Source organism: Natator depressus, chromosome 3 (genome assembly GCF_965152275.1).
Source record: "Natator depressus isolate rNatDep1 chromosome 3, rNatDep2.hap1, whole genome shotgun sequence".
Classification (NCBI taxonomy): Eukaryota; Metazoa; Chordata; order Testudines; family Cheloniidae; genus Natator; species Natator depressus.
The window spans coordinates 32,967,040-34,120,472 of record NC_134236.1 but is presented as its reverse complement, the minus strand read 5'-3'; the positions used below and the strand labels follow the sequence as shown (position 1 = coordinate 34,120,472).

The 1,153,433-nt window shown below is 42.5% G+C and overlaps 8 protein-coding genes and 1 long non-coding RNA gene across 23 annotated transcripts; 4 read left to right on the top strand and 5 right to left on the bottom strand.

Moving 5' to 3' along the window:
* Nucleotides 1-45,946: 45,946 nt before the first annotated feature.
* Nucleotides 45,947-217,627, bottom strand: KIDINS220 (kinase D interacting substrate 220). Of its 6 annotated transcripts, none has more exons than XM_074947688.1 (31): nucleotides 217,458-217,627; nucleotides 197,067-197,214; nucleotides 192,288-192,386; nucleotides 190,239-190,337; nucleotides 188,352-188,450; nucleotides 187,425-187,526; nucleotides 184,541-184,639; nucleotides 182,507-182,704; nucleotides 179,703-179,801; nucleotides 175,263-175,361; nucleotides 174,378-174,476; nucleotides 171,299-171,476; nucleotides 170,306-170,470; nucleotides 168,812-168,991; nucleotides 166,821-166,986; nucleotides 165,435-165,586; nucleotides 160,165-160,454; nucleotides 157,716-157,856; nucleotides 156,952-157,195; nucleotides 156,678-156,766; nucleotides 146,249-146,393; nucleotides 134,966-135,128; nucleotides 82,411-82,589; nucleotides 80,740-80,966; nucleotides 72,599-72,709; nucleotides 71,558-71,614; nucleotides 68,041-68,073; nucleotides 59,690-59,836; nucleotides 51,788-51,886; nucleotides 50,695-50,943; nucleotides 45,947-48,408 (listed from the first exon to the last, which is right to left on the bottom strand). In XM_074947688.1, the coding sequence occupies exons 2-31, from the start codon at nucleotides 197,172-197,174 to the stop codon at nucleotides 47,137-47,139; spliced, it is 5,388 nt and encodes a 1,795-aa protein (XP_074803789.1). In that variant the 5' UTR covers nucleotides 197,175-197,214; nucleotides 217,458-217,627; the 3' UTR covers nucleotides 45,947-47,136. The 6 variants fall into 6 exon arrangements, with proteins under 6 accessions (XP_074803789.1, XP_074803790.1, XP_074803791.1 ...); XM_074947689.1 differs by lacking the exon at nucleotides 217,458-217,627 and adding an exon at nucleotides 202,523-202,541; XM_074947690.1 differs by lacking the exon at nucleotides 68,041-68,073.
* Nucleotides 217,628-237,580: 19,953 nt separating this feature from the next.
* MBOAT2 (membrane bound glycerophospholipid O-acyltransferase 2) lies at nucleotides 237,581-457,214 on the bottom strand. Its single transcript, XM_074947686.1, has 13 exons — nucleotides 456,958-457,214; nucleotides 419,750-419,895; nucleotides 410,773-410,850; nucleotides 323,138-323,233; nucleotides 317,305-317,360; nucleotides 295,443-295,497; nucleotides 286,194-286,377; nucleotides 270,982-271,174; nucleotides 263,818-263,921; nucleotides 263,344-263,408; nucleotides 261,056-261,188; nucleotides 246,856-247,007; nucleotides 237,581-244,954 (listed from the first exon to the last, which is right to left on the bottom strand). The coding sequence occupies exons 1-13, from the start codon at nucleotides 457,027-457,029 to the stop codon at nucleotides 244,729-244,731; spliced, it is 1,560 nt and encodes a 519-aa protein (XP_074803787.1). The 5' UTR covers nucleotides 457,030-457,214; the 3' UTR covers nucleotides 237,581-244,728.
* Nucleotides 457,215-457,353: 139 nt separating this feature from the next.
* LOC141983805 (uncharacterized) lies at nucleotides 457,354-590,005 on the top strand. 2 transcript variants are annotated; one of them, XR_012638516.1, is made up of 5 exons: nucleotides 457,354-457,484; nucleotides 458,239-458,350; nucleotides 496,233-496,368; nucleotides 575,258-575,481; nucleotides 589,199-590,005. It is a non-coding gene; the product is annotated as an uncharacterized LOC141983805 (long non-coding RNA). The 2 variants fall into 2 exon arrangements; XR_012638515.1 differs by lacking the exon at nucleotides 589,199-590,005 and having other exon boundaries at nucleotides 575,258-576,235.
* A 3,526-nt stretch (nucleotides 590,006-593,531) lies between these two features.
* Nucleotides 593,532-767,739, top strand: ASAP2 (ArfGAP with SH3 domain, ankyrin repeat and PH domain 2). Of its 4 annotated transcripts, XM_074947675.1 has the most exons (28): nucleotides 593,532-593,665; nucleotides 628,298-628,370; nucleotides 639,118-639,263; nucleotides 659,467-659,541; nucleotides 663,749-663,798; nucleotides 678,924-679,053; nucleotides 686,799-686,884; nucleotides 690,510-690,585; nucleotides 691,108-691,194; nucleotides 703,693-703,796; nucleotides 703,909-703,978; nucleotides 717,202-717,289; nucleotides 720,931-720,979; nucleotides 721,091-721,257; nucleotides 722,677-722,810; nucleotides 723,487-723,581; nucleotides 726,995-727,184; nucleotides 729,211-729,296; nucleotides 729,499-729,614; nucleotides 732,621-732,688; nucleotides 733,241-733,354; nucleotides 744,715-744,970; nucleotides 748,444-748,605; nucleotides 750,020-750,188; nucleotides 750,938-751,005; nucleotides 752,682-752,788; nucleotides 760,912-761,034; nucleotides 764,458-767,739. In XM_074947675.1, exons 1-28 carry the CDS (start codon nucleotides 593,540-593,542, stop codon nucleotides 764,530-764,532), a joined length of 3,090 nt encoding a protein of 1,029 aa, XP_074803776.1. In that variant the 5' UTR covers nucleotides 593,532-593,539; the 3' UTR covers nucleotides 764,533-767,739. The 4 variants fall into 4 exon arrangements, with proteins under 4 accessions (XP_074803776.1, XP_074803777.1, XP_074803779.1 ...); XM_074947676.1 differs by lacking the exon at nucleotides 659,467-659,541; XM_074947678.1 differs by lacking the exon at nucleotides 691,108-691,194.
* On the bottom strand, nucleotides 766,946-787,350 carry ITGB1BP1 (integrin subunit beta 1 binding protein 1). 5 transcript variants are annotated; one of them, XM_074947683.1, is made up of 8 exons: nucleotides 787,207-787,339; nucleotides 786,811-786,910; nucleotides 781,782-781,883; nucleotides 779,336-779,414; nucleotides 773,459-773,595; nucleotides 772,319-772,411; nucleotides 769,276-769,425; nucleotides 766,946-767,809 (listed from the first exon to the last, which is right to left on the bottom strand). In XM_074947683.1, the coding sequence occupies exons 3-8, from the start codon at nucleotides 781,851-781,853 to the stop codon at nucleotides 767,738-767,740; spliced, it is 603 nt and encodes a 200-aa protein (XP_074803784.1). In that variant the 5' UTR covers nucleotides 781,854-781,883; nucleotides 786,811-786,910; nucleotides 787,207-787,339; the 3' UTR covers nucleotides 766,946-767,737. The 5 variants fall into 5 exon arrangements, with proteins under 5 accessions (XP_074803784.1, XP_074803783.1, XP_074803785.1 ...); XM_074947682.1 differs by having other exon boundaries at nucleotides 786,820-786,910; XM_074947684.1 differs by lacking the exon at nucleotides 786,811-786,910 and having other exon boundaries at nucleotides 787,233-787,340.
* An 86-nt stretch (nucleotides 787,351-787,436) lies between these two features.
* CPSF3 (cleavage and polyadenylation specific factor 3) lies at nucleotides 787,437-843,157 on the top strand. Its single transcript, XM_074947680.1, has 18 exons — nucleotides 787,437-787,583; nucleotides 795,599-795,662; nucleotides 796,364-796,461; nucleotides 799,534-799,662; nucleotides 806,350-806,527; nucleotides 808,698-808,787; nucleotides 810,549-810,699; nucleotides 818,366-818,541; nucleotides 821,729-821,887; nucleotides 822,688-822,834; nucleotides 823,934-824,086; nucleotides 826,194-826,302; nucleotides 828,076-828,174; nucleotides 830,613-830,707; nucleotides 831,774-831,861; nucleotides 837,223-837,292; nucleotides 838,867-838,963; nucleotides 841,225-843,157. Exons 1-18 carry the CDS (start codon nucleotides 787,513-787,515, stop codon nucleotides 841,324-841,326), a joined length of 2,076 nt encoding a protein of 691 aa, XP_074803781.1. The 5' UTR covers nucleotides 787,437-787,512; the 3' UTR covers nucleotides 841,327-843,157.
* A 2,199-nt stretch (nucleotides 843,158-845,356) lies between these two features.
* Nucleotides 845,357-857,564, top strand: IAH1 (isoamyl acetate hydrolyzing esterase 1 (putative)). Its single transcript, XM_074946812.1, has 6 exons — nucleotides 845,357-845,492; nucleotides 850,825-850,877; nucleotides 851,369-851,517; nucleotides 853,079-853,240; nucleotides 856,213-856,334; nucleotides 857,167-857,564. Exons 1-6 carry the CDS (start codon nucleotides 845,427-845,429, stop codon nucleotides 857,341-857,343), a joined length of 729 nt encoding a protein of 242 aa, XP_074802913.1. The 5' UTR covers nucleotides 845,357-845,426; the 3' UTR covers nucleotides 857,344-857,564.
* Nucleotides 857,565-860,496: 2,932 nt separating this feature from the next.
* ADAM17 (ADAM metallopeptidase domain 17) lies at nucleotides 860,497-923,830 on the bottom strand. Its single transcript, XM_074947674.1, has 19 exons — nucleotides 923,529-923,830; nucleotides 899,380-899,512; nucleotides 897,747-897,880; nucleotides 896,854-896,942; nucleotides 893,500-893,668; nucleotides 892,583-892,713; nucleotides 884,236-884,325; nucleotides 882,055-882,168; nucleotides 880,336-880,480; nucleotides 879,559-879,647; nucleotides 874,521-874,673; nucleotides 873,239-873,438; nucleotides 872,057-872,160; nucleotides 871,256-871,390; nucleotides 869,572-869,702; nucleotides 867,762-867,840; nucleotides 866,415-866,503; nucleotides 865,021-865,077; nucleotides 860,497-862,636 (listed from the first exon to the last, which is right to left on the bottom strand). The coding sequence occupies exons 1-19, from the start codon at nucleotides 923,635-923,637 to the stop codon at nucleotides 862,286-862,288; spliced, it is 2,502 nt and encodes an 833-aa protein (XP_074803775.1). The 5' UTR covers nucleotides 923,638-923,830; the 3' UTR covers nucleotides 860,497-862,285.
* Nucleotides 923,831-964,816: 40,986 nt separating this feature from the next.
* Nucleotides 964,817-1,010,710, bottom strand: YWHAQ (tyrosine 3-monooxygenase/tryptophan 5-monooxygenase activation protein theta). Of its 2 annotated transcripts, none has more exons than XM_074947672.1 (6): nucleotides 1,010,542-1,010,710; nucleotides 1,008,689-1,009,067; nucleotides 973,144-973,267; nucleotides 967,464-967,627; nucleotides 966,934-967,029; nucleotides 964,817-965,903 (listed from the first exon to the last, which is right to left on the bottom strand). In XM_074947672.1, the coding sequence occupies exons 2-6, from the start codon at nucleotides 1,008,980-1,008,982 to the stop codon at nucleotides 965,844-965,846; spliced, it is 738 nt and encodes a 245-aa protein (XP_074803773.1). In that variant the 5' UTR covers nucleotides 1,008,983-1,009,067; nucleotides 1,010,542-1,010,710; the 3' UTR covers nucleotides 964,817-965,843. The 2 variants fall into 2 exon arrangements, with proteins under 2 accessions (XP_074803773.1, XP_074803774.1); XM_074947673.1 differs by having other exon boundaries at nucleotides 1,008,689-1,009,039.
* Between the last annotated feature and the right edge of the window lie 142,723 nt (nucleotides 1,010,711-1,153,433).

The window sequence follows — 1,153,433 nt, the reverse complement described above, 5'->3', positions numbered from 1 at the left end:
TGGGATGAGAAAATACATTTCCTATGCAGGACCTCAGTGTGTCCTTCCACCAAATAAAAGAGTGCAACACCTTCTGAGTTAGTGACATGTTTGGATAGGTTGTGTCTCTTTGGAGTATACACTGTTCTGAGCCACATTTGGAGACCTATGAGGTGCAGTCTTGTGAGAGGTGTCACAAATGTGGAGGTGGGCATATGGCCCACGAGCTGTAGGCAGACTTTTACAGTTGTTTGTGGGCTGAACTGTAGCATTGAGATTAGACTGGACAGGGTGGAAAATCTCTCCTTGGGTAGATAGGCTTTTGCTGATACTGGGCCTATAAAGTCTAAAGTGGCTCTTATAAAGTCTATCTTTCGATCTGAAGTTAGCGTGAATTTTCTGTGGTTGATGTGAAGGCTCAGATATTGGAATAAGGTTAACACCCTGTGTGTTGTCAGCAGGACCTCTTGAGGTGACCAGCTTCTGAGCAGCCAGTCATCCAAGTATGGGAATACTGAGATTCCCCATGGATAGAGACAAGCCATTACCACTGAGAGGACCTTTGTAAACACCTTCGGAGCTGTGGAGAATTCAAAGATCTGTTCTTAATACAAAGCATAGGGAATGCTTGTGGGAAGGGTAATGGCCACATGAAAGTAGTCATCCTGTAGATCCAGGGCAACAAACCAGTTTCCCAGATCTAGAGATGGAATGATGGTAGCTAGTGTAACCATTCTGAAGTGTTGTGCTAGGGCATAATTGTTCGAGTTCCTGAGGTTAAAGATTAGTATACATCCTCTGTCTCTTGTCAGAACTAGAAAGTAGTTGAAATAGAACCCTCTTCTGATGAACTCTGGTGGAACCAGCTCTAATGCCCCCAGGAGGAGGTGGGATTGAACCTTTTGTCTTAAGTCTTCTTCATAAGAGGGGTCCCTGAAGAGAGACAGGAAGGGATGGGTAGCAAGGAGGGATAGAGTGGAAGTGGATAGAGTAACCCACTTTGATGACCTCCAATATCCACTTGTCTAAGGTAAGAAGCTCCCAGGCAGCTAAGTAGTGGGACAGTCAGTCTTCAAGAGGTGAGTAATTGTACAACTAAGGATCTGGTGGAATGAACTGCTTGATTCTCTCTACCTTGGTGTCAAAACTGCCCCTTAGAAGGAGGGGCAGATTGAGTAGAAGTATGGGGAAGTAGTTCCTTTTTTTTGTTGTTTGGATCTTCTCCTGAAGGGTTTCTGAGGCCTAGAGAAGGTGTGCTGATAGTATTGGAATGCCCTGGACCTTTGGGATCTAAATGCCTTTTTGTTGCATAAATCGCCAGTGAACACAACATTGCCTTGGAATCCTTAAGCATGTGGAGAAAGGAGTCCATATTCTCACTAAAGAGCTGGGTCATTCAAAAGGGAGATCCTCCACAGTGTTTTGCACCTCCCTTGGAAGGCCTGAGGACTGGAGCCAGGCAGTCCTCATAACCACAGCTGTGATCGTCGGCCTAGAAGGTGCACCAGTGGAGTCTTGGAAAGATTGGAGGGAGGCTTTTGTGACTAACTGGTCTTCCGAGATGATTGACTGAAATCAATCTCTCTGGCTTTGTGGCAGGTGTTCAATAAAATGTGTAAATTGTGATAAAGTTGTATTTTGCCATGCAGGCCTTATATTGGCAATATGAAATTGACGAGCAGCTGATGAGTAGCTCTGCCTACCCAGTAAATCCAGGTGCTTGGATTCTTTGTCCGTTGGAGAAAGTGTGAATCTAGCTTGACAGCTCCTTCTGTTGGCTGTATCCATCACTAGGGAATTAGCACTGGGTTCAGAAAAGAAATGTTCTGATCCTTTTGATAGAATATAGTTCTTCTTATCTGCCCTTTTACAGATGAGTAGAATTATAGCAGGTGTTCACCACAGAGTATGTGAGGGAGATAGTAATGCCTCATTAAGAGTTAGGGCAATATTTCCTTGTGGATTAATATTCAAAATATCCACCTAGGAATGTTGTGACTCTTGGACTTCCACTTGAGGAATTTGGACAGAGCCTGCCAGCCTCTTCATGAAGTTCTGGGAAGTTCATGAAGGTCTGGAAAGTTCTTGAAATCGTCCACATAAGAAGGCAGTGATGGCATTACCACCTCATCCAGAGATGAAGAGGATTTGACTGAAGGAGGCAAGATCTCCTAATTCTGCAGTTCATGCTCCTCCTGAGTATCATCCAGTAATGAAGAAGACCAAGGGATGGGCGGTTGGTAACCGTCAGTGCTGGTACACTTTTGTTGGTATCCTATAGAACTGGTTGCTGAAATGGTCCCATGGGTCCTTGTAACCCCACTGGGGAGGAAGATGGGGAAGGGTCCCCAATGACAGTTGTACTATGTCTGGTAGGTTACGATGTCTGGTAGGTTCCCCAGGATCCTCTTCCCCAGGAGTTTGGTGTTATGGTGCCAGGATGGATTCCTGGACTGAGATCTCTGAGTCTGATGAATCTTCTCCTGAGCTAAGAGAGGGAACATCAGGTATCAGGGCCAGTAGCAAAGGCTGGAGACTTAGGTGGGTCTCACTGGTACTGGTGAGGGGGCTCTGATAGATCTCTGTAACAGTGGAGATTCAGGTTCATCAGAAATTACAAGAACCTCCAAAGCCAGACATCTTTCATGAGGCAGAGGGCTCTGGTAGCCTATAGTCAAGACTTGGGTAAGTACCTTAGGTGGGAACGTCAGCCTGTAGGAGGAGACTGCTGCGTTACTGAGGAGGTTGCAGGGTCCTCCCCTTCCTCAGCACTGTGGTAAGAGAACAGTACTGGGGCATGTATGATAGTCCTCAGGGATATCGCAGTGCCGCAAGGGATCAGTCAGTGCTGCTGTGGTAGGTGCTCTCATGGTAGAGGGCTTGTCTGTATGAGGCTTCTTACATAGTAACAATGCCTCAGTACTGGACTCAATCAGAGCCTCCACCGTACCCTTTGAGAAACGTGAGTTTCTCCCAAGAGTGGGTCTTATGGGGTGACCTACCCCACTTTTTGTTTTCTCTGTTTGAGAAGATGTACTTCTTTTTCTTTGAAGTCTTTGCCTCCAGGGCCACAGACGAAGTTGTGACTATAACCAAAGAGTAGGTGTGATACTGAGGCTGATGTACAAGGGGAGCAGACCTCTGTGGAGGTATAGCACATTCCATTAGTAGGAGCTTTAGTATAATCTCTCTGTCTTTTTTGGACTTGCCTTTGAACCCCAGACAGATTTTATACTTTGAGGAAATATGGGAGTCGCCCAAACACTGCAGGAAACTCAAGGGTCCATCAGTGAGGGGAAAGGACCTGTAGCAGGTCTGTGGTTTTAGGCATAACAGATTGTGCTCCAGCACAAATGAAAGGTCCAAAAACTGGATGGGGGGGGGCTCCCCCAGGAGTTCCTCTTCGGAGCACAAAAGTGCTAAACAAATAAAAGTAAAAGTAAATAACTCAAATAAATAGGGTAAAAGAGGATTTTCACATGGTGAGAGAAAGGTGGGAAACTGAATACACCACACAGCTGAGCCACAGGTGCTTGAGAAGGAGCTCACTGGTGGCTGACTTGCACCTCCCTATATTCCCTTGTTCAAAGCACAAGACATTGCTCTGTGCAGGGGCAGACCTGTGGGCATTACTTTGCATTTGCTGATTGAGAGAACATAGGCTTGCGCACATCTTACGGTGAAGCACCCATAGGGACATATATGTGAAGAAGAAATAAAGGTTACTTACCTTGTACGGTGACTGGAGTTCTTTGAGACGTGTGGTCCCTATCTGTGTTCCATTATGGGGTGCACATGCTCCATGCACTCAAGACCGAATGATTCTTGCTAGCAGTGTCTGTTGCACCCCCTCCTTGCTCTCCAAACTGAGGGTACAAAGGATGGTGTGGATCAATTGCCTCTCCAATTACTTTAGTACCACAAATAAGCTTAGGAAAAGGATCCATAGCAGAGGGTAAGAAGGGTGAGTAGTGGAATATAGATACAGGCCACACATCTCGAAGAACTCCAATTATTGGACAAGGACCTCTCTTTCTTCTTCAGTTGGTGCATCCTATGTGTTTTTCACTGTGGGTGACTCACCAATGGTATTAATTGAGGAGGAGGGTGCGAAGACCTCTGCTGTAGCACCAACTGGAGGACATGCTGTGCCGAAGGATGCATCAGCTGAAGAAGTTTGCACCAGGACATAGTATCTCATAAAAGCACGAAGAGAGTCCCACACTCATGCCTTTGGAGATTTTCAGGAGGGGGACATCTCAAAGTGAGACTATCGATGCAGCCTGAACTCTAGTCAAGTGAGGGAGGAGGAGTCAACGTTAAGTCATAACAAAGCAGCATGTAAAGGACATAAATAGTCCAAGTGATTTCCAAATGGTCTTCATCCTCAGAGATCACTTGGGGGTGAATTTTGGGTGTAATCTCAAGGAGACTCAGCCATGAGGGCCTCCAGTTCACCTACTCTTCTGGCTGAGGTGATGGTAACCAGAAAGACAAATTTCACTGATAGGGCTCAGGAAAAGACAGTTACTCACTTTTGTAACTGTTGTTCTTCGAGATGTGTTGCTCCTATCCATTCCAATTAGGGTGTGTGCATGCCGAGCGCACGATCGTCGGAATATTTTTACCCCAGCAACACTCAGCCTGTCGGCTGAGGTGCCCCCTGGAGTGGTGCCTTCATGGCGCTGGATATATGCCCCAGCCAACCCAGCACCCCCTCAGTTCCTTCTTGCCAGCTACTCCAACAGAGGGGAAGGAGGGCTGGTTTGGAATGGATATGAGCAACACATCTCGAAGAACAACAGTTACAAAGGTGAGTAACCGTCTTTTCTTCTTCGAGTGCTTGCTCATATCAATTCCAATTAGGTGACTCCCAAGCCTTACCTAGGGGGTGGGGTCGGAATGAGATGTCACAGAGTGAAGGACCACTGAACCAAATGCAGCACCACCCCTGGACTGCTGAATTATCACATAGTGGGCGGCGAAGGTATGCACCGATGACCAAGTCGCTGCCCTACATATCTCCTATATGGATACGTGTGCCAGGAAAGCAGAAGATGGAGCCTGAGCCAGCGTGGAGTGGGCGGTAAGGTGCGTAGTTGGGACATCAGCCAAGTCATAGCACGCACGGATGCATGATGTGATCCAGGATGAGATGCGGTGGGAGGAGACTGGAAGGCCCTTTATCCGGTCTGCCACAGCAACAAACAGCTGCAACGTTTTCTTGAAAGGTTTTGTTCACTCGATGTAGAAGGCAAGGGCCCTGCAAACATCCAGGGAGTGCAGCTGTTGTTCCCGTCGAGAGGCGTGCGGCTTCGGGTAGAAGACAGGGAGGAAGATATCCTGGTTGAAATGGAAGGCAGACACCACCTTAGGGAGGAAGGCCAGGTGGGGTCGCAGCTGTACCTTGTCCTTATGGAACACTGTATACAGTGGTTCCGATGTGAGTGCCCTGAGCTCAGACACACGCCTCACCGAAGTGATAGCTACGAGGAAGGCTGTCTTCCAGGAAAGGTACAGGAGCGAGCAGGTGGCCATTGGCTCAAGCGGGGCAGCCATGAGTTTGGGGAGGCCCAGGTTAAGATCCCACGTAGGGACCGGTTGTCGAATTGATGGGAACAGGCGCTCCAACCCCTTGAGAAATCTGCTGACCATGGGATTGGAGAAGACTGAACGCCTGTTTTCGCCCAGGTGGAAAGCTGAAATAGCTGCCAGGTGCACTCTGATGGATGATATTGCCAAGCCCTGCTGTTTTAAGGACAGGAGGTAGTCCAAGATGATAGGTAATGACGCTTGTAGCGGGGCCGTATGACTCTGAGTGCACCAGCAGGAAAAACGCTTCCACTTGGCTAAGTATGTGGACCTGGTAGCAGGCTTCCTGCTACCCAAAAGGACCTGCTGTACCAAGCGAGAACAGCGCAGCTCAGATTGAGTTAGCCATGCAGCATCCACGCTGTGATGTGGAGAGATTGCAGGTCGGGATGACAGAGTCGTCCGAGGTCCTGAGTGATCAGGTGTGGCCACAGCAGGAGTGGAATTGGAGTGTCCACCGACAGCTCTAGGAGAGTGGTATACCAGTGCTGCCTGAGTCATGCTGGGGTGACCAAAATCAGATGGGCTCTGTCCCTGAGCAGCTTGAGCAGGACCCTGAGGACTAGCAAGAATGGAGGGAAGGCGTAGCACAGGTGATCCTTCCACTGTATGAGGAAGGTGTCTGACAAGGAACCCGAAGAGTGTCCTTGTAGAGAGCAGAACACTTGGCATTTCCGATTCTCAAGAGAGGCGAATAGGTCTATCAGGGGAAAGCCCCACTTCAGGAAGACAGAGTGGATGATGTCTGGGTGAACCGACCACTCGTGAGTCTGAAATGATCTGCTGAGGTGGTCTGCTAAGGTGTTCTGGACTCCTGGGAGAAACGACGCCACCAGACGGATCGAGTGAACTATACAGAATTCCCACAGATGAGTGGCCTCCTGAGAGAGGGGGGATGGCCGGGTTCTCCCTTGCTTGTTGATGTAAAACATGGCCGTTGTGTTGTCTGTGAGGACTGCAACACAACGGCCTTGAATGCGCTCTCGGAATGCCTGACATGCCAGGCGCACAGCTCTGAGTTCCTGTACGTTGATGTGCAGGGTTAACTCTCCTGCCAACCATAGCCCCTGTGTACGGAGGACCCCGAGGTGGGCTCCCCACCCCAGGGATGACGTATTCGTGACTAGGGACATGGAGGCCTGCGGGGCGTGAAATGGCACCCCTTTGCACACTGATTTGGGGTCCAGCCACCAGTCTAGAGAGGCTAATATCCCTGGCAGGATGGTAACCACCGTGCTCAAGCTGTCCCGACCTGGGCAGTATACTGTTGATAGCCAGGCTCGGAGTGGACGTAGCCGCAGCCTGGCATGCATGGTCACATACTTGCAAGAGGCCATATGTCCCAGGAGGCATAGGCATGTTTTCACGGTCGAGGCTGGGAAGTTTTACAGGCCATGGATGATGTTCACCAGGGATTGGAAGCATGCTTCCAGCAGAAGTGCTCGGGCTAGGCCTGAGTCTAAGACTGCTCCTATGAATTCTATCCTCTGGGTTGGTACCAGAGTAGATTTCGCGACATTGAGCATGAGGCCCAGTCGATTGAACATGTTCATGGTGAGCTGGACATGAGACTGCACCTGATCGCTGGAGCGGCCCCAAATAAGCCAGTCATCAAGGTATGGGAACACTTGGATCCATTGTCGACGAAGGGAGGCAGCCACAACAGCCATGCACTTGGTAAACACCCTGGGGGCCGTAGATAGGCCAAAAGGAAGGAAGGTGAATTGAAAGTGCTGTTGATTGACCACAAAGAGAAGGAAGCGTCTGTGCACTGGGTAGATTGCAATGTGGAAGTATGCGTCCTTCATGTCAAGGGTGGCGTACCAGTTTCCAGGATCTAAGGAAGGAATAATGGTTCCTAGAGAGACCATGCAGACCTTCAACTTTACCATGAATTTGTTGAGTCCGCATAGGTCCAGGATGGGTCGAAGCCCGCCCTTGGCCTTGGGGATTAGGAAGTAGCGGGAGTAAAAACCCCTGCCCCTTGACTCTCTTGGAACCTCCTCTATCACCCTCACAGCTAGGAGTGATTGGACCTCCTGTAGAAGGAGGTGCTCGTGAGAAGGGTCCCTGAAGAGGGACAGAGTAGGAGGGTGGGGGGGGAGAAAGCAAATTGAAGGGAGTAACCCCTTTCCACCATGTGAAGGACCCAATGGTCTGATGTTATGTGAGACCACGCACAGAGGAAATGGAGAGACGATCTTGGAAAGGTGGGGAAGGATCCTAAATGGAGACTGGTGCTCCGTCCTCGGATGTACCTTCAAAAGTTCTGCTTAGGCCCAGCTGATGGCTTGGGAGGGCCCTGGCCTTGGCTGGCTTGGTGGCCAGTTTGTCTTCTCCTACCACCTCAGCCGCATCTTCTAAGTCCTGTCTTGGCTGAGAGGGAGGGTAGGACCTCTGAGGCTGTGGTCTGAAGGGCCTTCTCTGCATTACTGGGGTATGCATTACCAGAGAGCGCATAATAGTTCTCAAGCCCTTCAGACTTTGCAGCCTTGAATCTGTTGGCTGAGACTAGGCCCTGGCCATCAAAGGGTAGGTCCTCAAGGGTCTGCTGCAACTCTGGTGGTAAGCCAGAGACGTGCAGCCACGAGATGCGGCGCATGGCTATGCCTGAGGCCAGGGTCCTAGCCGCCGAGTCCGCCGCATCCAGAGAGGCTTGTAGGGAGATTCTGGCCACCTTCTTGCCCTCCTCCACTACAGCCCCAAATTCCTCTCTGGACTCCTGTGGAACCAACTCTTTGAATTTCTCCACAGAGTGCCACGAATTATAATTGTATCTGCTCAGGAGTGCCTGCTGGTTGGCCACCCTGAGCTGCAAGCCTCCGGCCGAGTACACCTTGTGCCCAAACAAGTCTAGGCATCTAGCGTCCTTTGATTTGGGCGCCGGGGCCTGCTGACCATGCCGTTCCTTCTCATTGACTGAAGCCACGACAAGGGAGCACAGTTGGGAGTGCGTGTAGGGGTACTCGTACTCCTTTGAGGGGACAAAGTACTTTTTTTCCACCCCCTTGGCCATAGGTGGAATAGAGGCTGGCGATTGCCAGATTGTCTTGGCATTAGCCTGTATAGTCTGTATGACTGGGAGGGCCACCCTGGATGGTGCCTCCGCGGACAGAATGTCAACCACCGGGTCCTCTACCTCCACCACCTCCTCTACCTGGAGGTTCATATTGCGCATCACCCTGTGGAGCAGCTCCTGGTGGGGGCGGAGGTCCTGAAACCGTAGTCCCTGCCACTGCGTCATCAGGCGAGGACGAGGAAGATACCCCTGGGACTAAGGGATCCTGTGTGGGGTCCTCATGTGGAGGAACTTGTTGCCCAAGGTCCACCACGCTAGGGGCATGGGCCTATGTTGGCGCTGGAGCAGTCCCCTCAGAACCCCCTGGCAGGGCGGGGGGGGGGGATGAGACACAGTGGCCTCTAGTACTCGTGGCTCCGAAGGGAATGGGAAGCCCCCGAAGGAACCCCTTCCCCCGATGGTATGCCCAGGGGGTCCAAAAAGACCACTGTGGAGGTCCTTGGCCCGGGTCCTGGCCTTCATCCAGCCCCTGTCCTGCACCGTCCTCGCCCTGGTCCTGGTGGCCACCTTGTGAGCGTGATGACGTGGAGGCGGAGTGAGACGGCCAAGGCGGTGCTGAATGTGTCAGTGCAGAGTCCCCCGGTGCTGTACAGTGCCGTGGTGCCGGGGACCGGTGGTGAGATGTAGAATGGTCCCGAGATGTCGATCGGTGCCTGCGGTCGTATCGGTACCGGGAGCCTGATCTGGATCTCAACGGTGACCTTCGACGAGACCAGTGCTGGGATCGGCTCCGGATCGAGCGCCACTCTGACCAGTACCGGGAGCGGTGCCGAGAGTCCGATTAGTACCGGCTTGTCAAGCGTCCTTCCCCACTCTGAACTCTAGGGTACAGATGTGGGGACCTGCATGAAAGACCCCCTAAGCTTATTCTTACCAGCTTAGGTTAAAAACTTCCCCAAGGTACAAACTTTGTCTTGTCCTTGAACCGTATGTTGCCACCACCAAGCGTGTTAAACAAAGAACAGGGAAAGAGCCCACTTGGAGACGTCTTCCCCCCAAAATATCCCCCCAAGCCCTACACCCCCTTTCCTGGGGAAGGCTTGGTAAAAATCCTCACCAATTTGTACAGGTGAACACAGACCCAAACCCTTGGATCTTAAGAACAATGAAAAATCAATCCGGTTCTTAAAAGAAGAATTTTAATTAAAGAAAAGGTAAAAGAATCACCTCTGTAAAATCAGGATGGTAAATACCTTACAGGGTAATCAGATTCAAAACATAGAGAAACCCTCTAGGCAAAACCTTAAGTTACGAAAAGACACAAAAACGGGAATATACTTTCTATCCAGCACAGCTTATTTTACCAGCCATTAAACAAAAGGAAATCTAATGCATTTCTAGCTAGATTACTTACTAACTAACAGAAGTTCTGAGACTGAATTCCTGATCTGTTCCCAGGAAAAGCATCACACAGACAGACAGACCCTTTGTTTCCCCCCCTCCAGCTTTGAAAGTATCTTGTCTCCTCATTGGTCATTTTGGTCAGATGCCAGAGAGGTTATCTTAGCTTCTTAACCCTTTACAGGTGAAAGGGTTTTGCCGCTGGTCAGGAGGGATTTTATAGCACTGTATACAGTAAGGTGGTTACCCTTCCCTTTATTTTTATGACACAGCCGTATCGCGATTCGGATCTTCGCGAGCCGGAGCGGCATCACGAATACGACTGATGCCGAGAACAGGATTGGTGCCAGGACTGTGAGCGACGCCGTGAAAGGTGCCAGGACCAAGATTGGGACCGGGACCGGTGCTGCCCTGCTTCACTCAGCGACGGCGGTCGTATCAGGGACGGTTTTCCCTTCAACAGCACCACCCGCACTGGAGGTGCCGCTGGCTGCAGGGGAGTTGGCTCTGTGAGCGCGATCCGAGTCCCGGTGCACGGAGGAAGGGACCGGGCTAAGTGCCTCCCCATAAGGAGCTGCTTGAGTCTAAAGTCCCACTCCTTTTTGGTCCTCGGCTTGAAGGCTTTGCAAATGCGGCACTTGTCCGCTTGGTAGAATTCCCCCAGACACCTTAGGTAAGGGTCTCCCATTGGCATCGGCTTCAGGCAAGTCGAGCAGGGTTTGAAGCCTGGAGACCCCAGCATGGGCCCCAGTACCAGGATGGGGGAGAGGGGAGAAGACCCCGCTCCACCCTACTAAGTACACTAATCTAACTACACTAACTATTAACAACTAATTACAACTATTAACAGGTACTAAGAGAGAAAGCTAGAGAGAGTGGAGATCAGCTACGTTGCGCTTCACAGTTCCAACGACTGTCACGGGTGGTAAGAAGGAACTGGGGAAGGGGGGGGGGTGCTGGGTCGGCTGGGACATATATCCGGCGCCAATAAGGCACCACTCCAGGGAGCACCTCAGCCGACCCACCGAGTGTTGCTGGGGTAAAAATCTTCCGACGATCATGCACGTGGCGCGCACACACCTAATTGGAATCAATATGAGCAAGCACTCGAAGAAGAACATGAATCTAAAAGTTCAAACAGAGTCTTCATTAATGCTGATAGGTCTAAATTGAGGTCCTATATCTGGGTAGGTTTTATTATCAGAGGAAAGGTTCTGATAATACCTTTAGAAAACATACTATAATGGGATGATGAAGATTCAATTGTTGTCCATCAGAGGGTAATAACACTGATAGCTGCTAAGTATACCTGCGGGGAGCTAAGAGATAGTCCTGGAGTCTTTAAGGAAAGAACACAATCCAAAATTACAAGGATATCAGCATCCTGTTATCCGACAATGTTGATACCAGACAGAAAACCTTTTCTCCTTTGCTGAGTCACACTTCCTTGTGGACTCGTTCCTACTATTGTTAAGGATGGATTATATCACTTCAGAGAATGCTTTTTCTTGGTTCATCATCCATCCACATATCAAGCTGTTAGGTGGAGGGATGATGGCTTGAGATGCCCGATCTTGCCTCTGCCCTGAGTTGCCTCTGGGAAGAGTTGGATATGCATGCATGAATGTGCTGACATCTGGAGAATGCTGGGAAACCAGAACTGTTTGGGCCATCTGGGAGACAAGGTGGGTGAGGTAATATCTTTTATTAGACCAGCTTCTGTTGGTGAGAGAGACAAACTTTTGAGCTTATGCAGAGCTTTGCTTCAGGTTTGAAAGCTTGTCTCTCTCACCAACAGAAGTTGGCCCGATAAAAGATATTACATCACTGAAGCGGGGTAAACACCCGCTCCTGCCCTGAGGGGCTTAGAACAGCCCCAGAGAGGGCTGTGGCTGGGGACAAGAAGCCTGGGCTGATTGGGGAAGGCAGCAACAGCTGGGGCCACGCCCCAATCAGGCCCAGCTGCCCCTGTAAGAGGCTGCAAGCCAGGAGTCCAAACAGACTCTCTCTGCCTGTAGAGAGAGAAGGGCCTGGCTGCTGGGGAGCCTAACCAAGTGCCTAGAGTGGAGCAGGGCTGGGGGAAGGCCAAGGGAGCTGGGGAACTCTGGCCTGGAAACCCCCAGGCTGCGGCCTAGTCGAAGGCCAGTTAGGTACTGGGGTTGCAGGGGGCAGCCCGTGGGTCGGCAGAGGCAGCAGGTCCAAACCCCCCTTGCCTGTGATGAGTGCCTTATATACTGCAGTCAGCCCCAGGGGGCTAGATAGTGACTGGGCAGTAGCCAAAGTCTGAGGTGAGGTGGGGATAGGGGGTGGGGAGACCCTGCTAGTGAGGGGTTACTGCCAGGGGGGAGCACCCCAGTGTAGAAGGGGCAGCAGGACCATGAGGGACACGGGGGCCCGGCGTAAGTGGGACACTGGCCTGCAGAGGGCACTCCAAGGCTGGAAGTAGAGCTAATTCCCAGGACACCAGCAGGAGGCGCCTCAGGGGTGAGTCCCACACACGTACAATCACCTATCTTGTTTCTCTATTATCCTGGGACCAAAAGGGCTACAACAACACTGCATACAACTATGGGCCATCTGGGAACAATTAAGATCACCAGGGATCCTTCTTGCTTTATCTTTCTCAGAACCCAAAAGTAAAGGAGGGATGGGTTGGAAGGTATATATCAGCTGTTCCAACCATGGAACTAGACATGCATCTCCTCTGAAGCCCTGACTTTGAGCTCCCCGAAACAGCAGATTGCATCTTAAGAGAACAAGAAATGCTCAAAGAGGTCCCAAGACAGGGCTCCTGATTACTGAAATATGTTCTGTAATACCGAGTCATACAGTTCCACTTCATGGTTCCTGTAGTAGATCCTGCTGAGTCTGTCTGCCAGCTTGTTGTGCATCTCAGGGTGGTGCACTGTCGAGATGGTGATCTGGTGGCAAATACACTAGTTCGAAAGATTGACCACTTATATGCAAATAGGAGTAGACCCTGCTCCACCTTGTTTTTTGGTGTAGAACAGTGTTGTCATGTGGTCTGATATGTCTGACACACAACTTGAACATACAAGGTCCAAATGAATAGTAGGAATAATGTGCAGGCCTCATGTACTTCCCATTGCTCCAGGCAGTTTGTGTGTAATTGAGACTCTTGGAGGATTCATGTGCTGTGTGCCATGTGTTTATCCATTTGGGCTCTCCACTTTAGTAGGAGGTGCCTGTGACCAGTTTTTTGTGAGTCAGGGAGGGACAAAAAGGACCCTCATACATATTACCTCCGTGTTATCTCACCATGAGACAGAAGCCTCCACTATGTGTGGGGGCAAGACTAGTCTGTTCAGGCTGTGCTGGCCTGGCACAAACTGTTCACTTGATCTGATTCTTGCTGATCAGGAAGACTTGAGGGTAGGATACACAGTTCTCAAATCTTGAGATCTCGGGCTTACTAGTCACACCTTACAGATGGAGAGTATCTGGGGAGGAGGAACCTGACCCCCTTCCCAGGCCCTAACTACTTAAAAACTATACTTAACTATACAAACTATCTAAAACTATTTACAGATAAGTACAGTTTAATGCAGAAGAAGCTAGCTAATGCTGTGGATGATGAAGAGGTTCCATCTCAGACCATGGGGCTGGCACCAAAGTCACTAGGTCCATCTCCTGTTGCTACCTCTGTTCTGCTCACACCACAATTAACTCATCTCTCCCACTCCGTGCTTTGCACCAAGGTAATGCCACCTGAAAATGAGGAACCAGCTGCCTTGATCCTGCTTTTCTCACAGAACTCAGCTAGCTCATCAATTTAAGGATCTCTGCTGCTTTGGAGCAGAATATGACATAATGAGGAAGAAGGAAGCAAGTATCCACCCCTCAGCATCTACCCTGTAGAACTCTCCCATCAGCCACTGCCCCTCCACTAAGATTTATGGTGTTTTCAGTCCACACTAAGCAAATTTTAATACACAAACTCATTCCCCCAACAAACTGTGTTTTCTTGCAGTGTCTCCAAAGGGTTGTGGTATATGATCAGAAAAGATCCTGGAATTGGAGCAATTAGAAGATAGCTCAGCTGTTTCGGAGTTCTGGGTTGAGAAATATGGGAAGTCCTACTACAAAAGGAGAAGACATTGGTTGCTCTGGGTCTGTGTTGCTAAGGCACTGCAGAAGTAAGAGGCTGTAAATTCAAGCATGTTGACTGCTCACTTTGTGATGAACTGTGCAAAAGTCACGGTTGTTCAGTGTTATGCACTAAGAAACAATAGCGACGAATAGGTCAAACAGTGCTTCTGTGTAAGATTGCATCGTGTCCTTGGCAAGATCAATATATATGACATTGTTATCCTCATGGGAAATATAAATGCACAGGTTGGTGATGCTAATACTGGATATGAACACATAATGGGGAAGACATGGTGTCATAGAATCATAGAATCATAGAATATCAGGGTTGGAAGGGACCTCAGGAGGTCATCTAGTCCAACCCCCTGCTCAAAGCAGGACCAATCCCCAATCAAATCATCCCAGCCAAGGCTTTGTCAAGCCTGACCTTAAAAACTTCCAAGGAAGGAGATTCTACCACCTCCCTAGGTAACGCATTCCAGTGTTTCACCACCCTCCTAGTGAAAAAGTTTTTCCTAATATCCAACCTAAACCTCCCCCACTGCAACTTGAGACCATTACTCCTTGTCCTGTCATCTTCTACCACTGAGAATAGTCTAGAACCATCCTCTCTGGAACCACCTCTCAGGTAGTTGAAAGCAGCTATCAAATCCCCCCTCATTCTTCTCTTCTGCAGACTAAACAATCCCAGTTCCCTCAGCCTCTCCTCATAAGTCATGTGTTCCAGACCCCTAATCATTTTTGTTGTCCTTCGCTGGACTCTCTCCAATTTATCCACATCCTTCTTGTAGTGTGGGGCCCAAAACTGGACACAGTACTCCAGATGAGGCCTCACCAATGTCGAATAGAGGGGAACGATCACGTCCCTCGATCTGCTCGCTATGCCCCTACTTATACATCCCAAAATGCCATTGGCCTTCTTGGCAACAAGGGCACACTGTTGACTCATATCCAGCTTCTCGTCCACTGTAACCCCTAGGTCCTTTTCCGCAGAACTGCTGCCTAGCCATTCGGTCCCTAGTCTGTAGCTGTGCATTGGGTTCTTCCGTCCTAAGTGCAGGGCCCTGCACTTATCCTTATTGAACCTCATCAGGTTTCTTTTGGCCCAATCCTCCAATTTGTCTAGGTCCCTCTGTATCCTATCTCTGCCCTCCAGCGTATCTACCACTCCTCCCAGTTTAGTATCATCCGCAAATTTGCTGAGAGTGCAATCCACACCATCCTCCAGATCATTTATGAAGATATTGAACAAAACCGGCCCCAGGACCGACCCCTGGGGCACTCCACTTGACACCGGCTGCCAACTAGACATGGAGCCATTGATCACTACCCGTTGAGCCCGACAATCTAGCCAACTTTCTACCCACCTTATAGTACATTCATCCAGCCCATACTTCTTTAACTTGCTGACAAGAATACTGTGGGAGACAGTGTCAAAAGCTTTGCTAAAGTCAAGAAACAATACATCCACTGCTTTCCCTTCATCCACAGAATCAGTAATCTCATCATAGAAGGCGATTAGATTAGTCAGGCATGACCTTCCCTTGGTGAATCCATGCTGACTGTTCCTGATCACTTTCCTCTCGTGTAAGTGTTTCAGGATTGATTCCTTGAGGACCTGCTCCATGATTTTTCCAGGGACTGAGGTGAGGCTGACTGGCCTGTAGTTCCCAGGATCCTCCTTCTTCCCTTTTTTAAAGATTGGCACTACATTAGCCTTTTTCCAGTCATCTGGGACTTCCCCCGTTCGCCACGAGTTTTCAAAGATAATGGCCAATGGCTCTGCAATCACATCCGCCAATTCCTTTAGCACTCTCGGATGCAACTCGTCCGGCCCCATGGACTTGTGCACGTCCAGCTTTTCTAAATAGTCCCTAACCACCTCTTTCTCCACAGAGGGCTGGCCATCTACTCCCCATGTTGCGATGCCCAGCGCAGCAGTCTGGGAGCTGTCCTTGTTAGTGAAGACAGAGGCAAAAAAAGCATTGAGCACATTAGCTTTTTCCACATCCTCTGTCACTAGGTTGCCTCCCTCATTCAGTAAGGGGCCCACACTTTCCTTGGCTTTCTTCTTGTTGCCAACATACCTGAAGAAACCCTTCTTGTTACTCTTGACATCTCTTGCTAGCTGCAGCTCCAAGTGCGATTTGGCCCTCCTGATTTCATTCCTACATGCCCGAGCAATATTTTTATACTCTTCCCTGGTCATATGTCCAACCTTCCACTTCTTGTAAGCTTCTTTTTTATGTTTAAGGTCCGCTAGGATTTCACCATTAAGCCAAGCCGGTCGCCTGCCATATTTACTATTCTTTCGACTCATCGGGATGGTTTGTCCCTGTAACCTCAACAGGGATTCCTTGAAATACAGCCAGCTCTCCTGGACTCCTTTCCCCTTCATGTTAGTCCCCCAGGGGATCCTACCCATCCGCTCCCTGAGGGAGTCGAAGTCTGCTTTCCTGAAGTCCAGGGTCCATATCCTGCTGCTTACCTTTCTTCCCTGTGTCAGGATCCTGAACTCGACCATCTCATGGTCACTGCCTCCCAGATTCCCATCCACTTTTGCTTCCCCCACTAATTCTTCCCTGTTTGTGAGCAGCAGGTCAAGAAAAGCTCCCCCCCTAGTTGGCTCGTCTAGCACTTGCACCAGGAAATTGTCCCCTACGCTTTCCAAAAACTTCCTGGATTGTCTATGCACCGCTGTATTGCTCTCCCAGCAAATATCAGGAAAATTAAAGTCACCCATGAAAACCAGGGCGTGCGATCTAGTAGCTTCTGCAAGTTGCCGGAAGAAAGCCTCATCCACCTCATCCCTCTGGTCTGGTGGTCTATAGCAGACTCCCACCACTACATCACTCTTGTTGCTCACACTTCTAAACTTAATCCAGAGACGATCACTATTGGATCACTATTGGATGTACATGAGGCTGATGTTGGAAGTGACCATTATCTTGTTATTGGGACAATCAAAATAAAACTAATGAAGGTAACGCCACGCAAGGCAGAGAGTAGGTATGATACTGGAAAGTTAGTAGTTCCAGCAGTGAGGGTGGATTTCAAGATGCAGATTAGCAATAGCTCTGAAGAGTTAAAGACACCAATGAAGGACATAGGAGAACAATGGCAGTTTTTTCAAAGAAACAATTGTGGATGCACTCAGGAGTACAGTGCGGGGTGAGACGATCTAAAAAAGAAGAATGGCTCCAACCAAATACATGGAGGTTTGTTGGAGAGGAAAGAATTAAAGAAGACAATTCAGCAAGAACAAGACAGCAGTAAAAAAAGCTATTCTTCTTTGAAGTGCTTGCACATGTCCTTTCCATGGTAGGTGTGCGTGCACAATGTGTACAGTTGCCAGAAATTTTTTCCCTCAGTGGTATCCGTTGGGTTAGCTCTAGAGTCCCCTGGTGCTACGCATCATGTGTTGATATAAGGGGTCCAACTGACCCTGCAGCCTTTCAGTTCCTTCTTACCGCTGGACAGTTGCTAGCACTGCTCCTCTTGCTTCAACAAACTTAGTTTACTACCTTTCCCTTTGTTTCTTTCATCCCAGTTCTTTATTTCTCATTTGGACTAATGTCAATTTGTTGTACATAGCTGGCATATTTTTCCATGTTAGTGGAATCTTCGTCTGGTCCTGGTGCCAGTGCATATCTCGGTCTCCAGGTTTCAAACCCTGTGACTCCTGCGGCAGCCCTATGTCTGTGAGTGACCTGCACTCCAGTTGTCTGAAGTGCCTGGAAGAGACTCATATCAGGGATCGCTGCCAGATCTGCCAGGACGTCAAGTTCCGTACTAAGAAGGACAATAAGACCAGGTTAAAATCCCTCCCAATGGAGGCAACACTCTGACCCTCGTCAGAGCCGAGCTAGTTGGACTCGGGACTGAGTACCTCAGTGTCAGTGCAGAGTGCTCCTCCTGCTGTGAGCGTCTCTTGGCACTGTTCCTCTTCACCGGTGCCAAGGAAAAAACATAAGCAGCAGCTGGCTCAAAGAGGCATTCCCCAACTGTAAAGAAAGCCAAGCACAGGGAGCACAGCGGAGTGTGGTCTGAGTCTGGCCACTCCTCTCACCCTGCTCAGAGGGTGGCACCATTGACTGTGTCCTGTACGCAGGCTCCATTGAGTCTGGTCCCAGACCAACCTTCAGCACCAGAGGGACAATGGGGCACCAGCAGGACTGTGGTACCATCTACCCTGGAGACATTTGTTGTGGCCAGGGACTTGCTGGCGCTGTTGATACCGCCATCAACGACTGTACAAGAATCAGTGCTGGTGAGCAGAAGGGAGCATGTTGCTCCAAGCTCCCATTCGATACTGGGCCCATTGGTACCATCTAGAGAAAAACCGGCCCTGCTGGGCTCAACACAGGTCTTCCCTTCTCAGCACCATTCCGCACTACCAACGGGTACCACGCCTCTATGGTCCCAGAGGAAAGCTCGTCATAACTCCATCTAAGGAACTAAGGAACTGTTACCAGTACCCCCCCAGTATCAGTCAGCCGTATCCAGTTGTGCATCTGGGTGGAGGGCACCCACAAGTACTTGGCATAGTAGGTACTGGCCTATGCAGATGCAATAGCCACTTTGGAACCTGTGGGGTTTTACCCCCAATGCAAGGGCCCCCTTCCAGACACTCATACTCGGTGGTCTTGGAGAGGAGTGTGCCTCTGTCTCTTCGACCAGCACCTGACCAGACACCAGTACTGAGCCTGGTACCAACTCTGAGGACCTACACTTGCAGAACCCAGTCTGTGCAGAAGGATAGGAGGAGGACCCCCTGCTGGTGCAGGCCTCCTCTTTCTCCTTCCTAGATGAGGCAGTGACAGGAGCGCATGTATTGCCTCCCCACGATGACTCAGAGCTCATCAGAAGCTGTTGAAAAGAGTGGCCTCGAACCTTGGGCTTGAAGTGAAAGTAGTCAGAGTTCTCTCACAACCTGGTCGATATTTTGACCATGGTGGCCCCATCAAAGATCGCTCTCCCTCTCAATAAGGCCACCATGGGACAGGTTAAAGCCCTGTAGCAAACTCCATCCTCCCTGCTTCCCACATCAAAGAGGGCTGAAAAAAAGGACTTTGTTCCCACTTTAGGGTATGAGTACTTATACTCTGCACCCTCTTCCAGGGTCCCTGGTGGTTTCGGCAGCCAAGGAGAGGGACAGGCAAGGGCAGCAAGGAGTGACACCCAAGGTGAAAGACTGAAAGAGACTATACCTTTTTGGTAGAAAGATATATTCTATTGGGGGTCTACAGCTCCGCATCTCCAACCACCAGGTGTTGCTGGGGAGGTACGACTTCAACATCTGGGAGTCAGTGTCAAAATTCAAGGACTTGTTTCCCCAGGAGTCCAGGCAGGAGTTCTTTGCTCTGGTGGAGGAGGGGAAGTCTTTAGCCAGGGCTTCCCAGCAGGCCTCTCTGGACACAGCAGACTCGGCAGCCAGATCCAGGTCATGCACAGATGCTCTTGGTTCCAGTCCTCGGGACTGCCAAATGAGGTCCAGCAGTCCATCTAGGACCTTCTATTTAAAGGCACTTAGCTCTTCTCAGAGCAAACAGATGCAAAGCTCCATGGCCTGAAAGACTTCAGAGCCACCCTCAAGTCCCTGGGTCTCACACTCCAGCACCTTCCAGGAAGCACTTCAGGCCCCAGCACTCAACTGTTTCTTAGCTCCCCATCAGGACCTGCAAAAGAAACAAAACAGGGGGTTTAGACACAAGCAACTGCCTCCATCCACCTCAGCATCCTACCTGGCCCACCCAGATACTTGGGAACAGTCAAGCAGAACTTTTTATGGGACGCCCAGCTCCCATGCCACCGTATCGTGTCCCCTCTGTTTTTGGACCGCCTATCCAACTCACCTCATCATGGTTTCTTATCACCATGGACCGCTGGATGCTGAACACTCTGGAAGGGGGTTAAATGCTCCAGTTTATTTCCATCCTCCCACCCACCCTCCCTGCCCCTCTTCAGGGACCCTTCTCCTGAGCAATTTCTAGCCCAGGAGGTGCAAGCCCTCCTCCGAGTGGGAGCTGTGGAGGAGGTTCCTCAGGACTTAAGAAGGGGTTTTAAACCTGATATTTCCTAATTCCAAAGTCCAAGGAGGGGGTCTCTGACCCATTTTAGACCTGCTCTGTCTCAATGGCTACCTCAAAAAGCTGAAGTTCTGTATGGTCTCCCTGGCCTCCATCATTCCCTCCCTGGATCCAGAGGACTGGTACGCCACTCTCGACTTGAGAGAGACTTATTTCCACGTCTCAATTTTCAAAGGCCACAGATGGTTCCTCAGGTTCATTGTAAACCAAACTCACTTTACCAATGTATGGTTCTCCCTGTCGGACGTTCGGCAGTCCCCAGGGCTTTCACAAAATGCATAGCAGTAGTGGCAGCCTTCCTCAGAAGAAGAGGGGTACAAGTAAACCCATACCTTGATGACTGGCTGGTCAAAGACCGCTCCCAGGCCCAACTGAAGACCAATATCCACTTCATACAGTCGACCTTTTAGGCACTGGGCCTGCTTATAAATGAGCAGAAATCTACCCTCAGTTCCCCCCCATGCAATGGCTTTCTTCGCAGAAGCCCATTTCTGGACACTGGGGTAATTGATAGTGCAAGTCAAAGGCCATCCAGTCACGACAGCCCGTTTCTGCATCAGACAGTTAGCCCACATGGCTGTGTGCACATATGCAGTGCAGCATGTGAGCTATGCCTCAGACCCCTTCAAGCTTGGCTGGCCTTGGTGTACTCACTGAGCTGCCATCACCTGGACTTGGTGCTCACGGTTCCTGCACTGGTCCTTGCCTCCCTCAACTAGTGAAGGGACCCTCTGCTGGTCCGCTCAGGCGTCCCCTTTGTCAGGTCCCAGCTCTCATTATCCTTAGTTTAGGATGCGTCAGATCTAGGATGGGGGGGGGGGGCTCACCTAGGACACCGGGCCGGTGGTCTCCAGAAGAGCTCTCCCTACACATAAATGTCACGGAGCTAAAAGCGGTCCGCCTGGCCTGTTAGGTGTTCTTACCCCACATCATGAACAAGAACATGCTAGTGCTCATGGACAATATGGCAGCCATGTTTTACCTCAACATGCAGGGAGGGGCTTACTCTTCACCCCTGTGCCAGGAAGATATCTGCTTGTGGGAGTTCTGCATAAGGCATTTGATCCATCTCAAATCTTCTGACCTTCTGGGACCCCAGAACGAGCTGGCAGATCACCTCAGCAGGTTTTTCTCCAGTCTCCATGAGTGGTCCCTTCATTCCGATGTAGTAAGGATAGTTTTCCAGAAGTGGGGGACTCCCTAGGTAGAACTGTTTGCAACCAGGCCGAACAGGAAATGTCACCAGTTCTGCTTCCTGCAAGACCACAGTCCAGGCTCACTCATAGACACTTTCCTGCTCCCTTGGATGGGGCACCTGTTCTATGCCTCTCCACCCCCATTCCTCTCATGAACAAGGTCCTGTTGAAGATCAAGCGGGAAAGAGTGTGAGTCATTCTTGTAGCCCCAGCCTGGCCCTGCCAGCACTGGTTCACCACATTGCTAGGCCTTTCAATAGTGACTCTGATGCTGCTCCCTCTCCTCGCAGGACCACAGTCAAATGTGCCGCCCAAACCTCAACACCCTCCACCTGACAGCTTGGAAGCTCCGTGGTTAAATCCCAAGGAGCTGGCCTGTTTGGAGCAATTCTGCCAGGTTCTGCTAGGTAGCAGGAAGCCCTCTACCAGAACTACATACCTTGCCAAGTGGAAGCGTTTTTCCATTTGGTTTTCACAGCAAGGTCTCTTGGCCACCCTGTCATCACTGCAGACAATTCTGAAGTATTTGCTACATCTGAAACAGCAAGGTCTGGCAATTTCATCAGCTAAAGTATACCTGGCAGTGATTTTGGCATTCCACATCCTGGTGGATGATCGATCAGTTTTCTCAAATGAGATGACCATTCATTTTCTAAAGGGCCCTGAAAGACTATTTCCAAAGATTCAGCAGCCCATTCCCCCATGGGACCTAAAACCGGTTTTGTCAAAACTCACAGGTCCCCTGTTTAAGCCACTGGCAACATGTCCCTTGTACCTTTCCTGGAAGCTATCACTTTGGCCTGGAAGGTATCAAAGATCAGGGCACATATGTCAGAACTCCCATATACGGTCTCCTTTAAGGACAGGGTACAGCTTCGTCCTCACCTCGAATTCCTCCTTCACGTGGTTTTGAAATTTCACAGTAATCAGGCTATTTTCCTGCCAGTTTTCTTCCTGAAACCACACACGAGCAGGGAGGAGCAACGTCTCCATACACTTGATGTTAGGTATGCCCTGGCTTTCTATATTGAGAGGACACAACCATTCTGTAGATCCACACAGCTTTTTGTGGCAGTAGCGGGCAGGATGAAGGGCCTTCCTATTTCAGCTCAGAGGATTTCATCCTGGATCACATTGTGCATCTGCACATGCTACAAGCAAGCGGGGTCCTGCCACCAGCTATAGCGACTGCTCATTATATGAGGGTGCAAGCTTCCTCAGCGGTGTTCCTGGCCCAGGTCCCGATCCAGGACATCTGCAGAGTGGCAACTTGGTCATCAGTACATACATTTTCATCCCACTGTGCCATCCCCCAGCAAGCTAAAGATGACACCGGGTTTGGTCAAGCTGTGTTGCAGTCAGCATGTCCATGAACTCTGATTCCACCTTCTATGGTACTGCTTGGGAGTCACTTAATGTGGAATGCACATGTTCAAGCATTCAAAGAAGAAAAAATTATTACTAGTCTTTCCCTAACTGTTGTTCTTCAAGATGTGTTGCACATGTCCCTTCCATGAGCTACCCTCTTACTCCTCTGTCAGAGTTGGCCGGAAAGAAGGAATTAAGAGGGTACATGGTCGGTTGGATCCCTTATACTGGCGCATGATCCACAGCACCAGAGGGTGCTAGAGACAACCTGATGGATACCATTGAGGGGAAAAATTTCGGGTGACTGCCTGCGGCGCAGGCACACCTAACAGAGAATGGACATGTGCAACACATCCCGAAGAGTACCAGTTACAGAAAGGTTAGTAATAATTTTCTTTGCAACAAGAATATGCAGGCAAAGACAAGAAAGTTAAAAGATCAGCCAGAAGAGAGACAAGACAATGGATAAAAAAAAAAAAGCAAGAGAAGGACATCTCAATTCTCGAACCATTGTGGCAATGTGAAGGCTCAAGATTGTACAATTTTAACCACAGAGGAGGGACAGAGAGCCCATTGGATAGAACATTTCCAGGCTGTACTCAACCACCCTGAACCACTAATACATATTGAAGATACAAAGAAGTAGCAGACTTACCTATATCACTATAAGTAATTGTCTTTGAGGAAGTAAAAGAGGCCATAACCAGTTGAAGAGTGTGTTGTGTGTTTGAATTTAATAACAATACGAGATGTCACATGACAGGCTCAAGTGAAATTAGTCAAAGATTATTAGTCACAGATTAATACAGCACTATACAGAACACTGAAAGGCTATACATACCGATCTGGAGACTGGAGAAGTGACATTGCAGTTTGATCCACTCCTGACTAACTCCCGAAACTCTTCCCTTTATATACTGTTCAGACCAAATAAATTGTTCTCCCATGTTTGTTCTAAACTGTGAGTTCTAGCCAGATATCTCATCTTACTGAATCAATAAACTAAAGACATCTGTGACCAATCCATTATTACCAAAACCATCTGTGACTATAAGTGGTTTTAATTGGCCCAAACATCAATCAATGGGTCATTATTTCATCAATCACAGAACACATCTGATAACAAATATCCCTTGTCAATCACCAGTGTCTCATCAATCACAGAACATGTGTAATAACAAACATTTTGTCAATTACCAGTGGTCCTCCCTGGACATCTGGACACAATTCTCAACAGGTCAATGGGATTAGAGTAAAATATTATACACATTCCACTATTGATTATATACATTCCTTTACTTGCTCACCCACTAAGGTTCAACCAAAATACAAAGAACTTTTCAGTTTGATAGGTTTAGGGCACTAGATCTGTAGATACAAAACACTTTGGTTTATACACAAAAAGGATTTTGGTTAAAAATAACAGATCTGTAGGGGTTTCAATATCTACTAACAAGTGGTAAAACACCAGTGATAAGACAGATGCTGAAATGTTAAGAGCTTGAGAGAATGTGATGGTGAATTACATGTGCTGGTTACACAGAATGGCTTAAGAAAAGGAGATTGTTTTTAAAGATTGGAGAAGAGGTGTCATACGTAAAATTCCTAAAAGAAGGAAACAGCTTATTTGTGATAACTGGAGAGCGGTGACTCTCATATCTGTATCTGGAAAAGTGCTTTTTTGTGTTATTTTAAATAGGAGGAAAACTGCTGTTGATAAAGTACTCAGGGAAGCTGGATTTTGATCTGGTAGGTTGATTTCAGATCAGGTTTTCACCTTGAAAAGAGTTATTGAGAAATGTTTAGAATACTAACAGAGAAGAAAATTTTTAAACTTCCTTGATTTTATGAAAGTGTTTGATAGTGTCCACAGAGAAGCTCTCTGGAAGATCCTGAGACACTATGAAATTCCTGCAAAGGTTGTTACTTTGATTAGAAGCTGTATGATGACTCTGTGTGCTGTGTCAAGACAGAGAGCAGAGACGTGGAATGGTTTAAGATAGGTGCTGGTGTATGGCAAAGTTGCATACTATCCCCATTTCTCCTCTCCACCATCATAGAATTTGTGATGAGAAGAGCAACAGCTGCTGACAAAGACAGAGGTATTGTTTGGGCAAGACATAGCCTCCGAGACTTAGATTTTGAAGATGACACAGTTATACTGGATGCCAACTTGGATGAAATGAAAAGACTCTTTACAAGCATAAGATCAGAAGCTGCTAAAGTGGGACTTCATATCAGTACGTAAAAGACCAAGACTATGGAGAGATGAGAGAATGCTGTCAACATGGGCGGATGTGTGATTGATTGAGTACAACAGATTTGACATTGTTTATCTTGGAAGTACATCTACTAATGACCAGCTCACTACAGAAGTGAAGGCAAGAATTCAATAAACTGAAGACATCTGTGACCAATGGACAGTGGATAATTTTCTCATTTGTCAAACATGAGATTGCGTAACACTACTGCCCTTCTAACACCATCGTAGCCTCAATAACATGGCAGATGGTGGAAGTGCACATCAGGAACTGAATGCATTCTACCAGCGTTGTTTAAGAAGAATCTTGAGAATTCATTAGAGAAATCGTGTAACCAGTGTGGAAGTGCTGCATCGCATAGATCAGCAGATTGGGGACTCAATAATTAGACAGAGATGGCTACAGTGGTTTGGCCATGTCATTAGCCTATCCCATGGCAGAAGTGCAAGGTATTTTTTAGCTTGGATTCCAATCTGGAAGGAAAAGAAGGTATGGAGGACAAAGCATGACCTATCACAGGACAATCAAAAAGGATGCTGCCATAGACTCAGATTCACAGACTTTCAGGCCAGAAGGCACCATCGTGATCATCTAGTCTGACCTCTTGCCACCGCAGGCCTTAGAATCTAACCTCCCCCCCTCCCCCGCCACACACACACACATACACACTCCTGTAATAGACCCATTATCTCTGTCTGAGTTACTGAAGTCCTCAAATCATGAATTAAAGACATAAAGAGAATCCACCATTTACTCTAGTTCAAACCAGTAAGTGACCCAGGCCCCAGGCTGAAGAGGAAGGCGAAAACCCCCCAGGGTCTCTACCAATCTGACTTAAGTACACAACCCCAAATATGGGAATCAGTTAGACCCTGAGCATGTTAGTGAGACCCACCAACCAGACACCTAGGGAAAAATTCATTGTAGTAACTCAGAGCCTTCCCCATCTGGTGTCCTATCTCCAGGCTTTGGACAGTTTGCTACTAGCAGTCACGGATGGGCCACATGCCATTATAGGCAATCTCAGCACACCGTCCCTTTCATATCAAGCTCAGTCTTGAAACTAGTTAGGTTTTTTTGCCCCCCACTTCTCCCCTTGGAAGGCTACTCCAGAACTTCACTCCTCTGATGGTTGGAAATCTTCGTTTAATTTCAAGCTATTCTTGTTAATGGCCAGTTTATATCCATTTGTTCTTGTGCCAACATTGGCCCTTAACTTTAATAACTCCCAGAGGAACTCAACTAGTAATGTCCCTCCACCCTGACAGTTCACCTTTCAGTATGATACACTGTAGTCTCCCCTTTAACCAGTTCCTTACCCACCTTTAATTTATAACTTCCCATATTTAACTATTGTCATAAATATAAAGGGAAGGGTAAACCCCTTTAAAATCCCTCCTGGCCAGAGGAAAAATCCTCTCACCTGTAAAGGGTTAAGAAGCCAAAGGTAACCTCGCTGGCACTTGACCAAAATGACCAATGAGGAGACAAGATACTTTCAAAAGCTGGGAGGAGGGAGAGAAACAAAGGGTCTGTGTCTGTCTATATGCTGCTTTTGCTGGGGATAGAACAGGAATGGAGTCTTAGAACTTTTAGTAAGTAATCTAGCTGTGTTAGATTATGATTTCTTTAAATGGCTGAGAAAGGAACTGTGCTGAATAGAATGACTATTTGTCTGTGTGTCTCTTTTGTAACTTAAGGTTTTGCCTAGAGGGATTCTCTATGTTTTGAATCTAATTACCCTGTAAGGTATCTACCATCCTGATTTTACAGAGGTGATTCCTTTACTTCTATTTACTTCTATTTCTATTAAAAGTCTTCTTGTAAGAAAACTGAATGCTTTTTCATTGTTCTCAGATCCAAGGGTTTGGGTCTGTGGTCACCTATGCAAATTGGTGAGGATTTTTACCAAACCTTTCCCAGGAAGTGGGGTGCAAGGGTTGGGAGGATTTTGGGGGGAAAGACGTGTCCAAACTACGTTTCCCAGTAAACCCAGTTAGAGTTTGGTGGTGGCAGTGGATATTCCAAGGACAAAGGGTAAAATTAATTTTTACCTTGGGGAAGTTTTAGTGGTAAAAGTAAGCTTAGGAGGTTTTCATGCAGGTCCCCACATCTGTACCCAAGAGTTCAGAGTGGGGGAGGAACCTTGACATGGTGGCAGAGTGGTGGGATTAACCTGAAATCATTTTGAGATCAATTTGAGATTTTTTTGAACTAGAAATACAGATTTTAAAAAGGAATTTTTTTTCCTTTGGAGCTGCTGGAAAGCAGCTTGTTTTTTCTCTGCTTTGGGGCTGGAGCAGAGACAAAAGGGGATTATCTTTGTGAATTGCAGGTTTTCTTTGCCTGGAGGCAGGGTACTTAACCTCCTGCAGGGAAATTCACAGTCTTGGTAAACCAGAAGTTTTTTTCCCTAAAAGTAAATGGGAGGGTGTTCTACCCATTTGCCTGGAGACAAATGGCAGGGGCTTTTTTTTTTTTTTTTAGGATTTTGATTTTTTTACAAGGAGCACAAGTTTGAAAAGGAATTTTTTTTCCTTTGGGCTGCTGGTAAGCAGGTTTCCAAGTAGTTGGAGGTTTTTTGCTTTGATTTGAGGCCAGAGCAGAGACAAAGGGAATTGTCTTTTTCTGTAGGCTGACAATCACTATCAGAGAATAGGTATTCTATTCCAGCACAGCAAAATTTTACAGCCAAGTTTTGTTTGTTTATTTCTAAACCTCGGGTGTAAAGTTAGTTAAAAACAGAGAGGTTAGGATGACAAAATCCATGGCTCGATAAAAGCTGGAATTAGCCAGATTTCAGGCTGAGGAAAAACAACGGGAACATGAAAGACAGATAGAACTTGTGCAGCTGGAGAAGGAGGAGAAGGAAAAAAGAGAGGAAGCATATGGAGGAGGACAGGGAAAAAGAGAGGAATCATGCACTGGAGATGGAGAAGGTAAAGGCTCAGCAGAATATACCAACAAACCCTAGCAATCCTTCTCCAGGTACCACTCCCCATCCCAGAAAGTTCCCCACCTACAAGGCAGGCGATGATACTGAGGCCTTCCTAGAAAACTTCAAAAGGGCCTGCCTTGGGTACAGCATCTCTACCGACCAATACATGGTAGAGCTGAGGCCGCAGCTCAGTGGACCCTTAGCTGAGGTGTCTGCTGAAATGCCTAAAGAACACATGAACAAGTATGAACTGTTTAAATCCAAGGCAAGAGTCAGAATGGGGATAACACCCGAGCAGTCTCGTCGGAGGTTCAGAGCCCTAAGGTGGAAACCAGACGTGTCATTTACCCGACATGCCTACCACATTGTGAAACATTGGGATGCCTGGATATCAGGAGCAAGTGTTGAATCTCCAGTAAATTTGCCCTTCCTAATGCAAATGGAACATTTCTTAGAGGGGGTTCCTGAGGAAATAGAAAGATACATCCTAGATGGGAAGCCCAAAACTGTAATCGAGGCAGGAGAGATTGGAGCCAGATGGGTGGAGGTGGCAGAGAAGAAGAAAACTGGTTGCAGTTGGAGCGGAGATCAGAAGGGACAACCCCAGACCACACCCTATTACCGGGGGCCGCCCAAGGCCCCACCTACCTCCCAAAGAACCCTCCAGACACCTTATCGTCCCACCACCCCATTCTCCAGCAACCCACCTTGCCCCAGTGACCCGTCAGCTGGACGATGTTTTAAATGTAACGAGCTGGGGCATGTAAAGGCCAACTGCCCCAAGAACCCCAACAGATTACAGTTCATTGCACCGGGATCACACCAGAGGTCCGCAGGCCCAGATACCTCCCAGATACCCTTGGAGTGGAGGGAAACTGTGAGTGTGGGCGTGGAGGGACCCCGAAGCACAAGTGTCAGCTATCCATGCTTCCTTAGTGGACCCCAATTTAATCAACCCAGAGATCCAAGTGACGATTCAACCCTTCAAGTCCAACTCTTTCAATTTGCCTACAGCCAAGTTGCCTGTCCAGTACAAGGGCTGGTCAGGAACATGGACTTTTGCAGTCTATGATGATTATCCCATCCCCATGCTGTTGGGGGAAGACTTGACCAATCATGTGAAGCGGGCCAAGAGGGTGGGAATGGTCACCCGTAGCCAGGCTAAACAAGCCGTGAGGCCTAGCTCTGTTCCGGAAACTTCTATCAGGATCCAGTCAGAGGTGATGGACCCGGACCCCTGGCCAATGTCTGCAACAGCAGTAGTGGATCCAGTCCCAGAGACCCAGACGGAACCAGTCCCAGAACCGGAACCAGCGGAACAACCAGCACCAGACCATTTGCCAGCACTGAATCCAGTACTTGCAACCTCAACACCAGAGGGCCCCACCGAACCTGAACCGGCAGCAGCCGATAACCCTACACAAGAGGCTCAGCCGGAGCCTGAATCCCAACATAGTGCACCAGCGGAAAGCGGTTCACAGTCAACGGAAACAGCCCCATCCCCTACATCGCTTCCAGAGGGACCAAGCATAGGTCCACAATCCAATGAGGAACTGATGTCTCCAGCATCAAGGGAACAGTTCCAGACCGAACAGGAAGCAGATGAAAACCTCCAGAGAGCTTGGACGGCGGCACGGAGCAACCCACCGCCTCTCAGCTCTTCTAATCGATCCAAGTTTGTTGTAGAAAGAGGACTTTTATACAAGGAAACTCTTTCTGGTGGACACCAGGAAGACTGGCATCCTCAGAGACAGTTGGTAGTTCCAACTAAATACTGGGCCAAGCTCTTGAGCTTAGCCCACAATCACCCTAGTGGCCATGCTGGGGTGAACAGGACCAAAGACTGTTTGGGGGAGTCATTCCACTGGGAGGGAATGGGCAAGGATGTTTCTACCTATGTCCGGTCTTGTGAAGTATGCCAAAGAGTGGGAAAACCCCAAGACCAGGTCAAAGCCCCTCTCCAGCCACTCCCCATCATTGAAGTTCCATTTCAGCGAGTAGCTGTGGATATTCTGGGTCCTTTTCCGAAAAAGACACCCAGAGGAAAGCAGTACATACTGACTTTCATGGATTTTGCCACCCGATGGCCGGAAGCAGTAGCTCTAAGCAACACCAGGGCTAAAAGTGTGTGCCAGGCACTAGCAGACATTTTTGCCAGGGTAGGTTGGCCCTCCGACATCCTCACAGATGCAGGGACTAATTTCCTGGGAGGAACTATGGAAAACCTTTGGGAAGCTCATGGGGTAAATCACTTGGTTGCCACTCCTTACCACCACCAAACAAATGGCATGGTGGAGAAGTTTAATGGAACTTTGGGGGCCATGATACGTAAATTAATAAATGAGCACTCCAATGATTGGGACCTAGTGTTGCAACAGTTGCTCTTTGCCTACAGAGCTGTACCACACCCCAGTTTAGGATTTTCCCCATTTGAACTTGTATATGGCCATGAGGTTAAGGGGCCATTACAGTTGGTGAAGCAGGGATGGGAGGGATTTACACCTCCTCCAGGAACTAACATTCTGGACTTTGTAACCAACCTACAAAACACCCTCCGAACCTCTTTAGCCCTTGCTAAAGAAAACTTACAGGATGCTCAAAAAGAGCAAAAAGCCTGGTATGATAAACATGCCAGAGAGCGTTCCTTCAAAGTAGGGGACCAGGTCATGGTCTTAAAGGCGCTCCAGGCCCATAAAATGGAAGCATCGTGGGAAGGGCCATTCACGGTCCAGGAGCGCCTGGGAGCTGTTAATTATCTCATAGCATTCCCCACCTCCAACCGAAAGCCTAAGGTGTACCATATTAATTCTCTAAAGCCCTTTTATTCCAGAGAATTCAAGGTTTGTCAGTTTACAGCCCAGGGAGGAGAGGACGCTGAGTGGCCTGAAGGTGTCTACTACGAAGGGAAAAGTGCTGCTGGTGTGGAAGAGGTGAACCTCTCCATGACCCTTGGGCGTATGCAGCGACAGCAGATCCAGGAGCTGTGCACTAGCTACGCGCCAACGTTCTCAGCCACCCCAGGACTGACTGAACGGGCATACCACTCCATTGACACAGGTAATGCTCACCCAATTAAAGTCCAACCTTTCCGGGTGTCTCCTCAAGCTGAGGCAACTGACCTTGCAGGGGATGGCGTCCTGGCAAGCGATGTCTCAGAGGGAAAGAGATTTTCTTTTAGAGGGACGTGGAGAATGAGGGTTGGTGGACAATCTAGTGAGAGTGAGAGCTGCTCAGGGGAAGTATCCGGCCAAGGTCCAATGCTGGATTCAAAGATTTCTCCATCAGAAGTCTTACTTAAATGTCCCGGTCTTTTCTGGCCCTGGCAGTCAGGCTGTGGCAATAAGTACACTTTTGCGGGACATGTCCCTCTCCCAGGCAGCGAATGCACTGTGTGAGGCTGTCAGTTACTGGGAAGGCAGTACTGGCAGGAAACACAGCTCTTAAACCCAGGAGATCCGAGCATAAAGGTGAGGGGAAAAGCTTCCTGGTTGGGAAGTGGGAAAATGGAAACCTCAGCTACAAACTAATGCGGAACAAGAAGACGAAAAAGTGATTTAAGACAGTATATTTCTGGGGTGCAAGGCTGGGGGCTGGGTTCACTGAATGGTGCCTCTCTCTGTATGATTCATGAGTGGCTTGGAGAGCCTTCACGCAGTTTAGCTGGGTGTGAATCTTCACATGTTTATGGTAGAGTGATCACAGCACCTTGAGGGGTTTGCTGTTTGTTTCTGGCATAGCTTTGTGAGAGACAGCCCAGGCTGGAGAGTTAAGGAGGCACAGTGGGCCCACAATTTCAGGTTTACCCCGGCGGGTCCTGTCACAACCCAAATGGCTGACAAAACTGCTTTCAGCTGCTGGAAACTTTCTCCATCTAGCTTGTGGTGTTCCTAAGAAATGCCAAATGAAAACCAGGGGGCTAAAATGCTGCAAAGGAGTCTGGAAATACTCTTTAGGCCAATTCCATCTATTAATGTATATAGTGATTGCAGGGTAGCTTTTCCATGAGTTTTTGATTAACAACAATGTAGAACTTGAACCTCAGACCTTAAATTAGTATACAATACCTCCGATACTAGCATAATTTGAAGCATTTTTATATATTGCATGCAATTTCAAAGACTGTAAGGCCTTTATATTTTTAGCTACAGACAAGATCCCAGGTTTTCTGAGGTTCTACAGCCAAATCATTATACTTCAGTGAAACAGAAGTAAAACCTCTGACCAGCAAATACATACAAAACAGAGATGATGACATTTCTAAAGGAGGATGCTAAATTCTTTTTTATATCTGTTTTACTATCGTCAGGATATGGGCACCATAACTGACATTATCCAAGCAATCACACATCACTACATTCCCATTCAAGTTAGTGTTGTGAAAGAAAATAAGGAGAAGATTAGCAAGTAAGAGAGTACTAAAGGGACAATGCTCATTTAGAAGGCCTTTAAGCAGTGCTGTTAAGAAACACAGCAACATCATTTCAAGTATGTTCAAGTAGCAGTTTCTCCCTCTTTAGTATTACCTTGGATGCTAAGCTTCTCTTTGGTCTGTGTTAGTTTTTGTTTTCCTTCTTCTTCCCTCCCCCCCAAAGTCTTGAATTGTAACAAACAGTTCACGATTGGCCAGGTAGCATCATTTAGGATCACTTTGTAGTTTTTCTTTAGTTTTGGTTTAAGATTCTATAACTAGCATGGGATTTCTGGTGTCAGTGATAAAGGCTGATCTCATGGTTAAAGCATTTGACTGGGGGCCAGGAAATCCAGGTTCAATTCCTGATTCTGCCACAGACTTCTCATGTGGCCCTGGGCAAGTTAATTGATTTTTCTGGTGTCCATGTCCTCTGCCTCTAAAATGAGGCTACTTTCCTAACTCCCAGACTATGAGGACAAATCAATGAATACTTGAAGGTGCCCAGATACATAGGTGGCGTACAAATACCTATGCCAACAGAATAAAACATTGTGTTGCCTTTAGCTAAGTAAAAAGTGAGAGACTTTTTGGAAGAGAAAAATATTTTAAAATTAAGAAAATTAAGAAAACTCTCTGCTGAACGATTCCTTGCCATTTGGTTCGGGAGGGAAGGCAGCAAGGCATCACAATATTTCCATTTTAGCTTTACTATCCCCTATAGACAATAGCATGCAGCTTTTTTTTTTAGTTCAAGATTCTAGGGACATATACAAATGACGCAAGCTTGGTTTTTATACCTTTATCACCAGAAACTCTGATGTACTTGAAGCCTTATCATGAACAATTATTCCCTTTCCCTCCCCGTCAGAAACAGCATTTATATGTTATGCTCAAACGATGAGATACAGAAACCTCTGAATTTTACTTATTTACGAAGACTTCTCTGTAGCATAGGTCATTTATGTACTGCAGTAGGTCATACAACAGTTCAGCTGAAAAAGCATTCTTCATATTCCCTTCTAAAACATATTTACACATTAACAGAGAAGGCACCAGCTCTGAGCTCTGGTAGGTATCAGACCTTCAAAACCCACAACTGCGTTTTCTTTGTGGTTACAAGTTCATAACTGTCTCAGATTCAGAACCAGAACAACCATGAGTAGTTCAGGGTTTCCTTTATCTAGCTTGGGCCTTTGATCTTGGCCTCATGTTAACTGGTGATCAAGAGACAATTGCCCACTTCTCAGGGCATAGCTTCAAAAGGCTGGGTTTTTGCATAAGCAGTGGTGGGAAATTTGCATTCACCTCCCCCTAGATACTCCCGCAAAACACCTTAACACTTTTTGTGCTAAGTCCATTCTTGTCTGGCACCTTATTCGGTTTAGTCCTTTGAACCTCTAGGTCTCACATTTGTCACATCTTCCCCTTCAAGAAGTCACACAACCCTAGTCCATAATAATGCATATATCATTCATTTAATACAGTGAACCCAAAAGATACTTAAACTTAATTAAAAAGAAAAAGAGGACTTGTGGCACCTTAGAGACTAACCAATTTATTTGAGCATAAGCTTTCATGAGCTACAGCTCACTTCATATGCTGTAGCTCACGAAAGCTTATGCTCAAATAAATTGGTTAGTCTCTAAGGTGCCACAAGTCCTCCTTTTCTTTTTGCAGATACAGACTAACATGGCTGCTACTCTGAAACCTGTCATTAAACTTAATTGAATAAGGTCTCCAAAAGATATTGCAGGAAATTGCCATAGTTGTCATAGCACTATTTTAAGAGCTCATCAAGAACATTTGAAACATGAAGGAGTCATGTTTATTATATCATAATCATATAATGCCTTGAGGTGGCCAGAAAACCGAAATCCCGTTCTATGATAATTTCCAAGTTTTTGGAATTTTTTTTTTGTCCTAGTCAGGACGAAAAGCCAAAAAACGTGACAATTTTCTTGTAATTGAAATCCTGCAATATTTTATTTTGGAAACACCAAAACATGATGTTTTCAAAATAAATCATGCTTCCTGGGATCCCTGGTGGCTGATGACTGAAATTGACATGATTCCTGTCATGTTTCATGGCTGCACACCACTGAATTGTCAATGGGCAGCCACGAAATGGACAAGAATCATGTAAATTACTGTCAGTTCCTGCCAGGGCTCTGTGGTCCAAAGCTGGAGAATAGCTCTGCCATGTGGACGGCACAGGGCTGGGATCCCAGGGCTTCCAGACTCCTCTGCCAGCTGGCTCTTCAGACTGCCCAACTCTCAAGGGAGCTGGCTCCCTAAGCTTTGGGAGCCAGTTGGCCTAGGAGTCTGGAAGTCCTGAGGTCCTCAGCTGTAGGGAAGTCTGTGTGGTGGGGCTGCCCTACTGCTGTGGAACCCCAGAAGCCCTAGGGTCCTGACTGTGAGGCAGTTCTTCTCATGGGCAGCAGAGGAGCCAGGCCGGTGAGCTAGCAGGAAACCTGCCTGTATTTCGTCGGAAAACTTATCAAAATCCATGTTTCCACAAAACAGTTTTCTTTTAACTAGTTGCCATTTTCAGATGGAAAAACATTCCACTGGAAAATTTCCAACCAGTTCTAGTAATGTCCACATTCTAGATTCACATAATAAAAAAATCTGGTAATGGTTAGTTAATCATCAGTGCTGTTTTCTTATTCCCTTCTTTAACAGACATAGGTCAGACTCATGAGTATAAACTCATGTTATAAAAACAAATATTTTTTTGCTCAACCTCTCAAGTATATTTATAAGACCTTTGTTGCCAGAGGACCAAAATCTGCCAAAACTTAAATATTTCATTTATTCTCCTTCTCCCCATGACTTGAATCTCTGGAGAAACCATAGGGTGCCCTGAATGTAGGAGAAATAGGAGCAGAACATCAACTACCAGAACTAGTCATTTCTATCTTTGAAGTTATTGTGTATAAAATATTCTCTGGCCAAAATCCCAAACACTTTTCTTTTTATTCCCCAATATCACAAAGGCAGAGGAAAGAATTTGTGTTTTGAGGGTCTCTCACACGGGGACCAGATGGCTGAAGTGGCTCATATCAATCTAACCAAGTAGCTGCAATCCCATGTGACTGATTTAGAAAACAGATCTCCCACATAAGAATCCTATGGCTCTTGGGATTTCCAGGAGACAGGGAGCAGGGCATGAATTTCAAAAACATGGACTAACTAAAAATATTACTTATCAAATGTTACTTATGAAAGAATTTGAACTGAAGAACAAGACACAAACACATGGTTCCAAAACATGTTGAGGGGAGAAAGCCATGGTCCTTTACAGGTCAGCCCCTATGTTTTACCATCAAAGGACAATCTAACTCCTGAAAAATGCAAGAAACCTTGATAATCTGCATTGGAGAAACATTTCTGCTATGGAACTGTGTGCAAGGTACAGAGAAGTTGCTACCTAATAGTTTCAAGTCGGAAAAAAGTACAGATTTTTTTTTTTTTTTTTTTTTTGCTTGTGTAACCCATGCCTACCTGGTGTGGCACTCTGTCCCCTTCTAGTGGCAACTAGACCAGTTAGAGAGTGATGAGCATGCTATAGTCTTGGCTAATGGAGATGTGTGTTTTAGCTCATGCAGTAGAGGCTCATATGTTTAGCTCCAGAGGTCCCTGATTTGATCCCATCCATCAACAACCAGGATCTCGTGGCATTACACTTGCATCATGAGACCATTTGATGGGTTTACAGGTCCCATTAATGATTTGTCTTAAGAATATCCCAGAATTTTTCTGCAGGATACATGTTTTGAAAATATTTACATTTACCTGTTCCTTACTAAAACTTTCCAACCCCCTTCATATAGAGACATTCCTCTTAGTTTTGCTGAAATCTAGCAAGCTTTAGGATCAAAGCACAAATAACTGTCCCGTATTCCTGGTAAATTCAGACTCCAAGTTTCTTGTTAAAATTTTCTCAACTACCATTTACACTGATCAAGTAGGCTTTAAACAGTGAAAGATCAGTATTGTATATTATGTAATATAAGACTGATAAAGAAGACAGTAAACAGGGTGGATTGAGACTCCTGTCTTTCTATCCTTTCTCTTCCCCATTCTACTGAATTTGGATTCTTCAATTTCTGCTCATATTAAAAGTTTGGGCTTCTTCATGCACAGATGTTCTGACATCTTCTACCTCATAACCAGACAGTTCTCTACTTTTCCATATCTGATTCATTACTGCCTTGGAACTTCCAGAAGCTAGCATCTGATAAATACCCTAATGCCCATTAGTCCGTGAGAGTTCAAACAAACTGAAGTTATATGCCAAGGAAGTAATGCTCTTTATTTCTACACCCAAATCCTCAGTTTCTAAACCACAGTACAAAATAGTTTTAGGATCCTTGAAATTGTGTTAGCTGCCTCCTGCTCCACAACGATGCCACTGTGGAAGTAGAGGAAAGGATGAAGGGAATTTGAACGCAGACATCTTAAGTTCTAGGAATAGAGCAAGAGTCAGGCCATCACTAGCTCTGATAATGCGAGACTTTAAAGCAGGGCCTGAGAAGCAAGTGGGAAAGAACTGTAAGAGATACTGTTTTTCGACCTTGCGTTAGATAAGAATGGAACACAGACTGTAGCAGGAACTGTTGAGAAAAGAAAGATAGCAGGAAGGTGTATGAATAAACAAGACGCGGTTGTTGATCATTACTGTCTGTAACAAAGGTATAAATGCTTGCCCTAATTGTTTATCTAACAGAGACCTGCCTGGGACGGGGGAACCCCTGTCCGGGTGTACTCTCTCCCCTTGCAAGTGCTAGAAAAATAAACTGTCTCTGATTTGTTGCAACCAACCTGAGAGAGAAGACTGTGTTTTCTTCCACACCACAAATGTATCACATTACTTTCTTGACCCCACTACAGGTCAGCTCCATGCTTCAGGATTTTACTTTACTTTTTTGTAGCTGCAGTGTCACAGAATGACACATCCTGAGCATTACAGTGGTATGTAAGGTGTATAGCATGGGTTCATATTCAGTTTTCATGTGTGCAGCATGTACCTCTTAGTCTGTTCACGTCATTGGATAAAACAACATTTAGGTTTTTTGTAGGGCTACTGCTTAATCAGAGTTAACTCATGCGATTAACAAAAAATTAATCATGATTAATCACAGTTTTAATCGCACTGTTAAACAATAGAATACCAACTGAAATTTATTAAATATTTTCAGATGTTTTTCTACATTTTCAAATATATTGATTTCAACTACAACACAGAATACAAAGTGTACAGTGATCACTTTATATTATTTTTTATTACAAACATTATCATTTTTACAATACAAAACAAAAGAAATAGTATTTTTCAATTCACCTCATTATTCCTGGGGGGATTCTGCACCCCTGCGTGGATGCAGAATTCATATGGCCTGCATTTTTCTGTGCCCCCCCCACAGAAAAATGCAACAAAAAAAAATCTGCTGGGTGAAATGTGCCTCTTTCCCAGCAGCCCAGGCATCGTGTCTATTCCAGGATGCCTTAGCAGCCTCAGAGACGGGTGGGGGAGGGCTGGACATGCATGCCTGCGTGATCACCATCGGGGTGGAGGGGCAGAAGGGCGTATGTGCATGCCAACAAGCAAGAGAGAGAGACACTCTGTCCCTCTCCCTTGTTTCTGCAGCTCACTGGTGTGGAAGAGTAGGGTTTTTTTTTATTATGCATGAGGCAGGCTAGAGGCACAAATGTAGCAGCCTGCCTGAGTTAATTGATCTCATTCTCTGAGGCACAAATGTAGCAGCCTGACTGTGTAGTTAGTAATATTGTTAAAGTTACTGTTGATGGTTAATTGATCTCATTCTCTGAGGCAGAAATGTAGCAGCCTGCCGGGTAGTAACATTGTTAATGTTCCTATTGTTAGGTAACTGTTCCCATTCTCAGTCAATTCCCCCAGGAGCATAAAACCTGTGAAAGTTTTAAGGCCCCTACATTGCCAACTGAGGTAAAGGAGTCTTATTATAAATGACAGTAAGGGAATCCTCAGCTAGAAAGATCAATGTGCTTTCTCAATTTTTTCCTGTGCCAAAATGGCACAATGGAGTTAGATTACAGCTAAGAATTTATTTTACTTACCCATTTAAAAAAAAAAAAGACTTTGAGGGCAAATAAAACATTTACCAAACAGTCAATACAATGTCAGGACAATCAGAACCAAGCACTTCCCAAAGTATCCAGCCAGGTCCAAATGAAGTTACCACAGGGCAAAGGGATATTTATTCTTTTGCATGACGTGAATGGCCTTCACATCACGCATCAAAAACAGCTACACCTGCTTCTCATGCTCGAGAATTCCCTACAAAACTGCATTGTGCAATGTTGTTCTCAATCATGACCGATGATGTGTAATTGTGGATCATTTTGCATCAAAAAAACACAAACTGAAGGAAGATGCGTCTCAAGAGGAAGGCAGAAATAAACATCAGAAGACCATTGCAAGTACACTGAAAAACACCAGCAGAGAAAGAACATGTGGAGGTGAGTGGAAATATAAGAAAATGTTATAATACAGAAAAATAAGATAAGTAGCATAAAACAGTCATAGTGATGGGGGTCTCTTCACTTGCTCTGAGATGCTGAATAGACAGCTCTGTTTTTAAACTACTTGTTTGTAAGTGATGACTATGTGATTATTTACTTGTACTATAAATCTAAATTAAAAACTAGAAATTCAGAACTAAATATATGAATACATGTATTAATCTAAGATTAAAGAGCCATTGGACATTATCTTTGAAAATTCGTGGTGATTGGGGGAGATCCCAGATGATTGGAAAAAGGAAAATATAGTGCCCGTATTTAAAAAGGGAAGAAAGAGAACCTGGGGAAGTACAGACCGGTCAGCCTCACTTCAGTCCTTGGCAAAATCATGGAGGAGATCCTCAAGGAATCCATTTTGAAGCACTTGGAGGAGAGGAAGGTGATTGGGAACAGTCAACGTGGATTCACCAAGGGCAAATCATTCCTGACAAACCTGATTGCCTTCAATGATGAGATAACTGGCTCTGTGGATACAGGGAAAGTGGTGGATGTGATATATCTTGACTTTAGCAAAGCTTTTGATATGGTCTCCCACAGTATTCTTGCCAGCAAGCTAAAGAAGTATGGATTGGATGAATGGACTATAAGGTGGATAGAAAGCTGGCTAGATTGTCAGGCTCAAAGGATAATGATCAACGGCTTGATGTCTAGTTGGCAGCCAGTATCAAGCGAAGTGCCCCAGGGGTCAGTCCTGAGGCTGGTTTTGTTCAACATCTTTATCAGTAATCAGGATGATGGGATTAATTGCACCCTCAGCAAGTTCTGACACTAAGAGGGGGGTGGGGAGAGGTAGATATGCTGGAGGGTAGGGATAGGGTGTAGAGTGACCTAGACAAATAGGAGGATTGGGCCAAAAGAAATCTGATGAGGTTCAACAAGGACAAGTGCAGAGTCCTGCACTTAGGAAGGAAGAATCCCATGCACTGCTACAAGCTGGAGACCAACTGGCTAAGCAGCAGTTCTGCAGAAAAGGACCTGGGGGACACAGTGGACGAGAAGCTGGATATGAGTCAGCAGTGTGCCCTTGTTGCCAAGAAGGTCAACAGCATATTGGGCTTATTCGTAGAAGCATTGCCAGCAGATAGAGGGAAGTGATTATTCCCCTCTATTCGGCACTGGTGAGGCTACACCTGGAGTACTGAATCCAGTTTTGGTCCCCCCACTGCAGAAAGGATTTGGACAAATTGGAGGGAGTCCAGCGTAGGGCAACGAAAATGATTAGGGGGCTGGGGCACATGACTTACGAGGAGGGGCTGAGGGAACTGGGGTTATTTCGTCTGCGGAAGAGAAGAATGAGGGGGGATTTGATAGCAGCCTTCAATTACCTGAAGAGGGGTTCCAAAGAGGATGGAGCGAGGCTGTTCTCAGTGGTGGAAGATGACAGAACAAGAAGCAATGGTCTCAAGTTGCAGTGGGGAGGTCTAGGTTGGATATTAGGAAATACTATTTCACTAGGAGGGTGGTGAAGCACTGGAATGGGTTACCTAGGGAGGTGGTGGAATCTCCTTCCTTAGGAGGTTTTTAAGGCCCAGCTTGACAAAGCCCTGACTGGGATGATTTAGTTGGTGTTGCTCCTGCTTTAAGCAGGGGATTGGACTAGATGACTTCCTGAGGTCTCTTCCAACTCTAATATTCTATGATTCTATGTCACATGGATGGTAAATATTTGTGCTCACTCAAGATTTATCTAACTTCTTCTACTTTCAGATTTGTACAGCATGGGTGAAGATACTAGCAGGTGCCAACATCCCCTTGTCAAAGACTGACTACCCACTTATGAGGGAATTTCTTGACAGGAGGGTCCGGAATGGTGATGCGATTCCTGGTATGACACAACTGACTGAGACATACTTACCTGAAGTGTACCTCAAAGAAAAGGAAAACTTAAAACTGAAGCTTTAAGACAAGAAAATCGCAGTTATCTTTGAATGTTGTGATGATGAGGCAAGATCAGTTCTGAATGTACTGTTTGCACCATTACAACCTGATTGCAGTGGGCATGTTAACTCTTTTTTGGTGGATACAGTGTTTTTAGATGCTGTTAATTACTCAACTGTTTCACAGGCTGCAGTCAAAAGTAATTGATACTAACAATGCTAGTTACATGAAAAAGGCGTTTGATTCTGTGTTTTCTACACTGTTTCCAAATTCTGTGCATATAACCTGTTTGACGCATATTGTTAACTTAATTGGTGAATCATTTCAAAAGCCTTTTCAGATGGTTGATACATTTGTAAGGTGCTTCAAAAACATGTTCTATATCTCTGGTAGTAAGAAAGTGAGGTACCTCCGTTCAATGAACTAGAAACTACAGGAAGAGTCTCCATATGCAAAGCATCCATGTCTCCTCGCCCAGGTGGAACACGCTGGAACAGCTGGTTCCATGTGTGACGGGTTGGATCACAGAAACCGCTTTGGGACTGCCACCTGATGTGCCTAGACTACCTCTGAGGCTGTTTTCCCTGCCAGCTTGGGACTTCAGTATCTTGCCTTGTTTGAGCCAGACATGCTTGCCTGCTGCAAACACAGATCCAAGACTGAATCACGTCCTCGACAAGCTGCAGGCTTAACTGAAAACAGCTTAAGAAGTGCTCCTGTTTCCAGCACTCAGATACCCAGCTCCCAATGGGGTCCAAACCCCAAATAAATCTGTTTTACCCTGTATAAAGCTTATACAGGGTAAACTCATAAATTTTTCACCCTCTATAACAACTGATAGAGAGATATGCACAGCTGTTTATGTCCCCCCCCCACCCCAGTATTAATACTTACTTTGGGTTAATTAAAAAGTAAAAAGTGATTTTATTAAATACAAAAAGTAGGATTTAAGTGGTTCCAAGTAATAACAGACAGAACAAAGTGAATTACCAAACAAAATAAAATAAAACATGCAAGTCTAAACCTAATACAGTAAGAAAACTGAATACAGATAACATCTCATCCTCAGAGAGGTTTCAATAGGCTTTTTTCCACAGACTTCCTAGTCTGGGACCAATCCTTTCCCCAGTACAGTCCTTGTTCCAGCTCAGGTGGTAGCTAGGGGATTTCTCATGACTGCAGCCCACTTTGGTCTGTTCCACCCCTTATATATCTTTTGCACAAGGCGGGAATCCTTTGTCTCTCTCTGGGTTCCCACCCCTCCTTCTAAATGGAAAAGCACCAGTTCAGGTGACATGATCACGTCACTGTAAGACTTCATTACCGACTTGCCAGCACACAGGTATACAGGAAGACTTACAAGTAAACAGAACCATTTACAACCAATTGTCCTGGTTAATGGGAGCCATCAAGATTCGAAGCCACCATTAGTGGCCCACACTTTGCAAAATTACAATAGGACCTCAGAGTTATATTTAATTTTTCTAGTTTCAGATACAAGAATGATACATTTATACAAATAGGATGAACACACTCAGTAGATTATAAGCTTTGTACAGGGAAAAGATTGTGCCTGAAGCTATTCAAAGTCAACCTATTTTTGTAGGCCTCCAAGTGGGCTTTCAGTGACAGAGATTACTCCAAATATCGTCAGCCTGGCCTTGAATCAAATTCTGCAGATGCACAGAGAAGTTTTTTACTGTACAATTTGATCCTTTGTAACAGAAGGAAACCACTAAATGAGAAAAACTTGAAGGCTCTTTGTTTTCTGTACTATAGGACTGTCAATTAATCACAGTTAACTCACGCAATTAACTCAAAAAAATTAATTGCAATTATTTGTAGTTTTAATCGCTCTGTTAAACAAGAGAATACCAACTGAAATTTATTAAATATTTTGGATGTTTTTCTACATTTTCATATATATCTTGTATTCTGTGCTGTAATTGAAATCAAAGTGTATATTTTGATTACAAATATTTGCACTGTAAAAATTATAAACAGAAGAAATGGTATTTTTCAATGCACCTCATACAAGTACTGTAGTGCAATCTCTCTGTCCTGAAAGTGCAACTTACAAATGTAGAGGTTTTTTTGGTTACATAACTGCACTCAAAAACAAAACAATGTAAAACTTCAGAGCCTACGGGTATGTCTACACTATGAAATTACTCTGATTTTACAGAAGTTGATTTTTGGGAAGAGATTGTATAAAGTTGAGTGCATGCGTCCACACTAAGCACATTAATTCGGTGGTGTGCGTCCACAGTACCGTGGCAAGCGTCGACATTCCGAGTGGTGCACTGTGGGTAGCTATCCCACAGTTCCCACAGTCCCCGCTGCCCATTGGAATTCTGGGCTGAGCTCCCAATGCCTGATGCAGCCAAAAATTTGTCACGGGTGGTTATGGGTAAATGTTGTCAGTAAATCCTCCCCCCATGAAAGCAGACAATCATTTTGCACCCTTTTCCCTGGATTGCCCGAGCAGAGGCCATAGCACAGCAAGCATGGAGCCTGTTCAGCTCAACGCAGCAGTTATGACCATTGTAAACATCTCGCACATTATCATGCAGAATCAGAACCTGAAAAAGCAGGCGAGGAGGCGACAGCAGTGCGGTGACAAGAGTGATGAGGACATGGACACAGATTTCTCTTAAACCGCGGTCCCTGTCAATTCAGAGATCATAGTGTTATTGGGGCAGGCTCATGCCGTGGAACACCAATTCTGGGCCCGGGAAACAAGCACAGACTGGTGGGACGGCATAATGTTGCAGGTTTGGGATGATTCCCAGTCGCTCTGAAACTTTCGCATGCGTAAGGGTACTTTCATGGAACTTTGTGACTTGCTTTCCCCTGCCCTGAAGCACAAGAATACCAAGATGAGAGTAGCCCTCACAGTTGAGAAGCGAGTGGCAATAGCCCTGTGGAAGCTTGCAAAGCCAAACAGCTACCAGTCAGTCGGTAATCAATTTGGAGTGGGAAAATCTACCGTGGGGGTTGCTGTGATGCAAGTAGCCAACACAATCACTGAGCTGCTACTATCAAAGGTAGTGACTCCGGGAAATGTGCAGGTCATACTAGATGGCTTTGCTGCAATGGGATTCCCTAACTGTGGCGGGGCTATAGATGGAATGCATATCCCTAACTTGGGATCGGACCACCACGGCATCCAGTACATAAACCTAAAGGGGTACTTTTCGATGGTGCTGCAAGCACTGGTGGATCACAAGGGACATTTCACCAACATCAACGTGGGATGGCCGGGAAAGGTTCATAACGCTCGCGTCTTCAGGAACTCTGGTCTGTTTAAACAGCTGCAGGAAGGGATTTACTTCCCAGACCAGAAACTAACTATTGGGGTTCTTGAAATGCCTATAGTTATCCGTGGGGACCCAGCCTACCCCTTAACGCCCTGGCTCATGAAGCCGTACATAGGCACCCTGGACAGCAGTAAGGAGCTGTTCAACTATAGGCTGAGCAAGTGCAGAATGGTGGTAGAGTGTGCATTTGGATGTTTAAAGGATTGTTGGCACAGTTTACTGACTCGCTCAGACCTCAGCGAAACCAATATTCCCACTGTTATTGCTGCTTGCTGTGTGCTCCACAATCTCTGTGAGAGTAAGGGGGAGACGTTTATGGCGGGGTGGGAGGTTGAGGCAAATCGCCTGGCCGCTGACTACGCGCAGCCAGACACCAGGGCAGTTAGAAGAGCACAGCAGGAAGCGTGGCGCCTCAGAGAAGCTTTGAAAATCTCTTTGCTCACTTGAACAGCTTCAACAATGTAAGATGGGAGATGGCTTAACATTTCTGAATTTTAAGCATTTCTGAATTGATCCAGTTACTAAACTAGTTCAGCTAGTTTTTAGCATAGTGGAAAATTAAGAACTAACGACTGCACATGGCTATCTATTGAAACTCACCTTGCTAGCCACTTAGCTCCTACTGTTTCAATTATCAAACAATTGCCTTTAGTAGTGTTGGCCAATGAAAGCTAGAAAATATTGTGCAAAAGTTGTGGGTTTTTTTTTGTTTGTTTTTTTTTTTTAACATGGCATCTCATATTTCATTCCAAATAGAAAGACCCAGCTTTCCATGAGGACTGGCAGATGAGACTTTCTTCTAGAGAATTAAAAGTTTAAAATTATGTGAAGACCATCTCACATTTGCTCCAATTAGATTATTTGATGAGTTACAGAGATAACAAGGCTTGTGAGATAGACAGTAGCTTCTGTAATACTGCCAAGTTGTCTTCAAGGAGGAGGATGTACCTCTCTTCCTTCTCTCTCAAACAATTTTTGTAACTGTCTTTCCAGAAAAAGCTTTTACATTCAGAGACTCTATGTTGTTGCACAGGGCAATCAGTGATGTACAGTCACAGATATGTAAAATATAGGAAAGGGACCTGAACCAAAAAAAATTTCCAAAAGGTTAGCAAAGATTATGAAACTGTTTTCTGTAAAGTTGGTTGAAAATGGAGCATTTCTCAAAATCTTTACACTAGACATCACAAAAATAATAGTGTACACAAGAAATTCCAACCATATGGTAATATACAATTCAAATGATAGAGTCTTATGTACAAGTTTAAGAATTCTGCGGTGTTAACATACCAAGTGTTCAGTATTGTTAGTGCTGGGGACATGTGGGGAATGGAAAACTAAAGAAACCGATACAGCCAACCTCCTCTTTCTGTTGACTCTGGCACAGAAATGCATTCTCTCAATATGGATAAAAGAGACCATTACCACATGGTCCAGCTGGATGAATCTGATTGAAGATGCACTGAGACTGGAACACATTACAAAAAACTTCTAGCTAAAGCAAAGTGACTTATGAAAAACATGATTACGACGCTGGAATATTTTCAAGCAGCGGGAGGTTAACCTCCCTCACGCATGTACCAATTACTAAAAAATGATCCAAGTTTGCCTGTTCCATGGATCAAATGTGTTTTTTTTGTACCTTGATGTTTATTATGGGGATTCTATTAATGAAAAATATTACTTTGTAAAGCATTAATCATTATTAAATTATTAGATTGCTTTAACCACAACAATCTCTCAAGTACATTTGATTTTTCTGTCAAATGAGGAAACAATCACTATAATAAACAGAAACTCAGACACAAAAGCAATATGCCAATTTATTTATTATTCCCTCTATACTACTAGAGTACATTTGATTGAACACGTTTCCAAAGTCATGCAAATTTCATGTACAGTACAAAGTATTTGCTACAGTGACATTCAGATACATTATTTAGCTGACTGAAACACAAACGATTAAATACTCTATCTCTAACATAAGAAAGCTGGTACACTACATTATCACTGAACTTCTCATTTTTAAATGTTACTTTTAAAATGGCAAACACTAATTACTTTTTCCTTTCTATAACCAGGTGAAAAAGAATATATTAGTGAAAGGGCATGCAGAACAATACTTCAGAAATTCAGACATTACATACAAACACTGTCTTGATGTAACAGCAGTTACAACTATTTAGTGCAACGATTGTGAAATTACATACCAACAATAAATAGAGCACTCACTAAATCAATGAGAGAACATTACATACTAAATATCTGTTAATTCTAACACTATATTCAGACAACGTCCTCTACACAGCTTATCAGCACAATGCACAAATAAAATTGCCAAAAACAAGAGCAATTATAGAACAAACTAACAGGTGATGAAGATGTACAATTAGCCAATCATGTATCTTAATACTTAACCAACATATTCTATTTCATACGTTGCACACACTTTTGAAGATCAACTAGTTAATGAAAAGTATGAAATTTCAAGTTACCAAGGGCCAGAGGGATTTTAATATTGTGTCTTCTGGCTTCTGTAAATTCAGATGGCAACACATGGTACAACATTTTGCTAAAAGTAAGCTATTTAATTGGAGTTTTTAGAAGGGATAACAAAATGTGAGTTTTGTGCATTGCAGCAGACATTTAATGTCTATGTTTTACTTTTATATGAAATATTCCTGACCTACTTAATCCTAAAACATCTTTTCCCCAAAAATTCTTTGGCAAGGAATTTGATTCCCATGCAGAAAGACAAGTACTGCTTTCATTTGTGGAAAAGAGCATTATATTTACTAGCAGTATAAATTAGGGAAAGGGGTAATGAAATATTTTATAGTGTAGGTTATTTTTTCTTTCCAAAAAAAGGACTGGAAAAAAATCCAGATTTGTTAGTGGAGGCTATTGAAAGAGATAAAAAGTGTCTAGCAAGAGCATGAACTGACAAAACAGGGATTTTAAGAAAATTATGACATACAGACGTGCTCTGTTTTAATTTTGTTTGTTCCTTTCACAGAATACTCTCTCTCTCTTCTCCAAAACCTGCAGCGCCTGAGGCTGTAACACCATGGAGCTCTGAAGAATCTTCCGAAAGCCTGGTATAACTTGAACGCTGGCTTCGCTTGTGAGCCACGCTTTTTAGGTTCTCATTCTGAACTGCAGTTGAATTTGAGCTGGAGCCAGGGCGCAGAATGATTTGAGAGGAATCTCTGATACCTTCAATGTCTTCAAAATTTTGATTAGCTCGATTGGCTGGAGCACTGTTATTATTTAGGGTGACTGTACTAGGTGTTCTGTTTAGATTATAGACTTTCTGGCAAGCAGGCCAGTTCTCTTCAGGACTGCTTGCTATTAAGCTGCTCTCTGAAGGGCTTTTCTTGTCTTCTGAGCAAATTGACATGCGTGCCACAGCTGGATCTTGAAGGCCACTCAGACTGTGTGGAATTCCTCTCTTTCCACTGTGGCTGTCATCTTCAAGCTCAATGAGATTTGCTTTTTCAAGCTGTGAATCATCCGCTCCATCATTGTGGAGGGAGTGGTTTGGAGAACTTTCATTGGACCTCACACCAGAGTCAGAGGAATCCTTTTTGTCTAAAAGGGCGTCTGTCAAGTACTCCTTTGCTTTGATGAAGGTTCTAATAGGCTCAGATCCATGTTCTGGGGATTTTGGTTGCTTGTCCACTTTCCCATCCATTTTCTTGTCCTTTCCTTCCTTGAGAAGTGGAGTGTTATCTGATTCTTCTGTTCCAGACTCATCTTCATCACTTGGCAGTTTCTGATAGCGCAAAGTAACTCCTTTTAGTTTTAAATCTGCTGCCTGGAAAATGCTTGTTCTTTCCGAAGATTTCTTTCCTGGAAGAAACTTGGAACCAGACTGATCAGATTTTTCATCTTCTTCAGTGATAGGATCCAAAGGAGATGCATCATTAGTGGAAACACCTGAAGTACTGTAATCTACAACATCACCCCTCTTCATCAGAAAGGGCTTTCGTCCATCATCTTGTTTCTGTTCACCATCCTTTCCTTTTTCTTGTTCTATACTGGAATGGAGGGAGCCCCCTGATGTGCTCTGCCCCATACAGAAAGCTGCTGTGCTATGTGGGGAAGATCTGCCACTTACAGTGGTAGAACTCGCACCCCCTTCTAGCTGTGACATTTGAGCAATATATTCTCTATATGCATCTCTGTATTCTGCCTGCACCTTATCAGTCAGCTTTGAGATTTCAACACTAGAATCTTGAGAATTGAGACTTGAAAGACTTGGAGTTCTGCGAGTTTGTGACTGGAAAAAAAAAACAAAAAAAACCAAAACCACTTATTATCTTTGTTATTTTAATATAACCAGAAGCAATAGCATATATGCATGAATGAAAAACTTTTGTCTGTAATGCATCATGGCAGTTAAATTCTTAAACAGCCATTTAAAAGATCTGTATAAATGCTTAACAGTCATATTTGTATTCACACTCATTCATCAACTCCACAAAAACAGTCATTTCTGTTCCATTGCAAAAAGAAATTACATACAAATCTGTATTTTATCAAAACATTTAAAGTTTATCCTTTTTGAAAACACTTTATAATTATTAAATTAATTTGGTGTATTGAGTTTAGGCTTTTCTCGCATACGCACACGTATTTACATATGTATATAAGATTTTTTTTTCATTTAAATTTCAAGGACATTTCATTGCCAACAAACATTTGTGAGGGAGAATTTTGAAAATAATTAAAAACATTAGTATTGAATATATACAACTGAAACTTTCATTGTATTTAGCTGGTTTCAGAAAAATCAGTCTCTCAGATTAAGAATATGAACTCTGTTCCTCACCTCTTCTCTCTTCGCTCCTTCTCTTTCACTTATCCTTTCTCTTTTACCTTGCTCTTGGTCCTACATGCATTTTTTTTATTCTTTTGATTCTGTTCCTTTTTTCCTCAAAAACTGTTCATGCTCCCTTTAGCAAGCAATCATGTGCAAGAAGCCATAGGAAGGATCTTACCTGCAGGCTGTAGTTTTGTTACCCCCCTCTATATTACTACTACCAAGGTCTTGTGATTTATTAAATATTACTAACAGCTCTTCACAAGATTCTTTCCTATGTACTAGGCTTTTGTGAAGTTGTCAAACATGATTAATGCTGAATAAAACAATGTCTAAAATAAGTGTCTTCTATATTCAATGAAAGACAAACTGCTAGAGCAATTCAGTGCCCATAATGAAACATTGCCGTCTCAAAGATGGATATGGTCAGTTATGTATGCATACTCCCTACTGAATACAGCTAAATTAATTCACTAAAGAATATTTAATTTGGCTACCCATTTCCAAAAGGTGCCTTTTCCCCTTTAGATGAGCCAGTTTTTGTTTATTTATTAATGCAAACTTGCTATATATCCTCTGAATGGTGGATTCCAATGCTTCCCAAAAATAGACAGTCAAACTGACTAATTTCTTACTTTTCTGAATTAATGTCTCTCTCTCTGTTGTGGTTCTAAAGTTTTGATCTTTTCGTATCAAAGTTGTTTTTTTTTTATGTTTGTCTTTCAAAATCTTTGTTTCCATTATTCCTGGGCTCTTGACATATAATGAAAAACTACAAATAAAAGACAGTGAGCCACACCATATTGGTGTTGAAAAGCACATATTGAGACTGTATTCTACCCAAAGCATTCATAAGAAACATTCATTTATGTCCTAAACCATTTTGTGTACATTTCAGTTATAACTATGATGATTAAAAAGATTGGCCAAGAGTTGTAATTAGTGATGTTGGGTGCCTCAGTTTCTGGGCGCCCAACTTGAAATGCCTGATTTTCAAGAAGTGCTGAGCATTTACCCTCTGAAAATCAGGCCTCAATTTTTGGGTGCCCAGAATTTGAGGCACTGAAAATCACTAGTTACTTTTGAAAATCTTGACCACTGCTTTAAAACATTTATTCATTTATCAACTGTATAACCTCTGTAAAGGCCCCATATATCTAAAACTGCTCATACTTACTGTGATTTTGGAAATTATAAGCCAAAAATTATATGCACAAAACTTGTGGGAGAATGAGAGGAGGATTCCAACCCCAGATTTTAATGCTGGATCACTTGCCAACACAGGACCTAGGCTCTGACGTCCATCAGTACTGTGCATGTTAAAATTATATATAAATATATTTTTCAACCTTTAAGTGGGGCATGCTGGTAGCAAGTTATTAAAATATTTACCATTTGTGAGGACTGAACAGTATGATTAATAGAATTTATCTGATGAAATATCTAGTATTTACCTTGCCTTATGCAAGGTGAACTAAGTACTTTAGTCATACTCTCCCTCTGGAGGGGAATTACCAGGGAGGAGGAACAGCTATTGGGGGTGAGAGAAAATTAGGATGAGGCAGTAGAAATGGTTTATTTGGGGGTTTTCCCTACTCTCTCTCCAAACTATGGTCTTGGGGCAAGACAGGGAGTTGAGAGGGTATCTGGATAGACAGGGTGGACTGGCAGCCTGTCCTGTCATCTAACAAAAAATAATTTCCCACATATTAGGTAAACAAAATAAATCTCTTTAGTAAATACCTGCCAGCTCAAATTATTATGATGTGGAGGAGCTTCATCGAGACCAATTGTGTTCAGTTCTTCAAAGCTGAAGTTGAGAGCATAGGGAACCTGAGCAGAAATTCCTGTAAGCTCAGTGTGAGGCAATTCACTATTACGCACAGGACGACGAGAAAGCTCATTGTGAGGAATCACATTGGTAACATGTTCATTCACTGCACGAGAATCTTCATGAACAACCTGATTTTCTGTATTTCTCATTTCGAGTACCTTAACATGTAAAAAACAGGACAAATGTCATTACACAGCAAAGCAAGATAAAATGGTTTGAGCAAGTAATCTTTCTTAAATTGTATTATATTCCAAACAAAAGGAAACAGGAAAATGTAACTTGCTTTTTTTAAATTGTAAAATTGCATGTGTTTGTGAATGAATCACCAAAAAAAGACTACTTGGGAGAGAGCTCTTTATGGAACTGTCCTCATTGTCTGAAATGAAAATCATTCTTAATATTTAGTTACTGTACACAGCCTTTTTAAAGCATTAACATGCCAAAGACTATCAATTTTAAAGTACGCAATTCCTGTAAAACAAAATACTAATTACAAGTTTAAGAGTGAAAAAACAAATAGCGCATTTAATAGATTTAATAAACGTCAGTCTCACAATAAAACAGTGTCTAGTAACTGTCAATATTTACAAGTCTGTGAATTAGCAGCACAAACATATTCTGTAGTATAGGAGTAGAGAATCAACAGCACTCAAACATCTTTGTGGAGAATTTAACAGTCTGATGCCTGTCCCTAGTTCCCATTAACTATGTTATTTACCCTCAAGCTGAGGGAAGAACAGATCTTTTAGCATACATGTATGGCTTAACAGTATCAGAGATACAGATGCCCCTCACTGTATGGCTTGTGTAAGTCCAATACTACCAATACTTTAATAGTTTGTTTTAAGATGCAGCCAATGTAATGATACATGCCTGCACATTTACCATGAGAACTGACTTATAGCACCAAGGAAAAAGCAAAATAAATGAGGCATTCTAGATCAAATGTAAAACTATAATCAGCTTTCTGTTGATATGGAAAAGCTCAAAATTTTATCTTACCGTGCTTCTGAAAAGGTGCCAGTCACCAAAATTCATGTTCATCTCCTGCTTCAGTTCATCAATGTTACATTGAGCCAAGACACGACCATTTATGTTTGCCTAAATAAAATAAGTAAAACTATGTAAAAAGAACTTGGTACATTAAAAAAAACCCTGTAAATATTTCATAATAAAATTCATTTTACCCAGAAATCATCTTGGACTCTTACAAGGATTTTATATTTCTAATTTATCATTTACTTGAAAAATATTTCTTTTTAGTAATCTTGACTTTGCTTTTCAAACTTGAAGGTTCCTTTAAAAAATAGAGGTTACCTTGGAAGCCTTGCAGTATATGCCATGGACTACCAAATGGCAATTACAAGATCAAATCCCAATTCCTTGGTTGTGACAAACTCTCTCCCCAAATATGAAGAGTCATGTATTACTCTAAAGAACACCTGATTGATCAGGAACAAATTTACTAGAACTCTAGTCACACTTGAATAGCTGTGGAGACATGAGACCAACATACAGAGGTAAGAGGTAACACAAAGGTCAAAAGCATGGCTCAGGAAAGATTCTACCCAAACCCTAACTGTCTCCAACAGTCCAGAACTCCTGATCAGACCAGGATTTTCCTGCTTCAAGAGGCACTGGTGTGTGGATGGATTATACTACACTATGTAGCACCAGCGGCAAAAACCTTGTCCACTTGGCCAAATAAGTCAGTCTGGTTGAGGGCTTCCTACTCCCCAGGAGGACCTGTTGGACTCCTTCCAAACAGGTCTGTTCCTCTGGGTTCAACCATGCAGCATCCATGCTGAGAGGTGGAGGAACTCGAGGTTGGGGTGTAGGAGACAGCTGTGGTCCTGTGAAAGCAGGTGCGGGTGGTTGGGCAGGGGCCAGGGAGGGGCCATGGACAAGCTCATAAGCATGCCGAACCAGTGCTGGCAAGGCCATGCCGGGGTGATCACGACCACCTGTGCTTTGTCTCTCTTGATCTTTGCTAGGACCCTGCTGATGAGTGGAATTGGAGGGAACATGTACATCAGGCTCCCTGATTACGACAGGAGGAAGGCTTCAGAGAGGGAGCCCTTGCTCAGACCTTGCCGAGAGCAAAACTGGTGGCATTTTCTGTTCTGTCTGGTAGCGAACAGGTCCACTTGGGGAGTTCCCCACCTTAGGAAGATCACGCAGGCTACCTCTGGATGGAGCGACCACTCGTGGAGAGAGAAGAAGTCCCTGCTGAGCTGGTCTGCCAGCATATTCTTGACACCGGGAAGGTGACAAGCTTCCAGGTGGATTTTGTAGCTGATGCAGAAGTTCCATAGACAGAGTGCTTCTTGACAGAGAGTCGATGAGCGTGCTCCCCCTTGCCTGTTGAAGTAGAACATTGAGGCTGTGTTGTCCATCAGAACTCGTACCACCTTGCCTGACAGGTGGGGCAGGAAGACTCCACACGTCAGCTGGACTGCTCAGAGCTCTGACGTTTATGTGCAACTTCACCTCCTCTGGGGACTACATCCCCTGTGTCTGGAGGTCACCAAGATGTGCACCCCTGCTGAGGTCTGAGGTGTCTGACACCAACTCGATGGACAGAGGGGGGTTGTTGAACAGAACCCCCTCCAGAACTGTCCTGCAGTCAGTCCACCATCGTAGTGAGGTAAGTATCACCTGGGGAATGATAACGATCTTTTCCAAGGGGTCTCTGGACTGGGAATAGACGATCCCCAGAGATTGTTACAGGGGCCGCATTCGGACAATGTAAGTGCATGCTGCCATGCGACTTTGGAGGCGCAGACAGACCCCGGCTGTAGTCAGAGGGAACGTGGAGACTTCTGCAATGAGGTTTGTCAATGTGTGGAACCTTTCCAGCAGCAGGAACACCCAGGTGCAGGTTGATTTGAGGATTGCTCCGGTGAACTCTATCCTCTGCACCGGCACTAACGTTGACTTTTTGTCATTTGCCAGTAGGCCCCGAGAGCAGCATGTGGCCTGAAGCACCGCGACATAACTTTGGACTTGAGACTGGAACTGCCCTTGATGACCAGTAGTTGAGGTACGGGTAGATCTGAATACTCCAGCGCCTGAGGTAAGCTGCACTTGGCTCCACTGACATGCACTCAGTAAACACTCTTGGGTGCTGTTGCCAAATGGAAGGATTGCAAACTCCAAACTGGTAGTGGTGGGGCCCCACCGTAAACCGGAGGAAGCGTCTGTGTCCTTGAAAGAGCGCTGTGTGGAAGTATGCGTCCTTCTAGTCGAGGGTGGCATACCAGTCTCCTGGATCCAGGGAGGGAATAATAGAAGCCAGGGAAACCATGCAGAATTTTAACTTCTTTAGGTACTTGTTGAGGTCTCGCAGGCCCAGGATGGGCCGTAGGCCTTTGGGATTAAGAAATACTGGGAATAGAACCTCTTGTTCCTGTAGTCACCTCGGTGTCAGCCTCACCTCAGTCCCTGGAAAAATCATGGAGCAGGTCCTCAAGGAATCAATTCTGAAGCACTTAGAGGAGAGGAAAGTGATCAGGAACAGTCAGCATGGATTCACCAAGGGCAAGTCATGCCTGACTAATCTAATTGCCTTTTATGACGAGATAACTGGCTCTGTGGATGAGGGGAAAGCAGTGGACATGTTATTCCTTGACTTTAGCAAAGCTTTTGATATGGTCTCCCACAGTATTTTTGACAGCAAGTTAAAGTAGTATGGGCTGGATGGACTGTAAGGTGAATAGAAAGCTGGCTAGATCGTCCGGCTCAAAGGGTAGTGATCAATGGCTCCATGTCTAGTTGGTAGCCGGTATCAAGCGGAGTGCCACAAGGGTCGGTCCTGGGGCTGGTTTTGTTCAATATCTTCATTAATGATCTGGAGGATGGCGTGGATTGCACCCTCAGCAAGTTTGCAGATGACACTAAACTGGGAGGAGTGGTAGATATGCTGGAGGGTAGGGATAGGATACAAAGGGACCTAGACAAATTGGAGGATTGGGCCAAAAGAAATCTGATGAGGTTCAATAAGGACAAGTGCAGAGTCCTGCACTTAGGACAGAAGAATCCCATGCACTGCTACAGACTAGGGACCGAATGGCTAGGCAGCAGTTCTGCAGAAAAGGACCTAGGGGTTACAGGGGAAGAGAAGCTGGATACGAGTCAACGGTGTTCCCTTGTTGCCAAGAAGGCTAACAGCACTTTGGGCTGTGTGAATAGGGGCATTGCCAGCAGATCGAGGGACGTGATGGTTCCCCTCTATTCGACATTGGTGAGGCCTCATCTGGAGTACTGTGTCCAGTTTTGGGCCCCACACTACAAGAAGGATGTGGAAAAACTGGAAAGCATCCAGCGGAGGGCAACAAAAATGATTAAGGGACTGGAACACATGACTTATGAGGAGAGGCTGAGGGAACTGGGATTGTTTAGTCTGCAGAAGAGAAGAATGAGGGGGGATTTGATAGCTGCTTTCAACTACGTGAAAAAGGGTTCCAAAGAGGATGGATCTAGACTGTTCTCAGTGGTAGCAGATGACAGAACAAGGAGTAATGGTCTCAGGTTGCAGTGGGGGAGGTTTAGGTTGGATATTAGGAAAAACTTTTTCATGAGGAGAGTGGTGAAGCCCTGGAATGGGTTACCTAGGGAAGTGGTGGAATCTCCTTCCTTAGAGGTTTTTAAGGTCAGGCTTGACAAAGCCATGGCTGGGATGATTTAGTTGGAGATTAGTCCTGCTTTGAGCAGGGAGTTGGACTAGATGACCTCCTGAGGTCCCTTCCAACCCTGATATTCTATGATTCTATGATACTCAAGAGGAACTTCTTCCACTGCAACTGGCTGTAGTAACCCCTCTACCTCCTGCACAAGGAGACTCTTGTGCGGGGGTCCCTGAAGAGGGACAGGGAAGGCGGGGGGGGGGGGGGAGAGTAACTGGAAGGTATAACCCTGTTTCACTGTACTGAGGACCCATTGGTCCGAGGTTACAGCTGTCCAGGCAGGGAGGAAGAGGGAGAGGAGGTTGGAGAATACAGGGAAGGATGGATCCGGGGAATAGTTTGGTAAGTCACCTCGGGTTCACCCTCAAAATGACCATTTGGCCCCCTACTTATTACAGGTCAAGCCCAACTGGGCAGAAGGTGGAGGCAGGTGGCTTGGGTAGCGCTTGTAGCCCTTGGCTTGTTTATAGGGCTTGTCCTGCTGAGGCTGACTCCCCTGGCCCTGTGACTGCTGCGGTTTGAACCGCTTACATGCTGGGGTAGGGACGTAAAGACCCAGGAGTTTTAGGGTGGTGCAGGAGTCCTTGAGGCCATGCAATTTGCTATTTGCTCCGCCAATAGGGCCCTGCTGTCGAAGGGCAGGTCCTGCATTGACTGTTGAGCCTTGGTGGACAACCCAGAGAGGAGCAGCCAAGAGGCTGGCCGCATCGAGATAGCAGAAGACAGGGTGCGGGCAGCAGCGTCCGCAGCGTCTCACGCCGCCTGAAGGACCGCCCTGGCCACGGTCGTGCCCTCATCAAGGATCGCTCAGAACTCCTTCTTGGAAGCCTCAGGGAGCGACCTGACGAACTTGGCCATGGTTTGCCACATATTGAAGTCAAATCGGTGAAGGAGGGCTTGGTGGTTGGCCACTCTCAGTTGAAGGCTGGAAGACGAATAAATCCAGCCTCCTTGAGTCTTTATTTTTGAAGGTGGGCCCGGGTTGTCCCTGCCTCTCCTTGTGGTTAACCGCCTCGACCACAAGGGTATTGAGGGCTGGGTGGGAGTACAGGTACTCATGCCTTTTGGTTGGCATGAAGTACTTACGTTTCGCCCTTTTAGAGATAGGGGCCAGGGAAGAGGGAGTCTCCCACAGGGCATTATTGATCTTAGAAATCCCTCTATGAAAGAGTAGAGCCACCCTAGCAGGAGCTGAGGAACAGAGGACATCAGAGAGACTGAGGGCTCTTCCAATTCCCCTGCAAGAAGCCCGAGGTTAGAAGCGACCCTCTTCAAAAGTTCCTGGTGCGCCTTGGCATCATCCTGAGGAACTGGGTGAGTGGGCCCCGTGATGTCCTTGTCATTGCCAGACGAGGCTGAGGCCTGTGCAATGGGAACCTCCACATCCAGTCGTGGTCCAGCAACTTGCTTCCCTGGGTCCTCCTGGACCTGCAGGGTCTTACCCCCTGAAGTCTCCTGAGGCGGACGGGATACCGAGGCCACTGGCCTGTCCGAGGCTCCCAACACCCATCGGGCAGTCTGGGAAGGCTGGGTGAACCCCCAAGGGATCCACGGTATCCGTGGGACCAGCCACTGCACTTGGGGCCATGGGACAGGTTTCGGTACTGATAATGTCGTTGGCACTGTCGGTACCAGGGCTTGTCCCGCAATCAGGGAACCTCACTCCGAGCCACCAGCGAAGTGGTTGGTCCTGGGCAACCAGGATCAGGCTGAGCGGTGACTCTTGTCCTGAGTAGGATGACCTTCCTTTTGGAGACGGGCAATGACAGCCCGGTGATCGGCGGTATCTGGTGCCCGATTGGTCCCAGGATCAGTCCTGGGCCCTTGAAGATGGTCGGGGCTGGTCCTGAAGTTCTTGCCAGGCGGAGCATGCCTCAGAGGGTCTGCGCCAATCTACCGGCAAGGTACACCTCAAGTTCCTCGATCGCTGCCACTGGTGAGGGGACCGAAGAGGGCTCCACTGAGCCTGCCTCTCCCATTCTGAGGCATGATGGCTGTGGGCAGGTGAAAGCTGGTGGGACATCCCTCTCGATGGGGAATGGTACTGCTGCCTGACATGGGTCTTGGCTCGCCCTGTGCCCTCTCTTTTCCCTTGCAGGAGTTAGGAGATCTTCCCCTCACAGTCTTTTTTGGCTTCTTGAGCAGAGCGATGGAGGGAGACCAGTGCCGGCTCGTGAACGGCACCAGGGGAACACTGTGCATGGAGACCACAGTGCTCGGTGCAGAGTCAGACCGCTGCTCCGGTGCCGAAGTGAGTGACGACTCCCTTAGGAACGCTTAGACGGATATTGCGCTCCTTCTTCGTCCTAGATTTGAAGGACTTGCAGATATGGCATTTGTCACTTGTGTGTCCTTCGCCTAAGCACCTTAAGCAGCTGGTATGGGGACCACTGATGGGCATATGGCGTTTGCAACCATCACAGGGCTCAAAGCCTGGGGACCAGGGCATGCCCTGACCAGGTCCCGTTTGGGACTAACAGAGAGTTTGAGAACTACTATTAAGGGTAACTAAGAAAACTACTATGTATAACTATTTTACAGGATTTCAAATTTTGCAAGAACAGAGAAGGAATCAATGCTAGCCAAAGCATCAGATGTTCCAGCACTGTCACTGGCGGCAAGAGGGAACTGAGGGTGGGGGGAGCCGGTGGCGCCCCTTATACTGCGCCATGTGGGCGCCACTCCAGAGGGCACCAGAGCCGGTCCCCTACAGATACTGCTGAGGGGAAAACTTACGGCACCGGTGCATGTGGTGAGCACACACACCTAATATGGAATGGACATGGGCAAGCACTCGAAGAAGAATCAGAACTTACAGAAAGCTCAGCAACACCACCCTAATACAGAAATGGCTACTGACCCAGCCTCAACACTGCTCTTCACTTTCCTGGCATCACTGGGGAGCAATGGATTGTGAAAAGGCAGGGGGGACACAAGGGAGTCATTTTAGCATATGAGAGGGAAGACAGAATAAATGAGAGAGAGTGAATAAGTGTGGCAGAGAAAGTGAGGGAGATATGGAAGGGTGAGAGGTAAAGAGGGAGGAGGAAAGGGTGAATGGACTGAATGGAGGAGAGACAGAGGATGAAGTGAGGAAAAACAAAGGTACATAAAATATAAAAACAGAAAACAGGAGAGGGGGAGTATATAAAAATAAAATGAGAAGACTAAAAGATAGGGGAGTCTTGGAGCATGGGAGATTTCTATAAACTAGTTGCAGGGCCTGCAGTTACAGGAGTAGAAAATACAGTCACAGGGCTGGGACTTGGAGAAAACAATGAAGGGTAAATAGATGCCCATACTTTATTGTAATATGTTCCAACTCTTGGGTTGAAAAGCTATGGGAGGGCGGAAAGGGGATCTTTTCTCCCCTTTTGACTCCCTACAGATACTATATCTGCCAAAATCCTCCTTTACACACTTTCCTGACAAAATACTTATCTGTAATAGCCCTCTGGGACAGGGATCCTATTTTTACTCTTTGAAAAAAATGTAGTTACTCTACCAAGGGGCAAAGCATACCTTTTGAGATTAGGCTTTTGTAATACATTGCTTGATTCATGTAGAGATGGTAGTTTTAGAAGTAGTTTTCCTGTGTTAACTCTCACACAGAGCACCCAGTTTGACAGTACTAGGCCTTTCAGTAGGCTATGTAGAATTTTACTATTCTGCACACATCCAGAACATTCCATATATAACATTTATATATCAGCCACGATAAGGGAATAAACTGGGGAAGAACTATCTCCTAATTGAACAGAAAACATAACAGGACTTTGGAAAGGAGAGAGGAAGAGTCTTCAGACACATTTTTTTCCTCGATCTAAAATAAGGTAAAGACTATACAATCTCATCTGAGCGTAAAAAAATAAATTAAATGCAGGCTTTAAGAAAATTACCATGGTAAATTGAACAGGGTAAATTAATTACAATAATGCACAATATTCTTTTTGCAAGAAAAAACACATTTTGACATTTCACTTTAGTGACTAGGGCCCTTACCTCAGTTTTAAATACAAGATAACGAAGCACTCAGGACATTTTCCTTGCATTAAAGAAGCTGCATTACTTTGAACATACATAGATAAAAAGTATTATTTTGATATTCAAAATGATTCAGTAGATTTTTCATGCAATACGTCAGTTAAATAATTTCTTCTATGCATGCATTCCTGTGTTTCAATGTTATGTAAATGATTGAAGTATAATAATGGATCACCTTTCTTATAGTTTCAGAGTATTGAGGTAACATACTCTGATCCAGCCCTTCTATCTGCTTCAGCTTCTCACATACGGCTTCCACATTCATTGAGCTCAAAGGCACATGTGATCCTCCAGTGGCTGATCCTGTGACTGTTCCTGTTCCCTATGCAAGCGGAAAAATGTGCACAAACAATATATTCAAATGCTAAGCATGTCTGATGCAAATCAAATGGTCTTCAATTACATGCATTTTTGGATATGGAGCTAAAAAGTAAGAATACCATGATTAGTGCCAAATTATCTAAATATAATACTGGAAAATGCTAACATATGGTGGTAGTAATAATAATAATGAGAGGGAAATGGCTGAGACACTGTCCATCCTAGAAAAGTGTTCTAGTTTAACCAAACTAATTAAAAAAATCAATATAAGATATAACAAATTATCAATATAAGCAAGGGTTAAACTACAGCGTCACCATTAGGGGTTTGCATAGATTTAACTAGGTCAAATTTTAAAAGCAAGACTAGGCCTTATTAAAAAATCTGGATTCCACTGTTTTACCTAAACTCTTCATGCTAACTTCAGACTCAGATGACATAGGGTAACTAGCTCAGCTTCTGGAAATAACACCAAAGAGGGTGTGGGGAAGGAAAATGAATGCATCTGCAGGTGGCCAGTACAACAAGGCTCTAAATTCTCAGAAAAGCATAAATTCTTCCTAGTTATGGGGTTTCTGTGCCACGATACAGAGGCGGCTAAAGCAAGGTGAAGGGGAAGAAATGTAAGTCTACGTTTATGCAATTTCACTATCCTGTTAAAATATACCCAGATAAACTGTCCATCTAGATTCTTATGCCACATCCATCAGCAATATATTTGAGCATCTATATTAGTGATATGTTTCAAGCTGTAAATTGGGTCCAATTATTAATTGATATAGGGCAATCTGTAGAATACTGCTTTCTTTGAAAGTTTTACAGAGCGTCCATGACAAACACTCAATAATGATATCTACATTGGAAAAGAACATTTTACAAAGTAAACACCTGTTATTTATGCTAGAGGATCAGACAGCTGCTTTTGAAGGTCAAGCTCATTGCATGTACCAGAGGCTCCTACCATCCTTCATTCCTCCCCCACCAATCACAAGCTCCCTGTTTGCCATAGAATATCAAGGTTGGAAGGGACCTCAGGAGGTGATCTAGCCCAACCCCCTGCTCAAAGCAGGACCAATCCCCAACTAAATCATCCCAGCCAGGTCTTTGTCAAGCCTGACCTTAAAAACCTCTAAGGAAGGAGATTCCACCACTTCCCTAGGTAACCCATTCCAGGGCTTCACCACCCTCCTAGTGAAAAAGTTTTTCCTAATATCCAACCTAAACCTCCCCCACTGCAACCTGAGACCATTACTCCTTGTTCTATCATCTGCTACCACTGAGAACAGCCTAGATCCATCCTCTTTGGAACCCTTTTTCACGTAGTTGAAAGCAGCTATCAAATCCCCCCTCATTCTTCTCTTCTGCAGACTAAATAATCCCAGTTCCCTCAGCCTCTCCTCTTAAGTCATATGCTCCAGACCTCTAATCATTTTTGTTGCCCTCTGCTGGATGCTTTCCAGTTTTTCCACATCCTTCTTGTAGTGTGGGGCCCAAAACTGGACACAGTACTCCAGATGAGGTCTCACCAATGCCGAATGGAGGGGAATGATCACGTCCCTTGATCTGCTGGCAATGCCCCTCTCACACAGCCCAAAATGCTGCTAGCCTTCTTGGCAACAAAGGCACACTGTTGACTCATATCCAGCTTCTCTTCCACTGTAACCCCTAGGTCCTTTTCTGCAGAACTACTGCCTAGCCATTCGGTCCCTAGTCTGTAGCGGTGCATGGGATTCTTCCATCCTAAGTGCAGGACTCTGCACTTGTCCTTGTTGAACCTCATCAGATTTCTTTTGGCCCAATCCTCTAATTTATCTAGGTCCCGCTGTATCCTATCCCTACCCTCCAGTGAATCTACCACTCTTCCCAGTTTAGTGTCATCTGCAAACTTGCTGAGGGTTCAATCCACGCCATCCTCCAGATCATTAATGAAGATATTGAACAAAACCAGCCCCAGGACAGACTGTTGGGGCATTCTGCTTGATACTGGCTGCCAACTAGACATGGAGCCATTGATCACTACCCGTTGAGCCCAGTGATCTAGCCAGCTTTCTATCCACCTTATAGTCCATTCATCCAGCCTATACTTCCAGCCATCCTCCAATCCTTCTCTATTTTAGAGACTCCCTCCAACCTCCCTCCTCACCTACCTGTATGCCAGGGGTTCACATTCTCCCCTCGTGTCATGAACTGTGCGCTCCCTCATTTCTCCCTTCCCTCTTCTTCCACCATTCACCCCTCCAGCACATGGCTGGGGCTCTGTGTGTCCCCCATACCACTGAGCCTCATTCTCCCCAGAATACCAGGGGTCCTGTGTACCTCTCAATTCCCCTCTGCAAGGGTCTGAGTGGCCCACCATCCCCCTCCCACCATCACCCAGTCCACCCATGATAGGGGCTCTTCCCTTTTCCCTCAACTATTCTTATTTCTTTTCTGTCTATCTGGGAGATAAGTAATTCAGTATGTCAAAATTTTAAACTGTACTGTGACATGGGCAGAGAGGAGATGAGGGGTATTGTTATGCTGGTAAGTGTTAATGGCTGCTTTGATTTATAGACAATTACAAAGATGACTGATGCTGCCAGATCTGCTAATCAGATGCAAGGGTCTCTGTCTCCCTCCCCCCATTTCCCTCTTCTGATTTCACAAAAAGCAAAAGGGTTCTGCCCACTGACACCTATAACATTCCCTGAAATTTTGGAACTCATTGGAAGTGGTATTCAAAAGTTATCACATTACATACAGACAAACAGAAAAATTCCACCAAGACCTCTTTTGCCAGTATAGTTCTGTATATCAACTATATATTAATTTCCCATTCAGAGCTAACAGATTACTACATCTGTGTTATCTTTTAAAACCACTAACTCATTTGTGTATATAAGTTTGCTTGCTTTAACCTTGTGATAACTCTCTCATTTCTTTTCTTAGTCAATAAATCTTTAGTTAGTTTATTACAGGATTGGCTACAAGCATTGTCTTTGGAGAGAGATCTAATGTACAAGTTGATCTGAGGTAAGTGACTGCTCTCTTGGGACTGGGAGCAACCTGAATATTTTGTGATCTTTGGTGTATAGCAACCAACTATCACTAAATCCAGCTTGACTGGGTGGGAGATAGACTGGAATATAAAGCAGATTGCCTCTGACTCTGTTTTAAGACTGTTATAATGCTTTCGAGTTCATATTCCTTACTGGGTTGGTGAAATCTAATTATAGAAATACAACCCAGTCTGGAGTCTCTGCCCTGCTTCTTGACAGTCTGCCCTGAGATTGGCACTAATGCTCATGAACCACTCCAGACAGTGTGACACAATGGTTTACTGAAGAACACTAGAGACAAAGAGCACACACTGAAGAAAAAAAGTATAGTTCTCTATAACTTTCTCCCTTAAAACAGAATGATAAAAATCTAGGGCTGGAAGGCACCTCCGGAGGTCATCAAGTTCAGCACCCCGTGCTGAGGCAGGACCAAGTAAACCTAAACCATCCCTGAGAGGCATTTGTCTAAGCTGTTCTTAAAAATCTCCAATGATGGGGATTCCATAATAGCTATTCTCCTAATAGCTAACCTAAATCTCCCTCGCTGCAGATTCAGACGATTATTTCTTGCCCTACCTTTGGTGGACATGGAGAACAACTGATCACAGTCCTCCTTTTAAACAGCCCTTAACATATCTGAAGTCTGTTATCAAATACCCCTTCCATCTTATTTTCTCAAGACTAAACATGGCCAGTTTTCTTAACCTTTCCTCATAGGTCAGGTTTTCTAAACCTTTTATCTTTCTTGTTGCTCTTTTCTGGACTCGCCAATTTGTCCACATCTTAAAGCACGATGCCAAGAACTGGACACACTACTCCAACTGGGGCCTCAACAGTGCTGAGTAAAGTGGGACAATTAAGCCCCATGTCTTACATGCAACACTCCTGTTAATACACCCCAGAATGATATTAGCCTTTTTCACAACTGCATCACATTGTTGACTCACATTCAATTTCTGATCCACTATAACCCACACATTCTTTTCAGCAGTTCTGCTGTTTAGCAAGTTATTCCCCATTTTGTAGCTGTGCATTTGATTTTTCCTTTTTAAGTGTAGTACTTTGCACTTGTCTTTACTGAATTTCATCTTGTTGATTTCAGACCAATTCTTCAATTTGTCAAGGTCATTTGAAATTCTAATCCTGTCTTCCAAAGTGATAGCAACCCTTCTCAGCCTGGTATTATCTGCAAATACTATAAGCACACTCTCTACTCAATTATCCAAGTAATGAATGAAAATATTGGATAGTTCTGGACCCAAGACAGACCCCTGCTGAAAGAAATTTCAACATTAAATGTATTTCTACATATTTAATAGGAATAAGAGAGGTTTCAAAATATTATAACATTTATTTAGTGGTAATAAAACAATGTAAAAATATCAGTATAATTGGGAAAGTTCAGAAAGAGTTAGTTCTACTCTCAGAAGAACATAGTTATTGAAAAGTGCCATCTAAGAGTGAATGCTATACAGTAAAACTTTAATTATCAAATGTAATAGTTGGAGTTTTGGATAATGAACATAGTTAACTGTTGTTAGTAATTGTTAATATTTGCATTTGTTAGTATTGTGACATTGTTTTAGCTAACAGGGAGTTTTGGAAAATTTAAGTTTAACTGTATATCTTGGCTTTATCTTCTCAGCCATGTGCAAATATTTGGATCAAGCATGATTAAAAACTTCGGTTGCATCAGTTCAATATGAGACTGTGGTGAAATATTTCCTTTCCAAAGTCACCCTTAAGCATTCCATATATAGTAAACTATAAACATCTAAATAGTTAAGGGTACCACTACATCAGTAGTCTCCAACCTTTTTAAGCACAAGATCACTTTTTGAATTTAAGTACAACCCAGGATCTATCCCGCCCCTTCCCAGAAGTTCCGCCCGGCTCATTCCCCCCACCCCCATCACTCACTCTCCCTCACCCTCATTCACTTTCACTGGGCTGGGACAGGGGGTTGGGGTGCAGGAGCAAGTTTGGGTGCAGGAGGGGGCTCTGGGCTGGGGCAGAGTGTTGGGGTGCAGGAGGAGGTATGGGGTGCTGGCTCTGGAAGGGGGGTCAGGGCTGGGGCAGAGGGTTGGAGTGCGGGAGGGGGTTCAGGGTGCAGGAGGAGGTATTGGGTGCTGGCTATGGGGGGGGCTAAGAGCTGGGGCAGGGGCTTGAGGTGCAGGAGGGAGTTCAATGTGCTGGCTCCGGGAGGAGGCTCAGGGCTGGGGTGTGGGCTCCCGCCGGGCGGCACTTATCTTGGGCGGCTCCTGGTCGGTGGCGCAGTGGGGCTAAGGCAAGCTCCCTGCCTGCCCCGACCCCACGCCACTCCCAGAAGTGGCCAAAATGCCCTGTGGCCCCTGGGGTGGGGCATGTGGCTCTGCATGCTGCTCCTGCCTGCATGCACTGCCCCCACAGCTCCTCGTTTCTGGCCAATGGGAGCTGCGAGGGTGGTGCTTGCAGGCAGGAGCAGCGCGCAGAGACCCCTCCCCGCCAGGAGCTGTGGGGGGGCATGCTGGTCGCTTCCAGGAGCGGTGTGGGATCAGGGTAGGCAAGGAGCCTGCCTTAGCCCCGCTGCACCATCATACTTTTAGCGGCCAGAGATTGCGATTGACTGGCAGAGGCTCCAGGATCGACCAATCAATCGCCATCTACAGGTTGGTGACCACTGCACTACATCATCTGGAATTTTAGAGAAGGCCATAGAATGCTACCTTACTTTTATCATTACACATTCTGCTGTGACACTCCAGGTTTTCAATCCTTCCTCTTCCTTTTCTAGATAACTAATTTCTGCCTCTGGCATCATAACCCAACACATATAAATCCATTATTATTCAGAGGTCTCAGAGGACATCCAAAACCTCTGTATAAGCATAGGATTACTTAACCAAAGGGCTCAGTCCTGTGGAACTCTTACATTCCACAGAAATGATGTTAATCGCCAAAAGCCCCTCAATTTTGTAGGAACAGAGCCCCTCTTCAGCTCCACTCTTGCAAAGCTTAGCTCTGTGCACAGAAATCTAAGATCTGTGTGCAAGACAGAACAGAGTGCTGGGGAGGGAGAGTGCAGAGCAGGAAGAGACATTTCTGAAAGGTAGTACAAGCAGAGACCTCTATCTGTAATCTGGTTATTCCAGATATCCCCAGAGCTATCAGAATTGCTAGTTCTATTAGCAGCACACCCACATAGCCTTCACAGCTCCTGCTTATGGAATTTTGGTTTCAGCACTGTGTAACATCTAGGCACCACAGGACTGAAGCTAAATTCCTGTGAAGGTCCATCACTTTAAATAGGTCACATTGCAAAGAAATTCCACTTCTCCAAAGTTTAGAAGCGCAACATCAAACAGTTGTTGCTTTGGTTAACTACAGTTCAGTTATCAGGGTTTACCTGTAATTCTTTATGAACAATAAAGAATGTATTTATGTTCTCTATAGTGTTTCTCTCTTTTCTCTTTATTTAAGTACTTCACTTTCAGAAAGATTCAAGGAAAGAATCACTTTAACGCTTGATAATGAGAACACCTACAGCTACACTAGACAATATTTAATTTAATTTTTTAAAGAATATAAATCCTAATATACTTCAAGGTATAAGCCAATCACTAACTGATTAATGTTAGGAAGAAGCTTTCCCTCTGAACTATGTAACTGCCCACACTACAGGCTTTCTTGCACCTTCCCCTGAAGCATCTGGCACTGCACACTGCTGGGAATAAGATATTGGATTAAATGGATGACTGGTCAGATCTGGTATGGCTATTCTTATGATTCCAAACAATATAGAGGCTGCTAGGTATACAAGAAGAGAGGCTGTTGCAGGCACATAGGGCAATACTAGAGCATTATTTGTATTCCCTTCTTATGTAATCTTTATGTTTTCCAATACTTAACTTTTATAATCACTTTTACCTTCTTAACCTTCTTAGTCTCTACTTACCAGATAGTTTTGGTCAATATTTCCCCACCCACACACTCACTTTTGATATTCACAATTAATTATCTCATAATTATTTCACGATCTGTAAATAGTAAAAGATATTCCAGTTTCTTTTACAAATAAAACTAAACACAGTTTTAAATGGAGCATTTAAATACTAACAAAACTACAGATTATGGGTTTTTTTTAACAAATACATTTCTGTTCTAAAGGGTAACTGCAATCTAACATGAAGGTAAACAAAAAAAAATGTTTTGATTCTCTTGGTTAAAACTTACACATTTTTTACCTTGACTTGATTGCTTGAGAAACTTGTCTAAAAGGCAACCAAAAAGGTCATAACATTTTTAATCATTCTGATATTAAAATTTTTATCCAAGTTGTCAGCACAATTCAGAAATTTTTAGCGATATTTGGATGTATTATTCCAATCTTCTTCCTATTCCAATGTGATTTCTCAACAATATTCTTACAATGAATGCAGTGAATAAGAGATGCTGAAAAGCATGAACTAAGTTAATCCTCCCATAATCACAATTTACTGATTAGTTCAAATTATACTTTTAGTGGAAAAATCTATTGTACTTTGAAAAATGACAGCCATAAACTATGGCCAAAACTATTTTATAATGGTGTTGCTAACATAAATATTCTAAGAACAATGTGAAGAGTTTCAACAGTTTGTGAACTGTGAATCAATCAAATATAGCATCTGCAGATTAACACAAAGAAATAAAGAAGGAAATTTCACACAGAGGTAAGATGGAATAGGTATTCTTCCATTAAATCAAAATATTTTAGCAGTCAAGAGCAAGTCACTATTTCTGCATGCATTAGAAGTTAGTTTAGAAAGAAGCATTTTTGTCTATCAAAAATTATATGGGAAAAATGCTAAAAATATTTAGATTTTTGTTAAAGTATAAACTATTTGAAACAAATACACATTAGTCCAAATCACTCTTTATAAATAACACTGCCTGAAGAATAAATAACGTAATTGCTTTGGGGATAATGTCGTCAGGTAAGTGAATTAAAACTGTACTTAAACTGACACATTTTTCAGCTTAGAGAACATTACACTGAAAAATATTTGCCATGCAAAAGCTAAAAGCAAACCTAAGGGCTAGTAATGAGCATTAATTTATAGACAGCCTAGCATGAAGAGCCAGTATGATAGCTTTTGCAATGATTCCATCAAATAAGTGAATGACAATTCATAGAAAGTTGCTGTACCTGTCTCTGTTTGTTTAACCCAGATTTACACAGCTTCAAGAAAGGGACAAAAACAGAATGAAAAGACAGAAGCTTAAAGTGAAACAACAAAAATGTCTAAAGATGTAATAGACACTTATGCATTCATATTAATCTAATTTAAAACAGTGCATGTAAAACTAGCTTTATAATACAAAGTTAGTATACTGAGATTTTTTTTAATACTGCAATAAAACATTTAAGATAGATATTTCTGATAAGTGACTTTCTCCTTTTGTACTTGTAAAAAAGCAGATGAATACTTGTTGAGGTTTAATATCCTAGGTCAGAGGGAAGATCTGCATCATTTTTGCAGTGCAAAATCTTGGTTTGCAGCCTAAAATTCCTTTGTCATTTCAAAATTAAGTTACAACATTATTTGTTGAATAATTTTAAAGTCCTCATAGCTAAGCAAGGAAAACAGAGCTGAAAAGGTAGATTTTGAGAACAAATAGTAATTGGGTTTATAGTTTGTATTCTAAGGGGATTAATTTCACATTAACATTTGCAAGAATAAGTGAAAAACTTCCCAGGCTACATCCTTTGTCCATACCCAGACCTGTCCATTAAAAAAACACTTCCATTATTTTTAAAGGATAGGCAAGGTTTATGTACAATTACATGATTGCACAGGTCCATTTTAGGGCCACTTCAATGAAAGTACATTATATGCCTCAAGGCACTATTGATTTCATACAACAGGGAAAACAACTTTAAAACAATACAATTATGTTGAGGTATGCTCCATCCTAACAAATGTAATTAGTAATGCAAATTTGATTCATGATATATGTTGGTAGATAACATAGATCTTGTTCATATTGCAATCTGGTGACAAACTCTTTAGACTGGGCAGAGATCATGCCTTCTTTGCTGTCTGAAAAAAGTGCCCAGAAAATCATGGGTGCTACTGGAAAACAAAAGCGAATACTGTTTCATTAAAACTACCACACTATACTCTACTGGCACAACAAACTGCTTACCTGTCTACTTGGATTTTGGAACAGATTAAAGAATACTAAGTTCGTTGTGAAGAAGATACTTTGGAGACTCCAAGACAAAAGTACAGCAAGGGTCAGTATTATAATGCCCTGTAGGCCGAATGCTGCACTTACTGAAGTTAATGGCAAAGTTTCCATTCCGTTTCAATGGCACACGATCAGGCCCCAAATCAGTTAATTTACTAAAGAGAACCAGCATTAACCCTGCAAGGAATTTTAACAGTATTCTTTATCCACTATTCCAGAAACCCATGAAGATTATGGACTAGATAGGGCTGGAACACAAAATACAAGTTTGAAATATATATACACATGCGTGCGCACTCACACAGTGCCTACAATGTACTCTGCACAACATAATGCACAAAAAAGACTAAACATGTAATTATAATCACACGAGTTTTACACCCACATCAGTCCACTACTTTCCAAGAAGTTACTTCAGATTTACACGGATGTAGGAAAGATCAGAATCAGGCTCTAAGATTTTAGGATCTTGCGTTATAAAACTGGTTAACTTTATTGACATATTGACATCAATAGCAGGAGCCACAAAGCATGAAGAGGTATTGTGCAACCATAGAATCACAGAAATGTAGGGCTGGAAGGGACCTTGAGAAGCCATTAGCTCCAGTCCCCTGCACTGGGACAAGACCTTCTCCACGCAGCTCTACCAATTCACAGAAATTTTGACCCATATAAAAAAAAAATGGGTTTTCCAGAGATACCAGCTCCTTGCATTGGTCAAAGAAGCTTACTAAAAAGCAAGTCAAGGGAGCTTCTCTCCTCTACTCAGGGCTAAATAAATCAACCCTTCTAGCCCCTGCAAAACTCAGGAATCAAGACTGACCTTTAATCCTACATGTGGTGCTCGTATTAGATCACCAAACTAAAGGATTTTTAGTACACTGAATTATTTTGCATGCATGGATCCATGCATTAAAGAACAAGTAAAAGCTATAATCATATATAGTGGCTAAGATGCATGGATTAAGGACTCCCTAAATACTTGGACAGAATTATTACAGTCTATTATATCCATCATTTGTGGATAACTGAAGTGCCTCAAACACCTCTATTGAGCCTGTAATAACTCTGAAGAATTCATCTTATACTCTCAATGGAAGCATGAAAACAGTTTATTTTTTCCATCATGGGTTAAATCAATGGAGAACAAACACATTGAGTAATACTGTCTCTGTCTTCCACAGAAATTTAACCAGAAAGCCAGCAAGGTCAGTATTACATTGCACAGGGACTCCCCAGAGGTTTAGGGATCGCTAAGCCATCCTGACTGACAGAGCCTACTTGTGAAAGGGCTTTCAGAGGATATGGGATGGTAGGGAAGCATACCAGAGCCCTTCCAGCCTCCTTCACAGAGAGCAGAGGAGAAGACAATCAGGTATTAAAACAAAATAATTCACAAACACTACAAAATTCAGAATCAGGGTTTTAACTGCCCCATTAACTTTACATTTTGATCAAAATGTTACAGGGTTTCAGAACAATATATGATCTTGAATGCTGCTATATGTAGGTTCAGCAGCATTAGTTAAAGAATGAGAAACACTCCGTGCCTACAAAATCCTTAATTAATATTATTTTAATGCAGGCTTGGTCTTTGTTGCCATAATTATGCTGGAATTCTTGTTTTTCCCATTGTTGCGTAATTAAAAAAAAAAAAAGACATTTTATGCAAACCTTTTCCTGCATCAGTGAAAGACAAAAAATACCTCAAGTCACACATTTAGGCTGTTGCAGATAACAGGATAAAGTAATTAAGATAATGGTTAAAACTATGTTAACCTTTTTGTGTTGGCAGTCACCAGAGCTTGATGGCCAGAATGGTTTTCTATTGACTTCCACAATTAAGGGTTAAAACAGCTACATATAAAGGAAGATATCTTTGTATGGATATTTATAATGAAATAAAGACGAAAGTTGTGGAACACAAAATTCTAACATTAACTTACGCATGAGTAAAGGTAGACCTTAATATGCTAGCTCATGAATATGATTATAATATATAGCAGATTTTTGTTATTTTTATATAAAGTTGCTTTATGCTGTAATAACTGCAGCAGCTTTATGTGGGATATGGGAACAAAAGAGAAGAGGATAGAAGAATAAAGTTAACCAGCCATTCAGTTCTAAAAACTAAGTAATGAATGGCCAACTGCCATTCCCCACTCCTTTTAACCATCAGGGAACTGCTGGTGAAGATGGAAAACACTGTACTCTTAGCTGAAGACTCTGTACTTCATAGCTACTGAGAAGGTCAGGGAAGACTAAGAGGAAAATAATACAGTAGGTCTTATAAGTAAATATTAGCTCTTGAATTCATTCACAAACTACATTTATTAGTGTTCAACTACTCTATTTGCCCACCAAGCCACTGATGCAGTGTTAGTGAACTGCAGTTAAAATCAATGCAGACTCATTACTGCTGACGAAGCAATGAGATGCTAAATTTCCACACCACATGACTACTCATTTACCATTGAGGGGGCTGTGGGTGAAGAAAGCCCCTCATCGGCATCCTCCTTGATAATATCCTAACAACAACAAAATATTATGGTTTGGGTAAAATGATTAACGGCTCAAAAAATATGAAGTAAACAACGAATGGAAATGAGTCTAAGAATAATACATCATTCAACAGAAACATTTGTTTTACTGAAGTGATTAAAAAAGATTTTAAAATATTTTAAAGCTATGCCAAAAGGCATCAATATTCTAGTATTAAAGTGATTGTCAAATGAGGCTTTTATTTTCTTAAGCTTCTTCAGTTCTAAATTCTCTTTTGAACACCAATCTATTTCAGTAAAATATGAAAATCTTTAAAAAGGGATTTTATTTTTATTTCTATATGCACCTAGAAAAAAGCATAGAACTTATTTTTGCTTTTGAAATGTAAATGTAAGATTTGAACCATATGTACTTTAACGTAAAACTACAACGGACGTATACTGAACATAAAATGTATTTTGTTTTAGTTTGAATTAAAACAATTTAAAATAAGCAATCCTTTTACTTAACAATAATTTTATTTTGGCCTTTTGATATCCCACATTCTATGCAAAGCAATAGGATGCAACTATATTTTAATCCTAGTCTTTCGTTATATATTATACAAATATATATTCTCTATATAAAAGTGTTTTACAATATTTTACAAAGTGAGATATAAATTTACAAGTACAGATGTTTATGTCATACTACTAAGTCACATATGTTATTTACGGTAGCAGGAAATGGGTGTTTTCACTAAAAAGTCATCCTGCCAATCCCATGTGTCAGTAAAAACTATTCTAATCTTGGTTTTTGGATGTTAGAATTAATTTCCACTCTATATATGGTATTTACTAAAAGTAAAAACAAAATACATTTTATATTTCATGTTAGCAATATCTTAATTTCTTAAAACTATTTATAAAAATATAGTGTATTATTATATTGCAGTTAACAACCTTACTGTTGTATTACTCAGTATTCTTATTTTTTAGGTTAGTATTTTAATTTTCCTTCAAAATACTTACTAGGCCATTGTTCTGATCTCTGGACAAACCCGTTTTTAATGATGGACGTGAGATGTGATGAGAATTGCCAGGGTAGTACCTTGGCATGTAAAGATATGGGGCAAAGAATGGCTATGGAAAGAAACATGTAACAAAAACAAACAAAAAAAGGACAACATTACACAAATCAAAATGTAATAATAATCAAAAGAAAAGTTATTTCAACAAAATACAACTTCTTAAGAATGCTATATTTAATAAAGTTAGAAATTGCAAATACTAAAAGCTTTATCTTTTACTTATTCAAAAGCTCTAGGGTTAGCTTTTCAAAGTTGCTCAGTATTGACCTCTCTGCACCCACTGACGCCAATAAGAGTTTTAGCATTGACTTCACAGGGGAACAGCTGAAGGTGAATGCTGAACACTTCTGAAAGTCCCATCGCAATGTCTGGGGGGGAGGGGTCAGGAGGAGTGGACAAAGAAGGATGAAGGGTTTTTTTTTATTGCTATTAATTTCACCATCACAAAGCTCTTTAACATACAATTACAGTGAACAAGAGGTCACTACAGTTTGCAAAACTTCGTAATATTCATCCTACTTGGATATCTATAGAACTACATAGAAAATGGAGTGCATGGCACATAACAGTGGAAGTTTTGATTATAGGATGCTCGTTGCATCCAATTTTTTTTTGTTTGAATAAATGAGACCAGACATTAAAGCTACCAGTTTTTTAATTTCTTTTATTTTTAGAGTATTTTAATACAATCATGTTCAATTTTTAGATTTTTGCATTTTTACAGCACATTACGATGCTATAAAACTACAAGTATACAAAATGTAAATTCTTAATACAAAAATATTTTAAATCATAATGTAAATTTTAATTACAATAAAACAATCAAAGTTTTTATTAGAATTATTGTTAAATGTTTCTTGCTTTGAAAAATATAAGGTAGATAAAAAATACTAATTGACTCTAATCACTCTTGTGGAGCAGGCAAGTATCTCTCTCCCTCTCTCTCTCTCTTTTTTTTTTTTTTAAATAGATGGGATTTAAGGAGACAAATGTTAAGTAACTTGCAAAACATACAAAGCACGCCAGTGTTTGAGTCAGAATTAGAACTCAGGAGTTTACATACCATGACCAAATTTAGGATTCTGTATTTGATCTGTGAATGTCAGACAACAATACCACCTAGACCAGCACCCCAAATATGATTGGATTGTTATCCATCAGTGTGTTATGCAAATACAGCAACTGTAGACATGCAAAATAGGGAATCCTGTAATTGATGATGCAGATAAGATAGGTAGAAACTGCTTTTCAAACTTGCAACATATTTATTTTGACCTGTAAATACATTTGTAATTTTGAAGTTTATACATTTAATGTGTTGTCTGATCCCAATTTTTAATATTTTTATAAAAATGCTACAGTGTGCTTTTAAAATGATTTTTTTCAGTTCTTTCCTTCACAGTTTTCTTATAGAGCCAGGCAATATAAGACTCATGAGTTTAAATAAAATAAAGAGATCAAAAATAATCTACCTTTAGTTTCCAGGAATCAAGGCCTCATTTGGAGTACTGTGTCCAGTTTGGGGCCTCAGACTACAAGAAGGATGTGGAAAAACTGGAAAGCATCCAGCAGAGGGCAACAAAAATGACTAGGGGACTGGAACACATGACTTATGAGGAGAGGCTGAGGGAACTGGGATTGTTTAGTCTGCGGAAGAGAAGAATGAGGGGGGATTTGAGAGTTACTTTCAACTACCTGAAAGAGGGTTCCAAAGTGGATGGATTTAGACTGTTCTCAATGGTAGCAGATGACAGAACAAGGAGTAATGGTCTCAAGTTACAGTGGAGGAGGTTTAGGTTGGATATCAGGAAAAACTTTTTCACTAGAAGGCTGATGAAGCACTGGAATGCGTTACCGAGGGAGGTGGTGGAATCTCCTTCCTTTGAGGTTTTTAAGGTCAGGCTTGATAAAGCCCTGGCTGGGATGATTTAGTTGGGGATTAGTCCTGCTTTGAACAGGGAGTTGGACTAGATGACCTCCTGAGGTCCCTTCCAACCCTGACATTCTATGATTCTAAGGCTCTTTTGAAACCATTCCATAATTTTTCAAAATACATATATACTTTGTACATATGCTCATTTTGAAAATTCCTATTTTATATTAAGAGAGACAAGGTGGGTGAGGGAATATCTTTTATTGAACCAACTTCTGTTGGCGAGAGAGACAAGCTTTTGAGCCACATAGAGCTCTTGAGCTAGGAGCTCTATGTGGCTCAAAAGCTTGTCTCTCTCCCCAACAGAAGTTGGTCCAATAAAAAGATGCTACCTCACCCACCTTGCCTCTCTAATATCCTGGGACCAACATGGCTACAGCTACGCTGCATAAATATTTTATATTTAGACATTTTTAAAAACAATTTACCACCTTACAGCTGTTCTCTGACACTGCTGTAGCATCTATATAGATCCACATTATTGGGCCTGCATTCCCGCACATGACAAAGTTTGAGTGTTCCATGTGACAAAATTCAAAACACCCACCTTGTCTCTCTTAATATAGTACACCACTTCATCACTAGGTGGCAGGCATTCATCTGTTGCTGGCAACTGTTATGCCTCTACATTTTATACTTCAGTCTAATTACTAAGGATTTAAAAGGATCACAGACTAGAAATCGTTGAAACTCCAAATTTTCTATACCCTGGAAAATTCCAACATGTCAAAGGAAATATAGGAAAAATCATGGAGCATGTCCTCAAGGAATCAATTCTGAAGCACTTAGACGAGAGGAAAGTGATCAGGAACAGTCAGCATGGATTCACCAAGGGAAAGTCATGCCTGACTAATCTATTTGCCTTCAATGATGAGATAACTGGTTCTGTGGATGAAGGGAAAGCAGTGGACGTGTTATTCCTCGACTTTAGCAAAGCTTTTGACACGGTCTCCCACAGTATTCTTGTCAGCAAGTTAAAGAAGTATGGGCTGGATGGATGCACTACAAGGTGGGTAGAAAGTTGGCTAGATTGTCGGGCTCAACGGGTAGTGATCAATGGCTCCATGCTAGTTGGCAGCCGGTATCTAGCGGAGTGCCCGAAGGGTCGGTCCTGGGGCCGGTTTTGTTCAATATCTTCATAAATGATCTGGAGGATGGTGTGGATTGCACCCTCAGCAAGTTTGCGGATGACACTAAACTGGGAGGAGTGGTAGATACACTGGAGGGTAGGGATAGGATACAGAGGGACCTAGACAAATTGGAGGATTGGGCCAAAAGAAATCTGATGAGGTTCAATAAGGACAAGTGCAGAGTCCTGCACTTAGGACGGAAGAATCCCATGCACCGCTACAGACTAGGGACTGAATGGCTAGGCAGCAGTTCTGCAGAGAAGGACCTGGGGTGACAGTGGACGAGAAGCTGGATATGAGTCAACAGTGTGCCCTTGTTGCCAAGAAGGCCAATGGCATTTTGGGGTGTATAAGTAGGGGCATTGCCAGCAGATCGTGGGACGGGATGGTTCCCCTCTATTCGACATTGGTGAGGCCTCATCTGGAGTACTGTGTCCAGTTTTGGGCCCCCCACTACAAGAAGGATGTGGAAAAATTGGAGAGAGTCCAGTGAAGGGCAACAAAAATAATTAGGGGTCTGGAACACATGACTTATGAGGAGAGGCTGAGGGAACTGGGACTGTTTAGTCTACGGAAGAGAAGAATGAGGGGGGATTTGATAGCTGCTTTTAACTACCTGAAAGGTGGATCCAAAGAAGATGGATCTAGACTATTCTCAGTGATAGCAGATGACAGGACAAGGAGTAATGGTCTCAAGTTGCAGTGTGGGAGGTTTAGGTTGGATATTAGGAAAAAACTTTTTCACTAGGAGGGTGGTGAAACACTGGAATGCGTTACCTAGGGAGGTGGTGGAATCCCCTTCCTTAGAAGTTTTTAAGGTCAGGCTTGACAAAGCCCTGGCTGGGATGATTTAGTTGGGATTGGTCCTGCTCTGGGCAGGGGGTTGGACTAGATGGCCTCCAGAGGTCCCTTCCAACTCTGTTATTCTATGATTCTATGATAGTTCAAATTCAAAACCAGTAGTTTAGGAATTTCTCATGGGAAGGAAATTCTGGAATGTTCTCCTTCTGGAAAAATCAAAACGGTTTTGGTTCAATTTTTCCTAAATGAAGTGAAGCAGCTGGTTGCCCTGACTCCCAGAGACTCCTCATGCCCCCCTGACTTTGTTGCATCTGATGAAGTGAGCTGTAGCTCACGAAAGCTTATGCTCAAATAAATTTGTTAATCTCTAAGGTGCCACAAGTACTCCTTTTCTTTTTCCTGACTTTGGGGACAGTCCAGGGAGTCCCACTGGAAAGTCAGAGAAGTCCTCCACAACAGAGCAGGGATCCCAGAAACCTTGAGAGCCCTGGCTCCAGTGGAGGCTCTCAGGCCCCCAAAGCTGCCATGGTCCCTGCTGCGGAGCCAGAAGCCTAACCCCTGAGAGCCTCTGTTAAAGTCATCGTACCCAACGAGCCTTCCAGGCTCCCAGCACAGCATCCGGGGACTTGATTCTACACCTGCCCAGAGCCATGGACCCTGGAAGCCATGGGGTCCTTGCCCAGACAGTCTGCATGGTTGAGCTGCCCCAGAGCCATGGACTGTGGAAGTGTGGGCTCCCCAGCAGCCAGTCAGGTGAACTGGCAGAAAACCAGGCAAATTACTGATGGAATCAGGCCTACAGTTCTGCAGAAGCTCATCAAAACCAAAATGCTGGAAAATTCCCACAAAGCTCACCTAAGGACTAAGAAACTGGTGTGCTTTGTACACGTTCCAAGGAAGCTGTAAATGAAATGAAAACTAAAGAACTAAAGTCTAAAGACAATATATTTCAGCTATCTAGCTGGGACAAGCTATGACTCTGGGTAGTTTATGAAACACTCAAATAACTCCGTTGTCCTAGTGGCAAGGTGAACTGATCTTTGGATTCTCTCTCACGTTTACCAGCTAGGGAGTACACTTCCAATGTGTGACAGTACCTATCATATACTGCTACAACCTTTAATCCTTTGGTATTGATGCTAGACAGAGGACAGCAATCCAAACTGAAAATGCTAGTTTCCTCTCACTGTGAGCTACTCTCTTTGACTTGAATATTTTGCAATACGCATGAGGTCCCAAGAACAATAGTCTTCCTGTTACAATAGTGGAAAATTGCTCCCAGAAACAACATTTTAATTTTCCCCTTCTTAAAATGATTTAAGACTAAGTATCAATCTAGGCCTTAAACCTCCTAACTATTACAGAAATATATCATAAAGTACCTTGAATGAAGTCTATTTACCATGTGCTACAGGGTCTATATAGCAATCTATTCCTGGAAGAGAAGGAATTTTATTTCAGAGTTTCATATGTTACTTCTTGAATTATGTAATTTAAATGATTATTCCCTCTCAAAAAATCTTCTAGCCACGTCAAACTATGGAGAGAACTTGCGTGTGTGAGATGACTAATGATCATCTTGGGCACAAAGGCCCTATCCCCCTCCCTCTATAGCAGGTCCTCCGAATCAAATAGAGGCTGGGTCAATCACTATTTTTGATTCTTTTTGGTCTGCAACCTATAAATTGGTCAAAAATTATTCCATGACCCACCATTTCCTATCCCCCTTTGGGGGATTTTACTGCTTGAAATTATGCTTTTTACTGCCTGGGTATAGACTGTGCTCAGTTATTTCCTGATTCCACAACTGTGGAACTAGCTCTCCATTGTAGACTCTCGCTCCACAGTCTCAGCTTTCATTTAAAAAATAGGACATTTCTAGCCCTTATGGTCGCAGGGATAACATTGAAAACCAGAGATGACCATATATATATACTGAGGGGAATCAGAGGAACTTTGGCTTCCCAAGTTTGCAGACAACCATACATCAGAGATGTGATGGGGGTCTTCTCCCAATCATCTCAATACAGGCCCAGTAGGCTGCATGATTCCACGGCCATGGAATTTTTCTTCCTGGCCCTGGAATTTGCCATCCTGCTGCCGCCTGAGTTCTGACATTATGTTTACTGTTTTCCTGACTTGCTGAGACCTGTCTAGAGGTACCTCTTGCTCTCCACCTTTCCCTACAAGAGGGAGTTAATTGGATCACAGTGCATGCTCTCTGCACTGTTCAATGAAGATGAGCAGAGAACCAGACCTGGAGTCCAGCTTGTAGGTAGGGAACTGGGGGACTAGAAGTGTACATTGGTAAGCTGCACAGCCTGGAGCACAGCACAGCCCTGGTAGATGGCTTTCTACTACTTACCGGAGAGCTACTACCATGGCAACCTCCCTGTGCTCTACTACCTAGCAAAACTTGCTGCACCTGGTCAGAGCTCTCCCTCTCCTCTGGATTCAGCCATGCAGAAGCCATGCTGTCAGGTGTAGGACTGAAGCTTGAATGGAGAAGCTTCCTTTGATCCTGCGAGATTAAGTCTGGTCTGAGAGGGAGAATCCACGGGGCTGTGACTGCTACGTCTAGGAGCATGCCGAACCAATGCTGGCGAGCCCATGCCAGAGCAATCAGGAGCACCTTGTGAACCAGAGAGATTGCTGGGAAAGCATACAGCAGGCTGCCTGACCATGGATGGAGGAAGGCATTGATTACAGCGCCCCTGTCCCGTCCCAGCCGAGCCTCGAGCAAAAGAGGTGACACTTCTTGTTCTGTGCTGTGGTGAACAAATCTGCCTGGGGAGTCCCCCACCTCTGGAAGATGGCACTGATTATCTCCGTGTGGAAAGATGGTGAGAGGAGAGAGGAGAAGGACCTGCTGTGGCGATCTGTTAGCATGTTCCGTTCCCCTGGGAGGTGCATGGCCTCTATGTGGATGGAATGAGTCACGCAGGAGTTCCATAGCCCAAGGGCTTCCTGACAAAGGATCTTGGAACAGGGCCCTCCTTGCTTGTTGACACAGAACATCGCTGCTGTATTTTCTGTCAACACTTGCACCATCTTGCTCGCAAGCTGTGGGAGGAACACCTCGCTTGCCAAGCGCGTTGCCCTGAGTTCCTTCACATTTATGTGAAGGGGCAGCTCGTCTGTGGCTTTATGTGGCTATGCAGAAATCAGTGTGTACAATTTTACTTTCTGTTTCCATGTGCCTGTTTATTGTAGAATCATGGAAGGGACCTCCAAAGGTCATCTAGTCCAGTCCCTGCACTGAGGCAGGACCAAGTAAACCTAGAGCATAATTTATCAGTGTTTGTCTAACCTGTTCTTAAAAATCTCCAGTGATTGGGATGCTGACTACTTCTTGTTCTACACCTTCAGTGGACATGGAGAACAACTGATCACCGTCCTCTTTATAACAGCACTTATTATATTTGAAGACTGTTATCAAGTGTCCCTCCCCCCAGTCTTCTTTTCTGAAAACTAAACAAGCCCAGGTTTTTAACCTTTCCTCACAGGTCACGTTTCCTAAACCTTTTATCATTTTTGTTGCTCTCCTCTGGACTTTTTCTAATTTGGCCACATCTTTCTTAGAGGGTGGTATCCAGAACTGGACACAATACTTCAGCTGGGGCCTCAACAGTGCATATGACACTCCTGTTAATATTCCCCAGAATATGTTGACTCATATTCAATTTGTGACCCTTTTCAGCAGAACTACTGCCTAGCCAGTTATTCCCCCATTTTGTAGCTTTGCATTTGATTTTTTCTTCCTAGGTGAGAAGTAATTTGCACTTGTCTCTATTGAATTTCATCTTCTGATTTCAGGCCAATTTGTCAGTGCCATACTGAGACAGCACCTGAGTAAATTAACTGTATTAGTAATTGTGTATTGAAAAAAAAGCTCACCCTGACACACCCACCAAAAAAATTCCTGCTGTGTCCCACTATTTAATAGTGTCTCTAACTAAAAAGACATTTTCCCTACAGTTTGCCCTTTTGTTTCAATTTTCCATATGCTTTTCCATTAGATTGCAGTAGATGGGTGACCATCCCTGCAAGTTTTACCATTTTTTCCTGCAATTTTCTCCTGTCCGTTTTTATTGGGTGGTTTTTTTAGGTGGTGGGGGGTTATCTGTTTTCTTTTCCTTTAAGCATTTACAGGACTAGCTGCAATATTATGAGATTAAATCATGCTAAGTGTGATTTAATAGTTAATTGGTTACTTACTCGATTATAGAATGGATGCTGAGGTCCTGTCATGCCACTGTAGTAGCTGCTATGAGGTTGTGGCGACACAACTCCACCATTGAAAGGCCCATTGAAGGAGGTGGATGAAGAGCAGACTGATGAAGGCTGACTGAACACTGATGATGCTCTGGGTGTTGCCTCAGGTAAGGGCACTGTGGGATATGGTAATCCTCCAATATTCATTAGATCTCTTGCAGCACGAACATCTGAAACATTAAATATGTATACAAGATGAGGAAAGGAGAGGGACTCAATGAAGTGCTTAGTTTTAAGTTCCTTTCATTATTTGTCAATTCACTGGAGTTAAGTATGCAACAACAAAAAAAAGTGGACTTAGGGTAGTTCCAAAGGCTTTCGATTGTCATGTATGAAAAACCAGCTGAAGAAATGGGCAAGCCAATCAAGAAAACATCAGAATAACAGGATAATAAACAGGTTTCAGAGTAGCAGCCGTGTTAGTCTGTATTCGCAAAAAGAAAAGGAGTACTAGTGGCACTCAGAGACTAACCAATTTATTGGAGCATAAGCTTTTGTGAGCTACAGCTCACTTCATCGGATGCATTCAGTGGAAAATACAGTGAGGAGATTTATATACACACAGAACATGAAAAAATGGATGTTATCATAAACACTGTAAGGAGAGGGATCACTTAAGATGAGCTATTACCAGCAGGAGAGCGGGAGGTGAGGGGGGGGGGAAGAAAACCTTTTGTAGTGATAATCATGTGTAATGACACATCCACTCCCAGTCTCTATTCAAGCCTAAGTTAATTGTATCCAGTTTGCAAATTAATTCCAATTCAGCAGTCTCTCGTTGGAGTCTGTTTTAGAAGTCTTTTTGTTGTAATATTGCGACCTTTAGGTCTGTAATCGAGTGACCAGAGAGACTGAAGTGTTCTCTGACTGGTTTATGAATGTTATAATTCTTGACATCTGATTGTGTCCATTTATTCTTTTACGTAGAGACTGTCCAGTTTGACCAATGTACATGGCAGAGGGGCATTGCTGGCACATGATGGCAAATATCACATTGGTAGATCCTGAGCCCGAATGTCTACACCACAATTAAACAGACCTTTAGCCCAAGCCTGAGTCTACTGATATGGGCCAGCTATGGGTGTCTAATTGCAGCGTAGACATACCCTTAAAGAACTCAGTCTGTTTAGCTTGTGAGGTGACTTGATTTGTGTACAAGTATTTTCATGAGGAAAAAAAATCCTGGGTACTAAAGGGCTCTTTAACCTAGTGGAGAAAGGCATAACTCAAGAACCAATGGCTGGAAGCTGAAGCAAATTCAAACTGAAGATAAGGCACGCATTTTTAAACACTGAGAGTGATTAATGACTGGAACAAGCTACTAAGTGAAGTGGTGGATTCTCCACCTCCTGATATCGTCAAATCAAGATTTTGATGACTTTATGGAATATATGCTTTAGTAAAACACAAGTTATCGGTCTCAATGCTGAGATCACTGGGTGAAATCTAATGGCGTATGACCATCAGACTAGATGAGCTAATAATCCCTCTGGACACAAATGCTACAAACCTACTAACTCAGAGGTAGTGAGTGTTCCAAGCAGTAACAACATCTATAATGAAGAAAATTATAATACAATTTTCCATTTTCATTTTATCTGAAAACATACTCACCTGCAATGATTTCTCGTAGCTTTGGATCTAAGTTTACAGTACACGGCAAAAAGGTTTTTACATCACGTGCTATAAGAACTGGTGTCCGTGAAGATAAAAATACTTCAAAATTCCGTATGTCCCCATCAATTTCAAGCAGAGGTTCAACATCTTTAGTTGTAGGAATATTCTTTGAAATTCTAAAGAAAATAAACACCAGACAGTTAGGTAAACTTCAAATAAGCGAAATTTATCAGAAAGTAATATTTCCATTTCAAATGTTGCCCCAGTACATACTATCATATCCATGACACCAAATCCTTTGGGGGCACAGAATTGACATGCAGAAGTTAGAGTATGTCTGCATTTTCTGCAGACAGTTTGACTTGGCATTACTTTTTAAGAAAAATCCAGTGTTTCAGATAGTTCTCCACTGTGACATGACAAGCACTACATTTAGAATGCAACAATCTACATATGGATAATGTTATAATACCTAAAATAGGATGAGGAAATTATCTGGAAGCATTAAGCTTAAATATCCATTCTAATCTTGGTAACCAACTGAGAAGTTTTATGATTAAGGGTTCTCTCTCCATCCTTAATTCACACTGTCTCTAAAAAACCAGCACAGTCTCAATAGTCTGTACCAACTATGCATGACACAGCTAGCTAATTGGTGGCTCTGCCCAACAACATACTAATAGTCTCTTGTATTACGCATACACTGGCATATGTCTGAAGGAAAAATATTTAATATTTAACTTAAAGTATTTTTAAATTTCTTACCAAGTCACTTTAACTATGTCCAATGAGTTTCAGGTTATATCATTAGCTGAAAGATATCTTTTATTTTTATGATTCATTTTAGAATCTTGTACCAAAGTTTTATTCCGCAGGCAACTTTTACAGCTGATTATACTTGAAAAGGGTTTACTACAGAAATGCTGCCAGAATCTTAACCATAATACCACCACTAATATTGGAACATATACATGCATAATAAGAACAGCAAAAATTTAAAACGCATTTCAATACAACATACTATTTATTTTTGCAGCGAACTACAATGGACATAATAAATTTTTAAAAATACTTCAAATGAGTATAATAAAGCTTCTAAAATGTTAATATTTATATTAAGGCCCCAATCCTGCAAAGCCTTACTCAGGTGCTTAACTTTACACAAAGCACTTCAGTTTTGCTGCTTAACTGTGAGAATTCTATTGACTTCAGCAGAACCACTCACTGTGCATAAAATTCAGCATGTATTTCACTCAATTTAATAACATTTCTAGAAATGACATTGTAGCGAGGTGATGTGGTACCCCACCAGCCCACAGAGGGAACAACCTCCCCGGACACCAAAGTGGGAGGAGCCAGTGGATCCTGCACCTGCCCCCCCAGAGGTCAAGGCGCAGGACAGGAAGTATAAAAGCCCAACCCCAGAGCTCACTTGGGCTGCAGCTGCTGGAGAGACCAGATGCCTGTGGCCTGGCTCCAGCTTGGGAGACCCTGGCAATCCAGGGACAACCTGAGGACTGGCTGGACCAGCCAATGCCTAATGCCAACCAGTGCACGGAGGAGCCACCAAGCTTACCTGTCGCCACCTACCCAGAGGAGCTGCCAAGCCTACCCCTCGCCAGCTACCTGGAGAAACCCATGGTGCTGGAACCCTCCGAGGACACCACGCTGACCCAGGTACCCTATGAGGGGGAGTCCGGAAGTAGCCCAGGGGCAGCTGACCCTAGTCTGGCTGCAGCACTGCCAACGTCAGTGTGTTGCGGCCAGGATCCCCACTGACACAGCAACGGGTCTTCTGCTGCAGCCAAGGCCCCAGGCTGGGATGCAGTGGAGTGGGTGGGCCTGCATCCCCCCTACCACCCACCTTGCGGGTGGCAGTCTTCCCCCCTCCCTGGTTGCTCAAAGCCAGGAACCTGGGGTTTGCTGTTAAACTATTTGCTCAGGCCCTGCCAGAGGGCCTGAGCTTCTGACTGCTTGTTTGCTGGCCCCGCCCTGACCCAGGGCCCGGGCTTATATCGAACTATTTGCTCAGTCCCTTCCTGAAGGTCTGGGCCATAGACTGTATTCCTCAACCCAGCAGAGAGGGTGTAGTGAGGTGCCCCACCACCCCGCAGAGGGCTGAGTCCCCTTAGACATATTATAACTGTGGTAATAATGCTCACTATGTAATATGGTAAAATCCTGTTAAACAGAATGATCTGATGACCGTATTCCTGTACAATGTCTCTCTATAAAAGTTAACTCTTGTAACAGTTGTTTTGAATCTGATATTTACATGGTAGGGATTTGTTAACTTGTTAAAACTTCCTGAATAAATAAGTAAAAAGTTCAGCATGTATGTACATCTCTGCAAGATCATGACCTCAGTAGATAAATCAGTGTTAAATTTTTAGGAGTGATGTAGAATCAATGAACTGAGCTACAATATTGGAGATTGGAAATTTCACTGGACAAGCCAGGTACAACCACTCACTTCTCAAACAGGTTCAAGAAAAAAAAAATCATGGTTGAGGTGACTGTTAGCTACAGAGACTGTGTGCTAGAAAAGGAGGAAAAAATTAGGTCGGAGGCAGTATCAAAATACAGCTAGGGTTTACGCTCATGCTTTAATCTCTGCAGAGGCATCTGACAACAAATATAAAGTATAAACTCTCAGATAAAATAAAAATTATTTAAGTTCCTCAATGCACCAAGCTTCTATTGAATCTTACACGCAAATTCCACTAAAACTCAATTTAAAAGACTGGTTAGATGCAGGTAATCAAATATATTCAGAAACATAAAACAGAAGTGGCCTCTTTTAAAGAAGCACAAAAATCATAATAAACTAATGGGACATTTTAACATATTGTTAACTGACAAACCATAAAATGGTCAGATTAAATAGTTAAAAAGTGGCCTATCCATTTCAATACTCTTTAAAATTACAAAACAAAAATGCCCGAAGAAAAGGCGATAGAGATTTAAATAAAAAACACAGCTGACGAGTCACATGAAATAAATTAGATGAATTTTAATACCAGCTCTGCTTAAGCCTGAATGTGAACAGTGTTCTGAATATGATGAACAAGGCTACTGTTCGGAAGCCAATAGCCCACTGCTGGGCTAAGATTGAAGTCTCTCTTCTAACCTTCTGAACTCAATACATTAAACTATTCTGTTGAAAGGGATATTTATGTAAATGAGAATCTTTTGGCAAAGGGCCACAAAAATCATATGTGCCTGTATTTCTCAGATAAAAAATTAAAAAGGTTAGCATACAAAGCACTTTAAAAGTGACTTATACTTAAAATATAAGTGAATAGATTCAAAATCCACACATTATGACCAAGCCTACATTATTCTTGTTTAGCAGTTGGATTTTCTCAGAAAGCAAATAATTTTTTTTTTTACAATCAAAGGCATCAAAGAGTTAATGAAAACTTTCAACCCTGCAAAATATTAACTGTTTCAATGGCTTACAACTTCTTTCTAAGAGATGCTGACCACCCTGATACTCTCACTGAAATCAGTGGGAATTGTGGATACAGAGGTCCTCTGAGGAACAGACCCTAATATAGCAAGCACTCTGTAGTGCCAGTATAATATAATAATAGAAATGTAAGGATTTATTTGTTTTTTTCTCATTATATGCCATTTTTTGAGGTTAAATGTTGTTTCTAAAATTAACAAATTACTGATTTTAAAGCTATCTGAAGAAATATTTCAGGAGTGTTAGATTATTTTTGGCTCTTTCCTCATTTAAAAGTGATCTATAGCTAAAACCCAACAGTTCCAGCCCTTAAATCAGTGGCCCCCAAACTGGGGGGGGGGGGGAGGGAGGGAAGGGCACGTAGGAATGTTCTAGGGGGCTCATGTCCAGGCCCAAGCCAACTCCCATGGCGGGCAGGGAGGGAGGGAGTGACACCTAGCCCTGCTCTGCCCCCATCCCAGCTCCAGCCCCACTCCACCCCAGCTCTGCTCTCATTCCATCTCCTCCCCCAGGCCAGCTCCGCCTCTAGCCCAGGCTCCTCCCCCATCCCCAGTTCAGCCTCCAGCGTTGCTTCAGCCCAAGTTCCTCTGCTGAGCCAACTGTGCAGTAATGGATGGATGTATAAGTAGGGGCATAGCCAGCAGATCGAGGGATGTGATCGTTCCCCTCTATTCGACACTGGTGAGGCCTCATCTGGAGTACTGTGTCCAGTTTTGGGCCCCACACTACAAGAAGGATGTGGATAAATTGGAGAGAGTCCAGCGAAGGGCAACAAAAATGATTAGGGGTCTAGAGCACATGACTTATGAGGAGAGGCTGAGGGAGCTGGGATTGTTTAGTCTGCAGAAGAGAAGAATGAGGGGGGATTTGATAGCTGCTTTCAACTACCTGAAAGGGGGTTCCAAAGAGGATGGCTCTAGACTGTTCTCAATGGTAGCAGATGACAGAACGAGGAGTAATGGTCTCAAGTTGCAATGGGGGAGGTTTAGATTGGATATTAGGAAAAACTTTTTCACTAAGAGGGTGGTGAAACACTGGAATGCGTTACCTAGGGAGGTGGTAGAATCTCCTTCCTTAGAGGTTTTTAAGGTCAGGCTTGACAAAGCCCTGGCTGGGATGATTTAACTGGGAATTGGTCCTGCTTCGAGCAGGGGGTTGGACTAGATGACCTTCTGGGGTCCCTTCCAACCCTGATATTCTATGATTCTATGGAGGGCGAGTACAGATTCCATTCCTGGTAAAGGGGCGGGGAGGGGGCGCAACAGGAAAAGTTTTGGCACCACTGCCTTAAATTGACAGTTAGCTGGGCAATTTAATATTTTTCAAATGTTATCTTAAACAGTTGCTGAAAGTACAAAGTAGCTGTTTTTCATATTTAGAAATTATATCGTATGTTCCCTATATCTATTATAAACATGTGATGTACAGTAATTATTGCTGTGAATGTCACCCTGTCCTCTATCAGCAGACTGTGTTAGATTTGCTCCAGTGTTTTTAGTTTGTGATCATCTTACCCTTTAGTGGCTGGCCTTAAAAAGGGCCTAAAATTTATGACAGCTAAAGGGAAGTCTCACAAGAATCCTACAAACATTTATTTTGATTATGGGTTCTAAACACGTTCACTAAATGGTTCTGAATAGCTCAGGAGATAGTGATCTGAATTACATGACAGGTGAATATTAAATATGCTGATCATTTAAAAAAAACTTAATCTGGTAGTAGTAATTATTACTACAGTGCCACAGGTGTACATGATGCTTTTCAGAATAAAGGATACTGAATGGGGTAATCACAGTAATAGAGGGAGGCCAAGAAAAAATGCAAAAACCCATAGTGCATGATGAGGCCAAGATGAACACTATTTAGAGAAGCAAGTGGATGCTGTAGAAAATACAGCCCCTTAACACTTCCCCTTCCTCTCAAAAAAACATGTAGGAACAACTGGAGTTCCTAGGACTTCCAGTAGCTTTCTTCAAAAGAAAGAAAACATGTGATGGTCAATACAATACATATAACATTCACTCCAATGCCTCAAGTGAGGGAGCATCCCTGACCTACAGTTGTTTGTTTTCACAATTATGGGGACCTAGCAAGTAGCTCTAGAAGAAAAGCCAGGAAGCACATTATGATCAACATGAAGCAATGTCTGTTCAGGGATTTTCTACCAAATTGCAATACAAGAGAGCAGAGCTGAACAGCACAAGCCAATTCCCAATGGATTGTGGGGCATAATACAGGATGATCCTACTACGTTTAAAACTGTTTTCGGAAAATTCAGTTACAGTGAGCACTATTAAACCCCAGCATTTTCAGCTCAGAATATCTGCAGTATTGTTCTATACATAGAATAGGAAATATCACAGTCCATAATCACTACTTAGTAGCAAAACTCAGGGTGAAATCCTGGTTCTATTAAAGTCAATGGCAAAATTTTCACTGACTTTAATTGTGGTAGGATTTCTCCTGCTGACCTTAATAGTGCTTGCTGTAAATTCTACAGTCCAAAAACCTAAAGTTTGGCAGTAAGCTACAATGCAACTAGTGCACAACTTGGGAAGTCAATCAGAAGAATCCTGGTATATGAGCAAAAAAAAAAACCCCATGTATTTACACACACTACATTTGGGACCAGAAAAATACATGATCTCAAGAACATCTAAGATAACGGAGTTCTGAGTATAAGTGAGCTGTTTCAGAAGATAATTTGTGAAAGGGACAGGATTTACAGGAGTGACCTTTTAAATACAGCAATATGTTTAACAGATGTGGTAAGGTTCGGCAAGTTTGACGCGGCATTAGTTTGTCTATATCCGAAAAAAAATGATTATAAGTTTTCGGTGATTGCTTTGGTTGCTTAGGGTTTATAACTCTACATGAGGTACCTAAATGGAATCACAGAATCATAGAATATCAGGGTTGGAAGGGACCCCAGAAGGTCATCTAGTCCAACCCCCTGCTCGAAGCAGGACCAATTCCCAGTTAAATCATCCCAGCCAGGGCTTTGTCAAGCCTGACCTTAAAAACCTCTAAGGAAGGAGATTCTACCACCTCCCTAGGTAACGCATTCCAGTGTTTCACCACCCTCTTAGTGAAAAAGTTTTTCCTGATATCCAACCTAAACCTCCTCCACTGTAACTTGAGACCATTACTCCTCGTTCTGTCATCTGCTACCATTGAGAACAGTCTAGAGCCATCCTCTTTGGAACCCCCTTTCAGGTAGTTGAAAGCAGCTATCAAATCCCCCCTCATTCTTCTCTTCTGCAGACTAAACAATCCCAGCTCCCTCAGCCTCTCCTCATAAGTCATGTGCTCTAGACCCCTAATCATTTTTGTTGCCCTTCGCTGGACTCTCTCCAATTTATCCACATCCTTCTTGTAGTGTGGGGCCCAAAACTGGACACAGTACTCCAGATGAGGCCTCACCAGTGTCGAATAGAGGGGAACAATCACGTCCCTCGATCTGCTCGCTATGCCCCTACTTATACATCCCAAAATGCCATTGGCCTTCTTGGCAACAAGGGCACACTGCTGACTCATATCCAGCTTCTCGTCCACTGTCACCCCTAGGTCCTTTTCCGCAGAACTGCTGCCTAGCCATTCGGTCCCTAGTCTGTAGCTGTGCATTGGATTCTTCCATCCTAAGTGTAGGACCCTGCACTTATCCTTATTGAACCTCATCAGATTTCTTTTGGCCCAATCCTCCAATTTGTCTAGGTCCTTCTGTACCCTATCCCTCCCCTCCAGCGTATCTACCACTCCTCCCAGTTTAGTATCATCCGCAAATTTGCTGAGAGTGCAATCCACACCATCCTCCAGATCATTTATGAAGATATTGAACAAAACCGGCCCCAGGACCGACCCCTGGGGCACTCCACTTGACACCGGCTGCCAACTAGACATGGAGCCATTGATCACTACCCATTGAGCCCGACAATCTAGCCAGCTTTCTACCCACCTTATAGTGCATTCATCCAGCCCATACTTCCTTAACTTGCTGACAAGAATACTGTGGGAGACCGTGTCAAAAGCTTTGCTAAAGTCAAGAAACAATACATCCACTGCTTTCCCTTCATCCACAGAACCAGTAATCTCATCATAAAAGGCGATTAGATTAGTCAGGCATGACCTTCCCTTGGTGAATCCATGCTGACTGTTCCTGATCACTTTCCTCTCATATAAGTGCTTCAGGATTGATTCTTTGAGGACCTGCTCCATGATTTTTCCAGGGACTGAGGTGAGGCTGACTGGCCTGTAGTTCCCAGGATCATCCTTCTTCCCTTTTTTAAAGATTGGCACTACATTAGCCTTTTTCCAGTCATCCAGGACTTCCCCCGTTCGCCACGAGTTTTCAAAGATAATGGCCAAGGGCTCTGCAATCACAGCCGCCAGTTCCTTCAGCACTCTCGGATGTAACTCGTCCGGCCCCATGGACTTGTGCACGTCCAGCTTTTCTAAATAGTCCCTAACCACCTCTTTCTCCACAGAGGGCTGGCCATCTCTTCCCCATTCTGTGATGCCCAGCGCAGCAGTCTGGGAGCTGACCTTGTTAGTGAAAACAGAGGCAAAAAAAGCATTGAGTACATTAGCTTTTTCCACATCCTCTGTCACTAGGTTGCCTCCCTCATTCAGTAAGGGGCCCACACTTTCCTTGGCTTTCTTCTTGTTGCCAACATACCTGAAGAAACCCTTCTTGTTACTCTTGACATCTCTTGCTAGCTGCAGCTCCAGGTGCGATTTGGCCCTCCTGATATCTTTCCTACATGCCCGAGCAATATTTTTATACTCTTCCCTGGTCATATGTCCAACCTTCCACTTCTTGTAAGCTTCTTTTTTATGTTTAAGATCCGCTAGGATTTCACCATTAAGCCAAGCTGGTCGCCTGCCATGTTTACTATTCTTTCGACTCATCGGAATGGTTTGTCCCTGTAACCTCAACAGGGATTCCTTGAAATACAGCCAGCTCGAAGCACAACAGATCAAAACAGCACAACAGATTGTGCAAATAAAGGAAAAATAGCTAGCCACAAAAGTCTAGGGCATATGCTTAGTAAAAGTGTGACTGGAACCCCAAGCTCCTGCCCTATGGATCTCTGAGAGGCAAATTCCTGATAGAGCAGCCACTAAGGCAGCTTGCACTCTGGCTGAATGAGCTCTGACAGTCTGAGGAGGAGGGGATGTCCTAAGTTCATAACAAAGGAGGACGCAGCTGGAAATCCATTTAGAGAGTCTTTGGGAAGAGAGACTGTTTCCCCTTTCATCATCTTGGCGATGGAGACAAATAAATCTGAGACTTTCAAAAGGGCTTTGTCCTGTGCAAAGAGAAGGCGAGAACCCTGTGTACATCTTGGGTGCACAGCTTCCTGTCCTCCCTGTTATCATGAGGCTTTGAATAAAAAATGGGACAAGAACAGTTTGGTTCAGGTGAAATTCAGAAGGTGCTTGTGTGATGAACTTGGGATGCAATCTCAAGCATATTTTATCCCTATGAAACACCATGTAGGGAGGGCCACCTTAAAGGCCCTGAGCTCACCCACTCTCCTAAAAGCAGTGACAGCGGTAGGAAGGCAACTTTTACAGATGGGTATAGGAGGGAGCAAAAGGCCAACAGCTTGAATGGCAGGTTCATAAGTGCCAACAGGTTTTAATACAGGAAGGAATATCCTCATAAAGCCTTTTAGAAATATCAAGGTTGTGAGATGGATGAAAAACGAATCATCAAAGGCATTAATAGCTGCTAAATGTACACACAGTGAACTGATGGATAAGTTCACTGTTTTCAAGGAGAAAAAGTTCTTCAGGGTAAGAGGGATCCCAGACTCCTCAGGAGGTAAGTGACGCTCCTGACAGCAAAAACAGAATTGTTTGCACTTGGTGGCATAGTTTCCTGCTATTATTAAGGCTGGATTGGACCTCTTCGGAACATGATCCCTCGACATTCATTGTCCATCCAAAACCCAGGCCACAAGATGGACAGATGCTGGGTTGGGATGGTTGGCCCTGCCTCCACTGTGAGACTGTAGGTCTGGAAAGATTTGTAAGCATATGTCTGGGCGAGATGTCATCTGTAGGACAGCAGTGAATCAGAACTGTCTTGTCCACCAGAGTGCTATCAGGATTACTGTTACCCTGTCCTGCTTGATCATTCTAAGGATGTGAAGTAATAGGGGAATGATATTCACCAACGTGTCCAATCACTATACCAGCCCCTCTGGAATTGTATCCCAGGACAGCTCGAGAGCAATAGGGTTAGGAACGTCTTCTTTCCTTGGGTTGCAACAAGGTCCCAGAACGGGACTCCCCATTGCTGGAAAATATACTGCACCACCAAAGAAAGGAGCTCCCACTCATGATCCTTCTGAAAATGCTTTTTGAGACTGTTTGGCAGACAGTTCATTTATCTCAAAAGATGCACTGCTAAGAGGGTAATCTGAAGTTGGATACACCAGTTCCAGAGCTTGATGGCTTACTGACAGAGCGGGGTGGACCTTGGTCCCTCTTATTTGTTTATCTAATAAACTGTAGTCACATTGTCTAACCTGATCTGGACATATGTGGACAGGCTGAAGGGTAGGAACATCTTGCATGCTTCATGCTTGCATGCCCACAGCTTGAGAAGATTGATATGTAGTTTGGATTCTTGCATAGTCCTGAGCTGCACTGGTCATGCAGGTGCACTCCCACTCCCAACAGGGAGGCATCTGTAATGAGTGTCTTTATGGGAAGTACAGGAACGAAGAGAACCGCCATGCAGACATTGCCCTTGGTTTCCCACCAGGTGACTGACATCAGGATGCTCTGAAGAAGCAAGACTCGTTTGTCCAGGGAGTCCCAGCTCAGAGTGCAGACCATCCACAACCATGCCTGAAGGCACCACAGGTGAAGCCTTGGCAAAGGGAGTCACAGATAAGTGCATAAGGCTATATGGGCTAGCAGGACAAAGTAGGACTTAACTGTCATCTGAGGGTTGAGTAAAAGCTGGGTGAGGTCTGTCATCCTAGGGAATCTGTCCTGAGGTAAGCAAGCCTTGGTTGCAATCAAGTTCAGATTTTCCCCCATAAATTCAAAAATTTAATTCCCATACAAAGTGGACTTTTTCTGGGTTTACCTAAGGAGTTAAAAAGTTTGAGTAAGAAGGTAAACTCCTGCCTGCACTTCCTGATACGGCCATCTGGTGAGCAGCCAGTTGTCTAGGTAGGGAAATGCTGGGCTGCCTTGTCAGCACAAGTACATGGCTACCATGGACCGTACCTCAGTAAAAACCCTGAGGAGGCTGAAAGGAAGGCTCTGTATTGAAATGCTCTAGGAGTATCATAAAGTGCAGGATGAATGTCTATATGAAAACAGGCATCCTTCAAATCAAGAGCCACAAACCAGTCACCTTTGTTCAGAGATTATTGAGGCCATGGTAGTCTTTCTGAATCTTGAATTGTGAATGAATACTTTTCGCTGTCTGAGGTTCTGGATGGGGCTCAAGCTCCCCTTTCATTTGGGGACAAGGAATTATTTGGAGTAAAAGCCCTTCATCCTGTGGAGAGAGTTTACAGGCTGTATAGCCCTGACCTGGATTAGGGAGTCCATCTCCTGTCTGATAACCCTCTCATGAGAGAGGTTTTTTTGAACAAGGACTGAGGGGGGAGGGGTTGGAGAAGGGGCAGAGAGGAACTGTATCATTTAGCCTGTTGAGATGATGTCTAAGACCTACTTATAGCAGCATATCACATTGGAAGGAAACAAGCCAAGTGGCCACCAAAGGAGGTGGTGGTAACTGGCTTTGTGAGGACCATCTGACAGTTCCTGAATGTCCAGTCAAAATGACTTTGTTAGGTAGCTGGGACTGAAGAGGGGATGCAGAGTCCTTGCTACACTGTACTCTCTGGCGCTTCCTATGGGGCCACATTGGTCTTCCACTGATAAAAAGGCAAGTGGTACCTAGGAGCATGTGGCCTAGAGCCTAGCACCTGTGGGGTGCCAAGGTGTATATCCCCAAGGAGCAGAGGGTGGCATGAGTCTTTGAGGGAGTGACGTGACTCATCTGTTTTCTTGCTAAATAGATTAACTTTTTTGTGGAGAACTTCTACTGTTGCGTGGCCTTCCTTAAGGAACACTGAGGACTGCAGTTGAGAAGCCTGCCTCATAACCACCAAGGTCACCATGCAGCAGGAAGTTTTGTCCACTGCACTGTGAACTCCTGAGGGCATTCTGCGCCAAAATTAAAAATTATGCCCCCCAAAAATAAAAATTCTGTGCACAATATTTTAAAAATTCTGCAAATTTTGTCAAATGTGGAGGCTCCAGCATGGCATTGGGGAGCACAGGCCACTGGCTCCACAGAAGTTGAAGATCACTCTGCAGCTCCCTCCTGGGACATGGACTCAGTGGTGAGGCTGCACCTAATCCTGACGCAGTGCAAGGACAGGGCCTGCCCCAGAAACACCCCAGGTGCGGGCAAGGCAGGTTCAGCCCGGCAAAATCCAAGGTGGAGGGGCTTAGTGTGGGGGATACAGGTGTGGGTTGAGAGAGTTCTGTGTGGTGCAATCTGAATGCAGGAGGCTCAGTGGGGGATATGGGTGCAGGCGGGGATCTGGATGCACAGGGGTTTGGGGGGGGGGCTATAGGTGCAGCAGTAATGGGACCCTGCAGAGGGGTCCAGGTGAAGGTAGTTGGGGCTCAGCGGTGGGCAGGGGTCTGTATGTGGTGGGCTAGAGCTTGGTAGAGAGGTCTGAGTGTGGAAGGGTTAGTGAGTGGGCCCAGATGCTGAGAGACTGGGGCTCAGTGGGATGGGGATCCAGGTGCAGCTGGCTAGGGCTCAGTGGGGTGGGGATCCAGCTGCAGGTGGTTCTTCGGGGTGGTCCAGGTGCAGGGGAATGGGGCTTGGCAGAGGGGTTCTGGGGGTTGGTGGGTGAGGCTCAGCGGGAGGGTCTGGGTATGAGGGGGTCTGGATGCACAGGAGTTGGGCAGATGGGGGAAACAGCTCCCTGTACAGTGATCCCTCCCCCTGCAGCTGAGGAGCGATGGATGCAGGAAGTACGGGGTGGGGGGGAGAGAAAGAGGAAGTCCCGTCCTCCCCAGCCAGGACTAGCAGCCGAGCCAGGTGCAGGGTAGGAGCCACCAGCCAGATCTTCCCCAGTCCTGCCCCTTGCCCCACAGTGATTAACCTCTCCGATGGCTGACTGGCACCCAAAACATACTGCTGGCGAAGGTTGCATGATCACTCTTGTGGCTTCCCTTTGCTTCTGTGAAAGTCATTTTTCTGCGGGGAAGCAAAGAAATCTGCAGGGGACACTAATTCTGCACATGTGCAGTGGCACAGAATTCCTCCTGGAGTAAGTTTGTGCGACTCCTGGACGGATGATCTGGAAACCAGTTTCCTTTTGTTCAGGATTGCCTGGAATTAGGGCCCACATTCCTGTGGTGGCTTATTAGTGAATTTTGACAGTTTATTGTCATGAATAAGGCTATTCACTGTGGAACAGTAGGCTGGCTGATGAAAAGTTCTTTCTGACAAAGTGATCTAGTGTCTTGGAATCTTTATCCAAAAGGGCAATATAGGTTGGTGCATCCTGTTTTGCTCTGTGACTGCTTAGACTACTAGATAGTTAAAGTCAGGAAACAAATATGCCACCTCCTTGAAGGGAACAAAGAATTTTTCTTAGTGCTCTTTGGGGTTAGGTAGCTGGTGCATGCCAAATCGTCTTCCCAGGCTCCAGTGTAGCATTGTTTACAGAGAGCGCCACCCTGGAAGGAGACTAGGTCTGGAGAGTATCCAGAAGATTATGAGTAGGATCTTCAACCACTTCTAGTGGGACCTGCAGAATTTCTGTGATCTTTCTCAAGAGGTCCTGATACTGCCTATAATTGTCCAGTGGCCAGGGAGAGGCTGGTGCTACCACCTCATTCAGAAAAGGAAAAACATGGCACTGGCAGCCAATTCAGTGGTACTGAGTATTTGGGTTGTTTCAGTTTGATGAAGTGCTCCAGCAAGGACGGAGATTCCTCTGTGGGAGGTGGTCTTTGTTGAAAGCGATTCCCATGGTCTTCATAATCCAGGGCCCAAAAGTACAGATACCAGGAGTCCTAGTATGGCAAGTATGTGGGATCATAAGTAGAGGCCTTCCAAATTCACAGCTGTGAAAAACATGTCATGGACCATGAAATCTGATCTGATCGACAGCTGTGAAATCTGGCTGTTGCAGGGGAGGGACAGGCAGGGCTTGAAGTCTGGAATCTTGGGCATACTAGGTGCCCCAAAGAGTGGGGGAACCCTCCCAACCCCAAACTATCTAACTAAGACTAATCAGAACTATCTAAGATAAATGATTTATTACAAAGACAAAGTTTGAGCAGGAGTACTGAAAAGGCTATAGACACAGAAGTGTTCAGTTCCAGACCACGAGCAGTAGAAAAACTGGAAAAGCAGCAATCTGTGCTGCATCTCATACCCTTGATTCAGAACACAAGGAGATGTAGGATGCAGGTATGAACCAATGGACACTGCTATTGAAGAATCTTCTGGTCTCAGGCACTTGAAGCACATGTGAACCCAAAATGAATACCAGAGGGACCAGCACTCTTAGAAGAACCTGGCCTATCATTTGGTCTGCCTTTGGCTTAAATTCCAAATCAAGTTCTACCAAATAGAGTGTAAGACAATCCTAATAGCCCGATATTAAGAACGTTCCATTTTGAATTGGTCTATAAACACAAGTAAATTTTCCTCTGCATTCTGAGCAGAATAAGTACAAATAGTCTGTTTTAATACATAAAGATTCTATTTTATCCTGATTAAAAACTCCTATATAATGCAGAGAAATTACAATACTACCACTATTTCAAAAATTCTTCTGCAAATATATAACTGAGTTTTTCAAACATGTTTGCAACAAACAGCTTCAGAGCACTATTTGTTCAGGAAAAATTTGCATGAAAACAGGAAAATAAGATGCCATTATACACTCCATATTAAAAAAGATAAGGAATCAATGTTTTATTTTAATAAAGACAAAAAAAGAAGCTATATTTTGATAATGCTATATAGACAAAAATTATAGCCACTTGATGCGCATTACGTGGTACAAAGATTTCACTGAACAGATGCACCAGCTGTTTAAATACTCCTATTACACTATGTATTCTGGAAAGCTTTCTATGCAAAACCTGCTACAGCTATCAGATCCAAATAGCAGTAAATAAGATGCCTATTTTCGGTACTGCATATTGTTTTGCTTGTTTTGGAAAGAGAGTAATTTATCCCACTGAAAGTTAATGTTCACTGAAGTGGTTTCTAATGTCCACTGGATAAATATGTACCCCATCCTAATGGTAGTCAAAGCAATTTTGTACAATCATTAAAAAAATGAAAATGCACTACAGGAAGGAATGTGAGGTATACAATATTAAAGTCAAAAGTACTTTATAAAAGGCTTTTTGATTCCATTTGATTTAATATATTCCAATCTTATTGTTATCTATAATTACTTAGAGTTATCATTTAACTTTTATATTGCAGCAGAGCAGAGGTACCAGTCAGGATCAAGGCCTTACTATATTTGTACTGTACAAAAACACAGTAAGACCAGTCTTGGCCCCAAGGAATTTACAATCTAAGAAGAAAATTGCCATACAAAAAGATAAGGAAAAGAGCAACAGTGAAACATGCACATATACTCATACATACAATTTGTGGTCCTAAAATTATGTAGGGTTGCTGTGTTACTGTGTGAACAGTACCCATATGTAACCACAGAAGTGGCATCACTACAAACAGGGAGCAATGGAATTCCGATTTTATCTATAGTTTGTACAATATTTACAAAGATCTTTTGGGGTCCATTTGAATGAGGTCTGCTATATAAATGTAAAATCTTCATGATCAAATATTATTTTTTTTTTACTTATTGTATACTGTAGCTTCTATCCACCACTTTCAAAGCACTTTACAAACATTAATAATTAATCCTCGCAATGCTTCTCTGCGATATTATCTCCTAATATATAAGGAAACTAAAGCACACAGATTATGCAGAACAGTGATTCTCAACCTTTCCAGACTACTGTACCCCTTTCAGGAGTCTGATCTGTCTTGCATACCCCCAAGTTTCACCTCATTCAAAAACTACTTGCTTACAAAATCGGACACAAATGTCACAGCATACTATTACTGAAAAATTGCTTATGTTCTCATTTTTTATATTGTTATAAAATCAATTAGAATGTAAATAATGTGTATAGTATTCTTGGTTAGTCCTTATGCACTAACATGATAAACATGATTAATAATATTGTTTAGGATTGTCCAACAATATGACTTGAGGTAATAGAATGAAATTGAACACAGAAAAATTAGGCTAAACATTAAGGAATAATAGCCCATCTGTGAGATCCATTGGGCTGTTGAACAATCTTCCAAAAGAAGTAACCCATTTTAAACCGGACTGGACAAATGACTACTGTAGGAAACACTATAAGCAGAGTGATGAATGAGATGACCTTATAGGTCTTTTTCTTTAATTTCTGTAATCACTAACAACAAATGCATTTTAAAAATACTACACTTCTTAAATCAATACATCAGAATAGAGTCAGTTGCCCATAAATCTCTCAAAAATGTGTTTAACTTTTGTTTTATTAAGGATTGTTTAAACAGTGTCAAAACAGGAATTAGGAACATAATAATCTTACAGAAAAGTAAGATTTTTAAATGATCTTGTTTAATTTTTATCGTTGTTAAAAGGTTTGCTGAAAATGTGAAATACAGTTTTTAGAAGGAATAATTTAATAGATACTTGTCTAAAATGTTGTAACAAAAAGGAAACAGATAATGCTTATCTTCAGTTTTTATTTTACTCCCTTTCTTCTTACTTATGTATGTTAACAAAAACCTCTCAAATGATTTAGACAAAAGCTTTTAGCTCAACACATAATTGCAACAAAATTACAATAATTGTACCAATTAAAATAATCCTGAATGAACAGTTTGTCATTTTAATGTTCCAATGGTTTATAGAAGGATCTACTTAATTAGGTGAAATTGCTTTCCAATGTTAGTATCAAATGTCATTTGTTAAAAGTTGAACAATTTAGAAAATAATTTAACAAAGCAATTCTACAAAACACCAAGAACCAACATTTTCTTTTTCAGCTGAATAAAGCAAGCAGATGTGTCATCAAATTGCTATAAAAATAAATGAGGCTTTTTATGGAAAAAATAAATTTTACTACTAGTGCTAAAGAATACTATTTTCTGATTGTTTCAAGAAATCAGATTTCCTTAATAAAACAACACATACCTTTTTATATCCTGATACTATTAATATGCTTTAAATACAACATTTTCATATTTAAATGGGAAACAAGGAGATGGAAGTATTCACCTTGGAGGGTTCATTTGTGGGTTTGGTTTTGTAGTTTTTTTTACACACACACGATGCGTATGGTATTTCCCTGTCTTGATTTACGTTAGTCCACTATGTGCCAGGCTTTCATCTACATGACACAAACAGACTATAGCACCAATGAAGCTGCTCAACTTTCTAACACAAATCTAGGTCCCGCCCCAAACCTATAGCCTCTGCCATTGCATTTATAAGCAAATTAGTTTCAAATAATTTAACCAAAAGAAAAAGAGATAAGAAAGGCAGCATATAGGGCGCATTGGCAGCAGAATCAGATTAACAGTATTTGGTAACAGAGAAAAGATTTCAACTCTAAAAAAGAAAAAGTAACTGACTTTGGTAATAAGATTGAAAAATAATACCAAAATATATATAGCCTTAAAGCAATCAGAAAGCAATATGCTAACTCAAAGAGCTGGAAAGGTAACATATTAAATTTAAATCAAAAAATATATCAGCGCTTTCATGAGGATGAATCATGGCAACTGTCCCGACAAAGAAAAATATGTTCCTTATATATACACACATTTCCTTACTTTGAAGCAATACAGTTTGTCTACTATTCTGTAAATATGGGTGGGTCCTCTTCCTTGCAAGGTTGGAGGTATGTCAGCTGACACACAACAGGACTTACCCACAAATTACTCCTCAAAATGACTTACTCAAATAGCAGTAAAAAAAAATAGCACTACAAGAAGTAGTTAATAGTCTAAGGCCAAATTGTGACCTTAGGATCTGCACACAGAAGGGAACCAGAATGGAATGAAACAAATAACTGCTATTTTTCTGAACTGATCTGTTCTACTTTGGTATATTTTAATTGTTCTTCTGACATTCAAAAGATAATCTGCTTTTTGTTTCAGTTTTGCATTCAGGCAAAATAAGGGAAGAACAATTCCTATGAGGAATGGAATGCTGGTTACTTTATGACTTTGGGGACAAAACTACTGTTTTTCAGTACTAGTGTCTTAAGTGCCAAAGATTTCAGAGTTCTTGGTCCCATTATTGTGACCAGAAAGCACATATTTACGGAAATATAGTACAGTGAGATGCTACTGATTTGAATGGATTGATCATGGCAGCTTTTAGCAGCATGGGCAGATCCCATGTGGGGAAAATAGTTCTAATTGTTTTGAATACATGTGATGCCCTACAGAACCTTGATACAGGAGCATCATTAATGTATTTGGATTTAGATAAACATGCATTTATGACATTAACACTGAGGCATAGGATGCAATGGTAGATGGTCTTAAGCTCAAGTCTAGGCCATCTGGTAAGAAATTCAGAAAAGTCAGGCTGCTTGGTTTGCTATGGTTGATATTTCTACTTGAAGGATTTTATTCAAACTCTGGCAAATGCACAGAGAGTGGATGGCCTGCATGAGGGGTAGGAGGCGTCTCTATTATTTTAGAAGAAAAGCCTATCTTATTTGGAACTTGCAATTCAATAGCCAAGCTGTCAGGCTCAGATATTTTGGACCATGACGCAGGAATGGGTCCTGGGATAGACCATCAGGGGAATTATGGACTTATCCCCAGGAGAGTTTTTGGACAGTCTAATTGCTGAGTCCCAAAAGCTGAAGATTAATGACCCAGCCTTCCAGAAGCATCTCTGGAGGGTGTCTCAGTTAGCGCGGCGAATGCAGAGACCCCAATGAGTTGTGCAGAGCAAAGGTCCACCAGCTAGGAGGCATTAAGTGAAAGATCCATATCTATGGTTTCTAGGAGGGTTCCTGCACAGGTAGAGCACCTCTAGACCTTGCTCAGTGCCCAGACCTGCAATAATAGAGAATAGGGAGCAGAAAGAGAGAAGGAGCTCTCCAGATTATCTCATTTACTGAACAAAATTGGTGAAATTCTAAATGATCTGGTGGTTCCTCCTGGCCTTAAACTATCATTAGAAGCATGTGATTTGAGAAAGGTAAGTAGGTAAATGTCTGGGTTGGTTTAGGTATAATTGGGAAACCACTTTTGGTAGAAATATGGGATGTAGTCACAGTGAAACCTTGTTTTTATGGAATGTGGTGAAATGGGGGTTTGCCACCATGGCCCCCAGAAGTTCACCAACCCTTCTCGCTGAGGTAATGGCAACTAGGAAAGCAACCTTCATGGAGAGAAGAGAAAGGGGGTAGGAGGCCAGAGGTTCAAAAGGAGAGTTTGTCAATGAGATAAGACCTAGGCTGAGGTCCCACTGAGAGGCAATAGGCTGAATGGGTGGATATCTACATATAAGATCTTTCCAGAATCAGGCAGTCAAGGGATGGGTAAAAATCAAATGCCCCTCCACTGTAGGGTGGAAAGTGCTAATAGCCACTGCATGCACCCTGATGGAATTGAGCCTTCAAATAGATGAAATAGTTTAAGAGCATTGGGATGCTCACAGCTTTGGGGACAAGGCCTTGTTGTTGTGCCCTGGAAGTGAAACATGCCCAATTAACCTAATAGGAGCATCTCTTAGAGTCCTTCCAGCTACTGAAAAGGGCATCTTGTACTAGCAATAAGCATTCTCATACTAACAAAGATGGTTGCCCCATGGTAGTAGTAGTAGTAACTAATACTAGTTGCCGTCCCCAAACCAAGCACTCAGGGGCCTGAGTCTGATGTTGTTGTGTTAACAGTTCCAGAAACATCTGGAACGGGAGTGGAAGATGTTTCGACATGCAGAGAAGAAGGGTAAACCAGAATGGAGCAAGCTGAATGACTGTCACTCTCCCCCGCCAGAGTCCGTGGAGGACACATGGTAGAAGTGTGTCTGTGAGAGGAAGGCATAATTCGGCTGCTCTGACCAATTGACGACCAGAGCATCATCATGTGAGCAGGCACAGAGTCCCACTCTGGAGCAATATTGAGTGCGCTTGGTGTTGGTATGGAATGCAAAGAGGTCCCTGACCAGAGTCCCTCAGTGACCAAAGAGATCCACGACAACAGTGTTGTGTAACTCCCATTTGTGGTCTGTCACAAATACTGCTGGGGGAATTTTGTGCTACTGCACATGTGCATAATTCATGTTCCGTGAATATATTTAATTTTTTCTGCAGTAAATCGCTTCTGCTGGAAAGTTGCTGCAGTTCCGCCTTTTGCCCACCAGAGGGTGCTGTGGTGCTAGAACAGAGCAGCCACTCTCAGCCAGCCCCAGCTAGGGAAGAGAGAGAGCCTGTAATGCCTTCTTCACAGTGCCTGTCAGGCTAGGTCAAGAGATAGGATATGGAGACACACAGTGTGGGGCACATAGGGTTGCTGGGGGATCACAGACAGGGGTTCAATAGGGCTAGTGGGGAAGAACAGACTGGGGCAAGGGCTGAATGCTAGTGGAGGCGCAGGGCCACAGGAGGAGGGGAGTGCAAAGCCACATGGGGAAGGGGCTGGCTGAGGGAGCACGGACACATGAGGATGGGGGGAGTGGGTGTCTGAGTGGGGATGGAGGGACACATATAGACAGGGGATACAGGGACACATGAGGACAGGAGCAGATGTGCCTGACTGAATGGGAGAAGCTAGGGTCAGTCAGGGTCTGCATGGGGGAAGCTCCCTAACAATCCCTCCCCATCCCCTCAAAAAACTTGTTCCCTATTTTCCCATCTATACCCAACAACCCTCCAAGTTCACAGCCAGGCTCCTTCCCAGCAACTACTTCCCTCTCCCTCAGTTCCCCCATTATCCCTGACTCCCACAAGCCTTTGCACTGCTTCTGAGGGGTGTGTGAAATATGGTTCTGTATTGTAGTTTAAATGAATTATTACTCAGAGTTCTGTATTAATATGCATAGTAAGGAATCTGTTTGTCAAAAAACATTTTCTGAATCTTTTTTGCCTGTATTGTTAAAGACATACTTGCTGACAGGTATTTTGAAATTACCAAAATAATTGAAACTAGTGTGATTATATTGTGTTATTTTGACAAATAAAATATGAATAATTTTGCAGAATTTTAAAATATTGTGCACAGAATTTTTAATTTTTTGGCGCAGACTTCCCATAGGAGTATATAGCGTTCCTGCTGAGAGCATCGGCAATCACATTCTGGGTACCAGGTAGATAACAAAAGGATATGATGTGCAATGCACCATTTCCATAGGTGTAACGCTTCCATACACAGCATTGGGGATCTCCTGCCCCTTTGTTTGCTTGCATAGTATACTGTGGTGGTGTTGTCTGACATGACAAGGATGGGATGATAACTGATAACACGGGGCATGCTTTGCATGCTTCCCGATGTTCCAGTATGTTTATGGGTATTCTAGCTTTTCGCATGGTCCATGTGCCTTGTGTCACGCAATCTCTCATGTGGACATCCTAGACTGTGAATGATGCGTCCATTATAACTGTCATGCTTGGCAAGGACAGGAGGAATGGCATCCTGAAGGAGACTTGTAGCAGGTCTGTTTGCCACCGAAGTGAAGTGATGACCTCTGGTGTCCATGGGTTGGTGCAAGGGAAGTAGACTTTTTGCAGCCATAGTTGTAGGCAGCGTAGGTGAGCAAAGGGCATGATGTGTGTGCATGCTGCCATGTGCCCTAGGAGGGAAAGGGAGGTCCTGGCTGACACCAAAGGGTTGGTGGTCACTAGGACCATCTGGTCCAGTAGGCTCTAGAACCTTTCCCTTGGTAGATAAGCTCATGTGGAGGCCACCTCAATGCATGCTCCTATGAATTCCAGGGACTGTGTAGGGTGCAAAGTCAATTTTTCGATGGTGATGCTCACCCCTACGGATGAGAGGAGAAGAAGCTGGGATGTCAATTCTTAAGCATCCTCTTTGGATGGCACTGCTAGCAGCTAATCATCCAGGTAGGGGAAGACAAGGACTCCTTGACCTCGGAAGTGAGTCACTATCACAAAGAGAACCTTTATGAAGATTCGTGGGGCAGTGGTAAGTCCAAATAGGAGAATCCTGTATTAAAAGTGTCAAGGACCCACCTTGCACATCAGGAATTGTCAGGCATCCTGAACACAGAGAACCGTAAACCACATGCCTTTTTCTAGTGAGAGAATGATAGCTGCAAGCAAGACCATGCAGAAATTTCGCTTGCGAATCTAATGGTTGAGGTGTTGGAGATCCAAGATTGGTCTCCATCCACCCCCCTCTTATTCTTGGGTACTAGGAAGCAATTGGAATAAAACCCTGTGCCCTGAAAGGCTGCAGAGACTGGCTCCACTGCTCCTCTCTGCAGCAGGGAATCCACCTCTAGGGTCAAAATATTATGAGAGCAATCCTTGAGAAGAGATCGGGATGGGGAAGAAGCATCATCATAAACTCAATGGTATAGTCATGTTGAACAATGTCCAAGACCCACTTGTCTGTTATTGCTCCCCATGCTGGCAGAAAGAGTTTGAGAGACCCCCCCAAAAGAGTTGGTTACTAGGAGCACTGGTGCATGGAGTGGTTGATGGCTCTTTAGCTGCACTCAGAAATACTGTTTTCTTGACGACTAAGTGTGTTGTGCAGAGGTCTGCACTGCCAGAACAGGTGGATAGGCTCTGTAGTCTTTAGGGCATTTCTGAGGAGGCTTGTAGGCTCACTGGTGGTAGAAGTGTGGAGGTCTGTTGCACTGTATAGGTGTCAGGCAATAAAATTTTCACTTTGGCACTAGTGTAACAATACCCAAGGATTGCAAGGTGGCTCTAGAGTCTTTCAGTGAGTATACAGAATCATCTGTCTTCTGGTTGAAGAGGTGTGATTCATCAAAGGGAAGATCTTCAATTCATTCTGTCTCTCCAGGGAAACCTAAGGAATGCAACCAGGATTCTCTCCTCATGACCATTCCAGATGCCGTGAGGACACATCCACTGAATCAACTGCAGCCTGACGTATGGATTTTCTCAACTTGCCTTTCTGTAAAACTGCTTGGAATTGGGAACGATCCAGCTGAGGCAATTTATCTGCAAACTCTGCCATTTGTCCACAGTTCACAAAATCATACTTGGCCATCAGTGCCAAGCTGTTAGAGATCCAGAACCGAAATCCTTTCGACCCATAAAATCCAGTCTCTTGCCCTCCCTGTCTGTCAGGTGGAACGTGGGTGTTACTACTTGGTCTTCTCCAACACAGCCTGGATCACCAGGGAGTTAGGCAGAGGTGTGAAAATAAAACCTTGGATCCTTTCAGGGAGACATAGTACCTTTTCTCAGCCCCCTTTGTTGTGGAGGTACAGGTGGCCGGGTACGCCACACAGTGTGTTGCTGGTTGAAGAATAGCATCATTGATCGGTAAGGCCACCTTTGCTGGTACCAGTGTGTGCAGAATGTCTAGTAACTGGTGCTGACTATCCTGCACTACTTCTAGTGGGATCTCAAGAGCATTGGCTATCCTATGTAGTAGCTCTTGAAACAGATGATAGTCGTCTGGTGGGGAGGAGATGTTGATGACACAGCCACGTCTGGGGACAACGAAGGGAATCTCTCCAGAACCGTTGGAACCGGACTGATCAGTGCATTGTCTAACCCCAGTTTCAAGTGTCTACTTGACGAAGGGTGGAGTGGAGAAACAGGGAAGCCCTCCAGTGCTGAATGAGACAGTTCTGAAGGCGAATATTGAAGCCATGAGCTGTAATATGGCCAACCTGGTTGATCCTGCTGCTATTGTGTCAGTGCCCAAAGAGCTGCATACCAGTCGCTCCTTCACTGCAGTAAAGGAGGGAACTGCCACAGTGCTGCTGGAACCCTGTGGTAGTCATGTCTCTGGAATGGAAACAGTGGACCATGTCAACTATCTGAATCCTCAGGCTCAGAGGAATCAGAGTCCTCCACAAACAGCATTGCCGATGGAACTGTTGGAATGGGATTGTTAAAAGGAATACAGCCAGCAGGTGGTAGATAGGCCCCTCCAAGCAGGTGAGTGCACCGGAACACGCGGAGACCTCACTCTTTCCAGGGCAAACAGTTCATGAGGTCCAAGAGCACTTCCGAGTCTCCCTGGAGTCAACGGACAGAACCAGGACTGGTGCAGGGATCTGTCTTAAGACCGAGTCATGAGATGCTGGAGGAGCTAGAGCAGAAGGGTATGCAGTTCCGGAACTGGGACCTGTGGATCCAGCAAGCAGTGTGGCCTTTTGTCTTGCGAGCCTTGGAATGCATCGCTCCTCCATGACCGGAACTCATGGATGGTGCCGCATATTTCTGGGATTTGGAGGAAGACTTACTGCCATACTTAAGTGCATGCTTCTGTGGCTCATGGCCAGGCACTGGCACGGGGTTCATAGCACTGGTACCAATGGAGCCAGATGGAGGCACCGCGGTATGGGGAGCATTCTTAGATTGTTCACGCCAATGGACGGGGACGGGGGGTTCCCCAGCCAGGATCTAATTGCGGCCCCATGGCAACCTCCATGAGATGATTTTTTGAAGCTGAGAGCTCAGCCTTCCTGTACACGGGCAGGGAAGGAAAGGCAGATACTGCACCTGAATGCAGTGTGGGCTTCCCCTAAACAGTACAAATAGCGTTGGTGCTCATTGCTGATGGAAAATGAGTGAGGGCTGGAAGGGGAGTGGGGTGGGGATTGTTTTTTAGGAAAACTGCCAAAGCAGCATCCCAAATCCTTAATTCTATAACACTGACAGGAACTAGAAAAATACTACAAAAAACAAAATCCTCTCTCTCAAAAATAATCCTTCCACTTATTTGGCTGTCTGTGGAGTTGCCGCCTTCTTTTGTATACCTTCAAAGTTAGAGGTCATTCTCACTTTGTGTGACATCATATGCAGTAACTTCAAAATCCTCTGAGTGACTTAAATCCTTTCTAAAGCTCACCTTAAAACTTCATTTACGGTAGTGAAAATGGACAAATTTCTATTCATCCTTCCCCTTCCCTTCAAGATGCTTCTCACTACAAAGAAATACAGTAACCACTCTGTAGAAATACTTACCTCCATCTTTAACCTGTTTACATTTCCATTAAAAAAATTGCTCTTTCAGTTTCATATTTCCCTTTCCCTTTCTCTGTACCCAACTCTGTCAAATTTTACTCTTTTGCCTCTCACTGTAGAATCTTTGATACGTTGTAGGAAAGAAAGTACAGTAACTCCTCCCTTAAAGTCGCCCCACTGAATGTTGTTTTGCTGTTACGTTGCTGATCAATTAGAGAACATGCTCATTTAAAGCTGCGTAATGCTCCCTTCTAACGTCATTTGGCAGCCACCTGCTTTGTCCACTGCTTGCAGAAAGAGTAGCCCGTTGGAGCTAGCTGGTGGGAGCTTGGAACCAGGGTGGACCAGCAGTCCCCCATCTCCATTCCCCTAAGTTCCCTGTGCAGCAGCCACCCAGCAAGCTATCAATTGCTGGCAGTTCAGCTGTCTCTCCCCACACTGCCATGTGTTGCTCCTGCTCTCTGCCTTGGAGCTGCTACCCGGAGCCTCCTGCTTGCTGTGCAGAGGGCAGGGGAAGAGGGGGCTAATGTCAGGGAGTCCCCCTCCCCCTGCACCCCACTTACCCCATCTCCACAGAGCAGGGGCGAGGGGGGACGACACAACAGGGCTCAGGACGGAGGGAGCTTGCCAGCAGCAGCTGCTTACTCAACTTGAAAAAACAAGGAGTAGTACTTGTGGCTGATACAGACTAACAGGGCTACCATTCTGAAACCTGTCTCAACTTGCTGATCTACTTAAAGGCATTGTACTCAGAGTAGGGTCAGCTTACTTAAAGGGGCAATGTGCATCCCTCTCTCTCTCATACACATACACACACAAACACAGGGTGTGTGTCTGTCTTCCATGCTGTCTCCCCTCCCTCCATTCATACTGCTTTGTAGATTGTGGGGCTACATTAACAACAGTGGGTTAACGCTTGAGAGCTCAGCCGATTCTTAGTTCATCATTTAGCAGTAAGACATTCCCTGGGAAATATCCCACCCTCTGACTTCACCACCTCAACCAAGCTTCACAATTGTCGTCGCATTTTTCAGGAACATAATTACAATGTTAAACGAGAGTTAGTGTATATAAAAAAGTATATATAAATACACTGAGTGCCTATATTGTGAGTGTTTTTAGTTTATTATATTTTTATGCAAAACAGTAGCAAGAAACAATATCATACATACATCATAATGCTTCTTACACAATACATATTAATAAAATCCAACAAACATAACACGCTTCCCACTAGACCAACAGACCTCCCCATCTCTTCCTCACATGGAAAACAACGAGAAAGAGTTCAGAGGTGGTGAACTACGGAAATCCTAGATGCTAAGGGCCCCTTCCCCAAAGCATCCAGCATCAGGTACAGCTCATCCCTCTTACTGTGTACCCAGAGGAACACACATGTGACACCAGGCCCAGTAGACTCCAGTTTCCTTTCCACGTTGAAAACAACAGTAGAAGCCAGGAGAAGCTCAGACAGGAAGACTACAGAAATCCCCAGACTTTCAGGCTTCTTCCTCAAAGCAGTGAGTGCCACATACAGTAAGGTGTAAAGTAGCATATCAGGGCCTCCCACCTCTGAGACAGAGAACAGAAGCAGCCAAGATAAGCCTTCACAGCCTCATAGAATCATAGAACTGGAAGGGACATTGAGAGGTCAGCTAGTCCAGTCCCCTGCACTCAAGGCAGGACTAAGTATTATCTAGACCATCCCTGACAAGTGTTTGCCCAACCTGTTCTTAAAAATCCCCAGTGATGGAGATTCCACAACCTCCCTAAACAATTTATTCCAGTGCTTAACCACTCTGACAGGAAGTTTTTCCTAATCATAGAATATCAGGATTGGAAGGGACCTCAGCAGGTCATCTAGTCAAAGCAGGACCAATCCCCAACTAAATCATCCCAGCCAGGGCTTTGTCAATCCTGACCTTATAAACCTCTAAGGAAGGAGATTCCACCACCTCCCTAGGTAACCCATTCCAGTGCTTCAACACCCTCCTAGTGAAAAAGTTTTTTCCTAATATCCAACCTAAACCTCTTCCACTGCAACTTGATACCATTACTCCTTGTTCTGTCATCTGGTACCACTGAGAACAGTCTAGATCAGGGGTCAGCAACCTTTCAGAAGTGGTGTGCCACGTCTTCATTTATTCACTTTAATTTAAGGTTTCACGTGTCGACAATACATTTTAATGTTTTTCAGAAGGTCTCTTTCTCTCTAAGTCTATATATTATGTAACTAAACTATTGTTGTATTGTAAAATAAACAAGGTTTTCAAAATGTTGAAGCTTCATTTAAAATTAAATTAAAATGTTGATCTTATGCTGCCGGCCCGCTCAGCCCGCTGCCGCTCAGGGGTTCCATCTGCCGGCTCCTGCCAGCTGGGATCCCGGCTGCCGGACCCACTCAGCCTGCTGCCGGTCTGGGGTCCCAGCCCTGCCCACATATAGTGGGTACCTAACTTCTCCCTGGTTCTAGCCCATTCTCTTCCTCTCTCTCTGCACTGAGCTGAGGGTGGGAGTGTACTGAGCACAGGGCTGGGGGTGAAGGAGCAGGCTGGGGGTTGGGGTGTAGGGTCTGGCCAGGAGCTAGAATGAGGGAGGGGGCTCAGGGTTAGGGCAGGAGATTTGGGTGTGGAGTGCTTGCCTGGGCAGCTCCCATTTGGTGGGAGGGGTGCAGGTGGGAATGGGGGGGGGGGATGCAGGAGCTCCCATTTGGTGCTCAGGGTGGGGGTGGGAAAGTGGGGGGTGCAAGAGTCAGGATGTGGGGGGGTGCATGGGGTGTGGGGGGACTGGGTATGTGGGGGGCTGCAAGAGTCAGGGCATCGGGTGTGGGGGGCCTGGGAATGTGTGGGGGTACCAGAGTCAGGGCTGGGGTCATGGGGGGGGGGTTAAGGAGTCAAGCAGAGGGCTGGGTGTGTGAGGGGGGTACAGGGCTCAGGGCAGGGGTCTTGGGGGTGTGCGTGAGGGGGGGGTCAGGGCAGAGAGCTGGAGGGGATATGCCTTGCTTCCCCAAGGCCCTGCCTCTGCTTCTTCTCTGCCTCTGCCGGGAGCAGCGAGCACGCTGACTCCGCTCCTCCCCCATCCCCTCCCTCGCAAGGGCCATCAGCTGATCGGCCGGTAGGGACGGGGAGGGGGAGGAGGAGGAGGAACCCAGCACACTTCGGGAAGAGGCAGGGGAGCCGGCAGGACCAAGCTTCTGCCCTCTGCCTCCGCGGGAGGGGGCGGGAAGCGGAGAAGAGCGGGCTGGGCTGGATTTTTAATGGCATGCTGCTGCCTGCTGAGACCCCGGCAGGCGGCAGCGTGCCATTAAAAATGGGCTCGCGTGCCGTCTTTGGCATGCATGCCATAGGTTGCCGAACCCTGGTGTAGATCCACCCTCTCTGGAACCCCCTTTCAGGTAGTTGAAAGCAGCTATCAAATCCCCCCTCATTCTTCTCTTCTGCAGACTAAAGAATCCCAGTTCCCTCAGCCTCTCCTCATAAGTCATGTGCTCCAGCCCCCTAATCGTTTTTGTTGCTCTCTGATGGACTCTTTCCTATTTTTCCACATCCTTCTTGTAGTGTGGGGCCCAAAACTGGACACAGTACTCCAGATGAGGCCTCACCAATGCCGAATAGCGGGGAATGATCACATCCCTCGATCTGCTGGCAATGCTCCTACTCATACAGCCCAAAATGCTGCTAGCCTTCTTGGCAACAAGGGCACACTGTTGACTCATATCCAGCTTCTCGTCCACCATTTAGACCATTTGTTCAACACTGAAACATGGACACTGGATTTGTCCTTTTCATTTGCTATATTGCCATTGGATGTTGGGCTGAAAGTGAGTGACTACAGAAGAAATACCCAAGCTACCAACCTACTCCTAAATCAACACTTTACTCAAGCACTACAGACACCGTAGAAACATTTTTTGGTAGGAAGGTGTTACAGGTGGTGGTCATTTATTCTATTTATTTCCTGTCTCTAGGGAAGGATTATTCTTTATTATTACAATTTCTTACCTCTCCCTCTCTCCTACTTTTTCCTTACTGTTCACTAGGTTCCATATAGGCTAAACTTAGGGAGATGGCCAAGATCCAGGATAGAAATGTTATCCTATTATTTCCTTTCTGAGACGGACCTTGCCCTCAATCTGCCTTACAAAGGATAAATTCTCCAAGAATCCTTACATATTAACTTGGGTCCTAAATATTGTATATACTTATAGATAAGCAACTACAGTTACAAGTTTGAATTTCTTTTAGAAGTGTGGTTTAATGTTTCAATAAAGCTTCTGAGGACCAGGCAGAAGAGGCATAGGAAAGGCTTAAAACCCTGAAATGCCTTTGGTACTTGCAAAGGGGCAAAAAATACAAATAGTCTAGATTGGGTGAGTGGTCACAATCCAGAAATCAGGATCCAGAAAAAACCCAAACATTAAAAAACTTCTTCTATTCACAACCTAGTTTTCCTCCATATGTCTCCATCGGAAAAGCCAGCTCCTCAAGGAGCTCCACAGTATACAGCCTTGAAGGCATATGACACACCAAGCTGGTAGGTTCATCAGAAATACCTCACAGGAGCGACAATCGGGACATAAATGTCTAAAGAAATTGCAGCAATTCAATAACTTTGTATGCTCTAACCTTTTCCGAAGAAAACAAGATTATAACTATTCAGAGAATCCTAGAAAATTATTTGGATCACAAGGCCACCATTGCAGGGCACCAAGCCAAATCTTTAGCTCCAGACTACTTCAAGGGAACATATGCCCTGTGCTCAGCGAGTACAACAGCCTCTCAGAGGAATCTATATAGAAAGTATTTGTGTTATACAAATTCTTTCTAAAACATATTACTTACACTAGAAAAAATACTTGAAGATATGAAATAACCCACAACTCAGGAACCAGCTACCTAATTCACAGCATAATCCCTTTTTACAATATAATCTTGGTGCTTAACTGAAATAATGGCAGTCAAAGTTTTGCTTTTCTTACCCAAGAACTACTTTATTATAGACAACTAGAGCATTCGTAATTCAAGGCAGAGCTTGTAGCACTGCTTATATTTAAGATGGAATGATACATCCTATCTTAAGGACAGGTTTCAGAGTAGCAGCCGTGTTAGTCTGTAGCCGCAAAAAGAAAAGGAGTACTTGTGGCACCTTAGAGACTAACCGATTTATTTGAGCATAAGCTTTCGTGAACTACAGCTCACTTCATCGGATGCATGCAGTGGAAAATAAAGTGGGGAGATTTTATATACACAGAGAACATGAAACAATGGGTGTTACCATACACACTGTAACAAGAGTGATTAGGTAAGGGGAGCTATTACCAGCAGGAGAGAAAAAAAACCTTTTGTAGTGATAATCAAGGTGGGCCATTTCCAGCAGTTGACAAGGACATGTGAGGAACAGTAGGGGGGAAAATAAACATGGGGAAATAGTTTTACTTTGTGTAATGACACATCCACTCCCAGTCTTTATTCAAGCCTAAGTTAATGGTGTCCAGTTTGCTAATTAATTGGCCAAACTGGATAGTCTCTACGTAAAAGAATAAATGGACACAAATCAGACGTCAAGAATTATAACATTCAAAAACCAGTTGGAGAACACTTCAATCTCTTTGGTCACTCGATTACAGATCTAAAAGTGGCAATTCTTCAACAAAAAAACTTCAAAAACAGACTCCAACGAGAGACTGCTGAATTGGAATTAATTTGCAAACTGGACACCATTAATTTAGGCTTGAATAAAGACTGGGAGTGGATGTGTCATTACACAAAGTAAAACTATTTCCCCATGCTTATTTTCACCCCCGCTGTTCCTCACATGTTCTTGTCAACTGCTGGAAATGGCCCACCTTGATTATCACTACAAAAGGTTTTTTTTCTCTCCTGCTGGTAATAGCTCCCCTTACCTAATCACTCTCATTACAGTGTGTATGGTAACACCCGTTTCATGTTCTCTGTGTATATAAAATCTCCCCACTGTATTTTCTACTGCATGCATCCAGTGCAGTGAGCTGTAGCTCACGAAAGCTTATGCTCAAATAAATTTGTTAGTCTAAGGTGCCACAAGTACTCCTATCCTATCTTAAATCCCCGTTTTCAATTGTTTATAACTCTACCAAAAGTTAACCATTTGGGCTTAAGTTTTCCATGCCATATGTCTACCTCAGGCTGAATTTTTTTTTTTTATAAGTTTCAGCAAAAAATGGTTTATCTATTTCCAAGAACAACATTAGGGGGAAATACATGGTTTTGGCCTTGTTAAAAAAAATTCTTACAAATGTTTTGCTGAGAAGCTGTGGTGCCTCCATGCTTCAGAGGAGACACTCAGCATTTGGTTTAGGGATTGCTCTGGTGTCAGGGATGTGCCATTTGGTGTTTGCTTAAAAACACCTGAATTTAGCCAAGTTATAAGTCTTTGAAAAATCTCATTTTGCAAATGCTTATTACAGACTTGTTAGAATTCGCCAGCTAAATTATCAGAAGATTCCATTTACACTGAGCATGCTCCAGCTCAGGGCTGCAGGATCTTAAACAGGACTTTCCCTGCAATTAGTCCTCCTGCCTATATGTGGCATCAGGCACAGGAACTGAGAGCAAAGAGAACGTCTTTCCTGTGCTCTCAGTGCTCCAATTGCTGGCTCCCAGGAGAAAGCAGCTGACAACTGCAGAGGGGACATGAAGCAATGGGAGCAGATTAGGCAAAGAGTTGTGGACGAATGGCGATAATGAGACCGGCTGAAAAAGTAGTCTGGGAGCCAGTGGGGAATAGTGCAGGAATACATGACTGAGACTGGATGAAGAGCTGAGGTAAGGAGACAGGACTGAAAGCTGGGGAATGATGGAGGGGGTTATACTCGGACAAAGAACTCCTGATGAGAGGAGAGACAGACTGAATGAGGAGATGGGGTGGGAGATAGGGACAGGCTGGGCGAGGAAACTGGGATGAGGATTTCCACTGGGTAGAGACTGGGACTTAGTAGGCAAGAAGACAGAGTGGAATGAGAAGTTGGAGTGGGGATGGGAGAGAGAGGACAGGGACAGAGACAGGCTGAAGGGGACAGGTTTGAAGGAGTCATGCTTGGGGGAGGTGGAGAACAGGAGTAGAAGAGTCTGTGACCACTACAGAAAACTCCCCTCCAGAACCTGGAATTGAAGCCAATATTCCCCAGTCTCAACATTCTTCCACTGTCAGCAAATATCTGTAAAACCTTCTGGCAAAGCATGCACCTCATTCTTCTCTAGTGTTGATCCACAAAAGGATGACTGATATGTCTGCTATCAGCTACTCACTTAGCTCAAGTGGCAGACATCTGGTTCCAACACTGTGGATGACCTATGTGGATGTCAATATGATGCATGATGGAATTTCAGTTTTTTCGGTTAGCTTTTTTAAAAACCTAGGAAATCACACACAAAAAACTACATTAAAAGAACTTTAGGTTTACAGCGTCAAGCACTCAAAAGTTAGGAAATGCTGGCATTAAGATTGACCATATAATCTGAATTCATCCCCCTCATGCCTAGGCATTATGATACAGTATTTAATTACATGATCACATACCACTTTTTCCACAGGATCCCTGCATCATTCAGTGCGCATGATTTATGGTGTCCAATTAATGAGCAGCTGTTCAATATTTTATGCTCATTGTTCAGTGTGGCCCCATGTCTTGTCACTATACTCTATTCAATCCCTGCTCCAATCACAAAATTATTAACTTCATCATGGACTTTATGTAACTCAACACTTCAGTATCTGACTGCTTCAAAAACACTAACAAATCTATTTTCACTTCACCCCATGAGATTAGGTGGTGTTATCCCTATTTTAGAGATGGGAAACTTGAGGCACAGAGAGATTCAGATCAGAAGTGTCCATTAATTTTGGGTGCCCAGTTTAAGACACCTAGGACCTGAATTTTCAGAGTTCTTAGGTTTCATATGACACTTAATATGCACAAAGCATAGTTCCCATTGACTTCAGCTACAGCTGTGAATGCTCAGCACTTCTGCAAATCATAGCCTATGGTATCAAACTGGGCACCCAGAAAATGATGAACACACACTAGCTATCTGTGAAATGTTTAGTTAAAAGTGACTTGCCCAGCATCACACAGGAATGCTGTGGCAGAGACAAGGATAAAATAAATTCTTCAAGCTGGACAGCATTCACCTGTCCTAGGCATGGGACCATCCTTTCTCTTCCTGCAATCCCCTGCCTTATTCACTGCACACCTTCCAACTTCTGCAACAATGCAGACAGGCATCTCACAGACAACTGCCTCCTTCGCTACACAACTCTGATTTATCCTCATAAGCATAAGCCATCCGGTAACAGGAACGAGACAGGCATCTTTAGGAAAAAAACTGTGTGTGATCATGTAATTAACAACTGCATTATGATGTATATGCACAGGTGGGCTGAATCACAGTTACACAGGCAACCTTTACGCTGACACTGAGTGCATGACTTTGCAATCTTTACACTCTTAACAGTTTTTTGTTGCAGTTAACTACATAAGTTGTGAAAGTGATTTATCTTTTGTAATAAAACTTAAAATCAAAATACATTCTGAGGAAAATAAATCAAAGATATTAATTTTGCAGAAAAGAGTGTATCCTAAACCATGCATGACAGAGCAATTTCATGTTGTATTAGCTCCATATAAAGTACTTTGCCAAGGTAATTAATGTATTAGTGCCATCTGCTGGTATACCAATGTACAGTGCATAATGCATAGTTGGCATTAGAAGAAGACAGGTTTCAGAGTAACAGCCGTGTTAGTCTGTATTCGTAAAAAGAAAAGGAGTACTTGTGGCACCTTAGAGACTAACCAGTTTATTTGAGCATGAGCTTTCGTGAGCTACAGCTCACTTCATCGGATGCATAGCATAGCATCGATGCATAGCATCCGATGAAGTGAGCTGTAGCTCACGAAAGCTCATGCTCAAATAAACTGGTTAGTCTCTAAGGTGCCACAAGTACTCCTTTTCTTTTTTCTTATTAGAAGAAGAGTGGTTCAGTTTGATGCAGTTTAAACTAGTGCTCTTAGTTCATTTTTAGAGTTAAGCTATTGATCCTAGTACACTAGATACAGCCTATTCCTAAAAAAGAAATTACAACAGTGTTTCATGTATAATACAGGTTATACCACAATTATAACACACAAGCATGCACAAGAAACTGTTTACCTGTAATTCTTGAAATGAAGCTGTATAGTCATAGCAGATCTAGCCAAACTCTTGACTTTGTGCCTCATGATTGTGACTGGCAGGTATAAATATAATGCCATGAACTAATAGGAGAGCAGTGCACACCTGTCCTTGTTAGAAGTCCTGATGACTCATACATTCCCTAACAGATGGTACTTTTCCAATAGTCATAGATAAGGATACAATTTACTCACAGGGGTCACTGATTCTGTGATTTTAATGAACCTCCATGACTTCTGTCAGCCTCTCCCCCTCCCCCCCGGGTTATTTTGTTAAAGACAGGTTGCAGGCTTATGTGAATTTTTGTTTATTGCCCACAACCTGCCCATGACTTTTATTAAAAAGAACCGTGACAAATCTTAACCTTAGTCATACATGTAAAACAACTGCAATGACATTAAAAACATATTCTATGTTGGGAATATATCTGGAACCCCTGTACCTAAACACATTTAGAATAATAATTAAGCAACTTAATTTTTTCTGATGGGGGGTAGGGGAGAGGTGTAATAGCATATCCCTACTCTTCAGTACTAAAGCTTCAGGCATGTGTCCATGTAAAAACACCAATTTGCAAAATAGCTCAGTGGTTTGAGCATTGGCCTGCTAAACACAGGGTTGTGAGTTCAATCCTTGAGGGAGCCATTTAGGGATCTGGGGCAAAAATTGGGGATTGGTCCTGCTTCAAGCAGGGGGGTGGACTATATGACCTCCTGAGGTCCCTTCCAACCCTAACCTTCTATGATTCTAATATACCTTGGCAGAAAACCATTTCCATAATATGCAACATGAGTAGGCTTGGAAGGATTAGATTTTTATTGGTAAATATTGATTTCATTATACACTCAAAAACTGACTAAAAAATATTTTCATTGATAATAATCAAAATTTACATATAGGCAAAGTAAGAAAAGTATTACTTGACAACATATTAGGGTTTGATTTAAGAATATTTACTTTGTATATAGTGACATGTGATGCTGACAATTAGTTTTATAACTGTTTAAAAACCAAAACTTCTTGAATCTCAGTGTCTACTTTCATTAAATAATTGTGGCCTGACCAGCCCTACCTTTTGACTCCCCCATAATTTTCCATAACTGAACATTTCAATAGATAAAAATTGAAAGCAACGTTTAAAACCCATAATTTTTCACAACTGTGAAAATTTAAACTGATAAAAATAAAAAATGTTTAAACAACATTAACTATCAAAATTATAAAAAAAATAAAAATTTAATTCTGCCAACATGAGGAAATAAAATATTCTTGCTTTTGTTTTGAGGTATCAAAACAGAGACAGCTTTACAAAAGTAAACTAATAGGGGAAAAAGAGTGCTGAGTCCACTCAGCTGAGGAACAGATTCTATAATATTGATGAGCCAAACCTAAAATTCATATATTCATAGATTCCAAGGCCACTGTGATCATTCAGTCTGACCTCATGCATAACACTGGCCACAGAACTTCCCCAAAATAATTCCTACAGCGTATGTTTTAGAGAAACATCTACTCTTGATTTTAAAATTGTCAGCGATGGAGAATCCATCACAACCCTTAGTAAGTTGTTCCAATGGTTAATTACCCTCACTGTCAAAAATTTACACTTTAATACCAGTCTGAATTTGTCTATCTTCAACTTCCAGCCATTGAATTGTGTTATACCTTTCTCTGCTAGACTACAAGAGCCCATTATTAATATTTGTTCACTATGTAGATTCTTATAGACTGTGACCAGGACATCTTTAACCATCTCTTTGTTAAGCTAAATAGACTGAGCGCTGAGCCTATCACTGTACGGCATTTTTTCTAATCCTTTAATCATTCTCATGGCTCTTCTGTGAACCCTCTCCAATCTATCAACATCCTTCTTGAACTGTGGATAACAGAACTGGACATAGTATTCCAGCAGCGGTCTCCCCAGTGCCAAAAACAGAGGTAAAATAACCTCTTTGAGATTATACTTGAGATTCCCCTATTTATGCATCCCAGCATCACATTAGCTTTTTTGGCCACAGCGTCACACTGGGAGCTTATGTTCAGCTGATTATCCACCATGACCCCCCCAAAAATTTTCAGAGTCATTTCTTCCCATGACAGAATCCCCATCCTGTAAGTATGGCCTACATCTTTTGTTTCTGGATATATACATTTAATCATATTAAAAGGCATATTGTTTGATTGTAACTTGAGACTCAGTCCAGGCAATGATATTTTGTAACTCCTAGAACTCCTTGTGACAACCTTACCAATCTCCCAAACAGAAACCGATCTTCAACGTAGATACAGATTAATGTCTCTACTTGAGACAACAGGTAAAGGAGAGGTTACTTTCCTGTACAGCAGCTGGAGTTCTTTAAGATGTTTTACCCCTGCAGGTGCTCCACATTAGATGTATGCTTTACTGAGCACTTTCAAACCAGAGATTTTTGGCAGCAGTGTCCGAGAATCCACGCCTGCACCCTATATATTCCTGTTCTCCAATCTAGGGAGGGGAGGGCCCACCACTGCTTCACTTCCTTCTCAACTATGAAATCTGGCAAGGCAAGGACTCTGAAGCAGAGAGAAATGAGGATAAGTACTGGAGCACCCATAGGGACAAAACATCTTAAAGAACTGCAGTTACTGTACAAGTAAATAATTTCCCCTCCTTCAAATAGTCGCCCTTATGGGTGCTCCCTTTAGATGACTCCCAAGCAGAGCCCCAACGACAAAAGTGGGTGCTGAGGAGACTGATCTAGTACAGTTCTGAGAACAACCACATCAAAGGCTTCATTTACCCTGGATGAGAGACGAATAGCACAGTGCCAGGAAAAACTGCACAGATGATCAGGTGGCAACTCTGCAAATGTCCTTAAGCAGGGCAACAGAGATGAATTGTGCCCTGTTGGAATGTACAGTTACCCTAGCTGGGGGGGCGGGGGCAGGGGTGCACTTCAGAACTTTTTGTAACATGAGACCCATTTTGTAAAATGAGACCCATTTTGATAGTCTTTGGGTAGAAATAGGAACTCCTTTCATCCTGGCTGTGAAAGGGACAGAGTGTCTAGAAAAGGGTCTAAACGGCTTAGTCCTTCTAAGTAGAATACAAGAGCTCTTCTTATATTCAGAGTGTGAAGACTGGCTTCTTTCCTTGAAGTCTGGGGTTTGCGTTAGGAGACTGGCACCCGAGTGTCCTGATTGATGTGAAAATTTGATGAGACCTTCCACAAGAAGGGAGGATGATGGTGTAAAGTCACTTTGTCCAGCTAAACCACTATGTAGGGTTGATCTGTCAGAAAGACTCCCCCACCCTTCTGGCCAAAGTAATGGCTACAAGGAATGAGGTCTTGAAGGATTAATGGAGAAGAGAACAGCCCCCAATGGGCTCTAGAGGTAGCTTCCTCAATGCATTAAGAACTAGAATAAAGTCCCAAGGTGGACTAGGTACTGTAACATGAGGGAAAAGATTGGTCAAACCCTAAATGAACCTTGCAGTCATAGAGTGTGTGAATACTGAAAGCTCTTCAACTGGTAGATGAAATATTGTTAACAGCAGCCAGATGGACTTTGATGGAGCTCAGTAACAAGCCCGGGGTTTTTTAATTCAGCAGGTGTTCCAAATATTGAGTGAGGTGTGATTTGGAGAGAAAGAATGCCCACGGGATGCACCAGGACTGGAATCGCTTCCACTTTGGCAAGTAAGTCTTTCCCATGCATGGTTTTCTACTACTCATCTGTTCTTAGAGAAAACAAACCCATTACACACAGGAGCCACTGAGGAGCCAGGCTTTGAGATGCAACAACAAAAGATTTGGGTGAGTCACTATGCCCAATTCTTTGGTCAGCAGGTCTGCTGTCAGGAGACAAAGAGGTGGTCACAAAGACAGGCAAATCAGAAAGATTTTGGGGAGAAAAAAAAACTGGCTACTGGAGAGAGCTTCATCATCATGGCTGCCACTCCCACTGTCATCTGGTACCCCAAGCCTTCATCATCCTGATCCTGAGAGGGGTGCTGATCACATCAGGCCAGAGAGAAGGACCCAAATGACATCGCCAGCTCTACTGGCTCCATCTGAATCACAAACATCACCTAGGATTAAACACGATTGGACTTTAACATCAACAACAGCAGCTCTAGCCCATTCAGCTAACCCCTTTCTCTTTTCCCCAAAAGGACAGTTATTACCATCTTTGATACCATCTGAGAGACTGCACAACAGCTAAAGGCAAAGGAAACAAGAGATGTTGTTAAAATAAAAGCCTTATTTAATATTTTACATTTCACATGCTTTAACTGTTTTTCCTGTTTTTATATTTTATAAAAGGTTGAAAGAATTTTTACTGGTGTGTTTGCCAGGGTACTATGCAGGCTGAAGTCTCTGTATACCAACCCCAAACCTTGTTTAAAAGCGTTTAATATTAGACAGTAACTAAATTAACATCTTTACATGCCTATATTCCATCTAAATTAATATAACAGGGGTCAGGGAACCCCCCCAAGACACACAGTGTGTGTTGGAGAAAATAAAAACAACAAAGAATTAAACAAATAGACAAAACAAGCAAGTTAGCTACACAAAAGTTAACAGGCTCCGCATGTTCCGCTCTAGCCACAGATAGTTAAGAAGGAACTAGAGCAGTGGTGGATTTACCCTTTCATATATGTCCTCAGATCGGAGCATGAGAATGTGTAGGGTGCAGAAGCAGCACACATCCTTCAGACCAAATGTGACTTCAAATGACTGAAGTTGTAGGAATGACTACAGAATAACAATGAAAAATGTAACGTAGAAAGGGCTATCTTGGATACAGCATGACAGTCCAGAGTGAATAAAAAGAAACATAAAAAGGATTCTAAGACCTTTAGATGGTTCCACATTGAGTATACAGTGAAAGGCCTCATTAGGATGGAGATAGAAAAATATTACTAAGATCACATCTAATTTCTGGAAGGAAATCAGGACTAGAGATTCACACACCTTGCTGCTTATTTGGTCAAGATAGCAAGTGGTGGGAGAGGCAGGAATGCAGCCTCTACCCTGAACCTGAAACAATTTTAATGGATACTGCCAGTAAGCCTAAATATTGTTGCATATTTGTTGTAAATTTGCTGCTCTTCTTTTCTTCAGTTTCATAACAACTTACTCTTCACAGTGCCCATTTGGAACCGCAGAAAGAAGAAGAGCTTGAGCAGTAGCACTGACATCATAGGTAACTCAGCAAGTCATCAATCTTTCCCTCCAGTAACCATAATGTTAAACCCTAACCCTGCTGTCTGTCTTGGTCATCTCTCCCCTTGACAGTGTCCAATTAATGCTGTAGGCAGAAGAATCTGCCTGCAGCACCAAAATGGTTATGTGGAATAAAATCTATTCATTCTTTTGCTCGGTGGCATAAGCATGCCATTATTCGTTGACAAGAACTGAATTTCTTACAATACATTTTCCTTAAATTGCTAGTCTTGAGAGAGCAAACCAAAGGAAGGTGATGAAACAAATTCAGTACACCCACTTGACAATGTTCAAAACCCTGTATCCAAAGTGATCCAGGGCCATCAGGGGCAAAAAAAACTCCATTCTTCTCCAGCATAAAGGTGCTCAGTGGAAAATTCTACCAGATTATGGGCACAATCAAGCATTTCAAAAGCCCAGCTGTTTGCTCCGGGGAGGTACTATTTTTGTGTTCCTTCAGCTTTTGTTGAATGTGAGGCAGAATGAACTCAATCTATGAGTACTGAGACCCTATAGAGTGAGAAACAGTGGCACAGACCATTTTCTAGTGGCATGCCTTATAGTTTAGTCACTTCAAAGAATAGTGTTATCCTTTAGTTTTGCCCCATATTTGATCAATTTAAATCTATTTCATGTTTTGAATGAAGTTAGTTTCATCACAGTGTCAAAGATAAAACTTTTCTTGGGATTTGGATTATATTGACATTACTATGGATTTTCTGGGTTCCTGTTTTCAGTTTCATGTCCATTTTTGGTATGGAATTGAAAATAAGTCAGGTAGAACTATCTAAGAAGAAGGAAGATACAGAGCTGTTTAAAATTAGACAGCTCATCTTGGTAAGGTTCAGTATTTGTTAGATTAAAAAAAGTGTCAATGGATTTAGCAAGAAAATTTCTAGGCAGCAGCAGAATATTTTAGACCCAAAATTAGAAACTCAAGATGTAAATGGGCAAATATACTCTTTTTTAAAAACCAGTAACAAATTTGCTCAATAAATATTAATTTCAATTATCATAGAATCATAGAAATATAGGCTTGAAAGGGACTTTAATATATCATTTAGTCCTGTCCCCTGCACTGAGGCAGGGCTAAGTATTATCTAGACCATCTCTGACAAGTATTTGTCCAACCTGTTTTAAAAACCTCCAGTGACACAGATTTCACAACCTCACTAGATCATTTGTTCCAGTGCTTAATCCTCCTTACAGTTAGGAAGTTTTTCTTAATGTCTAACCTAAATCTCCCTTGCTCTAATTTAAGCCCATTACTTTTTGTCCTTTCCTCACTGGATAAGGAGAACAATTTATCACCCTGCTCTTCACAGCAGTCTTCCTAAGAGCTTGCAACCCTTCCCAGCTTGGTATTGTACTTGGTATCCTACTTATTTTCACTGAATTACTGTTAAAAACACATTGCAACTTACTTTGACAAGAATATTAACCAAGACAATTTAAGCCTAAATTAGCAAAGTATACCACAAAGTTTTATCTCTGAGCAGATAAGGTCTACTAGTAGAATCTAGCAACAGAGAATGGCTAGCTCATGTTGATATGAAGTATTAGAATATACAAAACTGTACTGGAAAAAAAAAGGTTACTCTCATTCTCATAACTGTGGTTCTTCAAGATCTGTTTCATATGTCCATTACACTGTAGGTGTCAAGTCAGTGGCACTGCTATGGGTACCAGCATGGCGCCACAGTATGCTAACATTTTTATGGCTGACTTAGAACAATGCTTCCTTAGCTCTCGTCCCCTAACTCCCCTACTCTATTTGCGCTACATTGATGACATCATCATCATCTGGACTCATGGAAAAAGAAGCCCTTGAGAAATTCCACCATGATTTCAACAATTTCCATCCCACCATCAACCTCAGCCTAGACTAATCCATACAAGCGGTCCATTTCCTGGACAATACTGTGCTAATAAGCAATGGTCACATAAACACCACCCTGTATCAGAAACCTACTGACCACTGTACTTACCTACATGCCTCCAGCTTCCATCCAGGACACACCACATGATCCATTGTCTACAGCCAAGCTGTAAGATACAACCGCATTTGCTCCAATCCCTCAGACAGAGACAAACACCTACAAGATCTCTATCAAGCATTCTTAAAACCACAATACTCACCTGCTGATGTGAAAAAACACATTGACAAAGCCAGAAGAGTACCCAGAAGTCACCTACTACAGGACAGGCCCAACAAAGAAAACAACAGAATGCCACTAGCTGTCACCTTCAGCCCCCAACTAAAACCTCTAGCACATCAAAGATTTACAACCTATCCTGAAAAATGATCCCTCACTCTCACAGATCTTGGGAGACAGATCAATCCTTGCTTACAGACAGCCCCCCAACCTGAAGCAAATACTCACCAGCAACCACATACCACACAACAAAAACACTAACCCAAGAACCTATCATTGCAACAAAGCCCGATGCCAACTCTGTCCACATATTTATTTAAGTGACACCATCATAGGACCTAATCACATTAGCCACACCATCAGGGGCTCGTTCACCTACACATCAACCAATATGATATATGCCATCATGTGCCAGCAATGCCCCTCTGCCATGTACATTGGCCAAACCAGACAGTCTCTACGCAAAAGAATAAATGGACACAAATCTGACATCAGGAATCATAACATTCAAAAACTGGTAGGAGAACACTTTAACCTCTCTGGCCACTCAGTAAAAGATTTAAGGGTGGCAATTTTGCAACAGAAAAGCTTCAAAAACAGACTCCAATGAAAAAAGAAAAGGAGTACTTGTGGCACCTTAGAGACTAACAAATTTATTTGAGCATAAGCTTTCATGAGCTACAGCTCACTTCATCACTCCAATGAGAAACTGCTGAACTTGAATTCATATGCAAACTAGATACCATTAACTTGGGTTTGAATAGAGACTGGGAATTGCTGGGTCATTACACATATTGAATCGATTTCCCCATGTTAAGTATCCTCACACCTTCTTGTCAACTGTCTAAATGGGCCAACTTGATCATCACTACAAAAGTTTTTTTCTCCTGCTGATAATAGCTCATCTTAACTAATTAGCCTCTCACAGTTTGTAGGGTAACTTCCAACTTACCTGTATGTATGTATGTATGTATGTATGTATGTATGTATGTATATGTGTGTGTGTGTATATATATATCTTACTATATGTTCCATTCTGTGCATCCGATGAAGTGAGCTGTAGCTCATGAAAGCTTATGCTCTAAAATAAATTTGTTAGTCTTCTAAGGTGCCACAAGTACTCCTGTTCTTTTTGTAGGTTTGTGTCTGTCTGTCTCATGCATCAGCATCGGAGAGTTTTCCCTAGTGGTACTCATTGGGTTGCCTCCACCCACCCTGGCTTCTCATGCTCTGTACCAAGGGTATAAAGGGTGGAGTCGCCCTGCACCTCCTTCAGTTCCTTCACACCAAAAACAGATGGTAGACACTAATGTATTAGGGAAGAAAGGAGGGTCGTGTAATGGACGTATGCAACACAGCTTGAACAACAACAGTTAGGAGGTAAGTTACTGTTTTTCTTCTTAGAGTGCTTGCTTCTGTCCATTATACTGTCGGTGACTCCCAAGCTATTAGCAAGGGCACTAGGGCTCTGAGGCTCATCAGAACAGGGAGCGCAAGACTGCTTTTCCCACTTTCACTTCATCTCTTCATAAGAGCATAGTGACTAGTAAACATGTGGATCAAAGACCACGTTGCTGCGCCACAAATGTCCAGAATAGGGACATGCCCCATGCTGCACATGCTCTGGTACAGTGTGCTGTCAACTCTTCAGGTAGCATCCTGTCCACTGCCACATAAGACACAGAGATGCAACTGGTAATCCATTTTGAGACTTTCTGGGTTGTAATCATAGAATAATAGAATATCAGGGTTGGAAGGGACCTCAGGAGGTCATCTAGTCAGACCCCCTGCTCAAAGCAGGACCAATCCCCAATTAAATCATCCCAGCCAGGGCTTTGTCAAGCCTGACCTTAAAAACTTCTAAGGAAGGAGATTCTACCACCTCCCTAGGTAACGCATTCCAGTGTTTCACCACCCTCCTAGTGAAAAAGTTTTTCCTAATATCCAACCTAAACCTCCCCCACTGCAACTTGAGACCATTACTCCTTGTCCTGTCATCTTCTTCCACTGAGAATAGTCTAGAACCATCCTCTTTGCAACCACCTCTCAGGTAGTTGAAAGCAGCTATCAAATCCCCCCTCATTCTTCTCTTCTGCAGACTAAACAATCCCAGTTCCCTCAGCCTCTCCTCATAAGTCATGTGTTCCAGACCCCTAATCATTTTTGTTGCCCTTCGCTGGACTCTCTCCAATTTATCCACATCCTTCTTGTAGTGTGGGGCCCAAAACTGGACACAGTACTCCAGATGAGGCCTCACCAATGTCGAATAGAGGGGAACGATCACGTCCCTCGATCTGCTCGCTATGCCCCTACTTATACATCCCAAAATGCCATTGGCCTTCTTGGCAACAAGGGCACACTGCTGACTCATATCCAGCTTCTCGTCCACTGTAACCCCTAGGTCCTTTTCCGCAGAACTGCTGCCTAGCCATTCGGTCCCTAGTCTGTAGCTGTGCATTGGGTTCTTCCGTCCTAAGTGCAGGACCCTGCATTTATCCTTATTGAACCTCATCAGGTTTCTTTTGGCCCAATCCTCCAATTTGTCTAGGTCCCTCTGTATCCTATCTCTGCCCTCCAGCGTATCTACCACTCCTCCCAGTTTAGTATCATCTGCAAATTTGCTAAGAGTGCAATCCACACCATCCTCCAGATCATTTATGAAGATATTGAACAAAACCGGCCCCAGGACCGACCCCTGGGGCACTCCACTTGATACCGGCTGCCAACTAGACATGGAGCCATTGATCACTACCCGTTGAGCCCGACAATCTAGCCAACTTTCTACCCACCTTATAGTACATTCATCCAGCCCATACTTCTTTAACTTGCTGACAAGAATACTGTGGGAGACAGTGTCAAAAGCTTTGCTAAAGTCAAGAAATAATACATCCACTGCTTTCCCTTCATCCACAGAATCAGTAATCTCATCATAGAAGGCGATTAGATTAGTCAGGCATGACCTTCCCTTGGTGAATCCATGCTGACTGTTCCTGATCACTTTCCTCTCCTCTAAGTGCTTCAGGATTGATTCCTTGAGGACCTGCTCCATGATTTTTCCGGGGACTGAGGTGAGGCTGACTGGCCTGTAGTTCCCAGGATCCTCCTTCTTCCCTTTTTTAAAGATTGGCACTACATTAGCCTTTTTCCAGTCATCTGGGACTTCCCCCGTTCGCCACGAGTTTTCAAAGATAATGGCCAATGGCTCCGCAATCACATCCGCCAATTCCTTTAGCACTCTCGGATGCAACTCGTCCGGCCCCATGGACTTGTGCACGTCCAGCTTTTCTAAATAGTCCCTGACCACCTCTTTCTCCACAGAGGGCTGGCCATCTACTCCCCATGTTGCGATGCCCAGCGCAGCAGTCTGGGAGCTGTCCTTGTTAGTGAAGACAGAGGCAAAAAAAGCATTGAGCACATTAGCTTTTTCTACATCCTCTGTCACTAGGTTGCCTCCCTCATTCAGTAAGGGGCCCACACTTTCCTTGGCTTTCTTCTTGTTGCCAACATACCTGAAGAAACCCTTCTTGTTACTCTTGACATCTCTTGCTAGCTGCAGCTCCAGGTGCGATTTGGCCCTCCTGATTTCATTCCTACATGCCCGAGCAATATTTTTATACTCTTCCCTGGTCATATGTCCAACCTTCCACTTCTTGTAAGCTTCTTTTTTATGTTTAAGATCCGCTAGGATTTCACCATTAAGCCAAGCTGGTCGCCTGCCATATTTACTATTCTTTCGACTCATCGGGATGGTTTGTCCCTATAACCTCAACAGGGATTCCTTGAAATACAGCCAGCTCTCCTGGACTCCTTTCCCCTTCATGTTAGTCCCCCAGGGGATCCTACCCATCCGCTCCCTGAGGGAGTCCAAGTCTGCTTTCCTGAAGTCCAGGGTCCGTATCCTGCTGCTTACCTTTCTTCCCTGTGTCAGGATCCTGAACTCGACCATCTCATGGTCACTGCCTCCCAGATTCCCATCCACTTTTGCTTCCCCCACTAATTCTTCCCTGTTTGTGAGCAGGAGGTCAAGAAAAGCTCCCCCCCTAGTTGGCTCGTCTAGCACTTGCACCAGGAAATTGTCCCCTACGGCTTTCCAAAAACTTCCTGGATTGTCTATGCACCGCTGTATTGCTCTCCCAGCAAATATCAGGAAAATTAAAGTCACCCATGAGAACCAGTACCCCTTTCTTGCATTCTGCACAGGAAACAAGTTACTGGGCAGAAACCGTGAAAGGTTTTTTTCTGCCCAGGTAAAAAGAGAAAGCTCAATGCAAATCTAGGACGTGCAGCTTTTGTTCACCTTTCTGAGCACGTGGCTTTGTGGGGAAAAAATGGTAAATATATAGGTTGATTAAGGTGGAAATTGGAAACCACCTTTGACAGAAACTTAGGATGAGGTCTTAGCTGAATTTTGTCCTTATAAAAAAGTGTGTTGCAGATCCATGACAAGCCCCTGTAATTCCCCCACTCTCCTGACTAAGGTGATAGCCACTACAGTGAGCTGTAGCTCAAGAAAGCTTATGCTCAAATAAATTGGTTAGTCTCTAAGGTGCCACAAGTACTCCTTTTCTTTTTGCGAATACAGACTAACATGGCTGTTACTCTGAAAGCAGCCACTACAAAGGCTACCTTCACTGAGAGATGCAAAAATGAACAAGATGCCAACAGCTTGAGTGGGGGACTCATAAGAACAGACAATACTAAATTTAAGTCACAAGTGGGCACTGGGCCATGAACAGAAGGAAATAATCTATTTACATCTTTAAGGAATTGGGTTAGTGACCACACTTTTATCATTGATTTTAGGATGAAATGCTGAAACTGAATTCAAATGAACTGTATGAGGGTTTAGGGACAGACTATATTGCTTAATGAGAGAGACAGTCTAAAATTTCTTGAATCTACATGTGTGAAGGTAATAGTTTGTGGGATGCTGCTCAGAAAAAGAAACATTTCCACTTAGTCACGTAACTAGTCCTTGTAGACAGTCTTCCTACTACTAAGGAGGACATCCTGGACTGCCACTGAGCAACATGCTTCTTCTGCATTTAACTACTTATGAACCACGCTGTCAGATGCAGCTTCTGAAGATTCAGGTGCAGCACACGCCCATGATTCTATGTGATCATAAGATTATTTATTAAATCGCAGAAGCAGAGACTCCCTGGCAGATATGTGCTGGAGCTCAGAATACCACATTTATCCCAATGATCCTGGAGCTATAAGGATCATTATTCCTCAAACTTGCTTCAGTTTTGAGGATGACCCTGGGAATTAGGGGCACTAACGAGTAAGCATACAATCAGACCTTGCTCCAGGAGAGGAGGAAAGCATCCTAGATTGACCCGAGGCTGTGACCTGCCTTGGAACAAAATTCAGGACATTCCCTGTCCTGTCAGGTGCAAACAGGTCCCCACTTTCGGAAACCCCCCCCATATGAAACACCATAGCCAGGATATTAAAGTGGCCACTCCTACTTTGAGGTGAAAGACATGCTAAATGGTCTCCCAGAGTATTCTGAATTCCCGGTAAGTGAGATGTCCTGAGAGTATGGAGTTCTGTATGCAGAAATTCCACAAATTGATTGCCTACTTTCACAGTCTGTTTGACTTTGTGACCCCTTGCTTGTTGATGCAAAACATCACTGTAATGTTGTCGATGTGTACTTGGAGAATCTTATCCCATTTATGAGGTGGAAAGCTTTGGCATGCACAGAAAATTGCTCTTAGCTTGAAGACATTTATGTGTAATTTTGCTTCTTGAGGAGACCAAAGCCCATGGGCTTGGAAGACGCCCAAATGCACTCCCAACCCATGGTTGAAGGGTTCATTACTAAAATCATGGACAGAGTAGGCAGAGCAAATGGGACTCCACAACATACATTGTCCTGGTTCATCCACCAATCTAGTGAGGACCATTCCTTCAGCAGAATGCTTACAAGTAAGTCCAAATAGTGAATCTAGGAGTGAGAGATTGAGTTGAGCCAAACCTGGAGCACTCGGAGGTGCAGTCTCCTATGAGGGGGTCACATATGGATCATATGGAGACCTTCAAGGCTGAGGAAGCTACCCAGCTAGAGAAGACTGCTGTCACACCACAGGGGGAGGAAGCTATGGCTCTGTCACAAGGAGGATGCTGGCTTCTGGTTACTTGGGGTGGCAGGCAGTGCTCCACCCCTGCTCCCACCTCACCGACCACAGAGATGAAGAATCATTATACTGCCCTGGCAATGAGGGATGAGTAATCGTCCTCAAAGTTGGAGAAGCTCTGTACCCCAACAGCTGGAACGCAGCCACCACTCCCAAGAAGAAACGCAGGGTAGTGGTGGTCGGTGATTCTCTTCCGAGGGGGTCAGAGGCATCCATCTACTGGTCTGACATGGCACTTGAGAAGTGTGCTGCCTCCCAAGGGCCTGAATAGAGACATTACATAGGGATTGTCGAGGATCATCCAGCCCTACTATCCCATGCCACCTGTCCATATGGGCAATAATACTGTGGCATGACCTTGAGCAGATCAGAAGTGACTACCGGGTTCTGGGAGTAAGGGTGAAGGAGTTGGTGGCACAAGTGGTGTTCTCTTTGATCCTTCCAGTCAAGGGTAAGGGCACAGGCAGATGCATTGGCGAGGTGAATGCCTGGCTGCGCTGATGGTGTCAGCAGGGGGGTTTAGCTTCCTTGACCATGGGATGCTGTTCCAGGAATAAAGACTGCTGAGCGGAGATGGGGTCTACCTATCAAGGAAGGGGAAGAGTATCTTTGGATACAGTATGGCTAACCTAGTGAGGAGGGCTTTGAACTAGATTCAATGGGGGAAGGAAACAAAAGCCCACAGGTAAGTCAAAAAGATGGAGACTTGGGAGAAGGGTCAAAGTCTGTGGGGAGAATGAGCAATTACAGTAGGGACAAAGGAGAGATAAGAGGGTACACAGAAAGGAAATCAAATCAGTATTTTAGATGTCTGTATACTAATACAAGAAGGAGAATAAACAGGAAGAACTAGAAATACTAGTGAATAATCACAACTATGACAGATGGCATCACAGAGACTTGGTGGGATAATACACATGACTGGAATATTGGTTTAGAAGGGTACAGCTTGCTTAGGAAAGACAGGCAGGGAAAAAACAGGGATGCCTCAGGCAAGTGGCTGGGAGTGTCCTGTTTTCTCTTTGGGAAATACGGTCACACTGCAGCTCCCAGCCACCATGGGCAGAGGGGGAACCTCACAGCTCCCAGCCACCATGGTGGCAGGGGAAATCATAGAGTAGCAAAAGTCACAGACAGGTCACGGCTTCCATGAATTTTTGTTTATTGCCCGTGACCTGTCCATGACTTTTACTAAAAACATTCATGACAAAATCTTAGCCTTAATCATAATGCATATGCTCTAGGGGACCAAATTAAAGTTGCACAGGAAATTCTAATTATGGCTTTTCCTAAATATTGAATCCTTGACTTTAAAACCTTAATGATGTACCTTTAATGTAGTTTGTGTGTGTTATTTTCAGGGGGTTTTTTAAACTAGGGAAAAAAAGGAACTTCCATCATGTTGCATCATATTGACACTGTGGCAGGGAAGGGGTAAAACCCCTTGAATGCCCTGCCAAAATGCTGGCTAAGCCCTGCTTTCTGATAGGGAAGCCAGATGCAGGGGCCCAGGCAGCCAGCAGAGAGCCCAGCTGCAGGCCCTAATGAGGGCCGGCTCACAGCAAGGACTTGAGCTAAGTAGCGGCAGCTGGGCTGAGGAAGGGAAGGGCTTTATAAAAGCCCTAGAGAAAGCTCAGTCAGGAGGCTAGCCTGGGAGGGGATAGGAGGCTACAGCTCTGTCTCCTCTCCACAGGAAGGGAGCCTCATGGGCCAGGAGACCCTGGAACGGGTTAGAAAGGGGATAACTGTTGGGGGATAAAGGGAGACTACACTGTAGCACTGTAAATAAAAGCACAAGGGTGAAACACCGGAAGAAGGCATGAGGACTCTTATTTGGCCAGCCTAAGCACAGGGGGAGAAGGAGGAAACCTGTGCGGACCCTGTGACAGACACCCACAGGGATCATCAGCTGTGTTGGACACTTCAGATCCACTATACACACCTCTGCCACTTGAGCTAACACAGTAACTGATAGCAGTAGAATTTTGTCATCCTTTGTCACCCATCACTGGAGGGGGATGAAACACACACTCTGTCAATTGGTTTCACAGCTATTTGCTGGCAGCAGAGGAATTGGGAGACTAAAGAACCCCGGGTTCCATTCCAGGTTCTGGATGGGAGTGTGCTCTAGTGGGTACAGACTCTTCTACCCATTCCTCCTAAGACTGATCCCTTTCCTCATTCCCTCCAACCTGTTCCTAATTCAGTCGTATCTTTTTTCACCCATGGCTCCTTGTCCCAGTCCCATTTTCCTTGCATACTCAGTCCCTATCTCCAGCCCTCAGGCTTCTCATCCCAGTTCCAGTCTTCTTACCCTTCCAGTATTAGTCTCCCCCCTCCAGGTTTGCTGTCCAAGTCCTAGTCTCCCACAACTCCCAGTCTATCCCCATCACTCCCAGTCTCCTTCTCCAGCCAGTCCCATTTTCCCTGCTCCCCATCCAATCTCTCTCTCCCCTCCTTCCACACTCATTCGCTGCTAATCTCCTTTTCTGGGCTCTTCATACAATTCCCATCCTTTGCTTCTTATCGCAGTCTTTTTGCCCAGACAATTCTAGTTCTACTCCATCCCCGCAACCCCTTGTCAGATCTGTTTCCCCTCCTCACCACCCATTTTCCACCCCATACCAGTTTCTACTCTCAACATTCCTCCTTCCCCTAGCTCCTCATCTGAGGTCAGTGTTTCCCCCATTCCAGTTCCCCTTTCCCCTCATCAGTTTCCATGTGTTCCCCCTGAAAACCTCCTAGATATCAGTCTTCCTTACCCAGCCAGTCCAGGTTTCTTTTCCCTTCCTCCACTCCAGTCCCAGTTTCAGCAGACTTCTTATTCCGATCTACTCCTTTCCCTTCCTCCCTGTCTGGCTGTTGTCCTCTCTGCTTTTGAATCAGATGGCTTCTTCCTCCATGCCGTCTGGGTACCAGCAATGGATTCACTGAGAGCACAAGAACAACAGGCTCTCTGCCATCAGTTCCAGTACATGGCCCCACTCTGGCCAGAAGCAGTCATTACAGGGTAAGTCTGGTTTTGCCCCTGGGTCATACAGAGTATGCCCATGCTTTGCAAGCTGAGCTGTAATTGCTCTGTGGTGATGACACACATGAGATCAGGTCGCATATAAGAGTTATGAGAGGATGAAGCATGTTCAGTTGCTTTGTGGGAATAGTGCATGCGCAGTCTGGTCAGCCCTAGGAACTGTGAGAGGCTTGAACATGCTCAGTGAGGAGTGAATCTTTGGAGATTTTAGCTCCTAAAGGGAAGCAAGGGTGAAGGAGTTGCTGGCACAAGTCTGCATCAACTGCGATTTTTCAGTCTTACACCTCGGCCAAACATGGGCAGATTTTCATGAGTGCAGGAAGGCAAATCCCTGTCACAAAGACCACCTGCTTGCCAGATTTTACATCCCCATTTTAAAGCATGGGAACCTGAGAACTTTTTAATAAAAAAAAAGGTCACCAGACTTTTTTTTCTTATAACAGGCAAAACATGTTTTTCCCTACTCTCATTCTTGGAAATGGCTGAACCATTTTGGCTAAATTTTTCCCACACAAGTTCATCCTGAGATAGACATCTTGTTGGATCATATTAAAGAAGTTCTGTATTAAAATCACAAATGAGTTTGATTCCCCATAACTAGTAATACCCTGGAATTTAAACTAAGAGGTCTCTTGGTTTTTGGTACTGTTTCTCTCCCTCTATGTGTGAAACTTGCAAGCTGCTAATTGTGTTAGTACATTCTAAGACAGAGTCTGTTCTCAAAGCAATTCTTTGTAACAACAACTACTCACACAGAGAGAGACTCAAAGCAATGCTCTGTAACAACAGAAACAGCACCCAGAGACTCCCCGCCCTTTTGTTGTATTCATCTCGCTTTGTTAACAATTGTGATTAAAATAGAGATAGAGGATGTATGTGGATGGATGCTTGGTGTGGATAATAACTGAATGATCAGGGAGGTGCCAGCCTAAGAATCCAGTGTCCATCGGCTGAAGAAGGTGTTAAGTGGAAATAACCAGAGGACCCCTGGAGGGCAGACTGGAATCCATCCAACAGCCTCAAGAATGGGAGAACCAAAGAACAAGATAACATCTGGCAGCACGGAGCCATCAGGAATGTGCCATCTGCTGACTGATTCAGCAACAGCATGATGAAGCAATTCCCATAGACTGGCATAGGAAGAAATTCCTATAAAAATGGACTCTAGAAAGTGAGAACTTTGGGGTCTGATTCTGCAAACCAACTTCCAGGAGCATCAGATGAGGATCTGACAAGGCCCTGCTCCCTCCTCATGTCCAGGCCACCTGGCCAGTGGCTTGGCATGAGCAACTCTAAGGCTGGTAACTATGATGATAACCTCGCAGAACGTGTGTGTGTGAGAGAATGTGTGTGAGAGAATGTGTGAATAAATATGAAATTGAATGGAATGTTATAGCTATAACTAACTGCTTACTATGATTCTTTCTGTATTCACAATAAATGTAGCATTTTGCCTTTTCCCCTTTAATAAGATCCCGCTGGTTTTTATTTTATTGGTATAACAACCTGGCATGTAAAATTCCAGTACACGTTATTAAAGTTTAGCAAAGTTATAAGCAAATGAAAACAGGATCTTATAATGGGAAAGTGCTGGACAATCCTAACAGATGATGCTATCAGCCCTCCCTATAATAAACCACTGAAAGCTCCACTGAGAAGTCTAGATAGAATTTCAAGAATAAATTACCAAATAAAATAACACCATTTCATATTATATTATGGCCCTTTTAATATTTTAAAAGTTATATTTTATTACCTATAGATTGGCAAAGAAAATGATGTCTTGTTGGGATGAAAATTAGATTAATGAAAACCCAAAATAGCTGTGCTAACCAACTATGTATGACCACCCAGTACAGATCTTAATAAAATAAACACAGACATATATAAACAGTACACCTGCTTTAATTAGCAGTGAAAGACATTTAAAAAACAACAACAACAACAACAACGTTTGCCAATACTTAAAGATTTTAAATATAGGGGAAAAGACTTGGGTGGTAAATATTGGCAAATGCGGACTTTTTAATAGCAGTTATTAGAAATTTATGTCATCACTAGAACCATACCTACCTCTCGTAGATGGTTTTTAAAGTAAGCTGATCTGGAACACCTTCAGTCTCTTCCAAATACAATATGAGCCAGGATGTCCTGTATGGCCACTGCTCTGTAAGGTTAATCCAGCTAGCCAGTCTATCCCAATTGAAAGTGATCTGATTAGCTCTCAATAAACGTCCTAAAAATACAAGAAGGGGGGTGAGAAAGGAAGAAACTCTTAATAGCTTGATCTTTTGTCACATTCTATAACAGATGAAAATCATGTATTCTCCTAACAGCAGAAAGTGGAAAAGGTTAGATTAGTTCTATGGAGTTCAAATTTGTTTTGGGTCACATGTAAAATATCTAATTTGGTAGTCTAATAAAAAATCCTACTGGATATCTGTGTATATCTCAAAACCCACCATGACTATCAGCCTCTGCTCGGCCAGGCACTGGATTACAACTACCAGCCTGTTACAAGTAAGAATTAATGTGCATTAGCAGAGTTGTGGGGCAAAGTATGTGCAGTGCCTGACCGTAATTCTGCCCGACTCTAGCAACATTCTACAGCACTACATTTATACTGTATTTCAAACATTTTTTAAAAATTCATTATTTCATCCCAAGAGATTTTCTGTCTGTTTCCACCAGGAAGATATCACTCATGGTTATAGCAAACAGGCAGATAATTGGTATCCTGAATAGTAAATCAAGAAAATCTCAAAGCTGGAAACAAAAGGCAGTACTTCATTAACAAGAAAGGCAAGGTTTGGGTTTACGAATATAGCATATTATTAAAGGCAGAAAAAGGGATCTAAAATCAGTTCATGTAGTTGACAAACATTCTGATGAGAACAATATGACAAGAGGTTTCTTTACTAAGATGAATTCTGATTTGCATGTGCTGAAGAAAGAGTATTCAGTTAACACTTTCAGAATACTGTCAAACTTCTAAATCACAGGTAACAAGGTTCTATATGAATTTTTGATGCAAGTTCATATTAAAGACTCCACCTTCTGCAAAACACACATTGTGAATCCATTCTACATATGAATCTCACACTTTAATATTGTATTCCTATTGTGTCCACTTTCTTTGCATTTGGGTTGTGGGGTTTTTTTTTTTGTTGAAGTAGCATTACTAAGATTGCTAAAGTGGTTCATAATTTATCACCCTTAAAGATCCCATTATGATGTCTGTAGTTAAATTATATTAGTGTACACAAATATCTCATGGTTACAGATTTTATATAGTTTTAGTTTTTACTCTTGGGGGGAATTCTGTGCATCTGCGGAAGCGCCAGAATTCGTCTGTCTCACATAATTTTGTATTTTCCGGCATAAAATACATTTTGCCTAAGAAGTGCTGTCTTTGCACACCAAAGACCACTGTGGCACCAAAACAGCCAGCTGTGTTCATGCTAGCTGTTCTGGAGCCACAGTGGCCTCTGGTGGACAAAAGGCAGGACTACAGCACTTCTTAGGCAAAATGTATTTTATGCGGGAAAATACAAAATTCTATGCCCAGTGCTGCAGAATTCCCCCAGAAGTAGAAGTTCATCACAGCACCCTGCCCACAGAGCCAGGTTAGGACAGAATGGGGCACACAGGGCTGCTGAGGGGGTCACACACTGGAGTTCAGAATGTCTAGTTGGGGGTACAGACTGGTGCATGGGCTCAGGAGCTGTGGGGTGACAGCGTTGAGCCTAGGGGTGGGGAAGAGAGAGGTTGCAGAGACCCGTGGGGGGTGCAGGGACAGACATGCCTGACTGAATGGGAGAGGCTTGGGGGTCAGCCAGGGTCTGCATAGGGGAGGCTTCCCAAAGCTCTAACAATCCCCACCCCAAAAAACAACAACAACAAAAAACAACCCTTCTCTTACCCACACCCAACATCCTCCAGGTTCACTTTTAAGCTCCTTCCCTCTCCCTCAGCTCCTCCATTACCTCTGACTCCCCCAAGCCTTTGCACTGCTTCTGACAGGTGCAGAAAATACAGTTCTGTATTGTAATTTAAATTAATTACACACACAAAGTTCTGTATTAATAAATCTAGTAAGAAATCTATTGGTCAAAAACATTTCCTAGAATTTTTTTTTTGGTCTGTATTGTTACAGACATACTTGCTGACAGATATTTTGAAATACATTACCAAAATAATTGAAACTAGCATGATTATATTGCATTATTTTGACAAATAAAATATGCAGAATTTTGAAGTATTTTCAATATTGTGGGCAGAATTTTTTTGCTGCAGAATTTTTAATTTTTGGTGCAGAATTCCCCCAGGAGTAAGTTTCATACCTGGTGTCACATATCCACAGGATGTGTACTATGATCCACCTTTAAACAGTCCTTTGGAGGAACCCCTTCAATTGCTCAGACTTTCACACATGAAAGTCATACAATTTTGCTAATCATTGTTCTGGACCTAGCTGGGTACTTTGAGAAGTGCTTGGCTGTGATTGTCCTGACATTTTTTTTTTGACTGCTTGGTAAATGTTTTATTTGCCCTCAAAGCCTTTTTTTTTAAAATGGGTAAGTAAAATAAATCCTGAGCTGTAATCTAACCCCATTGTGCCACTTTGGCACAGGAAAAAAGTGAGAAAGCACATAGATCTTCCTAGTGGACTCCCTTACTGTCATTTATAAGGCTTTACATCAGTCTGGCAATGTAGGCATCTTAAAACTTCTACAGGTTTTATGCTCCTGGGGGAATTGATTGAAAATAGGAACAGTTAACTAACAATAGGATCATTAACAATGTTACTACACATGCCGGCTGCTACATTTCTGCCTCAGAGAATGAGATCAATTAACCATCAACAGCAACATTAACAAAATGTGGGTTTATTGGTTTGTAACAAAAGCTATTTTCTTTAATTTAAAAACAAACAATTTTCAGTAACTTGATACTAATATTTAATTAAATGTTTTTTCGATTCTCAAGAAGTTACAGACACGTTACTAGGCAGGCAGGCTGCTACATTTCTGCCTCAAAGAATGAGATCAGTTAACTAGTAGGCAGACTGCTACATTTCTGCCTTGAGGAAACAGCCTTCCTTGTGCATAATAAAAAGACCTGCCGCCTTCCACACCCAGCGAGCCTCAGTAGTGAGAAGGACAGAGTCTCTCTCGCTTGTTAGCCAGCCCCACCCCCTGGAAGGTAATCATCTCCCCCACAGGCACGCACGCCCAGCCCCCCTCTCCCGACAGTGATTTGCTTCTCTGAGGCTGCTCCAGGCATGCCAGGGAAGGGAAGAGGCACCTGTCCCCCAGCAGAGTTCTTTTGCATTTTTCTGCGCAGGGGGCACAGAAATATGTGGACTATATGAATTCTGTGCCCCCGCAGGGGCGCAGAATTCATCCAGAGTACATACCCCAAATTTCACCTCACTTAAAAACTACTTGCTTACAAAATCAGACATAAAAATACAAAAAAGTGTCAGAGCACACTATTACTGAAAAATTGCTTACTTTGTCATTTTTACCATATGATTATAAAATACATCAATTGGAATATAAATATTGTACTTACACTTCAGTGCATAGTATATAAAGCAGTATAAACAAGTAATTGTCTGTATGCAATTTTAGTTTGTGCTGACTTTGCTAGTACTTTTTATGTAGCCTACTGAAAAACTAGGCAAATATCTAGAACAGTTGATGTACTCCCTGAAAGACCTTGCATACCCCTGGTTGAGAACCATTGGACTAGACAACCTCTCAAGGTCCCTTCCAGTCCTACAATTCTATATCCACTGAAGAGAGGACAAGAAGTAATCAACTTAATCTGCAGCAAAGAAGATTTAGGTTAGATATTAGGAAAATCTTTCAAACTACATGGGTACTTAAGTTCTTGAATATGCTTCCAAGGGAGGTTGTAGAGTCCCCACCATTGGAGGTTTTTAAGAACAGATTGGACAAAAACCTGTCAGGGATGGCCTAGGTATTACTTGGCCCTGCCTTAGGGGAGTGGGCTGAACTTGATGACCTCTCAAGGTCCCTTCCAGACCTACATTTCTATGATTCCATGAGTCTATATATCTTACACACAATAATTAGTGTAACATTCCTGTTGAACCAGATTAGACTATAAACAAGAGAATCTACAAGCAAAAACCTGAAAAGCTTGTCTGATGAGAGAAAATTTGTATAATATAATTTTATTTAGAAATTCAACATGTTCCCAACTAACCGGATCTGACAAATTTAAAATTAGGAGCAGTTTTTTTTAATAGAAGGATTCTGTTATAAATAGGAAATTTCTCTAGTAATCTGTACACCAGGAGCTATGCCTGTCTGCCAGCACCCAAATATTCTCCGGGTAGTTTGACACATCTTCACTTATTAATTTTCCTATTTTTATCCTGCTAACACTACCTAATGAACTCATATTTGTACATTAAATATTTATGCTAAATACTATCAAAAAATCTATTTAAGCAATAAAGAGCATATGAAAGTCACATTTGTAAATACTTAATATTTACCGTTACCCAGTAGTTTTTAAAAAAGGTTAATACTATATTGCATCTCATTTCTATGCAATGGAAATACTGGCATTAGCAACTTATCTACAAATGCAATTTTTTAAAAAAGCAATACTCTCTAATCTTATTAAAATCACAGTCATTCAGAGCCAAATGCTTTCGATGCTGGGACACATGTAATAAAGTGGGGTGGGAATCAAATCTGATCCATTTGGGATAGTGAGGTACAATTGCCTTACATCAAAACAAAAATTAACAAGAAATTTAAAGTTGACTCAAACTTTTTCCAATTTTACCCCGTTGGTGAATCATACACTGTGTCTACAACTTACAGTGGTGTGTCAAGTACAGACACAGCATGCCCACCTACAACAAGTATAAGTAGCAGTGTAGATGGTGGGACACTGCTTAGGCAAGTACAGTAAAGACATATACTGTAAGTTTCTGGCATATGCTACATGGCTCTCTACACACCCAAGTGGTTCCTCCCCCATCTACACTACTATTTCCAGCAGTGTAGTGGTCTGTGGCCAGAGCAGGAAAACCTCTGGGTCAAGGCAGCGGGGAAAGGTGCCAACAGCTCCCCAAAGCTGGACCCTTTCACTGCCACAACGAACTGCCCAAGCCTTTCCCCACCCCAGTGAAAGGCTCTAGCAGTGAGATCCTGCTGGAGCTTTTCCCCACCACTGGGAAAGGCTCCAGCAGAGGGGAAAGGCAGTGAGGAAAGGCCCTCCTCCACTGCCTACCCTCTGCCAGAGCCTTTCACTGCAGTGTGGACACAGCCTGGTTTTCACTGCAGCATGTAGCTACCCATACCCTACAGGCTGCTCCATACACAGACAAGACCATACAGAGAACATTTTACTGTGAAAAACTTTCTATTCTGAGAGAAGCAAATAGGTCCTTTCCATTACCACTTTTTTTAGTTGACAGAAATGCTATATTGATTTTACATTTAAAGTACAGTAAGTTGTAAAGGTAAGGAACTTCTCATACTTGTATCCAAAATTATATGTATATTTCATTCCATCGATCCAGAGCACAATCATTAGTTTCGATTTTCTCTGTACCCTCTTTGTATCTGAGGGAGGGGATGCGTCAAGAGTGTCAGAGATTTTATGTTAATGGTGAAATGCAAAAGGCGAAATTACTTTGCATGCACCCTTTCTTACTGCTCTTTGATTGTTTCACATTTTCAAATAATTTTACACCTTAGAAGTATCAGGAATACTGAAATCTTGACTTTTGTTATTTTGGAGGATTTGAGAACTACAAAGGAATAGGTGACAGCTTAGAACAATTACCCAAACTACAGCTTTCCCAAAGCTACATGTGACATAGGAGTTGGAGGCAGTTTCTCACTGAGGTTTGAGTGCTCCTGTGAATAGTCCTGACTAGATCTGATTGTCTTATGAATCTGTCAATGGAAAGGTAGGTCCTGGCTGTCAACAAATCCAAGGATACCACAATGAACTACATTTTCCATACAATAATAAGCATGGATTTTTTTACATTGAGTTGAAGACCCAATTTCAGGAAAAAAGAACGGGTCCTCTGAGTGGATGACAGCACTATTTTGTAAGACCAACCCTTGAACAGCCAATCACTGAGGTACAGGAATACTAAAACCGCCTCTCAATGAAGATAAGCAGCCACCACTGCTAAAACTTTTGAAAAAGCTCTCGGAGCCAAGAAAGCTCTAAAAGGGAGCAGCCAGTATTGAAAATGATCCTGGCCTATAACTAAAAGTATTTTTTGTGAGATGTGTGTATCACTACATGGAAATGTGTCTTGTAGGTGAAGGGCAAAAAACCAATCCCCTGAATTTAGTGAAGGAATTATAGCTGCCAGAGTCATCATCCTGAACTTCAGAGACTTTACAAATGTATTTAGTTGCCTTAAATCTAAAATCAGTCTCCACGCTCTGTCTTTCTTTTTGCTATGAGGAAGTACCTTGAGTAGAAATCCTTTCCCTTGTGTTGAGCAGGGACAGGCTCCAGCGCTCCTAAACGAAGGTGGGAGTGTGTTTCCTGACTCACTAAAAAGCTTATGAGAGAGATCCCTGAAGAGGGATGAGGAAAAGTGGTAGAAAAGAGGGAGGAAGGAAAAGTGGATGATGTAAGTCCAATGTTACAATCTTCAAGACCCATTTGTCTGTAAGAATCCATTCCCATGTATGCTGAAAATGGGAAAGTCAGTCTCCAGATGGTGAAGTAAAGACTGTGGAGGATTTGAACCCTCAATCAACTCATTAAAACTGGTGTTTTGATGCCGAATATTTGGGCCAGGTGGATGAGTGGTTCTTTTCCTCTGGAATCTACATTTCTTTCTGAGGGGTTCAGTGGGTTTTTTGGAGCCTAAAGAATTGGATTGGACAAGATCTCTGGGTGGTTTGCTACCTACTAAATTTATTTGTAGGGGTGTAAATTCCTAGAAATCATAGTGGCCCTGGAGTCTTTTAAAGTATGTAGGGACTCATCTGTTGTCTCTAAAAACAACTTCAGACCATCAAAGGGGAGGTCTTTTACAGTGCTTTGGACCTCTCTGGGAAAGCTTGACAGTTGGAGCCAGGATGCCCTGTGCATAAACACCACACTAGAGATGAAATGGGCTACAGCATCTGCTTCTTGAAGGGATGTCCTGTACAGTAACTGTTCCTCAGCAATGACGGCTTGAAATTGCTTTCTTTGCTGTGGTAGAAGGTGCTTAATAAAAGCAGTAAATTTCACGCAGGAAAGGTAATCGTATTTTGCCATGATTGCCTTGTAATTTGTGATCCAAAATTGTAGGGTTGCAGTTGAGTAAACTTCCATCCAAAAAGGTCCAGAAGCTTCTGGACTTGGTCATTTGGGATTGGCTTGGTGTGGTGTTCCTTCCCTTGTTCATTCAGCGCATCCACTACCAAAGATTTAGGTGGGAGGCAAGAGAATAAAAATTTGGAGTCCTGGGGGGGGACATCATATTTTCTTATCTCCCATTTACAAGTTGGTGGTACTGTTGCTGGGGTCTGCCAGACTATCTGCGCAGGATCCAAAAGTCCATCATTGATAGGTAACACAACTCTGGTCAATGTTGCCAACTGCAGAATGTCCAGCAGCTTACATTGTGGTTCCTTGACCTCACTGAGTGGTATCTGCAGATTTTTCACCATCCATTTTAGGAGGACCTGAAATTGCTGAAAATCTTCTGTCACAGACAGAGGTGGACACACAACCACCTCATCTGGAGAGGATGAGGATAGTGCAATTTGAGGGGTAGCTTCCTTATCTGCTCTTACATTCTGTTCCTTGAACGTCTCCTCCTGAGGAATAGGCTGGGGGGGGGGGGGGCTGTGTGTATCTATCATCCCAGTGGGCAAGACTCAGAACCTTGGGAAATTGTTGGTTTGCTGCCAAGGGATCCCAGTATGGCCATTGTGGGGGGCCATGTAGGAGAAGAAATGGCATCGAAGACTGGTCCCCTGAAAGTCCTCTCGTCTGAAAGTCCTCTCTCTCTGTGCAGGTGTTTCAAAGAATGGGTTCCTGTATGGATGGTTAGGAGAGCCCTGCACCGAGATAGAGGAGACTAAAGGGAGGTCTCCATCATCATCCTCTATATCATCCAGAAGAGGAGGCCCAGCTGAAAACGTGGTGAATCGGGTAGTACTAGAGACAGATGGGAGTCCGGTGGTTGAGAGGGTCTTGGTACCACAAGATACTCAGTACCCATAAGCAGTGGAGATTCTGGTTCATCTATCTCTGATAAATCCTCTGTGGACCTGAACTCTTGTTGTACCAAACAGAAAGGCAGTACTAATATGACAGTGTTTGTGTCTCTAGAAGTAGACAGTACTGAAGATTTAGAGCATTCTGAGGCAGGTGCCAATGGAGTAAGGGCCTTAGGCTTACACAGTACCAAGGAACCCATCTGGGGAGGCACCAGCGATAAGGATGAGTCTGATGGTATCAGTCTCAAAGAATGTTTCTCCTTGTCTTCTTTGTCATATCTGGACAGTACTGAGGCTCGGTCACAGACGTGTTTCCTCTTGGAAGAGCTTAAGGGCTTTCCAGACATGCAGGTACCGGAGGAGTCCTTTGTCGCTATGATACCAAGTCAAGAGGTTGAAGCTTCTGAGACCATTGACCTACTGGGGGACTGAGGTCTTTAAGGAGCAGGCTCCTTATGAAGGGAGGTGCAGCTCCTCTTCTTCAAGGAGATCTCTGTAGTTTTCCCCTTACCAAGAGAGAGCTGAGGTGAGGTCAAAGGAGCTCTGGATCTACCCAGAGAGCAGTGTGTATACAGTGGTTCTTCTGACCTGGCTCTGAAGTGAGGAAAAGAGAGTGCTTCATCATCAGTAGCCTCAGTTTAAATCCTAAGCAAGGTAAAACTGGGAGATTAAGGACCAGACAGAAGTTACACTTCTGAGGAATGTGTGACTGCTGCTAACTAGGATGTCCTCCCAGCAAGTAAGCCAGTGTTTTAACCCCAGTGAGCTGGATATGCCCTTCCAAGGAAGGCAAGCCTCCTTAGAGGGGAGAGGAATAAATCTAATTCTCTCAACTACCAAACTAACCTAACTAGCAAGCAAACTATCTAAAATTAAATTAGCAACTAAAAGAAAAAACTCTTTTAGTGGAGGTGTGCTCGAGTGCCATCTCAGGCTGAGGCAGCTGAGAAGAAAATAAGGGCAGTTCACTCACACAGCCCTATATTATCTCAGTGTAGGGCACATACACGAGCCAAATGGACACTGCCAGTGCAACTCTCCATTTGACGGCATGTGGGGCACATGCAGACCTGGAGTGGAGCGCTCTTAAGGGCACTACTCGAAGAACAACATCTATTCACTTCTCAACTAAAGGCTGCAGCTCCAGGTTCTAGTCTTCAACGATGCTGTATTCCACTAGTCCCCTCAAAAATATGGGCATAAAAGCCAAGAATTAAGAATAATAAAAAACCTTTGAGGCCTTCTTTATACATCAAAAAAAAACATTTTTTTGTTATTTTTGCCTTGCAGTTCACCTTAAGGTACTAGCTGTGTGATCATTTTTCATTACACCATATTGTACAATCTGGAAATATATTTAAATCATAGTATCAGAAGGGTAGCCATGCATCCGATGAAGTGGGTATTCACCCACGAAAGCTTATGCTCCAATACGTCTGTTAATCTATAAGGTGCCACAGGACTCTTTGCCGCTTTTAAATCATAGAATCAGATGAATGTAGGGCTGGAAGGGACCTTGAGAATTCATCAAGTCCAGCCCCCTGCACTGTGACAGGACAAGTAAACGTAGACTATCCCTGACAGGTGTTTGTCCAATTTGTTTTTAAAAGCTTCCAATGATGGGAACCCAGGACCTCCCTTGGAAGCCTATTCCAGAGCTTAACTACCCTGATAGTTAGAAAGTTTTTCCTAATATTTAACCCAAAACTCCCTTGCTAAAAATTAAGCTCATTACTTCTTGTCCTAGCTTCAGGGGACATTCAGAACAATTGAGCATCATCCTTTTTATAACAGCTTTTAACATATTGGAAGACCATTATCAGGTCTCCCGCTCAGTCTTCTTTCCTCCAGATTAAACAGGCACACTTTTTTTTAAACCTTTCCTCATATGTCAGGTTTCCTAAATATTTTATCATTTTTATTGCTCTCCTCTGGATTCTTTCCAATTTGTCCACATCTTTCCTAAACTGAGGTGCTCAGAATTGGAGACAGAACTCGAGCAGGGGACTCACCAATACCGAGCAGAGTGGGACAATTACCTCCTGTGTCTTACAACACTCCTGTTAATACTCCCCCAGAATCATATTAGCCTTTTTTGCAGCTGCATCACATTGATGACTCATATTCAGTTTGTGGTCCCTATAACCCCCAGATCCTTTTCAGCAGTACTACCATCTAGACAGTTATTCCCCATTTTTTAGTTGTGCATTTGATTTTCCCTTTCTACATGAAATACTTTGCACTTGACTTTATTGAATTTCATCTTCCTGAATTCACATCAATTTTCCACAGTCATTTTGAATTTTCAACCTGTCCTCCAAAGTGCTTACAACCCCTCCCACTTGGTGTCATCTGCACATTTTATAAGCATACTCTCTAGTCCATTAACCAAGTCATTAATGAAAATACTGACTAGTACCCAAGACTGACCCCTGCAGGACTCCAGTAGATACGCCCTCCCAATTTGATCACAAACTATTGATAACTACCCTTAACCATTTGTGCACCCACCTTATAGTAATTTCATGTGGACCACGTTTCCCTAGCTTGCTTATGAGAATACTATGCTTCATGTCAAAAGTATAGTCTAAATGTATCATACACATGGGAATACGTTTTCTAATAATTTCAGCAGGGTTTTAGCCCTCTGGCTCCCATTAACGTTAATGACCAACAACTAAACCCAGCACATGACTTTTTTTAAAAAGAAGATTTACAAAATGCTCAGGTTACATTTAAATTTCCAAGTGAACATTTAGTTTTGTTCTAGTTTTTGAGATATGAAGCCACTGAATCTCTTTTTGGCTACATCTGCTAGCATTCTAGGAAAGCATCTTACTTTAGAAATAGGATTTTTTAAAAAACATTTGGAAACAAATGCATGAATTTTGCCCTTCATATACGTTACTCTTTCACCTACAACCTTTTAAATAGTGCCTCATACTAAGTATTTTGGAGTATTCATAGCTTATTTTAAATTTTTACACAGTGCTTTTCTGTGATTTTTTGTACTAATATTACAGTAAGTATGCACCTCAGTGTGTTGCACCATTCCTACAATTCTGATCAATCACCACAACAAACTGCTTAGAGTGCACAATGAACACGTCAAACTCACCTGTCACGGAAACAATATTGAGTAATCTTCTCATGGTTTGAGGACTGATATCACTAAACCAGTCCTCTGTAACCAGAAGCTTGGTCAGATCAAAAGACATCTGGCGTGTAATAGTCCGCTGCATCTGTCGTCTTCGGTAAGTATCCTGACAAATAAAAAAAACAAAATAATGATTAGTTTCTCCAAACTGTACATACCTGAAGGGCTTCTCATTTCAGGTTTTGTGCTTAAAAATATTCTAATTTTTACAAGTTCAGCCAAAGGCACAGATTTGTTCTCAAATACAATGAAAATATTTTCACAGAAAAAAAAATGTTCTTTGGCTAAACTATATAATATTCAATACAAGCAACACAAGTTGTAAATTATTTCTAATAAGCCACATTACTATGCCTTACAAACAATAGCAGAGTTTTTTCACACCACAATTATGAATGACAAAATACAATGGTAAGTCACAATATTTTGTTCGAACACAACAATTTTTAACATTGATAAAACCACTTTTTAAATGAAGGCAAAAAAACCACAAAAGAGCATATCTTTGCTTTGGAGGAATCAAAAAATCCTCATTCATAGCCCTAGCATCTGTCACACAGAAACTGATATAGGAGGCAGTTGCGAAGCCAAGCCTCTTTGTGGTTGTTAGATATGACCCCCCAGACCCCACCTTGGGTACAGATTGAACAAGAATTTGTATACTCTCTCCCCCCCTTTCAGGCATTGTAGAATCAAATTACTATAGATTAGATGGCTCCAACAATAACAGCTGTTAGGCAAGCTTGGTCAAACTTGACTAGAAAGTTCTGCTGCCATCCATTCTTTCATGTAGAGGTGGTCCTACAGAGCAATCCTATCCTTAAAATCTGTGGCAAAATCTTGATGTGAAGGGATTGGATGGAGAGAGCAATGACGACTGTCACAGCTAATTGACAATGATACATTTAAACCAGATCTAGATCTTCAGCAACAATTTGGCTTGCCCTGCTCCAGACCATGGAAATATCTCCAGCTAAAGCATTTACTTACAAATACATTTGGACCAGATCCATTGGGAGCTCCACAACCTCCAGAACTTTTATTATATTGAAAAAAAACTTCCTGGCCAGAGTTATCCTTTTAGGATTTTCTGGCCCAAAAAAAACTCTGCCAAGGATTCATAATTTGCAAGTCACTTGGAATAGAAATTTAGATATGCAACTATCTCCAAATCAATGAAATATAATTGTATCTAATGTTAAAAAAGCAACTATAGACATGAGACTATGGCTTATCCACCAAAAGACACTTTTTCAAATATACTGGTCCCCACACAGCTTAATAGTAATGGGCCTCATAAATGCCGGCCCCTGTTGAAAATGTAATTTCTTTGATGCTACATTAGCTCATGGGTTTTCGGAGTGCCCTTGTATCAAGAATTTTCTCGTATGAGATGGGTCAAAGGAACAGTCCGATATTGGATGCTAAATTGGAGCTAATCCCCTTAAGTTTCATTCTTCTATATATTTCTGCTATCTGGTAGTTACCTGGTAACAAGGTGGCATGCTTCCATCATGCAGCTTTGGTCACTAAAAAAATTAAACCTGAAAAAATGGAAAAGTTGATCCCCATCTAATACTGATGCCTGCCTCGGTGACACAGCTGACCTCACGGCTAACAAATGACTGGAATTCCGCAGGAAGAGAATGTCTGAAAAATTCCAAGCAATTTTGGCTGATTTTTTAGCAGTCTATGATAATGTAGACCCTGAAAACAGTTTTGTCGATTCCCCTCCCCTCCCTTTTTCCTAACTCTTTATTTACTTTGTGTAGTGTGATGAATCTGGTATTTTGGTATATTTGTTATATTTGGAAACATTAGTAAGTTATAAATATGAAAAAACTGATATAGGAGGCAGAAGAGAGACAGCAACAGAGTACCGTGCTAGTAGTAGTAGTTTTTGCTTTTGTGGTTAAGGACATAAAAAGTCCCTTTCTTTCTTTGCAAATGGGATAGAAGGACTCTGCTCATGTGTGGGGAGCAGCGAAGGGAAGAAGTTACTCACTTTCTGCAGTAATGATGGTTCTTTAAGATGTGTGTCCCTCTGGGTGCTCCCCTGTAGATATGCTTGTGTCCCTGCACTGCTAATCGGAGAACTTTGATAGCAATGTCCGTTAGGCCCACACATGTGCTGTCTCTCCTTGTGCCCTGCCACGAGGCTAGCTAGCGCACGTGGGCTGACCCTTCTCAGTTATTTCTCTACCCCCGAGTCATAGACAAAAATTTCAAAGTAGAGGGGAGGAGGGTGGGTTGTGGGGCACCCATAGGCACACACATCTCGAAGAACCATCGTCACTGAACAAGTTAATAACTACTTATTCTTTGAGTAGTCTCCCTATGGGTGCTCCAGTGTAGGTGACTTCCAAACAGTATCCCACTGGAGGGCTGGGACTTCAGAGTCAGGTCAGTTACAGATGACCGTACTGTCACCACTCAATAGATTTCTGAGATAGGGACATTCCTGAAAAAGGCAGCAGATGAGGAGATAGACCTCGTGGAGAGTGTGCAAATACTCTCTAGCCGGGTCATGTTGTGAACCTGATAATAGTGTCTAATGCAGTTTGAGACCCACTTGGAGAGTATCTGGGCTCATATTGCTGAGCCCTGGGATCTTTCCGCAATAGAAAGGAAAAGCTTAGGAGACTTCCTAAAAGCCTTTGTCCTGTCTAGGTAGAAGGCTAGACCTATTCTGACATCTAATGTGTGTAATATAGCCTCCCTGTTGTGGTGGTGAGGCTTGGGTAGAAAATTGGTCTGTGTGGAAGGGGGAGGTTACCTTACAGATGAATTTTGGATGTGGCCTGAGCATAACCTTGTCCCTAAAGAATAGTGTGTAGGAAGGAGCCATCAAAACCACTATTTGTCCTATTCTAACCGAGGTGATTGCTATCAGGAAGGCCGTTTTCATTGAGAGGTGTGTAAGTGAACAGGTGGCCATGGGTTCGAAAGGAGGTCTAGTCAGGCCTTTCAACACCAGGTTTAGATCCCATGTAGGGGTAGGATACTGGGGTTGTGAGAAAAGCCAACTCAAGGAATCATTTAGTGGTTGGGTATGATAGCACTGAGTATCCCTCTACTTGTCGATGGAAGGCTGCTATAGCTGCTAGGTGGATCAGGAGAGAACTGAGACAGTCCTGATCTTTTTAGAGTCAGTACATAGTCTAGGATCTTTGGAAGAGTTGCAATGTCATGGAGATTTGTTGGGAAGTACACCAAATCCGGAACCTGGACCATTTCTGCAGGTAAGTAAGATTTATCAAGGACTTCCTACTGTGTAGCAATACCTCTTGTACCTCCTTCAAGCAGGAGATCTTTATGCACTGGAACCATGAAGGAGCCACATCTTGAGGTGAAGAATCCCCAGACTGGGGTGTAGAGTGCATCCTTCGTTCTGCGAGAGGAGGTACAGAGTGGAGTGGAGAGAGATCTGTGGGCATGTCACAAGTTGTGACAGGTAAGAGTACCAAGTCTGTCTTGGCCAAGTGGAAGCAATCAGTATGATGTGTGCTTCTTCTCTTTTTATTTTTAATAGGACTTTCAACAGTAAGGGAAATGGAGGAAAGATGCAGAGAAGTTCCCTGTCCCAGGGAAGGAGATCATTGCACAAGGAGTGTTGCCCCATCCCTGATCTAGAGCAGTAACATGGATATTTCTTCTTCAGGTAAGTGGCAAACAGGTCTGTGGTTGGTGTCCCCCACCGCCCGAACAGGTCATGGAGTACTGCTGGGTTTATCTCCCATTTGTGGTCGTGCGGGAACTTGCGACTGACACTGTCCACTATCAAATTGTGTGTGCTCGGAAGGTAAGCTGCTGCTAGCGTAACATTATGGGAGAAGCACCAGTTCCATAGTTTTATTGCTTCTGCATAGAGGGAAGGTGATCTGGCTCCCCTTTTTTGGTTTAAGTAATACATACATGCTATGTTGTCTGTTAGGACTCTCATGTGTGATCCCTTGATCAGCAGGAGGAAATGGGCACAGGCATTCCTGACCACCCTGAGCTCGAAGAGGATGTAAAAGGATATCTCCGTGGATGATCACTGGCCTTTTGCTGTGAGGTCATTTAGATGTGTGCCCCATCCTATGAGGTATGTGTCAGTGATGAGAAGCAATGACCGGGGGCGGAGTAAGAGCACTCTGGCCTACAAGTCAAGGTTGCAGCCTATGAATTCCAGGTGCTGCACTGGAGTGAGGGTTGATTTCTGGGCGTCGATCTATAGGCCCAGCTCTGTGAACAAGTGTATTGTGGATTTGGTGACTCAGCAAGCGTCTTGAAAGGACCAGGCTGTGAGGAGACAATCATCCAGGTAGAGGTAAATCATGATTCCTTGGGAGCATAGGTGCACACCCACTACTGAGAGGTCCTTGGAGAATACTCTCAGAGCTTATGATAGCCCAGAGGGGAGTACTCTGTACTGATAGTGGTCTTGTCCCAGGGTAAATCTAAGCAATCGTCTGTGGGATGATAGGATTGTGATATGGACGTAGGCATCCTGAAGGTCAAGGGAAGAAAATCAGTATCCCTGTTCCAATGCTGGAATAATCGTAGCTAGAGTGACCTTTTTGAATTTTTGAGCTTTGCTAAACTTGTTGAGTGCTCTGAGATCTAGCATGGGTCTCCAACCTCCCTTCCTCTTGGTTATTAGGAAATAGCAAGAGTAAAAACCTTTGCCTCATAGATGTTGAGGTACTGGTTCTATGGCTCCTAACTGGAGGAGACTATCTCTTGTTGTAGTAAACTCTCGTAAGAGGGATAGGGAAAGGTTTTGTGGAGGGGTGAGGAAGGTAAAGTGGATGGAATACCCATTATGAACAATTTCCAGGATCCATCGGTCCAGTGTTATATGTTCCCAAGTGCTGCGGAACATTCCAAGGCGGTAGGAAGAGTTGGTCAGCTGTAGCAGTTGGGGGGAGTGGTCTGTTGATGCCTCGACCAACACATCAAAATCTGTGTTTGGAAGTGGTTGGTTGCAACATGGAAGACTATGGGCCAAATGGTTTATGCCCGGGTAACATAGCTTTCTTTCTCTGAAGTTCATAATATGAAAACTTTGGAAAAGTTTGAAAACTCGCAGTGATTGGGGGAGGTCCTGGACAATTGGAAAAAGGCAAATATAGTGCCCATCTTTTAAAAAGGGAAGAAGGAGAATCCGGGGAACTACAGACCAGTCAGCCTCACCTCCGTCCCTGGAAAAATCATGGCGCAGGTCCTCAAGGAATCCATTTTGAAGCACTTGGAGGAGAGGAAGGTGATCGGGAACAGTCAGCATGGATTCACCAAGGGCAAGTCATGCCTGACCAACCTGATTGCCTTCTATGATGAGATAACTGGCTCTATGGCTATGGGAAAGTGGTGAATGTAATATATCTTGACTTTAGCAAAGCTTTTGATATGGTCTCCCACAGTATTCTTATCAGCTAGTTAAAAAAGTATGGATTGGATGAATGGACTATAAAGTGGATAGAAAGCTGGCTAGATTGTCAGGCTCAACGGGTAGTGATCAACGGCTCGATGTCTAGTTGGCAGCTGGTATCAAGCAGAGTGCCCCGGGGACAGTCCTCGGGCCGGTTTTGTTCAACATCTTTATCAGTAATCAGGATGATGGGATTAATTGCACCCTCAGCAAGTTCACAGATGACACTAAGCTGCGGGGGGAGAGGTAGATACGATGGAGGGTAGGGATAGGGTCCAGAGTGACCTAGACAAATTGGAGGATTGGGCCAAAATAAATCTGATGAGGTTCAACAAGGACAAATGCAGAGTTCTGCACTTAGGAAGGAAGAATCCCATGCACAGCTACAGGCTGGGGACCGACTGGCTAAGCAGCAGTTCTGCAGAAAAGGACCTGGGGATTACAGTGGAAGAGAAGCTGGATATGAGTCAGTAGTGTGCCCTTGTTGCCAAGAAGGCCAATGGCATATTGGGCTGTATATTAGTAGAAGCATTGCCAGCAGATCGAGGGAAGTGATTATTCCCCTCTATTCAGCACTGGTGAGGCCACACATGGAGTACTGCATCCAGTTTTGTCCCCCCACTACAGAAGGGATGTGGACAAATTGGAGAGAGTCCAGTGGAGGGCAAGAAAACGATTAGGGGGCTGAAGCACATGAGTTACGAGGAGAGGCTGAGGGAACTGGGGTTATTTAGTCTGCAGAAGAGAAGAGTGAGGGGGGATTTTATAGCAGCCTTCAATTACTTGAAGGAGGGTTCCAAAGAGGATGGAGCTAGGCTGTTCTCAGTGGTGACAGATGACAGAACAAGAAGCAATGGTCTCAATTTGCAGTGGGGGAGGTCTAGGTTGGATATTAGGAAACACTATTTCACTGGGAGGGTGGTGAAGCACTGGAATGGGTTACCTAGGGAGGTGGTGGAATCTCCATCCTTAGAGATTTTTAAGGCCTGGCTTGACAAAGCCTTGGCTGAGATGATTTAGTTGGTGTTGGTCCTGCTTTGAGTAGGAGATTGGACTGGATGACCTCCTGAGGTCTCTTCCAACCCTAATATTCTCTGATTCTATAATAGCGCTGAGTTGTGTATTGGGAGGTGTGTGATTTGTGTTGGGACTGCAGACTGAATTCTGTCTTTTGTCTGGGCGTGTAGATCCCTAACAAGTGGACAGCAGCCCTAGAATCTTTAATAGTATGAAGAGATGGGTCCGTCTTCTCCGAAGAGCCTGGTGCTTTGAAAGAGAAGGTCTTTGACAGTCAACTAGCTCTTTAGGGAAGTCTGAAAGATGTAACCACGGCACAGCCACATAACCACTACCGTGGAAATGGACTGGGTCACTGTGTCAGCTGCACTGAAGGCAGACTTTAGTGCTGTTTTGCCTCCTAGCTCTCCCTCCCGGATGCCAGCTTTGAACTGGTCGAGCTGTGACTCAGGAAGCTGATCAATAAAGTTGCTAAGTTTCCAATAGTTGACAGTCATATTTCGCCATTAAGGCTTGATAATTATTGATTCGAAACTGTACTGTGGCCAAGGAATAGGCTTTGATCCCGAAGAGGTCCAAGCGTGTCCAATCCCATTCATAGGGAGTGGACCTTATTTGGTATTACAGCCACGAGAGTTTAATGCATAGACGACAATGGAGTTGGGGGGAACCTAGGAGAAGAAGAATTCCGCCTCCCCACCCAGGCATAATTTTTTTTTCCCAGCCCACTTACAAATAGATGTCACCTATGCTGAGGTTTGCCAGATGGTTTTTGAGGGGTCCAGGAGAGCCTCATTAATGGGAAGGGCTATTTTAGAGGATGAGGAGGAGCGTAATACATGAACTTTGTGATGGGTGTCCTTGACTTCCTCCAAGGGAATCTGCAGTGTATCTGCAACTCTCTTTGCCAAGTCCTGGAAAAGCTGGAAGACTTCAGCTAAGGACACTGGTGGAGGCATGATGGGCCTTATCTTGGGAGGAGGAAGATATGTTGGTCCTCCAAGTCACCTCTTCCTCAGTGCCACCCTCCTGTTCCTCCACAATCTCTTCTGGAAGTTCCAAGATTCTGGATCCATGGCCAAGGGGTCACGTCTCAGGGGTTCACGAGTAAAACTGGAAGCCCGAGAAACGTGGGGGTGATATACAGCCCAAGGATCCCAGCATGGCCACTTGGGCAGTGGACTAAAGCAGGTGGTGGTTTCCATGTGGTAGTGGGGCTGTCTGAGGGTATGCTCGGGGGGCCTCTTAGTAGAGGGTACCATAGGGAGTATGAGAGGAATAGTGGGAAACGGCCTCCTCCATCTTGCTGTCTGAGTCTGCACTGAAGAGGGGAGGTGTGCGGAGAAGACTTGGTGCTGAGGTCCCGGTGTCAAGAAGAGGAGACTCTGGTACATCAGATACCTGGAGGTCTCTTAAGTGCTGGAATTCTGGCAGTGCTGATCAATCTGGTGCCACTGGTGGTACCAACGGAGCTGGGAATCTTGCCCGCACCAAATACCCCAGGGCTGGATGGGGCATTGATGACAGCACCGATGGTACAGTGTGTACCGGCAGCATCTTCTTACTGGAGTGCTGGCTCCTATCTTTGTCCGTTGATACCACTGACTCGGTGCCTGTGCCCATCGGATCTTTAGAAGCGTAAATGGTACCTGCCACTCCAGATCTTCATGAGCCATGGATGCTGGGATTGTCTTGGTGTTAATGGTACCAAGCATGCTGGAGATTTTTTATGGCTGGCTCGGGGCTCAATCTGGGGACTTCCCACTCTCTTTTTTGATGACTTATGAGAGGGGTCTGGGGCTGATTTCTTAAACCCACGGTCCTTGGATGTTGAGCGCTGTGGGAAAGACTCACGTTTTCCAGGCGACTCTCAGCACAGGTCTGAGGTGAGGTTGGAGGGCTGCTTCCATGAAGATGATCTTTTGTCTCAACATCCTGTCCTTTCAAGACCTGGGTCTGAGTTGCTTGCAGAGACCACACTTCTGTGAGATGTGGCCTTCCCCAAAGCAGCGTATGCACCAGGACTGCTTGTCTGCGACAGGGCTGGCCTCTTTGCAGGAGAGGCACTTCTCGAAGCCTGGTGAACCAGGCATACCCCATTGGGAGAAGGATCCTCCAGAAAAAAAGGGGAGGAAATAAAATCTTGTTTCTTTTGTTTTTGTTTGGGAAGAAAAAATAAAGAGAAAAAAACTACAGCTAACACTGGGGAGACTAACTACAGAAATGTTAAAGCAGCAAATGGTCGCAAACAGACTGCTAACTCTAGCCAGGGGCAGTTGAAAAGGAACTGAGGAGGGGCAGCTTCAAGGTGGGGCACAAGGAGAGTCAGCGCATGTGCGGTCCTAACGGACACTGCTACCAAAGTTCTCCAATCAGCAATCATAGAATCATAGAATATTAGGGTTGGAAGAGACCTCAAGAGGTCATCTAGTCCAATCCCCTGCTCAAAGCAGGACCAACACTAACTAAATCAAATGCAGGGACACAAGCACTCCTACAGTGGTGCACCCATAGGGACACTATTCAAAGAAGAACCAGGTTTACAGGAGCTGTTTATTTCTACTACTGGGTGTACAAATTATAACATTAATTCTCCTTGTCCAGAAGCGCAGAGACTACAGAGAAGCTCTGCACAGAACAACAAGTAGAGAAATCAAAGCTGTGCATCTACATTGTTCCAGGCTACTCTTCTTGATAGAGTCCTGCTTCGGAAGCACCAACCAGTGACGATGAAAGGTTAGGCTACAAAGAGGGATCTACAAAGTCAAATATGGATCTAGGTCTGAGTTATTTGAAAATTATTACCTTTCTTCTTGTGTCTCATCCTAGCATTTGAGATTAGCTTGAGGCACTCCAGCTAACAGCCCCTAGATTTAAATTAGGGCTGTCGATTAATCACAGTTAACTCACGCGATTAACTAAAAAAAATTGTGATTAATCGCAGTTTTAATCACACTGTTAAATAACAGACTACCAATTGAAATTTATTAAATATTTTGGATGTTTTTCTACATTTTCATATATATTGTATTGTGTGTTGTAATTGAAATCAGTGTGTATTATTTTTTATTACAAATATTTGCACTGTAAAAATGATAAACAAAAGAAATTGTATTTTTCAATTCACTTCATACGAGTACTGCAGTGTAATCTTCGTGAAAGTGCAATTTACAAATGTAGATTTTTTTTTTTGTTAACGTGTCTGGCATGTAAATATCTTGTGACGCTGGCTACAACAGTGCCATGAGAACACCTGTTCTTACTTTCAGGTGACATTGTAAACAAGAAGCAGGCAACATTATCTCCTGCAAACGTAAACAAACTGGTTTGTCTGAGCGATTGGCTGAACAAGAAGTAGGACTGAGTGGACTTGCAGGCTGTAAAGTTTTAAATTGTTTTATTTTTTAATGAAGTTTTTTTTTTTTTTTACATAATTCTACATTTGTAAATTCTACTTTCATGATAAAGAGACTGCACTACAGAACTTCTATTAGGTGAACTGAAAATTACTATTTCTTTTGTTCTTTTACAGTGCAAACACTTGTAATCAAAAATAAATATAAAGTGAGCATTGTACACTTTGTATTCTGTGTTGTAACTGAAATCAATATATTTGAAAATGTAGAAAACATCCAAAAATATTTAAATAAATGGTATTCTATTATTGTTTAACAGTGTGATTAATCGCCTGACAGCCCTAATTTAAATGTTTGTGGAATAGCTGTCTCCATAATTGGATAGAATCTGAAATGTGCTTCTCAGCTGCTCTGCCCAAGCCTGAGTTTGCTGACCTTCAAGTCAGACTTTTTATTAACGGATGATTTTTGTTGATTTCAAGGAGAGGGTTTGATGTGCCTTTGAAGGTGATATTGTGATAAAATTATTTTGAATTACCATAATTAAATCAAAAATAGATACATATTATAAATATCTCTTCTTTTATGTTGCTATCTTTCTCACCCGTCTATTAAGAGCAGTTTTGCTGCCAAGTTTGGTCATCTCTCCAAGGCTATTCTGAGAAACTCTTCTGTCAACTTCTTCATGTATTCCTAAAGAATGACATTTTCCCCATTAAAATACATTTCACTCTTCCATTTCATCTGCTTATTCCAACTGTAAAATGTCTAAAGTTACCAAATATTTGCACAAGATGTTATTAAAAAGCTAAAGATTAATGGTTTCAAGATTACTTATTTTATAACCTTGTTATAGTCTCCTTGCATTATAAATTTACCTGAAGTATCTGTATATGGAATATCTCCATTGGTAGTTGAAGCTACCATCAGCTTTTTTGCACTACTGAGCCCACGACTGTTAAGAAAGACAGGCAAATGGACAATATTTCTCATGTAATCATGTCCATTTATGTTCGAATCACGTAACACACTATTGAGGTTCTGGTTAATTGCCTTTATAATAATATGTGGGTCACTTGCAAAAATGGCAATAAATGGGCCTTTTGAAAACAGGACTCGTACCTGCAATCAGAAAAAAAGGTAGATTGTAAATTGGTTTTTTACTATGTGCCATTAAACATTCTTATAGTTAAATTTTTATATTTATTTTGTTTTGATGAGTTCAATAGACAAACTATATGGAACACAACATATTTTTTCTACTACATTTACTGTCAGAAGTAATTATATTAAATAGTACCATGAAAATAATATGCTTGATATACCACTACAAATTAATACCAAATTTGTAACTCCTGAAAATTTGTCAGCTAAAATATCCTTTTAATTTATATAAATTTTAGTTGAGAAGTTTGAAAAAACTCTTCAACCAAAAAAACTAAGCTCAAGATGACACTAATTCATAGCGCCTTAGATCTCAAAGCACTTATTCATTAAAGAGTTATTCTCAACACTTCTGGGAGCAGATCCTTCACTGGTGTAAACAGTTACAGGTTCTATTGGAGCTAGGACAATTTACACAAGCTGAGGATCTGTTCCCTAGGAGGTAGGCAAAAATCATCTCTGCAAAATAACAACTCACTGTGTCAAGCATCTGTAGAACTTTGTCTTGTTCACAAGCATCCAATCCATCTATAATTACGACAAGTCTTGTCTGATTCTGAGTGAAGCTATCAATAGTTTTTGCCATTTTGGCCATCAGTTCCACTTCACACTTCAGAACCTAAAAAAGTTAAAAAAAGAACCTTTTTTTTAAAATGTCATTCCTTTTAAAAATTATCTATCCATCCCAACAATATTTTAATATTATTAACTAAAACTTTAATTACTGAAAGGGGAAAAGATAAATACAATGGAATTAAAAAAGAAATCAGTTAAATAACCATGAAAACACAGTTATTTATTTGAAACGGGATTTTTTTCTTCCTTAAAGAGAGTTTAAGAGGGCTGTTCTGAAAGGATGAATATTTTTAGTTTCTGTAGTTTTGGTCTGGTCACAGACTGTCATAAGTTAATATAATACTAGCTTCATTTAACAGTGATAAATTAATACACATTTACAGTAACTCAGCATTTCAAGAGTGAGTCAAAAGAGTTCAAAACATCTGTAGCTTCTTCTAATTTTTCCAGTGAAATAGAAGAAAACTCTTTGCATAAAATTTACGCTATCTGCCTTCCTGTTTGAATGTCTTTTGTAGCTTTGTGTAGAAACCTTAAACGCTTCACAATAAATATTATAAGTAAATTTTTTAGTGTTTTTTTTTAAGTTTAAGTGGGAGTGGACTGCGGGACAAAAGGATGCAAGTGCAGTTCCTGATGGAAATGATTTTCTTCATAAATAGCTGTGCATGGAACATTCTCCACTGTAAGATAAACATGATGGAACTGTGTAGCTCCTAACTTAAATCGGACAGACAAGATTTCATGAGAACCCAGCCCCAAGCAAACAAGTTTAGGTACAGAGCACGTAAGTTTTGATCAAGGAAAAGAGACAGTCATGAACAAATTTTAGCCAGCGCCTAATTTCAAAGACTTCTTAAAAATTTAAGAAAAACTAAACAAAAACTATATAAAAATTCAAAGGGTATAAAAATATAACCCTCTGAGAAATTTAACACTGATTTTCCTCTTTGAAAAAAGTGGCCAAACAGGAATTTAAGCCCCATTTTAATCACATTTTAGAATGCAACCATAACTATGGAGTCCCCACCGGGCTTCTCCATAAACAGTAGCAACACCAGTAAATGCTATCACTTTTGCTACCAAGTGTTTAACTGGCTCTTAAAAATTAAGTCACTCTATCATTGGCTGCATTCTTTTCTTAACCAAAGATACTATGGATGGCAAATGACTGACAATGCTCAAAGTAATTTATTCTTTATTAACTTTGTGGTAAAGTTTCTATGATTATATTGAATCTTAACAGTACTTGAAGCAATTGCTTTTATCACATTACTGCAGGTCCTATGATGGGGTGCCCAACTCACACATGCCCTGAGCAGGCTAATGTGGGCCAGGAGTGGCCAACTAACATCACATGTTGCACCTGGAGGGGAACAACGGATTGACAGGGCCTAGTGGCAGAAGAAGCACAGCTGGGGGAGGAGCCAGGATAGGAGTATAAAGCCAGGAAGTGAGAGCAGGAGGGGGCTGCCAGGAGGAGGTCTGCAGTCACTCCCTAGAGAGAAAGAAAGTTGTCCAGAAACAAAAAGGAGACCCAGGAGGAGAATAAGCCCTGGGGTCCTGCCCTGAAGGGGGAGTCTGGCAAGAGGTTGAGACGGGTGAAGCAGCCACAGGGAGCAGAGGAATGTCCAGTGGTAAACCCAGAGAAAGCCAAGGAGATGGAGAGGTAGAGTAGGAAATGGCCCAGGGAAACAGCAACAGGGTGCAAGTCTGAGCAGACCTGAATTGCTAGTCATAGGGTTCCTGAACTGGAACCTGGAGTAGTGGATGGACCCACGTTCCCCTATCAGCCACTGGGAAAGTGGCACAGCACTGGAGACATGAAATGGAAGACCTTTTGAGGCAGCATCCAGACAGCTTGTCTGGCGGGACTTTGCTACCCTTGAGAGGAGGACACTATACGGTGATATGACTGGAGTGTCAACTCACAAAAGACAGAGCACCCTGAGGCCCAAGAGGAAGAGGGGCCACGGTGCAAACAACCAATGAAGGGCGTGCCAGAAGACACGAGATCTAATTCCCAGACCCAACCACAATAAGGAGCACCCTGTGGTGAGTGGGACCCCTTTACAAGGTCATTTAGATAATTTATTGTCTAGAGTATTGTGTCTTTCTACAACAAAGTAAAATTGTAAACTGAAAATGTGTTTAGCCAATCAAGTAATCCTTGGTTGAATAGACAGATCATATGTACTGAATATAATTTTCAGATGACAGCAATTTTCATTTATTTGAAAACTTGTTCTAATGTTTGAGAGGTTTGGTTTGATCAGATGGATGACATTCTATAGTAAGAGGATTATTATACTTCTTTGTGTTAATGAATGATTCATAATATCGATCCTTACCTTCATGAACCCTTCACTTTTCAGTTTGTGAAGCTTGGAAGCAGCATTATGAAGACGTTTTCTCTGGGAATTTAAGACTGAGTCCAACACTTGCCACCATGTACGACAGTTCAAGATAAAGGCCAAACCAACAACACATGCAACCGATATCAGAATAGCATTCACAGTCATGTTCTTTGGATCTACATTAAAAATGACCAGCAGTGTGATCCCAGCAATAACGCAACCAAGTATGAAGAGAAAGATAACAAAGGATGGAAGACAGCAGGTTTTCTTCCATTTCTTTTTACCTATAAAACATAAAATAGTCATTGGATGTTGCATGCATCTCTAAATTTTCTATCCAATTTAATATAAAAATGCTCAAGTTTATAAACTCTGTATAGGATTATAACAGTCTAAAAATGGTGGGCTAAGTTTGGCCAAATTCTTGCAAAGAGGATGTTGGGGTACCAATCCAGTCTTCAGTTTGCAGTTTCTCTTGTCGAAGAGACCCATCCTGTATGCGGGTAGTCTTCGCTGTGAAACAGGCTGATAGCTTCTCACAGTGAGAAGTCCTGGGCTCATGTGTGAAGCAGAGGCAGTCTGTGTTCATGAGTTCTGCAAAGTCTGACAACACTGCCTCTATGGCAGAGGAGAAATAGGATCGCTGCAGGATAAGGGCATAGATTTATAAAAATTTCTTGTTCTGAAGTCTATTTCTGTCATCTGATTTACACTATCCATGCACAAACTCCCTTCCTTTCACTTTTTTTATTTTCATAGGAGGAGGAGGGCTGAAAAAACTATTTTGGTTTTCATTAAGATTTAATCTCAGCAGTTTATTATTCATTATGATTATTTATTAAGCACTGGCAACTGTTTGCTCAAAGCCTGCAGGGTGAGTGAATGTGAATTGTGACAGGTCAAGGCCAGATGGCTATAGAAAAGTAGTGGGAGATAGATATATTAGCTCCAGGCTAAACAAATCCCTGGTACCAGGTTAAGTGAAATGGAAGCTGCTCCAGGTCAATTAAGACACCTGGGGCCAATTAAGAACTTTCCAGAAGGCAAGGAGAATGCTAGGTTGATTGGGACACCTGAAGCCAATCAGGGGCTGGCTGAAACTAGTTAAAAGCCTCCCAGTCAGTCAGGTGGGGGTGCATGTCAGGAACTGTGGAAGGAAGTTGCGCTGTTGGAGAGGCTGAGTAGTACACACCATATCAGGCACAAGGAAGGAGGCCTTGAGGGAAGGGTGAAGTGGAGCTTGAGGAAGTGAGGGCTGCTGTGGGGGAAGTAGCCCAGGGAATTGTACATGACATGTTTCTAAAAGGTCAGCTACCATAGCTGATACTATTAGGGTCCCTGGGCTGGAGCCCGGAGTAGAGGGTGGGCCCGGGCTTCCCCCCCCCCCTTTGCCCCCTGATTAGTCACCGAGACTGGGAGACAACAGAGACTGTGCAAGGAAGGATAACTTCTCCTCACCTCCCTTGCCGGCTTATGATGAAAATGGCTCAGTAGACTGTGACCCTTGTCTCTAGAGAAAGAAGGGTTACGTGGAGGGTCACAGTGAGCCTCTGAGGCTAGCGAAATCCACCAGGAAACGCGGGACCCATGGAGGCAAGGACAGAGCTTTGTCACAGAATATATACCTAAATATTATTGGATTAAATTTTCCAAACCCTCCCTTCCCTTTTGTGGGATCAGTTTGCAAAATTTTCATGTGTACAAACAAATTAGATTGCTAACTACCTGGTTTTAAGTTCAAAACTGACAGATATTCAACTACTAATACTAAAAGAAGTCTCAGAAGTATGAAGTGACCATCTAAGCCACAATCTGATTTTTTTTATCCATGCCCTACTACCTAGTGAAAAAGAGTGAAGAACATCTAGGACCTTCTACTAACAGATGATTCCTCCTGTGAAGTAGGAAACTTTCCACTTCTGACTAAGATGATCAAGAAGCCAGCAAAAATGTCTCCAACTTCATTTGACAAGTGCTAGTATCCTAGATCCCTGTCAGTAAGGGGAGGGGCATGGAACAGAAAAAATAACTGTTTTTGTTGATGGATTATTCTTTTGCCCGTGGACAAATGATGTAATATTTGCACTCCTGTTGATTCTCCTGACTGCATTTAACACTAATTGCATACTCCTGTTTGATGCCTGAGAGCTTGCAGGGATGAAATGAAATTCCTTCTCCTTTCTCTCAAACCAAACCCAGTGGGTAACAATGAGCAATTATTCCTTCAATCTCCAGAGCCCTCACCTGTGGTGTTTCTCAAGGCTCAATCCTCTGCCCATCACATTCACTACCTATATGAAGCCACTGTGTAAAGTGGAATAAACAGCATGGCTGGAGTGCCGGCCGTACACAGATTACACCCACCACATCATCTCTATCATCAACGAAACAGCATCACATACCAGCTTCCTCAGTGCCTGGCCAAAAGCAGCAGGTGCAGCTAAACTCAGGCAAGATGGAGGAAATATTTGAGTGAATTGAGAAGTGCTTTGAAGAACTCATCTTCCCTACAACATCCCATTCTGTTGAGAATGTCTTCCCTCTGACTGTCAAGTCAGTCAGCAGCCTTGGAATGCTTTTGAACTCCTCACTGCTACTGGAAGTACAAATATCTATGGGTGAGAAGAGTCCACCCTTTTCCATTTGTGGTCAGCCAGAAGATTCTGCCCTACTTCTGTCACAGAGTTGGTCACAGTGATAGAGTTGGAAGGGCATAACGAGTGGGGTCCCGCAGGGATCAGTTCTGGATCTGGTTCTGTTCAATATCTTCATCAATGATTTAGATAATGGCATAGAGAGCACTCTTCTAAAAATAAGTTTGCGGACAATACCAAGCTGTGAGGGGTTGCATGTGCTTTGGAGGATAGGATTAAAATTAAAATGATCTGGACAAACTGGAGAAATGGTCTGAAGTGAATAAGATGAAATTCAATAAGGACAAATGTGAAGTACTCCATTTAGGAAGGAACAATCAGTCACACACATACAAAATGGGAAATGACTGCCTAAGAAGGAGTACCGTGGAAAGGGATCTGGAGGTCATAGTGGATCACAAGCTAAATATGAGTCAACACTGTTCCAAAAAAAGCTATCGTCATTCTGAGATGTTGTGACGTTATCTGATTAAACTATGACCATACAGATCATTGTTGCAACCACTGTTATATATTTGCAGCAAATCTTGTACAACGATCATCAAGTAAGGTGTCTATGAAAAGGTTATGATTATCCTATCTGTATGCATGTATCATTTTTGTATTTGAAGTTATAAGTATTGGCTCTATACTTGGATTTCAAATGTTTGCTCCTGGGCTAACGCCCAGCACATCTTGGAGGGACTATCTGAATTAAGTGGCTCATCAAGAAAACACTTGGTTGAATATGGACCATGGGAGACGCCCATCTTCACTGAATGGACTGTCATGTAAACATGCTGTCTGGAATGTAGGTAATGGCTTCCTGCAGTGACTGAGGGAAATTGAGCATGAACATGTGACTTACCCATGTGACTCCAAACTCCATCTTGTTGCTGTAATTTTCCACAACGGGATGCCCTCCACGTGGCAAAATCTATAAAAGGCTCTGGAAACACTTTCACTTTGTCTTCAATCCTGCTTCTTACCTCTGGAGGAACTTTGCTACAAACGGAAGCTCTGAACAATGGACTGAATGACCCATCCAAGCTGTGGATGTACTCCAGAGACTTGACTTAAGCCAGCAGTTTATTCCAACACTGCTACAAGCCTGAACCAAGAACTTTGCCATTACTGTATGTAATTGATTCCTTTAACCAATTTTAACTCTCACCTTTCTTTCTTTTTATGAATAAACCTTTAGATTTTAGATACTAAAGGACTGGCATCAGCGTGATTTTTGGGTAAGATCTAAGTTATATACTGACCTGGGTGTGCGGCTGGTCCTTTGGGATCAGAAGAACCTATTATTTGATGAGACTGGTTGTAAAGAACCACTCATCTCTGAATCCAGTGTTTCTAGTGATGATATAAGAACTGGAATGCCTGCCTTTATGTTTTCTTGTTATCCAGCATGGCGAAACAGGAGTTTACTTTTGTGGCTGGTTTGGTATATCTTATAAAAGAATAAGCACCAGTTTTGGGTTGTGTTTTCCCTATTTCTCAGCAGTTCGTCCTGAATTTGGCATCCTCAGTTGTGACGCACTCAGGCATGGTTACAGATGTATTAGCAGGAGTGTCGTAAGCAAGGTAAGTAGTAATTCTTCTGCTCTACTGCATGCTGATTAGGCCTCAGCTGGATTATTGTGTCTAGTTCTGGGTGCCACATTTCAGGAAAGATGTGGACTAACTGGAGAAAGTCCAGAGAAGAGCAACAATAATGATTAAAGGTCTAGAAAACATGACCTATGAGGGAAGATTGAAAAACTTGGGTTTGTTTAGTCTGGAAAAGAGAAGACAGAGAGGATATGATACCAGTTTTCAAGTACATTAAAGGTTGTTACAAGGAAGAGGGAGAAAAATTGTTCTTCTTAACCTCTGAGGATAGGACAAGAAGCAATGGGCTTAAATTGCAGCAAGGGAGGTTTAGGTAGGAAAAACTTCCTAACTGTCATGGTGGTTAAGCATTGGAATAAATTGCCTAGGACGGTTGTGGAACCTTCATCATTGGAGATTTTTAAGAGCATGTTAGACAAACACCTGTCAGGGATGGTCTAGATAATACTTAATCCTGCAATGAGTGCAGGGGACTGGACTAGATGATCTCTCAAGGTCCCTTCCAGTCCTATGATTCTACAATATGTGCTTTTGGGTCTTCTAAGCTCAGTTTTGTCAATTCATTATTCCCACAAATAAAGTCACACATCCTGAAAAATCTACAACTGAGATAGAATGCAGAAGCCTATTTGCTGAGCAACACTGGTTGCCGTTAACCCATCTCTCCAATGCTCTTTGCTTTGCACGTGTCAAAAAGGAGGTGATTTAAATGGCAAGGAAAATAATTGCAACCTCTAATGAGCTCTATATTCATGAAAAATTCTCAACTATGCTCAAGAATACCTTTTGCTTTCAGCTAATTGTTTTTCTATAATCTTTCTACATAAAAAACCATGGTTTCTCATCTTATTTTTCCAAGGTGAATGGAAAGGGTACAATTACAGCAGTAGTCTATCTTCTACATATCAAAAACTTACAGTTTAAACATAAACAATGTACTGATGTGAAAAAACAGAACACTTTACAACTGCAGTCAAATGGAAAAATCAGAAAAGTCATTTGAGTAATAAATACCTTGTGTATCCTCTGTCTTGAATACTCGAAAAAGTCTTGTTGCTAAGAAACCAAACTCCCTTTCACATGCATCAGAGAGGGTAGCAATCATCTCAGCCATTGAAGTTTCACCACCTACACTGGACAGTCTATTGTAGTCAGTAAACAGAAATCTGAAGTGACACAAAAAGAAGATGTATCTTGTATGTAGAATCCTTTTTGGCTAGTGAAAATAAAACCTTCCTTTTCCCCTACAACTGAAGGGTACCCTTTCAAATGCAGCAGAATGAACATTTCAATAAGAATTTCTTTAAGGTATACCACTGCTCTTGTAGCAATTTAGTCTCTTTTCCCTGCCTCCTTCTCCCCCATTTTCAACCTTTCCTTTGCCTCCATCCCTGTCTTATTTTAGCATTTGATTTATTGAAATACTTGTCTTGCAGTCTCTCAGAGTGCAAATATAAAAGACAAAATTTTAATTATCACAATCCACAAAAAACAAAGACTAATCCATCAACAACATTGTGCAGGATTCTCTCATATGTACCCAGGATAAAAAATACAAAAACAAGACAATACAATACCGGTATGTCAGCAGTTTCATGGTGAATTAAAAGGCATGAAAGTAAAATTCTAATTGATATATGTACAGCATCAGACTGCACTAGTAATCAAAGATAGAAAAATGCATAACTAATGAACAACAAAGGATCCATATCAGCCTTTCTGATGTAATATATTGAAAAGTATATACATAATTTTAAGAAGTACATGGTCATGCTGTGACTACTTGAAATTTTACTAGACTTATCTATACATGCACTAGTGATAGGGCAGCTATTTTATGTTGAGATTTACTAACCTACATGAGGAAAAGGAAGAATGAAACTAAATCATAACTCTAAACTATAACACTACAATTTTAACCTAAATTTTATGGCTAGTTAAATTGCGGTGTACAAATTGAGATGTAGCATAAAGTAATTTTATTAGCTCCTCAGTACAGCATACGGGACTCTACCAGCAATCATAAAAGTTAGGGTTAATATTTGGTATCATTCTAGAAATACAAATACTATTCATTTGAATGTGATGATCATTAAAAACATATATACAGTACTTAAAATATCATAAAATATGCATCTGTTGCATATTTCAAGTGATTTTTAATATGAACAAATCTTGCATGGTTATCTTGGTAACCAATATTATTTTCTTCAAACTATCTCGATCTATAATTACTCTCTTTTTCTTACTAGAGCATAAAGAGTTATTTGAAGGAGAGTAAACTACACATACTTAATCCTGTTAGATTCCTACTTCACTGTACAGTTTATAGATTGTTACCAATGTGAAGCTGAATTACGTAGGAAAGAGAGAGAAAAGTACATATGAAATATCTCTAACCTGACAGGTAAAGCTTTAGTGGTTTGCTCTGGTAATTCTGGTGGGTTCACAAACATCAGTTTGAGAAGCAGCTCCAAGTACCCAATATGTCTTGCCAACCTTGTACTTAATACCCAGGCCCAGTTCCAGCTTTCTCCTTCTCTTCGGCCACCAAAGTAAATCACAGCTGTAATAAAATACTTTCTTAACATCTCAATATAAAAAAGTCATGAAAGTTTGAACAGATAGGACCTTAATACTTGCAGAACAAATGAAGCCAAGTGGCTTTGTTGTAGTTCTTGGAATTGTCATGAAAAAGAAAGAATTAGCCTCTATTCACAGCCAGTTCCACACTAGTGGCCTGAACTAAGTGTTGTGGAAGCAGTTAGCTGAAGCCACAGAAGTATAATGGCCTTGTTACACGCAACAGTGGTCCCTTGACCAAATGAAAACCTGCATTTCTGGGTTCTAAAGTTGGCCCTATCCAGTCTTGTTTGATCACAAGAATAGCAGCTGCAATGTAACTCTCATGACTGAGATGGGATTTTAAAGCAAGAAAACAAAGGTGGCTTTGAGAACACTGTCAGGTATGCAAAGGGATCTGTACATACACAGAGTGTCAAACTCAGAGCTTGGAAAGAAAGCCAATGAGAAACTGCTTCTCATATTTTATTATGGAAATGCTAGTCATGACTCCATAGTTAAGTAAATACTCTAATTTAAGTTAAAACAAACCAAAAATGGGTCCCTGAAGAAATTGAGCATCAAACCATTCTTTTTCTTAATAATGGACAGTTACTAAAACACTCTCTTTAAACTAGTTAAAAATCATTGAAATCTTGTGTATTGTCTATGTTTGAAAAAATCAGATTGCAATAAAGTTATGCTGCTAACAGTTGTATCTGTTAGAGTTATAGACTAAAACAGGTCCAGGCCAGTAGCTCAGGTAACTTATATGGGGTAATTATGACATCTGCAGTAACTCAACCAATCACCATCTTTCCTCTCCAGTTAATGTGCATGCTGTAATTCAATTAATTGATATGAGTTAGTAGAGTGAAAGTGAATGTATGTCACGAGTTCTCATTCATAGATTACTTAGCTGCCAGATATCACTAGACTGGCCCCAACTATTACTGCTCTTAGCAGTTCTGTGGCTTCATGCTAGCAAATTAAGAGTAAGATTCACCAGTATACTCCAGCTGCTTTGTGCTGTTCCACAGATGCAACCTTAATTCAGTCCTATAGTGATAGCAAGCAATAATCATACAATTACGTTTACGGCATATTAATGTCTGTTATCAAATTAATTTAAAGCCAATTTTAAAAAATAATTATTTTTAATCCTCCCTGCCCCCATCATGACATCACTATGAAGCAGAGTTACAGGTATTCTGGGGACTTAAACTGAGCGTTTCTGCACTTTACCACATATGGGCATCTTTTCAGTTTAATTTATCTCTGAATTTCCTGGATTTGCAATGCCAGTTTTGGTGACAATTACATTTTATATAATATTTTATCGTTAATTTGATATATATCTTAACTCCATCTTAATATATTTTTTCCAACTGCTTTTAAATACTTCTGCAATTTTAATCACACCCTTTCAATCATTTGAAGTATTATGTGTTCATTTTTAAAACTGAGCCCTACACTTTTAAAACCTTGCTATTGCCTGAATATTAAGAACTTCTGTTAAAAATATTCAGTTCCAGAACTGAAGTGACATAAAATTAAGATATGGGAGTTGAATCAATGAATTTTTACTTAACAGCTATTGTTCTAACTCATATTAATGAAGTCAAATGCATTGTTTTGCTGTTCTTACTAAGTTTATTCTCCAATGTTTATTATTAAACACAATGAAAACAAACAATCTCAGTTTTCTTTGCATTTTTTGCAAAATGACTTGACTTTTTTCAGAAGCACAGCATTTGCTTATGAATAAATACTGAACTCTAAAAATAGATGGAACCAGTATGTTTTATATGAAGTGAAAACAAACTTACTAAAGAATATGTATAGAACTGCTAATAAGCTCAGTGCCACAGCTATTCCGAGCATTGTGTCCACTGTGAAAGCAAGCAATAAACCCAGTCCTCCACACAGCAAGACCGTAAGGAATACAATAAGCCAAGAGAACTGGAACAGCGGTTCAATTTGCTGTCCTGCAAAAGTTTTCATTTCATCTAGAACAGAAAAAGCATACAGAAAAGTCAACCTTAGTTGTATATTTTTATGACAAAAAATAAATTCCTGCAAACCAATTGTGTTAGAACCTTGATAATAACCACCATAGTATAAAAGCCATTATATTATGTATTTATTTCTGGTTTTCAGTTTAAGTTCATACAAATGAGAATTCCTGCAACACATATTTAGTATCCATGGAGTGAGAGGTAAAAAAATTGTGGCATAAATTAAAAAATGACTGAGGAACAGCTAACAAAGATTGAGAATAAACAAAAGTTCTCCAAATAGAAAAGTTAACTTAGGGTAGATATTAGCACCAATAACGTACATTACTTTTATTTATGATGGGAATGATAAGGTGGATGAGTGAATGGATATATTCACTCAAGTAATAATTATTTAAGTTATTCAAACCATAAAAATTGTAAGCAGATATGAGTAAGTTTGAGTGACTGGGCACCAGGATGATGAATTAAATTGAAGAGATCATTATAATACATCTCAGAAGTAAGGTGATACTTTAACTTATGAATTAGATGGAACATCTCAAATATTTACAGGGTCAACCTGGAAATCTCAATGAGCAGCAGTAAATAAGAGTTTATATGCATTACAAAGAGGATAGAGAATACATGGAAAATGTTTAAATGGTATTAAATGAGTTAATGGTGATTTTCTCTTCAAATATTGCAGTCAGCATGATTATGTGCTCTCAAAAAGTTAACCTCTGAAACAAAAATGTCCAGAAAATAGCAACGCAAATTACTAGAATCAAAGAACACTTACATAAGAGAATTAAAATACCAGAATTTAATTTTGAAAGGTAAACTAGCAAGATGGGTGATGCATGTAAAAAGAGCAAATAATATCTCAAAGAAATAGCCATCAGTATTCACCCTTTCCTATAATACAAAGATAAACTAACTTAAAATTGAAAGTAAAATTCCAAACTAACAAAATGAAATACTTTCAAAGCAACAGAATTACCATATGGGGGGAATTCACTGCCGCAGGAAGCCTTGCAGACTAATAGGTTAGCAAGATTTAAAAACTAGTTAGATATTGTATAAAATGTACAAATTTATGGCAGCACTAGCTAAATTAAAGGTTATCAATCCTCATGTTTTATATTTTCCCTGATTGATGGGTGCAATATGAAGGGGGGGGGGAAGTTTCAGAGAAGAGTTATATATTATCGAACCAGAGAAAGGATATTGGACTAGATGGTCTACCGCAGTGTAGAAACACCTATGTGATATTTTATAGACTATGTATCTAACCATACAAAAAAGCTAAAAATCAAATGTTACCTTCCAGTTTTTTGAGCAAAAAAGATTTCCCACTTCCCCATTGGGCATACAGCCCTACACAGATAGGTGGCTGCATGGTTGGCTCACTGAGAATATCAGCCAAGGCACTGCTATAGAGATCATAACCCAGCATGTCTCCATCAGTTTCAGTAGGAGATAAATGTCCTGCAATGTAAATATACATTGTTTTTTCATATTATATATTTCATACAATTACTTGAAATCATGACAAATTTACTTGTATAATAAGTAATTCAATGGAAGAACAAAAAAATCATTGTTTTTGTTTATATATTCTTGCTCAACTGGATTTCAACCGTAAGTGTATACACAGTATAGTAAGAATATAGGATGCAGCTCATAGGAACTGTACAGTTGTTAAAACTATTAACATTTAGTATGCAAGGACTCAAACAATATCCCACAGTCACAGCAAGTTAAAGCAAATTAATTCCTCTCAAAAACAAGGACTAAACATAGCCAAAACCAAATGCAAGGGAGTCATTGTCGACACATCTCAAATAAATTATGCTTATACTGAAATAAACTGGTTAGTCTCTAAGGTGCCACAAGTACTCCTTTTCTTTTCACATCTCACATTAGTTTCCTGTTCAGAAACAAATGACAAAAGGTTAATTCTAACCGTATTAGAGCTCTGAAATAATGGCTTTTCCTACTATATTCCTGTGAAGCTCTAATTTTCTTTACAGATCACCACCTTTCCCCATATTAAATTTGCACATTTCTAAACTACACTCAATTTTCATCATACAACGGGATAAGCAGAAACATGGCCTTAGAAGATTCTTCTAATGTACTGAGCTGTAGCCCACGAAAGCTTATGCTCAAATACACTGGTTAGTCTCTAAGGTGCCACAAGTACTCCTTTTCTTTTTGCTAGTTATTTAGTCCTTTAAATCCTAGTAGGAGCTCCATTCCTTTCAAAAGCAGATATCAATACTTAAGGAAAAGACAAATAATGTTTACACTTACTGGCACCAAATATCTGAGTTAAAATACTTTTCTGGTGACTACAGTCAATGTTATAAGGTGTCTCTCCTGCTTTGTTGGGTCTATAAAGCAGTCTGCCATCTTTTGGATTTCTTAAAAGCAGTTCTGCAAGTTTACGGCTTCTTCCACGAATGGCGATATGAAGTGGAGTATCTCCTTTCTGTAATTACATCAAGTGAAAAACTCTAGTAAAAGCCATGGGTGTTTATTTTGAAAAGTGAGATTTTGAATGTAGTACATATTCCAAAATATTACGGTGTATAGTTCACTGAAACAAAACATATTTTAAAAGGAATCTTAATGACATAAACCCCTCCCTGGTACATGCTCCCTAATGTAACATTGAAGAAATTCACCAAAAAGTTAACAACATGTAGGCAAGGGAGAAGGATAATAGTAAAAATACATTTTAAAAAATGCAGCTATCTTAAGTAGTCTCTCTCCATATTTTAAGGCCCGTGAAACCAAAAGTTGCTATTAACATCAATCTTCTAGTAACATCAAAAAAACCAATGAGGAGTCCTGCCTCTAAGGTGCCACAAGGACGCCTTGTTGTTTTTGCTGATACAGACTAACACAGCTACCACTGTGAAACTAGTAACATCAGACAGTTAAAACCCGGTTATGCTATTTTCTGCTGTATAAAACTGTGTTACACTGACAGCTTTAACTAGGAAAGCATTTTCAGAGTCTTAAAGTTTCCCAAAACAACAAATCAATACCACATTAATTCTGTTATTATTTACCTCACAAAAATGTGTTCAGTGCTTTACAGATGTAAAATAAAACAAGCCTCTCTCCCCAAGAAGCTTGCAATGTAAATGGACAACACAAGGAGAAAGATGAAGACAGGAGTGGAAGGAAGAAGAAAATTGCAAGAAGAAATAAACAGAAAAGGTTATGGGGTTATTATGGGCAGTAGAGTACATCATGTTAGTACTTTGACTCACTTATTTAATTATTATTAGAGTATCAATCAAAACCAAATATGAGTGCCAAACAATAACACTGATCTAAACAGAGAGAAAGAAGACAGATTTGGCCACATTATTTTGTCCACCTCATCACTATTGGTCCTCGGGTTAAGTTGTGTTATGATTCTTTGGAATTGCTTGCCCAGACTTGTACTCCTGGCAGAATTACTCAATTGGAACTTGCTTGTTTTTGAAAGTTTTATTGTATTTGTGAAATTCCTTCTTATGCATGAATGTAAAATTTAACTTCTTCTGGTATTGTATATCACTGAAGACAATACAAATTAACACTTTGAAAGTATGAATGTTAATGGACAGAACCTATAAAGGTTTTATTTTCTAGTGTTTTTATCAAGCATAATCAGCTCAACTTACACATAATGTGACTGCTTGAGGAAATGTGTATGTCAGCTTATGAACTGCATTTTGTCTTGTGAATTCCATTTATGACTAGGGTTGACAGGCATCTGGTTTGCGACTGGTCAAAGGGACCCTGGCGGTTCTAATCAGCACCTCTAACTGGGCCGCTAAAAGTCCAGCTGGCAGTGCAGCGGGGCTCCGAACAGCTCCCGGAAGCAACGACATGTCCTGTGGCTCCTAGGCATGGCGCAGGCATGGCGCAGCCAAGGGGCTCTACATGCTGCCCCTGCCCTGAGCACTGGCCCTGCAGCTCCCATTGGCTGGGATGGCACCTGCAGATGGGAGCAGCGCACAGAACTGCCTGGCTGTGCCTCTGTCTAGGAGCGGCCTAGAGGGACATGCCACCACTTCCGGGAGCCGCCTGAGGTAACTGCCACCCGGAGCCTGCACCCCTGATCCCCTCCTGTACATCCCCTCCCCTGCCCCAGCTCAGAACCCCCTCCTGCACTCCAAACCCCTCAGCCCCAGTCCAGAGCCCCCTCCTGCACCGCAAACCTCTCATCCCTGGCCCCACATCAGAGTCCACACCCCCAGCTGGAGTCCTCACACCCCTCCTGCCTCGCACCAGCCAGGAGCCCGCTCCCACACTCCAACCCCTCATTTCTGGCCTACCCCGGAGCCCACACACCTAGCCCAGAGCCCATAGCCCCTCCCATACTTCAACCCCCTGCCTCAGCCCAGAGCCCGCTCCCATACCCAAACTCACTCCCGGAGCTCGCACCCCAACCTCCCTCCTGCACCCCAACCCCCTGCCCCAGCTCAGAACCCCCTCCCACGCTCCGAACCCCTCAGCCCCACCACCTCCCAGCGTGGAGCCCCCTCCTGTACCTCAAACTCCTCATCTGCAGCCCCACCCCAGAGCCCGCACCCCCAGCCAGAGCCCTCATCCCCCCTGCACCCCAAACCCCTGCCTCAGCCCAGTGAAAATGAGGGGGGGGCAGACAGCGAGTGACAGAGGGAGGGGAGATAGAGTGAACGGTGGGGAGCCCTTGCAGCAACCCTATTTATGACTGTAACCTTCACTGTAGATCAGAGCATCCATTTTGTAGCACAGACTTGACACCAAGTGGACAGACTCTGCCTTAGACTATGTAAAAGAAGCTGACACAGAACACTCAAGGGCCATTAACACTGAAAAACTCTGAACTGCTGAACAATGTGGTATCTATCAGCAGGTCCTTTAATTTTGAATGGACTCTACACAGAAACCTGTTTGCAGGGGGAGAGGGCTATTACTACAGTGCCTAGGAGCCCAATCATAGACCAGGACCTCATTGTGCTAGGCACTGTACAAAGAGAAAACCAAGAATCCCCTGCCACAAAGAGCTTACAGTCCAAGTATAAGACAAGAGGCAACAGACGGATACAGACAGACTGAGTACTACAAGAAAACAATGAGAACTTACTGGTCAGCATCATAGGCTGTAGCCTCAGCACACCAGCAGTCCAACCATTGGTAGAACACATGTTGCTTAAGATACCATGATGATGGCTACAGTGTAAGAACTAAAATAAAATATAGGGTATAGGACGGAGAAGTCCATGGATTGCTCCCAAAAGACAGGGCTCTATCTGGCTTCAAAAAACACTCACGATTCACTACCAAACTTGTGTACAAAACTAACATGACTAGACATGCTATAAATCAGTTACCAAATATTCTTTACCTTGTCAATAGCAGAAACCTTAGCTCCTTTATCCAGCAGAAGCTCTACTATATCAATATTTCTCATCTTGGTTGCTTTTATAAGAGGTGTTTCTCCATCCTAAAAGTAAAAAATAGAAGAAAACTTATAAAAACAAATATAAAAACCTACATACAAAATCATTCCTTTTGAGCAACCATAATTGGGAATGTTTTAAAAAACTAAATTCTTTACTTTTAAGAGAGGACACTTTTATCATTCTAGAAGCATCACAACATAAAAAAATAGTGCTTCCCAACTTTTCCCTTAAAAATGCACTTACTATTCAAGAACAGAGTAAACTGATCAAAGGCATTCATCATAAGCAATGTAAATGCCTTTCTACAGCCACTTTATTACACAGTCCAAAGCCAGTTGCTTTCATAACAGTCTAAAGGGCGGGTGGGGGGCGGAATTCCCATAATATGGCTACCAATGCATTTGGGGAAAAAGTTAAATCGTTGCTATGTATAGTATTCTCTCTTTTCAATTCCTGTACATGCAATCACTCACTGTCAGAGCTCAAGTTTATTACTTATTAGCACAGTCTCTCCTTCTCCCTCACCAGATTAACTGGCATTCACTTTACCTCAGCAACACCAGCATCACCAACAAGAGTCTCTCAGTTCCCTGAATGGCTCTTACTGAGCACAGATTGGTTTCTACCAGCAAAAGGCATGGCTGCAGAGGGTACGGAGCACTGATTATATAGCACAGAAATATAAAGCTGAAATTAACCAGTATTGTAAGAGTGAACTGTCTGTCTTGCCAGTGAAATTGGAATTTGCTGGTACGGTCTCAAATCCATTCAGGAGGAAGACAAAAAAAGAACACACCATATCTGTGGTTACAATCCCAGTCACTTACCTTTGTACACATTTCAGTATCAGGATTGCATTGCAAGATATCCCTCACCATTGTAGCATTTCCTTTTTCAACAGCCCAATATAAAGCAGTTTTGCTATCCTACAAAACAAAAACAACAACATTTTTGATTTACATAGCACTTTTCATCCAGCAGCATCCATTTTGTAGACCATATGGGATAATCACTATTTAAAGTAACAGCAAAATTATATCACAGTTCAGGAAAGGCAGAGGACACTACCACATCCAACTAAAACTTCAAGGAATGTAATTCCTTACACCAGAATTTGGCTAGAAAATAGGGGATAACACCTCTGTAAGGTGCCAGGAGGATCTTTAACTACTCAAAATAGTCAGGACCTGCTTTAAGTATCATCCAAAAGATAGGTTTCAGAGTAACAGCTGTGTTAGTCTGTATTCGCAAAAAGAAAAGGAGTACTTGTGGCACCTTAGAGACTAACCAATTTATTTGAGCATACGCTTTCGTGAGCTACAGCTCACTTCATCGGATGCATACTGTGGAAAGTATAGAAGATCTTTTTATACACACAATGCATGAAAAAATGGGTGTTTACCACTACAAAAGGTTTTCTCTTCCCCCACCCCACTCTCCTGTTGGTAATAGCTTATCTAAAGTGATCACTCTCCTTACAATGTGTATGATAATCAAGGTGGGCCATTTCCAGCACAACTACAATACCCACCTGCGGAAGTGAAGAAACAGATTGATAGAGCCAGAAGAGTTCCCAGAAGTCACCTACTACAGGACAGGCCTAACAAAGGAAATAACAGAATGCCACTAGCCGTCACCTTCAGCCCCCAACTAAAACCCCTCCAATGCATTATTAAGGATCTACAACCTATCCTGAAGGATGACCCAACACTCTCTCAAATCTTGGGAGACAGGCCAGTCCTTGCCTACAGACAGCCCCCCAACCTGAAGCAAATACTCACCAGCAACCACATACCACACAACAGAACCACTAACCCAGGAACCTATCCTTGCAACAAAGCCCGTTGCCAACTCTGCCCACATATCTATTCAGGGGACATCATCACAGGGCCTAATAACATCAGCCACACTATCAGAGGCTTGTTCACCTGCACATCCACCAATGTGATATATGCCATCATGTGCCAGCAATGCCCCTCTGCCATGTACATTGGTCAAACTGGACAGTCTCTATGTAAAAGAATAAATGGACACAAATCAGATGTCAAGAATTATAACATTCATAAACCAGTCGGAGAACACTTCAATCTCTCTGGTCACGCGATTACAGACATGAAAGTTGCGATATTACAACAAAAAAAACTTCAAAACCAGACTCCAGCAAGAGACTGTTGAATTGGAATTCATTTGCAAATTGGATACAATTAACTTAGGCTTGAATAGAGACTGGGAGTGGCTAAGTCATTATGCAAGATAACCTATTTCCCCTTGTTTCCCCCCCCCCCCGAGATGTTCTTCTTAAACCCTGGATTTGTGCTGGAAATGGCCCACCTTGATTATCATACACATTGTAAGGAGAGTGATCACTTTAGATAAGCTATTACCAACAGGAGAGTGGGGTGGGGGGAGAGAAAACCTTTTGTAGTGGTAAACACCCATTTTTTCATGCATTGTGTGTATAAAAAGATCTTCTATACTTTCCACAGTATGCATCCGATGAAGTGAGCTGTAGCTCACGAAAGCTTATGCTCAAATAAACTGGTTAATCCAAAAGATGGCATTTCCAACAACACAGCAATTCCTAACACCATACTAGGGCATTGCTTCAGTCATGACTCAGAGGGAAATGTACTACCTATGGAAAAATCAACACCATTTCTTGCAGATTGCTAGGCTTTCTCAGATAGGTTTTACAATCCAAATATAGAAAAGGCCCAAATCTTCTTCACTTGCAAGATCAGAGGTCTTTGTACTGAGTTTTTAGATAGCTATGAAAAATAAATTGTGAACATGTAGTCAGCCAAGAACTAATGAACAATTCAGTCCATCCCTTCACCCAGGACTGGCTTGCTGGAAGCAATAGGGCAGGGACAAATGGGGAATTCTCACACACTATGTAACATTAATGGGGGAAGAAAGGAAGCCTACAGAGAGACGAGCATGCAAGGCAATCTGATTGGATGATTCATCTCTATGAGGACTGAGTACCACCCAAGATGTAGTGCACAGGGCAATGATGGGAACTGTGCTGGCCAATGCAACAAAGCCTTCAGGCCATCCTAATTTGGTCAGACACCTTGGTGACTGTACAAGCAGATCCAAGATATGGGTTCGACTTCCTGTCCCACCCTATGTGTTTTTTTTCCCCATCCACTCTCAAGTTCAAAGAAGGGCACTAGTGGGGAACTATCTGCTGGGCTTGCAAGTAGTTCATGAATTGGGAGCCAGGGAAGAGACATGAAGGCTTGCAATACAGAGTTCCATCATGTCAGTTGCCATTGTATACATGTGGTAGATTTCCAGTTGTAGATATTTTTGGATTGGTATGGTGTCCAGCCAACTGGACTGTTTCTGTTGGAATTCCTCTCATGTTGATGGTTCATACATCCAATCACAAAAGTAGCTCCAGGCCTGAGGAGCAGCTCCTTTTTCTTCTCCCTGTCACAAGAGCCTCTAGTAGCAGAAGCTACTCTTTGTTTTACAGGTCTCCAAGCTCTTTCTTTGCATGTACAGAAGGCAGTAGAAGTTAGAGCCAGCACAAAGGACCAGAAGAAAATGCTTCACAGTCTACAGTACTGGAACCACTAGTATAAGAGACTGGCTCTGGTGATCAGTTCAGTGCCTGACTATGTTGTGCTTAGGCAGGATCAAGGGGTTTCAGATTTATGGTCAAGAAAGAATGGAAGGTCTCACCACTAGAGAGTTAGCTTATAAGTACATAGTCATTTTGTTTAGTGTGCTGGCAGACCCACTGAGAACTTTGGCCTATTTGCATGGCCTGGGGTTTAAATATTTAACCAAAAAATACAGTCATTTTTAAATTTAGATTTAAAACTTGGTCTACAAGTCATACAATTTCTCCAAGCAGAGCTTGGGGAAAAAATCCACTTGTTTACTCCCCAAGGACAAGCAGGAAACTTTTATAGGCAATGATCATCAACTTTCGCCGAATCAAAAGATTTTCTTTAAAAATAATATTCTAGCTCTTTTGCCTGAGAAGATAACCTGATAACCCTTCAAAAACTAACCATATATGAATCGATGTAGTGTTGTCTAAGTCTGCCAACAGACTACTGAAGTATCTCTACTGTTCATTATAATTTTAGCAAGCTACAGTACAATGAAAAATTATCTGGCTTTAGTCTGTTTTCACTGGCAGAGAATTCACACCAGAGAATCAGGCCAGCTTTGTCCCACTGTTGCTTGGAAAAGCTCTGACCTTCCACAGAAGCTATTCAGTGAGGAAGAAGTAAAAAACAGAGACTTGGGGAAGGAGGTCAAGCAGTGGTGACCCAACCTTCCCTCTTCAATGTAGCAGCCAAGCAACTACAAGAACGTTTTCCTTTTCCATTCCAGTATCCTGAGGACATTGAAGGGCTCCAAATTTATCAGACATGTAGTAGACAAAAGCTGATATGACAAAGATGGAACACACAAGCAGGTTCCAGTGACAGCATGCTGGAAGGAGGCCTAAAAAACCCTCCCCCTTTCATAGCTGCTGGGGGAGACAGCTTGGCTTCTCTCTTGGTCACTGCAAAGACACTGAGGCACCAAATCTATTTTTTTTGTGGCTAGTAAGTTTAGTGTTCTAGCAAGTAGTGCATGAGTGCTTTACTACACGCCAACATACAGGTGGTGGGGAAAGGTTAAAGGAGTAGAAGGAACGTGGATGTGACGAGCTTGAAAACAGAAATACAGTATTGGGAGAGAGGCTTTAGAGGGAGAAGAAAGAAGAGGAAGAAGACATGGAAGAAGATAGAAAAAGTGAGTAGAAGCACAGTGTGGAAGAAAAAACTAACAGTAATTGATAATAATGCAGAGTATTAAAAGAAAAAAAAAAAAGTGGAGTTAAGCCAGGAAGGGAAAGAAGTTCTAACAAAAACAAGAAAGATGTTTTGAGTAGGCCCGGTCAAATAGTACTGACAACAATATATTTAATATAATTTATTCAGCAAATATGTTATGGGAATACTGGTAAAATGCATCAAATATATTCAATAAATATTTTTTCTGTTAGGTAATTAAAAGTAAAAAGTTGGTTGACAACATATTTTTATTAAATACAGTATATAAGATGTATTCCTTCAAGAGCAAGAGCAAGAGCAGTGTCAGAAGAGATTTTTTTTCTTCATACTAGTTAGTAGACTTTGTCCTCTGGCTGGTAAGACTATGGACAAATTTTTCAAGCTGTATTTTTCAGGGAACTGTACAATTCTCAACTTCCCATTCCACCATAAAAAAAAACAAAACACCATCATTGTACTTACCTGACCTCTAATGTCTATGTCAGCATATTTATGTAGCAGGGCCCTCACAATTTCAACATGACCTCCTCTAACAGCCCCTATCAACACAGTGTCTCCACTCTGAAAATAAATTAAATGATAGAAAACAGGAGCAATAGGTTAATCTTCCCTCATTTGATTAAAACGATTTACCAAAAAGAAAACATAATATTTTGCCTGAAAATCACATTAGGTGACAAATTATAGCCTATGAACATATAAATCATGTCAATTTTTACTAAATCTTTATATAATGAAATTCAGATTACCTATTAGTAGTTTACACTGGTTAAGTATACTCAGAGAGTAGAAAAAGCTTCCATTTTTCAACAAGTATTTTTATTGCAAAGAGGTCAAACATTAAGCGTTTGAAGTAAAACCTAATCATGTGCAAGATTACAATTTGAGGAACCAAATCTTAAAATAAAGCAAGCATAGAAAAGAACAAGAAAGAATAAATATGGGAAAAGATAAATTTTTCTTGCTTAATTCTGTGTTAATTCTGTGTTCATACAGAAAAATCATTCTGAAGTCCTTCAGGAATTTGTGCTTTTTCTTCATAGAGCAATGGGTTTTTTTTTATACTGAGGTCTTCTCTTTTGATAAATAAATGCTGTGCACAAGGGGCTGATTCTGGTCTCAGTTACTCCAACATAAAAAAGAAGACGTAACTTTGCAGAAGTCATTGGAATTATATGAGTATACAATCTGAAGAATAAGGCCTAAAATCCAATATAAATTTTATTTAACTCCTCTCAATTCACATAATTTGTAATTGTTATAACATACAAAAACTGAAGCCATGAACTGATATGGCATGTCTAATTTTTTTCCACAGTGAAACAGAGAAAATAAATGCCATCAGTAAATGAACAAGTATCTAAACATAACCACCATTTTGTATAAGCAGTCTAAGGGCGTGAATTTCAGTAACATCCCCTCCTTTAGTATTTAGTAGCAAAATACTAAACTTAAATGCAGCAAGTCAAAATCGGTGCTAGTGCTCCCACTATTCACTATTTTAAATCCCTCTGTATAAAACTGTTTTCATTTGCAGCGACAACCAGAATCAAAATAGTATTATTCTATCTCAAAATTTTCTTTTTTTCTTTTCTTTTTGTCACAGTAATTTGTACCAAAAAGAAAAGGGGGGATAGGGGATGGGAGAGCATATAATAAAATTAAGTATCCTTTGGAACTGTGAAATAATTACTCAACCAATACCATAGCTCAAATTGGGACCCAAATCAGAAAATTTAAGAATGAGGAATTCCAATCCACACCAATTAGAAGTCACTACATATCTGGCTCCTAACAGAAGGTGAGAGTATTAAGTATTTTAACCTTTGTTTCTGTAAGACCAATAATTTTTCATGCCACATACGCCATCAGACACACACTGCAGTTTAGTACAAAACTGTTTAGGAGACACATGAAGTGGATATTTAAGTGTGGAAACCATTAGCGGCAAAAAAAAATATTTTTTTTGACTTTTTGAATTCTGGCAGCAACCATTGAGAGTTTTTGCCACTGAACCAAATGTATTATGTGTTAGTATTTAGCAGAACAAAATATTAGCTGTTTAATAGTATAGATCAATGCCTACTAATTCTGTCAAGCTCAAAGATATCAGACCTTACAATAACCTCATTCTGATTACTATCTTCCCCCACCTCCTGCAGCCGCCGCCAATTGACTTTCAATATGATTTAAGCCTCTGCTATCAAAAAAACACTAGAGCAGTGGAGTCACAAGAGGTAGTAGCATAGATATAATTCATTGCCATCATTACTGCTGCTGTAAAATGATTCCTGGCATTTTTATGCATCAGTTTTACCTACATACTTTCAAACTGAGCCAATGTCCTTTGTTTTAGAACTAGAAAAGAATGCTTAACACTGATTTCCAATCATAACAGCTTGTGAAATATTAGCTGCTAAATTTCTATCACTACTGAAGAAAGAAAAAGCAAGATGTCAATCCAGAATGACTCTACCTTGTAACTTGACAGTACTAGAAACACTTTAGAAACTATTAAAACTGCCTCCAGACCCATTACATTTTTCTAAGCACCTGCTGTGTCAGGAAAAAAAAAGATTGATCTCTGTTAAAAGTGAAAAAGGCATTGAAAATTAAAAGAAAGTGACTTTCTGGTAAACAATATTTATTTAATTAATATTAATGCTAGAAGGGACAACCCTGATCCCTTATTCTTATTTGCTGAATAACAAAGAACGTAGAATATCAACCAGTAATTCCAGCAAGGGAGGGTATTATTCTTCACCACCCAATAAATGAATCCTGAGTTCAATATACTATGGTTGATCTACAGCATATCTTTTGGAAGGACATCAAAAAACAAAAAGCAGCATCTGTTAAGAAACTCAAGTGGATAGTCCCACAGTGTATTGCACTGCTGTGTTAACCCAGGCCCTGAATGGATTTCATGACTCTTACAAACCAAGGGAGCTGGAAAAAGGCATGCTGAAGAGGTGACATTAGTCCACCTATACATTAGTGGCAACTGGTAATGCCAGAAGAATGTTAGACTTTCTTTAGCTCTATACAAATAACATTTCTTTTTCCTATCAAGCACGTTGCCCATGGCTGATTTAGAATGGTAACACAGAAGTCTGCCACCTAGTTGCAGAAAATTAAAAAATAAATATGAGAATACGTAGTATATATATGAGTTAATAACACCACTATACACTACATAAAGTGATGCAGGCTAATATATCAGGCATATGTTTGACACCAAGTTTATCATCAGAGCACTTACTAACCCTATCAGGAATGTTCACATAAGTTCCTGCATCAAGTAGATCCTGAACAATTTCAGTATGCCCTTCCTTCGATGCAATCATCAAAGCTGTATTTCCATCTTTATCTGTTAAATTTACATTTGGGTTCCTTTTCAGAATTTCCTTTACTGAGTCAGTGTAACCACCTTTTACTGCCACAATAAGTGCAGTCATAGAGTTCTGAAAAAAAAAAAAAAAAAGAAGAAATTATTACACCCTAAATAAGAAATACAAATAATTACAATACCTGAACACGGCAAGCTATCTAAAGAAGAAGGAAAGATTTCTCATGAAAGTATCAAATACTTTCTCGAGCATTCAAATGTTAGCACAGATATTTATTAAATGTACCATATATGGCAGTATGTACTTTATAAAGTTTAAAAATAAACAGGCACTATCTCAAAGAGCTTTCTAAATGCAAGTGTGAAATCCTAAAGCAATTTATCATAACTTCTGAAAAAAATATGAACTGTACAATCTTTCTGCATTATTATGAAAATCATATCAGTGCACTAAATATGCCAATTCCACTTCAGAAAAATAAATTAGAACCACTTTTTTTTTATTTGTTTACCCCAGAACAAACTGTTTTTTTATTGCACACTTTGAAGTGAGAATATTACCCTCCACTGTCCCTCCTCCAACCATCTGAAGAGTTATCTAGAATGAAATGCTAATGAGATAGCAAAGTTTTCACCAGCAACTAGACTAATACCCTTACATTAAGTAGTATGTTTCTTCTTGAGCAGTCTCACTAATTTCAGTAGGATTATTTAAAGAGTATTTGAAGTACTTTTCAGAGTAAGAATATCACAATTTAAATGTGAGTGATATGAAATGTTTAAATTATAAGAAGAATGCTGAAACATTTTTTGGGGGGGGGAACTTTTTTTGTTTTTTTGTAGGGGTTATTCGCAGCACCCACTTTAACCTGTATAATTAGTGCAATTTAAATATTCATTTTCATCAAAAATCCATGTGTTGTGACGCCAAATAGAATTCCTGTTTTATTAGTTTAGGGCTTGACTATTATTTCAGTACCCATGCATCAACATACAGTGTATACTGAGAAAGTGCACTACTACACTCAAACTCAACATTTGTCTTCATCAAAGCACAACATTGTTTCTGAATTCAGGATGCAATTCATTTACATGAATTCTTGGAAACTGTCAGCTTATTCTATCACATTAGGCCCCAATCCTGTAAAGAGAACTGCTCAGGTGTAGGGGGTTTGCCCGCATGTTTCCTTTGCAGGACTAAAGATGACAAAGACTGCTGCCACATGTATTTAACGTAAGTACTGTGTGTTCTTATGGAATTTTTATTGAACATTTTATGCAGAGAGGTCACCTTTCTAAATGAACTAATTACATTATTTTCAATTCAAATATCGAACACTGTTCAATAACTATTTTAAAATAAAAACAGCCTTTCAGTTATAAGACAAAATAGGCAATTAAAGCAATAAGTTTTAAACATATTATGTGGAAAACATGAAGAGCCACACCAACTTTTATATATGATTTATTATTCAAATAGCAACATGTGATAGGTGCTTGGCCTACCAAGATTCTGCCTATCGAGTTTTGACACAGTAGTTAAATCTCTAAAAATAGCAACTGACAATCTATTAAGTTGTGACTCCTAAAACATAGCACAGATGTTCCTTTTCATTGTATAAATCCAAAGAAATTAAATGTGTGCCACTATTTTCCACTACTTCTGTAATGTATCTGTTAAATTTAAAATTCATCATTCAAAAAATTATATAGCAATGTCACAGCTGAGAGTACAAAATCCATAGTCATAAAAAGCTCTCTGATAGTTTGAGTTCTTGTATGTCTTTTTGATTAGATCTTAAAAAATAACCTGCACACAGATCAAGGCCAATAAATTGCTTTTTCTTCATTGCTTTGTTTTATTTTTGCACACCAGAAAGGTCAATCTGTTTATGCTAGAAACAAGAGATGTGGACACATCTTACCATGGAAAACAAAATTAGTTACTTACAGCCCCTTCTTGATCAACATCAGCACCCATCTGCAGCAAGTATTTCACACATTCCAAATGACCCTTCCTAGCAGCCCAAATCAATGGTGTGGTTCCATACTATAAACAAAATCAATCACAAAACTTATTAATATGTTCTTTCAAATTGAGTTACTGTATTTAATGTCAAGAATGGACTAGTGTCCTATACTGTCTAGCAGAGTGTGCTCGGCACTATAAAATACACAAAAATAAAGACAGGCCTTGCCTTCCCCAATTATTTTACAGTATAAAAAAAGATACACCCCTCATAATCGCAACAGATGCATATCATAGGAGTGGAGTTTTAGGGAAAGTTTTGAGAAGACACTGGTATCTTAGCATACTGGGTTATTCCCTGGATAGGAGGCAACATGTGAAAATTCATGGAGGAGAGAGCTGGAGAAGGAATTAACAGCACAATGATGCTAAAATCACTGGTAGAAAGACAGAATAGGGGAAGATAAGACCCACAATGTAAGCATTTGGGGCTATAGTGTCAAGAAATTTAAACATAAAGCAGTGCACAAGGGGTTTACCGGGGGCAGGAAAGAAACAGGGAAGTGCACAAAGTGGTGATGGATGTATTTTCGGTGGATCAGGGGAAGATATAGTGCAAGCATAAGGGCAGTTACTGAAGATCCTATAGTATTTCAAGTTAGAAGACTATGGAGGACTGAACAAGTATTCTGGATTGGTCAAAGTTTCAATAAGGTCTCAACAGTCTGCAAGAGCTGTGTATTAGTTTCCGAAGGACTCTGAAGTGCAGGATTTGATTTACAAAGCCACAAGGCCCCAGTCCAACAAAGTAACTGAGCATATGCTTTACTTTAAATCATGTGAATAGTAGGCCCATTGACTTCAATGGGAATATGCTCATGCTAAAAGTTAAGTATGTGTTTAAGGCATTTGTTGGATCAGGGATTAAATGATTTCAGTCTTTGCCATTTGAGAGACCACCTCCCTCCCCATGTAATATTGCTGCTAGTGTGGTAAGCTTAGGCAATGACCTTTTAGTCCTCTGTTTTTGAAATAAGAGAGAGAGAGCTTATGGTAAGATTTTTTTTTTTTTTTTTTTTTTTTTTTGGGAGGGATCCTTGACAAACTCATTTCCTCCTCCCTACCCTAGCCCCAAAATTTCAGAGTATGCTTCAACATGCATCTAATTTCTTAGGCATTTTATGAAAGGTTTGGTTGAAAACTACAGTTCAGATAGGGAAGGGAATTTATTTTCAGATTAATAATTTAACCTGTGATTGAGAACAGTGTTTGGTTAATTTTTGTATTAATCAGTGTGTATAAGCATCAAGATTTCATGAAAGGCAGCTTTTACATTTAAAAAATAAAGATATATATTGTAGGAAATCCTGTACAGCTGTTCTTTGAAAGTTACTTAATACAAGGAATAAAATCCTATAATTAATGACTACTAATTTCATTGGGAAAAAGATTGTTTGAAAGATCAATCTGAGGAGTATTTTCAGACACATGCAATTTTTAAAAAATTATTATTTTACTCTATGGAGAGCCATACAATCCGTTTTTAGACAGAGACATCCTGAGCACCACAAAGGGGTCACTTAATAGCAGCTGTTTATAAAAGGAAACTGACTAGCAACCGAGTCGGTTTTTACAGATGGAAGTGTAAAGAGCTTGTGTGAGGAAAGGGTTTTATTCCTGTAACTCTAAGAGTCTCATCGAGGACTTAAAATTAACAACCCAAATTTCAAAAGTAAGCTTCCCTAATAAATAATATGTCCCTTAAGATGAGACAGAGTCGGGGATTAAAAGAACAAGCAATGTTTTGATGTTGTATTGTTATTCAGGACAATGAAAAACAATATAGAAAGTTAAAATATTAAGTTCTTTTTTTTTAAATGACCTGCCAGTTTGCAAAATGGAAAACGAAATGAAATGTTTGTTTCAAAACTCAGTACTTAGTAATTTACTTCCATTTTCATCCTTCGGTTAAGTGTCAGCAATCTGCATTTTCATTATCACATAGACCCATGCCTTGGAACAGGAACTTTTAAAAAAATCCAAAGAATATTTAATCGTCCAGGAAGTAACTTTGAATTAAAAAAATAATTTTGTCATCCAATTTCTCCTGAATATTTCAACTAAACCTTAAAAATAAATATTATTTATTTTAAAGTTTTTTTATGATCTCATCTTTATTAGGTGATCAAACTTATTTGTGAAAGCAATAAGATGGAGATGGTGTTCTCTCACCTGTCCTATTAAGTTTATTTATTTAGTCTGAAGCTGTGTTTGTTTATTTAGTCTGAAGCTGTGTTTTCAGAAGCTATTTGCTATGGAACAGTGATCAGCTAACTGGTCAAAAAGCTACACTTCACAAAATGAAGTTACCACATTTTAAATGCTTGCAATTTTAACTCCTTTCTCACAGGCTTCTAGATACCAGAATTATATATGTATGCAAGTCAGGTTAGCACTGTTTCCAAAAGCTATAGAAGCAAAAGGAGAAAAACATGATTTAAGGCAATCAGTGTTCACTGCAATATTTTGATATTATATTTAGTATATTACTCACTGTAAACTATTATATACTATGAAGCAAGATTTGCAAAGGACACTTGCCAAGCCAGTGACTTGGTCCATACCACAGGGATTTTAACCATGTGAGCAAAAAAATGTAATTTAGTCTAATTTTTCAGAATCAGTGACAGATGTTTTAGTCAGAAAATGTATAAATTTTGAAATTCTTGCATAAATGAAATGTTTAATGAAGAGAAATTCTGGATATTGTATGCTAGATAACTTCCTTGACGTTTAACACTCTTTCCTGGGCTGTACAAACAATTCTGTAATAATATAAAAATACTAAACAAACATCATAGCTTACTTTATCAGAGCAGTTGACTTTAGCTCCATGTTGCAGTAACAGATGTACTATATCCGAGTGGCCACGTCCTGCTGCCCAAATGATTGGATAAACGCTATATTGCTTGGATCAGATAACAACAATATAAAAACTAAGCCATGGAAACAAAAACATATTCTTAACTCTACTTGTTTTTTTATTTATACATTAATATCTATTAGAATGCCTCTGTCTTCATAAAACATGAAAGGAAATACACACAAAATTATCTATTGATCATACTTCAGTAACTGTTGCCAATTAAACGGATTAGTCAGTAGTAGAAAAGTCATATATTGTTTGGAAACAGTTATTCTTAACAAGGATTTAAAAAGATCATATCCTAATACCTCACTATTTACACAGTTGTAATGACAAACAGAACCTAAAACGCACCACGTACATATACACCATATACACCTTCTAACATCAGTGGGAGCTAATAATGCCAACACATGCAGAAGACAGAACAGAGCCCCAAAAATCAGTATCATGACTAGTCTTCTCAGGAGTATCTGTATATATGACACAGTTACAACCCAGACTATTTGTTAGTTACCGAGAAATAATTAAAACAAGAGATGTTACTACTCTTAATTATATAAATGTTTATTCAATTATTGATTTCTAGAAATAAAATAATTAAAACTGAATAGAATTCTCCTTCTACTGTACATGGCTTAATACACATAGAAATTACTGTCACTATCTTAATATCTTCCTGATGTAAACTTTACTGAAATCTTTAACATCATCTGCTCCAATGACACTAAATCATAAAACTATCACTTTATTGCCATGAAATGCAGTATAAAATTTTGTATAAAACTCATAGTTCTTCGCAAGAGACTACTACTACACAATTCAGGTTTTTGAGGAATATTTCTCTTCTCAAAGATCAAACCTTACCTGCCCAGTGATGTTTGGGTTTGCTCCTTTCTCAAGAAGCAGCTCAGCTACTTTAGTACAACCTTTATATGATGCCCACATTAGGGCTGTCCACCCTCCCTGTCAAACACAACAAAGAAAAATATTAGAGAGATTTATTTAAAACCTATATTTATGCATTTTTTGTTGCATACCTGTTCTTAGACTCCTGTTTATGAGCCTATCACAAGCAATAGTGACAAATGTTGCCATCTAACTAGCCTAAAAATTCAAACATGTAACATTTAAAATTAAACTTTTTTTGCTGCAACATACAGAACTTAGGGCAGGAGGTGGGGAGGAGGAAGAAAAATGCTCTCCTAAATGATTTTATCAAACTTGCCGCAGATAAAATCAGACTTCAAACAAAAGCACTGCGGAATCTAGTTTGAATAAGATGCTTCCATAATGGCTCTCAAATGAAAGTGGACAAACCTGCCAATGTTACAGTTGAATAAAAGTTATTGGGAAACTCACGGACAAATCTGAATTCACTGTTCTATAAAACTAAACAGACGGAGTTCAAGAGCATGGCTTGCCACTTGAATGTGCATGTTTCCATAAAGGAAAAGTATACAGTAGCTCCTCACTTAACCTTACACTGGTTTACATTGTTTCGTTATTAGGTTGCTGATCTATTAGAGAACATACTCCTTTAAAGTCCTGCAATGTTCCTTTATAACCTTGTTTGGCTCCCCCACTCCGCCTGCACGGTGCTCCTGCCGGGGCCCGGGGCTTGCCCCGCTCCGCCCGCCAGGCATTCCAGCCAGGAAGCGGGGTGGGAGTGTGGGGGCTTGCCCTGTTCCACCCTCCCAGGGCTCCTGCCCCACTCCACCCGCCCGGTGCGCCTGCTGGGGAGGTGGGTCAGGGCACCCCACGCTGCCCACCCAGCATTTCAGCCAGGGACCGGGCAAGCCCCAACGCCCCGACCCCAAGCTTCAAAATCATAATTGGTGAGTACAGTATTAAATTGTTTGTTTAAAATTATTTAAAACTTATACTGTATATGTATATAATGTCTTTTGTCTGGAGAAAAAAAAATTCCCTGGAACCTAACTCCCCCTATTTACATTAATTCTTAAGGAGAAATTGGATTCGCTTGACATCGTTTCGCTAAAAGTTGCATTTTTCAAGAACATAATTAGGAGGTTAAGTGAGGAGTTACTCTAAATGGTTTTATCCCTACCCAGAGCACCATATTAACATTTATTTTACTGAAGAAAAACAACAACAAAAAGTATTTTTCTCTTTAGCTACCTTCCCCAGAATCCTAAGAATTTAAAGAGTTGGACTTTGCAATTTAATGAGATTAATTATCCCTAACATATGCCACATAAGGAGACTATCCTATCAGTTACACATACAATTGCCCAGATAAACCAAGCCTCTAACTATACTGAACTTGCTGGAGTGATTTAAATTTATCCTTTAGGATGCATTCTTCACCCAGCTAACAAAATCAACCATTGGAGTGCTTGTTACTTTGCCCCTTCCTAGTTTACATTTGCAAAGATTAAATATAATGAATTTTATGTGTTTAAATAAAATGGTTAAAACTTTCAAGACCTGAGATTCCTCCAGCATGCAAGAAAGTCTCAAGCATAATACAGTTTACATTTCACAGACAGTTACAGTATTTTAGTTTAAACTCGAAGAAATTCTAATGTACAGAAAAAGAAAACCACCCCAGAAAAGGTATGTTCTTTTCTATCATTAGACAAACATTTTAAAGCAGAACTTCTTTACATTTTAAAGTACTCAACAAACAATAGAAGATCTTCATTCTGTTTTGCATAGCTGGAAAATCAACTCCATATTTGTCCCTATTAGCATAACTATTCCATTTTAGAACTAGAAAAAAATTCATACCATATCCCGGTGCTCCAAATTTACATTACAGTTAAATAACTCTGCTACAATGTCTACATATCCTTCTTTAGCTGCCGAAATAAGAGCTGTCCAGTTATCCTACAACAAGAAAAATGTTGAAAGATGTAGTTGGTTTTTTAAAAATTCAATCAGTGATATTTACAGAGGATACAATATGAAGGTTTTACATACCAAGTTACTAGTCCCAGTGTACAGTGGTTCCCTTAGAGCTATCAAGTATCATTTTTAGTATAAAGTACAAATTCATGTTTATAATGTGCTTGATTTATTCAACTAATGACAATATACACCCACTGTGAAATTGTGGGTATGTGTTCAATATAATGCAAGATTTAATGTATTTCCAAACTGTGAAGTCTGTTTTTTCAAATGGAAGCCTTCATCATACTAATAAGCCAAGAGGATAAAGATGGCTTAAACTCAAATCTGTATCAATACTTACTAGAACTAACAAAAACTAACAACCAGCATGTTGAGATTCCCCCATCACAAGTTTATACTTCTGAGTTTTTCCATGACCAAAGGATGGGAATTACTCTCTTCTGTGTAGTTAAAAATATATGATTCTTTTTCACTTCAATGCAGCCCTCAACGCTAAAACATTTCAGCTTTCTAGAATCTACATACATAGGTATGTGTCAGGTTTGTTAGTCTCTAAGGTGCCACAAGTACTCCCCGTTTTTTATACACAGGTATGTGTGTGTCTTGAATTCCATCAGACTTAACTCTTTTGATGGTTGTGGTTTCTCTCCTGTGCCAAGACACTTCTTCCCAAATTCCACAAAGCTCCATTATCAGCCATCTACACTTGTCTAACTAACTTCTCCCTCTTGTTAAAGGTGAAGAAATGATGACCTTTTTTCCATTGATAGTTTTGAACTGTAATGTACTTAGCCTTCAAAATCCATCTGTTCTCTTTCACTGATTGTTCAAACAAGTAAACTAAGTCTCAGGAGTTTTCATTCTCATGAGCAGCAGAAGGAGAATCCATATAACTCTATCTTCCATTCACCTCTCCTTTGTCTATAACTTGAAAACATACTTGACTCCAAACTCTCTCCTCTCATATTTATATTTGTAAAATCTTCCTGTCACCAACCCCACAACACTGGCTATGTATAAAACTGCCCCTGCTCCACACCTCTGATGTAATATTAATATATCCATTTATCTTTCACGTTAACTATTGCTACTCATCTCTATTGCCTCCCAAATTCAAACTAGCAGCAGTATTCTGCATAGCTTCTAACAGGTTTAAAGCAGCTGAATGACATCTCTTCTATCATCAATAAACCTAGCTGCCTCTCCATTCATTTCAGGATTCAGTTCAAAATTTCCCATCTTGTCTTTAAATCCTCCTCCACCCTGCCTGTTTCTTTTGCCACTCCTCAAGTCCCCTGCTTATCTAGCACTTATCTCTGGATCTTTCCATGCAAACTTGCTACTGCTGATGCAAGAGCTCTCTCCAGTGTTGCTCCTCCCATATTGAATTAGCTGCCTTTTATCTCTCTACTTCATCCATTCTCCATTTTTTTTCAAAACTCAGCTAAGCACATCTTCCTCATCTATGCCTTGTGATTTCTTTCCCCTCTGCTATTATGTAATTCTGTAATAATTCTTTACTACAGCTTTGTAAAAAAAAAATTGAGATAAGCCATGAAAGACACCTCATAAAATAAAGCTGTACTGTATTCCCAAATACACAAACTTTCATAGTGGCATCAGTTTAAATATGGAAATGCCAGGACACAGCCTGCTTTGTGATGCTACATGACCAACAGCTATACACTACTGTTCTATGCTGCTACAAAGAAGGAACCAGCACCTACCTAGTCAAGAGAGCTTCCTTGTGGATCAGTTACAGTGGTAAACGTGTTAACTATTTTACCATTATAACTGATCTGAACTCAGCCGCAAAGGTGCTTCACTTAACAGACCTGAAGCAGAACTACATGATAATTTAGGGCCAGACACATTAGTGCTAGTTAAGGAACCATCCTGGAAAAAGAAAATGACACCAATACTTACTGTATCTTCCAGGTTGCAGTTAGCTCCTTTCTTGAGCAATTCTTTGACAATTTCTAAATTGCCTTGCTCAGCAGCCAACATCAATGGGGTTTGACCATTCTGTAATCAAATGATAGTTACAACTGAACTACTTAGACAAGTTGATACATCTTTAAAATCCCATAGTTATATACACAACCAGTGAAGTACCATCATCTATAAAGGAAGTTCAGGTACTGCTCACTTAATTTATGCTTAGATTCAGTTTATGAGAAACACTGGTAAAACTTAACATATTCAAACATGCGAAAAAAGTTGGTGAAAAAAGAAATGGCAACACAATATTAAATCTTTCCATATAGTAGTCCATATAGTATAGTAAGTGGTTTCAAATATTTAAAGAGTGGCTTTTAGAAAATAATTGCAATACACTAAAAGCATAACAGTCCACAACTCATTTGTCCACCTAACACATCTGGAGGTCCAGAGTTTTTTCTTCCTTACTCACAGCTTGAAGAAGCTTAGCCATACAGTTAGAAAGACCATAGTCCAACCAATGAATTGGAATCTGCAGAGCACCAAAAGTCCACACTGAAATTTCTTTTGGAAGTCCAGAAAACGTAGTTCAGTTACACATGTATTATTTTCTGAACACAGACAATATGCTTGTCATTGTACCAGACAACTGAGCAACTTAGAGTCTATTAATCTTATCCTGCAAGGTCTCATCTCACTGAAACAAACAAGACTGGAAGGCATTTAGCATCTTGCATGATCAAGCCATCAGGGATAATAAAAAAAACCTGATACAAAGCTGACTCCGTTCTACGGAGATGCCTTCTCGGAGAAAAGTATCTCTCCCAGCACAAGGAACAAAAGAACTATCCCAGATAACATTGCTTGCTGTTAGACACCATCCTTTGCATCCTCTCTCAATCCATAAGTCACGTTAGCTATGACAAAGAGTCCATACAAGGGCTTTCCTGTATGATGGTTTCTCCACAATCCATTAGGGCATCGTAGAAGATAATTTCTGATTGTGAGGAAGAATAGACTTTGGGGAAAGTGGGGAAGGGAGAGAGAGAGAATCTGATAAACTCAAGGTTATGGTGAGTTTGCAGATAACAGAATTTGTCTGAAAGTGCCTACAGCTGGCCACTGTGAGATGATGGATTTCTCCCTACCCTCCTCCCACCTTGCTCCATCTTCAAGCTAGAAGTTACCCTACGTCTGAATGGATCATTGCTTCCCTTAAAGATGCAAAGAACAGCAACCAAATTCCCTCAGTTTTAGTAATATGCACTGAATGCCTGCCTACAACAACCGTGTCATTGTAAGAAGTACATTAGTAACTTTCCTGAAAGTGGCATGCTTCAACAAAAAAAAAAAACTTCAAAAACAGACTCCAACAAGAAACTGCAGAACTGGAATTAATTGCAAACTTGACACCATCAAATTAGGCCTGAATAAAGACTGGGGGTGGCTTGGTCACTACAAAAAGTAATTTTCCCTCTGTTGATACTCACCCCTTCCTGTCAGCTGTTGGGAACAGGCTACATCCACCCTGTTTGAATTAGCATCGTTAGCACTGACCCCCCACTTGGTAAGGCAACTCCCATCTGTTCATGTGCTGTAATATATATACATCTGCCTACTGTATTTTTCACTCCATGCATCTGATGAAGTGGGTTTTAGCCCACAAAAGCTTATGCCCAAATAAATGTGTTAGTCTCTAAGGTGCCATAAAAACTCCATGTTTTTCCTGAAAATGTAAACTACTAACAAGATGAATCACCTTATCTGATTACAGTGGCTTTAGTTAAGGTTACTAATCACTTGCTGCTGACTACTTAATTAAGGAATATATATTATCAGTCCTTTCTTCTGCTTTTGGTACGATGAACGATGGAAATGCATTGACTCATCCAGGAGAGATTTCTGCTGTAGCAGGCATTTTCCTTAAATTAGCTTAAATTGGATTTTTCTAGATAGTATCATTATGAATAATTATCACAGTTGTACATTTTGCACTACAGGGCATATCTTACAGTGTAATAAATTGTAAGTTCTTCTGAGAAGAAAACATGACTGTATATCTGTAAAATGCCAAGTAAGTGTATGGTGCTATATTAATGTTTTTCAATAATAAAAACATATTTTTAGGGCTATCGATTAATTGCAGTTAACTCACACGATTAACTAAAAAAAATTAATCGCGATTAATCGCAGTTTAGTCACGCTGTTAAACAATAGAATACCAATTGAAATTTATTAAATATTTTGGATGTTTTTCTACATTTTTAAATATATTTATTTTAATTACAACACAGTGTACAAAGTTGACAGTGCTCACTTTATATTATATTTATTACAAATATTTGCACTGTAAAAATGATAAACAAAAGAAATAGTATTTTTCAATTCACCTCATATAAGTACTGTAGTGCATTTTCTTTATTGTGAAAGTGCAACTTACAAATGCAGATTCTTTTTTTGTTACATAACTGAACTCAATAAGAAAACAATGTAAAACTCTAGAGCCTACAAGTCCACTCTACTTGTTGTTCAGCCAGGCTAAGAGACACACGTTTGTTTACATTTACAGGAGATAATTCTACCTACTTCTTATGTCACCAGAAAGTGAGAACAGGCATTCACATGGCACTTTTGTAGCTGGCATTGCAATGTATTTATGTGCCAGATATGCTAAACATTCATATGCCAGAGGACATGCTTCTATGCTGATGCTGCTTGCTAAAAAAATAATGTTTGTGAAATTCATGTTTTTAATGTAAAATGAAAAAGACTCAAAGAAAGAAGTTATTATGCTAAACACTAGCCATCGCCTCTTCTCAGAAGTTCCAATACTCTGTAATAATCAATTAGTCAAATCATGTTTCTCAACCCTTAATAAAGTGACAAAGATACAAAACCAAAAGTATCACAGTAGCATAAATGTACAAAACTCCAAGAAAAAATGATTTTTGTAAGCATCCGCTGGACTGCCTAAGAAAACTACAATACAGCTGACTGTCTGCGTTGCATCCTCAGTACTTTAGCATTGTTGCTATGTTATAATTAGACAAAATCAAACTCGATCCCTTAAAAAGAGAGAGAAATGGTTAGTGATTAGGGTGCTAGACCAGGAATAAGATGATCCAGGTTCAATTCTGTATTCTGTCACAGACTTCTTGTAAGGCCTTGAGCAAGTCATTTAAGCCCAGATTTTTAAAGTTATTTAAGCATTTCTGTACTCAGTGTTGCAACGTCTAACTGATTCAGGAGCCTACGTCTCATTTTCAAAACGGATTTAGGCATTTAGTAGCCAAAATCTCGACAGCCTGTGATACCCTATATCTCATATGACACCCTGTACCCCATGTTCACAACTTTTATATGGTTATGATATATTTTGTACAAAGTTTGCCCTGTGAGGTATCATTTGAAAACTCAAACTGTTGAATATAATTGTCCTATTAAGATGTGCATAACAACACTGTGAAAATATAGGAGATTTAACTGTATGATTGTTACTGGAATATGTTGTAATTCTGGGTAACACCCAAAAACCAATTTCTCAGAGACAAAGACACACTGGCACACCAGCAAAGTGCTAAAGGGCCATTACCTATTTAATCAGTTATTCACAAGCAAGGCGGGAGGTATAAACAAAGAATTTACAATTCACCTGAAGGATAGTTTGGAGCTCACATACATAATGGAACTGCTTGCCTCCATCACCCAGCAAGGATTTTTCCAGAACAAAGGGTTGGAGTATAAGAAGAGAGGGAAATTGCCCCTAGCCTCCTCTCTCTTCTCATGAGAGCAACAACTCTCAAAGAACTGAACAAAGGGAGGAGTGGTCCCACGCTGAAAAGGGATACAGCCAGCAAAATGTATGGCAGTTCATGGTGAGACAAACCTTTTGCTTTTAAACCTATTACCTTGGTAAAATTTAATAATTAGCTTGTGTGTTTACCTTTTTATTTCTTTCGTAACCAATACTGACTTATATACATCCATACTTGTAATCACTTAAAATTTCTCTCTCTCTAGTTAATAAACTTGCTTTATTGTTTTATCTAAACCAGTGTGTTTGATTGAAGTGTTTGGTAAACCTCTACTTGAGATAACAAAAGCTGGTGCATAATCATTCCCATTGTTGGAATGACAGACGATATATGAGCTTACACTGTTCAGGAAGGTACTGAACAGTGTAATACACACATTTCTGGGTGCAAGGCTGGAAATATGCAGGTGTCACCCTGCATGTTATTCATGGATGGCTGGGAGAGCATTCATGTATTCAGCTGGGTGTGACTTTTCATGCTGGTGGCTGTGAGTGAGCAGAGCCTGGAGTGGTTTGCCGTTCACCAGCAAAGCAGTGTAAAAAGCATTCCAGGCTGGAGAGGTAAGGGAACAGAGCAGTCCAGGTTGCACTCTGGAGAATGTCACACAACCATTAGTTTCTTTGTGCATCAATTCCCCATATCTAAAATGAGGATAATATTATTTTCCTACCTCACAAGGGTGTTGTGAGGAGAAATATACTGAAAGATTGTGAGGCAGTCAGATACTACATCAATGGAGACCATCTAAATACCTAAGATAGATAGGCCACAGTATGGCTCTTATGAGCTGAGAGTACAATTCAAGGACAAAGAAAGGACCACAGAAGAAAATGACTGGATAGGAATTTATCATCGTTAAATAGCCAGTGTGATGTGATATCATATCAGTTATTCATCCTGCAATTAACATGTAACAATATTCAAGAAATCTTTGAAAAACTCATCTTACCTCATTTCTTTCATCCACATCTTTGCACTTCTCAAGAAGTGCTTTTAGAGCAGGAACATTTTCCTCTTCCACATAGGTCACAAGACTCTGAGTCATGAGACTTGCCATTTTTAGATAGTACTTCAAGTACTTCTATAACAATATATACCTGTAGTTAAAAAAAAAAAAAAGTATTAGTAAACAAGATTTGATTTTATTACAGAAACCAAACTGCTGATTGCACTTAAGTATCTGCCACTCTCAGCAATAAAACATTTCCGTGACCAACAACTCTAAATCGACATTTAAATGAAGACCGAGTTGCTAAATCTTTTGCAATTCTTTGAAAATTCAAGGGTTTACCCTATCCTTAGCATTGTGCAGGAACAACAGGTTCTGAAGGAAACAGATAATATTCTTTCACAGTTTATATATGTACCGTACAGGACTGTACAAATGTCCTTGTCCCCCTGAAAGGTATTACCTGTGTTGCATGTTTCTTAGTATATAGGAACTCAATTGCAGCACAGTTGGCCACAAACTATATACCAAACTCAATTATTTCAGTTATTTTTAAGAGTTCTGCCCCTAATAGATGCATCGATTCCAAGGTCAGAAGGGACCACTGTGATCATCCGGTCCGACTTCCTCTATAACACAGGAAATAGACCTTCCCCGAAATAATTCCTAGCGCTTATCTTTTAGAAAAATATCCAATGTTGATTTAAAAGTTATCAGTGATGGAAAATCCACCATGACCCTTGGTAAATTATTCCAATGGTCAATTATTCTCACCATCACAGATTTATGACTTATTTCTACCCTGAATTTGTCTAGCTTCAACTTCCAGCCATTGGATTGTGTTATACCAATCTCTAATATATTGAAAAGTCCACTATTAAATAGTTGTTCCCTGTGCAGATACTTATAAACTGTAATCAAGTCACCCCTTAATCTTCTTTATGTTCATAGAATCATAGAACTGGAAGGGACCTCAAGAGGTCATCTAATCCAGTCCCCTGCACTCATGGCAGGACTAAGTATTATCATTCTAGATCAGAGGTGGGCAACCTATGGCCCACGGGCCACACCTGGCCCACGGGACCGTCCTGCCTGGCCCCTGGGCACTAGCCCCCGGCCCCTCCTCCACTGTCCCCCCCTCCCCTGCAGCCACGTCGCTGCGCAGGCAGCCCTCTGGGCGGCGGGGCCATGCGCTCCTGCAGCACAGAGCGGCAGCGTGTCTAGCTCTGGCCCGGCGGCACGGCTGCCAGACATGCCTCTCTGAGAAGCATGGTAAGGGGGTGGGGGGTTGGGTAAGGGGCAGGGGGTTCCGGGAGGCAGTCAGGGGACAGGGAACAGGGGGCAGTTGGATGGGGCAGAGGTTCTTGGGCGGAGGCAAGGGACAGGGGGATTCCAGGGGGACAGTTATGGGTGGGGGTCCCAGGAGGGGGCGGTCAGGGGACAAGGAGTGGTGGGGTTGGATGGGTGGGGCGTTCTGAGGGGGGCAGTCAGAGGGTGGGAAGTGGGAGGGGCCCAGGCTGTTTGGGGGGGCACAGCCTTCCGTACCCAGCCCTCCATACAGTTTCGCACCCCGATATGGCCGTTGGGCCAAAAAGTTTGCCTACCCCTGTTCTAGATCATCCCTGACAGGTGTTTGTCTAACCTGCTCTTAAAAATCTCCAATGACGGAGATTCCACAACCTCGCTAGGCAATTTATTCCAGGGCTTAACCACTCTGACAGTTAGGAAGTTTTTCCTAATGTCCAACCTAAGCCTCCCTTGCTGCAGTTTAAGCCCATTGCTTCTTGTCCTATCCTCAGAGGTTAAGAACAACAATTTTTCTCCCTCCCGCTTGTAACAACCTTTTATGTACTTGAAAACCGTTATGTCCCCTCTCAGTCTTTGCTTTTCCAGACTAAACAAACCCAATTTTTTCAATCTTCCCTCAAATGTCAGGGTTTCTAGACCTTTGATCATTTTTGTTGCTCTTCTCTCGACTTTCTCCAATTTGTCCACATCTTTCCTGAAACGTGCACCCAGAACTGGACACAATACTCCAGTTGAAGCCTAATCAGTGCGGAGCAAAGCAGAAGAATTACTTCTCTTGTCCTGCTTACAACAATCCTGCTAATACATCCCAGAAGGATGTTCACTTTTTTTGCAACAGTGTTACACTGTTGACTCATATTTAGCTTCTGGTCCACTATGACCTAATCTCCCTGTCAGCTGCACAGCAGCCTATTTAGCACTGTGCAAGTGCTCAGGAAATCCACCCAGGACCTGCCGCAGCTGGGGATCGACCGGCGCAGGGGTGCCCCACCCCCACCCCAACCTGCCACGACCAGGCACCCCTCTGTTGGCCCCAACTTTGCTGCGGGCCCCAGATGCGGGCAGCCTGACCCGACATACGGCCGGAGTGGCCCAGCCCGGCCCAGGCCCAACCCTTACCCAGGCGTGGCCTGGCGCTGCTGCGGCCAGGGAAGGGGCACCTATCCTGCAGCCCCAGCCCCAGAGCTCCCATGGCAGGGAGATGCACCTCTCCCAGCCAGCCCAGGTCCTGGGAGAGACCTCTCTTCCCACTGTAGCCCTGGAGCACCTTCCTACACCCCAAACCCCTCTGCCCCAGCCCTGAGCCCCTCATCCCGAGCCCCATCCCAGAGCCCACACCCCCAGCTGGAGCCCTCACACCCCAACACTCTGCCCCAGCCTGAGCCCCCTCCCGCACTCCAAACCCCTCAGCCACACCCCCACCACATGAATTTTGTTATGTGCACCAATATGGAGGTGATATGTCACACATCACCTCCATATTGGTGCACATAACAAAATTCATTCCACACATGGGTGGGAAAAATTAGAGGGAACACTGACTGTGACCGCCAGATCCCTTTCCACAGTACCCCTTCCTAGGCAGTCATTTCCCATTTTGTATGTGTGTGACTGATTGTTCCTTCCTACGTGGAGTACTTTGCATTTGTCCTTGTTGAATTTCATCCTATTTACTTCAGACCATTTCTCCAGTTTGTCCAGATCATTTTGAATTGTAATCCTATCCTCCAAAGCTCTTGCAATCCCTCCCATCCTGGTATTGTCCACAGACTTTATATGTATACTCTCTATGCCATTATCTAAATCATTGATGAAGATATTGAACAGAACCGGACCCAGAACTGATCCCTGTGGGACCCCACTCATCATGCCCTTCCAGCATGACTGTGAACCACAGATATGCACCCACTTTATAGTAGCTCCATCTGGGTTGCATTTCCCTAGTTTGTTTATGATAAGGTCATGCAAGACAGTATCAAAAGCTTTACTAAAATCAAAATATACCACGTCTACCACTTCCCCTCATCCACAAGGCTTGTTACCCTGTCAAAGAAAGCTATCAGGTTGGTTTGACATGATTTGTTCTTGACAAATCCATGCTGACTGTTACTTATCACCTTATGTCATAAATATAAAGGGAAGGGTAACAACCTTTATGTATGCAGTAAAGGTTGTCGGGGGAGGGATAGCTCAAGGGTCTGAGCATTGGCCTGCTAAACCCAGGGTTGTGAGTTCAATCCTTGAGGGGGCCATTTAGGGATCTGGGGCAAAAATTGGGGATTGGTCCTGCTTTGAGCAGGGGGTTGGACTAGATGACCTCCTGAGGTCCCTTCCAACCCTGATATTCTATGATTCTATGAAAATAAAATCCCTCTTGGCCAGAGGTACAGAATCCCCTTACCTGTAAGGGGTTAATCAGTTCAATTAACCCGGTTGGCACCAGACCTGAAGGACCAATGGGGAAAGAAGATACTTTCAAATCTGGGAGGGAAGGGGCTTTGTTTTTGTGCTCTGTGTGTGTTCTCTTGGGAGACAAAGAGAGAGATCAAACAAGTAATCCAGCTCCTACTGAATGATACATCTAAAATTACAGGAATAGTAAGTAATAGCAAGGAAGTGCGTTAGAGTATCTTTTGTTTTAGCTTGTGAATTTTCCCTATGCTTAGAGGGAGGTTTATCCCTGTTTTTTGTAACTTTAAAGTTTTGCTTAGAGGGAAATTCTCTGTGTTTTGAATCTGATTACCCTGTAAAATTACCTTCCATCCTGATTTTACAGAGGAGCTTCTTTTACTTTTTTTCTTGATAATAAAGTTGTTGTTTTTTTTTTAAGAATCTGATTGGTTTTGTCCTAAAAACCCAGGGATTCGGTCTGTGCTCACCTGTACCAATTGGTGAGGATATTATTCTCAAGCCTCCCCAGGAAAGGGGGTAAAGGGGTTTGGGGGGGAATATTTTGGAGAACACGAACACCAGGTGATTCTTTTCCTTGAATCTCTGTCTAATTCACTTGGTGGTGGCAGCGAATACCGTCCAAGGACAAGAAGGGATTTGTGCCTTGGGGAAGTTTTAATCTAAGCTGGTAGAAATAAGTTGAGGGGGGTCTTTCATGTGGGTCCCCACATCTGTACCCGAGTTCAGAGTGGGAAGGGAACCCTGACACCTTATCTTCTAGATGCTTGCAAATTGATTGCTTTATTATTTGCTCCATTATCTTTCCGGGTACAGAAGTTAAGCTGACTTGTCTGTAACTCCCCAGGTTGTCCTTATTTCCCTTTTTATAGATTGGCACTATATTTGCCCTTTTCCAGTCTTCCGGAATCTCTCCCATCTTCCATGACTTTTCAATGATATCGCCAATGGCTCAGATATCTCCTCAGTCAACTCCTTGAGTATTCTAGGATGCATTTCATCAGGCACTGGTGACTTGAAGATCTCTAACTTGTTTAATAATTTTTAACTTGTTCTTTCCCTATTTTAGCCTCTGATCCTCCCTCATTTTCACTGGCATTCACTATGTTAGACGTCCAATCACCACCAACCTTCTTGGTGAAAACCGAAACAAAGTCATTAAACATCTCTGCCATTTCCACATTTTCTGTTATTGTTTTTCCCGCTTCATTGAGTAACAGGCCTACCCTATCCTTGGTCTTCCTCTTGCTTCTAATGTGTTTGTAGAATGTTGAGCTAAACAGATTGAGCTCATCGCTCTAAGGACTGTTTTCTAATCCTTTAATGATCATTCTTGTGGCTCTTCTCTCAACCAACCTCTCCAGTTTGTCTACATCCTTTTGAATTGTAGAGAGCAGCGGCAGTTGGACCAATGCCAAAACATAGAGATCAAATAACCTCTCTATTCCTACTTGAGATTCCCCCGTTTCTGCATCGAAGGATCGCATTAACTCTTTTGGCCATAGCGTCATACTAGGAGTTCATGTTCAGCTGATTATTCACCACAACCCCCAAATCTTTTTCAGAGTCACTGCTTCCCAAGAGAGAGTCCCCCCTCCTTGAAGTATGGCCTACACTCTTTGTTCCTAGATGTATACATTTACATTTGGCTGTATTAGAATGCATATTGTTTGCTTGCACTTAGTTTGCAAGCGATCCATATCCCTCTGAATCAGTGACCTGCCCTCTTTATTACTTACCACTCCCCTAATTTTTGTGTCGTGTTATCTGCAAACTTTATCAGTGATAATTTTGATGATTTCTTCCAGATCACTGAAAAAAATGTCAAATAGCATAGGTCAAGAATTGATCCCTGAGGGCCCCACTGAAAACACTGATACAATGACAATTCCCCATTTACAATTACATTTTGACACGATTTAGCCAGTTTTTGTGTACATCATGTTAATTTTATATCATTTTAGTTTTTTAATCAAAATATTGTGTGGTACCACGTCATAATATGCTACATCAATGTTATTACCTTTGTCAGGCAAACTTGTAACCTCATTTAAAAAAAAAAAATCAAGTTAGTTTGACAGGATCTGTTTTCCATAAACCAGTGGTTTTCAACCTTTTTTTCATTTACAGACCCCCTAAAAAATTTCAAATGGGTATGCAGACCTCTTTGAAAATTTTAGACATAGTCAGCGGACCCCCCAGGGGCCCACAGACCAAAGGTTGAAATGTATTGCCATAAGCCAATGTTGATTTGCATGAATTACATTACCCTCCTTTAATTCTTTATTAAGCAAGTTCCATATCAGCCACTCCATTACCTTGCCTGGGATCAACGTCAGGCTGACAGGCCAGTAATTACCCGGGTTGTCCCATTTACCCTTTTTAAAAACTGGCACAACATTAATAGTACCCTATGAAATCTGTGTTAATGAGAACACAGACCAAATCACAGAATCAAAACATTAATGTGGAATCCTGCTTTCTCCGGCACCAGAACCACAGAGGCAGGCAGACAGGGCAGGTTGCACAACTGAGCTACGTGCAGCTGCACTTGAGAGTCAAGCTGCTCTGCATCAGAGCCTCCTGATCTGCTGTGCAGAGCTGGGGAGGATAGGGGGCTGTCAGGGTGTCCCCCGCCTGTATACCTGGTCTCTGCTGAGCCAGGGTAGGGGGATAGGGGAGCACCTGTCTGTGCACTAGCCTCAGGCTCAGGAGCGGTTGCAGTTGTCTGAACAAGCGTTCAAGCTGGCAAGTGCTGTGCTTAACAAGAAAGCAGTGGACACACTCCCTCACTCCACACACGCACATGCACACTCCCTCCTCCCCCACACACACACTCCCTCCTCCCCCACACACAGGTCAGTGGACTTCTTGTGTTACTGTCAACAATGTCAGTTTGGTCATATTACCAAGTACTACTTTAAAAAGTGATTTAAAATATGTTACTTTTACCATATACTTATACTGTATATCTGTTTAAATTGTAGGGTTTTGGGGTTTTTTTTTGCAAAATCAGTTTTTCACACTGCAGTCCAATTCTGAACACTTTCATGCATTTATAGTAAGGCTACTTATTTGTTGTCAATGTATCAAACAGTTTTAATTTAAAAAATACCATAAAAATGGAAAAAAACAAAATCAGAAAATAAATCCAAAAATCCACAATAAGAAAAGGAATTTCATAGGGCCCTACATTAGCTTTCTTTCCAATCTTCTGGAACTTCTCCAGTGCTCCAAGACTTATTGAAATCAATATTAATGGTTCAATGAGCATCTCAGCCAGCTCTTTTAAAATTCGTGGATGAAAGTTATCTGGATCTGCTGATATGAAAATGTCTAATTTTAGAAGCTTCTGTTTAACATCCTCCAGAGATACTAGTGGAATGGAAAGAAAGTCTCATGAAATGGCGATAACAATCTCATCTGTTTGTCCCCAAAAATAGAACAGAAATATTAAAATGCTTCTGCCTTACTGTTTACAACTATACCATTTCCATCTACTAATGGACCAATACCATATGTCTCCTCACAACTAAAATGTAACCCTTCATGTCCTTAATGAGGATAGGTAAGCATATCATCCCAATTCTTCTTGGCTGCTGTGCTGATAATATCCAGTAATTATGGCAACGCAAATCAATGCTACCTGCCCTACAGTGATTCTGTCTACCTCATTAATTAGGTTGGTGCCAAATCTTGGCATCTTCACCCATGCCTGCTGAACATGCAATGTACATAATAGATAACAGCAATTCCTTAATGACAGAAAGTCATGTGATATCCAGAAGGGTATAATTTCCTGTAGTCAGCACAGACACCAAAAACTTTACCCAGGCAGCCCAGCGTTTAATGAAGCTTAGCAAATTTTCTACTCAAACATCTCTACATAATCACAGAAAAGGCAGAACAATCTCAAAGCTTCTATGGATTCATTTTATGCTGCTGTCCTCATCCACAAGAATGAGGATGATCTTGTGATTCGGGCAGGACACTGGAAAAGAACTGGGTTCTATTTACAGCTCTTCCATAGACTGCATGACTTTAGGCTAGTCACTTAATCTCTACATACCTCAATTCTCCATCTGAAAGTCATGATTTAATGACATTATGGAAGGCCACTTAGGATAAATACAAAATTAAAGAATTAGAATTAGCTAGTGTGTGTGTGTGACACTGCACCTCGGGGGAACACCCAGCACCCCCATGTTCATCCTTGTAAAATGATTGTGTGGTATCCTATGCAAAGTTTGTCATGTCGGGTGTCTTCGGAAGGCTCATGATGCACTGAGCATTGTTGTTACAGTGATGTTATAGTAATGTTGTTATAGGTTGTAATTTCATGTATATAGTTATGAGGCTGAAAATGCATCCTTCGTGGCTTAAAATAAGCCCAGACAAAAACTCTCCAAGAGCAGAGAGGCAGTTCACACCTCATCAGGGCAGGTATGAGACAAACCCAGCCCAGCCTCACAGGAACAAAGGACACTGGCCTAGGCAACAACAAAAGAATCTGTTAGATTCTCGAGGGAGTCACCCCGCTTCCTCTGGTCAGTTTGGAACTGCGATGAGGTAATGCTCACCTGACTCTGAAGGGGGTGGGGGGGGCAAAGCCAAGAGGAAAGAAAGGACATGATAAAAGGGAGAGACATTTGCCATGCTCTTCCTCTCTCTTTCACCTACATCTACAGACACCACACCAAGCGACTGAAGCACTGATCAAAGGGGAGAGCCTGGCTGAAGAGGAACCAGCCAGCCTGTGATGAGAAGCATCTAAGTTTGTAAGGTCATGGAAAGTGTTAAGATCAGCTTAGAATGCATTTTGCTTTTATTTCATTTGACCAAATCTGACTTGTTATGTTTTGACTTATAATCATTTAAAATGAAAAGGAGTACTTGTGGCACCTTAGAGACTAACAAATTTATTTGAGCATAAGCTTTTGTGGGCTACAGCTCACTTCATCGGATGCATAAAGTGGAAATACAGTGACGAGATTTATATACATAGATAACATGAAACAATGGGTAACTCCTTTTCTTTTTGCGAATACAGACTAACACGGCTGCTACTCTTAAACCAATCATTTAAAATCTATCTTTATAGTTAATAAATGTGTTTGTTTATTCTACCTGAAGCAGCGTGTTTAGTTTGAAGCATGTCAGAGGCTCCCCTTGGGATAACAGGCCTAGTACGTATCAATTTCTTTGTTAAATTGACAAACTCATATAAGCTTGCAGCGTCCAGTGGGCATAACTGGGCACTGCAAGACAGAGGTTCCTAAGGTTGTGTCTGGGACTGGAGATATTGGCTAGTGTCATTCAGTTGCACAATCCCAGGAGCAGTTTACATGCCAGAAGCTGTGCGTGAACAGCCCAGGGGTGGGGGTTCTCACAGCAGAGCAGGGTAAGGCTGGTTCCCAGATTCAAGGATTGAAGTGACCTAGCAGATCACCAGTCCGGATAACACTGGAGGGGAACGTCACAGTGTGTGTGTTGTAAAGAAAGACCCTGACTAGCAAGTAGAAGGAAGGACTTGAAAATAATGAGTTATAAAGCCAGACGGAATGAAGCAGGGAAGATGTCTGGTTAAAAGAATAACTAATGAGATAAGGGGAATTTCTAAAAAGAAGACCTCACTCTGACAAATAGGGGTGACTACAGATGGTTTTAAATAAGAAAACAAGAATGTCTTAAAAGGAGCCAACATAGACCTTTCTACACCACATACCAGCGTTATCTTAAAAGTGAAGCCTATTTGAAACCAGGTCTGACCAAAAAAACAAAACCAACAAAAAAAAAGGTGTTGGTCAGCGGAAGAGACAACGAGAAAAGACCTTAGGGAGAAAGGAGGTTGGAAATGTTATCTAAATTAAATCTGGAAATAAAGATGGCGGAACTGTCTCAAATTGGTTTGTTAGCTAAAATGGTAATTGGCTATGCCATTTGTTTCTTAAAGGGTATAACTCTTGTTACGAATTTGTGGGTTCTTTGTCAGACCCTACCTCATCATGCTGGAGCACACCAGGATGAGACAGTTTTCCTAAGTCTGGGCTATTTATGAGTATACTGATCACATGCTTATGAATACCTTGTTAGTGTATTGGATGCAGTGACTGCTTATTTTTAGGCTGTTTGGAGCAATTATACAAAGCACTATTTGGTCTTTAGACTACTTAAAGGAATTCATGGTTAAATTGGTGTCTGGTGGTCTCCCATATTAATATTAAAAATTTATATTATTAATAATTCCAACAGACATGATTTAAAAATTACAATCCATTCCAGACAAACAGGACAATTAGTATATAAGCATCCATTATAATAATAATGGGCCCCATTGTGCTAGGCTCTATACAAACACGAAAGTAGATTGTGCATACTTTGGGGCAGAGACTATCTAAATAGACATATCAAACACAGGGTATGTGAAAGGAGTATAATATTCAAGCACAATGAACAATGTGATGATGGCAAATATCCTGTTAATTCCACTTGTGGAGGTAGTGTTCTGGGGCAGTGGTTCTCAATCTGGTGTCTGGGACCCACTGGGGGGCCGCTAGGCAGGGCCAGCATTAGACTCGTTGGAACCCAAGGTAGAAAGCCGAAGCCCCACTGCATGGGGCTGAAGCCCAGGGCCCTGAGCTCCACCACCCGGGGCTGAAGCCAAAGCTTGAGCAATGTAGCTTCATGGGGGCCCCTGTGGCATGGAGCCCCAGGCAATTGCCCTGCTTGCTACCTCCTAATGCTGACCTTGGCATTTATATGCAAAAAACCACTTATAGTGGTACAGGTGGGCTGTGGAGTTTTTATAGCATGTTTGTGGGGGCCTCAGAAAGAAAAAGGTTGAGAACCTCTGTGTTAGGGAAAAAGAAAAGGAGTTCTTGTGGCACCTTAGAGACTAACCAATTTATCTGAGCATAAGCTTTCGTGAGCAGCTCACTTCATCGGATGCTCAATAAATTGGTTAGTCTCTAAGGTGCCACAAGTACTCCTTTTCTTTTTGCGAATACAGACTAACACGGCTGCTACTCTGAAATCTGTGTTAGGGGATAGTTAGGAAATCTTAAGCTAAAATTAAAGAAAAGTGAAGGTGATGAGCAGATTAGGGCAGGGGCAAAGAGAAGGGCAAGAGGGGTAGGCGTGGAGTGAGGCTGAAATTAAGAAACTGTTAGAGAGGGGGCAGATGGGAGTTGGAGCAAATTGTTAATCAGCACAAGGCAGAGTAAGTTTGGTCAAAACTGCAGAAATTTCTCAGAGATCAGTGTATAGGAGTCCCCCCTATCAGCTAGTTTCTGGCTGGCTTGGGCGTGCAGTTTCTTTTCTCAAGGCCAGATAGCAGGTTGGTTCCTAGTGCTTGGGAAAGGAGTGTCTCCCTGCACAGTTCTGGGTATGGATTGTGTTGGGGTAGCCCTGGTTGGGGCCCATTTCCCCCCCCCCCCTTCTCCCAGTGCAGCAGTCCCTGCTTCAGCCATTTCTGCAGTGGTTCCTACCAGCTTTTGTCGCTTTGTTGCCATGAGGGCCAGACAGTCACAGGAGAAAAACAGAAATGTGAGTTTTTTCCATCCCATAAGAAATTATGGATGCGTAGTCAGCTGCCACAATGTATCACAAAGAGGAACAATACAGACAGACAATCTAAAGTTCACATCCTGAGCATGCTATGATGTGGCCAACATACAAAGGGGTTTGATATCCCCTCAAACAAAATCATACAAAAGACATCAACAGAATTAGGGCTTGTCTACACTGGCACTTTACAGCACTTTAACTTTCTTGCTCAGAGGTGTGAAAAAAACACACCCCTGAGCACTACAAGTTTCAGCACTGTAAAGCGCCAGTGTAGACAGTGCACCAGCGCTGGTAGCTACGCCCCCAGCGCTGGTAGCTACACCCCTCATGGAGGTGGTTTTTTAAAATGCCGTGACTACACAAGCCACGTTAAAGCATTGCCACGGTGTAGACTAGGCCTAAGTAAAACATTACTTCCATCCACTGTTTTTAACACTACAGCTCTAATTCACAAGGTACTTAATCCCATGCCAAATGGAATATTCACATGCTTAAAGTTAAACAAGGGTTAAGTACCTTGCTGTATGAAGGCCTAATAGCCCAATAAGGAAAAGACTGCCACAGTAACATTTATCAACCATTGCAACAATAGGCACTGCAAACACAAAACTTTTCAGTTAATATTAAACTTTTAAAATTATATTTTGTAATTCCAACAAAACTACTATTTTTTTAAAAGTCTACTGATTAGCCTTCTACTTTGTCATTTTCTACATATTATTATTCTGACATTTTCTTGAAAACATTCTGCCAGAGGAACAAATATTTCTATACCAAAAAAAGTTGCAATAAATAAAATGTATTAGCAAAAAATGGTGAATGTTTTCAGAATAAATTACACTACGTATTTGTGGTCAACATTTTATCAGCAAATTCTCAGTTAGCAATTCTACAGTGAGTATGAGGGAACACAGTATTCAGCATACCTCCCCTACTGAAAGCAAGATTCTTCCCTTAATGTCACTGACTTCCACATTTCAAAAGTGGAAAGACAGTCCTGTTGCACTGTAGATAAATGCACAGCCTTGTAAATTATTCAACTGGTGAACATTCTGATTTAATGTAGATTTTTATCCCTCAGATATCAATTAAACCTTCAGGAAATAGCTAAATAACTGACATTGCGGTCCTCAAAAAAAAAATATCAACAGTGGCTTAAACAAATCTGTTATGTTAGATGTACTCTGAAGTTTTACTTTTTGAAATGCTAAGCACCATGAAATAAACCATTTCTTAACAGCACAGTAAAACTGTTGTTTAGGGTTCCCACATGTCACGGACATAAAATAATTACCTCCTTAAAATTAAGACTCTCTCCTTTTAGGAATAAAATCCTGGAAGTATGACTAAGCCTAATTTCTAAATTGTTCTTCCTCCATTAGCCATTTTTTCTTGTAAGTTCTTTGAGGCAGGCGATCAATCAGCATCTGTACAGTAAACTACTGCAATTGAGCAGTGATCCTCCTGATTGAGGTCTCTTTGAAGTAAATATGGAGGCACCCAGTTGCAACTCCATAAATTAGGACTGCATTCTTAATTGGGCTCAAAATGCGACAAATTCCTGTTAAGTCTAAAAGCAGTAGGTCAATCAGTGTGGAATTTCACACGGGGTAGTTTTTATGCTCTTTGAATTTTGTATAGTTTTATTTTGGTTTCTTTTGTAAATTTTGAATAGAGAAGTCAAGTGGATAAAATTCAAGTTTTATACAAAAATAATTTATTTAAATCAAAAATGTTTATTTTTCGTTTTTAAAATAAACCTACTTAATGTTAAATTTGAAATTATGACAACCTATGTTAAGGCCTAATCTTACTATTCAAGCAGTTAATCTGTGCTGTCAACATTTTATAGAAAGTCAAACCACTGAACTAGTGGAGAATTTGTTGAAGTACCAAATTATTTTTGACTTCAGTAGCTTCTTCTGCAGGTACAGAGAAAATATTTTGAAATCATTTCAGCTGATTCAACTAGTTCATTCAAAGTTGAGAAACCAAATGGGCAAAGCTCATCCGTGATCTTAAAAACATGAGAGATCTGTGAGAGAGTATACTGAGTGACTGCAAAGGTTAACACGAAATAACATTTTTTTCCCTCTATGGAATTTGAAACTGGTGTGAGTAGGATTGTGAGAGTAAATAGAAGCTTACAGGTTTTGTTTGTCAGGACCTGTGCAGCTAGCTTTAGGAGCTCTTGCAGTTTAGATAGACTAGATTTTTGGTAAATCAGTAAATCATTGCTGTTTTTACTGAGAGTAAATGTGGGCTTTACAAAAAAATGCTGCAATTTACTGTCTGAGTTGCCTAGTCTAATTTTAAACATTTTTCCCTATCATTCCATATTTTGCAATAATAGCATCAGAGTAAAATGTAAGGCTAGTTTTCCAACCTGTTCCTAAAAACCTCCAGCGATGGGGATTTCACAACCTCTTATGTAAGCCTATTTCAGAGCTCAACTACTCTTACAGTAAGTAAGTTTTTCCTTATATCTAACCTACATATCCGTGTGATGGGGTGTATAAGCCCCACATTGGGGAACCAAGGATTAAAGAGGAGCTCTGGGCCCAGAAGGCCCCACCCAGCTGCACCTGCTGGACATGTTCAAAACGGAGGACACAAAGCCGGGCAGAGTAAGGGAGAAATCCTAAACTGTTTGCCCCTGCAGAGAGGCCGGAGGAGCTCCACACTACCCAGACCAGACCCTGTTTCTGAGCCGCCCCATGGAGACCAGAAACAGCGGGCCTCCAAATCACTGTCAGGGAGAACCCCCCTGACAACAGGTAGAAAGTGACTCAGGGAGCATGCTTGTGGCATCCGCCCCCAGGTCACATATCCAGTGTGCCAATCACAGGGCTTGATGGAACCTGATGAAGCAGGACAGGCCTGGGTTTCCCTACCCCCAGCCCCACAGACTCTCATCACAGGCTGATACCACTGGACTCTGATGCAAATCCCTTCCCCACCCCACCCCATCCCCAGTGATAACTGAAGGAGAATGCAGGCACCAGCCCAGTCCTGTTAGAAGGACAGCAGACGTGCCAGCATATCGGCCCAAGAAGAGAGCCAACAACAGCAGGCAGTCCAGCAACAGCAGGGTCAGCTACTGCCCAGAAGCAACAGCAAGCGGCCCAACAGCAGCAGCAGCTACTCCAAGAGCTGGTAGCAAAGCAGCAGGAACTATAGCCACACCTAATTCAGCAGGCAGCAACACTCCTGCAGCCGCAGGTTGCATCTAATGCCATGGCACCAGGACCCTCAGATAATGTCCTCCACCCAGCAGGCAGCCCATCAGACTCTCAAAAATGGGCCCGGGGGCAACCAAGAAGCATTCTTGGTCACCTTTGAGCGGGTAGTCTTGTTGATTTCAAATCAATTCTCCAATTTGTCAAGATCATTTTGAATTCTAATCCTGTCCTCCATCGTGCTTGCAACCCCTCCCAGCTTGGTGTCATCCGCAAATACTCTCCAATCCATTATCCAAGCCATTAATGAAAATGTTGAATAGTACTGGACCAAAGACTGCCCCCTGTGGTACTCAACCAGACATGCCCTCCCAGTTTGACAGCAAACCGTTGATAACTACTCTTTGAGTACAGTTTTTCACCCACCTTAACAGTAATTTCACCTAGACCACATTTTCCTAGTTTCTTAGTTATGGGAATGTCATATGTGACTGTGTGAAAAGCCTTAAAAAAATTAAAATACAACATGTCTAGTGCTTCCCCCTTACTCATTAGGCCAGGAACCCTGTCAAAGAAGGATGTTAGGTTGGTTTGGCATAAATTGTTCTTGACAAATCAATGCTGACTATTCCTTATAAACCCGTTATCCTCTGGGTGCTTACAAATTGATTAATAATTTGTTCCAGTATCTTTCCAGGCACTGAAGTTAGGCTGACCAGTCTATAATTTCCCAGATCCTCTCTGTTCTTTTTAAATATAGGTACCATATTTGCCCTTCTTCAGTCTTCTGGGACCTCACCCATCCTCCAGGAGTTTTCAAAGATAATTGCTAATGGTTCCAAGATTGCTTCAGTACCTTAAGTAGTTAGAATGAATTTTATCAGGACCTTCCAACTTGAACACATCCGACTCATCTAAATAGTCTTTAACCTGTTCTTTCACTATTTTGGCTTGTGTTCTTTCCCCCGGTTGTTAATGGTAATTGTGTAACATATCTGCTCACCATTAAACTTTTTGGTGAAGACTAAAGCAAAACCGGCATCAAACACCTCAGCCATCTTGATGTCATCAGTTATTAGCTATCCTGCCATGCTAATAGTGGACCTACACTTTACTTCATGTTTCTCTTGCTCCTAATGTATTTAATGGTTATTCAATTAATAACAAATATGATTTACTGACATAGTATCCAACCCATCTGAGGGTCTAATAGATGAAGAAGAATAGCTAATATTGGAGCAGGGACTGCCTGACACAGTGGAAGGAGCAAAAGGGTTCAACTTGAACTGGTCATATGGAATAGAAAAGCAGCAACTATTTTCACCAGGAAGTAGAGTATTATAATAACCAATACTGTATCACAAACTAGGTAATGTTGCAGGTACCATGTGTAAGAAGTGCTGCCTCCTTTTAAATACACGTCAGTAGGTCCTGAGGACCAATATAAGTTTTTTGGTCAGAATTCTAATTAACATCTAATTATAGTCAAATTTTCATACAGCTCTCCCGCCAAATGATGGACAAGAGGTTGAAGACAAGGGCTTGGGGAGATCTAATTCTGGCCCTCAGAAAAAGGGAGGATGAATGTTTGTGAGAACACCTCAATAATCCTCTCCTGAATCATCTCCCCCTTGTCTCAATTCCCCTCCTGACTAATACCCTATGTTGATTGTTATCTTTTCTCAGCATTTGAAAGCATTTTTTCCTCCCCATGTTTGAATGAGTCAGTTAAAGAATAAGGAGAAATCAGACAGCCTTTATAAAAACTACATATCAGAGTCAAAAAATTTCTGAAGAGTCACTGAGAATTGGGAAGGTACCAAAAGACTGGAACAAAGCAAATGCAGTATATATTTTAAACAAAGGCTAAAAAGTGGTAATTACTACCTTATAAGTCTAACTTCCCTGCTTAATAAAAAGAGCAAACATTAAAAGAAAACAAACATCTAGCAGATAACAGACCCATGAACAGTATGTGACAAGGGTTTTTAAAGCATAAATCTTGCCAGAAAAATCTTGCACTCTTAAGACAGAATTTAAATATTGGTGGATGAACAACAAGTGATTGATCCAATACATTTGGATTTTAGTAAAATATTGCACTACCTATTTCCTATAATACACTGAAAACTTCTACATAATAAAAGCATGGTAATTAATACTATAATATGTCATTTTCTGTTTCAAACAATTCTTTTAAAGAAAAATAAAGTTTCAAAGCAAACAAAAGTACCAATGTGAACTATCTCAAATGACTGCAGTAAGGAAGAATAATCCATTCTGTGTGATCTTTGCACCAAGTGGAACCCAACTGTGGCCCAGAAAATAAGCCTGCTTAATAATGTTCTTATCACAATATTTCTTGCTGACAACATGATTCTCTAAATCACATTCAGGATACAGAGTACTTAGATTTTCAGAAAGCCTTTGACAAGGTCCCTCACCAAAAGCTTTTAAGCAAAGTAAGCAGTCATGGGATAAGAGGGAAGGTCCTCTCCTGGATTGGTAACTGGTTAGATAGGAAACAAAGGGTAGGAATAAATGGTCTGTTTTCAGAATGGAGAGAGATAAGGAGTGATGTCTCCCAGAGGTCTATAGTGGGACAAGTCCTATTCAACATATTCATAAATGATCTGGAAAAAAGGGTAAACAGTGACGTGGCAAAATTTGCAGATGATACAAAACTACTCAAGATAGTTAAGTCCCAAGAAGATTCCAAAGAGCTACAAAAGGATCTCACAAAACTGAGTGACTGGGCAATAAAATGGCAGATGAAATTCAATGTTGATAAATGCGAAGTAATGCACATGGGAAAACATAATTCCAACTATACATATAAAATGATGGGGTCTAAATTAGCTGTTACCACTCAAGAAAGATCTTGGCGTCACTGTGGATAGTTCACTGAAAACATCCACTCAATGTGCAGCGGCAGTCAAAAAAGTGAACAGAATGTTGGGAATCATTAAGAAAGGGATAGATAATAAGACAGAAAATATCATATTGCCTCTATATAAATCCATAGTATGCCCACCTCTTGAATACTCATGCAGATGTGGTCGCCCCATCTCAAAAAAGATATATTGGGCTTGGAAAAAGTTCAGAAAAGGGCAACAAAAATGATTCAGGGTATGGAACGGCTTCCGTATTAGGAGAGATTAATAAAACTGGGACTTTTCAGCTTGGAAAAGAGATGGCTAAGGGGAGATATGATTGAGGTCTATAAAATCATGACTGGTGTAGAGAAAGTGCATAAGGAAGTGTTATTTACTCCTTCTCATAACAGAAAAACTAGGGGTCACCAAATGAAATTAATAGGCAGCAAGTACAAAACAAACAAAAGGAAGTATTTTTTCACACAATGCACACTCAACATGTGCAACTTCTTGCCAGGCCAAGACTATAGCAGGATTCAAAAAAGAACTAGATAAATACATGGAGGATAAGTCCATCAATGGCTATTAGCCAGGATGGGCGGGGATGGTGTCCCTAGCCTCTATTTGCCAGAAACTGAGAATGGGCAACAGAGGATGGATAACTTGATGATTACCTGTTCTGTTAATTCCCTCTGGGGCAAGTGGCATTGGCCACTGTCAGAAAACAGGATACTGGGCTAGACGGACCTTTGGTCTGACCCAGTATGGCCGTTTTTATGTAAAAATCATGACTTTCCCATTTGGCTGTTTTGGGTTTTTTTTTCCCCAAGAAAAACAAGTCAGCCTCATTCAAGATCATAGGACCTAATGATGGAAGCGTCTCATCTCCCTGCCAGAACAAGATAGTTGTCTGTAGTAAACTTTCTAATATTTTGACCAGATTTTAGCCTGCCAAGCAACATAGTGCTTATTAGACTTTGGAATAGTTTCTCTTCAGGAAGTTTTCCATGATATTCAGCCAAAAGATCAGATCATTCCTCTCCATCCTAACCAGCACTGGATTCATGCATGGGTTATGTCTTGCCTTGACTCACTCACTACTCCTTTCTCGTTTCATGGATTTCTGCTCGCATCTTTTCATTCCCAACATGTTACTGCTAAGATCTTTTTCTTTACTAACAGTAAATGCCTAGTTGACTCCTTAAACAGACAGTGCATTTTATAGTACATAGTTACTAAAATCTACACTTGTGCCTCAGATGTGCAATGGGGAAGAAATACTCATAAAAAAAGATATATGATCTATGAATATAGGGAACAATTATATGTACAATTCTTTGTCTACACACAGAACCGATGACCTAATTTCTGATACACAACCATTCCGCTATTTTGTACAGTAATAGCTCAGATTACTTTCTGCTCTGGTAAAAAAGCGAACACTGAGTCTATACCATATTCCACTAGTGTATTTTATCATTTGTTAGCTTGCAACGTTAACACTACTCATCATACACATATCCCATATAGCGTTAATGACAAGTCCATAAACTTTTAAATTAACAAGAAAAACAAGGTGTTCAACTCTGACTCCAACTGCCAACAAAACAATCTAGATACATGCAAAAAAATTGACATTTACAGCTATTCTGACAACAATTACTGAAGATAATGAAACAAAATTAAAATGACATACAATATATTAAAATCTAAAGATCTAAGGTTTTTAAAAATTGTTTTGATTCTTATCTTGTATGTATGAACAGGTTTATTCACCATGAAAAATAACTGCACCAAGACCCCTATCTTTCCAACTGATCCATATGGGCAAACCTCTGTGCTTAACATGGAGCCCCAGTGAATTCACCGGTGTTTCATGCCAATGTGGGAGTCTACCCGCAGTGATACATTTACTGGATTGGAGCCTAAATTACCACTGTGTGTCACCTAGTGCATCTTGTGCTACCTATGTTTTAGACTAACTCCTTGCAGCAGTTTCCTTGTCGGTTTCCCATCTCCTTGTCAGTTTCCCATCTTTACTGTTAACTCATTTCTTTTTATCATGTAATGAGATTTCAAAAAGACAGACTTCTTAATTTCTCATATTTATACTACTAACAATCTGTAAAACAGAAAATTTTGTTAGATTATAGCATTTCATATATGCTATAATCTATGAATTCACTTCAATGGCTCCTTCAAATGACACTGTCTCTATAATGTGAATACGTTTAACCCTTTAAAAAAAATTATATTACTTGCCTAACAGATGTTAACGTTCTTGAAGTTGGTCCAATAAAAGATATTACCTCACCCCGTCTCTCAAATATATTTTAGACATTTAAAAAGCATCTACCCAGTAAATCAATAATTAATTACTTTTACATTTTTATATGGTTTTTGGATTTGAAGAGCAATTCCCTTTTCTCTTGTTATGTTGTCTTTCCACCTGCTCTGCAGCTTATTTTTTTAAAATTTTCTGCAACATGGCAAACAAGCAGGTTTGACAGAGAGTTATACCTTGCATCAAGACCATGTTTGTCTTCGCACATTAGCAATAATGAAAAAAAAAAAAACCCATTAGAAGACAGATGCTCTAGTGTGGCTGACAACCGTGCTTGTTCATGACTGTAGTGTCCCATGAGCTGTTCATTAAATGTGTGCTTGTGCATGGGCAAGCGCGTGTGGTGGTGGGGTGTAAATGAAAATTCCCTACACAGGGGTGGTGGTGGAAGGGTATAAATGAAAATTCACTGCACGGGTGTAAATGGACCAAGGACGGGCCCTTTCATGGGCCCGGGCAACGCTCTGCCTTGCCCTACACACACACGCGACCCCCCAGCACAGCTGAGGGAGCTGGAGGGACAGAGTAGGCGGGCGGTGCCTCTCTCTGGACAGCCTCACCGCCGCCCTGCCCAGCCCAGGCAGCAAGCGGCACACGGGGCCGGGACTTTACCCAGCGTCCGGCCGCAGACCGGGCAGCCGCCGCCGACGGGTCAAGGCGGCTCCGTCGCGCCCTTTGTGTGACAGGTCCGCGCTCTCTCGCTATTTACCCTTAACCGGCGGGACTCGACCCCCGCGGGCGGCCTCTCCGGTCCTGGGAGATTCTGCCGAGGCGGCGGCGGGGGTAGCAGCGCCAAGGGCTCCTCACTTGCACCCGGCAGCGGCGGCGGCCATCTTGCCTCCTCCTTGTCCCCCCCACTCCCTCCTCGGAGCCGGTCACGTGAGCCCTCCCGTCGCCTTGGACACAGGAGGGGCGGGGGATGCCAGGAAGGCGGCTGGCCTAGCCGTTAGTGCCAGACTCGGAGCCGGAGGGGCGGGGTTCGAACCCCCGCGGGGGCAGCGGGAACCCAGCAGCCTCCCCTTCTCCTCTAAGTAATTCCCCCTTCAACAGACTCCGCCTCAGCATCTGCCGGCTGAGAAACCTGCCCGGGGGCGCCCCGCTCGGAGTTCTGCGCCAGCGCCACCGCTGGCCTCAGGCTGCACCCGCCGGGCCGTGGCCGCTGGTCCCTGGGCAGAGCGGCGGGATTTGCCCGGCTGCTAAATGTTCCCGGCCTCAGCGGTCCCAGCACCAGGAGCGTGTCGTTTGGCTGCTGAGAGGGCTAGTGAGATAAGCAAGTTGGTGTGTGGGCCGGCAGCAGGCGGGCTGAGGCGCTGCCCGCCCCAGAAGACCGAGCTCTGACCACTGTGCCGTTGGGTGGTTGTCAGACGTTATTTTAACGAACGGGTTCTTCCACCGCACGCCTCTCACCGTGGTGTCTGGGGCCAGAGGAGTCCCTGCAGCAGAGACTGCAACTGCAGTCTTGTCTCAAGGCCAGCTGATGCTACAAGACGAATATAGCCAGTCAACTTGTGCAACCCCCACGATAGGGGTTCTGAGCATGTATAAATACAGACCTGATTACTTTTGTTTTGAAATCGCCAGAAAAGAAAGCTGCAGTCGTTGTGCTCAGCTCCGTAATCTAAATTCACAAGGGAGATGCGCCTCATTGTGAATTCATTTAAATGAGCTTGAACTCAAACATTTTAAGAGCAAAAGCAATTGTTATTTCTGAGCGTTCAGCTAGCAGCGGTCATCTGAGAAGTGAGGTGCACCTAAGGGTTTACAAACAAAGGCAAGATAACCGGCTCCCTGTGCTGAAGAGCGTCAGTGCCAGGTCATGATTCTTGAAACACCCACAAGATTTTATCCACATAAGTAGTTCCATTAGCGTACCCTCTCTCTTGTGTTAACCTCCTGAGCTTTATGGAGTTTCAAACATTTCCCAGACATAATTAGCTCTTTTCACAATTCTAAGTGTTCCATTGTTTGTCTGAATCTAAGTAGCTGGAGGACTTGGTGATGCTATGCAGAAAGTTATTGATTTTAGCCTTCTGCACATATTACTTCTGTAGTTTATCAAAAATGTTGCTTCTGAAATCATCTCCAACTTCACTACCACCACCCCCGTTTTCAAGTCCCTTCACGAGGTTCCCATCTTTTTCCAATTTGTCCTCATCTTCTAGGTTCTTCACAACTTTGTCCTACCTATATATATTTTCTGATCTCTTTTGCTCTCAATACTCCTACAGCCCTGTCTCACTTTTATGCTATCACCTACTCGTGGAACAGCTGTCCCTTGCCTCACACAGAGGCACTATTGAAGTCAATGCCAGACTTCCACTGAATTCCAGTGGGGCCAGGATTTCAACCCTAAGCATCATCCTTCTCCTCCTTCAAATCCAATTTTTTTGTAAAACCTTAAACACTAATCTCAACAGACGTCCCAACATCATCTTGAATTTGTTATGTCATCCAGTGTACATTTGTCTGAGCTACATTGCTAGCTGCTCAGGCTAGGGATGTTTTCAGAGTTTGTAAAGTGCCATTTACCATACCCTTATGGTGTTTATAAATATAGTATGATAAATATTAATGCTTGTAAACTAGTGCAGTGGGGGATATGGTCCACAAAATCCTAAAAAATTCTTTCACCCAGCACATTTACCTCCTCTTCCCCCCATCAAGGATTTATATTTGAAGTTTATGTTGCATATGTTAAAATTAAGTTTGGGGGCAGGGGTTGAACACAAACAGAAAAACTGGGAAAGGATCCAACTCAGTATACAACCTGATTCAAGCAATGTGATATGGAACTCCACCTCTTCAGAGGTTCTACCATTTGACTACAAGCAAGTTGCTTTGATAGTTTGTGTGTGCACACATATGCATGTGTGGGAGAGAGGAAGGGAATGAAGGACTGAGTCTCAAATCCAGGACCTCGTGAAAGATGTGTCACTCACTTGCAATAACACTATGTTAACCATCCTTTAAAAAAACAGCCCAGCAAAAAAAAAATTAAAAAAAAAACCCAACCCTTTTCAGAGCTTGAAAATTAAACATTAGTTTAAATGTTTGGCATCTATCTAGTCCCTTCAAACAAGAGGCCAAGATGTTAAATACTTATGAAAACAATATTAAAGAAACCAAACACCTCTCTCCAGTCCCAACCAGAGCTGATAAATGGTTGGATCCAGTAAAATAACCCTTACAACACAAGCAAACTACGCAGAGGCTGGCAGGAAAATCTGAGAGCAGAAACAGTGGCAACAAAATCAATCAATTAATCTCATGAATCTCACAAACAAAAATGTGTGGTTTCATTTCTTGCCCCTCTCCTTGAGATGCATTTGCTTTGTCTCAGTTTGGAACTGTTATCTTGCTCACACACGCATCCTGGAGATGAATACATGGTTGCACAGATGGTCTCAGCAGGAGGGCTTTGGCTTCCTTGACCAGGGATGCTGTTCTGGCAATGAGGATTGCTGGCAAGAGATGGGGTCCACCTAACTAAGAATGGGAAGAGCATCTTCTCACACTTAAGGCTGATTCCCCACTCTGACACTTTGAGTGCAGAAGGTGGGGGGCCCACAAGGACTCTAAAAAATTAATACTTGCCACTCCACGCCTGTATTAAACTCCCAAGGTTACAGCTTTTCTCTAACCTTGGATTGGTAGATGCTGCCACCACTCAAGTGCAGAAACCCTTTGAGAGACCAGGAAGGGCTTACTTAGTAATTCCATCCTGTGGGGTACCCTCAAGTCCTTTCACCCCCTCTCCGGGGAAGAGCTGAGAGAGAGAAAAAAAGAAGGAATTCAGCTGTTGCCACCAGCTAATTAAACAACAAGTGCACAAACCTCTTAAGACACAAAACTCCAATTCCGTTCTTTAAAAAAGTAAATTTTATTAATAAAAAAAAGAAGAAAATACAGCTGGGAATTTAGGCTTTTTGCTAGATTAAAAAAAAAACAATTACAAGGATTAAACATCAATAATTGCTCTCTTGAGGACCAGCTTAGATGTGACAAGCAAAACAAAAGCACCTGGGGTTAGCACAGAGGAATCCACAAGCCATAAAGAAATAAAAGGAATAAACCTAATCGTGTCTTTCTAGACATTTCCTGATCTACTTACATATCTGAGGTTTTAGATGAGTAGTTTCTAGGTATGATACTGATAATTTTTCATACCTGGCTGAGCTTCTCAGCATAACTGCTCCCTGTCTGCCTCTCCTCAAGAACAACAACAGACAGACAAAAGGGGATTCTTGTTTCAATTTTAAAAAGTTCTAGCCTTCCCATTCGCTCTTTTGGCCAGGTGCCCACTCACTTCCTTTTACCTGTGCATAGCAGTGAGACTTTTTAACTGCTTGCAGTAGAGCAATTGGAGAACAGCTACTAAGAGGGATTTTATAGCTACTGGCTGGGTGTCCATAAAAGGGAGCTTCGCACCCCCCCCCATTTATCACACTCACCAACCTAGTGAGGAGGGCTTTAAACTACGTTCAGAGCAGGCAGGTGTCAAAAGCCCACAGGTACTTATAAAAAGGTAACCTTAACAGAGGGTTAAATTCAGTGCCTGATGTACGCTTCTCAAAACAATTGTTGTATGTCCAACTCACCAAAGGGAGGAAGGAAACGGGGAGGCCAAAAGAAAGACTTTAAAGACACCCTCAAGAAAAAAAAACAAGAGATTGGCTTCAAAACCACACACTGGGAGACAGTAGCCCAATATAGGGATAACTGGTGAAGACGTCAGAGAAGGAACGCCCACCTTTGAGGAAAATCACCTTGTCCTGGTCACAGAAAAATGCTTGGAAAAAAAAGGGGGGGAACAGAAGGCTGTCACAGCAATCGTGGCCCAACCCTGACTTCCAACATCACCTGCAATGTCTGCAAATGAGCCTGCGGCTCAAGGATCGGACTCCTCAGTCAGCAAAGGACCCATAAAAAATAAAATCTGTGAAAGAGATCATCCTCAACCTCAAGGGATCAACGACGGCAGGGACTGCAAAGTACTCCACTTAGGAAGGAACAATCAATTGCACACATACAAAATAGGAAATGATTGCCTAGGAAGGAGTACTGCAGAAAGGGATCTGGGGTCATGGCGGATCACAAGCTATATATGAGTCAACAGTATAACATTGTTGCAAAAAAACCCAGCATTCTAGGATGTATTAACAGGAGTGTTGTAAGCAAGACACAAGAAGTAATTCTTCCGCTCTACTGCGTGCTGATTAGGTCTCAGCTGGAGTATTGTGTTCAGTTCTGCTGCCACATTTCAGGAAAGATGTGAACAAATAGGAGAAAGTCCGGAGAAGAGCAACAAAAATTATCAAAGGTCTAGAAAATATAACCTATGAGGGGAGATTGAAAAAACTGGATTTGTTTAGTCTGAAGAAGAGAAGACTTTAAAGGGAACATAACAGTTTTCAAGTACATAAAAGATTGTTATAAGGAGAAGGGAGAAAAATTGTTCTCCTTAACCATTAAGGATAGGACAAGAAGCAATGGGCTTAAATTACAGCAAAGGAGGTTTGGGTTGGACATTAGGAAAACCTTCCTAACTGTCAGGGTGATTAAGCACTGGAATTAATTGCCTAGAGAGGCTCTGGTGTTACCCCAAAATTTGAATTTAAGGCATCCCAACACTGGACTGCCTATAAGGAGCTAAATCTACCATTACTTTCTTTGAGGAGTAAGTGGGGTCTATTATCAATTGTTTCTTGATATCTTCCTTTACTACATATGGGCCAACATCAATTGATTCAGGTTTAGATATCCAAAGAACAGTAAAAATATAATTAATTTGAAGGCCCATAATTCTCTATGTTCCACTTCACACCTTTTTGTTATGTTCATATTACCTTCACACCAATAGTGAATTAAAAGTTGGCCTCTACTTTCTTCCGTATACTTACTGGTTTTTATTATATGCGTATACCAAGGTACCTGAAACTTTAATTGCTTCCGAAATGTAACTTCGGTTTGTAATTTACATTGAATATCTATTTTACTAATTCCTTCTCATGGATCAATGATCTGAAATTTAGTTTCCGTTTTATTAATAAGATTATACCATTGTATGATTGATATCATTAATAAGATTATGATACCATTGTATATTATGATACCATTGTGTATGATATCACTGTTTTTTTACTTTTTGCAATCCATGTAGGTACATACCATGCTATAATAGCACATGAAGAATTCTGGTCTGGAGGTATTGTAAGATTATATGAGCATGCGATTTTTATAGATCCACCTATCACTGCACTTTGCCATTGCCCAGTTTTCCCCATATTTTACCTACATTATCAGTAGCTTCTCAATTGCATCTTGAGGATTTTGATGGCAAAGTATGGTAAACCGAGTGGGTCATTAAATGTCCTTGTCCTTGAAAGGCATAGGTAATAGAACATTTATGAGCATCATAATACATAATAAGTGTTTTACCTTTCTGATTCTGTGCACCAGACTTTATAATCCCCATGGTCCCCATTATAATCGTACAGATACAGACAGACATCATCTTCCTTTCCAAATGCAAACAGATGGATGTCATACCAAAAGGACTAAAGGTAAAAAATCCATTACAATCTACATATCACATAGACTATGCTGAGAGATTGTGCCACACACTCTCAAAGAAACTGCGAAACCACCTGATCAACATCCTATACAGCAAACAGAAAAAGATTAAGAATGAGCTCTCAAAACTGGTACTCTCATAAAAAAACAACCTTCCACACAAACTTCCTCATGGATAGATTTTATACAAACTAGACAAGCCATTTACAACACAAACTTTGCTTGTCTACAAAGGAAAAAGGACACTAAACTATCTAAACTGTTACAAGCCACAAGAAGCCACAAGAGTAGTTCCCTTAACCCAACCAACAATATTGTTAATCTTTCCAGCTAATATTGTTACTCTTAGCCCGGCAGAAAAGACTGTCCTATCTTGGGGCCTCTCCTTTTGTCCCTCCAGGGTCACAAACATGATACAGTTCTGTGGTGACCTAGAATCCTACTTTCGACGTCTCCGACTCAAAGAATATTTCCAATTGAACAAACTAAGCCACAGAATCCTTCCTACCAACTCTACAAAAATAAGGATTCGGACTCCTCCTGAAGGTCAAACAACAGACTGGACTTGTACATAGAGTGCTTCTGTCGGACGTGCATGGGCTGAAATTGTGGAAAAGCAGCATCACTTGCCCCAAAACCTCAGCCGTGCTGAACACAACGCCATCCACAGCCTCAGGAACAACTCTGACATCATAATCAAAAAGGCTGACAAAGGAGGTGCTGTTGTCATCATGAATAAGTTGGAATATGAACAAGAGGCTGCTAGGCAGCTCTACACATTCTACAGGCCATTATCCTCTGAACCCACTAAGGATTACCAAAAAAAACTACACCATCTGCTCAAGAAACTCCCTGAAAAAGCACGGGAACAGATCTGTGCTGACACATGCCTAGAACCCCGACCAGGGGTATTCTGTTTGCTATCCAAGATCCATAAACCTGGAAATTCTGGACACCCCATCATCTCAGGCATTGGCACCCTAACAGCAGGATTGTCTGGCTATGTGGACTCTCTCCTCAGGCCCTACGCTACCATCACTCCCAGCTATCTTCGGGACACCACTGACTTCCTGAGGAAACTACAATCCATCGGTGATCTTCCGGAAAATACCATCCTGGCCACTACGGATGTAGAAGCCCTCTACACCAACATTCCACACAAAGATAGACTACAAGCTATCAGGAACAGTATCCCCGATAATGTCATGGCAAAGCTGGTGGCTGAACTTTGTGACTTTGTCCTCACCCACAATTATTTCACATTTGGGGACAATATATACCTTCAAGTCAGCGGCACTGCTATGGGTACCCACATGGCCCCACATTATGCCAACATTTTTATGGCTGACTTGAACAACGCTTCCTTAGCTCTTGTCCCCTAACGCCCCTACTCTACTTGAGCTACATTGATGACATCTTCATCATTTGGAGCCATGGAAAAGAAGCCCTTGAGGAATTCCACCATGATTTCAACAATTTCCATCCCACCATCAACCTCAGCCTAGACTAATCCACACAAGTGGTCCATTTCCTGGACACTACTGTGCTAATAAGCAATGGTCACATAAACACCACCCTATACCGGAAACCTACTGACTGCTATACTTACCTACATGCCTCCAGCTTCCATCCAGGAGACACCATGCGATCCATTGTCTACAGCCAAGCTCTAAGATACAACCGCATTTGCTCCAATCCCTCAGACAGAGACAAACACCTACAAGATCTCTATCAAGCATTCTTAAAACTACAATACCCACCTGCTGAAGTGAAAAAACAGATTGACAGAGCCAGAAGAGTACCCAGAAGTCACCTACTACAGGACAGGTCCAACAAAGAAAATAACAGAATGCCACTAGCTGTCACCTTCAGCCCCCAACTAAAACCTCTCCAGTGCATCATCAAAGCTTTACAACCTGTAGGGAGCCAGGGTGGCTCCCCTCCGAACCAGAGGGTAAAGAGCCACCCTTTCAGCCTGAGTGGGCGGGGCCAGGCCAAGCTTCCGCCAATCCCTGGAAGGGGAAGGGTGGGACAGGAAGTACAAAGGGCGGGGCCCTCTGCCCAGTGAAGAGAGCACCAGGGAGAGAGACAGACACAGGCTGCTCCCTCGCGATCCTGCTGCTGACCCGGCGAAGCCCTGGGCAAGGAGGAGCCTGACCGGGAGGAAGGCCTGTGGCAACCAGGGCTGCCAGCCGCTGAATACCCAGAGGACCTGGAGGGGCCTGACTGCAGCCTGGGCCAGCGTGAGTCCGATACCAAGGGGGAGCGGGAGTGGCCCGCAGCGGAATACCCGAACGAGATGGAGGGACCGGAGTGGCCGCAGCGGCATACTTGGACAAGATGGAGGGACTGGAGCTGCCCGCAGCGGAATACCCGGAGGAGATGGAGAGACCGGAGTGACCCGCCTGAGAGACCGGGTAGGAAGTAGCCCAGGGGCTGAACTACACAGTGGGGTGCGTGTGTTTGGTCAGCGGGCGCGGATGGCCCTGCTGACCCAGTGGCGGGACTTTCGCCTCCCGCCACTGTCAGGGCCCTGAGCTGGAACGCAGTGGAGTTGGGTGGGCCTGCGTTCCCCTACCCCGGCGCTCCCCGGCCTGAGGGGCGCGCTACGGACTCTTGCCGGCGCTCCCCGGCCTGAGGGGCGCGCTACGGACTCTTGCCGGCGCTCCCCGGCCTGAGGGGCGCGCTACGGACTCCGGCCGGCACACCTTCCCCGCTAATTCCCCAACGCCCGGAAGGTGTGGCTGAGGCCTGCCATGGAGACCATAGCTCTCCATCGCCCCTAGGGGCTCGGAGGACCGACCGACACCTGTCACACAACCTATCCTAAAAAATGATCCCTCACTCTCACAGATCTTGAGAGATAGATCAATCCTTGCTTACAGACAGCCCCCCAACCTGAAGCAAATGCTCACCAGCAACCACACACCACACAACAAAAACACTAACCCAGGAACCTATCCTTGCAACAAAACCTGATGCCATATCTGACCACATATTTATTCAAGTGACACCATCATAGGACCTAATCACATTAGCCACGCCATCAGGGGCTCATTCACCTGCACATCTACCAATGTGATATATGCCATCAAGTGCCAGCAATGCCCCTCTGCCATGTACATTGGCCAAACCAGACAGTCTCTACGCAAAAGAATAAATGGACACAAATCTGACATCAGGAATCATAACATTCAAAAACTGGTAGGAGAACACTTTAACCTCTCTGGCCACTCAGTAAAAGAATTAAGGGTGGCAATTTTCCAACAGAAAAGCTTCGAAAACAGACTCCAATGAGAAACGGCTGAGCTTGAATTAATATGCACACTAGATACCATTAACTTGGGTTTGAATAGAGACTGGGAGTGGCTGGGTCATTACACATATTGAATCTATTTCCCTATGTTAAGTATCCTCACATCTTCTTGTCAACTATCTAAATGGGCCATCTTGATTATCACTCCGAAAGTTTTTTTCTCCTGCTGATAATAGCGCATCTTAATTAATTAGCCTCTTACAGTTTGTATGGCAACTTCCACCTTCTCTGTATGTGTATATATATATATATATATATACACACTATCTTCTTACTGTGTGTTCCATTCTATGCATCCGATGAAGTGGGCTGTAGCCCATAAAAGCTTATGCTCTAATAAATTTGTTCGTCTCTAAGGTGCCACAAGTAGTCCTGTTCTTCTTATAATCATTATTACTCTGAGCTTATTTTTTTTGAATTGTAAAAGCATACTCTTGAATACTATTGACATTAGCCATTTTATTGGATTTGATCCAACGTATAGTTTTCGTATCTGAATCTACTGTTGTTTTTTGAACCTATCAAGAGATTTGGTGAGCTTGCAATCATTTTTAATCCTTCTATTAGTGCACACTCCCACAGTCCAACTCTTAATGCTCTACCGTGTATTGTACCTATCCCTTCCTGAGATTTCTATGTACATTCTGAGGGTTGTGGTAAATTTTTGTCACATCTTTGGGCCATTACATTTCCTTTGCCTTGAGCATCAAATAAAATATTGTACTTATGGGCATCATCAGTAATAAGCGTTCTACCAATATGATTTTGTGCAATGAATTCTATAATTTGGACAGGTCCCATTACCACTTTTATCACCCTTGGCTTATTTTCTATTCTTGGAATTGTAAAAACACATTCCTCAATATTATTGGCAACAGCTTCATTATTGAGATGGGACTTGGCCCACTATTGTAATAACAAACTTTTCAAAAATAACTTTTAATAACAATCGCTTTTCTTAAAATCTATTATTTACATTATACTTATCCTACCTATATCTATTTTAATCCAATTATTAATTATGTTGTTTTAATTCTAATATGTATTAAAGCACATCTTAACTAATCACATTATACTATCTTAATACACATTACTGACTAATACAGACAATATACATATTATAACATACAACTTTGTAATTTAAAAAAACAAAAGCAAAAACAGCTGTATTCCACCGTGCCCTGTGTCCCACGTCAATACAACAATTTAACATCCTTATCACATCTATTCCTATGATCCCATAGGACGTCACTCCATGGTCCATCAGACTGAGGTGGACATTAGTTAATTGCCATGCTCCTATGGTGATCGAGATGGGCTGGGTCAAAATCATGGGGACTTGTTCTCTTATTGTCCCCAGGATCATGTATATATCCTGAGATGCATAGTACCTTAAATCAAAGTTTATTGTGGTGTTCAATATAGAAATGCTTGACCCTGTGTCCAGGTAACATAACATTCCGACACCTATCTCTGCTGCATTGAAAACAATTGAACTAAGGGTCTTCCAGATGGGTTAAGATACAGTCGAGAAATCAACGCCTGGCCTAGATTCTCTTCCTCTCCCTTGTCTGTATCTATGCCACTATCCTCGCCGTTTTCCCTTCTTCTTCCATTAAATCTAATAATTCTTCTTTTTCCATTTCAAGTAAGTCCAATATTTCCTCTTCATTTGCCTCTGGGAGATTCTGGAACCAATTGCCCGCCATTTTCTCCTGTCTTTCTCACTTCTTTTCTTTCTTTCTTTTCTACCTTTCTCTCTTTTTTACTTGTTATTTTCCTTTTTCCCTATTTATTTGAAACAAAAAGTATTCTTATTATTTTTAATTTATGTATTTATACTATTACTTGTTATAACTTTTTCCATTCCTATCACTTGTCATATTGTCTACATAATCTTTTTCTAGTCTTACTGCTATCATTAAACTTATTCCATCTTTATAGTTACTATTATTATTGCAAAACTTAATACTTACAAACTTTATCTACTATATCAGCTGTTCTCAAGGTTTAACAACCCAAGGACTCCCATTTTTATTTTAAAATTTTGGGGACCCCCAATCCTCCCCCCACCCAGTCCTTGCTCTGCCCCTTCTCTGAGGCCCCACCTGTGCTCACTCTATCCCCCCTCCTATGTGGCTCGCTGTCCCCCACCCTCACTCACTTTCACAGGCTGGGGCAGGGGTTTGGGGTGCAGGAGGTGGGTGCGGGCTCTGGGACAGAATTTGGGTGCAGGAGGGGGTTTGGGGTGCGGGCTCTGGGAGTTTGGGGTGCGGAGTCTGGGCTGAGGCAGGGGGGTTGGTTGGGGTGCAGGAGGGAGTGAGGGGGGTGGGCTCCCACCGGGTGGCACTAAACTCTGGCAGCTCCCGAAAGCGACTGGCACATCCCTCTGGCTGCGTCTCCTAGGCAGGGGTCCGGGGGGTCTCCGTGCGCTTCCCCTGCACACAAGAACTGCCCTCGCATCTCCCATTGGCCAGGAACTGTGGCCAATGGGATCTGTGGAGTCGGCGCTAGTTGCAGGGGCAGGATGCAGAGACCTCCTGCCACCCCCCCTGCCCAAGGCTGCAGGGATGTGCCAGCCACTACCGGGAGTGGCATGGAGCCAGGGCAGGTAGGAAGCCTGCCTTAGCTCCATTGCGCCACTGGACTTTTAGCGTGCAGGAGTTGAGGGAGGGGAGAAGTTGATCAGCAGGGCCCCTGGGGAATCCTCAGGGACCCCCAGGCGTCCATGGATGCCAATTTGAGAAACAGTGTACTACATGCTTATTTATTCATTTCTCTTAAAAGTATTGTTCTACTCACCTGCATTCCACAGTACTTTTACATTTATATCAATCATACAATTCAATTTTTTTATTATATCTATTCCCATAAGCCTTCTATTGTTGACTCCCATGTTTGCCAAATCTTACATTCTCTTTCCATCTAATACCTAGGTTGATAGATAGAAGAATACTTAAAGGAATGGATATCTGTTCTCCCAATAGTCCTGTAAGCATATACATGTCTCCTGACATATATCATGTAATATCTATATCTATCACTGTATTAATGAAATTAATGACCTAATATCCATATAACAAAGTGTTTCAATCTCTGCTTCAATTACTTGAATGGGGTCAAATGGTCCAGATATATCACAGATACAATTAATGGAGAGATTCCTTCCTCTCTGGGCTTATAGATGCCACTTTCTTCATCATCTGTTGCATCTGCCTATGCTAGTTTTATAAATTCATCTACTGGCATATCTAGATCTCTTCGTAATCCATCAGATTTCCCATTTCCTCTTCATTCATATCTGGCACTTCCCCAAACCATGCTGCCATTTTATTTATCTGTTCTATTCTTCCCTTTTCTTTCTCTATCAAGTAATAAAAATAAAAAAAAATACTATGTACATATATACCTATACATTTTTATTTTACCTATTTTTATACTACTGCCCATAAAATATTTCTTTCTAAGTCTATTGAGCATTGTAGTGCCGTAAGAATAACCATTCCCATTATTCCAAGATTATCTCCTAGATTTTTGACTCCAGAACATATACCATATACTGTCACATTTCCCACCTTAACTATTAATGGTGTTACCCCAAAATCTCTGTTATAGAGTAATAAGGAGGTGACATATAAATAACAGGTTCGACTGCTACCAGCATCTATCAACTGGGAGAGTTAGAAATCTGTGTGCCTCCCACCCGTGCTGCATTGAAATAAAGGATAGAGAGAATATAACCTTAAACAGAAAGAAAATTTATTAAAGGGTAGTTACAGCTGGGGAGGAAGAACCACTAAGGGGATTATTACAAATATCCAAGAACAGATTCCAGCAAGGGCATAAAGCCCAGACCCTTAAACCATCCCTTGGTTAAACTATTAAGTGCCCAAAAAACAATTACTGTCTCTCTTTCACTGCAGATGGAGATCACCAGCAACTGATGGACCCTCTTAGAATCTCAGGAACATCAGAGGATCTGGCTGTCTACCACCGAAGCAGGAGATAAACAGATCTGGGCTGATGGCAAAGTCTTCACTGGATCCTTTGATGGAATACAGGAATCAGATATCAGGTAAGTATCAAAGTCCTTGGCAGGTGTTAGTAGCTGAAGTCTTGATCTGATGCCCACGCAAAGAAACTGGACTTGGCTGTCTAGATGGTGGACAACCCCTGTGTCATCACTGACAGTTCCTTATATGCTCTCTGTAGTGTGAATTCCTGAGGCATATTCTGTCAGACACTGACCCCAACTGGTTCCAGCAAGCTCTCAGTCCCTCAAGTTATGGCGAGAAACAGAGTTTTGGAGGGAAAATGCCATGAAGATAGGATACCAAGATGGAATTCAAACCTTTCTTGCCACATGCACCATCTTGAATTCTTAGACTCCATTTTGAATTGCAGCAACATTTATCATAGTACATGACAAAAGTATAACCATACACCAATAACACCTTACATATCCCCTCCTTGACAGATGTGACCACCTTTGTCAAGGTTCCTCCCCCACTCTGAACTCTAGGGTACAGATGTGGGGACCTGCATGAAAAACCTCCTAAGCTTATCTTTACCAGCTTAGGTCAAAACTTCCCCAAGGTACAAAATATTCCACCCTTTTGACCTTGGATTGGCCGCTACCACCACCAAACAAATACTGGTTACTGGGGAAGAGCTGTTTGGACACGTCTTTCTCCCCCAAAATACTTCCCAAAACCTTGCACCCCACTTCCTGGACAAGGTTTGGTAAAAAGCCTCACCAATTTGCCTAGGTGACTACAGACCCAGACCCTTGGATCTTAAGAACAATGAACAATCCTCCCAACACTTGCACCCCCCTTTTCCAGGGAAATGTTGGATAAAAAGCCTCACCAATTTGCATAGGTGACCACAGACCCAAACCCTTGGATCTGAGAACAATGAAAAAGCATTCAGTTTTCTTACAAAAAGACTTTTAATAGAAATAGAAGTAAATAGAAATAAAAAAAAATCCCCCCTGTAAAGTCAGGATGGTAGATACCTTACAGGGTAATTAGATTCAAAACATAGAGAACCCCTCTAGGCAAAAACCTTAAGTTACAAAAAGATACACAGACAGAAATAGTTATTCTATTCAGCACAATTCTTTTCTCAGCCATTTAAAGAAATCATAATCTAACACATACCTAGCTAGATTACTTACTAAAAGTTCTAAGGCTTCATTCCTGGTCTATCCCCGGCAAAGACAAAATATAGACAGACACACATACCCTTTGTTTCTCTCCCTCCTCCCAGCTTTTGAAAGTATCTTGTCTCCTCATTGGTCATTTTGGTCAGGTGCCAGCGAGGTTACCTTTAGCTTCTTAACCCTTTACAGGTGAGAGGAGATTTCCTCTGGCCAGGAGGGATTTTAAAGGGGTTTACCCTTCCCTTTATATTTATGACAACCTTTAATAAGCATCTGACATTATTGTTACATCAATACCATTGAACATCCCCCCCATAATGTGGTTATGCAGGTTGACATATTACAAAAAGGCATTACTGTAGAATCTTTAGATTTCTTTTTACACACATACACAGATATAATTACTAGGTATACAATTATAACCAGCTGTATGAGTAATATTATTACAATTGGATGGAACATGATTTCCCAAGCCTTTTTATATTCACCCAATCTAGCTGTAAAAAGATCTTCCCACCAATAGAACGATTTGGCTTTATCACCAATTCTTTTTAACACCTTTGTGATTTGACCCACAGAATGATGTACAGTGAGTAAGGTGTGAACTCCTTGAGCCTGAAGCTGCTTTAGATGATAAACCATATCCTTGTGGTGCATTAAATGTTGTAATGCTTGGAAGTTTGCTCATATATGAATAGGTGGAAGATGGTCATAGATCGAGTAAGATGCCATTGTGTTCTGCACTTCCACTTCTGACAGAGTAATATTTATATCACAGGCCATCACAGAAAAGACTGCACATAAACATATATTATCTCCTGCATCGTGTCCTATGTGATAAAAACCATTAATTAACACATTTTTACATAAAATTCTTACACACAGACGGTGACAATTAACAACCATTCTAGTGGAATTTTGAAAATACGTAGGATGGTGGAGCTGGTAATTACATTTTCCTTCATGGGGATCTAAACATATACGAGTTTCCTTCCATACTCCAGTGGTACAGGTAAAACCCAATTTGTCTTGCTCCACACAAGCTTGTAAGTTTAAAGAATAATATTGCTCTCCTCTTCCGTGTACCCATTTGGTATTTTCCATAGGCATCATTAGGGAACTGATCACAAACATTCGCAAAGGAATCAGGGAGTGAATTCTTTTCCTCCTTGGAATTCTTTAAATTAAGTACGTATGCCACAATAGTCTCATTAGCATGGTCATAGGTGAAATTCACCATTTTCCACCATTGCTGCTTTTCTTTTTCAAATTTGGTGGCATTAGACCAGATAATGTATTTAATTTCCTGTGGCACTATAGCATTAAAACCATTCTTGAGTATAGCCTTTGCAATATCGAGAAGCAATTGCTGTACTTGCATAGTGCCTCTGTTAGATTAGACTGCAGTTTGTCCAGTGGTCCTATAATCTCAAAGTGGTCCATTTCTTGCACTTCTAACCATGCTGGTAATGTATTAGCAATATTAAATTCTAACTCACCCAAGTCATGTGTTTTAGTAGCTAATGCCAATCTTGTTTCATGCTGCCAAATTTTCCATCCCTGGTGTTTTCCTTTCTACACCAATTTTTTTATCTCTGGATCTTTTTTTTTGTAATGCTACTTAATTGATCTGTTCTATTTTCTTTTCTTCTATTTTAGCTATTGGGACCAATTGGAATTTTGGCTGCCATGCTATCCCCTCCTTGGCTCTTTCTTTAGCCTGTTCATCTGCCTTCTCATTCCATTGAGCTCCTTCAACATTCTTCCAGTGGGCTTTTACCTTGCCCATTAATACAGGCTGTGTTCTTTGTTGTGCTAAATCCCAAAAATAAGCTAACTTTTCAACATGAGTGATGGGTTTACAATCTGCTGATTTCATGCCCCTCTGGCCACAATGGGCCATTCTCAATACCCATTCAGAATCTGTAAAAATAGCCACAGTTTCATCCACTGATGTATTTTCCAGTGCCACTGCTACAATTTCAGCAGCTTGTGCTGAATGAGGTGAGCATTGTCCCTGAAAAAATTTTAATCAGATATTCTTACACTGCATATCCAGTATATGGTTTACCATTCTTGTAAAAGCTAGAACCATCCACAAACCAAATTACATCTACTGTATCTATGACTTCGTTTAAGATTGCTCCACCTTGGAACAATATAGGTCCTTCGGGAGGAATTTCTGGTAAGGGACACTCATGTTCTTCCCCTTCAGTTATAAGACCATAAGGAACTGGTGATAAACTTGGGACCTTCAATAAAGCTAACGTCCATTTTGCTAATCTAAGGTTAGAAACATGTCCATCATGAATCTTTCCTGTTAATACATATCTCACAGGAGAATGGGATGTTTTAAGAAGCACTAGGGATAGTCCTACTAAATATTCCCAAAGTTGTAAAGCCCAAACTAAGGCTAATACCTCTTTTTCACAAGGAGTGAATCCTTGTTCTACTCCATTCAGGATCTTAGAGGCATATGCTACTGCATCACATTGTTGGCTCATTTTCAATTTATGATCCATTATAACCTCAGATCCTGTTTAGCAGTACTACTGCCTAGCCAGTTATTCCCCATTTTGTAGTTGTGCATTTGATTTTTCCTTCCTAATGAAATATACTTTGCACTTATCTTTACTGAATTTCATCTGGTCAATTTCATATAAATTCTCCAATTTGTAAAGGTCACTTCAAATTCTATTCCCATCCTCCAAAGTGCTTGCAACCCCTTCAAGCTTGGTGTCATGTCCAAATACTCTCCACTCTATTACCAAGTTATTAATGAAAATACTGAATAGTACTGGACCCAGGACTGGAAGATCTGACATGTGCCCCCAATTTGACAGCAAATGATTGATAACTACTCTTTTAAGTAGTCTTTTGACCAGTTTTGCACATACCTTATAATAATTTCATTTAGACCATACTTCCCAAGTTTGTTTACAAGAATGTTATGCGACTGTGTCAAAAGCCTACTAAAAAAAATCAAGATACTTCTTCATGTCTACTGTTTCCCTCCTATCCACTAGTCCAGGAACCCTGTGAAGGAAGGACATTAGATTGGTTTAGCAAGACTGGTTTTTGACAGATCCATGCTGGCTATTCCTTATAATCCTATTACCCTCTAGGTGTTTACAAATTAAACAAATAGGTCTGCCTACAAATATATAAGCTAAGTCCTGTGTTCCTATGCCTGTAGTTGGACTTCATTATGTCTAAGTTGGAAACAGTATGCCTTTGGGGAGTATCAGTGGTTCTGCTCATTTTGTACAACAGTATATATTGGCAAAGACCAACATTTGTCCAAATCTGCTTTAAATATTATTGTTAGCCAACAAGGACAAGGTAAGTCCTACTACCAGAGCAAAAACTGCTGAAGCTCTGATGCATTTGAGATGCATTTTAACAATCCTATTTCTTTGGGGTGGGTGAACCAAATAAATAGTTTGGGTTGTTGCATATTCAGGAATGTATCCACCTCGGTGGGTTGAGAGGGAGATTTCAAAGTTTTGTGAGAGTGTCATCCAACTAGTCACTGGCTGGATTTGGAGCAGCCTTACAAAATTCTGCTCACCCACTCATTGTTTGGGGTAATTACTATACACACACACAAATATATTTACATGTCTGTAAAATTATTTTTTAGAGCAGAGGTGGGTGAACTACGGCCTGTGGGCCACATCTGGCCTGTTGGACCATCCTGCCTGGCCCTTGAGCTCCCGGCTGGGGAGGCTAGCCCCTGGCCCCTCCCCTGCTGTCCTCCCTCCCCCGCAGCCTCAGCTCATCATGCCGCCAACGCACTGGGTGGCAGGGCTGCGAGCTCCTGCCAGGCAGTGCGGCGGTGTGGCTGCTCTGGCCAGGTAGCGCAGCTGCCAGTCCTGCTGCTCTGAGTGGCATGGTAAGGGGGCAAGGAGCCAGGGGGTTGGATAAGGGGCAGGAGGTTCTGGGGGGCATTCAGAGAACAGGGGGCAGTTGGATGGGGTGGAGGTTGGGGGGCGGTCAGGGGACAGGGAGGTTGGATAGGTGTGGGAGTCCCAGGGGGCCTGTCAGGGAACAGGGGGATTGGATAGGTGTGGGAATCCAGGGGGTCGGGCAGGGGTGTGGATAGGGGTCAGGGCAGTCAGGGGACAGGGAGCGGGGGGGGCGGTCAAGGGACAAGGAGCTGGGGGGTGGATGGGTCTGCGGTTCTGAGGGGGGCAGTCAGGTGGTGGGAAGTGGGAGGGGGCAGATAGGGGGCAGGGGCCAGTCTGTTTGGGGAGGGACAGACTTCCCTACCCAGCCCTCCATACAGTTTCGGAACCCCGATGTGGCCCTCAGGCCAAAAAGTTTGCCCACCCCTGGTTTAGAGAGAGAAGGTGGGTGAGGTATTATCTTTTATTGGACCAACTTCTGCTGGTGAGAGACAAGCTTTCAAGCTTACACAGAGCTCTTCCTCACGTCTGGGAAACTTACTTGGTGTCACAGCTAACTTACGGAACAAGTTATTTAGCACAAGTAGTTAACACACATTGTAAGATCCAGTGTTGTTGTAGCTGTGTTGATCCCAGGATATTAAATGACAAAGTGGGTGAAGTAATATCTTTTATTGGACTAATTTCTGTTCATAAGAGAAGCTTTTTTTCAAGTTTACACAGAGCTCTTCTTCAGGTAAGTTTCCCACATCTGAAGAATAGTTCTGTGTAAGCTCGAAAACTTCTCTCTCCCTACAGAAGTTGGTTCAATAAAATATATTACCTCACCCACCTTGTCTCTCAAATACTGTAAGAGACCATTCTAGGTGAAGTGACCAGTTAACACCTCTGCAGTCACAGGGGAGGAGGCTAGTGTGTTACAGATTGTTGTAATGAGCCATAAATCCAGTGAGTTAATTCAAGAGCACAGTGATTGTCTTATTTCACCCACATGTGAAGGATATTTCACTTTACTATGGGTCCAACATATCTACAACAATACAGTTTTTTGTGGGGTCATTTTCACTAATCCCCACACAGCAAATGACTGGTCAGTTGATTTTGTGCCTAGTAAATTTTCATAACAGCTTTGCAAAGTCGATTTAGGCTCAGTCATGTAGCTCAAGTATTTAGAAGTCATCCCTAACTCATTTGGGCTTTTTCACTATTGTGAAATTTACACAGACACCATAAAAACAAAATTTTTATATATAAATATTATATATATACACACACAGCGTTCCTTTCTTCTCTGCCTGTTACTGTGATCCTGCTACCAGGATCTAGTCATGTACCATGTCCAGTCAGTGCTGCCTGAATCACTTTGCCATTACCTCCTCTTGAAGGATACACAGACACTCGGTGAAAAAACTCAGTTCTTTCTCACTATTACTGTGAGGCTGGTGTTGATGCCATCCTAACTACACTGGCCATCATAGCTCACATTTTACCCCCTATTAGTTCCATTATAGTTTTTTTTCCTTATCCCATATTCCTAAAATCGATAACCCTTAATATTCAGTTTGAATTAAATTATTTGGAGGCTCTTCATCCATCCCTACTATTCCTTAATTATTATTTTTAACATTGTTAGATAGTCTAACTATAGTGTTGAGTAGTTCAGGTATCAGAGGTCTGATCCTCTGGTGAAGAAAACATTTCTTTTTTAGCAAAGGGTCTACTTAGCTTCTTAGATCTCATGGTTTGCTGCAATGCACTGAATAATTTTACTACTTAGCAGTTATTTAAGACACCAATGAAATTAGCAGAACAAATTCAAGGTTTCTTTAAACTACTGTTTAATCAGATTTTAAAGACACAAATTAGAAAACATTTATATGCAAGTTAAAAACATCTTTAAAACATAACAGCTTGCTACCTGTGCAGCAATGCTGAGACAAATTAGAAATGAGTAATTATTAAAATATCACATCACAGTGTAACTAACACAGTGGTATTTTAATTTACCATACACCAAGATCTAGGTTTATGGATCTGTTGAAAAATAACAATTTTTTAAAAATATATATTTTGGAATAATAAAAATGAAATTCACGGACAATGCATTATATTCTGAACCAGAAAAGGCAAGTTGAGGAATACTCGTAACTATCCATTTTTAGGCCTATTTTCTCAACTCTATGTTTAGGTATTTGGGTGCATAACTACGTCTGCACTGAGGTAAATAATATACCTTTGAATGTGTAACCAAGACAGGAAAGAACTAAATTTCATATTTTAGATTCTTAAATTGAATAATTTATTACAACATCTTATATTGTTTGAATAATGCTATGTTCACCCATCTTGACTTAAACTAGTTTCCATTCAGTACATTTGGAATTTTCTTTTCTAACTGATCTAGAATACTCTTGAGGTCTGGAATTTAAAAATAACTACCTAGTCACTACTAAATCATATTACACCATTTGTCACTCTAAGACATGTCAGAAGACTCTTCATAGAAATAGTCAATATCACTGGACAAGAAAATGTGTATGAAATGAGAAACTTGTTAATTAAAAAAAGTTAAGAGAACTAAAACACATAAAAAGGCAAAAAAGAAACATGTAGGCAAATATCCTTTTCTTTAACCCATTGTGACAAAATGTTGCTGCACCATTGATATGCAATGCCATAGTGTTTTGAGATTTCCAGTACTGGGCACTCTGTTTCATTAAGCTGTGATTGTAATTAGTTGGACATACAAACCCTTTTCAGGGTTTGGAGGAAAGAGAATTAAAATCATAACCCTGGATGAACCAACGGTGTCTGCTCACATTGTAAATTTTGGTAAGAACTCTACCATGAATCCAAGTTGGGTGATTCTTCCTGACTCAGTCTAGTTCCCATGCCAGGTCAATATCTCAGTGAATGAAATCTATTTCTCCAAAATCTCCTTTCCTTATTCACTTCCCTTCTCTGATGGAGCAATTGGAAAAGGTCCATCTGAAAGCAGCCCTACGTTGTTTTCCATTCAAATAATTTGGCAATGGGAAGTCAAATTTTGTGTTCAAAGACTGGCTGTAGGCAATCTTTAAGTGGAGATTGTTTTGAAACTTCAGCTGAGACCTTTACTTTGCATTTGGATTCTGGCTTAACAGTTATATTTTCACTTTAGGATACTGGTCAGGAGATCATTTTTGCCACAGCCCAGTCGAGTCCTTTCATACATTTTATTCAGACCTTAATGTGACTGACATTCTGAGGTTTAATTTATCTTTTCTTTGAAGTAACAGCATAAAAACAGAACTTAATTCAGTGGTGTATGATATATGATCCGAGGGGACAAACTAGTTTTGTGTAAATAGTTATACAGACACTTACATATGGTTATGCACACCACAGACCATAACAGTTTCTCGGTCCAGAGTGTTGCATTTTCACAATTTTATAAGGATATACATAATAAATTATGAAAACATGTCATTTTTTAATTTTTAAAATACTAAACCAGGCCTAATCCATTGAAGACTAATAGCCTGGAGAAAGATACAAGAGGATGAACTGACCAACTTACTGGTACATTTATTTGCTTACTTTTGCACACTTCTGTAACCAAAATGCTTCCAAAAGAATTTTTAAAATATTGTTAAAGGGAATACAAATAGGCTTGAAATGCAGGTTTTGGTAACCAAAGAAATACAAAAATCTAATCTGAAATCTATGAAATTAAAGTATTAAAAAGTAATTTTAGTTTACTTTATTAATCATCCCCTTCAGTTTCTTTGTTTGAAACACCACATCATTGGGGAAGGCCCCAATTTAGCCGTGTACTTAAGTACCTACTTAAGTTCATCCTTATTCAGCACAGAACTTATGCACATTCTTCATCTCAAACAAACAGTTATTAAGTCCCATTGACTTCAGTTAGATTTAAGCACATACCTAAGTGCTGTGCTGAATAAGGATGGGGTTAAGGACATATCTGAGGCTAAACATGTACTTAAATGCTGTATTCAAATGGAATATTAATGCATGAGAACTATGGATGTAAAATATTTTCCATTAAATCTGAAAACTTCACATTTCATTGTGATTTTGTAAAATTGGTTAATTTTCAATAAAAAAGGCAACATTTCAATTTTTCATTTGAGAACACATCTATTTTTAGGAAAAACTTTGAAGTTTTCAAAGCTGATTTCACATAACCCCAATGAGAATTAGAAACATTAAACAGACCAGGGTAGTTACAAAGCAAAGTTTAACAAACATTGTAATTGTTGATGAGGAAATTACATTATACTTTTAAACTTCTTTATGTTTTAATCTAAGGCCAGGTTTTTAAAGTTAGATGTAGGTCCATATTCAGATACTTGCATGCACACATGGAGAAGAGGTAGCCATATGTGTATGCTGATATACAGTTTGCACACACGGGGTAAAATTTTGGCCCCAATAAAGTCAATGGGAGTTTTGCCATTGACTTCAAAGAGACCAGGATTTCACCCATGATATCTTAGTACCTAGGTTTGTCTTTACTTAACAGTTGTACCACTGTAACTATATCAGTATTATTAATATGGTATAATTCTCTCCCCAGGGTGGATGCACTTCAATTGATATAAAGGATTTTATACTGGTATGGCTTATTCGCCTAAGGGCAGAGGAATAAACTACTGTGTTATAAGCACTTTTATATAAACTAGCAGTATAATGGAGTTCACACTAGGTGTTACCATATATGTATTTTGGTAAAATAGCCACACTCTTAACCAAAATGCTTATACAAAATCTGTGTGTAGACCAGGGCACATGCAATTATTTATATGTACCTCTCTTTGAACATCTTCTCTCTTAAGATGTTATTTGAAACAGACAAGACTATTTTTTAAAGAAAATATCTTTTCACATGTCCCTTTAAAAAAACTTTACCTGTGCAGAAATCTTGTATGATAAGTGTCCATTGAAGGAATGTCTATGGCTGAATAAAACAGGATTTATATATATTTTTAAAACTAACAGATCTTTCACTCTAGTGACAGTAGTAGGCACCACTCAAAGTATTCTTCTTTATATTTCTTTTCTTCAATGAATGCATAAAAAGTGTAAAATATTAAAAATAATTAGTGAACAGTTACTATGAGGGATACTACATTTAAAAATGTGCATTAGCTCTTCATTAAGTGCCCAGAAGAACTGTCCTCAATATGCAACTGTCTACAAAGCACCATAACATTACAAACAAGGATGAGTTATATTTAGCCCTCATAAAAATGTTTAATTGGAATCCAATATAATCCTTCATCTAATGTGTATAGGAGATGGTAAATAAAATGAGACTGAATATTTAAAAGCAGGTGACTTTTGTATCTGATAAACTTCAAATTTCTTCTTAAAGATTAAAATATCACTAAAATAGTCATCTAAAATGATTACATAAGCCTTTAAAGTGAAATCCTGTACTTAAATATTTCTTATCTGAATAATCTTTAAATAATTAAATTTACTGAAGGCTGGTCTTGAACTTAATTCACAAACAGAATTTGGTGCAGTATTTTTAATTTGTTATAGCAAAGTAAATAACAAAAAGCAGAGAAAGCAACAGTATAAAGCATGAAGGCTGAAGGCTGCCCTGAGATAAACATACACAACTCCCATTGCAATCAATAGGAGGTATTCTCATCTCAGAGCAGAATTTGGCCCTATGTATTTTCATGTTCACAAATGAGCATATTACAAAGAGATAAAATTCTGAGGGTACTAATTCTACCCAAGACTAATGAGATTCATTATCTTTTGTTTCTTATGCAGCAATGGTAACATCTGTGGAATTTCAAAATTCCAAATTGGAATCAAGAGTGATAAATATGACATTAAATGCAGAAGCAGACAGCTATATCCAATTTAAAGCTAGGAATCTTGCAGATAGTGCTCAACTGGTGCATGTACATAGTTGCTTAACTATCTATACTCCCTCATATCCAAGTATTAAATGATACTGTATCTATGCCAATTCCCCAGGAAGGCAAGGGCCAGCACAAATTGTATTTGCATCAGAAGCCTGCTTAATTCTGTGAGTGCTTTCTTCTACAGGATATTCACTCTTGTTACTGCAAATGCACAACTAATGGCAAATGTCTTTTTAAATGTAATGATGTCTACTGGCGTGCATACCAAAAGAAAATACCAGATTACTAAGGGAGAAGGAGACATTTTGGTTTGAGGCTACCAAATAAAGATTGTATTGCATTGGCATCCTGGCAAATCTGTTTGCATATGTAGTGCTTATACATGTAGATATGTATATGAAGTGCCAGATTAGACTCTATGCCATTTGGGAGGGGGCCCGGGTTCTGAAGGAGAGGACCCAGCTCAATAACAACAGAAAGGGACAAACCAAAAGAAGCTGAGAAGTGTGTACAATGTTGACTAGTCTCCTGTTTAGTCTGATATCCTTTCAGAAAGAAAAAATGCAAGCGATGTTACAGATTTATGGCTAAGATCCGTACCTGCTTTTGTGTGGAATAAGATAGATCAACCTGCCCTTAGCCATATACAATGTGAAAAGATAGATGTGTTTGGGAAAAACAAGGTATGATAACCACAGCCCAGTGGATGGAGTGGTCTGTTTGCATAACCATGGTAGGAGTTTACAAATCTGTTCATTTTCTTTTAAGGGTGATCATTTTCAATTACACGGACTGCCAGTATCCAAGCCATTTTTGAAGTGCAGAGTTAACTGCTCTCTCAGGGTATGTCTATACTGCAATACGACCCATGGGTTAGCTCTGGCTGGCTCAGATCAGCTCACTCGGGCTTGCAGGTCTCAGGCTGCAGGACTATAAAATTGCAGTGCACATGTTCAGGCTTTGGCATCCTCACCCGTGAAGGGGTCTCAGAGCCCAGGCTCCAGCCTGACTCCGAATGTCTACACTGCAATTTTATAGCCCACAGCCTGAGCCCCCTGAGTTGGAGTCACCTGACCCATGCCAGCCAGGGGTCTTATATTGCAGTGTTGATATACCCTGAGACGCTGCAAGGGGGGAGGGTCTCAGAGCCTGCACTCCAGTCCAAGCTCGAACACCCACACTGCTATTTTTAGCCCTGTAGCCTGAGCCCCAGGAGTCTGAGTCAGCTGATCTGGGCTCAGACTCGATGCCATGGGGTTTTTAACGTAGTGTAGACATATCCAGGGTATATTCAGTTCTGCCTAGCTGTGTGGATTCATAGATTTGTGCTAATATTCACATATAAGAGAAGCTTGTCTTCATCTTCCTTGGCATTTTAGGAAGAGTGCCAAAACCCAGATGCTGAACTTTCCAAGCAAGAAAAACATAATTCTGACCCAGCTCAAGAGTAGGTTCTGTGGAAACTGAGCTGAAGAAGCCTTCTGACATTTAGATGACGAGAAGACTATATTTTTTCTTGTTAGTGTCCCTAAAAGCTGAAAACTGCCTTTTTTGTACTCATTCACAATATTCAGTCAACTAATGTTGGAAGATGCACAACCAAGAAGTTTTTAGGATCCAAAATATAAATCAAGAAATTTATTACTCACCTCATTTGCCTGTTGTTTGATAATAAGTTTCATTACTGTTGCTCTGGCATTTTTTGTACAAGTTTCAAAGTTAAAACAACATGTGGATAAACACAGTTTGCATTTACTAAAAATCATATGAAAATAATACAGAATATAAGCAAATAAAAACATAGCCCTTTAAACACATTTTTTCTCTAGCAGAGGCCATTACCACAATAAATGGTCTGTTACAGATATTATCACATTACTTCCTTGATATAATTTCAAAATGAAATATCAGTCTCACATTCCCAAACATTGCTTTCTCCCATAATCTTACCTAAAAGTGTAGTGTGAATTCTGCATCTGAAATCTTAATTAAAAAAAAAAAAAAAAGCTTTTCTTAAAGCCCGCAGGCATTTTGGGGTGAAGGGCCATGGATTATCAAGATAAAGCATACAGTGCCCGGCTGACATATGATTTCATCTTTTGTTGAGTTACAACCTCAAGGTAATCTTGTTATATTTATTTGATATGGTAAGCACCTTCAACTAACCGCTTTATGTTTGAGAAACTTCAGAGGGGCTTCTTAAAGATTAAAAAGTCACTATTTGTAAAATGTTTAAGTGCTAGAATAAGGAACTCCGGTAGCTGAGGGTAAGAAGCACTTTCACTGAAAGCCTGGTGGCTTGCACAGTGTCTTCATCTGTATTCTACTATGGCTGCCATTTTGTCTCTAGCTTCGAAGTCCACTTAGTGTTTTTAAAAACAACAAAATAAAATAAACCTAGAACAGAGCTAATAGCCCTGGCAAAAAAGGTGAATCTTTAGTTTTAAAAAAATCCTTTCAGAAGGGCTCTTTGTAATTAGACTCTCTTTATCAAACTAAGCTATAATTTGGCATTGGTAACGTTTACAGTTCCGCAACATACTGTAATAGTTTGAGATCTAAGAAAACCCTCCAAATACTGAGATGTTTATTGCAATACCTTTTAAAAGATTCACAACCTTTCAACAGTTTCCCATTTCATAGTCCTGTCTTTTTTTAAAACAGCACCCAACATTATACAGTTTCCACATAATATTAAACATGAAATTACCACTTAGAAACAATATTTCAGTAGATAGAGGGTTTAAGGCAAGTCATTCATTTGGAAAAGTTAATTTCCATGTGTTAATTTAGACTGACACAGCTGTTTTCCACCCCATCAGTGCCTTGGGATACACAACGTACATTGAGCAAAGGGGCACACACCTGACCCTATGGACATACGTTGTAAGTCCTGAGTGCCCATTGAAATAATGGTAATATTTTCATATAAGGCATGACCCACAGGGACATGGCATAGGAGGGGTTAATTTGCTTTGTTTCCAGTCTTACTATTGTATATGATATTCCCTAGGCAACAGCATTCTTTTCTTACTAAACACCTTTGCAAACAAATACAAACCCCTTTAAAAGGTGCTAAAAATGGGTTTTGAAAACATACAAAATATATTCATCATAGTATTTCCCAATCATTGCTTTAGTGCTGGATATCTGCAGGTTATTTCTCGTTTCTGATTGAAACTATTATTTGTTGTGGAATAACTGTTCTGTCCCAAAACATTTTCTTCTTCTTCTAGTTTTTTGGGCCATGAGGACTTGATGCTTTCCTGTTCTATACTTCCTTTTTGAGTTCTTTTCAATGGCAATATCAACAACACTAAGATGCAGGCAATGTGAAGACAGAAATACCAGGAGCTAAACAAAGAAGAAGAAGAAAAAAAATCATTAATCAGAACTTTGGCCACTATTATAGCTACTTTAAATACCTGACTGCCCTTACATAGGCAGTTTGCCGCATATATGATCTTTAGCAGCAAGGCATCAACATTTCCACTAGCATTCTTTCAAATACCTTTTATTGTACTGGAGAGTAGAGTGGGAATCAACAAGAAGTGAACTCTCTCCCAGTATATTTACTGCTAGAATGTAAAATAGACAATTCTGGACTATAAACAGCTCCAAGGTAAAATGCCACATTTACCATAGCAAAATTTAATTTTTTGGTGACCCCCGCACTCTGCTATAAGCTGTAATGGACATAACCCAGCTTTGTAGTCACACATGCCATTGGGTATTTTGGAAGTATGATATATTTTGATGTATTCCATACTCTGGCCTGTCTCCCAAGATCTGTGAGAGTAACAACAAAAAAAGTAACAGAATGTCACTAGCCATCACCTTCAGCCCCCAACTAAAACCTCTCCAGCGCATCATCAAGGATCTACAACCTATCCTGAAGGACGATCCCATACTCTCGCAGATCTTGGGAGACAGGCCAGTCCTCGCTTATAGACAGCCCCCCAACCTGAAGCAAATACTCACCAGCAACCACACACCACACAACAAAAACACTAACCCAGGAACCTATCCTTGCAACAAAGCCTGATGCCAACTCTGTCCACATATCTACTCAAGGGACACCATCATAGGACCTAATCACATCAGCCACATAATCAGGGGCTTGTTCACTTGCACATCTACCAATGTGATATATGCCATCATGTGCCAGCAATGCCCCTCTGCCATATACATTGGCCAGACCAGACAGTCTCTACGCAAAAGAATAAATGGACATAAATCAGACGTCAAGAATTATAACATTCAAAAACCAGTCGGAGAATACTTCAACCTCCCTGGACACTCAATTACAGACCTAAAAGTCGCAATCCTTCAACAAAAAAGGATTTTTTTGTTGCAAAAACAGACTCCAACGAGAAACTGCAGAACTGGAATTAATTTGCAAACTGGACACCATTAAATTATGCTTGAATAAAGACTGGGAGTGGATGAGTCATTACACAAACTAAAAACTATTTCCTCATGCTAATTTTTCCCCTACTGTTACTCACACCTTCTTGTCAACTGTTTGAAATGGGCCATCCTGATTATCACTACAAAAGTTTTTTTTCTCCTATTGATAATAGCCCATCTTAATTGATGAGTCTCGTTAGGGTTGGTATGGCAACACCCATTTTTTCATATTCTCTGTATATGTATATCTTCTTACTGTATTTTCCACTGCATGCATCTGATGAAGTGGGTTTTAGCCCATGAAACTTATGCTCAAATAAATTTGTTAGTCTCGAAGATGCCACAAGTACTCCTTGTTCTTTTCACACACTGTATAGCATGTTAAACATCTGTGTCACTTTAAAACTGCAAACAAATAATGCAAAGAAAAAGAATGGTTTTCCTGCTACATTTAAGAGCCTTCTGTGAAGCACTTTCTCTCTTTTGAGAAATATATGCCTATTTACCCTTTTATCGCTGGTTATTCATGAGAGTTACTTTAGGCAGTGGTCACTTATTGCTGTTGCTCTGTGCCCCTTGACCCATTTTCTAATCTCAGATGTGTGCTCTGAATGGCTCCTATTCCAGGAAATTCAATAGTGCACTTGTGCTCTGTGTGCTTAAGAAACTAGGAAAATTGTTACTTATTTTGTTTGTCCAAACTGGATGACAACTCACTTAGCTGGCAAGGTAGTGATCCAAATTCTAAATTTTTATCACCACTCAAAGGAGATCTCCTGCCAAAAGAATAATTTAACTTGCCTCTGAGTTCAGTGATTTTTAAAAAACCCGTGAAGTGTACTTACCTGTAAAACATGAAAGAGGGTTTTACAGAGAGCAGCACAAATGGCACAACTGTGTAACTTATTGCTACTTGAGTTGCTATCCATGTGATGACATCGTAACATAATTTAACAGGAGGAGATTCAACAAAGTAGTGTCTAATGTTGTTTCTCATCTAAAAAAAACAGATAACAGTAAACAGTATTAGTAACTAAAACATTGTTATTGAGAGCTAGTTTTATTGTATTTTATTTGTTCCATTGCCATGAAAGCCCTCAGGCACTAAAGACTTGATCTTATCTCCAGTCTCTTTCCTCTTCTCACTTTGTCCTCAAGTACACCTGATGGGGAAAGGGTTTCACATACTTTATGCTGAGACAAGGAACCTGTTGGAAAGAAGATTCCAATGCCACTCTATATGTAAGTCAAAGGATTCATCCAAGAACACTGCAGCTGGTACATGTGCATCCAAACCCTACTCAGCATCCGCTGGCCTAGGGTACAGATAGCTTGCACACCCTGGCCTTCAGTTTACCATGCATTATCTGGCCTAAGAATTTAGTATTAGAATTTAGTATTTTCAATATATCCAATCTAAATTGAGACTTCTTGTCTGATTGAAACAGCCTTGTTTTACAGTAAGTGACATCTAATTTTCTGTAAATATACATTTGTGAATAATATGAAAATAGAATACTTCAACAAAAGTCTCCTTACGGTAAGCCATTCCCATACACTCATTGACAGGATTACAGTCCAAAGCATCCTGTTTGATCTAAATGTAAGAAATTTTAATTGTGTATTTCAGAAGTCTCAATAATGTAGTAGTTAATATAACAAAATGCGTACATAACACATTCACAAACAGCTCTTGTATGTTTCTTTGAGAACCTTGTGTAACCCAGGGATCTCTTGGTGCTAGGATTGCCAACTTTCTATTTGCCTTCTCCGAGGCCCCGCACCCTGCTTACTCCATTTACCACCCCCCCCCACCATCGCTCACTCTCCCCACCCTAACTCACTCGCTCATTTTCACTGGGCTGGGGCAGGGGGTTGAGATGTGGGAGGAGGTGAGGGCTCTGGCTAGGGGTGTGGGCTCCAGGGTGGGGCCAGAAATGAGGAGTCCATGGTATGAGAGGGTGCTCTGGAGTGGAGCCGAGGGGTTCAGAGTATGGGAGGGGCTCTGGGCTGGGGGTGCGGGTTCCAGGGTGGGGCCAGAAATGAGGGGTTCAGAGTGCGGGAGGGGGCTCCTGGCTGGGTCAAGAGGTTGGGGTGCGGGGTGAGGATTCTGGCTGGGTATGCAGGCTCCTGTGTGGGGCCAGGGATGAAGAATTTGAGGTGCAGGAGGGGGCTTCGGGCTGGGGCAGGGGGTTGGGGTACAGGGATGTGTGAGGGCTCCAACTTGGGGTGCAGGCTCTGGGGTGGGGCTGGGCATGAGGGCTTTGGGGTGTAGGAGTGTGCTCTGGGCTGGGACCTAGGGGTTCAGAGGGTGGGAGGGGGGATCAGGGCTGGGGGAACGGAAGGGGGTCACAGGTGCAGGCTCTCGCTGGCGCTTACCTCAGGCAGCTCCCGGAAGCAGCGGCATGCCCCCCCTCCGACTTCTACGTGATGGTGCAGCCAGGCAGCTCTGCGCGCTGCCCCATCTGCAGGCGTCACCCCCGCAGCTCCCGTTGGCCGTAGTTCCTGGCCAATGGGAGCTGCAGAGCTGGAGCTTGTGGCCCCCTGGCTGTCCCTATAAGTAGGAGTCAGAAGGGGGACATGCCATTGCTTCCAAGAGCCATGCAGAGCCATGGCGGGCAGGGAGCCTGCCTTAGCCCCACTGCTCTGTCAACTGGACTTGTAACAACCCAGTCAGTGGTGCTGACCAGAGCAGCCAGGGTCCCTTTTCGACCAGGCGTTCCGGTGGAAAACCAGATACCTGGCAACCGTATTTGGTGCCAACTGACAGAGTTCACAGGGGTGCATAAGGGTTACGGGGTTTTGGGAGCAAAGGTATATTTAGGCTTGAGAGAAACCTGCTGTGAATTTTAAGTGTCTGTTCTGATCACGTTTAACAGCATAAGCATAAGTAGAACTGTGCATGTGTAAAATTATAGAGTAATTATGTTTAGTGTTGTGCATGTATAACAAATTTCAGAGAAATCATGTTTGTGAGTGTGGCAGGGTGGACTAGGTCTGGAGGCGCCCTGCTGGAGACCTCGTGGCCCTGTATCACCCTGTCCCAGAACAAAGCAGCGAGAAGTCCTCCAGGCAGTCTAGAGTGGCTGCAGAAGAGAGGCCAATCGGAGGGGCTGCTGGAGCAACCAATAAGGGGCCAGGAAGGCCAGATAAAAGGCAAACAGCAGAGCAGAGCCTTCAGTGAGTGGGGGGAGCTTGACAAGGGAGGAATGAGAGCCTGGCTGATTAGACAAACAGACAGAACTGAGTGCAGCAGAGGCTCACCAGACAGAACTGAGTGCAGCACAGGCTGCCAAAGACCAGGTGTTTGGCTGGCTGGCTGGCTGGCTAGAATAGCAGCAAAGCCGTCAAAAGGTCAGTGTGGGCAGGCTGAGCCTGGGGGACTGAGCATAAAACCTAGCCAGACAAGGGTTGGGCACTGCTGGTCTGGTAGCAGACTGAGCCCAGGGAGGGCTGCTGAAAAGGACACCAGTTGAGATGTGACCCAGTGTGCCTAGGGCAGCCCTCACTGGAAATGCCAAGGTTAGGGCAGACTGCAAAAGGGAGAGCAGATACTCCCAAGACTGGTGGGTAACACTGAATTTAAAGTCACAAACTGTGCTTCTGATTTCCCCACACTGCTTATCAAGAAGCAAAAAAAGAAATCACACAGCCCCCTTGTTGCATTCCAGTTCTCTGACTCCCAATCAGCACCTAGGTGCAGTACAGTGAGAAGTTATTTAAAAAACTCTGCTCACATATACAAAATGTTCTTCTGACCCCAAAGGGTCAGCCACTTTGCCAGGTCAGCATAGGTTTGGATCTTACCCAAAATACCATGCTGCCAGCCAATCCTTTAGTGTCTAAAACTAAAGGTTTGTTGTTTTAAAAAAAAAAAAAAGGAAAAAAAGCACAAGAAGAGAGATGTTAAATGGTAAAGCAGTCACATACATACAAAGACTTCAAAGTCCATATTTCAGGTTCCTAGCAGTATTGGTGAGTTTGCTGGCTTGAAAGTCCCTCTGGAACACATCCACAGCTTGGATGGGTCATTCAGTCACTCTCAACCAGTCCTGACTTCTTGAAATTTTGTCCTCCATTGACTTTCGTAGCTCTCACTCTCACAATTCTTCCACCTCTCCAATCAGTCCTTCAGGGTCTCACCTGTTGGGTTCTCTTCCTTCTCCCCTCTCCTATTCTGAGGAGGCATCCCACAACTCTATCATTAATCCACAAGTCTGGCTCTATCAGTTTTATGCTACTAACTCACAAATCTACCTTTCTACAGATGAGCTGTACTCCTCCGCCTAAGACAGCATATCGGTCTGCCTTTCTAATATTTCTCTATGGACGTCCAATTGTCATCTTAATTTGAACGTGGCCCAAACTGAGCTTTGCTCTTTCCTCTCAAGCCTTCCCCTTCTCCATCATTTTTCACATCACCCACCTCCTAGTCACACAGGTACTTAAACTAAGGGTCGTTTTGACAGTCTTCTCTCTACACCATCCAATCAAACTCTGTGTAAACATTGCAGATTTTTCTACAGAATATCTAAGATCCAACCTTTCTTCTTTCCACACACCTTAACTCTCACTCAGGCCCTCATCTCTCACCTTGACTACGGGAACCTCCTCCCTAAGAGCACCCCAGTGCTCAGGAGGCAAGAGGCTCACTGGTATCAGACAGTGAGTTTCAGCTGGCCTGACCAGTTTAGTGTATCCAAGTTCACTTATGTCATAATCTGTATCTAACAGGTGTTGTGTAAGGTGTAATTGGAAAACCAATAAATTAATGATCATTACTATTGCATTGTGTGTATATGGTAAATCCCCAAAGGACTGTACAAATGTGAAGGAAATATGGTACTAAATGTGTCTGAACCAGATAAGTCTGGGGAGTGGGTAAATAAGTTTTTCCAGACAAAGAAAAGACCAATACCTCCATCCAGGTGCAATTACAGACAATTGGCAATCAGAGTCATTCACTGGTACATCAGAGGCTGCAAGGACAAGTCAATTTGCATTGTAGAAAGCACTAGCAGTGAAAAAGAAACATGGAACCTTCTCCATCATATTCCCTGGCACCTTTCCCTACAGCAGGGAAACTTTGAGAAGGATACATTTTAAAAATTCACTGGACTATAAAAGAGAGGGGCAAAGAACTCCTAGTGACTGTTCACCTCAGAAGACAAAGGAACTGAGCACTTAGGACTTTGTGGAACATCCTGAGTAAGGGGGTGGTCAGCCATCTTGCTGGAAGGAAGTGTGGTAAGAATCTTAACAAAACTATGGTCTTGGTTCAAGGTAAGTCTTAGTCATTGGAACGTGTTTTTCACTTTTATTTGTTGGTAGCTATTTCTGACCTTAACCATCATAATTTCTCTTTACAGGAGCAATGTACCTTATTACTCCTCTGAGTGTTCCAGGTGAGGGCTGGACATTTCAGGGCAGATAATTTTGTGGAAGTTCAGGACTGGGTGTGTGCTGGACTAGTAATAACCAAGGGTACTGGAGACCAGAGTGTAGCTGTAGTGTAACAAACAGTCTTCTGGAGTCAGAGTTGCTGAACAGGGCTGCTCAACATACACACAATTAGAGCGCATGCTTGTATGCTGTCTGGGAGCATCCAGACAGGGAGCTACAGCAGCAGAGCATTTTAAGGCACTGAGGGTTACAAGACAAGCCATGACACAACCTCTCACTGGTCTGGGTTGAACCTCAAATCGTGGCATTCCCCCCCCTCCCCCCACTCTGACAAATGCCATCTTGCCCTTCTCAAGCCCATTCAAAACTCTGCTGCCAAGATCACATTCCTGGATTCTTGTTGTGACTAAGCCATCCTGGCTTACCTCCAGTGTCTTCCTGTTCTCCACAGCAAACCCACACCAACTACTCAAAAAAACCCACAACAACCTTTAAAGCCCTTCATTGTTTAACCCTGCAATTCTAATAAAGAATGGAGCCACTGATTTACATCTCAGCTGTGCCAACGATCCCAGCCCCCATCACTTAGTCCAGTTTTCTCTCAAGAACTTTTGTGTTTCTTCCAATGTGGCTCCTTCAGCATGACAGGAGGAGCTCCTTTTAAAATACCATAAGGTAACTATGCTGTCATCCTTCACATCCTTCCTCAAGACTCATCACCTCAGACATGATGTCAATTAAACACTTGACAACTACAGCTGGTGTCCTGAAACTACTACTTACTATACCAAACAATGTCACTGTTGCTTTGTCCTCCCCATGCTCCCTGTTGTATGTTCTTTGTTTCTCTGTTGTATGCACTTGCTGTGTTTTGTTATTGCTTAGATTGTAAACTCTCTGCAGCAAGAATGTGTTTTTTTTTCCTTTTCCCTCTTTCATTATGGATGGATAGTGAGTGCCTAGCTAGCACACAGTGGAGGCTTGATCTCTGTGGCCCCTATGGATCACTACAAAACAAATGAGTACTGTGGATGACATTTAAAACACAGTCTGGAAAAAATATGCGATTTTTAGTAAAACAAAATTCTAGTACCATAAGTCAGATATAAAGTACCATATAGTCCAGAACCTGTCCAAGCACAATTGTCCTGTACATACATCTTGTGCTTTGAACAGCATAGTTTTACATTTTTCTATGGATTAGGCTTCCACCACTTCCTTTCGAAGATAATTATTCCAGTTTCTCCTTCCCAACATTTGTAGGTTATTACTTCCTCCTTTACCAGTTTAGCCAAATTAAAGAAATTTAGTTCTTTCAATCTTTCCTCATAAATTAATCCTGCCAGCCTGGTACAGTTTATATAAAATCACTCACTGCTTCCACTGGAAGCATATGAATAATTATAGACATACCAATAAGCTACTGCAATCTTTTACGTGTGTATGCAAGTATTTTGGACAATTTTTTGTGGATGCTATTTGTGGATTACCTACTTAAGTACTCTGCAAACGAATGTATAACATACTAGATTTGTTGCCTGACCCTTTTTGAGGTTATTGATGTTTGGATTGATAGCCAATTGATCTATGACAAAGTTCTTACCCCAGAATCAGGCTACAGAGAAGTAACACTACAGAGTTCAATATCTCGTGGAGAGTCTCGATGTGGATGACCAGGACACCCACACTGAGGGCAAAGTAAAACCTTAGATATCTTTATTGAAATAATGAACAAAGACAGAAAGGACCCAAGTCTCATAAAAAGGTAGAAATAATACAATATTGGGGTTATCTGTGGTAGCATTCTTTGCATAAGCTCTTTAGAATTGCATACTCAAACCCTTCCTTGAGGACTTGGTGGTAAGAGACAAAGGGGTCAGCCCTGACTCTGGTATGCCATAGTGTCTGATGGTCCAAGTTCCTCAATGAATTGAAGGATCAAGTAGTGGAAAGTAGACAGGGATGGAAGAAGCCCAGAAAAGAACAAGCTCCAGACCACACGGTTGCTGCCCTGTTATAAGGCTTGAACATCATCTGCTCACGCTCAGTCTTCCATACCTAAATTTAGCCTTTTCACCCACATAATATTGAGGTGTACTTACTCTGTAGGTTAACATATTGATACGTGTAACTGCCATCTTAGCTCATTATCATACACATCATCCCTTGCTTAAGCAGATTTGTGGTTATTACTTCCATGTTCTTTATGGTAGCATCTACTGGTACATTGTAACTCCTACCATTGAGCAAGCTCTCCTAACTTCCCAAAAGGTAAAGGTAACCTGTGATGGGGCGTCTGCCCCACACTGGTGGAGAAAGGGTTAAAAGCAGCCCTGAGGAGGCTGTGCAGCAGACAGCCAATCAGAGAGGGGCTGCAATGAGCAGCCAATTAGGGCAGAGCAGGCCCATATATAAAGAGAGCTGTAGGGCAGAGGGGGCAGTTCCCTCTTGGAAGCCCAGGGAGAAAGGACTGGGTCCCTGAAGGGCTAAGGGAACCACCAGCACCCTGGACAGAGCAATGCTGGGCTGGGCTGGGCTGGGCTGGGCTGGGCTGGGCTGGGCTGGGTCGGGTCGGGTCGGGTCGGGTCAGGTCAGGGGAGCGAGAGGGAGCTCCAGCCTGACTGGCTGAAAGACTAAAGCCCAGATAGGGCTATGGGGAAGTGGCCCAGGGAAACGGACGGCGGGGGCTGAAGGAGACGCAGCACGTGGCTGCTGCCTAGAGGGTCTCTGGGTTGGGACCTAGAGTAGTGGGAGTGCCCAGGTCTCCTTCCCCGCTCCATTGCCCCCACTTGCCACTGAAGGGAGTGGCCAGTGAAAGGCTGCAGTTTGCGCCTGAGGCAAGTGGCTAGAACCTTGGGCTGTGGTCAGCCACGGAGGCGAGTGGCTGGACAGAGGGCAGTTGTTCCCCCGGAATGGGGGGAGAGGGGAGAATGGAATGGGGCATGGTGGAAGGGCTGTGTCCTGAAGAGGATGGCGTGATCCTTGAGGCGATGCGAGTCCAGTGCAGAAGTGAAGGTGGTGAGTCTGAGCTAATTCCCAGAACGACCAGCAGGAGGCGCCATGGTGGTGAGTCGGCACAATTACATAACCGTTAAGCCATTTATCTAAGCCAAGGGTTATGGGATATTTAACCACCCTTATGCTAATTCATGCTTAAACTAATGTTTTACAGGATACAGACCTGTAGGTTTCTTGCATTACAACTGAATATAATGAAAGCAGCTAAATATAATGAGGGCAAGTCAGGGAATAATAGGCAAGTTTGCCCTACAGGCTACAGATTGTAACAGCCACTGTTAAATATTTAAACACTATATTAATTCATAGTATAAATTTATCACATTTAAAGAAATATGCAATAAGTACTATGAAAAAAATTAGTCATATTAAAAACTTTTTGATTCCAAGACCTTGTCAGCACTGGATGACTCTCATAAGTTTACTCAGGGCCACAAGGTTAAGCTGACAGCAATGGGGACTGATTCAGGAGGTTTCTAGTTCAACACATAGGTGGAAGGATATATTTGGGTTCTCATTTTTTGGGCTAAAAGTAGAAGTCTGTAGGGCCAGAAATTGCACAGCATGTTGAGAGAATGGAAGATGGAGCATTTTTGAAGTCTTGAGCCAGAGCTATGGGAAAGGGCAGAAAAATTATTTCTTCCTGTAATGTCCACAAAGTCACAGTTAACAAAACTAATCAGGCTGCTCACCACTTAGAACAATCTGGCTGCCTCATATTAGCCCAGACCTGTAGAAGAGCTCTGGGTAAATTGGAAAGCTGAAGCTGGTCCAATAAAAGATATTACCTCACCTACCTTATCTCTCTAATTGGGAAAGACTTTTACGTATTTTAGGAGATTTTTCTACCTATTTGGGGATAAATTCTATCAGTATTTGGACAGTATTGTCCGGAAAATGGTTGACTTGTGGCTGGATGAAACAATCACTGGATGATCCATCACTCTCACAGATCTTGGGAGACAGGCCAGTCCTTGCTTACAGACATCCCCCCAACCTGAAGCAAATGCTCACCAGCAACCACACACCACACAACAGAACCACTAACCCAGGAACCTATCCTTGCAACAAAGCCCATTGCCAACTGTCTCCACATATCTATTCAGGGGACACCACCATAGGGCCTAATCACATCAGCCACACCATCAGAGGCTCATTCACCTGCACATCTACCAATGTGATATATGCCATCATGTGCCAGCAATGCCCCTCTGCCATGTACATTGGCCAAACTGGACAGTCTCTACGTAAAAGAATAAATGGACACAAATCAGACGTCAAGAATTAACATTCAAAAACCAGTCGGAGAACACTTCAATCTCTTTGGTCACTCGATTACAGACCTAAAAGTGGCAATACTTCAACAAAAAAAACTTCAAAAACAGACTCCAAGGAGAGACTGCTGAATTGGAATTAATTTGCAAACTGGATACAATTAACTTAGGCTTGAATAAAGACTGGGAGTGGATGTGTCATTACACAAAGTAAAACTATTTCCCCTTGTACTGTTCTTGTAAAGTGCTGGAAATGGCCCACCTTGATTATCATTACAAAAGGTCCCCCCCCCACCCCCGCTCTCCTGCTGGTAATAGCTCACCTTTCTTGATCACTCTTGTTACAGTCTGTATGGTAACACCCATTGTTTCATGTTCTCTGTGTATGTAAAATCTCCCCACTATATTTTCCACTGTATGCATTCAATGAAGTGAGCTGTAGCTCACGAAAGCTTATGATCTAATAAATTTGTTAGTCTCTAAGGTGCCACAAGTACTCCTTTTCTCCATATGGTTGAGTATTGACTGTTTTTACCTACTGAGGATCAGTGACCTACAATAAGCAATATGCAGTCATGCCCCTCATGGTTATTAAACACATGCAGAGTGGAAGGGTTAGGATTATTATTGACAAATACTGTTAACACTTTCTTATGGAAGAGCAAGATGCCCGCTTCCCTCTAATGAATAGTTGTTTGTCCTTTGTCTTCACTTAGATCATTTTGCCAGTTACCGACCTGTACCGTCAGATTTTGTATGTTTGTGGTTTTTTGGAGGGGTGGTGGTGATAAAGCAGTTCTTCTATCATCGGCAGCCTTCTTACAGACCCCTTTCAAACTGGCTTTGAATCTAGGTACAGTCAGTTTTTGTGCTGATTTCTTAAGAGACTGTCTGCCCTGTGAAGGACAAGATCAAGTGTCCATGCAGATTCTGGTATCGTTATGAAAGGCTGCTGATGGAGGAGCATAATTATGTGTTCCTGACTCAGTGAACCTTGGAAGTAACTGACAGAATCATGCTTGAGAAGCTCTGCGATCCTGGTACCGTTGGTGGAATGAAGGTGGGATTGAAAACAGAATTTCAAATCTGATTTTTTATTAAGGCATGGCTAGATGGTGGAGTGTCTTAAGGAAGAAGATAAGTTTGTGCTTTGTACAAGGGTTACAATCTAGAAGACTCCTTTTGGACTTCTGACTAATCTTGAATTCTCAGACAGCAGCAGTTGTCAAGAGTTCTTTCAATTCCAGTTGAGTCTGTCTAGGAGGTCGTGGTCCTTCCGTACTGGTGTCCATGCCAGAATTATCCATGCCTTTGTGACTTTTTTTTTGTATTCAACTTGGGAGCTAACCTTAAAAACTACTCAGAAATTTTGGTAGAGCTGGCTTGCTTAGTGGTGCTTCTTGAGTACAACAAATTACACCTACACTAGCTACCAACTTGTTTCTGGCTGAGACTCAAGGCATTATCTATAAATTCCTACACTGCTTAGTGACCTGGTTTTCCCTAGGATCACCTCTGTCTTTATGCTCCATCTAAAGAGCTGAGATCAGTGAGGATCCTTCTGTTATACATACTAGATTTGACCTCTTAGGCTAAGCTCTCTCACTGGAGTATCCTCCACGGAAAGCCACATCCTCCACTGGTCCAACATAGCCTGTTTATTTTGTACTTTCAAGGTATGAGATAAGGACTATCTACTTACTCAGGCTTTTGCTTGAGGAATGACCTGATTAAGTGGAGTTTTCTGTGGTTAGGGACAAGTTCTTTTGGGGTCAAAATTATTTCTCTGTGTGTGTGGTTTTTTTGTTTTGTTTTTTGTTTTTTATTTTATTGTTCAATGTGGGCCTGATCCAACACCCATAAAAATAAATGGAGCAGAGTTTTACAAATCAAAAAATTTGATTCAATTGTCAAATGTTAATCACTCTGCCATTTTACAGTGTTTTTAAAAAAATAATTTTGAAAGCGCTAGGCAAAAGCAAAAATTTAACTTTTTAGAAAGGTAGCCTTATGCAGGTATGAAGTGGCCTTATTTGCTTCCCTGTCATATCTCAAAAAACAGCTGCAACAAAACATACTCTTGTGAATTTGTAAATTACTTTGCAGCCTGAGATCTTGAGTGTCATTTTAAGCTAAGGTTAAAAATTCATATTTCAGTTACAATTCCCGTAAAAAAGTGTGTGGTTATAAATTGTACCTGCAGCATACTAGTATGGCAATTGTAACACATACTAAGGTCTAAATGCACAAAGAGAGAGAAAAAGCACACAAAGTATATTTTAAATGATCATTCTTTCATTGGCCAAAGAGCTGCTTCTTAATGACAGAGACATCCCTTGAAGGAGGGAGGAAGGGAGGGGTGCATGGCACAGGCGCCGGCTTTTTCCTTTGCCCGGGGGTGCTCATCTCCTGCTCAGCCCCAGGCCTCACACCCACTCCACCCCTTCCCCCAAGCCCCCACCTCCGCCCTGCCTCTTCCCACCCAGTTCCGCCCCCTCCCCCAAGGCCCCACCCCACCCTGCCTCTTTCCATCCTGCCTTTTCCCACCCAGTTCTGCCCCCTCCCCTGAGTGCGCCCCATCCCCTCTCTTCCCCTTCCCGCTCAGTGCCTCTTGCACGCCTTGAAACAGCTGATCACAGCTGCTGGGAGGGAGGGGGAGGAGTTGATCAGTGGGGCCGCCGGCAGGTGGGAGGTGCTGGGGGGGGGGGGAGGAGGGAAGCTAGCTGCCGTTAGGTGCTAAGCACCTGCTAATTTTTTCCTGTGTGTGCTCCAGCCCTGGAGCACCCATGGAGTTGGCGCCTATGGCAGAGAGCATGAGAGCTCATTACAGCTGAGTTGGCCCAGCTGCAGGGTCAGTTATAGTCCCTTAAGGACCTCACAAGAGTGGAAGATCAGTGTACTTTCATTCCATCCTACCCCACTCCCCTGTCACACCTCTTACCCTTGGTTGGAGGCTGAGACAGGAGGCTGCCTCCAAGTGAATTTCCACCAAAAGAGTTTCCCTTCACAAGGGGTATTACTTATCACCAGAATCCTGCCCCTTTGTGCCACTGAGCAGTGCAACAGTGTCACATCATAATGGATAATCTGGCCGTAGGCATAATGTCCTGTGCACATGACTCAAAAGAACTCCTAAACCCAAATCTTGGGATTATATACATTTCTTCCATGGTCTTCGAAAAGTCATGCCGCTCTGTTTCAGTCAATACTGAAATGAGATTAAGGCTTTCCTATCTCACAGGATTATGAAGATTGTTGAAGATGAAAAAGTGCTATATAATTACTACATATGATTAGCATGATTGTCATATCTTGTTCAATGAAATGCCTCAGCATGTTTCCTCCTAACATCGCACCCATCACAGAATTGTCCTGGAGTGTGGAGCCTGTGTAGAACAGGAAGATATGGTCCACTTCCTCTCCCACTCTCCAAAGATGCCATGTTTTAATGATGCAATAAAAAATAAGGGCTTTTTTTAAAAAAAAGTATATATTATACATAAACAATTGTACCTTTAATTTGTATGCACAACTGCAACTGCATGTGAAAAATTCAAGTAACCAAGTTACTTATATGGCTCCCATCAACATAATACCTGAGTGCCTCACAATCTTAAGTTTTTATCCTCACAACCCCACTGTGAGGCAGGAAGTGCTATTATTCCATTTTACAGAAGGGAATGGAGGCACACAGAGGCTAAGTGACTTGACCAACGTCACACAGGAAGTTTGTGGTAGAGCAGGGAATTAAACCCAGGTCTCTCCAAATCCTAAATTAGCATCCTATCCACTGGGCCATCCTTCTGCTTTAGTTGTTCAAGGAAATGGTCAGTTATGCATCTACATGGCCATTTGTGCCAATCTGTAGTAAATTGAAGTAAATTGGTACAATTGCATATGCAGTTTAAAAAATCAGCCCAGTTAAGATTTATCATCCAAATTCTACAGAATTAGCTGAATAGAAATCTAGGTTATTTACACTTGAAAGGATTAGATTTTAATCAGTAAATCTCATTAATAAGGAATTGAGAGGAAGGTGGTGATCACACAGAATCTGATATTTACTGTCCCTTGTTAAGTCTGTGAAGAACTGACATGATAAAACACCTCAACCTGTTTTGGATAGTCAGTACTACTAAAATACTTGCACACAAACCCAAGTTCTGAAAACTAGAGAGCTAAACATACCCGTGAGAGAGATGAAATATGACAGTGAGGGGTGCTCCACCGGAGAGTGGAGTGTTGCGATTTGTGCCAGGGAACTGTTCATGGGCCTTGCCTGGGGCTCTAGCTTTTGTATCAGCCTGGCTGAAAAGTGTGAAGATCCACCCCTCTAGTGGCAGGAAAGGGGAAGGGAATTTATGTCTATATACTGCGGCTCCAGAGGCTGTTGTTAGGAAAGGGGTCACAGCTGTAAAATGGGACAATAATGCTAACCCATGTTTGTAAAATGCTTTGAGATATATGGAGGAAAGTATTATATGTTTTATTAGTAGGAGGAGTCTGATCAACTGAAGCTCCAGCTCCCACCAGCAGTTGGAAGGTGCAAAGAATCTTCTGTTCCATCTCTCTCTCTCCCCTTCACAGTCTCCCGCCTGCTCTGATGGCAAAGAGGTCTCTGTTACTGTATCCCTCCCTGCTCAGCCTCCATTTTTGGGGTCATCTTCCTCCTTGATTAACTCTAATACCTACTTTCCCAAGCAGCACTGTGACACTGACCAATTTCTTGACAGGTTTACTCTTTAGTTTCTGGGTTTATTTTTCTGGATCCACAGGGTTCTGAATAGCAGCAGTAAAACTGACCAAAATCTTATTAACGTCACTCTGCTGTTGCTTGGCAGAACTCTCAGCAGCAAATGTACTAGAGATGTTTGTCTGCTGGCTGAGGAGAACACTGCTTTACTTTAATAGCTTTACAAAAGTACCAAACACAAGTTTATTTTAAAATTATTATTACATTCTACAGAAATTGTTAGCTTAGGCCTCCAAACCCTAAGGAAAGATTCCTCCTCCTCACTGGCAAGTAAATGACTTTTTACTATCACTTTAACGATCTCTGTTCATATCACAGTAATATTGAACGAGATAGTCAGTGCAGCTTGAACTTCACATGAAAGATGTGCTACAAAAGCACTAACAGCAATGCAGTCCTTCCTCTCTTGTCTTTCCTCCCATCCCTCCCTTCTATTCATCACTCCCACTGCTGTTACATCTAAAATATAGATTATACTTTTTGGGCCCAGATTGTGTCTGAGTTTCCCTTGTGATGCACACACCTGTGGGCACTGTAGCATAGTCACTTTGCTTTTACAAAACTAATTACTCATTAAAATACATGGTTGGTACTTACGGCTCGTGCTGCTAATGTCATTAGTACTCCTGTTAAAAATGTTAAATAATATCCTGGGTACACACCATGCCAAATGGCTGAAAGGATGAAGGTCTGGATCGTAGGACTGAAGGAAGCTCGCTCATAGCATACTCTAAGAAGTAAAGTAAACATATTAAAGGCAAAGGGTATAAGGGAGGGAAGATGATCAACAATAGTGCCAATAACCATTTTAAAACCTAGCAAGCCATAGATTAAATAGCAGCTGCTATTTGGTTACATAGTTCTATTGAATCTTGGACTTAACCATTAACATATTATGATTTACAGAAAATGCTGAAACTTTACTCTCAGCTTTGATACCAGATCTCAGTGCTACCATGTATGCTCCTTCACAATGGCATGACACCACTCCTCAAAGGCAGAACTCTACTGGCTAGCTACTATAGCGGGATGGGAAATGCATTACCTGTCCGATGAGAATTTTTGAGATTTCAAAAAAAAAAAGTTCCCATCCCAAACTGGGATGAAAATGTTCATGTACCAAAAATCTGAACAAATTCTGATTGCATCAATTGAAATGTTTCATTGCAATAATTTCAAAACATTTAGTTTCAATACTGACCTTTTGTTTCTTTAAGCCTTTTTTCTTCACTATAAATTAACTTAATTTTGAAATGAAGTCATTAGGACCCCAAAACTGGAGCTTTTCCAGAAATAGGAAAACACAGAAATGGGACATCTCAACAATTTCAATTTTTTTTTTCAAAATGGGAAACTTATTAAAACCGACCCTTTGCAGAAAACAGTTTTGGTTTGACAAACTGGCATTTTCTGATTAAAAAAGGTTTTGTTGAAAAATTCCCAACCAGCCCTAGTAGGGAGTACGTCTCTAGACCCCGAGCTGTGTGTGCAACTGCCCCTTCATGCTGACTTCTCTGACAATAAATTCTGTGACGACATGAGTTTTGGCTTGCAAATAGGTGTTTACATTAGCAGACATAATTTGATCTTCCCTGCAATAAAATTTAAATTATTAAAACCATTTCTGCTTTTCAAGGATAGAACAAATGTTTGGGGAGGAAGGTGTACACCCCTACACACACCCCTCTTGTAAGGAGAGAAAATTTGAGGGATACACCTTACTCTCTGGAGGAGGCAGTTGCGGGTGTGTTCCACTATGTGAAGAGCAGGTTTACATTTGCTGGGAGCCCTTTCCCTGTTATGAGCAGTGTTGGACTTGGAGGGAGGAGTCTGATTAGACAGAGCAACTACAAAGCCAAAGAGCTCCTAGTAGCATGTATGCCTTCCCTAATCACTGCACTAGATCTGGTATCACAGCAAGATTGTAATACTTGCATTGAGAATGAGTATCAATCTACTCTACAGGCTTTATTCCATATTTCCACCATACCATTGGAAAGGCACTGCTAATTCAAGAGGCCAATCCAGCAGAATACATACGAATCAACCACAGGTTGCAGAAGACTGTAGTTACTGTCTTTACACAGGTTGTCTATTCAAAGATGCTAGTCATCTTTTGAATAGTGCCAAAACTTAGGAAAGACCTCTTCACAACTAGAAGTTACTTCATAGAACAGGAATCTTATATAAATTAGCTTCTTCTGATTACCAACATCCTATTTCCTAGACCTGTGGCTATTAAGCTTCTGCAGTCCGAAGTGTTTAGTAAAGGCATATGTAAGGCTCCAAGATGGGGTCTACCCAGACTGCCGGCTATTAATAAAGTTTTTCTGCTGAGGGGAAAATGGACCTGCCTCGACATAATTGCCAAGAAGGATGGCCGTTTTCTGCCTTCTATTCACCTAGCTGAAGTGGGATGTTTCATTTGGCTCTATATTCATCCACCCTCACAACCATTTCAAGGGGGAACAGCGGGGAAGCATTAGCCCATTGGAAACCATCTCTTATTTCTGGCCAAGCCAGGGAACAACGAATCTGCCATTTACATGAGGGAACTGAAGAAAACAATGTGCACACAGCATACTCTCCCAACAGCATTCCCATGTGGTTTAGAGCTTGCAGTGTAGTTTCTAGGAAGGGAGAGGGTATAGACAGTTCCCATTCATAATACAGGGAAAATTCTGTGACTGGGTAGTTAAAGAAGCTCATAGGGTCCTCCACAGGCCAGCAACCCGAGGCAGATAACGCTATAATTAAAGCATATCATCGATTATGCAGCTGCACTGGTTTAGGATTTCTAACAACAAGTATTCATAGATTATTTTTAAAGATAAGTAATAAAGAAACTTCAAAGCAGAAAAGCTTTCTTTTAAGAAATACAGTACCTTTTAAGCCAAAGAGCTGTTTGAATATTCCAGTTATCAAGAAACATCTTGAAACTCGTTGAAAACTGTAAAACCAAAACATTAATTATTTCTGCAAAACGTAAAGACACCACATTAAAGAGTCATGCTGTATTTCAGAATAGTGTGAAACACAAACCAAGTATTCTTTGGGGATGAGCTGAATAAGGACAGCAGGAATTTACTTAACCGCTCTATTATAAGCCTGCTTTTATTCCTTCATTTGTAACTCTACATTTAGAGTATTCATAATCACAAAAAAATTCCACAAGCTAGTTGGCTTGCAGAAGATATCCAAAATGTATCTGATTTGTCACTCCTTCCCCTAGACACTGATTGTCACCTCTGATTTGTGACACCTTTGCAATCCTGAGAATAGAAAAAGTGTAAGACAATTTAATGCCTTTAAAATGTTCTACATGAGGACAATTTTATTTGAAAGAGCCATGAACAAACCTCTATATGCTGGATTCTCAGATTTGATATTAAATCCCAGCGTGATGCTCCATTTTTGTCATATCCTCTAAAACCAAACCCTGCTGCATTATTAATTGCATCTGCTGCAATGAAATAAGAGAAAACAATTGACGTAAGTAGTTATAAATTTCCTACATTACAAATATTGTGCATCCTATGACAAGTACTTTGTACACATGATCTGTTGTATAATGTACTTTTTGGCTGTATTTTTAAATGTTTAGAAGTGCCTAGAGTCACTGGATTAGGACCTTAACTATCAAGAGAAAAGAATAAGACAAATAAGGATATATGTTTGCAAACCAAGTTATTTTCAATCTTAAAATAATTTTTTATAAACAAAGAAAAGCAAACAGGAATATAATACACCATCAATTTCACAATGTAGGCATCTTCTCCTATCAGTCCATTTATTTCTATTTGGTCCTTTCTTTCTACTTGGGAGAGGGTATCTTTGCCTTCCAATATGCCTGTTTGATCAAACTGACAGAGGAACCCATTCAAGCTCACTGTGATGCATGGTATTAACTACCACCCAAAGAGAAGAGAAAAATTGGAATTCGATCAGTTCTATTTTGAATATAAACTGAACTCAATTTAAGATTAGAAAGCACAGGCATATCCACTGGTTGCAGTGGTTTGAGAAAGTGTCCCAGTGTTCAGATGCCTTCCTTCACTTTGTGAGGGATACACAAGCTGAATGTGTAAACATAAAAATAAAAATGTCTCACTTCATGGTGTTTCAGATAGCATACCAAAGTCTGATGCTCTAAATATGTGCCTGTTAAAAATCAATGGGGAAAAATGAACTACTGAGAAAGACATGATTTCTAATGTGTACTCAAAATTTCTTCTAATAGTACAAGTCCTGATATCAGGACAGCCCACAGTTCCTTTCTGATGATACAGGGGCCCCTGAAGAAAAAGTAGGGGAAGCAAAGGTGGCTCTGAAGAGGCAATATAATCCAAGTACTCTAATAGAACTGGCGTGGCTGTGGTGGATTTGAGGATGAGCTCTCGCTGCCTAGAAAATGCTTCATGTAGCAAATGTAATATATAGCCTCTGACAGCTAAATTCTTACCACTTGCCTTGTCATGGTGCAGGTGTTTTTCACTGAAAGTGGGGGCATGAAAGGCAGGCATCTGTTGCCTTATAACAAAATTGCTTCAGGCAGATGGGACTCATTTGCTGTGACATGCAGTCCACCTACAAGAAGGGATGCTGATTTCAAACCAAAAATGTCAGTCCTGAAAGCCAGTTTGTAAACGTTGTGCCTATCACACATGCTCTATGGGCCTTGGTCTTCAGGGAGTACACCAGTACCATGCTAGTACAACACTTACACCCCTGTAAGTGACTCACAACCGCTGTGCCTGATGCCTGTGGAAAATGGGGAAAGGCTACCACATTCTGGGCACATGTGGCTAAAGAAATGAGACCATAGTGAGACTATGTTTGGCTTCCCTGAATACGGGAACAGTGCCTGGAAAATCAAGAGAAATAACTGAGATGTTGAAAAGAAGGGGAGTGCATATTGCCTGTATACAAGAGAAAAAATGAAAGGAATTAATATCCATGACCATCAGGGGAGGGCTACAAGATAATGTATCACTGTTCAGCAGCAAGGAGAAATGGAGTAGTAATAATCGCAGCAGAAATATTACAGGATAAGGTATGGACATCCAAAGGAAGAGTGACCAGCTGATGGAATTTAGAATAGCATTGAGTAGAGAATATTTAATGTTGTATGTGAATATATGTGCAGGTTGGTTGTATGATTGAGGAGAAGGAGGAATTCCACATAGTGCTGGACCAAGTGATAGGTGAAATACCACAAGCTGAGTGCTTGATCATGGGAGCAGATCGCAACAGGCGTGTGGGAGAACACAGGGATAGGTACAATAATTGTCACGGTTTGTAACCAGAAATGAAACTGGTGAGGGTAACTTAGAGTTAACTAGAACCCATGGCCTGATTGATGCCAATATATACTTTGTAAAAAGGAGAAGCACCTAATTATGTACAAGAGTGGTGCCACCAGCCCCAGATTGATTACTTCCTGACAAGAGGAAGTGATAGAAAAACATGAGACTGTAAAGTGATCCTGGGAGAACAGATTGCGGGCAACACAGATTGCTTGTAATGGACTTCTGAGTGAAAAGGCCAGTGGGGGACAAAAGACAAGTTGTGAAACAAAGGATAAAGCAGTGGAGGCTCACAGATAGGGAAGTTAGTCTGAGATTAAGGATGAGATACTTGGAGGTTGGACAATGACCAAATCGACCACACTGATACCAGTGAAGTTTGGGAGAAAATATCAAAACATATTATAGAAAATGTGCAAATGTGTGGCCAAATGAAAAGAGGGAAATGTCATGGCAATGAGACATGGTGATGATCCAACAATGTGCCAGAGGCAATGAAAAAGAAAGGTGTAAGCAACGGCAGAAAGTAAAAATGGTAGAAAGTTATAAGAAATGCAAGCTTGTAAAGATAACAACACAAAGAGCAGTTGCAGAAACTAAGGGTCGGATATTTAAAGACTTGTAAGCAGTAAGTAAGCACTTGGGAACTGTAAAGTGTGTCAAAGATGAAAATGGAAGAGTACTGGTGGAAGACGGTGATATCACTAGGAGGTGGCAGCTATTTTATGAGAAGCTGCTCAGTGAAGACAATGTGAAGAAACCACCGAAGGAAGTATGTGCAAGAAAAAGCCTCACAAGACCTTTCATCATGGTGGAGACTCAGATAGGGTTCAAGGTTACAAAACCAGTAAGGCAGTGGGATCGGCCAACATACCAATTGAGGGAATGGTGACAGTGATGAACTTTTTCAACTTATTTTTCTGCACTGGAAGAAGGCCAATATTGTTTCCTATCTTTAAGTGTAAAGGAGATGTGCAAGAAAGTAGCACTTAGCAACCCATCAAATTAATGAGTCACACTTTGAAATGACTGGTAAGAATCATCGAGAAAAGACTTTGGGAGGAGCTGGAACATCAAATAAGCAACAACCAATTCAGGTTTACGCAAGGAAGGTCATCACAGGACACAGTGTTTTCAGCCCAAATATTACAGAAGTACAGAGAGAAATGCAAGGGATTGCACTTAGTGTTTGTGGATTCAGAAAAGGCTTATGACAGAATTCCTAGAGAACTGTTATGGTGATGCCTGTGGTCATGCAATCTGCAAGAAACATATGTTAAAACTATCATGGATATGTATGAGAGTAGCACAACAGTAGTGAGAAGCAGCAGTGGCTACAGTGAATCATTCACTGTGGGGATAGGCCTACATCAAGGATCCGCCCATTCCTAGTTCCGATTATAATAGACACATTGACACAGGAGATTAGGAGAGAGGCTCCATGGAGCATGGTTTTTGCTGACATGTTGTGCCATGAAGATTAATACAAACTGGAAAGGGACCTAGAACAATGGAGGGCTACAATAGAAGAAAATGGCTTACAAAAGACAGACTACATATAAAGTTTAATTGAGAGGAACAATGAGAAATCAATAAAGTTAGATGGTATAAAGTTAAACTCTGAACCTCAGTTCAGTGTTGAGCCATGATGAGAATGTGGATGCAGATGTTAGAAGCTGCATGCAGAGTGGGTGGTGTAAATGTAGGGAGTTGATGGGGATTATATGTGCCAAGTACACTAAAGAGCAAAGTGTAGAAGATCATGATTAGGCCAGCCATGATACATAGGCTGGAATACTGGTCAATGAGGAAGAGAGAAGAACACTACTTCATACTGCCAAAACAAGAATGCTCAGTTGGACACTGAGTAAGACAACAGCTGCTAAGCTATGCAATTAAATGGTATGAGCTATGATACAGGCAGCCTCCATTATGGAAAAGCTGAGGGAGTACAGGCTGAGATGGCCGCGTCACATGACCTGGCAAGATGTGAGATACATTGGCCAGAGAGTACAAGAACTAGCAATCACAAGCCGAAGACCTAGATGCTGAAGGAAAACACGAAGGAGGTTGGCGTCATCTTGGATGGCACATTTGACAAGAATGCTTAGAGATGAAGAACAAGAACCGCCGACCCAATTGACAGGACAAGGTAAAGGAAAAGAAGATTAGTTACAGTGGAATAACCTTCCTTTCTTCTTTGAAAAATTGCCTTTAACTTGTGTTAGTTCAGTAGGAGTCTAGAATAAAACAAATATTATACAAATAAAAACAATATATTTAAGTTGCAATAGGAAATACAAATGTAGAAGACAGAACACTGGATGTATACTACTGGGCTAAAGTAAGTGTACTTTACATGATAGTGGAATATGCCTGAAATCCTTAACCTTTTTATTCCCCTTTTCCTAACAGCTGCTCTAAGGCAACTTAACTTCCTTTGCTCACTAATCCATACCCATGGTGTCAGGCAAGTCTGTGGGATAAATTTTTTTCCCTTTTTCTCAGAGGCCACATATTAAAACTTTCCCTTTTTATATCTATTGCCATCATTTGCACAACACATTTCCTCCACCAGGAAGAGGCTATTTTTCCTCCCTTGGTATCCTACTATTAATTGAATTGTCTCGTTAGACTGACCTCACACTTGGTAAGGCAACTTCCATCTTTTCATGTATTTATACCTGCTCCTATATTTTCCACTTCATGCATCTGATGAAGTGGGTTCTAGCGCATGAAAGCTTATGCCCAAATAAATTTGTTTAGTCTCTAAGGTGCCACAAGGAATCCTCATTGTTTTTACATTTTACTCAGTTATTCAGCTGTCAAGGAAGTCTGACACCGCTTATCTAAAAGATTTTTCTGACCTCTACTGGCCCACAAGACAAAATTTATGATATTTTAAAAATAACCTAATTTCTCATTCTATTGCACCACCAATGAACATTTATTAAATTATTTTTTTTGTAAATAAGGAGAACACTTGCTACTCTATTTGAGGCCATGCATAAGAAATATCAGCTTGCCACACTTTTTTAGGGTCAAGTTAGAAATACCAGAAAGTAACACCAATTCCATAACAACTTCCTAACTAAAGGAGGAAACAGTGCTGATAGCATACACATCAGTATTCATTTTAACATATTTGTAAAAGAGCTTTAGCATTTGGAAGGAATAAAAATAGATTAAAAACCCCAAAGCATTGCATTCAGCAAAACACCTGTGTCATCATGCATTCTGCTCAGGCCCTTAGAGCAGTTACAATAAAGCAGCAGCAAAAGAGGGCAAGAACTAAATGAAGCACTGATCCAATAAAGTTTATGGCCTTCCATATTTTATCAAAGCCATGCTGGTTCAACTCTGCTAGCAAAAGTAGTAGAGACAGAACCCTCTCTGAGGAGATACTCCAACAGTGCAAGTTTAGGCACTTTTCAGCTGGCTTCCATCCTTGACAGATGATAATACTGGTGTTTTTAGGCACAATATTCCAAAGTATGTCATTCTTCAACAAAACCTAGAATTATTCTGTACCCAGACAGGCTGAAAATACTTCATTCACTGAACAGGAATTAAACTAGCAGCTGAAAGTGAGTCATGCTATTCTACAAAACTCTTTACTGCATTGGTTTCCCCTCAGTTTTCATGCAGAGTTATGCAACAAATATATAACAAACAAAATATATAATATATAATAAAAAATATAATAAATATTTCCATGGCACAAACTTCTGGAAGTTTAATATTTTTTCCCTATATGACTTGGAAAGGAAAAATACTGTTTAAAATACAACATCCATTTAGTGCCTCAAACAAGGGCAATATATACATATTCTGCTTTTAGCAGGTCATTAAAGTTTTTACTAAAAACAAGGTGAAACGTTTACCATCAATATAGGAAACAACTGCTGTCAAGGTTCCTTCCCCACTCTGAACTCTAGGGTACAGACGTGGGGACCTGCATGAAAGACCCCCTCAGCTTATTCTTACCAGCTTAGGTTAAAAACTTCCCCAAGGTACAAACTTTGCCTTGTCCTTGAACCGTATGCTGCCACCACCAAGCGTGTTAAAGAACAGGGAAAGAGACCATTTGGAGATGTCTTCGCCCCCAAGCCCTATACCCCCTTTCCAGGGGAAGGCTTGATAAAAATCCTCACCAATTTGCATAGGTGAACACAGACCCAAACCCTTGGCTCTTAAGAACAATGAAAAATCAATCCGGTTTTTAAAAGAAGAATTTTAATTAAAGAAAAGGTAAAAGAATCACCTCTGTAAAATCAGAATGGTAAATACCTTACAGGGTAATCACATTCAAAACATAGAGAATCCCTCTAGGCAAAACCTTAAGTTACAAAAAGACACAAAAACAGGCATATACATTCCATCCAGCACAGCTATTTTACCAGCCATTAAACAAAAGGAAATCTAACGCATTCCTAGCTAGATTACTTACTAACAGAAGTTCTGAGACTGCCTTCCTGATCTGTTCCCGGCAAAAGCATCACACAGACAGACAAACCTTTTGTTTTCCCCCCTCCAGCTTTGAAAGTATCTTGTCTCCTCATTGGTCATTTTGGTCAAGTGCCAGTGAGGTTATCTTAGCTTCTTAACCCTTTACAGGTGAAAGGGTTTTGCCTCTGGACAGGAGGGATTTTATAGCACTGTATACAGAAAGGAGGTTACCCTTCCCTTTATATTTATGACAACTGCACTTTACGTTGCAGCTATTGCTGATCATATTCCTATACACTACAATATATCCATATTGAGTTATGCAGTTTGTTCTTGCAGTTGGGCTATTCTAAATAGAATTTTTTTTTTAACTGACTGCAAGGAAGAGGTTTATAAATGGATATAAATGGGTGTGAAAAGTAAAGTACAGAAGTCTTAAATTAAAATGCACTATGTAATTAAACTAGTTTTAAGGCAATTTTAAGGGGATAAAAATACCATTTCTCTTTAAAAGATATCAAATACATGTTTTATTGAGGTATCTATTCATCAGGCCCTGGAATCTAGTTTGCAAAATACACTTCTATCCTTAAGTTTATGTTAATAGGCAACTATAAAATAAACCCATTCATTCATTGTCCCTTGCCTAAAGTCTCAGTTCTAAAATTACTTATAAGACCCCAAGAGGGCACTCTCTCTTTTAAATTCATACCCAACATACAGTACTTTTAACTGTAAAGAAAAGTACACGCATTTTTAATTGCTTACCTAAAGTCCATGCAAAATAGTATTTGGGTCTGGCAGCCATTAGAGAGACATACAGGTAGATAATCCTCATAGGCAAAGATACTGTAGCTCTGAAGTTATCATCAATGTTGTATTCCACAGGTAAAGTTTTTGTGACAGTCATATGAAATAATAAGGAGAGCCCACAGATTAAGAGTTTCTGTGTCACAGCTATCTGAAAAGTGCAATAGAGGACAGTTTGTGAGTTTCATCTTTTTTTATTAAGCTTCCTGAAACAAAAGTAATTGATGATCTTCCCTAAATAGGTGTACAAATGTATGTCACTTCCCAATAAACACATGCTATGACATTTAAATTTTTAATGACTTTTACAAGCTAAAAGGATAAGAGGAAAAGGAAATATTCCTGCCTGGATTATGCTATGACCATCCCATCTTAAAGTAAGAATTGTTAAATCAAAATCTGACAGCAATTAAGAACCTTGAAAAATCCCTCGAATAAATGGAAACACTGTTCATACTGCTTTTCATAATGGTATCAAGAATTATCTAAACAGATAAAAAATTAAGATGTCGTCATCAAGATAATCAATATACTATACGTCATTTGAGGTTAGTGCATCTTCTTCACAGAACCCCCAGACAGACAAGGGCAAAGAGTCCCCTTCTCCACTTTTAATGACATACCACTCAAACATCAGTTGGAGTTTATTCAAGCCTATAAGTACTAGTATCTCCTTGTTTTCAGTTCCTTTTCAGTAATTCTTAGAAAGAAGATGTAACATGCTGTCTAAGTCAATATATTAAGTACCGCTGCTGAGGATGTTTCATAGTATTATATACAAGATTTGAAATGTTGAAATTATAACAATTTCTAAATGTATATAACTGAGATTTACAATGGAATCCTTCCCTTTGGTTTTATGAGGCCTTTTTTTCCAGCTAGAATGACCAAGGCAGAAGGTGGTCAAGTAACTCACCCAAGGACATACAGATTCTGACCCAGTATCCCCCGAAGCCCAGTCCTTTTGCTCTTGCTATTTTTTTAAAAAGTAGATCGGGTTCCATTATAAAATGCACATAAGTATAGGTGCTGCAAGTAGGGCTGCTGGGGGTGCAGCAGCACCCCCTGACTTGAAGTGATCTCTATCATATACAGGGTTTACAGTTGGGTTCAGTGACTCTCAGCACCCCTGTACATAACGAGTAACACACAACATTTGCTGTTTTAAATACATAGTCTGCTCTATTTTCCAAGCACAAAAGGTCCCATATGATGTGTAAGTTGCTGAAGTATCTTTCATATACTAAAGAAGCACCTGAAGTGTCCATGCACAAGTTAATCATTGACAGAGCTGCAGTCATTTAGGCTCTACTTGTATTCAAAATTCCCCGTTTCTCTCAATAGTTTAATTGAGACTAAAATACAGATATACATTTATCATTATAATTCTATTAATATTAAACTTGCCAGGAAAATAATTCAATGTGGCCTAATTTTGGCAAAAGAAGTGTTAGAACAGGTAAGAGGTAGCTAGTTCCTTGTTCTCTCCACCATACTTCCAATATTTTCCAGTACTTTCAGAGACAATGTCCTATTTCAAATATTGTGCAATTATACATATAAAGATCTAAGATAACAAGGTAACTTCACCACCACCATGAATGAAAATACTTCAGAAAATACTGTAATGAAATGATTAATATTGTTTTCCCAGCTTAGATAATACTGTCTCTCCTTCTTCCCATTCAACCACGCTGTTCTCTCCTGTGCCCTCTGTTCAAGTTATTGTGTACCTTCTTGTGTGATGTGCAGAGTGAAAGATCGCTATAATCCTGATATTTCACATGTCAACAGGCAGCACTTCAGAGATCAAGATTTTAGCAAGCTTTATTTCGCTGGCCTAACTAAAGTGTATTAAGAGGCCTGATGAAGAATTCATCACATCCAATAATCCACAAGTAATGCTGCTTCCAGGAGATGGAAAGAACTAGTGCAATGGAGAATATAATGGAAACTATTGATAACACCCAACAATGTTCGAAAGACAAAAAAATCTTATTTGATACAACAATTTGTAGACCTTTACCTTTACAAGAAATTAATATCACTGTTAAAAATCTATGTCTTATTTCCAAACTGAATTTGGTTAGCTTCTACTTCCAGCCATTGGATTGTAACTAACCACTGGAACAACTGATTACGGGTGCTGGTGGATTCATCATCATCACTGGCAATTTTTAAAATCAAGAGTGGATTTTTTTCTTTTTTAAAGATATGCTCTAGGAATTATTCTGGGGAAGTTCTATGGCCTGTGTTATAAAGGAGGTCATATTAAATGATCACAATGGTCCCTTCTGGCCTTAGAATCTATGAATTTATGAAAAACAATGTTTTCTGTGTCAGGAATAACATGGAGTTTTCCTTGTTCAGCATGAGTCCCAGACGACTGAAGAGACAAACTATAAACTGGACGTGTCAGAGAACCTGATGCTCAGATCTGCCTCCCACTAACCAATCATCTACGTAAGGGAAGATGTGAATCCTTTACATCCTCAGGTAGGCCACCATTATTGCTACCATGCACTTGGTGAATACTCATGGGGCTGACAACAGGCAAAAGGAAGCACTGTATACTGATAATGTTGGCCTGCCACTATGAATCTCAGAAACTTCTTGTGACTTGGCAATACTGCCACATGGAAGTAGCTGTCCTGGAGATCGAGGGCAGTACAACAATTGTAATCTAGCGAGGGAAGGATGGATGCTAGGAAAAGTATATGAAATCTTATATATTTGAGATACTTGTAGAGATTTTGAAGATAGAATATGGGTCTCAGACCCCTCTTGGACCTGGTGATCAAAGTACTGTGAATAAAACCCCTTTCCTGATGTTGAAGGGGGACTTCTTCTATGTTCCCTTGTGGGAATAGAGTCTGAACTTCTTGAAAGAGCATTGCCTTGTAAGATGGATCCCTGAAAAGGAATGGGGTAGGTGGTGAAGAAGAAGAAGTGGATGGAGAGGAATTGGATAGAATATCCCATTCTCACAGTGCTCAGGACCCATTTGGCCATCATTATGGCTTCCTAAGCACTCAGGAAGTGGGACAATCTCTCCCAAAATAGGGAAGAAATAGCAGAATGATCACTGGTGACTGTATCACTGTCCTCGAGGGGGAAGCCAAATGTGCTGCTTCTACACCGCTGAGTGAAGACAGGCTGGCTGATTTTAGTTGGAGTTGGAGGAATCCTTCTCTGTGATTTCTGCTTCCTCCTCAAAGTCTTGTTGCCTTTGTGGATATCCAGGTTGTCTACAATATTGCTGGGAGCACTGTTGCAGTACCCTATACTGACACCTTTGGGGGCTGAAAAATATGCCCCCAACAAATAGAGCCTTTAAATGAATGCAAAGTCTCATCAGTTTTGTATGAAAACAAAAACTGTCCATCAAAAGGGAGATCATCTAAGACTTGCTGGCTGTCAGAGGTTATACCAGAGTTCTGTAACCAGGAAGCTCTCCTCATTGTTATTGCAGAGGCTATCACCCAAGAAGTATCTGCCACATCAAGCGCACACTGGAGTGGCCACCAAGTGGTCGTCTACCAGGAAGAAGTCCTAAATTCTTCCCTAGCATCTTCCAGCAGCTTGTCAGTAAATTCAGATATACAAAATCATATTTAGTTAACAGCGCCTGTTGGTAAGCTATGCACCAGGAGAAAGGGAGAAAAATATGTTCCACTTCCTAACAAATCAAGTCTCTTGGACTCTTTTTCTTTGGGAGTTGATTTGAATCTCCCCTCCCCAAATTATTAACTAATCAGTTTGTAAGCAACTAGAGGATAATAGGTTCATAAGGAATAGCCAAAGGATTTATCAAAAACAAATCATACCAAACCATCCTAATTTCCTTTTTTGACAGGGTTACTAATGGACAGGAGGTAGCAGCAGACATGATATATCTTGATTTTTAGTAAGGTTTTTGATACAATCCTACATGACATTTACATAAGGAAAATAGGGAAATATGGTCTAAATGAAATTACTATAAGGTGGATGTACAACTGGTTGAAAGACTGTACTAAAAGAGTAGTTATTAATGGTTCACTATCAAAATGGGAGCGTGCATTTCGTGGGATTCCTCAGGGGGTCAGTCATGGATCCACTACAAGTCAATATTTTCATTAATGACATGGATAATGGAGCAGTGTGTTTTTATAAAATTTGCAGAAGACACCAAGCTGGAGGTTGGAGGCAGGATTAGAATTTAAAATGATCTTGACAAATTGGAGAAATTGCTATGAAATCAACAAGATGAAAAATAAAGATAAGTGTAAAGTACTTAGGAAGGAAAAATCAAATGCTCATCTACAAAATGGGGACTAACTGGGCTGGTGGTAGAAATGCTGAAAAAGATCTGGGGGTTATAGTGGATCACAAATTGAATATGAGTTAACAACGTGATGCAGTTGCAAAAAAACTAATATCATTCTGGGGCGTATTAACAGGAGTATCATGTGTAAGACAAGGGAGGTAATTGTCCCACTCTACTTGGCACTATGAGAACTCAGCTGTACAGCTGTGTCCAGTTCTAGGCTCCAAACTTTAGGAAAAAAGTGGACAAACTGGAGAGAGTCCAGAGGAGGGCAACAAAAATTATAAAACATTTAGAAAACCAGACCTATGAGGGAAGGTTAAAACCATGTTTAGTCTTGAGAAAGGAAGACTAAAGGAGGACCTGATGACAATCTTCAAATACCTTAAGGTCTGCTATAAAGAGGACATGGATCAATTGTTCTCCATGTCCACTGAAAGTAGGACAAACTGCAGCAAGGGACATTAAGATTAGATATTAGGGAAGCTTTTTAACTATAAGGGTAATTAAGCCCTGGATCAGGCTTCCAAGGGAGGTTGTGGAATCCCCATAATTGGAGGTTTCTATGAAAGGGTTGAACAAAACACCTGGTAGGGATGGTCTTGATTTACTTGGTCCTGCCTCAGCACAGGGGGCTGCACTTGATAACCTCTCACAGTCCCTTCTGGCACTACATTTCTATGATTCTATCATGTGACCTCTCATTGGCAGCAGGGACCACATCGGAATTTGGGGCAGTATGGGAATAAAAACACTTGAAGCCTTGCACTGGGACATGGTATCATTTGTCTATGCACTTAGCTGCAAGAGCTATGGAGGCTGTGTGTGACATAAGGTCTTTGCAGGTTCTAAAAGAGCCTCATTAATAGGACGGGCTACCCGTCCAGGGGCCACCGCCTGGAGAATGTCCAAAACCTTGTGAGTGTTCTCTTGCACAAGCTCAACATGCATACCCAAGGCCGCAGCCATTCTCCTCAGCAGATCCAATAAGATTTAAAATCCTCCAGAACTGGAGAGGAGTCATCCGGGGTCACTGAGTCAGGAGGCAAGGAAGATGACAGATCACTTGTGGCAGAACCAGCTCCTCTGATTCATCCCGAATCAGTTCTGGCTTTGGAAGGTGCATAGCAAATAGTCCCTTTTGAGTGGACCAGTGATCAAGACATTGGGGACCAGCTATATGAATGGTCCTGTTCCCTGTACCAATGCTCTCCTTCTGGGAGTGGTGTAGAAGACTTGCTAGACCAACCGTGCCTAGGTAGGGATGTCAATGGTGGATACTCTGAACCCAACTATGAGGAGCCACCTGAATAATGATCAGTAGGCATCGAGTATGCCAATCCTGATGAGGCCTTAGGTGATCTGATTTATCTGTAGTCCATTGTGAAGAGGTCAGTATCAGAACCAATGCTGGCATGGTAGTCGTACCACAAATGTGCTCCAAGATGTGGAGGATATTGCATTGAGACTTGATACCAGGAAATATTTTTGTAGTCAGTGCCAAAGGGTAAGCTATGGTCAGTGGCCATTCTGACTACCATCTCAGTATCATGGTACTGAGGCCACAGGTGAAGAGGCAGAAGATCATACCAGTTCTGACTGGTGTGCATAGGTGCCAGGATCATGACTTTATTGTATTGCTTAGCAGGTACTGACTCTGGTACAACTCACAGTCTCTGTATCTGAGCCAAAGATTGGGATAGGAAGGGAAGAGCAGGAGGCGCCACCAATGCAATGGCCTTTGCAGCCTCATAAGCTTGTGAGGTCATCAGTACTCATAATGCTGGTGCTGAAACAGTGTCTGTTGGTACTGGACTCAATAGCTGTCTCACAGATGGTACCGGAGTCAACAGCATGGTACTAGTATCTTCCCTCTGTAGTACTGGGAGACACAGGTCAATGGCCCACCTCTACCATGAGTACTCAAGGAGTGCTGGTGAGGTTCTGAGTCCTTTGAAAAAAAAAAGAATGCTTCTTTGGTCTGTTTAATGGGTCCTCCTTTGAGGAAGCCCTGCAGAGGAAGCCCAACCCCTTTTTTCTCTGAGAAGAGTGTGAAACCAGGGGTCTGGCATGACACCACTGCAGTCTCTCTGGCCTAGTGTTTGCAGAAGGCAAAGCATTCAGTCAAATGCCCTGGAACTGAGGTGGGTCTCATAGCCTGTTCCAGGAGGTATTGCTTGAGGTGCAGATCCCTGGAAATCTGCATTCTTTTCTTGAAAGAACGGCAGATACTTCACCTCTCTTTTTAATGTGCCCCTTGTCGAGTCACAAAAGGCAGCATGTGAGTGGGTGGGTGTTACTACTGGAATAAACACTTCATATGATGGGCAGTACTTAAAGCCCAGTGACCGCTGCATGCCAACAGTGCCTCGCACCAAAAACTAATTATTAACTAACTAAAAAAAAAATTAAAACAATAAAAGAAGCCTAAATACTGGGTACTAACTGCTAACTAGTTATTCACAGGAAAAGAGGAGAGCTGAACATGCTGACTGCACATTTAAAAAAAAGACTAAGGTAAGCTACCGGGGAGCTCTGATTCAGGCCATGGGTGGTGAGAGAAGAAACTGAAGGGGAACAAGGTGGCAGTGCCTTTATATAATTTTCAGGAGGGGCCACAAGGAGGTGCAGGGCATGTGTGCTGCCCCAAAACGTACAGCTTCAGAAAACTCTCTGGCTCTGGCACACTGGGCATGGACATCTCTGAATGGAATACATGTGTGCAGCCACTTAAAGATGAATAGGTGCTCCACCCTCTTCCTCCTCAAGTTGTCGTCTGTCTTTGACACAAGTTGACCAGGCTCTTCATGAAATGTTGTCTTCCCAGATCCTGTCCTTTTCTGCTCATCCACCTACTCTCTCCTCTAATCTCTCATTTCGCTAGAAGGATCCTTTTCGTCCACCCTCCAACTTTCTAGGAGGTTCCACATTTCTCCATTCTTGCCCCCCTCTTCTTGTCCATCTGCACTTCATCTCTAGGCAGTCTCATTTGCAAACATTTCAACTATCAACTCTATGCTGATATCTCTCTCAGATCTCTCTCTCTACTCTGGACCTATCTCCTTCTGCCCAGACTAAGGCTGTGTCTACACTGTCACTTTCAGTGCTAAAACTTCTGTCATTCACGGGTGTGAAAAAAACACACCCCTGAGCAACAAAAGTTTTAGCGCTGAAAAGCACCAGTACAGACAGTGCTTTATCGCCAGGAGCTGCGCTCCCGGTGATAAAACTACCACCACTCATTCAGGGTGGGGTTTTTTATGGCTGGGAGTGCTCTCCCCCACATGATAAAGCGTATCTAAACTGTCAATGCTGTTGCAGCAGTGCTGTGACGTGGCCACAGCCGCGCTGTAACATGGGCAGGGTAGACATACACAAGGAAATCTCAGAAAGAGAGATTTTAGGGTATGTCATTGTTACGTTCAACATGAGCAGAACAGAGCTCTTAATCTTTCCTCCAACTCCAAAACAGTCACCACTCCCTCCCTCTCAGACCCCATGGATATCACCACAACCCTGCCTGTCACTCAGGCATGTAATCTGGGCATTCTATTCATTTTGGTCTCTTCTAGAGCCTCATATCCAAGTCATGTATGAATTCTGTATTTCTTAACTAATATCTCTAAGATCTAGCCTTTCCTTTCTGACCACATAGCTAGATCTCTTCTCCCAAGCACTCATCTCAACTACTGCATCCTACTCTCTGGCTTTGACACATCCCATTTTGTCCCATACATATCCATTCAAAATGCTGCTGCAAATATTTTCCTGGCTTGTTGTTTTTACCACATCACCCTCTCTGTGTTCTCCACCCTTTAGCACAGGGGTGAGCAAACTTTTTGTCCTGAGGGCCACATCGGGGTTGCGAAACTGTGTATGCAGGGCCGGGTAGGGAAGGCTGTGCCTCCCCAAACAGCCTGGCCCCCGCCCCCTGACTGCCCACCTCAGAACCCTGAACCCATCCAACCCCCCCTTGCTCCTTGTCCCCTGACCGCCCCCCCGGGACCCTACCCCCATCCAACCCCCCAGCTCCGTGTCCCCTGACTGCTCCGACCCCTATCTACACCCCCGCTGCCTGACAGGCTCCTGGGGATTCCCATGCCTATCCAACCCCCCCGCCCTGTTCCCCATCCCCTGACCACCCCCCCAAAACCGCCACCCCATCCAACCACCCCCGCTCCCTGACTGCCCCCTGGGACCCCTGCCCCTTATCCAACCCCCCCGCTCCGCATCCCTTACCATGTCACTCAGAGTGGCAGGACTAGCAGCTGCACCACTATGCCGCCTGGCAGGAGCCAGACATGCCGCCCAGAGCGCTGATGGCATGGCAACCTGAGGCTGCAAGGGAGGGGCCGAGGGCTAGCCTCCCTGGCCAGGAGCTCAAGGGCCAGGCAGGATGGTCCCATGGGCTGGATGTGGCCCGCGGGCCGTAGTTTGCCCACCTCTTCTTTAGCATATTAAATACACTACTAATCTTTGCTTTTAAGGTCCTTCATGGCCTATCCCTACCTATTCATATCTTATACACTACTGAGATGCTGACTGCTGCTCCTGTTCTTGCCAGCTGGCCTTCACGCATTTACTACGTTTTCAAATAAGTACTTTCATGCTCCTTCCTATGCTGCTCCTAATACATGGGATGAGCTCCCTGTAAACATCTGCAAACCTTTGCAAAGTCACTCCTTCAAAACTCTCCTTAAAGTCTCCTCCGCCATGAGGTCAGTGCATCATTCAGAGAAGGAATCTTCTCTTCCTCTTTCAAACAAGCAGAAATCTGACCAACACTGAAGAAACCCATCATGGATACTTCAGTCCTACCCAATTCCCAACCAGTGTCAAACTTCTGATTCCTTACAAGCTCATAGCTAGCAAAAGTCTAACTACAAGCAGATATAATTGAAGCTAACATTCTAGACATGATGCATTCTGGATTCAGGCCAGGACATGAAAATGAAATTGCTTTAGTGGCACTGATGGATATCTCCTCCTGTCAACAGACAGAAGCAGTGCTTCATATTTTTGACCATGAGATATGGCTGTATCATCTGAGAGGTGGCAGGGATCCAAGGTGATGCACTAAAATTATTTGGGTTCTTCCTACAGGCATATCCAACAAGTAGTGACAGGAAACTGCACCTCCATTACTAGAACCCCTCATCTGTAGAGTTCTACAAGGATCAATTCTCTCTCTGGTCCTTTCCAAGATCTATATGCAACCACTAGCTGAACTGGTCAGACAACATGGACTCCAGTGTCACCAATATGCAGATGACACACCACTCTACCTTCCCTTCACCACATGTGATTGCACCACTACAACCAAGATGGCCGTGCTTGAATGAGACCAGCTCATGAATGAAGAACAGTTGGCCAAAGGAAAGCCGAGGTGACGGTGGGCAGAAAGGAAAGTATTCTGAAGAATTTTCAGCCATGATGCTGTCTCCTTTGGCAGAATGTTCACATCCACCATTGGTCAATTCAGTCTGTAGTCTAGGAGTACGCTTGGACTCCTCACTGACTCTAAGCACTGGTTGGCTAGGAGTCTCCTTCCCATTCTGGTGAACAAAGACGGAGCCTCAGTTATTCATGCCTTCTTCACTTTTTGGCTGGCCTACAGCAGTGCTACATACTTGGGCCTGAAACCGCCAGCACTCAGAAAACTCCAACAACTACAAAATGTTGCAGTGCAAAACAGGCTACTCAAATATTTGTGAACAAATCATATCTGTCCTCCGCTCTCTACACTGGCTTCCCATTGAATTTAGAATCAATTTCAAGGTCTCGGTCCTTATCTTCAAAATGCTCCATGTCTTGGGTCCAGGATACCTAAAAGGCCACATAACCACCAGGTCAAAGACCATGGGTGACTACTTTGCTCCTGTGGAGCGATGGAACTCTCAACAATAGAAGTAAAGCTTGTCTATGTGGGGGAGACAGCCTTCTCCAGGACTGTCCAAGACTGTGTTATGAACTCCCCCAGGAATTAAAGAACTTCACAAACCTCACTACCTTTCACTCCAACTACAAGCCACCTTGCTTTCTTTAACAAAAACACATAGCAACAGGTATGTTTATATAATAATAATAATAATAATAAACCCTACCAAAACAATACATTCCACTGCACGCATACACCTCCTTCTGGGGAGAGGATGAAAGAACAAACGTGTCAGAAATTAGTTATGTTGCTTAGTGTGCTACTGGAAGGTAAGCTCAGATACCATGGTGATGAAGGTAGTATAAAAACCTATGTAGAACAGTGGCCAAGAATACCGGTTAAATACTTCAGACTTTCAATATTTCAAATTTATAATCCTTAAAAAAATGTTAAGTACCCAAACCTGCAAAACTGCCATGTGACCCCTTTCCTCTAAGTGACTCTTACATCCTTCATGTTGTCAAAGATTTAAGATTAGATTACTGAAGATATTGGCATATCTGCATAAACGTTAAGTGTTTCACATGAGCTCTTGCGCTTTCTGGTGGTGAGGGAGATGGTAAGCAGAGGGAGCACTGAGGGGGTGTGGTTAGTGACTTTTACATATCACAGAACTGTGTGAGAGAATTGTCTCAAAAGAGGTTTTAAAGCAAGATAATGAAATGATTCAACAGAATTAAATAAACTGCTTGGATAACTCAGCAGAAAAGCAGTTGGAGTCAGCAAGGTTTCTTCCTCAAGGGTTGGTGTTTATCACGAAAGTAAAATAATTATCAGAAAGTAAGCAGGAAAAAAACCTTTTTAATGTTCAACTCCATCCTGAGACTTCTCGGTGAGGAGCCTTAATTTCCCAAAAGTATTCTTCCCATTGTCTCCCATTCAGCCACTCTTCTAGTCCTTCCCCTGAGTTCCTGTTCAAGGGAAGGGAAAAGCTGAACAGCATTAATCCCTTGTTCTCTGGGGATGTAAACAAAGGGCTGAATTTCCACAAGTTACTCACAAATGTTGGTACATGTGTAATTTACATAAACAAATACCTAATCTCTATACACAAACCATTTATTTGCATGTGCACACAGTTAGTGCAAATACATGGGCGCAAATCCAAGGCATTTGTACTCACACAAATTTATGGACAGTTGTGATCACTTAACTTTGAAAATCCAATCTATAATTGAAAAGCGGGCATACACTCTTTACTGTAAGAGACAGTAGCTATAATTTATGAATTGGTAACAATATTAATCCTTTACATTTGTATAGTGTTTTTCATTCAAGATCTCAAAGTGCTCTCACAACATTAATTAAGCTTCAACATCCTTCTGAGCTAAGTAACCTTACTTCTCAAATCAAATGAATATTTTTCTCTCTTATAGGCTGGACTCTGTCTTTCTTACTCTAAGCAATACTTGGTTTCTCTATGGAGAATTTTAACTTTTTTTCTTCTGGATGAGTGGGGAGTCCTTGTCATAGAAGAAGTGTAGTGACTCCTTCAAGGAAAACAAAAGTTCCTATTTCAAGATGTGACTGCTATGTAGTAGATACTGTCTAATGTGAAATGTAGATAACATTGGGAGTTTTGCTGGAACTAAGTTCACTTCTTAAAATCCAAAGCATAAAACTAGGAAGCTGGTGATTTTGATCTACAATTGTGAGAAAATAATGTGTCCAAAAATTATTCTGTTTAAATATTTTATTACATTTACACTGTACGTTTTAGGATAAATGTCTCAGTAAGAAGACAACTTGTCATAATTTTATTATGTTTTTGCTTATTATGTTGATTTTTATGTTAATAATACTGTTTCATTATTATTCTTATGTATTATTTGTATGACAGTAAACCCCAGAGATCCCCAGTCAGGTTCAGTGACCCATTATTCTAGCACTTTACAAACACAGGAGCAGACAGTCCCTGCCTCTAACAGAATCTGAGGTTAACTCATAGCATATAGATTTTGAATTAGTTTGTGTGAGAAGAATATTGACCCTCACCCAAGATCACAAAAGCTGCAACTCAATTTCCTATATAAGTGTGCTTTTGAAAAATGTGACTTCACTTAAGAGTATCAGAATAACCAGTTCATGTTATCCAGGTAGCCTGTCAAAGCATATAACAAGTAAAGTCCTTTCTAAAACTTATAATTCTGATTTAGAGGAGGGCTGATGAGATGTTGCTATTAGCTTCTGCCATTTACAAATGTTTGTCAAACCTTCCACTTTAAAAAGTCTCTATATAACAGGAAAGCTGCTTTTTTTCAGCATAAACCAGAAATACCCTTATCTAAAAACATTTATCTGATCTATTCGTTACCCAAACACAAAGCAGTTTAAGAGACCGTATTTGCTGGTCAGACACTGCCATAGCTTCATGGTGACACAACATTACATAAGTATCAATATCATACTTGAAAGATGTTCAGTCATTCCAGTCAATTTTGTAGTCCTTGGCCCTGATCTCCACAAAGTTTCAGTTTGCTATGGTCTTTACAGCTCCAGTACCCGACTGATAACTGTCATATTAAGTAACGGACCAACCAAGCGGGATCTCACAATTCTATTTCATTATGAATTTGGAAAAATGAGATCACCAAGCCTGACAAAAAAATTCTGTTGGGCAATCTTGTTATCCTTTCAGCACCTAGGGCTTGATCCAAAGCCCACTGATGTCTATAGGAAGAATCTTGCTGACTTCATTGAGTTTTAGATCAGGCCTTAAGCAATTAAAACTTCCAGGCAAACTTTTAGACTTCTATTGGAATGGATTCGTGTTTAAATCTTCTTGAGTGATACACAAACAAAAATTCATTCAGTAAACTAATGAACTATAACAAAGCTTACTACATGTGAGATTACTAAACAATCAGTTAGTTAAAAACTACAGGCAATTAGCAAGAGCTTCAACATCTAAAAATAGTCAGTCTAAGAAAAAGCCAAAGCAGGGGGACTTTTTTCCACAGGAATCCTGTATTTTAAGGATAACTAATAGCTATAATAAAAGTAAACTTACGAAGATAGATATTAATTTCTGACTGTTGACACCACTTTGAGCACCAACAAATGATAGCTTGTAAAAAGGCATAACAGGAGGGAGATATGAAATAAATCATTTAAAAATGTTGACTAGATTCAGTTAACATGCAATTAACACAGTAAAATACTAGACCAGATTCATGTCATGCACTTAACACAAGTGTACAGGAGGAGATTGGCATGAATATTTGATGTTATAGAAATAAAATTTGACATGAAAAGAAGCTTATAGTAAATTTAGCTGAAAGATTCTTTCATCTAAGATATTAACATTTGCTGATCCTCATTAAGTTTCTTATTTTGATGAGTTACCTAATTTGTTTTTCTTTAAAAAATAAAATTAATATGAGAATCTAAGAAAATATCTTTAGCTAAGTGTTTTAGTAATATAACAGGATTGGAACATGAGTCATAACAAAACAATCAAGGTTGTAACTGATACAGCAAATGCAGTAAACAAATATATAATCCACATTTTTTTCAAAAGCACGCAATACTCACTGGTGTTATAAAATGCAGCCAAATTTGTCTAACACCAGTTGGGACATGAAGTATCAGGAGCACAGACAGTTTATCTTAATCTTAATGTCAAAAAGCTAATGCAGCATAAATTACAAAAAAATAAAAATAAATAAATAAATCAAGCACTGTATGAGCAACACAATTTAAGGGAAATTGCTTACCTGCAGCTAGAGTATTTTGAGGGTAGAATCCTTTATAGATTCACACATATATTGGCCTTGTGACCTTCAGATGCTTGAGAGCGTACTAGCAAGTTTATGTGGTAAAGTTTAGTACCACTTTGAGGCATATGCACAAGCATATCTACATCAGGCAAGCACACAGGCCTCACCCTCACTTCCCAACTACCTGCTCAGAAATAAGATTCAAAGTTAAGCAGGGAAAAGGTAAGTTGGAGGTGGATTTGGGGAGGCAATATATTTGGAGATCTCCAGTTCTTTCACAATAACTTAAGTCTGTTATCTGTTTGAGGTGATAACTGTATCTTGGACTAAAATTCAAATGTGTACATATATATAGTCAGACCAATTCATGTGTAGGAGGATGGAAAAATAAGTTTAGCATCCTTAATGTGAAACTGATCAGTTTTTAAAAAGGGTAATGTACAAAATGTCAGTAGTCATTGGTCTTAATTCAAATCATATGTGCATCTTTTGCAACAGATGATCAACAGGCCTTTCATTCATATGTGTCTGGACCTCCACTCTGATAAGGGAGCAAATAAAATTAGCATACCCTAATGTGCATGGATTCTGGGTGCAGTGTGGTATGATAATGATTACAAGTATGTCACTGGTATTGCATCTGTACAACAAACAATCTGTTTACTTGTCCTTCATTTGAATAAAGAAATGAAAAAAAATTAAGACTGGAAAAAGTTCCTATAAACATGTTAAAGCTCTCTCTCCCCTAAGAAAGACCTGATCAGAGAGGCTTGTTACATGTAAATGTGCAGTTTTAGCCTGAAATACAGAAAGAAGCTAACAAAAAAAATTAAGAGACTTTGAAGTAGCTTATAAATCTTCCATTCAATTTCCATGGACAAAATGCGTGCAGTTTTTCCCATTATTTCCCGCTCATTTTCAGAAGCAGTTCATACAGAAGGTGGTATTTTACCATATAAGCTTATTAGGCAGCTCCAAGATTATTTTCTTTTGTTCAGAAGACCCAACAGTGGGAATCTATGCAGAACACCTACCTTTCAGGAAAAAAGACTTTTTTTTTTAAAGAGAGAACTGTACCACTGAATAAACTCCAGATATATCTGATAAGTTATGCCTGTAAATGAATAATGCAAACCAAGCTTTTCATGCAATGACTATATATATATATATATATAGCAGCACTGCAAAAAATCATAGTTCTTACATTTGGTGAGGGATCTGTTTGTTCATATTTTACATCTTCTTTCCCATTTGCATCAGACTGTGTCAGTTGGTATGATCTGCCTTCAATGAAAGTAATATAGTCTTTATAAGAGCATAATGGGCCTGCCAGGATACCCATGAAATTACAGTTGTAACTTAAATACTCCAGTAGACTTGGCATGCGTCTGTAATTCAAAGACAAGCAACTTGTGAGAGGTACTCTATGCTTTTAAAACAGTCCACTGTAGGAATAATCATTTATTTTATTACTTATTCTAATTCCAATTAAAACACATACAGTGAAGCAGTCTAGTTACATTTTATAACGATAATTTAAAATATAAATGAATGTTTCTTCATCAGTCTATACTGAGTGTTTCCAGACTGATTTGCCTACCCACAGGGACTTTCTCAAAGCCCAAAATCATACCATCAGTTTTTAAGTAGATCTCCCCACTGTGATCAATGAGAAACTTTGCTTAAAAATCCGTGATATAACTGTGCAATTAGATAAAGGGCTCTTGTCAGTCTAAATTCAGTTTGTCTCTAGGGTACTATCAACTGAAGTTCACTGGAGTGAGAGACTGAAGGATCTGTCATGGTAGCACAGGTTTTATATATATATATATATAGTATATACATATGTATGTGTACAGGCGCACATACACCCTTCTGCACCACCCTAAGTACAATAATACAGACAAAAAAGCATACTTAAAAAAATAGAACAGCTTTGGTCCTCTGTCAAAATTGTGGTAAAAATTTCTGAAATTGACACAGAATTCCAAATGGTTTATCTTATGGAAGTGACATGAAGAATAGAAAAATACTGAATAAAGGAGTACATTTTCTACCTGCATGTCCTAATAGATGGTACAAAAATTATATTTAAATAAATAAGAACTGCCTGTAAAACCCCCACTTGGGATTTCTTTTCGAAAGGACATAGTTACAAGCATAAATGTCAACACCTCACATAAATTATAGATCCTCCCATTCTGTAAGCTGATATTTATTTCTCCCCTGATTTTTTTTTTAAAAGAGAAGGGAGGCACTCAATTCTTCAGTAGCAGTCACTGAACCATTATTTCAGTGATAATAAAATGAGTATCAAAAAGAATTGTGATGTTCCCTTATTCAGTTTTTGAAAATCACACTATATACCAACTACTTTCCCTAAGAACTGCTAACGTAATCTTTCAGTAACTTAAAGTGCTGAGAATGATTTCTACTCCACACTCAAGTCATTTTGAAGATTTCAGTTCAATCAGGACTCAAATTTATGATAACAGGAAGCCTAAAATCAATGCATTCAAATGAATGTACTACTTCACACTTTCCCTATATACTTCATCAGTATGATTTTTCCAGTGTAGTAAACACCAGGATATGTTGACTTCTTGGTGTACTAGAGTTTAGGTCGCAGAACATCTTGCATTTAGACTTAAATTCAATTCCCAACTTCATTAACTTCATGCACAAACACAATCTACATATTTTTAAATTATTCTTACAGCAAACATGGTGTGGCTATCACCAACGAAGGTAAGATAGGAATACTAAAACCTTATCCAAAATGAGACACACTGTCACCTGCAGTTCAATTCTCACTGGAATCCGTGACCAAATTTCCCAAAGACAGTTTTCCACCTGCGACTATTTCATTTATGCCACAGAAAAGTAATCTCTATATGTTTAACCAGTTCAAATTCCCTTAGTGCATAACTCAAGAGTTGGAGTAGTCAGCTGATCAAAACAGAGAATTCTGAAGAGTTTAAACATAATATAGCATACTCTTCTTTTACAGAAGATGCAGCTGAGGATCTGCCCCTGGCCTCAATCTCAGAACAGGTACCAGAAAGAGTTAAAAAAAAAAAAGTTACTAATCTTTCCGTAACTGTTTTTCGAGATGTATTGCACACGTCCACTCCACTGTAGGTGTGTGTGTGTGTGTGCCCCAAGCACAGTCAATGGAAATTTTTCCCTCGATGATACCCATCAGGGCAGCTTGGGCGCCCTCTGGTGCTGCATGCTCATGGTGCCAGTATGAAGGGCCCAGTGACCCTGTATCACCAGTTTCTGCTTTCCGGGCAACTCCGACATAGAGGGGGGTGGGTCATGGAATGGACATGTGCAACACATTTCAAAGAACAACAGTTACAGGAAGGTTAGTAACTGTTTTTTTCTTCTTCGAGTGCTTGTACATGTCCATTCCACTGTAGGTGACTCCCAAGCAGTTGCATAGAATGTGGGATTGGAGCTCATGGACATGCTGACTGCAAAACAGCTCAAACGAATCTGGCATTGTCCCTAGACTGTTGGCGTACTGAAAAGAGAACATATGTACTGATGACCAAGTCGCTGCTCTGCAAATGTCCTGAATAGGGATGTGAGCTAAGAATGCAGTTGATGATGCTTGTGCTCTCGTGGAGTGGGCAGTCAGGATAGCTGGTGGTGGAACACCATCTGCTCATAACACGTGCAAATGCACAATGTGATCCAAGACTAAATTTTCTGACCAGAGATGAGAAGACCTCATCCTGTCAGCTATCGCAATGAACAATTGGGTGGATTTATGGAATGGTTTGGTACTTTCTATGTAGAATGCTAGGGCATGTCTAACATCCAATGAGTGACGCTGCTGTAATTCTCTATTTGCATGTGGTTTCAGACAGAAAACGGGTAGGAAGGTTGTCTGATTGCTATGAAACTGGGAAACCACCTTTGGGAGGAAACTAGGGTGAGGTGTAGCTGCACCTTGTCCTTAAAGAAGACTGTGTACGGATGTTCTGATGTGAGGGTGCAGATCTCTGAGACCATTCTAGCAGAAGCAATGGCCACTAAGAAAGCCACCTTCCATGAAAGGTATAACAAGGGTCACGTTGCCAAAGGTTCAAATCGGGGACTCATACGTTGATAAGATCGGGTTTAGGTCCCATGGAGGGACAGGTTCTTGCACTTGGGGATACAGTCTTTCTAGGCCCTTGAGAAAACAGGTATTACTGCAAGGTGAACCTTGATTGAGGAGATCGCTAAACCTTCCTGTTTCAGGTGTAACAAGAACTCGAGAATGTCCTGAAGTGACGACTGCATGGGCGAGACTCTGTGTTGGGAAGCCCAGATGGAGAACTGCTTCCACTTTGAAAGTTAAGTAGCCCTGGTGGATGGCTTCCTGCTACCTACTAGTGTACAGGGAGATTTTAGCGGACCAGCAAAATGCCTGTACCACTATCAATAACTGGAATATTGATTGTCACGCTTATTGCTAAAAGCAGCTAAATCAGCAGGTCTTAGCAGGCTTCTGCAACGGCTTTACTGTATCTAGCAAGAAGCCAGGAGGGGAGAGGGCCCTGTGTCCTTTCTGATAAGATCTCTGTTGAAATTGCTGAGGTATGTGATTTAGAAAAACAGGAAACTTATCTATATCTGCCCTTTGGGATGCATTTGTCAGGGCCCTCAAGACATGTGGATTCTGCAAATACACATCTATCTAATTAATGGTTTGAGGAAACCTCTTGCTTAAACTTTAAAATTGTTTGCTTAAGATTTTTTTTTTATTGACATGTTATTGTTACACTAACCCAAATAAATAATGAGTGAAAATATAGGGGAGATGAACTCTTCAGAGACACTTCATGGACACAGCTTAGGGTCCCCAACAGCAGCTGAAAAACTGGCCATTGGACAGCTGTCATTGTACCACTCAATGAGCCCTCCAGACTTCAGTAATAATTGATTTTGGGGGTGTCTTACTAACCTGTTGCGAATGTGTTTAAGTGCTTGAGACTAAAATAAAGCACAGCTTTAAGTGAAAGAACTCTTGTATTATACTGTTTGTGCCAGCCACCTATCGGTCAGATGGCTGTTGTCTTCAGTGATTTATTTCCTGCCACTACCTCATCAAGAGTAATAGTTACCAAGAGCTTTTGGTTTTTAGAATCACAGTAACAATAGGACCTAACAAACCTGCTCCAAGCAAGCCAGCTCTCTGTGATTTAGCCATGGCATTTATTCCAGGCTATCGGGTGGAGCAGACGACCATGATGCTGAGAGATCAGGTCCAGATGTAGAGAAAGCAGGATCATAGTCACCATGGAGAATCCTAGCAGTGTGGCTAACCAATGCTGATGTGGCCAAGCTGGAGATATTAGAATGACCCATGCCCGGTCCCAGTTGATCTTGAGCAGAAACTTGTGCATGAGTGGGACAGGAGGGAAAGCGTAATATAGGTGACCTGTCCACAGGAGTAGGAAGACATCCGTGAGCAATCCCAGGCTGAGACCTCGCAGGGAGCAGAACTGGTGACACTTCCTGCTGTGCCTGGTTGCAAACAGACCTACCCAGGGAGTTCCCGACTGCTGGAAAATGTCTCTTGCAATGTCCAGGCGAAGAGAACACTTGTATGACTGGAGAAAGACCTGCTGCAGTGATTTGCCCACTCGTTCTGCATTCCTGAAAGGTGAGAAGCCTCGAGGTGGATTGAGTGAGCCATGCAGCACTCACATAGCTGAACTGCTTCTCGACATGGGAGGGGGGAGAGCAAGCTCCTCCCTGCCTGTTGAGACAGAACATGGCTGCAGTGTTGTCTGTAAGAACCAACAAGCTCTTCCCCATAATGTGAGGCAGGAATGTCTGATAGGCCAGGTGAACTGCCCTAAGCTCTCTGACTTTTTAGTGAGAGCTCTTCCAGAGACCAAAGGCCTTCAGTCCTGAGGGGAGCCAGGGGAGCTCCCCAGCCTACCACTGATGCGTCTGAGATCAGGGATATCGATGGTTGGGGCCCTGAAAAGGGAATGCCCACACAAACCACCAGCAGGTCCAGCCACTAGTTGAGGGAGGTGAGGACCGGGGAAGGTATTGTGAGATCAGAGTCCAGATGGTGGCAGTTTGGTGAGTACACCAAGGCCAGTCATGTCTGAAAGGGTCTGTGGTGTAGTCTTGCGTGCTGCACTACATACGTACATAAAGCCATGTGGTCCAAAAGCATCAGATAGTCCAGGGCTGTTGTAATTGGGTGGCCCTTGAGGTGTATTATCAGGGATGTGATTGTCTGAAACTGACTATCTGGGAGGAAAGCTCTGGCCTGGGTAGAATCAAGCACCACTACAATAAACTCTATCCTCTGTAGTGGAGTGAGGGTAGACTTCTGTACATTTATTAGCAAGCCCAGGGCCTGGAATGTCGACTGGATGAGGAGGATGCTGGACTTTACCTGATCCCTAGACCGGCCTCTGACTAGCCAGTCATCCAGGTACGGGTAAACTTGCACCCCTCACCTCCTCAGGAAGGGTGCCATTACCCCCATACATTTTGTAAAAACCTGTGGAGCTGCTGACAGGCCGAATGGGAGTATCATGAATTGGCAGTGCGTGTGGTTCATGACGAATGTAAAGAACCTTCTGTGGCCTTGGAAGATCGATATATGGAAGTGAGTATCTCTTAAATCGAGGGCAGCATACCAATCCCCGGGATCCAGGGAGGGAATAATAGAAGCCAGGGAGACTATGAGGAGCTTTAATTTCTTGAGATAGCTGTTAAACTGGCACAGGTCTAGAATAGGTCTGAAACCGCCCTTGGCTTTTGGGATTAAGAAATAATGGGAGTAGAACCTCTTCTCCATTAGATTTTGTGGACCCTCTTTCACCACTCCCACCTGAAGAAGACATTGAACTTTCTCAGCCAGAAGTTGCTCGAGAGGGGTCCCTGAAGAGGGACAGGGAGGGAGGGTGTGAAGGAGGGGTAGAAATGAATTGGAGAATATACCCCACTTCCACCATGTTCAGCACCCAATGGTCTGTAGTGATACAAGAGACTATGCACGGATGAAGTGGGATAGGCAGTCTGCAAATAAAGGGAAAACAGGATCCAGAAACATGGAACCTGGTACAGCATCCTCGAGCATCCCATCAAAAGGCCTTTTTGGAACCTCCTGGTTGTCTGGATGGGACAGACATTGACTCTGAGGTAGAAGGGGATGGTGATCTATTCCTAAAGCCCCTGCTCCTTTTCCTCTGTGGGTCTTGATGGGGCCATGGGGTGGAGTACTGGGAGGACTGCTGAGGTCTGTAGTGCTTCCTAGAAGTTGCTAGGGGTATACAATCCCAGGGACATAAGGGTCACTCTGGAGTCCATCAGTCCATTTTCACGTCGGTCTGCTCCGAAAAGAGCTAAGCTCCCTAGAAGGAAAGGTCTTGGAGGGTTTGCTGGAACCTCCTGCAGGAGGCTAGAAGACAGTAGCCATAAACTCCTATGCTTGGCTACTGTGGAAGCCTGGACCTGACCGCCAAATCTGCTGCATCTAAGGCAGCTTGCGGGGAAGCCCTCGTTATGCATTTCCCCATATCTACCAGCAAGAAGTACTCCAGCCTGGCCTCTTGCAGCAGCAAATCTCTGAACATCAACATGGAGTCACACATGTTTAAGTCATATCTGCACAGAAGCACCTGCTGGTTAGCAGTCCTGAACTGCAGACCCCCAGTAGCGTAGGCTTTTCTACTGAATAAGTCCAACTTTTTGGAGTCCTTTGCTTTAGGTGTTGCACCATGCAGACACTGCCTTTCCCTTTCATTGGCAGCAGATTCCAACAGAGATCCTGGGGGCTGGATGGGAAAGAGTGTACAGGAACTCATAACCCTGGGAAAGAACAAAGTATTTCCTCTTGGCTCTCTTTGACGTAGGGGGAAGAGATATTGGGGTTTGCAAAGAGGCTTTCACAGGGTCCATGTTAGCCTCATAGAGAGACAGGGCTACTTTTGACAGACCCGCCATGGTCAGAATGTCAACCTGACTATGGGAGGACTCCTTTACTACCTCCGCCTGTAAGCACAAATTTAAGGCCACCCTCATCAGTAAATTCTGGTGTGCCTTATAATCATAGTGGTAAGGCGACAAGCCCTCCCCAACATAGCCTTGTCTGGAGAGGAGGCCAGCACTGGCTGAGGGCACTCCTCTTCTCCCTCTGTGCTGACAGGATTCCCCCAAAGCTGGTTCCTGAAAGTTGGCACTGGGTTTCGTACTGGAATCCTGGTCAGATGCTGCCCAATGAGACGGAGGTGCCATTCTCTTGGAGGCCACCGAATAAGAGTGTCTCGAATGGGGTCCACTGGTTCCAAAAGGGTCATGGCCCACTAGGCCAAGCACTCAATGGCATTACTGTGCCCAGGTCCATGGCAGGATAGGTATGACTGAAAGAATAGCGGGGGCGGCTCCTCGGACAAGAGGAGTGTTGACTCAACCTCTGATTCCAGCGACAATGAGCCTCCCTCTAGTGACCAGGGAAGTGCAGTTCCCACCAGTGCTGGAGACGAGTGCCAAGGTGGGAAAGCCTGCATTTGGGCCAGCGTGGTCAGTTTCCCATTAGCTGGTACAGTGGGCCCTGGAACCAAACCGTAATTAGGGGCCATGTGCTCCCTCCTGCCTTCCAGCATCAATACAACCGACTCCTGTACTGCCGGTGATGCCAGTACCGACAGCGATAGCAGGTCTCTGGCTGCAGCAAATGCCTCCGGCGTGGATGGCACTGCAATAGCACGCGTATCACACTGTCCCTCAGGTGCTAATGGTTCATCCGGTACTAGACTCTATGGTGCTGACTGCTGTGATGCTGAGGCAGAGGAGTGACCTGACTTAGGTCAAACTCCGCTCTGCTCCCTGTGTCTGGTCTTTGGCATCAGGGAACATCCCCTCAGTTTCTCATGCCTCTTCCTCGGCACTGGGGATGGTGAACGGTGCTAGGAATCTTGCCTGGTGAAAGGAGTGCTCCTCACCGACGCCAAGGTGCTTGGTGCCAAGTCCGACTGGCTTGGAGGAAGGTCTCAGCACCACCTCTATAAGCAGGAACTTCAACCTGGTCTCCCGATCCTTCTTCATACGAGGTTTAAAGTCCCTCCAAATCTGACAATGATCCCCGACGTGAGTCTCCACCCAAGCACTTTAGGCAACTAGAAAGCTGGTCGCTCAGGGGCATAGCCTTGTTACAGGAGGCACAAGGCTGGAAGCCTGGTGACCGAGGCATGACTTGGCACCGAGTACAGACGAAATTCTACTAACGAACAGAGAAACACAAACTATACTAACGAAGACTAATTAACTACAGTATTTACAACTACTAACTATAAAAACTATCAGAAAAATGAAGTCCACTCAGAAGGCTTGCTGTAGCAAGAAGCACAGTTCCAGCGACCGTCATGGCCGGTAAGAAGGAACTGAGGGGGTGCGGGGTTGGCTGGTCCCTTTAAACCGGCGCTATGAGTGTGTGCCACCAGAGGGCACCCAAGCCACCCCAACGGGTACCACTGAGAGAAAAATTTCTGGCAACTGGGCTCAGGGCGTGTACACACCTACATTGGAATGGATATGTGCTAGCATTTGAAGAAGTTTTATACTCCATTCTAATGACAAATGTGGTCAGCATGAATATGCTGCAATAGAATGCCCTCCTTCCTTTTAGTGTTCCAAGACTCATCTTCCCATAATGCTATAACAAGAGGATTTCTCTTGTCTCATTTCATTTTGTGTGAGGGAAATAGTAAGGAATTTGAAATTAATTTATTTTAAAGTTGCTGGGGGTTTTTTAGTGCAATTATCTTCATGCCATTAAGATTTCTGAAATAACAGGTACTAAAAAGAAAATGATTTCTGAAGAGCAAAAATTCTCCACTTAGCTGATTTGTCCACCACAAAAATGGTCTAGGACTTCAGATGTTAGACACTTAAATCCTTCAAAAGCTATAACTACACTGTCAAATAGAGTAATCCAAAGCACTTGTGTACTTCTTTGATTGGACAGACACTGTGGCATAAACTAGGGTACTGACATCTATTAAAAAGTCTTCCAAATAAAGAAAGGAGGGAAAGAATCAAACTAAAAGTCGTAAAAGAGAAATCAGAGAAAAGCATTTTGTTTCTTTGATGGCTGTAACTCACATGTACTATGCAATTACCAACCACTGACAAAAGAGTACATGCTTTTATTCTTCATTATCAAGAAAAAAAACTTTAATGAGAAATTGTCTGTTTTAGTAAAAGCCCCGTAAGTAAAATGTAAGGTCTATTTCAGTAGATATCTTCCAAGTGCAAAAAAACCCACATGAAATTAAATTACAAATATACTGTACATGCAATCTAAACTAGAGCCAGCTTTAGATAACTGGACATCTTATGTATCAACTGCATCAGAGCTACAAAGTCTTCATAATCCATGCAAAGCATCCAAAACAGAAACTAGACTCATAAGCATAAGAAAGCCTACCTTACAGCCAAGCATCTCTGTGATGGGGTCAATTCTTCTTCCTTTCGAAACATTCCTGTAGAAGAGGGAAGAAATAAGCACTACTTAATCATTTCTTTACCAGAGAGAATGGGGTTTCCTTGTGTCACAGTTTAGGGCAACTGTATCTGTATTCCGCCCCCTCTCCTTTTGTGGTCCCTCGAGGGCACCCACTCTATGCTCCCGGCTGCCCAGCCATCAGCTCTTTTGCAGTAGGGCTGAAACTAGGAGTGCTGCTTGAAGTAATAATAACAAACGCAACATACATGGTTTCCATCATCAGCACTCCCACTATTAAAACTGCTCCAGCACCTCTGCTCTCTTAGGCAGACACTCACGTTCCTCTGCCTCCTGACCGGGAGCTTACCAGGCTGCACCGTTTCCTGCCCACATCATGATATTCCCAGCAAGCCAGACTGCCTAAACAGGCCAGCATCTGCACTTTGCTTTCTCTCTAAGGTTCTGCAGTTACAAGTTACCATGCAGCTCTTTTCTAAGCGAGCTTCTTTATTCTTACAGTGAAAATATTACAGAGTAAACATATTAAAAACAATAAAAGAACCTACACTCATGCTAATAAGTTTACCAGAGATCACCCCTCCCACAACTCCAAAAAGGGCTCTGGTATGAGTCAGTCCTTCAACCCTCACAACGGGGTTTTTCTGTGGTTACAAGTTCATAACAGCCTCAGCTCAGAATTAGTCCACCTATGCATAGGCTAGTCTTTCCTTTATTACAGCTTGAGCTTTTGATCTTGAAATGCTGGGAACATGTAATCAGTAGACAATGGTCCCCTTTTCAGGGTGTACCTTCAAAAGGCTGGGTTTTACATAACTGGAAATGGGGAATTTGCATTCACCTCCCCTGAGAGATTCCCCAAGCAAACCATTTGCTGCTGTTACTCCCAAAAGTCCATTCTTGTCTAGCACATTGTTCAATATAGTCCTTTGAATTTCATAACACTTCCCAGGGTTCACAGCCCATCCCTCCCCAAAGAGAAGTTACATACAATCCTGGCCCACAATCATACATAAACTATTCATTGAATACAGTGGTTTTCAACCTATGGTCTGTGGACCCCAGGGGGGTCAGTGTCTGCAGACTATGTCTAAGGAGTCCGTGAAAGGGTGTTGTTACCATAGAACAGTGGGTTTTAACCTGTGGTCTGCGGATCCCTAGGGGTCCATAGATGTTGTCTAAGATTTTCAAAGGGGTCTGCACCTCCATGCAAAATTTTTTAGGGGTTGCAAATTAAAAACAGTTGAAAACCACTGATTTAATACAATGGGCCCCATAACACACTTAAACTTAATTCAATAAGGCCTCCCAAAAATACTGCAGGAAACTGTGTCATAAATATAAAGGGAAGGGTAAACCCCTTTGAAATCCCTCCTGGCCAGGGGAAAGCTCCTCTCACCTGTAAAGGGTTAAGAAGCTAAAGGTAACCTCGCTGGCACCTGACCAAAATGACCAATGAGGAGACAAGACACTTTCAAAAGCTGGGAGGAGGGAGAGAAACAAAGGGTCTCAGACTGTCTATATTCTGTCTTTGCCGGGGATAGACCAGGAATGGAGTCTTAGAACTTTTAGTAAGTAATCTAGCTAGGTACATGTTAGATTATGATTTCTTTAAATGGCTGAGAAAAGAACTGTGCTGAATAGAATAACTATTTCTGTCTGTGTATCTTTTTTGTAACTTAAGGTTTTGCCTAGAGGGGTTCTCTATGTTTTGAATCTAATTACCCTGTAAGGTATCTACCATCCTGATTTTACAGGGGGGATTTCTTTATTTCTATTTACTTCTATTTTTATTAAAAGTCTTCTTGTAAGAAAACTGAATGCTTTTTCATTGTTCTCAGATCCAAGAGTTTGGGTCTGTGGTCACCTATGCAAATTGGTGAGGCTTTTTATCCAACCTTTCCCAGGAAAGGGGGGGTGCAAGTGTTGGGAGGATTGTTCATTGTTCTTAAGATCCAAGGGTCTGGGTCTGCAGTCACCTAGGCAAATTGGTGAGGCTTTTTACCAAACCTTGTCCAGGAAGTGGGGTGCAAGGTTTTGGGAAGTATTTTGGGGGGAAAGACGTGTCCAAACAGCTTTTTCCCAGTAACCAGTATTAGTTTGGTGGTGGTAGCGGCCAATCCAAGGACAAAGGGTGGAATATTTTGTACCTTGGGGAAGTTTTGACCTAAGCTGGTAAAGATAAGCTTAGGAGGTTTTTCATGCAGGTCCCCACATCTGTACCCTAGAGTTCAGAGTGGGGGAGGAACCTTGACAAACTGCCACATCTGTCACTCCTTGGTGATCCAGTGTAGTTTCTCAGGTTTCGGAGTAGCAGCTGTGTTAGTCTGTATCCGCAAAAAGAAAAGGAGTACTTGTGGCACCTTAGAGACTAACAAATTTATTTGAGCATAAGCTTTCGTGAGCATCCGATGAAGTGAGCTGTAGCTCACGAAAGCTTATGCTCAAATAAATTTGTTAGTCTCTAAGGTGCCACAAGTACTCCTTTTCTTTTTTATAGTTTCTCAGTTCCTCAAAAGTCTTGCTAACCAGAGAGATCAGACCTAAACTCTGATCCACATCCAGAAGTACATTATCATGCCATTACACTGCTCAAGACTGCTATTCATTACACATTTGAAGCACAAAATTGTTACAGTCAGAGACAGATTAAGGCAATCCTGAGCCCTAGATACACCATGACTGGGGCCTAGTGCAGTACCACCCTTGCACTACGGTCTCACTCCAACTTAAAGTGGCAGTGAGACGGGCAGCATCATAGATCCATTTAATCTCTTTTAGGAGCAACAACAGGTGTCCCCAGCCCTTTGAAGAAGCAGAGTCGGCAATTCAGGGACCCTCTAATCCTACCTCAGGAGCCAACATATATCTGTATGAGTGCTCATACCCTCCTGCCACGCACTGTTCCCTTTACTGGTGATGTTGGCAGGGGGCTCCTTGAGTAATGGATCTTGGCGTTAACATCCCACTAAGAAGCAAGGGCAGTTCACAAATCTCTGGGCTGTGAGCTCAGACTGTCTGCAGACTCAGCCAGATATTGTTGCATAACAAACTTAGTTCACATTTTCAAACTCTTCTTTGAAATTATGAGAGCTGGACACTTATTTTTTTAAAATGAAAGATCGAATTCTGTTGTCTCCATGAGACTCTAGGAGCAGGGGTTCTAAGAACAGGTCTGTAGTGACTATGCCTTACTTTGGCTTTATTTAAAGTAGGGTCTTTACAACCACTTATATGCATGGTGAATTCCACCACCAATCTCTGATGAAGCAGAGACCATGACTGGGGCAGCCTCTCACAGCCCCATTTCTTTCTTCTAAGCAGACCTGTGAGAATACCTTATCTTGGTCCTGACCCTCACACTGGAATGGGAAGCTGCTAAAGTCACTTCTTCCAACATCCAAATGAAGAGCTGAAAGGAGTAGATGGCATCCCACAGTCCTCACATCACCACTAAATAGGGGAACCAGCCAGGTGGCACCTCCTCTTTCCCACCATCACAATCTCACCTCACCTCTGTCCCGACACTTCAGCAGAGACACAGGTGCTGCATCACACAGACCCACACTGGAACACAGCCATAGGAGGAGTGAACTTTCAAAAGTGACTCTGAACTTTCAAAAGTGACTTCCAATCCCACACAAGGAACTGAACCTAATTTGAATTCACCACAACCAAACCAAAATAAAAATTTGATGTGGAAAGACTTTTATACTTATAGTACCTATCATATGTACATAAGAGAGTAGCCTGTATGGTTATAGAATCATAGAACTGGAAGGGACCTCAAGAGGTCATCTAGTCCAGTCCCCTGCACTCAAGGCAGGACTAAATATTATCTAGACTATCCCTGACAGGTGTTTTTCCAACCTGTTCTTAAAAATCCCTAATAATGGAGATTCCACAACCTCCCTAGGCAATTTATTCCAGTGCTTAAGAACTCTGACAGTTAGGAAGATTTTCCTAATGTCCAACCTAAGCCACCCTTGTTGCAATTTAAGCCCATTGCTTCTTGTCCTATCCTCAGAGGTTAAGAAGAACAATTTTTCTCCCTCCTCCTTGTAAAAACCTTTTATGTACTTGAAAACTGTTATCAGGTCCCGTCTCAGTCTTCTCTTCTCCAGACTAAACAAACACATTTTTTTCAATCTTCCCTCATAGGTCATGTTTTCTAGACCTTTAATCATTTTTGTTGTTCTTCTCTGGACTTTCTCTAATTTGTCCACTAATTTCCTGAAATGTGGTGCCCAGAACTCGACACATCACTCCAGTCAGGGCCATCCCAACCCATACGCAAAGTACGCAGCTGCGTAGGGCACCAGGAAATTCGGGGCACCAAATTTCCTGGTGCCCTACGCAGTTGAAAGCTGCTCCAGCCCCTGCTCCGCCTCTTCCACATGGCCCCTGCCCCTGCTCCAACGCAGCCCTGCCCCCACTCCAGCCAGCCCTTCCCCTGAGTACTGCAGCAGGGGTTGGGCTCCCTGCACTCACTGGTGGCGGTAAGTAGAGCGATCCAGCCCCAGCCTGCTCTGCTCCCCTGGCTCCCAGCTGCGCCGCTCCCAGCCAGGTCACTCCACTTCCCGCAGGAAGGAGCCAGTTTCCCCCCGCCGGAGGCCTGGGTCCAGCTCCCCCTGCTCCCCCGAGGAGGCCTGGGGCCCCACACAGCCCCGGCGGGCTGCGTAGGGCATCAAAATGGCTAGGGATGGCCCTGACTCCAGTTGAGGCCTAATCAGCGCAGAATAGAGCTGAAGAATTGCTTCTCGTGTCTTGCTTACAATACTCCTACTAATACATCCCATAATTATGTTTGCTTTTTTTGCAACACCGTTACACTGTTGACTAATATTTAGCTTGTGGTCCACCATGATCCCCTGATCCCTTTCCGCAGTACTCCTTCCCATTTTGTATGTATGCAACTGACTGAACCCTTAAAATTGAACCCTTAGATCAGAGGTTCTCACACTGTGGTCCGTGAGCTCCATTCAGGTGGTCCATGGACAGTTCCCTCTGAGGTGCGCACCTGGGCGGCCACACACGAGAAAATGAAGAGCCACCCACCTAATTAGTGGAGCCATGCAGGCGTGGCTCCACTAATTAGGTGCCTGGACCTGGAGAAGATGCACAAGTAAGATGAGGTGGTGGCCTTGGGGAGAATAGGGGGTATGTGGGAGGGGGCAGTGGGGTGAGAAGAGGGGATGGAGGGAATTTGGGACATGCAGGGCTGCGATGGCCAGAGAAAGAGGCGACTTTCCCCAACTCCAGGGCTGTGGCTGCTGGGGAGAAATGGCCCTCCTTCCCAGCCTCAGCTCTGTGGCTGTTGTGGCAGGGAAGAGACCCTCCCACACCTTCCCAGCCCCAGCTCGGGGGCTGCCGCAGTGAGGGAGAGAGGGCACATCCATTGCATTAGAAAGGTAAGAGTACTGATAGTAAAATATACGTTGTGTGCTTTTATTTGTAGGACAAAATAGTTTATTATTTTTTTTATATAGCGTTTTTATCCAAAGCATTTTACAACAGTTAGCTAATGGTACAAACAATGTTTGGGAAGATCATTAAGTGGTCCACTGAGACCCTCAGCAATTGTCAAGTGGTCCGTGAAAAAAAAGTTTGAGAACCACTGCCTTAGATTGAACCCATAAAAACACACACGTCAGACTCTTTTATGAGAATACTGGTCTCTGAAGTATTACATACTGTATTTTTGGTCTGACTCATTTTTCTTCAAGATAGAACAACAGAAAGCAGCAGCAGCAGCTAGGTCTGTCATAATGGGCTAGTACAGCACAGGACTAACTAAGGGCGGAAAAAGGCTACGGCTGGTCAATGAATGAATCTGATTACACAGTGAGCAACAAGTCAACAATCAAAACCAAAATGAGAAGGAAATAAACACACTGCTATAAGGACCTCCTCTTGGGGTAGTCCATGCATGTTAAACAGGGCTTTAACTGTATATTTATTAGCAGTGACTTAATCATGGCCTGGATGACTGATAGGGCAGGATGCCTATTTCCTCAGATATACTACATACAACAGCCCTTCAAGAATTCCCACTTCCATCTTCAAAAAGACATCCCTCCACCCACCCTCTCCCACTGGACTTCCCTGTTATCTTTGGTCTTCAGAAGGGTTACTGACTTTTCTCTTTTCCCCTAGTCAGGCCTAATGGGGTTTGGCAGCCCCATCCACTACCTTCTTTACATGCTGAGGGAGTGTCAGACGGCCTTTCCTCCCCAATCACATCTTACATGTCACAATCTTTCAGGGAGCCATCGAGTGTCTCCTTCAGTCTGAAAAAAGATCTGTGGTGGAGGAAGGGGACAGGAAGTGCCTCCCAACCAACACACACCATACAGCAGCAGAAGGAGGGAACACATGCTAATAACCATGCTCTCAGATGAATTCCCTGATCTATGCAAACTATTTACACAGCTCTACTTCAGTGGTCTTGAGCTTACCTCACCTACTCATGCACTCCTGGTCTGTTCTATCCCCACATTTGGTCAAGTGACAAAACAAAGGACCTACCACTTACCTCAAATAGTTTCTCTTCCCAGTTAGGCAGTTGCTATGTGGAGGCTGCTGCCTATCTCAATTACCACTACCATCTCATGTTTCTTTGTGCTTCCCTATCTGTTTGTCTGTATCCACCAGTTCTCTCTTGCCTTAGACTGTAAGCTCTAAGGCAGTAACACTCGTTTTTTAATCTGCATTTGCACAGCGCTTAGCACAATGGGGTCCTGTTCCATGACTGGGGCTCCTATGCACTATTGCAATATAAATAAATCTAAAATCCATGTCCACACTTCTGTTTCTCTTTAGCTCCTACACATTTCTGATGAGTTTGGGTTTATTCTGCAATTTTGTATGTTATATAGAAATTGCAATATATTTAACAACCACATTTATTTTTGCACTCAAACACTGCTAATAGAAGTGTGGTGCATATGTCTCACAGAAGTACAAATGCTATCTCACAATGTTATGAATTCCCACACACTGCCTGTTTTGGCCTTTTTCCGTTCGTTGCATGGCTCCTAATATAACATTCATGTTTGTACCAAAGTGATCTTATTCATTCAGTAAAAGACCCTCAACAGCAACCTCAGCCCAGGAACAGAGATATAAATAGTTTAGGGCTCAGTCCTGCAAGGTTTTACACATGTGCTTAGCTTTATGCTCAGGAATCGTCTCATTAAACTCAATGTGGCTACACGTAGCACGAAGTTATGCAAATGCATAAGTGCTTGCAGGATCAAGACCCGACCCCTTTTCACTTATACACCTTATTGACTGTACGACGACTGTTTGGCTACCTCCTGTGGTTTCATCAACGTTCGAAAGGTTAGGGTCATTCAGGAATTATCATCCTGGTCCCAGAATAGTTGGGATATAAACACAGAGCACTAGTCTGAAAGTCAGGAAAATTTGCTTCTATTCCCATGTCTGGCAGAGACCCGCTATGTGACTTTAGGCAAATCATTTCACTCTTCTGTGCCTGAGTTTTTCCATTAGTAAAGTGAGGATAATACTTACCCTTCTTTGTAAATGGATATTATAACTATTACTAAATTTTAATGTGGTCATTTCATAATGCATATTTGGGTTTTGAAAATATTTTGATCCCCTACAGGGGTTCACATCAGCATGACAGTGAAGCCATCACTGACAGATCCAATGTGAGCAACCTTGTCCCTCTCCAATGTGCAGCTGTTGCAGCTGATTCACACAAAGCAGCTTCTTCTAAACCCGTGAACAAAGCACAGCAACAGAAGCCGCATTAAGCACGCCTATCCTCTATGGAGCAGTCAGCTTCACTTCCATGACACTGCTAGGTTAGGAAACCAAACTTCTAATCAGGATTGTTTTCTGGTCTTTGAGTTCCCCTCACTGCAGCACAAAGAGATACTTACCAGCCTCCCATTTAGCCTGCTTGAAAGTTTTCACCTTTATGTGTTCAAGGAAATCTGGTGATACAGTCATTCAGAATAGTCACATTTCTAAAAAACAGTTAAGCATGAGGAAGTGTGGGGAGCATATCACAGGCTGAGCTGGACCTAAAAAGGATTTCAGTTTGAGGTGCTCAAATGGGTCTCCAACTACAGTCTACTTCTGATTTTCCAAAATCCTATTATCCAAACCTCTGCATTATGTGAATCCTTTCTTTCTCCCCCATGCTTGGATAATGCAGAAGTTCGGATAACAGAGCAGAGATCCCCGGCCATGGGGGAGTCCATCCTGTTGCTAAATGACTCCTGTGGCAGCCCAGGGAGCCCTATGCAGCTCTGATGTCATGGGAGTGAGTGAGAGAGGGCTGTGACAGCAGAACTACAGAGGACTCCCTGTGCTGCGGGTCCTGCCCTCAGAATTATTCGAACTCCCAGTTATCTGAATCAAACCCAGGTCTCCCATGCTCAGTGGCGGATTAGCCACTGGGCCAATGGGGCCTGCCCAGAGGCCCCAGTCAACTGGGAGGCCTGGAAAAAATCTGATGCTGGGTGGTGGAAGCTTGAAGCACTGGCTGCTGGGCAGGCAGGCAGGGCAGGGGAAGCCCCCGTGCCCCAACCCTGCTCCCCCGCAGCAGTGCTGGGCAGGCAGGGGAAGCCCTGGCAGCAGTGCCAGACGGGCGGGATGGGGGGAAGCTCCCACATCCTGGCAGCAGCAGCGGGTGAGGTAGGGGAAGACCTGGCACTCCGACCCTGCTCCCCATCAGCAACGTTGGGCAGACGGGGTGGGGGAAGACCCCAGCACTCCCTGACCCAGGCAGAAGCCGCTGGGTGGTGAGGGGAAGCCACCAGCACCCCCGAACCCTGTCAGAAGCCATGTGGCTCATCCGCAGCAGAAGCCACGGGGTGGTGGGAGAAGCCCCAGCGCCCCAACCGTGGTCCCCTGCAGAAGTGTAGAGGATGCCGGGGGGAAGCCCCAACACCCAGACCCCCACTGCGGCCCCGGGACTGGAGGAGCTCTCACTCCCCGTTGTGGCCGAAAGGCCATGGTGCGGGAACAGAGCTTCTCCAGTCTTGGGGGCCCGGAGGAGGGGAGGAGCAGAAAGGAGCAAACAAGTTGCAGGGGTTGCAGTGAGGGCAGAATGGGGGGACCCTGGTCGGAACAGGGGTGGGCCCCAGGGAAGGGACAAAAAGGGGTGGGGCCGCAGGCAGAAGGGGCAGAATGAGGGGTGGGATCGCAGGCGGAAGGGGTGAGGAGGGGCCCCCCCACTTGCTCTGGTCCAGGGTCCCAGGAAACCTTAATCCACCTCTGCCCTTGCTATGTAGATAATGGGGAGTTTACTGTAATCTCAAATCCTTACTGTTTGTAAAATATTATACATTATAGTCCAAAAGAAAAGACAGGAGATAACAGTTTTTGTTGTCAGTCTGGCATTGGCAGCAACAAAAGCAAACAGAACACAGATGTCAGTTGAATAAAATAGCACAGGCATGTACTGTAATCATGAAGTTACTCTTTTGAAAGTGATACTAAGGCATTAACCAAAATGTTGTCATCGATAGAGCAAAAGTTGCATGAGAGTTACAAAATAAGTTATAGATCAAGAAGCACTAAAAGAAAGGAAATAATCCCTAGTTTCCAAGAGGAGGAAGTGTCAAGTTACTAAAAAATAATCTAGGTTCACTGACTTATTTAAAGCCAAACGAAATAGAGCAGGTGCATTTGAGAAACACAGTCATGGGAAAACAGCTGCTACTTTTTGTTGTGAACCTGCTAACATTTATTAAATGGGAACTCATCTTGTCATGATGGTCCATGAACAAAAGAGATGTAATAAGTAGTAGACTTGGAAAACAAAATGTAATTTCTAAAATTTTCATTATGATCTTTAAATTTTTTTTTAAAAAACCTATATTTTAAAAAGCAAGTGAATGGATGGAGGGCTACTTATAGGATTCCTGGGTTTTAAGACATGCTAAACTAGTGATAAAAGTATTTGAAAGTTTTGAATGATGTGCTAGAGTTCTTTTACTAAACACAAAGAGTGTTTGCAGTTGGGAAAAGAAGAGGGTGAAGAAAGGCTCAAGATAAACAAAAATAGAGGGAATTATTTATACCAATATGGAAAGAAACATTCGTCAGAACTTAAGTTTATGAGAATTAATAATGACTGCCAGAACTACTGCTACAAGTACATCTGATATGGTACTATGCACCACAATCTGAGTGGGCAGCTAGTCAAATTTCCGGCTACTACCAACCAATGTGAACTGTACTATGTTTATGATTTGTTTTTTCCCTTTGAGCTATCTCCATAGTTTTTATTGTGCAACTCGTCTTTAGAAGATGCCATTAGACTTTCCAGGATTGATAAATATGGCTGTAACCTATATAAATGTCTAATCCATTCTCAAATTTCTGTAAACTCCGTGTCTCAATGATTTCATATAGCAATGAGTTCCACAGTTTAACGGCATTGCATTGTATTGAAAAATATTTGTCTACCAGCTTTTGAGCCACTGCCTTTCACTTTCATTGCACATTCCTTTGTATGTTGGAGGTTCCTGTATTATGACAGAGGGTAAATAGAAAGGCCTGGTTACCCTATTTACACACCACTGAGTATCTCTGTATCTCTGCACCGGTATTTATCCAACCACAACTCCATAATTATTCTTCCCCATGTGCATTACCTTTTATTTGTCAACAATACATTTCTCTGCCGCTGTGCTCCTGTACACCCAGTTTTGTTAGGCCATATCTACACTACAGACTTCTGCCAGTTTTGCTATGTCAGTCAGGCTGTGAAGAGGTGTGATTCTTGACCAACTTAGTCATGTTAGCAAAACCCCCTAGTGGAGATGCAGTTATCCAAGGACAACCACAAGTTTACAAGTATATTATTAATTATTTATATTACCATGGCACCTAGAAGCCTTAGTCATAGACCAAGGCCCCAGTCATAGATCAGGACCCCATTGTGCTTGTCATAGGCGATTACTTGCAGCTCGATTGATTGTCTTCCATAAAATGACCACTGGGGGATCCGCAGGTGGCTAATGAGACCTGGGATCCACAGATCTTGTCACAATTGAGGCAGATATTTCCCAATGGAAAGGGTAGAGCTGGATTGTTGAGTTGGACTGCAGCGTGTTCTTTTTGCTTTTCCTTGTTCTCCATTTCCTGTTGTCTCTCGAAATACTGGGATCCTTGCCACAAGGTCCTTTTCCATTTTGGTCAGTCAAGGGCTTGGGTTTCCCATGAGTTTATGTCAATATTGCACTTCTTCATGTTGTCTTTGAGGATGTCTTTGAAGCGCCTTTTTTGCCTGACCTTTGTCTATTGAGCATGGCTCAGTTGTGAGAACGTGACCTGCTTTGGGAATCAATTTTCTGGCATTCAAAGAACATAACCAGCCCAACAGAGTTGGTGGTAGATAATCATAGTTTCAATGCTAGAGGTTTAGGCTTGGAACAGAACACTGATGTTGGTGTGTCCCACTTGATTTGGAAGATCCTGCAGACGTAGCGTTAATTCTATTGTTCAAGAATCTTGAGGCATCTACTGTACATGACACAGGTTTCGGCACTGTACAACATAGCAGTGATAACAACAGCTTGGTACACAGGAAGCTTGGTTTGGTTCTTGATGCCATGATCTTCGAAGACATGTTTTCTGAAGCATCCGAAAGCTGCACTGGCACATTGAAGGCAGTGTTGAATTTCCTTGTCAATGTCAGCTTTCTGTGACAGAGAGCTGCTGAGGTAAAGGAAGTGCTCAACATTCTCCAGGGTCTTTTTATTGATCTGAATTACAGGAGCAGGATCATGGTGATCTGGAACCTGTTGGTGGAGTACTTTAGTTTTCTTGTTGTTGAGTCTGAGGCCGAGTTGGTTGTAGGCCCCAGAGAAAATGTCGACTATTTTTTGAAGATCTTCTTCTGAGTGGGCACACAAAGCACAGTCATCCACATGTTGGAGTTAAATGACTGATTTGGTGATAGTCTTTATCATGGATTGGAGACAAATGAGGTTAAAGAGCTTGCTGTCCATTCTGTATTGAATGTCAAGTCTGGAGGGGAGCTTGTCAGCCATGAGAAGGAGGGTGACAGTAAGAAAGATGGAGAAAAGGGTTGGAGCAATGACACAGCCTTACTTAACTCCTGTCTGTACTCGGGAGGGCTCCATTTCAGATCCATTGCTGGTGACCATCACAGGCATGTTGTCATGGAGGAGTAAGAGGATGGCAACAAATTTTGGCAGGCATCCAAATTAAAGAATTCTCCCCAGAGCCTGAAGACCACCACTCCACCACTGATGAAATCGAATGCTTTCATGAGGTCGATGAAGGCCATGTACAGAGGTGGATGTTGCTTGCAGCACTTTTCCTGAACTTGGAGGGCAGTGAAGTCATAGACCATGACCCCATTGTGCTAGACACTGTGCAAACAGTTTATTTCACTCGTGGGGGTGATTTTATGACATTGGTACAAAGCACAGCTTCACCAGTATGGCTGCATCCACACTAAGGAGTGCTTTGCAAATATCCAGGGTTCCCAACTTATAAAAACCTTAATGTCAATGGTATTATGTTTGTTTGTCAATGATAGATGTTTGTTTTCATTTTAGGAGCAGAGAGAGAGAGAACCATTTTTTTTTACATATATTTGATGTATCATATAAAATTACACAGCAAAATGAGAAACATTTTGGCATAAAGAAGAATCAACTTTAACCCATGCTAACATTCATCCATCTATGCAGCTAGCCACCCACATATCCACTCACAGTGTCTCACTCAGCCCAGTCTGTTACTTATTCATTTCTAGATTGTGTTACCAATTATTCTCTTAGAACTTACACTCACCCCTAAAGAATTTTAATCCTCCATTCTACCATTTACTTTATATAGGAGATGCTTTTTAAAAAATTAAATCTCTGCCATTTTTTGTAGCCACTTTATGAAAATGAAAACATTCTTCTATCTCCCTCATAATGGGCCTTGTGGTACAAAAAAGCAATTGTAATTCATTTATTCAACGTATTGATTGTTTTGCATATTACCAAAATAAATCATTTGATATAACTCAGGTCTGTGACACTGTACAAGCCAGATTTCCTATTTTTGTGTTTGTGATGTCAGTCCATTTATACAGTCACCTGTTCCCACACACAAACTCTGCCCTTAAGGCTGCGCTGCCCTTTTCTTCCCAAGCACACAAAAACCCACCACACGGTTCATCTAAGTCTTCCTCAAGCAACAAAGAATAAGTATGAATGGGAACACAGTTTCCCAATGTACTCAAACTTTTAAATAGGGAAGTGCGTCATACCCAAGGTGCAACAGAATGAAGTTTAAGACTTAGTCATAATGTGCAAAGTTCTATGCTAATTTACAATATATGTGTGATGGTGCCCCCCATAAAGCTTTATGGAAATATGCTTATGAATGTATATATGACATAGCTGGAATATGTTTTATGCTACATATGCCATGTAATATATCTCTGTAAAGGTTATGATCTACTGAATATATTCATCCTATTTGTATGCATGTGTCATTGTTGTATTCGGAGTTATGAATATTGGCTGTATACTTGTCTGATTTTAAATAACCTTAGTAAGGCATTTGGTCAGCTTCTTTAGAAAGGAATTTGCAAAGTTAGTGTCCAATCAAGAAGCATTTAACAAGCAACGGATGTTGGAAGGCTCCAATCCACATAAGAAGTCTTCCTGGAGACATTCACAATACCATGTGGGCAATGGCTGCTGCCTGTAAAAAACTGAGTCATGCATGGACATGTGACCTGCCCAGGTGACTCCAAAACTCCATCTTGGAGCTGGACTTTGCATAGGAGAGAGGAGGGGGTCTCCATCCACAAAAGAAAGTCTATTTAAGCCCGTGGGAGACCCCTCCATTTTGTCTTCAGCTGGCTAGAGAGCCTCTCCACCCCCAAGAAAGAAACTGGAACAAAGGGCAATAACTACAGGGGGTGTGAGTGATTGCTGGACCTGGACTAGAAGGAGATCAGTCTGTAAAAGGAAGCTTACTTGAATTCCTCCAAGGGTGAGGTTTTTATCTGTATTCAGAGTTCTTACTGTATTAGACATAGACTTGCATGTTCTATTTTATTTTGCTTGGTAATTCACTTTGTCTGCTATTACTTGGAACCACTTAAATCCTACTTTCCTTATTTAATAAAATCACTTTTTACTTATTAATTAACCCAGAGTATGTATTAATACCTGGGGGGGGGGGGGGGGAGAAACAGCTGTGCATCTCTCTCTCTATCAGTGTTATAGAGGGCGAACAATTTATGAGTTTACCCTGTATAAGCTTTATACAGGGTAAAGCGGATTTATTTGGGTTTGGACCCCACTGGGAGTTGGGCATCTGAGTGTCAAAGACAGGAACATTTCTTAAGCTGCTTTCAGTTAAGTCTGCAGCTTTGGGGCACGTGGTTCAGACCTTGGGTCTGTGTTGGAGAAGACTGGCGTGTCTGGCTCAGCAAGACAGGGTGCTGGAGTCCCAAGCTGGCAGGGAAAGCAGGGGCAGAAGTAGTCTTGGCACATCAGTTGGCAGCCCCAAGGGGGTTTCTGTGATCCAACCTGTCACAACATGCAATATTACTGAAGTCAGAGAAGCATAGAATGGGAGCCAGGTTAGAATTTGCCCCTACAAAATTAGCACACAGAGTCTTCATTTTAAAAGAATGCACACTAGGCCCACAGAAAGGAAATACAGATTGTAACAAATGTAGCAATGTTCTTTAATAATCATTAATATGGTATCTGTCTCTGTCACTGGTGTGATGTTTCTGTACTGTATATGGGAATGGATATTTCACCCTCAGGGTATGACAGGATAGCAGAACCTAACTATCTAGGGAAAAAGGCCTTTTCTAATAATCATATAACTTACACTGAAGGATTGTTCAGAGATAATGCTAGAATGAGTAGCCTGAGTGATTCTAACTTGCTGTCCCTGGTGGTGGTGGTGGGGAACAATGAAAGCAGTTTGAACAAGATTGGCAGACTGACAGATCCCGACTGAGAATCCCGAAGAGCTTGTCTTCACTGCAAAGGTAACTTGAGTTATAACTCAAGTCCTGTCAACACACAGAAACCCTTCAACTCCCGTTCAGTGGTGGTGGTGCTTTTAACTCAAGTTGGCTGCCCTGAGAGGTGGCATAGGCTAAAGCTTGAGCTAACACAATTAGTCATCTCTAATATGGCATTCTAAGGAGGAGTGGCTAGTGCCACTCAAATATGACCAATTCTCCGATGTCTTCCCACAATTCCCTGGGACCATATTCTCTTGCCATCTACCTATTCTTTATTTCCGATCTGGAAGTCACCTACCAATTCATATAGGTCAATTTAGTGTTTTGGAACTCACATTAACACAGTGCTTCCAGCAGCTGCATTTGTACTGCTCTAGTACAGAACTCTGCTTGATTGGAATGTGGCCAGGAAGACATATCCCCAGGATACTACCAGATGGCCAGGGCCTGACACCTTGGTTCTGGGTGGAAAGGAACAGGATTTCAAGACGAAAATCCAGAATTCAAAGTTCTATCATGATGACTTCTCCAAGAAGCTGGGAGATAAATAGGAGGATCTGGATTCATTAGGAGAAGCTGGTTCTGTTCTGTTCTGATGACTTAAAAGAAAAGCCTATCTAACTTATATTGTAGTGAAGCATCAGATCAGATGAGAGTTAACGTTACTTGTTTTAAATACCTTTTCCCTCTAGTACTTTGTTCCAACTACTACATAAAAATACTTTGTTTGAAGAAAGTTATTGGCCAATATCACTGGTCATAGGTCCCTAAAGGGAGGAAGCGCAGGCTCCCAAAACCCAGTTGCACCTGCATGGTGATAAGTGTGACATACCAGGTGCAATCCAAAGTAATGAGTAGCTGTGTCACCCCTGCCCTGTAACCTTGCTACTGTAGCCATGAGCCTGGAATGCTCACGAACAGCCTCCAGCATGTAAGTCACTCCCAACTTTGTCCGTGTGTGCTGCAGCTTACCAGCTTTAGAGACTACCTCAGAATCACCCCAACACACTCCCCATCCCAGATTTTGCCTCAGAATCTTGGACAGCACAAATATACTGAGTCTGTTATTCCTTTAAGGGAATAATATGCACACAACTTGCTACTCTAAATGGAGTTACGCAGACACTTCATCTTGAACACACTGGATTTGATAAAACCATAAAACAAGTTTATTAACTACAAAGGGAGAGATTTTAAGTGAGTACAAGTAACAAAGCATAAAAGTCAGAAATGGTTACCAGGAAAGTAAAGATAAAACAAACACTTACTAATGCTTAACTGAAACTACATTAGATTCATAGCAAAGTTTTCTCACCACATGCTTTCAGCAGTTTTAATGACCAAACCCTTTAGGTCAGGAGGATTTCTCCCAAGAGTCCAAAGGCTGTTTCCTTTGTCTCTTCAGCTATAATGAATGTGATGGATGAGGGTGGGGCAGGTACCTGGGGTATTTGTCCCTCCTTTTTATGGTTCCAGTCCCACTCTTGAAAAACATTTCCAGCTGAGACCCAGGAGACAGAAAGTCTATGTGAAAGGATATTCCCTGCTGTTTTTTTCACCTGTTTGAATTTCCTTTGCCCACCCACCCCAGCCCCACTTCTTTATGACTCCATTTACCTCTTAAATGCAGATAAGGTAAGCACACATTCCTTCCTCTGTTTAGGACAGACCTGACTTCTGCCTGGGCAGGGCTGTTGGTTTGGAACTTGCATTAACATCATCATACAGGGGAATCTCCACATACTGCGTTGCCACACATATTTAATCAGGGATAATACTGGCTAGCAAAGTATGCATTTTCAAATTATACCTTACAAGGCATACCTTATACGTACATTATTACAAAAGTGTGTAGGGTGTGAACATGGGTATATTCTGCCACAATAAGCAGTTGATGAATCATAGAATAACAGAGTTGGAAGGGACCCCTGGAGGCCATCTAGTCCAACCCCCTGCCCAGAGCAGGACCAATCCCAACTAAATCATCCCAGCCAGGGCTTTGTCAAGCCTGACCTTAAAAACTTCTAAGGAAGGGGATTCCACCACCTCCCTAGGTAACGCATTCCAGTGTTTCACCACCCTCCTAGTGAAAAAGTTTTTCCTAATATCCAATCTAAACCTCCCCCACTGCAACTTGAGACCATTATTCCTTGTCCTGTCATCTGCTATCACTGAGAATAGTCTAGATCCATCCTCTTTGGATCCACCTTTCAGGTAGTTAAAAGCAGCTATCAAATCCCCCCTCATTCTTCTCTTCCGTAGACTAAACAATCCCAGTTCCCTCAGCCTCTCCTCATAACTCATGTGTTCCAGTCCCCTAATCATTTTTGTTGCCACAGTAGTACTCAATAGTGTACTCAGGTCCCAATACAAGAGCAGAGGGATCCCAACATTCCACCTCAGACCAGATAGGGGACAAAGGTGCAGCTAACCCCATAATTGTGACACATGTTCACCAGATATTTTTACATTACTTATTTAACTGCAAAGAACTGTACACCTTAATGAACACTCAGTGAGAAATTTTCATGCTTGCCATCACACTTAATCAGCACTCCCATGTTTATTGCATAATGTACCCCACCATTTGTGCATTATGCAAATGAATTCAAAACACCTCATTTCTTTAGCAAGATAAAGTTAGTAAATAAGACTTTCACTTGCTGCTAACCTTGATACTAAAATGATCAGTGTGAGGCTTCCCAAGGTACCCAGGGTTGTGAGGCACCTCGCTACCACCTGCCCTTAGCATGAGGAAGCCTTGTCTGTATCTGCCAGGGGTCAGCTCCCCAACTCCACCAGCTATAGGCAACACATGCACTTCCCTCTAGGCCTTGCAGGACCCGCTGGCATTCTATAGATTAACGAGTGGCACACTCCAAACCTCAAGCCCTCTGAGCTTCTCCCTGGAGCATCCAGACCCTGCTCCATGAGACACTCGCAGTATTCACAGATTTGCTGCTTTCAAAGAAATAGCACATTCCAGTTTACCAGTTCCACCTCAGATCACAGCTCCACTTAACACACAACACTTAGATATGTTTATAGTGAAATCATGTATACTTTTTTTTTTTTGCAAAGCATACAGATTCAAACAGTAGCAAGTGAACATATTGGAAACAAATGGTTACATATAAAATAAAATCATAACGGGAATTCTAGAGCCTAGACTTAATTAACAAGACTCTCTCATCTCTAACCAAGTATTGCTCACCCAAAATCCTTGCAACGCTTTGCAGCTTGGCTGGCTATGGCTCTCCTTTTCTGAGACAAGCACAATGTTAGCTTGCATCCTAGGTGAAGGATTCCATGTGTTCCTCTGCATGCCAAGATATACTGGAATCCCTTGTCTTTATTCATAAACAGAACACCCTCCTGCTGTTTATTTATTCCAATGATTTCCTCTCTTATATATTTTGCGATCTCTTATTTAGCCCCTGGCTAAGTACACAAATAAGCATGCACTGTCAGACATATAATGCCTGTTACCTCCTGCCTGGAAGGAACATTTCCAAGGTATGTCACCTCCGGTGGCCTGCCTTAATTCCAAAACATTAAGAACATAATTTTCAGTATTGATACATAACTTTTTTAATATTATCCATCCATACATTTTGCAATGGTTACAATAACCAGTGGAATACTGGCTCTCAGTAGAGACTTCACATGCCACCGTTCAGTCAACTATTGTGCAAATATCCAATCCAAAAGATCCCTGTAAAACCCTATGCACCCACTGTGCCCTCAGCCAGTTGGCAACAAAGGGTCCCTGGATCACAACCAGTTCTTTAGAGTAATAAGTGACTCCAAAACCCTGGGTATTTAGTAATCATTATTATAGTCTGTGAAATCTGTACTTTTGAATGTATTTTCCTCTGAAAGAGTTCAACTAACCACCACCCTCTCTGATCTATTGTATATACTTTGCATTCTTTCCCCTTGACTGAATAGAGCTCAACTTCTCTTTTCCCCTATAAAAACATGGTATTGAAAGAAAGTGTACTGAGTTGAGATATTCTGTGTCATATCTCAGCCTGGAGCAAATGTTTGACTATTTTATAAATTTTAAAATTTAGAGGCAAGGAGAAGAGGAAAGTGTGACAAGCTAATCTCGACACACCAGTGCAAACCCGATACTGCTACAGTGGGGACCATTTAAAAAATTAACCTTTGCACAAAGAGAGGCCAAAGACAGAGTGAGAGAAAGTCACTGACAGAGTGACACAGCACGGTTTAAGATGCAGGGGAATTCAGTGAATATCTTAACTTGAATCTTCTAAAACAAATCTGCGGAACTTTGGAATTTCAAACTGTAATCTTTAAAATAGATATTTGAAAAGGTACTGACTTGTTGTAAGGGCTGTAATAGATGTAAGAATAGTTTACATAATCATCTCTTTGAATTAGTCTCTTTGAAATCTGAGAGACTCTGAAGTGAAACAGTAATAGGTGTGACACCAGTTACGACTGAGTGAATGGGAGGGGCAAAGGCACAGAACTAACGGAAGAGAGGCCCAGTTAGTCATTGTCATTCTTTCCTCTCCCTCCTACATTGTCAGCATTAGCTGTGTTCAATATAGATTGCCAGATACTTAGGGTATGTCTACATTTACCATTTAAAGTGCAAAAAGTCCCTTTTTTTGCGCTAAAACTGTGGGAGCATCTACACTTGTTAATGACTTTTTGCAGTAAAACTCAGAAGTTTCACCACAAAAAGAAAACCACCTTCACAAGAGGCATACAGCTCTGTCCTTTTTGCGCTGCTGTGAAAGTGAAGACACGTTCTAGCAGTGTAAACACCCTTTGGCCTCCAGAGGATATCCCACAGTTCCAAAAGCGACCACTTTGGCCAGCATCTCCGCTGCTCTGATGCCCACCCCTCCCTCTGTAAGCCCCGGGAAGTTTGAAGCTCCCTTTCCCTTTGTTTGTAGATGTGGTGGGGAAAGCAGCCAGAGAGCAGGAGGTTTTAAAAAAAAATGCCACAGAAGAAACCAGGAAGTAATGGGGCTCCTGAGACATGAAGCAGGGCAGCACGGGGCACTGAGCAGGGACCCAGAATGCCTTCCACTCAGCCCGCCTTCCCACAAGACCTATCCAGAGAGCTGCACTGTGGGATAGCTGCCCTACAACGCTGCTCTCATCGGGCGATGGAAGTGCTGGTAGTGTAAACACACTCTGATGCCTGAGGAATTGAGTGAGTACACAAACCAGCGTTTTACTTTCACCGGTTCCCTATCACCGGTGAACCTTACAGTACAAAAACTCTGTAAGTGTAGACATACCCTTAGAGTAGAGGCCCATCCTTATGCATGTAAAGAGACATGCAAATCTAGGGGGTTGAAGCAATAACATTTAATTCCTGTAGCCTGATATTCTACAATTCAATAAATAAAATGGATCCAGACAACAGAGACTGGAAGACACCATTACAGACAGTTGGAAAATTTGACTTATATATTTGTAAAACAAACCCCAATTATTTTACAACAAATGCATTTATTTAAAAATTTTCTCACTGGACTAGTCTCATGAGATATACATCACATTTTCATGAATTTTCCAAGGGGAAACAATCACAGAGCTTATTCAAGCATACTTCAGTGCGACACAAACAATATAATGCACAACAGTTGAAATAACAGAGGATTGTCTAGCCACCATTTCAGTTCATTTTACACAAACAAGGCTTTTAAAAACAGTGGATCAGAAGTTTCTTAAACCTGTTTCAATGGAACAGGTAAATTTACCCCAGCTGCTTGTGGCTATAATCCCAGAAGTCATCCTTTCATTATTTAATCTGGTCTCTAAGCACTTTAAAATTGATTAAAGTAGTTTGAGTGGAAGGTACATTGTCAGTCTTTTTCATGGTCCACACTATCATTCTTACTTCTCAAAGTGACCAAGAAATCAAAAAGAAAAAGAAGACTTGTGGCACCTTAGACACTAACAAATTTAGTTTCTAAGGTGCCACAAGTCCTCCTTTTCTTTTTGCAGTACACTAACACGGCTGCTACTCTGAAACAAGAAATCAAACTAGCTCATAAAATAACCTGATACCAATCGTTTCTTTCAGTCCCACCCTTAAGACTCACTTATATATATTGTCACACACTGGGACAATTCACCTCCTGTCAACTTTTCTCTAACCTTTTGAGATATATATATAATTATGCAGCCTCTTTGTTCATGCCTAAACATGTTAGTAATATACAATTGACATATTATAGTTCTGTTCATATTATATCCACTAAAAAATTAAAATTCACAGAGTCTTATACAAAATAATTAAACATAGCATAGAACAAGATTAGGAAAAGGAGAAAAAAGTATAAAATCTTTCTTCTCTACTTACTCCCTTTTTAGTAAAAGTGGTATTTATGTCATGTAAAGTCACAGCAACTAGTGCCTGTTCTACAAATTTGTGAATCCAACGCTGATCTCTGAATTTGGAGATTCTGTTTTGCTAACTCATTAGGGATCCATGCCCCAGCCCAAAAGGGGCCGAGAGCACGGCAGGCCAATCTTTTGGTGACGTGGTATCTTCTGAACAATGAGACTTGTTTTCAGAGCTTGCATTCTGTGCAGGCTACCATGATTTTTGCTGAATTGGTCCCTTAGCAAATATTTAAAGAACCAACAATTGAGTTACCAAAACAAATCTCTCCCACCAGCCCCCCGCCAAAATGTGTAGTGGGATAATAAAATTCACAGCACAAACTCATGGTTTAATTTTCTGAAAAAATAAACTGAAGGGAAATTATAAAAAATATACTTGTGAAGAATTAAAGTCAAAGAATGCAGTGCAAAAAGTCTTACCATCATGAATCTCATAAGCCAGACTAGTGATCTTCTGTGTAATTATCATCATTGGGCTGTTACAAGGGAAAAAATAAAGACATTTTAAATAAGAATATCCATGTTTTAATTTCACATTTAAAATTGGGAATAGGTTAAACTAGCAATCCCCACTGGAAGAGGACAAAATGTCTAACCACTGGAGCTTAGATCTGTAAAAGTTTCTTGGTCTTACGTTTACACAGTGAGGAGAAAATATTCCTTACATACAGCAGGTCAGTCCACCGAAGAGTCAAGATCTATAACTATCCAGGATTTAAACAGTTTGGTAAAGCAATGAATATATTTTTCTGAATTGGGCCCTAAATGTTTAAATAAATAAGAGAAAATTTCCAGAAATGTAACTGAAGAAAATATAAATTCACTGGGGGGGGAGAGGGAATGGGGGGGCTGTTATTTATATATTTTAAGAGGGAGGAGTAAGGGGCGAAAAGCACAGAAGACTATTTCGTTGTAATAAATTAGCAACAGCAGCAGTATGCATAGGACAATAGCAATCCCTGAAGTGAATAGATGGCTATAATTCACTTAAGAAGCTCAGCTGAAATCAAAATCCAGGACAGCAGATCTCAAGAATTAATTTGGCCACATATTCACAACAAAAACATCATTTTAAATAATATATAACTAACTTTGAAAAATTGAAGTAATTTATTTGGATGTAATAAAGAAATAACAAGATATGAAACAGAGAACTATGTATTTTGGCTATCTAAGGATATCTTGGTACATCTAATTTTTCTATATAAAGATTTTACTGTAAATATATTCTATTCACTAGCTGTAAAGCTTTTCTTCCCATATTCAAAAGAAAATACAACAAGCTGGAACTTTTAACTTAATAAACCACCTTTCATTTTCACGGGTGTCTAATGTTTAGAAACCAAAAATCAGAAGTATGTACACTACACTTTCAAAGATGATCACATTACTAAAGAAGTTTGCAATAGTTCATGCTGATATGATTTCTGAAGTCATATTGCAGGCATGTTACATAAACTATGCTGTTCTTGACCTTATCGTTACTATTTTTGTTTTGTTTTTACTTTGGTTATTTATCCTTTTATTAATATAGAGTGAAGGTTGAAAGTACATATCGATAATTTAGGGTATGTCCACACTGCAGTTCAAGGTGTAACGGCAGCATTAGTACACATGCCTGCACTAGCTTTACTCACGTTAGCATAGCCAAAAATAGCAGTGTAGTAGCACAGGCTTCCACAAACACACCTCGAACTGCAGTGTAGACATACCGTTACAGGTTTAGAAAAGCAAGTTACAGAGATGTTGCAGCTGTCCCAAAACCAAATGTTACAAACCCAGGAAATTCAGAGTTCATAGAATCATAGAATATCAGGGTTGGAAGGGACCTCAGGAGATCATCTAGTCCAACCCCCTGCTCAAAGCAGGACCAATCCCCAACTAAATCATCCCAGCCAGGGCTTTGTCAAGCCTGACCTTAAAAACTTCTAAGGAAGGAGATTCCACCACCTCCCTAGGTAACGCATTCCAGTGTTTCATCACCCTCCTAGTATAAAAGTTTTTCCTAATATCCAACCTAAACCTCCCCCACTGCAACTTGAGACCATTACTCCTTGTTCCATCATCTGCTACCACTGAGAACAGTCTAGATCCATCCTCTTTGGAACCCCCTTTCAGGTAGCTGAAAGCAGCTATCAAATCCCCCCTCATTCTTCTCTTCTGCAGACTAAACAATCCCAGTTCCCTCAGCCTCTCCTCATAAGTCATGTGTTCCAGTCCCCTAATCATTTTTGTTGCCCTCCGCTGGACTCTTTCCAATTTTTCCACATCCTTCTTGTAGTGGGGGGCCCAAAACTGGACACAGTACTCCAGATGAGGCCTCACCAATGTCGAATAGAGGGGAACGATCACGTCCCTCGATCTGCTGGCAATGCCCCTACTTATACGTCCCAAAATGCCATTGGCCTTCTTGGCAACAACGGCACACTGTTGACTCATATCCAGCTTCTTGTCCACTGTAACCCCTAGGTCCTTTTCTGCAGAACTGCTGCCGAGCCATTCGGTCCCTAGTCTGTAGCGGTGCATGGGATTCTTCCGTCCTAAGTGCAGGACTCTGCACTTGTCCTTGTTGAACCTCATCAGATTTCTTTTGGCCCAATCCTCCAATTTGTCTAGGGCCCTCTGTATCCTATCCCTACCCTCCAGCGTATCTACTTTTCCTCCCAGTTTAGTGTCATCTGCAAACTTGCTGAGGCTGCAATCCACACCATCCTCCAAATCATTAATGAAGATATTTAACAAAACCGGCCCCAGGACCGACCCTTGGGGCACTCCGCTTGATACCGGCTGCCAACTAGACATGGAGCCATTGATCACTACCCGTTGAGCCCGACAATCTAGCCAACTTTCTATCCACCTTATAGTCCATTCATCCAGCCCATACTTCTTTATCTTGCTGGCAAGAATACTGTGGGAGACCATGTCAAAAGCTTTGCTAAAGTCAAGGAACAACACGTCCACTGCTTTCCCCTCATCCACAGAGCCAGTTATCTCATCATAGAAGGCAATTAGATTAGTCAGGCATGACTTGCCCTTGGTGAATCCATGCTGACTGTTCCTGATCACCTTCATCTCCTCTAAGTGCTTCAGAATTGATTCCTTGAGGACCTGCTCCATGAGTTAAAGCACTACTGGTGATTATTCCTCCTCTGTTTATATACTTGAATCATTTGACTTTTAGCTGTTATATGCCCAGGAATGCCCTTTCAAAGAGCAGTAGGAATGTGAAGTTAGCTGCTGCTTAGGTCATGGTGACTTAAGATTTAGTATACAGTCGCAATCTTAGTAATAGTAACTTGTAACCTACTCATCTTCTACATTATGCCCAGTCTGTAATATTTTTTAATCTGTGTTGTGTGTTCTGAACTGTAGTATTTTTCTTATACTGTATTCTGTTGGTACTGAATATCTACTGAGCATTTCTAGTATGCCCATCACATGGTAGCTAGATGCCTACATGATTATGCCACCAATCCCCAAACAACTAAGAGTCTGGAAGGTAAACCACATGTCAAATTAATGTTGCAATATATATGGGTATTTTCCTGCAACTGCCTGTTCCACTTTTTACAGAGTTGTGCCCCTGTTCAAGGCAGCTTAGTCGGCAGTTCATTGGCCCTATCCATCACTGTGTAGCCCTGCCAGTAATTCTTATGTTTTAGTAGGTCCAAGTGTTTACTGTGTGAATTTTTTTTATTACTTTTTTTTTTAAAAGTCTGTGCAGCTAGAACAGGGTTGGAAATTCACACACACACAAAAGGTTAACAGTTTACAGAACAGGAATATGAGCAATTGGTTAAAGTCCCTGGCCTTCAAGTGACAAAATACAATAATTGCACAGGAACAGGAAAGCACCACCTGAGTTAAGAAAGAGTTGGAAGAAATAATTGGACTGGGCAATTCCCTTCTATTAAGTATGTATTTTTAAAAGACACAGACTACAATACATCTGGGCCTATGTCCAACTATAAGTGGAATTTCTACTTGTTTCAACCAAATATACTGCGCCTAAATTAATTTCCGATATAAATTCACCGATTTCAGTGGAGTTAAATCTGAAATAAATTTGGCCTATTCTGTTCTATCACACTTCAAACTCTATTTGAAACTCTTATTCGTTGTACCAAGTAACATCAACATCTGCTTTGGAGACTAAATAATTGATGACAAAAAAAAAATTATGGGACTGCAACTAACCAGTGGCTTAGTATGTTTTTTGCCTGTACATGAATCTCAGTATTGCCAACCCGAGCATTCATAACACAAATCAGATCCCCTGAAGTTATAAGCCTGGCTTTAAAATAATAAGATCTGAAATATAATAAATTTTATATTTGCCTTTCTGAGTTTTGAGCCTTGTGAGCCTTTAGAATTCACATTTTTAAGCTTTTCTCCATAGTCTTAAAAAAAGTAAATTAAGATGATCATGTAATCACCTCTCACCAGGAGCTGGAACTTTAAGGGGAAAAAACACCTATTATTGCGAGACTCTGCTTCTTTGGAAACTAACTCTACAGTTCCTATATGATATACTGGTCCCATCTCTACCTTAAATTGGATGACTCTAGCAGCAGCCCCCTGCAAGAGCTCCATAGCTATATCACTAGATCCCATTCTTCATCGTCTTTCTACTTTTACCTCCCCTCATAACAATTAATGTTTAAATCAGTCTTCTACTAAGAATTTTTTCAGCTGTGTCTTGCAAAATACAAGTCCCTCTCATTCTCATCTTCTGTTATACCCACAACCATTGATCTGGCAGAAGAGTCTATGCAAAGCAGACACCAACAGGATATCACAGATCTGATAAGGAGGAAGAACACTGTAACAACCTCAACCTTTCCTCCCAAGAAACAGTCTTTGTCTTTGCCACTCTCAACGCTGAGACAGATCCTTTGCTTTAGCACCCCAAAATCTTATTTCTTAGTCTATAAAATTCACATGACAGAGCATTGAGGCACTTGCTGGTGAACAAGGGGTCTCAACTCAGCTTCCACAGATGCTCATGGACGTTTTATAAATTGGTTGCTGAAGAAGAGGAGGATGCCTTTGGGAAGGTCACGCTCTACATCCGGAATCATTGGACTAGGGTGGACCCCAAGTTGCAAAGTTTTGTTTCCTGTCCTGCTTATGATAACTTCTTTTCATTTTTTGTTTTAGTGCTATTTCTTGAAATAAAAGACGTGCCATCTACCGCTATGTTTTTCTGATGGAACATTCCACCAACTTACCAGTTCCCAGAAAGCGTATGTTGAACTATATAAGTTTGTGAATCTGGTAAAACTCAGTAAATCTTGAGTTTGAAATCAATGTGCTTCAAATTCCGACAGTTATCACAGTAGAATACAGGATACAACAGTAGTCTCCAGCACTTCAGATACTACTGAAGCTCTTGATAAGTTTTCACATTTTAATCAGAAGCTACTGTAAATAATTCAAATTATGCCAAAAAATGCTTGTCACTTTTCAGATTCCACTAGTATTCCCAAACCATTACTGAATGGATTTGATCCAAAACCCGTTCACTTCCATGGGAGGCTTTCATTGAGTTCAATGAGCTTTGGATGAGCATTTATATACCTGAAGGAAGTTAGTTAGTTATTCATGGTGGGCAAATGGCACTATTTGAACTATTTAGTATAAATTCTATATTTCCTGACATAATTTTTTAATATTAATACACTGTGTGCTCCCTTTTGCTTTCTGACTTCAAGTCCAGAAGTCTGGTATGAAAAATAGCATAATAAATAATATCAGCTAGCTCTTATATAGTGCTTTTCAGCAGTAGATCTCAAAGCAATTAAAGGAGGCCAGTGTCATAATTCCAATTCTCATATGGGGAAACTGAGGCACACAGCAGGTAAGTGGCTTGCTCAAGGTCACCCAAGAGGCCACCAACAGAACCAGGAACAGAACCCACATCTCCTGAGTTCCAATCCAGGGCTCCACTAGGGAATATGGCCTTCGACTTTTAAACTTCCACTTTTAAATCAAATTAGTATGTAAATACCATTGAATTAGTGCTTTTTAAAGCTGTGCCTTTCAAAAATAGATTTGCTGTAAAACCACTTATTGGATTTTTTTGTTGCCCAAACATTGCAGGTAGTGACAGAAACTTAGTAATTGAAATTCGAGTTATTGTATCATCCAACAATTTACTGTAAGAGTAAATACAGTTTCACATCAGACAGACAAGCTCTACTATATGTTGTTGTTGGGGTGGGGGGAAATGGAGTATATAATTTTTTCTTACCCAGAAAAATCAGCAGAATATTGTCCATAATCAAAGATATAGACTCTAGTAATTTGGCACATAGTGAGGTATCCCAAAGCAAAAACAAAGCAATATCTGAAAAGGAAAAACAATTATATTTTATTTAGTTACTCCAAAAAGGCTATCAATCAATGAAAACATATTGCTCCAATGTTCCAAGTCACTTGCAGTTTGTATTTGGACTAAAAACATTCACATTTTATCTATTATGGCAGAGCAGTTAGTTAAATAGATTCATTTTTTCATACATTTTTGGCAAGTATTACACAATTTCAAGTTTTAATGCACCCAAATTCTATATATAGTACCACAATACCATTAAAAATTTGCTATCCTATGACAAACATTGGTTCATTTTCCATAGGTGTGCAAAACATATCACAGAAAGCATCTATTGTGGCAATTTATAGAAAGTGTATGTACCTTCATATACATACATGCAACCGTAATTCAAACTGCTGTTATAAAATCTGCAAGTGCTATAACAATGGAAAGAATCCAATCAACAACATTTACCCTTTTCATCTCCCTTAAAGTTTAACAAAAAAAAAGTGATACACAAACATTCTGTTAATTCATATATTAAACTCCTTCTCAGTGAGATTCCTTGATTCTACTACACGCAAAACCTGAGCACTGTACATCCACTGCAGCTGTTCTGGCAGGGATTAGAACAGGTAATTAACTTCTGTTTCAAACAAGCACATTAGTGCATATATTGAAAAACAGTGCATTTATGTCTCAAGTTAGAATTGAGATATAAGAAACCACAGATGTATAACAAACACATTTTACATAAATGTTGACACATTGCATGTGGCGGCATTAGAACATCTTTTATAGTAGGGTTGGGGGGTGAGCTGCTCAGTGATCTCCCACCTCTGTGCAGCATGCCCTGTGCTCCCCAATGCCATGCTGGAGTCTCCACATTTATTTGATAAATAAAATTTGCAGAATTTTTCAGAATTTTAAAATATTGTGCTCAGAATTTTTATTTTATTGGTGCAGAATTTTAATTTTTTTGGTGCAGAATGCCCTCAGGAGGACCACCAACAGCTTACAATCTTAAGCCTTGATCCTTCAAACACTTAAGCATATATTTCACTGCCATGAGTAGTCCCATTGTTACAATCACAGGAGTAAAGTTAAGCATGCACATAAACGTTTGCAAGATCAGGGCTGTAGGTTCTTGATAGACATAGGGGTCTAACTGAAATCAAAATCATACACAGCATAACCAGGAAATTCAAAACAGAAGGGAGAGAATAGAAGAAATAGGATAGCGATTAGATATTAGAGTAATGGACATTATAGTAAATCCTTAGATAGAATGTACACAGATTACACATACTAGGTAACAAGGAAAAAATGGGTTAAAAAAATTACATAATGCACTCTGTAAACTTAAAGTTCATACTCTTGTCTGAAAATATTACCCACTATTGTTACAACACCTAAGGTGACAACCTACAAGAAAAGACAAAAATATTGTGCTGCAAGACTGGGAGGGGGGGAATTAAAGAGAAAACACAATTTTTTTTTTAAAGAGGCAATAAAAATCAGGGGAACACGGAGTACTTGAAACGCTTAACCAATATTTTAAAGTGACAAGATTTCAAGTTAATAGATTAGATTAACTAAAGGGATTCTATCATTTTAGGTACCATAACACCTTACAATTCAACGAAAAATGTTGAATTATTTGTATATATAGTTAAATTATGTTATGATCACAAACAGGATAAATTAAATAATTCAGCATTTTTTTCTTTGAATTGTAAAGTGTTACATACCTAAGCTGATATAGAAATTGTGTATTTTATGGGTTGTTTCTATTAGTAAAGTTGGAGACAACATGACACAGAGCAACTAAGATGGGGTGGGCAAACTTTTTGGCCTGAGGGCCACATCTGGGTATGGAAATTGTATGGCAGGCCATGAATGCACACAAAATTGCAGGTTAGGGCTCCGTCTGGGGGTGCGGGCTCTGGAGTGAGGCCAGAAATGAGGAGTTCAGGGTGCAGGGAGGGCTCTGGGCTGGGGCATGGGTGTGGGGGGGTTGGAGGGGTGAGGGCTCTGGCTGGGAGTGTGGGGTCTGGGGATGAGGGGTTTGGTGTGCAGGAGGGTGCTCCAGGCTGAGACGGAGGGTTTCAGAGGGCAGGAGGGGGATCAGGTCTGGGGATGGGGGTTGGGGCGTGGGAGGAGGTCAGGGGTGCAGGCTCTGGGCGGTGCTTACCTGAAGCAGCTCCCGGAAGCAATGGCATGTCCCTCCTCCAGCTCCTATGCGGAGGCACGGCCAGGTGGCTCTGTGCACTGCCCGGTCCCCGCAGCTCCCAGAAGCAGTGGCATGTCCCCTCTCCAGCTCCTCCACAGAGACGCGGCACTGGCCAGGTGGCTCTGCACACTGCCCCATCCACAGGCGCTGCCCCTGCAGCTCCCACTGGCCACGGTTCCCAGCCAATGGGAGCTGTGGGGGCAGCGTTTGGGGCAGGGGCAGCATGCAAAGCCCCCTGGCTGCCCCTAAGTGTCGGAGCTGGAGGGGGGACATGTCGCTGCTTCTGGGAGCCGCACGGCGCCACAGCATGCACGGAGCGGGGCAAACCCCCCGACCCTGCTCCCTGGCTGGAGCACCGGAGCGGGGCAAACCCCAGTGGGAGCTCGAGGGCCAGATTAAAAGGTCTGATGGGCTGGATGTGGTCCACGGGCCAGTTTGCCCACCCCTGAACTAAGATAATAAATGGTATGAAGAGACCAATTAATTGACTTAAAACAAATAGGTAGCAACATGACAGAAGTATTTAAACCATATAGAGATTTTTATAAAATTAAGCACTATCTAGTATTTAAGGTTGGCTGCATGTACCAAAATTTAAACATATGTCAAGTAGTTAGAGGAATTATATTGTAGCCAATGATTTTAGTTTATCCATTTATTGTGTGATGTTATGATTAATCAATATGTTATGCCATATATATTCATTGTATGTTAATTAGAGTTGATTTATAGGATTACAAAAGAATAAGATTGATCGGTATTTAGAGGAATTATGTAGTAGACATGAGTAAGAGAAGCTGAAACACAAGAAACCATGGGCCGAGGTATGTAAGACTTTGGCTTAGCTATTTTAGACCTTGGAGACATGAAATGTTGGCATAAATTAATGACCGAGAAATAACCCGAAAAATTATGGGAAAAGTACCACCAACTGGTAATATCGTGAAAGTGTAGCTGGGAAAGTTAAATTATAAAATGCTGCAACAACAAATATTGTCTCTAACATGTGCCTTAACAGTAAGATAAAGGTGATCCGTCAACGAGAACCTACACAGCCTATAGAATTCGGTGTCACTTGTGTTTCTAAGGGACACAGACCAATACAAAAGAGAGGCTTGACACTTCCATGTACATGTGCAGAATGTAGGTATAGACAGACTCACAGTATAAAAAAGGTGCCCAGAGCAGGAAAATTGAGCTTCCTATGGGAAACTCCAGTAGGAACCACTCCCATATTGATGATCAATCCATGAGAGGGCCAACAGACTCTAACACCATCTAGGAGGATGTGAATATGTCTGTAGGTATAACTGGTACATTGTACTTATCTTTAGGAAATGTATATGCTGTGACATTTATAACTTTGTTGGTAACTTTAATAAAACTACTAAAGATAAATGCTCTTGTAATTGTATGTTATTTGCCTATGGTTTCATGTGTTCCTATGGGCTCTAGATCTAGAACAGAGATAACTTTGTTGAACTTAAGACTGTAGCTGCCAGAGCAGAATCCACTGGAGTATAATTAACATTAAATAGAATAAAAGGCTACAATATGTAAAAATAAAATTATTTGGCAGAGAGTAACACTTAATAGCATTAGTAAGGGAAGACTTTTGCCTATACTCTTTCCTGGATGCTTTAAGAGAAATCACCAAAAAAACTGAGAGTTCTTATGTAGTTCATTATCACCTGTCCCTTCATTTCTCTCTCTTTAAGGTCATTCCTGAAAACATAATTAATGAAGAAAAATTGTTAATTTCAAGGAGGTAAAGATACTAACTTTGTCTCCCACTTTCTAATCAGCAATAGAACATCTTAGTTACTGTACAACTCTTAAATATGTAAAGGTTTGGAAATTCTTAATTTAAGTTTGTCAGGAAATATTATGATCTTATGGTTAGTTTGCAAGTTTTGTAGTAAGCCAATTGTTATAAGTGGGAAAGAATAGAGTAACATTTCCCCCCCAGCAAAGAGGTCATCACATGCTCCCCTGCAGAATGTGCATGAAGACAAGCTTGCAAGTGTTCTTCAGAGGAAGCCTTGTCTGTATGTAACAAAGTCACCAAAACCATCCAAGATTATTCAACCTCCTGGTCAAAGACAGATGGAAATAAGAACTGCTGGTCATCACATTACCTGAGCATTCATGAGCGGTCAAGAAACTCACTAACAAAGCTTGGTGTAACCCCTCCTTCAGTGATCGATATAATCACAATATTACACACTCTAGATGCTACCCGCCCAAAAGCAGTCACTCAAGTCTCAACATGCCAACCAAACCCTGGTAACGCAAATAAATGACACCATCCAGATACAAGGAGACAAAAGAAATGGAATTTTAAATATTGATGTCACTTCAGCCCTGAGAGCATGTAAGCAACTGTCCAACACCACATTTTCAGATCCCACAGAAAGGAAAAATCTGAGAAACTGTTGTGAAACGCCTTTGCAGCCTGTCAGGGTCCACAAGCAGCTCAACAAAACCTCACAGTCAATGGTACAGAAGTCATCTCAGAGATTTGGGGAGGATGAGCATACACACTTGATCTCTTGGCAACACCAAGTCATTGATCAACCACCAGTGAAATTATTGCTATCTCCATGTCTAGAACAGGTGCCTGATTAAAAGGTCAAGTAAATTACAAGACACCAGATGGCACTGCTTTGCCACAACTTAGCTCAATCATCTTCTTCTAAAGAGCAGGTTAGAATGTTCATTGCCTAGACTGTCAATGTCTAGAAAAAAGAAAAGGAGTACTTGTGGCACCTTAGAGACTAACCAATTTATTTGAGCATGAGCTTTCGTGAGCTACAGCTCTGTAGCTCACGAAAGCTCATGCTCAAATAAATTGGTTAGTCTCTAAGGTGCCACAAGTACTCCTTTTCTTTTTGCGTATACAGACTAACACGGCTGTTACTCTGAAATGTCTAGAAATAGATTCTAAAACAGATGCCTTCCTGGCACAGTGACCTCAAGGAAGATACTAATCTCTATCGAAGCTGGTCTCAACATTCCTCGCTCCCATCCTTCTTGATTTCACCAGCCACAAAGAGCAGAGTTTCATCTCCCAGCTTTGTTGTATTAGAGACAAGATGGATGAGATAATATCTTTTATTGGACCAACTTCAGTTGGTGAGAGAGACAAGCGACCACTCTATATCTGAATCATAGAATATTAGGGTTGGAAGAGACCCCAGGAGGTCATCTAGTCCAACCCCCTGCTCAGAGCAAGACCAACCCCAACTATATCATCCCAGCCAGGGCTTTGTCTATCAGTCCTCATCCTCAAAGGAAACCTGCAGAACACTTTCAAAAGACGAGCCTGGACACTTAAATTTATAATTCTGCTAAACACTAAAAATCATTAACTGAACAGAGACACTGGATTTATGGCTTACTGTAACCCACTAACCCCCTTTTTTTGTCCTGTGACTGGAGAGGTGTTAACGGGCCAGTCTATCTTGAATATGTGCTAAGTACTTATGCTAAACAATCTGTTCCACCTTGGAGTTAGCTCTGATGCTCGGAATACCTTTCCCAGACCTGAAGCAGAGCTGTGTGTAAGTGCAAAAGCTTGTCTCTCTCACCAACAGAAGTTGGTCCAATAAAAAATATTACCTCACCTCACCCACCTTGTTGCACCAATATCCTGAGGCTGACACGGCTACAACTACACTGCATACAACTCTCTTGTATGAAACTCCTATATTAAAACAGATAACTACACGTTCCACCATTTCCCAGTTTCATGCTAACAGAGCACAGTATTCTTAGTTTTGATGTACCAGAACAATCTGCTCAGGCAAGAAAAGTATTTTTAGCTAACCAACTGGACACATGCTAACCATCATAACCTGTGTGATAACACTTCTTGTGCAAATATCTGTATGCATTTTAAAATCTTAAATGACACCTATTGGTAATTAGACTGTAGGAGTATAGCAAAATAATGTCTAAATTTTGTAAACAATGGTCTAAAACAAAACTTACCTTCATACATATAGTACTGATTTTGCCTCAATATTGTTTATATTACCTGAAAACTCAGTACAGTTAAGTCCTCACTTAACGTTGTAGTTATGTTCCTGAAAAATGCAACTTTAAGTGAAATGATGTTAAGCAAATCCAGTTTCCCCATAAGAATTAATGTAAATGGGGAGTTATGTTCCAGGGAAATATATATATACACACACACACACACAGTATACGTTTTAAACAAACAATTTAATACTGTACACAGCAATGAGGATTGTGAAGCTTGGTTGAGGTAGTGGAGTCAGAGGGTGGGATATTTCCCAGGGAATGCCTTGCTGCTAAATGATGAAAAAGCATTCGGCTGAGCCCTCAATTAACATTGTTGTTACTGCATGTTATCGCAATTAACATTGTTGTTAATGTACCCTCACACTCTACAAGGCAGAACAAATGGAGGGAGGAGACAATAAATGCATGGCAGTGGCTACAAACATTCCCTGCGGAAACTGAAAGTGATGATGAACCCATGCTATCCCACTGGAGCGCACTACTCCCTCCGCTTTCCAAAGTGCCGGGGGGGGGGGTGCATGTGTGTATGTGTGTGTGTCTGAGAGAGAGAGAGGCACATTGCCCCTTTACATATGCTGATCCCACTCTAAGTACATTGCCTTTTTAAGTAGATCAGAAAGTTGAGATAGCAGCTGCTGCCAGCAAGCTCCCTCCATCCTGAGTCCTGTCGTGTGTTCCCCCCTCCCCCCGCTCTGTGGAGATGGGGTACAGGAGTTGGGGGGCAGGAACAGGGGGAAAGGGGGAAACACCCAGGTATCAGCACCCCCCTTTCCCCCACCCCTGCACAGCAATTCCTGGGAGCAGCTCCAAGGCAAAGGGCGGGAGCAGCTCCAAGGCAGGGGGCGGGAGCAGCACAAGGCTGTGGGGGAGGGACACCTGAACTGCCCGGCAATTGATAGCCAGCTGGGCGGCTACCACACAGGGAACTTAGGGGAGCAGATGGGGGGCTGCCGGCCTACCCTGGTTCCAAGCCCCCACCAGCTAGCTCCAACGGGCTGCTCTTCCTGCAAGCAGTGGACAAAGCAGGCGGCTGCCAAACAATGTTATAAGGGAGCATTGCTCAACTTTAAACGAGCATGTTCCCCAATAGATCAGCGACGTAACAACAAAACAACGTTAACCAGCAGGACGTTAAGTGAGGAGTTACTGTACGTACCTATTTTCCCCACTAAATTACTGAGTAATTCTAAACTGTACATTAATAGGAAAATAGTTCAAAACACAGGCGCAGGCTTCTAATTTTCCCTGGGGGTGCTCAACCCCTGCTCCACCCCAGGCCCCGCCCCCTTCCCCCAAGCTTCCACCCTGCCCACCTCTTCCTGCCCCACCCCTCCCTTCCTGCAAGGCCGCACCCACTCCGCCTCCTCTCGCCCCTGCTCCGCCCCACCTCTTCCCTGCCTCTTTCCTCCCCTTACTCCAAGCATGCCCCATCCCTGCTCCTCCCCCTCCCTTGCAACACCTCCTGCACACTGCTCCTCCCCCACCCTCCCAACCCTCCTGAATGCTGCTGTTTTTAGACCCTGCTTTCAAATTCACTTGGCTGGAGGGAAAATGTGATTTGGCTCACATTTTTTCTCTGCAGTTCATAGTTGAATTTTGTCATAGTTTAATTAAACTTCATGTAGTTCAGCTCTAAAAAACTCTACTCTCCTAATGCAAGGAGTAATTTTGATAGGTGACGAAAATATTTTAATCAGTTATGACAAAGGGTGGATAAGGGGACTTTGTGCTGAAGATGGTAAATTTTTGGACAGATCTAAAGAGTTAATTTAGTTGTTGGAGTGTGTGAAAAACATTTCTGATACTGGCTTTTAACTTGTTAAAATAAAGCTGCTCTAAAATGGACTTGCATAAGAATTCAAACAAACCATCAGAAAGTTGCGTCAAAGTATCTGATCACTGTACATGAGGAAGTGGCTCAAACTCTAGTGAGCTCGTTAAAACTGCACTGAGAGAAACATGTGATAGTCTTGAACTTTCTGGTTAAATGAAAATTGGCTCATTAATGAAGAATGTGATGTCACTTAGTTGAGGCCAAATAGATCACTCTGAAGATGAAAAGTGCTGTATAAGTACCTAGCAGCATTATCTTTCTTAGTAGTTAAAATCTTTTTTTTTTAAAACCATAGGCACTGACTCCACGGGTGCTCTAGGGCTGGAGCACCCACGGAAAAAAATTAGCTGGTGCTCAGCACCCACCGACAGCCAAGCTCCCTTCCCTCCCCCCACTCCCATGCACCTACAGCCCCTGCCGATCAACTCCTTCCCCTCCCTCCCAGCACCGGAACACCTGGTTGAAAAGGGACCCTCCCCAGCATGGTGAAAATGAGCAAGTGAATGAGGGTGGGGGACAGCGAGTGACGGAGGGAGGGAGGGAGGATGGAGTGAGTGGGGCGGAGCCTCAAAGAAGTGGCAGGGCAACGGTGTTCGGTTTTGTGTGATTAGAAAGTTGGCAACCCTACTCAGAACTGAAATTACCTTCTCATCTATAACTGCTAAATGTGGGCTACCAGAAGGTAAAGTCAATATTTATTTTACAGATAAATTTCAAGAAAAAACTGGCATGTGACTACTTATTCAACAATTCTACAAATTAAATCTTTTATAACAAACAGTTAAGAGGCATATTAATTTAGAATATATCTGGGCAAACACATCTAGGATTATTTCACAAAACTTTTTTGTCAAGATAACCTGGTTTTATCTGTCAACTGAGTGCATCTACATATATTAGTCAATCTAGTCCAGGTGAAGTTCCAATCATACAGCACAGTAAAGCAAAGCTAGGATTGACATGTGCAACAGTATATTTAAATAGAAGGTACTGTATATCAGCAGGGACATAAATAATTTAAGAAGCTGTGATATATATTTTATTAATTCTCCTATAAGTTTGCTGATATTTTTGTACTAGTCTCTCATATTAGGTTTTAGTGCCTTCCAAAGTTTGTATTTCCCAAAGCAAGGTTACCAAGTCAATACACCATCCAAAGTTTTTAAATTGCATTATTACAAGTTTTTTAAAAGCATAAACTTTGGACAATCTGTAACCCTCAGCAATATTCTACTACACATTAGTTGATCATCAAGGCAACTAATTTTACAGGGACTAGAAAAGAAACTAAGACTTCTTTTCTCACTGCTACACATACGTATTGCACTATGATATCATTGCTGGTTAACAATTCATTTGCCAAGTTACATTGGTTGAAAAAATATCTTTGAGTTTTTGATCTACAGACTTTTCCACAAAAAAGCTCCAATCCTTTCAAATGACATGATTTTTTCTTTTTTCTTTCTGGCCACCTGAACAAAAATCTATGCATATTTTTCCATTCAACTTTTCCTTTGTATTGGTAAAAAGGCATATGTCACACCTCATCAGGCAGAACTACATTAACACTGGTAACTCTTGTGCACCCTGGAGAATGCAGGTGCATCAATGCAATGAAGAGCATATGTTAGGGTTAAAGGAGAAGTGGAATATCCTTTAGCAAACAGAAAGGAATGAAGAACTGATATTTTTAACAACAAATATTTTCAGTGAAATCCTAGCCCAACTGAAGTAAATAGTTTTGCCACGGACTTTAACGGGACCAGATTTTCACTCACCCTTTGTTATTTGTAATTTTTCTTTCATGGATCAGACAGTTTTGAAATTAATTTTATAATATATGTTATATAAAATAAAGTCAAAATCAGAAAATGTTTTGATATTAACACAATATAATGTTTCAATTGACCCCAAATGAAGGTTTTTCAAAGATTTCATTTTGCAGAAAGTTTCAATTTTTTTCCTTTTGTTTTTATTTGGAATAAAAAATTTCAAAATCACAGAATTCCCAGTAAAACGAAAATTCCAGTTCCCACACAGTTCTAGATATATTACCTTTTTTGAGTAGCTCTGTTTTATTAATTTTCCCTGTTCATATACCAGGCAGTGAAAAATCAATCTGTTTTAACATGGATGAAACACTGAGCCCCTGAGACAAAATAGCCTGTCTGTTCAGAAGAAGGGTAAGGGGAGGTGCTGCAATATTCTGAGACTTGGGTTTCTTGGCCAATGTGGTGCTATAGAGCGTAAGCCTGTTTCTTCTTTCCTCACCATCTGAACAGCACCTGACATTGCTGGGAGAGCAATACAGCGGTGCATAGACAATCCAGGAAGTTTTTGGAAAGCGTAGGAGACAATTTCCTAGTGCAAGTGCTAGACGAGCCAACTGGGGGGGAGCTTTTCTTGACCTGCTGCTCACAAACAGGGAAGAATTAGTGGGGGAAGCAAAAGTGGACGGGAATCTGGGAGGCAGTGACCATGAGTTTGTTGACTTCAGGATCCTGACACAGGGAAGAAAGGTAAGCAGCAGGATATGAATCCTGGACTTCAGGAAAGCAGACTTCGACTCCCTCAGGGAGCGGATGGGTAGGATCCCCTGGGGGACTAACATGAAGGGGAAAGGAGTCCAGGAGAGCTGGCTGTATTTCAAGGAATCCCTGTTGAGGTTACAGGGACAAACCATCCCGATGAGTCGAAAGAATAGTAAATATGGCAGGTGACCAGCTTGGCTTAACGGTGAAATCCTAGCAGATCTTAAACATAAAAAAGAAGCTTACAAGAAGTGGAAGGTTGGACATATGACCAGGGAAGAGTATAAAAATATTGCTCGGGCATGTAGGAATGAAATCAGGAGGGCCAAATCATACCTGGAGCTGCAGCTAGCAAGAGATGTCAAGAGTAACAAGAAGGGTTTCTTCAGGTATGTTGGCAACAAGAAGAAAGCCAAGGAAAGTGTGGGCCCCTTACTGAATGAGGGAGGCAACCTAGTGACAGAGGATGTGGAAAAAGCTAATGTGCTCAATGCTTTTTTTGCCTCTGTCTTCACTAACAAGGACAGCTCCCAGACTGCTGCGCTGGGCATCGCAACATGGGGAGTAGATGGCCAGCCCTCTGTGCAGAAAAAGGTGGTTAGGGACTATTTAGAAAAGCTGGACGTGCACAAGTCCATGGGGCCGGACGAGTTGCATCTGAGAGTGCTAAAGGAATTGGCGGATGTGATTGCAGAGCCATTGGCCATTATCTTTGAAAACTCGTGGCGAACGGGGGAAGTCCTGGATGACTGGAAAAAGGCTAATGTAGTGCCAATCTTTAAAAAAGGGAAGGAGGAGGATCCTGGGAACTACAGGCCAGTCAGCCTCACCTCAGTTCCCGGAAAAATCATGGAGCAGGTCCTCAAGGAATCAATCCTGAAGCACTTACATGAGAGGAAAGTGATCAGGAACAGTCAGCATGGATTCACCAAGGGTAGGTCATGCCTGACTAATCTAATCGCCTTCTATGATGAGATTACTGGTTCTGTGGATGAAGGGAAAGCAGTGGATGTATTGTTTCTTGACTTTAGCAAAGCTTTTGACATGGTCTCCCACAGTATTCTTGTCAGCAAGTTAAAGAAGTATGGGCTGGATGAATGCACTATAAGGTGGGTAGAAAGTTGGCTAGATTGTCGGGCTCAACGGGTAGTGATCAATGGCTCCATGTCTAGTTGGCAGCCGGTATCAAGTGGAGTGCCCCAGGGGTCGGTCCTGGGGCCGGTTTTGTTCAATATCTTCATAAATGATCTGGAGGATGGTGTGGATTGCACTCTCAGCAAATTTGCGGATGATACTAAACTGGGAGGAGTGGTAGATACGTTGAAGGGCAGGGATTAGATACAGAGGGCCCTAGACAAATTGGAGGATTGGGCCAAAAGAAATCTGATGAGGTTCACTAAGGATAAGTGCAGGGTCCTGCACTTAGGACGGAAGAACCCAATGCACAGCTACAGACTTGGGACCGAATGGCTAGGCAGCAGTTCTGCGGAAAAGGACCTAGGGGTTACAGTGGACGAGAAGCTGGATATGAGTCAGCAGTGTGCCCTTGTTGCCAAGAAGGCCAATGGCATTTTGGGATGTATAAGTAGGGGCATAGCGAGCAGATCGAGGGACGTGATCGTTCCCCTCTATTCGACATTGGTGAGGCCTCATCTGGAGTACTGTGTCCAGTTTTGGGTCCCACACTACAAGAAGGATGTGGATAACTTGGAGAGAGTCCAGCGAAGGGCAACAAAAATTATTAGGGGACTGGAACACATGACTTATGAGGAGAGGCTGAGGGAACTGGGATTGTTTAGTCTGCAGAAGAGAAGAATGAGGGGGGATTTGACAGCTGCTTTCAACTACCTGAGAGGTGGTTCCAGAGAGGATGGTTCTAGACTATTCTCAGTGGTAGAAGAGGACAGGACAAGGAGTAATGGTCTCAAGTTGCAGTGGGGGAGGTTTAGGTTGGATATTAGGAAAAACTTTTTCACTAGGAGGGTGGTGAAACACTGGAATGCGTTACCTAGGGAGGTGGTAGAATCTCCTTCCTTGGGAGTCTTTAAGGTCAGGCTTGACAAAGCCCTGGCTGGGATGATTTGATTGGGGATTGGTCCTGCTTTGAGCAGGGGGTTGGACTAGATGACCTCCTGAGGTCCCTTCCAACCCTGATATTCTATGATTCTAAGGTGAAACTGAGGGTGGAGGCAAGAGGAACAATATATAAGCACAATCCTCAACCATGGTTGGGACAGGAGAAGCATCCCTGGATGCATCTTGATATTCTCCCCCCCAGCCCTGTGAAAAACACACGAATCTCGTTCCTAAGTTTTGATGCGAACAGATCTATCACCAGTTTATCCTCTCTCTCATAATGAAGAATATTCACCTATACAAATTTTACTTTGACTGTTTTATGGCCTGTTAAGGGCTGCTCTACAGAGTGTGGAAATGTGCGCAATGGGGTATGATTTCTAAATCAGACTGAAGTGTTGTGCATTAATTAGTCCATGTAGACCCTGCTGGTAGTGCTGTTTGAAACAGTACTAAGTTAAAACAATGAGGAGTCCTTGTGGCACCTTAGAGACTAACAAATTTATTTGCGCATAAACTTTCGTGGGCTATAACCCACTTCATCACATGCATGGAATGAAAAATACAGTAAACAGGTATAAATATACAGCACATGAAAAGATACGAGTTGCCTTACCAAGAGTGGGGGTCAGTGCTAACAAGGCCAATTCAATTAGGGTGGATGTAGCCTATTCCCAACAGCTGACAAGAAGGGGTGAGTATCAACAGAGGGAAAATTATTTTTTGTAGTGATCCAGCCACTCCCAGTCTTTATTCAGGCCTAATTTGATGGTGTCAAGTTTGCAAATTAATTCCAGTTCTGCAGTTTCTCATTGAAGTCTGTTTTTGAAGGTTTTTTTTGTTGAAGAATGGACACTTTTAAAGTCTGTTATTGAGTGACCAGGGAGATTGAAGTGTTCTCCTACTATTTTACAATTCTTGATGTCTGATTTGTGTCCATTCATTCTTTTGCGTAGAGACTGTCCGGTTTGGCCAATGTACATGGCAGAGGGGCATTGCTGGTGTAGTAAGATGAGGCCCTGAAACATAAACCCTTGGTATCAGAGGCCCGGTATGAGGCCTGAACTAAAGTAATGCTCAAGACTTTGCCAACATAAAGCAAAGTTAAACTGTGAGCCAGAGGCAGGCCCTGCTCACAGAAGCTGGCAAAGAAAGGGCTGATGTTGCAAAAATACATGTACCTAAAAGGTACTAGACACTAGAGATATAAACATATGCCAGGATGATACCAGAACACTCCAATACTTGCACATTACACACAGATAACAAAGAACAGGCGGATCCATCCTAAAGACAGGGGCAAAAAGGTAATATGATGAATAGAGTTGTTTTGTTCGAACCAACATGTGCAAGGTGAGAGGCGGCACCTTACTATGTAAAGGGGTTGTACCTCAATACGTCAGGAGTGATGTGTAACTTGTTTGTACTTGTGTATAAGAATGCATCCCTGAGTGGATATCTTTGTCTGGCCTAGGGGGCAGTGGAGAATCCCACCACTGACTGAGCTGGTCCATTGTCAGGGAGCATATATGTACTAGCAGAACTGTAGACATCTGATCCGGGGAGTTAGAGACTGTGTTTTGTTTGGCAATAAGCCTGGCCGGGTGCCTTCGTACCTTATCGGAATCTGTGGTCATTGGGCGGTTTGCTCGAGATCTGCTGTGCCAGCTATCTGTGCAGAGCAGGGACAGCACACAGGGAGAACACACACGCACGCAGATGACTGTTATCAACATTGAACAGAGCAAAGCACCACACTGATGACTCCTGAAAACAGCTGGCACGTGATGGTATATATCACATTGGTAGATGTGCAGGTGAATGAGCCCCTGATGGTGTAAGTTAAAACACACTAAGGAGACTTTAATGCACAACAGAAGTGCCTACACAGACCAATTAATGTGTAACACGTTCGGGCGCTTTACCCCACCATGTAGACAAGCTCCCAAGTCTGTAAGCTATTAATCTTGCCCTGATGGATAAAAGATGCATCTACACTCATGAAAACAGAAGACTGGCTTCTTTTTTCAGTGAGGCAGATTTCAACCCAAATTTTTGTTAAAGTATGCCACAGTAGAGGTGTTGCCAGGCATAATAGAATATGCTTTGTTCTGACCAGGAAAAGGTTTTCCCTTCAAACATAACATACTGCTGCACATTTGGGAAATGGATGCGGTTTTTCCTGGATCACTTTGGAGTTCGAATGGGTACACGATCCTTCCAGGCTAACACCAAAAAGTCAAGACCATTTGCTTAATTTTACTATAGTATTGTATTGTCTTTGGAAAATGTGTGTTTGAGTAACCATCATTGGAGGACTCCAATGATTGATTCGGGGACCCAAACATTTAAAGGGGAGGGGCAAGAGCAAATTTGGTGGAAGGGACAATAAATCTCTTTGGTCCGCCCTCATAACGGGGAGAAAAATAAACACAAACCACATCCTCCTTAGTAGAGGCAACCTGGCCTTTTGCTCCCCCATCCCAAGAGAGATGCTGCAATGCACTTCCATACCATAAAAGCCTCTCCATAAAGCCATTTGAATATACTTCCTTCTTACTGACAAATTAGTGGGTTGTGCCTAGGAATCCCCTCCACCTATTAGGCCATGTCTACACTACAAACGTATGTCAACTCAAGTTACGTTGGGATACAGCTGCCGCAGTTAGTACATCACTTGTGTGCATGCATACTTTGCTCCTTGTGTTGGCAGTGCATGTACTCACCAGGAGTGCTTGTATCAATACAGAGTGCACTGCACCATGGGTAGGTATCCCACTGTGCAGCTTGCCACCATCCAGTGCAGCATCTTTTGTGAAGTTTTTGCATGCTTGGTGGAGTTGTGCAGAGGTGACTGAGAGCATGGGGTCAATTTCCCATAATGCATTGTTCTCCATCCCATAATTCCATCTGCATCGCATACTTTTTGTGCCTTCTTTTCAAAATCCCACAAACCCGCATGTCCCTCCTCGGTGTCTGCCATCTCTGAAAGAAGCATGGAGCCTGCTCAGTTCTGCACTATTGTCATGAGCGTTGCAAGCACAGGGCGCATGATCCTGCAGTATTTTCAGAGCTGTAAGAGCAGCCATGGGGAACATGACGATTCCTTGGAGGCCAGATTGCCGTGGGACATAGAAGGAAGTAATTCAAGGTTACTGGTGGTGTTCACAAAGCAGCTGGAGATGGCGGAGTGCCGGTTCTGGGCCCAAGAAACAAGCACTGACTGGTGGGATTCCATTGTAATGAAGGTTTGGGATGACAAACAGTGGCTGCAGAATTTTTGGATGTGCAAAGCTACATTCTTGGATCTGCATGCCAAACTCACCCCAGCCTTCCAACGCAGGGACACCAACACGAGAGCTACACTGACAGTGGAGAAGTGAGTGGTGATTGCATTGTGGAAACTTGCAACGCCAGATAGGAATGAAAACCGCTCTTGGTTATGCCACTACTTCTTTTAGCACAAGTATAAAAGAGTAATCAAAATGTGTGTCCTGCTAACTGGGGGTTCCATCCTTATAATTTCAAAGCAAACCACATACTTAGACAAGATTCCTTCCCCTGCACTGGGTTCACACGTGCTCAATGAGTAGGAATGGCAGGACTGCGGTGAAGTCGAAAACACGTCTTGGCTCACTGTGCAGCTGGATCTCCCAGTCGTCTGTTCCCCTACTCCTACTCCTCTTCCTCATCCACCTCCTCATCCTCACTGTTCACAGCAGGGTCCTGTGACTCGGACTCCTTGGAAGAATCCACGGTGCTCTTGCGGGGGTTGGGGGGGTCTCTGCCAAGGATGGCATGCAGCTCTTTGTAAAAGCGACAGGCATGCAGCTTGGCACCAGATTGATTGTTGGCCCCTCTGGCCTTCCGGTATGCCTGCCGCAGATCCTTTGCTTTGACACAGCACTGCTGCTGGTCCCCATCATAGCTCTTCTCCTGCATCCCACAAGCAATCTGCACATAGCTGTCCATGTTTCTATAGCTGATTCAAAGTGGTGTCTGCACAGTCTCTTCTCCCCACAGGCCCAGGAGATCCAATATCTCCCATCTAGTCCAGGCAGGAGCACGTCTGGAACATGTAGCTGGCATGGTCACCTGAGCAGTTGCACTCAACCACAGAGAGCTGCTAGGTCTGCTTGCCAAGCTGGAAAGGGAATTTCAAAAATACAAGGGGCTTCTAAGGGGGAGGGGGAGGGCTTTCAGTCTATGTAGCCCTTGGGCAGCAGAGTTCACAATGGTGACCAAAGCGGTCAGCATGGGCCATTGTGTGACAGTTACCAGAGGCCAGTAATGGTTGACGTAAGTAAGGCAGCGTCTACTTAACTACGTCGACCATGACTCTACACCGCTTGGGCAGTGGGGGGTGTTATTTGCTTTATAAAAATATATATGTAAATTATGAACAACTTGTGGGATTCCTGCTCTTCCACCACTCTTCATGTATTGCTCACCTTCTTTGATTGTGCATTCTTCAGGGCAAGGACTACATCTATGTCTATGGACAGCACCAAGCAAAATGGGGCTCGAAACCCAGTCAGGGCACCTGAGCTCTACCAAACTATAAACATTGCAACTAAGTAACTTACTTTTCTTGTAGGGGGTAGGGGTGGCTACATATTTTGTGTAATGGCAGGACAACTGTATAATATTCTGCCTGAAGAATGGTGGGCATAGTTCTACAGAATTTGTATTTGAAAGTGGATTTCACATCTACGTATTAAGAGCCCCTTCTTCTGTTATATAAAGGCCACAGCATGAATCTTAATGTCTATGTATATTAAGTTATTCTACTTAAAAAGGCAGCCTCTACCACAGTGTAACATGAAATTGCTTTGATTTTTTTAGAAAATGAGGCTGAATGGCCTCAGCATAATTTGCTCATGCCAGTACCCCTGATGCTCCACTTCAGTGCCCAAAATGCTGCTGCTTCTTCTAGTGTGTGTGCCAATGCACATTTATTAGAAAACAAATTCTTGTCTCCAAGATCAGAACTGAATATGTAGTAATATGCATACACATGAACTGTGTTAATTCTAATTATCATAACTAAATTTCATGGTTCAGATTATTAATAAAAGATTTTTGAAAAATGTTTTGAGTACTTTATTTGTCACATATTTGTCTTCACCCTACCTAAAGGAGAAAACACCCTATGTACTCAAGACAATCAGTGAGGCTAATAATTTGTCATTACTCACCCTAAACTGTAATGACAGTCTTCAAGCATAAATCAATACATATTCCAATAAATATTTATAATTTTGACTAATATTTTGTTTTCATGCCATGAGTCAACTAGCACCAACCAATGCTGGCTACACTTCTGGGAGACACCTTTTAAAATGCCATAAATTCTACCATGGATACAATATTGAGATGCAGCAACTGTAGCCACTGAAGCAGGAAACAAGAATTCTGGAGAGCAAAGTGAATCAGCAGCAGAGTCAAGAAAAGAACTTGTGATCTCGGGCAAATCACAAGCCTTTTTGTGTTTCAATTGATCAGTCTGTGAATTGAGGAAAATATTCATCTTCATAGGCAGCGGGTGAAGTTTCCCCTTGGGGAGGCTAACCCTCCCCCACCTCTTCCATCTGAGGCCCTGCCTCTTCTGGTCAAGGCCCCACCCCAGCCCTCTGCTCTCAGCCCCATATTGTGGCCCCAGCCAGGGTGGAGGAGGGCGGCTGAGAGCTCGGCCCCTCCCGCACATGGCCCTGGCTGGGGTGGAGGGCTGAGAGATCAGTCTAGGTCAGGATCGAGCTCTCAGCCTCGGCCAGGATAAGGCTTTTTCCAAGGTTCAGAACAGCAACAGAAAGAGCTTATTAATTAAAACATTACTATGTGTAAATATAACCATTATCTCTCAGATCACTTGAAACAGCATAAACAGCCATGCCTATATTAGCATAAAATTTGATCTTAGAATTTTTAAAAAATAATAATTGCAGTATTTTAGTACGTCAGCAGTACTTAAATCACCCTACACACACACAAATCCCCTATTCATTTTACAGTGTGTAGCATTTCTGAGGCATTATTCTCTATTGACTTCAGAGATTGCTTTTGAATGGCAGATGTTTTCAACTGTTCCAACAGAGGTGAAGTATCATAATGGAGAATTGGAATCTGCCATTTTGTAATTCACAAAAATCTGCTCACACTGGTGTGTGAAATAATCCTAGAATTCCGAAGCATTTTGCTCACACCATATTTCTACCTACAGTATCTGCCTACCTACTTACGCAGCAGCACCAGCACCATAACAGCCAAGTGCTTTATTCTCCCTTTTCTTTAGTCACATGACATTTGAGTGGCACAAACAGAAAAATGTAGTAGTCAAACAGTTACGCAGGAACATTCTCCATTGCAAACTAGCAGAGTGTTGAGGAACACTGCACAGCTGGAGAGCAAGTCAGATATATTAGCCCTCTCCTTTTGGGACCTCAGTATATTGGTCAATGAAAATCAAAACAGAAAACACGTATTCTGCAGGAATTTAAAAACTTAACACAAAATTCATTATGTACATGCTACCTTACCTACAAAGACAACACCATGCTTGCATAAAGAAAGCATTTTAAAAAAATGTATCAAAGCTCTATCACCCCTACTGACTCAGCAAATCTGATCTGAAACTGGTATGGGGCACAATATCAAAAAGGTGTATGAGTGAAGAGTAACAAAGTTAATTTTTAAACATAATTTTGGCCCAACATGCCATAAGATCTTATATAAATACAGTGGAATAAATTCTCTGATAGCAAAACTCCACCAAAATCAAGCATTCACATTAAAAAGCCAAAATCTTTTTAACAAGTTACCAGCCTGTAGGACTAAAGTCAAAGCGAGCTGATACTTTTCCTTCACCTGCTCCTCACTGTGCTCTGGCCACACACCCACGTTCACACCCAGACACATTCCACTTATCACAGCTGTTGCCTTTTTCTGACTCAGGCTGGGATTCTCTCTCCTGCTGCTTGAATAGGAATCCCAGCTGACTCCACTCCTGAATTCTAGTACTACCCACACTCTTCCCTCTTCACAGATACACAGCAGCCCTTTTGGGACAGAGGGAGACTGCTGCTGCAATGTTAGGAGTGAGGGGGAAGATTTACCAAAAGCCAGGGATGAAGTCAGCTGGAATTCAACTTCAGGCAACAGGGGAGACATTTTTTGCATGTGTGGAGGAGGGCAGCAGCTGTGAAATGTATGGAATTTGACCTGCTGAGGTTGAGTGGGTTTGTGGTCAGAAAAGTGCATTGAGGGAAGTGAAAAGATTAAAAGACATCCTACATACTGCAAAATGGATGTTACAAGATGGAAGATCAGAGCTACTTACAGTAACAAAGTCTGAAACATCCACATGCACCACTTAGCTCCTCTGTTATATGAATGTTAAATGATGTATTCTTTTAATACCATTTGTGGTATCTGTACCATTTGTGTTAACACAGTTGCATTTTCCCTTAAACTGCATATTTGCAGAGACAAAATATTCTCTATTCAAGGGAGATGTCTGTGACATAGGAATATCAATCTATGCTGGGCAAGTATGGAGTCACACTTAGTCGTAGGAAGTGAGCGGTCTCAGCCTCTTAGCCAGGGATTCCAATGAGAGGGAAGAAAACCGTCAGTGACTCCATCCTGCAAGCTGGTCTTAAATGACACTACCAGTCCCTGACAGAACAAGTCTCATTTTGAGAATCCCCCTTCCTATATCATAACATTTTTTTTTCTGAGACAGAAGAAAAAGCATCAATTGGCTAAGTGCCCAGGTTTGAAATATTCCATACAGGGACTGGTGAGGATCAGAGAGGAATAACTCTATGGTGAGCCTCTGACAAAACAGTCGTTTGTAGTCAGTAGTAGTCTTACTAATTTTCAGAGGAAGAATAAGAAAAGTCTGTGGAGGCATGAGTAGGCAGGACAACCGTTCCCCCTCCCCAGTATATAGATGAGAAACAAAATAAAGAAAGAACACAAACATTTTTCATTCCTATAGTTAATGTAACAAGCCCTTATCAATTTGCCCATCAAGACTAATATGACAATCAAAAATCATGTGGCTTACAGGGTTAGTTTATACTGCAAAAAACCTACCACCACCACCGAGTCTCAGAGCGCAGGTCTATAACCTCAGATTCATGCTACGGCACTAAAAATAGCCATGTAGACATAGCCGCTTAGTCCAGAGCGTAGGCTTTGTAACACCCCTTTCCCACCCCAGGCTTTGAAGACCAAGCTCCAGCCTGAGCGGGAACATCTGCATGGCTATTTTTAGTCCTGTAGTGCAAGCCCTGTGAGTCTGAGTCTGTATATGTGAGCTCTGCAGGTTGTTTTGTGGGGTGGGGTGGTTTGCAGTGTAGACACACCCACAGTCACACAAGCATCACACATTAAACACAAGTACACACGAAATGATTCAAAGCAACATTTAACTTCCCTAGAAATTCATCAGTAAGCATATATATTCACTGCAGAGTTAACTCAGATTTTTATTCAGGTGTTGCCCCTAATCCTCCTCCCCTTAACTAGCTGGCTCATCTGGGGCTGTAGAGTAAAACCCAGTGCTTCTTTCACATAGGCTGGTAAACAGCCCACTTTGCAGTGAGAATGTAGACTAAATCACTGAGTGCTGATGGTCCTCCAATACTTTTCCCATAGTTTCCCTGTGTACCCACAAGGACATACAAGTTCTTCCACATTTCACTGGGAAAGAATTGCAGGACAAACAACAATGGGAGATGCCCCCATGAGTCATAACAACGAATGTGGGTGTGTGCAGCACCAGTGAGGTGCATTTAAAGTGTCTGTATGAGGGGCAGGGAGCAACAGGGATGAGGTAGGGTGGAAAGAGAAGCAGCACCACAGTGATGGGCCCCAGGAACTCACTGCACCACCAGAGAGACTTTCCCAACCTCACTGACTGTCACTTCATTCCCCAATTCCCAAGAGTCTCCCAACCCCACTATCACTTCACCCTGGCTCCAAAGGTACCCCAACACCACTGTCACTTCTTCTCCAGCCTGAGGGACCCCCAGTCCCACTGAATATCACCATCCTCTTGATCCCATATCCTCAGAGAGACACCCCTAATCCCAGAAATCCTGAACGCCAGAGACCCTCCCACTCAACCCCACTGAATCTCAGTACACCTCAGCCCCCTGTTCCTAGAGAAACCCCAACCATACTGAACTTTACTAAGCCCCCAAACACTCCCATCCCCCAAACTCACAGGATGTATTTTCTTTTAATAATGTGAATGAGGCCTGTTGCTTCATTTAAAAACAATAATAAATAAGTATAAATAGCTTAATGAGATAAAAATTTAATGTGATTATGTAATATATGTATAAAGCATTATGAATTATCTATATTAAGTGCAAAAAGTTTTACTTTGTCTGGGGATATAATCCCCCTCACTGCTTTTTTTTCCCCCCAGACCACTATGCATTGCCGGTGAGGTCACAGAAACTTGGGTAAGGCTTTGCAGTGTGGCTTCCCACAACCACATGCCAATCACTCAAGTCAACTCTGTAGAGAAGCCACACCCCATAACCACAACACTGTCCCTTTACACTGAAGCAGCAATTGAAACAATTTTTAAAACAATTCACCAAACATAATGCCTACTATCAGAAAATCTTAAGTAGATGTTGTGACGGGTTGCCCCCCCCCCCACAGGGTGCCACCTGATAATATACTGGGGTACCACTGAACCCACCTATGCCACCAGTCTGGGTTCCCTTACACTTTCCTGCTGAGCCAGGCCCTCATGGAAGAGGCTGCCATTCCGTATATGAAGAAAATAAGTTTCAATTCTACACACTGAAGCTTCTCTCTCACTCCCTCTCTCCCCCTCCACACTTTTACTTTTCCCTCTCTCCTGCTATCATTCACTCCTGTTATCCACTTTCATTATTGTCCCACAGGGATTCTCTTTTCACACCTCATCCTGTCAATATGCATACACCAACCCCACCAACCCCAATCACTGAATTTCAAACTTGCTTATGACTCTCCAAGTCTCTTCTTTCTTCTCCCTCACCCATTTCCTATAACTGTTCTATCACAAACTCCTCCTCCCACCTCCATTTCATTCTCCCCTAAATCAAATCAATTAAATTCTTCCACATCAAGAAACTGAGTTGATTCCCATCCCATCAAGTTCCCATTCCCATTCACTAAATTAATTCATATATTTACTTGATGTGTGGAATACTCTCTTTGCAACCATAATTATTTTAAAATTAATGTTTAGATTCTGCTTATTAACCTCATTAATCACATGACCAACCTTGTCTGTAATGTAATGTTTTAGGACTAGCTATGCTACTAATTGTAGATGCCTGGTGTCAAGGGGAAATTTATCTTTACTCCTGTGATCAAATCAACCCTTAAGCTTCTCTGTTAAACAGATTTGAGCTCCTGAGTCTTTCTATAAGACATGTTTTCCAATCTCTTCAAATCAATTACATATTTCAGACATAAGAGAGAAATATTTAGCGCATGGAATCAAGGACGTATTCACTACCTCATGGCTATGCACAACTTCCTTTATGACTTAACACAACTATATTGTTCTCTGCTTCTGAAGACAAAGATACAACAAATAGGGTAGAAAGAGTGGTGAGTGGAGGGAGAAGAGAAAGTGAATAAGATCCATCTTGGGGAAGACAAGCAGGAGAGAAGAGAACAAGTTCAACGCCCAAGATACCACTTTCAAGGTTACAAGGGGCAGTTTAGAAGACAGCACCACCCAAAGCTAATAGTAAAGATAACAGGGCACTACCTTTGCCACTCTCCGTGACAGGAATTTAGCTGTAACAATCCTAAATTTTTCAACTGTGTTTACTGTAGTATTTGTAGAAGTACTGCACACAACCTACAAGGAAGCTATGCTATATTAGTCATATCATCAGAATCTGTATTATAATAATAGAAGCAGCAGCTATGCCAGCTTTAGCCACTAATAAATTAAAAACTGTGCCACTGCCAAAAAATAGCAGCATTCTCTTCACTTATTTTTACTTATGCCAAAAAAGCAAGAGACACCATTAGGGAATTATGACATGTTACAGTATGTCGTTGGGACCAAGTTCACTGTTGAGACTAGATATGGATGAGCTTCACCTCTACCACTAACTTCCCTTTCTGGAATGAGTTCAACAATGAGGCAATAAAACCTTTGAAAGCAAAAAATCTCCACTGACATAAGCAAAATAAGCAGGAATAAGCTGTTGGCGCTTCTGCTGAAAGCAGTGATTGCAAGGTAGAGGACAGAGTGCAGATTATATCTATAAAAAACAATTACTCATCACTGTCCAGATCGTCATGAAACTACTGCAAAAAGCACTGGTAAGCTAGAGCTATGGCTGGGGAAGGGATTTCGACTATCAGAATTACCACAGCAAAACCCATTGCTTTGTGGTTTCTTTTGCTGACCTGCTGAACTAAAAAGTTGTATTTAATACAATGCTAATAAAATAAATAATTTAAATAAATGTTTTTTGAATACTAACAAACTAAAGGGTTGTTTGTGTTTCTTTTTCAAGGCACAAAGCCACATATAATCAAATAGAAAGGGCCAAGATTTTCCTCTCTGCCAGTTCTCTCAGTGGGTTACTTGTAGGCTATTGCACATTGGTGGACATCCATTTAATAGTATTAGGGCAAATGTAGCAAGAAAAGCTAATTATTGAAAACAGTATCTGACTGACATGTAAGGCAGCTACTTCCAGCACAAAAGCATTAAGAGATACTTGGGTGACGTTCTTATATATTCATAGGCAAACCTAGAGCCTTAAAGCCAGTGCTCCTTTTCATATATGGTAAGAGGGTGTGTTCCCTTCTCTGGAAGAACCAAACTAAAAGACTCCAACTGAAGATTGCTCCCAAATGGACATGAGACTGTCTGGCTGAGGAGAAAGCAAGTGTTACATTTGGAACAGGGTTAATGCTGAGAGAAAGCAATAAGGAACAGCGTTAGAAGCATGACATGAAAAATTTTTAAAATAAATTTAATTAAAACATACTAAGGGTCATGGTGGCGTCTCCATCGCTGACAAGTTTTAAATCAAGATTGGATGTTTTTCTAGAAGATGTGCTCTAGGAATTATTTTGGGGAAGTTCTATGGCCTGTGTTACACAGGAGGTCAGACTAGATGATGAAAATGGTCCCTTCTGGCCTGGGAATCTATGAACTGAGAGTTGTGTTTTGCTGGAGGTATGAAGTTCGAGAAACCACAGAATAAGCTTTGGGTTGCATCTGTCAAAGTGAACAAAAACTGAGGTTATATATAAAAAAAAAAGACAGACAAAATGTCTTGAGTCTATGTCTACACATTTCTTTTAAAAAAGGAATTAATCCTTGTCAGGGTTCCCTCCCCACTCTGAACTCTGGGGTACAGATGTGGGGACCGGCATGAAAGACCCCCTAAGCTTATTTCTACCAGCTTAGGTTAAAAACTTCCCCAAGGCACAAATACTTTACTTGTCCTTGGACGGTATTGCTGCCACCACCAAGTGATTTAGACAAAAATTCAGGAAAAGGGCCACTTGGAGTCCCCATTTCCCCCAAATATTCCCCCAAGTCCCCTCACCCCCTTTCCTGGGGAGGCTTGAGAATAATATCCTAACCAATTGCGAGCAAAGAACAAACCCCTTGGTTTTTAGGACACTGAAAATCAATCAGGTTCTTAACAGAAGAATTTTATTTAAAAAAAAAAAAGTAAAATAATCACACCTGCAAAAATCAGGATGGAAGGTACTTTTTACAGAGTAATAAAAAGATTTAAAACACAGAGGATTCCCCTCTAGCTCAGCTTCAAAGTTACAAAAAAACAAACAAACCAGGAATAAAACTCACTCTTAGCATAGGGAAAATTCAAAAGCTAAAACAAAAAATAATCTAATGCATTTCCTTGCCATTACTAATAATTTTTGTAATCTTAGGTGCTCATTTCAGGTATGTTTTCAGGAGATGTTTTTCCAGCCTGGTCTCTTTCTCCATCCAGAGAGGGAACAAGCAAACCCGCCCCTTCTCTCCCCCTTCCCTCTCCGCCTGGATTTGAAAGTATCTTCTTTTCTCATTGGCCCTTTTGGTTAGGTGCCAACTAGGTTATTTGAGTTTCTTGCCCCTTACAGGTAAAGATTCAGTACAGCTACCCAGGAGGGATTTTATGCTACCCTTAGCTGTATGTTTATGATAACCCTCCTCAGGAGCCTCATCTTTCTGTCCTAGATTCCAAACGGCCAAGAGTTCAATTAGAATAAACTGAAAGCTCTCTCTGTCTGGAGGAAAATAGGTTCCAAGGTGAAGAGAGTTATATTGGGTTTTAGCCCACGAAAGCTTATGTCCAAATATATTTGTTAGTCTCTAAGGTGCCACAAGGATTCCTCGTTGTTTTTTGCTGATACAGACTACATGTCTACCACTCTGAAACCAGGGTTATATTGGTAGGAGTTATGGTGTAGTATCAGGAGGGGTGTAGTTTTATATACAAATAAGAACAGTGAGGCCTGAACAGGTAATTTTATCCAACAGTAGACATTTTCCCCAGATAATTTTGTGTAAATGTGATAAAGCACACCATGTTTATAGAACAGTACATACGTATCTACTGTGAACTTTTAAATCCAAACCAATTTTAACTACAAACATAAATCGTCAAGAAAGGCTGAATGGATTATTTATAATTTCTCAAGCAAATTTGCTTCTGGAAAGGATAGATGATGCAAAAGAGATTGTGAGACATACTCTGCAACAGTGGTCACCAACAGTGGTCACCATAGATCACGATCAACTGATTCATCCTGGAGCTTCTGCCAGTCGATCACATATCTCCAGATGCTAAAAGTCCGGTGGTGCAGCAGGGCTAAGGCAAGCTCCCTGCCTGCCCAGCCCCACCCTGCTCCAAGAAGCAGACAACACACCACTGAAGCCCCTGGAGGTGGGCAGGGGTCTCCACGTGATGCTCCTGCCTGCAAGCACCGCCCCCGCAGATCCCATTGGCCAGGAACAGGACACTGCAGCCTGCCTTAGTCCCACTGTGCTGCCGCCCGGGAGCCACCCGAGGTAAGTGCCACCCGGCGGGAGCCCACACCCCAACCCCCAGCCCTGAGCCCCCTCCCGGAGCCAGCACCCCCTACCTCCCTCCTACACCCCAACACTCTGCCCCTGCCTGGCGACCCCTCCTTCACCCAAACTCCCTCCCAGAGCTTGCATCCCTCACCCTCTCCTGCACCTCAACACTCTGCCCCAGCCCAGAGCCCCCTCCTTCAACCAAACTCCCTCCCAGAGCTTGCACCCCTCACCCTCTCCTGCACCCCAATCCCCTGCCCCAGACTCAGCCCAGAGCCCCCTCCCACACTCCGAACCCCTCGGCCCCAGCCCAGAGCCCACACCCCCTCCTGAACCCCAACCCTCTGCTGCAGCCCGGTGAAAGTCAGTGAGAGTAGGGGAGAGCAAGCAATGGAGGGAGAGAGGGATGGAGGGAGCAGGAAGCAGGGCTTTGGGGTAGAGGCAGGGCCTTGGGGAAAGGGCAGGATAAATTCTGGGTTGCACTTAAATTCAAAAAGTGATCTTGTGCATAAAAAGGTTGGAGACCACTGCTCTACAAGCACAGTTCTAAGTCTTAGGCTTGTTTTCTTGCTCCCCAGAACACAGTCTTAAGATATTTCAGCCCTAAAGGAACATTTGAAAAATAGAGGTGAAAATGAGAGTGTCATCTCATCCTTAACTATAGCATTGCAGTGAAGACAGATTAGAGAACGTGCAAAAACACTTACATAAAATGTGATTAAAGATGTCACAGATTCATAAAAAGATGATACTGGAAATTCTAATTAGAGATGTGACAGAGGAGCTCTTGAGAGAAATGAATACAGATAAAAGATGGTTTGCGCTGGTTCTCAGAAAGACAAGTTATGCTCGAAATATTTACTAAGATTCTGTTGAGGAAAACATAAAAAAAAGTAGACACCTAATCAAGGTAAATTTATGTCTAAAATCTTAAAATCCCAAAAGATATTCTGGAACTATTTAACCAATTCCTATTTTCCATACTGGATTAGACCCATTGTTCATGTAGTCCTGTCTGTTGTCTGACAACTGCCAGCATGGAATGACACAGAGGTAAGTGAAAGAACCCCACGGGTAGGTAGATCTGGGATAATCAAGATCAAAAGGTGACTTGATCACAGTGTATAAATAATTTATGGGGAGAAAATACCAGGTAACAAAGGGCTATTTAATCTATCAGGAAAAGGTGTAAGAAGAAACAATGGCTAGAATTTAAAATGAGACAAATTTAAGTTGGAAGTAAGGCACATTTTTGAAACAATGAGGGTAATTAACAACTGGAACAAAGTAACTAATCCACCACTTCCCTTGGTATGTCTTAATGTTTTCAAATCAAGACTGAATGCTTTTCTGGAGGATATGATTTAGCCAAACATAAGTTACTGGGCTCAATATGAGAGGTATTTGGGGTGAAGCTCTATGGTCTTTGTTATACAGAAGTCAGACTAGATGATCTAATGGTCCCTCTTGTGTTAAAATCCATTAATCCAACCTGCCTCCATGAAGGTTTCATCCTAATCCTGAATAGTTAGAGAGGGGTTTAAAGCATCAAACATGATGTTTATGTAACTTCTAAAACTCTTTGTTTTTATTACCTGTTGTAACAGTACAGGGATATCAAGAAAATCCAAACATAAATTCCTTCTTTGAATTCAAATTCTTGGACTCAATGTGGCAATGATTTTGTGACCCAAATGCATGAATTAAGAATTATTTCCTTTTATCAGTTTTGAATTTACTAGCTTTCAATTTAATGTCCCCTTGTTTTTTTGTTGTGTCAAAGGGAGAATAAAAGAGCTCAAACTACCTTCTCTATACCATTCATTCATTATATATATTTTAAAAGTCTTAAAAGTCTCTTTTTCTCTTTAACCCTCTTAATAGTCTCCTTTTCAACATAAAGATTCCAAATCTTTTCAAATTCTCTTCACATGAAAGTTTTTCCTTGCCTAATCATTCATTCTCAGTGGCTTTTTCTAAATCCCCTTTCATTCTACAATATCCTTTCTGAGATGGGATGACCAGTACTGCACACAGTATTCTAGAAGAGGCCACATTCTAGAAGAGGCCACACCATCCATTTGTGTAACTGCACTGTAATATTTTCCATCTTATTCTCCAATCCATACTTATGCATCCTAGCATCCTGTTTGTTTTTACAAGTCTTCCCTGAGCTGTCCACAGTGATGCTCAGAGCATCCTTTCCTCAGTTAATCCAGTTAATTTAGAAGCCTGTAGGTTATAAGAGTAGTTCAAATTTTCTCTCCCATGCACATTCCTTAGCATTTATCAAAGCTGAACTTCATCGGCTATCATGTTGCTCATTTACCGAGCTTGATTAAGTCCTTCTGAAGTTCTTCACAGGCTTCCCTAGTCTTGACTAACCCAACAACTTCGTTGCATCTACAGTTTTTGTTGCCTGGCCACTAAGCCCCTTTTCTAGATCATGAATATATTTAATAACACTGGACTTAGTATGAATCATGAAGGCACCCCACTACTAATCTTTTGCCATGAAGAAAATTAGGCTCTCTCAATTTGTTTCCCATCTCTCATATGCTTTTGAGTCCATGACGACACTTTGCCTCACTCCATGACTGCTGATATTTTGGGGTAGCCATTTGTGAGGGACTCTGTCAAAGGCCTTTCAAAAGTCTATATAAATTATGATTCACCATTTCACCTTTTATTAATTACTATAATGACATATTAAAAGATTTCTAGTACATTAGTGAGACCATTTCTCTTTGCAGACACCATTCTAGTTAGGGTAAGAACCAAAATAGTATCTGTAAAGTCAATACACACAGCAAAGAGGTATGAAGAACTACCCAATCACCAAAGAACATTATACTAAGTTGTAGCCATCCAGAGGTATCAAGTGGAGTGCAACTAGTATTAGTGTTAGTTCTAATTTTGTTTGCTGCATACACTAACAAAACAGAAGGATCCATGCAGTAAGAAGTGAACTCTGAATAGAAAAAAACCACCAGAAAGAAGGCTAGTTAATATTAAAGAGAGCAACTAAATGCAGAATGATATGGAGAAGTTAGAACAACAAATGTGCAGGTAACTGGGGACACCTCTTCCCAAAAAAACCCCATGACCAAGAAGAGAATATATCCTCAAAAGTCATTCTATAAATGCCAAAAGACCGGATAACTGTTCTAGTTCATTGCAGAGAATCCTAACAAAAAGTTTAACACAATTCTTACAACGAGTAAACAAAGCACAGAAAAAAAAATATTTTAGATAGCAACAGTTCTATCATAAGGCCATCCGGGGCAGTTCCCCCTGAGAAAAAGTGAGAAAATTAAACTGAAATGTACTGAATTTATCTTCATTACAGTTGTGCACATATTCAAAACTGTTTACTATTTCAACTTCTCAGATGAATGATACTTATGGGGGCATCTTCTCCAGTGACTCAGATTATATGCTAATGTTTCAGTTGAAGAGTCCAAAGCAGTAACAGAACCACCTCGATTTTATACCACATCCATCACAGCGGTATCTGAGTACTTCTTAAAGGTGACACTGTAACTTGGAGCAAATGGCCACAGCAGAAAATGAGAGCAATGTTTAAGTGTCCTTAGTCAACCAGTACACATTCGGCTAAGTATGGCCCAACTTGAAATTGAGTCAGCAATGATATTTCAATACAGTATGTAGGTGAGGTAACATCTGGAAAATTTTTTTTTAATTTAGCTTATTATATATATATTATTAAGATGGAGAAGCTACAGTGAAGGGCAATTAAGATGACCAAATTGTGGAAACTGGCAGAACAACGCTGAAGAAAATTGATGGGAATAAAAAACACAGGCCATGCAATAAAGAACAGTTGGATCTTACACCGCAGAGAAAGAACCAGATCTTCAGACAACTCAGATTTGTTTTTAATCATCATTTCAATCTGAGGGCCTAATATCCTGCAAAGTCTTTGCATATTGCACTAAGTAGTCATTTATATTTAACCAACTGTTTTACGTACTAACAGTAAAAGTTATTAGTGTTTGCTATAGATAAGAGTAGCAAGGGTCAGTCACATTGTGAAGGCAGGTAATCAGTGGCTGAATTTTCTATTTTAAAGATTACTTCATTTTAGAACGCAAGTGAGAATGAGACTGTGGCACTAGTGATATGCAAAAATGCTAGTACGAAGAAGGGAGATTACCCATGACCCCTTTAGTTCACAGATTAATATAGAAACCAGTATTGGACAAGATCCTTTGCAATAAATCCCAGAAACCAAAGACAATAAAAGGAATACAGAATGTAAAGGAACAAACAGGGGAACCATTTTCATGTATATTAATGTGCATTTTAATTAATGTTATGTAATTTGAAAAAAGGACATAGCAGTCATTAATATTCTGTTATTACTAGACAATCTGTCTAATGCTGAGTCTGAATGTGTGTTTGTGTATAAAAATGTATGATCTTAGCACTGACATCTGCTTGGCAGTAACAGTTATTAATAAGTAGTATTAATTAAAATTCTTGTTTACAGGAAATTATTTCAGCAACAAAAAACAAAATGTGTATGATTCTTCGGAAGTAACCATACAACCTAAAGCCCCTCATGAGGCCCAATGCTCAGCTGAACGTTAAACAGCAATATGGTAGACTGGGGAACATCACACCGGATAAAATCCCAACTTTAACTGTATCCATATGTATATTTCCCTAATCTTACTTCCCAAATCATACCAGAAAGCATAGAAGTTATCTTCTTCCCTCCTGATCCTTCTTTTAATGCAGATAGTTTGTTCTCTATTTCAAAGTCACTGTTTAAATATTCTATTTTTTCCTGTGCTGTGACAACCTATTGAATCTGTCTATGTACAGCTTACAAATTGTGGTTGATGTTATGACGTTATGAAATTCTTGTATCATGGAATGTGTCAATGTGCATATGGAGTTATGCTGTAACAGCTCTAGCAAACCCCTCTTAGACCAGGTACAACAATGGGTAGTTAGACCTTTATTGGTCACCTATTAAGATGGAAGAACCTTTGGGTAATGGGCTGGCTGAAGCCTAGGGAAACCAGTTCATCCTCTGCAGGAGGCTCGTGAAGTGGAAAGTGGAAAATTCTTAGCAGCTGATCAAAGAAATCTATGTGTTGATGCCAGCATTTAAAAACTACAGCGGCTATGTGAGTCAGTGAATACTCAAAGAAACAAGGATAAAGCTTGGGCAGGAGAGAGGTGCAAGCTTTCATAGCAGGGGTGTTCTGTTAACTGAAGGACCAGCCAAGGTAGAAAGTAAGGAAACTGACCTGAATGTGAGAAAGAGGGAGAGAGCAACCATAATTTTGAAGAGAAGCCATGTGCAGAAGAGGAAATCTGGACTCCCCAGAGGACTCTGTCCTAAGACCAAAGAACTCTCCAGAGTGGTGTGGAAACTGAGGCAGGGAAATGTATACAGGTGTGTGATTACTTTGTCTACAACTGTGTATTTCTGATGATAACTAAAGAGTAACTATGTTTGGAATCCTGTCTCTCTATTTCCTTCCCTATCACATATACCTGAAGTGGTAAATTATAAACCCAGTTAACCCACATGGCTGGAGCCATGGGAAATTCGGAGGGGTCAGCACTAGTCCTAATAGCTAGGCAGCAAGAACACAGGGTCTGAACTTTCAGAAGGGGATAATTAGGACAGTCAATCTGCACCCTGAGAGTATGCCTAGAGACACCAATCAGCAGCAGCACTTGTACAGATGAGACTCAGGAGGTTTAAAGCACAGGGGAACCATTGAGGTGGGGCCTATAAACAACACCTTGGTGAGTGTCAAACAAGACAGAGCTCTACCAAGCTCTGTGTGCGTGTGACAAGTGTACAGTAGTTTTAAAATACTAAGTGCCATATTATAACACATCAGTGGTCCATTTAGCCAAGTATACAGGGTGTAGCAAAGCATATGCTATGGCACTCACATTTCATCCAGTTAGAGAGAGCACTTCCCTTCTAACTGGCAACAGGATAGGGCCTAGAGAAGGAGCTCTTGAGGGAAGGAAGAAATATCATGGCACTGAAGAAAAGCTGGATGGCAACATAAAATAGGTCTGCACACTCATTTCAAAAGCTAGCTACATCCTTGTCAGCATCTTCATATCTATCTACAGCATACCTACACTGGATTATGATGGCTTCTTCTCCTAAAAGGGTTTTTATCTTATGTTCCTATAACAGTAGAATGTTTCATATTATGGGACCACAGTAATGGTCCCCAGCATAAGTGTTTGTCTATACAAATACTTAGTTTGGAGCAAGCTGGGGAGGAAATCTATCTGACACTAGCCCGCCACGCATTAACTGTCTGTGTGGACCCTAGTACTGTGTGTTAAAATGTCCCTAATATGCTTTAATCTACTCCATTTCAAAGCAGGGTAGATCAAAGTGTACTAGTGAAATTTTAGGCATGGCACCAAGTTCAACATGGATAGTGAGTGGGTGGCATGCTAATGAGAGGTAGATTTACATCCCAGCTCACCACAAACTAAGCATTCATATAGACAAGCCACAAGAGTACAAGCTGGCTTCCCTTATGTGGGCATATATTTAAATAGCAATACCACCACCTGATCTTCATAAAAAAATTCCTTTAGTCTTCAATTTCATTATTAACCTCAGGATAAAAACACAATTTCTGTGAGAAGTCTGAAGTAAAAAAAAAATGAACTTTTTTTGATAAGGCAATTAAAATAAAAGTTCTGAATCATTTTAAAGCCCAAAACAGAAAAGTTTAGTTTCCAGAGTTCAGACTTCCCATGCTCTAAATCAGTCCTTCAAAGTGAAAATAGCTTTGGTTTCATAACTTTCTGTGAGTCTATTACACTGAAGGACACAAGTTGTTTATCTTGAAGCTACTTTCCAAAGGACTATTTTGCTAATTTAGAAAGTCAGGTCAGATCAACTGAAGTGATCTGACAATCACTGGCCAGATAGATACTGGTGTGTATTATAACTTCTGATTTTGAAAAAAATCAAGGAAGGAGAGATTTGGTGCACAGGTAAGAAAGGTCTAATCCAATACCCACTGCCACACAGCCCTTAACGTAGAAACAGCTGCCATTCACTTGGAGGAAAAAAAAAGTACTTCAGGTGCTTTTCTCCTTTCTGTGGTAACTATTATTTGTCTCTTCTATATCTGTGGCCATCACAAAGTTAAAGTCTGTGACAAGAAAAAGCCAGTTTCTTGCCTGTGAAATGTATTTCTCCAACAAACATGGTCATTTGGTAACTTAATGGGTTTTTCTACAAGTGAAATTTAGGCAGGTGTGATTCAAAAAGAATTATTCATCTTCTCATAACTATGGTTCTTCGAGATGTGCTGCATATTCCCATTATACCCATGTCCTATGCACTGGTGCCAGAGAGTTTTCCCTAATAGTAGCTGTCAGGGAAGCCCCCCTCACACCCTGGCTCCTCATGCTCCGAACAGAGGGTATCATGGGCAGAGCCACCCTCTCCCCCCCCCCCCGCAACACACACACTTCAGTTCCTTCACACCAAAAGCTGATGGTACATCAGGGAAGAAGGGTGGGTCATGTATGGACATAGGCAATACATCTTGAAGAACACCACTTACAAGAAGGTGAGTAAGTGTATTTTCTTCTTTGAGTGCTTTGTCTTCGGGGGTAGCCTTAGTCCGACCCTTAGGGCTTCTCTCATTCACCACCACCACAACTAATAAGCTAAACACGGGGAACAAATAAAATTGCTCAAACACCTGGAACAGAATTAGATATTTACATTCTGTTCGTTTTGCCACAGGTGGAACATAGGAAGGGCTTTGCCAGAGTGTTTTGGCCAGCTGCATAAAAGTCTCATTTATAGGCAACACTACCTTTTCTGTCACAGTAGAATGGAGAACGTCAATGAGCTTGAGGATATTCTCTTCCACTAGTTCCATTTGAATGTTCCAAGAAGGTGCCATTCTCCTGAGAAGTTCTTGATATGCCTTAAAGTCATCTGGTACTGGGGATGATGCCTCCAGTATCACAGCCTCATCAGGAAATGAGGGGGAAGCATGAAGCAGAAGCAAAGGAGACAGCTTCCAAGGCCGTTCTTGCAATACCAGGACCAGCTCCAGCTCCAGAGCAGGTTGAGGTGAGCCCAGTACCAACTGTCACACGTTTCTCAGTACTGGCAAGAGAAAGCTCCGCCAGAGGGGATCTACCCATACAACATGTCAGTGAGAAGATCTGACTGATGGGGGCATCCCCCAGTGCATCAAATAGAGCCACAGAAGTGGCTGGTATGGTACCAGGCCCTAGGCGTGTCTGGCCAAAGCATCCCCATCCTCTATACAGTGTAGTAAAGTAAACAAAAAACAAAAAAAAACCCACACCCCAATCTTTTGGTCTCCACCGCAGCCTGTAGGACCTTTAAAACTGTCAAATATGAAATTATGCAAAATAGTTGTGTTTTATTGTTTTTGTACTTATCTACAACATTTTTACTGGACACCTCGACCCCGATATAACACGATCTGATATAACATGAATTTGGATATAACGCAGTAAAGCAAAAATGGTTTTCTGTCTCGTCTACAACACACAGCACTTCTATTCTGTTTAACCCCAGTTTATACATTTAATGATTACCACATATATATTCAGTATGTATGCTTTTACAAGCCTGCCTTGGATCAAAAGTCGAAACACAAAGCCGAGCACATTTACAGCATTTTTAAACTTTCACTCTGATCTTCATTGCATAAAAAACAGTCCTGTCTGCAAGTCTTAATTAAATTTATAACATTGACAGTTTAAATCTGTTGATAGTTTAAAACCATTGAAAGTTTAAATTTGTTCTGTGGAAAACAAAACCATGTGCGAGGTGGTAGCTAATTTTCAACGGCCGTTATAACAAAACCGGCCTTTGTATTTATAACCATGACTAATTTATCCAAAAGGAGAGTTCAGTCTAACTTCGACGTTGACGAACTTGCTGCCGCCTTGCCAGTTTAAAGTTGTTACAAAACCACCCATGGTCGGCGCTTCGGTTCTTAAAATGTGGCTTGTATCAAATTACATACATACAGTACATTGTCTGTACAAATGTGCATGTATCAAAGCGGTGAGACAAATGTGCAACAATGAGAAGGCAGGGGTAAACGTATGTTGCCTGCCCATGGCCCCATTAGGCGTTCTCATCTCTCCTGATTATTTTAATCTCATTTCTAAATTGTGTGCAGTATAGACTAAGCTTAAGTTGTCTCACTAGTTGTATTTTGGAAACATTGTAACTCTGCGCTGACATTTGCTGAACAATTTAAAAAAATTGTTAGCATTAATATTAAAATACCATTGACGTGATGGCAAGTAGTTCACAGCCATGGAAACGAAAGGCATGGACAGTCAAAGAAAAATGGGAAGCTTTGGACAGACTGAAATCAGGAATGAGCCAAGCGAAGGTCTCAAAAGAACTAGGAGTGGGGGAAATCAACATTAAGAGGGTGGATCAAAGATGAGGAAAAATTATGATCAATGCTAGCTGAACTGGATGAAAGTGAAAGCCTGGAAAGGAAGCGCCTAAAAACTGCCCAGGATAACCAACTAGATAGAGCAGTATTTACGTGGTTTACCCAAGAACGCTCTGACGGCACGCCAATTTCCAGTGACATTATAAGGAAACAAGCATAGAAATAGAAGAAGGATCTTGATTTTAGACACTCGAGCCAGGACGCTTCTGCACATCAAGGTAACTAATTTAAAGCTAGCAGTGGATGGCTTAATCGTTTTTTAAAACATCATGGCATTCGGCAAGTCACAATTTCAGGAAAGATGCACTCCACAGATATAAAAGCTTGCAACGAATACCCGTTAAAGTTACAAGAGATCATTATCGAGGGTGGCTACACTCCAGAGCAAATCTATAACGCTGATGAAACCGGCTTATGTTACCATTTGCTGCCGGATAGAATACTTGCTTCTAGGACCAAAGAACAGAAGGCCGAAGGTTTTAAGGTGATAAAAGAGAGAGTGACAATACTTTTCTGTGTGAATAAAACCGGTTCACATAAACTTAAAGCTCTGTGCATAGGCAAATCCAGGTCACCTAGGGCTTTCCACCATAAGAACATGGATTTGCTTTCATTAATTTATCGCCATTCAGAAAATGCTTGGATGACATCGGATATTTTCAAGGAATAGTTTAATAAATATTTTGTACCAGCTGTCTGGAGCCACCTACGTAGACAAAACCTGGAGCCAAAGACATTACTCCTACTTGACAACTGTTCCGCCCACCCCCGAGTTGAGACCTTAACCAGCAAAGACGGGAAGATAAAGGTGAGCTACCTTCCTAAGAACATGACGTCCAAAATACAGCCCCTCGATCAAGGCATTATAGACACATTTAAAATGAACTATCATAAAGCCTTAGTAAAGAAAATTGTTGAGGACAACTGTAGCATAACAGATGTAATCAACAAATTGAATTTGCTGGATGTATTTAACTTAGGCGAGAGCCTGGCTAGGAATCACTCCGTCAATGATAGCAAAAATGTTGGCATCATGGTCTCAAAAGTGCTTTTGTCACTGAAAGTGACGACAACCAAGATGAGGAAGAAGATGAAGATGAAAACAACTTTGAAGGTTTTACAGAAGAAGATGCCATGGAGGCAGAATGAGTCTACAGGGAACTTATGGCTCAAAGTGGGATAGCTGATGTTCAAGAGTGGATGGAGGTGGATGCTATGTGTCCAACCTATGAATGACTTACAGATGTAGATATAATTCATAATGTTGCCCCTCAACCACCTGGTGCCTCAGAAAATGTGTCTAACCCTAATGAAGAACCCTTGGAACCTCCCCCCAAAGCTGCTGATGCAGTTGTAGGGTTAGAGATTGGTCATAAGTGGCTAGAAAGCCAGAATGTGGATAGACTGCAAATACTGCAGTTAAACTCCATAATTGACCTGGTGAAGAAGGCGGCTTGCATTAGCATGAAGCAACAAAGTATAACAAATTTTTTTTAAAATTAAAAAAAAAATTAAGGGATGCATCTTAAATAAGAAAACATCTTGTACACCAAAAAAAGGTATTTACCATTTTATCAAGGTCTCTAAAACTTGATTACTTTACCTTTTTTAGCTTCATTTTAACCTTTTCTATAAGTAAAAACTCCCATCTCCAAAATGTTTTCAAACTATTTAATAGTTAACAGTTGATATTACTTAACAATCTACGTATAACACAGTTGGCTAAGTGACAAAGTGGCCCAGCTCCTATTTGCTAAAATACCAAAATCCTTTTTTACAACAATTTGTAAGGATGTGTAATTAAAAGCATTTTCTGATATTTTATGTGAATTTTGCATTTTCCTAAGCATTAAACGCAGACCAAACGATTGATGTATGATGAAACCTAGCTCACATGGTTGCATTTAGCAGTGTTTAGTACCTGTATTGTTAATACACTGTATCTTCTAAGTAAGCTTATAAAATAATTGTTGTAATTAAAGAAAGGAGACACAATTTAACCATTGTAGAACAGATTTATTTACTGCATACACTGTTAGTTCTAACAAAAATGATTTGCTGACTATTAATAACGGAAATGTTTGAGGCCAAAACAAGTTCGATATAACGCGGTTTCACCTATAACGTGGTAAGATTTATTGGTTCCCGAGGACTGCGTTATATTGGGGTTGAGGTATATTACGTGAAGAAAGTCAATATTCTTAAGAGAAAAAGCCTTGTCCTATAATGGATACTGTAAGATAGACTCCTCCTCCTGATACCAGTCAGCTCTGTGTTTTTGGGAAACCAGGGTGCAGTATCCAGCCTGTCTAACTCATGAAGGACACCCCAGCCTCTGCTTGAACCAAAATCGATCAGAGAAAAGCCTTGCAGAGAGCAGTGAAAGGTGGTGGGAGACACACCTAGACCCCTCCTGACAAGGGTGATAGGATTAAGGCAACTCCCCTAGCCTCATCTGCATCAAAGATGGGACAGGGAGGCATCTCCATTAGCATACAGAATGGAGAACGGAGATTCCAAGGCAAGAATTGCACTGAACTCTGGGACCAGAAAAGCAGGGAAGCACTGCATCCTGGGGGATCTCTGCTCCAGATGTTAATGAACCTATGCCTGCACACACCCAGCTCAGCAGTTATCAGACCAATTCTATTCCAAAATACTGAAGCTGCCTAATTGCATTGTGAGTTCCCTGGAAGGAACACCACCCATAGCCAAGAGTGATCAGCTCCTATTATCTAGCCTAAAGAAAACCCTAGAGTCATCAGTTTACCCATAAACAAATCTCGTGTTTTCCCTTGAACCATTGTTGTTTCCCTACAAAAAAAGACCCTACCCACACTCCAGTAAGTGTTCTGATGCATGGATCCAAACTCTGTATCAGTTCCATTGGGATTTCATCTTCTCCTGACTGATTGTGCTAGGGGCTCTGCCTGTCTCCAGCACTCAGGACACTGAGCTACCACCATCACCTGGGAACCCTGACCAGTGCAACTTCACGGAAGTGGTGAGATCTCTCTCTCTCTGTTTTCTTTTCTACCTCAGGTATAACTTTCTAACCCTGACTTGTTTGATCAGGTATAGTTTTCTATACATTACTTTTGTAACCTTTAATAATGTAACTGTTATGTTGGTTTAGGCTCTCCTTGTGTAGTTATCACTATTATTCAATAAGTAACTTTTATGGTGAAGCTCGTGTCTTCTCTCCGAACTTTACTCTTTCGTGTTTTTAGCTTCCCCATTCACTCTGCAGCAATGCTTCTCTTACCTAAGCTGAAGATCCCTGTAGCGCCCCAAAATACTGCAGGGTTTGCTCATCAAATGGGTTACTACCAGTACAATTGTAACGTGAAAGTGGGGATAAGGATGTGCTGAACCTGTGACATACGAGGGTGACAGCGTGGAAGTGCTGCTCAACCCAGACTACTAAATCCAGGGGCATATAAGGATGGCAGCTTGAAAGTGCTGCTTGACTCAGTCCGCTGAGTCCAGGGGCACATAAGGGGTCAGCTCGAAAGTGCTGACTGACCCAGTCCACTCAGACTTGCTCTGTTAACGTATGTGTGTGTGTGTGTTCATTCATCCGGTTTTGGGGCTGGAGGAACCCAGCCGTGGGGAATTTATGTCCTGCAGGATAGCTCCATTGGGAGGGGACTTGCAGAAGGGAGAAATAGAGCTCCACAAGAAAACACAAGTGACACAATCAGTACATTGATAGAATTACAGACCCCCCCCCACCCCAGAAAAGTAACCCTAATAAATAAGCATACCCCAAAGTAATGGGCACATCTGGTAACACTCCCTTCTATCAACAACTAATTTGAGGAGAGAAAAGAATTCCGTATAATAAAGCGGTGTTTGACTAATTCTTTAGACATAAAAGGATTTTGAGAGTTTCCCCCATTCAGACAATTTGAAGAAGAGAGGGACAACAATCCTACATATATTCCCATCCGGAAGGGTGAGATTCATTACGTTGAGTCTCCAATGAAAAAAATATTTTGATAATGCTGGAGTTAAGCTTAGGCTGCATTCTCGTGATGCCTGCTGGAGGAGGGGTTTGGGATGAAACCATCTTCAACCCACCAGCTGCCATGCCATTCTCTTAGATTCTGCAATGATACTGTCCTGTTTGGAGAGGTGAAAACTCTAGTGGGAAGCTGGTAGCTGAACTTTTTTTTGTGGGAGGTAAGCTCTTGCAACAAGCAGGTAGAACCCCGCTACACTGGAAATCTCTCTGTCTGTCAGTGTCATGGCACTCTCAAAAGATATTTTATCCGCCAAAAGCCTACTCTGAACCACTGCAGTCAAAACAGAAGACAGGAAGTGAGAACAAGGGAAGTTCCAGATGGTACAAAGGCAACACAATGGGTGAGATTTTCACCCTGACACAGGTCCCTTTATGCTGCATAAGAGCAGCACATAAAGAAGCTCTAAAAACCCCACTTTCTAGCTGGAGGAGGATTCCCCGGTGCAGCTGCTGAAGAAGACAAACTTAAGGCTGCCTTCTGAGAACTCCATCAAGTCCTGGCAAAGATACCATGCTAAGGGTGGGAGAAATGTGCCACAGGCAGGGCTATAGCACGTGGAGATTCAGATAGCATGCCTGATACAGACAACAGAGTGGACATTCCAAGCAGCGCTGTGGTCCACTAGGCAACCCAGGGAGGCTGCTGAAACTTAGAGGGACAATGTCAGTAACTAGGGGTCTGTCTAACAAAAACCTTTCAATGTATATGTTTTACAAAATATTGCTACATGCTGAGCAGATTTTCTACTGTCAGCCTCTTAGCTGCAAATTTCAGAGCAGGAACATATTATGATTAATTTGCTTTAAATATTCCGAATACGTTTCCCTTTCTGACATCTTAGATGTTTTTTAAAAAAGAAAATGAATTAAGACAAGATGATCTCATTCCAAGTGGACCGCTGTTCAGAGCCTCACTGAAGTCAATGGAGGTCTGCCCACGGGACTTAAATTTGCTCTTTCAGTTTTCTCCCTATGACACATGGCATGAAGTGTAATTTAATCTGAGCCACTTGTATAAGATTGCTTTCTTTACTAAAAAAGCAAATCACTACAACGTTTATAGGGACAAAGTTGCTGGTTTACAATGCTGAACAGAATCCATAAATGACTATGTTAAAGGTGTTGTTGTCTTTAAATTGGAAAACTTAAAAAAAAAAAAAAAAAAGCATGAATTGTTCCAGAGGTATTCATGAAAGCTGTGACAAGACCAGCATTGACGAAGAGCTCACAGGAGAATAAACAGAATCCATGTAACTACAGACACAGCCAGAAGCTTTGGCTAACTCTTTATTTTAAAGGCTAATATTTAAAGATATTAGGGGAAGTTAGCTCAATAAAAACAGTGGGAGAAAGTTAGTGGTTACTGTCCATAGCGTCTTTTATTTATTTATTTTGGAAAGGCACACTTCAGATTACAGCTTCTTACTACAGTTACTTCATTCAATTAAATGTTATTTGAAAGCTTGTTATGTAACTATTAAACAGCCCTTTCAAAATGTATTTTTAAAAATCATTTTGTGATGAAGTGTACTCTAATGTAGGCATTATGGAGGGAGATTAGCATCTCATAGGGCATTGAAGGCACTAAGCTTCAGTTGCTTGTAAATCAAAATAATGGACAGATGCACATAAATCTCAATGTTACTGAGAATTATACATTTATGTGGTTGGAAACATTCAGATCTCTAGCAGAAGAGAGACCCCATGTCAAAAATAAGACTAGAGCTTGATTTTATTTATCCATCAAATTGGACTAAATCTCCTTGATTTCATTGCAGAAGGATGGTAGGTAAGATTAGATGCGGAGATTCAATTTTTTTCAAAAAAGTATAAACTTCCCACTATTGCTTTCTCAGAACCCCTATTCATGTCTGAATAGAGATTAGCCTTTAGAGGAAACAGTCTGCTCTAATCACTTATTTGTTTTTAAGAGAAGCACACAACAGTTCATGTATATATTTGAACTCTTCCTGTCCTTTTCTTTCCCTAAGGCATACCACAAAGAAGGAAGTCCATTAATTATACCAACATTCTAGGTCAGGATTACCTGCAGCAAGCTAGTTTCACAAGGGGAGATACTCATTTATCATAACACAGAGGGTGCACAATATGCAAAAAATTTATTTTAGTCTGTGATTATAGAAAGGGTTTATTTTGAAATGTGGGTCAAATACAGTAGAATTTCTCTAATCTGTATTTTGCTAATCTGTACAATTTATAATCTTCACAAAAATGAGGCACTGTCCCCATTTTGCTGCAAACATTTAAGAGGAGTCCCAATTCAGTGGTGTTTCTAAGACTAATTTTATAATTCATATTAAACATTTATTAGCACGTTATGAAATATCACATTAAGACTAAAAGTGAACAGTAATTACAATTACAACAGTAAGTGAACAAAACACTTTGTTATGCCTTGGTTTGATTTTGCAAGATGTACAACACTGAACTCCAGTTGATGTCAGAATTTGCGGGACACTTAGTACCTTGCACAACTGGAGTCTACATTAATTGGCAAAATTTAGTCACTCACATTCATAATGTGTCTCTCAGTCACCAGCGATATTCTAGCATATGTTAATTTTTAAAGTGTATATATTACTTTTCTCCTCATTGTGAAGATAATCCTAGAAAATTTTATTCCTGTATCCTTTAAAATGTAAGAAATTCAAGTACAGGTAGCTAAATGGAAAGCAATTTTAAAAAATGCAAAAGATTATTTGAGTCCAGTCTTCAGAGAAAATAATTCCTTATATTTCTTAAATTATATTTTCTCTTTGAGAGAAGTGTTAACACAAAAGTAGTATGATTAGAAATGAACACTTTTCCGGCCACAGCTATGGTCCATCAACAAGATTTAGCCAATAATTTCTTGCCAGACATTTACTGGAACCCTGCAACTACAATCCTAAAGTGGTTAACTGCTTCAAACGCTGAAAGTAAAGCTGTTTAATGCAATGTATTTTTGATCCTCACTCAGAAGAGGGGAACATCAGAATGAATGTTCACATGATCTTGGTTTATTTACATCAGATATTTTAATGGCATCCTTAGTACCACTCCTACTATCCACTGTCCCCTGTTGAGATCATAAGAAGTAATCTCAACAGGGAAAAAGCAGAACTTGTTGCTGAAAACAAGCTGCTGTACTTTCAAAGAGCTACAATTCAAGAAAATCCCCAATGTGAGTGTGATGAGAGGGGACAGTCAGGAGAACCCAGAAATGTCTGCCAAGCTAAAATGGGAGGAGCAGACAGAACGACCTTCATCCTCCTCCTCCCCCCAAAATAAATATGCCTACTAATGTGGTCAGTATATCAATGATACAGGCAACATAAATAGGCAGTTTAGAATATCCTAGGTCTTGTCTGAACAAACAGCAACTAGCTGAGAAATTTCAGAATTATGAATTCTTCCAGAACATTATCTTTGATTGCATCATGAAATGAAGTCTTTCTGGTATAACTGCTAGCATTGGTTGTATATGAAGAATAACTTTGTTCCACTTCACTGTACTCTAGACTTAGAACTGCAGGAATCTATTTAAAATAAAGCCTTTTATCTGAAGCAATCTCCACGTACATCTGACTCATCTTCCCACTAAGAAATATTGGCCTAAAAAAGGTAATGGATTATCTCTCATTGCAGTTCATTTTATTCTTCTAGAAACTCAAATCTAATATTTATCAAAAAGAAACTTTTACTAAATTAGTTGAAGATTTAGGGAGAATCCAAAATATTTATTTTTTAAAGTTCACGAAAATACGAGATTTTAAGGAAATAAAGTCCTCCCAAGTTAAATCTTAATTGTGAAAAAACTAAGGTTTTGTATCTATTCACTGTAATCAGTTATTTACAACATGACCTACTCTACTGAACACAGATGAAGAAGTGAGAAGTTCAGTAGCAAGGTTAACACCAAGATTAAGGTGCAGATGTGCTTCTCCTTACTCATTCAGAATACGCAGAAGTAAAGGGAAATCATGCCTCACCAATCTATTCGCATTCTTTGAGGGGGTCAACAAACCTGGACAAGGGTGATCCAGTGGGTACAGTGTATTTGGACTTTCAGAAAGCCTTTGACAAGGTCCTTCACCAAAGGACCTTAAGCAAAGTAAGCAGTCATGGGATAAGAGGGACTCTCATGGATTAGTAACTGGTTAAAAGATAGGAAACAAAGAGTAGGAATACATGGTCAGTTTTTCAGAATGGAGAGAGGCAAAAAGTGGTGTTCCCCATTGATCTGTACTGAGACCAGTACTGTTCAACATATTCATAAATGATCTGGAAAAAGGGGTAAACAGTGAGATGGTAAAATTTGCAGATGATACAAAATTACTCAAGATAGTTAAGTCCAAAGCAGACTGCGAAGAGCTACAAAGGGATCGTACAAAATTGAGTGACTAGGCAACAAAATGGCAGATGAAATTCAGTGTTGGTAAATGCAAAGTAATGCACATCAGAAAACATAATGCCAACTAAACATAAAAAATGATGGGATGAGTTGTTACCACTCAAGAAAGATCTTGACGTCACTGTGAATAGTTCTCTAAACACATCTGCTCAATGTGCAGCAGCAGTCAAAAAGGCTAACAGAATGTTAGGAATCATTAGGAAAGGGATAGACAGTAAGACAGAAACTATTATAAGGCCACTATATAAATCCATGGTACTCCCACACCTTGAATGTTGTGTGTGCAGTTCTGGTTGCCCCATCTCAAAAAAGACACATTAGAATTGGAAAAGGTACAGAGAAGGGCAACAAAAACGGTTAAGGGTATGGAACAGCTTCCATATAAGGAGAGATTAAAAAAAGTAGGACTTTTCAGTTTGGAAAAGAGGTGACTAAGGGGGCATGCGATAGAAGTCTATAAAATCATGAATGGTGTGGAGAAAGTGAATAAGGAAGTGTTATTTACTCCAATTCATAACACAAGAACCAGGGATCACCCAATTAAATTAACAGGCAGTAGGTTTAAAACAAACATAAGAATACACAATGCACAGTTAACCTGTGGAACTCATTGCCAGGGGATGTTGTGAAGGCCAAAACTATAAACAGGGTTCAAAAAAGAAATCAGTTAAGTTTGTGGGAGATAGACCCATCAATGACTATTAGCCAAGATGGTCAGAGATGCAATCCCATGTTCTGGGTGTCCCTAGCCTCTGACTGCCAGATGCTGGGACTGTACAACAGCAGATGGACCACTTAACAACTGCACATTCTGTTCATTCCCTCTGAAGCACCTGGCACTGGCCACTGTTGGAAGACAGGATACTGGGCTAGATGGACCACTGGTCTGACCCAGTATGGCTGTTCTTATGAAGTAACAACTTTGGTACAAAATCTGTAGAAAGTTACCAGGTAAGTGGCTGTTCTCAATAAATATCTTTTTTATAGGACTACTATAATTGTGGTTAAAGGGGCTTTTCTATTTCAGCACTGTTTTTCAGGCAGTTTTAACTTTCAGAAAACTTTTCCTTTAGAATGATGTTCTCCATAACTGTTTTCTGCACAGATAATAAGTTTCAATAACTACTTTTCACAGCTGCTGCAGGAAGCAAAGCTCTTTCCACATGGCCTCTTCTGACTGTGACCACAGAGCATCAAAAGCTCATGGAAGCCTTGTTCTTGTCTGATTATGCTGGAGCTGACTCTCTTCCTTCTTTTAATGCAGTCATATCATTTGTTTTATTTTCATTGATCTTATCCTGTGAGAATCTGGAAAAGATTTCAAGAAAGTGGAAAGGGGGGCAAAACTTTGGTACACTATTGCTGCACCAGTTTTCTCTGATTGTAAGTCACTAGTCGTGTATTCATAAAATTCCCTCTTTCCTTGTTTATGTTTGAGGGCCAATTTTCCAGTGGATCCCACCATAAGATTTTCCTAGTGTCTATGGGGAATTTTTCTCCTTTACTATGCATTTTTGTGCACCAGAAGACTTTGCTCTCTCACCCCACTAGGTTTCTTTCAAGAAATCAGAGAGTCAAGGAGGGAGGAGCAATAGAAAAATTCATGTTAGCTAACTTAATCACAACACCAAAAGGAACTAATGATGGAAGACATTTTTTGTGCTTTCCCATTTCTCTCCATGGCCTGTGCTAGGCATTACTGCTTTTCAGAGACCTACACCCTAAAACTGAAAGAACTGTTGCCTTCACTAGAAACAATTTGGCAGCTATTCCAACCACACATTCTATAGCTGATTTGATTAAAATGGATCTAATTTTGATCAAATCAAAAAGTTTATGTCCACACTGCAGCTGTTAGACACCACAGCTTGCCCATGCCAGCTGACTCAGGCTTGCTGGGCTCAGGCTAAGGGACTGCTTAATTGTTGTGTAGACGTTTGGGCTCAGGTTGCAGCCTGAGCTTTGGGACCCTCCCACCTCACAGGTTCCTAGACCCCAGACCAAGCCCAAACGTCTACACCGCAATTAAGCAGCCCCTTAGCCTGAACCCCACAGCCAGCACAGGCCAACTGCAGGTTTTTAACTGCAATGCAGACATACCTTAAGAAAACATTAATGATGTACAGGAGCAAAATGGGAGTACTAAATCTCTAGAAGAAGTTTTATTTAAAGACAATGCTTTTGTACATTGGAAAATTAAGTTTATGAAAAGCTTTACCTACAATTCTTATTAGTAGATTCTATCATCTGATAACTCTGGAAGGGGAAGAAATATTAATGTAAGTTACCTGTTTATTGTATTCTCTTACAAAACGTGACCTATACTACATATCCTAAATATGTAGTGTTGGTCCCAGGAGACAAGGTGGGAGACAAGGTGGGTGAGGAAATATCTTTTATTGGACCAACTTCTGTTGGTGAGAGACAAGCTTTCAAGTTTACACAGCGCTCTTCTTCACATCACCTATTATAGTCATGTTTTTTATCATAGAGACGCACAAGTCATTGTAACTACTGCAGTTGAGATAGATGAGGCAAACAATTATTTAACTGGGTTACAATTCCAAGGTACACAAAATACTTTTAGAACAGGGGTCTCAAACTCAATTTACCTTAGGGCCAGGACCAGTCCTCAAATCCTCCCAGCAGGCCAATAATGTCACTGAAGATGGCGTTCAGAAAATAAAATGTTTATATTGTATTTTTTATTTTGAATATCTTAGAAATAACACAACTGTCATACAACTTTATACAATTCTTCATCTGCCAGAGAGTTTTTAGTGTTTGCCAGACACCTGGCAACGTTTCAGTTCTGTCTGTTTGTTGATGTTTGGCCTCAGTGACTGAGCAGTTGAAACCTTCAGGATTGCAGCAAGGTGTGCATCAAATAGTTGTGTTTGGTATTTTGACTTGTTTATATTCATTGTGGAAAAAAGTAACGCTGCCTCCAAGCCTGACTCTGCCCAGCAACTAGTGATGGTATTGCTATCCCTCTCCCCCAGCCAATGGGAGCTGTGGGGGGCGGCGCCTGCAGAAGACATTGGACAGCATGTCTGCATGCATCTCTCCTCCGCAGGCCACAGTGGGGAGGTTCTCAGACCACAGATGGCCCCGGGCTGGGACTTTGAGACCCCTGCTTTAGAACATGTAGCAAGACAAGGTGGGTGAGGTAATAGAAGCTGGTCCAATAAAAGGTATTACCTCACCCACCTTGTCTTGCTACATGTTCTAGAGGTATTTTGTATATCTCAGAACTTTAGCCCAGTTAAATAGTTGTTTGCCTCATCTATCTCAACTGAAATAGTTACAATGACTCATGCATCATTGGGACCAAAAACATGACTATAATAATTAATGAGGCACAGCAAGACAAATATTTTAGGTTAAAATACCTATTTTTTCTGCAATTAGCAACTTAGTCTAACAAAAAGACTTGTACTAGTCCTCAAATTTTTGTTACTGATTTTCAAGCTTCCTAGACGTGTACGCAAAAACAGACATTTATTAAACGGGGGGGAGAAGACACCATTCCCCACCTCTCTTTTTTTGTTTTCTTTTTTTAAAATACAACAATGTCAAAGTCTTCCTATTAAAATAATTAGACTGAAAGGAAGATGTATATTCTGAGAAAGAAATTTTGGATAGTTATGTAACCTGACTATGGATATTTGTCACCATTAATGGTAAACTGATTTAATATATTCATTTTAGCATATAAAATAAATAAGAACCTTTTGATCTGGTCTTTAAATTGCTTAGAGTTTTTCCTTTTTATCCTTATGGTGGTTTAGTGGACTTTTCACCTGAGTTTGGGATTTGAGCTCCTTGTAATTATTCAGATATTGTAATACTTGTCTGCTTCCCCAAAAACAGATTTTATATATTACATAAAATACAGCTTTGTTCTAAGCTTCAAAAATGTGGCACATGCCATATACAGGTCCTCCAAGAGGAATGCAAGCATTACTAAGACCGAAAACGGATTTAGTAGAATAGTGACAGTACATTGTTAGTAGTACACTATGCATGTGGCTCATTTAATTTTCTTTATCAATTTCACTACCATTAGGTGTAGTCTACCGACAAAAATACGCAGCCACATTTGTTTCAATTAGATATGCAGACTCACAATACACAGAAATACAGTTCTCACAACCACCTCCATTCCTTAAAAAACCTACTTTGCAGTAAACATAAGTATTGATTAAAAAACATGACATTTCAATAAATGCTTTGGGGGAGCATGTTATGGTGGCGGTGGGCACAATAGCTTTGAATATCATGAGTTTTTTATATTTAAATTTGAAAAAAATGTTACATAGCAGATTTTTTAAATTGAATTAAATACTTTTGTGCTGAATATGATCAGTACCACATTTATCAGGCACAACTTGGGCCCCTCTTGTCAAGTAGTATTTCCACGTTTAAACTTTCTGCACTGTGATAAGTCTTATTGAAGACAATGGGACTATTCACAGTATGAGTCTTCAAGCATGTAGAATTGAGCATTTGTAAGCAGTTATAAAAAGTTATGTTTTTTGTACAGCACTGAACTACTGAGTAACCTCTGACGGATTACTCCAAATACTTGATAAGCTGCCATGCAACCAAAAACACTCCATGACACACATGCACATGCGGATTCATGCATCTGGGACTGGTTTTCTTCTAATACTGCTGAGATTCAGGCCATGAGTAACTGCCCTGAGAAGTTCTGCAGGCTCAAGAAAAAGTTAGACTTTAAAGACTGGAAAATATGCAATTATTATATGCTTTTTACAATGACAAAAGTCACAGCCTCACTTGTTTCTTCAATCACTGTATCAGTACTCTGAAGATCATCCAGAACAACAGTTCAGGAAACTCAGAACAAGATTAGAAAAATGTTAAACAGAAAATTTGTTTTTCCCAGTTTCTCTGAACCACCATTACCTTCATTTTAAAATCTAAAAAAAATTACTTAACCTAGATTTTTATCATTCCCTCCAACTTTTTATCAAAACTCAACAGAGAAAGCATGGAGAAAGCAACTTCCAGTGATTAGGTTTTACAAACTTACTCTAGAGACAAGTTTCTTGCTATAAAAAATAAATAATAAATAATAGTAATAATCCACTTATGCCCCTTCCACCATCCCTGCAATTCTTTACCTTAGTGAGACCTGGCCCATAACTTTTGCCCCTAAAAATAAAATCTAATGTTTTTAACATGTTAAAAATAAACAAAGGGACTGAGAAAACAATTATTACAACTGTGTAAACACTGAAACTAGCCACCATTTACAGCCACCTTATTCTAGTTTATTCACCTCTTGAACAATTTGTACTGTACCAACTGCCCAGTTAGAAGCTGCAATATTTCCTGTATCTTAATCCTGTCAGGGATACTGGTAGCTAAAGATTGTTCAAACCAGGACAGTGCTCAAATGATTTGTGATGTTTTCAAGGTCATGGGGACACCTGGTTAAGGATGCACACTAGCTAAGTGAACTGATTAGATGGATTTTTCTACTCAGAGAGTTGCTGAATAACTGTATATATTACTAATATTTCTATTTATAAATAAAAATTATTTAAAGGTTACAACTTTAAGTTTCCCAGATCTGTATTCAAACAAAATCCTTGGGTTTATACATGGCTATTTCCAAGGATTCTCTCTTCAAAACTGTAATGGGGATATTAAAAAGAATTACCCGAGTACAACTATTCGGTTCAACATGTGGATCCAAGGCAATTTCTGGCTTACCTAAGGATATGTACTAGAGACAGTAATCTCTAAAACAATGATGAAACTACAATGTACAATATTCTTGTGCAGAAAAAATTAACTCAGGAAACATCAGTTCACATGTATAAAACGGCAAATGAAGCACCAGGCAGAGCTCTAGAACTGGGAACTGTCTGATGAATTTATCCACTAATGAGTTCTGAACACAGAAGATGCAGGGCCAGCAGCATGATACTGTGACAAATACAGTGAGTCCAGAGGCAAATGCCTCCTGACAAAGCTGAGATGACCTGGTCGCCTCCTTACCTGTTGACATAATGTATAGCTGGAGTTGTCTGCTAGCACTTAAATTGTCAATCACTGGAACAGAGGCAGAAAAGTTTTGCATGCTTGGGTAAATGGTTGTGAAATTTAGAACATTTATGTGCAGACTAGTTTCCATAGGCCCCGTGTTGATATAAACAACCTTCCTATCCTTGAGCAGAGATGTTTATCAGAGTCTTGGTAGCCAGAAGTGCAAAGAAGCAGGCAGGGGACTTTTTGTGAGACTATGATCTCATGTCTATGTGATGTCTGCTGGATAGATACAGTTTGATTTCAACTAACCTTGCATGAAGTGGAGGTGAAGTCTGGCAAACCGCCACACAGATGGATGAACCCATGTATCCCAGAAGTTTAAGGCATGCTCTTAGTGAGGTCTTTGGGTGAACACCCTTGAAGAGGGTGGATCAAGTCCACTATAGTTTGGAATCTTTCTCATTGAAGATAAGCTCTCACTGATCTGGACATCCAATGATCTCTACTCTATGCTTTGAGTCAGAATAAGTACAGATTCTTCTCTGATGACTTTGAGGTCCAGTGTGATGAAAGCTTTAAGATTACTTGAACCAAGTTGATCTGCTGTTGGGGTGATTTTCCTCACATTAACTTGTTGGCAGGATAAGAGTAGTCCTGGAACCCTTGGCTTCTTAAATGAGCTCCTATGACTGTCAAGTACTTCGTGAACATCCTCAGTGTGGAATGACCAAAGAGCAGGACCCTGTACTGGTAAATAAGATGTTCCTATTAGGAACCTGAGGCAGTTTCTATAAGCCAGAACTATGCTGTTGAGATTTCAAAGGTCCAGAATAGGACAGCAGCCCCTCTCCTTCCTTGAAATGAAATAATAGGACTAAAACCCCTTGTCCCCTTTCTCTAAAGGTGCATCTTCCGGTTTGCTGAGATGTAGGTACGAGTCCACCTCTTGCTACAGAAGTATTTTGTGAGCGGGATCATTGAAGAGGGATGAGAAAAGTGGGTGGGAGGCAAGAAGGGACTGGCATTGTGTGAAGTACCCATTGTGACAATCTCCAAAACCCAGTGGTCCACAGTGATCCCAATCCTGGCTTCAAGGGGGAAAAGAGAAAATAAGAAAGGCAATTGTCAAAAGTGTGGGAGGGAAAGGGAACAGATCCCGCAATGGTTCTGTCAGCTCTTGACTGTTGTGCAAAGCTTGCTGTTGAGAGGAAGACACTGAGTGTACTATAACTGAAGAAGAGGTGCTGGGTTGCCTGGGTTAAAAACCTCTGCTTCTCACTCAGTGGCTTGGATACTATCTGTAGCTATAATGGTCTGAAAGAGATGCACACTGTCTGAAGGAGGTTTGAAGTCTGGTTTGCTTCATCCTGAGGGCTGGAGTGTTCAAGCCCAGGGGACACAAAGTGGCTCAACCGTCCTTTAATGAGTGGAGGGTCTTGTTGGTTTTTTAGTTGAAGAGGTCTAAGCCCAATGACCAGAGAAAACACCAACACCAATATGTCCTGGGTACATACAGAAGTATCAGATGCATCCAAAGCAGCCTGCAGGAAATTCTAGCTCTGAGCTTTCCCTTTAGCATGAGGGCTTTTGAATTCCCTGTGCTCTTGAGGGAATCTTTCCATAAACTGAGACACTTTGTCCCAGGTGCAGATAATCACACTTTGCCAGAAGTGTGTGTTAGCTGGCAATGTGCGTACGGAGACTGGCAGAGGCATAGACTTTTCTGCAAAACAGATCCACTCTTAGTGTATGTCTACACTGTAAATACTACAACGGCACAGCTGCAGTGCTGCAGCTATGCCACTGTAGCACAGACACTAACAACTGGGACAGTAGGGGGTTTTCTGTCACTGTAGCAAATCCCCCTCTCCGAGAGCTGGTAAGCAGAAGAACTCTTTTGCTGACCTATGCGTGTGTACGTGGGGGTTAGGTTGACCAATCTATGCTGTGAAATTTTTCACATCCCTGAGCGATGTAGCTAGGTTGACCTAAGTTTTCTAGACAAGGCCTTAGGATCCTTTTCCCTTACTTTTGTTTTAGGAGGTCCTTGGTTCTTGGCTCTTTCCTGAACAGCTGCTACAACAAGTGACCCTACAAATAACTACCAAGGTGCTGGGCACCCTAGGTACTGAGCACTGAAAGAGTCTGTACTTGAGAATCAGTGCCAGAGGAAAAGGTAGTCAGCAGATTTAGCTGGCACCACAGGAACTCTCATCATAGCCAGTATCAAGGCACCAGAGGGATCCCATCTAAGACCAACAGCTGCCCTTCCGTGGTGGAGCTTGAGAAGAGTGTAACACATGGCAACTCTTGCGTCAAAGTTTCTGAGCATCCCAGAGGAGGGAGATCTATGTCTCACCTCTGGTGCAATGGTTTCTACTCTTTCTTGAAGGATCAGCACATGTTTTGATATTGACAAGTGGAGTCTTTTACACATCTCAGCTCTGGACCTCATGATGGACTCATGGCGACTAACTGAGAGGGACTGGAGGAAGGACTGAGTCTTAGCTACTTCCCTTGTTCTCTGTGTCCAAGGAGGCTTTCATGTAGCATTCCAGAAGAATTAATTTTAAGTAGGCGTCATTATTCTTCTGAGTCCACTTGGAAAAAGAGTGGCAGACAGAGCCATGGTCAGGCATATGCCCTTCATCTGAACTACAAGGCACTTAGAATGCCCATCGTCGAGTGGCAAAGTATGAAAACTTGAAGATTTAGCTTCCACCATCAAGACTTGAGTTCTGTACCTGGAAGAACAAGCTTATAAGAATAAAAACTAGGGCTATCAAGTGATTAAAAAAATGAATTGCGATTAATCGCACTGTTAATAATAGAATACCATTTATTTACATATTTTGGATGTTTTCCACATTTTCAAATATATTGATTTCAATAATAACACAGAATACAAAGGTTTCAGAGTAGCAGCCGTGTTAGTCTGTATTTGCAAAAAGAAAAGGAGTACTTGTGGCACCTTGGAGACTAACAAATTTATTTGAGCATAAGCTTTCGTCAGCTACAGCTCACTTCATCAGACGCATTCAGTGGAAAATACAGTGAAGAGATTTATATACATAGAAAACATGAAACAATGGGTGTTACCATACACACTGTAACGGGAGTGATCACTTAAGGTGAGCTATTACCAGCAGGAGAGCGGGGGGGGGGGGGGGGAACCTTTTGCAGTGATAATCAAAGTGGGCCATTTCCAGCAGTTGACAAGAAAGTCTGAGGAACAGTGGGGAGTGGGAGGGTGAAATAAACATGGGGAAATAGTTTTACTTTGTGTAATGACCCATCCACTCCCAGTCTCTATTCAAGCCTAAGTTAATTGTATTCAGTTTGCAAATTAATTCCAATTCAGCAGTCTCTCGTTGGAGTCTGTTTTTGAAGTTTTTTTGTTGAAGAATTGCCACTTTTAGGTCTGTAATCGAGTGACCAAAGAGATTGAAGTGTTCTCCGACTGGTTTTTGAATGTTATAATTCTTGGCGTCTGATTTGTGTCCATTTATTCTTTTGCATAGAGACTGTCTGGTCTGACCAATGTACATGGCAGAGGGGCATTGCTAGCACATGATGGCATATATCACATTGCTAGATGTGCAAGTGAACAAGCCCCTGATGATGTGGCTGATGTGATTAGGTCCTATGATGGTGTCCCTTGAGTAGATATGTGGACAGAGTTGGCATCGGGCTTTGTTGCAAGGATAGGTTCCTGGGTTAGTGTTTTTGTTGTGTGGTGTGTGGTTGCTGGTGAGTATTTGCTTCAGGTTGGGGGGCTGTCTGGAAGCAAGGACTGGCCTGTCTCTCAAGATCTGTGAGCGTGATGGGTCGTCCTTCAGGATAGGTTGTAGATCCTTGATGACGCATTGGAGAGGTTTTAGTTGGGGGCTGAAGGTGACGGCTAGTGGCATTCTGTTATTTTCTTTGTTGGGCCTGTCCTATAGTAGGTGACTTCCAGGTACTCTTCTGGCTCTGTCAACCTGAAGCAAATACTCACCAGCAACCACACACCACACAACAGAACCACTAACCCAGGAACCTATCTTTGCAACAAAGCCCGTTGCCAACTGTGTAACACCCATTGTTTCATGTTCTCTATGTATATAAATCTCCCCACTGTATTTTCCACTGAATGCATCCGATGAAGTGAACTGTAGCTCACAAAAGCTTATGCTCAAATAAATTTGTTAGTCTCTAAGGTGCCACAAGTACTCCTTTTCTTTTTATAGAATACAAAGTGTACACTGCTCACTTTATATTTATTTTTGATCACAAATATTTGCACTGTAAAAACAAAATAGTATTTTTCAATTCACCTAATACAAGTACTATAGTGCAATCTCTTTATCATGAAAGTTGAACTTACAGATGTAGATTATGTACAAAAAAATAACCATTCAAAAATAAAACAATGTAAAACTTTAGAGCCTACAAGTCCAGTCAGCCTTATTTCTTGTTCTGCCAATCACTCAGACAAAAACAAATTTATTCACATTTGCAGGAGATAATGCTGCACGCTTCTTGTTCACAATGTTATCTGAAAGCGAGAACAGGTGTTTGCATGGCACTGGAGTAGCTGGTGTTGCAAGATATTTACATGCCAGATGTGCTAAAGATTCATATGTCCCTTCATGCTTCAACCACCATTCCAGAGGACATGCGTCCATGCTAATGACAAGTTCTGCTCGATAACAATCCAAAGCAGTGCAGACAAACTCATGTTCATTTTCATCATCATGAGTCAAATGCCACCAGCAGAAGAAAAGGATTACTCGTGACACCTTAGAGACTAACCAATTTATTAGTCTCTAAGGTGCCACAAGTACTCCTTTTCTTTTTGCGAATACAGACTAACACGGCTGCTACTCTGAAACCAGCAGAAGGTTGATTTTCTTTTTTGGTGGTTCGGGTTCTGTAGTTTCCATATCAGAGTGTTGCTCTTTTAAGACTTCTGAAAGCATACTCCATACCTCATCCCTCTCAGATTTTGGAAGGCACTTCAGATTCTTAAACATTGGGTCAAGTGCTGTAGCTATCTTTAGAAATCTCACTGTGACATTGCACTCTAAATGATTTTATAAAAATATGCTAATGAGTGTGAATATAATGTAACTGGAATATGCTTCATGTAAAAGGTCTCTTGTAAGGTATTACAAAGCTTATAATCTACTGAGTGTAGTCATCCTATTTGTATAAATGTATCACTCTTGTATCTGAAACTAGAAATATGAAATATTACTCTGAGGTCCTATTGTAGTTATGCAAAGTGTGGGCCATTAATGGTGGTTTGGAAACTTAATGGCTCCCATTAACCAGGACAACTGATTGTAGATGGCTCCGTTTTACTTGTAAGTCTTCCTGTATACATGTGTGCTGGCAAGTGGGTAATGAAGTCTTATAGTGACTTCATGTCACCTGAACTGGAATCCAGCTTTAACCTAGTGCTTTTCCATTGAGAAGGAGGGGTGGGAACCCAGAGGGACAAAGGATTCCCATCTTATGCAAAAGATATATAAGTGGGTGGAACAGAACAAAGGAGGCAGCCACCATGAGAAATCCCCTAGCTGGAACAAGGGCTGTACCAGGATTGTCCCCAGACTAGGAAGGCGTCCAGTTTGTGAAAGAAATGTATTGACACATCTCTGAGGGTGAGAGTTTATCTGTATTCAGTTTCTTACTGTAGTAGACATAGACTTGCATGTTCTATTTTATTTTACTTGGTAATTCACTTTGCTCTGTCTGTTACTACTTGGAACCACTTAAATCCTACTTTCCGTATTTAATAAAATCACTTTTTACTTATTAATTAACCCAGAGTATGTATTAATACCGGGGGGGAGGGGGGGAGGGCAAACAGCTGTGCATATCTCTCTATCAGTATTATAGAGGGTGAACAATTTATGAGTTTACCCTGCATAAGCTTTATACAGGGTAAAACTGAATTATTTGGGGTTTGGACTGTACTGGGAGTTGGGCATCTGAGCATTAAAGACAGGAACACTTCTTAAGTTGCTTTTAGTTAAGTTTGCCACTGTGGGGCACATGGTTCAGACCTTGGGTCTGTGTTGGAACAGATTGGCTCAGCAAGACAGGGTGCTGGAGTCCCAAACTGGCAGGGAAAGCAGGGGCAGAAATAGTCTTGGCACATCAATTGGCAGCTCCCAGGGGGTTTCTGTGATCCAACCCGAAACCTTGGGTCAAGTGTTGTAGCTATCTTGAGAAATCTCACATTGATACCTTCTTTGCTTTTTGCCAAATCTGCAGTGAAAATGTTCTTAAAATGAACAACATGTACTGAGTCATCATTTGAGACTACCATAACATGAAATATATGGCAGAATGCAGGTAAAATAGAGCCGGAGACATACAGTTCTCCCCCTAGGAGTTCAGTAACAATGCATTAATTAATGCATTACTTTTTTAACGAGTGTCATCAGCATGGAAGCATGTCATTTGGAATGGTAGCCGAAGCACGAATGGGGCATATGAATGTTTAACATATCTGGCATGTAGATATCTTGCAATGCCAGCTACAAAAGTCACATGTAAATGTCTGTTCTCACTTCTGATGACATTGTAAATAAGAATTGGGCAGCATTATCTCCTGTAAATGTAAACAAACTTGTTTGACTTAACGATTGGCTGAACGAGAAGTAGAACTGGGTGAACTTGTAGGCTCTAAAGTTTTACTTTTGGGGGGGGAGTGCAGTTATGTAACAAAAAAAAAAATCTATATTTGTAAGTTGCACTTTCATGATGAAGAGATTGCTCCACAGAACTTGTATGAGGTGAATTGAAAAATACTGTTTCTTTTGTTTATTTTTTTATGGTATAAATATTTTTAACCAAAAATAATAATATAAAATCAACAGGGTAAACTTTGTATTCTGTGTTGTACTTGAAATCAATATATTTGAAAATGTAGAAAAACATCCAAAAATATTTAATAAATTTCAATTGGTATTCTATCGTTTAACAGTGCAATTAATCGTGATTCATTTTTTTAATTGCAATTAAATTTTTTTAGTTAATTGTGTGAGTTAACTGTGATTAATAGACAGCCCTAGTAAAAACAAATTAAAAAAATATTGTAAGCCAACAGGCAAACTAAAAGTTAACTACCTAATCACTAATGCTAATCACAACAGAGTCACAGAGAAGCAGGCAGACACTGAAAGACTTCTGTCTCGCTGTCACTGGTAACAAGAGGGAACTGAGGGACATTTGGGCCCACTCTGCCCTTTATGCCCTCAAGTGTGGAGTCATGAGGACATCTAGGCACAACCCCAGTGGATACTTATGGCCAAAAGAATCTGATCTTGTGACCATAGCGCGCATGTTCACCAAGAGTGGAATCCATGAGGAAAATCTCTTGAAGAGCCACCAAGGGATTCCAGGGGCCAACCCTATATTCATGGAATAGAATTATGAATAACCATTGATCTTTATGAAAATATCAATGGCAGACTTCTTACACTGCTAGACACAGCCTGCAGGAGGTGACTTCTTGGTTAGACAAAGATGTTAATTAAGCCACATGGGTCAGGCAGGTATCTGCCTGGGTGTCCTGATGAAACTCAATTATAGACAAAAAGAACAGGGAGTACTTGTGGCACCTTAGAAACTAACAAATTAATTTGAGCATAAGCTTTCATGGGCTAAAACCCACTTCATCGGATGTATAGACAATTACATGCTACCTCCTTGAATTCCCATGCTGTTTGAGAAACCCTGTGAAACAATACCAATATTTATGCAGTCATTCACCTCACTTTTCTCTATTATGTATGTTTATAGAAATGTCTGCTCAATGTCTGTGATGGAGGAAGTACAACTGTTAACAGATATGAAATGGTTTGTTGATTGTTCATATGTCTTCACTTCACCATTGGCAGTAGGAGAATCTGTCACCTGAAGAAACAGAATCAAGTATTTGATTAGGATGTTCGTGAAGAGGTATCATTATAGCTAACCAGATAACTATTTCCTTCCTTGTCTTCCTATATGTTTGCATTTTATAACAAACAAACTTCATGACACAGCATTACTGCTCTGATAAGCTATTCCAAACAATGGATGCTGAGTGCATAGTTCAAGAACAACTTTCTGGGAAACACTCCAAGGACATATAAGATGCTCTTGTTCCTGTGGAGATGAACTGAACTAAAATGAGGAACGGGAATGAACAGAACAAGCAGAAGAGTTCTATTTAAAGTAGAGTCCATGTGGGTTTTTTGTTTTGTTTCTTTTAAAAAACACTAGTTTGTGGTGCTCGTCTTCCCTTTGTAACAGGGATGAAATTAACATCCCAGCACCTACAATTACTTCTACAACTGCCCATTCTGTGTACCTTTGGAGGAAGAAGTTAATATTCATAAAAAGACATCTGCTTCATGATACAGAACATCAATATTTATTACTTTCATAGGATTTTGGAAATTGATTGTTCCCTGTTAAACACACTACACTTGGATTGAAAGTCCTGTGTTCAGCTTCCTGTGAGTTTTTGGGCAAATCTGTTACACACTGTATCTCAGCTTCCATTTTATAGGATGGGGATGCTGAGAGTATAAATACCTAGAACAGACCCTGTCAGGATCTATAAAAGTATGCATTGAGTAATAACACGTGATGCCAACTACTGATTTAAAATTGTATTTTATTTTATTTTTTTGGTGATCAATTTGTTCCTAGTGGTAGTTTAACTACAGGGTGCCTTAGCATTTTTTTTGCTTAGATAATGTTTTTATTAATTAATTAGCACATATACAGTGCTTTACATCGTAAGAGTACTGTAGAAACATTAACTAATCTTTTCAATTGCACAGGTGGGGAAAAGTGCCAGAGAAGTTAACTGAGTTGCCCAAGGCCATGGAGTCAATGCAAAGCCAGAATCAGAACTCAAGTTTAATTCAAAGTGTTTGTTCCAACTTGCTTATCAGAAGGTAGCTGTGATTTAAGCCTGCGGGGTGAGGAGGGATTGCCCCTCTGAACAAGAGGTAATACCATCTCACATACTTAAGTTAGGAGGCATCATACTTGGAGGATATGACATGATGTGGGTGGTGTTGAATCAGATAATGGTTTTGCTATATTATCTACAAAATGTGTGCTAATGTCACCCTTACCTCCCAGCAGCTAGTGGTAATGAGGGTGCGGGGGCTGGACTTCTCACTAAAACTTTGTCCCTGGACCTTTCCGGTGAGGCCAGTCTTGTAAATTCTTTAGACCCTAACAACAGGGGATTGCCTCTATCACTTCAGCTTTGCATTGACCAAAATAATTTTGCCACTGTGTGGACAGTAAAATTCTTAGCTGCTTGTTTCTGGGGCAACTGAATCTACATTAGTCAGGTGAGTATCTCCCATGGTTGTCCTTGGATAGCTCCTTTATATTCAAGCACTACATGAGATTTCTCCAATAAAGTTGCAGAAGTCACTGCAACAATATAGAACATTTTTAATCAGACTTGTAAAGCTGAAACTTTACATGAATAGCCCATTTCAAAACACAGGAATGAGCTCAGGATAATTCTTGCTCATGTCTCCAGAAAAGATCTTTTGAAAGCCAGAACTGTTGGGGCTCTGTCTCCAACTGAACAAAAAAACTGATTAATATCACTAAACAACACAAAACAAAAAAGGGTGCAACTGGTCACAACATGCACAAGTGGAATGTGCCTTTGCCTGATTTTGTCAGATATTCTTATTCAGACTACTAAGCATTACCAAAAATCCCAATTCCCATTAAAATGGCAGTTCTTAGATGGGCAAGGTTTTAGGCCAGTTCTCATTTTATCAAACTATTCATCCCTATCTTACAAGAGGCATTTAAAAGGTTCAATAAATTATAAAGAACTTTGAAATGAAAATACGAAAGTAACATTGATATTAATCATGAAAATCCTGACAACTGACATAAATGAGTTTAATAAAATAGCAGCAGACAGTGAATTTTTGCACGTTATGGTGCTACCGTAATAGGATCTATCACATCACAAAACAAGCTATCCACAGTAACAACATAACAAGCTTTCAAACATTTGTTAATTTTGTAGTTCTGGATTTTATTAAGGTGAGAAAAAACTAACATTGGCAACAGTCAAGCAAAGAATTAAGATACAGAGGAAATTCTACAATACGCTACATTCTGAAATTCAACAGACCAATATTTCTATAACAAACCTATCCTACACAGAGACTGACCAACTATCCAGAGAGACAAGGTGGGTGAGGCAATATCTTTTATTGGACCAACTTCGGTTGGTCAGAGAGATAAGCTTTCGAGTCGTACAGAGCTCTTCTTCAGTCTGGGAAAGGTACTCAGTGTCACAGCTAACTCCAAGGTGGAACAGACTGTTTAGCGTAAGTAGCTAGCATATATACTAAGGGACCATTGAAGATACAGTAGAGTGGCCTGTTACCGCTTATTTTTGTCCTCTGACTGCAGAGGTGTTTAGTGGACTGCAGATTGTTGTAGTAAATCATAAAACTAGGGTGTCTGATCAGATACTTGTCTCAAATATTTACAAGACGATGAACAGATATCTAGCCCCAACACATTGCCAAACTCATCCATTTCTTCCTCACCTATAACAATAACAAACACTTTGCCCAAACCATGGGTACAGCCCCCCAGTATGCCAGCCTCTTCATGGGCCACCTAGAAGAGGAATTTCTGAACAAATGGACCATGAAACCAATGATATACTTGAGATACACTGATGATATTTTCATCCTCTGGACAGACAACTTAAACATCCTCATAGATTTCCACCACAACTGTAGTAGTAGGATTTTGTGTGTGTGTTTTGTATAATTTAAAATGAAGAATAAATAATAATAATGTAACATGTATTAAGTGTATTAGTGTATGATTTGAACATATTTTGCCAGCTACCCTTTCTGAAAGCAGAAAGGAATGGCCTAATGGGCCATTGGTAAAGATGCATTAGCCAGAATTTGTGTCTGGAGCTGATTTTAAGGCAGTGACAGACCTTTAGGGTCACCACTTCGTTGTAGGTTTAGCATTTTAAAATAAGTAAAAGAATGCTATGATTGTTTTCACCTGCATTGTAATTTAATGTTTCTGTTCAAATGCTCTGTGTAAATCAATCCTGTTTTGTGTGTGAATGAGGAATGTGTGTGTTAGAAGTTAAGTGTGAAGGCCATCACCGGACCAGATGTTCTAAGGAGGAACCGAGGACAGACGTAAGGGCGCCAGGAGATTGCAATCATTCTGTATCTGACTTTTCATTCCTCATTCTCAAAGGAAATCTGTACAACACTTTGAAAAGATATGAGCCTGTGAGCTTACATTCATAACTTTATTGGACTTAATGGTCTTAATAAAAGACACTGGATTTATGTTATTACAACAATCTGGAACTCACTAAACCCCTCTTTTTGTCTTATGACTGCAGAGCTGTTAACTGCCCACTTCACCTTGAACGGTCCCTTAGAACATGCACTAACAACTTATGCTAAACAATTTGTCCCACCTTGCATTTAGCTAGGACTCTCAGAATACCTTTTCAAAACCCCAAGAATAGTTCTGCGTGGCTCAAAAGCTTGTCACTCTCACAAACGGAAGTTGGTCCAATAAAAGATATTACTTCACTCACCTTGTCTCTAATGTCCTGGAACCAACATGGCTATAACTATGCTACATACAATTACCCAAAAGCATTCAAGCTCAGCAATTATGTGGGAAAGTTACCACAGTGAATGGATCATCATCTCACCTAGCAACTATGATGTAGGACAAGCTGTCTTTCCCCATTTAGCACTAGGAACTAGTCTACGTTAGAAGTGCTCTCTATCAGCGCAGCTGCACCGATGCAGCTGTAGCACATGTGGTGAAGATGATCTTAGCTGACGGGAGAGAGTTCTCCCATTGACATAATAAATCCACCTCCGCGAGAGGCGGTAGCTATGTCGGTGGGAGAAGCTCTCCTGCTGACATAGCGCTGTCCAGATTGGCACTTAGGTCAGTGTAACTTACGTCGCTCACACCCCTGAGCGACGGTAAGTTATACCAAAGTAAATGGTAGTGTAGACCAGTGTTCCCTCTAATTTTTTCCACCCATGTGCGGAATGAATTTTGTCATGTGCACCAATATGGAGGTGATGTGTGACACATCAGCTTCATATTGGTGCACGTAAAATTGATGTGGTGGGGTGGGGCCGAGTGGTTTGGAATGTGGGCGGGGGCTCAGGGCTGGGCCAGAGGGTTGAGTGCAGAGCGTGAGGGTTCCAGCTGGGGGTGTGGGCTCTGGGGTGGGGCCCAGGATGAGGTGTTTGGGGTACAGGAGGGTGCTCCAGGGCTACGGCAAGGAGAGGGGACTCCCAGTAGCTCTCTCTCCCTGCAGCAGCACCTGGGCTGGGGGGGAGGGGAGCGGTGGCGCCTCTCCCCGCCATGGCAGATCCAAGACTGGGGCCACAGGATAGGCGCCCCTCCCCTGGCAAGTCTGGGCTGGAGCTGGGTTCATGCCGGGGGAGGGGCACCACAGCAGGTCTAGGCCGGGGCTCAGTTCGGGTCACCCCAGCTGCGGCTGGGTCCAGGCCTAGCCGGGCCACCCCGGCTGGGTTCAGGTCAAGGTAAGGGTGCCCCAGCTGCAGCTGGGTTCAGGCTGGGGTAGGTGCACCCCGGCCAGTCCGGGCGCCTCGGCCGCGACAGAGTCATGGCTGGGGGAGGGGCGCCCCAGCCACGGCAGGTCCAGGCCACATGGCCGCTAGGTTGGGGGCCAGGCTAGGTTGGGGCCGGGGGAGATGTGCCCTTCCCCTGGCCACAGCAGGTCCCCAGGCGGGTTCCCTGAGCGCCTATGCAGCGCAAAGAAGGCTGCTGTGCAGCTTACAGGGAACATAGGTGTAAACCTGGCCTAACACAATAGGAGGCATTTACAAGCTTCCTAAAATACTTATCCTTGTTCCATTTAAAGTTGACACATTTCACTTATGTTGGACTGAAGCACTACAAGTGTGTTAGGTACAGCTATTTTATCAAGTTTGTATTATGGTAATGTTATTCATAAAAAAATGCCCCCCAAATTAAAATCCTTGTATATTCTTATATGGCAGAATGTCCTGAAGTAATCCCTGTGGCTCACTATTCTGTCCAGCATAGGACTCAGTCTATTAAATATCATTCTACAAAATAATTCACTGCATTAGCTATATTTTCAGAGTTTGGCAGTCTTGTTTCCTTTCCTTAATGCACATTGATACCAGCAATCAAGTGACATGAGGAAAAATAAACTGATCCAAGAGAAACAAACTTGATCAGACATTAAGCCTGAAGACTCCCTGAGGAAGTAGACTGTGCCAGACGTAGCTCAAAGAAAACAACCCAGCCAATCCCAAAATGGGCAACACAACAGGGAGGGAGAGTGATTCATGAGCTTGTTGTTCAATTATATTTGATATATTTACATAGTGTATTTGCATGTGTGTCAAAAATATAAAGGGAAGGGTAAACACCTTTAAAATCCCTCCTGGCCAGAGGAAAAGCCCTTTCACCTGTAAAGGGTTAAGAAGCTAGGATAATCTCGCTGGCACCTGACCAAAATGACCAATGAGGAGACAAGATACTTTCAAAGCTGGAGGGGGGGAGAAACAAAGGGTCTGGGTCTGTCTGTGTGATGCTTTTGCCAGGGACAGAACAGGAATGGAGTCTTAGAACTTAGTAAGTAATCTAGCTAGATATGCGTTAGATTCTGATTTCTTTAAATGGCTGAGAAAATAAGCTGTGCTGAATGGTATGGATATTCCTGTCTTTTTGTAACTTAAGGTTTTGCCTAGAGGGACTCTCTATGTTTTGAATCTAATTACCCTGTAAGGTATTTACCATCCTGATTTTACAGAGGTGATTCTTTTTCCTTTTTCTTCTATTAAAATTCTTCTTGTAAGAAACTGAATGTTTCTTTTATTTTTCTTAAGATCCAACGGTTTGGGTGTGTGTTCACCTATGCAAATTGGTGAGGATTTTTATCAAACCTTCCCAGGAAGGGGGGTGCAAGGTTTTGGTGAGGATTTCGGGGGGGGGAAAGATGTTTCCAAACGACTCTTTCCCAATAATAAACCCGGTTAGACGTTTGGTGGTGGTAGCGAAAGTCCAAGGGCAAAAGGTAAAATAGTTTGTACCCTGGGGAAGTTTTAACCTAAGCTGGTAAAAGTAAGCTTAGGAGGTTTTCATGCAGGTCCCCACATCTGTACCCTACAGTTCAGAGTGGGGAAGGAACTCTGACAATGTGATACACAACTAAAGAATAGAATTACTAAGGAAGCTGTGGGTATTCTAATGTGTGATAACTAAATGGGTAAATATCATAATGCTTTATTAATAGGTGTATCTGATTAGCACTTACTATGCAAACAATGTTATAACTATTTATTGACTCTCGTTTATTGATTTCAACCCATTTCTGCAATTCAAGATCACAGTATATTTTAAACCTATCCTCCAAGGTATTTGTATATATGAGGAGGCTGAAGGGAAATCTCAGACTTGCAGATGGAAGCAGGACTGAAGAACTCTGAGGGAATGCTGCTGTGTGAGGAAAGTGGACAGTGGAAGCATGTGACTAAACAGAACCAGGCAGGGGAAAAGACGGGCTAGTGAAGGAGAAACAGAGCTCAGGAACAGGTTTGCGGAGTTGGAAAATGAAAAAGGGGCACAGCAGGTGGTCACTGAAGGTGAGAGGGCAAGGAAGAAGAGAAGAGCAGCTAGTCCCATAGGAAGAGGGCAAGAGTCAATGGTGGTAACACCACCAAATATGAGCCCCAGGAGGATATGGGATAGGTTGCAGAGGATTGCAAGGGACAATAGGAATCAAGAGGACTTGTGGCCAGAGGGAACAGGGCATAGACTGGAGAATTGCACCATCGCCAGGAAAAGGCAGGTCTATGTGATTGGGGACTCCTTATTGAGAAGGACAGACAGGCCTGTAACAAGAACTAATCCAGAGAACAGAAAGGTGTGCTGTCTGCCAGGTGCTAAGATACGGGATGTGGACCTGAGGCTGAAGAGTATCCTAAGGGGATAGACCCGGGAAAGACCCGCTCCTGAACCATACTTTTTTTCAATTACTACTTAAAAATAGTTTTCAGTGGTTCTAATATTTCTATTTGTTCCTTCAGTACTTAGTCCTGCTGTGAGTGCATGGGACTGGACTAGATGACCTCTCAAGGTCCCTTCCAGTGCTATGATTCCCAATTCAGGAAAGCATCTCTGTTCAGGACAGTACTTAAGCACAAGTATGTGCTTAGTTTACATTGTAAGTGCTTTTCTGAATTGACACCATAGCGTTCTAATCATTTTCAAAAATACTTGCCCATCACTACCCCATATAACATCCGCCCACCAACGTGGGTGGCAGCATTCCAAGCCATTAGACACTTCCTCTGTTATCCACTGTCTATTGTGCAGTAACTGTACTGCACTTGAATTATGTTTTCAAGATAGCAATAGTAAGGAGGTCTAAGTTTCAGCTTTGCTCCTCCACAAAGCTATTTTATCTGCAAAATATTTCAGCTGACCATCCGTAAGGGTTTGTTGTCATTTTCAATAAAAACACTATTTGAGGCTTTTATTACTACTCCGTTTTAGTGTGTGCTTAACTGTGACTTGATACATGATCTTAGTCCAAGGGAACATAAATAACATTTTGAAAAGAAAAGTATCAAGCTTTTTATTTCTTTTAAAAACACTTTTAAGAGCATCAAAACATGGTTTTTGTTTGTTTGCTCCCACTTAAATTGCATTTTAAAAACCCAAGCTTTCCCAGCACCTTATTTATTTTGTTCCTTTTCTAAATGAGAGACTTGCCACAACTGCAGTCAGTGGAAGTGTTCAAACTGAATCGATTTTAGTATAAAAGAAAGGAATCTACCAGCATGGCCCTTGCATTTTCTGGAACTTGCTCCCTCCCACTTAGTCACTAAATCCAAGCCTATTGAATCTGGCCTTCTGGGCATAATGCAAAAGCCATTTGTTTGACGGGGTTTTGAGGGTAGGATAAGGGGACATTCCTAGGTGTCATTTGAGCGAAGAAAGGCTTTTCTGGAGTTTTTCATTTTTACCATCTGCTGGCTAAAGCAATCACCATCTTAATTTAAATACCCAAGGCTTATGGAGTTAATTTATTTGTATGTATGCTGGTAGGTGGTTACTGTAAGTTTAATTGTAAGGCTTGCAGAACTTTATGTTTTTCTTGATTTGATATGGAAAAAAGGTCATGTAAAGGGATCCTTTGATATTTTCTAGATTTTATAAAATGACAAAAATTTGTTCAGTACTCTAAGGATTGTGTGCTGAATCCAAAGCTTTTCTATCAAAGGTAAAATGCTGGGCCTATTGAAGTCAAAGGCAAAATTCTTACTGATTTCAATGGAGTCAGGATTTCACCCAAGATTTTTTAGGGGTAAATTTTTGTTTATTATTATATTGGGGAAAAAAATGGGATATTGTAACAATATTCCCAAAAACAAAACCTGTTGATAAAAGTGTTTTAGTATTCAGTACCCAATCTATGTCACACTAAAAAGGTTCAGTTAACCTAGAGAGATGTTAAATATAAATATTTCAATATTTTGTCCTTTGCAAATTTTCTGTGCAGAGTGCTTTATTATATGATTTATATAAATTTATAAATATATAATTTATTATTAGTGTCTAGATTTTATTGTCTGTGGGGCTGGTGATACAACTTAATAACGGTTCAAAGAGATTTACAAAGTCATCCAATTTTCTTCTTGGAGGAATAAAGTACCTCCTCCTAGAACAGGAGCTCTCGTACTCATAGGTGCTGGAACTAGGTGCTGGTGGTGCTGCCACAGCCCCTGGCTTGAAGTAGTAACAACCACCAAAATACATGGATCTGGCCTTCAGCACCCCTGCTATAAAAATTGTTCAGCACCACTGCTCATACTTATTGTAATGTAGATCCCACCTTAACAGAATGAATGGCTCATGAACCACCTCGGCTTCTATCCATGATTGTGAATGGGAACAGCAATAGTCTGCACAATTATAACATCCATCTGGTAACCACAACAATATCAGGAAGATATTCTACACATATTTAGCTGCCTTTTAATTAGTTGCGATTCTGGGAAAGTGCAAATTAATTTTCCACGCAACTGAAGAACATTGCTCCTGAGAGAAAATCTGGAGTCTGCAGAATTAGTGGTGCACTAGGGTTTGATTTGTACACATGTGTGTGTGTGGTGCAACTTAGAACTAGAATTTTGAAAGTTTAACCTTAAAATAATTATTAAATACAGTTTTCAAAACACAGCTTGATTAATTTAAAGTCACAGGAAATTCTAAATGAAGGGCACAACACCACCCTTAGTATAGAATATCAAGGCAAGGTACTTGCCACACACAACATAAAGCAACATATATATCTGAGAATCCTGCCATTCCTAAGGACAACACATAGAAGATAAAGATGGACAGCAACAGGATGAGTTGATTTTTTTTTGTTTTAGTAGTTTAATGTCAGACAATTAATACACATTTAAAATTAAATATATTCTACATCTAAATACACTATTCTCTGCAAACCAGCAGCTTAGACACAAAATGAGATTTACGCACATAGAGTCCCCTACTCTCCAGCCAGATATTTTGTGTGCAACACACACAACAGTCGCAGAAAGTAGTTATAGTTCCCATTCAGCCGCTTTACTACAGAAACTGAAATGATGCCTCCTGATGACCAACTCAGTAAGTCAAACGAAGCTTGTCTCAACTAAAAGTTACTCTACAAAAGAATATAAAAAGTGTTTAACACCCACTTAGCAAATATTAGCTGACACTGTCAAACTCAAACAAAGTCAAGTCTTTTAATCAAAACAGTAAGTGTATTACCCCCACCATTCCTAACAGTAGCACTGATTTAGTTCATTCACAGTGGTGTACGACCAGAATTTTTAATCAAATCTTATTAGCAGTACTACTATGCCATAAGGATGCTGAAGAGGAATAAAAGTTTTATTGAATTCTCCTAGGTGCAACTTATGCTGCCACTTCATTTTGTAGGGTGTCTGATTTATTTGACAGCAATAGTTTGTTGAAGTAATAAAGCATGCAACAGTGATACCATGACTCAGAGCTCATTTGCTTGCAGTCAAGTTGTTTGGCAACATGACAGGAGAAGTAATGTGCCTTGCTGAAGTATCAGTGGATGTTCTGGCTTTCAAGGATTACTGAATAAACAGTGTCCAGAAAACATGACTTTTCTCTTCTAAAGTTGCTTGCAGTTTTCTCTTGCTTGATTAAAAGCACAGCTTTATTGATCCAGACACAGAAGCAAAATGAGGACAGACACATGGATGGATTTTAAGCAGCAGGCTGCAATTTTTATTAAATTGGGGGTTACAAGGCATCTTCTACCATATAACCCGTGATTCAGAGTAGGTTCTCCTCAGCCTGCTCCCCAACCCAAGGACTCGGCTCAATGAGTCCTACCACCATCACTACCCTATGAAGGGGACAGAGGGTGCAGAAAGGTGGTAACCTCAGCCTGCAAGGGCCACCAGCTCTTACCCTACCCCACAAGCCCAAGGCCCATCACCAAAATCCCAGATCTTCTGCCTCTGTTGGAATGGAACCAAAAGAGGCTCCATACCACCCCAACTCCAGGCTAAATTCTTTGAGCTGGGTAATGCTGGCCAATCAGCACCCCTCACCCTATCTGGCCAATGGATGCCGGATACTCCAATACGATGGGGGTGAGGAGTGGGGAGAGGAGAGAAGCTATCTGGTGTCCCTCAGAGAGGATCTCCCTCCCTCCTGCTGGGGCTGTCCCCTTTCAGCACCAGGCCCTGTTGAGGCCGGTTGGTCGCATTTCTGGGTACTGTGCCAAAAGAAGTACTGTGAAGATGATGCACCAAAGACTAAAGAGTGATATGCACTCAGTACAGTAGATCAGATGGATTTCAGTACAGCCACTTTTCATTGCCACTTTTCATTTCATTCCAAAAAGTGTTTCTGTTCATGGAGGAACACAGTCTAAATACACATACAAGTTGAGCACTATTTAAAATTTCTGAAAAGGTAGGAAGAAAACTACCTGCTTAGAGTTTAGAGAACTACGAAAACCCATTTTAAGTTAACATTTTAAATACCTTTAATTTACACCCACATCATAAAAAGAAATCTAGTAACTGTCACTTGCATTCTCTCAAGGATGCCTATAGGATATTATACTGTATTTCTGGATTTTGCCTGCAATGTTATGAAGATGAGTATCCTTCTGGGGATTACTTGGCTTGAATGGTATCAATTTAAGGTTAAGAAAGAGAGGAAACACCTAACAAATTTAGAGTATTTTAGAAGATACAACAACCAAAATTCATTCCAGCCACATGAAAATGAATAGAAAAAGGAACTATAAATATAAAACCAAATATAAATAGCGATATAGACACTTAAAATATAAGAGCTGGGAACAAAAAGGCCAATTTTACAAGAATGCATAGAAAAACAGATGAAATTATTGCGAAATAGAAGAAAGTTTCAACCAATAAGGATTTTTTTCCATATATTTTTGAACACATGAAAAAAAATATCTATTTAACCACTGAAAATTGAGAGCAGAGTGATTTTATACCAGTGGATAAGGAAATCAAGTTGTTCCACTACTTTATTCCTGTCATTATGGAGAAATGGGGCAGATATCCAAGTCAGTTCAATTTCACAAGAATGATAACTAAGTGCCACAGATAACAAATGGCTACATGCATTTAATTTAAACAGTGTGATCCTGTGGTCAAAAGAGCTAATGTGATCCTGGGATGCATAAACACAGGAATCTCAAGAGGTTATTTCATCTCTATTTGACACTGGTGCGACTATTGCTGGAATACTGTGTCCAGTTTTGGAGACCACAATTCAAGGAGAATGCTGATAAACTGGGGACAGTTCAGAGAAGAGCCATGAGAATGATTAAATGGTTAGAAAACATGCCTTACAGTAATGGACTCAAAGAACTCCATCTATTTAGCTTAACAAAAAGGAGAAGAATAAAGGGGGTCCTGGTCACAGTCTGCAAGCACCTACATGTGGAATAAATTTTTAATAATGGGCTCTTGCAACTAGCAAAGAAAGATATAACATGATCCAATGGCTGGAAATTGAAGCAAGACAAATTCAGACTGAAAAGAGGGCATAAATTTAACAGTGAGAGTAATTAACCATTGGCGCAATTTACCAAGGGTCATAGTGGACTCTCCATCACTGACAATGTTTACATCAAGACAGGATATTCTTCTAAAAGATCTGTTCTAGGAATTATTTTGGGGAAGTTCTATGGCCTGTGTTATACAGGAGGTCAGACTAGATGATCACTTCTGGCCTTGGAATCTGTGAATCTATACAAAGCACCAAGTCCAATCACCAGAATACAGTCAGAAGAGTTAAAGGAAGTGAACAAAGTGGCTGAAACCTGTAACAGATATTTCTGATACCTCACTTGTTTCAAGAGAAATTACTGAAGATTATCAGGAAACTACTGCACAGCTATTTACTGGATCATGTGCTTTATTTCATATCAAGACCACCTGTGTATTCACATGATTATTCACGTGCAGGGTACAGGGGAGCTCTGCCTGTTGCTAGGGAGCACTTCCATTCACAACAGAAGGAGTAAACAGGGGAGTCTGGTAGAATTATATGATGCAAAAGATAATAAAGATATAGAAAAAAGAGAAGTCAAACAGTTGGGTATATAAATAAACCCCAGAGACAGATTTATTTCTAGAGACTAGGAGATTGAAAACAATGAACAAGTAGCAACTGGACCAAAATGAATTTTAGAGGTAGGCCTTTGGAACAGAAAGGTCCTAAAATGTCTTATGCCTTTGAAAGGGAGATGTACTTTATATTACATAGGAATATGCAGGAAGCTAACATTTCTACAAGGATTGTATTTACACGGCACCATAGATATGCATGACACTTTGCAATAGAACATGAAATGTCCCTATCCTGTTCATCATACAGATCAAGATAGAAATGGCTTAGAGAGATAACAGTCACAGGGGAGAACAAAGATGGATGAAGGTCACAAAATACTTAGCTGTATGCATAATATATGAAACATGCTACTTGTTTTAAAATTTGTGCAGGAGTGGGGGGGGTCAGTGTTGAAAGTTAAATTGTAAGTCGGTTTTAAGGAGTGATTTGATTGAAACTAGGTGCAAAGGTTTAAAAGAGTAGACACACTCATTTCTCCTATCTTGTAACAAGTCACAACCAAATATCCTGAGAGAACCTGCTTCAATATAGAAATAAAACCCCCTCTGACCACACACCTCTATTGTCACTTCCCACTGGAATCCATACCAGGTATCATCAAACAACTACAACCCATACCTGATTGGGACCCCATCCTGAAATAAGTCTTTCCTGAACCCCCTTTTCTGGCCTTCAAACAACCCCCAACCTCACCAAGCTCAGCTAGAAAGGGTTAAAAATACCGCAAAATAAATAACCCTCAAAAGACATGTGGGGAGATGATGTTTGTGTTCTTGTGTATTTACATATATATGAGTAGGGTCAACAATGTAATCAACAGTCCCTGTCTATGCTGTATTCTGATAATTCAGAGGTCAAAAGAAGATCCTAGTATTCAAATGAATTGTAAACATGGGATGTCTCGGTATTCATCTCTCTTTGAAATGTACTGTGAATGGTGGAGGAAAAAGCAAATGGCCTATTGTTAATTCGTATAGCTAAGTACCAGTGATGGACCTCCTTCAAAGTCATCCTAATTACCTTTTGTTTCCCAGGAAAATCCCAACTTGTCAAAAGACATGAAATTGTATAAAAGATCCTTGGGTCCTGATTCCATCATCTCAGATCTGCTTAGACTTTATCAGGGGAAGTTTGAGTCACAAGTATGAGGTCCCAGTTACGCTGCTACATCCTGAATATGAGATTTGGGCATTGGACTATGATCTATGAACTGAATGCTAAAGGAACTCTTTGCAACTACAAAGCTCACCATCTCTGCTGTGAATTTGAACCTCAGTGAACTGAACTCATGTCTGTATGTATATTGATCTTTTAACCATACTCTCTCTCCCTCTCGTTTTTTAATAAATTTTAGTTTAGTTAATAAGAATAGGCTGTCGTGTGTATTTGGGTAAGATCTGAAACCTTTGTTTCTGATCCTTTGGGACTGGTAGAACCTTTTCTTTTATACGATGAAATAAGATTTACAAAAATTTTCATCATATTTGACGTGGGTACCGGGATGGAGGCCTGAGGCTGGATCACTTTAAGGGAACTGTGTTGTTTGGACTTCTGAGTAACCAGTAAGGTATTAAAGAAGCTGTTTTATGCTGGCTTGGTGAATCTAAGTATTGGAATATCCACCAGTTTTGGGGGGGGTTTGGCTGCCCCATTCTTTGCAGTTCACCCTGAGTGACCACAGCTGGCCCCAACTAGGACCCCGGTCACAGTGGTGTAGTCATGCTTGGATACACATTACCACAGGTTAATTGGGCTTTTGGATCAGAACCACGTGCTTGTCAAAATTTAATTTTGATATTGGAGAGTTTAAGGGTTAAAAATCAGTTACAGTGAGTGACTCATGATCAAGATCCTGACAGAAAAAGCCTGGAAGAATTGTGCTTACAGAGGTGGTTGTATTTTAAGCAAAAGGCCCCAGAGCAGGAACTGAAAAATCTGTTAATTGCCAGTGATAAGGAAGCAGACCCAGCGAAAATGCTTGCAGTGAGAAACCAGCAGCTAGAACTTGAACAAAAGCAAAAAATTGCTGATATGGAAGGAGAAGCAGCTGACAGAGAACACCTGTGTTTTGAACAAGAACAAAAAATGGCATATATTTGATTGCAGGAACTAGAAACTAAGGCAAAACCGGACAGACTTAAGCTCCAACTCAGAAGAATAAAGGAATAACAGGAACTGTACCATTCTGAAAAACCAGTTCCTCACAACAGCAAAGATGGGGGTAGAATCTATCCAGTTTGTAACAATGTTGGTATGTTGTTTGACTCTAAGCAGTTGCCTGTGTGTAACCAAATTTACCCCAACACTGCCACCTTTTAAGCAAATACTTTTACTGTGAGCTCAGGTGAAGGTAACCCCATAACTTGTGCAGAGAATGTAAAAGTCAATGGTAAAAGCTGTTTAGGGCAAATTACAGCTTCTAACATCAGTCTTGTTAAAACAGATTTTGTCAAAGAGGAAGATTATTTACCAAATCAGAGTGTGAATATTGTAATCCTTTGAGTTTACTGTAAGTGTGCATTTAGCCAGAATCCCTCTTGAATGGAATGGTGTTTAACATGAAGTTATAGCTGGTACAAGGAAGTTATCACCTAAGGATCTTTTGATTGGGGATGATATTAAAATTTTGTTCAGTCAAGTTGATGACATAAACCAGTCACAGGAAAGAAATAATCCTGAACCTGTGTCTACTAGGAACAAGGATTTGCCTGTGGAGGGTTTCTCCAAATGTTTGTATGAGGAAGATAGCTCTTTATCTGTGCAAAGAAGCAATGCATATGTGGAAAAAATTCCTAATTGTCTGTCTGGTATCTCAGAAGTGAATCTGGCAATAGATAAGGCTCAGAAAGATGTTTCTCTACAGCAAATTAAAATTGGTGATCAGGTTAAAGCCCTAATTGATGAAGAAAAGGGTAAATTTTTTACGGGTGATGGAATGTTGGCTAGTAAAGCTTGGGAAAGTAAGCCTGACCCAGGTAAAAGTGACGTGCTTAAAGTAGCTCATCGTAAGAAGACACTCTTTGTGGAAAACAGCAGCTTATCTGTTAAGGGAGGGGAAGGCAAGGAAAGTTTAGATGACCATAGGCAGCCTTCTGAGCTGATGGCCTTGTCTAATCAGAAGTTTGGGAAGGCAAGGTTAGTGGAACATGAGTATCCCTACACCTTACCTGTTACCAGTGTGGAGAACTGGGACAGTGAAGGATATGTTCCTGTGTCTGTTAGGGATAATGACTAGCCTGTGAAGGGAGGTATCCCAATCTTCAAGCAATTGTCAATGAACAGCCATGTGTGCAGGGACAAAGGAAGGATATCACAAGCTGTTTCTCTGTTAAAGGGGAATGTTTCTCCAGCTCTTTTCTGCCTAAAGCAGACAGAAAAAGCCTGTCAGCCTATGATGGTTTAAAAATTTTCGATTGATCCAGAGTTGATTCTGGATACAACTAAAGCACAGGAAGGAAGTGGTCCTGAATTTGTGTCTGCTAGGGATGATGACATTGTAACTAGGTTATATCCAGTTAATGTCATAAATAGCTCCCAGAGACCAAGCGATCCTGGTGCTTCTATTTGGCCTGTTTCTAGTATGTTGCTGGGTAAAGATATGACAACCTTGTCTGATCAGGGTGATATCGTAGCCAGGGCACAAGGAAAGCATGAAGGTGATCTGACTCTGTTACCCACTGACAGTGTGGAAACTTGTAACAAGGAAGAGAATGCTTCTAATTTTGTGAATTTTGATCTTTTAACCATACTCTCTCTCCCTCTCGTTTTTTAATAAATTTTAGTTTAGTTAATAAGAATGGGCTGTCGTGTGTATTTGGGTAAGATCTGAAACCTTTGTTTCCGATCCTTTGGGACTAGTAGAACCTTTTCTTTTATATGATGAAATAAGATTTACAAAAATTTTCATCATATCTGTCATGAGTACTTGGATGGAAGCCTGACGCTGGATCACGTTAAGGGAACTGTGTTGTTTGGACTTCTGAGTAACCAGTAAGGTATTAAAGAAGCTGTTTTATGCTGGCTTGGTGAATTTAAGTATTGGAATATCCACCAGCTTTTGGGGGGTTTGGCTGCCCCATTCTTTGAAGTTTACCCAAATTGAGTGACCACAGCTGGCCCCCACTAGGACCCTGGTCACATCAGCATCAGAAGCAAGCTCCCTGCAGACCAGGACACACCAACACAAAGTGGCACCAATCTTGCTAGAACAACAGATGAAAAACCTGCAGCTATATCTCCACTGCTACAATGACCCCCTCCCCACCCCCACACCATACTTTTCAAGATCCCTCATCCTACACATCCCTATCACAACATGGGGTGTACCTCATCCAGTGTACTACATGCCCCAGTAGCAACTATTTGGGTGAAACCAGTCAATCACTATGCTCTTGAATGAACTCCCACAAGAAAATGATAAACAAAAACACCACATCATCTGTGGGTGAACACTTTTCATAAAGCAATCACTCTATATGTGACCTATCAGTCCTCATCCTCAAAGGAAACCTGTACAACACTTTCAAAACACACCTGGGAGCTTAAATTCATAACTTTGCTAGACACTAAAATCATGGACTGAATAGACACTTATGGTTCAATACAACAACCCCAAGACATGCTTCCGCCTCCTTCCTTCCTTTCCTCCCTATGACTAGGGCCACTTCATCTTGAATGGTCCTCTGAAATATGTGTTAACTACTTATGCAAAACAATCTGTTCCCACTTGTATTTAGCTGTGATACTTTAAGACATTGCCTACACTACAACTTATTTCAGTTTAACTTACATTGCTCAGGGGTGTAAATAATTCACACCCTGAGTGACTTAAGTTATACCGACCTACACGCCAGTGTCAAAAGTGCTATGTCAGCAGGAGAGCTGCTCCTGCCAACACAGATAACGCCTCTCATGGGAGGTGGAGTAATTACACCAAAGTAGATAACCAACTCTCCTGTCGCCTATAGGGCATCTGCACCACAAGTGCTACACTGGGGCAGCTGCACCACTATAAGTAGTGTAGTGTGGATGCAGCCTAAGTTTTCCAGACCTGAAGAAGAGCTCTGTGTAATCTCAAAAGCTTGTCTCTCTCACCAACAGAAGTTGGTCCAATAAAAGATATTACTATACCCATCTTGTCTCTCTTGTAACAAGGTAGTAAGGAAAGCAATATTATTTTCAAGAGATAAGTTTCAAGCCAGCAAATGTTCTGGTGACAACTGGAGAGATTTTAGGTGTACTTGCATCAATCTGGGTTGATTTCTTTCTGACTTTTCCAGGTATCTTGTAAGAAAATAGCCTAAAAACACCAAACTACCAAAAGAATTGTCCATTTGTTGGAATCCTCTGAGTCCCATCCGCCCTCATTATTATGTGACCTACCCCTAGCAAAATTTTTCACAGGCTGCCAACTAACCATTTGTAGACTGGGGGGAAAAAAACAAACAAAAACAAAGAAACAAAACCAGAGGAATAAGCTGGTGGAGAAAAAGCCAGGGGGAAGAGAGAAAGGATCTGCAAAAAGGAGAAGGCAAGAGGCTGAGGAACTGACAAGAGGGGAAACTGGATAGATAGAACAGAGAGATAAAGGAGAGATAACTGAGTGTGGAGAAAGTAGGATAGAATTGGGGGGAAAGGTAACAGTAAGGGAAAACATTTAAAATGGAAATACAAATCCATAACAGTTGAATTATGACTTGTTAGGGTTAAGAAGTTTAAAAATTTAGGTTTCAGAGTAGCAGTCGTGTCAGTCTGTAGCCACAAAAAGAAAAGGAGTACTCTTGGCACCTTAGCGACTATCAAATTTATTTGAGCATAAGCTCTCAGAGCTACAGCTCACTTCATCGGATGCATGCAGTGGAAAATACAGTAGGGAGATTTTATATACACAGAAAACATGAAACTGTGTTACCATACACATTGTAACAAGAGTGATCCGGTAAGGTGAGCTATTACCAGCAGGAGAGAAAAAAAAACTTTTGTAGTGATAATCAAGGTGGACCATTTCCAGCAGTTGACAAGAACCTGTACAAAAAGGTTTTTTTTTTCTCTCCTGCTGGTAATAGCTCACCTTACCATACACATTGTAATGAGAGTGATGGGGTAACACCCATTGTTTCATGTTCTCTGTGTATATAGAATCTCCCTACTGTATTTTCCACTGCATGCATCCGATGAAATGAGCTGTAGCTCACGAAAGCTTATGCTCAAATAAATTTGTTAGTCTCTAAGGTGCCAAGAGTACTCCTTTTCTTTTTAAAAATTTAGCTGGACTGAATCTGCAGCTCATCAGAATATTTCCTATAGTTGAGTCAATCAATAAGCATTTCACTTTTGCCACACACCCACACTATACTTACAACTACTGACTTATCACAAATATAAAGAACAGAGTTGCAACCCTTATTTACTCAAGAACATTTACATGTATGACTAGTGTATTTATTTAGCCAACCATGTGGGGACTGAAAGTTTAATACCTCTACTCACACACCTAACTCTTCTTTTCAAAATGTATGCAACTCAAAAGCTGAGGCTGATACTTGTCCTTAACTCATGCCATTGGGCAGGTATATGAGAGAGCACAATATTTTAAGATAAAGATGGAGAGTCAGCCTTAGCTTTGAGAAATATTTTGAAAACTGACAGACAGGTCTGCTGAAATGATGACAGCGAGATAAAAGAATCTACTTAACTAGGGCAGTGCAGTTTAATAAGGGAATGCTTTCAACATTATAACAAACATCACTTATGTATAAAACAAGTAACATCCAAGATTACTTTAATTGAAAGATCAAAGACGGTATATTTTCCATATTTCTAGTATGTGTAGTTTACAACAGTTGTGTGCAATCAGTTTCTTCTGTTTGTGCAGGTAGTTTACCTAGCAACACAGAGAAATATCAATTTAAAATAGGAAACTATGAAAGATACACAAAAACTAGCGAGGGGACTCAGAAGTAGCTGTAGCAGCTGAAACTACTACTTCCTCCTTTTTTAAAATTGATTCAGCTTCTAAACTGATTGTGTCATTTTAATATACCACATACGTATAACTGGGAGGGAGGGGGACATTAAAGAGACATCTTTGGACATCCCACTAGAGCATCCCACTCTTTCTTCAGCCAGGGTGTGTTGAAAGAGCAAAAGGATTACCTGTTTGTTCTTCAAGATTTCTTTATCTAAAACACCTCACCGCTGTTAGTTAAAAGCCTTCCCAGGGGAGAATAGGATTGTTGTCATTAGCCTTCCCCCACAGGAACTCCTGCTGAGCCACTAACTCTTGATAATTAACTGCATGCAGACAGATTAAATGGCTCCATTCTGCTGCAATCCTGACAATTTTTTTGGCAGAGGCAGAAAACCTCTCACAGACATTCTATTTTGAGCTTTTCTTCTGAAACTCATTAGTTGATGTCTCAGGTCCTTGGAGGCATGATTCCCCGCCATTGCACCTTCTTAGATAGCAGAAAGTCCCTGGAATGTAACACTTTCCCTCCTTCCACTGGCCACAAGCCCAAAGGCATTTCCATAGCTAGTTCCAGCTGAACCTCAGAGCCTTTCTAATCAGTAATACATAAGAACAAAGTTTCTGTTTGTTGGATGAGTAGAGATGGGAAAAGTGAGTACAGCTACTCATTCCTATGAAAACTCTCCTCCACTCTTCTTCCCTTTGTCCTTCTCTTGCCCCGCTTTCCCATCACAAGATCTGTCTTGCCAACCCCCAGCCCTGGTTCACTGCTAGCATTAGCTTCCTCTCATGCTGCCGAGCTTCTTCGGCAGATATCCCATGACTAGACTGACTTCCTCCACTACAAATTTATCATCTTCCTAGCTAACAACTCCATTTCTCTAAATTAGTTGAATCTTACACCCACCTTTGACTCACTCCTTAAACCCTCTTCTACCTTCTGACTCCACTTTTCTCCCCACACAGGACCACCCCAAATTCTTCCAAGAGAACATTGACAAAATATGGTGCGACCTTCTCCCTCCCCTCAGTGTCCCTTCCCTTCCGACAACTCTCTAGGTCTCCTTCTCCCCTGTCACAGACACAAAGTCTCATCTTCTTTCCACCTGTAACCCTCCACTTACCCCAGTGACCCCATCTCATCTCCTGATGTCTCTCGTGTTCACTCCCATTCCCTACCTTCTCCTTAACCTCTCTTCCCTCACAAGTATGCTCTAGTCCAGTGGTTCTCAAACTAGGGCCACTGCTTGTTCAGGGAAAGCCCCTGGCGAGCCGGGCCGGTTTGTGTACCTGCCGCGTCCACGGGTTCGGCCGATCATGGCTCCCACTGGCCACGGTTTGCCGCTCCAGGCCAACAGAGGCTGCGGGAAGGGCGGCCAGCACATCCCTTGGCCCGTGCCGCTTCCCACAGCCCCCATTGGCCTGGAGCGTCGAACCATGGCCAGTGGGAGCCGCGATCAGCTGAACCCGTGGACGCAGCAGGTACACAAACCGGCCCGGCCCGCTAGGGGCTTTCCCTGAACAAGTGGTGGCCCTAGTTTGAGAACCACTGCTCTAGTCTCTCTCATCTTAAAAAACCTATAGTTGACCCCACTTGCCTTTCAGCTACCACCTCATCTCCCTTTCATCTCTACACTCCTTGAACATGCTGTTTACAATCCCTGTGCAGAGTTCCTCTCCTCCAGTTCCATTCCAGACCCCCTCCAATCTAGCTTTTCCCTGCTTGCACCCCACTGAAGCCCCTCTCACCAAGGTCTCTAATGACCTCTATGACACTGCACCCCATATTCTTCACAGTGATATTATTAGGATTATGACATAATTATGATTTATTTAAAAAAATAAGTCAATTGAGATGTCATTGGAAAAGTTATGATTTGCTGAATAAGATTATCCTATTTGTATGCATGTATCATTTTTGTACAGAAAGTTATGAATATTGACTATGTATCTGTATTTCAAATACAGTTACACCCATAGACGCCCATTAGACAAAATGCTTTCAATGTAGATAGTGGGTGGGGAAGAGCCTATTCGGGGCAACGGGCCATTAGGTAAAAACAATAGGCCTTAGGAAAAGCTTATTTCCCAGCTGGTGTGCCTTCCTGAGAACACTCCAAACAGTCTCTGAGTAATAGCTGCTATAACTCTACAAGGACATGTGATCAGACCACATGATGCTGGACTCCATCTTGGGATGTCAGTATTTTTCCACCGACTAATCTGGAAACCGAGCTTTGAAACAAACGGTTCCCGCCATATGCAAAAGTTATATAAGGCAGGGAGTGACATAATCTGGTGTTCTTCATTCCCCACACAAGCGGGCTCCTGGAAACACCTGAGGAACAAAGACTGAACGGGGGGGAAGTGCTAAGGAATTTCTAGCCTGTGAATGAAACACATGGGGATTCCAAGCAGTAAAGCAAGTGCAGCTTGCCCCTTAAGAATCTGCAGCCTGCTTATATCATCTCTTAGGGTGAGAATCTGTTATTCATATCCCATCTATTTAGTATATTAATACTTAGTTTGCGTTTTTTGTTTATTTGCTAGTTAATCTGCTATCTGTTTGCTATCACTTAGAATCACTTACAATCTATCTTTTGTAGTTAATAAACTTGGTTTTTCCTTTATTTAAGCAGTGAGTTGGAGCGAAGTGTGTGGGAATCATAACTCGGGGGTAAAGACTGTTGCATTTTCCTCTCCACATTGAGGGAGGGGGCAAATTTTATGAGCTTACGCTGTACAGTTCCCTGTGCAGTGGAAGATTATATAATTTTCGGTTTATACTCCAGAAGGGATGTGTACCTGGGGAGCTGAGAGTAGCCTTAGCTGTAGCCTTCCGATGCAAGGGCTGGTCAGAAAGTCTCCATGTAACTGAAGCTGGGGGTGTCCCTACCTGCATATATGCTGGTAAAAGTGAAAGCTAGAGGACTTTGCAGCTTGTCTCAGCAGCACAGTTTGAGAGGGAGCCCAGCGTGGTAGGTCAGGGGCTCAGTGGTGCCCCAGTTCCAGGTGGTTCCCCGGGAGGGGAACCCGTCATAACCTCTTTCTAGCCAAAGCTCAGAACCAGTACTCCATCCTCATCCTCTGTGACCTGTCAGCTGCTCTTCTTGAAATCTTGTCCTCCCTTGGCTTCAATGACTGTCTTCTGGTTTTCCTCCCATCTCTCTAATTGCTACTTCAGCACATCTTTTGGAAGATCTTCCTCCCCGCCCTCAACTTTTTGGGAGAAGGGATTTCTCAGAGCTATCCTGGATCCACTTTTCTTCTCCCTTTATATCTTATCTGTGGGGAACCTCATGCACAAGCACAAATTCAACTACCATCTCTATGCTGACAATTTAGAGATTTACTTCCTTACTTCTCCGAAATAAAATATAAGCCTGACTCTCAGACGCCTCCTCATGAATGTCTGGTCATCAGCTCAAGCTCAGCATGGCTAAAAACAGACGGTCTCATGTTCCTCTCTGCTCCCACTACCTCCTTTCTCTGCCACCATCAACAAAACTGCACCATCCTTCTCATCACTCAGACATGTAACCTGGATGTCATCTTCAATTCAGACCTCTCTTTCTGCCCTCATATCCAGGTTATGTTTAAATCTTACTGAATCTTTCTGTGTAACATCTCTAAGAGATGGTCTTTCTTATTCACCCACACAACTAAAAATCTTCTCCAGACTCTTATCTCAATTATTGCAACCTTCTTCTTTCCGGCCTTGACAAATGCTATCTTGCCCCACTCATGTGCATTCAGCATGCTGCTGCAAAGATCATTTTCCTAGGCCATCACTTTGACCATGTCACCTGTTTCTTCACATCTCTCCACCGGTTCCCCCTTCACTATCACATCTAATAAATAACTTGTCTTCACTTTCTACACCCTTCACAGTCTCTCAAATCACTTTTGAGATGTTGACTCCTGTTGCCAAACAGCCAAGGATACCAGCCTCCATCATCCACATGTTAAATTTTCAAAAAAGTACCCTTGTGCTTTCTCCTGTGCTCCCCTCACACTTGGAAGGAGTGCCTAGTAAACATCTGCAAAGCTACCTCATTATCCTCCTTCTAAACCCTTCTTAACTCTCTCCTTTTCCATGAAATCTGGACAGCAGCTAGACTGCTGGTATGCTAAGACCACTTCTGATCAAGTTGACCAGCATTGTGTTATTGTTTCCTTGTCCTACTCCATCTGTCTGTATCCATCAGCAGTTGCCTCTAGTATTATACTAAGTTCTTTGGGGCAGGGACAAATCTTTTTTGTTCTTCGTTTGTACAGTGCTTAGCACAATGGTCCTGGTACATGACTAGGGCTTCTAGGTGCTACAACAATACACATAAGTCCTTTTCCTAACAGAAAAATATATTTTTCATACTTTACAATCCTAAAGACTGAACTCTATATAATAGAGTCAAGTTAAAAAAACAAAAAAATTATTCAGCAATAAACACAAACATTCCCAACTGCTATACTTGCTTAGTACACTAACATAGTATTACTTTGTAGTGTATGTACTGCCACAGTAATCAGGTACTTATACTAAATTAAAAACATCAACTAGACAGAACTAACCCATGTGGAGCCTCATTTAAGAGCCCCAATTGCCAACTTCTACTGCCAGCTATTCAAGTAGAAGCAATTATGTTGTCAGGAATAAGGGATAAAGAACTAACTGACAATCAATTAGTATGTTAATAAAGAGCTTTGAAGATGAAAACATTAAGTATTAATAAACATGCACACCCACAATCCAATGATAATGCCTTGCATCATGCCCTGAAGGAACCACATATAAGATTTGGCCAGCTACAAGGGAAGTAAATTCTAAAGGCAAGAGATAGTCGTTGAGATAGTCTTGCTGTTGATCTGTTAAAGGTACACCAAGAGCGTTTATACCTTTTTAGGGGAAAATGAGATTGGCATCTGGTCAATGGTATCAAAGACTGCTGACAGATGTCAGAGGGTCATAATGACAAAAGAAAAACTTCTAAGCAGAGACCCAATTCAGTGTCAATACTTTTAAAAAAAAAAATAAATAAATAAGCAGCCATAATGTTTGAAAGAGTCCAGGTGACAGAGAAATCTGAATCTTAAAAGAGGAAGAACAGAAGGAACACTGATGCCTGTGCCAGTATGTTGCTCCAGGGAGCACCAAAATCTTGACTTGCAAATTGATCCAAATACCTGAGGGTCATAGGAGGAGGAAAATAACTGCAACTTGGGGGGGCACAGCAAGGCTATTTCAGATCTTTTTTCCAGTAAAATACAATTAACTGGTAAAAGCTCCTCCACATTTAACACAGATCAAATTTCTGATGTTTGTGGGAAAAATAATCTTGTTTTTTTAGAAAGTATCTCCATCTTCTTCCTGGCAGCCAGAGATTTATAGCCCGTGTCATCTTAGTCACGTTCCTCAGTTATCTTTGTGAGATTCCTTAGGAGCTTTATAAGGCAGTGAACTTTTCCCACCTATATATGATCACGATTTGACCCTAACTGCACAGTATCTGCTTTACACAAAAAGGTTTTGTTCTGTTTAACATGCTCTAAGAGGCCAAGATTTCTAATGCTTTTCTCCTCCTGCAGCTGTTGGGATTTTTTTTTTTTTTTTGGCATCTTATCACTTCCTTAATCAAAGCTGGGAATGTTTGCTTGGCCCATTCTATATTTCACTCCAAGTATGACTTAGGAAAAAAGAAATTTCACTCCCATCTTAGCTTTCACAGCAATTCAAATTATATTCTATCCTACAGTTAAACTTGTCTGTCATTGAGCCCATGACATTTAGTGAAATTTGTCAGTCAAATGTTCAATAAACACCTCATTTAGCTTACTAAGCGAGCTCATTCAAATTGAGGAACAAGGCTTTTGCTTATTTCAGCTTAACCTGACTTTAGGCATTAAACAATTATTTTTTTCTGTGTACTCCAAGACTTTTAAAAATCTTTCACTGACTGCAATTTTGCTCTTTGAGCTGGGTAATATAATATTCTAATGCCAAATTTTAAAAAAAAGATTACAAGAAACAAACCTAGGAAAAATATTTTTATTCTGACCTACCTACAGAAGTGTGTCCATCTAGACCACTATCTCCACTTAAAAAATTTAACAGCCCACATGTTTCACCCCACCCCACCCACACAATATCCACAATAAGAAATTGATGTTGCAGGACTCCGATTTCATTCAATACCAAGCCTATTTGTACAGATTTCTCAGGTGTTGATTGTAGCTGTACTTCTACCAGAAAAGGTGAAAAATAGGGATTTGCCAGAGGCTTCATTTGTAATCTATTTATGTAATATGATACCTCTTGCAGATGCTGCTCCAGTTCACTAACAGAATGACCATTAAAGTGAAGCATGGGAAGCAGCATTGTTGGACTGCACTGGGGAGGACCACAAGGTGTGGCTTCAACACCTGTGTTTCGCCATCCATACTGGTGTTACACTAGCATAGACAACCACCAGCAAGCAGAGGAAACAGGCTTACCCTGAGAAGATAAACTTGGACCAGTATTGAAAACAGTTGTACAACACCCAGGAGCATTTTTTTAAAATACAAGGGCATCTTATGTGCATTAAAGGCTGAAAGCATTGGTGACAGAAGCAACTCCTTTTCTCCCCTGTCGAGCATTACAGAATAAAACACAACTTCCTCTTGCAGGAAACCCCGTAACTGAACTTCCACACTCCTGAGTGTTTAAAATCTCAACCATGGTGTTTCATTAATAGTCTTTTACTTTTAGCAGAAGCATAACCATTTCAATAATTCTAGACACTAAACAAGATGTGCAAGTATGTTTCAGGTTTTAGCTTTAAATCTGTTATAGTACAGCTGTTTTAGTACACTTAAAGGCTACCTACTCTAACGTCCAAATACTGATTTCCACATGCAGACTGATGTAGTTTATTGCCCTAACACAGTGAAGGTATTCCATCGCACTGGGTCAAATTTATCCCGGTTTTAATTTACCACAACTCTGCTGATTTCAAGGGAGTTGTGCCTCCTTATGCTAGGGATGAACTTGATTCACTAGGGTGCATACAATTAAATTAAACATGGTAATTAAAATAAGAGGGTGCCGAAACAAAAATACTGATTGAATATTTTTCCTTTAATCCTTCAGCATTTGTGCTAACTAAAAGGAAGCTATGTTTCAATACTAAAATAATTTATGTTTCCATTATTTATTTCAAATTTATTCTCTTTGGGATTTATTGCAATTGATAGAGCTTTTTATGAACAAAAAATATTAAGATGAAACATTAACTGCATATTTCTTTTGTCCCTTGGCATCAGCTTTGGAAAAAAAAAGAGGATTTCATATGCAGAAATTAATATTTTTAATTAAAAGATAAAAGCTGCCCGGTGTTATCTAAATTGTAATCTAGTAAACACCTGCACCTGTCATGCAGGAGATCAAGACCGCTAAATCAAATATGGGTTTCTCCCTCCCACTACGGCAGTGGCAGTAAATGGTACAAGGTACATGTATGCAGCCCACAGTGGAAGGAAGATTCTTGTGCTGCATGACATGGCAACTGTTTTGGACACGTTATTGATTGGCTCTCCAGGGATCTCCATTCCATCCTTTTGACAATGAGTTGGGGCAAGAAACCAGAGAGCTGAACTTTGAGGAACCTTGGAGCTCTGACAGAGGAACCCCCTTCCTGTGTGGGGGTCAGGAATAAGAAGGTGTAATAGGTTAACAGGATGCCAGATTCTAAAATCTTGCAGAGAGTTTTTGCTGCTAAATCCAACTAGGTGGATTCCGTTGACTCCAACACAGGAATATAAAGTGCACGTGCAGGTGTGTGTGTGTGTGTGTGTGTGTGTGTGTGTCTGTGTGAGAGAGAGAGAGAGAGACAGACAGACCGACCCCTCTCCCTAGGGAATTGAACACTTAGACTCTCCCACTCCCTCAAAGATAATCTGGGGCAACTGAGACACATCAGCAGTACAAAACCAAAATTACATCTCCTTTCTGCTTCCCCTCCCTTGTTTGCCTGTGTTGTTTTTTTAAGTAACCTCTTCAGGGAATTAAGTCTCTTGCTATGCATTTGTATGGGCCTAGTACAATGGGGCCCTAAACTCAGTTGGGGCCTTTATCTAATGTATACAAATAATTCATTTTTAAAATATCCTTTTTTGTTTGTTTCCTTTAAAGGAAAAAAAAAAAAAACCAAAAAACCACGTAAGTGCTATTACACAGTTAGGTCTCTATTTTAGCTTTAAATTGCAGCAAAGGAGATTCAGGTTAGACACTGGCAAAACTTCCTAACTGTAAGAGTAGCTAAGCACTGAAATAAATCACTTAAGGAGGTTGTGGAATCTCTGTCACTGGAGCATCTTAAGAACAGCGTAGACAAATATCAGTCAGAGATGATATAGATAATACTTAGTACTGCCTCAGTGCAAGGGACTGGACTACATGACCTTTCAAGGTCCCTTCCAATCCTACATTTTTAATGATTCTATTATTATCAGACTAAAATTGTGTCCTAATGTGAATACCTTTTCAGGTTTCTTTTCCTTTTTTAAAACAGAGCAAACAAAAAATGATGGCATTTTAAATGAATTAATATTCACTTTCATCACACAAACCCTGTTCTCAACCCAGGATCTTTTCCTTCCATTAGTATTGAGAGCTACAAAATTGTATTAATACGGATTAATCATGTATTTGCAATCTAAGACAATTTATGATTAAGCAATGAGAAACGTATTAATAGCTATACATTGAGAATTACAATGCTGCCTTAGCATTTCTTTCTGCAGACAGTGAGATAAGTGCTTGGCATTTCAAACAGACAAAACAGACAAAAAAGGTGGTGTTTTTCCATATAAACAAGCCATCTTTAGCGTAATTCAAATACTGAAATGTTTTGATATTCTAATGCCAATAGCAACATACTAGGCACAGTTACAAGAATAAAGCGTGTCAGTAAGAGAAATATACGCAGATATAAACCTTATTTGTTCTTATAAACAGCTATACAGCAACTTTCTACATAACTGTTTATATTCTTCATTTAAATAACTTTAAATTTAAATAAAGAAACCTAATACTTACTTGTGCATATTTTCCACTCCTATTATGATCATGATATAGTAGGAAATTCCACTTTGTACAACAAAATGTAAGGCATACCTAGAAAAAATTATAATAGTCACTCCAGGCAATCATTTTCCATTACCAACAGTCTAGCACATACATATGTTTTCCTTACTTGAAATGAAAAGATAGCTAGATTTTTTAATCCATCAGTTGTTGTTACATGCTTAACAAGATCACCTTTAAATTTACTTTAAGGTAGGTAACTGAAAAGCAAAAAACCCACCAACTTTTGCCCTTTAGTATTTTCTTATAGAAGTATCTGTTTGAGTGGTTTTTGCATTCAAAATATCAGGTCCCTTATCCACGCTCTTTTACAGAGGCCCTTGACATCTTTAAATTATCTGAGCAGTTGTCTCACACAAGCCTATAACCTGAGTGGAGCTCTCCCTTATCTGAGGAAGAAGAGCATGCTGGCAGCTTGAGTTGTGAGAATTAGTCTTCGCACATCATACACAAACAGTAGAGGATGAAAGTAAAGTTCACATTTTGTAGTTCACTTGTCACATAAAGGGCAAATATGACAACTGAAGTTCCACACCTGTTGGATCATATTAAAGAAGTTCTGTATTAAAATCACAAATGAGTTTGATTCCCCATAGTTTAAATTCCAGGGTATTACTAATTAAGAGGTCTCTTGGGTTTTGGTACTGTTTCTCTCCCTCTATGTGTGAAACTTGCAAGCTGCTAATTGTGTTAGTACATTCTAAGACAGAGTCTGTTCTCAAAGCAATTCACAGAGACTCAAAGCAATACTCTAACAACAGAAACAGCACCCAGAGACTCCTCGCCCTTTTGTTGTATTAACAATTGTGATTAAAATAGAGATAGAGGATGTATGTGGATGGATGCTTGGTGTGGATAATAACTGAATGATCAGGGAGGTGCCAGCCTAAGAATCCAGTGTCCATCGGCTGAAGAAGGCGTCAAGTGGAAATAACCAGAGGACCCCCGGAGGGCAGACTGGAATCCACCCAACAGCCTCAAGAATGGGAGAACCAAAGAACAAGATAACATCTAGCAGCACGGAGCCGTCAGGAATGTGCCATCTGCTGATTGATTCAGCAACAGCATGATGAAGCAATTCCCACAGACTGGCCTAGGAAGAAATTCCTATAAAAAGAGACTCTAAAAAGTGAGAACTTTGGGGTCTGATTCTGCAAACCAACTTCCAGGAGCATCAGATGAGCATCTGACAAGGCCCTGCTCCCTCCTCATGTCCAGGCCACCTGGCCAGTGGCTTGGCATGAGCAACTCTAAGGCTGGTAACTATGATGACAACCTTGCAGAACCTCTGTGTGTGTGTGTGTGTGTGTGTGTGTGTGTGTGTGTGAATGTGTGAATAAATATGAGATTGAATGGAATGTTATAGCTATAACTAACTGCTTACTATGATTCTTTCTGTATTCACAATAAATGTGGTATTTTGCCTTTTTCCCTTTAATAAGATACTGCTGGTTTTTAATTTATTGGTACAACACACCAACAGTCGTGGAGACTAATGTTCTACTTATCCAAAGAACAGGTGCAGCATGGCAAGAACAATGATGTTTTCCTAGACCAGGGGTCGGCAACCTTCGGCACGCAGCCCATCAGGACAGGGGTTCACAGCTTGTTCAGGGCGGGATTTGAAGATTCAGTGATTAAAACAGTTTTGACGATCTGTACATTTTCTTCATTGTTTTTACATAACATGGTAGTAGAAAGTCATTTTTCAACAGGAAAGTAGGATATTGGTAACAAATTTCCCTCTTAAGTTTATTTTCTTAATAGTATTTCTGACACTACACCCCATATTCTTCAAAGAAATATGTTTATGATATGAATATGGCATAACTAAGATGTAGTTTATGCAAGATGGGTCATGTGAGATATTGGAAATGTTATGATTTATTGAATGTGATTATCTTATTTGTATGCATGTATCATTTCTGTATCTGAAGTTAGGAATATTAACTATGTATCAATTATAAAAGTGTTCTGGGGAACGCCCACCAGACAGAAAGCAATCAGTCTGGATGGGCCATTAGGGAGAACAATAGGACTTTAAACATGCTAATCCCTCACCTTCCTGAGAAGTTTCCTGGGATGTTGCTGTGACACTGCAGAGTCATGTGATCATGTCACCTGGTACTGGATTCCATCTTGGACTACTAGTATTTTTTCACTGGGGGAGGGGAGGGAGAATGACACTCAGAGACAAAAGGATTCCCACCATATATAAATCCTTTTTAAGGCAGTGAAGTGAGGTAACCAGGGTGGGTTCTTTACTGAATCCCCACCCAAGATGACTGCTGGAAACACCTAAGACTGATCTCAGGAAGAGAAGAACTGGACCAAGGCTATAAGGTGTCTGGCCCATGAAAGGAATATGTGGAATTCTAAGCTGCAAGCAAGAAAAGTTTGTCTTCAAGAATCTCTGCAACCTGCTTAAAATGACATTTAGGGTGAGAAATTACTACTTGTAGCCAGTAGTACATTAAGTTTAGTTTACGTGTTGCTTTATTTGCTCAGTAATCTACTTTGATCTGTTTGCTATCCCTTATAATCACTTAAAATCTGTTCTTTGTAGTTAATAAAACTTGTTTTTGTTTTTTATAAACCAGTTTGTGCAATTCATAACTGGGGGGGAAGGGAGGGGGGGCAAAAAGCTGTGCATATCTTCCTCCACATTGAGGGAGGGCGTGATTTTCATGAGCTTACGCTGTACAGATTTCTGTGCAGCACAAGATGACACAATTTGGGGCTTACACTCCAGACACGGTGTGCACTTGGGTGCTGGGCAACTCTCTAGCCAAAGCTTTCCCATGCGGTGCTGATTTCAGTGTCTGTGTCCTTTTGCAGCTGGGTGTGGTCCTGTCTCTGTGTGTGTATTAGAGGAGGCTTGAGGGCCTGGAACAGCAAGGCAGGGTGAGGGAACCCAGGCTGGTGGAATGGGTGGGCTCAGTGGGACCCCAGTACATCAGGTGGCTCCCTGAAGTGGGGGCAACAGGTTATCTATGAGGAAAATGTGTTTGATCTTCACTAGGCAAACTCTCTCTCATTTTGGGACCGTCTTAATCAAAAGAGATCAAATGGTTAAAATACCACTAATTTATTTAGAAATTTTCTTTCCCATACAAATACAGCCTAAAAATCAGCTGCTGTTGCTAGTCACCTTCAGCTCAGTTATCACAGACATTTATAAGGCAGGTTTTCCTATAAATCTTGGTCATTCATTTCTTTCAAAAACTGCCTGGTCTTATTGATATAAAAGCAGGTCCAATTCACATGGATCTTCATGATTACAAAAAGATCCTTGCATCAGCAGGAGCTAGCCTATTAAAGATATAAGAAGGCTAATATTCATATTGGCTTTGATGTAACACTGTTTCAACTTTTTTTAAAGAAATAAACGCTACACTGAATATTTTAAGAGTATTGTAAAGATGTTTTATCCACTTATCCATCTAATTTTATGGCAATTAATACTAAGAAGGAAAAGCATTTATTTTTAAAAAAGCTAAAATTATCAATACTATTTTCTATTTCAAGTCCTTATTAGTTACAATGAATTCCGTAACTATATTTTCTTTTTTAATTCAAAAGCTAAAGATCAGGAACAAGATTATGCATCTTCAAGAAACCCCACAAATACTTTACCGTAAAAAGCATGCCTTGTGGTAGAATTGCAATCTATATTAAAAAGTTAACACTCAGTCTCTAAAAGTATTAATTCTTTTGTACAAGAACAGAAACGTAATACTAGCAATGTGATTGATATTTGAGTCTATGCAATTCAATTACAAGAGCATTCAAATGAATAGAAAACAATAAACCTAAATATTTTAAATTAACCCATTTAGCTATGTGCTAGGTACATTCTAAGGATGCTTCAATATTTACTTTCAAAGAGGACACTATGACCTTTCTTTGTGCCCCAAATCACCATGCCAGTGTGATAAAGGTGATTTAATACTCTGCGGAGTTCACTTGAGGCAAGCAGGTTATATTATTAGTTAAGTACATTCGCGGAGGATGGTAGATTCCAAACTATTCCCTGCATTTGGAGTCTCTGAGAGTGAAATTGGGGATTCAGGACAGAAAAAAGAAGAGTTACTCCCTCTGGAGCTGGATTTACTACACACTGCCATCTAATCAGACAACTGAGTAGCTGGAGAGGAGGTTGGTAGATTTTATTAAAGTGAAATTTGAGTGTATTGGAATTGTATTCATTTTAAAATGTAATTTGGTTTTTTGAGAGTCTTTGAATTTTACTGTAAAAACACTGTAGAAGATAATATGTAAGGTTCTCTCTAATCTGTATATAGGTGATGACATAAGCAAAGAGATTTTCTGTAATGTCTCCATTTGCAGGCAGGAATGATACCAAACTATGTGGATTGACAGAAAATATCAAAGACACAAGAAAAAGTTGCTTTTTTCTCCTAAACTAAGAGAGGACTAATGTTTTTGACTGAGATGCGAGGCAGCAGAAATTTGTAATCTAATATGCTTACTTATTGCCTTGGAAAAAGATGAAGTGATTTTATTCATATTTAACTACTGGAAACTATCAGGATATGCATAAGACAAACCTCATATCCAGCATTTCAGATTGCAAATTATTTAAAAATCTCTGAATTACGGAGGAGATATTGTTTTTTTCTATTTTATTAGGCTTTTTTTTTTTTGGCTTTCTTTATAAAACTTTTATTTTCTAAATCAAGAGATAATTACTTAGGACCACATTCAGTAAAGCCAAGTCAAAACCAATGACACCCTAATTCATCAGTCTGGGTGAAATTGCCAATAAAGGGTTTCCACAAATCTTCAGTTCTGTACTTATTGTGTAGTTTTCTGTCTAACAGTAAATTTTAGAAATCCAAATTTAGAAGGAACAATACATTTTCATTTATTTTGAAATAATCTTGTTACTTTTCCTCGAAGGAGAGGTGTGAATTATCTTTTTGTTATAAAAACACCATATCACTGCACTATGTGTTTGCCGTATATGATAAAAGGAGAGTAAGTGTAGGGTTGCCAACTTTGGTTGGACAAATTCCTGAATATTTCATAACATAATCTTCCTGGAGACTCTGGGACAATCCTGGAGGGTTGGCAACCCTAAGTGTACAGCATATTCCACATTACTGGAGTATTGGTAGAGAAGGGTACAGATTGCTAAGGAACTACAGGCAGTGTAAAAAGGGAGACAGTGTTGCCTTATATATTAAAAATGTATACACTTGGAGTTTGGTTGAGATTGAAAAAGGAGACAGACTTCTTGAAAGTCTCTGGGTAAGGATACAAGGGGTAAAAAAAAAAAAAAAAAGGGTGATGTCATGGTAGGAGTCTACTACAGTCCACCTAATCAGGAAGAAGAGGTGGAGAAGGCTTTTTTTTTGAACAACTAACAATCTTCCAAAGCACAGGACTTGGTGGAGGACTTCAACTACCCAAATATCTGTTGGGAAAACAACAGAGCAGGACACAGATTATCCAACAAGTTCTTGGACTGTATTGGAGACTTTTTTTTAATTTCAGAAGGAGGAGAAAGCTACTAGAGGAGTGGCTGTTTTAGATTTTATTTTGGCAAATAGGGAGGAACTGGTTGAGAATTTGAAAACGGAAGGCAGTTTAGGTGAAAGTGATCATGAAACAGTAGAGTTCACAATTCTAAGGAATGGTAGGAGGGAAAACAGCCCAATAAAAATAATGGATTTCAAGAAGGCAGATTGGCAGAAGGCAGATAAACTCATGGAATTGTTAGGTAAGATTCCATGGGAAGCAAGTCTTAGAGGAAAAACAGTTCTCATAATCAATCTAGGGAAATACAACCTAGATGGAGCTACTATAAGGTGAGTGCATACCTGGTTGGAAAACCTTTCCCAGACAGTAGTTATCAGTGGTTCACAGCCAAGCTGGAAGAGTACTCCATTTAGGAAGGAACAATCAGTTGCACACATACAAAACAGAAAATGACTGCCTTGGAAGGAGTACTGAGGAAAGGGATCTGGGAGACATAGTGGATTAAAAGCTAAATATGAGTCAACATTATTACACTGTTGCAAAAAAAGCAATCATCATTCTGGGTTGTATTAGCAGGAGTATTGTAAGCAAGACACAAGAAGTAATTCTTCTGCTCTACTCTTCACTGATTAGGCCTCAACTGGAGAATTATTCTGGGTGCCACATTTCATTTGTGGATAAATTGGAGAAAGTCCAGAGAAGAGCAACAAAAATTATTAAATGGTGTAGAAAATATGACCTATGAGGGAAGACTGAAAAAACTGGGTTTGTTTAGTCTGGAAAAGGGAAGACTGAGAGGGGACATGACAATAATTTCCAAGTACATAAAAGGTTATTACAAGGAGGAGGGAGAAAAATTGTTTTCGTTAACCTCTGAGGATAGGACAAGAAGCAATGGGCTTCAATTCAGCAAGGACAGTTTAGATTGTACATTAGGAAAGCCCTCTTAACTGTCAGAGTGGTTAAGCACTGGAATAGATTGCATTGGGTATTGCATAGGAGATCTTGGCAGACCGGTAAAGTGCACAGACCACTACTGCTTATTGCCAACGTTAACCAAGCCAGCAGGCCGTAAGTGAGCCTATGCTGCAGCCTTAGCATGACCGAGTCAGGAGGGGAGGGGTTTTGAACTACCACAAAAAGGACAGCTTGACCCAGAGTCCTTCCTGATAACATCTCTGTTGAAACTGCTGAGGTATGCGTTTAAGAAAAAGCAAGAAGCTTATCTACATGTGCCCTCAGGGATGTGTCTGTCAAGCCCTCAAGGCATGCAAACTCTGCAAAAACACATCTGGCTAATTAGTAATCAGAGGGAATTTTCTTGCTTAACCTTTGAAATTGCTTGCTTAACAAGTTTTATTTGAGTGACGTGTTATTGTAATACTAATGAATAAATAAGGGAAGAAAGTTTGGGGTAGTTGGATTCTTCAGGAACTCTTCTTCTGGACACATCTTGAGGGTCTCACTGGCAGACACAAGATTGGCCATCGGAAGGCTGCCGCTCTGCCACTGGAGAGCCACACCCAACTTCAGTAATTATTGAGGGTTGGGGGTGTTTTACTAACCTGTTGTGGACATGTGTAAGTGCCTGACACTAAGTTAAGTATAGCTTTAAGTGAGAGCACTCTTGTATTGTCCTGTTTGTGCCAGTCATCTATCGGTCAGACAGCCATGTCTCCATTGATTTATTTCCTGACACCACCTGGCACAGAATAAAGCTACCAAGAGCTTTGGGTTGAAAGAACCTTACGAGTAACAAGGGCAGTTGTGGAATCTCCATCATTGGAGATTTTTAAGAACAGGTTAGACAAATGCCTTTCAGGGATGGTCTAGATAATACTTAGCCCAGCTTTAAGTAAAGGGGACTGGACTAGATCACCTCTCGAGGTCCCTTCCAGACTTCCATGATTATGTGTATGTGTATAAATAATAAACTGCAAACTTATACACATAAAACTGAAAGATAACATTAATTAAGAATAAGCCTAACTTTCTGATTTCCTGAATCTATAAGCAATGTCTGCAGCAAGCAGATGTTCGGGTATCTGTGTGGCTAAACTGAATATAGGTGCCACAATTGTAGTTCAGAATCCAAGAACTATGCAAAGGGAAGGGGGAGTGGCATTAGCTCATCCTATCTTCTTAATGTTTTTAAAACATTGCCAGAATATTTTAGTCAATTAAGAAAATGCCTTGGCCAATATATACCGGTGCCTCAAGAGAAAGTTGGACTAGCTGTTGTGCCACACACCAATTAAGACAACTCCCTCTTATTTCATCCTGAACTAGCCTGATAAGTACTGAGCCACACTGCTCTGAAAAAACTACATTATTCAGTCTGTAGTGTAATTTACCTACATAAAAGTAAATGCATTTCTTGTATTGCCCCTACTGCTGTTCTGGCCAGTTACAGCTTGAGTATATACAATGGTGAAGAGTATATGGCAGAAGAACCTATATAGAATATCGTATATTGGGATATTCTAACAGCAGTCACAACTGAATCTTAAAATGACACCTGCCGGAGTGTACCTTCCTTCCAGGCCCTCCCTGGTGCCAGAGAAACAATCAACAATTCTGTTCACCTCCCCTCTCCCTGGTATTCAAATCTGTATTCAGTATTCAACAAAAAACAATGCAAGCTAATTGAGCAAGCTAATTTGAGATTAAGAAGTGGTATCTAGGCATGTGATTAATTTAGTATTGCCTTATAGCTCGGCTTGGACATACTAGTTTTATTGAGAAGTGTTGGTAAATGTTGATTTCATTGTACACACACACACACACACACACACAATGTCCACAAATGATAATCAAAATTTATAGACAAGCAAAGAAAGAAAAATACAGCTTGAGAATTTATCAGAGTTTGATTTCAGGATACTTATTTTGTATACTTTGACCTGTGATATTGACAGTTTGCATTTTAACAGTTATAGAGCTTTAATTTTTTAGTCTCAAAGTCTGTCATTAAATAATTTCCTGCAACTGTGAAAATTTAAATCAATAAAAACAGAAAAAATAGACGCAGATATTATCCATTGAAGCTATAAAAAAAAATACTTTCTGCAACACCTACTCAGAGCAGTATGTTACACAAATTTGTCACAAGTTGTACAAGTCACAAAATTAGTTTTTATTTTAGCTCTTCCCTTCTCTCCTCCCAAAAACAGCTGCAAGACACAATCCTTTGAAAAGACCTTCAGAGAATTAAATAATGTGGCATTTGGAGTACTTTCCATCTCAGTTACACTGGGTGGAGCATATATTACTTTGTTTCTTTCTGTACATTTGTGTACAGCAACCAAAAGAGAACACAGAAAGTAGTAAATTTAACTGTAATAAACTTTAGTAGCACTAAATACCAAAATGTATGTAACAAAACACATGAAACAGTTGAAAAAGAAGATAAAATGTTACTTACCATCCAAAACAAAAAAGTGCAAGATAAAGGCCTAAAAGCGTGGCAACAACATGTCTTATAAATGAGCTAGTTTTGCTTGAATGAAGGTACGTTCGAAACCAAATAGCCGCAAGCAAGGCAAAGAGTTGGCACACTACAAAGTTGACCTGCAGAGAAAAGACAGCGGTTATCCTACACAATCATCATATACTGAAGCATCTCACAATTTTAAAGAATTAAATCTTCACACTACATTCCTAAGGTAGGAAAGTCTATACCCATTTTACAGATGGAAAACTAAAAGGAACAAAGAGGCTGATTCATGAAGATTACAGAGGAAGTCTGTGACAGATCCAGAAACTGAATCAAAATAACGTAAGTCCCAGACCAGTGCCTTAACCACAAACCCATTCTTCCATGTCTGATAACTCAACTTTGTTTTTGAATTGAGAGATCATTTTTAGAATGTGGCCTTCTTTAGTCTGAGACTAGAGCTGACCTCTGCTCCCATCAGGGCAGAGAACCTACTTTGATGGTCTGTCCTCAGATCTAAAAGAACCAGTGGAAGTTTTCAGAGTAGCAGTCATGTTAGTCTGTGTCCGCAAAAAGAAAAGGAGGACTTGTGGCACCTTAGAGACTAACAAATTTATTTGAGCATAAGCTTTCGTGAACTACAGCTCACTTCATCGGAAGCTTTGGAACTGAACAGAGGCAGACTGTTGTGCAGCCAGATCCTCACATCAAAATCATGGCGGGATACTATGTTTATCTTATGTTCTTTGACATCCTAAAGACCCCTTTCCTTTTACTGTGCTGTCCTCACCGGCATCTTGACTTATAATACAGGTGACCTGCCATTCTGCTGTAGGTGAAATGATTAGGAAGGCGGCTATAGCACTGGAAACAGAAGTTACATTCTGAGTCAAACTGATTGTGGCAAGAAGAGTTTTCAAAGTCTTATGCCAAGGCTGTGATGAAGTGGTTCTCTTCCTCTAACATAGCAATCACGGAGTCTTGCCAGCAGAACTGTCTTGGGCTATGGATAGCCTGATAAACTGAGTTCTCTTTACTCAGAATAGAATGTTTCTAACCGTCACAAAGTTTTCCATCTATTTTGCAGACCAGATTATTCCAAATCTATTTTTATATCAGCTGAACATTTTCAGGCTGGGGAGAACTGTAGTCTCTTCTCTATTTACATTTCCACACAAGTTATTCACTATTTCTGTAGGTGTTTGGGTAGCTTCAATCTGCAACCTGAAATTTGGACACATGCCCCTCCTTTTCATAAAAACTGGAGAAGTTTACATTGATTCACTGCTCTTAATGGTGGAGACTATTGTTCTTTCCTTCAAGAAAACATGGTACCAACATCAGACACATGAGAAATTGTTAAGCCATTTCACTTGTTGTTGACATTCTGTAGTCTTCCTTTTTTGGGAAAATTATGGAACACGTTACAGCACAACACAGCAACTGTGTACCCAGAGTCCTCAAAACTTCCTTAATACCTTTCAATTTGCTCTGGTCTTGTTGCTAGACAATCTCCTGGTGACATACACAGATCAAATATCCATGCAGACTTTCAGGTCTTCCAGAAACCTGAGACTCAACTGAACATGGAAGTCCTGTCGATATTTCCTGGCAGGAAATGACAGGGTGGCATTGGATTGGCTCATTTCTTCCTCTGGCGGAAGCCGCAGAAAACAGCATTGAGAGTCTGTCCATTTTCCCCAAAGTTTCTCTCAAGAGTGGTACTGAAAGATTCAGGTGCATCACCCTCCTCTCAACAATCAGCCAAAAAAAGAAAGTCTGATCCACATTTATCCACTCTCTTATCTTACTTCAAAATACTTCATTTTAACTTTTCAACAGCTACCCAGCCTCCACTCCAACATCATTAACAGTCTCAATCACCAGCTTGTCTATTTCACCCATAAGTGCCTCCATGCATTCTCCCATTAAACAGGGGAAGCCAACTCCAGATCCATCTTCAAGTACCCCAGTAAAACTCATTTCAAAAGTGCCATCTGACGACAGCTAGCAAAGCAGTGAGTAGTCATTACTGCTACCAATTTTACACAATTCATGGACAAAGCTAGTTTTTGCTAAAACATTCTATTATTTTTGTGCCCTATTCTCTCTGTCCACCCCCTTCCTCATCACCATGTCTTTGTTTCCTCCACCTGCACTGTCTTTAGACTCAGGAGGGCCAAATCGCACCTGGAGCTGCAGCTAGCAAGAGATGTCAAGAGTAACAAGAAGGGTTTCTTCAGGTATGTTGGCAACAAGAAGAAAGCCAAGGAAAGTGTGGGCCCCTTACTGAATGAGGGAGGCAACCTAGTGACAGAGGATGTGGAAAAAGCTAATGTGCTCAATGCTTTTTTTGCCTCTGTCTTCACTAACAAGGACAGCTCCCAGACTGCTGCGCTGGGCATCGCAACATGGGGAGTAGATGGCCAGCCCTCTGTGGAGAAAGAGGTGGTTAGGGACTATTTAGAAAAGCTGGACATGCACAAGTCCATGGGGCCGGACGAGTTGCATCCGAGAGTGCTAAAGGAATTGGCGGATGTGATTGCAGAGCCATTGGCCATTATCTTTGAAAACTCGTGGCGAACAGGGGAAGTCCCGGATGACTGGAAAAAGGCTAATGTAGTGCCAATCTTTAAAAAAGGAAAGAAGGAGGATCCTGGGAACTACAGGCCGGTCAGCCTCACCTCAGTCCCCGGAAAAATCATGGAGCAGGTCCTCAAGGAATCAATCCTGAAGCACTTACACGAGAGGAAAGTGATCAGGAACAGTCAGCATGGATTCACCAAGGGAAGGTCATGCCTGACTAATCTAATCGCCTTCTATGATGAGATTACTGATTCTGTGCATGAAGGGAAAGCAGTGGATGTATTGTTTCTTGACTTTAGCAAAGCTTTTGACACGGTCTCCCGCAGTATTCTTGTCAGCAAGTTAAAGAAGTATGGGCTGGATGAATGTACTATAAGGTGGGTAGAAAGTTGGCTAGATTGTCGGGCTCAACGGGTAGTGATCAATGGCTCCATGTCTAGTTGGCAGCCGGTGTCAAGTGGAGTGCCCCAGGGGTCAGTCCTGGGGCCGGTTTTGTTCAATATCTTCATAAATGATCTGAAGGATGGTGTGGATTGCACTCTCAGCAAATTTGCAGATGATACTAAACTGGGAGGAGTGGTAGATACGTTGGAGGGCAGAGATAGGATACAGAGGGACCTATTGGAGGATTGGGTCAAATTGGAGGATTGGGCCAAAAGAAACCTGATGAGGTTCACTAAGGATAAGTGCAGGGTCCTGCACTTAGGACGGAAGAACCCAATGCACAGCTACAGACTAGGGACCGAATGGCTAGGCAGCAGTTCTGCGGAAAAGGACCTAGGGGTTACAGTGGACGAGAAGCTGGATATGAGTCAGCAGTGTGCCCTTGTTGCCAAGAAGGCCAATGACATTTTGGGATGTATAAGTAGGGGCACAGCGAGCAGATCGAGGGACGTGATCGTTCCCCTCTATTCGACATTGGTGAGGCCTCATCTGGAGTACTGTGTCCAGTTTTGGGCCCCACACTACAAGAAGGATGTGGATAAATTGGAGAGAGTCCAGCGAAGGGCAACAAAAATGATTAGGGGTCTGGAACACATGACTTATGAGGAGAGGCTGAGGGAACTGGGATTGTTTAGTCTGCAGAAGAGAAGAATGAGGGGGGATTTGATAGCTGCTTTCAACTACCTGAGAGGTGGTTGCAAAGAGGATGGTTCTAGACGATTCTCAGTGGTAGAAGATGACAGGACAAGGAGTAATGGTCTCAAGTTGCAGTGGGGGAGGTTTAGGTTGGATATTAGGAAAAACTTTTTCACTAGGAGGGTGGTGAAACACTGGAATGCGTTACCTAGGGAGGTGGTAGAATCTCCTTCCTTAGAAGTTTTTAAGGTCAGGCTTGACAAAGCCCTGGCTGGGATGATTTAATTGGGGATTGGTCCTGCTTTGAGCAGGGGGTTGGACTAGATGACCTCCTGAGGTCCCTTCCAACCCTGATATTCTATGATTCTATGATTCTAAGCTCTTTGGGGAAGGGACTGTCATGTACTATATGTTTGTACAGTACATAGCATAATGGGCCACTAACCTGGTTGAAGCCACTTGGCACCATGATAATATACATGTGCAAATATTATTAATACATAAGAGTGGGTGGGTTGCAAAACCATCTGTATTTTTGATGACACTTTCCTCTACATCTCTGTTTCTCCAGACCCAGACGGAGAGTTGCTCAGTTTTTTCAGTCTGGCACAGAAAGATACTTGAATTAAATCTAGTTGACTCAAGATCAATCCAGATAAAACAGATTAAAAATGTTTCATAAAAACAGGCCTAACATGGACGCCTGGAATACCACACTAAACACCTCTGACAACAAAATATAAAGTTTATAAGGACCCTGTACTTATGGCCATTCAGCTAGTTTTCACTCTATGACAGTGCATTTATTAAATTAATTTGGATTAGTTTTTCAAGTAGAAATTGAATACCACCAGCTTCCTCTGTAACCCTCATTTAATCTGTATCACAGATTCTCCATTTTTACAAATGTCAATGCCCACCTTCGTAAGACACACTGAGACCTTATGTAAGTGCAAAGTTTATTATCGCTAAGATGTTATAAAATTTGAATTTACATCTATTGCTTTCCTTCAATTAAATTTTTAACTGAACAAAGTCACACAAAACTTGACTGCCATAATATGTTCTTTATAAAACCATTTAACATTATCCTGCAGATATTGTGTTCCCCTGCCATTTTCTATTTTATTATGTTAGTAGAGAAAGTAGTTAGGAGTTATGGGATTGTAAATTGCCAGGATCAGTCTTTTTAAATTAAGTCCTCATATAAAGCTGTGCAACCCCCACTGCCCTAAATTATGTTATCAGCAACACCTGCACAACCCTAAATGAAAACAATTATGTTGCACAGGGTGCCAATTAAGTTCCAAGCGCAGAGTTGTAGGCCTGTTACCAATGCTACATTGTTCAACTTATTCCTTAAAAACTACCCAAAATTAGTCAAATTCACAGTAAGCATATTTAGCAGTATATGTCCTAAAGTTCACAAACATTCACATACATGCACCCAAAAATGGAATCAAGATGTGTATACAACCTTGTGTTTCCTTTCAACTGTTCATTACACATACCTCACTGCATCTTATCTGACACTTAGATTACGGGTTTCAGAGTGGTAGCCGTGTTAGTCTGTATCAGTAGAAACAACAAGGAGTCCTCGTGGCACCTTAGAGACTAACAAATTTATTTGGGCATAAGCTTTTGTGGGCTAAAACGCACTTCATCACATGCATGGAGTGGAAAATTCAGTAGGCAGGTATAAATACACAGCACATGAAAAGATGGGAGTTGCCTTACCAAGTGGGGGTCAGTGCTATCGAGCCAATTCAATTAAGGTGGAAGTGGCCTATTCTCAACAGTTGAGGGAGGGGAAATCGCTTTTGTAATGCTAATGAGGTCAATGCAATCAAGGTGGACCATTTCAAACAGTTGACAAGAAGGTGTGAGTATCAGCAGAGGGAAATTTGTTTTTTTGGTGACCCATCCACTCCCAGTCTTTATTAAGGCCTAATTTGATGGTGTCAAGTTTGCAAATTAATTCCAGTTCTGCAGTTTCCTGCTGGAGTCTGTTTTTGAAGTTTTTTTGTTGAAGAATTGCCACTTTTAAGTCTGTTATTGAGTGTCCGGGGAGACTGAAGTGTTCTCCGACTGGTTTTTGAATGTTATAATTCTAGATGTCTGATTTGTGTCCATTTATTCTTTTGCACAGAGAATGCTCTGTTTGGCCAATGTACATGGCAGAGGGGCATTGCTGGCACATGATGGCATGTATCACATTGGTAGATGTGCAGGTGAACGAACCCCTGCTGGTGTAGCTGATGTGGTTAGGTCCTATGATGGTGTCCCTTGAATAGATATGCGGACAGTGTTGGTGACCAGGTTTGTTGCAGGGATTGGTTAGATTACAAGCTCTCCTGGGCAGAGACTGTGTTTTTAAGGTACCTGTAGTTAATTATAGCATGTCTATGTTAAAAAGAACCTTAAGTTTTCAAAATGCAGCACTCAAAAGTTAGGAAATGCCAGAATTAAGGTTGCCTGTGCAACCTTAATTCACCCTTCTTGGGCATACACATTATGATATTGTCTTTAACTACACAACCAAATACTTCTCCCCTCCCCAAACCTGTGCCTCATTCAGTGAACAATCAGTTGATTTACTGTTTCTTCCTTCTCTTTCTGTGTGTCCTCAGGCCTTATTTAAACACACATCACTCAACCCTCATTTCCATGGAGCTCTCACCAGACTGAGTGCTGCACAAACGATGAATTCACCTTCATAGCACCACTGTAAAATTAGGTGCTACTATCCCAATTTTACAGATGGGCATCTGAAGTACAGTGTGATTAAGACCAAAGTGTCTACTAATTTTGGGTGCCCAACTTGAGACATCTAGGGCCTGATTTTTTCAGAGTACTTAGCATTTTTATTAACACTTTATATGTCAAAGCACAATTCCAGTTGCTCTGCGGGAATGACCCATGTGCAGCCCAGTTGGTATATATGAACTGTGTGGGAATGCAGTATGCTTAGTAAAGACTATCTTTGGAGAATTTAGCTGCCAAACTAATAAGGCTCAATGAGAATGTGAGCACAGAAATTTTTTAATGGATGCCAGTAACTTGGCCAAATTTGGGTGGATGATTTTTTTTTTTTTAAATTGGCACCATGGAGACCTCCTGCTCTTACTCCACCCCCAACAGCCCAGGAAATTTTGAGTCCCCACTTCAAAGCATGCACAAACTCTACTGTCTCAATGAAACAGTTGCAGATTCACACACACGCACACAAGCTATTTTAGCTGAAACATTCTGGAGATAAAAAAATCTGCCTGAGGCTCACATCCAGCATGGTTAAAGTTTGATTAAACTGATTAAAGTTTGGCAAGGTTATAAGCAACTAAAACAGGGTCTTATACTGGGAAGCAACAAGCAACCCTGACTATAGGCAGCACGAACATCTCCCTCTATAATTACAGTAGCACTTAGAGGTCCCAACAGATATTAAGGTTCTGTTGTGCAAGGCAGTGTACATACTAGGGCTGTGGATTAATCACAGTTAACTCACACAATTAACTCAAATAAATTAATCATGATAAAAAAAATCAATCACCATTAATCGCAGTTTTAATTGTACTGTTAAACAATAGAATACCAATTGAAATTTATTAAATATTTTGGATTTTTTCTATGTTTTCATATATATTGTATTCTGCATTGTAATTGAAATCAAAGTGTATATTATTTTTATTACAAATATTTGCACTGTAAAAATTTATAAAATAGTATTTTTCAATTACCGCACACAAGTACCATAGTACAATCTCTTTGTCGTGAAAGTGCAATTTACAAATGTAGATTTTTTGTTACATAACTCTATTCAAAACCAAAACACTGTAAAACTTCAGAGCCTACAAGTCCACTCAGTCCTATTTCTTGTTCAGCCAATCGTTAAGACAAACAAGTTTGTTTACAGGAGATAAAGCTGCCCTCTTGTTATTTACAATGTCAAGAGAAAGTGAGAACAGGCATTTGCATGGCACTTTTGTAGCCGGCATTACAAGGTATTTACGTGCCAGATATGCTAAACATCGTATGACCCTTCATGCTTCGGCCACCATTCCAGAGGACATGCTTCCATTCTGATGACACTTATTAAAAACATTACTGTGTTAATTAAATTTGCACTGAACTCCTTGGGGGAGAAGTGTATGTCCCCTGCTCTGTTTTACCCGCATTCTGCCTTATATTTCATGTTATAGCAGTCTCAGATGATGACCCAGCACATGTTCGTTTTAAGAACATTTTCACTGGATATTTCACAAAATGCAAAGAAGGTACAAATGTGAGATTTCTAAAGAGATCTACAGCACTCAACCCAAGATGTAAGAATCTGAAGTGCCTTCCAAAATCTGAGTGGGACGACGTGTGGAGCATGCTTTCAGAAGTCTTACAAGAGCAACACTCCGATGCCGAAACTACAGAACCCAAACCACCAAAAAAGAAAATCAACCATCTGCTGGTGGGATCTGACTCAGATGATGAAAATGAACATGCGCTGGTCTGCTCTGGATTGTTATCGAGCAGAACCCGTCATCAGCATGGGTGCATGTCCTCTGGAATGGTGGTTGAAGCATGAAGGGACATATGAATCTTTAGAGCATCCAGCAAATAAATATCTTGTGACACCGACTAAAACAATGCCATGTGAACACCTGTTCTCACTTTCAGGTGACACTGTGAATAGAAAGCGGGCAGCATTATCTCCTGCCAATGTAAACAAGCTTGTTTGTCTTAGCGATTGGCTAAATAAGAAGTAGGACTGAGTGGACTTGCAGGCTCTAAAATTTTAGATTGTTTTATTTTTGAATGCAGTTTTTTTTTACCTAATTCTACATTTGTAAGTTCAACTTTCATGATAAAGAGATTGCACTACAGTACTCGTATTAGGTGAACTGAAAAATACTATTTTTTTTTCTTTTACAGTGCAAATACTTGTCATCAAAAATAAGTATAAAGTGAGCAACAGTACACTTTTTATTCTGTGTTGTAATTGAAATCAATATATTTGAAAATGTACAAAACATCCAAAAATATTTAAATAATAATATTCTATTATTGTTTAATTGTGCAATTAATAGCGCGATTAATTTTTTTAATATCTTGGTAGCCCTAGTACATACACATAGTAAAAGACAGTCACTCCACTAAAAAACTTACAATCACAAAGCTAAATGTTTAGTACATTTATGATTACTGAATGAGTGAGTGCACACTAAGAGGTACTTTAACTATATTAGATATACTTACACATACATAAATACAGGCAAATATATACGCAACACCACATATAGTGTATGTAGATAATTTGTTAGCTTAGAATTATTTTTGTATAGGGTAATTTCAGCCCATGTTTAAGGTGATGGTATAGCATAAGGATACCTGAACCATGATTTACCCATTTGTCAAAAAAAAAAAAAAAAAAAAGGGGGATTGCCTGTGTGTGTGTGTCTCTCTCTCTCTCTCACACACACACACACACACACACACACACTTACTTTTCGGTGCAGAGTTGGAAGCATCCCAATCTAATTTAGAAACAGATTTTTGTGGTAAATGGAACCCTAAAGAGTGAAATGCTGATTTACAGTTTAATGTTAGATCTACAAATGCTTCCATGCCAGCAAACTTGTCTTGCTATAGAATACATTGCGGTTATATAAAAATCAATGTGGCATTTGCACAAATTGTAGGAGGTTTAGTATAAAAAAGTCTAATAGACCATATAGTTTTCTTTGTGTCACATCTAATTTTTTTTTTATTCTTAATGAAAAATATGAAGATTCTTATCAACTAAATATTACGATCCTTGAGGAAGCATTCACTTAACATTTTGCTGTCTAAATCCTAGGAGAACAAGAAAAAAAGGCACCTTTTGCTTTGAAGATTTTCTCACCACCTGGAAAGAATTTCTGGAAGAAATCTGAGTTCAGCTAAAAGTCTCCACACATCCTCCAACAAACTAGATCCTTATCAGTCCAAGAAGGAAAAACTAAATGTTCCATGTGTTAAAAGACCAATAAGGAGGAAAGCCTTATAATTATTAAAAACAAAGATGTAGGAGAATTAAGTACTTTATATTTAATTTTTTCATTTAACTAAGGCCTCGTCTACACTACAAAATTAAGTTGACCTAAGTAAAGTCGACGTACAGCCACTGCAGTAATTACTGCGGTGGTTCACGTCCACACTACGGCACCTCAGTTGGTGGTTTGTGTCCTTACCAGGATTACTTCCTCCAACTTAAGTGTGGGGTACTGACAACTGGACCCCCTCCGCTTCCTGCCCCGGGGCTGACAGCCTGAGCAGGGTGGCCAGACTCCAGACAGGCAAAGTAAGTAACACAGTGTCTACACAGACACCACATCACCCTAACTACATCAACCTAAGCACTACACCTCTTGCGGAAGTGAAGTTATTAGATTGGTATAGCGGGCAACTTACATCAGTGGGAGCAACATTGTAGCGTAGACACTGATGGAGCTAGGTTGACATAAGTTGCCTTACATCGACCTAACTCTGTCGTGTAGACCAAGCCTAAGAGTTTAGACTCATTATCCTCTCAACAGTAGCTACCCAGTGTGTCTGTAGCCAGGAGATACTGGAAACCCATCCAATCTCCCATACTACTTCAAAATGGAGGAATCACCATAGGGGCATCTGCCCAATTGAGAAAAATAAAATAAAGTAAATTTACTGGTACACATGGTTGTTAATTGGATGGTACAGATTAAGTGTCCCAGACTGTAGAGGGTACATTTCTCATGGGACCTGCAATATCACAGCAGCAAAACTGTAGTTATCAGCTTGGCAGTAACAGCAGAAAAAAAGGTTACTAACCTTTCCTAACTGTTGTTTGAGAGGTGTTGCTCATGTCCATTTCACATTAGGTGCGTGCACGTCGTGTGCACCGTTGCTGGAGATTTCTCCCTCAGTGGTATCCGTTGGGCCAGCTCTAGTGCCCTCTGGTGCTGGGCATTTATGTGGGGTGCTGCTGGCCAGGCACACACCCTTGATTTCTTTTGTGGATCCCCTGCTTGCAGCCTGCCTTTCCTCTCGGTAAACTTCATCAAAACATGCCTCAGAATACTTATCAGCTGCCTTGATATCAAAACAACTTTTCTGAAGCAGCTGATGAAGAATTACGTGGCACGCACATGGCCACTAAAAGGAAGGAGGCACTAAGCCATTTGTAGAGCAAGCAGTCTTTCTGAAGAAAGCCACTGAATTCTTCAGACAAAAACTTCCAATGATGTAAACCCATGAAACCAATTCACTAATGGCATCATATTTAGTGACACTGTAAATAACAAAAACTGCCAAGCCACATTATAATTCAGGAAACATTGACTTTTCTCTCAAATATCAGTGTTAGATTGGGATCTCTTGCTGTCATTTAAGCCAATGCAATTTTGCTCTCCAACCAAGTAGTCAGTTGATGAATTCATGACATGGCTGCAGATATTTGTGAACAGATGTTTACAAATCAGGAGAACCACTAGTTTTCCACAGAATGGGATAAAACCATAAGTGTGTCTCATTCCACTCAACGTTTTACATTTGTCCAGCATGAGTTGGAAGGAGCCATACATGAGGTCTGATTGATAGAACACGCTATAGGAAAAAAAGATATTTGAAGCTTTATAACAACTGGCTCTTGAAGAAAGGTGTCTGCAATCACTGTATTGGTATTTACACTCACTGTGTAAATCAGCAGTCCTTCCAAAATAGAATTCATTGGATTTAATTAGGCAAATTTTAAAGTAATGTGATCAAGCTCAGAGATGAAGCAAGGATTTTCCTTACTGTACATGTCTCTGTCCTTGCAGAACACTTCACTGATCATCACTGGCTTGCTCTGAAAGGTTCTCTCCAAGAATGAAATATATGGTGTAGGTTCTCAATCTGGAGGGCCACAAACAGATGCCAGTGGGTTGCAAATACCCTGCCTTTTCTAGATTGTGGGGGTCCAGATGTGGAAGAGATTGAACCAATTATTTAGACTAAATTCTTTGCAGATAAAGACCATCTTGCCAGGTATCTGTGCAGCGCCCAGCATGATGGGAAACCCCCCTCGATTTCAGTTTGGGTTTGGAGCCCTACTTTAATCATAAAATAAAAATAAATAAAAATAATAGCTTTTTAAAGATCTGCAGTCACCATTAGTCTTGCTCAACTTTACCAAGACTGGCAGCAGCTTCTTTTGTCCAACTAATAATAAACCCCATCATTTTAAAATAAATGTGTTGACAGTCATCAGGACCACTAGCCATTCTCATTCACATTCTGAATGCTTCTTTTCCAGTATTTGCTGATTTTAGTCCAAAATAGTATACGGCAAAAACAGACAATTTGTTAACTATATATTTCTAGTTAACTTTTTCAATTTTTGGCAAATAATTATTTAATTATGCTGGGAACAAGTAATGAAGAATACGATCTAGGCGCTAATAATCTGGTTGGTGCAATAAATGAGCATCAAATCCAATGAGCCTTTTAAACAGGGCTTCCTAAGTCTTTATTCAAAATCACTGCAAGGAAAGAAAAAATGTATAACTAAGGATTTAAAATGATGTGTCATTTTGAGTAAAAGTAGGTTTAAAGATTTTCAGAGTGAGAACAAGTCAATATTCAGACTCACTGGGGGAGATGAGATTCAAGCAGAAGGTAATAACTCTGATCAGTAAGCCATTCTCTCAGTGACTCAGCATCATTGGTTCTCAGCAATCATTTGTGGCTCTATGCAGCTACCTATGCACACGAACAGCCAAACCCTAGGATATCGATTTGGTTTAAAAGTGGAATTGGAATAAGAATGCTGATGCTTTTTTAAAAACAGTAATGAGACAGAAGAAAAACATGACCTATGGTAGCGCTTTTTCTGAAAGGAAACTGGTTTGGCCAGTTAAGGGCTCGGTAACTCAAACTGCAAATGAAAAACATTTACAACTTCAATACACAAACGAGTCTGGGTTTAAACGGTCAAGATGCATTTCCAAGCAAAACGTAATTTAACTACTGAATTCACAGACAGAAATGTGTTCCGTCACCTACATAAACAAGTTATGGAATTTCACTGAGAAACAATTTACTGAAAATTGTTATTTACATTTTGATCAGAATAGTCAAATGGCCACGGAAACAATTATGTATTTAACTCACTCACTCACTATTAGGCCTTATAGATATTAACTTATAGTAACTGAAAGACATGTTTTTTTAGGATTCCTTAATACTGTGATACAAATGACCTTTCTAGTACAGAAGCCTAACCCAAACTCATTTTGATAGTCAAGAGTATGATACAAAGAAACAAAGAAAGACTTTGAGGGTATGTCTGCAAAGTAAGTGAGACCATGCTTTCCAGCATAGGATAGACGGATTACTCCTGGGGGAATTCTACACTATTGCGCAAGTGCAGAATTCATGTGCTGAGCAGATTTCCACACTCCCCTCCCCCAGAAAATAACTTCCGCTGGAAAGTTGCTGCGGTTATGTCTTTTGCCCACTAGGGGCCGCGGTGGGACTAGAACAGAGCAGACATTCCCGAGCCAGCCCCAGCTGCTGATAGGACAAAGAAGGCAACACTCTGCCAGTGGGGCCAGGTCAGGAAGCTGGGAGTATGGGGGATAGACAGTGTGGGGCACATGGGGCTGCTGCGGGGGGGGAGGGTCACAGACTGGGGTTCAAAAGGGCTATTGGGGAAGGACAGACAGCGGCAGGGGCTGAATGGGAGTGGGAGTGCAGGGCCACATGGGGATGGAGGAGGGGTGCAGGGCCAAATGGAGACAGGGGATGGGCAGGGGAGGAGGTTGGCTGAATGGGGGTGCAGAGCCACATGGGGTGCACGGAGTGGCTGAGTAGGTGCATAGGGACACATGGGATGTCTGAGTGAGGATGCAGGGACACACTGGGATGAGGGGAGGAGGGATGGCTGAGTGGGGGGTGCAGAGCCACATGGGGATGAGGGGGCAGATGAGCCTGACTGAATAGGAGAGGCTAGGAGTCAGACAGGATCTGCATGGGAGAGGCTCCCTAACAATCCCTCCCCACTCCCCAAAAAAACCTGTTCCATACTTCTCCCACCCACACCCAACAACCCTCAAGTTCACACCCTGGCTCCTTCCCAGCAATTACATCCCTCTCCCTCAGCTCCTTCATTACCCCCGACTCCCCCAAGCCTTTACACTGTTTCTGAGTGATGCGGGAAATACGGTTCTGTATTGTAGTTTAAATGAATTATTACTCAGAGTTCTGTATTAATATGCCTAGTAAGGAATCTATTTGTCAAAAACCATTTCCTGAATCTTTTTCATTGTCCATATTGTCACGGACATACTTGTTGACAGGTATTTTGAAATAAATTACCAAAATAATTGAAACTGATGTGATTATATGGTGTTATTTTGACAAAATATGCAGAATTTTAAAATACTGTGCGCAGAGTTTATTTTTTGGCACAGTAATAGATGCACACTAAAAATAGCAATGTCTGTGGCCACAGTGGCTCAGGTTAGACACCCAAGTACGTGTACCCAGGAGGTCAGGCAAGTTTGTACTTGGGTGGCTAGCTTAAGCCATTGGCAATGCCACCACAGCCATACTGCTATTTTTAGTGTGCTAGCTCAAGTACTGGCTCTGGAAAGCAGCTTCCTAGCTGCAATGCAGACATACTGTACTTAGTAATTTTTAATTAACATTCACTGCTTTTTTTCCATTTTATCCTTGCTTAGCAGCCTGTATATTAGGATTCTTTAAGCAACTGATTAATATCACTTAAACCCTTTGCCAAAACATTTTTCTACCTGTTGTGGGGTTTTGGGCAGGCAATGAGGAGGGAGGTAAACTAATGATAATAAGTAGTAATAATTGCTAAGTCAGCACCCAAATACCCCAAAAGAACATGAGATATACAGAAATAAAACCCCTTCCGACCGCACACCCCTAGTTGTCACCTACTACCCCACACTGGAACCCATACGGGGTATCAAACAACTACAACCTATATTCAATGGGGACCCTATCTTGAAAGAAATCTTTCCTGAACCCCCACTTCTGGCCTTCAAAACAACCCTACAACCTCATCATCACAAGCAAGCTCTCCACAGACCAGGACACACCAACTCAAAGCAGCACCAGACCCTGCCAGAACAACAGATGCAAAACCTGCAGACATATCTCCACTACTACAATGATCAATATCCCACATGGCATACTTTTCAAGATCCCTGTGTCCTACATGTCTCTCACAGCATGTAGCGCACCTCATCTAGTGCATTAAATGCCCCGACAACAACTTTGTGGGTGAAACCTAACAATCACTATGCTCTCGAATGAACTCACACAGGAAAAGATTAAAAACACTATCACCTGTGGGTGAACACTTTTTACAAAGTGATCACTCTATATCTGACCTATTAATCCTCATCCTCAAAGAAAACCTGCACAGCACTTTCAGAAGACGAGCCTGGGAGCTTAAATTCACAATTCTGCTAGACACTAAAAATCATGAGTCTTAATAAAGAATCTGGATTTACGGCTTATTACAACAATCTGTAACCCACTAACCCTGTTTTTGTCCTATGACTACAGGGGTATTAAGGGGCCACATCATCTCGAATGATCCCATATAATATGTGCTAACTACTTATGCTAAACTATCTGTTCGTCACAGCTAAATGCAAGATCATTCTGAGTACATTTCCCAGACCTGAAAAAGAGCTCTGTGTAGCTCAAAAGTTTGTTTCTCTCACCAACAGAAATTGGTCCTACTTTGTCTATCTAATACAACATGGCATAAATCAGCTCCCAGCCATTTTAGGCTTGGAAGGATTAGTAAGTAAAATGTCAGTAAACGTCTAATATCACTGCACACACACAAACCAACAAAAAAATATTTCCCTCTATAGTAACAGAAGTTTACAGATAGGAAAAGTGAGGAAAACACTGCTTGAGAACTTTTATTAGAATTTGATTTAAGGATATTTACTTTGTCATTATCATGTCAAAATATACAATGTGTGTTTTAATACTTATAAAGGTTTTTTGAATCTCAATGGCTACTGTCATTAAATTATTGTCTGATTCCCCCTTTCACCCATAAATTTCCTGCAACTCTGAAAATGTAAATAAAAAAATTAAAAATGCTTAAACACTGATATTCATAAAAATTATTAAAAATTAAATTCTGCCAAGCCTAACTATACCATAACTTTAAAAAGATTTAGGCATGAAATACAGACTCACTGTATCCATATTAACCTGTTTTTTTACAAGGGTGACTTGAAGAGGGGGGGAGATGAACTTGTAACTTTTTTGCCATTTTATACATAAAGGTTCATTAAAACAAAATTAACATTAGAAATTTAAATCTTCACTAGTTCTCAAAACAGAACTATAGTCTTCCAAAATAGAGATGTTGGGGTAAATACAAGAGACGTAAAGGGGAGCAACTGAGATGGGAAGTGATTTAAAAAAAAAAAAAAAACATCAACATGCACTTTACTTCTATGCTTGATGAACACTTGGAAGAAAATGTTTGTTAGAATTTCTATCATTACTTGAATGGAGAGGCAGATAGAGAGTTGATAAAATATATTCCAGGCCCCCCGCAAGAAGGAGATTTGAGCCAGGAATAAAAAAAAATGCTCTTCTTGGACTAAGTTTAAAAAGGACAGTTTTACTGATGACAAATCATGGGTGTAGAAAATAAAAGGATAGAAAGACATTTGATTTTACTGTCTTGGGGAGTATGAAGGAAGCCCTGCACAACACCAGAAGATGTCAGCTCTTCTGCCTCTGAAATTCACTGCTTGATATGCCCGTGCTAATCCACCAATGGAGTCCACTAGAAATTTTCTCCACAAAGGCAAGGAGAAAATACACAGTACATTAGGCCAGATAGCCCCATTCTGCACAGGACACGGCAGGACAACTTAGTAAGAAGCATCTCCCAGAAGTCTCTGCAAATTATCCCTCTGAGGAGAAGGGATAGCAGCCTTGGGAGGAGGCACAGGGGAAATTAAGCTCTGACCAGCATTCAGCCCCAATTTGATTTGAACACAGAAATCCAGTGAGATTGCAGGTAGCAGTGCCACAAAACATGACTTCCTCTGCTCTAAACCCTCCAAGGGCCTCAGCAAACGGACTTCTGCAATGAAGAATAAATGGGTGGGTGAGGTTCTGTGGCCTGCAATGTGCAGGAGGTCAGACTAGATGATCATGGTGGTCCCTTCTGACCTTAAAGTCGATGATGGACTGTGCCATGAAGGTTGCACTCCCTCCCTCTCTATACCAGCAGGGGGAGATCCATGAACAAAGTAGCCCACCACATACAAATCCCAAAGTGAACAATCCTGTTGCTGCCAGATCCTGAAAACACATTAACAAAAAGCATCTGTCATGGATGGGAAACTTCCAAAAGATGCCTTCCACAGATCCTATCTTAAAAACTGATTGCAGCAATTATTTCCCTCTCTGACAGAACACTTCCCTGCAGCTCCGGCTACATTATTGCCTCATCTCTATTGTTCATATTGGGAGGTTTAGCATAGAGACACAGGCAATTTGTTAGAGGGGGAGGGAGGAGGATGTTGGGCAGTTGTTACTTTTATTTAAACCCAAGGAAATTCCCTGTGAAAACCTTATTAACACAGTATTAAGACAACTAAACTTACCAACTTAGTATAAAGAAAGTTCAGAGCTTGTTTAAACTCTTACACTTATGCATCAAGCATAACCCCTTCTTTCCTTATCAGGCTTTGGTTTAGTTAATCAGAGGTACCTGAGGGAGTTAGGAGAAAAGAAAGGAGCAGTGGGCATGGCAGAAGTGTAAGGCAGAGAAGAGCAATGGGGAGACCGAAAAGAGTTGCTGGCCAACATGTGGTTGGCACATACAGTACACTAACCAGTCTAAGAAGGGAATGGGAGCTGCATATAGATGTCATGAATCATGTGGATGTTGTGTACTACTTTTGGGAGGGGGGTGTCAAGGTTCCTTCCCCACTCTGAACTGTAGGGTACAGATGTGGGGACCTGCATGAAAACCTCCTAAGCTTACTTTTACCAGCTTAGGTTAAAACTTCCCCAAGGTACAAACTATTTTACCTTTTGCCCTTGGACTTTCGCTACCACCACCAAACGTCTAACCGGGTTTATTATTGGGAAAGAGTCGTTTGGAAACATCTTTCCCCCCCCCCCGAAATCCTCACCAAAACCTTGCACCCCCCTTCCTGGGAAGGTTTGATAAAAATCCTCACCAATTTGCATAGGTGAACACACACCCAAACCGTTGGATCTTAAGAAAAATAAAAGAAACATTCAGTTTCTTACAAGAAGAATTTTAATAGAAGAAAAAGGAAAAAGAATCACCTCTGTAAAATCAGGATGGTAAATACCTTACAGGGTAATCAGATTCAAAACATAGAGAATCCCTCTAGGCAAAACCTTAAGTTACAAAAAGACAGGAATATCCATACCATTCAGCACAGCTTATTTTCTCAGCCATTTAAAGAAATCAGAATCTAACGCATATCTAGCTAGATTACTTACTAAGTTCTAAGACTCCATTCCTGTTCTGTCCCTGGCAAAAGCATCACACAGACAGAGAGAGAGGCTTTGTTTCTCCCTCCCCCCAGCTTTTGAAAGTATCTTGTCTCCTCATTGGTCATTTTGGTCAGGTGCCAGCAAGGTTATCCTAGCTTCTTAACCCTTTACAGGTGAAAGGGTTTTTCCTCTGGCCAGGAGGGATTTTAAAGGTTTTTAGCCTTCCCTTTATATTTATGACAGGGGGAGTAAAGGCAAGAGTTACAAAGGAAAGAAGCAACCTCCGCTTCCTGTCAACACAGCTCCCCTTTAGGTATATCCTTTGAGAGACCCATTTGAATATACAGAGTCTGAAAAGCTCCAAATGGCACGCAATCCACGGTTTCAGGGGAAGCAAGAAGAGAATGGCACAACAGCCGAAAATGTATCTTTTCTGGGACTATCCAAGCCCCATGTACCTTGTAAAATCACTGCCAGACAGGCCCAAGAGCATTCTAATTTCAAAATGTAGCAGGCCCAACCCTACCACATGCTGACAGAAGTGCGTCAAAACTTTCCCCAGACTCCGGCTGCTGGAAGTGGGGATGGATGGGGGGGAGACTACTTTTTTGTTTTGTTTTGTTTTGCTTCCAATAAAAAAAAAACTGTCCCTTTTTTTAAAACTTAGTCCAAGAAAACTATGTTTTTATTCCTAGCTCAAGTCTCCTACTAACTGCTTCTGTTCATAACCTTGAGTACAATTGGCCCATCTTTCCCAATCCTTATTTGCAATGGACAATGGAAGGCCCCAATCCATAGTAGCTGACTGTCTTCTCTTCCTGCTAGAGTTTAGGCAAACTGATGAGGCAGCATAGGGAACCTTGCTGTCCAAAAGAGGCCTTTCCACCAAGAAGATTCTTGTACACAGCAGGATGACAGACCTGTTTTACTCACTTACAAAGATTGTTAATACAGTATCAAGTGGGGAAGGGGAAGCTCATACCAGTTGTGCTCATCTGAGTGTGTGACCTCATCAAAAAAGAAAAGAAAAGAAAATTAACCTTTGAATCTTCTGAGGTCCCATCAACACACTGATTGCATTATCACACAACAGTTGGTGTGTGACATAGTATTTGATAAAATACTACAATATTATATACAAAGGAACGGCACCATTTTCTATAACCTTAGATGCACATGCAGCATTTGGAAGGCTATTTGCATTAACCACAAGAAAGACTGTAAAGTCTAATAGGGTACAGATATTAACAAGTGCAGGCTTCCCAAAGTGATTTAAAGTTTCAATTTGTCAAGAACCAAAACAAGTATCAGCAGTTTATACTGGACTACTGTTCAGCCAGGTAACGTCTTTTAATTCTTGCATACAACTGAGCCACCTACCAACTCTGTTCTTCCTATGTGATATTTAGCTTAGCCAAATAAGGGCTCAGGCCTGAGAATAGGTCAACATGATTCAATGACCAATGGAAAACCTTGTACCATAAAATATGCTGTTGCAGTAAATAGATGTGTTGAGCGCTGATGTTTAGGAAAAAATGTACTGCAATGTACCAGTCCAAATCATAATAAAGCCAGCTGTATCATTTGGGGGATTTTTGTAAAAATAGGGTGTTAGCAATATGCTAACTGCAAGTTGCTATGGTGATTAATTGATGTAAATGTTAACGAACATAAAGGAATTGATGACTTAGCCTATGTAAAAACAGGGCATCCGTGAATTAACACTAAACTAGAAGTACAAACAAGGAAAAGAGGTGGAAATCTTTATGCAGAGGTATGAACCTCAGTGGGTATTAGTATAACTCATAAAAAGGTGTCCCTCGGCCTGTGCGCGGAGTGCGGGGGGGGAGAGACACATAAGGAGACGCTCAACTGACCATCACCTGATGATCACCCAGGCTCTGGGGTTCCCAAAATGGAAATGTGTAATGCAAGTATTAATGCTGGACGTTCATTATTATCTCACTTTCTTCTGTTAGGATTCGCTGTCACATTCATTATCTGCTTAATAAAATTACTACTAAATGGATGTGTCTTTCCTGAGGCGTTCCTAGAGTCTCTCAAGCTATGCCTACAATAGCACTTTTGTCAGTAAAACTTTTGTTGGTCAGGAGTTGTGTGGACAGCGCCATGTCAGGTGGGAGATGCTCTCCCACCGACAAAACTACTGCTGCTCATTGCGGGGGGGGGGGGGGGTGTAATTATGCCGGCCGGAGAACGTTCTCATTGGCATAGAGCAGCTACAAGAGAGACCTTACAGTGGTGCAGCTGCAGCAGTACCACTGTAAGGTCTGTAATGTAGACATAGCCCCACTCTAATGATAGTCCTGTGGGTGATTCTGACCTTATGGCTCTTCATACTGTAGCCAATTGAGAGCACAAACCTGCATCAACCACTACTGCAGTGTAAAGTGTAAACCATGATTTGACTAAACCCCATCAATTAGATTATAAAAAGCTACATCAGCTTACATTAAGGGCAAAGTGTTCAACAAGCCTCTATGTCAGGCAAATCTATTTCCACATGCAAAACCTACAACTACCAGTGTAAATCAAACAGTGACATTTGTGGGCAGTTATTGACTAGTGGGCAGAAACATATACAACTAGAAGTTAATTACTGAAAGCTAGAGAAATAAAGTTATATTTTCAATACTCCTCAACATAATTGACTGTGTATGTCCAGAGTATGAAGTGGCACATAGCCAGTTGACAGTTACATTTCTTATTTCCTGTAGTTCATAGATTACTTCTTATTCTATTTCCTCAGCCCCCAATTACATCAGTGACTACATTAAACACTAAGTATGAAACAGAGATAAAATGTATCATGAAAAAATATCAATGATGTTTATTTCATAGTCTCTTTTCCTTCTTAGACTAGGCCTTGATGTAGCAGTTTGTCCAGATACTTTGTACTATACATGAACTCCATAAATATAGATTTATGCTACCTGGTTAACATTGCATTTTTTTTAAAAAATGCTTAGTTTGTGTTTACATTGGGCCATATCCTACATGTGAACTTTTCAAGCAAGCTGCCCCAACAGCTTCTATGGGACAATCTACATGAACAAGTCTAGCAGACCTGAATAAGGGTATGTCTACACTATGGAATAAGGTCGAATTTATAGAAGTCGGTTTTTTAGAAATCGGTTTTATATATTCAAGTGTGTGTCCCCCCCACAGAAGTGCATTAAGTGCATTAACTCGGCGGAGTGCTTCCACAGTACCGAGGCTAGAGTCGACTTCCAGAGCGTTGCACTGTGGGTAGCTATCCCACAGTTCCCGCAGTCTCCGCTGCCCATTGGAATTCTGGGTTGAGATCCCAATGCCTGATGGGGCTGAAACATTGTCGCGGGTGGTTCTGGGTACATATCGTCAGTCCCCCCTTCCCTCCCTCCCTCCGTGAAAGCAAGGGCAGACAATCGTTTCGCGCCTTTTTTCCTGAGTTACCTGTGCGGATGCCATACCACCGCAAGCATGGAGCCCGCTCAGGTAACCGTCACCGTATGTCTCCTGGGTGCTGGCAGACGCGGTACGGCATTGCTACACAGTAGCAGCAACCCATTGCCTTGTGGCAGCAGACGGTACAATACGAGGACATGCCGTCCTCGTCATGTCCGAGGTACTCCTGGTCGCCTGTGTGAGGTCAATCAGGAGCGCCTGGGCAGACAGGGACTAAATTTTTAGTGACTTGACCAGGTCATTCTCTTAAGTCCGGCAGTCAGTCCTATTGAACCGTCTTATGGTGAGCAGGCAGGCAGTATGTCCTTCTGCACCGTCTGCTGCCAGCCAAAGATGTAAAAGATAGATGGAGTGGATCAAAACAAGAAATAGACCAGATTTGTTTTGTACTCATTTGCCTCCTCCCCTGTCTAGGGGACTCATTCCTCTAGGTCACACTGCAGTCACTCACAGAGAAGGTGCAGCGAGGTAGATCTAGCCATGTATCAATCAGAGGCCAGGCTAACCTCCTTGTTCCAATAAGAACAATAACTTAGGTGCACCATTTCTTATTGGAACCCTCCGTGAAGTCCTGCCTGAACTACTCTTTGATGTAAAGCCACCCCCTTTGTGGATTTTAGCCCCCTGAAGCCAACCCTGTAAGCTGTGTCGTCAGTCGCCCCTCCCTCCGTCAGAGCAACGGCAGACAATCATTCCGCGCCTTTTTTCTGTGTGGACGCCATACCAAGGCAAGCATGGAGTCCGCTCAGCTCACTTTGGCAATTAGGAGCACATTAAACACCACACGCATTATCCAGCAGTATATGCAACACCAGAACCTGGCAAAGCGCTACCGGGCGAGGAGGCGACGTCAGCGCGGTCACGTGAGTGATCAGGACATGGACACAGATTTCTCTGAAAGCATGGGCCCTGCCAATGCATGCATCATGGTGCTAATCGGGCAGGTTCATGCTGTGGAACGCCGATTCTGGGCTCGGGAAACAAGCACAGACTGGTGGGACCGCATAGTGTTGCAGGTCTGGGACGATTCCCAGTGGCTGCGAAACTTTCGCATGCGTAAGGGCACTTTCATGGAACTTTGTGACTTGCTTTCCCCTGCCCTGAAGCGCATGAATACCAAGATGAGAGCAGCCCTCACAGTTGAGAAGCGAGTGGCGATAGCCCTGTGGAAGCTTGCAACGCCAGACAGCTACCGGTCAGTCGGGAATCAATTTGGAGTGGGCAAATCTACTGTGGGAGCTGCTGTGATGCAAGTAGCCCACGCAATCGAAGATCTGCTGATATCAAGGGTAGTGACCCTGGGAAATGTGCAGGTCATAGTGGATGGCTTTGCTGCAATGGGATTCCCTAACTGTGGTGGGGCCATAGACGGAACCCATATCCCTATCTTGGCACCGGAGCACCAAGCCGGCGAGTACATAAACCGCAAGGGGTACTTTTCAATAGTGCTGCAAGCTCTGGTGGATCACAAGGGACGTTTCACCAACATCAACGTGGGATGGCCGGGAAAGGTACATGACGCTCGCATCTTCAGGAACTCTGGTCTGTTTCAAAAGCTTCAAGAAGGGACTTTATTCCCAGACCAGAAAATAACTGTTGGTGATGTTGAAATGCCTATATGTATCCTTGGGGACCCAGCCTACCCCTTAATGCCATGGCTCATGAAGCCATACACAGGCAGCCTGGACAGTAGTCAGGAGCTGTTCAACTACAGGCTGAGCAAGTGCAGAATGGTGGTAGAATGTGCATTTGGACATTTAAAGGCATGCTGGCGCAGTTTACTGACTCGCTTAGACCTCAGCGAAACCAATATTCCCACTTGTTATTACACTGTGCTCCACAATATCTGTGAGAGTAAGGGGGAGACGTTTATGGCGGGGTGGGAGGTTGAGGCAAATCGCCTGGCTGCTGGTTACGCGCAGCCAGACACCAGGGCAGTTAGAAGAGCACAGGAGGGCGCGGTACGCATCAGAGAGGCTTTGAAAACCAGTTTCATGACTGGCCAGGCTACGGTGTGAAAGTTCTGTTTGTTTCTCCTTGATGAAACCCCCCCGCCCCTTGGTTCACTCTACTTCCCTGTAAGCTAACCACCCTCCCCTTCTCCCTTTGATCACTGCTTGCAGAGGCAATAAAGTCATTGTTGCTTCACATTCATGCATTCTTTATTCATTCATCACACAAATAGGGGGATGACTACCAAGGTAGCCCAGGAGGGGTGGTGGAGGAGGGAAGGAAAATGCCACACAGCACTTTAAAAGTTTACAACTTTAAAATTTATTGAATGACAGCCTTCTTTTTTTTGGGCAATCCTCTGTGGTGGAGTGGCTGGTTGGACGGAGGCCCCCCCACCGTGTTCTTGGGCGTCTGGGTGTGGAGGCTATGGAACTTGGGGAGGAGGGCGGTTGGTTACACAGGGGCTGTAGTGGCAGTCTGTGCTCCAGCTGCCTTTGCTGCAGCTCAACCATACACTGGAGCATACTGGTTTGGTCCTCCAGCAGCCTCAGCATTGAATCCTGCCTCCTCTCATCACGCTGCCGCCACATTCGAGCTTCAGCCCTCTCTTCAGCCCGCCACCTCTCCTCCTAGTCATTTTGTGCTTTCCTGCAGTCTGACATTATTTGCCTCCACGCATTCGTCTGTGCTCTGTCAGTGTGGGAGGACAGCATGAGCTCGGAGAACATTTCATCTCGAGTGCGTTTTTTTTTCTTTCTAATCTTCACTAGCCTCTGGGAAGGAGAAGATCCTGTGATCATTGAAACACATGCAGCTGGTGGAGAAAAGAAAAGGGACAGCGGTATTTAAAAAGACATTTTATAAAACACTGGCTACACTCTTTCAGGGTAAACCTTGCTGTTAACATTACATACATAGCACATGTGCTTTCGTTACAAGGTCGCATTTTGCCTCCCCCCACCGCGTGGCTACCCCCTCAACTCTCCCCCCTCCCTGTGGCTAACAGCGGGGAACATTTCTGTTCAGCCGCAGGCAAACAGCCCAGCAGGAATGGGCTCCTCTGAGTGTCCCCTGAAGAAAAGCACCCTATTTCAACCAGGTGACCATGGATTATATCTCACTCTCCTGAGGATAACACACGAACGGATGTTGCTTGAACGCCAGCAAACATACACTGCAGTGCTTTGTTGTACAATGATTCCCGAGTACGTGTTACTGGCCTGGAGTGGTAAAGTGTCCTACCATGAAGGACGCAATAAGTCTGCCCTCCCCAGAAACCTTTTGCAAAGGCTTTGGGAGTATATCCAGGAGAGCCGCGAATGCCAGGGCAAAGTAATCCTTTCACATGCTTGCTTTTAAACCATGTATAGTATTTTAAAAGGTACACTCACCGGAGGTCCCTTCTCCGCCTGCTGGGTCCAGGAGGCAGCCTTGGGTGGGTTCAGGGGGTACTGGCTCCAGGTCCAGGGTGAGAAACAGTTCCTGGCTGTCGGGAAAACCGGTTTCTCCGCTTGCTTGCTGTGAGCTATCATCTTCTTCGTCCCCAAGACCTGCTTCCGTATTGCCTCCATCTCCATTGAAGGAGTCAAACAACACGGCTGGGGTAGTGGTGGCTGAACCCCCTAAAATGGCATGCAGCTCATCATAGAAGCGGCATGTTTGGGGCTCTGACCCGGAGCGGCCGTTCGCCTCTCTGGTTTTCTGGTAGGCTTGCCTCAGCTCCTTCAGTTTCACGCGGCACTGCTTCGGGTCCCTGTTATGGCCTCTGTCCTTCATGCCCTGGGAGATTTTGACAAAGGTTTTGGCATTTCGAAAACCGGAACGGAGTTCTGATAGCACGGATTCCTCTCCCCATACAGCGATCGGATCCCGTACCTCCCGTTCGGTCCATGCTGGAGCTCTTTTGCGATTCTGAGACTCCATCATGGTCACCTCTGCTGATGAGCTCTGCATGGTCACCTGCAGCTTGCCACGCTGGCCAAACAGGAAATGAGATTCAAAAGTTCGCGGTTCTTTTCCTGTCTACCTGGCCAGTGCATCTGAGTTGAGAGTGCTGTCCAGAGCAGTCAAAATGGAGCACTCTGGGATAGCTCCCGGAGGCCAATACCGTCGAATTGTGTCCACAGTACCCCAAATTCGACCCGGCAAGGCCGATTTAAGCGCTAATCCACTTGTCAGGGGTGGAGTAAGGAAATCGATTTTAAGAGCCCTTTAAGTCGAAATAAAGGGCTTCATCGTGTCGACGGGTGCAGGTTTACATCGATTTAATACTGCTAAATTCGACCTAAAGTCCTAGTGTAGACCAGGGCTAAGTCTACCAAAGAAGTACCTACTTGGACCCTGATCCTGCAAACACTTCAACATAGGAATGCCACTGATGTGAAAAGTCACTCAAGTATCCATTTTCAGGATCAGAACCTATTATTTTAAAGTGCACAAAATTCTAACAAATCCAAAAAAGGAAGAAATTTAGAATTAAAGAGAACTGTCAGATCAAATTTGGCCCAAAATTTAGGTTTTGTAAAATAAGTTTATACAAAATTTAGTATTTACAGAAATATTCTTTTTTTCCCTTTTTAAATCCTATAAGAAATTAACATTCCTCCTTCAATGTTTGCAATATGAATATTGCCACACACTACTAATGCACGAGAACCTGAAAGTCAAACTCATACAAGATACGTGTAGCAGCAAAAAGGTGTTCGACACAATCCTGATCCTAAAATGCAGAACTTGACTTCTCCTTTTCCCTACTCCATTATAGAGAGGCATTTTAATTATTCTTCTCCCTTGACTGACTACTGCTCTTCCCCATTGCTGCCATTCCCTCATCTCTCTTCACCTCCTGTTTTTCCCAGCCCACCCACTTTCCATCTCCCTCAGTTGTCTCCTACTTTCTGTTGGACTCTTTGCTAGCTCTGGACATCTAGGAAGTAACAGTGGCAAGAAATGCCTTCTTCCACCTTCAGATTATGTATAAGCCTCCAACAAATTACGAGATTCAGTATGAAAGCTACATTAATAATGTTACGTTTGAATAGTTAAGAGGCAAGACCCAAGAGGCAAGCAATGTCAACAGTGAAGCTCTACATGTAAATTAACTACACAAAAGGGAAAGTTATTGTTCTATATGCAACCCTAACTTTGCAATTTCCTGTCTTTCGGGTACTTAGCCATTCTGCATCTACATTCTCTTAATATACTTATTTGTACTTATATTAAATGCTTTGTTACATGTTTATACTTTGTTTACCTGTAATTATACATTTACTGCAGCTGCAGCCAAGGAGCCCTTCCAATAATTAATTTAACACCTGGCAAGTTTTATAGATGGCACCATTTACTGAGTTATGTAGTGATATAGTTCTTATTTTACATTGAAAAAAAAAATCCAGTTCTGTGAGAGCTGTAATTATATGAAGATTTTCCTATAAAGCTTTTATCCTTTCCAAACCAAGTCATTTATATATTTTTTTAAATTATTCATTTTGTCCTTGTAATTCTCAACAGGTTTGTTGTCTCAAGAAAAAATAGGGAAGCTCTCTAACAGCTAAATTAAAAAGGACATGATGTTAAGTGGTCTAGGCAAAAGAGAAGAAATTAAGTGGTTTTACAAAAAAATCAAATGGAAATGGGTTTTTACACTTTCAATGAAAAAGAGCATTTGTTGTTTTTATCATTTCAATATTCCATATAAGTGTTTGCAATCCAAGTACTGAACAACTGTGCTAATGCTAAGAAGCCATAGAATGAAGTGTGCTAAATAGACTAGCTTCAGAAATTCACTTAAGACTATGCCTGACATGCCCACACTCAGACAGTTTACTCAGGCTTGTCCATAAGAGCCTGCTCCATTGCTCTGCCCCCAACACAGACCCCATCTATTCTATTGTAAAATAGCATCCTTCTATTTATCCTTTTAAAATGATCTTGCTGAAGTATTTGTTCTCTGGGGATGAGATCTGTTTGTTAATCAGTCACACACAGTATTCCTGCAATAAATAGTTTATTTCCACCATCCTAGTGAAATGAAAAAAAACAAATCAAACCACAGAAGCAACAGAAAATTATTTAGGGTTGTTTCTCCCCGCACAACCTTCACACACAATGAATTCAATTTTCATAATATAAGGTTTTAGTAACAGTATTTTTGAATATGATTCTTAATCTATGTCCATACCTTTAATGACACATACTTGTCCCTGTAGTTTAAGGCTAGGCCCTTTATACAACTTGATGCCACAACTGGCAAGGGGCCATACACATCACCTTTCCTGCACATTACCATAGATTCTGGCAAACCTACAAGCTGTACTCAGATCTTCAGCCCCCCTTTTACAGGTGCCACTCTTAATCCTTACTGCTTCTTTTAACAGAGAGACAGGAAGCCTTAAGATCAAGACTCAGCAAACAGGTGGGTCAGAGAGACCAGAGACATGTCTATACAGGGAAATTTACCGGCATTTTATCACTAGGAGTATTCTGCTATTGCTCCCTGTGTGGACACACTTCTTCCAGAATAAGAGTGCCTTTTTCTGGTTTAGTTTATGTTGCCTAAACAAAACCAGAAAAAAAGCACTTGAAGGACTTGTCTACTTGGGAAAACCGACTGGCAGAAATATAGCTGTATAATTACACCGGTATAGCCGTAGCATTGTAACTCAGTATTGTCAACCTTAAGTTTCAAAAAGCTCAAGTCAAACTTCCAAAAATCATGAGATTTTGTTTTGTTTTGTTTTTTGTAAAAAACACACCATGATTTTTGGGCCAAATAAAAATTATATCCTGGTTTTGGTTTTCTTGATTTTTGAACCCCTCACCTCCCTCCAATGCATATGACAGTGACAATTTGTGTTGCCAACGCTTGCAAGTTTATTAAGGTGACTTTGGCTCCTGCTGCAAACCTCTCACCCCTACATCAGTCCTTCCTCCTACCCAGCAATTAATTCTGCCCCTAACTCTCCATCAATTCTACCCTCATCAGTTCTGCTCCCCACCACCTCACTTCCACTCCTTCTGGAGCTCTTCACTCCTCTCTCCCTGCTCTTTACTAGTCATGGTGTTGCAAGGAGGGAGAGAGGAGTGGAAGAGAAGCCATCCCTTTGGTCACAGGCATCGTGAAGGGATCAATTCTTGATCCCACACTATTTAACATTTTTGGATGACCTGGAAGAAAATATAAAATCATCACTGATAAAGTTTTCAGAGGACACAAAGATTGAAGGAGTAGTAAATAATGAAGCCAGGTCACAGATACAGAGCGATCTGGATGGCTTGGTAAGCTGGACTCAAGCAAACAATATGCATTTTAATATGGCCAAATATATATATAAGAATAAAGAACACAGGCCATACTTACAGGATGGGGGACTCTATCCTGGGAAGCAGTGACTCAACCAGATTTGGAGGTTGTGGTGCATCATCAGTTGCACATGAACTCCGAGACTTCCCCTCCCAATGTAGAGCCAAGAGGTCTAATGCAATCCTTAGACGCATACATAGTGGAATCTCAAATAGGAGCAGAGAGATTATATTGCCTCTGTATTTGGCACTGATGCAGCTAATGCTGGGATACTGCGTCCAGCTCTGGTGTTCACAATTTAAGAGGGATACTGATAAATTGGAGAGGGTTCAGAGAAGAGCCACAAGAATGATTAAAGAACAAGCATTATAGTAAAAGACACAAGGAGCTCAATCTATTCAGTTTATCAAAGAATAGGTTTAAGGGTGATTTGATCAATTGATAAGTACCTGCCTGGGGAACCAATATTTGATAATGGGATCTTCAGTTTAGCAGACAAAAGGTGTAACAAGATCCAGTGGCTGGAAGTTGAAGCTAGACAAATTCAGACTGGAAACAAGATAATTAGCCATTGAAACAATTTACCAAAGGCTATGGTGGATTCTGCATCACTGGAAATTTTAAAATCAAGATTGGATGTCTTTCTAAAAAAGATTTGGCACAGGAATTAATTCACAAAAATCCTCTGCCCTGTGTTATACAGGAGGTCAGACTGGATGATCATAGTGGCCCCTTCTGGCCTTAGAATCTACCAATTTTTGAATAAGAAGGGGAGGACGGAGCAGAGCTGCTGGGCTCTCTCTCTCCTCCCTCCCTCCCCACCTTTCCTATTAGAATAGTCTGGGCTCCTGAGAGGAGGAAGGAGGGCAGAAAGTTCTTCAGGCTTTCTGCAGCAGTACTGATCAGCTGCTTTTCCCCAGGAGGCAGGGCTGCGAGGGAGGCAGCCAATCAGAAGAGCTCTCCTCTCCTTGAGAGAGCTGAAGTTCATAAGACCCACATACCCACATTCAAGATAAGTGAAGGCATAGTTAGCTCCAAAATATCCCTCCAAGAAAGGCTGTGGAATTCCCACCATTGGAGGTTTTTACAAACAGGCTGGACAAACACTTGTCAGGGATAGTTCAGGTTTACTTTACCCTGCCTCAGTACAGAGAGCTAGATTTGAGGCCCTTTTGAGGTCCCTTCAAGCCCTACATTACTCTGTTTCCATGATCCTCAGAGGAACTTTTGTCCATTCATACCCAGTTTGTGCTGGACTCATGAGTCCTTCTGGGTAGCTAAATCCATGTGAGGCCCAGTGGCTTCTCCTTCTGCCTCCACTGCCCCATTGACCTTCCCAACTACCACATAGCTCATTTCCATATTTCCTGCCATCTCCTCTGCCACTGCTGCCTGTTTCTATGGCAACAAAGGCAAAAATGCCACAAGTCATCTTTATCTGCCACTGGGGGAGGCAGAGGGAGCAGGCACTATGCCTTGAATAGACAAAGTGTCATCCTACAGAGACCTAGAATCAATACAGGAGCTCCTTCCATGAGCAAAGACAAGGGGAAAGGGTATGGATGGCACAGTGGAGGCAAGGCCAATGAAAAAGGGAACACAGACTTGTAGGAGAAAGAAGGTAAATACAGTAAGTCCACGCTTAACATTGTAGTTATGTTCTTGAAAATGTGACTTTAAGCGAAATGATGTTAAGCAAATCCAAGTTCCCCATAAGAATTAATGTAAATGAGGGGGGTTAGGTTCCAGGGAAATTATTTTCGCCAGACAAAAGACATTATATACATATACAGAATAAGTTTTACACAATTTTAAACAATGTAATACTGTACTCAGCAATGATGATTGTGAAGCTTGGTTGAGGTGGTAGAGTCAGAGGGTGAAAGAGGGTAGATCATCCAGCTGTTCCTCTTGCTGTTCTTTTCCAAGTGCCGGGGTGTGCTCAACCCCCAGCTCTGCCCCAGGCCCTCCCCCACCCCACCCCTTCCCCCAAGTCCCCACCCCACCCCACCCCACCCCTTCCCACCACTGCTCCACCCCCTTCCCCCAGCCTCCTGAATGCTGCAAAACAGATGACTGCTGCGGGCGGGAGGTGCAGAAAGGGAGGCTGTGCACCTCCCACCCACAGCAATCAGCTGTTTCTCGGCATTCAGAAGGCTCTTGGGGGGGGAAGAGGGAGGATGCGCACTGCGTCCTTGCTCCTCCCCAGAACTTCCTGAAGGCCACAAAACAGCTGATAGCTGCTGGCGGGAGGCGTGGGGAGGGAGGAGGAAGTTGCTGATCCTCAGGGCTGCCAGCGGGCAGGTGGCGCTGGGGGGGGGGCGGTGGAGGGGAGTCCGATGGGGGGCTGCTGGCCCACCCTGGTTCCAAGCCCCTACGGCCAAATGTTATAAGCAAACATTGCACAACTTTAAATGAGTATGTTCTCCAATAGATCAGAGACGTAACAAAGAAACAACGTTAAGCAGGATGATGTTAAGTGAGGAGTTACTGTACTGAAAGTTGGATCCCCTCAAATATTAATTCTCTCCCAGATTTTCTTTTTTAATTCTCACCCTTCCCACACCTATTTGCAGGTCTATCAGAGACGGCTGCAAAAACCCTCTGAACAAAAGTTAAAATAAAGCCCTGGTATCCTTATGTATTCAAATTAATTCTGTAAATTTTCAAGACTTGAAAGTTCACTCAACAGTGGCCAATGAGAAGCTCTCCCAGACGAGTATGGGAACTTCCACTATCAATTTCTGCAGAATTTAAGTTTTTATTTTTAATAGTTACATTTCTAGTTCCTAGACTGCAATTATAACTTTCCACATGCAGATCCTTATGCCTTATTTCATATGCGACTTATGTCGAAACGTCTTCCCAAATCTGTAGAGAGAAAGCTCTGGTGATTTTCCTACTGCTCAGAACTTTGCCAAGCACCACCAGAGTGAAATTAGAAAAAAAACTCTGCTCAGGTTCTCTTCTGATACCCAAAACCCTTTGCGGAGCTATCAAGAAACTATCAAGAAACACATTAGCATTCTGAAGTAGCAACTTCAGTAAATCAGAGCAGGAGGACTTAAAAACAGAGCCTTAGGGAGAGGTAACGCAGTAGAAATCCCCCCTCCTTGATATCAGGGGGCTATGTATGGGATTGGGGGAAAAGAAACAGAAAGCTCCTGACCCTTCCAACAACCAGAGAAGTTGGAACTTCAAATTTATAAAAAATTTATAAAAATTTATTAAAATCCCAGCTGTCACAGTTCAGGGGTAATGCATCTGTATTTCACCCACATGGTCCAACAAGGGCACCCAGTCTAGGCTCCCAGCCCCTCAGTCATCCATTTTGGGAGGAGACCTGCGTCTCTCTCCCTCTTGATCAGGGTTTTTTCAGGGTGCACAATTCTCTGCCTACACTGCGAGTTCCCCAGAAAGCCAGAATGCCTTAATAGGTCAGAGGCTGCTCTTTACTTTCTCTCCAAAGACTATGAACAACTGTAACTGCCAACAGTCACAAACTTTACCACACAGCTCTTTATAAGCAAGTACATTTATTCATAAGGTGAAAGTACCACAGAGAAAAAATATTAAAGACAACAGAAGAACCTACACGCACGTTAAAAAGCTTACTAGAGACCCCGACTCCAACCTCGGGTTCTGGAAGGTGTCAGTTCTTCAAAAGCCACAATAGGGTTTTCATCATGGTTACAAGTTTGTAACTGTCTCAGATTCAGAACCAGAACACCCATGAATAATTCAGGCTTTCCTTTATACGGCTTGGGTCTTTGATGTTGGCCTCAAGTAAGAGGATCAGCAAACAACAGTCCACTCCACAGGGCATAGATTCATAAGGCTGTGTTTTTGCATAACCAGAGGTGGGGAATTTGCAATCACCTCCCACTAGATACTCCCCAGGAAAAAAACACTTTTTGTTCCACGAGTCCATTCTTGTCTGGCACATTGTTCAATGTAGTTTTTTGAAACCCCAGGTCTGACAGTTGTCACATCTCCCACCCTTGAGCGGGTCCATACAATCCTGGCCCACAGTAATACATAAATAGGGCCCTACCAAATTCATGGTCCATTTTGGTCAATTTCATGGTCATAGGATTTTAAAAATCATAAATTTCATGACTTCAGAAATTTAAATTTGAAATTTCACAGTGTTGTAATTGTAGGGGTCCTGACCCAAAAAGAAGTTGCGGGTAGGGTTGCTAGGTTATTGAAGGGGGGGGCTGCAGTACTGCTACCCTTACTTCTGCGCTCCTGCTGGCGGTGGTGCTGCCTTCATAGCTGGATGGCTGAAGAGCGGCAGCTGCTGGCTGGGAGTCCAGTTCTGAAGGCAATACCGCCACCAGCAGTAGCGCAGAAGTAAGGATGGCATGGTATGGTCTTGCCACCCTTACTTCTGTGCTACTGCTGGCAGGGCACTGCCTTCAGAGCTGGGCACCTGGCCAGAAGCTGATGCTCCTTGGCCACCCAGCTCTGAAGGCAGTGCAGAAATAAGGGTGGAAATACCACAACCCTTGCTAAAATAACCTTGCAAACAACCCCCCACAACCTTCTTTTGGGTCAGGACCCCCAGTTTGAGAAATGCTGGTCTCCCCCCATGAAATCTGTAACGTATAGGGTAAAAGCACACAAAAGACCCAATTTCACCGGGGGGCCGGGACGACGGGGACACACCAGATTTCATGGTCCGTGACATATTTTTCATGGCCCTGAATTTGGTGGGGCCCTATACGTAAACCATTAATTTAATAAAATGGACCACAAATAAACTTCATTCAATAATGTCTGTCACAACAGCTTTCCCCCCTTTCACCACAGCTGAGGAAAATAGGGGGACTGGTCCTCTCATTAAGTGCTTGACTTTGAAAGTCTCAGGTGGATCCATCCTTTCCTGTCTTTCAAATATAACTCTGGCTAGTAGGTACTTGGTTAATTTTTCAAGCCTTGGCTGTACTGAGTGTTCTTCTAAGTAGTATCTCTAAAGCCATTTTAAAGCCTGGTCTACATGCATATTTTCATATAACTATTTCTGTAAAAAATCATACCCTTAATCAAAGTTTTAGGCTGTCTTCACAGACAAAAAATATTTTTATTTACATTTATTTTAAACAGCAACAGGTGTTAGCCATACTTCTGTAAAATTCTAGTGGAGACAAAACACAAGAGGTTTTTACTAAAGTATAGTTAGACGAAGTCAACATTATATCCCCCATCTGAGTTTAATCTCACCTAGCTACATCACTGTAAAAACTACAGAGCCTTGTCTCCACTATGATTTTTTCAGCAAACACACATTACCTATCTCCCTGTAAAAACCCACCTTTCTTGGCAGTGAAGACACAGCCAAACTGGTACAACTCCCACAAAAGGGATTTGTGTAGCTTTAACTGTAACAGTATAGTTACTCCTTTTGTACTTCCTTGTTCAGCCAGATCTGCTTTTTATAATCCCTAGTGTTTGTACAATATTATTGAAAGGCATACATAACCTTTGCACATACACCAATTTATCCGAACACTTTCTGTTTCCTTTTAGTCTTTTCCCTCCACTGCTTCATCCCATTTGATTACATCCAACATCCATGTTCTCTCCCTAATTAAACATTTCTTTATGCATCTGTCTTGTGATGAGACTTGTTATACAAAAATCTCAGCTTTAAAGGTTTTTTTTAAAGTACTCCAATAAATACAACTTCTTACAGAGTTGTATAATTTCACAAAGCCTTGAATCCATACTCTAATCAACATTACTATTGCTTAAATCATGGCTAATGAAAATTCACAGCAATTTTCCTTTGTACACATCTACGTATCAACATTAATAGTCCATAGGGCAGGGCAATATAAAAATGAGCGGAGGGGGAAGTATTTTAATGTTCTTGTTACAGACCTTCTAAACTACACACACAGTTTTCATCAAAATTGCCCTGGAAGCTTCCATGTAGCTTGCTAGATAAGGGCAAGGTATTTTTCATAAAGCACCTATCTTACAGAAAAAAGAAAAAAGAAAAGGAGTACTTGCGGCACCTTAGAGACTAACCAGTTTATTTGAGCATGAGCTTTCGTGAGCTACAGCTCACTTCATCGGATGCATAGCATATCGTGGAAACTGCAGAAGACATTATATACACACAGAGACCATGAAACAAAACTTCCTCCCACCCCACTGTCCCACAGTGGACAGTGGGGTGGGAGGAAGTTTTGTTTCATGGTCTCTGTGTGTATATAATGTCTTCTGCAGTTTCCACGATATGCTATGCATCCGATGAAGTGAGCTGTAGCTCACGAAAGCTCATGCGCAAATAAACTGGTTAGTCTCTAAGGTGCCGCAAGTACTCCTTTTCTTTTTTCTTTTTACGAATACAGACTAACACGGCTGTTACTCTGAAACCTATCTTACAGAAGCATCTGTTGCAGAACACTAGAAAAATACAGGTTATAATCCGTATATTGATTAAGATTCTAGATGGAGGCCTTCCAGTCTCTTGGATAAATCATTTTAAATGATGTGTCAGCAATATTTATAAAAACGAGTTTGAACAAGTGACCATATGCCACAAAGTGATGAAAGTTATAATGAATGCCAACATCCTGGAATCATGCCATAAATGAGGAGTTATCTATTATTTGTTTTACAACATCCAAGTGAGTTCTAGGTGCTTTACAGAAATAGAGAAGGCGTGGTTCCTGCTTTAAGAGTTTAAAATCTAGAAATAAGAGAGTTCAGATACTAGGCCATATACTCCCCTTGCTACCAGTATGAGATGCATACTGAATCAACTGAAGTTCTACATAGTATCTAGCTCCTGGTGTCAGAATTCACTAGAATTGCTTGCTTTTGGGAGCTTCTATAACAGCCATATATGTTTAGAAGCCACAGAATTAGGATATTTTTAGCCTCTTGTATTAGTGGAGTAGAAAATTTTAAAACTAAAACTCTTTTTTCTAGAGAGTTTCCTTTCCTCAATATTTAGTCCCCACTGATTTTTACTTGTGAAGTTTGGTTTAGTTACACCCCTTAAATGCAAAACTCCCTCTATGTACATATAATAGGAGTTCTTCTATTTTCTTTACCTTGCTTCCTTTATTTGCACACTATCACCTTAGAAACTTAGATGCTCTGCCCCAAATCAGCCTTTACACATTTACACATGGTTTTTCTTGTTATTCTTCTTTCTAAAATTGTCTCTCTGCCCATACATCACAGTATCACTACATTTTTTATGAACATTACATATATATTTGTAAAAGTTTTATTTCCATTTCTTTCACAAACATACTATATGACCTTGGGTAAGACACTCAACCTGTACATCGCAGTTTCCCCATCTGTAAGCTAGGGGTAACACTTTCTACTTTACATGTAGTGAGAGACATAAGGCATCAGGTATTTACACATCCTGAGATAAAAGGCACTAGGGAAGTGCAGTGCCCACAGGTATATATTAATTATTAAACATTTTGTTTATATAAACAGATACATATATGCACAAAACAAATAATACATAAATGCAGAGTAAGTGTGTTCCATGAATTGCAGAAATTAACTACACTCATGACACCCCTGGGAGGTCAAGTCAATATTATCCCCCCTTTCCAGCTGAAAAAAAAAAAAAAAAAAAAAAAGAGATTAAATGTCTTCCCCGAGGCCATACAGAGGTAATTACAATGCCAGGAAAAGAACGTATGGCTTCTACCAGTCCCCTGGTATAACGACTGACCCACACACACAGGGGTCAACCACCACCATAACTATTTGTAAATACACATATAACTATATTATGTACACAATTTTATTACACTTCTGTAATACAGTTTAGAACAAGCGTTGCCATTAAAAATACCATCTGATGTATGCTTTTGCATTTATCAAAACACTGAGGTACACCATGTGCACCTGCACAAATAGCATTGGTGTCGCCTATTCTCATACCACATGCATACTCATGTTCATCACATCTTGCACACACACTAGTGTCAGAGATGGGTGGATGCAGGCACAAGCGTTCCTGCACACACAAAGGGCTGGATTATGCACACAGGCACCCCGCTGCCTGGGCACGCACGGGGGAAGGTGCCGGGGGCTGTCCCCAGACACACACAGAGACGTGCCATGGGCTGCGGGGGAGGGGGGGTGCATGCAGGGAGAGGTGCCACGGCTGGATGAGGAGGGAAGGGGTGGGGGATGGGATGGCGTGGAGGGGGCTAAACCCAGCCAGCCCCCTCTCCCCACAGGAAGCCGAGCAGGGTGGGCGCCTCCCCATCCTCACCTGGTCTATGGGCAGCCGCACGGCATTGCTGAGGGGCTCCAGCAGCGTGCAGCCTGTGGTGCTGGTGGCCATGGCGAGGGCGCCGCCCCCGGCCCGGGAGAACGGGGACTGGTCGGGGGGAGGAGGAGGAGGAGGAGAAGAAGCCGCTTTTCCCTCCCGTCTCCCCACACCAGCGGCAGCAGCGCGAAGAGCCCGAGCGACGTCGTGACAACAAGAGGCCGGAGGAGGTGGCGGGAGCGGCCCAGCCGCGGAGTGACAGTCCCGCTGCCCACTCCACACGCGGCCAACCGTTGAGTGACAGGCGGCGGCTCCCAATCCCCGCCCAGCAGGAGGGCGGGACAAAGCCGCCAGTCGTCACCTCCCCTTCGGCGCCGATGGGGGCCGCAGGACCGGCTCAGGGGCCTTTGGGCTGGGTTAGGGACTGTCGTTATGGTGACCCCCCTTCGCCTGCTGTTGGGGAGTGGCTGCGGGATCCCCAATGGAGAAGGGTCAACAGAACAGGGGGCCACGGCAATGCCTGGGGAAGGGTAATGAGGAGACCCCAGCATTGGGAGGGGGCGTGGCAATGGGGGGTTAATGGGGGCCTCACCCCAGCACTGGAGAGGGGGCACTGACAATGGGGAGGTAATGAGGAGACCCCAGCATTTGGGGAGGGGGGGTGCTGACTGTGGGGGGAGGGGTTAATGAGGATGCCTCAGCATTGGAGGAGGGTACTGGTAATGGGGAGGACTGGTTATGGGGAAGCTTGTGCATTGGGAGTGGTACTGGCAATGGTGGGGTTAATGGGCCTCTACCAGCAATAGCAAAGTTAATGAGGGTCACCAGCACTGAGTGGAAGGGACAGTAGATTAAGGAGAGTGCTTGGTAGTGTTGAAGTGTGGAGGATATCAGCACTTGATGGGGCCAATTGAGGGGTTCAAGTTTGGGAGTGCTGGGGCAGCAGCACTAGATAGAGGGTAGTACCTACCCTAAAGATTACTTTGGTATCAGCAGTTGCCAGGAGTTTGCACCTTGACAAAATGGGATGGGAAAAGCTGGGGAGCCACAGCATTAGAAAGGTTGAGAGTATTGGTCCCCACTGAAAAGGGAATGGCAGTTGCCTGAGGAACCTAACTGCTACCCTGATAGCTATTGGCCTAGTTTGGGCTAGGAAAATCACAGTGGGTGCTACTATGGTGGAGGTTTACAAAACTGTTTGTTGTAGGAGCATGTGGATGTGATAAAGGTGGACAAGGTACCAGAGATAATTAAGGAATATAAACAATTGGCTTTTTCCAACAGTGCAGGAGCAATGTGCCTATTCTTCTAACTTCTCTCAAACACCCAAGAGTTTATGTGCTCCACAGGAAGGAATATTACTCAATGGTTAAGCAGACATTAGTGGATCATTGTGGTAAGATTTTGGACTTTTACATGTTATACGATGGCCAAGCAAAGTGCATTGTAACAGAATTTTCAAAAAAAGACTTGTAAAAAGATGGCAAAGGGGACTCTGTTCCTATTGAACAACACTGATACTCCCACACTTCAAACCCCTTGGCCCCAGCCCCACCCCAGAGCCTAGGGGAATTTCTGTTGTAGGTTTACATAAAGGAGTACAGATATGATGCTGATGTTTGAAATTCATATTTTTGTATTGGTGCCAATCATACTATTCTAAATCTTTTCTCAAGTTTAGAAAAGTTGTTTGCTGCTTTTGATATTTGTTGCTTGACATATAGTATGGTGTCACCATCATTGATCATCTCATTCCTTAGATCGGTAACATGACTTGATTCTTCTAGTATTTCTCCATCTACTCTGGTGGTTGCGTTTGGGACATTGATAGCCATATATTTTGTCTTTCCCTTTTTGAAAACAAACCAACTTGTTCTGGGTGCATCTGCCAAAAGCTTGGTCTCTTCCCCGCCCCCCCCCCCAAGCAATATGTAGAACTAAGCAGTACAGTGTCATCAGCAAAAATGAGGTTGTCATAAATATAAAGGGAAGGGTAACCACCTTTCTGTATACAGTGCTATAAAATCCCTCCTGGCCAGAGGCAAAACCCTTTCACCTGTAAAGGGTTAAGAAGCTAAGATAACCTCGCTGGCGTCTGACCCAAAATGACCAATGAGGGGACAAGATACTTTCAAATCTGAAGGGGGGCGTGGAACAAAGGGTTTGTCGGTCTGTGTGATGCTTTTGCTGGGAACAGATCAGGAATGCAGCCTTACAACTCCTGTTAAATTAGTAAGTAATCTAGCTAGAAATGCGTTAGATTTCCTTTCGTTCAATGGCTGGTAAAATAAGCTGTGCTGGATGGAATGTATATTCCTGTTTTTGTGTCTTAAGGTCTTGCCTCTGGCCAGGAGGGATTTTATAGCACTGTATACAGAAAGGTGGTTACCCTTTGCTTTATATTTATGACAGAAGTAATCTAGTTGTGCTTTATCATTTGTCCATAAAATTCCTCAGTTGCCCTCTGCAATTATGTTCCTCATGACATAGTCAATGACCAGTGCAAACAATTGGAGTAAGGCACAAGGTGTTACGCCCCACATCAACTAATGGTTTGCAGTGGCAACTGATGTCACCACCTGACTGCACATGAGTCATGGTGAATATGGCTGATTAAAATAGGCAATATTTAGGGCACCTTTTCTATCCTCTTTCCTTTCTAGAAACGTTGAAAAATAGCTACTCAGTCACCTGGGTTGTTGTCAGGCATCCTTGCTGCCCATGATTCAAAGATGAGCAACCAGAGTCCCAGGTTACCTATGTGCAGGTTTGTGAGTGTGACCCCCAGTGTTGATCTACCCCAGTGGTTCTCAGCCAGAGGTCTGGGGGGCGTCAGTGGGTTTCAAGGGGTCTGCCAAGCAGGGTCAGTGTTAGACTCACTAGGGTCCAGGGCAGAAAGCCCAAGCCCCACCGCATGGGACTGAAGCCTGGGGCCCTGAGCAATGTAGCTTTGTGGGGGGCCCTGTGGCATGGGGCCAAAGGCAATTGCCCTGTTTGCTACCCCCTAATGCCAGCTTTTACAGCATGTTAGGGGGGCCTCAAAAGGAAAAAGGTTGAGAACCCCTGATGTACACCACTTGACCATTGCTGCAGGACTTTCTTAATGATGCATGAATGCCTGGGTGTGAGGGGTTTGTTTTAAGTAAGACCACCATTGCACAAGGACAATCTCACTCTCTTACCTGCTGGAGTCAAAGGCCAGTGGCATGTAAGGTCACAATGACTGAGAACATCATTAGCTGCAGTGGATAGCTGTTGATATCTTTTGTGCCTTGTCAGGCATTATTTATTCTACAGTATGGTGTTGCAATACCTTTCCATCTGTTGGTCCAAGAGGTATCCCTCACCTCATCTGCCAAAGCAGACGTTGTATGCTGGGAATAGGCATTTCCTCTCATGTCTACCTGGTTTAACTCACCAGTGTCCCAATATGTGACCGCTACTGCGTACTAGCAACTACTTGGAGCCATGGGTAAAAGCTGGATAAGAAGTGAGGACCAGTGAAAAAGAACCACTCAAAAAGTGTGATTGTCCTGATTTTTGGAGGTACTATCTCTCCTTCTGGGAGCTATAATCAAGTAAGCTAGTGATGGTTGCATGTTATTCAAAAAATACTATAATTATGTTTACCATATTCATAAAAGTAGTTAGTCTGAAGTCTTTGGGAGTACGTGCATTAGTAGGATGAGCATAATTTGATCCATAATAAGAGAATCCACTTATTTCTATCACTCATATCACCACTCATCAATATAGTATTTGAGTATATAATTTCAGAGCCAAATTACACGTTTTTTAGAGTAGCAACAAGACTTTTAAAAGGTGTATAATTTTGCTAGTACCAGAATACTTTGCTCTTTCAAGCATGTTCCTTTGTGTTTTGTGCTGCTGGTTGTATATCTGGAAACATGACTTCAGGCCACACGCACAATTACTGCAAAAATATACTCCATGACATCATATTGCACAGAGATTAGTTCTTCTAAAAAGTATTAACAAGTAATGAGACTGTTTAAGCATCATAATATTCACTGACACATATACCATATGGACAAAAGTGCCAACTGCTAACCTTTAACACTTAGGGAAAAATTTGTAAAACTTAATCCCTGATGTAACTCCATGAATTTTATTGGAGTTATACCAAGGATGAATTGACCCAACATGCCTCCCTGGGTTTTGCATTCATATTTTACTTAATTTCTCCTGCAGGCTAAGGCAGATTCTATTGAGAAATTCATTTGGTTTTAAACTCATAGCTTTCAACTGTATCGGGTAACAAAGTACAATCACTCATTGTAGACCCAAATGTACCTTTGTCATACAAACTTGGTCTGGTGCCTGGTTATTACTGCTATAAATTAGTGATGATAAAAATTCTGAACTTTGAAACAAGTTACATAAAGTGTGAGGCAGATGCAGTGTGGTTTACAGAAGTGAGTACAGGTTTAGAAGCCAAGAACACCTACATTCTAATCCCACCTAAACTTTATAAATGTGAATTATCCCATTAAAGTCAAAGGGAGCACAGGTGTAAGTATCTACAGGATGAGACCTTAGTTTCTATTTTTTACTGGGATCCAGCTATTTAGAACACAACTCTTTAGAAATCTTTAGTTAGATTTTGGGGTAAAGTTTCAGAAGGACTGCTTTAGAGACAGTTTTCGCTAACTCTGAGTCATTGTCTAGTGGCAGTCAGTGTTTATTCCAGTACATGAAAACCTACAGAAGTGTTGATAGTTATTACATGATGCATAAACTATTCATAGCAAATAATTTACCCAATGAATGTAGCCCTTATTTCTTACTCTCAAATTTTCTTTGAGAAAACTCACCATGCCACAGCAAAAAGTGCCATTTTGAGAGGTACCTTAATAGCCTGTAATTTTAATATAAAAATAAGTTTATACTCTTCTGTCAGTATATGTGCTCTATCTGTACTCAAAGTATGAAAAGTATGTTTCAGCACCAAATTGGGCTGGGATCTTATGACAGGAGTTACAGGAATGTGTATTACAAGTCTCAGAACAATAGTGCCTTGCACCTAACCAGAGAAACTGGTTGTTCTGTTTACGTGAAGTAAAAAGATAATCCCTTCCCCAAATAACTTACATTCTAGGTTCATAATAAGACACACCAGGTGTGAGTGGCCCACAAGGTTTACAGCGAAACAAGCACATTTTGAATGAGAAAGAGAAGTAACAATTTTCTACTTGTCTACCCATTGTCAGTGGACAGAGTTTTTGCAGACATCACAGCAGAAATGAGTCTTAAGGTGGGATTTGAAAAAGATGGCTTTAGGATGTTTTTGAGGAGTTTCCGGGGGGAGGGGGCAGCAACGTATCTGAGGGAGAGGCTGAGAACCTTGGTAGAGCAAAGGTGGTAGCTGACATCACAAAAAATCAGTAGAGCAAGTAAGTATGGCAAGGCTAAATCCTGAAGGGACTTAAAGACATAAACAAATTGTGTGTTTGATTTAGGGAACAAGGGGAAACCAGTGGACTCCTGAAAAGAGCGGACTGATGTGGTCAGAGTGATAAGCCTGGGAAATTTGGCTTTTGCTTTCAATCGATTCCACAAGCATTACATTCACTCTCAAATTGGGGAAAAGGGTATATTTTATTTAATTGTTTATAACAGTTATATATCCAGTTAGGGAAAAGATCTGTGCACCAAAAGCCCTCTTTGATAAAAAGCTGTGTCGTGCATAGAGAGATTTATGCTGATTGATTAATTCCAGGAAAATAACTATGTATAACACAAACCTCTGCCAGTGTGCTACTATTATTATTTAACTTTCTACCATGCCATAGGTGTTTGTTAGCATTTTACAGAAAAATATAAAGGCAAGTGTGACAGTGTTCCCCATAAGGCTTTGTCGAAATATGCTTATGAATATATATGACATAACTGGAATATGTTCTATGCTACATATGCCATGTAACATAGAATCATAGAATATCAGGGTTGGAAGGGACCCCAGAAGGTCATCTAGTCCAACCCCCTGCTCGAAGCAGGACCAATTCCCAGTTAAATCATCCCAGCCAGGGCTTTGTCAAGCCTGACCTTAAAAACCTCTAAGGAAGGAGATTCTACCACCTCCCGAGGTAACGCATTCCAGTGTTTCACCACCCTCTTAGTGAAAAAGTTTTTCCTAATATCCAATCTAAACCTCCCCCATTGCAACTTGAGACCATTACTCCTCGTTCTGTCATCTGCTACCATTGAGAACAGTCTAGAGCCATCCTCTTTGGAACCCCCTTTCAGGTAGTTGAAAGCAGCTATCAAATCCCCCCTCATTCTTCTCTTCCGCAGACTAAACAATCCCAGCTCCCTCAGCCTCTCTTCATAAGTCATGTGCTCTAGACCCCTAATCATTTTTGTTGCCCTTCGCTGGACTCTCTCCAATTTATCCACATCCTTCTTGTAGTGTGGGGCCCAAAACTGGACACAGTACTCCAGATGAGGCCTCACCAGTGTCGAATAGAGGGGAACGATCACATCCCTCGATCTGCTCGCTATGCCCCTACTTATACATCCCAAAATGCCATTGGCCTTCTTGGCAACAAGGGCACACTGTTGACTCATATCCAGCTTCTCGTCCACTGTCACCCCTAGGTCCTTTTCCGCAGAACTGCTGCCTAGCCATTCGGTCCCTAGTCTGTAGCGGTGCATTGGATTCTTCCATCCTAAGTGCAGGACCCTGCACTTATCCTTATTGAACCTCATCAGATTTCTTTTGGCCCAATTTATTTATGTAAAGGTTATGATCTACTGAATCTATTGATCCTATTTGTATGTGTGTAGCATTTTTGTATGCAAAGTTATGAATATTGGCCGTGTACTGGCTTGATTTCTAAATAACCTTAGTAGAGTATTTGGTCAGTTCCTGGAGAAAGGAATTGGCAAAGTTAAGTGCCCAATCAAGAAGCAATTAAGGAACAATGCATCTTGGAATGCTCCAATCCACATAAGAAGTCTTCCTGGAGACATTCAAGATACCATGTGGGCAATGGCTTCTGCCTGCAAAAACTGTGAGTCATGCATGGACATGTGACTTGCCCAGGTGACTCCAGAACTCCATATTGGAGCTGGACTTCGCACAGGAGAGAGGAAGGGGTCTCCATTCACAAGAGAAAGTCTATTTAAGCCCGTGGGAGACCCCTCCATTTTGTCTTCAGCTGGCTAAAGAGAGAGCCTCTCCACCCCCAAGAAAGAAACTGGAACAAAGGCCAATAACTACAGGGGGTGTGAGCTGGACCCGAACTAGAAGGAGATCAGTCTGTAAAAGGAAGCTTACTGGAACTGGTGAGATTTTGTCTGTATTCAATTTTATTAGACATAGACTTGCGGGTTTTATTTTATTTTGCTTGATAATTCACTTTCTTCTGTCTATTAGTACTTGGAAACACTTAAATCCTACTTTCTGTATTTAATAAAATTACTTTTTACTTATTAATTAACCCAGAGTATGTATTAATACCTGGGGGGAGGGGAGGCAAACAGCTGTGCATATCTCTCTATCAGTGTTACAGAGGGCGAACAATTTATGAGTTTACCCTGTATAAAATGGATTTATTCAGGGTTTGGGCCCCATTGGGAGTTGGGTATCTGAGTGTCAAGGACAGAAACACTTCTGTGAGCTGCTTTCAGTTAAGCCTACAGCTGTTAGGTTCAGACCTGGGTCTGGGTTTGCAGCAGGCTCAAACCAGCAGGGCACCGAAGTCCTAAGCTGACTGGGCAGGAAAGCAGGGGCAGAAGTAGTCTTGGCACACCAGTTGGCAGCTCCCAGGGGGTTTCTGTGATCTGACCCCTAACAGCAAGTACCAACCCTAAAGAGATTACAATCACCCTGTGGGCCCAATCCAAGAAGGTTTTGAGTGCTTCCTGAAAATTGCATTTAGTTCAGTGACAGTTGAGGATGCTCGTCACTTTGCAGGAACAATCCTTAAATTAGACAGGATAGGATAACAAGGAAAGGATATGGTGAGGACAAGGGTTACAACTTGAAAGATTATGACATGCTTTATCATATACACATCTTGTTCCTCTGTTTATATTACATACACATATTTTAATCAGGGCTGTCAAGCGATTAAAAAAATGAATTGCAATTAATCGCACGATTAATCATGCTGTTAAACAATAATAGAATACCATTTATTTAAATATTTGTGGGTGTTTTCTACATTTTCAAATATATTTATTTCAATTACAACAGAGACTACAAAGTGTACAGTGCTCACTTTATATTTATTTTGATTACAAGTATCTGCACTGTAAAAAACAAAAGAAATAGTATTTTTTAATTCACCTAATACAAGTACTGTAGTGCAATCTCTTTATCATGAAAGTTGAACTCAAATGTAGAATTATGTACAAAAAAATAACTGCATTCAAAAATAAAACAATGTAAACTTTAGAGCCTACAAGTCCACTCAGTCCTACTTCAGCCAATCGCTCAGACAAATAAGTTTGGTTACAATTTGCAGCAGATAATGCTGCCCGCTTCTTGTTTACAATAAGAAAAGGAGTACTTGTGGCACCTTAGAGACTAACCAGTTTATTTGAGCATAAGCTTTCGTGCGCTACAGCTCACTTCATCGGATGCATGCAGTGGAAAATACAGTGAGGAGATTTATATACGCACAGAACATGAAAAAATGGGTGTTATCATACACAATGTAAGGAGAGTGATCACTTAAGATGAGCTATTACCAGCAGGAAAGCGGGGGGGGGGGGGTGAGAAAACCTTTTGTAGTGATAATCAAGGTGGGCCATTTCCAGCAGTTAACAGGAACGTCTGAGGAACGGTGGGGGGGAAATAAACATGGGGAAATAGTTTTACTTTGTGTAATGACCCATCCACTCCCAGTCTCTATTCAAGCCTAAGTTAATTGTATCCAGTTTGCAACTTAATTCCAATTCAGCAGTCTCTCATTGGAGTCTGTTTTTGAAGTCTTTTTCTTGTAATACTGCAACTTTTAGGTCTGTAATCGAGTGACCAGAGAGAGTGAAGTGTTCTCCGAATGGTTTATGAATGTTATAATTCTTGACATCTGATTTGTGTCCATTTATTCTTTTACGTAGAGACTGTCCAGTTTGACCAATGTACATGGCAGAGGGACATTGCTGGCACATGATGGCATATATCACATTGGTAGATGTGCAGGTGAACGAGCCTCTGATAGTGTGGCTGATGTGATTAGGCCCTATGATGGTGTCCCCTGAATAGATATGTGGACACAGTTGGCAACGGGCTTCGTTGCAAGGATAGGTTCCTGGGTTAGTGGTTCTGTTGTGTGGTGTGTGGTTGCTGGTGAGTATTTGCTTCAGGTTGGGGCACTGTCTGTAGGCAAGGACTGGCCTGTCTCCCAAGATTTGTGAGAGTGATGGGTCGTCCTTCAGGATAGGTTATAGATCCTTGATGATGCGTTGGAGATGTTTTAGTTGGGGGCTGAAGGTGATGGCTAGTGGCATTCGGTTATTTTCTTTGTTGGGCCTGTCCTGTAGTAGGTGACTTCTGGGTACTCTTCTGGCTCTGACAATTTGTTTCTTCGCTTCAGCAGGTGGGTATTGTAGTTGTAAGAATGCTTGATAGAGATCTTGTAGGTGATTGTCTCTGTCTGAGGGGTTGGAGCAAATGCGGTTGTATCGTAGAGCTTGGCTGTAGACGATGGATCTTGCGGTGTGGTCTGGGTGAAAGCTGGAGGCATGGTAGGAATAGCAGTCAGTAGGTTTTCCGGTATAGGGTGGTGTTTATGTAACCATCGCTTATTAGCACCATAGTGTCCAGGAAGTGGATCTCTTGTGTGGACTGGTCCAGGCCGAGGTTGATGGTGGGATGGAAATTGTTGAAATCATGGTGCAATTCCTCAAGGGCTTCTTTTCCATGGGTCCAGAAGATGAAGATGTCATCAATATAGCGCAAGTAGAGTAGGGGCATTAGGGGACGAAAGCTGAGGAAGTGTTGTTCTAAGTCAGCCATAAAAATGTTGGCATACTGTGGGGCCATGTGGGTACCCATAGCAGTGCCGCTGATTTGAAGTTATACATTATCCCCAAATGTGAAATAGTTATGGGTGAGGACAAAGTCACAAAGTTCAGCCACCAGGTTTGCCGTGACATTATCGAGGATCTGTTCCTGACGCCTTGTAGTCCATCTTTGTGTGGAATGTTGGTGTAGAGGGCTTCTACATCCATAGTGGCCAGGATGGTGTTTTCAGGAAGATCACCGATGGATTGTAGTTTCCTCAGGAAGTCAGTGGTATCTCGAAGAAAGGTGGGAGTGCTGGTAGCATCGGGCCTGAGGAGGGAGTCTACATAGCCCGACAATCCTGCTGTCAGGGTGCCAATGCCTGAGATGATGGGGCGTCCAGGATTTCCAGGTTTATGGATCTTGGGTAGTAGATAGAATACCCCAGGTCAGGGTTCCAGGAGTGTGTCTGTGCGGATTTGTTCTTGTGCTTTTTCAGAGAGTTTTTTGAGCAAATGGTGTAGTTTCTTTTGGTAACTCTCAGTGGGATCAGAGGGTAATGGCTTGTTGGCCACCATGGATGTAGAAGCCCTCTACACCAACATTTCCCTCCCGCCCCCCCGCTCTCCTGCTGGTAATAGCTCATCTTAAGTGATCACTCTCCTTACAGTGTGTATGATAACACCCATTTTTTCATGTTCTGTGTGTATATAAATCTCCTCACTGTATTTTTCACTGAATGCATCCGATGAAGTGAGCTGTAGCTCACAAAAGCTTATGCTCAAATAAATTGGTTAGTCTCTAGGGTGCCACAAGTACTCCTTTTCTTTTTGCAAATACAGACTAACATGGCTGCTACTCTGAAACTTGTTTACAATGTCACCTGAAGTGAGAACAGGCATTCACATTGCACTGTTGTAGCCGGCGTCACAAGATATTTACATGCTAGATACGCTAAAGATTCATATGTCCCATTCCAGAGGACATGCGTCCATGCTGATGCTGGGTTCTGCTCGATAACGATCTAAAGCAGAGCGGACTGACACATGTTCATTTTAAGCATCTGAGTCAGATGCCACCAGCAGAAGGTTGATTTTTCTTTTTTGGTGGTTCAGGTTCTGTAGTTTCGGCATTTGAGTGTTGCTCTTTTAAGAATTTTGAAAACATGCTCCACACCTTGTCCGTCTCAGATTTTGGAAGCACTTCAGATTCTTAAACCTTGAGTGCTGTAGCTATTTTTAGAAATCGCATGTTGGTACCTTCTTTATGTTTTGTCAAATCTGCTGTGAAAGTGATCTTAAAACGAACGCGTGCTGGGTCATCATCCGAGACTGCAATAACATGAAATATATGGCAGAATGGTACAATAAAACAGGAGACATACAATTCTCCCCCAAGGAGTTCAGTCACAAATTTAATTAACACTTTTTTTTTTAACAAGCATCATCAGTATGGAAGCATGTCCTTTGGAATGCTGGCCAAAGCATGAAGGGGCATACAAATGTTTAGCATGTCTGGCACGTAAATACCTTGCAATGCTGCTATAAAAGTGCCATGCAAATGCTTGTTCTCACTTTCTGGTGACATTGTAAATAAGAAGTAGGCGATTGGCTGAACAAGAAGTAGGACTGAGTGGCCTTGTAGGCTCTGAAGTTTTACATTGTTTTGTTTTTGAGTGCAGTTATGTAACAAAAAAAATCTACATTTGGAAGTTACACTTTCACAGTAAAGAGATTGGCACTCCGGTACTTGTATGAGATAAAACAATAGTATTTTTCAATTTATCATTTTTACAGTGCAAATATTTGAAATCAAAATAATATAAAGTGAGCACTGTAGACTGTGTTGTAATTGAAATCAACATATTTGAAAATGTAGAAAAACATCCAAAAATATTTAATAAAGTTCAGTTGGTATTCTATTGTTTAACAGTGTGATTAATCGTGATTAATTTTTTTGAGTTAATTGCATAAGTTAACTGTGATTAATTGACAGCCCTAATTGTAATAATATAGTTTGAGGGGGCCTAGTGCATAAAGAGGAGGGAAAAAATCCTTTCAAAAGTAGCTATATAGATTAATATAAAAAGGTGGTTGCAAGTCTTCATTATAAAGTCCTAACTTAGCCCCCTTATACCTGTTTAGTTTGGAAAATTAATTTGGCCTGGAAATTGTCAGATCTACTGTTAAGTAAAGAGAGAGGTTTTTGCAAAGTCTGAAGAAAATTAAACTGAGTTATAGAGCAGTAAAATAATACCCTGATTTGAAATGTTGACTTTTGTCTGATGTCTTCATCACTGTCTAGCTCAAAAGCTACTTGTTACTATCCCCACTTGAAACAGTCCATATAATAAAGTCTCCTTCAAAATGTGGGTGCCAGCTATTTCTGAGATAATATAGGCTGTAATTAGAGTTGATTGTTGTCATGGACAGTTTGGGGCCCAAACCTTCTCCCCCGATGCCAATAGAAATTGTTTGCCAGTCTTCAGTAGTAGCAGAATCAAGTTGAGATGTGTGTGTAAGCACCTTGGCCCCTATTGTCTGTTTGCATGTATTTTTCTCGAGGCAGGAGGACTTTGAATTAAGTCTGTCTGTGCCCCTAGGCAAACCTCCCCAGGGAGGCCCCCCACAAATCTTGCCCCTAGCAGTGTGGTACCACTCCGGATTGGGATGGTAGTGACAAGAGCCACCCACATATGAGCTGTGTGGTGGGATTCCAACACCATCACCACGCTTTGAGCAGGCTGAGACCTCCCTCCCTCCATGGATCATCACTCCATCTTCAGACAACCTGAGGTCTATCTCACTCAAGGGAAGACTAGTCCCCACCCACCTGATGAGAGGACTTCATGCATAGGGTCCCTTGCCAACACCGCACCAGCGTAGCCATGTTGTGGTGGAAACAATCAAGGCACCCACACAGATGGAATCCTCCGTAGGGGTGGTGTCATAATCCCCTGCTCCCAAGAGTAGTGGGCTAGCAGCACATTTAAGCCTGGCCTACATACAGTTTTTGTGCCAGGATAATTATGGCAGTTATGATTTTTACTAATATATTGTGGACACAGTCGTACTGGTATAAATGTCCTTATAATGGTATAGATCAGTGGTTCTCAAACTTTAGCAACCTAAGGACCCCCATTTTGTTTTAAAATTTTTCAGGGACCCCCAAGTCGTCACCCGCTCAGCCCTTGCCTTGCCCCCTTCCCAAGGCCCCACCCCTTCTCCAAGGCTCTGCCCCCGCTCACTCCATTCCCCACTCCTTCCGTCACTCGCTCTCCCCCACCCTCACTTTCACCAGACTGGGGCAGGAGGTTGGGTGCAGGATGGGGTGCAGGCTCTGGGAGGGAGTTTGGGTGCAGGAGGAGGTGCGGGGTGCAGGCTCTGGGTGGGAGTTTGGGTGCAGGGGGGTACAGGCTCTGGGCTGGGCCAGGGTTTGGGGTTCAGGAAGGGGTGAGGGGTGTGGGCTCTGGGAGGGAGTTTGGGTGCAGGAGCGGGCTAGGGGGGCGAGCTCTAGGAGGGAGTTTGGGGTGCAGGAGGGGGTGTGGGCTCTGGGAGGGAGTTTGGTTGCAGAGGAGGGGCAAAGTGCAGGCTCTGGGAGGGAGTTTAGGTGTAGGAGGGGGTGCAGGCTCTAGGCTGGGCCACGGGGTTGCGGTATGGGGGGTGAGGGATGTGGGCTCTGGGAGGGAGTTTGGGTGCAGGAGGGTGTGCTGGGTGCAGGCTCTGTGAGGGAGTTTGGTTGTTGGAGAAGGTGCGGGGTGCGGACTCTCGGGGGGAGTTTAGGTGCAGGCGGTGGGGTGCAGGAGGGGGTGAGGGGTGCAGGCTTTGGGAAGGAGTTTGGGTGCAGAACAGGGTGCGGGCTCCGGGAGGGAGTATGGATGCAGGAGGGGGTGAGGAGTGCGGGCTCTGGGAGGGTATTTGGGTGTGGGGTGCAGGCTCTGGTCTGGTGGAGGGGGTTGGGCTGTGTGAGGGGTGTGGGCTCCGGCTGGGCGGTGCTTACCTCAGGAGGCTCCGGAAAGCTACTGGCACATCCCTCTGGCAGCGTCTCCTAGATGGGACGGCCAGGGGGTCTGTGCACGCTGCCCCTGCCAGTTTCTGGCCAATGGAAGCTATGGAGCTGGTGCTCGGGGTGGGGTCAGCACACAGAGACCCCCCTCTCCCCAAAGGGGCTGCGGGGATGTGCCAGTTGCTTCCGAGAGCGGCACAGAGCTGTGGCAGGTAGGAAGTTGCGCCACCAGATTTTTAGCATGCAGAAGGCACTGGGAGGGAGGGGGAGGAGTTGATCAGGGAACCCCAGGGGTCCATGGACCTCAGTTTGAGAAATGCGGGTATAGCATATTCCCCTTCCCTTATGAGAATGTTATACGAACATTTGTGTGTAGACAAGGCCTAAGATGAATAGGAGAGTGCACATCTCTCAGAGAGGCTGCATATAGACTCAGGTAGACATTCCATTGAAGTCAATGGGACTACTCATGCTTAAAGCTAGACATGTGCTAAAGTAGCTTGTTATCCTGGCCCCAGTGATCCAATAAGTCTTGTCTGTCTCTAGATGTACAGGATACAAAAAAATTAAGTATTTAAGAAAGAAGGGGATGCAGTTTGATAAATCAGCAAATGTACAAATTTATGCATAAAGGCAAGTTAAACTTGTTTGTCTTGGCAGTTCAATTAAATTATCATATGAGATTTTTTTCTTCTGCAAGTACCACATTAAATGTGAGTTTCTGCCCTCATATACACAGTGTATGAGAACAGAATTTGGCTCCACCATTTTCCTTATTAATGTTCATAATGCTCTCTTTATCTGGAATTCTTTATCTGCTTGTTTCTAAATAGTATAATAAGAGGAGAGCATTCTAAATGGTGCATTGAAAGGTTAAATAGCATGAGTCAGTTGGCATCATTCCATCTCTCACTCTAAATTGGCAGCAGCTTCATTTTTTTTTCCTAACAAAAAAATTAAATATATGTATCTGCCTACAACAAAAACAATTCATAATGACAATCAACTCCACCCTCCACATTCAACTCCGGTGGATAACATTCGACATGCATAGTTGTAGTGAGCAAACCACTCTGACACCTTACTGCTTCATTATTATTTTATTTAACTGTGTGTGGGTTTTGCTTTATTTTGCACTGACATTTTAAAAATTATGGCAATACCATAATATGGTTATAAAGGGTTTTTTTTCTAAAATAATGAAATGTAAAAATTAAAGCTCCTATAGCAACATTACCTTGGACTATATTTCCTGTTTTGATTTTTAACTGTGAGGGAGGTATATAATTATTGCTGTGGGAAAAGTTAGTAAAGAGTTACTGTATACTTTTTCTCTCAAAAATAGTTTAAGGGCACACCCAATGAAATTAAGTAAGGAAATATAAAACAGTATTTTTTTTACACAATATGTAATTAATCTGTGGCACCCACTGCCACAAGATAGAGGCTCAGAGCTTAGCAAGATTGAAAGAAAAGAGTTAGACATGTATAGGAATAATAACAACATAATTACATTATACATGATATACAGTTATAAGGGATATAAATCCCTATTCTCCAGGGCTTAATAATTAGTCTTAATAAGACAAACACTAACAATGAGATTTGGGAGAAATTTCCCCCCGCCTCGGTTATTATGTGATTAACCATTATAAGGTTAATTGCACCTTTGTTTGAAACATCTGATATTAACTATCGTTTGAGAGAGTATACTGAATTAGATGAACCATTGATCTATTTTCCCATTAGGCACAATTTCTCTTTTAAATATTTTATTCAACCATATTTCTATAGTAGGTATTCGGTTTTGCATCCATAATGCTGAAATACTTTGAGACCTGGATTCTGCAACTGATAGCATGCTGATGGACTCCTGTGCCTGTGTGGAGCTCCATTCTGCAGCAGGCCTCCCATAAACTATTTGGATCTGACTGGCTGCAGTCAGAACAGATTCCTGTTTAGAATCCTGCTATCTTCATTTCATTTCATTTCAGTAAATCAGGACACTTCCTTAACACCACAGTAACAGGAATTTGAGTCCTGTATACAGAGGCAGATTACAATTTTGTGGGGCCCAGGACTAGAGCAAATGGGAGCCCCTCCCCACCCCTTCTGCCTGCAGTCCCCCAGTGCCCACCCCCAGTGCTTCTGCCAGGGAGCGGGGTCAGAGTGTGGGGGCTTACCCCACTCCCCGGCAGGAGCACTGGGTGGGAGAAAGTGGGGCAAGTTCCCACACCCCGACCCTGCTCCCTGGCAGGAGCACCGGGCAGAGCGGAGCAAGCCCCCACGCCCCGACCTGCCTCTTCCCCGCCCCCCCAGCAGGAGTGCCAGGCAGAACAGGTCAGGGCGTGGGGGCATCACAATTGGCCCGGGCCCTTGGGCACAGGCCCCATTGGCCCAGTGGCTAATCTGCCACTGCCTACATAATATATCAATTTTCTAACACCAGATCAGAAACTTTTCAGTTGGGGACAGTCTCAGTATGAAGATGTTTTCTGATACTATGGCATGTTCTCCAACATTTTGCTGCAAATGTTGTGTCTAATTTGTTCTGTAAAACTCATGGGAAAATAATCAAATCCTAATTTTTCTTTGCTAATCTGTCCACAGTATTTGTAGCAGCTAGTGCTGTATCCTTCCAATCTTCTGAGAGATTTGTTCATTCATTTCCTTTTTCTGGACTAGCTTCATGTTGTCAATATCCCTCTGTAGTTCTGCAGAAAAATGTACATATCTATTTGTTATAACTAATTATCTTGTAATTGTCTGATGGAGATAAATCTAATTTAAACATTTTCTAATCCTTATGGCAGTGGTGGGCAACCTGCTGCCCACGGGCCATATGCGGCCCATCAGGGTAATCTGCTGGTTAGTATTGTGCTGAGCTAGTTTGTGTGGGTACCACTGCCCTCTATTAAATGGAATCAGAACTACTTAATTGTGTTTTAGCCCCTATACTGCTAGTAGCTATTCAAGATTCTTTTTTGTTGCTGTAGAAACAGGAGATTCATAGTTCTGTCCCCACTGTTACTATGAAGTTTCAAATGTCATGATATGGTGCAGTGACAACTGACATCCTAGATGGCCAACAGATTTTTTTACAATCTAAGAGGATTTGAATGTAAGTATTTATCTTATCCTGGAAATGTCAAGTCTGTTTGATAACAGCATACGTAGCTAATATTCTGCCTTGAAAACAACTTTCACAAATTCAAGATTTTCAAAATCGATAAGTGAGTGCCTGAAAAATAACTATGGTAATATTAATAATTAGGAAAGTTAACATTCATGGTTCTAATAGGATTCTTTGTATCTTATGACCTAAGAAGCAGTTTACATCTGTTTTTGGTCTCCTGTTTGGTATGTTCAAATCCTCTTGGTTTTTTTAAAATAAATTTACACAGACAAGAAAAGTGTCAGCAATGTAAATTCCATTGATTATGGGGATGATGGAAGACCTCTTTGCCTAGCAGATGGAATATGACTTGATCTGAGGAAGAGATTTATCTGAAGATAGTTTTTGAGGCTAGATAAAAAGGTGCCTTGAATTATATTTGACATATTGGTACTCCCACTATGGAGTAAATTAGAAATTTTCCTACCTCACATTTGGCTTAACAGCCTCACTATATTGACCAAAATGCACTCAAGATCAGAATCTTTTGGCCAGCAGTGTTGGGACTGCACCTGCACCCTGAGTGCCCCCATTCTCCCTACCTGAGGACATAAACGGCAGAGCAGGGTCAGTCGCCCCTTAATTTCTTTGACGATAGAGTCCAGGTATTACAGGATGCTATAACAGCAGGGAAAGATTAAAAAAAATCATTCTTAGTGCCAGGCAGGGAATAGAATTCTTAAGGCAGTTCTAGGCTTATCAACAGCAAGAGCAAACCTGTATCAAGACAGATTCAACATCATGGTAGATCTCAGTCAATCAATTTCAAAATGATCCTCAAATATCTGTAAGAATGTGTCTGAGACTTCTCAGTCACTTAGCCTCTTTCATGTTCATCACACAGCATGCTAATCTTCACCTTCAGGGCATAAAAGAATTGTTGAAATTCATCTACCTTCCAAACATGCACCACACTGATATGAAAGTTCAGTTCCTCGAGAAATTCGTCCCACTAATTGACCCTCCAAAATTAAAGATTTGAGCTCTTCTCAGGTATCTGAAGCTTAACTTAAAAACCAGACACCATATGTGAATTTAGATAGTAATATTTAGACAACAATGCCTAATACTTCTCTATCCCGATATAACACGATCCGATATAACACGAATTCGGATATAACGTGGTAAAGCAGCACTCCGGGGGGACGGGGCTGCGCATTCCGGTGAATCAAAGCAAGTTCAATATAACACGGTAAGATTTTTTGGCTCCCGAGGACAGTGTTATATCGGGATAGAGGTGTAATTGGGAATCCGAAGTTGGAGGCTTGCAGAGGAGTATCTCTTCTTCCAAAATAAGTCCAAACATTTTGGTTCTTTTTCCTTGGCTGTCATCTTAGATCCTTGCTGCCTAGATATCTCCCGGGCACCTCTCGGAACTAAAAAAACTAGAGACCAGATATGTATAGAAATATTCAAATTCAGATGAAGGCACCTGCTACCACCTGTCAGCTGTTTTAGGTGTAGGTGGAATAGAAGCTGGTGTCTGTCATAGATGGAGCCTGTGCAACAAAAGTCCTTTGTTGATTGGCATAGACAATCACTCTGGCACTGAGGAGAATGTTGAATAGTTTTGGGGATTTCTCCTGCACTACCTCGACCAGTACCTCTAGCACGTCTACCATACAACAGAGTTGATACTGGAATGCTTTGTAGTCATCAGGATGGGATTGTGTAGCAGGGACTCCAGCCTCAACTGGGGAAGATAAGGAGATAGCTGCTGCAATAAGCGTTGCTGCCCTTGTGTTTTTTGTGATGTACCTGTTCCTGATGCAACTCAGTGTGTGTCATCTGGAATGGTGGTTGTTGCACCCTAAGAGATCTTACAGGGGAAGGAGAACTAACCCTGGAGGAGGCATTTGAGGTTAGCTTCCTTGCAGGTTGGAAACCCATGGGGCCAAGAGTGAGTGCCCTAAGGAAAGGTAGCAGGGAACCGTGGGGGTGGATATCAGACAGTGCCCTTCTCTAGATCCCTTATGTCCATGAGGGTAGTAATAGGACTTGGACTCCCTGTCTGAAACATACTCTGCTCCAAGGCTGAGAGAGAGAAGGAATATTCCTCCTCAGGGGGCAGAGCCGATTTAAGAGGGGTCCTGGGATGCACCAGAGGGAGTTAATGCCATAGAAGTACTCAGTACTACAGCTGAGGTCGTGCCCAGTAGTGGTGGCTCATGCAGAACTGATACCATGAGAGGTTTCAGAATAGCAGCCATGTTAGTCTGTATCCGCAAAAAGAACGAGGAGTACTTGTGGCACCTTAGAGACTAACAAATTTATTTGAGCATAAGCTTTCGTGGGCTAAAACCCACTTCATCGGATGCATGCAGTGGAAAATACAGTAGGAAGATATATATACACAGAGAACATGAAACAGTGGGTGTTATCCTACACACTATAATGAAAGCGATCAGTTAAGGTGAGCTATTACTAGCAGGAAAGAAAAAAAACCTTTTGTACTGATAATCAAGATGGGCCATTTCCAGCAGTTGACAAGAACATGTGAGGAACAGTGGGGGGGGGGAAATAAACATAGGGAAATAGTTTTACTTTGTGTAATGACGCATCCACTCCCAGTCTTTATTCAAGCCTAATTTAATGGTGTCCAGTTTGCAAATTAATTCCAATTCAGCAGTCTCTCGTTGATACCATGAGGTTAATCAAGGCTGAGAAGTTCGGCACTGTAAGTGTCAGGATCCTGACAAGGGCATTCTGGGCCAAGGGTCAGAGCAGGGGCAAACCTGAAGCAAGGAGTAGCAGAGGAATTCATAGTCAGGTCCAGGCCAGGGTCAATACCGAGGATCAGGGTCCGAGTCAGGAAGTGAAGTCCAAATAAAGCCAAGGTCAAACCAAGAATTCAAGAGCAAGGAGCAGGAATGATCATGGCAGCTATAGAAGATCCACACTATTGCCTGGACACTTCTTGGAATGCCCCTTAAATTTATATAGGGCAGGTTGCCAATCGGAAGCCGTGGGGCTGCTGTCTGTCAAACTCTTGAAGTTGAAGCAGAATTTCCCATGGTCTGTGTCCCCAGAGAGTCATGGGAAGTGGAATGCAACTTGGTTACAGCTGCCACTGAGTGGCAGCCTGGAGATGTTAGCTGTCTGGTAGCTCTACAGGCCTCAGTACTAGACCCATGGGCCTTACAATAAGCAGTGTATTGGAGACCCTCAGCACTGGTGTACTAGAGGGTGCTGAGTATATCAGCACTGATACAGCTGATGCCCGTACCAACAGTCCCAGAGATGGTCCTGCAGAGTCAGCACTGGAGGCAACCTGCTCCTTAGATGGCACCACAACTCAGGGACTGGACTCCTTCACAGTCCTATTCCAGACGTTGATCTACCCTTCAAGAAGGCAGAATGGAGAGACATCTGCATCTTCTTACTAGGTTCCTGAGAAGGCAAACTTTGTCTATGCTCTTTAGAAGATGAGTGCTGTTTCCTACTTCTCGGCAGATAATGAAGAGGATTTGTTAGAAGTCACAACCAAGGAGGACGTTTTAGAAGCAGGGCCCCGGGAGCTGGCAGTCAAGCCAGAGCTCACCAGAGCACTTTTAGATGTAGATTGCTCAGATCCAGGATGATCAGGTTTACCCAATCAGAAGCATATCTCATTGATATGTTCAGCAGAAAAACTTCAGGCAAACCTCTCTCACCATCTGAATTTGTTTGGAAAATGAAGCACAGATGGAGCACTTTTCCAGAATATGCCTCTACCCAAGCAAAACAGGCATCTCGAGTAGCGATTGTTAAGAGGCATAGCTGCCTTACAAAAGGGCAGTATTTAAAACACAGAGATTTGGACTCACTGTATGGGCTAGAATCCAGTACTAGGTACTAACAATGTTTTTAAACTAACAAAAACTAATCCTCATGCTACACCTGTACTATTGTGAGGGGGTATACCGTCCGTGCACAGGAAAAGCAAGGGTTAAAGAACAGTTCTTGGCCCAAGAGGCCATGCTCCCTAACCCCTGCTGGGTATGCTTCCAGTGGAGGGAGCATTTACAAGGGAGCAGCTCAGCTCCATCTGGGCTGACTGAGGAGATGAGCGGTTGTGTGCCACGGCCTGTCGCCAGTCAGCCACCAGGACTCTAAACCGCTAGGGGTCAAGCCTCTTAGCTGCACACCAGGGAGCCAGCCGAATGCAGGAGCCAGATGGGATGGCTTGCTGTTGTCAGCTGTGGAGCTGCTGGAAACAAAGCAGAAAGGACACAAGAGAGACCCCACATCCAACCCTAGAGATGATGCCAGAGCAACTGGGACTAGGGTAGGAAGTGACCCATGGAACATGGTTGGGCCTGGGACAACCAGACAACCCCTGACAACTAAATACTAAAAGTATATACAATTAGATGGATTGAGTCGCAAAAGGCACAAGAGAAAGTGAATATTGCTAGCAGTTCCATCTCACAGCTATGGGTGTTAAGAAGGAACTAAAGGATGGTCACCCCCATTCTGCCTTTTATGGCCTAGGGTGGGAAGCATGAGGATAGAAAGGTCACAGGCATGGTCCCAATATATACCAATGGCCAAAAGATTCTTGTTAGGAACCAGGACGTAGGTGATCTGGCCTAATGGTCAGAGTGAAAGTCAGAGTCAGCACTTGAGCCAAAGATCAGAGTCAGGAGTCTGAGCCAATGGGTAGAAGCAAGCTGTAGTGGCAGGAACCAGAGACAAGGCAAGGATCAGGCACAGAGCAGGACCAAAACAGAAACTAGCAACAGGAGCAGAACGGGAATAGGGTTGCATGCAGATTGCAGGAGGCAGGTAAAGAGCGGGATCCAATGCAGCAGAAACAGGGAGCCTGCACTGTTGCTCAGACAAGCCACCTGGGTCACTTCCTGGCTTAAGTAGTGGGTATGAGCCAATCTGATGCCCCAGACTCTGGGTCACCCCAATAGAACTTCCTGTGGGGCCTGATCTTCCAAGATGAAGACAGACAAAGCAGCCCCTTGGTGGCAATGAGGCAGTGTCATAAGCTTCTAGTCCTACTGCCCTGGGTTCTAGATTCACAAAAACTGAGGACCTGTGCCCTCAGATCCTTACAATCCTGATCTTGAGTGTATGAGGTCCATGTGCACCAGAAGTGAAATACGGACAAGCACTCAAAAGAAGAGTAATTGGATTTCTACTACTGCCTTTTTGATTCCATCTGCTTTGAACTGGAATTTCCAATGTCAAAGAGGCCATTGACTGAAAGAGTCATATTCCTTTTTAATTTGTGTTGATCAGTGATTCAAGAAACCACACTAACTCCTGATATTCCTGCTGGGAAACATATTGTGAACTAAATATGCATGGCCTTATGTCTTCAAAATATGTTAAAAGAACTTGATTAAACTATCAACTCCAAGAAGTAACTAATTATGTGTCTTTTGTGTATAAACCGCTATTACTAAGTGACAGAGAGAACCAGTAAGAAATCTTCTCCCATGCTCTTTTGGAGATGCTTGTTTACTTGCTCATTCACAATTCAAGACCTTTGGGGCTATCTGGGCTAACATCCGGTTCTTATTAGAGAATTCTATAGGTGATGGCCAGGCCAGCCACTCATTGGGCTGACACTTGGGAAGCAAGATAATCCCTGTCCTGTATCTACTTCAGATCACATTTTCCTCCCTTATTTTTGCCTCTTTCCCTCCTATTTTGTCCTTTCTCCAACTGATTGCCCTCATTATTTCCTTTGTCCTTTTTAGGTGGTTGTATGTCATAATTAATTTCTTCTCCCCAGAAATTTACCCCATTCTTTGAGTTGTGGTGAATCCCACCTTCCAGCACCACTTGTTTGTATATTAGCTTTAATTCTATTTTTGTTTTATGTTGTTATTACTATTATGCAATATTTAGATCACAGCAGTACCCAGGGAACCCAGTGTCCTAGACAGTGTACACATATATAAAGAGACGTGGTCAGTGTCCTAAGGATTTTGCTTAAGTGAACAGTAGCTAATCTACATTTAGAATTTTACACATGTTGGGCCACATCCTGAGGTTTTGACTTTTGGGGCATTTAACTGGGTAAAAATTGAAAAAGACGCACAGGATTTGATCCACAGAATGTTGTATGCATTGTAATTGTAGCATTAATAAATTACTACTCCCCCATATATAAATTCTAATGTAAGTGTAAATATTTTTTGTGTAAGAACTGAAAGGAATGGCAGAGCTATATTTTCCTTCTTCTTGTCCTGTTAAGATCTGGAACTGTGCTAAAGAGATCAAAGGGACCCAGCTCTGGTGAACAGGGTGTGGTCATAAAAGTTTGTTCAGTGTTATGGAAGATTTTCCAGCAGTGGGCTTGTGCAAGCTATGTTTGGTGTTGTTGAATTATGGTAAAAGTTTAATAAATGCTCCAGTTCTAAACAGTAACTTGGTCTGAGAATGTAACATAGTCAGATCCTGATATTCTTTCTACTTCTCTGATAGTGGAGTTCCCATATTTTGTATTTTTAGGCTATCTCTTGCATTATTATTCTCATTTTTTATATTTTCCTTTATAATTTACTTAACTTTCCCACTGGACCATTAGATGATGATTGCTTTAGACTATTAATATTTATTGCTTTAGACTATTTGGTGGTCAGTTACAACCATTTTATAAAATAGTCTACTTATATTACATATAATGTATTCAGTCTTTTTTCTGTCCATATTCTGTCAGAGGGCAAATTATCAATACTTGTATAAAAAGTTGTGAAAATAAGAAAGATATATTCAGAAGATATCAAGTATAGGTCATATATGTGAGAAGAGATGTAAGAGGGAAAAAAGTCACTCATCTCACATTTAGTGAGATGGGAAATATTTGTCAGTTCTAATCTGAACTTTAAATATATAATAATTATGATTCATTGCATTTATACAGCTCCTTCTACCCTAGGATCTCAGAACACTTTACAAACATCGGTGAACTAAGCCTCCCAACACCAAAAAAAATTAAGTAAGCGAATGTACTCCTTGCTTAACGTTGTAGTTATGTTCCTGAAAAATGTGTCTTTAAGCGAAACGATGTTAAGCAAATCCAATTTCCCCATAATAATAAATGTAAATAGGGTGGGTTAGGTTCCAGGGAAATTTTTTTCACCAGACAAGACTATATATATATATATATATATATATATATATACACACACACACAGTATAAGTTTTAAACAAACAATTTAATACTGTACACAGCAATGATGATTGTGAAGCTTCGTTGAGGTGGTGGAGTCAGAGGGTGGAAGAGGACAGCTCCCAGACTGCTGCGCTGGGCATCGCAACATGGGGAGTAGATGGCCAGCCCTCTGTGGAGAAAGAGGTGGTTAGGGACTATTTAGAAAAGCTGGACGTGCACAAGTCCATGGGGCCGGACGAGTTGCATCCGAGAGTGCTAAAGGAATTGGCGGATGTGATTGCAGAGCCATTGGCCATTATCTTTGAAAACTCGTGGTGAACGGGGGAAGTCCCGGATGACTGGAAAAAGGCTAATGTAGTGCCAATCTTTAAAAAAGGGAAGAAGGAGGATCCTGGGAACTACAGGCCAGTCAGCCTCACCTCAGTCCCCGGAAAAATCATGGAGCAGGTCCTCAAGGAATCAATCCTGAAGCACTTACATGAGAGGAAAGTGATCAGGAACAGTCAGCATGGATTCACCAAGGGTAGGTCATGCCTGACTAAAAATCTAATCGCCTTCTATGATGAGATTACTGGTTCTGTGGATGAAGGGAAAGCAGTGGATGTATTGTTTCTTGACTTTAGCAAAGCTTTTGGCACGGTCTCCCACAGTATTCTTGCCAGCAAGTTAAAGAAGTATGGGCTGGATGAATGCACTACAAGGTGGGTAGAAAGTTGGCTAGATTGTCGGGCTCAATGGGTAGTGATCAATGGCTCCATGTCTAGTTGGCAGCCGGTGTCAAGTGGAGTGCCCCAGGGGTCGGTCCTGGGGCCGGTTTTGTTCAATATCTTCATAAATGATCTGGAGGATGGTGTGGATTGCACTCTCAGCAAATTTGCAGATGATACTAAACTGGGAGGAGTGGTAGATACGTTGGAGGGCAGAGATAGGATACAGAGGGACCTAGACAAATTGGAGGATTGGGCCAAAAGAAACCTGATGAGGTTCACTAAGGATAAGTGCAGGGTCCTGCACTTAGGACGGAAGAACCCAATGCACAGCTACAGACTAGGGACCGAATGGCTAGGCAGCAGTTCTGCGGAAAAGGACCTAGGGGTTACAGTGGACGAGAAGCTGGATATGAGTCAGCAGTGTGCCCTTGTTGCCAAGAAGGCCAATGGCATTTTGGGATGTATAAGTAGGGGCATAGCGAGCAGATCGAGGGACGTGATCATTCCCCTCTATTCGACATTGGTGAGGCCTCATCTGGAGTACTGTGTCCAGTTTTGGGCCCCACACTACAAGAAGGATGTGGATAAATTGGAGAGAGTCCAGCGAAGGGCAACAAAAATGATTAGGGGTCTGGAACACATGACTTATGAGGAGAGGCTGAGGGAACTGGGATTGTTTAGTCTGCAGAAGAGAAGAATGAGGGGGGATTTGATAGCTGCTTTCAACTACCTGAGAGGTGGTTCCAGAGAGGATGGTTCTAGACTATTCTCAGTGGTAGAAGATGAAAGGACAAGGAGTAATGGTCTCAAGTTGCAGTGGGGGAGGTTTAGGTTGGATATTAGGAAAAACTTTTTCACTAGGAGGGTGGTGAAACACTGGAATGCATTACCTAGGGAGGTGGTAGAATCTCCTTCCTTGGGAGTCTTTAAGGTCAGGCTTGACAAAGCCTTGGCTGGGATGATTTGATTGGGGATTGGTCCTGCTTTGAGCAGGGGGTTGGACTAGATGACCTCCTGAGGTCCCTTCCAACCCTGATATTCTATGATTCTATGATTCTAAGAGGGTGGGATATTTCCCAGGGAATGCCTTGCTGCTAAATGATGAACTAGCACTCAGCTGAGCCCTCAAGGATTAACACGTTGTTCATGTAGCCTCCCAGTCTACAAGGCAGTACGAATGGAGGGAGGGAAGATAGCATGGGCAGACAGAGACACACACCCTATGTGTGAGAGAGAGAGAAATGCGCATTGCCCCTTTAAGTACGCTGACTCCACTAAGTACATTTCCTTTTTAAGTAGATCAGCAAGTTGAGACAGCAGCTGCTGCCAGCAAGCTCCCTCCATCCTGAGCTCTGTCGTGTGTGTGTCCCCAGCTCTATGGAGATGGAGTAAGCGGGGGACAGGAGCAGGGGGGAGGGGAACACCCTGACATTAGCCCCCTTCTTACCCCCCCACACCCCGCACAGGAGGCTCCTGGGAGCAGCTCCAAGGCAGAGGGGCAGGAGCAGCAAATGGCAGTGGAGGAGGGACAGCTGAACTGCTGGCAATTGATAGCCTGCTGGGTGGCTGCCGCACAGAAAACTTAGGGGAGCAGGTCGCTGATAAGGGAGGCTGCCGGTCCACCCTGGTTCTAAGTCCCCACCAGCTCCCTCCAATGGCTGCTCTTTCTGCAACCAGTGGACAAAGCAGGCGGCTGCTAAACAATGTTATAAGGGAGCATTGCACAACTTTAAACAAGCATGTTCTCTAATTGATCAATGAAACAACGTTAACCAGGACGACTTTAAGTGAGGAGTTACAGTACTGTTTAGGCTGGCACTATTTGCATGAAATAGCCCCATTGGCAGGTGTTGATTCCTAGTGAAATAGTTAAGTGATTTATGCTTATTTGCCAAGGCAGTTGGCTCATTACCCCACCTAGGATTAAAGAAGATGGGAGTGACACTCTGGGGCTAGGAGTGATTGAGGTGTGCATTAAGAGTGACTAAATTGAGAGGTAGGAAACGTATGAGTACTGTGTAGAATGTCTGAGCTGACCTTTATCTTACCTCTACTGTTTTATTTAATTGTAATTCATTTTATTGTTAATAAAGTAAAAGATCAAGAAGGAGTGAGTTATATTGATTGGACTATGCTGTAGAGCAGGGTGGGATAGGCACCTGCTCAAAGTAATATTGTCTCTGTTTTAAAGATTAGGAAACTGAAGCACAGAGAGCGTTACGTAGCAAGTGAGTGCTAGGGCTGGGAATAGGAACCTGAATAATATGTGAATCCCTAATCATGAGACTACACTTCCTCTTTCTAGATTTCTATCTTGAGATTTCTTGAGTTAAAAGTACATATTCGAATTGTGTTGTTAACTTTTCGTGGAGTAGCACAACAGAGCTTCCAGCATGCTCTCTCAAAACTGTTTCTACATTTTAACCTTTTAAATTATCCTTATTATTGTGTTTTCCTCTTTCATTGCCAATGCCCTGAAGTTGTCCCCTGGACTGATTAAAACATTATTCCATTATAAACATGATTCACGGGGTTTTAAATAATAATTCATAGCCACCTCACCATCATCACCACCACCACCAGCAGCAGCAATAATTAATGCCACAATTTAACCACTCCAGTGTGAGGAAGAGGAGAAGGCCACTATGAAATTACAAAGCTTAATCAATGGATTAGTTCCATTAAGAGTTTCCTTTTAAAAAGCAGCCAGATACCTTTACTAGAGACTATTCTAATACTGGATTCTAATATCTTCCCCTACACAACACACACATACACAAGCTCTTTCCAACTCTCAAAATGAATCATAAAAACATGTTTGCAAATTTAAAAGAGATAAGTGAAAAAGCCAATAAATAAAATAGATTTCAGAGAGAAAGGGAGATATAGCACCCTCACTGTGAGTGCTACTTGAAGGACAATTGTAGCCAGTTGAGAAAAGTATCCCAAGAAGGCCAGCCAGTTTTGTTTGTTATTTTTGGAGAGATGGAAAAAGTCACATACTGGAGCAGTGCTAGTGTATGTCTTTCTGAGCAGCTGCTTCTTTCTGGTTTATTTCATGGCCCTAATGTTAAGTTACACTTACTTCCATGGAAATATAGTCTTGTGGTTCAGGGAAGGCACTCAGTCAGAACTGCTGGGTTCTATTCATAGCTTTGCTTCCTATTCATGGTGTGACCTTGAACAAGTCAGTCTCTAAAATTAATACAACTTCCTTACCTACTTTAAAGGTATTACAAAGCTTAGGGCTTGATCCTGCTCTCATTCAAGTCAGTTGGAGACTTCAATAGGAGCATGAATGACCATTTAGATCAGGGATCTCAAACTCAAATTACCAGGAGGGCCGCATGAAGACTAATACATTGGCCTGAGGGCCGCATCACTGACACTGCCCTGCCCCGCTGCCTCTGGCCGTGCCCCCACACCACCCCTTCCATGAAGCCCCGCCCCTGCCCTGCCTCTTCCCACCCCTTTCCTGCCCCCATTCCAACCTCTTCCCCAAATCCCCGCTCCTGCCCCGCCTCTTCTCCGCGGCTTCCCCTCCTCCCCCGTCCCTCCTGGAAACTGCTAAGTGCCGCCAAACAGCTGTTTGGCAGTGGGAAGTGCCTGGAGGTAGATAGAGGAGCGGGGACAAGGTGCTCAGGGGGACGGTGGGGGAGGGGAGTTGGCGGCCATAGGAAATAACTGGGGGAGGGGCATGGGGAGCTTGGTGGGCCGCAGCAAATAGCTCCGCTGGCTGCATGTTTGAGACCCCTGATTTAGATAGTTAATATTTATAAAGTGCTTGGAGATTCTTAGGTGACAGATATTATCATTTATTATTTGTATTTCTGTAGCACCTAGGGGCATTAGTCATGGAACACTGGTTGGACCTGATTCTGCTGTACAAACACAAAGCAAAAAGATGGTCCCTGCCCCAAGGGGCATACAATCTAAGTATAAGACAAGAGACAACAGATGGGGGAGTACAAGTAAACAATGAGACAGTATTGGTCAGCATGCCAGGCAGCATCTCTGCACATAAGCAGCCTAACTATTGTCAAGCTTTTGTAGGCAACATGGCAAAGAAGAGCTTTGAGGAGATATTTGGAGGAGTATAATGGGGTAGCTTTGCGGATGTTTACAAGGAGCCCCTACTGAACATGTGGGCAGCATGGGAGAAAGCATGAAAGTGTCTGAAAATTTAACAAGTGGGTGGTAGAGTCCGGCATCGTGAGCCAATCAGCTCGATAGTGAATGAGAGATGATTGGTAGGATGGGAATTGGGTATGAAGGGCTGTGAAAGACAAGGCAAGCAGCTTGTGTTTGATGCAATAGAGCAGGGGGATTCAGTGGAGGGATTCAAAGAGAGGGGTAACATGGAAAGCAACAGGTTGGGAAAATTATCTTAGCAGAAGAAGTATCCAGAATGGATGTGAGTGAGACAAGACGGCATTTGTCAAGGCCAGAAGGAAGAATGTTGCAGTAATCCAACCAGGAGATGATTGAAGTTTGAATGGGTTTTAGCTGTGTGGATGGATAGGAAAGGCCATATCTTAGAGGTGTTATGCAAGTGTTATATAACTGCAATTAATATTATAATATGACCAGCAGGCACCTTAATTCACTTTTAAACATTTGTGTGTTTGTAGGATTAGGACCTAAATTTTGATTTTAATGGATTATTCAAACATAAAGTTAAGCACATTCTTAGTGTGTATACTCCTCTTGGGGGGTGAGGGGGGAGGCTTAATGCGAACTATAATATATGCTGTCACTGAGAGGAGAAAATACTTCTTAGAAGGGTACAATTATTATAAAATACATTATTAAGGGTGAAGATGTTAAATGCTTGAATCATCAAAAATATCCAGAGGATATCAATGGAATAATAGAGACAAGCAGAGAATATTAAATACTGATCATTCAAGCATTCTTAGACATCAGCTTTTTCAAATTAATTGTCTTAATATAATTATGTCCTTCAGTGGTATTAAACAAGTTAGCTAATGTTGAAAAATAACTTAGGTGACATACTTCATAGTAATTTTTCACACTGTAATTTGTTTCTGTTACCAGTAATTTCTATTAAAACCATTTCTAGTCATGTAGCTAATTTGTAGTTCTAGTTACTTAGAACTTTCTTTAATAATATTTAAATCTTGATCGTGGTCCCATCAAAACGAATAGGAGAATTACCATTGGCTTCAATAGGAGCAGGATTGAAACCTTCCAATGAAGCATTCACATTTTCTGGGGACTTGCTGAGTAGGATACAGATAAGAGACCCTAAAAATGAACAGAACGAAAATACAAGGGCTGTCAAGCGATTAAAAAAATTAATCGTGAGATTAAAAAAATTAATTGTGCGATTAATCGCGCTGTTAAACAATAATAGAATACCATTTATTTAAATATTTTGGATGTTTTCTACATTTTCAAATATATTGATTTCAATTACAACACAGAATACAAAGTGTACAGTACTCATTTTATATTTATTTTTGATTACAAGTATTTGCACAGTAAAAAAACAAAAGAAATAGTATTTTTCAATTCACCTAATACCAGTACTGTAGTACAATCTCTTCATCATGAAAGTTGAACTTACAAATGTAGAATTATGTACAAAAAAACTGCATTCAAAAATAAAACAATGTAAAATTTTAGAGCCTGCCAGTCCATTCAATCCTTCTTCTTGTTCAGGCAATCACTCGGATAAACAAGTTTAGTTACATTTGCAGGAGATAATGCTGCCCGCTTCTTGTTTACATCACCAGAAAGTGAGAACAAGCATTTGTTTACGTCCCCAGAAAGTGAGAACCACCATTCCAGGGGACATGCATCCATTCTGATGACAGTTCTGCTCGATAACAATCCAAAGTGGTGTGGACTGACACATGTTCCTTTTCATTATCTGAGTCAGATGCCACCAGCAAAAGGTTGATTTTTCTTTTTTGGTGGTTCGGGTTTTGTAGTTTCTGCATCAGAGTGTTGCTCTTTTAAGACTTCGGAAAGCATGCTCCACATTTCGTCCCTCTCAGATTTTGGAAGGGACTCCAGATTCTTAAACCTTGGGAAGTGCTGTAGCTATCTTTAGAAATATCACATTTGTACCTTCTTTGCGTTTTGTGAAATCTGCAATGAAAGTGTTCTTAAAATGAACAACGTGTGCTGGGTCATCATCCGAGACTGCTACAACATGAAATATATGGCAGAATGCAGGTAAAACAGAGCAGGGAACATACAATTCTCCCCCAAGGTGTTCAGTCAAAATTTTAATTAATGCATTATTTTTTAAAGAGCGTCATCAGCATGGAAGCATGTCCTCTGGAATGGTGACCTAAGCATGAAGGGGCATACGAATGTTTAGCATATCTAGCATGTAAATACCTTGCAGTGCCGGCTACAAAAGTGCCATGCAAATGCCTGTTCTCACTTTCTGGTAAATAAGAAGAGGGCAGTATTATCTCCTGTAAACTTAAACAAACTTGTTTGTCTTAGCGATTGGCTGAACAAGAAGTAGGATTGAGAGGACTTGTAGGTGCTGAAGTTTTACATTGTTTTGTTTTTGAGTGCAGTTATGTAACAAAAAAAAATCTACATCTGTGAGTTGTACTTTCACGAAAAAGAGATTGCACTACAGTACTTGTATGAGGTGAATTGAAAAATACTATTTCTCACGTTTATCATTTTTACAGTGCAAATATTGGTAATCAAAAATAATATATACTTTGATTTCAATTACAACACAGAATACAATATATATGAAAATGTATAAAAACATCCAAAATATTTAATAAATTTCAATTGGTATTCTACTGCTTAACAGTGCAATTAAAACTGTGATTAATTTTTTTAATCGTGATTAATTTTTTTGAGTTAATTGCGTGAGTTAACTGCGATTAATCGACAGCCCTAGAAAATACCAGTCATTCCTGTATCACCATAGCACCTACATTAAACAGTAGTTTGTAATGTTTTTTTTTAATACTGGGAAGACATGATGAAGGTAGATCTCTATTGGTAGTATATTTATCTCCAGTGGTATCCTTGAGGCTGCTACTGGAAAAGCATGATTGTTTTCTAGCTTAAGATGTCCTGATGTTACCATCAAGTTCTAGTTTGAAGAAGCACTTGGATACCTACTTGGAAGGACAATCAAATGAATTCAGGTGCTTCAGATCATTGGCTCTCAGTCCAGTTAAACCTTATATGTTAACAAATCAAGGCTCTGATTCTACAAAGATTTATTCATATGCTTAACTCTAGCATGTAAGCAGTCCCATTGAGCTTAAAGGAACTATTTACGTGCTTGAAATTAAGGATATGTGTAAGTCTTTCAAAAATTGGGGTCCAAGTCTGTATGAATTATTTGCAGCCAGGAAAAATACTAAAATTTGTATGTAGTATGTTCACCAAAGGTCTCATGAACAGTGCTTATCAGAGACTTTGTGTGAGGAGGCAAATTTTCTAAGACCTATGAGGTCTTTTAGTACTAGCAATAGTAGTGTCGTGCACATTAAGATCCGATGGCTAGAAAGATACACTGAAAAAACTTCCCTGTTTCATTTGCAAAGAGTGAAGCTGAATGCAGATTAAGTTGAACAAGTTAAACTTTATTAAACCCTGTACACTGTTCTATCCATGCAGATGAGATGCTTTGAGCCTATCTCCACACGTTCCCTGTTTTCCTGGTGTCCTATCAATAACAGCCGTTCCAGGGAACATCTGCCCTCTGAGTCCAGTTCCACTGATCATGATACATCTTCCTTAGTTCATAAACACACTTTTTAATATAAACATTAAAAACAAATAATTGATTCCCAGACCCCTACTCCATGTTCCCTCAGCCAGAGGTTGGTAGCACATAGCCTCAACAGTCGACCACATTGCAAGTGACCTATCTGTCTCCACTCTAGCAAATGATCTCTCTGTGGAGTCTCCTCCTTCCCTGTGGGGTTGGTGTCCAGATAGTGCTGTCTCTCTGTTCTGTGATGATCTCTGTAGGCTCTCGCTGGGTGTTGCGTCTGCTGGTTTGTAAATGTAGTGTGTACTGTTCTTTTGGATCACTAGTCCCTCTTGCATAATCACTGCATATTACATGGTTGCCACTGTACCCCTCACTATTCCTTTAGTCCACTCCTTCTGGTCTCTCTCTAACAGCTGGATCCTCACAGGAGTGTGTCTCCAGGGCCATTGGGTCCCTGATTGACCTGTTGTACTCTAGTGCCTACCTCTCTTATTGATTGTTGGCAGTCTCCTCTCAGCAGTGTTACTATTCTTCAGGCTGCAACAGGTCTCCCCCTCATTGGTAGCAAGGTTTTGGTCCTTTGTCCCATCAGTGTCTATGCCGGACTGTTTTGGCACCCGTGTGATGTGGTGTGCCATTTTGCCAAAACTGCTTACAAGGAGTCTGAACCAGAAGAAACAGCCTTGTGAAACAGTCTTAGTTGTTTTCACGGCTGATTCCACCTTACCATTACTCTGTGGGTATGATGGGGATGAAATGTGTTTGTCAAATTCCCATTTACAAACAAATTTCTTGAATTCCCACAAGGCAAATTGGGGTCTGTTGTTAATGAATACAGTGTCCAGAGTGCCATCTGTCACAAAGTGGGCCTTCAGTTTGCCAATCACTGATTTGTAGGGCCCTACCAAATTCATGGTCCATTTTGGTCAATTTCACGGTCATAGGATTTTTTAAATCGTACATTTCATGATTTCAGAAATTTAAGTCTGAAATTTCACAGTATTGTAATTATAAGGGGTCCCAAAAACGAGTTGGGGGCCCTCAACATTATTGCGGGGGGGGGGGGAGGTTGCACTACCGCTACCCTTACTTCTGTGCTGCTGCTGGTGGTGGCGCTGCCTTCAGAGCTGGGTATCCAGCAAACAGCCACCGCTCTCCGGCCACCCAGCTCTGAAGGCAGTGCAGAAATAAGGGTAGCAATACCATGACCCACCCCCCCCAAAATAACCTTTCAAACTCTCGACAACCCTCTTTTGGCTCAGGACTCCCAGTTTGAGAAATGCTGGTCTCACCCTGCCATGAAATCTGTATAGTATAGGTAATAGCACACAAAAGACAAGACTTCATGGGGGAGACCAGACTTCATGGTCCATGACATGTTTTTCATGGCTGGGAATTTGGTAGGGCCTTACTTATGTGCTTGTTGTTTCAGGCAGGGTATCGACCTCCAAGAAATTTAAATAGTAATCCACTGTAATCAAATACTGCTTTTTCTTGAAGGTAAATAAGTCCATGCCTACCTTTTCCCATGATTGGATGAGCAGCTCATGTGGCAACAGAGTCTCTTTTTGGTGGGAGTTAACACATGACCAGCAGGAGTCACACCCCTATATCAAGGAGCAGAGTTGTGTATTCTTTCCTAGCTAAACACAATCTTGAGCACATCTAAGACATCTGTCAATGTCCAAGTGTGAGGCATGTATTTTTTGTATGACATCCTTACATAATGAGTCGGGGGCAACAGCTTTCTGTCCTTGAAATATGATTCCATCCTGAATGATCAGCTCATCTTTAATTTGAAAATATGGTTCTGCCCCTACTGTAACTGGTTTTTGTCTTCTGACCATCCTACTAATATTGCTGTCTTTGCCTACATTTGGATGTCCTTTCCTTTTATATCCATCAGCTTCACTGTTGAAACTGCAATTAGGCAGTCCTTCCAGCACTTGGGTGAGTCTTCTTTGGAACATCTCTGGTGCTGGGTTTATGCCCATCAGCATGTGCAACCATCTGTAGTGACCAAATGGTGTTGCTCAGGTTGTCAACGTGATGGTCTTTGTCCAGGCTTATGTGCCAAAACTCATTCCTCACATCACAGATCTTAAAGATTCTGATAACATAAGAAATTGTGGGCAGTGGATAGTAGCATCTTTTCAATGCCCACTTCAGTGGCTTTGGGTCTATGTAGATGTGTAATTTGCCTGATGTCTTCTGTATCACCCCATGCTGCTTACCAAAGCTATACTGGCCTCTAGAAGTGCTATGATATCTCTGGTCTGCAGATTTTCAAGCTCCTTGCATAATGGATTATGTAGTGCCACGGGAATTTTCCGTCATGATAAGCACATAGGTTCCACTGTGGGGGTCGACTTTCATTTCCAGCTTTTCCTTCAAGGCACCTATCACCTTTGAAAATATCCCCACACTCTTTTAAAGTTGTCTTTATTGTCCATGGGACTTCCCCCCTTTTACTACTTGTACTGCAGCTATTAAATTCTGACACTGCACACTGATCAGATCCATGGCTTGTGTGGCTGTATTCCTCATAAGGGGGTTGTGCTTACCATCCACCACAACAAACTTCAGTTTGTGCCATCTGTTATTTTTTGTGTTAGTTTCTATGAGGTCACATTTTCCTGTGGGCTGCATTTTGCTTTCATTGTACATTGCACCTGCTGTTTGTAATGGGCATGTTAGAGTCCAATTCACCCTGAGGAATCATTTTGCAGAAGGATCCACCTGAAATAACACAGGGCATTTCCCCATTAACGTTGTTGCATACACAGAGATATTGTCCCTTATTGTCTCCTGTCTCAACAGCCTGGACCTGATATGCTCACAGACTCAAGGAGGGAGTTGTGATGTCATCGCAGCTGTCTGATGAGCCTTCCCCCTTTTATACAAGCCTGACTGAACCATTTTAGCAGTGTGTGCAAGAGCTGAAGAAGGTCCCAGAAAGGTTCGAAGTGCCACATTCCTTGCAGTGCTGTCCTACTGCAGGACACTTTTCCCCCCCTCAAACTGTTTCCCACAGTAAATGCCTCTCACTACGGATATGGAACCTTGGTCACGTTTTCTCCATTTGTTCTCCTTTGTTGTGCACTTCTGGGTGTGTTGTGCCTCCTCTGGCTTTCATCCTTTCTCTTAAGGTTTCTACTGCGTACACATGCGTAAGCATCTATTTAATGTGAGATCACCTTCCTGGATCAGTTGCTCCCACAGGGGCTATCCCCAGTGTTGCCCTGTCCCAAATTAGGGGGTCTGTCAAATCCTCAGAATTGCAGTTTTCTTCTGGTTTGAGGAGCAATAGGTTCCCAGGGCTCCTAGGACTGCAGTAAGGGTTGAGGCAGCAGTGCGCTTCAGAGTAGTGCAGATCTCTCTGCCTTGTCCCCAGTAAGGTAAAATAATATTTTTACTTTCCTGCTGTTATCGTTCTCCTGCATGGCCAGGTCTATGTACAGCTCCAGCTCCTCCTTCCACTGGGTCTGTCACTGGGCTAGGTTTGTAAAAATCCAGAGTTCCAAGGGGCTTCAGACCAAGTTCCATGGCTCATGCTGCCAGCTGCTGCACTACAGAGAACTTACAGCTCACATGCTGCCACCACAGCTCATTTGCAAAGAGTGAAGCTAAAATGCAGGTCAAGTTGAACAAATGAAACTTTATTAAACCCTGTGCATTGCTCTGTCCATGTCACTGAGTTGCCTCCAGCCTGACTCCCCACATTCCTGTTCCCTTGGTGTCCCCTCACTAACAGCCCCTCCAATTCCAGTCATTATGATACATCTGTGTAGATAGATAAGGCCCAAGATTGTGGGTGTTCTATGTTATGACAATTGATGTTCTCTACTCTACAGGGGGTAATTGGTGTTAACTGATTGATTTAATTATATATAATTAAATTAATTGATTAATTAAATTAAGTGATTGATTACATTGATTCTTTTCCAGAAATATGGAATGGCTGCCCTATGAGGAGAGATTAATAAGACTGGGACTTTTCAGCTTGGGAAAGAGATGACTAAGGGGGGATATGATAGAGGTCTATAAAATCATGACTGGTGTGGAGAAAGTAAATAAGGAAGTGTTATTTACTCCTTCTCATAACATAAAAACTAGGGGCCACCAAATGAAATTAATAGGGAGCAGGTTTAAAACAAACAAAAGGAAGTATTTTTTCACACAACGCACAGTCAACCTGTGGAACTCCTTGCCAGAGGATGTTGTGAAGGCCAAGACTATAACAGGGTTAAAAAAAAAAAACTAGATAAGTTCAAGGAGGATAGGTCCATCAATGGCTATTAGTTAGGATGGGCAGGGATGGCGTCCTTAGTCTCTGTTTGCCAGAAGCTGAGAATGGGCGACAGGGGATGGATCACTTGATGATGACCTGTTCTGTTCATTCCCTCTCAGGCACCTGGCATCGGCCACTATCAGAAGACAGGATACTGGGCTAGATGGACCTTTGGTCTGACCCAGTATGGCCATTCTTATGTTCTAACATGATAAAATCCAGTGGACAAAGATATAAAATTCTTTTTTTGTATCTCAGTCATATCTTAGTAGTTTTCCAAGCATGTTCTTTGAGTTTGTGTTGCTCAGGACCTAAAACTAATATTTTATAGTAGATTCTTTGTGTACTCTAAGCACTTGTCAAGTGATACAAAGATTGTCAGTCTAAATAATGTTGTAATTAACTGAAATAATGTAATCAAGACATTGGTGTACAAAGTGAATTGGAACAGATTTGGAACAGAGATAAGGACAGTCTGAAATTAGTGTTTCTTTGAGTCACCTATGGCTAAAGCTATATACACGATATGAAACTATGCAAAGATATAAAGTTTGGGATTAACCCTTCCATTAGTGCACAAAATATTTATAAAAGTTACTAACTTCAAACAACATTAGAAGTTATGCACATAAGCTTCCCAAGGATTAAGCTGACACATGGCAGTTCTGAATTGTCTGACTTGACCGATTAACCTTTTTCACATGGCTTTTTTGACTTATGACTGAACTGTTATTTTTCTAACTTGGATTTTTTCTACAGTAACTCCTTGCTTAACATTATGTTCCTGAAAAATGCGACTTTAAGCGAAACAATGTTAAGCGGAAGGGGCAGGGACTCGGGCAGAAGGGGCAGGTGCTTGGGTGGAATGGACAGGGCTGGGGGTCAGCCTCCCCCAGCCAGCCCTTCAGCACTGCCTGACTTGCACCACCCAGGGCTGCGGCGGCAATTTAAAGGGCCCGGGGCTCTGGCTGCTGCTGCGGTAGCAATGGCAGCCACGAACCCCGGGCCCTTTTCAATCACTGGGCTCTGGTGCAGCAGCCCCTTTTACCCCCCCCCCCCATGGCAGCGCTTTAACATTGGCTGTGTACGGGCCAGTACAGGCAGCCACTTCTTACTGGTATGCTGTACTGACCTGTACCGGCCCACTTTCACCTCTGGGCTCCGGGCTTCAGTCTTGCACGCCTCCGCCTAGGAGCCAGACCTGCTGGCCACTTTCTGTACCCCAAACCCCTCATCCCCAGCCCCACCCCAAAGCCCCCACCCCCAGCCCAGAGCTGTGACCCCCTCTCACACCCCAAACCCATGTCCCAGGCCTGAGCCCCCTCCCCAAAACATGAAGCCCCCTGCTGCACACCAAACCCCTCATCCCTGGACCCACCCTGGATCCTGCACCCCCAACCCAGAGCCTTGACTCCCTCCTGCACCCCACCCTCTGCCCCAGCCCTGAGCCCCTTTCCCCCCCGAAACCCCTCATCCCCAGCTCCGTTGGGTCACGGGCATCAACAATTCTCTTCAACTGGGTCACCAGAAAAAAAGTTTGAAAACCACTGATCTAGTTGATCTCCCATCAACACATGATTTTTCCCTAGTACGCATTTATTCATGTTCTGCCTTGCTATTTATCCTGTGCACTAATATCCTTCCTTCTCCTCTTTCAGATCCTTCCTTGATTATTTTTTTTCCATGAAGCTTCTTGTGTTTTCCCAGGTTATATATTCCAGGTCCTTGTGCTTGTGTATCATTGTTCCATGTAATATTTTCAAAGTCAATTAACGAATACGTGATCAATAATCATGTTTCATTAAAATGTAAATAACTTGTGAAAAACCCTTTCAATTATGGGGAGGTTTATTATTGTGCAAATAAAATAGAAGTAAAATATAGATCATCAGAAAGAATAGTGCCCAAGAAAGATTTTGCACAAAATTGAATGTTCTCGAACAGATTTTATGCTGCTCCAGTACATTCAGGAAATGCATTGATTAATTCTAATAGATATATTGTGCTGCCTACTCAAATGGATGCTCTAACAGTAGTGAAAAGGTTAATATGTTATGGTCCCTGGTAATAGGAGTGTATAGTACTTAAACAAAAATAAGATGCAGATAACACTATCATCTAGCTAACAGAGTAATGATGGCTAATTAATTAGAGTTTCTATCTTTTCATGATGTTATGGTATCCCTTATGCTGAATTTTAAATAAAAATCTTTTGGTTTTAGTAATATGTATAAACTGCATTCAGACACTGAACATTTTCTCTCTTCCCTAGAGCCACTGTACTCACCAGCCAAGACCTTCAGCTTGAGAGTCCTCTGCCCTTCAAATGACCTTGCAGTAGGTGTGATACAATCACCACTGCAGACAACAGCTGGGTACTTTGTGGCTTTAGACAGCAGCCCCAACAGGTGAGCTAAAAGAGGGAAGCTTAGTGGCAAAGTTGTTAGGATCTTGCTAAGATTTTCTCATCTAGGAGTCTCAACAGCTCTTGACACTGTTCACACATATTTTAGTTATATGTATCTGGTCAATAATACATCCGTGAACATATTTTAAAGATTTGGGGTTTTGTGGGGTTTTGTCCTTGCATGTGTTCATTTCTCATTCTTGAACAGTGAGTTTCCTCAGTCCAAATTGCAGCTTTAGGGTTACCATAAAGTGTGGTGTTAGCAATATCAAATGCTGAAACCAGGTCTGACCTTTCTGATTGGCCTAGAGACATGCCAATCACCAAGATGCTGTCCGGCCATGATGGATCAGAAATCACCAGTATGGAGTCATGGCTCTTTTATGCATATAAGTAAGAGCATAGATGTTTTTTCAGATACCACATTGGTGGGCTCTGTATAGTGACTATTGGCTGTGAAATAGCACTAAGATTTACAATTATATGTTCTGTAATATGTTGTTGTTGACCTGCAACCGTAAGAGTTAACGTTTGAAAAGCAGAGAGTTGGGACACTGAAATCAAAATAATATACTAAAGGATTTATTGCTAAAGTTGAGCAGGCCATGGGTAATGGATTTTAATTATAGTGCTAGTGAGCTCACCCTGGTCACTTAATTAAGCAGTAAAACATGACCGGCAATGCATTGTTGGGGGATTATTGCATGCCTTTGGTAAACTGTAAAACAAAACCAAAGGCTTTCAACTATACAAGAAGTGCAATAATCCCCCAGAAATACACTGCCTGTCATGTCTTATTGGTACTTAAGAAAGTAATGGAATTTGTTTTAAGAAGCAAGGAAGATGGGGCTGGGGAAAAACAGAATCCCGGATTTAGTGGGGATTGCTAATGCTTATGTGTTTGTTTTTATTGCCCCTCAAATCTACATTTCTGTCCAGAATTCTGAACCTGTTTCCTATTAACGACAGTTGCGTGATTCTTTTCACCCCAGAATCACTACTTGGCAAACATGAATTAAACTTTACAGTACCCATTCAAAGCACTGTGACAGAAAAGACAGATCTTTGGGTACCCCCAGTAGGGACTCTGAAGCTTCTGGCCCTATGAAGAGGCTCTGTTGGGTTAGACCTCGGGTCTCAAACACACGGCCCCCGGGGCCGCATGCAGCCCATGGAGTTATTTGCTGCGGCCCACCAAGCTCCCCACCCCCTGGAGTTATTTCCTGCTGCCGCCAAGCTCCCCTCACCTGCCCCCCTCCCCCACAGCACACGGTGTTCCCACTCCTCTGCCTACCTCCAGGTGCTTCCTGCTGCAAAACAGCTGTTTGGTGGCACTTAGCACTTTCCAGGAGGGAGGCGGGAGGAGTGGGGAGCCATGGACTCAGGGGAGGAGGCGGAGAAGAGGCGGGCAGGGGCAGGGATTTGGGGAAGGGATGGGAATAGGGGCAGGGAGGAGGTGGAGTTGGGGTGGGGACTTTGGGGAAGGGTTTGGAATGGGGGCAGAGGTGGGGGCGGGCTTTTGTATTTTTATATGTAAAGGTGTCAGTGATGCGGCCCTCAGACCAATGTACTAGTCTTCATGTGGCCCTCATGGTAATTTGTGTTTGAGATCCCTGGGTTAGACAATAGCCTGGAATTTCAGGAGTTAATGTCCCGCCTGGTTGGAGAGGCCATGCAGAGTGTACTTCCAGCTAGAGGTAAATTAGGTGGATCTCAGCCTGTTTAGGCCAGGTCTGTATTACAAATTTTGGAAGACATAGCTATGTCGGTCAAGGGTGTGATGAGGTGTAATTCATGATGGACATAGCTGTGCCGACAAAAGCTCCTAATGTACTAACTTATATCACTGGGTGAGGATGGAATACGCTGTGCCAGAAAAAATGGAGTTTTGCCTGTATAAGCTGTGTCCACACTAGGAGTGCTTTGCCAGTATAGTATACCTGTATAGCTATACTGACAAAGCCTTCCAAGTGTAGGCCTGACTTTAGCCTCAATCTCTTCAGAGAAGGTTGTGTTGCTTTCAGAAGAGAGACAAATACAAAGGTTGTGCTGGCCAAAGATAGAGAGCTCTGGGGAAAAACAGAAACTACTTTACTTTTTTCTATATTTTTGAGCTTACTACTTCTTACACTGTATGGAAGAAATATAGCTAGAGATTTTTGCCAAACTCGTGTCAGTCTGAGTTTTAAACCAAAACCTTGGCAATAAAACCCCAGCCTACAGATGGCTCACCTGAGCCTCTAGTGAATTTCTCTCTTCAGCCCTACTACAAGCATTTAAGTCTCATTAGGCCATACTCAGTCTTCAGTATTTAAACTATACTACTGTGCCTCAGCTAGTCCCCAATTAATCGGTGTCAAAGGTGGAAGATTTGGTGGCAGCTGCGTGAGTCATAAGGGACAGTGCTATGTTTACAGACCATGCCCACTCAGCACAGCCTCCTCCAGGGACTAGTTTCAAGTATATTGACATAGTGGAAATGTAGGTAACCAAGGGCAGAACCTGTATGATGGCAAGTTGTAGTGAATGAATATATAATAAAGTGACAATAGACCTTATGTGTGCAGTCTCTCCACAGTGTATAGAAAACAGTAGGAAAGCCTACTGTCTGTGGCCTATAAAAATCTAAGGTCCAACTTACCCCCTTCCTAGAGTTTGGATTTGTTGGTCATTAACAATAGATCATAAAACTCATCCCTAACTTTATCTCCAAGTCTACCTATTTCTAGTAATCCTCTGATGAGAGACTCACATCATTATATCCTGGTGGAGTTAAATTGTACCTGCCACAAGGAATGCTCAGAGTTACTGTGCAGCTTTACTCAAGATTCCCATGCCTGTTAACATGGTTGATCAAAAGAAGAGCCCTGCATCTTAGCTGCCCTCTTATACTTTTGTTAGGATCAGATGACCTGGGAGGACTGGCTCTGATTCTAACCTTGAAATGGAATGCTAAACTTTATGTGACGCATGACCAGAAAGGGTTAAGCAGCTTGCAGGCTGATTGACCCAGAGTCAACCTTTAAGGACATATTGGTAGATAATGTTTGTGTTTTTGTGTGTTTACATATATATTGTTAGAGGTTAACAATGTAATTGATCAGTCCCTCTCTATGCTGTATTTGTTAATTCAGGTTTCAGAGTAGCAGTCGTGTTAGTCTGTATTCGCAAAAAGAAAGGGAGTACTTGTGGCACCTTAGAGACTAACAAATTTATTTGAGCATAAGCTTTTGTGAGCTACAGTGTGCTGGCTTGGTAAATCTAAGTATTGGAATATCCACCAGCTTTGGGAATTGTCTGCCCCATTCTTTGCAGTTCACCCAAATTGAGTAACCTCAGTGAGGTTCCCTGGGACTCCAGTCACACTTCATTACACTGTTCAGCCATTAGATCACACTTTGTGTAAAATACCTTATTTAAATGAACCTCAACTGTACCTGACAAAGCATTAAAGACTCTTATGATGAACACGTCCAGTGTGTATAATCAAGCTCTGTAGCCACTCCGTATCTGGTACAGAAGAACATGGTATCAGGAGTCAACTAAGAACAGAAACAGAAGGAAATCAGCAGGAAAGGTTGCAGACAAAAGGAACAGCAACAAATGTTACAGGATCTCATCAACATGCCACTCTTCAGTGCCCCAGACAACTTCAGCTTTGACAAATCTTCCCAATGGACAAAATGGAAGCAGTATTTTGCATGATTTCGAATTGCAAACAAACTCCACAAGAAACTGGAAATATGTAGGTATCTTCTCTAATTTATGCTACGGGGAAACAGGCAGAGCATATCTTTAAATCCTTTCACTTTATTGAAGACAGTCACAAAGATGCCTTTGAAATGGTTCTGAGATTATGTTTGATATATACTTTATATCTCAGAGAAATATTTTTTATGAAAGAGCATGTTTTCACCAGAGAATTCAAGAACCAGGGGAAAATGTTGAATGTTTTATAAGAGTTCTGCATACATTGGCTGAAAACTGATTTTGGGGAAGGCAAAATATGAAAATATCAGAGACAGGCTGGTTATTGGGTTAACAGATAAAAATCCTTTACAGCAGCTATAACCGTCAGAATTAGTCAAACAACAGAACAAAAGGCAGGAGCAAACTGAAACCCCTGAAGCAAGGAGAGAGAAATCCCAGGCTAAGAGGGACAAATTCCCGCCTACATGCACAAGTTGTGGGAAAAAGGCATATCCCAAGAGATGGTACATGTCCAGCCAGAGGCACATGGTATAATACATGCATGAAATGTGGACATTTTGCAGTTGTTTGCCTCACCAAAGCAGTCAGGGAGTTGACTCATATTACTGACAACAAGAGCCATTGTTTCTGAGATCTATCACTTGTGGTGATCTGGAGCCTGCCAAGAGAGTAAAACTGAATATTAATTGCAAGACTGTTGATTTTAAAATTGACTCAGGAGCTAACATTGTGGGGAGTTATGTCAAGTCTGCCTGGTAGGTGCCAGCAGAGACACACACGGAAAACCCCCAAACCACAAGCTTGCAAGTGTTCACTGACAGAGACAGCCAAATGCTCAATAACAACCCCTTATATGGCAACAATGGTCATGAGCGAGGGTAAACATAGACAGGGACAGGGAATTTAGCAGGGAAATTAGAGGGCAATTATTGGGCTGAGACCAGAACTGCCCACCTGGAGAGGGGGAGGGCTGATGATTACAATAAAGGGGAAACACAAAAGGATCTCAGTGCTTACTCCTCGGGATGTGGGGGAGGTGAACGGTGGTACAGCTATGCTGCTGCAGGGTGTAGTTGAGCTTCTGCTACAGTAAACCAAGCCATAACTGAAGACTCCAGTCTCAGTGTGTTCCTGTGTGTGTCCATTGGTCATGTCTGAAGACCTAGGATACCCCAACAAACATCACAGTCATCTCAGAAGGGGCTTTACAATCACCTTCAACCCCTCCCAGAGCTGAGGTCACTTGACACAGCTCTGATTAGCCGTGGAGGTATTCTGAACTGCATGGGCCAGCTCACCACAGAAACAGCTTACGCTCTGAATGCATAGCTTTTGTCTTTGTGATCAAAGGACCACAGACCAACAGCCTTTTCAGCCACTGCGTGGCAGACGTCATGGGCCTAGTGAAAAACTTGGAACATTTGGTGATATTGGACTTTTGAAAGGAGATCCAGTACAAATGCTGATCTATATAGTGTATACACACCTCCCAGGATTCCTGTCCCATTATTCCATAAAGTGGAAATTGAGTTGAAGAGAATGGAACAGATTGTCATAATTGATAAAATCTGAGCCAACAGCATGGTTTGCCCCAATGGTACCAATTACAAAATAAAATGGGAAAATATTTATCTGTACGTCTCTCTTAAGAGACTTAATGAAACAATTGTGAGAGAAAAATATATCCTCCCAAAACTGGATGACTTCCTCCCCAAAGTGAAAGGAGCTACAGCAGGGGTAGGCAACCTATGGCATGTGTGCCGAAGGCAGCAAGCGAGCTGATTTTCAGTGGCACTCACGCTGTCTGGGCCCTGGCCGCTGGTCCGGGGGGCTCTGCATTTTAATTTAATTTTAAATGAAGCTTCTTAACATTTTAAAAACCTTTTTTACTTTACATACAACAATTGTTTAATTACATATTATAGACTTATAGAAAGAGACCTTCTAAAAATGTTAAAATGTATTACTGGCACATGAAACCTTAAATTACAGTGAAAAAAGGAAGACTCGGCACACCACTTCTGAAAGGTTGTCGACCCCTCAGCTACAGAATTCTCCAGGCTAGATGCCTCAAGCAGATTCTGCCAAATTCCTGTAGCCAAATAAAGTGCTAAACTGACAACATTTACCACGCCCTTTGGGAGATTTTGCTTTCAAAGATTACCTTTTGGGATTGCCAGTGCACTTGAAGTTTTCCCAAGAAAGATGACAGAATTGTTAAATAACACAAATGTTGTTGTAGTTTTCATGGATGATGTTCTGATATATGGATCTTCAATGGAAGAACACAACAAAACCCTCAACAAAGTCCTAAGCCTAATCTATCTAGACTGAAGCTAAACAAGGAAAAATGTGTTTTCTGCCTACCCCAAATCGTGTTTTTGGGACAGACAATAAACAAAGAGGGAATCAGTCCTAGCCCTGGGAACGTAGAAGCAATTTGAGGATTGCACCAACTAATGTCCCAGAACTGAAATATATACTGGGAATGGTAAATTACGTTGGTTGATACCTACAAGACTTTTTTACAGTGACAAAACCACTGACTTAACTGTTAAAGGTCAACACATATTCGCTATGTGGGCCAAATCAAGAAACTGCCTTCAAAAAGCTAAAAGAAATTATCTCAGTAGCTCCAGTTTTCAAGTACTATGATATGAACAAACTCAGAACTGTCAGTGTGAATGCAAGCAGCTGTAGCCTAGGTGGTGTAATGTTGCAAGACTATGGCTCTGAGTGGAGGCCAGTTGCATTTTGTTATCTCACACTTACAGAAGCAGAAAAACAATATGCACAGATTGAAAAGGAGTGCCTGGCAAGTGTACGAGCATGAGAGAACTGTTACAGATATCTGTGTGGATTGGATTTGTTTACACTAATAACAGACCATAAACTGCTTTTAACCCTCATCAACAAAAAAGACCTGGATCCAGCACCACTGAGAGGCCAACATCTATTGATAAGGTTAATGTGATTAAACCCAATTGCCAAATTATATGTTCTTCGGAAAAATCTGGTAGTAGCAGACATTCTGTCACAGAACCCAGCATTGCATTCAACTACCTGTGTGGTCAAAGATGACATAAAGGTGCACGTGGATGCTGTGGACATGTACAGACCAGTGTCCAAAAAGAGACTACTCCAACTACAAAAAGCAACCTCAAGAGACATTCAACTTCAGGAAGTTCTAAGTTACATTGGGACGTCTGGCCCAAGTATCTAAAGGTCACTAATGAAGGGACAAGAGACTTTTTTGCAGTGCGTGAACAAGGTAGTGAACCAAATAGACTCATGATTAAAGGCAATTGCATCATAATTTCAAACAAAATGAAAGGAGAAGTCATAAACCTCATCCATGAAGGACATCGTGGATTAACTAAATAAATGCTGCGAATGAGGCAACCAGTCCGTGTGGTGGCCGGGCATCAGTAAAGACATAAAGAATAAAGTATCTGCATGTGGAAATTGCAGAACTAACAGACCAACATAATACAAAGAACCTTTAATAACAACACTTCTGTCATACAAATCTTGGAAGAGACTAGTTGCAGATTTATGTGAATTCAGAAGACATCATTACCTGGTCGTCGTGAACTGTTTTTCCAGGTATATAGAAATAATGTACTTGAAAGACATAACGTCTCTGTGTAATCGAGAAACTGAAGTGCATTTTTGCTCACGTCAGTATTTCAGAACAACTAGTGATGAGCAATGAACCACAATTCACTGCAGCAGAATTTAAGCCATCCAAACAATAAGCCCACATTATCCACAAGCCAACTGAGAGGCTGAGAGAGCTGTTTAGACAATCAAGAAAATGCTACAGCAGGAAGATCCTGACCTTGCTCTTCTGAGTTACAGATCAACACCAATAGCAGCTACTGGATATAGTCCAGCACAACTCCTTATGGGAAGAATTCATAACTACTGTTCCAACTTTGGAAAAGAGCCTATTTTCAAGGTGGCCAGACATGAAGAGAGAGCCAAATTGGATGAAACAGCTAAAAGAGCTCAGGAACACTTTTACAACAAACATCATTCATAGAACTGCCAGGCCTAGAACCTGGTGACTCTGTTCATGTCAAATTGGATGGAGAAAAAGGGTGGACAACTCCAGGTACCGTAAAAAAAAAAAAAAAAAAATCAGCACCCAGATCATTTGTGATTGAGACCGACAGTGGAGAGAGTTCAACAGAAACCATCAACATCTACAGTTTCTTCCTCAGAACAATCAATGTAGCAAACTCTCTACAGATGTCAGATGCAGAACAAGAAGATGACAACTCAGGGATTCCAAACCAACCACAGCCACTTGTTGCAATTAACGGACAGCCAGATGACCAAGTTGTTATGCATTCGAGTCATGTAACTAGAAAACCAGTACAATTCAGAGACACATAACAGACTGATCTGTACTTAACTTCAAAGACAGTGTGATAGTGTAAATATTGTTAATGGTATAAATGTAGAACTTAAAGGGGGAGATGTAATTAGCTGTATCATATTGTTCAGCTACTATATATCACAGTGTGTAAAATAACTTATTTAAATGAACCTCAGCCATGCCTGGCAGAGCATTAAAGGATCTTATGATGACCACATCTGGTGCTCTGTAGCCAGCCTATATCAGGTACAGAAGAACATGACAAACCTCACCTGAGTAAAGAGGTAGGTTTGTTGCACTGTGTTATATTCCAATGCTAAGTTACTAATTTTAGGCTTTGCACAATAATGTGTGCTGATCATTGAAACCCAAGACAGCACATTAGAAAATCAAGTCTTCTGCCTGATACTGGAACAAACTAAGGGGCCAATTGAAGGAGAAGTCAGTTCTGTTTCGTTAGCTGATATTTGAGTAGCAGTTGTGCTGGACAAAGTGAGCCATCTGGTGATAGTGAAGGTCTGAAACATTCCTGTCACAACATTCAGGGAATGTGGTAAGAGAAGAAAGACCACATGTTCCTATTTCCCCAGCTAGGACTGGAGACTTCCTGTAGAATACCCTTAGAATACACTTCCGTGCTTGAGCTGAGAATAATGTGTAAGTCATATATTGTACTTTCTGTGTTTAGATTTCAAAACACTTTACAGGGGAGGGTAAGTATCATTATCCCCATTTAGAAAGTGAGCTGTAGAAAGGTGAAGTGATTTTTCAAGCTCACATGCTAGGTCATAAATGTCTAATTCTTTTTTAATCCTACTAATGTTTTGGGCTCAGTGATATCTTTTGGCAGAGAGTTCCACAGGTTAACTATGCACTCTATTAAGTATTTGTTTACATTTCTCAAGTTCAGGCTTATACATCTGTATGAATAATGAGGACATCCACAGTTTCATTAGGTAGGATTAAAAATTGTTTAAAAAGGGTTGTAAACCCTAGTGCTCTAGCGCAGGCCATACACCAACCAATAATTATTGAAAGTTAGGGAAAAAATGACCTTATGGGCAGGTTATTCCATTATTGTTCACTACAGGGGTTTTTCTGCTTTCCTTTGAAGCATCCAGAGTTGGCTATTGCCTGAGACAGAATAAGGAACTAGATGGAATATATTTTTGATCAAATACAGCAATTCTTGAATCAGTGACAGAGCCAGGGATAGAACTCCAGTCTCTTGAATCCCACTTCAATGCCCTATCCACTTCATTATGCTGCAGGCAAGAGTGTGAATGGGTTCTGTGTGGCTTTCTCTGTCAGCATTTGGGAAACCTAGCTGGTGAGAACCCTTTCCTAGTTCTTTGCTTGTTCAGAGAATGCTCAGTCAATAATTTTTTTAATCATGCGATTGTTTTAATCGCTTGATAGCCCTAGTTCTTATGTTTACACCTTTCATAATGCTTGTACTGTTACTATGTCCCACATCATCACCACCTCACCTCCTTAAGTTACAAGAAATAAACATTTTTCGTTAATACAATAAACTAGTCTAAAAATTAACAGAAACAACACCTTTCTACTGAAGAGACTGGGGCTCTGAGGTTGGGAGGAAAGGGAAACCAATCAAGAGTCAGAGATGCAGTGTTGCCCATTTAAGATGGGGCAGGATCCAACAAACTGGGAAAGCTTACGTTCTAAAGAGAACTGATAGTGTAGATGCACATTAAAATAAAGTAGCGAATAGGAATGGGAGGTTTTAATTTGTTTTGTTATACCACACGGAAACTACACCAATTAATCAAAGTACTGGACTGGTCACAGTTTTCCTGGATTGGCGAGAGGAAGCGTGGGTGGGGATTGGAGTATGGTACATAATGTCTAGGGTGACCATATGTTCCATTTTGCCCAGGACAGTACCCTTTTTAAGCCCTGTCCCGGACATGCCAAGTTTTTTTACAAAAATGTGCATTTGTCCCGTTTGCTCTTGCTAACAGATCAGTTGGCAAGAGCAAATGAACAAATGCCCAGTTTACCAAAAAAGTTGGGTGCACCCCCGAGGGGGGCTCAGAGCATGGAGGATTGTTGGAGGGGGTGTGACGTGAGGTGCCAGGCAGTGGGGCTCAAGGGGTCAGCCTCAGGTGGCATGGAGCTTTGGGGTGTGAGGTCAGCCCCAGACAGTGTGGGGTTCAGGAGGGTCAGCCCCAGCCCTGAGTGGCATGGAGCTCGGGATCAGCCCCAGCCCCAGGTGGCACAGGGCTTCAGTGGGCACTCAGCCCCAGCCGTGGGCAGCACGGGGCTCGAGCACTCAGCCCCAGCTCCAGGCAGCGGGTTGGAAGGCAGCGGTGGCAAGCACTGCACATGCGGGGGAAGGAGTTGGTGTGTGTTTCGGGTGAGCCCCAGCCCTCTCATTTTTACTTTAGGAAACATGGTCAACCTAATAGTGTCACTTGATGGGAACCCCTCTGGCTGACTGAGATTGAGTGTAGCCTTGACAGCTTCTGAAAGGACGGTGGCCGTGAGGGTGAGAGAGGTGAAAAGTACAAAAGCAGGACAAAAATGGAAGGCTTAGGCTATGACCCTCCAAACAAATCTGTAAGTGAAATGGCCATGATAGCTATGTTTGTTTGCCTTGCTGTTGTAGCCATGTTGGTAGGTGAAGAAGATCACTATGTAGCTTAAGAGCTTCTCTTTCACGAACAGAAGTTGGTCCCATAAAAGACATTACCTCACCCACCTTGTCTCTGTGATAGTTATATTTCTGTATAAAACAGCTTCATTGAGGCATGGAGTGATCAAGTAGATACAAAACAGAGTTTTTCAGACTCCTGTCTGTGTGTGTCCCCTTGCAACTGGATGGGGTCTGCAGAATTGCTCGGAGATGGTAGCTTGCATCAGAAAGGAGCATGCATAATTCAGCATAATCAGCTTCTGTGTTAGCATGATACCCTGCTTGAGAAAAGGGCACAGTACAGTGTTTCTTATGAGCAAAACATCAGCACCCTGCAGTGCAACACTAGTTTAATCCACAGAGGAATCATGTTTTTCCATCCTGCTAGGCAAGTGCATGAAGTCTGCCAAGACAAGCTCCAGGAGCTTGGTCATTGGCTACAACTAATTAAAGTTTGATTTACCAAAACTGCTACTTTACAACTGTTAGGTTCTCAGTTTCATGTCTTCCTATGCTCTGATTTTACTTTCTGTACTTTACATACTCCGTCTGTTTCACTAGACACTAGGGCCTGATTCCTCTTTTTCAGTGGCATAATTCCAGAGTAATTCCACTGATGTCAGTGATTTCACAGGTGTGAGAAGAGAATCAGGCCCTGCTGTTTAATATCATTCCAGTACAATCCCACTGAAGTCAATGTGATTTCATGGTATTCTAGAACAGAGAGCTAAAGTCTTTTCTCACTTATTACTGTGTGAAAACCCACATCTATTTAGACCCAAGATGCAAAGTCCAAGGCATGTCTGGACCCAGCCTGTTGGTTATGCTCAACATAGTAATAAATGGCTTCAAATTGCCAAACATTCCATCTTATCCTAAGGATACAGTACAGCACTTTATAACACTGATCATTTATATAAGCTTAAAATACAAAAGACCATTAATCGAAAATATTGAACATTGCCACTTGGTATTGACAATGGTGATTCTGTACTAGAAGGAAAATTAATGATCCATCAAAGGCAAGGCTGAGCCCAACTCTCCTAAAGGGCAGCCAGCAACCCACACTTGACATTGCCAACCAAATAAATGTGGGCTGTGTTGCTGTAGCTGTGTTGGACCCACGATATTAGAGAGACAAGGTGGGTGATGTAATATCTTGTATTGGACTCTGATGGTGAAAGCCAAGAGACAAGCTTTCAAGCTTACAGAGCTCTTTTTTAGGTCAGAGCTCTGTGTAGGTCAAAAGCTTGTACCTTTCGCCAACAGAAGTTGGTCCAATAAAAGATATTACTTCAGCCATCTTGTTTCTATAACAAAATAAATGTCATGCAGTGAGAATGCTATTTATTTTGCAAAGTATTGTTGAGTGCTGCATTAAATTTTTAATACAAAACAAAAACCCATCTTAAATCAATGTATTTGTTTTTAAGCCTGTGTAAGGCCAATAAGAGTCTACATAAATTCCCCAGTCCTACTCTTCTTCAAGGCTTTGCTCATTGGCAAGGTTAAGATTTTGTCACAGTTATTTTTAATAAAAGCCATTGACAGGTTGCAGGAAATAAACAAAAGTTCATGGAAGCCTGCAACCTGTTTGTGACTTTTACTAAAAATAATGGGAGAGGGTTGATGGGGGGATGACTGAAGCCTGAGCCCCGCTGAGGGTAGGGGGATGAGAGCCCGAGGCACAGGTCTGAAGCTGAAGGGAAAATGTCACAGAGGTCTCTGAAAGTCACAGAATCCGTGACCTCTGTTAGGACATAGATATTCAGGCCTGTCTGTAAAGGCCTGTACTTTAAAAATTTAGGGGTATTCTTATTACTTGGCTAGTTAGAGGTATAAAAGAATGAATCAAAATCACTGTCTGCTGGTGTAAGGGCCTTCTCTTACTGTGACAGTCTGAGGCCCTGTGCTTAGGCTAAGGCCTTTGGCTAAGCAGCAGAGGCAGCCATAAGCCAGGAAGCGACCGGTCACATCCTCACATTCCAAACTAGTCACACTGAAAGAAGGTGCTATTGGGCTGTTAGGAATACAATCCTGTCCTGAATACAATCCTGTCCTGATAATTCCTATCACCTCCAGAGAGAGGGAAGTGCCTAGAAAATGTAAAAGGAAACTTAGTTTGATAGCATCCTGTCTGGCAAGAACTCACTTATCAATAGCTGGGATGTGAAATCCTCACTTCTGTATTGTTTTGTCATTAGAGTTCCCACTTTGCTATTGTTTGTCTGTATAATCTCTGTCTGGTTCTGTGATTGTTTCTGTCTGCTGTATAATTAATTTTGCTGGGTGTAATCTAATTAAGGTGGTGGGATATAATTGGTTAGCTAATCATGTTACAATATGTTAGGATTGGTTAGGTACATTTCAGTAGAATGATTGGTTAAGGTATAGCTAAGAATATTACTATATAAATTAGGGGCAAACAGGAAGTAAGTTGGGATTCGAAAATAAGGAAAAAGGAACTTGTATTTAAGCTTGCTGGAAGTTCACCCCAATAAACATCGAATTGTTTGCACCTTCGGACTTCGGGTATTGTTGCTCTCTGTTCGTGCGAGAAGGACCGGGGAAGTGGGAGAGTGAAGGAATAAGCCCCCTAACAACCTCCATGACAAAATCTTATCCCAACTCTTTGGATGTTGTAGCTGTTCACTGAGACTGGCTGCACTTTTCATAGAATAAAGAGAAGAATATGATACCAAGATCTGTAAGAGTGTAACATACAAATTCTAGTTACATTTTGCCAAACACTAAAAGGTGAAGGCAATTGTTTCAGCTAAAAAATGCTTTCACAGAAGAAGCCTTTGGGCAACATTTTCTCTGAGGCTTTTCATGCCATGTTTTTTTGCTTTTTACTTCATATGCAAAAACTAGAATACTCAGACCAGATCCTATTACTACACTGATTTTACCTATGAACATTCTGTATCAATATATCATAAATAAAGAATTGAGTTTACATTTTAGTTTTCACGAATCTACTAAGCCATGTCCTGATTGTGCTGATCTGTTTACTTATGATCATCAAGGCCCAGGTTTCTGCCTTGGTTTTTAAGACCCTGCAAACAAGTACTCATGCAAGTAACTTAAGAATGTGAGTAGTCCCATTAAGTTGTATGGGAATACATGTGTGGAAGCGTTTGCAGGATCAGAGCTTTCGTTTTGGGAATGTGGTTTCCAGACCAGTATGTGATACTTTGCTGACAGTTCCTTATTAGGACGAAAATCCTTCAGGAAATATTCTTGCAGCAATGTGACTCAAAGTCTCAACTGTCAGTCTGAGTAAGGGATTAGATGCTCAGAGTAAAAGAAATTTCAAAGTAAGAATATAGAATACTTGAAACTATCCTGCAATGTGTGAAGGAAGCTCTCCGCCGACAGAATCGAGCTGCCAAGAGAATAAAAGACTAAAAATCTGTCAGGTTAGTGAATGCCAATAAAAACAAAGAGTAAAAAGGTTATGCAGAGTTTAAAAATGAAGTAGAACTTAAGCACTTTAAAATACAATAAGTTCTCCTTACACCAGGTGAAGTCCTAGCAACATTAAGTAACTTGTGAAGGGCAGATATATAATATGATTTATAATAATATAATATATAATATAATAATATAATATGATTTAGTTGATACTAAACTGGGAGGAGTGGTAGATACGCTGGAGGGGAGGGATAGGATACAGAAGGACCTAGACAAATTGGAGGATTGGGCCAAAAGAAATCTGATGAGGTTCAATAAGGATAAGTGCAGGGTCCTGCACTTAGGATGGAAGAATCCAATGCACCGCTACAGACTAGGGACCGAATGGCTAGGCAGCAGTTCTGCGGAAAAGGACCTAGGGGTGACAGTGGACGAGAAGCTGGATATGAGTCAACAGTGTGCCCTTGTTGCCAAGAAGGCCAATGGCATTTTGGGATGTATAAGTAGGGGCATAGCGAGCAGATTGAGGGATGTGATCGTTCCCCTCTATTCGACACTGGTGAGGCCTCATCTGGAGTACTGTGTCCAGTTTTGGGCCCCACACTACAAGAAGGATGTGGATAAATTGGAGAGAGTCCAGCGAAGGGCAACAAAAATGATTAGGGGTCTAGAGCACATGACTTATGAAGAGAGGCTGAGGGAGCTGGGATTGTTTAGTCTGCAGAAGAGAAGAATGAGGGAGGATTTGATAGCTGCTTTCAACTACCTGAAAGGGGGTTCCAAAGAGGATGGCTCTAGACTGTTCTCAATGGTAGCAGATGACAGAACGAGGAGTAATGGTCTCAAGTTGCAATGGGGGAGGTTTAGATTGGATATTAGGAAAAACTTTTTCACTAAGAGGGTGGTGAAACACTGGACACCCCTTCTAACAGGATCTATGGTCACCCCTTCTAACAGGATCGAGCATGCCTCTTCTTGATGTTTGCTGATCCTCTTGGGGGAAATCTACTTAAATGGTCAGCAACAATGAGATATTGACCTTCCTGGGGTTCCTGTTGATAATGCTTTCTTCATGGAGGAGGCCAGCAGAGGCTCAGATGTCCGAATCCCTGCTAGATGTGTGTGTCCCTCACCGCCTTCTACTAGATATACTGCATATATGAAGTGAGACAACATGGCTATACAATAAGCTGGAAGGCCAAAACCATAACATTGCATTAGAAGAACTGCTAGGGGTTCATAGAATCATAGAATATCAGGGTTGGAAGGGACCTCAGGAGGTCATCTAGTCCAACCCCCTGCTCAAAGCAGGACCAATCCCCAACTAAATCATCCCAGCCAGGGCTTTGTCAAGCCTGACCTTAAAAACCTCTAAGGAAGGAGATTCCACCACCTCCCTAGGTAACCCATTCCAGTGCTTTACCACCCTCCTAGTGAAAAAGTTTTTCCTAATATCCAACCTAAACCTCCCCCACTGCAACTTGAGACCATTACTCCTTCTTCTGTCATCTGGTACCACTGAGAACAGTCTAGATCCATCTTCTTTGGAACCCCCTTTCTGGTAGTTGAAAGCAGCTATCAAATCCTCCCTCATTCTTCTCTTCCGCAGACTAAATAATCTCAGTTCCCTCAGCCTGTCCTCATAAATCATGTGCTCCAGCCCCCTAATCATTTTTTTTTTTTGCCCTCCACTGGACTCTTTCCAATTTTTCCACATCCTCCTTGTAGTGTAGGGCCCAAAAGTGGACACAGTACTCCAGATGAGGCCTCACCAATGCCAAATAGAGGGGAATGATCACATCCATCGATCTGCTGGCAATGCTCCTCCTCACACAGCCCAAAATGCCGTTAGCCTTCTTAGCAACAAGGGCACACTGTAGACTCATATCCAGCTGTCCATTGTAACCCCTAGGTCCTTTTCTGCAGAATTGCTGCCTAGCCAGTCGGTCCCTAGTCTGTAGCAGTGCATGCATGGGATTCTTCCGTCCTAAGTGCAGGACTCTGTACTTGTCCTTGTTGAACCTCATCAGATTTCTTTTGGCCCAATCCTCTAATTTCTGTAGGTCCCTCTGTATCCTATCCCTACCCTCCAGCATATCTACCACTCCTCCCAGTTTAGTGTCATCTGCAAACTTGCTGAGGGTGCAATCCACACCATCCTCCAGATCATTAATGAAGATATTGAACAAAACCGGCCCCAGGACTGACCTTTGGGGCACTCCACTTGATACGGGCTGCCATGGAGCCATTGATCACTACCCATTGAGCCTGATGATCTAGCCAGCTTTCTATCCACCTTATAGTCCATTCATCCAATCCATACTTTAACTTGCTGGCAAGAATACTATGGGAGACCGTATCAAAAGCTTTGCTAAAGTCAAGGAATAACACGTCCACTGCTTTCCCCTCATCCACAGAGCCAGTTATCTCGTCATAGAAGGCAATTAGGTTAGTCAGGCATGACTTGCCCTTGGTGAATCCATGCTGACTGTTCCTGATCACTTTCCTCTCCCCTAAGTGCTTCAAAATTGATTCCTTGAGGACCCGCTCCATCATTTTTTCAGGGACTGAGGTGAGGCTGACTGGGCTGTAGTTCCCCAGATCCTCCTCCTTCCCTTTTTAAAGATGGGCACTACATTAACCTTTTTCCAATCATCCGGGACCTCCTGTGATCGCCATGAGTTTTCAAAGATAATGGCCAATAGCTCTGCAATCACATCCGCCAACTCCTTTAGCACCCTTGGATGCAGTGCATCCGGCCCCATGGATTTGTGCTCATCCAGCTTTTCTAAATAGTCCTAAACCGCTTCTTTCTCCACAGAGGGCTGGTCACCTCCTCCCCATACTGTGCTGTCTAGTGCAGTAGTCTGGGAGCTGACCTTGTTCGTGAAGACAGATGCAAAAAAGCATTGAGTACATTTGCTTTTTCCACATCCTCTATCACTAGGTTGCCTCCCCATTCAGGAAGGGGCCCACTCTTTCCCTGACCACCTTCTTGTTGCTAACATACCTGAAGAAACCCTGCTTGTTACTCTTCACATCCCTTGCTAGCTGCAACTTCAAGTGTGATTAGGCCTTCTTGATTTCACTCCTGCATGCCTGAGCAATATTTTTATACTCCTCCCTGGTCACTTGTCCAATCTTCCACTTCTTATAAGATTCTTTTTTGTGTTTAAGATCAGCAAGGATTTCACTGTTAAGTCAAGCCGGTCACCTGCCATATTTACTATTCTTTCTACACATCAGAACGTTTGTTCCTACAACCTCAATAAGAATTCTTTAAAATACAGCCAGCTCTCCTGGACTCCTTTCCCCCTCATGTTATTCTCCCAGGGGATCCTGCCCATCAGCTCCCTGAGGGAATCAAAGTCTGCTTTTCTGAAGTCCAGGGTCCGTATTTTGCTGCTTCCCTTTCTTCCTTGTGTTCGGATCCTGAACTCAACCATCTCATGGTCTTATAAAACAACATCTATGCCAACTTCAAGCACCCATTGCATCAGAGGGACTATCAAGGAGAAGTCCTTTGGGTAGATCTACCCCAGCTCCGGGAAATTTGATGTCTGAGGACCAGTGCCTGAAGAAGCCAAGACCATTTTTTTCAATCTGACATGGGATGGTGTGCCCCAGATCAGCGGATTGTTGCCAAACCAACCCCAAAAACAGTCCCACGGTGAGGTCTGAAGCAAATTGGGAGGAAGACCAATTAGCTGAGATTGGGCCTGTGAGGACAGGGACAGATGAAGACTGTCTATCCCTATAAACTAATCCAAATCAATGAGTTGTCTTTGACCCTTTACCAAGGAGAGCTCCTCAGATGTACTCCTTGATTGGTGACCAGAGCTGGCAAGTGGTCAGAAGAAACAGCTGCATTTGAAACTGACAGCACTTAGACCAGCTAGGCACTTCCTGCTCTTCAAAACCAGGTCATCCAATGCTGTTGAACCCGTGCTGAGGAGGGTTTTGATTAAGTATTCTATGAGGGACCACTCTGTCCCTCTCTTCTATGGTTTCACTCCAGTGTGTCATCAGGGTCGTTGCCTGAAAGAAGCCAAGACCAATTTGTTTTGGTCTGCATGTTAAGCAGCCCCCCCCCCATTTCACTTCTCTATGCCTACATATTTTCTCATATAAATCTCTAAATCTGTCTTATTCTTTTTTAGCATTACATTTTTGGAAATATGATAATTACAAAAATTCATTGCTGCTCAGTGGATTGACAATATGGTTGGATGAACCACTGGGGTGACCAGATCCCATATAGACAGAAAAAGTAAGCCTCTTGGTTTGATATATAATATCACAATGAACAGGGTCAACCTTACATCAGATGACCCCTCAGATGAAGAGTGTCTCCATTTGTTAAACTTTTGAATACCTTATTTTATTGCATATGCAGCCCATTTCATGACTTTGATGCATGATTTATCCCTGTCATATAAGATGATAAATTTGCACACTAGGATCTGTAAATTTGTATTTATTCATGCCATATATAAGCAAATAAAAATGCATTTTCTCTAAGTTTATAGAAACTTTTTAATGTTAAGAATAACTGAAATATACTAACATCAAGAAATGGAACTGTGCACCAACACTGGGTAGACCAGTATTAAATAGTGTTACAGTAGGTAACAGTCTTAGAATGTTAACCCTAGTCCTTTAGTTCAAAAGATCGCTTTTCTCACCTTTGCCTTCGCAAACTGAAGCACAGCATCCGAGAGATCCAAAGACTGGCCAATGGCCTTTTCAGGCAATAAAACAGCAAGCCATGTCAGTCTCTCATCGGCCATCATCGATCAAAGGTATGTTTTAATGAGTCTCAACTTTGAAAAGCTGCGCTCACCACTCATGACTGTGATTGGCAGCGTGAACAGAATCCTCAAAGCTATCCAGACATTAGGAAAAGTGTCCTTCAGCTCTGCATCTTGAATGAATTGGAGAACTTGGAGTGGAGAGTGCTTCCTGTGTTGCAAAATGTGATGGATGTTGTCCAATTCAACAGAGGTCTTTATCACTGATGTCCAAACATTTCCCATGTGGCAGCATCCAGTGAAGGTCCATACAATTGTTCAAGAGTGTTTTCCTGTCAGCCAGCAGCTTACTAAGGTCATACAAAAAGCCCCAGGTCTTTTCGTGGTGCTTCATTTGTCCAAACCTTTCATCGATGGACACTCAAGCAGTGTCAACTAGTGAGCAAAAAACTCCCTCTTGAATTTTTCTTGTGAGCTTCCCATCCCCTCATCTCTGTCCTTGTAACCAAATTGTCTCTTTTTCTGATTAATACAAGTTTCCTTTAAGACAGGCTCAACTCCTAAGTTTTCTGCCATTTCTTTGGCAGCAGTGATGGCATCTTCAAATCCATTGTCTCTCTAGATCACAACAAAACCAAGGCAGCTTCTCATCAAAGTAGTAGTGGTCGCGATGTCCGTCCACTTAGTTTGTAATGCCTTGCTTCCAGCGTTTACCTGGAAAAGGACATCGTTCCATATTTTTTCTCACCAAACCACAATTGAGATCAGAAATTTGAAGTCAGTGATCTGGTTTGCCAGGTTTTATGCCTCATGTCAGATTCCAGCCTCAACTTTACTCAACTGCACCAATTCCATCAGGGCATCATAAACCTCGGTCACTTGGCCTTATGTGGGCAATGCTGCTCTCCAAGCAAGTGTCATTTAGTGGCTTCACGGTCAGATTTGTAACACTGTCTGATAGTTGATGCTGGAAAGAGGACGTATATCCTTTGCAGTACTCTGAAGAGAGATACTGAATCTAAAAAAGATAACGTTGCATCTGACATAACCAGGTTGAGGGAATGGCAACCATAAGGCATGAAGAAAGCTCTTGGATTCAGCACAAGCATCCTTGCCTGGACACCACTGTTTCTTCCCTTCATGTTTGCACGGTTGTCGTAGCCTGAAGCGGCAGTCCTGAAGCTTTGTTTTATTCTCGTTCAGAGCATTCATAAACAGTTCTGTTAGGCCTTTTCCAGCAGGGTCATTCACAGACTGGAAACAGATAAAGTGTTCCTTTACTTGGATACAGCCATCCTAATAGTCATCAAATCTTATTGTAAATGACATCTTTTCACTGCGACTACTGTTGGGAGTGCAGTCCCTTATTACAGTGTAGTACTTGCTTGTAGTACTTTGCCAAGCTGAATCAATATGTTATCAAACACCTTCCTTGCCATAAGGTCAATCAATTAATTTTGCATTGTTTTACTGCAGTAATGGTCTATAGCTTCTTTTCGAACTACTCGATGTAGGTGTTCACACATGACATCATTGTATTTCCCAAGGAGCTCTACCAAATCAAGAAAATTACCGTTACGTTCAGTGAACAACTTATCTGATGAGCCCTGGAAAGCCAAATTATTCGTTGCAAAGAAGAGAGTAATTAAGATCAGATGCTTAAGCACATTCTGCCAATGCTGGGTTTCTACATTAATAATGTGCTGAGTAGGCCATAAAATGGTCAGGTGAATTTTCATGTTGCTTCAGAGCATCAGCTAAATTATGCCAGTAATTGTACCCAGAAAAGGAATGATTTCACATTTTTGTCAAATATTTTGGAACAAAACCAGAACACTTTGTCAGTTGATTTCAAGTAAAGTAGCCAACATCGATTCAATTTCTCACCATTTTTGAGCACTCTTTTGCAGTGTGACTTTGAAAAGTGTCAGTTCTGCTCATTTACTGGAAATGTCATATCCTCGATTTTGCCTGGCCCATTCAAAATTGTACAATCAATATCAGCAGAGTTGAGGATCGCCATAAAGCAGGACCAGATATATCAATTTGTAGTGTGCAATTTTTCTCACTGCTGTTTCTGTCATTATGTGAGGCTGATACTTCTTTATTGTTTCTCTCCTTTTCATGTGTAACCCTTCTGCCCGTCAGAGTTGGCAGCAACAAGGGCCGGGTTCAATACCTAGGGGATCCATTCCAATAACACAATGCAAATCGGCTCGAGCCCCCACCCAGTGACCTGGGACAAATATATACCACCCCCGCTGGGCGCCTCCAAGAGGCAATACTTCCCCTCTTGCAAGCACCTAGTCTGAGTGTAGCAAAAAGCCTTTTAATAACAGAGAGAAACAATGTGGCATTATGTTGGGGAAACACCGCCAACAGGATTCATAACACAACCCATGAGCAAAAAACCCACCCCAAGCAAATTGAGGCATGCCCTTTCCCTTTTGTTCTTGAGTCCAGCAACCCCAAATCACCCAAAGTCCCAAAAGTCCAATGACCCAAAAGTCTCTGTACCTGGTCAGGGCAGCCCCAGAGTTCAAAAGTTTATCTACAGAGCTTTACCTCCCAACCTGGATGGAGATGGGGGTGGAGGTAAGAGGCACCTTACATGATCTGGAGCTGACCGCCCCACAGCTCCATAGGCCTTCACTCCGCTCTGCCAGCCGCCCCACAAACTGCTTCGCTCAGCTCCGCTCTGCGGCCCACACGCAGCTCCCGCCGTCCCACGAACTGCTCCACCAGCCTGTCCACAAGGCACTCCAGCCGTCCCGCAAACTGGTCCACAATATATCTTCAGGCTCCCCCACTACTTAACACAACGCTCAGTGATTTCAGCTCTTAGTCAGTTCAGCTCTTTGGTGAATTGAGCTTGTCGTAGGGGAGCCTCAGTGCTGGTGCACTATTAGCCCAAAGTGAGCTCAGCAGCCTGTAACTAGACTTCTAATGAATTAGCTTTGATATTCCACAGTGGAGAGAGGAGGAAGTGCAATTAGCATGTAAGGCCCTCACCAAGGGGCCCATGCCACCAAGTATTAATACTTGTCCCCAGCCTCTCTCCAGTCACAGAGTTTTGGAACCCATGACCCTTGCCTAGCGAGTGCTACTTAGTTGATGGTGAGTTCCTCCATCATAACAAAAGGCCAAGTACAGTTCCAAGCACAGTTCCCACAATCAGGGTAATAACAATTTATTCTTCCTGCCCCAATAACAGAGACACTGGGGATCCCACAGCAGCCAAAGTGACCATTTGGGCAGCTATAGCCTCATTCTAGGTGGGGTGGGTGTGCCTACGCAAATGAGATCGGCCCCTAAACTTCTTTTCCACAACTTGCCACACCTCACCACCAGATGTCAGGGTGGAGCTCATCCTGACACTGCTTACACATGTAAACCAGATTTTTCTTTGTCATTACTCTCCTTTTCATGTGAGCCACATTCTTCTTTATTATCACTCTCCTTTCTGCCACCAGGAAAACTGGATGATTCTCCATCACTTTACCCACATTTCCATTCCTTATCTTCAGGTGAATCTACTAATTCCTTAGTAATAGGACTTCCATCATTTACACTTTGCTCCTCAATTTCTTCTGCACTGGGACAATCGCTACTGCCTAAAGCCTGGGCTCTGTTATTCTGTTTCAGATATTTTCCCATGAAATTTGCCCCTTGGTGCAAACTAGATTGCAATTGAGCTTTTCACTTCCTAAATTGAGCTCCTGAAGGCTTCTTTGGGGGCATCTTTTCTTTTCTATGGGAGAAGACAGACCATATTAGGGAGAGCAAAAGTCTATGTTCTGCATTCTTAGAAAGTCATCAAACATTATGTGTTAAGCATGGCAAAAGAAGTAACAGTATTTCTTTTATATTGTTGGGTAGATAGGGTTTGATAGATATTTCTGGCAAATCATTAAATATGTCCTTTATTAGTTGCTACTTATACTCTTCTAGTCTTAGAACACAAGTACACTTTCACAATTATACAGTAAAACAAGGTTCACAATATTGCAGCTGGGGTCTCACTTCACTTCACTTCATTCTTATATCTCACTGACTGGTGACGTCCCGCCCCACATATACCCACGAGGGCATGGCTGACAACATTCTAAGAAGTTGAAAGAAAATGTAGTTCTCAGAAGGTCTGGAAGATTCTACAAAGGTCCAGAACATTCTAGGAGGTTAGTGAAAAATGAATCCACATATGGAATACCTGAAACATTTTGTTTCCCTTTTTGTCGCTAACAACAAACACAGCACTCTGAGCCCAGCACCCCTCAGTCTTGTGAATGTAGATCAGCACTGAGAATCAGGAGTCATGAGTTTCTTGTTCTGCAGCTGATTTGCTGTGTGAGATTGGGCAAGTTAACTAACATAACATAAGAACAGTCATATTGGGTCTGTAGGGAGCCAGGGTGGCTCCCCTCCGAACCAGAGGGTAAAGAGCCACCCTCTGAGCCTGAGTGGGCGGGGCCAGGCCAAGTTTCTGCCAATCCCCGGAAGGGGAAGGGTGGGGCAGGAAGTACAAAGGGCGGAGCCCTCTGCCCAGTGAGGAGAGCACCAGGGAGGGAGACAGACACAGGCTGCTGGCTGCTCCCTCGCGATCCTGCTGCCGACCCAGGCGAAGCCCTGGGCAAGGAGGAACCTGACCGGGGGGAAGGCCTGTGGCAACCAGGGCTACCGGCCACTGAATACCCGGAGGAACCGGGGCTGCCCGCAGCGGATTATCCGGAGGAACCGGGGCTGCCGGCAGCGGATTACCCGGAGGAGATAGAGGTTCTGGAGCTGCCCGCAGCGGAATACCCGGAGGAGATGGAGGGACCGGAGCGACCCGCCTGAGAGAGACCGGGTAGGAAGTAGCCCAGGAGCCCAACTACACCGTGGGGTGGGTGTGTTTGGTCAGTGGGTGCGGATTGCCCGCTGACCCAGCGGCGGGACCTTCGCCTCCTGCCACTGTCAGGGCCCTGGGCTGGAACGCAGTGGAGTTGGGTGGGCCTGCGTTCCCCTACCCCGGCGCTCCCCTACCTGAGGGGCGCGCTACTGACTCTTGCCGGCGCTCCCCTGCCTGAGGGGCGCGCTACTGACTCTTGCCGGCACTCCCCTGCCTGAGGGGCGCGCTACTGACTCCAGCCGGCACACCTCCCCGCTAATTCCCCAACGCCCGGGAGGTGGGGCTGAGGCCTGCCACGGAGACCATTGCTCTCCATTGCCCCTAGGGGCTCGGAGGACAGACCGCCACCCGTCACAAGTGGTGGAGAATGCGGGCCGGCGATCCCTACCCCTGCAGAAAGGGGTTAGTGCGAGGGGACCTCTGAAGCTCCCCTATTGGAAAGATGGAGATAGAAAGGCTCATCAAGTTCCTGGCTGAGAGCCAGCAACAGCAGCAGCAGCTGGGCGCCCACCAGCAGCAGTTGCTTCAAACCCTGGGGGCCCAGCACCAGGAACAACAAACCCAGTGCTTCCAGCAGCTTGCAACCCTGTGGCTGGGCCATGGTGGTGTTCAACCGGAGCGGGCAGCCATCCCGACCCCGCCCACCCCACTGATCCGTCTGGCCAAGATGGGGCCTGAGGATGACCCGGAAGCCTACCGAGTGACCTTCGAGCGGGTTGCCTCCGTGGCTGGGTGGGCGCCTGACCAATGGGCAACACTCCTCGCCCCATATCTGATGGGGCTGGCTCAGAAGGCTTACCGTGGGCTCCCAGATGATGAGGCCCGCATTTATGCGCGAGTGAAAGCCGCTATCTTGGATGCCTTCGACATTACCCCGGAAACATTTCGGCGACGGTTTCGGGAAAAGGTCTACCCCCCGGGTGCCAGACCCCGGGCTGTGGCCCAGGAACTGAAGGACGCGGGTACCCGATGGCTCCAACCCGAGCGTCGAACCGCAGCTGAGGTGACGGAACAGGTCATCCTCGAACAATTCGTGCACATCCTCGCACCCCAGGGGAGGGCTTGGGTGTTACGGCACCGGCCACAAAGTCTAAGCGCGGCCGTCGCGCTTATGGAGGACTTTCTCGAGGCTGAGGCCCCGCTAGGACCGGCCGCCGGCCCCCCAAGTCCTGGACCCAATGCACAGAAACCTGAACGGAGGGGGCCCACCTCCCAAACCAACACACCCCACCGTACCCGACAACCAGAAAGCGGCAGGACCGAGTTTTCCCGACGGCCCGAGTCCCCACCACTCTCCGGCCCTGGACGCTCACCCCGACCACCAGGCCCTAGCCCACTCTGCGGCCCCACGGATGCCCCCACGCGGCCGGCGCGCCCAGAGGTAAGACCTTGTTTCCGATGTGGCGAGTATGGGCATCTGCAACGGGGCTGTCCTGCAATGGATTGCAACTTTGGCCTGGTGTGCGCCGGGGAGCGACGGGCCCGTTTGCCCTCCGTGGCCAAACTGACAGCTCCCATGGAAGTCGCCGGGGTCACCGTGGTGGGTCTAGTCGATTCGGGCTGTGGGCAGACCCTTGTCCGCCAGGCGCTCTTCTCGGACACCAAGCGGACCGGTGGGGAAGTACGGATTCAGTGCATCCACGGAGATGTAAAATCGTACCCCACAGTGCGGGTCCCCATCATGGTGCACGGAGTAACTCAGTTAATGAATGTGGCGGTAGCATCATCCCTCGCCTATCCAGTGATCCTGGGCCGTGACTGGCCAGACTTCGTCGAGGTGCTCCACTCCCTACCCACCAAAGAGGCGTTCGAGGGAGCCCCGCCTGAGAAGAAGACAGGACCTGACTCGACCTCCGACCCTGGAGCTGACCCAGGTCCCACCGCCGGGCTGGATGGCCTGGAAATGGTGGGTCCCCCTCTTGACCTGGTGGACTTTAGCCGAGATCAAAGGGAAGATCCTACGCTCCGGTTTGCCTATGAGCAGCTGGCCCGCGTGGATGGTGAGGTCGTGGAGGCGCAGCGCACCACCCAGTGGCCCAGATTTGAACTTAACCACGAGCGGCTCTACCGCCTTGACCGAGACCCCCAGACCCAAGAGGTCCGAACCCAACTCGTGGTCCCCCGCATCCATCGTCGGGCTGTGCTGAAGCTTGCACATGACATCCCGGCTGCCGGCCACTTAGGGCAAGAAAAAACGGTGGCCAGGGTCCTGGCCAGGTTCTTCTGGCCCGGTGTCCACCAAGAGGTGAAGGATTATTGTGCGTCGTGCCCGGACTGCCAACATGCAGCCCCGGCTGGGGTACGGAAGGCCCCCCTGGTCCCGTTACCAGTCGTAGGTGTGCCATTTGAGCGGGTAGCAATGGACCTGATCGGGCCTTTCCCAAAAAGCAAGGCGGGCCATCAATACATCCTCGTCCTGAGGGACTACGCCACCCGCTTCCCGGAGGCCATCCCCTTAAGAAGTATCACCGCCTGCACTATTGCTGTGGAGCTCGTGAAGATCTTCGCAAGGGTGGGCCTCCCACGGGAGATACTCACTGACCAAGGGACCAACTTCACGTCTAAGCTGTTCCGCCAGGTATGCGCCCTATTGGGGATTAAGAAGTTGCAGACCTCGGTCTACCATCCCCAGACTGACGGATTGGTCGAGCGGTTTAACCGGACCCTGAAGGGAATGTTGTGGCGTTTCCCCGCCCAGGACCTCCGCCAGTGGGACCAGCTGCTCCCTCCGTTGCTACTAGCGATTCGAGAAGTCCCACAGGCGTCCACGAAGTTCTCCCCGTTCGAGCTCCTCTATGGGCGGCGACCCCGTGGGGTGTTGGACCTCTTGAGGGAGACGTGGGAACACAACCCGTCCGCAACACAGGGTCTCTTGCAATATGTCTTACAACTGCAGGGGCGGCTGGCGCGGGCGGGTGAGCTCGCGAGGGAGAACTTAAGCACCGCCCAAGGAGCCCAGGAGCAGCACTACAATCGGGGCGCCCAGGCTCGATCATTCAGGCCAGGGGACCGAGTACTCCTCCTGCTCCCCTCGGAGGAATCAAAGCTGTTTGCCCGCTGGCAGGGCCCGTATGAGGTCCTTCGCCAGGTAGGGCCGGTAACTTATGAGATTCGGCAACCCGGTATCCGTAAGGAAAAGCAGATTTATCACGTAAACCTCTTAAAACCTTGGCGGGACCGGGAAGGGCTCCTAGTGGCCCCCTATCCCCCCAAACCGGAACTGGGGCCCCAACCACCCGAGGAGTCAGATAATGGTAAACCCCAGCTAGCAGAGACACTCACTGTCGAGCTGCGAGAACAGGCACTCTGCCTAGTGAGGGCGTTCCCCAAGACGTTCACCACGAAACCCGGGCAGACTATGCTCACCCATCATGTGATCCAGACGGAACCCGGGGTGGTGGTCCGAGAGACAACCCGGCCATTGCCTAGACGAATGCGGGAGGCCGTAGAGGAGGAAATCCAGGCGATGTTGAAACTGGGGGTTATTGAACCCTCCCAGAGCGAGTGGCGGAGCCCCGTCATCCTCGTACCGAAGCCCGATGGGAGCCAGCGGTTTTGCATTGACTTCCGGAGGGTAAACACCATCTCAAAATTTGACGCCTATCCGATGCCCCGCGTCGATGACCTTCTCGACCGGCTCGGGGAGGCCTGTTATATCACCACTTTAGATCTCACCAAAGGGTACTGGCAGATCCCCTTGGATCCCAGGTCCAAGGAGAAGACCGCGTTTGCCACCCCTTCAGGGTTATACCAGTTCTCCCGGATGCCTTTTGGCCTACATGGGGCCCCGGCAACCTTCCAGCGGTTGATGGACCGGGTGTTGCAACCACATACGAGATACGCGGCGGCCTGGACGATGTGGTCATCTATGGCAATAACTGGGAGGAACATCTTAACCAAGTAGCGGCAGTCCTCCGGGGCCTCTGCGCAGCCGGGCTTACGGCCAACCCAAAAAAATGCCGGATCAGGCGGGAGGAAACCACTTACCTGGGGTACACCTTGGGCCGGGGACAGGTCCACCCCCTCCATCGGGAAGGTCCAAGCATTCCAGGAATGTCCGGTGCCGACCACGAAGAGGCAAGTGCGTCAATTTTTGGGCTTAGCTGGTTATTACCGGCGGTTTGTACCCCACTTCGCAAGCATTACGGCCCCGCTAACGGAGCTCTTGACCAAGGACAGTCCCCGCCAGGTGCATTGGTCCAACGAGTGTGAGATGGCCTTTCGAACTGTCAAAGAGCGGCTGTGTAGCGACCCAATACTCTTCAGCCCTGACTTTCATCGGGACTTTATTGTTCAGACAGATGCCTCAGGCGTTGGGCTTGGGGCGGTCCTCTCGCAGGAGGTGGACGGGGAGGAACACCCGATTGTTTACCTCAGTCGGAAGCTGTTCCCCAGAGAACGGAACTACTCCGTCGTGGAGAAAGAGGCCCTAGCCGTTAGGTGGGCAGTCGATGCTCTCCGCTACTACCTCCTCGGGGCCCCCTTCATACTGGTTACGGACCACGCACCCCTGAAGTGGCTTAATAAGATGAAGGACAATAATGCCAGGCCGATGCGGTGGTATCTCGCTCTGCAGCCCTATGCCTTCACGATTCACCATCGGGCGGGACGAGACAACGCCAATGCGGATTTCCCATCCCACCTCAGAGAGGGTGAGGACGCCAGCTCCGAAGATCGGGAGCTGGATTTGAGGGGTGGGGTATGTAGGGAGCCAGGGTGGCTCCCCTCCAAACCAGAGGGTAAAGAGCCACCCTCTAAGCCTGAGTGGGCGGGGCCAGGCCAAGCTTCCGCCAATCCCCGGAAGGGGAAGGGTGGGGCAGGAGGTACAAAGGGCGGAGCCCTCTGCCCAGTGAGGAGAGCACCAGCGAGGGAGACAGACACAGGCTGCTGGCTGCTCCCTCGCGATCCTGCTGCCGACCCAGGCGAAGCCCTGGGCAAGGAGGAACCTGACCGGGGGGAAAGGCCTGTGGCAACCAGGGCTACCGGCCGCTGAATACCCGGAGGAACCGGGGCTGCCCGCAGCGGATTATCCGGAGGAACCGGGGCTGCCGGCAGCGGATTACCCGGAGGAGATGGAGGTTCTGGAGCTGCCCACAGCGGAATACCCGGAGGAGATGGAGGGACCGGAGCGACCCGCCTGAGAGAGACCGGGTAGGAAGTAGCCCAGGAGCCCAACTACACCGTGGGGTGGGTGTGTTTGGTCAGTGGGTGCGGATTGCCCCGCTGACCCAGCAGCGGGACCTTCGCCTCCCGCCACTGTCAGGGCCCTGGGCTGGAACGCAGTGGAGTTGGGTGGGCCTGTGTTCCCCTACCCCGGCGCTCCCCTGCCTGAGGGGCGCGCTACTGACTCTTGCCGGCGCTCCCCTGCCTGAGGGGCGCACTACTGACTCTTGCCGGCACTCCCCTGCCTGAGGGGCGCGCTACTGACTCCGGCCGGCACACCTCCCCGCTAATTCCCCAACGCCTGGGAGGTGGGGCCGAGGCCTGCCACGGAGACCATTGCTCTCCATCGCCCCTAGGGGCTCGGAGGACCGACCGCCACCCGTCACAGGGTCCCTCTAGCCCAGTATCCTGTCTTCTGACAATGGCCAATTCCAGGTGCTTCACAGGGAATGAACAGTAATCATCAAGTGATCCATCCCCTGTCGCCCATTCCCAGGTTCTGGCAAACAGAGGCTAGGGACATTTCAGAGCATGGTTTTGCATCCCTGCCCATCCTGGCTAATAGCCATTGATGGCTAAGTTCCCTGTAAGCTTGGCTGCACAGCAGCCTATTAAGTGCTGCGCAGGCACTCCGACCCGAATCCAGCCCCTGGCCGGACCTGCCATGGCCGGGGACTGGCGCCCCACCCCTGGCCCCCACCTAGCCCCGCCCCCAACCTGCTGTGTCTGGGGGACAGGGCCCCTCCCCCAGCCTGAATGTAGCCCAGCCCCCGACCTGCTGCAGCTGGGGAACAGGTGTCCAGCCCCTAACCTGCCACAGTTGGGAGACAGGCATCCCTCCCCTGCCCGAACCCAGCCCGGCCCTGACCTGCTGTGGCCAGGGGACAGGAGCTATCCCACAGCCCCAGCCATGGAGCTGCTGTGGTGGGGAGAAGAGCTTCTCCCCACCCCAGCCCAGGGGTGACACATCACCTCCATATTGGTGGACAAAATTCATTCCACACATCTGTTGGAAAAATTAGAGGAAACACTGATTGACGAACTTGTCCTCCATGAACGTATCCAGTTCTTTTTTTAATAAGGGATTACAAACATTTTTTCAAGGGAAGATGTGCATATATTTATTGGAAGTGTTTAGAAGTAAGCAGATTGTGTTCATGTCTGAACTTTTCAGTGGGCAATAGATAGCTTGACAAGGTATTATCTATCTAAGTAAATTTATATCTGTCCTATTTTCTTCCTGTATCAGGTATCTGTTTCTAGTATGGCTGGAGGTATCATGTGGGCCAAAGCCTGTCTCTGGTAAAGAAATGAACCCTCTAGCAAGTACTGTTCACCTCACCTGACTCCAGACCATAACAATCCCCGATATTATGAGGGCCCAAACCCCAGCTTCAGAGGTTCCTACTTTTTTACATTACCAATTCTACCATGATACTCCTGAGAAATAAACAGAAGTGATATACTCAGACAACTGTTCTAGAAAAACTTTTTTCATATAGAGCAAAAGAGGATCACACAGGAAACGCTTACAGAGATCTCCATAAACCAAACATGGAGCTTTTCACCAAAATGGGGGAAAGGCACTCAAAAGAGCTAGCGTTAGTTAAATGTACAAGAAATAGTGCAATGTACATTACAAGATTACATACAGATATTATTACATATCTTGCCATCTTGGAGCCATAAAATATTCACTGACAAAAGAATCTTGAAAGACAGTACCTTTAAGCATATTCATTAATACTTTTGTACAAAAGTATTATTTCTGGACAAGTAATATGAACATAGTAAGAAAGATACCTTCTTATCCTGTCCTGGAGTGGCATTTTTGCCCCAGAAAGTGATTCTGGGTATTAAACACGCATATTTTTGTGATAAAAAATAGTAAATATGCTATTCTTTTCTGGAAAGGACAGTATTCTGTAGCAAAAACCTGAAAGCACCTTTGCTGCAGCTGTAATGACTTGATGAAAAAAGTTTCATTCACCACCTTCCATTCTGTCTGGACTCCATTTTTGGGTTTCACATCAAAATAACTAATTTCTCTCAAATTCATTTGCATTTCTGCTTGGTAAGTCATGCCAGTTCCTATTGTTTTTAGCTGATCTCTATTACTTTTAAGGGACACTGTCAGGCTGAAATCTAGTCAGTTTAAAAAAAATGAATTAAAAGTATTTTCAGGTTCTGCACAGGTCACTAAATCCCCCTGCTAATTGTTGTATGTTAGAATCACATTTTCCTATTTTCTTAAAATATTTCTCTCTCCTTACTTGCTCTGTATGAAAGATCTACACAAGCAAAAGTAGGAACTGATTGATAATACATAGGAAAGTGAAACTGACAACCCAAAAAGTTGTCAAAACCACAAAGTAAAACTGAAACAAGATTTTTTTTTGCTCTAATTGTGTTTAATTATAGTAATCTTAGATGTTAGACGACAGTTGATAAGATGTTTTCAGACAGAAATGTGATTAAAACAACCTCACTATATTTAGTTTGTTTTTTAGTTGTCAAGCATTAATTGTTAAATTGTTAAATTAACCTCAAGTGAAATTTGCAATAAGTGAAAAAATGCAACCTTGCTTCACTTCATTAAATATCTCCAGTGTGATTCTTCTCATCATTGTTTCGAGCGTATATTGCTGCAGCACACACCTTGAAAAATCACAATAGCAGGTGATGCTAATACATGGCAGCGTGTACCCTAGGGTGACCAGATAGCAAGTGTAAAAAATCAGGATGAGGGTGGGGGGTAAAAGGTGCCTATATGAGAAAAAGCCCCCAAAATCGGGACTGTCCCTATAAAATCGGGACATCTGGTCACCCTAGTGTACCCACATATGAGACTAGAATCAAGTCTATACGTTTTATTTATACTATAGTGCCAACAGACTTGAAATTCAACCATTGATAGGCTTCTGCTTGAGTTTCAGCCAATCTGGCTGGCTTGAATTTCTGGTGGTGGCAACAGAACTTCAGATTACAATATCTTTTCAAATTCTGTAAGTCATCTATTTGAGTTACGTGTAAGCAAAAAGCATCCTTAATGTACTTAATGTGGGAAGAGTGTCTCATCTTTTCGTAAGTCAAAAGTGGAGGAGCAGATTTTGATCAAATTTTAAAAAGTTCTCTCTAAGCTAAGAACAAGTAGGAAAAAATTTCAGGCCAGAATGTGAAATTTTCAGAATGTCACTCAGGGACAGTAATTAAAGCCCTGGCATAATTTTAAATACGGAAGGAGCTACCAGAGCAGTCACTATGAGAAGAATAAACTTGAATTATAAATTATTAGATGATAGCACTGTATATATGTTGTGGGGCTGATTTTAGAATCAGAGGAGAAAGAAAATATTTAACTTGACCCTTAAATAGGCAACCAATAAAATCTACTGTACGAGTAATAATTAAATAGCTGCAGAATTTATTTTTGCCACAAAGAGGCACTGCTGTATAACTTCATTGTGACATCACCATTCAGTTTAGCGAGATAGAATAGCAACAAAGCAGATGTATAATTTTTGTGCTGGTAAATGTATGGGTTATCATCTTTAGTGGATCTGATTGATTTAGAGCAACACTATTTTAAAAGAAAGAAAATATCAGTTCTTCGAGTGTTTGTTCACGTCGCTTCCAATCAGGTGTGTGCGCGTGCACGTGCAAAATGGCCAGAAGATTTTTCCCTAAGCAGCATCTGTCGAGTCAGCCTGGGTGCCCCCTGGAGTCGCACCCTTATGGCGCCTAATATATAGGCCTGCTGACCAGCCACCCCTTCAGTTCCTTCTTACCGCCACTGACGGTGGCTGGAACTTCCCTTGGCTCTTGCTCAGCAAGTTTTCTTCATTATTCTGTGTATTTAGTTAGTTAGTTGTTAGTAGTACCAGTTCGAAGTTTAGTATAGTATAGTTGTTGGCGGTTTCCCCCCACACTCCGGCCTCGGCGCCGTGGCATGCTGCGGTCCCTGGGATTTAAGAACTGCATGGCTTGCACCAAGCGCATGCCTAAGAGTGAACCGCACTCGTCGGGTCTTCGGTGCCTGCGGGAGACTCATCGGAAAGATCGTTGCGGATCTGCCACGAGCTCTGCCAGAGAACACTTAAAGAACAGGAACAGCGGCTGAAGGTGATCCCCATGGAGGCAGCCTTGTGCCCCCATTCCGACCCGGGCTCAAGAGACCCAGCCCTGACGGCATCTTCCTCTACGCGGAGTGCCCCGGCAACTTCGACGCAGAGGAAGGACTCCTCCAGGGACACTTGGCACTGCCACGGCTCCTCACAGGGCACCGCTCCCATTCGCCAGTGCTTCAAAAGAGGAAAAAGCCGGATGACCGTTCTCTGGCTAAGCCTCGAAGTGCAACCCCAGGTGGGCCACTCCTCAGCATCTCCTTCCAGGGCTATGTCAACTCTTGTCCAGGTGAGGCAGTTGAGTCCAGCCCCACCTCAATCTCCGGCGCCTAGACAGAAGCTTCAGCTCCCGTCCATGCCGGAAGTGTACCAGGCTACCAGAGATCTCCTCCACCTGACAGCACCGTTTTCATCTGCCAGGGAGGAACCCGCAGCGCTGATAGAGCCCCATCCTACTCTGCATTCTAAGGAAAAGCCAGCTATGTCGAGGCACTCTCCTTTGCTTTGTCCATCGGCATCTACACACTCCAACAGAGAGCCCTCCCACTCCCCGAGCTCTCGCCGTTCGAGACACCGAGGATCAGTTCCTCCATGGTCTTCAGTGTCTGAGACCTTGGAGTCGGAGCCTGACTCCTATTGCTCAAGTAGGAGCCGAAGTCGTAGAGCGAGGTTGGGCAGAGACAGAAGGGAGCATCAGGCATGGCCTCCGCAGTGGCAGAATCCACCTCAGTGGCCCTTCTGGACTCCCTGGGCTTATCACCAGGGCCAGGGAGGAGCCCAGGGCCCACGCTCAGTGACGTCTTCAGTCGCCTCTGCCATTTACATACCACCTTCTGGCTGTGCATCCACACCCGGCGCCTATGATCCCGACGCCTTTTCCTCTGGAACCATCGTCAGCTCTGGCACCGTGCTTGGCTCCGACTTTGGCACTGGCCTTCATGACATCGACACACCCTTCTTCCACACCTGCACTGTTGTCGACGTCGACCTCGATGCAGGCACCTAGGGCCCAGGTGCCGATGTCAGCACCAGGACCCCTGACCCTGGCGGCTCCTGTGAGCGTGCCGATGCAGCTCCCTCCTGTGAGACTGATGCTGACGCCTATGGCCCTGGCACCGTCATTGGCACCACCTCCTCCAATGCTGCCCCAGGAGTCACGTGGCCCGTCCAAGGCAGACGGCAGGGAGCTTCCACCACCAGCACACGATTTCTCCTCCTCGTCACTGGATGAAGCGTTGGCAGGGATGTCCATAGCCCCTGCGTTAGAGGACAACAGAGTTTTAGAGCAGTTGCTCCAGAGGGCTTGGGCATCAAGGCTGAGGAGGTGGTTGAGGACACGGATCCCATGGTGGACATCCTAGCACCCTCGGGGCCCTCACGGGTAGCGTTACCCCTCATTAAGACAGTGGTGGACACCACCAAAACTCTGTGGCAGATGCCGGCATCTCTGCCACCCTCTGCCAAACGCAATGAGCACTGATATTTTGTTCCCTCCAGAGGCTTTGAGCATCTCTACTTCCATCCGCGTCTGGACTCATTGGTCGTCAATGCTGCTAACCAGAGGGAGAGACAAGGTTTCCAAGGTCCTTCCCCAAAGAATAGGCACGCTAAACGACTGGATCTCGTGAGTAGAAAAATCTACTCCACTGGCGGTCTCCAACTCCAAATTGCTAACCAGCAGGCCATTGTGAGCAGGTACTCTTATAACACCTGTGCTTCCATGGCTAAGTTCATGGAGCTCGTCCCTTCGGACTCTCGGTCACAGTTCACCGCCTTGGTGGAAGAAGGGAAATTAGTCTCCTGCGCTTCACTGCAGGCAGCCTTAGATGCTGCAGATGCTGCCACAAGAGTCATGGTGACAGGGGTGGCTATGCAATGGGGGGACCTGGTTGCAAGTCTCAGGGTTACCCTATGAAGTCCAACAAACGATTCAGGACCTCCCGTTTGAGGGTGAGACTCTCTTTTCAGAGAAGACAGACAAACGGCTCCACAGTCTAAAAGATTCCCGAGCCACCCTCAGATCCTTGGGCTTGCATACCCCCGCCACACAGCACAGACACTTCTGCCCACAACCTCCTCAAAGGTTCCAACAGCAGAACCTCCAGGACAACTCTAGGAGGAGGAACTGGAGCAGTAGGAGAAGGCAACATCCCTCCGCTAATCAAGGCCAGCCCAAACCGCCCTCTGGCCCTAAACTGGCATTTTGAAGGTGCGGTCGAGGACGGCACACCAGACCAGAGACTGGATTCACCCCACCTTACCTTTTCCTCCCGACTATCCCCTTTCTACCGTGCATGGTCCTGTATAACTTCAGACTACTGGGTGCTTCCCATGATAGAGAGGGGATACTCCATCCAATTCGGTGCCCTCCCGCCCTTCCTCCCCCGTTCCCTGTCCCTCTTCAGGGACCCTTCTCACGAGCAACTTCTCATTCAGGAGGTGCAATCACTCCTAGCGCTAGGCTCTGTGGAGGAGGTTCCACTGGAACACAGGGACGGGGGTTTCTATTCCCGCTATTTCCTAATACCGAAGCCTAAGGCCTATCCTGGACCTGCGCGACCTCAACAACTTTGGGAGGAAACTCAGGTTCTGCATGGTCTCCTTGACCTCCATTATCCCCTCATTGGATCCAGCAGACTGGTACGCTGCCCTCAACTTGAAGGACACGTACTTTCACATAGCAATAGCGCAAAACCACAGAAAGTACCTCAGGTTTGTGGTCAACGGTTCCCATTACCAATTTACGGTTCTCCCTTTCGGCCTGTCCGCGGCACCTTGAGTCTTTACCAAGTGCATGGCAGTTGTTGCCGCCTTTCTGCTGAAACATCAGGTACAGATGTTCCCATACCTCGATGACTGGCTGATCAAAGGCCAATCCAGGGCTCAGGTGGAGACTCAGGTGGCATTCATCAGAGCCACCTTCGAGAATCTGGGCCTCCTACTAAACGAGGAAAAATCAACTCTGTCCCCGGTCCAGAGGATAGAGTTCATAGGAGCGGTTCTGGACTCAACCCAAGCCAAAGCATTCCTCCCGCAGGCGAGGTTCCAGGCCCTCTGCCATGATCCAGGGACTCAGGCAGTTCCCCACCACCGTGAGAAATTGTCTCAAACTGCTTACCACATGGCAGCCTATATGTACGTGCTTTGACATGCCAGACTCAGGCTTCGGCTGCTTCAGTCGTGACTTGTGTCAGTGTACAGACCTGCCAGGGACAGCTTGGACAGGATCATGACCCTGCCTCACCCCATCCTTGACTCGCTCCTGTGGTGGACGGACGCTCAACAGGTGTGCTCAGGAGTCCCCTTCGCTGCCCCACAACCATCCCTGACGCTAGTAACAGACATGTCAGATTTGTGGGGGGGGGGGCTCATCTGGGGGACCACAGGACTCAGGGCCTCTGGTCACAGACAGGCCTCTGGTCACAGACAGATCTCTGCCTTCATATCAGTGTCAGGGAGCTCAGGGCGGTACACCTAGCGTGTCAGTCATTCCGCCCATATCTAGCAGGTCGATGCGTATTGGTCATGACAGACAATACAACCACAATATTCTATATCAACAAAAAGGGGTGCACTTTCCTCTCCCCTATGCCAGAAAGCCCTCAGGTTATGGGACTTTTGTATAGAGCACTCAGTTGATCTACAGGCATTGTACCTTCCAGGGGTCCAAAGCAAGCTGGTGGACAGCTTCAGCAGGTCTTTTCACAGTCACGAGTGGTCTCTTCCCCCAGATGTCGCATCTTCGCTCTTCCAGAGGGGGGGCTGTCCCCTGATCGACCTCTTTGCCATGCAATGCAACAGGAAGTGTCAGCAGTTCTGCTCCTTCCAGAATCACAGTCTGGGCTCCACAGTCGTCCTCCATTGGGGGGGACCGCTTATATACGCCTTCCTACCCATACCTCTCGTCCACAAGGTCCTGCTCAAGATCCACAGAGACCGGGCTCCGGTCATTCTCATAGCACCAGCCTGGCCCTGCCAGCATTGGTACACGCCTCTCCTAGACATGTCAGTGGGAGCCCCGATTACCCTGCCATTTTTCCCAGACCTTCTCATGCAGGATCACGGGCAGTTCTAGCACCCAAACCTGCAGTCACTGCATCTCACAGCCTGGAGGCTCCATGGCTGAACCCGTCCGAGCTCTCCTGTTCAGAACAAGTCAGACAGGTTCTCTTGGGCAGGAGGAAACCCTCCACTAGGGCCATGTACCTGACCAAGTGGAAGAAATTTTCAATCTGGTCAGCTCAGCCCAACTTTCTCCTGGCACTAGCTTTATTGCCTCAGATTTTGGATTATCTTTTCCACCTAAAGCAGGAAGGTCTCTCCTTATCTTCTATAAGAGTACACCTGGCTGCAATCTCAGCTTTCCACCCGGGGGTACGGGGCTGCTCAGCTTTCACTAACGCCCTGGTCAGTTGCTTCCTGAAGAGCCTTGACTGGTTGTACCCACACGTCTGCCAACCGGTTCCTGCTTGGGACCTTAACTTGGTCCTCTTTAGGCTCATGGGGCATCCCTTTTGAGCTTCTAGCAACATGCTCCCTGCTCTACCTCTCCTACAAGATTGCGTTCCTGATGGCGATAACTTCAGCCTGGAGCATGATGGGGCTTAGGGCTCTAACGTCCGAGCCGCCCTACACCGTGTTTTTTAAGGACAAGGTTCAGCTCAGACCCCAGCCAGCCTTCCTCCCAAAGGTGGTATCGCAGTTCCACATCAACCAGGACATTTTCCTCCCGGTGTTCTACCCCAAGCCTCATGCAAGTAGCAGAGAGCAGAGACTCCACACTCTTGAAGTCCGCAGAGCACTGGCCTTTTACATAGAAAGGACGAAACTGTTCAGGAAGTCAGTACAGCTCTTTGTCTCAGTAGTGACAGATTGAAGGGCAAGCCTGTTTTGACACAGCGCATTTCATCATGGATTGTGGCCTGCATTACCGAGTGCTACAGTCTAGCAGGGATCCCAGCGCCCCCAATAATGGCGCACGCTACAAGATCACAAGCTTCATCAACAGCTTTCCTGGCTCAAGTCCCCACCCAGAAAATCTGTAGGGCGGTGACATGGTCATCGATATACACTTTCGCCGCATACTATGCAATTGCTAGACAGGCCAGAGATGATACAGCCTTTGGTAGAGCAGTACTCCAGTCACAGGACAGCTCTGACCCCACTTCCTAATTTTGCTTGGGAGTCACCTGATCGGAATCGACATGAACAAACACTCAAAGAAGAAAAAACAGTTACTCACCTTCTCGTAATTGTTGTTCTTCGAGATGTGTTGTTCATGTCCATTCCAATACCCACACTCCTATCCCTCTGTCGGAATAGCCAGCAAGAAGGAACTGAAGGGGTGGCGGGTCGTCAGGGCTATATATTAGGCGCCATAAGGGCGCAACTCCAGGGGGTGCCCAGGCCAACCTGACAGATGCTGCTAAGGGAAAAAATCTTCTGGCCATCATGCACGTGCACACGCACACACCTGATTGGAATGGACATGAACAACTCATCTTGAAGAACAGTTATGAGAAGGTGAGTAACCGTTTTTTTCAAATGAAACTTCAAAATATATTGTATAAAGTGGCTGTTGCATTGTCTTTGTGAGATGTTCTACACATCCATCAGAGTGGTTACAGAAGGTTACGTAATAGATTAGTATTCTAAGAAATTATTTTAAAAATATGTGACAGGGTGCCATCCCAGAGCACAAACCTTCATGGCTTTGCAGACACACCACCATCAGTCTCTCTTGTTTCTCACAAGTAACTTGTTCACAGCTGAAAATACTTAAAATAATATTCCCCTTCGAAGGGTCCAGTTTATTAGATCTGTATAAATATAGTTCTTCCAGTGGTGGCAGAGATGTATTCCAGTTGGGTGTATGCATACCCAGCACACCGAAGCCAGAGAACTTCGCTTAGCAGTACCTGCAGCCTCACAGCCTCTGGCCCTTGTAGCCCCTCTCATGGCTATATAAGGGCAGCACTGCACCGATCCCTACCCCTCACTTCCTTCCCACCACTTGTGGCTTGAGTGGGAGCGTTCAGTGTGGTCTTAACCTCATGTTCATTATCACAGCGTTTCTGAGGTTTGTTCTATAAATAATTTAGTAATACCTTAAGGGTTAGTTTAGTGTAGTTATTAGAGTTTAGCCTGGGGTAATGACTTCTCTGGATTTCAAACATGGTCCATCAGGGTTGCTATACCTGTTAGTAACCCCCACACGCAATGTTTACTGTGCCTTTGGGAAGGGAACATTAAGGTTAGGTGCTCTATTTGCAAGTCTTTTAAGAACAGAATGCAGGTGGCATGGGACTTGCATTTGAAGCAGCACTTTGTGGAGCAGGCCATGGGGCTCACTTCATCGTCACCAGGGACTGCTGCTGATCACAGCCCCGCACCTCAAAGAGTGCCTGAACAATGTAGACTGCAGCTCTACATCTGGACTCAGACTGATCACCCAAGAGAAAGAGGGATTGTTCCCCTTCTTCTAGTCCCTTGGGGGAAAGAACCTGTAAGACAGACCAGGGCAGCTTCAGCGTCCGAACAGATTCCTCCTCCCCATCTAGGAGGTGTGTGGACTGGCACCATGATTCTTTCAGTACACAGGATAGAGCCAGGCTGTCAACCATCTTGCTGGTACTGAGGCCTGATCAATTAGACTCCATACCGTCAATGCTGGTTCCACCCCTGGAGTGACCATTGAATCTGGTATCGACAATAATGATGTCGGTACTGACAGTCTCCACACTGTTGATGTATCAGGCAGCAGTGGACTTGCTGTGCCAGTTTGTTCCTGACTTGCCACTCATTCAAGAGGATTTGTCTGTGGTGGTGTAGCGAGACAATGCCTCACTGGTGCGGCGCCTCCTGCTGGTTGCCTTGGGAATTAGCTCTTCCAGCCTGGAGGGCCCTCTGCAGGCTAGTCTTGCCTACCGCTGGCCCCCATGTCCCTCCCGGACCCCAGTGCCCCTTTGCCTTGGGTGCTGCCCCTAGCAGTAACCCATAATTTGGGTCTCCCCACCCAGGGGAACCCCCAAGCCTCTATCCCCACCTTGCCTCACTGGCTACAGCCAGTCACCATCTAGCCCCCATTCACTGGGGCAGACTGCAGTCTGTAAACCACTCATCGTCGGCAAGGGGGTTGGACCAGCTGCCTCTGCCTATTCCCAGGCTACACCTCTGTAGCCCCAGTACCTTTCCTGGCCGTTAGCAAGGTCTGCAGCCTGGGGGTTTTCCAGGTTGGAGCTCCCCAAGGCCTTCCCCAGCTCTGCTCCACTCCAGGTACCCTTTTCTCCCAGGCAGCCAGTCCTTCTCTCTCAGAAGCTAAAGAGAAAGTCTCTGTGTCTGAGCTCCTGGCTCACAGCCCTCTTATAGGGCCAGCTGTGGCCTGATTGGGGGGTGGCCCCAGCTGTGGCTGCTTCCTCCAATCAGCCTAGCTTTTCCCTCAGCTCCAGCCCTCTCCAAGGGCTGGCTTTAACCCCTTCTGAGCTAGAGCGGGGCGACGGCCCCGCTACAGGTGGTCTCATCTTCAGTGCCATTGGCATCCCCTGCACTTTTCGGTGTGGTTGCTATCATCTGTGCTGCCTTATACCCAGAGCCTGGGTTTTCATCGGCCTCCTGCCCACACAGATGCTATCTTCATACCAATGATAATTCCAGCACAGTCTATATATGTAGATCTGGTACCAAACTTCATCTGAGGCACCAATGCCTTCTTTGGTATCATATGTGATTATGGTGCCTTCTACGGTTCCATTGTTGGTGCCTATGAGCCCATCATGTTGGACTGTGGATGATGCAAAGCCGTTTGTTAGCTTTGCCTAGTACGGCTCCTCCTCTACCACTGGGCCACTTAGAAGGATCTTCAGGATCAAGTGCAGAGATGTCTCCCGCTCCTTCACTTTGGCAGTATCACTCTCGGAAGTTGTCATGGCTGTCTTGGGATCATCAGGTACCAGGATCAGCACTGCTCCTGCAGTAGGGACAATGCTTCCTGGCCTAGCTCCTACTGGCCACTAGTGTCATACCCTTACACACAGTGGCCTCTTTGGAATTCCTGGGAGGCTCCTCGGTTGGCAAGGTCCCAATCATACACTTCGGGGGTAGATCATCTGTTCCTCTGGTAGTCTCTCTACCTGAACCACCTGTGCTACAGACAGAGACAGGGAACGGGGGTGGGGGGGAACAGGGGGGAGGCTCCTTTGACCTGGTACCACCTGAACCCTTGATGTGGTCAGATGTGTCACTACAAGAGGTTCTGGTTATTCCACTTCCCTCTTCTTCCTCTTCACCAGAAAATGCTGCGGTGCCTGAGTCTTTATCTTCAATACCTGAGTATTTTAAATAATATTAAGTCTTCCTGAGACAAATCGCATTGTTGTTAAATATTCAAGCTGAATTTGTTCAGGAGAACACCCCTAAATTAGTGAATATTCTCAATCCTCAACTCCCTGGAGAGTCACTCTCCTTATAAATGAAGCAATATTAGAGCCTGCTAAATCTCTGTGGAATACCCCAGTGATTATAATGCCCCATGTCTAAACATACTGACAAGAAATATTATGTCCCCATGCATGGTTTGGAGTGTTTTTGTTCACATCCACTGCCTAATGCCCTGGTAGTAGCAAATGAGAGAGTGCAGCAGGGGAGGTATAAATCTACATATAACAGCGTTGCACCCACCTCTCGCAAGCGCCCCTTCTGGTTGGGTGTGTCCAGGGCCGTCCTTACCCATATGCAAAGCACGCAGCTGCGTAGGGCACCAGGAAATTTGGGGCACCAAATTTCCTGGTGCCCTGTGCAGCTGCGTGCTGCTCTAGCCCCTGCTCCAGCTCTTGCCCAGGGCCCCTGCCCCTGCTCTACCCTGTCCTTTCCATGCCCCAGCCCCGCCTCTTCCCACACCTGCTCCACCCTAGCCCCGCCCCCACTCCCCTAAAGATTGCAGCCAGGCCTGACCCTGCACTCACCACATGGTAGGTGGAGAGACCTGGCCCCAGCCTGCTCTGCTCTCCTGGCTCCCAGGCTTGGCAGGGGGGTGGTGCAGCTGGGAGCCAGGGGAGCGGGACAGGCTGGGGCCAGGTCACTCCACTTCCCGCAGGAAGCGGCCAGCCCCCGTCCCCGATGAAGGACTGGAGCCAGCCCCCCTGGCTCCTCCCTGTGGAGGCCTGGGGTCCCACACAGCCCCCGGCGTAGGGCACCAAAATAGCTAGGGACGGCCCTGGGTTTGTCTGTGGTCTTTAATCAGTCCTGGCCCTGGTATCAGGCCATACCTCCAAGGGTTCCTTTCTGGAGACAGTGTCTTACTGCAGCCTTCCCTGGGCTCAGTCCTTACTCTGTCCCAGCAGCCAGCCAGGAGCTCCTCTTTGTTCCCCCAGTCCCTGCCAGCACCTGTTTGGGCTAAATCCTAGCAGCAAGCCAGGTGCTCTCTCTCGCTCCCCCAGTCCCTGCCAGCACTGGGCTCTGTGGTTCTACACCCAGCCAGGAACACAGGTCTCACTCACTCCTCCAGCTCCAGGCAGCAGACTGACTCTGCCCCTGCAACTCCTTTTATATGAGCCTGCTGGACCCTGATTGGCTACTCCCTGCAGCCTCCCTTATTGGCCGCTTCCCTGCAGCCTCCCTCGTTGGCTGCTTGGAGGACTTCTGTTCTGCTCCTCTCTGGGATCGGGTGTGATACGACACTGAGGCCTCCGACGGGGGACCTCTGGGCCTAGTTCACCCCGTCACATGAATCCAAAGGCAAAAAGTCTAAAATATTAGATTTGATGGGGAGGAAACTTTATTCAACCTCCTCATTATAAATGCACAATGCACTGCAAGCATTATTAGCTAAATATGACTTTGTAAATTGGGACAAGTTTACAAATAAATTACCAGAATCCTCCAGAGAGTTAAACAACTCTTCCCTTTGGCCCATCATCAGCCCCACATGTCTTTATTAAATGTATGACAGTAGTAGCACCCTATCTCAAAAGGTGGGAAATTCATGTATTCTTGTTCCTAGATGACTGACTATTCAGACATAGATCCAAGGAACATGTCCTCAGTCATGTCCAGTTTACACTGGACCTCTTCAATTGACTGTGTAAAGGACTGGGGCATAGGCAGTCTGGCAGTCACAGCTGGGCTGAGGTCTGCCCACCAGGGATGGGAGTCACCGCGCTGGAGTTGGAGGAATCACAAGGCCGGGTCCCATAAACAAGAGTCAGGTTCAGAGTCAGGCCAGGGTCAGAGACTGGAGAGCAGAGGTAATACCAGGTTCAGAGTCAGGACAGATTCAGAGATCAGAAATGAGACAAGGGAAAATCTTGCATTGCAGCAGGCCAAAGTCTGTGTGGTTGCCCAGACAACTTCCTGGGGCAACCCCTGGGGTTAATTAGGAGCACTTAGCCAATCAGAGGGTCACAGGGTCCTGTCACTCTGTGTCTCTTAGGCAATACTTCCTACAGCACCTACTCTCCACAGTGCACCCTGGCTGTACCTCTGCATGGCCTCCTTGTGGCACTGTAGGACTATCAGCTGCCCCAAGCTCTGCAAACCTGGGTTCTAGTCCCTGGGTCCTTACTGACTGAGGCTGGTTTTGAACAAAGCAAAATTGACTTGAATCCCACTAAATCAAATTAATTGGGACCATACTGGACTTTATAATTTTGTGGAGGTTTCTCCCGTATGAGTGATTCCAGACAGTTTGGTGCCTTTGTTTAGCTTTCTAGTTGCATCCTTTAACCACCATCCATGTATACTTGAAGTTACTGGGCTATATGGCTGCATGCACTTATGTGGTTCAGCATGCGAGGTTGTAACTTCATCCTCTTCAGTCATGTTTGAAGTTGGTCTGTTGCCCAAGTGCCATAAGAACATAAGAACGGCCATACTGGGTCAGACCAAAGGTCCATCTAGCCCAATATCTTGTCTTCCAACAGTGGCCAATGCTAGGTGCCTTCAAAATTACTGGACTTGTTACAATGGTGGAGAGAACAGATCAATGTGTGCCAGGAAGTCCCCTATGTCTGTCCTCCGCCAACTAGAATGGTAGTCACCAATTCCTACACAATAGGTTGGGGAGTGTATACAGGGATGCTAAAGATTCAGGTTTCAGAGTAGCAGCCGTGTTAGTCTGTATCCGCAAAAAGAAGAGGAGTACTTGTGGCACCTTAGAGACTAACAAATTTATTTGAGCATAAGCTTTCATGAGCTACAGCTCACTTCATCGGATGCATTCAGGGTTTATGGTTGGAGCAGAAGGTATCCTGTCATATCAATGTACTGACACTTTGGGCCATTTGCAATGTGCGTCAGCCTTCCAGGATCAGTTCAGGGGAGCAGCGGTTCACATACTCACTGACAATACCACTACAGTGTATGATATGAACAAGCAGGGAGGAGCCAGCTCCAACCAGCTTTGCCAGGACACAAAGTTTTGGCACTTCTGCACTGAGGAAGAAATGCCCACAGAGGCATACTTACTGGCTCTCAAAACCAGTTGGCCAACTGTCTCCGCAGAACTTTCTTGAACAATTATGAAAGATCTGTAAAGAGCAGCTTGGTGAAGTCCACTTTCAGGGAATGGGGCATCTAGTGAGTTGACTTATTTGCAACAAAGGACAACAGGAAAGGTCATCAATTTTGTTCCTGAGGGGGACTGAGTTGAGCATCCCTAACTGATGCCTTCCACCTGAACTGGGGAGGGGACCTAACGTATACCTTCCTCCATCTCTCTCATCTGTCAGGTTATCCTCAAACTGAAGTTGGACCCTGCCAAACTGATACATATTGCACCAGTCTGGCTGAGACAACACCGGCTCTCTCACCTTCTCAGTCTCTCTCCCCAGTCTCCCAAACCTCTTCCTCTCCTTCCCAACTTGCTGACTCAGCACCCCAGCCAGGTTGTTCATCCGGCGTTGAACAGCCAACACCTCACGGCATGGATGGTACAAGGCTAGATGAGGAGAAAGGGCAATGGTCGGAAGCAGCTTAGAAGACCCTGCTTAATAGTAGAAAGCCATCTATGAGGTCCTAAGTGGAGATGGTTTTTTCTTTGGTCGACATTGAAGGGAATTCAACCCATTTTGGCTTGTATTCAGGACATTTTGGATGACCTGCTACATTTGAAATCTTCTGGTCTAACTATTGGGGGTTCAGTTGGGGGTGGTCTCAGCACTCCATTCTCCCATACATCTCAGCACTCCATACTCCCATACAAGGAAAGTTGATTTTCTCAAACACCATGGTAGTGAGATTTCTAAAGGGCATCGTCCACTTGTTTTCTCCTGTAGTGGAAATGGTTCCATTGTGGGACCTTAACACTGTACTAGCTGCCCTCGGGGGTCCTCTGTTTGAGCCAATAGCAAGCTGTCTCTACACTCCCAGAAGACAGCCTTTCTTGTGGCTATAATGTCCGCAAGAAGAGTCAGCACGTTCCAAGACTTAATGGCAGAATTCCATATACTCAGTTCCTCAAAGACAAAGTGTCCTGAAGACCACATCCAAAGCTTTTGTGTAAGGTGGTTTTGTAGTTTTGATTTAAGCAAGTTATTTATTTGCTTTTATACTTCCCTAAACCGCACTGAAATCCAGATGAGCAGCATCTCCATATGTTATATGTGAGGCAGTGCTTGCATTCTGTCTGGAAAAGGCTAAACCATTTCATTCATCACTTCAGCTTTTTGTTTTCTATGTGGATTGGATGAAAGGTCATTTGGTCTCCACGCAGACCATTTACACATGGATAACTTCCTGAATTACCATGGCTTATGGAGTTGCTCAGGCTATGTTCCCACAGTCATTATGGGCTCATTACATGAGAATCAAAGCAACATCCATCACATTTCTCAGTGAGGTTTCAAGAGTGGACATTTGTAGGACTGCTATGTGGTCTTTCATATATACTTTTGCCAAACATTATGTGATTAGTGCAGCATCTAGGTTGGATGCTAACTGTGGAAAGGCACTTCTGCAGTCACTGTTTAAGTAGACTCCGAGCCCCACCTTCTAGGAATACTGCTTGTGAGTCACCTGGGTGAAATATACTTCTGCACCACTCAAAGAAGAAAAGGCGGTTACTTACCTGTATTGTAACTGTTGTTCTTCAAGATGTGGGTGCAGACATGTATTCCACAACTCACCCTCTGTACCCTCTGCATCTGAGGCTCTAGACTTGGATTCTGGTGCAAAGAAATGAGGGGGGACCTGGATGGTGCCAACCCTGTATAGCCATGGGAGGGAATACGAGGTCCAGAGGGCAGAAGTACCACCCCAAAAGGTACTGCTAAGCAGAGTTCTCCGACTTTGGTGCACTGGACACGTGCCCATCTGAATGGAATGTACGTCTGCACCCACATCTCGAAGAACAACAGTACAATACGATTCAATAAGATACCGTCTTTTTCTTTTGGCCCCTGAGGCCCAAACCCTTCCCCCTAGCTAAGGGATTCCACAACCTTTCTTTCTGGGGCTGTGCAGTCGTTCATAACAGCCCTGCTTCATAGAGCCTTGTCTGTCCTTCAAAGTCAGCTAACAGCTGGGTTTTTAGACTTTTCTCTGATGAGCACCTGATCTTCATTCATCGGTATATCAGCTGCTCCCTTAACATGTCTTCCTTAAACTGGCCATGTCCTTGGGAAAGGGTTGGCTGGCCCTGAGCGTCCTTATTCTTTAAAGGCCAAGGCCATACCATTATGATATGCAAGATGATTAACAGTAAATTCTAGTAATTGAGTTTGTTTTGATTAATACACTTGTAGTACATATGAAAGTAGAGCATGGAGCTACACACCAATGATCCCATCACACCCCAGCGTCTGATCAGATTCTTCAATGCAATTGTCCTGATTGTACTAAGGGTTAGCTCAGTAATGGTAGAACTTGGCCATATTTTTTAAAAGTTCTTAACTCCAGATCCTCTTAATTCCTATATTTCTAAAAAGTTCTAGAAAGGGACCCAATTTGGTCAGAAAAGTGTTCAGATGCTGTTTAAAAAGAAATAAATATAGGTATCACAAAGTTTTGGTTATTACTATTCTATATCTGACAACCCCATCAAATACTGGATTGTATTCAAGGTTTTGCTCTCATTGGGCAGGGTCTAGACAATCTCAATTACCAAGGTAAAATTTGTAGGCGCAGGGGACAGATCTCTCTTGGTGGCTGGGCCACTGTTATGGAACTTGTTTTCATAACAGATTAGAACAACTGTAAATCTCATTATCTTCAGACAAAAATGTAGGACCCATCTTTTCACCATAGCTTTACCATAATAACTACTTCCCAGAAAGAGTAATTAAGTGAGCAGAAGATGTGTGAGAGAATAGAGGGAGAGAGCCCCAGCCATCAAAAGTGTTTAGCCTACCTGACCTTATGTAATTGTTTTTAAGTTCATAGATACCATGGTGCTGAATGCAGGATAGATTGGTTAGGTCAGTGGTTTCCAATCTGACATCGATGGAGCATTTGTTGCTGGTCTACAGAAAGCTGCTGGACACAGTGCTTTCCTCCTTGTTTCCAGCAACAAATTGCATTAAAAGAAGAAAATGAAAATACATAATGGGTTCCTAATATTACTTTTTCATGTAAGCAATCACTCTAGTTGTCTCAGGGATGTGTTTTATCATCGATGGAGCTGGTCTGTGTGATCATGGATTTTACAGTGTGGACATCTCCTTTCCATTCCTCTTCAGGGGAGATTTATGGGGGCTTGTTCATGCTATGTAAAATCCCACTTAACAGGGGAGTAATGGGGCAGCCATGATGGGAGGAGATCTTAGATGCACCAGTTCTACAGAGACTGACAGGAACCTATAGAGACAGTTTGCAGAACAGACACAAGAGGCATTAATGTCTTTTACCTCCTGTGGATCTCCCAAGATCCAGACTCATGTTGGGGAGTGGGAATCCAGAAACTAAGAGGGACAAACCCTCAGCAAGCTACTTCCCCTGAAGAATTCAGGGTAAACTTTATGGGTTTAAACTTGGAGCTAAGCAAGGAATTGTAGAACTCTAGTGATCCATCCTATGTACACATATGAAACTCTCTGGATTAAATGAAGTTGGATTAAAGTTTGGGAGTTTGTTACAATCACTCCCCATGCATTTTTCCTATTCAAAATCCAAATTAACCCTTTTAAAAAGGACATTGTGAAGGTAATTCTTTATTTCTAACATATTTGTAAACTGTAAGCAAGCAAAGGTGGGTGAGATTTGTCTGTGCAACAGCTCCTGTAGTTACAGCTCTTCTTAGCCAGCTGCCTAAGGCAGTAAGAAACCTTTCAAATGTAAAATAACAAAGGAGGAGGCAATGGTCACACCCACTTCAGTGTTTACCATTTCCACCTACTCTCTAGATTATTTAACAGTTAAATTAGTGGGGAGGCTACTGCTACTTCTGTGATCAATGTCACTGGAACTATAAAGCAAAACACCTCCTATAGAACAGCATAACGTCTGTGTGTATTGTGAATCAAAGAAAACCAGTGTTACTAATGAGTGCCCTAAGGGGCCCAATTTCCATTCATCCTGCAGCAAACAAAGTTATAAACACATTGTAAAGATATCGTACCAACCTCCCATCACCACCACCACCTCTGCGCTGGACACAGGTGCTGGCAGATGTCTTAAGGTAGTGAGCCTACAGCTATTTTTCTTCAGATCTGGCATAGACCCCCTTTGCTTACATGGATCCAGAAGCCCCTGATGCAAAGACCCACACAGAGGACTTCTGAGACCATTTATATAAAAGAACTGTAGGCAAGGGAATGGTACCAACCAACAGGCTGAAAGGGAATGGGGTCTTAAGGGAACTCAAGAACAATGAAACAATAGCACATTCCCTTCCCCCACCTCCGGAGGTGGCCAAAGCCTTCTCACTGTCGGAAGCCTCTAATCCCACCAGTGTTGCAAAGAGAATGGGGATGCCCTAGCCTGATGTGGTAGCTGCTCAGTATAGACTTCTAGCCTAGTAGGGTACATTGCTTCTCAGCCTTCACCTTCCCTTGGGACACACATGAGTCTGAAACCAAAGTGTTCACCATCAGCCCCATTCTAGCAGTGTCCATCAGAGTCCTGTTCCCCAGGCTCAGGTAGCCCCACATCCAGAGCAACATAGTCCTTCTTCCTTGCACTGAGGACCCCCGCCCCCATTCCTGCCAATGTGGCACTCACGCCTTCCCTGGCTCCTCCCAACTGTCCTGAAATCCTCTGGCTTCTTGTCTTTTTTGGCCTTTGATCCTCCAGGACTTGGCTGCTCACACTTAGGTGCCATCTGATGGCTTATTACAATATTCATAAAGTTTAAGACCAGAAAGGACCATTCATCCAGTCTATTTATCACAGACCTTAGAATTTCACTCAGTTGTCCCTGTATTGAGCCCAATAATCTGTGTTTCACTAAAACATAAATTCCAGTGCTGATTTTTTAAAAACCAGAATGTTGTGTGATACTAAGTCAAATGACTAACAAAAGTCTATTACATTTACCTTTCTCAACCAAACTTGTAGTCTCAAAGAATGAAATAAGATTTGTTTGACAAGACCTATTTTCCATAAAGTCTTGTTGACAGGCATTAATTATATTCCAGTCCTTTAATTCTTTATCAGTTGAATCCTGTATCAGCTTTTCCATTATTTTGCCTCAGATTGATGTCAGTAACCTATAGTTACTGAGGTCATCCCACTTGCATTTTTTGAAGATCATCACAGTCTTCTGGAATTTCTTTAATATTCCAAGATTTATTGTAAATTAACACCAGTGGGCCACATATCTCCTCAGCCGTTCTTTTAGGACTCTTGGGTGCAAGTTATACTGGCCTGCTGATTTAAAAAACGTGTCTCTTTAGTAGACATTGTTTAACATCCTCTTTAGTTATTAATGGACTGGAAAGTGCTTCATAAGCCTCATGTGATGCAAGCACATCAACCTCCTTCTTTCCAAATACAGAAATATTTATTGAACATGTCTGCCTTTTCTGCATCATTAACAGTTTTACCATCTTCATCTAATGAGCCCATACAATTATCAAGATTTCTTTTTTCGTAATATAGTGTAAAAGCTCCTAGATATTGTCCTTAGTCCTACCAGCCATGGATCACGCCTGATGTCTTTAGCTTCCCTTAAAAATTTTCTACACTTCATAATTTTTAATTTATTTTTATTGCTATTTATTTCCCCTTTTCCATTTGTTACATGTTGCTTTTTTATTTCTAATTGCTGCTTTCATGTTGCCACTGAAACAGGATGTTTTCTTTCTTGATTGTAGAATAGTGTCTTTTTGGCTACCTAATAAACTCTTCTTAAAGAACTTCCCATTTACATTCATATTTTTCCATCTAAATTTTCCCTGCCAAATGAATTTCATTTAAATTTAAATTTCATTTAACATTAAATTTGCTCATCTTTGGGAAATTAGCCCTTCTGAAGAACCAACAAAAATATATATAGTAATTGAGCATTATGGTGCCTGGCTGTGTCCATCTGATTGTCTCTTCCAACCTCTTTGAAGGTTGTGTCTTCACAGTAGTTTCTCCTCCAGCTGAATTCTGTGGAAGGCATCTGGTGCTGAGATGTCAGTGAAACTGAGACTATAAATAATCCAAGGGGAAAAAAGGGTCCCCCAGAAGGGCTTTGAGTATCTTTACACACATCTTTTTCCAGGTCCTCTTACTGTACCAGCAGTTCACAAGAGGTTAGGAGAAGGAAGTGCCTGGATCTCCTGGCTACCCTCTTCAACTACTCTCCAGATTTATCTAGCAGATAACTAACATGTGCTGGGCAAGAAAGACTTCCTGATCTGGGACAAATGGTTTCTTTTCCATGAACAGCTGTCAAATGAGGTTAAGACCATCATGACCAAAGGTCAGCAAGGCACAAGACATGAACTCTGCATACTTGTGATGCAGCAGCAGGATTTAAAGTAAAAAAGGAATGAAGAGCAAATTCTTCCTTCAATATCTATCTGCTGTTAGTGCTTCAGCCTCTGCTGTGTGAGGTACAGAACTTTGAGAACCTTGAACTAAACATATATATGGACATTTTCTCTTCCTCCAGCTTCTTGTCAGTTAGTCTGAGGGTTTACATCACTTTATAAGTTTTATCTGATTTATCATGGCAGTAGAAGCTCTCCTTATCCATATAAAAATCTAATCCTTTTTTGAATCCTACTAGGATCTGGCCCCAACGATAACCTGTGGAACTCACTGCCATAAGTTAATTATGTATTGTGTACAAAATATGTCCTAATTATGTATTGTGTACAAAATATGTCCTTTTATCAGTTTAATAATAATGATGCAATAGTAACTGTATCTATGTAGGGAATGACTTATGTTCAAGGGGCTACTTCCAGGGCAGTTTGGAAAAGGAGAGAATCAAAGTGACAGTTTGGTGAAAAGTTATTGGAGAATAAGTGAAAAGTAATGGCTCAGCCTTCTTAGCCAGAGGATGTAAAAAAGATAGGGCATAAAACAAAACTTAGTTAAGCAAACTGATTAACTGATTACATGTACCACCTTTCTTAGGGTTCTTTGAATTTTGATTGATTAGCTAAAGAAAATAGACTCAAGAGTTGAATTTAATTTTATAGTTTTATTAACTATCCTTTACAGCAACTAATAGCATAGGATACAAGAAAGAAAAAATAGTATTAACTATGAATTTGCTAACAAACCAAAAATGATTTGATAACCAACCAGGTTTTCAGAATCAAAAAACACAGCCATAATAGAAAACTACATTTCTATTCAATCACTATTCTTGGAAGGTAATTTTGTTTAGATTTTTGACTGGATCTCTCGGAATAGGACCTCATTTATGCCAAATGGTTATCAACTCCAGGGTTGCTAACACAGAGGAAAAACAATCCAAAGCTAAAGCATAAGTAGAACCGTGTTTTTTGCAAATACAAAATAACATGAAAAACAATGTATAAAATGAACAAAAATGAAAAAGTCACTCTGCAGCAGCAGCTCCTATCCTGTGGGACTGAGCCTGGCTCTCTGATGGGGTTGCAGCACCACTCAGTTTTTGTCCAGCCACCCCTCCAACATCATGACTGGGGTGATGGGAAGGGTAGCTGGGTCTAATTGGAGTGAATGGTATTGCAACCTGGCACTCAGGGTCACAGCGCTGCTCACTCAGTTGTGGCCTGGCTACCCCTCAGTCATCATGACTGGAGGGTGGCTGGGCCAAACCTAAGTGATGCTGTGACCCTGTGTGCCAGGTCACAATGCCCAGAGTGGGGAGCCAGGCACAGACTCATAGGAAAGGAGCCGCCATTGCTGGCTGAGTGCAGAGTAGACTTGCTCTGCAACATCTGCATTCCCCGTCCCGCCCCCCCCCCCACAGAAGACAGAACATTAGCATATGGGGGGAAATGAATAAGACAAAATAATACACACAAAATCCTGAAAAAATTGAAATATTGTAAAAAATAAAAGAATCTCACAAGGTTCTAAGCATACACACCAATTTGCCAGGGACTCCTTCCCAGTGGATCTATAGTAGTCAACCCTCGTAACCTGCTTCCCAACCAAATTATATTAGCCTGAGGATCTGATTAACACTCCTATCTATCTAACATAAACTCCTACATTTATGACAAATTGTATAACCTGAGTGCTGTTTAAGAGGCTTGCACACTTGGTCTAGTTTTATGTCTGTACAGTATATACCTAGAAATTGAAAGGCAGTATGAAACCACTAGCTATGATAGACACATGAACAGTGTTCAGCAATCTTAGTTAACAGCAGTAACTTATTCAGCTTCAAAGCTATTTTACAACAATCTTGATTGGAACCTGTTACAAAGCAGGGACTCACAATAACTCTGTGACAATCTTTAAAACACATACACAAGCATGAATACTTCCTTACTATTCAGGCTCCAGTTTCAGGTAGTCAATTGTCTTATTTGGGTCATCACCCATGTCAAGGTTCCTCCCCCACTCTGAACTCTAGGGTACAGATGTGGGGACCTGCATGAAAACCTCCTAAGCTTACTTCTACCAGCTTAGGTTAAAACTTCCCCAAGGTACAAATTAATTTTATCCTTTGTCCTTGGAATAACCACTGCCACCACCAAACTCTAACTGGGTTTACTGGGAAACATAGTTTGGACACGTCTTTCCCCCCAAAATCCTCCCAACCCTTGCACCCCACTTCCTGGGAAAGGTTTGGTAAAAATCCTCACCAATTTGCATAGGTGACCACAGACCCAAACCCTTGGATCTGAGAACAATGAAAAAGCATTCAGTTTTCTTACCAGAAGACTTTTAATAGAAATAGAAGTGAATAGGAGTAAAGAAATCACCTCTGTAAAATCAGGATGGTAGGTACCTTACAGGGTAATTAGATTCAAAACATAGAGAATCCCTCTAGGCAAAACCTTAAGTTACAAAAGAGACACAGAGACAGAAATAGTCATTCTATTCAGCACAATTCTTTTCTCAGCCATTTAAAGAAATCATAATCTAACGCATACCTAGCTAGATTACTTACTAAAAGTTCTAAGACTCCATTCCTGTTCTATCCCCGACAAAAGCAGCTAATAGACAGACACAGACCCTTTGTTTCTCTCCCTCCTCCCAGCTTTTGAAAGTATCTTGTCTCCTCATTGGTCATTTTGGTCAGGTGCCAGCGAGGTTACCTTTAGCTTCTTAACCCTTTACAGGTGAGAGGATTTTTCCTCTGGCCAGGAGGGATTTTAAAGGGGTTTACCCTTCCCTTTATATTTATGACAACCCAAGAGGAAGTTGGTGTGTTACTTATCACCAGATCTTTGCTCGGCCATCAGCTTTGAATTCAATTATCATTCTGAGCAGGAGTTGACACTGCAAACACAGGTGGAGCAAAGGATGGACACAACTATAGACTTTTCCTTTTGCGCTAGTGGGCAACCCAAATTGCTGGAAAATAGAAAAAGACATTTAGAGGTGTCTATCCAAGATAGGTGCTTGATGTCACCAGGAAGACTCCCAGATGGCCAGCCCAGGACCTCAGTCTTCTCCCTTCCAGGTGTCTTCAACTTTTGGGAAGCGATGTGCTGAAGGAAACAAGTTGTTTCTACCGGTTGGTCCAACTTAGTTCCTCTTCTTGGAGTTAATGGCATGGACCAGTCAGATGGCAACCCATACTTCTGCTAAAGATTTGTAATGTCCAACCAAAATGAGAGTCATCCGCTCTCACTATTCACTAAGGAACAAGGCATCCCCTTTGAGTTCTTGCAACTAGAGCTGGAATTTTCCAGTCTCTGTACAAAATATATTGTCATACCAGCTTATGTAAGACAATTTAGGCCTATCTGTTGGTACAGCCATCTTGGGATATACATTGAACTCTGGCTGGTTTTCTCCAGTCAGTAACTTACCTCCTCTAATGGTTTCCATGGGCCCCAGTGTGGTGGATCCCTTGGCCAACTTTGCATGCTATGCTTGCTCAAATTGTAGTTTCTCCATCAGCACACTAGTAGTTGCTGAAATGTCCTGTTTAAAGTTCATACAGTTTATACAAAGTCCCTCTGTGTTCTTTGATGCTCTTTAAACTTGTTATAACAGTCCATTATACAATGCAAAGTCACTTCAAAAACTGTTTTTCTCCAGCAGGTTGGAATAGCAGTATAAATCTTCCATTACTGCCTCCTTGTTTCAGCAACAATGGTGGGGCTTTTGTATGTATGGCTGAGCTGAGTCTGCGCCTTCTTGATCAAACAGTTGCATTTCTGATTATTGTAGTCTGGGATCTAGTGTCCTTATAACATATTATTTGCTTTCAATCCCTTTTATTTATTGCCTCTTTCAGCACAGATGTATTTCACTAAGTTGATAACATAAGCAAGCTAGATTGCAAACATTAGCCTCATTTCTTCACTTTATCAGTAAAGTAAAATAAATCAATATGAATGCGACCCCTTTCTTTCCCTAAGGATTGCCCATTAGGTCAAATCTGTCATTAAGGTTTACAATATTTTGCCCAATGCTGTATAACTTATAATTGACTTTCCTTTTATACATATAACTTTATTTAATCACAGTGGTTGATACAATGTGGTTCCCTATTTTTCCCACTACTGTATCTGGCAACATAATATGGTATCTTAATATTTGAAACCTCCATTTCAATTCATTCATTCACATGCAGCTGCACTCTTGTGAAAGGCTTCAGAAACTATGAGTTTCCCTCAGACTATCTGGAAAGTCTGACGAAAGCTTGTTGCTAGATTTTGAGTTTTTTATTCTCTCTGCTCCCTGTCCCATATCTGTTCTAGAAAGTCTTAATGCCGGGACAATTCTTAAAAAGTAACAATTCATAACTTTGGGGCCTTAGTCATTACAAGGACAATTAGAATTGCCAATTATTTTTCCGTGCAATTTCTATGTAGGAATCGCACCAAAAATAGTTATTTGTTTCCTGGGGCACTTTAGCTTTTGTTTTATTTCAGGAACTCTTAATGAAATAAAATGAATAAAATCTCCAGATTTTCTTTGAAATGTGTTTTCTCTACATTTGTATACGTATTTTCCACCACAGAAAATTATGTTAACAAAGGGGCACCAAATTTAATGCTTTCAAGATTTCTGTTTTAAAGAAGTTCAGATAAACCTGCTCTCCCATACAGGAGTTGAATCCTTGATAAGGGAAAAGCCTGCCAGTGCATCACTATCACTGCCAGCTTAAGAATGTTTATGCATTCATCAATATAAAGAGTTCTGTAAAAAGGGTTTCCAATGATAATTAATTGATGACTTGAAGATTGTATTTGTGCAACCACTCTGCTTTCCCATGAGCTTTGGCTTTAAGTGCATCCCAGCAGTAACATTAACCATGTCCATCTTTTGGTTTATTGTCCAAGTTCAGTCACTCTTTCCATTTCTGTAGCTATCATGGAATTCAGAATTAAACAGTTCTATTTAAAGAAACAATAAAGACAGCCTTTTGCATTAGTTAACGGAACTACTTGTGCTGCACACATTAAAATAAATCCATCAATAGCCGGCAATATTTCAAATGATTACACATATTTTAGTCCTAAATGATGAAAACATCCCTTTAAATTCCAAGTGCTGCAAGCCAGCAGCTACATAATAAGTGATCTAAAGGAATGGTAAAAAGGAGAAAACAAGGAACTTATCTGCTCCGAAGCCAATTTGAATACAGAACGTAGTGAGGAAAATGATATTTCAGCCAGTGTTTAATGCAGCACTGAGACAGTAACAGTGTGTGAACCATGGTTAGGCAAGGCAAAACTCTTCTCAGATGTAACTCGTCTGAAATCCATAGGGTTACTCTGTGGATGATGAACAGGAGTACTTGTGGCACCTTACAGACTAACAAATTTATTTGAGCATAAGCTTTCGTGAACTACAGCTCACTTCATCGGATGCATTCAGTGGAAAATACAGTGGGGAGATTTATATACACAGAGAACATGAAACAATGGGTGTTACCGTACACACTGTAACGAGAGTGATCACCTAAGGTGAGCTATTACCAGCAGGAGAGCGGGGGGGAAAAAACCTTTTGTAGTGATAATCAAGGTGGGCCATTTCCAGCAGTTGACAAGAAAGTCTGAGGAACAGTGGGGAGTGGGAGGGTGGAATAAACATGGGGAAATAGTTTTACTTTGTGTAATGACCCATCCACTCCCAGTCTCTATTCAAGCCTAAGTTAATTGTATCCAGTTTGCAAATTAATTCCAATTCAGCAGTCTCTTGTTGGAGTCTGTTTTTGAAGTTTTTTTGTTGAAGAATTGCAACTTTTAGGTCTGTAATCGAGTGACCAAAGAGATTGAAGTGTTCTCCAACTGGTTTTTGAATGTTATAATTCTTGACGTCTGATTTGTATCCATTTATTCTTTTATGTAGAGACTGTCCAGTTTGACCAATGTACATGGCAGAGGGGCATTGCTGGCACATGATGGCATATATCACATTGGTAGATGTGCAGGTGAACGAGCCTCTGATAGTGTGGCTGATGTGATTAGGCCCTATGATGGTGTCCCCTGAATAGATATGTGGACACAGTTGGCAACGGGCTTTGTTGCAAGGATAGGTTCCTGGGTAAGTGGTTCTGTTGTGTGGTGTATTGTGGTTGCTGGTGAGTATTTGCTTCAGGTTGGGGGGCTGTCTGTAAGCAAGGACTGGCCTGTCTCCCAAGATGTGTGAGAATGATGGGTCGTCCTTCAGGATAGGTTGTAGATCCTTGATGAAGCGTTGGAGAGGTTTTAGTTGGGGGCTGAAGGTGATGGCTAGTGGCGTTCTGTTATTTTCTTTGTTGGGCCAGTCCTGTAGTAGGTGACTTCTGGGTACTCTTCTGGCTCTGTCAATCTGTTTCTTCACTTCATCAGGTGGGTATTGTAGTTGTAAGAATGCTTGATAGAGATCTTGTAGGTATTTGTCTCTGTCTGATGGGTTGGAGCAAATGAATAAATGGACACAAATCAGACATCAAGAATTATAACATTCAAAAACCAGTTGGAGAACACTTCAATCTCTTTGGTCACTCGATTACAGACCTAAAAGTTGCAATTCTTCAACAAAAAACTTCAAAAACAGACTCCAACGAGAGACTGCTGAATTGGAATTAATTTGCAAACTGGAAACAATTAACCTAGACTTCAATAGAGACTGGGAGTGGATGGGTCATTACACAAAGTAAAACTATTTCCCCTTGTTTATTCCCCCCACCCACGCCCCACTGTTCCTCAGATGTTCTTGTCAACTGCTGGAAATGGCCCACCTTGATTATCACTACAAAAGGTTCCCCCCTCCACTCTCCTGCTGGTAATATCTCACCTTAAGGGATCACTCTCGTTACAGTTTTCAGAGTAGCAGCCGTGTTAGTGTGTATTCGCAAAAAGAAAAGGAGTACTTGTGGCACCTTAGAGACTAACAAATTTATTTGAGCATAAGCTTTCGTGAGCTACAGCTCACTTCATCGGATGCATTCAGTGGAAAATACAGTGGGGAGATTTATATAAATAGAGAACATGAAACAATGGGTGTTACCATACACACTGTAAGGAGAGTGATCACTTAAGATGAGCTATTACCAGCAGGAGAGCGCGGGGGGTGGGGGGTGGGAAGGGAACCTTTTGTAGTGATAATCAAGGTGGGCCATTTCCAGCAGTTGACAAGAACGTCTGAGGAACAGTGTGTGCGTGTGTGTGTGGGGGGGGGGGAATAAACACAGGGAAATAGTTTTACTTTGTGTAATGACCCATCCTCTCCCAGTCTCTATTCAAGCCTAAGTTAATTGTATCCATGTTATCCATAATTATTTTACAGAAATTTAGCTAACCAATCCTAGCATATTGTAACATAATTCTCCAACCAATTATATCCCACTACCCTAATTAACTTACACCTAGCAAAATTAATTATACAGCAGACCGAAACAATTAGAGAACCAGACAGATTAACAGTAGAAAAGTGGGGACCATAAATATAAAACAATACAAAAATGAGGGTCTTACAACCACTACCATGATAAGTGATTTCTTGCCAGACAGGATGCTATCAAACTAAGTTTTCTTTAATCATCTTAAGATCTGTTTCTTTAGCTGGTGGTGATAGGGGTTACTTTAATTTGCCTTCTGGATTTTGAAACTTTGGGTACACTCTGGTCATGTTTTCAAGATTTCTTCATAAGCAGAAAGGCTAGTAGCTTTTTTTTAAATCTCAGCCATCTTTTTTTTTCTTACATAATCACTTACCTCCAGGCAAGAAGAACACCTGTCATGAGTCTTAAGATAAAAATCTCAAGAGTTGGCATCAGTGCAACATATTATTAATAGTACTTTATTGACCTTGGATGTGGACAGTTAGAATCATAGAATATCAGGGTTGGAAGGGACCTCAGGAGGTCATCTAGTCCAACCCCCTGCTCAAAGCAGGACCAATGCCCAGTTTTTGCCCCAGATCCCTAAATGGCCCCCTCAAGGATGAAACTCACAACCCTAGGTTTAGCAGGCTAATGCTCAAACCACTGAGCTATCCCTCCCTCTCTTTAAGCCATCATTCAACATGACTCCACCACAAAATCTGGCAATCTAATCAGTTCAAATTTAAACAAATTTTGGCAACAGGCAGCTTTATGTGTCCATAGTGATTCATCCCCAGAGCACATCATGTCTGCTTCTCCCTGCAGTTGATAAAATAAAAGCAACCTTATTAACCTAATTGTTTTTTGGAAAGGATGATGTGGTTTTCTTCTACGCTTCTTGAAAAAGTGATAAAGGTTTCTTAACATCCACCTGGACAGCCAAATAGCACCAGAAGTGACCTCACTCTCTAAATCTGGGGCACCAAAACAAGCTAAAATAAAGATCATAGAGCAAATTCACCTTGTTGACCTGATTAAAGTCTCAAGACTAGGAAACGGGGACATATACTTGTTTTGAAATTTTGAAAATGTGTGTCTGGGAGAGAGTTGAGGTGACTGGCGGAATTAGAGAATGAGGTAGTTTTACACTTAATCTTGTGATTATAGCATAATTTAAAGGTGGTGTTGCCAGGTTAATTAAAACTCACTGAGGTGAAGGTATACCTACGCAAGGGGAACTATGCCTGTCTAGCTGCATTGCTTAGTGTAGATGCAGCCTACAATGTTGTTGTGAGGTGGTGCGGGTCCCCGCCATCCCAGAGAGAGACGAGCCCCTCCGGACACCAGAGTGGGTGGAGCCAGGAAGCCCTGAGCCCACCCTCCAGGGGAGTCAGGCGTGGCACAGGAACTATAAAGGCCCACCAGAGCTCACTGGGAGGGCAGCAGTCGGGGAGGCCAGACATCTCCGGCCTACCTCCCAGTTGGGAAACCTCAGCGACCTGCGGTGGACCCAAGGGCTGGCCGGGCCTGCCCCAGGCCTGCTACCCTGAGGAGTTGCCAGGCCTGTCCCAGGCCAGCTACCCGGAGGAGTTGCTGAGCTTGCCCTGCGCCAGCTATCCCAAGGAACCCATGGTGCTGGACCCCCCTGAGTACACCACCCTGACCCAGGTACCTCAAGAGGAGGAGTCCGGAAGTAGCCCGGGGGCAGCCGACCCAAGTCTGGCTGCGCCGCTGCCAGAATCCATGTCAGTGTGTTGCGGCCAGGATTCTCTCTGACGCAGCAGCGGGTCCTCTGCCGCTGCTAGGGCCCCGGGCTGGGACGCAGTGGAGTGGGAGGGCCTGCGTCCCCCCTGCCACACAACTCGCGGGTGGCAGTCTCCCCCTCTCCCAGGCCTTCGGGCCTAGGCTCACTGTTTCTATACTGTTATTGCTCAGCCCCTGCCTGAGGGCCTGAGCACCTGACTCACCATTGCCCCACCCTGACCTAGGGCCTGGGCTTATGACTGTGTTTATTTCTGCCCTCCCAAAGGCCGCGGAGGAAGATTTCTGTGGCTGGACTAATTCCCTGCTAGGCCTCCTCCCAAACTTAGTGAGGCGGTGGGGGTCCCTACATGTGGTGGAGAATGTGGGCACAACCCCTCGACCACTCTGAAAAGGGGTCGGGGGGGACCATACCCCAGAAAGAGCCATGGATGTGGACAAACTTATCAAGCTCTTGACCAAGAACCAGGAGCAGTAGCAGGCCGCCCAGCTCCAGCAGCAGCTCATCCAGTAGCTAGGAGCACTGCAGTAGCAGCTGGTTCAGGACCTGGGGGTTCAGAACCAGGAACATCAGAGGCAATGCTTGCAGCAGCTAGTGACAATACTGCCTCGTCCTGCTGAGTCTCAGCCAGGAGACGCGGCCAGGTCATCCCGCACAACGGCGCAGGTGCAGCTGTCAAAGATGGGACCCAACGATGACCCCAAAGCTTTTTGGTAACATTTGAAAGGGTGGCGCTGTTTGCAGGATGGGCCCCTGACCAATGGGCCACCCTCTTGGCCTTGTGCTTGACCAGGACAGACCAAACGGCATACAGAGGGCTGTCGACGGAGATGCAAAGGACTACGGACAGGTGAAGGCAGTGATCCTGGATGCCTTGGACATCAGCCCGGAAACCTTTCAGCAGCGGTTCCGGAGCCAGACCTACCCCACAGGTGCCAGACACCGGTTGGTGGCCCAAGAGCTGAGGGAAGAGTGCAAATGGGTGGCTAGAGCCGGAGGGGCGGACTGCAGATGAGGTCACTGAGCAAATTATTTTAGAAGAGTTCATCCACATCCGCCCATCGAGGGGAAGGGCCTGGGTGCTTCGCCATCCGTCAGTGATGCTAGCTGCTGCTGTCACACTGATGGAAGAGTTCCTCACGGCTGAAGTGCCGGTGGGACCAGCTACCCGAGCCCTCCCCCCCAGAGCTAGAGCGCCCTAACCCCGAAAGAAAATGGGGTGCCCAGACCAAAGTGTGGAGCCTCCCACGTGGGCAAGAGGCTCGCTCAGGGTTTTGGGACAGACACCCCAAACTCCCACATCGACAAGGATCTGCACCCCCCGTGCAGTGTCCCAAGGAGCAATCAGAGTCTCCCCAGTGGCCCGACGGAAGCCCCAACCCAGGGTGGTCACCCAGAACTTGGGCCCTGTTTTTCATGCGGGAAATACGGACACTTGTGGTGTGATTGCATGGAGGTGGACTGCAGCTTTTGCCATGTCTGTGGGGAAGAGACCCGGCCCCGGCTGCCACAGGTCCCTAAGATCACAGTTCCTGTAGTTGTTGGGGACCACCCAACCCTGGCCCTGATTGATTTGGGCTATGGACAGACACTAGTCCATCAGACCCTGGGGCCCCGGGCCGACATCCATCTGGGGACAGTCGGCTGCAATGCATACCTGGTGATGTGTGGCCATACCCCAGTACCCGGGTCCCGCTCACCATGGCCGGAGACACGCATTGGATTATCGTCGGCCTGGTTCCTTGACTAGCATACCCAGTGATTCTGTGGGTGACTGACCAGCATTCGAGGAGGTCCTCTGCTCAACTCCTGCGCTGGAAAGGGGATTTCCCCGAGGCCCAGCTGGAGGAGGAGGAGACTCCGGACCCCAAGCAAGGGACCGAGGAACCTGAGGACCCCCCACCTGGATGGGCTGTCGAACCCCTAATTAACACTGACTTTTGCCTCAATCAAAAAGCAGACCCCATCCTTAGTCGGGCCTCCGGGCAACTAGCCGCCCTTGATTGGGCCAAGATCGACCCACGTCGCACAAATCATTGGCCACATTTTGAGCTACACCATGACTGTCTTTACAGGGTGGAACAGGATCGGTAGACAAAGGAACCATGGACCCAGCTGCTGGTGCCCCGGTGCCACCGACGAGCAGGGTTGAAGCTCGCACATGACATCCCTGCCACAGGGCACTTGGGCCATGAAAAGACCCTCGTCCGGATTTTGACACAGTTCTTCTGACCCGGTGATCACCAGGAGGTGAGGAACTATTGTAGCTCCTGCCTGGAGTACCAATTAGCGGTTCCCCCCACAGGTACCCAAGGCCACTTTGGTTCCCATGCCCATAGTAGAGATGCCATTGGAGTGAGTGGCCGTGGACCTAGTGGGCCCGCTCCCGAGAAGTGCTGCGGGATTCCAGTACTTGTTCGTCATCGTTGATTATGCCACCTGTTTTCCCAAGGCCGTGCCATTGCGGAGCACCACCACCCAAACCATTTTGGGTGAACTAGTGAAGGTTTTCGTTCGAGTGGGGATGCCCCGGGAGATCCTAACAAACCAGGGCACCAATTTTACCTCTCGGCTGTTGCAACAGGTATGCGAGCTTCTGGGAGCTAAACAGTTATGCACCTCCATCTAACACCCACAGACTGACGAGTTGGTGGAACAATTCAATCGGACCCTGAAGGAGATGCTGTGCAAGTTCTCCCCAGATGAGCTATGCCAGTGGAACCAGCTACTCCTGCCTTTATTGCTGACCATCTGTGAGGTTCCCCAGTCATCAACAAAATTTTCCCCGTTTGAGCTAATATATGGCCGCCGCCCACGGGGCCTATTAGACTTAATGCGAGAGACATGGAAGCAGTCTCTGTCTCTGACCCAGGGCCTCCTGAAGTACGTTCTCCAGCTCCAGGAGCACCTCGCTCAGGCCGGAGCCCTAGTGCAAAAAAATTTAAAAGCTGCGCAGGAAGCCTAGGTGCGAATCTATACGCAGGAAGTGCAGGTCCATGTCTTTGAGCCAGGTGATTGGGTCCTGCTCCTCCTGTTGTCAAGCAAATCGAAGCTGCTAGCACGGTGGCAGGGACCCTATGAGGTGGCCCGGAAGGTCGGGCCAGTCACCTATGAGGTCCACCAGCCCGACCGGCATAAGAAGACCCAGCAATATCACGTGAATCTCTTGAAACCACGGCAGGAGTGGGAGGGCCTGTTAATTAAACCTTACCTGCCAGAACCAGAGTTCGGTCCCTGCATGCCCCTGACAGAGGGCCCCACAGGACCCTAGCTCAGGACACGCTCACAGAGGAGCAGCGAAAGCAGGCCCAGTGTCTCCTGCAGGCTTTCAGTGTAACCTTTACAGTCCTGCATGGTTACACAACCCTGGTCCATCATGTCATCTAGACTGAGCCGGGAAAGGTAATCCGGGAGACAACCAGGCCCCTGCCGCACCAAATACGGCAGGAGGTCGAGAAGGAGGTACAGGCCATGCTAGTCCTAGGAGTCATTGAACTGTAGCAGAGTGAGTGGCGCAGTCTGGTGGTATTGGTATCCAAGCCTGACAGAACACAGCACTTCTGTATAGACTTACGATGGGTCAACGCCATCTTGAGGTTTGATGCATATCCTATGCCCCTCGTGGATGAACTGCTCAGCCACCTAGGGGAGGCCCATTTCGTCACAACCCTAGACCTTAGTAAGGGGTACTGGCAGATCCTGCTCAACCCGATCTCAAAGGAGAAGACAGCGTTCGCCACCCCAATGGGACTTTACCAATTTACCCGGATGCCCTTCGGCCTCCATGAGCTCCCGGTGACGTTCCAATGACTGATGGACCACCTCCTATGGCCCCATCGACACTATGCAGCGGCATACTTATATGACGTCATAGTCTACAGCCGCCAGTGGGAGGACCACCTTGAGCGGGTAGCTGTGGTCTTGAGATCCCTGCAAAAGGTGGGACTAACGGCCAATCCAAAATTTTTTTCATTGAATGGCAAGAGGCAACATACCTCGGATACACCATAGGGGGAGGATGGGTAAAGCCCCTCATTGGGAAGGTTCAAGCACTGGCAGCATGCCCATCACCCACCATGAAACGTCAAGTGCGACAATTCCTGGGGCTCACCAGCTACTATCAACGATTCATTCCCCAGTTCACTTCTGTCAGGGTTCCCTCCCCACTCTGAACTCTGGGGTACAGATGTGGGGACCCGCATGAAAGACCCCCTTAAGCTTATATTCCACCATCTTTAGGTTAAAAATTTCCGCAAGGCACAAATTCCTTTCTTTGTCCTTGGACAGTATTGCTGCCACCACCAATTGATTTAAACAAACATTGAGGGAGGGGCCACTTGGAGCCCTATCCCCCAGCAAATATCCCCCCAAGGCCCTTCACCCCCTTTCCTGGGGAGGCTTGAGAATAATATACCAACCAAATAGGTTAACAAGGTGAGAAGAGACCAGACCCTTGGGTTTTTAGGACACTAAAAACCAATCAGGTTCTTAAAAGAAGAACTTTATTATAAAAAAAAAAAAAGTAAAAGAAGCACTGCCCCAGAGAGAGACGAGCCCCTCCAGACACCAGAGTGGGCGGAGCCAGGAAGCCCTGAGCCCGCCCCCCAGAGGGTCAGGCATGGCACAGGAAGTATAAAGGCCTGACCCCAGAGCTCACTGGGAGGGCAGCTGCCTCTGACCTACCTCCCAACTGGGAAACCCCAATGACCTGTGGCAGACCCAAGAGCTGGCCAGGTCTGCCCCAGGACAGCTACCCGGAGGAGTTGCTGAGCCTGTCCCAAGCCAGCTACCTAGAGGAGTTGCTGAGCTTGCCCTGCACCAGCTATCCTGAGGAACCCATGGTGTTGGACCCCTGTGAGGACACCACCCTGACCCAGGTACCTCAAGAAGGGGAGTCCAGAAGTAGCCTGGGGGCAGCTGACCCTAGTCTGGCTGTGCCACTGCCAGAACCCATGTCAGTATGTTGCGGCCAGGATTCCCACTGACGCAGCAGCGGGTCCTCTGCCGCTGCTAGGGCCCCGGGCTGGGACGCAGTGGAGTGGGAGGGCCTGCGTCCCCCCTGCCACACAACTCGCGGGTGGCAGTCTCCCCCTCTCCCAGGCCTTTGGGCCTAGGCTCACTGTTTCTATACTGTTATTGCTCAGCCCCTGCCTGAGGGCCTGAGCACCTGACTTGCCATTGCCCCACCCCAACCTAGGGCCTGGGCTTACGACTAACTCTGTTTATTTCTGCCCTCCCAAAGGCCACGGAGGAAGACTTCTGTTGCTGGACTAATTCCCTGCTAGGCCTCCTCCCAAACTTAGTGAGGCGGTGGGGGTTCCTGCTGCCCCAGAGAGAGATGAGCCCTAGCTAACCTCTCTACAGAAGGCTTTTTTCTATTAGTGTAGAAACAGCACTTCCCTGTATGACAGTAGGTAGGACCATATCTATACTACGGGCACTACAGAGGCATAACTATGGCACCATAGCTATGCCACTGTATCCCCATAGTGTAGATGCAGACTACAGTGGTAGAAGGGTTTTTTCCATTTCTGTAGGAACTCCAGCTCCTCAAGTGACAGTATCTAGGTTGATGGAAGCATTTTTCTGCTAACCTTGCTGCATCTACACTGGGAGTTAGGGGGTTGGCATAGCTATGTTGGTGAGGAGCATGGGTGCTGGAACTAAGGGTAGTGGGGGTGTTTATACAGTGTTTAAAGTTGTTCAATGACTCTCAGCACCCCCACTATAAAAATTGTTCTAGCACTCCTGGTCAAGAGGGTGGATTTTTCACACCTGTGACCAACATAGCTATATTGACTTAAGCTTTAAGTGTAGACCAGGCCTGAACTTTGACTGCACTCGCAGTTTTCTGGGTAGAACAAGTTTTTTCCAGTATTCCTCCGGTAATCTGTGTCCCTCCCTATCTGTAATAAAACTACTCTTTGCATGTGTATGGTGTTCAGCAGTACTGTGTATATGAGAGCAGAACTCTCAATAGTCATGGAAATGTATAGATTTATAGAATCAAAAATTCCAAAGCATTGTGAGTAATGTTCCAGAAAGAGCAATGAAATCACAAAGCCAATAAAGGGTGAAGCGTAAAAAAAAAAAATGCTTGGTATTGTTAAGAAATCTGTGTTTAATATATTTCAGGCATTTTGGACAATATTACATTTGGAGTCACATGGAACTTATGCTGTGCACCAGAATTTTATTTTAAATGCACCACCAATTGCATTTTTGAGGGATTAGATTAGATGTGCCAAAGGATTGTGCAAATCTTTTTGTGCTTCACTAAGTATCAGAGTCCTGATCCTGCAAAAGAGGGAAAAGAACAGATATGTCTAACTTCCTGCAGAAGTTATCAACCACTCCCTTCTAACAGTATTGCTGAGTAAGAAAGTATGAGTGTGGGATTGGCATTAGTTGACTTAAAAGCATGAGATGACTAAGCTATTATTCCACAAATCAAGCCTGCTTCTCTGCAACCATACAGGATTCTGGGGAAAAATACAGTTTTGTTCTGGCTCTGGTGTGTGCAATGGAGGACTCTGAGAAGGGGAACATATCTTGAGTGGCGTATTCTTTCTCACATTCACTGTGTAGTATAAACCCAGACTACAGTTAATAGTCTTCGTTACTCTAATTCAGAACAAGGTCTCTGGAATCCCTGTAACCAAATAATATTAGACAACTTCCCATTGTGGGTCAGCCACAAACACCATTTATTGCCCGTGCACCCCCTTATGGCCAGTGTGCCCAGCTAACAATTCCTCCCCTTTTTAGGGTGTTCTCTTTACATTCACATCAAACAGTCTCTCAGGTCCTTCTGACCAGGCTTTTATTCTTTTTTCATTTTCCCAATATAGCAAACCAAATCTGAAAATGACAACTCAGAGATTAACCCTGCTGCTCTTGAGCTCTTGCCTCAGGAGTCTCTCATCCATAGCTTACTGCCAGGCATCCTACCTCTGACAGTCTCAACCACTCTCATAACCCCCTTCACTGCAGCTTTCTGCATAGATAGTACACTTATAAAGTTTGGGGACAATACTAAGCTGGGATAATAACGGAGGTCTATAACAGAGCCAGGACTAACACCGAGCCTTCCAAATAGAGATACCCATGGGAGAGATACCCATGGAGCATGGTTTCCGTTGGATTTAATATATGTAGGCTCTGTCTTGGTGGACAAAAAGAGCGTGTTCTTCCGTGATGTTTGCTCAGTGAGTTACTTTAACATAATTGAAAAGTCCCATCAAGATGAAGACTAACGCGCCTCATTATACCAGCCAGTGTCAGGCCTGGAGCAGGGTTTAGGGCTGACTGGTGGCAGTACCTAGGCTGGCAGTACCTAGGCAGGCAGTACCTAGCTGTCTCCCTACCTGAAGGGACTGAGCCCTGGCCTGCTAGCCAGGGCAGCTATTTACAAGCAAGTGCTGGTTCCTTAGCCAAGAGGAGACTGTGGAAAAAACTCCTGGCACCAGAGATAACTGACTGAGTGCTCCCAAGAGACATTGTGGGGCTTTCCCTAACCAGCTTGTGGCTGCCCTGCTCAAAGGAACCTGGGACCCCAGCAAGGTGCTGTCCTGGACACAAGAGGGAACCTTAAAGGAAGCAAGTCACCTGATAGATTGAACTAGAGGGGCCATGCCCCAAGATGAATGGACTGGTAGGAAGTAGCCCAGGGCAATGGATTCTGACTCCCCTTTGGGAGGGACACCAACCCCCCTGCTCAGGGTCCTGGGCTGGGACCTGGTGGAAAGAGAGGGCCTGGTGGAAAGGGAGGTCCCTACCCCTCTTCAGCCTTTAAGGCTGAGGCCACTCAGCCAGCAGGGGGCTGAGAGCCAGGCAGTCTAACCACTAGGCTGTCTGGCCACCCAAGCCCTGTTTCAGAGAGTCTTGGCTAAACACAGTGAGTTCAAATGTATTAGCCTGTGTCTTGACAGGGATTTTCTATCCTGTTGAGCTAATATGACTAAAAAACACAACCTTTTTGCCCATCAAGACAGGACTATATAAAAGTTTGATAGGTTGAGCTATGACCATACAGTATTTGGCTAGAATGTAAATGACCATGTAGCATTGTATATGCTAAATTGTATATGTAAATTCATAGGTTCATGTGATGGGGCATAAGAACAGCATTCCCCCATGCAATCTGCTCATAGATGTCCACATTTCTACAGCTGGTCCATGGCTGTTCTTGCAGTTTCTTCTCTTTGCAGGCCCAGGAGATCCCATATCTCCTGTCTACTCCAAGCCAGAGCACCATGGCTGGAATGTGTAGCCCGCATAGTCAGCGGGGTAGTTGTGCAGCTCTCCTTGACTTATATGAGAATTACAGGTACTAAGTGGCAGGCCCTAAATTAGGACCTTTTAGAATACAGTAGGATGATAAATGTTATTTTAAAGAAACATTGACATCAGTGTTTGAGCTTAAGTAGCATGTAAATGATTGAGTATGATACAAAGACCTATCTGGAACCCTTATTACTTTAACATCATTGAGCTGCATATCAAAAAATTCAATGTGGCTGTCACTTTAAAAAGCATGTGAAATTAACTATTGTAGGGGACACACAGGAACATTCTCCTTCCTTAGAAGCAAAAGCTCTTATGGTGTTGCTGATAATAGGAGGTTGGAAAACATTAATTAATGATAGGGTTTCTAATTTTTACTCGTATATCACTAAATTAGTAGCTTTTTTTTCTTTATAAAGATGAAAGGAAGGGAGGGGGTTAAACAACCAAGTAGTAAATATTGTAACTGAAAATGTAGTCAGTGTAATATCATTTTTTTTTTAGTTCTGCTATGAAGTGACTATATTAGTTTACTACAATTAGAGTAAGAATCTGATATATGTACAAATAAGTTGTATTCAAAGCAGAGATCGCTGAGAGCAGACTTCAGATCCAAACGCTCCTGGACATGTACTGCATCTATGACCATGACAGGAGTCCAAGCAACCACAAAGTAATAAGAAGGAATCACCAGCAGGTGGAAAGGACTTAAAGTTAGTTTTAAATTATGTCTGTGTTGAATGCCCCATGCAACCTAGTTTGAAGGGAAGTTAGACCAGAAATCAGGCTTTCTCTCTGTTTATATTACTGCTTTGGCAGTTCACCTTTATGCATGAAATAATGAAAGATCATGGATTCCAGGATCTCTCTGAATATACACACGCATTCAAGTAAATATTAATTACTTTAGACAGCAGAAATGTTACCAGGTCATAATAAATGCAGAGCCTATTCAGCGCCTTTTCTCTCAGGCAGTTATTTCAGCAGTAGAGTCTGCTTCAAAATGTCTATAAATAACATATATTCCTCATTCATTAGGACAGAGTTTTCTGGAGCCATTATAGAACACTCAGTTTAAAATCCATCCACTGGGGGGGGGTGCGCTTGGGATCTAGAAAACTCTGATCACTCCAGAGAGTCTCAGGAGAAATAGTATCAGGGGTTCCTACTGATGACATCTTAAGGATAAGGGGGAGATTTACGTCCTTCCTATCAGTCTTTAAATTCCCTGTTCCTTTAAGATAACAGAAAGGGCCCAGCAGCTACTTTCTAAATAGGTCCTAAATTTAGAGCTGCTTGCAGTACTTGCTTTGACTCTTATTTTCTTAGTTTAGTTTCTTAGGCAATAACAATCTGATAAAAGCACCAGCTCCTTGTGCATCAACATCCCTCTCCGCATTCAAATCTCTCCTTTGAAACATACTTGTTATGCCAAGTTTCTCCCCTGCCTTCTGCCCCAAAGATATCTGGACTTTGAGCTGGAGTATGATGTGTATAAACTTCATTGGTTGATTGAGATTGCCAAGGCTTGTTCAGGCAACTCTACCAGAGCTGCAGCTGCAGGAGGCCCTGAGTCAGCCAGGGCTCGCCCCAGAAGGGACAGATTGAAAAATCGAAAGTGTGATGCTTATGCTCCAGTGCCATGTGGTGCAGAGCACAAGCAGCTTCATGCTGAGTCACAGCTCTATGGTGATAAATAAGATGAACCCCTTGAGGGTCTGACATCTTCCCTCTATTGATTCCACTCTCATGCTGTTTTATAGGACACCTCTTCACTACTCCCCTCACAGGCGCTGGCTTCCTCCTTGCCCTGTGGGTGCTCAACCCTTGCTCAGCTCCAGGCCCCACCCCTTCCTCCAAGCCCCCGCCCCCACTCCACTCCAGGCCCTAACCCCACTCCACCATTTCCCCCAAGCTCCTCCCCCGCTCCGTCTCTTCCCATCCAGTTCTGCCCCTCCCCCAAGCATACCCTGACACTGTGCCTCCCTCTCCCCCCAGTGCCTCCTGCACAGTGCGGAACAATTACTTAATAAATAATCATTTCCTGTTCACTGGAATTTTCCTTTGCACAATGTGTTTATTTCAATGCATGTTTACTACTGTTTTCCCTAAAACTCCTATCTCACCATCAGCGTTAAGAAATTCAATGCAAAAAACTACGGTAATGCAAAGTGGTGGTTGAGAATTTAAACTCCTAAATCAGGAAATCAAACCATCTGTAATTATATTGTAGCTCAGCTGTGTTGCACATAGTTGACCCAATCCTGCATAAAGTAGAAGTCAGGGGATTTCCTGTGTTGTTTATCTTGCGTTTTATATGTTTCATATAAAATCAAAACACACGTTTATAGCATCATTTTTCTGACATTACACTACATTCAGGTGTGACAGATATGGCAATTTCCTGCAATATTTTTGGGTGATTTTATCACATTAAGTGTATATTGTTGTGGCCCAAGGATTGTGTGTAATTCTATGGGGGAGGGTAACCACAGCTGCTCCAAGAATTAAGAACAGTCAGGGTGATTAAGCAAATTCTCTAAGATTGTAACATCTCCTGGTGGCACCACCACCTACTCATATTTACTGGTTCAAACTGGATTTTTCAGCATCTAAGACCAAGAAAAGACTTTTGGATAAATAACCTGAGTTTAAACTGACTTAAAAGGGCTTTCTTTCTGATCCAGAAAGGTTAGGACCTTCCATCCCAGGTAGCCCCCAATCCTCCCTTGGAAGGGTTGGAAGGACTTTGGCCAACTGAAGCCCCACAAAACTGATGGGTGATCTCTGTTAAGTCTTGAGCATGTGTACAGGAACTCTTATTATTTTTTTAATATATTTTCTTTGTAATACTTCGATCTTAAGAATAAATGTGTTTGCTTATAAGGGCTGTGTGGTAACCTGTCACTGCTGGCAACTATAGCTGTTCATAAACCTTTGAAAGAAAGCAAAGTGCAGACACTGGCCTGTTTATGCCACCTGGCTTTCTGGGGATATTACCATGGAGGCAGGAACTACACAGCCTGCAAACCCCCCAGTCAGGAGAGAGAGAAAGGCAGGTCTCTGCCCAAGAGAGGTGACAGCTGAGGAGCCAGGAGTCTAGAGTGGGTGCCGTTGGCAAATCCCAGAGGGGAAATACAGGGCACTGTGATCTATGACAATGTGAATTGCCATAGTACCAGCAGTGTATAAGCAAGTACTATAGAAGGGAAAACCACAGAGAAGTCTCATCATAGTTTTTTGGGAAACAAATCGTTAAAAGAGACAGAGAAAAAAGGTCAGCTGCTTGAGCTATGGGGAAAAAAAAAAAAAAAAAGGCAGCTCAATACCGGGGAACAGAACAGAGTACAGCTAGTACAGTGGTTCTCAGTCCGCGGCCCACTTGCGGCCTAATCAGCACACTGCTGCAGCCCATATGACATCCTCAGGGCCATACAGGTAGTATATATAGTGTGGATGTGGCCCACATAACACATAAAGAGCTGCATATGCGGCCCACGATGGTAAATAGGTTGAGAACTACTGAGCTAGTAGATCTGCTGTACAGAAAAGGAATGATGGTCCATGTTCCCAAGAAGCATCCAGCCTACTGGCAGAAGGCCCATCAAGCAGGGGAAATCTTGTAACTTCCTCCTTGGAGGGAGCCCTGAGAGAAGCTGATAGAGGCAGCAACCATATTCCATTGGGATCAAAGGCATCTCTGCAACAGGAATTGTGGACAGATTGAAAGTTTAGAGCTAGAGAGGCTCTGACTGGAGAGAGACAGTGTGAGTAGAAACCCACCTGCTTGCAGACAGGGAGCAACAGAGCGAATCGGGAGAGGCAGCATCAGTACAAGAGAGAAGACAAGTACCAGCTTGAGGAGAAAGGGAGAAGGACAAGGAGCAACATCAACAGCTCCAGATGGAGAAACTGCACCCACAGAACCATGGGTGAAGCAAAAACCCGTCTTGGTGGGTAGCACAGATTCTAAAATGCTTCCTCACTTTAGGGCAGGTGATGACATGGATGTGTTTTTAAATACCTTAGAACAGTGGTTTTCAACCTTTTTTTAATTTGTAGTCCCCTAAAAAAAAAAAAAAAAACTTTGAATGGACATGCGGCCCCTTTGGAAATCTTGTGCAGAGTCTGCAGACCCCCAGGGGTCCGTGGATCGCAGGTTGAAAACCACTGCCTTAGAAACAGGGTGTGAATTGAACAAGCTGATGGACATAGTATGGCATGTGCCTCTACTATTGTGAGGGACAAAGGCTTTGGACATTTCCCCTGTAATGGACAGAGAACTATAAAAATTATGAGTGATTTAAACAAGCTTTGTTGCAAAAGTTTAAGCTGACCTATGAGAGGGTTTGGGGGAGGTTCAGAAAAAAGGAGAAATGACCAGTGGTGAGGTTTTTTTAATTCAAATTAAGGGTTATGTATGAAAATGGGGAACTGGGGGTGGGGGGGAAGGAGGGGTTACTACAGTCAATGAGGCCTATAAATTAATGGGTTCTGAACAATTCTATACACTCTGCTACCCCAACCTGAAATCTCAGTTAATAGGTAAAATCCCAGATATCTAACTATAGCTGGGAAGTGGGCTGACCATTTTGTGGAGATTGAGCCTGGGTTTGATAGAAAACCTGACAGGAATGAAATGGGATCAGAGCACAAGGATCAGGCCCAAGCAGAAACCCACATCCAGTGGGGAGGGAAACCACTTCCAAGAAGCCCTGAGATGGGAATAGCAGTGTTCCATATGTGGCCAGCAGGGTCACTTTGCCCATGATTTCCCTCTCTGCCCACTGAGACACAGTGCAGTGCTGGAAGGGGCAGCTACACCTCAACCTCACAGTTAATTGTGTGACTGTCTGGAGACAGGGAGTCACACATCCAGTCTGCCAATTACACATACTGTTCATGCTAAGCCATTCACGCCCCAAACCACCACCCACATGTCATGCTGTACCCTGCAGTGGGAGCGAAAGGTGGTAGTCAGTGGGGAGACATTCATTAGATGGAGAGACACTGGGACTGCTAAAATTCAGTTAAGGCCCATGTCATGAAACCCCACCAAATGTCCCTCGAATGTGAAATCTCAGTTAAAGTTCCTCATGGAAAAGCCTTTGCTCTACCTACAGCAAAGATTTCTATGCAGGCCCAGATTGGTCAGGGGTGCTGTAAGCAGAAGGGATAAATCAGACCTCAGTTAGCTTCAGACCTGTGAGAGACTGTTGTAGCCAAAATGCAAATAGTATAGATGACAGGGAGGAGGGGTGTGGATCCCCCCATGTCAGTATACAAGAGGAATCAAGTTACTTTCCCAAAGTATGCAAACAAATACTGGAGGGGGCAAATGCGTCTACTTAGGAAGACCTCTGTGGTAACTCATAACTGCTGGAAATTACAGCTATTCATAGCCTTCAAAGAGAAAGCAAAGCGCAGACGCTGGCCTGTTTAGGCAGTCTGGCTTGCTTGGGATATTAGGGATGTCAGGGATATTAGAAAGGGAACTGTGCAGCCTGGAAAAACCCTGGTCAGGAGGGAGAGAGAGGTCTCCACCCAAGAGAGGTGATGGCTGAGGAGCCAAGAGCCTAAAGTGGGTGCCCTTGAAGGACCACCTGTATATCCCAGTTGCCTTGAAATGTGTTATACAGGTTTGGGGCATGCAAAAGTGACAGTAAGCCACCTTTGCAGACCGCCCTCAAGTTACCCAGTGCTCCAATCAGTTGATTCTAAGGTTCTTTCCCTTGTGTAGTCATTTACATCTATGCAAAATACATGTAAAACTCTGCCATCACTGCATTTGAGTGGTGAATTTTGATTTGTGTAAGGGGACTGTTGCCCCCTTACGAAAACTCAGTGGGGGTGTTTTGGTTGGCTAGCTCCCAGTACCAAAAGGAAGGGGAAGTGTCGATGGGAAATCAGGACACTGAGACTGAAAGTCCCCAGGAACAATGGGGAGAGGCCAATGCGCCAAGTCAGCCTGATTGACAGGGCAGGCAAGCTAATCAGGGAGTCAGGAGGCCGGGGGTCCTGTCCTCCATGTGAGCTGGAATTGCCTGGGTCAAACAGAGTGGGGCTGAGCTAAGGAGAGAGCAGGGCAGACATGTCAAACCTGTGGAAAAAATGCAGAAATTGGGGTTGGTTTTGGCTTAGGCTTAATTGGTTTGTGAGTTGCTTGGTGGCTAGTTTTTGGCTTGATGCTTGTTGTAGCTTGTTGCATTTTTTTTATCAGCTCTTGGCAAGGGGGGGCAAGCAGGAGCAAGGGGGGGAGTCTGGGGTGCATAGTGGGCCCACCACAGTCCCAGACTGCACACTGGGGGGATCTACTCACATAGTGTTTGGATTCTTAGGGATTGGCTTGTTTTAGCCTTGTTTTGAAATGGGATTAGCTTGATTTCTGGCTTATTGTGAAAGTCAGGGTGCTTATTTACTGCGTGAAAGTTGGCAACTGTGGAGCAGGGGCCCAAGCTGTGTTGGGAGCAGAGTCACAGAAGCAGCCTGGAGAGCAGACCTGTCCTGGGAGGAGAGCTGTAGCAACCAGAGCCAGAGAGGCCAGAGAAGCAGCTCCCTGAGCTGCAAGGCAGAGCAGCAGCAGCAGCAGCCGTGCTGAGGCAGAGTGGAGCTGGAGCTGGAGCTGGAGCAGTCCAGAGCCAAGTGCAGTGAGCGAGGGGAACCCTGGGCAGCAGGCCCAGCGCAGAGAGATGCCCCCAGCCAAGACACCTGGCAGGCCAGACTTGGAGGGGGATTGTAACCTTGACAGGGCGGGGGTGACGCTGGGAAGAAGGGTCCTGCCACCTAAAGTCTGAGGGTATGTGGCTGCCGCCAGAGCAAGTGTCCAACCCACAGCATCCCTGAAGCACAGCCAGGGCCTGAGAAGGAGGTCTGGGACTTGTGAGGAACAGACTGAACTTCCCTTACAATCCAGAGACTGCTGGTTGTGATGTTCTCATGCCACAGAGCAGGGTTATGTGTTTTCCTTTAACCTTTCCCATTTTTTCCTTACAATTTATTAAACAGCAATCAATTAAAAAAAATTTGCTTTGAACTGTATGTAATGATCAGTGGGTCGGTCAGGGAAGCATCCAGTGCAGAGAGAGCACTCTGGAGTGGGAACACCCTAACCCCTACCCTAAGTGACCATGACAGCTTGTGGGTCGAGTCCCCGAGGAATCCTGGGCCCAGCCTTGTTTGGGTTATGAGGACTCTGCCACACAAGAGTGGAAGGGGAGCCCCTGAGGTCAGGCAGCCTCTGGGTAAAGGAAGTGGGAGCGAGGACTCGGATCCTTTTGCTAGCCCATTTCACCAGGGTAGTGTATAAGCCAGAAAAGTTCCCCACAACAGCGGGACCATTCCCCCGCTTCCATTTGGAACTGCTCTATACCTGCTCTAAGAGATAAATATATTAATGAATGAAGTCTCTCAACACCTTTGTGTAGTTGATAATTATTCCCATTGTACTGCTGGAGAAACTAAAGCACAGAGAGGAGAAATATCTTAAGCAAAGACACTTGGTCTGACAATAGCAGAATTGAGGCTCTAATTCAGGTAGGGGCATTTGAGTACTACTGCAAAGAAATAATAAATTATACTAACCAGGAACAGAACTCATATATGTGGACTCCCACTGCTGTGCTTTAACCATTAGATCATACTCACTCTCAAAGTTTGCCAGAGTGTGGTTCTTCAGAAGGGATGAATCAACATGTTCCATACATCAGAAGGGGAGACTGGAAGATTATAAGCAAAAATTCAAATAGGCTTTCATTGAAAACTTAAGATGAGGACAGAGGAAGGTTAAGCACCAGTAAGAGGTCATTGTATGTAAATGAAAGTGGAAAGCACTGAGTTAAGTAACCTGATTATTTATCTCTTATTAAACTTCACTTGACTATCTGTCTGAGGGATACATAAATGCTAATGTGACCCTGTGGAGAAAGTATTCTTGAAAGTATAATAAATTTGAATAGTAGATAGATATCCTAGAAATAAATACTCAGGGCAATGGTAAAATGGCACTTACGACAATACCACTTAGACATTAGAGACATTACAATAATTGGTTTCATGTAAAACAGATAACTAAAGACATTGGATTAGTTCCCAGGAGCATGCTAGAATACATATCAGAGATGAGTTCTTTAATTGAATGCATCTTGGAAATAGGTATAACAGCATAAACCATATAAAGTATGTCACAAACCTTAACAATTATGGCTACATTTCATTTTGCACACCATCCTGTCCCCTTTAAGTATCTTAAAGGTACAGTAGCTAATCTATTTGTTTAAATTAAATTATGCTTTTATACTCTGTAGGCAGGAATCCCACCATCATGAGTTTTCCTGCAAAAAAAACCTAGCACAGTACTGGAGCAATATAAATAATAAATATATTATGCATTTATAAAGAATTTATCAATGTGATGCATATTTAACATATGTGCACTTTAAAATTCGTTTATATTGTGAGGGAATAACATTTTCTCTATTTCCTGTGGAACATATTTCACATTTTATTGTCTAGGAATATAAATTGCAACCCTGCTTTCTGCATTCTCAAATTTGTTCCACTGGACTAGGTTACAAGACTAATTTTTAAGGATTTTTTTTTTCATTTTCCATTTTAACTGTCCTCTTACAAGCTGGGAAATAATTTGCACCTACCTTTTTTGTCCTTTTTCCTATTTGATTAGTAGTAATCTTACTTTGTGTTTTGAAAAGAGCAGAAATTAAGAGGCCTGATTCTCCACTAACTTCCACTGATTGAAATATAAATCCATAGATATTAAGTCAGAAGGGATCATTATGATCATCTGTTCTAATTCTTGCAACAAGGCCATTAACAAGGTGCAACATGTCTATCATTGCCCAACAACAGCTGCAAATTGTGAAGGGCATTATCATAAAAGGATAGCTTTGAAAATAAAAGGCCAAATGCAGTGCAAATGAAATAAAAATATTACCATGCAAATGTAAGAAAATATTAAGATGTGAATAAAGAGATTTTTTTTAAAAAAGTAACATAAAAGAAAGATTGTGATTTCCTTGGGATAGTATATTAAATCCAGAGATTGACTTGCTGTAACATGATTATTGAGCTAATTCTTGTTGATGGGTTATAAAGATGAAGTCATCCAGTATCTTGAATTTAGTCTACTAGTTTCCTGACACTTAAAAGAATGTTTTCAATGTTTTAGGTGCAAATCAGAGCTACTTTTAAATGTTATCATGTGGATTGAAACATTTTCTAGAGTCTCACTTTTTATTTAAAAAAATCTATTTCTCCATTACTGCAGGAAAAAAAATAGACAGTAAGACCAACAATTTCATATTAAGATGCCTGAAGCTGGCTCCTAAGTAAGTGGCTAAGGAACTACAACACTCATTTACTACTTTGGGAGCTGTAGGGACTCAGTTCCTTTGAAAATAAGACTACATATTAAGGAGTCTATATTTAAATTTAGATGCCTAATGTTGTGTGCCTGCGTTTGAAACCATTACCTTAAGTTTTTATGGATCACAGAAAAATAATGGTCAAATCTTGCTCACCTTATTCACCCATTCATACTCCAATTCAAAGAAGTGGGACTACTTGTGTGACTAAAGCAAGTTAGATTTGGACAAATGTTTTGTGCTGGCTCCTCAGCCGGTGTACACCAGCAGCTTAGTACCAAAAAGGTTAAGGTTTTTATTAATTTATTTTAGGAAAAGTTAACAATGAGTAAATAAACTGGGCTTAGAGTGTCACAATCTCCCTCCTGGTCTCTCTGCTCCTCCAGGGAGAGAGTAAACTGCACAGGTCTATACCCAGCACAAGATTCATTTAGATTGAGGGCATGGTGGGGACTTAGAGTGAAGTCTCCACCCACTTTCAACCCATTTCCACCCACTTGTGTTGGGGAATGAAGTATAGTGGTTCCAAAGAACCTACTTCCCCTTTTGTACTGCTACTCATCATGCAGTCACCAAAGCAAGGGCGTTTTATGCACCTTACTCGCTTGTGCACTGTGCAAGCCCGGCCACAATTTGGCCCCCAGTGGGTATTCAGTAGTTAACAGTTTTTTTTAAAATTTCCAAACATAAAACACATGTTAATATTCAGATCAGATCAAATCAACCAAAGGCATAAACTTACTAGCTACCATGCCCTCAAGCAACATGCTGTGCTGTGCTTTGCTTCTCTTCTTTTTTAACAATACAATTATAAGGGAACCTAGAAAAGATGGTATTCTTGTATATTAAGGGATGAAATATTTATTACTGAATGAAAAGGGCATTACATCTTTTTGGATTATAAGTATTGTGGAGAATATTGGAGCCAAGTTTTGAGAGAGCCTCTCTTACTGTCATTTTTTCCATTACTAGTATGTCATTTTTTCCATGACTAATGTGTCACTTGTCCTGGTTATCCAGGCTTTAACATGAGGTTGTTCTCTTTTTTTTTTTTTTTTCCACTAGGAATCTATGGTCTATTATGCAGTCACCCAATCAGTTTACCTCCTTTTGACACGGTTTACCAACTTGACTGGTAATCCTAGAAGACTGTCAGAGCCTATGGGAGAGTTAATACAGCTACTGCTCTGATCCAGAACGGTTGAATTTCATGGCATCCTCATCACAGATGGAAGACTCACCCCATTCACCAATTGATTTTTCCACAAATCTTACAAAGTTTGCAAGAGGTCAGATATCACTGATAGCAAATTAAAGGGGATTCTGGAATGATTCTCTTATTTTATGTACATGTTCACGTCATTATGAGCTTTTCCAACATTAATTACCACTGATTGAATGCTGACAGTGTGAATTTGGGATCTGGCTGAAATTTATCCATGGCAGTCCTACTTCTTACTGTTGAATGATGAGATCTCAATTGTTTATCTACATAGAACTTAGTAGGGAAGTGGATCCTGAGTAGATCTGGTGCAACAAATATGTTTTAAAAAAAAAAAAAGACCCTTTGGATTTCAGGCCCCTGTTTGTTGTCATTCGTATTATAACTGAGTGTTTACTTTGTGGGCACACAAATCTGATCAATTGGGCTAGGCACATACAAAACTGATTGATGGGGCTGGGTGAATGTAATACCTTCTCCATCTTTCTTTCAGATTTTATCCAACAAAAGAGAAGGGCTTCTGCACAGATGCTGACATTTTAGGATTCATGTACAGCTTCTGAAAAGTAAAATATTTTCCATCATCAGCTACACTTTTGTCCCCAACTAATCCCCTAATTAAACATTATAAAACACAAACTTTGGTGGCAAGTAATTAAGATTGCTGCACACAAAACATACCTTACAGAAACCCACAAAGGCAAGGAAATGAGAAGTTAAGCCACCTAAGAGTGTATGCACTCTATTCCTCCTCCCACAAGCATACGCCTTACTATTATACAACTACCATAGACCATACACTGTAAGGGTATGTCTACACTACGGAATAAGGTCGAATTTATAGAAGTCGGTTTTTTAGAAATCGGTTTTATATATTCGAGTGTGTGTGTCCCCACAGAAGTGCATTAAGTGCATTAACTCGGCGGAGTGCTTCCACAGTACCGAGGCTAGAGTCGACTTCTGGAGCGTTGCACTGTGGGTAGCTATCCCACAGTTCCCGCAGTCTCCGCTGCCCATTGGAATTCTGGGTTGAGATCCCAATGCCTGATGGGGCTGAAACATTGTCGCGGGTGGTTCTGGGTACATATCGTCAGTCCCCCCTTCCCTCCCTCCCTCCGTGAAAGCAAGGGCAGACAATTGTTTCGCGCCTTTTTTCCTGAGTTACCTGTGCGGACGCCATACCACCGCAAGCATGGAGCCCGCTCAGGTAACCGTCACCGTATGTCTCCTGGGTGCTGGCAGACGCGGCACGGCATTGCTACACAGTAGCAGCAACCCATTGCCTTGTGGCAGCAGACGGTACAATACGACTGGTAGCCGTCCTCGTCATGTCCGAGGTACTCCTGGTCGCCTGTGTGAGGTCGATCAGGAGCGCCTGGGCAGACATGGGCGCAGGGACTAAATTTTTAGTGACTTGACCAGGTCATTTTTTTTAGTCCGGCAGTCAGTCCTATTGAACCGTCTTATGGTGAGCAGGCAGGCAATATGTCTTTCTGCACCGTCTGCTGCCAGCCAAAGATGTAAAAGATAGATGGAGTGGATCAAAACAAGAAATAGACCAGATTTGTTTTGTACTCATTTGCCTCCTCCCCTGTCTAGGGGAATCATTCCTCTAGGTCACACTGCAGTCACTCACAGAGAAGGTGCAGCGAGGTAGATCTAGCCATGTATCAATCAGAGGCCAGGCTAACCTCCTTGTTCCAATAAGAACAATAACTTAGGTGCACCATTTCTTATTGGAACCCTCCGTGAAGTCAACCCTGTAAGCCGTGTCCTCAGTCGCCCCTCCCTGCGTCAGAGCAACGGCAAACAATCGTGCATCTGAGTTGAGAGTGCTGTCCAGAGCAGTCACAATGGAGCACTCTGATTGGGCTAAAACATTGTCGCGGGTGGTTCTGGGTACATATTGTCCGGCCCCCGTTCCCTCCCTCCCTCCGTGAAGGCAAGGGCAGACAATTGTTTCGCGCCTTTTTTCCTGAGTTACCTGTGCGGACGCCATACCACCGCAAGCATGGAGCCCGCTCAGGTAACCGTCACCGTATGTCTCCTGGGTGCTGGCAGACGCGGTACGGCATTGCTACACAGTAGCAGCAACCCATTGCCTTCTGGCAGCAGACGGTACAGTACGACTGGTAGCCGTCCTCGTCATGTCCGAGGTGTTCCTGGTCGCCTGTGTGAGGTCGATCAGGAGCGCCTGGGCAGACATGGGCGCAGGGACTAAATTTTTAGTGACTTGACCAGGTCATTTTTTTTTAGTCCGGCAGTCAGTCCTATTGAACCGTCTTATGGTGAGCAGGCAGGCAATATGGATTGCTAGCAGTCCTATTGCACCGTCTTCTGCCGAGCAGCCATGAGATGTGGATGGCATGCAGTCCTTCTGCACCGTCTGCTGCTAGCCAAAGATGTAAAAGATAGATGGAGTGGATCAAAACAAGAAATAGACCAGATTTGTTTTGTACTCATTTGCCTTCTCCCCTGTCTAGGGGACTCATTCCTCTAGGTCACACTGCAGTCACGCACAGAGAAGGTGCAGCGAGGTAGATCTAGCCATGTATCAATCAGAGGCCAGGCTAACCTCCTTGTTCCAATAAGAACAATAACTTAGGTGCACCATTTCTTATTGGAATCCTCCGTGAAGTCCTGCCTGAACTACTCCTTGATGTAAAGCCACCCCCTTTGTGGATTTTAGCCTCCTGAAGCCAACCCTGTAAGCCGTGTCGTCAGTCGCCCCTCCCTCCGTCAGAGCAACGGCAGACAATCATTCCGCGCCTTTTTTCTGTGCGGACGCCATACCAAGGCAAGCATGGAGTCCGCTCAGCTCACTTTGGCAATTAGGAGCACATTAAACACCACACGCATTATCCAGCAGTATATGCAGCACCAGAACCTGGCAAAGCGCTACCAGGCGAGGAGGCGACGTCAGCGCGGTCATGTGAGTGATCAGGACATGGACACAGATTTCTCTGAAAGCATGGGCCCTGCCAATGCATGCATCATGGTGCTAATGGGGCAGGTTCATGCTGTGGAACGCCGATTCTGGGCTCGGGAAACAAGCACAGACTGGTGGGACCGCATAGTGTTGCAGGTCTGGGACGATTCCCAGTGGCTGCGAAACTTTCGCATGCGTAAGGGCACTTTCATGGAACTTTGTGACTTGCTTTCCCCTGCCCTGAAGCGCATGAATACCAAGATGAGAGCAGCCCTCACAGTTGAGAAACGAGTGGCAATAGCCCTGTGGAAGCTTGCAACGCCAGACAGCTACCGGTCAGTTGGGAATCAATTTGGAGTGGGCAAATCTACTGTGGGGGCTGCTGTGATGCAAGTAGCCCACGCAATCAAAGATCTGCTGATATCAAGGGTAGTGACCTTGGGAAATGTGGGGGTCATAGTGGATGGCTTTGCTGCAATTGGATTCCCTAACTGTGGTGGGGCCATAGACGGAACCCATATCCCTATCTTGGCACTGGAGCACCAAGCCGGCGAGTACATAAACCGCAAGGGGTACTTTTCAATAGTGCTGCAAGCTCTGGTGGATCACAAGGGACGTTTCACCAACATCAACGTGAGATGGCCGGGAAAGGTACATGACGCTCGCATCTTCAGGAACTCTGGTCTGTTTCAAAAGCTTCAAGAAGGGACTTTATTCCCAGACCAGAAAATAACTGTTGGTGATGTTGAAATGCCTATATGTATCCTTGGGGACCCAGCCTACCCCTTAATGCCATGGCTCATGAAGCCGTACACAGGCAGCCTGGACAGCAGTCAGGAGCTGTTCAACTACAGGCTGAGCAAGTGCAGAATGGTGGTAGAATGTGCATTTGGACGTTTAAAGGCGCGCTGGCGCAGTTTACTGACTCACTTAGACCTCAGCGAAACCAATATTCCCACTGTTATTACTGCTTGCTGTGTGCTCCACAATATCTGTGAGAGTAAGGGGGAGACGTTTATGGCGGGGTGGGAGGTTGAGGCAAATCGCCTGGCTGCTGGTTACGCACAGCCAGACACCAGGGCGGTTAGAAGAGCACAGGAGGGTGCGGTACGCATCAGAGAGGCTTTGAAAACCAGTTTCATGACTGGCCAGGCTACGGTGTGAAAGTTCTGTTTGTTTCTCCTTGATGAAACCCCCCGCCCCTTGGTTCACTCTACTTCCCTGTAAGCTAACCACTCTCCCCTCCTCCCTTTGATCACCGCTTGCAGAGGCAATAAAGTCATTGTTGCTTCACATTCATGCATTCTTTATTCATTCATCACACAAATAGGGGGATGACTACCAAGGTAGCCCAGGAGGGGTGGTGGAGGAGGGAAGGAAAATGCCACACAGCACTTTAAAAGTTTACAACTTTAAAATTTATTGAATGACAGCCTTCTTTTTTTTGGGCAATCCTCTGTGGTGGAGTGGCTGGTTGGCCGGTGGCCACCCCACCGCGTTCTTGGGCGTCTGGGTGTGGAGGCTATGGAACTTGGGGAGGAGGGCGGTTGGTTACACAGGGGCTGTAGTGGCAGTCTGTGCTCCAGCTGCCTTTGCTGCAGCTCAACCATACACTGGAGCATACTGGTTTGGTCCTCCAGCAGCCTCAGCATTGAATCCTGCCTCCTCTCATCACGCTGTCGCCACATTCGAGCTTCAGCCCTCTCTTCAGCCCGCCACTTACTCTCTTCAGCCCGCCACCTCTCCTCCTGGTCATTTTGTGCTTTCCTGCAGTCTGACATTATTTGCCTCCACGCATTCGTCTGTGCTCTGTCAGTGTGGGAGGACAGCATGAGCTCGGAGAACATTTCATCTCGAGTGCGTTTTTTTTTCTTTCTAATCTTCACTAGCCTCTGGGAAGGAGAAGATCCTGTGATCATTGAAACACATGCAGCTGGTGGAGAAAAGAAAAGGGACAGCGGTATTTAAAAAGACACATTTTATAAAACACTGGCTACACTCTTTCAGGGTAAACCTTGCTGTTAACATTACATACATAGCACATGTGCTTTCGTTACAAGGTCGCATTTTGCCTCCCCCCACCGCGTGGCTACCCCCTCAACCCTCCCCCCTCCCTGTGGCTAACAGCGGGGAACATTTCTGTTCAGCCGCAGGCAAACAGCCCAGCAGGAATGGGCTCCTCTGAGTGTCCCCTGAAGAAAAGCACCCTATTTCAACCAGGTGACCATGGATTATATCTCACTCTCCTGAGGATAACACACGAACGGATGTTGCTTGAACGCCAGCAAACATACACTGCAATGCTTTGTTGTACAATGATTCCCGAGTACGTGTTACTGGCCTGGAGTGGTATAGTGTCCTACCATGAAGGACGCAATAAGTCTGCCCTCCCCAGAAACCTTTTGCAAAGGCTTTGGGAGTATATCCAGGAGAGCTGCGAATGCCAGGGCAAAGTAATCCTTTCACATGCTTGCTTTTAAACCATGTATAGTATTTTAAAAGGTACACTCACCGGAGGTCCCTTCTCCGCCTGCTGGGTCCAGGAGGCAGCCTTGGGTGGGTTCAGGGGGTACTGGCTCCAGGTCCAGGGTGAGAAACAGTTCCTGGCTGTCGGGAAAACCGGTTTCTCCGCTTGCTTGCTGTGAGCTATCTACAACCTCCTCCTCCTCATCTTCTTCTTCGTCCCCAAAACCTGCTTCCGTATTGCCTCCATCTCCATTGAAGGAGTCAAACAACACGGCTGGGGTAGTGGTGGCTGAACCCCCTAAAATGGCATGCAGCTCATCATAGAAGCGGCATGTTTGGGGCTCTGACCCGGAGCGGCCGTTCGCCTCTCTGGTTTTCTGGTAGGCTTGCCTCAGCTCCTTCAGTTTCACGCGGCACTGCTTCGGGTCCCTGTTATGGCCTCTGTCCTTCATGCCCTGGGAGATCTTGACAAAGGTTTTGGCATTTCGAAAACTGGAACGGAGTTCTGATAGCACGGATTCCTCTCCCCATACAGCGATCAGATCCCGTACCTCCCGTTCGGTCCATGCTGGAGCTCTTTTGCGATTCTGAGACTCCATCATGGTCACCTCTGCTGATGAGCTCTGCATGGTCACCTGCAGCTTGCCACGCTGGCCAAACAGGAAATGAGATTCAAAAGTTCGCGGTTCTTTTCCTGTCTACCTGGCCAGTGCATCTGAGTTGAGAGTGCTGTCCAGAGCGGTCAAAATGGAGCACTCTGGGATAGCTCCCGGAGGCCAATACCGTCGAATTGTGTCCACAGTACCCCAAATTCGACCCGGCAAGGCCGATTTAAGCGCTAATCCGCTTGTCAGGGGTGGAGTAAGAAAATCGATTTTAAGAGCCCTTTAAGTCGAAATAAAGGGCTTCATCGTGTGGACGGGTGCAGGTTTACATCGATTTAATGCTGCTAAATTCGACCTAAAGTCCTAGTGTAGACCAGGGCTAACGTTACTCTACACCCTTAAAGATATCAGCTTTCTATCACCCTCTTAACTGCCTTGCTGCACACACCCCTTTACCAAACTATCCTCTCCCACCCCAACCAAGTAATACACCAATTTTGAGGGAAAACAATCTGGTAAAGGGGGGGCTGTGTAGAAAGGCAGCAGACAGACTTAAGTTGCAGTGCTAAAACAGTCAGAGCAGACTGCACCATAGATATCAGCAGTAACAGATAATACTATAGTATATTTAAAATCCACAACCAGTGCTTAATTTGTTCCAGGGCTAAGCCCCAGCATCTCTAGGCTTGGCAGTTCAAAGCCCTGACATCTCTGGGTTTGCTGCATCAGTTATGAATGTAAAAAACTTCCTTGAGCCCCAGCACATAATTTCTTGAGCCCTGGCACTTCTTTCGTTACAAATTAAGCACTGCAACCAACCAATGCTGACAGCATGCGGGCTCACTGAAACTGAAGCCCCCTAGATTTTTTCAAAGCCAGGACCCAGCTATGGCATCAATAGATATACCCAGTGGGAGGTCACACGTTCAGAGAGCTATACGTAGGCAGAGACCCTACAGCAGGCTCTGAGGCACAGAAGCCAGAAAAAGAATGCTGAAAGATCAAGCTCTATAAGGCAATACCTCATTTATCTTGGTACTGGAAATAATGATTGCAGGGCTTGGCCAGACTGCATTAACCATCAAACATTGGCCAGACAGGGTTCGGGCAAAAGTATGGCCATAGCAGTGCACCAAACATCATGAACGCAATACATGGACCTGTTCTCCTTTACAACTGTTAGAAGCAGAGAAGCCAGACTGCAAAGGAAGCCAATGGGGCTGCAGGAAGCGGCGCGGGCCAAGAGACGTACCGGCTGCCACTTCCCGCAGCCCCCATTGGCCTGCAGCGGTGAACCGCAGCCAGTGGGAGCCGCGATTGGCCGAACCTGCAGATGCAGCAGGTAAACAAACTGGCCCGGCCCGCCAGGGGCTTTCCCTGAACAAGCAGCATCCCAAGTTTGGGAAACACTGCCAAAGAGCCATGTTCCAGAGTAGGTAGTGAAGCACCAGTTTTATCTTAAAGCATGAATCACCTGTTTCTAGGGAGGTACCACAGCACCCTAATCATGCTGAGATGTCAGTTCAACAGGGTCCATAGATGTCAGTCATTCCGAAGCCATGCTGCACCAATCCCTGACAGGGTAACTCATTTTTTAAGGTATGTGTGTGCTATAATCATTTTCAAGATACTGCAGCACCAACCAAGGCGAAGTATTGGACCACTCAGTAACCCCAGCCCTAAATAGAAGCATCAGGTTAACTACAATGTGAGTACCCTATGAGATGTGGAGGCCTGTTTCGGAGTTGCCAAAGCTCACTCTAAGACCCTGCCTGAAGAGCCAGTGCTTACAGTGTGCTTAGCCCAGGACCGTCCCTAGGAGGGTATGGGGCCCAGGGCAGAAGTGGCAGATTCGTCTCTTCAGGGACAGACCGTGCCAGCCAATCGCACTGGCCTGTGGGGTCCCAAAAAGTGCAGGGCCCGGAGCGGTTGCCCTGGTTCACTCTACCCCAGGGACAGCTCTGGCTTAGCCTCACTTTAATAGTGTGCTTCAAACAATGGCTTCAACCAGAGCGAGCTCCTAGACCATCTGTGGCAAACAAATAATTGGTAGTTGATAGTACCACTGGGCTGTACCATTCACATTACAGGGTTGGACTCCCCTCCCCCCGTTGACATGTGAGGGGGAGCTGCCTTAAAAACTCATTGGCTTTACTCCTGAAGGAGGCTTGATTCCTAGATGGTAACCATAACACTTTTCAAATGTAACTCCTCCGACAAAATTAGTAGTCTGACCTGGTCTGCTTTTTGACCTTATGTTGGGTTCACCTCCAACAGATATGTATATTTTAAAGAGAGAATACATCTGCTGATCTTGTGAAGCATAGTAGTTTGGCGGTGAATTGCATTTCCCTCTAATCTCCAAGAATCTACTAGTTTTATCAAAGATGCTGTTTAAGTTCTTCAGAAAGGTGTTTACATGGAGCCAAAGTCTGCCTTCAGTTACTGGCATACATATGTAACTTCCACTAATGTCAGTAGTAAATGCATGTGCTTTCACTACTCAGTGCAGACAGTCTCTAGAGTCTAGAGACTGTGTCTGCACTGAGTAGTGAAAGCACATCAGTGCTTTTTCTTTTTTTTTTTTTAGAGTCGGGAGACACTGTGTACTGGACTTCTTTTTCATCCCCAGGCAGTTAGCTAGTAAGTCTCTCCTGCTTTTATTTTTACTGCTGCAGCAGTCCTAAAACTACCTCTACTGCAGGAGTTGCTCCCATATCTACTTTTTTTTTTTTATACCCTATTCTTAATTTGACATCTTTCTTCGTGCATCTCAGAATCCTGCTAAAATTGACACATTGTCTCAATTGGATGAATTGCAATAATCTTAAATTCTGTCACAAAAATTAATGTTAATATATTAACACAGAGTGTACAGTAAAATAGGGTGTGGTCCTTCATGTGGAAAACTCCCATTAGACTGGAGGGCTCACAAGATCAAGACCCGTCAATTCAGCCTTCCAATAGCATTCTCCCCTGTTGTTGTTTAGAAGAAACGTTTGGATTTTGAGAGATAAACATGCAAAAAATTCTTGGGCCCAACCCTCCTGCACTTCTTTTTGTGCATGTGCCGGATTGCTGCCTCTTCAGTTTCAGGTTTGTTGCTACTTTTACAAGTAAACACCCTACTGAAGAGCATGAGAAAAGGCATATATGTGAACTCTTCCCAGAGCTGTGGGTGAGATCAATTCAACTGATCTTTAAAAAAAATTGTAAAAAATGAAACTGATAAAATGTTGCCAATGCACAAAATAAGCAAATGGAACAGACGTTTTAGCCAATTTCTTTCATTTACAGGAATCTTAGAGGCAATTACATTTATTTGTATAATCATATTTAAATATAGAATTATTGAAGGTACAGCATTTTACAGGAATGTTATTTTTCAAGCCAACAGAATCCCTGTAACTTCATCCTTAAACAGCATGCCTCCTTGCTATTACAGCACTGCCAACCCCAAGCATTCAGAAACCATCAGTCAGGCCCTCAAAAATCATGAGATAGCCTTAAACATAATAAAATGTGGGTTCCTTTTGGTTTTTGAGTCTTAGGATTCAAGTTTTCAAGCTTTTCTTCCAAACCATGAAGGCTAGAAACTTACTTTTAAAAAATGAAAGCTGAGAGTCTCATATAAATCATTGGATTCTAGGACCTGCGGCTTTAAGCAAAACACTGCATATCACAAGACTTGTGATAAAATTGCAAGAGTTGGCAACACAGTGTAATGAACAGTGTCTTGCCTCTGATATAAACTGTGTGTGCTATATAAATCTTTGAGTTTAACATATATTGAACTGTACATTTTTCCACCTAAACATTAGCCGTTGAATGGGCTAGCTTTATTAGCATCCTTGTAAATATTCTCTCTCTCAAAAACAGAAAAAAAAAAAACATGCTGAAAGGCAATCAATGAGGCTAATGAGATTTTCTGTGAATCACCTGCTATTTGCATTCCGTTAGATCACATGTCTTTGACAGAAATAGGGAAAACATTTTATTAAATGCACATCAGGATTGCTGTAAATACTGCAAAGGAGGTGGTGGGGAGCCCAAGACATAAGCTAAAAGAGAATAAATACAAGGGTGGGCCAAAAAACAACAATATTTCATCAAACTATCAAAAATTATAAGAAAAAAGTAATGAGGAAAAGCTGTGCATAACCTTGAGACCAAAGAATGAGGCACCAGAGAGAGCAATGCCCTGAGGCAATCTGGTACCAAATCAGCAATGGACAATAATGATAAACGACTACAGGAAAAAAACCTTTTCTTGTATATACTACTGAGCAATCCTGGGCAACTGCTTGATGTATCAGGGATGAAACCCCAAGCATACCAAGTAACTCACCAAGTTCTCCTCCTTCCTCTCTAATTTCTCCTTCAGCATATGCTTCAGAACAGTGTTTCCCAAACATGGGACGCTGCTTGTTCAGGGAAAGACCCGGCGGGCCGGGCCGGTTTGTTTACCTGCCGCGTCTGCAGGTTCGGCCGATCGCGGCTCCCACTGGCCGCGGTTCGCCGCTGCAGGCCAATGGGGGCTGCGGGAAGCGGCGCAGGAGCCGCTTCCCGCAGCCCCCATTGGCCTGCAGCGGCGAACCGCGGCCAGTGGGAACCGCGATCGGCCGAACCTGCAGACGCGGCAGGTAAACAAACCGGCCCGGCCCGCCGGGTCTTTCCCTGAACAAGCAGCGTCCCAAGTTTGGGGAAACACTGCTTCAGAAGATCCTCCTCTTACCCTTTCAAATTTTCTGTGGGGGATCTGTCTTTGGTCCCTGTCTCTTCTCCTTCTCCATACCTTCTCTCCAGACCTGTCTCCTATCCAAATGAAAATCTTGGCCTGTCTCTTGGACATTTCCTCGTAGATGTCTAACCATCAGCCAAGCACAATATGGATAAAACAGAGCTCTTAATATTCCCCCAAGCTTTCCCCATTATCTCCTTTCTTGATCACTGTAGCACTACCACTATCTTGCATATTATGCAGGCCTGTTACCTTGATGTCATCTTTGACTCGGATCTGTCTCTAGGTCCTTGCATCTAAGCTATGTCTAAACCTTACAGATTCTTTCTGCCTAAAATTGCTAAGATATGGCCTTTCCTATGCATCCACACAGCTAAAACTTTTGTCCAGGCTTTCTCATCTCATGTCTCAATTACTACAACATCCTTCTCTCTGGCCTTGACAAATACAGTCTTACCCAGCTCATATCCATTCAGAATGCTGCTGCAAAGATCATTTCCCTAGCAGGTTACTTGGACCCTGTCACCCCACTCTTTGCATCCCTCCACTGTCTCCCCTTTTTCTACCACATCAAACATAAGCTACTCAGCTTCACTTTCAAGGCCCTTCACAGCCTAGCCCCACCCTACCTATCGTTTCTCATTCACTACTGAGATGTCAGCTCCTGCCTCTGATCAGCCCATGATGCCAGCTTCCACTGCCCCCTTGTTAAATTTTCAAACATGCACCTTCATGCTTTCTCCCATGCTGTCCCTTACTCTGGAGAGGAGCAACCCATAACTGCAAAACTAACTGCAAAACTAACTCATTATCCTCCCTCAAAACTCTTCTTTTCCAGGATGCCTATAAAAATCTTGATAATAGTTAGGCTGCTGGTGTGCTAAGACCTATCATGCTGACCAGTCCTGTCTCATTGTTTTCTTGCCCCCCGCTCCCCCATCTATTTGTTTGTATCCATTTTTTGTCACTTGTTTTATACTTAGATTGTAAGTTGGTTCGGGAAGTGGCTGTCTTTTTGTTTTGTGTTTGTACAGTGCCTAGCACAATGGAGCTCTGGTCCTTGACAACGGCTCCTAGGTGCTACAGTAAAAAAAAAAATCAAATATTTGTCCAAAATATTATTATATTTGCCTCTGACAGGCCTTTACATATTGGCAACATTTGTATAGTGATCATGCTAGTAAAGAACTGAAGTGAGAGAAAAGTGGTTAAAAGTCAACCATGGTTACTCACAGGAAGAAATGTTTGTGTAACCTGGATTTTCCTGATTTTCATAATCTCCCCCTCCCCCAGACTCTGGGTGGTGCCTGTAGGGAACGAGACATAAGGTTTGACTGGGCAAATTGCTCTGCATGGATGGATGCCTGCACCAGTGCTGAGCCACGTCTCCACAAAGGGACAGAACAATTTTCAAGATTAGGCCCTTTAGGGAGATGCTCTTATGTTACCAGGTAGATACGCTGGAGGATAGGGATAGGATACAGAGGGACCTAGACAAACTGGAGGATTGGGCCAAAAGAAATCTGATGAGGTTCAACAAGGACAAGTGCAGAGTCCTGCACTTAGGATGGAAGAATCCAATGCACCGCTACAGACTGGGGACCGAATGGCTCGGCAGCAGTTCTGCAGAAAAGGACCTAGGGGTTACAGTGGACGAGAATCTGGATATGAGTCAACAGTGTGCCTTTGTTGCCAAGAAGGCCAATGGCATTTTGGGATGTATAAGTAGGGGCATTGCCAGCAGATCAAGGGACGTGATTGTTCCCCTCTATTCGACACAGGTGAGGCCTCATCTGGAGTACTGTGTCCAGTTTTGGGCCCCACATTACAAGAAGGATGTGGAAAAATTGGAAAGAGTCCAGCGGAGGGCAACAAAAATGATTAGGGGACTGGAACACATGACTTATGAGGAGCGGCTGAGGGAACTGGGGATGTTTAGTCTACGGAAGAGAAGAATGAGGGGGGATTTGATAGCTGCTTTCAACTACCTGAAAGAGGGTTCCAAAGAGGATGGCTCTAGACTGTTCTCAGTGGTAGCAGATGACAGAACAAGGAGTAATGGTCTCAAGTTGCAGAGTGGGAGGTATAGGTTGGATATTAGGAAAAACTTTTTCACTAGGAGGGTGGTGAAACACTGGAATGCGTTACCTAGGGAGGTGGTGGAATCTCCTTCCTTAGAAGTTTTTAAGGTCAGGCTTGACAAAGCCCTGGCTGGGATGATTTAGTTGGGGATCGGTCCTGCTTTGAGCAGGGGGTTGGACTAGATGACCTCCTGAGGTCCCTTCCAACCCTGATATTCTATGATTCTATGATTGATTCTCTTTTTACTATAGGGTCCGTGGCAGGGAGGGATTGGGTAAAAATAATAAAAAAATAGATCTGATGGCATTCCGGACCTTCATCTTGGAAAGAGAGAACAAGAAGGTGGTTTGGGACTGATAGGCACAGTGACAATGAAAGAGAGACTGCTAAGGGGAACCTGGAGCTAAAAACCATGTTGTGCCAAGCTCAAGTGCCAACAGGCCTTGCTCACTGCTGCTCGATTGCAGATGCCACTGTGCTGCAGACTTTATTCATAGATTCAGAGAATGGGGACTCTATCCTGGAAAGCAGTGACTCTGAAAAGGATGTAGGGGTTATAGTAGACAAACAAGTGAACATGAGCTCCCAGTGTGACGCTCTAGCAGAAAGGGCTAACGTGATCCTTGAATGTATACAGAGGGGAGTAGTGAGTAGGACTAGGAAAGAGATTTGACCTCTGTATATGAGCCATAAAAATAATTCAAGGGCTGGAAAAAATGCCTTAGAGTAAGAGACTTAAAAGGTTAAATCAAAATGAAGATTGGGAGGTGACTTGATTACAGTATATAAATACTTTATTGAGGAGAAAATACTGAGTTAAAAGGACTCTTTAACTTGCATATGCCTGCAGAATGCACTGTAGACTGGTCCTGTGAATGCTATCAAAAGCCTTCTCAAAGTCTATTAAATGTATGTAGAGTTGCCATGGCCATTCTAAGTACTGTTGTATTATGTTTCGTAGAGTGAAAATCTGGTCTGTGCATCCACGCCCTTTCCATCACCAGTACAGATAGAGGATTATGTTCTCACCAGTGTAGAAACATTCACATGCTTGGACAGCACCACCAGCCAGGATGGTGGAACAAGCTTAAATACAGTCTGGAAATCATCAAAATACAACACCAAAATCAAACTCAAGATTTATCAGAGCTGCGTACTTTCAACACTACTTTATAGTGCAGAATGCTGGGGAATGAGAAAGTATGACATGGCCAAACTGTCTTCATTCCATACAACCTGCCTCAGAAAAATCCTCCATATCTTTTGGCCCAGAACAATCTTAAACCAAGATCTATTGACACAGTGCACCCAAGAGGATCTGAGCATCATCACTGCCAGGAGGCGCGGGAGATGGATTGGTCATGTGCTTCAGATGGAAACTGATTCCATCACCAGAGTAGCAATAAGATGGACTCCTGACGGCAATTGAAAATGAGGCCACCCGAAAACAACATGGTGAAGAGCTGTGGAAGCTGAGATGAGAAACCTGGGGCAGAGCTGGGGAACCATTGAAAGACTTGCCAGAAACAGACAGGAGTGGAGGAGCTTAATAGGCACAATAGGAACATGATGATTATTAACCATTGGAACACAGTACCAAGGGAAATGGTGGATTCTCCATCACTTAATATCTTCAAATCAAGGCCAGATGCCTTTTTGAAATATAAGCTTTAGTCAGACCAGGTATTGGGCTCCATACTGGGGTAATTGGGTGAAACATGATGGCTTGTGCTGTGCAGGTCAGACCAGATGACCCAGTGGTCCCCCCGGCCTCAAGATCTATTAAAATTAATTAATAGTTTTCAAGGCCAGAAGGGGCAGGGGGTTGGAGTGTGGGAGGGGGCTCACGGCTGGGGTAGGAGGTTGGGACAGGGGAGGGGGGTGTGGGCTCCAGGCAGCATTGAGCTCAGGAGGCTCCTGGGAAGTGGCAACAAGTCACTCTGGCTCCTATGCAGCGGGGTGACCAGGTGGTTCCATGCGCTGCCCCCGCAGCTCCCATTGGCCACAGTTCCAGGCCAATGGGAGCTGCAGAGCTGGCTCTTGCCCTCCCCTTCACCTAGGAGCCAGACATGCCTCCCGGGAGACATGTGGAACTGGGCAGGGAGACTGCCAGCCCTGCTGCACTGCCAACCGGACTTTTAACAGACCGGTCAGCGGTGCCGACTGGAGCCACCAGGGTCCCTTTTCAACCATCAAAAACCAGACACCTGGTAACCCTAGTGGTCTATGAACTTGGACTACATATGGTGGGAAGGTTATTCTATGATTCTAGGAGGGAAGTTGCAATACGTTAAAAAATTGTTTTGTTAATTACTGTCCACATTCCAAGTTCTTTTTCCTTCACATATTTTCTCCAATAAATGTGTCACTGTCCCCAGGCCAAGCTTCTCCCCAGCCCCAAAACGTGTTGCCACGCCCAGTCTTTTGCACAAAGGTTCATTTTTTAACAGAGGTTAGTTAGCAAACACACAGAAAACAGTCTTTTAACTTAATCCTTGGCTCCAGGCTTCAGGGCCATCCATCCCAGGTGCTTCTGGCACTCCAGCTCCTGGCAGCTTCCCAGCCTCAGTTAGCTGAGGCTCTCCTCTCTTCTTGGAGCAACAGATCCAGGGCTGCTTCCAACCCTCTTTAATTGGCTGAATTGGGCTCACCTTATCTGGTTCAGGGCAATAGGCTTAGTCGATTCACAGGGACCTGCCATTCTGTGACACCCATCTTGTGGAATATGACATGATAGTTTAAAAATTGCAGTGTGCCTATTGAGTTTTAATAATACTGTGGGTGTAAGGATCACTCCACTAGTATTACTATGAATTGACTTAAAAACAAAGATGTCATATTATCATTATTTTTAGTACTAGTAGCAAACATTTATTATGGTACAGTGCAAAAGACCTCAGGTATGACTGGGTCTCTGTTGTTCTGGGTATTCTATAAATATAGATAAGATCCAATCCATGACCCACAGGATTTACAATCTAATGCCCCAGTCCTGTAAAGATTTACATGCATTCTTAACTTTATACACTGACTTGTCCCAGGACTACCCACAGTGAGTAAAATTAACTATGTGCATAAGCCTTTGCAGGATTGGGGCTTTTGTAAAGGCACAGCTCAGTGCAACAAAATAGGTCTACTCACAGGTTGGGAACTTGCTGCGGTTATTTAACTGCATCACAACAAAAATGGGGGGAAACTCCCACTGACTGAAACAGGAAATAAGGGATGCATGGATCCTGGCTCCATCCTACAATACTCTGGGTACCCTATCATAACCGCTTTGCTGCAAAGACCTATAAGACACAAAACCAGTGAAGATGTTTGGGGTTAGAACTTACGAGCAAATGAATATGGTGAAGAATTGTTTTTTGGTTTTAAATGAAGGGTAAAGGTAGGGCGAAGCATGGCTGGCTTGGGGAAGTTAGTAAGAGTAAAGGAGTTAGTAGGAGTCAGGGAGAAGGGAAAAAGAAAAAGATAGGTAGAGGGATGGTCACAGTCCATCACCTGATTTGCCACCATCAGCCTAGGATATGCTGTTGAAGACTCTTTCTCGTTATGTTAAAGGAAAAATTAGTATAAGTTCTATTGTCTCCTTTGCTAACAAAAGCTGGTATGGGTTTAGAAAGAGGTAATACCCAACTGGCCCCACATTTATTTACTTGGATTTTTTACAAACTACAATAGTGCCCGTCTAATGTTCTGGACACCTGTGATGACGTTTAAAAATACACTAATAAATAATTGGTAATAATGACAAAAATGAATGGAAGAGCGAGAAGATTGTAGGACAAAACACAGACTTCCAGAGACATATCCGAAACCCCGGGCTAATAGGCTGGGAAAAGCCCTGAGAGCCTTTGGACTGAAAGAAATTTAGTTAATTTATGCTGTAGGTATTTCCATACTTTATCACACAAGCTTTATGCCCAGCTAACTGCCCTTTTGCAACCGTCTAACTAGTTGAGTGTATTACAGAACTGCTGTTTGTGACTCCATAGTTAAAGGTGAGTTGTTCTGCCCAATTTACAACATGTACTCTTTGAGTGCAGAATTACATTTCTAAGAATTTACAAATAAATGTTTATGAGTTAAAATTATTTTTTTAAATGGGCCCCTTAAGAAATTTAGCATATATTGATTTCTTTGACCCTATTGACACCATGCAATAAACATACAATTATGATTAAGGCATTTTAACCTTCATGATCTTAGATTAGATTAAACTGATTATTAAAGATAGAATAGTTTTCACTTAGCGGTTTCCTCATGGTAACAATACAAGGCTGAGTTAAGGTTCTGTGGGTGTCTTAATTGTATTTCCATACCTTAATGTTTAGCTTTCTTTAACCTGAACTGTGAATTTCTTGGATTTGTAGTGCTTGTTTCTGGGATATTTACAAAATTGTTGTAATGTATTTAACCATTACATTATTGATGTACTGTGTGCATGTACTCTCAGCCTGATTTCATTTTAACATTGATATTTTTATCTGATTTACAGGTATAATTTATTGCATGATCCAGTATATACTGTGGGAGAGATGTATGGCAGCTCCCCATAGCCTATAGTCAGGAAGGCATGGGTGTGTGGTGGCCCCAATCCTCCCAGTGTGTGATGGGGAAAAGCAGTGTTGCATGGTGGCCTCTGCCAGTGGATGATGCCAGAGGGGAGAGTTGTGTCGTGGCCTCCCACAACAGTGACTAGGGCGGGGTGTTTAGTGGCCTCCACTAGCCTGTGATGAGGGAGGACAGGAGTGTGTAGTGGCCTTTCGTCGTGTGTTATGGGGGATGGGGGTGGCAATTTCCCCAGTGTGATGGGGAGAGGACAGGTGTGTAGTGGCTTCCCCCCACTGTGTGATAGGGAGGGGATGGGTTTGTGGTGACCTCCCTCAGTGTGTGATTACAAAGGGGTGTGTAGCAGTTCTCCCCCAGCCTGTGCGGTGGCGAGGGAGAGGAGGGGTGTGTGGTGGCCTCCCCCAGCCTGTACGATGGGAGAGAGGTCTGTGTGGTGGCCTCCCCACTGTCTGTGCTGCCGGGAGGAGGGGTGTGTGGTGGCCTCCCCAGTCTGTGTGCTGCCAGGGGGAGGGGCGTGCAGCAGCAGCCCCCCCCCTCCGGGTGACCGAGAGGGAGGGGAGCGGCTGCGGGGAATTTCCTTGTGCGGACGCAGGAGAGAACAACTCACGCCAGACGGCTGTGGGGTGTGAGCAGGGCGCTGCCGCCGCCGCCGGTTGCCGAGCGATGTAAGCGGGGTGCCCCCCCCTTTCCTCCCTCGGAGCCGCCCGCCCCCCGTCCCCGCCCCGCCATGCCGGACCAGATCTCCGTGTCGGAATTCGTGTCCGAGACCAATGAGGATTACAAGTCGCCCACCGCCTCCAACTTCACCACGCGGATGGCTCAGTGCAGGAACACGGTGGCGGCCATCGAGGAGGTGAGAGCCGGGGGCAGCTCGGGCGGGGAGGGGCTGCGGAGCCCCCTCCGGCCTGGCGCCGCGCTCTGTCCGCCGCAGCGGGGAACCAGGCGCTCGCCGGCGCCGCCGCCTGCTCCGACTGCCTGGGAAAGCGCCCTTCGGCCGCTCGGAGCGGGGCGCGCCGGGCTGGCCCGGGGCTTAACCTCCTCCCCGGGCCTCCCTCGCCGGCGTGCGGCGCTGTGGCTGCCTCCCCCCAGCTCCCAAGGCTCGATCCCCTCCGCCGGCGCGGGGAGGGGGGGGCTGTGGCTCCCTCTTCCCCGGCCCCCAGAGGCTCAGCCCCCTTCCTTGGCAGGGTGGCTGTGGCTGTCTCCCCCCACCCCCGGGGGGCCGTGCCCCCCTCAGCCTGCCATACAGGGCCTTTTACCTCTCTTCCCCCCGCCCCCCGGGCTGTGTCTGGCTGCATCCGCAGCGGTTTGCAACACCCCTGGGCAGGGGAGCTGTGTCCGTCTCATGGAGGGAGGTTTTTTGTTAAAGAAATTTGAAATTTCTCTGGCAAAATCCTCCCTCACCTGAGGGAGACCGTAAAAACTGAGGGAGGAGTCTTTTCCCTCCCGATGCAAAGGAGAGTTGGGACAGGTCTGATATAACCCATCCTGTCTCTTGTCCTGTGTGTAACAAAATAAAGCGTTTCTGCCTATTTTGATTGTAGTAGCAGCCTCTCTGAACTAACTTGTAAACAAAATAATCTTGTTTGCTATGTAGAGTAATTTGTTCCATCAATTGATGTACTGTGTGTCTGTTTGGTTTTGCTTATTTTGCAGTATGTTTATGTTAAAAAATCAATTAAACTTTTACACAAAAATCTTGAGAATCGCTAGGTTTGAAGTGTCACTCTCCACAAAAAAATGCCACAAGCTATCAATTATATAAGTATCTTAAATATGTGAACAAAACAGAGCATTTGTTGTTTAAATGCCTTTTTCAAGATTTTCCTGTTTTGTCAGTCCCTAAACCCTTGACTTTGAATTCAAAATAATCTGTATGGAAGGAATTACTGTTTTGCTCCTGAAGTAATTTTTCCCTCCATAGAAACTTATTCTTAAACGCCTGTATTTAATTATACCTTTTAAAGCAGATTTTAAGGTCAGCAATTAAATATCAATGGCAATGTTTTTTAGAGAATATTTATAAATGTGAAGGTCTTTTTTTCTGCCTAAAATTTACAAAACTTAAATGAACAGTTACTGAAATTATTTAGGTCTAAAGCAAGTAACTGTAAGTAGTGTTGTCAGATCTCCTGGTTTTATCACAAGTCTCACGATATTTTATTTATATATTTTTAAAAGCCGTTTCTCTTGGAACCATATGATTATGTGAGAATCTCAACTGTAAATTTTTTAAAGAGTGAGTTTCTAGTCTTCCCAGTTGTTGAGAAAAAATCTGAAAATGTGAACCCTTAAAGACAAGAAGGCAAGAAAAAGAATCCAACATATTATTTTTAAAAAGGTCATTATTTTTAAGACAGTCTCAGGTGTTGGGCACCCCAAGTTCATGACATTAGCATGTGTAGTTGGCTGAACTGATGTTAGCTCATTCTCTTCAGACCCCCCCAAAAATGAGTACAACGTTCTTGAAAACTTCACTGTTCTTTACAATCAGGAGAATGCTGTACATATAAACTTGAACATGTTTGGTTCCTGTCTTTTTTAATCTGGCTATCAGCTGTTTGTTTTCAGGTCAGACCAATGTTACATTGCTGGTTGGTTTCAAAGAAACACAATCAGGATGTTATATCTCAATTTGCATCTTTAGAGGTTGCAGGTATGTGACAAATCTTCTTTATTGAAGCCTGGCAAAATGGCCATGAAAACTTACTAGCTAAGGAAAAAATCTGCTCATCTATTCTGTACGATAATGAATACAACCAATATTTTACAGGTCTGTCAAAAATACTTACCCAGGGTGCATAGAATTTTACAAGTCTGCATTAGAGGTTGTATTGGCAGTCACTCTGCTTATTCACTATCATTGATTTCTTTAGCAATTTTGGCAAAACATCAGCAATAGGTTGTTCCTACTGAGATCCTGAAATGATTTAATGAAATGGAGTACTGCTTTTACAAAATTAAATGGAGTACTCCTTTTAAAAAAAGTCTCAAGAATTAAAGGACAATATTCATAGGTTTAAATCTATAAAATCTAGGTTCATATTCAATTTTCTGACATTCACGTCCTTCATGCTTCACGGTCTGTCTGGTTTTTCAGGTTAAAGATGTTGCTCTGGTAAAAGCTGTATATACGTTGCCAAATAGAGGAAAACAACACTTTTTTTCTAGCGGTTTGATAGAAGCTAGTATATCAGCTTGATGAAAAACAACACTTAGTGAAGCTTGTGGTTGAAAAGGTAAAGTAAATGTGACAAATGTGTTCTGATTTCACTAACACAGATTTGAAAGCTCAGTATATATGTTTTCAGTGCGCTAACTAAACTACACATACAGTATGGTACTAAAATCTAGGAAATCTGGTTATGTACCTGTGTAAAGTTTAAGAATGTAGTGTTTGAAATGGGGGATGGTAAAAGGAATACTGTTCAGACGACTGGGTAGTGTTTGGATTTCAGCTAATCAATGGACACGAAAGAACTAGTTTGCTAACTGAAAACTTACAAAACTGGTGGATTGTAGAATAGTTGTGGTTCCATCTTACTCTTATCTGCTAATTATCTGATTTTAAACTTCATTAATGACTGAGCCTCCCCTTTAAAAGTTTCTTTTGAAGGTGAGGTGGAAGCAGTTTTCTAGCTTCTGCCAGTGAGTAGATCAGAACAAATGATGGACAGTTTGCAGAAATCATTAAATTGTAACCCTGCTCCCCTTTTTACTTCCCTTCCGGACTATTTGTACTGTGTTATTTGAGTACCAGAATCTGATCAGTGTTTGCTGCTGCTAGTAGAAAGAGAGTTAGGAAAGGTCTGTTCTTGGAACAGACAAAAATGTCAGTATTGTTGTACAAGATAAGTGATTCCACCATTCCTGCAATTTTTTCATTCTTAGGATGCTGTCCTGAGAGGTGCTGAGCATCTGCAGCTCCCACTGAAATCAATGTGCAAGTGTGCAGCGGTGCTGAAGATCAGGCACTTTATATCATACTTTCTAATCTTTGCATATGTAGTAATAAGTAAGTTTTAAAAAGTTTTAAATTAGTGTCTGATAGCTCAGATCAGGGTCATATGTTTGGGGGATGGGATGTTCAAAATCAGTAATCTAGATTAAAAAAAGATTAACATTTGTAAGCTTTCTATTTCTAGTATAGGTTCCAGATGCCCATATTGTAGCAGGGCCTACAAATATGAAATGACTTTTTAATGCTGTGCACATTCAGTAGCAAAAGCCTGACTTTACAATTGCTATTGCTAAGGTCATTTTTCTCTTTTTTTTTACATTGTGACTTTAATAATAATAAAAAAGACCCATCAACTGTAGTGAATTCTGTGAGATGCCATTAATCATGGGGTCATGAAAAATTTTAGAAATTGTTATTCCATAAACTCATTTAGTGATGGCTGGAATCCATGTATGTGTTTTGTGAATGGTTTTAAGAAAAAGTTGTATAGCAAAGGCTGGTACTGAAATCTGTAAGAACCAAATACTAATTTTTTATTATTTATTATATTTATTATGTTCGTGCCTAAGGACCAAGTGAGAACAGGGCAGCATTGTGCTAGCTGCTGTACACACAGAACTGTAGATAGTCCCTGCTCCAGAAAGCTTTCAATCTAAATGCGTGCAGTAAGTGCTCCAAGTGCAAGGCGTACTTCTTCAAACTTGCTTTCTCTAATTTATAAACATGTAGCAACATGCATATCACTAACAAACAAACAAAACCCTACCAAAACAAAATACTCTACTGCACATACAAGTCTCCTCCTGGGGAGAGGATGAGAGAATAGTCCACACGTGGCAGATGTTAATTATGTCATTTAATGCGCAACTGGAAGATGCTCAGACACTCTGTGATGAGCATAGTAAAAAAACATATAGAAACCAAGTAGACAGAACAAACTAAGGGTAGAGAAAAGGAGCATAACACATGAGCAGTGAACAATGTGATGTAGCAAATGTTACGTTAGTTGCATGGATTTTTATTTAAAAAATAAAACTTATAATTGTGTGTGCATGGATACACAAATTCCTGGATTGTAGAGTTTAAAATCTGAAAAATTAGTGTGGTAAACACTACATAAAAGGCAGAATTACAAGCCATGATTTATCTACATATGTGTGTCCTATTTCATAAAGTGTAGAATATTTTAATTAATTTTATTTTTGTTTCTTTAAATTTCTTGTTGGATTATTGCTGATGGACTATGTGAATTAAAGAAATGAGTTTTAGGGGAGGCTGGTTGTATCAAGCCCCTACGTCTAGTTTAGCCTCAGAACTAAATTTAAATAGTGGTGTGGGTATTGATTTTTTTTCTCATCTCCACCATTTCCTCTTAAAGTTTGGTTCTAGTCTGAAAATGGCTTTGTGGAGATTCCATGATTATTGTGTCTCGATTCCATAACTGCCAGCCCCGCAACTCACCCTGGGTGCTCTCAGTCACAATATGTTTTTTTCCTCATTATCCCCCATAATAAAGGTTTTGGAGACCAAAATTGAATTTAGTGTCTGAAGTGAATGATCTACAGCAACCCCACTGCCTTCAGTGGGTTTGGAGAGGTGTAACTGATTGATTGAAACTCAGTAAATAACAGTAATGCACAAAAAGGAATAGAATTCAGCTTGCTCTCTCTTAGCTGTTGAAGCTTTGGACGACTAATGAGTAAAAAGCAGTAAAAATTGATGTCAGTAAAGAGACATGGCTCTGAATACACGTGCAGTATCTTTATGATGTCTATTTAAATTTGTAAGCTCTTTGGGCAGGGACCTTCAGAAACCTGTCTTTTTATATCTCTGTGAAGTGCGTAGCACGCTTTTGGGAGCTGTATAAATAATCGGAGTGAGAAGGAGCCATTTCCTACTATTTTCCAGAGTATAAGAATACTTGCATCTCTTGATGCATTCTGGAAAATTTTAAAACCTTAATTTATATTTAGTTTTTAATAAAAACGTATTTGCTCACACTATGCTATTCCTTTCGAAACATATTTGTGCATTTTCTCCCCTTATTACTGGATATAGCTTCATAAAGTCATCATATTTTTAAATGCTTCTCTTCTGGAGTTATAAACCTCTGACATTGTCATCTGATGTTGCTGGGGAAAATCATCATGGTACAAACAGGAATATGTCTTCAAATAGCAGTGTTTATTTTGGGGGTAGAAGGGGTCATGAAGGAATAAGCTGGAGTAGTGTATGAAGTCTTCTGGCTAAATTATAGGACTTCAGCTGGAGCTGTGTCAGAGGACAGAATTTAGCCCTTAAATATGGACTGAAAACCTTTTGTAGTGTGGAGGATGTTTTGGCAGTTAAACTTAATAAGTCATCTAGGTTCACTATGAAACTGGTTTTAGTGGGACATTGTCCCACCAGTGATACTAAACTCTCCACCATCAACCTTACCCTCTCTGTCTCCCCCACTCCTCCAAAAGTAGGGAGCTGTATAATTTCCAGAGAACCATCCTGCAGCGTGATTCAGCCCTTTCCTATCTCTCTTGCTACTTCTCAATGGCAGAATTAGCTTTTCTAGACTCAGTATATTTTTTTGCTTTCAACTAAGATCAGCAGATGTCTAATTCTTCCTCTTCATTTTTCTCTTCTTTCTCTTCCTACCATGTTGTTGTTAGTGGTAGTATTAATGGGAGACCTAGTCATGGACAAGGACTCCATTGTGCTATGCACTGTATAAACACAGAACAAAAAGTCATTTGTTGCCCCAAAGAGCTTACAGTCTGTGTAAGACAGGAGACAGCAGATAGATACAAACAAATGGGGGAATCCAAGGAAATAATAAGTCAACAAGAGTTGACATCTCAAAAGAAAGTGAGGGATGATTGGTAGGGTGAGGATGAGAGTTGAAAGTGAAGGCAAATAGCTTCTGTTTGATCTGATAGAGAAGGGGGAGCCAGTCAGGGGATGTGAAGAGAGGGGTGACATGGTCAAAGTGATGGGCTAGAAAAATGATCTTTGTAGCAGCACTCTGAATAGATGTGAGCAGGGCAAGATTGCATTTGTCAAGGCTGGAGAAAAGGATTTTGTAATTGAGAATCAAGATGAGGAGAGCCTGGATGAGAGTTTTAGTTGTTTAGATAGATAGGAAAGGCCACATTTTAGAGATGTTATGCCAAAAAAAATCTGCAAGATTTGGCCTGGATGCGAGGACCTAAAAAGAAGTTTGAGTCGAAGATGATGCCCAGGTTGCAGGTTACAGTGACAGACAGGCTGATGGTGTTGTCTAGAGTAATTGAGAAAGGCGGTAGTGAGGAGGGATTGGGAAAGCTAAAATACAGTTTTTAATCTAGGTTGCGCTTGTCTAGCCATCAGCTCACTTACAGGGAGATGTCAGAGAGACAAGCTGAGATATTAATTTATACAGGAAACTAGTCTGGAGTAGTGAGGTAGACCTGTGAGTTTTCAGTACAGAGATGGTAGCTGAATCTGTTTTCACATGAGGTTGTCCACAGATGAGGTTGTCAAGGGAGAAGAGATGGAGATCAAGGACCGAGCCCTTGAGGAACCACCACAGAAACTTGAATGGGATTAGGAGGATCCTCTGGAGGACATGGCTGAAGAAGCAGTTAGGGAGGTAGGGAGAACTAGGAGAGGACAGAGTCACAGAAGCCAAGTAAGAACAAGAAGAAGATAGTAATTGACTGTTTCAGAGGTGGTTGACAGGTAAAGAAGGTTAAGGATGGAGGACTGGTTCTGACCTTTGGCTAGGAAGAGGCCATTAGAGACCTTGGTGAGAATCGTTTCAGTGGCGTTTAAGGGTCAAAAACTGGATTGGAGAGGGTCTAGGATGGAACTGGGGGAGAGAGACTCCAGACAGCGATTGTAGACAGCATGTTCATTGATCTTAGAGATGGAGCAGTGGTTGAAGAGGCAAGTTGTGGGGGAGTGAGAGGTTTAAAAAAAAGAGTAAAGAAGTGGATGAGAGAGTGTGTGTGAGAGAGAGAGAAATCAGGAGATGGGGTGGGATCACTGGGAAAGTGGTGGTGGGGGGTGAGAGGAGAGAAGAAGAGAGTTGTAGGATGGCAAGGGGAGAAGGAAGGCAAGCTGAGGGGGAAAAGTCATATAATATATCAGTTTTATCTTGGAAGTAATTGGTGAGATCCTTAGCAGAGAGAGAAATGGAAGCAGGAGGTGGGTCGGGTTTGAGGAGTGAGTCAAAGGTGGTGGAAAGGGGACTGGGATTTTGAGTGTGGGATTCAGTTAATTTGGAGTTGTAGAGTTGTTTAGTTAGCAAGATGGCAGAACTGGAGGAGGAGAGAATGAATTTGTAGAAGAGAAGGCAGCCTGGTCACAAGACTTCTGCCAGAGACTCCGTAGCACTAGAGTAGGAGCAGCTGAAGCAGATGTTGGGGATGAGTCAGGGCAGAGGGTTGGTAGGGCAAAACTTGCACTGGAAGAGAGGGGCAAAAGAGACAAAGGTGGAGGAGAGTGAAGCATGGAGAGAATCAACAACCACGTTAAGAGAGGAGTGAGCTGTGAGCATGAGAAGTCATCAACAGTGATGGACTGGAAGTCATGGAAAAGCAGAGTGCCGGTTTATGAGAGTGGGGATGGAGTGGGGAGCTGATAGGTGATGCTGAAAGAGACCAAGTGGTTGTCAGATAAGGGAAACTTGCCATAGAGAGAAAATAGAGAGAGCAATGCTTGGTGGAGACCGAAGTTAAGAGATTTGCCCTTTTAGTGAGTGGGAGAGTTGAACCAAGGGTGCAGGTGAAATGAAGAGATGAGAGTGAGGAAACGTGCAGTTAAGGAGTCCAGTGGGTCACCAGCATGGAAATGGAAGTCTCTGTGGATGAGTGTGGGAGAATGTGAGAAGAGAGGGCCAAGATTGAAATCAAAGAGAGAGGCTGATGGGATGGAGTTGGATGGACAGTGGATGACAGCAACATGGAGGAGGAGAGACAAATTTGAAGCAGTGCTGTTCAGAAGAGGAGGAAGAGGGGGTGTAACAGGAGTCCATCTCTGCCCTGTCCTCTTCCCTGCAGAAATGGCACAGACTCCACCAAGTGTGCGCTCAGTGAAACTTTATTTCAGTTCCCCTTCACCAATATCCCCACGTTCCTCCAAGCTCCCACCTATTTACAATATTTACTGAGCTTTAGGCCCTCCTAGCAGAACCTGAGGGGAACAGAGGTCTCCCTACTCTGAGGCCGCTGTATGACTAGACTCAGCTAGCCCTGTTCCTCCCTTTCTCTTCTCCCCCTGCACTTCCTTCCTGTGCCTCTTTTATCAGCCCTCGGCTGATGGGGCCAATTCAGTTCTTATTCCACCCAACCCACCAACCTGATCATATAATTACCTGCAATCAGCTTCTCCTGGGGCACTAAGTGACCCGATTGCATGCTCAATTCTGGTTCCTCCAGAACCTTCTCTTAAGGCTCTGGCTGCACTTTCCCCCACACCTTTTTATCTATGCACACCCCATCCATGACCCCACAAAGTCATGAGACCTCATCAACCTCCTCCTGGCGTTGGCCAAAGTAAGCATCTTTAACACCAGGAGGAGGATGCTGAATGAGGGAATGTTCTGCGACTGTGGGGCCTATTGCTGTTCCTCCCTTGGCTCACGTATCTGGGCAGAGTTCCTCTGGGTGGCTTCCGCTGGCTCCTTAGACACCTTTCAGAAGCAGTAGGTGCTGTCCAGGGTTCTTTGTTCCGTGTCCTGCTCTGGATCCCTGATTTTGTACCTATGACCCTCACTCCTGACCGTTAATTCCTCAGTTGTCCCCTGTAATTGTTTGATTCCCGGGTCCAGTAGCTCTTCCCCTTGGGCTGGGGGAGGAGGCTTTCACATGTGAGGAGCCTTGCGCCTGCCTGCCTCCTGGCTTTTCAATAAGTACTCACTCCCTGCACTCTGTCACAGGGGGAGAGAGGGGTTGGAAGCTTCAGGAACAGCAGATAAGTTCAATATCCGCACCACAGTGTGGTCCAGTTTGAGGAATGTGAGAGGGGGCAGTTATAGGAGCAGTGTCAGATAAAGGGACCCAAATCTCTGTGAAAGCCAAGAGCTGGAGGGAGCAAGGTATGACTCGTGGATGGCTGTGATCTTTTAGAGATGGAGAGGGCATTCCAGAGACAGCAAGAGAAGGGGAGGAGGGAGCAGGGAAGGAGGAAGATGGGCATGAGGTTAGGAATGGTGATATGAGAGGGGTGGAGGTGGTGGCAGTGGCAGGAACAGGTGTGGGAGGTGGAGAGTGGGGACAGAGGGAGGGCCACGAGTGGGCCACATGTCAGCAGAGGTGAGGAGAAGTAAGCAGAGGAGGGTGTGGATGTGGCATCTGGATTTGGGCTAGTGGGAAGACGGGGGAGAAAGAGGAGCAGTTAGAGCTGGTGGGAAATGTGGAGGTTGGTAATAAGGATGGAGAAATGGAGCCAAAGGAGGACAGATGCTAGGATGCAAAAATGGGGTGTGGATGGAGCCATATGTGAGTGGCGGATAGACAGGGTTACAAAAAAGATAAACAGAATATGAAAAGTGCTGTGAAGGTGCACTTACAACAGCTTCCCCTGCTACGCAGCTAGATGTTCTTCATTTGCTAGTTTTCCCCATTTGCCTTTTTAGGGATAGATACAAGAGACCAAATTCCGCCTCAGAATTAGTGGGTGCCATTCCTTTGAGGTCATTGATGTTGCACCTTTTTTGATCTTTTCCGAGTGCCAAATGCTAGAAACATTAGCAGCATTAATTATCATGATTAATGTGGGTAATCATGTAGTAAGCTACGCAGGGACAGCACAACATACTATCTGACAGCAGTAGAGAAGTAAAAACCATTCAGTGTAAGGTTTGGAATGGGAGCAATGTAGCACTCTGAAGCAAGGCCCCAAATTAAATGACCATCCAAAAATTACATTAAAAGTACACTGTGCTTGACTTTGGAACCAAAAGTTAAAGAAATGCCAGACTTAACATGGGCAAAACAATGTATTTTCCCCATACCTTTTCTTGGACATAAATTACCCATTTTTGCTGACATTTTCTCAAAAATTGAATCTGAGGCAGACACCAAGCATGGAAAACTTCAGCCCAAATGGCTTAAATTTGACAAAGTTATAAGTAAGTGAAAACAGGGACTTATAATGGGAAATATCCTTCAACCTTAAGTACTAGTGTCATTGTGCTGAATGTAATACAATTTTGTGTCCAGACCACTGTAATAGATATCATAATCTGCATCACGATATTTTGTATTGTAATTGTTTTATGTCTAATGTCTGATATCATATGCAAGCTTTGCTTTCATGTTTTATGACTGAACATAAACCAGTTTATGGAACTGTTGTTCTTTTTTTAAATCTGTTTGCTGGGAGCTGACTGTGCTTGGCCTTCCACAAAAATGTGAGGAAATTAGATGGCCCTGCCCTCAGAGTTCACCTTTTATTATATTTGTATATTACAGATTAATTCTGGAGATTTAAAAATTAGTTTTTAGGAGACAGTGGCAAGGGTCCTTAAGATTAATTATTTTTTAATTGTACTTCCTGATCTCAGAAGTAGGAGAATAAGGGGGTCAGGGGAGTATGAGTTGCAGGAGGGATTGAGGGGCATGCAGGGGAATCAAGATTCAGGGAGAGTGCTTAAAGGAGTGAAACTTCAGATGCAGAAGGGAGGCTGAGGGAGTATGGGGTAATAGGTAGCACAGGGAAAATGCAAAGGAAACTGTACTGGAAAGGGAGGGAAAATTTGGGAGTTGTGCAGGGGCCAGGAGACCATGGTGGAACATGGAGGGAAAAAGTGAGTGGGTGAGGAGACTCAGTGTGTGGGAGAGAGAGATAGGGAAGGGAGAGAGAAAGTATAGTGATAGGGGAAGGAGATGAAAAGGGATATAGCAGCTCCTCATCCCCAAGGTATAGGAGAGGGCAGTGAGAACCAGCGAGGAGGCTACATTTCATTTATTCAGAGTGGGAGGTAGAGGAGGGAATTGGCCAGACTTTAACTGGTGTGTATATTTCAAAATTATTTATTTGGGGGGACAGAAGTTAACTTATTGGCAGAGGAGTAGAGATGTGGCAATATAAATTAAATAGGTGCGTGGCCTTGGAGATGTGGCAATATAAATTAAATAGGTGGTGCTGGTCCTCTTCATCCAGACTAGTAGACTTTGGCCTGGTCTACACTATAGAGGTAGGTCGACATAAGGCAGCTTATGTTGACCTAAATATATGTGTCTACAATAGAATGGTGCTCCTGCTGATGTAAGTTGCCAACTACATCGACATAATAACTCCTTCTCTGTGAGAGGCGTAGTACTTAGGTTGATGTATTTAGGGGTGACGCAGTGTCTGTGTGGACACTGCATTGCTTACATCACCTGTTGGCTGACAGCCCAGATCACTGCCGCTGGGACTGATAGCTCGGATCCCTTCTGCTGCTTCCTAGTGAGGGATTGGGGAGGAAGGAGAGCCCAAGCCTGGCAGTTGTCGGAGCTTGGGCTCTCTTCCCCCGCATCAGGAGATGGCTGGGCTCGGGCTCTCCTTTTCCCTGCCCCAATTCCTCACTGGGAGGCATCAGCAAGGCTCCTGGCTGTCAGCCCTGGCAGTGGAGCTCACAGCAGGAGCTCTCCCCCTGCCCTGGGGCTGACTGCTTGAGCCCTAGAGACTCAGTTTCATAGCAGGGAGCCTACAAGCTGTGAAATTGATTTTTCATAAGAATGGCCATACTGGGTCAGACCAAAGGTCCATCTAGCCCAGTATCCTGTCTTCTGACAGTGGCCCATGCCAGGTGCTTCAGAGGGAATGAACAGCAGATAATCATCAAGTGATCCATCCCCTATCACTCATTCCCAGTTTCTGGCAAATAGGCTAGGGACACCATCCCTGCTCATCCTGGCTAATAGCCATTGATGGACCTGTCCTCCATGAATTTATCCTGTTCTTTTTGGAACCCAGTTATAGTTTTGGCCTTCACCACATCCTCTGGCAATGAGTTCCACAGGTTGACTGTGCGTTGTGTGAAGAAATACTTCCTTTTGTTTGTTTTAAACCTGCTGCCTATAATTTCATTTGGTGACTTCTAGTTCTTGTGTTATGAGAAGGAGTAAATAACACTCTTATTTACTTTCTCCACACCAGTCATGATTTTATAGACCTCTATCATATCTCCTCTTAGTTGTCTCTTTTCCAAGCTGAAAAGTCCCAGTTTTATTAATCTCTCTTCATACGGAAGCTGTTCCATAGCCCTGATCATTTTAGTTGCCCTTTTCTGAGCCTTTTCTAATTCCAATATATCTTTTTTGAGATGGGGCGACCACATCTGCATGCAGTGTTCAAGATGTGGATGTACCATGGATTTATATAGCGGCGATATGATATTTTTCTGTCTTCTTATCTATCCTTTTCTTAATGATTCCCGACATTCTATTAGCTTTTTTGGCTGTCACTGCACATTGAGTGGATGTTTTCAGAGAACTATCCACAATGACTCCAAGATCTCTTTCTTGAGTGGTAACAGCTAATTTAGACCCCCATCATTTTATATGTATAGTGGGGATTATGTTTTCCAGTGTGCATTACTTTGCATTTATCAACATTGACCAACAAAATGGCAGATTAAATTCAGTCACCCAGTTTTGAGAGATCCTTCTGTAGCTCTTCGCAGTCTGCCTTAACTATCTTGAGTAGTTTTGTATCATCTGCAAATTTTGCCACCTCACTGTTTACCCCTTTTTCCAGATCATTTATAAATATTTTGAATTGGACTGGTCCCAGTACAGACCCCTGGGGGACACCACTCTTTACCTCTCTCCTTTCTGAAAACTGACCTTTTATTCCTACCCTTTGTTTCCTATCTTTTAACCAGTTAGTGATCCCGGAGAGGACCTTCCTTCTTATCCCTACCTACTTTGACAACCTACTTTGCTTGAGAGCCTTTGGTGAGGGACCTTGTCAAAGGCTTTCTGAAAATCTAAGTACACTATACCCACTGGATCCCCCTTGTCCAGTTGCTTGTTTACACCCTCCCCCAAAGAATTCTAGTCGATTGGTGAGCCATGATTTCCTTTAAAAAAAAAAAAAAAAGCATGTTGACTCTTCCCCAACAAATCTTGTTCATCTATGTATCTGATAATTCTGTTCTTTACTATAGTTTCAGCCAGTTTGCCCGGTATTGAAGTTAGGCTTACCGGCCTGTAATTGCCAGGATCACCTCTGAAGCCTTTTTAAAAAATCGGCGTCACATTAGCTATCCTCCAGTCATCTGGTACAGAAGCTGATTTAAATGGTAGGTTACATACCACAGTTAGTAGTTCTGCAATTTCACATTTGAATTCCTTCAGAACTACTGGGTGAGTGCCACCTTGTGCTGGTGACTTTTTACTGTTTAGTTTTATCAGTTTCTTCTAAAACCTCCTCTAATGACACCTCAGTCTGGTTTCAAAGTAACAGCCGTGTTAGTCTGTATTCACAAAAAGAAAAGAAGTACTTGTGGCACCTTAGAGGCTAACCAATTTATTTGAGCATAAGCTTTCGTGAGCTACAGCTCATTTCATCGGATGCATACTGTGGAAACTGCAGAAGACATTATATACACAGAGACCATGAAACAATACCTCCTCCCATCCCACTCTCCTGCTGGTAATAGCTTATCTAAAGTGATCACTCTCCTTAAGTGATCACTTTAGATAAGCTATTTCCAGCAGGAGAGTGGGATGGGAGGAGGTATTGTTTCATGGTCTCTGTGTATATAATGTCTTCTGCAGTTTCCACAGTATGCATCCGATGAAGTGAGCTGTAGCTCACGAAAGCTTATGCTCAAATAAATTGGTTAGTCTCTAAGGTGCCACAAGTACTCCTTTTCTTTTTACCTCAGTCTGGGACAGTTTCTCCGATTTGTCACCTAAAAAGAACGGCTTAGGTTTGGGAATCTCCCTCATATCCTCAGCTGTGAAGACCAATGCAAAGAATTCATTTAGTTTCTCTGCAATGGCCTTATCATCCTGGAGTGCTCCTGTAGCATTTTGATCATGCAGTGGCCCCACTTGCTGGTTAGCAGGCTTTCTGCTTCTGATGTACTTAAACATTTTTTTGCTATTACTTTTTGAGTCTCTGGCTAGCTGTGTTTCAAATTCTTTTTTGGCCTTCCCAGTTATATTTTTACACTTCATTTGCCAGGATTTATGCTCCTTTCTGTTTTCCTCACTAGGATTTAACTTCTACTTTTTAAAGGATGCCTTTTTGCGCCTCACTGCTTCTTTTACTTTTTTGTTTAGCCACGGTGGCGCTTTTTTGGTTCCCTTACTATGTTTTTTAATTTGGGGTATACATTTGAGTTGAGTCTCTATTATGGCTCTTTAAAAGGGATTTTACTTTTTGCACTGTACCTTTTTAATTTCTGTTTTACTAACTTCCTTATTTTTGTGTAGTTCCCTTTTCTGAAATTAAATGCTACTGTGGTGGGCTGCTGTAGTGTTTTCCCTGCCACAGGGATGTTAAATTGAATTATATTATGATCACTATTACCAAGCGGTCCAGCTGTATTCACTTCTTGGTCCTGATCCTGTGCTCCACTTAGGACTAAATCAAGAATTGCCTCTCCTCTTGTGGGTTCCAGGAGTAGCTACTCCAAAAAGCAGTCATTTAAGGTGTCAAGAATCATAGAATATTAGGGTTGGAAGAGTCCTCAGGAGGCCATCTAGTTCAATCCCCTGCTCAAAGCAGGACCAAGACCAACTACATCATCCCAGCCAGAGCTTTGTCAAGCCGGGGCTTAAAAACCTCAAAGGATGGAGATTCCACCACCTCCCTAGGTAACCCATTCACCACCCTCCTAGTGAAATAGTGTTTCCTCATGTTCAACCTAGAGTTCCCCCACTGCAACTTGAGACCATTCGGCTTCTTGTTCTGTCATCTGCCACCACTGAGAACAGCCTAGTTCCAACCTCTTTGGAACCCCACTTCAAGTAGTTGAAGGCTGCTATCAAATCCCCCCTCGACTCTTCTCTTCTGCAGACTAAATAACCTCAGTTTTCTCAGCCTCTCCTTGTAAGTCAGCTTCATCTCTGCATCCCATCCTGAGGTGACATGTACCTAGTCAGTATGGGGATAGTTGAAATCCCCCATTATTATTGCATTTTTTATTTTTATAGCTTCTCTCATCTCCCTGAGCATTTCGCAGTCATTATCACCATCCTAGTCTGGTGGTCGGTAGTACACTAGACCCTCTCTTGAACGCGGGATTTGGGATCCATGCGCAGTACTGCATTAACGCTGGGACCGTGTTAAAATGAGCTGCAATTAAAGTAATTAAATTTGGGATCCATGGCCGCGACCGCGTTATATGCGAATTCGTGCTATATAGACGTGCGTTCTAGCAAGGGTCCGGTGTATATCTCTACTGCTATATTCTTATTATTTAAGCATGGAATTACTATCCATAGAGATTCTATGGTACAGTTTGGTTCATTTAAGGTTTTTACTTCATCTGACTCTGTTTTCTTTCACATATAGTGCCACTCCCCCACCAGCATTTTTTTGTCAGTTTCACGGCTGCTATTATTTCACATTTGGTCTCTGGCTCCACCTGTCCGCTCCAGAGACGCCAGCTGGGAGCCCTAAATGGGGCTGACAGATCTGGTGTGGGGGGTGGGAGTCTCTAGCTGTGAGCGTCCTGCCAGCCAGAGCCAGAGAGGAAATGTGAAATTATAGCAGCTGTGAAACTGACCAAGAATGTCCATTTCACTTCTGGTAGTCTCCCTGCTGTGAAATTGAGCCACTTGCTGGGGTCACAGCTCTGATGTCAGACCCGGGGCAGGTGGGCTCTGCTATGAGCCCTGCGTGGCTGCCAGTGCCTCTCTTTAGTAAGTGAAAGCTCTCCTGGTGAGGGTGTGCACCACCGGCTGAAGGAGGTTAGTGTGAAGACCAACAGCCGATTTAATTACTGAGGTGGCTATAGGTCGATCTAATGTGGTAACCTAATTTTGTAGTGTAGAGAGGCCCTCACTCCTCAAGTGAGTAGGTGCTGAGGAAATTTTTCAAATTCTGTGTCTTTGTGCATACTTATTGATTCTTTCAGTTACACAAAAATGTTTACCATGGAATATTTGTGATATGTGGCCAAATCTTACAAATCTATGTCTTAGCTGTTACGGTTTTTCACTTAAACTTTCACAGTTATGTTATCAATTGTAGCATCTACGTTTAAAGCCAGGAGTTAAGAGTGAAGGCTGAAACTCTGTTTTTTAGCCACAATGTTGTCTAGGGGTGGAATTGCAATATTTTATATAAAACCACTTCATGTTCATAGGCTCTTCTTTTACCCCTGAGTAAAGATCAGATTATCAGTATAATTTCAGCCTGAAGTCTATAATTCTGTCTAGCATTGTGTTGTGTGTATTTGAATACCTCAAAGCAGGAGACATGATTATAATTGAACTAATCAATTTTATGTTCCTGAAAGCTTTGTTGTACATTCAGATGGTATAGAGTGAAATAAGGAAGTCCTGAAGCTAAGTGAACTTTCATATGGCTTGTTCTCTGGTGCTATAAATTCGTGTCTGTTTATAGTGAAGACTTTCTGACAAAATACAGTTCTAGTGAAATTTCTAATCTATTTTAAGGGAGGCTATTTAGGAAACAAATGCATTTGCTAATCATTTTAAGCAAACAGAATTACCTTTTGAACAAAGGCGTAGGAGTGGAAATTTCCTTAGCACATGCTACATAGAACCTGTTCCGTTGTCAGCTACAAGGCGTGCAATGTAGAATTTTGCAATGCATGTATGAAATATATATTTTATCAATTCATTTTTCCTTTACAGTACTGTAGGTGTATGTTACAAAAAAATAAAAATTGAAAATGAAGTTTTCCCATGCCTTGAGCTCTGTGTAGACTTGATATTAGCAATGCCGAAGGGACTGGTTTAGAATCAAAGCAGCAATGAAATTGTTAAATATTCTGTAAGCTGCATTTTGTTTTGCTTGGGTCACTGTAACGTTTAACTATTGTTCTTGATTATATCATCATGTGGACAGCATGCTTCCCTCATCTATATTCTCAATTGCTTTAATATTAAATGTGTAAGTAGTTCAGTGCCTTCTGTCTATCTTAGATATCTGTTTTAGGTACTTAAGAGTCTGCACTGATGGGCATCATATGAGCATCACACAATCTATAATGTATTTATCCTCACAGCATTCCTATGAGGTGTGGAAGTAGTTTATTTCCTTTTTATTGGTAGGAAACTGAGGTACAGAGAGGCTAGAAGTGACTTGCCTGAGGTCGCACTGCAGGAAAAACAGATTTGATTTTTTAATAGCAGTCTATATTAATTACCCCCCAAGTGGATGGCAGATGAACAGCCTGGTTTCAGAGTTGCTGTAGAATAAACAAATAATTAGAGGGGTTAAAAAAATCATTTGCCCATTCTGTAATGGCCTGTGGGAAGCTTTCCAGGGGGAGCATGGTTGCCTTAAACCGTTAATTCCACTGTAGTTAAAGCTGTTCATTCCACACGAATTTAAGGCCAGCATTTTCAGGGGTGGCCTCTGATTTTGATTGCTTCTGTTTTTGGGTGCCCACTTAGAGAGAATATGCCATAAGGAGTCTCTAGTTTGGCACCCAAAATCAGTGGCCATGTATGAAAAATTTTCTGTATGCTTTCATTTAAAAAACACTCCCCCGTTCCAAATAGGAATTAATGTGGTGTTACTCTCCTGGGTTTGCACACAGGGCGCTCCAGTGCTTTTTCTACCTGTCATAGCTTGGCCAAGCATCAGCAGAGTGAAATTAACAAGATTCCTCTTCCTGTATAGTAGCCAAGGGAGGAGGATGATCTTAAAATATATCAAACACTTATTTGCCAGAAGCTGAGCTAATCTTAAATTTATACTGACTACATTGTTTATCTTCCATTAACTATGCTGTAATGTAAGGATTTAATAATTTGATATAAAAGTGTTTGTATTAATATTGAAAGCCCATTTCAGAATTTTTCAGAAGTGGTACACTGTCCTACTAATGATGGCGGGGAAAATAGAATCAAAACTATAGCATACTGTCTGGTAGCTGCCGTATATGAGAGAAGTAGGTTGTAAAATTTGACAGCATTGGACCAAAATTGTTTTTAAACATTCATAATTTAGCTAGTAGGAGACCTCGCAAGTGAAACTGACAGATTCATTTTATTTTGTAAGATGAATCAAGTTGAAAAAGTAAACAAACACGTCATTGGGTGGAAAATGAGGTTTTTAGTTTTTTCAGTTGTAAAAATCTAATCTGTTACTGGTAAAATAAGTAGGGAAACTGGTTTCTTAACCCACCACCAGCTCCCCATCCCAGCAGTTTAACCTGATGATGATGTACTTTTTAAAAGAAAGGTAAAATCTAAATAATTACTTTACCTCTGCTTATACTAGTTTCTGACAGATGATTCAGCTTTTCTCTAAGTAATACTTGTTAGAGGTGTTCTGTTTGGCAGAATGTCTCCTTTTTTTGTTCTTTTCCTCGCTTCCTGAAAAGCCTCCTATTTGCCTGGAGGATAAAAATACCATGGTTAGCGTAAATCCAATGATGGAGGAATTTCTGTTTTTTGTTGTCTTCCTTCAGTGTGGTAGCTTCATATGTGCATGACGAAGGTGTCTCTTAGTGCAGATTACTATTACTTACTTCTGTTAAAATAGCTCCCAGAGACCTCAGTCGGGTGCAAGACCCAATTGTGTTGGGGGCTGTAAAAACACATCTCTTGCTATCTGCTTTTAAGCCCAGATGTAAGGTGGATTTAACAAAGAAATGGAGGAAATGGGAAGAAAGTTAGACGGTAACAGCAATAGGAACATGTGGCTGCACAGAATAGCTTGATTTGATTGACTTATATGGTTAGTCATATTGATGTTATGTTCTGCTGATTTGAACCATGAGAAATAAGCTGTAGATATGGTCAAATATCAGGAGCTGATTTATGTAAAATCAGTTTGTAACTGTACTTCATTTGTTTATACGTCAACTTTTGTCTACAAACAATAGAAGTAACAACCTACACTCTGTGCCCTTTTGAAGAACTGAGTGTATTACAGTAAAAAATGTTCACGGTGTTCGTTGAGCTGAATACAGCTAACTCTCTCACAATGCAGACGGTGTTTAACTATTCCACAAGTGACATATGTTTTGTTCTTCCACACTTAATAAGATGAAGGAATTAGCTCCAGTCAGCTTTACTGTCTAAATCCCATACATATCTTCCAAATTACAAAGAAATAAATAAAGTTTGTTACATAGACTGCGATTAGCTTTATCATAAAATCATATTTAAATAGACAACTTATTTTCTCCCAAAAAACTTCAGGCATTCTCTAAAAGATGCATCCTGGAATGAGTTTCTTCCATGGTAGGGTAAAATCTTCACTGACTTAATTGACTTCAGTGCAGTTACAGCAGTGTTTGACCCAAATGATGTCAAAAGTCCAGCGAAGTCAAAGGAAAGACTCCTGTAGACTTCATTGGGCTTTGCATCAGGCTTCAAGAAGCACAACAGATGTAATAAAGAACAATGCAATACAGGATAAACACAAATGTTGTATGGTCTGTCAACACTGTCTCTGGCAGACTCCAAAGCAGATGGCAGCAAGGACATTTTGGTGGCTTGTCTTTTGTAGAGAGTAACTAAAAAGCACCACTGAATTAATTCTTACTCAAAATAAAATGTTTGTTTGAATACAAAGATTAGGGTAAAGGAGTATGAGTCCTCTAATGTATTTCAAGAACTGTGAATGTCTGCAAAGTGACTGACTTCCTGGGTGCTATATAGACAAATAAATATTAACTAATAATTCCCAAAACAAAAGTCAGTGAAATCCTAAACAATAAATGGACCCTATGTTCTTCCATATAGGTTGGGTGCCTTGGGCTAAGATGGGGTGCTAAAGGGACTAAATCCTAAAAGAGAAAAAGAGAGCGCTGAACTGAGAATGCCCTGCTATCAGTCACAGGATTCACGTTTAGGAAGTAAAAGCAAGAGCATGTTAGCCAATCTTAACTTCTCTGCCGAAATATAAGATGAGAGTTGGTGTTTCATAGAACTGGTGCAAGGCTTTAAAAGTGATCCCCAGCAGCCAGAAGTGAACAGAAAGCCAGTGAAGAGGAAAGGCTTCGTATTGATGACTGGAAAGAATCTGAGTGGACAAGATGATGATTTTTACTTGGATATTTGAGACTGTTCTTTATTGCCACAGTGACCTAAGTCTCATACAGTCACTATCTTTCTGTGCTTGATAAGGATTTTGTTTTTATGAACATTATTTTCTTCAGTAATTAAGTATATCTGTGTGTGTGAACATACCTTGATGTTGATATTCTCTGGCATTTGTTAGCACAATTTAGTAACTAATGAAACATAAGGTAGCAAATGTATTGTTTTGTTTTATTTTATTGGCATATAAATGCTTCATGGAAAAATAAAATCTTTTTGAAGACTATACAATGTAAGATGCACCAGAATTATTATGTTGCTGATGACAACCATTCTTAAAATCAGCTCATCTCATATCTTGAAATAGGTTGCTGTAATTTTGATGGTGAAGTTATGAAAAAAGGAGAAAAATATGGATTGTATCCTGTCTGTATGACAACTGAGTAATGTACATAAGTTGGCATGTTTGGGGGAAAAATTGCTTTGAAATGAGCTGCCTCAACTTTCTATCTGTCTCTCTTTTAGATATTCAGAAGTTTTAATTGTCAAAAAGGTTTATTATTTTACCTTACATAAAAATATCGGTTGCATTTCTCACCTTTTTCTGTAAGGGAGAAAGATGGAAGCTTAACAAGTAATGTTTATGCATTACTTTTCCATTCAGGATACAATAGCATCGTGTAGTGACTTGCATGGAATGACTAAGACTTCGTAACCTTTAAACCGCTGGCTCTTGATTTGCTTTTCTTGATGCAAGTGGTTTTCTAAAGGGTGTATGCTGAGTGATTAATTTGTTAAGAAGAGCCAATAATGTACTTATGCTTGGGTGTGGGTGTGTGCGTGCACAAGCACAAGAGAGATGAATGCAACAAACAGCAGTTTCATGTATTCAAACCGATTCTCATCTTTTGCCCTTTATCTTTTTAAAGTAGTTAAATAAATGCAAAGTAAAAGCAATAATAAAATTACAATTTACTGTAATTTAATAAAATGTTTTCTATTAATAATGAGAGAGAAAAGATGGGTGAGGTAATATCTTTTATTGGACCAACTTCTGTTGGAGGGAAGAGACAAGCTTTTGAGCTACATACAGCTATCTTTCCTTCGAAGACCTGAAAGCTTCTCTCTTTCCCCAGCAGAAGTTGGTACAATAAAATAATAACAAATATATTATCTCACCCACTTTGTGTGTCTCATATCTAGAGTGACCAGATGTCCTGATATTTAACTCTTTGTCCCGCATCCCGACCGATTTCTGATTGGGATGCCATTGGTCCCGATATTGTATAATTGCCAGGCGACGGTGTCTGGTTGGCACGAGGCTGGCAGGCTCCCTACCCGGCTTCATGCACCTCCTCGGAAGTGGCAACATCTCTCTCTGGGTCCTAGGCACAGGGATGGCCAGGGGGACTCTGCGTGCTGCCTCCACCGTGAGCCCCTGCTTTGCAGCTCCCATTGGCCAGGAATCGTGGCCAATATGAGTTGCGGGGGTGGCGTTTGCAGGCGAGGCAGTGTGCAGAGCCACCTGGCCATGCCTCTGCCTAGGACCCAGAGGGAGATGTCATCACTTCTGAGGAGAAGCCTGAGGTAAGCACCAGCCCACATCCCCTCCCACACCAGAACTCCCTCCTGGAGTCAGCATCCTAAACCCTCGCCCGTGCCCTTGCAGCAGGGCTGGAGCTGGGGCCCTGTGTCTCCCACTGACCCACGGCTTGCAGTGGGGGCTGGAGCTGGGGCAGTGTGCTCCCGACCGGCTTGCGGCGAGGCTGTGACAGGGGGCTGCTGTTGGGGCTGTGCGTCCCTGACCTGCAGCTTCCTCGGGCTGTGCGTCCCCCTCCTCCATGACTCCAGTGGAGGCTGTGAGCCTGTGATTTCCTCCCCCCCATGTGTTCTGATATTTTATTCTTGCCATCTGGTCACCCTACTCATATCCTTGGACTAACATAGCAACAACACTTAAGTTAATAATTACACAGGTGTTTTGTTGCTTCATGTGGTCTCACGTGTGTAGAAAATAATCGAAATAGGGATGTGAAACTTTCCAAATATGCAGCTCAGTGGGGTCCTAAACTGTACATGTAGAATCGTTCATCTTTTATATTGCTTCAGTTTAACCCTGTGTATAAGACTTCTGAGGCTTGAAATTGGGATGAAAAACTATGTGGGAGAATGCTTTTTGGGATCCTTGTGATCTCATGACCAGTTATATTTTCTAAGGATTTTTGGGTGGGGGTGGGGGTGCAAGGAGCAGATAGTTGAATACTTAGTAAGCAAATCTGTTTAATTATTTAGATTCCAGGATAATAGGACCTTTAGTTTAGACCAGGGGTTCCCAAACTTGGTTCACGGCTTGTTCAGGGTAAGCCCCTGGTGGGCCGCGAGATGCTTTCTTTACCTGAGCATCTGCAGCTACGGCTGCTTGCAGCTCCCAGTGGGTGCGGTTCGCCATTCCTGGCCAATGGGAGCTGCAGGAAGCAGGGTGGGCCGGACCACCGCTTCCCGCAGCACCCGTTGGCTGGGAACAGTGAACCGCAGCCACTGGGAGCTGCGAGCGGCCATATCTGCGGACGCTCAGGTAAAGAAAGCGTCTCGCAGCCCGCCAGGGACTTGCCCTGAACAAGCTGCGAACAAAGTTTGGGAACCCCTGGTTTAGACCAAAGGGTGCCCCTCCAAAGCTCTGTACATCCTTGACATAGCTTCAAAAACATAAATAACAGGAGTTACAAAACAAATTTTCTAGAGCAACAGCATTACCCCTTCTTACCATGTGTGATATAGTCACTATTAATGTGACCAGTAGAACGTTTAAACCCCCACCACAATTTTTTTGCCAGATATACCAGGGCCACAAAAATAGATTGCCTTTGCATTTTGCCCACAAGGTCAACAAACACAGACAATTTTATACCTTGGGGAGAGAACATTTGTGAGGAAAGTGTCCTTGCATAAGAGAGCTCTGTCATCAGCTCCATCCCTTTTTATTATGAGCGGGATGAACTTCACGGTCTCTCTCCTCTCTCTACTGACTGCAACTGAGGCAGTAGAGAGAGAGTCTCAAACATGCAGATCTGAGGTTTAAACATTGCTTACACATGGAAATTGACCATCATACCTATTCCAGAATAGCTCCCTGGGTGACATTCTGCTCTGAAATAAGTCATTTTTATTTTAGAATAATTTATCCTAATGAAGTACGTATTCTAGAGTAGCTATTGCAGAATAGCTTATTCCCCAATAGCTATGCCTGTGAATTTCACCATGTAAACAAGGCTTTACTTGAATGAGTAAGTAAGGGCTACAGAACATTGTCCTTGGTGCTTATCGCTGTTTGTACGTAGCAGCTGGTCAGTGGGCAAGTGCTGGGGGAGATTTTGGGAGTAGAAAGGGGAGCCTGTACCTAAGAGGAAGAACAGAACACAGTATAGGGGGAAAACGCAGGAGAGAGAGAAGGGGATACTGGAATCGGACAGGGAGGGTAACTCAGGAAAATATACCCCATGCTCTTTGATGGATAACAGAGTGTAGTAAAACCAGGAAGGGAAAGAAAATATAACAAAAGCAAGAGAAATGTAGTACATAGGACTTTTTGAAAATTGCTAGGTGAATTATTTGATCAATCTGAACATTTGATGACTGACTTGATAAATACATCGTAATAATTGACCAGCACTGTAGCTTTTCAAATACAAGCTGAATGAGGGAGGCAACCTAGTGACAGAGGATGTGGAAAAAGCTAATGTGCTCAATGCTTTTTTTGCCTCTGTCTTCACTAACAAGGACAGCTCCCAGACTGCTGCGCTGGGCATCGCAACATGGGGAGTAGATGGCCAGCCCTCTGTGGAGAAAGAGGTGGTTAGGGACTATTTAGAAAAGCTGGACGTGCACAAGTCCATGGGGCCGGACAAGTTGCATCCGAGAGTGCTAAAGGAATTGGCGGATGTGATTGCAGAGCCATTGGCCATTATCTTTGAAAACTTGTGGCGAACGGGGGAAGTCCCAGATGACTGGAAAAAGGCTAATGTAGTGCCCATCTTTAAAAAAGGGAAGAAGGAGGATCCTGGGAACTACAGGCCAGTCAGCCTCACCTCAGTCCCCGGAAAAATCATGGAGCAGGTCCTCAAGGAATCAATCCTGAAGCACTTAGATGAGAGGAAAGTGATCAGGAACAGTCAGCATGGATTCACCAAGGGAAGGTCATGCCTGGCTAATCTAATCGCCTTCTATGATGAGATTACTGATTCTGTGGATGAAAGGAAAGCAGTGGATGTATTGTTTCTTGACTTTAGCAAAGCTTTTGACACGGTCTCCCACAGTATTCTTGTCAGCAAGTTAAAGACGTATGGGCTGGATGAATGTACTATAAGGTGGGTAGAAAGTTGGCTAGATTGTCGGGCTCAACAGGTAGTGATCAATGGCTCCATGTCTAGTTGGCAGCCGGTGTCAAGTGGAGTGCCCCAGGGGTCGGTCCTGGGGCCGGTTTTGTTCAGTATCTTCATAAATGATCTGGAGGATGGTGTGGATTGCACTCTCAGCAAATTTGCGGATGATACTAAACTGGGAGGAGTGGTAGATACGTTGGAGGGCAGAGATAGGATACAGAGGGACCTAGACAAATTGGAGGATTGGGCCAAAAGAAACCTGATGAGGTTCACTAAGGATAAGTGCAGGGTCCTGCACTTAGGACAGAAGAACCCAATGCACAGCTACAGACTAGGGACCGAATGGCTAGGCAGCAGTTCTGCGGAAAAGGTCCTAGGGGTTACAGTGGACGAGAAGCTGGATATGAGTCAGCAGTGTGCCCTTGTTGCCAAGAAGGCCAATGGCATTTTGGGATGTATAAGTAGGGGCATAGCGAGCAGATCGAGGGACGTGATCGTTCCCCTCTATTCGATATTGGTGAGGCCTCATCTGGAGTACTGTGTCCAGTTTTGGGCCCCACACTACAAGAAGGATGTGGATAACTTGGAGAGAGTCCAGCGAAGGGCAACAAAAATGATTAGGGGTCTGGAACACATGACTTATGAGGAGAGGCTGAGGGAACTGGGATTGTTTAGTCTGCAGAAGAGAAGAATGAGGGGGGATTTGATAGCTGCTTTCAACTACCTGAGAGGTGGTTCCAGAGAGGATGGTTCTAGACTATTCTCAGTGGTAGAAGATGACAGGACAAGGAGTAATGGTCTCAAGTTGCAGGGGGGGAGGTTTAGGTTGGATATTAGGAAAAACTTTTTCACTAGGTGGGTGGTTAAACACTGGAATGCGTTACCTAGGGAGGTGGTAGAATCTCCTTCCTTGGAAGTTTTTAAGGTCAGGCTTGACAAAGCCCTGGCTGGGATGATTTAATTGGGGATTGGTCCTGCTTTGAGCAGGGGGTTGGACTAGATGACCTCCTGAGGTCCCTTCCAACCCTGATATTCTATGATTCTAAGTCAGCAACTGTTATTAAAAAACAATAAAAATTATTGAATATATGCTATATTTTTGACTATTCCTAACAATCAGTTTAATTTTTAATGAATTTTAATACAGAATTGATTGACAATATATTTCAACTAAATGAAGTCCACATCTGTTTTAAAGGGATGTGACTTTGTGGAGCATGGTCTTGAGGTTTGTGTGGAGATGGGAGAGGGGGCAGGCAATGGAGATAATCATAGATATTTTTTACCTTGGCCTGTAGGCCACCTTGGTGTAGTGGGTGTTGGATATGTTTTGTAAACCCTGATCTATTGTTGATGGGGAACATTCAGTTTTAGGCTTGAAGGTAGGGTTGCCAACTTTCTAATTGCACAAAACTAAACACTCTTGCCCCACCCTTTCCCCGAGTCCCTGCCCCGTCCCTTTTCTGAGGCCCTGTCCCTCACTCCAGCCCCCCTCCCTCAGTTGCTTGCTCTCCCCTTCCCTTCCTCACTTTCAGTGGGCTGGGGGTTGGAGTGAGAGAGGGGGTGCAGGCTCTGGGTTGGGGCCAGAAATGAGGGGCTCGGGGTGTGGGCTGGGGCTTTGGGCTGGGGCAGGGGTTGGGGTGTGGGAGGGAGTGAGGGCTCCAGCTGCGGGCTGGGGATGAGGGGTTTGGAGTGCAGGAGGGTGCTCTGGGCTGGGGTAGGGGTTCGGGGTGCAGGGGGGCTTGGGGTGTGGGCTCTGGGAGGGATTCTGGGTGCAGGAGGATGCTCAGGGCTGGGGCAGGGAGTTGGGGTGGGGATGCAGGGTCTGGGAGGGAGTTAAGGTGCGGGAGTGGGTTCTGACCTGGGGCAGGGAGTTGGGGTGCAGGCTCCGGCCGGTCGACGCTTCCCTCAGAAGGAGGCGCAGCCAGGTGGCTCTGTGTGGTGCACGGTGCCTGTGCCCACAGGCGCTGCTCCCGCAGCTCCCATTGGCTGTGGTTCACAGCCAATGGGAGCTGCAGAGCCGGCGGCAGGGGCCGCGCACACCAGAAGTTGGTGACTGCCTCTTTTACCAAATAGATTTCCTATAATCCCGACACTAAAAAGGTACATTCCTCCTTGGACAAATAGTAATTGCCAATCTTTCACTCTGGGGTTTTCTATGTTCCATTATCATGTGTTCTGTGGAAATTATAGTTTGCAACATTGCGAAGAATTTGGGTTGTCTGTGTTTTGACTATAGTTGGCAAAATTCCTTTCCCTAACAGCTGCTTCTGCTGCCTGGTTTACTTGTACTCCACCATCTGGCTGTAACCATCTGTTGTCCCTTGTCTTATGCTTGGATTTTAAGCCATTAGGGGAAAGGGACATCTCTTTGTTCTGTGTTTGTACAGTGCCTAGCACAATAGGGTCCTGGTTTATGAATAGGGCCCCTACATGCTATGATAATACAGATAATAAATAGTAGTACTGGTAGACAAAAGTGTACAGATTTTCTATTCAGCAGCGAGTTTACATTATCTCATAGAGGTATTCATCAAAAGGGCAAGAAGATTTTGTTTTCCTGGAAGGAGTATTGAAGAATATTCAATACTTAGTCTCTGTTATTATTTAGTAGTAGTTATTTTCTGAGTGACCTTTTTATAAAGAAGACCAGTCCTAATTATAGAGATTTAATTCTGCTCATTCTTCCCACTAATCACCTATTACCTTGCCAGTGTTCATTTGCCTTCTGGAAGGTTGCCCCTTTCTTGCTCAGCCATATGCAGCAGACATTATGTTCTTTACTTACCCAAATATCTTGGAACCTGTCAAATTTGTAAAGGATCTACAGTTATCAAAATGGTCAGATATTTTTCTGGCAATTATTAAAATTCAGAATGAGAGTAGGATTTTTTTTTAAGATGTAACTGTTTGGATCTGTGTCTGTATGAGGCCTAGAGTAGATATATGTTTTATTTGTGAATATTTTAAAAATATAGTAGGAAGAAGAAAGTCCTGATAATATTATTGGTCCATTGTTCGATGGAAATGGTAAAATCATCAATAATGGGGCAGTAGTGTTCAGTAAATGTTTCTGTTCTGTATTTGAGGAAAAAATATCATCTCATCATTTGGTGGTGATAACTCTTTCCATTCCACTAGTCCCTCTGCAGGATGTTAAACAGAAGCTACTGAAGTTAGATCAGAGGGTCTTTAAATCTTTAAATCAGAGGGTCCAGATAACTTGCTTCCAAGAGTTTTAAAAGAGTTGGTTGAGAGGATTGCTTGACTGATAATGTTGGAACGCTGGGAAGTTCCAGAAGACTGGAAGAAAGCTAATGTTGTGCCAGTTTTAAAAAAAGGGTAAATGGGCTGACTTGGGTAAATATAAGCCTGTCAGCCTCACATTGATCCCAGGCAAGATAATGGAGCAGCTGATATGGGACTTGATTAATGAAGAATTAAAGGAGGATAATGTAATGGAAATCAGCATGGGTTTATGGAAAACAGATCCTGTCAAGCTAATTTGATACTTTTTAATGAGATTACACGTTTGGCTGATAAAATACTTAGTCTTCTGTAAGTCTTCTGACTTGGTACTGCACTACATTTTATTTTAAAAAAACTAGAACAATATAAAATTAACATGACACATTAAATGGATTAAAAACTGGCTAATTGATAGGTCTCAAAATGTAATTGTAAACAGGGAATCATCAAACAGATGTGTTTCAAGTGGGGCCCCACGTGGATCAGTTCTTGGCTCTATGCTATTTAACATCTTTATGAATGACCTGGAAGGAAACATGAAATCATCACTGATAAACTTTGTAGATAACAAAAACTGGGGGAGTGGTAAACAATGAAGAAGACAGGTGATTGATTCAGAGCGATTTTGAATGCTTGGTAAGATGGATGCAAGCTAACAATATGTGTTTTTTAATACAGCTAAATGCAAATGTATACATCTAGGAACAAAAAATGTTGGCCACACTTAAGGATAGAGGATGCTGTTCTTAGAAGCTGTGACTTTGAAAATGATTTGGAGGTCATGGTGGATAATCAGCTGAACATGAGCTCCTAGTGTGACACTATGGCCAAAAGAGCTAATGTGACCTGGGATGTATAAATAGGAGAATCCTTGAGTGGAGCAGAGATGTTATTTTACCTCTATATTTGACACTGGTGTGAGTGCTGCTGCAATATTGTGTCCAATTCTGGTGTCCATAATTCAAGAAGGATGTTGATAAATTGGAGAGGGTTCAGAGAAGAACATGGGAATGATTAAAGGTTTAGAAAGCATGTCTTATAGCAGGGATCGGCAACCTTTGGCACGCGGCCAGTCAGGGAAATACAGTGGCGGGCCAGAATGGTTTGTTTACCCTCAGGTTTGGCCGATGGCAGCTCTGACTGGCCGCAGTTCGCCGTTCCAGGCCAATGAGGGCAGTGGATTTTCCTGATGGGCTGCATGCCAAAGGTTGCCAATCCCTGCCTTATAGCGATTGAGTTCCATGAGTCTATCTAATTAGTTTAACAAAGAGAAGGTTAGGGGATGACTTGATTAGTCTAAAGTATCTACATGGGAAACAAATATTTAGTAATGAGCCCTTCAATCTTGCAGAGAAAGGTGTAACATAACCCAGTGACTGGAAGTTGAAGCTAAACAAATATGGACTGGAAATAAGGCATAAATCCCTCACGATGAGCATAATTAACCTAGAGTCATGGTGGATTCTCCATCCATGACATTTATTAAATCAAGATTTGATGCTTTTTAAAAAAAAATATTTTTTAGGAATTATTTTTGGGGCCTGTGTTATTCAGGAGGTCACACTAGATTATCTCAATGGTCCCCTGTGGCTTTGGAATCTGTGAATCTGTTAATGTATTTGAAATGGATACTCTTATATACTGCACAATTGGGATCCCAGCTTGGGGATTCCAGTTCAGGTGATTTAGACTTAAATTGCTAAATTGCCACTGCTTCTTTAGGATCGCTAGAACTATAGATTGTTGGTAGTTTCAAGTTTCTTTAGTTGTAAAACATCAATCGATTTGTGGGTGTTGTGTTTCCCAACAGCTTTGACTCCTTCTGCACAATAGGAAATAGACCCATACAGGCTTTTTTATGAGTAAATGCCCTAATAGACTATGATCTATAAAACAGATGTGGAGCAACATTGCAGCCAGCATCAGTAAAACTGGGACTGATTTCTCTATGGGAAGATAGGTTTGACTCTGAACAGTATGGTGCATCTTATTGTTCAGAGTTGGAAAGCATTGCAGTGGTTAACAGTGGAAACTGGCTTATGGAACCAAGTCCATTTAGTTTGCCAGTCAGTGGTCTCTTAGTGACTCCAACTATTTTTACAGGGCTGTATGTTTTGAAATAAGTTAGGTTAACAAAAAGAAACTCCTCTTTTGTTACTTTCTCTGATATACTCATTGGTGAAATTCCTTTTGTTAAATCATATTCAGTAAAGCTGGACTTGTTAAAGCTGGTGACAGTAATCTGAATCGGTTGTTTTATATTCAAAGCACTTAAGCTATATCAATGAAATGTTACAGTTTTGAGTTTCTTAAGTTGTCATTTTAAAATTCTCAATTTATTGTTCCCATGGCACCCCTTGCATATATGTAACACCTTATCTTTCTGAATAGCCTGTTACATTTATGTCCTAAAATATATTTGCCATGTGTCTGATCTATGGTTGCTTTTGGAACTATAGCTTTTAGGTGTGGCTAATTAACAATAACCAATTTGAATTCTAGTCAGTTTAAAAAAGAGTAAAAATAGTTTCACATATTAAACCTCCCTCATGCCAGTTGTGTGTGGCTTTACAATCATTTTCTTTCTTTAAATGGCCTTTGTCTCCTGTTGCTGTGTGAAGGACCCACACAAACAAAGGGGGAAACTGGCCAATTGAACATGCAGTAATATTAAAGCTTCAGTAGACAGAGAACTGTCAAATGCACAAAGTAAACAAACTGAAAAAAATTTCCAATCTCCTTCAGCTACAGGAATCTTCGATGTTTCTTATACCCATAGTAAATAAAACAATTTTCACATAGAAGTGTAATTTTTTTTTTAAAAGATTGATGTCCCCTTAACTGAAATTAATAAAGCACTTTGATCAGGTAAACTGATGTGTGTGAAGATAATTAATTCCCTGATTTATTTTTTTGTATGTTGTTGCTTCAATATAGCATTTAAGTATGAAAAAGTTGAATTTCAAAAGAACAGAAATAAAACCAGAATGACCACGTGCTGAAATAAACATGCTGATTCTAGACAGCAAGTTTCTCAAAACTGTGATCTCTAGATGTACTAAAGAAGCATCAAATAAGTTCAGAAATAACAATAAATTAGCTTGGCAAGTAGCCTCCCATTATTAGTAGTGGAAACTCCATTCTTCGTCATATAAATCTAGATTGGGCTCAAGACTTTATTTCTTAAGTATACAGAAATCTTCTGCACTGGCAGGAGGATGGGCAAGAAGGTCTCTTTTTAACCTGGAATTTCTGTGATTTGTAGTTGTATTACTGTAGAATTGGCAATATTTGCTGTAAATTAACATGCAGTATATTTACTGATTTTTAGAAAATAGAATTGTATTTACTGCAGTTATTTCTAGTAAGAGGCAAGTAGAAGTACTCATGTACAGAAGCTGGCTGGGAGCAAGAAAATAAATTATTTGGCCACCCTAGAAAATTTGTGCTAAAATAAATAGATTGTAAAATAAACAACCTTGCAATAGTGAAATTTTAGTACATGATTCAAAACTAGACATCAGTTATGAGGATAAAAGGACCCTGTCATAAAAACTATATAGCTGCCTTTCTTCCAGTTCAAAGAATTGATTTAGCATTTTAAATTAGTGAACGTGAATGCCAGAGGATGTAGCATCAGAAGCCATTTTAAGTTTCATTGCTTCTGACACAGTGTTTGGAAGAATCCAAAGAGAGAAACTGAATGAAAGGAAAATTGAGAGCATGTTGGTGAGTGTAGATGTAGCATGTGCATATTTTTAAAAATAGAAATACAGAACTGAAGTTGAAATGTACAAAAAAGCTGGAGCTTTCTGTTAAAATGATTAGCAGGTGCTGAAAACTGTGCAAATAGGAGGAAGAAGAGAATAGGAAGAACCATACTAAATAAAGAGAGCTAATATTCTTAACACAAGAAAAGAGAAACATAAATACAAGCTCCCATTTAAAATGATAAAGGGTCTGATTCATCAACATGTTGTTCCAGTTTTACATTAGAATAATTCCTCTGAGATCACTGGAGTAAAGTAGTGGTGAATCAGGCCTAGGGGCAGTAGTTAAACAAACAAAAGATCAAAAATAGTAAGGAAAGTATTGTAAAAGTGACTGAATTTCTGTGTTTGATGCACATAGTGGCTTTTTTTTTGTTTTGTTTTTTTTGCAGTCAGTATTAATCAGTCTGTAGGCATACATAACCAGCAGAGTTTCAGCATAATCTAAACATTTTACATATACCTCAAAGAACAAAACACAACATGTATATGTTATCATCATGACATTTTGGCATGCATCTTGTTAAAAACAGTATTTTTATTTCAAGTGTGTAATATAAACACAAACATACAGCACCACCATAAATCCTTTCAATTCCATATTCCAACTACTTATTTTTTGATGGTGAGGAATAAAAATGGGATACTGAATCCAGGCTGCATTCACATTTTTCATTCTGCTGCATAGATTTGGACTCGATTATCCAAGAGAGTGGTAGCAGAGCCACATCAACAAATACAATGTCTTCTCAGAATGATTTTAACTTGTTTCATTCATTGGAGTTCTCTAGGCACATGGAGATAGGTAGGCTGCAACCTCCGTGTTTATTTACCACTGTAAGGAGAATGATACAAATACCTACATGTATAGAACCTGCAAAATGGGCATATACTCATTATGACTAGTGAGCGTGCACTAAGCAAGCAGTCTGCTGTTAAGAATTCACTTTGACTAGTCTTTGGTCAAAATCTAAGTTTGTTGACCTTCAAAGCATGCTTCAAAGACTTTTCCCTACTTCATGAGCTGAATGAGACCCACATAAGACTTCCCTTTTGAACATCACTGTTAATTTTATTCCTATACTCAGTATTTTTAAATAATTAGAAATGATCCCAGAGACTGATTGGTATGTGTTGTTTGGTTTATAAATTACATAAAAATGATTAACAGTAGGATAACTGTAAACAGTGGGTCAAATTCATTGATGCAGTTTCATTAGTCGATTGACTTAAGCCAGGATGAATTTGGCACAATATTTTTGTAGAAAATCTCATGGTAGCCTGATCTTGGTTTAAGAGTATTGTGACAAAGTTCCTCCTCTGCCTTGGTGGGTCCTGTGCTTATTGGCAGATTTTTTCGCCTCAGAGGTTCACGGCTGCCCTCAGTTTGGCCACTTTCGTGGCTCAAATCTGCTGTTCATTCAGTTAGCCTCATCACTGGCCAGCATGGGGAAAGTGTCTGCAGATCCACCTAGTGGATTGGGGAACAGGCCAGAGACCTTCCACTCTGGTGGAACCCACAGTCCAGTTCAACTCCTCCGGTATCAAGTAGGGAGTTGGGGGAGTGGGGGGAACCCGGGCCTGCCCTCCACTCCGGGTTCCAGCCCAGGGCCCTCTGGATTGCAGCTGTCTACAGTGGCTCCTGCAACAGCTGCTTGACAGCTACAACTCCCTGGGCTACTTCCCCCTGGCCTCCTCCCAACACCTTCTTTATTCTCATCACAGGCCCTTCCTCCTGATGTCTGATAATGCTTGTACTTCTCAGACTTCCAGTAGTACACCTTCTCATTCTCAGTTTCTTGCACCTCTTGTTCCCAGCTCCTCGCACGCACCACAAACTGAAGTGAGCTCCTTTTCAAAACCCAGGTGCCCTGATTAGCCTGCCTTAATTGATTCTAGCAGCTTCTTGATTGGCTGCAGGTGTTCTAATCAGCCTGTCTACCTTAATTGTTTCCAGAAAGTTCCTGATTGTTCTGGAACCTTCCCTGTTACCTTATCCAGGGAAAATAGACCTACTTAACCTGCGGCTAATATATCTTCCTTCTATCACTCTCCTGTAACCATCTGGCCCGACCCTGTCACAGTATATATAATAAAACCGGTAGTTTGTAATACTATTCTTCAGTGATATCTGCGGGTTCTTAACCACTTATGAAAACCAGACTCCAAGTCTCTGCACTTTCAATATGTTTTGCTTCGTTTTGATGAGCACAGGTTCTTCTGCATCCCAGAAAAACTGTAGGCTTCACTTTATTTCGCTATATTTCACCTTCAGTTTTGCAGGCAATAGGTTTGCTGTCTTCGTTTCTTCCTTTGAAATACATTTGTTATGGATATTGGAGAATCGTGAATATGATTTTAATGTGAATTTTATGTTGTCATTGTGAAAGCCTTGTATAGTAATAAACAGTGAAAGACCAAGTCATTGTATTGTTGAAATATCTGCTATCTCTTTTGTTCAGCACAGCAGTCAGAAAGTTCCTGTGGTCAGAAGTACAATTAATAAACTAAATTATCTTGGAAAACCAAAATTAGTTGTCATTTTTAATCTTGTTGCTAGAGAAGTGACGTTGTTTCGTTCTTCATCAGCATCAAAGTATAGGGTGTAATGAAAATGTTTCCATCATCTTTAATAATGATTTAACATAGGAAGAATAGCTTTACTGTGTGAACGTTTTCAGTTCTTTTGGAATATTAAACTTACTGTAACACTAGAAGAAAACTGGCTTAACTGTGGTGTTGATCACCAACGGAAGAGGGAAGGAAGGAAAGTTTCTGTGGCAAGAAGCAGCAAAACAGCATGCTGATGGATTTTTAAAAAACTGTTTTTATTTAATCATTACAAAATAGAGTTGGCCAAGATGGTAATGAGTAGGACATTAACATTTTCCCCAATATATAACTCAGCCAAGGGCTGTTTTGTAATTTGCATTTAATGTTTATTCATATTTTTTGTTTTAGGCTCTCGATGTTGACCGAACAGTTCTTTATAAAATGAAGAAATCAGTGAAAGCTATAAATGTATCTGGGCTGGGTAAGTACATTATAATTCTGTACGGTCAATTTCTCTGACAACTGCTTTGCATTTGAAGCAAGAAGACTTAAACTTGATCTGTTTGCTGAATTGGGAACTTCTAATACAAGCAGTGTTGAAGTGAGGCTCACTAACAAATATATTCTAGACAGTGATCCTGCCCTGGCAGTGAGAGAACTAGATTATTTAATGTTTGGGATTTTTTTTTCCCTCCTCAACTCTTAATTGCTGTGAACTGCAGAATGAGAACAAAGCCAATGAACTACAGTCTTCTATTGCTGGTGACCTATGAAACAAAAATCTTTTCACCTGTCAAGGAAGATAAAAATACAAAGAAATATTTCTGTCTGCGCATTGTATATACATATTTATAAAAATAATTTTGACATATTAATATATTTATTTTAAAAATGCACACACAGATATTTACTGGTATTTTATCTTCCTTGACAGATGATGAGAATTTTCTGTTTTTTGGTGGGTGGCCAGCCATAAAAAAAAAAAAGAAAAAAGCTTTATAATATAATCATAGAAACATAGGTCTGGAAGGGACCTCAAGTCCAGACCTCGCGCTGAGGCAGTACCAAGTCTATCCATAGACCATCCCTGATAAGTGTTAGTGTAACCTGTTCTTAAAAACCTTCAAAGACGGGGATTCCACAACCTCCCTGGTAATCTATTTTAGTACTTATATCTAATCCTTGTATTAAAAGAATATTTTACCTAATATGTAACCTAAATCTTCCTTGCTCCAGATTCAGGCCATAAGTACTTCTTGTCTTGCCTTTAGAGGACGTGGAAAACAATTATCACCACCCTCTTTATAGCAGCCCTTAATATATTTGAAGTCCCCCTCAGTCTTCATTTCTCATGACTAAACATGCACAGTTTTTCTTAACCTTCGTTATAGGTCAGGTTTTCTAAGTCTTTTATCCTTTTTGTTGCTCTCCTCTGGACTCCCTCAAATTTTTCCACACCTTTCCTAAAATGTGATGCCTAGAACGGGACACAGTACTCCTGCTCAGCCGTGCTGAGTAGGGCAGGACAGTACTTGGTGTGTCTTACTTACAACACTTCTGTTAATACGCTCCAGTATTAGACTTTTTTTGCAACTGCATCCCACTGTTGGCTCCTATTCAATTTTTGCTCCGCTATAACCCCAAGTTCCTTTTCTGCAGTATTACTGCCTAGCCAGTTAGTCCCCATTTTATTTTTCTTCTTTCTAAGTGTAGTAATTTGCACTTACCTTTATTGAATTTTTTAGTCTTGTTGATTTCCAACCAATTCTCCAGTTTGTCAAGGTCCTTTTGAATTCTAGTTCATCCTTCAAAGTGCTTGTGACCCCTACCAGCTAAATGTCATCCAATAAGCATACTCTCCACTGTGTTATCCAAGTCATTAATGAAAATATTGAATAGTACCAGTCCAGGACAGACCCCTGTGGGACCCCACTAGATATGCCCTCCCCATTTGATGGCGCTACTCTGAAACCTACTCTTTGAGTGTGGTTTTTTAAAATCAGTTTTCTACCCACCTTATAGTAACTTCATCTAGACTATGTTTCCCTAGTTTGCTCATCTAAATGTCATGTGGGACATTTAGCCCTCTGAAAATTAAGATGCATCTGTCATGGATCCACAGCTCCAGTGTTCTGGAACAGTCCCTGGGAGTACCTCTTTAGTGTGCCAGGCCCTTAAGGTATCACTCTTTCACTAGAGTAAGCCACTTGGCTTCACCATCTCCTTGGACCCAGCCTCAGAGCCTTCACAGCCCTGCTTCGCACCATGAGCTCTCCTCAACGAGTCCACCCAAAAGAGACTTGTACACCCAAAGAAAGTGAGCAATGCACCCCCACTCTCAGCATCTGCAGTGACTCTCAGCCAGCGTTGTAAAAGCAGTAGTGTTTATGACACGGTGGATTTGATTTAAATCACTAGTCAGGAAGACTCGATTTAATCATGGATTTCTACGTAAAAGTGCATTCTTGTTGGTTGTTATAACCTTAAGACGTATTCTTCACAACTCAGAGATAGATGTAGGTTTCATTTTTAGAAGGTACACGCTATACATTTTTAAAGTGATTTATTTTGAAAACTTTTCAGATTAGTTTTACAGCTGTATCAGAAAATGAACGATTGTTTGGTTATTTCATTTACCAAAGGTAATTGAAGCAGATATTTATGAAGTCATTGGGAGGTGAACCATCTCCAACTCAACAGGTTAATCATTAATATTTGGAGGATTTTCTTGCCATGCTGTATTACGAGGAGAACATCACCAGACAGACATTTACGTTGTTTTATTTAATTAAAACAACAATGTTATGTATTCTGGATTTTTTTCTTCATCAGCAAATATATAATATTTTAACAAAACAAGCATGTTAATTTTTGAATTTAGTTAAACATTCAAGTTTTTTAAAATCAGGTTTGTTTTTATTAAAATAGTTTAACTAAAATAGTTAAATAAATTATATATATATATTAAATCAACTATGTCAGCCAGGTCAACATGAGAAACTTAAAATATTGGCTTCTGCAGCTAACTCTGTTGTTTTCACCTTCATTTTCCTGTTTGTTCATCATCTGGAAAAGAAAAACAAGCTTTCCTGCTTTTTCAGGTCCCAAACAATTTCTCAATTTGGAATGAATTAGTCCAAAGGAAGAAAATATTCTTTTTACACTGACAGAAGAAGCTACTGCTGTTAAAAGTGAGATTATCATTCAACAGTCTCTGAATCCAAGTGCTTACGTGACTTCCACCAGTTCACTGGTGGGACTTTCTTTAAAACATCATCAGCAAACATATATTTTTTTGAATGGTTCACCCTTAGCTCTGAAGTTTATTATAGTTGGCATTATGGAGGGATGATTGCCGGATGTCACGTCACAGCCAACTCCTCTTCTTCAGCAGTTAAGGTTTGACCCCGATACTGAGTATTGAGAATATTTGCAAGAAAATGAGCTTGTGCATGTCCCATTCTTTTTTTAATGCTTATAATTTAACTCTGTCATTGCACATTTCTCTTTTTAAGATCTCACTCAGTTCCTTCTAAATTTCAACAGCGTCAGCAATAAAACAGCTATTTCCCTGCATTTTGTTCAAGGCTACAGAAATAGGCTTCAGGATACTCAGCATGTGTTCAACGTTTCTCTTAAGCCCAGTGTTGATAACTTTGGCTGTGACAGTGCCATCTATTTTTTCACGATTTTGTTCACAAACTGTCATCCGATTAGGCCAGTTCTTGATACAGTGCTCAAAACAGTCCACTACTGAGTTCCATCGCAGGTTTTGTGGGAGAGTTAGCTTGGGTCCTCCCACTTTTTTTCAGAGCAGCTGCTGCAAAGTGGTTGTTACGGAAGTATTTTGAAATTTCAACATTAGCCTTTATTTCTGGAACACTGAAATCTTTGGCTAGGAGATGCATCAAATGAGCACTGCAACTGTATGTTGTTAGCTTGGGACTCTCTTCTAAATAATTTCTTCCATCTTGGATACATTTGCAGCATTGTCTGTGACCAAGCTGCGTACTAGACATTTGAATTTTTTTCCACAGTTTGTTATAGCTTTTACTACTACTTCTTGTAAGTATTCTGCTGTGTTTGCATTTCCTGATGTACCAAATTGTTTCTGTAAGGAAGACATTCCCTTCTTCTGTTGTCATACAGGCTCATACAACAAGATCATTGTGGTCATTGCTTCACCCATCAAGACTCAAATTAACAATTTTACCCTCTAGACTTTTTGCACGCTGCTCAATTTCTCTTTCATACACTTTATCCAGCAATTTGCCTGCGACATCTGCTCTGTTGAGTGGACTGTATCCTGGTCGTAATGACTGAACCATGATAATGAAGTGTGGGTTCTCAATCATATGGAAAGGAGAGTTTGTTGCATAAACAAACTGGGCAATTTTTTCATCAGTTACCTCTTTTTTGTAATCTGCTGGTTCTTATCACAAACTTATGTATGGTTGTTTCTGGATGATGGAGAATTTTTTTTTCTTTTTGCTACTGTGGCTATGTGACATACGTGATGTGACTGAAACACTATCATGGCAGATAACTCTGAAACTATAGAAAATGATGGTGATTTTGAAGGTGGATAGTCTTCAGAATCCTGTATGTTGAGGATCAATTCTCCTAAACAAAATAAGTCAATGCAGTTATTTAATTATGATTCACGTACTGCTCATTTAGTATTACTCATTACATTCACTGACACTCGGTACTACTTTAAAGGTGAAATTGTAAAAGGAAGATCTGCCTATTACAGCTGTTTATTTTTTATCACAACTGCATCTAAAATGATAGTACCATAAAGTAACAATTATATTTTTTGCTCAAACATGAGAGTTCAAGAATAGTCCAGAAGGAAGACAGGCAGTCCTTAAGAAAAAGGTATGAAATAAAAAAAAAAATAAATAAATAAAAATCTTTACTCACTTGAAGATCCTGCATGTTCAGACATGTTCCTTTCATAGAATCATAGAATGTCAGGGTTGGAAGGGACCTCAGGAGGTAATCTAGTCCAAACCATCCCGATGTGTCGAAAGAATAGTAAATATGGCAGGCGACCAGCTTGGCTTAACGGTGAAATCCTAGCGGATCTTAAACATAAAAAAGAAGCTTACAAGAAGTGGAAGGTTGGACATATGACCAGGGAAGAGTATAAAAATATTGCTCGGGCATGTAGGAATGAAATCAGGAGGGCCAAATCGCACCTGGAGCTGCAGCTAGCAAGAGATGTCAAGAGTAACAAGAAGGGTTTCTTCAGGTATGTTGGCAACAAGAAGAAAGCCAAGGAAAGTGTGGGCCCCTTACTGAATGAGGGAGGCAACCTAGCAACAGAGGATGTGGAAAAAGCTAATGTACTCAATGCTTTTTTTGCCTCTGTCTTCACTAGCAAGGTCAGCTCCCAGACTGCTGCACTGGGCATCACAGCATGGGGAGTAGATGGCCAGCCCTCTGTGGAGAAAGAGGTGGTTAGGGACTATTTAGAAAAGCTGGACGTGCACAAGTCCATGGGGCCGGACGAGTTGCATCCGAGAGTGCTAAAGGAGTTGGCGGATGTGATTGCAGAGCCATTGGCCATTATCTTTGAAAACTTGTGGCGAACGGGGGAAGTCCCGGATGACTGGAAAAAGGCTAATGTAGTGCCCATCTTTAAAAAAGGGAAGAAGAAGGATCCTGGGAACTACAGGCCAGTCAGCCTCACCTCAGTCCCCGGAAAAATCATGGAGCAGGTCCTCAAGGAATCAATCCTGAAGCACTTAGATGAGAGGAAAGTGATCAGGAACAGTCAGCATGGATTCACCAAGGGAAGGTTATGCCTGACTAATCTAATCGCCTTCTATGATGAGATTACTGGTACTGTGGATGAAGGGAAAGCAGTGGATGTATTGTTCCTTGACTTTAGCAAAGCTTTTGACATGGTCTCCCACAGTATTCTTGTCAGCAAGTTAAAGAAGTATGGACTGGATGAATGCGCTATAAGGTAGGTAGAAAGTTGGCTAGATTGTCGGGCTCAACAGGTAGTGATCAATGGCTCCATGTCTAGTTGGCAGCCGGTATCAAGTGGAGTGCCCCAGGGGTCGGTCCTGGGGCCGGTTTTGTTCAATATCTTCATAAATGATCTGGAGGATGGTGTGGATTGCACTCTCAGCAAATTTGCGGATGATACCAAACTAGGAGGAGTGGTAGATACGCTGGAGGGCAGGGATAGGATACAGAGGGACCTAGATAAATTGGAGGATTGGGCCAAAAGAAACCTGATGAGGTTCACTAAGGATAAGTGCAGGGTCCTGCACTTAGGACGGAAGAACCCAATGCACAGCTACAGACTAGGGACCGAATGGCTAGGCAGCAGTTCTGCGGAAAAGGACCTAGGGGTTACAGTGGACGAGAAGCTGGATATGAGTCAGCAGTGTGCCCTTGTTGCCAAGAAGGCCAATGGCATTTTGGGATGTATAAGTAGGGGCATAGCGACTAGATGACCTCCTGAGGTCCCTTCCAACCCTGATATTCTGTGATTCTGTGAACCCCCTGCTCAAAGCAAGACCAATGCCCAACTAAATCATCCCAGCCAGAGCTTTGTCAAGCCTGACCTTAAAAACTTCTAAGGAAGGAGATTCCACCACCTCCCAAGGTAACTCATTCCAGTGGTTCACCACCCTCCTAGTGAAAAAGTTTTTCCTAATATCCAACCTAAACCTCCCCCACTGCAACTTGAGACCATTCCTCCTCGTTCTGTCATCTGTTAAGACTGAGAACAGTCTAGATCCATCCTCTTTGGAACCACCTTTCAGGTAGTTGAAAGCAGCTGTCAAATCCCCCCTCATTCTTCTCTTCTGCAGACTAAACAATCCCAGTTCCCTCAGCCTCGCCTCGTAAATCATGTGTTCCAGTCCCCTAATCGTTTTTGTTGCCCTCCATTGGACGCTTTCCAATTTTTCCACATTCTTCTTGTAGTGTGGGGCCCAAAACTGGACACAGTACTCCAGATGAGGCCTCACTAATGTTGAATAGAGGGGAACGATCACGTCCCTCAATCTGCTGGCAATGCCCCTACTTACACAGCTCAAAATGCCATTGGCCTTCTTGGCAACAAGGGCACGCTGTTGACTCATATCCAGCTTCTCTTCCACTGTAACCCCTAGGTCCTTTTCTGCAGAACTGCTGCCTAGCCATTCAGTCCCTAGTCTGTAGCAATGCATGGGATTCTTCAGTCCTAAGTACAGGACTCAGCACTTGTCCTTGTTGAACCTCATCAGATTTCTTTTGGCCCAATCCTCTAATTTGTCTAGATCCCTCTGTATCCTATCCCTACTGTCCAGCGTATTTATCTCTCCTCCCAGTTTACTATCATCTGCAAACTTGCTGAGGGTGCAATCCATGCCATCCTCCAGATCATTAATGAAGATATTGAACAAAACCAGCCCGAGGACCGACCCTTGGGGCACTCCACTTGATACCGGCTGCCAACTAGACATGGAGCCATTGATCACTACCTGTTGAGCCCGACAATCTAGCCAGCTTTCTATCCACCTTATAGTCCATTCATCCAGCCCATACTTCAACTTGCTGGCAAGAATACTATGGGAGACAGTATCAAAAGCTTTGCTAAAGTCAGGAGATAACACGTCCACTGCTTTCCCCTCATCCACAGAGCCAGTTATCTCAACATAGAACGCAATTAGATTAGTCAGGCATGACTTGCCCTTGGTGAATCCATGCTGACTGTTCCTGATCACTTTCCTCTAACTGCTTCAGAATGGATTCCTTGAGGACCTGCTCCATGATTTTTTCAGGGACTGAGGTGAGGCTGACTGGCCTGTAGTTCCCAGGATCCTCCTCCTTCCGTTTTTTAAAGATGGGCACTACATTAGCCTTTTTCCAGTCGTCCAGGACCTCCCCCGATCGCCACGAGTTTTCAAAGATAATGGCCAATGGCTCTGCAATCACATCCGCCAACTCCTTTAGCACTGTTGGATGCAGCGCTATCCATGGACTTGTGCTTGTCCAGCTTTTCTCTATAGTCCTGAACCACTTCTTTCTCCACAGAGGGCTGGTCACCTCCTCCCCATGCTGTGCTGCCCAGTGCAGTAGTCTGGGAGCTGACCTTGCTAGTGAAGACAGAGGCAAAAAAAGCATTGAGTACATTAGCTTTTTCCACATCCTCTGTCGCTAGGTTGCCTCCCTCATTCAGTAAGGGGCCCACACTTTCCCTGACCACCACCTTGTTGCTAACATGCCTGAAGAAACCCTTCTTGTTACTCTTAACATCTCTTGCTAGCTGCAACTCCAAGTGTGATTAGGCCTTCCTGATTTCACTCCTGCATGTGTGAGCAATATTTTTATACCCCTCCCTGGTCATTTGTCCAATCTTCTACTTCTTGTAAGCTTATTTTTTGTGTTTAAGATAAGCAAGGATTTCACTGTTAAGCCAAGCTGGTCACCTGCCATATTTACTATTCTTTCTACACATCTGGATGCTTTGTGCCTGCAACCTCAATAAGGATTCTTTAAAATACAGCCAGCTCTCCTGTCTTCATGGACTCTCCAATGGTGGGGCAGACCGCAGACAGCCACGCATCAGTCTCACCTGTGTGGTAGCCTGCCGGAGAATAAACAGCCCTTTCCCATCCACTAGGTGACAATGCCGCATATGAGGGAAACTGAGGCACACACAATATTCATACAAAATATTTATAAAAAATTCCCACTCCGTCACAGTGTCATGTCTACTGCTTCCTCCCTGTGCACTAGGCCAGTTACTCTGTCAGAAAGAAATTTGTTTGGTTTAGCATGATATTTTCTTGACAAATCCTTGCTGGCTATTACTTATCACCTTATTTTCTTCTAGGTGCATGCAGATTGATTGTTTTAATAATCTATTTGTTCTCATCCTGAAGTTCACAGCAGCTTGAGCTGGAAAAACCCTATCTTAATATACATGCACACTAGATATGGCTGGAAATCTGTGACCTGTGCAATGGGTGGTGTGCTGGCTGGAAGAAGTAAAGAATAACTTGAAATTGATAATATGCTTAGTATAACTCATACTCACTCAGGAGGAGACTCCCTCTTGCGTCAACTACCAGAGTTGCCACCTTTGGACCATGAAGGTCCTGATTTGAGACTCGGGGGGTAATGTTATTTAGTACTTAAATTACCATAGGCCCCATCATGATCTGGGCCCTGTTATGCTAGGCAATGTACAGACATCTATAAAGAAACAGCCCTGATGTGAAGACCTCACAGTTCATCAGGAATGATTTATGAATGGTGATGGGAGAGGAATACAGTACAAGGAAAAAAATATTTATTATAGCCGGGGCCGGTAGCACTTCCTGTTGTTAAGGTTGCCCAGCACTTCCCATCATTAGACTCCATTTTCAATTGCTTGTAATGGCCACATTTTAACAGTCTGGGGTGAAATTTTCTATGCTGGGTGTCTGCTTCCAGATAAATGTTTTCGGGGGGAATTTTTAAAAATTGTTTAATACTTTCCATTATGAGATTCTTTTGCATTTTTTGAGAAGTTTTAACACCTCCATTGTTTGCAGTGGGACTTTGAAATCATCAGGGAGAAAGCCCTCGGCTAGAGATGTCTTTTCTTTGTCCCTGAAATTCTGTTCGGGTTTGGCTACAAGATAAACTACTCAAATTGCTATTTCCCTAATGTGGCTTGTGTTCCTTAGGGTAATTTTGGGAATGTGCCCAAATAATAATTGATCATGAACCTTCTTTTCTAAGGCCAGGCTCATGCTACTGTTACACTCACCCCCACCACACTCCGTACTCCGAACACCGGGGAGCATCTGTAGCGGGGAGAGAGGAGGGAAGCCTCCCCTCCAAACCACACTGCTCTTTGGACCTGGCATCCCTAATTCTGGGGCGCTCCATGGGGCAGAAGCCCCTCACCTTCCAGGGGAATGGGGAAGGAGAAGAAAGAAAACCAACCGTACATCTGGATCCATCCGTCATGCCAGCGCCTCGTTCTCCTCCCTCCCTTGGATGGTGACCTTCTCTTGCTGCCAGCTAATGTACTTTGCTTAAGTGTTCGAAGTCTGAACCTTCAGCACTGCAGCACAAGATTCAAACCTTGCTGATGTTGCATGTTGGGGGGATATGTACAGTTACACATCATAGAATTTATTTTTCTCTCTTTTTAAAAAAACAAGGAAATTACATACAAAATAATGTAGTTTTCAAGCACTGGAAAGTTAGGAAATGCCCAAATGAATGTTGTCTGTGCGACCTTAAACCAGCCCTCTTGTATGTATGCATTAGGCTGTACACTTTAATTACATGATTGCATACTATTTTTTCCCAAAGGACCTGTACCTCATTCAATATACAGGATAGAAGCACAAGTGGGCAAAATTAAGGCTGCAATGGCAACTGTAAATCAGGTGCTTCCTAGTTTTAGAGTGCTTAACTTGGCAAGCTAAATGTTCTTTAACATACTTTATTTTGTATGTATAAAATATAAAGTACAAGCTTCATCATTTTAAAAGGAGGTTACCAGATAGTTCAGCTCAGAATCTTTTCAGTTTTTAAAAGTTGTGCACTTCTGTCCAGTCAGCTTAGCATCAATTAAATATGTTTTTAACACATTCAGGTAGGTTAGGCTCAAACTTTGTAAAAGGCTAAAATACTGAAAAGGGCAGTAAGTGTGTGTTTTGGTGTCTAACGTTAGACACAGATAAGTGGTAGACCTAACCAGTTAGTAGGCTGGATACGAAATTAGTGTGTTCTTGTGTTTCATTTAAAGAATGTCAAGCTTTCTGTTTTTGATAACATGTATGCCTTCAATGTTTGAGGAATGAACATGCTGTTGTGAAGTGAATCACATAATATGTGTTTTGTTCTTCATTTCACTATCCCTTTGTGAACTTTGACTAATTTTATTTACAGAGTTTTTATCTCCCAGGAAACAGAGTGGGATTTCTCGGGTGGGGAAAATCATTGTGCTTTTTACAGATCTATAGTAAGACACGTGCCAGTGTTTTTAATCAAAGATCATAAACTAAATTTACTACTGAAGAATTATTTTGGTGCATAATCTAACAAACTTTATTTTTTTAAGAAGTATTAATTTGAATGTATCAAGTTGACATATAAAGTAAGTTAATAAAGAGATTGTCATCTGAAAGTTCTGGAATTTTGTTTTAGCCAGTTGTAACTTTCAGTAATTTGTTCATGTAGCTATTGGAGTTAATTTTGCATTTGCTCTTTTGAAGCTCATGTGGAAAATGAAGAACAGTACACTCAAGCATTGGAGAAATTTGGAGGCAACTGTGTCTGTAGGGATGATCCAGATTTGGGAACAGCGTTTTTAAAATTTTCTGTGTTTACAAAGGAGTTGACTGCTCTCTTCAAAAATTTGGTAAGAAATGGTCTAGAATAAAACATTATGATTGGAACTGTGTTAGGAAGAATTATACGTATAGAAGATTCAGGTATATTTAGTTCACGAATAAAACCACAACAATTGTTCCTGTTGAAGAAAATTCAGTGTTTTGGAGACCAGTATTTCTGACCTCCCTGAAAATGTCTGTAATCTTTTACTTGAACCAGTATGCCACATCTCCACCTTCGCCTCCTTCAAATCCATCATTGAAACATTCTTCTTTGAAGCCTGTGAATCTTAGTGCTTTTCTCATGGAAGTGGACATAATCTCTATTATTAAACAACAGCAGCAAAAAAAAAATATTAAAACTGTTAAACTAACAAAATATTACTTATGTTCCACTGCTTGTTCATTCTGTTTTTACCTTCCTTTTATATATTGCCTTTGCATTATGTAATTGGATTGTAAGCTTTTGGAGAACAGATGGTTTTCTTACTTGCATGTAAAAAGCCTACTCATTCTTGGCACTCTGCAGATTATAAATAATAATATATAGGGTTCAATTCTGCAAATGCTGAGCACATCAAGTGTTACTGAAGTCAATAGGAGTTGAGGGCACTCTGTGCCTTGCAAGATCAGGGCCATATTGTATGTGTTCTGCATGCACAGAGCGAACATGGGAATATAAAAACTTAAATTGCAAGAGGCAGATTCTTTGCCCACTCTGATGCTTTCTGTTGCTCAGAGGGCACAATCGGGGACTGAAAGCTGGCTGCATTCCCCTAGGATGGGTGAGTCCCAAGCCCTCATAGAGCCAGGTAGAGCTAACTTTGATGCTCCCCTCCTCAGGGGCCAGAAAGAAGGAATGGCCAGTGTGTGATGTGCTTCAGCTGTGCTCAGCGGGCAGTGGTCTTCTGGGGACAGTTGCCAGCTGATGTTATTTAGAGGAGCTTCCAGGCCATAACTGGCTCCCTGTGTGTGACCTGATCAGACTATTTTAAGGTCATTATGAGAGTTGGTTGTAGGAGAGTAATTTCATCAACAGATTCATCTTTCTCTAAGCAAAACGAAAAGCAGTGTTTCTAAACCTTGTTGCTCTGTTCTGGCTTTTCGCTGTCAGCAGTCTATTTTTCTTGCTTCAATTAATATAGATCAGAAATGCAGATGTGATGAGTCAGTAGCAAAGTCTTTCATTCTTCTCGTTTTATGGTTCTAATTTTCCCTACTGGCTGAGTGCCACATATTTTTTCATGTACAGAAACTTGGTGGCTCCTTCTCTTGTCTCATTATAATTATGTTATCTTATGTCAGGGGAGACTCAACGGATTCCAGCAGGTAGGCCCGCTCTTCCTCTACAGCAGGTTGGTGAGGGATGCGTCCCAATGGACAGCTCCTTTCTTTCTCCTGATGTGCTCCACCCTTCTGAGGTTTGAAGTTGTTTGCTTCCTGTTGATAGCAAAATGAGAACTGAAGAAAGACAGACACCCATTGTTATCTGAGTTTCAGATACCAGCAGGGAAAGTTTAAACTCTCTCCCCAAAAAACTGTTAAATGTCCAAGCAAGAAAAAACACATAAACTTTAAGGTTTTTTGAAAATCACTTATTTATAAACATGAATTTCTTGGACAGTATTTCTTTAATTTTTCCAGCCAGAAATTCATACCACTTGAATAAATTGTTCACGCTTCTGGAAGTATCCTACTTTGAAAATCATCTTCAAAAGAGCTTGGATACAAGTCGTTTTCTAAGTGGAAATTACAAGGGACTGTCTCTAAGGAGTGCTGTAGTATTCTGAAGAGACTTTGGATTCTTCTTTATTATTTAATTATTGGTATCTGTTTTATTTATACAGTACAACATCGTAGCTCTGCATAATGCAATTTCATGTTTCTTTAGTCTGCTGTAAACTATACTGACCTGAATGTTTTACACACCTGGAATGTCAGATTGAAGTCCTTTCAGTACCTCCTTCCCCCATCCATGCTCCCCCCCCCCCCCCCCCCCGAAAAATACCCTTTTAGTCTCTCCTCACTCACTGAATTATGTACAGTACGAAGAGATTTTGAAGCATTCTGCATCAAAAACGAATGTATTGACATTAACTTGGCACGCACTGTGTTTCAATTGTAAAGAGTTTTTTATGTTTTATGCCATATAAACTGCTGCTGCAAGCCATCATTTTAATCACTTGTGTTCTTTAGTTCCATAAGGCACTTTTAAAAGATTTCTAAAAAGATGCTAGCAGAATGAGTAGCGATATTCAGGGGAGAGAGAGGACTTGCCCAGACTGGAACAGATGACAGAGCTATTTACACTAGTGTAACTTGAGGCCTAGTGTTAAGCTTTACCTTGTCATTTATTTTGAATTTTCTTGATTTTTGATTGGAGACCTATTGTGTTCTGTCAGCTTAACATCTGGGTTGCATTTTGGGGGCTGCAGTTCTAAAATGTTTCAATTAAAAAGGGAGAGATTTCCTTTAAATCGTTCCTTCATCTCGTATGAATCTAGTTTAAAGATGGTCTGCTTTCACAGATTTTAATTCTTTTTCTCTTCTGATGGAGAAGACCAGTGGCACCTTAAAGACTAACAGATTTATTTGGGCATAAGCTTTTGTGGGTAAAAAACCCACTTCTTCAGATGCATCTGAAGAATTTTTTTTTACCCGCGAAAGCTTATGCCCAAATAAATCTGTTAGTCTTTAAAGTGCCACTGGACTCCTAGTTGTTTTTGTGGATACAGACTAACACGGCTACCCCTCTGATACTTGTTGGAGAAGGTTTCCCAAAGTACATGCTTTGCCATCATGACTTTAATCTTTTCATGGTCGTATCCAGGCATCTGGATTTTTAAACTTTTTGCTTCCTTACATCAGAAACTCTGTTTCTGGTATCTTGTGACTCTACTATACGGTGGCCAAGCTGAAGTTCAGGCGTTGGTATAGCTTTGACTGGGAGCAAATGAATTATGTGTATATTTGGCTGGATTCCTTTTGTATGTGCATTTTAAAATAGCTACTGAAGCTATAAGATTATATTTTTTGGAGAACTCAATTTTCCAGTGCTTTGATTCTTCATGTTTGGAGACTAGCTGTAAAAGCTGTGGTGGCATTTTTAGAGGGGGACTGAATTGCACATTAATATGTATTATTCCCTTAAAATTATCAGTTTTTTACATTCTCTACTACATTGGTTTTTATCAGTTACTTATAGATGTGCACCTTTTTCTCCAGTACAAAACCCAGATAATCCATAGTAGAGCTCTGTCTACTGGCTTCTGTATTGTAACTCCAGTATACTGCTATAAAATTTCCTTGAGCTTTCTCTAGGTCAGAAATGGTCTTTAAGAAGTCCACTTGATGTTTCTTTTGATTCTGATAACCTAGGTGGGTCAGTGTTCCTTTCCAAAAAATATCTTTCTTGGCATACACAATGTTGTTCCTTGGTGGTATTTTTCATTGATGGCTTGTTTGGCATTCATTCAGTTAGAATAGTAGCATCAATGGTGTGGTTTGGTCTCTGTGTGGGATGTTTTAGTGACAGTCACTTGGACTCCCTATGTGATTAAGTGTCGGGTGGTATGGTATGAGTTTGAATATCAGAAATATTAGGGGATAGGAAAAAGGCCAGTCAACACAACATGCCTACTCTTTAAAAGTTTTTCTTTTAATCCTATTCGTTTTACTGTGCCATGGGAAAAAAACCTATAATTGCATATCTCCTTTGTCTGTTTCTTCCTGGAAAAAAGATCTGATTTGTGCAGGTCTCAACCTTCTACTTTAGAAAAAAAAAATAGCTGTTTAACAACTCTGCTTTGTTTCTCTCCGCCCTTCCCCCCCTCCCCCCGATTCCGCAATATACTTTCCCTCCTCCTAAGTATCCAGTGGCCTTTTTAGCTTTAGTCTGTTGTTTGTTTATTAATTTCGTGTTTTTTGTAAATTCAGTGCTCATAAAAAGTACTGGATTGTAACCACTAGAATCTGAAATCTTCACTTTACAGAAAGTGCTGAGGACGGGAGGAAAAGCTTCCATATGAGGAGTAAATTAAAAATACTAGTATTATTAATATATAAAGGAGAAAAGTAAGGGTCAATGTTTTTGCTACATATTTTGGCCTACCAGGTGCTCCTATTTACCTTTTCCATAATACAAAAGCAAGAGAGCACTCATTGAACTTAAAAGGTAACATGTTTAAAACTGATCAAAGGAAGTGCAGTTGTACAGTGTATACAATTAACCTATGACACTTGCTCCCCTGCAAGATATTGAAACAAAGAGCTTTAAGATTTTTTTGTGTTGGTTTTTTTGTTTTGTTTTGGTTTTTTAAAGTTCAGGTCCTGTACTTGCAAATGTGCATAGCTTTACAGGTATGAGTAGTCTGCTTAATATCAGTGGGACTGCTCACATATGTAAAGTTAAGCATATGCGTAAGTCTTTGCAGGATTGGTTCTGATTCTCCACATTGTTAAAAAATCATAATTTCCTTACTTAAATGGAGTTACTCCTGATCTCATTGGTATATGCGGACAGAGAACTTGCTAAAGGATCATATGACACTGCACTGATGGCTGTTTTTAAAATGTGCATCATTATTCTTTATTTGAAAGAGCAGCATGTCATTGTGTCAAGTGAGGTATGTGAATATGATGACTGATCTTGATTTTCAGCATCTCAACAAAATTTACTGAAGTTGCAAACACTAGTGAAAACAGAGAAATGACACAAAAGGTCCTAGAGAAATCAGAAATTAACATGCAATTCAACTTGGAAATTGATGAGTAATGATGAGTGTTCTGGGGGAGGAAGTTTATAATAGAGAGCAAGATAAGACATGGTCTTGCAATGGGATATGATAACAAAAAGGTGAGTGCAGTTGTGGGCTGCCTATGCAGAGAGGTAGTAATCCCTGTTTATATGGCTGCAACTGCATCTGGAATATTATATTAATATCTTTGCCAGGAAGAAATTGACAAACTGGAAGGAGTTCAGAAGAGAATTACAAATCATCAGGCTTTGAATCTGGCGATTTATGAAGAAAGATTAAAAGAGTTAAACATGTATACTTTGTCTAAAACATAACTCAGAGATGTGGAGGAAAAAATAGAGTAGTTACCAGATAGTTGAATTATGTTAATGACAAGGAAGGAGAGGAAATTGAGATCCAAGTAGAAGCAAAACTTGCTCATGCTAAAATTTCTTAGGCTAAGCAAAAGAATCCCAAGGAAAGTGGTGGAAGCCCATCATTTAGACATTTAAACTTTGACTGGACAAAAAGTTAGAAAATATACTGTAGGGAACTGTTGGCCATTGGCTAGGGTGATGGATTAGATTACTTAAAGGTGCTTTTTCTTCTCTTAACATCTAGAATTGTAATCCTCATATTTTTGAGCACAAATTGATAGCTCTAGTCAGGAAGAAATTTTCCGTCGTAGTATTTCACTTAGGTGCATAGGGGGGGTTTGCATTTTCTAAAATGTACTGTGTGATTTATTTTTTTAAATAAAATACCTTCATCTTGGTTGATTTTCTTCAATGCTTTTTCTTTTACTATATAATTAATTTTTAAAAATTCCAAGGTCAGGCACACAAAGTATATCTTATCTTGACAGTGGTGTAATATTTCATTGTTGTTCATTTCCTGTTGATGTTAATTGGTTTTGTGCTGCTAAAAACCTGCAACACTAGGAAACCTGTTTTAAATTTTTCAAATAAATAGTGCTTATCTTTAGAGAAAGGGAAGTTACTTAAGCAGTGTAATGCATTAAGCTATACTAGCAGTTATTAATGAACACCAGTGTGCTTTGGTGTGTGTGAGGCCAATGGCTGAGTGCTATCGACACACCAAGAGTAGAGAAGTGGTTTAATAACCATAAAATGCACACTTAGAGTGCTTGATTCCAATTCACCTGGATCGATTGGTCTTCAGATGTCTTTAAGACTGTGCCAATCACAACACATCTGCCGTTCTTTTCGCACTCTTGCCTTTTTTCTCCATGCTCGTCCGAAACATTTAACAATGTCATCTTCCCATCTTCTTGGAGGCCGGCCGGGTGGTCTTTTCTGTTCTCATGGGTACCACTCAGCTATGATTGCGATCCACCTATTGTCCATAAGCTGTGCTGTGTGGCCTGCCCATCGCATCTTATTATGTCTGCTTTCCTCAACAATATCTTTCACACCCCTGCGTTCTCTGATAATTTCATTTGGGATGCGATCCAGAAGGGAGATTTCCCAACATAGCTCGTTCCATTGCCCTTTCAGCTACCGACAGCCGCTGCTCTTCTCTCTTTGTCAGTGCACACGTTTCACTGCCGTACAAGATGGCTGGCAGCACTGTTGAATTAAAGATATTTGTGTGTGTGGTCTTGTTGATTTTTCCTTTGAGGACGTCCTTGATGGAATCGAACGTACACCATCCTGCCTGAATCCTTCGCGAGAGTTCTCCGTTCAGGTCTTGGCGCATATTGACTTCTTGGCGCAAATATGCGTACCTTTCCACTTCTTCGATTTCTTCTCCTGCTACCATTATTCTGGCTTTTTGTAAGACGTCTGGTCGCATGTATTTCGTTTTACAGCGGTTCATTTTCAGGCTGACCTGACTGCTTTTCTTGTCTTCATAGCATGCTCAGCAGTTGGTTGATGCTTTCGGCAATTAGCACGATGTCGTCTGCGAATCTGAGATGAGGTAATCGTTCTCCGTTTATGTTGACACCACTCCTCCAATTGATCTTCTTCGTAAGCATTTCGAGGCAGGCAGTGAATAGTTTCGATGAAATTGTATCTCCTTGCTTCACGCCTTTCTTGATAGGCATGCGGAGGTGAGTTTCGAGGAGAGTAATATCTGTTGTGCATCCAGTATTTGCTTCCTTCAACAAACTGATGTATTGCGTGTTAATGCCCTGCTCTGTGAATGCCTTTAAAATTGCGTTAAACTGGACGCGAACGAAGGCTTTTTCATAGTTGACGAAAGCAATGCACAGCGGGAGTTTGTATTCCCTCGCTCTTTCTAGGAGCTGACTAAGGGTAAATATATGGTTGATCGTGCTGAAATTTCTTCGGAATCCTGCCTGCTCTCTTGGCTGTTGTTCATCCAGACTCCGCGAAAGTCAGTTCGTTATCACCTTTGTAAAGAGCTTGTAGATGTGAGAGAGCAAGCATATAGGGCGGTAGTTCTTAAGCTTTTCTTGATCCCCCTTCATGTGCAGCAAGATGATATTCAACTCCTTCCAGCTTGATGGTATTCTTCCTTCTTCAAGATGTCGACTGAATCTTAAAGCGAGGGCCTTCCAAAGTTCTTCGCCTCCTGCAGAAATAATTTCTGACCTTATTCCATCTTTGCCTGAAGCTTTTCCCTCCTTCATCTGGTGTAGTGCGCTTTGGACTTCGCTGACAGTTATTGGGGGGATGTGTTCTTCTCACTGTTGGAGCACTGGGAGAGGGACATTGGTTCTTGATTTGAACAGTTCTGTATAAAAGTCCCTGCAGACCTCCTCCATCCCTGCTCTGTCGATTACTGTCTCTCCATCCTTGTTCTTTAGTGCTGTTACGCTCAGTCTATACTGCGTCAATTCCCGCTTCCATGTCCTGAGACTCTTGCGTGATTCAGCTGTTTTGAGGAGCTTTTCTTTCTGGAAGTTCTCAAAGTCGTCCTTCAGTTTTCGCTGTATAAGCTTGCACAGAATGGAGTACTCGAGGTTGTTATCCGAGCTCCCTTTTCATGTTTCTCCATTTCTCCAACAAGCCTTTTGTTTCGTTCGAGATTCTTCCCTTTGCCTCCTTCGGCTGATTCGAATTATAAAACATTTCAAAGCACATTTGGCGTATCCCTATTTGTGTATCCAAATGGTTTTTCAGTGAAAAGTAACAGACATTTTTGTTTAGAATGTGTGGTTTTTTTATTAAACAAAAACTATTGAAAGTAATGCAGGCTTTAAGGTTTTGCAGTCCTGTCTTGAGTAAACCTCTGCTTTAACTAAATAAATGGGTTACCCAAGTAAGGACATCAGGATTTGGCCCTATGATTTTAAATTAGTTTAGTCCTTTTTCCCTGTGCAAATGTTAGCTTGGCTATTGCATCTAGTATGGCTTCTGGCAGCTAAGTGAAAATAAACATTCTCCTGCCTGCCACCTTTTCTCCCCCCTCCCAGCCTTTTCCAATTTGTGAACGTTAACTTACTACCCTATCTCTGTCATCTTATCTGGTTGGAAGCTGTCACAGGAAAAACTGTGTGGCTGCCAAAGCAGCAGTTTTAGAAGTGGAAACCAGGTCAGTTGTGTGGTGTTTTTTTTTTTTTTTTTAACGTGGAAGTTGCCAGTGTTTCTCTGGCACCAGGGGCAACTGATCTTGCAACATCCCTGAAGCACTCCCAGACCTCAGAGTGTGTCTCCTTTCCCAACAACTTTTAAAAAGTTAGAGATCAAAATGTAGAGGTAACATACTGGCATCTGTTGGGTGATTTATATACTTTTGTGTACATTTTAGGATTATCTAGAGTGGGAGAAGCAGCAAAGCAATGCTTCTTTACTGTGCTAAAACGGGGAGACATTTACATAAAACGGTTTAAAAAAGGTATTATAACAGAAACAGTAAAGAAAATTTAAAATTTTTCTCCTGCATTCCACCTCTTGATTTATGGATATGAACAAACATTATTTATCTGTTTTAGGTCTAAACAATGCATGCATTTAATACTGCACATCTACCAGCCAATATACATTTAAATGTATTTTCCAAAAATAAGTAAAAGAGAAATGTAAGGGATATAACAGGTAGTAAATAATATAAATATAACAAGTTAAAAAACAAAATATTGGAGGAATACAATTAAGTCAAACATTAATACTTTCAAAAAGAAACCCTATTTTATAGTTTTTAATTCATTTGAAAGTCTTGAACTAGAAATATGTGCATATATATTCTCTTCTAAAGTGCCTACATCCATTGTACCTAAGCACTGCTCATGAAAGCAGTCAGAAGTGTCCTGAAGGGCAGTCAGTGTTCTGTTGTGCTCTTTTTTTAAATGTTGGCTTCTGCTACCAGTTTTTTCTGTTCTGATTCACTGAAGAATGCAGTGGTGAGAAGGTGAATCTTGTAGGGGGCTCTGGGCTGAGCCTGGGGCAGGGGATTGGGGTGCAAGCTCTGGGAGGGAGTTGGGGTGCAGGAGAGGGTAGAGGGTTCTGGCTCTGGGAGAGGGGCTGGGGCAGGGGGTTGGGGTGCAGGAGGGGGTACGGGATGCTGGCTCTGGGATGGGTTAATGGCTGGGGCAGAGTGTTGGGGTACAGGAGGGGGTGCAGGTGTTGGCTCAGGGGGGTCAGAGCTGGGGCTTGGGGTGCAGGAGGGGGTATGGGTGCTGGCTCCAGGAGGGGGCTCAGGGCTGGTTTGGGGTGCTGGCTCTGGGAGGGGGCTCAGGGCTGGGGTTTGGGGTGCAGGCCCTGGGAGGGGGCTTAGGGCTGGGGATTGGGGTGTGGCCTCCCACCGGGCAGTACTTACCTCCAGCGGCTTGTGGTTGGAGGTGCAGCATGGCTGCCACTAAGGCAGGCTCCCTGTCTACCTCGGCCCCACGCCACTCCTGGAAAGCGCCTGCGGCCCCTGGGGGGTGAGGGGGAAGGAGCAGGCGGCATGTGGCTCTGTGTGCTGCCCCTCTCAGCAACCACTGCCCCCGCAGCTCCTATTGGCCACAGCTCCCCATTCCCGGCCAATGGGAGCTGTGGGGGCAGTGCTTACAGGCAGGAGCTGGGGCAGGCAGGGAGCCTATCTTAGTGGCAGCCCCGCTGCACAGCTGGAGATCGCGATTGACTGGGAGATCCTCCAGGATCGTCCAGTCAATCAGGATCAACCAGTTGGTGATCACTGGTTTAGACTACGAAAGCATAGCTTGCTAGGTTGGATGTAGGATGATGATATTTCGTCGGATAAAATCCTAACAAAAATACGTGATTTCTCTGGTAGCCTTTCTGAGTCTCTTTTTTCCTTGTGAAGTCTTCAGCTGTATCCAGGGTTCATGTTCGTCACATTTCTCCCTTTATCCCTTAAGGGTTTGTCTGGGTTGCAGAATTGTTCAAGTAATGGTCCCTATTGTATTCCCCTGTGAGTTATGCATGCACACTATATGTCTGGAGCTGGAGAATTTGCAAGTATTGTCCATTGGTACGCACGTACACCCTGGTTTACCTCGTGCCTCCGTCTAAGGAGAGAAAGGGAGGAGTGGACCGACGGCTTCTCCGGTGCCTTCTCACTGCCACATAGTCTGGGTCGGAACTTTCAGGGTCCACAGCTTTGGCTTCATTCTACAAAATAAGAATTGTCTAGTCTGTAAATAGTTTTAACAGTTTTAATAGCTTTTAGACTTTAGTGATTTATATATCTATTACTGTTAGGGTATGTCTACACTACGGAATAAGGTCGAATTTATAGAAGTCGGTTTTTTAGAAATCGGTTTTATATATTCGAGTGTGTGTCCCCCCACAGAAGTGCATTAAGTGCATTAACTCAGCGGAGTGCTTCCACAGTACCGAGGCTAGAGTCGACTTCCAGAGCGTTGCACTGTGGGTAGCTATCCCACAGTTCCCGCAGTCTCCGCTGCCCATTGGAATTCTGGGTTGAGATCCCAATGCCTGATGGGGCTGAAACATTGTCGCAGGTGGTTCTGGGTACATATCGTCAGTCCCCCCTTCCCTCCCTCCCTCCCTCCGTGAAAGCAAGGGCAGTCAATCGTTTCGCGCCTTTTTTCCTGAGTTACCTGTGCGGATGCCATACCACCGCAAGCATGGAGTCCGCTCAGGTAACCGTCACCGTATGTCTCCTGGGTGCTGGCAGACGCGGTACGGCATTGCTACACAGTAGCAGCAACCCATTGCCTTGTGGCAGCAGACGGTACAATACGACTGGTAGCCGTCCTCGTCATGTCCGAGGTACTCCTGGTCGCCTGTGTGAGGTCGATCAGGAGCGCCTGGGCAGACATGGGCGCAGGGACTAAATTTTTAGTGACTTGACCAGGTCATTCTCTTAAGTCCGGCAGTCAGTCCTATTGAACCGTCTTATGGTGAGCAGGTAGGCAATATGTCCTTCTGCACCGTCTGCTGTCAGCCAAAGATGTAAAAGATAGATGGAGTGGATCAAAACAAGAAATAGACCAGATTTGTTTTGTACTCATTTGCCTCCTCCCCTGTCTAGGGGACTCATTCCTCTAGGTCACACTGCAGTCACTCACAGAGAAGGTGCAGCGAGGTAAATCTAGCCATGTATCAATCAGAGGCCAGGCTAACCTCCTTGTTCCAATAAGAACAATAACTTAGGTGCACCATTTCTTATTGGAACCCTCCGTGAAGTCCTGCCTGAACTACTCCTTGATGTAAAGCCACCCCCTTTGTGGATTTTAGCCCCCTGAAGCCAACCCTGTAAGCCGTGTCGTCAGTCGCCCCTCCCTCCGTCAGAGCAACGGCAGACAATCATTCCGCGCCTTTTTTCTGTGCGGACGCCATACCAAGGCAAGCATGGAGTCCGCTCAGCTCACTTTGGCAATTAGGAGCACATTAAACACCACACGCATTATCCAGCAGTATATGCAGCACCAGAACCTGGCAAAGCGCTACCGGGCGAGGAGGCGACGTCAGCGCGGTCACGTGAGTGATCAGGACATGGACACAGATTTCTCTGAAAGCATGGGCCCTGCCAATGCATGCATCATGGTGCTAATGGGGCAGGTTCATGCTGTGGAACGCCGATTCTGGGCTCGGGAAACAAGCACAGACTGGTGGGACCGCATAGTGTTGCAGGTCTGGGACGATTCCCAGTGGCTGCGAAACTTTCGCATGCGTAAGGGCACTTTCATGGAACTTTGTGACTTGCTTTCCCCTGCCCTGAAGCGCATGAATACCAAGATGAGAGCAGCCCTCACAGTTGAAAAGCGAGTGGCGATAGCCCTGTGGAAGCTTGCAACACCAGACAGCTACCGGTCAGTTGGGAATCAATTTGGAGTGGGCAAATCTACTGATGGGGCTGCTGTGATGCAAGTAGCCCACGCAATCAAAGATCTGCTGATATCAAGGATAGTGACCCTGGGAAATGTGCAGGTCATAGTGGATGGCTTTGCTGCAATTGGATTCCCTAACTGTGGTGGGGCCATAGACGGAACCCATATCCCTATCTTGGCACCGGAGCACCAAGCCGGCGAGTACATAAACCGCAAGGGGTACTTTTCAATAGTGCTGCAAGCTCTGGTGGATCACAAGGGACGTTTCACCAACATCAACGTGGGATGGCCGGGAAAGGTACATGACGCTCGCATCTTCAGGAACTCTGGTCTGTTTCAAAAGCTTCAAGAAGGGACTTTATTCCCAGACCAGAAAATAACTGTTGGTGATGTTGAAATGCCTATATGTATCCTTGGGGACCCAGCCTACCCCTTAATGCCATGGCTCATGAAGCCGTACACAGGCAGCCTGGACAGTAGTCAGGAGCTGTTCAACTACAGGCTGAGCAAGTGCAGAATGGTGGTAGAATGTGCATTTGGACGTTTAAAGGCGCGCTGGCGCAGTTTACTGACTCGCTTAGACCTCAGCGAAACCAATATTCCCACTGTTATTACTGCTTGCTGTGTGCTCCACAATATCTGTGAGAGTAAGGGGGAGACGTTTATGGCGGGGTGGGAGGTTGAGGCAAATCGCCTGGCTGCTGGTTACGCGCAGCCAGACACCAGGGCGGTTAGAAGAGCACAGGAGGGTGCGGTACGCATCAGAGAGGCTTTGAAAACCAGTTTCATGACTGGCCAGGCTACGGTGTGAAAGTTCTGTTTGTTTCTCCTTGATGAAACCCCCCGCCCCTTGGTTCACTCTACTTCCCTGTAAGCTAACCACCCTCTCCTCCTCCCTTTGATCACCGCTTGCAGAGGCAATAAAGTCATTGTTGCTTCACATTCATGCATTCTTTATTCATTCATCATACAAATAGGGGGATGACTACCAAGGTAGCCCAGGAGGGGTGGTGGAGGAGGGAAGGAAAATGCCACACAGCACTTTAAAAGTTTACAACTTTAAAATTTATTGAATGACAGCCTTCTTTTTTTTGGGCAATCCTCTGTGGTGGAGTGGCTGGTTGGCCGGAGGCCCTCCCACCGCGTTCTTGGGCGTCTGGGTGTGGAGGCTATGGAACTTGGGGAGGAGGGCGGTTGGTTACACAGGGGCTGTAGTGGCAGTCTGTGCTCCAGCTGCCTTTGCTGCAGCTCAACCATACACTGGAGCATACTGGTTTGGTCCTCCAGCAGCCTCAGCATTGAATCCTGCCTCCTCTCATCATGCTGCCGCCACATTCGAACTTCAGCCCTCTCTTCAGCCCGCCACTTACTCTCTTCAGCCTGCCACCTCTCCTCCTGGTCATTTTGTGCTTTCCTGCAGTCTGACATTATTTGCCTCCACGCATTCGTCTGTGCTCTGTCAGTGTGGGAGGACAGCATGAGCTCGGAGAACATTTCATCTCGAGTGCGTTTTTTTTTCTTTCTAATCTTCACTAGCCTCTGGGAAGGAGAAGATCCTGTGATCATTGAAACACATGCAGCTGGTGGAGAAAAAAAAAGGGACAGCGGTATTTAAAAAGACATTTTATAAAACACTGGCTACACTCTTTCAGGGTAAACCTTGCTGTTAACATTACATACATAGCACATGTGCTTTCGTTACAAGGTCGCATTTTGCCTCCCCCCACCGCGTGGCTACCCCCTCAACCCTCCCCCCTCCCTGTGGCTAACAGCGGGGAACATTTCTGTTCAGCCGCAGGCAAACAGCCCAGTAGGAATGGGCTCCTCTGAGTGTCCCCTGAAGAAAAGCACCCTATTTCAACCAGGTGACCATGGATTATATCTCACTCTCCTGAGGATAACACAGAGAGATAAAGAACGGATGTTGCTTGAACGCCAGCAAACATACACTGCAGTGCTTTGTTGTACAATGATTCCTGAGTACGTGTTACTGGCCTGGAGTGGTAAAGTGTCCTACCATGAAGGACGCAATAAGTCTGCCCTCCCCAGAAACCTTTTGCAAAGGCTTTGGGAGTATATCCAGGAGAGCCGCGAATGCCAGGGCAAAGTAATCCTTTCACATGCTTGCTTTTAAACCATGTATAGTATTTTAAAAGGTACACTCACCGGAGGTCCCTTCTCCGCCTGCTGGGTCCAGGAGGCAGCCTTGGGTGGGTTGAGGGGGTACTGGCTCCAGGTCCAGGGTGAGAAACAGTTCCAGGCTGTCGGGAAAACCGGTTTCTCCGCTTGCTTGCTGTGAGCTATCTACAACCTCGTCATCATTATCATCTTCTTCGTCCCCAAAACCTGCTTCCGTATTGCCTCCATCTCCATTGAAGGAGTCAAACAACACGGCTGGGGTAGTGGTGGCTGAACCCCCTAAAATGGCATGCAGCTCATCATAGAAGCGGCATGTTTAGGGCTCTGACCCGGAGCGGCCGTTCGCCTCTCTGGTTTTCTGGTAGGCTTGCCTCAGCTCCTTCAGTTTCACGCGGCACTGCTTCGGGTCCCTGTTATGGCCTCTGTCCTTCATGCCCTGGGAGATCTTGACAAAGGTTTTGGCATTTCGAAAACTGGAACGGAGTTCTGATAGCACGGATTCCTCTCCCCATACAGCGATCAGATCCCGTACCTCCCGTTCGGTCCATGCTGGAGCTCTTTTGCGATTCTGAGACTCCATCATGGTCACCTCTGCTGATGAGCTCTGCATGGTCACCTGCAGCTTGCCACGCTGGCCAAACAGGAAATGAGATTCAAAAGTTCGCGGTTCTTTTCCTGTCTACCTGGCCAGTGCATCTGAGTTGAGAGTGCTGTCCAGAGCGGTCAAAATGGAGCACTCTGGGATAGCTCCCGGAGGCCAATACCGTCGAATTGTGTCCACAGTACCCCAAATTCGACCCGGCAAGGCCGATTTAAGCGCTAATCCACTTGTCAGGTGTGGAGTAAGGAAATCGATTTTAAGAGCCCTTTAAGTCGAAATAAAGGGCTTCATCGTGTGGATGGGTGCAGGTTTACATCGATTTAATGCTGCTAAATTCGACCTAAAGTCCTAGTGTAGACCAGGGCTTAGATTAGGTTCCCAAGGCGACTTCTCCCCCCTTCTTTCTCCCCTCTCCCATATGCCCCGTATCCCGTTTGGGTACCAAACTATACCCAGGACACTAGGCTTCAAACTCTATGCTTCCTGCCCGCGATCCTTCTCAATCAGTGATGCCCATCTGCTCTGTCTGTACTGCCTTGGGGAAGCCCACATTGCAGTGAGGTGTGGTATCTGTTGATTGTTCCCCAGTGTACCCGATAAGGGTAGGAACTTTGTCTCCACAAATACCTCATGAAGAAAGCCATGAGGCTCCAATTGGACTCAGGCCAGGGACACCCCCGCCTCCCCCATTATATCTGCATGATTCAGCAAGCAGTGCGCCTCCTGCTTATGAAGTCCAACTCTGGTGTGAGAGAATCTACCTTCACCGCCCTCACGGGGGAGACTCAGATCTGCCCCCAGATCCGACAGAGGAGGAACATGATGCTATGGATCTGGCAGTTCCACTGTGGCCAGCAAGACTGTTATCCTCCCCGGACGAAGCGGTGACTCCTACATCTCCTCTCTTCTACTTCCCTCTCCCCTGCTGATGACTTCAGGCAGTTCCAGGACTTTTTGCACAGAGTTTCTGGGGAGCTTCAGATTCCTCTTGAGGAGATCCAGGACTCCCAACACACACTCTTAGACATCCTCCATTTATCCGGACCCAACAGTATAACTCTTCCCATTAATGAAGCCATACTGGAGCCAGCTAGGACAGTTTGGCCCACCTGCGCTCCTGCCCCCCAAAGACCAGAGAAGTGTTATTACGTGTCAGTCAAAGGAGCAGAATTTTTGTTCTCTCACGCAGCTCCCAACTCACTGGTAGTCCATGCTGCTTCTGAAAGGGCTAGGCATCAACATCCCTGGTCTATTCCTGCTGATAAAAATGGCATACACATGGATCTGCTGGGAAGAATGGTCTTAACATCCAGCTTCCAGTTCATGATAGTCAATAGCCAGATCCTTATGACATAGTTCAGAAAACCATATTTAGCCAAGTTTGAGGAGTTTACAGCTTTCTGCAACAGAATAAAGCTCATTTTCAAGCTCTGATAGACTAAGACAAACTGATAGCTAGGACCACTCTCCAATCGGTGCCGCTGATACTTTCTCTAGAGCTATGGCTGCTGCCAACATCATGAGCATGGGGTCATGGCTTCATGTGTCAGGGTTCCCTAGGAATATAACACAGAACTTTGTGAATCACACCTCTTCAGCCAGAAGATGGATTCCTCTATACCCTGAAGAACTCCAGGGCTATCCTCTGCTTGCTGGGATATACATGTCTGCCCCAGGAGGAAGTTCCGCCACTCATTGGTCAGATCTAGACATGTGGTTCCGCAGTTTTTCCATCAGAGGACCTACGAACCACCACATGAGAGACAAAGTGTTCAGAAGTCCCGCTTCCCTACACCCTCTGCAACAGGCTCTGTGTGTCAGTCTTAGTACCTGGCTCATTGTTGTTTTTGATGGCAGCTTGCGAGCCGTGAAACACTAAGCCCAGCACCTCTTGACCCTGACATGCCATTTGGGGAGTCATCTAGCACTCTCTTTTTCAGCACCTTGAGTGCAGTAACAATGGACAAGTGGGTGCTGAATGTCATCCACTGTGGCTATGTGGTAGTTTGCATCCCTACCTCCTTGAAAACTGCCCCTCTTTCCCCCCCTTGGGGACCACTGTCATGAGAGTATACTCAAACAAGAGGTGAACGCCTTACTGCAGCAAGGATCCATAGAACATGTCCCTCCTCAGTACCAAGGGAGACTTACATGATTTACTTCCCCAAAAAGAAAGGCGATTGGAGACCAACCTCAGCCGTTGCCATCTCAGCTGCTTCATTTGCAAACTCAGGTATCACGTGGTCACAACTAGAAACCCATCTTTAGAAGAGGGCATGTGGTTTACGGCTCTTGATATGAAGGACGTTCATCCTGCCCACAGACACTTCCTCAGATTCATAGTGGGCTCCGACCATTTTCAGTACAGAGTACTCCCTTCAGAATAGCAGTTGCCCCCAGAATATTTTCAAAGATATTACCAAGGTAGTAGATGATCATGTCAGACATTGTGGTCTCATTGTCTTCCCCTACCTCAAAAATTGACACCTTGTCTGCAAGTCCCGCCAGGAAGCTTGTGCATCAACTTCCATGATGCTACACCTCCTCTCCTTGCTGGGAGTCAGCATAAACATGAAAAAATGTGTTCTCATGCCTCGCAGAATCTCTAGCTTCATCTGGGCAAGAGAGTACTTGCCTCAGGACAGGTTCTAGGCCATGAACAATATCCTAGCTCGCATCACAAACAACCCTTGAGTACCAGTCAAGTAATGTCTCTCTCTTAGGTCATATGGCCTCATGCACCTGCGTCACCCAGTTTCCAATACTCCACCTTTGTTGCCTTCAAACGTGGCTGCAGTTGGTTAATGTCATGTCTCCTCTGCTGTGGTGGACAAATCCTCATCAGGTATGCATGGGAATCCCCTTTCACCCTTCCTCTCTGGACAGGACCATTATTAGGACACATACCTATTATACTGAGGAGCCCACATGGACATACACACTGCATCAGATACCTGGACATCTTGAGAGTTCAGATCCACATCAGTATTCTGGAGTTGCAAGCAGTCTTTTCTTCTACATTAGCAAGTTGGGAGGAGTGAAATCCACTTCCCTGTGTTCAGAAGCAGTCAGCCTCTGGAACAGGTGCATCAGTAGTCGAATCACCCTATCAGCAGCCTACCTTTCGGAGAAGCAAAATCTGCTTGCAGATTCCCTCAGCAGACATTTTGCATTCAACCATGAGTGGGAGCTTAGGGTTCTGTGCAATATTTTCAATCTATGGGGAGCCCCAATCAGGGATCTGTTTGCCTCTCAAGCAAACAGAAAATGCACCACATATTGCTACCATTTATATGCTCGCACCCTCACCCTACTTAGGTACTTTTTGTCAATCGCCTGAAGTGGAATACAGTAGGGACCATCTCTCAAAGAAGACTGGGAGGTTACTTACCTGTAACTGGAGGTTCTTCAATATGTGTGATCCCTTTCTGTATTCCAGTTCCTGCTCTCCCTTCCACTCTGCTTTTGATCTTATCTGATTCATGGTGGAGAAGGAACTGGAGAGGCAGTTGGACCAACGGACACAACTTTCAAATTCTCCGGCTCCAGACACATGGTGTGCATGTATAACTCTCAGTGGAACATAAATAAGGACCACACATCTTCAAGAACATCCAGTTTACAGGTAAGTAGCCTCCCCTTTCTTCATGTTTGAACACATTTATGTTGATGTGTAGATGATGGAATGCTAACCATGATTTAGCAGTCAGTGTGGAGCAGACAGATCACTTTCAGTACTGTGTCCCTAATCATGTTAAAACATTAGTGCTACCAATTTTTATTTTTCATGTGAAATTAATTCACATAAAAAGACACTTCTTTTGAGCCATTGAGTCAAAATGACCTCTAGCCACAGAAAAGGTGCAATGTGATTGGTCATGTGAAAATATACGTGCTGCCATCAATGTACCTCATCCCCCCTGTGAAGAACCCATCTTTAGGCTTGAGGGTATAGTCAGATCTCCAGGCCTAATTACTCTTTGGCCTCTCTTCTGAGGCTTATATCAATAAGTGCCAAGTGCATCGATGATGGTGGGGTTTTTTTTTTTTTTTTTTTTTACATGCATAGTTACCCTCTGAGGACAGTATTGGGACCACTGAGATCATTTCACTTTAGCCATCAAAGAGCCATTAGGTGGTAACTCTTGATATGTTGTGTTCTAGGCTGGAAATGAATCCCTTCTCTGCAATTATACTGCTTCAGACTCTCTTGAGAGACTGTTAGCACTGCTTAAATGACCGTAGGATTTGATATTAGGTGATATAAAGTTCTTTGTATACACTGAGTATTTTTGAAAATCCCACCCATTGTACACATTCTGTGCATTGCCTGGTTTCTGTGGGTGGAGGATGGGGTGGGGAAATCTTCCCTTAAAATATTCTTCATATGTTAACATAAATTAATCTTTTTCAGTGATGCAGTTCTGTTACGCCATCTATTACTCCCAATGCAACGTGTATATTTGTACTAAGTCAGAATTTAACATAGTGCCCACAGCTTGAACACTGTGCCTGAATCATATGATGAGATAAGATAAAACTCTTTATAGAGGTTTACAGGTATCTGCTATCCATGGTCGTACAGCATTATTTCTTGCTTTAGTTATTTTGTTTAATCAAAATGTTATGTGAATGTGGCTAAAGGTATGGCAATTAAATCCAAAATTGTGCTGTCTTTTCTCCTTTCTTTCTAAATGAAATGATTTTTTCCCCTGTGATATTTTGCTTATTCTTAAGTGTTATGTCATCATAAAATCTTTAGTATCTTTTCCAAAATTAATATTTTTCTATTTAAAAATAAATTGTTCTTGCATACTTCTTTGAAAACCTACCCCTTTAAGAATGCATGTTATGTATATTATATATCCAAACAGTAGTCTTCAAAGGGCTAGATTCTGCTCCTTTATGTTGAATAGTACCTTACTCCGTTAGTATTCCCAGCAATATAAACAGGACTTACTGCAGAATAAGGCACTAATCAACATGAGTAGTCTCTGAGATTCTCTGATAATCTGTAAGGTCTTGATCTTGCAAAGATTTGATATGTATGTTTAATTATATGTGTTAAGTAGTTCCATTGAGTTCAGTGGGACTGCTCATGGACTTAAAGTTAAGCATACACATAAGTATATACTGATGTGGTTTAAGAGACTGGAAAATAAATGATCAGCAATAGTAGGCTGAAATATATTAAATATAGAAAAAACTATATTAATATTATAATTTAAAAAGACAAAAAGCAGATAGTGCAGAAATTAATGGACTCATTTTGCAATCACTACTGGATGTTGTGCTTACTGCCATCCCAGCTACAGACAGTTTGTATGTTTGGTAGTGTTTGCAGACGTGGGTTCAGTCATATTGCCTGTATCTTCGATTACTGGTTGTACTAAAAATACTTACTAAACGGTATTAGGAAGAGAAATTAAAACTTTTCAAGTATTTGAGTGAAACCAGAGAATGTAAATTTTTCGTTATAGTCTGTTAAAAAATCTTTAGTTAAAGTGTAATTTTAATTTTTATTACAGATTCAGAATATGAACAACATAATCACTTTCCCATTGGACAGTTTACTTAAGGGAGACCTAAAAGGAGTAAAAGGGGTATGGTAATCATTTATTTCTGTTTTTTTTTTTTAAAGTTATTTTTGGTACAAATGCATGTGGCTAATGTACCAATTTAATTTTAGTTAAGAAAATCCATATGCTAGTATACTACTTCACTACCAAGTAACTAAGGAATGCCCTTGACATCAGCTGTGAACTGAGTTACTTCTTTGCCTTTGTGGCTTAGTTATAGTACAGTGTGTAGTTAACTACAAAACCAAAGGACAAAGTTCCTTCAGAAGGTGTAATAATCTTGAAGCTATGGTAGAAGATTGCAAGAATTGTACAGAGCTCAGATAAAATACGTGGAGAAAGATGCTTAAGAACTTGTGTTTAATTTAAAAGGATTACTCTTAACATTATGTAGCATTGTAAACTTATTTGGAGCTTTACACATGAGTGGGTGAAACTTTTTGTTTAGCAAGAATAAATATAGAATTTAAACCAGTAGCTGAAAAATGTTACAGTATCATCTTTTGGATGCGTCCTGCCTGAGGTAATAACTGTGGCCTGAGCTGAATAAACTTAGAACCCTAATGTTGATGTGCTTTTGTAACGAATTTCTAAGTCAATGGCCTGGGAGTCTTTTTAGCTTAGGGTCTGGGTTATTACTGAGCAATGAGGAAGCAACTGGAAGCAATTGTTCTGAAATTTTTAAATTAAAGGGGGGAAAAAAGAACAAAAATCCTACAAAATAGAAAATAGGCTGTAAACTGCAGCAAGGTAAAATGCTTCTTCAAAAAAAATAGACAAAAACGTTCAGACCCTTTATCCTCCTCCTAGTTACCTCAACTTTTCCTCCCTCTTTTACCTCTTTCTAACCTGTTCCTGCACTACAGGTCAATAACTGCAGCATATTTTTGTTTTCCTTCTTTCATAACTGAATTGGGAAAGAGATCCAAGGTCCCAATCCTGCAAAGACTTAGCAAGTGTTTTAACCTTACACATTGTATATAGTCCCTCCAACTGACAATGAAACTACTCACAGTACATAAAGTCAGGAATGTGCATGAGTCCACAGAATCAGGGCATTAGCGTGGGGACAAGAGACTTTCTTGCCTGTAGGGGAGGGTAGGAAAGGGATGGGAAGGAGAAGAGGAAAATAAGTCAAAGGGACTCAGGATTTTTTTTTAACTTTTCCTCTTTTTCCTTATGTTAACAAACACTTTTTTTGTTTGCTTTGTGGGATTTTTTTCTTCATGTAAAATTGAGATTTTCTGCTTCTGCTGAAGGAGGAGAGAAGCTGAGAAGGTATTTTTATTGCTAGCAGAAAGCTTGCGTATTCAAAGTACAAGAGCCAGTCAGAGTGAGGGAGTTTGAGTAGTCTCAGTGCAATTATATTAATTATACAAATTGTGATACTAACAAATCAAATACAGGAAACTATAACTGGGGTAAAAAACACCGCAGTTATGTTTTGGTAACAGTACAGTATCCCTGTATTCTGGACTGCCTGAGACCATTCCATTTCAGTGTAATATTTGGGTATGTTTAAATAATTCATTTGATTTTTATTTTCACAACTAACCTGCACAAACAAACACAGGATTCATATAGCTCAGGGTACTGCGCATGGCAGCACACTGTACAAAGCAGCACATTGCTTTTTCAGGTTTCGGATGCCTCACCTTTGATTTGGTGTTTGTTCAAATGCAAAAGCAGTTTATTACAATGCACTGTGCTGTATACGTTGGTTCTGTTAATGTTATAAATGTAAAAAAAGGAGGGAGTAGAAATGCAGCAGAGTAAAAAAGAAAATACTGTCTTTGTTCTATAATGGTTTGAAAGTGCTATGCTGATGATTTCCTAAGCAGTCCTCCAAACATTTATGCAAGGGAGTAGCATTACTCATATGAGTAGTAAAATGAACAAGGAGTACTTGTGGCACCTTAGAGACTAACACATTTATTTGAGCATAAGCTTTTCGTGGACTAAAGCCCACTTCATCAGATGCATGCAGTGGAAAATACAGTAGGAAGATTATATATACAGAGAACATGAAGAAAATGGTGTTGCCATACCAACTCTAACGAGACTCATTGATGAAGGTGGGCTATTATCAGCAGGAGAAAAAAAACTTTTGTAGTGATAATCAGGATGGCCCATTTCAAACAGTTGACAAGAAGGTGTGAGTAACAGTAGGGAAAAAATTAGCATGGGGAAATAGTTTTTAGTTTGTATAATGGCAGAGGGGCATTGCTGGCACAACCGCATTTGCTCTAACCCTTCAGACAGAGACAAACACCTGCAAGATCTCTATCAAGCATTCTTACAACTACAATACCCACCTGCTGAAATCAAGAAACAGATTGACAGAGCCAGAAGAGTACCCAGAAGGCACCTACTACAGAACAGGCTCAACAAAGAAAGTAACAGAACGCCACTAGCCGTCACCTTCAGCCCCCAACTAAAACCTCCCCAGCGCATCATCAGGGATCTACAACCTCTCCTGAAGGACGATCCCTCACTCTCAGAGATCTTGGGAGACAGGCCAGTCCTCGCTTACAGACAGCACCTCAACTTGAAGCAAATACTCACCAGCAACCACACAACAAAAACACTAACACAGGAACCTATCTTTGCAACAAAGCCTGTTGCCAACTCTGTCCACATATCTATTCAAGGGACACCATCATAGGACCTAATCACATCAGCCACACCATCAGGGGCTCGTTCACCTGCACATCTACCAATGTGATATATACCATCATGTGCCAGCAATGCCCCTCTGCCATGTACATTGGTCAGACTGGACAGTCTCAATGCAAAAGAATAAATGGACACAAATCAGACATCAAGAATTATAACAATCAAAAACCAGTCGGAGAACACTTCAATCTCTTTGGTCACTCGATTACAGACTGAAAAGTGGCAAGTTGTCAACAAAAAAAACTTCAAAAACAGACTCCAACAAGAAACTGCAGAACTGGAATTAATTTGCAAACTGGACACAATTAAATTAGGTTTGAATAAAGACTGGGAGTGGATGAGTCATTACACAAACTAAAAACTATTTCCCCATGCTAATTTTCCCCCTACTGTTACTCACACCTTCTTGTCAACTGTTTGAAATGGGCCATCCTGATTATCACTACAAAAGTCCCCCCCCCCCCCTTCTGGTGATACTAGCCCACCTTAATCGATGAGTTTCATTAGAGTTGGTATGGCAACACCCATTTTTTCATGTTCTCTGTGTCTGTGTGTGTGTGTATGTATATATATATATATCTTCCTACTGTATTTTCCACTGCATGCATCTGATGAAGTGGGCTTTAGCCTACGAAAGCTTATGCTCAAATAAATGTGTTAGTCTCTAAGGTGCCACAAGTACTCCTCGTTTTTTTGCTGATACACTCTAACATGGCTACCACTCTGAAACGTGTCATGAGTGGTGTCAATGATGCTAAGTATTTGGAAGACTGGGCCCTCAGTCTTTACAATGCTGTTGCCTTGGTCTGTGGTTGATGTGAATAATTATGAATATGGATTTCATAAATAAATTTTTAAGGAAGTGTGTGGTTCCTGTTATGTATTATCAGTTTGTTTCCTAATTTTGATAGTTAATAATGTTGTTTGATCTATAATGGGCTGATCTCTCTAATCATGTAATAAAACAATTGAATGCCTTGTAAAAATAAGCACTTATCCAAGTTATCTTGTGCTCAGAGCCAAATCCTCTAGTTTGCTTTTTTTGAAGTCCAGGGAAATTCTGCATCTGAGTTAGGATGCAGGATTTCAGCCAGTAGGGCCCAATCCTATTCCCACTGAAGTCAAATGACTAAATCTTTAGTAAAGACTTGATTGTACCATTTAGGCAAAGACTTTCAGGTGGTGCAGAGCTGAATTGCCTCAAGGGCTGTTCTAGAGGCCAAATGCCTTTCTGAGCTATGCAGCATATAGGGAGAGCATGCACACTGCCACATGATTTTTGAAGAATGCACCGTAATCTGTTCCCCATGCACACTTGCATGCAGCTGTGCACTCCTGGAGTAGTAGTTAGGAAACAGTCCTTACACACACCTAAGGTCTTTTTGCCCAGTTCGTATGTGAGCTGCACAAAGTGGGGCAGAGAGAGGAAGGGCTCCTTGTTCCCTGTCAATCCTGTACTGAGCACCCACAATAGTGCTTGGGCCTGGATGATTAGATCTGCTGTGTTTTTGTAGCAAATACTTAGCCGTTTAATGTGTTTTTCCTATGTTGACAGGATCTGAAAAAGCCTTTTGATAAGGCTTGGAAGGACTACGAAACAAAGGTGTAAGTATTTCCCTTTTAATAAAAGTGTAGAGCATAATTTGAAATGTAGAGGTGGTGGTGGTTTATATTATTGTAACACCTCGAAGCCCCACCTGAGATCCTGAGCATAATTTCTTTCAAGGTATGTGCACAATACTGATCTATGGAAAATTTCTTTTAGAATTCTGTAGTTAATAATATAACTTCTGAATTAAGTTAATTATCATTTATTGTGCTATGGCAGTGATGGTTAAAAATTGCCTTCCATTTTTGGTAAGCTTGTGTGCTTAATAGTGTTCCTATTCGAGAGGAGTCATAACCAGTCCACATTTATTACCCCCCCTTCACTGCATAAGGGGAGAGGAACTGTTCTTTGAGTGACTCCTGGTGTTGAGCTGTGGAATTTTCTAGAGAACAATGTCCACTGGGGGTCCACTTGCCCCCTTTCTCTCTCCCCTGGTGGAGGGTTCTGAGGGTATAAAAGAGCAATTGGCCCAACCTCCCTTTAATGCCTTCTTAAACTGCTGAAGGTGCAGTGAACTTGGATTGCAGATAGTGTCCTTAGCGTTTGTCTTTTTTAATTTTCCTGCTTCCTTCTGCCATTTCATGGACCATTTTCAGTTTAGTTAGTTAGATTGTTGGTCATTTCATACAGTTTCTTTATTTAGAGTAACAAAGAAGGTGTGAGTCTGGCATGGCTGAGTCTGAGCAGTCCACGGAAGTGGAAAGGCTGCCTCTTGTGCCCCTATTGATGAATGTGGGGAGGGACAGGACTTCACAGGCCCAGTTAACTATATCTGGAAATATGTAAGTCATCATTTGGTACTGACATCCCATCATTGCTGATATTCCAACACTCTGGGCATCCCCAGATCCATCCAGTGGCTATTATCCAGCACGATGGACCATAGTGATCCACTTGATGAAATGGTCTGATGCATGTTGTACATTAGAGAGACAGGGTGGGTGAGGTAATATCTTTTTTTGGACCAACTTCTGTTGGTGAGAGAGACACGCTTTCAAGCCACACAGAGCTCTGTCTGGATTGAAAACTTGTCTCTCTCACCAGCAGAAGTTGGTCCAGTAAATGTGTTCCCTCTCCCCCCTAGTCTCTCTAATATTCTGGAACCCATGTAGCTACATTTACACTGCATGTTGTCCACGTTAGTATCATTCCCACTATCGTCTATGGTGTTGGAATCTGGTGCCAAGATTTTGATACTGATGGCAGGTATACCATGTGCTTGAAGTGGATCAGTATCAGTATAACTGGAGTTAGGTCCCCAGATCCTTTTGGTTCAATGGAGTCAAGTACTGTGGATCTGGCACAATTTACTCCGGTGAGTCACTTTCTTGGTGTGGTGTGGTGCTGAGTATAAGTGGCACTAAAGTTGACCTTAGTTGACGTGTATCCAACTGAAACGGCCATAAGATCCATCTGAGTCAATATAACTCAGTGCCTAGGCTCCAGGTCTGTTATCTTGGGTAAATCATTTGTTAGTGATTTAGTGCCTAGTATCAATGATACCCAGGTTGGTGGATTTGCCCAAGTCATTGGATCCAGTGCCAGCACAACTGACTTCTCTGATGTGCCACTTACTAAAGGGTGTTATACCTTATTTCAGCATCGACAAGGTTGCCTGATTTGTCATGGGTAGCTGAGTTTGAGTCCAAATACACCTCTACCCCGATATAACACGACCTGATATAACACGAATTTGGATATGACATGGTAAATCAGTGCTCCTGGGGGGAGGGGCTGCACGCTCTGGTAGATCAAAGCAAGTTTGATATAATGCGGTTTCACCTGTAACGCGGTAAGATTTTTTTGGCTCCGGAGGACAGCGTTATATCGGGGTAGAGGTGTATCCAGCACCCTTGATTTTCTGGCACCATACTTGATTTTCTGGCACTATACTGAGCAGTCCAGTATTGAGTATCCAGCAACACAGGATCAGGAGAATCTGATGCTGTGACACTGTCTTACATCAGTGGTTCACAGATGGACTGAGTCTGGTTCTGAGAACCTGGCACCATTGATTTTGGTTTTTATAGGTGGGATCATAGTCTCCTGATCATTTGGAGTCTGAGTTGGCACCCCTAAATGTTGGCATTGTGCCCCAGAGTTTCTCCAGTGGTCAGATGCTTAGTTACATGTAAACTCTGTTCAGAGATGGTGGTTTACTCCCAGAATCCTCAGTCATAGTTGACTGAGGCTCTAGGCATTCCTTTTGTGGGAGTCCCTCCAGATGAAATCAGTAGAACTGACAAATTTTCAGGCTGACAGTTCTGAGGAGGACCCAGAATGGCCTTAGTAGCTACAGAATTCTTCAACTGGGTCCCCTAAACAAGGTGTTCTTGAGTGCCAAGACATCCTGAGTTCTGAAATCTTGAAAGAACTTTACCCATGCTGAGACTGAGGTAGCTCCACTGCCTATGATGTCTCCTTCAGTGTCACACCACTTATTGGTTCAGAAGGTGACTAAGACCTCAAAGCTGGTGTTGATGGCCTGACTTTGAAACTGTCCAAGGTTGTTACTGCCTAAAGACATCTAGGTTTCAAATTCTAGTCTCAATGCTTTGTTTTGGAAGACAGGCTATAACGAGCTTCCCTAAAGTCCACTCTAACATTGTGATGGTGGATCACTATCTGAATGCTTGTCCTATTCATATACAATCAATTATATATTGATATCCCTCAAGCTTCAAGGAGCAAACAGTTTAAAATAAACAAATACATCAGTTATAAAAAAAGAAGTTTTGGTAGCCACTGCTGGGACCACACTGCCTTGGTAGCACAGGGCTCAATTCAAGTTGAATTGGGCCTTCTGATGCTACATTTCTGATGCTTTATTCCTGGAGCCTATTCTACAGCAGTGCCGGAAAGACTTTGGATTTTCCTCCTCAGTTTGAACACTACAGGCTATTTGATTCAGATGCAGCTCAGAAGTATTTTCATGATGTTTTAAATTTACCTAAGCTTGAATCTGCAGGTAGTGACAATGCCCAGTGCGAAAGCACTTCAACTTGTAAATTTGGGATTCTTAACTGAGATTGAAAACACTGGTTGCTCGGAATTGTTGGTTTGAAGTGCTATTCCTTGGTCACTCAGCACTGAAAATTGTTATCTACATGGTGACATTGGTATCATATTGCCTCTTTCTACAGGACTAATTCCAATCCTGTATTACTAGTCCAACTAATCAGGGGTATCCACAAGATTCTCTTATTTAAGCAGCACAGTGTTTTGCTATCCTGACATGATTGTTTCAGACATCAGGGCATTCATGTCTGTATCTAGACTTTGGTTCACAGATCATTCCGTTTACACTGTAACTGTGAGATACCTTTATCCAGGTTACATCTGTGGCCTCCTTAAGACTGATTGCAAAGGAACTATCCCGTCTTCGCACTACTTATACCTGAACCACTTATGTCTCAGGTCATTCAAGAAACAGAAGGTGAAGATAACACGTGCTTGTCAGGGAATTCCTTTCTCTTCTCCCTTTACATCTACAGTAATATTTCCAGGTGGTGGCTTGGGATCTGTACCAAGTTCTCCAGCCATTTCCAGGCTTGTAAATTCTGTAGGATTCTGGAGTTGAAAACTATGTGTTTGGTCTACAAGATTCTCTCCCTTAGACTGATTTGCTGAAGGGGGAAGGGAAATTTATGTACAGGCAAATTCTTTGAACTGTGTTCTTGTACAACTGTGCAAATCTCTTAGCTAGCTCATACACCCTTTTGTCTTTCCAGGTGTTCATTCTTCTGACTATATTGGTAGGTATTCAGCCAATCCAAAGGCAGCAGTTTTCATAGAATTTACAAAGCTGCTACTTGAAGCAAAGATTTGTCCCTCAGTGAGGTCTGATCTGGGAGAGCGCAAAATTGTGGCCTCTTCTAATACTTTCTTGATTTGCCATCCAGAGGTGAGCAATTTTGCAGTTGCTATTTGAGCAGTTTTGCAGTTCTATAAATCCTCAGCCTACCTTCCCAGTGTGCTGTGCTACTCATTAATCTCCCACAAGTGAGAAAACAGAGATATGTAAAAGAAGAAGGAGGTTGTTCAAGTGTGTCACCTCTACATATTCTTCACGTGTCTACACATCTTTTCCCACTTTTTTTTGAAGCCTCACCTAAAGAATTCCAAAACTGGGGAAGGAACTGAAAGGCAGTTGGAACTCCTCCATTTTATACCCTTGTATTCTTCACAAGGGGAGCGTGAAGGATGGGCAAGTGGCCCCAATAGACGCTGCTTTCTAGAAGATTCTACATCCAGGAGGTGCCATTCCCACCAATTTTAATATGTCTAGATTACACTCTTGAAGACCATAGTTACTGGTAAAAACACCCCTCTATCTTCAGACTGTGTCATTAGGAAACTTCTCATGTAGCCTTATAAATTGCAAATATTTTTTTTAAGTGTAAATTATTTAAAACCAGTTCCTTTTTCTTACCTGCCATGCCCTGCGTTCAGTGTTCTTATGGTCTGATGATACCTCTGATACATGACAGTGGAACTGGTCAAATCATGGCTGTTTGGCTAGACCTGGTTAGTGTGGTGCATAGGCTCTTTTATTTTTTTGTTGTTTTCTCTCCTTGCACTCTCATTACTTCTCCCACTGCTTACACACTAACAGCAGACATGCAGAGGGAGCATATGGAGAAGGAATGCATGTGTCAGAAAACCTGCTCAGACTTCCAGCAGGCAGACCATATTTAACAAAGTGGTGAGCCAAATCTCACCCACACATGTCAGTTTTATCAGCCCTATTGTGGTGTATTAGATGTTTATGATGTGATATCAGCTCTTGCACTGTAGCCTTGCTGTAGTGTGGTGGTATTTACTCATTGATTTGTATTATGGTAGTGCCTCCAATGTCACAGGCACATTCCAGACATCATATAAAACACAGATCCTGTCCCCCAAAGAGCACTGTGCCTAAGAAATTGATTTTAAACTATTTTTAGTTTTTAAAAAGCATTTATTTATTACTTTGTAAGGCAGTGAATATGTCTGTCAGTTTTGTGCTAGGAGCTCTACTGCTACGAAAGTAAAAACAATGAAAGTAGATGGTCTGTTTTGACTATGGCTAGCTGGTGCCCTTCTTCTCTCATCTGCTATCCCTCCCATTCAATTTTGAAAGCTACAAATGAATTCATTACACTCTTCACTACACGTATTAAATACTCTTGCAAATAAACAGATTTATTTGAGTGTGTGTATAAATGTTGCATGTGTGTGTGTATGTGTGTATATATACATAAATAAATACTCTTTTCACTTGGGTAAATTCACTTAATTATTCCTCTCCCCCCAAAATGGCAAAGCTCAAACTGTTAAGACCATTTGAGTTTTTGGAATGTAAAAGGCCATGTCTATGCTTACTAGGGATCGATGCTGCTGTGATGGATGCAGTGGGGGTCAATTTAGCATGTCTAGTGAAGACCCGCTAAATTGACTGCGGAGTGCTCTCTGGTCGACTCCGGTACTCAACCGGAATGAGAAGATTAAGGTAAGACGACAGGAGGGCTTCTCCTGTTGACACAGTGTAGTGTAGGCACTGCAGTAAGTCGACCTAAGCTATGCTGACTGTTATTTACGTAGCTGGAGTAGCTTAACTTAAGTTGACTTACTGCGGTAGAGTAGACAAGGCCTCCGTGTCTGAAATTTTCTTGTAAAAGCCCGAGTCCTCATCCATACCCCCTCGCTTGGACTCAGTAGATGGTTAAACTATTTTTTTCCATATTGCAGTATTGTATTCCTTTTAGCCAAGTATAGCATGGTAAATTTCAGGATATAGTGCTCTCTCGCTCTCCAGTGGAGAGGGAGGCCACTCTGCCTCATTGTCTTGGGGTTTAGTCCTCTGCCTCGGGTCGCACCAGTGGGTCTGAGCCATAAGCAGTCTAGAGCTCTGGGCTCAGCTGACAAACACACAGCAACGCAATAGGGCTTACAGCAAGTAACAGTCTAGGGCCCTAGCCTTTGGGCTGGGCTGGTAGCAGGCTGTAGTCTAAGGTTCCCGGCACAGGCAGCCAGCACAGGTGATAAGTAACAGTCAGCATGGATTTATCAAGAACAAATTGTGTCAGACTAACCTGATAGCTTTCTTTGACAGAATAACAAGCCTTGTGGATAGGGGTGAAGCGGTAGATGTGGTATATCTTGACTTTAGTAAGGCTTTTGATACTGTCTCACATGACCTTTTCATAAACAAACTAGGGAAATACAACCTAGATGGAGCTACTATAAGTTAGGTGCATAACTGGTTGGAAAATCATTCCCAGAGAGTAGTTATCAGTGGTTCACAATCATGCTGGAAGGGCATAGCGAGTGGGGTCCTGCAGAGATCGGTTCTGTTCAATATCATCATCAATGATTTAGATAATGGCATAGAGACTACATATAAAGTTTGCGGGCGATACTAAGCTGGGAGGGGTTGCAAGTGTTTTGGAGGACAGGATTAAAATTCAAAATGATCTGGACAAACTGGAGAAATGGTCTGAAGTAAGTAGGATGAAATTGAATAAGGACAAATGCAAAGTACTCCACTTAGGAAGGAACAATCAGTTGCACACAAATGGGAAATGACTGCCTAGGAAGGAGTACTGTGGAAAAAGATCTGGGGGGGTCATAGTGGACCACAAGCTAAATATGAGTCAATAGTGTAACGCTGTTGCAAAAAAAACTAAACATCATTCTGGGACGTATTAGCAGGAGTATTGTAAGCAAGACACGAGAAGTAATTCTTTTGCTCTACGCTGATTAGGCCTCAACTGGAGTATTGTGTCCAATTCTGGGCACCACATTTCAGGAAAGATGTGGACAAATTGGAGAAAGTCCAGAGAAGAGCAAAAAAGAAAGGTTAAAGGTCTAGAAAACATGACCTATGAGTGAAGATTGGAAAAAATTGGGTTTGTTTAGTCTGGAAAAGAAGACTGAGAGGGGACATGATAGAACCACCCTGACTGTTAGGAAGTTTTTCATAATGTCCAATCTACACCTCCTTCATTTTATGTACTTGATAAGTTTTCAAGTACAAAAAAGGTTGTTAAAAGGAAGAGGGAGAAGAATTGTTTTTGTTAATCACTGAGGATAGGACAAGAAGGAATGGGCTTAAATTGCAGCAAGGGAGGTGTAGATTGGACTTAACTGTTAGGGTGGTTAAGCACAGGAATAAATTGCCTAGGGAGGTTGTGGAATCTCCATCATTAGAGATTTTTAAGAGTAAGTGTAGCGAGGTGGGACTCACCAGTGCAGTGCCTCCTGCTGGTAGTCCTGGGAATTAGCTCTCCAGCCTCCAGAGCGCCCTCTGCAGGCCAGTGTCCCACTTGCCTCAGGCCCCCCATGTCCCTCCCGGACCCCAGTGCCCCTTTATCTTGGGTGCTTCCCCCTGGCAGTACACCCTCTCTCTGGGTCTCCCCAACCAGGGGAAGCCCCAACCCTCTATCCCCACCTCACTTCAGTCTATGGCTACTGCCAGTCACCATCTAGACCCCGCTCACTGGGGCAGACTGGAGCATAAAAGCCCTTCATCATTGGCCAAAGGGGGTTTGGACCTGCTGCCTTTGCCTACCCTCTGGGCTGCAGCCTCTGCAACCCCAGTATCTGGTTTGGCCTTGCACAAGGCCTGCAGCCTGGGGAGTTGCCAGGCGGGAGCTCCCCAGCTCTTCTCACCTTTCCCCAGCCCTGCTCTGTTGCCTGCACCCTCAGCTCCCAGGCAGCTAGGTCCATCTCCTTCTGAAGGTGGAGGGAGAGTGACTAGCTCCTGGCTCATAGCCCTTTCATCAGGGCCAGCTGTGGCCTCATTGGGGTGTGGCCCAGCTGTGGCTGCTTCCCCAATCAGCCTGGGCTTGCTGCTTAGGAGCGCGGTAACTGCCCTGCTGGAGTAAGTTAGACAAACACCTGTCAGGAATGGTCTAGATAAGTGCTACTCAAAGTGGTGATCCACGGACTGGTGCCGGTCCGTGAGCCATTGGCTGCCAGTCTGCGCGCACACTGGAAAAAAAAAATTGCCAGTCCCTCACATCAGATAGCTTGAGAAGCACAGATCTAGATAATACTTAGATGACCTCTCTAGGTCCCTTCCAGTCCAGTGATTCTGTGATAATGTTTAGTGCTGCTCTTTGCCTTTTCTGTAGCCCCTCATGTTCACAAAGAGTTTGGTGGTGGTAGCAGTGTTCCTACGGAGGTTAAGAGTTCACATGTTCACTTGCCTAGATGACTGGCTGGTGAGAAGCTGGTCCTAGTCTCAGGTCTGTCCAGCACAGCCATTATCCAGAGAAGTCAATCCTGTCACCTGTACAGAAATTCCAATTTATTGGAGTAGTCCTGGATTTTAGGAAGGCCAAGCCTTCCAGCTATGTTTGCAATTTCAAACATTGTGTGCCATTGCTCTAGACTTAAAGGCACATTGTGGCACTACGGAACAGAACTCCCTAAAGCATCTAGGACACAAGACAGCATGTACTTACCTAGTGCAGTATGCCAGACTGCACTTCAGAAAGTTACAAGGTTGGTTAGTATTGGTGTATTCACCAGTGTTTCATCATAGGGACATGGTGGTCCAAGTACCAAATCAGGTCTTGTCCTGTCTGGACTCATGGACACAACCCTCCAGTGTTTGTGTTGGACCTCACTTTGCTGCTCCAAAACAGATGCTCACCTTCGTTACAGATGCACTGGAACTAGATTGGGGGGAAATCACTTGGGTGTCCTGCTGACACAAGCTCTTTGGTCTGCCTAGGATCTAAAGCTACATATAAATGTAAGGAAATTGTGAGCCGTCCATTTGGCTTGTATAGTGTTTCTTCCACACATTGAACAAAAGAATTTGTTGGTGCTAACAGACAGTAGAGCAGCCAGGTTTTATGTGAATAAGCAATGAGAAGCCCGATCAATGCAGTTGTGCCAAGAAGCAATTCTCCTTGGTGATTTCCACATCCCCACTTGGATCCACCTTTCAGGGATGCAGAATGTTCTGGCAGGCCACCTAAGCAGGTTTATCATTCATCATAAGTGATCCCTTAGTCCAGATATTTCCAGATAAATTTTCCAGCTCTGGGGAACTCCCACAGAAGCAAGAGGCCAACAGAACATGTCATCAGTTTTGTTCCCAAGCCGTGTTATAGCCTGGGTTCTTTGACAAATGCCTTCCTATTACCATGATCAAATGGCCTGCTGTATGCCTCCCCTCTGTTTCCGCTCCTGCTCAAAATCAAACAAGACCAGGCTCACCTTATACTCATAGCTCCAGCATGGCCCCATCAGTACTGATTTTCAGCTTCAGTAGCCTTATTGATCAGATCTCCACTGTCACTCCTGCTCGAAACAGACATGGTCTCTCAGGACCATGGCCACCTTCTACATCCCAACGTGAAGGCCCTTCACCTGATTGTCTGGATGCTTCATGGCTGATGTAGTTGGAAGTGGTTTATTTTTAAGGGAGCACAGGAAGTGCTTCTGAATAGTAGAAAGCCTTTGACGAGGGGTATTTACCTGATTAAATGAAAAAGATTCTCCATCTGCTCCTGGCAAAAAGACATTTCCATGGCCCCGACTGTTATCCAGCATATATTGAACAATCTCTTGTTCCTGAAACAACAATGGTTAACGATTAATTCCATCAAAGTACACCTGGTGGCTGTGTTGACTTTCCACCCTTGTGTTGACAACCGCTCACTCTTCTCCCATCCTATGTGTGTCTGATTTTTGAAAGGTCTGGACAGATTATATCCACAGGTACAGGACCCTGTCTCTGTGTGGAACTTGAATCTAGGTTTAGCAAAGCTGATGGGTCCTCCCTTTGAGCCACTGGTGACCGGTTCTCTGCTACGCCTTTCAGTGAAAGTGGCTATTTAGTTGCCATTACCTCAGCCCAGAGAGTGGGGAATTGCGAGCTCTAGTATCATAATCTCCCTGTATGGTCTTCTGTAGAGAGAAAGTTTTACTTTTGCCCTCACCTGAAGTTTCTTACTGAAGAGGTTTCCAGTTTTCACATTAACCAAGCAATCTGTTTACTGATCTTCTTTCCAAAGCCTCATGCCCATAAAGATGAGGAAAAGCTCTACACTCTAGGTGGTAGAAGAGTTGTGGCTTTTTATCTGAACCAGACTTACCATTAAGGTCTTTGGTGGAACTGTTCATCGCAATTGCAGACAGAATGAAAGGCTGTCCAGCGTCCACCCAAACAGTCTCTTCGTGGATATCCACTTGTTTTTGATTATGCTACCAGCTGACAGATGTGACACCCCGGAGAAGAGTTTGGCACAGTCAAACAGGTCTCAGGTAGCTTCTGTGGCCTCTCCCATCTTGAACATTTACAAGGTGGCAACCTGGTCATTATGCCATACATTTGCCTCTCATTATGCCATCTCTCAGCAATTCAGAGATGATGCCTGGTTTGGATGAGTAATCCTCTGTTCCCTATTCAAGTAGACTCGAAGCCAACCTCCAGTTTGTACTGCTTGTGAGACCTACAGTGGAATGGACATGTGCTATCACTCAAAGAAAAGGTTACTAATCTTTTTCCATGATTGTTGTTCTTCTAGATGTGTTGCGCATGTTCATTTCATGATCCATCATCCTTCCCCTCTCTATTGGAGTGTATCCAGTAGGAAGGAATTGATGGGTGGCCAGCTCTGCCATTTACACCTGCATGTAGTAGCTTGGGGTAGCAGAGGGCACTTGGGTTGCTCCGTTGGGTACCACTGAGGGAAAAATCTGACAACTGGGCACACGCACAGCTACAGAGGAACATGTGTAACACATCCTGAAGAACAACAGTTACGGTAAAAGGTTAGTTCAAGATTTCTGTTTCCAAAATTGTACAGTGGTCACACTTAAAACATTTCTTCCATTTTGAGCGAGATTCTCTGTTCTTAAAATGGGAAATACCACTGCATAGATCTTTGAATATTATGGAGGAAGAAGGGGAAAGATTTGGACATGACCACTTATATGTGCAGGACAAGAGAGGGACAGTCTGAAGATGACTTCTAGATTGTGGGTTTAGATAGTGGTGGTGTCAATAGCGATAGAAAATACAAGGAGAGGAAGAAGCGTTTTGAACTTTTAATTAGAGAGCAAGTCATACAAGAGGATATGTTGGAGAGTCAGACTGAAATGTGAGACTGGATTGATGGGGACCTGTCAGTGATGGAAAGGTATAACATGAGTTTTATAAAAGGAAATAGCCTTTAAATACAAGTGATGCTGTATCTTCAACTCTATTACAAAAATAATCTACCTTTTAAAATGTGGTCTTTAGAGGTTAGAATCGATGTCCATTTTTGTTGCAATAGCTTATCTCCTCTAGTTTTTCATAAATTCATATCCATGTCAGTGTCAGAATGAAAGAACAATTCACTCCTTTGAAATAGTGATTTTTTTAATGTAAAAGCCTTTAAGTAGTGACCTGCTGCTTCTCATATTTGAGTTCTAAAAGGCAAAATAAGCTTTTCAAGAGTATTAGAAGTCCTGGTTATCTAATTATCTAACTTTGAGTCTGAAGCTAGGAAAACAAATGCAAAAATAGTGACATACTGTGAAAACTGGATAAGACATATCTACATAGCTACTTTTTCATTATAGGCCTTCATCTTGCCCTTTCACACAGAGTGGTTCTTTTCTTGTTTGCTACACAGATCTGCTCTCATTTTAGATTAGTCTTACCCCGCTGCTCCCTGAATGGGTTGCAGTGTGTTGATTTTAAACTAAGTGCAAATGTCTGCATGTGCATGTGCAGAGGATGCAAGCAGTGATGAGCTGCCAAAATCTTAACAATCAGTTCCCTTCTCACCCCACGAGGGGGTCGTGGCCACCCCCCTCCCCTGTCTCCTGACTTCCCCTGGATCCGGACAGGAGGGTCTCGTGGGCCACCGTAGTGGGTGCCCATCCTGCCCCACCCCTAAGAGCCAGAGGGACCTGCTGGGGGGCGAGGTGGGGAGTCCTGGCGGTGCTTACCTGGGGCAGCTCCCAGAAAGTATCCGGCAGGTCCCTCTGGCTCCTGGGGTGGGGTAGCGTAGCTAGGGGGGTAGCAGGGGGAGCGGCTGCGCCCCCCATTGATCACATCAAAAGTGGCGCCTTAGGTGCCGACTCTGTGGGTGCTCCGGGGCTGGAGCACCCACGGGGAAAATTTGGTGGGTGCAGAGCACCCACCGGCAGCTCCCCGCCCTGCCCCCGGCCCCAGCTCCCCTCCGCTCCGCCCCCGCCCCTGAAAGCACCACCCTGCTCTGCTTCCCCCCCCCCTCCCCCCGGCTTCCCGTGAATCAGCTGTTCGCGTGGGAAGCCTGGGGGGGCTGAGAAGCAAGCGGCGGCTTTGCACTCAGGCTCAGGGAGGCGGAGGTGAGCTGGGGCGGGGAGCAGTTCCCCTGTATGCCCGTGCCCCCCCCCCCCCCCCGGTTACCTGCTGCGGCGCGGGCGGCCCTCCTCGTGCCCCCCCCCCCCCGCCCCAGCTCACCTCCGCTCCGCCTCCTTGGGCCTGAGTGCGAAGCCGCCGCTTGCTTCTCAGCCCTCCCAGGCTTCCCACGCGAACAGCTGATTCGTGGGAAGACGGGTGGGGGCGGAGAAGCAGAGCGGGGCAGAGCGTAACTCAGGGGTGGAGGTGAGCTGGAGCGGGGCAGGGAGTGGCACCCACCAAATTTTCCCCGTGGGTGCTCCAGCCCCAGAGCACCCACAGAGTCTGCGCCTAAGGTGCCACTTTTGGCCGGTTGTTAAATTTAGAAGTCCTTTTAGAACCGGTTGTCCCAGGCTTCTAAATGTAACAACCGGTTCTAGCGAACCGGCTCCAGCTCACCACTGGTGCAAGCATGGTAGCTGTGCAAACACCTGCATCTTTTTATTGTGGTCAGTTGATTGTGACAGTGTGTATAAAGTTTGGGTTTTTTGTTTGTGTAAAGTTTCCCCTCCCTCTATCTGATAAGCTAGAATGAACTACAAAATATTTTGTTATGGCATTAAACAATTTTTCTGTTGTGTTTTGGGGGTTATTGCCCTTGTATTTCTTTCTAAAATGTAACTGCTTCATTGACTGGATAGTTTCACACAATTGATCTTCTTGGAAAACCTAGGTTCAAGTTTTGTGCTGTGTGAGCAAACCAGATGCCAGTAGTTGTTGATGTAGACCTGATCACATTTCAGTTAATTCAGTTCTCTCATTATTTCCCATGGGCTACTGTTGAAATTGAGAGATTTAAAAACATTTTTTGGATACTTTCTCTCATGTTTGAAGTTTTGAAACCCACCCATCTAGTTTCCCTGGTTGGCAGCAGTTCTCTGCTACTCTGGCTACAGTGCCAAAAAAGAAAGGAGAGCTGATTTCACTATTTTCTATAAATTCTTTGCATCAATCCTTTCCCCTTGTTTTTTATAACTGGTACCTGGTTAATCCTTTGCGCCTGGCATCTGGTTTCTTTGGGTAGATCTATTTGTACCATTGCTGATATTATTCGCTTTTTCTTATTAACATAGGCCATCACCATTTGTGATGCTGATATTTTTAGCACTTAAAATAATGGAGTCTTCATTTTGTTGCAGAGTAGCAGCCATGTTAGTCTGTATCCGCAAAAAGAAAAGGAGGACTTGTGGCACCTTAGAAACTAACAAATTTACTTGAGCACAAGCTCACGTGAGCTGTAGCTCATGAAAGCTTGTGCTCAAATAAATTTGTTAGTCTCTAAGGTGCCACAAGTCCTCCTTTTTCTTTTTTCACTTTGTTGGTTTACTTCCACATCATCTGGTCCTGGTGTTTACTCTGAACATATAAAGGATCATCCACAAAAAGCTTAAAAGCACTGGGCCTAGAGATAAGGTCTGTTACTGCTGTGTAGCCATAATGGGACAGGAATGCAGGCTTTTCCTTGGCACCCCTCTGATTTCTTCCCCTGATGCGTGTATGGGATCATTCCTATCCATGACCTTGACCTGTGTGCTTTTGTCTCCTTGAAGTTTCATGGAGCTTTTCACCTATGCATTTAGCATCAAGGCTCTGTCTGGCTCCAGAAAAGTTCTGGAGTTAGCTTTTGATTCATGTAAATGATTGTGTAGGATGTATATCCCCTGGAGAGGTTAGATGGCCTGATGGCTTAGGGGAATGGCTCCCCCTTCTGAAGCTAGAAGTCATGCATTCAAATGTGGTTGCAGTGGGAGGAGTAAAAATTGCTGTGCCTTTATATTTTACAATGATGCCTTCTGACCTTGAAATCTATGAATCTCTGTGAAAGAGGGAGGAGTTTTTCTGAGGATATCCCTTCATTCATGGAAAACGTCATAGGCTGAAAGTCTGCAAATGCTAGCTGGATATGTCCAGGGATACTGAAAAATTGCAAGGAATTTGTTTTATTTGATTTACCAATGAGGGTGTAGTGGGGATTAAATGTTTGTGTTCCAGAACATTTCTCAGTTGCAAGGTTGATGGAAAGATTAATTCTGGTATATCCCCTGGCTGCTTGGGGCTCAGGATGAGACACTTAATCATTCTCGAGAGAAGATGCAAGTACAGAGTTTATTGATGACTGGAAATTCCAAACACATGCAAGTCATTTTACACTAAGTTCAGGTTCTCCATTTAGAGTAATCTTAAAACCATGTCATGAGAAAATACTATAATTCTTGCTCCAATATAGTAGAACCCATATTACACATAGGTTTCAGAAAACTGGCAGAAACCTTCAGAGGATCAAGGCACCTGGTTTAGCAGACTTTAAAATTTGCAACACAGCCAGCTGGCCGCCGTCCCCAATGCCAGCTGGCTCAGCAGCAGAAGAGATGGCAGCTGTGCTTTGGGCTTCGGGAGCCCTGCACACAGAAAGGAAGCCATGTTGACAGGGGAAGCTTTGAAAATCTAGTGACATAATTAAGCTCTGTTAACCAAGATTAGTCAGTTGGGATTAAGCATTAATTTGAATCACAAATGTGTCTTTTCTCTCAATGAGATAACACTGTATCTTCCTACCACTCTTTTTGAGTTCCTGTGTCAGTCACTCATGGTAGTGCGGTTGGATTAGACTTCTATCACAGCAAGTCATTGGCTGTTTCTTGGTCACTATCAAATTTCAAATGAAATAGAAATTGGAAGTAATCTAAAACTTGCAGGACTACAAGGGTCCATGTAGTGTACTTGATTTAGCTTTTCTTTCCCACATAGTACGAAAATAGAGAAAGAGAAAAAGGAGCATGCTAAGCTACATGGAATGATCCGTACAGAAATAAGTGGAGCTGAAATTGCGGAAGAGATGGAGAAAGAAAGACGATTCTTCCAGCTTCAGATGTGTGAGGTAAGATTTAACATAGAATACAATTGTTCCATTAATATTCTTAAAAAGGTTTCAGAGTAACAGCTGTGTTAGTCTGTATTCGCAAAAAGAAAAGGAGTACTTGTGGCACCTCAGAGACTAACCAATTTATTTGAGCATAAGCTTTTGTGAGCTACAGCTCACTTCATCGGATGCATACTGTGGAAAGTGTAGAAGATCTTTTTATACACACAAAGCATGAAAAAATACCTCCCCCCACCCCACTCTCCTGCTGGTAATAGCTTATCTAAAGTGATCACTCTCCTTACAATGTGTATGATAATCAAGGTGGGCCATTTCCAGCACAAATCCAGGGTTTAACAAGAACGTCTTGGGGGGAAGGGGGGGGTTTAAGGAAAAAACAAGGGGAAATAGGTTACCTTGCATAATGACTTAGCCACTCCCAGTCTCTATTCAAGCCTAAGTTAATTGTATCCAATTTGCAAATGAATTCCAATTCAACAGTCTCACACTGGAGTCCGGTTTTGAAGTTTTTTTGTTGTAATATCGCAACTTTAATGTCTGTAATCGCGTGACCAGAGAGATTGAAGTGTTCTCCGACTGATTTATGAATGTTATAATTCTTGACATCTGATTTGTGTCCATTTATTCTTTTACGTAGAGACTGTCCAGTTTGACCAATGTACATGGCAGAGGGGCATTGCTGGCACATGATGGCATATATCACATTGGTGGATGTGCAGGTGAACGAGCCTCTGATAGTGTGGCTGATGTTATTAGGCCCTGTGATGGTGTCCCCTGAATAGATATGTGGGCAGAGTTGGCAACGGGCTTTGTTGCAAGGATAGGTTCCTGGGTTAGTGGTTCTGTTGTGTGGTATGTGGTTGGTGGTGAGTATTTGCTTCAGGTTGGGGGGCTGTCTGTAGGCAAGGACTGGCCTGTCTCCCAAGATTTGTGAGTGTGTTGGGTCATCCTTCAGGATAGGTTGTAGATCCTTAATAATGCGTTGGAGGGGTTTTAGTTGGGGGCTGAAGGTGATGGCTAGTGGCGTTCTGTTATTTTCTTTGTTAGGCCTGTCCTGTAGTAGGTGACTTCTGGGAACTCTTCTGGCTTTGTCAATCTTTTTCTTCACTTCCGCAGGTGGGTATTGTAGTTGTAAGAATGCTTGATAGAGATCTTGTAGGTGTTTGTCTCTGTCTGAGGGGTTGGAGCAAATGCAGTTGTATCGCAGAGCTTGGCTGTAGACAATGGATCATGTGGTGTGGTCAGGGTGAAAGCTGGAGGCATGTAGGTAGGAATAGCGGTCAGTAGGTTTCCGGTATAGGGTGGTGTTTATGTGACCATCGTTTATTAGCACTATAGTGTCCAGGAAGTGGATCTCTTGTGTGGACTGGAGCAGGCTGAGGTTGATGGTGGGATGGAAATTGTTGAAATCATGGTGGAATTCCTCAAGGGCTTCTTTTCCATGGGTCCAGATGATGAGGATGTCATCAATATAGCGCAAGTAGAGTAGGGGCATTAGGGGACGAGAGCTGAGGAAGCGTTGTTCTAAGTCAGCCATAAAAATGTTGGCATACTGTGGGGCCATACGGGTACCCATAGCAGTGCCTCTGATTTGAAGGTATACAGATTGATAGAGCCAGAAGAGTTCCCAGAAGTCACCTACTACAGGACAGGCCTAACAAAGGAAATAACAGAACGCCACTAGCCGTCACCTTCAGCCCCCAACTAAAACCTCTCCAACGTATTATTAAGGATCTACAAACCTATCCTGAAGGATGACCCAACACTCTCACAAATCTTGGGAGACAGGCCAGTCCTTGCCTACAGACAGCCCCCCAACCTGAAGCAAATACTCACCACCAACCACATACCACACAACAGAACCACTAACCCAGGAACCTATCCTTGCAACAAAGCCCGTTACCAACTGTGCCCACATATCTATTCAGGGGACACCATCCCCTTACACCCCCTCCCCCCCCCACTGACGTTCTTGTTAAACCCTGGATTTGTGCTGGAAATGGCCCACCTTGATTATCATACACACTGTAAGGAGAGTGATCACTTTAGATAAGCTATTACCAACAGGAGAGTCGGTTTGTGTGTGGGGGGGAGAGAAAACCTGGATTTGTGCTAGAAATGGCCCACCTTGATTATCATACACATTGTAAGGAGAGTGATCACTTTAGATAAGCTATTACCAGCAGGAGAGTGGGGTGGGGGGAGGTATTTTTTCATGCTTTGTGTGTATAAAAAGATCTTCTACACTTTCCACAGTATGCATCCGATGAAGTGAGCTGTAGCTCACGAAAGCTTATGCTCAAATAAATTGGTTAGTCTCTAAGGTGCCACAAGTACTTCTATTCTTAAAAAGGGAATTTGAGAAAAGATAGTTTCTGTGTTATGACAACTGTTGCATTCAAAGGAAACTTGAAGTTTATTATTGGACTCAGGATATTAAACTTCTTCACCCTGGCACACTAACTTCAACAAGGAATCTACATTCTCTGCTGTTTCATGTACTAATAAATTATAGAACCACCCATGCCTCATTCAATACGTTATTCACAGATTAAATTAAACAGTCTTCACACTACCATGACACCCCAAATTATTTAGGGTTTAGGCAGTGGTGTAATATGAAAATCTCAGTTCCACATCATTGGGCTGGTATTGAAAAACAAACAGCCATTAGTAATGGACTTTGCCTTTCAGATTCTTCATGATGATAATAATAACGTAACAATGATTGTTTGTAATTGTGTAGCATTTGATGTACCCGGCCCACCCTTTTTAGTTTCATGTTACATGGAGCCAGACTTTTAAAGACCTGCTTAGAAAACTGAGCCTCTTCTATTGAGACACTCTAGATCGGGGTGGCCAAAACCGACCCTCCGAGCTGCATATGACAATCTTCAGAAGTTTGAGAGCCTGGGCGCGCCAGCCATGGCTCGGGGCTTCTGCCCCACGTGAAGCATCTGACGGGGCTTGCCGCTTCAGCTGTGGCTTGGGGCTTCAGCCCCACTCCTGCTGAAGCCGTAGGCCCTGGCAGGTGTGCCTCGTGGGTCTGAAGTTCTGAGACTCCCTTCCCCACTAGTCAGAAGCCCCTATCTCACCAACCTGCTGTAAGGCAGAGGTCCTGAGCTCCCCCTCCCCCAGTCTGGTAGGTGGAGAAGGAGGGGACATGGGGGACTCTGCGAGCCGCACTTTAAGTGTAAAAGAACTGCATGCGGCTTGTGAGCCGCAGTTTGGCCACCCATGCTTGAGATTCTAGTGTTGGTTGGAGCTAATTGATTTCACATGCTGGTGTAACTTAGTAGCCACTGCACTGAATTGCTAACGTAAGGTTTTAATACCTGAGCCTGTGGCGATTCGTTAGAAAAGCCCTGTATTCCTACACAAAGTCTAAGGGCTTGTATACACTGGCAAATTTCTGCATAGTAAAGCAGCTTTTTGCGCTCAAACTGCAGACATGTATGCATGGCCAAGCCACTTTGGGCGCAGAAACTCCTCCGTTGCCGCGCTGCAAAAAAGCCACCTTGACGTAAGGCTATTTGTGCAGAGGCGCCAGGGCTCTGTTGCCAGTGTAGACACTTGATTGCTTTCTGTGCTGTACTTGGCCTCTGGAGCTGTCCCATAATGCCTCAAGTGATCACTCAGCTCATTGTTTGGAACTCGGCTGCCCTGGAGACGTGTGCACCTCCCCTTTCAAAGCACCGTTTCTGACAGCCATTGCTTCTGACAGCCATTGCGTGCTGTGCTGATCTGCTCCGGGAAAACAAAGGAAACCATTATTGTGGAATGCTCTTGCCGCTGAACACCGAGGCAGAGGGTTGTGTGTGTGAGAGAGAGAGAGAGAGAGAGAGTGAGAGAGAGTGCTGTGCGGAGAGCCCAGGGAGGGAGGTGGGGGCTGATTTCGGGGTTTCCCCCTCCCCCTGCCTCAGAACTGGTTGCTTCCTGCTGCTGTCTGAACTTACGAGATGGCATGCTGACATACTCTCTGTCCCCCAAAACACGCATTTTCTCCCCCCCATACACACACACCCTGTCTCACACACTCTCCCCTCTACCCACCACTTCAGTTGAAAAGCAGCTGGCAATGTAGTTAGGATGTCCATGGAACAATGGGATTGGGAAACCTGCATCATGTGATGCTGTGCCTGTCCCATGAGGCATTGCAAACCCTTCTCAAAGCAGCCTGCGGCCAGTTTCACAGTGGGATAGCTACCACAATGCACTGCTGTCTTTGCCCTTGCAAGAGGTGCTAATGTGGATGTGATCCAGCGTCACAAGGCTGCTTGTGTTGACATGCAACAGCAGTTTAATTCCAGCATTTTAATAAAAGTGATATAACTTGTGGCTCAGAAACTTTCCAGTGTAGACATATCCTCAGACTGAGTTTTTCATAGCTGGCAAAGGGATTTGGACCGCCATTCATTTAAAAAGGGAAATGGGTGCCCAAATCCTCTGGACAGCTTTGAAAATCCCACTTGAAAAATTTGCTACTTTCCTCAGGCTCTCACCAGTTCTGTGTAGGAGAGGCTCAAATACTGTGAAGATGAGCACAGCATAAGAACTTGCTGTATAGGATAATGTTCCTGGTGTTGCTACAACAATGAAACATTTTAGGAAAAAAGGATAGTGTAGATGAGGTCAAGCTTGGGGCTTTTGAGCTTTGTTGAATCTCTTCACGTCAAAAAAACTGAACATATTTTGTATGAAGCTGGTTGGATGCTTTCATTCGTTCAATGCTTCATTTGAACGAGCACAATAAAATGAACCACTGAAGGCTGTGCTTGAGTATTCAGTTATACAGAAAGGATTAAATATATTCCATAACCATATCCTGTAGACAATAACGTTCCATGGTTCATGATCTTGAATAGTTAAGGAAGAAGAAATAAATTAAATAAACCTATACCACTTTGAAGCTTTCATTTTGCAAGATAAAACATATTCTCCAATTTTGGTATTTCAGTTGAATTTTAGTGATACTTCAAAAATTCCTACAGAATTTCTGCAGCCCTTACTGTAGCTTGTTTTCTTTGCTGTGCAATAAAATCCTTATTTTTTTTCTGAAGTGAAGTGCTGCATTTTGTGTGTGTGCATCTCTTGCTTCTCTTGAGTTCCTTTCTTCCCAGTCTGTGGTGTTTTCTTTAAAAAAAAAAAAAAAAAAAAAAGAGAGAGAGAGAGAGAAGAAGCAGCTCAGCTGTTAGAAGAAGTGCTCTTTGTGGTTGTAAAAAGTTCGGCATTGCCAGTTCTCACAAATTTATTATGGGTGACATAATTTGACCCTTACTTTACAGAAGCTCATGATGATTTGAAAAGCTGCAGCCATCACATTATTTTGGAGAAGCAAAATGAAAGAGATAACCCCTTCCCCTTCCTAAAATGCCTTATGGCTTAGAGGAAGGTGCATTAAATTGCAAGCCCAGAGACCATGAGTTTTTGGTCCTAGCTCGTCCACTGAATGCAGTTGATATTTCTGTGCCCTTCTTAACCCTTATTTTGAGTCAAGGTTTCATAACTTGTGGGAATAACTATCATTTGCCAGTTTCTCAGAGAAGATAACTAAGAGCTTGCAAAAGGTCACTTCAGTCAGAGCTAGGAACAGAACGTAGCATTCTGCTATAATAGAGTTTTGTCATCCCCTCTGCCACATGCTTTCAGAAGGAACATGTCAGTTTAGGTGTTTGTGTTTAACCGTGTAGATCTGTGTTATACTGTAGCTGCTAGATTACATGTAAAGATTTATGATTGCTCTGATACGTTTACGAATGGGGTTGCCTGTGGTCGGAGAGGATTGGGTTCAGTGACTCAGGCGGTCCCTACTAGTCCTATGTTCCTACTATTTTCATGTTAAGAGATCTAGGATCTTGACTTCAGTGGGGCCAGGATTTCACCTGTGATTCTTTAGCTCAAGAGGTAGCTCATGTTTTAACATCCAAAGATCCTGTGTTTCACCCCCACAGATGACCCAATCAGGGTTATTTTTATATTTGGCTATGCTGTCTGTAACCACTAGACCACAATCTGCTCCCAGAGCCAGGAATAGAAACCAAGAATTCTGATGGTGACCAGTGTTTTTCTGTTCTCTCTCAAACACTTGTGTACCCACTGACAAAGTATATGTTGTACTTCCCTGGAGGAGCTGATCTATATAAAGGAAAACAGTGTGCTTTCCCCTACTAGTTAATCCTGTAGCTGAGGTGGATTTAAAGGCTATGGGGTCAAACCATGCTGATAACATGGGGGTTGAGGAAAAATACATATATATTAATTTTAACATAAGGATCCTGGAATAATCACTAGAATGATTTTATGTTACAAAACATACTAGCACAACATCTAAATTCACTTTTAAATATTCATTTTACTATTGCATTTTTATTTGTATTTGGTTAATGAGAATTGTCCAGTTAAGAATAGGTACTGCAGACTTAGTGTGTTTGAAACTAAGCAAAGTGTGGGAGATTTTGCCTGTGTGTCCAGAGAGTGGAAGACCCTGCCTTCAGAAAGTTAGAATTTGATTAGTTAAATGTATCTTTCCAATAAGCATGCCCTGGGGTATTGTTAATGTGATAGATCCTTTCACCTGTAGGTCACCAGTTTGAATCCCTCCCTACTTAGCAGAGATTAAAAGTTATTTTCATTTAATGGATGTTTGGTGGCCCCTCCATGAGGTGACTTTAGGGCAGTGGTTCTCAAACTTTTGTACTGGTGAGCCCTTTCACATAGCAAGCCTCTGAGTGTGACGCTCCCCCCCCCAATAAATTTAAAAATATTTTTTTATATATTTAACACCATTATAAATGCTGGTGGCAAAGCGGGGTTTGAGGTGGAGGCTGACAGGTCACGACCCCCCCATGTAATAACCTTGGGACCCCCTGAGGGGTCCTGAACCCCTGTTTGAGAACCCCTGCTTTAGGGAGTCATAGTTTCAGCTCCCACATCAGACTCACCACCATCCTTTGCACTAAACTGTAAGCTCTTCAGGGCAGGGGACATCTCTTATTATGTGTTTGTATACTGCCCAGCACAATGGGCCCCGATTTTGGTTGAGTCTCTAGTAAGTGCTCCTCCCACAGGCTCCAACATCACCATGCTCACTATAACTTTGTGAGAGTTGGCCATGCTGAAATTGTCACACACACACACACAGACACACACACACACACACTCTCTCTCTCTCTCTCTCTCTCTCTCTCTCTCTCTGCAGCTGGACAGGGGAATGCAAAAATCAGAAGACGGACCAAAAACCGCGTTCCCCCTTGCCCCTGATTTCATGACTTGTGATGAGTTGTGGGGTTGGCAATACTGAAAATCCCTTCTGGCATACGAACATGTTTATTGCCAGATACATCTGTCTTGGGCTTGACTGTGAGTGCGAATCTAGAGGCCACTGTTTGGTTACAGGATGATTTCCTGAAGGCACTCTAGGCCTCCCTCATGCTTCTTGTGATCCTCTTTTAGTAGGCCTCAAGAGTTAAAGGGCAAGGATTTGAGTTAACCACAGACATGTATCCTAACTGGATATCAAGACTTGGCATTGATACCAGTTGTTTGAGGTTTGGTTGATGCCCTGAGGTGTCTCTTCCACATGGTCAAAGTTTTTTCAACTTTTCGAAATCTGCTGTGGTTGTTAAAGCTTGTTGAAATATAATTGAAAATAATTTTAAAATTACCATTCCTATAAATCACAAAATATGAAAAAGTAATTGATATTTCATTATTTTTACTTCTGTTAACTACTGTTTTAACAGTACCTTCTGAAAGTCAATGAAATCAAGATTAAAAAAGGAGTTGACTTGCTTCAGAATCTGATCAAGTATTTTCATGCACAGTGCAAGTAAGTTCTATGTTTCTTTGTTTTAAAAGATTCTATAGTTACAATATTTTGCATTTTCATGGAAACTGGTAGCGGCAATAATGTTTCCAAAAATATTTTTCTGTGTCTTTAAAATAGATCTAAGACTCAGCTGAACACATTTCACTGCAGGCTTTTGACGTACTGATTTGCTCTAATAGATCAGTTGCTCGTTTGTTGCTATATTACTTAATATGAAATGAGGTGTTAGATTGAGCTAATACTGTGGCATGTTGTCATCTGCACCACGTAATCACCACACGATCATTTGTCGTGTTTAGTAATCTGTCCATGGAAGGTTTCACAGTAGCAGCCGTGTTAGTCTATATTCGCAAAAAGAAAAGGAGTACTTGTGGCACCTTAGAGACTAACCAATTTATTTGAGCATAAGCTTTTGTGAGCTACAGCTCACTTCATCGGATGCATTCCTTAGCACCATAGTGTCCAGGAAGTGGATCTCTTGTGTGGACTGGTCCAGGCTGAGGTTGATGGTGCGATGGAAATTGTTGAAGTCATGGTGGAATTCCTCAAGGGCTTCTTTTCCATGGATCTAGATGATGAAGATGTCATCAATGTAGCGCAAGCAGAGTAGGGTAATTAGGGGACGAGAGCTGAGGAAGCGTTGTTCTAAGTCAGCCATAAAAATGTTGGCATACTGTGGGGCCATGCGGGTACCCATAGCAGTGCCGCTGATTTGAAGGTATACATTGTCTCCAAATGTGAAATAGTTATGGGTGAGGACAGAGTCACAAAGTTCAGCCACCAGGTTTGCCGTGATATTATCGGGGATACTGTTCCTGACGGGTTGTAGTCCGTCTTTGTGTGGAATGTTGGTGTAGAGGGCTTCTAAATCCATAGTGGCCAGGATGGTGTTTTCAGGAAGATCACCGATGGATTGTAGTTTCCTCAGGAAGTCAGTGGTGTCTCGAAGATAGCTGGGAGTGCTGGTAGCATCGGGCCTGAGGAGGGAGTCTACATAGCCAGACAATCCTGCTGTCAGGGTGCCAATGCCTGAGATGATGGGGCGTCCTGGATTTCCAGGTTTATGGATCTTGGGTAGCAGATAGAATACCCCTGGTCGGGGTTCCAGGGGTGTGTCTGTGTGGATTTGTTCTTGTGCTTTTTCAGGGAGTTTCTTGAGCAAATGGTGTAGTTTCTTTTGGTAACCCTCAGTGGGATCAGAGGGTAATGGCTTGTAGAAAGTGGTGTTGGAGAGCTGCCTAGCAGCTTCTTGTTCATATTCCGACCTATTCATGATGACGACAGCACCTCCTTTGTCAGCCTTTTTGATTATGATGTCAGAGTTGTTTCTGAGGCTGTGGATGGCATTGTGTTCTGCACGGCTGAGGTTATGGGGCAAGTGATGCTGCTTTTCCACAGTTTCAGCCCGTGCACGTCAGCGGAAACACTCTATGTAGAAGTCCAGTCTGTTGTTTCGACCTTCAGGAGGAGTCCACCCAGAATCCTTCTTTTTGTAGTCTTGGTAGGAAGGTCTCTGTGGGTTAGTATGCTGTTCAGAGGTGTGTTGGAAATATTCCTTGAGTTGGAGACGTCGAAAATAGGATTCTAGATCACCACAGAACTGTATCATGTTCGTGGGGGTGGAGGGGCAGAAGGAGAGGCCCCGAGATAGGACAGATTCTTCTGCTGGGCTAAGAGTATAGTTGGATAGATTAACAATATTGCTGGGTGGATTAAGGGAACCGGTGTTGTGGCCCCTTGTGGCATGTAGTAGTTTAGATAGTTTAGTGTCCTTTTTCTTTTGTAGAGAAGCAAAGTGTGTGTTGTAAATGGCTTGTCTAATTTTTGTAAAGTCCAGCCACAAGGAAGTTTGTGTGGAAGGTTGGTTTTTTATGAGAGTATCCAGTTTTGAGAGCTCATTCTTAATCTTTCCCTGTTTGCTGTAGAGGATGTTGATCAGGTGGTTCCGCAGTTTCTTTGAGAGTGTGTGGCACAAGCTGTCAGCATAGTCTGTGTGGTATGTAGATTGTAATGGATTTTTTACCTTCAGTCCTTTCGGTATGATGTCCATCTGTTTGCATTTGGAAAGGAAGAAGATGTCTGTCTATATCTGTACGAGTGTTTTCATGAAGTTGATAGATTTCCACTCCATATGGCTAAATTCAGTGCCTTGCATAATGAGAGGTTTCAGAGTAGCAGCCGTGTTATTCTGTATTCGCCAAAAGAAAAGGAGTACTTGTGGCACCTTAGAGACTAACCAATTTATTTGAGCATAAGCTCGCATCCAATGAAGTGAGCTGTAGCTCACGAAAGCTTATGCTCAAATAAACTTGTTAGTCTCTAAGGTGCCACAAGTACTCCTTTTCTTTTTGTCCATGGAAGGGAGCGAGACAGATTGGCCTGCTGGCTTTGAAATCTTTCTGAGTGTATTTATCAATGAGCAAAGTCAGTTCTGTTCTCTTTAAAAATACATTGGATAAGCAATAGCATAAAAGTGTGTTGAGAGAATGGCTTTACTTTATTTCTAGCTGAATGGAGAACTTCAATAATGAGAAACGCAGAAGCCCTCATTAGACTGCAGGATACTGGGACTTGTTTTACTCTATTTGTTTTTGACAGATTGATAATATAGCAGTAAACTCATTATTCTGAAGTGTGAACGAGATTATCAACCTGTTTAGATCCATAAACATCCATCTTAAAAGAATACCATCAGGTTGTATAAAAGTAAATTTTCTTTGCTGTACTACTAGTAATACTCAAAAAATCACGTTCATTGTGGATAATCTTTATCATTCATCTATTTTATGCATTTCATTGAGCTTGGGCAATGAAAATAATTATTTTCCCATGTGGTTCACAATGCTGCTATATTTGTGTTGCAAACACTGCAGAGTAATATTTAACGTAAACAAACTGTGTGTGTTTGCTGTATTTTTTAATCATGAAAATGTTGAAAATGTTCAGAATGTTTTTATTTAATTTAAAAAGTACTGGAATAGATAGGATAAGGGAACACGATCATAGTTATTCGAATTATCTGCACACCTGCATATTCAGGCCAAACATAGTTATCAAATGCTTGGCCATAAGTGATTGCGCGGGTCCCTTTGAGAAGCTGAGGAATCTTCCTTTCTATGGAAAGCTCCCATTAGATCCTGAGACATTGGACTTTAAAAGTCATGATGTTTTTATGTGCAGAAGAACCATCAGTGTTCTAAAACTGGGGTGTGTGGGCGGTGGGGTGCCGGGGAAGAGATTGCATATTTTTAGTGAGAAAAAGGAAAACTTTTTGAGCAGGTTGATTTTAAATTGATGTCAGGTTTTTTTTTAAGCTGTTCAGAGAGCTGGAATGTTAGAATGAGTTTGCAAGAAGATGGATTAGTGGGCAGATAGGTGAATTGGTTGAAAGTGCATGAAATTAATGTATCCTGTGGCCTTGCAATTTGTTGCATTTTCATAATTTGTTGCATGGCTATCACCTCCGTGTATAGGGAGTCTGTGTGTATATACATTTACCAGCTTCTACTGTGTCTCTTTCTTCAGTAAAGCGTTTTTAACAGAAAAGAACAAAATAGCTTGAGCATTTGAAATTAATTCTAACAATACTATTTCCTTTCTGAAAAAAAATAATTTATTTTTTAAGTTTCTTCCAGGATGGTCTGAAAGCAGTTGAAAGTCTCAAGCCTTCAATTGAAACACTCTCAACTGATCTTCACACAGTAAGTAGCAGTCTGCCATATTGTGTCTTCCAATTTTGTGTTTTATTAAAGAAATCTAATCTTTTTGATTCAGACTTATTGAGTAGAGCTTTGAGTAGATTATAAAACTATTGTTGTTGTTTGTATTGCTGTAGTGTGTAGAAGTGCTAGTCACGGACCACGACCATATTGTGGTAGGTGCAGTACGAACATAGAACAAAAAGACAGTCTCTGTCACAAAGAACTTACAGTCTAAGTACAAGACAAAAGTAGATGGAGAGAGACACACAGGGGAGTACAAGTAAACAGTGAGACAGTGTGAGACAGCATGGTAGGCAGTGGTTTCAGCACACCAGCAGCCAAATTGTTGTCAAGTTTTTTGTAGGCATACGGGTAAAGGAACTTATCATTTCTCTTTTGTATTTTGTTGATCATTTGTCAGGAAATCTGAACCAGTTAAGTAACAAGCTGTAAAGAACTGTGTTAATATAAATAGTAACACATTAACTTTTAACCTCTGTCGTGTCTGCGTCTGTACTCTAGATTAAACAAGCACAGGATGAGGAAAGGAAACAACTAATACAGCTTAGAGATATTTTAAAATCAGCACTCCAGGTTGAGCAGAAAGAGGTGAGCATATAAGGTGATTTAACTTTGAAATACCCATTGTAAATACAATTCTAATTTAATGTTAGTATTTGAAGTACAAACAATTATTTATACCAGCAATATAAATCTATTCTTTGTTTTTGGTTAAGTTATTATCTTTGTCTTGATGCTAATGTTAAGTGCTTCTGACAGCTTTTTTTAAAGGAAGGAATCCTTGCAGTGATCCCAAGGATCCTTTGCAAAAACCCTCCTTTTAGTGAGGGTTTTTGCAAAAGGACTTCCCTTCTTGTCTCTTTCTAGTATTGTAAAATGCTTGAGTAGTTTGGGCAGTGCCGTGAACTGTAGATGAGTAGTTCTTTCTCAAACTGGGAACGAAAGCACTTTGATATCAATAAGACCCAGGCAGTAAAGAGCTTATCTGGTAAATGTAGTCTCAAATACCAGTAAGATTATTTTTAACTAACATAAATCCAACCCCCCAAATGCCTCATCTACAACAGTAACAAAGGAGCTGAAAGTTCTGCTGCACTACCTCACCTCTCAAAGATGTCAGTATGTTGAGTCACTTAAACTGTTCGATCAATTAAATTATTCATATGATTAGTAGAACATCAGTCCTCTGAGTTTCAACCAGGATTTCTCAGTTAGGTTCTAAACATATTGAGGGAGCTTCAGCCTGCAACCTATGGTTTGGACCCATGCCTCTGATTATAATCTAGCCTGGAATATTGGGTTTACCACTAGGATGACCAGATGTCCCGATTTTATAGGGACAGTCCCGATATTTGGGGCTTTTTCTTATATAGGCTCCTATTACCCCCCCACCCTCTGTCCTCATTTTTCACACTTGCTATCTGGTCAGCCTGTTTACCACTGGCTGAGATCATCATTGCTTTCCCTTGTTTAGGCAAAGTGGCCTTTTCTTCTTTCAAGTAGTTGTTGGATCTGTCACAGTTCAGGGCAACTGCACCTGTGTCCCCTCTCCATGGTCCACCAAAGGCACCCACTGTAGGCTCCTGGCTCCTCAGCCATCACCTCTCATGGGCAGAGACCTGGGTCTCTCTCCCTCCTGACCAGGGTTTTTCCAGGCTGCACACCTCCTTCCCTGCACTGTGATATTCCCTTCAAGCCAGACTGCCTAAGCAGGCCAGTGTCTGTACTTTGGTATGCCAGGCGTAATTGCCCCCAATTATAAGTTACCATGCAGTTCTTTCTAAGCAAGCACATTCATTCTTTAAGTGAAAACATTACAGAGAAAATTAAAAACAATAAAGGAACCTACACATATGCTAAAAAGCTGAGCAAAGATCACCCCAGTTCCAGACTCTGGAAGGTGTCGTCCTTGAAGAATTGGGGCCCCCTTGGCTGGACAGTCTTGTACATTTGCTGAATCAGAAAGGAGGCCCTAAATCCATTTAAACTCCACCTATTTATCCCAGAGTTCTTTCTTTTTGTCTGTTGGTCTCTGGAGAATTCAGTTTGAACTAGTGTATGCAAGCGCACCCAGGAGAGGGCGTACAACCTGGCTGATTTGCCTTAATCAGCACCTACTGTTTTTAGTTCCTGAAGGAGCTGTGGCAGCCCTTCCCCATGGAATACAACACGATCATACATAAACCATTCATTTAAAACAATGGACCCCAAGGATACTTAAACTTAATTTAATAATGTCTCCCAAGGCTATGCAGAAAATTACCCTATCTGTCACAGGGTCCCTAAATAAAATGACAAGTATAGCACTTTTGCCTGTCTCAGCTTCTCTTTTGGGGAGAGATTATTGAGGAGGTTGTTGTGTAACTAGTATCTTCCTTGACCTCTTTCAATCTGGCTTTACGTTTGGGTTTAGTACAGATGCTGTGCTGCTTCTGGTTCTAGTCATGGCTGAATGACTATTAATTAATCATTGGAACAGTTTGCCAAAGATTGTGGTAGATGTTCCATCACTGCCAATTTTTAAAATCAAGATTGGACATTTTCCGAAAAGATATGCTCTAGTTAAAACAGGAATTCATTTGGGGAAGTTGTATGGCCTGTGTTATGCAGGAAGTCAGACTAGATGATCAAAATGGTCCCTTTTGGCCTTAGAATCTATGAGTCATGCTTATAAACCATTCAGCAGTCTTGGATACTGTTGTCTGTGAGATACTACTGATATGCAAGGGTAGATGGTGTTGTTTGTATTGCTCAGCTCCTTGGAGAGCTCGAAGAAAGAAGTTTTGGGCAGTTTCTCATTTCTCTAGAGGGCTTTCCTATTTGGGGTTCTACAGTTTTATGCAGTCATCTCTCATTTAAAGTATATCTGAGGCTGCCATTGGTGAAAAAGGTAAGACACTTTGACACTGTAGTGGCTCATAGATGTAAGCTTCTTTTTCATTAGACACAGATGGGCTGGGTAACTCTACTTTCCACCCTTGGCCAAGGTAGAACTCTCTTGGCTAAGAGTTCACTGAAGCTCAGTCCAAACAACAAAGATATTTATTAACTCTTTGAAGGGGCTATGTCTGCCTTTTGTTCTGAGGTCCTTCTGGATCCTTGCACTATGGCCGGGCTCCAACGTGGCTGTAGTAGTTGAATGCTTTTTTTCAACATCTGTCTGAAAGGCCTTCCTCATGAGTCAAGCATAGCCATTTTTACTTCCAAATCCACCACTATGTGTGCTATGCATTGTGCTGTTCTTTAAGACCACTTTGAAAACCTCAGCTAATGCGTAATGTACCTGCTTCCTTTACTATGTGGTGTCTGTTCTACTTGCGTGGTGCCCATTATACCTGTGTTCCAGAGACAATACCGGTTTGTTTCCAGGTGCAATTTCAGATGTCGACCTGAATGTATAAAATTCTACATGGTTTGGGTCCCTATACTAGCCTGATATTTGTGACCTACTGGAAGAGTCTTGCTAACAGTCCTCAGATTTAAGTTCTGGGGAGCTGGGGGAAGTAGTTCGTTAGTGGAGACAGAGTACCTTGGCTCTGGAATTTGCTTCTCCCCTTGATCAGAGACTTTTGCCCTTTACTATGAATTGAAAAGACTTCAGTTTTAACTCAGGCTGTTGCTTGAGGAAGATGGCCTGAGCCAGGTTGAGTTTCAGTGCTATTCGGGAGGTGGTTTCTCTGAGTTTGTGTCTTTTTGTGCTTGTTAGTATTTGTATTAATGTGCGCAGAACATGTGATGGAGCACATTGTTACAAACTGAAAAAAAGTAATACAAACTTGTATGTGCTTAGTAATAATAAGGCAGTGATACCAATGCAGATTTTTTGGGACTATGTTGTTAAGTATTTTGTCAGGTTTAAAAGTACACGTGTAAAAATAGCTTTAAAACAAAATGTTCTGCTAATTTCACAATGCATGATTCTTTTATTTTGCAAATTTGTGTTATGCATAGACATGCCCACTTTCCTGTAGGATATTAAAAGTAATATAATTATTTGAAAAACATTAAGAACTGGAAAACCAGTCCGTTTTGATAATAACTTACTGTACAACAAACTCTTGTTCAGTCTTGTTCATTACAATGTAATTTCTTATCCTGTAACCGATTTTTTTTTCCCTCCTAAAATGCATTTACCTTTTGTGACCGAAGTCTAGGAGAGTAAGTGTTTCAGTTTTTTATAAATAGTACGTTGCATGATTTCCATATGGATTTCAAGAAACTGCATTTTTCCTTGAAAAGTATTTGTTTTGTCTGTATGCAAAAGTTGTTTCCCTTTTCCTTGTGTTCTTTGAATTGCATAAAAAGATATTAGGTTTTTAATGGGGAAAGAAAATGTATTAGTGCAAATCAGATTTTAAAACTGACTATTCTTTCTTTTTGTTGGAAATCAAATCCGGTTGCTTGATTTGGCCTACATAAGAGGGGTAGTGGGGGGTGTGTGTGTGTGTGTGTGTGTGTGTGTGTGTGTGTTTGTTTGTTTTTAACCCATTTCATGAATGAACTAATGGAAATGTTGTATATTGTCCCTATTATGTTTTTACGTACATTCACAGTGAACATCTGTTGTTGTGACTGAATGCATCATTTCCCTTACATGCAACTTCCCAAAACTTGATCTGCAGCACAACTTCCTTTCAATTAGTCACTGAAAATGAATTCAGCTTGTATGTGTTCACTTTGCTTGGTAGTTTTATTTTTTTTTAAATGTTAAATGTGTTTTCAAATTGTAGAATACATATAAGTTCAGATATTAACCTTGAGGCGCAATGACTTCTTGATTTCTCTTGACCTTGTTGACTCCTCTGCTTCTAAGGGGTTAACAATAAAACTAGCTTGCAACAAGACTACAAAATAACTATAGGATTCTAGTGCATGGAAACCAGTAATTCATTTACTAGACTGATATAAAATTAACATGGCACACATTAAATCAGTTAGGCTAACTGATAAGTCTCAAAATGTAGTTGTACATGGGGAATAATCAAGTGGGTGTGTTTCCAATGAGGTCCCAAAGGTATCAGTACTTGGCCCTCTCTAATTAAGATCTTTATCAGTGACCTGGAAAGAAACATAAAATCATCACTGATACTTTTTGTGTCATGGGCAAAATTTGAGGGAACGGTAAATAATGAAGAGGGCAGATCGATGATACAGAGCAATTTGGAGTGTTTGGTGAACTGGGTGCAAGCAAACAATATATAAGAACATACAGTAGAATGTAAGAACAGCCATTCTGGGTCAGACCAAAGGTCCATGTAGCCCAGTATCCTGTCTTCCAACAGTGGCCAGGTGCTGCAGAGGGAATGAACAGAACTGGTAATCATCAAGTGATCCATCCCCTGTTGCCTATTCCTCACTTCTGGCAAACAGAGGGTAGGGTCACCGTTCCTGACCATCCTGGCTAATAGCCATTGATGGACCTATCCTCCATGCATTTATCTAGTTTTGGGGGTTTTTTTGTTTTTTTTGAGCCTTGTCTTGGCCTTCACAGCATCCTCTGGCAAAGAGTTCCGCATGTTGTCTGTGCATTGTGTGAAGAAATCCTTCCTTTTGTTTGTTTTAAACTTGCTGCCTATTAATTTCATTTGAGAACTTGTCGTTCTTGTGTTATGTGTTTTAATATGGCTAATTGTATATATCTAGGAACAAAGAATGTAGGCCATACTTACAGGGTGGGAGACTCTATCCTGGGAAGCAGTGACTCTGAAAAAAATTTGGGGGTCCTTGTGGTTAATCAGCTGAACATGAGCTCCCAGTGTGATGCTGTGGCCAAAACAATTAATGCAATCCTGGGATGCATAAACAGGAATCTTGAGTTGGAGTAGAGAGGTTACTTTACCTTTACATTTGGCACTGGTGTAACCACTGCTGAAATACTCTGTCCAGTTCTGGTGCACACAATTCAAGAAGGATGTTGATAAATAGGAGAGGGTTCAGAGAAGAGCAGAGATGAGAAAGATTAAAGGATTAGAAAACTTGCCTTATAGACTCAAGGAGCTCAATCTATTTAGCATAACATAGAGAGGGTTAAGGGGGTGAATTGATTACAGACCATAAAGTATCTGCAAAGGGAATAAATGTTCAATAATGGGCTCTTCTGTGTAGCAGAGAGAGGTTTAGTATGATCCAGTGGCCACAAGAATAGACAAATTCAGATGGGAAATAAAGTGTAAATTCTTAATGGTAAGAGTAACCATTGGAACAATTTACTAAGGGTTGTGGTGGATTCTCCATCACTGACAATTTTAAAATCAAGATTGGATGTTCTTCTAAAAGTTATGTTCTAGGAATTATTGTGGGGGAAGTTCTCTCTGTGTTATAGAGGAGGTCAGACTAGATGGTCACAATGGTCCCTTCTGGCCTTGGAATCTATGAATTTATTACTATATATTCATTCACTTTTAAAAAGTTTGGTTTGAAGGTAACTGTAATACCATATTTATTGAGTTCAGTAAGCTAAAGACCCCTCTCTAGTTCTCCTGGAATCTGGCCTATACAGGCCAGTGCTAGGTAGGATAAATTTTTAATCTTCATTGATTATGGTAGCCATGCCATATGAAAATTTAGAGGGGCTGGCTGTAAGAGGTTCCTGCAGGCAGGGAAGCTTGAGGGATTCCTTGGAGAATATAAAGAATTATAGAAAAGAGGGTGTGGACTCTCAAAGGCTCCAGTGGGAGTGATGCTAGGAAACATGGAAAACATAGGGCTTTTGGAAAGCTGTGGGGGAGAGAAGAGCAGACCTTTGTGTTGTAATCAGAAGTGAATGGAAGAGTCTAAATTGACTGACATATCTGATTCACAGGCAATGTGTATATATTGACAAAACTGGCTGAAACCCCACTGTCAGTCACTGCTGTAGAAGGGTCAGTTTGCTTGAGATAACAATGACCTTTCTTGGGTTTTTTTGGTGCATGGAGATGGATTGATAATATAAATGCAGTTAATCATCTCTTTCATGTTAACACAGCATTGCTTTGTGCTTTTAAAAATAATCCCTTCTCAGGTCTCTTGAAATATAGATATAAGTTAAAAATAAAACTTTGCACTCACGATGCATAGCAGGCTAGTTGTAATTTGTGTTCTCCACAGATTATTTTCTGGTGGTATTGCATTCAGACAGCAGAGGTGCTAGTAGACTTCTTAAATTGAAGATGGGATTATCCTAGCATGTTTCTCTCGTTGGCACAGAACACTCCTACAGGACAGTGTTTTTACTGTTCCACTTACAAATAAAATGCCTGTCACTTGTTTGCTATGCTGTTCAGCTTGGTTTAGAAGAAAGTCTTTGTAACACTATAAATTACTTCCTGTAAAGTGTGGTTATGGTCAGAGAAGTGATTCACTGTAAATGTGTGGTAATAAAATGACTCACTTATTTCTGCACATATCTGCTCTTCAGAGCTGAAGGGGACAAGGTACAATTTCAGAGTCGTGAATGTTTTAAAAGGTCCTAATCTTTTTTGTGATAAAGACCATATCTTTAAAAAAGACCATATCCCCTTTTTAGATATGGCTTGTGAACTCCCTGTTCCTCCCAGTGGTGGTCTACATTATGCCCTTCTGATGAGGTCACTGGGTCAGGTCCTGCAGTGCCATCTGTGATCTGTACTCCTGTACATCTGAATATGCAAAGCAGAGCTAAAAGAGTAGATCCTGTTGGGGTTCTGCATATGGAGAAAGCATTGTGAAACTGGCCAGAAAGATGCTAATTATATTGGTGATTTGTCATATGGAATCTAGTCCAGTAGGAACTAGACTGAGACCATGAACTTAGTTTCACAGGCCTCTGAACAGCCATCAGATGGTAACAATTTTGGGCACTATGACTTGGACCACATTTTAACCTATTCTAACAAGCTCTGTGTCCCATCCCCTAGTCTTACTTTCCTAATGTTTTTAAAATAGTCTATTAGTACTAATGCACATGTAGAAATATACATGATCTAAAGTGGCTTCTTCAGCTGAGGAAAGCAGTAAAGTTGTGTCATTGGGTTCCCAATTTGGCAAAACATAAAACTGGGTGTAAACAGATGAAAGGAATAGACAGTACTCCACAAAAAGAAGCAGCAAAATACTAAGTACGTGGAAACCCCAGTTACCTGTTGGTCTTGGAGGTCATCTGAAACCTTTTGATAATTGGGGGAAGGGGAGGTTGGACAACTGGGAGCTTTAGCTTCTGGGAGAGCTAAACCTCTTCAATGATGAAAATAAACTCCTTCAAAAAGAAAAGGAGTACTTGTGACACCTTAGAGACTAACAAATTTATTTGAGCGTAAGCTTTCGTGAGCTACAGCTCACTTCATCAGATGCATTCAGTGGAAAATACAGTGAGGAGATTTATATACACAGAGAGAGAGAGAACATGAAACAATGGGTGTTACCATACACACTGTAACGAGAGTGATCAGTTAAGGTGAGCTATTACCAGCAGGAGAGCAGGGGTGGGGAACCTTTTGTAGTGATAATCAAGGTTGGCCATTTCCAGCAGTTGACAAGAACATCTGAAGAACAGTGGGGGGTGCAATAAAGATGGGGAAATAGTTTTACTTTGTGTGATAACCCATCCACTCCTTCTGCCCCTCCACCCCCACGAACATGATACAGTTCTGTGGTGATCTAGAATCCTATTTTCGATGTCTCCGACTCAAGGAATATTTCCAACACACCTCTGAACAACATACTAACCCACAGAGACCTTCCTACCAAGACTACAAAAAGAAGGATTCTGGGTGGACTCCTCCTGAAGGTCGAAACAACAGACTGGACTTCTACATAGAGTGCTTCCGCTGACGTGCGTGGGCTGAAATTGTGGAAAAGCAGCATCACTTGCCCCATAACCTCAGCCGTGCAGAACACAATGCCATCCACAGCCTCAGAAACAACTCTGACATCATAATCAAAAAGGCTGACAAAGGAGGTGCTGTCGTCATCATGAATAGGTCGGAATATGAACAAGAAGCTGCTAGGCACTCAAACACTACTTTCTACAAGCCATTACCCTCTGATCCCACTGAGGGTTACCAAAAGAAACTACACCATTTATTTGCTCAAGAAACTCCCTGAAAAAGCACAAGAACAAATCCGCACAGACACACCCCTGGAACCCCGACCTGGGGTATTCTGTCTGCTACCCAAGATCCATAAACCTGGAAATCCAGGACGCCCCATCATCTCAGGCATTGGCACCCTGACAGCAGGATTGTCTGGCTATGTAGACTCCCTCCTCAGGCCCGATGCTACCAGCACTCCCAGCTATCTTCGAGACACCACTGACTTCCTGAGGAAACTACAATCCATCGGTGATCTTCCTGAAAACACCATCCTGGCCACTGTGGATGTAGAAGCCCTCTACACCAACATTCCACACAAAGACGGACTACAAGCCATCAGGAACAGTATCCCCCATAATGTCACGGCAAACCTGATGGCTGAACTTTGTGACTTTGTCCTAACCCATAACTATTTCACATTTGGGTACAATATATACCTTCAAATCAGCGGCGCTGCTATGGATACCTGCGTGGCCCCACAGTATGCCAACATTTTTATGGCTGACTTAGAACAACGCTTCCTCAGCTCTTGTCCCCTAATACCCCTACTCTGCTTGCGCTACATTGATGACGTCTTCATCACCTGGATCCATGGACAAGAAGCCCTTGAGGAATTCCACCATTATTTCAACAGTTTCCATCTCACCATCAACCTCAGCCTGGACCAGTCCACACAAGAGATTCACTTCCTGGACACTACGGTGCTAATAAGCGATGGTCACACAAACACCACCCCATACCGGAAACCTACTGACCACTATTCCTACCTACATGCCTCCAGCTTTCATCCAGACCACACCACACGATCCATTGTCTACAGCCAAGCTCTACGATACAACTGCATTTGCTCCAACCCCTCAGACAGAGACAAACACCTACAGGATCTCTATCAAGCATTCTTACAACTACAGTATCCACCTGCTGAAGTGAAGTAACAGATTGACAGAGCCAGAAGAGTACCCAGAAGTCACCTACTACAGGACAGGCCCAACAAAGAAAATAACAGAACGCCGCTAGCCATCACCTTCAGCCCCCAACTAAAACCTCTCCAACGCATCATCAAGGATCTACAACCTATCCTGAAGGATGACCCATCACTCTCACACGTCTTGGGAGACAGGCCAGTCCTTGCTTACAGACAGCCCCCCAACCTGAAGCAAATACTCACCAGCAACCACAAAACAGAACCACTAACCCAGGAACCTATCCTTGCAACAAAGCCCGTTGCCAACTGTGTCCACATATCTATTCAGGGGACACCATCATAGGGCCTAATTACATCAGCCACACTATCAGAGGCTTGTTCACCTGCACATCTATCAATGTGATATATGCCATCATGTGCCAGCAATGTCCCTCTGCCATGTACATTGGCCAATCCGGACAGGCTCTGAGCAAAAGAATAAATGGACACAAATCAGACGTCAAGAATTATAACATTAAAAAACCAGTCGGAGAACACTTCAGTCTCTTTGGTCACTCGATTACAGACCTAAAAGTTGCAGTATTACAAGAAAAAGACTTCAAAAACAGACTCCAACGAGAGACTGCTGAATTGGAATTAATTTGCAAACTGGATACAATTAATTTAGGCTTGAATAGAGACTGGGAGTGGATGGGTCATTACACAAAGTAAAACTATTTCCCCATGTTTATTCCACCCCCCCACTCCCCACTGTTCCTCAGACGTTCTTGTCAACTGCTGGAAATGGCCAACCTTGATTATCACTACAAAAGGTCCCCCCCCGCTCTCCTGCTCGTAATATCTTACCTTAAGTGATCACTCTCGTTACAGTGTGTATGGTAACACCCATTGTTTCATGTTCTCTCTCTCTATAAATCTCCCCACTGTATTTTCCACTTAATGCATCTATCTGATGAAGTGAGCTGTAGCTCACGAAAGCTTACGCTCAAATAAATTTGTTAGTCTCCAAGGTGCCACAAGTATCCTTTTTGCGAATACAGACTAACACGGCTGTTACTCTAAGCTCCTTCAGTGCCTCTAAACTTCTCATGAGTAGCATTTCCACACTCAGGACGGGGCAGAGCGATGGGAGGGAAGTTGCAAGACAGATAGGAAGAACAATGAATGAGTCCTGAGCAAGGCAGAGAATGTAGAGCTGCCCACAGAGCTGGTTAAAGTCAGTGCCTTTCTCTTTTTATATACAATAGTTGAATACAAAGATGACACTTAAATAATAGATTCTTAGTTTAAGAGAAATAGCATGGAATATATTAACGCCACCACTCAGAGTGCATTATGGCACATTCGGTGTTAAACATCTAAAGATAAATACCAGTACGTGGATGACTTTGGATTATTATTTTTAAAATACACAAGAGATCCTTTAAAAAAAAAATTGCCGATAAGTCTGACACTTGATGTATTTGTTCCTGGTCAAGTATCAAAAAAGCAGTGCCAGACTGAAGAGCTAATGTCTAAGGTACAGCACAGATAGCTCAGAGACACACAGGGACAGACACATGCCTGCCGTCATTTGACAGCTGGGATACCCGAGTAGCTAGATATAGCTAGATATGTATACTAGTCTTTGATCACTGGTGGAGAAAAAATTATGGGTGTGGGAAAAACCCATAACCCTGCTCCACTTTTATGCTTGGCAGTTGGATATGCCAAGACAAATAGTTCCCTGCATAAAATAGTCTGACATAAACCCATCTATACAAAAATAATCCTAATTAAAAAGAATAAAACTGTGATCTCCTCCTAAATTCATAATCTTTGGAGGACTGTATTTAATGTAATACACATTTAATACATTTGAGACATGCTATGTCACCTCTTTGGCAAATGAGGGGTTTATTAAATTAACAGGCTTATTTCTTAGATGTTCAGTTTATTCTTTTTAACAGGTTTATGCTTAAGTATTCTCAGAGATTGATTTAGGTGAGCTTCACTTCTCTATTCCCTCCCCCCCCCATGCTTTAATCCTCTACCATATATAACTGGGTGTGTATTGATTACTGTAATGGTAGACAGGAGAGCTTTTTTTAATGGATAGGCAAATCCATGCTGTAGGACTATTGTTGATATGGCATGAGCCAACCTCATTGCCACATATTTTTTCCTAAGGGGATTAAAAAAAAAAAGTATGCTCCTTGCCATTTACAATGCCAGGATTCTACTTCGTTCAGAGCCGAAGGTCCAGAATCAACTAAAAATTCACTGTGGTTTGGTTGAAACAATTATTTTAAGAATGAGTTTTGCATATTTCTACTAATTGGGATACATGCCCTGGTGCTACTGAAATTGAGTTGCTACTGAAACTTCTAAAAAGCAGTGCCTCTTTGGAATCATGCAGGTTGTGCTTTTTAAGTCCAGATGTTCCTGATTTGTGAAAGGGCCACACCCCCAGTGGAGTCCCTTCTGAGCTCTAGCAGTAGGTGGGGGGGAAGCCTCTTGAAGCATGTTTCCAGTGGAATGTCAGGGTTCCTGTGGATCTGTGCTGTCTGGGCACGCAGGCTGGGCAATGTGGAACAGACTCCACGGGGGAACCTTTTTTCTCCTATGAGCTTTTCCATGAGAAGGTGCAGTTGGGCCTACAGATAACAGTGTTCTTTGATGGTTTACACACGAGAATTTTTGCATAGGTTGGAAAGCCTGTTGTTTGATTATGATTTAGATTAAAAGGAACCTAAGTGGTGGTGGTGAAGCCAAATAAAAAAATAAGTAAGAAGTCACCTGCAGAGAGCTTTCTAAGGAGTTGGGAATGTGCACATTGACAGCCTGGGGTTGTGCAACACATGCTGTTGCCTTACCAATCTGGTAGGGAATCCACTGAAAAGTTAATGCCGCTGAAGCCTGAGGCTAAGGCTGCATTCTTTTTTCAGTGGAATCCCTTCTGCGCTGTGGCAGATGTGAGTAGTGATACCGGCTGCTTTTTAAATTCCCTTTGTTCCATCTGGCAGGAAAAATGAACCCTCTCATGCTGTTCTCTAACTTGGGCAAAAATATTTACTTCATTTGGACTGTCTTCGATTAGCAAACTTTCATGCTTTTTTTCCTGTCCTTTAGGATTCTCAAATCCGTCAGAGTACAGCTTACAGTTTACATCAGCCTCAGGGAAACAAAGAGCATGGCACTGAAAGAAATGGTAGTCTATATAAGAAAAGTGATGGGTATGTACCATTAGACAATTACTGGAAAAAAACTGCAGTCCTGTGATCCTATGTAATTTTAATACTAATTATACATAAACTTGAGTCACTTTGTTTTTTTTTTTAAAACCAGAATCAGAAAAGTATGGCAGAAAAGGAAATGCTCAGTTAAAAATGGTTTCCTTACAATTTCCCATGGTACAGTAAGTATTTGTTTACAGTATTTTATGCATGTATTTGGTTGCTAATACAAGACAAACTATGTTGTTGTATATTTATAGTTTGGAATTTCTTAGATTCCTCATGCAGCATCTTGAATTAGATGGCCCTATCTTTTTATGGCAGCCTTGCAAAATTGCCATGAGAATTTGAGAACCCAGCTACAAACTCTTATCATTTACCCTTTATTATGCTGATTGCTGATAATGAAACAACATGTATTTTACTTTCCTGTTTTTTTTTTTCTTGGGTAAATGGGCAAGTAGAATTTTGCAAGGCTGCTGTAAATATACAGTGAAAAGGTATATTGAGGGTCACTTTTTAGATTATCCAGTATATCTCTTATAATCAATATTGTTGTTTTGAAAGGATAAATGCTTCTTAGGGTTGATGTATCTTTGTTTCAAATTTGATTATGATCTCAATTTCTAGCTATTCATAAAAATGAACCATCTCCCAGAAAATTTAGCTCTCAGATATGCTTGTCTTTATTAAATATGCAAGGTGTAAGTACTTTTTCTCCTATAATAATATTCAATAATAGCTACAAACTTGTGGATGACAGGAGAGGTCTCGGAAGCCTGGAGAAGGGATAATGTAGTGCCTGTCTGTAAAAAGGTGGGGAAAGGAGGAGCCGGAGAACAATACCAGTCAGCCTGACTTTGATACCTGGAAAACTACTAGAACAATGTATAAAACATTGAATTTGCGAATACCTGGAGGCTGAAGGGGTAATCACTAGCAGCCAGCATGGATTTACCAAGAACAAATCATGCCAAACCAGCTTGATTTCCTTCTTTGACAGGGTAGCTGATTTGGTGGATAGGGGGAATGTGGTGGTGGACATAATATACGTGGACTTCAGCAAGGCTTTTGACACAGTCCAACATGACATTCTGCTAAGTAAGCTGGAGAAGCATGGGCTCCATAGAACAATCGTTAAGTGGATACATAATTGATTGAACAACCATAAACAAAGAGTAACTATAAATGGAATGATGTTGGATTAGAGGGAGGTCTCAAGTGGGGATCCGCTGTTATGACTTGGATGTAGGTACAGAGAACATACTGATCGAGTTTGCAGAATACGCAAAGCTAGGGGGACTTGCCAATATTTTGGAGGATAGAGCTAAAATTCAGAGGGATTTTGATAAATTGGAGAACCTGGCTATAGACAACAAAATGAAATTCAGCAAAGAAAAATATAAAGTGCTACACTTAGCGAAGAAAAAGCAAAACAAATACAGAATGGGGGAAAACTGGCTTGGCAGCAGTACTGCTGAGAAGGATCTGGGAGTTGTGATAGATCACAACCTCAACATGAGCCAGCAATGCAATTCTGTTGTGGCCAAAAAAAAAGGAAAAGCAATTTTAGGTTGCATTAATAGAGGCATAGCGTGCAAGTCTCGGGAGGTGATAGTACCACTTTACTCGGCGCTGGTTAGGGTTCAGCTGAAGTACTGTGTCCAGTTTTGGTCACCAGTGTATAGAAAGGATGTAGAGAAACTGGAAAGGATCCAGAGGCAAGTGACAGATGATCAATGGGATGGAATGCAAGCCATCTGAGCAAAGGCTGAAGGAACTGGGTATGTTTAGTTTGGAAAAGAGGAGATTGGTAGCAGTCTTAAGATAATGAAAAGTAACCATAAAAAAGATGGAGAAAAGTTGTTCTCTTTTTTGTCACAGAGGGCAGGATAAGAGGCAGTGGGTTCAAACTACAGCATAGCAGATTTAGATTAAATCTCAGGAAAAACTTCTTAACTGTAAGAACAGTAGGACAATGGAACAGACTGCCTTGGGAGGTTGTGAAGCTTCTTCACTGGAGGTTTTCAACAGGAGCCTGTATAGCCTCTGTCTTGAATGGTTTAGACATGACAAATCCTGCATTTTGGCAAGGGGTTAGACTAGATGACACTTGTGGTCCCGTCTAACCCTATGTTTCCATTGTTCAGGGATCTCCATTCTTTTTAGTCATGTGGCCTTGCGTGGATTTAAGTGGGGCGTGCTTTCTAAGCTTTTCTCAGTTTCAGAAGCAACCATCTTGAGGCAGTAGCTGATGCCATGATATGACTCTGTATACTTTATATGTTATTGCTTGTCAGGTGTTCTCTGACAGTGATGGAGGATCTTTCGCTCTATCAATCATTTACCTGTAAGAGTAAATATTTTCTTGTGTGATGGGGTGTGTGTATGCGCACGGATACATATGCACAGACTTTCATTGATAATAATCTAGTACATTTAGGACAATCTGAAGTCTCAGGAAATTAGCAATCATACAGGCAGGTTGCAAGATAGCGATTTACTAATTCAGTGCTGAAGAAGAACAGAGACATCTCTCTTGTATTATATCAGCGACTGGAGATTGTCTGGTGACACCTTCCTGATTGCAATGTTTGCCTGATTGCAACATGCAGGAATGAAAAACCCAATGACAGAAACAGATTGAGCCATGTAACTAGCAATTTGAGTGGTTCTTGGATCAAAGAGCTATGAATGAGACCTTTCTGTTTTCAAGAAACCTGAAGTTGATTTGTGTACAAAAAACCTAAGCCGGAATCTGCCAGACTTTTGCAAAAGAAAACAAAGGGAGATGCTTTAGTAATGAATGCTTTCTTCCTTTATTTTTGGAGATTGTTAATGTAACTTTGCCTTCTCTAGCAACACAGTTAATAGCCAAAAGAGATAGTGGGTTCATGTTTCCCATGGCTGACTCAGGATTAACAACTGATTTTGTTTCATTCTGTTTGAGATGGCAATAAATCATCCCAGCAGACATCCAGATTTGCCCGTTCTACCCTTAGAACCTAGAAATCCCTTCAGTCCCTAACAGCATGCCTTTTAAAGTGGAAGAGAAGATTTAATAGTTTGGATCTCAGGCCCTTCTTATTGCTATAGCAATGTACTAAATGATAAAATCAGCTAATTAATGATAGCTTAGTTAATGGCCTTCTGCTCTTGCCCCATTTAAAAATTATTTACATAGTTTCTACATGAACCAACCTAGAATTCTTCAGTGTTCAGTGTTATGTGAGAGACCTGGATGTTTCATTCCAGAAATCACCCTTTTTGCTGCCTGAGTCTGCCAAGGGTTAAAGTGTCGTGGATACAATTTATTCCTTTAAGGGATAGGGAGAGAAGGCTATAGTTGTCTAAGTGGCAGCATTAATTAATGCTGAAGGAGTGGGAGTTTTCATTTTTCATCTTATTGAATGATGAATTGGATTGGATTAATTAGCTGTCAGGAGGGTACAATAGTAACCTTATGTCATAACCGTACAGCTAAGGGTAGCCTAGAATTCCTCCTTACCTGTAAGGGGTTAAGAAGCTCAAATAACCTGGTTGGCACCTGACCAAAAAGACCAATGGGGAAATAAGATACTTTCAGATCTGGGGGGGGAGGGCTTTGTTTGTGTGTTCTCTGGGGAAAGCAGAGAAGCATCGGGTCAAAAAACTCCTTCTCCTATAAACCATCCTGTACAAGTCTCTGATACTACTAAAAAAGTAAGTAAATAAGGCAAGGCACGTTAGATTACCTATTGTTTTCAACTTGTGAATTTTCCCTTTGCTAGAGGGAGGTTTATCTCAGTTTTCTGTAACTTTAAAGTTTTGCCTACAGGGGAATCCTCTGTGTTTTGAATCTGATTACCCTGTAAAGTATTTACCATCCTGATTTTATAGAGGTGATTCTTTTACCTTTTCTTTAAATAAAATTCTTCTTTTAAGAACCTGATTGATTTTCCATTGTTCTTAAGATCCGGGGGTTTGGGTTCGTGTTCACCTGTACCAATTGGTGAGGATATATTCTCAAGCCTTCCCCAGGAAAGGGGGTGTAGGACTTGGGGGAATATTTTGGGGGAATAGGACTCCGAGTGGTCCTTTTCCTGGTTCTTTGTCTAAATCACTTGGTGGTGGCAGCACACTGTTCAAGGACAAGGCGGAATTTATGCCTTGGGAAAGTTTTTAACCTAAGCTGGTAAAAATAAGCTTAGGGGGTCTTTCATGCAGGTACCCACATCTGTACCCCAGAGTTCAGAGTGGGGAGGGAAACCTGACACCTTAAAATATCTGAGGAGTGAAGCAGATACTATGAAGAGGTTCAGAAATCCCAAACCAGTGCTATAACTGTACAGTTACACATGAAATCCAGGCAGCTACTTGTGTTCTAAGCAGAATGTCATCCAACTCTCCTCAGAGTAGATTTAGATGACATGATTGAAACACCAACAGGTGGTTGAATCTTGTCTAAACCAAAGTTACCATTATTGTTGCAGTGGTGGAGGTGAGCTGGTGGTAGTAACTGTAAGAAACTTAGACAAACCATTTTGTGGTGTGAAAGCTCCGTGATATGAGGCATCCGATTGGTTAGAAATCACTTTTAGGGTTGAAATGGTGGGTGTGCACTTAAATGATCATATGGTTTTGGTATCAATATTGATGTTGATTTATTCAGTGGAATGGACTATTCTCAATTTAAAGATGCTTTGAGATGTTAGTGTTTCCAAAATTAGGATGCTTGCATCTTGAAGTGTTTGAAAAGTGGTTGCAGCTACTTTTCTAGATACCCAAATGCTGATAGAAAGGATTGGGAGAGGACTCCCAACTGGGTATAAAGACCAGAAGAGGCCAGGCCCAGATATCTTCAAACTAAATTGGAAAATCTGTGCAGAAGACATCTACGACTTCAGGTTTCACATCCCACCGGAAATTAGATTAATCCTGAATATGCTTTATGCTCTGAGTCCAATACATATCTTGTGATTCCAACACATTTTGGAATATTTTAAAGTACTTTTTAATTTTAAATTGTTGGTAAATATAGCAAGCTATATAACCAGCATGGTATAAAATAGTTCTGGCTGGTGACTTAGACATCAAAACATAAAACATTTAGCAAACTAGTTTCTCTATTTCAAGCTTCCATTCCAGTTAGTCATCTTGTTGGGAGAGAGTTTGTTACATCAAAATGTTTAACAAGCCAAAATCAAGAAATGTTAATGTTATGAACATTATGGAGAGAGTGCCAAGAAAATAGACCCAAGTTCATGTTTGCAAGAAGTTATTCTGTTGCTTAATTCTAGCTTGAAAGAATGTTTGTCTCTAGTAAACTAAAATAATGAAAATTGAAATCACTGCATAATATATAAGTTTTCATTGCCTTCCAAACAAAAATCCCTTCAGAAATGAAGGGAATTCAGCCTGCTTATTTGTTTGCATCCAAGACTTCTCTGGGTACAGTTTGCTTTACTTTGTCCTGTAAGCATTCTGTAGCTTCATTGTCCCAAAACACATACGACTTTCCATTGTGCGAGGCTCTCAGGTTTATTGAATAGAAGAGTGCAGATTCTACCCCTTCTTTTTAATATATAATACTCTTCATGGATACCAGGCTTGTGTAGAGGAACTTAAATCTGGAAAGAAAATAATTCTCTGAAAACTCTTATTTCCCTTGTTCTTGTGCTCCTTTCACTATTTTATTTTTATCCTTCCTCAGCTCCGATGATGTCAATATCACTTTTCTGCCAGCTCCATCATTTTATTTATTTTATTGCAAGAGAATGTATATGCTCTTTCTCTATTGATTTGTTCTTTCTCCTTGTTTAAGTGTATTATTGTCACCAGTCAGTTTTCAAGAAGTCAAGTCAGGTCTACTTTTTTAGGGATTCTCATGTAATCCAGTAACCTAACGCTATTTCTCCTTTGCGTGATAGTCCCTGTTGTATTCCACTGGGGGTTATGCATGCACACCATGCATCTGGAGCCAAAGCATTTGAAAGTAGTGTCCGTTGGTCCACGCATGTGCCCTGGCTCACTTTGTGATTCTGCCCAAGGGAATGAAGAGTGGGTGTACTGACCGCCTCTCCAGTTCTTTCTCACTGCCACATAGTCCAGGTTGGAACCGTCAGTGTCCACAACTTCGGCTTCATTCTATAAAATAAGAATGGTATAGTTTGCAAATAATTATAACAGTTTTAATAGTTTTTACAGTTTAGTGTTTTATAGACCTATTTGTGTTAGATTAGACTCCCACAGGGAACCTCCTCCTCCCCCCGCTCCTCCCCCATATATATCCTGTTTGGATGCTGGGCTATGCTCAGGACTCTGGGCTTCAAACTCTGGGTTTTCTGTCTGTGATCCTTCTCAGTGAGCGATGACCACCAGCACTGTCTGTACTGCTTTGGGGAAGCCCATATCGTGGCAAGGAGCGGTATCTGCCAGTCATTCCCCAGCAATACCCAAGAAGGGCGTGAACTTCATCTCCACAAATACATCATGGAGAAGGTCATGAGGCCTCAATCGGACACAGCCTGGGGACCACCCTCCCCCAAGGACATCAGCCTGATTCTGCAAGGAGTGCGCCTCCTGCTGTGAAGTCCGACTGGTGTGGGAGAATCTACCGCCACAGACCCCACAGTGCGGTCTTTTCAGGAGACTGGGAAGCACTCTCATAAGCATGAGACTAAGTCTTCCTGGAAATCCACTTCAAAGAAGTTGGATTCAGCTGTAAGCAAGCCCATCAGCTTGGCCCATGTGGACTTAGGACATCCTAAATCCCAGAGGCACGACAAGAAAGCTGCTGGTACCCCATGCTATGAGGGCCCCTCTGACCACTTATTAACCCTCCTAAAGGACATACTGGGGGGCCTTGGGACCAGTACTCCCCTGAAGAGTCAATCTGATCTTCCAGGGAGTCAGATTTGCTCCTAGATCCAACAGAGGAGGAGGAATATTCCGCTCTGGATGAAGCAGTGATTCCTATGTCCCTTCCCCCTTCAGCTCCCCAATGACTTCAGGCAGTTCCATGACTTTCTCCACAGAGTTGCTGAAGAGCTTCAGATTCCTTTTGAGGAGATCCAGGACTCTCAGCACTAACTCTTAGGCATCCTCCACAAATATGGATTCAACAGAATAGCTCGCGGATCACCTCAGCAGGTCCGTCTCCACTCACCACGGGTGGTCCCTTATTCTGGACATCTTCCAGAGGTGGGGGACTCCCTTTATAGACCCGTTTGCTACCCGTGACAACAGGAAATGCCATCAGTTTTGCTCCCTGAGGAGGCACAGCCCCCGGTCTCTTACGGATGCCTTCCTGTTGACATGGACAACTTATATATACCACATCTTTCCCCTCATTCCACTAATTCACAAGGTTCTGTTGAAGATCAAACAGGACCGAGCACGGGTCATCCTTATAGCCCCGGCGTGGCCCAGACAGCACTGGTTAACCACTCTCTTAAGCCTTTCGTTGTCCGACTCCCACTGCACCTGGCCCTGATCACTTAGGATCATGGTCAGCTGCGGCACCTGAACCTCAGCTCTTTGTCTGACAGCCTAGAACCTTCATGGCTGAATCCTGAAGAGCAAGCTTGTGCAGAGTAGAGCCCTACCAGGCAATAGAAAACTCTCCAGCAGGGCAATTTACCTGGCAAATTGGAAATGATTCTCCATCTGGTCTTCCGAATGTGGGGTTCTGCCTACACAGTCCTTACTGCAGCTTGTTTTGGAGTCCCTTCTACTCTTGAAATAAGGTCTGGCCCATTCTTCAATCAAGGTCCATCTGGCAGCCTGGTCAATTATTTTGCTCAAAGTGGTAATTTGTTTCCTCAAAGGCCTGGAGAGGGAGTTCCCTCAGATAAAGGAACCAATCCCTCCTTGGGACTTAAACCTTGTCCCATCAAAGTTGATGGGCCTGCTCTTTGAGCTGCTAGTAACATGCTCACTGTTGCACTTCTTCCGAAGGTGGCCCTTTTAGTGGCCATCACTTTGGCTAGAAGAGTTTTGGAGATCCGAGCCCTCACATTCGAATCCCCACATACAGTCTTCTTCAAGGATAAAGTGCAGTTACGCTCAATTCCAAAGTTCCTCCCATAAGTGGTTTCACAGTTCCACTGCAGCCAATCAATGTTTCTACCAGTATTCTATCGTAAGCCGCATGCAGATAGGGAAAAACAATGTTTGCACGGATGTTAGAAGGGCCCTGAAGGACCAAATCATTTGGCAGATCGACTCAGCTGTTCATAGCCGTAGCTGAGAGAATGAAGGGGCTCCCCATCTCTGCTCAGAGGATTTTGTCTTGGATCACTTTGTGTATCTTGGCAGGTTACAACCTTGCAGGGGTCCCTCTTCCACCTAACCTGACTGCTCACTCCACAAGATCGCAGGCCTGTTAGGCCGCTTTCCTTGCTCAAGTTCCTATTTAGGATATCTGCAGAGTAGCAACCTGGTCCTCCGTGCACACATTCTCGGTGCACTATGCCATTACCCAACAAGCCAGAGATGATGATGGTAAGAAGAAACTGAAGGGGTGTTGGCTTGGCAGGGCCCCTTATACCAGCGCTATGAGCAGGCGGCACCCGGGGGTGCTAGAGCCGATTTGATGGATACCACTAAGGGAAAAATGCTGGCAACTGTGCCCGTGGCATGCAAACATCTGCGTTTTTTTTCTCACCCCACTCCCAACTCACTGGTGGTTCTGTTCGCTTCTGAAAGAGCTAGACAGTAACATCTTTGGTCTACTTCTGCTGATAAAGAGGGCAAACTCCTGGATCTGCTGGAAAGAAAAGTCTTCTCGTCATCCAGTCTCCAGTTCAGGATAGCCAATTACCAGGCGCTAATAGCTAAATACAATTTCCTGAACTATGCCAAGTTTGAGAAGTTTTTTGACAGCCTTCCGCAGCAGGACAGAGCTCGTTTTCTGATAGATGAAGGCAAACTCATTGCCAGCACCACTCCCCAATCTGTAATTGATGCTGCTGATATTTCCTCTAGAGCTGTATCTACTGCCATTATCCACAGGGAATCACAGCTCCATGCATCAGGGTTGCCTAAGGAGGTCCAGAATACCATTGAGGACCTCCCCTTTGATGAATCACACTTCTTCAACGAGAAGACAGATGAGTCCCTCCATACCATGAAGGATTCCAGGGCTACTCTCTGCTTGCTTGGTATATACACACTTGCCCGTAAAAGGAAGTTTCACTGCCCGTCAGTCTAGATCTAGACATATGGCTCAGCAGTTTTTCCATCAGAGACCCTATGGGCTACTACATAAGACACAGAGGGTTCAAAAGTCCTGCTTCCCTATACCCTCTGCAACAGGCTCTGCATATCATTCTCAGCCTCCGGCTCCACATTATTTTTGATGGGAACTCAAGAGCCACGAAACACTAAGCCTAATACTTCATGAGCCCCACGCAACATGTGTGGGTTGGCTAGCCCTCTTATTGCACTCCAGGTGTTGAAAAACAATGGACAAGTGGGTGCTGAATGTCATTCATTCTGGCTATATGATGGAGTTTGCATCCCTACCTCCTCCAAAAAAAACCCTCTCTGCCCACTTCAGGGACCACTGTCACGAGAGTATTTTCAAACAAGAGGTGAACTCCTTACTGCAGCAAGGAGCAATAGAATACATCCCTCCTCAGTACCAAGGGAGAAGGTTTTACTTGACTGACTTCCTAGTACCCAAAAAGAAGGGCGGTTGGAGACCAATCCTTGACCTCCACCATCTCAACCACTTCATTCACAAACTCAGATTTTGCATGGTCACATTGGCAGCTATAATCCCATCTTTAGGAAAGAGCATGTGATTTACAGCTCTTGATATGAAGGATGCTTACTTTCACATAGACATTCATCCTGTCCACAGACGCTTCCTCAGGTTCATGGTGAGTTCCGACTATTTTCAGTTCAGAGTACTCCTTTTCAGAATAGACTCTCCCCAGAGTCTTTACCAAGATATTCTCGGTAGTAGCAGCCCATGTGAGACATCGTGGTCTCATTCTCATTCCCCTTCCCCTGCAGCAATTAGCACCAAGTCCCACCAGGAAGTCTGTGTATCAACTCACTGGGAGTCAGCATAAACACGGAAAAATGTGTCGTCCCCCTCCCTCCCCGCCAAATCTTTGGATTTCATCAGGGAAAACTTTAATTCTGTCACTGCAAGAGAGTACCTGCCCAGGACAGGTTCCAGGCCATGAACAAATCACAAACAACGCTGAAATACAGGTCAAGTCATGTCTGTCTCTCCTAGGTCATATGGCCTCTTGCACCTACGTCACCCCAATTTTCAAGACTCCACCTTTGTTGCCTTCAGACGTGGCTGTAGTCAGAGTCATTTCTCCTTTGCTGTGGTTGACAAATCCGCATCATGTATGCGTGGGCGTCCCCTTTCACCCTTCCTCTCCAGACAGGACCATTATTACAGGTGCATCCCTATGAGATTGGGGAGCCCACATGAACAGCCATACCGCACAAGATACCTGGATGTTTCGAGAGTTCAGGATGCACATCAGTATTCTGGAGTTGTGTGCACTCCAGAAGGCATGTGAGTCCTTTCTTCCATTCATCTACACTCAGCGTGTCCTTATAAATGTCAGACAACATAATGACTGTCTTCTACATCAGCAAGCTGGGTGGAGTGAGATCCACCGCCCTGTGTGCAGAAGAGTCAGCCTCTGGAATTGGTGCATCAGCAATCAAATTACCCTGTCGGCAGCCTACCTTCCGGGAAAGCAAAATCTGCTTGCAGATTCCCATAGCAGACATTTTACAGTCAACCATGAGTGAGAGGTCCACGTCTTGGTACTGTGCAATATTTTCACTCTATGGGGAACCCCAACCACGGATCTGTTTGCCTCTCAAGAAAACAGAAAATACACCACATATTGCTCGAGAGGAGCCCTTGGTCACCACTCCCAGGGTGATGCTCTGTTTCTTCCTTGGTCAAACCACTTCAGTTATGCCTTCGCTCTGCCTACTGCTCCTGCCATGAGTTCTACGCAAAATCTGTCAGGACAGAGAACGGGTCATCCTGAGCCTGGGCCCTTCTGGCTCAGACAATTCTGGTTTCCCAACCTCCTAGGCATATCATCTCAACCACCAATCATCCTCCCGACATTTCTCGAGCCCCTGACCCAGTGGAATGGCTAGATGAGGCAACCTGATCCGCGTCCACTCCACCTTGGGTCTTGGCATTTGGATGGGCATCATCCTTAGAACGTTCATGCTCCACAGCCATACGAGACATCCTCTCTAATAGTAAAAAGGACTCTACTAGAAAATGTAACCTAATTAAATGGAAGTACTTTTCTTCTTGGGCCCATCAAAATGGCATTCTCCCAGAAATTGCAGGTATTCCTCTCATCTTATACTATATCCTATCTTTGAGGACATCGGGTTTGTCCATTAGCTCCTTCCGAGGAGCTGCGATCAGTGCATATCATCCATTTTCCTGGGACTACTCGATCTTGCATATCCACAGACAAATAGATTCTGGAAAGATTAATAAGAACTTTCCCACCTATTCAGAAGCTTACTCCCCAGTGGGAACTAAACACTGTTCTTTCAGTACTCACATGTCCCCACTTTGAACCTTTAGTTTCTTGCTTCATGTGTCTCCTTTTCATGAAGGTTGCTTTTCTTGTAGCCATCATCTCTGCTAGAAGGGTTGGTGAATTTGGAACAATGATGGCAGATCCTCTGTACGCTATATTCCATAAGAATATGGTTTCTTTGCCTCTACCCCCCAAATTCACCTCAGAGTCGTTTTGGAATTTCACCGTAACCAGTCGATTCACTTTTCTGTGTTTTTCCCAAAACTGCATTCTTTTTACCTGCAGAGAAAAAAATCAGTTGGGAAGTCCCTGAGACTATTCATTGTTATAGCAGCGTCAGAGGGCATGTCATCTCCACCCAGAGAATTTCCAAATGGATCTCTGGCTGCATTCTATTCTATCAGCTATCGAACCTCCCTCACCCGCACTACCCCCCATGGGGTAAGAGTTCATTCCACGAGCATGTAAGCAACAACTGTGGCATGTCTTCAGGAGGTACTGCTCCTGGACATCTGTAAAGCAGCCACATGGGGCTCTGTTCACATATTTCTCTGATGCTTTATGCATGCATAACCCACGGTGGAATGCAGATAGGGACCACGCATCTCGAAGAACCTCCAGTTACAAGTAAATAACGTCCTCATACTAGCTTGGTTTTACAAAAATTTCAGTTAATATATTGTAAAGCCTTAGTTTCTTTTATCAGATTGGTAGGTTAAACTGATGACCATGCTTATTGTTGTGACCTCTTAAGTTCTTTTTGATCTAAGTTATGCATTATTCTGTCCTTGCTATTTTATTTACCAGATTATTTAAACAGGTGACTAATTTTTGTCCACAGAAGCAATAACTGCCCTCATTTAATTTGGTTTCTGATTTAATTGCTCTAGGAAAGTGTATAGCTAGCTTTTGTTTGTCGTGATGTATGTGATTCCTGGATTTCAGACACCAAGATGGTGTCCTCATATACTGGAGGGAGGGGCAGCTATTTTAGGGAGAAAGTTGAGATATTTATTTTTTAACATCTCCATTGCCCTTTAACGTTTTTTTTTTTTTAGGAAGACCTATTGTTGGATTTTACTTTTAATGAAACATGCCATTTCTATTCAAAGAGAAATTGATGTAGGAAAGAGGATCCCTGTCTGAAAGTGCTGAACCTTGGGAGCACATAGTATGTTGGTTGCCTTGCTTTTAGGATGTCTTTGGTAGCTCATTTTTACCTCTCCCCAGCGTCCCCGTTCCCCCAAGTATATGCTTATTTTTAGAGAGTTCTGTAGTGAACTGTTTGTTCTCCAGCAGTGTGGCTCTATAATATATGGGAGAGGAGACAATTAATTGTTTTTCAAAAGGAACTATAGTAATAATAATTGAGCCACACTTTCCCTCCCTCCTGTCCTACTAGAAGTAGTAATGGAAATATTACTAGAATGGAAATGATTTCATTTGATTAGAAATATTTGAATGATCAAGGCAGTTATTGCTTTCGTTATATCTGTTTCCTTCAGACAATTATTACGGTAAGTTAACCAAAGAGGTGATTTATAAAATGGTACTAGACCCATCCTTTACAACTAGACTCCCCTCACTTTCACCCTAATTACACCCATTCTGTCAATAGGAAAGGGAGTCTAGGTTACATACTTGGAAACCAGAAAAAGTATAAATTAAAGTATTGCTTGCCCTACTCTTGTCTGATACCCAAAAAATATGGGTGCTAGCCAGTTTTGGAAACTTTGTGGTCATACTCAGATGTTTTGTAATAGAATAGTATGCTTAGCTGCAGGCAGATTCTACCTACAGACAAGCAAATTCTTAATCAGTATGCATCTTACTAAGGGATATTACTTTGTGTGTTTTTTATCTTTAAATAGGCTAACCGACCTCCTGCAAAACTCAATCTGTTAACTTGCCAAGTGAAAACAAACCCAGAGGAGAAAAAATGTTTTGACCTCATATCACGTAGGTTTGTTGTTTAGTTCCTTAGGTCTTTACCTCTAGTAAACGTCCAAGGTTCAAAGATTGTTTCAGAAAATGTATTAATAATCAGATTTAAAATATTAGTTTAATATATGTGCAATATGTTACCATTATGACATTCCCTCTTTAAAACTCTTTGCCTTTCATCTGTTTCTCATAATGTTTCTTACCAAACTTGTTCATTCGCAAAACTATTCATGTTTAAACATGGGCTTGTTCCTTCATTTCACATGATCTTACATCATTCTTCAGTGGGGTCACAGTGCTGAAGCAGTAACAACTACAGTGTTTCCAAGATCAGTTATGATGTCCTAATTGCAGAGTAATTACTTCCATACAGACTCAAACAAAAGATTTAGAGCTGTGACAGAAATTTTTTTTATTAAATTATAAGTGTATTAGTGTCTTTAATAATCACAGAGGAAGCAATGAAAAATACTTTTTTCTAAAAGTTGATTTGATTTTGATTGATTGATTTTCTGAATTGTGAAATGCCCAAATTAAAGATAAAAAATATGAACGTTAAAGATTTGTGTTATAAAACTTCTATTAGGATGAAATGTAATTGAATAGTGGAATTTTTTCTTTTATTTGAGTATCCTGAACATTTTTATATTGTTTTTATAAAGTTAATAAATGCATGCAGTACATATTACAAGAATGTGTACATGTATACTATAAAATAAACAGGAGACACTTACAATTTTTTCCTTTGTTACCTATCATTAATGTCGTAAATGTACACAGTGGACCAAATTTTCTGCATGTTTAAGTGGGTAAATGCTATTGAAGTCAATGTACCTGTATCTGTTTACACCAGCAAAAATATCGCTTTCATATTCAGCTTTATCCCATTGAAATGTTCATTTTCTGTTTTTATATAAACATAACAAAGAACGAACCATAACATAGTAAAACCTTTTTCCAGGACGGGAAGGAGGGGGAACCAAAAACGGATGCACATGTTCCAAATGGAATGGCTGACATAATGGAATGATCCATTGTAGAGTTTCAACTTTTATACCTAGAATGGATGTAACTTTTCAGATATATTAAGACTAAATCTCGTAGGCCAGTATCTCTGTTACCTTCCTCAAAATAAAAATATATTACACTTGAATAATTCAAGGCCAGGGTCTTGTTTTTTTGAATAACTATCCTGTCTACCAGTAACCAAAGCTATTAACCTCTCCACAAGTAGGTGCACCTTAATAACTTCTGGTGTTTTTATTTTATTTTTAAACCCAGTTGTTACCTGCTAAAAACCCTAATCGTGCAGTTATATTTTTTGCTTTTGGAAACCTGTGGATTATTTTACACCAATGTGTGTCCTCTACTCCTATTTTTAAGATTTTGAATAAAAGAGTCATGTTTAACTACTTTACAAATAATCAGTCTAGACGTAGCTACATACATGGGGTAGGGTCTGATTCTGCAATTTAGTCATGCGAGTAGATTCCTGTTTCCCTGCAGAGCTCCGTTGATTTCAAGTCAGTGGGGCTTTGCAGGGACTCAGAGTTCTGCTCACACAGAATTAATTGCAAGATAAGGGACTTTGTTTGCTAACATTAAAAATTTTATCAAAAAAGTCACACACACTTTTTTTTTTTACCTTAATATTTAACTAAATTCTGGCATCAGTGGGTAAAATTTCCAGAAGTGCCTATGTGATTTTGCAGCCTAGTCCTACTTTCAAAAGTGACTTTAGCATTTGGGAGCCTAAGTCCCATTGACTTTCAGTGGGGCTTAATTTCCTGAATCATGCAAGGACTTCAGAAAATTCTACCTTGTACTGTTATTTGTTTTGATGTACAATTTATGAATTATAATGATAATTTGCTTCACTCTTCAATAAACACTGCACCCTTCTACACCTTTGCTCCTGTGTCTTTCTCTTTTCTTTCCTTCTACTCTGCCTTTTAGAGTCTCTTTATTTTTCACTCTCTTTCCAAAGCTGTATTTGCTGGTTGGCAGTGGGTTTCAGCAGCACTTACTGAACATAGCACTGGCTTTTTTTTTTTCTTTCAATTTAAAAAAAAAACACACACACACAAAAGATTTGGAATTTTAAATTCAATCTTTCTTATTTTGTCTTTTTAAGTAAAAACCAAATGTGCCAAAGTGCTTATCTTGGGGCAGAGGCATAGCCTCAAACATGATTCCATCTCCTCTTTCCCTCCTTCACTTGGTATCCACTCTCCATAACTTTAGCAACATCCTTGACCCTGAACTTTGTCTCCATATCATTTGCTTGCAAAACTGCCTATCACCACTTCTTCACCACAGCCCAATCATGCCACTGCCTCGACTCAACTATTGATGTCATCATTTATATTTTAATCTCCTCTCACCATATCTGTTGCAACTCCCTTCGCTGGGATTCCCAAGTCCCACTTCATCTGCTCTCAGCATATGCAGACTATTGCTGCGGACCTTCTCACGTGTACAGAGAAGAGTAATCACCTCACAATTTCCTCCAGTCATTCCACTGTTTCTTTTTATATTAGGATCCAGTTACAAAAAATGCCCTCTTTGTTGTTAAAACCCTCTGCAGACTTGCTCCAGCCTACTTTTCAAATCTAGCACCTCTCTTTCTACCCTGTTTCTCACTAGGTACTGGCTTCCTTTCTGTTCCTTCACACAATCTCACCATTCTTGGCATGAGAGCCTTCTCTACAGTTTCTCTCATCTGGAACAGCTTTTTCCTTATCTCTCTGCCTTGATGACTTTGCAACTCATGTAAATGACAGATGAAACCCTCTTTTTCCTGTTTCTTGCTTTATTTTACATAATTCGTCTTCTCGTTTAGCTGTTTTTTTTGTTTGCATTAATTCTATATTACTTAACTCTGTAAATTCTATATTACTTGTATTTCTTTTCCAGAGACTTAGTCTATTGTAAATTTGTTATTATAGAATTATGGTAACAATGTTATAGTTATTGAAGCAGAGGGAAGTCCTTCATATCTGATTTTTAAAAATATTTGCCGTTAGGTTGAAATTCCTAATATTTGCTCTTAGAGCAGAGGTAAACTTTTGTGTGTGTGCCTGAAAACTTTAATAAATGTTCATTGGGCCATTTTTGAGTTACCAAGGTAAGAGAATTCACTTATAAAATTTGCAGATCCTTTTTATGTGCTCAGATGACTCAAAAACATAAATTTATTTTTTTATTTGTTCCCCATGGAAAAATTGATTGGACTTGTCTTCCGTGAGGACGTGTACTGTATATATCTTTGAAAAAGTTATTATTTTATCCTGTGGCTTGTATGGTAAAGGCACAACTTCTAAATAATGAAGTCAGCTTCTAAAGGAAGACAGCTGCTATTTTTAAAACTGCAATATGAAGGTTTAGTGAGGATGGCTTCTAAACAAAGATGTAAATGTGTAATGTATATAATATGGGTGAAATTCACCCCTATCTAGAAGGTCTGTTGAACCACTTAAGACCTCCACACAGCGGTGAATGTCACCTAAATGTGATTTTTCCCCCCACCCAATTACTGCCTTTCCAACGGTGAGAAAAGAGAGGTCAATAGTCAATTATAAGCAAATTATACAATTTCTGAGACCATATGTATATATTCAGTATTCAATATTGGGTCAATATATATTGTTATGCAGATGACAGAACCTATCACTTTCAAGCAGAAGATGAACAAGAGTGTCAAATGTGAGTTACTTCACTACTTTTGTTTCTGGTGTTGATATTCTACTGTTACTTTTCGTTAAACTTTAGATGCTTATAAAATTTTAAACAGCAAAATATTGCTATTGTTTTTAGATGGACATCTGTGCTACAGAACAGCAAAGAAGAAGCTTTAAATAATGCATTCAAAGGTGATGATAACACAGGAGAAAATAATATTGTCCAAGAGCTGACAAAAGAAATTATATCGGAGGTTCAGAGGATGACAGGAAATGATGTGTGTTGTGACTGTGGAGCTCAAGGTGACTAAATTAAAGTATTTCTAATTGGTAAAATTATATTTCTATTAAGAGTGTTTAAACTGTTGATTTATATTGTTCCTTTTTCTCTTAAATGCAGTTAACCATCTAGCAGAATATGCTAACAGCGTGATTGCAGAAGTTCATTAAGATAGATTTGCTATATCCTATTGTCCATTTAAAAAAAAAGTATCAGTAAGCTTTTTGCCTTTCTCCTACAGATTTTGGTAATTAGCCAGACTTATGTTACTTTTGATGAAGTAATTGCAATATCAGATATTATCATTGAGCCCTCCATTATATAATTTAAATTTTACTGTAAATTCAGTAAAAGTGGAAGTCATACTAGGATATTACAAATGTTCTGTGAATAATTTTTGTTACTATTTATTTTTTAATTGTTTTGCTTGACTTTGAGAACTGGCTGATTCTGATACTATACACTCATTTGAAAACAGTGCAGCTGCTTGACTGTGCTTTGCAGTGTGTAATTTTCACTCTTGGTTCGTATTGTTGATCAGTGAAATTCTGTTCTAATCCTTTTAAAATTAGTTTTTAATTCCTGCTGTTGCCCACTTTCTCCTATATGACAAAATCACTAAAGGAAGTAGTGCTTCTGAGCTGTCACTTTAGCTGAAAACACTAGACCTTGTTTTTCTCTTGGTTTCACTGCTCTGAATCAGTAGTAACTCTGTTAAGTAATTCGTTAGTTTGGTGTATAACTGGTATGAGAAGAATCAGTCCTACTGAAAGGAATAGTTCAGTGGAGCTGGGGTCAAACATTGTTTTAAAAAGTTACACAACTGTTTAGATCTTAAAAATAGATGATTTTCATTTGAAGGGTGGGCAATAGAAGAAAGGGAGAATGTTGTAGAGAGATAATGAGTAGTAGGTAGAGAGAGACTCCTTAATATCTCTGAAATGTTTTCTTGAGGATCCTTTGTGTCATGATGGAGTATATACTTTTCATGTTACTGCTGTTGCCCTGAGACTAAAATCTATACTCAGAAAACAAAAATAGGTAACATTATTATTTATATTACAGTCACAACCACAGGCCCTAATCTGGAGTTTTCTCCCATAATATTGGTACTGTACAAATACAGTCCTCAATCCTGTAAAGACTGAGGCACATGAGTAACTGTATACAAAAGAGCCATCCCATTAAGGGGCCATAGAGATAGACACAGTTCCCTTCCTAAGGAATTTAACATCTAAAGCTCACATTTTGACTTCTTTCATCATAAAAGATCTGGTTCAGATTTGCCAGGAGATTAAATTTAAAGGCATAAATATTGAAATCCTTAAATGTACACACAGGAATCTTATGTTCGTAGAACTTCATTTCCATATTATTAACCTTTACAGGGCAATCATTACCTAACAAAACTTTAGTTCTATGCTTTTTTTCCTTTGCTTCAGATCCTACCTGGCTTTCAACAAATCTGGGAATTCTGACTTGTATTGAATGTTCAGGAATCCATAGAGAACTTGGTGTTCACTACTCCAGAATGCAGTCACTCACGTTAGATGTGCTGGGAACATCTGAACTTTTGGTAAATGTTTTTATTAATTTATAAAATCTGAGGAAGATAGTGAGCGAGTTCCACTCCATGCATATTTTCATCATTTGAATTATATTCTTTCAGGCTTTGAAAATACCTCTGGATAAATACAAGCAAGAAATCTTCCTTTCTCAAATTAAAGTTCACTGGAAAACATTGTATTACTGAAGAAACTGTTTGTCTGGTATTAGAATTTGTATTAATAAGAGTGATTATATTTGGTGTTTAAGGGGGCTGTCTTTACAGTAAGTTTCTTTTAAAAAGAATACAACTATATGGCACTTAAATAGTGCCTTTCATGTGAGGAATTCAAGTACTTCTTCACTGTTTACCTCTTACCTTACGTTACATCTTTCAGCAGAGAATTTCAAAGTGTTTTTCAAAGTTCAAGAAAACCCATTGAAGTTAACTTCAGTGGGCATTGGATCAGGAACTTAATTGTGAAGACAGCTCTTGAGGGAAGGAACGGTATTGTCTCAGTTTTAGAGATGGGTAAAATGAGACCCAAAGATGTTGTGTAACTTGTTCACGGTCACATAGGCAGTCACAGAACTAGGACTAAAACCCCAAAATCCTGATTTCCATTTATCTTGTTCTCTGACTGCACAGTGCTTATGGCTAGCTACTGAACATATCTGTTTGAAACGTAGGTATTTATTTTTAACAGCTTGCCAAGAATATTGGGAATGCTGGTTTCAATGAAATTATGGAATTTTGTCTGCCAGCCGATGAGACAGTCAAACCTAATCCAAGCAGCGATATGTAAGTATAGATCCATTACTTGCTGAAAACAGGAAGTATTTAAATTGGCATCAGGAATGTCTTTTTTGCTGCTTAATGTGTTTTTCCACTCTATGTTGGGTGACTGTTTGATTTTCATCACAAATGTGGTGAAACCCTTTTTCTGGTGCCTTAATGATAAGTAAAGTATATGTTCACGTCATTTCCCCCTACCTCTGATTCTTCAGTAGGGAAGGTTATGTGTTACTAAGTCCCTCCATTGTACCTTACGAGTTATGGGACAAACTCACACTGACTGATGTGGATGTTGAAGTCCTCGGGCACGGCTATAGTAGGAGACCAAGGATTGAAGCCCATGTCCTCTCCTACACTGTTAAATACAAAAAAAAACTAAAATGAAGAACAGCCTGCTGAGAGTCACTGAGCATCCTCAGTACCCAGTGACTTCAACTGAAGGGCTCAGTACCTCGCAGAATCAGGCTCCTAAAGTCCCAGCTGCTCCCCCATCCCCTTCCCTACTGCATGAACTCAGAGAGAGAGAAAAATTGTCCCCAGGTGAAGTGAGCTCCCGGAGAGTCAGAAACTGCCCTGGCTCAGCAGTATGATATCTGGGAGCGCTACCCACCTGGCTCTTCTCTGTTGCCCACCATTTCTTTAGTTTGGTGCTGTAAGGAAGGTTCAACTTAACAGAAAACAAATCCAAAAACAAAGCTGTTTTTTCATATTAATGACTCATATCTATGAAAATCATTTGCACTGTCATCTGTTTAAAGGATAGGAAATAAATCTGTGTGATACAGCTCATCCGCCCAACTAAATCTCCTGGGATATGTACAAAATAACAGTCTGCAAAAATACCACATAGTCTTTTTAGATGGGTGGCACAAATAAAAAGATGTGTTGAATTAAAAGAAACTTTTAACAAAACACTTCATATGAATCTGACTTTACATGTGAATTCTAATTGAAATTGTTACCCACCAACAGTTAAGAATGTGGATTCAACAGTTGTACTAAAAATAACATTGTGAGGAACTTTACAATGAATCGGAGAGGCTAAGCACTGTGAAAGAAAGGGGAAGGGTTAAACAAAATGAAATTCTGTCTAAGAAGGACAAGAGAAGATTTTGAAGCATACAAGCTTCCTGCTCCTTTGACAGCCTGATAGACAACGAAAAAATTAAAACCAGGAGAACAAGCTTTGAACAAAGCATACTTGCTCTGATTGCCATTGCTCTTTCAGTAATCTGTAACAGAGCATATATTAAATGTTTCATGACAGCAGATTTTAAAAACAATTCAAACTTAATAATGTAAAACAATAGAGTAGAAGCATAGAAGTGCTTCAATTTTTGATACATCCATTAGTATACTATCTAAGGCTTAAATTTGTGGCTTTGCCACAAGCTCCCTGTGTATAGGGTAGTATATATCTGCACCACCTCAAGACCACAACAGGTAAGGAATTATACCTCCGAGAGATACAGTTCATTCAATGTGCCCAAGGTCCCAGTTGGGCCATGCTGAGATTGCTCAGTTAGGGCAAACTGCAAAGAATGGGACAGACAGTCACCAAAACTGGTGGTTATTTCTAATACTTAGATTCACCAAGCCAGCAACAAAACAGCTTCCACAATACCTTACTGGTTACCCAGAAGCCAAAAACACAGTCCCCTTAAAGCAACCCAGCCTGCGGGCTTCCTCCCAGACAGCCAACTCAAATATGATGAAGATTACTGAAATCTGGTTCATTATATAAATAATTTTATCAATCCCAAAGGATCAGACACATTACCCTCCGTATTAATGAATGTTTCAGATCTTACCCAATTCTTATCAACTAAACTAAAATTTATTAAAAAATAAAAGAGAGAGAGTATTGGTTAAAAGATCATTTATACATACAGACATATTCGGAGTTTTTAGGTCAGTTTCATAGTAGAGATGGTGAGCTTTAGCATTGCAGAGAGTTCTTTCAGAATCAGTCCATAGGTTCAGTCCAATGTGCAGTATCAAGGTGATCCAGAATGGAGCTGGAGACCTCAGTCTTTCGGCTCAAACTTCCCCTGATAAAGCTTAAGCAGATCTGAGTTGAAAGGATCGGTTCCCAAGAGTTGTTTTTATAGTTTTCTGGCAAGCTATGATAGTCTCTTGACAGCAAGAGTTCCTTGGGTGAAGAATAGTGTCTTTGAAGTAGAATTACTTATTTCCTATGTATACACAGGTAACTAGTTTAGTTCATAAGCTCCGTACAAACCTAGAACAAAAAGATGGTCCCTGCTTACAATCTAAGTATAAGACAAGAAGTGACAGTTAGGGAAGTACAAGTAACCAGTGTGACAATATTGGTCAGCATGCATACCAATAGCTCCAAGGCGCTACCCATTCCCTGCCTATATGTTCTGGATAAGGGAAGTAGAGGGCATACAGAACCTGCTTACTGTTATGAATCTGGATCCAAGGTCTGGGTAGTATGTGCAGGGGTGTAAGGAAGGTGTCTTGTACCCCTGCATGAGCAACTAGTATAAACAAGCTAGCTTGGTGCATGTTACATAGTGTTAGTGTCAGCAAACCAAAATATGAAGCTTTGAGGTGACTCTCAAGCATAAATCTGGTATAATCATGAGCACAATTTCACATCAGGGTTTTAGAAGAGACAAAATTGTTGCCAAACGTCAGTGTTTTTCTATATCACTGAGGATATTGGATGTTCAGTTCATCATAACTTTAATACGGTAGAACCTCAGAGTTACGGACTCTTCGGGAATGGAGGTTGTCTGTAACTCTGAAATATTCATAACTCTGAACAAAGCTCAGTTCAGGCTCCAGCAGCTGACACTCCAGGCCAGGCTTCAGCAGCAGCTGAGCGTCCTACTCAGCACTGGCATGAGTTTGCAAACTTGTCCCCTTCCCAGTGGGGGGGCTGGGTGGGGGTGTGTGTGTGTGTGTGTGTGTGAGAAAATAGTGTGTCCCCTTCCTGGGGGTAAAAACACATCCCCCTCCTGGTCTGCTGCTCTGCACTCCCTAGCTAACGGTAAGGAGCTGCCCTGTTCTTGGGGTGGGGACAGGCAGCCCAGATGTGCCTACCTTTAAGATGCAATACAGGCACAGTATCATATTTGCTTTTTGCAAGGGGTGGGGGTTCTTTGCTGCTACCTGATTGGTTACTTCCGGTTTCACATGGTGTCCGGTTGACCGGTCAGTCTGGTGGTCGTATCTTTGAGGTTCTACTGTATTTGTATTTTACACTGGACGTATAAAACAAACTGCATGTCATATATATGTATTTGAGAATAGGGAAGTATCACAATGTATGTGAAACAACCCTTCCCCAGAGTAGAGATTGTGTTTAAAATATTTTTGCCTGTTTATGTATGTGTGTCTGTAGAGATCCTGTTAAAAGTTTTTTAAAAGTAAATTATATTCAATTTCAGGAATGCAAGAAAAGATTATATTACTGCCAAGTATATTGAGAGAAAATATTCAAGGAAGAAACATGTTGACAATGCAGCTAAACTGCATAGTCTCTGTGAAGCAGTCAAAGCAAGAGACATTTTTGGATTGGTTCAAGTATATGCTGATGGTGTAGATCTGACTGAAAAAATTCCACTTGCCAATGGACATGTAAGAGTGGCAAATTTTCCTATCCAGCATTTTAATAAGAGAGGCAGCATGTTTTTATTAACGAAAGTGACAACAAATAATTTTTGAGTAACTCACATAAGTCCTTGTTGTTGTAAGATGTTTTGTAATAGCAAAAGAACAGAGCAAATGAATTTAACCAAAATTGAAATCATTCTTAATTCATTTTCATGATTTAAAATGCACTATTTAAAAACAACTCAAGTCTGTTTTCTGTTTTGTTTTAACCAGTTTTATTTGTCTTTTGTGGGGCGGGAGGGGGAGTTTCTACACACGAATATCTTTCAATATAGCATGTGTAAGGATATTGAAAATCTAACATTTGGATTCATCTGACTGACGTGCTAGTAGAGTTTCATTATTAGAATTGAAAATCAGTTTTTCTGGGATTATTTGGTCTTCCACATTTGTTGTTCTTGTAATCTTCTTAGGAAGAGATCTGATCATTGGACTGTTCAGAAAGTAGCCTGTAGTGCTAATGTTGCTAAAAGCAACATTAATTGACTGAAAAGCCACATAGAAGAATTGGAAGGTTAAAAAAAAAAAAACTCATTTTTTGTGCTTGATAACTTCAAGCTTTTCTCAAAACACATTTGTAATTCTGGTTGCGGGGTGGGGGTTTAAATCAGAGCTTTCCAGTTTGATAACAAGAAAGAGATAACTAGATCTCAGGCTCAAAAATAGATTCCTTTATTGTTACTAGAAAGAATTCTCCAAGTATTTTATACAGCTGTGAGGGACTTTTGTTTGTTTGTGTTCTTAGTTTTGTTTTAGTTAAGTTTTAAATCTGAATAGTCAGCTGGTCAGCCTTTCTGGATATTAAACACAGCAAGCATCCCCCTTTGTAAAAGCCCATATCCAGAATTAATTCACCCTTTAGGATTCAATTCAGCAAAGCATTTATGCACATGCTTAAGTCCCAGTAACTTCAATGAGACTTTAAGTGCCTTGCTGAAGAGAGGGTAGATGAACGGGGGCCATAGCTTTTAAAACTACAGCTGGATTTTCCCACGGCAGGTTGGCACTCCTGTATGTACATTAACTCTTTTAGGTTTATGGAGCTGGCAGCTTGGTGTAACTAAGCCTGGTTATAGAGTTAAAAGAAACACCTTCACAGTGGTATGAAGGCCAGAAGTGGTAAATGCTGCCTTTTGCCATTTTCACTTGATTTTAGATTCTTTTAATAGATTTAATTTGAATGCCAGAATGTACCATTAGATCATCTAGTCTGACCCTCTGTATATCACACAGCATTAAATTTCACTCCGATAACTCTTTTTATTAAGCTCAGTAAGTTTAGTTGGACTAAAGCATTTCAGTCTTCAGGAGACTAAACTGTTATGTGTCATGGCCAGAGAACAGGAGAGACCAAGATGCTACTAATGCCCAAGGTTTCTGCAATGGCAGAGAATTGATTAGATGGGGTATGCCCAGATGATCCTAGCAAGTGACCCAGGCTGCCTAGGAAGGCAAAAAACCTCCCAAGGTCCCTGTCAATGTGACCTTTGGGAAAATTCCTTCCTGGCCCAAAATTTGGCAGTCCGATTAACACTGAGCATGTGAGCAAGATGCATCAGCCAGACATGTAAGAAAAAGGATTCTTTGTACTACTTTGGACTGCTTGTAAAGTTTGCTGTAGAAAAAAGCACTCTTAAGCAAGACCAGGAATTAGAGACAACAGTTCAGATTTCCAACTCACTGATCCAGGCATAAACCAAGACTAATTCTGTTGATGCATATGGAGTTACATCACTGTAAAACTGGTGTGAAAGGAGAATTGAGCCCAATATTTTCTGAGATATTCTAAACTGTAAAGGTCCGGAGAAGAGTATTACGTTCAGACTTGTAGGGAAAATGTGATTTTTTTTTTCTTTATGAGGCAGGCAGAAATCAATATTCAGGAGTTGCACTGTTACTGTGTAAAATTTGTACAGTGTAAAATGTGAGACATTTTCCCTAAATATTCTTAGCAGATAGTCAAAAGAAACATTTGTTTTTTTAAATTTAGGAGCAAGACGAAACAGCACTTCACCTTGCAGTTAGATCAGTTGATCGAACTTCCCTTCACATAGTTGACTTTTTAGTGCAGAATAGGTAAGTGTATAATTAATTATTAAAATGCAACTGTTTGAGCTCTATGAAATAGTACTCCACATGGAGTTACAGTGGGGGTGAATTTGATGCAAAAACTTTAATTCTGTCTTTTGAAAATCTAGTTGCCCAAGTGTTTGTGGGAAGAGAACTTTATTAGCATGTGGCTAGGAAATTAATTTGAACCAACTTTTTCCCCCAACAGTGGCAACCTTGACAAGCAAACGTATAAGGGTAGCACAGCTTTGCATTACTGCTGTTGGACTGACAATGTTGAGTGCCTCAAACTGCTGCTGAGAGGGAAAGCTTCTATTGAAATAGGTAAAAGGATAATGTGTACTTCATTTTAATATTTGCTACCGTTGCAAATGGTGTCTGAGAAAAGTGTAGCAATGATAAACGAAGATTAGTAATGTGTGTGCATTTCCCCCTTCCGTTGTGTAACGTGTTCCACTGTATAATATCTCAATTTTTTAAGAAATGTTTAAAATATTGATTTTTTTTTAAATTCAAGTTTAAACAAAGGGTGGATTGATTAAAATTAGCAATTTAAATCATCAAGTGGAAATACTTGAGGTAGAGCATCGATTTTAATCAATTTTCCCATTTCTATTTCCATTATTATCTAAAGAAAGATGCATTCTCACTGGTTGATATAACCGTTAAAACATGTTGTTTTGCAACTAAATAGAGCCTTTACTCTAATTTTGGTACATCTTTTTGCTACCTAGGATGGTACACTATAACTATATATATTTATTTAAGCAATTGTACAGCTATAACATTTTGAGGTTCAACCCAGACCAGTGAGAGGTTGTGTTGCCACCTGCCCTGTAACCCTGGGTGCGTAAAATGCTCTGCTGCGGCTCACAGCCCAGACACCAGCATCCAGTCAACAAGCATGTAGTTCTATAAGTGTCTGTGTCCTGAGCAGCCTTGATTCAGTGGTCTAATCCCAGCAGCCTTTCTAAAACACACCCGCTCCACCCTGGTCTCCATCAGCCTTGGTAGTAATACTTGCAGGGTGACCACAACGCACGCCAGTCCCAAATTTCCCCAAAACCATCTGCCATGAAGTATCCAGCCCTCTCCTGGAACACTGAGGGAAGTAATAAGGTTTGTTGCGCCTTTAAAGAGACAAAAGTACAGCGTATTACTTTAACTTCAACAATCCTTTTTATTCAAACACAGCACTGAATTGGATTATAGTAAAAATAAAACAAGAGTATTAATAAAAGGACAATAGATTAAGAGATACCGAGTAGAAAGGATTGAACAGATTACAAACAAACCAAAATAAAAATACATTTTCTAATGGCTAAAACCTAACTTAACACAATATAGATTTTGCTCAATGTAGTTTTCTCACCATTCTTTGTCTAGCATGGCTGACCAGACCCAGTGGCCAGGACTCAATACAGAGCACAAAATGCTTGGCTCCTTTGTCTTCTTAGGTGTAGGATAAAGATGGAGTCTCTCTCTCTCTCTCTCTCCCTCTCCCCCCCCCTTATATTCCCAAAGGAATTTTCTTTGTCTTACAGATCAGGAAGGCCTCCTGGGAATTTAGTCTCCTGTGTCTTTCTGAGGTGCAGGAGCCATGTTAATTCTCTGTCTGTTGAGTTCACTCCCAGGATAACCTCGCTGGTTTAGCGTGATAGTTTTATTTACCTTTTATGTAAATGCACCTTCCTTGTCTCTGCCTGCTGACCAGGCTGGCCAGCCAAACAAATACACATTCCATTGTCTAGGGCAGACTGGGCTTATGCACTGATTGTCAGACACATTATCCATAACTCTTTGAACACACCCCATACATACATCATGCAGGAATATTAATGACGAGTGAATTATTAGTTTTCCGATGATGTCTTACATGCCACCTTTTAGTGTGTGTTAAGTGTAGTGAGTATGTCAGGACTGACAAGAGCTGCTGACAGAGTAGTGAAGCATCACTGGGCCTCTGTGTCATAATAGCTTAATATTTCAGATTCTAATTAAATGTACATTTTTAGTATGTTAGAAAATGGTGAATGAAATATTGCTTATTTACTAGATGATTAACTTTTTGCTCATGATTTGTGTCAAGCTGCATTTGGATGGTAACTGGAATTTAATTAAACACACAAAAAAGCATATAAAATATATTTGTATTAAAACAACCTTTAAATGTTTTGTATACATAAACTTCTTGTATCAAACCACGTTTCACATTTATAACTAAATTATAATAAATTTAGGCCTTAACACATTTTGTATTAAATGCAGATTTCATTTTAAACAAGTTTACTTTACATTTATTGTAATTTAAATACCAGAACTAAAAAATCCAATTTGAATTTAAAAATCCAACTTTTAATTTAAAAAAATTTATCCTCCCTGAAACAAAGGGCATAAACTAGTGTTTTTAAACTATTTTTGAAACCACACTATATAGCTAAAAATCCCTTTGTTTAATTGGCCTGTAAGCAGGCTACATAGTGGGGTTTTCTGGGAGCTGTAATAACTTACTATATGAAGCACAGTAAGTTATCACAATGAGCAGCAGCAAGCTAAATGCTGCGATGGGGAACTTAACATGAGGGAAGAAGATCAGCTTTAGAATAACTTAGTTTGGCTCACTTACTCAACTTAGTTCGGTTCATTTCTTGTGAAAAAATCTAATATCGTTCTGGGATCAATTAACAGGAGCATCATATGTAAGATATAGGAGCTTATTTTCCTACTCTGCTTGGCACTGGTGAGGCTGCAGCTGGACTACTGTGTCCAGTTCTGGGTGCCACACTTTAAGAAAGATGTGGACAAACTGGAGCGAGTTCAGAGGAGAGCAATAAAAGGTTTAGAAAACCTGACCTATGAGGAAAGGTTAAAAACACTGGGAAATGGTTAGCCTTGAGGAAAGAAGACTGAGGGGGAGACCTCATAATACTGTTCAAATATGTTAAGGGCAATTATGGAGAGGACAGAGATCAATTGCTGTCCATTTCATTGAAGGTAGGATAAGCCGTAATGGTCTTAATCTGCATCAAGGAAGATTTAGGTTAGATACTACGAAAATCTTTCTAATGATAAAGATGGTTAAATACATTACTGGAATAGGCTTCCAGGGAGGTTGTGGAGTCCCCATCACTGGAGGTTTTTAAGACTAGGTTAGACAAACATCTGCCAGAGATATTCTAGGTATACTTGGTCCTGCCTCGAGGTCCCTTCCAGCCCTACGTTTCTATGATTCTGTGATCACATAACTATAGGTTTACCTCATGTTTAATAATGTGCTCATGTCACCTATTACACATAGCAGTGTGACTTTCTCTTCTCACTGAATTGTAGCCAATGAAGCTGGAGAGACGCCGCTTGATATAGCTAAACGTTTAAAACATACACACTGTGAAGAATTGGTAAGTTTTGCATCTTCCATTATTATTTTGTTTTTATAAATAGAATTATTTCTGAACATTTAGTAGTTCATAATGGGTACTCAGTTAGTATTTGTAGCACAGAAATACCATCAGCATCTGTTCAGTGTCCTGTAAGAAATGAATTGATGAAATCAATCCAGTATCTCCTTGACTGGTGTCCACCTATCAAAAACTGCCATAATAGTTAACTTCTTTGTTTGGCAGTCTCAACCGAGAAGCCAGTAATTGAAGCAAATAAGGCCTGAGTTACCCTCTTACTCCAACACATGATTAAGGAGCATTGTTGGGTAGTGCAAGGCCAAGCTGCATCTGGTTTATTTGCTCTGTGGATAAACAGAAGATTTTAGTTTTCAGACTTGCCTGTCCAATAACTTTCTGAAGCACTAAACTCTCTGTTTTAAAAGACATAATCTTTGCACTTTAAAAGAAAAAAAAATACTGATTTTTACGTCTGTTCAAGGAAGTTATATTTTAACTGTTCATAACTACTGCACATGGCACTGTTACTAACAGACTACTGTGTTTCCTTAGCTTACTCAAGCATTATCTGGAAGATTTAATTCTCATGTTCATGTAGAATATGAATGGCGGTTACTCCATGAAGATCTGGATGAAAGTGATGATGATGTGGATGAAAAGCTGCAGGTTTGTGCCTGATACTATACATTTAACTTTACAAACGTATCTTTTAAAAATATTTTTATGCTTTAGATAAAATGTTACAGTGTTTCTATAGGTAAGGGTGCAGAATAATGCAAATGAAATTTCATAATGAAAATCAGTGGTTTTGTTTCTAGATAATTTCCTGAATTATAGTTTGTCTGCCTTTTCCTGTTGGTTTTAATTACAAAACAGTTTAGTCTGTCATGATCAGATGGTGCCTTTGTGATGTAAAGGAGGGAAATTGAGGCATGTGGTGACTCCTCCTCTTCCCAAAGCTGGCATTTTAGTGATAGTCAGCTAGTGCAGAATACAATACAATTTGTTTCAGTAAATTAAGAGTTTTTGTATTTATGGGACGCATAGCAGAAGCCAACATCAAAGATAGGAAAGGTGCTTTCAAAAGATAGTGATTCATTATAGAATCTTCACATATGTGTGAAATGTCTGAGGTCAGTGGCTCTGGTCTTGCAAAGAGTTACGCATGGGCTTCACTTCAGTGTGATTAATCCTGTGTATTAAGTTAAGCATGTCCATTGGTTTTTGCAGGATTGGGGCCTTAGCTCTGAATCCTCTCCATAAAATGCATATTTTCCTTTCCATATTCTGAGCTGGTGTTATTGATGGTTTTAGGGTAAAATTTTCAGAAGTATCTGAGTGACTAAGGGAAGTGACTAAGTCTCATTTCAAAATGGAACTTGGGGCCAAAATGTTATGGGTATTTAGATGCTAAAAAATGCAGATTGTTGCCTAATGAGATTTTTCAAAAGTCCAAACATACATTGATTTCAGAAGCACGTAGGTGCCTAGCATCCATTGATTTCAATGGGAGTTAAGCACCCATGTGCTTCTGAAAATTCCTCTAAGTTCTGATCTGCAGCTTTAGATGCCTAAATGCCTTTTCAAATCTGACCCTTAGGAGTTATTGGGACTGAAGCTCCTAAAGTATCTGTCACATTAGAAAATGAGATTTAGGCTCTCAAGGCACTTAGAGTAACATTTTCAAAAGTGCCATAGTCACTTATATGGATGGTCCAGATGGCAGCGTGTGAGCTGGATTCAGCCTTGTGGGATTATTCAGTCTAGCCCCAAATGTGTCTGGCAGCCCCCAGCAGCAGCTGCCTAGAATGTGTGACAGATGTAGAGCATTGCAGTGAAATGTTGCATATGCCTGAGACCTGCTCTACAAAATGGTGTCCTCTGTGCGTCACAGCCCATAAGTGTGAGGTCATGCTGCATGGAGGATGCCATTTTGTAGAGTGGGTCTCAGGCATGTGCAAGCATGTCACTGCAAGAGAGGGAATGTAGCAGGCCATTGAAGGTCAGTGCCATCTCTTGCAATCAGTGTGGGGTGGAGTAGTCTTTATTAACCAGAACAACCCTAACCAGCCCTGCACTCTGCTCTTCTTCCAATCCCCACACTTAAAGCCCCGGGTCCTGTGTATATGACAGCACTCAGTGGTGGACTGCTTGGTTTTTCTCTCTACTGCAGTTGCCATATTCTTGAGTTTCTTCCTTCCCAATGGACACAAATGAAACAGCTGAATGAGCTACATAACAGACTGATCCTGATGTGCCCTGAGTAATTCCCAGCTCTCTCATTGAGCATAAGTTTGTCCAGCCTGAGAGGTCATGTGCAAGGTGAAATGGGAGAGAGAATAGGAAGGGGAGGGAGGGTGTGTGTGGGTGTGGGTGTGTGTAACCTTGAAAGGACAGACAGGGCCTTCTCTGCCAAAGGCTGGTGATGCTAGGATGCTCTCACAGGCTACATGGAGTTTTTGCTCCTGCCTGAGCTATGGCTAGATTCAGGTGCCCACAGCCATAGAACACCCCGACACACATCTTGAGTCAGGAGTGGGAGGGGTGTGCGAACCATTTAAAAGAGCTCTGGTGGCACCCTGGCTTGATATGATGTTTCTGGGATGTGGCAAAGACAAAGGACCATTTCTCCTTGGTCAACAACCAGAACATATCTGCGTACTGTGTTTGTTGCAGTGTGTGGTCCATGAATTTTAAACACAGCACATTAAAAAGTGGTGCAACAGTAATCCCAGTGCAAAGGAACAAGTAAATGCAATTGCTGCAATTAAGAAAAGAAAAGTTGATGCAGAGAATAAAGCATTTCACACCAAGTGGATGAAACAACATGATGACTTGTTCGTTGAAAGTAATGGATAACCACAGTGCCTTGTGTACTTGCTAGTGATAGTTGTGTGGAAGGAGTATATCAGCCAACATCACAGCATACTGCACAAAGCCAAATATGAGAGGTACCCTGAAGAGTCATGTATCACTCCTGTTAAGGCCTTGGGGGGAAAAAAAAAACTTCAAAGCAGAGACACACATTGATGAAATCTTCAACTGCACGACTTGCAAGTCTGACTACATTTTATGAGGCCTACCTTGAGCTAGTAAGATGTAAAAAAAGCCTTTTAGGGATGGTGATGTGGTTAAAAAAGGGTGTGCAATCCAGATGGCTCGTGCATTTGAGGATGGAAAAATAGAAAGGATTTTGAGTGTTGTTGTCTCACCAAACTATAGCAAGGAGGATAAGTGACCGGAACAATAATATGTCCTCAAAACTCAAGACAGTTGCTGCAAAATATACGTACTTAGCTCTAGATGAGAGCATTGATGCCAGTGACCTCAGCCCACTATTAATTTTCATCTGAACTATTGATGAGGATTTCTCTGTGCATGAGAAGATACTGGAACTAGTTTGACTCAAGTGTAGTAGAAAGGGGGTGGATATTTACAATGCACTTGCTTCTGCTGTGAGAAAATTGGCAGTTCCCAAGTGTCCTTGTGCATAGTCACAGATGGAGCCAAAGCAATGACCATCAGTAAAGGTGGATTAATAGGTTTGCTGAGACAAAATGGAGTTGAATGTCTGTCTTACTCTTCACTGCATCATACACCACGAGGCACTTGGTGGGAAATCTGTTAAAATTAGACTTTGTGTTGAAGTTGTGTTCAATGTTTGGAAGCACATACATCTGCAAAAGCGCATTCTCAGTAATGAAATGTCAAATCAAAACTCTGCAACAAGCTGGAGAGCGACTTCCTCTGCTGCTGTCTCTGACTTGCAGCAATGAATATTGATGTTGACATTGAGACATTAGTGCAAGAAAAACATTTTCCTCAATGTTTTCGCTAAGAGTGAGCTATTCTCTGACATGTATTTAATTTTATTACTACTTAACACCATTAATGTCTTAATGGCTAAATCTGAAACCTAAATAAATTATCTGATTCTAGAAACTGGAATTATATTTCTGTATGTGGCCCATGCAGTTGCCCCAAAATTAGCATCCAGCCCACAACATTGAAAAGAGTGGCCCACCCTCATTTTATTTAAAAAAAAAAAATTAATTAAGAACTATTAAAGGTGATCTGCAAAGGTTTTTTTAAAAATGGGTTTATGCCCTCTTTTGCTTCTTTATGATGTATAAAGAAGGCCTGAAAGGCCTTTAGGTTTCAGAGTGGTAGCCGTGTTAGTCTGTATCAGCAAAAACAATGAGGAGTCTTTGTGGCACCTTAGAGACTAACACATTTATTTGGGCATAAGCTTTCGTGGTCTAGAACCCACTTCATCGGATGCATGGAGTGGAAAATACAGTAGCAGGTATATTTATACAGAGTACATGAAAAGATGGGAGTTACCTTACCAGGTGTGGTGTCAGTCTAACAAGACAATTAAATTAACCGTAGAATATCAGGGGAGGAAAAATCACTTTTGTAGTGGTAATGAGTGTGGCCCATTTCAAAAAGTTGACAAGAAGTCATTGAGGGTGGCCTGTAGAATGTGGGGTCAGAGAGTTGTCTAGCAGCCTCTCGTTCATATTCCGACCTATTCATGACAACTACAGCACCTCCTTTGTCATCCTTTTTTATTATGATGTCAGAGTTGTTTCTGAGGCTGTGGATGGCTTTGTGTTCTGCACGGCTGAGGTTATGGGGCCAGTGATGCTGCTTTTCCACAATTTCAGCCTGTGACCACATTCTACAGGCCATTACCCTCTGAGCCCACTGAGGATTACCAAAAGAAACTACACCATCTGCTCAAGAAACTCCCTAAAGATGGACAGGAACAAATCTACACTGAACACCTCTAGAGCCCCATCCAGGATTATTCTATCTGCTACCCAAAATCCATAAACCTGGGAATCCTGGACGCCCCATCATCTCAGGCACTGGCACCCTGACAGCAGGATTATCTGGCTATGTGGACTCTCTCCTTAGGTCCTATGCTACCAGCACTTCCAGCTATCTTCGAGACACCACTGATTTCCTGAGGAAACTACAATCTTTTTGATGATCTTTCAGAAAACACCATCCTGGCCACTATGGATGTAGAAGCCCTCTACACCAACATTCCACACAAAGATGGACTACAAGCCGTCAGGAGCGGTATCCTCGATAATGTCACAGCAAACCTGGTGGCTGAACTTTGTGACTTTGTCCTCACCCATAACTATTTCACATTTGGGGACAATGTATACCTTCAAATCAGCGGCACTGCTATGAGTGCCTGCATGGCCCCCACAGTATGCCAACATTTTTATGCGTGACTTAGAACAATGCTTCCTCAGCTCTCATCCCCTAACGCCCTTACTCTGCTTGTGCTACATTGATGACATCTTCATCATCTGGACCCATAGGAAGGAGGCCCTTGAGGAATTCCACCAGGATTTCAACAATTTCCACCCCACCATCAACCTCAGCCTGGACTAGTCCACACAAGAGATCCAGTTCCTAGACACTACAGTGCTTATAAGCGATGGTCACATAAACACCACCCTATACTAGAAACCTACTGACCGCTATACTTACCTACATGCCTCCAGCTTTCATCCAGACCACATCACACGGTCCGTTGTCTACAGCCAAGCTCTAAGATACAACCGCATTTGCTCCAGTCCCTCAGACAGAAACAAATACTTGCAGGATCTCTATTAAGCATTCTTAAAACTACAGTACCCACCTGGTGAAGTGAAGAAACAGATTGACAGAGCCAGAAGAGTACCCAGAAGTCACCTACTACAGGACAGGCTCAACAAAGAAAGTAACAGAACGCCACTAGCCGTCACCTACAGCCCCCAACTAAAACCTCTGCAGTGCATCATCAAGGATCTACAACCTATCCTGAAGGTGAAACCCTTAATCTCACAGATCTTGGGAGACAGGCCAGTCCTCGCTTAAAGTCAGTCCCCCAACCTAAAGCAAATACTCAACAGGAACTACACACCACACAACAAAAACACTAACCCAGGAACCAAACCCTGCAACAAACCCTGGTGCCAACTCTGTCCACATATCTATTCAGGGGACACCATTATAGGGCCTAATCACATCAGCCACACCAGCAGGGGTTCGTTCACCTGCACATCTACCAATGTGATATATGCCATCATGTGCCAGCAGTGCCCATTTGCCATGTGCATTGGCCAAACCGGACAGTCTCTGTGCAAAAGAATAAATGGACACAAATCTGATATCAGGATTTACAACATTCAAAAACCAATCGGAGAACACTTCAGCTTCCCTGGTCACTCAATAACAGACTTAAAAGTGGCAATGCTTCAACAAAAAAACTTCAAAAACAGACTCCAATGTGAAACTGCAGAACTGGAATTAATTTGCAAACTTGACACCATCAAATTAGGCCTGAATAAAGACTGGGAGTGGATGAATCATTTCAAAACCTAATTTTACCATACTAGTTTCCCCCTACTGTTACTCACACCTTCTTGTCAACTGTTTGAAATGGGCCACCCTCATTACCATTACAAAAGTGATTTTTCCTCCCTTGGTATTCTATGGTTAATTGAATTGTCTCGTTAGACTGTCCTCCCACCTGGTGAGGCAATTCCCATCTTTTCATGTACTATGTACAAATATACCTGCTACTGTATTTTCCACTCCATGCATCTGATGAAGTGGGTTCTAACCCATGAAAGTTTATACCCAAATAAATGTGTTAGTCTCTAAGGTGCCACAAGGATTCCTCGTTATTTTGTTGAAAAACTTTTGTTAAGTTAGGTAACTTTTTAAATTCTTTTTTCTTTTTTTTCTTTTTTCTTTCTTTCTCCCTGCTATGTTTTACCTTAGAAGTTTCTGACTAGAAATCCTGTCCCCTCTTGGTAGCTAAACTTTCATTAGTTTAGCTCTTCCAGTATCACCATTTCATTAGTTTTCCAGTCATTGTATAGTCTTCCAGCTTAAATAGGACCTATATTTCCAAAGTTAAAAATAAATTAAAAAACAGCCCTAAACCGAAACTTTTCACACCATCTTTATAAAAGGGAAAAGGGTATAAGTCTATTGTTTTCCTTTGCTGGTCACCTTTAAGGAATGTCTCGGCAATCAGATTGTTGGATTAGCTGAATAGTTCTTGCCCTGTCATTCTGAAACAAATGTCTCCTTCACTGGAATATCACTTCTGTTGGGAATACTGTCTGTGCAGAATTCTTATTCTTGGGTCTTATCTCCTTGGTGCAGGAGAGATGAAACTTCTCTAGTGCTTGTGATTTTTTTGACCTTTGACAGCAACATTAATGTCATAAAGAATGAACCAGGTCCCTTACTGACTGTTGTGTGCCAGCTCCTGCAAAGTATAAATGCTACTTCCTTCCCTTCAGTTTCTCCTTGACGGTCTTCAGTGATGGAGTCCTTTGCAATAGATTGGGGTTCATAGGCCATTTGCTGCAACTCTTCATTGGATCCTGATAAGGTTTTGTCCTTATTATGTGGCATTAGGTATAATAGCCATATTGCTGTGTAGAATATCCTTTTCCTGCTATAAACCTTTCTTTCAGCCAGCTCCATTATGGTTGTTAAACACTTTAGATCTTCTTGTCTGTTGTGTCCATCCATTGATTGCTTAATTATTTTGAAGGCTAGAAGTTTGTTATAACAAGTGATTCTAAAGTAACAGAAGGGGAGAGGCTTTCATATTCTAAATGAAGGTGTGAATTAGTACAATTGGCTGTCATTCATGTCATTTTGATAACATTTTTTTTAACCAGTTGGGATGCTGTGCTTTGGATCATGGATATAGGGACAATAGCATATGTGTTCACTAGACTGTGGGTATAAATACCTACTTGGCCTGAATGCAGTTGCTAAATGGCTCATTTTATTTATACCAACAATCTATGCAGCTGTGTGTTTATCTAACCTTATTTTTAAAGGCATATTTATACTCTTGTTGATCTCTGGAATGTTACAACTCAGTCCTGTGCTAAACATATGAACCCATGACTCCGTCTATTACAGTTATCATTAGAGAACAGTAATTACCAATTACTGCTGTTACAACAGGAAAAATAAGTCTGAAATACACATAGCAAACAGATGACTTGCGGCAAAACTCAAAGTGAACTAATTATGGCACATATTGATAGTATGCACAGGCTGATCAGCACTCCCTCCCTCCCTCCCTCCCTCCCTCCTTCCTGTCAAACTCACCCATCTCTCTTTAATCCTTCTATGAATTGGACCTGCTTCCTCTTTAGTAAGCTGAAGAGAGCTGGCGAGAGGCTTGGACTCCTGTGCCGTTCTTGCTTATGGGTAACATTTTCAAAAGTGTGTTAGTTGCATAAGAGCCTAAGTCTCACTGAGTTTCAGTGGGACTTAGGCACTTCTGAAAATGGAACTTGCGTTCTAAGTCATTTAGGCACTTTTGAAAATGTTATCCTGTATTCTTATGGACCAGAATGCTTTACTGGTCTAAATCGGAGGATTTGTATTATTGAAGGGAGTTACCCTGCTGGGTACATTCATGGACTATTGGGCAAAGTATTATTCTTCCTTTGTGAGAGTTTGGTTATTAATGCTGTAGTGGTTATGCTTGTTCATCTTTAATAACTGTAAGATTAAAAGGTAAAGTAAGGTTTTTACATAGGCCTGAGTGATATTTTGCATAAGAATATGGGGAGTAGTTTTTAAAGAGTATGTGTATTCTAGAAGCATTTTTAACAAAGGAGTTTCTAACTTTTGAGTTTCACCTTCGTTTGAAGTGGAAGAAACCTTGTGCATGTAAACATAAGTAAGGAACTACCCTGCTCCAGTTTGTAAATCTGTAGTCTTTTGTCCGAACTGCTCACAACAATATCTTATAATTATTAGAATAGTGGTTGTCCCAGAGCAGCATAGACATCTGAACATTCCATCATGTCTAGTACAACATTTGATCACATAGGTACAAATATCTGCAAATCAAGAATCTTTTGTGGCTTTTAGCAAGTGCATTAGCATGATGATAACCTTTTATTTAAATTTAAGACTTGGTATACACAGCTGTCTTATATTGTGACAAATAAATTATAGCAGCCTGACATCAACTTCTGTTTTCAAGCAGAATTCTTATGAATTGAAATGAGGTTTTTTAAATAAAAGTTCTGATAGGCAGGGCTTGAAAGATCCACTCAGAGAGAGTACTTAGTTTTCTTGAAGAAGTATCATTAGCTATTATATAAGCTTTCTTTTTAAAAAGGTAATTTTCTGGCTCATACGATTGGAAGGACAACTTTCCACATGTGGAAAGTCTGTAAACCAGTGCAATACTTTCACTGATTCTGCAGCAGACCAATTAATTGCTTCTACTTAGTCTCCTCATAGCTCTCCCTGAGAGGTAGCAGAATGCAAAGTGTTTACAAACTCTTGTAAATATCACGGTGTCTATGCAGAACCCTGCTCAATTTTACTCTGAAGATGCTGGGTAAAAATGAATAGCAACTGAGGTAAATACTGGACCTGTTTGCTGGGAAGGAGGCCTTGAAAACGAAGGTTAGATGAAGGGTAGTTTCTCCTCTCGCACCCTCACAGCAGGAGACAAAATGTCCCTTTGCTTTTTCTGTAGCCATTAGGGGCTGGGGAGCATTAAACTTAAGGGATAATTACTACATGGGCCTGTGGTGATATTTGGGCCTACAGATTTACTCTAATTGTGAGTTCAACTGTGAAAAGCGAGTATAAGTTTATAAAAGATCACAGTAACCTATAACAACATATGTTGTTGGGGAAAAGGTACATATGGGAGACCAAGAGACTGAATTAGTCCAAATTAAAAAGCCAAGATCAAGATCAAGTACTGTGTTATGATCATATTTGGTAAACAAGAAAAGAGTGGAATCAGAAATGAAACTGATGTGTCAGGAATGAGGCCTAATTGATGGACAAAATAATTAAGAGGATTGGGCTATTCCACATATAACTCCCTTTTGGGGTCCTTAAGGAAAGATACTTTAGGAAAAAATTGGCTACTGGAGCAAGCTTCACCATCATGGCTGCCTCCCTTACCATCTCCTTGGATCCCAGACCTGCTTCATCTCAATCCTGAAAGCTGTCCTGACCAGAGAGGGAGGCAGATAACATCACTATCTCCACCAGCTCCGTCAGAATCCCAACCACCACCTGGGATGTGAGACTTTGTCTCTTTTATCCACCCAGCCACCCCACCAATGTGTCCTTTTCCTGTCCTACCTTATTTCTTCTCTTTCCTATCTCTCTCCATTTTCTTTCTGTCTAATAAGTGTCTGACTTTGCTGGCCAAGACTGAATATTTTGCAACACTGCTGTAAGCCTGTCACTAGAAAGAGGCAACTAAAAGCAACGTCCCAAACAGCCAGAAGTTGGTAGAAGTTTGCCAGGTCTTGGAGTTTCTGATAAAACTGTGGGCTCTGCCTGTATCTTTCTAGTAGTGAGGCTGCAAATGAAAGTCAACCCCAGAGAGACAAGCTGCATTTTCTATCTTTGCTGTTCTTTTCTCTCCCTTCTTGTGGGTATTTGTTTTGTTTGGTCTTCTAGGAAACAGGATCAGACTTTAACAACAGTGACAACAGCTCCAGTCCATCTCTACTAACTTCTTCTCTTTTCCCCAAAAGGACAGTTAAGACCATCTTTAATGCTATCCTAATGAGGGTTTTTTTCCTTCTAAATACTCTTACCAGCTAAAGGGAAAGGGAACAAGGGATTTTGTTAAAATGAAAGCCTTATTTAATACGTTATGTTTCAAAATGTTTTACTGTTTTTTCTTTTCCTTCTGTATCTTTAATAAAAGGTTAAAAGGATTTTAATGGTGTGTTTAACATGGTACTAAGTAGGCTGAGGTTTCTATATACCAAACCGTGGATTGTGTTTAAAACTGTTCAGTGTTGGATAGTAACTGGATTATGGTAACACCGTTAGCCCATATATTCTATCTAAATTAATACAACAGGCCTGATATAAAATATAGGGCAGAGGGAGAGCACACTGGTGGGAATCCCAGCACTCTCCCATATCCCAGCAGCTTATGGAGTTAGGAGATAGCTTTTCATCTAGGTGTTGCCACTGGTCAGTGGGGCCCCTCATCTAACATAACAGTCTGGCAAGTGGCTATTAGGTGTTGGGTAAAATTTCTAAACCACATGTGAGAGTTGATGGATCTGGGCAAGAGAGAGATTGATGAAATACGTTAGAAAAGAGAAGAATGGTATTGAGGGAAGGGGGAGAGAGGAAGGGAGAAGGATTTTGGTGGGAGAAGTGGGGAGAAGAAAGGAAAGAGGTTAGAGAGAACAATGTAGGGAAAGAAAGAGAGATGACAAGGGGCTGCAGGGTGAAAGAATGAAAAAAGGGAAAGAAACGTTAGACATGGCATGGTCAGGACATTGGACTGGAACTTAGGAGACCTTTGTTTTTTTACTGGCTCTACAATAACTTGCTGTATGATCTTGGGTAGTCTTTTCTTCCCTCAATGTGTGGGTTTCCCTTCCTATCCTTTCTTTGTCTTGTCTGTTTAGATTGTAAGTGCTTTGGGACAGGAACTGTCTTTTATTATGTATTTGTGCAGTGCTTAGCACAGTGGGGCCCAACTCTCATTTGGGACCTCTCAGTGCTGCAATAATACAACTCATAGGTGGTGGTGGTGGTGATTATGATGATAAGAAATAGACACTAGGGAAAATATAGTGAAAGATGCACCACGATCTATTATAGAAATGAGGGGAAAAAGTTATTGAAGCCAAGAAAGGAAAGAAGGCGCAAGAGAAAAGTAGTAAGCTACATCTAAAAATATAATAAAATAGCAAATTGATTGAGACCATTTGTTACAATTAAATACATATCCAATAAATGGTGCACAACCATTTTTTTTCCTTTTAAAGTATATGAGGGAAATGTGGCTTTAAGAGGAGGTGTGGTCAGGAGTGGTAGTGACAGCAACATAGGTATGATACATTTGAAGAGTTAGTAGGCATAGTCCTCTGGCTAGCGAGTGTTGTGTATATATTTCAAGCCTTGCTGAATTTCTTAACCTAACTAATGTAATATCCATGTGTATTTTTGTTTTGTTTTGGTTTTAGCAACCCAGTCCGAATCGGAGAGAGGACAGGCCTGTCAGTTTCTATCAGCTGGGATCAAACCAACTTCAGCCTAATGTAGCATCTTTGGCAAGAGATGCAGCAAATATTGCTAAGGATAAACAAAGAAGTTTTATGCCTAGTATATTACAGAATGAAACCTATGGAGCAATACTTAGTGGCAGTCCACCTCCCATTCAACCTGCAGTACCTGTTACTACAAGCGCACCTCCCCTACCTCCAAGGAATATTGGCAAAGGTACTAACGCTGGAAAATATAGTGTTTTAGAAGAAATGGGATCATAACATTATTTTTCTTACATTTTGAAGATTTGTTTTACAGTTACTTTGCACAGGTAGGTATTGGAACTATTTACTGATGATTTTTTTTTTTAACTTGAAGTGAATCTGCACAACATATTCTGAATTTGATTTACATTGTATGGGCTAGTGAAGGAAAATATATTCTGAATTCTACTTCAGGTATACAATGTGTGTGAAAATAATAGATGTATAAATAAAATCAGTAAAGCTCAAGCTCGTTATAAGAGATGAGTAACAGCCCAGATGATCGACTTCATCAACTGCTTCTTGCTAGTGCTCCAACTTTTAAAACTTTTATTTCCTAAAGATGTCTCAGTCTGATTTGTACTGAACTTCCATAACCATCTAGCTGTTGTGGAAATGCTTCTCTTTAAAAGGGGCCAAAGAGAGTATGAAGAAAGATAGACAATGATAACATTACAGACACTCTTCTTAAATCTGTGCTAGAAAGTGTGGAAATAAAGAGTGAAATATAAGATACATACACAATTTGGAGAACTAGGAGTTTTATGGGATTGGTAACTGACCAAAACATAACTCCCATTACTCATTATCAAGGATCCTAGAAATCAGTTTGCCATGGGAAAACACAGAATTTGTGTTTTTACATTTTGTGAAAAAATAAAAACATATATTAACTATTAACTAAATTTTACTGATAGTACTAGTGTCACTTATTCAGTGTGCACAACCTCCCGTTTTTGTGGTTGATTTTTGAATGTGCTTTAAATTTACATACCTAAACATACTCCAATCAACTGCTTCCGGCGTATAGAGTTTACACAGTAGCATATGGAGAGGTTCATGTTTTAATGCATCCCAAATTTCACTTCAGCCTCCAGATGTGAGTAATTAAAGTTATGAAAAGATGCCGAAAACTTTAAAAATCACCTCTAAAGACTGTGTCACTGAGTTTCGCAAGGACAAATTTCACATTGATGGTAATGTGCTATTCTGTACTGTATGCAGCAAGGCTGTAGATTACATTTGGTGGCAAACAGTTGAAGAACACATGGAAAACGCTAAACATAAACTGACTGAAAAGAAACAAAAACATGAGACTGAGACAGCAGGGCCATCGATAACAGTAAAGAAACAATGCAATGTGACTGGATCATTCCAGCGTTCTTATGCATTAAAAAACACACACAATTTTCTGAAAATCTAGAATACAGACATAGAAGTATTTAGAATATGTAAGCAATACAAATTGCAATTCTATTTATTTATTTTAGTGTAATAATTGATGGCACTGGAGGCTTCGAACTTGCTTAAAAGTTGTAAATATATCAATAAAACATTGTGTTTAATGGATACCTATATATATTGTGGCTAGGGAAATTGAAGTTCAGCATTTCATTTTAATTGTGGAAAAAGGTGGATTTTTATGGGTTTTTTTATTGGAGAAATGTTGGGTTTTTTTAAATCACGGAAAACTAGGATCTCTGCTAATTATCCTCTGTTCAAAGGCCTATATGAAATCAGTAGGTCTCACTTCTGTTCATAAGGGCCAAATGCTCACATAACAAAATGCTCACTTCCATTACAATCAAGACTCTTGCCTCTAGATATAATCCCTCCAGGCCAAGCAGGTGGAAAAGCATGGAGAAACTTGCACAGCCAGTCCTTATACTGTGGTAGTTTCCTGGATAAGGATTTCAGTCTCTAATGCCTTCAGCAGTCTGGCATCTTTCCTGCATGCCAAAAGTATTTAAAACTATAGTAATGCAAGAAAGTATTATTCATATACATATAGTCTTTTATACTAAAATATCTTAGACTTTGTGTATGCATGACTTTCTTACCTGCCCTGTAACATAGTCCACGCACCTTGTGTAGAGTGAATACTCGTCTTCAGGTATGACTTTTTATTGACTACTGAATGAACAATAAGACAGCATAAAGTACAGCATTGCACAACTGACCAGATATGTGAATGGTTTTTTCATCCTCCTTGGAAACATCACATCATGGCTGAAGTTAGGATATAGGACTTGATGCACCATTTTCTGGATGGCAAATCACAAGTCTACAATATGATGACCTAACTCATGTGATATGGGTGCAAGCATAAAAATGTGCATAAAGTATTATTTTTGGGTGGAAATTAAGTGAGAATACAAAATGGTTAGCGTGATTTCATTTTTTTTTTTTTTAAAAAAGGCTGTGAAGACATTTTGGGAAGGCGGAACCCAGCTGAGGATATTATTCTACTCCTTGACTGAATAACTAAAATGGTTGTTTTGCCCTTTGACTAAATTTTACCCCTGAGCAAATGTAGTATTTCACCCATTGCCCTCTCATTAAAAGGCAGACTTCCAAAACACTCATTTATCGTTTTTCTCCCACCCGCCCCTTACAACTTGGAACAGTGCAGCTCATGCCAGGAAAATATGCCTCCTGGCTTAAAAAGATTTATTTGTTGGTATATTTTACTCTAGCAATTTGTTTCATTAGCCTCTTTCATTTTCCCAATTGACCATTATGATGACATCACGGATCTTACTCCTGTTAGCTGCCTTTATTATTATTATCCTCTTAATTTTAGAACGCTCTTTAAATCTTCTGATCCCTTTGTATCTTCTCTCCATGCAAATTAATACTTATTTCTATTTCACATTAACTGTGTGTTTCATCCGATGAAGTGAGCTGTAGCTCACGAAAGCTTATGCTCTAATAAATTTGTTCGTCTCTAAGGTGCCACAAGTACTCCTTTTCTTTTTGTGTTTTTCATCTTTCCTTAATATGGTGATCATGCTCTCTGCATAGGCATATAATTATATGGTACTAGCAAAATGTTTGCTATAAAGGATTGCTTACAGTGTGCTCTGGTGAAACAGGGAGACCGACCGCATTTTAGCCTTAGAATGGAGTAAATTAGGAACCACTTATAAATACAAAAGCAATGCCATGTAAGTGCTACAGCTGTTGGTCTAAGTTTGGATGAAGCCCTGAAATGCAGTTTAGTGGAAGTTCCAGGTCAGAACTGACATTACCTGTTGAGTCAGCATGTTCACAGACCCGTACATGTTCGTTATGTCCCTTTCTTGTAGTGTCTGGAGGCAGCAGTCAGGGGTTAGTGATTTTTCATAGGACTCACCTTTTGATTTCTTGTTGCAAGTTTTTGCCTTTGCCAAGGCTTAACCAGCCTCAAATTCATAAGCTGTGAAATGGATTATAAACCTGACACATTTTGAAATGTTGACCTGAGACAAGCACTTATGGAGCTGATATGTTAAGAATACATGATTTATTCTCTTGTACTCTTACAACATGATGATGGTTTCTTTCAACTTATACAGTATACAGGCACACCATTTAAAATATAACACAGGTGTGACTGTTAGCACTTTTTCCACACATATAGTCAGCAAATAATTTTTATACAGTATTTTCCTGTTTTTTTAGTTCAGCCTTCAGTTCTTGGGAGTGGTGTTCAGACAACTTCTTCATTTAATACAATGTGGAAGACAAATTCATTAGGAGTGGAAAATATAAGCAGACAGAGATCTTCATCAGATCCACCAGCTATTCATCCCCCTGTGCCGCCATTGCGTGTAACATCTACAAGTATGTTTTCACTTTCCCCTGTTTTTCTCTTCTGCTACATCTAATCATGGTTGGTCTTATTTTTCCATTTTCACAACTCATGCTTCCTCTTTTGGCAATTGTAGTTTTGGCCTGTTGTCCCCCCTCCAGCGATTCGTGTGAATAGTCTCCTCCAATGGATCAGTGGGGATTGGTTGCTGTAGTGTGGTTTACCAGTTCCTTCTATTATCGGTGTCTAAGGGATTTCTCAATTTTTTTATGTAGGATTTTAATTTTATTTCTCTTTAATATTAATGAGTTGTATAACAGAAGTGTTACACAAAGGCAGTACCTATAATGTGTTACCTGCATGATGATGTTAATTTTTGCTAGCTTTAGGAATACAAATGACAACTGGAAAACTTAGGTCTGAGGGTGTAATACTCTGCCATGCTGTGATTGAACTGACCTGAAGAGAAAAATGCAGTGTTGTAGATGTGTCAGCCCCTGTATATTAGAGAGACAGGGTGGGTAAGGTAATATCTTTTATTGGATCAGCTTCTGTTGGTGAGAGAGACCAACTTTCAAGCTTAGCCAGAGCTGAAGAAGAGCTTGTCTCTCTCACCAACAGAAGCTGGTCCAAAGATATTACCTCACCCATCTTGTCTCTCTGACGAGGAAGATTTTTAATTACCTACCTAATTCTAAACATTTCTTCTAAAGTCATGTTATGATTAATGTCCAGTCAAGGAGAAATTCCTCTTTATAGAACTTCTCACAAAATATTACTCAACAAAATTTCCATAAAACATTAACTCTAAAGCTCTGATTCAGCAAAGCATTTAAGCATATGTTTAAATCCATCACTAGCTAGCAAAGCACATTTAAGACTCAGTGACTTCAGTGAGGCTTAAGCACATCCTTTGCATGTGCTTAATTGGTTAGCTGAATTGGGGCCTAAGTGGGGCTTGACAAAGAAAAATCCAGAACTAAAACATTTATTGGGATCACCAAAGACCAAAAGTTTTGAGAAAAGACTGGGGCACTGACAGTGTTTGCCTTCTGTTCGCTTTAAACGAGCGTTTTTCAAACTTTTTGAAGTTAGGTCCTCCCCACCCCCCTTCAGTTACAATTTTTGGTTCCCCCCCTCCGCCCCCGTCCCATCCCAGACATAAAAATACATGTGCAAGGGTGGATGGCCCACTGAGGTGAGTCGGGGATGGAGGTGGTGCTCCCTCCCTCATCATGTGCGCTCCCTCTCCCCCCGATGTTTTCATTTTCATTTTGGTGCAGAGGGAGGATTTTTACCATTAGTAAACTATAATTATAATTAGTAAAGCATTTTTCTTCCCCTTGAAAACAAATCATGTAATATAGAAATTGGTGAATGAGATTCTAAGAATAATACATTCAGTAAAAGTTTAATTCCATTGCATTCTCTTTGCCTTTTTTATAGATATCCTCTTTCCAGCACCACCACCTCCAGTTGCAAAGACAGCCAGTATTATAGAAGCTTTAAACCAGCAGTCAAAACAACCACCAGCTGTTCCGCAATCTAAACCCGTACCACCTCCTCTGCCTCCACAACCTCCTAGTAGAATCTCTCAAAAGAAGCCTGCTACTGGGTAATAGATGATATTTTTCATATTGAATTCATAAAACACTTCAGCCTATTTAATGATCTTAGATTTTAAAGGAATTGCACTTGTATGTACCATGAAAGCTATAAAACAGGCAGACCCATCTTTTGCCAATGACAGCAGGCACTTAATGCCATTCACTGTCTTATAGGATACATAAAATGAGAAGAAATATTTATGGAACAGATAGCAAGAATGTCAGCATCAAGACTGAAACAATGTAGGAATTCTAATTACCAAGACTTATTCAACTCATATGACAGACTTGATATTTACATAATGGTTAGTCTTGGTGGCAGTTGGAAGCAACAAGGTTCCAGTTGGTTCTAATTCTGATACTATAATAATAAAAAAAAAGAGATAACATTAGGGGAGCTATTGCAATTTGTTCCCCAAGAACTTTAAAAGTAACATTAGAGGAAACCTCAGAACTTATGAAAGGACAATAACCTCATTTACAAAAATTACAGCAAAATATGTATTGCTCTTTTGCACTACGTTTATTTATCAAATGGGATCGGAATGGGCTAGTTGCTTATTTGCAAATAGGTAGGTAAAGTAGCTTTCACAACAATATACGTAGTTGCATTTCTACCAACACATTAAAGCCCTGGTAAGAGTTATACGTTACCTACCCTTTGAAAATAGTTTAAATGTATTGTATTAGATATCTGCACACTTGAAAGTTCTGGTTTATTTTCTAAATAGATGAATCTTAATATTCTTCTGAACAGGATTGATAAATCTTCTGGTATAACTAACAAAGGGCAGCCTAGAGGACCAGGATCTCTGCAACAGTCTGGTAATTATAATATAAAGAGGCCTCATGATTTAAAAGCTACATTTATTTTTGAATTATTTGTAAACCTACTGTTAAAACTTCTAAGATCACTGTAACTGAAATAGGTTAGAGTTGGGAGAAAGTGTGTTTTTTAGTTCGGTGCTGCTGTTCGTATTTGACAACACTAGCTGGGGGGACACTCAGGAAAGTAAAATCAGCTGAAGTTATGATGTCAACGTGCATAGGCTAAAGCATGTTAACCCCTGAGTAGATGCTCTCACATAAGAGTAAAGTAGCCTTAGTTTGCAGTAACTTAATCCTCCTCCAAGGAAGAGGATTTTTACTGTTTCCCTTTTAAAGTCATTTAGCCTCTGATCCTGGGAGCTGCCGTGCATGAACAGATCTCTGGGTCCTATTGATGTAAGTCAGGCTCTACTGGATTGGGTCCCTCCACGGTACCTTGCAGAATCAAGGCTTTTGTCAGTTTCCCCGGTTGTATGTTAATAATATGCCCCAAAGTTTGCATGATTTTCTCTGTGTGGTAATCATGGAATTTCTCGCTTCCCAATTTCCCTTTCTATCATTTTTATAAATCTATACGTCCGTGCATTGGTTTTCACTATGACTACTCTGTACTTGTCCTTGACCTCTCTGCAGAGCTAAGGAAAGTTCTATGATGGCCTTCTACTCTCTATTCATGTGTCTCACAGAAGGCCATAGGAGTTCTTCTCTTGGCCCTGTGTTGAGGTCTGGAGTCTGGTCCCTGGTCACATAAAGGGATGCAGCATCTGATTAAAGCTTGCAACCAGTGAAGTGAACACTTTTTAATGTGTTGGCTTTTTTTTCCGGTGTAGGAGAGTTATAACAAGATGACAATCTGAAATGAATGATGTACTTGAAAACTGTTATCTTGTCGTGTCCGTCCCCCCTGTGTGTCACCGCTGCCACCCCACCCACCCATGCACCCTCCCTTAGTCTTCTCTTCTCCAGGTTTGTTTAGTCTGGAGAAGAGAAGACTGAAGGGGGGACATGATAACTGTTTTCAAGTACATAAAGGTTGTTACAAGGAGGGTGAAAAATTGTTCTTGTTAACCTCTGAGGATAGGACAAGAAGCAATGGGCTTCAATTGCAGCAAGGGAGGTTTAGGTTGGACATTAGGAAAAACTTCCTAACTTCCAGCGTAGTTAAACACTGGAACAAATTGCTTCAGAAGGCTGTGAAATCTGCGTCATTGGACGTCATTGGACGAACGGGTGAGACAAACACCTGTCAGGAATGGTTTAGTTGTCATGTATTCCTGTCTTGAGTGCAGGGGACTGGATTAGCTGACCTATTGAGGTCCCTTCCAATCCTATAACTCAATGTAAGGAAATGGAGAAGCATCTAGCTCAGCCCGATTATCTCTTTCCCCTGTCTTAGGGTTTTCTCTAGTTTCCATCATGGGAGTATTGAAGCTCTTAAACAACTGTCTTCAACACAGGGAGCTGTTCGTGGTTGGGAAGAGTAGAAAGACAGTCAGTTTAGGAATTTAGGGAGAACCACCAGGAGTAGAAAACCTGAAGGAAAAAGTATAATTTGCATACTGCAGTAACAAGAATGAACTGGTTTTAAGTGTATAGCTATCATCATATATTCATAACATACTTTTTTAAAACATGTCCCCACTTTAAATTGTTTTACTTACTTTTAACAAAAGGAGAATCCTCCTCTGTATCTGAGGCTTCTGTAACACAAACTGGTCTTACAGCAAGCACATCAGCACAGATCCAACCACCAGCACCAATGCCAAGGAAGTCACAAATGGTAAGTAGGAAAAAGATCTAGGTGAGTCTTTTAAAAAAATAATTTAAAAAATTGCTTTTGACAGTGTGATGATAGTTTGGTGTAGCAGTTCTTTCCCGCCCCCTCCCAAGTATTTTGTCAAAAAACAAGGTGTAAAACTGAACCATGAATAAGACTAGGCCATTTTATTTTATTAAGCACTCATACATTTTGTAATAAAGACTTTTAAAATACCCTGCATTTCCTGAAATTGTACAGGAATGAGTGCATAACCACAGACACAGAAGTAGAAATTATTTGCCAGTATCTGACACATGATGCGTGCAAAATCTATAAAGCACAGTGAACTGATAACTTAAACGTTGGTGAGCCTGAGAATTGAACAGCAGTATCACTGTTATCACATACAAGTTCTTAATCCTCAATAAAGTAGATAGTGAAGTAAGCAACATCAAAAAATGGGTGCTGCATTTATTTTTACATTGGCAAGCAGATTAATAACATCTGACATAGGTCGGTCAAATGGTACCATTTTGCAGCCCTGGAACATTTGATTTGAACATATGTATTAGTGTTGATTTATTTTATTCATATATTAGGATGGGTATGAAAAGGGTGGTACTTCCCTCTGCAGATCAGCTGAGCTACTGTCATAACTGTATATCTATTGATCTTTACTTACAAAGTGTTACATCACCTTATTTAACCCACCCAAACTCAGTTACAGTATATCTCTTCAAAGGTAAGTAAATTACTATACAGAAGATCCCCACTCTTGAGTCTGTATTCATGTGTGTGACTGGGTCTGGAATTCTCCATTGTTGAAGTTTTGACCTATTAATCTATTTCATCAGTATGTGCTGTATAATTGTCACCAACAGTTTCCACTGTCGGTATATTCTCTAAATAGACAGACTGCATTGCTAGAGATATTATCATCAGCAAAGATTTTCTTTCTTCATTCTTTCTGTTTCTCAGGTTTGCCTAATACTAATGCTGTAGTAAGGTGCAGGGTATAAGAATAGAAAAAGTTGAAGGTTTCTTTTTTGCTTAGTAAGAAAACCATGAAGAAGCCATAATGATTTGGTGGTTTTGCTTCATCAGTATCCTCATTTGAATAATTTGGAATCATTTAGTAAAAGATGTCTTGTTATACCTTCCATTATATCCGCAACACCTACTACCCTGACTGTACCTTTCACAAAGCAGTACTGCTAGCTGAGCTAAAAAATATTGGGGCTCCAAGGGGGAAGTAAATGGAAACATTTACATTTAGATCTGTGTCTCATTTAATTCTGCTGAAACTTAGGCCATGTCTACACTAGCACTTATATCGACAAAAGTTGTGTCCCTTGGGGAAAAACACACCTTGACCGACATAAGTTTTGCTGGCATAAGCGCTCATGTGCACAGTGCTGTCAGTGGGAGATGCTTTCCCACTGACATAGTTACCACCACTCATTGAGCTGTTTTTATTATGTCAATAGAGATCTCTCCCATGGCATAATGCGGCTACCCAAGTGCTCTTACAGCGGCACTGTATCTATACAGCTGTGCTGCTGTAAGCTTGCAAGTGTAGACATGGCCTTAGTTGTGGGGACAGCATGGTCCATTGGATAGGACACTGGGCTGGGAGTCAGGAGACCTGGGCTGTTCCTAATTTTGGCTACTGTCCTGCTGTGTGACCTTGGCAAGCTGCATCCTCTCTCTGTGCCTGTCTTTCCCCTGCCACCCTTTGTCAGTCTTGTCTGTTTAGATTGTGAGCTCTCCAGGCAAGGGATGTTTCTCACCCTGTGCGTGTGTGTGCACAGCACACCTGACAAAAGGGAACCCTGCTCTCTGGTAGGGCCCCTAGGCCCTCCTGTAATACAAACAACTAACAGCAATAATAAGTTAAAAATGTATGTAATTTATTTTAATCAGACTTAGAGAGGAGTTTTAGGGTGGGATCTGTATCTTTCTGTCTCTGGCAAGCATGCAGGCCTGCTGCAATAATAGAGACCTCTGGTATTTTTCACATACCGCAATTTGTAATGTCCCTCTTCTCTTTCCATCCCTTCTGTCTGACAAATTAGCAATACCTAGCTGTGAGATAGTGTTGCCCATCAGTGGGTCTCAAAGCACTTTACAAAGAAGGTCAGTATCATTAGCCCCACTTTGCAGATGGGGAAGCTGAGGTACAGAGAAGTGACTTGCCCAAGGTCACCCAACAGGCCAATAGCAGAGCCAGGAATAGAATGTGTGAGTCTCTGGACACACAGCCTATTGCTCTGTTCACTAGGCCACACTGTCTCTCTGAATATATAATATTGGATATTTTGGACTTTTCCGGGTAATTTGAGATGGAATAACTGTCCTGATTGGTTTCATTCTCCTAATCTTTGCTCTGTTGAGCTGCTGGACCATAACAACATGCCCGTGAGGTGTACGTATGGTTCAGGTGTGAAACCACTGGTGCCATTAATTCAGCATTCTTTTGTCATGTTCAAACAGCTGATTACCCTGGGCTTTCCATGTAAAATAAGGTTGTTGCAGTCCTCTATCTTGTTCCTTCCTTGTTATGTTATAAAACATAATTACTTTCAATATAAATTAATTTATTTAGCCAAGTAGGTACTAGGGAACAATCTGTTTTGCACCCAGGGTTTCTTTTTAATTGTACATATCTGAATAAAATATCAGAATTTCCAGATAACTTCAGCAAAGTGAAGTTTGCATACCTGGGGAAGCTGGCAGGGTATTTCTCTGATGATCCAGGACAGAGTGGAAAGGGAAAACTGGGCAATAGAAAGGGAGCCCAGAGAAAGGAGTGATTTTGCTAACATGCTTTAGCTAAGTTGATTGAGCTAAAAGTACCTTAATTGAAGCATTAGCGAGATCAGTTTAGCTAAAGCACTTTTCCTAAATCGCTCCATCCACCTTTGCTCCCAAGCCTTCTCTGCTGTGTGTCCTCCCTGCCAAAAGATCATGGAGACCAGCCAGCAGGTAGGGCACATGCTTGGGGCACCTCTCCTGATTAGATAATCAAGCTTTTAGAGTACACGTAAATAGCCAAAGATTTCTATGTCCTATAACTTTCTGATTTTGGGTAGAAAGCTTTTTTTTTTTTTAAACTGTTTTTTCTACATGTGTTTTATACACTTAAAAGTATACTTTAGGTATATGAACTTTTTCCTGAAGTTTCTTAGTTTGCCAGGAATGGGGATCTGTTATATTCTACTTACCTTCTAGAGAAAAGAAAATACCTGTAATTGCTGTTCTCTGAAGGTAGTAATTATATTGCTGGTAGTGCATATATGCACCCATTCATCCTCTTTACTGAGATGGAGGATAATTGTATTTATGACTAATTTGGCTGGGAAAGAACAGACAGAGTGATATGGCTAGATTCATTGTAGAAATGCTGCTCATTGAGTGAGGCGTGACCATGAAATTTTACACCTGACAGAATTCTGCGCCCCTGGGATGCAGAATTCATATGGCCCACGTATTTCTGTGCCCCCACACAGAAAAACGCAAAAGAAATCTGCGGGGGGAGACATGTGTCTCTTCCCCGGCAGTCCAGGCAGCATGTCTGTTCCAGTGTGCCTGGAGCAGCCTCAGAGATGCTAATCACTGTGGGTGGGGGAAGGGCGGGGGGGGGGCTGGCATGTTTGCCTGAGGGGGAGACGTTCATTACCTTCAGGGGGCGGGGCTGGCCAACAAGTGAGAGAGATTCTGTCCCTCTCGCTTGATACTGCGGCTCGAGGAGCCTGGAGGAGGGTAGGTCTTTTTCTTATGCAGGGGGAACGCTCTGTCCCTGAGGGAGAAATGTAGCAGCCTGCCGGCCTGGTAAAATGTCTATAACTACTTGAGAATTGAAAAAACACTTAATTAAATATTAGTATCACATTACTGAAAATTGTTTCTTTTTAAGTTAAAGAAAATAGCTTTTGTAAAACAAACAAACAAAAAACACCCCATTTTGTTAATGCTGCTGATTGATGGTTAATTGATCTCATTCTCTGAGGCAGAAATGAAGCAGCCTGTCTGCCAAGTAACATTGTTAATGATCCTATTGTTAGTTAACTGTTCCCATTCTCAGTCAATTCCCTGAGGAACATAAAAGCTGTAAAAGTTTTAAGGCCCCTACATTGCCAGAGTGTTGTAAAGCCTTATAAATGACAGTAAGGAAATCAGCTATGTGCTTTCTCACTTTTTTTCTATACCAAAGTGGCACAAGGGGGTTAGATTTTTAGTTACCCATTAAAAAAAAAACAAAACTTGAGGGCAAATAGAACATTTACCAAGCAGTCAATAAAATGTCAGGACAATCAGAACCAAGCACTTCCCAAAATACCCAGCCAGATCCAGGACAATGATTAGCAAAACTGTATGACTTTCATGTGTGCAATTTAAAATGACATTCTACTAAGGTTGTCGATTAATCGCAGTTAACTAATGCGATTAACTCAAAAAAATTTAATCGTGATTAATAGCTGTTTTAATTGCACTGTTAAACAATAGAATGCCAATTGAAATGTATTAATATTTTTGGATGTTTTTCTACTTTTTCAAATATATTGATTTCAGTTACAACACAGAATATAAAGTGTACACTTCTCACTTTATATTATTATTTTTATTACAAATATTTCCACTGTAAAAAATGATAAACAAAAGAAATAGTATTTTTCAGGTCACCTCATACAAGTACTGTAGTGCAATCTCTTTATCGTGAAAGTGCAACTTACAAATGTAGATTTTAAAAAAAAATTTTTTTAACATAACTGAACTCAAAAACAAAACGATGCAAAACTTTAGAGCCTGCAAGTCCACTCAGTCCTACTTCTTGTTTGTCTTAGCAATTGGCTGCACAAGTTTTTTTACATTTATGGAAGATAATGCTGCCCACTTTTTATTTACAATGTCACCAGAAAGTGAGAAAACACATTTGCATGGGACTTTTGTAGCCAGCATTGCAAGGTATTTACGTGTCAGATCTGCTAAACATTCATGCTTTTTGAATACCGTTTTTTGTAAATAATTCTACATTGTAAGTTCAACTTTCATGATAAAGAGATTTCACTACAGTACCTGTATTAGGTGAACTGAAAAATACTGTTTTTTTTTTTTACAGTGCAAATATTGGTAATTGAAAACAATATATTTTAAAATGTAAAAAAATCCAAAAATAAATGGTATTCTGTTATTAACAGTGCAATTAATTGCACGATTAATCGTGATTACATTTTTTAATCGTTTGACAGCCCTACATTCCCCCTCCCCCCTTTTTGTTTTTTGGCTGTTTGGTGTTCTGTAATGTAATCATTTATAACTGGAAATGCTGGGTATTAATTACCAAGTATTTGTAACTTAACATACATGTGTTTAGGAAATGCTGAATAGTTATTGTGACTTTTTTTCTTTATTGTAGTTTAAATAACTTACCAAAACAATTGAAACTGGTGTGTTTTATGGCATTATTTTGACAAATAAAATTTACAGAATTTTGCATAATTTTTAAATTTTTGGTGTAGAATCCCCCCAGGAGTATGAAATGGATCACAGGCGGGTACCCATTGGCTTTCACCCTGTCAGCTGGGAGTGCAGCAAAATACATGTCTCTGGAATGTAAGGAGAGCTTGGGAGAGGTAGGGGGGACTGCAGCCTGCTCCCTCCCTCCCTCTCCTCCTCATATTACTATCTCCCTGCTTCTTCCCCTCCCATCAAGCACTCAATCCCAGAGCTCTCCATCACCTGCTAGGAGCTCAGTTCCAAGTCAGGAAAGTGGTGCTTTGCCGATGAGGAAAAGCACTTTCCACAGAAAAACTCCACTGCAAAGCAGCACTGGTGCTCCCTTCCCAGCTCCCAAGCCCTGATAAACCATCCCATGAGCCACATCCCACAGTCCTCAGACCATTGTGATTATGGTTGTTTACAGTGTTGTTGTTGACAACTTCATTTTAAGTGACAGGTTTCAGAGTAACAGCCGTGTTAGTCTGTATTCGCAAAAAGAAAAGGAGTACTTGTGGCACCTTAGAGACTAACCAATTTATTTGAGCATAAGCTTTCGTGAGCTACAGCTCCGATGAAGTGAGCTGTAGCTCACGAAAGCTTATGCTCAAATAAATTGGTTAGTCTCTAAGGTGCCACAAGTACTCCTTTTCTTTTTTCATTTTAAGTGGTATCCTGTGTCAACCCCATATGCTTAACAATCTGTCCCAACTTGTATTTAGCTCAGACACTTTGGTTACCTTCCCCAGACCAGAATAAAAGCTCTGTGCAGATCAAAAGCTTGTTCCTTCCACCAGCAGAAGTCGAACCAGTAAAAGTTACTACCTCACCCACCTTGTCTCCCTCTGTGGTTATGGTGGCATGCAGAGGACTTCTCAGACATTTTGTGGGTCATGATCCAAAAAGAGTGAGACCTGGTCTAGTGGGATGAGCAAGGAAGTGAAGTCAGGCTGTGTCCAGTCTTTTCTTTCTGGCAGTGCCAGAGTCACTGTAAAGGGCGGGACTTTAATCTTGGGTTTGATTGCCCCATGTGACGCATGGCTAGAAAGGGTTAAACATCCTGCAAAATAAATAACCCGCAAAAGACACGTGGGGAGATAATGTTTGTGTTTTTTGTGTATTTACATAGGTATGAGTAGGGGAATGTAATCAACAGTCCCTGTCTATGCTGTATTCTGATAATTCGGAGATCAAAAGAACAGCCTAACCTTTAAATGAATTGTAAACACGGGATATCTCGGTATTCATCTCTCTTTGAAATGTACTGTGAATAGTGGAGGAACAAGCAAATGGCCTTATGTTAATTCGTATAGCTAAGTACTGGCGATGGACCTCCTTCAAAGTCATCCTAATTACCTTTTGTTCCACGAGGAAGTCCCGACTTGTCAAAGAGGACATGAAATTGTATAAAAGATCCTTGGGACCTGATTCTGTCATCTCAGATCTGCTTAAGCTTCATCAGGGCTAAGTTTGAAGTCACAAGACTGAGGTCCCAGTTATGCTGGTACGCCCTGAATATGAAATTTGGACGTTGGACTATGACCAATGAACTGAATGTTAAAGGAACTCTTTGCAACTACAAAGCTCACCATCTCTGCTGTGAATCTGAACCTCAATGGATTGAACTCCTGTCTGTGTATATATTGATCTTTTAACCATACTCTCTCTCTTGTTTTTTAATAAATTTTAGTTTAGTTAGTAAGAATTGGCTGTAATGTGTACTTGGGTAAGATGTGAAAAATTCATTAACCTGGGAGGTAATGTGTCTGATCCTTTGGGATTGGTAGAACCTTTTCTTTTATATGGTGAAATGAGATTTTCAGAAATCATCATATTTTACATGGGTACCTGGAAGGAGGCCTGAGGCTGGATCACTTTAGGGGAACTGCGTTGTTTGAACTTCTGAGTAACCAGTAAGCTGTTTTATGCTGGCTTGATAAATCTAAGTATTGGAATATCCACCAGCTTTTAGGGGTTTGGCTGCCCCATTCTTTGCAGTTCACCCTAATTGAGTGACCACAGCTGGCTCCCCCCAAGGACCCCTGTCACACCCCAGAATACAAATGTCCTTGCCTCTTGGGAGGTTGGAGAGTTAGTTTTCATGTTTATACAATGCTTTGAATATATAAAGAATTAATTAAGCTCTGCTGCTAAGTATCACTAATGTGTAGGAGTGTGCCACCTGATGGTGAGATTGCATAATGGCTCTGAACTGCATTGTGGAGTATTAACCCAGGCCTAGGAAAGAGTATATGTAATGCAAGGGGTTATCTGAGCTGCTTCTTGCAAAGGGTAACAATTAACAGTAACTTAGTTTTTCTCTCTGACTGAATATAGTTCCCAGTCTGTGTTGCTTATCTTTTAGACAGACAAGATTGGTGAGGTAATATCTTCTATTGAACCAGCTTCTGTTGGTGAGAGAGACAAGCTTTTGAGCCAGACAGAGCTCTTCTTCAGGTCTAAGAGACCTGAAGAAGAACTCTGTGTGGCTCGAAAGCTGCGTATGTCACCAACAGAAGCTGGTCCAATAAAATATACTACCTCACACACTTTGTCTCTCTAATATCCTGGCACCAACATGGCTACAACTGCATTGCTTATCTTTTGCCATGTTTCATTTCTTGTACATATATATTTTTGTATTGCAGTCAAAAACTAAACCCAAGAGAGTAAAAGCCATTTACAACTGTGTAGCAGATAATCCAGATGAACTAACCTTTTCAGAGGGAGATATCATTGTGGTAGATGGAGAGGAAGATCAGGAGTGGTGGGTGAGTATTTTCACTTACGCATCTTGAATTCAAAGTATGCCCACACTTTCAAAGTACATTAGTGACAGAAAATGCAAGTATACCATAGAGCTGGTAGGAATTGAAATACCCGCAGCTCTACCCAGACTGACTGATTGAGTGAAGAATCCCCTAGAGAAGTTGGCATATAGTTTTCCATCTTTTGGCTAGCCAGCTGCTTGTTGCCTATCTTATGAGATCTGGTTTTACAGACTTCTCGCTTGGATGAATTACACTGCTCCCTCCCCACATGACCCGCACACACACATACACCACTTCTTCTGTCATCCCCTCCCTCTGCCTCCAGATCTACCGATCTGATTGAGAGGAAAAGGTCTAGGGCTAAGACAACAGCTCCTAAAAAGTTCTCTGTATTTTTAAAGAATGGAAGAGGGTGTCTTTTTTCATAGCGATCTGTTTGCATTTTTCGGACATGGATTGCCTATGCTTTAGCCAACATGGTGCATGGCCAATTTGATCCTACAGGGGTTTCTTGATCCTCCCTGTCACTTTGACCTAAGAGGACAGTGTTATGGAGTATTTTATAAGGTGCCATGAAAGGCTGTCTCTGAAAAGTACCATCAGTTGATGTAACATCTTTCATGTGTATAAAATCTGTACTTGATATACATGCATATGAAAGATTAACCTACCCACCTGTCCTTTTTAGAATGAATGTAACCTGGAGGACTCCCTCTGTCCTTTACAGGCATTCAAATCTGAGTTTTCTTTACCTGTATTATCTAGTGGACTTTTCTGAATATCTCACTATTCTCCACTATTCCCTTTTTATTCTGGGGATGCTGTTTCCATACAGTCTTGAACTAATTTTCTTCTCATAAAGAGTCACTGTTAGTACACTAATCCTCTGGCTGGGCACATGACCTCTTCACAGGCTACAAGTAGTATGTCAGTGTAAATTATTGAAAGACCTATTTGTTCATCTATATCTCTCACTAAACACAAGTGCACTACATCACCTACAAGGCTCTGGAGGCTGTTCAAACACATCTCCAGTGTGGCATCATTCTCCCCTATAACCAGGTTTGTAATGCACTATTCTTTGTTAGGTCCTGTTAATCACAAAAGTATGTTTAACAATGATTATGAAAAACAATTCTTCCATTAGTTAGTGAGATGAAAGAACATGTGTAAACAAATGTATATGTACTTCTCATTTCTCCTCATGTCCGGTGGGGAACAACCTCTTTTCTTCTGGTGGCAAGTAAATGCATGCTAGGCCTGACTCTGGAGGATCCTGTATCTTTAAATAAATAAATAAATCTAGGGAAAATTCCACCCCAACTTAGTTTTTAGCCTCCCTCACAGACCAAAAACTCTTGATGACTCTGCTTCAGTTTGAGAATGTGTGATGTGAGGGGGAGGTGCTGTTTAGGATCTGGCTAATCCTAGGGAGTGTTGGAGCTATTTGGAAATCTGCTAATTCATTATTTTCTAAAAGATGTGAAGGAGAGAGTAAGTGGTACTCTGCTACACCTTGTGCTTCGGATCCCAAGGGTATGTCTACACTACAATTAAAGAACCCTGGCTGGCCTTTGTCAGCTGACTTGGGTTTGCAGGACTCGGGTTAAGGGACTGTTTAATTGCAGCGTAGACATTTGGGTTCAGGTTGGAGCCATCTGCTACCCTTTCCTCAAAAGTCTGTACCGAAATTAAACAGCCCCTTAATGCTCTGGGTTGCTTTTATTCCTCTGAGTGACTAACATCAGTAAGGTTAGGAGAACTTGCGCTGTTCACTTCCACCACTGAGAGCTGCAGTTAAAATAACTCCATCCATTTTTGGATTTCCTCTCAAAACTAGTGCTTATATTTCCTATCAGCTAGAAAACTATCTTAGCTATGTATTTTCCAGAATCTGCTGAGCTAAGTCAGTTTTTTTTTTAAATAGGACAGTTACCCATGAAAGCATTCACCTTACTTCTATTTATATTGTTAGATGTCAAAATCTCCATAGCAAAACTGATAGTAATGCTTTGTACACTCAAAAAGCCTCATGTAAGACCAAAATGCAGTTTTTATGAATGCTCAGTCCTTCCTTACACCTTTCTGATTGTCTGAGGAAGAGCTAGTCTACTGAATATATGGAGAGCAGAGGCCTCTCACATTCCCAAAAACTCTCCCTGCAGCATGGGGGCACCACATTCAGTAGAAGGGTGCTAATTTTCAAGAACAGGCTATTTCTTTCTGATTCTTCACCTGTTTATTTCTCACAAGTTCTCCCAGTGAGGCGCTTCAGGTGCATAGGAGAGTGAGAATGACTCTCTAGTCTGGTGATTAAGGCACTCAGTTGGTGGGAGACCCTCATTGAAGTCCTTGCTCCAATTACTGTTTGTTTATACACAGTGGAACAGTTTAAACAGGACAGACTGAAAAACACTCACACCAGAATATCCTATAAACTAGCCTTGTGGCTAGGGTCTCCAGCAATTTGGGAGACCCCTGTTCAAATAACTGCTCCACATCATGCAGAGGGGTAATTGAACCTCGGTCTCCCGCATTCTGGGTGGGTGCCCTAACCGCTAGGCTCAGGGTTATAATGGAGAGCAGGGGTCAGCAACCTTTGGCACCTGGCACGTCAGAGTAAAGCCGCTGGCAGGCTGGGCCAGTTTGTTTATCTGGATCATCCGCAGGCACGGAGCCCCGCAGCGCCCACTGGCCACGGTTCTCTGTTCCCGGCCAATGAGAGCTGTGGGGAGCAGTGGCTAGCATGTCCCTCGGCCGAAGGTTGCTGACCCCTGATGGAGAGTATGTTGTCCCCCTCCACTCAGAGTCTTGTGAATCTAGGCCTTTGCTCTTGTAAAAATGCGTGAAATCAAAATGAAATAATTTGAATCAGGTTCAAACTAAACATTGTGTTTGGACTCAGCTTGAAAGTTTTCTAACTTCTGATTTGCTGAAAAATGTCATTTTCAGTTCAGCCTGAGATTTTTGATTTTTCAGAATTGCCAGCAATCAAAAAACTATCCATTATTCACCCATCTCTAAGTGTATGTTTGTATAGTGTTTAATACAGTGGTGACACCATCCAGATTTGGGAACCTTACACACTTACCTGAAAAACTGTGATTAAAATTTCCTGTCTCAGGGCAGCAAACCCATTTGTACTATTTCTTTTCTTTCCTTTATTCAAAATAAAATGGAAGGCTCCAGAACTGAGGGATATAGTGGTTTGTCCTGATCTATATATAGGGTCCTCCAGAACACGGCAGTCATCAGCATTCACCTTCCACTAGAAAATAGGTTCTTCCTGCTAATGTAAGTGCTTAAACTGGGGAAGAGAGGAACATGACTATTCCTAGTGAGTAACTTTGATGTGAATACTATAATGCCCTTTTGAGACTTATTTTTATTAACTTGAGAAAACCTATTGCATGTCTTTTCCAGATTGGCCACATTGATGGGGAACCTAATCGTAAAGGAGCTTTCCCAGTATCATTTGTGCACTTTATTGTTGACTAAATTGCTACTGACCATTGGAGAAATTTCTAATTTCCAGCTGTTGTAGAAATTTGTTTTGCTTTGTTCCAGCCAGAACATTTCCTGAGTCCTATGTACTTTAGCTGACCTATTATTTGCCACAGTTCTCACTTTGGAATTTAAACAGATTTTTTATCATTCCAATTATATTATCTTTTTCAAGGTGAAGTGAAAAGCATTAAAAAATCCAGGAGTCAAACTATGTGAATGTGCCCATTAAAATATTACAAATAACTTACAATAAATGAGTTGAAAATTCAGTTCTCTTCTTTCAACCTGGCATAGTTAAGGATTCTATGTCCCCAGAGTCAAGGAAATCCCGAACATTTAGAAAAAGGCAGCAAATTCTGCTAGCTCCCTCTGTTGTTTTAAGTTTTAGAGCCCAATCCTACAAGCAGAGTACTTCTGAATTGCAAGTATTCAGCACTTTGCAATATCAGGTTCTAACCAAGGACATCAACACTTGCAGCAGAAGAAATCTTGACCTCTGAACTTGGGTGCCTTGACAGGTAAAGCTAAAAAGCTTTTCAGTTCACCACTGAAGGAGACTTCTTTCTTTCAAATTTAACTTAGATATTTGCTTAAAGCTGTCTGAAATTGGTTAGCTAATCTTCTGTGTTTGAGACTTTCTTTTATGCTACATGTATATGTCACTTGTTTTGAAATGTCATTTCTGTATGTTACATCCATCCATTTTCAGTCATATTTAATGTGACTACTGCTAGTTAATTAAACCTCCTAGCAATATTACTGAGTTACTAAATTAACTCAAGGATATGAAAACTGCACTTCCTGAAGTTTACTTAAAACTCTGTAAAGATGATGGATTGCAGAGCATTTCTTAAAACTGTTTCCTTATGGTGTTTAGACTTTTTGTATTCTTGAATTTTCTTGATCACAGTGACATGTTCATACACAAAGAATATCTGTAGTGGAACATTTAAATTACTGGATAAGGATAAATATCTGAAAACTCACAAGTATGCATCAGTTATGTCCTATTTCATACAAATTTTTTTAAAAGTGTGCCACTACCTTGCAAATAATTAAATATTAGTTTGCTAACTCACTCTGTATTTATATAATATACCCACACCTATGGTAGCTACACTGTTAAACTTGTTCACTATTTTGTGAACAAAAGACTAGACCATTCATAATTCCCAGTTGATTGATGGAATACTACAAAACATCAATAGAGATATAACGCCATTTTGATGTTTGTATATTGTGATATCGTACTGGTTCTTTTGTTTATGCTACAGGAAAAAACTGATAGCATAGGATTAGAAATCAATGTCTAGGTCACATTGGCTTTGATCACATGTTTTGTGACGATTGTATCTCTAGATTTATCAAGAGAACTTTGAATTTCTCACAAATGGTGTCTGTTGGCCTCAGTGTTGTAACAGGAATGAAAAAGGCCGATGCAATGTTTATATTGAGAAAAATTATGTGGCATTAATTCTGGAACAGTAAAGCTGTTGATCTCACCTTTCTTAGAATGGTACAATTGATAGACAACCTGTCATTTCTTCAAGAAGCTGTTGCTGCATTATAAATGGAACAAACTGGAATGTTTCAGGATACTTTGTTGCAAGTTTTGAAGCTAATTAGTCTGCATTTTCAAAGTTCCCAGTAAAATATATGTGATATTAGTAATAGTTTAGCACTACAGTTTTATTCACTTACTGATCTGTTCAGTTTGTTTTTTGAGACACTATTTTGTATGTTTCTATTCCTGGTAGAGTTTAGACAGTAAATGGGCATATTATTTTGCACAGTTCACTTCTATGTACAGTATTTTTAAACACAGAATCTTGTAGCATCTATAACAGCCTGCAATCAGTCTTAATTATCTGGCATCAATTACATCATATATAAACATTGATGCAAATTTAACTTCAGCTACACTAGAAAGTGTGCAAACTTTCAAAACTTAATCATGTTAATGGGTACATTTGATGGGAAACAAGTAGTTTTTCAGAATACAAATTAATGGCACTGTGGTGCTGGTAACTAAGATCTTACTGTCCGATGAAGAAATTTGCCCCAGGTTTCAACAGTATGCTCTCTCAATATTTGCTCCTCTGGGAGAAGAAAATTGCAGAAGAGATTCTGAACAGACTGTAGATATATATTTATAATTAAAAAGTTACTTACTTTTAGCTCCAAGATTTTGGCATGTTTCATGCCATTTTTCATCAAAGCTGACTTCAAGAGATCATGATTCAAAAATCTGTTACTAGGCAGATTAGTAGGTTGCTGTTAATTGTTTTTAAAAGGAGCAGTTGACATTTAAAATGCAGCTTAGAATGGCATTTGAGATGTATAATATTCAATTCAGTTGTTTGATTTTGTTTGGTTGCAGAGCAACTGTATATATTGTATAACCTAAATCAACTCTTATTTTCGATGTCCTGGATGCAGTGATTTATAATTAGAGCATGATTAATAAATTTACTCTCGTTAACCAGTCAAATGACTGGAAAAATAAAACTACTTTTAAAATCAGTGGCCTATTTTCCTTACTTGATTTTGTGCAATTTAAGGAATGTGTGTTTCAAAAATGTAAAAGATTGCAGCTCCAGAATTGTTTGCTCATTTGAGGTTTCTTTGTACAGTAACTCCTCGTTTAATGTTGTCGTTATGTTCCTGAAAAATCCGACTTTAAGTGAAATGAATTCCCATTTGACTACTGCTGTTGTGTGTTCTAAACTATGCTATGTAAACAAAGATGCCCTTAATGCTTTGACGGTTTCCTAGACTGTATTTGAGGCAAGTGTCCAACTTTTATTTTGCAGACCTGCAATATTTACATTCATGTACAAAACACTATTCGGTATAAACTTCATGTGCAGTATAAAATTAACTGTTCATGGTTTTATATTAATTGAAATGTAAGATCAGCGATACCCTGCAATGACTTCTTCAGGTAAATCTTAGTTGGGCTGTGGGTTTCCAATTGTCACTCACCAGGGTACATATCAAAATAACTTCTGTCCTATTTACAAAGTTCTATTGTTCTCCTTTGCACAGTGTTAATGATCCTTCTTCAGGCAGTTAAAGGCTCACCTCTATTCCACTCTGAAATGCTTGGTCAGTGCTTATAGTCACAAAAGGGAGCAGAACTTCCTCCCAGCATGAAGGCTTCTTGTACTGTACCATGACACACAGCTGCAGAAATTCAAGACTTCTCTGAGGTTAAAACTGAGTCAAAGGCTGTTGATAACACTTTGCAAATAGCTTGTGCTTGTTCCTACAGTGTATAATACAATAAAAATCAGTTAACTGTGCTCAAAAGCATAAAGTATTGACAGTTATATTTTCACTAGCATTTACTTAAGTGCTCTGCCTATTACATGATGTAGTACTTCAGCAAAAACTCCCATCTGTTAAATTTCAAGCAGAATATGATCTACAAAAAATTTTCAGTGCTTATACAGAATGAAACAGGAGAGCTGTGTGTGAAATTCTATTGTTTGCAATTATGCCTGCAGACATCTGTTTTAAATTAACTTTGGTGTGAAAAAAGACAATTTTTAGTCTTATATTATCTATGCCCTGGACTACACTGGGTGGGAGGGGAATTGATCGAAGTTAAGCAACTTCAGCTACGTGAATAATGTAGCTGAAGTCGACGTACTTGAACCTACTCACCGCGGTGTCTTCACTACGGTGAGTCGACTGCTGCTGCTCCCCCATCGACTCCACCTGCGCCTCTCGCAGCGCTGGCTTACAGGAGTCGACGGGAGAGCGCTCAAGGGTTGATTTATCATGTCTAGACTAGACATGATAAATCGATCGCTGCCCGCCAAGCCGGCGGGTAGTATAGACATACCCTATGTTTATAGGGTGTAACCATCGTCCTAAAGCTACTCCACTTGCTTCCTTATGCCTTTGCCAAACCATCTGAAGAGTTGGTCGCATGGAGACTAGAAAGCATATTCTACCATGATACTCTGGCACTATCTCATCTCCTGCTTTCCTTAATATACCAAAGGAAGAGATCAAACTCCTCCTATGGTAATATAATGCCTGACTGTGGACTGAATGCATAGTGCCACTGAAATGGTTGCTGTGTTCCTCCAGCAGAGCTAACATGAAGAGGGAAAGAGGCTGTTGTATTTGAATGTATACAAATTGAAGCACTCTCTAACCACAGTCTTTACCAGCGGTCAGGCATAGCACACCAGATTGGTGTAATTGCTTCACTGATTTAAATAGGCTTTTGCCTAGAAGTTTCTCATGTTATAGTCAACATCTTACCAGTTGAAGACAACTGAACACAACTCCCTTTGTTGCCAATACATCCTTTTTTACTGATTTTTAGGGAGTACAACTATTAGCCATACGGATGGGAGAATAGCATACTCCAAGGGATACTACCTAAAGAACTAAGGAAAAGGCTGATCATATGATTCCTTTGTAATTTTAGAGCAGTAAAGGTAGTAAGTCTCAAACAAAGTTAATCCAGTGCAGTCTATGATTTTTCTCCTTAAATGTGGAGCCATTTATTCTCTGTTAACCCTTTAACTGCCAGAAGGCTGTGATTATGCAAGAGGAGCTACATCTGGGCTGTCCCATACAACAGAGCAGAATGTTACCACTGGGTTTCTGTGCTGTTAGAACATGGTATTTTTAAGTATGAAGCTTGGAGGTAATGAAGTTAGACCTCAAAATGTATTGGTACCTAAATTAAGAACCATAAACATGAATTCTTACCAAACTATTACACTGATACACCCAGAGACTGTATTCTTCATAACTTGCATCTGTCGTCTTCAAAGCCAATAAACTCTTTCCTGCTCCCAGACCATCATCGTAGCAGACCATCCGCACAATTAAATACAGAGCATGTCTATGTAAAACATCCTACAACAATATGGCAAATTAGTTATTCTAAAACAGTGCACAGACACTGAAATTTTCTGCATGCTTTCCCTACTGCATAAGCTGCTTTTTACCAAATCCTTTGAACATTTCTTTCTAAAGAATACTCTCTCACTCTGTGCACTTGTTTACAGAAGACAAACACTCCCACTGTCCCTGGTAACATTTCCTTAGATTACCCCCGTAACATTTTGAATCTTCAAATGAGGGCAATAGGTAAAAATTTAAAAACAACAAATAACCAAACTAGTAGCAGTTTAGCTTACGACCAAGATACAACACACAAATTTGGCGGGGCCAAATACATTGGGGGGAGGGGGGAAGTATCTTGTTATCCCGCTGCTGTTTGTCAGTATTTTTAATTAGATTTGAAGCTGTTCAGGATAGGGAACATGTCCCTATCTATCCCATTCTTACATATCTAAGAACATTTTTGGTTGCTATAAATGGTGATGAAGCTTTAGACTCAGACTATTAAAATAAAATAGAGTCTTAATTTATTCTACAAACTATATCTGCATTAATACAGTCTACATTGTAGCTGGATCTTTATGAAGGAGTGATAGCTGCTAAGTGGTCTAAATAAAATACAAATTGATGTCAATGGGTGACATTCAGGGGCCAGAATTTGTCTAAAGAGTATGTAATGCAATATCACAGAAAGGAGCCAGCGCAAGCTGGCTTAATCATGGATGTCTGTCATCTTGTCTCATGCTTTCAGGCTGAAGCCAGCAGAGGGATGGATAAAAGGCTTTAAAGTTAGAGATCCTTATCTCTAAGTACTTTCAACAAACGTGACCAAATAAACATACTCCTGCATGTGAAATACCTACTGACTTCAGTGAGAGGTATGAATGTAGAATGACTGCAGTGAGATTAGATGTTTAGGTTACAAATACTGCATTTCCGCCTAGACAACAGAAACAAATGATTCTTTGAAAAGAGTGAAGGAAGCTTTCTGGTTTTCTTTAAAAGTAGCTAACTGTAGCAGTAATACTTATTGTCCTTGTAACAAGGTTGTTACCTGCCAATGTGATTGTTATTAGGGCTTGACCTTCTAAGGCCAGGCATTTAGAATGGCTGTGGTTTCCAGAGGAGCCTAAAGGGAACCATGTGACTCGAATTTAGGACTATGCATGCAGCAAGGTATGCTCAGTTAGGAGACCAGGCTGAGAAAAGACCTGGAGTAGGAACTTTCATGAAGGGATCTGGGGAGATACTGTGGGGAAGCTGGGGAAACCTAAAGGCGGGCAGCAGAAGAACCCTGGGAAAGGGTCTGGGTTTTTTGGCAGAAGTGGTGAGTACTAAAGGGTACTCTCTGTAGGGGAACAAGCAAATGCTCAATGCACTTACAATAACCATCCAGAGAGTGACACCCTAGGGCATGCGTTTTGCAGATGATGTGCTTATGGGGGAGAGCAAGAGGAAGTGGAAGAAGATTTAGAGAGATGGAGATGCGTACTTGAAACAAATGGCATGAAAATCAGCAGAAATAAAACCGCATTTGGTCTGCAGATTTGAAGATATCTCGGAGGAAGACAACAGACTATGTCTGGGGGGCCAGAACTACCAAAGTTATAAAGTACCTAGGTTTGATACTACAGGATATTGATGAACTCAACAATGAACTTATAAACAGAGCAGGAAAGGCATGGACTAAACAGAGAGAAGTGAGCAGAGTGATCTGCAATAGGAGAATGCCCATCAAAATGAAAAGTAAAAGCTACAAGATGGTAATTAGGCCTGTGCTTTTGTATGGCTCTGAATGCTGGGCACTGAGGAAGAAACAGGAGCAGATCTTAAACACAGTGGAAATGTAAATGTGAAGATGGAGACTTGGAGTTGCAAGGGTGGACCATGTTTGGACAGAGCACATTAGGGGAAGTACGAAGTTGGTATCAATGATAGAAAAACTGAAGGAATCCAGGCTTACATGGCTTGGGCATGTGAAAAGAAGATGGGAAGAATATATAGGAAACAGGGTATTAAACTCAGAAGGGGAGGGTAAGAGAAAGGTTGGAAGACCCAAAACTAGATGGATGGATGTCATACAAAAGGATGGGGTTAGCTGTGGCATTTCTGAGGAACTGCTTCAAGACAGACTAGAATGGAACAGAAGCACTCAAAGAGCTGACTTCATACAGATGGGATTAAGGCTAGAACAAGAAGAGGGGAGACAGCATGCATAAGGAACATCGAGACAATGAAGAGGCAGTGTGGGGCTTCAGGCCTGGAGTGGAGATGTGCTCTTGTTTAGGGGCTGAAAGATGGGATTTATGAGGGTAGAAGACCACCCCCTTCCATAATCACCTCATCCAGCAAAGACCAAGACAGACCCTAGTGTGTGTGTGTGGGGGCGGAGGGAGAAGGAATTGAACTTATAACCCAGAAAATATTGAATCTGCTGGATCAGCCTTGGTCATCATGGTTAGAGACTTTTACCAGAGGAGGGCAAGAGAACCACCAGCAGGATAAAAATTACTAAAAACAGGGAAGGTGAAAGACTGTTTTGTTTTTCTTTTGGAATTCTCACTTGCCCCTGAAGGAGAAGACTCTCTTGCTTTGGCTTGAGGGCCAAGAACCCCAAGTCACTCATGCACGAGAAGGAGAGTACAGACTATGTTCTGAAGAGAAGATCTGAGGCAGTTTTGCTAGAAAGGCAAGAATCTCCTGTCCCTCTGTTTTAGCTTCAAAACAAAAATTGGAGTCTTACTCTGAGATCAGAAAATCGGAAGTTTTGAAATGGAAAAGAATTACTGGGTCATTCAGTGTCCTTTAACTGCAGACTCATCAGGGCACTGATAAATGCCTTTCCCAGAGTTGCCCACCATTCATCTTCCACCAAATAAAGCCCTTTATGAAGAGACACACTTACATACTGATCAGATGTTGAGACTTTAATACCGTACTTGGAAACTCCCATAATGAACTCTTCTTCAACTGGAACAAAAGGTAACTTTCCATCTTGCTTTGGAGAGAAACAAAAAAAGTGTTAAGTGTATAGGGAAGGGCAAAAATAATGAAGATATTCATTACAAAACCTGCATTTTCTCTGTTTTAATTATATTTCAGACTACTGGAATATTACCATTAATGGGGCTGTTCACCACAAAGGGTTTTCCTCTTTAAACACTCCTTGATATGATGGGGAACACTGCGTTTCTTTTAGTTATTCAGGATTGGGAAGGGAACTTTTTATGGAGAATGAGGTTTTCTACAGTCCCTTCCTTTGTGTTTGTTCTATGGCCCAGCTACACTAGCAGCGTACTGTTTCAGGGACAAACAGTGCAGGCAGAGGAATGTTGATAGTTGCTCCATCCTAGTGCACTGATGCTGATATTGGCAAAGCTTGTGCAACATTAGGAACACTTTTGTACATGGCTGAGTGCTACCAGCACATATGCTATACTTGCAATATCTAATTTCTATAATATAAACTGGCATTTAGGAATTCAAGTATTGAGCTTGTAAAGGAACCCTGACCTTTTTTTTTTTTTTTTTTAAATAAAAGCTTGTTTTTATTCCTTTTGACACTACAAAGATCATCACAACTCTCTTAACATAATGGAATTATAAATGGCCATGAGTGGTCAGGCTCTTGCTTTTATTCCTCAGCTGAAAATTTCCTCTCTGTTGAGAAAGGTTGGCATAAGTAGTCGTCTTTCATGGATACTGCCACAAGGGCTGGAGACTGACTCTCTGGAACTGTAGCTTTCTGCCACCAGCAAACCCCTGATGATATTTGTTCAGTCATGCCTCAGGCTTTTGTGTCAACAACACTGCTTCCTGCAGTAGCCAATTGTTTTTCTGAGGTATACCCTTCAACTACTAACCAGGAGGTGGCTTGGCAGTTGTTGAACTCTGAGCATGCAGGGTGAACGCTTTAATACAGTAAATTATTTGTACATTTTAAGGTACTTCAGAAGTAAGACATTTGATCATATGGCAAATACACAGTAGGAAGAAACATACTGGTTTAAAATGTTTTGACTTATTTGTATGCTTTTTCTCTTACCTGTGCCACATCTATGTAATTTATCAAGTCCAATGGCCCCTCCAGACTCTTGCTCTCATCAAGTTTCAGTTTTTCAATGGCACCAACATATTTAACTCTAAATTCTGCCCAGGTATCTGAATTACTGTTGCTTTGTCCTATAAGAAAAGAATTGTAAATTCAAAGAACTGTTCTACTTAAGCAGTAACGTCTGTTGTTCTTTTGATAATGGAAAGTCTCTTTGGTCTTTTTTAATCTATTAATTTTGAATAATCTTTTGCTCCCTTGGCTCAAACACTGGATCTCCCCACTGAAACAATTTATGAAACAAGAAGGGTAGCAAAGACACCAACACTTTTGTGTTATTTGGTTCATAGTATAGTAACCGCACCTTTCCTTAACTTCTGATGGGCTGATTCTTTAGTGTGCTATCACAGAATGGTCTACAGAGCAAAATGTGATGACGTGAGAGTCTACCATAAAGTATGGTCTACTTGAACAAAAAAGTTGGGCAACTTAAACCCAAGATTTATTTATTTTTTTAATGTACAAGAGCTAACCATAGCTTACAAAACAAGAATTTTCATTTGGATTTATACATCTCTTCCCCACCCGCAGCCATGTTGAGACCCAAGAGTGGAGCATTTAGCTGGTACATAAGAACTGAAAAGTGAAACCAATTGCAGTGAAAGTCTCTGGTAGCAGGAAGCTGCAGAAGCCTTTCCCTGCTGCCTCCTCTCTGCCAGAGCCTCTGACAGATGGAGCTACACACTGCAGTGTGGACACAGCCCGCTTTTTACTGCGGCATATAGAGACACAGACTCTGGGGAACACATTTGACACTGAACTACTGTTTTGCCTTCAGAGAAGTGAATGTTCTTTTTGGTATTGCAGTATCCTGTTAAACATTTTGTGAATACGAGCATTAAGTATTTCCTCTTTCAGTGATTATGTCTCTAATGAAGAAGCACACTGAGAAGCCAGGTCCCTGGGCTGAGGGCTTTATCCAAAGCCCAGTAAGGCCATGTCTATACTCTGATTTTATAGAAGTTGATTTTTGGGCACAGATTGTATAAAGTCGAGTGCATGCGTCCACACTAAGCACATTAATTCGGCGGTGTGCGTCCACAGTACCGTGGCAAGCGTCGACATTCCGAGCAGTGCACTGCGGGTAGCTATTTCACAGTTCCCACAGCCCATTGGAATTCTGGGCTGAGCTCGCAATGCCTGATGGGGCCAAAAATTTGTCACGGGTGGTTATGGGTAAATGTAGTCAGTCAACCCTCCCTCCCTCCGTGAAAGCAACAGCAGACAATCATTTTGCACCCTTTTCCCTAGATTGCCTGAGCAGACGCTATAGCACGGCAACCAAGGATCCCGTTCAGCTCACCGCAGCAGTTATGACGATTGTAAACACCTCCTGCATTATCATGCAGTTTATGCAGAACCACCACCTGAAAAAGCAGGCGAGAAGGCGACGGCAGCGCGGTGATGAGGACAGGAACAGAGATTTCTCTAAAACCACGGTCCCCGGCAATTTGGAGATCATGGTGTTACTGTGGCAGGCTCATGCTGTGGAACGCAATTCTGGGCATGGGAAACAAGCACAGAGTGGTGGGACGGCATAGTGTTGCAGGTTTGGGATGATTCCCAGCGGCTCCGAAACTTTTGCATGCCTAAGGGCACTTTCATGGAACTCTGTGACTTGCTTTCCCCTGCCCTGAAGCGCAAGAATATCAGATGAGCAGCCCTCACAGTTCACAAGCATGTGGCAATAGCCCTGTGGAAGCTTGCAATACCAGAGAGCTACCGGTCAGTCGGGAATCAATTTGGACTGGGCAAATCTACTGTGGGGGTTGCTGTGATGCAAGGAGCCAACGCAATCATTGAGCTGCTGCTATCAAAGGTAGTGGGAAATGTGCAGGTCATGCTTTGCTGCAATGGCATTCCCTAACTGTGGTGGGGCTATAGACGGAATGCATATCCCTGTCTTGGCACCAGAGCACCACGGCATCCAGTACATAAACCGCAAGGGGTACTTTTCAAGGTGCTGCAGGCACTGGTGTATCACAAAGGACATTTCACCAACGTCAACGTGGGATGGCCGGGAAAGGTTCATGACGCTCGCGTCTTCAGGAACGCCGGTCTGTTTAAACAGCTGCAGGAAGGGATTTACTTCCCAGACCAGAAAATAACTATTGGGGATCTTGAAATGCCTATAGTTATCCTTGGGGACCCAGCCTACGCCTTAATGCCCTGGCTCATGAAGCCGTACACAGGCACCTTGGACAGTAGTAAGGGGCTGTTCAACTATAGGCTGAGCAAGTGCAGAATGGTGGTAGAGTGTGCATTTGGATGTTTAAAGGGTTGCTGGCACAGTTTACTGACTCGCTTAGACCTCAGCAAAACCAATATTCCCATTGTTATTGCTGCTTGTTGTGTGCTCCACAATATCTGTGAGAGTAAGGGGGAGACGTTTATGGCAGGGTGGGACGTTGAGGCAAATGGCCTGGCTGCTGAATACGCGCAGCCAGACACCAGGGCAGTTAGAAGAGCACAGCAGGAAGCGTGGCGCATCAGAGAAGCTTTGAAAACCAGTTTCATGACTGGCCAGGGTGTTTGTTTCTCCTTGATGAAAACCCACCCCGTTGGTTGCCTCTAAATTCTCTGTAAGCCCCCCCCCCACCCCCCTTCGATCACAGCTTGCTTGCAAAGGAAATAAAGTCACTATTGTTTAAAAAACATGTTTATTAAATTGATTATAAAAATAGAGAGATAACTCACAAGGTAGCCTGGGTGGGGTGTGGGAGGAGGGTAGGAGGGAAGGAAAAGACCACTTTAAAACTTGTTGAATGACAGCCTTCTGTTGCTTGGGCTGTCCACTGAGGTGGAGTGGTTGGGAGCCTCCCCCACCCACATTCTTGAGCATCTGGGTGAGGAGACGATAGAACTTGGGGAGGAGGGAGGGCGGTTAAACAGGGGCTGCAGCGGCAGTCTTTGATCCTGCTGCCATTCATGAACCTCCACCGACGCCAGAGCATATCCATTTGATCCTGCAGTAGCCCCAGCGTTGCCTCATGCCTCCTCTGATATTCCTGCCACCACCTCTCCTCACATTCATTGGCCACTTTCCTGTACTCTGCAATTGTGTCTCTCCACGCATTCTGCTGAGCTCTGTCAGTGCTGGACAACTACATGAGGTCAGAGAACATTTCATCGCGCGTGCGTTTTTTTTCGCTGCCTTATCTGAGATAAGCCTCCCTCCTCCGTCCCAGAGGCTGAAACATTTGCAGCTGCAGGAGGAAAAAAAGGGAGTGAAGTATTTAAAAAGATACATTTTACAGAACAACAGCTATACTCTTTCACGGTGAACAACACTATTCACATTACATAGCACGTGATTTTGGTACAAGGTCGCATTTTGCATCGTATATTGAGTGCCTGCGGCTTTGGTAAGCCATAGTCTTTCGGCTTCTCCAACCTTCATAACAGCAGCGCCCTCCTCTCCCATACCAACCAAAGCATGTTGAGTTGGCCATTTAGTGCTGCAGTGTTCCTGTTTAACGTGCAGCATCAAAAACCAAACTAAGCCCCCCTCTATCCAATTCTCCGGGATGATCGCTTTACCCCTCCCCCTACTGCGTGGCTGGTATCAGGGAAGATCCCTGCTAGCCAAACGTGAACAGCTCAGCGCCAATGCCCCCCCTGCCCGGCTAACTGCGGGGAGGATTTCTTTTCAGCCACAGACAAACAGCCCAGTAGGAACGGCTACCTCTGAATGTCCCCTTAATTAAATTCCCCTATTTCAACCAGGTTACCATGAACGATATCACGCTCCTGAGGATAACACAGAGAGATAAAGAATGGATGTTGCTTGAATGCCAGCAAACACCGGGACCATACGCTGCCAGGCTTTGTCATGCAGTGTTACCAGATTACTTGCTACTAGCATGGCATGGTAAAGTGTCCTACCATGGAGGACAGAATAAGGCTGCTCTCCCCAGAAACCTTCTGCAAAGGCTTTTAGAGTACCTCCAGGAGAGCTTCATGGAGATGTCCCTGGAGGATTTCCGCTCCATCCCCAGACATGTTAACAGACTTTTCCAGTAGCTGTACCGGCCACGAATGCATCCTAAGTCCTCAGGGGCTACTTAATCATATAAAAGCAAGTGTTTTTTAAACATGTATTATATTTAAAAATGTACACTCACCAGAGGTCCCTTCTCCGGCTTGGTTGGGTTGGGAGGATATTTCAGTCAGGGTGATAAAAAGATCCTGGCTGTTGGGGAGAACGGTGTGCTGTGTGCTCTCCTCAAGCTCGTCGTCATCATCCTCCTCATCTTCCCTGTCCACAAAATCCTCAGACATGGTGGAGAGTACCCCATCATCAGAGTCCACGGACAGGGGTGGGGTAGTGGTGGCAGCCCCCCCTAGAATTGCATGCAGCTCAGTGTAGAAGCAGCATGTCTGGGGCTCTGTCCTGGAGTGTCCGTTTGATTCTTTGGTATTCTGGTACGCTTGTCTGAGCTCCTTAAGTTTCACGCGGCACTGTGTTGTGTCCCCGTCGTAGCCTCTGTCCCTCATGGCCTCTGAGATTTTTTTGAAATGTTTTGGCATTTCGTCTTTTGAAACATAGTTCTGATAGCACAGATTCCTCTCCCCATACAGCAATCAGATCCAGTACCTCCCATTTGGTCCATGCTGGAGCTCTTATTCAATTCAGGGACTGCATGGTCACCTGTGCTGATGAGCTCACCTGACCAAACAGGAAATGAGATTCAAAAGTCCCCAGGGCTTTTCCTGTACACTTGGCCAGTGCATCCGAGTTCAAAGTGCTGTCCAGAGCGGTCACAATGGTGCACTGTGGGATAGCTCCCGGAGGCCAATACCTTTGAATTGCGTCCACACTAATCCCAAATTCAAAACGGTGATGATAATTTCAGCACTAATTCCCTCGTTGGGGAGGAGTACAGAAATCGGTTTTAAGAGCCCTTTATGTCGAAAAAAAATGGCTTCGTTGTGTGGAAGGGTGCAGGGTTAATTCGATTTAACGCTGCTAAATCCGACATAAATTCGTAGTGTAGACCAGGCTTAAGTCTATAGAAATACTCTTAGACCTCATAGGGCTTTGGAGCTAAGCCTGAAACTTCTTTCCTCTCAGCAACACATCCCTGTAGCATACATATCTGTGACCAAGTGCTAGGCCAGAAAGGCTGAGTCAGCACTTTGTTCACAGCAGCTCCAATCGAGCAAGGCAGAATGGAGCTGACTAAACAGAGCTGTCTCTATTTGTGGGTGGGGCAGGGCAGAAAGGCTAATTAAGCCATTAGCCAGAGCCCACAAATAGGTACAGGATGGAAATGGAAAGGGGGGGGAACAGGCGGTAAGGGGAGAGAGAGATTGCTCTCCTCTGCTTGTTATAGGAACTGTATATGTTATGAAGATGGTGGGACTCCATTTATAAATAAACTGCACAAGGTGTTGGACCATCATAAGGGTCTCTGAGTAGTTTTGCAGACCAGAACAGAGGCAGGAACCACGAGGCTCTGCTACAGTACCCCGTTGTTTCAAACCAATCCCTACTGTTGCACCTATTTTCTTCCCCTCCTTTGCCTTCCACAGTCCTGCTCCACCTCCCTCTGAACTTCTGTATACCTTCTCAGCATTTCTAGTCCCAAAGATCACTTTCTATTTTAGACTGCAGCCGCTCATGTGCTACTAAGTGGGCCATCCAATAGGTTTGCCCTCAGCTGACTACATGTAAATGTGTAAAGCATCATTCACACAATGTGAATTTACATTTTCTCACCTCTTCCCTTCTCCCAACTCTTACACAATCACACATTTTATAAAATTAATCCATCTTCAAGCAAGTCTGTCTCAGCACTGGTTACATACCTGAACTTTTAGTGGAGTCTGTATCTAGACTAGCCACAGTACTAGATCTGGAAAGTCCACCAAGACTGGAGTCAACAGACTTGTTAAAGGGAAAAAATATAAAAATGCCAATTAATTACTGAAAATGTTAATTTATCTTCAGATTTTCTGCCCCTATATTCTTCATTATAATCTTCTAACTTTTATGGTCTTGAGCTATTTAAAAGAAATTAAATCAACACAGTGAAACATGACCAAAAAAGTCCTACTTCTCCAAAGGATTAATGTAATAAAACTTGAAAGAGTATCAGTCTGACTTATTTACACCAATGTAAACTGTACAAGGGTCTCTCAAAAGCTTTCAAATGTTTTTGAAACAGGGAAAGGAGAGATGGAAGAAAGAGCAGAGAAAATGAACTTTTTAAAAGTTCATGTCCATGGTCTTTCTTTTCATGCATCCGATGAAGTGAGCTGTAGCTCACCAAAGCTTATACTCAAATAAATGCGTTAGTCTCTAAGGTGCCACAAGTCCTCCTTTTCTTTTTGCGGATACAGACTAACACGGCTGCTACTCTGAAACCTTTCCTTACACTGAATATCTTAACCTTTAAGAAACTGACAAGTGCATGTTTGTCACTAATATTTGATATAACTTGACCTTTAGCAATGAGATTTATATTAAAAAATGCCAACCATGTCAGAAACCCTACAAGATTTATGTCATCATTCACTGGCTATCAGACAGAATGTACTTAGCTGTCAGAGGACTTACGTTTTAAGATAGGAAAGAAGTATTTTAGAAATATTGTTGTATAAAATAAAAAGAAGGTTTTTGATTTGGCTAGCTTGTTCTGAAGAATCAAGCTCATTCTCACTTTTAACGGCTATTTTAGAGGTTCTTGAAAGATTCATAGATTATAAGGCCAGAAGGAACCACTGTGATCATCTAAAATGACCACCTGTGTAACACAGGCTATGGAAATTCTCCCAAATAATTCCTGTTTGAACTAAAGTGTTTCTTTTACAAAAATATCCAATCTTGATTTAGAAACTGCCAGTGCCTGAAAATCTACAACAGCCCTGGTAAATTGTTCCAATAGCTAATTATCCTCACTATTAAGAATTTGCACATTTTTCCCAGTCTGACTTTATCTAGTTTCAACTTCAAGCCACTGTATCTTGTTATATCTTGGTATACTAGATTGAAGAGCCCATTATCAAATTTTTGTTCACAAAAACAAAAGATACAAACAGTGATCAGATCAACCCTTAACTTTCTCTCTTTGTTAAGCTAACTGGACTGAGCTCCTTGAGTCTTTCACTATGACATATTTTCCAATCCTTAGTTACTCTCATGGCTCTCCTCTGAACCTAAGTAACTAATACTTCAACATTACAAAAAGCAGTAAGTTATATTTTTTTTGTACAAATCCTCTCTCATGTTCTGTTGGTGTTGAAGTAGTTTCCAAGTAGACTCCTAACAACATCAATGGGATTTATGCTTGTATGTTGGAAGGACAGCATGCTACTTACAACCAAAAACTAATTCTGATATTGTTTGATTTCACAGACCAAAAAAAAAAAAAAGCAAACCAGATGTTTATTTCAGCAAACATCATCATCATCATATTAAAGACTCCAATAGCAAGGCAGTCAACTATCAACATTTACTATTTATTAAGCATCAGTGTGCTTGATGCTACATGACAAATAAAGATGCAGTCCAAACTCTGAGGGACTTGCAACCTAAAACCCCTTAATTAGCCATTTGACTTGAAATGTTACTTTATTGGTCAAAAAAGGTTAAATATTTCATAAAAGAAATTCAGATTAACTCTGACAAGCAACGTGACTTTTCTTCTTTAGAATGCAAATCTCCCTAAGACTCTGATAATTTAATCTATCGCCCAAATTTACAACTATTATTAAAAGGGCAAAATAAATTCAACATGTATAAATATTGTATCAGTCAGCTGACTGACCTGTCATCTCTAATTAAAACAATGATTTGTCTTTGTGCAGATCCATTCTAATTCTGAAACAGTAATATTTCTACATTGGCATCTCTTCTTTTAAAGAATAGTAGGATTTAGTTTCTGTTAAGGAGTATAAACGTCCCTCTTGAAAGCCAGAAGAAAAAAAAAAGGGGGGGAGGGGAATTGAGTTCTTAAGGAATAATGTACCATAACCTGTACCTGATAACACTTTAGTTCCAGTAAGGGTTTCTGATTAGAGCTGGTCAGAAAAATGTAAATTTTTGTCAATTCGTCAATTTATTGAAATTAAAACATTTCACGGAGATGGTTTGATTTTGATAACATTCCACCAGAAACAATCCTGTACGCCTGGTTAGCTGCCAAGGAGACTAGAAGCGCTAGGAGTCCCAGTTCCCAAGCTCTCTGCAAACTATTCGTTCACAGCAAATGAAACTGTCCCAAAAACTTACTATACCCCCAATTCAGCTTACCTTGCTTTTAGTACTGATTTCACTGCTTTGGGAGCTGCTGCTGCTGTGTCGTTTTTTCCCTTTTCTGAACATTTTTTCACCATAATTGGATCAAAGAAAATGCTAAAGGAAGGAGAATTAAAAATAAAATCTGTGTCATATTACATCATTAAGAGGAGGAATCCCTGCAAAAAACCATGGTGGGTTTTGTGTCCAAAGTGGAAAATGGTTGGGGGACCACTAGACTAATGATTCTGAGCATGGGACTGGGAGCATGAATCTATTTCTTATGACTGAGCCACTTGTGTATGGCTTCAGGCAAATCACAACCTCTCTTCCTGAATTTCCCTATCTATAAGAATAGGAAGGATTTTAACTTTGCTACTTTACCCACATTAGAAAATTGAACCTTACAATAGCCTTGTGAGGTAACTAATTAACAGAACATGTAAAGTAGCAAAGTTAAAATCCTTACGGAAATTCATGAAGAGAGGTTAAGTGATTTGCCTGAAGCCATAGAGCAGCATAAAATCAGAGGCAGTCTTCACTATTATATTTTCATATTCAACCACTTAAGCTTCTCCTGAGGCTTGAGAACCAAAGGAATTACTTTATAAAGAGACATGAGGCTGACTAAGAACTTATGAAGCAGAACTGTTGTCTATCTCTGACCTAACACCAACTATATCTCATTCTGGGCGGCAGGAGAAGTTAATCTGTACTGTACAGGGTTGTTAAACCTTGTTTCTTTGGACACAGTTAGGGAAAAGCACACTCTGAACCGATTATAGGCCCCAAAGAGCATCACGTTACATGAACCAAAAAAACGGCCTACTTCCCATGCTATATAATTAGGCTTTATTGTGGTAAATTAAAGGAACTTGCAAGCAGTAACAGGCAGATGAGGAGGACTAGACCTCTCCAAAGTCATCAAGAGTAGGAAAGAGATCAAAATCAGTTTGCCAATAAAATCACCATCAGGGAACATAAATTTTAGGTTTCATTAAGTAAGCTTAGGCAACCCCATTTGATTTCCCAGTGGGCCTCTAAACAAACAGCCCAGTATATTTGATATTGAGCCTGTACTGCACTTTGTTTGTGAGCAACAAAATTTAAAAAGGTGAAAACTTGGATGCAGTCCTACTAATATAAGCACACGAGTGTCATCATTTATATAGCACGAGAAGGGCACAGGGCACTCTACCACAACTAAAAATGACAGGTCCATGCCCTTTAGTGATTGTAACTAACTGAATCACTAGGCTAAAACTGTAAGTTTAGAATGACTGTCTGTGACCTGGGAACCTCTTAGTGCCAACTGGCAAAGGACAAACAAGGGGTGCAGAGGGGTTACAGGGATCTCCTGGGTCTGGCTTACACATGCTAGTTCACCAAGGAGCATCACGTGAGGTCTCAAATACAAGGTGCTGTCACAACAGTCATCTATATTGCAAAAGTCATGTGTGGATGTTACATAAGGAATTTTGTATATACACTGAAAATTACAAGATGGCTAGGGACTGACCACCAACAAAGCTGAAAAACAGGTTTTCTGTCAGGCTATGTGTACCCTCAAACCGTATAGTGCAGGGATGGACAAACTGTGGCTTGCGAGCCACATGCAGCTCTTTTACAGTTAAAGCGTGGCTCGTGGAGACCCCCACTCCCCATTCTCCACCTACCAGATGGGGGGTGGGGGCAGAGTTTGGGACCTCTGCCTTGCAGAGAGGTGGTGCAGTAGGGGCTTCTGCCCAGCAGGGAGGGGGGCCTTGGGGCTTCAGCAGGAGTGGAGCTGAAGCCCTCAGCCCCAGCAGACGCCTCGCACAGGGCTAAAGCCCCAAATCTCGAACTTCTGAAGATTGTCATATGCGGCTTGGAGGGTCAGTAAGTTTGGCCACCCCTGCTACAGTTGCACAGCTGTAGCATTTCATGGCCTGTCTACAGTTGAAAGGCTACATCTACGCTTCTTCAGCGCTTTACTGTAAACACTGCCGATGCTGATTACGGGGATTCTCCCATGGGTGTAGGTGGTCCCCCTCCCCAAGAGGCAGTAGGTAGATTGATGGATGAACTCTTCCATCGACCTAGTGCTCTCTATATGGGGACTTAATGACAGCTTAACTACGCCACTCAGGGGTGTGGAATTTTCATACTTCTGAGAGCCATAGTTATGCCAATGTAATTTTCCAGTGTAGACCAGGCCTCAGTGTAGCCACTCGCTACAGACCACAGGCAGTAGCTAAATCAACAGATCAATTTTTCCATAAATCTAGTGCTGTCTACACCAGATGTTAGGATGGCTTAACTACATCGTTAAAGGATATGCATTTTTCACACCCCTGAGCAAGGTAAGTGGGTCTACTTAACTTTTTAGTGTAAACCTGGCCTTAGACAAAAAATGTTTATCTAGCTGGCTGCTTATATATAAATTTACTTTTGTATAATTGACAATAGATCTCTTCTCACCAGTTTGAACTGAATGCTAATGAGGACTGTAAAAACTTCAGAGACAGAAAAGTAACAGGTAGAAGCAAAGAGGAGGTAAGAACCCTATCTTGAGGTGCGTATTAAAGGTTTCCTCTAATATATTTGGGGGACAAAGAAGACACCCTGTCATCCTTCACCTAGGAAGTAAATGGACAGTGAATTTTACTTCATGAAAGAGGGGTCTCAATGAGGCTTGACTGAAAACAATGGAAAGAACTTTGTATGAGAAATTTCTTTAGACAGGAGGTTAACTTGTTAGGTTTTCTGGAGACTAAACTTAACTATGATTTTCTTTTACATGTAACCATTTGTTTCCAATATTCTTATTCACTGTCATTGAATCTCTGATCTTTGATAATAAACTTATTCTTGTTTTCACTATAAATGTATCTAAGTGGCTTACTTAGTGAACAACCATAGTGTTCAGGAAAGAGAAAGCTCTGCATCTCATGCACCATTTTTGTTCCTGGCACATCCAACCCAATTTGATGATCATAGAACATCAGGGTTGGAAGGGACCTCAGGAGGTCATCTAGTCCAACCCCCTGCTCAAAGCAGGACCAATCCCCAATTTTTGCCCCAGATCCCTAAATGGCCCCCTCAAGGATTGAACTCACAACCCTGGGTTTAGCAGGCCAATGCTCAAACCACTGAGCTATCCCTCCCTCCTGCCCATCTAAAAGTTTACAGTGCAAGAAAAGTTCACCAGCAGGAACAAACATTCCTGTACTAAAATTCTAAACAACTGGTCTTAGCCTTATGCTGGAGGAGGCAACTTAATTAGACAGTAGTGTCATTTGTGGCAGTATCTGTGCAAGGTCCCTCCAGAATACCATAACCCAGCTTCCACCCTCTAATACACTGTTTCTCAGGAAAGTCAAATTCAACACACACAGAGTGTCTTATGCTTTAGGATTCAGTGAACTCTGGTGCTATGCTCTTGAAAGCATGTGCAATTTGCAATGAACACACAATCACAGTCCAAAATGTTAAGGAGGGGCATAGAGTTTTAGAAGGATTTAGACTGATCGAGACTAAACTATCTTTAGGTTATGTCTATACTACGCATCTTTTAGCGACACACGGCTGTGCCCCTACAGCCGTGCTGCTAAAAGGCGTGCAGTGTAGCTACTGTTTGTCAGCAGAAGACAGCTCTCCTGCGGACAAAAAACTTCCACCCACAATGAGTGGTGGTAGCGTTGTCGGCAGGAGAACAGTCCTGTCAACAAATCACTGTCCACACCAGTGCTTTTCCTTGACAAAACTTATCTTGGGGGGGTTAACACCTCTAAACGACAAAAGTTTTGTCATTCACTTGCCATTGTAGACAAAGCCTTAGTCTATTAACATTGTACACCAGTGTTCAGAGCATCGTCTTTTGCCATATTGTTAAAATTTCAGTGAAAAACTCATTTGTTATATGCAGTTCTCTAACGTCTTTTGTTCTTGTAAACTGATTGATGACCTGTCAAAGGCACATTTTTCTCTATGAGGACAAAGTCTATGACAATTCCAAAGTTTTAAGAAGCAGCCATTTGGGTAAGAGTGCAAAGCTTCATCTAAAAATAGGTCTTAAGCAGTAATCCAGTTCCTCGCACTGATCTAAAAATGAATAAAATTTTATCAAGCCCCACTCCTTCTGCCTCCACAGACACAGATACACTTTTAGCTTAGAAGCAGGAGATATTTCAACCAAAGAGTTTTTCTCAAAATTTTAGGCACCTGAAAACAGAATTCGAGTTTGAGTACTTCTCAACACTATAGATATTAGCTGAGTGATAGAAGAAGAAAAATTATTCATATACATATTTTCTACCACAGGTTTAATAAGGTCAATTGAAGGGGAAAAAATAAACTATGCCAATTTCTTCTACAGTAGATACATTATGATAGAGTATCCTTTTCAGTGAGAAATATAATTTAAAGGAGAACCTCTTAAAACGAACTGAAATAAATAACTTCATGCAGCAGTTCTTGGAATGGCAAAAAACACTGCTTACGTGATATTTTATTAGCCACAGTGAAGGATATGAGTAGGCATGGAAAGATTAGATTTTTACTGGTAAATGTTGATAAATGTCAATTTCACCACGCACACACAGAAATGGACAAAAATATTTCCATCAATAATTGAAATTTGCAAAGTAAGACAAATGCTACTTGAATTTATTAGAGTTTGATTTAAGGATATTTACTTTGTATATTTTGACATGTGATGCCAACAATTTGTATTAATAGTTGTAAAGCTTTAACTTTCTAAATCTCAATGTCTACTGTCATTAATTACTGACTGACACCTATTATCTGACTCCCGCCCCTGGTTTCCCCCCCAAATGTGAACATTTAAATAAAAATGGGGGGGGGGAAGCATAAATTACAATTTTGTGAAAAATTTTAATTGACAAAAATCTTTAAAATGCTCACAATAAATATCAACACTACCCCTCTAAATTATAAACAAACAAAAATCTAATTTTGCCAAGCCTAGATATGAGTGGCTGGAATTTGGCACAAAGAGACCAAACCTCAGGCCCTGCTCATGAATAGCACAAAAAGCGGTTACCAGCTGCACCTGAGAGCCTATCTGGGGCTTCAGTCACTTCTGTCTGTCTAGGTATTTTTCAGGGTGCGCACCGCCAAGGTATCTGACTCCAGACTGGCTCCTTAAGAAACAAGAAAGATGGGGAACTCACACCCCCATCCTGCCATGGAGCCCTCCACCCCAGGCACGTCCCAGCTCTGGGCTCCTCCCCCCTCCCAGCCCCACACCCCGCTCCCATCTCTACCCCTCCTCCCAGTGCTGGGATCCCCCCTCCCCTGGACCCCTGCACCCCAGATACGTCCTACCCCCGGCCTGCCACGGCTCCGTCCACCCCAGACGCCTCCCAGCGCTGAAGTCCCCTCATCCCCAGCCCGGCTCGGGACCCCGGCCCCACCCGGAACGAGGATGGGAACGCACCGGAAGGCAGGGCTCGCGCTCCTCACCGCAGCGGCCGCGCTCGGTACCCGCCGGGGACTCGCCTTCCGGCCCGCACCCGGCCCGCCTCCCCAACGCTCGCTGTCCCGCGAACGCGCGTCCACCGGCCCCGGACCCGGCCCGCGCGCAGGCGCCGTGACAGGCAGCGTGCGCGGCCCGGCTCCCCGGAAGCCGAGGGAGGAAGGTGTTTGCTGGAGGACCGGAAGTCGAGGCTGGGTGGGGGGGGGCGAGGGAGCCCCCGAGTCGCCAGTTGTTCGGCATCGCTGCGCTCGCTCCTCCCTTTCCGGGATGTCGGCGAAGAGAAAAGCCGAGGCCATGATCCCGGCCGAGGAGAGCGACCAGCTGCTCATCCGGCCCCTGTGAGTGACGGCGGGCGGCGGAGCAGCAGGGGGCTGGGGGGCCGGCGGGGGAGCGGCAGCGGCAGGAGGGAGCTGGGGCGCTTGGGGGCCAGTGGGAAGCTGGGGCACTGAAGTCCTTTCACACATAACCTGCACCAACATGGTGTCGCAGGCCTTCAGTTTGTGGCACCGCATTAGTGTCACGTTAATGTGTCTGTCACTCTGTGTGGAGTGACTGTCAGAAAAGGGGGCAGACCCCTTCCTCTCCCCCTCCCCCCCGCCCCCATTGGTGGTGTGTTCTCCAATTAGTTTTCTCCAAGCCAGTGACAAACGTGAACTCCTGGATCACTCTACCAGTCTTACCGTAGTAGCATCACAGACATTCCCCTTAAACTCTCCAGTCTATCTTGCCACCCAGACAAATTGGACTTAGTGAGAAAATGGTTACTTACGCCAAACATCACATCACATTTCGGTTGCTTCCAGTCCCAAGAGACCAGTCACTTCCTCCAGATCACTTAGTATCCTAGACCTTACACAAAGGACTAGGTTGGTAGCCCATTCTATAGTGAACTAACTAAAGGTTTATTAGTTAAGAAAAGGAAATGAGAGTTATTAAGAGGTTAAAATAGGTAAAATATATTAACAGATGAGTCACAGTTTGTAATTCCAAATGGTGGTAGTGATGTAATAAACTGCCAGTTTACCAAAAGTATTTTCAGGGTTCCCATATTGTCTCTGGGGATCTCTGGTTTGAGTCTGGTATACTTCCCTGGAAGAGTCCAAACAGTCCAGAGATATAGGTTCTTTCCTTGAATACATACTTAAAGCTTCTTCTCACAGAAAACAAGCTGACAAGGTCACTACCCCCATGGGCTTTTCCTTTGATCACAGAGAGTAAGGAATGCGTTTTGAGTCTTTAAGCTCCAGTCATCACACACAATGACCACTTGCTTTGAAATTAACACTTTTCTGATAAAATTCTTCATTTGTGTTCCACAAGGCTTCTTTCTCGTTTGATGGGTTATTTAGTTACAGGGGTATACACACTGTAAATGATTGCTACTACTTTATAGCATGATACAGCTAAATGAAAACAACGCACATAACATTCCATTAGTTTTTATGAAGTTTAAACACCAAGTACATTCTTTAACAAAATCACTCTGAGCTATATTAATACACAAATGAATTGGCTTGGGGCTCTGGCATGAGCTGGCACCTGGTTTGTCAGTGTCACAGTGTCTCCTTCATAATCTAGACTCCCAGGTGTTTCACTCCACAGATCCACTGAAATGTAACCATCGCTAAGGCTCCGTGTTTGTCACGGAAGTCACAGATTCTGTGACCTCCGTGACTTCTGCAGCAGCCTGGTGCGGCTGGCCCAGGAGCTGCCTGAGCAGCTCAGGCAGCCCCTGGGCTTGTCACACTAGCTGCTGCTGGGGCAGTCTTGGGTCACCCCACCCCCCAGCAGCAGGAGTTTGGGTGTGTGTGGGGGGGGGGGTCTCAGGGCTGGGGATTGGGGTGTGGGGTGGTGCTTATCTGGGGGGAGCTCCCTGGAAGGGGGATAGGAATCCCTTCCTAGCTCTGCGTGCTGCTTCTGCCTGCAGGCACCACCCCCACAGCTCCCATTGGCTGCAGTTCCCAGCCAATGGGAGCTGCAGAACTGGGGCTTGGGGTGGAGCAGAGGCAGCACGTGGAGCTAAGAGCTGGGTAGAGAGCTGTCTATGACTTTGACTAAAAATACTCATGACTAAAACATAGCCTTAACCATCACTGGTGTGTGAGCGCAGCAGCTACGCAAATAGCATGCTGTCCAGCGGTTGGGGGCTGGGGAAAAGAGAGATTGAGGTAAGACTGTTGTATCAGACACAAGTTTAAAGAATCCATGACTCTTTTTAAAGTCCATGTAGAGGAGACAGCACCACTGTTTTTAAGGTCTCCTGTAAAAAGCCCACACACTAACTTCTGATCATGATGGTCCCTTCTGGCCTTATGGTCTGAGTCTGTGAACTTGTATGGGATTCACTTTTGGGGCTGATCCTGAGTGCTTCCTTGGAGACTCTTGCACCTTCAGGTGCCATTGTCTTCCTCACATTGGATCCTTTCTGTTTCAGATAAAAGACTTGTGTGCATAGTGTCAGGATTTTAAACTGGTGGCAAGGAGTCCTAAGTGTTTTGCACTGGTTGCTTAGACTTAGAAGACATCCCCTGCATATAATTTAGTCAGTATAATATTTTTTATTATGCTAATAAAATGTTTTCAATATGTTATAAAATTAAATATGAGAATAAAAATAGAAGTGATATAGCTAAAGGAAAAGGCTGCAATATCAGCTTGGTGAGATTCTTGTCCACTTAAGTTTAATAGGTCTGTGCGATGGATTTGTAATAAGATTCAAATATGGATTAGATTTGATATAGCCCTTTGTGAGGTATTTTTTTAAACTTTTATAAAACAAAGCTTTCTTTCTTTATGCTTTGTACATTTTGCTTTGAGCCATGCAGTTGAACACCAACTGTGTATACTCTAAGGCCTTTTTTACACTACAAAGTTTTGTTGACAAAAGGCAGTTTTTGTCGACAAAACCGTGGAGGTGTATACACTATAATGCTCCTCCTGCTGACAAAACTCTCCTGCTTTGTCAACAAAATAAAACCACCTCGATGAAAGGTGTAGTGCTTTTTGCTGCAAAGTTAGCGCAACAGAGCATTAGTGTAGACACTGCATTTGTTATGTCGCCCTAAGTGGCCTCCAGGAGATATCCCACAATGCTCACCGTGACCGCTGTGCTCACTGTTTTGAACTTCGCTGTCCTGCATCCAGCTGCACACGCATGTGCCCCATCCCTTTCAAAGCCCTAGGAAGTTTTGAAATTCCTCAGCATGGAGAGCTCACCTAGGAAGTTTTGAAATTCCTCAGCATGGAGAGCTCACATAGCTACTGCCCAGCTGAGCATGCTGGCTTCCCACAGCAAACACATTCCTGCTTGGACTATAGGGGTGGGGGTGGATCTCCTTCCTCTGTGGGGAGAGAGGGCTGTGGGAGAACTCTGAGGGAGTCACAGAATCAAAATATTAATGCAGAATCCTGCTCTCCCCAGGACTAGAACCAGAGCAGCAGGCAGGGGGCAACGGGGGAAAGACTGCCGTGCTGTGCAGAGTCAGGGAGGGAGGAGCGGGCTGATGTTGGGGTGTCCCTCTCCCCCCACCAGTGTACTGTTCTCCTCCGGGGTGGGGAGACGGGGATGCCAGCTGTCTGTGCACCAGCTTCTGCCTCAGGACTGGTTGCTTCTGGCTGCTGTCTGAACTTGGGCTTTGTCTACACTGGAACTTGAATGACAAAACTTTTGTCATTCAGAGGTGTAAAAAAACCACACCCCTGAACGACAAAAGTTTTGCCAATGAAAAGCGCTGATGTGAACAGTGTTTTGTCGCAGGAGAGCTCTACTGCCGACAAAGCTACCGCCGCTCCTTGGGGGTGGAAGTTTTTTGTCGGTGGGAGAGCTCTCTCCTGCCAACAAACAGCGGCTACACTGCATGCCTTTTAGCGGCACAGCTGTAGCAGCACGGCTGTGTCACTAAAAGGTGCGTAGTGTTGACATAGCCTTAGAGTCAGCGTGCAGACACTCACTCTCCCCAACACAATCTGTCTCTCTCACATATACACACTCCTCCCCACGCACTCTCTGACACAGTCCCCTAACACACAGTCTGTCTGACTGTCTGTTGCTCTCTCACACTCTTCCCCCCGCCCCGACCTTCTGTGGGCTTGTGTTAGTGTTCAGCAATGTCATTTTGGTCATATTACCAAGTGCGACTTTAATAAGTGATTTAAAATGTGTTACTTTTCAGGCACACACAGCAATCATTACAAGGTTCATAGCATGGTGCAAACAAACAATACTCTACAGCAACACACACTACTGTAGCTCAGTGTTAATATGCTCCTTCAAAGCATCCCTCAGCCAAATAGCACCCCCATTGGGCTCCTCTTATAGCCTTGTGTTCATAATGAAGGATCCGTACTTTCTGACAGAGATGGCTGGGTTGCAGGTTACCAGAGCAGTTGAAAAGCAGCTAGCAATCTACTAGGATACCCATGGAACGATTGGATTGCGAAACCCCTTATCATGTGATGCTGTACCTGCCTCCATGAGGCACTGCAAACCTTCCCAGTTGCACAGTGCACTGTGGAATAGCTACCCACAGTGCTCTGTTTTCTGTCGATGCAAGAGCTGCTACTGTGGATGCACTCCACCAACACAATGAGCATAGTGTGGACATGCAACAGTGGTTTAATTACAGCAGTGGCTGTATGTCGGCGGAACTTGCGTTGACAAAACTCTGCAGTGTAGATCAGGGGTTCTCAACCCGGGGTCAGAGGTCTTTTAATTGGTACATCAACTCATCTAGATATTTGCCTAGTTTTACAACAGGCTACATAAAAAACAGTAGCAAAGTCAATATAAACTAAAATTTCATACAAACAGACAATGACTTGTTTATACTGCTCTATATACTATACACTGAAATATAAGTACAATATTTGTATTCCAATTGATTTATTTTATAATTATATGGAAAAAGTGGGAACGTAAACAATTTTTCAGTAATAGTGTGCAGTGACACTTTTGTATTTTTATGTCTGATTTTGTAAGCAGGTAGTTTTTAAGTGAGGTGAAACATGGGGGTATGTAGGACAAATCAGACTCCTGAATGGGGTACTGTAGTCTGGAAAGGTTGAGAGCCACTGGTGTAGACAAGACCTAAATGGAAGTGAACTGGTTGAAAGGACTGTAAATGTGTCCTGTTTACATTTGTTTGCAAACTTTTTAACTTTAACAAAAGCTGCTACCAACTGATGGCTGTTTCTTGGCCTGTGTGAAATAGGTTTGGTGATTTCAGTCCAGTTGCCAGTGAATAGGTATCCACATCACACAAAACACAATCACAGTTGGCACCCTTGGAGTTTCAACAAAGAGCCAAGGATTCACACTGAGCTCTCATTACAACCCTCGGGTGCTAAGAGACATTACATGACTTCACTTTCCCTCTCCCTTTTGTTCTGTCACACTCATTAAAAGGTACTTTGTTTATTTCAGAGGACAGAAGATACAGGTAGCTGCTAATTATTGGTAAAAGAAAGAAGTAAAACTCAGACTTTCAGCAAACATTATGCTAGGGCATATGAGAAAAAGAAAAGGTAGTTTTTTTAGAAGAATCCAAAACCAGGCATGTGGGAATAGAGTTCTAGGGGTAATGAGTTTATTTAACAAAAAAAATTATTTTGACTGGTAATTTCTGAAACTACCAAAGGATTTGAAGCAGCTGGTGAGGCTACTGAGCAGTTAAAAGCAAATCTCCCTCAATCATGCAAGAAATATTCTGTGCAAAATGCATTGTACACATACATTAACCTACCCTAAGCTGAAAAAAAGAAAAGCAGTGACACCGCTCTCCTAGAATCATAAGAATTACTGTACTGGAACAGACCCAAGGTTCATAGAGTCCAGTGTCCTGTCTCTGACAGTGGCCAGTACCAGGCCAATCAGAGGAAGACATAAGAACTGTACAGCAGATAGAGCTGGGATAATCTGCTCCCCACTTTAGGTCTCTCCCTGATCACTTCGAAAGAGGTGAAATCCTGAAGTCTGAAGTTTGATCTCCCTTCCAAAATTGGGTATTCCTGTTATCCATATAAACATCTGATCCCTTTAATCTTGCCTTTGGATAAGTGATTTCTACAGTGGTGTAACTGGATGACTTTAGATACATCAGGAAACCAGTGTATACTTTGTTTAGGCTCCCCCTTTGTAATGACTACATTAATATTGACACTTTAGTTTCTTTAGTAATAAATGAAGAAACAGAAAAAATGTTAGATAAATAATTCAAAACTTTTATTCTGTCTCCTAGCATTGCGTGCTGAAAGCTTCAAAATACCGTAACTTAAATGGCCTTTCGTAGCAAGAGAGTTGGGGCTGAGGTAACAGTAGAGAAGGAGCAGAGGGATAGGTCCCCCACCCCTACATGGTACTGTCATCACCTGATTGTACTGAATTTAGTGGAGCATAAAGAGCTGTGCTCTCTGTTGCATCACCCTCTGAGAAGCTTAATGCTAACATCTTTCTTTATCAGTTTCTTTCTTCTTATTTGGCATCTGTCAATTTTTATGCTCTGGAGGCTTGACCTATGCCACCAAATTGCAAAGATGAACTTGAGAGTAGATAAGTTAGGTCACTGCTAAATGACCCAAACTATATTTACTCATTTATCAGAACAAAGCATATGAATTATTAAAGCATGTGTGTTTACCAGTGTGGTGAACAAAATATTTTGGAAATGAGTTAGCTTTCAAAACAGATGTTCTCAGCCCAGTCCTTTTTTGTCACAGATGAAAGCATTGCACATCGTTAGTGAAGTAAAATCGTAGCTGTGCAGGAAAAGGGGAAGTATTACTAACACACAGAGCCCTTTATCATGGAATTTTCAAAGGCACCTCTCGCCACAATATCAAGCATTTCAAAATTTTAAATTGCTTTTTACTAGAGTAAGCCTGTGTCAAGGGCTGATATATTAGTACAAATTATACTGAAATAGAAATGTCTCAGCCCATCAGAATGCAGGGAGGCTATATAGCTGTGGATACTTAATGTTTAATTCCCCCCACATTATGCAGTTCACTGCACTATGTTGTTTCATAGAGTTTAAGGCCAGAGGAGATCATCTAGTATGGCCTGGATATCACAGATCACTAATTTTTAGCCAGATACCTCTATATTAAGGCCAAGATTTTGTTTTGGATGTGAGATTTGTAGAATGACTGAATGGTTATTTCTTCCCCATACAGTATGAAAATCTTTGACTGACCACCATTAGCCAATCAGAGTACTGGTATTTGCATAATTGCACAAGTTCTTTGTTATTTTCCTTGCTGTGAATATGCAAAACGTGAATCTGCTTGGGCTGTTGTAATTCCTGTCTTTGGGTTGGCTTCCTATTCAGAATTTTCAAGTTGCTTGTCATCAACAAATATATGACCTCTGTTCTTCACTTTTCTGACAGAAACAGAAAATCTCCCTGTACATGTGAAGCTGAAGGGGGAGTGTGGGGAAGAACAGCACACCAAAAGCAAGGAGATGAGGGCTGATACTCCATTGAAAGGGAGAGTGGCTTTAAAACATGGTTTAAATCCCTGGATTCATTTTCCTCCTTCCTCTGATTTTTACCCCCCTTCTTTCGTACAGATCACTGAAACTCGTGTTTCTATAATAATGGCCATGCATATGAGTGTTCATTGGCTTTTTTATGTTAGGGGAATCCTGTCTTTCCTTCCCTAACATAAAAACCTATTGCAGTTACTGAGGACAAGCACCTTACTTATCTGTAGGGAAGAAACTGAATGGCAGTGAGGAAAAGGGATGGTAAAAGGAAAAGCAATAAGAGCTTAATTATTTGAAAACAATGTACCTTAGGGTGGTTTGACAATTGGTTTTGCTTTTTGTGTTTTTTCTCCTTTCACTGAAAATTTTGTGTCTAATAAAAAAAATCAGTATAATAACTTGCGGGCATTTCCTGTTAACTCTGAAATAATTCTGTGCTGGGCTAATAGTATCTGATACCTTAAGTTCATTCAGCCTAGGAAACAGTTGTTATATTGTAAATAGAAAGCACCCTCAAGTTATCAAAATATTTCAGGGGTCAGTTTGTTTTAAGCATTTAGATTGCTTTAGCCCATGTCTGCAACAAGCATTCACTTGCCATCCTAGAGAAAAGATACTAGTCCTTTCCCAAATTTATGTCTTCTGTGCTTTAGTCATGGACAGGATCTCAGTTTCATTGAATGAAATGTCACTGTTCAGTTTAAATAGTGATTGGCCTATCATTCTACAGTTGGATTGTTAAACAGTAGAATGGTGAGTTCTGCAAATAGGCATCTAAATGCACTTAAAACAGGGTTGTAGTTAACTGTATTTAGATAGGGTGGGTGGTTTTTTGTTTTTGCTAACTTTATCATGGATTTCCTTTCACAGAGGTGCTGGGCAAGAAGTAGGAAGATCATGCATTATTCTGGAGTTTAAAGGAAGAAAAATAATGGTAATTATTTGTATACATCTGAATTACCAGGATCTGTTGTAAAAAGCTATTGTGTGTTAAATCCAAGTTCCTCACAAAAGTCTGGTATCAATGACTGTCTTTCCCTAAACAGGCAAAGTCTCTGGTTCCCAAGAGCAACGTTACCTAGAGGATGTGATATTATATGAGATTTTAATTTAGTAACAAAAGATGTGTATAAATCCTGAGAGAAAATTCAGGTATCTATTTATGTGTAAGTGTAGGTGATATGCTCACAATCTACTTTTCAGTGGTGTCCGAGCCTAACCTTTACTTTGTTCACACAGTTGTGTGTGTATGCACAGATGCTCTGTTTGCTTTTCCAGCATTAATGCCTGTGTGCTCAGGTGATAGAATCCACACGTGAAAGGCTGTTTACCCATGCTCTCAACTGTTACTATTGGAAAAGTGTGGCTGGAGGCTCGTGTAGGTACAAAATTGCACATGCAAAGGCTCATGTCTGAAAAATATGCTTTCAAAAGGCATTCAGTTTTCCACTGAAGATAAGTCACCTACACAGATACCGTAGAGGCTAGCTTGGAGTCTAATATATCACAATGTGTCAAAAACTGTGAATAAGCAAAATGAATTTTTCCCACTGACTTGTAACTGTGCCATAAATTTGTGTGTGGTTTTTTATAGGTTTTTAGTAGGAGTTTTAATTGTTTTTCATCACTTTTCAGCTTGATTGTGGAATTCACCCTGGCCTAGAAGGAATGGATGCCCTTCCTTACATTGACTTGATAGATCCTGCTGAGATTGATCTCCTCTTAATCAGTCAGTAAGTTGCATTTAGAACAAGAATTAATGCTTGCTTTGAGTTCTTGCTCTAAGCAGTGTTAAGAAAGGGTGGGGGCAGATGTCATCCAGATACTATTGGTGTGATGAAAGGACAGTAGTTCCCAATATTTTTTTAGTGTGAACTGTTGCATAATCTGTTGATTGCATATTGATTATATTACTGATTTAGTTTCCCCAATTAGCAGTCTGAAATTTGGCTGGTTCTTGTCCCAAAATCAGGCTCAGTATTATCAGAATTAGTGTTCAGTTGGGAGCCTTGACATGCACAGTTGCAATACTCTCACTTAGGAAATCACACTATATTTATAATAGTTTTATTAATACAGTTAGCAACTTCACAAACACTTCAACCCAGCAAAGCAGTTAGAGATAATACAGAATGAGCTGAGCATCCATAGGCTTACACCATCTCTTGCAAACAACCTGAAGTGTTAGTTATCTTTCTCATCTTTCCCCTCACCATCGTCAGTGGTTGTCATCCTGACATCTCCCCAGGTACAGAGGCCAGGATACAGCTTTTATAATATGTTCTCTTGAGACCCCTATGCTTAATGCGTGTTCAATAGGGGTTTCAGTCCCTTTTCCTTATTTGTAGTTCCTCTCCCTACTGATATTGGGGTGCCCTTCTCTCATAGGTTATTAATCTTTTTACATCAAGCTTGTTAGCATATGTCAATTAGTTAGCATGGCATTCTTGTGATCAGACATCTACTGATGTCCCCAACTAAAAATATTCCAAGCTGGTATAAACTAGCATCTTGTGATTACCTGTCAGCAGTTTAGTCATTACAGCATTCCATCTTATGATGTTTTATGATCTGGGGTTACTCTTGGTTAGCTACTTATGCTAAGGCCTTTTGGGCCTTATGCCTTAATTGGTTTAGCTAAATTATTGTCTTACAGGCCTTGAGGCTTGCAGGCTTATTGGTTTATTGCCTTAATTTATACCTGTGGCTAACCTAGCAAATACCTGTAGGCTACAAAACTATTTCTTAATGTCATAGCCTTCCTCCATGCCCATTGTGACCTCGTGGCCACACCCCCCTCCCTTTTGTGATCACATAAATCACTGTAAAAAGAACAGGAGTACTTGTGGCACCTTAGAGACTAACAAATTTATTAGAGCATAAGCTTTCGTGGGCTACAGCCCACTTCATCAGATGCATAATGTCAACTTCAGCAATTGTTTATGTGGAAAAGAAATATTAGGAAAGTATTTATTGATTTTGTAGCTGTCTTTAATGGGCGTTGGATCAGGAGTTGAGAAGGCACCTGTTGACTTAAATGGGTCTTGGATTGGGCTGATAATATGACTTAGCTGCTGGAAACAAGGAGAGCCAGCCCTGTGTGACCAGTTAGTTCTCCATGGACCACCAGTGCCCCACAGACCAGAGTCTGAGAAATGCTGATACAGGGGTTACAGAGGCATTCACTCAGATACTTTATGTAATTAAGATGCACTTGTTGCACCTTTATCTCAAAACCACTGTTTTAAAATTAGCATCATTAGTAGGAGTGACCAATTTGTTATCTAGTATGCTACTAAAAACATATTTTAGTGGTTCACGTCTAATCTGTGGTGGCCCATGTGCCAACTTTGGGGCTACTGCTATTAGCTTTATTCTGTCATCCGTTGTGTGTGTGTGTGTGTGTGTGTGTGTGTGTGTGTGTGAGTGAGTGAGAGAGAGATTCATTCTCTTACCTGCCATTATCAGTCCTTTTTCTTTAGATGCAAAAAACCCGTAATTGTAAGGTTCTATAGTAAAATTTCATCAAGAAATGCAGACGTTAAAATGCAAAAGTTAACTTTTCTCTATTCCATTTTAATATATCAATCTTAAAATCTAGGAATATACAGAATGCATAATTCAGCCCAGTTAACATTGATGATTAAAACCTAATTTCCTGATTTTTTGTAACATAGCATTAATGTGGTAAATTAGTGAATGGTTTGGCATTTAAAAAAGACGATTGAAATCCTACTCAGAGTAGGTATCAATGGTTCACTGTCAAACTGAGATGTTGCATCTAATGGGGTCCTGCAGGGGTCAGTCCTGGGTCCAGTACTAGTCAATATCTCATGACTTGGATAATGAATTGGAGAGTATGCTTATAAAATTTGCAGATGACACCAAGCTGGGAGGGGTCACAAGCACTCTGGAGGGCAGGATTAGAATTGAAAACGACCTTGACAAAATGGAGGATTGGTCTGAAAGCAACAAGATGGAAATTCAATAAAGACAAGTGCAAAGTACTACACTTAGGAAAGAAAAATCAAATGCAAAATCCCAAATTAGGAATAACTGGCTAGGCTAGTAGTACTGCTGAAAAGGGTCTTGGGGATTACAGGGGATCAGAAATTTAACAGGAGTGATTCAAGTGTGAAAAAGACGAATAATATTCATGGGGTATATTTAATAGGAGTGTTGCATGTTAGAGATGGAAGGTAATTGTCCTGCTGTACTAGGCACTGGTGAGGCCTCAGCTGGAGCACTGTGTCCAATTCATGACATCATACTTTAGGAAAGATGTAGACAAACTGGAAAGAGTCCAGAGGAGAGCAACAAAAATGATAAAAAATTTAGCAAACCTGAGATATGAGGAAAAAACAGACATCTGTAGTCTTGAGAAAAGAAGACTGCGGGAGGGGGGAATCTGATAATAGTCTTCGAATATATTAAGTGCTGTTACAGAAAGAAATGTGATCAATTGTTCTCCATGCCTATGAAGGTAGGACAAAAAGTAACCGGTTTAATCTGCATCAAGGGAGAGTTAGGTTAGATAGTAGGGAAAAAATTCTAACTGTATGGGTAGTTAAATTCTGGAATAGGCTTCCAAGGAAGGTTGTTGGAATCCCCATTATTGGAGGCTTTTTAGAACAGGTTAGACAAATGACTCTCAGGGATGATCTAGCTTTACTTGGTCCTGCCTCAGTGTAGGGGGCTGGACTTGATGACCTCCCAAGGTCTCTCCCAAACCTACATTTCTATGGTTCTGTGATTTGTATTATGTGATATTAATGTATTAACTGTATTCATTTGTCTATTTTAAGTTTCCATTTGGATCACTGTGGGGCTTTACCATGGTTTCTGCAGAAGACCAGTTTTAAAGGAAGAACATTTATGACTCATGCTACAAAAGCTATTTACAGGTGGCTTCTTTCAGATTACGTCAAGGTTAGGTAAGTTGACACACTGGTTGTTTTTATAACTCCCTCCTGAATTATTGCTCCTGTCTGTCCAGTGGGGGAAGAGTGTGGGAAATGATGCAATGACTTGGGGGGCTTTGAATGCACTTTGTTATATCTTATATTTTTAAAAGACCACTGTCAGTTTAACAATCATATGTAAATTTCTTTAAAAGTTCACTTACTTAGGTTACTAATAACATTTAATTTAGAGCATTAAAAATGAAGAAAAATACATCTAATTTACTTTCGTTTGTCATGTTTCCTGTTGCATTTCCTGAAGCTCTGATAATGGAAGTAGACAAGTCAATTTCACTTTTAGGTGCTAATGTTGGGCTGTAAACATGAAAAGGGAATTTTGTTTGTTTGTTTTGTTTTAAAAACCCACAAAGATCAAATTGTGTAAAATTCCGTGGAAATACAAGTTTTTGGAAACATTTCCTTTGGTCTTATAAGATGGTTTGTATCGAACCTCGACTTTTTTTGGTCCAAATTTGAACCTTTAGGCTGCTTTCATAGTTTGAGATTAAGTGAGTGAGCATGGCATTATATTTATTATATTAAATTATACATTTCAAATGTTAACTATATTGGTATTGTGTTCAAGTATATAGGATAGTTCCTTTTGGTCTAACTCCCATTCCCCAAACATATATTGCCTGAACTGTGTGTTGGGTGAGTTTATTAGTAGGTAAGTCTATAGTTTATTTTTGCTCTCTTCCAGAGGCATCCGTTCCCTGAAAGGTCAAACAGTAATTGTCCCTTTGGATTATTGTAATAGTTATTATATAATGTCAAACGTAAACATTAATAGAGATGAGGTGGTGTCCCCGACCAGTATGCAAAATTTTAGGGTGCTTTGCATGCATAAGCATGTTAAGTGGATGTAGTAGGGGAGTTTGTGGAAGCAAAGTATTTGTTTGCAGAAAGCCTTAAGCACCTTCTTGCCTGAAGGAGGTAATATAGCAGTTTTAAAAAATTTGGATTTATCTCTTGGTGGCAAGAAAAGATGGGAAAGAGTTACAAACTTTGGGAAAGTGGTCCTGCAATCCTTGTCTAATACACTCTGAGCCCCACCTCCTGTAGGTACAGCTTGTGAGTCACCTAAGTGGAATACATGTCTGCATCAACTCGAAGAAGAAACTCTTATTTATTGTAACTGTAGTTCTTTGAGAGGTGATGCTGACATGTATTCCACAAAACCATCCTCTGTCCCTTCTGCACTGGAGTTTAGTCTCTGGATATTCAGTACAAAGAAACTCAGGGATGGGGGTGGCATCAGGACAGGCACCGCTTCATGTAGCCAGGGAACGGGCTATGGCCACAAGGCATCAACACCACCCCTGCAGGTACTGCTAAGTAAAATTCTCTGACTCCAGTACTCTGGGCGCACGCACAGTGAAGTGGAATACACGTCTGAACAACATCTCAAAGAAGTACAGTTACTGTAAGTAACAATTTCTTCTGCCTAAGAGGCCACGAAGGGTTTTGTAGCCTGCTCCTTGATCTGTTCCAGGATGGGAACCTCTGATGATTTGTAGGCTTCCACAATACAGAGTCTAATCAACCTAATGATGGAGGATTTGGAAGCTCTGAGTCCCTAGCATTTTGAGTGGAAGGACATGAAAAGGGAGCCTGATCTTCTTGTAAAGTCTATATGCTTAAGAGAGATTTTTTTCTATGGTCTCCTAACATATAAGGAGTGCCAGGCCTTTTCAGTTGGCTGTTGTAGTTTTGGACAAAACAAAGGAAGTATGAGCTCTTAAAGTGTGGAAGGAGGAATTTACCTTAGAAAGGATTCTGATTCCCCCTTTAGATATGTGTCTGTTGTCATGCTATCTGACTGAACCAGGACCTGGGTCCCCCTTAGGGTGAGCTGGAACCTTCGCAGAGCTAGCTTGACCACTCTCAGTTCTAGGAGGTTTAACCTATGAGCCTTTCCCTCCTGGTTTCCAAGGCCCTTGGATGTTGGGTCTCTAGGTGAGCTCCCAAGCCCTCCAGGCTGGCATCTGTTGTGAGGACTGAAGGATCTGGACAGCAGATGGACATATCGTTTTGGACTCACCACCAGTGTAAGGCATTGTACACCTGTGTCGGTACCTGTACTTGATCTTTCATTTGTTCCAGACCCTTAGTATAAAGGCTTGAAAAGATGTCTGAATTGTGATTGTGCCCAGGAAGTGATCCCTATGCACGAGACCTAGAGTCCTAGCAGTTGGCAGTATAATTCTATGGTGGGTCTCCTGTGGCTCTGGAGGAAGATGATAATTCCTGGATTTCCCGAAACCTTTCTAATGATAGGTAGATTCTTGCTATCGAGGTAGCTATTTCTGCCTCTAGGTCGTTTATTCTGGTGGACGGAACCAGGGAACTTTTCTTGGCCTTGATGAGTAAGCCATGCACCTGGAGGAGACCTGATTAGCTGAATATACAGTCTTTATTCACAGACAGGGAGATCCCTTGGCTGTTTATAATGTTCCTTTTTACTTCCAAGTGGTTTTGATTGTTTGAAGTTGTCTTTGATAGTTTTCCATTGAGTATTCTGAGATGCAGTAAGGGTAGACAATTAAACCTTGTAGTTCATCACTGGCTGATCAAGGAGAGGTGAAAACTCCTCAAACTTGAATGGGCCAGCACTGGGATATATGATTCCTGGTGACTAACTTTTATTCCAAGACGATAAGTTATAATTTTCAATATAGTTACATTATTCCTTAACTATTACACTTGCACAAATTTTGCAGTGATTATGAGAATTGATAAGTTACAAGCTTTTAGGAGAGATCTGACATGCTACTTTTCATAGATAGATACCATGGAAATGATATATTAGGTGTAGTGAGTTTATCAGGTCTGAGATGGGAGTCTTATAAAGAGCGGTGTATGGTTGGCACCAGTGGGCCTCTATGTCCCAAGTAGAAACAGAAGAACATTTATTTTGGGAAACCCCTTTTAACACGGCTATATCCAGAAGATGAGACATTTCATTCTAGATCAGATTGTGTTTTACTGCATTGTTGGAATTAGGTGATTGGATGAAGAACCATTGGACTGGAGCCCACAGTTTGAGGGAATATCCCTGGCTCACTATCTTCCTCACTCATTTTTCTGTGGTTGATGAGCCATTCCTCTAGGAAATGTGAAATTCTGTCCCCTAGCTTCAGTTCTGGACGGAGGCCTACACAATCTCGGTCATAAAGTAAGTTGGATGGGTGAGGGGCCAAGGTCCCCCTGGGCTTCCCCCTGGATCTCGATTCTCCTTTTTTTCCCTTGGAGAATCTGTTGTCTCCTTGGTGGTACTGGTGTGGTTGTCCCTTCACTGTTACAAAGAGCAAAAGGAGTGCATGTGTCTGAAAGCCAATTAATGTACTCTCTCCTTAGGGCACTTAGTGGGGCAGGGTGAGATTTTGCCACACTGTCAGCCACCACCTTCTCCAGCCTTTCTCCAAAAATGAGGGAGTCTGTCAACTTGGCCACGCACAGAACCTGCCTAGATTGAGTGTCCACCTTCCAGGCACAGAGCCCTAGGTGGCATCTAGGTACACTGAAAGCCGTGGCTCGGACTGAGATCCTCATTGCATCTATTGAGGCATCAGCTACAAAAAGCTGTTGCTAGGGAGACTTTCTTTAAAATTGAACCAAAGTCAGGGTGATCTCTTCCTTTAAGTGTTTTGAGATCTTCCACCTAGGAAAGAGATGCTCCTGCAAAGCAGAGAACTGCCAGAGACACTCGGACGGTGGTGGAGGAGTCCTCAACGTCATTTTGAGAGTAGCCTCCATCTTTCTGTCTGTGGTGTCCTTAGTATAGAACACCCTCTCTAAGGCCTGGGCTACACTGGGGTGGGGGTGGGGTTTTCGAACTAAATACGCAACTTCAGCTATCCTATTCGCGTAGCTGAAGTCAAAGTATCTTAGTTCGACTTACCTGGTCGTCCTCACGGCGGTGAATTGACCTCAGTGGCTCCCCCGTCTACTCTGCATACTCCTTCTGCCAAGGTGGAGTACAGGTGTCGATTCAGGGATTGATTTACCGTGTCTAGATGAGACGCGATAAATCGATCCCCGATAGACCGATCACTACGCGCCGATCCGAAGGATAGTGAAGACGTACCCTTAGGGAATAACCATGTCCCTGGTGAGGGACCCTGTGGCGGGTCAGTGTTTGGTATCAGGAATAGATCCCTTTTGGTTCTTGAATGTTATGGAGCCTGAAGTTGCTCTTGTTAATGCACTTGCCCTTATAAGGCTTTTTCCACTCATCCCCAATCACTTTCTCGAAGGAGGAGTGAAGGGGTATCACCACCTCAGGAGTGGAATTTTGAGGGAACCTATTTACTCTGAGGTTTACTCTCAAGAGCCTGCTCAGGTTGGATTTGAATCATGGAAACATCCGATGAAGTGAGCTGTAGCTCACGAAAGCTTATGCTCAAATAAATTGGTTAGTCTCTAAGGTGCCACAAGTCCTCCTTTTCTTTTTGGAAACAACCTTGTTGCACATAGCTTGAAATTTCTCAGGGGAGAAAAAACTTGGCTGCATTTTCCACCAATCCTGTTCACATTCAGAGCGAGACAGTTCGGTTCCCTTAGTCAAGTTGTCGGGGTCCTCATCCGTTTTTGAAGCCTCTCCCTCCTCTGCACGGGGGTTCCTGGTCCATTCTTCCCCCATTGGAGTTGTGACTGCCTAGGTGGGTTGGGGACCCCACCTGCCTGTTTGACTTGCAGCCCCAGGACTGGTTGGCTATGTGCAAGCTGTGCACAACTCACTATCTGCCAAAACTAGGAGATTCACAAATAGAACACTGCTTGGATCTAATCTGGTGTTTTCTTAGCTGCTCTGCCATGCCTTCAAGGGGCAGAGGAGCTGAGCAGGGCAATGCTACAGCAGAGGCTTAGAGAGAATTAAATCCTGAGGGAGGACGACCAATGTCGGAGAGGGAAAACGTTGCTCCCCTCTGCTCAAAAACTGAGCAGAAACAGCTCAAATTGAAAAAGAGCGGGAGCAATAGCAACCACTACTGTCTGCTGCCATAGAGGCAGAGAAACTGGTGGCAAGTGAGAGCAAAGAGAGTGTGGCCAAAGCGTGGTGCCAAACTGCTGGTCTGCCTCCATGAAGTTGCAGGCAGAGGAGAGCAGCCCTGATGTCCAGGATTGTGGGAAAACACTGGGCTGCTTGGTTACATGCGTATATTTGTTCCTCCTTTCTTCATTATTCTTCTGTATTTTGGGAGAGGGGCTATCCTTTTTGTACGACGTTTGAGCCCTGAGCATAATTTGGGAGTTCCACAAATATTAATTGTACATTTTACAATTTCACCAAATAGTTTAATTTTAAAACACAAAAGGTTAGTTAAAAGGAAAAAAGGTTAATGGACCAGTGTATTATTAGAGAGAAGGTGTGTGAGGTAATATCTTTTATCTTCTGTTGGTGAGAGGTCAGATACAGTGTCTCTATCACTCCTAATCCTCAAAGGAAACCTGCACAACACTTTCGGAAGACTAGGCTGGGAGCTTAAATTCATAACTCTGCTAGACACTAGAAATCATAGCCTGAATAGAGACGCTGGATTTATGGCTTATTGCAACAATCTGTAACCCACTAGTCCCTTCCTCTTTATCTTATGACTGCAGGGGTACTAACGAAAATAGCTTTGAGCCACTCTACCTTAGGGCAGGTCTACACTACAACGGGATCGACACTCTGAGATCGATCCATCGGCAGTCGATTTCGCAGGTCTAGTAAAGACCTCTCCAGTCGACCCCTGTACTCTACCCCAACAAGAAGAGTAAGGTAAGTCGATGGGAGATTTTCTGCCGTCGACTTACCGCAGTAATGTAGACATAGCTCACATTCCAAGGCATCATTCTAAGGCTAACTGTAGTAGGAAGAGAGCCTAGAACACTAACCACTGATGCTAAACAATCTGTTCCACCTTGCATTTTGCTGCGAAGCTTGGAGAACCTTTTCTAGCCCTGTATGAAGAGCTCTGTGTGGCTCAAAAGCTTGTCTTCCTCGCCAACAGAGGTTGGTCCAGTAAAAGATATTTCTTCACTCATGGTCTCTAATATCCTGGGACTGGCACAGCTACAACTACGTTGCATACAGTGTATTATGAATCATAAGAGTAATAGTATACATTTGTTTTTACATGAATGACAGAATCTGAATCTGGGAAATACGTCATAATTAACGTATGCTAACTATCCTCCACATAGATTTAGCTAAGCAGTATGTGGTATCCCTCTCCACACTGGGATCAGATGTATGATAGATATAGCTATCATTAAGTGTAGTTTTTGCTAACAGGCATAGGCAGGCTTTTTTGTGTGAGAACTGTGTTATGATCTGGTTACTAAAGCAGGCTATAAATTATATTTTTATTATTTGTATTAAAGTAGTGCCCATTGGGAACCCATTGTGTTGGTAGTACAAGACACTGCCTTGCATGAAAAAGAAAGTCTAAGGTGGCCTTTCTGAAAATATTACCTGTTCATACTGGTTAGGGAAATTGTGTTAGAAACCATAGCTCTAGCTGGTTCAATATTTAATTTGGAAGGAATCTGCAGTTTTGAACGGGGATCTTAAGTGGAGTTACAAAATCTATCAAAGGAGCACATCTGTAATTATTCTGTAACATAAACCAGTGAAACTAGCTGATACTTAGCCATTTCATTTTTATACAGCAATATTTCAGCAGATGACATGCTGTATACGGAGACAGATCTGGAAGAAAGCATGGACAAAATTGAAACCATCAACTTTCATGAAGTAAAAGAGGTGGCAGGAATCAAGTTCTGGTGTTACCATGCGGGCCATGTCCTGGGAGCAGCCATGTTTATGATTGAAATAGCTGGTGTGAAGGTATTTTTTTAGTATAGAGCAGTAACACCTTGTCAAAAAAATTTATTATTAGTTTTTAAGCATTGGCAATGTGTTCAGAGCTCAAAATATGAAAACAGGCAAGGAACCCCAATCTAAACACCCTGGAAGACCCAGTAGGAGGCTTTGTCTTGAAATATTATTTTTAATCAGTTATAGCGGGTGAGTGACAGCAGTTTTATTTAAGTGAGATAGTATACGTGGGCTTTGTGGAAGAGGTGAGTTTTAAGTATATGATCTAAGCTTGGAATTACTTAGCACAGAGGTTACCAAACTGTGGTCTGCTGAGAGCTGGCTGGTAACCTGTTGCTAGCTGTCCTTGCATCCAGTAGTTAAATTGCATTAAAAGGCAACTTAATCCATAAATACTTTACTTTCCTATGTCTGTCTGTCTATCTAGGAACTTAACTGGCCTCCATCATTATAGTGCCTCACATTAATTAATTAATCTTCACAACACCCTTGTGAGGTAGGGAAATATTTTCCCATTTTTATGTACAGGGAGCTGAAGCACAGAAAAATTTAATAATTTGTCCAAGCTTATACAACAAGTCTGTGGAAGAATCAGATGTCAGACACAGATTTGTGAATTCCAGTTCAGTATCTGGACAGGAAAACCAGTCTTCCTCCCTATAAGCAATTTCTAAAATGTCCACAGGCACACTAAGAGGTGATCACAAATCGGAGACAAAATGTTTTGTGTAGTTGCAAATGGGAAGGTGGTGATCCACAAGATAATTTCTCTATTAAGATATCGTTTACATTATGAAAGTTTGAGAACCTCTGGCTTAGCAAGATTCAGAAAGGGTTAAGAACTTATATTGAGAAGACTCTAGTTCAGTGGTTCCCAAGCTTGTTCTGCCGCTTGTGCAGGGAAAGCCCCTGGCGGGCAGCGCCTGTTTGTTTACCTGCCGCGTCCGCAGGTTCGGCCAGTCGCGGCTCCCAGTGGCCGCCGTTCACTGCTCCAGGCCAATGGGAGCTGCTGGAAGCAGCACGGGCTGAGGGACATACTGGCCGCTGCTTCCAGCAGCTCCCATTGGCCTGGAGCAGCGAACCGCGACCACTGGGAGCCGCGATCGGCCGAACCTGCGGACGCAGCTGATAAACAAACAGGTGCTGCCCGCCAGGGGCTTTCCCTGCACAAGTGGCGGAACAAGTTTGCGAACCACTGCTCTAGTTAAATAGCTAGAATAAAAATTAGAACAGGTATTGGTCTTCTTGCTGATCATCACTTGGTGGTGGGAAGAAACAGCCTTTCTTCTCTGTTGTGTGTATTGCTCAAATTATTATTTTTTTATGTGCATTATGTTCTGTGCTTTCTCTTGAAGCATGTGGTATCGGCTACAGGATAGCAAGCTACACAGACCATTTATCTTTTCCACTGCTGGTCATCTGTGTTCTTATTCAGATTTTGAGCATGATTTGTATTTAAACTCTCTTCAAATGAGTGATTGTAGGATACAGCATGTTGAAATTTTGAAGTGCAAATCCTGTAATTCACTCTGTTTGGGGCTCAATTTGCCCTTCACTATGCACTTAAGAATTGATCTGAGAGTGACCAATATGTTGGAAAGCAGGATAAAGACCTTACAGAAAGCATTTTAAATTATGGGTTTTCCTTTAAAAATAAGTGTGCAGTTTTCTCAGTTTAAAGTAATAATGTGGAAATATCAGAGTCTTTAGTACAACATAATCTAATTAAAATAGTTCCGTTTGATGGTTGTTCATTGTGCTGATATTCTCAAATGGAAGCTCTTGAGTTTACTTTCTTGCATCCATCAAATATTGTATTTTTTTAAACGATCTTAATGGCTTGTGTACTCGTGCAAAACTCTAAAAATGTCACTTTTGTAACAGAAAGGAGGAACTACAAAAATATTGATACTTATGTTTATAGCTGCTTATATATACTGCTTGAAATCTTTCCGTCATTGCAATTAGGATTTGTTTATTGTATTCATAATAAAACCTATAAGCACAATCAAAGCAGTCTTCAATACAGGTACATTTGAACCTTTTATTATAAATCCATGAACATTAGCTTTGCTAAAATATTAAACTCTTCCTCTACAAAACATGTTGTTAATACCTTTTTGCTGACTTAGTCATTCTGTCTAATTACAGGTCAAATATTTTTCTTTCTCTATCACAGCTTTTATATACAGGTGATTTCTCAAGACAGGAAGACAGACACTTGATGGCAGCTGAGATTCCTAATATTAAACCTGATATTCTTATCATTGTAAGTTTCACACTGATTTTTTTTAAATTAGTAGTTGGGAGTGTCTAGAAGGAATTACTAAGATCTGAAGTGCGTGTCAGAATAAAGGTAGAAGCTTGATGGTGACATGTAACTTTAGCAATGTGCATTATGTGTCCCTTACAGCCAGGCTACAGGGGAAATCAATACAGTATTTAACATATAATAACTTCTGTATAGTGTGTTTCAGGCCAGTCTCAAAACACTGTCCAAAGCTCTGTGTCACTTCTCTAACCTGTGTAAGCCCCAGTTTTGTCCCAGAGGTGTGTCAAGAAACCTGCTAGAACAGGAGTAGCACAAGAAGGAAGTAATTCCAACCACAACGGTTGAAGCTACATCAGGGAATATGGGCAGGACACAGGTTAATGCCCCTTTTCTTGCAAGAAGTGTTGAGGGACTTTTAGCAAATACACAGAGTCAAGACCTTGTTTTTACATCTCTGCAGGAGAGCATCTCCAGCATTATAGTGCCTCCTACCAGCATAATGTAGCATTGGTTCAGTATTGACTCAAAGAAAAGAGTGGAACCTGGTACTTTATCTTTGGGATTACTTTTAGATTCTGTGAACAGTTTATAGTTAGGGCCCTACCAATTTCACAGCCGTGAAAAATGTGTCATGGACTGTGAAATATGCCCTTCCCCATGAGTTCTGATCTCCCCCTTGCTGCTGGGAGCGCCCCAGCTAGCGGGCTCCTAGCTGCAAGTCCCGGCTGAGCAGGGGAGGGAGAGGACTTGGGATTGTCCTTCCCCTGCTCTTGGGCAGATCAGACCCATGTCGGAGTGCCTCCCCTTTGTGCAGGAAGCTCTAGCCCTGGAGGTTCCTGCAGCTGGAGGAGGCTTGTCGAGGTGGGTACAATCTCCCCCTACTCCTGGAAGCGCCCCAACCAGAGGGCTACTAGCTGTGAGTACCTGCTGGGCTGGGGAGGGACAGGACTTGTCCTTCACTTGCATGGCAGCTCGGGGGGGGGAGGAGAAAGGGGAAGATCAGACCCACTTCCAGGTACCTTTTGGGTTGGGACCCCCACAATTATAACACTGAAATTTCAGATGTAAACAGCTGAAAATGTGAAATTGACCAACTTGAAAACCCTCTGGCTGTGAAATTGATCAAAATGGACCACAAATTTGTTAGGGGCCCTATTTATAGTGTTTTGAGCTGCTTTTCTCCTAAAGAAATTCCTTAAGGCTCCAGACTGAGACCTTTTCTAGACCACGGATTTGCCCTGATTTCAGCCACTGGCATAGCTGCACTCTTACAACCCCTAGTTTGTACTGGTGGAGCTTATCTTAGTTTCGGGCAGGGTAAAGAGCAGCTTTGCCTGTCTACACTAGGGATTTGCACTGGTTAAGCTGCATTGGTGGCTGGCCACCAATGGCAGAAATAAGGGCAAATCTCCGATGCAGACAAGACTTTAAAGAAAGGGGGGGAGGGGGGGACACCTCAGTGCACCAAAGTACAGCTCTGGCTACCAAGTCAGTTTCTTCTGCTGCTGTAGTTTTGACTCACAGGGATATGCTGGCCGCTGCTTCCCACAGCTCCCATTGGCCAGGAACGGTGAACTGCGGCCACTGGGAGGTGCGGGGGGCCATGCCTGCAGATGCTCAACATCAGCAAAATGTCTCGCAGCCCCCAATCAGATTACCCTGATGGGCCACAGGTTGCCCACCACTGGTATAACAAAATTGGGATGAAGGTCTATACCATTGTTTTAATAATAGCTCTTTATGTACCTTACTACTTAGGAATCCACCTATGGTACCCATATTCATGAAAAAAGGGAAGAGCGAGAAGCAAGATTCTGTAACACTGTTCATGATATTGTAAACAGAGGAGGTAGAGGTCTTATTCCCGTCTTTGCCTTGGGTCGAGCTCAAGAGCTGCTTTTGATCTTAGGTATGTATCTTCACATCATTTAACAGTGAATGAGCAAAATACAGTGGAAATTTTTTAATGGCTGTCCTTTTATGTACAATAAGTTTTTATTTATTTATTTATGTATTTAAACAAATCTTTCACCACCTTTGCGGTGAGCTAATGACTTAAAAATTCCAGGGTGACTTGATTTAAATCAAGATGACTTAAATCACCAAGTGGAAAGCCTGGATTTAAATAACTGATTTTAATCAGCTTTTCCATTTGTACTTCAGTTAGTGTCTAAAGAAAGGTGCATTCTCATTTGTTGACGTAACCATTAAAGCGTGTTAATTTACAACTAAATAGATCCTTTACACAAGATTTGGGACATCTTTTTCCTACAAAAGACTGTATACTATATCATTACTTAAGCAAATATATAGTTTAATATTTTCCGATTCTTATTAATTGTATATTTTTAGTATGTTAGAAAATTGTGAATGATGTATGGCTTATTTACTAGATAACTAGCCTTTTGGTCATGATTTGTGTCAAACTGCATTAAGATTGTAATTAGAATTTAATTAAACACACAAAACAGCATATAAAATGTATTTGTATTAAACAAAACAACCTTTAATATTTTGGATACATAAACTTCTCTTATCAAAATACATTTCACATTTACAACTAATGATTTATTAAAGAAACAGAGGGATTCTGTAGCCAATGAACTAAACTGATTATTTCAGAACAGCCTGGGAAATTTTTCAAATATGCCTAAATGCAAGTGGCTGGAGCTTAACTTCCTACTCATCTAAGTCCCTTAAAAATGAAACAAGTCTCCTAAGTTACTTAGACTTTCCTTCAGACTTTTAAAATTGGTAGATCTCATCCCATCCCATCCCTTGTTTTTATTCATAGACTAGAAGAGAGAGACAACTTTTCCTGCTTTTTTTAACTCCCAATCAATTTCTCAACTTTGAATGAATTAATTCAAATTAAGAAAATATTATTTTTGTGCCTGCAGAAGCGACTACTGCTGTCAAAAACTCGTTTAGCACTTCAACAAATTCTGGTTCCAGGAGCTTAGCTAGTGACTTCCACCAATTCAGTGCTGTGACTTCCTTACAAACATCATCAGCAAACATGTTCTGCTTGAATGATTCACCTCCAGTTCTGAAATTTATTATGGGTGGCATGATTGATGGCTGATTATTAGATGCCCATGTCATAGCAGCAACATCTTATACCGTGGTATGCTGGGTTGAGAATATTTGCAAGAAAATGAGGAGTAAATGCTTGATCCATCTGCTTCTTTGCTGCCTGCAATTTAACTTTGTGGTTGGTATTTCTTTCCTTATTGCCTCTTGAAGTTCTTTCCAAATTTCAACAGTGTCGGCAATATTTTAGCAATCGTTCTGCAATTTGTCCAAGGCTATGGAAATAGGTTTACATATATTCAGCATATTTTTCTTTAGTCCAATGGTGACTACTTGGCTGTTCCATCGATTCTGTCACAATATTCTTCACAAATTATCATCAGAGTAGGCCAGTTCATAATAAATAGCTCAAAACAGTCAACCACTGAATTCTATTGTACATCTTGGGGGACAATTAATTTGGCTCCTCCGGTTCTCCTCAGTGAAGCAAAGTGGTTGTTATGGAAGTATTTTCCAATTTCAGTAGCATTCTCCTTTATTCCTGGAGTTGTACTTAAGTCTTTGGCTAAAAGATGAATCAAATGAACGCTGCACCATATGTTATAAATTTCACGTTCCCTTCATTATCTTCTAGGTTTCTTCTCATCTTTGCTACGTGTACAGTGATAAAGCTACACATTTATTGACACTTGAATTTTTGTTCAGTTTGTTTTAGCTTTTACTGCTATTCCTTTGCATGTATTCTCTTGTATGGGCATTTCCTTTTGTATCAGTTGTTTCTGTAAGACAGACTTCTTTTATTCCTCTCCACCTTCTGTTGTCACACAAGCACATACTACTGGATCAGTGTATACATTGCTTCACCCATCAAGATTAAAAACAATGAATTTTTTCCCTAATGTTTTTTGCACATTGTTCAGTTTCCCTCTCACACACTATATCCAGCAACCTTCCAGTGATGTCTGCTCTGCCATATGAAGTGTAGCTTATCATAATGATTGAACCATGCAACTGAAATATTTGTTCTGAACAAGATGAAAGGTTGAATTTGTTGAGTAAATTAACTGAGCAGTCTTTTCATCGATGGAGTCTTGTTGAAATCTGCTGGTCCTGATTACAAACTCATCCATCATTTTACTGGATGATGAGGAAAGTCTTTCTTTTGATACAGGTAATACTGTCTGAAGTATGTTCAGTTGTGGCACTGCTGGTGGTTGCAGCACATGACTCTGAAGTAGTAAACATTGCAGATGATGGATGTTCATAACCCCTTATGTCTAAGCTGCAGCCTGAAACAAAATGGTAAAAAAAAGTCTCTCTCACTGACCATTACTCAGTGTGTAGTGCTTTAAAGAAAATGAGATTAAGTGAAAGAGTCCTCCTACTGCAGCTGTTTGGACGCTATTTAAATGATATGATTTATTCTAAACCCCGTTTTATAGGGAATATAATTAATAAATTATAAGGATTATCTAAATCTGTTTAAACGCTTATATCTAGCAATATACCAAATAAATCGCTTATATCTAGCAGTATACGAAACAGCTTGAAAAAAACTTTTTAAAATATTAACATTCATTAAATGCATAATGAAGCTTCACTTTTAATCAGGAAATCTTCACCTAGGATATTTGATGATATTAAGCAATAAAAAATCATTTCAGAAAACTGGCAATAACTGTAAAAATGTAACTGATAAATGCACCCACAACAAAATAACATACCAATTAATATTTTGAACAGAAATATTTTGAAATTTGTCAGTTATTCAACCAAAACACAAATGTATGATCATAATTTGTCATCAGTTGCTAGCATAGTAAGACTTGATATACAATCCATAAGAATGGTGCAAAAATAAGTTTAATAACCAGTTGATCCAAATTGTTCAGACGTGTCCATATCATCTTCAAAGTCATGGCCTTCTGAGGAGCATTTTTCATGTTTCATTCTGACAGCCACGCCTTGCGTCTCCTCGTTGCACTATTTCCATTTGGCACGTGGTCCTTTTTTACCTAGAGGTACAGGAATTTCTTGAAACTATCCCCAAATAGTCTTCTATAACGTGCAACCATGGCAAGTTTTTTTTTTTTCTCCAATTCTCAGATGTTGAAACACTAGAGGCTACAGTCTGAAGAATACTACCCCTTCTTCTCAGAGACCTGCTTTGAAACCAGTGTTGCTCCTTTCTGGTTGCACTTTCTGCTCCTTCTCCCTTGTTACATAATTCTCCCACCCATTCCCAGAAAAACAAAAGCACTAACAACAATCCAAGACTTCTGGTCAGGTTACTCACATGCCTTTTGCACTGCACTGTTTTAGTTATTCAGAGAGTGAGGGGGAGGCAGTTCAGCCTTAACTGATTTCTGTTTGTATCTCTGTGTGTGTACACATGCAAGGAGACAGCAAGGCCATTTAGTTAAAGTGCCAAGAACCGTGCAGAAGTAAGGGCTGGTAGTTACTGGGCAGATCAGTGATTTTGCATGAGTAGGAGAGTAAGTTTCCATGGAGACTGGAGTCATAAATATTCATAATTTGCAAACTGAGCCAGTCAGAGCTCACGTAGGGAGAAGCTATAAAATAGGAGTATGAGCTCACACAGTGGATGATCCGGGGAGGCATGGATCAACGTTCACATCGCATTTCCCGTCAGTACCTGGCCCAAGCCAGGGAAGCTAATGACCCAACCACTGGACCAAATTCAGTGATGAATCCTGGTCATGTGCCACATGAGGCACATTGCGCATACGCTAAGACGAGTGGATAACCCTGCTGATATACGTGATGGTGTCTCTTGGAGTCAGAGGCTGGGTCCCAACACCTGTGATGACTGCAAATTTCTTGCGCCCAGTAGCACAGCCCCTGAGTCCCCCACAGAATCAAGCCCTTAATATGGTACATTACCTATTGTGCCACTTTTGTAAAGACTGACCTCAGAAGTTAGATTTCCCCCCCGATTCTTTCTTTACATGGATAAACAGCTTTTAACTCAAAAGATTTTGATAGAGCCTCATGGATTAAGCATGTTTATTTTTTTATTTAAATGTTTTAAGAGATTATAAATTTAGGCCTTAATATATTTTGTATTAAATTCAGATTTAATTTTAAACAGGTTTATTTTTTAAAAGAAAAATATTATTTTAATAACAAAATTAAAAATCCGATTTAAATTAAAAACACCTGTTTTTTAATTTTTTTAAAAAATGATTTTTATCCAAGTTCACATAAAATGAGTTTGTTTAACCCAACATTCCTTTACCTTCAGAAAAAAAGAAAAATAATTGAGCTTGTGCCCTTTTTTTGCTGCTTTGTGATGTAAAAAGAATACCTGGAAGATTTTTGTCCCCCTCTGTAAAAACAAAACAACCTCCCTCCCGCCCCCAAAAAAAGTGTTTTTGGGAGGGGGTGGGATTTTGGAGAGCAGATGGTTTAAATTTGATATTGGGGTCTTCTCTACTTGAGAAGACTGCATTAAGAGAACAGTAAAATTATGAAATTACAAGTGACTTAAAACTAAGCAACTAAAAGGAAGTTGTTCATGTTGAAAAGATTCAGTGCCTCTTCCCTTCAGTTAAGGCTCAGTAATTCAAAAATACATCTGAGAAAACTGGAAAGACCAGACTGGACGTCTGATATCACTAAGATTTTTTTCTGCCTTTTTTAAACCTGTCAGGCCTGTTTTACATATCATAAAGAAGCTTAAATAATTGTCAAAAACACGATTGTTATAAATCCTTTACAGTTCACCCTTAAAATGAAAATTAAAAGCAGTGGTAAACATAAACACTTATTTAATCAAACTGTAATCATTAATTTAAGTATAAAGGAAAATACTGCAGGGCTCTTTCATTTCCTTTTGTGCCCTTACTTGCACTATGTGAATGATTTTTGACAACTTTTTTTTTCGCCTCTCATACAAACTTTTCTGAGGGTCCCCTCACAAAACCCTTCAAAGGCAAATACTTGTATTTAGGCATGCTGATTCCAAAACAAGAATGATCTTGAAATACTAACAGTTCTCTCCAGTTTCCATTTTAACTCAGCTCAGCATTTAAATCTGGTGCTTATTCTCAGAATAAGTTACTGATCTGCGTAAGTGCAGACTGGAAGTTCAGGCCTATGGGTGTACATTAGGTATGAGTTATATTTTTCTATATTCTACAATTCCATTATTTAAATATTTTGTTACAGTTGGTCACGGGTCGGGGGGGAGTTGTAACAAAGGATATTTAAAATATAAATTTTAAAAATCTAATGTAACCATTAATTTGTAGTTCTTTGTTCTCTATTTCCTATACATGACATTAGTATGCCTCTTAAAAAAGAGAGAAAGAAAAAAAGAAAATACATCAACTAAAACTAGACACACAAGGGGGTACCTAATTATGCAGAAAATGTTCTATACTACAATCAATGCTTTTCTTGGAATCCTAACATTTAAAGTAGGGTTCCACTCTTAAAAGTGATTGTGACACCTGTTACTCAACAGACCAGCTTCTTGTACGTCTTTGCGGGGGTCGTGGCTGCTGCTATCAAGTAACCAAATGAGTGGGCGTTTATTGTCTTTTTGTTTTTTTGGTAGGTTGGGTTTTTACTACTTCTGTTAGTCTTCCAGAAGAAACAGCTAAGAGATAGTGAGCTGAAATCTATTGTACATCTTGAATAGAACTGTTCAATAAGTTCCAATATTTATGCCTGTTCAAACCTATTGAAGGCAGTAGTATGTAACTTTTGTGTGAGCTAGAGCTCACTTCATTGCCCTTCTTCAGTGCCTAAAAAAACTAAACTCCAATAGAAAAGCAGCTGGAGACCCAGAATTCAGTCTCTAAGGAGCTTCAGCAAGGATTGCCCAGGATCAACCTCCCAACATTCAAGACCCCAAAAGAACAAAAGGGATTAACATAATTAAGTACCAACTTTATAAATCTTAATTTAAAGAAACATAATTAATAATAATAATAAATAACTTAACGTTTACTACGTAGCATTGCTATTATAGAATTCACATACATTATCTTCACAGTTATACATAAACATAAAGAAAACAAATTAAATCTAAACAGGTCAGTCCCCACAGAAACACAGTGAGAAGGAACTCAGAGTTCCCCAAAGCTTAGGTTGAGTTCACGTGAGTCTCAGAGGCTTTGATCACCAAATCTATAGTCTGCTGAGTCCAAAGCAACATCTTCCCTCCACTTGCTTGTAGGAATTTCACTTGGAATCCAGGCAGACTCGTCCTCTTCTGAAATCACTTTTAGCCAGTCAGCTAACTCATTAACCAGTCACGCCGTTAAGTGTATAGATTTAAAAAAAAAAAAAATACTGTTACAGAAAATGTAAAACTAAGAATAGCAAAGTATAAATTACTCTTTCCCCACATTTAAAGAAAATTTGGTGACTCAGACTAGTTGAGACAATTTAACTAAAACAGTTTGGTTAAAATCAAACAACATTCAAAGTATACAATTAAAATAAATTAATTTTTCTCCCAATTTTCCCTTTCTATAATTAACTCTGCCCATGGTTCCGTGTTGGAGGGTTAACAATATCACTCACTAACCTGCTGCAAAATGCTTCAGAGTTAGGGAAAACAGGCTGTTTTCTGCTCCTGGGCTCAGCTTCTCCCAACCCACACAGTTCACATGGCCTTTTGCAAAGCAGCAGCCCTGATGGCTTGCCCTCATCAAGTCTAACCCCAGCAACAGGAACATATTGGAGCATACCCAGAAACTACCACACCCAATTTCAGAAACTTCTGGATGTGGAGTGCAACTCTGCCTAGCAATAGTGACCCACACACAACTCACTCCTATCCACTCCTCCCTCTCCCCTTCCCTTCCCTTCCCTTCCCTCCCCCCCATATATCTCTTAAAGAGAGATCTCCCTCTTAGGCTCTTGGATTAGAGTTGCACAGGTGAAACTGAGGGCAGAATTGTGGCTCAGGGAAAGTGGGTGACATTTTAATGGCCTGTGGCATACAGGAGGTCAGGCTAGATGATCTAATGTCCCTTCTGGCCTTAAACTCTATGCATCTGTGAATTTGGCTTGCAGAACTTTTAATGTCTCACTAACAAGACTCTACAGATTTTGTTGCTAGCTGTAAGTTTTTTATAATTAACATTTAACATAGATACGTCAGCCTGTTGATTAGCAGTAATGCACTAAAACTCATTTCTCTTTAAACAGAGTTGTTATAAAAGTGAATTGAATGCTCTGTGATTCTGCATGCATATTTACAGGCGATGGTTGAAAATTGGTGGTTATATGGAGTCTGACTGGTCTTCTACTGAGAAAAACTGAGATTTGACTTTTTTGTCTAGTGATTTGTTTTATCTTTACTCTTTTTCAGGTTCCCCCCTTCCCCTCCCCCCCCCCATATCCAAGGTCAAAAGAGGCATGTCGACATTTTTTATTACTTTGATTTCCTGTCTCTAATGGCAGTGAAAATGTTTTTAAACCTGGCTTTATAAAACAATGTTGATTCTGAAAAATGCATGTTTGGAAGCTGCTAATTATTTATGCCTTGTAAAATGTTCCTCTAGATGAATACTGGCAGAATCACCCTGAACTCCATGACATCCCAATATACTATGCTTCCTCTTTGGCAAAGAAATGCATGGCCGTGTATCAGACATATGTTAATGCTATGAATGACAAAATCCGCAAGCAAATCAACATCAACAATCCATTTGTTTTCAAACACATTAGTAATCTGAAGGTGAGTGTAAATAAAGGGTGTTTCATGACAGAAGTAAGATGTATCAAATACTTTGCATTTACATGAGGTTTAACTAGTGTGTAAGTGTACTATCCTAGAAATTTAAGCCATTGATTGATTTAGAGGTTTATAACTGAATCTTTCAGTATAAATCTGCTCTCCTAGTAATGATATCTTTTTTATTTTAAACTCCATTCTATAATGCTGAATGGGTTATGCTGCTTAATTTCCACAGAAATCCCATGTATGGCTTCCCTATAGGGTTTTCTGGCTAACCGCTTGAGTGCATACCCACTGCCTAACATTACATTTCACCGTGATCTCTTTCATTTTATAGTTTGGACAAAAGGATATTTGTGTGTTTCTGCCTCCTATTTTACTCCTGAGGACATTCTGCGCCAAAAAAATAAAAATTCTGCTCATAATATTTTAAAATTCTGCAAAATTTTGCAAATTTTATTTGTCAAATAAATGTGGAGGCTTCAGCATGGCATTGGAGCACAGAGCTGCTCAGAGGTGGTAGATCATTGTGCAGCTTCCCCCCAGGACACAGACTCAGTGGTGAGGCTGCACCCAACCCTTACACAGTGCAAGGACCGGGCCTGCCCCAGAAACACCCCAGGGCCCTGCCCCTCCATGCCAGGTGCGCCTGGTGTGGGCAGGCGGGCTCAGCAAGGCAGGATCCAAGTGTGGAGGGGGTTAGTGTGGGGGGATCCAGGTGTAGGTTGAGAGGGTTCTGGGTGGGGCAATCTGGGTGCAGGCAGCTCAGTGGGGGATCCAGGTGTGTGGGGGAATCTGGATGCACAGGGGCTTGTTCTGGGGTTTTGGGTGCAACGGTAATGGGACTCTGCAGGGGGGTCCAAGTGAAGGTAGTTGGGGCTCAGCAGGAGGGGTGTCTGGGTGTAGGGGGGGATAGAGCTCACTAGAGGGGTCTGTCTGTGCGGGGCTCAGTGGTGGGGTCCAGATGCTGGGGGAGTGGGGCTCAGTGGGGTGGGGATCCAGGTGCAGCTGGTTGGGGCTCAGTATGGTGGGGATCCAGGTGCATGTGGCTAGTCGGGGTGGTCCAGGTGAAGGTGGAGTGTGGCTTGTCAGGAGGATCTGGATATGAAGGGGTGTGACTGGGGTCCCAGTGGGAGCCAGCTGAGGTCACTCAATTAGGGTGAACTGCAAAGAATGGGGCAGACAATCCCCCAAAAGCTGGTGGATATTCCAAGACTTAGATTTACCAAGCCAGCATAAAACAGCTTCTTTATTACCTTATTGGTAGCCCAGAAGCCAACAACACAGTTCCCTGGAAGTAACCCAGCCTCAGGCCTCCATCCAGGTACCCAAGTCAAATATGATGAAGATTTCTAAAGTCTTATTTCATCATATAAAATAAAAGGTTCTACCAATCCCAAAGGATCAGATACATTACCTTCCAGGTTAATGAATATTTCAGGTTTTACCCAAATACACACTACAGCCATTTTTTATTAACTAAATTAAAATTTATTAAAAAACAAGAAAGAGAGAGAGAATGGTTAAAAGATCAATATACATACAGACATGAGTTCAATTCTTGAGGTTCAGATTCATAGCAGAGATTGTGAACTTTGTATTTGCAAAGAGTTCTTTTAGAATTTAGTTCATAGGTTATAGTCCAATGTTCAATATCATATCCAGGGTGTACCAGCTTAACTGGGATCTCATCCTGTGGCTCAAACTTCCCCTGATGAAGCTTAAGCAGATCTGAGATAAAGAGGATCAGGACCCAAGGATCTTTTATACAATTTCAGGTCGTCTTTGACATGTTGGAGTCCCTCGGGGAACAATAGGCCCTTATTTCCTAAGCATCCTTGTTAATTATTCACACAGATTAACATAAGGCAATTTATCAATTAGGCAGTCTATCACCTGTATTTAGCTATACAAATTAACATAAGACAATTGCCTGTCTTAAGACAAATGCCTCCACTATTCACCAATGATTTGCTATACATTTAAAAGAGAGATGAATACAGAGATATCCCATGTTTACAATTAATTTAAATGCTAGGATATTCTTCTGAGCTCTGAATTATCAGAATACAGCAAAAACAGGGACTGTTGATTACATTGTTGACCATTACCCATATATATGTAAATACACAAAAACACAAACATTATTTCCCTATGTCTTTAAGCATTGAATTTGAGTCATTTATTTTGCATGATGTTTAACCCTTTCTGGCCATGCGTCACAGTGGGTCTGGATGCACGGGGGTTGGGTGGATGGGGGAGCAGCTCCCTGTACAGTGATCCCTCCCCTGGCAGCTGAGGAGCAATGGGTTCAGGAAGCACAGGGTGGGGGAGGGGGCTGAGTTTGCAGAGCTTCCTACAGCCAGGGGAGACATGTGGGGGTGGGTCTGATACAGCCCCAGATGCTGTACAGAGGAGGAAGTCCTGCCCTCCCGAGCCCAGCCAGGACTAGAGCTGAGCGTGGTGCAGGGTAGGAGCCACCAGCCGGGTCTTCCCTAGTCCTGTCCTTTGCCCCACAGTAGTTTACCTCTCTGACGGCTGCCCTGGGCACCTGAAACATATTGCTGGGGAGGGTTGCATGAGTGCTCTTGTGGCTTCCTTTTCCTTCCCCATCGGAAAGTCATTTTTCTGCGGGGAAGCAAAGAAATCTGCGGGGGACATGAATTCCCCCAGGACTACTATTTGGGTGCTGGGGCCACTGCTATACTTGTCTGACCTTAGAACAGGTACTTTAACTGAAAGTTTATGGAGGATTTAAGTTTAGTTTCTGGAACAAACACAAAATCATACTCTTGTCTAATATAAGGCTTTCTTTGGAGCGTATCATAAATAAATAAATAAGTAAGGCAGTGCTGACCATACTTCTGTAATTTAAAGTAGTCAAATATTTAAATTAGTTATTTCATACAGTTATAGCAGTAGTTACACTGAGACTATCTCATCTATTCACCTGATATGCTTAGGTTTGGTGGGGTGGGGAGCGTTCCCTAATTCTTTCTTCTTCCAGAGATCCACAAAATGTCCTTCATGGGCAAAGGTGGGAGAAACGCTGCCAAAGAGTTTACTTCCATGAGGATGAAGTGTGATCTTCCCGCATAGGTCCACTTTTGCGGACCAGGGGATGCAGTCAGGCTCTACTTATTTTAACCAACTGAACGAACTGATGTTCTTGCTTTTTGTTTTGTAGAGTATGGATCACTTTGATGACATTGGCCCCAGTGTTGTTATGGCTTCCCCAGGTATGATGCAGAGTGGCTTATCCAGAGAATTGTTTGAGAGCTGGTGTACTGATAAGAGAAATGGAGTAATAATAGCAGGGTACTGTGTTGAAGGAACACTTGCCAAGGTGAGTTATTACCATTTGACTGCCATATTTAGTTTACATGTTACGTTAAAAGGAGCAATCTCTGGTTGGATTATTTATTTGAAGTTGTTAAACAATAAGGTTGTTGTCATGTATGGATGACTGAATACAACCAAAGCCAATTGTACCGTGCAAAAACAAATGAAATGTCCAGTAAAATTGCAGATGACAATTTCCAGTAACAGTCTATTCTTAAATGAAAAAATCTTTCTATATACTATTAAAAAATTAGCAGGTAGCCTGTCCCAAGAAAGTGTGATTAACATACTTCTCTTCTCCCCCTTCACTCCTCCCACGTGGTCTTTCAATTTTTTTGCCCTTATCCTGATCTCACTGGAATCAATGACTGAACTCCCACTTACATCAGAGATCAGACTGAGATATGTAGCACTTTCACTTGTTTTGAAGTTGGGAAGTTGCAGAGAGTAGAACACTATCTAAATTTCTGCAATCAAGAAAGGACCGCAGAATCCAATTCTACAATCAGAGATAGATACACACACCTTATATTGATTTCAGTGAGAGTTATGGTCATATGTATTAGGGCCGAGTTAAGTCCTAAGTGTTCGGTGCAAGGGATAGGATGCAAGTATGTGTTTAATTTTTTTATGACTGATCCCAGGTGTTTGTAATTTAATAATGTATATTTGTTCAAATATTTATCACTTAAACCAACTGCAGATAGTTATTTTTCTGGTTCTGAAAAGTGAAAAACTGGATATATTGCAGAAGATTTTTCAAATACCTTGTTTATTGAAAGACGTACTTTTCTTCTGTGACAGCACATAATGTCTGAACCTGAAGAGATCACAACAATGTCAGGGCAGAAGCTCCCACTGAAGATGTCTGTAGACTACATTTCTTTCTCTGCTCACACAGATTACCAACAAACCAGCGAGTTTATCAGGGCACTGAAACCTCCACATGTGGTTAGTGTGCATGTTAATTATTTCTTAGGAATATAGGTTGTGTCGTTGGTTTATCCAATCCAGTATAGGGCCACTGGCAGTGCCCAGTCCTTGCTGCTTCAAAGGTAGGCAGAATAATCCTCACCATGCTACACCAGCAAAATTTAAATACCTGGTTGATTTGCAGCACTGCTGTGTTGTGGTGACTTCCCTATGATGAGATTACTCTGTACCCTGTTGCGGCAGTAAAGTTCTATGTATGTGGGTACTTATAAGATACACTACAGAACAAATACAATGTGGCATATGGTTACTGTTTCCAAGTGAATCATGGGATAGGTGGGTTTCCAGGTATTTTGGAAGAATAAGGAGGAGGTTATTTAGTAAAAATTATTTGCAGTGGAGTTTGTTCCAAGTGACCAGGGCAATGCGAAAGGAGGTGTAGAGATGCCAATGAAGACAAGGGGAGCAGTCGGGGAAAAGCTTGAGCAGGAGGAGATGAGAGCCGGGACAAAGTTATAGGGTGCTTTGAAAGTGAGAAGTAGAATGTGGAACCTAAAATAGGAAGAAAAGGAATATCTGTGCCAGCAGCTCCTTTCGAGAAAGGGAGAAGCAGAGGAAAAGGAAGCTGAACTTGGCAGAGATATTTATAAACTTATTAATGTTCATGAAGTTTTAAGTTTAAATACATGAGCAGTTCACAAATATATATGCATACATGTCCGTTGCATGCAAATGTATAAAAACATATGGCTAACTGTGACTTTTCTAGTTAAACTTAAGAACTTTATAAATTCCTTTTTCATAACAAAATACTAGCAGTTAGTCCATGTATTAAAATAAGTGAAAATCTATGTAGATTTTTGTACCTACACTCATCATGGTATCTGAGCACTTTTATAATGCAAACTATAATGAATAGATTACACAGACAAATGTGGAACTGACCACAGTGTAGTACAGTTGACGTTACCTATATTGGTGGCCCAAGACAATTATATATATTTTAAACATGATGCACAGGAAAGCAGCAACTTTCTTGGATGATTTATTTAATAAAGTGCACCTCTGTTTTGAGAACATACCCTGTGTTAAGTGTGAAACTGTCTCTTTCTTGTAGATTTTAGTGCATGGTGAGCAGAATGAAATGGCCAGATTGAAAGCAGCATTAATACGAGAATATGAGGATAACGATGAAGTTCACATCGAAGTGCACAATCCTAGGAATACTGAGGCTGTGACATTAAACTTCAGAGGAGAAAAACTTGCCAAGGTGTATCATTCATGTTTTCTTAACCATAGCACAGCATTTTCCTCTTTGATGAGGGTTATGTTTTTCCTTCAAGAATATGCCTGCTTTTAATCAATTTCAGATTGTGCTTCTGGACAACTTCAGTATACTATGAGAGGGACATAGTGTAAACACTATTTTTTTTCAGTCTGCCAAGGTCTGTGCTGATACAGACAAGTCTGCCAATGCTTTCAGTCTCTTGATCTCGTTCTATATGGAACTTGTTCCAGGACAGCAGCCCTAGATAATTTCTTAACAAAGAAATAGTACACTAATCTCTGTAGTGTCAGGTCACTGACGTTTATGGAATGATGTAACAGATCTCATTTGCAATTTAGGAAACCATTAGTAAGTCCCACACACCTCAAAAAGACTGTGTGTGTGTAATATAAAAATGGGATTATCCAGCAGATACTTTTTCTGCTTTTTGGAACATGATAGTGAAACTACAAAGGGAATCCAAAGATAATATATTTTACCTAAAGATCTTTCTTGAAAAACAAAGATTTAAATTTGGATATAGTAGGTATTCTTGACAGTTAATGAATCTCCAGTGTTCTAGACTCTCTCTTGCAGAATGAAGGGAGTTATGACAAATGACAACTTGATTTGATGCAATGTTAAATCTTGCAATAAAAGCTGTGAATGTTGGACTAGCTGAGAGCAACTGTGCACAAATGACCTTACAGTGGTACTTATAGAAAAATGTATTCATCAGTCAGCATTTTTCATTTATTCCCCCCAAAAAATCTAGTTCTAGACACTGTTTTGATAGTTTGTCCGAAATTGTCATATAATCAACTTTCTCTCTGCTGAATATAGCCTTTAATTTTTTTTTAAATGTTACATCAAGATTTAAAGAAGGAGTTTTTGAAAAATGAGTAAATGGTATTCATTAAGCATCTGATACTACTCCCAACAAAATCAATGACAAAAATCACATAGACTTCCATGGGGCAGGATCAAGCCCTAATTGACCTCTTCCAGCCTGGTTGACCAAGTATTTGTAGACTCAGAGGTGGGTGGAGTATATAGCGTATACTCAATATGTATACTTACATTCTTTGTATGCATGCTCGTCTGGAAATAATCCCCATAGCGTATGTCTACTTAAAGATTATCTGTATCGTTCTAGGTATATTATTATTTTTTCGTAGTAGGTATTTATACAGAACCTCTGCACTCACACAGCACTTTAGAGATTTTTTTTTTGAAAGGCGAGATCCTTGTCTTTGAAGAGCTTGCATTCTAAATTAGGAAAATATAGAAAGAAAATGAAGGTAATGACATATAATGTACCTTAGTTTGTACAGAGAATCTATAATAGTGAAGGTAATCTCTGGACTTCTGTATCTATGAATTCCCAGCATCCCTTTCTAGCAGGTGCAGTCCTAAAACTTGCATCATAATATACATTGTGCAGTTCTTGAAGGACATAATAGTTACCTGCAAGGGTTATGCTAAAAGTAAGAAGCTTGTTTTGTAAGAATTCAGAAGTGGAAAAGCATATATGGCTGCTGTTTAAGATGTAATTGGTGTTGAATTGTAATAAAAATACCATAGTCAGATCCTGAGAAATCTGATCCACAGGCTTCCTTGTTGTTCTGCCGGTTAGTGACACCAAACACCATAAACGGAGGAGATGAAAAATGTGTTGATAGTACTTATGATGTCACTTGCTTTGGCTGAGAAACTAGAAAGTCTGCAGCTCTGATTCTGTATGGGATCAGTTGACCATATATATACTTCTCATCACTTTTGTGTTAAGTAGACCATGCATGTATGTTCTATATGACAGCTGTTGCAAACGAAGGGAGACAAGACTTGAATATCATTGAGTATCTATGTCACAAGATTTGAATATCATTCTGTTATCATCCAGATCTCTCTGTTGTGTTGTGCCTTTGAAATGTGCTTGCTATCAAAGATTACTCTATATGTATCCTTTGGCCGTGTTGTGAGCTTCCAGTGGTGACATCATCTTCAGTTGTTTAAAAAAGAGCCTCCATTTCAAATCTGCAGAGTTAACCTCCATCCTCCACAGCTTCAGCTTTCCCTGTAACAATTTTGATTTTTCTCTTTTCAACAGGTGATGGGGTTTTTAGCAGATAAGAAGCCAGAGCAAGGACAGCGTGTTTCAGGGATCCTGGTTAAAAGAAACTTTAACTATCACATCCTTTCTCCATGTGACCTGTCAAGTAAGTCAAGATGACATACTGTCATGTGCTCAGTAACTATTCTGAGTTTCCTGGTTTAAAGGCAAAAGATATAGAGGACCTTATATTTGATGCATTATGTTTCTACAATTTCTGTGTGATCAGTACTTGGCTGACATAGATTTTTAAACTTTTATTTAGGCTTAATGTGGGGAAAAGTTGCTTGATATGGGTTAATTACAGCAGTACAGGAATGTTTGTAATATGAAATACCTGTCAGAGACAATTCAAACTGATAGAGAAGGCTTATGCGTAAAGAACACACATTTGCAAGCTTTCTGCCACCATTTCCTTTCCCTCCTGCAATGGCAGATGGTAACCTTAAGCCAGGGGTGGCCAACCTGAGCCTGAGAAGGAGCCAGAATTTACCAATATACATTGCCAAGGAGCCACAGTAATACGTCAGCAGCCCCTCATCAGCTCGCCCCCACCCCGCTCCCAGCACCTCCCACCCGCCGGCAGACCTGCCAATCAGGCCTCTCCCTCCCTCCCCACACCTCGCGATCAGCTGTTTCATGGTGTGCAGGAGGCTGAGGGGGGAGGGAGAGGAGCAAGGGCATGGCAGGCTCAAGGAAGGGGGCAGGAAAGGGTGGAGTAGGGGCAGGGCCTGTGGCAGAGCCAGGGGTTGAGCAGTGAGCACCCCCAGCACATTGGAAAGTTGACGCCTGTAGCTCCAGCCCCGGAGTCGGTGCCTATACAAGGAGCCGCATATTAACTTCTGAAGAGCCGCATGTGGCTCCGGAGCCACAGGCTGGCCACCTCTGCCTTAACTCTTGGACTGAATCTATGTATTGAAGACAAGCATTTATTTATTTTTTGTAAGGCCTTAACCTATGCATCACTTGCTAAGCCACACATCTGTGTTTTCATTGTGTATAACTAGACAATGTTGTGAAGTTTGGGTTTGGTATGGTGCATAAATAGCTTTCAGAACAACTTCTCAAACCTGAATTTGGAGAAAATCTGAAACAAGGTTGAGACCTAGGAAGCTAACTGCTCTGTTCAGTGGGTGAAGTCTGTCACCTTCAACAATTTCACAGCTGATCGCGTTATCGGAAACATCCAACTAATATGCTTACTTGTCATTGTTGGATTTGGAGGCAGATATTAAGGCGGGGCAGTAGGGCAACTAATTCCTAACGTTGGTTGCTGGAGTAAGAAACACGGAATTGAAACCCTTCGTCTGTCCCGGCCCAAAAAGGGGGAGAGAAAAAAATGCATTCCCTCCCTGGTATCAAAAACCAAAACCTCCTCCCATTCCTGTATGGGTGCCAAAAATACCATAGATGGTGGAGGTGGGCCCTGGCCAGTTGTCGAAGCAAGCTTTCCCATGACAGCTTCTAAAATGCATTTATTAGTTTTCAGTACAAAAATCTGCAGCAAATTGAAAACTTAAAATGTGCAGGGAGCATGATTTGAATTACATTTATTCTCAAAATAAATAATACAAGGAACAATATGTTTCTTGAATGGGACAGTGAGACAAGGGGACTTGTGGGAGACAGTGGGTCCCTGCTGAATAATTTACATCTAATGTGCCACATAAAATACAGGGCCTTGCCCATGCCTTAATCACAGACCCAATCTTCTTGTAAGCTGCAACTGGGTTTTTTGTTTTGTTTTTCTGTTTTCTGCCAACTGTATGAAAACTTTTGGAATCAACAATAGCCACCATTCCTCAGCACTGAAAAATCTATTTTTTTAGAAAGTAACTTTAAAAGAACTAACTTCCTTTTCTTTTTTTAATTCCTTCAGATTACACTGATTTGGCTATGAGCACTGTAACACAGACACAAGCCATTCCGTATTCTGGCCCTTTCAATCTGCTTTATTACCAGCTACAGAAACTGACAGGTGTGTGTATTTGAAAAGAGATGTTCAAGATCTGTTGTCATTTCTTTAAAGGTTTTTGTTTTGTTTTAATGCTATTTCTTGGGGAAATCTGAGTGGTAAATTCTGCTGCCCTTTTTCTAACTAAGCTATTAATAATTTGTTGCAAATTTTCACAAGTTTCATTAGATTCTCACTGGCCTTGCCAGAGCTACCATAGGAGCACAAGTGGGGGATCTTTGTGGGATTCTCCTGTGTATATATAATGTAAAACAATGAGCATGAGAAAATATGGGATTCCCAAAATCCCATATTTCAGTAACTGAAAAATATCCAACTGGTATTCAATTACCTGTGTTAAAATTATTCTGGTCTTCAGTTGTTTTCTAGTAGTTAAATGTCTTTATCACAAAAAGTGCCACCACAATTATCATCCCGTTAGTAGTTTTAGCAGAGGCTTAGACATGCTGACTGAAGTATCCTCCTCTCGCTGCTAGAAGTTGTCTCCGAGGCTGTCTCTACACTGCAACCCAGTAGTGTGATATCCCCTACTAGTGTGCAGTGAGTATAAATAGTAATGTAACCACAGTGGCATAGGTAACGGCAGCAGAGCCACAACTGAGCCATGTCGAGTACAAACCTGCCTGAAACTGGTGGCAAGCTTGCCCTGCCTCCCAGTTGCCACAACTCTCCCTCTCCCGGCTTCAGACAAACACTGACCCACCATCCTACTGTATGGAGCCTCCTTCTGATGTGTGTGTCTGTATTTCTAGTGCTTTTTTTCTTTAACTTTGTAGGCAACATATATATAAAAGCTTAAGGAATTTGATCCAGGGGTTCATAAGTATTTGGGAAAGAAGTGATTAGAAGCACACCTTCCCAAATTGTCAGTGAAATAGTGAGCGAATTTGAAGTCCTGTTTTTGGACACTGTTTGCTGAGACACTTACTCCAGAATAAGAAATGGGTATAAAACAAGGGCAAAGAAAATCAAATTATTTTCTTCCTTGGTATCTTAGTAAGTGTATTGTTCATCCACTGGGATAGGGTAAAAATGATAGTCGTATACCTCACCATTTACTTAGTTTCCTCTTGAAAAAGAATCAGTCAACCTTCAAGTCTAATTTTTTTTATAGAAGACAAAGATAGAAGCAGGTTGTTCATTTAATTGTAAATATTTGGGTTAAAATCATGGAAGATGTGTCTAAATCTCCTAGACTTCTTTGACAATCTCAACCTTTGTTTGTTGTATCTCACTGCATGATTTACATTCATTGAATTCTGAGGCTCTCCAGGCCACTTTACTATTTGCTTGGCTACTTTACAATTCCATACATTACTTTTTACACAAGAAAATATTCATACGTGTTGTTTTCTACAGGTTATAAAACTTGGTATTTGTGAAATCTAGCATCTTTCTAGCAGTCTTCACTAACAAGGTTAATTGTGACCAGATACTTAACACAATTAATATTAATAACAAGGGAGAAGTGCCTCGGGCCAGAATAGGAAAAGAACAGGTTACAGAATACTCAGACAAGTTAGATGTATTCAGGTTGGCAAGGCTTGATGAAATTCATCCAATAGTGAAGAACTAGCCAACCCAATCTCTGAACCATTAGTGATTTTCTTTGAGAATTCATGGAGGATGGGTGAAGTCTCAGAGGACTGGAGAAAACAGTAGCTATATTGAAAAAGGAAGACCCAGAGAATCACAGACCAGTCAGCCTAGCTTTGATACGTGGAAAAATACTGGAACAAATTATTAAACAATCAGTTAGTTCAGACCTAGAGGATAAGACAAGTAATAGTGCTCCCTCCCTAGTGCTCCCTCCCTAGTAATAGCTACACCCCTCGTGGAGGTGGGGTTTTTTTGAGTGCTGGGAGAGCTCTCTCCCAGCACTCTGCCACAACCACACAAGCCATGTTAAAGCGCTGCCAGTGTAGACTAGCCCTCAGGTAGCTCCACATCAGAATATCCTATAGCCCAGTGGATAGGGCACACACCTGAGAGGTGGGAGATCAGAGTTCAAATCTCTTCTCCTCTTCAGGTGAAGGAGGGACTTTGAACCAGTTATGAGGGAGGTGGCATCACCACACCTACTTTCTTTGTGAATTTAGCCCTAAGCTGCTTTTTTCAACTGGTGTGCTTTAGTTAATGCACTGCACTATTAAAACATATCAACTAGAACAGCTAATATGGCCAGTGTTACACACTAAAAAGCCAAAAAAGTGTCACTGAGTGTGTGGAGGAGTATATGTTTGAGGGGAAAGAAATGGATTGCATATATATGGCCCACACACTCTAAAACAGAGAACCCCACTGAAATAGAAGGGTTTTCAATCCTTCAGCATTTGTTTAAACCAGATATATTTTATTGTGCAAATATAGGTATTCTGTTTTATAATAATTTTTTTTGCTATGTAATTTGCTCTCATTAACCAATTTTTGCTACATTGTAGGTGATGTAGAGGAAATTGAAATCCAGCAAAAGCCAGCCTTGAAGGTTTTCAAAAATATTACTGTGATCCAGGAACCTGGCATGGTGGTACTTGAGGTAAGTGTGAAAATGGGGAGAGAGAAATATTCCATTCCTTGTTTTGTAGAAACCAATGTAATGGACAGTGGCTTTTGTGCTGAGTTAAATGAGAGATCATTAAGTTATTTATGCTGAGTATCGAGTTAAAGGTGTAAGGTCACTGGTAAAGTTTCCTTGAGTGGTCATCTTACTCTGATATGTGTCATTTTATTTAACCTTTTAAAATGTTTATTTTACTTCTTCACTGCAGTTAGATACCCCAGGAGGTTTGATGTGTAAGCATCACTGTTCATGCCACTAGTATTAGAGATGTTTCAGAGTAGCAGCCGTGTTAGTCTGTATTCGCAAAAAGAAAAGGAGTACTAGTGGCACCTTAGAGACTAACCAATTTATTTGAGCATAAGCTTTCGTGAGCTACAGCTCACTTCATCGGATGCATTCAATGGACTGTATTTTCCACTGAATGCATCCGATGAAGTGAGCTGTAGCTCACGAAAGCTTATGCTCAAATAAATTGGTTAGTCTCTAAGGTGCCACTAGTACTCCTTTTCTTTTTTAGTATTAGAGAGAAACTTTACTAACAGCTTTGTGAGGAGGCAATTGCCTATCAGTGCTAGTCATTAACTAGCACTGTAGAAATGCTTTAAAAGTAATAGAGCAATTCTGTAGTGGTCCAAATTTCAGACCCTGTGCCATTTTCTCCCTGGCAGATAGTAGTTGAAAATAATGCCAAGACTATGTTCATTTGCTAAAGAAGCGTCTCAGATCGTTTGATAGTAATCCCTCTAGTGTGTCCAAAGAGAGTGAAAAACAAAGGAGAAGGAGCCTCTGGAATCTGAGAATGTGTCATGGTGGGGAATGGAGAACTTCTAGGTGACTCCATTTTCAATTCACAAAGTCATATTTGTTTTAAAATTAATATAGTGCAAAAGGTATCCAAAGCTATTGAAGTTAGTCTCTTCAGCGCAAATCAGAGTATAGAGTCAAGAGAATTTCATGGCTGTTATGACATTTTTATGTTGTATTATTCATTCGGTCCAGATTATGCTGTTGCCAGGGTATTATTATTAATTTTTTTTTTCAGTGGGTGGCAAATCCTGCTAATGATATGTATGCAGACACTGTAACAACAGTGATCCTGGAAGTTCAGTCAAATCCCAAAATACAGAAAGGTATTAAATTTAATTTGTGTATATTTAATTGTAGCATACTCCTTAGCATCTCTGCTGTTGAGAATCTTAGCAGACTTTTTACATTATGATAAATTTATTTTCATTATGAAGCAAAATGCTTATTAATGGGCAAACAGACTTGCTGTTTAAAAACAAAACTGATTTGATTTGTATTGTTGGTTAATTGGATTCTTTTATATGTAAATGGCAACTTGTGCATTAATGTATGGAAAAATTACAGCCATATTATTACAGAACAGATGAAGTCGTTTACACGTACAAAGCTAAAAGAAAGTAAAATTTTACATTGTAAGTGATTCACGATACCACATCTAAATATTTATTTTAGCCTCTCATTTGAAAGTCCTGTTTAGAAGTGGACCGTATCACGAGTAGCATTTTTCTGTCAATATGAAGAAATCTACGTATGTTAATAATGCATTATTTGTATTTTGCCTAGTTTTAGATATATACCCATTGACATCAGTAATCAAATAGCATTACTAGGTCATAACAAAATTATTTATCAGATGCTGGATGTGAAGTTGCTGACTAGTTCAAGTAACAAAGCAACTTTGCTGGGACTAATGGTGGTGGTGTCTTATGACTAATTCATGTATTTTACTGTATTAATGAACTGGAACAGGGGCTGCATGATGGATTGAAATGTACTGGTGAAGTTGTTTTCAGTTAGTAGAAAGTATGAAGAATGGTGTGACACTCCAAGAGGATGAACATTTAGGGAGACTGTGCAGCATGATGGCAGTAGAAATTAAAAGGTGGATAAATAACAATAATGCACATTGGCAAAAATAGTCTAAAAGTTCTCATATCCTCTGTGGTCTGTATCGTATACTCTTTGCCAATACATACCTTTATGCTTGGAACACATACAGTCTTCTTCATGTTAAGGGCCAAATCAAATTCTGCCTTCATATGCTCTTGCTCATCTATGAAAATTGATGAGAGCTGTGTGTGTATCTGAGAGCAGGATCTGGTCCCCAATTTTGGACATGGTCACGTAATTCGGACCAAAATTTTGGTCCTTGGGGATGGAGGAAATTTACAAAATGTAATATTTACAACATTCCTATGTGTAGGTTTTTGTTTTGTTTTTTAAATTAATAGATGCTATTCTGTTTTACCTTAAGCATTTCCTGCTGTACTTGCAGCCTATTATAGTGAAGTGCCAGCACTGCTATAGTTAAGGTTAAAACGAGCTTTCTTTTTTCTTATCAGTGTTTTTTTTCGCACAGGTAGGGTTGCAATCATCACACTGGGATCTCAGACACTTAAGAGTTACCCCAACAGAGGGCATGCCACCTACTAGCCCCTTAGAGGAATTCAAATTACAACCTCATTAGTCAAAGACTTTGGTTCTCCAGTTAGGTATTCACAAGCACTTGTAAGCCATATCTACACTACACACTTTGGTCGACACAAGTTATGTCTGCAGAAAGCTGCCGTGGTTAGTATATTGCTTGTGCACGTGCATACTTAGCTCCTTGTGTTGATGCTGTGTGTACTCACCAGGAGTGCTTGTGCCAGTGGGTAGGTATCCCACTGTGCAACCCACCACCATCCAGTGTACTGTCTTTTGGGAAGTTTTGGCAATGCATGGTGGGGCAGAAACAAATCACACAGAGGTGACTGAGAGCAAGGGGGAAACTTCCCAGAGTTCAAATGTCTCCATCCCATAATTTCATCTATATATCCCATAATTTTCATGCCTTGTTTAAAAATCCCACAAACCCGTGCAGTCTTTGCTGTCTGCCTACTCTGGCAGAAGCATGGAACGTGCACAGCTCTGCACTATTGTCCTGAGCACTGCAAGCACAGGATGCATGATTGCAGAGCCATAAGAACTGTATCACCCGGGAATATGATGATTTTCTGGAAGATGATGATTGCTGTGGGACATAGCAAGAACCAATTCCAGGTTGTTGATGGCATTTGTAAAGCAGCTGCAGATGGTGAAGCACCACTTCTGGGCCCAAGAAACAAGCACTGACTGGTGGGATTGCCTCCTAATGCAGGCTTGGGATGCTGAGCAGTGACTGCAGAACTTTTGGATGTGCAAGGCCAGGTTTTTTTTCGAGTGCTTGTTCATGTCGATTCCATTCTAGGTGTGCGCACACCCACGGGCGTGGCCGTCGGAGATTTTTGTCTTAGTGGTACCCGTAGGGCTGGCTGTGGCGTCCTCTAGCGTTCCGCGCTCATGCCATGGTATAACAGGCGCTGCTGGCCCATGTCCTCTCAGTTCCTTCTGACCCCCCCGGGGTGGTCAGTCGGAGCGCCTCTCTTGCTTGACAAGAGCTAGCAGTTTTCTTCCCTTGGACTTTGTGCCTTTCAGCCTCTTGTACATGATTGATAGTGTTAAGAAGTTGTTAAGTAGTTCTTAAATGTTAGTTAGTTAGTTAGTTAGGGTCCCAGTGGGGACTTTGCCCCAGAGCAGGGCATGCCCCAGGCTCCCAGGTTTAAGCCCTACTCGGACTGCAGCTGGCCTATGCCTGTGAGTGACTGCCATAACAGCTGCCTTAAGTGCTTGGAGGAGTCACACATTAAGGAGCGTTGCCAGATCTGCAGGAACTTTTGGCCCTGTACCCAAAAGGAGAGGGATATTCACCTCAGGGCTCTCCTGATGGAGTCCGCCCTCCACCTGGCTTCCGAGCCTTCTATGCAGGCTGCACCGAGCACCTCTGCCTCCGTGCGCAGTGCGCCGCTGGCACTGGCCTCTTCCCGACACAGTTCACCATCACCGGTACCGAAAATGAGGGCTAAGAAGCACTCTCTGGCACCGAGCAAGAAGGCCCAGGGTCATCCAGCAAAGGACCCGGGCCTGCCTGCCAGCCTTCGCCAGAGCTATACAAGCATGCCTCCATGGCTGGGGCTCTTAGCCCCTTTAAAGGTCTGCCACTGACTCCAGGGAGCAGTTTGGGGCCCGCAACTCTGCCTGCACCGTTGTCATCCCAAGCCCAGGCGCAGAGAGAGCACGTCTCCACCTGCCCCTATGATGTCTTCGGTGCCGCAGGAACAAGCTAAGGCTCTCCAAGAGGGCAAGCGCACTGTTAAGGCCCCTGAGGAGGCGGGGAAGCACCGCCAGTTACCAGACAAGAAACAGTGATCCCGAGGCAGGTCCCAGTCTCGTCCCTTGGTGTCCCAATCTCATTGTCGATCACCCAGACCCTCCTCACAGTCTCCTCAGCGCTACTCTCCGGCATGGGGACGACACTCCCCACGCTATGACTGGCATTGCTCACCTTCTTGCTGATCTACCTCTAGACGTTAGTCTAGAGACAGGAAGGGGAGGGTGAGCTGGAAATGGTGGAGGTGGGGAACTTGCTATATATTGCGGGGGATTATGGGTGAGAGGAGACACACACACACGGTGGAGGTGGGGAACTTGCTATATATTGCGGGGGATTATGCGTGAGAGGAGACACACACACACGGTGGAGGTGGGGAACTTGCTATATATTGCGGGGGATTATGCGTGAGAGGAGACACACACACACGGTGGAGGTGGGGAACTTGCTATATATTGCGGGGGATTATGGGTGAGAGGAGACACACACACACACCAGTCTTCCCTCACATGGCTAAAGTTCCTATAATCACCATGTAATAAAACTGCCAAGTACTTGGGATATAGACCATGTCTGAGATTTCTCTCACCAGCCATGCTAGCAACTATGCACTCCCAACATTTCAACAACCATTATCCCCATTCCACTACAACAAAGTGGGGAGGGGGAGGGACATGTAGGAATCACAAAACAACCATGCACCCTGGTGGAAACAACAGTGGACTGGGACTCAAAAAACCTAGACTCTGTTTTTGGCTCTGCCATTGGCCTGTGGGATTACGTTGGCCAAGTCACTTTGCCTCACTTTCCCTATCCGTACAATGCAGATAATAATATTTCCCTTCTGAAAATCTACCAAGGAAAAGAGCTGTATAAAGTTAGGTGGTGGTATTATTTCCTGGCCCCAGTAGCCTCTGAACTGCAAATCTCCATGATAATTACAACTGCCTAAATCACCATTAAGTCCTACCAACAACATTTCTCTTTCTGTTTTTTTTTAAAAAGGGAAATTACTGGCAAAATTAATAAATGGCAAAAACTTCATCAGCGCACAGTAAAGGTTGCCCCATGGTAGCTCAGGGTCTTCCAGAACGTCAAGTTCAGCAAAACCCAAACTTGTGAAAACCAGGAAATACAGACAAACTAAAAGCCCATTCTCTTAACACTGCCCTCTTTGAGCAATGCCCCAGTACAACCTTAAAACAGACTTGCACTCTGCATTTGCACCGTACTGAACAGGAGCTTCCTACACCCACTGCAGCCTACGCCCCAGAAAGGAAACCCCATCTGCTAACTTTTACAAACCCTACAGCTCCTTTTACAAACCTATCACCTTATGCACCAATGTCATCTAACATTACACTTTTACTTACTCTTCATTAAACTCACAGACAGCACTCATCTCCCACTTAACTGTTGACAATCCCCATGGCAAGAAGACTCCGTGCCTTGCTAGTGACAGCCTACACAACACTGCTGAAATATACATACTGGATCTGTCCAGGGATACACTCACTTCTTTCCTTTAATCACACACACACAGGGGTCAAGGAGAGAAAGGAGCTCATATACACTCGCAGCAGGGCACAGTCCCACAGATTGCTTCAGACCACAATCACAACTCTTTTCAAGTTGTTCCAACTAATTCCTCTCTCATTCAATGTAACTACACCTAACAAAGTGAATGCAGCTAGATTACATGCAGATAATTCCTAGTGGTTAACTCTGTATTTCCTGGTTTTCACAGGAAAAAAAAAGTTTCAGTTTTGTTGCGCTTAATAAGATACTGGAAGGGCAATCTAAACTGCGCTAAAGAAGTTTTTGCCATTTAAGAGAGTGAGGTATTGTCCGAATTTATGAAACCAGAAAGCAAAGCAGATTATAAACAGAAGTGAAACTGTTGTCATTACCCAACTGAATAAAATGTAAAAATTAAACAAACACCATAAATTGTGAAAAATAAATAGAAATAAGTAAAAATTAGACTTGTAAAACTCTTCCTGTTTGAATAGCCTGGTGAATTTAGTAACAAAAGTGAAGGAACTTGTTTCAAATATGGTCTGTAAGCTCTTCCTTTAAAATGCAACTTTTTTCTTAGTATTTCATGAAACATTTTTGTTTTCAATTATAAATTTCCATAAAGAAAACTATGCAGACTTTTAGCAACTATGACTTGTAAATTAACTATATTGTAATGGTAAACATTTGCAAGAGGAAAATACAACACAGGCAAATGTCAATGAAAACCTAATGCTGACTTCTTAATTTTTTTCAGCTGCAGTGCATAAGATTTCAAAAAAAGTAGATATGGATGTATTTAGCAAAAGGATGGAGATCATGCTTCAGTAAGTTGGCTTGTCATATTATTCATAACCAAAACCGGTCAGTTAGAAACATTATTTGTTTGTCATGCAAATGTGGTGATTTTAGCATAATTTATATGGCCACTAAATATATGGCCTATAAAGAAACACAGTTCTCACCTACATTTTGCCCATTTCGTTGTTTGCATGTATAGTAATTCAGAAAAGGCTGCAGAGATTTATATCAGTTTCATTTCTGTGAAGCTCAGTAATTAAGTAAACCAAAGGATAAAAGGTAATAAATCCTGCAATATCTTGACAGACTGTTTCAGGATATTTTTTTCTGATCACTTAAATTTTTTGAACCAAGGGCGTGATTTTTTTTGTTCTAGAGATGCTGAGAATCTGTACTTCCCATTGACTTCAATGAGAGCTGTAGGTACTCAGCACCCCTGAAAATCAAGCCATCACTGTCACAGTTTTAGGGTAACTGCATTCCCCCTGTATTCCACATCGGTGGTCCATTTCAGAACTGCCCAGGCAGGTCTCCCGCTGTTGCCTGTGTCTGGGCACTTGTCCTACTCCCTTCTGCCTGGGGTTTAAGGCTGCACAGTGCTCTGCTTGACACTGATATCCCCAGCAAGCCAGTATGCCTAAAGGCTAGCTCCTGGGCTCCCTCTCTGAGGACTATGAACAGTGTATTGCCAGCATTTACAAAGTAATACACAGTTCTTTCTGAGTTAGCATGTTTATTCTTAAGCTAAAAACATTACAGAGAAAACATATAAAAACAATAAAAGTTCCTATACACAGGCTAAAATCTTACCAGAAGTCACCCATCAGTCTTTCCAACCCTTTTGCAAGGGTTGGGACCCCTTTGGACAGAAGGTCCTGTCTGTTTGCTGGATCAGAAAGAACGCCTTGGTCAGTTTTTAAATGCAGCCTTTTTCTGTGAAAAGCTCTTTCTTTGCCTGTTGGTCTCTGGGAAACCCATTGTGAACCAGTATATGCAAGACTCCCCAGGGGGTGGGTCGATTTGGGGGGTATTTACAACCTGAGAAATTCACCTTAACCCCACCCCCCACCCCTCCCCACTGGTTTTGGTTCCTGAAGGAGCTGTGATAACCCTCCCACTGGAGTTGCATACAATACTTGGCCCACAGTGATACATCAACTTAATGCAATATGGTCCCAAAGATATTGCATGGAATTGCAATATCCATCACAATCACTTCTTACTAACATACTGTATTTTGAAATCCTGTAATATCTATATTTTTCGTGGACTTGCCTTGACATTTGTTCTCTCTGTTCCATAGAAGCTTGGGGCAGGGGGAAGGAAGCTGCACTTGCTGAAGTCAGTGTGACTTTTGGCCCTGACTTACTAACAGATTTTTTTCAGTAAAATCCTTAAAGTTGTTTAAAAATCCACTTTAATAATAACTGAGGTCAGTATTTGTCATCTATAATTTTAAAGTTAAATTAACCCAGTCAGTGACTGAAACCAGATACTGTGCTAACAGAATCTGTCTGGAATCCAAAGATAATTTTAAAAAAGAGAGAAAAACTAGTTTGCCATTTGGCTATGTTTTTACAATTATAGGCCTTTGTTTTAGGGACATGTTTGGAGAGGACTGTGTTAGTGCAAAAGATGGCTTTGTTCTAAGTGTCACAGTGGATGGAAAGACTGCAAATATTTCATTGGACACACGGGTATGTATAGTTAAATTCATTGATATTATTTGAATTGTGCTCTAGGAGCAAATAGGCAAAATAAGACAAAATATCTGTCTCATGGGCTTTAAAGTCTGATATATAATGGTGATGATCCCTGGAATATTGTGCATCACTTGCTAGGGGACATATTTTGGTACACAGCATCACAACAGATTAATCCCATTCAGAAATCTTTCAGAGAAAAAACTAACATCTGATTCTTCTGCTTTTGAAAGAGAAACTTTCAATATTTTCCTTTGTAGCAACTGTACTTTCTATAAGTAAAATTGCAATTAAATAAAAATTTATAAAAACAGAGTAGGGATGGTAGAGCTAGAATAACTGATATAACTTACTGATTTAGAAAATTTAGACTCTTAAAATTTAGACAGGTCTGAATAAAGGCAAACAATCATCTAGTAGGCAAATGTGCCAAGCAAATCAGATTTGCCTATCTTGATCCTGAGTAACTAAATCCAAAATCTGCAATGCCCACAGAGAGCGTGAAGTATCTTGTCTATTTATCAGTTAGATTAAGGAATAAAGCTGAAATGTATTGAAACTTCTTTTTAGGAAGATGATGTACATCTGATGATTAGAACAATGCGGTGATGAAATAAATGGTTAATATCCTCCAGTGTTCTAATCTAGTGGTCCCCCGACATGGATTAGGACCCCATTGTACTAGGTGCTGTACAAACACAGAACAAAAAGATGGTCCCTGCCCCAGATTGTTTAGACCATGTAGAAGAGAGAAAAGTACCAGAAGCCTAAAGAGAAACTTGTACTGCTTAATCAAAATATATTTTAGTATTATATTTTATATCATTTATACTGGTGTACACACTACTGACTTCAGCGGCATGTTATCAGGCCAGGTGTACTCTGGAAACTTGTGCCAGTATAGTAATGTTGGTGAGAGGTGTGATTTCCCTCCCTCCCTCCCCGTTTCTATACTGTCAAAAGCCCTAGTGTTGACACAGTTATGTTGGCAAAAAAGTGCTTTTGACAGTATATCTTATTGCATGCACTGAACCAGTATAAACTATGCCAGCCAAAGCACTCTTTTGCCAGTATAAGTTACGTCTACACTAGAAGGATTTGCCAGTATAGTTATATACTCTCCATAGTCTCTCCTTTGTGCCTGAATGATTCACCTTAATCAACACTAAGACACTAAGAAACCATAAAGAAATGGATAATTGCCAAAAGCTTCTATTTTAAAAAGCAGGGATTTTTTTAAAAAAACACACTAAATGTTAAGTAGGGTTGGGTTCAGATTTGTGCACAATGAATCATAGCATTTGGTTTTTGCATCTTGGCTTAGTGGAGCACAGGGATGTTGCTCGGCTGATGGGTTTTGGCTCAAGGTTACACTTTGTTGTAGAAGGGGGATCATCCAAGCCTCATTTTCATCTGCTTTTAAGGTGGAGCCTTTGTTTGCCCTCGTGGCTGGGGTGCCTGTCCAGAAAGGAGACAAGAGTGGAAGGGAGTAAATAGTGTCTTCCAGACTAAAAGAGCCACAAGACGCACCAAAAATATAAATCCTTGTTTGCTGCCATTTGTTTGTTAGTTACACGAGTCAAAGAGCTACTACTGTCAATGGGCTTCTCTATGTGGGTGAATTAGCAAGTTTCAAGTAGACATAGATGTTTTGCCTCTCAATAAAAAAATGAATTGCTTTAATGAGTAAACAGGGCGCTGGATTTTATTTTGAAATAAACTTTATTTTCTGAGTGTGCAGGTGACCATGAGTGGGTTAAAATTGAATTATTTACAGCAGAGGTGTTGATTGGCACTGTATTCCAAGCTTCTACCTAAAATAATTTAGTAAAGTGCAGATGAGGTCACAGATTAAGTTAAAAACTTTGGGGTGCCACTTGATGGACTAGGACTTGATTTTGAACCAAATCTAGTTCACAAAACTAGACTTACTATTCAATAATTCCAAAATTAACGACTAATCAAGCACAAACTTGTATCTAGTTTTGTTGTTTCTCAGCAAGACTGATGTAAATCTTTTGCTGAACTATCTTATGTGTAGGCAAACTGCTTAAAAGACTGCAATGCAGCTGAAATCTCTTGATAATTTTCCTTACAATTTGCTTCCCCACTGTAGGAAATGTTTTATTGCTGGTTAGACTGTTATCTACTATTCCTTCTCCTAATTGGCTTTACTTACAATTTTTTTTTAAGAAAGGTAAATTTACAGGGCTTTTTTATTCTGACTTCTTGATTATACACATCTCTCCTTCCAGACTGCTGAATGTGAGCCAGGAAATGAAGATGATGAATCCCTTCGGGAAATGGTGGAGTTGGCTGCCCAGAGACTCTATGATGCCCTCAGCCCAGTACATTGACCTGACTGACCAGTATATATCTAGGAAACACAAGAACAGTCTTTTTAATACTTGATTCAATTTCTCAATTTTCATTAAAAAACAAAACAAAACTTGCCTTTAGTAAGCCATATGTACTTATTCCCTGACCACAAAACTGCTTAGTTCTCATTACAAATAACAGATAGACAATCTGTTATAGCAACTCAATTTATGTGTAATGTACATGAGTGAATATATGTACAAATGAACCCATTAATAGGACTTATGCACATAAGAGGAGAAATTTCTTACCCTGATATGCTGTAGTAGACAACCTAAAATGATGATAAAAAATGGGAGGAATCTTATATTTTCAAGGTGTGCTGACCTGTTGGAGGAGGAGTTGGGTTTTCTACTCCCCTATATATATATAATATAGGGTTTTCTGCTCCCCTATATATTTTATACAGAGAGTTGTCTTTTTATTTTTTCTTGCTGTTTTTTATGGTAATAGTATAGTGACTAATAAACACACCTCTTGCAGTCATCTGTACTAAATTATCATTTACCCTTAAAATGAGAAAGTAAGGTGAAGATCTTAATAGTAAAGGCTTTTTCAACTAAAATGAGAAATCACAATAGATTCCACACAAACCAAGGATAACTAAGTGTTGAGCATCCACAGCCCCTGTTGATTTCAGCTGGAGTTGTGTGGTTACCTGGAACTTCTACAAGTCAGGCCTTTAGGCCCCAATTCATTAAAGCACTTGAGTCTGAGGGAAGATAAGTGGGTTAAGTCCATGCTTAAGTTCTTAACAGAATTAGAGCCTAGAAGACTACATGGTGGAAGCAATGAAACTGACCATAAGGAAGAGGCTGTCAAATACACAAAATAAACTATGAGAGAGATCATTTTAGCCTATCGCTATCCATTACAATAGTCTCAGGTGTTAATATTGGCCCAGTTCTGCAGTTCACTGCATGTGGGCACACCAGTGTGCCGGCACAAAGCCCCATTCAAGTCAATATAACTGTAGTTGCAGAGTGGCAGCTACACATAGTGAGTTGTGGGACTGGAGGCCTAAAGTGGGGGAACAAAATTTCTATAGAAATGTGATTTTTAAGTCTGCATTTTTAAATCACACTGAAAAATGTTCAGGGAAAGTGTGGGGTTCCTAACAGAAGAATATAAAGGTATCTTTACATCATTCACAAGAAATGTGCTTCTTTTTTTTTTTTCCAGAGTTGGTTAAAGTGGCATCAGATAATTCTCAGTAGTAATATCAATGAAGAACATTTATGTGTTAGCGTCTCTCTCTCAAAATAATTGGTTGTCCCCAACTAATTATATAAGGATAAAAAACTATTCATAAAGAAATACTGATAAATGCAGTTAGCATTTTTTCAAAAAAGAAAACCTCTCTGTGAAATGTTCTTGTTTTTAAAATGATACTGTCAAGGATTTCAGATGCAACATCTGTTTTGCATTAAATGTTTATAATCTGGTGGGAAATATCCTCTAATCTATTTTTACACTCTCTTTTACTATCTATAATTTTTCTATGGTGCCCATCACTGTAGTATTAAAGTCATAGAGAATTTTTTTAATATAGCCTCTGTGACAGTGTTAATATTGTTTGGCTACTGCAAAGTGACCAAAAAGTTAATTATTCCCAAGAGCTGTGTTGACTGCATGAATAACACTTCTATCTTAAGCAGCAAATACAAGAGTTTGTCATGCTGGTTTGTTTCATAAAAACTTCAAGAGGAAATCACAGTTTATTCAGTTGAAAAGAGGACAATCATCTCTGAGTAGAATGCTGTTTTCATGAACAAAAGAAATTAAAAATGGTCTAAAGTATCTGAAATTGTCCTTTTGTATTTAATCATTTAAGTATTTCAGTATATTGGTTTTCAAACTGGTTCATGGAATGCTTCCTGGTGCTTAGCACAGCTGCATTGGAAAAACATTTCTCAATCTTCAAGCAGTAACATTTCCTGCAAATTGTGGTCATGTCTAAGACTCCCTTAGGATTTCCCGAGAAGAGATGCTGTATTTCCTCTCCCATAGCAAAGGACTTTAAATAAAAATAAACAGCTGAGATCCAAAATGGTCTGGGGATGTAACTAAGCAACTTCCTACCAACTCATTGCATTAAATAGGTTATTTTTAGTGGTAGGCACGGAAAGATTAAGTGATACTTTGCCTGAGTTTGAGTCACTGTTTGAATCTGGCAAATTCTGAGGTCATTCTATAACCTGTATAATACAGGACATCAAAGTAGATGATCACAATAGTCCTTTCAGGCCTTGGAATCTGAATATGAAGAACCTCTTCTGTATAGGTGAGTACATGTTGTTTCAGCTGTGCATCCCTAAATTTGTGAGCCCTCAACAAGAAGGATTTGCACAAGCACTCATCAGGGATGTGGCTCTCCCCCAGCAGGAAAAGGTATCTGTGACGGCTATCAGCTGGAGGATGAGTCCATCACAGCTTGCGCAGGGCTTAAACCTTTAAGATTTAGAGTCTGCAATGGTGGCTGGTGCCGCACTCTGATGTGCAGGGTGGAAAATCTCCTGGTTTTTTTCTGAAACAGCTAAATTACAGAATTAATCAAAGATAAAAGGGTAAAAGCAAAGAAGTATATCTCAAACTGTTTATAAAAGATGAGTTTACAGCGAAGAGAAAGATAGCTGATTCTACAGGTACGAGATTCAGTGTTGCTGGTATGGGCACTAATAAGGAACTGAAGCAGGGTCATGGCTGAGCCTTTGCACGGAAGCATAAGGAGGCACAGGGTGGATGCATGGCCTCAATGTAACTGCTATTCAAAAATGCGTTAATGTGTGTATTTTTGCTATCAGAATTGGGCTGCATGCCCAAAGTCCTGTTCAATATTTTCACTAATGACTTGGATAATGGGGTGGTGAATATACTTATGAAAGTGGCAGAGGACCCCAAGCTGGGAAGGGTTGAAAGCATGTTGCAGGACAGGATTAGAATTCAAAAGACTTTGACAAATTAGAGAATCGCTCTGAATTCAGCAAGATGAAATTCAATAAAGACAAGTGCAAAGAACTACATTTAGGGGGAAAAAATCAAATGCACATTAAAAAATGGAGACTAACTGGCTAAGCAGCAGTACTGTTGAAAAGGATGAGGGGTTATAGTGGATCACAAATTGAACATGAGTCAACAATATGATGAAGTTGCAAAAAAGGCTAATACCATGTGCAGTGAGTGCATTAACAGCATTGTTGTATGTAAGATTCTGCAGGTAACTGTCCTGCACTATGCAGCACTGGTGAGGTCTCATCTGGACCACCGTATGTTAAAGGCTGTTATAAAGAGGACAGTGATCAGTTGTTCTCCATGCTTACAGAAGGTAGGACAAGAAGTAAGGGGCTTAACCTACAAGAACAGAGATTTAGGTGGGCTATAAGGAAAAACTTGCTAACTATAAGGGTAGTTAAGCTCTGCAATAGGTTTCCAAGGGAGGTTGTGGAATCTCCCTTATTGGAGGACTTTTAAGAACAAGTTAGACAAACAGCTGCCAGAGACATTGTCACCCCAGTCTAGGTTTAGGTGGTACTCCTTCAGTGGAGGGGCTAGACTGGATGACCTTGCAAGGTCCCTTCCAATCCTACATGTCTGTAAGTCTGTGTAATGCAAACTCTCCCCTGAAGGGTTTCTAATCTACGCCCCCCCCGCGCAACCCTGTCGCAGGTAGAAAGAGCATCTTTGACTGGCAGTGCAATAGGCCGTGAAAAGGGCTCACGAGCATTGCTTCCCCTCTGAGTGCAAACGCCAAGCACGGGGCAAGGGGCGGCTGCCAGCAGGAATCCCTGGCAATGCACCCAGCCCTGGGAGGGGGAGGCAGGGGCGATGCCTGGGCTCACCTGGGGGGCTGGTGCCCGGGCCTAGCTGCGCCCCACAGCGGCACGCTGACCCCTGTGGCGCCGGCTCGCGGGTCCCCCCCGTGAGAGGAACGGGTGCCGCCAAGGCGGGCGGTTGGGGCGGGGTGGGCGCGGCCCTGGGAGGGCGGTGAGGGGCCGGCGGGACGCAGCGGAGGGCGGGCCCGGGGGCGGAAGTCCGGCGGGCTCCCGCCTGTGGCCGGAGCAAGGCGTCGACGGCGGGGATGGCGCTGCGCAGCCCGCTGGTGTCCTGGCCCCGCATCGTGCTCTTCGGGGACTCCATCACCGAGGTACCGGGGCTGGCGGCCTCCCCTGCCCGTTCCCGCCACGCCGGGCGAGGGGGCCGGGCCTGGCGCAGGGCGGAGCTCGGAGGCTGCCGGGCCCGCTCCGCTGTGGGGTTCCCCGTGGCACTGACCAGCCGCAGCCCCAAGGGAGCCTGTGCCCCTGGCCCCATCGCCGTGTCCTGTAATCCATACGCTCCTTTACACATCCCTGTCCACACACCCCCACCCAATGGCCCCCTGTGGCCGTGTCCACACACCCACAATGGCCCCATACACCTGGTGCCCCGTGTCCCATACAACCCCCCCCCACACCCAGTGGACCTGTGCACCTCTTGTCCATGTCCCATACACCTCTCCCCCCCCCCCATCTAATGGCCCATACACCTCATATTCGTGTCCCATAGATGTCCCCACACACAATATGACCCTGGCCCCCATACACCTACTGGCTCCATGGGTGCCAGGGTTGTATTGTTTTTGTTGGTGCCCAGAATGGATCCAGCAGAGCCAGCCCAGCCATACCAGGCAACCACCCCACGATTTGGGGGTGGGGTGGCTGTGCTTTAGGGGGATGTGGGGTCCAGGGCGGCCTGGGGGGGGGGCTGGCACCAGCGAGCAGCCCATCCCACCCGGCTGACTCCTGGCATCGCTGCGGGGGGTGGAGGCAGAAGCTGGAATGAGGCAGGGCAGGGGCTTGGGGGAAGGGGTGGCCTGGGTGCAGAGAGGGGGCACAGCAGGGATGGAAAGAGGGCTTGGGGAAAGGGGTGGAGTGGGTGAGGGGGAGGAAGAGGCAGGGCAGGCTGGGGCCAGGTTGCTCGCTGCTGCCAGTGCCAGGTGCCCTGCTAACCCTCCAGGCTTCCTTGGAGCACACATGCCCCCTCAGAGTCTCCTGCACACCACAAAACAGCTGATCAGGAGGTGTGGGGAGGGCTGCCGGTGGGTTGGAGGAAGCTGTTAGGGGGCTGCTGACGTATTACTGTGGCTCTTCAGCAATGTACATTGGTAAATTCTGGCTCCTTCTCAGGCTCAGGTTGGCCACCCCTGGCCTTGAGTATGTAGTCTATAACCAATGTGCTCGTGCCCGTGTCCATTCTGCCTGGTAGTGTTTTCAGAGGCTACAAGCTCTCTGTATCGCTGTTGGCCTTAACTAGCAAATACAGCATTACTGAATACCACTATAGACTAGACCAAGCAAATTATTTGCCTTTTTTGTTCTGTCTATATTAACCACAAGATTAAGCACGTGTAGCGCCAATGTAAAACTGTAATTTTATCCACAGCATCACTGGTAGCTACTGTCAGTGGTTTGTCAGATTAGAATTGCTTTTCACCCAGGTGCGAGGCGAATATGTTTTCTTTCGGGTCGGAATTTTCAGTGAAGCATTGTCCTGGGCTGTGTGTTAGATTGAACACCTGCCATTGGTTAAGGTTATTTTTTACATTAAAAGAAAAAAATTTATACGTATGTAATTGAGAGGGAGTTATGTTCTGATCACAAATCAGCCTGGCTACTGAATAGTTGTAGTTATGGCTCCCTGAACATGGCCCTCTAGGGGGCCGTGGGCAAAGTATTTTAGCTGCTGGTAGAATGTGCAGGGAGAATTCTGCTTTACCGTGAGAATCACTGTAGTTCACATGTTGGGGCTGCAGTAGATGTGGCCGTTGATGGTGTGGGTCCTCAGTGTTTATTTCTGGTTCAGTCTTCAATTATATAACTTTCCATCCAGGATTCTGTTATGAGCACTGCTTCATAGTTAAAACCAATATCGAGAGCTAGGTTCTAACAGGGAAAACAGGAAATCAGAGCTGCTTTCTACCCTCAGACAGGGTGAGGGTACATTTATCTGAGGTCAGAATTCAGTTCCTGATCCTTACCTACCCATTGAGTTTTTGTTCATTAGAGAAAGCATTTTAGAATCTGCATGCATGGTGGTACATTATGAGTGGATTTAGTCCCGCCTTGCAGCAATTCTGTAAGTTCACATGCTGGAAGTAGTTAACTGACAATGTCGCAGTCAGGAAAAATATGATTGGGACCAGAAAGAGAGCCGCAAAACAATACATTCTAATTGACCTAACTGCCTGATCAATAAAGGCATAAGTGGCAACCTGGTTCCTTACATATAAGCTGAACCGAACATACATGTAACAACCTACTGTGTACTCAAACTGATAATGAATGAATCACTAGCCTAATTAGTAATGATTGTCTACTTGTGTCCAATTTGCTTGTGTTATCAGCTGGTAATTACTGTTTGGCTGTAAATTAAAGCTAATTAAAATTAGATTAATATATAAAAGGATTTTACAGCCTAATGCAAAGAGATGTTTTCATTTTTTTAAATTTAAAGTTTGTTGTTTATTTCCATGCAAATTTTGAAAGGCAAACTATGATGTGAAAATCAAAGTGAAAGGCCATAAACGGAAATGCAAGTGAACACTTGTGAAATTGAGCAGTAAAAAGTAAACAAATGACAAATAATAAAAACTAAAGATGATTCTTTTGGTTTTAATCATCTAAGAAGTCATTAATAAAAGGTATAGAGGTTTGGGAGCATTTTTAAAAGATTCTTTAACAGTTGCGAGTGTCTCTTTAATTATGAGCAGAGGTGGCCAACCTGTGGCTCCAGAGCCACATGCGAGTCTTCAGAAGATAATATGCGGCTCCTGCTAGGAGCCGACTGTGGGGGGAAAATGGTGGATGCTCAGCACCCACTGGCAGCCCTATTAGTCGTCCCCCCCAGTGCCTCCTTCCTGCCCGCCTGCAACCCCGCAATCAGTACCTCCTCCTCTCTCCCCCGTGTCTCCTGCCCACTTCGAGCAGCTGTTTCATGGCATTGAGGCGGCGCTGGAAGGGGATGAGAGAGGATGTGGTTTGCAGCCTCACCCCTCCCTCCTCCAGCACCTGAAGAGGTGGGGTGGAGGTGGGGACTGGGGAAAGCGGTGGAGTGGGGGGCAGGGACTGGGGAAAGGGGTGGAGTGAGGGGGCGGGGCCTGGGACAGAGCCAGGGGTCCAGCACCCCCTGGCCGGCACAAGTGTCTCCTTGAATAAAGCACACAGTGACTAGCTGGTGTGGAAATTTTTAATCGAAATTTTTCTTACACCATCTAACAATGGAAGGCAAGTGCAAACAGAAAAGAAAATACACTGATGAAAATCGATGCTTCCAACAGGAGTGGGAGAATAAATACTTTTTTGTTGAACATAATGGTAAGGCCATGTGTCTTCTTTGCCAGACATGTATCTCTCAGTTCAAATCTTCAAACTTGCAGCGTCATTTTGCTTCGAGCCATGCACATATGGATCAAGAAGTCCCACAAGGTGCTAAACACCGCACTTTAAAACTGAAAACTTTGAAAAAACAAACAGATGTAGAAGCCCAGTTCTTCACCAGATTTGCCAACCAATCGCAGACTGTAATGTTAGCCTCCTATTATGTGGCCTGGCACATAGCCTGGGCGAAAAAGCCCTACTCTGAAGGCGAGGTTGTAAAAACGTGCCTCACTGATGTGATTTCAATCCTGTCACCAGAGAACGAGAATCTATAGAAGAAAATTTCTGGCCTGCAGCTTTCATGCCACACAATAGAATGCAGAATCTCCAACCTGAACAGTGACATCAAATCGCAACTGCACGTGCAACTTCAGCAGTGTGAGTATTTGATCATCACTCTCAATGAGTCGTTCCATACACAGGATAAACCTCAGTTATCGGTATTTGTCTGCACTGTGTCTGACGACTGTGTTGTAAGGGAAGAACTCCTCGATATGATGTCACTAAAGGACAGAACTCGTGGATGAGATCTAAAGGAGGTTGGTAGTTGATGTTGGTAGTTGTGAAAAGCCATTTGCCTTTACAGAATCTCACTGCCATTGCAACAAATGGGTCTCCATCCATGTGGGGATCTGTGAATGGATTAGTAGGGCTTTGTAAGATTGACAAGAGCTTTCCCGAATTTTGGACATTTCACTTTATTATTCATCAGGAACAACTGGTATCTAAAAATCTCAAATTTGATCACATCATGAAACCTGTCTTGCACATTGTGAATTTCATTCTCTCAAATGCACTCAATCACAGACAGATTCAAAATCTAATTGAAGAACTGGATGAAGACGACTCCCCTGCCAATTTCCCATTTCACTGCGCAGTTCAATGGCTCTTGAGAGGTAAAGTTATTTCCCATTTTTTCGAACTCCTGGAACCAGTACAGTACTGTTGTTTCACAGACAAAGGCTTGAGGGAGAACTGACACACTTTCCCTCAACATCACATCATCAAACCAGATCAAAAGAGAATGCAGCAGAACCCCTAAAATGGAGCACAACTAGATATACGAGTGTGACTAAAGATCTTAAGGACAGTTTTGAGGAAAGATTCCAAGATTTGCAGCAGAAAAGACCTCAAATCAGATTTCTGACTGAACCTTTTAGTGCTGAAGCCAATACCGCAACATCAGAGGTGCAGCCCTAAAATTAATCTCAATGTTTGCCTTGACCTATCTTTGTGAGCCTGTTTTCTCGACACTCAAACATGTGAAATCCAAGCACCAATCCATTTTGACAGACAGCCACTTAAGAGAATTGCTATGTGTGAGCACAACTGAACACAAACCAACTTCAAGGGAATTGTTGAAAGCAAAGATTGCCAGAAGTCCCTCTAAGTAAAAGATTAAGTTGTTATCGTTAACTATACATTATTAATGTATAATAAATATGCATTATCAACTTATATAATGATTATGTGTGTGCATATATATATACACACCTACACACACACACATATAATCATTACATATTACCGTGGCTCTTTGACAATGTACATTGGTAAATTTTGGCTCCTGCTCAGGCTTGCCACCCCTGAAGTATGAGGTAACAGATGCATAGTTCATTTATACGAGCTGCTCTGCAAACTGAAATTAAAGCTACAGGTCCACATTTAGAAATGATCAGAAAAAATCCTTGGCATCAATCAGTCACTTGTTACACACCTAGTTGATTTACTTATGTATGGCTTGATCCTACACAGTTCTTTGGCCCACAGCCTGAAATTAGTGATAGTTTTGACTGTGGATGGACAGTGCGATGTGCACTTCTCCTGTACTGTTCCCTAATGTGGTAACAATGTGTGGGGATTGGGCAGGGCCAACAGCAGCCTCAGGGACACACTAATGGCCTACCTTTCAGAAGATAAGAGAGGCCACATAAAAATAAAGGGCCGTTAAATTTGGTGGGTGAGGAGAAAGGACAATAAAAAATGCAGGAAGTAGAGTGACATGCTAAATTGTAATCCTAGATATGTTTTAGTTAATATCTAAACTGTGTCCCTTTCATTTAGTTTTCCTTTCAGGACAATGGTTGGGGAGTGTTGCTTGCTCAGAAATTGGTCAGGTGAGACTTGTCGAAGTTTGTATTTTAAATGTAATGTTTAGGATGAAAGAAGGCCAAGCAGTTTTTCTGTAGTAAATTATTTTAGTTTTTTTTAAAAATCAGCATTTACTTACTTATATTTGGAATTGTAAAAGGATCATATGGAATGCCTCAGTACTTTCTCTTTCAATATCTGTAAATCCTTATTAAAGGCTATTGCAAAGGTTGAGTAAATACTCTCTGATTCTGCAGTCAGAGCCATGCATATGGATCTCTGTGGCCATGTGAATCAGATTGCAGGATTGGCACCTATATATTTAGACAAACTCTACACATATACTTTATACAAACACTACATATATATTTAATTATCCCACTTGTCTACTGTGTAATCTAGTTGATTTTAGAGGGGTAGAGAGCTGTAAGGCAGGTATCCAGATGGAATGTTTTGAAATTTCTAAAATTTTGCTCTGTGAGGGGGATTTTCTTCTTGTTGTATGTGTTTGTTTCAGAAAATGTGATGTTTTAAATCGAGGACTGTCAGGTTACAATACGAGATGGGCTAACATAGTTCTTCCCAGATTGATCAGCAAAAGTTCTAATGTTGAAAATACTATTGCAATTACCATCTTCTTTGGCGCTAATGACAGTACTTTAAAAGGTAGGTTAATTTTCATTTTTTCTCTCTCAATTGTTCTCTTAAAACGGGTTTTAAAAAGTGTAATATGTCAGAGATTACCAAACAGAGTGGAACACAAAAGGGTTAACATTTCTCCTGGTCCTGCTCTATCAGTTTTTTTTTTTAAATGTGTTTACTACATTACTGTACCGTTAATCATTTAAATCTCATGTGTACTTTTGGTTTTTGTTGCTCTTTCTGTGGCCAAATATTCATGTGTGAGACTATGGAGGAAATTTTCAAAAAGGCACAAATGGCTCTTAAGTGTCTAACTCCCTTGGGACTTTCAGTTGGAGTTAGGTGCCTAACTCCCATTTGTGCCTTTGGAAATAGCCTTGTAATCCACTGGCTGATGGAAATTGTAGTCAGAATGTGAGAAAAGACAACAGAATGCCTTTCAGCCTCTGTTAAAGGTATGTATACTAATAAATATAAATATTCTGAGGATAATTATAAAGTCAACAGTTGGGACCAGCCCTCTGTAGGGTCCATGAACTTTTTGAAGCAATAAATTATTGTGGACTATTGTATTCTGTCCACACATAGCATTCGTCTGTTTTCTCTCTAATGTTAGTGTGTTTTTTTTACTTTATTTTGTAACCCATTGTTCCATGATGACACTTATAGGGAGTGGTTAATCTCAGTCCTAAACTTCTCAACATTTCTTGTCTACTTGTACTGAATTGGCACTGTGTGTATGACTTGAAATTTTTGTTTTAAATGTTTTTGGACATATTTTGTGATGTCTTTTTCTGTTAATATTGAAAAATCCATTGTTTTTTCAGGCTACACTCAGGGCTTGTCTATATGGAGCAGAAATGCATGCTATGGGAATGTGATTTCTAAAGCACGCTAATGTGTTGTGCACTAATTGGACTATACAGTATTATGTTAAAACACACTAGGGAACTTTTAGTGCACACCAACAGGGTCTACAGGGACAAATTGGTGTGTAATACATTTGTCCACTTTACAAATCACATCTTGTTGTGTGCATTGCTGCTCCATGTAGACAAGCCCTAAGAAGATAAATCTGCTAAATCTTTGTAATCATTTGATTTTCTATTAGGGAAGTGTACAAAAAAAAAAGAATTAATTACTCTGTTAGTGACCTTGGATCATTTTCTTTACAACATATTCCTCATTTATCAGGTTAAGCAGCAATATCCCACCTCATGCTTTATTTCTGAAAAGTACAGTTCTAAGATCAAGAAAATGTGTCTCTGTCTGAGGAAAAAACAAAAAAAAGTTTAATGCCATATCAGCTTCTCCCTGTACTGTTCAAGTCACCTTCTCTTCAGTTATTTTAAGTGGATAGGAAATTATTTACAGTACTTGCAGTTTTTCCTCTGTCTGGCTCTTATACCTTGGATTTTGCTGTATATCATTTTCCCATCACATCTGATGAATTCATGAATCATGTAGAACTTTATATTGAAAAGAAGCAAAGTATCCACATTTGTATGCTGTGTAAATAAGTATTGTGTATAATTTACAATGGGCATCTTGGTTTTATATGAACAATTGTTTCTTCCCTAAACAGATGTGAATTCCGACCAACACATTCCACTGAAGGAATATGCTGATAATTTAAAAAGCATGATACAATATCTGAAGTCCATAGATATTACTGAGGACAAAATTATTTTGATAACACCACCCCCTCTCTATGAACCAGCTTGGGAAAAAGAGTGCATTGCCAAAGGTAAAAGGAATTCTCCCAGTTTGGGGATTAAAAACAAGTAGAAAGGTTGTCAGTGTGGGTGTCCAAGTTGCTGACTTCCAGACTGACAAAGGATTTGCTCGGTATTTGTGCCAAACTGCACGTTTATTGTCTGAGCCAATGGAAAGAGGCTGCTGGTAGGTCTGCTAAACATCTGTGGAATATCCATGTGGACAAGCCGATAGCTAATTAATAACATTCTTTTAAAACTGCAGTTTTCATTGGGCTATTCATTAATGTAATTGGTAGAAAAAGCTGCACTTTAAAAACTTAGGGTTTGTCTCAGAACATTTTTTATTTATATAAAAGATGGTGACTGGATAATATTTAAGCTCTGGGCTCCTGTATTACATTATAGATGGTGTAGTCTGACCATGCTGTGCCTTAACACCCTTTGCAAAGCAGCCTCCAAAGTGGGTAGCAATGCAGCACGATACACCTTGGATCATTTTCTTGCTGTTACAACATATTCCTCATTTATCAGGTTAAGCAGCAATATCCCACCTCATGCTTTATTTCTGAAAAGTACAGTTCTGAGATCAAGAAAATGTGTCTCTGTCTGAGGAAAAAACAAAAAAAAGTTTAATGCCTTATCAGCTTCTCCCTGTACTGTTCAAGTCACTCTTACAATGGAGACATAACACTGCCTAGTTCCTAGTGGGGAGCCTTCCTGACCTCAACTGGTGTCAATTGTCATAGCTTCACTGACATCAGCTTTTACAGTTTGCACCAGCTGAACGGCTGCCCCCAGGTGCTCATATGTGTTTGGACAGCCTGTGCAGTGTCAAGGTATCTGCACTTCAGAAATAATCCTGACAATGTTATTAGTCCATTCCTTGATGGAAATGGTAGAATTATCCATCATAATGCAAAAAAGACAGAAGTGTTCAATAAATATTTGTTCTGTATTTGGGAAAAAAACAGATGATATAGTCTCATATAGGGTGATAACACTCTTTCCAGTCCACTAGTATCTCTAGAAGATGTTAGAATCCACTAAAGTTAGACAGTTTTAAATTAGCAGGGCCAGATAGCTGGCTCTTTTAAAATTCTTGGATGCAAGTTAAGGACCAGTAATGTTGTGGACCAGTAATATTGATTTTCAATAAGTCTTGGAGCAATGGGGAAGTTTCAGAAGACTGGAAGAAAGCTAATGTTGTGCCAGTTTTTAAAAAGAATAAATAGAATGCCCCAAGTAATTTTAGGCCTGTCAGCCTGACATTGATACCAAGCAAAATAGTGGAGCAACAGATATAGGAGTCAATAAAGAATTAAAGGAGGGTAATGTAATTAATGCAAATGCGTTTATGGAGAATAGAGCCTGTCAGACTAACTTGGTATTAGATTATAGTTTGGTTGATAAAGGTAATAGTGATGACATAATATACTTAGATACCTGTAAGGCATTTGACATAGTACTGCACGACATTTTGGTTAAAAAACTAGAATGATAAAAAATTGACATGGCACACATTAAACTGATGGATTTCACTGATTCAGATTGTTAAGTGGAAGGGGTAACATCTTGGAGGTGGTCACTTGAAATGCAGGGGGCAGTTGGGGGTTAGATTGTTAGAGGGAAGTTTCATTGCATTGAAACAGGAGCTCGACTATAGGTTAATTGGTGCTCAAGGCACATGGAGCATCAATTTCTGTACAGTTGCATCTGATTTCTAATAAATTTGCACTTTATATATACTCTTATCCCAGGTTTCAGTGGTAGCCGTGTTAGTCTGTATCAGCAAAAAAATAAAATAAACCGAGGAGTCCTTGTGGCACCTTAGAGGCTAACAAATTTATTTGGGCATAAACTTTTGTGGGCTAGAACCCACTTCATCAGATGTATGAAGTAAAAAATACAGGAGCAGGTATAAATACATGAAAGGACATGGATTGCTTTACCAAGTGTTAGATCAGACTAATGAGATAAATCAATTAACAGCAGGGTACCAAGGGAGGAGAAATAACTTTTGAAGTGGTAAGAGAGTGGCCCATTACAGACAGTTGACAAGAAGGTGTGAGTAACAGTAGGGAGAAATTAGTATTGGGGAAATTACGTTTAGGTTTTGTAATGAGCCAACCACTCCCACTCTTTATTCAGGCCTAATCTGATGGCATCTAGTTTGCAAATTAATTCCAGTTCCTCAGCTTCATGTTGAAGTCTGTTTTTGAAGTTTTTTTGTTGAAGAATTGCCACTTTGAGGTCTGTTAATTGATTTATCTTGTTAGACTGACCTAACACTTGGTAAAGCAACCCACATCCTTTCATGTATTTATACCTGCTCCTGTATCTTTTACTTCATACATCTGATGAAGTGGGTTCTAGCCCACAAAAGCTTATGCCCAAATAAATTTGTTAGTCTCTAAGGTGCCCCAAGGACTCCTCGGTTTTTTTTTTTACTCTTATCCCAGGATCTCAAAACATTTTACCTAGACAGATAAGTAGTTTGCTTTAGTTTCTCCTCTGTAAAATAAGGCTAAGAGAAGTCCCGTGTCACCCAGAACACGGATGGACAGGCTTGTGATTAGACATCACCTCTCTTAACTCTCTTCTATCTGTTGGGGGCATAGGAGCATTGGAAGTTGTAAATAAGTTATGCGGATAAGATGTACCTAGGTGTTGGACAAAAAGCACTGGCTAAAGGCAAGCCTAACACAGAACAGAGGTGCTATGCTATGTTCTTACACAGCTCTGCCACTGCCTCTTAATTCTCACCAGCCACACTTCTTCTGAACCAAAGTTTATTTTCAAATTAATCTCAAAAAACAGCAAGCTACAACAGAAGGCTTTTAAGGAGACGGATTTAGCTCCCACTTGCTTTAAAATTTACAAGGTTCAAATTTTAGTTTGAAATGGGTTAACATTCAATGAAAATCACATACAGTAGATAGTGACATAGTCTGATTTAATTCCTGTGTTCTAGTTCATTTAATATTTTCTTAACTTCCAATAGGTGACAAATTAAACCGCTTCAATTCTACCACCGGAGAATATGCCAAGGCATGTGTTCAAGTAGCTAGAGATTGTGGGACTGAGGCTCTTGATCTGTGGACACTTATGCAAAAGAATAATCAGGTATGAGGTTCAGAAAAGAAGTTTGTGAAAATGCTGAAGTGTCTTGTGTAAAGCAATAGTACAGAGCTTGGGGAGGAACTGAATTGTCAATCTTGAAAAATAAAACAAGAAATCATGGGTTATAGTTTACCCTATTTGGGAGGAAACATGAATCCAGAATACTTCATGCTGGGCTAGGAAAACACTTAAGGTGATTTGTTTAAATACAACTGAATATTGTGTTTGGTTATCAGACAATAATATATGACTGCTTTAAATATAAGTGGTATGCCACTTCGCTGGAACTTCCTTTCTAAAGGCAGTCAGCAGTTGCATCGCAATATACTTTGTAAGAATATTTGCATAAGTCGCCTTCCTGAAGTGCAACTGGCTGACCATCACCAGAAGCTGAATTTAGGCCAGATTTTAAAGAAGTGCAGTGCACCCAGCAGCTCTTATTCTGACACTTAGAGGCAGATTTTCAAGAGCTCAGTTTTCCATCTGCTGAGCTTTTTTGAAAGTCTGATCATTTACTTTGATCACATTTGAGCTCTTTTGAAAAACTTGACCCTAGCAGGTAATTCAAGTTTGGCAAAGTGGATCTTTTGAGACAAATAGAGTAGATTCAGTATTTTGGTTGCCCCAGTTCATCAGTGACATAAGAAATACAGTACATTTACCTGTCTTTCTATCCTTTCATAATCTTGGAAAAGTTTCTTAGAACTGAGATTGATTAAAAACTACGTTTTGTGACTACAGTTTATCGCATGGTATTATGAAATTAGCTATTATGACCTTATATTTTTTGTTTCTTAAAGATTTATTTAAATTAACTCCCCCTCTCCCCCCATAGGACTTTTCTTCCTATCTGTCGGATGGACTTCATTTATCAGTAGTGGGAAATAATTTTTTAGCAGCTCAGCTTTGGTCTCTGCTGGAGAAGAAGATTTCCACATTACCTATGCTGTTTCCTTACTGGCGTGATGTAGATAATCAGAATCCTGAAGTTAGCCTTCGTGGGAAATCCTGATCAGTAACATATTGACCAAGTCTGTTGATGGACAGGAGAAAATGTGTATTCAGCAAAATACTCCTAGTGTTTTTCTTAGAGAAAAGATAGTATTGATGCAAGTTCTCTCTCAAATGTTATGGTTTATGGAAAAATAAAGTTACCTTTAGACATTCCATGGTATGTTTTAAATAGGTTAATACAATTTTGTCAATGACTGAACGTATTAAAGCTCTGTTGGACAGTTGATTTCAAGTGTAAATTTCTGACCTTTGCCAACACAAACCAACATGCGGCTTCAATATTGTCATTATTACTGACAAAGGTTTTTAAAACTTTCACTAATGTGGAGTACAGGACATGTGCTCAAGGACTGTCAAAAACCTCACTCAGCTTTGAATGGGCAAATTTCAAATTCTTTGTTCCTTTGGGTAGGAACCTCCCAGTCATGAGAGATTCTAAATATTTCAAATCATAGAGCACCAGCATCTACTACCTGCCAGAGTTTTCCACAAGCTCTGTCACTTCTTAATTGAGGTTGTGAAGTTAAGCAGCATTCAGCATGGCTAAGTGTGTCATTAATACGAAATAATCCCAGCTCCTAGTGTCAAAGAATTTTAACATGTGGTGCTGCAAGCCAGGATTTAGGAAGCTGAAAATAATACAGCTGTAATGGGAACTTAAGGACTTCAGGATTTGGCTCATAGCAAAGACACACTTTCAGTAGTTTGAACATAAAAAGTACTTTACCTGGCTACTTCTTTAGCAGGATTGTTTTAGACCTCCAGTGTAATTGAAGGGATTTAGGTCAGAAATTACTTACTGTGCTCTATGCATCCTTTTTTATACCATGGGTGTTCTATCAATCAGTACACCCTAGTGTTAGTTAATGTTAGATCCTGATCACAATTGCTTGCTTGATCTACTACTCAACAAAAAAGATTGTCATTGCCTGAGGCAGGATTCCCAAACTTTTTTCCTTGAGGCCCACCTGTGTAGCTGCAATAGGCACTCTGGCCCCCTGCTGCTTCCCTGGGCTCCCCACCCATCGCCCATCCCTGTCTGCCCCCCAGTGCCCAAGCACCTTGCTGTCTCTCCTCCCCTTTGCCCTGAGCTCCCTTCCAGGGCCTTGCACCCCAGGCCCGCCCCGCTCCTTGCCTCTTAACCACCTTGTCCGGAGAGAGGAGCCTGCTGTATGGGCGGCAGCACCGCTGCCGGCAGCAGCGCAGCACTACGGATGGCATGCTAAGTATTTACATGCTGCACTTACTTCTGTGCTGCTACTGGTGTTGGCACTGCTTTCAGAGTGTGGCAGCTGCCACTCAATGGCTGAGCCTGCAGTCCAGGGACACCCCTTGGCCATACACCTCTATGGGAAGGGGGGGAACCTAGGGGGCACCTGCGAGTTCCGCAGGGGAAAGCCCTGCTGCATGTGCCTCCCTGCCAGGCTGGCAGCCTTGGCCCCCCAAGATAGCCAGGGGCTCCAGCCTCAGGCTCACCCCCCCAAATAGTCACGGCTCATGGGGTGCAGCAGCAGGCAGTGGGAATGGCCATGAAACCTCCAGCCATCCTGGGAGCTGCCATTTCTAGGGTCGGCCCTGTCTCCTCACCCACTGCCTGGCAGCTCTGCAATGTGCTCCTCCGGCCCTGGGCGGGGGCCATTGCTGGCTGCCAGTCTGCCAACATAGTTTGGGGTGGCAAACCCCTCCCCCATACCCTCTCCTCAGCTCTGCCCATGGCAGACCACCCAGGACTGTGTCACACTCCATTTTTGGGCCACAGCCTAGGAACTCCTGGTTTAAGGTGATTCCACATCCTAATGAAGGGATTTCAAAACCACCAGTAATCACTGAATGAATGGTCAGCTCTGCATTCTCCAGAAGTAGCCCAGCCTGTCCTAGTCAGAATGTAATTCCTTCAGTCATGCACCCTGAGGTATGGCAGACACAAAACGGGGGTGAAAGACTTGCTCTTGGAAGTGCATAGAGCAGTGGTTCTCACTTTTTTTTTTGCGGACCACTTGAAAATTGCTGAGGGTCTCAGCGGACCACTTAATGATCTTTCCAAATGTTGTTTGTACCGTTAGCTAACTATTGTAAAGCGCTTGGGATAAAAGCGCTACATTAAAAAAACAATAAATAGATAAATTCTACAAATAAAAGCACACAACTCCTATTTTAATATCAGTTGTCTTACCTCTCTAATGCGATGGACGTGCCCTCTCTCCCCCACCGCGGCAGCCCCCGAGCTGGGGCTGGGAAGCAGGACCATCTCTCCCCGGCAGCTGCAGCCTTAGAGTTGGGGAAAGTTGCCTCTTTCTCTGGCCACTGCAACCCTGCACATCCCAATTCCTCCCACCCCCTCTTCTCACCCCACTGCCCCCTCCTACCTACCCCCTATTCCCCTGCAAGGCCACCTCACCTTACACATGCATCTTCTCCAGGGTCCAGGAACCTAATTAGTGGAGCCATGCTTGAGTGGACCACCTGAATGGCGCTCACGGAGCACTGGTGGTCCACCGACCACAGTTTGAGAACCTCTGGCTTAGAGGGTTTAGATAAACGGGACCAAATGCCCACTCAAGAACCCTTACTCAAACTAGCTAGTTCCTTGCTGGAAATGAGCTGCTTTAATTTGTGTAGTCTAGGGTGAAAATATTCTATTTGCTTATGTGTGTCTAGAATTCAAGCAACAACCCCAAAATCACAGCAAAATTGAGAGATCCATTCCATTATCAACTCAGATCAGATACCTCAATTATTGTTTGGGTCAAAAGGGGCTTGGCTAGAATGCAAATGATTGCTATCTGGAAGACACCTGAGGCCTAAACAAGCCTTGGGTTTGTCATCATTGCTATTACTATTTAAAAAAAAACAAAAAAAACCTTCAGTTTCCACATGCACAGGGATTCAGTCCTGCTGCTATTTATAAGCACAAATGCATTAGTTGCAGAAGTTATGGAATTTTTCACACACAAGCGAAGGTAGTAAGAAACATACTCAAAAATAAGAACGATCACTGGTTTTGTGCTGAAGGAATGGAGCAAAGTGTATCAAGATTGGAGCATGACATTTTGCTGCTTACTAAAGATTTTGATCGAGGAGCACTACTGTCTTAGGTAAAAATCCTATCTGTGAGAACTGGCAAGTCTTAGTTTCAATGAAACAGTCATCATCCTATAAAAAGCTTTTATTATTCCGTTGTACTGAAAGTTAAATTTAACTCAAACAAATTTTATGGCTACACAAATCAAATCCAAAAACCAGTGTAACTAAAATAATGATTAGTTAGATATGAATACCATAAGGCACAAGTTCAAGTATTAGTGTAACAAGTATCCTGGGAAACACACAATTCTTTTGTCACAGGTTTGGTTAACTGCCATCAAATATTAAAAATACAAGTTTTCCCATAGTTAAGCTTTCCTGGCTGATGAACACATCTGCTTTCCAGTGGACATTTAAAACAGCTGCAAAACCATTCTAAACAAAGTTTATATAAATTAAAGTTACATTATGACATGATTATGGGGTAAGATAGATGAAGAGCGAAGATCTTTCTGTAGGACCCAAGCAGTAAATAGCTGCCCTATGATTCTACTGTGACAGTCCATCTGTTAATACATACGAAAATAACTTTCATGTAACATTCATAGCAAACAGATTACACTATTCACATCTCTGCCTTTGGAAATAAGCTTATCAACTTAAAGGGGCACCACTCCATTAAGTTATAGGCTTTTTATATTACACTACTATAATACCCTCTTGGAAACCGTACAATTAAAAAGGTTTCCTTATTAATTTTGTCCTTTCATATTTGGCAAACCTTGATTTTTATCAGTATTTAGAAATGAGCTGAAATTAATCATTGTTATTCATCAGTATCTGTGCAACTCAGAGTAGTATTTTTCACACAAACTGCTACTCTAGCAAGAGCTCATAAATTATATGTGGGTCCTATGAGTGGCTTTTCTTTTTAAAATTTCTTGGCAACAGTGTTATGTATATAAAAAAGTTGAATCATAGAAACCACTTCAGACTGAAACAACCATTGTAAAGGTCAAAACCTAAACTAATTAGGTCAAAATCTAAACTGAGTGTCCTTTCAACATAAGCAGCTGTTCTTTTCTTTCCACTCCCCCAGGCAGAGGTCTGTAATTATAAGGTGTTCTTTCAAGAAATGCTTCATTCAGAATGGGAAGACTTATACAAAAGCTATTTTTCAGCAATGTGGGTTATAAAATGTAGGGAAAAAAAATAATTGTGCGATTAAATTCAGATCTCAGCATCGGGGACCATTTTCAATGAACTATACGGTGTGGTTTCCATTGATTTTAAAGAAAGTTTTAGAACTGAAACCCAGAGTAACTCTCAACGCGTATCACTTCATTGTATTTATCAAACTGTTTAAAATACAATTTGTACCTATCTCACTGCTCTGATCTTTGTTTGCAAATAAAATAATTTTATACTGTTTAGGACCCCTAAACTGCTACATGCTCTAGTCTATGCAGAAAACTCACTACAGTTTGTTTTTTAAAAACACCCAAAATCATGATTTTGTCTATCTGTGTTGTTCCAACTACAAAAAGTTGAGTTATAAAAATGCTAATATACACAACCTAATATTCAGCAGGATGTACCACTTTACACCACAGGTTGAAGGAAATAGTAAAGATTAAGAAACTAGAAAAACCAAATCCAAAAGCTTCAAAACAAGCTAGTTTTAGTCTGGATGTTTTTCTTCGTTTTAAAAAGATGTAATTGTCTAATAAGCTAAGGAAGGTCATACACATGACCAGCATCTGCAGTAGGTCACTTCCTTATTTCCCCAGTCTCCCATCCCATCACAAAATATATCTCTATCTATCTATCTGTATTTATATAAACAAAATGGTTTTAGATCAAATCGATGAACATTTATTTTGCACACAGTCATGAGGTTGGAAGGCAGCGAGATGCTAGCATTCGGTTTCTTTGCTGTCCACTCGATTTTGGCGCTGTAGTTTAAAAGATGATGCTTTCTCACTCCTAGTGACAGGATGATCTGTAAGATCCTCAAAAGATTTAGCAGCTGAACTGCTATTTGGGAAAGGGTCCTTCTCAAAACAATCTTCATCAACATGAGAGTCAGTACTTGGGTCCTCCTGAATAGTGTCCATCCTTTGGTGGTCCAGTTTTGGTGCTGCAGCTACTACGGGCACTGCTGTGGTGGGCTGCAGGGGCTGGTGTCGGCTTGTCGATTGCGCGGTCGGAAAGGGCTTGACAATTCGAACAGACGCTGAGTCCATACTGCTGAGCATCTCAACATTCTGCAAGACACAACAGCTCAGTCAGGTGGGGGTTGGGGGGGGGAGATTTTTTTCTAATTTGGAATTCAACTTTTGTTCGCTGTCCTTTCACAAGGAGAGCAGACCAAACACCACATTCCTTTTGGGGTTTGGCTACTTGGGGAGGAGAAAGTTACAGTAATTCATAAATAAAAGTTGTCACCTGATGGCTTTGGGGAGCCTTCCAGAAAGAAGAGAAGCTTTAAAGTTCAAGGCAAGACATTCTGATGTGACCTTACACTTGTCAAGTCTAAACCCTAACAGTTGGCCTTTTGTCTACTTCAGCTGATCATTCTCGTATGTTATGAATTATGATGTGCTGGCACTGACTTTTAGAAGACTGGCTAAGTTAAACATCCTTACAGCTAGGGTGTCGTGGTTTGTGCAGGTTCTAGTCTGCTGCCACTCCTGTTCAATGTGAGGCAATTCAGGGCGGTGGTGTGAGCTGGTGTGTCTCCAATATGCAGTTTATGCCTATTTCACTGGAGCCAATTGATGCAACTACAAAGACTGACAGAAGTGATGCCAAATGCCCTCAGTTGATAGAATATGCCCCACCTTTTGTTAGTCAAGTTTACAATCTAGGGGGTTATCTTTGTATCTTAACTGTTCTGGTGTGTCCAGGGGCGAGCCGTGGCTGTAGATTTATAGATTTTGAAGGCCAGAATGAACCATTATGATTATCTAGATTGACCTCCTGCATAACACAAGCCACAGGACCTCCCTGAATTAAATCCTGCTTCAAGTCCAATAGCTGTAGCAGGAACAGCAGCATATCTTTTAGAAAAAAATATGCAATCCTAATTTAAAGATTTCCAGTTATGGAGACGCTACCACAACCCCTGGTAAACTGTTCCAATGGTTAATAAAGAGGGAGGGGGCACAGAGAGGTGAAGAGATTTGCCCAAGGTCACACTGCAGATCAGCAGTAGAGTCAGGAAGAGAACCCAGATATCCAAGTCCTTGTCCAGTATCCTACGCACCGGCCATGAGTGCTTTTGATTTACTTTGGTTTAGACAAAAGATCGCGCCCTTGCAGTCTTGAGAGTGCAAGGTCACAATGTGTGCTACTGGGGCTGCAATTTAAGACCACTCCAATGGCAGTTGGTGCAGAATGTATCGCTTGTTAGGCAGTGTTTCTTGCAGGGGGCACATTACACCTCTGCTGTGCCACTGTACCAGCTTCTAAAGTGTCTCCAGAAAGAGGTTAAGGTACAAAGATGAGACGATTTTGGCCATGTTGTCTGAGACCTGCCGCTTTCACTATATGATACTTTAGCAGTTGAGATGCTCAAGCTAATAGCACCTTGGTTTACGTATGAGTGGGGCTAGAGGCAGGGATTTCTCAGTACGGAGTCCTTGATTCTGGCATATGCTTCCCCCACTGGTTTACAAGATCTCACATTTATTGACGCTCAGGATCATTCTTCAAGGCCTCTTCTGCAGGTTGAGTGGTGAAGAGGGTTTTTGTTGCATCTGGGAGGGTTCTAATGTTAACAGATCAGGTTGTCTGTTCATTTTATTAATGAAGATTGTACATACGCCCAAAGCACTGAACATGTACATTTAATTACACTGAAATAAAAATGAAAGAGTCTTGGAATGGGCTACAACTATATAGGTACTTATATGGCCTGCTTCACCACAGTATGAACTAGCAGGAAGTGTCACTGCCTGAAAAGTGACAGATCCTTCAGCCCTGTGACAGAAATTCCAGTGACCAACTGGAAGCAGCCCAAGGATCACAGTGTGAGAATCTACAGTTTCAGCTGGAATATCCAGCTGCTAAAAGGATATTCTGTTACTAAAAGGCCACTTTGCAAGGAATAACTAATTCACTCGGTAGAGACTTTTCTGCTACTGCTGAAGTCATCAGATTAATACTTCTGCCTCTGGAAACTCAGTTTTATTTGCATCACTTGGCCTAGGGACAAGTGTTCAGTGGTTGAAACTTGCTGAGCACACACCCAGACAGGAACTTGAACGCAGACACTTGTCACAGGACACACAGCTTTGCGGAACAAAGCCGCTTCCTGCATAAGATGCCCTGGCCAGTGCTCGGGAGCGAGTGCACCTTCAGCGAGTTAAAGACGTCACCACTCACAGACGCAAAAAGCAAAAGCCACAATATTTCATTTAAGCAAAACTAACATTCCCTCTAGAAGAAAAAAACTCAACCACAAAACACCCAACTTCTGTTTCATCTGGCAGAGTTTCTGTGCAGAAGACACCATGGCTGGCTTTCATTTCTTTGAGGATTATTCCAAAAATGTCTATCAAGATCATTCTTTCTAATAAACATTACATTTCAAAGCTGCTAACATACAGTTAAAACAATTACTGCTCCTTGAAAGCAGCAAACTTACACTCGGACAAAATAAAGATTTTGTGTTCTCTTCATACTGCTTATCCAATTTCTTGTCCTATAAAGGAAACAAACCGAACAGTCAGTCCTATATTGTTTGCGGACCAGATGAAGATACATTCTTTTCCCCTCACAGCCCATTACACTCCCAGCCTTGAACTGCAGCCAGCTGATTCCCCTTCCATAGATAGCCAATATTACCTCAGTAGGGAAGAGAAAAAGTAGTAGAGAGAGGCTCCTTTGCAATTAACACATGCAGTGACTCCTGTACAAGAAACCATCCTTATTAGAGAACCTCCCACCTGGAGATACTGTGTCAAAGTATCCATGAGTAGGGCTCCTAGGCACCACAAGAATACAAATATCATCAACATGGAGTAATGGTCTCAAGTTGCAGTGGGGGAGGTTTAGGTTGGATATTAGGAAAAACTTTTTCACTAGGAGGGTGGTGAAACACTGGAATGCGTTACCTAGGGAGGTGGTAGAATCTCCTTCCTTGGAAGTTTTTAAGGTCAGGCTTGACAAAGCCCTGGCTGGGATGATTTGATTGGGGATTGGTCCTGCTTTGAGCAGGGGGTTGGACTAGATGACCTCCTGAGGTCCCTTCCAACCCTGATATTCTATGATCATCATCATCCTCCTCCTCCTCCTCCCCAACACGACCGAGTTGAGTTCCCAGTACTGTTTAAGCAACTGATTTTTGTTGGTTCCTCGAGTGGTCAATTAAACCTGTAAATGTATCTGAAATACTAGAAAGGCTTGCAGCAAAACATATACTTCTACAGTATTCACTGCTGCTTCCTCATAATAAGTGCAAATGCCCATTTCTGGGGATTGTTTAATTAATTCCCTGCTGACGGCCAAGTTACTTCTCCCAGAGTGGGCTGACTTTCAGTGGTTCTGCTCTCTAATGTAAGCTAAAGGATTCTTAGGAAACTGTTGTTTTGGAGACTGAGGGCAGACTTTGCCACACCTGATGTGATCTGACAGACTCAGGGTTAAATTATTCTGTTTGCTACAACAGGCAACTTCCGCTTCTCTCCTGAGGATAGAGCCTGACTCCAAGCACAGTGCCAGCACTCGAAGTGAGGATCATCATCATCTATTATGTCATTCTAAGCAGCACTAGCTAGCCAAAATAAACAACCCCAAATTAACGTTTATCCACTGATGCAATCTTCTAATGTTAATAGGAAGTGTTTTGGTAACATTAGGGTTCATTACAAAGGGCCCTACAGAAGTTCGTGGGATAAGTCCCAAATAGTAACAGTTTTACCTTCATGGGCTCTTATCTGCTAAAAACTTACCCCCTGGATCTTTGCCATTACATGTACGAATAAGTTCCGTCTACAATATGATCAAACTGTTCAGTCACCTTAAAGTAGGTTTACTCACCACAAAATGGACAAGAATACTGAGAGGAATCCAAAATAGCAAGGAAAACACAAGTACGGAGCCCACTATATTGTCTGCAAGGAATTTCCCTGTAAACAAGTCCAAACCAATTAGTTATACGCCAAAGACAACATACAAACCCTGCTTATGTACATAAATATAGGTCCTGATTCTGCCATCTTTACTCGTGACTAACCCTACTAAGGGATTGGGCCCATACAAAATATCTGTTCAGAAACTTAAACCTCAAAGATGCTTAAAGTCACAAATGCTTTTCTCTGCCTCCTTTAACTCTTTAGTACTAGATGTTGCACAATATTTCACATTAGCAGGCTGGGATCCAGGTGCGCTTAGTTCTCCAAGGCAAATCTTTCATGACAGTGAGCCCCATCTCATGCCAATTCACAACTCTGACCTCATGGGGCAAACAACAATTCACATGCCTACTCTAATACTATGCTTACTCTCAAATATCAAGAGATACACAATACTTCTGTTTGAAGTTACCAAGTAGTTTTAATATTATCATCTGGAAAACTGCACAGTTCTTAGATCTTATAAGACTTTAGTCCAGAAGACTGAAAGCCATTTAATTACCCTGCAGATAATATGGCATTTACCTTGAATTTACACTGTCTGTTACCCTATCATTACAGAATCCTGTAATTGATATCTTTTGATATGGTTACAACACAGTGAGGAGAGCTGTTATACCAGGACATAACTCCATGCTTTGTGTTGTAAGGTGCAAGATTAGTAACAACATACATTCAACCACCTGAGGAGTGTGTGGATTCAGTATTACCCCCACCTTGCAGTGCATTACTTTATACTGTGATATTTATTAACTGAAAATTCCGCATGTCTGCCTTGAAATCCCTCTTTAAAGATCCATTTAACTGTGCTGCCTATAAGCAAGTCACCTATTGTTACTCCTTTTCCTCTGACTTCTGTCTACTGATTGGTCTTTAAATTAAAGGCTTCTTGGAGCAGAACCATCCTTCTTAAATGCTTGGAAAGTGCCTAGCAAATAATAACAATAGAGCAGGAAATGCAAGAATACTAACTGTAGCTTTAAAGATTTAGAAGGTGACATCAATATTTTCAGTTCTAACACGATGCACTAAGTTACATTAGAAAGACAACTTCTACCCAGTCCCACCTTCCGAGATACGAACAGTGATTTGTGGGAGGTCAAGCCATCCATAAGTCCCTACCTGGCCCGCACACAGTAAGAACAGTCAGCCGCCAATCTGATTCTTTGCACAGTGCCTTCAGGGCAGAAGTAACTGGGAATGTAGGTGCCTCAGCAAATTAAAAAAAAAACAGTTGGATTACTTAACTTACCAAAAGTATTGATACTAAGCTGATCGATGAAATCCCAAAATCGTTCAATCACATCCTGCACTTGCTTCTCACATTTGCCCTGCAAAAGCAAACATTTATTTCAAAGAATGATCTTATATTACTCAAGCCTTAACCATCCTGGTTGCAGGGCATGGAAAGGATGTAATATGAAACAACTACACAGTCAAAATGTATTTTGCATAGTTTATGGACATGTATTTACACCATTTTTCAATGACCGTGGTCCATTTCTGACTAGCTACAGTGACTGCTCTGAGGAAAGTCTCTGTTTTGATTTGCTTGTCTAAAAAGAGCTCTTAGAATCTAATTGTAACTTAAATCCATTAAAGCAGAGCAGTGTTTGATTGAGGTTTGTTAGTGCCTGTACAAAGCTTAGGAGGCCTAGGAGGGTTAAATTTTCAAAAGTGACTTTGGCACTAGACAGCCTAATTCTCACTGAAAGTCAATGGGTCTAAGGAGCTTAGGCACCTAAGTCTCCTTGGAAAACGGTACCCCTTGAATTCTAGAACAATATGTAGTATTTATATACTCAGATCTTTGCATCATATGCATCTCCACCCATTTCCTCTCCGAAAACAGCTACTACATATGTATAGGAAGATTTCACTGTTCAGCAGCAGGTTAGGTCTTGGGCTATTCTGTTGTTGCAACTGACTTGGGAGAGGAAATGGGTGGTGACAAATTCCTCATTTGCTCATCTGTTTATCAATCCCCTCCACTGAAGCATCAAGCCATTGCCATCCTTACAGGGGAATGAAATACTCATGTTGTTGGTCTTTTGAGGAAAAGCCAGGGCATGTTTGTGAAACTATTTAAAAAACAAAAACAAAACAAAAAAAAGGGGGACCAGATGCTGAGCACACAGCTTTCCTAATGCCCTTGGGAAATGAGGGCACTCAGCTTTGTTTTTTGTTTTTTTTTCAGATCAGGAGCTTAAGCAAAAAAATATTGTTTCAAAATATTGAAAAAAAACAAACAAATAAAAGTACTCCAGAAGTCCAATGACTAACTTTTTCAACGACTGCTTCACAAACTTTAAATGGAATTCCCTGGGGCCCCTTCAGGTGTTGTATATTACTCCTGACCGTTACTCCTATGTTGCATTTCTTCGCTTTCCATAGTTTTTCTGTGTTACCAACCCTGATCCCCTCTACACACAGAGCTCACTCACAAAGTCACTTATTTTCTTTCTATTCAAACCACAGGCATGGTGAATCTTATCTCATCAGCTCCATTGATAAAGAAGCTCTGCTCTTGAAATACAAGGGTCATTAAAATGGGCTTCGAATTAAAAAATAAATAAATAAAAATCAAAACTCCAGTGTTACCCGTCTATATGGCAGGGTCCAAGAATGCAGAAACCCCTTGCACAGGGATTGCTTTCACGGATGTCACTGGGGAGTTTGTGCAACAACTGCAGAATCAATCCCACAACATGCAATGCTTAGGGAAAAACCAGGGCTAGCTTTTGGCAGTGTTACACTGTCAGCGGCACCATTACATCAGAGCAGTGCACAAGAGAAAGTCAATCCGGTACGAGTAAGAAGGGCATTTATGGAGATGCATGGTGCCCTGTACAAGGGATTTCCCCCTCCACTGCCCCTGAAAAAATGAGATTTCATTTCAGTGGCAAAAGGGCTGTTCAGCAGAACGGGTCTAGGGCTACTCTAATGTACGAACAAGCAAGAGGAAACCGGTTATATGAAGGGGAAAGGCTCCTGGTGTTCTAGCTAGAAAGCCTATTCCGTAAATAGAATGCTTGGGGCATCTGGCTCCCAGGAACACTCACATTCATGTCACAGAATCCCACAGTGCAGGGCTTTCCTTTCCTTAAGTACAGGAACTGCTGGGTAGCATCAACATACGGACTGCACTTGCCATACTCGTCCCGGCAGCAAACCTTGCAGGAATTGTCCGTTTCTAAAATAAAAGCAGCAAACTATTTTCCCCCTGACTCTTGTGGTTATTTTCAATCCATAACAAGAGTTTCTGAGCACAGAGGGGATTGATTCCTGGTCCCCTTGATGACCATGCCCCTTCCCAACAAACAGTGTGTGGAACGGAGGATTGTGTAGTCTCTAGCCACACAAAGAAGCTTCTTGAGCTGCTCAGAATACACAGAGCCTGAAGCTTGGCAAGATGCTCCATGCAGCAGAGTGGGGGAAACACAGGAAGCTTAGCCTTTTTCTGTTCAGCTCTGGAAGTTAAATTACTGCAGCCTTCAGCTGTCAAGGGCAGGTGAAGGGTTTCAAAGGCATCTGAGCCCTGGTTCATATCGATGTGCAAATGACATTTTAAAAGCTTCCTACTGGCCTTGTCAAACTTCTGAGCAGGCATCTGGAGATAGGAAGAGCAGCCACAGCCTGAACAATGAGGGAAGAGGTGCAGGGGTCTGAGCTACAGTGATTCTTTGATCTTTGCCCCTGGATTGTACAGAGCCTGGAAAGAGGGAGAGGAAAGTGGGCGTGGGTGTGGGGGGGGGAATGTATTTCTAAGAGTCTATAACAGACACATGCATGAGGGAATTCCTCCTGTCACTAGCCCCTTTGTCTAGAACAGAGTCACATGTGGCAGTTGCTGATGGGCTGGGAAGAGCTGGCTGGTCACATAGTGCTACCTTTCCTTCTGGTTTCCAACTGCTACATCACATTAAAGGCCTTTGATGGATCATTGGGCATTTCTACACTGCAAAAAAACCCCGCAGCACTGATTCTCAGAGCCCAGGTCAACTCACAAGATTCAGGTTGCAGGGTTTAAAACAGCAGTGTAGATGTCCAGTCTTGGGCTGGAGCCCAGAATCTGAGACCTCACCCCTCTCATGGGAGCTCAGACTCCAGCCCTAGCCTGAATGTCTATACTGTAATTTTATAGCCCCACAACCGAGCCCATGTCAGCTGACCTGGGCCAGCCACTGCTGGGCCATGGGGTCATTTACTGCAGTGTAGACATACCCTTAGTTACTTTCCTCAAGTGCTCTCTCTGTGTAGGCAACTGGTGTAGCTGGCATAGGATATGGCTTCTGCTACAGCCCTCGGCTGGACCTGCACTGGCAATTCTGTTCTCAGTGCAGTTGGAGAAGCAGCCTCCCAGCTGCCTGTCAGACTTTCCTTCCCCAGCCTGCCTTGCTGAGGCCGAGGGGAAGTGTAGACATCTCTACCGCCCAGAGAGCCCCAGCGTATCAGCTTTATCTATAACCCTGTCTGTTTGCTGCTCTGATGGCTCCAGCCCAGATGTCAGAGCAGCTTCCTCAGCCCCTCCCCAAACAGGAAACGAAATCAAGGGCTGAAAGACAAAAACTTCAGCCTGTGACTTTTTGAGGTGTGTGTTTGTTTGTTTGTCTGAAATCCTGATCTGGGGTCCAAGGACCCATCCACTGATAACCTGTAATCTAGAGGAGAGCTGTGCTAACTGTGATCAGCGGGGCCTTAACAAGAGATGTCGCTTGGGGAAGCTGGCAATCCCGTTTTGCTCACCGTTACAGGCACACGATTGCAGGCTCTTCTCCCTCATGCAGAATGGAACACATTCTCCATCTTTGCACTTGCCCAAATCCACGCAGACCGTGTCATCTGGTGCATTCCCAGGGGGCGGACAATCACTGCTGTTCCCTACAGGCACATGCATTTAGAAAGGATGACTGCATTACTACACACAGGGTTGGTAAAGGCACACATCATTCTCCCTGTGCTGGAGAGGAGACTGAGCCACAGATGTTCATTATATTGTGACTCCCAATAGTCGACTCTTGGAGCGAGACTCTGGTCACCCTCAGTGGGCTACTGCCAAGCACCCTGAGGAGCAACAGTACATCTGACAGATGTCTAGAAGGAAGGGGACCATAGGCGGAAGGGGAATGAAAGAACGGGCTCACAGCATTCAGATACTGCGATAATTCTTAATTAGACAAAATGCACAAAATGGTGGGCAGCCCTGTCAGGATTAGCCAGCCTTCAGCCAGGAAAGGCGACTGTCTGGGCTGATTCCTCATCTTGAAGCAGAGTTGCTATCAGATGCTGGAAGAGGCAGAAAAGGGAAGTGAGCAGCTAGTGGGGAAGCAGAGGTTAAAGCAAAGTTACCCCGCCATAGCAAGATTCAGGAGCACACTTCATGCCTCACAATGACGCTTTTTTCTTTTCTTTTTTTTTTTTTTTAATTTTAATTGAACTCTAAAAGTGAACATACAAGTTGCATAAAAGGTAGCAAAAGCTAGTAAAATGGACCCTGACTCTGCAGCATTCAGTTGCACATGTAAGGGAAATGTAACAATGGCATACCAGTGCAATAGGACTCTCCTTTGCAAGTAGCATTTATGGCTTCCTGGCATTTCTTCTGAGCGCTTTCAAACTGGCAACCTTTACAACAGGGGCTGTTCCGATCACTGTGAGAAGAGTGGAGGGAGAGGATGAATATTAAGCTACTCAAGAAATAAATGACTCAAAAACATTAAGAGTGTGGCAAACCCATGGAAGCATATATACTTCTCCTATTAGAGCTCTGCCTATCAGATATACTTGTCCCCCATTTTCTGAAGTGTGCTGAAGAATGGGTTACATAAGCACATGTACTATATTACACATGGAGAGGGAGAGTGGGCCCCTCGACAAGGCACTGGACAGACTCAGGACATATGGGTTCCTTTCCTGCCTCTGCCACTGACCTGCTGGGTGACCCTGGTCAAGTCCCTTCACATCTCTCTGTGCCTGTTTCCCTTCCCACCCTTTGTCAGTCTTGTCTAGTTGGACTATGCTTTTCAGGACAAGGACCATTTCTTACGGTGTGTGTACAGCATGTAATACAAGGCACCCTAAGCACTACTGCAATGCAAATGTTTAAAAATCCACATTTGTAACTCCATGCTAGGAAAGGACTAAACATTCACGTCTCATCCAAAACCAAAATGACTAAAGCACAATTCGTCCAGAATAAATGGGAGCAGATCTGGACTCTGTGTGCAGATTGGACAGTAAAGACAGACCTCAGTTACCATAGTCACTGTCCAGCTTGCACACTAGGTGTTGCTAGGGTCCTGGATAACACATGACCATGGATTTAGACTGCCTTGCAATGCACATGCAGAAGGGGCAGTGTTAAGGTTGCACAGTGAACCTTAATACTGGCACTTTCTGACTTTTGAGTGCTGCAATTGACATTTTTTTTTTGGTATAGAATTTACCATTACACTGCATTGATGTGCAGTTCCTAGCAAAGCAATGGAACAAAGTAGTCTCAATACTACTGCATGAATTAACACCAAGACTACCAAGTAATGGCATGCACCAAAGCTCTCTCCTGGAGTCCTTAACTTTCCCAAGGCTCATTTGCCCAGTACAGAAAGTCTTAAAGTACTGGAGCCAGGGTCCAGAAGAGTGCATTTTGCTGCACTGCAAACAAGTTTTTGACCCAGCCCCATATTCCCTTCCCCTCCCAACCAAGGCTGTGGCTTTAACATCTCTTACCTGCACCTGGCATTTTGTTTCAGTTTACAGTCAGCAGAGCAGCAGGGATCAGCATGCCTGTGCAAAAGGCCAGGATCGCATTCCTCACCTTCATCCACTCTCGAGTTCCCACATACTTGGTTGTTGCGCTCTTTGAAACATTCCTGGGCCTTGCTCTGAATGGTCTTACAGATGGATTGTTTACTGCAGCTTGAGAACATCTAAAGAATCATGAGCGGAAAGTGCAGCACTGGGAAGGAATGCATCATTCCCTTTCACCAGAATACATCCAAGACTGACACCACCACCCACCTAACCCCCAATTCTGATGTTTTAAGAAACATTTATTCCATTTACAATGCCACTGTTTCAGAGTAACAGCCGTGTTAGTCTGTATTCGTAAAAAGAAAAAAGAAAAGGAGTACTTGTGGCACCTTAGAGACTAACCAGTTTATTTGAGCATGAGCTTTCGTGAGCTACAGCTCACTTCATCGGATGCATACTGTGATATCTTGGGAAAACGTAACACAGAAAATAGTAGCTTGTGTTGAAAAACTGCTTTGTTGCATTGTGATTAACACATATCTGAACACACATGCACAACGCTGCATGACCAACTCTTGGGAGGGGTGCCAAACCCAAACCCAACCCTTCTGTGAGCACTGGGGGTTCAGGTGGAGCAATACATCCCAAGAAATAGTCATGAAGTTGCAAAAATGGGGATAGACTTTTCTGACCCTGGTTGTAAGCTTCTGCAGAGCTGCTAGTAACCTTAGGCTAATCATTCACTTGATATCTCAGTTTCTCCATCTGTAAAATAGGGATAATACCAAGTCCTCAAGGGTGTTATGACGTTTATAAGATGAATGGAGATGAGTACGTATTAACTTAGTGATTGGGCTAACCACTAGAGAGAGACATGACGGCAGTGAACAGCTTACTATTTAGAAGCCTGTGTTCTGGTGCTAAAGATCGAAGCTGGATTCCTTCTGACAACAGTGATATCAGTAAGTGTAGGCAGCCACAAGTCTGTTACAAAATATCACCCTAGTAGGGCTTGAATGCCTGTAGATCTCAGGGATTTGGGAGGAACTTATTTAACACTGGGACTAATAATAGTTAATGAGTATGTCTCCCTCTAGTGGCTGTTCCAGCAATTAACCACCTATTAAATACAGGCTAAAGGAGTGCACTTTAGCTAAGCAGACAGGGACTTGTGCTTTTGGGGTGGAAGGTTCTGGGTCAGTCTTTGTTGATTGTAGTGGTGTCTGTGGTGGGATAGTGGAAGTTAAAGTAAATTTACCTTATTGTTTTCATGATCGCCACTCACAGCAATTGGATACATAACATATTTCCCTCCTTGGTCTTCAGTGGGGGCACATTCTGGCAGGCTGTCAGGATCATGCTCTGCTCCAAAGTTGTGTCCCAGTTCATGAGTAGTAACCAAGTCTGCTTCCTTGTTCGATACCAAAAAAACACATCTAAAGTCAATACCAACATGCAGTGGGGGGTCTAAGTAATTCCAAATCATTAGATCTTTAGAGATACCCTTAATTAGGAACCAGTTCTTTGGTTAAACGTAAGTGCTAAACTGAAGTCAGGGCCTGTAAAATTACCAAACTCTTGAGAGGCAACTGCTAGAGCAGGGTTCAGATGTTGCAAGGGCATATAAGAGCTCAACATTTGACACGGTGAAGTCATTTAAGTCTAAGATTAACAAAATATTTTCTAAAGAAACCTCATGCCACAAAAATTACACGTGTCACATTTTCATTTAATTCCCCTGGCAATTTGCCTTATTTTTATTGAATAGACAGCAGCCGTTAAGAGCCTTAACTAACTAAACTCACATTCAACTGGTTTGGTGCTAGAAAAAAGCCTAGAAATAATATAGGGTAGGGCTGTCAAGCGATTAAAATAATTAATCCCAATTAATTGCACTGTTAAACAATAATAGAATACCATTTAAATATTTTTGGATATTTTCTACATTTTCAAATATATTGATTTCAGTTACAACACAGAATAGAAAGTGTACAGTGATCACTTTATATTTCTTTTTATTACAAATATTTGCATTGTAAAAAACAAAAGAAATAATATTTTTCAATTCCCCCATTACAAGTACTATAGTGCAATCTCTATCATTAAAGTTGAATTTACAAATGTAGAATTATGTATATAAAAAACTGCATCCAAAATAAAACAATGTAAAACTTTAGAGCCTATAAGTCCACTCAGTCCTACCTCTTGTTCAGCCAATCGCTCAGATTGACTGAACAAATTTGTTTACATTTACAGGAGATAATGCTGCCCGCTTCTTGTTTACAATGTAACCTGAAAGTGAAAACAGGCATTCACATGGCACTGCTGTAGCTAGCCTCACAAGATGCGCTAAAGATTCACATGTCCCTTCATGCTTCAACCACCATTCCAGAGGACATGCTGATGACAGGTTCTGCTAGATAATGATCCAAAGCAGTGCAGACTGACACCAATTCATTTTTATCATCTGAGTCAAATGCCATCGGCAGGTGGTCAGTTCTCTTTTTTGATGGTTTGGGTTCTGTAGTTTCCGTATAAGAGTCTTGCTCTTTTAAGACTTCTGAAAACATGGTCCACACCTCGTCCCTCTCAGATTTTGGAAGGCACTTCAGACTCTTAAACCTTGGGTCGAGTGCTGTAGCTATCTTTAGAAATCTCACATTGGTACCGTCTTTGTATTTTGTCAAATGTGCAGTGAAAGTGTTCTTGAAATGAACAACATGTGCTAGGTCGTCATTCGAGACTGGTGTAACATGAAATATATGGCAGAATACGGGTAAAACAGAGCAGAAGACATACAATTCTCCCCCAAGGAGTTTAGTCACAAATTTAGTTAATGCATTATTTTTTTAACGAGTGTCAGCTGGAATGGTGGCTGAAGCATGAAGGGGCATATGAATGTTTAGCATATCTGGCACGTAAATACCTTGCAATGCTGCTATAAAAGTGCCATGCAAATGCCTGTTCTCACTTTCAGGTGATGTTGTAAATAAGAAGTGGGGCAGCATTATCTCCCGTAAAATATAAACAAACTTGTTTGTCTGAGCAATTGGCTGAACAAGAGTAGGACTGGGTGGACTTGTAGGCTCAAGTTTTACACTGGGTTGCTGTTATTTTTCTTAGTGCAGTTATGTAACAAAAAAACCTACATTTGTGAGTTGCACTTTCACGATAGAGACTGAATTACAGTACTTGTATGATATGAATTGAAAAATGCTATTTCTTTTATTCATCATTTTTACAGTGCAAATATTGGTAATAAAAAATAATATAAAGTGCCCACTGCACTCTTTGTATTCTGTGTTGTAACTGAAATCCATATATTTGAAAATGAAGAAAAACATCCAAAAACATTTAATACATTTCAATTGGTATTCTATTGTTTAACAGTGTGATTAAAACTGTGATTAATTTTTTTTAATTATGATTACTTTTTTTGAGTTAATCACGTAAGTTAACTGCAATTAATCCATAGCCCTAACATAGGGCGGATTTCCAAAAGCCAAGAAGCAAGGCAGGACTCACTCAATATAAGTCTCCAAACCTGCTACTGGAAACCCTCCCTTTCCACCTCCCTCCCCCTGCCTGTGCTTCCGATGTGACCTCCCCTCACTTGACCAGTAGGGCAAGTCAGAAACTCAGACTGACAAGGATACCAACAAAGAAACAATAGCTAAGTGCAGGGAAGATGGGCTGGACACAGCACGCCAGGGAAGGGGAAGCTAGGAAGTGGGCAGGAGAGAGAAGTTTGGCAGAATAGCTTTAACTTGTGCTACTCCACAGACATAGGAAGTTTTGAACAGTGCAATGACAAGCCAAACTGGAGCTGGAACACTGGCAACATGCCTATGCATTACAGCACATATGGAGTGAAAGATTTGAGCACTCCTTAGAGACCATTTGTGTGCTTGGTGGTATTTACTGTGTGAGTTTTAGTGCTCTTGGAAGCAAGGGATAGTCTGAGCAGACACTGTGCAAGATGCTCCACATAACGCTGATCTGTAATGTCCTGCTGTGCCAAGCCCTGGGCTCATCTGCATGAACTGTGCCAACCAGTCTGGTGGTTTGGTGACTGAGACAGGAAGAGGCCAAACTCAATTTCACTTGTAACAAAGACAGAACTCTAATTCAGAGGCGAAAGGCTAATGCGCTAGACAGTAGTGACAGCTAGAGCCCTATTAAAGCACTCCTCTAAGTTAGAGGTTCCATGACTACTTTTCTTTTTAACCTCTGAGAAGTTTAATTCTTCTTGAGAGTGTCTGTCAAGTTTCAGCCCAGAGTAATTCTGATACCAATTATAAACGTCCTTTAAAATCAGGGTTTAACTAAGCAGTATTAAAGTCAGCATAAGAAAATATTTTACCCAAATGCAAAAGTTTAGCAATTACTATACACATTATAATACTGAGACTGGTGGTGCTGGAACTAGGGGTGTTGGGGGTACTGCCACACCCCCTGGCTTGAAGTAGTATTGTAATAACAAACACCAGCTACATGGTTTCCATCATCAGCACCCCTACTATAAAAACTGTTCCAGCACCCCGACAAACTCCTAATGCTTTCAAAATTTGATGAATTCTGCATCCAAGCCTCTCAATATTTACCACCAAACAGATGATGAACAAAAGATGTAAGACTGAAAAAAGCCCAGACAGTTTACATTAAGGGTAAGGCTAACAACTAAACAGCCCAGTTCTACAAATAGTTACTCCTTCATGTAATGACACCAAATTCAGTTGTTTGCATGATTGGCCCATATGCCAGTGCAGTTTGAAGCTATTCCGTACCCATCCATTTTCTGAAGAGCAAAAACAAGACAGAGGACTTGGATTTAGGATCCAACTCAAGTCTGGTGATACGCCTGCACTGTGTAGCCCTGCAGGTAAAAATAGATTTGGGATGCTCAAGCCACAAAACGAAGCACGTTGTAGAACAGTGGTCGATCCTGGAGACTCTCCCAGTCAATCACGATCTGTGGTGGTGTAGCGGGGCTGCCACTGAGGTAGGCTCCCTGCCTGCCCGGCCCCACGCCGCTCCCAGAACCAGCCAGTAGGCCTCTGCGGGGGGGCAGTCTGCACGCAGCTCCTGCCTGCAAGCACCGCCCCCCCCCAGCTCCCATTGGCCAGGAACAAGGAACTGTGGCCAGTGGGAGCTATAGGGGCAGTGCCTACAGAGAGGGGCAGCGCGCAGAGCCTTCTGGGAGAGGCATGGGGCCGAGGCAGGCAGGCAACCTGACTTAGCCCTGTTGCGCCACCAACCGGGAGCCACTCGAGGTAAGGGTCACCTGGCGGGAGCCCGCACCCCGTAACGCCTCCTGCACCCCGTAACGCCTCCTGCACCCCAAACACCATCCCTGACCCCCCTCAAAGCAAGCACCCCATACCTCCTCCTGCACCATGTACCCCCTGCCCCAGAGCTGACCCCCGCTCCCAGAGCCAGCATCCCGTACCTCCTCCTGCACCCCAACACTGCCCCAGCCCAGAGCCCCCTTCTGCACCCAAACTCCCTCCCAGAGCTTGCACTCCTCACCCCCTCCTGCACCCTCATCCCCTGTCCCAGGCTCAGCCTGGAGCCCCCTCCCACATTCCGAACCCCTCAGCCCCAGCCCAGAGCCTGTACCCCCTTCTGAGCCCCGAGCCCCAACCCCCTGCCCCAGCCCAGTGAAAGTGAGGGTGGGGGAGGGAAATGAAGTGAGTGGGGTGGGACTTCGGGGAAGTAGAGGGGCCTCAGGGAAGGGGCGGGGTAGATCCTGTGTTGCCCTTAAATTCAAAAAGTGATCTTGGGCATAAAAAGGTTGGAGACCACTGTTGCAGAAGTATAAAAGGCCAGAGATGCATAGTTTTTCTTACAACAATCAGCAGTTCAACTTTATTCCACTGCCAATCTACTAGTTTAGTCTTCAGAGTTATTTTGATTTTGGGGGTGGTTCTAAGCACACATTTGGTACGAATTTAGTGCTCTCATCTTTGGAGACATATAGTCTTATTTATCAATAGAAGAGGTCAGCACAATCAGAGGCAGAATGTTTCCTTCTCACTGCTCCACCAGTGTGTCTGATTAGTTCCATCTCCAGAGCCATTCAGTCCTGGCTTTCTCTGTCAACAAGGATGACAATTACGATGGCATTTTTTGCACCACAGATACCTGTCCGTAGGGACCTGGACTGAGAGCGAATGGTTCTTTTCAGAGAGGCATCTAAGAGCCATTCATCTCACGGTAGTTTTCGCACTGAAGACTAACAGCAAAGCACATGTTTAACAAATACGTTCTGTATATCCACATTCACCTTACAGTACCTTTGTGAGGATAGTTTTGCCATAGTTCTTTGTGCTGGTTAAGCCGCTGTTCAAATAGATGTTTTTTTTGGCAGCTTGACTATAATAAGCTATAGAAAGGAAGATGAAAGAAAGTGAAATTCCTCATATAGCACAAGAAAAGTAACCGGGCTTTCTACAGACTTTTGTTTGTTTGTTTTTTAAAGAGAAAACCATGTTTAGGAAAACTGAAGATTCTCCCCAGTCTTTTTCTTTGACCTTGTAAATAAAGGACTATAACATTACAGCACTCACAGACTTATAAATGAGTCCCCTTTCCCCAATTTTTGCAGTGGGGAATCTGCAGTCAGAACTTAATAAATGCATGCATTAAAGACTGCAAGGCATTCAGATACTCAAGTAATGAGGGCCATATAAGTACTTAAGAGATAGATGTTGGATTCCCCCTCCCATTGCCAAATTTGGCAGGCCACACCTGTTCAGAGCTGCATCTTTCCAGAGCAGCACATGAAGATTTTCGCTGCTCCAAATGGGACCATGATGGCTTTCACTCAACCTATGAATTCAAGAAACCGAATTGTTTTACCCTATCCTATTCCTCTTTTTGTATGCAGCCTAGGACACAGCCTTGGACACAGCCTTCAGTTCCATTCCTAACTCAGTCACTAGGGAATATTTAAGTGACACGCACTGTGCCCCCTTCAATCCTTCTACGATTTTCATAACAAAGAACAGATATTCAACCCACAACTAGAGGTCAGACAGTGTGTGTGTGTGTGTGGGGGGGGGGAATCTTACCCTTTGGGCAAATGCCACCATGGGTGTTAGGCCTGGGAGATCCAACATAAGCTAGTCCAAGTGTTCCCATATCGAAATCTTGGTATGTAAAGAGATGAGCAAGGCACACGTGAGCTGCTTTCTCAGCTATATCAAAGCTAAATTGCTAAAAGGAAAAAAAGCAAGTGTTAGAAAAATCTGTAATATGTACGGTGAAGAAATTCAAAGATGAAAAAATCATTTAACAAGCCAGGTATTTTCCAGCTCCAGTTTCTATTACACTAAATGAAGAAATCTGCTCCATCCCCAGATCAGAGTAGGATAGTCCCTTCATATATTCTAGCACTTAGTCTGGCCTAGTTTTAAATATCACCTCCCGCCAGAGTATAATCTACAGTGTTAAGATTCTCATTCATCAGCAACATCTCAAGGAAAGAAAAAACTATTATAAGGCCCATCTTTCAAAACAGCAAATGCTTGGTAACAGCCAGCATTACAAGATTTCACTACAGAATGCCTTTAATGACAGTAGGAATTTGCTGCTCCCATTCATGCTGCTGAAAAGGAGCAGAGCTGAATCCATACTCCAACGTTCTCCTTAGCTTCTCTGTTCAATGTAGGTGATGACCCAGGGCACACTTTCACTTGTGTTTCAGCAATTTATTGAATCATTTTTCTGGCGTCCCAAAACATGCTAGATTATACTTCAGAAGAACAAGTATGGGAAGGAACGCACAATCTTGTGTTGAAATGGCACTACCAACGAGGACAACAGATAGGTGAGGATAAGATCACATGGATCCTCAGTAAGGCATGTCCACTTCTGGATGGTTGGTGTTTTCTGTTGATTCTCTTTCTTCCCCTAGAAGAACCTTGTAAGCATCATTGCAGAAGCAGGTTTTAAGAGGGATCTGAATGAGTCAACAATGCACATGCCTAACAAGTAGCTTCATAATCTTACTGCTAGCCCTGCTCTACCTCCCGTCTTTCCCATTTATAACCCCCTTCTGATGGAGTCATGTCAATAAAGTTGTGTGATCTTCTGGGAAGGAGACATGTCTTTATACTTTTGCAAGATGACTAGTGCATTCTGGGGGAACTCCAAATATAACACATTTTAACTTTACTAAAACAAATAAAACCTGTATGCTATCCAGAAAGGCCAAGACATTTGGTAAATCTGGTCAACTGGATGGCAACTTAGAAGATGAAATAGCATGGAGAATTTCAACATGTATGAAAGAACCAAGTTCAACTATACAGCCACACATTAAATTAGTATCTGGGCACTTTGCAAATATCAGTTTTCCTTTGTTGTGAGGTAGGAAAGTATTGTTAGCCCAATTTTACAGGTAAGAAAATGAGACACAAAGATCAAATGTCTTGAGCCAGGTCATGCAGGGAGTCTGTGGCAGAGCCAGGAATGAACCCAGGCCTCCTGGGTCTCATGCCAGTGCTTTAATCACAGGGCTGCCTTCCTATTTCAATAATGATATGATCATTTCTATTTGTTTTGCACTTAATAATTGTATTCTGGAAGTAGATACTTTTTATAATGAAGCCTCTTGCCGTGAGCCTGGGTAGAAATATCCTAGTTTTGTATTCTTGTGATAACTACACATTGTGAAGAGGAAGAAAAGCAGTTTCATTTGCAATCAGAGACTGATCTTGGATGGCAAATAAGTAATTCTTGTATTTTCTTTTTAGATGGGACATTTTGTTTGAGAAACACAGCTTTACCTCCAGCAGTGTCTTCACCTCCCAAGCATCCTTCTCTTCATTTGGCTGATTTTTTGCCATGTTATAATGTTTTTCCCCAGGCTTCACAAGACTTGATTCATTGTGGACAATAATCTATATTCAAGGGTATAATATAATTAGAATAAGGAACTGTAAACAATTCAACAAGCTGAAGAAATAGGCAGTGAAACGCCAAGTGCTGCAATTTTAAATTAAAATGTTTAGTCAAGGGAAATTTTTCACCCTCCTAAACGATGGCCAAAGCGCCTCATTAAAATGCCATCCTATTCTTAGATTTAAACTTACAAATTCCTAATGGTGAACTCTTGACCTCTTAATTAAGATGACGCCAAACACTTTGACCCATACAAATATAATTACACCTAAACATACTAGCATCCTTACACTTAAGGATGTTAAGTTGCACATCACAAGTTTCCATTAAGATATTCGTTTCTCACTAAGATATTCATTACTCAGTCATAAAAATTCAGGGTTCAAATCTGGTAGAAAAGATCCCCAGTGCACCTCTGATTTTATTTAACCAAAGCAAATTTACAAGGATACCTATCTTTTAGGAATCTAGATGTGAAAAAAGAAAAACTGAAACGTTTTATGACTAAAAGCACATTTGTCATATTTAGGCTTTTCTGACTAAAGAGGTAGTTAGCTTGCAGTGTGGCATATGTTTAGTTATGTTATAGTAAACGGGAGTAACACTGTGCTTTTAGAGTTTATGCTGTAAATAATGGCCATCAGAACTTTTATTATTCAAGATGACGACAAGAAAAGAACATAGCTTGACTCTCAGATCCCAAAATGAACTTTAAGAGCTGGTTGATGAAAATAGCTTGTAAACTGCATTTGATATGGAAATCATCAACACACAAAGCCGGGCCCCAGAGAACCATTTTTACAGTCACTTTTCCGAATAAAAATGCATTTTACATTTGAGATAAGTCCCAAAAGATTCCAGGAATTCAGAATTAAGGTTCCAGCAACAACACAAAACCTACTTTATAGCATTTTTGCCTCATCTTTTGTCACATGATTACTAAGGCTGCTGAGGTCACAAGTAATTTCCCACAAAGTCATGGAAGGGGGAAAACATGGGGGACCCCCCCCAACTCTGTTTCCACCCTTAGAGAAAACTGCAGCCACCTAAGACAACATTGCCTGGTTGGCTGAAGGAAACAACGTGCTGACTACCTGATTGCATTGACCTTCCCAATTGTGGCCCGTTTCCACACCCGACATTTTCAGGCTTTGGGCACGGTACTTTGAGATTAGCAAACAGAGAACTGTGTCAAAACAGCCCCCGAGGTTTGAACATCTAGTTAGGTTATGCTTAAAGTGGCACTCTGAGACCAGATTTGTCTAAGTCAGGCAAGACCACAAGTAACCAGGTCAAAAAAAGTGAGCCAGATGTCATGACTCCTTATGAAAAATCCTCTGCTTCAGTGTACACAACACAGCATGCATGTCCTCTGTAAAACCCACTTTTATCATGCCTACAAGAAATTAGCCCACTAAGATTTCCATTTATTTTAAATACATTATTCCACCACTCGGAGCTCTAATTTTCAAGAGTTACTACATAAACTTATTGACGTCACCCATCTCCTCCAACCCCCACAGTTGCTTGTTACCCCTAGCACCATTCATTACATCATGTCTGAAATTAATTGCTACTCTTCAGAGGAGGAATTGTGGCTTTTTATCTGTATTGTGGGTCACTTTGAACACTATGGGCTCTGTCAGATAAACACCAACACCACTGGGATATGTGACAATATTTGCACAATAGTATGTTTATGGAAGAACCATACATTTTTCAAATTTAGCAGAAACAAAAAAAAAAGTTCTCCAACAGAGATCAAATGTGCCAAGTCTCAGCCTGAAATCTTCTCCAACAGCTGTAAGTGTCTGATAAAAGATGGGCCAAAACAAACTTAGCTATGAAAATCCCTAGCATGATGCTTTTAAGGGGTTACTTATATGATGGAAGTAAACAATTTAATAAGTTTTGATTATTGGTATTCTGATTATTTGTATTCTGATTCCAGACCCCACCCTCCAAATGTATTATATATGTCTTTTTTAAAAAATCAGAACTTATAACATCCAGAACATGCTCTAATGCCAAAGATTCACAACCCTTTGCATTGAATCCGTGAATACCTGCTCTATTTGTATGCCGTATCCTTTCAAGTTTCCGTTGTCCCAAGAAGTATTTCGATAGATGTCATCCACTCTGTCTATTAATTCAATCTATGCATGGAAGGGGAAAATAAACCATTATTTAGATCCAAATTTTTATCATGTAACATAGTCCAAAATATCCAAAAAAAAGTTGTAGCATATGTATCTATGAACACTCATTTCAAGTCAAAACTGCACCTCACAAAACACAATGGACAAATGTATTGTTCCAAAAACATCAGAGCAGTGTGGTCCAAGGCGTTTTACAATGTTTTCCTGAAAGTTTTCCATCGTCAAACTATAGCAGACTCTGCCATTTACCATTATTTTGTATAGTGCAGTGGAAAAGCAACATAAGGTTAAGAATAAATCATCTTGGTAAATACTTTATGCGTACGGTAGCATTGCACTATCGCCGTTTTAAAAAAACTAGTACAGTACTGAGCGATCCTGGTGTTCAGGCTCTCTCTGCTGTCCAATAAGCTATTGCTGTCCTCCTCACTACATTTGGTGCTGGGGCTCCAGAGCATCTGCTCCTCTCTCCTGGCGCTTTTGTTTTTTATAGCCCAGGCCACCCCTTCCAAGCAACATCCTCCATCCAGAAATTTGCATGTCTGTTTATACTGAACAGCACCTCCAAATTCACTCAGGATGAATAGTAGGGTTGTTGGCTGGTTTTAGGATTAGGAGGGTAGGGGGAGAATAGAATCAAGGGGGGTTCAAATTCTTCTAACAGTAAAACTGATAAAAGAAACACCTAGCGATAGGGATACTTGAAATGTCCCTCTCTTCCTCCTAGCCGAGTTTAGATTTTAACGCATTTTGTTTGTAAACAGTTATAATGTCATTCTTTAAGATCCATTTAACCAAATTTTGCTGACATATTAGAAGCAGATGTTTCCCTATTCATAGAGACTATTCCAAGCAGGTTTCTTCTAGAGAAATAGACTCCTTCCCCATACATAAGGCCAGCCCATTTGTAATCGCATGTGTCATTTATTTTGGCCACAGAAGGAATCAAAGAAGCTAACAGGAGTAGACCTTTCCTCCTGCACACATTATCTAAGCATTTCTACAGCACCTATCTTTAAAAAGAACAAAGAGGATCTGGGGAACTATAGAACAGTCAGCCTAACTGGAAAAGATATCATAACTAATATTTGTAAGCACTTAGAGGAGAGCAGAGTTATAAGGAATGGCCAGCATGAATTTATCAAGAGCAAATCATGTCAAACCAACCTCATTTCCTTCTCTGACAGGATTACTGGCCTAGCAGATAGGGGGAAGCCATAGATGTGATTTATCTTCAGTAAAGCTTTTGACACTCTCATAAGCAAACTAGGAAAATGTGGTCTAGATGAAACTACTACGAAGTGGGTGCACAACCGGTTGAAAAACTTTACTCAGAGAGTAATTATCCATGGTTCACTGTCATACTGGGATTACATATCAAGTGGAGTTCTGCAGGGGTCTGTACTGGGTTCCATACTATTCAATATTTTCATTAATGACTTGAGTAACGGAATGGAGAGTTTGCTCATAAAATTTGTGAATGACACCAAGCTGGATGGGGTGGCAAGAACTTTGGAGGATAGGATTAGAATTCAAAATGACTTTGACAAACTGGAGAAATAGAAACTTGATTCTATTTCATCCTGAAATCAACAAAAATCAATAAAGACTAAACAAAATGGGGAGTAGTACTGCAGATCTGGATGTTACAATGGATCAGAAAATTAAATATGAGCCAACAATGTGATGCAATTGTGAAAAAGGCTAATATAATTCGGGGGTGTATTAATAGGAGTTTTGCATGGTAATCAGTTTCTCTTCATGTCCACTGAAGGTAGGACCAGTAATAACAGGCTTAATCTGCAGCAAGGAAGATTTAGGTTAGATTATAGTTAGCAAGCTTTTCCTAATAAGGATAGTTAAGCACTAGAATAGGCTTCCAAGGGGCATTGGGGAATTCCTGTCACTGGAAGTTTTTAAGAACAGGTTAGACAAGCAAGTGTCAGGGGTGATCTAAGTATATTTGGTGCTGCTTCAGCGCAGGAGAATGGATTAGATGACCTCTCGAGGTTCCTTAGGGCCCTCCATTTCTATTATTCTATCTAGGCACTATTCATGGATTATAAAAACAGTGAGGACTGTCCAGAAGGTCAGTATATGGAACTTGAGTGGATCCATTAGTAATAAGGAGCCAGTCTAGGTTGCAAAGCCTGGACACTAACATGTTCTCTCTCATCTCACAGCATCTTTAGTCTCGGGTAGAGCAAATTACAACAGTTCAGCCTAAAGGTGACATTTGTCTGTTCTATTTACCTTAACTACAAAGTCGCAAATGGCAACTCCATACTAAGCTACTGTGATATTATCTGAAAGAATGTGCTAATTGTGCACTAAGACCGAGGGGAGAATATGGTACATTCTGTAATATACTAGCAGCCAGCCAGCCAGCCAGCCAGGCAGGTAAGAAATGTTAGAAATTACACACTTTGTACAGTAATGATAGTTCTTTGAGATGGGTGTCCCTATGGGTGCTCCACTCTAGGTGTGCTTGTGTCCCTGTACTGCTGATCGGAGAACTTTGGTTGCAGTGTCTATTAGGCTCGCAGATGCACTGTCTCCCCTTGTGCCCTGCCACGAGGCTAGTCAATGTGCACTGGCTAACCCCCCCTCAGTTCCTTCTCTACTGCAGAATCATTGACAAGAACTCCGAAGTAGAGGGGAGGTGGGTGGGTTGTGGAGCACCCATAGGGGCACACATCTCAAAGACCCATTGTTACTACACAAGGCGAGTAACTTCTTCAAGTAGTGTCCTTCTGGGTGCTCTACTGCAGGTGACTCCCGAGCAGCATCCCCACAGGAGAGCTGGGACTTTGGAGTCGGGTCAGTTACAGATGACAGCACAGTCGAGCCGAAGATGGCGCTGGAAGCGGAGTCCCCAGTGATCACATAATGTTCTGTGAAAGTGTCGACTGACGCCCATGTCACCGCTCTACAGATCTCGGAGACAGGGACATTCTTGAAAAGGCAATGGATGAGGAGATCGACCTTGCGGAGTGTATACAAATAGTATCTGGAGGGGTCATACTGCTAACTTGGTAACATTGTCTGATGCAGCTGGAGACCCACTTGAAGAGTCTTTGGGCTGATACTGCTGAGCCCTTCAATCTTTCCGCAATAGAGAGGAAAAGTCTTGGGGACTTCCTGAAAAATCTTCATCCTGTCCAGATAGAAGGCTCGGACTCTCCTGACACCTAGAACCTGACCTTGTTGTGTCAGTGAGGCTTGGGATAAAAGGTTGGAAGGTAAAGTATTGATTCATGTGAAATAGGGAGGTTTCCTTGGGAGTGAATTTCAGGTGTGGTCTGAACGCGAGCTTGTCACGAAAGAATACCACGTGGGGGGGATGTGCCATCAGAGCCGCTAATTCTCCTAGCCAAGGTGATTGCCATCAGGAAGGCTGTTTTCACTGAGAGCTATGTAAGCGAACAGGTGGCCATGGGTTCAAAGGGAGGTCTAGAAGTCAGTCCTTTCAAATACCAGGTTGAGGTCCCATGTGGGAGTAGGAAGTCGAGGTTAGGGGAAGAGGTTATCTATACCCTTGAGGAATCTTTTGATGGTTGGGTGTGACTGCACTGAATATCCCTCTACTGGTTGGTTGAAGGCTGTTATAGCCACTAGGTGCGCTCAGAGAGCCCTGATCTTTTTAGGGTCAGTGCATAGCCTAAGATATGAGGAAGAGTCATGGAGTTGGAAGCAGCGTTTGGCTGATATTTGTAGGCTGTTTGGAATGGTCTCTACGAGTGTGGCCAGGGAGAGAAATCTGTTTTGAGGTAGGACAGCTCTGGCCTGTAGCAAGTTGAGGTCAGCCCCTATGAATTCCAGGTGTTGTACTGGATTTTTGGGCACTGATCTGTAAACCCAGTTCTACGATGCATTTGTTTACAGGTTTGGTGATTTGGTGAACCTCTTGGAGAGACCAGGCTCTGAGGAGGCAGTTGCCCAGATAAAAGTAAATTATGATCCATAGGGAGTGCAAGTGTGCAGCCACTACTGAGAGAACCTTGGAAAATATTCTCAGGGCCGATAATAGACTGAAGCGGAGTACCCTGTACTGGTAATGGTCTTGTCCTAGAATGAATCTGAGAAATCATCTGTGAGTCAGTAGAATTGAAATAGGAAAATAGGGGTCCTGAAGAGCCGAAAACCAGTCTCCCTGTTCCAACACACGAATGATCATTGCTAGAGTGACCATTTTGAATTTTTGAGCTTTGACAAACGTATTGAGAGCTCTGAGGTCTAGTATAGGTTTCCAACCTCCTTTCCTCTTGGGTATTGGGAAATAGCAAGAGTAGAATTCTTTACTCCGTAGATGTAGTTCTAAGTCTCCTTCAGCTAGGAGCCAATCTACCTCTGGTTGTAGTAAACTCTTGTGAGAAGGATTCCTGAAGCGGGACAGGGAAGGTTGTTGTGGAGGGGGCAAGGAGGTAAAATGGATAGAGTACCCTTTGTGAATGATCTCAAGGACCCATTGGTCCGACGATGCACATTTCCAGGTGCTGTTGAACACTGCCAACTGGTGGCCAAATGGGTGGATCGCGGTGGTTGGTTGTAGCAGACGCGGGAAGTGGTCTATTGACGCCTCGACCAACATGGTAAAATTTGTTATTGGACACAGATGGCTAGGATGAGGAAGGTTGCGGGCCAAATGGTTTACACCTCGAAAATTTATCCTTTTTCTTCTGCAGCTCATAGTAGTATTGATCTGGATATTGGGAGGTGTGTGGTTTGTGCTGGGGCAGTGGACTAAACTTCCTCTTATGCCCTGGCATGTAGATGCCCAGCGAATGGAGAGTGGCTCAAGAATCTTTCAGGATGTGAGGAGAAGCATCAGTCTTTTCCGCGAAGAGTTAAGACCTTCCCTTTGAAGGCACTAGATGGTTGACTGTACCTCCTTCGGGAAGCCCAAGAGACAGAGCCATGATGCATGTCGCATCATTACTACCGTGGAGATGGACCTCACCACTGTGTTGGCTGCATCGAGGGCAGATTGTAGCATTGTTTTTGCTACTAACTGTCCCTCCTGAATAACGGATTTGAATTGATCACAGCTGCTTAATAAAATTGTTCGGTTTCAAATAATTTATGTAGTCTTATTTCGCTGTCAGGACTTGGTAGTTGGTGATTTGAAACTGAAGTGTGGCAGAGGAGTACATCCCAAAAAAGGTCCAAAACACTTCCAGTCCCTATCGTAGAGAGTGGGGGATTCCCACTCATCAGTGGGAATTAACAGCATCCACCACGATGAAGTTGGGTGGATGGTGGGAGAAGAGGAACTCAGTCTCCCATGCTGGGACATAATATTTTCTGTCTGCTCACCTGCAGGTCAGTGCCACCGATGTTGGGGTCTGCCAGATGGTTCTTGCTGGGTCCAGAATGGCTTTGTTAATGGATAGGGTGATATTTGAGGAAAAGGATGAGTGGAGTATGTCAACACGACAATGGTGGGTGTCCTTGACTTCTTCTAGTGATATTTGGAGAGTGTCCGCCACTCTTTGGCCAGGTCCTGGAAGAGGCAAAAGTAATTTGCCAGAGATGGAGGAGAATGCATGACGGCCTCATCCAGGGAAGAGGAGGATATGGTCCTTGGAGTTACTTCTTGCTCAACAGTTCTCTTATGTTCCTCCATGATTTCTTCCGGAGGTTCCAAAGCTCTGGAAGCTGCGTCTGAAGGGATGTGCCTCAAGGGTTCTTGGATGGGACTGGAAGCTCGAGAGGCATGGTGGCAATATGCAGCCCAAGGGTCCCAGTATGGTCACTGGAGTGCTGGTGGCACAGAGGTCAGTGATAGTTCCCAAGGGTGGTGAGGCCATGAGGGTATGCTCGAGGACCCTGTTGTTACCAGCTACTGTAAAGGAGCCTGGGAGTACTGTCGTGCCAGCTCACCAAGTTTGCTATGCAAGCCCTGACCGAAGAGCAGGAGAGCATGTCAGGGCAGTGGGGAAGACTCCCATGGCGGTTGAAGACTCGCTGCAGAGGTTCCAGCACTGAGGAGATGAGACTGCAGTACATCCGATACATGGAGATCCCTAAAGTCTCAGAATACTGGTGGTACCAACTGACTTGATGCTGGGGGGAATGGAGATCTTGTCCATATCGGTCGCTCTCGTGCTGAATGAGGCATCGATGGTGGTACTGATGTAGTATTGCATACCGGCAGTTTCTTTTTAAAGGAGTGCTTACTCCTATCCTTATCCCTTGGTGCCGTTGACCCGATGCCCATGCCCATCGGGTACATGGACTTGTCAACAGTACATGCCACAGAGGACTTTCATGAGTCATGGGTACTGGTCTGAGAAGGTCTTGGTGCCGAGAGTACCAAGGATACAGAGCACCCTGAAAAGTGTTTGTGGCTATCTCGGGGCTCAATGTAGGGACTTCCCGCTCTCTTTTTCAAGGATAAGTAAGAGGGGTCAGTGGGGCTTATTTCTTCAACCCATAGCTTTTAGATATTGAGGGCTATGTGGAAGACTCACGTCTGCCAGGTGACTCGTGGTGTGGGTCTGGAGAGCTGCCTCCATGAAAATAATCTTCTGTCTGAGCTCTCTGTCTTTATGAGACCAGGGTCTACAAGCTGGCAGAGATCACACTTTTGTTGAATGTGGCCTTCCCCAAGGCAGCAAATGCACAGGCAGTGCTTGTCTGGGACAGGGATAGCCTCTTTGCAAGAGAGGAACTTCTTGAAGCCCGATGAACCAGACATACCCCATTGGGGGAAGGGTCCCCAACGAGGGGGGAAAAAGTGGGGAAAAAAATACCGTATATACTCATTCATAAGCCGAATATTTTTGGTATAAAAAAATGGACGCATCAAAGAGCGGGGGTCGGCTTACAAATGGGTCTACACCAAAATTTGATGATTTTAAACTCAATGAACTCATTGAGTTGAATATCTAATACATTTTCGTTTTGTTTACCTGGAGCGTCTGCAGGCATGGAGCCCCTCAGTTCCCTCTGCCTGCGGTTTGCCGTTCCCAGCCAATGGGAACTGCGGGAAGTAGCGCCACTTCCCGCAGCTCCCATTGGCTGGGAACGGCAAACCACGGCCACTGGGAGCTGAGGGGCTCCATGCCTGCGAACGCTCCAGGTAAACAAAACGTCCCGACTCGCCAGCGGCTTACCCTGATGGGGCTGGAAGCCAAAGTCTGCCAACCCCTGAAATATAGGGTCGGCTTATGAAAGGGTCATACAGTTTTTACCATTTTTACTTAGCCATCTTGGGGGGTCGACTTATAAACGAACTGGCTTATGATTGCGTATATACGGTAGTCTTTTTTTATTTTATTTTTTAAATTTTCAGGGGAAAAAGATAAGAAAAAGGGAAAAGGCTACAACTACAACTCAGAACTAGGGGGCTAACTACAGAGATGCAAATCAAAAGTAATGCTCCCAATAGACTGCGAATAGCTCCGTCTCTAGCCAGGGCGGTTGAGAAGGAACTGAGGGGGGTTAGCCAGTGCACACTCACTAGCTTTGTGACAGGGCATGAAGGGAGACAGCACATGTGCGGGCCTAACAGACACTGCTACCGAAGTTCTCCAGTCAGCAACACAGAGACGCAAGCTCAACACTACTTGAAGAAGAATCATCTGTTGCACTCATGTTTATTCATACAATGAACGTGGGTGATCTTATTTTGATATTTCTTTAAGAACTGCACATTTTTCTTATCACAGAAGTTTATCGGGTTCTTCCTGATATTTCTGGCTGGTTAGAAGGGAGAGATGTTCTAGATTTGCTATAAATAACTATGCAGTAGGCTGGCTGTGAACTACTTATCCTTTTGGACAGAAGTGTTACACAATTGGAAAAATATCCTGTACTCAAACAGTCACTGTTAGTAGATTTTAAATGAAGAGCTTCACACTAAACAAGCCAAACAACAACATAAATTAATGCATCTATATGATTCTAGAAACTTAAAGTTAAAAAAGACAATTCTTAGAGAAAATCTTAATATGTAACCCAATTGGGGGGACGGGGATGAAAGAAGTTAGAAGAGCTGCTTAAAAATATTCTGCTCAAAGATTTATTTAATTGCAGCATTAGCCACCAGTGCAAAATAATTTCTTTTAAAAAAAACCTTAATTTAACACCCCTTCAGGTAAACAGCACTCAGAGTTCACCATTAAATACAGCATTGGATAACATATAGGTCATGATAGCTTTCTAACTACTATAGCACCAGCTTCCAGCTGCAGTGCATCTGCTTGCGTGACTTCTTCTAGCAAACAATAACAGACTGTCACGTACTTACTAGGTAATTAATAGTTGTACTTTCCTCCCCACGGCCCATATACTTGAAGAAGCGATGATCTGCCACCACTAATATCTTGCATGTGTTCTTGGAATGGTCTGCAATGGCTCTTTTCTCCCGAAGGATGTTCACTGATTTGAATGTTTAAGTGAAATCAAATACATGAGAGACACACATTCCTTGACAATTTATAACATCTTTAGTTTCAATTTGATAATGTGATTAGGTTTTCGGGGTTTTTTTTTTTGAGTAACCCCTCTGAAAGCATAAAAAGTCCTCCTAATACTCCTCCAACCTATTTGTTCTAGGAAAGTATTGGAGAACAGTGAAACTGTACAGTGAAAGAGCAAGTAAAACTAGCTTTATTTCTCCAGCCAGTCTACTAAGCCTTTCACATCACTTCCCCCTTAACCAAACCTCCCATCTACATCCCCTGTGTTCTACCAATCCCCCTTCTGACAGAGAAGGGCTAGATCCAACTCTACACAGAATTAATCATGGCTCAAAAGACTCTCTAGAGAAGAGCACTAGATGCCATACAGCCTCTCTTTGTACATCATAAAGAGACAAAAGCAAGGCACAATCCCATAAAACCATTTTCAGGTCACCTTTAAAGCAAAACGGGTTAACTATTAAGTCATTGTAAAGGTGAGGGACTTGTATTGGTCAGTTCTGTGCTTTGGAGGAGCACAATGTCCTTTCTGAGCATCCTCCTTCCCCCAAATTGGTAAAGACCTTTGGTGGTGTGTTTGCCCTCCCCTGCCACGACGAGTTTTAAAAGTTATAAAGTGATAAGAGACAGCAAAGTAGACAGTTTTCCAGACATGAAAGCCTCACGGCCAGATACTAGTCTTACATTACTACGTAGCTATATGAATAGGTTTCAAACATTTCATTCTAAATAGCAGGATGCTCACCTTCATCTAAATGGCTGCCCCCTAGACCTTCGGGCAGTAATTCTTCCTCCTCATGTTTTAAATAGCCACATACTTTGGGGGACTGTAACCGTGAGAAATCCTTAATATCTTCAGATTTGTAGACCAAGAGTCTTTCGTCTTGAGTATTATCTATATACCTCCAAAGTGGCTAAAAGTAATACAAGAAATGCAAGTGATTTAGGTATAGTGTGCAGGCAAGGGCTTCTAGGATTATACATATTAAATAAATATGGCCAAAAAGTCCCACTAAAAATAGCCACAGCTGTGTACATAGAACTTAGGGCCACATCCCACCTACTTTACTCTCACAAATAGTTCTACTGATTTCAGGAGGACTATTTGCATGAACAGAACAAGCGGGATTCAACCCCTTATATTGAGAAATGGTCAACAGATAAAATAGACAGACATCAAGAATTCTTAGACCTCCTTAACTGCTCCATGGGCAAAGCAGCAGCAGCCATCTACATCTTCATCAAAAGGAGGGGGACTACGCAGCTACTTTTGAAGCCTTAAAACAGCACTTTCAAAAAAGTTTATTTGGAAGAAAAGAAAGCTGAGAGGTCTCTTCCCCCATGATGGTCCTAAGAAGTGCAGGGTTGGGTACAGGTAGGAAATTTACTACTTAGAACCCTGCCTCATTCAGTACAAGCCATAACAGATAATATGGAATACATCAGTTTATATTTGCATATTTCATGACTCCGCAGGTACTTCATGTGCAAGTTCAGCCCCCCTTCCCAGTAGCACACTGGGAGATAGTTATTAAAACCCCTTTTAGTAACAATACATTACTGAGCCTGCATAAAGTATAGTTTTTTAAACCCTCATAATTCAGCCAAATTAATCCCAAATTTTCACAGGACATATTGAGGAAAAAAGAAAAATGTGTTAAAAAATCAGTAATCTAATTTGGGACCACAAACACTAAAATGTCTTAATCGTAATCACATGGTGTCACTGCAGGGCAATGTTAAGGTTGTTTGGCTGCCCTAACTGTGCACTTCTCTACCTTAACATGATAGGATTTCTTTCAAGTTTAACTTTAACAGTGAATTCATGGGTTTATAAACTCTTGGTTTTGAGATAACGGCAATATCCTTAGAATGTGTTTTACCCCAATTTACTAATATGTATGGTCAGCCTCCACTCTTAACATAGTTTTTGTCTGGAAATATACCGCATAGAAACAATTCTTTATGGTAGTATTTAATAGTCTATTTGTGAGATATTTATAGATATTCCCAGCTTTCTGTCAGACGCTCAAAACAGTACAAGAATGATAAACAACAAGAATGAAATACTAGATTTTCAAACTAACCCTGGAGAAAAAAAAAAAGTTTAAGAAGTGCCAAATCCAAAATGTAAAAAGCTCCCCAAGTTCCTTCTTATGTAGAAGACAGGCACAGTATCTTACTCTAGAAGACATTGGTATGTCGCTAATGTTACAAATGTTACCCATCTTACTTTTTAAAAGCTTTTTCTTGTTTGTTTGTCAGATATAAACCTTTACCATGGAAGTGAAAAGCCTCAGAGCTTTAGCAAATGTTCTTTTACATTTAGATGCAGAAATAACTTATCAAGGCTCATCTCTAAGAATCTGACAAACTTTTATTGTAAGGTGTAACTGGAATGACACCGGAAATATATATAGATGCAGAGAAGTCTATATAAGGAATAAGTTTATATTAAAAGAATGAAATTAAAATTTAGTATTCTGAAGTAAATTTAGTCAGTCCATATTACATAGATGACGGGTTACATTGCTGTTCTTCAACCACTTTTCCTTGGTTGACACAAATGTCATTTTAACTGACATATCTTAAGAGGGCACTAGGAGCATAAAGAGTATAAAAAGAATGTACTTAATTTTGACACCTCCTACTTCTGCATTAGTGAACAAAGCAAACAGCATATTAGAAAACATTCATTGTTCAAAAATGCTTCCCCAATACAAAAAACAAAACTTTAAAGTAGGTACTCACTCTTCTGCATAAATTAATCCAAGATAGTAATTCCTAAGGTGGTTTTACCAGATGCCCTGGACCTCGTAGTTACTCCACACTTTTAAAGTGCTGGCATTACACACACTGAGCAAACAGTGAGCTAGAAGGAATTCATGCACATCAAAGGATTCCACTGAGGACAGGGTTTATTGATTATTGTGGAAGTAAACGAACTCCATTCTCAGGTTGGAAGCAACAAAATCAGAGACAGCTTTATTCGAGCAATTGCAAGGGAAGAATACAGCTGGCAGAGAACATCTCTGCCTCAGTTTCTTCAAAGTACAAGCAATATCGCACAAGCATTTATACATTTTAGTGGCATGCATTAACTAAAAACATCTGCAATTTGTTTATGTTATGTCCTGCCCATTCCTGTATTTTCTCACTTCTGTTCTCAAAACATCGCTATCTCAAGGCTGGGTCACGCTGACTATTCTGCTATTTCCCACTAGCTTCTGACGTGAGCCCTGCTTCTACAGGTCTCACGATATTAGGCTAAGACTTAGCTCAACAGTTGTTCTGTCTCCGACACTTAAATGGCTGCACTTAAACCCTCTCTTTCTTTCCCTACTTCCAAACTATGTTCAAGTGGTTTGAAGTACAGTAGAACCTCAGAGTTACGAACTGACCAGTCAACCACACTCCTCATTTGGAACCGGAAGTACACAATCAGGCAGCAGCAGCAGTGACCAAAAAAAATAAAATAAAATATAATGCAAATACGGTATAATACTGTTAAATGTAAACTACTAAAAAAAAAAAAGGAAAGCAGCATTTTTCTTCATCATAGTTAAGTTTCAAAGCTGTATTAAGTCAGTGTTCAGTTGTAAAATTTTGAAAGAACCACCATAACTTTTTGTTCAGAGTTACGAACAACCTCCATTCCTACGGTGTTCATAACTCTGAGGTTCTACTGTAACGACAAGTTGTTTGTTACACCATCAGATTGCCAAGATGCCTGTATGGCCATATTTTCAGTATTCCTGTGGTGTAGTCTACACATTTAATGGCTCACAAATTTTAATAAGGAACATTCTGCTCTCCTAGAAACAATTTTTCTCACTGTATATGTATTTACATAAACATGCCGCTTTCAGTATGGAACAACAATCTGTTGCTTCTGCCAGTGCTTAGAACCATGCATGTTTTCGATACAACTGTGTGGAAAAGTAACACTTACAAAAATCAGTCCGACCCCATCCCTCCAAAAAATGTTTTTTCAGCTACAGACGTGTAGGGGGCTGGGGTGGCAACAGGGAAATAGTATTGTTTTTCATCAAAGATGTTCCTATTGTCTCACTCTTGTTTTCAACAGCAAAAACAGTACCTCTACATTGTATTCTTCGCCATCAGTGTTGATTCTTACAGTAAAGTCTTCATCAGCTATGTGCGCTATAACCTTGGAATTATGTTCACCTTTAAATGTAGAAAAGAAAAGGTAAGCTAACTGATGTGACAACTGACTGATCCATTTAGCAAATGGCATCTCCTCTTCTTAAATCAACACTGCTTTCTCTGTAAATACCAGAGAGTAGTTTTCACTCTAAAGCCAGACTATTTCCCTGTGCTATGCTATCAGGAATTCCAGGGAGACATGTTAAAACACAGTCTCCAATTCTGTAAAAGTTATATGCACTAGGATGCTATTTATTTTTTTGCAAAGGTGGTCCAGGGTGTCCCAGGGGATTAGTAATACGATATGGAGCCTTTTACCAACATAAACAATTATCAATCACCATATTCAGTGGAGGTGCCAACGTCTGGAGACTGGGCAACACTCTCACCCAGAAGAGGTGTCTATCCAGACCTGATTTGAGGCATTTTATCCTGATAGCAAGGCTGCACTGCCACTAGCTGGGCTGCTCCTGTTTTGTAAAGAGGACTTCAGTTCCTAGTACGGTAAAATCCAGGATCTCAATGGGAATTAAAGTCAACACTCATTTTTAAAAGAGCAGACGCCACAGTGGCCATAGTGTGTATTTTTGTAAAATACATCTTGATGATTTTCAAAGCCAGATTGTAAACCCTTACTTATCTCAGTACATGCAGCACCAGCCTCACAAAATTGTCGAGAAAATTGACCAGCGCAGGAACAAAATCTACCATGTTGACCACGCTTGAGGAAAATGAAAAAGCAATGACACACGATTCACCATGGGCCAGCAGATTTTGACGATGTGCTACTCCCCAACAATGATGTGTAGTCTAGCCCATACTAACCAACTACATGTCCAGTGAAGAATTCTTGCCATTGTACAGGATACTCCTTTTCCTTGCCTTTACCATCCACTATTAGTGCTTGAAAGTTTTCAGAAAAGTGTTCAGCCGTTGACGTTAGGTATAATTTAAAGTGCCTGTAAAATAATTTACTTCCATTTAGTTTTAAGTGAACAACACAGAAGGAAACAGACATCAGCTTCTTGTTCTACTGAAACCTCTTTTATGTTAGACGAGGATAACTCTTCAATTAATAAGATACAAAAATATGTGTTATTTCTCAGAATTACTTACGACAGTACTTTTTAAGAGCCATTTATAACCTTTGTAAAGTAGTCAGAATGTTTATTAACATGAAAAAAACTTTTTCTTTCTTTTTTTTTAAAGTTAATCTTGCCAAAAGGTATTCAAACAAGGCTAATTTCTTCTGCATTGCTGGTCTTTGGCGAAAGCCAGACCAGAAGATTTAACAAAACAGGTCAATGGTAAGTAATAAGATATACCCCAATGATCTCATTTCCTGAAATATGTCCAGAAAACCTTGACAAAACTTGGCATCTGTAGCCCTTAATGGAAAATCTACAGCACATGGAGTTTTATCTTGTCTGCCACCGGTGTAACAGATTTTGGGGCACATATCAGCAATTATCCTTGGGATAGAACTGGCAGTATTTTGAAGTGTTTGTTACAATGGAAGTGGAAAAGGGACAAGGTATCAAGCAATATAAAATAGGAAAAGGGAGATTTTTATCTATTTATTCTATTATTTTGCTCTCATTCATGTTCTGTACCTCCTACCTCAGATGGAGGTAAAAAACATGCATACCAACTTATGTGATGCTTTATATCATGACAAGTAGTAGTTCTCTATTTCTGGAGGGGTTGGGGGAGGGGAAGGCACTTGGAAAGAGGTGAGATGAGACTGCCTGACTGAATATGACCAGTCTACACATTTTAGCAGGAGATGATTCTCGCTGCATTTCAAGTTCAGAATTTCAGTGTTTAGAAAGCTATGAGGGATTTTTCCTTGGATGGTCAAATTACTATCCCCAGTGCCCTTGTTCCTGGCCTCATGCCATCTCTCTTCTCCCCGCGCCCCTCCCATCTTTTGATCAAACTCCAGTCCCCACCAGAGCCCGGAATGTCTTCCCAACATTTCTGTAACAAACTGAGAAATGCTTTGTGGAATGGGGACGTCTACACAAAATGTGAGCAAGTGGACTAAGTCCCCATAAACACCAACTCTCAGGCAGCACAACACGGTAGCCACAGACCAAAATACACAAGGATACTTTCAAGAAATGTAAGGGAGGCAAGCCAGAATTTGAAGAAAGAGCAGGATCCGACCCAATTAATGAAAAACTAAGGTCAACAATAAAATGAAGGCAATCTCAATCACTGCTTCTTTAACAGAGAAATACAATATAGTTAGTCTTCCATTCTCTTTGTCTCTGTGAAGCAAATCACATAACCATGCATACCACTGACCCATAAGAATTAGCCAATCATGACAGCAAATGCAACAGGCATCTCTGTTTTGGCACTTATACAGTATTCATTTCAAAAGATTAAAAAAAAATCACATAGAATAGAAGAATAATATTAAACCAGTATTTGCCAGTGATGATTTCATTACCTACGCAAGGCTGAAAAACTTAAGAGTCTCTCTATATGCGTTTCTGGCTGGAGGTCCCTTTTCCTTAATGAGTGTTGCTGGATATTCGACAGAGAGAGGATGTCATAATCTGAGAGCACGGATTCAAGCCTCTCTGAAATAGATATGGAGACAGTTTATAAGAGTTTCAAGAGGAAAATACACATTAAAATTAAACAAATATTATAGCATCCAGCTGTAACATACATTACAGATGTTCCAAACTCTGCAATCCACTTTAATTTTATAATAATTATAGGGCATTCCTGTAAAGGTGGTTTTTATACAGTCAGTGAGATGTTACAGTATGTGACAGGCACAGATAAATTCTCAGTTAATGAAATGTATTCTAGTGGGAAACTTTTTAGCCCATAGCTAGCGTCACAGTTTTATTGTGACCCAAGCAATAATTTTTTAAATTGCTGTTGCGTTGCATATGCACTCTCCCATCCATTGGATCAGTTCAATAGCTTCTACTCTTCTCTGGAGTGGGCCAGAATAATTCATCAGGTCCCTGTGTCATCTAATACAGTGGTTATCAACCAGGGGTACATGTACCCCTGGCGGTACTCAAAAGTCTTCCAGAGGGTACTCATCTAGATCAGTGTTTCTCAACCTGGGAGCTGCAGCCCTCGGGGGGGGGGGGGGGGGGGAGGGTGTTTACAGGATGGGTTTAGGCAGGGTTGCAAGTGCACGGCCGGCATTAGGGGGTGGCAAGGCTTCGGCTTCAGACAAGCCTCACAAGTGAAAAAGACGCTCAAGTATCACACTGAAATGTAAGTAAAATATTTATATTCCAATTGATTTAATTTATAATTATATGGTAAAAATGATAAAGTAAGCAATTTTTCAGTAATAGTGGGTTGTGACACTTTTGTATTTGTATGTCTGATTTGTTAGCAAATAGTTTTTAAGCGAGGTGAAACTTGGGGTATGGAAGACAAATCAGACTCCTAAAAGGGGTACAGTACTCTGGAAAGGTTGAGAACCACTGATCTAATACATCCCAAACAGTCTTCTGTTCTCTTCCTCCTTTCGGTGGAGGGCAGAAAATTTTCTCAAATGAATGTGTTTTCTTCAGGCATTCCCTTTCCCCCCATAACTTTCTGCAATAGTTAGAGAATGGATGGCCCTGCACTGGGACTCCAGAAATTTGAGAGGAAATCCAAGCTCTGCCACAGACTTCCAGTGTAACCTTGGGCAAATCACTTAGGGCCCATTGGGAGTTAGGTGCTTTTGAAAAACCCATTAGGTTCTATCTGCATTTTCAGGTGCCTAGGTACCTTTAGAAATGTGGCTTTAGTCTCTCTGTACCTCTGCTCCCCATATGCAAAATGTAGAAAATACTTCCTTTGATTTCTCTAGTTATACGATAAGCTCTTCAAGTGGACAAATAACAGGGTACACAATAAAAGTATATAAAATAATGATCTAGAGAAGGGAGAATAGGAAATTCTGTTCTTCCTGTCTCATAGCACAGAACAAGGGGATGTTCACTGAAATTAAAAGATGGGAAATTCAAAACTGATAAAGGAAATAGTTTTTCACAGAACACGTGATTCAGTTGTGGAACTTACTGCCAAAGAATGTTGCTGAGATCAAGAAGTTAAGATTTCAAAAGTGATTGGATATTTATACAGAGATCAATAATATCCAGAGCTATAATTAATGATAATTTTGAAGGGATATTAAACCCCATGCTTCAGGGCTTATCCTAACCTCTAACAGAGATCAGGAGGAGACCCATCAGGGGCAGATTATCCGACATCTACTATCCTGGTGTTCTTACACCTTCCTCTGAAACACCTGGTGTTGGTACTTGTCAGAGACAGGCTAGATGGACCTTGGGTCTGAACCAGTGTGGCAGTTCCACATACCTCAATATGGATACATTCAATGCCTAGGCACAGTGGGACCCCTTCTCTTCCCCCACACCCAAGCTGGAGTCTCTAAGTGCTACTGTAATATTTATTTATTTTACAGTAGAACTCTGATAGCCACACTAATGGCCCAACCACAAAACCACAGTCTTAAGAAATTGCTTATCTAAAGATCCTAAGATTTCTAATTTTACAGGCCTGTTAGTTATATAGGCAACACTGCTAGCCAACTGATTTTTCCAGAGCTCTTAGGTAATCAGTTAAGACTGTCAGCTTGAAAAAAATGAATTAGGAGCAGCTTCAGGAATCACACTTGACCCTCAGTGTCTTCTCCCCCGCCCTCCATCAACGTATGTCCCTGGGCCGCAGATGCAGAGCAACAACTACAGTGTAGCATTGTAACTGGAAAGAAGGGGGGACACTCAGATTTAATTGTCAAGGAAGGTGAACCAATCTCTGTGTGTATTGGGTCGGAGGGAGCTTCAGGAATCTAATATGGGGGAAATTAGGGCAGGGACCACTCCCTCCTTCTGGCACTGCACAAGAAACCCTGGCAGGGGCACAGACACCTCCACCCTCAAACTCAACTGAAATATGGAATGCCTGTGTTTTGTTGCATCATGAACAGACCAGTGATTCTCAAGCAATTCCATACTTAGACCCCCGACACCATCCCACGTTCCCATTTAGCAATATGAGAAAGGCCATGTGGTTGCATCTTCCTAACAACTGTTTGCCATTCGCAGATTTAAAGAACCCACAACAGCTTATAATGGTTTTCAAGTAGAAAAACCTGTTAAGGATGTTTTCTCACCTGTGCAAAACTGGTTTAGGTGATTCACATGGCCATAGTTAACTTATTTCCAAATGCAAAACTGGTTTGATTCGCAGAATGAGAAAAAAAATCCTTAAAGTCAAATTTCATACTTCAAAACCATTTTAATCGGTTGCTTAGGGTGCAGTAAGCAATAAAACATAGGTGTTCCACAATTCAGTCATTTGTCACACATCTAGATGGCTCCTGTCACACACTGAACTCACTGAAGGCTGAGAGGTATGGGATTCTGCCTTCCTTTTGACACTCGTTGCCCTATGTCAGCTTCTCATATGCAGCAGTTTGGGGAAAATTAAAAACTAGCAGAGGGAGCAATTAGATCACCCAATGAGTCTTTTCCATCTCTAGATTCTGTGCAGTAAATCTCAGCCTCTTTCAATGATCTCAGCTAAGGAGAATAGTCTCTTTTGTTAGGCAAATGGCTTCAAGAGGCCAGCCCCCATCTTCTCTGGTAGCATCTCTGGAGTTACCTTATTGACACACAAGGAAATATTAAAAGAAACTAGGACTGTAGAGTTGATATAGTAGTTGAATAATAAGACTTAGAGATATGTAAAGTAACAAATGACACAACCTGCTACTCTGGCACTCCTACTACATGAACAAGAAGGCATTTGTTAACTTAAATGCAAACACATTTACAATGGATAAAAAAAAATATTTCTTGCAATATATAAGACATGCTGCTGCCAGGTATTATTCAGTCAATTAGCTCAGATATCAAAAGGGAAAAAAAGAATCCAATAGTATCTGCTAAACACTGGTGCCAGAATCCTCATCTGTAAAATATGTTTAAAAATCTACGGACAAGAGAAACTCCAGTTACTTGTTTATCCAACCTTTGTTAAAGATGAACTGTAAGCAGTTCAACAAAATAAACTCCAATCCTGCACCAGGGTCCAACTGTACAGAACTCAGTAAAAGGACTGAGGCCACAGTAAGCAAATGTATTTTGGCCAAGTTTAACCATCTCTTCCGCCTTCATTCTCCACTAGCCTTCCACTGCCTTTGACATGGTCAGCCCTTCCAACTCCTCCATCCCCAGCTTCTCTCCTCTGGGCTTCCATGAACTGTGCTGGCATCTTCCCTTTCTGCTCCCTTGTAGTTTCTTTCCAAGGCTCTACCTTCTCTTTCTGATAGAGTCCAGCTTGGCTCAATCCGTGGCCCTCTTCTATTCTTCCTCTGTAATCTCTCCTTGGGAAGTGTCATACACTCCCCTGGTTTCAGCTATGAACACATTTATACTGATGAGTCCCAAATCTATAACCCAACCCCCGGACTCTCTCCTTCTATATAGTTCCACATCTATAACTCACTCTCTCTTTCCTTTGATATTTTGCTGCCACAAAGATGACTACAATCCCCAAGGCCCTCTCCCCAAAACTGAAACCACCACCACACTTGTCTCCCATGTTCATCACTTTGAGGTCACCTTTGATTCTGCCCTCTCTCTCCTCTTTAAAATCCACGCCATGTGGGACATTAGGCAGGTTAAAATATTTTTATTTCAATGGGGTTAAGACTTTGCAGATCCCACTTGAGCACAGACAAACATTTTCTTTTTAAAAAAAGTTACATGTTAACAAGCACTGCATCAGATCTAATATATGATCATAGAACTATGGTCTTTATTATTGCAGGGGCCACACATCCTTAATCAGAAGTGGAGGTAACTATATATTTTTAGGAAAGAGAAGGATGTCCAATGTTCAGCTACCAATTAAAGTGCTACTAACATCTTTCAACTCCCTTAATTTCTCTGATTAACAAAATAAGTTCCCATATCCAATTTATAACCCCGAAAGCAATAAATAAAATGTAGCAAAAAAAAAAAAAAAAATCAAGTCAGCCATTTTATAAACATGCTTTTGAATTCTATCACTTATACATAAAGGTCAAACTTGTCAAAAAACAGAATTTTAACCTAGATATAATTAACATTTTTAAAATCCCGCCTAGGGTTATCTAATGGTACATAAACTCTAGTCAAATCACAAGGTCTGTCAGTATTAAAATATGTACTTTCAAGTAATTTTTGAAAAATCCTAAACACACAAGAGTATCAAATGAGAGCCTCTAGGACTAAATTACTATAATTTCTAATTTTTTCAGTGCCTCAATTTAATTGATTATTCTACCTGAATTCTGAGTATATTCTCCTAGGATAAAAACCCCCAGGTACTCTTTAGTTCCACCTTTAAACAGTGGCAATGTTTTGATAAAAGACCTAATTTCATTCCAAATATAATTCATGATCTGAAATCTGAATCTAATCCAGGAAACACAAATGAAAGTCTTTGATACAAGTTAAGTGACTGTATAGGTGACACAAAACACCACTGCATCACAACACCACTTCACCTGGTCTTATATTGAGAATGGTAACAACCCATTAATAAGTCGTCCAGTTAGATATACAAATGGATTTCACAGATGAGGTAGTAACATAGCGAGGCCTTTGAGAAGCATGCTCATGAACATTCATAACAGAGTATACTGTTATTAGAAAGCCATTAACTAGGGATAAGTCATACAACACAGCTGAGAGGTGTGATTATCAGACTCACACTAGGTCCCCTTAAGCTATCGTGCTAAAAATAGCAGTATAGACACTATAGCACAGGCGACAGCACAGGCTAGCTGCCTGAGTTCAGATGGACTTGGACTCAGGTGGCTAGCTCAAACCACCTCCAGGGTCACAATGTCCACACCACTATTTTTAGTATGCTAGCTCAAGCTGAGATAGTGCACTGGGAACCACACCTCCAAGCTGCAGTGTAGACATACCCTAAACAGGTTTGGAAAGAAAGCTCCCTTGTGGGTTGTTTCATAATTGTTCATTACAGATGCTCTCGCGCCTTCCTCTGGTACATCTGGTGCTGACCTCTGTTAGAAAGGGGACACCAGGCTAGATAGACCAATGGTCTTATCTAGGGTTGCCAGTTTCGGTTGGATGTAGTCACAGACATACAGACTGCAGAACAGCTCGACCAAATTTGCATCGTCTGTGGCACGCTGAATGATGGCGTAATGGGAGGAGAACATGTGTATCAATGACCAGGTCACTGCTTTACAAATGTCCAGAATAGGGATCTGCGCTAATGCTGCTGAGGATGCTTGAGACCTTGTGCAATGAGCAGTCAAGTTAGCTGGTGGCAAAACACCTGCCTGATTATAACAAGGCCGTATACATGAAAATACATAAAGTGATCCAGGACGAAATTGTTTGTGAAGAGATTGGGATACCCTTAATCCTGTCAGATACAGCTAACAACAGTTGGGTGGACCTTTGGAATTATTTAGTTTTCTCTATGTAGAAAGCTAGGGCTTGCCTAACATCCAATGAGTGAAGACATTCATTCCTATTTGCGTGTGGCTTCGTGTAGAAGACAGGTAGGTGCACTGCCTGATTGCTATGAAATTAGAAAACCACTTTTTGGAGGAAACTGGGGTGAGGATGTAAATACACCTTGCCTTTAAAGAAAACTGTATGGAGGCTCTGATGTGAGGGCACAGAGCTTGAAGATCCTTCTGGCCAAAGTGATGGCCACTAAGAAAACCATTTTCTGGGAGGGGTATAATAAAGAGCAAGTTGCCAAAAGTTCAGATGTTGGTCCCATAAGTTTTTGAAAAGACCAACTTCAGTTCCCAGCAGGAACAGACTCTATTACTTGAGGGTATAACCCTTCTAGGCCTTTGAGGAATTGGATAGACATGTCATTTGAAAAAATGGACCAATTCTTCACCAGAGAATGAAAGCTGATATCGCTGCAAGGTGAACCTTGATAGAGGAAAGGAGTACTTGTGGCACCTTAGAGACTAACAAATTTATTAGAGCATAAGCCATCCGATGAAGTGAGCTGTAGCTCACGAAAGCTTATGCTCTAATAAATTTGTTAGTCTCTAAGGTGCCACAAGTACTCCTTTTCTTTTTACGGATACAGACTAACATGGCTGCTACTCTGAAACTTGATAGAGGAGATTGCTAAGCCTTCTTGTTTCAGTGCAATAGATATTCAAGTATGTTTTGTGTGGATGTACGCATGGGCGAAACTTCGTGTTGGGACACCCATAGAGAAAACCCACCTCCATTCTGAGAAGTAAGTAGCACTAGTGGAGGGCTTTCTACAACTTAGGAGGATCTAATGAACTTGCGCTGAGCAAGTCAGCTCTCTGGCAGTTAGCCATGGAGCTTCCAGGCTGCTAGATGAAGGGAGCTCAGGTTCAGGTGAAGCAGCCAACCATGGTCCCAGGAAATCAGCTCTGGGTGCACCCACAGCAAGATTGCAGTCGCCACAGAGATCTAGTAGAGTGGAGAACCAGTTTTTGGTGGGCCCATGCTCGAGCTATCAGAATAATCCGGTCCCTCTTGATCTTTTGCACTGCTCTGTGCATGAGCAGAAAAGGGGGGAAAAGCATAATTAAGATATCCCATCAAAGGTAGTAGGAAGGCATCTGTGATACCTGGACTGTGGCCTCGTAGGGAGTAGAATTGGTGACACTTTCTCTTCTACCTGTTCGCAAATAGGTCTATCCAGGGAGCTCCCCACTGCTGGAAAATGTCTCTTACCACATCTGGATGAAGGGACCACTCGTGGTGACTGGAGAAAGACCTGCTGAGGCAATCTGCCAGCTCATTTTGCATTCCTGGAAGGTAAGAGGTCTCAAGGTTGATTGAGTGAACTATGCAAAACTCCCATAGCTGTATTGCTTTTTGATAAAGGAGGGAAGAGTGAGCTCCTCCTTGTCTGCTGAGATAAAACATGGCTGCAGTATTGCAGTATCTGTGAGAACGAACAGATTTTTGCCTGAAACGTGGGGAAGGCCGGCCAGACAGGCCAGGCGAACCGCTCTGAGTTCCCTAACGTTGATGTGGAGTGAAAGTTCTGCCAAAGACGAAAGGCCTTGAGTCTGGAGGGGCACCACACTAGCGCTAATATGTCTGAGACCAGGGTCATTGACGGCTGAGGGCGTATAAAGGGAAAGCCCACACAAACAGTGAGCAGATCCAACCACCAATTGAGGCCAACGAGAACCTGTGGAGCCCAGATGGTGGCAGCTTGGCAAGTACACTGAGGCTAACCACGTCTGGAGGGATCTGAAGTGTAGCCTTGTATGTTGTACTGTGTATGTGCACAACGCCACATGACCCAAAAGCCTCATATAATTTCAGGCTGTTGTAATTAGATGATCTCTGAGGTATGTTATCAGGCATCTGACTGGAATTGTACCTCTGGGAGATAGGCCCTAGCCCTAGTAAAGTCAAACATCACTCCAATTAACTTTATCCTCTGCACTGGAGCAAGAGTAGACTTTTCTGCATTTATCAGAAGGCCTAGGGCCTTGAACATCAACTGGATAGGTCGAATGTTGGACACTACCTGAGCCCTGGACCAGCCCTTGACTAGCCAGTCATTTAGATAAGGGTAGACCTGCACCCTGAACCTCCTCAAGAAAGCTATAACTACTGCCATACATTTTGTGAACACCCGTGGAGCTGCAGACAGACCAAATGGGAGTCCATGAATTGGTAGTGTAAGTGGTTCACCATGAATTTGAAGAACCTTCTGTGTCCTTATTATAGTGATATATGAAAACAACATCTCTTAAATCGAGGCCATTGTACCAATCCATGGGATCCAGGGAGGGGATAATAGATGCCAGGGTAACCATGCTGAACTTTATTTTGTTGAGATAGTTATTGAGCTGACGCAGCTCTAAAATCGTTCTGAGACCTCCCTGGGCTTTTGGGATTATGAAATAACATGAGTAGAACCCCTTCCCTCTTAAATTCTGCAGAACCTCTTCCATGGCTCCCACCAAAGGAGAGATTGAACCTCCTGGGGCAGAAGTTCTTCATGAGAGGGGTCCCTGAAGAGGGAGGATCAGAAGGAGGGGAAGAAATAAACTGGAGGGTGTATCCCACTTCCATCATGCTCAATATCCAACTGTCCACAGTGATATGGGACCAAATACTGAGGAAATGAGAAAGGCAGTTTGCAAATAAAGGAGACACAGGGTCTGGCATCACAGGAATTGGTATAGCGTCCTCGAGTGTCCCATCAAAATGCCTGCTTAGAACCCCCTGGATGTCTGTGTAGGGCAGGCATTGATGCTGAGATAGAAGGAAGTGATGGCCTATGCCTAAAACCCCTGCTTCTCTTTCTCTGCAGATCCTGACGCGGAGTTGGGGCAGAGTATCAGATGGGCTGTTGAGGTCCGTAGTGCTTCTTTGAAGGAGCTGGTGTGTACAACCCAATGGACTTAAGGGTTGCCGTGGAGTCTTTTAGACCATGAAGCTTTGCATCAGTCTGCTCTAAAAAGAGCAAAGCTCCTTCGAAAGGTAGGTCCTGAAGGGTTTGTTGGACCTCCTGCAGGATTCCAAGCACTGTAGCCATGAACTGCTGCACTTGTAATGAGGCCTTTGCCACTGATTTTCTCTCGTCCACAAGAGAAGAATTCTTGTCTAATCTCTTGTGGAAGCAAGTCCTTGAATTTCCCGTCCCACATGTTAAAATCATACCTGTCCTGCAGCACCTGCTGGTTTGCAATTCTGAGTTATAACCGCCCGGTAGAATAAACTTTCCTATGGAACAAGTCTAATTTGAGTCTTTTGCATTTTGGGTTGCAACCTGATGACCCTGTCTTTCTCATTGGCAGCAGATACCAGCAAGGATCCTGGGGGGTAATGGGTGCACAGGAACTCATAACCCTAGCTAGGAACAAAGTACTTTCATTTGGCCCTTTTTGATCTTTTGTGGGGGAAGGGATGCAGGGATCTGCCACAAGGTCTTAACAAGGCCCATAATGGCCTCACTGAGAGGCAGAGCTACTTTTGAAGGGCCTGCAGTGGCTAAAATATCAACTAGGCTATGGGAGGATTCTTTCACTATTTCCACCTGTATGCCAGATTCAAGGCCACCCTCTTCAACAACTCTTGGTGAGCCTTATAGTCATTCTGGGAGGCAACATGCCCCGTCCTGAGACTGCCTCATCGAGGGAGGAGATTGCCAGCATTGGCCGCAGAAGCTCTGCCTCTCTATCTGCCTCAGCAGGATCCCATTGAGGTGGCTCTTGTAGTTTGGTACTGGTCTCGGTACCGGAGTCCATGGTTGGGGTGCTACTCGATGGGATGATATCATCCTTCTTTTCGAGGCCACCAAATAGGAGTGCCTGGAATAAGCCCTGGAAACTGGGGAAAATTTCCACAGGTTCCAAAAGGGCTACTGGACCAGCATAGGTCCCCAGTGACCTGGCCATGCACTCAATGGTAGTCTTGTGCCCAGGTCCACTGAAGGATAGACATGCCTGGAGGAGTAGTGAGAATGGTTCCTATCTCTGACCAGTGACCACAGTGTTGCTGTTCCCACCGGTGCCAGAGACCAGTGCCACGGTGGAGACGCTCACACCGAGGCAAGCATAGCCAGTTTCCCTTTTGACGGTACTGAAGGGCATGGTACCGAACAATTATACAATCCAGCAGGGTCCCTCCTGTTCGCTGGCACCGATAACTTCAACTCTTTTACTGTCGATCATACCAGTACCAACAGAGTGAGGTCTCTGACAGCGGCAAACACCTCCGATATGGTCAGTACCAAGACAGTATCGATACCACACCGTGCTGCAGATGTAAATGGCTCTTCCAGTACCAGACTCGACGGTGCTTGCGTCAGCAGTGCCAAGTTCTGCAGTACCGAGGCAGAGGGGTGCATTCGTTTAGATTTCACTCTACTCTGATCCCCAGGCCTGGCCATCTTTGGGACCAAGGATTGCCCCCTCTCGGCCACCTGTTTCTTATGCCTTTTCCTAGGTACTGGGGATGGTGATAGGTGCCAGGATTCCGGTATGGTAGGAGGAGCACTCTTTACTGATGCCGAGGCACTCAGTGCAGAGTCTGACTGAACTAGGTCAGATGGAGGTCTCAGAGACACCTCCATGAGCAAAAACTTCAGCCTGGCCTCCCAGTCCTTCTCCATGCGAGGCTTAAAGCCCTGCAGATCTGGCAATGGTCCGCAGTGTGAGCTTTTCCTAGGCACTTCAGGCAGCTTGAGTGTGGGTCGCTCAGAGGCATAGCTTTGTTGCAGGAGGCGCAGGGCTTAAAGCCTGGTGACCAAGGCATGCTTTGGCACGGGGAATGGACAAAAACTCTCCTAAAACATAAAGTGACAGAACTTCACTACAATTAACTAAAACTGACTACAACTAACTATGTACAGAAAGAAGAAGATGACAACCACTGAGAGAGCTTGCAAAAGCACGGATAGTAGTTCCAGTGACCATCACAGGTGGTAAGAAGGAACTGAGGGGTTTGTGGGGTCCGCTGGGCGCTTCATACCAGCACTGTTGGCTTGGGGCAGTAGAGGGCTCTCAAGCCGCCTGACAGGTAACACTGGCGGGGCGGGGGGAGGGGGAGAACGGACAAGGAGTACTTGTGGCACCTTAGAGACTAACAAATTTATTTGGGCATAAGCTTTCGTGGGCTAAAACCCACTTCATCGGATGCATGCAGTGGGAAATTTCCAGCATCTGTGCTCAGGGCATGCACACACCTGGAGTTGAATGCACATGTGTAATCACTCAAAGACGCAAACAAAAGTTCCTAAACTTTCAATTAGATCCCAGACCAGTGTAGACAGGGCTTCACATTACTATAAAATTCCACCTCCGGAGGTTATTTTTATTGATTTTGCTAACAGGAAATACTATAGGGATCTTTTCTTGATGGGGTTCCTGCTAGAGACTGCAGAAAACACTGGTCTGCTCTCTGGACACTGTGAATGTTACTCTGAAAGCATAAACTTCCCCAGTAGCAGTTTAATTAATTAAAAATAGCCAGAAATCATTCAGAGGTTTTGTAAGAAGTGTAAGTATTACCTCACTCACAACATCCTTCAACTTTTCTCCCCCATTCAGAACACCAATAATGTCCCAAACAGTCAGCACTGATGAGCAACATATATTCAGTTTAATACAGTAGGTGTCAGAAATCAGTCTGCCTGTTATCAGTAGACTATGATACAACATAGTAATTTCTGAACACTGCATCCAGTCAATTCCAAAATTTCAGGGAATGTTCTAGGCATCAATGGACAGAACCCTATTGATATTTGGTGAAAAAGGTGAAAGTTAGAAATGGTGGATACACAGAAACCCTTGAATTTGCTGAGCAGAGCTCTCAGCTTTAGCCACCTTAGTAATTGTCTACAGACCAAAGAAATGGTTGATAGCAGCCATTAACATATTTCAGCATAATACCCCTCGTTTTAGCTCTACCCATCTTTCCAATACAGTTTAAAAACACTGACAACCTGAAAGAGAATGAGACAAAGGTCATGTTTATGTGAGGAGTAACTATACCACCAAAACTGGGCTTTTGGCAGTAGAGTTTATTCCAGCCCCCCCCCCCCCCCCGGAACAAAATAAGCTATAGCAATATCCCAGTTTTGGTATAACTACATTAACATTAGGGGCATCTATCAGCGGTTTTGTGGGTCAGGGATCACATCTCTTCACATCCCTGACCAACACTATGCCATCAGAAGCCTGTAGTGTAAACGGAGGGACGGGGAGAGAGAGAATAAGAATGGTGGGGGTTCAATGGAGGAACACATATCACTCCTAACATGCTGGGAGGGGCAATGGAATCCCTGAAACATAAGGGGATAGGAAAGGCACAAAGGGAGGTTGTGGGGGAGACTGAAGAGATGGACACAATGAACCCCTGATGTGTGCAGTGAGTGTGTTTTACAGAAGCAATAAGGTGTGGGACCCCCAAGTCAAAAGTTAGTCAAGAACCAAGTTCTGTATGACAGAGGAGTTCCTTGAGATTTCATTGGTTGATGCTTCGAAGACTTTCTTGAAAAAGAAAGTTGTGATAAACTTAGATACACAATCTGTAAATCAATAAAGACTTTTCCAGAGAACCAAGGCTATACAACTCCTTTACATCAATATCCTACTGAAATTAAATGTTTGATGTTAAGTTCTTTGGGCCACAGTCATACCTGATAAACTGCATTAAAGTTACATGAGGAATTAATCTGGATCTTAATGTTTAATAGAGGTTCACATTTGGGACAGAAGTTTACATTTGTCTAACCCCCACCCATCCCAACCTTCCCCCAAGGTGGGTCATATTTGTTGGGCTTCCTGCATACACAAGATAAATTCCACAGCAGCAGCAAAGTAAAGCTGTCTCTGTGAGCTATTAACGGCAGCAGCATCAGTCCTCTGCTGCTATTACTGTATGAGGAGTGGAGCAGGAGAGAAAAACCATCATGGAGAATAAAATCTCAGATTTGTTTTGGATTGCTCACAACTCAGGCTGGAGTTGTAACAGAGGAAAGAAAGTCTTGCCATAGGGGAACACACTCAACTTGAAACCTAATCAACTTTTTTTTTAAGTGTCAGAAGTAATTTTAAGTACTCTGACTCTAAGTCCCCAATCAACTATTGTGACTTTACAAACATTTACTTACTTTTGAAAATCCCCTCCACCCAACATTGTGAGAGACACACAGTCAAACAAACATCTGGCCAAACAGTAAAACACACCAAACAACCAACAACAAAATCCACAAAGTTATTGAATTACTAAGACCTTACCTACATGGGAAAGTTTTTCAGTATGTTTTTCTGCTTAGACCTATACCAAAAGAGTGCATCCACACCACTTGGCTTATGTCAACTTAAGCTACTTCCAATGCAAATCATAGCACAGAGCTGTGTGGATACATTTTTGAAATAGTAGAATTCTGGGACTTTGGGTCATATTAACAAACTCCCATGATGGCTGATAATTCATCTGGTTTTAGTGATTCAGTGACATTTTCAAACTGCTGTCAGGCAGCATGGTTAGTACCACATCCTGAGAGTAATTAATATGAACAGGGTGCCACAGATGCATTCGCAGTCACGCGGATGGATGGCTTTGTTTGAGTTGGGAGACAGCCATCAGCACAGCTGCCATGATGCCGTGCAGATACTGCTAGAGGAGGAGGTCGTCAAACAGTTACTTCTGCACAACATCTGCCTGAAGCAGCTTCACTCAGTGAAGTTCAGCCAGCACCGACTGATGGAACAGGTGCTACAGAAATGGGCTGACCAGCAGTACTGGCACAACTTCTGAATATAAAAGGCTGCTTTCCTCAAGACCAACGCAAAGCTCACCCTAGAGCTGCAGTGGCAGAACACCCACATGAGTGTTCCCTTCAGCATGGAGAAGCACGTGGAACCATCTGGAAGCTCACCATCCCCAACTGCTAACAGTCAGTACCTGACCAGTTTAATGGTGGTAGATCAGCTGTCAGGGCTGTTGTCACAGAGGTTTGTGCCACTATTAAGAGGGTGCTGCTCCGTTGGGTCATAAAGCTGGGCAACACACAGGAGGTTGTGGATGGATTTGCATGTTGGGGGTTTCTGAATTATATAAAGGGCCACTGATGGGACCCATGTCTATTATTTGCCCCCCACTGCACCAGGCCTCAGAATTTATCAACCACAGTGCTGTTCCATAGTGCTACGAGGTCTGGCTGATCACTGTGGTAGGTTCACCAACATTTATGTGGGGGTGATCTGGAAAGCTTGACGACACCAGGATCTTTAAAAACTCACTCATTTTATGCAATGAAAAAATGGAACTTCTGCTCCCAAGACCACTGTGGATTTGAATGGTGTTGCAACTCCTCCTATCATTCTGGAAGTCTCAGCTTACTTTCTGTTTCCCTGGCTTATGAAGCCCTTTACTGGGCACTTGGATAGGAGAAAGATGTGGTTTAACTATATCCTGAATAGCCGCAGAACAGTGGATTGTGCACATTTGGATGACTAAAGGGAAGGGGGAGGAGGTTCATAACAAGGCCAGATGATTCTGAGAAGCACCTGCCTCATGTTATAGCTGCTTGCTGTTGTGCAGAACATCTGTGGGAGCAAGCGAGAGTGTCTCACACCAAGGTCTGAGAGGCAGAGGTGAAGAGACTTGCTGAACTTTATAAACAGCCAAAAAGGATGCATCTGCAAAATGACCTAACTCGTCAGGGAAACACTGTGCTCGTACTTTGATGTCAGGATGCAGTAGAGGAAAAGGAATGTAATGTAACCAAGGAAATAAATAAAGTGAATACACTTTGTGTGGCACTTTTATGGAACTGTATCTCAACAAAATCTTTCAGCAAAATTGTAATTAATAAAAAAAAATTTGATTTAACAACATAGCACAAAGTTAAAGCCAATGGAAATGAGGCACTCAGGCCCAAAATGCTGATGCACACATCATTGTGCAGATGAGGTAACAAAAATATGTAGGTGAATGTGTAGCTGATCTCCTTGTTTTGGGGGTGTTTGTTTTTTGGGGTACACATGGAATGGAACGGAACTGTGGGAAGGGCCTTTCTCATGTACTTGGTGGAGTAAAAGGGTGTCCTAATCTCCTATGTTTTTGACACGTTGCAGGACATGGTTATGTTGGTGTCCTGGGCATGGGGAAAGAGCAACACCATTCTCCAGAAAGTTGGTCTGTTTCTGTATCACATCCAGTATCTTTTTCCGAAAGTCCCTTTCTCTATCAATGTATTCCCTTGACTGCTCGCTGACGTTCTCTCTCATTCTTATACTAGAGCATGAAATCTTCTCTCCATTTTTCTGTCTTTATGCCCTTCTGCTCGGATGCTGTCATGAGGTCAGCAAACATATCCTCCATCATCCTGTCTCCCTTCTCGTCTGCCAAGCCTTCGGCCACTGATAATGCCCCTCTCCATTAGGGTTCTGACATGTACAGTGTCTAGCACCTGATGAGTGCCTCACATTCACACACTACAATACCATGCAAGTATTTATTGTCCTATTACTAGTTTCATGTCAATGGTGATAAAATGTGGCTTTTCTTCCCTCCTCAATTTTAGCATACTCTTCTACTTTTACCAGTCTGGGGTACTTTTGGGGATGGCAAGATGTTTTCCACCTTAGTTCTCCCTTACACAGGGCCAGTACTGGCAGGAGGGCGTCCCAAAGGGCTGGTTATTAACCCTATGTGCACATCTCCAGGCTGTCCTTACATTGGAGGATGTTATCCTAAGGTCGGGGTAGTCAACAGGCGGCCCGCAGGCCAAATCCGGACCACTAGATGCTTTTGAACGGACCTCCAAAATCTTATTTACTTATTATCATTCTTGTTTTCTATGGAGTTGATGTGTGTTATTTTCTATGGAGTCTGGATCTTGACTATACCTTGACCAAGAAATTTGGACCCTGACAAAAAATAATTGACTACCCCTGCCCTAAGGCATGTTCTCAAGAGGAGGGTCCTGTTCAAAAAAGCAATGGGCAAACCTGAAAGATATGCAGCACTTCTATTAACAAGGATGGTGCCCCACATCTGGAACAGGGGTAGAAGAAAAACACCATCTATAGGGGATGCCCAAGTAAGCTTCATTGCCTTGCAACGTGTATTCAACACAGAGCAAGATCTCTCTCTTTAATTCTATTTTATAATGCTTGCCGATCAGTACAAAGTACACTGTAAGATTGTTTTTCAGTCATGGGTATGAACCCTTTTTTCTGGAAAGGGGTTAACAGCGCTGAGGGGCTGACTGAAAATAACCATGATCTTCTGTAACTTGTGTATCCACAAATGCCTTATCTCTGCACATTATGTAGCTTCATATGGACAATTCACATCATATTCTAATGCATGTTTGATAATGTAAAGGTGACTAGCAGCTCAGGGCACTGATCAAACTGTAACCCAAAGTACTTTGGTTTTTTTAATTGTTTTTTCTCTTTCTGTATCTGCTGCTACAGTTCCTCCCATGAAATGTGTATGGTTTTTTAACTGCTGTGGTGCCACTACCTTGAGCAGGGAGGGGGGCCCATAGTTGACTGGGAGGGAGAAGAAGCACGTTTGGTCCATGGTTGTGGGATTTGGTATTACAGTGAAATAAACTCTTGCACTTCTGAGGCTGTTGCTATTTTGAACACATGGGAGGTGGGGGGGAGGGAAGGGAAGATGGGACAATAAAAGCTAAGTTGGCAGAAAGGCACATCTGTCCATTCATATATAGTTCACATCTGCCCAGCATTGCAGTGCCCAGCTAGTATCCAGAACAAAGTTGTTTAAATTTCTGTATTCAGCTAGTACCAGGACAGTTTACAGTGGAGTCACAACTTACGCGGGGGTTAGGTTCTAAAGTCAGCGCATAAGGCTAAAATCAAGAATAGTCAAAATTACCCTTGAAAATCCCTTAAATCGCCCATAAAGTATACTGTACATGGTTTTGTGTATACAACCCTGTACAGTAATGTATAAATGTATAATGTACAGTATATAATAAAGAGTACATATGCAAAATATAATTTTACAGTACCGTATTTTTAATTACAGGGAGTAATTACAGAGGGTCGTCAGGGCTTGATGTCGACCCAGGAGACGGAGGTGATGGACAGCTTGGGTGACGGAGAGCGAGTCGTAGACGAAGTGGTTGGCTCTGGTTCAGCTCAAGAAGTTGATTGCATAGACTCATCTGCTCATCCTTGGGGTCTATCTGAAAAACATGGTGTTCGGCAACTGTCGCTGTCGTCTCTTGAGATGCTCAAACATTTCTTGATACCGTCTCAAATTGCCCATAATACTACGTGAGAGTTTGAGGCTTCATTCCATAGAGGGATCGTATTCAGAAATTAAATCATTCTTCATTGGCAGATGCAGCTTCACCAGTAGTCTGCACGTTTTTGAGGTTGAAGCGGTTCCTAAAACTGTTAAGCCAACCTTGGCTGGCTTTGAATTCTTCCTCCTCAGAAGGCTGTCCCTCTTCGGCGGGAGGTTTGAACAGCGTGTAGAGGCTAAGAGCCTTTTCTCGCAACGTGTTGCCATCGATAGGCACACGTTTACAGTTCATGTCTTCCAGCCATAAGTTTAATGCCTTTTCAGTCTTCACTAAAGTCTTATCACGCACCTAGCTCGTCACCTTAGCAGTTATTGGAGCACTTGATGTCAAGGCTTGACGAATTTCTCTCTCTCGAATCTTGATGGCACGGATGCTAGATTTGTTGCAGCCATATTTACGCGCCACGTTGGAGACCGACATACCGTCTCTCAGTAAGTCCAACACAGCCAGTTTTTCCTCCAGCGTTGGAATAGATCACTGTTTCTTCAGTTGAGCACAGATGAAGTAGTTGGTTTGCGTTTAGGGGCCATGTTGTATGAAAAAACGTATCTTTAAATACTAGAATCACACTCAGCGCGGCAAGATGCTTACACTATGAGAGATACGCAGGAACTGAGACCGACTGAGGGAACAGCAGATTCACGTCTCCCATCTCACGCTCACTGCGGGGCATACGCTCATTGAGTGGAATGGTGGACAGAATCGCCCGCACTATTTACAGGTATCTTGTTATTTTTCTTGCCGAGCGCGTATAGTTGAATTCGTGTAAGTTAAATGCGCATATGATGTGACTCACCAGTATTGCAATACAACACATAGTACTAACTAATTGAGATCCCCTCTGCAATACTATCAGGCGGGCTCCCTGCCTGGGTCTTGGGGCCTATCTCCAATGCAGTCTCTACTTGGGGTCAATCTCTAGCTCAGGGTTAGGTATGCCAAAGAGATCTTGGTTGTCTGAAGGAACCTCTTCCTTGCTGGGTTCTGAAGTTGGCTGGGTGCCCTATAAACTGCCACAATTTAGCAGAATTCGACAGTGGCCTACTTGCAAAAATCCAATCCAGTTCCTCATTCTATCCACATGTACTGGGAACATTAATGGAGATTTGTTTTTGTGTCTGCTGAAAAATGAGTTCTTCTACGAAACAGAAATTGATACGTGAAAGATTCTGACTGGGCAAACATTGCGGCACTTCTGAAATGTAATAAAAATAGTCTAGAACATATGAAAGTATATGTAGTGTTGGAAAGAGCTTGAAATTCGTTTAATGAAAGGGAAAACAACTGATCCTTCAGAAATGTATCTTACTGAAGATTAAAAAAAGTACTGGTGAAATGTTTTGATGCACCTGATTTCAATCATGCAGTCATTTGCAGAAAGAAATCTTACTTTCCATTGTTCTTCTGGCTCAGAGAATTTATACAAGCCAAACAGTGGAAACTTCTTGAAAGAAGTGGATCAAGTAATGGAACAACATGTAGGATGTGTTCAAAGGGGTATGACCCAAACTCACTATTTAGGGAAAAGACATTTAGAATGAATTGACTGAATAAGTCAGCAAGAAATTGCACCAGAAAATAATGTAAAGTGAAGGATTCAAAATATTACTCTATCATTTTAGACTGCAACCCCAAGGTTATCCATCAGGAACCGATGTATGTAATCATTAGAACAGTTGCAGTTGACAGAAAGCCAGAAATTAAAGAACCATTCCTAGGTCATGCATGAAACAATTGGTCTCAGTTTCTCAAACACAATTTTAGAAAAGCTTGACAACTGCAGAGATCATTCCTATGATAATGGGGCAAACAGGCAAGGCATTCAAGCTTGACTGCTACACACAAAAGAATACCCAAGCTGTTTATGTTCCTTGTGGGTCGCATTCATTGCATTTGGTTATTGTAGATGCTAAAAAGTCATCACACGATGGTGCTAGTTTCCAGGGATACCTTCAGAAACTCTACAATTATTTTCTGCTACCACACAGCATTGGGCTGTTTTGTGCCATCAAGTTAATGTGAAGCTGAAATCTTGAAGTGAAACAAAATGGGAAAGCAGAGTTAAAAACGCAGTAAGATTACAAGCTGCTGAAGTCACAAGGAGGCTCTGTTGGAGGTAAGAGAAACGTACTGAGGTCATGGCAAAAACAGAGCCTTGGCTGAGCAAATTGGATCATATCATTTACTGATATGCTCAATTGTGTAGAAAGACATTTTGATTAACATCAATCATATCAGCAAGCTACTACAATCCTCTTCTGTGCAAACTGATCTGGCTACAAATTTGCTAGAAAGCACTTCTGATGTATTATAGGGAAAATGGATTTGCTGGTGCTCAAATAAAAGCCAAGAAGATCTGTGAGCAAAAGAATACACCTGCACATCTCAAAGAGAAACATCTTACAAGTGCAAAACCTCCCCACTTTACCTATGAAACACCTGACAAACTATATGAAGACATACTTAATCAGTGAGAGGCCAATTTTTTATTTTTTTTTAAACAGAGCAGTGGATTCAGCCATCACATCAGTTGAAAACATATTTCAAACTATGAGAAGTGTGAAAGACGAATTTGGACTTTTTGGGGATTTGAAACAGACAACTGAAAAGCCTAAGGAATTGTTAAGCAAATGCTGCAATAACTTACAAAACAATTCGAGCTCCAAACATAAATTAGATTGCAGATTCTTTTTCAAGAAATTGTAACATGCAGTTTGCTTCCAAAGAAAATGACACTTTTTGAAGTTCTCTCCTTTATACATGAAAGCCAAATTAAAGAGATATAGCCTAAGCTTTGGATCACACTGAGAGTTGATGGAAGATTCGCAGCCATGGCAGCATCTTCTGAGAATAGTTTTTCAAAGTTAGAGCTGATAAAAACATGCTTGTGATCATCAACGGCTCAGCATTGTCTGTCTGGATTGGCAATTATAAACATGAATAATGATTTAGGAAGAGACCAGACACACCATGACATAACTAATGACTTTGCCTCAAAAAAGCATAGGAGAAAAAGCTTTCAATGAAGGCAAGGTGTCGTTTTTTGTATTTTAGTATTACCCCCAAAATACCATTCATCTTATTTAATATGGACTTTTAACAAGTGTATTAGTATGTGTTGTGTTGGTTTTTGTTTGTTTGTTGTAGAAATAACGCAATTTGTATTTTAGTGAGGAGCAAGAGGGGCCCCCAAAATGTTCCTTTTTAGGGCCCTCACTGGGCTAGCAACAGCTCTGAGGACATAGCTGCTAAATGGATTTGTGGTATGTGAACTTGTCATGAGCTGGAATCACTAAGGGGAACATTTAAATAAGGAGGCATTATCCAGTCCAGATGACCTTGGAGCAGTGGAGGGCACACAGTTAACAGACAAGCTGGTCTAGGTGTGAAGCAATATAATGTGTGATATAAATAGGAGCACTGCCTGAAACAGTATATTACACTCAAAATACATATCCACAATCCTTATGCTGGTGTAACTCATTTCATAACAGTTATAGCACTTCCAAAGCAAATTAAAATGGGATAATATGCCAGATAAATTGAAAAAATAACTTGTGTCCACACAAGAGAGTTTGTCAGAAAAACTAAAGTTATATCAAAAAACAAAACAAAGCTTTCCTGTGTAAAAAAAAAGCTTAAGTCAATCTCATACTTATTATCTGTAATAACAATAGGTACAAAAATTCAGACAAATATGAAACCATCTTCTCCTCGGGTCATAATTATTTTTATAGGCATGGTGACAGACAGGTCTTAAGGAAAGCAAAAGCTACATATGAAAATAATTTGAATGAGTACCTTGCTCTTATTCTTCTGCTAACCTGCATGATGTTTGCAATTTGTAATGACTAACAAAGCATATATAATTTAAGAAAAATATTAAACCTACTTGTAACTACTTCCTATTGTATGCATTATTCAAAATCAGTGAGCCTGTTCAAAGCAATAAAAACAATGATGGGTAACTCAGAAGGAGTAACATGTTTGAAAAGTTTCAGTTCTCTGTAAGGACAGTCACTGACAAACTATGTCTCAGTCCCATAAACCATTATCCACACAAGTAGTGCCATTGAAGTCACTGGGATTACTTCTGTGAGGAAGGGTCGCAGGGATGAGCCCTATACTCTCAGCATCCCACAAGGAAGGTGGAATTTGGCTGCTCCATGACACTTTTATGAAGCCAGTTTTTAGATAACAGTTTACTGATTTTTGAGTACTGATTTGTTAAAGGACTTTTAAATGTTCTCTTTCCAGGCAGTTTTTTCATAGGAACATAGGAATTGCCACCTTGGATCAGACCCAAGGCCCATCTAGTCCAATAATCTGTCTCTCATAGTGGTCAGTGCCAGATGCATTAGAGCAGTGTTTCCCAAACTTGGGAAGCCGCTTGTTCAGGGAAAGCCCCTGGCGGGCCGGGCCGGTTTGTTTACCTGCCGCGTCCACAGGTTCGGCCGATCGCGGCTCCCACTGGCCGCGGTTCGCTGTGCCCGGCCAATGGGGGCTGCGGGAAGCGGCGCGGGCCGAGGGACATACTTTGTTATTCTGTCATGAGACAGGAATTCCTAATCTACTTTTCCTGTACCAATCATTATTTTAAATTTTATCTGGTCTCCTTTCTACAGTAAACAATCCCCAACTTTTCAATCTCTCTTCATAGGAGTGTGCGGCCTTGCTCAGATAACGTAATTTACCCTGCACTTCTGTTCCCCCTGCATTTCTGTAAAATGGCGATAGTAGCTCTTCCCTGCCTCACAATGGGGTAGTGAGGAAAAACCCACTATTGCTTGTGAGGTGCTGAAAGGCTACGAAGCGAAACAGAACGTTGAGAATCATTAAGAAAGGGATAGATAATAAGACAAAAAATATCATATGGTCTCTATATAAATCCATGGTACGCCCAAATCTTGAACACTGCATGCAGATGTGGTCGCCCCATCTCAAAAAAGATATACTGGAATTGGAAAAAGTTCAGAAAGGGACAACAAAAATTATTAGGGGTATTGAGCATCTGCCATATGAGGAGAGATTAATAAGACCGGGACTTTTCAGCTTGGAAAAGAGACGACTGAGGGGGGATATGAGAGGTCTATAAAAATAATGACTGGTGTGGAGAAAGTAAATAAGGAAGTGTTATTTACTCCTTCTCATAACACAAGAACTAAAGGTCACCAAACAAAATTACTAGGCAGCAGGTTTAAACACACAAAAGGAAGTATTTTTTCACACAGTGCACAGTCAACCTGTGGAATTCCTTGCAAGAGGATGTTGTGAAGGCCAAGACTATAACAGGGTTCAGAAAAGAACACATAAATTCATGGAGGATAGGTCCATCAATGGTTACTAGCTAAGATGGGCGGGGATGGTGTCCCTAGCCTCCGTTTGCCAGAAGCTGAGAATGGGAGACAGGGGATGGATCACTTTATTACCACCTGTTCTGTACATTCCCCTCAGGGACACCTGGCTTTGGCCACTGTCGGAAGACAGGATACTGGATCTTTGGTCTTGACCCAGTATGGCTCTTGACCCAGTATGGGCGCTCTTATGTACGGCAATTAGAGCCATGTAAACACCCTCTGTATGGCGTGCCCACCCATTAAAGTAGGCATTAGTAACAGATATGAAGCGTGCACAGTGGCTATTGTGATAGCAAGAGGTATGCATGAATTGATTTCTCTCAGTGCAGAGGAGACATTCACTTTCATGGAGGCTTCATTAATGATGAAGTTTCCCACCTGGCAGCTTAAGTTGTCAGCTATGAATGGATAGTCCTACAAACACAGACCATTTAACAGTACTGGTTAAAGAATCAGTGTCATGGAGATAGATCCCAAAGTTAAGTTTTGTTTAAACACAATGTCTAATTTGGTGGAAAATTGATATTTTGTTTAAATGTAGTAAACTCAGTTTTGAATTTAAACATTTGATTTGGAATAGAGACACCATCAAAACAACAGTCAGGAATTTGCTTTCTGTTTGTAGCATTCGTCACTAGTCCGCTGAAGCTACCATAATAAACATGATTAATAACACCACAAAGTCTGTGGCAGAGCCAGGAACTGACCCCAAACATCCTGAGAACCAGTCCAGTTCTTCCTTGCCCAGTCCCCAACAGGGTGAGTTTATGTACATATGTACACAAGCACACACACCCCAGCCCACAATACATCGATCACTCCTCCCCTTCCCCCCAGCAGTGGTCTCTTGCGCAATCCTTCCCTCCCTCACTCCCAAACAATGATCTCTCCTATCCTCTGCCCCATATAGTGATCACTCTTCTCTTCCCCTACCCCATACTGTGATCACTCCTTCCCTTATCTCCCCCCCCCCCAAACTCCAGTCACTCCTCCCCTTACCTGTCCCCATACTATGGTCATTCCTCCCCTTATTCCCCACAAACTATGGTCACTCCTCCTCCCCCTCCACCTCCACCCCCAGCAGTAGTCTCCCCTCCCACACAGTGTGACCATTCCTCCCCCCTCCCCCGGCAGTGGTCTCTCCCGCCCCCCCCATACTGATCACTCCTCTCCTTACCCACCCCTCATGCTAGGTCATTCCTTCCCCCCCTCCATACAGTGACCACCCCTCCCTTTCTCCCCGCCCCCCCAGCGGTGGTCACGCCTCCCCTTGTCGTCATCCCCCGCCCCCAGCAGTGATAACTTCTCCCCCCCCCCGCAACAGAAGTCTCCCCGCCTCACTTCCCCTCCCCCCAACCAGCGGTCAATCCCCTCCCCCAAGCCCTGCCCCCCCCCTTACCGAGGCGCTGCTCCGCGGGGCGCGGCGGGTGTCTGAGCGCCCCGAGTGCGGGCGCCCGCAGCAGCAGCAGCAGGAGCGCAGGGACCAGCGCACAGAGCCGGAGCCTCATGGTCCGAGCGTGGCTCCCGCTCACATCGGTCCGGGAAGCCTCCTCTGCACCCGCTGACAGGCTCCGCCGCAAGGCGCCTCCCTCTGCTCTCCGCCGGCTGCTACAGTGCGCCCGACCCGCCACCCCCAGCGCTCACACCCGGAAACCCAGCTGCTCGCGGAGCATTGTGGGGGCGGCGGGGCCGCCGCCATCTTGTCCCCGGGTCGGGTCGCGGGGCGAGCCCGGCGTGGGCGGGGGGCGGGTCGCAGCCCCCGCCAGGGCCGGGCCGCGCGCGGGGGAATCTGACGCCGACGTGAAGGGAACACCCCGCCAGCCAGCGAGCGAGCGAGGCCGCTGCCGGCCCCAGCCCGGAGAGAGCGGCTGACTCAAGGGGGATCCGGTCCCTCCTCCCGTGGGAGGAGCCTCACCCCCGAGTGCCTCGGCGTCCGCGCCGCAGCCTTGGCGCTGAGCCCCGCGCTGGCCCCCGACACGCCCCTTTCGGGGGGAGGCTCCGACCGGGCACAAAATGAGCTGCCGGCGTCACGGCGGGCGGCTCGGTTTCAGGGACCCCAACAGTGTGATTGAGCTCCCGAGGGCTAGCGCGCCGTGCCCTCTGCGGGGCCCGGATCGCGGTGCGTGTTGCTGGGCATATTGTGCCTAGACCAAGGGGGCCCTGATTGAGGCCTGTAGGCGCTGCCCAATATAAATAAATAACCGTATATAATGTGTTAAGTCTCTTCCCAAGTCATGGTCCAGTATTGTGGTTAAAACACGTTGGTGTCACCTGCACTGCAAGCCTCAACCAGGATTTGGGGACATAGGACCTGCTCTACTAGATGGGAACAACAGTCCATCTAGTCTGGTACCACCTCTCCAGGAGTGATGAGTAGGGTGGGATGTGGGGTAAAAAATGAAAGCCAAGGGACAGGAGGGCAACATGACAGCATGCTGCCTTCCAGGAGCCAAGACATGATGTCATGCTAACATGGGATAGACTTCTGAAGTCAATGAGGAAGAATCCATTGGTGATAGTTAAGGATACGATTCTGTCACGGATTCCGTGTCGTTCTGGGACCTCCCTCCCACTCTGCCTTGAAGCCGTGGGGACTCGACTCCAGCCAGTGGCCTGGAGTTCTGGCCCACTGGCAGCTGGGGTGGCACTCAGTTCACCCTGTGAGGGAGGGTCGGGTGCTGGGGCTGGCTGGGGCACGGGATTGGGCAAGCAGCGCTGGGGCCAGTTCACCTTGAGGAGGGAGACAGCGGCCTGGAAGTGGCCAGCTCAGCCCAGCACTGGGGGGCCAGCCCGGAGCCTCAGGCAGAAGGGGCGGGGCCGGCAGGCTAGCCTCCCTGAAGGGGGGCTTCCCACCCAGTGCCCATGAAGTCTTTGTGTGTGTCTCCTATCACCTTCATAATTAATCTCTGAGTAAAATCATAGGACATTGATTTGGTCTAAGTTTGGACAATAAAACTGAATAAAAGAGACTGTGGGCTCTCCTTTGCAAGCTGGGGAGAAGCCCTGCCTTGCTAAAAGGGTGCAAATAGAAGAGAGGGAAGAATTATTTAGGGCAGTGGTGGGCAACCTGTGGCTTGCACGCGGCCCGTCAGGATAATCCACTGGCAGGCCACGAGACTGTTTACATTGACCATCCGCAGGCATGGCCGCCTGCAGCTTCCAGTGGCCGCAATTTGCTGTTCCCAGAAATCGGAGCTGCGGGGGGCCATACCTGCAGACAGTCAACGTAAATAAACTGTCTCGTGGCCCGCCAGCAGATTACCCTGACAGGCTGCAGGTTGCCCACCAATGATTTAGGGCATGTCTACACTACAAAATTATATCGACCTAAGTTACCTCGACGTACAGCCACCACAGTAATTAAATCAGTTCTGCATGTCCACATTACACTCCTTGTGCTGGCGTCCTCACCAGGAGCACTTGCACCAATTGAACTGCCAGTGTAGGGCATTGTGGGAAGGCTTCCGAAAGCCAGCAACAGTCAATGTAAGCAATGCCATGTCTACACTGACGCTGCGTTGACCTAAGCACTACGCCTTTCTTGGAGGTGGAGTTATTAAATTGGCATAGCAGGCATGTTATATCGGCGGGAGCAACATTTTAGTGTAATCACTTACAGAGTTAGGTCATAAGCTCCCTTGCATCAACCTATCTCTGTAGTGTAGACCAGGGCATGAGTACCTGAGTAGTACGTGATGAGTGTATAAATTGGAGTAATAGAATGAAACTAAGAGAAAATATAGGATGAATAGTAGGAAAAACAACACAATTTAATTAGTTGTTTTCCTATCTAAAAAAACGCAAGGCTACATAATAATCTTCAAGGGGAAGTGGTAGAACTCCCATTGTATATGACTTCTGAAACTAGACTGGACAAAGCATTAGGAAGTGTCCTGTAAGGAACAATCCCGCACTCCCAGGAAGATGGACTGAATGAGCTCATTGGCATAGGTGCTGGAACTAGCAGTGCTGGGGCCCCTGGGTTGAAGTGGTTTCCATTATATACAGGGGATACAATTTGGTTCAATGGCTCTCAGCACCCCCACTATAAAAATTGTTCCAGGACCCCTGCTCACTGGTCTTTTCCATTTTAACTTCTGTGATATTCTACAAAGTATTCTACCCCTACATTGATTTAGGAATTTCTCAAAACAAAATCATTCATATAGGGAAGGCTTCATGTTTGCACAACATAAGGGAAAATTGGACACAGTACTGAGAACAATTTTAGAGAATTAAAATATATGATGAGATTAGCAGGTCAGTATATTCACATCTCATAAATATAAAGGGAAGCGTAAACACCTTTAAAATCCCTCCTGGCCAGAGGAAATACCCTTTCACTGGTAAAGGGTTAAGAAGCTAGGATAACCTCGCTGGCACCTGACCAAAATGACCAATGAGGAGACAAGATACTTTCAAAGCTGGACGGGGGGAGAAAGAAAGGTTCTCTCTGTCTGTGTGATGCTTTTCCCGGGAACAGAAAAGGAATGGATTCTTAGAACTTAGTAAGTAATCTAGCTAGATATGCATTAGATTCTGTTTTGTTTAAATAGCTGATAAAATAAGTTGTGATGAATGGAATGGATATTCCTGTTTTTGTGTCTTTTTGTAACTTAAGGTTTTGCCTAGAGGGATTCTCTATGTTTTGAATCTGATTACACTGTAAGGTATTTACCATCCTGATTTTACAGAGGTGATTCTTTTGTTTTTTCTTCAATTAAAATTCTTCTTTTAAGAACCTGATTGCTTCTTCATTGTTCTTAAGATCCAAGAGTTTGGGTCTGTGTTCACCTATGCAAATTGGTGAGGATTTTTATTAAGCCCTCCCCAGGGAAGGGGGTGTAGGGTTTAGGGAGGCTTTTGGGGGGAAAGACGTTTCCAAGCGGGCTCTTTCCCTGTTATATTTTTGTTAGATGCTTGGTGGTGGCAGCAATAAAGTCCAAGGGCAAAAGGTAAAATAGTTTGTACCTTGGGGAAGTTTTAACATAAGTTGGTAAAAATAAGCTTAGGGGGTTTTCATGCAGGTCCCCACATCTGTACCCTAGAGTTCAGATTGGGGAAGGAACCTTGACAACATCTCTTGGTTGTATTAGACAAGTTCAATCCTTCTCTTTATTGATCTGGACTTGACCTACTATGGACTAATGAGATCTGGAGTCTCTGTAAACTAGCAATCCCTAATTGCTAAAGGATACACAAGGAAGTTTTCCAGAATGTGTCTGTTTCTTTCCTGCTTCCTCTTCTGCTCTCCTCATTACTGAATGTAAAGACTCTAAAGCTAATGGAGTTACAAAGATATAGTAAAACCTGGAAACTTGAGTTACCTTCTTGTTAACTAGTACTTCCCTCGATCCTGTTTTCCTGAACTTTATAAGTGGTCCAACATTTTACAATGTTAATTTTGCACTATTTTGGGCAATTACTGTAGTATTGTTTCTATAAGGATATATATACTCCTTTCCCCTCAGTTTCCTCCTCTCTGACCAGCAAGACAGAAATTTGGTCATAATCCATTAAATCTACTTATTCCTTATTTTCTAACCCCAGAGGACTTCCATGATCTTCGAGGACCAAGTTGATGCATTGCAACTGGCTTACCTAGCCTACCAAGGCAAGCCTGAAACACCAGTACTACTATAATACATGCAGGAGCACAGAGAAGCGGGCTGATGTGACAGGGCTACTAAAAATAACAGCCTGAAATTGTGACTTGAAGAAAATATAGTGATGCTTCTGGGAAGTTTGACTGAAACTATAGCCACATGCTCTACAGCGTCTTCAAAGCTCTTCTGAATTAATCTGCCTGGAGAGTAAGTACATTACTGTGAAGTTGTTGTCCCGCTAGGATCTTTTCAACGGACAAAGTAATTCTTAATGTCCATACTTGTTGTCCTAAGGAGGTCCCTATTTTCCACATCAACCAGAAGACAATGCTGCCATCGTTCTGTCTGTTCCTTTCCTACTCCAAAGAAAGATGACTGCACCTTTGTTTAGAAGGCCATAAATATATACAGTAATTAGCAAGGACCAACGCCTCTCTCTGTCCGATAGACTTTTGTGCTGCTGGGAATTTATTAAAAAAGCCTGACTTCCCAAAGCTGTTAGAGCAGATCAAGTATTAAAGACATCTACCATTTAGGGGTTAAAGGCAGGTCTAGTCCAGGAGTGCTGGAGCAGTTTTATAGTGGGGGTGCTGCTGATGGAAACCATATATTTGGTGTTTGTTATTACTACTTCAAATCAGGGGGTGCAGCAGCACCCCCAGCACCCCTAGTTCCAGCACCACTGGTCCAGGCTTGAGTTTTCCAGGCTTGTTCTCCTGTTTGGCAGTGATGTAAATTTAAAAAGCTTGAGATTTGTCCTAGAACTCCCTTTCACACCTTCTTTGCAGATATCCCTTCGAACATGGTTCATGTTTTGACTGTCCTCCTTCCAGCCTTGTTTAGATCTTGATCCTGATGTCATGAACACCACAGGGCATTTTGCCATTGATTTCAATGGGAGCAGGATTGGGCCCTGAATAAACATTGCCTGAGAAGGCTCTGTGGTCAGGGATAGTATGCAAGGATGAAATATACATATTTTACCTGATAATTATAATTTTATTATTCCAACTATCCTAAGGTCAAATGTTATATATATTAAAATATAGTAAACCAACACATTTCCCTCTCTGTTAGAGGGATCTGTCTGTTTTTTGTGGGGGTTTCTGCTAGCACAAATTTGTGGTCATTCTTTTTGTGGCTGCAAATGCTTTAAAACAGAAAAAGACTGAAAATTATTTTGATGATTTTTTGAATATATTCCAGTGGTTTCTTTTACGCCTAGGACAGACATCAGTGCCACCGGAAAATGTTTACACTCTTGGCACCAATGCCCTTGCCTTCAAGGTGACATCACCAGAGTTTTCATTGGTTCTATTTTCTCTGCAAGAAGAATATTCCTATCATCTGAGATAATGTGGAAGGAAACAGAATCTAATTATCAGGAAAGACATACGTACCTCTTCTAGATGAAAGCCTTTGAGCAGGCTAATGTATCTTCAGAAGATGTTGATGATGATATGAAGACCAACAAGGAGCTATGGAAAAGAGATATGTGGGCTAGGCTCCAGCTGTACTGTTTTGAGGTATGGGGAGAGGAGGGAATTAACTGATAGCCACTACACTCCAGCAATCCATATGAAACCTGGGAATGAGGCATCGGAACATGGGACTGTTGAATTGCAAAAAGCATTAGCAAAGAACTTAATCGATGGATTTGCTCACATGAAGATATCAAAAGAGCTCAGCTACACAGCATGTTTTTGCCATTTATTATATGTTTCCAGCACATGACTGAAAGTATAATGGAAGCTTTATAAACAGCAAATGCAGCCTTATAGGCCAAATCCTGAAATCTTTACTCATTGACTTCCCTGAGACTTCAGAAGTGAGGTTTATTTGCGTGAGTAGGGTTGCAGGGTAGAACTCTTGAATTTTTTTCCCAACAGGATGCACTGACAAAATGGGATGTAAGTGTAAATGGAGACTTAAAAATGCCATGAAAAATTCATTTATTGAATGGTAGGCAACCTAGATTGCTAAGAAAAAGAAAAGTGTGAGCTAAAAAAGGGCTCTGTCAGAATGGAGTCATGTTAAAGTTTCATAACGTACTAGTGAAAAGATACCAGAATTGTTGAGGCTGTGAATTAAAAACCTCTGAAGTGAGGAGAGATTTCCAATATGGAATATAGATTGTCAGTCTTAGACTTCTGTGTTTTATGTTATTCTTTGTTAGAGTTATAGTAGATTTTGTAAACTCAAATATACTATTACAAAATCTTTAATGGTAACTTTAAAACAATTGTTTTAAGATGCTAGTCAGCATGCTACCTTTTCCACATAACTGAGATTCTACTCTAATGGTTGTAGATTTCTTTTTAAGTTAAATAAATTCTTAATGATAGTAAGAACACACAAATAAAAAGGAATAGGGACCAAATAGAATGTGAGTACAACATATTACAACAAATCTGGGAACAAAAGGGGGAAAAGTAAACTTAAAATATGGAAGGAAAAACATAAATTAATATGAAAAAGAAAGATATAAGATGCAACTAACTGGCTGAGGTAGGGCAGGAAGCAAGAGCCAAAACCTTATGCTCCTTGCTAAGGGCCCGATTCTGCATGCCCTACTCAGACCTGAGTTCTTATCAAGTAGTAGGACTACTTAAGTGAAAAAGAACTACTGAGCATAAGGACTGCAGAATGGTGTCCTCAGTTTTTACACTGCTATCCATGGGAGTTTGCCTAAATAAGGACTTTTGCCCCAATCCTGCAAGCAGCTCCATTCGGATGGACTGTGGTCTCTCCATGAATGTATGCTGTATAAATTGAAGCGGCTGAAGAGATCCACCTGTGCTGAGTTCTGTGCAGGATCAGGGCCTTAGTCTGGGCTTAAAAAATATTCTGCTGTGCTGGTGTGAACAGGCTGCAGGGGAATACACCTGCACAAGAGGCCAGCTGCACAGCAGGATTTGTGCCTCTCAATCCAACATGGGTAACAAGTATAATAGTCCAGGGGAGGCTAAGCCTTCCCAACCCAGGCCAAGTCCCTGCCCTCACTCCCCCTCTCCTCTGAAGCCGGCGGGGTCTCAGCTCCAGCAGGCAGCCTGGAGCTTGGGGGCTCTGCCAGCTGGCAGCTCTGGCCGGCGGGTGGCTTGGGCCAATGCTCAGGCTGGCTGACGCAGCTGGGACGGCCTGGCCAGCGTCCCGAGGCAGCTGAGACGGGCGGGCTGGTGCTTGGGTTGGCTGACGTGGCTGGGGCAGGCTGGCCAGCAGCCTGGGGCTCGGGGCTGTTCATCCAGGGCTCCTCTGGCCATGGGGGGACGCTCAGGGCTCCAACAGGCAAGGGGGGAAGAAGGAGTGGGGCAGGGCATTGGCGGAGGGCTGTCCTTCTGATTCTGGGGTCAAAACAATGAGTTTTGGAAAATATAAGTGAAGCAAAAAGCCGTTTTGGTAACCATTTACTGGGGAAACCCTTGAAAGGCTTGGGGATAATCATGAAAAGGTGGATCCTCCTTTTGACTGAAAACCAGCATCTCTATCAAAGACTAGATAGGGCTGTCCTTCTGATTCTGGGGTCAAAACAATGAGTTTTGGAAAATATAAGTGAAGCAAAAAGCCATTTTGGTAACCATTTACTGGGGAAACCCTTGAAAGGCTTGGGGATAATCATGAAAAGGTGGATCCTCCTTTTGACTGAAAACCAGCATCTCTATCAAAGACTAGATAGGGCTGTCCTTCTGATTCTGGGGTCAAAACAATGAGTTTTGGAAAATATAAGTGAAGCAAAAAGCCATTTTGGTAACCATTTACTGGGGAAACCCTGAAAGGCTTGGGGATAATCATGAAAAGGTGGATCCTCCTTTTGACTGAAAACCAGCAGCTCTATCAAAGACTAAATGCTTGGGAGAAGATCTACTTTATTAAATAGGGACAGTAACCATTACTAAGGGTAATTCTAGGATTATGTGTTATGGGTTTATTTTTTTTACATGTATAACCAGCTCTGTTTCCACTCATAATCCTTGGTCAGTATCTCTTAATCTTTCTTAATAAACTTATGATAGTTGGCACTATAAATGTATTTCAATGCTGTGTTGTTATAAAGGACCTGATCCTATGTTGCACCAGTCAAGCTGTGCGTACCCGGTCTCTTTGGGGACAGCCTACCTGGGAATTACGCTGAGTGTCCATTGACAGGGCTAGGTACTGCAGGGAGCACTGTGAGGACTTGGTGGCTGGTGCGTACCCAGCAGTAGTCTGCACATAGAGGGTGAGGTCTGCGGAGACCTAGAAGTCAGTGCTTGTGGGGCCAAAGACTGGTGGTTTCAGGAAGCTGATCCGCAGTAGGCATAGACAAGGCTGCTTCATGCTAAGGGCAGGTAGTGACGGGGTGCCTCTGTGACATTGCACTCTATATGATTTTATAAAAATATGCTAATGAGTGTGAATATAACATAACTGGAAAATGTTTCATGCAAAAGGTCTCTTGTAAGGTATCATTATAAAGCTTATAATCTACTGAGTGTGGTCATCCTATTTGCATAAATGTATCACTCTTGTATCTGAAACTAGAGATATGAAATATAACTCTGAGGGCCTATTGTAATTATGCAAAGTGTGGTCATTAATGGTGGGTTGGAATCTTGATGGCTCCCATCAGCCAGGACAATTGACTGTGGATGGCTGTTTGCTTGCAGACCTTCCTGTGAGTCAAGCTGGAAGGAATGAAGGCTTGAGGGTCTCACAGGACATGTGACCATGTCACCTGGTACTGAAATCCATCTTAAACCTGGTGCTTTTCCATTTAGAAGGGGGATGGGGACCCAGAGAGGGACAAAGAATTCCCGCCTTATGCAAAAGATATATAAATGGGTGGAACAGAACAAAGGAGGAGCCATCATGGGAAATCCCCTAGCTACTACCCGAGCTGGAACAAGCGCTGTACCAGGGGAAAGGTTTGTGCCCAGACTAGGAAGGTGTCCAGTCTGTGAAAGAAACTTATTGAAACATCTCTGAGGGTGAGATTTTATCTGTATTCAATTTTATTACTGTACTAGGCTCAGACTTGTATGTTTTATTTTATTTTGCTTGGTAATTCACTTTGTTCTGTCTGTTACTACTTAGAATCACTTAAATCCTACTTTCTGTATTTAATAAAATCACTTTTTACTTATTAATTAACCCAGAGTATATAGTAGTACCGGGGGGGGGGGGGGGCAAACAGTTGTGTATATTTCTCTATCAGTGTTATAGAGGGCAAACAATTTATGAGTTTACCCTGTATAAGCTTTATACAGGGTAAAACGGATTTATTTGGGGTTTGGACCCCATTGGGAGTTGGGCATCTGAGTGCTAAAGGCAGGAACACTTCTTAAGTTGCTTTCAGCTAAGTCTGCAGCTTTGGGGCCCGTGGTTCAGACCCTGGGTCTGTGTTGGAGCAGACTGGCGTGTCTGGCTCAGCAAGACAGGGTGCTGGAGTCTCAAGCTGGCAGGGAAAGCAGGGGCAGAAGTAGTCTTGGCACATCAGTTGGCAACCCCAAGGGGGTTTCTGTGATGAAACCCGTCACAGCCTCACAACCTGGGTGCCCCTGGGGAGCATCACAGGTCTCTTCTTCATCCTCTCCTACTCCCCCTTGCTTCCTTTCAATCTTTGATCTCTCATGATGTCTCCCTTTCTGTTCACTGGGATTTCCCTGACTTCCTTCTCTCGCAGGAGGGCTACTGCTTTGTCAGCTGAGGGTATGCGTGCAAGATTTAGGTCCTCTTCAATGTCTCCATTGTGTCAGCAATCTGCAAATGAGCTGGATCATTCACTGGGCTGCACTTAGGCCAGAAGCCACACAGCAAATGAACCAGCTCAGCTTTGCAGGCAACTGGTAGCTAAAAGGAAGTTGGGGTGGTTCTAACACTGCTGGTAGCAGACTAGCACCACTGCAAACTAGTCATAGGTCCTCCCAAAAATCAGATGACCCTTAGATAAGTCACCTCCTGTGCCTTAGTTTCCCCATATTTGAAATGGGGATAATTATACTGATCTCCTTTGTAGAGTGCTTTGAGATTTACAGATGAAAAGCGCTACATAAGAACAGCCGTACTGGGTCAGACCAAAGGTCCATCTAGCCCAGCATACTGTTTTCTGACAGTGGCCAATGCCAAGTGCCCCAGAGAGAATGAACAGAATAGGTAATTGTTACAGACTTCAGAAGTCTCAAATGCCTGTCCTGGGTAGCTGCAGTGCTGTCCCTGAATAATTATTGACAAAATGAAAAGGAGTACTAGTAGCACCTTAGAGACTAACCAATTTATTTGAGCGTAAGCTTTCGTGAGCCACAGCTCACTTCATAGGAATGCATCCGATGAAGTGAGCTGTGGCTCACGAAAGCTTATGCTCAAATAAATTGGTTAGTCTCTAAGGTGCCACAAGTACTCCTTTTCTTTTTGCGAATACAGACTAACACGGCTGCTACTCTGAAAGCCATTGACAAAATGTCACTGCTAGTAATGTTTTCATTTTGTAGGTTACCTTTGCACTGAAAATAACTGACAGACAGACACTTATAGGGTCCCAAAAATGTACCCTGTAGGTGTGAACTTTGCAAAGGCCCCAGTGGCCAGTCCGGAAAAACTCTTCCTTATTTCTTACAATCCTACCTTTCAGGATGGCTGTGAATTACAGGCAATTTGAGCAGGATGTTAACAATTGGATCTGGGGTAGGACTTCTGCACTCTTGTCACGGCTCTAAACCTCAGAACAATAGTACCTTATGCCTGACTCAGGAAACTAGTTTAGCTGAAAGCAAATTAAAAAGCTTTACCTTAGAAAATGTAATGTTCAATTTAATTTATATTTTCAGAAAATGCCTGTTATTTGAGACTGTGGTTAAGCAGACAGAGCTGTAATCAAAGGAGTCAAGAAACTCTTTTGAAGTTCCAGAGGAAATATGTGGCAAATGCAGTCAAGACTGAAGTTCAAAAGGAGTCTCTGCATTCAGTTCATAACATTTAGACAAAAACATGGGGCCTGATTCTGACCTTATACCAGTTTTACAGCTGTTTACCTTCAATTGTTACGTCTGATTTTCTCCAGTAACACCCCCATATGGGTAAACCCCGATTGCCTCTTTTGTGGCCTCAGAGGGACCTGGGTCAGTTCTGCCGTAGAGAAGGAGCATGGAAGGATTTAGGGATCTCCTACAGTGGATATTATGGAGGAAAGGAAGGCGGTTACAAAAAAAACAAACCAAAAATGTCAAGCCATGTCACTTCCTACTGAGCTAACCTCTTAATCTTATTGTCACCCTGGAACCTTCTCCTTTTACCTTCTTGACTGGTTATGATCTTAAAAAAGACCAAGCATGTTAACCACTTTTTTACATGGTTTGTCCTTGTCTATACTTGTAATCAAACTATGCTCAGCACTGGTTTAGCTACCCATCCCCCCATTGCTGACACCCATTATTAACGATGGCTTATTTGTATAGCATAAACTAGGTTTATTTGTCTGCCTCACAAACATAGCTGACAGAAAGAGGGGCTGGAGAATAGTTATACAGAATCAAGAGAGCCTTCACCTGCAGCAGATTCTGGACTAGAAATAAAGGCATATTCAGAGTTTCCAAGAGTCATTTGACTAAGGAAAAAAGCAGACATGGGGGATAATTTTGTGACACTATCCCAAGGTCATTTGCTTATCTTTTGCAGATGAGTTGGTGATCTCAGCCTAGCTTCTTGTGAACAGGTATCTATGTCACAAAACCACCACCATTCTCTTTACTAATTGACTCCTTTATTGGCTTCCTTCACCAGAAACCCTGAAAGGCCATGGGACCAGATTCTGCTAGTCACACACAGGTTGAGTAGTACCTGACTCTAGTAGTAGTATCATAAAAGGAAATTAATAAGGGCAGCAGAATTTGGCCCATGGAAATTAAACTATCCTCTCACTCATCGAGATGTTCCTTCTAAGCCCCATGGTGGAGGCACATTGGTAGGGCCGGTGGAAGGAAGTCTGCATTGTCCCTTTACTTGGTCTGACTTTTCTGCCTATAAAGAGGGTTTCACTTTCACAAACTCTAGCCTCACTAAAAAAATTAAGGTGGGGGGAATCCAGTAACCCCATGTGATAGTCACTGTGTATAGTTATCAGACATACTCTGTCATTACCCTCAGCTGATATAAATGCAGGGCTCTTTAGCATTTAAAATTGTCAAGAAATTACTTGACTTTATTGGTATCAGAGTAATATTTAGTTCAAAGCATAAACCCCAAGAAACCAGCCCACCTAGAGCGGGATGAAGTGTAGTGATATTTCACAAAGCGTAGCCAGCATAAATGTTCTGAGTTACCACAAGGTATAATTTGGAGTTCAAGAGCTTTAATGTGTTTCTAAGGTATCAATTTTTAAAGTATTTATATATAAATTTATTTTTATAAGCAACATGACCATTGATTATTTTGCTAAGTGGCTTTGAATGACGCTCTACTTGTGCTATGGGGCATATTTGATGTGTGAGTGAGTCCTAGAGACATTTCTCTTTTTTTATTTAAAAAAAGAGAAATCTGAATCCTGCAGGGGATTGGCTGGCTCAGGTGACTTCACCTGTAAACTACTGGTTTGAAGCCAACCAGTTCAGTAGTAGCTGAAAGTAGCTGAAACCCTCAGCTAACTGTTGGGTAGCCAAAATGAAATGACTCGTGGTCCACCTCCCACACCAACAATTCACCCTTGCAATTGGCACTGATTGGTGCTTCTCTCAAACATGCTGTATCCCTTTAATTATATCTTCGGGGTGGAATAACTCTGTTCCCAGTGAAGTCAATAGGAGCCTTACCTCTAGATTATTATTATTTTTGTAGTCAGTTAAAACTCCTTCTAATGAGTTAATTTTGCAGGGGTGGGGTCACAGTCTGGGATTCAACCCAGACCAGTGAGAAGCTGTGTCACTGCCTGCTCTGTAACCCAGGGTGGCTTAAATGCTCTGATGATGCAGCTCACAGCCCACACAACAAGAGGCCGTGGACACGCATACAGTTCCCTGAGCGTCCGTGTGCTGTGCAGCCTGAGTTTAGTGCTCTCACCCCGTCAGCCTGCCTGCAACGTAACAGGGCTGCCGTAGTTTCCACCAGCCTTGGTTACTACTTGCAGTAGTGACCCCAATCCACTCCTATTTCTGAATTTCCTTAACATGGTCTGCCCTGAAATGTTCAGCCCTGTCCTGGAACACTCAGAGGAGTAATAAGGCCCGTTGCTCTTTTAAAGAGACAAAAGCACAGCAGCTTGTTGCTTTACCTAGAGTTAGCAATCACTTCAATTCAAACACAGCACTGGGGTGGTTTAAATTAAAGTAAAACAAGTTTACTAACCAAAAAAAAAAAGAGGTTGTGAGTGAGTTCAGGCACAAGGGATAAAGACAAAAATGGTCACAAGCAATTAAAGTAAAATACACTTTCTGATGGCTAAGACCAACTTTACAAGCAACAGCCTTACTTCAAGCTAGGGGTTTTTTAACCACTCTTTTTCTTTTCCAGCTATGGCTGACTCTCTCTCTGTCAGGACCTTCCACAGAAGTACAAGTGTAAGGATTCCCTTGTCTTCCTAGGTGAAAAATCTTTGTCAAAGCAGGTTTCTCATATATATTCAGGTCCCAGAGACTTCAAACCCTGTAGCTGAAGAACCCATCTTTTTCTGCTTGCAAGAGCTCTGGCCCCTTGTGTCTGTCCAGTGATGGATGTCAAAATGGCTTCTTCTCTCTCCTTATATCTTCCCAAACTCATTGTTTTGTTCCCAGATTCAGGGTGATCATGTGCTGTTCTTCCCTTTTTGTGGGCTTCCCATGCCCTGCTGATTTGTATGTCAATTAGGCTTCCATTGTTTTTGGTCACACCCTGCTTAATTTCATTGGAGATAACTGCCTTCCTTCCTGTCTGGGTGAAAACCTGTGTTTGGTCACTGACTTTAAAGCATAATATCAATGAATATTCATAATACCTCACAGTTTTAATACATACATTTTACAGTGATATTAATCACCAGTGCATCATTAGCTTTCATAAAAGACCTTAACTGACACTTTTATAATACTGTATACAATCAGTTGATTCGATTACTTATCATTTCAGGGTCAGACTCCTTCTCTTTATAGTTAAGAGGCTAATCTCCCCCCATTTACTAGATTGATGGCATGTTCACATAAAAGGTAAACAAAGCCTTCATTTTCTCTGCCTGATGACCAGGCTGGCCAGCCAAGCAAATACACATTCCATTGTCTAGGGCAGACTGGGCTTATGGACTGATTGCCAAACACATGTTAAGAACATAGTTCAAGCACATATCCATTACTCTGCAAAAATGCCATACATAGATCATGCAAGAATATTAATGACCAGTGAGCTATTAGTTTTCCAAAGATGTCTTACATGCCGCTTTTTAGATACAGATTATGACAAGTGTGTTAGATGTAATGAGTATGTCAGGCCTGACGAGAACTGAACTACCAATGGGCCTCACCTGTCTTATTACTCCTACATTTTCCCACTAGAGTCTTTTTGTTAATCCATTAGTCCAAGCTTTTTTTAATTCCACTGGCAGATCTAAGAACCTTGCTGAGTCATCAAGTTCTAGGATCCTACCAGAAATGCAGAGCTATCCAGGCACCAGCCTAGGTGAGTTCTAAGAGTACAAAAGCATTTGAGGTGTCTGAGGCACTGAGAATTAGGGACAGGGAGGCCTTACAGGGGAATGCCCTAAAACAGCTAAGTGCAGGGGAAAGCTTAGACTGAGGATGATGTTTCTCATTGTTTAAATCAACAATAAAAGCCAACTCCAGAAAATAGGTAAATTTGGATCATATGCAGTATATGAGTGCAGTATGAGGAGCAGGGTGGAAATACCACCTGAGTACAGTATCTTTGGGCTTCAAGATCACATTAAGAGTCAACAGTGATGGTTCTGCTAAGGCTATAAGTGCGGTTTTCCTATCCAATAAAGAAGATCACTTTGATCCAATCTCTTTTTATACGTTTTATTTTATATGTTTTAGGAAGAATTGGTTACTCATCCTATGCCATTACAATGGCTTTTTGAGATTTCCCCCCCCACCCATGGGTGCTCCACTCTAGGTGTGCTTGCACCCCCGTGCCTTTGATCGGATATTTCTCGTAGTGGTGTCCATTCAACCCACGCATGCATGTTACTCAGTCTTGTGCTCCGTGCTGTTGTATACCCTTTTACCTAGGGAGGTGGTGGAATCTCCTTCCTTTGAGGTTTTTAAGGTCAGGCTTGACAAATCCCTGCCTGGGATGATTTAGTTGGCCTTGGTCCTGCTTTGAGCAGGGGGTTGGACTAGATGACCTCCTGAGGTCCCTTCCCACCCTGATATTCTATGATATAGCACTGTGCAGGCAAACTGCTCAGTTCCTTCTCTACCACAAAGCTCCATAGCAGAGAACTCCAAAGCCCAGGGGAAGGACAGCGAGTAGTGGATCATGCATAGAGGAGCACAACTCGAAGAACCATAGTTACTGCACAGAGTGAGTAACCATTTTGATTAGTAGCCCTATGTGTGCTCCACTCTAGAGGACTACTGAGCAGTTCCCTCAAAGGAAGAAGGGGGGGGGGGGGCTTCAAAGTTGAGTCCAGTTTCGAAGAAAATGTAGCCATGCCGAATGCAGCACTGGAAGCAGAGTAGTGAGTTATTGCATAATGCTTAGCAAATGTGTGTATAGAGGCCCAAGTTGCAGCTCTACGTGATGGGGACTGTTGCAAAGCAGAGGAACCACCCACCAGCACAGAAGGGGCTCAGGAGAGCCTTTAGGCCTAGCTAGTCCCACCCCATTATACCCATGGCAGGCCTATAAAGGAGAGAAAAATAAGGGAGCCTGCCTCTGTTCAGGGTTGGCTGGCAAAGAGGCAAGAGCTAGCTGCCTCCCTACCTGAAGGAAGGACCACTAGCCTGCCAGCTGAGGCAGCCCTCAGGGACCAAGTAGAGTCTTCCTGGTCAAAAGAGACTAAGAAAGAGGCCTAGGAGCACCTGGCCTGAGAGGAAACTGGGTGACTGAAGCATGGAGATCTTGTGGGAGTTCTGACCCAAACTTACAGCTGCCCTCACTGGAGGAAACTGGGACCACAGCAGGATGCTACCCAGGGTCCACAAGAGGACACTACTAAGAGGCAAGCCACCACAGGAACTTGGACTATAGGGACCATGCCCCAAACTAAAGGGGCAACAGTAGAAAGTAGTCCAGGGGAGTGAATGTAGACTCTCTGCTAGGAGGTCCCCTACTCAGTTGTGACTTACACAGGGACCAGGGCTGGGACCTGGTGGAATGGGAGGGCTTGGGTCTCCCTACTGCTCCTCCCCTAAATATTGAGGCACCTTGACCCCAGAAGCAGGAGCAGGAAGCCAGGTACTCTAACCACTAGACTGACTGGCCCTCCAAGCCCCCCCTTGTTACAGGAACATTTTTGAGAAAGGCTGCAGAAGTAGAAATAGATCATGTAGAATGAATTTGTATGTCCGAGTGTGCTTGGAGATTACAAGATTGGTAGCAACAACTAATGCAATTAGATATACACTTGGAAAGTCTTTGTTTAGAGACTGCAGACATTTTCAATCTGTTTGCAATTGAGACAAATAATTTTGGAGTCTTTCTGAAAGGTTCAGTCCTGTCAACACAGAAGGCCATGGCTTTTCTGACATCAAGGGTGTGTAACAGCACCTCCTCTTTCTCCAGGTGAAATTTAGAGTGGAAGATTGGGAGGTGAATGGGATTGGTTAATATGGAACTCGGAAGGTATTTTTGGTAAAAATTTGAGTGTGATCGCAGTGTGACCTTGTCTTTGAGAAATATTGTGAAAGGGGGGTATGCCATAAGGGCCCATTCGTTCAAACTGAGATCTTGTAAGGTGTTTAAGAAGCAGATTGAGGGCCCAAAGTGAAGTAGGATACCCTCTGGAACCCTAGTTTTGACCCTTTGACTTCCACTCCCATCCCTGTTATTCCTTAGTTGTCCCCATACTCAGTTGGATCCTGGGTCCAGAGGTTCCTCCCTCAAGGCTGGGGGAGGGACATTTTGACACGGGCAGACTTCTGCCTGCCCGCCTCCCAGAATTTCAATAAGGCTTGATTGGTAGAAAGACATTCCCAAGCCCCCTGGAGAACCACATCGTTGTTGGATGGGCAAATACGGAAATAGCATTCCAGTGGAGAACAGAAAGCCGCGATGGCTGCCAAGTGGATTCCAATGGAACTCAGTGACAGCCCCAAGTCTTAGTTTTAGGATGTAGTCCAATATATCTGACAGTGATAAGGTTGTTGGTGGAATGTGTAAGATGTCACATCAGCAGTCTAATCTTGTCCATTTTGGTAAGTGTAATGAGTAGATGATTTTCTGCTGTGTAACAGCACTGCTTTTACTTCCTCTGAAAGGTCATTTCTAATCCTGTGAACCATCAGCCAGCCATGCTTTAAGGCAAAGAACTCTAAGATTGGGCTGAATGATCTTCCTACTTTCTTGGGAGAGGAGATTAGGAGGGGCCTGGAGAGTGATTGGTGAGTAAACAGCTAGCTGAATCAGGTAAAGAAACCATGTTTGTCTGGTCCAGATGGTGACTATTAGAATAGCTCTGGCTTTGTCCTGTTTTATTTTGAGTAGAACTTTGGATATGAGAGGAATCAGGGGAACACAGAGTAGACCCAATGACCACTGAAGGTGAAAGGCATTTCCCAAAGATCAGTGACCCAGATTGTCTCTGGAGCAGAGTTGGGTGCATTTCTTATTTGTCACCAAGGTGAACAGGTCTATTTGAGGAGTACCCTATTACCGAAATATGTGGTGTAATATGATGGAATCTGTTTCCCACCTGTGGTCTTGAGAGAAGGGTTTGCCGAGTGTGTCCACAGTCACATTCTGTACTCATGGAAGGTCAGCTGCTGTGATGACAATTTGATTGCATATACACCATGCAGGACATGTCTGTCATGACCTTTATGTGTTTGCCCCTAATAAGTGGTAGAAATCGAAGAAAGTAGTATCTGATGCCCTGAGTTCCAGAAGGTTGATGTGCAGAGTGGTTTCTTGAGATGTCCACCTGCCCTGGGCTATGTGGGTGTCTAGATATGCTCCCCCCACAAACAGGGATGCAGCCGACCTTATAATAACCTCTGTGGAAGGGCAGGTGAAAGGGATTCCTGCACAAACCTTATGAGGATATTTCCATCAGTTGAGAGATTCCTTTATGAAGGTGGGTATGGAAAGTAGCATAGACAGACTATCAATTCAGTGAATAAATAGTCCTGAGCAACCCTTGAAGGCATCACATTTGCAGTCTTGCATGGTCTATAATGAAAGTACCAGCTGCCATATGACCCAAGAGCTGAAGATAGTTCTTGACTGGGGTTTGAGGGCTGATCTGGATCATGTTGACTGTTCTGGAGAGGGCCACGAATCTGTGCATTGGGAGGTAGGCTCTTACCACTGTTAAACTGAGATGAGCTATGAATTCTAACTTTTGCACAGGGGTCAAGGTGAATTTTTGAATGTTCAATTGTAGGCCTGCAGGTCTATGGATTCGCAAGTTGGCTATGAAGTTACCTCCAGAGAGCGACCTTTCAGAAGCCAATCATCTAGGTAAAGGAACAGCAGAATTCCTTTTCTGCAGAGGTGTGCCACTACTACTGATATGTCTTTTGAAAAGACCCTTGGGCCCTGAAGTTCTTTAACATGTGCAGAGATTCATCCATGTTGTCAGCGAACGATTTAGTACTATCAAAGGGGAGGTCCTTGATGGTATTTTGAACTTCCTTTGGAAATCCTGACAGCGGGAGCCAGGAGGCCCTCCTCATAACTACTGCTATAGAAATCAAATGGGTAGCAGTATCAGTAATGTTGAGGGAGGCTTACAGAGATGTTCTGGCGAGCAGCTGGCCTTCCACAATAAGTGCCTGGACTTGCTCTTTATATTCTGCTGGTAGATGCTCAATAAATTAGTTCAGCTTGATATAATTTGTATGATTGTATTTTGCCATTAAAGTCTGGTAGTTGGTGATTCTGAATTGCTAAGTAGGTGCCAAATACAATTTTTTACCAAACAGGTAAAGACGCTTATGATCCTTGTCATAGGGTGTGGATTTAGTGTGGTGTTGCCTCCCACATTTGTTAACCACGTTGACAACCAAAGAGCTAGGAGAGGGATGAGAGAATAAAAATTCTGAGTCCTTAGATAGAACATAATATTTCTTATCTGCTCTCTTGCATGTAGTTGGAAATGTGGATGGGGTGTGCCGGATAACCTTTGCAAGGTCCAGTAGGGCCTCATTAACAGGCAAGGCAATGCATGCAGATGAAGTCATATGAAGGATGTCAAGCATCTTATGATGTGATTCTTTGACCTCCTCAAAAGGGATCTGCAAAGAATCTGCAGTTCTCTTGATAAGGTCCTGAAACTGCTTGAAATCATCTGCCAGGGATGAAGAGGTGGTAAAACCACTTCATCTGGGAATGAAGAACAGATGTTGGGTGGTGGAGAGACATCTTCATCAGCCTCAGCTCCTATTCCTCAAAAGTTTTTTCCTGAAGTTCCTATGTCCTAGAGAGGGAGGGGGAAGAAGGTTGTCTCTCTGTGGTGGGTGAGACTCTAGAGAGAATTGCTGGGGATATGCTGCCCAAGGGTCCCAGTATTGCCAAGAGGGGGTGCATATGGCATTGGTGGAGGCATACCAGCAAGATGGTAGTTGTGGCTGCCTCTCATGAGTGACACCAATCTCCTCAGGAGACCTCTGGAAAAGAGCCTATCTAGGAATAAAGAGGAGAACCTTGCACCCCTATTTGGGAGACCAAGGCAAGATCTTCATCAAAACCCTCTTCCAAATCACTCTGTAGCAATGGAGCATGTGAAGAAACATGGGGTGAACCACCCGAGAAATATGAGATTCCCTGAGGCAACAGATGCACCTGGAGTGTCTGTCACTCACTGAAATTGCCTCCTGGCACAACAGGCAAAGTTTGAAACTGGGAGAACTGGGCATGCCCTTTCAGTAAAGAAAAAACTCCCAGGAGGGGAGAAACTATCTAAAAGCTACTACTACTAAGTACTAAATACTAACTACTACTAAGAACAGCTATAGTCAACTTACTAAAAGAACTAAGGGGACACATGTGAACGTAAAACTCAACATGGATAAGTGCTAAGGCTCCTTCTCAGGCCCAGGAGGTTGAGAAGGAACAGATGGCGCACCACCCACGCAGTGCAGTATGCCCCACTGAAGAGTCATCCCCCTGCACACAGAGGGACATTCCAGTAGCGTAGAGCTCTTGTAGTGGCTCCCATGTCATAATTCTACCAGGCTACCAGTTCCGGGCAGGGGAGAGGGAGGGAAGAGAAGGGGGAGAGGGGGAAGCAGAGCGTCAGGGGAAAAGGGTTATGACTGAAGATACCCTATGTCTTAGCAATCCCCATTTATTGTAACATCCCTCAGAGGCTGTTGGCGGCCAGCACAGAAACAGTGCTTCAGTGAAGACCTTTAATACTACAGTAGTGACATCACTGAAGATAATATTAGGGCAGACTCCCATAGTTGTTAAAAATCCCTTGAATATTTACGGTGAGATTGTGAAGCCCAATACAGCTGTTTTGTGCTGCTGTGCACAAAAGCCAGCTCAACCAGCTACCTAGTGAGTCTCCTGGGGTAGAACTGAGCTGGGACACCCACCCCTATGCTGCCACCAACCTACTCCTGGCCTGCAGGGCGTGGTGGTGGTGGGGTATGGCCACAGTGCTCCTGCACTCCAAGAATCCCTGACTTCAGAACAGTTGTTTTGGGACCATCGCAGCAGGCATAATTTAGAGCATCCCTGAGCCTGCTACTGAAAGTTATGCAGAGCTCTGGTGAAGCTGAGGACCTATTCCTTAGTGTCTATGTGGCACCAATGGGCACATGGTTTTTAAGGTGTCAGCTAAAAGACTGACCCATGCACAGAAAATTGTATAGTGTTCTATTAATCGATGTCTGAAAAGGTGGCTGAGTCAAGCATAGCAGGGTCGCTGTTGCTTGTTTCTTATGCAATGAGCCTTCCATAACATTTTGAACGTTCAGTCATGTGCCTGCATGACTAGACACAGAATCATCAACTTTAATGGAAAAAGACAAATTAGGTCATCTACACCATCATCAGTGCCAGGGCAGAATTGCTCCCTAAAGTCGATCACTTCCCCCACTCAGTTATCTTTCCAGCAGCCTTTCACAAGCCGGAAAGCAAGTTCAGGTTTCCATTGAATTTCAGAACTGGAAGTTTGGAGAACATCTACTTTTTTCAAATAAGTTACTCTGATAAAAGTGTTAGAGTTTAAAGAGAGCTAACCCCTCAAAACTAACTGAAATTTCAAATACATGAAGGAAAAAAATCCTAACCCTCCCTGGGTCAGAAGAATGTTGCAACAGGACTCTGTGTTAGTAAGAGATGTGTGGGTTTTTTTGGTGCAGTGTTTAGGAAAACCAGGGGGACACAGCCTCTCTGAGAGCCAGGAAATTGTTTCTGTGACTCAATGTTACCAGTCAAACAATAGGTTTCCTGCTACAGCACCCAGCAAGTATGCATGCTGTTCAGCAAGACACCAGCATTTGTGAGGCTATTAGCAGGTCCCCATCAGAAGACTCAGTGCTTGCTTAACCCTTTTGCCAGGGTGGTTAACAGCAGCAAAAAAGGGCTGAGGTCAATATAGCTTATGTTCCTCTTGACAAATAACTAAACTGGCTTGAACCCCACCCAGAAACTGGGAAAAAACAACTCTCTCTCTCTCTCTCTCTCTCCCTGCGTGCCTCTAACAGGCAGAGCTTTCCCTCTCACAACCACTCAGAGTAGGTACAAACAAGGAAAATTTTATTAGTGGAAAGAACAGTCAAACTTGAGAAAACACAACAATAACATAACTATGCAAATAAAAAATAAAATACCCCCTCCTAGTAACACTGACAGTAGCCCATTTAACACCCTTCTCACCCACCAGTGAGAATGTCCTTAATCACACCATCGCCTGCAGGGCAATCTCACCAGTGCACCAAACCCCACTCATGGGTTGGGTCAGTAAATAGCAGCAGCCCCAGGGGCCATTTGGAGTTCAGTCACCAGTCCCAAGAGAGCCACTTACTTGGTCTCACCTGGAGGTACAACCTGACCCAACTTAGTGATTCAGTCTTGTTAAGTTTCTGGGTAGGCAGGGCTTAACTGGAGTCCACTCAGCTCTCCCATTGCCCTCTGCATCATCCTGCAGCATGAAGTCCTCCCTCTCCATTGTTTCTCACTGCAAAATACTTAGTTTGTGTTATCCTTTGCCACAAAGTCCTCTGTACTCTCTCTTGCAGCAAAATCCTCACAGGAAATAAACTGAAAGCACTTAGAATCCTTGAGCAGAGTCCTAGCTGCCTAGAAATGAAAGCTTTGTGCCACCAGATCAGAAATCTTTCCCCGCTTTCAGCCTGTAAGGAGTCCACTGCCCCCCTCCCTACAAAATACAAGTTCCTGTCTGCTTATGGTGACTTCCCAAGGGGTCACTAGAGGAATTGTGGGTAGATAGTGTGTGCAAATGAAGCTAAGGTAGCACTTTTCCCTTTTCACCAATAGAGACAGTAGAGCGCTCTTTCCGATGAAGTGAGCTGTAGCTCAGGAAAGCTTTTGCTCAAATAAATTTGTTAGTCTCTAAGGTGCCACAAGTACTCCTTTTCTTTTTGCGAATACAGACTAACACGGCTGCTACTCAGAAACCTTTCCCCTATAGAAATTCTGACCATAAGGTTTACACTTACACTGTTTAATGGAAAAAAGAATTTGCTTCCCCCGACACCTCTTAGATGTGGCTATATAATTCTTGTTATGACTGGACAGAATACCCTCACCAGTCACCTTAATGACTAAGCAAATAGAACAAAGGAGGAACTGAAATACATAATTCATTTGTTCCCTCAAGAAAGCTCTAGAAACAACTCAGAACCAACTCATATGTTCCATTTTCTACTATGCATCAGATTTTGCTCTCAGTTACACAACTCCAGGGTAACTCCACTGAAGTCAGGGTAGAACAGTAATCTTTCTGTTAAGGAGCAGTTGATTCCAAAGGCTCTAGGGGAAGGACAGTCTCCTGTGGAATAGATTCAGATTCCCAAGATGGGAGTCTATTTAAATTTGGCTCTTCTCTGCAGACAAATAAATCATTGCATAGCTCTTATTAAAGTACTTAAACTTTTAAGTTTATTCAGGTGCCAAGGGGGTTAACTCCTTTTTGTAAATTATACTACTGTACATTGTTTTAAATGAAATTACCGAGATCTTATATTTTGTGCCATGACTGAGTGGTCCAGTCCAACTCCCAAAGAAGTCAATGGAAGTTTTTCCATCAAGTAATGGGAGTAGGAGCAGGTCCTCAGAGTGTAAGCTCTTTGGGACTACTCTTCCATCACAGAATGTCAACTGATTTTCTTGAAGTAATTCTAATAGCCAAGTCACAGGAAGGAAAGAAGGAAGGAAAGAGATAGGTGCCATCACTGGCAAAGGCAAATACTAGTACAGGGAAAAAAATAGCTTGTGATGAAATTATGATGCTGTTTTTTCTCTTGTGGTTCTTCTTTACACTTATGGAAGAAGATGGTTAATGAAACCACTTGATATGAAATCACTGTGTTCATTTTGATTTATTTCTAAATTTGTCATTAAATTTCTTTCATTGGTTGTAATGTCTACTAATTAATAATGCCCAGCTGTCCCTTCAGGTGAGTGTTTGGAATGTAGAATACCTGCTAATGATGGAGTATCACGGTTCAGGATATTGACAGACTCTCTTATTTACATTCAAAAACTGTGAATTGCATTACATTTTAGGATTCAAGTGTTGTTTTTTGTATAGTATTTTTTATATGCATGGGTGACTTTAATCTATTTGGAACCCAATTGAAGAGAGGCCATCTTTGCAGCAGGGGGCCCTTTCCCAGACAGAAGCAAATAAGCAAGAAATTCCTAGAGCAAACACTTCCTCCCTTCCCAAGGCAGTGCAACAAGCAGGAGACCACCTTTATACAGAGCAGTCTTCTGCAAAGAGATACAAAATGTGGGTGTATACAGGAAAAAGGCACCAATTTTTCTGGAGAACGGTGATGGGTGCTAAATTTCCTTGCAAGATAAACTACAGCATTGTTACAGAGCATCACATCTACCATCCAACACTGATGCATGGTACAACAAACAGGCAACCACAGTAAGAATACAAAAGATTTTCCGCCCTTTTCATTCATCCTCCTTGAATGTAAAGATTTTGCAAAAACAAAGTTGGCTACAATCACTAATCAACACAATACAGACCTATGCAGCAAGCCATCAGCATACAGAACACGCACTGAAATCAGCAAGAGTTGATAAGCAGAGGGTTTGCAATATTAAGCCCCATCTATGAAAACCTAGGACTGGTTTAGAAAAAGTAAATATACTCAAGTCTATACACAAGTCCTGTCATTCTTGAGAACTGCAGAACCTACAGAAGGTGCCTGGAATACTCTAGTCTAATGACAGGTTTCAGAGTAGCAGCCGTGTTAGTCTGTATTCGCAAAAAGAAAAGGAGTACTTGTGGCACCGTAGAGACTAACAAATTTATTTGAGCATAAGCTTTTGTGAGCTACAGCTCACTTCATCGGATGCGTGCAGTCTAATGATTCATGGGAAACAGATGCCTTTCTGCTCAAGCCAACCTGAGAATAGAATGCTTACCAGGGACAGGCCTATAAATTGCTCAGGCCAGTGGAAAGGCTTAATTCCCCCCCACCTGTGGAACACTTCTGGCTCTTGTGAGGGGCAACATTCTTCATTCAGGTGTGTATGACACTTCTCTAGTACTTTCTTACTGGTCCCCAGGAAACCACTTCAATGACCTTTGTTTAAATAATTTTAAAAGGTGTTATTTACCAGAGCTGCTTCCTGTACTGTACTTTTGGACCACAATCAACTACCCTGTCAGAGGTAGTGAGACACTCTTGATAAACCACAGAGTGCAAAGTATTTTATTTTTAAGGCTTGAAGAATGGATTGCTATACATTAAGATAGTTACACTTGTTTGACTTTTTACATTCTGATTGTGGAGGAAGATGTGTATCAGGACAACTGTACATGCCAGATTTAGGGCAATACATTTTACTAGTATTGTCCCACTTTTGAGAGAAGAATCCCCAGTATCCTGGATGTTAACACTGAAATCAGGAATTTTAGCAACTGCAGGAAATTTCCCACCATCTCACAAAGCCACCATTCAGTGGCTTCTCCAGCTTCCTATACACCATCCATCTCTCATCTGGGAATGCAAAAGATTACAGTTGCAGTAGTCCATGAGCAATGTCTCCCCACCCACAGCTGAGCAGGACAATCTTTAACCGCAAGTCCAGGCCTTTGAGGGTTGGTCTACGCTACAATTAGGAGTGAGCCTCCCAGCCTGAGTACACAGACTTGTGGTAGTGGGGCTCAAACTAGCATGTTAACAAATCACAGTGTGTGTGTGTGTGTTGTGGCTGTTAACACTGAGCTCCAGCCCAAGCCACAATATCCACACTGCTCTTTTCAGTGTGCTAGCTTAAGCCTTATTAGCGTGAGTTTGTCTACATGGGCTGTGAGACTCCATCCCAGGTCCCTGGCAGGAGGATAGAGTACAGGTGGAGAGGAAAAGGAGGCAAGGTTAAAGGAGAGCTGGAAAATGATTGGGGAAAGGTGAATACAAGAACACAGAGTAATGGGGACAGAACGCTTGTAGAGAGGAAAAAGCACTAGATTTTGAACTCAGCTGATGAGAGTAGGGGCTTATTGGACACAGCATTAATTAAAATACATGTAATGCTGAGGACGAGAGAAAAATAAAGACCACAAGCAGGAATACATATGGAGGGGAACAAGGATGGGAGAAAACAGCAATATGTTCTAGATGTGGAGTGAGCTATGTTAGCATCTATATATTACCTTCTGCAAGCCACCCTAATGATGCTAAAGATCAGCTGAGAATCCCCTCTGCCCTTACTCCTTTCTACTGACTGACACTGCACTCCCAGCCACTGTAGGGCTGTCCCTTAGCATGAAACTGACTAGCCACAGCATGATTTGTGGCAATCAGCTGCCAGACTCCCACCAAGAACAGTATTTACTAGAAAATCTGATGAAGTGAGCTGTAGCTCACGAAAGCTTATGCTCAAATAAATTGGTTAGTCTCTAAGGTGCCACAAGTACTCCTGTTCTTTTTGCGAATACAGACTAACACGGCTGCTACTCTGAAACCAGTATTTACTAGGAACTTCTTAACTCTCTCAGCTTTTTTAAAAGCTTGTACATCAGAGTGTTTGCTATTAAGCCTAATAAGCATATAAATGTGTAATTGCTCATCTAAAAATAAATTACTTCTTACTTCATGCGCTAGCATAAAATCCTGCAAAACTGAAATCCAGATTGAACTACACAAATTAAGTCAGACGGATAAGGTCCACTATTTAAGCTGATGAATCATATCCCATACTTAATACACCTTTAATATTAAATATTTGAATAGAGTACTAAAATTGTTAACAAGATTTGAAAATGCCTATTCTATCAAATCCTCCAATGTGAATTTAATGCATTTATTCAGACCATACATTTGGAGACTGTTGGTATTGGTCCCAATTGTAGCAGACTAGTTTTGTTCCAGTCAAAAAACGCTCAAAAGGGATAGTAGAGCAGCTCAAACCTGACTGAGCTGGATTATAAAACAGCTTGGATGAAAGCAGCCTTCCGAGTTCCAAAACTCCGTAATTGTCTCCCAATACATACACTTAGAATATACAGTCAGCAGATTAGGTCACTGACATTTTGTAAAATAAAAATGATTTTTCAAATATTTTAATTCCTAATTGAGCAATTGTACTAGAGATGCGCAGTTATGCATGTGTGGTCTCGTTGGCAGTCAGTTCAGTGGAGACTGCTTTCATTCACCCTTTCCACACTCGATTTTTCTCCTCCACCAGCACTTCTGGGACAAACAGCCCAAACATTTGTAAGTTTTGACAAAACTTCCCAGCTAGTACATCTCCAATGCCGCAGCCACTGCAAGGGTCAGACATAGACCTTTAATAGTACAGTAGTGACAACACTAAAGATAAATTGCCATTTGTGCATAACAAGAGGAAAAAATAGCTATGTAGGGCAGTGCTTCCCTGCTAAAACACTTTTCCCAAATACAACCCAATGAGAGGCTGTCTTCATTGCTTCTCCCAGATTCGTAATAATACCAAAGGGTCCAGCGCAGAAGCGATGAGCTGACTATAGTTTTTCAGGCCTGGGCTTCAAATGTTTTGGGAACTGAGCTTTGGCTCAAAAAAGTACAAGTTTGAGGGTTGTGAAGGAGACTTCAACATGGGAGCAACAAAAACATTAAGGAATTGACTGAGCAAAAGGAGACGAGATGATCGAAAGCTGTAACTTGTATTTGTCAGTAAAATACCATTTTTTGTAAGGAGCATATTTTTCAGAACTGCTGATCCAGATTGATCCCTCCATTGATGTGCGTGGAATTGCAGAATTTATAGTAGAACTCAATTTGGTTGAGTTTCTTTTACAGAACTGAAAGTTTTCATGTACAGAAACCTCAACTTTAAATACTTAATCACTATTGCCTGTAACTGACAAAGATTAGAGGAGGCACACTGGTAGTTACCAATTTAAAGATTCTGCCACTGAAAGCCTTGGAGGACGATCTTTGCTAAGCTAGAGTCTCCACAGTAGAACACAGTTTGGCAAAAATCCAAAACTGGCACTTGTACCTCACCCTTCCCCTCATTGACATCATATTCATCTGAACACCAGCCGAAACTGTTATTGTGGCAGCCTTCATCAATCATGACATCTTCTATTCACACACAAAGGGGGAAGAGGGGAGAAGTAATTTCTGAAGTTGCAAGTCTAGGACTTCATTTGCAGACTGATGAACTTGAAGTTCCAATTCCACCAACACCAAATATTAGCAAACTTGCCAGTAGAAAAGCATTGGCTGCCAATCAATATATAGTTGTTCATGTTCCATCTCACAAGAAATAGGGCTGTTAAAATTGGTTTGGTTTAGTAAAGGGGTTGTCATAAATATAAAGGGAAGGGTAAACCCCTTTAAAATCCCTCCTGGCCAGAGGAAAAATCCTCTCGCCTGTAAAGGGTTAAGAAGCTAAAGGTAACCTCGCTGGCACCTGACCAAAATGACCAATGAGGAGACAAGATACTTTCAAAAGCTGGGAGGAGGGAGAAAAACAAAGGGTCTGTGTGTCTGTTGGTATGCTGCTTTTGTCGGGGATAGAACAGGAATGGAATCTTAGAACTTTTAGTAAGTAATCTAGCTAGGTATGCGTTAGATTATGATTTCTTTAAATGGCTGAGAAAAGAATTGTGCTGAATAGAATGACTATTTCTGTCTGTGTGTCTTTTTTGTAACTTAAGGTTTTGCCTAGAGGGATTCTCTATGTTTTGAATCTAATTACCCTGTAAGGTATCTACCATCCTGATTTTACAGGGGTGATTCCTTTACTTCTATTTCTATTAAAAGTCTTCTTGTAAGAAAACTGAATGCTTTTTCATTGTCCTCAGATCCAAGGGTTTGGGTCTGTGGTCACCTATGCAAATTGGTGAGGATTTTTACCAAACCTTTCCCAGGAAGTGGGGTGCAAGGGTTGGAAGGATTTTGGGGGGAAGACGTGTCCAAACTACGTTTCCCAGTAAACCCAGTTAGAGTTTGGTGGTAGCAGCGGATATTCCAAGGACAAAGGATAAAATTAATTTGTACCTTGGGGAAGTTTTAACCTAAGCTGGTAAAAGTAAGCTTAGGAGGTTTTCATGCAGGTCCCCACATCTGTACCCTAGAGTTCAGAGTGGGGGAGGAACCTTGACAGGGGTCTATTAGATGGAGAGGAATTTTGTGGGGTCTAGGACCCTGCAAGTAACATTTTAGATCGTTCTATGGCTATTATTTCCCCATTTCAGATACTGGTATTACTAGTGTTATGTTGCAGTCAGCAGATTCATTCAATGTACTCCTGGAACTCTTGGCTGTTTCAGCCATTTCTTTGTTAATTTACATTTAGTTTTTTTCTACAAGTCAATATAAACACTTAATTCAAAGCTTGTTCTAGACAGCATATGCTGCTTTCAACTGTACACTGATGAAGGAAAGGCTGGTTCTGAGATGGCAAGCTTCCTGCTTGTTTTATCTACAGCTGGTTGTGTAATGAATAGCCAGCCACCGTGCCAGCAAAATGAATGGAATATTAAACGGAGTTAAAAAGAATAGCAAACATTTTGCTTGAAGTGAAAGATTTTGAAAGAAAGTAGTACGTGGCTGTTGAAAAGTTACTGAATTTTAACAAAGTTACTTCACCAAGTTCCTAAGGAATAAATTGAAAGCTTCCTTGTTTCTCTGCTGAAGTGAGTTACAGCATAGACACCCAAATAGATCCAGGAGGAAAACAGTGGCTTAGAATAGAATAACTTTTCTAACCTTTTGTTTATAGTACTCATGTCACTACTTTGGCACAAAAACCCAGAAAATAAGAGCTCAAGTTTCTTAGAATACTAAGGAAAAGCTAATTGTTTCAATTTCTTAAACTATGTATTAGTGCACAAGTGTCATATAATAAACAGCATTCAGATGAATGAGGAAGGATGGTCTACAAATGAGTGTGGTGAAATGGAGCATGTTTGTTGGCTCTGCAGCTTTTAATGAAGTATATTTCCTACTTCTAATCTGTTTACAGTTATGGGGAGGTATTAACAGCTATCGAATATGAACTTAATAGTAGCTATACTCCCTTCTGGAATCTTGAATTATTTGTTGGTAGTTAAGGTCTAAGCTGTAACTTGCAGAACTGTCACCTCTTCATATGCAACCCATTAGAAGATAATTTGCAAAGCTTTGGAAGTCTATGGTCCACTCCTGATCTCACTGAAGTGACTGTCAACTGGAGCATCATAGATCAGTTGCCATTGCTTGCATTTTTATACCTCCAAGACTACACCATTAATCCAAGATAGCAGAATACTAGTTATTACTAGAAAATGCTACATCAAAATGAGACATCAGTAAACTTTTGCCCTGTCACATCAACATTATACTTAACTGCGGCAGAAACTAAGCAACAAGTGAAAACAGAACCACTGCATTTCATGTGAAAGCTATGACAAAACCTGTTCAGGATGCCATACAAGATCCATCTTAAGTATGCAGAATTTGCTATACAAGAACACACTTTTTTATAGTCAATAGATCAAAATCATCTTTCTGTAATTATTTTGAATGATACACATGACTTGGGCAGATCAAGCCTCAAAAATTAGTGTACTCCATTTTTTCCCCCGTGGGCTGGGCTATCTATATAATGAAGTTTCAAGAATACTCCCTCACTTATATGGGAACTCACTGAGAAAGGATGTTTTTGAATCGTATTACTGACCACATGAAAAATTGTTACTAACCTTTCCGTAACTATTCTTCTTCGAGATGTGTTGCTCATGTCCACTCCATGTTAGGCGTGCATGTGCTGTGTGCACCATTGCCAGAGATTTTTTCCCTCAGTGGCATGCATCGAGCTGGCTCTAGCACCCCCTGGTACCACATGCTTATGCACCGGTATAAGGAGCACTGCTGGCCCTGTATCCTCAAAGTTCCTTCTTTATGGTTAACTCCAATAGAGGGGAGGAGAGTGGATCATGGAATGGACATGAGCAAATATGGAATAGAAAAGGGCAAATATAGTGCCAATCTATAAAAAGGGAAATAAGGACAACCCGGGGAATTACAGACCAGTCAGCTTAACTTCTGTACCCGAAAAGATAATGGAGCAAATAATTACGCAATTTGCAAACATCTAGAAGATAATAAGGTGATAAGTAACAGTCAGCATAGATTTATCAAAAACAAATAATTTCAAACCAACCTGATAGGTTTCTTTGACAGGCAACAAGCCTTGTGGATGGGGGTTAGGGGGTAAATGTGGTATATCTTACTGTCTCACATGACAGTCTCATAAACAAACTAGGGAAATGCAACCTGGATGGAGCTACTATAAGGTGGGTTCAAAACTGATTGGAAAACCGTGGTTCAGTTATGCTGGAAGGGCATAACGAGTGGGGTCCTGCAGGGATCAGTTCTGGGTCGGTTCTGTTCAATAGCTTCATCAGTGATTTAGATAATGGCATAGAGTGTACACTTAAAGTTTGCGGACGATACCAAGCCGGGAGGGGTTGCAAGTGCTTTGGAGGATAAGATTAAAATTCAAAATGATCTGGACAAACTGGAGAAATGGTCTGAAGTAAATAGGATGAAATAAGGACAAATGCAAAGTACTCCACTTAGGAAGGAACAATCAGTTGCACAAATACAAAATGGGGAAATAACTGCCTAGGAAGGAGTACTATGGAAAAAGATTGGAGGGAGAGGGGGGTTCATAGTGGACCACAAGCTAAATATGAGCCAACAGTGTAACACGGTTGCAAAAGAAGTGAACATCATTCTGAGATGTATTAGCAGGAGTGTTATAAGCAAGACACGAGAAATAATTCTTCCGCTCTACTCTGTGCTAATTAGGCCTCAACTGGAGTATTCTGGGCGCCACATTTCAGGAAAGATATGGACAAACTGGAGAAAGTCCAGAGAAGAGCAATAAAAGTGATTAAAGGACTAGAAAACATGACCTATGAGGGAAGATTGAAAAAACTGGGTTTGTTTAGTCTGGAAAAGAGAAGACAGAGGGGACATGATAACAGTTTTCAAGTACACCTCTACCCCGATTTAACACAGTCCTCAGGAACCAAAAAAATCTTACCGTCTTATAGGTGAGACTGCATTATATTGGGGTAGGGAGAGGAACCGCTCCCTGCCCCAGCTCACCTCCGCTCTGCCCCCTCCTCCTCCCCTGAGCGCACTGCTGCCGCTCCGCTTCTCCCCCCACCCCCTTCCAGGCTTGCTGCGCTAATCAGCTGTTTGGCACATGAAGGAAGGAATGAAGAAAGGCAGGAGGGGCGGAGGGGGGAGGCGAAGCGGAGGTGTTCCCTCTGCACCCTCCCCCTCCCCGGTTACTTGCTGCGGCCCTCCTTGCACCCCCCCGCCCCAGCTCACCTCCACTCCGCCTCCTCCCCTGAGCACGCCGCCGCGCTCCGCTTCTCCCCCCTCCCTCTCTCCCTCCAAGGCTTGCCATGAATCAGCTGTTTGGCGCAGCAAGCCTGGGAGGGAGGGGGGAGAAGCGGAGTGGCGGCATGCTCGAGGGAGGAGGCAGAGGTGAGCTGGGATGGGGAGGGCCGCAGCAAGTAAGGGTGAGGTGCACAGAGGAACTGCTTGTGGTAACACTAATTCAGATATAATGAGGTAAAGCAGCCCCGCTCCCCAGAGTGCTGCTTTACCGCATTATATCCGAATTCACATTGTATTGGACCGCATTATATCGGGGTAGAAGGTACATAAAAGGTTGTTACAAGGAGGAGGAATTGTTCTTTTAAACCTCTGAGGATAAAAGAAACAATGGGCTTAAGTTGCAGCAAGGGAGGTTTAGGCTGAGTATTAGGAAAAAGCTTCCTGTGAGGGTGGTTAAGCACTGGGAGAAATTGCCTTGTTGTGGAATCTCCATCATTGGAGATTAAGAGCGGGTTAGACAAACACTTGTCAGGAATGGTCTAGATAATACTTAGTTCTGCCATGAATGCAGGGGACTGGACTAGATGATCTCTTGAGGTTCCTTCCAGTCCTGTGAGTCTATGAATACATCCTGAAGAACAACACTTATGGAAAGGCTAGTAACTTTTTTCTTCAAGTGCTTGCTCATGTCCATTCCACGTTAGGTGACTCTTAAGCAGTAGCCAAGGAGGTGGGCTCCGAGTTCATGGACATGCAAATTGCAACACTGCTCTCCTGAACCTGGTGTCATCTCGAGCCTATTGGGTAATGGTGTAGTGGGACCAGAAGGTGTGCACTGACGACCAGGGTGCAGCCCCACAGATGTCTTGGATCAGGACCTGGGCCAGAAATGCTTCTGAAGAGGTCTGAGCTCTCGTGGAATGAGTGATCAAGATGGCCGGAGATGGAATGTTCACCTGCTCATAGCATGCCTCAATACAAGAGGTTATCCAGGAGGAGATTCTCTTGGTTGAAACCAGCAGGCCTTTCATCCTCTCTGTTACTGCCACAAAGAGTTGCATATATCTGCAAAACAGTTTAGACCTCCGAGTGAAGAAGGTAATGGCACGCCTAACATCCAATGAGTGAAGCCGCTGCTCTTCTGAATTCTTGTGTGGCTTCCAGAAGAAAACGGTCAGGAAAATGGCTTGGTTGCTATGGAACTGGGAGACCACCTCTGGCAGGAAGGCTGGATGGGAGCACAGTTGAACCCTGTTCCTTGAAGAACACCGTGTACAGTGGTTCTGACATAAGGGCCAGGATTTCACAGACCCTTCTGGCTGAGGTAATAGCTATCAGGAAGGAGACATCGCAGGAGAGAAACAGCAGATGGTACAATGCTAATGGCTCAAAAGGAGGGCCTCTAAGTTTTGATAGGATCAGGTTTAAATCCCATGGAGAAATCGGTTCATGAACCTCAGGGTAAAGCCTCTCCAATCCTTTAAGAAAGCAGATGGACATCTCGTGAGAGAAAACTGACCTACTGCCCGCTGGCGGGTAGAAACCCAGAATTGCTGCTAGATGTACCTTGATAGATGTGAGAGCCAGACGTTGCTGTTTTGGGCTGAGCAAGTAATCCAGTATAAACTGAAGACTGAGTCGGAGAGAGACCTTGTTGGGAAGGCCCTATCAAGAAATGCTTCCATTTGGCAAGGTAGGTAGCCTGAGTAGACTGCATCCTACTACCCAGCAAGACCTGGCAAACTTGTTCCTAACAGGCTTGCTCCTCCGGGTTCACCCATGGAGCTTCCACGCAGTCAGGTGAAGGGCCCCAAGATTCAGGTGGAGTAAACACCCGTGATATTATGAGATCAGGTCTGGGTGGAGTTGTAGTGGTAGTGGGGGTGGGGGTACTACTGATAAGTCTAGCAGTGTCCCAACCAGTGTTGGCACGCCATACCAGAGCTATAAAAATAACTCTTGCCTTGTCCCGTTTGATTTTCAGACTGGGCTGTGTCTGTGCAGCGAGCAAAACTGATGGCATTTCCTGTTCTGCCTCATTGTCAACAGGTTTACCTGGGGAGATCCCCACCTTTGGGAGATGAACCTAGTGACCTCTGGATGAAGGGACCACTCAGGGTGAGAGGAGAAAGATCTGGGGAGGTGATCTGCCAGGGCATTCTGGACTCCTGGAAGATGGAAAGTCTCAAGGTGGATTCAGGGTGTTACGCAGAAGTCCCATAGAAGTCTCGTACTGGAAATCAGGGTCTGGTGCTGCACAGAGTGGTGTGGGAGCCTGCCTATCAGAAGCAACCCAGTATGACCAGTGGGATGACAGACCCAGTATTGGGGAAAACCCCGATGTGTTCCAGAACGGCCATTGCATAAGCCACTGTCCACCTGGCCAGGTACCAGTGGGAGAGATGGATACCGGTGGCAGTTCTTGGGATGGGCATAGGGCTCACCTCAGACTCCAAAGAAGAGTCCTCCTGACGTGATCACGGGGGAGCAGCACCCCTCACTTCTGCTGTTGGGTGCCAAAGATCCGGGGACTGATGCTGAACTGGGGATGACCTTGCAGAAAAAAAAGCAGGGTTGGCTTACCCCTGTAAGGTACTGAAAGTCCCAGTGCCAGGAAGGAGTTTGGGGCACCATGCTCTCTCCTGCTCATGCTCATCAGAGCTGGTGGTTGTCCCATTGTGGTCAACGGTACCGGGATGGATAAGTCCCTGGCAACTGCAAAGGCCTCCGGGGGAGAAGGCACTGTGATTCCATTGATGCTGCAATGACTTTCTGGCGTCAGGGCAGGTCCTGCACTCAACATCCCTCTGTGCAGAGTCAAGGGTGCCACTATGAGACTGGAGGTGGAGTGGCCTGATGCAGGTCACACTCCACTACCCTTCCCCTTCTTTGCCTTTCTGCTGCACTGGATAGCGCCCTCTCAGACAGCTGGTTTTTATGTTTCTTCCTTGGCACTGGAGATGGAGAACGGTGCTGGGAAATGTGCGGTGCTGGAGGGGCACTTTGCACCAAGGCCAAAGTGGTTGGTGCTGAATCTGAGCAACTTGGCTCCAACGCTGGTCTAAGAGTGGCTACCATTAGGATAACCCTCAGTCAAGCCTCTCCATCTTTCTTCGTACGAGGCTTAAAGTCCTGACAAATCTGACAGTGCTCCTCTCCCAGACACTTCAGACAACTGGAGTGTGGGTCGCTCAATGCTCTTACGTGAGCCTCTCCCAGAGGCTTCAGACAACTGGAGTGTGGGTCGCTCACTGGCATAGGCTTGCCACAAGGTTTGAAGCCTGGGGACAGGGGCATTAGAATAAAATAAATTAAAAATTAGATCAATCCAGCTACATTGCACAGGGCTGTGAAAAACTGTGTGCCCTGAGTACAGTAGTTATGTTGACCTAGCCCCTGGTGTAGATGCGGCTAGGTCGATAGAATTACTCCGCCGACCTAGCTGCTGCCGTCTCTCAGATAGGTGGATTAACTACATTGACAAAAACCCCTTCTGTTGATGCAGGAAGTCTCTATACTATGGTGCTACAGTGGCACAGCTGCAGCGTTGTAGCTGTGTCGCTGTAGCATAAACATGGCCTCAGCTACCATCGTGTAAGTTTAACTTCTACCTCTAGTATGGAGTTCTCAACTGGGGGGCAGGGCCCCCCAAAGGGGGCAGAAAATGTACTCTGGGGGCGTGAGACACTTTAGGAAAAAAGGTTACTGCACACATTTTACCCACAGGAAGTAATAACTAGCAAAGCTGATTCTTCCAGACATATCGGGTCTTCAGATGGTGCTTTGCATTTTGAGATTTCTGTTCAGTTTGCACAGCATTATACAAAGTTGCCGCCATCTGCATGTTAATCCATTTGCTCTGATGTGGTGTGCACATTTAATTATAAGCATTGACCACAACAGCACTTTTGTTCTTGTTCTTATTACAATGGATCATTGGCTCTGTTTGAATCAATGCCTTACTGTTTTTAATATTTAGTGAGTTGCAGGGTTTGTTTTTGTTTTTTGACAGCATCACAATGTTATCGGATTAAGGAAACACAGTGGACGTAGTTAGCTTTGATTTTAGTAAAGCACTAAATATGATTAATTCTTGCTCGTTAAGACTGTTCAGATAAGGTAGAAACGGTTGCAAATACACCTGTTGAAAGCTCAGACAAAACAGTAATGGTTATCAGCAAAGTAAGTAAGTGGGTGTGGAAGGACCTGACAATGGGATAACCACATGGATTGGTGTTAGGTCCAGTTTGTGATCAGTGATCTAGCAGAGGGAGTTGAAGAATTTCAAAAGTTAACCTACATGGGGAAGTAGAGAAACTGAGGAGAGAAAGAGAGACAGTTCAGAAACTGACAGAAAAAACTTTGACTGTATTTGAAAAATATGCAATCTAATGCATTAGGAGAAAAATCTAGAGACAGATTGGATGAAGAAATCTGTAAAGCAGTAGTGGTAAAAGTCAAATAGAGAGCTAATTAGACGAGTTTAGCATGAGAAGCAAAAAGACAAATACAAAATTCTAGGCTGCAGTCTGTGTGAACCAGAGCAGGAAAATAATTATTCCTCTGAGGCTCAGGTCAGAGTGCATCTGGAACACTGCAATAAAATGGTGCTCATAGTTGAAAGACTGTGGTGGGATATCAGAGGAATCCAAGGGATTTAGAGGATTTTTTTAGGGATTTTTTTTTTTAAATTATACATGCATAGTTTGAGATGAACTCACTCACCTTGTGCAGTAACAATGGTTCTTTGAGATGTATCCCTCTCTAGGTGCTCCACTGTAGGTGTGCTTGCGTCCCTGTGCTGTGACTGGGGAACTTCGGTAGCAGTGTCTGTTAGGCCCGTACATTTGCTGTTCCTCCTCATGCCCTGCCACGAAGCTAGTCAGTGTGTGCGGGCTAATCCCCCTCAGTTCCTTCTCTACTGCAGTCATTGACAAAAACTCTGAAGGAGAGGGGAGGAGGGTGGGTTGTAGAGCACCCAAAGGGGCACTCATGTTGAAGAATCATCGTTCTTGCACAAAGGTGAGTAACTTCAAAGTAGTGTCCCTACGGGTGCCTCACTGTAGGTGACTCCCAAGCAGTACCGTGTTCTGCAAAAGCGTGGATGGATGTCCATGTTGCCGCTCTACAGATCTGAGACAGGGACATTCTTGAAAAAAGTGACCTAGTGGAGTGTGTACAAATAGAGTCTGGAGGGGTCATGTTGCAAGATTGGTAACACCGATGCAAGTTGAGACCCACTTGGAGAGCCTTTAGACTGATATTGCTGAGCCCTTCAACCTGTCTGCAACAGAAAGGAAAAGTCTGGGGGACTTCCTGAAGGCCTTTGTCCTGAACAGATAAAAGGCCAGGGCTCTCCTAGAGTATTCAATAGAGCCTCCCTGTTATCCTGGTGAGGCTTGGGGTAAATAAATTAAATTCATGTGAAACAGGTTACCTTAGGGATGAATTTTGGATGCAACCTGAGTGTAACCTTGTCTGGGGAAACTATTGTGGAGCGGGGTGAGGGGAGGATGAGTCATCAGAGCTGCTCTCTCACTTATTCTCCTGGCTGATGTAATTGCTACCAGGAAGGCTGTTTTCACTAATAGGTAAGTCAGCGAACAGGTGGCCATGGGTTCGAAAGGAGGCCGTGTCAGTCTTTTCAGTACCAGATTTAGGTCCCACATGGGGGTAGGAAGTCGAGGTTGTGGGAAGTTTACTATACCTTTGATGAACCTGTTAGTAGTTGGGTGTGTATCCCTCAACAGGTCAGTGGAAAGCTGTTATAGCATTAGGTGGACCCTGAGAGAGCTTAGAGATGGATCCCTAAAGAGATCTGTACTATGCATAGTCCAGGATATGTGAAGAATCACCACTGTTGGGGAGAGCTGTTGGGACATGCACCAAATATGGAACCTGGACCATTTTTACACTCCAGTACATCTTGTAAAGGATTTTCTACTGTTTAATAGAACTTCTTGAACCTCCCTTGACCAGTAGCTTTTTTTAGATGTTGGAACCAAGTAGGAACCATGCCTTGAGGTAGAGAATCCCCAAGTTGGGATGCAGGAGAGGTCCTCCGTTCTGCGAGAGACTGTGTGGAATGGGCAGGAAAGGGTTCGACGGGCACGTCACAAGGTGTGACAAGTAAGGCTACCAGATCTGTCTCAGCCAAGTAGGAGCAATCAGAATGACATGACCTCCGTCCCTTTTTATTTTCAGTAGGACCTTTGACAGTAGGGGAAATGGAGGAAAGGCATAGAGAAAGTCCCTGTCCTAGAGAAGGAGGAGAAGCATTGCCCAAGGAGTGTTGTCCCATCTCTGCTCTGGAGCAGTGGTGGGGACATTTCTTGGTCAGGAGAGTGGCAAACAGGTCTGTGGACGGTGTTCCCCAATGTCTGGGTAGGTCATGGAGTACTGTCGGGTCTATCTCCCACTCATGGTCATGCAGGAATTTGTGATTTAGACTGTCCCCTATCAACGGTGTGCACCAACTGCATAGCTTCGTCACCACCATGCAGAGAGAGGGAGACCTGTCTCCCGTATGACGACTGATTTTGTACATACTGGCTATGTTGTCTGTTAGGCTCTTTGATCAGCAGGAGGAAATGAGCACAGGTGTTCCTGACTGCTCTTAGCTCAAGGAGATTGATTTGAAGGGATATCTTCATGGATGACTATTTGCCTTGTGTTGTGAGGCCATGCAGATGTGTGCCCCACCCTATAAATGTGACGGAGGGTTTTGTGAGAAGGGGATTCCTTTCCAAATGTTGGCTGGGTCCTTCCATTAGTCTAAGGAATTTGTGGTGGCTGGTGACAGAAGTTTATCCAGTCTGTCGCTGCTTGGTCTGTAAACTGAGCTAAACCACTTCTGAAAGGATCACATGCGAAGTCTGGCATGTGGGCTTACCGCTGTGCCCGTTGCCATATGCCCCAAGAGTTGGAGGCCAAGTGTGGCTGATATTTGTGGGCTGCTCTGAACAGACTCCACGAGCATGACCAAGGAGAGGAACCTGTGTTGAGGCAAGAGAGCTCTGGACTGTAATGAATCAAGATCAGCTCCTATGAATTCTAGGTGTTGCACTGGGACAAGGGTTGACTTCTGGGTATTGATCTGTAGGTCCCGTTCTGTAAATAAGTGCACTGCAGCTTTGGTGACTTTTTGAGCCTCCTGGAGAGATCAGGCTCTGAGGAGCCAATTGTCAACATATGGGTAAATCACACTCCCAAGGGATCGTAAGTGGCCACCATTGAGAGAATCTTGGAAAACACTCTCCGGGCCAATGATAGCCCAAAGGGGAGCACCCTGTATTGGTCTTGTCCCAGAGCGAATCTGAGAAATTGTCTGAGTTGGTAGGACTGAGATATTAAAGTAGGCGTCCTGATGGTCAAGGGCCAAAACCAGTCTCCCTGTTCCAGTGCTGGAACGATTGTTTATAACATGACCATCTTGAACTTTTGAGCCATGAAAAACTTGAGCTCCGAGGTCCACTATGGGTCTCCAAACACCCTTTCTTTTGGATATTAGGAAATAAGAGCAGAATCCTTTGCCTCAGATTTTGAGGTACTGGTTCTATGGCTCCTAACTGGAGGAGACTACCTACCTTTTGTCATAATAAACTCTCGAGAGAAGGGTCCCTGAAGGATGGGGAAGGGTGTTGTGGAGGGGGTAAGAAGGTACAGTGGATCAAGTACAGAGTTTGAACAATCTCTAGGATTCTTTGGTCTGATGTTATGCATTCCCAAGCACTGCGGAACACTGCTAATCGGTGGTCAAATGGGTGTAAAGCAATGGTCAGCTATATCAGTGTGGGGGGGGGGGGCGGAAGGAGGAGAATGGCACAACATGCCTCATCCATCTGTCAAAACTGGTATTTGGACGTAGAGGGCTGGGATAAAGAAGCCTGTAGGCCAGATTTGCTCTTGGAAATTTGCCCTTTTTCTGCAGCTCATAGTGGTGTTGAGCCATATATTGAGGCGTGTGTGGTCTACGCTGGGACTGGGAACTGAACAGTCTTTGTCCTGGCGAGTTGATGCCCAGCAACTGGCTCTAGAGTCCTTCAGGATATGAAAGGAGGCATCAGTCTTCTCCGCAAAGAGCTTCATGACCTCAAAAGGGAGGTCTTCAGCTGTAGACTGTACCTCCGAGAAAGCTTGAGAGATGGAGCCAAGATACCTGTCACATCACCACCGCCATGGAGATGGACCTAGTCACCATTTTGGCTGCACTGAGGAAAGACTGCAGCAATGTCTTCACCACTAACTGGCCCTCCTGGACAATGGCCTTAAATTGGTCATTATGAGACTCCAGCATCCATTCAATAAAAATGAATTCAGAAGAAAAAAAAACATAACTATAACTGGGAACTAAGAACTATAGAAATCAAATTGAAGTAATGTAGTCTTAACATACTGCGAATAGCTCTGTCACTAGCTGGGGTGGATGAGAAAAAAAACTGAGGGGAGTTAGCTTGCATGTGCTAGCCTCATAGTGTAGCATGAGGAGGGGCAGTGAATGTGTAGGACCTAACGGACACAGCCACAGAAGTTCCCCGATTAGCAGCACAGGGATGCAAGCACACCTAAACTGGAGCATCCATAGGGATGCCACTCGAAGAATTAGGAGATAACAGATTTGCAGCAATGGAACACACATCAGGCTGTTTCAACTCTTAGGAGCAAGGAGTACTACTTGATATTTAACTGCTTAGCTTCTGTCTTTTACAACAATTTCTATCAGTACAAGTAGCTTAAATAAGGAGGACACATGCCACAGGTTAAACTTTGAAGATTATCTGTGCCTATGAATTATTCATATGAATAACTTTCAGGTATTTTCATACAATTCATTAATATGTAAATACAAAGTGAATTCACCTGAACAACTGACTTTAAGAATGAGTTACAGGTTTGAGAAGGACATTTCTCCTAGCATGATTTGCTATAGTTCAGCCCTTAAAGTAATTGCATGGAATTGTTACAAAAACAGTAAGTGGTTTATAAAATGTAATTTTATTTAATGTTACTTTGCTGTTACATAGGGCATAACATTTTCACAAGGCTTTTTTGGGACTACAATCAATGATTAGCAACACAATATAGTGGTCCAACTCTAAACAACAATCACTGGACAAACTTGACACCTTCTCACATGTGCACAAATCTGCATGGAAAAGTACTAAATGTTATACTTGAACATGTGAACTTGAATTGGTTTTCCCATTCCAGTGTATTAAGAAATGACATGCACTTTAATCTGCCAAAAAGCACTGTCTGTATTCCAGCAGTTCCATGCTGCTTCTAGCACATAGTAAAGTGAATACCAAAACTACAAAGGCAGGAGTGTAAGTGACTTTTATTGGGAAGGGATATCAACTTATAAACGCAGCAACTGAAGACTGAGTAAGAAGAGACCCTCATTTTCACACAGACATACAGTAGCCCCTGCAGTATATTACACAGAAGGCAACTCAATTTGTAATTCTCAATCTAAAAATGCCAAAAACTTTCCATCTGGCCCAATACTTTCATAACCCTCATGAAAAGAATACACAGTAGCATGTGAAAATCAGTTACTGAAAGGAAACCCTGCAGAATAAGAGGGAATGTGGAGAATTAGAAAGCTATGTTGAACACTCTTTAGTTGCAATTAACTACATTTTAATATCTTTACTGTAATACAAAACACAGTCAACTTGCAGGAACTGGTTCAGATTTTTGTTTTTAAATACCAGGTACACTTTAGTCCGCTACATAAGTGTTTGGAAATTACTTATGTTTATATGAAATGAAGCTATTAATACTTTTCTACAGCAGTAACCGCACACAGGGAAGGCCAGGACAAACACAAATCAAGGAATGGAGTTTTCCCAAAGCTGCAGTGTGAAAAGACTATAAACTGATTTCCATACACATGGATGGGTTCTCTTTGCTATAGGAAATCCAAGTGGAGCTATAAGGAATGGAGACGTGTAAAAAGGTTTCTTGAGAAGGGAAGAGAGAATGACACACCCCATGTGCAGTTTAGTTTTCTGCACCTTCTGCAGCATCACATTCTTCTCCTGCATTGTCTGATGTCCATAACTAGAAATAAGAAAAAAGCCACATCAGCCTGAAAACTTACTCATCTACCCTCCAGGTTAGCACCAACTGTCCTATTCCTAAAGTCAAGGACTAGATGGGAGAAGTTCTACATTTGTTAAGTGGTATGGTTTGGAGGTGTAAAGCTCTGTTGCTTTAATTTGCAGAGTTTCCACTGGCTTACTGTGAGCACCTTCTCATCCATAGGGCACAGCCATATACATAACTGTTTAAGATTTAACCAGCCAAAGTGGACATAATGCTAAACAAATACAGATCTGTTTAATATATGGTACCCAATTATACTATTGGCACTTAAGAAATACGTAAGTCTGTTTGACTGGCACCCCCCCACCCCCATAAAAGAACATTGTTCTCCGGAATGTCAACCTCTCTGGTTGCACTTTCACCTCACAAGTCAAAGTCACAATTCCTATTGTTATGGAAACCTACAGTGAGGAATATTGCTGGGAGTATGTAGCTAGCTGTCCCTTAGACAGTTAACATGGTATACAGTTGGTGCACCTTAAATTCATTCCAGTTTTAGAAGTATTAAAAGTTCCAGCTGTATTCCCCATTTAAGTACGGGGAATATTGCTGGAACCAGTAATACCTTTAAGACAGTTAACTTTTTTTCCATTCTTGTCTTAATGACTGGATTATCATTGTTTCCACCAGATTTATAGTACTATCTGCTAAGTCAAGGCAGCCTGCTAGTCTTATGATGAAAGTGAAGTTGTATTTAGCGAAACGGAAACTGGACTAACTCATGCTATTTTTTTAGTCCAAACCAAGTTTGAATCTGCCACAGATTAGTTTTATGCAATTAATTTTTCACACTAAAGTTTAAATTAGACATCAACCTACTTATGAAAGTAAATCTTCAATACAGTACATTCATAATAGGCCTAAATATCAAGATGCTCAGTGCTAGATAAAGACCATGTTTTGGTTTTATCACACAAATGAGGTCTAAATATAGCTATTATACAATTACAGCTATTGGACCAATTAGCACAAAAGGGCAACTTACTGTTAGGTTGTCTCTAAGCAACTGCATGATGAGAGTACTGTCTTTGTATGAGTCTTCGTTCAGCGTATCAAGTTCTGCGATAGCCTCATCAAAAGCCTGGAATAATTAAGTTGTTTTTCATATTTACATTGAGGTACTGATTATGAATATTCCTATTAGTGTTACTATGGGTGGATATTAAAGGGACAATTCAAAATTAAGTTTAACCTTTTTCCATGAAGACAGCTTTATTAAACAAGCATGCAGCATTGAAGAAAGTGAAAAGAATTTCATTGATTTGCATTGTCCAAATTGGAAAGATAGCTTAAAACAGCACAAATCTTGTATGTTTAAAATTCTTTCAGTAACAAATACTGTAAACTAAAGTTGACAGTGTCCCTTTAAGTCAGTTGACAGTAGGCACCTGCAAATCAAATATATTAAATGAAATAGAATTTTATTGTACAAGACAGACTGATCAATTCACATTATTCAGATTAGCTTTCATTAATTAGAATTACCCTCCTTCCAAAAAAGATACAGAAACTTACTGTCTTAGCCAGCGTGCAGGCAAGCTCAGGGTTGTTGAGGATCTCATAGTAAAATACAGAAAAGTTAAGAGCTAGGCCCAAACGAATTGGATGTGTAGGTTGCATCTCTTTCTTGCTGATGTCAAACGCCTCCTGATAAGCTGCTTGTGAATTTTCTATTGTTTCTGTTGAGAAACAGGAACATTTCAACATAAAAAGGGGGATGATACAGAGAAAAGTGAAAGCCGAGGCCCTCACCCTAGCTTCAAATACCTCCTCAGAGAAATGCTTAGCCTCTCATTATTTAGACTGAAATAAACAGTTGCATTGGCTTAATTAAGGGTGGGACTTTTAAATTGGTGCAACTGTGTACTGACATTTATAGGCTCAAACGAAATCGATATTACACACAAAAAACCATGTTAAGATTGCAAAGTGAAGGACCCAGGAAATCCCAGAACTATGGTTGCCCATGTAACCTTTGTTTAGCCCTCTTACGTGTATGAATCTTTAATTACATGATCACATACAATTTTTCCACAGGACCCTAACAGACAGGGTGGAGCTGCTCTGGGGATGCATCAGGGTTATGTAGTAAAGGAGGTTGGTGTCTATAGCACTCCTGCTTTGTTTGTTGCAGAAGCTGGAAGGTGTACATAGTAAATGAGGCAAATGATAAGGGGAAAAAAAAAAAAAAAGACGTGTTTATGGTCAAGGCTATTTAATACTGCCCTGGAAATTTGGATTCTATCCCTGCCACAGAGTTTCTATGATGGTAGGTAGGTCACTTTAAAAAAAAAAAAAAAAAAAAACGCCCAAACTTTTCACAGGTAGTCACTAATTGTGTGTTCCTCATTTTCTGGGTGCCCAAATTGAGATCTTGGCATCTGATCTGAAAAACTGCTGAGCACTCACATCAGTGGGAGCTGTGCTTTCAACATATGAAGTGGGATATAATACAAAGAACTCAATTGGGTATTAGACTTATCTAACTGGGCAACGAAATTAGTGAATACTTTTGACCATATCATTGTGACTGTTCCCCATCTCTAAAATTGGGATAATACTTGCTCACTCTTCCCATCTCACAGGCGTATTGTGAAAATAAATTCAGTAACACTTGTAAAGCACTCTACTATATACTATTGTGATGACTGCCACAGAAAAGCTTACGAGGAAATAACTGTCTATAGAGCAGCACTTGAATTATGAGCAGTAAAGACAGGGGGCCATGCACTGAGCAACGAGAAAACTAAACTTCTCATTAAATGAGCACAGTTCATTCTATGCACTGAATGAGGCAGAGGTCCTATTGCAAAAATAATGTGATCATGTAAATAAGGACTATCATACTGGTACAATTTATTAGACAATCTGTACGCACCTCCTATAGGATAATAGGGTAGTAAGGAATAGCCAGCATAGATATATCAAAAACAAATATGCCAAACAAACAATGTTTTTTGATAGGGTTACTGGCCTAGTGAATGTTGGGGATGTGGGGGAGATCTGATATATCTTGATTTTAATGAGGCTTTTGACAGTCCTACATGACATGCTCATAAGCAAACTAGGGAAATGTGGTCTAGATAAATTTGCTCTAAGGTGGATACATAACTGGTTGAAAGGCCATACTCAAAAAGTATACCTTCCCTTGGAGCATGGGGCACGGGTCACTTACAGATTTGAATTCAAGTAGTGGTGAATTCTCTGACTTGAAAGTCTTTAAATCAAGATGTGAGGACTTCAGTAACTTAGCAAGAGGTTATGGACCTACTGCAGGAGTGGGCAGGTGAGGTTCTGTGGCCTGTGATGGGCAGGAGTAGTTGTCAAACTGGGAGGGGCATATCTATTGAGATCCTGCACGGGGTCTGGTACTATTCAATATTTTCATCAACAAATTAGATAATGAAGTAGAGAGTATGCCAACAGAATCTGTGGATGAACTAAGCTGGGAGGGGTTACAAGAACTTTACAGGACAGGATTAGCATTCAAAATGACCTTAAACTGGAAAATTAGTCTAAAAACCCCCAACATGAAAATCAATAAAGACCAGCGCAAAGGACTTTACTTAGGAAGGGAGGAAAAGGAAAAAAAAAAAAAAAAAAAAAAGACTACAAATTGGGAAATAACTGGCTATGCAGGTGTACTGCTGAAGGATCTGGGGACTATAGTGGATCACAAATTGAATATGAGCCAACAAACATGCAGCTGCAAAAAAGGCTAATATTCTGAGGTGTATTAAGAGGAATGTTTATGTAAGACATGGAAGGTAGTTGTCTTGCTGTACTGGGCATTGGTGAGGCCTCAACTGGGCACCACACTTCAGGAAAGATGTGGACAAATTGGAGAGAGTCGAGGAGAGCAATAAAAAGTGATAAAAGATTTAGAAAACCTGAGCTATAAAAAGAGATTGAAAACTGGGCATGTTTAATCTTGAAGACGACAGAGGGGACCTGATAAGTTTTCAAATGTATGTTAAGGGCTCTTATAAAGAGGACAGTGATCAATTGTTCTCCATGTCCATTGAAGGTAGGACAATGCTAAACCCGCAGTATAGGAAATTTAGGTGGGATATTGGGGGGGGGGGGGGAACTAACTAAGGATAGTTAAGCTCTGGAATAGGCTTCCATTGGAGCTTTTTAAGAACAGGTTGGACAAACCCCTGTTAGGGATGGTCTAGGTTTATTTGGCCCTACCCCAGTGAAGGGGGATGGACTTGATGACCACTTGAGGTCCCTTCCAACATTCTATGATTCTATAGTGTAAATGTACAGGCAACCTGAATTCTGGTATTTAACTTCCGAGTTCTTGACTTTACAACCTTGAAAACTGTATTTTAAACAATTTGTATTTCCTAGTTTTTTAAAAAACTAAAAACAAATTCCTCCCTGTGGCATCATATTGACACCCACATAGATCAGCAGGAACCATTAGATACACCATGCACCTCTGCCACTTGAGCTAATGGAATAGCTCATATTGTTAGTCCCCTCAAGAATTTGGAGAAGTGTGCGCCTTAATGGGCATTTCTGCCTGCCTGCCTGCCCCCCCCCTTCTCCCTCCCACCAAACTTAACTCCTTTTTCCACATACCCTCCTTCACCCTGTCCCTGTTTCTTTCCCACACCTGGCTCCTGTCCCAGTCCCAGTCTACATTCTTCAGGCTTCTCATCGCTCTCCGACTCTGGCTCTCAGTCTATATCCTTGTTCTGTGTCCCAATCTCCCTCCCCAATTCCTACCAGTCTCTAGCCCCAGTTTCCTCATCCCAATCTACTTCCTCTCAAAGGTCTGGTTTTTGTCTCATCTGCATTATAGTCAGGCAGATTCCTCCTCCATGCTACCTGGGCCCATCAGGGGGATCACTGAGGGGACAGGAGACAAAGTCTCAGTGCTCTCATTTGAGGTGTGTGAATCCAGGCTGGCTTGCAGCAGTCCAGAGCTGCGGTAACAGGTAAAGTCCTGCTCAGCCCTGGGCTGGAGCATACTCAGTGCAGATGGAACCTTCAAGGAAGTTAGCTGTTAAAAATTAAGCAGTCCCTATTGGACATGTGGGAAGTACAATTCTTCAGAGGCTTTATAACAGCCAAATTTGGGTAGATATTCACAGGGATGGAACAGGCACACCCCTGACACAAAAGCCACCTCCTGCCAAATTTCAAATCTGTGCGCCAAAGCTTTTCAAAGAAAAAAAGACATCAGAATTTTGTTGCATGGGCAAAGCATTTTTCTCTGTTGTTGTTTTCAGAAACTACTGAACCAGTTTGGCTCAAAATTTCTAAACAAATTTAGCCTGAGGCAGACACCTGACAGAAAATTTTAACCCAAACTGTTTGACAAAGTTATAAGCCACTGAAAACAGGGTCTTATTACGGAAAATGTCAGGGAATGTTAATACCACAGAGTATCCACACAGGGATTTGCATCAGTTTACAAAAATGGGTTTTAAAACCCAAGTTTTAATTACTGCAACACCTGTGCTTAGACAAGTCCTTAGAGTTATATTGGGTACTGGAGATTAAAATGGAGGTAAGACTATCATCATGGAAGCTGAACAAAGATAGTGTTGACAGCTTGATTACATTCAATGATAGCCTTATACAAAGTTTTTCCCTTGATGCTATGGTACCAGCTTTGAGACTCTGCTACAGTCCTGTTAGGGCCAAGGAATTCAAAAATTTTAGACTCAGTTCTCATTTACATCAAGGCCTCTTTACACCATTTTACATTTGCACCCATTTTGAGGTCCCTTTACACTGCCAGAAAAAGTGTAATGAGGCCTTTGTGTAAGTGAAAAATCAGCTCCATGCCCCTCCCTCTCATCTGGTTTAAACGGATTCATCTGCAACTGGTTAACACCCTATCAGCAACCCATTCTGTTCAATGGCTAGCCAGAAATATTGACAGCTCAGCTCCTCAGGGACTGGCAAACTCCCTTCTCTATCAGGGCAGAACTCCAGGACTACCTTTTGGTTTGAGCTGTGTGAAGTTATCACTAATTCTTAATACCTGCCCAAGCTTTTATATTGCCCTTGCTGTGACATCTGGGTACCTTACAGGATAGTTCTCTTACTTGTTCCAATGTGTCTTCTGAACATCTAGTTTAATTGTTATGGTGAACAATTTTCTATGGTCCACAGAACAGGTGTTGACTGCTAGCAGTATCAGAAGGCCCCGTATCAAGTAACGGGCTGTTTCTCCCCCCTCCCCGCAGTAAGTCCTAATGGCTGCTGAGGTTTCCTGAAGGACTGTAGTCCCTCAGGATCAGCAGCAGTAAGCAGACGAGAATCACAAAAAGGAGTGTACTATCTCTACCAGCATCAGACAGCTTAAGACTGGAGCTCACCATAAATGGTTTCTTGATAGGGTACCGGATTACTATTACTTTAGTATCACTTTGTCCATCTAGTTAGTAATTTAATTTACATTTGTCATCTTATTCAGGGTATGTGTACACTTAAAGCACTACAGCAGCACATCTGCACCGCTGTAGCGCTTCAGTGTAGACATTACCTACGCTGACAGGAGGGATTCTCCCGTTGGCATAGGTAATCCACCTCCCCGAGAGGGAGTAGCTACGTTGACAGAAGGATTTTTACACCCTTGGGAAACATAGCTGTACTGAAGTAAATTCCTAGCGTACATCATGCCTCATCTGACTCAAGGAGTCATGGCTTGACAGTTAAGTTTTGCCCAATTAAAACTATGGGTTGATAGGGTCAATGCAGATAGAAAGTTGTAGGCAGCTTCCTCTTTCCCTAATACCTCTAGCCTACTTACCCTGGGGGGGAGGAGGGGGGGAGAGAGGAGAGAATACAAGTATAGTATTAAGTATCTCTTAAGCCATTAGGTGACCTTTCACCTAAACAGTATTTTGAAAGTTTCAAATAAGCATTTCTTCAATAGCCATTCACGTAGGAGGAGGTAGGGGAAGGGACTACTACACGAAATTCCATTCCACCATACACTGAAGTTTTTCAGTAGAGAACACTTCAGGTCCAATAAAAGTCAACCTAAATTTTGAAAATTGGTACTGAGATCAGATCTAAACACAGTTCCTCTCCATTTTATTGGGTGGCATAGGAGTTATGAAAGTTAGTGACACATGCAGTGCATTCTAGCTCCTCTTTCCTCTCCCCACCACCTCAAAACAGAAGTAAGCGTTAACTATTTGAGCATGATTGAACACAGTATGCTTACGTTTTCTGTCATCTCCACATGCAACTTCAGCAAGGTATCGGAAGTAGTCTCCCTTCATCTTCAGGTAGAATACCTTGCTCTCTGGATTAGTTGCATTAGCTATTAAAAATTTGTCCAGCAGCTCCTAAAGCAGGAATAGGAGACATTAGCATGTTGCATGCACTGCAATGGAAGACCCTCCAAATACTGGTCTAGATAAAGTAATCCTGGTCATAGCACGTTGTGCATATGCAAAGAAGAAGCTTAGAGTAAAATCTGCAAAGTATTTAGAAGTTTTTTAACAATGTCTTTTAGACAAATGTATATTCACTTACCGAATCAGACTACTTGCATAGTAACAAACACTAAAGCCTAGAACATTTTAAAGTCTCCAGTTCGGTAAGCTGTCTAAAACATTGTGGAAAGAAAGTGATAGTAAGTTAGAAAAGGGCAAAAATCTAGTAGCAAATGGCAAGCCTGAATATATGCTTATGCACGAAGGAAGAATCCATGTATTCCAATAGAAAATAATTTCAACTGAAGATTAGTCTGAGACCAGTCCATTTCACTGGAAAAAAAACCAACACAATATCAGAAATTCAAGTCTCTTTAAAAAGAGGGAATTTTTATTTTCCACTTTACGGCCAAGACATGTGAGCAGGATTTTATTTACTGTTTTCTTAAGTGATATTCATTAGTCAATTATGACTAAACATTTAGGTGAGGAATATAAACTTGTCTGCCAGTTTGTTGTAGCTATCCAGCAAGCATGACATCCAGATTCAAATGAAAGCTTGCATCCCACAGAAAACAGTTTCTAGGCCTCATTGGTATAAATATAACCTTAAAATATGAACATATGTCTGAGCCTGGAGAATGCTGTATAAACCTGAAGCAGCTCAGACACATGAACCACCCAAGCAATCTCAACAGGAGATTAACGGAAACAGTGGGGCAATTTACAGGCCAAACGTTCAAGTGTACATGTGCATCATGCACACTTCATTTGTAGATGACATTATTTACTGATTCATATAATTTAAGGCCAGAAGGGACCATAAGGTTGTCTGACCTCTTGTACGCAAGGGCCAATAAATTTCATCCAGCTATCCCATACTGAACACAACATATGGTTGGCTAAAGCATATCTTCCAGAAAGCGCATCCAGTCTTGATCTGAAGACTTAGAGATGGAGAACCCACTACTATCCCAATGGCTAATCACCCTCATTGTTAAATTCAAAATTAAAAGCAATGCACACATTAGGTCTAGCTTCAACTTCCAGCCATTCGTTCTTGTTATACCTTTCCCTGGTAGACTGAAGATCCCCTTAGTACCCATATCCCATCTCCTTCCCACTCCCCAGGTACACTATAATCAAGCCACCTCAATCTTTTTGATAACTGAAGGCATTTTCTCCAGCCCTCAAAACCCCCTTTTCTGGCTTTCTGCTCCCAAAATCCTTTTACAAAAAAAAAGTGGACACTAGCACTGTACATAGTATTCCAATATCTGCCCCTCTAGTGCCATAGACAAAAGTAAAAATCATTTCCCTAGTCCTATTTACTACTCCTGTCTACATCCAAGGGCCATATTAGCCCTTTTTTCCACAGCATTATATTGGGAGTTCATGTTGAGTGGTCTGTCCAATACATTTAGTTGTATTAAAACATTTAGTTTGTAGGAGGCCAGTTTACAAAGTGATCCAGATCTCTGTGTTTGCGCTGTCACTTACTACTCAAATCTGCATGTCATCCTCAAATTTAATCAACAGTGATTTCATATTTACTTCCCGATCACTAATGAAAATTTTGAATAGCACTGTTGAACCTCACTGATTTGATGATTTCCCTATTGATTATTTTTTAAAGTCTGTCAGCTACCAGCTCTTAATTCATTTAAGATGTGCTCTGTTGACATTGTATAGTGCTAATTTTTAAAATCAGAATGTTATGCTTTACCAAAAAAAAAGCCTAAGTTTATTACATTTACATACTTGCCTAATCAACCAAACTTGTAATTCCAAAGAATGAAATCAGGTTTGACAAAATCAATTTTCCATAAAACTCTGTTGACTGGAATTATATTCCTATTCTCCATCATCTGAACTCTTAATTAGCTTTCCCATTATTTTGCCCAGGACTGATGTCATGTTAACCAGTTTATACTTCCTAGGTAATCTGGCTTAACCTCTTAATATTGGTGAAACGTTAGCACTCTTCCAGAACTTCCCTGGTATTCCAAGGTTTTTTTTAAAAAGTAAGCTGTTCATTCCCCTCAGCCAACTCCTTTGGGTCTTGTGGGTGCATGTTATTCAAGCCTGCTGATTTTAAAATGTTTATCCCTAGTAGATGTCTAAACATCGTCCTTTGTTACAAATAGACTGGATACTACTTCATTCTCTTGATATGAATACATCATCCTGATTCTTTCCAAATACAGAACAGAATTATTTACTGAACTCTTGTTTTTCTGCATCACTATTAATAATTTTACTATTGCCATCTGGTACAGGGGTGGGCAAACTATGGCCCGTGGGGGGCATCCGACCCTCGAGCTCCAGCTGGGGACCACTCCGTGCGGCTCCCGAAAGCCGCAGCATGTCCCCCTTCCAGCTCATACACGTAGGGGCAGTCATAGGGGTCTCCACTCCACACGCTGCCACTGCAGCTCCCATTGGCTTGGAACCACGGCCAATGGGAGCTGCAGGGGCAGCATCTGTGGATGGGGCAGCATGCAGCAGAGCCGCCTGGCCATGCAGGAGCTGGAGGGGGGACATGCCACTGCTTCCGGGAGCCGCTTGAGGTAAGCGCTGCCCGGAGCGGCGCCCGAGCCACCCTCCCACCCCCCACTGAACCGCTCAGTCCCAACCCGGAGAACCCTCCTGTACCCCAAATCCGTCATCCCCAGCCCAGACTCCCAGCTGGAGCCCTCACGCCCGCCCCTGCCCTGATCCCTCTCCCGCCCTCCGAACCCCTCAGCCCCAGCCCGGAGCACCCTCCTACACCCTAAACCCCTCATCCCCATCATGAGCCCTAACCCCCCCACCCCAATCCCAATTTCATGAGCATTCATGGCCCGCCAATTTCCATACCCAGATGTGGACCTCGGGCCAAAAAGTTTGCCAACCCCGATCTAATATCTGGCCAATACCATTGTCTTTTGTCCTATACATAAACTCTTTTTATTGTCCTGACGGCTGCCAGCCATGGATTTTCCTTGATTGATAAGGGAAGCTAAAGCAATTTTCTGCACTTCACAGTAAGAGATATAAATTGATAGTTACTTATTCTGTTTCCATGTGTTAGGTATTGCTTTTTTATTTCTAATTGCTTCCTTCATTTTACCACTGAACCCAGATGGACTTTTAAGCCAAGTTTGTCCTCTCTTGATTGTGGCATTTTGGACATACACTAAACTTTAAGTACTCCCAATTTTCATTCAGTTTTCTTTCCAAATTTTTGCTTCTGGTACATTTTGCTCATAATTTTCCTGTCACAATCACTAGTCCCTAGACAACCACAAACTTCCAGTCCAGTGATTAATCAATCTTTAAACTGTCCAAAATGATTACCTGTTATATATATGAAAGAAAGTCAAATATAGTAAAAATCTCAAATGAATCAAATCTCAATGGACAGAAATTTCATGTTTGAATAATAAGAGCATAACAGAAGGAATGTTACCAACCACCTGACTAGGATGGTGATGGTGATTTGAAATATGATAGAGGGGAATATGATAGAGATCTATAAAATCATGAATGGCGTGGAGAAAGCAAATAAGGAAGTGTTATTTACCCATTCACAATACAAGAACCAGGGATCATCCAATGAAATTAATAGGCAGCAGGTTTAAAAACATCAGAAGGAGGTACTTCTTCACACAGTATACAGTCAATCTGTGGACCTCATTGCTAAGGGATGTTGTAAAGGCCAAAAGTATAACTGAGTATTAGATAAATTAATGGAGGATAGGTCCAACAATAACTATTAGCCAAAATGGTCAGGGATGCAACCCCATGCTCTGAGTTTCCCTAAGCCTCTGACGGCCAGATGTTACTGAACAACAGAGGATGGATCACTCAATAATTATCCAGTTCTGTTTATTCCCTCTGAAGCATCTGGCATTGCCCACTATTGGAAGATCGGAAACTGGGCTAGATGGACCATTGGTCTGATCCACTATCCTTTCCAATATTCTTACCTTGTATTGGGTGCAGCACCTTGTGTGTTAGAAAAAACTTCAATAATTTTTAGAAATTCGTGCTTTACTGCTAGCTGCACGAGACCACCACCATACGTTCCCCAAACTCAAGACCCCTGAAATAATTTATCTTGACACATATTACATGATCTGACACTGCTGTTTGGAGGCTGCAGAAACTAGGGACCTTACCACAGAATCTATGGCCAGTCACAGCAGCATACAGACTCCTCATACATAATCCACTCTGGAAAAGTCCTTCCACCCCCAGAGAGACCCATGCTATTGGCTCACCATTCCAGTAGCCCCAGCAACATGACAGCAGCACAGCATTCCAGTGATGAACACTTGAATTTTTCTGTGAACCACACCCAAAGCAGCTGGATCACAGGTGGCTTTATTTCATCCTTCTCTACAAACTCAGATCAGAGACAGAGTTTTCAATTATTTCTGAAATAATTTACATGCTTCATTGCAATATTTAAACTTAAGTAATTGGCAAAGGTAATGGCTAAAGGGCAGAAATGGTGGTGGAATTAAATACGGTTATTCTTCCCCAAATGATACTACTGATTTAGCAGTTTTCAGAGTAGCAGCCGTGATAGTATGTATTTGCAAAAAGAAAAGGAGTACTTGTGGCACCTTAGAGACCAACAAATTTATTTGGAGCATAAGCTTTTGTGAGCTACAGCTCACTTCATCGGATGCATTCAGTGGAAAACACAGTGGGGAGATTTATATACATAGAGAACATGAAACAATGGGTGTTACCATACACACTGTAACGAGAGTGATCACTTAAGGTGAGCGATTACCAGCAGGAGAGCGGCGGGGGGGGGGGGGGGGGAGGAACCTTTAGTAGCAATAATCAAGGTGGGCCATTTCCAGCAGTTGACAAGAACATCTGAGGAACAGTGTGTGTGTGTGTGTGTGTGTGTGTGTGGGGGGGGGAAATAAACATGGGGAAATAGTTTTGTGTAACGACCCATCCACTCCCAGTCTGTATTCAAGCCTTAGTTAATTGTATCCAGTTTGCAAATTAATTCCAATTCAGCAGCCTCTCGTTGGAGTCTGTTTTTGAAGTTTTTTTGTTGAAGAATTGCCACTTTTAGGTCTGTAATCGAGTGACCAAAGAGATTGAAGTGTTCTCCGACTGGTTTTTGAATATTATAAATTCTTGACCACGGATTTGTGTCCATTTATTCTTTTACGTAGAGACTGTCCAGTTTGACCAATGTACATGGCAGAGGGGCATTGCTGGCACATGATAGCATATATCACATTGGTAAATGAGCAGGTGAACGAGCCTCTGACAGTGTGGCTGATGTGATTAAGCCCTCTGATGGTGTCCCCTGAATAGATATGTGGACACAGTTGGCAACAGGCTTTGTTGCAAGGATAGGTTCCTGGGTTAGTGGTTCTGTTGCGTGGTGTGTGGTTGCTGGTGAGTATTTGCTTCAGGTTGGGGGGCTGTCTGTCTGTAAGCAAGGACTGGCCTGTCTCCCAAGATCTGTGAGAGTGATGGGTCGTCCTTCAGGACAGGTTGTAGATCCTTGATGATGCGTTGGAGAGGTTTTAGTTGGGGGCTGAAGGCGATGGCTAGTGGCGTTCTGTTATTTTCTTTGTTGGGCCTGTCCTGTAGTAGGTGACTTCTAGGTACTCTTCTGGCTCTGTCAATCTGTTACAATACCCACCTGCTGAAGTGAAGTAATTGTAAGAACGCTTGATAGAGATCTTGTAGGTGTTTGTCTCTGTCTGAGGAGTTGGAGCAAAGGCAGTTGTATCATAGAGCTTGGCTGTAGACAATGGATCGTGTGGTGTGGTCTGGATGAAAGCTGGAGGCATGTAGGTAGGCATAGCGGTCAGTAGGTTTCCGGTATAGGGTGGTGTTTATGTGACCATTGTTTATTAGCACCGTAGTGTCCAGGAAGTGGATCTCTTGTGTGGATTGGTCCAGGCTGAGGTTGATGGTGGGATGGAAACTGTTGAAATCATGGTGGAATTCCTCAAGGCTTCTTTTCCATGGGTCCAGATGATGATGATGTCATCAATATAGCGCAAGTAGAGTAGGGGCATTAGGGGACGAGAGCTGAGGAAGCGTTGTTCTAAGTCAGCCATAAAAATGTTGGCATACTGTGGGGCCATGCGGGTACCCATAGCAGTGCCGTTGATTTGAAGGTATACATTGTCCCCAAATGTGAAATAGTTATTGGTGAGGACAAAGTCAATGTTCAGCCACCAGGTTTGCTGTGACATTATGGGGGATACTGTTCCTGACGGCTTGTAGTCCATCTTTGTGTGGAATGTTGGTGTAGAGGGCTTCTACATCCATAGCGGCCAGGATGGTGTTTTCAGAAGATCACCGATGGATTGTAGTTTCCTCAGGAAGTCAGTGGTGTCTCGAAGATAGCTGGGAGCGCTGGTAGCGTAGGGCCTGAGGAGGGAGTCTACATAGCCAGACAATCCTGCTGTCAGGGTGCCAATGCCTGATATGATGGGGTGTCCAGGATTTCAAGGTTTATGGATCTTGGGTAGCAGAAAATATACCCCAGGTCAGGGTTCCAGGGGTGTCTGTGCGGATTTGTTCTTGTGCTTTTTCAGAGAGTTTCTTGAGCAAATGGTGTAGTTTCTTTTGGTAACTCTCAGTGGGATCAGAGGGTAATGGCTTGTAGAAAGTGGTGTTGGAGAGCTGCCGAGCAGCCTCTTTTTCATATTCCGACCTATTCAAGATGAAAACAGCACCTCCTTTGTCAGCCTTTTTGATTATATGTCCATTACAATTTACATACCACACAGACTATACTGACAGCTTGTGCCACACGCTCTCAAAGCAACTGCGGAACCACCTGATCAACATCCTCTACAGCAAACAGGGAAAGATTAAGAATGAGCTCTCAAAACTGGATACTCTCATAAAAAAAAAAAAACAACCTTCCACACAAACTTCCTCGTGGCTGGACTTTACAAAAACACACACTCTGCTTCTCTACAAAAGAAAAAGGACACTAATCTAAACTACTGCATGCCACAAAGCAGGAGCTCTTAGGACTTCCTCTCACCAAAAAGGGAAAATACCGCAATGGACTAGAAACTGGCTAAGAGGCAAGAACAAGCTGGAATAAGATTTTACTATGCTGAAAATTTAACATTTTATCAGTGGAGTACCTCAAGGTTCCATTATAGGACTACATTGATTGTATTCAGTTCCTGATCTAAAAGAGGCAGAACAGAGCAATGCAGCCAAGTTTCAATGTGACAAGATTTACCCTCAAATTTACAGACTGAGGAATTCAGAGGGTCAGGGACCAGGCCACAGTAGCCAAATGCATAGCATGATGGAAGACTGAGTTCTGTATTGAGGCTATGTCTACACTGTGCAGCTTATAGTGGCACAGCCATGCTGCTTAAGTCTTGCTGCTATAAGGCACGCAATATAGTGGTTTTTTGTCAGCAGGAAAGAGCTTTCCTGCCGACAAAACACTCTCCCTCCCCCCAACGAGGAGTGGTAGCTTTGTTGGTGGGAGAGCATCTCCTGCCAAAAAAGCGCTTTCCACAACGGCACTTCTTATCAGTAAAACTTTTGTCTGTCAGGGGAGTGTTTTTTCACACCCCTGAGCGACAAAAGTGTTACCGATGAAAGTGCAGTGTAGACAGCGTGAGAAGTGCCAAATAATGCACACAGGAATGAATATGAACTATTCACACATACTACTGGGTTATAAAGCAAAACATGGTAGTAAGATAAACATCTGAGAATCAAGATGCAGAGAAAAATCAAGAGACAAGGACAGATCAATGCTGGGCATAAAAGCCATTAGCACTCTGGAAACCAGCAGTCAGAACACTACAGAAATGTATATATAGTACAGCTACCAACTGGATTGGAAGGTAGTGTCAAGAGGAGCTATTGAAGCTTAAGTTCTCCTGAATCCCAACAACTGACATGCAAACTTTTGCCAAGCTCCTTCAAACTGTCAGGGAGGAACTGATCAGAACAATCAGAGGACAAAATTTTGCTTGGGAGGATGTGGCCTGCATGGTATACCCTCCTCTGCCAAAAAGCCTTAAAAGTAGGTGGGATCTGCCAGTCTAATCCCACCTAACACTCCAGAAGTGAAAATCCAGCACAGAAGGTTCTTTAAAACCAAAGATTTTTCAAAGCATGTCATTTTTTGGTTTGTAACAATAGCAGCCTTTCCATTCCCCCTCCCCTCCAAAATCACTGATGTCAACTTTAGGAAGTGTTAGTTATTTCAGCAAGTAAAGCTATATTTGTAGAAGGGGTTTAGGGAAGGACCTCATTTCATCAGTTAAATTGGTTTATGCTTTCTGTAAACTGAAGATTTATTGGAAACTTTTAGTACCACAGAATCTTACAGAAATACTTGAACAGCTATCTACAAAAAGAGAAAGATAAACCACATAACACTGACAGAAGTTTACCTATTATTCTCCTTGCAAACTGAAGAGTGTCAAGAAAGCAGCAACACTGAAGCTACTGAAACCGTATGAAGTAAATGAAGCCTCTAGGGAATTTAGCTAGTCTAAAAATACTACACAAACAACAAGTGATTTCCCCGCCCCACCATTCTTGGCACATTCCAAAACTAAATACATATGGTAAGGTATTAATTTATTGCATCTTTCTAAAGCATGCTCAAAAGATGGACTGATGCTAATAATTTAGATAGGTCTGTTGAACAAATGGTGGGTCTTAGCTAGTATTAAAATACTATACACAATATAGACAGACTTGTAGATTTGAAATAAATTAAGATATATGAGGTGTTATAGTTACTTTTCATCCATAGAGCTCACAGAAAAGGGTGTCATCTCTCCCCTCCCCATCCACAATGGTGATACAGAAGTGATCACAGACGTGGAGATGGTGATACAGAAGTGGAGAGTTCAGTGACTTGCTCCAAAAACCACAGGAAGTTAGTATAAGAGCCAAGAGCAGAAAAAGTCTGACACCTATTCTTTTCCATCCACTTGGACATACTTACCTTTCCATAAAACTTTAATGTCTTACAAATAACTCATTTTATGTACACTGTCACTTGTGAAGTGAGCAGTAATCTAGAGTACAGGTGGCATGAAAGATTCCTTCTCTTCCCATCACAACTTGTGACATTTATAATTAACTTTATGTAATGAAGACAAAAGGTTCAGGAAACTTATTTGCAGTGTGTATAATGTGTTATGTTAAAATATTTTATGTAAACACACATTTGATGCCATTCATGACTACACAGTGGCCAAGGAGAAATAGTTTACACACTAAGTTAAAGAGTGGGAAAGCACATTTACCATCACCACCAATATGTAATCATAAAACAAATGCTCTATCAAGGACCTCCACACTTTACAAGTTTTAATCAAAACTTTAATACCCCTCCATGATACACGTCTCATTTTTACAAAGTGAGAAGTTTGCAAAGATCACCAAGGAAGTCTGTCAGAAGAAAGAACAGAATTTAGATTCTCCAACTTCTAAACCTATACTCAAACAACATAGGAGCAAGTGTGCTAGAACAATAAAGGCACCAAAATGAGTCAACTTCAAGCGCAAAAATATTCCGTTCCAAACCAAGAACTTCCTACTTCCCCTTTAGATAGGTCCTTACTGTATTGAATCATGGTCATGACGACAAATTCCAAAGGGATGTGGCCTCCTTGCAGATCAAGTGCCACCGGGATCAAATTTCTGGCTAGGTCCTTAAGGTAGTCTGGTTGGATATTCACATCAGGTCCATCACTGGCAATTGTATTGTGCCTCTGAAGCTTTTGGCACCCACGTAATTGCTGAGTGTGTAGCGGCATTCCTTGGTAAACACACTTTAGAATTTGCGGCCTTCAATATGTCCATGCCAAGAAAGCCAACAAAACTGAACCAGTGCTGATGGAGACAATTGCTGGGTTCAGCTTTAAATATCCTCATTTCTGATCTCATCCTGCCACTTTATAACGAGCAGCTGATGAAGACGAGAATTGAAAACATCAATCCTGGTGTGTTTCAGCCTCTCTAAGCACCCATATTTCACTTCCATACAACAGGGTTGGTACAACTCTGGTTCTACAGAGCCACAGTGTTGTGGCGAGCTTCATGTCACAACATCCTCATAGAGGTCACCAAAGGGCCCAAAAAAGTGTAGCAGCAGTTGCTGCTGCTACACAAGTGTCCACATCTTTTCAGTATCCTCCAGAACCATTTACAGTGCTTCCCAAATATTTGGCAGATGACATCTGTTCAACATCCCATCCCGACACGGTAATACTGGGACAGTTGTAATCTGGAGATGCATGCAAATTGATGGCAATGGCCAAGGAGTTAGTTTTATCTGGACTGATCAAACCAATGTGCACTACTTCTTGCTCAAAACATCAGCGAGTGCAATTCACCAAGCTGAGACAACAAGACAATATCAATGTATTCAAGATCTTAAAGCAGAATGTTGTTCAGCTCAAGGCCACTGACAACTGCCTCCTCAAGCTTATCCATTAACTAATCAATGTAAATACTGAATTGAATAGATGGTCATGATAGTCCCTTTTGACCTTAAAGCCTATGAATGACGGGGATATAACGCATCTGTGCCAAACTCCCATGGAGATAGGAAAGCATTTCATGTATCTGTCGTTACCTCAGCACAGCTTTGTTCCACTCCACAGAATGCAGATTTATTAGGACAACTGTAATGCCTAGGATCCCTAATTATGGGCCAGGATCGTATTGTGCTGCCTACCTTCCTGAATATAGGTGATTTCCAGGGATTTTCAAGGGAAGGGTGAGCTAGTGAGGGGCACTGCAGTTAGGATGTTGTGTTCTAGAGGATCCATACTCTCTTGTGCCTTACATGATTAAAGCAAAGAACAATGTTGTCAGAATATTTGCGAAGGGTCTGTATGTGTTAATTGTCTACACCTACCACTTCATCCCTTGAAGAGGTAATCCAGAAAGCTCACAACTTTAAGTGGAGTTCTGAGAGAGGGGGTATTTAAGCTCTGGGGGAAATCTGAAGGATGAGCACTGAGCTGATGGCCTAGGCAACTGGACAGTAGGTTGCAGGTTCCAGCTTTCAGGAGGCAGTTGCAGACAGAGAAGTGGGTGCGTGCCTAGAGTGTGTCCAGGGATCCCATGACTGAGACAGTGGTTAGCCTTCATTCAGGGCTGGTCTACACTAAGAAATTAGGCCGGTATAACTACGTCGCGTAGGGGTGTGAAAAAATCCACTACCCTGAGCAATGCAGTTAAACCAACCTAACTCCTGGTGTAGACAGTGGTAGGTTGATGGGAGAATTCTCCTGTTGACCTAGCTACTGCCTTTCAGAGAGGTAGATTACCTACGCTGATAGGAGAATCTCTCCAGTCAGAATAGCTGGCATCTTCACTGAAGCACTAGAGCAAGCCACTGCGCCGCTACAGCATAATAAGTGTAGATATGCCCTCAGGCTCCGGAAGCTTTAAAATACCCAGGGACCCAGTCATTAGGTTCCCTCATAGCAGTCTAGTGAGTGGTCACAAAGGGGCAATCAGCTGGAAGCTGTGACAGGCAGTATACAAGGAAACAATGAGAATGCTGGTTTGCATGATTGGTAGTGGTCTCAGCACACCAGCAGCCTAACAGTTGTAAAGTTTTTCATAGGATAGGGATCAGGGCAGTTATGGGACAGGAGATGGGGTGCGGTCCCGGTGGCGGGGGGGGGGGGGGTTTGGGGGGTTGGATGAGTCAGGGTTTCTGAGGGGGGCAGTGGCCAGGCTGTTTGGGGAGGCACAGCCTTCCCTACCCAGCCCTCCATACAGTTTTGCAACCACGATGTAGCCCTCGGGCCAAGAAGTTTGCCCAGCCCTGCTCTGAAGGGTCTTCAAAGTGAAGACAAGTAGCTTATGTTTGAAGAGACATAAGGGGAAGACAGAGGGGTGACGTGGTCAAAGTAAAGGGCTAGGGAAATGACTTTAAGCAGTAGCATTTTGAATGGATACAAGTACAGCAAGGTTGCATTTGTCAAGGTCACAGAGGATGCTGCAGTTGATCGAGATGCAATATGAGAGACAGGACAAGAGTTTCAGCTGTGTGAATAGATGGGATGAGTTGCATTTTAGAAATGTTACGCAGAAAATATCGTCGAGCCTAGATGAGAGGACCTACGCTATGTTCATACAGCACAACTGTGAAAGAGCACATCCCCACTGAAAAGTCTACTTGTCCTCATTGTTTCTGCACATGCCCAAGTGTGTCTGGGGACATCTCCTCTAGGATTCTTTCCCTGTCATTGCAGAAGAACTTATCTGTCCTTTGAGGGACCTGTGATCAAATCAGCCCCCTCTTCTAAAGTTTTTTGTACAAAACATTCACTACTCAAGTTCATTTTAAGGCTACACAGCTGCATGCTTGAATTTTACTCCTTTGTCAGATCATACGCTAACTAAGTAGTTTTTAACCTTTGCAGACTACTGTAACCCCTTCAGCAGTCTGATTTGTCTTGCGTACCCCAAGTTTCACCTCACTTAAAAGCTACTTGCTTACAAAATCAGACATAAAAATACAGAAGTGTGACAGCACACTATTACTGAAAAATTGCTTACTTTCTCATTTTGTCTGTATGAAATTTTAGTTTGTACTGACCTCGCTAGTGCATTTTATGTAGCCTGTTGTAAAACTAGGCAAATATCTAGATGAACTGATGTATCCCCTGGAACACCTCTGTGTATTTCAGGAGTACAGGTACCCCTGGTTGAGAACCACTGCACGAACTACCTACACATTCATACTCCACATTAAGTTTAGGTGAACCGAATGTAAGCAAAAGGGAGAAATACGACAGTGAAACTCTGGCGATTTATTTTCCCTCCCTCAAACTGTCTAGTAAAGCTTTCTGCTACCAAAATTCTTGTACCTGAAAGCGCAGTTCAACTATAATAGTAATTCAATGTATATCTATGTCATCTTCTATGTTTACCCTCTTTGCACCTTGGCCACTAATTTTGAGTGTTTGAGAACAAAACTATTTTAATTCAAGGAGTCCCACAAGAGGAATAATATGAACTAAGTCAACTTTGCTATTTGCTGACCACATTAATCCAAGAACATTAAGCCTCCATTAGGCTCCATTAAGTGCCTAACTCCCTTAGGCCCCTTTGAAGATCTCACTTTCACATAGTGTAGTTTCATTTTGAAAAGTTCGGGATGCTACAGCAACTTTCAGAAGATTGCACCTAGTAGAACCAAACAGGGATTCTACTACCAGCACTTGAGTTATTTGGTTTCAAGGTAGTTAAAAACTAGGTGATACACACTAACATTTTGCATTTACCTCCTCAACTCAGAATGGCTGAAAGTTATTTTTGCACCACCCAAAATATGTTGAGTAATCTTGCTTTTATAACTAGGGACAGATGGTTAAGCAACATCATGTTAAAAAAAAAAAAAGCTACTTGGAAAAATGAGCTGGTTGAGTCAGTATTTTGTTTCAAGCAATAAGTGTGTTAGTGTTCAGAATTCCTGCTGTAATAAAAGTTACTCACTGAATGAAGTTCAGGTTATATTAAACTCGATTCTTAGGTCAAACTGCTTAAGCACTTGAGTTGAAGTGCCATTTAAGTTACTTGCACTGACTCAGACATTACCACCAACGCCTCAAAGTTTGACTGACTTGTAAGGAACAGCATCTTAACAAGCATTTTAACAGTATCAATTAAATTTTGTAGAAAGCACTTCAAGGCCACTAAAGCTTGAAATCCAGTAAGTATGATACGGGTAAATCCCAAACACTACTTTTTATACCAAGGCAGACAAGATAGGTCTTTTACCATTTGAGCTTCAGCAAAAGAGTTCAATAGGATCGGCCTAGTCAGCAAGAGAATATTAGGATAATGATCACAGTTGTCAATGCCGATACTGCTCAAAGGCAAAAGCACAATTTCTGCAATCTTTTCCAGCCTGAGTAGAAGTAACAGATTTTAGTGATCTTATGTTAAAACCAAGACAAATTTAGTTGCAAACCCCAGCGAGCATTCACTTAACCAAGTTCTTAGATGTCTGAACAAGAGCCAACATTCAACTCTTGAAGGAAAGCTAATCTTTCTGCAGTATGTGGGAGAAATGAACTTAATTTCTACAGCTTCACCCACAGATCTTAAAATAGTAGCTTCAGTTTTAATATTGTTTTCTTCAGCATGTTCTCCTAACTACTTAAAAATACAGAACATTTCAATATGTCTAGGTTCCTAAGAACATTGCCATTCAGTCATCAAAAGATGCCACTTATGACAGAACAAATAGTGCTGAGAAAGTATTTAACAGTAGTTAGCAACAATATATACAAATATACACCAGAGAACGGTGCAGTACCAAGTGAAGCTACAGGGGCTGTTGAAGTAGTTTACTTAGGGTATGTCGACACTGGCAAGTTTCTGCAGCACAAGTTATACCACTTATTAAAATGCTGGAATTAAACCGCTGTTGCGTGTCCACACTCTGCTCCTTGTGATGCTGGAGCGCATCCACATTAGCAGCTCTTGAAATGGCAAAGACAGCAGTGCATTGAGGTAGCTATCCCACTGTGGAACTGGCCACAGGGTGCTTTGGGAATGGTTTGCAATACCTCATGGGGCAAGCACAAGGTCACATGATGCAGGTTTCCCAATCCCCGCTCCGGCACTCCAGCTGGGGCACTGGGTCAGGGGCTGCACCACATGGCTCAGCCCCGCTCCAGACGGGGCGCAGGGTTGGGGGCCGCACCATGCAGCTCCCAGAAGCAGCTGCATGGCCCCGCTCCAAGGGTCAGGGTCCATTCCATGTGTAGGAGCTGGAGAAGGGACATGCCACTGCTTCTGGGAGCCTCTTGAGGTAAGCGCTGCTTGGAACCTGCACCCCAGAACCTCTCCCCATGCCCTAACCCCTGCTCCAGTGCTGATCCCCCTCCCGCACCCTCAGTCCCAGCCCAGAGCACTCTCCCACACCCCAAACTCCTCATTCCAAGCCCCACCCCAAAGCCTGCACCCTCAACCAGAGCCCTCAGCCCCTCCCACACCCCAACCCCAATTTTGTGAGCATGGACAGTGGGCCATACAATTTCTGTACCCCGATGTGGCCCTCAGGCCAAAAAGTTTACCCACCCCTGCCTTAGACCAACTCACCCACTCAAAATTAGCTTCAAATGACTATCAACAGTAGTTAAAAAGGTGCTAAATTGCTTTAGTTTCATAGCACACTGATCAGTGTGGATTTAGAACACTTGTAGTTATGCTTGTATTCGTGGATGATTGCATTTTCCTGTGCCCCTGCCAAATGTCTGAGCACCAACTGCCTATTTCAGGCGGATGCATTTCAATGGTCACTGACTTTTCCAGTAAAGCAGAAAGAATTCCCCGGCCCTAGTCAGTAAGGGTATTTTATCTTTCATAACAGAATTCCAAAAGAGGCAAGACCATCCTTCCAGATCCAATCTTTGTGTATCAGTTTACCGTTTTTAGACATTAAGAGGGGGCTGGATGACAAGCTATTTAAGACACTAGGCTTTTATCACCAGATTCCATAAGCAATTTAGGGATCAAGTGAAGTGATTTTCCATTTAATTCCTTTCCAATAATAGTGGAATGGCCTTTATTAGAATAGTTTAAAATGACCTGACAAAGTTCTGCAGAACACACAGGGACACTCCTATATGGATGGAAATGGATAAGATGACCTAGTCTGCCCTTTCCATTTTGATTCTGAATGTTTGCTTACATAGTTTTAAGAACTGGCAGCCAATGCTTAGGATTGGCTAAGGACTAAATATATGGAACTGCACTTAAGCAAATGCACTAGAAGCTTTGGTTGCAATGTGTCTGCCCACACTATTCCTACCAGCCAAGATGATTCTGAATGAGGCTAAATATTTACTGGTTACATTTCTCTTACAAGTACAAGAAAAATTAGAATTCTATGGTTGCAGAACATCCATGTAAACCAGAAACTAGTGTTGCTTGGTTATATCGTAGAACCTCAGAGTTATGAATACCTCGGGAATGAAGGTTGTTTGTACCTCTGAAATGTTCATAACTGAACAAAAATGTTATGGTTGCTCTTTCAAAAGTTCACAGACTGAATACTGACTTAATACAGCTTTGAAACTTTACTATGCAGCAGAAAAATGCTGCTTTTAAACATTTCAAGGAAATAAGCACAGAAAAACAGTTTCCTTACCTTTTCAAATATTTTTTTAAACTTTTGCTTTTTTTTAGTAGATTACATTTAACACAGTACTATATTTTTATTATTTATTTTTTGTCTCTGCTGCTGCTGATTGCATACTTCTGGTTCCAAATGAGGTGTGTGGTTGACTGATCAGTTTGTAACTGAGGTTCTACTGTAGGAGCTCTCCCTAACAAAATTTATCACAGAAAAAAAACTGAACATGCACTGGCAGGCACCAAACCATAGAAATTATATGGAAAAGGCCTCGAGTTAAACAGTAAAATACAGAAATGATTCCTTAAAACATATTCATACCAGTTTTAGATAACTTAAGTGATCGGGCTTCCACCACTTCAACTGAAAGGCTATGACATGTAGTTAAGAAGATCTTTCAGGAAAGTTTTCCTGATGTTGAGCATAGCTTGCTCTTCATTCCAGCACTCCTACCTATATCACCGTTTGCCACACCCTTCATGGTATTTCTATTCTTCAAATACTTGAAGTGTCATGTTCCTTTTCAGTAATCAAAGTCAATTTACATATTAAGTTGTAAATAACCCCCTTCAGATATTGGCCATTTAAAACTCCTTCCATTTAATATCTTTTGTGATGTGATCCCCAGGCATGCTTAAACCATAGACATATGTCTGGGGCCTAAACTCCTGGGGTCTTACAAGGACATGAGCCATTAACATGAAAGTTGCACCAGTTTAACTAAAGGTGTTGTTTAAAGCCAATTTAGTTACACTAGTGCAAAAGATTATGTGAAGACTTCCACTGAAGCCAATTCCCAATCAATTTAAACCAAATTAAGACACTCAAGCAAAAAATAACTGTCTACACAAAGGTTTGCACCAGTTTAAAAGCTAATTTAAACTGAACTGGTCTACACAAGACCTAAGCAATCTTTCCAACTCTGCCTCCCATTTTCATTATTTTGTTGAGTGCAGCATTTCTGATGCGGCATTTTTATTTGTGTGATGATTTCCACACAACTCCTGCATCAGTTAGCACTAAAATAATGGCTGGACTAGCATAGTGAGCAATCTAGTATTAGATACAGGAACAAATACACAGAAGAGCCAGCTAGTAACTAACCAAAATAAGGACAAAAGGAAATTGTAGAAACGGCCTTCTGACATTACGATGAAAGTTTATAGCTCAAAAGACTACTGTCCCAACAGGCAACTTTATGGCCTACAATTTTTCACAAACATCTTACATAAAAGCAAGCACTGGGAGCCCCTGGTTTAAAATCAAAAGAAAGTTATGGCAGGAGACTTGCTATTAGCACTACAGTGCAGAGTCTGGACAGTCAAAGGCCTGTTTCCTTTGTCTTTGAGCAGTGGGTAGAGCTGGGTATAGTTTTGAAGGAGTCATTTTGGTATTATGCTAGTATATTGTTGAACTGTCTTTCAAAAACTGGCACATTACTGAGTCAGTATTTTATAAAAATAAATATGTCAGGAACTCTTGGTTTTGGTAGATAGACTTTTGGTGTTATCTACGAAATTATAAATAATTTTGTCATGACTTCAGTCTGCAAACTACCTGAAACAATGATTTGTATTTACATAAATTACTAGGAGTTGCCATGCGTTCGCTTAACTGGACTCCCCTCCACACATTTCAATATTAACTTCTCCAGTACTAAAGAAGTTTCTTTATGTATACAAGAATCCTACAATAGGGTCTCACTGACATTTGCAGAAGTGGTGATTTAAGTGAAACTCCTGAGGAAACAGTGGTTTTTTCCTTAATAGGAAAGGTCCACAGGAAGACACCATCTTAGTTTATAAAAATTAATTGCAGTGGAGATACAGTGACATCAGGCAGGATGTCAGGTTTTTTAATAAGTAGATTAAAATGGTGTTAATAGCTAATGGCATAGTTCTAAGTCACGGAATCATAGAAATGTAGAGCTGGAAGGGACCTCAGGGAAGTCATCTAGTCCAGCCCATGCACTGAGGAACAAGCAGGGTAGATTAATTTAATAATTTATTGATTAAAATTGATTTAAATCCAGGCTTTCCACTTGGTAATTTAAATAAAATATTTTGCATACACAAACTTCTCTTATCAAGACGTGTTTCACATTTATAACTAAATGATTTATTAAAAAGAGGGATGAACTGTAGAGTTAGTGAATTAAACTAATTAGTTCAGGTCAGCCTGGGAAAAGTTTCAAATATGTCTAAGTGAAAGTGATCTTAAATTCCTACTTGCCTAAGTCTCCTGCAAAATAAGAGTCTCCTGAGTTACTCACTCAGATCTATTGTGCCACATTTATAAAACATAAGCTCAAAAAAGTGAGATGTCCTTCCCCTCCACCCTCGATTCTCTCTATATATAGAAAAGCAGACTAACAAAGATTTGATCGAGGATTCAGCATATTTATATTTAAATGTTTTAAGAGATTATAAATTTAGGCCTTTGCACATTTTGTATTACATTCAGATTTCAAACAGATTTTTTAAAAGAAGAAATATTTAAATTAAAAAAATCTGCTTTAAATTTTAAAAAAGGTACTTTTAGATTGTCAAAAAAATCATCGATTTTTCTCCACCCTGGAACCAAGTGCAGTAACTCCTCACTTAACACTGTAGTTATGTTCTTGAAAAAACACGACTTTAAGCGAAATGATATTAAGCGAATCAAATTTCCCATAAGAATTAATGTTGGGGGGGGGGGGGGGAATTAGTTTCCAGGGAAATTTTTTTCTCCAGACAAGAGACATTATATACATATATAGCATAAATTTTAAACAATGTAATACTGTACTCAGCAATGATGATTGTGAAGCTTTGTTGAAGTGGTGAAGTCAGAGGGTGAAAGAGGATGGAGCATCTGGCTGCTGTTCTTTCCAAAGTGCCGGAGGGCAGCTGATTGCTGCGGACAGGAGGCATGTGGAGGGAGGGCAGAGACTTCGTCCAGGCTCCTCCCACCCCCAGCCTCCTGAACACTGCAAAACAGCTGACTGCTGCAGGCAGGAGGCGAGCAGCCTCATCACTTCCCCCCCCTCCCCCCCGCACTTCCCACCCGCCCGCAGCAATCAGCTGTTTTGCAGCACTCAGGAAGCATGCAGCCTCCCCCCTCCTCCCATCTGCAGCAATCAGCTGTTTCGGGGCATTCAGGAGGCTCTGAGGGGAGAGGGGACAAGCTACATGCTGTGTTCTCGCTCCTCCCCCCACCAACTCCTGAACCCTGCTAAATAGCTGATTGCTGCAGGCAGGAGGCATGGGGAGGAATGGGGTGGGGGGAAGGAGTTGCTGATCCGTGGGGCTGACGGCAAGCAGGAGGCGCTGGGGGTGGTGGAAGGGACCTGATCGGGGGCTGATGGCCCACCCTGGTTCCAAGCCCCCAAGGCCAAACATTGCGCAACTTTAAAATGTGTATGTTCTCTAATAGATCAGCGATGTAACAAAGAAACAATGTTGTTAACTGGGACAACTGTATACCAAGATCATCTCTGATACGTGTTTGTCTAAACCAGAGGTGGCCAACCCGAGCCTGAGAAGGAGCCAGAATTTACCACTGTACATTGCCAAAGAGTCACAGTAATACATCAGCAGCCCCCCGCCACCTCCCACCCACCGGCAAGTCCCACCAATCAGCACCTCCCTGCACCTCCAGATCAGCTGTTTCGTGGCATGCAGGAGGCTTGGGAAGGGGGAAGGAGCAAGGGCATGGAAGGCTCAGAGGAGGGGGTGAGAAGGGGTGGAGTGGGGGCATGGCCTGTGGCAGAGCCGGGGTGGAGCAGTGAACACCCCCTGACACATTGGAAAGTTGGCGCCTGTAGCTCCAGCCCTGGAGTTGGTGCCTATACATAGAGCTGCATATTAACTTCTCAAGAGCCGCATGTGGCTCCGGAGCCATAGGTTGGCCACCCCTAGTCTAACTGTTCTTAAAGACCTCCCCAATGACTAGGGCCCTACCAAATTCATGATCCATTTTGGTCAATTTCAGGGTCATAGGATTTTAAAAATCATAAGTTTCATGATGTCAGCTAAATCTGAAATTTCACAATGTTGTAATTGCACGGGTCCTGATCAAAAAAGGAGGGTTTCTTTTTGGGGGGGAGGGCACGTGGTTTCCCACAAGGTTATTGTAGAGGGGGTTGCGGTACTGCTACCCTTACCTCTGTGCTGCTGGCGGTGCTGCCTTCAGAGCTGGGCAGCTGGAGAACAGCAGCTGCTGGCTGGGATCCCAGCTCTGGGCAGAGCTACCTCTAGCAGCAGCACAGAGGTAAGGATGGCATGGTATGGTATTGCTACTCTTACTTCTGCACTGCTGCTTCCGGGGCGCTGCTGTCAGAGATAGGCGCCTGGCCAACAGCCACCCAGCTCTGAAGGCAGCACAGAAGTAAGGGTGGCAATATCATGACCTCCATGAAAATAACCTTTTGACTCTCCTGCAACTCCCTTTTGGGTCAGGACCCCCAATTTGAAATGCTGGTCTTCCCAGTGAAATCTGTATAGTATAGGGTTAAAAAAAAAAAAGCCACACAGATTTCAGGGTCTGTGATGAGTTTTTCATGGCCGTGAATTTGGTAGGGCCCTACCAATGACAGGGATTCCACAACCTTCTTTGGAAGCCTATTCCAGGCTCCTTAACTATCCTTATAATTAAAGTTTTTCCTAAATCCATGGAACTTCTGTTACCTCAAAACAGCAGCTCTTCACTTCACCAAGTGGATAGCCTGCCCCTTAGCAGGGAAAAAAGCTTGTGCCAGTCACTGTGTTTAAGTATAGGCATCTGAATTAAGTAGCAAAAAGTTACAGAAGTCAATGGTCACAGACGCACAATATTCTTGAAATGGAGATTTATTATTATAGGCAATTCATAAATGGACAGAATTGTTTGTAAGGCACTTTAGAACCCTAAAGGCCAACACAAAAGTCTTCAGGAAACCACATAATCACTAGATCAGACTTCTGTCATTGATCAGAAACTGGCAAAGAGACAAAATAAGAATAAATGGTAAGTTTGACATGGTACTTTACCTGTGGTCCCTTATCATCAGGGTTGGAAATATTCACTAGTGACCTAGAAAGGACAAATGGGGGGAATGAGATGGTAAAATTTAAGTCAGAACTAAAGACTGAGGTTTACACTCAAAGTTAAGGTAGCCCAGCTACATCGTCGGGGTGTGAAAACTCCACACTTCTGAGTGGCATGGTTAAGCTGACCTAACCCCCGGCATACACAGTGCTATGTTGACGAAAGAATTCTTCCGTTGACCTAGCTACCGCCTCTGAAGGAGATGAAGCATTACAGCTGCACCTCTGTAGCATTTCAAATGTAGACAAGCCCCGAGGCACTCAAGAGCCCTAACAGACAGGTGAATGGAGAGCACCATGGTATATGAAATTCAGTATTGAAAAAAGAAAGTAGTAATTTTTACAACTCAGATATTGTTAGTAAATAAGTAATAATTCAGGTAGACCATTTGATGTCATTATTGACAGCTTAATGAAAGCCCCTGCTCACTGAATATGGTAGTCAGAAAAGCAAACATTAAAATGTCTAAAGAATGGATTAGGATTCACTGAAATTATAATTTCAGGTTATTAGTATACTCCAAAATGGAACATTTTACTCTGATCATGCCTTCTCAAGGTGAAAAAAAAGAAAAGAAAGAAAGAAAGAACGAACGAACGAACACGTTCAGAAACATGGAACAACTTCAATATTAGGAAAGACAAAAATATTGGATACAATTCAGCAGAGATGGATGCATGCAATAGCAAAAGGTATATGGAAAAAAGCCTAGCAGACATTCAAAAAGGAGGAAACGCAAATGGATAACAACATGCAGTTACAATAGACAGGACAGAGTTTAAAATATATAAAACCCTCATGTTTCAGGGCATGTGCTAACCACTCATGGGATCATGAAGGAATTGTTCCCATAGACTATTAAAGGATACCTGACCAGGTGAGCTTCCGATCTAGTATGAAACGAGAACGTTTTGCTGTTTCACCAATGCTATTTTAAGATTTACATTGATCAGAACTCCAAATTAATTATCTTCAGTTTTCATAGCTTCTAGAGCAGTGGTTAGGTTCCCGAACATTTCATCCCATGTCCTCCTTTGGGCTCACCTCTTAATGCGACTCCTCCAGGGCCAGCAATGATGCCAATTCACATATTTCAGGGAAGAGAGCAAGTTTTCCAGCCCTACATCCCCCAATCCACATCCAGCCTTGCTAACCCCTTCTGCAGGAGGGAGTTGCCATTGCAATCCAGACTGGGCATCCCTACTTCAGCAGTGTCAGCAACACAGGTTCCCCCTCCCTGCCAGGCTGGGGGGGGGCTCAGCACCATCAACCCTTGGAATCTGCTACCAGGGACCAGCTGCTTGAGAGCCAACTCTCTGTGCCTCTAATGCCTTCCCTGGGATGAAATCATGAACAGCCGCACTCCTAAATGGCATTCCTGGCCCATGCTGCACCTCTTCCCCCTCCCCCCCTTATGCCTCCCTGCTGGCTTGGGACTTCCTATTGCACTGAGAGGAGCTGCTGTGGGTTCCAGCAGGACCCCCAAGCAGCCAGAGCAGAATCCAGATATGAGCTGTGCTCCCTCCAAGGCCCCTGCCTCCCACACCCTACTCCTTACCTTCCTCCCTCCTGGCTTGACATCTCAAACCCTCCCAACTCCCACTTACCCTTTCACAATATCCATGGGGGGGGGGGTGGGGGGGGGTCGCAACCCAGTTTAGGAAACACTGTTGTACAGTGTTACCTTTTTTCATTTCCATTTTTTTGAATGACTCATTAGTCAGCACTGTCTGGAGCGTTTCTCGACCATGAGTGCCAGCCTCTGGGCAGACACCTAAACTGGTGGTATGTTCTACAATTACATTTCACCAAGCCAGTAACAAATGTCAACTCCTAGATCACTGTATAGTAACAATATTACTATAGAGTCACAGACAGTCCCCTTAAGCTCTCCAGTCTATCTGGTCTACCAACAGCTCCTTTAGGAGGTTTATGCTTGTATAAAATGATTGTCAGGCAAGCAGAAGAAACGACCCACTGAAATCCTAATACAATGTATTTTTTCAATTATTGCAAGGTTCAGGTTTTCCCTCTTTCTAGAAACTGCTTCCCTTAGGTTGTTCTAAGCAGCTTATATTTTTATGCATGCATACATTATAAGAGGAAGTTCCCCCCAAAAGGTTGTCAGATGCAAGGATGTTTAACCTGGTAGGAGTCATAGCTAAGCAGCAAGACCCTTGTCTATCAACATGCTGATTTAAACGAGCATGATTAACTAATCACTTTTTTGAAACATTGACTTAATATGGTTGTACACAAGACTTTGGTTGCTGAACCTTGTTTTCCCCATCAGTAGTCTTCATAAATTAGTTTTACCAGTTCATAATAGCCTTAAGACTATAGAAGCTATGAAGAGTCACCCAGACAATAAAAGTAGTCCTTTTAGTTGCCATTACCTAAACACAAAGAGTTGATGAGCCAACTGCCCTCTGTCAGTTAGTTTCCTTTCTTATTTTTCACAATGACCAAGTAACCCTTTGCTCTGTTCCCAACTTTACCCCCAAATTAATTCAGATTTCCACAGGAGTCAGGACATTAGTTTACCTTTCTCAAATAGCCTCTGAAAAAGGAATGGCTGTTGCTGCATTTCTTAGCCATTGCTAAGATCACAATGTTTTACCTACATACAGTTGATAAATTCAGGATCTCAACTTATATTTATCATGAGTTTCAGGTTATGTTTCAGTATTAAGATTAAGAACGCATATAGAGTGAGCGCCTAACACATTCCACAGGTACTTAAGCTTAATTCCTCTCATAACATAGCCACCTCCTGGGTGCAGAAAGAATCTGCCCCAGTGTAGGACCTCTGCTGAATTGCCAGATGACACGATACGTAATGTCACTGGGTGGATTTTGCAACCTCCTCCAAAACAGCATTCAGTTCTAGGGTCCTGAATGTTGTAGTCCAAGACTTCTCTTGTTCAATTTGGCCATCTAGTTTGAGGACTGCTAGACAGAACTGCTTCCACATTGTGGAAGCCCCTACTAGGGGAGTTTCTTCCATCTGTAAATTGCATTTCTGCTCTGGTGTTCAACAATTTGGAATCTCACCCAGAATCCTAATTTGTATATAGTTTTAAATTATGGTTCTGGCATTATCAACTCTGCTAAATTTGACTGATTTCTGAATGGTTGCCAACTGTAGAAAAAAAGCACCAAGTCTGTCGGCCAATTGGTGAAGATACTCTGAAGATATTCAATTCAACGAAACAGCAGCAACCCACTATCCAGATTGTTTTAAAACACCTCTCCTACTTTCTTCTCTCCCCCAAGAAGAAATTTACATATGGGACGCACATTTACATATGGGACCACAGTTCCTCCTTTTCCCCTGAATCCAGTATCTGACAGCCTGCTGAATCCATCATAATCCGGGCAAAATTATCTAGTGACAAAATCTGAAATGGAAAAAATAACCACAGAGGATTCTAGAGTCAGGGATTACAGGCAGACTTCAAAGAAGTCTCAAGCTCAACTATGGAGTGGTAACAACATTCATAAGTCTCACAGTTTTATATAGCTTGTTGGATTAAATTTTATCCTTTTAACTTTTTAAATGTAGCCTTTCCAAAATCATGTACTTATACCACAAATTTAACAAGAAATTTCCACAAGAATTAGAGAGGGTTTTTTTAGGGCTGTTGATTAATCGCAGTTAACTCATGCAATTAACTCAAAAAATTGTGATTAAAAAAAAAAAAAATCAATCGCAGTTTTAATAGCACTGTTAAAAAGAATACCAGTTGAAATTTATTAAATATTTTGGATGTTTTCTACATTTTCAAATATATTGATATTACAACACAAAATAAAAAATGTGAGCACTGTACACTTTGTATTACAAATATTTGCACTGTAAAAATGATAAATTAAATAGTATTTTTCAATTCACCTCATACAAGTACTGCAGTGCAATATGTATTGTGAAAATGCAACTTACAAATATAATTTTTGTTACACAACTGCACTCAAAAACAAAATGTAAAACTCTGGATTTGTAGACTCTATTCAGTCCTACTACTTGTTCAGCCAATTGCTAAGACAAACAAGTTTGTTTACATTTAAAGGAGATAATGCTGCCTGCTTCCTACTTACATTCCAGCCACCATTCCAGAGGACATGCTTCCACACTGATGACGCTCGTTAAAAAATAATGTGTTAATTACCTTTGTGACTGAACTGCTTGGGGGAGGGGGGGGCAGGGGGGAGAACACTGTACATCTTCTGCTCTGTTTTACCCGCATTCTGCCCTGTATTTCATGTTATAGCAGTCTTGGATGATGACCCAGCACTTTGTTCATTTTTAAGAACAATTTCACCGCAGATTTGACAAAATGCAAAGAAGGTGAGATTTCTAAAGACAGCTACACCACTTGACCCAAGGTTTAAGAATTTGAAGTGGCTTTCAAAATCTGAGAGGGACGAGTTGTGGTGCGTGCTTTCAGAAATCTTAAAAGAGCAACGCACTGGTATGGAAACTACAAAACCCGAATCACCAAAAAAGAAAAATCAACCTTCTGCTGGTGGCATCTAACTCAGATGATGAAAATGAACATGTGTTGGTCTGCACTGCTTTGGATAGTTATCGAGCAGAACCTGTCATCAGCATGGACACACATGCTCTGGAATGATGGCTGAAGCATGAAGGGACATATTAATCTTTAGTGCATCTGGCACATAAATATCTTGCGACACCAGCTACAGCAGAGCCATGTGAACACCTATTCTCACTTTCAGGTGGCATTGTAAACAAGAAGCGGGCAACATTCTCTAGATATTAATATAACAGACATCACAGAACTCAAATGCTCTGAAATTGGATCACACCAATAAGATGTCAATTAGGTCAGATTGAAAGAAAAAAAAAATCAAATCTTGAGCAACACCAGAGTCAGTTCTTCCTGATTCAAATTTCAATGAATTCCATAAGAAATCAGGTGGATTAAAATCAATGACTTTTTTAAAAAGTGTCAGATGTTTTAAAATTGATATTAAATACAGGCGTTTTTTAAATTTCAAATTTAATTGTAATAAAATTTAACAACTTTAGAATACTTTTAAAACTTATGTTGAGGACTAAGCTGATATCTATTAAAGTCATTTAAATTAAATACAAAAATAATTACTATTCAGAAGTACACTGTTCTTGCTGAGTTTTAAAAAAGTCACTGGCTAATCAACTGGAATCTGAATTTGCTGAAGTGCTAAACCAGCTTTTGACAGCAGTAGCCTCCTTCTGCAGATGGAGACTCCTTCTTAGTTACAGTCTACTCATCTAGTTTAGTTCAATTACTAGCTCATACCAGTCAAGAAACCAACTGAGTTGAAAAAGTAGGAAAGCTTGTTTTTTTCTACAAATCAGAAGAACAGAGAGGATGAGATCTACTAGTTCTAAAGTATTGAAGGACATAGCGATCAGATACAACCAATTCAATTAAATAACTACAGATAATACCGCCTGTGTTTACTAAAAAAAGGTTTATATGCAAAACATTGAATGCAAAAATTGAAAAGACTGTGTACCCAGGACACTAAAGGTAGTTCTATTAAATAATAAAAATGCTGTTTTTGTGCATTTCTAATTGATTATGAATTTCCATCCAAACAGAGCTTGACACAAATTGCAAGCCAAAAATTAATCTAGTTAAAAAGTTATTTTATATACCTGCTTAAATAAATGGGAATACATATAGTGTATGCTCCTGGTTAGCAAAGAGAAGCACCAAATGTAGTTGCAAAGTGACATGTTTTAACGGTTACCAATGAGAATCAGCCTCTCTTTAATAAACAGTACAAGTGCAAAACACAAGTTAATAGATTTAAATCAAGGTTTCCTGCTTGCCGATTTAAAATCATGATTTAAATCAATCCACCCTGTAAGAAACCTGTATGTACAATTTGAAGTAGGAAAGATTTCTCAAGATGAAGTTTCATGATTCCTACTGTACACATACATATATATATATTATATATATATATATTTATTTTAAAGGTGCATTGCCTATCCTTTCCACCCCATTCATACTACTTTCCAAAATAGTAACCTCTTACTGAAAGCAGAGAATAGGAATACTCTCAATTATGTGCACACCATGATTCTTCATCTACAGAATCACATTGTAGAATCTAAAATTTTGAATTATCATAATTGTTTCTACTCTTTATGATTCAAATTGTGAACAAAGCATAAACTCATGCAGTGGTTGCCTCAGATATGCCCCAGTTGTCTTTGAGGCAACTAACTCAAACTCAGTATCAACATTACCGAAATAAACAATGAAATTAGTGGCAACAATCAGCTAATGTGATTATTCTTTCCAACCAAACTGATTTTGACATCATCCCAGCTGTCAATAGACCATACTGTCTTCTATTCAGCTGCCACACCCTATGGATTACATTTACAATTGTATGCATCTCAATACAAAATTTTACAGTTCACTGAAGATCCAGGGGCAACATAAAACAAAGTTAATATCAAACATGAACACTGTTTGTTGAATTAGTGAAATGAGTAATATAAAAGCCTTAGTTTATTTCTGAAGCCACTGTAAGAGACAAGGTTCTCTCCAGCAGAATTCAGATAAAAAAATGCCAATTTGGGAGTTGGTTTTTTTTACTTCATCATAATCTAAGAGATTTAGGTTGAAAGCCTATTCTGTGTCTGTGATAACCACGTAACTGCTCCAGCAGATGTCTCAGGATCTGAGAGAGCAATCAATCATCTCAAGTTTTATTAAACAGTGCTAATTACCTTCTTTTGAAAATGTAAGTATATTCAAAAACCTCAGTGTTTTAATATACAAGATTGAGTTTATACAATAACCCTATTCTCATATCTGACTTTTGAAGTCTACTGTTACAAAAACCCATCCATGGAAAGAATGGAAAATATAGAGAAACAGGATTTAAAGAGCTAATCAGCACTGCAACCACAAGAAACATTCACATTTAAAAAAAAAATCAAGTGAACACAAGTTCCAATGCCTATGTAAACTATACTTGGCAGAGGCTGCAAACAGGCTTCTTAGCACTCCTTATTACATTAGCCTTTGCTAATGATGTTTTGGGCAGCTTAGGGAAACGCAAGCTGTCCTAATGCACACAGTTTCTCTCAAATATTAAAGCTGTCATCTGATATTAGCGTTCCATTATGTCTAAGCATTCTCTCATCAGGAGAAAGTGTAGTTCTATAGAACCAACCCTAAAGTTGGTAGTGTACGCCATTTTATTTAATGTGAAATAAAACTGCCCTAAAATAAAACAGCCACAGCGCATTTACTGTTAGCAACTCAAGTGAGGTTACCAATAGCCTTTCTAAATTAATAGATTCCAAGGCCAAAAGGGACTACGCTGTGATCATCTAGTCCAGTGGTGGGCAACCTGTGGCCCGTCAGGGTAACCCGCTGGCGGGCCGCCAGACAGGTTGTTTACATTTGCACGGCTGTCCGCATCTCCCAGCGGCTGCGGTTTGCTGTTCCCGGCCAACGGTAGCTGTGGGAAGCAGCATGGGCCACAGGGACGTGCTGGCCGCCACTGCCTGCAGCTCCCATTGGCCAGGAACGGCGAACTGCGGCCACTGAGAGCAGTGGGGGGCCGTGCAAATGTAAACAACCTGTCTGGCAGCCCACCAGCGGATTACCCTGATGGGCCGTTTGCAGCCCGTGGGTTGCCCACCACTGATCTAATCTGCCCTCCTGTTTAACACAGGCCATAGAATTTCCCCACAATAATTTCTTATGAACTAGAGTATCTTTTAGAAAATCATCCTATGTTGATTTAAAAAACTGCCAGTGATGAAGAATCTACGATGAACATTGGTAAATTGTTCCAAGAGTTAAATCACACTCGCTGTTAAAAATGTATGCCTCATTTCCAGTTTGAATTTGTCTAGCTTCAATTTCCAGCCATTGGATCCTGTTAAAACTTTGCATACTAGATTGAAGAGAACAAGTTTGTTCCCCATATATGTACTTACAGAATCTGATCAAGTCACCCCTTAAACCGTCTCTTTAAGCTAAAAAGGAGCTCTCTCTAAATCACATACAGCATGTTTTCCCTAATCCTTTCCTCACTCTCATGGCTCTCCTCAGAGCCCTCTCCAGTTTAACAACATCCTTCTTGAATCATTTTACTGATCAAATGACTGGTTTCTGATACATTTTAAAAAACTAGTAGCCACCATGTTAGCCTGGTAAGAAAGTCTGATCAGCCATCACACAACAAGCTTTGAGAGGTGGGATGACAGTTTTTTATTCTGTTTCCTGATTAAGTACCTGACCAGCATGATTGACTCAAAGCGGCTACAATTTGAGGGATTTTTTTTTTTTTTAAATAGAAAAGGCATGAAACAAGGAACATCAGCATCTCGAAAGTTAGCCATTCTTAAATTTTAAGATTTAGTTTCAGTACTGTCCGCACATTACCGTACCAATTTATTTTCAATTTAAAAATCTCTTCCCTTTGTTGTATTAAAAGCCCCAACAAACTAGGGACATAGAAACTGATATACAAAGTGTTATCTAACACAGAAAGTACACAAATTAAAACATGAAATAATGAACTTTGAGAAACATTTGCAATCTGATATGTCCCTTGAAGGGTGAAGTACTAAGGACCTTGAAGTTGGTACATGGTATCACAGAAGCCTGCCATATTGTGAAAAATCTCCATTCCCTTCTCTCCACACAAAAGGCAGCAAAGCTAGGAATCAAGACTGGTATCAGTAGCATACAAGTAGCAATCAAAAGGTTCTCAGCCACCACTGTACTGTTTACACTCTGCTACACCACACTTTAATTGCTTCTCAAAGGAAGGGTGCACCACAGCTTTTGATAGTATGGTGCATTTGGAACTATTCCATCTTTTAAAAACCTGAAAGCTGTAGCCATTAAGATGCACTGGATGATTGCGAATGCAGCAATGTTAATGTGCTCGAGCTTTGAGCATACCAGGCAAGTTTAACACTACATTTAACCATACTCATAAAAGTAGAAGTTATGGATTGTTTACTTTATCTTTCTAAAATTCTTTATTCATCAGTTATATAGAATCAGTTTTTTATAATCAGTTATATAGAAATCAAATTCCATGCCACCAAGTGTGGGGAATTGTGAGATCTTCAAAAGCACAATGACTTGGGACTTGTGCTCCTAAATCACTTACGCACTTTTGAAAATTCCACAGTTTTAGTCATTCAATAGTATCCAGTAGAACAGTCAAGGAATTAAACCAGCTTTACTGAAAGTTTCTCAGCATATGGGCAACAAATGACATTCAAACTGCAAGTTTTCTGCCAAAGCCATACCGTAACCGTGCTATGCTTTTGTTTCAATGACCGTTCTCTTGCCTGAAGGATTAAATCCCCCGTCATCTGTGAAACTTCATCAAGATTATCTTAAGTTCCATCTTCTGCTTTTGGGACACAATTAGCACAAATAACATCTTATCACACAGTTGTGACCGTGTCCACTGATGAGAGCTGTATGTGAATGGCTTGCAAGAGAGCAGGTAACTTAAAATCAAATTAAGAATTTAAAACGGCCTGCAGTACAAGTATTTCAGTGGAGATAAGAATAGTAAATTTTTTTAAAAAATTTATTATTAAACCAGGAGAGCTGGAGCACTCTTTAGGGAAAAAAGGAATGTCAGACTCAATGTTACAGCATTTTTGTTATTTAACCACAGTAGAACCTCACAGTTCTGAACACCTCAAGAATGGAGGTTGTTTGTCACTCTGAACAAAATGCTGTTGTTGTTTTCAGATGTCTACCACTGAACAATGACTAAATACAGCTTTGAAACTTTACTACGCAGAAGAAAAATTCTGCTTTTAACCATCTTAGTTTAAATGAAATAAGCAGAGAAACAGTTTGCTTACCATGTCAAATCTTTTTTAAACTTTCCCTTTTTTTTTTTTAAAAGTAGTTTATGCCTAACATACAGTAACTCCTTGCTTAAGGCTGTAGTTATGTTCCTGAAAAATGTGACTTTAAGCGAAAAGATGTTAAGCAAATTCAATTTCCCCATAACAATTAATGTAAACGGGGGGGGGGGGTTAGGTTCCAAGGAATTTTTTTTCACCAGACAAAAGACTAATATATATACACATACACACACAATAAGTTCTAAACAAACAATTTAATGCTGGTACACAGAAATGATGATTGTGAAGCTTGGCTGAAGTGGTGAAGTCAGAGGGTGGGATATTTCCCAGGTGATGCCTTACTGCTAAATGATGAACTAGCAATTGGCTGAACCCTCAAGGGTTAACTCATTGTTAATGTAGCCTCACACTCTACAAGGCAGCACGAATGGAGGGAGGGGAGACAGCATGGCAAACAGAGAGAGAGACACATCCTGTGTGTAAGAGAGAGATGTGCATTGCTCCTTTAAGTACACTGACTCCACTCTTAAGTACACTGCCTTTTTAAGCTAATCAGCAAGCTGAGACGCAGCTGCTGCCAGGAAGCTCCCTCTGTCCTGAGCCTTGTCATGTATCCCCCCTGCTCCATGGAAGATGGGGTAAGTGGGGTGCAGGAGCAGGGGGACATCCTGACATTAGCCCCCCCCCCTTTTCTCCCCCACATCCCCCAGCAAGCAGGGGGCTCTGGAGAGCAGCTCCAAGGCAGAGGGTAGGAGCAGCACATGGCAGTGGGAGAAGGGACAGCTGAACTGCTCGCAATTGATAGCCTCCTGGGCAGCTGCCGCATGGGGAACTTAGGGGAATGGGGAGCTGACAGGGGGGCTGCCGGTCCACCCTGGTTCTAAGTCCCCACCAGCTAGCTGCAATGGGCTGCTCTTCCTGCAAGCAGTGGACAAAGCAGGCAGCTGCCAAACGACATTATAAGGGAGCATTGCACAACTTTAAACGAGCATCTTCCCTAATTGATCAGCAACATAACAAAGTTAACCAGGACAACTTTAAGTGAAGAGTTACTGTAGTATGGTGTTGTATTTGCCTTTTATTTGGGGGGGGGGGGGGGGCATTGCTGCTGTCTGGCTGCATACTTCCAATTCCAAATGATGTGTGCAGTTTGACTGGTCACTTCATAACTCTGGTATTCATAACTCTGAAGTTCTACTTAGCAGTATTTCACATGCTGCAGATTTATATATGCAGATTTCTAGAACAGCATATATAAATTTGTGAAAGCTGAGCTGTATAGACAGTGACAAAATTTTTTGTTAGTAACATAACTGAGTAATAGCAGCCACCTTCTGCACCCAAAATATCCACCCTTTTTAGATTGCAACAGTTTAGTGACTGACAAGGATCCCTTCCATATTGTTTGCAAACAGTTAGTGCATTTACCACAGAGAAGTTTTGTACTTAAGTGATAACCTTTGACAGGTAGCTTACCAGAGTCGGAACTTAATATTCCCGGAAACCAGGAATAACTTCAAGTTACTTTGAAATTTGATTAAAAGCTATGATGTGCTGAAGGGGGCTCACTAGAGCACTTTTTGTTCCTTCTCTAATTCATATACAATCACTGGGAAATTTGTTCTTTATAGTGGCAGTTTCAATCTTTCAGTTGCTGACTCATGGAACAGAGTAGTGGCAGAATGAAGGTAACGAAAAGGAAAATGGGATAAAACTGCAGATGGTGCTGGGAGGGAAAGCAGCAGTATCACAGCTAGCAGTGAAAACTGATAATAAACCCCTTTCTCCCCCCCTCCCTCCCGCCCCCCACTACAGGAAGATGTGCATCTTTGTTTCTGCTGATGCCAGGGAACAGGAAAAGCATGTGGCTTTGTAGGTTTCTGTCTTCACTACTTCCTGCAGACTTTAGGGGCAAATGAAAACAGGCAGTTGCCAATGAGGCCCCAGATGAGAGCAGAGGGAGCATGTTCAGTGAAACTAGGATAAGTTTACTGGGATACGCACATATATCATCTTTGAGAACATTACACATTTGCACTAGTGCCACTACACCAGTTACTGACCAACTGACTAAACTAGGGTAACTTCAGCATAGACAAGACCCAAAAGGGCTCAATGCTCACATCTCATTCAGTTCCAGAGCCACTAGACCAGTGCATCTCAAGCTATCTGATGTGGGGGACTGGAATTTTTTTTTTTTTCCCAATGTGCGTGCAGACTGGCAGCCGATGGCTCACGGACCGGCACCGGTCGGCGGACCACCACGTTGAGTAGCACTGCACTAGACCACTTAGAGAAGCATCTATTAAGATGAAGTAACAAACAGGATGAGACGGTTTAATCACAAAACCTCTTGAGAATTCAATTTGACAAGGAGGTAAAAGTCTCAAAGTCTGGAGGGCTGGTTGGGTGTATGAATCCCAACACACTGGTGGCTAGAGTGGATCACAGAAGAGGAGAGATGATTTGAGGGAGCCCCATTGTAAAATAATGGCAACACACCAGTAAGTCTAATTAGAATTCTGTCACAGGAAACAAGAATCAGTCTAAACCTGCGGTTTATGAGTCATACTATTTTTAAAAAAAATGAAGCTTTAGCAAGTTTTAACCATGCCTGAAACAGTAGACTTTTTTCAAGAAAGTAAATACCCTTTAAGCGTATTAAGGAAAAAGTAGTAATTGCTTTGACTGATTTACCAAATAGCTTCAAATAAATCTTTACAAGAAAACTGCTTAGAATTGTTAGACCATATTTTTAATTCAGAAAAAAAATTCTAGGTGGCAGCAAACATTGGAATGTGTAAGTATTTCCACAAAACCCAGGAAAATGTTCTCCCTTGTCAGATAAGCTAGAATTCTTGGCTTGACTTTGCTTCTAAATGACTACTGAAAGAGACAGCAATAAACATAAGTCTCCTAATCCAAGTGAGTACAAGTTTACCTCCTGGTTAAACTAGAAATACTAGTTTATTTGTAAGAACTTGCTATCACCTCTTCTTGTCCTAAGATGCCTGAAATATTAGATACCACTTGAAACGTTATTTTATGATTACACTGGTAATAAAGTATTCAAGATTTGCTACATGTTTCTAACTGCATTACACATCTATCTAACTTTCTGCAGCCAGAACTTTCATTGATCATGTGGAATAGGGTGCTACACCTTCTGCACTGCTGATGCAGATTCAGCCCCCACTGTAATGCAGCATATTTGCACCACTGCGAACATCTAGAAGACTAGGGCACTGGCTTTAAAAAAAAAAAAAAAAAAAAAAGCAGCATTTCTGTACTCTTGTATTCATCTGCAGCACCTCTTACAAGCGTAAATCTTTGTAGTTTTGCATTATTCCACAATGGCTGCATCTCTACCATGCAAGGCAGTCTGAAGAGTACATCTGCAAGTGCAGGAAGCCTAATTTTCTACAGATTTAATATTTACACCTTCACTGAAAAAGGCTTTATATTTTATACAATATAAAATATACATTTTATTCAAGACCACCTCTAAAGCTATTCAACTTCTTACAAGTCTCCTCTTGATCTGAGGTAACACAGAAGTTTGTGACCAACACCCAACTGAGGACACCAAAGCAGATAATTCAGATATCACTCAGGTTTCAGAGTAGCAGCCAAGTTAGTCTGTATTTGCAAAAAGAAAAGGAGTACTTGTGGCACCTTAGAGACTAACAAATTTATTTGAGCATAAGCTTTTGTAAGCTACAGCTTCATCCAATGAAGTGAGCTGTAGCTCACGGAAGCTTATGCTCAAATAAATTTGCTAGTCTCTAAGGTGCCACAAGTACTCCTTTTCTTCTTAGATATCACTCAGTTAATCTGGATGCTTACAACTGTTTTATTAATCAAGAACCACAAAAGGAAGAAAGAAGCTTTCTTGTTTTCCCTTCCAACCCAGTTACTGCAGACAGATAAGCATACTTGCATAATGGTACAGATGGACTTGAGCTCAAATCCTCTGATAACCCCATAACTACAAGACAGTGCTGCATATTGATCTTGCCCTCATCCTCCTTTCCCACACATCACCATGACACACCTGCATCCTTCAGTCGAGTGGTGCAATGGCTTACCCCACACCCCAGCATAGTGTCACACACAGATCTCTCACACCCAAACCTATGATCTCACTCCCAAGCACAGAGGTATGTATAGGTATCTTGTGCATCACTTCCAGAGAGTTGTGAGATGTATCCCCAGTTCCCCAACTCACCAGCACAGTGGTGCAGATGGACCTGAGCTCAGACTCCACCTTCTCCCGATAGTCCTTGACAAGCTGCATCTTCTTGTCGTTGGTGTCTGTTTTCTGCTCAATGCTAGAGATGACCCTCCAGGCAGAGCGCCGCCCCCCCACTACGTTCTTGTAGGCCACAGAGAGAAGGTTGCGCTCCTCGTTGGATAACTCAGCACCCTGTTCGGTTACGGCCTTCATGCAGGTGGCCATATCATCATAGCGCTCAGCCTGCTCAGCCAGCTTGGCTTTCTGGATCATCTCGGTCTTCTCCATGGTGGCTGGCAGTGGGGAAAGCGCAGCAAGGCAGAAGGAGAGGCTGTGGCTGTCACACTGTCAAGAGGAAAAGGCACCTCAAAACCTGCCAGGGAGGAAACAGATTAGCCACGTCTCTGGGAGCCAAGAGCTGCAAGACGCCACACTCTGGCCCTCCCCAAAACTCAGAAGACACCAAACCAACCATCTCCCCAGGAACCAAGAATCACAGGCCAGAAGGGGTCTCCTCCACTACACCACCCCAAGAGCTATCCTGGAATGAAGAACCCTAGGCCTATACAACCAGCCCATTTCACAGGGAATTGGTTACAGGAGAGGGGAAGTGCACCCATCTCCAGGGCCTCTAAGGAAGGTTAATAACCCAGACCACCAGGACAGGAGAAAAGATAACCCAATATCTCCCCACAGGAGATCAATCTAGAGACCAGATGGTGGAAAGAGGCACTCCAGCCTCCTCAGCATGGCTTTTGGCTCCACCTCCACTTTCCTCCCTCTCACCCCTGTGTGCACTAGCAGGGCTTGCAGCCTGTGGTTAGTCAAGAAATTAGAGGCAGGGAGGGGAAGAAACAGAGGGCTGGAAGCCATTAACCCAACGGGGCCATCCCCAGGAACCTTGCCCAAACCCTTCCCTCTAGGCGTGGGGGTCAGAGTGGTTTGCCTTGAAGGTGGGAGCCATGGGGAGGGGCAGTAAAAGAACCACCAGCCCCAGGGCAGACACAGGAGGACGAACAGGCCCGGAGGACACGGTGAGGAGAAGGCAGCTACCTAGTGCGTGCCTGGGGACTCAACAGCCCCGAAAAGAGAGAATCCGAGGACAGGGGTAGCGATCCGTGCTCCCACAGGCCAAGCAGGAGCATTGGGAGGGGCGCCCGTCGCGGGCGGATCGGGCAGACACGGGGGGGAGGGGTGCCCCTGAGATGAGAAGACAGAATAAGGGAACCTTTGTCCCTTGGCGGAGGAGGGGGCGCGGGACGAGGCCGGGAGACCACGGGGAGCCTTTCCCTAGAGCAAAGAAAGGGGATGAGGCGCCGGAACAGCGGCAAGCGGATCCGCGTCCCCAGCGCGAGGCAAGGGAAGCAGGCGGCTTCACGTCCCGTGCGAGGAAGCCCCGACCCGAGTCTCCCGGGGGGGCATCGACACTCTCTCCCTCGGGAGAGGGCGGGGACGGGGGAGTCCCATCCCCCAGGGGGCGCGGCGAGCAGGACTCGCTCAGGCAGGGTGGGTGGGGTCTGCAGGCTCAGGCCGAAGCGGGCGGGGGAGCGGCAACTCCGTCCACGCCTTAGGCCCGGCCCGGCGGTCTCCCGGGGAGGACGGGGCTCGGCAGCTCTTTCCGGGGCAGGGCGCGACCCCTGCCCGGGTAGGCGGGAAGAGCTGCCATCCAGGGGGACCCGGGCGAAGGGGAAAGCGTGGTGTCCCCGCGGTCCCGCCGGGCGTGAAATGGCGGCGGCGCTGGCGGGATCTCCCGCACCCCGACGCGGCTGGGGACTCCGCGCCGCTCTCACAAAATGGAGGACGCGGCGACCGCTCTCATCGCTGTGGCCGACCTCGGCCCCACTCACCTGGGTCCGCTCCGCTAGGCCGGGCCGGCTGGCGCCGCTGGATCGGGTGCGCTCCGCTCGGGGTTGGGGCGAGGAGAAAGAGCCGCTCCCGTCTCAAGCGAGAGCCAGCGCTAAAGGGCGTTGGCACAGGCAACCCTACCCGCTGCCAGACCCGCGCTCACACGGCCAATCCGAACTCCTACTCCAAACCGGGGCCCACCCACCGCGTGCGATTAGCCAATCAAGACGTAGCGCGCCGCCGCGGGGGCGGGCACAGACAGGGCGCAAGCTCGGTTGGCCCGTGGGCTGCGGCTGGGGCCACGGGGTTTCCTCCAATTAGATCCAGGGTGAGCTAACGTCACTGTCACCATGGTGATGCTGCTACAACCCCCCCCACGCCTTGCCCTGGGACTGGGAGCCAAGTCTGGGCGCGGCACGAGACAGCACGGAGGCGCGGCTGGAGCGGCTCGTGCTGCTGCGGCTGGGAGGGGGAGAGGGAGACTCGGAGGCCGGAGAGCGGGTGGGAACGTGGGGGTGGGTGTTGCACTGGGGAGCGTGCACCCATAGAGGAGAACTGGGTGGTTGCTGAGGGGGGAGGGTGCACTGATAGAGGGGAACTGGGGGTGGGTGCTACATGGGGAAGCGTGCACGGATTGAAGAGAGCTGGGGGGTAGATGCTGAGGGGGAAGCATGCACGGATTGAAGGGAGCTGGGGGGAAGGATGCACGGATAGAGGGGGAGCTGGGGTGGGTGCTGAGGGGGAAGCATGCACGGATAGAGGGGGAGCTGGGGTGGGTGGTGTGGGGGATAGAAGTGATGGAAATTGCTGAGAACGGGAGGATAGAGAGGTGGATGTGAAGGCTAGTTAAGTGTCAGTGCTGTTGGAAGTTTAGGGTGCTGTGGAAGTAGGTACTGGGGTTCAGAATGCTACTGAGGATATGGCAATGGGTACTGAAGGGCCAGTGAGCAGCTGGAGGTGGGTTCTGGGGTAAACAAGAGTTGTTGTAGACATTGGTGGCTTCTGGGATGCATGGAGTGGTGGATGTTATTGCTAGACAATAGGGTCTACCCTGCAGGTAAGTGTGAGGGAAATGGGTGGGTGATGCTGGACAGATTTGGTGGGGATGTTGTGCTTGGGGAAATAATAGATGGCTGTTGGGAGGTATGCAGAATGAGTGTGTGCTGCTGGTTGGTAGATGGGGGTTGGAATGTGTTTGGGAGATGGGTGGGAGATGTGAGGGAATGAAAGGAGCTTTAAAAATTCAAAAATTATTCTCTCCTCCACCTCAACAATAGTCTGTTTCTGACCTGGGTTTTGATGATGATCAGCAGAAGTGACTGAGCAAGGTTTTTAGGCTTTTTTTTTTTTTCTCTTGTGGATTTGGTGGGGATAGTTGATGAGGGGGTATTTCAAGAAGGGTGTAGACTTGAGTGGTTAAGTTTATCTTTTTCCTTAGGTGGAAGTGAAAGATCCATAGGACAAATAAAAAATAGTGGACTGAGTTTTCCTTGATTTTTAGGCCTTGTCACCAATCTTTGACCTCTCATGGGGCGGGAGCATGGGATTGATGATGCAGACAAGAACTCCTCTCTTGCCAACAGTTAGATACTCATAATGGTGTCTTTTTGGAGGGGTTGGTCTGGGGTAGGAGGGGCCAGGGAGAAAAAAGGTAGGAAAAGGGTCCGGATAAATTCCTCCCCGTTTTCTTAATCTAATTATGGCATTTTGAAGATGTTTGGTAATCTTTAATGTAAAGGAAAGAGCCGCAGAAAAAGGGAAGGAGGTATGGATTTTTTTCTCTCTGCTGACTGGAGATAGGGGATTAATAGAAATTGGTTTTGCAGCCAGCCCTAGAGATCCTTATTCTGACAACCAGCTTTGGCAGCTATGTCCCTTCAGGGTGTCCAAGAAAGTGGAACAACTGTGCTATGCACTTTGGATACAAAGGCTTGGAATGAGGGGCTTGGTTGTAAAACTTATGGTTCTTTGATCCCTGTGGTAATGGGTTGGGGAGACAAGGCAGGAAAAAATCCTAGTTTAAACAAGAAATTGTTTAGTTTCTATTCCGTTGGTTTCATCTAGAGGTTGGGGGTATCAGTGGACAAATATTCCAATCTTATGCTCATACATGCTGTTATATATAAAGATTGATGGTTAATAAACTGTCATCTGTCCATGATTTAATTAAAGATGACCCCTGCCCCACCAGTCTTGCATGCATTTCTTAAATGCTGATTGAATGATTCTGCTGGACAAGTTTTGGCATAGTTGATTTGAGACAAGCATTGGGTACAGCATGAGCCTAAGAGGAAGTGATGAAGAGATGCTGTGGTTGTGTTCTTTGCAGCCAATCTGAAATACACGAGGTCTCCAACCTCAAAGCTGAATTAAATGCATTCTTGTGTGAGTCCTGGGACTTACTCTAATGGGCAATCATCCTGCTGCATTGCAAAGTCCCTGCATGAGCTAATACAGTTTCTCACCACAGTGGTTTTGGAATCATCAAGGATGACAACACTCAGTAACTTAAACATAGGCACCGACTCTGTAAGAGCACCCATGGGGAAAAATTAGTGGGTGCTCTGCACCCACTGGCAGCCAAGCTCCCCACCCCTACCCTCGCCTCCTCGCAGCACGCTGCGTCCCCGCTCCTCCCTCCCTCCCTCCCTCCCTCCCAGCGCTTGCCACCACCAAACAGCTGTAGCAAGTGCTGGGAGGGGGGAGGAGCGGGAACGTAGCGCGCTGGGAGGAGGCGGGGCCGGGGTGGGGATTTGGGGAAGGAGTCGAATAGGGGTAGGGAGGAGGTGGAGTTGGGGTGGGGCCTTTGGGGAAGGGGTTGGGGAGCTGAGTACCCACTGGCGCCAGAAGAAGTCGGCGCCTATGAACTTAAACATCCATCTCAGATGATGAGTTCTCTATATTAGCTCAGGATTTCATGGGTACCATGGAGATGAAGGAATTATTGGCTCAGATTCTTGATTTAGTGTGTAGCTAGGACTGGAGATTAGGCATTTGGATATTTATTATCCAAATATCTCTGTCATTGACTAATCATTACCTACCTCTTGTGGTTTGAGTTTGGGACGCATCTGTTCTCCACAAGGGACTGGTTGATAATACACTCTATAAAGTTAATGGAATGGGAACTTCCAGAAGGCCCAAAGAGAAGATATGACACATTCAACAGACTTGCAAAAAGAGAAGGCGTACTTGTGGCACCTTAGAGACTAACAAATTTATTTGAGCATAAGCTTTTGTGAGCTACAGCTCACTTCATCGATAAATTTGTTAGTCTCTAAGGTGCCACAAGTACTCCTTTTCTTTTTGCGAACACAGACTTAACTCGGCTGCTACTCTGAAATCAACAGACTTGGGGACTTGGTAGGATTTACGTTAATCTACTATTTTCAGTCATTGATGGGGTGACCTAGTGCCCTCGTCTTCAGCTGTGTCCTCACTGATCACCTTGATTTACAGATGAAGTGAGAGTGAAGACTGTTAGAACACCAGTGACAGAAGTCATGGGCTGAAACTGACCAAGTGCACTACAAAAGCTTTTTGAATTCTTGTGTCATGGCTCTGGAGGAGACAGACAAATGCCTGAACCATGGTGTCTGCAAAGTGCAGTTCAGTGGATTTTGAATGATGACAGTTGGGTTAATCCAAGCTATCTTTATTCAATGGCCCAACTCAAAAAGGTTAGGAAATGCCCGAATTAAGGTTGCCCATGCAACTTTAATTTGGTCCTCTTCTGTGTATGTATTATGGTACATTTCTTAATTACATGATCACATACTGTTTTTCCACAGGACCCTGACCTTATTCGGTGCACTGGGAGGACAGCGTTCAGAGAATGGGTAGCTATTCAATATTTCTTTTTATCCCCATCATTCAGTGTGTGGTCCCATGCATTGTTTAACGTATGCCACCCAAACTCTGCACTGAATACAAGAATTGTTAATTTCCTCATGGGCTTTTCTGCGATGCTGTCATTGTCATAGCTTAGTTCTTAACAAACTTTAACGAATTTATCTTCACAACACTCTTCTGACATGAGCTCTTACTGTTTGTCCCCATTTTACAGATGAGGAAACGAGACATGGAGATAAAAGTAAAAAAAAGTTAACAATTTTGGGTGCCCAATTTGAGACACGCAGGTCCTAATTTTTCAGAGTACTTAGCATTAAATAGCACTTTGTGTTCAGAGCCTAGCTCCCATTGTTCTCAGCTGCAATTGTGAATGGTCAACACTTCTGCAAATCAGACCTCAGCTGTCTCAAAATTAACATCCAGAAAATGAAGACTGCACAGTGGCCACCCATGAACGTTCTGGTTCATGTCATTTCTCAGTATCACATAAGAACTCTCTGGCAGAAGCAGAGATCTAGTTCTCAGGATGGCATTGAGACCCTCCTTTCTCTTCCTGAAGTTCTCTGCCTCATTCACCACACATCTTCCAAAGGAAGTTGGACGAGGTGGGATGGGGGTGCTCTGCAACTGTAGGGCCTATTTCCGTTTCCTTGTACAGTCACTTCTCCAAGCAGATTTTCCCCGGGCAGTGTTCACTGAATTCCTCAATGCCTTTGAGAAGCAGAGGGTGCTGTCGGTGGCTCTCTACTCAGTATCCCCTTCTGGTTACCAGACTTTTATCCTATAAGGTACTCCCGCCCCTGGTTTTTTATTTGTTGTCACCAGTGTTCATTTGTGGCCCAGGTCCACTGGTCCTTTCCCCTCAGATGAGGGGGAAGGCCTTTAGCTATGTGCAGGCTTAGGCCCACCATCGCCCCCAGTTCCACAACAGGCACACTCGTTCCAATTTCTGAAACAAATGAAACAAGAGTCCTATGTGAAGTCAGTAGCCTCATTCACTACACAACCATGATTAATTCCGAGAGCAGATCCAGCCTTTGCAGTGAATGAAAGAAGAGTCTTGTAGAAAAAATAGTACGTGATCATATAATTAAGAACTGTCTCACAGTGCATATGCACCAGGGGGTTAAATTAAAGTCACATGAGCAACGTTAATTCTGGCATTTCCTAACTTTGCAACCTTAATAATGCTCTTTTAAGAGCATAAGAACCGCCATACTGGGTCAGACCAAGGGTCCATCTATCCCAGAATCCTGTCTTCCCACAAAAAGAAAAGGAGTACTTGTGGCACCTTAGAGATGAACAAATTTATTTGAGCATAAGCTTTCGTGAGCTACAGCTCACTTCATCGGATGCATTCAGTGGAAAATACAGTGGGGAGATTTATATACACAGAGAACATGAAACAATGGGTGTTACCATACACACTGTAATGAGAGTGATCAGGTAAGGTGAGCTATTACCAGCGGGGGAGACGGGGAGAACCTTTTGTAGTGATAATCAAGGTGGGCCATTTCCAGCAGTTTAGAAGAACGTCTGAGGAATGGAGTGGAAGAAGGGGAATAAACATGGGGAAATAGTTTTACTTTGTGTAATGACTCATCCACTCCCAGTCTTTATTCAAGCCTAAGTTAATTGTATCCAGTTTGCAAATTAATTCCAATTCAGCCGTCTCTCGTTGGAGTCTGTTTTTGTAGTTTTTTGGTTGAAGAATTGACACTTTTAGGTCTGTAATTGAGTGACCAAGGAGATTGAAGTGTTCTCCAACTGGTTTTTGAATGTTATAATTCTTGACCTCTGATTTGTGTCCATTTATTCTTTTACATAGAGACTGTCCAGTTTGGACAATGTACATGGCAGAGCGGCATTGCTGGCACATGATGGCATATATCACATTGGTAGATGTGCAGGTGAACGAGCCTCTGATAGTGTGGCTGATGTGATTAGGCCCTAGGATGGTGTCCCCTGAATAGATATGTGGACACAGTTGGCAATGGGCTTTGTTGCAAGGGTAGGTTCCTGGGTTAGTGGTTTTGTTGTGTGGTGTGTGGTTGCTGGTGAGTATTTGCTTCAGGTTGGGGGGCTGTCTGTAAGCAAGGACTGGCCTGTCTCCCAAGATCTGTGAGAGTGATGGGTCATCCTTCAGGATAGGTTGTAGATCGTTGATGATGCGTTGGAGAGGTTTTAGTTGGGGGCTGAAGGTGATGGCTAGTGGCGTTCTGTTATTTTCTTTGTTGGGTCTGTTGTGTAGTAGGTAACTTCTGGGTACTCTTCTGGCTCTGTCAATCTGTTTCTGTTTCAAAAACAGACTCCAACGAGAGACTGCTGAATTGGAATTAATTTGCAAACTGGATACAATTAACTTAGGCTTGAATAAAGACTGGGAGTGCATGGGTCATTACACAAAGTAAAACTAATTTCCCCATGTTTATTCCCCCCCCCCCCCCCCCCCGTGTACCTCAGACGTTCTTGTCAACTGCTGGAAATGGCCCACCTTGATTATCACTACAAAAGGTCCCCCCCGCCCGCGCTCTCCTGCTGGTAATAGCTCACCTTACCTGATCTCTATCATTACAGTGTGTATGGTACACCCATTGTTTCATGTTCTCTGTGTATATAAATCTTCCCACTGTATTTTCCACTGAATGCATCCGATGAAGTGAGCTGTAGCTCACGAAAGCTTATGCGCAAATAAATTTCTTAGTCTCTAAGGTGCCACAAGTACTCCTTTTCTTTTTGCGGATACAGACTAACACGGCTGCTACTCTGAAACCTGTCATTATGCAAGGCACTGAATTTAGCCGTATGGAGTGGAAATCTATCAACTTCATGAAAAAACTCGTACAGATACAGACATCATCTTCCTTTCCAAATGCAATCACCTTACCTGATCACTCTTGTTACAGTGTGTATGGTAATCTTGAGTGAATCACTGCAGACTACATGGCTCTGGGAAGAAGGATAAAGGAGTTTGCGGCACAGGTGGTCTTCTTGTCCATCCTCCCCGTGGAAGGAAAAGGCCTGGGTAGAGACCATCAAATCGTGGAAGTCAACAAATGGCTACTCAGGTGGTGTCGGAGAGAAGGCTTTGGATTCTTTGACCATGGGATGTGTTCCAAGAAGGAGGAGTGCTAGGCAGAGACGGGCTCCACCTAACAAAGAGAGGGAAGAGCATCTTCGCAAGCAGGCTGGCTAACCTAGTGAGGAGGGCTTTAAACTAGGTTCACCAGGGGAAGGAGACCAAAGCCCTGAGGTACGTGGGGAAGTGGGATACCGGGAGGAAGCATGAGCAGGAGCGCGAGAGAGGGCAGGGGTCCTGCCTCATACTGAGAAAGAGGGATGATCAGCGAGTTATCTCAAGTGCCTATACACAAATGCAAGAAGCCTGGGAAACAAGCAGGGAGAACTGGAAGTCCTGGCACAGTCAAGGAATTATGATGTGATTGGAATAACAGAGACTTGGTGGGATAACTCACATGACTGGAGTACTGTCATGGATGGATATAAACTGTTCAGGAAGGACAGGCAGGGCAGAAAAGGTGGGGGAGTTGCACTGTATGTAAGGGAGCAGTATGACTGCTCAGAGCTCAAGTATGAAACTGCAGGAAAACCTGAGTGTCTCTGGATTAAGTTTAGAAGTGTGAGCAACAAGGGTGATGTCGTGGTGGGAGTCTGCTATAGACCACCGGACCAGGGGGATGAGGTGGACGAGGCTTTCTTCCGGCAACTCACGGAAATTACTAGATCGCAGGCCCTGGTTCTCATGGGAGACTTCAATCACCCTGATATCTGCTGGGAGAGCAATACGGTGCACAGACAATCCAGGAAGTTCTTGGAAAGTGTAGGGGACAATTTCCTGGTGCAAGTGCTGGAGGAACCAACTAGGGGCAGAGCTCTTCTTGACCTGCTGCTCACAAACCGGGAAGAATTAGTAGGGGAAGCTAAAGTGGATGGGAACCTGGGACGCAGTGACCATGAGATGGTCGAGTTCAGGATCCTGATACAGGGAAGAAAGGAGAGCAGCAGAATATGGACCTGGACTTCAGAAAAGCAGACTTTGACTCCGTCAGGGAACTGATGGGCAGGATCCCCTGGGAGAATAACATGAGGGGGAAAGGAGTCCAGGAGAGCTGGCTGTATTTTAAAGAATCCTTATTGAGGTTACAGGGACAAACCATCACGATGTGTAGAAAGAATAGTAAATATGGCAGGCGACCAGCTTGGCTTAACGGTGAAATCCTTGCTGATCTTAAACACAAAAAAGAAGCTTACAAGAAGTGGAAGATTGGACAAATGACCAGGGATGAGTATAAAAATATTGCTCGGGCATGCAGGAGTGATATCAGGAAGGCCAAATCACACCTGGAGTTGCAGCTAGCAAGAGATGTTAAGAGTAACAAGAAGGGTTTCTTCAGGTATGCTAGCAACAAGAAGAAAGTCAAGGAAGGTGTGGGCCCCTTACTGAATGAGGGAGGCAACCTAGTGACAGAGGATGTGGAAAAAGCTAACGTACTCAATGCTTTCTTTGCCTCTGTCTTCACGAACAAGGTCAGCTCCCAGACTACTGCACTGGGCAGCACAGCATGGGGAGGAGGTGACCAGCCCTTTGTGGAGAAAGAAGTGGTTCGGGACTATGTAGAAAAGCTGGATGAGCACAAGTCCATGGGGCCGGATGCGCTGCATCCGAGAGTGCTAAAGGAGTTGGCGGATGTGATTGCAGAGCCATTGGCCATTATCTTTGAAAACTCATGGCGATTGGGGGAAGTCCCGGACGACTGGAAAAAGGCTAATGTAGTGCCCATCTTTAAAAAAGGGAAGAAGGAGGATCCTGGGAACTGCAGGCCAGTCAGCCTCACCTCAGTCCCTGGAAAAATCATGGAGCAGGTCCTCAAGGAATCGATTCTGAAGCACTTAGAGGAGAGGAAAGTGATCAGGAACAGTCAGCATGGATTCAGTCAGCATGGACGAAGGGCAAGTCATGCCTGACTAATCTAATTGCCTTCTATGACGAGATAACTGGCTCTGTGGATGAGGGGAAAGCAGTGGACGTGTTGTTCCTTGACTTTAGCAAAGCTTTTGACACGGTCTCCCACAGTATTCTTGCCAGCAAGTTAAAGAAGTATGGGCTGGATGAATGGACTATAAGGTGGATAGAAAGTTGGCTAGATTGTCGGGCTCAACGGGTAGTGATCAATGGCTCCATGTCTAGTTGGCAGCCAGTATCAAGTGGAGTGCCTCAAGGGTCGGTCCTGGGGCCGGTTTTGTTCAATATCTTCATTAATGATCTGGAGGATCTGGAGGATGGTGTGGATTGCACCCTCAGCAAGTTTGCAGATGACACTAAACTGGGAGGAGAGGTAGATACACTGGAGGGTAGGGATAGGATACAGAGGGCCCTAGACAAATTAGAGGATTGGGCCAAAAGAAATCTGATGAGGTTCAACAAGGACAAGTGCAGAGTCCTGCACTTAGGACTGAAGAATCCCATGCACTGCTACAGACTGGGGACCGAATGGCTCGGCAGCAGTTCTGCAGAAAAGGACCTAGGGGTTACAGTGGACGAGAAGCTGGATATGAGTCAACAGTGTGCCCTTGTTGCCAAGAAGGCCAGTGGCATTTTGGGATGTATATGTAGGAGCATTGCCAGCAGATCGAGGGACGTGATTGTTCCCCTCTATTCGACATTGGCGAGACCTCATCTGGAGTACTGTGTCCAGTTTTGGGCCCCACACTACAAGAAGGATGTGGAAAAATTGGAAAGAGTCCAGCGGAGGGCAACAAAAATGATTAGAGGACTGGAACACATGACTTAGGAGGAGAGGCTGAGGGAACTGGGATTGTTTAGTCTGCAGAAGAGAAGAATGAGGGGGGATTTGATAGCTGCTTTCAACTACCTGAAAGGGGGTTGCAAAGAGGATGGCTCTAGACTGTTTTCAGTGGTAGATGATGACAGAACAAGGAGTAATGGTCTCAAGTTGCAGTGGGGGAGGTTTAGGTTGGACATTAGGAAAAACATTTTCACTGGGAGGGTGGTGAAACACTGGAATGTGTTACCTAGGGAGGTGGTGGAATCTGCTTCCTTAGATATTTTTAAGGTCAGGCTTGACAAAGCCCTGGCTGGGATGATTTAGTTGGGGATTGGTCCTGCTTTGAGCAGGGGGTTGGACTAGATGACCTCCTGAGGTCCCTTCCAACCCTGATATTCTATGATTCATGTTCTCTGTGTATATAAATCTCCGCACTGTATTTTCCACTGAATGCATCCGATGAAGTGAGCTGTAGCTCACGAAAGCTTATGCTCAAATAAATTTGTTAGTCTCTAAGGTGCCACAAGTACTCCTTTTCTTTTTGCGGATACAGACCAACACAGCTGCTACTCTGAAACCTGTCTTCCCACAGTGGCCAATGCCAGATCTTCCGAGGGAATGAAGAGAACACACAATTATCGAGTTATCTGTCCACTGTCGTCCTCTCTCAGCTTCTGGCAAACAGAGGCTAGTGACATTCAGAGCCTGTGGTTGCATACCTGACCATCTTAGCTAATAGCTATTGATGGACCTATCCTCCATGAATTTCTATTGTGAACCCTGTTATAGTTCTGGCCTTCACAACATCTCCTCGTAATGAAGTTCACGCTTTGTCTGAAGAAGTACTTCCTTTTCTTTGTTTAAACCTGCTACCTATTAATTTTATTGGGTGACCCTGGGTTCTTGTGTTATGTGAAGGAATAAACAACATTTCCTTATTCACTTTTTCCACGCCATTCATAATTTTTATAGACCTCTATCATATCCCCTCTTAGCTGTTTCTTTTCCAAGCTGAAAAGTCCTAGTCTTTTTAATCTCTGCACAGATGGAAACTGTTCCATACCCCTAATTATTTTTGTTGCCCTTCTCTGTACCTTTCTTTCCCAATTCTCATATATCTTTTTTGAGAGGGAGTGACCAGAACTGCATGCAGTATTCAAAGTGCAGGAGTTTTTTAAATGATAATTTCCTATGTTTTTTGTAAAATTAAAAATTAAAAAAACAAACATTTCACCATGTGGAACTATGCTGACTCCCTCCCCCAGTGCACATTCAGCATAGTTGAGGTATTTAGATCTGCAGCACAGTCCTCTGCCACTTGAGCGAATGGAATAATGGGTAGCAGTAAAAGGCTGCTTTTTTCCTGTGCACCTCTGCATCTAGAGGGGGATGGGGACACACACACACACATTGCCAATGGGTTTCCCAGCCTTTTGCTACACAGTAAAGGAATGTTGAGACCCAGGAATCATGGGTTTAATTCCAAGTTCTGTAGAGAAATGTGCTGTAGTGGTTACAGACCTTTCTAACCCTGCTTCCCTGGCCTTTCCTTATCCCTTTCTGCTCCTGTCTTCCCCTCCCTCTGCTCTGTCCATGGTCCCCTCCCCCTGCTCCTGTCTTCTCTCTCCCAATGCCTCTCTGCCTCCATTCAGCTATTACACCTCCCTCATCCTCTCCTACCCCACTCTGCTTATGCCCATGCCCCATCCCCTCTCCTGATTCTTGCTCCTACCCTCCCCATCTCCCTGTTCCTCACCCCGTTACAGTTGAATCTGGTTGCTCTCTTTCTTTTCCACACTGCTTGGGTTCCACCCAGGGGAACACTCAGACTACAGAAGAGACTGGCTCTATGACCTCAGTTCTGGCACCATAAGAGCCCCTAGCAGCCTCCCCCCATCAGATATTGCGATGGCTTAAAGTAGAAAAGAGAAGGAGTTGCCAGCAGAGCATTATCTGTTTGGAGCCCTCAACTTTGTAACCCACACCAGTACCACAAATCTGTTGAAGTTCGTGGCATGTGCAAGATCCACTCTGTTTATGTAGGCTTTTGGAGAGGGTAGGGTGTAATGCAGACTAGCATTTGTGGGCAAAATGGAGTACTGTTTTAGTTTGTTTGTTTAGGGTTAGGAGAAGCTTCTAGTCTTGTTTCATTATGCTGTATTTTTAATTCATGGCACAGGTGCTGGAGTTTGAGATAAACGCTTTTCTAGATATACATTAAAAGGGTTAAATTTAAAAAAAAAAACTATACATGTGTAGAACCCTGAGGCAAAGGAAAGATATGGCTGAGAAGTCATCTGCTACCAAATCAGTCATGTGGTAGTGACAAATGATTGCATCAAGCCCACTGTGCAGCTCCATCCTGTATTGTATCTACTGGTGATGAAGACGACAGGGCGGTTTTTGCTTTGATAACACTTGCGTAGCTTCTTCATTATTGGAAAAAAGTGGGTGCTTCTAGGAGAAGGGGCTGCTGTAGGAAACCGGTGCCAGGAAGGTTAGTGTTGCTGCTCATGCATACTGTTTCCTGTTGCTGGGAAGATGGGTCTCAGGAGCTTGAAAGAGCTGTGGGGGAGGTGGACATACGGGAGAGTGCTGGTACAGCTTGAATGTTGCTAGTGGGTGCTGTTTGTAGAGTTCGATTTGTGCTGCTGAGGGAAAGGTTTTGCTGCTGCTGAGTATTGATTGTTGCTGTTTGGGGTGGGTGGAGCTGTGGGGTGATATTGATGACTGTGTTTGTGTACAAAACTCCCAGCCAGTCTTGAGTCTAAAGCTGTTTTTTTCCTCTGTCATAACCTCAATGTTAAATTCTATCCCTGGCTCCCGGGTGAAATGGTTATTTCTTGGTTCCATGCATCCAGTTCTCCTCATCATGCTTCCATTTTCTGTAGAGCATGGAGCAAAACAGTGAATAAATGCCATGGGGAGTAGGGGGCAGAGGGATAAAGTATCCATGTGAGATGTCCACTTCCCCATCTGGAGTAGCCATCTCTGTCCTCTACCTGGCCTGTGTGAAGTGTGAGGCACAGAGGACACTGGCTAGGCACAGAGCTGTCCCTTTCCACACTGTTGGTGTAAAAAGCACAGGTAAATTAATGCTGTGTTTCAGTACTGTACTTTGTGAGTCCCAGCAGAGGGGACCCCAAAGCACCAGTGCTGAGTGATGCTGCCACTGGTGGGAGGAGGGCTCTAAGAGGACAGCAATAAGAGAATTTCTCCATGAGGATCCATAGGGCTCGAAACAAGGTTTCTGCAGATCCTCACTCCCCCCCCAACCTGGCCCCAACAAGAGTAAGATGAGAATGGGAGAGCATGGAGCCAAACAGCTATACAAAAAAACTTGTCTTTAAATGGAATGGAAACATATACCCTTGTAATGGCTTTTTCTAAGCTACTGTATATGCAACTTCCTCTGCTCAAAAGATGATAAAGATGCAAGAAGGAGCTGAGATGGCAACAGTCAGTGAGATTTTCAAGTTATATCTTCCTGTAACTTTCCCAACAGGTGGCAACAATAGGGGCCATGATTTTTGGATAAATACAGCTAATTTTCCCTTATGGTGATTTGATTATTTTTTCATTACAAGTTACTAGGCCTCTTTTCTAATTATAGGACTAGCTTTTACCCATGAAAAGTTGCCCACCTTGTGGGGTTGCACCATTAAGCTCAGTCATTTCTGAACAGTTCACTGTGGAGTATGGAGATTGTTAGAATCATACAATGCATGTATCACAACAGATGTTTTCATTCATAAATTTCCAACTCATTTGCTACATTGCCAATGGTAATAACAGGTTAGAAACCAGATAGCAGAAATGGAAGTGCATGAGACATAAGTACTAAGTGCACAGGACAAACAGCATAAAATCCGCACATAATTTGCATGTTTACGGGGACACAGAGAAACAAGACTTATGCATGTGGAGATGAGTTGGTACCTGTGAAGACTTCATGGGTTGGTGGATTAGTAATTTTTGAGGTAGCTCCTCCTCTTCTACTCTTTGCCTCTGCACTTCCTTTTCTTCATGTCTCCTTAACCTTTCTTTGCAGCTGCCTTATGAACAGTTTGTTGCCAAATGGTGAGATTATGACATCAGAGGTAACTGTTGCATCAATCACTTAAGGGGCTGTGAAGTTAGAAGTGAGTGGATGATGTGAGGGAGGGGGAAAGGACATGTACACAGACCAACAAAACTCATTGTATGTAAATTTGTGTACTTTTAGAAAACTATTTTAGAAGAACAAAGTGAGTCCAGGTGGTGGTTAAAAAACAAAAAAGTTGATTACAAACAAAATAATCACTTTAAGGTACTGGAAGGTTAACGGAGGTCATTAATATAATTGACAAAGAGCCAAAGTTTGAAGTTGTTATTCTTTAAAGACTGGGTAAGGACTTTGGATTTCATTCAGTGTCATTATGAATCCTATTTATTTATTATTTTGACTTGGTAGGTACTTGTGGGTTAAATAAGGGCTTGTCTACCTGGGAAAAATGATGGGCAATACTTATTATGTGTAATACTTATACCACTATAGCTATGTTAGTACGTGGGCACTCTATTCCAGAAAAAATTACTCCCCTTCCAAATCAGAATAATTATTCCACAATACAGTTATTTTAATTTCAAAATAGAGTGTCCACATGAGAATTACACCAGTGTATCTATAGAGGTATAATTATTATGCTATAGCTATGTTTGTCAATTTCCTTGTGTACACAAACCCTAATAGTGGGAGGAAGTAAGGAGAGAGGAGGGGAAGAAGGGAAAGAGGGAAGAAAAGTGGTTAAGCAGAGGTACGGATTCCTGTGTAACCAGGTGGTACAGATACCATAAATCTCACCAAAAATGGGTCTTAAAATACAGCTTGAAGAAGATCTCAGACAAATGATTCATCCAGGTTGTTTCTTGGAAAGAATTTTCTCCATGATCAGTGCTGAGGAGCTCTCTTCTAGATACAAAGATTCATAGATACTAAGGTCAGAAGGGACCATTATGATCATCTAGTCTGACCTCCTGCACAACGCAGGCTGATATATCCCAGTTTAAACCAATACAGGATGTGTATTTTTCTCTCTTGATTGGTCATGAAATAACTAATTCTTCCCTAATTATGTGATTCTTGGTTAAGAATTAAGTTAGGGCCTGATCCTGCATTCACTACAGAAAGAACTGGAATTTGGGGAGGGAGGGTATAAGACGTGCAGCATCTGGCCCTTATTTAATTATGATTACTTTTCTAGCAAACATAGAATCGTAGGACCGGAAGGGACTATGAGAGGTCCTCGAGTCCATTCCCCTGCACCTAAGGCAGGAACAACCATTATCTAGACCATCAACGACAGCCGATTGTCTAACCTGTTCTTAAAAACCTCCGGTGACGGAGATTCCACAATTTCCCTAGGCAATTTATTCCAGTACTTAATTACCCTGACAGTTAGGAAGTTTTTCCTAAAGTCTAACCTAAATTTCCATTGCTGCAGTTTAAGCCCATTGCTTCTTGTCCCATCCTCAGAGGTTAACTAGAAGAATTTTTCTCCCTTGTCCTTGTAACAACCTTTTAAGTATTTGAATACTGTTATGTCCCCTCTCAGTCTTCTCTTCTCAAGACTAAACAAATCCAATTTTTTCAATCTTCCCTCATAGGTCATGTTTTCTAGACCTTTCATTATTTTTGTTGTTCTTCTCTGGACTTTTTCCAGTATGTCCACATCTTTTCTGAAATGTGTGCCCCGAACTGGACACAATACTCCAGTTGAGGCCACATCAGTGCAGAATAGAGCGGTAGAATTACTTCTCTTATCTTGCTTACAACACTCCTACTAATGAATCCCAGAATGATGTTTGCTTTTTTTGCAATAGCATTACACTGTTGACTCATATTTAGCTTGTGATCCACTAGGACCCCCAGATCCCTTTCTGCAGTACTTCCTACGCAGTCATTTCCCATTTTGCATGTGTGCAACTGATTTTTCCTTCCTAAGTGGAGTACTTTGCATTTGTCTTTATTGAATTTCATCCAATTTACTTCAGACCATTTATCCGCTTCAGCCAGATCATTTTTAATTTTAATCCATCATCCAAAGCACTCGCAACCCCTCTCAGCTTAGTATCATCCACAAACTTTAAGTGTATTCTCTATCCACTATCTAAATCAATGATGAAGATATTGAACAGATCCAGGACTGATCCCAGTGGGACCCCGCTCGATATGCCCTTCCAACTTGACTGTGAACCACTGATAACTACTATGGGAAAGGTTTTCCAACCAGTTATGCACCCACCTTCTAGTAGCTCCATCTAGGTTGTATTTTCCTAGTTTGTTTATAAGAAGGTCAAGTGAGACAGTATCAAAAGCCTTACTAAAGTCTAGGTATACCACATCTACTGCTTTCCCCTCTATCACAAGACTTGCCCCATCAAAGAAAGCTATTAGGTTGGTTTGATTGATTTGTGCTCGACAAATCCATGCTGACTGTTACTTGTTACCTTATTGTTTTCTAGGTGTTTGCAAATTGATTGCTTGATTATTTGCTCCATTATCTTTCCAGGTACTGAAGTTAAGCTGATTGGTCTGTAATTCACTGGGTTGTCCTTATTCCCTTTTTTATAGATGGGCACTATATTTGCTCTTTTACAATCCTCTGGAATCTCTCTTGTCTTCTGTGACTTTTCAAAGATAATCACCAATGGCTCAAATATCTCCTCAGTCAGCTTCTTGAGTATTCTAGGATGTAGAAATCTAATTTGTTTAAGTAATTTTTAGCTTATTCTTCCCCATTTCAGCCTCTGATCCCACCTCATTTTCACTGGCCTTACCTATGTTTGATGTCCTAAACTTTTTGGTGAAAACTGAAACAAAAAAGTCATTTAGCACTCACACCATTTCCACATTTTCTGTTATTGTTTTTCCCCTCCTCATTAAGTAACAGGCCTACTCTTTTCTTGCTCTTCCTATTGCTTCTAATAGATTTGTAGAATGTTTTCTTGTTACCCTTTATGTCTCTAGCTAGTTTAATCTCGTTTTGTGCCTTGGCCTTTCTAATTTTGTCCATACATACTTATGTATGTTTATATTCATCCTTTGTAATTTGACCTAGTTTCTTCTTTTTGTAGAACTCTTGAGTTTCAGATCACTGAAGATCTCCTGGTTAAGGCAGCATGGTCTCTTGCCATACTTCCTTATCTTTTCTGTGCAATGGGATAGTTTTCTCTTGTGCCCTTAATGTCTCCATGAAAAATTACCAACTCTTGAACTGTTTTTCCCCTTAGAGACTTGCTTCCAATGGGATTTTACCTACCAGTTCCCTGAGTTTGCTTAAGTCTGCCTTCTTGAAATCCATTATCTTCATTCTGCTGTTTTCCTTCCTACCATTCCTTAGAATCATGAACTCTGTCATTTCATGATCACTTTCACCCAAGTTGCCTTCCACTTTCAAATTCTCAACCAGTTCCTCCCTGTTAATAATTTTTTATTTCAGAAGGTGGAGAAAGCTATTACAGGAGAGGCTGTTCTAGATTTGATTTTTAACAATAACTTTCACATCCATAGAACTGAAGAACAGATGAATCCTTCACTGAAAAAACAAGTATATCTTTCTTTTAAGGCTGTGATGCATTTTGACAAGCCAAAGAAGAGCCAAACAGTAACAGCTCATCCAACAACTGATTTCTGTGCAGAGGTGTAACAGTGTAGCTGGCCCAGTAAATGAAACTGGGCTCAGCTCTCCTGTTCAGTCCAGGTGCTCCGAATTGGGCCAATTAAGAGGGCACCACGTAGGGGGCTATAAGGGGATGTCTACACTGCAAAGAAAAACTCATGGTACTGAGTTTTACAGTCTAAGTCAATTGACTTAGGCTCCTGGGGCTTGGGCTGCAGGGCTAAAAATAGTGTAGGCATTCAGGCTCAGGGTGGAGCCTAAGCTCTGAGATCCACTCTCCTCGCCGCGTTTCAGAGCCTGGGTTCCAAATCCAGCCTGGGCTCAAATGTCTACACAGTTATTTTTAGCTCTTCTGTGCGCGTTTGAGTCAATTGACCCAGGCTCAGAGACTGGCTGCCGCAAGTCTTTTATTGTAGTGTAGACATACCCACTGAGGCCTGGTGAGATCCAGGGTGTTCGAGCAGACTGAGTCAGTCAGAAGACAGAGCAGGAGATGAGTTGCCACAGAAAGAGGATGGTTCCTGGGAGAGGGCAACAAGGGGTTTGCTGGCTGGCATCCCTGACTGAGCTGGAGAGGACTGACGGAAGGGAGGAGCAGCAGAGGAGTTATTTGCAGGGCTGCCCAGACACCAGAGAGAGGGATGGGGGCTCTGGGTTACAAGAGGTTAAACACATTTAGTGAGCTTATATTACTGAAATACAAAGGCATCTCATTTGATCTGTTTCATAATTCTAGTGCACGAATCATCATGGCCTCTCAGTGCCATCCTCCACAGGAGGGCTGTACAGTGAAGGCCCATGCTAATTTAAATTGTATCGCTTAGTGCGTACAATAAATGCAGGGAGACCTGCCTCAGATGTGCAGCACAATGTAATGTAGAGCTTCCACACAAGAATAAGACCCAGGACTAGTGGAGTGGGTAATCAGGTCATGAGTTGCCTCCCACTTTGGTGAGGTCAGATTATCTGACATTTTTCCTTGACCTTCCCACAGCATGAAAAGGGGAGAGGGGAAATTATGTTATCCCTTCTCTTCTCCACATCTGTTCTGCTGCCAGACAAGGAGGTAGAGCTGGGGAATTACTGAGCTTGTTTACAACAGTGGTCCAAAAGAGCAAGGTCCATACTCAAAAATAAATAAATAAAAATCCAGGGCCCCAAACCTTCCTTTTCTTTGTGCTTAATGCTGTTTCTGCAGATAGGAGGTGAGGGAATTAGGCAATGGTAGTTTTGGATAGAGAGATGCATGGATCAGTAAGATCTCAGCATATAGAATACATTTCCACTGGAAATCCAAATGAGCCCAGATCTTGCCACTTACATAACAAAAAACCCAATCCTGACAACCAAAAACCTAATAACTAAACATGTTTCAGTTAATCATTTTCTCATTTTTGGTAGGTTCTCAGATCCTTTGGTGATGAATGTGATATTAAATACCAAGATCCATTTCAACTTCTGAACAATAACTAAGTCACCTCTTTACACTTACATCCCCACAAAACTGAATAGGCCAGTGAGCATCCCCTGGAGTAAAACAAGAAGTCCTGTCCTTGTACATTCAAATTATTTAATGAAAAGAAGAGGTGGAGAATGCACATCTTTTGGACTGAATTATTTTACTTATTCTGTTATAGCCTGTACAATTATGGGTGCAAAATAAACAACTAGATCACTCATACGTGCCAACTCCAGGAGTGCTCCAGGGCTGGAACACCCATGGAGAAAAATTAGTGGGTGCTCTGCACTCACTGGCAGCCAAGCTCCATTCCCACTCCCCCATTCCCGCCCGCTGGCGGCCCCCCGCCAATCAACCCCTCCCCCTCCCTCTCCCTCCCAGCTGTTCCAGAACAGCTGTTCCACAGCATGCAGGAGGTGCTGGGAGGGAGGGGGTGGAGCGGAGATGGGTCATGCTCAGGGGAAGAGGTGGGGCAGGGGTGGAGTGGGGCAGGGCCTGGGGCTGAGTGCCCCTGGGGAAAATTAGAAGCTGGTGTCTGTGAGATTGCTAGAAAAGACTGAGAAGAAAATGAGAAAAGATGAGAGTAAACAAAGGAAAAGCTGCTAACGCAAGGGGTGGTGGAGAGTATTGTTTATGGATAAGCTTTATGCATATTCGTAATTTTGTATTAGGTGCCTAGAAACCAAGGTCCTGGGCACATTACAAATGCCTAATTGCTTGATTCTTGAGGTGCTCAGTATCCTTACCTCCCGTAGATTTAAATTGGAGTTTAGGCCACTCAGGACCTGGCATAAGGTGCTCAGTACCTCATAGAAGTGGGCCATAAGATGGATAACAAGGACATAATGAAAAATTACCTTTCCAAGAGCATGACCTTCAACTCATGAAAATCCAGGAGGCTTCCTTGCCCAGCTATTCATTCACAGCCCCCCACATTGTTATATGATGAGAACCCTTTTTCACTATGTTGCACTAATAAAACAACTGGAAGAGTTTTCCATGCAGTTAATATGCCACAGTACTCAGCAGTTTCTGTAATCAGTGTTGGTGCTAACAGTACAAGTACTAACTTCTCTCTGACTGGTCACAGCTTGGAGCTACCATAGCACCAGACAAAACCAAGTATCATCATGAAAGGCAGTACAAGGGACTGGTAAAAGGAAATAAACGAGTGTTGAAATACATGCATTGGAATTCAGGAGTTTGTTAACTCTAAAACAACAATTTGTATGAACTAGAGAGTGAGAAACAGGAAGTTTATGAAATAAGGGCTGAGTTGCACAGATAAAGCAGGAGGTTCTTTACACATGACTTAATCTTGTATCTAATAACTGAAAAATGGTAGAATTATCAGCATCAGGGATGAACTGGGGAAGAGGACACTTGCAAAAAACTGAGACTATGTCTACACTAATAAAAGAGGTATTTTAACACATTAGCTAACATGCTAAAATCCCAGTTTAGACAAGACACTTGTAGTTTTAACATAGGTTAGTTGGTCAAGGTAATCCCTCTGGGCCGGGGGGAATTTAGGGTTTACCTCTACAGCTAACACATGTCTACTACTTGTGCCAATGGTCTAAATGCATTTTTTCCCTAGGGAAGATGAGGCCTGAAAGGGCACTATTAGGTCCTTGTAACGGGGTGACACCACCTCTCATGAGCACCCCCTTGGCTGAGTTTGTGTCTGCACTCTCTTCTAGGCTGTGCTCTGCATGTCTGCAGTGACCCCTGCTGGCAGTTTTCACCTCTCAGGCAAGTTTTCTAGTGATTCAGCCCTCCAGCTGAGTCACATGCAGTCTGTATGTGAAACATAAACCAAAACACCCCTTCCAGGGTAAAGATTCCAACAGGGGCTATCCTATTACCCCACGGCTGGAACATCTCTTGTTGCAGCCCTCCCTGGGCTCAGTCCCTTAAACAGTCAGTCCTCAATTAGTCCAATAGGTTCTGTCACCAGACCCTCCATTACTAATGTCTATAACCCCTTCCTATCTTTCCATTTTCTTTCAGCCTTGGTATGGGGCTGTGCCCCCAGGGCTTCCTCCCAGGAGACTCTTCACCTCTGGTGGCTGGTCTCTGACCCCAACTCTCCAGCTGAGTCACTCTTCACATTGGTACCCTGCCAGGGGTGTATCAGAGTCCACTAATGCTGACCTTTTTCAGGGTCTTTGGCCTGTTTCTCTGGGCCTGTTAAACTCCTCTCTCTGGGTTTACACCACTCCGCATTGTGGGGATCCAGGCCTGCCCACTTCTCCAGGTCCCAGCCTGGGGACACTATGAATAACAGCCGCCAGCTGCGTCCCTTTATCTAGTCACTATGCTGCCACAATTTCTGAGGCTATTTCCCACAGGCCCAGCACTTCACCTTCTGCTTCACCCTTACTGTTTGGTTCTTCTATCCTCAGTCCCAGCAGCCAGCCAGCCTTCTCACTCCCCTGGTCCCTGCCAGCAACAGCTCTGTCCATGGTTCCTTCAGCCCGCTGGGAGCTCCATCACCGCTCCTTAGGCTCCAGGCCACAACTCAATGACCCCGGCCCTGCAGCTCCTTTTATGTGAGCCTGCTGGACCCTGATTGACTGCTTCTCCTGCAACCTCTCTATGCAGCTTGGAGAACTCACCTCCACTGCTCCTTTCTGGAATGGGGTATGGTAGGACCACAAGGCCCACAGAAGGGGGCATCAGGGCCAGGTACACCCTGTTGCAGTCCTACATTTAAACACTTCCTTTAACATATTTGGTTACTAGCTGGACCACAGAAACCTAAATTAGTCAAAATTGTCAAAGCCAATTTTTGGTTCTCTATATCTTCACAGGGCTTGTTCTTCAGTGGTTTTATTTCTATTTTGACACTTCCTGGTTCATCTGCACTGGTTCATCATCCAGATGATCTGTTCATGCAGTGCTTTGGTGCCTGCTATATATGCACTCTCTTCAGTAAGGCCTTGTCTTTACTATGAAAAAAGGTGTGTTCTTAACTCAAATTAGCTAACTAGTATGTAGATGCCAGACGCTGGGGATCCCTGTGACCCTCAGGGACCCTGTGCCCTCTGCCATTTGGCATCAAGAATCCCCGGCATAACAGGTATGCACTCATGACAGCACTGCTGTGTGTACTGGAGGGGTGTACCCCTTGCAGCAGCTACTGCAGTTACAGCATTCAGCAGTTCTCTGAATGAGCAGAAACCAGCTCAAGCCCAGCCTCAGACAGCGCGAACAGTTTTCATGTCGGGGACTGGCCGGGCATTTTTGGTTGGGCCTACGAAAACATGTTTGCTGTCCCACCCCAAATGTAACTGATTCATCTGCCGTGATCATGCTGTTGTGGTTAGGGCTGGACTAAGAATTTCAGGGTGGGTGAGTGAGCTGATTGTTTGGGATCCACATCACACTTACCCAACTCATTTTGTATAAAAAGCATGGCATTTGTGTGTGAGGCCTTCAGGCTCCTCTCAGCTTCCTGGTGCAAAAGCAAAGGCCTGCTGCTTGGTCCTTTCCTCCACAACACTGAATTTGCATGATACACTGGTTTACATTTCCAGGGCTGTCACTGCCAGGAATGTTTTTATGAAAGCTGAGATTCTCTTCCCAAAAGCTGGTGATGTTAAAAAATGATTCCTAGGAGAGCCCCCACAGCTTGTCAGTGTTCCCATTTAGGTTTAGACACCCTGACAACCCATTTTCACCCTCTATATCTATGCCTAGTAAGTTCTGTTTTTTCCTCTTACCACACCTCTGGCCCTCCGCAAGTTCTGATTTTCCTGTCTCACTTCACCAGCTTCCCCAGAAACATAGGAATGCTCAGGCCTTTCTCCCTCTGTCATCGTAGTTGTCAGAGAATGCCTGTTGACCAAGCTTGCCTACTCCTAATAGCAAGATCTTCAGGACCTGCCAGTGGATACCCCAAGGAAGACAAGATAAGTCTACTGAATAGTGTCATGCCATGACTTGGTACCAGGTGAAAAGGCTGTCCTGCAGGATACCCTGCCACTGAGTGAGAGGCTAGGCTGGATGGAAGAACCCAGAAGTGGTCTCTGAAACCTCCAGCATGAACATATTCATGGTTGAGCATGTCCTTTTAATAATGATACAGAGCTGTTTCAGTAACTATTGTTATGTTGGAAGATACTAATGCCTGCCATCAAGCAGGTCTTTGATCTATAGACAATCCCAGACTTCATTAAAGACAATGGGTGTGCTAACTACCCTTCTTTCAGGATACTGGACAGACCAATTAAGCCCCTTTATGGAGTGAGATCGCTGGAAACAACGGACGCTACTGCCCAAGGCAATCAGCCACCTAGTGAAGTTAGGGTTGCCAGGTGTCCGGTTTTTGACCAGAATGCCCGGTGTAAAAGGGAACCTGGTGACTCCGGTCAGCATCAGGTGGCGGTATAGGGGCAGCCAGAGGGCTCCGTGTGCTGCCCCAACCGCCGGCTCTGCAGCTCCCATATCTTTAAGTGCTGCGTGTTAATGAAAGTGGTGAACCTGAGCTGAATCTTACAAGCTGGGGTAACAGTGGATCTAAGAGCTCTGCGAGCGTTCAGTGGAACAAGGACTGAACACTCCAGAGGCACATTGGTGTGTGCTTATTGCTAGCCTGTACAGTGAGAGTGAGGCCTGCAGAGGCCTGGAAGGCAGTGCTCGTGTTGTCAGAGGCTGATTGTTTCAGGGAGCTGATCCACACAGGCACAGACTTCCTCACATTAAGGGCAGGTAAAAGTGAGGTGCCTCACAACCCAGGGCATAGGCACCAACCCACCCTGGCCCTGCCCCTGCATCACCCTCACCCCACCCCCATTCCACCCCCTTCCCCCAAGTCCCTGCCCTTTCTCAACCTCCTCCCCTTCCCTCCCAGAAAATCCTAAGCCCTGCCAAACAGCTGTTAGGCAGCGGGATGGGGGGGAAGCGCTGGGAGGGCGGGGGAGGAGTGGGGATGCGGTGCGCTGGGGGGGAGAAGGAGGCAAGGAAGGGGAGCTTGGCTGTCGGTGGGTGCGGAGCACCTGCTAATTTTTCCCTGTGGGTGCTCCAGCCCCGGAGCATGCACAGAGTCTGCACCTATGACCTGGGGTACCCCTGGGAAGTATCACACCTATTCAACTCCTTTCTCTCCCTCAGGCAGAGGGGCAAATTGAACCAGGGTCTCCCAGATCTCAGGTGAGTGCTTTAACCACTGTGATAAAAGGTGTCATGTGGGCAGTGGTAGCACCATCACATTACTGCCTCCCCCCTCAGATTTTGAATGGGACCTAATCCTTTAGGCAGCCTCTGAACACACCCACCAGATCAGACCCTGCATGCAAGACAGGCGTGCCTACCGCTATCTTCTCCTAGGTTGTGGATTGCTCTGGGGCTTAGGAGGGCAATAGGCATCCAAACGTCTAGAGTGAGACAGCAGTGTGCATACTCAGAGGCAGAAACTTAGGTGCCTATGGAAATTTTAACAATAAAAAATTTACGCACAAAATTAGTTTAGGGGGCAGCCAACTGGGAGTTTTGTGGATTTCAGTGGTGTCTAAAACTGGGACTTATGCACCTTTGTGGATCTGGGCCTTATCCCCACTTTTAGAGCTAAATCAGCAACACAGGAGCAGTGGTTGGTGCAGTTGAGGGGGAGGAGGCTAAACAACATGTCAGTCTCTGTTGGATTCTGGAGTTGGCTGGTAATTTAACTGACTCTGATAAAAATTACAGCAGCCTAAAAGCTGCTCCTCGGCTATTTTGTAATGACCTCTGGGGGTGTATGTCTGTGTGTGTGTGCGCATGCGTGCTCAAACAACAAGGGTCTACACTACAGGGCTGTGCACACACACAGACACAAGAAATCTCAGTTGCAACTCTACCATTAAGGCTGCAACCAGTTTTCCAATCTAAGGGTATGTCTACACTACAGCATTACAGCTATGGTACTGCAGCTGTGTTGCTGTAATGCGCGGGCACAGCCTGGGGTGCATCAGCATAAGTGTTGGGAACATCTGCGATGGCACTTGCATATTCGGTAGCTGAATATCGTGCACTGGTATGGAGCAGATGCAGCTAGACACGACTTGTTGACACCCAGCTGAATACAGGCATGCAGTGCATCACTAGAACCCTGAAGTTGACTCCAACATCATAGCTACTTGTTCTGTCTAACGTCGCTTTCCCCTGCCAATAGGCCAAACTGCTGCAACACACTGCAAAGCTCAGCGAATCCAGAAAACCGATGTCTTTCTATCCACCAAGACCTTGACAACACCCATCCTCCACCCCATTGTCTTAAGTCCTGCAAGCCTTTCTGGGATCATTCACTTAGCCTTGTGCAACCAGGCTATGATCAGAAGGAGGCTTGGAGAGCAGACTGGGCTAAACAAGACAAAAAATAAGCACCTTGTGCTGGATCCCATGCAGAAGGTTCCTCAGTTCGACCTTCCATGGACATCTTGGTCAACTCTGAATTGAATCTGAACTAACCATGGTAGATGAGGACACCTAATGCACAAATGGAAAATCAAGGACTCCCCGGCATGTAAGTGTGGCTCCCCACGACAGACCATCAAACATATCACCACCTACTGCCCAATTTATAAACATGAAGGAGGCATCACTACGATAAATTCTGCCACTCCTGATGTGGTCATCTGGCTCGATCAACTTCAGGTGAAATTGTAGTTGCTGCTCTACACCAGCCCTAGGAAAGAAGAAGAAGAAGAAGAAGAGCTATAGTGTAGATACCCGCTATAGTGACAGAAGTGGTCCTTCCATCATTGTAGTTAATCCAGCCCCTCAAGAGGTGCTAGCTAGGTCGACGGAAGAATTCTTCCATTGACCTAGTGGTGTCTATACTGTGGCTTAGGTCGGCTTAACTATGCCTCTCAGGCATGTGATTTTTTCAGACCCCTGAATCAACATGTCTTAGGTATAGACCAAGCCTGGAGCCTTGTATTTACCCCTTTTCCCCCCTCTAACTTTTCCCAGGTATAGTATTTCCTTGTGGACAGGTTTGTGATTAATATTGGGAAGAGCAAGAATTCCAATTCTAATTTCAAGCACATGGAGTATCTTTTAGTTAGAAGTTAAAAATTACTCCTTTTAAAGTTGTTCTTTAAGGGTCTCATTGATGTTTTTGCCTCATAGCTCTTCACAAAAGAACTTTTTTTTAAACTTGCAAATTCATACAACTCCACATCCTTATACATTCGTACAGTCCATTCTGACAGTAGAACTGATTGGGAACAAAAACATTAAAAATGTTAATCACTATCTAAGGCTTTTATTCTGCCACCCATTACCATAGTATTTGAGCACCTTCCACGTAAAATCAACTGGAATAGTGAAATCCCTAGTGAACTCTGGATTCTTTACTGACTTCATTTCTGCCAGCGAAGCAGCTGTGTCAGATGAACATGTCATCCAGTAGCAATGGACAGTAAGAACTAAGGCAGGGGAATGCCAGGTAGCACATGGACCCAGCAGAGCTTCACAGCGTTGCAAGGCCCTTGGACTAGAGGATACCCCAGATCCTATTGAACTGCTTGCAGTTATACACTGGTACAAGTGAGCCATTTTAGAGCTCAGCCAATTTACTGCTTCAAATTTTATAAATTTTATAAATTTGGAACAATGTATATAGTGGGGGTGCTGATAGCCATTCAGCTAAACTGTAAACCCTGTATGTGATGGAAACCACTTCAAGCCAGGGGGTGCAGCAGCACCCCCAGGACCCCTAGTTCCAGCACCTATGCTTAAAGCTTGAAGTACTCACTTGGGTGAGCTGCAAGCTCATTTCCTTCTGCAAGCATAATACTTTAAGGAGCTCTGTGGACCTGCTAAATCCCTCAGGGTCCCTGGGTTACCTGATTGCTCTATAGAGCTCTCACTCCCACAGCCAAGGAGCAAACAACTCCAGAGAGCACTAGGAGTTACGGATAGATCCTGACGCTGCTGAATCCCTTCAAGTTTTTTTTCCTTGCGGAAGGAACGCTCACTTCAGTGCTTTAATTTGTATGAACATAAAACTAACCTGGTTGAGTTCTAAGCCTGTTTGCCTCGAAATGCTTCTTCGACTCTTAGAAAGCTACGGCAGCAGGTAACCCCTCTATGGAATTTAGGACTTTCCTTTCAAATAGGGAATTCCCTTCCTTGCCTCTTCACCTCCACAAAATTACATTGGTCTGAGATCCAGGATGGTCACTATTCGTTCCAGCTCCAATGTCTCATGAACCACAACAGTTGGATATGGGTGTTCTATAGCACTGGAGAAAAGAGAAATTCCCCCTTTCCAGTGGATACAGCACTTGTTTCTAACCCCGCCAGATCACCAGCTATCAGACCTTAAAATCACAATGTCATTATGTATAGACAGAAAATCCAATCTTTAGAAAGTTAGTGACATTTATTAGTTGTGATTTTTCTCTCCCTGAAACACCCATATAGTTGGACTAAGGCAGAAGGGGAAAGTCACTCACTCACAAGCCATTGTAGAGAATCCCTTTTGTTCTCATTTCCCCACGTTCTTTGCATTCTTTTGAAATTAGGGCTGGTCCTAGAGCAGGCAGCCGGCTAGGGCACCAAATTATGAAATCACTTTATACAGCACCACAGGCCCTGAGGCAAAGGGATGAATCTTAGGGTATTCCTTCCCTGAGGAGTATGGCAGAGGGCACGGGGGAAAGGAATGCCACCTCTGTAGCCTCATTCTCACTTGACTCCATACCCTGCAGTAGCTCCTCCATAGGGTCAGAGATCTGTGCATACAGCATTGCAACACCTAACGTGGAGGGGGGCTGCCGCCTAGTGAAATGGTCAGCTCTGAGTTAGGAGACCGGGCTCCCCATACAACACACTGCCAGGGTAAATCCATAAATATTTGGGAGTGGCTCTGATACTACAGTGATGGGCCTATACAAGTACCTAGATAAGATTACTGTGTAGTCCTCCAAGCCACCTGGCTTTAGAAAAAGTGCTATAGAGACAGCTCCTGTTTAGATGGATCTCTGCTTGGCCATAATGTCAGTTTAGGAACCACACAAACCACACCGGTATGTTGCAAAGGGAGCTTCTAATCACTTTTTCCTCATCTGGATGGAGGAAGTTGGTCCCATCTTCCCATATATGAAGACAGATAAAGTAAAGCTAAGAAATATGATGATAGAAAACCACCCTTCCCTGCTGAAGAAAAGACAAAATGAAATAGAAGCCAGGCACTGTTTTGTATCTAGCCTGTTAATAGAAATTAATTTAAGATATAAAGCAATCTCTCTGCACTTTATGGCTGAAACCGAAACTTGTTTATCAAAGCATTTATGCAGCGTGCCTCATCTGAGTGCCTACTAAAATCACCACAACAATGAAGCTAACATATTTTCTCTGTCCTTGCCATGGAACAGCCTGGAGATTTTCCTTCTGTCTTTGTTTCTGGACGGTGAATGGGCCCAATTCCATATGAAGCTTCATCGTTTCTGAGGCTGGTCAGTGATGAGAAGGGCAAAAGAAGGAGTTCTCTATAGACCAGATAACTTTTCACTGGACAGGGTGCAAGACTGCATGCCGCTTTGGAGCCAGATCCAGCTATTTGCTTAGATATGTCAGGGCATGCCCTATTTTTCCCATTGTTACAGGTTTTGCACCACATTAGCAAGGCAGAAGGGATATCGCCCTTCACTTTCACGCCCCAGGCTGCAGGAAAGTTGGTATTCCTGCCCTGCCTGATGTGCTAGGTTGGAATTCAGCAGTACACTGCCCTGCCTTAATGAAAACCATTAGGGTGGTAGTTTGTATGACAGATAGTTGTTGAACAGTGTCCTTGGTGATATCTTAATAATGGTTTGTGGCTTCTAAGGAACTATATTTTGGTGGCAGCTCAAGTCTGAAGCCACTACAAAGCCAGTGAGTGGGCTTGAATCACAGGAACTGTATCTGCCAACATCTCTTCCTCTTCTTATGCTCTGTGTATTCTATTGACTCTTCTTTCTTTGAGGTGCTGTTTGTCTCCTTCCATGCATAGCTCCTTGCCTTTTGTCATGTTACCCCTACATCTGGACCAGTTTGCTTCTTCCTGTGCATCAAGTGATCCTGTCCTCTTTCAAATCCCTCCCCACAAGGCAATTCCTTCAGCAGGCCTCCCACCTGGCAAGTGAGATGAGTGCTGGAGGAGTCCCAGGCAGGTCCCAGCATAAAGAAGGAATCATAACTCATTAGTCCCAGAGCCACTTCAGGGTTGCTAAGGGTACTTCTCAAGTGCACAAAGAGATCTGCAGCATGGCCATAGCTGGCCCAGGTCAGCTGACTCAGGCTCACAGGCCTTGTGTAGGGCTAAAAATTGCTGTGTAGACATTTGGGCCCAAGCTCCAGCCCAACACCAATGGCTACACTACAATTTTTAGCCCTGCACCAGGAATGGCAGAAGAACCCTGAAAGGGGGCGTGAGGAGGGAGAGACCACAGGCACCTGAACCATGGCCCCTCCCCTTCTCACCAAAACCCGCCCTTACACCGCACCTTCCCTCAAGGCCCTACCCCCATTCCACCCCTTCCTGAGGCCCCACCCATGCACGACTCCTTCCCCCCAAGGCCCTGCTCACGTGCCTCCCCTTCCTCCCCAAGATCCTGCCCCCCAACTCTTGTCTGCCCCTTCCCCCCGTCACTAGCCCTTATGGACAGTAAAAAGTGGGGGGGGGCATGGCCCTCTGGCCCCGCATTCCAGCACTACTGGTCCACACCCCAAGCTCTGTGAGCCTGAGTCTTTGCTCAGGCCCCTAAGTGCACTGCTGGCTCTTTTACCAAACTGCTTCAGAGAACACAGATAACTAGCATAGCTGACAATCTGAAAATGGAATTAGTCACGAAAGTCAGAAAGGAATGAATTTTTAGAGTCTTTGAATATCTCATGCTCCAATGATTACTTATCCCCACAGGTGGGATAGGCCATCTGGTATGACAGAATGGCAGTTACTACACAAATGGCCCTGGATTGTTGTGAAAGGAAATGTCAGGTTATATTGGTACTTGGTATCAGCTTCTTTTGAAAGTTGCCATAGAATCTTTAGGTTTTGTCTGGACAGACACCAGAGGCATGCAAAAGCAGCCTTGGTTTAACAACAAAGTCAAATGCAAAGGCAGTACTGAATAGGCAATGGAAATAGAGAATGGACATAGACTTATTGTAGTAAAGAAAGATAGCAACTCTTTTCAAATGGCATGTGGGTATAATCTGTGGATTTAAAAAAAAAAATTGAGTGATTTTAGTGTAACTAAGGAGTTAAAATCTACTTAAACCAGGGACTGCTATTGTATCATATTCCTGACCTGCACATCACATTACAATTGCAGTTCTGGATGCCTCTGTAGGAGATGCAGCTAATTGTGACAGAGGACCAGATTCTGCTCCCCCCCCCCCCCCCACACACACAGAGCTTTACACTAGCATGACTTGGAGAAGTGAAGTCAGAATCAGTCCCTTTGTGCTTGTCTGCTAGAGCTGGGTGAAAATTTTCAGCAAATAGAAATTTAACTGAAAAATGCACTTTTCAGGGCTCAAACAATTTGTAAATTCACGTTGAATTTGACAAACTTTTTGCTGAAAAGTTTTTTTTTTTAAGTCAAAATATTTCATGTTGACTTTGTTTTAAAATGGGATTTTGTTTTCAAATTTGGCCAGTTAAAACACACCCACACACAACTGAATTCAAATGAAAAACTTGAAAAAAATTCATTCCCAGTTGGCCCTAAATTTTTTGGTCAAAAATTTTTTGTGAAAAAAACCTCACTAATGATGTAGCAATGTCAACAAAACTCGCAGTGTAGATGCAGCTATGCCAACAGAAGGTGCTTTGTCCATATAGCTAACATTCAGAGAGGCAATGTTCCTACTTCCTACACCAATAGAAAAACTCCTTCTGTTGGCACAGGCTGACTCTACATTAGGGAGGCCACTTGTCTGGTTTTGAACTGGACAATCCTCTTTTGGGGTGGTTTACCCCTGTCTGGTACTGGGACAAAACCGGACATGGTTTTGGCCAGTATCGGACGGGGGGTAGGATGCCATTTTTTAAGAGTGCACCATCCTGCCCCAACCAGTGTGGCCTGGAACGCACTGTGCATTTGAGGTCACACCAATGGGGATGGATTGGCATGCTCTTATTGATGGTGCCCCCGTGTGGTGTGACCTCATACTCACCATGCATGCAAGGTCAGGCTGGCAGGGGGTGAGGTCATGCCAGCAGGCGAGGCCCACTCCATTACCGGAAGTACTGGAATGTTTGGTATTCCGAGAACATGTGAGTGGCCACCCTGGTCTACACCAGCATAGTTATGCCACCCTGGTCTACACCAGCATAGTTATGCCAACATAGGCTAAAGCAAGCTAGTTCACTTGAATAAGGCTAGTTTCCTTCTAAACTAGCATATCCACAGGGAGGTTTAATGCCCTTTAACTAATGCACTTAAATTCACACCTTTCATTAATTTGTCTCAGCTCTCCAGGTAGACAAGCCAGACTATGCTAATAAGAACAGAGTGAAACCCTCTAATTTATTTTCACTTGTTACCTATATCAAGTTCAGTCTAAACCATTCATCCGGGAATCCAACAGTAAAAGTTTAGCCACCTAACCCTGATGTGTCAATTTGCTTTTAGAAGGAATATAAATTACTTTATATATAATAAAGAGGTTGTTATTTAGGGTGGAGTCTTGTGTGAAGAGTTGAGTAATGCTTCCTGCCTGCTGCGTAATGGCAGTGATGATTTAGCCATAATTTCTTTGTGTAGCTACTATCACCAGTCATTGTAACTTAGAATGACAATGTGAATATGGGGCAGTCTCCATTTGATTATTGGCTTATTTCTCTCAATGTAGTGCCGTTGGTAGGGCTAGTGCAGTCACTTCCACAATACCACCTCCACCCAGCCCTTTTCACAATCGTATGGATACAGCATTCTGCAGAAGCTGGCACATCCTATGCATGTCTCTCCTGTACAGATGCTGTTAGAATGTTAGCAGTTTTTTAGATGAAGGTTTTTAAACATTACACAGTTTCTTCAAAACTATTAAATACATCATCATGTCGAGGATGTACAATTGTGATACCCTTACGCACGCTGAATAGCACATCATCCCCTGAGTACCACCAGAAGACAATAGGACTGTATGAATAAAATCAATCTGATATAGCCCCTGCTCTTGCTAATTTCTATGATATAGTGTAAGAGCGGGTGAGCACCTCTGTAAATTACATAAGAAGAAGCCCCTATCTCTCAAACAGAGTTTGTTGTTGTTTTTTTAAATCTGTCAGATTATATATTTAAGAAAAATGTGCTAGATCCACAAACGGATTTAGATCTAACTTTTAGGCACTATTGGGTGAAAAATGAGTTCCACTTCAATTTATGCTCAAACAGTTTCTATAGCCTTTATTTTCTAAATTTTAAGATAATGCTGTTAACACCTATGAATTACATATACATGCAAAACCAGACCTGGCAAGAAAGATAAATAAATACCTCTCTTGGACACAGGACAACTCTTTTCAAATCTCTGGTCTCTGCTATGTTCTTCCCCTGTGTCTTCTCCACTATTGTTGTTAATCCCCTATCTTTTATCCCTTGCTCCGTAACTTTGCGCAGACTCAGACTCAGTTTACTAAGTTACCCTATTGTGTACCTCTCTATTTTAACCCCTAATTAAAACATTCTCATGCATAAATCACAATAATTAACATAAACTAATACGTTTTTGCTTATCATGCTAAAACTTACTTTTATCTGTCTACTTCTGGCATCTATCCTTTGCTGTCAATCCCACTGGCTTCATCCAGTTGTTTGTATTTTACTGGTCTGATTTTTTGGCCTTCAGTTTTTACTTGTTAGGAGAGGCTGGGGGCACCTAAAGTTAAAAATTCCCTCATGACATTATGCAAATAGCAGGATGAAGCAGAGACCAAGGTTTCTACAAAAAAGACACACAAACTAGGTTACATGGTTTACACAACACTGTTTCAGCTAAGTTTGGAAGTGCTGTATGAGCAGAGATGCATATAAAAGCAAAAATTCCTTTATATTTTCTTCTAATACTATATTTAATATACATTTCTCTACTCATTTTGTGTGTGTGTATACATATATATATATAGACACACACACACACACATATATATAGCATATGTACACACGCACACACACTTCATTACACAGTTTTCTAACAGCACCTAGCCATCCACAGGAAGCCACAGTACAGAATTAGGTGCCCAGGTTCCCTTTATAGTGTATGGGGAGAGTTGATGACTCAAGCCTGGTCTACAATAAAATGTTAAGTCGACCCAGCTATATCACTTGGGATGTGAAAAATCCATACCCCTGAGTGATGTAGCTAAACTGACCTAATCCCAGTGTAGACAGTGCAAGGTTGACAGAAGATTTATTCCGTTGACCTTGCACTATGTACACCCAGAGTTGGGTTGGCTTGGCTTAACTATGCTGCTCAGTGGTGTGGATTTTTCACACTCCTGAGTGATATAGCTAGGTCAACCTAACTTTTAGTGTCGAACTGGCCTCAATGGTTAAGATACTCACTTTGGATGTGGAAGATCCAAGCTCAATTTCCCCCTCTGCCTGATGTGGAAAAGGGATTTGAACTTGGATTTCCCCCTTCTCCAGTGAGTGCCCTAACCACTGAACTACAGAGTCGCTTTCATGTGATAAATAATTAATTATTTATACACAGTAGAACAGCTTCAAGAGAAGAAAGGGAGGGAGACCCATATCAGATTATCCTTTAGTCCAGTGGTTTTTTCACATCAGCCAGAGGAAGGAATTGAAGTCTGGCCTCCTACCTCCTGTGTGAGTGCTCTAGCCACTGGGCTAAAAGTCATAAGGGGGCCACTTACTCCACAGCCATTTTGTGTGGGGCTAGGCATGCAGCATTGCATACCTACCAGATCAGGCCACAAAGGGAAGATAGGCAGCGAAGTGACTAGTTTGAGGATCCTGCCAGGATTTAGGCATGAGGTAGGTGCCTGGGAGCCTAGATTGAGGTAGCAGTGCACATGCTCAGTCATACAATCTTAGGCACCGAGGAGATTTTTTTCAGAAATTTAGGGGCCAAGGGCTGTTGGGTGACTCCAGGGTTAGGCAGCAGCTACCCAGGAGCGGGCCAGATGCCTACATCCTTTTGTGGATGCATCCCAATCCCCCAACTCACATTTACCTGCTTTACAAGTAACACATACACTTTTATTAAAATTGAATTTTAAACATCTATAATCAGATTCCACTTATACAGTTTAATATTTGCACTGAATTCAGCATCAACAATAGATTAATTAGTCTTACTTATGTTTATAGTTCATTTCCTTATCTAATTCTCATACACTATCACAATGCTGGACTGTTTGGAGTGAAAACACTACACGTGAAATACTTAAGTCCAAACAAACAACCATTTTACAAACCACAATATTAATGAAAGTGCTTAAAACTCTTGAAATACCAAAGTTAAGTGTTGGGACCAAAGTACTGGCCAAATTCACTTTACATTTCACAAACCTGTTTTCATCTATCTATCTGAAGTTCTGGGACATTAAAATTTGGAAATCCTTCAATTCAAGAATTTTTTTTTTTTTTAAAAAACACAAATGCTAGATTAACAATTTAGGCCAAAATTTTCAAACCTTGGTGCTTAGACTCCTAGATCCATATTTAGGCATCTAAGGCCTGGTCTACATCAGAAAATTAAGAGTAAACAAACCCTAACTAAAAGTGGCCTGATTTTTAGAAGCATTGAGCTCCTGCAAGCACCATTAAAGTAACAGATCTGTGAGTATTTAACACCTTTGGATATCAACCTATTTGTTCAAGTGTGTAGGCCGTTGGATTGTTTTACCAGCCAGAGAAGGGAAGTGAAACAAACTCCACACCCAAAGCTTTTTTTAAGGCCCTTTCCTAGGGCACAGTTTATTGTTTATAGCAAAGGAAATAAACAATTCAATTGAAAAATGCTGGTCACAATCCCCAGAGGCTTTTGTCTGAACCAACCACAGAAGAGAGAACACACCCTTCTCATATGACACCCTGACCTCAGCTTCATCTACCTACCCCATACCATGCCCAGCCATTTGATAGGCAAGGATTGCTAGGCTTAACCCTTTCCAGGCTTTACACATCACAAAATCCTAACTTTAGGCACCAGGCTTTGAAAGTTCTGATACTAAGGCCAACCTATAATAGCTAACAGTTGGCCCTCTGCAATAATGCCTTATGGGCTGGGTGTTTTCAGCTGGGAGAGTTGGTGATTTAGCTCAGACAAATTGCTAGAAAACACCCAGCCAGGAGGTCACATATTGGTATAACATACACTGAAGTTATAAACAAGAAAAAAACAAACAAACCAGGGCTTTGGAGCTGTGTGCTGGCTCCGCTCCTGCTCCAGGCAAAAACCTGCAGCTCCATTGCTCCGGAGCTGCTCCGCGCTCCGGCTCTGGGCTCTGCTCCAAAGCCCTGAAACAAACAAACAACCCCTTTTTGTTTTGATCAGTTCAAAGTGGAACTGCACTAGGATATGGATATATTTGCCCTGTTTTATAGACCTGATAATTTCCTATCATTTGAAGACCAGAGATCTAATTTGTTGAGATGCTGCACATGTCCTATAAAATGCATTGATTTTATTGGCAGTTGGGGGTGCTTATCACCTTGTAAGGAGCTTTCAGCACTTTGCAGGATCAGGCCCTAATGCAGTAACCAATAGGGAAGCAGATCTTCATGCTCAGCGTTCCATTAGATTTATAATGGACTGTATGATTAGCTAAACAGCATGTCATGTTGTCCAGGGTTTTATTTCAAAAAGACCAATTTTCTTCATAAGTGTCAACTGATTTGGAGAGTTTCAGTTTTTGGGTTCCCAACCTTTTTTCCAGAAATGCTGAGCACCAAGAACTCCTGTTAAAGGCAACAGGGTATGTGGATGCTCAGCACCTCTGAAATCTAGCCCTTGCTTGTATCCATTTTAGCACCCAAAAATTGAGGGACGCAAGATTAATGGAACTTTTTGAAAAATTCAGTCAAAATTAGTTTTATGTCTCATTACGTCTGTTTGGTGATTTAGAAATACTGTATTTATATAAACAAACAAACCAACTAAAGATAGTGCAAAAGTACAAGTAGAACCTCAGGAAAAGAATTTACAGAAAACAACAGCCGGTGCACAGAGACTATGCACATACTACAGACTCCCCCTGAGGTTTCTCATCCAAATAGTGATCAAACCTAACCTTATTTAAATTATGTGAGAGGCAAGGTGAGTGGGATAATATTTTTATTGGACCAATTCTGTTGGTGAAAGTGACAAACTTTTGAGCTACACAGAGCTCTTCTTCAGGTCTGGGAAAGGTACTCAGAGCATCACAGCTAAATTACAAGGTGGAACAGATGTGTTAAAACTGTATGCTTAGCAATGTTGCAAGAGACCATTCAACATGAAGTGGGCAATTAATACCTCTGCAGTCGTAGGACAAAGGAGGGTTATTGGGTTACAGATTGTTGTAGGGAAGACAAAAACCATGTCCATGATTTTTAGAATCTAGCAAAGTTATGAATTTAGCTCCCAGTCTTATTTTTGAAAGTGTTGTGCAGGTTTCCTTTGAGGTTAAGCGCTGAGAGGTCAGATATGGAGTGATCATTCTGTGAAGAGTGATTGCCCATGGGTGTTATGGTATTTTTGTCTTTTTTCATTTTTCTGTGTGAGTTCATTCAAGAGCATAGTAATTATATCGTTTCCCCACAAGCTGTTGCTGGGGCATTTGGTGCACTGGATGAAGTACACCACAGGTTGTGATAGGCATGTGTAGGATCCATGGATCTTGAAAGGTGTGTTGTAGGGGATGTTAATCATCATAGCGGTAGAGATATGTCTGCAGATTTTGCATCTGTTGCTATGGCAGGGTCTGGTGCTGCTTTGAATTGGTGTGTCATGGTCTGTGGGGAGCTTGCTTCTGATGATAAGTGTGGTGAAATTCAGGGAAATGGGGGCTGTTTGAAGGCCAGAAGAGGGGATTTCATGATGTGGTCCCCCTGGAGTATGGGCTAGAATTGTTTGATGATAACTCTGCATGGATTCCAGTGTGGGAAGTAGGTGACAACTATGGGTGTGTGGTCGGAGGGACCCCCATCTATTTTTTACATTATGAGGTTTGACAGCCTCTCAGTCCATGGTGGTATTGCTGTACATTGGTGATTTTTGTTGTTGGTTGTGTTAGGTCTTGGGAGAGACATAACAAGAATTCCCACATACCTCTGTAAAATGCCACATTAGGCAACCAGACAAAATACCAAATATCTAAACTTTTATTTTAAAAACTATGTCATTAAGAAATGGCACTCGTACAACAGAATAACAACAAGGTCAGAAATCCATGTACTTACAAGGCCCAAAGCTGTCTGTCTTTGATTTCTAGACAAAATTATCCATACTCAGAGGGCAAGGGTGTCTGTTCCTGCCACAATCCCTTTAAACTGAAACTGACCGGCATCTCCATTATTATGCATTCTAGGGCCCAAAGCCAGCAATACTTAGCACTTACTATACATCTGCCTTAGCAAAGTGCTGTACAAATATTAATCAGCCTGAAGTCTTTTCTTGAGTTTGTCATACTATTTAGTAGAGCTGGTTGGAAGTTTTCTGAGGGAATTTTTTTTTTCAAATAGGTAAATGCAGATTGGTAAAAAGCTAAATATTTTGTGGAAGTGTGTTGATTTTGCCAAAGTTTTGTCTAAAAAAATGGAAAAGAGCATTTTGATTTGCCATTCTGAAATATTTTCATTTCAATCATTTAAACTGTATAATGTAAAAGTTGAAGTTGGAATAAAAAGTTTACATTTTATTGAAACAAAGTGTTTCTATTTACCAGAAATTACTTTTGTTCCAGATTATATTGTTTTTGTTCCATTTTGACATAGAAAATATTTGGAAATTGCTGAATTTCCACTGAAAAAAAAAATCTGATTCCTACCCAGCTCTGCTATTTAGCTTTCGTGTTTTACAAGCTGTTGTGAAAATAATACATTGAAAGTTAAGGAGGATTTCTGTTTGAGGGAAAACATGGAAAGAGAAATGGGGCATTGGGTAGAAAAATTTGGTGGAGCAAGGCTGGAGGGGGGAAATGGTACAATAGAAAGAATGGTGGAGGGAAAGGAAATGGAGAGATTGGAACACACAAGGGAAAATAGGTGCATATGTGGAATGAAGGTGGATTAATCCTGAGGGAACAAAGACACGGGGCGGCGGGGGGGGAACCCACCAAAAAACGCCACATCACCAATATAAGAGCTGAGCAGACAATCAGCAGAAATTAACTTATTCAATATTACTGTTTTTCTGTTTGCAAATTGTCTGTGAATGGATGGCAAATTTCCCAACTTATTCAATATTCTAATTTGCAAATTTCTTTATTGAATAAATCTTCATCTGCAGATCATTCAAACTGTAAAGATTAGCTCTGTAACTAGTATAGTTTACGTAACATTACAACTGTAATGTATGTCACTAATGTAATGTATTTAAGTAAATACATGGTGTGAATTTCACTTTGCACATCTGACTGTAACATTCACAATTCATGCTATGATAGCTCTGCGAGTCACCCAATAAGGAAACACAAACAATAGTATTTATGTTGCTATATTTAAGCTTTATAGCAAGCTTAAGTTGTGATTTTTTCTATCAAATATATTATTCAAAACTTGCTTTTGATAAATATTCAAGCATTTTAATGATTTCATGTTAGGTAAGCTCTCTGTGCTGATTTTGCTATGTAATTTCTTAGCATGGATCATCCGTCCCTCTCAGCCTTGTGGATTCCCATTGACTACAGTAGCACTCTGTATTAATGGACCCCATTGCAGGATCAGACCACAGCAATGGAATGCTGATGTAAAACAAACATGAACATATTCAAAATCAAGATTTTCTTGCAGAGCATTTCCCCAGCTCTAATGACCATACAGACAGCGGTTCAAAATCCATCTTGGTATAACTCCCTTGAAGTCATCAAATATGAATTTGGCCCACAAGTTCATTCTAATTCTTATTTTATAAATTGTTTGCTTTCTTGAATGGTATAAAATTAGGATTTAATAGTAGTTTGGCTGTTCCCATATAGTAATAGACAAATAGAACATTTTGCTATTCTTTGGCCAGAGAAGGGCCAACACAGTGAATCAGCTTAGATGATAACCCAAGTTCAATAGAGCACACAGCCTGAGTTAGTGGCCAAACTCTTCCCCTTTCTGGGATTTGACTGTTTTGGTAATTCAGAAAGAATAGCACAGCATAAACCTCAGCCTAAGCTTCCTTCCCATTCCCAAACTTGTCTGTTCTTATTGTAACCCTTCTGCCCGTCAGAGTTGGCAGCAACAAGGGCCGGGTTCAATATCTAGGGGATCCATTCCAATAACACAATGCAAACCGGCTCGAGCCCCCACCCAGTGACCTGGGACAAATATATACCACCCCTGCTGGGTGCCTCCAAGAGGCAATACTTCCCCTCTCGCAAGCACATAGTCTGAGTGTAGCAAAAAGCCTTTTAATAACAGAGAGAAACAATGTGGCATTATGTTGGGGAAACACCACCAACAGGATTCATAACACGACCCATGAGCAAAAAAAACCCACCCCAAGCAAATTGGGGCATGCCCTTTCCCTTTGGTTCTTGAGTCCAGCAACCCCAAATCACCCAAAGTCCCAAAAGTCCAATGACCCAAAAGTCTCTGTCCCTGGTCAGGGCAGCCCCAGAGTTCGAAAGTTTATCTGCAGAGCTTTACCTCCCAACCTGGGTGGAGATGGGGGCAGGGGTAAGAGGCACCTTACATGATCTGAAGCTGACCGCCTCACAGCTCTATAGGGTTCTGCTCCGCCAGCCGCCCCACGAACTGCTTCGCTCAGCTCCGCTCTGAGGCCCACAAGCAGCTCCTGCCGTCCCACAAACTGCTCCACGTCCCACCAGCAGCTCCCGCCGTCCTATGAACTGCTCCCCCAGCCTGTCCACAAGGCACTCCAGCCATCCCGCAAACTGCTCCACAATATATCTTCAGGCTCCCCCACTACTTAACACAATGCTCAGTGATTTCAGCTCTTAGTCAGTTCAGCTCTTTAGTGAATTCAGCTTGTAGTAGGGGAGCCTCAGTGCTGGTGCGCTATTAGCCCAAAGGGAGCTCAGCAGTCTGTAACTAAACTTCTAATGAAATCAAAATTAGCTCTGATATTCCATAGTGGAGAGAGGAGGAAGTGCAATTAGCATGTAAAGCCCTCACCAAGGGGCCCATGCCACCAAGTATTAATACTTGTCCCCAGCCTCTCTCAATTCACACAGTTTTGGAACCCATGACCCTTGCCTAGCGAGTGCTACTTAGTTGATGGTGAGTCCCTCCATCATAACAAAAGGCCAAGTACAGTTCCAAGCACAGTTCCCATAATCAGGGTAATAACAATTTATTCTTCCTGCCCCAATAACAGAGACACTGGGGATCCCATAGCAGCCAAAGTGACCATTTGGGCAGCTATGGCCTCATTCTAGGCAGGGTGGGTGTGCCTATGCAAATGAGATCGGCCCCTGAAGTTCTTTTCCACAACTTGCCACACCTCACCACCAGATGTCAGGGCGGAGCTCATCCTGACACTGCTTACATCATGGTTAGCTTCAAAGTTCCCATTGTCTTTTGGCCAAAAAAGACACTCTTGTTCCTTTGAAATATTGTCATTGAGCTAAATGAACCCACCTGCCAGCATGACCCAGCAATTATCACCCTGAATCCCAGTGCAGGATTTTAGCTCCTGAGAGAGAGACTCAGCAAAAGAGCCCTCCAATTCTTTATGTGGTATTAGGCAGCCACCTTTGTGTGCACACTTTCGTTGGACCCAACTCTCTCTTAATGTTCACCCTCATTTTCAATTCAGGACGTGGACAGATACAGCAATCTTCCCAACCTCTTGTACAGTTGGTCCTCTGCAGTAAAGAGGCTACAGCGACCAGTGAAATGGTTCGCATTGTAGAACTGAGACGCATTACTGGCAGAGATGTGCAGAGTAACTTGTAGTGTTAAGCGGTAACATATCAAGCTGTCAATCCTTTACTTCCCTCAGCCTGAAACTCATCAACTATTAATAACAGGGGATGAATATCCAGAGGAGAATTCACAGGACAGACCAAAGAGAAAGAAGTCTTGCAAGATTTTCCTTAGAGAGGTTTTTCCTGAATTGTATCATTTTGTCAATGCATAGAGCAAATCACGAGGCCAACCCTCAAATCCCCTGGATCAACCAGGACCTGTATGCATCCTGGAGAAATAATAGAGGCCAGAGTCGTCCACATGGAGGCCTCATGTCTCCACACTGATTTTGTGTCCTTAGCACCCCTTCCAGTTCCTGGCAGTATGGGTCCAGTGCAACTGTCCTACTAGAGTTCCCTGGGATTCCCAATTCAGGAGGGTGGCATGGGAGGCTAATACAGCTTGTATTAAATTTCTTTTTGAGAATTTGCACAGAGCCAGTGAGGAACAATGTCCACTTGTGTCTCACTTCATCCAGTTCATCCACTTCTGCCCCTTTGTCACTCTCAGATCCCTGGACTCTGTGAAGTCTGGGTCAAAGGAAGATAATTGACCCCCTGCTTTTCACCTGGGCAGGGTGTGACCTCAGGGTATGCCTCCTCACCTCACATAGAAAATGGAAACCCAATAAAATTATTAAATATAAATATATTTATATTTAAAAGGCAATAATCTAAGCGTTCTTAGACCCTGCCCTATTTGGCTTTCTGTGATTACCATCTATCATGTGAACAAGGAAATGTTTATTTTAAAAAGATAAAGAGGATTTATGGTTTTAGTTAACAAGTAACTTAATAATTGTTTCAGCGAGTAAAGTGTTTTAACAAGCATTCCCTAGTTTAATGTACTATTCACTTATGATAATGTAGGTGTAAACAAATATCTATTGTTTGGAGAAAAAATTAAATTTTTTACACCAAACCAAAACATCTCTCTCAGCCCGAGTCATTACACTTTTCTTTGTTACACCCCTGGTTGCAAGACTGGTGAAACCGCTAAGTGACCTGGCATTTATAGCTTATCAACAATGGAGGCATGATGAAAAACCCAGGCTTTGGCCTTTTGTGGTCATTAAAGATCCTGTGGCATTGTTTGCAAGAATTGTGGTGTTGACTCCAATGTCCTGGCCAAATTCCAATGCAGTAATAAGATTCTGCCTTCCAAACTAACCCCTGTATTTTCAGCAAAATGTGGGGTGAAATACTAGCCCTATTGAAGTCACTAGTACTTTTTCCTTTGTCTTCAGAGGTGCTAGAATTTCACCCATCCTATCCTAAAGCTGTAGTGTTGCTGTGCACTATTAAACAGTTGTATTACAACCCAGATATAGCTGTGCATCATTGGTGGGTGAAGCGATTCCAATACAACATAACTACCTACCTTCCTGGGGCAATGTGAGCCTTAGGATAGGATTTTCAAAAACACTCAGAGGCAGATTCTCAGTTGGTGTAAATTGTCATTGACCCTTTGACTTCAGTGGGCCCATGACTGTTCACGTCAGCTGAGAATCTGCCCCTGAGTGCTGTAATGGGAGTTGAGCCGACGCTGAGTGATTTTGAAAATTCCACCTTAATGTTTGTGAAACTCTTTGAGATTTACATATGAGAAGTGCTACAAATTTACATTTTGGTAAAACTATTCCCACTGTACAAAAAATGTAAGTTTACATGTACATTGCCCTGGAAATGTTACTATCTCACTCAGTGATTAAAAATGAGAGCTATTGGAGAAGATCTCATGAAATAGATCTCACGTGAGTGGGCAGTGTAGGTTAACCTTTGGCCTCCAAGTGAAGGAGAAGATAAAAACAAGAAAGCAAAGAGAATTTGTAAGTGTGAAAAGTATTGCTTTGACATATGAAAAATGAGAACTAAAAAGATATCACTTTCTACATTTATTCACCAACTGTAGATTAATGTTACGTTGGCAATTTCACAGGAAGGTGACAGTGCTATTCTGTAATAGGGTTCATGTCAAGAATTTTGTTGGCAGTAACTAGGTAGAAAGTGGAGAATTATAAGTACTATTACCATTGTGCTTGGTGACCTAATCATGGACAAGGCTCCCCATTGTGCTTGGTGCTGTACAAACACAGAACAAATGTAAAGAGATACAAATCTCTGCTCTTTACGTTCCCCCTCACCCCCCATCTCTACCAAAACAAGAAACTCCATTGATCCCACTGGGGAGAGAAAAATCATGTGACAGTGTTAGCCATGTTTGTGACCCTACACCCCATAGTCTTCACAGTGATATGATATGATTATGGCACAATTATAATGCATTTTATGCAAGACAGGTTGTGTAAGGTGTCATTGAAAAGGTTATGATTTGCTAAATGTATTATTTTTGTATCTGAAGTTATAAATACTGACTATGTATCTGTACTTCAAAAGTAGTTATACCTGGGTAGTTCCCACTAGACAAGATGCTTTCAGTCTAGATATTGTGTGGGTAATGGGCCATTAGGAAAAACAATAGTCCTTAGGAGAAGATTATCCCCCACCTGGTGAACCTTCCTGAGAATGCTACAGACAGTATGTAAGTAATGGCTGCTATGACTCTACAAGGACGTGACCAGGCCACATGATTCTGGACTCCATCTTGGGATGTCAGTATTTTCCCACAAACTGGTCTGGGAACCAAGTTTTGAAACAAAGAGGTCCCACCATATGCTAAAGTTATATAAGGCAGGGAGTGACATCTGTGGTCCTTCTTAAGTCTCAGGCAGACTGCAAAGAGCTGCTAAAGGATCTCTCAAAATTAGGTGACTGGACAACAAAATGGCAGATGAAATTTAATCTTGATAAATGCAAATTAATGCACATTGGAAAACATAATGCCAATAAAATGATGGAATCTAAATTAGCTGTTACCACTCAAGAAAGATCTTGGCATCATTGTGGATAGTTCTCTGAAAACATCCACTCAAAGTGCAGTGGCAGTCAAAAAAGCAAACAGAATGTTGGGCATCATTAAGAAGGGGATAGATAATAAGACAGAAAATATCATATTGCCTCTATATAAATCCATGGTACACCCACATCTTGAATATTGCATGAAGATGTGGTCGCCCCATCTCAAAAAAATATATTAGAACTGGAAAAGGGTCAGAAAAGGGCAACAAAAAGGATTAGGGGTATGGAACAGCTTCCGTATGAGGAGAGAATAATAAGACTGGGACTTTTTAGCTTGGAAAAGAGACAACTATTGGGGGATACGTTTGAGGTCTATAAAATCATGACTGGTGTGGAGAAAGTAAATAAGGAAGTGTTATTTGCTCCTTCTCATAACAGAAGAACTAGGGGTCACCAAATGTAATTAATAGCCAGCAGGTTTAAAACAAACAAAAGGAAGTATTTCTTCACACAACGCACAGTCAACCTGTAGAAGTCTTTGCCAGAGGATGTTGTGAAGGCCAAGACTATAACAGGGTTCAAAAAAGAACTAGATACATTCATGGAGGATAGGTTCATCAATGGCTACTAGCCAGAATGGGCAGGGATGGTGTTCCTAGCTTCTGTTTGCCAGAAGCTAGGAATGAGCGACAGGGAATGGATCACTTGATGATTACCTGTTCTGTTCATTCCCTCTGGGGAATCTGGCATTGGCCACTGTCGGAAGACAGAATACTGGGCTAGATGGACCTTTGGTCTGTCCTAGAATGGCTAGTCTTATGTTTTTCACTCCCCACACAATAGGAACACCTGAGGAACAAAGACTGAACTGGGGGAAGTGCTGGACCCAGGCTAAAGGGATTTCTAGCCTGAGTATGAAAGAGCTGGGGATTCCAAGCTGTAAAGCAAGTGCAGCTTGCCCCTTAAAAATCTGCAGCCTGCTTGTATCATTTCTCAGGGTGAGAATCTGCTAATTCATATCCAATCTATTTAGTATATTAAGCTTAGTTTGCGTTTTTTGTTTCTTTGCTAGGTAATCTGCTTTGATCTGTTTGCCATCACTTATAATCACTTAAAATCTATCTTTTGTGGTTAATAAACTTATTTAACGTTTTAATCCAAACCGGTGAGCTTTGACTGGAGTTCTTGGGGAAAATCTCTGATTGGTTACCACAAGTATGCATTATTTTCTTCATATTGAGGTAGAGACAGACTGGATATTAAACCCATATATTGGCCAGATTTGACCAGGACAGGACAGTACTGCTCTGGGGTCCTAGGCTGGGAAACTGGTGGTTAGAGAGCCTGCATATAACTGCAGTTGGGTGTGTCCCTACCTGTGTGAATGCTGGTGAAAGTGCAGGCTGGCGGGCTTTGCAGCTTGTCACAGCAGCTTAGTGTGAGAGGGAACCCAGGCTGGTAGGTCAGAGGGCTCAATGGTACTCCAGTTCCAGGTGGCACCCTGTGGGGGAACCCATCACAATGTTTTTTAATGCACTACTGGAAGGTATGAATATCAACAATGAAGAGTGTGATATAGGAACCTACAGAGAAGAGCAGAGAGTAGGGTGAAATCCTGGCTTCATGAAGTCAATAGCAAAACTCCTATTAACTCCAATAGGAAAAGATTTCTCCCCAAAAATTTAAAGCATTTTCAAAAGGTTATTTTTGTCTCTTTTCCCAGCCCTGTGCTCAGTACACTAGACAATAAGACTTTAAAAGCATTAATGAATTTAGCAAACCCCACCTATGATGCAGGTTAGTTTTATCAACTCTATTTTATACATGATGAAACCAAAGCACAGGGTTACCCAAGATTATACACGATGGATGATCTAGAACCAGGAATAGAACACAGATTTCCTAACTCCCAGGCTTGTTCTTTAGCCTCAAGGTCATCTTTTCCTGGTCCTTTGTTGTGGACTGCTACAAACTCTGAATCATACCGAGCCTCTTCCATGTTTGAGTATGACTGGCAAAAAGCCCTTCTCTTTCCAAACACAAGTGTCAGCAAGTTCTGTGCCAGCCAGAGTGTTCTGCAGCATTTCCAACATGGTTGGCAGAATGCAACGTACTGTGCTATATCTGCAATGACCTTCCCACTAGAGAAAATAGTGGTAGGGCTGTGCTAACAGGAATGTGCCCATAGCACTAGCTCTGCAAACCAATGTGATGGTGACAGCAGCAGTTATATTTAAAATGAGTTGATGCACCTCTTCTGCCACCCATTTTAAAAAACAATTCAATTAACATAAAAGGGATAATTGTCCATCTGCCATTTAAATGTACATGCCTTCCCCCAATTTTCACCTTACTTTTAAAAAAAAAAATCTGCTTTTTTTGTTTTGGCACAACAAAGCCTTAAAGGGGGAAAAAAAAAAGAATCAAGATGGTTAGAAATATGATATTTAAAAAAAAAAAACGGGCTCTAACCAAGTACATTAGAAGCAGAAGTAGATCAGGGAATCAGTGTCCATCTCCTACTAGCATTTATACTAAGGTTCAGCAGTTCAGGTTCAAGGGTTGACCAGGGATACAAGGGGGCCCAAAACATCTGGAGACATGAGATCAGATGTTCCATGTGAGATGTTCCACCATTCGGTGCCAAAATTTTCTGAGAACACCTATTCTCCTGAGATTTCAACTATGGTGGGCTGCATTCAGATAGGATCTGGGGAAAGTAGCATCTTCCCGGTGGTCAGATCCAACATGTAAACTAAAACCACGGATCTGAGGTCATAAATGGGCATTGAAATCTATCTATTGCACCTCAGAATTTCAAAGGGCTCATATTTGAGATTCCAGTTCAGTCCCATCCCTGAGAGTTAGTTTTGTTTTTAACTATGAAAGTTAGTTTTGTTTTTAAGCGAGGGGTATAGATTCTGTGAACAAACATTGCTGTCACTTAGCCAGTTTTGTTCACTAAAGTTCAGTGTTCTGCTTAGAAAATGTAACCCCATAATGAGGTACACACAATACCATTCCTCTTTGTCTGACTCAGACATTGTACCTACGGTTGGATGACCCAGCCCTAAAATCTACTAAATTACTATGTTTAACTCAGCTGTGGTGGAGCAGTAGCTGTTGCGTGCTTGAGTTTTTCTGGATAGTATCAAAGCTTGGTTTTTGCCTCTGTCCTGGTATGGGTTCCTCCCAGACCAGAAGTCTCAGGGTATGTCTACACTACCCACCAGATTGGCAGCCAGCGATTGATCCAGCGAGGCTCAATTTATCACATCTAGTCTAAACACGATAAATCGACCCCCAAGCACTCTCCCATCGACTCCTGTACTCCACCACCATGAGAGGCGCAGGCGGAGTTGATGGGGGAGCGGCAGCAGTCGACTCACTGTGGTGAAGACACCACGGTAAGTCGATCTAAGTACGTCGACTTCAGATACGTTATTCATGTAGCTGAAGTTGCTTAACTTAGATCTTTTCTTAAGATGCTATTTTAGGAGCTACCTGCACATTGATTCAAAGGAATATTTCTCACACCTTTCTCCCTAAAATTATTTTCATTCCCCCCTTTCCCTCAGGGGACTTTTTACATTTAAATAGAACAAAAGTCTCTAAGTGCTTCCTTAATGCTTTTAATCCTCTCATGCCCATATATGTTCAGCATACAGAGATGGTACAGGTTACTGAATCATACTCATGTAATGATGCAATGCAACGTATGGGTTTCCTACACACTGCAGTGCCTTCAGCTACCACCCAGCAGTGGTGATTCACAAGCATTGCAACTGGTCATATGGGATCTCATGGGCAACTGTTGTTCCAGATCTCAGTGATAACAGACTTTGCTCCCCAAAAAGCTATTAAACTCTCCTACTCTCTAGAAAACAGTCATGGCCCTGAAAAGTGCATACAATGTATGACTGAAAAGCATATACTATTAATTTTGTAGATTGCAGCCATCCAGCCTCAGCCCAGGTCAGTTTCTAGTAGCCAGGCGTTCACATTTGAAAACCAGGGTTACAACAGGCAGCCCTCGGGGAAGCCATAGGCTGAATGGATATGGAGCCCAAGCTAACTTCTTACCCCTATAGGTGGTAGCTGTAGTATTTAAGCATTTAGGTATGTGAGGGGCACAGAGAGCCGCACTCAGATTCTCAAAGAAATCATCTGCAACTGAACTTATTTGTATGAGAGGTAAGCACCATGACGTAAGCACTTATAATCTAGACCTTCTCTTCCATTGCAGAGTAACATTAGGTGAAGAGACTAGATACTCAACAAGTTACAGGAATAGTTTGTTTTGTGGGTGGAGAGGTTAGGAAACTCAAATCAATGCGGTGCCACGGGAGCCCTGCATATAGTAGAGACTCTTCAAAAAATTTCCATCACTGCTAAGAGCAGTTCAGATCCCTGGGTTTTAGCAATGTTGGGAGTTCAACTGGGCTGCCAGCTGTGGGGCTGCCAGACACTGCTTTTAAGCAGCATGTTGATTTGACCTATCCTTGCCTGGGTACAAATTCCTGTAGACATGCACATTTCAGGGTGCAAGAGGGAGCCAAGGGAGATTGTGATTTTCAAAGACTGCATCTCTTTGAATTGAAATGGGGTAGGGCTGTAGGATTGGTCTTCAGGATAAGCACTTGCCTTCCCCCCTATTTTCAGAAATCACGCTGAGTTCGCATATGCAAGATTTAATCAGAAAACTAGAGAACAACGAGAAACATTTGCTGCCTTCTAAACCTGTGATTTAAATGAAGAAGTTACTGAAAAGGTTTTTAAAATTCTACCTTCAGCTTTATAATAAAACTCTCACATTCAATCAGGAGCAGTGATACTGCAGTTTGAAGTCTTCACATTTCTTATGCATGCTGTGACATTTCTCCTCAATTTAATGGCATTAATCCTAAACTGGAATTGCCTTAACTTGCCGTTGTGATGCTATTCTGCCCAGACTTTTGCTACAGTTGAACATTAATATCTTGTGGTGCACAATGCTTGCAATGGCACTATTGTTTTTGCTAAGTGCTTTTTTAAAAAAAGAGAATGCTATGAATTGATTCTTTTCTGTTTCATTTTAATCTGTTGCTTTCTCTGGTGGCATGGCATATGCATTTAGGGATGTGGGTGGGAATGGTGGGCATACTTCAGTATGTGCTCCCATCTATTATATAAATTAAACTGCTGTAATGTATATTACCTAGGACTGTGTCTGAACAAGTTGGTATGAATCATACATTCAGACTTCAGCTGCCCCACTTACCTTTTATTCATCATTTTTCCATCCCTGTCTATTGGAGAAAAGCTTTCCCTCTTCCAAAACTCCAGGGAAAAGAATGTCAAAGGCAGGCCACATTCTGATCTTAGTTATACCAATGTAAATATGGATTTAGTAGAATTACTCCAATTTAGTAGTCAGAATTTGGACGCAAGTGAAGGAAGCTGTGTGCTTGCCTCTTGGTTGTTTGATAGCGCTAACGTATAATTTCACATTAACATCCCAATAAGGTGCTATTTTGCTATCGTTTTAGCCCACACAACTACAGATTCCACAACAAGGAGCGTTGACTACATCTGCACTGTGGAGACTAGATCTGCCAAACTATTCCAGCATAGTCCTGTAGCACAGACATAGAAAAACTCCTGCAGTCAGCGTAGGCTGTCAGTACTGTATAGAAACACCATCTCCCCAAATAACATTGGCTATGTCAGGGATTGGCAATCTTTGGCCTGTGGCCCACCAGGGTAAGCCCCCTGGCAGGCCGGGCTGGTTTGTTTACCTGCCGCGTCCACAGGTTCAGCCGATCGCAGCTCCCACTGGCTGCGGTTTGCAGCTCCAGGCCACTGGGGGCTGCAGTGTGGGCTGAGGGATATGCTGGCGCTGCTTCCCGCAACCCCTGTTGGCCTGGGACAGCAAACCGCGGCCAGTGGGAGCTGCGATTGGCCAAACCTGCGGATGCAGCAGGTAAACAGTGATTACCTCCATTGACGGAAAAGCCCTTTCCATTGCTGTAGGAAATGGCTATGCTACAGTGTGGCATAGCTGCAGCTGCCTGTAGCATAGACATAGCTTAGGAAAAGTTCAGATACTGCAAGATACAGGCAATTCTGCACCTAAACCCCTATTCAGATGTTCAGAAATGGCCTCCACAGTTGTGGTCACAACTTCGTGCAAGACTATTTAGATTGTAAATTATATTCTTATACTGCACCTAACACAACGAAATCCCCGTCTTGGTTAGTGCCTCTGGACACTACTTCTATAATAATAATAGCTTTGCAGTTCTAACCAACTGATCTGCAGTTACATTCAAGTAGCTATATGTGTAAGTGCCAAGTTGATGTCTTTATCAGTCCCTAAATCTGTAGGATTTTCCTCTCACCAGAGGCCACGCCAAAGGAATGAAAAAGTCCTTAATTGAGCAAAATTGCCATTGACTTCAATGAGGACTGTGATTAGGAACCACAGATACTGACAAACAGTTCTGAGCTTTTGCTGGAAACAAATACAAGAGTTGATGAAGGAAGGTCAAAGTCAGTTCATTTACACTGGTGAAAATCTGGAGTAATTCCACAGACTTCACTGGAGTTAATGTAGCCTTTCACCAGTGAATGGAGAGCAGACTTTGGCTCCCATTGTTTGAGTCTTTCAATTGCAGATTATTTTGGCTCTAGCTTATCTATAGTAAAATAGGGTGCATTAGGAGAACATGTGCTAAAGCTAGCTGGAGCTGACACATTTTGTCAGGTTACTTTTAAACTCACTGTTACAGCACAGACAATATTTCATGAGGCAGAGTGTGTCAGATGTGTGCCTGCTTACATACAGCTGCACTGCCCTAGTTATCATGACATCCGCCGGTGAAGTTCTCATTTTGGCTGACAGCCAGTAAATCACTCAGTAGAATTTTCTGCCTGTCAGCGTTAGTACATGTCTTAGTACTGTGTAGCCGGTTCCTCTAAAAACAGAGCCTTTCAGTATCAAAAGACCACACTGGTTTGAGACCGGAAGCTTGCTTTCCTGTAGATTAGATTGGTTTAGTGATTCATTCATTCTTTCTTTTATTCCTGCAACAGCTGCTGTGTCAAGTGACAATATGGAGCTGCATGGCCATCCTATTACCATGCCATGATTTACTCCAAACTACTAACCGCAGCAGAGCAATATATGTAAGAGTCACACTGGCAAAATCATTTATGGAATGAAGGGGCCGATTGTGGTAGACAGCAAATATAGAGCATGATCTTGCAGGACATTCACCCCTGCAAGGTGTTGAGCGCATTCAGCCCACACTGGCTTCGGTGAGAGCTGAGGAAGCTCAGGACCTTTCAAAAAGCTTTGACAAAGCACTGAAGGCACTGCAGGTTTAGGCCCAGCCTGTTTTTCCTCTATTCAGGGTACAGGCTGCATTAAATGAATGGCAGATGGCATGCTACTTCCTTTAGTCTCATAAGGCAGGAACAAGTACCAGTTTGGGGGGCTTTATCATGCAAATTAAAGTTCTTGCTCAGACATATGCGGTCATTTTCTTGGATTGAAATTCATGGGACTGGAATCTTTTTGCAGTTTTTCTTGTTTGTTTAGAAAACCAGCCAGTGCTATTTGTATTCACTTCTTAACATAAGCTTCTAGCTCAGAACCGCTAGATTTTATGCCCCATCCAAAGAATATACTAATTGCACAAAGTCCTATTTGAAAGATCTAGCAGAGAGAACATTTAAAAGGGCAAGGAAGTGGGTATGGCAAAGCACAAGATCTCCTTGCCGGTGCTGGTATTTAAAAAAATAATATTTAGCACATCCATAGCACCTTTCGTTCAAGGATCTCAAAGCACTTTATAAATATTAAGTCCTGCAACAGCCCTGTAAAGTAGGTAGTTATACCTATTTACAGTTCAGGAAAATGAGGCACAGAGAGTTTAAGGACTTAACTTTCAGGGTTTGTCTTCACTGCAAAAAACCAGGTGTTTTTACATTGAGATCATAGCTAACTCGAGATCACTAGGATTTTACACTGAGATTATTGAAACAAGGTACTGTAGGTTTTACCTTGATAGATGCAGTGTTGCTGTAGCTGTGTCGGTCCCAGGATATTAATGAGACAAGGTGGATGAGGTAATATCTTTTATTGGACCAACTCCTGTAGGGGAGAGAAAGCGTGTCTCTTTCACCAACAGAAGTCGGTCCAATAAAAGATATTACCTCATCCACCTTGTTTCTCTAATTACCTTGATACAGTTAGTCAAAGTAAATCCCGGAGGGTAGAGGGGAGGGGAGAGTATAAGATTAACCTCAACTAGCTACACTGAGGGCATGGTCCTCACTATATATCGCTGTAAATCTGTCTCTAAGTGACTTTCTTCTAGTTTCATAGGAGGTGATCAGCAGAGCTGGGATCAGAATCCTGGAGTCTTGGTTCCCAGTCCCCCCCAGCCCACTTTAATCACGCTCCCTGTGGCCACCTCTCCCCGCTGCACTGAGAGATCTGCTATATGTGACACTTACTGTAGTTTTCCAAAGGCATGAATCGTAGCACAGTAAAAATATGTGGGCAACTACAGCTTCTCTTGTGCACAGATCAGAGTAATATCTATTACTTAGCTGTTCAAACAAATTGAATAGCAAGCTCCTTGCCTGGACATGACTTATTAATTTCTCTCTGTTCTATAAAGACAAGAAAGAAAAACAAGAGTTTTGAGAACAGATATGATGCCATATGTGCAGCTTTTTCTCTTTTTAATCCACAGGACAAAGTGGGAGATGGAGGATGATTTGTGTATGAATTTAGTAAGCTTAATGGTGAAGACTAGATAACGTGATACAAAGACAATTGTAAAGGGCAAGTCACTTAGAGAAACTTTTCACGTTTTATGTGCTGCTCCACAGAAGTAAGTGCCATCCTTGAACAGGATTCACAGTACTTTAGGTACAACTGTCAGTACTTGTCTTTCCCCTTGGAGTGGGATTTTACCTCCTCCCTGAGTGCTAACGTTAGATCTAACCATGCCTATGAATTATTCTTTCATCAAATTGACAAAATACAGCTATAGGCACCAACCTAAGTACTGGGTGCCCATTCCATAGGTTAAAACACAAAATACAAGAAGATTGCCCATGAATATAACTAGTCCCACCCTCAGCCAGCTCCCTCCTCAAGAGCCCGACAAAAGATTGTTTTTTTGCAGAATGTTCAGAAGGTTAAAATTAAAAACTTTAAAATGGCCCAAAGCAAGAGCCCAGCCCAGAATGACTTCCTGATTCTTTTCTCAGACTTCCACCTCCTTTATTTTTTATAGTTATTGTTGTCAAGCCGCAGCAGAAATACAGGTGTAATAGGCATAAGACACGATACCTCTTAATTTAAGCACATCGATTTGTCTTTAAATGCCACCTTTGCGGTAGTAAAATTAAGGAGACTACCTTTTATTGGCAAGTGTGCACACTATTTTCTGACAACTTGCACACTGTGCCTGGTGCCGTACAAACATCTAGGAAGGAACAGTCACTGATCTGAAGAGTTCACAATCTTAAAAACAAAACAAAACAACATAACCTGTGAAGACAATGGTTTCCATTTTGGTGCCCAATATGACCATTTGATTTGAGATCCCCACTGGCCAGTCCTTAGTCTTCAGGAAATCATCTTAACTGATACATAAATAATTCTCAGCATTTATACTGTTTTACAAAAGTTAATTAATTCACATACCATGCTAACCTTAGCAAACTGACCACACATTTAGCACAACATGGCACTGAACAGAAAGAAAAATATTTTGCTTCTTTTCTGCTAAAGAAGCCCCTGATAATTTGGTATTTCCTGTAGTGAAGCTCAAGGTGAAGCACTCTCTGACATTTTTCCATAGAGCAAGCCACTTATTCTGTTTTGTTTTCTTCCAGGTCTCAACTCCTTCTTGGAAGTGGGTTGAGGGAAAAAGTGGGGAAGGACGGACAGTAGTTAAGGTTAATGTTTTTCTTATCAAGTATAGTTTTTCCAATATGCTAGACCATCAGGTTAGCCACCCAAAATGGATTTGAATAAGATGTACAGGGGCCTAATTTTAAGACCAGGATGCCCATCTTTGGCACCCAAATCCTGCTTTTGGGAACTAATAATACTGAAAACCTGTACCCATTTTATGTGCCCAAAAGCAGGATTTAGGAAGATGTCCTGTGAAGATACCAACACTGGAAAGGTGGTCGACAGTTCATGATCACTGCCAAACCAAATGAACTCAAAATTATGCTGAATCAAAGTAAATTTGCAGCCAATATTTTTATTCAACTCAAATACATTTTGAAATAATTAAAGAAAGTCTATTTTTCTCATCACTGATCAACCCAAACAAATCAATGTATGCGTTAAATTAAAGAACTTTCCAGTTGAATCAAATTCTGTTTTTTACCAATACTGGGTTTTCACCCACAGAGCCGTTAAAACATCTGTGTTGTTGGAGATAACAGTACTATGGAAAAGGTAATTTTTATACAGATTTTTTTACCTATTTTTGATGCTTTCAGGATAATTTCCCCAAACCCCCAGGTGTGTGTGTGATGTTTTGATGTTCAGATGCAATTTTCTTAGTAGTGTTTAGATATCACACACACACACACAAATGGAGAGAAAATAACTCATTGCAAAATGTGTTACTCGTGTATCACTTTTCCTTAATGCTAAGGGGCCTAATCCAAAACCAAATTAAGTCAATGGAGTCATTTCATTTAACTTCAATAGGCTTTGGATTAGGCACTAGAAGATTCATTGTAAAATAATGGACGTTGTGAATAAGGCATGGGATTGCAGAATCAGGACACTAATGGAGCTGATTGTATTAGGCCCTAAGGGCCAAGGTCTGCAGAGACCTCAATGGGAGGTTTTTCAATTGGCTTTGATTCTGCAATGTGATGTGTGCACAGAGACTTGTGTACCAGCATGGAGCCCCACTGAGTGTATATCTACACAACAACCTGCTGCTGGCCCATGCTAGTGATTGGGCTGCAGGGTTATTTTATTGCTGTGTAGACTTCTGGACTCAGAATGGAGTCCAAGCTCTGGGACTCTTCTACCTTGTAGTGTTCTAGACCCGGGATCCAGGCTGAGTCTGGAAGTCTATACAGCAAAGAAAGAGCCCTGCACCTCAAGCCCCATGAACCAAGTCGGCCAGCCGCAGGTGTATATTTGCCTGACTTCAATAGGGCATTACATGCGTGCAGGGCTCTGCCTCTGGGCATGACATTACAGGATTGGGACTTCAGTGAGTAAAGAAGCTCATAGCTGCAAAGTTTTGCACAGCACCACGTGTGACATTTTGTGCAAGTTACTCAATGAGCTATTTTGCATTTTTGCAACTAATTTGAATATGAACTTAAAAAAAAAAAAGCAGTGTGGATTTTGTGCTGGTGAGAGGCACACTTGAATGAAGCTTTGGTTTATCTACAGGGCCACAGGCTTCCCACACACAATGCCCTGCCAGCTTGCCTCAACTTTGATCTAGAGAGGAATTTCCTCTGGTCTGGAGTCACAGGGGGAGTTCAGTCTCCATGGCCTATGAAACTCTTGGGCTGTCTGATGAGTCTTATCAATTAATGCAAAGTCACAGTGGGGCTCATGTGATGGGTGAGCTGGAACTGAGACCTAAACTCGCATCTCATACAGGAGCCACCAAATATCCCTGAGAGGGAACAACTTTGAATCCCTATTGAACTGGGCTAGATTCATAGTGCTGACCTAGTGGCAAAAGCTCTGAAGCTCATTAGCAATGTCCTAAGGCATCCAGTCCACTAATAAGCACTGAAGTTACACCTTCAAGAGTGAAGTTTGTTTTCCTTGAAAGACAAGTTTATTAAACCACGCTTGATATTTTTATAGCTTATACAGGGAGGATCTTCCACTCACTGGACACAGGCACAATCTTCCACATACTTCATTCAGGGCTTGTCTAAACTTGAGACGCTACAGTGGCACAGCTGCCGCTGCTCCACTGTTGCACTTCAGTGTAGACACTACCTACACAGACGGCAGGGACTCTCCCATGGGTGTAGGAAATCTTCCTCCCTGAGAGGTGGTAGCTAGGGTGATGGAAGAATTCTTCTGTTGACCTATCCCTCAGTTGGGGGTTCAGTTGGCTTAACTTTGCTGCTCAGGTGTGTGGATTTTTCCACACCTGAGTGGCATAGTTCGGTTAACCTAACTTTTTAGAGTAGGCCAGGCCTATCTCAAACACACTGCATCTGCCACACCCCATTCCTAAAGGGACAGCTCCCTTTTATACAGATACAAACAATATACAATTCTAAAATATTAAAACTACATTAAACTTCACTTCTGAATATTGTGTTTTGCAATAGAATATCCTGTCAACAATTATTCCAGGATCCTCACACTAGCATATATTCCCCCCGTGCATAATTTGAACCCACAATCTTGAGGTCTACAGAATAAACCTCTCGCTTCAGCTATAGGAGTAATTGATAGTGGAAGGGATGGTAGACTGAGGAGCATAACCTAGAGGGAAGCACAACTATTTTTGAACTAGTAGTAGTATGTTGGGAATGCTGGATTCTTTTCCCACCGCTAGGAGCAGAGTCTGGTCACAGACAGCATGGCTAAGTGTAAGGACACCCCTCTCTTTGGGGTGTTTGCAGGGACTGAACCTGGGATCTCTGTATCTAAAAGCTTGAGCTTCTGCCTGCTCACTTCCCGGAACCCAATAGGTACAATAGCAGAGAGGCAATATCAGACTTTTAAACATTTATATGTGGTCTAGCCACTAGAGAAGACAAAGACTCTTTCACAGGGTTACTGGCTTAGTGGGGGTGGGGAGCAGTAGAGATGATATATCTTGATTTTAGAAAGGCTTTTCACATAGTCCCACATGATATTCTCATAAGCAAGCTAGGGAAACGTGGTCTAGATGAAATTATAAGGTCGGTGCACAACTGGTTGAAAGACCATACTCAAAGAGAAGTTATCAATGGTTTGTTGTCAGACTGGGAGGGATATCTAGTGGGGGCCCACAGGGGTCAGTCGTGGGTCTGGTACTATTCAATATTTTCTTTAATGACTTGGATAATGAAATGGAGAGAATACTTACAAAATGTTGCCAATGACACCAAGATGAGAGGGATTGCAAGTACTTTGGAGAAGAGGCTTAGAATTCAGAATTACTTTGACAAACTAGAGAATTGTTCTGAAATCAACAAGATGAAATTCAGTAAAAAGTATAAAGTACTTCACTAAGGAAGGAAAAGCCAACACACAAATACAAAACTGGGAGCAAATGGCTAGGCAGTAGTTCTGTGGAAAGGATCTGGGGGTTATAGAGGATTACAAATTGAATATGAGTCAACAATGTGGTGCAGTTGCAAAAATTGCTAATACAATTCTGGGATTTATTAGCACGAGTATTGTACATAAGACATGGGGGGTAATTGTCCTGCTCTTCACACATGTGAGGCCTCAGCGGGAGCACTGGGTCAAGTTTTGGTTACCACTGTGATGGGCTGGATCACAGAAACCTCCTTGGGAACTGCCAACTGATGTGTTGAGACTACCTCTGAGTCCGTTTTCCCTGCCAGCTTGGGGGTTCGGTGCCCTGCCTGGTTCGAGCCAGACCTACTAGCCTGCTGCAAACCCAGACCCAGGTCTGAACCATGTCCCACAACAGCTGCAGGCTTAACTGAAAATGGCTTAAGAAGTGTTCCTGTCTCTAACACTCAGATGCCCAGCTCCCAATGGGGTCCAAACCCCAAATAAATCAATTTTACCCTTTATAAAGCTTATACAGGGTAAACTCATACATTGTTCACCCTCTATAACATGGATAGAGAGATATGCACAGCTGTTTGACTCCCCCCCCCATATTAATACATACTATGGGTTAATTAATAAGTAAAAAGTGATTTAATAAAATACAAAAGGTAAGATTTAAGTGGTTCCAAGTGATAACAGACAGAACAAAGTGAATTACCAAGCAAAATAAAATAAAATACACAAGCCTATGCCTAATACAGTAAGAAGCTGAAAACAGATGAAATCTCATCCTCCAAGATGTTCCAATAAGCCTCTTTTACAGATTAGCCTCCTTCTAGTCTGGGTCCAGCAATCACTCACATCCCCTGTAGTTACTGTTGTTTGTCCCCGTTTCTTTCCGGTATCCTTTGGGTAAAGAGGCTCTCTCTTGAGCCAGCTGAAGACAAAATAGAGGGGTCTCCCAAGGCTTTATATAGTTTCTCCTTGTGGGTCTAAACGCCTCCCTCCACCTGTGCAGAATTACAGCTACCAAATGGAGTTTTGGAGTCACGTGGGCAAGTCACATGTCCATGCATGACTCAGAACTTTACAGGCCAAGCCACATAGCCAGGAGAGCTCAGACATGGATTGGCATCTATCAAGGTCTATTGTCAGCTTAAGTGTTTCTTGATTGGGCACTTAACTTGCACATCCCTTTCTAAAGAAGCTGATCAAATGCCTTACTAAGGCTACTTAAAATCAAACAAGTACACAGCCAATATTCATAACTTCAAATACAAAAATGATACATGCATACAAATAGGATGAATATATTCAGTAGATCAGAACCTTTACAGAGATATGTTACATGGCATATGTAGCATAAAACATATTCCAGTTATGTCATATATACATTCATAAGCATATTTCCATAAAGCCTTATGGGGTGCAACGTCACAACCACACTTTAGGAAAGATGTGGTCAAACTGGAGAGTCCAGAGGAGAGCAACAACATTGATAAAAGGTTTAGAAAATTTGACCTATGAGGAAAGGTTGAAAAATTGAGCATGTTTAATCTTGAAAAAAGAAGGCTGGTTACACACACCTCATAACGGCCTTCAAATATGTTAAGGGCTGTTAAAAAGTAGATGGTGATCAATTGTTCTCCATGTCCACTGAAGGTAGGACAAAAAGGGGCTTAATCTGCAGCAAGGGAGGTTTAGGTTAGATATTAGGAAAAACTTTCTAATTGTAAGGGTAGTGTAGCGAGGGGGCATGGTCTCCCTCCCTGACGGATAGGGAAAGGACAATGACCGCTCCCTGGTGGGCAAAGCTGGGATACCCGTGGCCGCCCTGTCAGAAGCAGAGGGGCAGGACAGGAACTGGAACTGTAAAAGGCTGGCCCTCCAGCTCAGTTGGGGTAGAGCTGCCAGATAAGCAGGATGTCCTGTCCTTCTACCTCCCAGCCCCTGTTGCTGGAACCCAGACATGACAAAGGCCACTATACTGCCAGAGATCCAGAGAGACTGCTGGAGCTTCCAGACACTGGGGATGCCAAGGAGCTGCCACTAGCCGTCTACCCCAGGGAGGTGAATGACAACCCTGGAACCCAGGTACCCCTTGAATGGGAGGATAGGAAGGAGTCCAGGGAAGCTGAATAAGGTTTGGCTGTGTTACTCACTACAAGTTGGCCAGTGTGTTGTGGCCACATTTCCCCACTGACCCAGTAGCGGACCACTCTGTCACTGTTAGCGTCTTGGGCTGGGATGCAGCGGATTGGATCGGCCTGTGTCCCCCTCCCCCCTGCCACTCCACCCCTGGTGGGGATGGCAGACTCCCCACGTTTTGGCCAGGAAGCCTGCATTGATCTGGTGCCCATCCGAGCTAAGATGCCAGACTGTTTTGCTAGCTCTCACACCAGAGAGCTAACCCTCCCACCCACCAGACTGCCGTATTGCTCTGCCTGACTACAGGCCAGAACTCTTTACTGATGGCTGCCCTGATTGTGGCCCTGGGCAGACATACAGACTGCCTATTGCTCTGCCTGCAAGCCAGAGCCGTTACCTAATTATGCTCCTGCCCTGATTGAGGGCCCAGGGCCTATAGACTCATTACTAATGTTATAGAGCTTATTTCTTTACTCTTCCACTTTCCTGGTTCTTTTTGCATGAACAGAGAGCAAGAATACCCGAAGTCCGAAGGAGTAAACAATTTGATGTTTATTGGGGTGAACTTTTAGCAAGCTTAAATTCAAGTTCCTTTTTCCTTATTTTTGAATTTCAACTTACTTTCTGTTTCCCCCTAATTTATATAGTAATATTTTTAGCTATACCTTAACCAATTATTTTACTAAAATTTACCTAACCAATTTTAACATATTAGCTAACCACTTATATCCCACCACCTTAATTAGTTTACACCCAGCAAAATTAATTATACAGCAGACAGAAACAATTACAGAACCAGACAGAGTCCATGCAAATAAACAATAGCAAAGTGGGAACTATAATGACAAAACAATACAGAAGTGAGGATTTTACAACTACATTTATAAAGACGTAAGGGTTTTTTAGCTGTGTCTATTGATAAGTGAGTTTTTACCAGACGGAAAACTATTAAACTAAATTTCCTTTTACATTTTCTAGGCTCTTCCCTTTCTCTGAAGGTGATAGATTGGACCACCTTTTTAACAGCCCCATATTGACTAGTTTGGAATGTGGGGATGTGACCGGTCGCTTCCCAGCTTATGGCTGCCTCTGCTGCTTAGCCAAAGGCCTTAGCCTAAGAACAGGGCCTCAGACTGTCTCGGTAAGAGAAGGCCCTTACACCGGCAGACGGTGATTTTGATTCTTTCTTTTATACCTTTATAACTAGCTAAGTGATAAGAATACACCTAAATTCTTAGTATAAGCCTTTACAGACAGGCCTGAATATTTATATCCTGACACTCTACCCCTTTTTTTTCTTTTGGGATCCTTCTGCCCAGGTATCCCTGGAAAAGCATAGGACATATGGCGACACGCTTTTTGATAGGGCCAGGCATTAAGGTGGAAGGTGTCGATGCTTTATTTGTTCCACTGCCCCTGTGTAGTACCGTGCCCTGCACCTTCTCTCGTATGGGCATACTACACCTATTTTAATTAGTGTTCCAGACTTTTCATTATAGTGGGCCCGAGAAGGTTGGGTCCGGGTTGTTTAGTACACTGCGGGGGAGGGCTTACTACATTACTTATAGGTTATAATTAGTGGCTGTTTTTAGGGTGTTGTGCCCCCCTTGATTGTTTATATGCAACGTAACACAAATATAGTTAACAATACACCAACTGCTATGATGATTTACAGCAACATCAAGAGGCCTGACCACTGCAGTATGGCCCAACATCCTGGCCACCACCAAAAACACTGCTTCTCCTCCTTTGATAAGGTTAAAATTTTGTCAGCACCATCCTGTAGTGTGTATTGCAAGTGTGGCCAACTGTTGGTGCTTGCAGCAAGCTGCTTTTGTAATTTTTGTGTACTTTTGTTCATATTGTGTGTCCATTGAATATTTACAGTGAAATTTGGTATTGTTCAAACCAATTTAACTACTTGGTATGGCATGGGGTAGTAGGTGCTGGTTCGATTGTTTACAATGATTAAGTCCACTGATCCATTGGTGCACCATAGTCCAGGTGGCAGTGTATAGAACTTAATAATTTGGTCATACACTGGAAGGATTTTTCCTCCTAGTGTTATATTGCAGGATTGCATACATTTTCAACAGAATACACCCTACCGCATATACATTACCCCTAAATGCCTCCCCCCCTTTGCAATAGGCCATTGATTTTGCTCCTCCATAGTCATAGGAGAGGGGCACATCCATATTTCTCCTCTGGATATACACACCTGACGACAGTTCCAGGTGTGTCCCCACCCACCCACCAATTGAATTGTTTCAATCCTTTTATGTACATACTACAATTAGGATGAGTTTGGTCCACCCACCATTCCTTGGGGCGTACCACCCATGTAATAGAGTGAAAGGACATTTTAAAAAGTGCTGGCTGCACCTGCTCCCACAATAGCTCCCATACATTTGCTTGTCGGGGAATATTCTTGGCTCCAGGCTGTGGCCACTTTAAATTTGCATTCTTCCAACTTGGCATCCATATTACCTGTAGGGTTAAATTTTGTAAAATGGTTAACTCATTATACACCCAGCATCCCAAAGGGGTTTTTACCCCTAATGTAATATGTACATAACAATCACACTTTCGGGGATTATCTTCCATGGAAGTACCATTCTCTCATTAGAAACTGAGGGCATGTCTACACTTAAACTGCCACAGCAGCACAGCTCCTGCACTGGTGTAGCACTTCAGCATAGACAGCGCCTACACCAACAGGAGGGGTTCTCCCATCAGTGTAGTTAATCCACCTCCCTGAGAGGTGGTAGTTAGGTCAATGGAAGAATTTTTCTGTCAACCTAGAACTGTCTGTATTGGGGGGTTAGCTCAACATAGCTGCAGCTCTCAGAAGTGGGGATTATTCACACCCCTGAGAGACAGTTTTGCCAATGTAAATTCCCAGTGTAGACCAGGCCATAGTTAAGATGACCTCATCACTAGGTTGTCTTTTGAGCTACCTCCTGGTTGAGGTGGATTACCTACAGTGCCAGGAGAACCTCTCTCAGGCCTGCCCATGTTCCATCCCCCGGCCCTGAAGCCGGCGGGGGCTCAGCTGCAGCCGTGGCCTGGAGCTCAGGGCTTGACCAGTGGCCAAGGGCTGGGGAAGCTAGGGAGTGGCTTGAGCTGGCCCAGGGGATGGGGAGGTGGCCCAGAGCGGCTCAGGCTGGCCAGCAGAGGCTGAGCCGCCCATGACCCCTCCCATTGCTGTAATGTCTGCACTGAAGCACTACAGTGGCACAGCTGCAGTTGTAACATTTTAAGTGTAGACACCGCTTCAGTCACAGTAACTATCCAGACATACTACATGGTATCTGAAGTGTTTATCCTCAGTCTAACACTACACTGAAAGTCTATGATATCATCCTCTTGCAGAAGTTTCATTCCTGTATCTTGATGGAAAAGCAACAGCAGTCTGTGTGCGGTGTAGGCAAACAGCCAGCCAGATCCCTCAGCTGGTGCAAATCAGTGTAGCTCCATTGAAGGCCACACTGGGTCACAGCTGCTGGGGAGCTGGCACAGTATGTCCAATATGATGGACCAAATCGTGCGATGATACAGAGCCCTGAGCATAGTCCTGGGAAAGATCGTGTCTCAGGTGATACCATTCCTGCTGGAACTTCCAGGTGCTTAGAGGGAGTGAAGTAGCATAATCACCCTTGGCCACTCCCCCTTGCATCTGGTGTAATGTTTCTGGTATCCTTGGCTCCTGCAGGCAGTATGCCTCTCACCAGGTCTTCCATACCCCAGCCCTCAAGCCAAGTTACATGAAGCTCAAACCCCTTCTGGGGCTAACCAAAAGGGCCATATGAAAATCCAAACACATCCAAATAATGATTTTTCCCCCTTGGGCTACTGAAATCTATTGTTTCCACTTACTAACCCTATCTCAGGACTCCTGCCCAGAGGAGCCTACTGTGCTCCCTGTGGGTTTCTTCCATCTGTTGTAGGCCCTAACTAAGGGCTCCCACCCCAGGAACCTACTCTGCCATTTATGGGTTTGTCTCTGTAGAAGAGTCTTGCTTTCTCTGCAGTCTCTTTTTGGATCTTGTCCCCTTTCCAGGGACTGCCACGGGATCAATTCTGTCCCTGTGACCTTCCTCTGTCTACCTATGCCTAGCCCTTCCTCCTTTCTCCTGGGTCTTCTCTCCTCAGCTCCTTATAAAGCCTAGATGTGTCCCCTCTGGCTGGGATTCTTTCTCTTGCTTTCCAGACAATGCGGGTTAAGCCCCATCAAAGAGAGGGATGGCTTTGTTGGCTGGTTCAGAGAGGAGAAGCAACGGGTTTGTGTTCTGCCTCCTCCCTGCCTTTCCTCACCTGAGGGCACACCCAAGGAGCTGTCCCTGTGTTCATGGGAGCACAAGGATTGCAACTGCAGCTAGCCACTGAGCATGGGGGCAGAAGGAAGAGGGAAAGCTCCTTACGACTTGCCTGCCTGCCCACCCATGCAGGGGTCAGGCACAATCTAGCCCACAAGGCTTATACTCCATGTAATGCTTTAGTAGAATGAATCACTGATTTAAGCAGCATGAACTCAGGAGCTGCAAGCTCCAAGGCTTCTTGAATATTCACACACTGTGTGGTTGTAGGTGAAATAGTTTCCTGGAGTTACTCAGAGAACTCAGATGCCACAGGGTTAATAAAGCCAACACCCACCAACACCCACCACACCCTGCACAGAGACTTTTGGTTTCCCCTTCTTGTAACAGAGCCAAGTTTTGAAAGACTTTGTACTATTTTATCTTTGCAGAGGCGTGACATGCTCACTCTAATCACTGTTGCATTATCTGCGGGCCTGGTCAGCATGGTTCACTGACACTGACTGAAGAGAGAATCTCCCTGCTCATGCTGTATCAATCAAGGCAGATGAATTGCAGGGAAGTCCTGCAAATGCTGACACAGAATGAAAGGGTCATTAGCACAAGTCCTTTTTCATTCTGTACAACTGATGGTTTAGTGTTTTTAGAACTGACAGTTCAGAAAATAGGAATCAAAAGCTCAGGAAATCAAACCTATCCGTGGGCGAAACTGTAGGATGAAAGGAAGCAGGAGTTGAATTTTGGCACAATTATTTCTACAGTGCTACTAAATCAAATTTCTACAGTGCTACTAAATCAAATATTAAAAAAAAATCTTTCATTTCATTGCTGGCTTTGAAACTGCCAGTGTACAAGAAGGCTTGGCCCATGGCCCTGGGAAACCACTTGTCGTATACCAAGTCAGAGTTTGCTCCAAACTTATCTTTCATGCTTTTTTTTTCTTTTCCCTCCTGTGGTGAAAGTGTTCCCAGCCCTGAATTTCTCCAGGCTCTGACTCTTGTGGTACTGACCCAGTTACATGTATCAAGTTGGCCTTGAAAGGTAGCGCTGTACACCTGCCTCCAATTTCACATGTTGAATACATCAATCATTCGGGGAAGGAACCTTTGGATGGTGTATTCAGATTTAGTAGCACAGACCCAAGTTCAGTGTAATCACAATGGTGTAAATAAGGGCAGAATCTGGCCCTTCCTGATTAGTGTAGCTCTTATGAATGGGCAAATAGTTTGGAAATGCAGCCCTGGCTTAACCAGCCTTGTTTGAGGCCTGGTCTACACTATCGACCTATATTGGTATAACTACATTGTGCTCGGGGTGTAAAAAAAAATCCCCCCCCCCCCTCCAGTGACATAGTTATACCGATCTAGTCTCCTGTGCAGACCGTGCTATGCTGGGAGGAGAACTTCTCCCGCTGACATAGGTACTGCCTCTCAAGGAGGTGGATTAACTACATTGATGGGATAGCTCTCTCCCGGTGGCTTCGAGCTTCTTCATTAAAGTGCTCCAGTGGTGCTGCGTCGATGCAGGGTTTTAAGTGTAGACTTGTCCTGAGTCTCCTGAACTGAATGAACCTGAGTGTGGGTGTGACATAATATTGCACATGCCATTATGTCACAATGTCGTCATTAGAAGAGCCTGCCATTTTCATTCTTCCAGGGAAGGATATGAGATTTTAACTCTTCCCCCTCCTATTTTGCACAAACAAATGTGGCTACAAGAAAAGGAGGACTTGTGGCACCTTAGAGACTAACAAATTTATTTGAGCATAAGCTTTCGTGAGCTACAGCTCACTTCAGCGGATGCATTCAGTGGAAAATAGAGTGGGGAGATTTATTTACACCCATTGTTTCATGTTCTCTGTGTATATAAATCTCTCCACTGTATTTTCCACTGAATGCATCCGATGAAGTGAGCTGTAGCTCACGAAAGCTTATGCTCAAGTAAATTGGTTAGTCTTTAAGGTGCCACAAGTCCTTTTCTTTTTGCGAATACAGACTAACACGGCTGCTACTCTGAAATGTGGCTACAGACGACTACTCCTGATTTTAAAATATGTAGGTGTCTTCTCTAGTATTGAGAAGAGTACATAAGCCACTTGAAGCAGATTTATTGCCTTTTTAGCAGATTTTTAATTCAATTTTCTCTTCTCACATTCAAGCAAAATAATTGTGTTTTATATGCATGTGCACAGTATTATTTGCAAAGGGTGAGTTATGGTCAAATATCTGTCTCTCTCATTTGATTAACTTCAGTGATCGACGTCCCAGGGGGCTTTTGGGAACTACTGTCTATTGCTAGGTTTCTCATCACCATCTAATCTCTAACATTTCATATATCTGCCAGCTTCATCTATTGAATTTCATAGACTCCATTTCTGTCTTCAAGCCCCTCCATCACACACAATGTCACACAGAAGTTACCCAAAAGTCAAAGACAGAGAATTTTTTCCCCCCTCCAGAAAAATTCTACTTGGGGCTCAGATGCAACCTAGGGACATTGCTTTCTATTGGGGAAAGTGATGGGTTATGTTTATAGTGCAAGTTTATTTGCATTTAATTGATGTTTCATTGGGTAAAAAGCTTACACAATGTTTATATTAGTATAGTTTCCCCCCATTATCCTATTTTGTGCCTCTTCAACCATCCCAACATTTATGAGTATAGTGAGGGGGCATGGCCTCCCGCAAAGACTGATGGGGAGGAACAACTTCCCCCCTCCAGTGGGCAGAGCCAGGTAAGCCATGTCCACTCCACCGGAAGCAGAAGGGTGGGGCAGGAAGTTTAAAAGGCAGGCTCTGCAGCTCAGTTGGGTGAGAGGTGGGGAAGGAGACAGACACCTTGCCCGCTGTTGTGCCCGAGACTGAGCTCTGCAGCACTGAGGACTCAGAAGAGTTGCCGGGTCTCTGATCAGCAAGGACATGGAGGAGTTGCTGGAGCTACTGCTGGCTGTGTGCTCCAGGGAGATGGTGGAACCCCATGAGGCAGAGGTACACTCTGAAGGGATAGTAGGAAGTTGTCCAGGGACACCAGACATTAGTTGGGTTGTGTTGCCAGAATTCTGGTCAGCGTGTTTCAGTGGGATCCCTGCTGACCCAGTGGCAGAACCATTTGCCACTGTCAGGGCCCTGGGCTGGGACCTGTTGGAGTAGGGTGGGCCTGGGTCCCTCTATCCCCTGTGGCTGCCTACCCACCTTCAGCCAAGAGGACTGCGTACTGCTCTGCCCTGCCCAGAGGCCCAGAGCCCCTGAGATTGCGAATTCCCCATTAAGGATTGCCTTGATAGATATGTGGTAACAAGGGGACATGGCCTCCCTCCAAGACTGAAAGGGGTCTGTGGCCATCCCTCCCTACAGAGTTATGATCAGTAAATACCAGCTCCTGAGTAAGTGATGTGTGGAGAAGCTGAAGAGGACCTCACCATCACAGTCCCATAGCCCTTAGAGGTATGGAGAGAAGGACTTGTTCAACTGTATTAACAATCTGAAAAAAAGGTGTGTACAGTGTCCCCTTGAAATCTATGCAACACATCCTCATGAAACTGCGGTTACTTGGCTGGCAAGAAGAACCAAAAGGGTATTATATCCCTGGTGTCCCATCTCTTCTCTTCCATGCCTGCCAAAATCATTGTAATGTCCTGTAACAGGGTGTAGGTGGGCCCTCATAATTGCTGAGAAATTTGCAAATGTGACTCAAGTGCTCCCTAACTGCTCAAAAACCAGAGGTAAATAAAAAGAACCCAAGAAGTGTGTGTGTGTGGATTTTTTTTTTTTTTTTTTTTGAATGCTAGGGCTTGACAATACTCAGACACACATCAGCTCTGGACCTCCCCGGTCTTTCTTTGGCACTCTGTAGAGCCATTTCTGCAGCTTATTCAGCTCTCCATGGGTACATTCACATGCCAATAAAAAACCAGAGGCACCGAGTCTCAGAGCCTAAGTTGATTGACCCAGGCTTGCAGGGCTTGGGCTGAAGAGCTAAAAATTGCAGTGTAGACCTTTGGGCCTGAGCACCAGCCAGAGCCCAAAGACCCTCCTCCCTCATGGGGGTTTCTGAGCCTGTGCTCCAGCCTGAGTCTGAAGGTCTGCTCTGCAATTTTTAGCCCTGCAGCCAGAGCCCTGCAAGCCTGAGTCCGCTGACCTGGGACAGCCATGGCCATGCTGCAGATCTTTTATTGCAGTGTAGATGTACCCCATGAGTTTTTCCCTACCCTGAGCCACAACCAACTCTTTTATAGACCTGCAGTCACATGACCTTCTAGAGATGACAACTACCAGTTACTGCCTTAAAGGGCCAGTGTTATAATGGGTTGAGTTTGGCCCAGGCCTGCCTTTAAATGGACAGTCCACTTTCCAACAATACTCTGCAACAACTTTTATCATAGTGCAATATAACTATTATAAAAATAACTAACAAATCAGGACTGGGACCTGTTTGTATTTGGACAGCACCTAGCACAATGGGGCTTCAATCCTGATTGGTGCTACTCTAAATACTGAATTAACAGAATTTTCCAATGGTAGTGTAGTCAGCAACCCATTGAATGATGCTCAAACTGGACCAGGATTTAGGCAGACCCTGAGCGAAAATGCGGTGCAACATAATCTGTTGTTCTCCAATCTGTGAGCTAGACAGTCAGGGAGCTACAAGGTCAAGCACCATGAATAAAACCTTTGTTTCCCCTATACCTGAGTCTTGTTCCTTTCTATCTGAAAGGGACACCACACCAGCCACCTAAAGTGCTCTTGATCACAAGCCTTCTGTGTGGTAGCCAGTTACGAAATGAGCTGCTATAAACATTTCATTTAAAATAAGATGAAATAAAAACCCACATCCTTCTAATTGGATTGAAGTTTGAGTTATTTCTTTCTGCCTGGGTATTTAACACCGGTGTAGTAACGTTTACTGGCTCAGACTGACATAGCATCTTTCCAGCCAGCAGCCCATCAGTGTGTGATTGTAGTGCTTTGAACTCTTTCAGTCCAATTAAAGAGGAAACATTATGCTGCTGAAGATGCAGCGCAAGCAAAGTAAAGCTCAATCAGCTGGACTCATAAAATTGCACTTCAGGGCTCAAAAAGACCACTTAAAAATCAATTAAGGGTATGAGGTAGGAGAAGGAAAGGGGAGGAGAAATTAGGTCATAAAAATCAACTTGCAAGATCAATTCCTGGTTATCAGGATTTCCAATAGGGCTAGAGTGTTTTGTCACCACAGGGCAGCAAGCAGGACATCTCAGCTTCCAGGCGCTGTCAGCTCACTCATTTTTTGGATTATAAACGCACCAGTTTGTTGGCTAATTTATAGTGATAGAATGGTTATTGCTCAGCACAGTTATTGTGATATGAATCTATTTCACATGACAATCAGATTTGCAAGCATATATATAATTTATGCATGAAAACTGAGAGATATGTCGGGAGTGCCATGCTGACATTTGGAAGCTCTCTGGCATATTTCACACTTATCTGTGAACATCACATTTTGTGGATAAATACCCAAAACAAAATATATTTTGTAATCAGCACAAAACTGGTGGCATCTCAACTCTATGTAACCATTCTTTTGGACGGGTTTCAGAGTAGCAGCTGTGTTAGTCTGTATTCGCAAAAAGAAAAGGAGTACTAGTGGCACCTTAGAGACTAACCAATTTATTTGAGCATAAGCTTTCGTGAGCTACAGCTCACTTCATCGGATGCATAAAGTGGAAAATGCAGTGAGGATGTTTTTATACACACAGACCATGAAAAAATGGGTGTTTATCACTGTTAGGGGGCTTATTCCTTCACCCACTTACTTCCACTTACTTCCTCTCTGTTCATGCGAGCAACAATACCCGAAGTCCAAAGGTGCAAACAATTCAATGTTTATTGGGGTGAACTTCCAGCAAGCATGATTCCAGTTTCCTTCCTTAGTATCCTCCTTCCCAGCTCTGACACCACAGAGCCTTACACCTGTGTCCCTGTTCCCATTTCTCCCTTTAGCCAAACAGGATTCCAGTTTCCTTACTCCCATTCCCTGTTCCCATTTCCCCCTTTAGCAAAACATGGTTCCAATTTCCTTACCCCCATTCCCTGTTCCCATCTCCCCCCCACACACACACCCACCCCCTCCCACCCACGCCCACTCACTTCCTCATTGACTACAGATTATATAGTAAAACTTGAGTTCTGCTTAGCTATACCTTAACCAATCATTTTCCTGAAATTTAACTAACCAATCCTAACATATTGTCACATGATTATGTAACCAATTATATCCCACCACCTTAATTAGTTTACACCCAGCAAAATTAATTATACAGCAGACAGGAACAATCACAGAACCAGACAGAAATTATACAGACAAACAATAGCAAAGTGGGAACTATAATGACAAAACAATACAGAAGTGAGGATTTCACATCCCAGTATTGATAAGTGAGTTCTTGCCAGACAGGATGCTGTTTCCTTTTACATTTTCTAGGCACTTCCCTTTCTCTGGAGGTGATAGGCATTATCAGGACAGGATTGTATTCAGGACAGGATTGTATTCCTAACAGCCCAAGAGCACCTTATTTCAATGTGACTAGTTTGGAATGTGAGGATGTGACCATTCGCTTCCTAGCTTATGGCTGCCTCTGCTGCTTAGCCAAAGGCCTTAGCCTAAGAACAGGGCCTCAGACTGTCACAGTAAGAAAAGGCCCTTACACCGGCAGACAGTGATTTTGATTCTCTTTTGTACCTCTATAACTAGCCAAGAGATAAGAATACACCTAAATTCTTAGAGTATAGGCCTTTACAGACAGGCCTGAATATCTATATCCTAACAATCACTACAGAAGGTTTTCTCTCCCCCCACCCCTTTCTCCTGCTGGTAATAGCTTATCTAAAGTGATCACTCTCCTTACAATGTGTATGATAATCAAGGTGGGCCATTTCCAGCACAAATCCAGAGTTTAACAAGAACGTCTGAGGAACAGTGGGGGGGGAAGGAATAAACAAGGGGAAATAGGTTACTTTTTATAAAGACTCAACCACTCCCAGTCTCTATTCAAGCCTAAGTTAATTGTATCCAATTTGCAAATTAATTCCAATTCAGCAGTCTCTCGTTGGAGTCTGTTTCTGAAGTTTTTCTGTTGTAATATCGCAACTTTCATGTCTGTAATCGCGTGACCAGAGAGATTGAAGTGTTCTCCGACTGGTTTATGAATGTTATAATTCTTGACATCTGATTTGTGTCCATTTATTCTTTTATGTAGCGACTGTCCAGTTTGACCAATGTACATGGCAAAGGGGCATTGCTGGCACATGATGGCACATATCACATTGGTAGATGTGCAGGTGAACGAGCCTCTGATAGTGTGGCTGATGTTATTAGGCCCTGTGATTGTGTCCCCTGAATAGATATGTGGGCACAGTTGGCAACGGGCTTTGTTGCAAGGATAGGTTCCTGGGTTAGTGGTTCTGTTGTGTGGTATGTGGTTGCTGGTGAGTATTTGCTTCAGGTGCTTCCGCCGACGTGCACGGGCTGAAATTGTGGAAAAGCAGTATCACTTGCCCCACAACCTCAGCCGTGCAGAACACAATGCCATCCACAGCCTCAGAAACAACTCTGACATCATAATCAAAAAGGCTGACAAACGAGGTGCTGTTGTCATCATGAATAGGTCAGAATATGAACAAGCAGCTGCTCGGCAGCTCTCCAACACCACTTTCTACAAGCCATTACCCTCTGATCCCACTGAGGGTTACCAAAAGAAACTACAGCATTTGCTCAAGAAACTCCCTGAAAAAGCACAAGATCAAATCCGCACAGACACACCCCTGGAACCCCGACCTGGGATAATCTATCTACTACCCAAGATCCATAAACCTGGAAATCCTGGGCGCCCCATCATCTCAGACATTGGCACCCTGACAGCAGGATTGTCTGGCTATGTAGACTCCCTCCTCAGGCCCTACGCTACCAGCACTCCCAGCTGTCTTCGAGACACCACTGACTTCCTGAGGAAACTACAATCCATCGGTGATCTTCCTGAAAACACCATCCTGGCCACTATGGATGTAGAAGCCCTCTACACCAACATTCCACACAAAGATGGACTACAAGCCGTCAGGAACACTATCATAGAATCATAGAATATCAGGGTTGGAAGGGACCTCAGGAGGTCATCTAGTCCAACCCCCTGCTCAAAGCAGGACCAATCCCCAATTAAATCATCCCAGCCAGGGCTTTGTCAAGCCTGACCTTAAAAACTTCTAAGGAAGGAGATTCTACCACCTCCCTAGGTAACACATTCCAGTGTTTCACCACCCTCCTAGTGAAAAAGTTTTTCCTAATATCCAACCTAAACCTCCCACACTGCAACTTGAGACCATTACTCCTTGTCCTGTCATCTTCTACCACTGAGAATAGTCTAGAACCATCCTCTTTGGAACCACCTCTCAGGTAGTTGAAAGCAGCTATCAAATCCCCCCTCATTCTTCTCTTCTGCAGACTAAACAATCCCAGTTCCCTCAGCCTCTCCTCATAAGTCATGTGTTCCAGACCCCTAATCATTTTTGATGCCCTTCGCTGGACTCTCTCCAATTTATCCACATCCTTCTTGTAGTGTGGGGCCCAAAACTGGACACAGTACTCCAGATGAGGCCTCACCAATGTCGAATAGAGGGGAACGATCACGTCCCTCGATCTGCTCGCTATGCCCCTACTTATACATCCCAAAATGCCATTGGCCTTCTTGGCAACAAGGGCACACTGCTGACTCATATCCAGCTTCTCGTCCACTGTAACCCCTAGGTCCTTTTCCGCAGAACTGCTGCCTAGCCATTCGGTCCCTAGTCTGTAGCTGTGCATTGGGTTCTTCCGTCCTAAGTGCAGGACCCTGCACTTATCCTTATTGAACCTCATCAGGTTTCTTTTGGCCCAATCCTCCAATTTGTCTAGGTCCCTCTGTATCCTATCTCTGCCCTCCAACGTATCTACCACTCCTCCCAGTTTAGTATCATCCGCAAATTTGCTAAGAGTGCAATCCACACCATCCTCCAGATCATTTATGAAGATATTGAACAAAACCGGCCCCAGGACCGACCCCTGGGGCACTCCACTTGACACCGGCTGCCAACTAGACATGGAGCCATTGATCACTACCTGTTGAGCCCGACAATCTAGCCAACTTTCTACCCACCTTAGAGTACATTCATCCAGCCCATTCTTCTTTAACTTGCTGACAAGAATACTGTGGGAGACAGTGTCAAAAGCTTTGCTAAAGTCAAGAAACAATACATCCACTGCTTTCCCTTCATCCACGGAATCAGTAATTTCATCATAGAAGGCGATTAGATTAGTCAGGCATGACCTTCCCTTGGTGAATCCATGCTGACTGTTCCTGATCACTTTACTCTCGTGTAAGTGCTTCAGGATTGATTCCTTGAGGACCTGCTCCATGATTTTTCCGGGGACTGAGGTGAGGCTGACTGGCCTGTAGTTCCCAGGATCCTCCTTCTTCCCTTTTTTAAAGATTGGCACTACATTAGCCTTTTTCCAGTCATCTGGGACTTCCCCCGTTCGCCATGAGTTTTCAAAGATAATGGCCAATGGCTCTGCAATCACGTCCGCCAATTCCTTTAGCACTCTCGGATGCAACTCGTCCGGCCCCATGGACTTGTGCACGTCCAGCTTTTCTAAATAGTCCCTAACCACCTCTTTCTCCACAGAGGGCTGGCCATCTACTCCCCATGTTGCGATGCCCAGCGCAGCAGTCTGGGAGCTGTCCTTGTTAGTGAAGACAGAGGCAAAAAAAGCATTGAGCACATTAGCTTTTTCCACATCCTCTGTCACTAGGTTGCCTCCGTCATTCAGTAAGGGGCCCACACTTTCCTTGGCTTTCTTCTTGTTGCCAACATACCTGAAGAAACCCTTCTTGTTACTCTTGACATCTCTTGCTAGCTGCAGCTCCAGGTGCGATTTGGCCCTCCTGATTTCATTCCTACATGCCCGAGCAATATTTTTATACTCTTCCCTGGTCATATGTCCAACCTTCCACTTCTTGTAAGCTTCTTTTTTATGTTTAAGATCCGCTAGGATTTCACCATTAAGCTAAGCTGGTCGCCTGCCATATTTTACTATTCTTTCGACTCATCGGGATGGTTTGTCCCTGTAACCTCAACAGGGATTCCTTGAAATACAGCCAGCTCTCCTGGACTCCTTTCCCCTTCATGTTAGTCCCCCAGGGGATCTTACCCATCTGCTCCCTGAGGGAGTCAAAGTCTGCTTTCCTGAAGTCCAGGGTCCGTATCCTGCTGCTTACCTTTCTTCCCTGTGTCAGGATCCTGAACTCGACCATCTCATGGTCACTGCGTCCCAGGTTCCCATCCACTTTTGCGTCCCCCACTAATTCTTCCCTGTTTGTGAGCAGGAGGTCAAGAAAAGCTCCCCCCCTAGTTGGCTCGTCTAGCACTTGCACCAGGAAATTGTCCCCTACGTGTTGGATCATATTAAAGAAGTTCTGTATTAAAATCACAAATGAGTTTGATTCCCCATAGTTTAAATTCCAGGGTATTACTAATTAAGAGGTCTCTTGGGTTTTGGTACTGTTTCTCTCCCTCTATGTGTGAAACTTGCAAGCTGCTAATTGTGTTAGTACATTCTAAGACAGAATCTGTTCTCAAAGCAATTCACAGAGACTCAAAGCAATACTCTAACAACAGAAACAGCACCCAGAGACTCCCCGCCCTTTTGTTGTATTAACAATTGTGATTAAAATAGAGATAGAGGATGTATGTGGACGGATGCTTGGTGTGGATAACAACTGAATGATCAGGGAGGTGCCAGCCTAAGAATCCAGTGTCCATCGGCTGAAGAAGGCGTCAAGTGGAAATAACCAGAGGACCCCCGGAGGGCAGACTGGAATCCACCCAACAGCCTCAAGAATGGGAGAACCAAAGAACAAGATAACTTCTTGGAGCCGTCAGGAATGTGCTATCTGCTGATTGATTCAGCAACAGCATGATGAAGCAATTCCCATAGACTGGCATAGGAAGAAATTCCTATAAAAATAGACTCTTAAAAAGTGAGAACTTTGGGGTCTGATTCTGCAAACCAACTTCCAGGAGCATCAGATGAGCATCTGACAAGGCCCTGCTCCCTCCTCATGTCCAGGCCACCTGGCCAGTGGCTTGGCATGAGCAACTCTAAGGCTGGTAACTATGATGACAACCTTGCAGAACCTCTGTGTGTGTGTGTGTGTGTGTGTGTGTGTGTGTGTGTGTGTGTGTGAATGTGTGAATGTGTGAATAAATATGAGATTGAATGGAATGTTATAGCTATAACTAACTGCTTACTATGATAACAACCTTGCAGAACCTGTGTGTGTGTGTGTGTTTGTATGAATGAATGAGTGAATAAAGATGAGATTGAATGGAATGTTACAGCTGTAACTAACTGCTTACTATGATTCTTTCTGTATTCACAATAAATGTGGTATTTTGCCTTTTTCCCTTTAATAAGATCCTGCTGGTTTTTAATTTATTGGTACAACATTTTGGTGGAGAATTGCGAAAGGGGGAATATTGGTAAAAGACCTCAGTTATTGTAAATATTGGTGTGCACACCGCCAGCTCTAGTGAGCTAGGCATTTCTATTAGGTTAACCAGACCTGCTGGCCTCCGAGAAGGTAGCAGGGGACCTGCTGGCCTCCGAGAAGGTAGCAGGGAAAACAGATTAAACCAGACCTGCTGGCCTCCGAGAAGGTAGCAGGGGACCTGCTGGCCTCCGAGAAGGTAGCAGGGAAGAACAGATTAAACTAGACCTGCTGGCCTCCGAGAAGGTAGCAGGGAAAACAGATTAAACCAGACCTGCTGGCCTCCGAGAAGGTAGCAGGGGACCTGCTGGCCTCCGAGAAGGTAGCAGGGAAGATCAGGTTAACCGGACCTGCTGGCCTCCGAGAAGGTAGCGGGGAGAAATAGGTTAACCAGACCTGCTGGCCTCCGGGAAGGTAGCAGGGGACCTGCTGGCCTCCGGGAAGGTAGCAGGGGAAAAACGCATAGATTAAGCTATGATTTCAGAATCTTGGCTGTGTCACTTGCTAAGTAATACCAGCAGTGACAAAGAGATTGATATATCCATGTTAAGATGTTTAAAAGAAAACAGGGTAAGCCAGTACCAGAGGGAGGAATGGAGTCAGAAGGAACTCCAACCTCACCTTTTGTTAAAGAAATTACACCTTTTAAACAAAACCTTCAAAAATTTGGGCACAGTCCTTGGACTAAACAAGCCCTAGCTGATGTCTGCACTATTTCGGACCTGGAGGATAGATTGGCTCAGTATATCCTCATATACAAACCTTCTAGTGCTGCCAAAAGAGATGCAGCAGCAATTTGGTTGTTGTGTGAGGCATGTAAGGATTCTTCCCTCCGCTTGTCTTCATGTAAAGAGGAAAAGGCACAAACGGAAAAGGGAGCAGACAATTGGAAGGTGCTGGCTACAAATACCCAAAGCCAGCTGAAAATAGTGAAAGAGGCACTCCAGGAATACAAAAAGAGTGAAAAAGTTAACTCTGCAGAGGCTGGAGGGAGGCAGCTAAAGGGGGAGAAGGTCCTATGTATGGCACCCCCAGGCATAATTACAAAGATAAAGAGTTAAAAAAAAAAAAAAAGTTAACTCTGCAGAGGCTGGAGGGAATTAAGCAGCTAAACTTTGTGAAAATGTTAAAAAGGAAAAGTGTTAGAGAAAGAGCATTCTTGGTTTCTTTGCAGCCATTCTGAAAGAAAAATGGGCCCTTTTCCAAAGGAATGTCTGTAAATTAGCCAGGCAAAAATAAACTATCTGATTAAAATCATTTGACTGGACAATTTAGTCAAATTTGCTAAAAGAACATAAGAGGGTTCTATTGGAACTTAGCTGCCTCAAATGTATAAAGGGAATGTAAGATGTAAAAAAAACCAGAGCAGTGTGGAAGGGATGTTAAAGAAAATGTGTATATGTAAAGTTCTAAGGACCAGTTGGTTTTGTTTTTGTTTTAAATAATGCCACTAAAAATCCATTTGACTCTTTAATTCAAAGTTGCAAAACTGACAGACCTTTTTGCTAGACACAGGTAATTAGTGTTGTTTGGCTTTGGGATTTGGCATTTAACCCTTAAAAGGTAACTCAATGCTTTACAAAATTTAAAATGTTTTTAAGTTGTGGCTGCAGCAGTGCAGTCAAAATCAGGAGAATATATAAAAAAAAAATTCTGGATTCTTTTTGTTTGTTTGTTTTTGTAACAAAATAGCAGATGAGAGTTGTAGTACAAAAAAAAAAAATTAAAGACAGTGCCCCTCTGAAGCAACAGCAGGGGTGAGGTGCACAAAACAAAAAGAAGCAATGTTAGAAACACTGAGTCTTAAAATGGCTCTGAGTAATCAGACTGTCACTTTGATAAAGGTACATGAAACCTCTGTAAGCAAAAAAAGCAATAGTGACACCTTATGTAAAAATGGATCTGGATAATGTTATAGAAGTTAAACTATGGAAGGAATGTGCATTTGCCCCAGAACATGTGCAGGGTATATTGTAGAAGGGGCAAAAGAAATGCAAACATACCATGCTACTTAATTAAAATGCTATTAGGGCTCCAAAGGGAGCCACAATAGGTTGGGTTTTCTTTTTCAGATTGCTGTGTGTTTTGGAAGCAGAAGTTAAAAGTAATCAAAACTCTGGTGAAAGCTGATTGTGTCCCTTTTAAGATAGAGTCTCTGAGCTGCTGATGGCTTTAAATCCAAAAGCAGGAAGCTTCTGTGAAAATGCAAATTACCTAAATGATAAAGGAAGGAAAGAACTAGCAGCACAAAGGAGCTGCAGATAAAGGACACACCTGGTCAGCAAACAAATTGCCTAAATAAAAGGCATGGGATAACAAGATAATTTTAATAAATTTAATGATAATAAGTATCCCTGTAACAACGTATAGTGTGTATGATTTTTGGAAAAACCCTTTAAGGTCGTATGGTAATGATGCTTCTCAGTTATTACCTGTAAATAAAACTTAAAGCTTAACACAGCAGGAAAAACATTATAAACTTGGTCTTCTGTATAAGAAGGAAAACTCAGGGATTTAATGACTAAACAGTGGGATAATTTCCCCATAACCCTTAAAAGATAAAAGCCATTGAAACCTGGCCTGCCTATAGAACAAAAACAGGAAAATACGGGGGCAATTCCTCTGTTTTGCCTGCAATCAGCAAGGGTATTTGTAAAAGAAATATTTTAAGCAATAATCTGCCACCCCAAAAAGGGGTAGAAACATGTTCTTTTTGTCTTTCAGAAAATCAGGAAAAGCTGATGCCAGCTGAAAAGCAACCCAATACCATGAATCTACTGTCACAATAGAAATTGTGTTTTGTGTTCTATGTTTTGTCTTGTTGCTAGCACTGTTGTGTGTTTAAAAAAAAAAAAATACTAAAGACCTGCAGGTACTTAAAAATAAATTAAGCTCTCTGACCCAGCTACAGGACAGCCTGACACAAAAACAAGTACATGCCAATGTAGACTTGGTCCAAATTGGTCTGGGTAACCTAAAAGCCCGATGGAATCTTTGGCAATGGCTTAATACTACCACATGGCTTATGCATAAGAAAAAAAAAATATTAGAAATAGGAAACCACACAGCCATAGCTATGGGATGCACTGAAATGCAGATACTTGCACTAGCTACTTTGGAACACGAAATGTTCTGGGTCATATTGGGAAATATTAAGGGTTTGATGCATTTGTTAAAACAAAGAAAGAGATCATTGTTTGACACTTATCAATATGAATGGATGCAATATGTTTCCAGTATTGTAAAACCAGACTTGTTAATGGGAGAAATTGTTGTCAAAATTGCACACCAACAGTCCCTGGAGGCAAAGGTATTGAAGGTTAGCCCACTCCCCATATTACACGTGGGATCCTTCTGGCTACCCTGGACCTCGAGCCAGTGGGCTGGGGAGGGAGGGAAGCTATTGGACACTAGAGGTTGTACCGAATGGACTCCTCAAAAGTGGGTGTGCCTCACCTTGCCTGTTGCCCCAGAACCTTGTAATAAAGATACATCACTAGGATCATGTATGTGGCATGAATTGGAATCACAAACTCAAATTGCCTCACAGTACCTTCTCTTGAATTGGCTACATAGAAAGTGACACTGACGATTATAAATCTTAGTGTCAAAAGGGGGATTATGTTGGATCATATTAAAGAAGTTCTGTATTAAAATCACAAATGAGTTTGATTCCCCATAGTTTAAATTCCAGGGTATTACTAATTAAGAGGTCTCTTGGGTTTTGGTACTGTTTCTCTCCCTCTATGTGTGAAACTTGCAAGCTGCTAATTGTGTTAGTACATTCTAAGACAGAATCTGTTCTCAAAGCAATTCACAGAGACTCAAAGCAATACTCTAACAACAGAAACAGCACCCAGAGACTCCCCGCCCTTTTGTTGTATTAACAATTGTGATTAAAATAGAGATAGAGGATGTATGTGGACGGATGCTTGGTGTGGATAACAACTGAATGATCAGGGAGGTGCCAGCCTAAGAATCCAGTGTCCATCGGCTGAAGAAGGCGTCAAGTGGAAATAACCAGAGGACCCCCGGAGGGCAGACTGGAATCCACCCAACAGCCTCAAGAATGGGAGAACCAAAGAACAAGATAACTTCTTGGAGCCGTCAGGAATGTGCTATCTGCTGATTGATTCAGCAACAGCATGATGAAGCAATTCCCATAGACTGGCATAGGAAGAAATTCCTATAAAAATAGACTCTTAAAAAGTGAGAACTTTGGGGTCTGATTCTGCAAACCAACTTCCAGGAGCATCAGATGAGCATCTGACAAGGCCCTGCTCCCTCCTCATGTCCAGGCCACCTGGCCAGTGGCTTGGCATGAGCAACTCTAAGGCTGGTAACTATGATGACAACCTTGCAGAACCTCTGTGTGTGTGTGTGTGTGTGTGTGTGTGTGTGTGTGTGAATGTGTGAATAAATATGAGATTGAATGGAATGTTATAGCTATAACTAACTGCTTACTATGATAACAACCTTGCAGAACCTGTGTGTGTGTGTGTGTTTGTATGAATGAATGAGTGAATAAAGATGAGATTGAATGGAATGTTACAGCTGTAACTAACTGCTTACTATGATTCTTTCTGTATTCACAATAAATGTGGTATTTTGCCTTTTTCCCTTTAATAAGATCCTGCTGGTTTTTAATTTATTGGTACAACATACGCTTTCCAAAAACTTCCTGGATTGTCTATGCACCGCTGTATTGCTCTCCCAGCAAATATCAGGAAAATTAAAGTCACCCATGAGAACCAGGGCGTGCGATCTAGTAGCTTCTGCGAGTTGCCGGAAGAAAGCCTCATCCACCTCATCCCCCTGATCCGGTGGTCTATAGCAGACTCCCACCACTACATCACTCTTGTTGCTCACACTTCTAAACTTAATCCAGAGACACTCAGGTTTTTCTGCAGTTTCGTACCGGAGCTCTGAGCAGTCATACTGCTCCCTTACATACAGTGCTACTCCCCCACCTTTTCTGCCCTGCCTGTCCTTCCTGAACAGTTTATATCCATCCATGACAGTACTCCAGTCATGTGAGTTATCCCACCAAGTCTCTGTTATTCCAATCACGTCATAATTCCCTGACATCACCAGGACCTCCAGTTCTCCCTGCTTGTTTCCAAGGCTTTGTGCATTCGTATATAAGCACTTGAGAGAACCTGCTGATTGCCCCTCATTCTCAGTATGAGGCAGGAGCCCTCCCCTCACAGACGTTCCTGCCTGTGCTTCCTCCCGGTATCCCGTTTTCCCACTTACCTCAGGGCTTTGGCTTCCTTCCCCCGGTGAACCTAGTTTAAAGCCCTCCTTACTAGGTTAGCCAGCCTGCTCGCAAAGATGCTCTTCCCTCTCTTCGTAAGATGGAGCCCGTCTCTGCCCAGCACTCCTCCTTCATGGAACACCATCCCATGGTCAAAGAATCCAAAGCCTTCTCTCCGACACCACCTGCGTAGCCATTCGTTGACTTCCACGATTCGACGGTCCCTGCCCTGGCCTTTTCCTTCCACGGGAAGGATGGACGAGAACACCACTTGCGCCTCAAACTCCTTTATCCTTCTTCCCAGAGCCACGTAGTCCGCAGTGATCCGCTCAAGGTCATTCTTGGCAGTATCATTGGTGCCCACGTGGAGAAGCAGGAAGGGGTAGCGATCCGAGGGCTTGATGAGTCTCGGCAGTCTCTCCGTCACATCGCGAATCTTAGCCCCTGGCAAGCAGCAGACTTCTCGGTTTTCCCAGTCAGGGCGGCAGATAGATGCCTCAGTCCCCCGGAGGAGAGAGTCCCCGACCACCACCACCCGCCTCCTTCTCTTGGGAGTGGTGGTCGTGGAACCCCCAACCTCAGGACATCGCATCTCATGCCTTCCAACCAGCGGAGTCTCCTGCTTTCTCCCCCTAGATGTATCGTCTGGTCCACTCTCCGCAATGGTACCTGTGGAGAGAACATGAAAGCGGTTAGTTACCTGTGTCTGCGTTGCTGGAACCCGGACATTCCCCCTTCTTCTTCTGGAGGTCACATGTTGCCAAGCTTCTTCACTGGCCTCTTGGCTCTGCTGTGCAACCTGCTCTAAATCTTTAGAGCTTTGCGCCTGTAGAAGCATATCCTGACGTTTGTCCAGAAAATCCTCAGATTCTCGTATGCAACGCAGGGTTGTTATCTGTTGCTCCAGACCTTCAATCTTCTCTTCCAATATGGAGACCAGCTTGCACTTTGTACAGACAAAGTCACTTCTGTCCTGTGGAAGAAAGACAAACATGGCACATCCAGTGCAGGTCACAACAGCTGAACCCCCCTCCTTCCATATCACTTTCCTACTATGAGCTTCCTCAGAGAAGTTGACAAGCTGTAAGCCTCACTGGGCTCACTCCAGGCGAACTCCCAGGCAAAGTCCTGCTGGACTATCCCCCATAATGTCACGGCTAACCTGGTGGCTGAACTTTGTGACTTTGTCCTCACCCATAACTATTTCACATTTGGGGACAATGTATACCTTCAAATCAGCGGCACTGCTATGGGTACCCGCATGGCCCCACAGTATGCCAACATTTTTATGGCTGACTTAGAACAACGCTTCCTCAGCTCTCGTCCCCTAATACCCTTACTCTACTTGCGCTATATTGATGACATCTTCATCATCTGGACCCATGGAAAAGAAGCCCTTGAGGAATTCCACCATGATTTCAACAATTTCCATCCCACCATCAACCTCAGCCTGGACCAATCCACACAAGAGATCCACTTCCTGGACACTATGGTGCTAATAAACGATGGTCACATAAACACCACCCTATACCGGAAACCTACTGACTGCTATTCCTACCTACATGCCTCCAGCTTTCACCCTGACCACACCACACGATCCATCGTCTACAGCCAAGCTCTACGATACAACCACATTTGCTCCAACCCCTCAGACAGAGACAAACATCTACAAGATCTCTATCAAGCATTCTTACAACTACAATACCCACCTGCTGAAGTGAAGAAACAGATTGACAGAGCCAGAAGAGTACCCAAAAGTCACCTACTACAGAACAGGCCCAACAAAGAAAATAACAGAACGCCACTAGCCATCACCTTCTGCCCCCAACTAAAACCCCTCCAATGCATTATCAAGGATCTACAACCTATCCTGAAGGACGACCCATCACTCTCACAAATCTTGGGAGACAGACCAGTCCTTGCCTACAGACAGCCCCCCAACCTGAAGCAAATACTCACCAACAACCACATACCACACAACAGAACCACTAACCCAGGAACCTATCCTTGCAATAAAGCCCGTTGCCAACTGTGCCCACATATCTATTCAGGGGACACAATCACAGGGCCTAATAACATCAGCCACACTATCAGAGGCTTGTTCACCTGCACATCTACCAATGTGATATATGCCATCATGTGCCAGCAATGCCCCTTTGCCATGTACATTGGTCAAACTGGACAGTCGCTACGTAAAAGAATAAATGGACACAAATCAGATGTCAAGAATTATAACATTCATAAACCAGTCGGAGAACACTTCAATCTCTCTGGTCACGCGATTACAGACATGAAAGTTGCGATATTACAACAGAAAAACTTCAGAAACAGACTCCAACGAGAGACTGCTGAATTGGAATTAATTTGCAAATTGGATACAATTAACTTAGGTTACTTTTTATAAAGACTCAACCACTCCCAGTCTCTATTCAAGCCTATTTCCCCTTGTTTATTCCTTCCCCCCCACTGTTCCTCAGACGTTCTTGTTAAACTCTGGATTTGTGCTGGAAATGGCCCACCTTGATTATCATACACATTGTAAGGAGAGTGATCACTTTAGATAAGCTATTACCAGGAGGAGAGAGCAGTGGGGGGAGAGAAAACCTTTTGTAGTGATAAACACCCATTTTTTCATGGTCTGTGTGTATAAAAACATCCTCACTGCATTTTCCACTTTATGCATCTGATGAAGTGAGCTGTAGCTCACGAAAGCTTATGCTCAAATAAATTGGTTAGTCTCTAAGGTGCCACAAGTACTCCTTTTTCTTTTTGCGAATACAGACTAACATGGCTGTTACTCTGAAACCTATTCTCTATGCATGCCCAAGTAACTAGTTGCATTCATCAGCATAAGATAATAATCCATTAAGCAGTCTATAGTCAGGTTACCACAAGCCTGAAAGTGAAATATAGACAATGACATTATCACACCCATGTTTCATCTAAATGTTAATATTCCCTTTTGATCTCTGAATCAATAGCTAGAGTAATCGTCATGTAAACAGAAAGGTCCTCTCTAACATCTAACAAGATATAAGTAAACACATTTAGTATCACCTCTAATTTTCTAACAATACAGGTTTGCATTTCAAAGTTCTAGCCTATCTAACATGGAATGGTCCTAATTACCATCTGCATACTTTTCTAACATGTCTCTAAAGGTTGAATCTGGGTCATTTAGCCTCCAAGCTGCTCAACCCTTTCTGGCCATGTGTCAGTTTTATAAAGGTATAGTTTATTTTGCTTCATTAAATTGGCATAATCCACATTTGTATAACAACCTTTTTCACACTAGAGGGGTTTTTGCTGCTTGTTTAACTATGCTTGCATAGTTAAAACAACAAAACCTTTGAAGTGTAGAGAAAGCTTTCCAACGTCCCTTAGGCTAACTAATAACATGCTTTGATGAAGTTAGGTATTTATATTAATAAAGAAATTATTATCTTTAGGGAATTTACATCTTAGATTTTAGATACAGTTTCCAGAATATGCATCTAGGGACAAAGTCCTCAGGCCCTTACTCATCTTTCATTCAATCATACTCCCACTGATGTCAACAATTGGATCTCAGTAATAAGGATGAGATGTGAGGAAGAAGAACTGCCACAAGAGACACTGAAGGAATGACTGGAGAGGTAGGAGGAGAATCAAGAGAGGACAGTGGCTTGAAAGCAAGGGAACCAAAGAGATTAATGAAGAAGAAAGGATCAACAGTATCCGAAGCAGCAGAGAAGCTAAGGAGAATGAGGATAAAGCAGGGGCCTTGCTGCTCTGTGAGAGCAGTTCCATTACACTTTACAGGGGTGTGATTTCTAAAGCACACCAGTATGTTGCATATCAGTTGGTCCATGTAGATCCTGCTAGTGTGTTTTAACGTATTAGTGTTTGAAACAGCAGTATGTTATAGCACACTAGGGAACCTTTAGTGTTCACCAGCAGGGTCTACACAACCCAATTAATTAATGTGCTACACGTTAGTGCACTTTGGAAATTGCTCACCCCCCCCAACTTAGACCACATTACCTCACCATGTAGACAACCGCTAAGTGACCTAACTTGCGGGCACAATACAAAGTGACACATAGGGCAAAATGGAGCCTACAGTTACTTGTGCTCATACAGAGGCCTGGTTATATCTGAGCTGAAAATTTTGACCTTTAAGTTGCTTGCAATTAAGGTTACCGTGAATTTGCTCTAGTGTAAATAGGAAATTTTACACACCTAGTAAATAACACCAAGCACTGATCTCCGACCCTGATGGCAATGCAATGGGGCAAATTATGCCTCGGAAAGAAGATTTCATTCTCCACTTCCCAGTTTCCGTGGATTTAGCTCCAGCTTTTACAAATTAACATTGTGCAAAACAATTTGTTTTAATTAAAAAGGGCATTACAGCAATGTAGCAGGAATCATTCTATGTTCTAAATATATACCATGATTAGCATCTCTTGCTCTTGTGCAATTCAGCTAGGTTCCACTATTAGAGAGAGCATGACATCAACAAGCCATTTTATCACACAAGCCACCATTACAACTTCATTTCAAAAAGTGGATGGGACATAAAAGGCTGCATCTGTCACTGGTGATCTACACTTTCCTCTTAGACAGGCCATTAGCCAAAAATACATTCGAAACGTACACGCAGAATGTGAGATTCAAAATCACCGAGAAATAAAACCCGCTTCCCTTTGTCAAAGTAGTACAATTTCTTTTACATTACCCTAGCGGGTGCACTAGCAACAGCCACCATGTAGTTAAAGGTGGCCTAAGCATTTCCATTCAAAATCTTCTGTTCTCAGTTATTTACAACTTTCAGAACATTTCTCCTCTAGGTGACTCTTTCTTTCTCAAGTGTTTGAGCCAAAATGGTTCAACTGCTTTTGGGTAGGAGGAGATTAATAAATATTAATAAGCAGGACTTCATTGGTGAATACAGGTTGCAGAATCTGGTTGAAGATAAGAGGGGACATGGCCCACCAACCCCAAGAAAAATTCCAGAGCCACATAAAATTCCTGTGAATTTAAAAACATTTAGAAGGAACTGCAACAGGTGAATAGAGGGCTAACTCCACTGTGCTACTCCTATGGCCTCTCTGCTTCCCTTAGCAGTATGGACCAATGGTGCCACCACCTTTCTGCCCCACACTGACCCTCACTTACATTCCCCCTGGGAGGGGAACAGGGAATGCCCCTTTAAGGGCAGGCTCAGATCCTCTTACTGTCTTGAGATCAGGATTAAAGCATTCTGCAGATTGTAATTCCAAAAGGGATTGACTGGAACTGCAGGCTGTTCATAGCTTCATAGAGTTTAAGGACAGAACGGTCCTTTAGATAGAGTATGATCACCTATATATCACAGGCCATTAAATTCCATCTGCACTGAGCCCAATAACTTGTTTGGCAATGCTGGTTTATGTCTTATCCAGTCTCAAGAGGAAAAAAAATCATATCAGACCCTGAAAAATCATGAGATCGATCAAGAAATCATGAGATTTTTTTTAAAAAAAGATTATATTGTGGGGTTTTTTTTAAATCTCCCCCTGCCCATTGTGTGTGTGTGTGTGTGTGTGTGTGTGGGGTGGGTAGGGGGGTGGGTGGGGGAGAATTAGAGTTGTTTACTTTCCCAAATTTACCAGGAAAGGTGATTATGGTCTCTGCTGCAGGAGCTCTTAGCCCCACCCACATCCGCCTGTCCCCTGCCCAGCAATTAATTCTTCCCCCGCATCAGTTTCAACACCCACATCCATCAGTTAAACCCCCTCTGAGCATGTCCAGTCTCACCCCTGCTCTTCCTGGGATCCTTCAGCCCCCTCTCCCATGCCTGGGGGGAAGCTGTAATGTGGTCCCTTCTGCTTCTCCCAGGGCTGGGGGAGGCAATTGCAGGAGCCTTCACTACACCCCTTCCCCCCCCCCCCCACAATCCCTTCCCAGGCTAGGTGGGGAAGGGGAGGAACAGAGGAACTGTCCTTCCCCTTTTGAGCACAAGGCCAGAATGGGGAGCAGAGCCACCCCGAGCTGCTGGGCTTTTTAACTTCCTCCTGTGCAAATGGTTTTGGGCTGCTGAGGTGCGGGGGAGCAATCACTTGCAACTCTTGAAGTCTTAACATCGAGACTGGATGCCTGGGGTTGAGCCTCTGATTGGCTCAAATTCACTAGGGCTGGAGCTTCATCACGAGATGAAGCTCCAGCCCTAGAGAAAAATATCACTCATGGGGGGGGAAAAATATCAGGAGAGTTGGCAACACTGAAAACTTGCTTGGCTAAAGCATATCTCCCTAAAAGGCATCCAGTCTCAATTTGAAGACACCAAGAGTGGCAGAATCCATCACGGCCCTTGGTAATTTGTTCCACTGATCAATCATCCTTACTGTTAAAAATGTGCCTTTTTTCTAATTTGAGTTAGAGTGAACAGGGTACACTTAGCTTCCAAGCTTGGGTCTTGTTATGCCTCTCTTTGATAGACTGAAGAGCCCTTTAGTGTATAGGTACCTTGATGGGGAGAAAATACTAAGTGCTAATCAAGTCACCTCTCAGTCTTCTTTTTGATAAACTGAACAGATTGAGTTCTCCACATCTTTCACTCTAGGGCATTTTCTGCAGCTCTTGAATGCTTTTTTTTGGTGGTATTTTTCTACAGCCTTTCAAGTTTTTCAATGTCTTTTTTTTAAGTGTGCTGTTGCACACCAGATGTGTACACAGTATTCTACTGCTGGACTTACCAGTGCAGCGCACAGGGGTAAAGTCCCCTCCCTATTCACTACTTCCCTGTTCGTAAATTATAGGGATTATATTTTAGCCTTTTTCGCGACAACATTGTGCCAGAATCTCATGTTGAGTTCCTTGTCCACAATGATACCTGAATTCTTTTCAGTCACTGTTTTCTGAGATACAGTTTCCTCTTCTGTAGGTCTGGCTGCATTCCTTGTTCCTAGATGCATAGTTGTATTTGACTGTATTAAAATGCGTTTGTTTGATTGGACCTAGTTTATCCAGCTATCCAGTTTGCTTTGTACGGTTGCCCTGTCCTCCTCGTTATTTACCATTCTGTTTATTGGACCAACTTCTGTTCATGAGAGAAACAAGCTTTTGAGCTACACAGAGCTCTTCTTCAGGTCTGGAAAAGGTACTCTGGGTGCCACAGCTAAATACAAGGTGGACCAGATTGCTTAGCATAAGTAGTTAACACATATTAAGGGACCATGGTGAAGTGGCCCATCGACATCTGTGGTCAAATGCCTTACAAGAGTATATTACAGCCACCTTTATCAACCAAATTTGTAATCTCAAAGAATGAAATCAGGTTTTGTTTGACAAGACTTATTTTCCATAAAACTATGTTGTCTAACTTTAATTACATTCCTAGCCTTTAATTCTTTCTCAATTGAATTCTGAATAATCTTTTCTATTATTTTGCCAGAGATTGATGCCAGGCTAACTGGCCTGTAGATACCTGTTCTAGCTGTTGGTATTAATGCAGTGCTCATTTCCACAACCAGAGGCAGATGGAGAGCATGAGAGATGGTGGGGGGCATCTTGACAGTTGCTTTTCTCCCTGAGAAGGCTTTGTTGAGGAGCTCATGCAGGCTGCATGCAGATATGGGTGGGGGGTGGGGAAGGGAGTGGAGACGGCTGATGCAGGTTTTAATAGCTGTGGAATCCCTCTATGCTGACTGGCAGTTCTGGAGCAGGATCACAAGCACAGCATGGTGGGATCACATTGTCATGCAGTTTAAAAGATTTGGTTTAAATTTCCTGCCTCTTCTTTACATTCCAGACACTCACACACCAATGGACTGTGCAACCAAATACTTGATTAAAAACCAAACACAAGCAGCCCAGCTGCCGCTAAATAGAGAATGCAAATGATAATAAGTGTAAACAAAACCCACAGTAAAGCCAATCAATACAATGTTACGGGCAATGGAATTGCACAGTGCCTGTGGATGTATTCTCCTTCCCCTGCTGTTGTGTGGGGAGTTAGAGTGAACAGCGTACAGCTTCCTATGCACTTGCACACTTCCATTCCAGGCATGCGTCGACTGGCTCTTTCCCTATCCCACCCCAGAACTTGCCAGTGGTTGTATTAGCTACAGGACATGGTACCATGGAGGAGAGTCCACTGGTCATAGCTGCACTGGGGACATGGGGAGGACCTGGTATCTATTTCCTGCCAGCCATCAGGCTAAGCAGCCACTCAAACTGTTCCCTCTGCAGCTCTTGGTTCCTCTCCCTCATCACCCTGCCATGCTCAATGTACTCTGCCACCATTCTTCCCTCACTCCCCTAGTCTCCCTCTCCCTGTCCTGCTGCAGCATTTCCCTCTGTATTTGAGTCTAGCTGTTGTTTGAGTCCTTCTGCATATCCCTCAGCAGGTTGTCCCTAGCCTTTTCTTTTTCCTCTGCTGGTCCAGGGTCCCCACCCCAAGAGGTCTGGGTGGGTGCCTTGGCCCAACAGAAGTAGAAGGCCCTGCAAAGGCAATGAAAGGGCATATTTTTTTATCGAGGAAAAGAAATAAAAGTTTCTCTCCTTTAACATTGTGTGTCGCAGCAAGGTCACAAGTTGGAACTATTATCTCTTTGGAGGGCCTTTATTCCATCTTGATAGGTTTCAGAGTAGCAGCCGTGTTAGTCTGTATCCGCAAAAAGAAAAGGAGGACTTGTGGCACCTTAGAGACTAACAAATTTATTTGAGCATAAGCTTTCATGAGCTACAGCTCTTGCATCCGATGAAGTGAGCAGTGGCTCACGAAAGCTTATGGTCAAATAAATTTGTTAGTCTCCTATGGTGCCACAAGTACTCCTTTTCTTTATTCCATCTGTCTGTTTGCCTGTTCGGAAGCAGCTGCAACCCCAGTCACCATCCCACCAAGACAGTGATGGTCTTCATGTTACTTCAGGCAGTGGTGGCACTGAAAGATGTTAATTTGTTCGAGAATCTAGACTGGAAGAGGGAACAACTTACCTAGGCCTGTGGTCAAAGTCTACCTATCCGTGATATTTCGACTGATCAGCAAGTCAATTACTGGAGAGGTTAGTAAGCTATTGGACAAGAGGGGAGATGTGGGATGTTCGTCCTGCCCAGGAATCTCATGGACCATCTTTTGCTCCTCTGGTATGAAAAGTTCTCAAGCATCAGCCAGGAGTATACAAAAATATGGGTGAACATAAACAGAATGCTGAACTAGGATGCAGAAGCTTGCTTACAACTGAGGTGTCTACAGAACACCTACCTCCCCTGTGCTGGGCAGTGAACCAGCAATACCAAGTACCAAGAGACTTTTCAAAGTGCTCTGCAGTTAATGTGGCTCCAGGCCACAGGGTGGGATTTATAATCTAGACAGTGCTTTAATGCTAGTGGCAGCATGCAAAAAACAAAACAGCCCCCCCTCCCCCAAATAAAAACCAAAATAATCTGCGGGCATTGCTTAGCTTCTTATCTCAGCTTTGAACACAACAGCGTGTGCTAGAATAAGTCAGTAGTTGCAAGGTTACATTTCCTCCCCCTCCCCCCCGCCATGATTGGAATCCATCTCGGATTGTATGTGTCAGGGGAGGAGAGAAAGGGGGCTTGGGAAATGACATGGATTCTGCCCTCAACTGAAGCAAAAGCCACCCCACAGCATCTAATATCCTCCATAACAATAATTAGTGCTCAAACCAGCAAAACCTTCCCCTTAGGTTGTAATTTTCTCCCTAATAACCAAAAAAATGGCAACTGCTTCTTATCCAGCTGCAGCTGTTGCTCTGATGCTGCTTCCTCCCTAGTTCATTCCTCAGGCCCTTCCCTGGTCAGGTCCATGTGTTCCAGACCAGGGATGTCCTCCAATTCCTCTGTCCATGGCATCTGTTCCAGCTCCTCTGGTCTCTCTGCTGCTGGGATCACCTCTGAACCTGTTGGTCCCTTTGGCCCCATTCCAAAAAATAATCCATTCAGCCTCAAAAGCCCATCCAGCACAACAGCAGGTTCTGTGTTGGGGAGTGTTTGAGCACCCTATCAGGCTCCTCACAGCAGGGGCAAGTTGACGGAGTTTCCGGACTTTTCATTGGCGTCTTTTGCCTTGTGGTACATGATCTTCACATTTTTTATTTCTCTCCTGCATTGAATTACCATTTACCAATCATCTGCTAAACCCTCTCCTCTGCCAGATGTTCTCCTAGGGATTCTGATTTTGAGTACTTTTCCCCAAATCATGGACTTTACTGACCTTACACTAGAAGTCCACCAGAACACTGGTATGAATACCTGGCCAGCGAGGAGCATGCTGGAAAGAGGATCTCCCAGATGGTATCTCTGTTCAAATGTGGTTCGAGTGAGCGGTGCAGAAATGGAGCAGATGTAGAATGTGGGATTTAGATGCTGACCTGGTGTGTTTAAACTGGTAGGTGACTTCTGGTGCAGAAAAAGGGAGTTGGCAGAAAAGCAGGAAAAAGGCTTTGGAGAACTATCAGCACCCAAGTTCTGGGTCCACCCGTAGGTAGATGCCCATTTTACATTAAAACAACTAATACCCACAGCCAGGCAAGCAAACGAGGTTCAAAGCACATATAAACCCTGGTAAAAGCCTGGGCTAACCTTGCAGTGAAGATATACCGTAAGAGGCAGACAGCAGTTACAAGAAGTAGCCCAAGATGTAGTGGAGGAGGGAAAAGTGAAGTGTGACTGGAATGTTTGAGGCTGGAATGGACACATTTCATTGTTTAAACGCATCAGTGCTACCACCATGAGGTGGTGTTCTGACATACCTGTATAAAGACGGGTGGATCCCTGCAATCAAGAGGTGAAGATCACCCAATTGCTGGGAGAGGCCTTGGTCGAGAGAGTGAAACTGGACAAAAGCTTTTTGTTTGGATTTTGGTTTACAATGGAAGGGGTGGAGTTATTAGTTTGTCAGGAGAGCTAAACTATCCTGCACAGTAAATGGGATTTTACAAGACTATGATGCATTTTGAACAAAGTATGCTTTGTGAGGTATCATTTGAAAAGTCAGTATTCAGATTGACTTTTCAAATGATACCTCACAAGACATACTTTGTAAAAAATTATCCTGTTGAAATATGTGTGGCAACACTTTATGTGAAGCTCAGATTCTACTGTATTAATGTTATGAAATATGCTGTAATTCTGGGTAACACCCACAAACCAGTTTTTCAGTGTCAAAGTCACTGGCACCCCCAGACGGCTATGAAAGTCAAGAGGGCCATCACTTACTTAAACAACCATTCTTCAGCAATGGGAAGGTGTAAACAAGAAATTTATATTTCATCACAAAGATGGTTCCAACCCTTCCGTCCACTAGAGACTACTTGTTGCCTGCACCCGAGTTGGGGGTAATCCTCAATGAAGGGAGGGTGGTATGAGAGAGACAGCGGCCTCCATTCCACCTCTCTTTCTTCCATCTCTCTGCTCATGACATCAACGATCCTCAAAGAACTGAACTAAGGGAAAGTAGACCCAAGCTGGAAGGAGACCCAGCCTTTGAAATTTACAACAGCATATGGTGAGACCAAACCTTTGCTTTAAATTCACTTCACTTGTTAAGTTAGGTATTAGCTTGCATATTACTCTTATTTTCTTTTGTAACCAATCCTGAGGTATGTATTATCACTTACAATTTTTCTGTAGTTAATAAATTCCATGCATCTGAAGAAGTTGAGGTTTTTGCCCACGAAAGCTTATGCTCAAATAAATCGGTTAGTCTTTAAGGTGCCACCGGACCCCTTGTTGTTTTTGTAGTTAATAAACTTATCTTATTGTTTTTATTTTAACCAGTGTGTCCACATGTTAAAGTATGTGGGGAAACTCCATTTGGGATAGCAAAGCTGATGCATATATAATTATCCTTTGAAATGACAGGCTTTCTATGAGCTTGCATTGTTCAGTAGGGTGCTGGACAGTACACGATGCTCATTTCTAGGGGAAAAAAGCTGGGACTAAATTTGCAGATATTTCCCTGTATGTAATTCATGAGTGACTGGTCAGAGTGCTCATGTGTTTAGCTGGCAGTGAATTTGCATGCTGACGGCTGTGTGAGCAGGCCAAGAATGGCTATTGGGGCAGTAAAGCAGTGTAAAAGGCACCCCAGGCTAGAGAGTTAAGGAGACACAGCTGTTCAACAGTCCAGATTGCACCTGGGGAATATAGGTGCTGACACCATGGGTGCCCTGGTGCTCAAGCACCCACTAAAAAAAATAGGGGGTGCTCCGCAGCCACAGCAGGGCTGAATTAATCTTTTGTAGGCCCCAGCGCCTGCACTCTGGCCCTGCTCCGCACTTTGCCCATGCTCTGCTCTGAAGCTCCACCCCTGCATGGCCTCTTCCCCATCAAGTCCCACCTGCCACTCTGCCTCTTCCCCCTGAGGCCCTGCCCACCACTTGCACAGTGGGGAGGGGGCAGAGAGGAGTGAGCACCCACTGGGGAAAATAAGTCACCACCTGTGCTGGGAAATGTCACAGAGGCATGGCTGCATCCAGACAGCGAAGGATTGTACTACAGGAGTGGTAATCCATGTGTAGTGAGAACCCAGGAAATTAATGCTGGCAGGGCCCCATTGTTTCCTTACACACCCCTGTGAGGTAGGGAAGCACTATGATCTCCATTTTACAGATGGTAAATGACACAGATTGAGACTTGTCCAGGTCAAACAGGAATTTTTGGGCAGAGCAGAGAATTGAACCCAGTCTCCAAAGTCCCAGGCTAATGCCTGAACCACTGGACCATCCTTCCTCTCTGATGTTGATCAGTGCTGTTTCAGGTCCACACCCCTTAAATGGGTATGTGGTGTGCCCAATAATTTTTGCCACTTTTCCCAGTGTAAATCACCTAGGGTTCCCAGTGGAACATGCTATGTAGATTAGCATGTTCCCAGCTCATCCCCATGGAGCCTACTATACCCTCTGTGGCTCAATGCTATTCCTGAAGTGTGTTATTGACAGAGGGCTGCAGGTGGCTACACATGCGGCAATAAGGACAGAGAGAAGCATAGCCACCTAAACCTGCCATGTAGCAGCCCAAGTCCATCTGTGAGGGATTGCCATTATTTTATTTTTCATTATACAGTGGAGGGGATCATATATTTTTTCCAAGTTACAACAAGTACATTGTTACAGATACCTGGTTCTTAGTTTATTATTTTACCTTTTTCTATATCTGATCTATTTATAATAATAGGCAATTTATAAATAAGAAAATGTTCCTTTTCAGCAGGAGGGCCTGGAATACTTAAAATTGCCTCATGCTTCAGGATCAAGAAGACTGGTCATGAACACAGATCCAACAGCACAATGGAGTGGTCTACTGTCAGGGTGAAGCGTAAGGGTAAACATGGGCGGTGGATATAATAGGCCTGGGAAGGCTTAGCTTTCCCTGGTGCTGCCACCAACCCGCCACTGGACAACTGGACTATGGTGGCCCTGCCCCTTCCGAGACTCCCGCTGCCTCCTCCACTCCTCTCCCCCTCCCCCCCCCGGAGGTCCCTGCTCTTTGCTGAGTCCCTCCCCCTCAGGATGGGGGAGTGAGGAGCGACGTGGAGAGCCAATGGCTGGCTAACTGAGGAGGCTTGGCCAGGTGCTGGGGCAGGTGGCTCGGCAGAGGAAGGTGGGGCCTTCAGGAGTGGGAGGAGCTGGCACTCGGGGAGGCTGCTGGTGGCTCAGCCCAGCTTGGGGGTGGGGGGCTTCTCCGGTCAGGGGGGCCCTTCAGGGCTTTTCCTTTTATGGGGGGGGGCGTGTTTCAGGGCTCTGGCATGCGAGGGGTGGGGCCTTGGTCAGAAGGGGTAGGGCTGGTGGACTAACCTCTCCAAAGTGGGGGTTCACCCGCTGCCCATGAGGGTAAATCTCATTATGCATCAGCCACGGTGATCTCAAGAGCTGGTTGAAGATGATGGAATTAACTCCTACCACTTTCCACTCCGAATGCAAGGTGACACCTGTGTAGCCACCAGTAGCCCCTCTGTCAATTTGAGATAGACCAGGTGCCAGCTCATGCCAAAGCCCCACGTCAATTCGCTTGTGTATTAGTATAGATCCAAGTAATAGTTAAATGTACAGGAGTATATGTGGTGTTTCAACTTCATCAAAACGAAGGGGATGTTACTTGCATTATTTTCACTTAGCGGTATCCTGTTATAATGTAATGGCAAACATTTACACTGTATACCCTTGTAACTAAATAACCCATCAAATGAGCCATCAAACAAGAAAGAAACCTTGTGAAATTCAAATGAAGAACTGTAACAGAAAAGTGCTAATTTCAAAGCAAGTGGTCATTGCGTGTGATGATCAGAGGTCAAAGACTAAGTGTGCATACCTTACTCTGCGTCAAAGGAAAAGCCTACCTGGGTAGCGATCCCTGTCAGCTTGTTTTCTGTGAGAAGAATCTATAAGTATGGATTCAAGGAAAGAGCCTTCATCCCTGGATTGTTTGTATCTGGTACACTTCCCTGTAAGAGTCCAAAGTGGAAATCCCCAAGGAAAATCTGCGTACCTTGAAAAGATTCTTGGGGAAACTGGCAGTTTATTACATCACTGCCACCATTTGGAATTTCAGACTATGATGGACCTGTGCATACACTTTACCTGCTTTAACTTCTCAATTACATTTCTTTTTCTTAGCTAATAAATCTTTATTTAGTTTGCTATAGAATTGGCTGCCAGTGTTGTCTCTGGTGTAAGATCTAGAGTAACCAATAGATCTGGGGATAAATGACTGGTCACTTGGGACTGGAAGCAACCTAAATGTGATATGATCTTTGGTATGAAGGATCATCTGTCACTAAGTCCAGTTTGTCTGGGTGGCAAGATAGATTGGAACATCTAAGGGGACTCTCTGTGACTCCATGGTATTAAGACTGGTATCATGATCCAGGAGTTCACATTTGGTACTGGTATGGTGAGAACACACCACCAGTTTGGGGTGTCTGCCCTGTTTTCTGACAGTCTGCCCTGAGGTAAGCACTCACAGTTGTGAGCCACTTCAGACAGCATGACACACTTTTCCTTTGCCTTTACTAATAAAAGCACACACTAAGATGACCATTATGCCCTGGTTTTACTCTGATAGTTCTAATTTTCACATATCATTCCAGGAACTTCATTGGTGAATCATGAAATGTCCAAATTTTGCATTCATCATTCAAAACAGGTTGGTTTTTTAAATAACTGCAAAATGCTTGTGCAAGAAGAATTCCTAGGACCTTTACGAAGAACTCGCAGTCCAATAGAACGAGTGTTCAGTGTGCTGAACAGGTTCAAGGCAGACTGAGCATAGATGCTCTTAAGGCTGTTCTTTTGCTCAAAGTGAATTATCTAATCTAGTTCAGTGATGCATGCTGTGCTCTATTAGTTTAAGCCAACCACTAATTTGCACTTTCCTCTGAAGCATTTGATACTGACCACTGTTAGAACACAGGAATTGCTATACTGCATCTGACCAATGATCTTGTTCACTGTCCTCCTGTGTCTATTATGTGTTTACATAGTGCCTAGCACAATGGGCTCTTAGCTCAGATGGGATCTCTAGGCACTACTGTAATACAAATCGTTTATATTCTCTGCTTTCTAAACTCTAATGACTTGAAATTAGAGATCAAAAATGATGTTTTTATTTGGTTTAGCAATGAAAAATCAAGACTAAGGGATAAATGGAAAGGTATATTCAAAAGGAAATATTTTTGGGAAGTTCTGCAGCCTGTGTTATACAGGAGATCAGACTACATGATCACAAAGGTCCCTTCTGGCCTTGTAATCTTTGAATGGGAAACGCATATGCACTCTGTTCTGTGTATGCAATTCCTCGTACACACATTTTTTCCATAGAGTTCAAGGCCAGAAGGGACCATTAGATTATCTAATCTGACCCAAATTGTAAATACAATTTAGACATAGATACTTTGAAATAAAAAAAAGTATGAATCATTTTGAAATTAACCTTTTTAATCTTATACCAAAACAGCTACAATTGCCTGTTACACTGTCTCAGTAATAGAAGAACACAGCTGTTCTGCAGCATCAGAAAGTATTCTCAGAGCAGCTGGGCTACTGATCAAGTGACCAAGAGGACACACTCCCGTAACCCCCAAAGGCAATATTGTCACTTGGTTGTTGGTTTTAAAATCTGAGCCTGTCTTAATGGTAAAATATTTGTAAACATTTTTAGACTTCTGTTTATACAAACACTTTTCCTGGGCTAATGATGTCAACGCACCACTGAAAACATTCAAAGGCTGCCTCTGAATTGCTGCATTGAAATGCAAATACTTAAACATCTCAAACATGAAATGTGCCCCCCAAATCTAGTAGGCCTCAAATATCCATTGGAATAATAACAGCTGCCCTACCAAGACTGTACCCTAATAGAGAAGGGTTTTGTCCAACAGAGCATCAGAGTAGCATCTATTTCCAGCTCTGCTGCTTTTACATGACCTTGGCATTCATTAAACCTCTCTGTACCTCAGTTTCTCCCTTCATAATATGGGAATAATTATATTTATTTACTCTAGGGGATTGGCACAAGCCTAAAGCAAATGAAATTTATCAAGCACTTACTACAGATCCACAGTGGAAGGACATTATATATGAGCTATCAAGTGGATGCTGTTTTTGTACCATTACAGTGCTCATATCATATTTTTTCTTTTAACTTTTGTGGTGCAATGGTTCAGCATGATATATCACAGTGGCATAAAAATGGCTTCAACAGAACTCTTGTACCACATAGTAGAGTTTTGCATCAAAGGGATCACAAGCTTCAATCCAAGACAAAAACATACTATTGATGCACCATGTGGAATGAAAATAAATCTTTTTGACTCACGGATAGTTTACAAGTAAGCATTTGTACCAGTATAATACGACCAACTGATGATTCATGCACAATTCCAATGTATATTACTCAGAAAACTTTACTGTGGTATCATCTGTCATCTCTCTCGTAGGTTCCCCCGTGAGCATCTAAATAAGCCGAGGTAGACAAGAGAGGAAGACAACCATCCCTGTCTCATGTGACACAAACCCAATACAAAACGCACACCAACATGAGCCAAAAGTTGGGTGCATAAGTTAATGTTGCAAGTGTACTGACTTGTTCCGTGGGGTTTGTATGTTTTAATTACTGTTTGCCAACAAGCAAATACCATAGCAACCTCATTATTGCACAACTCTCCATACTTTTTCAATTTACTTCAAAGCAGACTCAAATTGTAGCTTATTTAAACACTTACATATTTAAGCCAATAAAAATAGAAAGGAGGGGAACCAATGGACACAAGGAGGTACCAAAAGCCCCAGTGAATGAGAGGGGTCTCTCCTCTGTTACTCCTGACAAGTAAAATCCAAACGCAGTAACAATTGCAGCAAAATTTGCTCTTATTCAAGTATCTCAAAGAACTTAGCAAATATAAAGTAGGTTTCGCAGCACCCATGTCAGGTAGGTGTTATCCCCTTTCCACAGCTGAGTAATAAAGAGTGAAGTCAAGCTATGTACATTTCTCTGTATGGCACCTTGAAATGTCTAAGGCCTTGTATTTACACAAAAGTTGTAGCAATTTATTTATACTAGTATTTTTTGCAGAACATTTTGATTGATTTAAAAAAAATGACCAAAAATTAATTTAAATTACTTTTTTTCATTTTTGATAAAGAAATCAAAGATCAAAAGGTGTTTCTAAAAATGACTCCTCTAGTTTTAGAGTTTTAAAAAAATGAAAAAACTTGACTGGAAGTTTGACTGCCCACTCCCCATGATTTCCAGTAAAAAAAGTCATTGTTATTTCTCAATAAACTGCACTGGAAATTTATTTTAAGAAATGCCTTTTCCTCATGGGCTTCAGATTGTGGCATCGTCTAAACTGGCAATTCAATTTTGGTACTTAAATCAACATTTTATACTGGAAAAAGGGCAAATGTACAACCTTTGAGAGGAAGGTTCATATTCATAGATTCCAAGGCCATAAGGAACCATTATGATCATCTAGTCTGACCTCCTGTGTAGCACAGGCCATAGAACTTTCCCCAAAATAATTCCCAGAGCAGATCTTTTAGAAAAACATCCAATCTTGATTTAAAAATTGCTACCGGTGGAGAATCCACCATAGGCCTTGGTAAATTGTTCCAATGGTTAATCACTCTCACAGTTAAGGGTTTATGCCTTATTTCCAGTTTCCATTTATCTAGCTTCACCTTCCAGCCACTGGATTGTGTTATATCTTTCTCTGTCAGATTAAAGAGCCCATTATTAAATATTTGTTCCCCAGGTAGATACTTTTATACTGTAATCAAGTCATCCCCTTAAGCTTCTCTTTGTTAACCTCAATAGATTGAGCTCTTTGAGTCTATCACTATAAGGCTTGCTTTCTAATCCTTTAGTAATTCTCATGGCTTTTCTCTGAATCCTCTCCAATTTATCAACAGCCTTCTTGATTTGTGGGCATATGCACAATGTGCCTCAGGTGGCTCATGACCAGGATTCGTTACCAAATTTGGTCCGCCGGTTGGATCATTAGTTTCCCTGGCCTGGGCACTGACGGGGAGTGTGTCGTGAATGCTGATCCACGCCTCCAGCTGCACTAATGCAAATAGAGAGGTAAAATAACTTCTCTGCTCCTACTTGAGATTCTCCTGTTTATGCATCCCAGGATCACATTAGTTCTTTTTGCCACAGCATCACACTGGGAGCTCATGTTCAACTGATTATCCACAATGGCCCCCAAATCTTTTTCAGAATCACTGCTTGCCAAGAGTCAGTCCCCCACCCAGTAAGTATGGCTTACATTCTTTGTTCCTGGATGTATATATTTACATTTAGCTGTATTAAAAACACATTGTTTGCTTGTGCCCAGTTTACCAAGCGATTCACTTTGCTCTGAATCAGTGATCTAGCCTCTTAATTATTTACCATTCTCCTAATTTTTGTGTCATCTGCACACTTTATCAGTGATGATTTTGTGTGTTCTTCCAGGTCATTGATAAAGATGTTAAATAGCATAGAGCCAAGAACCGATCCATTCAGGACCCCACTGGAAACTGCTTGATGATAATTTCATCATTTACAGTTACATTTTGAGACCTATCAGTTAATCAGATTTTAATCCATTTGATGTGTAAATTTTATATTGGTCTAGTTTTTTAAATCAAAATATCATGCAGTATCAAGTCAAATGCCTTGTAAGTATATTACATCAACATTATCTTTTTCAACCAAACTTGTAATAGAGTAAAAAAAAATGTGGACAGGATCTATCTTCCATAAGATCATGTTGATTTGCATTAATTACATTACCCTCCTTTAATTCTTTATTAATTGAGTGCCATATCACCAGCTCCATTATCTTGCCCAGGATTGATGTCAGACGGACAAGCTTATAATTACCCAGGTCATCTTATTTACCCTTTTTAAAAGTTGGCACAACAACGTTAGCTTTCTTCCAATCTTCTGGAACTTCCCCAGTGCTTCAAGACTTTTTGAAAATCAACATTAATGGTCCAGTGAGGTCCTCAGCCAGTTCTTTTAAAACTCTTGGATGCAAGTGATTAGGACCTGCTGATTTAAAAGTGTTTGACTTCAATAGCTTCTGTTTAACATCCTCCAGAGATACTAGTGGAATGAAAAGAGTGTTGTCATCCTTATGTCTTCCTGTATATTTAGAAAGTGCTGCCAGGTTTTTGCTCTTGCTGTAATCTAATGCATAGTAATTATATGGCTGTCTCAAATTAATGTTTTAGTCAGTGTTATGGAAGTCTGGAAACCTCTGTTCTATTCCTAGCCTTGCTCCCTACATGAATTTGGAGAAGTCTGTTAATTTCTCGAGCCCAGATCCCCATAGGTATTTAGGCATCTAATTCCCACTGAAATCAATGGGAGTTAGTTGCCTAAATACCTTTGAGATTCTGGACCTCTATACCTCACTTTCCATATCTGTAAAATTACACTATTTACTTTATGGGCTGTTTTATTACATCCATGCTTTGATGTCCTCTGATGGAAAAAGTGACAGCAGTGCAATGGCTTGTTTTCAGCTCTAGAGTCTTTCTGGTAAAATAGTCCTGGTAGCCAGACCTTAAAATTCTTCATATCAAACTGGTACCATACCACTAGGGAAATTAGAAATAGTGGATGGAAGATGCATGTGGTTTAACATTTGCAAGAAGAAGGGGGCTTCTTCTTACAAGAGGTGAGAGTTCTTATGTTGAATTACACAACAGAAAGGTGTGGCGAGACTATAGTGACAGCAGCTGCAGTTAAGCGTGTCCCACAACACTCTACTGGCTTCACAGAGTTCAATGGAATCCCATCAATGGAGTTACACCAGGGAGGAATTCAGCTTTTCCTTTCAGTAACTCAGTGTACACCCAACTATTCCTAATCCAAATTTGACATAGTCCACACTATACTTTCAGATCCCATTTAGTCCTTGCTAATCAATCTCTTGTAGTTCAGCATAATTATACAACTGCTCAGCGGATATGTTGGATTATATTTATTGTCCTTGCAAGATTGCTCAGAAAATGTTAGTCTTTTAGTTTTTCCAGTAACTGAATTCCTATTGAAGAAGCTATTTTCTCTTTCATGTCAATAAGAGTGATTTCTGTTATGTCAGGCATATTATCCTGAACTATTAATTCCCATCATGTTAAAAATAAAAACTTAAATTCTATCTGATGGTTAGATAGGAAAAAATAATCCTTTTAAAATCCACCCTGCTCCATTAGACCAATATAGCCAATTTCCCTCATAAAAGGGATGGCAATATTATACTCAGAGGAAAAAAATTACAGTAGCATCCAGGATTTTCACTTGAAGTGGAGATCTGGGTGACTGAAGGAAGAAATTGGATATGATCACTCATGTTTTCCATAAACTAAGAGCAGGATGTTTGCAGGATCAAGGGAAAGAAAAACAAAGCAAATAACAAATGCATATAAGATCATCATGTAAGAGAAAGCAGAGCATGGCTCTCACTCTGAGATCCTTCTTCTCAAATCCTCTCACAGCCCTTGCCCTCTGGCAGGCATGCAGACTCCCTGAGCCAAATGTATCCCTGCTGTAACACCATTAAAGCCAAAGGAGTTACACCAGGGTTGAACTTGGCCCCATGAGTTTTAAGGAGTAATACAGGTTTCAGAGTAACAGCCGTGTTAGTCTGTATTCGCAAAAAGAAAAGGAGTACTTGTGGATGCATCCGATGAAGTGAGCTGTAGCTCACGAAAGCTTATGCTCAAATAAATTGGTTAGTCTCTAAGGTGCCACAAGTACTCCTTTTCTTTAAGGAGTAATACACAGAATCATAGCTACATGGCCCTTGACAACTTGGTACAATTTATAAACTTACAAGGCAACTGATGCCCCTCAATTTTCCCATTTAGTTGACTGAGTCAGACAGCGTGCATGAGAGGCACTAGCTGGCATTATCATTGTCTTCAGAATTATCTCTGAAGTTTAATGATGCAGAGAACTTGTTAGGGCTCCAGAGGTGGAGAAAACGGAGGTGGAGAACAACAACATGCCGCTGACATCCTACTGTGTTGTTGGGTTAGGGTCACTGGCCACATTCTCTTTTTGCTACCACAGTTGGCATACCTTACAGAGTACCAGACATTTGCATTTCTGTGTTAGCTGGCAGCTATTTCTCAGAATGGCGCTTGGGATCCAAAACAGCCAAGAGGATGTTTCCAAGCCTAAACAGGACAATTCTTTGAGTCTATTTGCCTTTTCTGATTCAAGACTTGCAATTTTTTTCCTTGCTGTTACTGCATTTCCATAAAGCAGGAAAATGGCAGCTCAGAAGAGAAATGACAAATACAGTCCTGAAACTACTTTTTGTCTTTGCTCAGCTCTTGTTTGTCTCTTTGTTTTGGAGCTACTTATTTCTCACCACTCTCTTTCCTTTTGCAGCATATGAAGCAGCTATAAACTATAGTAGGGACCGGGCCAGTGCAGAACTGACTCCAGGGCGTACAGGTGCAAACTGGTCCCTTGCACCCCCACTCCTCAACAGTGCCCTGCCCTCCTTTGGGGCAGCTCAGCAGCTGGCCCTAAAGTTCACGGGAAGATCTTTATATAAGGAAGGCTTCCGTACCCCCTCAGCAAAGGCTCAACTTCCTCTGACTCACCTCTGAATCAAGGTCTTCCTCATCCGGTGGAAAGATCCTTTGCTGGTGCCAACTGTCATAGCTGCATTGATGGAGCTATGGCAATACACCAGCAGAGGACCTGCCTCATTGTAAACACTTTAAATTACGAGGCATCTTTTTAACACTGTAACGATTGCCAGGTCTACCTAGCTTCAGGGGCATTTATCTTAACTTCTACCTTATCCTGGGCTTGCTCCCACTGAAGTCAATAAAAATGCTAATGAGAATTATGGACACACACATCTTAATCTGCTACAGTTGCCATTCTAGCCTAACCCAGAGGAGCTCAGATTACTCAGACAGCAGCTTCTCCCATATTAGAATGTTAAACCATATTGATAGCTACCGCAAACAACTGTTTACAGAAGGGAATAGGTTAGATGATACTACATCACATTAGAGTGCAAACAAAGCTGTTGAAAATCAAGTGAAAATTTTGTATTTCTAAAGTAGTAAGTGGGGGAAAAAACATTTCTGGCTATTTATTGGCTAGAAATCTGTGTACATTGAACTCCACTGCAGATAATTTTAATAACATCTGATTTTTAATAAGGTATTTGGCAACTGGGGATAGCTGTGTAATGACTTCAGTGTGTGAACTGGAAAAGGAGGTAGCTTTGATTCTGCTAAGAGATTAACATTGAAAACAGGCTCTGTCTGCCCTACTAAATAAAACCTGAATGCTGAGCAATCCCTGTGACCTTTTTGTGTACTCCATTACCTCGAGCCTTGTTGTCCTGATATTGGTTTTAACAATTATTTGGCTTATTTTACTTATGCTATTAGGAGATCCTTACAAGAGGCTTTTCTCATTTAGGAAAAGTTAGTCTGGTGGTCCAAACAGTTAAATGTATGGTTCAAAATATTTTATTAGTTAATAGTAATAAAAGAAAGGGTAATATCTGAAGAAAGAAGCTGTTGTTCATGAAAGAACTATATTAATCTAGATATACTTTCTATTAGAAAGTGTGTGTTTCTATAAATAAAATTATTCTATAAGTAAAATAACCTCTCTACTCCTACTTGAGAAATATTATGGATTTGGGGAGAATGGATCAACTAGGGCATTGGAAATAAAACAGTCTTTTATTTCTAGATTGCTAGTTTTTAATTCAGTGCATGTAGTAGGGCCTAAAAGGCACTATTCTCAGATGGTTTTGTGGTGGACTGTGATAAATAAAGGGGGAGGGGAATAGCACCCTTTTATGGACACCCAGCCAGCCAGTTAGCTGTAAAACTCCTGTTAGTAGCTGTTCTCTACTTGCTTTACCTGTAAAAGGTTAAAAAGTCCATAGGTAAAAGGAAGGGATCGAAAGAGCCAATGCGAAGGCTAGAACTTTTTAAAATTGGGAAAAAACTTCCCCTTTGTCTGTCTGTTGTCGTTCTCCGGAGAGTGGGAACAGAGCACCGATGCTGTAAAAAGCTTTGGGCCAGGTATGAAAATCATCAGATCACACCTAGAAACTACTCATTTGAAACCCCAGATATGTAAGTAGATCAGGGAATGTCTAGGAAGACGCGATTAGGTTTATCCCTTTTATTTCTTTATGGCTTGTGGACTCCTCTGTGCTAACCCAGGTGCTTTTGTTTTGCTTGTAACCCTTAAGCTGGACCTCAAGAAGCTATCTTGATGCTTAATCCTTGTAATTGTTTTTTTTTAAACCTAGCAAAAAGCCCAAGTTCCAGGTGTATGTCTGTCTGTCTGTCTTTCTTTCTTTCTTTCTTTCTTTCAAGATCAGGATTAGACTTTTGTGTCCCTAAGAGGTTTGTGCATATGTTATTTGATTAGCTGGTGGCAACAGCTGATTTCCTTTGTTTTCTTTCTCCGCTTTTCCCTGGAGCTGGGGTGAAAGGGCTTGAGGATACCCCACAGGAAAGAATTCCGAAGTGCACCTTCCTGGGTTCTCAAAAGTGTTTTTTTGCACTTGGGTGGTGGCAGCATCTACCCATCCAAGGTCAGAGAAAAGCTGTAACCTTGAGAATTTAATACAAGCTTGGACTGGCCAGTATTAATTTTTAGAATTCTTGTGGGCCCCCAACTTCTACACTCGAAGTGCCAGAGTGAGGAATCAGCCTTGACATGGACTATGTGACCCCAGTCCAATTCCCACTGGACAATTCCCAGTGTTTACATTGCAGAAACTGCTAACACAATGGACACAATTCTCACCAGAGAAGCCAAATATTAAATGGGCACTGGAAATTAAACTCATCTCTCCCTCACTGGGGTAGTGCCTACAGGTCAGGACTAAGCATATTGCTTGAGCAGGTTGGAGGCGGCCTGAACTGCTTGCGCTGGAAATGTTTTGTGGCTAAACAAGAGGACATAGCCAGCTCCTAAGCTGGCGTAAATCAGTATAGTGCCACTGATTTCAATAGAGGCATACTGAATTACACCAGCTGAGAATCTGGCTCTTTAACGCCAAGGCAGTCAACCCAGAAATCTTCAGCAAGTACTAAATTCCCACACATAAGATCTCTCTCTCTCTCTCTCACACACACACACACACACACACAGAGATTTGGATTCTCATGAAGGCACAGGTCAAATGCAGGGCCCACAGGGAAAAGTTACCTTTCAAGTTACATACAGTATATCTAATAGTCCAGGGCCAGCTCCTCAGCTGATGTAAATCAACACTGCTCTACTAAAATCAATGGCGCTACACCAATTTACACCAACTTAAGATCCGATCTATATTGTGAGTTCACATCCAATTGTTCAGACACACAGAGGATTCATTCAGATTCACATTATTTTATAAGACTGAAATTAAAGTACAACATGGAAATGATCAGAACATTTTCTATAAAGTGCCAATGAAGGTTACCCTAGGTTATTTCCCCCCAAATTAATTTGGAAGCTTTCTAATGTGATGGCACTGTCAACAAGGCTATAGTAATAGCTCCGGAAAGCTTTAGATCCTGGCTTTGAGGAAGGCCACCATCCATTCAGTGGGGAAGTTGTTTTGCAGATCAAACCCACTGTAAAATAACAATGAATTGCTTTATGAGAAGGAGTTGCAGAGATGGCTGTGAGATGGAGAATTCATGTGAAGATCCTGCTGTGTCAGTTGTTCTAAAAGAAGTTGTTAATCCTACTGTGAAAAAAGCAATTCTAACCCAGGCTCAGTTTTCAGAGCATGCGAAAGTGTTTCACAGTTCAGTGTATGATTTCCTCTAAAGCAGACAGAAGACATGGGATTTTCCAGACAGGTTCAGGCATTGTAATACTTTCCTCAGGAATGCCTTACAAGTTCTTACAAATAAACTTGAAAGTGGGCTAAGTCACATTCCCAACCAAAATTAAAAAAAAAAATCCGAGATGAGTTGTTTGCAGGAGAGAGGAGGCTGCTAACACAAGTGAGTCTGAATTAACTCTTTTTACATGCACTGACTAGTTGCACTCCCATGGGATTTTCCTGCTGGTTTCCTATTCTTTCCAAGACACATCGCGATTAGCATCAAAGCCCCAGTGCACGTGCATAGAATGGGATGTGTGCACTGGACATGAGGTAAGTGTGTGTTTCAGGTCAGAAATAAATCTCATGGATTACTCTGGCTTTATTTTTTTAAAGTGGGTTTTGCACGCTTGGTTTTGGCAATACCACTGCTGCCAAAGGGGACAGCCGTACCATATTGGACTGCTATATCTTTCAGCACTAGCTCAATCCCGATCTAGCCTCTTGGCTGGCAATGGCAAAACTCCCATTGACTTCAATGGTGGAGGAGCAGGCCCTAAATCGGTATTGCAAGCAGGTAATGGAAGAACCACCATTCAAGTGGTCTTTCTGCTAGTCCATTATTTCCATGTACATTTACCTCTGAAATCAGGAAGGGCAGAAGAATATTAAGAAAATGTGTGTGTATCATATATGTATGTATGCATACATGTGTGTTGGTTGACCAAACTTTTCTAAACCTTAAAGAAAGTTTGGATCTGTTTGAATTTGGGTGCCGGTTCTGCTCAGTTTATTGCAATGACAGGTTGTACCCTTATATTAATCACTTTTACAAGACTATGATAAATTTGTACAAAGTATGCCTTGTGAGGTATCATTTGAAAAAACCTCATGATTTACTGAACATTATTGTCCTGGTAAAATGTGTATAGCAACATTGTATGAAAAGTTAAGATTTTACTGCACAACATTGCTGAGACATGCTCCAAGTTTAGAAAAGCAGCCCAAACCAGTTCTGCAGAGACAAAAGTTTCGCCAGCACCTCAGCCAGGTGTCAACATAATCAAGTTGACTATTATCGGGTTGAGTGGCCATTCTTTGGCAGGAAGAAGGGTGTGAGTGAGAAATGTACATGTTGGCAGACAGACTTACTGTCACTGAACCCCAGCTGGAGATGATTCTCAGAGAGGAGAGAAAGATATAAAAATGAGGAACAGTGGACACAAATCACCTCTGTCCCCTCAACTCTACGCATGGCATCAGTGAAATTTGAAAGATAAAAGGAGCATCATTGAACTGTGGAAGGGGTCTTAGCTGAAAAGCTTTCAGCCAGTAAGATTGCTGTAAGTGTAACATCAACAGACCCTAGTCATCAGTGGGCAGGATTGAACCTGGGGCCTTTGGAGTTTACTGCATGAGCCTCTACTGCATGAGCTAAAAGCCAACTGGCTGTTAGCTAAGGCTGTAGAGCAGACTCACTTTATCTGTCTCTCTAAATGGTCTCAGTGACAGAACACCACACCCAGGAGGTGTGTGGGTTACATAAGCATATGGTGAGAGGAATCTTTGCTTTGAATTCACTTAGCTTGTTAAGTTAGATATTAGTTTGTGTTTTACCTTTAATTTTTTGTAACCAATTCTGACTTTTGCCTCATTACTTCTAACCACTTTAAATCTTTCTGTAGTTAATAAACTTGTTTTATCTGAACTTGTGTGTTTGGACTGGAGTGTTTGGGAAACTACATTTGAGACAATAGGGTTTGTGCATAGCATTTTCTATTGGTGAAATGATGAACTTTCTATGAGTAAGTATGTACTGCACAGAAGGAAAGGGTTGGGCAGTACCAAACATATTTCTGGGGGACAGGTCTGGCACTGGGAGTTTTCCGGTGTCACTCTGTGATATAATTCATAGAATCATAGAATATCAGGGTTGGAAGGGACCTCAGGAGGTCATCTAGTCCAACCCCCTGCTCAAAGTAGGACCAATCCCCAATTAAATTCAGGAGAGGCTGACTGGAAGCAGAGCTATAATTCAGCTGTGGAGTGATTTTGCATGCTGGAGGCTTGTGTAAACAGACCAGGAGTGGTTGTTCTCACAGCAAAGCAGTGTGAAAGGCACCCCAATTGGAGATTTGAGGGGACATCGCTGTCCAACAGTTCAGACTGTACCCTGGGGAACGTCACAATTGCCTTATCCAATTTGGTTGCTCACCTCTATTAACAATATCTGTGGAATTGAAGATATAAGCATTATTTTCCACCCCTGCTCATGCTACCGGGCCAGGTGAAGCTAATACTCATTTTGGGCTAAATTCTTAAGGCTCTAATTCAACAAAGAAATACCAATGAAATTTCAGTGGAATTTAGGCCTGGTGTACACTTAAAAATGAGATCGACCTACCTACATCACTCAAGACTGTAAAAAATGTTGTGCCCCGAGTGCTGTGGTTAGGTTGACCTAATCCTGGCATAGACACAGCTAGGTTGATGGAAAAAATATTCTGTTGATTTAGCTACTGCTTCTTGGAGAGGTGGATTACCTGCATCAATGGAAAAACCCCTTCTGTCAGTGTAGGAAGCATCTACACTATGGCACTACAGTGGGGTAGCTACAGCTATGACACTGTAGCACTTGCAGTATAGACCTAGCTTTAATTACGCGCTTAACTTTAAGCATGGGCATAAGGGGTTTGCTGAATCAGGGTCTAAGCTCCTCATTCAGTGTTTATTCAGAAGAACTAACACTGAAGTCACTGAGAAAAGACATCAGGATTTGACTCTGTATTTCTCTTCCTCTTACGTTTGTTTTCTTTGAACAGGACAGTATATACATTTGTCAGAAAAGCCCTTGATTATTGGCTATGACTCATGAGTTCAGCTCCCCTAATTGAATACAGTGTAATTGTTAAAACGATCACTTCAAATTGCATGTTTTAGAAAGTTGTTCTTGGAAACATGTAATCGCAATATTGTGAAGCTATAGCATCAATACAGGGTTTTGAGTACATGAAGGAGTTCACACTGGAAACTGAAGAGGTCTGTTATTATAGGTAGCTCCTACTGTGTAATCTGGATAGAGTGGGAGAAAAAGAAAACTTCTGTTTGATGTTTCTGAAGCACAGAAAGGATAATTGTTCACATGATCTATATTTATGAAATTAGAGGTGGCTGAACTATTCATTACAAGATGCATTCTGCACAAATTTAGCCCCTCTTTGGCTAGTAAATAGTTTGTGAACCAATTCTGATTTTCCTCAAATATATTCATGATTCACATGTATCTGCCAAGCAGATTTTGAATGAATGAATGAATAATTGTGATTCCACTGGTCCCACATTGTTCACTTCATCTGTCTCCAGTGCATGGCTGGTCAACTAAGACAATAGACCTATGTAGATTTACATCAGCTGAGGATCTGGCCCATGGTATTTTTACTGCCAAAAACATTTTAAACAAGAGCATAAAATGATGAACCATGTATAAGGATTTCTACTAAAATTAGTGAAAATGATTGCAAATCCAAAAGCTTCACTAATACCATGTAAGACTGAATATTCCTGTTATAATATGGCCCCATAAAAGCAAACTGCACTCAGCACCTTTACTCTCAGATCACAGCACTCAAAACCTTTACTCACAGATTATCCCCCACCCCAAACGATTCCATCAGCTTCATATGAAGCATGTAGTCTACTAAATACAGTGTGTTGGATTAGGGCTTTGTCTACACTAGCACTTTTGCTGCAAAACTTTTGCTAGTGGGGGTTTAACCCCCACCCCCAACATAAGTTTCACTGACAAAAGCGTTGGGGCAGACAGCACTATGTCGGTGCCGACATAGAGCGGCTACACAGGAGAACTTACAGCAACACAGCTGCAGTGGTATAGCTGTGCCGTTGTCAGGTCTGTAGTGTAGAAATAGCCTAGAACAAGGACAAGAATAAGAATTTACTTGCATGAGAGGGAACTAGAAATTCCCTCTCTGTGTCTTTCCAAGACAATTGCACTCAGCTTGAATATTCAAACTCTTATCACTTCATCCTGTGGCTCAACTGTTAGGTGTAAATATTTGTAATTCACGCTGTGCTGGTTAGCTACTCAAGTAATTCATGTCCACTAGTATCTGTTCCCTAAATTGTATCTTATATAACTTAAAAATGTGGAAATTTTACAGCCAAATACACTCTTGGAAATTGATATTTACGTGTAACCTTTGCATTTCATAAGTTTTCACACTGATAAAGCTCAAGCACTCAAATATTCACAGGAAGCCAACAGGAAAGCGTCATGAACACACCAAATCAAAACTTAATTCTGAATTTGCAGAAATCATTCCACTGTTTGTTCAGCTCTAATGAACCCACAGCACATTAAATATACTAAGGGATAACTATCCTTTGCAGGCAATCTGAGTTTGATGCACTATTTAAGTAGCATCAAAACTATTGTAAGAACAGCCCTGAATCTGCCTTCTCTCAAATTATTACTTTGGCCTCATATTTAATACTATATGGATGATGTTATTACTGAAGAGCAGAAAAAAGTACCTAGTATTCGTGTCTGCAATCAAAAATCTCTCAGGCCATGGCAACTCTTCCAGAGGAAAGGCCAATTGGGCTGAAATGTCTGTTTCCTGTTTTCCTCTTTACAGTATAAACAAATTACTATAATTATGGAGAAAAGAGCCTGAACCAGAGCCTTGGATCCGAACATTGGGAAAATCTGGATTCAAACTTTGCAGATCAGGTCTATTTCTGATCATTTTTAAGTTCTGAAACTTTGATGACCGCTTGTTGGACTTCCTAGTTCGTTTGACTGGATACAGAACTATAACTACTCCTTTATCTTACTGTATTGTTCAGAACTAAGTGCAGGTCTTAGGCTGTGACTTCATGCTAATGTTCATTTTAAAATGGGAGATTAAAAAACTCAGTTTACGTAACATTTGTGCAGATCCCAAAAGTATGCTGTATGTATTGTATAAATAATAAACACACCATTACCATGTCTGTGTAAGTGATGATATATCTCCAGTAAACACCAATTATGCCATCAGGGCGAGCTGGGAGGGGAATCACATAACTGCAGTCAAGTCTAATAGCTGTGTGTGTAATTAAAATCTTTCTGACTCTGGTTGCTAGCTTTCTCTTGTCTCCTCCTCTTAGCATACTTCTCTCTATAGCACTGGGTGCATATAACTAACTCTTAGAGCCCTCAAAAACAACTCAGATACTTGCCTTGAAAATGTCTTAAATATTCCTACTAGTTTTCTATTTGTTTTCTGACAGTCCGTTTGTTTTGTAAAAACTTGATAGAGAAGTAACAGACACTTAGCGGGTTGGCTTCTCTGCAACAAACAGGCTCTTCAGCATCTAGCTATCTGGAGCCTGGATAGGTGCTGTAGATATAGTGAATTCAAACTATTAGGGCATGGAGTAGCTCTTATTTTCTACCAAAAGAGGCTGCAACTGAAGGGGAACTGCAATGCCATTCAGTTTTGTACTATAGCTTTTAAGCCACAATTAATAGGATATTCTGTTGGCCTTTTATGCTGAGTAAGAATTAGATTTTAATTATTAAAACACATGAATTAAGGATTAACATTGTTATAATTCTCCTGAGATCCTTGTGGACAAGAGCTGCATGGATATAGCCACCTTAATTCTTCACTCTTTTAATCTGGAGAGGGCCATTTTTGCAATTCAATATTATGGTCAGCGTGGCCCTTTTCTTGTTCTCATAAAAGTCTCATGTTTCTGCATTAATCAAGGTAACAAGCCAAGTGTATATTTGCACCTTCACACAGCTGTAGCTCACGAAAGCTTATGCTCAAATAAATTTGTTAGTCTCTAAGGTGCCACAAGTACTCCTTTTCTTTTTACAGTCAGGGTAGTGCAGTTTGTAAAATATTTGCCCCCTGGACTTAATATACAAAGAAACAGAAATGCTACATAGGGGGAAAAGGCTGCTGTGGGGCAGTGCAGAGGGAGGGAGAGGGAAAGGTGACTTGAGCCTTGTCTTCTTCAGAGAAAGTGCCATTTGTTCCCGGTACACTGCTTGCAATACTCCTCTCACAGAAATGCTCCAAGCAATTTCTGAGGATGCTAAATATTGCTTGGAGTATACAAGGCTTATACTCATCAGGACTATATATCAGTCCCAATCATTTCAGCTGGGACTATTATAGTGCCAGTATGGACGAATACTAATTGCACTAGTTCAACTGCTCCTCCCTCTGCTGTCCCACAGTGCATTGGTGGCCTTTTGAAATCTCCCAGAATGCACTGTGCTGGGATCTATTGGAGAAGTATTGTGATTGAGATGGTTGAAGACAGTGTTACTACATGGTGGGGAAAGCATGCAAGGGTTTTAACATGACCGAGCAAGGCTGGTGGGGCCACACTGAATAAAACTGTTAATTAGAATGAGCTCTTCTGCTGCTAGCAGTAGCCATCTTGCTAAGACAGAGAGGTTGAGGTGTGGCTGGGCAGCACAGAGTGCTTGGTTGGCTCTGTGGAGTTAGAAAGCACTATAGCTCACAGGGTGTAAAAGGAACTATTTTACTTTCAGGAAAGGGTTAATGTAACCAATCCCTTCTCTTGCAGTGGTTCCCAACCTATTTATCATGGTGAGCCGCATCCAATACTACCTCTATGCCCTGAGGATGTCACATAGGCTGCAGCCGATTGGCTGCAAGTGGCCTATGGGACACAGGTTGAGAACCACTGTGAGTGTAACTTAACTTCCTTCTGCCAAAGAGCCAGTGACTAGACCCTTCTCCCTCCATAGCTTATCTCACAGATTACTCCAAAGGGCATCTGCTGGGATCTTGATTGCACAGATTAAAGCTCTTTCAGGTGTGGCCAATCTCTAAAATCTGGCAGACTCTCTCCCTCCATTCCAGGAAGATATTTTAACCCCTTCCTGCCCAGTCTTAGGTGGGATATAGTCTTATCCCATCACAGATGCTATTATTTACAACTGTACAGGATTGGGGTGGAGCTTTTCCTGTCATTGCTAAGACTGGCTCCAGCCCTGGCCAAACTCACATAACTAGGGAAAAATCATGAGAGTTGGAATCACTGTGTTGAAGTGACACTTAAAAAAACACCACACATGCATAAATTCTCTTTTTTTTTAAATAGAATCATTTCATGGATTTTAAATAAACCAGCTGTATTGGTATCTTCTAAAATATAATTACATTCCAGTTAACACAACATGCACAGTATCTGGAGGCTGCCATATTGACAGGAAATATATAGCCAGAAGAGGAACTCACTTTGCACACAATACGAACAGCAGAGAAATATTGAGCCTGATTCTCCATTCGTCACTCTCCCCCTTGGATAGTCAGTTAAGCCAGTGCACAGTGGGTGTGAAATGTTACAAAATCAGAATGAGTGTTTTACTCCCTCCCACTTGGTGCTGCTGGAAATTGCCACACAAGGTACAGGGCAATGGAGAATCAGGCCTGGTATATTTCTAAGTGTCGCTTTGCTCTGATAGCAAACGGCCTGTTTTCACCAGTTTCTGGACACTCAGTGGATGCCAACGCTGCAATCTGAGGTGGGATTGCAGCTTGGCTAGACAGACTGGTGCTAACACAGCTACAAATCAGCGTAGAAGCAGCAGTACAGGCTTCAGCAAGGGCTGAACAAGCATAACAGGAACTCTGGATATCTAATCTGCATTGCTAACCCCCATGTCCCAGGGTCTGCTATGCTGGTGGAGATGTGTCTACTTATGCCACAATCACACTGTGGCTGCAACTGCAAAGCTCCTTAAGCCCTATATACAGCTATTGCTGAGTTAGGGCAACTACTGAGTGGCCAATCAGCATGGTTGCACTGGTGCTGATCCCAGGTTAGCTGTAAGCAGGGGTGAAAGTGGTAAGAAGCCGGTACTGGCCCGTACGCAGCTGCCAACAGGGGGCAGGGCAAAAGGGGCAGCTGCCCGGGGGCCAGCGATTTAAAAGGGCCCAGGGCTCCCAGCTACACTGCAGCTGATTTGGGGCTGTACAATGCACACTCACCACCAGTGCAGCCCTTTGTGTCAGGGGACAAGGTTGCAGGGGTTTTCATCCCTGGTGCCCCTGCAGGGTGTTTGTCTTTGCGTCCCATTCAGCCCTCCATCTGAGAAGCAGCTAGTCCAAACCCTTTCTGGGTCCAGATGTAATCTCAAAGAATCAGTCTAACCTCTGGGCTCCGTGCTCAACCCTTTTCTGGGATTCCACTGCCTTTCCCCAGTGACCTGCCCAACCTAAGCCTTCTGGAGACCCCCAGCAGTTGGCTGCTTCAGCCCTTCACAGGAACCAACCTTCCTGTCAGCTCACTCCCCATAGCTTCTTCCCTAGATTGAACTCTCAGCCTGTTTATAAAGCCAGGTGACTTATCACGTGATCCTTCTTTATTCCCAGAGAAGTGATTAATTATCACCCAGGTGGACTGAATGTGCCTGATTGGCCTTTAACCCTTTCTCACCTGTGATGGGTGTTCACTCCATCATAGGGGCTATACCCCAGGCCTAAGGCAGTATGGTAAGTACCACAGATAGGCTTCATTGCATGGCCTGGACTGGAAGTCAGTGCAGCTATGTGGCTAAGTTAGGTGTTATTGGGTGGCAGACTCAGATAAACAAAGAGGCCTCCTGCTTTTCCTCTTCACTGCAGGCAGGAAATGATGCAGAACTGACTAAAGGGAAAGTTACTCTGGACTAAGTGACTGCTGATTCCTGTAGAAATATTGAAGGTATTGAAAGATGGATATTGCTCAAAACAAAATTTATCTGTACGCTTGGTTTAAACTCACTAGCTTTTCACTTTAATTAGAATGAGGGTCAAATTTTCAATAGCCCCTCAGTGACTTAGGTGCCTAAGTTCCATTAACTTTTCCATTGACTAAGTAACTTAGGGGCTTTTGAAAATTTGACCCTTAGTCTCTTTTTTTTGCCCATTTGTTATCGATTTCTCTTTGTACAGAGAAATTTTGTATGATCTTATCTCAATAACAGAGTCCTAATTACAAAAACTTTTGCCTTTATACCCTCTTTATTGTTCCATAGAGATAATGCTTATCTACCTCACAAAGGTGCTGTGAGGATTAGTTAGATTGTCATTGTAAGACACTTTGAGGTTATAAAGCACTATGGGTGCTGAGAATTATTAGTTATACTAATAAAAATAGGATATTAACTTGTCTTTTGAATTAACCGAGGTAAACAGGACATGACTTCTTTAACTACTGTCTTATCTCACCATTTTGCAGGGAATGAAATTGCAATAGTAGTAAAAATCAGTCAGGAAACTTCATCACTCTTAAAGGACACTAGCAATTTCATAGTCAAGGTCATTTGCTGAAATGGACATCAAGGACCTTATTTTGCTGTCAGTTACACCTGTGTAAATCAGGGTGTAACTCCATTGAAGTCCATTGATTCACAGAGGTGTAAGAGCCAGCATCAGTGAGATCAGAATCAGGCCCTGTGTCTCAAAGAACACATCATCTATCCAAACCCATTGAAAACATGGATTAACCGCTCTTATCTAGTCACCTAATAAACAAAATCATTCATAGAATCATAGAAGTGTAGGCCTGGAAGGGTCCTTCAGAAGTCAAGTCCAGCCCCATGCACTGAAGCAGGACCAGGTAAACCTAGACCATCCCTCTAGTTGTACCTCTAGACCATCCCTACACGTGTTTGTCCAACCCATTCTTAAAAACCTCCAGTGAAGGGGATTCCACTACGTCCCTTGGAATCCCTGTTCCAGATCTTAACTACCCTTATAGTTAGAATGTTTTCCTACTATCTAACCTAAATCACCCTTGCTGCAGATTAAGTCCTTTATTGTCCTACCTGCACTGGACATGGAGAACAATTGATCACCATCCTTTTTACAACAGCCCTTAACACATTTGAAGACTGTTGTCAGGTAACTTCTCATTCTTTTCTCAAGACTAAACATGACCAGGTTTTTTAAAAATCTTTCCTCTCAGCTCAGATTTTCTAAACCTTTTATTATTTTTGTTGCTCTCCTCTGGACTCTCTCCAATTTGTCCACATCTTTTCAAAAGTGTGGAGCCCAGACTTGGACATGACACTCCAGCTGAGGCCTCACCTGTGCTGAAAAGTGCAGGACAATTACTTCCCGTGTCTTACATACAACACCCCTGTTAATACACCCCAGAATGATTTTAGCCTTTTTCACAGCTGCATCATGTTGTTGACTCATATTCAATTTGTGATCCACTATAACCTCCAGATCCTTCTTGGTAGTGCCAGCACTTCACCACTTATTGCCCTATTTTATAGTTGTACATTTGATTTTTCCTTCCTAAGTGAAGTACTTTGCACAAGACTGTATTGAATTTCATCTTGTTGATTTTAGACCAATTCCCCAATTTGTCAAGATAGTTTTGAATTCTAATCCTATCCGTCAAAGTGCTTGGAACCCTCCCCCGCTCCCATTTGATGTCACTGGCAAATTTTATAAGCACGCTCTCCACTCCATTATCCAAATCATTAATGAAAATATTGACTAGTACTGGACGAGGACTGACCCCCTGTAGCACCACACTAGATATGCCCCTCTAGTTTGACAGCAGACCTTTGATAATTACTCTTTGAGCGCAGTCTTTCAACCAGTTGTGCATCCACCTTCCACCAATGTGATATATGCCATCATGTGCCAGCAATGCCCCTCTGCCATGTACATTGGTCAAACTGGACAGTCTCTATGTAAAAGAATAAATGGACACAAATCAGATGTTAAGAATTATAACATTCATAAACCAGTCGGAGAACACTTCAATCTCTCTGGTCACGCAATCACAGACATGAGGGTCGCTATCTTAAAGCAAAAAAACTTCAAATCCAGACTCCAGCGAGAAACTGCTGAATTGGAATTCATTTGCAAATTGGATACTATTAATTTGGGCTTGAATAGAGACTGGGAGTGGCTAAGTCATTATGCAAGGTAGCCTATCTCCCCTTGTTTTTTTCCTACAAACCCCCCCCCAAGACGTTCTGGTTAAACTTGGATTATTGCTGTGCACATTGTAAGATGAGCTATTGCCAGCAGGAGAGTGAGTTTGTGTGTGTGGTTTTTGGAGGGGGGTGTGTGTGTGTGGGGGGGGTGGTGGTGAGAAAACCTGGATTAGTGCTGGAAATGACCCACCTTGATTATCATGAGCATTATAAAGAGAGGTTTCAAAGAGGGATGGGCTATTACCAGCAGGAGAGTGAGTTTGTATGTGTGTCTGTGGGGGGGGGGGGAAGGGTGAGAAAACCTGGATTTGTGCTGGAAATGGCCCTCCTTGATGGTCACTTTAGATAAGCTGTTACGAGCAGGACAGTGGGTTGGGAGGAAGTTTTGTTTCATGGTCTCTGTGTGTATATAATGTCTTCTGCAGTTTCCACAATATGCTATGCATCCGATGAAGTGAGCTGTAGCTCACGAAAGCTCATGCTCAAATAAACTGGTTAGTCTCTAAGGTGCCACAAGTACTCCTTTTCTTTTTTCTTTTTACGAATACAGACTAACACGGCTGTTACTCTGAAACCACCTTATAATAAATTCATCTAGACCACTTTTCCCTAGTTTACTTATGAGAATGTTATGGGGGACTGCATCAAAACCCTTACTAAAAAAAAACAAAAAACAAAGGAAAAAAACCCCAAGAAATAGCATGTCTACTCCTTCCCTGTTCTCCCACCCACTAGACCTGAAACTCTTTCAATAAAAGGAAATTATGTTGGTTTGGCATGATTTGTTCTTGATAAATCCATGCTAGCTATTCCTTATAACCCTATTATCCTCTATGTGCTTACAAATTGATTGTTCAATAATTTTTTCCAGTATTTTTCTAGGTATCAAAGTTGGGCTGAATGGTCTATAATTTCCCAGGTCCTCTGTTCTTCATTTTAAACATAGGTACAATGTTCTCCCTTCCCCAGTCCTCTGGGACCTCACCCATTCTCCATGAGTTCTTGAAGATAATTGCAAATGGTTCCAAGATTCCTTCAGCTAGTTCCTTAAGTACCCTCGGATGAATTTCATCAGGCCTCTGACCTGAATACATCGAGCTTATCTAAACATTCTTTAACTTGTTCTTTCCCTATTTGGGCTTGTGTTCCTTTCTCCTTGTTGTTGATATTGTTGTGTTGAGTATCTGGTCACCATGAATCTCCAGTGAACACTGAAGCAAAATAGGCACTGAACACCTCAGCCTCTTGATGTCATCTGTGGTTATCTCTCCTTCCACACTAAGTATGGGACCTACACTTGCTTTCATTTTTCCTCTTGCTCCTACTATATCTAAAGAACTGTTTTTATTGCCTTTTATGTCTCTTGTTAGGTGTAACTCATTTTGTGCCTTAGCCTGATTTTGTCCCTACATGCTTGTGTTATTCTTTTGTACTCCTCCTTAGCAATATGTCCATTTTTCCAGTTTTTGTTGGATTCCTTTTTGATTTTCAGACTACTAAAGAGCTCCTGATGAAACCATAGATGCTGCTTACTAGATTTCCTGTCTTCGCTTCACATTGGGATAGGTTGCTGTTGTGCCTTTAATATTGTCTCCTTGAGAAACTGCCAGGTCTCCCGAACTCCCTTGTCCCTTAGATTTTCTTCCCAGGGATCACTTTCACTCAAGTTTCCTTCCACCTTCAGACGAACCACCAATTCCCTGTTGGTCAGAATCAAGTCTAAAATGTCTGTCCTCCTCATTACTTATGCCACTTTCTGAAACAAAAAAAGTTGTCCCCAATACATTCCAAGAACTTACTAGAAATTGTGTGTTTTGCTATTACTTTTCTAACAGCTGTCTGGGTAGTTACTGTCATATACATAGATGCAATTAAATAGTGCATTTAATATATGCATATTTAAATATCTCTTTTCTCTTCCTAATACAAAACGGTAAGGTAAATCATTCCCATATATTTTTTCCTTTGCCTTAGTGGCTGAAATGCATGGAAGAAGAGTGATGGGTTACTCTGTATGACTCATTCATACAGTGTGTCATTTTGCTGGGGACACTGGGCACTTCAGCATTCCTTCCACTTCAGTCCCCAGGGAAGTGGCTGCAGGGAGTCTCAGAATGCAAGTATTAGAATCTTATTTTGCAGAGAACAAAAGCCCATTACATGCTCTTAGTTAAACAGTAAATCAGAGAATAAATTCTGTAAGATGTGTTTCTGTCTCTCTCCCAGTTCCTTCCCCTCTATGGGTCGTGTTCAGACAGTGCAGACACCAAGCTGTAAACAACATTTTTTCAGCAACAGCTGGCTCCATAAGTGGCTATTCTGGCTGCACTGGAGCAGGTTTTATTATGTAATTAGGCTGACCATAAGCTAAGTGCTCATCTGGACTTTCCAAAATTCCTCTGCAGAGGAATTTACACATTAACAAAAAATAAATTAAAAAAAAATCAAGAAAATAATTCTTTTGTGAACTGGAGGTGAATCAGATAGGAACGCCCCCACCCCCCTGGTCCAAATGGCCCCGTCATTTGGTTCACAAGTTATTTTTCTCAAGGTTTTATACTTGGGGACAGATGACACTGAGCCCTACATCTCCTTTTCATCTGACAATTGTCTAGCTTCTCTGCATTCCCACTGATGCAGGTAGCGAGATGGAAGAGAGAAAGCTGGCTGAAGTTCTTCATGGACAATACAGAAGTGATGCTGGGTAGCAGGGCAATTTTCAGGAGGGATAGGCAAACAATGCCTGATGTCACCCTTCACCAACACGGTTCACAGACTAGGGGACGTACATGATTCACTGGAGCTTCTAGATTCCCAGACACTGAGAGTGACTCTCAGTGGCCAGGATAGCCAAGAGGCTGGAGCCTCTCCTGCAAGTCTTGCCATAGGGACCTGGGTCCTTGATCAGCTCTATACTTGAAAGTTTTATCAGTATAACTATTTGGTTAGGAGTGTGATTATTTTACCATTATAGGTACAACCTTGAGTGTGGACACAGTTTGACTGGTATAAAGGTGCAATGCATCCAGTGTAGCTCTCAACAACCTACTGGAATGTTTGGCACTCCAACAGTGGAATAAATATGTACAGAACTATACTGGAAAATGCCTAGAGATACATGAAAATGTTTTTGCAAAGCTTGGCTTAATATACAAGGATAAACTCAACAGACCTAATTCATTTCTAAAATTAAAAACCACTCATTTATACTGAATATGCCCATTCACTGGACAGGTAGCACAAGCGTTTTTGTTTGTGAATCTGCACCTTTGTCATCTCAAGACTGGAGTTCTGCACTATGAGATGGAATCGAGGATATCAGTTTATCCTATAGGGGCCTGGTTTGGATCTTTCCTCATGTGATACTGTAGAAGATGAGTGTGGCTGAGATGCCCAAGCTAACAGCTCTTTGGTTTAAAGATGGTGGCAAGGAAAGCCAGGGATGAAGGGCATTTTCAGTGTGGGGTGAGTTGTCAGTTTACCAGATGTTTCTTGCCCCACATCCTCAATTTAAGGTTGCCAAACTCTGAAATTGGTATACCCTCAAAGGACGCAACACTATGCTGCTGTCCTCCCCCAGGACTTCAGTCCAGTGGACCATTAGCGGAAGCCTGAGCCAACTTCCACTGAAATGAATGTGAGCCAATAGGAGTTGGATCATTGAATGTGACTTCACTGGGAATTGGGTCAGGCCACAGAAACATTTCAGCTGACTGCAACGTCTATGACCACCACTGGGCACATGGGGAGAGCTGGGACTCTAAAATGCATGCATTTTGAAATCTACACTTCTCCACAAATACCAAATTCAGCCCTGGTTTTCACCAGCCTTTTGGCATCAGTCAGGGAGCAGGACTGCTGGTGGCAGAATATCTGCTGCGGGGGAGGTTGCAGGGGTGTCTGTATCCCCCCACTGCCAGGAAAAGGGGATGCAAGCAGCATCCTGGAAAGTGGTGGTGCTAGTTGGGAAGATGGATAGCCAGAGCTGCTAAGGAATGCAAGGATGCCATTAAATTCACACCGCTTACTGACATGCAAGTATTAGAATCTTATTTTGCAGAGAACATGTAACTTGCCTCTTCTTCAATATCACTTCTGAATCGGGCCTTCCAAGTTTAAGTCTGTGTAACTCACATGCCAAGGAGCCAGAAGGGAGGAGCATCGTGGGAAAAGCAATATCAGGAGGGTTTAAGAAGATGTAGATGAAAGCAGGACATTGCCTACTTTACATACACCTTCAAACTCTTCAACGTGTAAATTATTACCACTTACCATTGGTCTCCTCTGCAGCTGGGTGTGTGCTTCCCAGGGCGGGCAGACAAACGTGTGCTAGCTCTGCTCAGGCTAGTGTGCTAAAACTAGCCGTGTGGCTGTTGCAGCTTGGGCTAGCTGGCTGAGTAAAAATCCACCCAGACCCCCGGACACGTACTCAGGCACTAGCCCAAGCAGAGCTGGTGTGTCTGTCTACCTGTGCTGGGAAGTACGCTCCCAGCTGCAGTGTAGACACACCCACTCTCTGGGCCTGATTCTCCCCTCAGTTCCACTAGTGTAAATCTGATGTAACGCCACACAAGCATCTGAGAGCCAAATTTGGTCCTATTGCACCTACTGGCACCCACTTATGTAGCATCTCTGAATCTGGCCTGGTAAATGTACTTGCGAAATACTTGAAGCACAGCAGAACCATGAGAAGGGGGTCAAAGTGACCTTAGCAGAGATCTGTGGAGCAAAGTATTTTTGGAACGTAATAGTGTGCATGCGCTCATATGGGCAATAGGGAGCTGGAGAATGATACTGATAGCAGTTGCTAGCTAGGGGAAGGAGCAAGACAATCACCCGGTACTTCACTTTTAGCCTGAGAAATGTATCTGGCTAAAATCCAAGCTAACCAATGGGCCAAATTCAGAGGGAGACTACAGGAGTTTAGATTTGTAATACTAATTCTTCCTTCTGGTCCCCCTCAGAGTGCAACTTGCGGTTCTCAATCTGGTGAGAAGTGTGGACCATATTTAAAATACAGAAAGCATTTCATGGACCACCCGCTTTACAGCCTTGTGGCAATGACAGTACTTCAGTTATCTCCATAGAGAAGACATATTAGGAAAGTGTATTTTAATGCAATTTAGCTGGAGGAAACAGGGAGAATGAGCTAATACCATGTGACCAGCCAGGTTTCAGCAGACCACCAGCAAGTTGTGCAGAACTGGCAATGATCCAGAGATCACAGTTCAAAAGCTTCTGGTGTAAGTTGTTCCAGTTTAGACTCACACTCATTTACTGATGTGCATCTCACATAGAGTCATTCAATTTGGCAGCTGAGTCAAAAGGAGCCTAAACTGTAATTTGCATGCAAAGGGGCCAGAAAAGAGGATTAAGAGTAAAAGAAAATACTAAAAAGGTAGTAAAATGGTGTAGAAATAGAAAATGGTGTAGTAAAATTAAAGCAGATTATATTTATCCTCCACGTATATTACCCACTGGGCCAGATTCGTGTCTCATTTAGTCCAGGATTACAAACAAAAATTGATTAGGAGAACCTGATTTATCTTAGAACCTCCTGAGAGTTGCTTGTCCTGCTCTCCCCCTTCTATCCCCCACCCCATGTGTAAGTGTCATGTCTGACCATCTGACACCCAGGGCCTGGTTCTCCATTGCCTTGAACGTTCTGTAGCCACTTTCTCTTGTGCAAAGTGGGTGTAAAACCCACTACCAAATCAGAATGGTAGTATTCACATTGTTCCTGCACGGGTGCAAGTGACTACACCAGGAGCATCAAACCCCAATTATAGGGCTACCTAGAGCCAGACCCTCAGTTAGTGATTGATTTTAACAGAGCTTCACCGATGTGCACCTGCTGAGGGTCTAGTCCACCCTCATTTAGGGCACTGTGTAATTTGGCCCAGAAGCTTCCACAGAAGTTGTACCAGTTCACTACAGGCTGCTCTCATCTGAATTTGACCCATAATGGGCCTTACTCACCTCCCACGGTGATTTTATACTGGGATAACCCCATTGACTTCAATGGAGTTACTACTATGAGAGGAGAACCAGGACCCCTGGAGTAACACTGATGTAAAACCAATGTTAGTGAGATAAGAATCCAGCCAGGGGCTCTCACTGCTTCACAATCCCAGAGAGACTCATAGGGAAAAGTCAGTGTATAATTCCCGTACATGCCACAGATGGCTGCATGTGAACTAGGCCATATTATGACATTGAAGAAGCAAAATAAGGTCAGGCTGTATCAGCAGTATTCTGTGGAGTTCTTACTGTTATTTAATAGCATCATAACTAGGGCAATGATTTAATCTCCCTGAGCCCTTGAGTATGGTGCTTAGTTGTCTATGAATAAGGGAAACTAATTTTGAAGGGCGTGCCTGCTTAGAGAGAGAGAGAGAAAGATCTCATATCAGCTCTGACACTGCTGAGTGAGGCAGTATTATGCAGAGGATATGACTTCCCTGTGGAAGTGATTCGACTTCCCTGTAGAAGTGACTCAAACTCTTGGGTGTTGCCCCAAACCTCCCTCCCATTCACACAAAATACTCTCTTACCCGAGTTTGGTGGTGCTTTAAACCCAGACTTACTGGCCTGACAGGGGTATGGGCTAGGGCTTGGGTACCACTTTCACTCAGGCAGGTAACCCACCCATCTGATTGTGAGGTTGCAGCAGGCTAAATTACTGAAGGACCAGTAGTCCTCTAATGTCTTCCCACATCCCCTTGCCCCCCTTCTCCCTCCCCGCCCCACCCCTTACATGGCCAGAAGGAGATACAATGTCACTGGGGGCTGGGGAAGGGAGAAGAGCCAGAGTGGCTTACGTTACTATAGCACAAAGAACCATGGCATATGTCCCCAGAAATCCTACTGACACACACAGGAGAGTGAAGCACCAGTTAAGACACTGTAATGCATGCAGGGCTTTGTTTGCAGTGTGGCTGCTCACCTCTGGGCCAGGCTAATCCAGGTGCTGGTCAAATCCTCAGGATGAGCGTGTGCATATGCAATCATATTTACTAGTACTTTGTGCTGCTTGTGTTAAAGAAAGCTGCTATGAAGCCAGTTTTCAGAGGCTTATTAATTAGGCAGAAGAGTCACTCTAGGCACGAACCTTGTTTATATAATTGAGTATTTATATATTTCTATTTGGGGGTTGGACTAGATGACCTCCTGAGGTCCCTTCCAACCCTGATATTCTGTGATTCTATTTGCTCAATTTCTACCCCCACCCCCACCCCCAGAGGTGCTGGAACTATGTTTATAGTGGAGGTGTGGAGAGCCATTGAAATAAAACTGTAAATCCTGTATATAATGGAAACCACTTCAAGCCAGGGGGTGCTTCAGCACCCCTCATTTCAGCACCTATGCCCACCCCCCGACACACACAGTTGCCAAGCAGTCTGGCTGTTTTTGTCTAAAGTGAATGTAAAAGAAAGTGCCTGGTTTGAGATGTCACTTCAGCCTGCATGAGACAAAGCAGCTCCACCATAAAAAAACAAACAAACAAAGTAAGCAAGAGTTGGAACTGATCCAGGGCTTACTGGACCATGGGACTCTTTCCTCTGGTTTCAGCAGGATTTTGGATCAGGCCCTTTAGGGCAAACAGACAACTTAGAAGCAGCATGTTACGCTGCCATGCAGGAGCCTGCTGCACAGACAGCACGGTTAGCTTGCAAGAGTGTCACTGATGGGCTCTAATGAGAGCTGAAGTCAGTATCCATCACCTGGCCTCTGTAATATGGGAGCCTTTCAAAGCAAGACCACAGGAGGCCGGAGAACCCTCTTCTGACAGCTCCCCTGGAATTCAATCGAGAAGATAAGGGCAAGTCATTTTAATAGACTGAAGAAAACAAAATATCAACAGGCAAGACATGGTACTATAGCTCCTTCTCCATTGATTTAATAATAGCTTAAGCAAAGCAGATTTCCTGAGTGCCCCATTGGCTCCATTACTGTCCTAAGGGTCAGCAATCTTCTTATTTTTAGACATCTTTATTAAGCCGTGGAAATATTTGCAAAGTACATATGCAAAAGACAGATTCCAGGGATCTTTCTATAACAGTGGGTTTCAACCTTCTGTCATCTGTGGACCCCTAAAAATTTTAAATCGAGGTGCAGACCCCTTTGGAAATCTTCTACAGTGTGTGGACCCCCAGAGCTCTGCAGACCACAGGTTGAAAACTACTGTTCTTTTTAGCATCTAGTTCAGGGTTTGATACACTATCACCATAGTATTTAAGGCTCCTATCCTGCAAGCTTCTCCAGGCCAGGCAGCCCCTTGTAAGTCACTGGGGCTCTGTGAGGTGCAGCGTGCTGCCCCTATGGAGCAGCTTCCAGGACTGGGGCCCATGTAATGATCAAATAACACTTCAGACAAGACCTCTGCAGCATCTGAGAGCCACTTGCCAGGATTATTGGGACATCTCTCACTTAATCATTGGCCTGCCACTGTGGGGTTGGGGGGCATATCAGGCACTGGTTCACCTCAGTCCCTCCTAGTATTTGCCTATGGCACATAATAGTCTAGTCTTCTGTGGGCTGTAATACTTTGATCCAGTTTCAGTTGTTGGGTTGTGTGTGTGGATGCTGGTGGTCTGTGATATACAGAGAGCCAGACTAGAGGATCGGGCGGTCCCTTCATGCCTTGGATTCTATAAAAGGGATGTATCAAGCCCTTTCAAAGGAAAGGCATGAAAAAGGCACCATAGAGGCCTGTTAGGTCAAAGACAGCAGATATTTCCAACCTAAAAAGGTATTTATCAAAGACAATGCAATTTGGCATATAAATTGAAAAATGCCAAGGAAATTATATTGTTAAAAAAAGGTGTGTGGGGGTGGGTGGGTGGAGAGAGAAGAACCATAACATTTTAGGTGGGCAAATATTTCTACTTTATTAAAAATGCCTTTAAAATATAATAGAAATATTTGCTAAACTGAATTACATTATTTATTTAGCGTGCTGAGATAGTGAGCTGGTTAGTACAATAGTAAATATATTTTTACCTAGGCACCTATAAGGCAGTTTCAGGAGGACATAATTTTTCAGAAGATTATTTTTTCCTAAAAAAATGCATGTGTCCATGTCTGCATGCACACCCCTGTCCACACCCACCTACCTGCCTCCCTATGTTATGCTGAAAGAGCTAATGGCTGCCATGAGGGAGGTCTTGGGTTCAAAAACAAGCCCAGACCTCATTAAGGCCAATGGTTGTCACACAGCTCTGGCAGAGCTCCCCCAGCTGGGCACTTGCTAGGCTGCTGTGTTTGAGTCCTAACACGCTAGCCCCATGTGCTCTCAAACGTCCCTTGGTCTGAGCAGGCTGCAGCACTGTCTCTCGCCTCGCTCTCTGGCACATTTCCTGGGCATGGACTCAGTCTCTTGTCCCATTCCCATGAAGGGGTCTCACAGCCCAGCTGCCTTAGCTCTCCTGGACCAGTGCTGATCCTGCAGTAGCTTGAGCACACCCTTTCCCACAGCTCTAGCCATGTGGGCGCTCTGGATTTACTGTTTAGCTCTTCAGGCACATTCGACAGTGGGAGTACATAACAGATACAGGCTTTCAAAGGGTTCCAAAACCAGTCACTCGTTACTTTAGCAAGCTCAGGAAACAAACAGAGCTAGAGAAAACACTCATCCCCTCCTTAAAGGTGCAGTTCATGCTCAATGAAAGGTGCTCAGCAACCCTGGAGAACGACGTTTTCTGCTTATCCAGAGAGGGGCATCACAGCGGCAGCAATCTTCTCCACCATGCCCTGCCGGCGTACCTCTAGCATCTAGCTTGCTAGGAAGGGATCAGCTAGAGTTGTTTGTATGTGTGGCCATTTAAGGCTGAATCCAATACCCATTGAAACCAAGATGCCTACTCATTTCAATAGGCTTGGATCGGCGCCTTAATTCTTGATGTCTCTATGGACTGTCAGCATCAGTGCCAACTGGTGCAACTGTTTTTTATGGCAGACAGTGCCCAAGGAACTAGACCAACATGAGCAATTCATTCTGAATAGTCCATTAAATAGCCATCAGATAGTAGTGACTTTAGTCAGCTACCCTTCCGGGCTGGATTTTCATCTGTGACCTGGAGGTCAGGGGCACTATCTCCTATGCCAGTCCCCTGAGCAATCCAATCCCATAAAACAAAAATCCTTTTTGCTTTCTCATGACCCCTGTCCCCTCCTCCCACTGGGGTTTTGCCCATAGAAATGCTTGGTGAAGAGAAGGCAGATTCATCCTCCACAACTTTTGATCGGATTGAAAAATAATGTATCTTTAAACTTCATTTTCCTGTTATTACCTGGTTTCCACGGAAACCAGAATGACTTTCCCCTCTTTTCCCTGGGAGGGGATGACATTAACTGCTGTACACATGGTTGTACCAAAATTCAGCAAAACAGCTCCAAAGGCAACTGCCTTTTATCTGGAGAACCTGCAGCTAGTGCCGCTCTTCACTCGAGGTTTGTATTTGGAAAGAGAGCCCTCACTTAGGATCCCATCCTGTGTGGTGCTGAGCAACTTGATGAGGTGCTTCAGTGGGAGAGGACAACACTCAGCACTTCACACGGCTGGGTGATTGGAAACCTAGTCACGTCTCAAAGCACACATAAAACCTCCATGGTTAATGAAAATGGAAATGATGCATGTGCTCACGTAACACAGTGGCTTAGTACATGTGATCATGTCCCCCTCTAGTGGCTGACAGAAGAACAGCTTGCTACTCCAGAGCTAGTCCTTTAGCTTAAGGGATAAGGACTTGGGCTTTTGATGCTGAAGGCTGTGTGTTCCACACCAGCTGATGATTGCTGTGCTCAGATGTGTCATGTAGCTGAGAATGGGCCCTTACTGTGCCATCTACCCTTACAGATTAGGCCTTCTCCCTTACATTGCCAAAGCGGTGAACAAGCACCACTGAGGTCCCCATTTCAGCAAAAGACCATGTGACAAAACCTCTGGGAACTGTTTGGAAAAGTAGGGATGTAAGAACCTAATTCAGTGGGTTAACTCTTAAGACTGTCCCCTCCACCCCCAAATATCCCACAAATATGACACGTTTTTACAGCATGTTAAGTATGGCTGGCAAAGATGAAGCAGGTGAGCATACTTAGGATGTCTGCCTACCTGGGACTAGAGTCCTTTCTCTTATCCACACTTCAGATCTCTATCACAGACTGCACATAGGGCTCAGCTGCAGTCAGTGGAAATTGCGTGCCCTGACTGAGCGCCCTGTGTAAGAGAGATCCCCCAATCTGCATAAATAAGAGCTGCCGTGCAGCTCACACTTCAACGGTCTGCACAGATTTTCTATAAACACTAACTGGGCGTGAAAAGTGAATAGCTACTTTTCAGGTTTGTTTATTTCCAGGCAGCTTTCACTTCACCTCTTTCTAAATAAAAGGGAAAAGCCTAGGCCCAGAACCTTCCCCCTGTGTTCTGGGCACCCTCCCTCTCCTCCAGCCCAGCCTTCCTCAAAACTCAGCCCCAAACTATCCCCTAGTGCTCTCCCATGAGTCGGCTCCCTTTGTTTCCTGTGGTTCTGTCTCCTTCTCTCCCTATGGGCTGCTCTGCTGAATTGTCCACTTCCTTGTAAGTCGTCTCCTAGACTAGAGCATGTGTGAACCCCTTATGCTTAACGATCTGTCCCAACTTATATTTAACTCACTTTGGCAATCTTTCCCAGACCTGAAGAAGAGCCCTATGAAACTTAACTCTTGCACCAACAGAAGTTGACCCAATAAGAGAGATTACCTCACCCATCTTGTCACTTCTCATTATGTCAGCCATCTAATTAAGGGCAAGATGACGGTTCTCTATGATGGAGCAAGATGGGTGGATGGAAGGGGGTCAGGGAGGGTCTTCTGCTCTTTGTGCAAGTGTGCAGAGGTAGCCTAGAAGGCAGGTACTTGTGTGAACATGAGGGGGAAGGTTAGTATCACTAATAGTGCCAGACATGTGAAGGGAGTGGGGTGGATGGGGACTGGCACTGAAAAGAAAGCACAATGCCCTTCCCAGTAGCAGCCACTCCTCAGTGGGATTCTGTCCATCTTTGGAGGCATTCTCTCTGCACTGCACAACCACTGACCCTGGGTCAGTGCCCCTCTGTACCTCCAAATGAAACAGTGCTGCTAAAAGCCATACAAGAAGGTTTAGATTGTAAGCCCTTTATGCAGCTATATTCTCTTCTGTCAAGTATTGTGTCCACAGTTGTACATCATTAACAACACTAATCTGTTCACTGCATGTGTAAAGTGCACTAGGAGGCTCTCATGAAGGAAACTAATAGATGGCAAACGCTAGCACTGATTTACATTACTGAGGCATCATCTTAGCAAATAATTCCATCATACCAAAGGCATGTTCTTAGGAGGCCAGTCTGGACTAGGGGTGACATATGTCACACAACACTGTCTGAACCCTTTGAAGTGCGGGGAGGGCGCCATGCTTGTATCTGGCATTGTGGTTGGGATTCCCCGTGCACCCACAGACAGATCTCCATTTCTTCCTGACTAGCTGAGCAGACAGGGATGAAAACAGAGGAAATGATTCATAGTGTCTAATGCTCTTTGTCTACAGGACTCTCTCTGATACAAGACATTCCAATATTGCAAGCCCAGCTGTACGACTTTGCCAGGCCTTTCGAGAACATTCATTCTTTCAGTCCAGAGGTCAGCTTGGCTACATCAGCTACGGAGGATGGGAGAAGGGAAGAAACCTGACTCACTGTTTCCCTTAGAAGCAGGTAATTTTTTGCAAGTGTTCTCATGCACAAAACTCCTTTCAGTATTAGCTGCAGGACATAGAGAGACACACCAGTGCAGAGAGACTCGACTCTTAGTATGTGTTTGGTGACAGCACAGAGTCCATGGAAACATGCCTGAGGATTTTCTCCTCTAGCTTTATGAGCTGCTGAGTTAGCACAGGACCAGAGTGAGAGTTGCCCTTCCAGGGGTGCTGGAACAATTTTTATTGTGGGGGTGCTGACAGCCATTGACCCAGACTGTAAAGCTTGTATATAATGGAAACCAGTTCAATCCAGGGAGTGCTGCAGCACCCCCCAGCACCCCTAGTTCCAGCACCTATGTGCCCTTCTGTAGTTTCTTCCTTTTATTGTCTTTATGACTATTCATGTGATAAAAAGATGAAATTAACAATACACATCAGGGACAAAGTAGAACGTCACTACCCTGGCACTGTTTAATTAGCCAGGCAGTGAAAGGCTTAAATAGGTAAGCAGCAGACCATGGAATCCAGAAGATATTTTTAACTGCAGTTCCTCCTGTGTACAGCATTCTTCACTTCCTGACCGACACTGTTGTTTAGTGTGGACTGCTACACAGTGGCTATGTTTCAACCCCTCCCCCCCTTGTGGCTGTGCTTGATTGGTGGGTGAAGCAGTGGGACAAAGTTTGTAGAGGGACTAGGGGGTCTTTTGAGATGAAAGGTGCTACATCTCTCCTTAAATAAAGGCAGGCTTGGCAATATCTACAGTCGTGCGAGATAGCACTTGCCTTTTATGTATTATTTCTGCTAAAGTGCCCTGAAAATTGAGACCCAGCATTAAAGCACTATTTAAGGAAAAGGCTTTATTACAGGCAAAGAAGGAGGACTCTGTATTCCAAGGCTGATGCAGCTCCCTAGCACTATTCCTAAATTGTCACTCTCTTCATGGCCCTTAGCGACTCACTGCATAAATAACACCATTTCCATGGAGTGGGAGATGTGAAAGTCCTTCAGAAGTGAAGGGGAGCATGTCTGCCTCCAGAAGATTACCAGCTGAGGGGTATCACAGAATAATGATCATGATAACCAGGCACACAAATTCCCTTGGATTCCTTTGTGAATATTGTGGCTTTGTGATACTGAAACATAAATGGTTTGTTGCTGTAAGGCTAGGATAATGGTTTATGCCATAATAGCACATCAAAACAGCAACTGCTACACAGTCAAATATTTGCTGCTACTTTAGCAAGCATTAATTCTGTAGAAGAGAAATTATATTTTGACTCACATTAGCTGGCTGCAGAAAATTAAATTCAGGCAGTAGCCGCTAAACACAACAGTGAAATAAAATGTCAGCCTTTGCAGACAGCCCCCTGCGGAATAGCTGATCAAACTAGTGTGAAAGGTCAGCTCAACATTTCCCTTCTCTCAGGTTTCCCATCATCACATCAGTAAATATCTTTCTGTTTAGATAGTGCCTTTCGTCCTGGAGGATCCCAATGCCCAATACATTCCCAGACCAGAATGCTGTTAAGGCTGTAAAAATGTATCCAGTTGCCTCTGCTAAGATATTTATTACACCTTTAAGCAGTTGACCCTACTGCCATAGCACACCCAGCCCCAGTTCATTGTGCTGGAGGGGGTCCTTTGCCTCTAGCACCCCCTGCTCCAGCTCTGCTGCACTCTGCATCTTTCACATCCTAGTCCTCCAGCCAGGTCACCTTTCAGTACAGTCCCTTCTGGGGTAAGATGAGAGTCCAAACAAAACCCTAAAGCCTTGGTGACCACATAGCAGGCCTTCAGACCAGACCTGGGCTCAAGAGTCCTTTCCCAAAGGCTTATCCTGCCCCTAATGAGAGGGGATATTGGGAAACCAGGCTCACCCACTCCTCTAGGCTCCAGTCTAGACTTTTTGGAATAAGCAATTAGGGTCTGTTTCTTATGGTCCCTTGCTGGTTTGCTCCCTACCTTTGCCTAGGTGCAGGCATGTGTTGTAGAGCTGTGCGCTCCAGTCCTACGTTCATCTCTCCATGCAGCTTTTCCCAGGCTGTTGCTAAGGAGCTTTCTCCAGCTGTCTCAACAACTCAGGAAGCCACCTGAAACCCCTCCCCCTTGTACTCCCTACTCCCAGGGTATAAGCTCTACCCATAGCTCTCCCCCCCCTTGGCCCTACGGTCCTTCCTTTATCAGAACCACCCACTCCCCAATAGGGCTGACTCCTTAATGAGCTGTCTCTCCTCCAGGTGCCACAGAATAGGCTAATTGGGATCTCAGTTAAGCTCCCGGTTAACTCTTTATTTGCCAGGATGCGGCATAAACTCCATCACAACAATGTTGTGGTGCAACACAAAATGAATGCCAGGAAATCCTAAGGGCCAAAGGTTGGTTTGTTTTGCAAACTGAAAGTCTGAAAATTCAGAGTTAAATTTCCACATCCATCTGTACCTTGGGCCTCTGACCCTGCCAGGCCTCATTATAGGCCTTGTCTTTGCTACAAAAAAAGTATGGTTTTAACAAGTTAACATTTGCAAGGTAAAAAGAAAAGGAGTACTTCTGGCACCTTAGAGACTAACCAATTTATTTGAGCATTTATTTAGTCTCTAAGGTGCCACAAGTACTCTTTTTCTTTTTGCGAATACAGACTAACACGGCTGTTACTCTGAAACCTGTCATTTGCAAGGTAAAATCCTAACGAAGACAAGGCAGTTTGTAGTTTTCACATGAGTTAGCAGATTGAGATAAAAACTATGGGGAAGGTTTATGAAAAATGGCATGAGATTCCAATATGCAGTGGTGGTGTAGCCATGTTGGTCCCATGATATTAGACAGAAAAGGTGGGTAAGGTAATATCTTTTATCGGACCAACTTTGATTGGTGAGGGAGACACGCTTCTGAGCATACACAGAGCCCGAACCGGAAGACTAGCTCTGGGTAAGCTTGAAAGCTTGTCTCTCTTACCAACTGCAGTTGGTCTAATAAAAGATATTACCTCACCCTCCTATTCTCATGAGATTCTAATGTCCACAGAGGTTAGGCCCAGGGCCCAAGTATTCTGTAATTCTGCAGCCATGAAATTTGCCACAGAATTGGGCTCCAAAATGTAACTTTTATTTTAAGATAGTATGTTTCCAGCCCTCATGGCTGTGAAGACACATTCGGTTCACATTTTTTGAGGTTAACTAAAGCAATGTGGTCTGAGGCTGCAGACAGCTTGCAAGAATAGCTCTAAGACAAGCAAACTGAGTTCCCCAGCTATAAAACAGGGATGATAAAACCAGAGGTGGCTTTAGCCTGGGTTCAGTTGCACCCACAGAAATCATGAAATCAAGGGTGCAGAAAACAGGCAAACATACACTTCTCCTACCCTGGTGCACAGGGGAGGCCCCAGAGGAGGGAAGGGGTTGGAGAGTGAGGCCTGTCCACACTTACCCTGGGCTGGGGCTCTGGCCCCACAGGGCTGGGCGTGCAGCACAGGAGATGGCACTGTAGTGGGAGGGCTTGCTCTCCAGCCTCCCCACACTGGGCTGGAGATTGCTACTGCTGGTCGTCCATGCCCCCTCAGCAGTTTAATACAGTGTACCCTTGACTGGGGAAGCTACCTCCACCCATGCATAGAATACCTCTGTCATCATTTCTCTGTCTTATTTATTTAGACTGTAAACTCTTTGGGCAGGAACTTTTCCCCACTATGTTTGTACAATGTCTAGCACAGTGGGCCCTGATCTCACTTAGGGCTTTCAGGTGCTACTCCAAGGCAAATAATAATGTGAACTACCCCATTCATCTCAGTGGGATGATAGTTTTTTAAACCTAAAAGATGACATTTGTGCAGCAGAGACATCCATCTAATTTGTCTACCCCTTAACCCCAAACTCCCTTCCATCCCTCCCAGGTGCCAAAAGCCCCAGTTGCCCCCTGTCCAGCTGCAAAACCTCTAGCTTTTCTCAGAAGAAGTGCTGTCATGATGCAGTCAATGCTAAAATCTGTGGCATATCAACAACTTGAGAATGTGGGGGGCAGCATAAAATACAAGGAATTTAATATCAGAATAAATAAGTCAGGGGCGACTGTCCTGCCTGTATTATTCAGTTTCTTACTTCATTCATTAAAAGCCTCCATTTCTTAAGTTTGAATGGAGTTCCATACATACTGCAGAATCTAGGGATCCTGCTTTAAAATTTTGGACCAGTTTGCTACTCAGTAAATGGTGCCTTGGTTAGCAAGTTCCTTTTGTGCCCACAAACCGGCACCTTCAGTGACATGGTACCTCCTAGTACTAGGCTGTGGCATTGGTCCAGTTCTGACTCATAGGCAAGATGGCTGCCTAATGAATTATCCATGCCACTTCCTGGAGCGCCTGAGCTTTCCTTGGAGTTCTCATCCAAACATGGCTGCAGTCCAGTCCTGAGCTGGGGAAAAAAAATCACAGCCTAAGATGGCATGGCTGGATGCAACCTAGTTTTGAGTTTGTGTTGATTTTGCATATCAGTATCATTGCCAATGGGGTTTATAGGGACACTTCCAATTTCAAAACCATTATTTTCAGGAGTTGGTGACTTGCAGATAAAATGCACTTTCTAACAATATTTTGTATGTTTAAAATCTACAGAGGAAAGAGTGAATAATTAGGATCTGCAGTTTTTTTTCAGCATGGTGGTGATTTGTGCTGAGTTTTATTCTCAGAGAGAGCTCTGTTCTTTCAGGGCATGGAGGTGGGAAGGGCTGTGAATCAGAGTTTACCTTTCAGCTGTCAGGGTGTTGCCTGTACAACAGTCACCAGCTTATGTTTTTTAAAAAGGCAGCAAGATTTCATTGGAGACAAAGATTGCTAGGCAAGAGGGTACTTTCCAGGTTTTCACCTATTTAAATAAGAAAGTCACCTGGAAGAATAAACTAGATTTTAAATGGAAGTCTAAATTCATTGAGAGGGAGCGGCTAGTCTCAGCTAGTATTGGATTTGTTTGATTGAAGTGGAGGGGAAGTGAATGGAACAACCCAGACAATGCCGTCATTCTTTCCAGCTTTGAGTTCTGAAAGGATAGGCACTTTCTGTAACATTGCATTGCAATCCCATGACATCAATTCCACATTACCTGCACTGCAACATATGGATGAAAGGAAAAAAAAAAAACCACTATGTAAACGCATGGAGGATGGATAGAATTTTACTTCTAATTTCCACTAGATCAGGCATCCCCATTGATTTCAAAAGGACTCTTTATGCCAGTAAATCCTGTTCATGAATTAAGAGATTGCTGGTTTGAGTCCCACATTCTTAACATCCCCCAGTTAAACCAGGCAGTTCTAGATTTTGTCTCCCTTGTCTTCAGGTGGATTGTTTCCATTTTTAATTTGGCCATTTCCTTTCTTTCTCTCACTGAATTTTAAAAATAGGCTTCAAATGAATATTTGGCAGGTTGGCTGCTGGTTTCATTAACATCAGTCTGGCCCCCAATCTACAGCCAGTATGGGACCCTATGAGGATAAAATGAGCAAGTCAGCCAGTCAATCAGATATATACAGATTGTAAAGTTTGATCTGCTATTGAATTCTTCCTAAGATGATTTCAATATTTCTTTAGGGGCTATATATAAAATCTTTTCTTTTTTAATATATCAAATTTGTTTCCATAAACTCATTTTTTTCACTGCACTGTGCAGCCATGCCTATGCTATTTAGATTAGATAGGGCCCAATATGTGCCAGGTACTTTCCAAACTCAGCCGAAGAGCCCTGCTAGCTGCACATGGCATACATTCTAGCATTTTATTTCATTTGAAAGAGGCATCTGTGACTACAGCAATTCAGTATCACACAAAAATAAATCTGATGAGAAATGCTGTGTTTAGAATTAAAGTAAAGGATCACCATTGGAACTTCACTAAAAGGAAATTCACAGATGCTAATAATATTAGGCACCCCACCGTTAGAAGAGCAAGGTGGATAAGGCAATATCTTTTAGTGGGCCACCTTCTGTTGGTGAAAGAGACACGCTTCCGAGCTACACCCAGGGACTTCAGTGATAATTAAGGCTGAAATTTTAAAAGCTGAAAAAGGGTCTTGGGTGCCCAATTCCAAGAATTGAGCATCCAAATACCCTAAGTGCTTTTGAAAATCCCAGTCTAAAGAGCTAATAGTTTCAGTTGAAAACATTCAAATATCTCCATCACTCACTGGTTCAGCATTTTCACGGTATCAGCATCACATTCCCTGAGGGTCCAATCCATGGGAGCAAGGACTGCAGACTTGGACTGTATCACACTGAATTATTTCCCAATATATTTTTCAATAGTCCTCCTTCAATAAAGCATGCTGAATACTAGACCAACATTCTAGTTCAGTACACTGAATTTAATGCTGGAACAGAAATACCTGGCAGCTGGATTTGCTTGGTGTCCTATCAGTAACCACTCTGCACAGCTACAAGGGAGACCTGGGATCAGGTGCTGCTCCTGGTTTCCAGGCTATTAGAAGTTAACTGTGTTACATACTATGCTTAGTCTGTGGGCTTCAAGACTTGATAGCACTCCCCAGTCAAATTTAAGGGTAATCTAGTCCTCCAGCCAGTGGGGTGAGAAGCAGATTTATATTGCTTTGAGCAGGGGGTTGGACTAGATGACCTCCTGAGGTCCCTTCCAACCCTGATATTCTATGATTCTATGATTGACAAACAAACAAACAAACAAACAAAAAAAAACCAAGCTGATGGGGGCATGGCCTGGAGCCTTAAAGTTCAGGGGACCTTGGCTTCTCATATTATTTAACATAATAGTATCCCAGCAAGTATGGGCCATAAAACTGGGGCCCTTAATGTAGGAGGCCTATAAATCTTTGGGGTCAGAGGTATCTATTAAGTGGCAGTCTTCAGGGATTGGCAAGAGCTTGAGGAAACAAAATAAAACCTCTGTTGGTGAAAGAGACACGCTTGACATGAAGAACAATGTACCCACCTTAACGAACAACTTGGAATAAAGAGAAAGCTCAGATGCACCTGGCCACAGGTGCAGCCCTGTGTATAGCAGCAGCTGTGCACCACGGCACCATGAGCTGAAGAACATTTCCTGCTGCCAGGTCACATATTTGTTTTTAAAATCCAAGTCCAATCTTCCTGCCAGGAAAAACAGTGATCCAGAATGATGGTTTGAACTAGGGCAGGTGGGCCTGGGGTGAAGAGAAGTGGCTTTCAGCGCCCTGAGAGTGTGCTGGAATGTAATTTGGGGAAATCATACTCATACCAACCCAGAATGGTAACATTTCCAAGGGTGTTAGCATGCCCCATTGTCCATCATCACATGCATACCACTATCCCTCTACAGATCTGCCTGGGATTTGGCATGTACAGAGTCATGTCTGCAACAATTAAGCTGCATAGAGTTTCTCTTGCAAGTCTTGTTGTTTTGTCTGGAGTAAGGACTAGGCTTAGGGTTGCTAATTTTGGTTGACTGTATTCCTGGAGGTTTCATCACATGACAATCTTCAATTAAAGATTAATCTGTAATTCCTGGAGACTCCAGGACAATTCTGGAGGGTTGGCAACCCTAACTAGGTCATGCCCAGCCTCATGAGGGAGGGAGCACAAAGGGAGGGAAGAAGGGCTGGGTGCAGTTACAGTCTTGGTGCTCCCTGTGTATAAGGATTGCCCCAGGCTAACACTGGTGGTGGCACTAGGGATGCTAAAGGACAGGAGGGAGGGAAGCAGGGCCATCTATCCACCTGCACTAGCCAGAGATAAGCTAGCATGCAGAAGGAGGACACATGCTTAGGGCCAGCAACCCAGGCAACTGCCTGGAGTGCCAGGCTTGGGGGCGCCGGGCTCAAGGGACTGGTTTTGTTATTAGCGACAAAAGGGAAAATAGAATGTTTGAAGTAACCTGTTTCAGGTATTCCATATGTGGATTCATTTTTCACTAACCTCCTACAGCGTTCTGGACTTTGTAGAATCTCATGGAACCTTCTAGACTTTCTGAGAGCTACATTTTCCTCAACTCTCCTAGAATGTTGTCAGCTATGCCCTCACGGGGTGAGTGGCACCAAAGACGCTCCTCGCCTGGGGCGCCATTTGGCCAGCTTGGCGCATGTTCTATCTTTTAGGAGTGTCAGATCTGCTTCCTAACCCCAGGAGAAATTCTGGGTGACTCAGCCAGAAATCCTCCCTGGGCACCCTGTGCAGCCTCCCATCCTAATACAAGCTGTTGCTCCAAACTTGCTAGATTCTTTACATTTGGATAGAGTGGCACAATCCCTATTGACTTTAATAACCTAACTATTAATAGGCAGACTTGAACAGATCGCTCTAGCTTAGCCGCCACTCAGGTCTATTCATATTTTGAGACTGTGGGCTATATTCTTTTCTCAGTCATATCAGTGCACCCCCTCTGACTTTAATGGAACTGCATTAGTGTAACAGAGAATCTGATTCTTAAAACTCAAAGGACCTAACAGCTCCTCCCGCACCCCTATCCCCAGATTTGTGTGCAGAGGGTCCCCTCCACATGTAAATTTCAACGATTGTTCCCTTGGCACTATCAGATGCCTGCCATTCATGGCATCACATTATATGCCTGGACTACAAGGATGTGTGCAATAAGGCAACCCCTGCCTGGCATGCCTCCCTCCAACAGCAGGCAACAGCGTGACAAGTATGTCTGCCTCAATTTCCCTTTAGGCCAGCCATAAAAAGAATACAGTCTCTCTTGCTGCCCAATACAAAGTCCCATCTTCAGACCTCATTTATTTGTGGCATCATGCAAAACATTATAGAATCACATTGCAATGAATAGTAACCATTACGCAAGTGTCTTTGATCAGCAATCTTCCTCCATGTTTCGTGGCTTTCACACATCCTTGAGAAGTACGCCACACTACATCCCATCCAGTCAGCCACATCATTGAACCCTGCTGAACGCGGGCACCCTCTGCCCCGGCACCAGTTTCAGCCAAACGTGCTTCGTCTTTCTCCACTCATCTGCTGCACATGTCCCACAAACACAAGTTTTCTTTGTAGTCTCTTGATGATAATGGGTACCACTTGGGTTTGAGCAATTACCTCCTCATTAGTTATATGTGAGGTATAGCTAATGCGCAGCAGTCACCTGTAGCATTTCAATGTGATGGCAGAAAGCCTCTTCTTGGCCTTTTCCCTTAGTGTCCATACCTCACGTGCATTTAGGAAAATGCTAGAGACAAGAGACTGCAGCAAAATTTATTTTGCACTTCATGGTAATACCTTTGCTTCTCTGAATATATATTTAATCACATACACTAGTCTGCAGAACCCACACGGTAAAACCATTTCCCCACTTCCCACAATAAAACATGCCCTTGGCAAGGGGAATGGCTATCAAAGCCAGGTCACCCACTCATCAGGTCACCAGATTTAAGTTCCCAATTCTTTTCTGCCCTTGTTTCAGGGTCTCACTCTCCCAGCCGTTCACCTTGGAGTGACCATTCTTCTACCCAAACACAGTCCAGCCATTCAGCCCTCTTCAGTCTTCCAGCACTGGCTCTCCAGCTTAGGGAAATCAACAAGCTAGCCCATCTGCTGTTCTCTCCCCAGTTCCTCTTTATTCACAGAGATGGCCTGCAGCGCTTTCTCTCCCAAGCAGCTCTCACATACCCCTTTCCTTTCTCTTCTACTCTGTGCTGTGAAAAATCTCTTGTCTGTACTCATCTTGATTCTCTTTATATGGCCCAGCTGCCTTCTTTTAAACCCAATTGGGAGGCAGCTGATCAGTCACAGGTGCACTGGACCCTGCTCCCTTTTAAAGGGGAGAATCACTATGGAGTCTGATCCTGATAGATCTAATTCTGCTTTCAGTTGCACCAGTATAAACCCAATGACCTTGTAGTTACTCCAGATTTATACATATAAAACTGAAGTCAGAATCTGACCCCTGGTCTTTGTATGCAAAGAACAAAAAGCAATGGAGTATAGTGCGTGACAATTTCTTAAGACATGGCTGGGTTCCCAGACCTGTGGGCATTCACATTGACATCGATGATCATGGGTCAGTCCTAATGAATGGACAGGGAAGTGAACAAGTAGCTGTTAAATGGTGCAACAGCAAAGCAGTAAAATAAAAGATTTGAATCTTTGCCAAAAGAGATGGATAATGGAGATGGATAATGTGGGGGAAAGATTTTACTGGAAGTTTCTGAAAAGGTATTACGCAACACAGAGAGTTCAAATAATAAGTTATCTAAAAGGAACTGACAGTCCTTTAAAGATATTGCTACAGTGTGGAATAGGACTTACCATATGTGCGCATCAACCCTCTGGGGACACATTCATAGCAGAAGACAGTCTGCACTAAGTTACTGCACTGACCCCTTTACTGTTGCTTTTGCAAATATAATTAATCAATGGATTCCCTTTTCGGCAGAAGTTCAGCATGGTGCAGCAAATAATGCATAGATGTTATGTCAGCAAATTCACTGTTAATCCTGGGCGCTATAGACTGTGCTTAAGTATCATTTGTTCTTGCAGTTAATTAGGTTATAATTAGAAACAGAAAGTACTATCATTGGTGAAACAAGCCAGTTCTGTATGGTGGTTTGCAGCTCCCAGTAACTGATGCTGCAGCTAAATTCCCAGGATTATGTAATGACCCGTTCAGATCACAACAATCCACAAGGGCAGTGTCTATACTAGAGAACTGTGTTATTGCACAATGCCGCAAATCAAGCTGCAACAGTTCAGAGCATTCACGTCAGCCATCCTGTTTTGGGTGCTCACAGTGCACTGCATCTACACGAAGCCCACGGCATTCGCATCCAGCACTCACTGCAAGCACTGTGGGATTTGTGAAGCATTACAATTGTCCCACAATGCTCACTACAGCTCCTGTGACTAAAGACCTGGTCCCACTCTCATGGGGAACTAAATCAGGCTTCAGGTGCACAGTGACTTTGGTACATGGTGTACGTTTACACCTATTCTCATTCTCTCCTTTTCACTCTGTTCTGTTGGCTGATTTGGGAGGTTCTGTCCAATACGAGGATCCACACAAGCAGGGGCTGAGGCTACAACCTGCTACACCCTCACACTTATATTGCATTGGCATGGCAGTCAGCTGCTACCTCTGCCATAGGCCAGTAGTTTGCTACATTGCGCACAGTCACCTGTGGGTGTCACCACTTGAGGAGATAAGGATTTTATTAATTTCTTCTCTCTGTTTTTAGCTTATGGTTCCCCCTCCCCTGTTATGTCGTGGGGTTGTTTTTTGGAGGTGGGGGCTGAACAAATGTTTTTTCTCTCTCTCTCACTCTCACTTGTGCATCCTTCTATGAGCTTTACTAGGCATGGACTGAGCCTGGGACCAGAGAGGAAACATCCCTGCAAGCCCCTCCAACCTGGATCAGTGCTCAGGGAGGATGTGGGAGGCAGGTGGGGAATGAGCCCTGTGGAGGAGACAGAGGTAAGTGGCTTTACTTGGGTAGAAGGGACGTGGGAGGGCGGGTAGCATTGCTGTGTAGCTATTAACCAATGACCATGTTCTCTATTTCAGAGTTTAGGAGTGTGGGAGATATTGCTGAGGCAATGCCCGGGCTTCTGGGGCACCGCCAGTAGAGTAAGTACAAGGGGTAAGAGCGGGTGTCCATGTTTGTATGTGCACACAGAGTAGGGTTGCCAAGTTTCTGATTGCAGAAAACCGAACACACTTGCCCCGCCCCCTGTCCTGCCCCTTCACCGAGGCCCCACCCCTGCCCTGAAGCCCTGCGCCTGCTCACTCCATCCCCCCTCCCTCCATTGCTCATCTCTCCCACCCTCGCTCACTTGCTCATTTTCACAGGGCTGGGGTGCAGGGGGAGGGGGAGGGCTCCAGCTGGGGGTGCAGGCTCTGGGGTGGGGCCAGGGATGAGAGTTTTGGGATAGACGATGGGGCTTTGGGCTGGGGCAGAGGGTTGGGGTGCGGGAGGGAGTGCAGGCTCTGGGAGGGGGCTTAGGCCTGGGGCAGAGGGTTGGGGTGTAGGCTCTGGGCGGTGCTTACCTCAGGTGGCTCCTGGAAGCAGCCGGTATGTCCCTGCAGCACCTAGGTGGAGCAGCAGCCAGGGGACTCTGCACTACATACTGCTCCTGCCTGCAGGCTCGGCCCCCACAGCTCCCGTTGACTGCGGTTCCTGGCCAATGGGAGCTGCGGAGCCGGCGCTCGGGGCGGGGGCAGCATGCAGAATCCCCGTGGCAGCCCCTGCGCCTAAGGGCCGCAGGGACATGTCAGCTGCTTTCAGGAGCTGCGCAGAGCCGGGGCAGGCAGGAAGCCTGCCTTAACCCTGCTGTGCCACTGACCGGACTTTTAATGGCCCTGTTAGTGGTGCTGACCAGAGCTGCCAGGGTCCCTTTTTGACCAGGCATCCTAGTCAAAAACTGGATGCCTGGCAACCCTAACAAAGAGGTGATAGTAGGACCAGATCATCAACATAGAGTAGGCATGTTATCACTCACGCTCTCTCTATTTTCTTTCCATTGTTGGAATGAACCCAGTAACTGGGCCCCCTGAATCTTCTTCGGTCTCTGCTCTTCCTTATATTTGGCACTATGAGTTTCTTTATGCCTTTCTCTTCCCCTCCCTTGTCCCCCAGTGCATCATCCCCCTGGGCTTTGGGAGCAACTAGGTTTTATTTGGAAAACTGGGGGGCGGGGGAATCAAGAAAGCCCTCCTATCAGCAGAGAGAACCAGCTGTCAGTGGGGTCCCATTGTTGTGAAGGTGGGTTCAGCTTCCTCACAGCTCAGTAGATGTTTAGAAGAGTCCTTCTGTTTATTCAGTGTAGGTTACTAACTGACCTAAATTGTATGAAATTGTCCTTAACTCTTACACAGCATGGCCTAGATTTTCAGGCAACTGCAAATAATGGATTATAAATTCTGGATAATGCAGATAACATTATTATTTTTCCCCTCATAGGAAGGGTCTTATAGGGGGATCCCCTCCTTTTTTCCCACTTACATATCCCCTACCTTTAAATGCACTGCGTTGTGCCCAATATACTTCCAGACAAGGGAAGCATGACATTAACATACTCCAGAGGCTAACGTTGTTTCTGAATCAGCTGGGGGACACTAAAGTGAATTGAACGATGCAAGGTTCTCCTTCCTTTCAGGGGGCTGAGTATTATAGGGGAATGACCCCACAACCTCAAGGTAGCTCCTTCCAGTGGTGTGTGGATGTCCCTGAATAAGGTGGGTCCCGAAAGGAGAGGAGATTGAGGATAGGGAAGGGTGAAAATATCCTCCATGGAAATGTAGGTCTCGGGCTGTCCCACAGTGCAAGGTGTACAGGTGGCTGGGACTGGTGGATCCGGTACTTCCCTGACTATGGTGGATGTCAGTTCTTTCCAGGGATGGGTCAGAACCAGCACAGAGTCTAGTCTGGAGCTCTTCAACTGTGCCAGTGGGTGCAGTGATCCCCTTTGGTTTGTGTGTTGGAGCCAAAGCTGCTCCTGACAGATGCATACTCCTTCATGCCATACTCTCATGGTGAAGAGATTTAAACTGGCCTAATTCCTTAGTATCCATGTGCAAGGACTCACCCGGACTGGATGGAGTTGGGGCGGGTTCCTTTCCTCTGGGAGCAGATTTTGAAGAGGATGTGTCCTTGTGCTTCTGAGAGTGCCCCTTAGTTTCCTGAGAAGCCGTGGGAAGGGATTCTC

Bases quoted from the DNA above. Each gene is read 5' to 3' on its own strand.
- KIDINS220 (XM_074947688.1), bottom strand. From the start codon at position 197,174: ATGGCAAGTCTCATGACTCAGAGTCTTGTGACCTATGTGGAAGAGGAA. The intron at 146,394-156,677 runs GTGAGAAAGATA...TTTATTTGTCAG, and splicing joins AAACTGCTCTTAATAGACGG to GATACTTACCGAAGACGACA. The intron at 50,944-51,787 runs GTAAGATAAAAT...TTACATGTTAAG, and splicing joins GGCACCTTTTCAGAAGCACG to GTACTCGAAATGAGAAATAC.
- MBOAT2 (XM_074947686.1), bottom strand. From the start codon at position 457,029: ATGGCCACCAGCACCACAGGCTGCACGCTGCTGGAGCCCCTCAGCAAT. The intron at 286,378-295,442 runs GTAGGCTTTCTT...TTTGAATTACAG, and splicing joins CAGAGATGCTTGGCTGTAAG to ACGCATGCCAAGTCTACTGG. The intron at 247,008-261,055 runs GTAAGTACCAAC...TGTTTTTTTTAG, and splicing joins TGACATTAGCAGCACGAGCC to ATGAGAAACAACATTAGACA.
- ASAP2 (XM_074947675.1), top strand. From the start codon at position 593,540: ATGCCGGACCAGATCTCCGTGTCGGAATTCGTGTCCGAGACCAATGAG. The intron at 727,185-729,210 runs GTAAGAGTGGCA...TTTTAAATTTAG, and splicing joins TTCCACTTGCCAATGGACAT to GAGCAAGACGAAACAGCACT. The intron at 751,006-752,681 runs GTAATTATAATA...TTTTAACAAAAG, and splicing joins AGGATCTCTGCAACAGTCTG to GAGAATCCTCCTCTGTATCT.
- ITGB1BP1 (XM_074947681.1), bottom strand. From the start codon at position 781,853: ATGTTCAGAAAAGGGAAAAAACGACACAGCAGCAGCAGCTCCCAAAGC. The intron at 772,412-773,458 runs GTAAGAGAAAAA...TTCTCTCCAAAG, and splicing joins ATTACATAGATGTGGCACAG to CAAGATGGAAAGTTACCTTT. The intron at 767,810-769,275 runs GTAAGAATTCAT...TATACACTGTAG, and splicing joins TGTATCAGTGTAATAGTTTG to GAACAAGCACAAGCTATTTG.
- CPSF3 (XM_074947680.1), top strand. From the start codon at position 787,513: ATGTCGGCGAAGAGAAAAGCCGAGGCCATGATCCCGGCCGAGGAGAGC. The intron at 799,663-806,349 runs GTAAGTTGACAC...ATTTTTATACAG, and splicing joins TCAGATTACGTCAAGGTTAG to CAATATTTCAGCAGATGACA. The intron at 838,964-841,224 runs GTATGTATAGTT...CTCTCCTTCCAG, and splicing joins ATATTTCATTGGACACACGG to ACTGCTGAATGTGAGCCAGG.
- IAH1 (XM_074946812.1), top strand. From the start codon at position 845,427: ATGGCGCTGCGCAGCCCGCTGGTGTCCTGGCCCCGCATCGTGCTCTTC. The intron at 845,493-850,824 runs GTACCGGGGCTG...CCTTTCATTTAG, and splicing joins TCGGGGACTCCATCACCGAG to TTTTCCTTTCAGGACAATGG. The intron at 850,878-851,368 runs GTGAGACTTGTC...TGTTTGTTTCAG, and splicing joins CTTGCTCAGAAATTGGTCAG to AAAATGTGATGTTTTAAATC.
- ADAM17 (XM_074947674.1), bottom strand. From the start codon at position 923,637: ATGAGGCTCCGGCTCTGTGCGCTGGTCCCTGCGCTCCTGCTGCTGCTG. The intron at 873,439-874,520 runs GTAAATTTACTT...ATGATTCTTTAG, and splicing joins GCGATCATGAAAACAATAAG to ATGTTCTCAAGCTGCAGTAA. The intron at 865,078-866,414 runs GTGAGTAAACCT...TTTCCTTTATAG, and splicing joins GTATTCTTGTCCATTTTGTG to GACAAGAAATTGGATAAGCA.
- YWHAQ (XM_074947672.1), bottom strand. From the start codon at position 1,008,982: ATGGAGAAGACCGAGATGATCCAGAAAGCCAAGCTGGCTGAGCAGGCT. The intron at 967,628-973,143 runs GTAAGCATACTG...GTTTCTCAACAG, and splicing joins ATGTGGAGATGACAGAAAAC to AAACAATAGAAAATTCACAA. The intron at 967,030-967,463 runs GTAAGTTTCTGT...TAATTATTCCAG, and splicing joins CCTGCACGCTGGCTAAGACA to GCTTTTGATGAGGCTATCGC.